This window comes from Dermochelys coriacea, chromosome 1 (assembly GCF_009764565.3).
Source record: "Dermochelys coriacea isolate rDerCor1 chromosome 1, rDerCor1.pri.v4, whole genome shotgun sequence".
In the NCBI taxonomy this organism is placed as follows: Eukaryota; Metazoa; Chordata; order Testudines; family Dermochelyidae; genus Dermochelys; species Dermochelys coriacea.
In genome coordinates, this window is record NC_050068.2 from 280,795,033 (window position 1) to 281,789,519 (window position 994,487).

Genomic DNA, 994,487 nt, shown 5'->3' on the forward strand with positions numbered 1-994,487 from the left:
GTCAGAGAGAGAGAATGCCTTGTCTTGACTATAGTCATGTTCCATTTTCAGAAGCAAATGAATTCTTAGGGAATTAATGTAAATGACAAATTTCAGTTTGTTGATTACCAGATCCGTGGACAGCAAGAGGAAGTTAGTATGGCATACACAGTAATTCATATGAGTTGTGATCAGCTAGAGAGGCTACAAAGCATCACTCAGTCTACTGTACATACAGGGCTGTTAAACAAGAAAAGATTTTAATAGGAGAAATAAAATAACAGTAACACATACTATTAAACTAATTATTTTTACATGTATTGTTGGTAGGATCTGACAACAGCTCTGTTGAATATGAACAACCTTTCTCCAATCTTTGGATTCAAATTTTATGAGGTTGTGAAGTGTTCAGTTTATGGGTCTCCTTTTCTGGCTCTAACCACACGCACAAGGCAGGAAAGGATGTTCTCATGGCGTTCCTGATCAGACTGTAGGGCCATATCCCTCCCCAAAGACCATTATCGTTACTATTTATGTCTATTGTGGTAGCACCTGAAAGACCAAGATCACACTGTGCAAACACAGACTCTCATTGTGCCAGACGCCTGACAATCTACCATTTCCCGCCCGCTTTGCAGGCGGAAGAGCCGGGGGCAGTTTTAGGGGTAACGTCTGAGCTGTGGGAATGGTTCAGCAAAGCCTCGAGTGGGTGGCAGTCGCCCGGTTGCGGAAACACAGGCAGTGTGCGGCTAGGTGAGAACTGCCCATCTCCGCGGCGGGCCGGCTTTCGGCAAGGCAGAGCTGCTCGCGGGAGCAGGCTCTCCCCACACAGGGACCCAGCGCAGCGGCCGGACCGGCGGCTTCGCACCGCTCGACGCTTACGGACTCGAGCTGCCCCCCAAGGACCCTTCCCGAGCCCCGCAGAGCATCCGGGTCCCCGAGCCCGACGCCCCGCTGGGCTCGCCGCGTCCGGGCAGGTGGCCCCCCGCGGGGCTCGCGTCGCCCGGGGGCGGGCGCTGGCAGGGCGGGTCCTCCCCCCCCCCCGCCCCCCATTGTTAAAGTCCTCTCGGCCGCTTCCGCCCGCGCTTCGGCTTGGCTCGCCGCCGCCCGGCCCGGGGCGCTCGGGAAACTTCGGAGCCGTTCCGCTTCTTCCGGGAGTGGGGCAGCGCGAGCAGCCAGCCGCGACTCACCTGGAGCCGGGGCCGCCAGCGCCGCGGCCCCTTTCCTCGCAGCGACCAGGTAGGTGAGCAGCCCCGGCCGGTAGCGGGGCGGCGGCGGCGGCGTGGGGCTGGTGCGGGGACGGGGCTGCGCGGCGGAGGCTCCCTGGGCAGGGTGGCCCCCTGCAGCGGGTAACACGGGGCCGCCGCCGGAGGGCCTGGGACTAGCCCGGTAGCTCCTCCCGCGCTCCTCTCCCGCCCCCGGGGGGGCGCTCGCTGCTCCGGCCCTGGCGCGGGCGCGGGAGGAGCCGGAACGTGGTGACTTGCTGAGGGGGGCGCGTCCCCTGGGGGGTAGGATGGGGACTGTTGGCGGGGTGGACGGGCGCCCTCTGGGGGGGGGGGGGGCTGGCTCTTTTTGGCGGGGGAGGGTTAAGTGGTGCTTTCCCGGGGGAGGGGGAGCCGAATAGGGGCTATCTTGGGGGAGGGGTTCATACGGGCCTCCTGGAGCTGGGGGGGCGGGTTAGTGAGAGGCCCCCCTGCGGGTCGGGGTGGCTGGCGGCCGGGTTAGTGAGGGGCCCCCCGGGGGGCGGGGGCGGGGTTAGTGAGGGGCCCCCCGGGGGGTCACGGTGGTCGGGGGGCGGGGTTAGTGAGGGGTCCCCTGCGGGCCGGGGTGGTTGGGGGGTGGGCTAGTGAGAGGCCCCGCTGGGGGGGAGGGGGGCGTGGGTTGAGCGGCGCTTGCCGGGGGCGGCCGGGGCTCCCTGGGGGCGGGGCTGTCTCACGCGCTCCCCCGTGCTCTCCGCAGGCCTGTGGTGCTTGGGCCAGTAGCCGCCCCTCCCCCCCCCCCCCCCCGGAGCATCGCCCAGCTGCCCCGCTGGGAACATGGCGTCCGGCGGCTACCGGAGCAGCGGGGGCAGCACCACGGACTTTCTGGAGGAGTGGAAAGCCAAGCGGGAGAAGATGCGGGCGAAGCAGGCGCCGCCTCTGCCGGGGGCAGCGGCCGGCACTGACGGTAAAGCCCCCGGGAGCGTTTCCTCGGCTGCCGAGATCAACAGCACCCTGCACCCCGCCGGCCCGGCCGCCCCACCGCACCCCCCGGAGCGGGGCGCCCCGCCCCCTAGCGGGGGCACGAACTGTGTCCCCCTCTCCGCCAGAGCCGGCTCCAAGGAGCCCCCGCCCCCAGCCGGGGGCAGAGTGGCCGAGCCTGCGGGGAAGCCCCCCGCCGCGCCCGGCTCCCCCGAGGAGGAGAAGGCGGCGGCGGTGGCGGCGGCCAAGGGGAAAAGCTCCGGTCCCAGTGCCAGGAAGGGGAAGGGGCAGATCGAGAAGAGGAAGCTGCGGGAGAAGAGGCGATCGACAGGTGTGGTGAACATCCCCGCCGCCGAGGTGAGCCCCGCGCCCCTGCCTGGGGTTGGGGGGGAGCCTGGGGTGCGTTCAGGGGGCTCGGTGAGCTCGCCGCTTGTGCGAAGGGCCGCTGCTGGGATGCTGCACCTGGGCAGCCCGCGCCCAGCTGTGAGCTCCGCTGCCTGCCGATCCCACCCCAGCCCTGGAGCTGCTCAGGCGGCGGGATTGCTTCCAGTTTCTTGTGGCGAAGGAGGCTTGCTCTCTCCTGCTCAGGATGAGGTGTGGGGAAACTGCCTCACCCGTGAGCTGTGCAGGGTGCGCGCTTAATGCGGGCTGAGCATCCCCCATCCTGTCTGCAACCCTCTGGGGACCAATAATAGGCCTGTCAGTGGCAAGCTAAAGTTTTGGTCTGGGAATCGTTTGGTGGTGTGCTGGACCGGGGTGGTAAGGTCATCCCCCTCTTTCTCCCAAGCCCCCTTAAACTGTGAGTTTAACAACAACAAGACTAGACGGAGTCCTGGGGTCTAAACGTGTTGGGCTGGGTCTGAGCTCAAAGTTCTGATGCTTGTGTAGTTGGGGGCTTGGGCTCCTAGCGAGGAAGGATTAATGAACGTTGACAGGAACAGTATCGTCAATATATCCTTGAGCACTTTTTAAAATAAGTACAAGTATGGCACTTTTTAGTGTGTCTTGGTTGAAACTAGGATGTGAAATAGTGCGTGTGCCTTAAAAGAATTGCAAAGTATTCATTAGTATGAAACACCCTTCTAATTATAGTCTGGTTATCTCACCAGGTAAGACTTGGTGTGGTGATCTTTTGTCTAAGGTTTAATCTTTAATGATTATCTTCTGTTTTTGTCGTGTATTACTCTAATCGGAAGGTAAGTTTTTAATCTTAATAAATATGTAAAATTAAAAAGTACATGGATTTGTTACTTGTTAGTTACTTTACTGATCTAAACAAGGAAGAAAAGAAATCATGGTATCAAGCTCTGGATAAATATTCAGGTGTAAATATACTTAATCTAAAACAATTTCCTGCACTGGAAAAAATGCAGCGGTTTGAAGTGCATTTTTTTTGAAGCGGGGAAGAATATTTTTATCAGCCAACACAACTGTTCTTTGTGGTTTGCTACTAGCATGAAAATCTGGCATTCATTTAAAGTACTCTTATAGGAATTCAGAAGCATGATAACCAGATCATTTGCTTTTTACAGCTAAAGGCTAGAGGAGACTGAAAACAAAGCTGAATTGCATACTTCAATTTTATATTGATGATAAAGAACAACACTATTTTAGAAAACATGTATATCACTCTTTCTCCTCATCAGTTAGGGACTGCTGCATGAAAAACTATCTTTTGTGTCTAATGCAGCTGGAGAAGATGAAATCCTATTTTCCTCATCTTAAGTCACTAATCCTTTCTTTGTGATGACATAATCACTTTCTCAGCAACCACTTGTAATACCAGAAGCATTGTCAGGTGAGGAATAAGCAGCAGGAACAAATGAAGTCTTAAATAAAAATTCTGTTTTAGGGCTCAGTTCCATAACTTTCACTCAAGTGATTAGCTTCGTTACTTGCACAGCCTTCACTTTGAAGTGAAAGGTTGCAGGACTGGATCCTAAGTACTCACTAGGAGTTTGAAAACTTCCTTCATACCTATATGCTTGAAGACTCATCCCCAAATAAGTAGTTTTAATCAGTTCCATGTGTCCAGTTATTGCTGCTCCTGCACATTAAACCGATTAGTATCTTGCCTTCTTATTGTTGCTCCCACCACTACTGCCCTTCTTTTGAACCTGGGACCTCTGCTTTTTGCTTCCACTCCCTTACTATTAGAGGAGCAGTGGCTTAGAGCCTGCTCTACCTTTTTGCGGGGGGGATGGGGGGGTCTCCTTCCCTTCAGTAACAAGTAGCCTGGATGGATCTGCTCCCTTACTTCCCTCTTATGTTACTAAAGGAATAGATTTGTTGGGGCCACTGTGCTTCTTCTCTGCTCTAGAGACTGCCAACTTCTTTTTTCTCATTTGGTCCCAAATATTTGCTTGCCTTGGGTGACCAGTTTTTTTCTCTCTCTGTCTCTTTAAGAATAACTTCACAAAATCTTTCACCATGTGTCAACATTACTTGGAATAACTTAATGAAGTTTTTGCCATGGTATATGTTTTGTCTTAAAACTTTGAATAACTTCATAGCCAGTAACAATAAACAAAAGGGTTCTTTCACACCTTTAAGTGTCTCTTTTTAAAATACGGTACACTTGGACGAGAAACTCTGATTTTCTTTTTGTCAACTTTTGTTATAACATATTTATGATGGTAGCTAAATAAAATTACTTAACCTGCAGATCTGAGGGAGTGCTTAAGGTGCTTATTGCATTTTTTTTTTCCAAGTTGGTCTGGCTTGTGGGTAGAATTCATTGGTGATGAACATTGCCTCTTAACAGGCAAAATATTTACATGAGACTGACTTTTTTGGGCTAAGGCCAACTTCTTGAAAGTCTAAGACTAACATTTTTAAATAGGAGTATATGTAACAGAATTTATAGTTCAAGGCCAGAAGGAACCCTTAGATCATTGTCTGGTCTACATATCACAAGCCATTACGTTTCATCCAGATATCCCTATGTTAAGCCTAATGATGTTAGACCCAAGCATTTCAGTTCTCAAAAGACTTAGGACATGTCTACACTGCATCTGGGAATGAGCCTTCCAGCCTGGGTCTGCAAACTTGTGCTAGCGTGTCTTGTGCCACCTTGCTAAAAATAACTGTGTAGCTGTGTGGCTTGGGCAGGGGGATCAGGCTCTGGAGCCTGGGGTCTGTGAACTTGATAATCCAAATCACAACATTAAACAACATCTGCAGAGCTATTTTTGGAGTGCTAGCATGAGTCTGTGGACCTGTCTGGGAGCCTTGCTCCCAGATGCACAGTAGGTATGCCCTAAATTGTATTCCATGGACAGAGAACAGGCCACTGCAATGGGAGGGAATTGATTAGGTCAGATGCGTAAATAATTCTAGTAGGTGATCCACTCCCCGTGCTTCAGATAGAGATCAATCTGACCGGAAGGAAAAATTTCTCCTGGACCCCAAATCTGGTGGTCAATTTGACCTTGAGCAAGACACTTCAGCCAGACATCTAAGACAGAAGATTCTCTGTACCACCTCAGAGCACTGATCCATCCCATCCTGTGTTGTGTTTCCCACTCTGGCCATTCAGTGATGCTTCAGAGGAAGGCAGAAAATCTGAAAATGTACGCTTGGCCAGTTGTGCATGGGGAGAGGAAATATTCCTTCCTGACCCCTGCATGTGACTAGCTGAAACCCTGAGATTTGATTATAGTTATTGTATTAATGAATTCTGTTTTTGTGACTTTTTTGTATCTGAACTTCAAGAAAATATTCTAGTATGAGTACTTTATAAACCAAATTAATTATGTAATTAGTATTCTGAATTTTAGCTACACATACTTTCATATGTTTCAGAGTAGCAGCCGTGTTAGTCTGTATTCGCAAAAAAGAAAAGGAGTACTTTTGTGGCACCTTAGACTAACAAATTTATTTGAGCATAAGCTTTCGTGAGCTACAGCTACATTTCGTGATGCATCTGATGAAGTGAGCTGAAGCTCCCGAAAGCTTATGCTCAAATAAATGTTAGTCTCTAAGGTACTTTCATATGTTCAGCATATTGTTTGAGATGAAATTATGCATTTTAAAGTAATGTGCACATAAGGTAAAGACATCTTTCCCCTTTACATGACTAAACAAAACAAAAAAACCCTTAAGTTTGCTGGACAGATGATGACCTCTGCACTTGGGTTGAAAATGTTAGAACGAGGAACACAGAAATAGTGGTACCTGTTGATGCCTTCCTCTTTCAGATAGCTAGACAGATTTTTCTAATGCTACACATAGTGACTTAGCTGTTCTGTATATTAACTTTAGTAGGCTAGAAGCATTTTTAGTCCCATCAGCACTTTTTTAAAATTTACCCTAGTATGTTCTAGGGATGTAAAATATTAAATGGTTAAACAGCTAACCGATAAGTATTAGTCTTACTGTTAATATATTGCAATTAACGTTTAAAACAGATTGGTAAAATTTTGTGACATTGTAATATCTAATATGCGCCTTTAAAAACTCTGCAGCAATAGTGGGGGTGGGGGCATTGGAGCTTGCAGTTCCAACTCGAGGCACCACTGGAGCAGCCTGTGCCTGGTGGAGAGGACACTGTTGGGGGCAGCCCGGCAACACCCTTCCTTCCAGCTCTGTTTCTCTTGCAGCTGGATGCAGCAGTGGGTCTGCCCTGGCACTGCTGCTTTCCTGGCAGTGATCCACCAAACTAGCAGCATTAGGCAGCACCTAGTAACCAGGAGAGTGAGGGGTAGGATCAGAGCATGGTGCCCAGCCATGCACACACACACATGATCCCCCAGCCCACTGTACTCCACTTCCAAGGAGAGACAGTAGGGTGGGTGCTCCCCCGAAACCTGGGGTAGATTGTGAAGTTAATCATTAAATGGTTAATGGATATAATTTTAATAATTTAAATGGGTACTTTTAAAAAATATTTACATCCCTAGTATGTTCGGACTCAAGTGGGTTTTACTATGTGTTCTTTTTCTCTGCAAGTCTTATGTTCTCTAAGTTCACCACTGAGATGCCCTAATGTGTTAGTATTGAGAACTTTTCAGTATGCATAGTGGCAAAAAAAATCCTTAATTACTCATAACGCTACTGTCCCTCCAACTCTGTTGCAAACCAGCAGGATGGCATTGGTGAAAATGAGAATTTCTTTTGTGTGATGGTAATAAAGGAAATAATCTGCTAACTGCAAATTTGCATTGTAACTGTTATATAGTGCATCATAATATTCTATACCTATGACAGGAATAATAATAAAAGTCTCTGCTTCAGGAACTTGCAATTTTATTTTAAATGTAATGCAACAAAAAAATCAACAAGTAGTGGAATAGGGCAGAAGGGTTACCTGTTTGTCTGTCCTACTGCCCTATCTTTATGATTTCAATAGGTTATTTTTTTTGATGGTCAAGTTTCTCATTCCTTGTAAGCAACAAGAAAATAAGTTTTAGGGCTCCATCTTAATCACTTCTATGAGTAAAGTTAAGCATGTTCTTGCGTAATTACATTGATTTCAATAGGACCACTTTTTGCATAAGTGTCTATAGGAGTGGGATTTTAAGGGGGACTTGGAAAACTACTAGTATGCCTTTTAAGATTAATGCTTCTACCATTAATAAGACCTGAGACTTTTTTAGTTCTACAGTAGAGCTCCCTCCCAGAGCGTCCTGAGACACTTGTCTGCTTGCAGGCAGTGTTAGCCATAAATCTACAAAGTATGTGTCATATAGTGTAAGCTGGTATGGTTTCTCAGCTATGCTAGCAGATGTTTTATTTTCACATAGTACTTTGTAAATCTTCACTTAAGCTGCAAAAAAACAGTAGCTATATTATGGACTACATTTCTCCACATTATAATTAATTTTAAGAAGTATAATGAATCTCAATTTTACTGTTCAGATGATAGATGCATGCATATTTCTAATATATGCTGATTTAGGGCCGCAAGCTAGACAGTTGGTTTTGATTTAATACGCTCTCTGACAGCATTTATGTTTTTGCACTAGGAAATGAAGTCATCTAAACTCAGAGGTGTTCTTTTGTTATTGACAGGGTGATGAATGATTTAAGAGGGTGCAAACAACTCTGATCTGTATATCTTGTACTTGTGACTACTATATTCTAGACATGACAATCTCCTGACCTCATTGTAAAGAATAGCAGAGAAACTATTAGTGAGTAAGAGCTAAAGGAGAGAGAACCCTGGGGCTGAATCTGTTTTGTAGGGGTATTAACAGAAGTGGTGGTCTACCTCTGTGTAATGGCTACAAGGATCCATCTTTCTGAAATCTACCTTCTCTTGGCTCACTTCCAAACACAGTATTCAATAAATAGTAATATATACCTAATAGTTTTAGAGCATACTGTATCTGTGGTGCTTAATACTTCCATAACTTACAGAAAGTGAAAGTTCTAAATGGGGCTGAGAAATAAACACTCTAAAAGTAAAATTCATGCTACCACAGCATTCCAGTATGTTCTGTTGTGTGGAACATGACAGAGAGTAACTCAGTTTTCATTAGACAAATTTAGTGAGCAAATGCCCCAAGCATAGTCAGTGTAAGCTAACGGTGGTCTTACAGTGAAGGTCCACACAGATTTCACACTTGGCACAGATGTGCCCCATGCTGAGAGCATGGATTCTTGTGGCTACAGTATCCTTTTGGACCAAGTCTGTGCCCTCCTGTCCCAGGGCATAAAGCGCAGAGCAGGCCCAACTGTCCCTCAGTTCCTTGTTACATGAGACAGAACCCATACAGTGTCCACTTTCTCTGTATTGTGTAATATTCCTTAGGCTTGTATATTATAATCAGATAGTGTAGTTTTTGTTATACCCCCTGGCAAAACATGTATATTTTTAAAAACCTTCAATCAGTGTTGGTGAGGCTAACCCCTTCTTTCCTCTCCCATCATGTCCCCCCACCCCTCAATTAAGTACAGGTACTAGTATTATGGCAGAAGTCAAGTCACCAGGATTTAAGACCTGTGTGATGCTTCAGTACCTATTAATGACAGACACTAACAATGATTGTTCTGTCTTGGAAGCCAAATCCTGCTGTGATGTTCCATCTGTTCTTTTTTCAAGCACACTCAGTGAGTGAAACACACCTGAAGCTGTTCTTCCTAGAGAAGTTGATACATGCTCCCTTGGGCACAGAGAGAGAGGCTACAACCAAACCTCAACCATTGAGGCAGTCTCTCTCTGGGACCTGATGAGCCATGATTTCATCACAAGCTCCCAGGCCACATCCAGTCTGAGACCCCGTTTGTCTGCCATTGCATCAGTGTTGATGTCTGATGGGCAGAAAACACTGTTCCAAAGATGAGCCAAGGCACAGCTTGCGGTCCCTGGCACAGGCAGACTGAGATAAAAGGGTCATCAGATGCATAATCTGTCTTGGATTCATTTGACTGAAGGCCATCAATCTGAGGAGGCCTTTTTGACTCCCGGTACCAACTTCCATGTCGGCATATGTGGTACCCTCTTAACTGGCTAACTGCACTGCCTTTAGTAGTGACCGTTTGGTATTGACCCTGGCACTGAGTGCCTTGGTATCCAGATCCTCAGCACTGAGTGCCCAGGTGACCGTAGCCCCAGTACCTTCCACTTTGATACCAGCTACCTCTATGGTACCTCCTACCTCAGCACAATCTCGGCATCTAGGTCTTTCAGCACATGTATGACTTACCTGTGTACCAGTCACCTCTGCTTGAGATATTGAGGGCAACTTCAGTTTGAGCTGTCAGTATGCCAGGTTAGAGACTCCAAACTCCTATTCCAAGACAGGGTACAACTGACAGAGTGGCCTCTTTTGGAGGAGTTTTCCTCCTTTTCCTTCTCTTCTTGCTGAGCATAGCAGAGACTCACCTTGATCACCTTTCCCTCCCTGGCTTTAGCATTGGGAGCCAGGGAAGGATGCTAGGGAGGAGTCCATGATGGGAAGTAGAAAGAGGCCAGGGGTTTGTAGGGATTATCCTACTTGGTACCCGTCTGTATCCTCCACTTCAGTATTTCTAGCTTTACCAAGAGTGATCTTCTTGCACAACCTGGGGTGGGCAGTCATATTCCAGGAATCTGGTTTAATTAACTGTCTCCAGGGCTAGGACACGCTTTCCAAAGAGACAAATTATGCTGGTTCAAACAAGCCAGTTGATACTTGAGAGGCAGAAGGGCGTGACTGAGGAGGAACATTAGCTGCCAGGGAAGAACTGCTGCAATCTGTCCATCCTCCCTAGATGAGGCAGTGAATTTGCCCATGTGTGCCTCAGTTGATTAATCCAAAGTATTTTGAACCTGATCAAGCGCATGGCAGAAACTTTGAATAGCCCCTTCAAAGTGGTTCGAGAGAAGCAACACGTGTCTCTCATGGTGAAGGACTGACTGCATGTTGCTACAGGTAGTGCTAGACATGTCTGACACTACAGCATGCATGATGGCCCCTGCAATAACCTTGAGGAGGTCAGTATGGCTTCAATCTTCAGGGATCCACAGGGTGGTCCAAGTAAGAAATGAAGACTTCCTATTCAAGGGTAACAAACTTTTAAACAATTAAATGGATGAGACCCTTAAACTCTTCAGAGTCATAGCCCTATTTGGGCCTCTACATCTCTACCTCATGGAGGAAACGGTCATGCCAACGGCCTTCCTTCAGACAGTGCTTCCCAGCTCAATATTACAATGAGTCAAGAGGACCTCAGAACTTCAGAGGAGGAGACAGACTCCATCATAAACAACTTTCTGTCTTCTGTGTTGCTCCACAGTCTGGGGCTTCCCCCAGGCAGCAAGTGTGATGAACTTGTCAAGATCCTGGTAGAACGACCTGTGGCTCTTTGTGCTTAACACTCCCACCCCTTCTTTGGCAACTGCCTATTTTTATTTTCAGAAAGGTTGGCATTACCTTGGACTGGTGGGTGCTTCAGATCATAAGCAAAGAGCATCGTATCCAGTTCCAATCCCTTCCCTGTCCCTTTTCAGGAATGCTTCTCCTAAGAGACTGTTCAAATAAGAAGTAGACTCCCTTCTACAATTGGGAGTGGCGGAGAAGGTGCCCTTGGGGCATAAGGTCAGGGGTTTTATTCCCTTTACTCTTATCCCAAAGCGGAAAGGGGGTTAGTGACCATCCTGGATCTTCAGTTTGTCAACGTCTTCATTTGCTGTTACAGGTTCCTACTTTTCAATGCATTGGATTCTCAGGACTAGAGTGCAGCCATTGATCTCCAAGATGCCTGTTCCATATATCAATCCACGCAGCTCACGGGGAGTACCTCAAATTCCTGTTAGGAACATCTCATTCAGGGTCCTGTCCTTTGGTCGTTCTGCAGCACCAAGGATGTTCCACAAGTGCTTCAGAGTTGTGGCCGCTGACATTGAGACAAGGGATCCAGGTCTATCCTTACCTCAGTGACTGGCTGATTCCAGAAAGATAATCAAAACAAATGACAACTTGATTCAAGTAATTCTGAAGTTCCTTGCCTTTGTAGGCTTCAAGTCATCAGACAAAAGTCCCCATGAACTCTGACTCCGAGCATAGAGTTCATAGGAGCGCTGATGGACTCCAGAACAGAGAGAGATTCTAAACAGTAAGTCTCTTCAACCAGCTTCAGAGACGCCCAAGAACATCAGTGAGAAGATATTTAAGACTTTCAGGACAGATGGTATCATGTACTTATCACACAGCATGCCATACTTCACCTACGCTCCATATTTGGTGGTGGTTGCAATAAGTGTATCTACCTAGCAGACACCACTTGGGTGTGATGGTCATGTTTCCCATAAGAAGTCCTTTCTGCATTAAACTGTTGAAAGGACCTTCATAATGTAGTGAGCCTTTCTCTGCACCTCTGCTTCCCAAGATTTGGGTCACAGATGCCTCTGTTCAGGGATTGGCAGGGGAGAGGAGAAGGAGGCTCATCTAGATAACCTTGAGATTCAGGTCCTAAAAAGCCTTAGCACTCAGCTATTTGCCTGACATGTAAAAAGCATTCCTGTTTCTACTTCAGGGATCCATAATACAAGTGCTGACAGCACCAAGCTATGCATAATATCAAGTGGCAAAGGGGCACAAGATTGTACTCCCTTTGTCAGGAGGAGGCAGTGCCACACCACTTTGGAATGGGTGCATTTTGAACCAGATCCTACTGGTGGCTCTGCACCTTTCTGGCCTTCAGAACATCCTGACAGATCAACTTGGTAGGCAATTCTCTGACAACCATGAATGGTCCATAAAAGAATTGGTTTCACAGATTTTGCTAATGGGGACTCCCAAGAATTAGATGTTATGGCAAAAATAAGTATCAGACATTGTTTCAGACTGTATTCAAGCCAAGGCTCCTTGCCAGATGCCTTTCTCATCCTCTGGATGCCAGGACTGATGTATGCCTTTCTACCTATTCTCATGATACCAAGAGCACTGAGGTAAGATGCAGGACTGATTATGATAGCTGCAGCATGGGCCATGCATTTCTGATACTTTTATCTAATGAACTTATTGCTGCAGCCTCCATGGCTGAAGGGCTCTGGCTGACACTCTCCCACAGATCAATGGGCCAATCTAACAGTGTGGATCCTGGCTGGCTGATGTCCACTTAAAAAAGCTGTTCAACTGAAGATTAGAACTTTTATTCTCCAGAGCAGGAAACCTTCAACCAGACTTGCTTGTATAGCTCAATGGACAAGGTTTTCTGTTTGAACAATTCATCACCAGCTGTATACCTCAACACCTGTTTTAATAATACTAAACTATTTACTATTCCTTAAAGGCTTCCAATCAGATACCCATTTTGATAAGACTGTCCTGCAGTCTTTATCTAATGCCCATCTCCAAGCAGTTAGTCACAGAATGGAATCTTCTGTGTGGACAGGCACTTGAAGATAGAGCTACCATGACTGTAGAGAAAATAATCTTTCTAATGCATTACATTGCCTAAGAAGATTGACAGATTATGGATGGGTCATTACACAAAGTAAAACTATTTTCCCATGTTTATCCCCCATCCCCCCACTGTTCCTCAGACGTTCTTGTCTACTGCTGGAAATGGCCCACCTTGATTATTACTACAAAATGTCGTCCCCGTCGTCCCCCCCCCCCCCCCGCTGGTAATAGCTCACCTTAAGTCATCACTCTGGTTACAGTGTGTACGGTAACACCCATTGTTTGTTTCATGTTCTCTGTGTATATAAATCACACTATCATTTCCACTGAATGCATCTGATGAAATGAGCTGTAGCTCACGAAAGCTTATGCTCAAATAAATTTGTTACTCTAAGGTGCCACAAGTACTCCTTTTTATTTTTTTAAGAGTTTCTCATAATCATGAGACTCCGGAAGGGAGGCTTAAAGTAACTTTTTTTTTCTTAAATTATTCAGTGTTGCCAGCTATCTTGATTTTTATCGTGTTTCACAATCTTTGGTGTTAAAGTACCTTCAGTGACATCTGCTTCTTGAGTTATCCTTCTAACTTCTATTTTCCTACCTTTCAAAAATGTATTTTTCCTCAATTGTATGAGACGTCCACAAAACAGACACAGTGCATATATAAATTGTTCAATATTCAAAGTAATCAAGTAATCAAAAAGTAGAAACTTCTTTCCTTTGAAGGAAGGTAAAAAATCTGAGGTATGACTTCCTCCTTCCTGTCTACAAATTGACGTTTGTTTAATTTGAAAAATGAGACTAGGTGAGGGGATTTGCACGGGTTGTTGGGAATATATTTAGTGCCAGTTCTCTTTTAGAGAGCTGTATGTAGTGTTATAGGGAAAACTTTCTTGCAGCAGAATTAATATCAGTAGGTAACACAAGGTTGACATGAACTTTTTATATTAGTCCCTTTGACTATAAATCCAGCTTTTAAATAATGTCTCTTGCCAAATTACAGTAATTACATTTTTGTCTAATGTTAAGGTTTTTTTTTGTTTTGTTTTTTTTAAAACTTGCTCATGCTGGGAAGATAACATAACAAAGTCCCCAAAAAGAAATTCCCTTCTTAAAACTTGGTAACTCAAAGATTGAATGTGCAACTGTGGCTTTAAGGTTTAAAGTTCAAATTTTGGTTTGACACAATTAACATAGTAAATGTTTTGGTGACATGAATGGTTGTCTAAATGTTGGTATTGTGATGGGGGAAGATACTAAAGCAGGGATGACAGAACATTTCAATTGGAGGGAAAATGAGTTCTTAAAGATCAAGAACTCTGGCTGGAAACAACATAAGTGCCTAATCCTGCGAGGAGTGCCCTCTGCTCCCAGGTTTTGTCTATATACCAAAAACTTTTAATACTAACTCATGACAAGTTGTAGCAACAGTAGAAGGTATAGTGTAGATAGTATGGTGTCCAGCATTTATTTATTTTGCCATTATGGAGTCCAGGCTACAGTACTGCTTCTACCACTGTTATTGCTGGTGGAGTTGCACTGATAATGCATTACAGCTGTAAAGTTTTGCCAGTGTAAACAGAGCAAATTTGTTCCCAGTGGGAACATAGCTACAGTTTCTACATCTCATTGCCTTGTTTGTAGCTTATTTTAAAAATAATGCAGCCCTCTCTCCTTTCTGTTTTTGTCCTAACTACCACCTTCCCCTCTCCTGTGTTTTTTGTAGATGTTCCTCTCTTTTTGGTGTTTCATATATTTTTAAAATGTAGAGCTCCTGAAACTGCAGGATTGGTGGCACTGGAAACAGTAGTCCTCTTCATGCTGATAAAATAGGATAGTGCAACCTTCTGCATGCTACACTCCTCATGCCCTATACTCCAGTTGTGGAATGATCACTTTAAGAGATGAGGTCAGTCTTTTTAATCTTTGTTCTCTGGTGGGACTTTAATCAAAGATAGATTGTGATGGTGATTGTTGTGTTGTGAATATCTGCAGTTGACCAGAGACTAGTAACTCTTATGTGCTACTGAATGCTGCTGACATGGGATGGACAGTGGTGAAAAGTAGCAGAAGTCCTTATCAATCCCCTCAGCTTCTTTTGACTTCAGCATTTTTTTTTCTTCTGAGTGCAGTCTCTAGAATAGTGGTATTCCTTGACTAGGGTTTAGTAATTAGGTTAGCTATTCTGGGCACTCTTTCACTTTATTTTTAGGGTGCTTTATCCTCTCCATTGTGTATTTCAAGTTTACTTGCAAGTATAGATTGACAAAAATTCCAGTGGGAGAAAATAGGTTCAATATAGGCAAAATGAAAACAAGTGTTTTGTATAAATTTAATGGACTACACAAAAGGATATTTCCTTCTGTCCTCTCACTTTATATTCTAATCAGGGGTTGAAAGTTTCCTTCAAATCTGTAGCTTTGGTCTTTGCCCAATAATCTTTTTCTCTTGCCTCTTTATCAGGGCTGTCCACCCTTCAATCCTGTAGCAAACCTACTTATAAGCTAAACCTTTTTACATTGCCTCTTGACTGAAGAGGAGATCGATCTACCCTTATGATCTTTATAGAAAATCTGTGCTATGGCACTTCAGATTAAACCAATAGTTGTCTGTCCTTTCAGTACTCTTATTCCACGAGAATGGAGTGCATTTCATATTGCCCCCTAACAAGTCAATGAATTTGTATAACTTGTCAACTTGTGGTGATCATTTTCAAAGCACTTGATAATTACTTGTGGTGGCTTGTAAAGTGTTTTAATCTTACCCTCATGCTGGATGAAGGAGAAATGCCTTATTTAATTACTAGGTTAATGGTCTCCTGCAGTGGAGAAGACATTACTTTTGGGTTAGTTAGCTTCTGTTGTTTCACAGGTGTAAATGCAATCCCAAATTATTAGTTACTTTCCAAGAGATTCGCAAAAAAGAAAAGGAGTACTTGTCACCTTAGAGACTAACAAATTTATTGGAGCATAAGCTTTCATGAGCTGTAAATATGCTCAAATTTTAGTCTCTAAGGTGCCACAAGTACTCCTTTTCTTTTTTGCGAAAACAGACTAACATGGCTGCTACTCTGAAATCTTTCAGAGTAGCAGCCGTGTTAGTCTGTATTCGCAAAAAGAAAAGGAGTACTTGTGGCACCTTAGGGACTAACAAATTTATTAGAGCATAAGCTTTCGTGAGCTACAGCTCACTTCATCGGATGCATCCGATGAAGTGAGCTGTAGCTCACGAAAGCTTATGCTCTAATAAATTTGTTAGTCTCTAAGGTGCCACAAGTACTCCTACTCTGAAATCTGTTTCCAAGAGATTGTATTTCAAATCTAAATAGAACCTTTCTTATTTCCCTGCTCTTTGTTCTGTAGAAACTACCTGGCGTTACAGTAGCTGCTGGAATTCAGGCAGTATTGACTTCTGTCATAAGACAAGGGTATTAACCTTCATCATCCTGACCTAGGTCATGAGATTTGAGGCCAGGAATTAAAGTCCATTGCTTTCCAACATTCCTGTGTGACACACCCTTATTACTCATGGCATAGTTTAGTATAACAGACCATAGGCCCTGTCTCTAGTTTAGGGAAACTTTTAAACTTTCCACCAGTGCTGGTAATGTAGGGAGCCCTAGTGTAGACAAGCTGCTGGCTTCTACTGGCATTTTTAACATTATCACCTATTCCTGGTTCAGAGCAAATCTAATTGACATAGTGTTAAATTCTGGCTACGTTAAAACTCTGTTTTGCTAATGCTGTGGTGGAACTGAACTGGATTTGACAATGGCAGGGAAACTTTTAGAAAATTTTGCTATTACAGAGGAAAATATTTATTTGAATGAATACTGATAAGGTGGTAATTGTAGTAATCATGTTTCTTTTATAACTAAACACTCTAGAGTTGGGTTTCTTGTTTAACTCCTCGCTATTTTGAATGGTTTTACCTTTTCTTTCTTCAGTGAGCTTGGACAAACTGCTCATTTTCACTTTTTCTTGCACAACATGCTAGGACAAGTCAAAGATACAAATTTAAACATAGTGGGAATTCAGCACCTCTCTTCTCAGTCATAACCCATGTTTTATTAAATATTCGAACACATGAACCTATTAAGTCTGAAAAGGCTATTCAAGTGGATTTTCAATGGAAATACGCTAGCTATTTTTCTTCTTCCTCCCCCCTTCAAACTCCCCCCTCCCCCCCCAAAAAAAGTACTGTATAAATGAAGGCTATTTTATAGAAAATGTATTCCGTAATGGAAAATTGCCCACATGTTTTTGGCTTTACTTTCAAGGCCATGTTGCTACCTCTCAGGATGGTAGTTGTCTGTCTTAATGCCCCAGCTAGTTCCAGAGTTGGGTGTCTTACATGAGAATCTCAGATCTTAAATATTTTTAACTAAGTTCTAGCCTTTGTGGTTGCAGAAAAAAGTCTGAGATGTGGTAACTCTCAAAGCACAAAAACTAGGAAAAAAAATTAAAGAAAAAATCCAAATTTATCATTTAAAAAAATCTCATGGATTTTCTCTTGTCTCATGATTTCTGAATGCTTGGGCTTAGCGATACTGAGAGTGCCTCTGTTTGGACTGACATCCGAAAAGACTTGCATAGCATAAATAGCAAAATACAGAATGGCTTGTTTAAAACTGTTTCCTTTTTTGTCACTTTTTTTGTATTTTTCCCCTTCTCCTCTCCTCTCCTCTCCTCTCCTCTTTGCCCTCCCCTGCCCCCCAATACCGGAGGGCGCATGGTGGTCTGGGTGCAACTCATGGATTACAACCACACATTCCATTGCAATTAAACTTTTTTTTCTTCCCCCTTCTGATTTTGGACTCCCTTTGTTGCAGCACTGTAGTGATCAGGGAGATGACTTTCAAATTAAAATTGTTTTCTATTAATATAATCTAGGGCTGTCAAGCGATTAAAAACACAAACCGTGCAATTAAACAAGAATAGAATACCATTTATTTAAATATTTTTCAATGTTTTCTACATTTTCAAATATATTGATTTCAATTACAACACAAAAAAAGGAGTACTTGTGGCACCTTAAAGATTAACAAATTTATTTGAGCATCTTTTTGCTGATACAGACTAATATAGCTACCACTCTAAAAACCAATTACAACCGAGAATACATATTCCATGTTATTGTAGTCTTGGATGATGACCTAGCATGTTGTTGTTTTCATTTTGTTTTTTTGTTTTTGTTAACATTTTCACTGCATGTTTGACAAAATGCAAAGAAGATATTAATGTGAAATTTGTAAAGATAGTTACAGCACTCGACCCAAGATTTAAGAATCTGAAGTGCCGTCCAAAATCTGAGAGGGATGAGGTGTGGAGCATGCCTTCAGAAGTCTTAAAAGAGCAACACACATTTGGTGGTTTGGGTTCTGTAGTTGCCGCATCAAAGAAAAATCAACCTTCTGCTCTGACTCAGATGGTGAAAATGAACATGCACTGTCAGCACTCCTTTGGATAGTTATCGAGCAGAACCCGTCATCTGCATGGACACGTTCTATGGAATGGTGGTTGAAGCATCAAGGGACATAGGAACCTTTACTGCATTTGGCATGTAAATATCCTGCGGCGCCGCTACAACAGTGCCATGCGAATGTCTGTTCTCACTTTCAGGTGTATTGTAATCAAGAAGTGGGCAGCATTTTCTCCCATAAATATAAGCAAACTTGTTTCTTAGCAATTGGCTGAACAAGAAGTAGGACTGATTGGATGTGTAGGCTCTAAAGTTTTACATTGTTTTGTTTTTTGAGTGCAGTTATGTAACCAAAAAACCTACGTTTTCAAGTTGCACTTTCATGATAGAGACTGCACTACAGTACTTGTATGAGGCTAATTGAAAACATGCTTTCTTTTGTTTACAAATACTTGCATTCTTATAACTTTTACAGTGAGCACTGTACACTCTGTATTCTGTGTTGTAATTGAAACTGATTATATTTGAAAATGTAGAAAAACATTTTTTTCTACATTTTTCCTACTGCCCCAGGAAGGTGGTGAACTCACACCGCCTCTGTGTTCCTCCAGCGTTTTGACTCCAGAAGGGGGCAGGGCCAACCCATCCTGGCGGTCACAGGGGAGGGGCTGCTGTTCCCCCCCTCCCCCAATCACTGCCCCAAAGGCTGTGGCTGCAAGAAAAGCCCCTGGTAGCCACATTTTGAGAGAAACTGTACTACACCAAGGGTTCAAATGAAAGCGGAGGATGACAAATGAGAAAATGGGAATAGGCATGAGGGTCATAGGCTCAAAATTAGAGATCCAGATGGGAACTCTGAGGGTAGAACCTCAGACAGTACCCGCTGCTCCTCAAATATGTCAAAGGAGCCAGCAGATGTGGTCCAGAGGAACTCTGCCCACATGTGTGAGCCAAGGGAGTAGCAGAAATAGCCCCCACAGTCACAGAGCACATCCCTGTCCAGCATCCTTCTCCTCCTGATGTCATAAATGGACACTTTGGCCAGCTCCAGAGGAGGTTGTTGAGGAGGTCTTGTGACTTCATGGGACAATGGACAGGGTGTACATAGAAGAAAAAGGTGTGTGTGTGTGTGTGTGTGTGTGTGTGTGAAAAGTGCAGCCAGAACCTCAAAAGGAGGTTCTGGAGTAGCCGGAAAAGGGGCTGCAACCTGCTGCACTGCAGATATACGTGTGCCAGGGTCTCCCTCATGCTGTGAAAAGGACAGGAGTTGGGGATGGAAGTGAACTGCTCCAGGTACACACCCCTGCTCACAGCTCCATGAAGGAGCTGCCAGCTGATATCCCTCGTGGAATACAGGCTGTTCCACCAGGGTTCCTTAGCCTCCACAGGTGATAAAAGGTCCCACCACTTGGTGTCAGAGCAGGACATGAGAGAGAAAACACAATGTGTGGAGCATGTGTGTACAGATGTGTCCTTGGCATGGTTCAGAAGTGAATCGGCTGCAAGTTGCACAGCCACCTCGGGTATGCAGAGGGGGCGGCTGGGGGAGGCTCGCAGGGTAGGGGCCTGATGAAAAGGTCCGGAGGGCCTGTGGTGAGGGGTGGTCAGGGAGCACCTTCCTGCAGGACCTGCTCAAGGAAGGTTTAGAGGCAGGTGTTAAGTTTGCAGGTGAGCCAGCACTCTGATCATGAGGCATCAGTCAGGCCCCTGCCCCACCCCTTGCCAGGAAAGGCTGATGGTAATTGCCTGGTGAACCAGTTAGTCCAACAGCTGTTGGGTATAAGGACACAGGAAAGGGAGTAACCAAGGCTAGCTGAGCCCAGTGTTTGCAGAGATTTCAAGGGAGGGAGATCTCGGTTCTTCCCAGCCCTGGTGAAAAGATAAAGATAGAGAAGCACTATGTGCAACATTGTTGCATGGGACTCTGTTGTTGGGAATGGGAGTGTAAATAAATAACATGAAGTTGCCACTCAGTGGACAGTCTGACAGGTTCCTGGGGCGTCTTAGGACGGGGATGGAGCACACACCCTGTTACACCATCTTTAAGAATGGAAACACTTAAATTCCCCACCCTCCAAAAGGAGGTGAAAAGGCACAGAAACTCTCTCAAATTTTGTAATATTTTAAATCCTAAGATATGGAAATATGACATGCAGATGAACAGAACTGGAAATCATCTACTGACACATGATGGTCCTAACAACTAGTTTGAATGATGATTCCAGATTTTCAGTGTTCCAAAGTTGTAAATATTATCCAGTAGTTTGTAAATATTTGACAAACAAAATGGTTGTTTTGCAAAATGGCTGTTCTTTCTATTTCTTGTATTACTAACTGTACCTCGGTTTTTTGAAAGTATAACCTTTCTTTCAACCACGACTTGGTAATTCTTTTATTGATAGTCACTATCTTAAACAAGTAAATTGTCCTGAATTTTTAAAATTTGATTTACAAAACAGTTCTGGGAGGTACAGATGATCCTGTAAACTGTTATATAATAGGGGGATTTCCCCTTTTTGCTAATTAGTAAGTGTATACTTTAATATCTACAGTACATATAGTATGAGCAAATTAATGGTGTAAAAGTTAAGGTACTCATAGCAACGTGTGCGTAATGCAGCATTAATGTTCTAGATCTAACTTACTAAATCTATTTTTAGCCATAATTGAGGATCATGTACAAAGCAAGTCAGAACTTGCTTAATCAATGAAGTTTTACATACTGTATTCTAAAAACACTTTCTTCACTACATTTGATTTCCATTTGGAAGGGGCAAAGGTTTTGTCAACAGGAAGTGTTGGGGGTAGGAGTAGTGTCCTACTTGTTAGGCTTAGCAATATCTCTAAAAACTTTAGTTATATAATTAAAAAATCCTTCCATAACTCAGAGTACACAGATGTGTAAAGAAGCCTTGTAATTATTAGATTTGGTAAGTATAGCTTAAGAATCGGTTGTGAAATTTGTGGCATGCAGTATCCTTGAATGTATTGACTTTAATGTTTGCACTTTTGGCTTTACTGTTTTTTTTTTTTTTTTTTTTTTTTTGCTTCTGGATGGTACTACTTTAAGTTAAAATGTTTTCTTTTAAAATGGAAAAGTGTAGGTGGATAAATTTTGTTTCCCATGACCTCATGAAGCATGGGAAATAACTTAAAACAACTAAAATCCCCAAACCATGTTTTTTTTAATGTGCTTGATCTGCAGCTATTACTATTGTATGGGATGTTTTCATTAACTCAAAATGACACTTATTGCGGTAGCTGCAAATATAGCTGTATAAAATAGCTAATATGTATTGTTCTCGACATAGTGCAGTATGTAGTGTTTACCAGCTCATTAGTCTGGCATGAACGTCAATGGGCCAAAGGGGCTATACATAGCTGCAAAGTTCAGGGTGACTCCAGGCAGGTGAGAGAGGATAACTTTTGTCCTCATCCCACCTATCACCCTGAATATTAGGAGAAAGCCTCCTGAAACACATACTGAAGGGGTTGCCCTCTGTGTACATGTTTGGGGACCTCCTATCTAAGGAGGAATGGGGGTAGGAGTTGCTGAGGTTGGCAGCATTTTGGATGGAGAAGGGCTTCTGCTGGAGGCTGGTTTGGAGGAGACTGGTGAGGCATTTGGGGCATTGGGAGGTGAGGGTGCCTGCAGCAATCTAAGTTAGGCTGGAGTGAGTGGTGGCTTGGGTAATGTGTCTGAGCAGTGGGGCTGGCGCGCGCATGCATGCCTATAGATTGGTTGGGAGAGAGTTTGGTATCATAGAATCATAGAATATCAGGGTTGGAAGGGACCCCAGAAGGTCATCTAGTCCAACCCCCTGCTCAAAGCAGGACCAAGTCCCAGTTAAATCATCCTAGCCAGGGCTTTGTCAAGCCTGACCTTAAAAACCTCTAAGGAAGGAGATTCTACCACCTCCCTAGGTAACGCATTCCAGTGTTTCACCACCCTCTTAGTGAAAAAGTTTTTCCTAATATCCAATCTAAACCTCCCCCATTGCAACTTGAGACCATTACTCCTCGTTCTGTCATCTGCTACCATTGAGAACAGTCTAGAGCCATCCTCTTTGAAACCCCCTTTCAGGTAGTTGAAAGCAGCTATCAAATCCCCCCTCATTCTTCTCTTCTGCAGACTAAACAATCCCAGCTCCCTCAGCCTCTCCTCATAAGTCATGTGCTCTAGACCCCTAATCATTTTTGTTGCCCTTCGCTGTACTCTTTCCAATTTATCCACATCCTTCTTGTAGTGTGGGGCCCAAAACTGGACACAGTACTCCAGATGAGGCCTCACCAGTGTCGAATAGAGGGGAACGATCACGTCCCTCGATCTGCTCGCTATGCCCCTACTTATACATCCCAAAATGCCATTGGCCTTCTTGGCAACAAGGGCACACTGCTGACTCATATCCAGCTTCTCGTCCACTGTCACCCCTAGGTCCTTTTCCGCAGAACTGCTGCCGAGCCATTCGGTCCCTAGTCTGTAGCGGTGCATTGGATTCTTCCATCCTAAGTGCAGGACCCTGCACTTATCCTTATTGAACCTCATTAGATTTCTTTTGGCCCAATCTTCCAATTTGTCTAGGTCCTTCTGTATCCTATCCCTCCCCTCCAGCGTATCTACCACTCCTCCCAGTTTAGTATCATCCGCAAATTTGCTGAGAGTGCAATCCACACCATCCTCCAGATCATTTATGAAGATATTGAACAAAACGGGCCCCAGGACCGACCCCTGGGGCACTCCACTTGACACCGGCTGCCAACTAGACATGGAGCCATTGATCACTACCCGTTGAGCCCGACAATCTAGCCAGCTTTCTACCCACCTTATAGTGCATTCATCCAGCCCATACTTCCTTAACTTGCTGACAAGAATGCTGTGGGAGACCGTGTCAAAAGCTTTGCTAAAGTCAAGAAACAATACATCCACTGCTTTCCCTTCATCCACAGAACCAGTAATCTCATCGTAAAAGGCGATTAGATTAGTCAGGCATGACCTTCCCTTGGTGAATCCATGCTGACTGTTCCTGATCACTTTCCTCTCCTCTAAGTGCTTCAGGATTGATTCTTTGAGGACCTGCTCCATGATTTTTCCAGGGACTGAGGTGAGGCTGACCGGCCTGTAGTTCCCAGGATCCTCCTTCTTCCCTTTTTTAAAGATGGGCACTACATTAGCCTTTTTCCAGTCATCCGGGACTTCCCCCGTTCGCCACGAGTTTTCAAAGATAATGGCCAAGGGCTCTGCAATCACAGCCGCCAATTCCCTCAGCACTCTCGGATGCAATTCGTCCGGCCCCATGGACTTGTGCACGTCCAGCTTTTCTAAATAGTCCCTAACCACCTCTATCTCTACAGAGGGCTGGCCATCTCTTCCCCATTTTGTGATGCCCAGCACAGCAGTCTGGGAGCTGACCTTGTTAGTGAAAACAGAGGCAAAAAAAGCATTGAGTACATTGGTAGGGCCAGTCCTCCTCCCCACCTTTTTATTAGTTGTTGACCTGCCATTGCTACTGCCATGGTTGTCTCAGTTGACAGCAGGGCTTTGTGAGAGGTGAGGGAGAGAGGCTGTCTGACAGCTGCAGAGCAGGCACCACCACAGCTCACAGTGATGTTGAGGAGTGCTGTAGAACAGTATTAGTAGTCGTGCATATGCATAACAGCTGAGTAAGGGCTGTGGGGAGGCATGACAGGGCTGTCAAAAGCATGAGTGTTGTGAGAGATAAATGGCAGCCCTGGCTATCTCATAGTTTGGTTGGATGTTCATATTCAGAAGTATCTGCATGCATTCTTTCCTATATGGTGCATAAAAGCAGAAAGGTGTTGAGTGCTATATAAAAGATATGTTGCATAGATATAGGTAGGTATATGTACAACAAGCTTTAGCACTTTGCTTTTTGCCTAAAGAAATTCATTACAAGTTTAAATGCTAAACAATCTGCTCAAGTTTTTTTGATATATTTTCTTTATATAGCTATTATCTTTAAAACATTTTTCAAAACAGATCACGCTTGTAGATTGTTATGTAAAGTCTTTAATTTTTGTAGTGATGTTTGGGTATTTTTAGTACAAAATATACTCAAGTGTGGGGCATGTTGAAACGCCATTGTAAATTGGGCCCACATTGTTTAAAAATATGTATCTTAACCTCCCCGAACATATAAATATATTTCCACTGGTACAAATAATAATTTACAGTAAAAACACTTCCATTTCAATCTTGACTGGGTCATTGACTTAAAAAAATTTCTTAATAGTTAACAGGAGTTTTTTTTTTGCCTTGTTATAGTACTTATTGACACCCTTTCTCCCACCAGGCAATAGTAAAGGAAAAGGAGACTATGTATATATTTAAGGTGCTGTAGCGGCACTGCTGTAGCACTTCAGTGCAGGCACTCATTACAGTCATGGGAGGGGTTCTCCCCTCACTGTGGTTAATCGACCTTCAAGAGCTCTGTAGCTAGGTCAGTGGAAGAATTTTTCTGTTGACCTTGCACTGTCTAAACTGGGGGATAGGTCACCTTAACTACATCGCTCAGGGTTTTTCACACCCCTGAGTGATGTCGGTGGTGTGGCTGGTAGTAAATCAGAAACTGGACATTGGTAGTTGTCACCTTTAGCCTCCCATTCTTCATAAATGCTGAGTTGTGTATGTGCATGTTCAATTGGATAAACTAACAGACAACTCTTAGAAATTGAACTTGCGTATTTTGATAAAAGTGCTTCTTTCCATTTTATTAGGAAGTAGCATTCCTTCTTCATAGGAACTAATTCAGGGAAGTTCTGTTGTCTGTGTTATACAGGAGGTCAGACTAGATGATCACAATGGTCCATTCTGGTCTTGTCTATTAATCTACTGATCCAGATGAATGGAACTCCTCATAAAGAGTGCAGATGTGGGATTGGGGATATTTCTGTTGAGAGCTGAAAAGTATCAAAGTAAAATATTCTTCAATGCCTTAATTTTTTTTTTTAAATTTTGAAATAGAGCAGGGTTAAGTGACTTTATTTCTATTACACCTTACACTGAGTTCTTAAGTTCTTGCAGTTGGGCCTAAAAGTGAAGTTCTTCTACCTTCAGTCCCTTCTAAAGAATACTTAGAGCAGATTAGTCTGGCTACATATTCCACAAAATGCAATTGGAATGATATATTTTTTCAACTGTTTTAGTCAACTACACGAAATATAGCTTCCAACTCTTTGCACAGAAGTCTTGTCCTTCCAGTTTTGGAGACTGGATTTGGAGTTGATTGAATGGATTTGGCTATATAAATAACTAATACTAACTAAAACTCTGTTGGATGCACATCTTATTTTTGAAATGTTCTGTTTAAACAGATTCTTCATTCTAACTTTATAGGGTTGAATATAAAAAGACTTATTGCTACAGTACTGATTACAGATCAGAGGCAGATGTCAGGGTCTGTAAACTCTTCCTTGCTACCATATACAGTATGAACAGTAATGACTCATACCTATTTGCATCTGTTCAGCAAGCTCTAAAGCTGCTAGGCACAGCAAAGGAGAATCAGTCGCAGTCAGAGCTAGGTAACAATATCTAAGAATGTTACTATCCTACTCTGGGATAACTGATCCACCAACCCTTGCCATGTTCCTACCTATTCTGTGAATACAGGGTCATAGATTTATAGATACTAAGGTCAAAAGGGACCATTCTGATCATCTAGTCCGACCTCCTGCACAGCGCAGGCCTCAGAATCTCACCCACCGACTCCTATGAAAAACCTCACCCATGTCTGAGCTATTGAAGTCCTTAAATCATGGTTCAAAGACTTCAAGGAGCAGAGAAGCCTCCCTCAAGTCAACCATGCCCCATGCTACAGAGGAAGGCGAAAAACCTCCAGGGCCTCTCCAATCTGCCCTGGAGGAAAATTCCTTCCTGACCCCAAATATGGCAATCAGCTAAACCCGAGCATATGGGCAAGATTCACCAGCCAGATACCCAGGAAAGAGTTTTCTATAGTAACTCAGATCCCATCCATCTAATATCCCATCTCAGGGGATTTGGCCTATTTACCCTGAATATTTAAAGATCAAATACTTACCAAAATCCCATTATCCCATCTCCTCCATAAATTTAGCGAGTAGAATCTTAAAACCAGATAGATCTTTTGCCCCCACTACTTCCCTTGGAAGGTTATTCCAAAACTTCACTCCTCTGATGGTTAAAAACCTTCGTCTGATTTCAAGTCTAAACTTCCTGGTGGCCAGTTTATACCCATTTGTTCTTGTGTCCACATTGGTGCTGAGCTTAAATAATTCCTCTCTGATATATTTATAGAGAGCAATCGTATCTCCCCTCAACCTTCTTTTAGTTAGGCTAAACAAGCCAAGCTCCTTAAGTCTCCTTTCATAAGACAAGTTTTCCATTCCTCGGATCATCCTAGTAGCCCTTCTCTGTACCTGCTCCAGTTTGAATTCATCCTTTTTAAAGATGGGAGACCAGAACTGCACACAGCATTCTAGGTGAGGTCTCACTAGTGCCTTGTATAACGGTACTAAAACCTCCTTATCCCTACTGGAAATGCCTCTCCTGATGCATCCCAAAACCGCATTAGCTTTTTTCACAGCCATATCACATTGGCAGCTCATAGTCATCCTATGATCAACCAATACTCCAAGGTCCTTCTCCTCTTCCGTTGCTTCTAATTGATGCGTCCCCAACTTATAACTAAAATTCTTGTTATTAATCCCTAAATGCATAACCTTACACTTCTCACTATTAAATTTCATCCTATTACTATTACTCCAGTTTACAAGGTCATCCAGATCCTCCTGTATAATATCCCGATCCTTCTCCGAATTGGCAATACCTCCCAGCTTTGTATCATCTGCAAACTTTATTAGCACACTCCCACTTTTTGTGCCAAGGTCAGTAATAAAAAGATTAAATAAGATTGGTCCCAAAACCGATCCCTGAGGAACTCCACTGGTAACCTCCCTCCAACCTGACAGTTCGCCTTTCAGTAGGACCCGTTGCAGTCTCCCCTTTAACCAATTCCTTATCCACCTTTTGATGTTCATATTGATCCCCATCTTCTCCAATTTAACTAATAATTCCCCATGTGGCACGGTATCAAATGCCTTACTGAAATCTAGGTAAATTAGATCCACTGCATTTCCTTTATCTAAAAAAATCTGTTACTTTTTCAAAAAAAAGGAGATTAGGTTGGTTTGGCACGATCTACCTTTTGTAAAACCATGTTGTATTTTGTCCCATTTACCATTGACTTCAATGTCCTTAACTAATTTCTCCTTCAAAATTTTTTCCCGGACCTTGCATACTACAGATGTCAAACTAAGAGGCCTGTAGTTACCCGGATCACTTTTTTTCCTTTCTTAAAAATAGGAATTATATTAGCAATTCTCCAATCATTCGGTACTATTCCTGAGTTTACAGATTCATTAAAAATTCTTGCTAATGGGCTTTCAATTTCATGTGCCAATTCCTTTAATATTCTTGGATGAAGATTATCTGGGCCCCCCGATTTAGTCCCATTAAGCTGTTTCAGTTTCGCTTCTACCTCTGATATGGTAATATCTACCTCTATATCCTCCTTCCCATTTGTCATGCTACCATTATCCCCAAGATCCTCTTTAGCCTTATTAAAGACTGAGGCAAAGTATTTGTTTAGATATTGGGCCATGCCTAGATTATCTTTAACCTCCACTCCATCCTCAGTGTTTAGCGGCCCCACTTCTTCCTTTTTAGTTTTCTTCTTATTTATATGACTATAGAACCTTTTACTATTGGTTTAAATTCCCTTTGCAGGGTCCAACTCTACTCGACTTTTAGCCTGTCTCACTTTATCCCTACATGTTCTGACCTCAATTAGGTAGCTTTCCTTGCTGATCCCTCCCATCTTCCACTCCCTGTATGCTTTCTGCTTCTTCTTAATCACCTCTCTAAGATGCTTGCTCATCCAGCTTGGTCTACAACTCCTTCCTATGAATTTTTTCCCCTTTCTTGGGATACAGGCTTCCGATAGCTTCTGCGGTTTTGATTTAAAGTAATCCCAGGCCTCCTGTACCTTTAGATCCATAAGTTCTTCAGTCCAATCCACTTCCCTAACTAATTTCCTTAATTTTTGAAATTCAGCCCTTTTGAAATCAAAAACCCTAGTTGCAGATTTATTTTTGTTAATCCTTCCATTTAGTTTGAACTGAATTAGCTCATGATCACTTGAGCCAAGATTGTCCCCTTCAACCATTTCTTCTATGAGGTCCTCGCTACTCACCAAAATTAAATCTAAAATGGCATCCCCTCTAGTAGGTTCAGCAACTACTTGATGAAGGAATCCATCAGCTATCGCATCTAGGAAAATCTGAGCCCTAGTATTATTACTAGCACTGGTCCTCCAGTCTATATCTGGGAAGTTAGTCTCCCATGATCATGCAGTTTCCATTAGTATTTACTTTATTAAAGACATTAAAAAGGGCTCTATCCATATCCAAATTAGATCCCGGAGGTCTATAGCAGACCCCAAGCACTATCTTAGGAGAGGCTTTACTATTTATCTTCCCCAGTGTAATTTTTGCCCAGACGGACTCTCTTATCCATTGCATCACTTCTTATTTCTTTACATTCTACCTCATCATTGATATACAATGCTACTCTACCCCCTTTACCTTTGTTTCTGTCTTTCCTAAAGAGCACATATCTTTCAATACCTGTAGTCCAGTCATGACTACTATTCCACCATGTTTCTGTTATCCCTATAATATCTGGTTTCACTTCCTGCCCCAGTAGCTCTAGTTCCTCCATTTTGTTACCTAGGCTCCTCTCATTGGTGTATAAACATCTTAATTTTTGCTGTTTGGACTCACTCACATTTTGTACCCTATTAGGCACAGTCATTCTACAGCCAGTATAACCTATTAGACTAGTATCCACACCGCCCTCGCTCCTTATATACGTTCTCCTACCCACGGCTGTATCCTTTCTTACTTCATCTTCTTCCCTCTCAATGCTAAAATCTGGCGTGAAGATTTTCTGGACATCTCCCATCCATCTCCCCCCAATTCCTAGTTTAAAGCTCTCTTTATCAGCTGTGCCAGCCTCGATTCTAGAAGTCTATTTCCTGCCCTACTCAGATGAAGTCCATCCCGAGAGAACTGACCTCTGTCCGTGAATGCCTCCCAGTGGCCATACATCCCAAAACCCTCCTTATAGCACCACTGCCTAAGCCATCTGTTGACAGTCATAATCTTGTCACACCTTTGTTGCCTTTCTCTAGGAACAGGAAGGATCCCGCTAAAGATCACCTGAGCCTCAATTTCCTTAAGCGTCTTCCCCAGCCTAGCATAGTCTCCCTTAATACTTTCCAGCGAGAATCTAGCCATATCATTTGTTCCCACATGAAGGATAATTAGGGGATTCTTTCCTGTTCCCTTTAGGATCCTTTTCAACCTCAGGTCTACATCCCGTATCTTAGCACCCGGAAGACAGCACACCCTTCTATTCTCAGGATCAGCTCTAGTTTACAGGCCTGTCTATTCTTCTCAATAAAGAGTCCCCAATCACATAGACCTGCCTTTTCCTGGTGACAGTGCTATTCTCCAGTCTCTTCCCTGTTCCCTCTGGCTGCAAGTTCTTACCATTCCTATTTTCCCGTACAATCTTCTTCAACCCATCCTGTATCCTCCTGGGGCTCATATTTGGTGTAGTCTCCCTTGACTCTTCCCCTTTTTCTATAGGACTAGCCTCTCTTCTCTTCTTCCTTACCCTTCCACCTTCAATAAGTACCTACTGAGCCCCTTCTTCATTTTCCAACTCTGCAAACCTGTTCCTAAGCTCTATTTCTCCTTCACTATCCCGTCTTTTTCTCTGCCTGGTTCTTTGAGTCACATGTTTCCACTGACCACTTTCCTCATCCAGGATCTTTTCCTCCATCAGCTCTATCAGACGGCATTTCATGCAGAAAAAACTCTGACCGGTTCCCCCCTCCAGGATCATGTACATACCACAGCTTCCACATCCAGTCATCCTCAATGTGTCTTTCACTACAGGAGTCACTCCCACAGCTGCCTCTGTATCTGTCATCTCCTTCCCACCTAAATCCTGTTAATATGGGAAACACAAGCCACACCAAAAAGACCACACCCCCCAAGCAAAAGCAAACCCCAAACAAGCACCACAATACAAACTCTCCTCCACAGAACTCCCACTCAAACTCCCCTGTTTAGAGCTCTGTTTGCTAGCTCCTGTGCCGCTGCAGCTGTCTGTGCCGCTGCCTGACTGGCTGGCTACCTTTATAGGGCTCCTAGTCAGAAGCCCCACCCCCTAAGCAGGGCTCAGCTGCTCTCTCAGCACAAAGCCCCACCCCCTAATCAGGCTCAGCTGCTCTCCCAGCTACGTTCTGCTCTCCCCCTACACACGCACTCAAATACTAAAAATACAATTCCAAGTACAACTCACCTTCTCCTCCAACGGAACTCCCACTCAAACTCCCCTGTTTAGAGCTCTGTTTGCTAGCTCTTGTGTGTCTGCAGCTGTCATGGTTTGGGAAGACATGAGCTGGAGGTATAGAGGGGAGCAGTCTTGTATCGAAGATGCTGCCTTTCCTCCTCCTCCTCCTCCTCCCCTGTCCCTTCTTGATTTTGTAAAAATCACTTTTGCATAAAGGCATTAGAAATTAAGTGGCTAAGGATAGTTTCACAAGTCCAAAGATATGCCTTGTTTATACTTTCTGCTGGTGTCTATTCAGAGTCGCTATAAATGGATCCTTAACTTTCTTAAATCAACCATGATGTGCTTTATCTCTCAAGTATTTGTTCTAGAGGTACAATCACCTTTTGAACTCAACTGAGTATTGTAGAACTTCTCCTCCGTGTAAGTAGTGTGACACAGTTCCTCTTCTACCTTGGTGGGTGTGCTTATTGGCAGATTTGCTCACCTTAAAGCTTCATAGCAGCCCTCAGTTTGGCTGTTTTCATGAACCCACAGTCCAAGTCAACTTCTCCTGTGTCTGACCGAGAGTTGGGAGGTTTGGGGGGAACCTGGGCCCACCCTCTACTCCGGTTTCCAGCCCAGGGCCCTGTGGAATGCAGCTGTTTAGAGTGCCTCCTGAAACAGCTGTGCAACAGCAACAACTCCCTGGGCTACTTTCCCATGGCCTCTTCCCAACACCTCCTTTATCCTTACCATAGGTTCTTCCTCCTCGTGTCTGATGCTTGTACTCCTCAGTCCTCCAACAGTATGCGTTCTCACTCTCAGCTCCTAGCGCCTCTTGCTCCCAGCTCCTTGCATGCGCACCACAAACTGAAGTGAGCTCCTTTTTAAACCCAGGTGCCCTGATTAGCCTGCCTTAATTGATTCTAGCAGCTTCTTGATTGGCTGCAGGTATTCTAATCAGCCTGTCTTAAATGTCTCCAGAAGGTTCCTGATTGTTCTGGAACCTTCCCTGTTACCTTACCCAGGGAAAAGGGACCTACTTAACCTGGGGCTAATATATCTGCCTTCTATTACTCTCCTGTAGCCATCTGGCCTGACCCTGTCACAGTAGTAATAAAAACTTATTACATTCAATTTTCTCTGAAGTCAACTTTGATTAACAATTTATGTATTTTGGAAAGTGTATAGTCTAGTAGCTAGAACATGGTACAGATTCAGGAGTTCTGGGTTCTGTTTCTGACTCTGTCCTTGACTTAGTATGATTCTGGACAAGCTATTTAACCTCTCGCCTCTTATCAATTTGTAATACAAAAGCAATGTCTCGCAGTTATGTTCAGAATTTTTTTCCATAAAGCACTTTGAGATTCCCCACAATAAAATATCCTATATAAACATAATGCTTTATGTTCAAGAGCAGAAGTTTTATTGCATGTTGCCATATCCTGGATGGATGGATGAAGGTGTGGCTACAGTAATTGCTGTACCTATCTTTGTAAAGAACCAAGATGTTCTCAGTATAGCACAAACATTTTAAAATACAATTACATGTAATGAATATAATAAAGGATTATATAATTCAAAAGCCAAATGATCTGGTGTTAAAAATAAATTTGGAAAAGTTGCTCCAAATATCCAACACCTACCAAAAGAGAGCCCTTCTCTGGAAAAACCTTCAAATGTTCTTTTTACCTAAGGGAGATGAACTGAAGCAGATATTTAGACCAAATGAGCTCTATACCCTAGAAACTGTTTTGTATGTAAAATATGATTCTGAGGTACCATATGGAAATCCTAAACATCGGTTGGTATCAGGTCACCAATATCAATCAGAATGAAATACTGTGAAATCTACAGGATTCGTAAGTCTTTGAGGCTATCTAGAAGTAGGGAATTTTGCAGCGACCAAAGGAAATAGCAGCTCATGAGGTAATTGCCACAGTTCAGGGCAACTGCACCTGTATTCCCCCTCTATAGTTCAGCAAGGGCACTCATACTCAGGCTTCCGGCTCCCCTGGCTGTCACTTCTCTTGGGTGGAGACTTATCTCATTCCCTCCGGACCAGGGTATTTCCAGGGTGATAAGTTTGCTGCTCTGTTGTTCCCAACAAAAATCAGGCTGCCCTCAGCAAGCTTCTCTCTCCTTCTCTTTGGAGACTAAAAACAGAGTGATTTTCCCTGCCATTATAAGGTACCATATAACAGGCTTCCATAGGAAGTGCTGTATTGTTAAGGTAAAAGCACTCGAGAGAACATTCAACTATAAAAGAACCTACACACATACTAAAGCTTTCCAGAGATCACCCCAACCCTAATATGGGCTCTAGCAGGAGCAGACCACTCAAGGAGTTTCCTTATGGTTTCAAGTTCATCACAGCTTCAGCTCAGAAAAAGCTCACAATCTTATGGGGCTTCAGTAGGACTGGACCAGTCCTTTCAATCATTCCTAAGGGTGGGGCCTTCCATTCAAGAATGAGAGGCCCTGTCCATTTACCGGATCAGAAAGAAGGCCCAGATCTAATTAAAAAAACAGGCTATTTATCCAAAAATCCTTTCTTTGTCTGTTTGTCCCTGGAGAATCCAGTTTGAACTAGTATATCTGGTGTGTGTGTGTGTGTGTGTGTGTGTGTGTGTGTTTCTCTGGAGATGTTAGTGTGGGTGAATTTGCTCCTTGCTGTTCTCCTATCTACCCTTCCCATGGAAACACATAGAAACAGACAGTTTGCTTTTTTTAATGCAATGGACTTTGAAGGTATTACGCTTCAGTAATGTTAATTTTAATTTCATAAGGTTTGTCTAATATTGTCTGTCTGTCTCACAGTAATGTACTAACAACCTGAAATATTCTTGACTGTAACTTTTTGGCTGAGTTTACGACTATCCTTAGAAATTTCAGAATTCTCTGGATTCCCCCCCCCCACCCAAAAAGAACACAAAACACCTCCCCAAAAGCCACCGGTATAAGTCACATTTCTCTTCACCATCAATTAGTACTTCACTTAAAAAAAAAAAAAATCAGTGTGGACAGCAGTTTATTTCTATTAAGTAATAGGTGTATTTTGGCTATTTTAAGGATGCACAAGTTTGTAGGTTTATTTATGCTAGTGAAATAAACCCTGTATCACTAAAATATTTAGATGCCTCCTCCTTGGTGTAAATTAGTGAAAACTACTGTGTCACTTACGTTGGTCATGGGCAAGAAAGCTTGGTCATTCTGTATTCTGAAGAAATCCTGAGAAATGTAGATACTGTTAGGATTCTGCCCTCCCTCCATCCAAAAAAATTAATATGGGCAGGGTGTATGTATGTGAGAGAGTAAAATAAACTGTACTATACATATACTTCTTGGGAAAACATTAATTAGAGGCTTATTTATAGGTAAGCTCTCAGTGGTTGTAGCATTTGCCTTCTCTAGCAATAGTTTGGGGGGGGTGGGGTGGGGTTGTGGGTTTTTTTTTTAATGCAGGTGGAAGGCTAGCTGCTTTGAACTGAGCTGCTCTTTATCGAATACCTTTTTTTAGCCTTGGTTTCCGCTTCTGGCTCAAATAACCCTACTCTTCCAAGTAACACAGTGTACTGTGATAAGTTTTTAGGTTTTACATGACATTTTTGTAGAGCATTTCTTACATGCTAAGAATAGACAATATTAGGAGAGAATTTAAACTTATTTCCACTTTTCTTATCTCTTTACCCCCTAGTCTCCTTTCTGAAGCTGCCTGCTGAAGTATGAACCAGCTCATGCTAAAGTTTTCTCACTCAGGAATCTCAAGTCAAGCAGCTAAATAATTGGGTTGACTTGGAGGTACTGAGCACTGAAAAGTCCATTGGAACTGTGGGTTCTCAGCCTCTCTCAAAATTAAACCATTTATTTAGGTGGCTAAGTATGGCTTAGCTGTCTAAATTTAGGCTACTAAATTTCAGAGTTTAGTCCTAATCCTCTCTATTAGGCATCTTGAATGGAAAGCTATTTTTCTACTTCTTGGCTTTTGTTTCTAAGATAGAGGAATGCGAAACTCTGAGACAGATATAATTACTTGGTAGATAAGGTTCCCGCCCCCCACTTTATATGGATTCCCAGTGCTAGCAAGACATGGAAGTTATAGTATTACCAAATGTGTTAGGACTTTTTAAAAAGCAGCTGGGCCATAAATTGTCTTTAAAAATTACCAGGCGAGAAAACTTACTGCATAAGTGTTTGTAAAGACTTTTTGCATTCTGATGAGACCAATATATGTATCTCTGTGTTTGTATGAAGTAAGAAGACTCAAGTGGGTGCTTCTTACAAGTAAATGCAGAAATTATCACCATGTTTAACACAGTCATTTTTAGGAAGATGCTGAGAAGAAAAGCTACAGGACACTTTCCCACATCTGAATGCATCTGATGAAGTGAGCTGTAGCTCAAGAAAGCTTATGCTCAAATAAATTTGTTAGTCTCTGAGGTGCCACAAGTACTCCTTTTCTTTTTGCGAATACAGACTAACACGGCTGCAACTCTGAAATCTTTCCCACATCTGTCATTTTTCAGCCACTGCACAGTATCAAACTAAAATAGACATCATCATATAGGCCTGTGGTGCATGTTTGTATTTTTCTTTTTTCTTTAAAAGAGTAAATTTAAACTTGGAACCTACAGATGTCAGTTCAGTTTTTTGTCAACTTTACCTTAAAGTAATTTGAGCATAGGTGCTACTGCATGTTGACTGAGCAGCTCAGTGTCAGGTATCACTTCTTCTGGAATGCTGAATCTCTTAGTTCATCACAACTTCAGCTCAGAACAAGCACACAATCTTATGGGGGCTTTGGTAGGCCCAGTCATTCAGGGTGGGGCCCTGTATCCACTTGCTGCTCAACTTGGTCTAGAGTCAAAAAGTAGGATGTTGGAGCCAGTCAGTTGTGAGTATGTGTATGCTTGTGTGTACTTTTCCCGCCCACCCCCTCCTTCGTTTCTCTTGTCTATGTAGATTTTGAGCTCTCTGGAGCGGGAATTTTGTCTCTACATTGTCACAAGTTTAATAGTTAATACTGTACAAATGATTAAGATTAAACTAAAATTAGATATCTGAACTACTGCAATATATTATTGTCCATAGTAAGTGCAATATGATAGAAAATGTCTTCACTTGACATTTTATTTTAGATGCACATTTGAAGTAATATAGGCTTATTGATTTTTTTTATGCAAGTTTAGAGTTAATGTTTACAAGAGCATGAAAACAAAAATGAAAAATGGTTGTCTAGGGAGAGCCACTAGAATGCATTCTAGTTTGAATAGTTCTGTCTCTTAAAATAAGAATTAATAGCCAAGAAGGCATCTCGGTCTCATCAATCTGTTGCCCTCTCTGCTTTACTTAGCAAGGAGTGCTTAAACTTTTGTTTTGTTAGCTCTAGTAAAATAAATCACAGTCCACTGTCACATCCTGAATATTGTACATAAAGCAGACATGCTAAGGCAGTGCCCCCAAACTTTGTCACGCTCTTACCCGCAAAGGAAAATGTCTGTGACCCCTGCCAGGGCGGGACCCAGAGGTCAAGGCCAGAGCTGGGGCTGAGGGGCACTTCCTCCCCACCCCTTGTGGGGGCAGACTGGCTCCCGCTGTGCCCCCTGAATGTTCCTCCATGCCCACCCAGGGAGGCACACCCTACAGTTTGGGCAGCACTTGGTGAAGGATTAACTAGCTTGAGTACCTTTTGATTTCTAGAAAAGAGTTAGTCCAAAATCTGATTAAAGTGGATTGGAGGAGGATACGAGGAAGTTTGATCTCTCCTTGCTTTTAACTCAGTACTTAATGACGTTCTTTCACTTCCAATGTAATATCCTTTTCTTTCCCCCCTTTGTCTATTGTTTTTCTTTATTTTGTTCTTCTCTTCCTTGCCCTCTGCTCACATTTACACATATGATTGTTAATAATAGTAGTTGCTTAATCGTAACCTCTTCTTGAAATCACTAGAAAATATATTAGGAGATGATCAAAGAAGACTCTAAGCTCTGCTGCAGGAGATATTAAAACTGTGTTAATATCAATGAAGCTTAGATGACTGGGTTCCCACCTTGTTTTAGTAAATGCTTCTAAGATGAGTGTGTGTGTGAGGCAAAGCAGACCGTTTTAAACAGTCATGTTGACGAAGCCCAGAAAAAAAGATTTGGAAAAGAAAGAATATGGGGAATGGAAGAAGTTCATGCTAAAGAGGTGCAATTTGTGCTTTTAATTATCCATAATGAAATGTACATATTTGTAAGCATGTCCTAATCTCAAATGCTAGTATCACATATAATTAAAGCGAGAAGTTAACCTATTTTTCTATGTTCAGACAAGTAAAACTATTGTATTTACATAATAGGAAGTTTAATACATTGACCCAAATTTGAGTAAACATTCAAAGACCTTTCTTTGGGTTTCTTCACGATAGCGAAGGCACTAAGTTCTACGTGGCAGTACCCTACCGTAGGTAGGCAGAACAAGAGACTGAATGCAGGGAACTAGAGAGGGAAAGTAAGGGCTTCTCACAGAAGCTCTAAATGCTCTGGTATCTACATATACCTGTGTTCTGCTGATAGTGCCTAATGAAAGAGTGCAGGATACCTGAAATCACAGCTTTGTGAAGCTTGTCCACCTGTGCCTCCTTTCTCCAAGCTAGGGGTGGCTGTGAAGTGGGCTGGACAGGAACTTCTGTAGCTTTGTAAACCTACATCCATTTGACTGTGACAAAGATTCCCTTGGACCATGCAAGAGAAATGGAAAACAGCTTCCCATGAAGCTTTCTAATAAGCCTAAGTATGTTTGAAAGGCCCTTCTTAGGCCAAAGCTGTGTGGAAAGTTTTTCCACTTGGTTAGAATTAGATATACTCTAAAATGAGGTCCTTTTTATGCATGAAGGGGCAGCGTGTCTGGTGAAAAATCTGGGACAGGTGCAAAGGGCTGCCTGGTTGTTACGCAAGACTAAGTACAGAGGACTACAGGACAGCATAGAGAGCTCTTGTTCTGGGTGAGGTGACGGTTCTATGGTACCAGGAATTTAGTTTTAGGACCAGGAACTGCAAATCTACAAAACGGAGTCTTAAAAGAGCTTTAAGAAAAGGAGTACTTGTGGCACCTTAGAGACTAACAAATTTATTAGAGCATAAGCTTTCGTGAGCTACAGCTCACTTCATCGGATGCATTTGGTGGAAAAAACAGAGGAGAGATTTATATACACACACACAGAGAACATGAAACAATGGGTTTATCATACACACTGTAAGGAGAGTGATCACTTAAGATAAGCCATCACCAGCAGCGGGGGGGGAAAGGAGGAAAACTTGCATGGTGACAAGCAAGGTAGGCTAATTCCAGCAGTTAACAAGAATATCAGAGGAACAGTGGGGGGTGGGGTGGGAGGGAGAAATACCCTGGGGAAATAGTTTTACTTTGTGTAATGACTCATCCATTCCCAGTCTCTATTCGAGCCTAAGTTAATTGTATCCAGTTTGCAAATTAATTCCAATTCAGCAGTCTCTCGTTGGAGTCTGTTTTTGAAGCTTTTTTGTTGAAGGATAGCCACCCTCAGATCTGTAATCGAGTGACCAGAGAGAGTGAAGTGTTCTCCAACTGGTTTTTGAATGTTATAATTCTTGACGTCTGATTTGTGTCCATTCATTCTTTTACGTAGAGACTGTCCAGTTTGGCCAATGTACATGGCAGAGGGGCATTGCTGGCACATGATGGCATATATCACATTGGTAGATGCGCAGGTGAATGAGCCTCTGATAGTGTGGCTGATGTGATTAGGCCCTATGATGGTATCCCCTGAATAGATATGTGGACAGAGTTGGCAACGGGCTTTGTTGCAAGGATAGGTTCCTGGGTTAGTGGTTCTGTTGTGTGGTGTGTGGTTGCTGGTGAGTATTTGCTTCAGATTGGGGGGCTGTCTGTAAGCAAGGACTGGTCTGTCTCCCAAGATCTGTGAGAGTGATGGCTCGTCCTTCAGGATAGGTTGTAGATCCTTGATGATGCGTTGGAGAGGTTTTAGTTGGGGGCTGAAGGTGATGGCTAGTGGCGTTCTGTTGTTTTCTTTGTTGGGCCTGTCCTGTAGTAGGTGACTTCTGGGTACTCTTCTGGCTCTGTCAATCTGTTTCTTCACTTCAGCAGGTGGGTATTGTAGTTGTAGGAATGCATGATAGAGATCTTGTAGGTGTTTGTCTCTGTCTGAGGGGTTGGAGCAAATGCGGTTATATCGTAGCGCTTGGCTGTAGACAATGGATCGAGTGGTATGATCTGGATGAAAGCTAGAGGCATGTAGGTAGGAATAGCGGTCAGTAGGTTTCCGATACAAGGTGGTGTTTGTGACCATCGCTTATTAGCACCGTATGTCCAGGAAGTGGATCTCTTGTGTGGACTGGTCCAGGCTGAGGTTGATGGTGGGATGGAAATTGTTGAAATCATGGTGGAATTCCTCAAGAGCTTCTTTTCCCTGGGTCCACATGATGAAGATGTCATCAATGTAGCGCAAGTAGAGTAGGGGCATTAGGGGACCAGAGCTGAGGAAGCGTTGTTCTAAGTCAGCCATAAAAATGTTGGCATAATGTGGGGCCATGCGGGTACCCATCGCAATCTCGGGGCCTCTCCTTTTGCCCCTCCACCCCCACGAACATGATACAGTTCTGTGGTGACCTAGAATCCTATTTTCGACGTCTCAGACTCAAGGAATATTTCCAACACACCTCTGACCAACATATTAACCCACAGAGACCTTCCTGCCAACACTACAAAAAGAAGGATTCTGGGTGGACTCCTCCTGAGGGTCGAAACAGCAGCCTGGATTTCTACATAGACTGCTTCCGCCGACGTGCACGAGCTGAAATTGTGGAAAAGCAGCATCGCTTACCCCATAACCTCAGCCATGCAGAACACAGTGCCATCCACAGCCTCAGAAACAACTCTGACATCATAATCAAAAAGGCTGACAAAGGAGGTGCTGTCGTCATCATGAATAGGTCGGAGTATGAACAAGAGGCTACTAGGCAGCTCTCCAACACCACTTTCTACAAGCCATTACCCTCTGATCCCACTGAGAGTTACCAAAAGAAACTACAGCATTTGCTCAAGAAACTCCCTGAAAAAGCACAAGAACAAATCCGCACAGACACACCCCTGGAGCCAGGACCTGGGGTATTCTATCTGCTACCCAAGATCCATAAACCTGGAAATCCTGGACGCCCCATCATCTCAGGCATTGGCACCCTGACAGCAGGATTGTCTGGCTATGTAGACTCCCTCCTCAGGCCCTTCGTTACCAGCACTCCCAGCTATCTTCGAGACACCACCGATTTCCTGAGGAAACTACAGTCCATTGGTGATCTTCCTAAAAACACCATCCTAGCCACTATGGATGTAGAAGCCCTCTACACCAACATTCCACACAAAGATGGACTACAAGCCGTCAGGAACAGTATCCCCGATACTGTCACGGCTAACCTGGTGGCAGAACTTTGTGACTTTGTCCTGACCCATAACTATTTCACATTTGGTGACAATGTATACCTTCAAATCAGAGCTTTGTAACTGGAGGAAGGCTAGGTTTAGAGTTCAGGAAGTACAGCGGCAGTATATAAACTAGAGGGGCAGAGACAGGCTCCCACCTTTAAGAGGATTGGTAAAAAAGGAGAGAGAGAGAGAATGAGATCCCCTGAGATGTCATCTTTCCTAATGTGCTTTAACACAGAAGCTAGCTCTTTGATCAAAAACTTCTGTAAGAAATCTGAGATAGCTGGGATTCTGGCTTTCTGGCCAGACGCTCCTGTGCTACATCAAGAAGAAAACAACTTTCTCTCCAGATTGAGTCCTACCATGTGCAGGAAGTTTACCTCTTCAATTGCCTCTGGCCACTACTTGTATTGTGACCAGAGAAATGCAAATACAATCTACCTCAAGTGTTTCTCTTGCAGTAGCCTTTCCTATGGGATCTTCAGGTGTCATTCTACAATCCCCCTGCTTTCACTGACTGAAACCTCTGTTACCTCATTGGCTGAACTTACTCCTGGAGTTATGACAGATCAAAACCGCAACAGTCAACCTATATCCCACCTCCCATTGTTAAATAAGTTATTGAAAAGGTTGTGGGGTAACTCGAGCAGTTTCTTGATGCCTCAAATTTTTTTGACCTTGGTCAATCATCTAACTAGAGACCTGGATATGGAGTAGGAACCGCAGTGGTTGTGTTACCTTATTTCAAACAGTGGATGACTATAGTCTTTGCTGTTTCTTCTAGATTTGTTCATATCTTTTAATTCTGCTGACTATGAGACTTTGTGGAGTTGGTGAAGACTAACAGGTGTATGGATCTGCTCTTGAGTAGCTCTAGCTCGTTCTTTGAGAGCATATAGAGTAACTGAGAGCAATTGTTAATATGTTCTGAGGGTTTTCTTGCAAAATACCATAGGAATATAGATTGTCACTTCTCTTGCTCAATGTGTATGAGACTGTGAGGAGAGTTAATGATGAGATAAGAGGTGGCAGTGCTTTCCCTATGCTGAAAACACTCAGCTCTGTTTGGATGAGAGCTAGTTGGCTGTGACTTAATGCAGATAAGACTGGAAACAGTGTTGGTCTGCTGGGGGAAGTAGCTGGAACAGAACTTATATTGACCCTCTTCATTGAGGAAATGCCATCACTGTTAGCAAAAGAGGTGTGTAACTTGGGGGTAGTGTTAGAACCTGGGATTCCCCTGTATACATGAGTAATGGCTGTGGCAAAAATAGCTTTTTACTATCTTCACCTGTCAAGATAAATGTATCCTTGTCTCTTTGATACTCTCCCCCTTGAAGGAAGATTGCTATAATGCACTCTCCATAGGCCTATAGAGCATAAAAAAGCTGAAGCTAGTACAAAATATTGAGGCCTATGTAAGTGCAACTGTATGTTGGGAACACATTAGAGCGGGTTTCATGATCTGTACTGGTTTCCATTAAACTGCTAAATGGCATTCCAAGTGTTGGCCTTTATAGGATAAAGTGCTGAATGGTACAGGACCATGTTATCTGAGAGGACTGTTGCTTTTGCTGGATTTAAGCTGATTCTGATGCTTGTACATTGTTTGGCTGAAGAAATGGTTTGCACAAAGGGCGTGCATGCCTTAAAGAGACTAGAGGCAATATTTTATCCATGTTACCATCCTCTCCCCCCTCTTCTTGTTAATTGGGGTATAAACTCATAGAACTGTGCTCATGTGTAGGCAAGGCAGAATTTAAAATATTTAAGTAGCCTCAGCTAATTCCAGGGGTGATTAGGAGATGAAATTGGAGTGGGGAGGAGTGGGAAAGGTGTGCTTGAGGGGCCAATGGGCTGGGAGGATTATGAACTGGGAAGGGGGTACCTGACTACATGGTATAGAGCTGTTTCCAGGCACTAGTTTACTCCAAAACTGGAACCAAAATAACTTGATAGTAATTCACACCATAAGTTTTATATAAGAGTGCTCTTATTATGAAATGTCTGTCTGCACAGACTTGCACGAAAGTTAGGACTGGTCTACACTATGGGGGGGCGGAGATAGTCAAGTTACGCAACTTCAGCTACGTGAATAACGTAACTGAAGTCAACATACTTAGATCTACTTACCGCGGTGTCTTCACTGCGGTGTATTGACAGGAGAAGTTTTTCGGTCAATTTCCCTTGCACTTCTTGTTGAGGTGGAGTACCAGAATCGATGCTGGAGCGATCGGCAGTCAATTTATCGTGCCTATATTAGACATGATAGATCGACCCCTGCTGGATCGATTGCTGCCCATCAATCTTGCTGGTAGTGTAGACAAGTGCTAACAGTGTGAATTAGTTTTATTTAGTTATTTCTTTTGTAGGTTCCATGAAGGCAGGCCCCTGGTCTTTGGAATGCAGGAGATGGGATGAAATAGGAACTAAGAGAATGGCAGATCATGGAGGGGAAGGATAATGGAGGGGAAAAAGTGCAGTGTCCAGTGTTGGTGATCTAGAGGAGGATGGAAGAAATTGACAGGGAGGGGGAGCATGCAGAGGGATAGAGAAAGGCATGAGACTTCAAATACTTCATTTTCTAGAAATAAAAATTAATTTTTGTCGATTTTAAACCCTCCCTCTCAAAAGCTGTCTTCACTGCAAAAAGTGTGTGTGTGTTTGTTTTTTTAAACATTTGAATAGCTGTCTTAATGTAAAATTCTAATGGAGGAAAGGCTCTGATAAAATTGCTAATTTTATTTGAGCATAAGCTTCAGTGCAGTGTCCAGTGTTGGTGATCTAGAGGAGGATGGAAGAAATTGACAGGGAGGGGGAGCATGCAGAGGGATAGAGAAAGGCATGAGACTTCAAATACTTCATTTTCTAGAAATAAAAATTAATTTTTGTCGATTTTAAACCCTCCCTCTCAAAAGCTGTCTTCACTGCAAAAAGTGTGTGTGTGTTTGTTTTTTTAAACATTTGAATAGCTGTCTTAATGTAAAATTCTAATGGAGGAAAGGCTCTGATAAAATTGCTAATTTTATTTGAGCATAAGCTTCAGTGCAGTGTCCAGTGTTGGTGATCTAGAGGAGGATGGAAGAAATTGACAGGGAGGGGGAGCATGCAGAGGGATAGAGAAAGGCATGAGACTTCAAATACTTCATTTTCTAGAAATAAAAATTAATTTTTGTCGATTTTAAACCCTCCCTCTCAAAAGCTGTCTTCACTGCAAAAAGTGTGTGTGTGTTTGTTTTTTTAAACATTTGAATAGCTGTCTTAATGTAAAATTCTAATGGAGGAAAGGCTCTGATAAAATTGCTAATTTTATTTGAGCATAAGCTTCAGTGAAGTGAGCTGTAGCTCATGAAAGCTTATGCTCACATAAATTTGTTAGTCTCTAAGGTGCCACAAGTCCTCCTTTTTTCTTTTTGCGGATACAGACTAACACGGCTGCTACTCTGAAACCTGTCAGATAAAATTTTAACTGGTCACAGTCAGCCCTACATCCTCACCTGGGGCTGACCTCAACCAGCTACATTGAGGTAGAATTTTCCCTGTTCCTTGTCTCTACCAGGATTTTACATCCTTGATGGAGAGATGAGGGTTTTTTTAACCCCTCCAGTGAGGACACAGATATGGCCATCTCTCTCTCCACCTCGCTCCTTCCATAAATTTGCCAAAGTGTGGAGGAGAACCGAGATTTTCTGCCCCTTATCGGATTTGACAGAGCTGAACTCCTATCCTTCAGATCTTGTACACCAATCACACTTTTGCAGCTCCTCCAGAAAATTATTTCATTGTCTAGTCTATCTGGAACCCACAAACAATATTAATGACAGGTTTCAGAGTAGCAGCTGTGTTAGTCTGTATCGGCAAAAAGAACAGGAGCACTATGTGGCACCTTAGAGACTAACAAATTTATTTGAGCATAAGTTTTCGTGGGCTACAACCCACTTCACTTCATGCTCAAATAAATTTCTTAGCCTCTAAGGTTCCACAAGAACTCCTGTTCTTTTAACGAATATTAAGTTTTTTCCAGAAAAATTCTACACCTTTTTTAAATGCTCCAGATATTTAAATACTTGGAAATAAGTGGTTGGGAGCAACATTAAATTAAAAAATACTTTCTAGTAGATCATATAACCCTATTTCCTTTTCAAGGGATTGCCAATAATTTCTTAGCAACTTGTGTTGCTTCTTGCACATATTATTGCAATTGTTAGGGGACAAATTTAAGGTTGGTTGGTGTAAATCGGTAGGGGGAAGAGCACTGGGATAGAATCATAGAATATCAGGGTTGGAAGGGACCCCAGAAGGTCATCTAGTCCAACCCCCTGCTCAAAGCAGGACCAAGTCCCAGTTAAATCATCCTAGCCAGGGCTTTGTCAAGCCTGACCTTAAAAACCTCTAAGGAAGGAGATTCTACCACCTCCCTAGGTAACGTATTCCAGTGTTTCACCACCCTCTTAGTGAAAAAGTTTTTCCTAATATCCAATCTAAACCTCCCCCATTGCAACTTGAGACCATTACTCCTCGTTCTGTCATCTGCTACCATTGAGAACAGTCTAGAGCCATCCTCTTTGAAACCCCCTTTCAGGTAGTTGAAAGCAGCTATCAAATCCCCCCTCATTCTTCTCTTCTGCAGACTAAACAATCCCAGCTCCCTCAGCCTCTCCTCGTAAGTCATGTGCTCTAGACCCCTAATCATTTTTGTTGCCCTTCGCTGTACTCTTTCCAATTTATCCACATCCTTCTTGTAGTGTGGGGCCCAAAACTGGACACAGTACTCCAGATGAGGCCTCACCAGTGTCGAATAGAGGGGAACGATCATGTCCCTCGATCTGCTCGCTATGCCCCTACTTATACATCCCAAAATGCCATTGGCCTTCTTGGCAACAAGGGCACACTGCTGACTCATATCCAGCTTCTCGTCCACTGTCACCCCTAGGTCCTTTTCCGCAGAACTGCTGCCGAGCCATTCGGTCCCTAGTCTGTAGCGGTGCATTGGATTCTTCCATCCTAAGTGCAGGACCCTGCACTTATCCTTATTGAACCTCATTAGATTTCTTTTGGCCCAATCTTCCAATTTGTCTAGGTCCTTCTGTATCCCATCTCTCCCCTCCAGCGTATCTACCACTCCTCCCAGTTTAGTATCATCCGCAAATTTGCTGAGAGTGCAATCCACACCATCCTCCAGATCATTTATGAAGATATTGAACAAAACGGGCCCCAGGACCGACCCCTGGGGCACTCCACTTGACACCGGCTGCCAACTAGACATGGAGCCATTGATCACTACCCGTTGAGCCCGACAATCTAGCCAGCTTTCTACCCACCTTATAGTGCATTCATCCAGCCCATACTTCCTTAACTTGCTGACAAGAATGCTGTGGGAGACGGTGTCAAAAGCTTTGCTAAAGTCAAGAAACAATACATCCACTGCTTTCCCTTCATCCACAGAACCAGTAATCTCATCATAAAAGGCCTGCTGGATTCCTTAACTGCTTTTTTCTAGATGTCTACAAACTTCTACACTTTTTTTTTTTTTTTTTTTTAAAAATACAAAAGGTTCAAAAGATTGCAATATTGTTGTGGGGTGGTAACTAGCTTCCAGTGAAGGTTTTCAGCTGTTTGTCAAGTAAGCTTTTGTTTGGAAATGAAGGAGCCGTAAGGGCGCAAACACTTTTTTGTGGTGTACTTCACTTTTAGCTATGTAAGCCTGATCAGAATAGTAATTGTAACTCTCTAAGCACACAGTTAAAAATCTACCAGCTAGTTTTTTCATAACTAGTTAATGGCTGTAGGTGGTAGAGATGAGCTTAAAAATAAGTGTCACTGTGAGTGGAAGTGAAAATGTATTAACAGTGAAGCCAGGTCTTCTCCTTATTAAATGTGGCCGCGCTTCTACCTTACTCTCAAGTATTTTCTGCGCATGACTATTTTACATAGACGGAGACAAAAAAATAACTCCTTTAATAACTTGTAGCTGCAGACTTATGTTAAAGAATTTCCTCAAAACTGCAAGTTCAGTCATGTCCTAATTACATGAGAAATAAAATGCCTGAGGCTAATACCAGTGAGGGCAGATGGGAACTCTCTTTATCAGAAGCACAAGGGTTTATGAGACCATTAAACAATCATGTTTTGTCTCTTGTCTTCCCAACCACCACTTTCCTTTCCTTTCTTCCTCAAAATTCTGGCAGTGCCAAGATACTAGCAGGACTGTGTGCTAGTAATTAAGGGGCGAAAAGACCAAAAGTCTAAATGTCCTAACAAGTTCATTTGAGGTAACAATGCATGATGTCTGTAGTTAAAATTCCCATTGGCAGACCAGGGATTTAATTCATAATAAATGTTTCTGAAGTGAAACAAAGAGCCACCTATCCATGAAAAAAATAATCCTGTAGGAATTTCAGCTGACAAACCATCTGAATATAATTGCAAATTTTTACTTTGTTTAAAAAAAAAAGTAAGATGGAGAATTTAGGGGGTGGGGTGGGGTTGATATTTTAAAGGATTGGAGAAGGAATTCAGTTAAAATCTTTTTAACTCTAAACTTCTATAGAGCTATATTTTTATCTCTCTTCAGATGGGCATAAAAGACTTACAGTGCAACAGCAACCCAGTTGTTTTATTAAAGGGGGGAAAAAAATGAATCGTTGACATTTAGTCCCCTTCCTACCTACAGTGTTGTGTTATCCTCTCCTGACTGTAGGGGAAGGCCCCAGCCATGTAGATTTCCTACTTATATGCACAGAGGTAAGACCAAATGAGGCAGCAATGACTGAAGAGATTGAGGGAGGAGGGGAAGACTTCTGTTGCTTCAGACCCATAATCTTAAGAAGCGCAGGGGGCTGGAGTACTTTTCCCTATTTTAAGATTCTGAAGTAACTGAGGGGAGGGGAGATGTGGAAGAGACTTCTTCCCAGAGTACATGGTAGGGTGTTCAGTTACCCTTTGATCTGCTGCTGCTGAGAGGGAAAGGAGATGGGCATGTCACTTCCATACCTCCATGGTTTTTCTCTGAACTCGGGGAGAATTTTGGAGTTGGGGGGAGGGAGTCCAAAATTAGCCAAGGTGAAACACAACCTCATCCTACTGCAGCAGTTTAAAGGGTGGCTATAAGGGGAGCACAGATGGTGTGCCTGTGATCCTGGAAGTGGTAGGAGGGAGTAAGAAGCTCAGGGCCAGCTTGAATAACCAGCTTGAGCTCCCTGTAGCACTATCTCCCTGCTGTCTTTTGAGGGGGAGGGGAAAAATTCTTTCCATGCATCACTTTTTTTGTGTGTAAATGGGTGTGGTGCACAGACATGTTCTCCTTTTGTTGGGAAGAAGGAGAAAAGGGTGGCAATATGGGCTACTAGAGTCTTGGGAGAGATGAGCACAGGTGCTTTCTCCCCACTGCCTCTGCCATCTCTGTGGACAGGTGGCCCTACTGGACTATCACAGATTTTAGAGAGGAAAAGGAGGAAAAAGAAACAGCGGCGGGGGGCGGGGGGAGAGGAGGAGAAGATAATGCTGCTTAAAACATTCCTTCCCTGTTGGTGCTTCCTGATTTGGGAATAGATTCCCTCTTTGCTCATACCCACAACTGACAGACTTGTTGAAGGGACAAGTGCTCTTCCTTTCTGGATCTGCCCTGACTGTTGGTCAGGGCAGCAGGAGTCTATTTTCTTTAGGCATCTGCTACTGTTGGTTTTTACTCCTGCATCATTGCAGAGGGTATACTTAAGAAGGGGTTCCAAAAATTTGTTACATTATGCCTTTTTTTAGAAGACTGGCTAGTTATTTAACTTGTAACTTTTTCAAAAGAAAAACCACACATCATTTGGATAGAACAATGCTTTAAGAACATAATGAAAGAATAAATAGTGAATAAATGGGCCATTTGTGTTAAGATTTGAAATTTATCCTCAAATGTTAACCTCACTTAAGGTATGGAAGTCTTTGTACTCCTAAGAATAAATTACCATCAATTTTGGAGGGTACCAGGAATTTGTGTATTACACCAAATTAACTGTTTTATGGAGTGAACAAGCTTACATGTGGAGCTTCTTTAACTTGAAATCTAAATTCAACACTAATAATCTGAGCAAATCTGGATGGATTAACATATAGTAAAACAGAAAGCACAGTGAGTGCAATTTTCTCATATTTACTCAATTCTGTACCAAATGGAATGTGTGGTAGCTAATTGCTTTGCTGTATAGCTGAGCATTACTTACTTAGCTTGATTTATTAAACCAGTCAGATACCATGTAGCTTATAATATGTATGTTAGTTAAATGTATGTAAAATATATTACTGATCTGTTCTGATGCACACAAGTCACTATTTCTAAAGCTATATGAATGATTAAGAATAAGATGGAAAAACTGTAAATAGTAATTTTATTAGTATACACTTCCATATTCTGTCACTGTGGTGTTGAAGATCTTGTCTTGATGGGCAGCAAGGGAAGGAGTGTCTTTTCAGTTTAAGCCTCTATAGAGTAATCTCAACATGACTGAAAAGCCTCATTAAGATGAAAGCTAACAATATTATCACTATCCAATCAGGCATGAGTTTCCTCTCATCTCCTACACAGGCTTTCCCCAGCCCCTCTGAGCTGTGTAGCGGTGGGATGCATCCTTCTAACTTTAAAAGAGAGCTGAATGGCAATAGAGAGAGCCCTGGGTTCTGGATCCATCTCCTGGGCTATATGTTTGACAACCTGTGTTTTAGTGCATTTACTTTTTTTTGCGTGTGTGTACTTGTAAGTGTAATGAAAAGTCAAAGGGTCTTACTATGAAAGTGGTCATTTTTGGGTCTTGCAGAGTGGAATTCTGTAATTGCCATCGAGCTGCTAAGAGCTCTGTCCTCTGCTCTCATAATCTTCATTCTAGTTGTGTACACCTCCGTTATCCTTCATCATAGCTGTTGTGGCGGATCTTGATATCTCCGTGAGAAGCACTTTCTGAAGTAGCCTGGGCCCAGGTCTGTTGAGGGCTTTGAAGAACAAGACTAGGACCCTGAGTTTGAGCCGGTATTCAGCTGGGAGCCAGTAGAATGTTCAGATCACTGGGGGTGATATGTTAACTGTAGGTTTGTATTTTTGCAGACAAGAAGCTGCGTTCTTCACCAGCTTGTGCTTTTGCAGTGACCCTGTTGACATTCCCCACTTCAGTGCATTCAGTTGTAGATAGTAAAGGTGACAAAAGCATGCATTATCATTTCAATGATCTCTCAGGGAGGTGTAGCTTCTTGGCCACTGTAGATGGAAGGAGTTATTAGAAGCTCAGACTTCTGGATCTTTAGTAGTAGTACTAGTAAAGAGTCGGTGTGTGTGGGAGGGGGACTCCTAGATTGTGTACTGTCCTAGTAATTAGAGATTTAACAGAAAGGTTAAAATGGTGTTACCTTGAAATGTTTTCCTCTTCCGTGTTGCCTAGATCAGTTTCAACCAGTATCTTTCTTTCTGTTCATGTTCTGATCTCCGCACCAGAGCAGTTGGCTGATGGTACTGTCTGTACTGTGGTAAAGGAAATACAGAGCTGGATGTTGTCTGTGTTGCTGGCCTTTGAGGTCCTGTTGTCTCATGGTCTCTTGCAGAAACTTCCCTTGCATGTTAAAGAACGGAGGACCCTGGGTGGAGCCTTCTGTAATTCCATAGATGAAACACCTTGACGCACAGGTGTAGCTGCCCATCATGACCCTTTTAACATCCTTTCTAGAAGGAGGGTTGGAGACATCTTAGTGTCGGAGGGGTGTTAACAGTGAAGAAGTTTAAGTGCTTCTGAAAGATCCAGAATGAAAATAAGTATCATCTTGGACAATGTTGTCTTCTAGTGAGATTCTCAGTGAAAATAAAATTAGGTTTCTGATTACTGTAAACACAAAAATACTGCTAGCAGCCCATAAAACGAAACCTTGTGCCATTGCAAATCTTGAAGCCCCATGTCCGCTTGCATCACTCCTCAACTCAAATGATTCCTCTAATCCAGTGGTTCCCAAACTTGTTCCACCGCTTTTGCAGGGAAAGCCCCTGGTGGGCCAGGCTGGTTTGTTTACCTGCCGCATCTGCAGGTTCGGCTGATCGCGGCTCCCAGAGGCTGCAGTTTGTTGCTCCAGGCCAATGGGAGCCGCTGGAAGCGGCAGCCAGTACGTCCCTTGGCCCGCGCCACTTCCAGCAGCTCCCATTGGCTTGGAGCAGCGAACCGTGGCCACTGGGAGCTGCGATCGGCCAAACCTGTGGACGTGGCAGGTAAACAAACCGGCCCAGCCTGCCAGGGGCTTTCTGCGCACAAGCGGCGGAACAAGTTTGGAAACCACTGCTCTAATCAATTGGTTTTTTTTTTTTTTAAAGACCTATACTTAGTCAGTTACTCAGTTCTTAACCTCACACCTAGTTATTTATCCTATGTATGCCTTCAAGGTTACATTGCAGGAAATCCCAAGACAAGCTGTAAAGAATACTTAAAGCCTTACCAGGGAAGGTGATACTCTCTTCCTTAAGTTTGTTTTGTTTTGTGTGATAGAAATCTGCCATATTAGTTACTTGGCAATGACAAATGTGCATAGCAAGTTCTGCTTAAAAGGAATGTTTGTAACCTATTGAATAGATGGAGGAAAACCTTCCTGGTCACTTTGTGAACTAGTTGAAAAGACATAAATCTGATTATAGAACTCGTAATCATTGCAAAGAGAGATTAGTTGCAGCTACACTTCTGTATAAATTAACTAGGTTTAACATAGCTTTGAAAAATTATATTTACCAAGGGTAAGACTTATGAGCAAGTGAAGTGTTTTTTTTTTTTTTTTTTTCAGAATTATCAGTTACTTTGGTAAAGAGTGGGCATAAATTTTGTACTTGGACTGATAAATTTTCATGACAATTTCTTAAATGAGACCTGTAGATCTAGCTAGTCTGTTCAAAACAAACTTAAAAGGGCTCGGGATCATAGTGGACAAACACTTGAACGTGAACTCTCAGTGCAATGCTGTCGCAAAAAGGGCTAATATAATCCTGGGATATATAAACAGAGAAGTAGTTAATATGAATAACTGTTCTGTTGCTTTTTACCTTTAGTATAGAGCAACAGAACAGTACTGGAATATTGTATCCAGATGGAAAAATAGCTTAGGGCTCAGAAAAGAGCCACAGAAATTATTTGGGGGCTTGAGAAAATGCCTTTCAGTTACTTAAAGCTCAATCAGTTTAGCTTATCAAAAAAGGATATTGAGAAGCAACTTGATTGTGGTGTTATAGGTACGTTCACGGGGAGAAGACACCAACTACTAAAGGGTTCTTTAATGTAGCAGAAAAAGGCATAGCAGGAATCAATGGCTGGAGGTTAAAGCGGGACAAATTAGGAATAAGACACAAATTTTTAACAGTGAGTGTGACTAACCATTGGAACAACCTCCCAATGGATGTGGTGGCTTGTCCATCTCTTGATATAATTAAATCAAGACTGGTGCCTTTCTGAGGGACATGCTTGTGTTGGGCTAACTCAGGGATAACTGAGAGAAATTCTGTGGCCTGTGTTAGACAGGAAGTAAGATTAAATGATCTCATGGTCCCTTCTGGCCTTAACATTTATGAACAACTTTCCATTACAGACCCTGAAGTGTGACTAGCCTATATGCAGCTTTTCCATTTTTGACTGATTCTGAAATATACTGTAAGCTAAGCAAGGTTGAGCCTGATCAATAACTGAACAGGAAAACTAAGAAAAATATGGAGTATTGCATAAAATGGTGTTGGTAAATCAGATGGTATATCTAGGTTGTGTGTTTTGTTTTGTTTTTTATTTTGTTTAAAATATATTGCACCATTGCTCTGGAATGGTGTTGGTGTTTGCTGTTGAAGATGCTGTCTTTTGGATTCATAGTGAAGATGAGGTTTGACCAGGGGTAGTCAGTTTTTTTGTCAAGGTCCAGACTCCAGAGAAGAAAATATAAAAAATAACAATAATAAAAGTAAGTAAATTTTGGGGTCTGTTCAAAAGTGTCTGGCGGTCTGGATTTGGCCCGTGGTCCACCTGTTGACTACCCTGGGTTAGACACACACCTATCAGGAATGATCGAGGTATACTTGGTCCTGCCTCAACACAGGTGACTAGGTGAACTCCTGAGTTCCTTTTCAGGACCTACACATCTCTGATGCTATGAAGTCTTGACCATTTATATTACAGATCCAGAGATGCTTCATGGTGATAGCAGTGTTGAAGCCATAGTCTTGACCAAACTCTGTCTAATAATCTTCACAGTTTCAGTAGAATATGGTAACCCTTTCTTCCTGCCCAAACTGTTGTATAGGATTACTATGCAGTAATGTTTTTGCTCACCTCTTCAATGCTGTGGAAAGTGAATAGTGTAGGTTTTATGGTTTGTAAGATACTTTGGAATCCATTGAAGGGAAAATGATTTACAAATAGAAGAACAAGTTTTTGTACAACGTAAATTAATGGGCTTAATGCCCTAGATTGCATCTTGTTAGTAAACTACCTCCAAATATTAGGATTAAGAAATTCAAATATAGCCAAGAATATAGTAATTATGTGTTTTCATAAAAATGCAAGATTTTTTTCAAAGTTTATATTAACCCATGATCTATCTTTGGGATATTTCTGTGTTCCCAACCAGAAGTTGATAAGAATCTCTAAATTAGATAAATTATAAATGGAAAAACTCATGTGGCCTGACAACCAAACATATTTATTTAACATGTAGTGGTGTCGGTTTGCTCATAATGTGTGGATAACAGGTAATTATTTCCTGGGGTATTTAACAGCCCGTTTAAAGTTTCCTAGTTCTTTCTGTATTTTATGTCTGCAGTTGTAATTATCATTGCATGTTAATTTTTTTTGTATAATTAAAGAGAAATAAATAAATTCCAAACATCATATGTACCATCTTGACACCCTTTTGCATTCTGGTTGTGCAGCATTGGTCATAAAAAGTGGAGAGTAACTGGCTTTTGTGGTAGAACCACTGAAAAGGATCTGGGGGTTATAGGGGATCACATGTTGAATGAGTTAAAAAATGTGATTAAGTTGAGAAAAAGCTAATATTCTGGGATTGTATTAACAGGAGTTTTGTATGTAAGATCTGGGTGATAAGTGTCCTGCTCTGCTTGGCACTAGGAAGGCCTCTGCTGGAATACTGTGATCTGGATGCCACACTTCAGAAAAGATATGAACAAGCTGGAGAGAGTCCAGAGGAGAGCCAGAAAAACTGAAACAGGAAAGGTTTAAAAAGCTGGAATTTTCCTTTTAAAAAAAAAAAAAATGGAGTGGGGACCTGATAAACCTTCAGATTTGTTAAGGACTGTTACAAAGAACACTGATCAATTGTTATCTACTGAAGGTAGGGTATGGAGAAGAAGTAATTGGTTTAATCTGCAGCATTTAGATTAGATTATTATGAAGAACCTTCTTACTGAAAGGATAGTTAAGTCCTGGAATAAGGTTCTGAAGGAGGTCATGGATACTTCATCATCAGAGGTTTTTAAAAACAGGTTAGACCAGCAGTTCTCAAACTGTGGGTTGGGACACCAAAGTGGGTCGGGATCCCATTTTAATGGGGTCGCCAGGGCTGCGGTTAGACTTGCTGGGGCCAGAGGCCAAACCTGAGCTCCACCAGCTGGGGCTGAAGCTGAAGCCTGAGCCCCACTACCAAGAACGAAAGCTGAAGCCCAAAGGCTTTGGCCCTGCGTGGCAAGGCTCAGGTTATAGGCCTCTCACCTGGGGCTGAAGCCCCTGGGCTTTGGTTTTGCCTCAACCCCCGCCCAGGGCTGCAGGGCTTGGGCTTTTTCCTGGGGTCATGTAGTAATTTTTGTTGTCTGAACGGTGTGGTGCAATGAAGTTTTGAGAACCCCAGGGTTAGACAAACACCTGTCAGGGATGGTCTAGGTACACTTGGTCTGTCTTCAGCACAGGGGCCGGGGCCTGGTCTTGACTTCTCAAGCTCCCTTCCAGCGCTAGATATCTATGAATTTATATTGTTTATGATCTCGTACTCAATAATCTGACTTTCTGCATTCTGCAAAATATTGATTTGATCTTGTGTTTACTGAAATGTGCAGTTTACAAAGGTCTATTTTTGACTCGGTCATTTTGTATAATTCCCCTTTTAATTTTTTTAGTAATAAAAATTATGGTGCATCTCTATATGGCTATATCTGATAGCACGGTATTAATCTTCATAACTCCCCTTTGGAAGATCAGTCATACACCCAGTTTGTAGATGGTGAAAGCCAGGCTGAGAGGTAGTTGCACCTGAGCTACACTTTTTAGGTGACAAATCTGAGGAAAGGTCCAAGATTGAAGTCTCAGTAGAGGAAGTTTTGGAGCAAATGGATGAATTAAACACCAGTAAGTTACCAGGACCAGATGGTATTCACCCAAGGGTTCTGAAGGAACTCAGAAATTAAGTTGCAGAACTAACAACTGTGGTATATGTCCCTTCACTTAAATAGCCTCTGTACCAGATGACTGGAGGATAGCTAATGTGTAACAGATTTTTTATATATATATATTATAAAGATAAAAGTTCTAGAGGGGCTCCTGGTAATTATAGGCCAGTAAGCTTATTGTCAGTATCAGGCAAAGTAGTTGAAACTATAGTAACAATAGAATTATAAGACACACAGATGAACACAGTATGTTGGGAAAGAGCCATCATGGCTTTTGTAAAGAGAAATCATGCCTCACCAATATAGTGGAATTCTTTGAGGGAGTCTACTGGCATGTGGACAAGTGTGATCCAGTGGATATAGTATACTTGGGCTTTCAGAAAGCCTTTGACAAGGTTCCCTCACCAAAGGCTCTTAAGCAAAGTAAGCAGTCATGGGATAATCCCAACTATACATACAAAATGATGGGGTCTAAATTGCTTTTACCACTCAAGAAAGACATCTTGGAGTAGTCATGGGTTATTCTCTGAAAACATCTGCTCAATGTGCAGTGGCAGTCAAAAAAGCTCACAGAATGCTAGGAACCATTAGGCAAGAGTAAGATAGTAAGACAGAAAATATGCCACTATTTAAATTCCTGGTACACCCATAACTTTAATGTTGCATGCAATCCTGGTTGTCCCTCTCAAAAAAGATGTACTAGAATTGGAAAAGTACAGGGAAGGGCAACAAAAATGATTAGGAGTTTGGAACAGCTTCCATCTGAAAAGAGATTAAATAGACTGGAACTCTTCATTTTAGAAAAGAGATGACGACTAACGGGGATATGATAGAGGTCCATGAAATCATGAGGGTGCTGAGAAAATGAATAGGGAACTGTTTACTTTTCACATAATGCAAGAACCAGGGGTCATCCAATGGAATTAATAGGTAGCAGATTTAAAACAAACCTAAGGAAGTACTTCTTCACATAATGGGTAGTGAACTTGTTGCCAGGGGATATTGTGGAGGCCAAAAGTATAACTGGGTTTTAAAAAAAAAAAAAGTAGATAAATTAATGGAGGATGGGTCCCTCAATAGCTATTAGCCAAGATGGTCAGGGCACAACCCCATGCTCTGGATGTGCCTAGACCTCTCATTTCCAGAAGCTGGGACTGGAAAACAGGGGATGGCTCACTTGATAATGGCCTTGTTCTATTTATTCCCTCAGAAGAATCTAGCACCAGCCACTATCCGAAGACGGGCTATTGGGCTAGATGGACCACTGATCTGACCTACTATGGCCATTCTTATGCTCAGATCAAGAGGAGCAGGGGGAAGGTATATAAATAAAATGGTTTCAGAGTAGCAGCTGTGTTAGTCTGTATTCACAAAAAAGAAAAGGAGTACTTGTGGCACCTTAGAGACTAACAAATTTATTTGAGCATAAGCTTTCGTGAGCAACAGCTCATGCTTATGCTCAAATAAATTTGTTGGTCTCTAAGGTGCCACAAGTATTCCTTTTCTTTTTTTATAAATAAAATGGTCAATTTCAACTTGAGTGTTTTGAACTTGAGAGAGAGATTCTGGGGAAAAAATCATAAAAGGTTTTGAAAAGATATTAATTTTTTTAACCCTTTAGATATGTTGTTAAAGCAAAAAATAAATACCCACCTCTTCCTAGCAGTTTGTTCAAAATAACCACTGTGATTGTTGCACATGCTGTTCCCAGTATGAACTTGTAATTGTCATATTAATACAGCTCTTCCTGGAGATATGTTGCATGAATTCACTTAGCAATACAAAAGTTAATTGAGAAATATGCATAGAGCTGATACCATGTAAGATTCAGCAAAAACAAATATATACATGTGTAGGCATTTTTTTCTTTATTTCCACAATGAAAAACTAATATTCTCTGGCTATAAGAAATACTTTTTTCTGACTATCATCTTTGGATCAAAGATGATGAAGTGATCATTGTTTTGAGTATCTAATATCTTTTGGCAGAAAGAGTGTGATCTTGATCCCATGTAGCTGGATTTAATAAATATTAGACGTGGAAAAGATTTTTCTAGGTCATCTTATCCACCTCTTCTACTGCAGAATTGTTTCCTATTGGATACTCTCCTATACACTGACAGGTTTCAGAGTAGCAGCTGTGTTAGTCTGTATTCGCAAAAAGAAAAGGAGTACTTGTGGCACCTTAGAGACTAACAAATTTATTTGAGCATGAAGTGAGCTGTAGCTCACGAAAGCTTATGCTCAAATGAATTTTAGTCTCTAAGGTGCCACAAGTACTCCTTTTCTTTTTTCTCCTATACACTGTCAGTTTCAGTTTTAAAGGTCCCAAATGGTGGAGCTTTGATTGATTTGCAGGTGACAGACTTATAGGGTTCACCATTAGGAAGTCTGTCCTGATTTTTCTCTTATTTCCTGCCAAATTACACTCAAGGGCTCAAAGTAAACCATGGGGACAGTGAAGGAGAGCAGCAGTCACCATGGAAAGCAGGGCAGCAGCATAAGGAGATAAGGCTGGTAACTGGGACATAGCTTTTGGAATGGTATTTTAGAGATTGCTAGAAGTATTGTATGCTACTTTTGTTCCTTCCCCTGTCCTATATAATTGGAGTTATGGTGTGGGAGCAGGTGGGAGGGGGGACGAGATACTACATTTAAATTTAAAACTCTTCATTTTTATTACCACTATTTTATGTTCTGTAAAATATATACACCTCTACCCAAATATAACGCGACCCGATATAACACGAATTCGGATCGAACGTGGTAAAGCAGCGCACCGGTGGATCAAAGCAAGTTAGATATAACACGATTTCACCTATAATGTGGTAAGATTTTTTTGGCTCCCCAGGACAGTGTTGTATCGGGGTAGAGGTGTACCATAGATTACGGGGTGGTATGTCATGAAGGTTTCGTTGATATTAATTTGAGATGACCTGTCAGCTCATGTAGGACTGGAGGAATCATTATACCAGATCATTGGTCCATCTAGTCCAGTATCCTGTGCTTCAGAATATGTTCCATATCAATGTTTCAGAAGAAAGTTCAAGAAATCATGTTATCATGGAATAATCTGCTCTTAGAGGAAGACTTCTTCCTAATATCTCATCAATTAGTTAAATTATGTACTGAAGCATAAATTTTTATATCCCTTCTAAAAACAAAACAACAAAAATATACATCAAACAAAAAAATTGTATCCTCTCTGCTGTCGCTTTAAATATTCCTTTTATCCATATAATTGTATTAACTCTTTTTTGAAGCATTGTCATGTTAGTGAAGTCTCCTTCTTGTGTTTCAGAAGAAGATAAATAGGAGCCCTCCACTCACCTTGTGTATATCATTGTTTTTTATAGCTCTGTCATGTTCTTTCTTTATGTAGTCCCAGTTTTTTTCCAATGTCTCTGCCTACAAAAGTCTTTCTGTGCCCTTAGTTTTCATTCCTTTTCTCTTTCTAAATTGTTTTTGAGATAGAGTAACCAGTGTGAATACAGAATTCCATATTGGGGTATTCCATGGATTTATGTGATATTGTAGTTTCCTAATGTTTTCAGGAATTTTGATCCCAGTTTTGTATATTGTTTTCTTCTGCTTTTTTCAGTTTATATGTTGAACAGAGATTTTCATTAAACTGTCCACAATGACACCCAGAATCTTTTCTTGAATGACTGTTAATAAAAAAACAAGCAGTATGTAGGGTAGCTCAAATTATTCCTTTCAGTGTGCACTTGGCATTTGTGAACATTGGCTTTAATCTGTAACTGTGCTGCCAGCTCACCTGGCTTTGTTAGGTCTTTTAAAATACCTTAGTCGTCCTTAGTCTAACTATTTAATGTAATTTTGCGTCATCTTCAAATTTTATCACTCTGCTGTTTATCCTCTTTTCCAGATCACAAATCAATATAGTGAGCAGCACTGATCCTAATATAGAACCTTGGGGCACCCCCCCAAGATGTTCTTTTATGTTATGTTTAATATGCAAGATGTTATCTTTGTCTTCTAAGGATTTTAAATTCATGCCAGTACTTTCTCTGTCCCATGACTACTTTTTCTCAACTATGAAACTTGTATGTTGTTTACTTCTGTCATCTAGCGTAGTAGTTGATTTTTAAGGAGATTTTTTTTATATGTTCATAAGCAGTTTAGTCAGTAATTGCTAACATCCTGTGGAACTCATGGATGTTCTAGTGACTTGTTGCTCTTCAATTTATCAGCTTAAAATTTCACTAGTTGTATGAATTTGTGATGGTCATAATACTCGTAGAAAAACCTCTGTACCAGTTGAATGAATAAATCTCACTCGCGCGCACACACACAGAGAGAGAGAGAGAGAGTCCCCTTTTGGATTTGTGAATGATTTTCTTTTTTAAAGCTTGAGTCCCAAAAACCTAATGAAACAAAAAAAACTTGTTCCTTCAGATGGTGAATGCATATTGCATGTACTAGACCGTCTATTTCTTTTCCAAGTGCAGATGAGGCAGAGCATAGGTCAACCTTTAACCAGCTCCTCAAGTTACTTTAGTAGACTAAGAAGATGTGAATGTCAGGAATTTGCAGCCTTGAATTTAGTGAGGCCAGTAGCATCAAGCTGTGTGTTGAAAATGTGAGGGGACGGAGATTACAACAGAGATCTAAATAAATTCCCCAAAAAGCAGGGGGTGTGGAATTAAGGTGGACTAGAGATTACTTTTTACTAGAATAAGCTAGAAAATGTTTTGGTTTTTGGTTTAAACAGTGTGAGCATTTGGTTTTTTTGCCTTTTGCTTTACAGTTGGTACTCAGTACTGTTGAAGGCAATGAAGTTAATACTTATCATTCTGATAAAATGTCTACGTCTATCTCAGCATTTCTTATTGGAAAACCTTTGAAGAATTTGTCCTTCGTGTATGTGATACTAGCTTCTTAAATGCAAACACTTACTTATTGTGCATTGATTTTTAGTTTTAATTTTAATAAAACATATAGATTGACCACCACAACTTTAAAAATCTTTTCTTTTAATTTCTGATAGGTTTATGAAATGACTCTAACTGCTGAATCCTAAAAGTCTCCTCCTTTTTCATTGTTGAAAACACAATTCTGTGCTCCGATACCTGAGCTTTCACTCTTTGAGGGAGCTATAAATTGCAGTTACTCTGTATCATCTCTTCTCCATTTTAGGAAATATTGGAGTTGAAGATTGCAGCAAGGTAGTCATCTTTCAGCCTAATCAGTCTGAACTTGTACTGCTTTTGTCAACAAGACAAATTCTTCGGCAACAGACAGAACGGGTCGGCATCTCTGTACAAATAGCAGTACTATTTTTACTGCTCCTCCATCAGAATGTTTTTGTGGATGTTTTTGGGAAATGCTTGACAAAAGCTTAGTGGAGGAACAACTGATCAGAATGTCCTGTTCATTCTAGCATTTGGTATGATTAAATCTATATGAAAAACAAAACTTTTATAGCAAGTTAAAGGTAAACAGAATTCAGCTTTGTCATTCATTTGTCATGTTGTGTGCTAAATCAAATAGATGTCCAAAAAATAAGGCAGAAGGAATCTGATTAGATGTTTCATTCTATTTGGATAGTGAATATTTGTTTTAAATTTTTCATAACTGCTAGTGCACCTTCGTTGCCACCTGCTAGCAGAACACCTAAATTGGCATACCGTTTTATTTTTTTAACTCTGTTTAGCAAAATACTTATTCTCTGTCCTTTCTCTTCTGCCCTCTCCCCCCCCCCCCCGAGGATTCTGGGAAAGTCAAGAGGTAGTGGGATGGTATTTGAAACTCTTTAAATGCAGTTCATTTTGAGAACCAAGCAAAATCTAAAAATAAAACTAGGGAGCAATTTAAAAAAAACTTCCTTTGCATTTAACCTAGTAACTGCTATGATTCAGGGGAGAAGCTGTATCCGCTTTCTATAGTGTGACATTATGACTTTAGGTCCTGATTTTAATGAGCTAGTTAAGCAGGTACCTCACTTTAGCTCTTGAAGTATTCCCATTGAATAAGTAAGAAACCTGCTTAAATTAGACATAGGCTTAAGTGCCTCATTGAATTGGAACCTTACTGTAGCTGCTGGTTATAGGTTCTAGTTAGGGACTAAGAAAAGGAGTACTTGTGGCACCTTAGAGACTAACAAATTTATTAGAGCATAAGCTTTCGTGAGCTACAGCTCACTTCGTCGGATGCATTTGGTGGAAAAAACAAAGGAGAGATTTATATACACACACACAGAGAACATGAAACAATGGGTTTATCATACACACTGTAAGGAGAGTGATCACTTAAGATAAGCCATCACCAACAGCAGGGGGGGGAAGGAGGAAAACCTTTCATGGTGACAAGCAGGTAGGCTAATTCCAGCAGTTAACAAGAATATCAGAGGAACAGTGGGGGGTGAGGTGGGAGGGAGAAATACCATGGGGAAATAGTTTTACTTTGTGTAATGACTCATCCATTCCCAGTCTCTATTCAAGCCTAAGTTAATTGTATCCAGTTTGCAAATTAATTCCAATTCAGCAGTCTCTCGTTGGAGTCTGTTTTTGAAGCTTTTTTGTTGAAGTATAGCCACTCTTAGGTCTGTGATCAAGTGACCAGAGAGATTGAAGTGTTCTCCAACTGGTTTTTGAATGTTATAATTCTTGACGTCTGATTTGTGTCCATTTATTCTTTTACGTAGAGACTGTCCAGTTTGGCCAATGTACATGGCAGAGGGGCATTGCTGGCACATGATGGCATATATCACATTGGTAGATGCGCAGGTGAACGAGCCTCTGATAGTGTAGCTGATGTGATTAGGCCCTATGATGGTATCCCCTGAATAGATATGTGGACAGAGTTGGCAACGGGCTTTGTTGCAAGGATAGGTTCCTGGGTTAGTGGTTCTGTTGTGTGGTGTGTGGTTGCTGGTGAGTATTTGCTTCAGATTGGGGGGCTGTCTGTAAGCAAGGACTGGTCTGTCTCCCAAGATCTGAGAGAGCGATGGCTCGTCCTTCAGGATAGGTTGTAGATCCTTGATGATGCATTGGAGAGGTTTTAGTTGGGGGCTGAATGGCTAGTGGCATTCAGTTCTTTTCTTTGTTGGGCCTGTCCTGTAGTAGGTGACTTCTGGGTACTCTTCTGGCTCTGTCAATCTTTCTTCACTTCAGCAGGTGGGTATTGTAGTTGTAGGAATGCATGATAGAGATCTTGTAGGTGTTTGTCTCTGTCTGAGGGGTTGGAGCAAATGCGGTTATATCGTAGCGCTTGGCTGTAGACAATGGATCGCTCTCTCAGATCTTGGGAGACAGACCAGTCCTTGCTTACAGACAGCCCCCCAATCTGAAGCAAATACTCACCAGCAACCACACACCACACAACAGAACCACTAACCCAGGAACCTATCCTTGCAACAAAGCCCGTTGCCAACTCTGTCCACATATCTATTCAGGGGATACCATCATAGGGCCTAATCACATCAGCTACACTATCAGAGGCTCGTTCACCTGCGCATCTACCAATGTGTTATATGCCATCATGTGCCAGCAATGCCCCTCTGCCATGTACATTGGCCAAACTGGACAGTCTCTACGTAAAAGAATGAATGGACACAAATCAGACGTCAAGAATTATAACATTCAAAAACCAGTTGGAGAACACTTCAATCTCTCTGGTCACTCGATCACAGACCTAAGAGTGGCTATACTTCAACAAAAAAGCTTCAAAAACAGACTCCAACGAGAGACTGCTGAATTGGAATTAATTTGCAAACTGGATACAATTAACTTAGGCTTGAATAGAGACTGGGAATGGATGAGTCATTACACAAAGTAAAACTATTTCCCCATGGTATTTCTCCCTCCCACCCCACCCCCCACTGTTCCTCTGATATTCTTGTTAACTGCTGGAATTAGCCTACCTGCTTGTCACCATGAAAGGTTTTCCTCCTTCCCCCCCCTGCTGTTGGTGATGGCTTATCTTAAGTGATCACTCTCCTTACAGTGTGTATGATAAACCCATTGTTTCATGTTCTCTGTGTGTGTGTATATAAATCTCTCCTCTGTTTTTTCCACCAAATGCATCCGATGAAGTGAGCTGTAGCTCACGAAAGCTTATGCTCTAATAAATTTGTTAGTCTCTAAGGTGCCACAAGTACTCCTTTTCTTTTTGCGAATACAGACTAACACGGCTGCTACTCTGAAGCCTGTAGTTAGGGACTGTGAATGTGGTAGGGCACTTTTGGACAATTTCATGGCCAGGTGAATTTAAAATTAGTCAATTTCACATTTTCAGATGTTTATATCACAGTATTGTAAACATGGAAATCAAAAGTGGTCAGGGGGTGAGGGTCGCAAGGCTATTGTAGGGGGATCATGGGATTGCCACCCTTACTTCTGCTGTCCTGCTGCCAGGATGCTGCCTTCAGAGCTGGCCAACCAGAGAGGAAGGTTGCTGGCCAGGCATCCAGCTCTAAAGCCAGCATTGCCACCAGCAGCAGCAGCACAGAAGTGAGGGTGGGTTACCGTATGTCATTTTCCCGGCAGCTTCTGCCTGGGTTCAGGGGCTAACAGCTGGAGGTGCAACCCCTCCAGGCAGGGAGGTTGGCAGCTGTGGAGCTTTCTGCAGCTGGGGGAGGTTCCTGGAGGTGAGTCTGACCCACCCCGGGAGCAGCCCCTGCAGGGGAAGAGGAAGTCTTGTCCCTCACTATTCCAGGCCAGGACTAGCAGCTGAAGCCTGCGCGGGGTAGAAGCCCCCGGCTGGCACAAGATTTCACGGGGAGATCAGATTTCACAGTCCGTAGGGTAGGGCTTGAAATACATGGTTGAGAAGGGTGTAGTAAAAAAAAATTCTTCCAGTGCCATGTGAAAGCTAATGGCAGTGGAAAAAGACCAGCAGGCTCCTAGTTTTAGATGGTTCATGCTCCAAGTGGTGCTCTGGAGTGTGTATTCATGAAAGCACATATTTACTCTGTTACCCTTGTCAGAAATCTAATTCCTCTTTACATCAGTGGGGGGAAGAAGGGTTGGCCAGTTTTCTTGTTTGTTTTTTTTGTGGGGAGGAGTATACATTAAATTAACCTATTTTTAGTGTATAGTTTTATTGAGGGATTTGGTATGTCTATGTGAAATATTGAGTCATTCCCCTAAACAAGGTCAGACTGAGTGGGAGCAGTCCAATAAACTGCCAATTTGTGAAATTTTACAAACTTGATAAGATAAGTCTTCTATAGTCAGTTTTGGATATGGTAGTTTGCTCCTGCTTTATACATAGCTGTTTTTATATAAAGCAGACCTATAACTAGATAAAGGCTTCACTTTTATGTGAAACACTGACATTTCCTCAGCTCCAATCAGGGATAAATATCAACTTTCTTCGTTAAGCCATGATTTGTTTGGCATATTTTCCTTTTAAATGAGCAGCTTTTTTGCTGCACAGTTAGGAAATGTTTCTTGCAGCATCCCTTCATGGCAAATGGTGCTTCTGATTGTTTCTTCCAGGTCTGTTGATTCCTTTGTTTTCAGAAGACATGTCTGGATTTATGCCCAAAAAATCAGGCAAAACCCTCTCTGCTTCAAAGTTCTGTGCAAGAAAGCTCCTTAGGAAATACTAAGCTAGGTTTTTGCTTACAATGTAGAAAAGTTAATAACTAAATAAACCAGAAAATAACAGAGTTCATTTTGGGCCTATCAACAAAATAAGCTTTGAATAATTAGAGCCATTTCTGCAATGTCCATATCTTGAAAAAAGCCAGCCAGAGGGAACAGGAACAATAAAACTCATTCCCAAATCTATAATGGCTCCCTTTGCAGAACTGTTATCGGATATCTAGGAAAGAGCCAACATTATATTGCACCTCAGGGAAGCTTACTTCATAGAGTTCAATTTTTTTCCCCTCAGATTTGCCCTATCCTAGATCTCCTAGGATACTTCAAAATCCCAGGAAACTTAAATGATTTATAGATTTTTAAAGTTCAGAAGTGACCATTGTGATTATTTGTCGGGCCACTTGCAGTAAGGTTGTAGACTTTCACCCAGTAATTTTTTCATCAAGTTCAGTAACTTGTGGTTGAACAAGGTCATATATTTTTAGATTGTTCGTTTTAAGATTGGGGTGTTTGAATCTGAAATTTTCTTGAGTATTCAAGTGACCAGTAGTTTGGATTGAATATATGCCAATAAATGCTCAGAATTTGGGATGGAAGGACTTCTGTTATGCCATGGAACTGTCTCCAGGAGACCTACTTTTCACCTCTGTTGATCACAGAATATATGCACAGACATATTCATCAAACTTGGACACCCAAGGTTTCCGAGGTTTCAATCCAAACTACATAGTTGGCAGTCATGCTTAGTGTATTTGACCTTAATTACCTTTTTGTCTGGAACTTTCCCAAGGGACAACAGTCATTATGATAGCACTCTTATTAATGAAAGGCATTTACCTTTATTTTGACATGGGCAACATCCTTATTCAAGTTCTCGGAAGCCATCAATACCTCCTTTGCCTTGACAGCTTTTCAGGAACGAGTCTTTGTCCTCAACTGCAGAAAGAGTATTCTTGTTGCTTGTAAAAATATTTCATTTTGGAGATAATACAGAAAGATTCTGTTTTAGATAGTCCCTATAAGAGGGCAAGTTTGAGGAGGTGGGGGTGTGTGGAAACCAGATTTAAGCTATAACACTACCATTCATAAAGAGTCAGTCTGTAAATCTCAAGAGTACTTCAGTTTGTTAATATATTCTTCAAGGAGACAAACTCCATATGAAGGACCTACAAATGTATAAAATACAAAGAATAATTATTTTATAGCCTCCTTCAAGAGGTGATGTGAATATCTAGGCGTAGATGATCTCTCTCCTCTTCCCCTCCCCCCCCCGCACCGGTTTACGTCATGTTGTAAATCGCCGACACCAAGACCTCAAGGCTGCTCATCAACACGATGACTTTCTCCCTGCTTCCGGCACCGGTCAGAAAGCTCCTGGCAGCGGTCACCGGTGGCAATGGTTAGCTGCCAGACTCAGGTGTTGACGGCCCTGCAGTGGTCATCAGAGGGTGATGTCTTCTCCAGATCGGAGGTGCAGTTCAGCCCCTCACCCAAGCAGCAACGGACTGGGCCCCAGGGGGCCAATGGCCTTATTGGAATGCCTGGGGGGTTCCTGTAATGCCACTGCCCCACTCTGGCCAACCCTCAGTCGCTGCATTGGACAGGCCAAAGTCTGCACCTGGGGCACCGCCAGCACTGGGTTGGGTGGAGTACGCTCTGGTGACAGTCACAGGTGAGGGGCCAGTGCCCACCCCAAGGGCATCTTCCTGTCAAGGGAAGATGCCAGCGGGCCTCCCTCAGTGGTCTAATCATCCTCGTCTTCCTCCCTGGCAAGGTGGTGGCGGGCCCCTCCACAGCTAGCCCACTAGATGATTTCAAGGAGCATCAGGTGCTGCTCTGTAGGGAGGCTTTGAAATTGAGCCTCAAAACGGAGGAGATGGAGGAGGAGATGGACATATTGTTCAGTGTGCTCTCAGTGGCCACCCCAGCCCAGGCCTCACTCCCGGTGCATGAAAGGGTCTTGAACATTGCCAAGTCCATCTGGCAAACCCTGTCCTCTCTTCTGCCCATGTCTAAAAGAGTCTCTCAGAGCAATCTAGGGAAAGCCCACAAAGCCATCCGGTAATCCTAAAATCTGTTAACATTATCTCTGTTACCAAGGAATTATTTATTTTATCAATAAAGCTTACATTAAATGGATTAAGAATTGACTGACAGATTTCAATGTGGAATCGTTATCCAATGGCAATGTTTCTAGTGGGGTTCCGGAGGGAGTGTTACTAGCCTGGACATTACTGAATACTTCTATTGATTTATCAGGTAGTAAATACCAAACTATTGCTGATAATGTGCAGATGACTCAGATTGGTGGTGAGATAAATAATTGGAGAGGGTGCAAAAAAGAGGTGTAAAAATTATTTCTGGGCTGGAGAAAACTTTCTTTCAATGAGAGACTTAAGGAGATCAATCTGGTTAGCTTCTCAAGAAGATTGAGAGGTGCTTACACTGTTTGCACAGAATACTTTCATGGGGAAAGAAGTACCAGGTACTAAAGGGCTCTTTAATTTGGTGGAGAAAAGTATAACAAGGCGAAATGCCTAGAAAGCATAGCCAGACAAATTCAAATTAGAAACAAGGCACAATTTTTAACAGGGTGATTAACCGTTGGAACAAACTAACAAGGGAAGTGGTAGACTCTGTCTTTTGGTATCTTCAGATCATGACTGAATGACTTTCTGAAAGATGTGCATTAGCCATGGAGAAGTTATTGGGTAACAGCTGTTTTACACAATGAAGTAAAATGTCTTTTTTTTTTTTTTTTCCTTTTTTTTTCCTTTGGGCAGGGTATTATTTTGCTCCGAAGATGTCCTTCATTGATATGAAATAATTTAATTACAAATACAAGTGTCATGTTTTGTTACCTCATCAGTTTTATTAAAAAATAGATTGTATTAATGCGCACACAAATTTTCCCATCATATTTTCTTAACTGTTACAATAAACAAAACTTATGATCATGCTAACATTTGCTAATATGAAAATTAAAGCCATTCTAAAGGAATGAGGTGAGGAGATAGTTCTAAAGCAAAGCATGTCAAGGATTTAATAAAGGCTTTGGAAGTTGCATCTTCTGTGATAAATGTTATGACTTGTAGCCACTTAATCTGTGAACCCTTTTGTGGTAGTATATTGTAAATAGGTTAGAACGTTTTTTTTTTTTTTTTTTTTTTTTTTAAACAGTGAATCGCTAGCTGTCTTTGGGTGTAAGGTATGGAGTTTGAGTCCATAATTGAACAGCAACATTTCTTGTTAAACAGTGAAAGTATCTCCCCTCCCATCCTTTCTCTTAAATTCATCCTAATTATTTGTTTGTTTATATATATATATATATATATATATATATAATCACACTGTTAAACAACTCTAGAATATCAACTGAAATTTATTATAAATATTTTCAGATGGTTTTTCTACATTTTCAAATATATTGATTTCAATTACAGAATACAAAGTGTACAGTGCTCACTTTATATTATTTTTTATTACAAATATATTTTGTTGCCAAGGTACTCCCAGCAAAGCGGATATTGGTTTCTTTGTTACTTTAATTGCCTATTCATTTCTTTAAGTAGCCTGTTGCTTCTTTTGGGGCTTTCCGGGGTGGGGATGGGCTGAGGGGGTTTTCTGCTTTAGTAAGCCTATATTGGCTTCTTTGTGTATGCAATTGCCCGTTCATTTAAATGAAGTAGCCTGTTGCTTTTCTTTAAGTAGCTTTGTCATTGAAGTATGCATCTTGTTTTTGGCTTGGTGATTGGCAGTTGGAGGTGCCTCTGAAATGGGGTTGGCTTGGTTTGGGCTTGCTGTGAAAAGTCAGTGCAGCTTTTTTTATCTTGGAGACCTGGGAGCAAGAATATTTTCAATTCACTTCCTACAAGTACAGTAGTGCTATCTCTTCATTGTGAAAGTGAAACTTGCAAATGCAGAGGTTTTGTTTTTGTGTTTTTGTTTTGTTGCAAGGTATTTATGTGCCAGATAGGCTAACCATTTGTATGCCCCTTATCTGGTGTGTTACTATCTTGCAACATCTGCTACAACAGCACCATGCCAATGCCTGTTCTTGCTTCCAGGTGACATTGTAAATAAGAAGTGGGCAGCATTATCTCCTGTAAATGTAAACAAACTGAGTGGACTTGTAGGCCCTAAAGTTTTTTACATTGTTTTGTTTTTGAGTGCAGTTATGTAACACACAAATCTGCAAAAATTGCTCTTTCATCATAAAGGGCTTGTACTACAATACTTGTATGAGGTGAACAGAAAAATACTATTTTTTACAGTGCAAATGTTTATAATAAAATAACAGTGAGCACTGTACACTTGGTATTCTGTGGTGTCACTGAAATCAGTGTATTTCAAATATAGAAAACATCCAAAATATTTAAATTAATAGTATTCTAGTATTGTTTAACAGTGCAATTAAAACTGCAATTATTTTTTCTCATGTTTAATCACAATTTTTAAAATTATTTGGCGGTCTATATATATCTATATATTTCTATATCTAAAATGAGGCTTAGATACAAGGTGGATGAGGTAATGCTTTTTTTAATTGGACTAACTTCTGAAAGACAAGCTTCCAGGCTTATACAGAGCTCTTCAGGTTCACCTAACATTTAGCTCAAATATCTGACTTTGTCTCCATATGTCTTTTTTTTTTATGTGTATGGCAAATATACCTATGCTGTATGGTATATTTTCATGTCATGGTGTACTTCCCCAAAAAAGCGAAATAAAAGCACTTCCTCTTCCTCCTTACCTTGCAATTGAAAAGCTATCTATGTAAAATACTTTAATTTTTACAAAAAAAGAAAAGGAGTACTTGTGGCATCTTAGACTAACAAATTTATTTGAGCATAAGCTTTCGTGAGCTACAGCTCACTTCATCACGAAAGCTTATGCTCAAATAAAATTGTTAGTCTTTAAGGTGCCACAAGTACTCCTTTTCTTTTTTGCGAATACAGACTAACACGGCTGCTACTCTGAAACCTTTAATTTTTACTAAACTGAAGGTTGGGTGAATGTCAGTAGGAATGAACTATTGTGCAATTATTTTTCTAGACTATAACTCGTGTAACATTTTGGCTCTGTAGAGATAGTTAGATTAACATGAACCATGTAAGGGTAACTTAATGCATGAGCTCTGCATTACCCATGACGTTACAAGTCATGCATCTGAAACCTCATCACTTTTATTCTTTAGACTTATGATTTGAACTATTAATGGGAGTTCTGGTTCTCAGGCCTCTTTTTTGCACTATTAATGGAGGTCTCTTTATTCTCAAATTCCATTAGATTTAAAATCCTACTTCCCTTTTTTTACTCAACCATTTGCCAACTGCTGTGAAATGTGTGATATTTAAAACAAAACAAACCCTACAGCGTACATCAGTCACAGAATAAAACACTCAATACTCAGTTTTCATTTACTAATCTCAAATGTTTCACAGTTATGATAGCTGGGTCTGATGTTTTCTGGGAGTTAATATCCATGTTAAGGTCCTCTTCTCACTGCTTTTGCCTTGGGCCCTCCACTCCTCCATGCTGATTACTGCCACCCAATCCCTTCTCTCTGGCAAATATTGTTTTTAAAGAGTATTTGGATAGGAAGACTTCAGTACAGTACTTGCAGATGGACTAAATAGAGACAAAAAGAAAAGGAGTACTTGTGGCACCTTAGAGACTAACAAATTTATTAGAGCATAAGCTTTCGTGAGCTACAGCTCACTTCATTGGATGCCTAATAGAGACAGTAACTGATGTTATAATGTTTAAATGAAAAATGTCTATATAATTAAAAAACCTACTTTGTTGCAGTCTGTTTTCTATTGTGAAATTGAATATTGTGAATATTACTGTTTAATTTTGTTGTTTCGTACCTCTTAGTATCGGAATAGTTCTTTCTTAGCTGCTCAAAAAAGGCTAAAGTTATTGGGAAACTGTCCGTAGCTGTCCTTATCTCTTTAGCTTTATGCCAGTTTTCATTCTTCCCATTAATATTTATATTGAGTCAGTCTTCCCCATTGACTTGGATTATGAGACAGTCAGTGGGATGAACCACACATCCAGGTGGTGCTGCAGGGCCGAACTACCAGTGGGTTCGCTCCTTAAAAAGTGGTTCCCATTGGTTAATGCTGGTGTAGCATTTGGCTGCTAAGTGCCACGGCAGCAACTAAAAAAGGCACTCCACTGTCAAAAATCCTTCGTATCCTCCCCCTCATCCCCCAACTTTGGTAGTACAATTTTATGTATTGCCTACAGACCATTCTAAATTACTTGTTTTTATGGTAGATAATTATGACCTTGTTTACCACGGATGACAAAAGGAAAAACTGAAAACTGAATATTTGAGAAGGGAGGGGATTTAGTAAGACTATTCTAAAATTCTTTGATTTTTTTTTTAATAACATATATTTTATTCTCATGACTGATTTATAGTTGCAGGGGGGAAGGAAATCCAGGTTTGGCATAAGCAAGCAGGAAAAACCTTTTTAAACAAATCCCAGCAACAACAAAACCAAAAACCTTTTAGGAATTCCACTTGAAGAATCCTGGGGTACAACCCCAATTTTTAATATAAAAATTTACAGGTAACTATTCAAATTAGTACTTTTCAAAGATTCAGTTGAAATCCAACAACCTATTCTGGAATCCGAACTTACTAAAAGTATAAAATATTTAAGCTTAAGTACACTTTAAAAATACAGCATACTAATCCTGCATTTTTATTTGTTTTAAAAAAACCTCATACACTATGCAAAGTCAGTTTTAACAGATTTGTTGTCCTCATCTGGTAATGATCAGCAGAACTGGTAGAGTATTTCAGGAGTTTAAACGTCTTTTTTTTTTAAAAAGGTTTAAATCCAAACCATTGCCCAAAGCGCAGGTTTTGCTGTTCCTCAAACAAGTTTAAATCCTCCTAAAAAGAAAAGGAGTACTTGTGGCACCTTAGAGACTAACAAGTACTCCTTTTTCTTTTTACAGATAAAGACTAACATGGGCTGCTATTCTAAATCCTTCTAGGAATGCAAGGTATCTGTGCTAGGGGCTTTCACATAATGATTGAAAAGACATTGCTTCAGAATGTGCATTCTTTGCAAATACATTTTGGTATTTAGTTTAGAGCCTAATCCTGCATGCATTTATGCACCCATAGGTTAACAATAAGGGCCAACCCCCCCACCCCCCGTGTAAACTAGCCACTTTTGTAACTATTCTGATGCAGTGGGGCACACTGTACTCTTCCTCCTGAAGTGGGGGATTATGAATTAAACAATCAGGAAAGACTTTAAAAATCAAAGGTATGGCTTGGCTATATCTTCAAAAGAAATCTTGGGTAAGATTTCTCTGAGGTCCCAATTTGGATCTCATCATTAGTAAAAATAAAAAGTAGTGATACTTAAGTCATGGAGTTAGTTTAATATTAGAATTGGGCCGTAAGTGGCTATATTAGTGGTTTTCAGCCTTTTCTCATGAAGGGGGAGACCATGAGTAATATTCAAAGTTTGCATTCATGGGAAAACTGAATATTAGGGACACAGATGCACTCAGTGAATTCAGTGCCGATTACATGTCTCTAATAAAGGGGTCCCCAAGGAGGTGTCTTAAATCAAGGCATGCTACTCCCCTCTCCCTTCCGTATCACCCAAGTTCTGCTTACATGAAGGACTAATCTGGCATATGGCGAAGTGTTTGCCATGAATGAGGACAAGTGTTCAATAAATGGTTGGTTTCAGAGTAGCAGCTGTGTTAGTCTGTATTCGCAGAAAGAAAAGGAGTACTTGTGGCATTCAGCATCCGATGAAGTGAGCTGTAGCCCATGAAAGCTTATGCTCAAATAAATTTTAGTCTCTAAGGTGCCACAAGTACTCCTTTTCTTTTTGTTCAATAAATGATTTTGTTCTGTATTTGGAAAAAGCTGTGCACTTGCATCACTAGAGAATGATGAAATACTTTCCATTTCATTAGTAACCAAGGAAGCTATTAAACATCATCTACAAGGGATAAGCATTTTTAAATCAGTTGGCCTGGATAACTTGTATGTAGGAGTCCTAAAAGAGTTGGCTGAGAAGATTGGAGTGGCTGACTTTTTAAATAGATCTTGGAATGTTGGGAAAATTTTAGAATACTGATTGAGTGTAAATGTTATGCCAAAATTCAAAAAGTCCAAATGGGCAAAAAGGATGACCTGGGTAAATATAGACAGGTTAGGCAGACATCAGTTCTGTAAAATAATGGAAAAGCCAATATGAGAGTCATTTAAAAAAGAATTAAAGGATAGTAATATAAGTGCCAATCAGCATGGTTTTATATGAAGTAGGTCTTGTCAAACAAACCTGATTTCTTTCTTTGGGGAGATTACAGATTTGGTTGATAAGGGTAACTACGTAGATGCAATATACTTAGACTTTCCTAAGGTGTTTGACAGTGCCTCACAACATTCTGATTTAAAAATTAGCACTGTACAATATCAGTGAAGCGCATGTTAAATGGATTAAAAAATGGCTGACATCTCAAAGTACTTGCCAATGGGGAATAATCATTGAATTGAGGATGTTTCTAGTGGAGGTTCTGTGAGTCCCAAAGGTATTCATCATTTATCTCGAAGTAAATAAATCTGCTGATTTAAAATCTGGAGATGACCCAAACAATTGGCATGGTAAATGATGAGGATTGCAGTCACGCAAAGTGATTTGGATCACTTGGTGAGCTGTACCCAGGCAAACACAATGGATTTTAATACAGCCAAATGCCAAGATTTATGTCTAGGAACAAGGAATTGAACATGAGCTCCCAGTGTGGTGCTGTGGGAAAAGAGCTAATGTTTATTCATCCAAGGACCACAAGGGAGTAGTGTGTAGAAGCAGGGAGGTGATTTTTACCTCTGTATATGGTATTGGTGAGACTGATACTGGAATACTATGTACAGTTCTCGTGTCCACATTTTTTAAACAAGATGCTGACAGATTGGAGAGACTGCAGAAAAAAGCCATAAAAATTATTTGAGGGTTGGAGATAATGCCTTACAGAGAGAGATTTAAAGAGCTCAATCTGTTTAGATTTTCAAGAAGAATAATGAAAGGTGAACTACCTTCAGAGGGAGAAAACTCCATGCTTTTTGTAAAGCAATCTGGAAACTTTTTTTCTATATTATAAATCTGTGCCATAGTTTTGGTGCTCAGCTGAAACAGACACTTCAAGCCAGAACAGTGTTTAAAAAGGTGAGTTGGCACCAAGCTGTAGTTGAGCCCATCAACAATATATGGGTTGGCAACCTTTTGCAGAATGAGCTTAGTTCTCTTTGTAATTATGGTTTATGGGCAAGATCTAAACACAGTACACTGCTCCTCTCAGTTCACAGTGCAGCTCCCACTGATGCCCATGGGAAGTATGCACAATGATCAAAAGTAAGTAAAATGTGTCCTTTTAATATAGTAATTTAAGTGTTACCTGAACTTATTTGTTCAATGTATTGTTGCATTCAGCATAGCTTAGCAAGGGAAAAAAATAAGCTTATTCTTCAGCACTCCTCTAAATTGCTGGGGAGCAGGAGTGGGGGAATTGCATTATTAGACCCAAAGGCCTCAACTGAAAAAGAGGGGCCCATTTGTGCTAGGCACTGTGGTGTCTGGTAAGAAACAGTTCCTGCCCCTAAAGAGCTGACAATCCAAACAGAGAAGACAGACAAAGGATAGGAGGGGAAATGGGCACAAAGAAGTGAGGTGACTTGGCCCACTGTCAGACAGCAGGTCAGTAGTAAAGCCAGGAAAAGAACCCAAGTCTCCTAGCCCTCAATCCAGTGCCCAATCCACTGAGCTATTCTGCCTCTCGTGTCCTTTGTGCAATGCCTACACTTTGTGTCTCTTCTTTCCCATTCCTCCTTTTTCTATTTCTCAGCTGTTTCTGTACTTTGTATATCCTCATTTCTTCCATCTATATTTCCTTTCAGCAACTGTCAATTCCTACCCCTCTCCTATTCAGTAAACGATAATGATCAACAAATAGTGAATGATGAGTCTTAGGGTACACTTAGGGTACCAAACCTGCTGGATTGGTGGGCAGCGATCGATCCAGCGGGGGTCAATTTATTGCATCTAGTCTAGACACGATAAATCGACACATATACTCCCTGCCCCTCCCCGAGCACTCTCCAGTCAACTCCTGTACTCCAAGAGCAAGAGGTGCAGGCGGAGTGACAGGGGAGCGGTAGCAGTCAACTCACTGCGGTGAAGACACCACGGTAAGTCAATCTAAGTACGTTGACTTCAGCTACGTTATTCACCTACCTGAAGTTGTGTAACTTAGATCGATTCTCTCCGTCCCCTCCCCCCGGTGTAGACCAGGGCTTAGTGTCATCATAAGGCCAAAATTAAATAAAACTTGCAAGTTCAATAGAATCATAGGACTGGATGGGACCTTGAGAGGTCAGCTAGTCCAGTCACAGAGTCACAGAATATCAGAGTTGGAAGGGACCTCAGGGAGGTCATCTAGTCCAACCGCCTGCTCAAAGCAGGATCAATCTCCAATTTTTGCCCCAGATCCCTAAATGGCCCCCTCAAGGATTGAACTCGCAACCTTGGGTTTAGCAGGCCAATGTTCAAACCACTGAGCTGTCCCTCCCCCCCTTAACTATCTCTCCCCCTGCACTCGTGGCAGGACTAAGTATTATCTAGACCTGGGTGGGCAAACTTTTTGGCCAAAGGGCCACATCGGGCTGAGAAACTGTATGGAGGGCCAGGTAGGGAAGGCTATGCCTCTCAAAACAGCCTGGCTCTTGCCCCCCTCAAAACCCCCAACCCATCCAACCCCCCTGCTCCCCGTCCCCTGACTGCCCCTTCTGGGACCCCACCCCTACCCAATCCCATCCCTGCTCCCATCCCGACTGCCACCCCCAAACCTCCATGCCAGCAAATGGCCCCCTATCCCCTGACTGCCCCCCAGGACCCCTGCCCCTTATCCAAACCCCCCCCCCACCATGCTGCTCAGAGCAGCATGTCTGACAGTTGTGCCACCCGGCTGGAGCCAGACATGCTGCTGCACTGCCCTGCATGAGCACGCAGCCCCGTCCCCCAGAGCACTGCCCATGTGGCTGTGGGAGAGGGGGGACAGCGGGGAAGGGGCTGGGGGCTAGCCTCCAGGGCCAGGAGCTCAGGGTCTGGGTAGGATGGTCCCACCGGCCATAGTTTGCCCACTTCTGATCTAGACCATTCCTGATAGGTGTGTGTCTAATCTGCTCTTAAAAATCGCCAATGATGGAGATTCCACAATCTCCCTAGGCAATTTTATTCCAGTGCTTAACCATCCTGACAGGAAGTTTTTCCTAATGTCCCACCTAAACTTCCCTTGCTGCAATTTAAACCCATTGCTTCTTGTCCTATCCTCGGACGTTAAGAACAACAGTTTTTTTTTTTCCCCCTGGTCCTTGTAACAACCTTTTATATACTCAAAAACTGTTGTGTTCCCTCAGTCTTCTCTTTTCCAGACTAAACAAACCCAGTTATTTCAATCTTCCCTCATAGGTCATGTTTTCTAGACCTTTAATCATTTTTGTTGCTCTTCTCTGGACTTTCTCCAATTTGTCCACATCTTTCCTGAAATGTGGTGCCCAGAACTGGATACAATACTCCAGTTGAGGCCTAATCAGTGTGGAGTAGAGTGGAAGAATTACTTCTCACGTCTTGCTTATAGCACTCCTGCTAATACATCCCAGAATGCTGTTTGCATGTTTTTTGCAACGGTGTTGCGCTGTTGACTCATTTTTAGCTTGTGATCCACTATGACCCCCAGATCCCTTTCTGCGGAACTCCTTCCTAGGCAGTCATTTCCCGTTTTGTATGTGAGCAACTGATTGTTCTTTCTTAAATGAAGTACTTTGCATTTGTCCTTATTGAATTTAATCCTATTTGCTTCAGACCATTTCTCCAGTTTGTCCAGATCGGTTTGAATTTTAATCCCGTCCTCGAGAGCACTTGCAACCCCACCAAGCTTGGTATCATCCGCAAATGTAAGTGTACTCGGTGCCATTATCTAAATCATTGATGAAGATATTGAACACAACTGGACGCAGAACTGATTCTTGCTGGACCCCACTTGTTATGGCCTTCCAGCCTGACTATGAACCACTGATAACTTACTCTCTAGGAATGGTTTTCCAACCAGTTTTGCACCCATGTTTTAGTCGTTTGGTCTAGGCTGCATTTCATACCTCATTGTATGTCCACACTGCAAATTTAGCAAGCATGAGTAACACATCTAAGTATAGACTTGGTAGCATAGTCCATTAATGGCTATTAGCCAGGATGGGTAAGGGATGGTGTCCCTAGCCTCTGTTTGTCAGAGGTGGAGATGGATGGCAGCAGAGAGATCACTTGATCGTTACCTGTTAGCTTCACTCTTTCTGGGGCACCTGGCATTGGCCACTGTTGGCAGACGGGATACTGGGCTGAATGGACCTTTGGTCTGACCCAGTATGGCCATTCTTATGTTCTTATCTAAAATACAGTGGCACAGCTGCAGCACCGTAGCTGTAGCACCGTAGCTGTGGCACTATAGTATAGGCATGTCCAAAGCCTTAAGAGCATATTTAATTATTATCTGACCAATGTGCTGGAAGTCTAGATAGAGCATAACTGTGTTAAGGAAAACAAGTGGTTTTGTAAACCTAATGCAGCAGAAAATTTACCTAAAACAGGAATAAAAGAAGCCTAAAACCCTAGAATGTTAGGTGGAATGTAACTGCTATGTTGAAGTCTCTGTGGTCATGTCTACACCATATTTTTCTTCCTAAAAATTTCCCACCATCATTACCAGGATGTCAGCTCCACTAGAATTAGCAGTCTTTGATAATGGTTGAGTGTACAAGGTGATGATAATACTTTAATTACCAAGATGTGTGTGTCTACCTTCTCTGAGTGGTGTTAGACAAAGTGATAGTAAAAAATTCAGGCAGTTGCAGAATCTCTGTCCTAAACTAATGTTCTTACTATTGCTAACACCAGTGGAGAAGAACCAGTGGAAATGGGAAACTGCTTCCATGGGAATTTTTAGGGAAAAAATCCTACTGTGTACACAGCCTGAAGGTTTGAGGTGATGACCTCATCTTGCATTCATAACATCTTTAATCCAGAAGCACAGCATTTGTCCTTTATAAGCATGTACAGTTAATGTGGGTTGACAGTCAGGTCTGTTCCGTTCAGAGGCATACACTGAAGTAGAATCAGTTCAGATACGCATCCAGACTTTGGGGTGTTTTGAGTCCTATCTTGAACTATCAGTCTATTATATTTGTAAAACTGGACTGGAAATCTGGGTGAGAAGCTGAAGAGAGCACTGTGGTGTTTCTTGGGCGGAATACGGAATTTCAGAGGTGCGTGAATTTTTATTTTCACATTTTTTTAAGAGCTATTTACTTATTTATTTATATATAAATTTAAATCTGCAAATGAAACTTGGCCACAATTTTGGATGAAGGTTCAGTTCTGATTTTATCTGAACTAGTTCTCCCATCTTTAAATTGTCTAAGGCCTTATAAGATCTGTCCTAGTTGAGCATTATAACAACAGAAATTGCTCACGTTTGTATATAATGCTTCTGGTTCCTTTTTCTCTTCCAAAGCTGTGCAAAAGCCAAACATAAAATGGGAGGAAAATGAAGCATTTCTATAGTATTGTAGAATGGCACACTTCAAAGGCAATGTATGTGTTCAAGTATCCTACTGCTTTTATGGGTTTTAGTGCAGGTGCTACAAAGGTTAATAGCTAGCCTGTCACTTTTGTTGTAGCAAAAGATTCTTTTAGCTAAATCAGTGTTAGTTTCCATTTAAGGAAGAATGTCTGCTAGAGCCAGTGGTATTTACTAACTGCGCCTGTGAAAACATTCCTTTTTACCCTCATGCTCACTCGGCCTTCTGTTTTCCAAGTGACATTATTACAGGCTTTAGCCTGTAGTCTGAGAAATTAAAAGCACATTTTAATAACATGAGTAGCAGACTCCTCATCCTCCCCACCTCCTCCAAATGGCTTTATTATAGTGCAGTTGTAGCAATAACTCTAAATGTTTTTATCTGAACCATAAACTTTCTGGCAGTAACCTTCTTGGTCTATCACTGGATGCTGAGAGAGTTTTTACCACAGAATAAAAAGTGGTGGTAATAGCAGTTTAATTTGCACCACCTGGGATTTGGAGTTTAATTCATTTTGTGGATGAACGTCTTGTATTCATTTCCCCACCCACCCACCAATCTGAGTGAATGGCTTAAACTCAGAACCCCCTTATACACAATAGAAAAGCAGATAAAGATGACGCTTATCCCTGCTTCTCTTTGCCTTAGCAGTTGAGCCCCGGCGGATAAAATACAGAATAACCCCCAATAGGATGCATGCATATAAAGACCATAATTTCAGTAGATAATACCTAGCTCTTACGTTGTGCTTTTCATAAATGGATCTCAAAGCACTTTACAAAGGAAACTAGTTTCATTATTCCCATTTTACAGATAGGGAACTATATGTAGTTGACTTTGCTTCATCATTAAATAAAATGTCTTATTACTAACGGTCACTAGGACCAAGCTGATATCTTGCTAAGTACGTGACCTGAAAATACACAAACTGTAAAGAATCTGTTGTCCTAAAACAGCAGCCTCCCACAGGAATCTGAAATCTTGACCACTGAATATTGGACAGAGGACTTCCAATATTTTACAATTAAAGCATGGAATAGCCTGATGTTAAATCCCTAAAGAACAAAAACAGCATCACTCCTTGAACAAACTGAAAAAGACCTTGTTAGGTCTTTTCTACATGGGAAAGCTTTTTTTGGTATAACTAGTTTTTCCTACAGAAACTCCCTTGTATCCACATACAAGTTCTCTTTTTCGTTTATCTATTTGTGTCTGGCTGTTTACTTATCCCCCATTTAATTCACTTTGTATGCAACACTGTTCTATGCTAGAATGAATAATATTGGTACAAGTTTTGTGTGGAGCATCCATATTTCAAATTAACTATATCACTTCAGGCAGTCCTTCCACTGCTATCCCACTCTGCAATGCTTCATATCAGGATCATCATCTCCATTTACCTGTGTGCCCTCCATTGCTCTGGGGTCATCTTGATTGGATGCCACCTCCCTGTTAAATGGTACACTCTCAGGTGCACCCCTTGGGGTAAGTTCATATACCTAGTGTGTGTTATAGGGCATGGCTGCTATGTTTCTGTATCATTCTGTCTGGGAGTCCTGACTTCCTTGCTCTCTGGAAGAGGAGCAAGTCCAGGCTATCTGGATAGGAGTCCAATGCAAAGATCTACAAACAGCTATCGGAACATATGAGGTTGAAGGGGCACTCCTGGGACAATACCTATGGCTGTGCCAAAGCTCTGATAGAATTATAAAAAACTCCCTTATGGCTCTTTCCTCTCATACTACAAGCATGCTTTAGTCTTTCCCATCTTTTTAAAAACAACAATAATAATGACTACTAACTGCTGCCCCATCTCACTTCTTTCTTTGATTTCTAAGGTCAATGAATGTGATGTTTAAAATCACTGTCTGGAGTTCCTCTCCTTCACTTCTATCCTAGACCTTTTGCAATCCAGTTTCCGCCTCTTGCTCTCCACTGAAACTGCTCTTGCCATAATCTCTAATGACTTATTCATAGCTAAAGTGCATAACGAGTACTCCATCCTCATCCTCCTTGACATGTCAACTGCCTTTGACACACAATAGTCCATATTTTTCTTCTTGAAATCTTGTCCTTTCTTGGCTTCCTTCACTCTAACTTTTTCTCCTCCTATCCATTCAGTATTCTGCTGCAAAGATTTTTCCTACCTTGTCTCTTTGACCATGTCATTCCTCTTTGCATCCTTCCACTGGCTCCTCCTTCTCTATTGCATCAAATATAAACTGCTTGTCTTCACTTTCAAGAGACTTCACAGCTTATCCCCATCCTACCCGTCATCTCTCATTTGCTGTTCAGATGTTGACTTCTGCCTCTCTTTGGCCCATGATGCTAGTCTCCATCACTCTCTTGTTAAATTTTCAAATAAGCTTGTGGTTCTTTTCTCCTCCCCCCCCCATTATACCCCATATGCTTGGGAGGAGAACCCCATGCACATCTGCAAAGCTACCTCATTGTCTTCCTTCAAAACCTTCTTCAAAACTCCCCTTTGTGAGCATCATAGGAATCAGTTGACAGCTGATTGTTGGTGTGCTGACTTGTATTCTGTTTTTATTGTACCCCATCAGTCAGTCTGGATCCATCTCTTGCCCGAGAAGTAGGGCTTGTCTACACAATGCTGCAGAGTGAACTAGAGATGTGAATTGTAGAGCACTGTAATGTGTTGCACTCTGCAGTGTGTAGATCCTACTGGTGGAAACTAAAAGGTACCTAGTTTGCATTGATGTAGTACTATTTCAAACTGGAGTATGTTAACATGCATTAGGTACCTTTTAGTTTACGCCAACAGGGTTTGCACAGAGCAGTTGGAGCATGACACAATCCAGTTTGCACTGCAGCATCATTTAGATACAAATGGTAAATTCTTTGGGCGTACAGATCATCTTTTTATTCTGCTTGTGCTAGGCACTGTACATTGGAGTGGCCTTATCCATGACTAGGGCTGTTAGTTGCTATGGTAATACAGATGTCTTTTTTTGAAAATGAATTGAGAAGATGTGAACAAAAGGAGTAACTGTCGCACTCTACATAACTCAGTGATAGGGAAACAGAATAATCACGGCATATGAAACATGAATAGGAATAGGAATCCTAAAATGCCATAGTCAGACATCCAGACAGATATCCACCACCACTTCAACATCTTGGAGAAAGCACCAAAAGAAGATAATTCCACATCTCTATGTAAGTAGTGTCCCTAACAGCTCAGAAACTTCTAATAATTCTGAAGAGACTGAGCAGACCAGAGTGCATGTGCTTTCTGGGACCGTGTGGTGTATAAGTGCAGATAGAAAACTTGGTTCCATTTACGAGAAACCTCCAGCATACATTTAGTGAGAAATCTGACTTTATAGTAGAACCTTGATGATGATGGTGGGTTTTAGGAAACACCAATTTGTACAAATGACCAGTAATATGAACCCAGTGGCCGCCTTAATGCAAGTGTTGAAGAACAAATCAACATTTCTTCATATTCCAATGCCTTCAGTGGTGCTTTGTGGTGATGAGCCTTCAGTGTTGCTTTGTGGTGATGTGAAGGATAAGAAGAAAGTCATGCAGTGCACCACACTGCAGCTTATGCACTGTACCTACTGTAATTTTGAAATGTTATGAACTCTTCAATCCCATTAGTATTGGTATCATATATAAGGTATTGGTTATTGCCTATTGAGTGTCACTGATTGTCAGTGTTCATGTCTGGCTTAAACAGTGTGGCATGACCTGACTCCAACCCTTCAAGTGTCGTAATGATTGCTGTAAACATTGAATGAGATTCAGGTGGATAGCACCAGAAAACAGAGTATTAGCTCACTAAACCATAGAAATGGAAACGTATGAAAGCCTCATACTAACTTTAACAAATATTTTCAATGCAACTTGATATCAAGGTTGTATTGCAAATTGATGAAATTATTAGTTTACAAATGTAAGAAAATATATATTTCAAAACACACAGAATTGATAAACTCATTTACTCAAACACTTCATCTATCCATCCATTCATCCATCAATCCATTCCACCCACCCCATAACTCTTTAAGATGCCAGTCTCTAGTGTAAAGGAAGGAAATAGAGTGCAATAAAAATCTACTAGTTTGCTTGTTTTAGAAGATGCCCGAAAATATTGTAGCAACTATTCTTGTCAGTGTCCGTCCCCCCACCCCCCCATGCATCTTTTTCAGAGTTCTCTTCTGGCATCCAAGGCAATGGTACATCCACTGTTTGGGCAGTGGTCCCCAACATGGTGCCCGCGGGGGCATTTATTTACATAAGGGCTGCCACTGAAATGGCGCCGATGAGCACTTCCTGTGGAGAAGCGTTGCCGCCGAGAAGCGTCGCTGCCTGCCACTCGCTTCTGAAGGCATGAATGTGCTCTTGGCCACAGAAAGGTTGGGGACCACTGTGTTGGAGCTTATCTACATTAGGATTTTTTTTTTCAAAATTCCCCACTATTGCTTCCACCCAGCAGTTGCTCCAGCAGTGATGCACACAAGGGTAGCATAAGTAAGAGCATTATTTTCACAATAGTCCTCTAACTCTCTCTGAGCAGGGTGAGACTACATGTTGGTAACATTGCACACAATCTTGAACTGTTTACATTAACTCCACGAAGCTGAACAGGAGGGAATTTTAGAAAAAATTGGTAGTATAGATACACTCGTCATAATGCTCTTCCCAAGAATACCATAAAAACATAAAACCACAGTCATTTTTGTGAATCTAATGAATGCTTTCTTCTCAGTTCTTTTAACACGAAACCTATTGTCTAGTGTAATGTTTCTTAACCTATACTGGGTTTGGGGGTCATCGAAAGTTTAAGCTGCCTATTGGAATACATTGCTGAAAAACAAAAATCAGTGAATGGTAGACCCCATACTTTCCTTCTCTTCTCTTCCTGCTGCTTCTACTGGTTTAATCCCCTTTTGCCACTCACCCACCCCTCCGCTATCCACACAAGGCTCCTCCCTAGTGGAAGCATCACTTCAAGATGACCTGGAACTGTGTAACACCAAGAATGGCAGCTTTGGGAATTGACTCCATGTCAAAATGTAATATCAGAGGTGTTCTTAACCCAGACTGACTATATCTGGGAATATTCTTATAGCCCATGAATAAAACTGCAGCCTGGTCCATCTGCCCTCTCTTGCCTGGCTGCTTCTAAGCCTTGCTGGCTGTCAGGTAGGCAGGAGATACTAATAGGGCGCTCCCTTGAATACTGTGCCCTGGGCGGCAGCCCAGCCCATCAACCCCTAAGGCCAGCCCTGTTGATGGTAAAGGAGTCCCCACCAGTGAGTCCAAGTACAACATTTTGGTAAAGAGACTAATGTTCCCAGTTGTGGGAAGGAGGACGGTGCTAGGGATATCTACCAGTGTGGTATCTAGGGGCAGTTCCAGCTTAAGTATCAGCCTTTAGCATGTACATGTCTACTAATCTGAAGCTCCAACCCCTCTATTTGCTGGAGGGAGGCAGAGCTTTGTCTCTTCTTGCTGAAGCCTCCTGGCTGATGTGAGAAAAGGGAGCCTTGGCCACTATTCTTCCAACCTTTCCCTTTTTTTTTGTGGGGGGGGGGGGCAGGGATGTTTTTCTTTGGATAACTACAGTGCCTGCAGCTACTCATTTTGTAGCTTCTCCAAGCAGCAGCATGTAACTTACATAATTATTAAATTTTATTTTTACACATGATGTTCTGAAGAGCAGCAGTGAAACTGATTGCAAAACTTGTATTACCGTGACAATAGGTGGTAGATGGAGCAGAACAATGGATTATGGAGGTATCTGAAAAGATTCATGTAAAATGTGGCTTATAACCACCAGAAGCTTGAGGTTCCCCACAGGGAGTCCTGCTCTTATTTCCACCCCAAGGGACATTTGTGGTGGTTGGTTTTTGTTTTTTGTTTTGTTTTTTTTTTTGAACCCTTGTATTTCCTTCCAAATGAGGCATCACAATCAACCCCAAAGCATCCCACTATGCAGTATGTAACCAGCTGTGGGCTACCTGCTTTTCACGACCCGGTGCTGCATTCAGATGTTCTTTGATACCAAAGATTTCTGCCTTTAATCTGTCTCTTGAAAATCCATGCTTCTGATCATGACCAATATAGATGCTGAAATGCTCTACTTGGATGTGGTTACCTTCTGCACTTCTGAAAGTTCCTTCCTTGAGTTCAGATGTTTGAAGCCCCTGCTTGGGACACTCATGTTTTATTTTATGTGGGCAGTAAAAAAACTTTTTTTTTATGTTAGACAAGTGCCTAATCCTAATCTCACTGTTTCTCTTTTCAATAAAATAATTTCTAGATTATAGATTGAAAGACTAGGTTAATAGAGTGTATAATACCTGTCCTTTTGTCCAGCATAGTCACTGCTTGCTAGTATTTAACCTATTACATGGAAAGCACTTAGAGATATGTGGAATACAAAAAGCCCTGTATAAGATCCATAAATTTGTCACACCTCTCATAGTTATTAAAACCTGTTAAGCAGGTTCCTGGGAAGAGTGTTGAACAAGCCATTAAAGAGTCTTGTAAAGCTCCTAAATAGGCCGAATTTGAACATTTGATTCTTGCTTGAACGCTGTTTGCTTATCTTATAGTCGTCATTCTTTGGCCTAAACAAATCTATAGTGCTGATGTTCTGTTAAACATCTGGAACATTCCAGACTTGAGATGGTTGTATTTGTGTTTGTAGACTAGCTAATTCTGCAAAGCTGTTAGGTTCTTTCCATACGAAGAAGTCTGTAAAAATGCAAAGAAATTGCTACAAGTTCATCTAAATCAGCGTTTCCCAAATTGTGTTCTGCAGAACACTGGGGTTCTGCATGATGTGAATAGGTGTTCCGTGAAAGAATCTAGAATTTAATTTTGACTCTTGCACTTGATTTTTATACTACTTTATACACGCTTTCCAGTTAGAAATTGTTAGTTCAAGTTATTTTAAATTTGTATTTTGCTTTGTTTTATAAAATAAAATATATTTCAGCATAAATAACACAATTTTTTATGTGAAAACCAAACGACTACAAAATAATATAATTGTTCCGTGGCCAAAAAAGTCTGGGAAACGCTGATCTAAATATTTCAGGAATTGCCAAAAAGATATGAACTAAATATGTGGTGGCTCCACCTCCTTTGAAGGTTTTTGGGGAAAGGTACTATATCCCCAAATGGTATTTGAATTTTTTTCTCTAACCAATTTCTATACAATCATATCTGTCTTGCCTCATAAACGGTAAAGTTATTTTTGTTATAACATAAAGTATTCATGACTGGGAAGCAAAAAGCAGTTTCAAAATAAGCAGTGTTGCTTGATTTCTGCAATTTCATTATTTGCTCATGTGTTCAAATGTGATGTTTAGTGTAAACTGATCTAGTTAGAGACTTTTCTTCCATTAGAAGAACATCTTTTTCAGTTACGGAAAAAACATAATCTCTAATTGTTTTTAGTCACTTCCACTAAAGTTTGTGTTCAGCTGTGATTCATTTAAAATGTTTTCTTTCTATTAAGTCAAATTCGACTGCAAACTGGCAGTGGGTTGGGAATGCAGGAATATATTCGTGGCTGTTTTCAAGTGAATTAGAATGATGAAGAAAACATCCTACTTTTATTTTTCCACAGTAGAGGTTTATAGGAAAACTGTTTATACTACAGCATCAAATATTTATTGAAATGCTAGAAAACCTAAGGAATTTTTGTGGATTGTTTGTATTAAGATCAGATGTGCAAATGTCACATTGAATATCTGCTGTACCAGAACACAAGTGATTTGAATGGAAAAATTTTTTTTAGAGAGTTGAAATCCCTTGCATCAAGCAGCAAAATTAAAAAAAGCAAGAAAAGTATGTCAGCATCACACGTCTGTAGTTGAGTACAGTACTCTGATACTGCTGACAGAGACATGAATTCTTGTATTTGTTGTGCTTAATGATGTGAAACCATTTTATGAAGCAAAGCAAACTATTTCAGAGAAGAATGGAATGCAAGGCAAAACAACACTCCGATTGACTGAAATGTCCTAATAGTCTAGATAATTGCAGCAGTAAGATAATATGGTTATTAAAACAGCCTCAGACTGTGATAAGATTTTGTATATTTCTAACTTTTAAGTAATACCTTCTTAATTAAATCTACCACTTAAAGTCAAAGTCAATAAAAGTCTCAAGTTTTATCACATATGATATTTTACTTCCAAAACTTAAAACTATGGCCACATAGAACTGAAAGCTAAGACTAGCTCTTCATAAATATTGTTGAAAATTTTAGGGTAAACATCATGTGTTTAGTATAGTTCTAAATATTAAATCTATGTTAGCATGTCGGTATGTTTTCAGCTAGTGTATTTTTTTTCTTGAGGATGGGCCAGACTGTAACAGGTTTTGAAAGTTGCTGGCAGGTTGTCCATTTCAGAGAGAGATTAACAATCCTTATCAAGGCTTTATTAGTTGTAAGGAACCAGGAGGAGCAGATGATCCATTTCGTAGGTGGATCTCAGCAAACTTCTCTTAGTGCATCTATAAGCAATCATAAGGCACCAACAGATTACAATTGCCTTAGCATGAGCTGGTCTGTGGGTTCTGCACCATGTTTCTGTTGAGTAGTGAGGCAGTTCCCTCCCCCCCCCCCCCCACATCATGCTGTTTCAGTTTCAGGCTTTACACAGCTGCTCTCCTGTCAGAGAGTGAGCCTGACACTACACAGTTCAGTTATAATCTCATTTGGAGTATTTGTGTGTAATGCAGTTCGACAATATTGATTTATTGTCACTATTGTGTGTCCTTTGAGCTCATGGGAATGGTGATGGGGGTGGAGGAGATGCACTGCTCAATGTGCTGCTAACTTAATATTTTTTTCTAAAATGTTGAGGGTGGGAATCCCATACCAATCATGATGATGATGTCCAAAACTGCTAAGGGTATTTTCAATACAATTGTTAGTAACAAGTAGATAATCCTTGCACTGAAAAGCTAATGATATTTGATGGGGAGAAAAATGTTTCATCTCACAAAGATTGCTACAAAATCTGAATTAGGTACATTTGAGATGAAGTTGAAGCAGAGGAGGAGGAGGTATTTTCTGATTAAAATAGCAACTTAATGACAATTTTTGTATTCTATGTACATTTTGTGTAAACTTAGATAACCTTTTAAAAATTTAAAGAATTTTTTAAATTATTATTGCTTTCTGTTTGTTTTTTTTATAACTTTAAGATTTATTACAATGGCTTTCCTCACTCTAATCTCAAACTATCTCAAAGTTGAAAACTTTTTTCCTTTGAGATTTTCCAGGGTTTTCTCTTTAATAATTGAATTTTTGAAATGTGGGAGCAGAATCTGCACTGAGTTTTAGTCTTCGTTTTTATTTTTCCAGTAAAGTATCATATATCCACTGTGTGACACTAATCTTTATTTCATTTGAGAAATCTTGTATCAGGTCAATAGTTATTTTTGTAGAAGTCTGGCTTTATAAGAACTGAAGATGAATTCATTACTGTTTTTGGTTTCAATTGTTTGGGTTTGTTTTGTTTTATTTAAAGTCTTGTGTTCCATCAAAATGAATTATTAGGATAATGGCTGGTCTTTAGCTTCTAGTGCTATAGTCTATATTACATGTTATAAATGCTAGTGTATTCTGTCTTTAAGAGGAGAACCTCTCATTAGTAAGGCTGTTTTTTAGTCATGGGTATTTTTAGTAAAAGTCATGGGCAGTAAACAAAAATTCATGGCTTGTGACCTGTCCATGACTTTTACTATATACTCCTAACTAAAACTTGGGTGGGGGGACTGTGGCTGCTGGAGGGGGGTGGCCTGGGACCCATGCTGGGGCAAGGGAAAGGGTTGGTGGGGCTGGCAGGCTCCCTACCTGGGACCAATAGGCATGTCCCTGAAGCTCCTAGGGGGAAGGGTGGTCATGCTGTTCCTGCCACAAGCGCCAGTTCTGGCAGCTCCCACTGGCTGGAAAGCGCAGCCAAAGAGAGCTTAGGAGCTGCAGGGACATCCTGGTGGAAGCCAGGAAGCATGCCCAAGTAAGTGCCACCCAGCACCCAAACCCTGAGCCCCCTCCCACACATCCAAACTGCTGCTGCTGGCCCAGGGGCTGCCTGGCTCGGGCAGCCCCTGAACCAGCACTGGCGGCTGCAGAAGTCATGGCGGTGACGGAAAGTCACAGAATCCGTGACCGCTGTGACACAGTAGCCTTACTCATTAGTACTAGTTAGACAAGATGGGTGAGGTAATATCTTTTATTGGACGAACTTCTGTGGGTGAAAAAGACAAGCTTTCGAGCTACTCAAACTACTGCAAACAGAATCAGACCACTAGATTTGTTTCATGTTAAGAGTGCAACTGAAATGACAAAAGTATGGAAACACAGAATTAAGGCAGAACATTCAGATTGACTTTCCAATCTTAGCAAATGCTGCCTTGACAAAAAGAAGGTCCAGTGGTATGTGTCGAAGTGTCAGTCTAGTTTTTCTATTTTAACTCTACGTTTCCTCTCATTTCCTTTGTTGGGCTTATACAGGCCTACAAATGTTGCTGAAGACAGTTTTTTGGGGGGGGGGGACTGACTTTTTCTTAACTACAGTGACTCCTCACATAAAGTTGTCCCAGTTAACGTTGTTATGTTGCTGATCAGTTAGGGAACATGCTCGTTCAAAGTTGTGCAATGGTCCCTTATAATGTTTGGCAGCTGCCTGCTTTGTCCACTGCTTGCAGGAAGGGCAGCCCGTTGCAGCTAGCTGGTGGGGGCTTGGAACCAGGGTGGACCAGTAACCCCTCTATCAGCTCCCCTAAGTTCCCTGTGCAGCAGCTGCCCAGCAGGTTATCAATTGCTGGCAGTTCAGCTGTCCCTCCCCCACTGCCATGTGCTGCTCCTGCTCTCTGCCTTGGAGCTGCTCCCGGGAGCCTCCTGCTTGCTGTCGGGGGGGAAAGGGGGAGCTAATCTCAGGGAGAGGGCGAGCTAATGTCCCCCCCTCCCCCCCGCTTACCCCTTCTCCATATAGAGCAGGAGGGAGACAAAACAGGGCTCAGGACTGAGAGACCTGGCTGCAGCTGCTGTCTCAGCTTCCTGATCTTTTTAAAGGCAATGTACTTAGAATGATGTCAGCATACTTAAAGGGGCAATGTGCATCTCTTTCTCTCTCCCTCCCCCACCCCACACAGGGTTGTCTCTGTCTGCCATGCTGTCTCCTCTCCCTCCATTGGTGCTGCCTTGTAGAGTGAGAGGCTACATTAACAACAAGGTGTTAACCCTTGAGGGCTCAGCTGAGTTCTAGTTCATCATTTAGCAGTAAAGCATTCCCTGGGAAATATCCCACCCTCTAACTTCACCATCTCAACCAAGCTTCACAATAATCATTGCTGTGTACAGTAATAAATTGTTTGTTTAAAACTTAAATAATATAGTTTTTTTTTTTTTTTGTCCGATGGAAAAAAAAAATTTCCCTGGAACCTAACCCCCTATTATATTGATTCTTATGGGGAAATTGGATTTGCTTAACATTGTTTCGCTTAAAGTCACATTTTTCAGGAACATAACCATAATGTTAAGCAAGGGGTTACTGTTTAAAAAAACAAAATCTTAGTTTCCCAAACCTGATCCCTATATTTAAACTATTATAGCTTGACCAATATAGAATCAAAATGCCATGTTAATTTAAACAAAATACATAAATCTTGAACTAATCTTTGAAAATATTAATACTAATATACAAACTTCATAGACTGCTTCAGTTTTTGTTTGCATAGATATCCAAAATGTAATGTAGCTTTTTTTTTTACAGTTGAGTGTTTTGTTTTTAGAGTCTAGATGAATATGATGACGATGAAACAGGACAGAAGGAACGAAAGAGGGAAGATGCTATCACACAGCAGAATACAATGCAGAATGAATCTGCCAGTGCAGACCCAGGTGGTTCATACCTAATACAGGTGAGAATTTAAAATTTTGTTCCGTTTAAAATGTAATTCAGTTGCTAATTCCAGACTTAAATTTGCTTAATCTTATGTTTCTGACTCCTGTTTCAACGCCAACCAAGGCAGTAAACTATTTTGTAAGTGGGAACAAGTTATCAAAACTGGTAGTCCATTGTATTACTTAAAATGTACATTGCTTTAGTCATCCTTCATTTTTATCACATTTTAAAATACTCATTAATTGTATTTATCTTGTTACATTGTTGCCTGATTTTTTTTTATAAGAAAAGATACAAGTAAGGCCCTACCAAATTCACGGTCCATTTTTGTCAATTCCACGGTCATGGGATTTTAAAAATAATAAATTTCATTATTTCAGCTATTTAAATTTGAAATTTCATGGTGTTGTAATTGTAAGGGTCCCGACCCAAAAAGGAATTGTGTGTGGGGGAGGGGTTGCAGTACTGCTACCCTTGCTTCTGCGCTGCTGCTCACGGGGTGCTGCCTTCAGAGCAGGGCTTCCAGCTAGTAGCTGGTGCTTTCTGGCTGCCCAGCTGTGAAGTCAGCGCAGAAATAAGGGTGGTAATACCATGACCCTCCTAAAATAACCTTTAAACCCCCCTCCCCCGCCCCGCAACTTCCTTTTGGGTCACAACCCCCAATCTGAGAAATGTGGTCCCCCCATCAAATCTGTATAGTATAGGGTACAAGCACACAAAAGACCAGCTCTGCACCCACCGGCAGCTTCCTGGCCCGCCCTCCTGCCCCAGCTCAGCTGCGCCTCTGCTCAGTCTCCTTCCCTGAGTGCACTGTGTCTCCGCTTTTCCTGTGGCCCCCAGCACTTGTGCTGTGAAACAACTTGGGGGAGGAAGGAGAATGCGGTGTGCTTGGGTTAGGGGGTGGGGATTTGGGGAGAGGTCCAATGGGGGTGGAGTTGGGGTGGGGACTTTAAGGAAGGGGTTGGAATGGGGGTGGAGCTGGGCGGTGGGGGGTGTGCTAGCACCCGCTGGCGCCAGGGAAAGTTGGCACCTATGGCTTGTCTAGCATCACATAGGAGTTCTCTGTGGCAGATGCAGAGATAGAATTCAGTTCTCCAGGGTATCATTCAACTGCCTTAACCATGAGCTCATCTTTTCACTTCCTTCAATCCCTTGCCTCTTTCACTGCATACTTTCCAACTTCTGCAACAAATGAGGCAAGGGTTCTACAGACGAGTCTGCTTCACTACATAATCCTTATTCATCCCCAGAGCAAGTCCATTCTGTGTACTGAATGAGGCAGGGATCCAATTTTCTTGTCCCTTTCTGTTCTCCTCCCAGGTGCTTTGTCCTAGTTTCTTGTCCAGCTGGTCACAGTTTTATGGAAAATAGGTCTTGTCGAACCACCCTGATTTCATTTTTAAGGAGGTTAGAGGTTTGGCTGATAAAGGGAACTGCATAGATGTACTCGTCCTAGACTCCCGTAGGGAGCTTAGTGTAGTAGTATGGTGCAACATGAACTATTCACTGTGAGGGTAGGCCTACATTAAGGATCAGCGTGAAACCCATTACTGTTTGTGATTTGGAATGGACACCTTTATGCAGGAAATTAGGGGGGGAGACTGTGTGAAGCATGCTTTTTTGTCAATGACATTGTCAATTATGCCACAAAGATAAATACAAACAGGAAATGGACCTAGTACTATGGATGGGCTGTATTAGATGATTTGTAAGCCATTTGCTTCTGACAAGACCGAATACATATGATGCTTCCTTGAGGAACAACGAGAAGCCAATTAAACTAGATGGTATAGATTTATTCTGTGTGACGTTGCACTCTATATGATTTTATGAAAATATGCTAGTGTGTGAATATAATGTAACTGGAATATGCTTCATGCAAAAGGTTTCTTGTAAGGGATCATTATAAATCTTATCTACTGAGTGTGGTCATACAATTTGTATAAATGTATCATTCTTGTATCTGAAACTAGAAAAATGAAATATAACTGAGGTTCTATTGTAATTATGTGAAGTGTGGGCCCTTAATACTGTCTTTGAATCTTGATGGCTCCCATTAACCAGATCAATTGGTTGCAAATGGTTCTGTTTACTTGTAAGTCTTCCTGTATACATGTGTGCTGGCAAGTGGGTAATGCAGTCTTACAGTGACGTGTGATCATGTCACCTGAACTGGAATCCATCTTTAACCTGGTGCTTTTCCATTTAGAAGGAGGGGTGGGAACCCAGAGAGGGACAAAGGATTCCTGCCTTGTGCAAAGATATATAAGGAGGTGGAACAGAACAAAGGGGGCTGCAGTCATGAGAAATCCCCTAGCTACCACCTGAGCTGGAACAAGGACTGTACTAGGGGAAAGGATTGGGCCCAGACTAGAAAGGAGTCTAGTCTGTGAAAGAAGCTTATTGGAACATCTCTGAGGATGAGATTTATCTGCATTCAGTTTCTTAAATGTATTGGGCTTAGACTTGCGTGTTTTTGTTTTATTTTGCTTGGCAATTTACTTTGTTCTGTCTGTTATTACTTGGAACCACTTCAGTTTCTACTTTTTATATTTAATAAAATCACTTTTGTTTATTAATTAATGCAAAGTAAGCGATTAATACCGGGGAAGCAAATAGCTGTGCATATCTCTTTATCAGTGTTATAGAGGGCGGACAATGAGTTTACCTTGTATAAGCTTTATACAGAGTAAAATTGATTTATTTGGGGTTTGGATCCCCTTAGGAGCTGGGTATCTGGGTGCTAGAGACAGGAGCACCTTCTAAGCCGTTTTCAGTTAAGTCTGCAGCTTTTGGGGGACGTGGTTCAGATCTGGGTCTGTTTTTTTCAGCAGGCTAGCATGTCTGGCTCAACAAGACAGGGTACTGAAGTCCCAAGCTACCAGGGAAAACTGGCTCAGAGGTAGTCTCAGCACATCAGGTGGCAATCCCAAGAGGGTTTCTGTGACCGAATCCGTCATACTATGCAACAATTTAAATTCGTTATTTCAGTGTTGAGCCTGATGGGAATATGAATGCAGATGTTAGGAGCCTCATGAAGAGTGATTGGTGTAAGTCCAGAGAGTTAATGGGAATTCTCTGTGATAAGAATATGCCAAGTAGACTACCAAGCAAAGCATTTAAGAATACTGTTAGGCCAGACATGACATACGAGTCTGAATGTTGGTCAATGAGGAGGAGAATTATTACTTCACACTGCCAAAATGAGAATGCCAGGTGCATGCTGGGTTAGACTAGAGGTGGTGGTCTACACAGTGAAATAATATGAGCCATGCAACAGGTAGCCTCCATATCGGAAAAGCGGAGGCAGTATTGGCTGAGATTGATATGTGATGACAAGATGTGGGATATGTTCATCAGGGAGTACGGGAGAATAATAATCACAGGACAATGACCACAAGGAAGTCCTAGCAAAAAGTGGTTTGAGATGCTGAAGGAAAACCTGAGGAAGGTTGCTGTCAGCTTTGAAGAAACACTTGACAAGAATGGTTGGAGGCGAAGAACAAGAGCCACTGACCCAGACTGATGGGGTAAGGTGAAGAAGCAGCACTATACTACATTCAGATTACTTTAAAAGAAAAAAGCCCCAAACAATATCTGTGAAATACATATTAAATAGATGAAGAACTAGCTAACCTGCAGACCTTGAAAAAGTAGTTGTTGATAGGGAGTCATCGAATGGGGGTATTCCCAGTGGGGTTCTTCAAGGATTAGTACTGATCCCAATACTATTCAGTATCTTCATCAATGATTTGGAAGCAAATATAAAATCACGGGTGAATAAATTTGCAGATGACACACAAATTGGCAGAGTAATTTAATAAGTCATACAAAGCAATCTGGATTGTTTGGTAATATGGACCTGCCCATTTGAACAAAATGAGTTTTTAATATTGCCAAATGCAAACTTTCATACGTCTAGGAACAAGAATTGAAAGCCCAGCCTGCAGAATGTGGGACTGTATCTTGAAAAGCAGTGATTCTGAAAAAGATTTTGGGGGTCATAGTGAACAAACAACTGAACATGAACTTCCAGTGTGACACTGTGACTGAAAGGGCTAATGTGATCCATGGATGTGTAGACAGGGGGGTAGTCGGTAGGAATAAGGAGATGATGATGACTGTATACAACATTGGTGAGGCTGATACTGGAATACTGCATTTGGGCATGGTGGTAACACTTTAAAAAAAAAAAAAGTTGAAAATTTGGAGATGGGCCAGAAAAGCACCACAAAGCTAATTGGAGAGCTGGAAAAATGTCTTACAGTGAATGACTTGGAGCTCAGTCTGTTTTAATTTATAAAAAAGAAGATTGAGAAATGAGTTGATTGTGGTGTATAAGTGCATTCAAAATACTAGAAATTTAAAGTGCTCTTTAATCTAGCGGAAAAATCATAACAGCTGAAGTCATAGCCAGACAACTTGAAGTTGGAAATAAGGCACACTTTTAACAGTGATGTTAGCTTATTAATTACTGGAACAAGCTACCAACAAAAGTGGTGGACATTCCCACATTCAACAGCTCTTGAGTATCTTAAATTCAAGACTGAATGCTTTTCTGGAAAACATGCTTTAGTCAAACACAAGTTATTGAGCTAAATACAGGGGCAATTGTGTGAAATTTAATGATCTGCGATGTACAGGAGGCTAGACTAAATGATCTTGGGTTTCCTTCTGGCCTTAAAGTTTATGAATATTTATTTGTATTGCAGAAATGGCTAGGAACCCCAGTCATGAACTGTACAAAATTTATATAAGACTTATGCTACAAAGATCTTGCAATCGAAATATAAGGTGAAACAGGTGGATACAGAGAGACGGGGGCAGCAAGATACAGTAGGATACTTGCAGCCTGACTTTCTTTTCTGGCAGTCTTGGACCGAAATGTACACCAGATTTCTAGTGCAGTACTTAAAAATCGTTTTTCCAGAAGCTGCCAAAGGTGTGCCTATGGCCATTAAAAGGAGGAAGCATTGAGCCAGTTGGAGACTAGGCATCAGACTTTACAAAAGAAATCCATTACATTCTTCAAGTGAAAACTAATGTGTTTACAAAATTAGAATATTTTGTTAGATGACAATGTTGAAAACCGAAATGCCCATCAAACATGCAATAGCAAAAGCTGCCAATCATCAAAACTGGGGAACCATAGATTGCATCTGTCTTAGATGACATTAACTTACGTTGGAATCTGCTACTGAGTCAAATTGAAACAATTCCAAGTAACACAGTCAGCTTGTGTATTCCTGACCATATCTGCAGATGTTCAGGAGGGCCAGTACTTCTCAATGCAACTGGATAAAACTACAGATGTGGAGTCTTCTGCTCAACTTCTAACATTTGTGCAATCTGAGTTGGAAGAATCCATACATAAATTTCGCTGTCCATTGACCGGATATCTTTTAATCTTTCCAACAGCTAACTTTCTTGTAGCTTGGTTAGATTTGTGTCATTGAACAGGTGTCTGCACAGATGATGCTCAGGCTATGATAGGGAAAGCAAAGGGGCCATCCATTCTATTGAACAGCTTTAGCAGTAGAGATGACAATGGAACTGCAAAAGATACTTAATGAGACTGTAAAATTTGTGAAATGTATTAAACGTAAGCCCACAAACGCATGTCTCCTCTCTATTTTGTACAAAGAAATGGGCTGTCAGCATTGGAAACTTCTTTTCCATATACGTTTATTGGCCCTTGTGTGGCAAAGTTTTGAATCTCTTATTCAAGCTCAGATTAGATGCGAGATTTTCTGTGCTGAATGTGGTCTGCCCTTGCTGAATATCTCACAGTTCAGCTTTGGCTTGCTCTGAATGCTTCTCTCCAGGGGCAAAACATGACATGCATTCTCTTCCTGGGCATTGTGAGACACAGGAGGTCATAGCTGTTGTCAGGGAGTCTCAGCCATTTTGCCCTTCGCATATTGCATTTTGCCCTTCGCACTACCCGCTGGATTGGCGGGTAGTGATGGATCCCCAAATAGACGCCTGTACTCCACCTCGGCAGGAGGAGTAAGTGGAGTCGACGGGGGAGCTGCTGCGGTGGACTCGCCACCGTGAGGACGGCCAGGTAAGTTGAACTAAGATACTTCGACTTCAGCTATGTGAATAGCGTAGCTGAAGTTGCATATCTTAGTTCGAAAACAGCCCTCCTCCCCTTCCCCCTTGCCCAGTGTAGCCCAGGCCTAAAAGGAGCTCCAATAGATTCCTGCTCTTGAGTTGTGCTTCTAGCACAAACCAGGGGGAGGGGAGGGAGTCTTCCATATCTTAAAAGCTCTAAAGTAGAGGCTCTATGAGAAGACATGGCTCACTTTCCTTTTATTGCAGTCGTGCTTATTGTCTTTTCAATAAGTGTTTGTGTGGTGTATAATATGCGGCCCTTAGGCATAACTGTAATTAGAAATGGTAAGCAACAATCTAGTGCCTCAATTATCAGTTAATTTCTTCTTCTGAACATGGAGGGGCTTCTTGGGGGTTCCTGCATGGATCTCGGATGTTGCTGCAACAATGATGGAATCTCCAAGAAAATTATCCCTTGTTCATCATACTCTTTTTCCAATGTGTCTATAGTTATTCTCTTCTGGAGGGAAGCTTATAACCTATAAAATTTTCCTGCAATTGCACACACCTTGAATGTCTCGTGCATTAATTCACTTGGTAAGCTTTAAAGGCAGAAGACCAATTGAGGCAGTTAAACGTCCTACCTTTTGGTTGATGTCAGTGCTGCTTACATCAGTATAAGTTTGATGTGCTAGGCTCCAAAGTTTCCTGCCTTCTCAGCATCCAGATGTGTGTGATACCCTGGTGCTATGGTGAAGCACTGACTCGCGCAGTGTACTGCCTTGGAATAGACTTGAAGTATATACTTAATCTCCCCAGAAGTATATAGCTCTGCACAGAAAGGAGCCCTCTGAACTCTTGAGACACTTTCCCATTTACTCACGGCATCTGGAAGCTAAAGATAAACTGCCACTGACTGCAGCCTCCATAGTGTCCATGCCAGTTGTTATCCTTGAGGCCAAGGCATGGAAGGACATACAGGATACCTTGCTATCCTGTTTCCATAGCTCTGTGTTATCTGCTTCAAAGACATGTGTACTGCATCAGAATAGCCAAAGCTTGGTTCCAATACAGAATTTCCTTGGAGATCTTAGCATCCGGAGTGAAGAATTTCAAATTTTTTTTTCTGTCAGTGTACAGTGTACTGTCGTGTATAAGATTACATTGGTGCATCTGGGTTGATGCCTGCTGTCAGAGTATCACTTCAACTTCTAGAATCAACACAACATTCCACATAGCCATTACCTGGTCATCCTGCTCACAAAAGTCATTTCATTTAATGTTGAAACCATTTGACACTCTGAAAGGAATCCTCTTAACAACTTGGAGATGTCAGGAGTAAGGCCCTACAGCTGCGCCTGCTCAGTCTCCAATAGCCTAACAAGTCAGCTAGGCTGCCTGATGGACTGCGCTGTCTGACTAGCTGAGGAAGCTAGCAGGCCAGTTAAGCCCAGCAGTAGCTTGCTGGCTGCTCAGCGCCCACAGCCGCAGATTCTCTGCTCCCTGTGCTCGCCTCACTCCAAGCCCTGCTTCTGCCTCAGAGATGCTGGAACTAGGGGTGCAGCGAGTGCTGCCGCACCCCCTGACTTGAAGCAGTAATAACGACCCAAATACATGGCTTCCGCTTTCAGCAACTCCACTATAAAAATTGTTTCAGCACCACTGTTCTGCCCTGCCTCCAGCCTTAGATCCTACTCTGCACCTAGCCTCACTCCAGCCTAGACCTTGCCCTGCATCAGACCTTATACCAGTCCTGTTCCAGTCTTGCTCCTACCTCAGAGCCAGTCTTGCTTCTGCCTTCCCTGAGTCCAGGTAATCCCAGTAATTTGCTCTGATTCTGACTCTGCCTTGTTCCTGAATACTGGCATTCTGACTCCTGTTCTGCACCTGAGGCCAAGCAGCCCGTGACCCAGTCTCCTGACAAGATGTCTCCGATTGAGTATAGGATGAAAGTGCTTGTTTGACTAATCCTGTGCCAACTGGTGACCAAACATCTAGCATTATTTCTGAAGTCCCCAACAGGGCAGTTAGAAAGCACTTAGTGCCTAAGGATTCTGCTGGATTTTGTTCCTCATGGTTTGTGAACTTCTGTATAATGTTTGTTTGTTTGTGGTGTGTTGTGACCATTTGATGGGGAAAAAACGCACCTAAGTACAAGAGAACCATTGTTTTGAGAGCCTTAATTCTGACTTTTTTCTGACTGGTTCTAAACTGGAAACTTAACTTTCCATTATTCTAGTTTGAGGTACTTCTACAAAAGAGCAGCAGTGCATTGCCATTCTAATTGTTTAAATATCTTGATGTGAATAAAGTGTGATCCAATGTGTAGAAATTATTTGAAATTAGCTATGTATCACTAATGCTACAAGGCTATAAATGTTTAATAGATGTACCATATGAGCTATATGGAAAGCAGTAAATTAATTTTTAGTGTCTAGTCACTTGTAACCGTGCCTCAGTGGGCCACAACTGAGAGTGCCAAATTCAGGACAAACTGCTGAGAAATAGGGCAGATATACCTGAAGACTGGCGGCTAATCCCCCATAGGATATACTAAACCAGCAACAAAAGTCAACTTCTTCTTTACCACACTGGCTAACAAATCATAAAAGCAGTTTCCTTAGGCATTCCAGACCTTCTATTACCACTGAAAACACTACACTTAGAGATAATTGGTTCTTTAAACCAATCTCTTCAAATAAAAGGTTCTTGTTATCCCAAAGGACCAGCCAGGTCAATATATAATTTAGATCTTACCCAAAAATCATGCTGATGCCAATCCTTTAATATCTAAAATGTAAAGGTTTATTCATAGAAAGAGAGATATGAGAGTTAAACTTGGTTAAAGGAATCAAATACATACAATAATTGCAAAGTTCTTGGTTCAGGCTTGTAGCAGTGATGGAATAAACTGCTGTCTTAAGTCAAGTCTCCGGTAGCTTCCAAATCATTGGAAGGACCTCAGTCCCTTGGTTAGAATGCTCCCACTAGTATAAGTCCATAGTCCAGAGGTTTGAGCAGGAAAGAGGAAAAATGGATGGGTTTCCAGGGCCCTTTATATCTTCTGCCATGTGGAGGGAAACCCATTGTTTCAAACAAAGCCCTCAGCATAGCTAGGGAAAAATGGGAGTTTGGAGTCACGTGGGTAAGTCACCTGTGCATGCCCGATTTTGTGTATTTTATAAATTCTGTATATTGTGAATATTAACAGGTAGACATAACGTTTGGACATAATCTTAAGACTGGTAGTATTTATAAAAAAACTCCATTTATAAAATAGGGAGGAAGTACTGGAAAGAACAGGAAATTACTTTTGGTTTTGGAAGATCTATCACTCTGCTTCCAAAAGTAGTCAGTCTGTGAATTTGTATGTTGGAACTTTTAAGTAGAATTTAGACATAGATCAGTTGTGCAAGTAATGCAAATTTTCTCTCAAAATGACGAAGAAATGATGACCTGGGTGGCTCAAGGTATTGGAGATGAGATGCACAAGGATTTTCAGTTCTGTATTCACAGTTTGAATTTAGCACGGCATGGAAGTGACTGAAAATTTTCTGATCTTTCAGTGTTCTGCATGAAATAAACTACTAGTCTGTCAACTTTCTAATGACCAGGAATTCACATCACTATATCACTACCACTTCTGCTTCCATCACCACAACTGGCATCTCCTTCCAGACTGGCAGTACCAGAATGGCAATATTTATCTGAAACACCCTATCCAGTAAAGCAGGTTCTGTCCTCATGGGGAAGGAGTTTAGGTGAAACACGGTGTGGAGGGAATGTTGGCATGCTACTGCCGAAGCTATACTTGTTCTGCATATATACCGGTAGTGGTAGTGGGATGTGGATGCATCCATTAGAAACATGACACACCACTAACTTATAGGTCTGGTATCCCCACTTATAGGAAAGTGTGAGGCAACTTTAATAAGACCCTCTTACCAGTTGCTTATAACTTTGTCAATCTTTAATGGTTTGGGCTTTAATTCTATATGCTGATGTCTGACTTAGGGTAGGTTATTTTTGGAAAATCTCTGTCAAAACAGTTCAGTCATTTTCAATAATAAGACTAGGGCCAAAAATACGTTGTTTTGCCCATGTTAAGGGCATCTCTTTTCTTTCAAAAGTTCTAGTGCACTGATGTCTTTGAGCAGGGACTTAAATTTGCCAGGGAAATAGCCTTTGTGACAGGAATGTGCCTTTTTCCATCTCTTTGAAAATCCTCCCAAACTTGATCAGTTTTTTTAAATCTTTGAAAAATGATGATTTGCACATGCTCAGTTAGATTTAATTGCTTTTTATTAGCTAAATTCCCCCAAATTCTGTCTGTACTGAGCATTGCTCAGGAAGGGACTGAGCAGGACTTTTCCTGCAATTGCTGCTGTGTCAGGGCACCTGAACTGACAGCAGGGAATCTGTTGGCCCTGTTCATTTAATGACACCTTCTGGGCAGAAGCAGAATGTAAGTAGCTGCCTGATTTGTACGCAGAAGGACAAGAGCCAGGCTGCTGGGAGAGGAGATTAGGACTGGAGGCTGGCAAAGAGTGTGGGAGGGGAAACACTGGTTTGGCTGGGCAAGGAGACTGGGAGCCAGTAAATGCAGGATGGGGGGCTGAGATCTGATAAGGAGTCGGGGTGCTGGGAGAGAGCTAGAACTTGCTGAGCAAAAGAGCCTGGGACAAGAAGCATGGGGAGAGGAGTGGGTGTCAGATTGGAGGGGGAGCCCATGGCAGGCAGAAGAGGGGCTGAGACCATGGAACATGGGTAAAGGAGGGAAAGAGGTGGATCAGATGAGAAACTAGGGTGCAAATGAGATTGCTGGGCAAGGCAATTGAGACTGGGAACCAATGAAGCAGGGGAAAGGAGGTGTGGTAGAGAGAAGATGGATCTGGTGAGGAGCTGGGATGGTGGGGAACTTGATCTCTGGCTGGCCAAGGAATATGATGGGGATGAAGGCTAACTGGAAGTAGCTTGTCAAGGAGACTGAAACTGGGTTGAGAAGCCTGAGAAGTGGACAAGGAGAATGGCTAGGTGAGACTCTGACAAGGAACCAGCACTGGGGAAGAGACTGGGTTAGGATAGAAGGGGTCAAGTTGGTGGGGAAACAGACAGAAGGGTCTGTGACCACTAGAACATATTCCCCCTAGGGCCTGGATCAGAGCCCATTCCTCTTCTGCGAGAAAATATCTGTGAAATCCACTGGCCAAGTGTCCCTCTCCTTCTAATATTGGTCCGCATAATTAATGGATGACAGCCTACTCTATCAGATACTCCATTAGTGTAAGAATCAGAGGACTGTGAACTTGGTGTCACATATACTTTTCATATTTAAATGTGATCTATAGTTTAAGAGAAATCTCATAGACCTCTATTTTGGCAGAAGAAAACTTGTATGTAATTATAGCAAGTTGTATATGTAACTACTGAGAGAGTTTAATCTCTGCTGGAAAGTTTGATGCAAACTCAGTATTTTAACATTTGTTAGAATAGATTGAACTACTGATAAGACAAATATTCATTTTCTTTTTTTTAAGTAACATATTTTCATCATCTGTGTTTAATAAAATGTACTTTTAGTACATCAGTGGTTTAAATTTAGATAGTTTTGTTCCACAAATGCATTTCAGTGCCACTAACAAAACATTAAACTTACCCATGAAATTTTTTATAATTGATTACAAGTTCTTGAATAAATATAATCATAGGAACTACATAAAAATAACACTAGACCAACTTAAACTTCCAAGAACTGGGCATGTCATAGTAGAGGCTTCTTACTTCATCTCAAAGGCTTTTGTGCCCTTTAATTCTAGGGGTCTTAGTGCAGCATGTGCTTTCATGTACCTTGAATAATTGTAAAGATAGAATGAGATGCAATAAGTCTGGATTTCTTGTCTTTAGCTTCTCTAAATTCAATTAAAATGTATCCATTAAGAAATTTTTGTTCATTTTTTGTGGTTTTCCCATTCACAGATGGATGCAGCTGAGATGAATATCTATTTACAGGGTCATGCAAGTGCTAAATGTCATACTTCCTAACTGCATTAATAGCCTGAACTATTACTTTTTCTTTCACCCTCAGGTTCATGAAGTTGTTTTCCTGTCTTGTTTTCCTCTTTAGCCCATGCTGTACCAGCTGGAACTTTTGGAGCAATAGAAAGCACCATAACTCAAGCCATTTTTTTAAATTTGGTAGATGCCCTTAATTGAAGAAGCAGATGTCTTTGCCAGTTCCTCCATGTGCATTCCTCTGCTGACCAGCATCACTTTTTGTCTCCTCTGGAATGAACATAAGACTGCTGGTTTGCAGCCAGGTCTCTTTCTCTCAAACAACTAGGGAGAACAAGAAAGAAACTTTTGTTCATTTGTTTTTGGTTTTTTTTTTTTAAAGTGCAGTGCTGAATGCTGTTGCAGCTCCTCACAATCTTCCCTTATGGTTTCATATAAACACTGAGCAGGAGTGGTGATGGGATAGAGTGCTGTGACATTACTCAGCTGAGACATCTCTGGGAAGGGAGATCTACTACCTTGCACTATAAATGGTAAAGATTTTGAAAGGAACAAGTGAAGCCCCTTTAAACTGGCAGGTCCACTCTTCCCAGGTCCTCAGATATAGTGAGTAGCATCATATGACTGATGTCAAAGGCTGCTGATACTAGTAGCATGGATGTCTGGCATCTGTCTGCTACCCCTAAATTAGAGAGCACTCTAGTTAATGCTGTTTTCATGCCAGAACCAAGTTTGAAAGTTTGGCTTACAAGGCTTCAAGAAAATCGGAGGGTGTCATTACTGGATATGGCTTTCTCAGTCACCTCCATTGTTTCTTTGTAGTACTGGCAAGGTGATTGTTTTTCAGCATTGGGTTTTTGAACAAGGTCTGAACCACAGAACATTTAAGATCTCCTGAGAGCTTGCTTTTTCTGAGAAAGGTATTCATTACATCAGTCAGTCTTCACTGGCTTTACTTATCCAAGAGAGCAGATCCATGTAACTGGTAGTCAAGCAAAGTTCATTCCACCTGGAATCTCCAAGAACTATTTTCATGCAAATTGTGACATGAGCTTGAAGGCAGGTGAACACTGCAATGATGTGGGCCATGTGAGTATCTAGATGGAAGTGGTAGACCTGAACAGGGCTTGGCATGTGGTGGACTCCTGTCAAATATTTTCACACACGTCTAATTGAGTAAAATAGATTCCTTTTCTATCTTGCAGAAAACATAGGCAAAAAAATTTTTGCTATAGAAACAGGTTTCTATACCAGATTCCCAAACCTTTTCATGGTGTGTATCATAATATTGTCCTTCCTACTTACAGTTGCATAACATCATGGTGGCAAAAACAGCAATTACTTACATGAAAAAAGTTGATATATTTTTACTGCCACATGTCTGTTCCTGGGGGGGAAAAAGCAAATTACACTTCATTTTCCTGCTGCTCTTCATTTAGTCTTTCCATCTTTTCTGTTCCTTGCTCTCTTCTATACAAGCTTCTCTGTTTCCTGATTGTCACCTCCTGCCCTATTGCTTGGCTGCCTTCTCTCCGGGATGTGATGCCTAGCTATTTGGTCCTTTTTTATCCCTGTTCCCTTGGACATGCTCCTCACCTGTCCCCTGGTAGCACCATTTTCAGGGAAGGTCTCACAGGTCGGATTAAGCTCCCACTGCCGGACAGTCATCAGGCTGCTGTGTTTTGGGTCCCACTCAGTGAACCAGTAGCTTCTCTTACACTGGGCAGGCTGCGGCACACTTCCAGGAACACTTTCTGGGAATGAGCTCCCTGTCTAGTACCCCTTCATGAAAATGGGACCACACAGACCAGGTTGCTGACTTCTCAGTAGCTTAGCACACCCTCTCCCTCAGTTCCACCTTGTGGGTACTTTGGGTTTACCGTTTAGCTCTTCAGGGGCATGTGGTGGGTGACGGAAACAGAGAAGGTAGACTTTGCAAAGCGTTCTAAGCACAAATTACTGTTCACTTGTATAAGGGAAAATATACACTCTCTTATCCCTGCCTTAGTTTCCTCATTACTCTGGATAATTCTCTGGGCTTATGTCAGAATCCTCTGTAGCGTCCAGGATTCTCCTTTGAATGCTGGTCCCTATGGGTGTTCCACTGTGCATTAGTGTCTATCACCTCCTGCTCTAAACCAAGGACATAATGGGTAGTGCAGACCAGCCATCTCTCCTTCTCAGTTCCTTCTTACCACCAGATGGTCTGAGACAGAACTTGTCTAGTGTCACTGAAGGTTCTTTACCCAGCATTCCTGTAAATATTGTATGTTTTTATCACTTTTAGAACAACTTAGTGTCATTTTTAATGTGTGTTAGCTTGTTAAGGCTGGGGGGGGAGGGGAGGGGAGGATATTCCACAGCTCTCTGTACGGCATGGTGGTATGCCCAAAATCCCAGGCTTTAAAAGCGGTCTCTCCAGTTCCCACTCCTTTACGAGCCAAACAAAACAGGCACAGGAGGACAGACTTAGAAAGCACCTTGTGGAGCGTGCAGCGAGGCTGCAGTCTGACAGAGGCCAAGCAGACCTCTCCCTGCCCCCAATATAGTGGCCAAAAGAAGGAGTGCATTGTCCAGTTGGACATTAGATGTAGGGGTAGGCAGGAGCAGACTGAGTCCTCTTCCAGTGCTCTGCACAAGAGCAGAAAGCCTTCTTGTATGCCTTCTGAGAGAATCCCATTGTAATTTGTCTTCCAAGAGGACCTCTTCCCTGATGCCTTCCAAGTTGGGAGAAGCACTTAGATCCTCAGAAAATTGCAAAGAGCCTGCAGTGGATCCACAGGCTCAGAAGAGAAAGACTATACGAACAGTATGGGTGGGGTCAGGATCGTTACCAGCACCAACTAAACATAAGCATCTCCTGCAGTTGATTGACACCAGCAAGAGATAAGCATCCAATGGCTCTTCTGTGGGTCAGCAAGGAGGTAAAGCCCCCTGCTACATCGGTCCGAAAGGTGCATACAAACATTCCACATGTAAGGACAGCTTTACAAGTCTAGAGGACTATATTATCTTTCCTGACCCAGCATCTCCTCCTGCTTTACACCTCATCTTCATGAGAGATTTTGACTTCATTGGTACCTTGATGGAGCAACCAGAGGACCCACTCTCCAATCCCTTCGACTAGCTTCAAAACGTCCTTGTTCATGGTTCCAGTGGTCTCACCATCATAAATGGATCCCATGCTCTCATCCTCAGAGTTAGATGCTGAGGAAGAACTATATCCTTCCCTTCTCAAAGATGAGAATAACCCAGATAGGATGTCTGGAACCTCTGGGCCCGCTTCTCAATTGCCTAGGCAGGTTTACCTTATCCAGGACTGGTGGTACACCATGCCTTGGGGACTTCCCTTTACCAAAGTACAAACCATCACACTGACCTTACTGACAGTCCAGGCAGCAGCAGCAGCAACATTGTGGCTGGGTGAGGCTGTGGCACAGTCTTCTCTACCTGATGTTTTAAGCAGTTTCCAGACTTACTCAAGAGTAAGTTGAAAAGAGTAATTGACGCTCTGCAAGTACCATTAGAGTAGGTACAAGAAATTCACGAACGCTGTGACATCCTGCGAAGCACAGACCCAAGAAAGGTTGTGCTCCCACTCAACAAAGCCACTGTGGAGCCGCCAAAGCTCATTTGGCACATTTTGGTCACCTGAGCCCCCTACTTTCAAAAAGACTCAAAAGTATTGTGTGCAAGGTAAGGGAGCAGAATTTCTATTAACGCACCCAGCCCCAAAATCCTTAGTCTTCAGACTGCGAGTAGAAGGAGCAGACAACACCAGGCAAGATAGAGGAAGGAAAGCTGATCATCCCTGCAATCTTCTGTGGATGCAGCCAACACAGTTTCACAAGCCAGGGCTACAGCTATAAGGATTATACACAGTGCATTGTGGCTTCACTCTTTGGGGTTCCCTTGAAGTACAATTGACAATAGTATATTTGTCCTTCAAAGGTAGGAATCTTTTCAATGACAAAACAGACAAGTCCTTGCTCTTGAACTCAAGTGCTCCCTGGGGATCTGCACTCTGGCACCAAAGTGGAAGCACCACAAAACTCTATCCTGTACAGTACCCTAATGTTTTTACCACCAAAGGGCATCTGAACCTCCCTGATAGAGACACAAGCTGCAGCATGCTAAACAGAATACTCTTCCTTCATCTTTCTGTTCTCAACAGTCAGTCAAGAAATAATTTTGATGGGAGCTTCCAGAATTGTGAACAAACCCAGAATCTACTTCCATCAGACAAGTCTCCACTGATCTCAGTTTGGAGATTGCCTAGCTTTTCAGGCCATGACAGAAGACAGATGGGTCCTCTATTTAGTACAATCAGGTTATACCATCAAGTTCTCATTCCTTTTCTAGGAGAGGATGCTTGCTCAAGAGGTAACTTCCTCTTTCAAGGAGCCATAGAGCTAGTTCTTCAACACTGAGAGAAACAGTTGTACTCAGAATGCTTCCTCATACCAAAGAAGAAAGGGGATGGATCCCCATCTTAGACCTCGGGCAACTCAATATCTTCATCTGCAAATTGAGATTCAGAATGGTTACTTTGGCATCAGCTATCCCCTAATTGATCAGAGGGATCTGGTTCACAGCTTTCAATATGAAGGATACCTACTTCCATATAGCCATTCACTTCTCTCTCAGAAGTTTACTATCAAAAATGATCACTTCCAGTACAAAGTGCTTCCTTTTAGTAACTGTTAAAGGTATTGACCAAGTTTTATCAGTTCTGGCAGCTCATTTCTGACGCCTAGGTTTATCAGTTTTCCCCCAGCTAGATCACTTACTACTGATGGGAGAATCCTACCAAGAAACATTTAACAACCACAGACTTGACCAGCCTCCTGCAGTCACTAGGATAAACACAAAGTCCACGTTGATGCCAACTCTGCCTGTGACAGGGATTGAATCCATGGTCATCCCTAAAGTGTATCTCCCACAGGATAGCTTATAGACCATAAAAGAACTTACTGCCCAACTGAGCTTGGGGTTCACCCCTGTCTCATCCACATGGATCACATGGCATCCTGCAGTTGCATAACCCTTTTATTGAGACTGACTTTGTTGCCTACTGGCCTGGCTTCACTCAGTTTAGTCAACCAGCAGAGACAGTAGGAGCAAGTTAGGCTCTCTCCCTCCCTTGCAAAGTGTGAGCCTCCCTGGTCTGTGGGAGAACAAGGACCAGATGTGTATGGGAGTCCCATTTGGTCCATCCTCACGACATAAAACATTGATTACAGAAGTCTCAATGTTTGGCTAGGGTGCCCATCTGGAAAATCATACAGCACAGGGCTCATGGTTGACATGGGAATACAGGTTTCAGAGTAGCAGCCGTGTTAGTCTGTATTCGCAAAAAGAAAAGGAGTACTTGTGGCACCTTAGAGACTAACAAACTTATTAGAGCATAAGCTTTCGTGAGCTAATGCATCCGATGAAGTGAGCTGTAGCTCACGAAAGCTTATGCTCTAATAAATTTGTTAGTCTCTAAGGTGCCACAAGTCCTTTTCTTTTATGGGAATACAGAACGCACATGAACCATCAGGAACTATGAGCAGGCCGATGCACCAGGTGATGTCAGACAACGTGTCTGAGGTATCCTGTATCAACTAACTGGAACGTGATCCACCTCTCTCCGTACAGAAGCTGTAAAACTGTGAACCTGGTGTATCTGACATTAGATAAGTCAGGTACACTGCTGACAACCAGGGTTGCACACACTTCGATGGACAGCCTCAGCAAATGCTTCTCCCAGCACTGTGAGTGGGAGCTGCGGGAGAAGCGCCTGTGGGTAGTGGCAGTGCGCAGTGCCTCCCTGACTGCCCCTCTGCCTAGGAACCAGAGGGATACATTGCTGCTTCCAGGAGCTGCCTTAGGTAAGCACTGCCCGGAGCCCGCACCCAAACTTCCTCCCGGAGTCCCCTCTGCACCCATCATTTCCGGTCCCACCCTAAAATCCACACCCCCCAGCCCAATGCCCACAGCCCCAGCCCGGAGCCCCTTCCTGTACCCCGAACCCCTCAGCCCCACCCTAGAGCCCTCACCACCTTCCACACCTCAACCCCCGCCCCAGCCCAGTGAAAATGAGCGAGTGAGCCAGGGTGGGGGAGAGCGAGCGGCAGAGCAAGGGGGAATGGAATGAGTGGGGGATGAGGCCGCAGGAAAGGGGCAGGGGAGGGGCAAGAGTGTTCGGTTTTTTTCTGCGGATTAGAAAGTTGGCAACCCTAATATCTGCCACAATGCCTCAAAGCAGTTGGCCAAATATCCAGAGCTTGGGAGTAGTGGGCATATTACTTTTGCCATTTGCAGATTTATTAAGGTGGGGTGTGTGTGTGTGTGTGTGTGTGTGTGTGTGTGTTTGTATCTTCCCCGACCCCATCCCCCCAAAATCTTATAACTCTTGTCTTAGAATGTATACTCTCCATGTGTGTTGTGTGTGTCAAGTACAGTGGAGTCTTGATCCTAATAGAGACTTCTGGGGTCTACAATATGTAAATATTAACAATTGAGTGTTAATCCTACGAATAAAATAATGTCTTTGTATGTGGTCTAATCTTTGCCAATCCTATTAGGCACGTTAGCCAAAAAAAGTATACATTACATAATGGTCTTTTAAATTGTCTTGGCTCCAGCCTTGACAGTGTGCAAATCAAAGGAAGATCAAAATGTGAAAATTTTTTGTCAAGCTATTCAATTACAATTGGTCAGCTTTTATTTTTGTTTGATTTTAGCAGAGTCCTTTTTAAATTTATTTTAGTTGATAAGAATATATGAGGTAATCATCATCTAACAGTTCCAAAAAATAACTTACTTTTTTAGAATGGTTTCTTATAAGAGGGATATTACTTGATGATGAATAAAGATTCTTGAAATTTTGAAATCTCTAGAAAATCCTTAACAGAAAAAATATTTAACAGAGTAATTTTGGAAATCTGAATATAAAATCTTATGGGGAGTTTATTACTAAGAGTGGGGTCCTCTGTCTCCAGAAGGGTTTGGAAATTTTACAGTTACATTGGCATAGATGGAGCAATGGGAATGTGATGAAACAGTATAAATACCACTACTCACAGTTTCACAGGATCATGGTGTGAACAGGAGGAGGCAGGATGGAAGCTGCAAGTATAGCTTGCAACTTGTGAAAGCTTTACTGTGTAAAAACAACTTCAGTGTTGTTTTTGTATGAAAATTCCCTCCAGAAATCTTCACATGGTTGGGATGGGCATTGGAATCAACTGTAGGTGGGATTTCTATGACACTATAACTAAGAGAACAGTTCTCTTAAAGTAGGGGAAGTAGAAGGGGTACTCCTTTGGCCTCCTCACTACTCCCAAAAAGAAAAGGAGTATTTGTGGCACCTTAGAGACTAACAAATTTGTTTGAGCATAAGCTTTCGTGAATACAGCTCACTTCATCGGATGCATTACAGCAAGTGAGCTGTAGCTCATGAAAGCTTATGCTCAAATAAATTTGTTAGTCTCTAAGGTGCCACAAATACTCCTTTTCTTTTTGCGAATACAGACTAACACGGCTGCTACTCTGAAACTTCTCACTACTCCCATAGCTATTTTGTTCTAGGGTTCTGGAGCATATACTCTCTCTGCATCATCTTTCTCTTCAATTCCCTAAGTTTAAATAAACCTTTGGTAGATATTTGTATTTTGCCATGCTTAAGTCCTGCAGATCCTTTGGACTTCATCACAAAATTTAAGTCCAGCTTACTGCAAGCTACATAGTGCCTTTGCTAGGAACAGAGGGCCACAGCCAAGACAGCATGCTTATGAGCAATCTGAGTTGCAAATGCAGTGTTCAGTCAAATACCCTCAAAAGATTCATACGTTACATCAATTTTTCACGAATAAAGAAAATCCCAGTTAGCACAATTATGACAGAGAACAGTGTTCCCAGTCTAGAGCCAGGAGAGACCCTGCATCCCTGATAAATAACTCCCAACTATATTGGAATCAAGATTTTGTTTTTATATACACTTTCCTTCTAAATTAGTCTGCTTCAAAGAGTGATAAGATTGGATGTAACCTTTCATAGTAGTTTTATTTTCTATTTGAGCACATCAGTTTTGGGATTTGAACCTCCCTAGTTCTTGCATCAGAATCTCCAGCTCAGATATGGTTTCTTCGGGATCTAATCATAGAGTTGGGATGAGTGTGTCTCATAAACTTTGTTAGAAGGAACCATAGTGATCATCAAGTTTGACCACCTGTACGTTACATGTCACAGAACCTCATCCACCCCTGAAATAGACCACTAACCACTGGCTTTGTTACTGAAGTCTTCAAATCATGGTTTAAAGACTTGAAGTTAGAGAATTCATCATTTACACTAGTTTAAACCTGCAAGTGGCCTTGCCCCATGCTGCAGAGGAAGACAAAACAAACAAAAAAACCCACCCACCCATGGTCTCAGCCAATCTGACCAAGGAAAAAATTGCTTCCTGACTCCAAATATATTGATCAGTGAGACCCTTCAAGTCTTCCTTAGCTTGGTGATCTGGGGTGTTGTGGCAATTTTCTGACAGGTTGCAGAAAACCATTCATATAATAATCAATTTTAATAGATATTTTGATATAAAATTGTACAAGACAGTGGTAGACACAGTCAAGGTACATCCCGGTTGTGGGGTATAGACCTCTTCTGCCTACACAGAGGTTTACATCTACTAGTGCCATGTCTCTACCTGCACTGTCTAGATGTAAAAAAAATACTTTGTCTTTACTGGAGGGAAAAAAAAAAAGCTTGGACTATTCCAGAGAATTTAAGCAGATATACTTGGACAATTCTTAGTCTTCAACAAAGAAAGCCTATGCCTTAAAATGGAAAACATTTTCATTGAGGTTTTTAACAAGTATGGTAGCCTTAATAAAAATTGCAGTCAATTATGTAAATATTACTGATTATTTAGTTTAGTTCGGGTTACAGTTATCCTTGCAGTTACTTGTATATTGTCCTGCAGTCTTGGGGGTTTTCAGTCTCTTACATCTTATCATTCTGAAATTCTTGAAAGGGTTGGGATCTATTTTCCCACTTTTTCATGTGTCCTCCCTCCTGCATCTTGGGACTTTAAATTTGTGTTTAAAAAGCTGTAGTTTGAGCCTGTTAGGGGATAGACACTGAGGGTATATCTCAGGGATTGTCAACCTTTGGCATGTGGCCTGCTAGGGTAAGCCCCCTGGTGGGCCGGGCAGGTTTGTTTACCTGCCACGTCCGCAGGTTCGGCCAATCACGGCTCCCACTGGCCACGGTTGGCTGTTCCAGGCCAATGGGGCGGCGGGAAGCAGTACGGGTCGAGGGATGTGCTGGCCGCTGCTTCCCGCAGCCCCCATTGGCCTGGAGGAGCGAACCGCGGCCAGTGGGAGCTGCAATCGGCCGAACCTGCGGATGTGGCAGGTATACAAACTTGCCCGGCCCACCAGAGGGCTTACCAGATTGCTGATCCCTGATGTATCTACACTGCAATTAAAAACCCATGGTTGGCCCATGCCAGGTGACTTGAGATCAGTGGCTGTTTAATTGCGGGCTAGACGTTTAGGCTCAGATTAGAGCCTTTGCTCTAAGATTCTGTGATGTCGAAGGGTCCCAGAGTTTGGGCTATGGTCTGAGCCTGAAAGTCTACACTGCAATTAACCTGCCCCTTAGCCCAAGCACAGCAAGTCTAAGTCACTGACATGGGTCAGCTGTGAGTTTTTAATTGTAATGTAGACATACCCACAGGGTACTAGTGCATGTCAATAGTATGGTTGTACGCAGGCAATACAGTCTACTTTTAATAGCAGTGGCTTGTAACAAATTTTTTAAAAATTGGAATAGTGCTTGAAGATGAACATTCTGCTGTACAAACACAGGAATCAACTAAACTAAGAAAATCATGTTTTTAAAAAGTTTTAACTAATGCATTGTAACTAACATGTTTTTGAATACTAGTACGTATGAAGTTTAACAGATCTTTTGTAAGCTAGTTGTGGCTAATACCAGACAATTCTGTTAGTTCAAACCTGTTGGCTAACATGTTGAGCACATCCAGATTTTTTGTAAACTACATGTGGCCCAAGTGAAATAACCAGTAGCCGGAAGGAAAGTTAATCTGAATTGTGTAGATGGGGAAAGAGGAAACAGTCTTAAATTTAACCGTAATATTTATGGTTGAAAGCTGTCGCAATAAAGTGCAAGAGGTGAAAGGCATGCCTTTGAAGTTACTTTTAAACATTTTTGCACCAATACTGTACTTAACTACAACTGCACTTCTTAAATACAGAATCTATCTCTGAAAATATTTTCCCACTATAAAAGAAATCAGTGTTCATATTACTAATGACTACATACATTCATCTTTTCTCTCTGCCAGCTTCTATGCCGTCCATTTATTTATTTGTTTATTGCTTGTTTGCTTGCACTCAGACTTTCTCTGACACTCAAACTATTTCCAGTCCAACTTTCTGCAGCGAGGTCTTCCTGAGACTCTTAAATGAATTATTTTGTCTTTGCAGCTCTTGAAACAGAATGCATTATTGTACCAATTCATTCAGTGTTTTAAATATTCGTATAATCAAAACAAAGTTCAAAACTTCCAGGAGGGTGCCACACTAAAAAGGCTATAAACCAGAGGTACATTGTGCTATTCTTATCTATTAAGCATGGGTACTATGTACTTTGAAGACAAGACACAGATTAAGTCACTGTTTTTCCCCAAAGATTTTGCAATCTAAAAGGAGTTTTCAGTTTTTCACGATCATTTGTATTTCTTTTCCCTTCCCTTTCTTTTCTTTTTAATTTCCTCAGGCAAGAAACAAATGTTTTGCTTAAACTAATATGTCTTGGAAAAGTTGTGAAAGACCCATTTTGTCTTAACAGATGCATAATGCAGCTTATTATAAAAGTGCATCTATTTGTATCTTCCACATGTCTCTTGGATAACTAATGCATAGTCTAATAATCTTTCAAAATAGAACGACAGCACAAAAACACAGCTTTTGGCATCACAGTTCTATTCTGCTGCTTGCACTGAGACCCAATAGAATATTTTACTTTAAACTGCGTGTTATAAAAATGCCAAAATAATGTAAGCCAAACTTTCCAAGTCTGCAAGGCAATTTTGCTGATTGGAATACTAATGTATCAATTTTTTGTATTTATCCGTTGTTTATAAACTCTATCTCTGTGTTTGATAGCTTATTTAAAAACAACCACTGCAGAGGCATCAATTACACAGCACACTGGTTGATTAATGCTCTGTTAATTGCTTTTCCAGTGTTGAAATACTTGCCATTTGTAGAAAAAATATACCTAGCTTGATGTTCTTGTGCTCCTGATTATTTCCTTTTTTCTATCTTTGCCTTCCTCCAAAACTGGTTATCTTAATACCACAGCCAAATTTTCTAACCACTGTACACAGCTCCAAATATGATGAACAGCTCTGCAGATGGACTTTAGAAAAACTGAGGAACCACTTACTGTACCTCATCTGACAGGACATCACAGAGCAGACGAAACTATGCTCTTGATCATTACATTGATTGCATCGGGGAAAAAAATGACTGTGAAATCCTTAACAAAGATCACATCTACCACAGTCTATCCACTGCTGAGAGGACAGCTATACAGTCCCTGACATCTAATCACCAGATAGTGATCAAACCTGCAGACAAAAGGGGCACCATCCTCAACTATGATGACTATGTTAAGGGGGCCAACTGACAACTCTCTGACATCACCTACTATAAAGAATTCAAAGAAGACCTCTTACGATAGTTTATCCTAAATTTCTGGTTAAAATCCTTTCTCAGACAACTCCGAGAGACTTTATAAACTCATGCCCTATAACCTACTCCAGGGCCCTTCTACATGCTTCCAAAGATGTAAAACAAGGGAACCCAGGCAGATCCATCATATCTGGCCATGGCACTCTTACCGAAATAATATCAGGAATCGTAGAAACCATCTCAAACAAAAGACCACACAAAGGACCAGCTTCCTCCAGGACACAACCAACTTGCCCCACAAACTCCATGACATTAACAACCTCCCTCAGAACACCATCTTTGCCACCAGGGTTTTCATTTCTGTATACACCAACATGCCTCACAATAACAGCATAGCTGCCTGCCTCAAATATTTATAAGACAATGGATAATCCTTAGATAGCCACCCCAAATACATCACCAAACTCATCCATTTCTTCTTCACCATAACAGTTTTAGATTTAACAACGAATACTTTGTCCAAATCATGAGAACAGCCATTGGTACTAGGATGGCTCCCCAGTACACCAACTTTGAAGAAGAATTTCTGGACAAATGCACCGGGAAACCAATGAAATACCTGCGATACATGGATGATATTTTCATTTTCTAGACAGATGACTTAAACTCCCTCATAGATTTCCATTACAACTTCAACAACCACCACCTGTCCTTTAAACTCCCTGGAACACTCCTATACTAGCATCAACTTTCTGGACACCACAATCGGTTTCAACAATGGAAGCCTATGAATAACTATATACAAGAAGCCCACAGATCAGCACACCTACCTTCATAGATCCAGTAACCACCCCAAACACACCAAAAAATCTGTCTGCAACCCGGTACTCAGATACTACAGAGTATGCTCTGAGGAGAGAGTCAGGGATATACACCTTAGCACACTCAAAACTGCGTTCACCAAACAAGGACACTCCACCAGAGAAGTAGATTGCATCATGGAATGGGCCAAATACCCAGAGACAACCTGCTTCAATGCAGAAATAAAACCCCCTCCGACTGCACACCCCTAGTTGTCACCTACCCTAGAATCATAGAAGATTAGGGTTGGAAGAGACCATAGGAGGTCATTTAGTCCAACCCATTGCTCAAAGCAGGACCAACCCCAACTAAATCATCCCAGCCAGGACTTTGACAAACTGGACCGTAAAAACCTCCAAGGACTGAGATTCCACCACCTTTCTAGGTAACCCATTCCAGTGCTTTATCACCCTCCTAGTGAAATAGTTTTTCCTAATATCCAACCTAGCTCAGCTTGAGACCATTGCTTCTTGTTTTGTCATCTGCCACCATGAAGAACAGCCTAGCTCCATCCTCTTTGGACCTCTCCTTCAAGTAGTTGAAGGCTGCTATTAAATCCCCCCTTACTCTACTCTTCTGCGAACTAAATAAGCACAGTTCCCTCCGCCTCTCCTCATAAGTCTCTCCTCATAGACTCTCTCCAATTTGTCCACAACCTTTCTGTAGTGGGGGGCCCAAAACTGGATGCAGTACTCCAGATGTGGCCTCACCAGTGGCGATAGAGGGAAATAATCATTGGCGATGCTCCTCCTAATGCAGCCCGAAATGCCGTTAGCCTTCTTAGTAACAAGGGCACACTGTTGACTCATATCCAGCTTCTCATCCACTGTAATCCCCAGGTCTTTTTTTTCTACAGAACTGTCCCCAGCCTGTAGCAGTGCATGGGATTCTTCCATCCTAAGTGTGGAACTCTGCACACGTCCTTGTTGAACCTCATCAGATTTCTTTTGGCCCAATTCTCCAATTTGTCTAGGTCACTCTGGATCCTATCCATATTCTCCAGCATATCTACCTATTGTAGAAGCGAGAGAATAACTGCTCGTATGTACTGATTCGGTTCTTTTCCTCTTTTGAGACTGTCATAGGATGCTAGTTAGTGTCAGTCATGGTGCTGGGTTTTTTAATAACATGGACTGATGTTCTGGGGAGTTAGACTGAGACCACCACATTCCTTTCACATAAGGTCCTTTCACAGCCATCTCTTCACACACTATAGATTTGGCCTATATTTTGACTAGTGGTTGAAGGCTGAAAAGTGCTGTGTCCCATATTCCATTTCCAGAGCCATCTGGTCCCCCATATATAAATATTTATATAGGCCACTCTCTAGATTAAAAATAAGAGGTGGCATTCTGTGGAATTGCTGAATATTAGATCCATGTTCACTTCTGTCACTAGGCTAATAGAAGCGAAAAATGGATATCAAGGAGAGAACAAGGAAGGACAGTAATTCTTGAACTCTGAGTGCAGACCTTGATTCCAGAGGATTCCAGAGGATTGAATGTGTACCTTTTGTTACTGTGAGGAAGTGACTAAAAAGATCACATTTTTCTTCAATAAAATAAAGCTTTATTCAATGAAATACCATTTGGTGATCAAATGTTCTTCTGGAGTATGGAGGAAAGGGGCTTAGAATGATCTCTACTCTGAGGGCACCTGACGATTCCACTGTACTTGTGGAATCTTCCAGTGATCACTATTGCTGGGTTATGGCAGCTTGGAGCTACTGAAATGGAACAAAGCTTGCTGAAATGTATAGAAGAATTGGGCTCTTCCAGTCTTCACCCTCACTTCAGCCTATTTTAAATCTCTTAACTCTTGTTGTTTCCCCTGTTATATGATGTTGTTAGTGATCAATAAACATAAAGCAAGGATCATTATAATAATTACATATAATAACTCAGTGTAATGTAACTAGGGCATGAAGAAATAAGATCTTGAGGAAAGTTCAGGGCAGATGGGGTTTGATCATATATTTAGGCACACAAGCAGTGAGCTGTAATAATGAACTTTGTACAAGTTAGCTCCTTCCTGTGGGATTTCCAGTGAATCCTGTTTTCTGTTTCTCTTGTAGATCACAAACTTTTTTGTGGCAAATAACTTCCTCTATTCTTGTTTTATTGAATTTTGTTGCTTTACAAATAATGCAAATAATTTAAAGTACGTGATGCTGTTTGGGACAAAAATGTGTTTTTTGTTTTTTGGGAGTCAGGAGCATAGGATGGCTGCATTAACTTATGAGTAGTGAAACTTTATACAACACCGTATTGTAATGTAATAAATTGGTACTGTTTCTTGCATCCTTCCGCTTTTATAAAGCTATACTCTTTGCCACTGAGAGTTCACTGTTACAGGGCCGGGGGGAGGGGAAATATAAGTGAATAAATCTTGGTAAACTTAATGTCACAATTTTAAAGTTCTATTTCCGTGGCCATCGAGCTAAAGTGACTGTTTCTTCTTTGAAAGCTGCCAAATACTAGTTTTCCAATGGTATAAAAGTTCCACTTCTAGCCATTGTGAATTGTAAAATAGCTAACACTTGATGTCAGGTTAAAATGGTTAGCTTGCATCTTTCCATAATGAGATCATCATTTTCTTTATCATCTCTGGTTAATTTACTTTTGTACTCTTATCTACACTCAAGACATTGCTCCCTTCACACCCAAGATGTGAAGGGCTTCCAGAGACCTCTTACAAGAACGGAAACTACAATATCTCTTACCTTTTGCTTCATTGATAAACTTAGACCTTTAGCAAAAAGAAAAGGAGCTTATTTGAGCATAAGCTTTCGTGAGCTACAGCTCACTTCATCGGATGCAAGCTTATGCTCAAATAAATTTGTTAGTCTCCAAGGTGCCACAAGTACTCCTTTTCTTTTTGCGAATACAGACTAACACGGCTGCTGCTCCGAAACCTGTCATTAAACCTTTAGATCACCCTTAATCAATGGGTGTCTTGTTACATTCTTTACTATAATCGGTGATGATTGTTCAGCCTCTTTAGGCACCTTTTCCCTTACTTAACTTTTCGTACTGTTTCCTCAATTTTAAACTATTTTTCTTTATTATTGCAACCAGCTTTGTCTTTGACCAAAAGAATAATTGATTCCTCTTTTTTTTTTTTTTTAGGACATCCCATTAAATATTTGTAGACTTGCCCTGTCTAACCTCAGCCATCTTTTCACTAGATTGAATGTGTCCTGCCTTTCCAGGTATATCCTCTCTAAACCTCTGATCTTGAATGGCCACTGGGTATTGATGTGATTTATATCCTTGCATATAGTATTTCTATTTCTTAATGTACATAATGTATTTTATTAAAGTACTGTAACGGGGAAAAATGTTGTCTTGATGCTCTGCTTTTCTTCCATTTTCGTCTCTACAATACCAGAATAGAAAAGCGATGATTTTTTTTAATAATAAAGAGAAATGGTGAATTCTACTTCCACTAGAGCTTCACCTACTCGCATTGGGGGGTGGGGAGGAGAGGAGGGAAAACCACACAGAGCCTGAAGAGGAACAGGTTACTGTAAAACTATCTGAATACACACACTTTGTTTTTCAGCATCTTTAAGTGGGTAATCATAGGATACTCCTACCAGTTGGCATAATAAAAAAAAAAATTGCATGATCATTTTTTGGCAAAGATCCCTCAGCAGGGTATAAAATGATATATTCATTTCTGCCGTTTCAGTGCACACCAAAAAAAAAACCCAAAAAACCAGCACAATTGGGGAAATGATTCAGGGTAGCTCAGTTTCTTTATTATTACAGAAAAAGAATGCAACACTGAATAGTTATTCAGTAAGCTATTGGTCTTGTTTTAATCCCAGAGCATATTTGAAGACACAGGGAGCACTACAGCATCACCATTCATTCCTGTCCATGACTTGTTCCTCTATTAAGCCCAGCCTGCTCGTGTTCCTGTGTACAATATCCCGCCATTTAGCCAGTGGTCAGCCTCTAGGACAAACTGATCTTGGTTGTGCTTACATTATTTTCTTTGCCACCATGTCATCTGTTTTTCTTCTGCATAATATATTTATAATTATTTGAATTATCAGAATCTCCTTTCTTCAAGATAGTACAACTATGCCTGTTAGCCAGTTGTCTAATAGCACCTCTTGCTCAGATACCTCCTGTTTTTTTTCCTTATGCTTTGATAGCACTGGTTGCGCTGGCTTTTAGCAGTTCAGCTGTTGATGTTGTTTGTTCCTGCAGCTTTCCCATTTAACGGCTTCACTGCTCTTACTTTATCTGAGGGTGGTTCAGAGCTGATATTCATTCTGCCTTGCAATCTGCCCTGTTTATCTTGCATGTCTAGAATGCTTGCTTCTGGGTGAAATGCAGGGTTCAGCACTTTGTCAAAATGTTCCTTCTGGGTTTCCAGGACTTTTTGGCATTTGTTGCCCATTCACTGGCAGCCTTCTTCACCATTTGCATCATTGGCCTGATTGGGTTTTCACACAATTTCACCTTTTTGTATATTGTTTACACCTTGTTTCCTTGATGCCTTCTCTAGTTATTGAGCATCTTCTTCCCAAACCTTTTGCTTTTTCAACCTTTGACTTCTTCACTTGGCATAATACTTTTACTGCTTTCACTTTCCCAGCATTCTTAGCTTGTTTACACCTTTCCTGTAATATTCTTGTTTCCTTGTCCAGTTTTTGTTTGCTTATGCATTCCAGTAACTTCCTCTGCTGTTTTTATTGCTTCCTTGAATGTTTTCCTTCCCATCCGTAGTGAGATTTCTTCATCATTGCAAATTAATGGCCTGAAATGCCCTGCAAGCGTTACCATGTATTCCTCCTCTTACAGAGCTATTCTTTAACTTATCAAGATCAAATTTGGTGCCAGTTGTACCATCTTTCTTTCACTTTAACTTAATCTTAATTTTTCCTGCTAGAAGTTCATCATTACTCGGTCACTGTTGGATGTTAGTCCATAGAAGTGCTATCTGTGCCTTTTAATCATGTTCATTGCCTTTTATTCGTGTTCATTGCTTGTATTAAGAAAGATAGAGGCTTTTTTAAAAGTAAAATAAATCTATGAACCAGTAATGAGTACAAAGCTGATTCTGTCAAGTTTGAAGCTCAAACATACATTTTGCAACATTTGAACTATTGTCTAGAAATATTTCTAGCTCTTATTATGTGAAGATAACCTTGCAAGCATGAACTGACTGCAAACGAGCACAGTACTGTCTTACTGAGTCTGCAGACAGAATACTCCAGTGCTGCTGATCAGCAGTTACAAAATGAAATTAAAACACTAGTCAGTTTTACTTTTGTCCTTCAGCAGTGGCACTAAAGAATCATAGCAGTATCATTCAGCTGTCCTTTGATAAACCTAGGAGCAGCAGTAGAAACGGACATTGGAGTTTTGATAAGGAAGGGTAGAATAATGGAGAGACATCTATGCTTTCGGTAGCCAGAACATTCTGGAAGGTAAAAGGATTTTCAAATTTATATGACACCTACTAACCAAGGCTGAAATGAAAAACTTCCAGTTGGGGGTCTAGAAAGAGTGTCTTTGTAGAAATCTAAGACCCTGTCCCTTAACAGCTGAGTGGTGCAGGGATCTGGATTTTGCAGCACATGGATGAGGCAGGGATCTGGATTTCTCGTCAGAATTTTGGCTCTACCTTTGCTGTGGGGCCCTTTCTTCTTCTCCCCATAACAACCCATAGTTACTACTTGCTACTACTTTTGGACTAGTGGGTGATAGAGAGGATAATGTAAAAGCTAGATGATCTTGATCTGAAATTGCAAGTATATTTTTTTAATTATTGTATTTGTAAATTGCTTGTATATGAGATGGTTGAGTGTTCATAAAAACATTAGTGTATTTAATGAAAAGCATGAAATTATATTTTCCTTCTGTTTTTTAAATTTCTTTTAGGAATCCTCTAGGACAGTTCCAAGCAGATATAAAAGGTAAGGGACTTAGTTTTTAAACATGTTATAATATTCTTTGCATATTGTGAACCTGTCTAAAGCAAAATGAAGTTGATTAAACATTTGGAATATTTGTCAACAGTAGGGCCTTTCTTCTGCTGTAAATATCATGACCTGATTTTTGGGCCAGTATTTAATCACAGGACCTGAGTAAGAGATGTAACAAGCTCTTAATAGTTTTTATTATTTTGCCATTTTTTTAAACAACTAAGCCAGCATTTTATCTGATTTTACTGGAGTTGGTGCTCTCCACAGCATTCTCCACCAAACCAGGTAAGCTGGCTTTTGGCTGAAGTAATGTAGGAGCCACCTGTTTTTCTCAATCTTGCCTGTGAACCACCACTCTGAGGTTTAACGTTTGAAGTTAGTTTTCTTGCTGTCTATGCTAATGTCAGTTTAAATTGCCAGTATTTGTTTGAGTCACTCAAACTGTTTGTGGGACAGTTTGTTCTTGGGCTGATTTGGTATTGTCCTATTCACCAAAATACCTGCCACTAGAGATAGATATGCCCAAAATCCTGTTCTCTATTCATTAATGTCTTGTTCGTAGCCTTTGAGCCAAGCAGTCTTGTGGTCCTAATCTTGGTACTTCAGAGAAGAATAGCGCTTCAGTAGTTTGTTTGGTACAGTGGGGGAAAGAGTATAGAAATCCAATAACTTGTAATTTTTGGCAACCTAAAAGTAATACAGATACAGCCATCCTTTACTACTCAGTTTCAGTCAGTTTATTAGGAAGTATTAGTGAGAATCTGTGGACATGTCTGCTAAAACAAAACATCTCAATAGATTTTTGTTTTAAACTCAACCAAAGAATGTTCCCTTTTTACTGTCCTTTATTCAAAAGCTACTTTGCCACGCCTTTGTTTTTTCCTGATTAGGTAAAGATAATCTTTTTGTTCTCTACCAAATTTATTTTCTGTTTTCATAGGCTATTGTATTACTAAGGGTTGGTTACAACTATTCTATCTCCACTAGTGTGGAGTGGCATGCTACCCCACAGAATTGTTCGTCCATTCTTTTATGTCTGTGGCTGATATTCTACATCCTCGGTAGTCTTAGGGCTAGTCTTCACTAGAAGCAGTACGACGGCACAGTTGCACTGATGACGCTGTGCTTCTGTAGTGCTTCTGGTGAAGATGCTTTATGCCAATAGAAGAGAGCTCTCCTGTCAGCATGATAAAACTACTTCCACGAGACGCTCTCCTGCTGAAATAGCGCTGTCAACACCAGCGCTTAGGTCAGTGTAACTTATGTCACTCAAGGGAGTGGCTTGTTCACATCGCTAAGCCGCATAAGTTATACCAACATGCGTGGGTGGTGTTCAAGCCCTTAGTACTATGTGGTCTGTGAATACTTCCCATTGTTACAGCCTTTCCTTGTTCCTGGCCATTCATTTTGTCAAAGAATAATAAACGGAGTTGTCATCCATAGCCTCCCTCTCTTGTCCACTTTGCATTCAAACCATCAGTTTCATCCTCCGCGCTACATGAGCCCAGCAGAGAACACTCATTGAGAGCACAGGAGAGACAGACTCCCTACTTTCAGTTCCAGTGGAACTGGTGCTCCTCAGTAGTTTAGAAGGCCAACCAGTACTACAGGTTTTATATCCTGTCAGTGATGTGGATGCAGATTCCCCTCTCCTAGTTAAACACGCATTCTGTTGATACAGAAGGCTTGTCTTGAAACCTTGTGGACAGGAAGCATCCTGATTCTTGACAACTGTCATGGCTTGACCACACAAACCGAGTCTGCCTCACTAAATGATGGGACTATGAAAGTTCAGTATGCTGATCTTAAAGTTTACAATTGCTGGACTCTGCCTCTGGATTTCCTGTAATCAAAAACCCTTCGACATTGCAAGTATCTGCCATTCTGCTATCACAGGAAGCATTTTCAATACAGCGCCAGTCTCTCCTTTTTGATTTTTGAACCTTTGTTAAGGGCCTTTACCTAGGTGATTTTGGATATGGTTGTGTGAGGGATCCACGTTGACCCTTTCCTGGGTGACTTCTGCTCATCACATCTTCAAAGGAGAAGCATTCTAGGATTTGGCTGCAAGCATGAATTTGTTACATGCAAAAGAAAATAATCGCCTCTTTTCAGTACGCAGGCTGCAACATCTGGGTACTGTCCTAGACAAAATCAAATGCAGCTACCAGTCATGTCATTGTGTTGAAAATCCTTCCTCATGAGGGCTCTGTAGAGGGCAAAGAAGTTCAATCCCTGAAGTAAGACTTAACTCAACGAATTGAAGCCCAGGATATTTTTTCAGAACCAAGAGGAATCATCATCCAGTTTCGGCAATAAGGAGTGCATTTAGAATCCCAAGTGATGAAAATTAGCTATACAGAATCAAAGAAAAGCACCACCTAGTTAGAGCACACTTCCTCTGCTTTGTTTTCCACCAAGCAGTATTTGACAAGCAGGTTATAGTCCTTGCTAACCCCAGCATCTTCCGAATGTCTTCAATTATATCCTAACCCAGAGCTGTGTGCCTTATTTTACTCATTCAAAGCTGTCAAATCCCTGGATTTTTCCAGTCCCCGAGTTGCTATGTGGGCACTCATTTTTTTGGGAGTCAAGCATGTATCCCTTTGAAGCAACTTTGATTTTTCTGAGTGGGTTATGATTATATCACCTGGCCTAAGAAACTAATGTATTTGAATATATAATTGTTGGTTTCATGGTGAAATGATACGATCAGGCTGTCTTTATTTGAATGTTTGATCATAGAGTGCATATCCACAGGAATCAACTTTTTTGTTAACAGAAATTCAGTTGAAAATATAACATCAAGGCAAGGAATTAAACACAGAAGAGTTGGAAAAAGTACAGATATGGTTCACTTTAACATGTCATTTTGAATTCCATTTACTAGCTCTGGAGCTATTTAGCTTCTCTGATCAAGTGTTTTTAAAATGTCTTAATCTTAATTTAAGAAAACACAAACTTGCAAATCAGGGTTTAAAAATAACCCCAAGGTTTTGCAATGGTTCATGGATCTGACAGATTTGGCTGAATCAATTTACAATGAGTCAGATGAGAACCTCTTTGGCAAGGCTGATTCCCCACTCTGACACTTGGAGTGCAGAAGGTGGGGGCAAGCAGGGATTCTAAAAATTAATATCGGCCACTCCAGGCTTGTATTAAGCTGTACCCTTTGGAGTTTTTCTCTCATCTTGGATGGGTAGATGCTGCCACCACCCGAGTGCAAAAAAAAATCCCTTTGAGAACCCAGGAAGGCTCACTTAGGCATTTCTTCCTGTGGGGTACCCACAAGCTCTCCACCCCCCCCTTCACCCCTGCTTCCGGGAAGAGCTGAGAAAGAAAATAAAGCAAATCAGCTGTTGCTACCAGCTAATTAAACAATATATGCACAAACCTCTTGGCAGACAAAAATCCAATCCTGTTATTAAAGAAGGTAAATTTTATTAAAAACAAAAAGAAAGAAAATAGTTTGGAATTTAGGCTTTTTGCTAGATTAAAAAAAAAAAAACCAAGATAGCTCTCTTGAGGTCTAGTTTAAAGCTTACAAGCCAAACAAAAGCACTTGGGGTTAGCATAAGGAGTCCACAAACCATAAAGGAGAGAAACCTAATTGCATCTTCCTAGACATTTCCTGATCTACTTGCATATCTGGGGTTTCAAATGAGTACTTTGTAGGTATGATCTGATGGTTTTTCAAACCTGGCCCAAAGCTTTTTACAGCATAGTTTCAGCCCTGTCTCTGCTCTCCCGGAGAACAACACAGACAGACAAAGGGGAAGTTTTTTTTTTCCCCAATTTTAAAAAGTTCTAGCCTTCCCATTGGCTCTTTTGGTCAGGTGCCCACTTCATTCCTTTTACCTATGCAAAGACTTTTTAACCCTTTACAGGTAAAGCAAGTAGAGAACTACCACCAAGAGAGATTTTATAGCTAACTGGCTGGCTGGGTGTCCATAAAAGGGAGCTTACCCCCACACCCTTTAATTTATCACGCTCTTGGTAACTCTTGTGCAGTATGTTCCCCCGATGGTTTTTATTCAGTACTGGAAATTGATACAATATGGCTTACAAATAAAATAGAAGCCCAACTTCTTGGTTTTGTTTATTTACAGTACTGAACACTGAGATGAAGCCCAGAAGGTAGAAATTGTCCCCTCTAATTCCAAGAAATTGTATGTTGTGCTCTGAAATGCATTTTTAAAACTCTCATCTTAAATAACTTGTAAGAGATCAAAAAGAAAAGGAGTACTTGTGGCACCTTAGAGACTAACAAATTTATTAGAGCATAAGCTTTCGTGAGCTACAGCTCACTTCATCGGATGCATTTGGTGGAAAAAACATAGGAGAGATTTATATACACACACACAGAGAACATGAAACAATGGGTTTATCATACACACTGTAAGGAGAGTGATCACTTAAGATAAGCCATCACCAACAGCGGGGGGGGGGGGGGGGAGGAGGAAAACCTTTCATGATGACAAGCAGGTAGGCTAATTCCAGCAGTTAACAAGAATATCAGAGGAACAGTGGGGGGTGGGGTGGGAGGGAGAAATACCATGGGGAAATAGTTTTACTTTGTGTAATGACTCATCCATTCCCAGTCTCTATTCAAGCCTAAGTTAATTGTATCCAGTTTGCAAATTAATTCCAATTCAGCAGTCTCTCGTTGGAGTCTGTTTTTGAAGCTTTTTTGTTGAAGGATAGCCACTCTTAGGTCTGTGATCGAGTGACCAGAGAGATTGAAGTGTTCTCCAACTGGTTTTTGAATGTTATAATTCTTGACGTCTGATTTGTGTCCATTCATTCTTTTACGTAGAGACTGTCCAGTTTGGCCAATGTACATGGCAGAGGGGCATTGCTGGCACATGATGGCATATATCACATTGGTAGATGCGCAGGTGAACGAGCCTCTGATAGTGTGGCTGATGTGATTAGGCCCTATGATGGTATCCCCTGAATAGATATGTGGACAGAGTTGGCAACGGGCTTTGTTGCAAGGATAGGTTCCTGGGTTAGTGGTTCTGGTGTGTGGTGTGTGGTTGCTGGTGAGTATTTGCTTCAGATTGGGGGGCTGTCTGTAAGCAAGGACTGGTCTGTCTCCCAAGATCTGAGAGAGCGATGGCTCGTCCTCCAGGATAGGTTGTAGATCCTTGATGATGCGTTGGAGAGGTTTTAGTTGGGGGCTGAAGGTGATGGCTAGTGGCGTTCTGTTGTTTTCTTTGTTGGGCCTGTCCTGTAGTAGGTGACTTCTGGGTACTCTTCTGGCTCTGTCAATCTGTTTCTTCACTTCAGCAGGTGGGTATTGTAGTTGTAGGAATGCATGATAGAGATCTTGTAGGTGTTTGTCTCTGTCTGAGGGGTTGGAGCAAATGCGGTTATATCGTAGCGCTTGGCTGTAGACAATGGATCGAGTGGTATGATCTGGATGAAAGCTAGAGGCATGTAGGTAGGAATAGCAGTCAGTAGGTTTCCGATATAGGGTGGTGTTTATGTGACCATCGCTTATTAGCACCGTAGTGTCCAGGAAGTGGATCTCTTGTGTGGACTGGTCCAGGCTGAGGTTGATGGTGGGATGGAAATTGTTGAAATCATGGTGGAATTCCTCAAGAGCTTCTTTTCCATGGGTCCACATGATGAAGATGTCATCAATGTAGCTCAAGTAGAGTAGGGGCATTAGGGGATGAGAGCTGAGGAAGCGTTGTTCTAAGTCAGCCATAAAAATGTTGGCATACTGTGGGGCCATGCGGGTACCCATCGCAGTGCCGCTGATTTGAAGGTATACATTGTCACCAAATGTGAAATAGTTATGGGTCAGGACAAAGTCACAAAGTTCTGCCACCAGGTTAGCCGTGACAGTATCGGGGATACTGTTCCTGATGGCTTGTAGTCCATCTTTGTGTGGAATGTTGGTGTAGAGGGCTTCTACATCCATAGTGGCTAGGATGGTGTTTTTAGGAAGATCACCAATGGACTGTAGTTTCCTCAGGAAATCGGTGGTGTCTCGAAGATAGCTGGGAGTGCTGGTAACGAAGGGCCTGAGGAGGGAGTCTACATAGCCAGACAATCCTGCTGTCAGGGTGCCAATGCCTGAGATGATGGGGCGTCCAGGATTTCCAGGTTTATGGATCTTGGGTAGCAGATAGAATACCCCAGGTCGGGGCTCCAGGGGTGTGTCTGTGCGGATTTGTTCTTGTGCTTTTTCAGGGAGTTTCTTGAGCAAATGCTGTAGTTTCTGCTTGTCACCATTAAAAATTTTTCCTCCTTCCCCCCCCTGCTGTTGGTGATGGCTTATCTTAAGTGATCACTCTCCTTACAGTGTGTATGATAAACCCATTGTTTCATGTTCTCTGTGTGTGTGTATATAAATCTCTCCTCTGTTTTTTCCACCAAATGCATCCGATGAAGTGAGCTGTAGCTCACGAAAGCTTATGCTCTAATAAATTTGTTAGTCTCTAAGGTGCCACAAGTACTCCTTTTCTTTTTGCGAATACAGACTAACACGGCTGCTACTCTGAAACTTGTAAGAGATCAGTAGAGCTTAACTGGAAGTACTATGGATGAAATGTAAAAACCTTTTAGAACTTCTTGTTAAATTGAGTAAAAGCTTTCACCCATACCAGTTTCAACTCCTGGGTCTCACTAAACCAAAATATATAACCACAAAAATATTTTGTAACACCAGGATTCCCTTTATTTTTGTGGGGTTTTAAATGCTGCCCTTAAGTTATTTTGAGCTTCACAATAGACTTGTAGTCTCAACTAAGGTGTCTTATGTTGGGGAGGAGGCAGCTACCATGGTGCTAGACCATGAGTTTCTTTAAGATGGGATGGCGATATCAGGGTCCTCTGCAGGGTCTGAGAGAAGAAAGTTGAGTGGGCACATACGCTCTGATCTTTTTACTCTTAATCCTCTTGTAGCCCCTATTGATGTTGTGCAGAGTTCTGCATACTAAGTTGTCCAGCGTAACAAAAGTCTGTCCAACCTGTTTATATAATGTATAAAAGTAAGCAAAAATTCAAGAAAGAGAAACTGGTACCAAGTAGATGTTTCTGGCTAAGAAAATTGATTAGGAGGCTTCAAGGCTCCTGTAACATTGTGAGTTGGCATAACATAAAGCTGAAACATTCTAGAAATACAAGGAAATGTTTATAGTTTAAATAACCAAAATGTATTTTTGACTGGGTAACTTCAATGAGATGAGGTTGGCACCATTTTTGGATGCTGCTTATTTGGGAGCAATTGAAAGAACCAGTAGGACAATGAGGTGCTTGGGGGAGCTAGATTGGAAGGAGCAGCCCTCACAACTGTCTGCTGGAATCCACTTTGTGGTGTTGGATAACACCACTGGGTCTTTTGTCTCGACTAGGACAAGTCAGAGAGAGAGAGAGAGAGAGAGAGAGAGAGAGACCACCAGACATTACCACCTTCATTGGCTTTGGCTAAATCATGAAAAACACCTAGGATGTGAGCTTAAACTCCCGCTTTTACCCTCTCCTTAGTGTTATTTTCCTTCTCTGTGTCTTCTCCTGTCTTTTTTTCCTCATCCATCTAGTAAGAGTTCAGAATAGCCAGCCAAGACATATCCACCCGCTTGCAATACTGCTGCAATCTTGTGACCTTAGAGATAAGGTGAAAGTAATGCCTTAAAAATTCTGAGGTTGATAAATTTGCCAGGTTTCATAGTAGCTAACAAGACAGCGCTGTGCCTACAATTTCTGAGCCTATTGGATGCGAGCAAAATAAAACAGAAAATGCATTTTCTATCCTTCTCCCCTCCCCCTTTGTGTAAATTTATTTTAAAGGAAATGGATTTGAATGAAAACCACCTAAACTGACTTTCCCTTCTTACCCAAAGGACAGTCATACTGTCAAGGACGGAAATTTCCCTATTAAAAAAAAATTTCTATTACGAAGGAAAAAAGGAGCAAGGGTAACTTCTTTTTCAAAATAAAAGCTGTACTTCATTTTTTAAAATTTCAAACGTTTTAATGTTCCTCTCCCACCCAATATGTTTGTTAAAAAGTTTTGATTATAGTAGTTACAATTCGGGTAGCTAGCAATAACTTTACAGAAAACGCTGTACTCTGTTTAACTATTTAATGTTGTAACAGTAACAAGGTTTTTATTAAACATCTTATCACTTGGGCCAGATTCTTTCCCTTATCAACACAACAGTGACTAGGGTGTTCAACGACATCCATTCTCATTTGCTAAACAATCATAAAGCATCGTTGTCTGACTTCCAAATGATGACCTGCTCAACTTAATGCCCAAATATGTCTTCAAATATAAGAACAGAAGCCTTGCTATAGCTATAATTAAGCTGTCGGATATTCTTCTTGAAAAATTATAATATCAATTACTACCTATAGCCAAGGCAGCAAGAGGTTTCAACTGTAGGTATTGAAACATGCACAAAAGTTAATCCAATGCTAAACAAAACAAACACAGCATTGTTCCCTAGAAGTAGTTATGTTCCCACTTGGGGGGACACCAGGGCCTTCAAACTGCTGTGGTAACCTCTTTTTCTGTGAGAAGCCGGAGTCTTCTAAGGTGCTATTTTGTATGATACCACAATCTTGTAGGCAAGTAAACAATAACTTGTATTCAGTATCAAAAGCTGCTGATTAGTACTCGGCATAGCCAGTTTGTTTGTTCATTGATAGAGCTAAATCAGCCATACGCTCTCAGTTCTATGCCCACATCTGAACTAAAACTGATAAAATTAAACAATAATGGAGTACTAGTTTAGCTGGAATGGGAACATCATCCTGTTGATTATCTTCTCAAAAAAGGAAGTTCAGGACAGGATGATCATGTGAAAGGTTATTAAAGTCCAAAGATTGTTTCTTGAGTAAACAATATTTAAACAACTGTCCTCTCTGTAAGCATATTCAGTGGCTTGCCCTCCTGAAAAAGAATCTTAATAACTCTCAAAAGATAGAAAGGGGCCGGTGTACATCTTTTAATCTGCCATGAAAGAGACAGCTTCATTTCACTGGTGGCTGGCTATAATGAATGTCCTAAACACACCCAGAACTTCAGTAATCCAAATTGAGTGAAAACCAATTAATAGATGATATATATCTCTTCCCTTCTGCTTCCGCTCTGTTCCCACAGAAGTGTTAAATCTGATTAGATTGATCTGAGTAATAAATTGACAGATCTTTGCAATGAGAGATTTTGTTGTTGTGCTGAAGCAGTCCTCCTCAGACTCCCCAAAATTCTGCTGATCTACATTTTGGAGATACAGCAGCCAACCTCATCCATCAGAACAACGTAAGTACCAAACATTCTGATTCTGTTTCTTACACTTTCAGAGTGTTCCATCATGGGACGTCTTTTGTAAATTGTCTGCATGTTTTGTTGACCTCTGAGGAAAGACGTGTTTGGAAAGGAGGGTTAGGTGCCACTATCTGTATTCCATGAACTGCAGATTATGTGCTGAGATGCTTCTGCGGTCTCATAGTTCATCAGACCAAGAGCAAATCAGGTGTTTTATCCATGATTATATCCTGCATGGTGACAGTGTTATCGGTGACCAACCCCTTTTTAAATAGCAAGGGCAGGAATTTCGAGTCTCTGGTAGATGTTGCCTTGGATTAAGCCGATAGGATTGACAGGAAATAATTTAATTTTATCTGATAAAGGGACTCTTCTACCCTCCCCACAAATTTTCTAATACCTGTCAGAATAGGTCTGTGAAATTCCTCTCCCTGTGAAAGGTTTTCTTCCCATCCCCCAATCTCAAGAGGTCCTCAGTGCTGCTCTACTTTCCTGGGCACTATGTGTGGCTATTAGTGGGGCACAGCTATCAGAGTAACTGGCCATAAGATAATTGATGGCATAATAAATTCTCTCTACCATTTTTCTGTTTCAGCTAAGTGGAAAATGTCTGATTCCTCTTTGATAGATGAGCTTTTCCATGATTCTTCTTCCAATGCCACTTCAAAATTCTCTTTATAGCATGCCAGGCCACGCTCTTGGCTCTACTTGCCTGTTCATGAAAATGTTCCTATCTGGCTTCTCTGCTACTGAGGCTAAATAAATAGACATCAGCTATGGTTAGTAGGGGCTGTTGAGAGGTGGATCTAAGTCTCCTTTCCACTTCCCCTACCCTAGTCAAATACAAGAAGACATTAATCTTTGTGGTTTCCTTTAAAGCAAGGATGTGAAGAGAACATTACCAATTAAAAATACCTTCTTTCCCTTGAAGTATTCTTTTCACTACCAATGAAAACAATCCTGTCTCTAGTTTTTCTTCCAAGTTTCACATAAGAGCGCTGCCAAAGATGACTGACTGAAACAAGTCAATACCGTTTTAGTCTTGGCAAAAACTTTACTGTTGAGTGATGAGACTAGAGATTGAGCATGTTAGTTTTATAGTGTTCCGAGTCCCTCCTGGAACTCAGAGCATAGAATAGTAGAAAGAATGTCTTTTTAAAAATAAAATATTCTAGGATTTATGGGGTTAATCAAAAATATTTCTGTTCTGTTGTGTTGCAACATGCATATCCGATCCTAGAATTTTTTTAAGCCTTCTAAATGAAGAATAAACAGTGCTAAATATGGTGATAACATTAAACGAGAAAATTCCTTACAATTGTGTCAGTGTGCCTTCACACATACTGGAGCATAACAATATTTATGTTCTAGATTTGCACATTGTCAAGGGCTTTCTAAAATTATGAAATGCATGGTTGTTAAAAGAACACTTTAAACACTCTAAATGTTTTAAAATGAAATATTATATGGTACAGTGGTGGTACTTTGTTTACACATCCTGGGTACCCTGCATCACATGCTCATTTCAGTCACATGATTTCTGATTTGGAAATCTCTTGTTGGAAGACTATTCCAACTAGGTTTTGCTGCCCTTCTCTGGCAGTTGAGATTGTGTGTGGGGTGTGACCTATATCTATAGCTATCTCATTTACTCTTCCACCCAAAAACAAAATATTTGCTTTCTTCAGTGTGGTTTTTATATATAGGGCTGTTGATTAATCGCAGTTAACTCACACGATTAACTCAAAAAAATTAACCCCGATTAATCGCACTGTTAAACAATAGAATACCAACTGAAATTTATTAAATATTTTGGATTTTTCTATAATTTTCAAATATATCTATTTCAGTTACAACATAGACTACAAAATATACAGTGCTCATTTTATATTATTTTTATTACAAATATTTGCACTGTAAAAATGATAAATAAAAGATAGTATTTTTCAGTTCACCTCATACAAGTATTGTAGTGCAATCTCTTTATCGTGAAAGTGCAACTTACAAATGTAGGTTTTTTTATTACATAACTGCACTCAAAACAATGTAAAACTTTAGAGCCTACAAGTCCACTCAGTCCTACTTCTTGTTCAGCCAATCGCTAAGAGAAATAAGTTTGTTTACATTTACAGGAGGTAATGCTGCCCACTCCTTTAATTACAATGTTACCTGAAAGTGAGAACAGGCATTCGCATGGCCCTGTTGTAGCTGGCGTCGCAAGATATTTGTGACAGATGCGCTAAAGATTCATATTCCTCTTCATGCTTCAGCCATCGTTTCAGAGAACATGCTTATGACACATTGTTAAAAAAATGTGACTGAGCTCCTTAGGGGAGAGTTGTTTGTCTCCTGCTCTGTTTTACCCACATTCTGCCATATATTTCATATTATAGCAGTCTCCAATAATGACCTAGCACATGTTGTTCATTTTAAGAACACTTTCACTGCAAATTTGACGAAATGCAAAGAAGATACCAATGTGAAATTTCTAAACATAGCTACAGCACTAGACCAAAGGCTTAAGAATCTGAAGTGCCTTCCAAAATTTGAGAGGGAGGAGGTGTGGAGCATGCTTTCGGAAGTCTTAAAAGAGCAACACTTTGATGCGGAAACTACAGAACCCAAACCACCAAAAAAGAAAATGAACCTTCTGCTGGTGGTATCTGACTCATGATGATGCAAATGAACATGTTTCGGTCTACACTGCTTTGGATGGTTATCAAGCAAAACCTGTCATCGGCATGGACGTATGTCCCCTGGAATGGTGGTTGAAGCATGAAGGGACATATGAATCCTTAGTGCATGTGGCATGTAAATATCAACTGTCCTGGTTGAGGAGACGTGGCTATGGACTACTTCAGAGTTATTTAACATTGCCCCTTATTCAAAGTTGGAGAGAGACTGTAGTGAAGCACCTTCCACCCCAGAAGTCTTTACAGTAGCCAGGGACCTAATGACACTCCCGGTTTCACCAACCCCGATGGGAAAACCACCAGCTCCAAGTGTGTTGAGCAAAGGGGAGTATGTGGCTCCAAGCTCATACCTGGCACCGGGCCCTTTGGTACCTACCAGGGGCAAACTGGCCCTCCTATCTTCAGTGAGGACTTCCCTGATCAGGCACCAATCCCTAGATCCTCAGCACCAACCAGTGGAAGCGATGGGTACCGCTCCCCCATTGTCTCCTCAGGAAAACTCTTCCTCAGGTAGAACCCTGAACACAGCCAAAAAGCCACCACCATTTCTCATCCTAAATTCTACCAGATCTCAGTGTGGGGGCCCCCACCGACACCTGGCCTGGAGGACAGTGGCTGATGCAGATCGAGTGGCTGTTTTGGAATCCTTGGCGTTTTTCCCTGGTACTGTGACCGACATCCCGCCATTCCTATTCGGTTGTGTCCAAGAGGAGGGCTCCTCCACTGCACCATCCAGCACGTGACCCAAACTCCAGTACTGACACGTGGGACTAAAGTTGGGACTGAAGAAGAGAGTGGCCTCCACCAGTACAGGCTTATTCCTCCTCCTCCTCCTCAGAAAAAGCGTTCTTGGGACTGAGTGGCTCAGTGCCACAGGATGACTTTAGAGATCACCAGCAGCTATTAAAAAGGGTGGCTTCTAACCTGCAGCTATAGGTAGAGGTTCTTAAGGAGTCCTCTCATAGCTTCATTGACATTTTGACCCCATTAAAGCTAACCCTACATCTCAACGAGGCCATTATGGATCCTGTCAGGTCCCTATGGCAAACTCCATTTTCTCTTCCTCCCACCTCAAAGAGGGCAGATAAAAATACTATGTGCCTGCCAAGGGATATAAACTTGTTCTCCCACCCTCCTCCTGGATCCCTTGTGGTCACAGCAGACAATGAGAGGGACAGGCAAGATCAGTTAGGCACCATCGCCAGGCACAAGGACTTAAAGACACGAGACCTGTTCAGTAGGAAGATTACTTCGATGGGTAAGTTACATCTTCGTATTTCCAACCAATAAACCTTACTTAGGATGTACGATTACAACATTTGGGATGCCATGGCAAAGTTTAAGGACATGGTGCCACAGGACTCCAGGAAAACTCCCAAGAGTTTTCCGGCCTGATGGAAGAAGGGGAGACCATAGCCAGAGCCTCTCTCCAAGCGGCCCTGGACGCAGCTGACACTGCAGCCAGAACAGTGGGCTTCGGCAGTGATCATGAAGTGATGCTCCTGGCTTCAATCCTGAGGTCCGGACTGCCACCTGAGGTCCAGTAATCCATCTAGGATCTTCCTTTTGAGGGTACCTCCTGCTTCTTGGAGCAGATGGACTCAAATCTCCCTGGTCTGAAGGACTCCAGGACTACCCTCAGATCCCTGGGCCTCTAGTCCTCAGCACTTTTGAGGAAGCAGTTCAAGCCTTAACTGTTGACCCGCTTCTTGGCTCCAGTACCTTGCCAGGACCTGATTAAAAAATGGAGCTGCGATTATAAGCGCAGACAACTGCCCCCCTCCATTTCAACCTCACTACCTGGGTTTTTTTATTCATAGATTCATAGATAATAAGGTCAGAAGGGACCATTCTGATCATCTAGTCCGACCTCCTGCACAGCGCAGGCCACAGAATCTCACCCACCCACTCCTACGAAAAACCTCACCCATGTCTGAGCTATTGAAGTCCTTAAATCATGGCTTAAAGACTTCAAGGAGCAGAGAAGCCTCCCTCAAGTCAACCATGCCCCATGCTACAGAGGAAGGCGAAAAACCTCCAGGGCCTCTCCAATCTGCCCTGGAGGAAAATTCCTTCCCGACCCCAAATATGGCAATCAGCTAAACCCTGAGCATATGGGCAAGATTCACCAGCCAGATACCCAGGAAAGAATTTTCTATAGTAACTCAGATCCCATCCATCTAATATCCCATCTCAGGGGATTTGGCCTATTTACCCTGAATATTTAAAGATCCATTACTTACCAAAATCCCATTATCCCATCATACCATCTCCTCCATAAACTTATCAAGTAGAATCTTAAAACCAGATAGATCTTTTGCCCCCACTATTTCCCTTGGAAGGTTATTCCTAAACTTCACTCCTCTGATGGTTAAAAACCTTCGTCTGATTTCAAGTCTAAACTTCCTGGTGGCCAGTTTATACCCATTTGTTCTTGTGTCCACATTGGTGCTGAGCTGAAATAATTCCTCTCCCTTTCCTGTATTTATCCCTCTGATAGATTTATAGAGAGCAATCATATTTCCCCTCAACCTTCTTTTAGTTAGGCTAAACAAGCCAAGCTCCTTAAGTCTCCTTTCATAAGACAAGTTTTCCATTCCTCGGATCATCCTAGTAGCCCTTCTCTGTACCTGCTCCAGTTTGAATTCATCCTTTTTAAACATGGGAGACCAGAACTGCACACAGTATTCTAGGTGAGGTCTCACCAGTGCCTTGTATAACGGTACTAAAACCTCCTTATCCCTACTGGAAATGCCTCTCCTGATGCATCCCAAAACCTCATTAGCTTTTTTCACAGCCATATCACATTGGCAGCTCATAGTCATCCTATGATCAACCAATACTCCAAGGTCCTTCTCCTCTTCCGTTACTTCTAATTGATGCGTCCCCAACTTATAGCTAAAATTCTTGTTATTAATCCCTAAATGCATAACCTTACACTTCTCACTATTAAATTTCATCCTATTACTATTACTCCAGTTTACAAGGTCATCCAGATCCTCCTGTATAATATCCCGATCCTTCTCCGAATTGGCAATACCTCCCAGTTTTGTATCATCTGCAAACTTTATTAGCACACTCCCACTTTTTGTGCCAAGGTCAGTAATAAAAAGATTAAATAAGATTGGTCCCAAAACCGATCCCTGAGGAACTCCACTGGTAACCTCCCTCCAACCTGACAGTTCGCCTTTCAGTAGGACCCGTTGCAGTCTCCCCTTTAGCCAATTCCTTATCCATCTTTTGATGTTCATATTGATCTCCATCTTCTCCAATTTAACTAATAATTCCCCATGGTATCAAATGCCTTACTGAAATCTAGGTAAATTAGATCCACTGCATTTCCTTTATCTAAAAAATCTGTTACTTTTTCAAAAAAGGAGATTAGGTTGGTTTGGCACGATCTACCTTTTGTAAAACCATGTTGTATTTTGTCCCATTTACCATTGACTTCAATGTCCTTAACTAATTTCTCCTTCAAAATTTTTTCCAGGACCTTGCATACTACAGATGTCAAACTAGCTGGCCTGTAGTTACCTGGATCACTTTTTTTTCCTTTCTTAAAAATAGGAACTATATTAGCAATTCTCCAATCATTCGGTACTACTCCTGAGTTTACAGATTCATTAAAAATTCTTGCTAATGGGCTTGCAATTTCAGGTGCCAATTCCTTTAATATTCTTGGATGAAGATTATCTGGGCCCCCCGATTTAGTCCCATTAAGCTGTTTCAGTTTCGCTTCTACCTCTGATATGGTAATATCTACCTCTATATCCTCCTTCCTATTTGTCAGGCTACCATTATCCCCAAGATCCTCTTTAGCCTTATTAAAGACTGAGGCAAAGTATTTGTTTAGATATTGGGCCATGCCTAGATTATCTTTAACCTCCACTCCATCCTCAGTGTTAAGCGGCCCCACTTCTTCCTTCTTAGTTTTCTTCTTATTTATATGACTATAGAACCTTTTACTATTGGTTTTAATTCCCTTTGCAAGGTCCAACTCTACTCGACTTTTAGCCTGTCTCACTTTATCCCTACATGTTCTGACCTCAATTGGGTAGCTTTCCTAGCTGATATCTCCCATCCTCCACTCCCTGTATGCTTTCTGCTTCTTCTTAATCACCTCTCTAAGATGCTTGCTCATCCAGCTTGGTCTACAACTCCTTCCTACGAATTTTTTCCCTTTTCTTGGGATACAGGCTTCCGATAGCTTCTGCAGTTTTGATTTAAAGTAATCCCAGGCCTCCTCTACCTTTAGATCCAGAAGTTCTTCAGTCCAATCCACTTCCCTAACTAATTTCCTTAATTTTTGAAAGTCAGCCCTTTTGAAATCAAAAACCCTAGTTGCAGATTTATTTTTGTTAATCCTTCCATTTAGTTTGAACTGAATTAGCTCATGATCACTTGAGCCAAGATTGTCCCCTACAACCATTTCTTCTATGAGGTCCTCGCTACTCACCAAAATTAAATCTAAAATGGCATCCCCTCTAGTCGGTTCAGCAACTACTTGATGAAGGAATCCATCAGCTATCGCATCTAGGAAAATCTGAGCCCTATTATTATTACTAGCACTGGTCCTCCAGTCTATATCTGGGTTGCACAGAGATACCCAGGAGGCCCCAAACAGAACTCTTGAAGGGACACCGAATGGCATTATATCAGTTCACACACCGGATCCTGCCCCCCCCTTTTGTTTTCAGACAGTCTTTCCTACTTCAGCATGGCATTGTTCCTTGGCACCCAGAGGTCCAAGGTGATGAGTACAGTGGAGGAAGGTTACACCCTTCAGTTTTCTCCCACCCACCCCCCATCCCTATCCCTCTTCAGGAACCCTTCTCTCGAGCGACTTCTAATTCAGGAGGTGCAAGCCCTCCTTTGGGTAAGAGCTGTGGAGTAGGTGCCTCAGAACTTGAGCAGGAAGAGGCTTTTCTCCCATTATTTCTTAATCCTGAAAGCAAAAGAGGGTCTCTGACCCATCCTAGCCCGGCATCACTTCAAAAGTTATCTCAAGAAACTGAGGTTCCATATAGTCTCCCTGGCCTCCATTATTCCCTCCCTGGATCCAGGGGACTGGTACTCTGCCCTTGACTTGAAAGACACCTGTTTCTACAGCTCCATTTTCTGAGATCACAGAATGTTCCTCAGATTTATCATAAACCAGACCCATTACCCAAAGCCATCCTTCCCTTTATTCTGTCAGCAGCCCCTTGGGTTTTCATGAAATGCACGGCAGTGGTAGTGGCTGTCCTTAGAAGTTGAAGCATTCAAGTCTACCTGTACCTCAATGACTGGCTTATCAAGGGCTTCTCAGAGACTGAAGTGAAAACCAGCATCAACCTGGTCGAAGCCACTTTCCATGCCCTGCACCTGTTGATAAATGAACAAAAGTCTACTCTTGTCCCTGTCCTGAGAATAGAGTTTATTGGGGCCGTGTTCAGTTCCAACTCCCGGAGGCTCGGTTCCAGACAATGTCAGGTCTGATATCCGAGGTCAAGGCCCAGCTGGTCACGACAGCACATTTTTTGCATCAAACTTTTGGGTCACATAGCCTCATGCACTTAGATGGTACAGCACGCAAGTCTATGCCTCTGACACCAGCCAAGTCTGAAGGGGCCTATGTATTCACTGAACCATCACCACTTGGGCTCATTGATTACAGTTTCCACCCCAGTCCTCTCCTCCCTTGACTGGTGGGAGGATCCCCAATCAATGGCTGTGGGCATTCTTTGTCAACCCTCCAGCTTTTAGTATCCCTAATTTCAGATGCAGGTGATCTAGGCTGGGGGGCTCAGCTAGAACTTCTCAGGTGGTCCTGGGAAGAACTCTCTCTGCACATAAACATCAGATTGCTCAGAGCGATTGGCTTAGCTTGCCAAGTGTTCCTACTTAAGATCATGAGCAAAGTTGTAAGAGTGCTCACGGACAACACAGCAGCCATGTTTTACATTAACCGGCAAAGAGGCACATGCTCTTCTACCCTGTGACAGGAGGCCGTTCGCCTGTAGGACTTGTGTGTGAAACACTCCAGCTTCTGGGAGCCTGGAATGCTCTGGCAGATCACCTCAGCAAGTCCTTCTGGTCTCACCACGAGTAGTCCCTTCTCCTAGAGGTGACCAGATCCATCTTCCAGAGGTGGAGGTCTCCCCATGTCGACATGTTCACAACCAGGCAGAACAGGAAATGTCAGCAGTTTTGCTCATTGCGTGGTCACAGCCCAGGTTCTCTGATGCCTTTCTAATTCCATGGACAGAGCTCCTGTTCTGTGATTTTTTTCCTCCTGTTCCTCTGGTACACAAGGTCCCCCTGAAAGTCAAGTGAGACAGAGCATGGGTCATTCTTACAGCCCCTGCATGGCTGCAACAGTGATTTGGCATACGGCTGGACTTCTCCGCTTGTGATACTGCTTCTGCCCCACCCAGACCTCATCTCACAGGATCATGACCATTTACTCCACCCGAACCTCCACCTGACCATGTGGAAGCCATGGTGGAAGCCATGGTTGAACCCAGCAGAACAGACCTGTTCAGAACAAGTCCACCAGGTCTTGCTAGGTAGTACGGAGTTCTCTACTAGAGCACCTTAGCCAAGTGGAAGTGTTTCTCAGGTGATCTTCCCAATGAGGTCTCTCTCCGACTCGATCATCTCTCCAGTCTATGCTGGAATACCTGCTCCACCTGAAACAGGGACTGGCTTTTTCATCAGGCAAAGTGCATCTAGTAGCAACCTCAGTCTCCCACCCTCTGGTGGATGGTAAATCGGTCTTGTCTCATGAAATGTCCATCCATCCACTTCCTCAAGAGATTAGAGAGACTTCATCCTCAAATTCACAAATGGATTCAACCATGGGACCTAAAGTGCTCATCCTGTCAAGACTTACGGGTCCTCCCTTTGAACTGCTGGCATTGTTCCCTCTGTCATATCTTTCCTGGAAGATCGCTTTCCCGGTAGTGACTACCTCAGCCAGAAGGGTCTCAGCGATTAGGACCTTATGTCTAAGCCCCAGTATATGGTGTTCCTTAAGGGCGAGGTTTAACTGCACCCAGATCCAGCATTCCTTTCAAAGGTGGTCTCGCAGTTTCATAGTAATCAGGCTATTTTCCTGCCAGTTTTCTTCCTGAAACTGCAGAGGAGCACCATCTCCACTCACTGAATGTTAGATGTGGCCTGGCCCTGTATATTGATAGGACCAAGCCATTCCGTAAAACAATGCAACAGTAGAAGATAATATTAAAAGTCTACTGGTTTCAGCTCAGAAAATTTCATCCTGGATCACATGTTGGGAGCAGGCGGGCATCCCACCTCCTGCCATTGTGACCGCCCAATCAACAAAAGCTCAGGCTTCATCAGCAATTCTGGCTCAGGTCCCGATCCAAAGCATCTACAGAGCAGCGACCTGGTTGTCAGTTCAGACCTCCTCTTTCCACGACGCCATCGCCCAGTGGGCCAGAGATGATGCCAAGTTTGGAAGAGCAGCGTTGCAATCTGCATGTCCATGAACTCCAAACCCACTGCCTCGGGTACCGTTTGTGAGTCACCTAACATGGAATGGACATAAGTAAGCACCTTGAAGAAAAAATGGTTACTAACTTTCCGTAACTGTTCTTTGAGGTGTATTGCTCAGGTCCATTCCACAACCTACCCTCCTGCCCCTCTGTTGGAGTTAGCCGCAAGTAGAAACTGAGAGGGCGTGGGGCCAACTCGGCCTCTTATACTGATATATGAGCACATGGCACCAGTGGGCACTAGAGCTGGCCCAGTGAACAGTGAAGGAAATATCTTTGGTGCATGTGACGCATGCACACCTAACATGGAATGGTTCTGAGTTGAGCTAAGATTTTGTCATGGATATTTTTAGTAAAAGTCATGGACAGGTCACGGGAAATAAAGAAAAATTCATGGAAGCCCTTGACCTCTCTGTGACTTTTACTAAAAATATCCATGACAAAATGGGGAGCTCAGCTGCGGCGTCCGCAGCTCCTACCTGCTGTGGGTTGAAGTCACTGAAAGTCACGGATTCTGTGACCTCCATGGAAAAAAATCGTAGCCTTAGATATGAGCATCACATCTCAAAGGACAACAGTTATGGAAAGGTTAGTAACTGTTTTCAGTCTTCTGTCCCAGATATTGCCACCTACTTCATTCATTTTAACTGAGATTGTTTTCAGGCAAAGAAGCTTGTGATCTTAGTTTATAAGGGAGAGTTTTCCAGAGGAAAACAGAAGATGAAAAACCTTTCTGCCAGAGCATGAATGGTACCTATTTTGAATGGCTCTGTCCATCTCTCTCTCTGTGACCTCTTCTGAGAGTAATGACTAATAAGAAATTGGATTCTATCAAGATAAATTTCCTCTAGTGACCTCAACAGATTCTTCTTTCTTTGCAACAAACAGATATAAGGAAATATCTGGTTCTGGGCCCTAGATACAGACAGCACTTTCTGAGTCATGAACCCTTGAAGGAATTAACCTGAGTTCCTAGAAACTCAGGGACTTTGGAGCTACAGCTGTGCAGTTTTATATAGATCAGTGAGGGGCAGATTGAATTGGGGGTGTTGGGAAACAGGTACTGCTGTCCTGCCTTAGACAAGAAAAGAAAATCCAGTTAGAGACAGAAAAACCCAGAAATTGCAGGTCTGACTGAGCAACTGATTTTGTTTCTCAGAGAAGACAAAATTACAGGTAAGAAAATTAAATTGTATCCATGTTGTCTTGAAGTAGTGGTCATTTACAGTATGAATAAGTCAATTTTACATGAATGTATTTCCACTAGGAGGGAAATATAAGGGACATGGGAAATATTTGCTAAAACTTATTTTTTGCACTAGGCATATTAATAAAGTTTAATCTTTACTTCACAGTGCAACTAATGCACCTGAAGATGATGTTCCAAATCGATATTCCCGAACAGACAGGACAGGATATAGCAGATACAGCAGGGATGCAAATTCTTCTGGGAATTCTGTACCAAGCAGTCCTTTGGAAAAGAGGATTGAAGAACTTGAAAGGGTAAATACAAATTTAACTTATGCCCAATGTTAGTTTCAAAATAAAATATCTTATAAATTCCATGGGGAGATGCTAGTATCATGCCAACTCAGTGTGGCACTCTGTCCCTCTCTAGTGGTGAGTAGGCCAGGTAGAGATTGATGAACCTGTTACAGTCTTGGCTAAGAGACGTGTCTTTTAGCTCAGGCAGTAGAGGTTCCTGCAATAAGCTCAAGAGGTCCCAGGTTTGATCACTGATGACAACTGGGGTGGTCAGTGTTACAAAAATATTAGGCAATGGTCCTAAATTTTTAATAAAAAGTAGTAGTAATTTCTTGTGAATACCAATATGCATACAGAATCAGATTGTCTGAGAAGAATGTGAAATTTATATCATTACAAATGCTAAATTGCCATTTGCTCAACCAGGGAATAAAACCAAGGCTAAAGGTGATTTGATCAGAGAACCAGCCATGTCCTGTTCTCTTCTCAGGCACTCAAACGTAACCTAAACCCTGATCCCTTACAGATGTTTTCTTGAGCCATTGATCTGTAATATTTCTGATGTTCTGTGCTCCCTCTGAAGTATCCTTGTAATATAACCTACCAAATACTCTTGAATCCTTGTAGATGAAAGTTGCTAAAATATATATTATTTGGGGGAGATCTTCCTTCTGAAAAGAATGGGAGTAAAACACCAGGAAGCCTTTATATATATATTTTAGGAATTACGGAATCCTTGAGTTAGCTGAAATTGCCTTGTAATCTCTCCCTTCCAAAACTGGCTTCCTCCCAAACCAGTCAAACTACCAAAAAGATGGCAAGAGAGGGGGGAGGAGTTGGAATAGCTTCTTCAGTAACTGAAGCCTTATGTATGTATGACACATGTTTCATACACCTTTGTATCCAAGCCTGTGGGTCTTCAGGCTCTTATAGGTCAAGGAGACCAAGTAGATCTTAGTCATACATCAGAGCAAAATTCTGCCTCTGAAAAGCCCACCAACGTGATTACTTTAGGAGTTGATACTTTTAATATCCAATTTGGGCCCTGTTTCAGAACTCACTAAAAGATCAGGGCTTAAATTAGAAATTAATCAGTTAAAAGGTCAGCTTTGGAGGTGATCATGTGGGTGGGGGGAAATTCTTCAGGGGCAGAATTTTGCCCTAGACCTGTGACTAACTGGTCTGCTTGGCCTCCTTGAGCTAAAAGGGCCTGAAGAGACATTGCAGGATTTGTGGGCCTCGCTATCTGAAGAAAGGAAAATTTTGCTTCTTACCTGAAATTTCCTAATTGCAATATACTAAAACTGTCCTTTTTCAAATTTAATTTTTAGGAGTGCTGGAAGAACATTAAATATGAAACTATTAATTTGTGGGGGGGTTTTTTTCAGGAACTAGCCAAGGAGAGGCAAGAAAATGTAAGATTATTGAGGATGACACAGGACAAAGAGGAACAGATTGGGAAATTGAAGGAAGAAATTGATTTATTAAACAGAGTAAGTACATGTATTACACAAGGGTGAGAAAAGCTGCCAAATTCTTCCATCTCGTCTCTTCTTTCCCACCCTCCCTAAATTTTCCAGGACAAGGGTATTAGGCATTTATTTTGTGTTTAACTTTTCAGCTAAGATTTAATAGACTTCTTTCCTGAAGTGGCCTCTGCCATTTTCAGTAATGTGCCAGGGTTGCAACTGGACCAGAGGAAACGTTTAGAAGCAATGCCCACTAGAGTGCCTGCATGTTCCCCCTTGCTGCTCTGAAGGTTCAGAGAGGCTATGAACATAGGGAGGGCTGGGCTTAACCATTTTAGTTCCTTCCAATCACAATAATGAGGCTCCTCATCTCCTCTGCTGACACTTTGACCCAGTTCTCTGGAAACCTGGTTTCCCAATACTTTTCTTAGACAAATTTATTGTAGTTTAAATAAAATTTTAGTTCTAGTGAGTATCAGTAACTTAGATAGTTCTTAGGAATATTTTTTAGGGATCTTTTGCATCCTATTTCACATTCCCATTACATGGCCATTACAGATTCATAGCTCCCATTTCAGTTCAGGTCCCAGGCCATAAATGGCCCTCAAACCTGGCATTAGATCTGGTTGAGGGAGAATTGCAACTGGAACTTGGCTCTCGCTCTTTGACCCTTGCACACAAGGGACAGAAGCATAAAACAGATACACAGGGATGGCTTCTTTTCCTGAGAGAGACATTTCATCATGGTTCCAGGGCAAAAGTTATGACTCCAGGTATGGGAGTGAAAATTTCTCCAGTTTGTTTCCAGTCCCTTTCAGACTCTCTTTTTTGAAAAACCATAAAACCAACAAATCATCCCCAATGAGGTTGCCATTACTAAGTAAGCCACTTATAACTTTTCAGGGACCTTCTCAACCTGTCACCATCTGGCAGGAAAGGACAACATGCTTGCTGGCCACATGAGCAGGAATCAGCAAGACTAGCATAAATAGTCACTGAAGGATTCAGTGAGGTGTGATGCTCAGTGATGCAGTCTCTTTTGAACCCAGGGAAGAATGTTCTCTTTCCCATCTCTTCATCAAGACAGTCTTTATCTTAGACATGACATCAGCTGTGAGTTTCTGAACTGCAAGTGCTCATTGCTGACTCCACCCTTTATGGGCTTCCATGAGGACAAACTAGTTCTTAAGGAGGCAGCTAAATTTATGCACAAGATGGTAATTGGTTTTCATCTTAACCAAACCTTGATTCTGATAGTATTTCTTCCAAAACCACACTCGTATCCTGAGGAGGTGAGGTTGCAGATGGTAGCCTTTCATATATGTAGATCAAAAGAGTATAGAAGGTTGCTGAGGTTACATTTGTGTTTTCTGGTAAAAGGCCAATACAACCTAATGCCTGACCAAGTGGATCAGGCTGTGTATTGGGGAAAGCTAATGTCCCTGTGCCAGAGGGACTGAGAGGTTGCCTAAGCTCTAGATGAATGGGCTCTATGGCTTATCTGAGACATAACATAATAGTTGAGTTCTTTAGAACTGCTTCTTAGAGCTCAATCTGCCCATTCACAGAACATGATGCAGTGGACCTGGCATTAGGTTCAGAATCCCAATTTTGGAGATCAGTACTACAATTACTCTTTAGCTAGTCAGCCTCGTCCCACTCTTGTGAAAAGAGTATGCACTGTTTCCACATTCCCATGAATGGGAGCTTAGCAGAGGCCACAGAAGTACTGAAGGTTTCTTACAAGCAGCTAGAGTTCTTCTAATAGTGCCTCTGGACATTCAAGCTATTCCTCCACCTTCCCCCTTTTCCGTAGAGTGCTGTTGCTATTTACTAGGTGGTTGATTTGTGGTGAAAAGAATTGAAGCTGTTACGATGCCCCCTTTTATAGTCTCGCTCCCCAAACACTCAGAGCTGCCAGTGGGCATGGACTCATACTCCAGCTTCTAGGTATCACTTCTAGAGGTTTCCACTGGTCCTGCTGCACCAGTCCCCCATTAGCGTGGGTATACAAAGGCTCTTCAAGGGCTCTAGTCAGTGGTAAGTAAATCTTCACTTTTGTAACTTTTTTTTTAACTAATCTAGAAAACTTCTTAAGTTGTGTCCCTTCTAAGTCAATTAGGTTAAATAACTTTTTACTTGAAATATTTTTACTAAAATCAGTCAGCAGATTACAGAGAAGGTTCTAGAACAGGAGGTCCCTTTGCATTGAGAACCCCACAAAAACCTTGTGCCATAAATGGAGTGGTCTCAATTCAATTGCTGAGCTATTTGATGAACTTCTGCTACCTTTTAAAAGAAAGGGAGAATGGGTACATAAAGTTCCCAGCTGTCTGAAAGGAAAGGCATCTGAAGACATTAAAATGTTTGTTGACTTAGTTCAACTTTGAAGTAGTTTAGAGTTGATCATCTGTGACCTCACTGAGTAATCACTGTAGTTAAATGTGTGTTTGGAGAGAATATATTAAGAGAACATTTGCACTCTGATTAAAGTATCAGTTGTTTAGTCATCGGTCATTCTGGTATGTGAAGCCTACACTTCTCTGCCATTGTTGTTGTTTTATAATTAAATTACAAACAATATTAAATTAATAATGTAATTTTAAATCTAAAGTGGTAAAAGTCACTTACATGTATGCATTATTATTATTATTTTATTTTTATTTCTTTAGATATTTAAACTACTGTCAGTTGTTGTTACTGGATTGTATTCAAGTAGCCCATACTTACAGTAATCTTTGGAATGTTATTTCTGTAGCATAAACATTCCACAAAGTCTTTTATATTTGATCTAATTTTTGAGTAACTCTGAAATATTTTTGTCTAAAGGCTTTTAAACAGTTTCAATGTAATTCAGTCATCTATCATTTAGTTATAGTACATAATTGGCTGAGTTAGCAGCAAAAAAAGCATAAAATTATGATTACAGAAAGCTGCACTTCAACCATTTTATTGAAAAGGTGCCGTTTCATTATTCCTTACAATTGTTTAACAGTACATCTGTTGCTGACATGGACTTAGCAATAGGAAAAGAAAAGCCTACAGTGGTTAGTTAAAATAAGGTGCTGTGTGTTCATGCACTGTTTTTACTTCTAAATACAAATTACCATATTTATATATCACGATTAAATGTTTGGTTCATCTGTGTCTTCAGAACAATTAAATATCTGTTCCAGAAAGCCAGCTGTATTTTGATCTCTAAAATGTTTGTATTTTTGTTGGGCACATAAGGCATTCTGTTGCTAATCTCTGTATTGCATGCTACATAGGACAAAAGAGTAACTGCAAAGGTACTGCAGTGTGGCTTTGAGCACTGATTGCCGAACCATGTTTTGGTTGGCAGGCTGGAGCTTTTTACTGGTGGCACACCTAAGCACCTACTCCCAAAGGTGCACTTCTGGGATGGACCCCACCAAAAGAAACGGGCAAATTCATATCATTTTGTAAAGTGTGTGTTTCAAAATTAAAGGAATGGGGGAACGGATAATCTTTCACCCCCTTTTTCCCCTCCCCCTTCCATCTGACATAACTATTGTGGGGATTTTACATGCTTTCATTGCAAAGGAAGCTGAACCCTCTAATCCCCATCTCTGGTTTTCCTTCTCCAAACTTCCACCATCCACCTCTTTATCTCTCACCAAAGTTACTTTTCTGCCTTTTCCCCTTCTCCTTCCACTTCTCTTCCCTTCTACAGTAACATTGAATTGAAAAGCAGTTTAGGCACTGCCAACCACAGCAGCTGTGCTGCTTTTAAGTTAAACTTCACTGTGGGAGAAGAAGTGAAGAAGCAAGGGAGGAATAAGGCAAGCTGGAGAGGGAGATTGGTGGGGGGAATGGCAGGCAGAATGTTGGAGGAAGAGGGAAGGAAGGATGGAAGCAGAGAAATGGGTGTCTGTTTTAAACTGCCCCTTTCTCTATGAACCCTGCTGTTCTCTGGTCCCCTTAAACTCATCTTCTATTGAAAAAAATAAATTGGACTGCTAATTTATGGCCTTTTCAAGCCATCTAGCTTTAATCAGAATTCTGATGAGGGCAAGATATGGCTTTTCAACTTTTTTTTTTTTTCAAAATAGCACACTTTCAGTTATTTTCTAACAGATACTTTTCATAAGCCTCTAACAAACCTATATTTAAAAAAATACGGAAAATTTAATGTGCTGTCCTATGCTAATAAACTGTGTGTGTGTGTGTGTATCAGTAAGCTACTAGTGCACTGTGGTGCACGAAAGCCCCTATGGTTTGCAAATATGAAGTAACATGGGCCCATGCCAAGTGGCTTCTTACTATTAATCTCCTGCCATACTCTGTTTTTGATTATATATTTCTTTTGAAAAGATGCTTGTCACATGGGAATGTGAAATGAATGTTTTGTCATGAGTAACATTGGAAAAATATGAATTTTTAGCAATTTTTGCTTTGCTTCATTAGCCCTTTTATATATACATGCTGTGAAACTAACTCTTCCTCTGTCTTTACCCTATAATCTCTTGGTTTTAAGTACTGATCTCTTAAATTCCAGGACTTTTAAATTGCTAGTTTAAGAATCCATTTTTGCATCCTGAAAAATATTTTTTTTTTTCTTCCAAAGGACCTAGATGATATAGAGGATGAAAATGAGCAATTAAAGCAGGAAAATAAGACCCTCTTGAAAGTTGTTGGACAGCTGACAAGGTAGAAGATTCAAACCTCAGTGAGGGGAGAGAGAGAGAGATTTAAAAACTACTGATTGATTGTTAAAGTCAATACTACAGTAATACTTCCTTTGTTGCAGTATGTTAAAATAACCAAGTCTTTATATTTATTATTAGGAAACCAGATGGATGTTCATTTTCATAATACATTTTTTCATTCAGTAAAATGGAATCAACTTTTGTGGGTATTTTTAATCTTACCTTTCACATTAAGAATAATTAACAATTATGCCATCTTTCAAAAACATTAAATTCACGATTGTTGTACTGCGATTTGTCTTCTGACTACATATAACCTGGTTATAGTAGTTTAAAAATCAGAGCACCAGGATCACTTTTGGTCTATGTTGGTTGTATATTTTTTTCTTGAATGAAAGGAAGCAATAAAAATAAGCTTTGTTTACACAGATCCAAAATATATATTTTGGGAGATATTTTCATTTTGTTTCAACCGCTGTTAAGTGTAGGTGCCTTATTGATGTGTAACAGTTTGCAGATTGATTACTTGTTCTAAAATACAAATCGTGTAGTTGTGAGTTTTTTACTATATTTGAAAGACTGACCATGTTTGAGTAGCGATTTTCTTCTGTATAGCAGTTGTCTTGGGGAAAAATGTGTTTTTTATTAAAAAAAAAAAATGCAATAAACCAACTGTAAGTTACCAACATTAAATTTTTTTGTAACATGTCTAAGTTGTGCACTATAGTATATCATGCTTGTGCTTTAGCAGTGAAATGCAAATTTACTGTCTTACAGTAAGTTTGTTTTGTGTATTGAGAATATAAACAAAGCCTGGAGCTTTCATTTTGCAAAAGTATTAAAACATAATTATATTTAAATCTACCTATTTTAAATATTTAGTGCTCACAATAAATGTGAGGTTTTAAGGGTTTTTAAAGCTGTGATAAAGCTTGTTAGTTATAATGTATGAAAGGGAAGTTTCATAAATGATTTAGGTTTTTGAAAAACATGAAGTATGCAACATACAATAAAAACATTCAATCTTGATTGCCACTAATGTGTGTGAAAATTAAAGCTTGCATATGCAGTTAATTTTAGCCACTTGGGACAATATGCTAGCATTGTTTTTTAGTGCAAGATGACACTTCCATGATATATAAACCACTGTCTTCGGTCACAAATAATTCTGGCCTAAAAATTCTTGCTAGACTGAAACTTATGCTTGGACTCATCCTGGTAGGGCATAACTCATCCCTGATTTTAACTAATATGTAAGTCGTTTGAGTTACAAAATCAGATATAAAACCTTCCTGAAGTTCCAAGCATTCTTCCTCTCATAACTTGAATGTACCGAAGTACAAAGTTTGAAACATCTACAGTTTTTGTTGCCTTAAAATATAAAGATTAATACATAATGATGGCCATCTACAAAGATTTGCCCATAGCTTCCGTTTTGAGTTAAACATTCTTTGCATTTAATGAAACTAAGGAATTCTTACATTTTTAAATCCAGAAATTATCACTGCATGTTAGATGCTTTGGTTTTGTTCTGAATATTGAACAGGTTACTTTGCTTTGTTTATTTTATATTCCAGTGAGAGAGAAGCGGTTGAGAGCTTAAGTATTACACAGTACATTTTACCTTCTAATGTGCTTGGAAGTTGTGCTCACAGTAGGAGTGAGCCTACACAGTCTGTCTTGGAGCTTAAATCCTTAATGCAGGATTTAATTGGCACAAGGGTGAAGATCACGAGTGAGCACTAATCTATATCTTGATCCAGCAATAATAAGCCCTTAATTTGATCACTTTTACAAAATTGGAAATATAAACATGTAGGGGGGGGAAAACAACTTGATACGATATAATCACACGTGTGAGTGGGTTTAATGGATCTGAAACCTAACATTGAAACTTTCTGTGAAATAGCATCTATTTCCCTCTCCCTTTAATCTGTAGGCAAAACTTAAGGACTTGTAGAGTGTGCTTCCAAATATATATTTGACGTAATACCAAGAGAATTTAGATGCTTAACGTCATACTCTGAACATAAAGATATAAACAAAGTTATGGATATTTCTAAATTATATTTCACATAAAATCACAGAAAAATGTAGGGCTAGAAGTGATCTCAGGAGGTCATGTCATCCAGTCCCCTGTGCTGTAACAAGACCAAGTATCGTTAGACCATTCCTGACAAGTGTGTGTCTCACATGTCCTTAAAACCTCCAATGACAGATTCCACAACCTCCCAGGGAAGCCTATTCCAGTGCTTAACTCTCTTTATAGTTAGAAAGTTTTTCCTTATATCTAACCTAAATTTCTCTTGCTGCATTTTAAGGCCATTACTACTTGTTCTACTTTCAGTTGGTCACAGTACAGTTGATAACCATTGTCGTTATAACATCCGTAACATATTTGAAGACTGTCATCGGATCACCCCTCAGGCTTCCTTTCTCAAAACTAAATATGCCCCTTTCCTCAAAGGTCAGGTTTTCTAAACCTTTTATCATTTTTGTTGCTGTCCTCTAGACCCTTTCCAGTTTGTCCACTTGTCCTTCTTAAAGTGTGCTGCCCAGAAGTGGACACAATAGTCCAGCAGAGGCCTCACCATGTGAGTAGAGTGGGACAATTACCTTCTGTGTCTTAAATACAACACTCTTGTTAATGCACCACAGAGTATTAGCCTTTTTCAAAACTGCATCACATTATTGACTTAGTCAATGTGTGATCCACTATAACCCCCAGATCTTTTTCAAAAGTACCTAGCCAGTTATTCCCCATTTTAGTAGTTGTTCATTTGATTTTTTTTTTTCTTCCCAAGTGTACATTTTGCACTTATCTTTATTGAAGTTTAATCTTGTTGGTTTCAGACTAAAGTTCCAATTTGTCACGGTCATTTCGAATTCTAATTCTCACCTCCAAAGTGCTTTCAATCCCTCACAAGTTGGTATCATTTGCAAAATTTTTATAAGCATACTCTCCACTTCATTTCCCAAGTCATTAATGAAAATAATGACTCGTACTGGACCCAGGACAGACCTCTACAAGACCTACTAAATATGTCCCACAGTTTGATAGCAGATAATTGATAATTACTCTTGGAGTAATTTTTCAACCAGTTGTGCACCCACCTTATAGTAATTTCATCTAGACCTCATTTCCTTAGTTTGTTTATGAGAATGTCATGTAGGACTCATTAAAAGCCTTATTAAAATCAAGATGTATCCTATCTGCAACTTGCCCCCATCCATTAGGCCAGTAATCCTGTCAAAGAAGTATATTAGGTTGGTTTGTCATGATTTCATAGAATATCAGGATTGGAAGGGACCACAAGAGGTCATCTAGTCCAACCCCCAATAGCCAGCTTTGACAAATCTAGGCTGGCTATTACTTATAACCCTATTATCCTCTGTGTGCATAGAAATTGCTTAATAATTAGTTCCGGTATCTTTCCAGGTATAGAAGTTATGCTGACTGGCCTAAAATTACCCAGTTCCTCTTTGTTCCCCTTTGGTACTATGTTTTATCTCGTACGGGAACTCACCCATAGTCTGAGATTCCTTAAAGATAATCGCTAGCGGTTCTGAGATTTCTTTGGCTAGTTCCTTGAGTAATCTAGCATGATTTCCTTCAGGCCCTTAATACATCTAACTTATCTAAATATTCTTTAACCCATTCTTTCCTTATTGTAGCTTCCATTCTTCCCCCTTTTGTTAATATTGTGTTAAGTATCTGGTCATAATCAACCTTTTAAGTGAAGACTGAAGGCGTTAAAATAGGCATTAAACACATCAGCCTTCTTGATGTTGTCTGTTGTTAGCTCTCATTCCCCACTAAGTAGAGGGACCTACACTTTGCTTCATCTTTCTCTTGTTTCTTATGTATTTATAGAAACTCTTCTTGCTGTCTTTTATGTCCCTTGCCAGGTGTAAGTCATTTTGTGCCTCAGCTTTTGATTTTTGTCCCAATATGCTTGTGCTATTCTTTTGTTACTCCTTCTTAGTAATTTGTCAATGTTTCCACTTTTTGTACGTTTCCTTTTTAATTTTCAGGTCATTAAAGAGCTCCTGATGGAGGCATATTGGTCCCTTATTCTTCTTCTGAGTTTTTCTTCGCATCAGGATAGTTTGCTGTTGTCGTTAATATTGTCTCATAGATAATCATGTATTTTCAGCCCATGAAAGAACAACAAAGCAAATGGGCCAGTATTTCTCTATATTGCATTACCTCTTCATAAATAAACTTTTTTATTAATTAAGTAAAAGATAATGGCTGAAGTTAACAAACATTTTTCATTTTGACACATTTAATTTGAGAGGGTTTTTTTAGCGGTATGGGAGAAGTATTTACAATAGCCTTCCATGGGGGCTTTTGAAATAAAGTTTTAGCATTCTTGAAAATGACAGGGCTTCAACTCAAGAACAGTGCCATCATTAAGTATGGTCCCTTAATACAAATTGTGGGAGTTCAGACAGAAAGCGGCTCATGGCATTAATGTGGCTCTGCATAAATGCACATATGTAATACCCGGCATGATCTTACACATCTGCACCGTGAAGATCCCACACCCTTCAGCCCACAGTCCTGTTAATCTTAAATATTTCTGGAGGAAAGTATTTCAATCACGGCAATAGTTTATGGTAACTTACAGTATTATCAGGCTCTTGGCAGAAGTTTGGTAGTCTTTCTATAGGAAAAATGATGCACTACTTAGACTGATATTTGTGTAGCCAATACAGTACCTTTTTATCTTAGTAGGATATCCTTAAACTCAAACATACAGCAAGCTTTTAATCTAAGTAGTTTGGGAGGATGTTACTTTAGCTACTCTAGTATAAGGACTTTTTGTTGACCCCTTACATAGAAGAAAGTAAACAAACTGTAACTACTTACTGCTGGATTGTTCGGAATTAGTGTAAATTGGGGTGAGTTAAATATCAGGGACACTGAAATTGAGCAATAGTTTAATAGGCCTTAAAGTGAAAACCTACCTCATTTGGGAAGGTTGTATGTTTCCTAAGCTGACCTGCATATTTTGTAGTAAGGTGAACTTAACGTGCAAGAGGTTTTAGGTTCACTAATGTTCTGATATAAATTGTGCAAGTAAATTTGAGACAGATTTCTGTACTTTCATCTCTTAAAAATGGGACCAAACTATATACTTCACTTTTTTTTTAATTGTAAACCCAGTCACCTTGGGAAATTTTAACAAATGTCTGTGTAGACTATTAATAAAACTAATAGGGCAGAAATCTCCTTTTGTCTTATTTTCATAATGAATGGCACACAGTATATTCCATAGTGGATGAGCTGCCAGGCATTAATTTGTGTTGTCCTGATAATGCATTATGAGGTTTTTCTTTGATTATGACTGTCAAGTTCTGTTGTGTAGCAGACAGATATGTCCGAAGACCTGAAATTTAAAGTAGCACATGGAGATACTGACCATGAATGGTATGCATTAATATTTTGGGGTGTCTTTTTCTGAAGATAAGGAATGAATGGTATATGAATATTTTAAATAATTAGAACAGCTTTTTTAAATTTTTAAAAGAATTAAGCTGTCATCCTCAAGCTTTGACTACTTGATGAACTTATTAACCAGAGAAACAGCCTATATTTGAAAATTGGTACTTTTTATATCTTAAAAGCCAAAAAGTTTTTCCTTTCTATAACCAGGTATTGGATCATACATTCAGAAACATAAATTGTATTTTTTCTTTAGAAGGATTCTGGTTTTGTTTTGTTTTTTTTGCGGGGGGAGGAAGTAATTGATACTAATTTATCTGTTTGGACTGTATAGCTTGGAAACAGGAAATAAACTGATAGCCCTAAAGTATCAAGTATAACCTAGCAATATGTTTCTCGGTTACTTGTACTGAGAACTAGCTAAAGTGAATATGACTGGCATTAACATCATTCAATAATATAAAGAGCTTCAATATAACTCAAACCAGCTGATTTTAATCTACATCAAATGGCATTTCATCTTGCTTAATATACTGGCAATATGCAGATTTTGCTGCCGTAAGAGAGGTCAGTGGGGAAGGCTGGCGATTGCATTACTTTATAAAATGCACTACTGACAGAGAGATGTAGGCTTCAACTGTTGTTTTGGAGCATGGTCTTTGCTACTTTCTTCCAGCTGGAAGCAAAGTAATTCGGTATAGCAGCCAAGTAGAGAGGTGATTATTGGGGACACAGATGAAGCAAATTTATTTTTAAATTTAGATATTACTATCTTGTATCTGCCTCTGTTTTTCTTGAGTTGAAAGACTTCTCTGGGTGAAGTTGTCAGTTGTATCGATGCATTTTCATCAGTATTGATTATCAATCTTGACAGCTGGCATCACAAGCAAGTAAGATGGCCTTTGTCATGGAGAACTGCCAGAGCAAACAGATTTTTTTTTCCCCTCCCAACTCATTCAGATGGGAAATAAGGTGTACAATTTTAACAACGAAGGTAATTAATTATTGGAACAATTTACCAAGGGTTGTGGTCAAATCTCCAGCACTGACAATTTTTAAATCAAAGAATGGATGCTTTTCTAAACGGTATGCTCCAGTTCAAACAAATTATTTCAGGGAAATTCTATGGCCTGTGCTATGCAGGAGGTCAGAGTAGATGAGCACCGTGGACCCATCTGCACTAGTATCTATGAACCCTGTGAATTCACAGTCATAATCAGCTAATGGGAAGAAAAGCATAAAAATGTGTTTTCCAGCTTAAACATTTTATTATAGCATTTCTACAAACAGTAAAAAATGAACAAATTGGTTACTGGAAGCTATCAGGTAACTTGAACCTGTAAAAGAAAACTTCCATACCACTACAGGTCTATTCCCAGCCAATAATTTTGGTGTCAATATATGTGTAGACATGACTTATACTTGTGTTATGCATTTATGTAGAACCGCTTATAATATGTATGCAGGACACAAATGATGTAACTATGCAGCTGATGTACCAAGTCATGATTTTAAAGTGTGTTAACTACTAAAATCACCTTTTCTGTATCTCAATGTATGCCTTTCTCCTCATATTGCAACAGATGTACGTTATTCTGTTAATTTAGTCTTGTTGCTTATGTTCTTGTATATCTGGTGTACTGTTCAGGGTTGTGGTTGTGTGATTTGGGAGGAAGGAGGCAAAATTGTTATACCCACTACATTTTTCATTTAAAAATGTCATAATCCAGTCTTAAAATTTCTGTACAGTCATTTTTTAAAATATAAGTTATATGTATTTAAAAAATTGAATCATCACTTAGTTATAAAGAACTAAATGTTGTTTTTATTTTTGAACATTGGCTAGTTGTGTTAACATTTGTTTTAAAAAATGGTATTGAGAAATTTACTTTTGCCGGTAAAAGATATCCCTATTAACCTACCAGTAAAGACTGTGTGCCTTTTGTCCAAATAAAAACAAAATGCTTTTTAGTCTGAGTTTGTTCTTGAATGTGTTCAAAAAGAAATAATAGTATATGACTAAAATTAATACCAAATACACTAACTGGGGCCTATCATCAAAGCTGGGAAGTTCTCACATGTAAGTTGCTGTTATAGTTTCATTATTTTTACTCTGAAATTACACTTCAGATCTATAGATTAAAAACAAAATTTAAAATCAGATCCAACTACAACCTTCTCTGTGTCTGGCTGCATCTAATCTCTACTTTAGAACTACCTTCCACCTCCAGTTGTAGCCTTCTACTTGGTGGTTCTTTTATCCTATACCCTATTTCACTTTCACAGACTGAAATCATGACTAACCTTCAGTAAGGAGATCAGGAAATGGCTTCTTCTAGAGCTGTAAGTCCAGCTAATTCGCTTGCCTGAAGGTCTTAGAGGATGTTTACAGGATGCTTCCTCCTGGAGGTGCGAGTGCACTGACTCCACAATACTCAGTTCCTCTGGAACTTTCACATGTGTGAATGCTTGCACTCTCTGTGTGTGTGTGTGTGTGTGTGTGTGTGTGTGTGTGCATACACACAGAGGCTTCAGGGGCAGTCTAGTACATACCCTTGTTCTTTGTTTAGTATCTGTGCAACAGTATGGAGCGTTAGGGAAATGGAACAGATTTAAATGAATTATTTTTGAAGTTTATATTTTAATCTTTTGATTCAAACAACCCACTTACTACAGAAATACCACAATGATGTTAATAATTAATGTGTTTAAAAACACCTGCTTTGGATAAGACACGTGTTCATATTTAATTATTGGAATTATTTTTTAAAGTTAAACTTGCACAGATGGTATCCCTCCTATATGTTAGTTCCTTTGTGAGACTGATGACACGACTTTATCCTCTCAAGGTTGTTTTGTTTTTTAACTTTGAATTTAATCTTTCCAGCGAGGTACAATTCAGAGTCTCAAATTTTAGGTGTTTGCCTTGAGTACTTCAGAGCACCTCTGGTGCTTTGGCATCTGTTTTCATGTCACTTCAATGTTTATCTCTTGTGCCCCAATTCTTATTAGGAATCCTTAAGTCAAAGTGCATAGATGCCTGATCTGCTTCTTTGCTGCCAAATTTCTTTGTTGCAGCTCAACATCTATATGATCTTGGTATTGGACACATTTCTTTGATTGGTCCAATATTTCCCTCGAAGCACAACTAGCCACTTTTCTTTTTTAGGTTTGGAATCCATGAAGAAGGAAGACCATTTAACAGCTTCAAAGCATGTATGTATGGCAAAACAACATCCATGATTGGCAACCATTTTTTGTGGTGTTGTCTGGTCAGAGTCAAACATAAAATTTAGAACTGATCAAAGGAAATACTTTCCACACAGTGAGTAATTAAACTGTGGAATTCATTGCTACAGGAAGCAGTTGAGGTCAAGAACTTAGAAAGATTCAGAAAGAGACTGGACATTTACATGGATAACAAAATTATCCAGAGTTCTAATTATTAAACTTTGGAAATGTTAAACCTCAGGCTTCAGGATTCAAGACAATCTCTAAATCAGGATGAGACCTTATGTAGGGGGCAGAATTACCCTCATCTGCCTATTTAAGTGTTTTTTACACCTTTCTGTAAAACATCTGGTACTGGCCCCTATAGGAGAGAGAATACTGGAAAGATGGTGAGCATCTTTTGAGTTCTTTTTGAGACATTGCAGGGAATCTCTTGTAAATTCAACACTCAGCTGGCCAGAATGCTTTGAAGGGTGAATCATAGAATAGAATATCAGGGTTGGAAGGGACCTCAGGAGGTCATCTAGTCCAATCCCCTGCTCATAGCAGGACCAATCCCCAACTAAATCATTGCAGACAGGGCTTTGTCAAGCCTGACCTTAAAAACCTCTAAGGAAGAAGATTTCACCACCTTTCTAGGTAACCCATTCCAGTGCCTCACCACCCTTCTAGTGAAAAAGTTTTTCCTAATATCCAACCTAAACCTCCCCCACTGCAACTTGAGACCATTACTCCTTGTTCTGTCATCTGCTACCACTGAGAACAGTCTAGATCCATCCTCTTTGGAAGCCCCTTTCAGGTAGTTGAAGGCTGCTATCAAATCCCCCTTCATTCTTCTCTTCTGCAGAGTCTCAAATGATCTCACACTTCTCAATATCAAAGGAAGCTACAGTAAAGTAAGCTACCTCCTGGTAAAGATCATTGTGCTACTGGGTGAAAGAAAAGAAAAGGTATCATTCCAAATAGTTCATGATAGTGTGAAAGACTGGAAAGCTCTGGCCCATCCTGGATGAAAGGGATTAAATTCTCTCTCTCTCTTTCTCACACACTCACTCACTTTTTTTTTTTTTTTTTAAGGTCATTACCCTGGTAGCTATCATAGCTCTTCCAGAGAAGATCAGCTTGCCATGCATTCTAGCTCTTGCAGACAATTTTGTGTACATAAGTATAATTACTAAGTACTGGAAGTATCTCGTATTTGTAGTAGGGTTAAATGATTTGCCTTTTAGATTATTGTCACCATTGCATGTTCTGAAGAAATACCTGGTGATAAAAGTGGCATGCCTGCACAATCTGGAAGTGGACTGAATCTCTTAGAAAGCCCATCTAGATGTTTGTTTTGAATCAAGTTTGTTAAATAATGCTGTTGCCAAGAGGACCATTGTTATGATCTGGTTGGCCTAAAACTAGAAGGCCATATTGAGGCTCATCTGCTGAGAGGAGGTCTGCTTTGCAGATGTTTCCTTCAGACATTTGTAAAACACCTATGTGATTCTCGACACGCTTTCGTAAAGCATTACCATTAGGATCTTCTTTATCTTTAGATGGCCAAAACTTTTTCCATAAGGTTTTCTTCTCAAACTGCATTCTCATTGCACAAACTTGTAAATCAATCATACCTTATATATTTTGATATGTATCTAATAGAAACTAAACAAACTCCTCTGTTTGCACTGTTGGTTTAGCTTTGTTACTTCTTGCAGCTTTGCACTCATGTTCTGTTGTGCATTCCTCAAACTTCTTATTCTCCAAGAGTGGGAAACTGTTGCACAGATGGTCTCTGTTATGAAGGGAAAATTACTACATACAGAGAAGCAGAATTAAACGTATCCTCTTTCAGGATTCCCACACTCGTGTCCACTTCTAAAGCGTTTGGGCGGGTTTTTTTAGATTTTTTTTTTCCCCTGCAGTTTAACGTTAATGTATTGCATGTCAAACATCTTGAATTAACTTTTCTTTATGGGACCTTCACCTCTGGATCAGTTAAGAAATTGACTGGAATGTTTGGAGGGTTTGGTGCACAACAGCCTCTAGAGAACCCAGCTCATGCTCTGCCCTCTTATCACTGCCTTTGAGGGTCAAAAACCTTGAGAAAATAAGGTCATTTTGCCAATCTCAAGCTCAGACTCATCCTGAAACATGTCTTTAGAGAATCAAAATTACAGATAATTTTTCTTTTCTCATGCCAGTTCTGTTCCTCTTTATTAAGTCACTCTCATAAATGATATGTGACCAGCTTTAATACCTGCTTCAGGAGGTCATGATGCAGTCTCACTCTTTCATTTACAGTTTAGGCTTTCTTCAGGGAAATGTTTATATTTCTTTAATATCAACTGTTTAGTGCTAAAATAGTTACATTTTTACTGTTGATGGCTTGTATCTTAATCAAGCAAATATTTGAGTCAAAAATTGCTACCTCAAACTCAGCACCTTTTATTGCCTGAAGTCTTTGAAGAGCAAACCTGTAACTGAAGTCATCTACCCCGAGAGCAAGAAACTTAGTATACTTTGTTTTTATCATGGTGCTGTAGATTTTTTTTTTTATGAAAAAGTAGAATACTATAGGTAATGAAATATAACATTTTGTTCAGGGAACTAGAATTGCTGGTAATCAGAAGATGATGAAAATGCCTCAGGCAGAAATGGCATGTCCATACGTAGGTCATTCTTAGGGTATGTCTATACCACAGTTAGATACCCATGCCTGCTGGCTCAGGCTGTGAGGCTGTTTAATTGCAGTCTAAACATTCAAGTTTAGGCTCCCACCTGGCAGGGTCCTATACCACAATTAAACAGCCCCTTAACTGGAGTCTGAATCAACTAACATGAGCCAACCATAGGTTTTTAATTGTGGTATAGACTATCCTTAGATGTTAACACTAAGTATGTTTTCTGGCAAAAGGCAAACACGATTTAAACAGTTTTTTTTTTTTTTTTTTACAATTCACTATTTGAACATTGACTTGGATATAAGAGTCTCACTTCTTGAAATAGCTAAACGAAACACGTTTGCTTCTTTGTATCACTTAAATGAGTGGGGCTAGACAAAAAAGCACCCTTTTCTTAATTATGAATGGATGGTACTTGACCAGTTTTTACCAGAGCTTTTCTTAACCCAAATTACCAGATGAAACTGAGGAGTTGTAGTGCACACGATGACCACAAACATTGTGCTAAATGTCAACCATGTGTAACAAATCAGTATTGTTGTGCCCTTTCTTTATAACTCTGAGTATTGTATAAGGAATGTAATGATACTTTGTAAGAAAACATGGGGTTTTGGGGTGTTACATAAGACTACCTGAAAAAACTCCAGTATGGTTATTGGCATCTTGACATTGACCCATTAGTATTTATCCCTGGAACTTGGATGGATTCTATAGACCAAGAGTCTGGAGTTAAATTTTTGTTTTTCTATATTAATTAATCCACGTTTTTGCCTCAAGGCTCATAATACCAATGATGCATCTTTAGAAACATTGTAATGTTTGATTGCAGCGGAGTAGGTATGGTTGCAATCAGCCACCAAATATGCTTAAAGGGTTGGGAGGAGGGGCGAATACAAACTACCGAGTCATCACAAGTTTAGACTCTTGAATAAACTTGAAACAATTCTCAAATTTCTCCATGGAAAAATTCTGTCTATCAGAGACATTCTCTCCCCACCTCCATTTATGAGCCTGCTCCTGCTTACTGTATTCTGTTTAAAAAAACTTACAAAATGATGCAACACTTCATTACTCTGGCAGCATCAAATAGAGATGCAAGATGCTGGGACTGAAAGAGACCAACTATTCTAGGGATAAATTTCAGCTTTATCCTATCCCTTAGATATAGGCTATGGTAAAGGTTAACAAACCTAGGAGGAAATACTTAATAAAAATGTGCACACAAAAGAACTAATTATGGAGGTTGGAGATCTAGGTTTTATACAACAAGGTTACTTTGGCAGAGCTTCCAGTTGTAGACAGAAAAATTGGGAGCTGAAGCCCCTGTTTTATAAGGGCCTGAAGCCACTCCTGCTGTCTAGTCAGTTCGGGATCCACTCAGAACAATAGTGGCTTCAGCCCTTACTTTCCCCTATCCTGCACTGAACTATAATTCCTAGAAACCGAGAGACAATAGCTCCTACTTCAAGGAATACTCAATTTTTTTTTAAGAAACACAATTCTAATAATCTTTCTCAGTCCTGGCTGGGTTGTAGGCAGAGGAATTGGGCCTATATGCTAAATAATACTACTCTTCCTGGATATCCAATCCCCCCACACTCCCCGCTCCACTCCCAATCAATTGTAAGGGGCTGCAAACTGTCTGGGAGTGGTAATACTGTGTTGATGTTTTTGATTGGGTAGTGAATGTCTAAAACTGGCCCTGGTTTTGAGCATTTTATTTATCCCTTGCAGTGATGTGCTGGAGGTGGTTCGTGTTAAAATTCTATCAGCAAATTGCAGAGGACTTGTGATTTCCCTCTCTCTGCATGCTGCAAAATCAAATGTGCCAAAGATGAATTATACCTGGGGCTTCTGAAGACAAATGTTTTGCCTGTGGAATGTACCATGTTGCATTATGTCAGCCGTTTAAAAACACACATCAACTCTCCCATCTTTTAAAACATAAATGTACCTATATTTTAGGAACCAAGTATTGGCTAAATATTTTCAGTGTCCTGTGACACTTCCTGGGGGTACCCAGTATAGTGAAGTACCTCGCTCCTACCTGCCCTTAGCATAAGGAAACCTTGTCTGTGCCAGCCATGAGTTAACTCCCTGATTCCACAGGCACCACAAGTATTCCCCACTCAGCCTATGCAGGCTCTTGCTGTCTACAGGTTAGTGATAGGTCCCTTTGGAGCCCCTGCTGCACTTGACACATACAGTGTTCACAGAGTCACTGCTCCCCAAGAAACAATACACCCCAGTTTATCAGCTTCACCTCTGATCACTGCTCTGCTTAGCACACAGCACTTAGATAAGTTTATAGTGAAAACAAGTAAAAGATTATTTGACAAAGGATGGGGATTCAAGTGATAGCAAGTAGAAATATTGGAAACAAATGGTTATCTATAAAATAAAAACAATACGCACCGTAGGTCTTTCTGGTTTATCACAGCCATGCTTCCCTATGATCTTCTATTCATGAGACAAGTCATGCTATCAGCTTGCCTCCTCAGTGAAAAAGATCCCAGGTATCTCTCTGTACCCCCAGTTATACTCACCAATCCATTGTGTTTACTAGCAAACAGGCTGCTTCCCCATTGTCTTTTTGTGGGTGTGCCTCTTTCTTGTCAATTATGAAATCTCTCGATTTAGCATTTGGCTTAGTTTGTAGTCTGTTGTGAAGTGGTCAATACACATATGACCAGCCAGAGATAGAAAAGAATCTCTTCCCTCTTACCTGACAGGAGCACATTTTATCACCTTCTGGTGACCTGCCTTAACTCATGTACCTTAAAAACATAATTTTCAGTACAGGTACATTATTCTTTAGACATTAGCTGTACAAACATTTCACAGTGATTATGATGAACTCTTGAGTGTGCTCTTGAGTCTTGGTAGAGACTTCACATGCCACCCTTTCGTAAACTTAATATGCATATATCTGACTGAGGGATCCCTGTAAAACTCTGTGCAACCCCTGTGCCCTCTCCCAGTTGGCATCAGGGTCATGTGCCTGGTTTTGGTTATTAGATAGTGTTTTAGTTAAATGCAGAAATGCATTAATAGACTCCTCAGCCACTCATCTCTTCAGTTCTGCAAACAAACATCCAGCTAGTACACAGGATTCATTACATGCCGAGACGGATGTTTTATGGGAAGCTTGTTAAAATATTACTAATGTATCATTTATTACTTGGAGGTAATAGAATTATATAGATTTTCATATTAAACATGTTACATTTAAATCATCCTGGCACTATATATATTTTTTTTCTTAAGTGTCAGATATTAAAGATTCCTTTTGGTTTTACAACTAACATACTTTTCTCCTCTTCCCTATTTTAAATTATTGCACTGAATTTGTTTTTGTCAAATAGCCATGTCCTCCAGGAAATACTAAATAGGATTAGCAACTGTGCTGGCTGGTGTTGTGACCTAAGATTTTTTACTACATTCGGATCATCCTTAGTATTGGCCACTCGCAAGCCATGTGTTGTAATGGTTATCTGCAGTAGTTATTGTTACAAGTAACCCCTATGACAACTAAAATTGAAAGAGATTAGAGGAAAAAAAGTTCTCTTTTTTCTATTTTACTATGTGTACAAAGGTTTTTATTGTTTCCACTCTGAAGTCAGTTGAGTTAATCAGTTTCTCCTGTTTTGTTTTGGTGCGGTTCTTTTGCACAGCAACAGGGGGAGAAAAATATTTTGTATACATGTTTCTTTTGTGACCGTAAAAATCACAAAAATGAGCAGGTCTCAAGAAAGGCACTTACCTAAAACCTCTTTGAATTCCTTTTTTTTAAATAAAGTCATTAGATTTCAAATTTAGTGTGCCTTTAAATGCTCTCTTTCTTCAAACTCCTTTTAAAGCAGCCAGCTGCTCCTCTTAGTAATCCTTTTTTATTTTAAAACCTGTCTCTGCAATTTCAGAAGGCTTTTGAACACTATCAATATTTTATCTGAGATAACTGACAACAGATCAAATTACTTTAGACGCCTTCTGCAGGAGTCCATATTCTGAAGCGGTGGTTCACAGTAGCTATAATTTACTCCACCAAAGCAGCAAAGAATTTGCAGAAAACTGTTCTCCTGAAGCCTAGCAGATTGTAATGGTCTCCTAATCCAGCAGAGTTGGTTGCCTTGTAGGATGTATAACGGATGCTGGAAATCTTTAATATTTCAAAGATGGTGGTGACTGACAGAAAGTTTCATGCCGGTTTACATAACATAAGTGGGGTGGATCCATTCCAGGTACAAGTGAACAGGAATCCCCATTAACAGCAAGGTTGTAAATTGTGGTGCAGGGTGTTTGTTTCAGCAGAGAGGCTGAAGATTCAGTCAATAAAGAGACCGAGCTACTGGATTACCCTTACATGGCAGTACTTCCAGAACACTGTTAGGGTGCACTGGTGAAGCTGATGTCCGTGCTCTGCCTACTCAATAGATTAATAAAGTACTCCTACTCTCCAGACAGTCAGTTTGGTACCTTTTCAACACCATTCCATTCTGTTTGTTAGTATTAGTTATTTTTATTTTAGTTTCATTTGGCTGCTGTTTTCTTGAGTGTTCCACATCACAGAAGTCTAGTTGGCAATTTTCTTCCATTGCAGTTTTTCTGTGAGGCTTCATTTTACAGCCATCCCTTGATTTTTGTCTTTTAGTCTTCAAGAGCTAAAATCCCCTGAGATGCAGCCAGGTATTTATATATTAGTTTATCTGCCAAAGGATATTTCAGTGGATTACCACCTTCCCTCTTTCTTTCTTGGAGCTTTGAGAGTTCTGTAATTTTTTTGTATATTTTACTGGACTTTTAGTCTAATACGGGCAGCCTAAGGCACTGACAGAAGAGCACACAATGATGAGAATATTACGAGACGCTCCTTGTGGTGCTTCTGAACACCCAACATTTTGAATCTGTGAGAAGTCCTGTGTGGTTACACACTGGAAGCACAGAGATGTCTAGAGCCCAGGCGAAAGTAATCCACTGAGGTGAAGAATAGTTACTGGTAAATAATGTTATGTTTTTCTCTTAAGCCTTACACTTGCCCTGTCTTATTAACCTGCTACGACTAGAGTGTTAAACCAACATATTACAGGGCAGAATCATTAACCAAATGCTGATCTGGGGACCCCAAAGACAGTATGAATCAGCTTCAATTCACGCAGACTGGGAACATGTCGTTTTCTCCCCACCACCCCAAATCTCTGAATTTTTGTCCCATTTTTTAATGCATGCTTACAAATTACACTATGTTCTGATACCAAGGAACAGGGAGGCCTCAGAGCAAGTTGGCTATTGGTTGTTCTGGAGTGCAGTGAGACACAGGCTATAGTTTACTAAGCATTGGCACTAAAGAGAGATTCCCCCCCCCCCCCCCCGCACTATGGCACAAAGCCATACAAAGTTCTCCAACGACATTGGAACAAATGTCCTCAATTACACAAGAATTAACATAACATACTGTTTTAAGACATAGAAAACAAATAGTACTTTGGATTTTTTTTTTAGTCTTTGCGTTTATGTGTGCAAAAAATGTCCTAATTCAGAACTGCGGTGAGGAAAGTTAATCCTATTTTCTTCCTTGAATAATCTTCCATTCCTCGGTTTGTTAAACATTCTTGGCACTTGCAAGTCAAAGAAAAGATAATACATAGTTCTGAAGAATAACCTTTTCAGTACTTATAAAATCAGATCCCTGTAAAATACGATCTTAATAGAAGTTTATAAATGAATCTTTTAAATGTCAAAACGGGAAAGTAATTTGCAGATTTGAGTGTTTTAATAAATGTTGTTAAGAATCCACACTGTAACATACTGTAATTTGCCAGTCACAGAACAAGTATACTCTTCAGACATGTTTTAGAGGACTTGTCTCTATTAGACTTGGCTATAGTTTAAATATATAGGGAAAAAAAGGCAGCTTTGGCTATAGTTTATATTACCTGGACGTCCAAGATCGCAACAGATAGGTGTGCAGATTAAACAAGTAGCTGGATTTTCTTAATAGCACAGTTCTAAAGTAACAGGTTTAGAACAGTAAGCTGCCAGACTGGTGAAAGGAAGCCTTTGGAATCAAATTAAAAATAATAGAGTCAGGGAAAATGCCTAGTGGATTTATGTAGTCTCTTATCTTTCTCGACTAGTGCTTCATATGAAAAATCCTTTATTTGTTGCTTAAAGAATTCTAGGGTGTGTCAGCAAGAGAGGAACTGGAACAAAGGTCAGACTGCACAACAGGTAGGGGACTAAGAGTGGAGTTAGAAGGTGCATGTGCGGGAAGATGCATGAGCTTGGAGCAATAGGAGGGTATGAGACTCAGACATGGGATGGGCAAAGACAGTGCTGTTGAGTGAGACGTTTGTGTTGTGGAAAGAGCTTTTGTGCTAGCCAAGCAACACTGAAGCTGCAGAAATGTGTTGTTTTCTGTTTAAAATCTAAACCCTGAGCTTTCTGACTCTGGGACTGTTTGTTTACTGCAATAGGGAGTGATGGCAGTGGGAAGTATAGAGGCAAGCGATATTCAAGGCAAGGGATAACAAAAGGGGCAGAAAGGTAACAAATCAAAGCACAGTATTGCAAATAAAATTGATCAGGGAAGGTGTTAAAATAACAAACAGATGAAAATGGAGAAAGCTAGTGAAATGCAAGGGAAGAGTGAGTGGAGCCCCGTCTGCCAGCGGACAGCCTGTCCCAGCATTCAGCAAAAATACTAGCAGTCAAATCCAGAATGGCCTCCACACTATACACTGAAAAGTAAGGGCCAAAGATTCTCCTTTTCCAGGCAGTTAAATCTTTTTAGATGCTAGAGGTTTGGTCAATTTTAGTTGATAAAAAGTCTGAATGTTACTGTAGTGGTCTTTAGTGAACATGGTAGCAGATGTACTATGTATATTTATTCTTAGGACACTTACCTTACATTTTTAAAAACGTGTCATAGTGAAGCCGTGGAAAGAGAAATGAGATGTCTCTGTGCTCCACATGGAGTGATTAAACAAGAGAACAGAAGCAGCAGCAGATTCTGGATTTAGAATCAGTCACTGAAATTAGAGAGGTTTTCTGAGTATGTGTGGGTGTGTCCTTCTAGTCTTGTGTTTGAAATTCATATGTTGGGGATGGGTGAGCAGCTATGGAATGTAGGTGGGGGCATTGCACACAGGTCTGTGACTCAGCATGCTCTGCAGACTGCAAACAGAGTTCCCCAGGGAGTTCATGAAGCAGTGAGTGAAATGTCTGGGATTTGATAATTCCCAACAAGAGAAGAAACTCCCTCTGATAACCAGGATACAGAATGGGGCATTGAGATACAGTGGTCACCAATAAATGGGCAGTATTTTCCAACACATATCACTTAGTTCATAGAATCACAGAAGTTTAGTCTGCAGAAGAGAAGAGAGAGGGGGGATTTGATATCGGCCTTCAACTACCTGAAGGGGGGTTCCAAAGTGGATGGAGCTAGGCTGTTCTCAGTGGTGGCAGATGACAGAACAAGGAGCAATGGTCGCAAGTTGCAGTGGGGGAGGTCTAGGTTGGATATTAGGAAACACTGTTTCACTAGGAGGGTGGTGAAGCACTGGAATGGGTTACCTAGGGAGGTGATGGAATCTCCATCCTTAGAGATTTTTAAGGCCAGGGCTTGACAAAGCCCTGGCTAGGACGGTTTAGTTGGTGTTGGTCCTGTCTGGATCTGTCTGGGTTAGCAGCCAAAGAAAGAATAGCATTTTGACGTAGAAGGCAATTATACGAATCTTAAGAAATTTGGGCCTCTCTGGAGATACATTTGTATAAAAAGTAGTGAGATGACTTTCAGAATGCCTGACCTCCTCTTTTTCCCTTCCCTGCTGGTCCCATTCTTTCCTCCTGTATGTCTTCTCCTATTTTATTATGGTTTCCCCTGCCTAACATGTTATGTCTATGTAGTATTGTCTGGTCTTGTAGCTTTCCATTTGTAAAGCTGAGTAATTGTATAATTCTGTTGGTGATCCTGTGAAGCATGTGGTATTTGCTGGAAGTCATTTACCTTTTTGTACTTCTCATTGTCTGCTTCTTTATTAAAATAAAAAAAATTAATCACACACAAAAATCTTGGTCTTACTCTCCAGATTATTTTAAAGGGCAAGTCACTGTATTCATGAGGGTGTTTCCTTGATAAAGGAGAGAGAGCTACTGTTGGGGTGTGTTCCGTGAGAACTCCTCAGCTCTGGATTGCACTTCCCCTTATGCACTCATGTTTACTATGTAGGAGCTTGGATTTATTACCCTTCCAGACACACTGTAAATCTCAGCTTCCCCCCAACCCCACCCCAGCATTTGGAAAGGCAATGGGAAGATGGTTGGATGGGGTTATTTATTGACATGGAGGAGTTACATTCTAGACCCACATCTGATTATGACTGGAAACACAGGAAGTTAATTGTTTTAATGTCTTATTTTTATTTAGAATTTTATGTTTTGGAAGGGGTGCCCAGAGCTTGGGATGGGCATTCTAGAATCTGTTTTGTATACACATCTAAGTAAATAAAAAGGCACTTAAAAAAACCCAGATATAACAACATTTTTTTGGACTCCACCTCCACCTTATCCTCATGTAGCCCTATTGTGGGGCCTAAATGTTACAGCAAGCCAAGTCACCCTACAGCAAGCAACAATAATAAGTATAAGGCAGGAATTTTCACAATTTTTCATAATATGAACCTCACTATATTGTGTATTGTGATCACTCCTCTTTCCATTGAGGATGGTGGAATACCCCTGTGACAACTACAGAAAATGCTTGCATAAAATGTTAACCACACTATCTATTTTTAGTCTTCCTTGCATTTCTCCACCTATTTGGTTTCTCTGAAAAAAACAAGGTTCATCATATGACCCGCCATCTCTCCATAGAACGCTGGCACATACTTCTAAGGACCACCATTGGGGAGCCACTGGTATTAAGTTGTTTATGAAACCCAAATCTCCTCCACATTCTGTAATATGATGCATTGACCTGGAAGAACAAAAGGTCAGGTTTCAGAAGGGACCTATTCTTTTGTCATACCAAGGGAATCAGGAAAACACGCTGGGTCAGAGGCTGCTTCCATTCGAACTCTGAAGCTGTAGCATAAAACACAGGCCTCTCAGCATACTTAGTAACAATCTCTTTCCTACAACTCTGCCTGTCTACTGCATGGCTTATTGCTAATGAAACAAGTTCTGTGTCATGTGATGAACTGTTTAGAGAATTGTGATAAGCCTTGGAATTTAAATTCTTAACTGCTAGATTCAGCAGAGACTCTGGTTGTATGGCTCATTACAACAATTTGTAACTGACTAATTTCCTTTGTTGCATGACAGCAGAGGTGTAAATTTCCCACTTCATTTTAAGTGGTTTCTTGCAACATGTGTTAACACCTTATGTTTAATAATCTGTTGCACCTTATATTTAGCGGGGACACACTGGTTAACTTTTCCAGACCTGAAGAAGAGCTCTGTGAAGCTCAAAAGCTCGTCTCTTTCACCAACAGACATTGGGCCAATAAAAGATATTACCTCACCCAACTTGTCTCTCTAAAAATTGTAGACTGTGTGCAATACGAGATGATATAAACTTGTGCAGATACTGTAGGATCAACATCCAAAGTCAACTTTTTTGCTTTCAATAGTCTAATTATTGGAATCATGCAGTTCAAGTGAAAATATACGTTTCAGACAAGAAATTTCAAACAAATATTTGTTAGCGTGAGCTGGTCCATTAAGCACCAATCTTTCTGTTAAGGTTTATGGGCTCTTTGAGATGAACTAGGAAGGGTCATACTACGGAGGCTCATGTGAGAGCAGGACTACTTAAGACTTCCTTCTCATCACAGTGCCTTACTCAAGACAGAGATTCAAGCTGAGCAGTATATGCTGTGAGGCACTTCTTGAAGAAGAAACAAGCTTCTGGAGGGGCTTGACCTGGGAGAGACAGGAGCAGAGAGTGCTGGAGTGGACAACAGCTAGCTGAGAAAGCTCTTCAGCAGTGAGGGGTTTGAAGCACATCTGGTGATTGGCTGGATTAGAGGAAATAGGGAAACACCCAAGAGGGGCTCAGTAAAGGACCATTTGAAGGGGGCCAACTCACTGAGACCTGAAGGAGTAAATGGCCATGGGAAGTAGTGGAAAGGACAGACTTGGGCTTGGGGCAAACTACTGCCTACAGTTTAGGCTTCCATGGCTAGGACCTTCCTATGATGTCACCTAAAATGACAGTGCAGAAGCTCCTGCCTCAAGGATAAGGCTATTAAGACCAGAGGCAAAAGACAACGGAGCTGTGTAACATGGGGATTGTGGTCAGCTCTGATATAAGGGGTGGAGGGGAGCCCTGCATTGAGGGTGAAGAAACTATTAGCTGAGATAGGGCAAAAGACATCGAGTCATCCACTGAAGAACGTGTTCCATTTGGATTTGTGTGTTTCGTTAGCATTCTTATTCTGATATGGAAAGGGAGAACCAAAGTATTAAAATCATCCTACAAATCTGGAAGCAACCAAAACAGCCAGAGAGAGACTGAGGCCTGGTGGCATCAGAGAGTAAACCACACTATCACTGTGTCATTTTGTTTAATCTGAAACAAGTTGCAGGATTACTTGGCATTACTGTTTAGGAATATTAGCTGACAGCCCACCTGCATTTTTTTCAGTGTATAAAAGCTACTATATCTTAACACAAATTAAATACAACTACTAGAGCTATAGTAAAAAGGCAGGGGAAGGCATGGATAAAAAGAGTGATGAATTTTGGCTTAGTGCTGTCTTTATGATAAAGGAATACCTTTTAAACAAGGGACTTCCCAAGTGTTTGTAATAAGGAAGAGGCTTTGTTTATATCATTTTGCTCAAATATTGACTCACTTGCCAATTGATTAAAGGGGGGAAAATTAGTTTCAGTCTCTAGTCTCTTGTACATCTCCACATAGTAATTTAATTTTATTGAAAATATTTCATGAAGCAGATTTACCCAGTCCTTGTAACTAAAACAACTAAAGATTATTTTGTGCACATAAAGAAAGTGCTTTTCTCTCTCTCTGTCATCTTTCCTGATACAAAGTTCTGCTCTCTTCTTAGCATTTGAATTCCACAAGAAACATAGTTTTGATAAAGTCAGGTCTCTGGGCCAATCTGTTTACTGTCTTCCATGTTCAACATTCTTTTCCTGACCCGCAATGTTATCCTGTCAACCCTATTATAAATTTCAGTACTGCAGGTCACTAAATTAGAAGTGCTCATGATTTTTAGTAATTCAAAGCCCATTTGGCAGGAACATATAGGGTGTGTGGTTTGGATTAGAATCAAATTGGGATTTGTTAATCTGAGTTAATTTAGCTCATTTGATGTGAAACAACAAGAAAAAAAATCTTAGTGTAATGGTAATCCACTTCTATGAGCCATGGACAAAAGTGTCCAAGTGTCTATTTATTAGAAACTAAAAGATTAATGCAGCTGCGGCATTAGAGTTACTAGACCCTAGAATGAACAACTTTTTTGCAGGTCAATTGAATAATTAGAATAACAAATGAACATATTCAGACAATGAATGTAGCTTATTTTAAGCCTGTAAAGGTTAAAAACTGCAGTAAAGTATTTATTTTTTGTAAACAAGGCTTTAATTGTCTTTTGAGTTATAGAAAGAAAATACTCTGATCTTAGTTCATGATGTCAGTTTAGTTACTGAACCAAAAATACATTTCATCCCCTCCCCCCAACTCCCTTTGTTTAAATTGGGACAGCCAAGGCCTTATCTCCAGGGGATTTGAAAAAGGACTCTGGCACTTAAACAAAATCCAGGCTGTTCTTTCTTGAAGTTCTGTGCATCTGTGGGAGTCTGAACAACGTGGAGATTGCCAAATGGAGCCTTATGGAAAGAGTCCCCAAGACAGCCAAATCACATGCCTTGAAGTCCATTGAATTTAGACTTGCCAAAGCAGTGGTGATTGTCAAGTGTCTATAGGATCCTTAGTGATTTAGAATTGGACAGCATAAAGACTTGTTTCAGAGTAGCAGCCGTGTTAGTCTGTATTCGCAAAAAGAAAAGGAGTACTTGTTTTTTCATAAAGACTTGGTAATCCATTTACTGAAAACTCTTGGGACACGTTTGTACCGAATGTTTTCAAATAGGCTGGAGATTAATTCTTAACCGGCCTATGATGGATGACCCGAGCCACCTGCAAGTGAACTCTCCAGAGTCTTGTTACTGCTTCTTTGCATTACTGCACTTTCCAGTCACTAAGGATTATGGATGGGGGTTTTCATTGGTTTAGACACCCTCTGAAAACATAAGAGCATGTCATCTCAAAAAACCTGTGAAGAGTCAAGATTTTCCTAGCGAAAGGAAAGACCAAAGAGTGATGAGACACCATATTCTTAGTTTTCACAAATATTTAGGTCTACAGTACACTGAATAGCAGCCGTGTTAGTCTGTATCTGCAAAAAGAAAAGAAGTACTTGTGGCACCTTAGAGACTAACAAATTTATTTGAGCATAAGCTTTCGTGAGCTACAGCATCTGATGAAGTGAGCTGTAGCTCACGAAAGCTTATGCTCAAATAAATTTGTTAGTCTCTAAGGTGCCACAAGTACTCCTTTTCTTTATACTGAATTCAGTTTTACTAATGACAATTGACATCTTCACTTGCATGAAGTAAAAGGAATTCTAGTGGACAGGAAAAAATATACACAATACAATATTCAAGTTTATTTTTCCCCAGGCTCCTTAAATAAAATGGTGTAAAAGGGCTTGGTTCAAAGCCTTACTTCAATGAATTTATGTATTGGTAAATGGTATTGGAAAATGCAAATATAATTTGCAGTATACAGACTGAATTTTGGCTCCAATGTGTTCTGCTATCAAAATGATTCATGATACTACATTTCAAACAAAAAAGGCATTGGTCCCTTGACCTAAGCATGTATAAGCATCACTTTTCTGATGAAGAATTGAGATCAGTAACAACATCAGGTGGAAAGGATAATATTGTATAATAATATATTGTTTCACCTTTTTGCTGGGATAACAAATAGTCGTGAACATGTGTCCTAGTTTTCTCACCCTCGGTGAGTGGGAAATAATAATTAAAGTTTTAGCATTGGCATCTGTGCCAGCCTGCAGTTTGTGAAGGGAATGTTTACTACTGCAGATTCTGTGAGGCGCCTGTAGCTGAGACAGCTTTTTGTCAGTTCTGTTGAGCTAAACAGCACGAATTCGCAGTGTGTTTCTGCCACCTTGTGCTGACTGTCACCCACTGCAAGATATAGCTTAGCCCTAGAGGAGTGTATAATTAATACTGAATGTTAGTGTACTGAAGTGCTTGACTGTAGCATCAGGTTATACGTAAGAGCCAGGCTTTTGTGAAATAGTTGCATTAAAGTTTCACCACCATTTACGGTTATTTTCCTACATGAGCACATACAAAAATCTCACCCAAACTTTTGGATAGTCTCTCCTCTTTAAGTTTCTCCAAGTTTTTAGGTCACCAGCTCATAGTTTTCTATTTTTTAAATCATGGCTCAGAAATAAGGGGAAGAACATTTTTTTTAAGAACACAAGATATAAAATCGATGTGTTTAACTCTCCTGTGATGGCTCTGGATTGCTTTCAAATTAACTCAGCAATTCACTCGGCAGCTTCAGGGTCTCTCCCTAGTGACAGATAAGCCTCACCATGACACAGGCGTTAGAGTCTCATAAAGTTCATTTCCTTAAGTAAAGGTTAAAGCAGCTTTTCCCTGCATACCACACCATTGGATCTTGCTCTTCCTGGGAACAACCTGAACCAGTCATGCATGTTTATGAAGCAGTGGGTAGATAGGTATGTTTTTAATTTTAAGAAAGCTGCCTGTTTTGTTTGTCTTTCCCTCATCTTCATTCCACTCAACATTCCATTCATTCAGAGACTCAAACTGTTTACATGGTCTGCAGCCCTAGGGCTATCCAAGCAAGGAGACATTTTGATTTTCTAAAGAGGTCTGTCTCCGGGAATTCCCACCACAGGATTAATGGGCCTGTGGGGGGAGCAGGCAGGAATTTAAAGCTCTTTAAGCCCTTGGCACTAGCTGAGCGGGTCCCATAGGCTGCTGCCACTACTCCAACAGTCAGTTCATTTGGCTGTAGGTTGTAGCTGCCCTGGGCCGCTGAGAGACACATTCTCAGTATTTTCCCCAGGAAATGAAATTAGGGAGGGGTTTGAATTTATGGGAGGGGGGAGACCATGAGGGCAAAGGTGGGCAGTATGGCACCATAGTAAACATTGAAAAATGTGTCACAACCATTTTATTAGATTTAACTCATGGTTTTAAAACCATCACACAAATTAAAGTTGGCTACTCACGCCTTCGCTGAAGTACTACCTCTCCATTCTTCTTGTTTTCTTCTTCTTTCAGACCACAACATTATAGTCAGCTGTTGTAACTAGGAGTAGCAAGAGATGAATTCCTACTTTTTTCATCCCAGGAAACATAGCACAAAGATTGGGTCGAGCCACCAGTAATGATAAAAAAAAGAAGGTGAAGTCAAATCTTCATTCATTGGTTATATGACATTCCACTCTGTGTTCAAAGTCTCTATTCTGTCCTGATCACATGGGAGGCCCATTGCTGGTAGTGCCTCGCTCCACTCAACTGTCAGTGTTTTATAAGACAAGTATCTGTAAAAGCTACATAGCGATTGAGTAGAATCCAGAAGTTGCTGTTGTAGATTTGTAAGAATAAAGTCTGTGTACTTTTTCAGCTGGCTTAACAAATATTTCTTGTCCTCTTCACTTAAGTGTAAGTGCCTTCATTAACCAACCTCTGGACTGAATTCTTTGCTTCTCTCAGTACATTTTCAATGGATATATCTCTGATAGATCCAAGTGCAGCTTCTATTGCTGGACAAAGATCTACTGCAGTTGTAGCAGATCCCTGGCTGGCATCATTTAATGACCCAAGAGGTTTCAACAGTAGACTTACAAGATAAAGAACAGTGATTGTCTTTTCTGGAGGTAGTAGCAAAAGTAGTCCACTAGCCTCACTACTTAGATCAGTTTGATCTTGGTAGATACTTTCCAAAGCCAGTAACAATGGTTGCACTAATTTTAAGACAACAGCCAAAGACCGCTCATGAGAAAGCCAGTGGGTTCATGGAATCATAGACTATCAGGGCTGGAAGGGATCTCAGGAGATCTAGTCCAATCCCCTGCTCAAAGCAGGACCAATCCCCAGCTAAATCATCCCAGCCAGAGCTTTGTCAAGCGTGACCTTAAAAAAACCTCAAAGGAAGGAGATTTCACCACCTCCCTAGGTAACCCATTCCAGTACTGCACTACCCACCTAGTGAAAAAGTTTTTCCTAATATCCAACCTAAACCTCCCCGACTGCAACTTGAGACCATTACCCCTTGTTCTATCATCTGCTACTACTGAGAACAGTCTAGATCCATCCTCTTTGGAACCCCCTTTCAGGTAGTTGAAAGCAGCTATTAAATCCCCCCTCATTCTTCTCTTCTGCAGACTAAACAATCCCAGTTCCCTCAGCCTCTCATCATAAGTCATGTATTCCAGTCCCCTAATAATTTTTGTTGCCCTCCGCTGGATGCTTTCCAATTTTTCCACATCCTTCTTGTAGTATGGGGCCCAAAACTGGACACAGTACTCCAGATGAGGCCTCACCAATGTTGAATAGAGGGGAAAGCTCATGTCCTTCGATCTGCTGGCAATGCCCCTACTTATACATCCCAAAATGCCATTGGCCTTCTTGGCAACAAGGGCACATTGTTGACTCATATCCAGCTTCTCGTCCACTATAACCCCTAGGTCCTTTTCTGCAGAACTGCTGCCTAGCCATTTGGTCCCTAGTCTGTAGCGGTACATGGGATTCTTTCGTCCTAAGTGCAGGACTCTGAACTTGTCCTTGTTGAACCTCATCAGATTTCTTTTGGCCCAATCCTCTAATTTGTCTAGGGCCCTCTGTATCCTATCCCTACCCTCCAGAGGTGTATCTACCTCTCCTCCCAGTTTAGTGTCATCTGCAAACTTGCTGAGGGTGCAGTCCACGCCATGCTCCAGATCATTAATGAAGATATTGAACAAAACCGGCCCCAGGACTGACTCCGCTTGATACTGGCTGCCAACTAGACATGGAGCCATTGATCACTACCCATTGAGCCCGATGATCTAACCAGCTTTCTAACCACCTTATAGCCATTCATCCAGCCCATACTTCTTTAACTTGCTGGCAAGAATAATGTGGGAGCCCATATCAAAAGCTTTGGTAAAGTCAAGGAATAATACATCCACTGCTTTCCCCTCATCCACAGAGCCAGTTATCTCGTCATAGAAAGCAATTCGATAAGTCAGGTATGACTTGCCCTTGGTGAATCCATGCTTACTGTCCCTGGTCACTTTCCTCTCCTCTAAGTGTTTCAGAATTGATTCCTTGAGGACCTGCTCCATGATTTTTCCAGGGACTGAGGTGAGGCTGACTGGCCGGATCCTCCTCCTTCCCTTTTTTAAAGATGGGCACTACATTAGCCTTTTTCCAGTCGTCCGGGACCTCCCCCGATCACCATGAGTTTTCAAAGATAATGGTCAATGGCTCTGCAATCACATCTGCCAACTCCTTTAGCACTCTCGGATGCAGTGTATCCGGCCCCATGGACTTGTGCTCGTCCAGCTTTTCTAAATAGTCCCGAACCACTTCTTTCTCCACAGCGGGCTGGTCACCTCCTCCTCATGCTGTGCTGTCCAATACAGCTGACCTCGTGCGTGAAGACAGAGGCAAAAAAAGCATTGAGTACATTAGCTTTTTCCATATCCTCTGTCACTAGGTTGCCTCCCTCCTTCAGTAAGGGGTCCACACTTTCCTTGACTTTCTTCTTGTTGCTAACATACCTGAAGAAACCCTTCTTGTTACTCTTAAATCTCTTGCTAGCTGCAACTCAAGTGTGATTTGGCCTTCCTGATTTCACACCTGCATGCATGAGCAATATTTTTATACTCCTCCCTGGTCATTTGTCCAATCTTCCATTTCTTGTAGGCTTCTTTTTTGTGTTTAAGATCAGCAAGGATTTCACTGTTAAGCCAAGCTGGTTTCCTGCCATGTTTACTATTCTTTTTACACATCGGGATGGTTTGTTCCTGTAACCTCAATAAGGATTCTTTAAAATACAGCCAGCTCTCCTGGACTCCTTTCCCCCTCATGGGGGTGTGGTCTAATTGGGGCATAGTCCCAGCTGTGGCTGCCTCCGCAATCAGCCCAGCCTTCCTCCACCAGCGCAGGGTAACTGTCCCACTACACTAGCCTCGGCGGTTAATGAAAACATTTTTCTCCCTCCTCTTGTAACAACTTTATGTGTACTTGAAAATTGTTATTATGTTCCCCCATAGTCTTTTCTTCAGACTAAACAAACCCAATTATTTCAATCTTTCCACATTGGTCATGTTTTCTAGATCTTTGATCATTTTTGTTGTTCTCCTCTGAAATTTCTTCAATTTGTCCACATCCTTCCTGAAAAGTGGCTCCTAGAACTACTCCTACACCATATTTCAATTGAGGCCATATCAGCAGAAGAATTACTTCTCGTGTCTTGCTTACAACACTCCTGCTAATACATTCCAGAATGATGTTAGCTTTTTTTGCGACAGTGTTACATTGTTGACTCATATTTAGCTTGTGATCCACTATGACCCCCCAGATCCCTTTACACAATACTCCATGGTGATTCCTCTCAGACTTAGATTTACTGGCATTGTCCATTTCAGTAGAGCTTTGTACCTTCTCCTCCTGTTCCTATTGGAGCTACTATTGTACAGCTGCAGAATCAATGAACACAAGGGCTCCAGGCCTATTTGTAGAGCTCTTTAGGGAGGTCCTTTGATCATATGGCCATCAGCGAGGAACCCACAGCATTAAGCTTTCTCCTCTGCTCCCTTTGGACCACTGTTGAGCTTTCAGTGCTCTCCTCAAGTGCTATGAGCTTCATGCTTTATTGCTTCAAGGCATCCCTTGATGCTGAGCGTAGGCTTCAGAGCACCAGGTCAGCAGTAGTTGAGACATCCAACTCAACTCTCAGAATGTTACACCAAATTATTTTGTTATTTTTTCCCCCTTTCTCTTTTTCCTTTTTTCTTTTGGATAGAGCAACACTCAAATGAAATGTTGAAAGTGTTCAGAGAATGCCTGCATCAGACTCCTCACAGAGAGCCATGGCTTTCTCTTCAACAAAGATAATGACTGAGCTGAGAGTGATGGCCCAGTGAGGAAACATTCCAAAGCGCTCCTGGCTGCCCCCCCAGTTCTTCTACTCAGCATGGCTTGAAGGTGGCCTAGACACTCTTGAAGGCATTGGCCCAAAGGATCCAGAGTTGAGACTGGTGTCCCTACCTGCAGCACTGTAAGTCTGAAAAGATAAGTCCTAGATCCCTGCTTCCATTATTTTGATATGACAAGCGGTATCACTTGAATTGGTATATCCAGCACTGATCAGAGCGTCAAGGCTCTAGGCATGTCCAATCTGACACAAACTCATGGTCAAGAGAAGAATACTTTCCACAGAAGCACAGAACCTGGTCTGTAGTGAGAGGGGTCCATTCAGTGACATGACCTCCAGCACAACCTGTGCTGGTTGGAAAGGTGCAGACAGTGTCTCTGTCGGTGATATTCTGACAGCATCAACACATTGTACTGTATCACCTATTTGTGATAAGATGATCATTGCCTGTGAAAAGGAAGAGGAATTTTACTTGGATGCAGAGGCTTCTAAACCCTTACCATCTAAACAGGAAAAACCTCCAGATTTTTTAAAGGTTTCTGAGCAAATGGCCAGACGATTCCTTCAAGAAATCCAGGCCCTCTTGGCAAAAAATGCCATGAAACCCACCCCAGTGTGTAAAAGAGCAAAGCAGTCTTTTGAAAATCACTATTATTATTAATTATTACACAAATTTTGAATGCATCCATCGCTATAGTATTTGGGTACCTAAATATATATTATTGCAGCTGCATCGTTGTCGCTAAAAATGGAAGATTTTTCTAAGGGGGAAAGAATTTTAGTTCCCATCACAATACTCAACAGGAGACTGCATATGCTGAAAAAACATCCTTTCCTTTTACAGAGCTGGAAACTGGGGCCTGGTAGTTTCCAGACTGCATACCTAGATATGCAGGAAATTGTTTTCCTTCAGTCTCTTGATTTCAGTATCTTGCAGATGCATTTTGTTTCAGTGATATCTATATGTAGCACGCTGAAAAGTAGCAAAGATTTATGGAAGAATGTGCAAGCCATGGAAAATGAACTGGGAGAGGAGTTGGTTTAGTCCTCATAAATTTTCCTTCAAGTCTCAGCTATATTTCTTCAGATAGAGTTGTGAATATATAATCAGATACAGAAAAGGCTTAGTGACTAATTCTTGATGGATGAGAAGTTTCATACTCTAGATTCTAAATACACATCTTCTGTACATCCTCAAGGCTTGGAAATCCTCTACATAACCATGCAAGTATCACACCTGGAGCTCTATCTGTCTTCCCTCATTTGCCACACAGTGGAGCTACAACTGCATTAAGAGAAGTGGAATGTATATCAGGGATCAACACTTAAGGAAATCATAGTCTGAATTGACCCAAAGGTGCTGCCTGTCAGTTGAAAGAGAAGGAGGGGATAATTCATCAGTCTAATTTTGTGGATCTCTAGGGGCAGAAATTGGCTTCTGATCTTAATCCAGCATGAATGAGCAATGAAGTGCATGGAGGCTTCCTTGTGCCGTGCCATGCCTTTTCTTTACTTTAGGATACAAATCTTATTTTACAGCAGTCTGGTATATTTCTCTCAAGGAAGTGAGTTATTGGTTTTTCAGACCAGATTCCATAGTGCTTTCATTTAGGCGTAGTGACTAGTGCCCAGCAGATAAGATTTTCATCTCTAAAGTGAAAGTACGTAGCAGCTCAGTCTTGCAACTATGGCCTTGTCTACACTACCAAGGTAAGTTAACCTAAATTACACTACTTGAGCTGGAGTCGATGTAGCTTAGGTCGACTTACTGGGGTGTCTTTACTGAACTGCATTGATGGGAGATGCTCTCCGGTTGAATTACCTTACTCTTCTTGGGGAGCTAGAAAACCGGAATCGACCGGCGAGTGCTCTGCTGTTGATTTAGTGGGTTTTCACTAGACCCGCTAAATCAATCCCTGCTGCATCAATTGCAGCAGTGTCAATCTCCCGGTAGTAAAGACAAGCCTTATGTCAGAAATCTAGCTATATCTGTATGCAGAGGCCGATGCTTTCTTACGCTCATATTTTCCTTCCTTTGTAAAATGTAAATGTACAGTGATATATAATACAATAATAATAACATAGCTTTGTTAAAATCCTTTGATAAATTCCTCTGATTATCATTACCTCGCAGTGTCAGAGAACCCACAGAGTCTTAAAATCTGAGCTGGGACCAATGTTCTAACTGCAACTATGCTACTGAGTTACCATGTTGCCTGGGGTAAAACATAGAACCTTTGTTCTTCAGTTTCTACATGTGTAAAATGGGTAACAATGCTACCATTCACACAGGTATTTTCAGAATGACATAGTTAAAATGTGTACAGCACATTGAAAAGTAAAGTGCTCTATAAACATTATTGTTGCTAAGAAGAACCATACAAAATGCTGATGTGCTGAAAATACCAAATGTGACAGTGTCACATGCAAAAGGAGTTGTGCCGAGGTCACAGGTGCTGCAAATGGTGAAAGACACTCAGAAAATTTCATAACTGTGCTTCATGCATTTTTTTATGTACAGAAATACAAAGGCTTTTCAGGAAAAATATGATTGAAGAGATTTGTGTACAGTATAGAAGATTGAACCATATTGTCCATATAAAATTACAATAATGTATTTGGAGGTCAAGGACTTCATTAACCTCAGACTTTGGCACAGCTGATGGGAGGCTGGGGGGAGAAAATGGCTCTAAGCCACCTTTTTCCTCTCCCAGTTCTGTGGCTGCTGGAGGTCTAACTGATATCTGGCTTATGGCTGCTCTGACTTAGGCTGGCCACCAGAGGAGCTCAGAGATTCTGGTTCTGCCCTCATCCTGCCCTTAACCAGCACCTCTTTGACAGGCCCCCACCTGGTCCTGACAAAGCTGGCTGCTTTGTGCTACTCTTGTGGGGCAGAGGATTTGGCATTAAGCATACTGCAATTACGAGATAAAGGAAAATTGGCTGACTGATTTCATAATGTAAGCAAGTAGCTAGTGTCTCTAAACTTGGCCCCAGGTGTCTGTTAACCTCCTCCTACCTAGACAGCTAAAGTTAGCCCAGTTACTTCAGACAGTCTTTGAAGAAGTGATGTGTTAGGAATCAGTTATTTTAGAACAGCCTCTTGATAATGAATAGAAACAAATGTTCAGTTGAGTTCTGGTAGGTAGCAAAGATGTGGAGGGTTTGCTATGGGCATGGATTTAAAAACTGGCTAAGCACAATGAAAGCAAGTTATGGTGAATGGCTGATCTACAACATGGAAAAAAGTTAATAAGGAGATGGATTGAGAGAGCGTATTAGGCCTACTGCTCTTTATATCTGGAGAAGGAAGTGTGCAGCAAGTTCTATGGAGTGTTGAGAGAAAGTCCACATGGTTTTCAGTTAAGCTGATTTGACTGATGGCGTACTTGACTGTTGATTGACTGATGGCATACATGACTGTTGCTGTGTCTGTCTGTAGATTATCTCTGCAGGTATTTCAAAATCTGCAAAGTTAGTTGCTAGGGTTCTGAAAATTTTTTTAATGCTGTGGCCCTGGAAGTTATGTCATCCAGCATAGTCAACAGGGAACGGGTTATTGCTATTTATATGGTAATGAGGCATGCACTTTCCGGAGACAGGGGACCCAACATTTTAAGAAATTTTTATATTCAACAACTGACGGTCAAGACCCACATTGTGTTACTGCAGGAACTTTACTGTGTAAAGGAGCCTCTTTGTCCTTGGAGAACTGTGGGAAATAGCAAGAATATAAGCTGGATGAAGGAGTTGATACTTAATCAATAACTGATGTAATACAAATTACTAAAGCGACTTTGACTCAGACACTTTAAAGAAGATATCCTGGCAGCAGAGATGGGGTGAGGTCAGGAATTCTAATATTAAAGGTTTTCAACTTGTTTACCTTTAATATATAGTTACAAATTTAGATCCCAGTTAGCTGTGCTTTGCATAATGATTAGCTATACTTGTATTCTGCCTCATGTTTAATTTCTATCCTATACCCTATAACTTTGTTCTTCATTAAGATAACTGGATTTGGATGTGGTGTAGTAGCTTAAGTTGGTGTTACTCACTCTGAGATGCCTTGGAGAGAAGGAACTGAGCTGAGATCTTAGAGCAGCAGTGGGCAAACTATGGCCTGCGGGCCGGATCTGGCCCCTTAGGGCTTTGGATCTGGCCAGTGGGATTGCCACCTCCGTGGCACCGCAGGACCCACGCCGCTCTCAGAAGCTGCCAGCACCAAGGCCCTGGGGCCCCAAGGGGGGACAGGGGGGCAGAGGGCTCTGTATGTTGCCCTTGCCTCCAGGCACCATCCCCTCCGCAGCTCCCATTGGCCGGGAATGGGGAACCGTGGCCAATGGGAGTTTCAGGGGAGGTACCTGGAGACGTGGCAAGGGCAGCGCGTGAAACCCTGTGCCCCACCCCTAGGGGCCATGCAGGGACGTGGTGCCAGCCACTTCCCAGAGTGGCGCAGCATGGGGCAGAACAGGCAGGCAGGGAGCCTGTTCTGGCCCCGGTGCATGCTGCTGCTACCCCGAAGCCGCTTTAGGTAAGTGGCGCCGGGCCGGAGCCCGAACCCCTCCCGCACTGTGCTCCCCCAACTCCCTGCCCTAAGCCCCCTGCCTGTACCCCGCACCCCTCCTCTGCCCCAAGCCCTTGCCCTGAGCCTGTTCCTGCACACCGCACCCCCTCCCACACCCTGAACTCCCTCCTGCACCCCAACCCCCTGCCCTTGCCCTGCATACAATTTTCCCACCCAGATGTGGCCTTCGGCCCAAAAAGTTTGCCCACCCCTGCCTTAGAGGCTGCACCAGGAGTTGAGGCAATTGTCTAGTGCCTAGTCAAGGGAAAAGTGGTTGCAATTCCCTCTCCAACCAGGGCTAGTAGAAAACTGGCAGAGGCCAGAATATATGGGGATGATCCATATATCAATCTTGGCTACAATTAAATTTACTTATAATGACAAATTGAAGAAGACTAAGGTTATTCAACCTGGAAAATCTAAAGTATTACAGGGAATTTGGCTGAGGAATTCAAGATAGTGTTAACCTATCAGTATATGATATGCTGATTGGTCATAAAGTGATCATCAAGAAGGAATTGCATATATTGATCAAATCACATCATATGTGCACAACACCTATGGTACTGTGGAACTGATTAGGTGCATTGTGTCCTCTGACACATTGGCTAACTGTAAAGGCTAGTACAGCAACTCCTGTGTATATTAAGTGACTGTTACTTGTTCCTTGCATGAGGGAACCAATCATGAGGTAAAGTCTGGGAAAGCATCAGGAAGGGAAGAGGTACAGAAGTAGTGGTACAGAAAGGAGAAGGATGGGAAGAATTAACAGCTGAGCTGTTTGTTGGCTAGATGAATGATGGAACACTGCAGAGGTGATCCATACTGTCATAGATTAGCAAACATGTGGGATCAAAATCTGAGGTGGGAGGCATCATATGTGCACATTATTATGATAGGAATATGGGGGAAGATGGAGCCTAATGAAAAAATGGGACCTTGGTACAGCAATGGTCCTCAATAGGAGGAGGGGAAGAAAGCTGTGAGATCAAAATATGGTCTGGGAGCAGAAAGGGAAAATACACACACTAGCAGAGTAGAGAGAAGTACAAACCACAGGAAATTATCCATTAATGCAAATGAGGGTAACCCAATTATAAAAAGTTAATCACTCTGACGGTGGTGGGAGTTAGTTTCTTCCACAAAGTATTTTGTTTTGTAAATCTTCTAACATACCTTTCATCTTGATGAAGGTTTTATACTCTAAATAAGATAATACACCAGATGGGCAATGTATTATCTACAGTGGTTTGGGTAGATATAGGACAGATTTTATGAGCACATCATGATGATTAATATCCTGGTCTGCAGGCCCGTGGAGATGCATTCATTTGAGAAACTTTATGACATGCTTAAACTTCTAAAAAAGAGAGGGGGCTGGCCTCAGGGTATTTTCAGGGAGGGCCCCCAACTTCTGGAATTTGCTCCCTATTTTGGTCCAAAATAACCAACATTTAATTACCTATTTGGAGGATATATGAGGGTGCCATCCTAGGTATGATGTGTGTTTTTTTTCTGGACATTTTTATTGTCAGCTGGTTGAGGTAAATTATTATATCCATTTGATGATTAAGGTTGCTGGGTGAAGGAGTTAATTTATTTGTATATTAGTATGTATGCTGCTGGATTGGTGGCCACTGTAAGTCTGATTATGGTCACGGTCCTCAGAGCTTTTGTATGGATGTTCTTTTTAATGCTAAATCATAAGAAATAACAAAGTGTAAGAATATCTTCATAATTTTAACATGAGATTTCAGTCAGTATGGTGACTGGAATCTCAAATTAAAAAAATGGTCTTGTATCTAGAGCACAGAGGGTTTCATGGTAGAACCCAGACTACAACCCACATCTCTGCGCTTCTTCCTTGCCTTTTTCTGGACCTCAAATTCTTCATCTATAATATGTTCCATAAGTATGGGTCATTCTCACCTGTGTCTAAAGCCTGTTCTACACTTAAAAATTAGATCAACCTAGCTGCATCTCTCAGGGGTGAGCACCATAGTTAAACCAACCCTACCTCGGTGTATACTTAGAAAAGTCAACAGATGAATTCTTCCATTGACCTAGCTACTGCCTCTTGGACAGGTGAATTAACTACAGAGATTAGGGAAAACTCCTTGTGTCAATGTAGGATGTGTCAACACTTTGATGCTATAGTTGCAGCGCTGAAGCACCAAAAGCATGGACATGGTCTAACACAATGCACAGACTATAGAGAAGCGCCATACAAAGCCACTTTCTGGAGTTTCTTTGCTATTAATTTAAATGGCAACCAAAATAAATTTGCAAGTGCTTTTGCCTGAGCTTGTCAGTGTTTTGGGTTGCTCCGTGAGTGCCCCTCTGCTGCAGAAACACTTAAATCCTTTTATAGCCTCTGGTAGAGCTATTGCTCTGGCTGCCATGGAGATTCAAGAGAAGGGCTCTCCCAAATCGGTGGCAGATCCTACAGCACACTTTTACATCAATTTACTTCTCTATAAAGCATTTTGAGGCTTAGTTCATTATTTGTTTGGGTGGAAGCAAAGCAGTTGGGGTGGAAGACAGTATGGAACCGCAAAGTATTTATATAACAAAACATATATATAACAAAACAAAACATATGCTGAATATAATGCTTATGTGAAACTGGGAATTTGAATTCCATTTGGATATAATCATGGAAATATAGGTGTGGCAGGGACCTCAATAGGTCATCTGGGTACTGGAGATTATACATCATGGACTCTATAGAGTTCCTTTCCTTCCCACTTTACCACACTCCTCCCTGCCCGCCACCCCCAGTCCAGGGACCCATCCCAACAAATGATTGTTCAATGGGAAGCAGACTCTCTGCTCCTCAAGGTTGCGATGGAGGGGTCCTGCCTAATACCAGGGAAGCGTGTTCTATTCACCATATTTCCTTGTTCCAAAAAAATCAACAACAAAAAAATAAGGCAAAGGCCCATCCTGATCTTTCAGCCTCTCAATATTTTCATCAGGAAGCTGAAATTTGGCATGGTCACACTGGCATTGATAATCTCCTCCTTCCAGGAGGGAGTGTGGTTCTAGACATGAAAGATGCGTATTTCCATGTCGACATTCACCCATCTCACAGGAGGTTTCTCCAATTCAAGGTGGGGCAGCAGCACTACCAGTTTCATTTCCTCACCTACGGTCTTGAGATAGCACCAAAAGTATTCGCAGTAGTAGCGGCCCATATGTGACATCAAGGATATATGGTGTTCCCATACCTGGACCACTGGCTTCTGGTGGGCCAATCCCAACAAGAGGTCGTCTTCTTGATAGAGTCTTAGGTATCTGTGTGAATGAAGGCATGTCTGTTTTGTCACACACACACAATAAACTTTATAGGGGCAAGGCTGGATTTGGTCTCCATGTGAGCTTTCTTCCTTTTGCGTTCTCTGCAAAGGGCACCCTACTCGTCCGCATTCTCTGCAAGTACCGCGCTATGTTGCGTCAGTGCCTCTCCCTCTTAGGACACATGGCTTCCTGCATCTGTGGGACACCCTGGCCAGATTCTACCTGCGGTACCTACAAGCCTGGCTCCATTTGACAAACAGGCCAACCAGGGAGCTCATTGACTCCAGACTCACTGTTCAAGCAGAAGTTCTGGCGCCTCTCACTTTGTAGTCTGATCCCTCCCAGGTCATGATTGGGACCCCCTTCAGCCCTCCCCTACCAAAGGCCACCATTGTGATGGACAGCTCCCTTATGGGATGAGGTGCCCACCTGGCCCACCAAACGGCACAGGGTGGTGAATGGACACCATGGGAAACCAGGCTGCACATAAATATACTAGAGCTCAGAGCTGTCCACCTAGCCTGTAAAACCTTTCTTCCCCTCATACGCTCTCTCCACCTGCAGATCCTATCAAACAATATCGGTTTGGCCAGCCGATGTGTGCAAAGGGGGCAATTGCTCAGGGCCCCTGGTGATTTAAAAGGACCCGGAAGCCCCTGGCAGTTGCTGCTGCCGCAGTAGCAGCTGGGAGCCCTGAGCCCTTTTAAATTGCTTGGGCAGGCTGCAGGGCTCCTCGGCATGCATGGGGTAGTATTGGGGGTGGTGAAGGCAGGCATGGAAGCCCTGTCATTGGCACCGAGTTTCTAATCTGCTGGGGAGTGCTCCCCACTGGCTCTGCCCTGGTCCCGACCCCCCACTCCACCCCTTCCCCCAAGGCTCCAACCCCACCTGGCTTCTTCCCATCCCTGCTATGCCCTGCCCCGTTTCTTCCCGCCCCTCCTCTTCCCCACCCAGTTCCATCCCTTCCCCCAAGCATGCTGCACCCTCGCTTCTCCCCCTTCTTTCCAAGCATCTCCAGATGCCGTGAAACAGCTGATCCATGGCAGGTGGTAGGTGCTGGGAGGGAGGGGAAGAGGCTGATCGGCGGGGCTCTCCGGTGGGCAGGAGGTGCTGGGGGGAGGAGGAGGTTCTGAAAGCAGGGGCTGCCAGTGGGTGCTCAGCATCCGCCATTTCTTTCCCATGAGTGCTCTAGCCCCAGAGTACCCACGCAATGGGAGACTATGCTGGCCGTGCTGGAAGAATGCACTTAGCAGCAGCTTGCTGGGCACCAGCAAGCACAGGTGCAGCACCACCTAAATGCCAGGTGGACTGCGTCTGCATGGGCGTGGCTTGTGTGCGCATGTACCAGCTGCCGCACATGGTCCAGCTCTGCGCCCATGCGGTGATGCCATGCCGGGCCAGCAGCACCTTGGGGCCCGGCTGCAGCCTGCCCTGCATAAATCAAACCTCAACCATCCCTTTCTAGGGGGCCCATTGACTGTTCTTCCCTGCCCCGGGGCTGGGAATTGCTGGCGGCGGGCCTGATCACTGTTATCTATATCAACCAGCACGGAGGGGAGGAGATCTCTTTACCTCTGCTCTGAAGCAGTCAGAACATGGAACTGGTGGGTAAGACACCAGAGTACCATGCAGGCCATGTATCACCCAGGCACTCAGAATTCCCTGGCAGCCACACTGAGCAGAACTCTCAGCATAGACTACAAATGGAAAATACACGATACAGTCCTGACCAATCTCTTCACATGGTAGGATACTCTCCAGTAGGACTCCTTTGTATCCTAGAGGAACCTAAATGTTCATATGTTCTGCTTGAGGGGGGCCATAAGCAGCGACTCCCATAGCGATGCTCCCCTGCTTTCTCCCCCTTCTCCTTATACCTCAAGTTCTCCAGAAAGTTTGCCAGGATGGGGCCATGGTCATCCTCCTTGCACCCTATTGCCCCCGGGAGTTCTGGTTCACAGACCTCCTGAGAATGTCCACCAATCAGGCTCTGGTTGTTCCCAGTTTTTCTCACAGAGGACCGTGGAAGGCTCAGGTGTCTCAGCCTGAGCTCCTGTCACCTCATGGCCTGGTATTTGGATGGGTATCAGACACAGAATGTGCATGTTCTGCTTCGGTCCAAGAGATCCTTAACCAGGGCAGGAAAGAGTTGACCAGAGCATGTTACAGGGCTAAGTGGCACCGCTTCTCGGTGTGGGTGCACTGCCACCACCATTCTCTCGCCACAGGGCGAGCACCCCAGTTATCCTCAGCCTAAAGACAACAGGTTTATCCCTAAGTTCCCTCCAAGTACACTTAGTGCCTTCCTTCTCCCAGGAGAGATGCTTAGTGCCTTCCTTTTCCTGGGGGAGGGCCGCTCTAGCTTCATACACCCAACGACAGTAGGCTTTCGGAAAGCATTGCTCAGAACTGTCCCACCAGTTATCACACCCATGCCCCAGTGGGCTCTTAACCTTGTCTCTCTCACAGGTCCTCCCTTCGAACCTATGGCAACTTGGATCATGAGCCACCTTTTAATGAAAGTGGCATTCTCAGTAGTTATCACTTTGGCCAGGTCTGTCAATAAGCTAGCAGCCATGCTGGCAGACTCTCCCTACATGTTTTTTTTCACATGGAGAAGATTTTCCAATGGTTACACCCCCAAATTCCTCCCCAAGGTTGTGTCTGAATTCCATCTCAACCAATCAACCACATGTCTCTCCTGAAGACAGGAAACTGCACTTCCTTAGCATTGGACACGCCTAGTATCTATCTGCAAAGAACCAAGCCCATTAGAAAATCTCCAAGATTTTTTGTTGCAAGGGCAGAAAGATCAAGGGGCCAAGCCATATCCTCACAAAGAATTTCTAGGTAGGTCTTGGGATGCATACTAGAATGCTATAAGATAGCAAACCCTCCCTCTTCTGGGGATGTTACAGCTCTCTCTATGCAGGCACAGGCCGCCTCTACGGCATCGTTATCAGACATCCCATTGCAGGACATTTGCAAAGCCACAGCTCAGTGATCTGTCCACTTGTTTACAGCACACTACACCCTGACTCAAGTGACAGCCACGGCTGTAGCAATAGGAAGGGCTGTATTACAAACTGCTCTGCCACCAGCCTCCATCTCCACACTGATCACTGCTTGTAAGGCACCCATGTGTTAAATACTCATAGGGACCATGATGGAAGAAGAGGAGCTTACTTACTGTAACTGGAATTTCTTCAAGATGTAGGGTCCCTATCTGTGGTCTACTACCCACCCTCCTTCCCTTCTGCTTCAGATTTGATTGCAGTGTGGTAAGAAGAGGAACTGGAGTGGCATTGACCCGGACTGTGCCTTATACCCTCAGTTGGAAGCACAAGGGAAGGCACTGCACATTTGCAGATCAACAGACACTGCTTGGAGAAAACTTTGGACTCAGGCACAAGGCGTGCATGAGCGCCCCATGTCTGAAATGTAGGTAGGGACCACACATCTGTAAGAACCTCCAATTACAGTAAGTAACCGCCTCTTCTTGTGTCTTGCTTAAAACAATCAATTTTGTAGTTCATTGTGAACTTTTAGATGTATCCTGCATGTGCGTGCGTGTAGTATAGCCAGGAGCTCATCAACAAGCAGAGCTTTTTGGTTTTTGTTGTAAGGACTCTGTATAAGTGGAAGAGGTTCTGTCATCATACTCATTAATGGCTTTTCATTAATGATGTGGGCAGCAGTTGTGGTTTCTACCGCTTCTTATTTGGTATCTTTTGGAGATAATATTACACACATGTATACGGACCATTGTAGAAAAAGTAATCGATATTTGTAGGTTGAAGTGCCTACATGGATATTTATTACTAAAGTAGCTGAAATTAGAGATGGGTTCATAATTCAGATCTGTTCCAACACAAATAATTTTGTGCATTGGCAAATGCAGCACCTCACTGTTCATCTCTGCTTCCAAGATAATTAATAAATATCAGTTCCATTAGTGAGCCTTTTGGAACTTCACCATTAACTTTATGACATATTGAAAACTGACCACTTATTTTTAATCTTTGATTTATCTCGCAGACATTTTTTAATCCATGACAAGAGCGCTACCTCTCACTCTTCCGTGATTAACTTCCATCCGGGACCTTGTCAGTCAAGATCAGCTATGAGGAAGGAATGAGTGAAAACTCTGAGGACCTTGACAGACGTTACCAAAGTTAAGTGTAGATTGTCAAAGCCAACTAGGCAAGTTAACCACACACTATTAATTTCAGTGAATCATCTTTGAAAATCTTAACCTTCGTGGTGTACGAGTAGGACAACAACCTTTTATATGAAAAAGAAACTCAGAAACAGCCTATGAAGGACCAGTTGGTTTTCTGAGTGTCACAGAAAATATCTCCAAGAAATTGGTTGAATAAAATTGCCATTCTCCTAAAGAAGAAAATGTGACAAGTGGGATATGAGTGAGTACACTCCATTTTGTCTTTTGCCAGAACAAGTGGTTGATAACATTTTTGACTAGGTGTGAAACAATTGACTGCAGCATTACATGCCGCATTCCAAACTGACAGCCTTTCAATCAGATTTACAGTCACAGACCACTGACCACTGCCTTGTGATAAGTTTGTCTTGTCCCATAGATCATTTATCCAAAGCCCATACTTGGAATTTTTTGATGACAAATCCCTTTTCAGGGCCCTGGAAACAACTTCTTAGGGGTGATATGAGTTATATTTTGGGAACAAGAGACAAGATGAGAAACTAGGCATCCCTGGCCAAGTACATTTGTACACATGTGATAAGCATAGAAGGGCAGAGAGGGCCCTGGAATCATAGATCAGAGGGCTGGAAGGATGAAGTGGTAAAATGTTGAGGGATTTGTGAAGGAATGTGGGATAGGTTTGGAGAGTAATGGCCACTGGGAATTATGCATTCCTTTTCTTTGGCAAAAGGCTGCGTTTATTAACAGTGCTGTTTAGTGGTATTAGTTTAGTAGCCTGTGCAGCGTTTTCATAAGTTAATGTTTTTAAATCATGATGATACATACAGTACATGTCACTACTGAGAGTTAATAAATCTTCATTGAATCAGCCTAAGAGCTCAGCTTGAGGAGTCATATGGTGGGCCCAATCCTGTGAGAGGCCGAGCCCCCATTATTTATTTATATTGTGGGTGGTGCCTAGGGACCACTGATCCAGGCCTCATTATGCTAGGCACTGTACATACAGACAATAAAAAGACAATCCCTGCCCAGGGAGCTTAAAAATCTAAGTAAAACTCTTGCCTCCCATTGGCAGGTTTGGTGCCTCAGAAGAGCCACTAAGTATCACACAGGATGTGTCCCTCGTAATTAAATGTAATTTTATATTGAATACAGGAAAATCTTAATAAACTACTTGTTTCAGAGACCATTACTGTAGTTAGCGCCAGGTACCATACATTTCAGAGTAGCAGCCGTGTTAGTCTGTATTCGCAAAAAGAAAAGGAGTACCCGTGGCACCTTAGAGACTAACAAATTTATTAGAGCATAAGCTTTCGTGAGCTACAGCTCACTTCATCGGATGCAACGATACCATACAGTGATTAATACCACTTTGCAGAATGTAACTTTTCACCCCTAAACTTTTGAGTGAAATTAGGTAACCTCAGTATTTGCAATATTCAGTGTCTACCCTATATTAAGTACAAAGGAGTACTACAGATGACAAGGTAACCATAACTATTTATCTTTGGCAAAATTGCCAAAGGCCACTACTGTATCACTCAAAGACAAAAATGATGTGTTTGTTCTTCCTGTGACCTAAGAAAGTCCTACTAACACTGGTATCCGTAGGAGGAAAAAAATAACTTTTAGCACACTAAATATTCCTAAAAATTAAAAAAAATCTACTCATGCACAGTGTGGATAATAAAATTGTGCCTAAACTGACACCAGAAATAGGAATCTGGCAGTAATTTTTTTTTAATGCATATCTTGAGAAATCAGTTTTAAGGGTAAGGCATTGGTCTGGCAATATATAAAATGAAACTGCTAATGCAAAAATAAATAAGGACACTGGCTTATACAGTAATTAGAATATATAATGTCCTGGTTCTCATTTTGCATAAGTAAGAGGCAATTAGCTTTCTTTCAGTAACTCATGATGTGAAAAGTGATTGAGAGATGTAGGTCCTTGCTAACTGAGGCTGTCACTTGGGAAGAATATTTTACTTGACAGTTGATTAGGGGTTAAATGAGCTGAATAAAATGAGTAATTTTTTCTGCTTTTCCCACTTAGTATAACAGCTATTATTTGAAGCATTTTTGTCCCCTATGTTAGTTGTAAAGACAAGATTTAACTGATTATTCATGGTAGAAAAACTGATTTTGGCTGCCATAAGGCTAGCATTTTGAAAATCAGCTAAAATGGCCGATAATAATGGAAACTGAGCAGACAACGGAAGCATGGGGGTTTGTTTGTTTTTTCCTATGCGCTAGGACAAAGTGGAAAACCTGTGTTCAAGCAAACTGCTGCTCATATGGGAATCAGAAGCTATTGAGCTGAGGCACCAGCTGCTTCTTATGAACATGCAGAAGCTTAGATTCGAAGGAGAAAAAGAAGCCAATTTCTCCTGAAGTTGGTAGTACTTGCAGCTCTGGGGAAGATATGTACCCTGCAATGTAGAAATGTTAACATCTCGGTGCTGCAGAACCTGTAGGCAGAGGTCCTTAAAGCATCTCTGACAATACATAGATGCAGATTCCATGCATCATTTACCTGAAAGCCTGACTGCTCTCAAGATCACTTTGGGGCTGGAACCTTGAGAAGACGTATGACTGCTTTGTCTTGCTTGGAGCTGGCAGCTATACAAGGTTTTAGTTGGTTGGTGGGGGAAAGTGTGACTAGTGGAGGAGAGGATATTCTGAATAGTCTGAGGGCACTGGAGTCTTAAGGCATTCTCAGAAAGGTCAGGTTTATTTGGGAGAACTTCTCAGGGTTCCAGAAGGCTGTAAAGACACCAACCCGCTAACTCTGATCATCTGTCAGAAGCTGTTGATGAGACATTCCGTAGGGGTAGATAAGAACAAAAGCAGTTCTTCTTTAGCTACATGAATGCAAGCAAAGTCTTGCTTTGCAATTGTTGTTTGTTGATACATACATTTCTTCTTAAGTCTATCATAAAATACAATGAGTTGTGTCATTTTCCATCATTTTGGGTCTGCTCCTGTGAGGTACTAAACTCCTCCATGGTGTTCAGCAGGCTTTGAGGGCTCTCAAATCTGAGCAGCAATCAAGCCTATAATGATCTTGGCACAAAGGGTAGGAGCGTACTAATGAAACTTTGCTGATGACATAAAGTTAGCAGGCATCAGCAATACAGAGGAGGATTGGACTATTATACAAGAAGATCTGGATGGTCTTGAAGACTGGAGTGATGGACAGGGGATGAAATTCAATAGTACAACGTGCAAGGTCATGCACTAAGGATCTAATAATAAGAATTTCTGCTACAATCTGGGGCCTTATTGATTGGAAATGGCTGACAAAGTGAGAGCCCTGGGTATGTGGGTTGATCACAGGATGACTGTGGACCACCAATGTGATCCCAGGATGTATCAGGCAATGCACTGACACAGATAGAGCAGTATTAATGGCTTTGTTCAAGGCACTCGAAAGATCTCATTGGGAATACTGTATACATTTCTGGTTACCCATGTTCAAGAAAGGTGAAGTTAAACTGAAACAAGTATAGAGAAAAGCTATATGATGACCAGGGGAATGGAAGGGCTATCGTACAAGAAGAGCCTAAAAGAGCCTGGCTTGTTCAGTCTAGCAAAAAAAGGAGGCTGAGAGGGGATATGAGTACTCTTTATAAATAAAGACCAGGGACGGTGAAGAGTTATTTAAGATGAAGAACAATATTGGCACAAGAACAAATGGGTATAAAGTGGCCATGAACAAACTGAGGCTGGACATTAGAAGGTTTCGAACCATCTCAGGGTGAGGTTCTGGACCAGCCTTGCAAAGGGCGTTGTGGGGGCAAACAACTTGAGAGAGAGCTGGGCAAATTTATGAATGCAACTATATGACAGGGTTATTTGTTGTGAGCGGGAGCAGCAATTAGCAGCCCTGGGGCTCACTTCTGGTTTATTTTATGTGCCTAAAAGCTCAAGCTTCAGGGTTTCAACTGGCCACCCCGAAGGGGTCAGGAAGGGATTCTCTCTCTCTCCCGCTGAATGTATTCAGTTTTTAAAAAATCTTCTTTCTCCGCAGCATCAGGGATGTCCACGGCTGGTGATGGAACACTGGGCTGGATGGACCAGGGCACTTAGATGACAGTGAGCATTCTCTGTCTGTCAGGTGCATGGCTGGTTGGTTCTTGGTGACGTGTTCAGGGTCTAACTGCTCACCATATGTGGGGGATCCGGAAGGAATTTTCCCTGTTGTCAGCTTCTTCATCTTTCACTGCAGCATGTGGGTTGGGGCCACTTGCCAGAATTACCTGTCATGTAATGTTTTTGTTCCTTTTGTTCCTTGCCTGTGGCACATAACAGTTGAGGCTCCTGTGCGCTGGTATAATTTTCAGTTGCTGGGTTCGGTGTGTTGGTGTTGGTGGCCTGTGCTTTATGGAGGTCAGATTAGATGATCTGGCCTTAAACACTGACTGTAAGGCTGTCATTTATTCTTAGAAAGGGCAGCACTAGAGCCCCATATTTAGCAAAGCTTTTAAGCATGTTCTTAAGTCTGTCCCTGTTGAACAAAGCACTTAAGTATGTGCTTAATTTCTCTTTGACATAAGTGTTCTACTGAATAGGGATGAATCAAGGCCTAGAGGAGAGAGGGAACCAGCCTAGCACATTGTACTGTGCAAATGCTATTCGGACAGTAAAGAGGAGGATGGAAAACTATCCTTATCCCTGAATGTAAATAAAATAAGGATTATGTGATGACAGTATAACTCATAAAAAAAAATAATCTGGGAGTGTAAAAACCGAAAAAAAATTACAAAAACAAATTTGAAAACAAGCTATACTTCTTGAACAAAAGCTTATGCCCAAATAAATCTGTCTTTAAGGTGCCACCGGACTCCTCATTGTTTTTGTGGATACAGACTAACACGGCTACCCCTCTGATACTATACTTCTTGGTAAACAGTGGTGCAATACAGTCACAGGTTGCTGCTAAAAGATATTTATCAACAGTTACCGCTGTGTGGGATCCAACAAAACAGTTATCTCCTTGTCTGAGAACAGGAAAGCAATGACAGTAGGTGGGATCCTACCGGGTGATAAATATTTGTAAATGATAATTAAATGCCTTTAAAAACGTACTTCATTTTTTACCTTTCTTCTTGGAAGGAGTTAATTAAATCCTGGGCTCTTTCTCTATGCTTTGTGTTGCCACTGGTCATGTTCCTCCAGATATTTCAGTCAAGTACCTCACTATTTGGAGTGGAAATTAAATAAAAAGATTTTTTCTGATGTTTGTCATTTTAACACAAAGTAAATGGATAGAAGCCGGCTGGGTGGGTTTACTTCTGGCTGTGTATAGAAGCTAATGCATCTCGTGATGGGACAGTATGAGTTCTAAATGATAATATAGACACCAGTAAATACTCAGAACTTCAAACTACTTGGGAAAACAGTACTTGAGCTGTAAAAACAATTTATTGCCCTTGGCCGGTGGAAAGTAATGGGAGCACATTTAGAGTGCCTAGGTTTTCTTCGTAGTTAGCCTTTATATTTACAGAGCAGGCAGCTGTTAAGTTTCAGATTTTGGTGACTTGTCTACTTGTATCAGAGCAAAGCCAGACTGTGACTGTGCTCATAAACGTTAGGGAGCAACATCTTTTTTATTTTAATTCAAAAGAGTTAAAACACTGAGACATCAACAGGAAATAAAACATTTTTATTGAATATGTATGTATGCTATTTTAATGACAACTCAACTGGGGGATTTACTACACAAAGTGAAACAAAATATAAACCACCTCATCAAAAATGAAGGTAAAATACAGCTAAAGTTGTCAGCTCGTGGGTCACGAGCAATATGGCAGGATAAAACACCCCAAACATTTTTACAAGATACAGAGAAAACCCACATGTAGAAACACTCAAGCAGGCAGTAAATATACACAAAGGCAACTAGGATCTTTCTACAGCATCAGGTTCTAATACTTTACACAGCTTTGTCAGAAAGGTACATGTGGCTTCTTTGAGGATGAAAATGTCATCTTGGTCATATAGCAGGTTCGGTCTCTGAGAGTCATAGTACATTACAAACCAATTCTCTGGTGACATTCAGTCTGGCAGTATAGGAAGAGAATGCATTAAGAATACCTTAACACACTGAATCGGTTCTGGCAGTTTGAACCTGCAAATTTGAACATGCAAATTTCTTGAATGAACAACTTAAAGCTGGATACCATGACGCTGAATACCTGTTCTTTGCTGCAACTCTGTCAACCTAGTTCCTTTCTCTGGTGGGATTCGGTCCTTTAAAAAATATTCCAGCTTGACACTTCCAGTATTCACATACGTTATCTCAGAATATGCCTCAGTTGTACCTTTTCCATGTTTCACGTCAAAAGAAACAACTCTAAAAATGATTGGTGTTGCTATTCCTATATTTTGGAGTGGGGAGAGACTAAAGCGGTTTGATTTATATCCATTTTGTGCTTCCCAATTTAATGAGAGTTGGGTTGGTTTTCTACACATGGGCTGAATTCTGTAGGGCTACACCTTATCCCTCAGAAGTAAAATCTGGAGGGGGTTGGGGAATTTATTTTTCAGTATGGACTCCATTGCTCACATCCCTGTTTAGTTTAATATAATTTCAGGCTGTAGCTTTATTTATTTATTTTTTTAAGTCACATCTCCAAAAGGTGTATTTGTGCCACCTGTATCTTTTGGTGTTTAGTGGTACTGAAAAGAACTAAGTCTTCAAAGCATTATAAATATATTCACAGTCCTTAAAATAAAGAGTCTCAAAGGATGAGATGTGAGATAAAATGTAATGCCCAAAATGACAGGATGAAATGCTATAATCTGAGATCATATGCTGTTTAGCCATGAGATGAAACTGTCTACAAATGGGGGGCGGGGCGGTGGAATGTGGAATATTGCACAGTGCTGGACAAAATGCTGTGTGGTCGTCCCAATCTATATAACATCCTTGTCCTACATAGCGCGTCAGTTCTAAATTGGTCCATAGTAACTAGAACTGCTTGTGCTATGCACTCCTTCTGCAGTGCAGTAGAAGGGAATGGCAGTATTATTACAAGATCACTACGGAATAAATTGATTGCTATCCACTGAGAAAACTACATTTCTAAGCACACACGGCAGTCACAGTGGTACACAGAGCAGTCTTTCAAGACTCTTATGGAATGACTAATAGCTTTATAATAGTGCCATTTACTACATAATAACATTGAAAACATTTAAAAACTCCTCCTGAAACGAGCATCTAGTATACATAAGAGGTTGCTTCAGTTTTCTTGAACTTGTTTGTTTTGTTTCACTTGTTTTTAAAGGACAAATTAAAACTTAAGTATAAATAGTATATAAAAAAGGTCACTAGCTGTTCTCTTTTGGCTTACTTTGAAGTGCATTCAGAACTATGGCTAATTTTTGTCTTCTTTTGATGGGATTACAATACTGTCTGTTCACCATGAAACTTGTATAATAAACATACATGGCTGTGCTTAAAAATATTCAGCATCCCTTCTAATCTGTTAGTATAATAAAATATTTTGTTACAAAGTCTAATGTGCAAACTCATTAGAATCCTAGAATGTGAAATCGCAACTGGAATTCACAGGATGTTAATTTTGTATAAAGATGATAATGGAGAGCTACTTTTTTTTTCATGGTTCTATGCAGCATTTCATTACTGCTGAAATTCCCCTCACCCCCCATACAATCTCCCCCATGTTGTTGTTATGTGAGATTATCTCCCATGGAACTGCTTCCTCAATTGTCAGTGTAAAGCCATGATTTCAGTTTTTTAAATATATACAGAAAAAATGATATATTGGCTACGCTTCCTTGAGGTCAGCCATGGAGCTGCTCAGATCATGCTAAGTTGCCTGTGAAAAAGAAGTCTACAAAATTGGATTCACCCCTCCAAGGTGTACTGCGTAGGCATATCTTGTTATTTTAAATGGTTCACTTGAAAGCTCAGATTTAAGTTGTCCTTTAATATGTCAGTGTAACATTACTAGTGCCTTACAAGTTGGAATTTTTGCTGGAATGCAGACGATACAATAGTTACCCTATAATATATTATCAGCTCTCCTATATCTCAGTCAATTTACATAATTTAAAATAGAACATCTTATTAAAAACATCTAGATATACACAGATTAGGAAACGTTTACAACATACAAATACACAAACTAGAAATAAATTCTCAGCATACTGGTATATACACCTGTGTGATACAATAAATAATTTCTGTCATGCTCTATCTACACATCATATTGCTTAAAAGAAGAGTAGATCTGGGGGGCAGTGGTGAAATGAAAGGCCTTTAGAGGGCTCTCTACATTAAAAGTTGTGCAAATTAAAACAGGATTTTAAGTACCACTCATCTGTGTTAGGGACGCATGGCTGGAAATGAAAGGACCCATATTACTGAGGTATTTACAGATACTGGCTAAAGAGCACTATGTGAGCAAATGCAGAAAGGCTTCTTTTTCTTCTTTGTTTTTTGTTTACTTCTTGACTGCAAGCATGGCGTCTACCTCTTCCTCAACCTGTAAGGTGTGCCACTGTGCAATGGGTCGCCTTGGGTTGGCCAGCATGTCTGACCAGTGTCGTAGCTCTGCACCAGTGCTGTTGTAGCCCACAAAGACTTTCCCGATAGCATCATTCTTGCCAATCTTGTCATAGTCCAAAACAGTCACAACAACTTGCACTTTCTAAAAGGAGATAAGAAAGAGCAATGAGCAAGACCTGCAGGTAAATAGAGGACAGAACTGGAATTCAGAGTTTGTGGGTGAGAAGGGGGAGGATGGATAGCACAATAAGTAGGAGCAGATTTCGAATGATATGAGAATTCGAAGTCTGAAATAACAGGTTACAAACTCCTATGAAAGAAATCAAGATCAAAACAGCCATATCAATTGATTGGTATGCTCATTATATGGAAGAGATCCTTTCTTATGGCTAAGGAATGCACAGTGCAGCTCAAGAGGTGGCATATACCAGATGTTCCTTGTGCTCTCCAGATCTTGGACACACAGCCAGTGTGTAGGGGGGTCTTCCACCCTGCCACACCAAGAGGGCTGCACCTTCCATCTGGGTCTAGATTAATTTATATCAACATAAGATGATGTAGCTCCTGTTTCTACATGTTTGAAGATATGGACTTTAGAAAGATTCTAAAAGAAAGCAGTAGTTGACTGAAAGGGCCCATGTGAGTAGGGATCAGATGTGTGTGAAGTAAAATACGATAGCCAGGTATATGGGCATACCTTTTGTTATTTTTTTTTGGCCCACTATGAGATATATCTTCAAAACCACATGCAAATTTTTTATTATCTTAATTAGCTCTGACAGGAAACATGACTGCAAAAGTACAACCCTCCAGAGAAGGAACCCACGCACAGAGACAAAACGCAGCTGTTTATTCTCTTCTTTTTATTCAGGCTTCTGATGTGAAATCCCAGCAAACAGAATTACATAGGAGTCAGAGTGCTATTGTTTTTTGCAGGCAGCAACAGAGCATGTGAAGTGACTACGGTACACTTTATCTACCTCTGGAATGGGCTTTTGCACCCACCTTGGAAGTCAATAATAATGCTACCTCACTCTTATATAGTGCACTTCATCAGTAAACCTTAAAGTGCATTACAAAGGATGTAAGCATCATTACCCTCATTCTACAGATGGGCCAGTCATTTCCTCCTCTCTGTGCCTCAGTTTTTCCAAAGTTGGTCAGTGGCTGAGCCGGGAATAGGAGCCAGGTCACCAAAGCAGGACAACAAACAGCATGTTCCAAGAAAGCTACTGTAGGTGCGTCCTGAGCCAAAGTCCCTCCCACAGCTTTCTTCTAATCAAATTTCTTATTCAAACGGGCTCTGAAGCAATTTTTTTTTTAAAAAGCTTAACTTGTGTTTTTTGTGAAAAGATGATTAGACTGGCATAGGCTTGTAGGGTTAATTTGAGATGTGAGTCTAAAGGTATTGACACTGGTGTAACTTATATCCTCCCCACTGTGTAAGTTATACCCAGAAACTCAGAAGATCAGATTCAGAAGTGTAATTTACAACTTCTTAGACTTGCCTATTTGTTAGTTACATTTCGTGTTCCAGGCCTCTTTTTTAGCCCTCCAGCATGTTAGTTACAGCAATGTACACTCAGGAGACCAAATTCAGAGTTGTTACATAAGGGTGTAAATTACATTTAGGTGCATGAGAGTCTAAGGCAAGTCAGGCTAATGTAATCTACATGCTGAGGAGGTTGGAAGGAGATTGGATATTATACCGTCTTATGTATTGCCTGCCATATGGCCCAGTCTAAGTGAATCTCAGGTGTCTATGTTGTGCATTAGTAAGTGCGTGTGTGCTCATTTGGTCCTTACTATATGTCTGAATAGCACAAACATAACTTATTCCCCTAGTGAAACTGGGGGTTTTCTGAGATGAAACAGCCTCAGGCTGATTTGACTTAACTGTATACACTTTCCCTTCGAGACTTTCACTTTAAAAGATGAATCTATGACAGTTTTCCTGACTCTGCTTCATGCTATTATAAATATACACAGCTCCTGGATTCATGCCAGACTGGGATTTGTTTCTCCAGGTAGGTTTTATGAATTGCGGGAAAACGTAATTTACACAGAAAAATATTTTTGGTGCCAAGGGGTCATTCACCCTTTTATTCTAAAAAGGCCGGATCCTGCAGTCCTTACTTGCAGTAGTAGTTCCACTACTATTAATGGGATTACTCCTGTGAGTAAAGGCTACAAGGGCTGAGTCATAATGACTCTTTGTAGCCCCTTCCATGAGAGAGTGCACAAATCAATGAGCCAGAGGAGGATATGACAGCTCCAGGCATGTAAGTATTTACATAATCATTTATGATAAAAGTGCACATCAAACTCAGACTCTCTTCCTCAAGACCATTCATGATAAAATGCAATATCTTTCATGTTCTATTTCTAGAAGCCAGAATGATGTCTTACAACATAATGTTGCTTGCAGTGTATTTGCTTTTATTGTCAATGATAGCCCCAAATGGACATTTATGTATTAGATGCAGGATACGATCATTGCCCTAAAGTGTATTGGCTTTAGCTTAGTGTAAGACTGTTTAAAATTCTTATTATGGTAAAAAATAAAATGTCTGATGTTACCGGGAACCATTAGCCTAATGACTTGCAGAATGTTTTTTTTTATTGTCATACCTGCCAAGGATGGACACGGTACAAACAGTGGTGTGGCCTTGAGGGGGTGGGAATGGAGGGCTCAGAGGACTGATCATGAAATGAGTTTCATCTTCTGGTCACTGGTTCAAATCTTCACGGCTTAATTAGTGACTGAAAATCATTGCCATCTGGTCGCTGATTGGTGGCCTATTTGAAATGTAGGTTTCTGTGCAAATGTCTGTGGATATTGCTATAAAAGACCACTAACAGCAATAAGCACATGTATTAGCAACCTCAGCAGAGTGACCAGAGATTGAAAGGGCATGGAGACTGAACTATTCATTCACACTCAGAGGTTAATAGCTGAACACTGGCAGAGCAGAATGGGGTAGCTGCCTATTTTGTGCTTGTCCTGTGTAGGATTTCACACTCCAATGGGGTCAACTCAGCACCTTTTAAGATAGCAGTTCACTAAAGTCTTGTTTTTAAAACTCAGTGCTCCAGGATCACCTCTCTCTTTTGCACAGTTCTGTGCGTATGCATAGCTGCAGACTGTTCACAAATATACAAATCTGAACTTATGATGTTGTTGAAAGACGTTATTCTTATCCTGTTTTACGTTTCACATTGCTGCTGCTAACGAGCTGTTTCTACTAGTTTTGACAACTCTGCTTTGCCTCTATGATCCCTCTCTTCTCTTTGCTCTCTAATGATCATGGACCTGGTATAACCATTATTCCATTACCTGACATGTTAGTGGAAGTTTACCTAAATGAATGTTATACGTGAAGAACCAAAGGTCACAGAAACATTTACAGTATTCATTTAAATAATGTTTAAATACATTTTTTTTATAAATGAGGCTAATTAAATAATGAATATGATATGGGGAAAATGGCCGAAACTCATTTAACTCCTATCTCTCGAATTTTTGTCAGTGTATTTCTTCTCTTATCACTATCTTCCTGTTTGGTTTTTCTTTTGGATATCCATTGCTTCTAATCATAAAATATCAGTTATCCATTTTTCACTGATGAATCAACACTTCATAAGTTCTGTGAATGTTATCATTTCCCTCTTAAAGAAGTCACACTCATCTAACGTAGAGCGGGGCTGGCACATAGGTGCTAATGAAGGCATGCACACTTCAGAATTAACAAGGTCCCTGTTAAATATTTATAAGAGCTGAGAAATGGAATTCAGAGGAAGGGGAAAGCAGGGTTTGACATTACCTGGATTTGCTCGAAGGGTACCTCAAAGCTGAACGATTCATTGTAGTAGGGGTTCAGAGTGTTCTTTTTAATTGTTGTCTTTTTCTTCTTCAGTCTCTTACCATTCTGCATCAGATGGATTTTCACATAGGGATCTGAATAATTACAATGAAAAAGCATAGTTAAGAAATGATAATCAAGTTAATGTGTATTGCAGAGATAGTTAACAGGTGGACGGCGGGCCAAATCCAGACCGCCAGATGCTTTTGAATGGACCCTGAAATCTTTTTATTTACTTATCTTTATTATTTATTTATTATTTTCTCTGGAGTCTGGACCTTGATTATTCCTTGACCAAGCAATTTGGACCTTGACAAAAAATAAGTGACTACCGCATATAGAGAATAATCCCTGAAATGACTATTAGGTGAAAAATTAAACATGTTCATAGCAAACAATGCTCATTTAAACAAAGTCTATATTTACATCGGATGAAATCTGATCAAGTGCTATATCTGGCATTTGAATACAAACTGTACTAAATAAGGTACATACCAGTTCTTGTTATATTCACTTATACACAAGTCCAAGAAGGAGGTAAATCCCAACCTCACTCTGCTCTGTGGTATATTACTCCTCTCTCTCATAGCAGCATAATCTCTTTAGTTCAAGGACTGTTACATGTTTGTACAGGGTCTCTAGCACAATAGGACCCCTTTCACTGAAATTGGCATCTAGCACTACTAGAACACAGCGAATAATGATCTGGGAAGACAGTCCCAGCCACTCTAACTCTGCATCGTAGTTCTATCGCAATCTCCCCGCATGTGCTGGTCTTCTTGCTCCGCCGATCTCCCATGTGCACTGGGTTTGATTGTCTGTGGAAGCAGCTAGATTACATAGTGGTAGGGGACTACTGCCCTTTTTACAGACACAGACATATATAACTAAGTGTTGTTACTCTCTGCTGAATTCTCATTGTTCATGAGTTTGTATGAGTACTGTACGAACAGATTTATCACCTAATCACAGATTCCTTGCACGAGCTCAACTCCCAGGGAAGTGACTGCTTTGAAAGGATATCTTGGTGGCTAGAACGTCAATGGGAATTGTGCCTGCTTAGGACATGTGCAACTGAGTGCTTAGTAGATCCTTTTCCTCTTTCAGAGAATGGACTTACTGGACCCAGTTCTCCTCTCATGCCAGTGTAAATCAGGAGTAACTTCACTAAGTCACATGTTTTCCACCCATCCACAATTAAAGCACGGAGTGGTAGAGAGAATCAGGCTCACTGTAATGTCTTGTACGTTACTGCAGCCATGACTTGACTAACAATCTTTGTGGCTTTAGATAGCAATTCTGCAATGTAAGCCACAAGGAAGCCTCTCCTAGGGCAAAGCAACAGGATCTGTTTCAAATGCCTGCTAGTTGGAAGTCACTCTTGGCATATCTTGCATGAAGGTTCTTATTAAATTATTTCTACCAAAGAAAGCATTGCTCCCTTCTATGAAAGCAGGAAGAGGGAGGGAAACCAGTGAACACTTGTTGTTAAATTTCCTTATCTTTACTATGAGTACACAATCTTTCAGGACTGTCCAATGGAATCAGTGCCTGAAGAATCTGGGAATAATTGCATCCTCCTACAATAAGGAAGTATTGTGTGAAAAGCTTTAAAACTCTCCTGGCTGTTTCTCAATAGAAGAGTTGTTGCCCCTGTAGCCTCAACACTGGGTTTAGCACCTGCGCTTTTAGGGATTTGATGGTGTAAAGCAGCTGGTTCTCTGCTCTCTAAAAGAAGTGGTCTAGATTGTCGGTTTTGCTAAGGCTCCATGTTGAGTGTAAAGCTAGTTTGAAATAAAAGACCATTTCAGCATCCGTACTGGTTGGAAAACAGTGGGAAAGAAGATTAGGGTGTGTGAAGAAAATCACAGAAGCAAAGGACTAGTTTCATAGAGACTTAGGAGCCTAAATGCCACTAACTGCTGGCCTATAGAGTCACTTTTTCTCACTCTCTCTCTCTCTCTGGCCCAATATGTACTTAATTATTTGCATGTAGTGGCTTGGTTTGAAAAAGAAAGATAGAGAGAGGCCTCACCCCAGAATATCCCAGTGCTCAGGGCACTCTCATGAGAGGTGGGAGAGCCAAGTCAAATTTCTTTTTCACATCATGAAGAGGAGTAATTTGAACACGGATCTCCCTCCGCCTCTAACCACTAGGATAAAGATTATAAGGGGGCAGGAGGGAGGTCCAAAGCAGCAGCTGCCACCACCACAGCAGCAGCAGTACCAATGTTGTGTCTTTCAAAAACCTTAAGTGCCTAACTCCAGGAGAGGGTTAATGGCTGTAAATCTGGGCAGAGGCAGGATCTTCCCTCCAGCCTAGATTTAGGCACCTAAATCACTCAGAGGGCTGGGCTTAGGCCACACACCTCTCCTCAGCATTCCCTAGCATTAGCAGCTTTCTGCTCAGCTTGCTGGCCTCTGTGAATCTCATTCTTATGCTCCTAACTCTCCCCAGACATGGTACAGGGAGCCTAAGTGCCTAACTTAGGGTTATGGATTCCACTAGGCAGCAAGCCACCTAAAAGGTGAAGTGGCCCATTAATACCTCTGTAGTCATAGGACAAAGGGAGGTTTAGTGAGTTATACATTGTTATGGTTTATTACAACAAACTGTAACCCACTAATGCCTTTTTTTGTCCTTGGATTACAGAGATGTTAACCAGTTCACCTTCACTGGTCTCTTAGAATACGTGCTAACTATTTATGCTAAACAATCTGTTCCACCTTGTATTTAGTTGTGACACTCTGAAGTCTGGTCTACATGACAGACATATATCGGTATAAGTACATTGCTCCAGGGTGTGAAAATCCACACTCCTGAGCGATGTAGTTATACCAACCTAACCCCCAGTGTAGACCAGGCCTATGCTGGCAGGAGAGCTTCTCCTGCCAACATAGCTACCACCTCTCAAGGAGGTGGATTAACGATGTTGATGGGAAAGCTCTCTCCAGTCGGCATAGAGCATCTTCATTAAAGAGCTACAGTGGTGCAGCTGTGCTGATGCAGTGTTTTAAGTAAAAAGAAAAGGAGTACTTGTGGCACCTTAGAGACTAATAAATTTATTAGAGCATAAGCTTTCGTGAGCTACAGCTCACTTCATCGGATGCATTTGGTGGAAAAAACAGAGGGGAGATTGATATACACACACAGAGAACATGAAACAATGGGTTTATCATACATACTGTAAGAGAGTGATCACTTAAGATAAGCCATCACCAGCAGCGGGGGGGGGGGGGGAAAGGAGGAAAACCTTTCATGGTGACAAGCAAGGTAGGCTATTTCCAGCAGTTAACAAGAATATCTGAGGAACAGTGGGGGGTGGGGTGCGGTGGGGTGGGGGGGGAAAAATAACATGGGGAAATAGTTTTACTTTGTGTAATGACTCATCCATTCCCAGTCTCTATTCAAGCCTAAGTTAATTGTATCCAGTTTGCAAATTAATTCCAATTCAGCAGTCTCTCGTTGGAGTTTGTTTTTGAAGCTTTTTTGTTGAAGGATAGCCACTCTTAGGTCTGTAATCGAGTGACCAGAGAGATTAAAGTGTTCTCCAACTGGTTTTTGAATGTTATAATTCTTGACGTCTGATTTGTGTCCATTCATTCTTTTACGTAGAGACTGTCCAGTTTGGCCAATGTACATGGCAGAGGGGCCTTGCTGGCACATGATGGCATATATCACATTGGTAGATGCGCAGGTGAATGAGCCTCTGATAGTGTGGCTGACGTGATTAGGCCCTATGATGGTGTCCCCTGAATAGATATGTGGACAGAGTTGGCAATGGGCTTTGTTGCAAGGATAGGTTCCTGGGTTGGTGGTTCTGTTGTGTGGTGTGTGGTTCCTGAACCTCAGCCTGGACCAGTCCACACAAGAGATCCACTTCCTGGACACTACGGTGCTAATAAGCGATGGTCACATAAACACCACCCTATATCGGAAAACTACTGACCGCTATTCCTACCTACATGCCTCTAGCTTTCATCCAGATTATACCACACGATCCATTGTCTACAGCCAAGCTCTACGATATAACCGCATTTGCTCCAACCCCTCAGACAGAGACAAACACCTACAAGATCTCTATCATGCATTCCTACAACTACAATACCCACCTGCTGAAGTGAAGAAACAGATTGACAGAGCCAGAAGAGTACCCAGAAGTCACCTACTACAGGATAGGCCCAACAAAGAAAATAACAGAACGCCACTAGCCATCACCTTCAGCCCCCACTAAAACCTCTGCAACGCATCATCAAGGATCTACAACCTATCCTGAAGGATGACCCATCACTCTCACAGATCTTGGGAGACAGGCCAGTCCTTGCTTACAGACAGCCCCCCAATCTGAAGCAAATACTCACCAGCAACCACACACCACACAACAGAACCACCAACCCAGGAACCTATCCTTGCAACAAAGCCCGTTGCCAACTCTGTCCACATATCTATTCAGGGGACAACATCATAGGGCCTAATCACGTCAGCCACACTATGTAAAAGAATGAAAAGTACACAAAGTAAAATTATTTCCCCATGTTATTTCTCCCCTCCACCCCACCCCACCCCACCCCACCCCCCACTGTTCCTCAGATATTCTTGTTAACTGCTGGAAATAGCCTACCTTGCTTGTCACCATGAAAGGTTTTCCTCCTCCCCCCCCCCCACTGCTGGTGATGGCTTATCTTAAGTGATCACTCTCCTTACAGTGTGTATGATAAACCCATTGTTTCATGTTCTCTGTGTGTGTATATCAATCTCCCCTCTGTTTTTTCCACCAAATGCATCCGATGAAGTGAGCTGTAGCTCACAAAAGCTTATGTTCTAATAAATTTGTTAGTCTCTAAGGTGCCACAAGTACTCCTTTTCTTTTTGCGAATACAGACTAACACGGCTGCTACTCTGAAACCAGTGTTTTAAGTGTAGACATGCCCCGAGTACCTTTCCTAGACCTGAAGTAGAGTTCTGTTTAGCTTGAAAGCTTGTCTCTCGTACCACCAGAAGTTGGCCCAATGAAAGATATAACATCACCCAACTTGTCTCTCTAATACCTTGGGACCAACACGATTACAACAACACTGCATATAACCTGAAGTAGCCATTCACCTTAGAAGGCTACAAACTGCTACAGAGAAGCATGGTGTTAGAACTTAAATTAATAATAAAATGTCAACCAGTAAGGCATACATAATAATATAAGAAAGGCTATACTGGGTCAGACCAAAGGTCCATCTAGCCCAGTATCCTGTCTTCCGACTGTGGTTGGTGCCAGGTGCCCCAGAGGGAATGAACAAAACAGGTAATCATCAAGTGATCCATGCCCTGTCACCCAATCCCAGCTTCTGGAAAACAGAGGCTAGGGACACCATCCCTGCCCATCCTGGCTAATACCCATTGAAGGTTATTACTTTGTTGTTTCCCCCGCTTATTCTAGGGAAAAAAAGAAAACAAAAAGCCTTACTTCATTACATAATTCAACAAATTTTACAACTACTAGCAAAGAAAGATTGTATCACACATTTATAATTAAAAATATTTCCTTTAGATTGTGAGATCATCCCTCTAGAGCAAAGCATGACAAAGAATATGTAAGGATTTAAAGAAAAGGATTTTTCAATTAAAAAAATAAAATAAAGATATCCATTCTAAAAAAGAATCTCTCTTCCACAAACTAAGAGAAGGTGAACTGCCTGAAGCAAACCATTGCAAGAACACAGGATAACAGAGTAAAAATAATGATGATAGACTGTTCTTTATCTGAAAAGTCACAGAAAAATACTGCAAGTGATTTTCAGTGATAAAGTTTAGTGAAAAGAAAAAGAGTACTTGTGGCAGTACTTTCTTTTTTCTTTTTGCGAATACAGACTAACACGGCTGCTACTCTGAAACCTGTCAAAGTTTAGTGAAGACATCTATACTTTCTAGTTTTACCAAAGGCTTAATTCTGCCAGCATTCCTCATGTTGAGTATACCTTATATGTGAATAGTCTAACTGAGTAAGGTGATACTCAACATGACTATGGGTGATAGACCTGAGCACAATGGACAAGAACCAAAAGTTATACAGCCTGAATGTACCCACAACTCACAAGGCAGAGTGAACTACTTTGAATCAAATTGAGATAGAGGCCCAGATTACCTCCACATTGAGGCGATCCTCTGTTGTGGATCTCCCCTGGTCCATGTGAAAGAGGAAGGACTGTATGTGTGGAACTCCACAGGTACTCCTCTGATAGGGCTCCCTGGGGGATAGGACTGGCCATGCTCCCCTGCTAACTTCATATTAAGATGACTGTGAGATTAAATACTAGTTGCTTCTACTTCAGTTGCTGTCTCATTAACATTCTATTCACACATGCAAAAAAGCTGTAAAAATCTTCACTCAAATTGTGCATCTTGGGTTTTACAAAAATATCTCAAGGGAGGCTAACAAGGCAGCTTTTAAAGCATTGGGGTGCCAACCTGACATCCTCTGCTTTGTAGCAGTTTACCTTAAAAATATCAGGATGTTATTTAAAGGAAACTAAAAGATCTGTGCTTCCTCTGAAATGGAAGTTTCATAGATTCATAGATACTAAGGTCAGAAGGGACCATTCTGATCATCTAGTCCGACCTCCTGCACAGCGCAGGCCACAGAATCTCACCCACCCACTCCTATGAAAAACCTCACCCATGTCTGAGCTATTGAAGTCCTTAAATCATGGTTCAAAGACTTCAAGGAGCAGAGAAGCCTCCCTCAAGTCAACCATGCCCCATGCTACAGAGGAAGGCGAAAAACCTCCAGGGCCTCTCCAATCTGCCCTGGAGGAAAATTCCTTCCCGACCCCAAATATGGCAATCAGCTAAACCCTGAGCATATGGGCAAGATTCACCAGCCAGATACCCAGGAAAGAATTTTCTATAGTAACTCAGATCCCATCCATCTAATATCCCATCTCAGCGGATTTGGCCTATTTACTCTGAATATTTAAAGATCAATTACTTACCAAAATCCCATTATCCCATCATACCATCTCCTCCATAAACTTATCGAGTAGAATCTTAAAACCAGATAGATCTTTTGCCCCCACTGCTTCCCTTGGAAGGTTATTCCAAAACTTCACTCCTCTGATGGTTAAAAACCTTCGTCTGATTTCAAGTCTAAACTTCCTGGTGGCCAGTTTAAACCCATTTGTTCTTGTGTCCACATTGGTGCTGAGCTGAAATAATTCCTCTCCCTCTCCTGTATTTATCCCTCTGATATATTTATAGAGAGCAATCATATCTCCCCTCAACCTTCTTTTAGTTAGGCTAAACAAGCCAAGCTCCTTAAGTCTCCTTTCATAAGACAAGTTTTCCATTCCTCGGATCATCCTAGTAGCCCTTCTCTGTACCTGCTCCAGTTTGAATTCATCCTTTTTAAACATGGGAGACCAGAAATGCACACAGTATTCTAGGTGAGGTCTCACTAGTGCCTTGTATAACGGTACTAAAACCTCCTTATCCCTACTGGAAATGCCTCTCCTGATGCATCCCAAAACCGCATTAGCTTTTTTCACAGCCATATCACATTGGCAGCTCATAGTCATCCTATGATCAACCAATACTCCAAGGTCCTTCTCCTCTTCCGTTACTTCTAATTGATGCGTCCCCAACTTATAACTAAAATTCTTGTTATTAATCCCTAAATGCATAACCTTACACTTCTCACTATTAAATTTCATCCTATTACTATTACTCCAGTTGAAGTAGTCTCAACTACATGGTAAACGCACTGTTATTGATTTTAGAGACAGTGCTGCTAAAATACCAGAATCATTCCAACTAATACCCAGATCACCACCACTTTGTGGACTGGGTGTATTTAATTTGTTAGATAAGAAAAAACAGTGATGTATGTGATGTTCAAGCAAAAATAATGTGTATCACAGAAAACAGCACATATCCGTCAATCACCTGTGTTGGCAACATCTAAAATTCAAGGTCAAAATAGAGTCTGTAGAGTGCAACAAAATGGAAATAAAAATATTCTGACAAATAAAATATGGAGCTGGAGAGCCTTTGTTTGCGGATTTTAAGATGAAAATCAAGTTGTAGGTGATTAGTCTTAAATGAAAAATCAGTATTATTTTCCTTCAGAAAGAACAGAATTTATAGAACACATGAATTTCCAAATCTCCCCACTATATTTTCCACTGAATGCATCCAATGAAGTAAGCTGTAGCTCACGAAATCTTATGCTCAAATAAATTTGTTAGTCTCTAAGGTGCCACAAGTCCTTTTCTTTTTATAAAAATAGTGCTGATCTTTGATAAACATTTGTCAGGCCTCTGTTCTGTGGTAATCTAATCAAAGTATGAAAAGCTAGCAGATAGAAAGTTGACAAATTTGGAAAATGCTGTAGGTGAAAACACTGGAAACTGATTACAAGAGTGACTACTTTCCTAAGAGTCAGATTTCAGAGTAGCAGCCGTGTTAGTCTGTATTCGCAAAAAGAAAAGGAATACTTGTGGCACCTTAGAGACTAACAAATTTATTTGAGCATAAGCTTTCGTGAGCTACAGCTCACTTCATCGGATGCATTTGGTGGAAAATACAGAGGGGAGATTGATATACACACACAGAGAACATAAAACAATGGGTTTATCATACACACTGTAAGGAGAGTGATCACTTAAGATAAGCCATCACTAGCAGCGGGGTGGGGGGGAAGGAGGAAAACCTTTCATGGTGACAAGCAAGGTAGGCTATTTCCAGCAGTTAACAAGAATATCTGAAAAAAGAAAAGGAGTACTTGTGGCACCTTAGAGACTAACAAATTTATTAGAGCATAAGCTTTCGTGAGCTACAGCTCACTTCATCGGATGCATCCGATGAAGTGAGCTGTAGCTCACGAAAGCTTATGCTCTAATAAATTTGTTAGTCTCTAAGGTGCCACAAGTACTCCTTTTCTTTTTGCGAATACAGACTAACACGGCTGCTACTCTGAAACCTAAGAATATCTGAGGAACAGTGGGGGGGGCAGGGTGGAGGGGAGAAATAACATGGGGAAATAGTTTTACTTTGTGTAATGACTCATCCATTCCTAGGAGTGTGTATGATTGTTTAAAAAATAAATAAATCTGCACAGCCCTGAGTGGAGATCAGAAAAAAAAACACCTCCCCAACCCCTCAAATTCTGTAACTCTTGAGTGAGCCAGCATGCTTATTAAAAAAAGGAAAAACCAAGCCAGACTAATCTAGTAATAAATGCAGTTGCATAATCATAAAATTTCACGTCAAAATAATACAAGTCAGATAATACTTGGCAATTAAAATTGGTAATTTGGCAGAAACTTAGGGTTAGAATTGCTTTTGTTTATGAAGTTCAGGGTGTCAGGGTGCTAATTAGCACATTCCACCTTTCAGGAGAAACACTGATCAAAACTGATGACAAAGCAGTACCACAGGATGACAAGGGTTCAGTACAGTTTCCATTTTAGGGAGCAGAATGAACTGTTGAGAACAGCCCAGAAATGCAGCCAATAAAGTCAAACTTGGAAATGCACATTTTATACATGGGTCTCAAAACATGTTTGGAATAGAGGTGATTTGAAGGGTAAAGCTATTATGAGGAAAATAGCAGAGGGCTTGAATTGCTCTCTCCTGCCTGACACTGTACAGAGAGATGCAAAAGATTTGTACCAAAGGCTGGAGCAAGAAGGGCAATGGGATCAGTACAGCACCATTCTACGCTAAGCCTGCTGCAATGCCTCCTTGCAACTACTGTGCAGACAGGGCTTTGTGGTGATGGGAGGACAGCATGGGGAAGAGCTGCTCACCTGTTTTACATAGCAAACTTATTGAATTTTTATGGCAATTCTGCTGTGGGTTAATGTTGTTAGTCTATCCTATGCTGTCTCCTGCCTTTGGAAGAGGTGGGGCAGAAGTTTGGCTGTTGGGGGTCAGAAGCAGCATAACTCCCGAGAGAGAAGCACAGCAGAACAAGCCCTCCATGTGGCTGCCTCACCGTGGCTGGATTTTCCCATGGATCTTGGGACGTCCTCTCTTCCTGGGCACACGATTCCCTCCCTTGTGAGAGGGGATGAGTCAGTATGATGCGTGTGGCTTTCAAGCCATGGATAATTTGCCTTAACTTTCCCCTTCTGTGTATTTGTGTGTGGGAGGGGATAATTAAGGCCCAAGAACTAACCTCTAATGAGTGTTGAGTGATCACATGCACGGGTTGTCTAAAACAATATGCTTTAGACTTGGAAAGGAAAGCCTTGGAAGGAAAGCCAGAGGGCGAAAGATTGAACTCTCTTGGGAAGCAGCAATATATGGCACAACGGCTAAGAATCAGTACAAATACTGCTGCATTCTAGATTTCATAAAAGTTATGATTTATATTCATTAACTCATGCTGCTGTGCCTTCTACATGTCTCCACAAATGAGCAAGATGTAGTGTTATCTTTTAAGAGCAGCTGACTTCTCAAGGAAAACACTGAAAAACCTTCTAATTAGAAACAATTCTCTTGGCATAAAATATAGTTTGTTTGTTTGTTTTTTCTTGCCAACAATATTTGCATGAAAATGGGATTGTTGAGTCCTTGGAGTTTATTTGGTGCTTAATGTTTATTCCTCAGCCATTGTCAAGAGTTCTTTGATTGTGACATCATCACAATTTCCATAACAGCATAATTCACTTGAGGGTTATCACTTGAGCCAGATCTTGAGAGGTGCCCAGTATCTTCTAGGTTCAGCTGGGAGTGGGAAAGGATGGGCTGCAAACGTGCCCATTTTAGCACCCTGATTCTGCAGTGATTTCCCATGGCCCCAGCAATACAGTGCAGCCTTTAAAGGCAGCCTAACCAGCACACTGGAGATTCTGCTACAGGGGGGATTTCCTGAAAGCTGGCCTTATGACACCCCGTGGGATAGTGGCCGTGGCCAGGGTAAAGAGTCATTGATCAGCTTAGTCTAAGGCTGCTAGAATGGCCCTTGAACATCATATGCAACTGGGTGTAAAACAGAGCAGCCTCAAGGCTGCTCTACCTTCTGTCAGAGACCAGGTCGGTGCTTGCTTACAGCCCCTCCTTTGAGGCCTAAACCAGATGCAGCATGGCCAGGCCTTGGAATTTGTTGCCCATGAGGTCTATATTTTTACGTCTCTTGACTGACTCCTACTTCTTTACATATCTTTAAAAAAGTCCCTTAAAGGAGGAGCCCACAGAGTGTTGAATTTTGAGATGAAGCAATTTATAAATGTGTTTCCAGTAAAATGAAACATCTTTCTCACAGAGTTGTGAAACTTTTTCGATAGCAAGGACTAGTTTATACTACAGGGAATTCACATTTACAGGCTACATTCACAAAAAGACTGGGATGCCTAAATGCCTCTTCAGGTGTCTACATTCCAGAATCAGGTCTATGGGGATTCACAAACCACCTGCTCAGCTACTGCTAGTCCCTCTAAAGTTGCTTAAATTTGCTTGGTACCTAATTTTCGAAGTAGAAGTTTGCCAGGCATCTATGTTTCTGCCTCTGTGCATGTATACTGCAGCCCCTTACTACGTATCTAGACACATAAGCCTCAGTGCAATGCACAAACAAGGGAAAGATAGGTGTCCCTCCTTCTAACTCATCTATGGGGTCTGATCTGGTAAGCATGCTCAGACCTCGCCTATTGAAGCAAGCCCCTAGAGGTGAGCTCGCACAAAATGGCTGATGGGGTGGAAGAGGAGGAGAGGAAAGCTGTTGAAGCTGTTCCACTGTGAACAAATAATGAAAGAGTCATTGGGTGAGAGGCAGAGCGCGAAAGCATGGGAAGGTGTGCCATCCTCACTTCTGCGCTGCCTTCAGAGCTGGGCTCCCAGCCAGCAGCTGCAGAGCTTCCTGCAGCTGGGGAAGGTTCCCAGAGGTGGGCTTGACCTGGCCCCGTGAGTGGCCCCTGCAAGAGAAGAGGAAGTTCTGTCCCTCCCCAGCCTGGCCAGGATTAGCAGCTGGAGCCTGGCACAGGGTAGGAGCACTCGGCTGGGGCGCCCCAGCTCTGCCCTTCCCCTACAATACACAGATATCACAGGGGAGATCAGATTTCATGGTCCGTGATGTGTTTTTCATGTTCATGAATTTGGTAGGGCCCTGCTCATATCAGACCACTCACCTGAGGGGTGGTAGATCCCTGTCCAAAAACCTTCTCCCTTTCGGCAGAAGGGGGACTTGAACCAGGGATTTCCTACATCTCAGGTGAGTACCACAACCACTGGGTTAAAAGTTATGAGAAAGCTGCTCCTCCTTCTCCTTTGAAAGAACAGCATAGGCACCTAACTTCAAGAGAGGGTTTGCAGCTGTGAATCCCAAGCAGAGGAAGGCGCCTCTGTGCAGCCTGGACTTGGGCCTGGATCTGAAGGGGACGGGAGAGAGAGAAAGCGCTTAGCACACATCCCTCAGCTGGGCGTCTCCTGTGGGCTAGCTTAGTTGGGGAGCTGCTAGCACACTGACTTTTTGTGAATCCCAGTCTAAGGTGTATATCTCCCCATTCATTGAATAGAGAGCCTAGAAGCCTAACTCAAGTTTTGTCAGTTTCAGTGATTTTCTAGGCACCTACAATTTATTCAGCAGCACCATCTTTAAGTTTCTTTGTGAATCCAGCCCTATAAGTACTAACAATAGCCTCTATGCAGCAAAGGAAGTTAAAATGGGGAAAATAGTCAAACATGATTCAAAAATAACAACCTTTCACTGTTGTACAATTAAATGAATTTGAACTTGGTCTTAAAACGCTGAATCCAGAGAATCAGAGAACATTGAGGCGAAGGAGGAACTGACAAAGAGCCAATGATTTATTCATTTGAGAATTCCAGGCTGGGATTGCTAACCATGTAAAGCAGACAGTAGAAACAGAATTGTTCATAGTGGCCTGAGGGCTATTTAGACAGAAGCTCAGGCTGTAATTCCATCCACAGTGGTCTCCAACCAGAATTGTACAAAAAATGTTAGAACTCCAGATGGGAAAAGATGCATTAAATGAAAAAAAAAACACCCCAAAACAACCCCCGCCCCCAAACTTAGTTAAAAACTGCACAGATTAGTGCTTATGAGCCAGAGGTAAAGTTTACTGCCAAAGAATGGGCAATTGATCTGTCTCACTTGAATACTGGCAGCCATTTCAATCTAGCTTCAGCTATGCAAAACAAATTGTTTTAGAAAGCACAGTAAATCTGGGCTGAACCCAGCAGCAAAACATGCCTTATGTTTTAATCCTGAGCCAAAACTAAATGCCCTGTTGCAATAGTAAAGCAATTGAATCAAGCACTTTGATTACAAATGAAATTCCAAACTACAAAGCAGTAAACCTGTTTCCATTGCATCAGATGGGGTACCAGCTTACTCAGTTCAAAGGGGGCAGTGCTGCTTGTTGATCAGGCTTTAATGCAGATAAAAAAATCCAACAACAAACAACAACAACAAAAATAGAAAGGAACGGTATTATACTTTGAGACTATGCAAAACCACAAGCAGTGCAGGTAATAATAATCTAGCTGCAGTAGACGTGACACTAAATGATGGTGAGCATGAACCTAGTGGGTATAACTCAAACCTACACATTATCTTTAATGGAATCTTTCTCAATACATGAATTCAAATTGTGTGGCTATAAACAGTATCACAGGGACTGATTTCTAGCTGAAAGACTCAATACAGAGGGAAGTGGCAATCTATCAAGCTGGAACAAGAGTTTCAATAGGGTGCTGCCGAGATCGGTGCTGGGCATGGTTTTAGTTAACATTTTAATGATAATGATTAATGCTATGGAAGAAGAGGCGCTAAACAGGACATTAGTTACATTCACAGATATTATTAAATTAGGTGGTAGACCTAATATGAGCAGAACAGAGAGAGAATACGAAGGAGCTTGGAAAGGTTAGAAATATCAGGAAGCCAAGGGGAAAAAAGATTCTAACCTATTTGCAGAATATTAATCCATTGCACAGTGTGTGTGTGGTGTGTGCGTGGTGCGTGCATGTGTGTGTGGGTGTGTATATGTGAGATGTGCAAAACAGAAAAGTCCTAAAATGAAATTAGTTCGTTTTGGGATGCATAAGCGGAGGTGGCAAGAACCACAGAAATGGTTTCTTGCTGAAGCATCTGGAATACTGGTACAGTGCTGAGTTCTCCAGAACCAGGGCAGCTATTTAACAAAGTAATTCAGAGAAAAGTAACAAAAATGATTAAGTGACTGTGACTGAAATGACTGACATGATGAAAGAATAGAAGAACTAAATGCGTGCAGCCTGGCCAAACACTGACTCTGATGCCATGTGAAAGTCAATAAAGGTTGAGGAGAGGAATTGTTCAAAGTGTCAAAAGGGGGCATATAACTAGGAGAATGGGGGTGAAATTAACTAAAGCAGGGGTGGCCAACCTGAGCCTGAAAAGAGCCAGAATTTACCAATGTACACTGCCAAAGAGCCACAGTAATAAGTCAGCAGCCCTTCATCAGCTCCCCGCTTCCCCCACTCCCAGCGCCTCCTGCCCACTGGCAGCCCCACAGATCAGCGCCTCCCCTTCCCTCCCTGCACCTCCTGATCAGCTGTTTCGTGGCGTGCAGGAGGCTCGGAGAGGGAGAGGGAGGAACGAGGGCATGGCAGGCTCCGGGAAGGAGGCGGAAAGGGGTGGAGTGGGGGCAGGCCTGTGGTAGAGCCAGGGGTTGAACAGTGAGCACTTTCCGGCACATTGGAAAGTTGGTGCCTGTAGCTCCAGCCCCGGAGTCGGTGCCTATACAAGGAACCGCATATTGACTTCTGAAGAGCCGCATGTGGCTCTGGAGCCACAGGCTGGCCACCCCTGAACGAAAGGAAGTTTTAGATTGAACACATATCAGGAAATAAATTATTATACTAGAATAGTCTCTCCTGGAAAGTGGTTGAGGTCCCACCACTTGAATCAATTAGAAATGGATGGGATAAAGCATTGTAAAGTATATATTGCTATAGGGAATAATCCTGTATTGGGAGGCGCATTGCCTACCTAAATGACTGGATAGATTTTTTTCTTTAACTCTAGTTAACTCCCGTCTACATTCTCAGAAACTACTAATTGAGACCAAAACAATGTCTCTCATGGTAAAAACAGCCAGGTCGCTGTGAACTAACAAGACCTGATCCAATCCTATACTGATCTGAGGGCAGGCAACACTTTCACTATCACAGGATAAGGAAAGAGAATCTGAGTAACAATGTTTATCAAAAGGAAGTATATTAACAACAGCAACAAGTCCAATTAATTTATTAGCAATTTACTGTAGCAAGAATGCACATTTCATGTGATAGTCTTCTAATGCTGGCATCATCATACTACAGCTTTGTGGCTTGACAGCACATCAACATGGTTCTGCTTTTCAGTGCAGGAAAAAAGGATGATACAATGTTTAAGAATAATCTCTCTCCCCCTCCCCTATTGAGAAAACTGGAAGCAATATATTTGGAAAGAAGACAGAAGCAGAGAAAAAGGCTTCCCCTTATGCAAACTACTGTGCTATGACTCTACTTAAAAGCTACTCTTTCCCCAAATTCAGCAAACATGGTTATGACTGGATATAACGTACTCCTCATCAAAAATAAGTGTGTTGGAGAAAAAGCAGAAAGGACAGGGAGATGATGATATAGGAAAGTAATGTACGAGTGATTAAAATGTAATTCATTTAATTTAAATTCACATCTATAAGCTACATACATTATTTTTCAGGCCTGAATAATTGGTTTCTTTATCTTTATACTTTTAATTTGTACATTTTATAGAGAGAAATGTGCAAAACTACAGATTGCACAACAACTAGAGAATTTTGTTTAAAAGCCCATTGCTGGTGCTTTATTGACAATGTTTTTCTTAGCTGAGCTGAGGAAAACATGCAGTCTTTTGACATCCAACAGCATGAAAGAGGCATGTTTTATGACTCAAATCATTAAGTCAAAAATATCAAATCAATGACATCTAATACTGTAGGAATGCTGCAGTACAGAAAGAATAAAAAATATAGTCCTGGAGTTTTCTTCTTATAGATTCTGCAACTATAAGTACCATCAAAGAATCCTGATCTCCACACTGCACAGCTGAGCGAGAAACCAGTCCTAGTTACGCTTGATCAAAGCTGATATTTTCTTTTCAAGAGCATATCATGACTTTCATACCACATTTTACTTATCAATGGTTTTATATAAAAAGGATCCTCCTAGCTCACATTTTTTTTTCTTCTCAATCTGAACTTCCCTTTTCTACCTGAGAAATTCATATATACATGTAGCTCAGTGATGTGGGTTTTTTTAAGTGTCTGCATTTTCCTAGCAACTACAGCTTTAAAAAATTCCACATCTTCAGTATATTTGAATGATTGTTGTGTTGCTTTTGCCTACCAAAACAACTAGGCCACCAACACCAGGAGAAAATATTTGTTTAAGAGATCCCTCCCTCTCAACACACACATATACACCCCTGCCCTAAACAGCCTTTTCTGAATACACCGTGAACAGTTTTGTATTGGTTTCCATAAGGCTAACAAAAGGCAGGAGCAATCTATAGAGTCTCAAAGCTTTTATCAAGAAGCCTACATTTGAAACCTAAAGCAATAAGATATGGACATCTACTTCTGCATTCTTAGGGATAGAGGACACTTTCCCCACTCTTTGCTTCCCTGTAGGGGGCTAGTGACAGATACAGCTGGTGTGCTTCTTGTTGCCTCCTTAAAGGGGGAGGCACTGGAAGCTGGCAGTGGGGCTGGCACAGGAAGGAGCACATACTGCACCTTTTCTAGGTGTGAAAAGGGCTGTTTTGGCCCATATTCCCTTGACACTCCTGGAGATATTGGCTCTGTCCAGATTAGGAAAAGTGGGCAAGTTTAGATAGGGCTTAATTACCACAAGAAACCCAACTAAACATGACCACATTTTCTAGTGCAGGGCAACACCCTTACCTCAGTTTTAGTAGATTGTGATGTTGTTTAGGCTCAATTTGCACCAGCAACTTGATCTTGCCCAGTATCTCCCTCTGGGATGCAGTGCCTTGTCACATTACCCTTTGTTGTGTTAAGTTGTTTATAGCCATAATCGGTCCCTTACTATACTAATGGAAGCGTGAAAGACAACTCACAGATGTTATTCGGAGATTAAGCTTCCAGGATTTACTGTTTTGCCCCACTTCATGATTTCTGCTTCTAAATAATATTTATGATCAGGGCTCCAATTCCTAAAAGTTTCTCAGTGGAACTTTAGATTGCAACTGTGCTAACTGGTAGCAAGGAATTAGTTGAACAAGAAACAAGTTGACGTCTTCAAATCTGGTGAAAAGCAATTTTGCTGTTTCATAATAAAACGAACTTCTTTCCGCTCTCCACTCAAATCTGAAATGTACTGAAGGCAGACTTTGAACACAAGTGCTTGGAAAGATACATCTGGGGCTTAGGTGCATCTCTTCAAGAGCTGTTTGTTATTCTTCTTGAAAAATAGCAGCTGCTAACTTACGATGTACAGTTCTCTGAACAACTGCAATGTGACTGATATTCAGACCTCAAAAGATATATATACAACTGTTGAAACTGTTTGGAAGAATGAACATGTTATTTATTGTATAACACCATATGTGTGAATGCCAATTTATAGACAGGTACAAGATGAAAACGTTTCTGTCTCAGACACAAAAGTTCTGAAAAGTATTTCAGTGCTAATATTCAAGGCAGAAAAAGCATTCAAGGCTATCAACAACAGAGGTGAGAATACTCCAACACCAAGAACAATATTTCTGTTATCAGAAAAGAAGGCCTGGCAAACTGCATCATTAGAAAAAGGGAGAAAGTGTTTCTGATAATGTGGTCAGTACCTTGTGGCCCAATGTATCTCAGGATGCTTCAAATTCTTCCAGCCATTCACTGATACAAGTAGATATTTGATTGACATGTTGCAGTTTTGCCACTTATTGATCTCACTTTGGCTTAAAAGGCAGTGAAGCATGACACAAACCATCAGAAACCTGAAGATACATGATAGTTTTCAGCTACAAATTCGGACTGCAGATATTCAATTCGGTATGAAAGTGGTTGAGCAGGCAGATCTTGTGGTTCACTGACTACTTCAATTAAATTTGAGCACTTCAGCGTATTTCTGTTTGCCATTCTATTGAGACAAGATCTGGACACAGTCTAGTCAAAGGACCATCTGCTATGTCAAAAACCAACAACCCATAAATCATGTATGAATTTCAGAAGACCTTTGAAATTTCAGAGTTAAAAAACTGAGTTTAGTTGTTTGAGATTATTACACTTATTTGGAGGGTAGGACGACTGATAAATGTTTTTATTGAAGCTCAATAAAATGATATGATAGCTGGGACAGGATGGATGGTGTTATCTATCCAAGTCAAGGCACTGCTTATTGTAAGTGATACAGGATAGAAACAATGGCAGAAAACATTATGATGGTGGAGAAATATTTAATTTGGGTCAAATTTTCTATGTAGGTGCCTGTGTTGAAATCAATAGGAGTAAAGTGCCTAGGCACATCTCAAAATCCCACTAGGCATGTATCTGTATCTTTGGGTACCTAAATAGCTTTGAAAATCAGGCCTTTTATCTCTGAATGCTGAGAATTGGGATTGTCACCTGTCAATACAGTAATAGTTTAAATTCTTAGTATTTACTGTCCATCCAGAGCTAGGGCAAGTGGCAGCAAGAATCTTAAATATGTGGATGCTGGTAAGAAAGACCAAATGATCTATTACCTAAAATTAAAACCCCCAAAACACAAAATAGTGATAAGTGTAAGATTCAGGAAAGACTACATTTGCCTTTATGACACCTTGTCTACAGAAGCTAAGTTGCTAATAGCAACAGGAAAACAACAGAGAAGCTTAAAGAGGATATAGTTTTAAGAAATATTTTTCCCAAACCAGACTACTACAAACTGTTCATTATTTTGGGTGAAATAAACTCCCCACTCCTAAGTCCCAAAGGATTAAATTTCTTCAGTGAACAGGGCCCACACAAGGTTATTGCTCAAACAGCAAAAATTTTTGGATTTGGTGAAGTGGCCAGAAAATTGTCTGGATAGCACTTAATAAACATTACAAAAGCTGATTATAAACAACTGATCTTAGCCCGATCCAGTGAATGGACAGCAGATATTTCACAGCACTGAAAAGTTTAAAATGTTTTAAAATACTTTTTAAAATGAAATCTCTAATTTTCCTCAATTCCCCTAACATTTCATTCCTTGTGCTGTAACTAATATACTGGTACTGTGACAGCAGCATGCTTTCAGGCTATACGCTAGTATAATAAAAACTTTATCTAGATAGAGTAGACTTGGTAAAGAAAACCTCAAATTATTGGAAATATGATTTCTGAAATTGTCAAGAAAGTCTGTTCAGGAAAATAACAGAAAACAATGTGTAGCATTGGTGTAAAGCGTTGATTTCAAGAGTAATGAAAGCACAAACTTTTAGAGTATGCAGAGTCCATTTTCTGTTCTTTATTAGTGCAAGTACACAGATCTTTGTCTCTGCAGGATTCTTTTCTTGCTGCATTCCACAAGCTGAGAGGAGCTCTTTGGAACTCATACAAAATCTCTTGCTACCATATTAGGAATCAAAATGTTTAGCAGAAGCTTATGGCTGAGTGGGGATAATCAACAGGGAATGTGTTCGCCTTCCAGCTAAATGAGTAAAGCAAAATGGTTGAGGAAACAAAATAAATAACAGTAATAATAAAAAATGACTAGTAGGCTTTAGAATAGTGCCCCATCACTTCTGTCACACTTTCTACTAAATCTTGGCTAGAAACCAGCAGATCTTATGGACACACAAGAAAACCTTGTTACTTCCATTTTGTTTTGCCTCTGTGTTAAATACCCTTGAGTCACATACTAATCCTTCGTTTCAAACCGTAGCTAATATTTTTAATAAATCCTTTTGGGTCAGATACACAGCCCATATTACAGTGAAAAAACTGAGCTGGTGTTAATTGACATAGCTCTATTGAAAAAAGAAAAGGAGTACTTGTGGCACCTTAGAGACTAACAAATTTATTAGAGCATAAGCTTTCGTGAGCTACAGCTCACTGAAGTGAGCTGTAGCTCACGAAAGCTTATGCTCTAATAAATTTGTTAGTCTCTAAGGTGCCACAAGTACTCCTTTTCTTTTTGCGAATACAAACTAACACGGCTGCTACTCTGAGCTCTATTGAAGTAAATGTCAGTTCACACCACTTGATAATCTGGCCATTCAATTTCTACTGAGATTTCCTGTAATCATAAGTGCAGTAATTCTTTCACTGGAGATCTGTCTTGTACTTCATAGAAAATCTCATCTAAAGTACATGCTTTTTAAATGATCCAGCCCTTTGTGTATGAAAGCATAGCTGTAGTACTTGATATCATATTTCAAGACATATCTATGGATGCTTTTTGCACCATCTCTAGGAACAGATAGCCTACAGGGCTATTTACCTCATTGAGTCATCAGCGAAAGGAAGAAGTCCCAAGTGGAAATGATTAAAATCTATAGATTTTACTTCAGTTGTACTTAAACATTAGGTACCAAGTACTGAGAAGTGCTGGGACTGAAATTCTTAATCACTACATGCAGCCAGATGAAGCCTGATGCAGGAATTTGAAGCAACAGAAGTCCTTTGGAGAATCTTCCTTTTGCTTCTCTCCAGCTCTCTGGGGGGGAGGAGGGGGGTTCCACAGGGCTCTGTCCTTGGTCCCCTTCTCTTCTACCTCTGCACCTTGTCTCTGGGTAAACTCATCCACAAACACAAATTCAGCTACCATCTCTATACTGACAACTCAGATTTACCTCTGTACTCCAGACCTTTCTCATTCTGTCCAAACTAAAATCTTGGCCTGTCTCTCTTGTATTTCCCTGTGGATGTCCAGCTGTCAGCTCAAGCTCAACATGTTAAAACAGAGCTCCTAATATTTTTCCCTGAAGATCACCCCCTACTCACCCTCCTTTCTCAGTCACTGAGGACAACATCACCATCCTGCCTGTCACTCAGACCTGAAACTTGGGTGTCATCTTCGACTCAGACCTCTCTATAGGTCGACACATCCAGGCTATGTCTACATCTTGCTGATTCTTTGTATGTAACATCGCTCAGATACATCCTTCCTTATCCATCCACACAGCTAGAACTCCTGTCTGGTCTCTTATTTCGTGTTTCGAATACTGCCACATCTTTTTCTATGGTCTTGACAAATGCAGTCTTGCCTCGCTCATATCCATTCAGAATGCTGCTGCATAGATCATTCTCCTACTGACCTATCACTTTGACCAGATCACCCCTCTTTTTGCATCCCTTCATTGGCTCCCTCTTTTCTATTGCATCAGATACTTGTCTGTTAAGCTACTTTCAAGACCCTTCACAGTCCAACTGCATCCTATCTCTCATTCATTATTGAAATGTTGTCTCCCACCTCCAATTCACTAATGATGCCATTACTCCCTTGTTAAACTTTGAAACAAGCATCTTTGTTTTTTTCCCCATACTGTCCTATGCTTGGGAGGCGCGCTCCATGAATATCCACAAAGTCATGTCCTTCATATCCCTCCTTAAAACTCAGTAGCTGTAAAGCCCACCAAAAACTTGACAAAACAGCCTGCATGTGTGCTGATAGCACAGCCTATCATGCTGACTAATATTGTAGCATTGTTTCCTCATAGTCCAGATGCGGGCAAACTACGGTCCGCAGGCCACATCCAGCCCACGGGACCGTCCTGACCAGCCCTTTAGCTCCGGGTCAGGGAGGCTAGCCCCCGGCCCTTCCCCTGCAGCTACGCCGCCATGCAGGGACTGGGAGGCTCATGCAGGGCAGTGTGGCAGCGTGTCTGGCTCTGGCTGAGTGGTGCGGCTGCCAGACATGCTGATCTGAGCAGCATGGTAAGGGGGCGGGGGCTGCGAGGTTGGATAAGGAGCAGGGGGTTCTGGGGGGCAGTCAGAGGACAGGGAGCAGCTGGATAGGGCGGAGATTCTGGGGGGGGGGGACGGTCAGGGGACAGGGAGGATTGGATAGGTGGGTGGGGTCCCGGGGGGACCTGTCAGGGAGCGGGGGTGTGGATAGGGGTTGGGGCAGTCAGGGGACAGGGAGCAGGGGGTGGGATCCTGGTTAGGGTTGGGGGTCTCAGGAGATGCTGGTCGGGGACAAGGAGCGGGGGTAGGGGTGGATGGGTCGAGAATTCTGAGGGGGGCAGTCAGGGGGCGGGAAGTGAGATGGGTTGGATGGGGGCAGGGGCCAGGCTGTTTGGGGAGGCACAGCCTTCCCTTCCCGGCCCTCCATACAGTTTTGCAATCCCGATGTAGCCCTCGGGCCAAAAAGTTTGCCTATCCCTGTCATAGTCCCACGCCTGTCTAGTCTGTGTCCGTCTGTTATCGCTCTTAAACTTATTATCTCTCTTCTTAAACTTAGATTTTAAGCTCTTTGGGGCATGAATCATCTTTTTGTTCTGTGTTTGTACAGCACCTAACACAATGGGGTCTTGATCCATGATGTGGGCTCGTAAGTGCTACCATAATACAAATAATAAAATAAATAATAATAATAATAATAATAATCAAAATACCCAAACTGGTAAAGAAACTTAAAGAAAGGATAGAAGGGAGAGATGCTCAGATGCATATAAGTTTGACAGGTTTCAGAGTAGCAGCCGTGTTAGTCTGTATTCGCAAAAAGAAAAGGATGCATCCGATGAAGTGAGCTTTAACTCACAAAAGCTTATGCTCAAATAAATTTGTTAGTCTCTAAGGTGATATAAGTTTGAGATAATTAAACTTAAACGAGAAAATCCTGCAGTCTTTATTGAGGGCAAAATCCTATTGAAGTCCCATTGGGAGTTTGGGCTGTGTGAGGATTGCAATATTGATAGCCTTAAGTAGTCAAAATTCATGAGTCAGTCCCACACCCCCCCAAATCCTGAGATTGGCTTAATCATGAGGTTTTTTGTTGTTGTTGTTGTTGTTGTTTTTTAAATTTGCCCTCTGGTTTCTGAGCCTTTTGGTTCATGTTTTCAGGTGTTTCTCATCAGCCATGAGGGCTAGAATTTACTTTTTTTTTTTTAAATAAAAGAAAGCTGAGATTCTTTCATAATTGGTTGCCTCCAGAAGCTGGAACATTAAGAAAAACAAGATAAAATCATGAGAATTTGAAACATAGGATTGCAAGTTTTAATTCATTGTCATATGGAATGTTGTTTAAAACTACACAGATTAATAAAGGCAATTAATAATATGGCTCCCATGGAAGTTGTGGGTACAGGATAGAAACTATGTAGTCCATTTAAGTCATCTGTTGTTATTTATAGTACATATTGCAAAAACATGATAGACAGACATGCGTGAAGACAATTTAAATAGGATTATGTCTTGTGTAATGCCTTCTAATTCCCTAAGACTACCTAGGCCAAGACCATGGTTTATAAGCAATGAGCTAACCATGTAAAATCCTGTGACATGGTACAAATATGGCAAGATCAACTTGAATCAGGGCCTCTATAACTGTTTTTGCATATATCTTCTTGCTGTAGTGAATAACAGATGGCACAGTGTAGAATAGCATTATACAGAAAGAAGGTTACAAGTTAAGGTCTCAATCTTTCAAAGACTTACACGGTTTCTTAAATATACACATGTGCGTAGTTCTGTGGACTCCAGTGGGACTACACACATGCTTAAAGTTAAGCATATGTAAGCAGAGTCTGTATGAGCTCTCCCTGACATCTAGTGGTGAGCTGTGGAAGAGGACTTCAGGAGCTGATCTTGTTTGCATGGACAGACCCACGCTGCCTAGGTGCTGAGAATGATGGGATTGCTTGCCCAAATGATCACTTGTGGCTGGTGTTGGATCCCCAGTCTCCTTGTTATTGGGGAAGGAGTAATGAAGGGTATTATCCTTGTTGTGTGAACTGAGGGCAACTGAACTGTACCAGGCATACCCTGATGGATGGATTCACTCTCAACTCAAAGGCACTTGCTAGGCAGGGGACACGAGTTCCAAAGCCCAATAACTTGAGAGAGGGTAGGGACAGGTATTTGTACTGGGTGTTGTGGGCCCCAGGCACCATTTGACCCTTTCTTTCTCCACGGTATAATAAAAGAGCTAATTTAGACTCAGTTGAGAGTCTTGTTACATGCTGGAAAGCTGAAATAACTGATACCTAGGTCTAAGTGTTAGACCTACTTTGGAACAGTGTCTGTATGGCAAAAGACTGCCCAGTATGCACCAGCAGTGAGGCTCCCCCACTAATATCTGAAATCACTGAGAGCTGTGTTAAGTGGGGGGCTCTGAAGACATCTTGGTGAGTGGCCAGCAGGATGGTTGGTGGAGAGGGCCAGAGCAGAGCTCTGCAGAGAGGCGCGGCAATCAGCCGTTGGGGCGATGAGTGACTGCCCAAACAGCGGAGCATGTAAGGTACCACAGGGTGGGAGGTGACCTCTGAGGATGAACCTCTAAACTCTGGGGCTGCACTGGCCAAGGACAGCAATTGTGAGTGGGGTACAGAGAAGGGACGGGCACATTAAAGGGACTTTTGGGTTGCTGGACTTAAGAACTTGAGAGGAAAAGGACACTGCCCAACTTACTTGCGATCTTTTGCTCATGTTTTATGTTTATGAACCCTAGTTGCAGTGTTTTCCCAAATTAATGCTGAGTTGCTTCCCTCCTTTTATTACAAGTTTTTGCTACACTCACACTCTGTGCTTGCAATAGGGGAAGTATTGACTCTTAGAGGCGCCCAGATGGGTGATGTGTAATTGTCCCAGGTCATGGGGTGGAGGCTCGAGCTGGTTTTGTGTTGTATTGTTGAAAAGGAACCCCTAGATACTGGACCCAGCTCTAGTTTCTGCTGGCTCCACCTGGCAGAAGGGTTTCACACATGCATAAGTCTTTGGAGGATTGGGGGTTTTACGTAGGAGAAATGGCTTGTTTAGACAAAGCATGAATGCTTAACATAACAGTAAATATGAGTGAAAGTAATGGCACAAAACATACAATAACAACATAAGCCAAAAGCCATTAAAACACAAGAAAATGCTCACTCCTGCTGCTTGGAAGGTCAGGAGTTCACACTGAGTCTAATAGACTCTATTCCAAAAATTCCAATCCTACCTCAAGCTTTGCAAATTCCTAGGATTATAATGAGTGTGTTCAGAATGCACAAACTTTCCTGATTTCATTTGAGCAGGGAGAAAGCTAGCATTTAGACTGGAAAGACTCCAGCTTCCTAACAGACATGGAGGTTGAAACTCCCTTTATTTAAAACTAGATCATTTAGCTTGTCATCTCAGGCACCTTACTCACTACCTCATAATATAATCATGCTAACCGTGAAGCAGACCCTCTCTCACCTCATGCAAATTAATATTTCTGCTGCATGTCAGTTTTCTTTATAACAACAGTCTACTGGTAGATATTTCATTCCGAAATCCACGTGGACTCAGTTTTAGACAGCTGCAATTTCCACAGATATAAAACCATCAGCATGGTAAGAGAAGGGAGAGGAGTGGGAGTGATACATTGCTAAGCAACAGCAGTACCTCTACCTTCTAAAAAGGCTACCTCCCCTGAATTTCCCCAACAGCCCTCCCCCCCTGCAGTTTTGTGAACTAGTTACATGCAGTGTTGCCAATTGAGTGATTGTTTGGAAATTTGAATTGAAATTGAAACATTAATACACACTTTAAAAGCATATACAGTGCATGATAAAATACGTGTATCTGAAAAAGTATAATAGATTTGAAAAGTATGAACATAGACTAGCTTTCTTATACAGCTGTTGTTTTTTATGACAATGTCAGTGCATTCATTTCGGTGATGTTGGCCAACCTAATAATTTCAAATTATGATTTGTAAGCAAAGTCTAAATGAGCTCTCCCTGACAGCTAGTCAGGGGGCTGAGGGGGAATGGCTTCAGGACCAGACTGTATTTACATTCACACCTAATCTACCTAGTATCCAGCAAACAGAGCTGTATTGCCCAGGTGATAGATAGATAGCTGGGGTTGGGTTACAAATCACTTGAATGGGGGGGGGGGAATGAAATGTAGTTATTCCTATTGTATGAGTAAAGGGCAGTAGCACTGTACTTAGCCTGTGCTGACTGAGGACATCAAGAGAGAGGGTGGGGGAGGTGTTTTGCTTGATGGTCTGCCTGAGTCACAAGTCTATTTGACTTGCCCCTCTCCAAAGACAGAGCTGTCTCTAAAGACAGAGCTGATTAGGCTCCATAGATAGTCTTTGTTTTGTTAAGTGATCATTACAGCTGAAATCACTGATAATCAGATCCAAGCGCTTAGACCTGCTGTGGGACAGTGCTTCTGTGGAAGAGACAGCCCAATCTGCACTAGCAGCGAGGTTCCCCCACTGAGAGCTCAGCTGAAATCACTGAGAGCTGGGTGGAACCTCAAGAGACCAACTTGCAGAGGTCACAGTGGCAGGTGACAGCAGAAGTACATTGGCAACAGAGCAATGGAGGGAACGGTAGCACAACGAACAATAGTGGCCAGAGCAAAAAGTGAGCAGCTGAAGGAACAAGGAAGGTGCCTTCTTGCCTCCCACATGGGAGGTGAACTCATGTGAAAGCACCTCTGAACTCAAGTCTCCACTGACCAAGGACAACACTGGTGAGTGTTAATGAGGCTGTTAAGAATGCTGGAGACACAACACAGTTCATGCGAAACAACATGGCTGTGGCATCATACTTTCTATTTAAGCAAGAGATACCACACACTACAAACTGGAGGTCAATGTTAAGTGCAATGTCACTTGTTCATCTTGAAGTTGAACACTGGTTCCGAACAGGACCAGCAAATGCTCACTATCTTTCTGCAAGAAACTCAACTGATTGGCTAGAAGCATGTGGTGCAATGGTGAAAGACTCAACAGTTGAAAAAGTGAAGAACTCTTTCACCACATTCAAAAAAATTGCATACATAGCTGACGAATGCATCGATGCAAATAGGCATCAAGTATTAAGTCATTGTGTATGTTATCTTGATGTCAGTGGTAGGCCAGTAGATGCATTTCTAGATGTTCAAGTTATAGAAGACACATCGGCTGCATCTGTGACAACCCACATCTTAGAAGAGTTAAATGCTTGTCAGTTGGACCCAAACAGATGGCTCCTTGTGCATTTGATGGAGCTGCAAATGTCTCTGGAAGACATGGTGGAGGTCAAGCTTTGCTCAGAGAAAAGTGTAACCCTAATCTCTCCTATACACACCGCAGAGGCCATCTACTCCAACTAGTGCTAGTACGAGCTGAAGACTCTTCAAAAGACATTAAAAAAGCCATAAATGTAATGTCTTCATTATATTCTTTTTTCAGCCAGAGTCCAAAAAGACTGAATATCTTGGAAAATATAGAAGATATACTGGGACTGAAGTTCAAATTAGTCCAATTTGGGAAAACCTGCTGGTTTTCTCATGAGAAATCCTTGGCTGTTGTCTTAAAATTACTCCAGCCATTATTACTCGCTTGGGAAAGGATCTACCAAGATGGGATGGATCTATGTAGTGAGGCTGGTGGATTACTTTTGCTACTACGTTGAGAGAAGACTACTGCTGTTCTCTCTCTTGTAAGTCTACTGTTGAAACCACTTGGGTCATTAAACAATGCCATCCAGGCATCTGCTACAACAGTAATAGATCTTTGTCCAACAATAGAAGATACATTTGGAACAATCAGAGAGCTATCCATTGAAAAAGCACTAGAAGAAGCAAAGACTTCAGTCCAGAAGTTGACTAATGAAAGCATTTATATTGAATCCTTAAGTGAACAGGACAAGAAGTGTTAACACAACTGAAAAAGTACACAGACTTGATTCTTAAAAATCTTAAAAACAACAGCGACTTCTAGATTCTACTCAACCTCTACATAGCTTTTACAGATCCCTGTCCTATAAAACACTGAGTTGAGTGGAGTGAGGCACTACCAGCAATGGGGCTGCCATGTGCTCAGGACAGAATACAGAATTTGAACACAGAGTGGAATATCATACAACGAATTAATGAAGATTTGACTTCAACTTCTTTATCATCATCACTAATGGCTGGACCGGATCTTTGTGCTATGTTTCCTGAGATGAAAGAAGTAGGAATTCATCTCTTGCTACTCCCAGTCACAACAGCTACAGCTGAGCGTTCTTTTGCCTCATTGAATAGAATTTTGTGTTCTGAAAGAAATCGCCTTCTGCCTGATCATGTGAATGAACTAATGAGCACATCAATTCAAGGAATGGAAGTACCGGACACACAAGAAGCCACCAAAGATGAATGCACTGCATTCAATAAGTTCATTAACAGAGTTGTGTAAAATTATAACAAGAAACCAAGAAGGATGTAAATGTAGTGCTTCATAGAAGGATTGAGTAGTCAACTTTAATTTGTGTGATGGTTTTAAAACATGAGTTAAATCTAATAAAATGGTCATGAAAAATTTTTCAGTTTTTACTATGGTACCATACAGCCCACCTTCACCCTCACGGTCTCACCCCTCGACCCTGGATTCCCCCCCCCCCGTAAATTCGAACACCTCCCCCTAATTTCAATTCCTGGGGACAACACTGGTAGCCTTTGCTTGGGAGCACTGGGGAGGAAACAAGGGAATTGCTGCATACATGCCTAGACTAAGCCCTGTTCCCTTGTGATTCTTTGACTTCCTTCTAGGTCTTGTCCCACTAACCTTTCTCTTGACAGGGTGGGAGCCTAAAGCAGCCCAGAGTGGGATTTGATTACAGAGGGACACAAAGGGATTCTCTATGCCAGCACCTCTCCATGGTATGGAAATAAGCAGTGGCTGAGTGGATGGAAGAAGTGGCCCTGGCAGTATTGTAACTTGTGCTTTTCTCTGGTCTTTGATATGGGAAAAGGAGCTGCTGTTTGTAGTAATAAAATTCCTTTCCTCTCAGGCATACTGGCTCTGTTCTCAAAGGTGTCTCTTCTTCTATCAATGGCTTAATGCCTGCATGCTGTCTTTTCACCTATTTGGATATACTGATGCTTTGAGCCTTCAACCTGATGGAAGTCAGTCTTATCTGGCCAGCCAAACAGCCACAAAACTTATGAACACAACTATGCTTAGTGGCCATCAAGATTGTGACAGGACAATCCCTATTCACATAAAACCTTAAAAGAAAGGAAGGAAATAAAAAAGTAACGGGAAAGATTTCTGCATTCCTTTCCACCTTTATATTATCTGAAATACTCAGCACACTCCAGCTCTCTATAAAGCTTTCATTTCCGTCTGTGCCCAAAAAGCATTATGTGCCCCTCTGCAAACTCATACTCCAATGCAAAATGGTCACAGGGACCTCATATGCAATTATATCAACAGGTCAGCACATCTATCACAAATTCCATGCTTTTGGGACTTTTAATCCGTTTTAACACTGTTGAGGTTCCTTTCTTTTAGAGGTGACAACAAAACCTGCCACTGATAAGAATAGTTTACAGAGCTACTGAGAGTTTTAAGGAGGGATAAGAATAAATAAACAAAAATGAAATAACTTATTTTAAAAAGGGGGGAATGTTCAAAATAGCTCTTTTGCTATTTTGTTTTCTAGGTTGTGTTCATAGCTGAAGTCAATAATAAGATTAGTGTACTACATGGAACTTTAAACAGCCTTCTCCATCTTACCTCAGAGATTGTGCCCTAGCCTTCTGAGGTATTTAGTGAAAGTGTGTTTGATAGACCTTTTTTTAAATTTAACATGTTTATTACAGTAGTGCCTAAAGACTGATCAAAAGTGATGCCCTGTTGTGCTAGGCACTGTACAAACAAAGAATAGTAGATGGACCCTGCTCTAAAGAGTTTATAGTCTAAATAGACATGACAGACACAAGGCTGGGGGAAGGAGTGTAACACAGAAGCAGTGAACACTGTGATGATAGCAAACCACATGTTAATTCCACAGTTGTTTTTTTGTGGGGGGAGGAAGAGCATGGGCTGGTTAGGAGAAATAGAAAGCAGCGTTGCCAACTCTCATGACATTTTTCATAAATGATGAGATTTTGGGGGATTCTGGAGCTTGTCTCATGATGCCGCAAGAGGCTCTGGTCCCCTGGAGATGTTCAGCCCTGTTCGTAGCCTGCAGGGTGTCTTCCCTCTGTCATCATTCTCACAGGATGGTGGATCTGCTCCTCCCCCTCCTCCCGCCACAGCCATTGGCCTGGCAGGGAGGAAAAGGGTATAAACAGCCCCTTGGGCTGCCCCCGCAGGCAGGAAGAGGGAGAGGGGACCCTACTGCAGCCCACCCCCCAGGCCTGGAAGAGTGGTGTGAAGAATTCCAGGAGGAGCAGAGGTGCGGCTGGGGGGCAGCGCTGAACTGATAGGTTGAATTGAGAGGGGTGGGGCCTGAACTGATGAGGGGGCTGGGTTGGGACATAACTGATGTGGGGACTGGGGGACAGGATTAATTGCTACATAGGAGATGGGCAGATTGTGGATGTGGAGCCAAAATCATCTTACCCCATACATATGGGAGAACAGGCAACACTAACTGTCTGCATCTCTCTCTCTCATACTCCTACCCACAGACACACAGGATGGGCAGGGGGCATTAAAAAAAATTAAGAGATAGACCAAAAGCTACCTACAATATATTTTAAAAATCTAATGATATTTTGGGCCAATCTCATGATTTTTCATCCCTTGAGGTTGGCAATATGGGGGTGGGGGGAAGAAGGGTTGAAAAAGACAGGGCAGGGGAGGAGAGGATAAGAGGGACAGGCACTGGGTGACTAGATGTCCTGATTATATAGGGACAGTCCTGATATTTGGGGTTTTGTCTCATATAGGCACCTATTACCTCCCATCCCCATTCTGATTTTTCACACTTGCTATCTGGTCACCCTAACAGGCGTGGAGTGAAGTTAAGGTGAAGAGGCTGCGAGAGAAGAAGCAGCAGGGTTGGAACCAGGAGCCAGCAGCCAATCAGTATAGGGCAGTGGTTCTCAACCTGCAGCCCATAGGCCGCTTGTGGCCCAATCAGCATACAGCTGCGGTCCATGTGACATCCATCCTCAGGGCCAAACAGGTAGTATATATATATTGTGTGCATGTGGCCTATATAACATATAGAGAACTGCATATTCATCCCACAGTGGTAAATAGATTGAGAACTACTGGGGCAGACAAATTCCAAACAAATCTGTAGAAAGTTCTCTGAATGTCCAAAGACCCTCGCTTTGGCTATTTCTGCCCCCACCGGCTACAGTCTGTTACTGGCTCCTCTCTATAGTTTTCTCACAAGCCTCAAAACAGGAGGTCCCAACCGGCACAGTTCTGTATATAGGTGGGTGCTGGTGGGAGGGATGACCTGAACTGGGTCTCATTTTACTCCAGTTCTCTTCTGCAAGTGAATGATGGCATTTGCACCACAACCAATCTGTCATCAGTTTGATGGACACATTTTCTGTTATGGCTAAAGTTATAAAATAGTCTATAACAAACACTACCAACATGTGACTGATGCTCTAGGAATAAGCACATGAGGATATTGTGGTCCCAACAGAGGTCCCAAACTGTTTTAGATTTGTTGCAAAAGGGGTATTAAAAACGTGAGATAATCCAGTGAAATACTATGTTTTGGTTTTTCGTGATTCAACAAGATTTTTACAAATAAAGGTTTAAAGCTCCTATTAAAACTGAACTCTGTAAACCTAACTTAACCTGTGGTGCAACATCCACTGCACCACAATAATCCTTTTATGGATTTCCCTTCACCCTATATTTACCCTCACATGATACCCTTGGGGAACCCCAAAAGGGAGCCTTAACCTAAGTCCCTGGAACTGGTAGCAAGGCATGGTGTTCTTCCTTCATCAGTATCTTAAGTATCTTGCCTCTTAAGCTTTTGAACACATCATAAACATGTCTTTACATGTGACAATATTGTTCTTTATCCAATCCCAGACTGAGAAGCAGTAGTGAATAGCTAAAAAGACGGAGAGTGATTTAAAAAAACGCCTTTATATGAGTAAATAGGTCACTTTGCCAAACTTTTATCATGGGTAAGAAACCTGTGTCATATTCCATTTTTCACTCAGTCACTAATGCAACCACGGAGCACAAATGCTGGGAGAAAACCTCTTATAGTTTCCAGTTACTGACTAGGTCAGAATATAGTATTAGACACCTAAGAAAATTTTAACCTAAATCTTCATTGTCTTGAAAAATGCCTGCTCTGGAAGGAAAGGAAGCATTCCAACATTTCAATGAAGTAAGCTGTAGCTCACGAAAGCTTATGCTCTAATAAATTTGTTAGTCTCTAAGGTGCCACAAGTACTCCTTTTCTTTTTGCGAACATTTCAATGGTTATTACTGTTGTTCTGCAATCAGATACATTTTAGGGGAAAATTGTTGGGGGCATTTAAAAGAACAACCAATTTCATATCACAGTAATAAGTATACTTATCGTACACCAAAACTTGTAAGATGCACTAAATCACTTTATAAAAATGGAAGAAAGATGCTTTTGGGAAATTTGTAGCCATTTTCAGTGCATTGCTCTCATAGTAAAGGAAACAACAATACCAAAACCAAAAACAAAGTAGTGGCAATTTTAAATATTGCTGGTTCAATGAGAGCAAAAGCTAGTGTTTTATTTTCCAGCATTTTGTCTGAGTCACAGATGACCATACAGTATTAAAGGTCTCTAGCAAAATGTCAGCTGAGTCTCTTGACCTTCCTCATGACTGAGACAGCCCTCCCTCTTGTCTGAGACAGCCACTGCATTGCAACAATCAGAAGACAAAAAGTCACACAGATGAAGACTAATGCTTAAACTTGAATTATGCCAAGCAGCGTGATGCTGACAAGCTTGTTTTACAAGTAAAGCAGTTATTTTTAAACATTCTCATTTGCCACTGGTTCCTGGGTGTCATATTGGCTTTCAGGCTGCCTTCGCACTCTTGTTTGAGTTCTGAAAAGGTGCTGTACTCATTCTTTCAATGTGGATCAAAATATACACTTTATTTTAATGCATCAAGCCCTTTAATGGCTATAGATTTAATAACTCCAGCTTTACTAACAATTGGCTGCCATAAGATCTGTATCATTACAGAAGTGAGACTATAAAATCAACTGTGTATACATTTTCCTTTGTGAATACTGCAGTGTTGCCAACTTTTGTGTAATTATATTGCAAGTATTGAAATATGCTATGCATTTCTGAAAGCCCCAACTCTTGGAGGCATGTTATCATCTGAAAATCTCAGCTTTCACTTAAAACAAAAAGTATTTTGTAGCCATCCTAAATGTAAGGAAAAGCTTGAAAATGTGAACCCTAAAGGCTCAGAACCAGGAAAGCACCCAACATTTATTATTTGTAAAAAATCTCATGGGTTTTAAACCAATCTCAAGGTTTTTGAACATGTGGCATTGGCAATACTGATACTCTTCTTATTATCAACAGAAGAACATAAATCACCATACTACCTCTCACCTTGTGGTTCTCTGTCTAAAAATAATAATATAGCCATGATATAAATCTTTAAAAAATAGCAATGAAATCCTTTCATTAACAGCCAAATCTCCCACCTTCTTTTGTTGGGGTGAGAGTGAGTAGTAGTATGATATGCTGCCCCCCCAAGTTTTCTACATGTGTCCCTGCCTGCTGCTCTCAACCTGTTATGGTGGGATTTGTTTCATACTGAGCTGAACTGGGCAAGGCATCAGCTTTGTCTTTTATAGGTGCTGCAAAAGTCTTGGAGACGGGCTCCTCTTAGAGGTTTCAAACTGTGTTGGTTGATCACTACCAGACTGCTGTGAGCTAAAACATGCACCAGGTCTCAAAGCTCTGACCTCAGTTTATGCTTCTTCCCTGCTGTTCGATTTTTCATCACAGTTCCTATAGCTCACGTTCAAAATGTGGTAGGAGGAAATAACCACCACTGTCAGTTATTGTTATGTAGGTTGCCACTCATGAGCAAAAAAGTAAACGAATTTTGGAATCTAATCAGACAAAAGTAGATTGTTGCAGTCCTTGCCACAAAATCTTCCTGTTGCTTCCACAGCAAAGCAGTTGTGCTGCATAATTCTGATACAGGTGCCAGATTGTCCTGTTTCTATGGAGGTCAGACTTAGAGCTTTGGCAACACTCTCAAGACTAGCATGAAACAAGAATTCATGTGTGTCCTCGTGCCCAGGATCATGATACTTTGGAAGAGGACTTTAATAGGTAGAGTTAGAATGCTTCTGTAGGCTAATATGCTCAATGAATAACACCAGGTTTCTTGCCCATGGTCTATTAGCATGCATTTACAAGCTCTGGATTATTTAAACCGCAGTTGTCTCACTTCTTGTTTACATGTTGTTTGCATTGTTGTTCCAGGATATTAGTGAGATATGGTGGGTGGGATAGTATCATTTATTGGACCAATTTCTGTGGGCGAAAGAGACAAGCTTTTGAGTTTACACTGAAGTAGAGCTCTGTGTAATCTCAAAAACTGGTCTTTCACTTTTAGATCTTGGTCCAATAAAAGATATATCACCCACCTTGTCTCTTCCTACTTACATGTCAACGGTAGTTAGAAGAAAATGTCTGCTGACCTTAAATAGGGTTGTCAACCCTCCAGGATTGTCCTGGAGTCTCCAGAAATTAAAGATTAACCTTTAATTAAAGATCATGTCATGTGATGAAATCTCCAGGAATTCAGCCAACCAAAGTTGACAACTCTAATCTTAAACTATACTATATAAAATAGGGGCTGCTACTCAGCTATAACAAATATACACAACACCACTTTCTTGCCTTTATTTACACGAAAGGGCATCTTACTTCCATTGTTGTTAAGTCATAATTATGTCCTGAATCTGATCACTCATTTCCAGAAGCCAGTGCACAATCTCCCTTGCAGTTTATTTTTCCTCAAATCTCAGTTTCATGTGTAGATTTTAAGGCCAGGAGGAATCACAACCTAGTCTGACTTCCTGCCACAGAATCTCATGAAGTGATTCCTGCATCAATCCCATAACTTCTGGTTGAACTAGATCGTACCTTTCAGAAAGGTATCCAATCTTGATTTAAAGACTTCAGATTAATGCAGTTGGCTCACACAATCTGCATTTAGACAATGTGAGCTAACTGCATTAATATATATTCCTGTTACATACATTATAAGCCCTCTACAGTCCCCTGATTGGCTTTGATGGGATTTAAAGAAATCCAATGAACCCAGACATCGCTAAGGAACCACAAGTACCTTTGAATTTGATGTATTTTTTTGCCTTTTTCTGAATTGATTCTTAGGGTAGAAGCTTACATAGTAGGTGCGACTAAAAACTCAGTACTTACTATTCATATTCAGAACTGGACTGCAACAGCAACACAATCACAGAGGAATAGAAAATCTTGATTTTTTTTATGGCAACCATTTTATAGAGGATTATGTTTAAAGATGCATTGTACAACAAAAGAGTCATTGTAGAAGAGTCTGTAAAGAATGCTCCTCTAAATGTCTATTTACCCAGCACATATGACTCTACTGAATTTACTCAGCCTTGGTTAATGGGCTATACCATTGCTAATTCGTGACTTGGATTACTTTTTTCAGAATAAGCATAAGGGGGAGAGTTGTCAGAGTGGGAGAAAAGCATTATAATTCTGAACCCCTTCAGGGTCTTCTATCTGTGAACTTATAGAATAGATCAAAACAAGATTTTGTGTCCTGGTAGAGTTTGTCAAAGGTAATTGTCAGGGTGCAGCAATATATTCCTATGAAGTCCTTAATGTCAATAAAACCAGTTGATTAGTTTCAAATATCATGTCTCACAAGAACAGCAGGAGATCTCTAGATATGCTTTGTACCATAGTTCCCCTGTAGAATTATTTTTACCATCTAAAGAAAAGGTGCCCTTGACACAACTCTAGCATTTATTAGATTCAGACTGGAAATTCTTGTCATTTTTCCTGGCACTATTTGTCAATGGGATATAATAGTAAGAATGTAAATTTTCTGTTAAAGAGCCTTCCATTGGACAGCTACATGTAATATAATCAGTGTAAATATATATATATATATAAATATATACACACACACATATATATACATACATACATGCACATATATATATTTATATATTTATTTACTTATTTAAATAGTTACACTATCAGTGACCTAAATTTTAGTTTGACTTTCATCTTCACACTATTTTCTCTGCAGCTATAGAAATTGGAAATAATGACTACTGCACAATGTAATGACAGATGAAAAAAGGCATATTAAAATTAATCCAAAATTGTATAAATTGATATCTCAAATTTACCCAATAACCATCATTCTAGTAACAAGAAAGTTGTACACCCACCTCAAAAGAACAGGTGGAAACATTCTTTTTACAAGAAGTATATGGGCTGATTATTTTATACTAATTTGATATCTACTGACACACAAATGATGTTCTATTATTGACTTTGTGAATCCCAGCTCCACTCATGTATTGGAGGTACAATATCAGTACAACATGTTTTAGGAGATTTCACTCTCCCTTTCAATCCACTCTGTTACACGACAGACCAATCGCTCTCTGTGTTCAGTCACAAAATGATAAATTGGGTATATTTCTGAGTCACCAGGGCCTTGCCTTCAGTGGAAATTGTAGCCACCAGCATGGCTGGATAAAGTGCAAATCCCTTATGTAGACATGGTGCATTCGTGTGATTTGTGATTTGCATCCGCTACACTTCCTTAATAAGGTCAAGCCGTGACACAAAATTAACAAATGCCTATGGCTACTGATAAGTAAAATATATTCCATATAATGTGGCTGGATCCTGTTTGTCAGTGATGTCAAACACCCAGCCCATACGGGCTGGAGCTAACCAGACTAAATTTATTTTTGTGGCCCTCACACCATGTTCAGATCTTGTCTGTGTATATTTTTAATTCACATGGTTGCAAAGATAACCTTCCAGATGTGAAATGAATGTGAACTACTGCACTGTTATCTTTCTGAGTCTGCAAACAGGCAACCTGTAACCCCAGAGGCTACCTGTACCGGAGAGGAGTGAACTCTCCCACCTAGCATTCATCTCACTGGGGTGTTCCCTTTAAAGCTTTCTGGAGAGAGATCACAGGATAGGAGATATAAGAAACAGGAATGGAGAGAGATACAGAGAAAGGCTGATGGGGAAGGAAGAGAAGGAGTAGTAACAGCAATGACCATATTTTCCTGCAGATTGAAGCTGAGTACAGGAATAAAGCACTGAAAAAGTCATATATAATATCATAACACAGAGCTTAATTACTATATAAAGGCTGTATTCTACCCTGGATCTTTGTGAAGCCCTCCCACTGACTCCCATCTGTAGGAATTGTGCTGTGGAGTGAGGGTAGGGTGCAGTGCTAAATTTATACTGTGCCTCACAGGTTATAATTAAAAATGGAATTTGCCTATCTCCGCAGAAAGTTCTGACACTCCTGTTGTAGGATATTTCAGACTGAAGTAAATAAGTCTTTTACCTGAACAAGGACTTCAAGGTTGGACTCATTGCCAGTAAAAACATAGTCACAAAAACACAGGTAACCTCAGAAATAAGGATGACCCAGGCTGTCAAAAATCAATGACATTGTCTATTGCAGTGTTTCTTAACCTTCTTTGATATCAGGGGATGGCTTGCTACCTTCCTAAATTGTGTCAGGGAGTTCTCTGGGACACAGACTGATTGTTGGGAAACACTGGTCTCAACACTGAATATTAATTGAAGTACACTGGGGCAGGTGAGCTATATGGAGGCAGAGAGAAATGGCCAATGGCAACTGAAGTCACTGGAAGTTTTGTCTGACTTATGGCTTTAGGCCAGACCATGCTTTCCCCAACCCCCTAAGAGACTCACATAAGAGCCTGGAACAGGCTTATTATACTCAGAGGAGCAGAGGGAGTGCTCTCTCTCTATCTTCCAAGTGGTGCAGAGCAGGTCGGAGATTATTCTGCTCCCCATCAAGGATTGTAACAATGGGTGAGCTCTCCCTGCTCCTCCCTGGAGCAGACGTAAACTCTTTGGGGCAGGGACCATCATTTGTTATATATTTGTATAGTGCAAAGAACAAAGGGGGGCCTGTTCCATTTCTGGGACACTTAGCTGCCATTACATAATAGAAATAATAAATAATAATAATGCCTCTCAGTGCTTTCCATGAACCAAGCCTCAGTGCACTGGTTTAATATAGTTGTAAAAGGGTTCTAGCAAAACAAAGTTAGAAAGACATTTCAAACTACAGCAAATATATGGGGCCAAGTTCTCTGTTAGTGTAAGTGTACCCTTCACTTAAATGAAATGTTGGCAATTTACACCAGCAGAGAATTTCACAAGACAACCAATTAAATCAGGTTTAACAGACAATTAACTCAGGCATGTTTCCTTCAACAAAATCTGGTTAACAGAGATCTGATAGACTCCCCTCTCACGATTATGTATATGAACGAAGTATTGGGTAGGATCCTGTACTATCAACATCTGCTTGGGTTTGACTGTTATGCAGTCAAATGGCATTATACTGTAATAATGAATTACAACAGGAGCACTGCTTTTGATACTACAGCACATCATCTTAACTAGACGAGATCAATTGCAAACTGCATTAGGAAAATGCTGGCCCATTGTTTGTTTTTTTCCTGCAAGTTTTTCCTTCTTTATTTGCTCTGCTTTCAATTGCTTATTCCAAGCAAAACCAGCGATAATGTTTTCCCCTTTGACAAGTGCCCGGGGGACATCCCAACTTATATTAATATCAGTCTGCCCATTTCTATTCAAATCAATATATTACTACTTGTATTTAGTCATGTCCACTAGAAATATCAGGATTACCAGCAGGGAATGGTAAATTTGTCAGAATTTAATAAGTGCAGTCTAAACTTACCATTTGGACACCTGGGACACCTTCCAGCATGATGCAATCCCCTTAACAGTTCAAAATTGTGGGGATATTTTCCTTAGACCTCATTGTCCATCGCATTATACCTTGCATTGTTATTTTCATGTGTGCAAAGTGAATGTAAAACCCTGCAATTCCAATCTGGTGGCATTTTATACCTACTTTGCACAGAGGTAAATGAGTAAAACCTTTTGTCCACTTAGGAAATCTGGGTTCATCTAGTCTCTAGAACAATTCCTTAATAATGATTTTTATAGCTTGCAATCTGAAGTCCAGCAGAAGGGCTGATGGGAGAGAAAAAAGGAGGTGCTGTCGTCATCATGAATAGGTCAGAGTATGAACAAGAGGCTACTAGGCAGCTCTCCAACACCACTTTCTACAAGCCATTACCCTCTGATCCCACTGAGAGTTACCAAAAGAAACTACAGCATTTGCTCAAGAAACTCCCTGAAAAAGCACAAGAACAAATCCGCACAGACACACCCCTGGAGCCAGGACCTGGGGTATTCTATCTGCTACCCAAGATCCATAAACCTGGAAATCCTGGACGCCCCATCATCTCAGGCATTGGCACCCTGACAGCAGGATTGTCTGGCTATGTAGACTCCCTCCTCAGGCCCTTCGTTACCAGCACTCCCAGCTATCTTCGAGACACCACCGATTTCCTGAGGAAACTACAGTCCATTGGTGATCTTCCTAAAAACACCATCCTAGCCACTATGGATGTAGAAGCCCTCTACACCAACATTCCACACAAAGATGGACTACAAGCCGTCAGGAACAGTATCCCCGATACTGTCACGGCTAACCTGGTGGCAGAACTTTGTGACTTTGTCCTGACCCATAACTATTTCACATTTGGTGACAATGTATACCTTCAAATCAGCGGCACTGCGATGGGTACCCGCATGGCCCCACAGTATGCCAACATTTTTATGGCTGACTTAGAACAACGCTTCCTCAGCTCTCGTTCCCTAATGCCCCTACTCTACTTGCGCTACATTGATGACATCTTCATCATCTGGACCCATGGAAAAGAAGCTCTTGAGGAATTCCACCATGATTTCAACAATTTCCATCCCACCATCAACCTCAGCCTGGACCAGTCCACACAAGAGATCCACTTCCTGGACACTACGGTGCTAATAAGCGATGGTCACATAAACACCACCCTATATCGGAAACCTACTGACCGCTATTCCTACCTACATGCCTCTAGCTTTCATCCAGATCATACCACTCGATCCATTGTCTACAGCCAAGCGCTACGATATAACCGCATTTGCTCCAACCCCTCAGACAGAGACAAACACCTACAAGATCTCTATCATGCATTCCTACAACTACAGTACCCACCTGCTGAAGTGAAGAAACAGATTGACAGAGCCAGAAGAGTACCCAGAAGTCACCTACTACAGGACAGGCCCAACAAAGAAAACAACAGAACGCCACTAGCCATCACCTTCAGTCCCCAACTAAAACCCCTCCAACGCATCATCAAGGATCTACAACCTATCCTGAAGGACGAGCCATCGCTCTCTCAGATCTTGGGAGACAGACCAGTCCTTGCTTACAGACAGCCCCCCAATCTGAAGCAAATACTCACCAGCAACCACACACCACACAACAGAACCACTAACCCAGGAACCTATCCTTGCAACAAAGCCCGTTGCCAACTCTGTCCACATATCTATTCAGGGGATACCATCATAGGGCCTAATCACATCAGCCACACTATCAGAGGCTCGTTCACCTGCGCATCTACCAATGTGATATATGCCATCATGTGCCAGCAATGCCCCTCTGCCATGTACATTGGCCAAACTGGACAGTCTCTACGTAAAAGAATGAATGGACACAAATCAGACGTCAAGAATTATAACATTCAAAAACCAGTTGGAGAACACTTCAATCTCTCTGTTCACTCGATCACAGACCTAAGAGTGGCTATACTTCAACAAAAAAGCTTCAAAAACAGACTCCAACGAGAGACTGCTGAATTGGAATTAATTTGCAAACTGGATACAATTAACTTAGGCTTGAATAGAGACTGGGAATGGATGAGTCATTACACAAAGTAAAACTATTTCCCCATGGTATTTCTCCCTCCCACCCCACCCCCCACTGTTCCTCTGATATTCTTGTTAACTGCTGGAATTAGCCTACCTGCTTGTCACCATGAAAGGTTTTCCTCCTTCCCCCCCCTGCTGTTGGTGATGGCTTATCTTAAGTGATCACTCTCCTTACAGTGTGTATGATAAACCCATTGTTTCATGTTCTCTGTGTGTGTGTATATAAATCTCTCCTCTGTTTTTTCCACCAAATGCATCCGATGAAGTGAGCTGTAGCTCACGAAAGCTTATGCTCTAATAAATTTGTTAGTCTCTAAGGTGCCACAAGTACTCCTTTTCTTTTTATCTTCTCCCTTGAATGATTTCCCTAATTCCAAATCTAAATAACAATATATAAATGTTATGAATGTATTGTCCACATTTTTATATGAATAACGTTTTGTGTGTTCCTCATATCTTTGAGTTGTTCAGTCCTGCTCCCTTTTGGCAACTGCAGTCACTGCACTTGCAGCTAAGGAGTCACTTGTCATTGAGACTATAACCTCTTCTTGGTATGCTACTGCTCAAGTGTGTTAAACCTGACAGATGCTTTGTACTCTCCCGCAGAGATTGAGAGCATCATCTTTATTCACTGTAGCATGAGGTCTTAGGCCTAGACAGCGGCCGGTACTGAATTAAAAAGATACAGTCCATGGAAATGGCATAACCTTCTCTGAATTGTTAGTTGCATGTTCTGTGTGTACAGTATGCACACAATAAGGGAGTCTTTGATTTTCTTCATTACAATAGGTTTTCTTGTTTAGTTAACAATACAAACACACGCACACAAAATACGCTGTGTAATATTATTTGCTATAAATGTCTATGTGTATTGAATAAGAAAAATATAGTCAACTCCTCCCTGTCCTGCTCTCATTCTACCTTCTCCAGCTGAGCTCACCTGCCACCTTCTGGAATCTTATTCTCAGATCCCTGTGACATGACCCCTTATCTAAGGAATTCTTCTTGTATAAAGTGCTCATGTTACTTACTATATTGTCAGAGTCCTGACTTTCTTATCATACAATAGGTTAACCAGAACTAATGCTTTCATGCCTATGAGTGGCTCCTTTCAGAACATGGCTGATGCTGCATATTGCCCAAGCAGTGGCACTACCTGGTCTGTGAAGAGAGGGCATTCGTCTCAGGGCTGTCAATCTGGTACCTGGAATTAAATTCACTGGAAATGTTAAATTAACAAAAAATGTTCTTGTGAACTTCAGTTTTTGTTTCTCTTTAATTTAGATATGTAAGGGCCTTGAAACTCAGCTTTATTGTTACTAATCAAACAGATTTAACCTTTGCCTTTGGATGAAACAAAATAGAACCATCAGTGGTTGTTGTATATCTTTCCACAATGTGTTTGGTTACAGCAACATGAATATTCTCACAGCCATATAAAACGCTCAAGCGAAGCAGAATATTGTAATTTTGGGGAACTGTTAAAATATTCATTAGTGTATGAGGGTTCTCAACACTAGAGCATATTAGCTTGCAGACTTATGTCAGAAACTTGTGTGCCCAATTATTCTGTTCATTGCTTCTGCTAGGTGCCATATGTAGACTCATGGTTGTTGTCTTGTATTTTCTCACATATTTTGCACTCTCAGGTGTTTTAGAATTTCTTTGGCTTCTCATCACAACAAGCAAAGTAGCTTGAACAAAAATTTAATCTATTTTCTATTCTCACTTCGCTTAGTGGTGTAATTATGTGTAATTCGTGCTATCTACACTCAACACTATTGGAGGATCAACTAAAGATTCTACTTTAATGATTTGAAAAGAGAATGTCTTTCTTTGCTCTAGGAAATCTTATCCATGTCTAGAAAATAATCAAAGGAGCCCACTTTAGCTCTTGGCCATCCTCACTATATATGCTTTGGAGTTAATGACCTATGGACTGTGTCTTTCTTTATTAAATTAGTTTCTTCCCTTCCCAAGGAGCTTTTCAAAATTCTAAGCACCAGGCTTCCAAATTCCTCCTTAATTCTGGTATTCTGGCATTGGAAAAAAATTTTTCTCCTTTTTCTAAATCATTGTTCTTTTGTGACACGTTTGTGTCTGAGCCACCAAAACAAGTCTACATGACTCATGTTATTCAGAAATTTGCTCAGGTGACCATTTGCTGGGTAATATGTTTTTCCGAATCATAAAATTCTGGTAAAAAGTTCTGTACTTTAACATTTCTTATTTCTGTATTAAAATACAGAAATGTGATATATTGTTATCTGTTATGTTTTTATGATAGTCAAAGGGGCACCATTATAAACAGAGCATAAGAGATAAACCCTGCCCCAAAATGCTTATAATCTAAATACAATGTAAAAACCATGAATGCTATATATAAACACTCTCTTTTTTACAGTTCCAGAGACTACAGCTGAGACAGTCCTTTAACTCTGAATTTTTAGATGAGTCCTAGGAAGTATGTAGATTTTTTTCCCCTCCAACAGTAGAAAAGTACCAATTAAAATTGAACTTTTAACAACACTTACCACATAATAGTTATATATAAAACAAGTGTTTGAGACTGCACCCTATGGCTAAATATTGACAAATGCTGACTTATTAATGTCAACCACTGTATTAAATAAAGCTCCTAAATTCTCCATGTTAAGTCATTGTGTGACCACTTGGATGGCTATTGTACTAATATGAGAGAGGAATCTGAGGCAAGAGGTCCCCTTCGTTCCAACCACCAATATGAAAAGTAACATTTTCCCTTATTGTCTAATTGGTGCAGTACCTTGCATGGTAGCATATATATGAGTGTTGAAGCAGGGTCAACTGTCAGAGCTCATTAGCAAAGGAAGGGAATCAGTGTGGTTGCAGCCAAAATGACTGAACAATTCTAGGTTGGACTGTCAGGCCACTCTCTCTCTCAACAGATGGCACATTTGGCATGATCCTGGCTGCGTTTATTTTGATTAACCTAGTGATTTTCTACATGATTTTCAAAAAGTGGTGGTGGGGTTGTTGTTTTTTTCCTCAAAATGAACTCATAACACAATAGTTATTGAGTCTCAAATGACTAAGCAAATCTGGAACCTCTTAACAGCTTCTATATAAAAATTCCATCCAGTACAGCAAGGATTCATGATGTCATGATTAGGTAACAATCTCCTGAACATCTTGTTTGCTAATTTTCTGTGGAAACATAGCTTCAATTAGTATTTCACTAAATATTTTGTCAACTGTATAAAAAGGAGGAAGAAAGAATAATCATAAATGCTAATCAGGTGGCCAGATAAGCAATGGATACACATAAAACTATAATTATCCACAAGGAATATAGCAAACAAAAGTGACATTCAAATACCACAATAATTCATTGACAAATATGATTACATTTTACATGCTTAAACCTAGATATTTAAAGAACAGTTTTCAGTGTAATAGTTAGCTTATTCCAAATTGGATACCAATATCCACAAACCAGATGTTTACAATAAATTACTCTCTGTAAATAATCATTATTGGAAAAGGGTAAACCATCAAACAATAATTCAGAGTTTTTGATATTAAACACCCTATATACAAAAAAAATTAAGAAACATATTGTCTGTGTAATTCAGGAGAAAGGCAATTAAGCCTCACATATAAAGAGCAATAAAGTTCTTTCATATATGCCAAGAAAACAGAATCAACGTACTCTTTCATAGGTAGACTATTCAAAATGTGTTATGATATAGCATGGAACCATACATTAAAACTGGCAATATAGTATGGGGGCTACAATGCTCCAGTATTTTTGTGTGAAAACTGAATCTCCACTCAAATCCACTGGACTCACAGTGTAATTTAAAATGTAATGATAAAACTCCAATTCCTCCAAAATAATTGGGTTGCATGTAAATTGGCTTCATTATTTGAGAGGTAATAAAAATATGCAGAAGGGGGAAAATGCTATACAAATTCATTACAAAAATGGGCTGCACAAATTGATGTATAGAATACCACTCAGTCATATCGAAAAGAAAGTGTTTTTAGTAGCTGGTAGTAAGAATGACGAGACATGACCAATAAAGAAAGGCAAAAAAAGTCAAATCCCTTGCTGGGGGACCAAATGCAGCACCGCACTGCTACACTTATGGATACATCTGCAATGAGCTTTTTCACTCCTTTGGGATACATCCCACAGCATTTGCAGATTACCCAGGATGCTTTACTGGATCATTTAAATACTCTTCCACTCTGAGGAGAAAATTTCTGCCAATAGCAAGTTATTGCCACCCAAACAGGCATTATGTTTCCACTATAAGCCTATAATATAGTTATGCTGTTTCCCCAAGCTATCATCCACAGTAGTTTGGTTTGCCCTGACTCCAATCCAATATGTGATCCACAGAAGGCATCAAAATGGGGCCATTTTTTATGCTGAATAGTGGTATGGTATCATACCTACTACATGGTAACAGCTTAGGCTTTTGAAATCATTTTCTTCATTCTATGGTCCCTGAACCCCACTAGAATTTGTGGGCTTTAGTTTTCTAGACATTTAGCAGCAAGGTTGATATACACCTTATTGAAATCTTAAATAATTCTGTCATGTTTAGTTCCATTCTCCATTCTTCTTTCATGTATTGCCAAAGTATAGGTTAAATGTAAATCCAGATGGAAAAATAAATACTTGGAAAATGAGAGACTTTCACTTATCATCAAAAACTCTGCAATGCATTTGTTGACAGTAGCGAAGCACACAAATATGTGTATCCTAAATGCCTGCCAGTGATGAACATAGATGTGGAACATCCGCTTAATGTTGTGGGCTGGATGTTTATTCATTCATCAGTTCCATATTGCCCTGGTTCTGAAAACACAAGTTGCTCTCCTTGTGGTCTGATGTGGGGGCAACTGGAGGGCATCTGTACAGTAGTGCTCCAGCTGGAGGATTACTCCCACTCAAGGGATTTATTTGTTCATTAATGCTAACATTTACAAGATCTTGTTGAGTAGATAAATAGGGTTACGTTCTAGATTATAGGGTTCTATTGCTAATTGTAACCCATCCCAAATTGCAGCTATTTGTTCTAGTTGCCCTTTTTATGGTACATTTTTTCTGCCATATTTTGGCCCTCTATTCTTCCAGTTTTCCTTTTCATTTACTTTTACCTTCATTGTTATTATTACTTCTGTGGCATAGAAAATTGTTCTGTTGCAAAAGTTTAAAAGTGTTAAATGATTAGTTTCTGTTTCATCCACTTCAGTGTGCAAGTTCTCTCACAAGTAAAAGGGGCCAGGTCCCTATATCAGATTGCTCCACTGGTGCAAACAGGACTTAAAAGGACAACTGGGTATTCCTAATGTAGGGGAGGCCACTGTGGCATGTCTCCATACCACCCACTGCGCCCGCTTCCACACAGCAGGAGTTCCAAAGGAGAAGCTGCAGTATGGCCAGAGTGTGGTTTGCTTCTGTGAATGTGTCCAGTCAGAGGAATGGCCCCTGAGAAACTTTTTCCAGCCATTGTATGTTAAAGCAGCCCTGTGGCATCTCTAAGATATGCTGGGGGTCAGTTTGTTCCCATGCCAGGCTCAGGGTAGTTGGAAAGGCGACTGAGACCTTGACACATCTGAAAATCAAGCCTAGGATCTTTTATGGTTGTTTTTAAATAAAAAGGCTAGGATTGGAATTAATATCTTGTCAACTATATTGAAAATACCAATACAAGTTTAATTTTAAAAAAGCAAACGATATGATCAAAAGTACCCTAAAATCTCACTGCGGCTTTAAATTATGGTCCTTTAGGATTTCAGAGGAGTTTTGAACATGTGAAAATACTGCAGTGTGGTTATTTCTCAACATCGGGGTCTCTGAGATAAATTTGTCATGTGCTAACAAGATCAACAACTAGCAGTTATGTTTTCTCTTATATTTCTGTATCTATAAGTAAATATTTTGTAACATATTTTTAAAAATTACTGCCATTCTACATTTCATTATCATGTAACCATCTTAATCTCAACAGTTCAGAATCTTCTCTGTCTATACTTTTGCAGATTTTAATATCTTTGGCTCCTCCACAATGACTTCTTTTCACATTTTTTCAGGGGGCTACAATAAATCATTTAACATTGCTTTGTGAATAATTTCAGATGTCTCTATAATCCTTACCTAATCTTTTCATTTCACCCAGGGTAAATAATTAGACTAGTTTCAAGGATTAATGACTGAGGGTTTTCAAAGCTGAGCAGGGTTTGGAGTTTGTCTGGGTTTTTAAGCCCTTCTGTGCAACAGCCATTAGCTTTAATGGGAACTGAGTAGCTAAAAGGCCACATGCTACTACAAAAATATAATCCAATGAATCTCCAGTCCATAATCTATTTATTTTTAAATAATTGTTTAAATGTATTACATTTGTACATCACCATGGCACTTGGGTGCTTCATATAGCTTACAATACAGCATTAAATTAACAATATTTGCAAAGTGCTGTCAGACCCCCTTTATCTTGTGTGCTGCTGCTATCACTAAAACTACATAAATAGGTTGCCTGGGCTGCAGTACAGACCACAGAGCCAATGCTTTGTAATGGGGATTCAGTCCTCAATTCAAGCACAGCGGCTCAGTTAGGCAGCCTTTGTACCATGCTAACACATAAGAAACAGTGCACTCCCATGTAGTACATAACTCATCACTGCATTTAAAACCTACAATTATAACCCTCCCTTCCACTAAAATCTCTCTAGACCTGTTGAACCACAAACAAGGAAGTGGTCAGTGTCAAGCAAAAATTCAATTAAAAGCCTCCGATGAAAGCCTTAATTAAAAGCTTGTCAGAACAAATGTGCCTCACACTATGTCCTGACGCCCATCAAACTCTGGTCTGACAGAATGCCACAGGAAATGAAGATGAGATGCTCCAAAACAGCCTTGCTGTTGGCCTAGAGAGCTCTGTCTCAGGAGTGACTAGTGACAGTCTATCCTGTCACTGCAGCAAGGAAGAGAAGGGGCTTTTTGAATAATGGACTTCCAGACTATTCATGACTGCAATCAGCACCTGGTATTTCACCCCTAAGTCAATAGGGAGAAAGGGCAAAACACCGAGCACCAACATGATGGGCTTCCATGTCAGAGGTGGGCAGCAGTATTTTGCACCAGTTGCAGGCTTCTGAGTGGGTGGAGTGGTAGGGGACACTGTCATATAGTATTGGCCCATATTCTCTTTGTTACTGAAGCCTAGTCAGGAAAGGAGAGGGAAGAGAAACAGGTAGGGTACAGTCAGGCAGCTACTTACTACTCCTCAGTTGTGGCCCTGGTGTAAATTAGAGCAACCTAGGAGCTACTCCATCTTACACCAGTAGGCTGTAGTCCTCAAGGGACCAAATTCCAGTTGAGAATTGGCAGGACACAGACTTGCTCCACTCCACCTTGCCTCCACAGATTTCCCCCATCCTCCGCCACCTCCAACATGCCCCATACACCATACATGGGCTGTTTATGCAGGATTTATGCCATTTGAGAGATTCCCTTTGCCAGACAAATTTTCAGTTAGTAGGGCCAGATTCCAGCCATTTTGTACCACCTGAGAAGTGCAAAGCACCTAGAACAGGGGGAGAGGATCTGTATCTCAGGCTACAAAGACGTAGATAACAATGACAAGAGGTAGTCCTGGATTCATTGAAGTCAATCGCAAAAACTCCCACTAACCTTAACGGAGTCAGAATGTCACTCATGCTCTGCATTACAAAAGAGAAGCTGCTTTATTTTTTAGCCAAACATAGAAAGGAGCACTATAGGCTACTATTGCTTCTATGGAGATCTTGGAAAAGGATAGACAACACCAGGAATCCGAAAAAGGGAGGAGAATAAATCCCAATCAATTCCTCTAAACACCTTCCCCTACCAAAAAGCATTAGTCATATCCAAGTTAAACCTCAGCAGATCACACTTCTCCAGCCCTCTATCTTGGCTACACACTGGGAAAGTAGAAAAGACACATAATCTGGATTTGAGAAGATGTGTAACTGAACATCAGCAGTGCATAAAGGCCACTGCAGCCCAAAAGTTGAAGAATCAAAAGGAAAATCACAATAAACCATAAGAAAATATTTTCCATTTCAAGTAAAGAGCAGCCTATTTACAGCCAGCCATGCCTCTAGTTTAACAGACTAACATAACTGAAATCCACTGTCATTTCCATAAAGCAGCATTTTTATAGTCCTGGGGCATATTTTGATAATTGATTGATAAAAATATTGAATAATACAGGTCCTATTAGAAAAATCTATCAGAAAAGTAATCTTCAACCCAGTTACAAAGCCCGCAGAGAAGGTATCCAGAAATCATTATAACACTATATAATTAGTTTATGATTTTATCAGCGTGTGTATCGGCAGGAGCAAAAAAGAGGCTGCTCTTCAGTGAGACAATTCTATCACAACAAGTCGTACAATGCTATTAATGTAAAAACCTCTCATTGTCTGAAAATCCTTTGCCATGGCAACTTAAAATCACCTGCTTCCAAATAATTTTAAAGCTTAACCATCCTTCCTAACCCTTGAGCTGCAGACTTGGTATTTCAACCAAGAATATTAAATCTTCCTAATAGGTATATGCATTATCTCTACAAAGACCTTCATGATGAGCTGTTCCATTTACCCTACAGGGACAAGTAATCATTTCAGGTCTCATTCATGGCAGAAATTATTGTATCAGAAATCTCATATTCAAATAATTCAAAACTCTTGCCACAGAGTGCCAGGATGGCAGCAAACAGCTCTAAACGGAATCATAATTTTGTGCTGCTTTGCACTTGGTGACAGCACTGATCCTCTTATCATCTTCAAGGATATCTGATAAGAATTATCTGATTCAGTGGAAACTTGAGACAGTTTCAGCTACAGAGGTACCAAATAGTTTAGCAAAATTCAGGTACATATTACTACTGAATGGAATGGAGATTTTCTCTTAATTCAATCAGCATGATTGAGTACATAGGAAAGTTAAATGAGAGAACAGCAAAACCGACTTTTTTGTGGGTATAAAAATGCATTCAAGTGCATTTTCAGTCATGATTTTTTCAACCTGCATTTTATTGTAATTACGAGGTTGGATTAATATCATATGATTCTTAAATTTACATGCCACCAACAATGAATTATAAATAAGCCAACAAAAACAAAAGCTCTACCCCAAACATTTTATCATACGTGCACAAAATTGTCTGCCTATCAATATGATTCCCGACTCTCATGTTAAGGTGGTAGGGAGGAGCAAGTACATTTAGCACAAATTGGTTCTTGTTTAACTTGACTATTCCAGACTGTTACTTAGAGTGCAAGCTTTTTGCGGTACGGACTGTCTTTTTGTTCTGTGTTTGTACAGTCCACAAATAATAAACAATAGTAATATGGCCACGTAAACGGAGAAAAGGTCATCCTGGATTGTAAGGCCAAAAGGAGGCAGGAAAACCCCACAGCTTAGTGCTCCTGAGTGCAGAAGGGCTCAAAGAACTTGTGTCTGTTCTATTATTAATGTTACAGTGGCACCTAGAGGTCACATTGTGCATACATACAGTAAGAGCTAGCCTCTACCTCAGGATCTTAATAGACAATACAAATGGTAGAAGGGAAAACAGAGGCACAGAGAAATGAAGCGACTTGCCCAAAGTCACACAACACGTCAGTGGCAGAGCTGAAAATAGAGCTCAGGTCTCCTGAGTCCTCACCACTGCCCTATTTATTACAATACAATGCGCTACGCTCTACCTTACATTCTCTGAATCAAATTCTATTTCCTATTACATAAACACAAGGCGTCAATACAGGCAAACAGACTTATACATCAGAGCAGAAATTGACCATTTATCTTGGATTTTCTTCCCCATCAACCATATCAACTGGATCATGTACAGCAGTGGTGCCCAGGCGATGGGAGATACTATAATTTATACAGGTTTCAGAGTAGCAGCCGTGTTAGTCTGTATTCGCAAAAAGAAAAGGAGTACTTGTGGCACCTTAGAGACTAACAAATTTATTAGAGCATAAGCTTTTGTGAGCTACAGCTCAAAAGTGAGCTGTAGCTCACAAAAGCTTATGCTCTAATAAATTTGTTAGTCTCTAAGGTGCCACAAGTACTCCTTTTCTTTTTATAATTTATACAGACCGATTGAGTGGAAGGTTAGTGGCATATTCCAGATATATATAATTCATTTATCTTTTTCTTTTAGTCATCTCTCTTTGTTTTACCTCTTGGAAAATTTCAGAGTAGTGGTCTGAAGAAATGGCCACAGCTATCATCTAAATAACATTTTATCATTTGTCACTGTGCTTAACTCTCATTGAAATCCAGTCTTGGGTTTGTGGCGTTAACGACTTAACAGAGTGTAATACAAATCCACATGCTTCTTCCAAATGCTCCTTTTTGAATTTGGATATCTCAGTTAGCTGATAGATGACTAAAATTGGATGTAGTTAAGTATTTCCCTACTGATTGCACATCTGAAAAAGCTCAGATAGGCATTAACTTAAGCCCAAAAGATTCTTTATAGAGCCACTTGTATTAGAAGGTATTATATGAATTAAAGTGTCTTTAATTAATAAACAAGGGGTATTATGTGGGGAGATTTCTGCCCAGTTGAAGGTTCTTTTACTTGTCAGAGCACTGTAAAAGGGCCTTAGTATAACTGAGAACCAGCCCTCTAATTTATTCACAGTGTATAAAGGCTTGATCTTGTACCACGGAGCCAACAAGAGTTTTGTCATTATCTTCAACTGGATCAGAAGCAGACCCTGCAGGCCAGATTTTTAAAAGTATTTAGGTGCCTAAAGAAACAGTTAGGTGCCTAGCAGATTTTAAAAAGCACCTAGGTGCTTAACTCCCATTAATTTCAATGGGAGTTAAGTGCCTACGCATGTTTGAAAATCTCACTAGGAGGATCCTATCAGTACCATTAGACACCTAAATACCTTTAAAATCTGGTCTTAATGCCAACAATTCTATTTTGTAAGTCACTGTATTATTTGACTCAGTATCCTTTCCAGTGAAATCCAGAGGTTAATTATATGTGGTCTTTCCTCTTATCTGTTAAAATTTGCTGCTGCTTAACTTAACTGAATGCCACTTTTTCGTTTGTACTATGCAAAGGAATAAACAAGAGCATGCAACTTGCCAAAATCCCAACTCAGTGAAAATGTAAGGGTTGTCCTGTATGAAATAAAATTGTTGCAAAAGATCCTTGTTATTTTAATAAAGTTCTTTACTACATTAAACTGCCTTTATTTTAATATGTCGCATGTTAAGCTTTACTCCAGTAATACCCAAAAGATACAGCAGAGCAGCATGTTTGATGTCATCCTGTAACTGAGTTGACATAAAGCTTGACAAATATGCTTTTCCAGAGAAAGAGTGCATACAAAAAATGAATAAATAAATAAATAAATGAATAAATACATGCGCAAGCTTTATGTGGATTAGTGTAGCTAATGCACAGCTTGTACTATTCTACTTTGTGTTTTATGATCTTTATCAAACCCATCGTGTGAGCATGCTTTCAGCCTTAACGATCTGTGTTGATGCATAGCTTGCACCTCTTGGTGTCCTTTAAAAAGCCAAGCTTATTGCCTTCCTGACAATTTGCATGTCGTTACTTTCAAATACTTTTCTTTGTGGTCTGATTTTAAGAAACTACAGTATATCACTGTGTGGAAGTCATGCTAACCTAATTAAGTAATCAAGTGATTTATTGTTTCTAGTATATCCTGTTGTCTTTCCTACATTCTGATTAGCTTGCTAGACAATATCTGATCATATGTTGTTGTTTTTCTGTGCCTTAAATTCCATTTTGGAATATGTGCTATTCAGTCCAATTTCATTCTCTGCAAATAAAAATTGACAGGAAAATTGCAGGAAAGAATCAAAGTGTGTTATATTTAAATGTAAAAAATATTACTGCCTGACAAGTAAAATGCAGAATATTTTAAAAGCAATGAACTGTCTAAGATACAGCATAGAGATTAATAAGGATTTCTCTCTTTCATTTTTCAACAAAAAGGGACACTCTCAAGACCTAGATTTGACCGTTCTTCAAACTGGCATATTGGGAAAGGTCCTCTGGATTTTATAAAACTGTTATAACCACCCACAACCCTCACTAAGCTAAAAACAAAAATCCACCAATTGTCACCAAGAAATTAAAAATAAATAATAGACAAAGTTCCTTCATGATTCCTGAGAGGCAGCCGTCTACCCATCAGAGAGAGCTTTAAATTGCAAACCCTTTCCCCAAACCTGTGCTGACACTGCTGACCTTTTTTTAAACAAGGATGTTTCAAAAATTGAAGGTGGAGGCAAGTTATACACTGAAATCAATGGGACAATTTGTGAGTATGTATATTATCAACCTGAGAATGTGTGGCAGACTGACCCAAGGTAAGTTAAAGGTATGTTGATTTGTGTTTCCTAAGAAATGTGTGAAGTTAGGAGGCAGGGAAATAAATGTTCACTGTAAAGAAAAGGACAAAACGGGTGGAGGGGAAAATACTATTTTCAAACTTTAGAGAGAATATAGAAATGGAGAGTGAAAATCAAAGGTAAAACATGTAAAACCAGGCGTGACAGGATCCATGTAACTAGAAGAATATATTTTATGAAAACAATATTGAAATCAATGCAGAGCAAGTTTGTACCATATGGATATTTGGGTCACTGCCAAAAAAGTTGCACCCATATGTCCCTTTGCCAGAAAGTGAACTAAAAGTTGTATGATGCATTAAAAAGTTCAGGGAAACCTCATCATAATTGTGTATGTAACAGATGTGATGCTCATGGGGAAATATTGTTATTATTCTAGCAACAAGAATATAAGGTACTGGTAGAGTGGTTGCTACCAAGTCGGTCCTGAAGATTCTAGGTGGTACAATATACAAGGATCATTTTAAAAACTGTTGACCCAAACCTACGATATAAACAGCTTGCTATGTTGTTGAGGAATTCCTTTTGTCATCTTTACAGAGATAGAAACTTAAATCACTCCTATTTTCCTTTTTGTTATAATATAGCAACATTATTATACAATTTAATGTAAAAAAGTTACAGCTCCTCTTTTCTTATTACTGATGCATGTACAGCAGCTGGATTTTGTCTTTAGATGGCAGCACTATCACCATATTCAAGCTACTGCAGTTCACCTTTGCCTTGTTACCCAACATGTGAAATAAACAACCACAAACAGCATACAAAACACACACGTATACAATATATGTCATTCTTCTATTTCTGATGCCTGATTGCTGTAACAGAAGACAAACAAAAAAAATTCCCCTGGGGCTCTTCACATTTTGAAGCAGATTTCATGGAAATTTAACTCAATTTCAGGAGTATAATTGAACTAACAATCTGTTCTCTCAGACAGGATGTCCCCTGCTTGATATTATGCAGGGCTGTACAGATGCTAAAGCAGATTTGAATGTACCTCAAAGCACTGCTGAAGAACGATTGGGTTTTTCTAAAAGCAAGATGTGTGTTGGATAGGTCAGGCAGCAGCACTTTGGGTGATTCTATTCTTCCTTTCCATCTTCTATCAGCATTCAAATATGCTAAAACTGTAAACAAGGGGAAAATATAGCAAATAGAATGTAAACAAGGAAAGCCAATGTGTCTATACTAGGAATGACTCCAAGTAAGCAAACCCTTATGCAAATAGCAATGGCTATGGTATGCTTAGGGACTCTGTGTGTTCTGTGCTGAAATCAAGAGTGAACAGAAGCTGCAGAAACTGCTTTATAAAACCTGTGCGATTTAGGTCACTCAGTCTGGCTGTTGAAACTGAATCCCCAGATTCAGGGTCCTCTCTGGATACAGTACAATCAGAAATAAAGAGGAATGTAATGGCTTCTAGGACTGGTTATGAACAGTATAGAAACAAAAAAGAAAAATTGTATTAATTTCTTTTAGCCAGGGCTTGAAACCAGACACACAATGAGTAAATTGGAACAGAGTGAAATACAAATAAGCAAAGAATTTTTGTCTCTGCAGTTTGCAGTTGAACAGAACAATGTACAATCTTATATATAATATATTTAGGACTATATTCAGCCTTGTCTTTGGTCAGCTTATTTTAGGGCATTGGGGTACTCCATCAGTGCAAAGCCCATCCTCTGTAGGATTTGGAGTTGACTGTGACAATGCCTAGATATTATGGCATAAATATATTGGACAGAGAGGGGTGTGACCAGGGTACCTTGGAGATGTGCTGATTAATTAACCAATTTTGATTTAAAAAAAAACATAAAAGAGCATTTATCCCAGGTTCTGGGGGGGAGGGGAACATACATAATTTTAATTGTCACTATGAATATCTTTGCAAAAAATGAACAAATGTGCCCCAGATGACTTAATAACAAAATAAAACCTCCTCCAGAGCAAGCATAGAAATAAAATCTACCAACCTGCATTCCACTGCTTCCCACATGCCTGGGAAAAAAGATGGGCCTTGCAGTGCACCCAGAAGGTAAGCAAAGTTGGACTCGGAGAGGAATTCCAACCAAGTCAGATATGGTCAGGGCAGGCCCACAACATTTTGGCACCTTAGGCGGGGAGCTCAAATGATGCCCCCGTGTCCCCTCGCTTGGCCCAAACATTGAAAGGTCTCAATTCTGCCTTCTTCCTGTTCTACTCCTTTCATGGTACTACTCTGCTACCTACCCCAATAAAGGAGAACAAACAACTTAACTTTCAAACGCCTGAACAGCAAATGTAACTTTTCTTGTCTGCATAGTAAACACTGGCATTTTTATCTGTTTGAATAATCAAAGAGGTGCTTTCCGTGCCTTCTTAACTGCAAAGATTTGAACTGCTTCCTGATGAAGGTCCACAGTCGGGGCCAGCTCATGCTCTATTGAGATGATTGCAAGGCCAACCAGCCTCTCCTGTGTCATTGTGGAGCGTAGATGTATTTTTATTAACTTCAGCTTGGTGAAGCTGCATTCTCCTCTGGCAGCTGTTACAGGAAGTGTTAGAAGTATGCGCAGAGCAACAAAAGCATTTGGAAAAAGGGTGGTCATCTTATTATGCACATATATTCCAGAACAGCCTTTTGGAGTTGATCCTGCTGAAATGTATCTTGAAAGGCCTTTAAGTTCATCACTTAAATCACTCGCATCAATATCACGCATGTCATCATGTGTCAACACTGTTTCTAGTGCCCTGCATTGCTGGTGTAGGTCTTCTTCAGGTAGGGTGAGGTGTTTTGGAATATCATACAACGTCCCAAATATACAGCTGTGTTCCTTGAGCTGCATGAAATGTTCTTCAACTAACTGTATTGCACAATCTAGCACCTGGTTAAAGAATTCAATTTTGAATTGTTGTTTGGGGTCTCTTAAGGGGATTATCCTGGGCCTCGTAATCAAAATGTCTTCTTCGGTGACTCTTGTATTCTTGAATGGGTGGAAAAATAGCTTCAGTGTGAAGTTCCTCAGCCAACTTCTGTGCACTCTTCAGAATGTTTGAAATCCCTTATGTGACCGGTAAGACTGTAGGTCTGACTTTGCTTTGTCCAGTTGTTCCATTGCTCCAGATATATCAAGGTCAACATCTTGGAGTCTCTTGCTTACAACATTTATTTCAAACAGTATGTCATGCCACAACTCTAAGCCACACAGAAATTTGAAGTTATGTATGTTTCTTGATTCTATTTCCCTCTGCCATTATTCTCCCACGAACAGTTCCTGTCATAGCGTTATCCTCCATAACGGCAACTATGGTATCATCTATCTTCCCAATTTGGTGTTTGATAGGTTTTATTGCCTCCACTCGACTTTCCCATGGTGTGGCATTCAATGGTTTCAGTGTCAGAGAGGATGTTCCCAGATGTTGCTTCAAAATTTGCCATCGATGAGTTGATACAGAGAAAAATACATAGATGCTTTGATAGATACATTAAAAAATTCAGCAGCCCCACTAGAAGCTGATGCTGCATCATTGACCATCAAGTTCAATGAATGAGAAATGCATGGGACAAAAAAGCTCGAGGGTTTAACTCTTGGATCCATGTCTGCATTCCTCTATTCTTTCCTCTCATGTTGGCACCATTATCGTAGCCCAGACCTCTCATGTCAGCTATCGCAATACCCATATCTTCCACATTTGTCATACCAGCTCCTGTAGTATCATAAATGTCAATAAATTCTAGAAAACGTTCTCTGACAGTCACCATTGCAGGGACATTTTCACTAGGTTCTATTATTGTTACAAAACGCACCATTAAAGTCATTTGTTCCATATGGATGATGTCAGGTGTGCAGTCCAGAATAACAGAGTAATATCTTGCTGACTTCAGATCTGCCACAATCTTCTGTTTGACTTTTGTTGCCAGTAACTGTATGATCTCATTTTGAATTGTTTTTCCAAGATAGTGGTATGTGTACATTTCTTGGACTGTGATTCTTCTTAGATGCTCCTGGAGTACAGCATCAAACTCAGCCATCACCTCCACAATTTTAAGGAAGTTTCCATTGTTTGGCATATACAGCTGATGTGAAGTGCCATGCTGTGCTAGGTTTTGGGTTGCAAGCATTCTCACAATGATAATGAGCCCTTTCAGAACATTTTGCCAGTAAAGAGACTCTGATGCAATCTCTCTTGATGCTGATCATCTATGATGGCCTTTAACCATAGTCTTATCTCAAGCTCTTTCCACCTATGGAATGCTCTCTGGTGATTTCCTGCCTTCTCATGGCATGCCAGATTTCTAGCCAGATTTTTCCAGTCCTTTGTTCCTGTAGAACCCAATGTGGCTGGAACATGAGACTGGGAGAGTTTGCAACAAAAACAGTATTCAGCATTCTGGGTTTTTGAGTACATAAGCCATGGCCTCTCCACTTTGTCACCATTGGAGATTTCACGCCAGCAATGTGTTGGATGGAAACTTCTATTTTCATTGTCTTTGGGGAACATGAAGTTTTTCACTTGCTATGGCCCACGCAGTACAAGGAAGTCCCTCAGGCTACTGCTCAAGTGGGTCCACAATCCTGGATCATCTAGACTTAAGGAACTAAACTCAGCAGCAGCTGTTTCTTGTGCCTCCACCACACTCTTCTCTGATCTACACTTTTCTTCAGGAAAGTGCACGGTTACATCCATTTGAGATGGAGATATGGATGCTGCAGTAGCTGCCAGGTCACCTGCACTCTGACTACTGGAAGATCAGGCATCTCCTCACCACGCACTGGGGCTGGAAGGGTCACCATGAACATTTGCAAAAAGAAAAGGAGTACTTGTGGCACCTTAGAGACTAACAAATTTATCTGAGCATAAGCTTTCGTGAGCTACAGCTCACTTCATCGGATGCATTTGGTGGAAAATACAGTGGGGAGATTTATATACACACACAGAGAACATGAAACAATGGGTTTTATCATACACTGTAAGGAGAGTGATCACTTAAGATGAGCCATCACCAGCAGCGGGGGGGGGGGAGGGGGAGGAAAGGAGGAAAACCTTTCATGGTGACAAGCAAGGTAGGCTATTTCCAGCAGTTAACAAGAACATCTGAGGAACAGTGGGGGGTGGGGTGGGGGGGGAGAAATAACATGGGGAAATAGTTTTACTTTGTGTAATGACTCATCCATTCCCAGTCTCTATTCAAGCCTAAGTTAATTGTATCCAGTTTGCAAATTAATTCCAATTCAGCAGTCTCTCGCTGGAGTCTGTTTTTGAAGCTTTTTTGTTGAAGGATAGCCACCCTCAGGTCTGTAATCGAGTGACCGGAGAGATTGAAGTGTTCTCCGACTGGTTTTTGAATGTTATCATTCTTGACGTCTGATTTGTGTCCGTTTATTCTTTTACATAGAGACTGTCCAGTTTGGCCAATGTACATGGCAGAGGGGCATTGCTGGCACATGATGGCATATATCACATTGGTAGATGCGCAGGTGAATGAGCCTCTGATAGTGTGGCTGATGTGATTAGGCCCTATGATGGTGTCCCCTGAATAGCTTTGTGGACAGAGTTGGCAACAGGCTTTGTTGCAAGGATAGGTTCCTGGGTTAGTGGTTCTGTTGTGTGGTGTGTAGTTGCTGGTGAGTATTTGCTTCAGGTTGGGGGGCCTGTCTGTAAGCAAGGACTGGCCTGTCTCCCAAGATCTGTGAGAGTGATGGGTCATCCTTCAGGATAGGTTGTAGATCCTTGATGATGCGTTGGAGAGGTTTTAGTTGGGGGCTGAAGGTGATGGCTAGTGGCGTTCTGTTCTTTTCTTTGTTGGGCCTGTCCTGTAGTAGGTGACTTCTGGGTACTCTTCTGGCTCTGTCAATCTGTTTCTTCACTTCAGCAGGTGGGTACTGTAGTTGTAAGAATGCATGATAGAGATCTTGTAGGTGTTTGTCTCTGTCTGAGGGGTTGGAGCAAATGCAGTTATATCATAGAGCTTGGCTGTAGACAATGGATCATGTGGTATGATCTGGATGAAAGCTAGAGGCATGTAGGTAGGAATAGCAGTCAGTAGGTTTCCGATATAGAGTGGTGTTTATGTGACCATCGTGTATTAGCACTATAGTGTCCAGGAAGTGGATCTCTTGTGTGGACTGGTCCAGGCTGAGGTTGATGGTGGGATGGAAATTGTTGAAATCATGGTGGAATTCCTCAAGGGCTTCTTTTTCATGGGTCCAGATGATGAAGATGTCATCAATGTAGCACAAGTAGAGTAGGGGCATTAGGGGATTTAAGAATGCATGATAGAGATCTTGTAGGTGTTTGTCTCTGTCTGAGGGGTTGGACCAAATGCGGTTATATCGTAGAGCTTGGCTGTAGACAATGGATCGTGTGGTATGATCTGGATGAAAGCTAGAGGCGTGTAGGCAGTTGTAAGAATGCATGATAGAGATCTTGTAGGTGTTTGTCTCTGTCTGAGGGGTTGGAGCAAATGCGGTTATATAGACACAAATGAACATTTGTGTCTTTGTATCTCAGGAGAGCTCCTTCCTGCTTAGATAGAAAAGTTTCCTTTGCTTTCTTTCTTTTTCTGAATGCTGCCCCAGAGGGGCATTTTCTTCTTTCACTCATGACTGCTGTTCTATGCCAGCTGTAGTGGCTCTCAACACTCAATTGAAGGGGACAAATAAGCAGGCTGGTAGTAGAGTCTGTGTGAGGGAAGATATCAGCATCTTAAGGGCCTAACTGGCTCCTATTACTTCAGTTGACTGCCTGTTCTCCTCAACTGGGTTCAGGGAAGCAGCAGGAAATAGGAAGCTCCCTGAGAAGCTGGTGTTAATCAGTCTAGGCTCCTGAGGGTGCTAGAGAGGTACATAAGAGGCTCCTCCTCCTCTCTCTCCCTGCAGCTCCTGCTGGTTTCTATTATTCCCTCTCATCTTTTCTCCTGCCTGCCTGATGTGTCCCTTGTACCCTCCTTCCTCCAGCACAGCACTCCACCATCTCTGTGCATCTAGAGCAGAGAGAATACATATGCACCAGCAGCAGACACAATTTTCTGCACTCTGGGTCCTAGTGGTGCCCCCCGCTCAGTCTGGCACCTGAGGCAGCTGCCTCAGTTCACCTCCTGGTAAGGCCAGCCCTGGATATGGTAGAGTCAGAGACATGAACATACTGAGTACACAGCAATCTCTGTCTCCTCACTAACCCTCCAAGCAATCTCTTATACACATTGAACAACAGGAAAGACAGAATAGACCCCCACGTTATCTTACATGCAGAGAAGCAATTGCCCACCCATTACCCTCTGGCTCCTCTCAGGGAAATAAGAATGGAGGTACCTAGGAGTGATACTGTCCCACCTAAACTGGGGTCCAAAGATAAGTCTATAGAAACATGTGGTCAGTGGGAGGTAAAGGCTGCTGTCAGAGCTAAAAGGGAGAGCATGGACACTTAGGACCTGATTCTTCTCTCACTTGTGCAGTTTACACCAGTGCAACACACCTCACCCCAAGAGTTACTCCTGATTAACAAAGGTGTAAGTGTGAGGAGAATCAAGCTCTTTAACATAATAAACGGCCAAGAGGAGATCAATAACTAATGCCACAAGAGCAGTTTCTACCCCACACCGAGGAGTGACACCTGCTTGACAGAAGTCAAAGAAATCTGCAGATTCAAGAAATTTCCAGAATGGCTCTATTACAACCTTTTCAGTGGCCAGTCCCAACACAGAAAAAGGTTGGAACCAGGCCAATTGCTTATCCTCATTGAATTTTGGTTTCTTAAGTAGCGGCCAGTGTGACACTCCATACCTCAAAGTAGCACCCTGGAAACCTCATATTTACAACTGTCTTATAATTATGATATGTTTTGTACAAAGTATACCTTGTGAGGTACCATTTTAAATGTCTCAATCTGTTGAACATTAATATCCTGTATGTGCTATCATTATATGTAAAGTTATGAAGTATTCCTATATGTGTTATTGAAATATGTTGTGAGGTTGGGAACACCAACCACCAGCCTTTCGGTTACAACAAAGGAGTAGCCATCAATAGCTTAACGGCTCAACAACACAAGGGAGTAGCCATCAACACACAATGCACTATTCCAGAGCGTCCTTAGAGAAGGCACATATGCAATGGAGACTGCTTGATGAATGGGGACTTACTGACCCCCCTCGTCACAGCAAGGATCTTTCTAGCAGCTGGAAGAAGGTACAAAAAGAGAGACAGTAACATCATCACTTGGCCTGTCTCCCCACCCCCCACCCCAGTTCAATACCTGTAAGGATGTCTGGAGGACAAAGACTTTGAACTGGGGAAGTTTGGTCCCAGGCGGGAAGGTAGTTCCAGCCTGTTTATTTAGGAACTGTAACCTGCTTGTACCATGTGTCAGGGTGAGAAAAGCAGTTTGATTCAACTCTTGTTTACACTAAAAGTTTAGGATTTAGAATGCATGTTTACTTTTTATTTTCTAAAGGTAACTATCTCTGACCTTTGTGCCTACCACTTATAATCACTTAAAATCTATATTTCTGTAGCTAATAAACTTAATTTAGTGTCTTATCCTTACCAGTGACTTTGCTTAAAGCCCTTGGGAAATCTGCTCAGATTACAAAGGGTGGTGCATGTCCACTTTTCTTTGACGAAGTGGAAAACCAGATTTACACTGGCCAGGCTTCTGACCAGTGCAAGATGGTACAGTTCTGGGGTGCAAGACTGGGGAGCTGGGGGGAATTGGCTAGAGCCTCCCTATTGATGGTTCACGGTTAGCTGGGAGATCATTCATGAAACTAGATAGGCGTGTTCCTGCCAGTGGATGTCTGTGTGAGTGCAGTGCCTGTCAGAGGCTTATAACTTGACATCAGCATCACAATGTGAGAGGCAGCCCAGGTTGGTGGGTTTGGAGGGCTCAGCAGTCCCATAATCCAGGTTGCACCCTGGGGCCCCCACCACAGCCAGATAACAACATTCTTAAGAATAGCCATCACTATATCCCCCACCTCCACACGCGCACACACACAAGGTAACATGGACAATCTCCACCAACAGCTGAGACAGTACTTCCCTACTTGCCTGCACCAGCCAGGAAGGACATTGGTCCAATTGCCATTGGACCCCTTTAACTTGGAGCAGTCTAGCACAAGGGACCATGAGTGAAAGTAGCAAGAAGAGACGACGCCCCTCAAAATAGTGCTGTGTTTCCACTGCAGTAGACAATTCTGTAAACATCCAAGTGATTTTATCTACAAAGTAACATGAAACTTTTTTCTAACAATGCACCCTGTCCCCCCAATACCCTATAACCAAGAAGATGCAACTCAGATTAACCCAGATTTAATCTAGCAATTGACCAATTGGAACAGTTTTGCTGTACAACACTTTGCAGATGCTATCGTGAAGTCAAACAAACCTTTATTCATCTTCTGCACAGCCACAGCTTCTGATCTTAAAAAATCTACATGTTGCAAGCTCATGCTTATCACTAAAAAATTGGAAAGGATCCAGAGAAAAGGCACAAAAGTGATTTGAGGGCTAGAAAAAAAATACCTTACAGTGAGAGACCTAAGAAGCCCAATCTATTTAGTTTATTAAAAAGGAGATCAAGAGATGACTTGATTATAATATATAAGTACCTTGAAGGTGAAAAAAATATCTAGTACTAAAGGATTTTTTAAAGGTATAAGAACCTCCAATGGCTGTAAGTTAAAGCCTGATCTATTTAGATTACAAACAAGTCAAACAATTTTAACAGCGAAGGAAATTAACCACTGGAATAAACTACCAAGGCAAGTGAAATATTCTCTCTCTCTTGAAGTCTTTAAGACTGGATGTCTTTCTAGAAGATAAGCTTTAGCCAAACACAAGTTTTTGGGCTCAGCACAGGAACAAGAGGAACAGAGGAAATTCTATGGCCTCTGTTTTACAGGAGTCAGACTACATGATCTAATGATCCTTTCTGGCTTTAAAATATATGAATCTATGAATTTTCAAGGGAACCTGACAATTAAATGCTCAAATCCCACTTGCAAATCTCATCCCAGGAACTAACTTTAGGTGCCCTAATTTAAAAATTTCAGCCTTAGGTTTTTTTTTCTCATATCAACTCATTATTCAAATGGTTATAAAATATTTCAGCATCCTTGCTTTGCTTGATGTGTCTTAACATGGAAAGTGCATAATTCTCCTAAGATTTTTTTCCCTTTAAAATTATTTGAAAATTTGTGTTTTTGCCAATAAAGAGCATTGTGAACGAGTATAATTTATTTTAATTTAACCTCATTTGCTGTGCCCCCGTTGCACCTGCTTATTCAAACATTACCTAATTGCTAAAGACATATCTGATACACTCAGAAGCGGTTCAGCGGTTATGAAGTATTATATACACTGAATTTTGTATGGTTTATACTAATCATAGGACACAGCCCATTAACTATTCTCATTAGAAGGCATAAAATATTTATTCTTTTAAGAGAATCATAGAAATATAGGACTTTGAGAAGTCATCTAGTTTAGCCCTCTGTTCTGAGGCAAGATTAAGTATGCCTAGACCATCCCTGACTGATGTTTGTCCAACATGTTCTTAAAAACCTCCAGTAATGGGGATTCCACAGCCTACTTTGTTAACCTATTCCAGTTCTTAACTATCCTTATTAGGGAAAAAAATTCTAACTATATCTAACCTAAATCTCCCTTGCTGCAGATTAAACCCATTACCTCTTGTCCTACTTTCAGCAGTCATGGAGAACAATTGATCACCATCCTCTTTGCAACAGCCCTTAATATATTTGAAGACTTTTTATCAGGTCTCCCTAGTCTTCTTTTCTCAAGAGTAAACACACCCAGTTTTTTTAACCTGTCCTCATAGGTCAGGTTTTCTAAACATTTTATCATTTTTGTTGCTCTCCTCTGGACTCTCACCAGTTTATCTACATCTTTCCTAAACTGTGGTACCCAGAACTTGTGCAGCAACATTGTCAGATGTACTAACAGGAAACTACCCAATGCATTGAAAAATAGTCTCAAAAGAACAGTCATTCATTAGCATTTTACCCCGTCAGTTTTGATAATTCACTCATGTGCTGGAAGCAGCAAATGCTCTCAGTGGACACCAGATCTTTGAACTTAAAACACTGACATTTTTATTTCCATTGGCCACTGAATGATGCCCCCAGTCTTCCTCATTTAGTATGATCCCAAATGAATGGACACTGTGACTTTCTTACATAATGAGATACACTCAGCTCCTTTTAATTCCCTCCCCTGTTCCCCAAATCTGTGATTTAGGTTGATAACATCTAGAATAAAAGGACTGAAGATTTCAGGGCCACAGCTGTCATAGAAGGGAAATCAACAACCATGCAGCTATTCATACACACTGCTCTCTCAGCTCCATCATCATCCTACTTTTGGAAGAGGCAAAAATGATAATTCTACGCTTTCCGTATTTGATTATCCTCTTAAGTGATTAAATTCCCATGTAAATAAGATACCGTCATGGATATTCTACGCCTTTGTACCCGTAGCCCAAAGATAGCTTGGCCTGTGTTGCCCAGGTAGGATGAAGGCCCATAATCCTGATTTCTCTGTCACTTCTGCAGGGTTATGGAAATAAACCAGGACAGGTAAAGTTGCTGGGGAGAGAATGCCATGGAGGTCCATTATGGTACAGAATCAAGCTGATGTTCACAGAAAGCAGAAGAGGAAATGGATAACTGAAAGCGGAGGAGCCTGGACTCAATGAGAAAAGAAATCATGTTGTTTTCTTAATTTTATTTACCTTGAAAAGGAAGAGCTTTGATTTGGCATAGTTTTGTACTTGGAACTTTGCTTTTATTTTTGTTTGCAAGCTAATCTCCCAGCTATCAAGGGAGAGCCTCCCCCGTGAAAAGTACACATTTTCTAACATATTTGATGAACCTTGAGTCTTCAGACCAGTAAACAAATTTCCACAAACAAACCACCTGAAAAAGTATATATAAACTGGTAATATTGCTAGAGAATAAGAAATATGTAACCTGTTTTCCTATACATTTTATTACAAGAAAAGTATACATTAGCAATAGAAGTGCCAGAACCACCATTTCCTATACATTCACAGGTATATTTTCAGCACAGTATAGGGCATTAGGCATCTCAATTCTTATCACTGTAAACTACCACCACTGACTTCAGTGGGAATATAGGATCAAGGCTCTAATTTGCAATTTTTCCCCCTTTCCTTTGAGATGCACACACATGCCAGTTTCCCACCTGGAAACAGAACAGGGAAGCCTATAAAACAGTCACACACAAAATAGTACACATTAATTACCTGTCCTGCCCACACAGGGCTTAGACCAGGGGAAAAAAAGCATGTAAAATGTAAGTAATGTGTAATCAGATTTTCAAATCAGTCTTATAATTTCATTAGAAAGTAATACAAGCTCCCTAGAACTTGAAGTGCACAGGAATGTCAATAAAATGCTTATGGTGCTTTACAAATCATGTGGCTTTACAGAGTCCCTTCCCCAAACCCAAAATCCTAACTATATTTTTTAAGCTTCTGCCAAAATTTAAGCGTCGATCTAAAAACATATTTAGTCTGGTCCCCGCCCGATTTGAGTATAATATTTTTTAAAAAATTGTTTCTTTTCAACTATAGCAAAATCAAGAAATAGGCAGCAGCTTTACAGCCAGTATCTCAACTGCGGCAGCTTTCAGCATTATTAAAAGCAAATTAAGCCTGCTGGTAAGCCTATGTGCAACTCTGTTTGACTAATTGCCCCAAGGACTCCAGCACTGCAACACTAGCTATAGTATTTCTGAATCTATTTCACAGCTGCACATATTGTTATGATGTTCTTGTAGAGTTAAGCCAAATCTTGGATATTAATCACTACATTTTAAATAAAACAATTATTAATACGTGAATAATAATTATATGTAGGTAGGCCTTCCTCTTGTTTGGGGTTGCTGTACAACAGAATAAAAACAAATACAACATAAATTAAACAAAAACCCTCTTAAAATTAAACCAAATGAGAAAATCCAGTTTTAAAAAGGCAAGATTATTACTTTTTAAAAGTGGAAAGTAAAGGAATGGAAAATTAGCACTGGAAGGATAAATTCTCCTCCTCCACACTTTTCTTGTTATTGAGGATCTGAAGTTGAGATAATGAACAGTTTGTTTACAAGGTTCATCCATCAATCTGACCAGTTGATTGTTGATGACTCCATCCTTGGTCGTGTATTACTATAGAGGTTTATACATGTAATTAGAAATCTCTTCCTTCTCAAATAATCCAGCTGCTAAAGTAGTGACTGTATGTTAATTCTGACTGAATCTACATGCCGTTTGCTTGTAGTAAAGGGCCTGTACTAAAGCTTCTGAGAGCAATGTTTACAAGCTCGGTACAATTCTAATTTAATTGTTAATCGGCATGTACAATCTAGTTCTCACCCTAGGCATTGCAAGAAAACATAGCAGAACAATTTGACTCTGCTGAAATAATGTCCCTTCTTAGTAGGAATTGCCATATTTTAGATGGTCCATCTAATTCAATATGCTGTTGCAGTCAAGTAGCCTGTAGCAGATGATTCAGTGGAAAGTGCGACCCCCCTCTTCCCTTCCTCAACTCACCTCCCAAATGAACAAACATAGGAAAATCTATTCATAATCTATTCCTAACCCAGGTTGACACATGCCCTGAAGTATGAGGGTTTACAGCTCTTAATTTTGATATAATATGGAGATTTTTAGCCCATATAAATGTCAAATCCCTCCAAGCTTTCAGTATCAGAACTGGCTTCCCCAGTTGAGGAAAATGATCAACTGATGGATGGAAAGGACAGAGTTGGATTGGAGGGACCAACTCCCTTAGGCCTTTTCTATAATCCGAAATAGCAACCGGTCAGGTAAAAGACTGCACAGAAATTACCAGCTATGCCAGAGCAGAGAAAGGCTGGGATCAGAGAGGTAAATTCCTTTCTACACAGTGATACGGAGGACAACATCAGGTGGTATTTTGATCAACACAGAAGAGTCAGTTTCAACACAAGGGTGCTATGAAGGTGATACACCTGGTTATTTTGATTTGATCCCATCCCCCATGCAGGTGGGCAATCTAACACAAACAGAATTTACCTTAAGGTCACACATGAGGCTGTTCAGAAGGGATTATGCAGGCTGGACTCATCTTTTGCCTCTGTTTCTGCCAGTCAGTGACACCTTAGATGTTATGGTGATAGGCATCACAGACAACCCTAAAATGGCTGGATAGCTTCTGTACAGAGTGTAAAAGACTCTGATGGAGTCTTTAGGATTAATATAGGTGGATATGTAGTTGTTGTGGTGTTTGTTTTTTATTATTAATTTTGCCCATTAATAAATCTCTTTTCTTTTCCAGTAAGGTTTTTCATGTTATTCTTTCAATATGGCTGGTAACAAGGTCACAGCACTATATGTATTTCTCTTCTACAATATTATATTCATGTTGGCTGGCTTTTAAGGTTTTTTATATTTTAATGAAGTTATTAAAATGAAAGTTCTGACTTGCATAATTCATGAGCATTTACTATCTCTTCAAAAATTCTGACTTTAAACTATTTTTTTCTTGTCAATGACTTTTTTTTTTTACAAGATACCCAAGAAAGGCTTTTTAAATGTGAAGGTGGTGTTGAAAATAGATTTCTAATTACAGGAAATTGTAGCTTTATTTCTGTTGTAATATAATTTGGTCCTTCGGGATAGTTTTATGATTATGATATTGCTTTGCAGACAAAAAATGCTGAAAAATAAACTGATTTATTTTCTATTTATAATCCATTAATACTGAATCATAGACTCTCAGGCTTGGAAGGGACCTCAGGAGATCATCTAGTCCAACCCCCTGCTCAAAGCAGGGCCAAACCCCAGTTTTTGCCCCAGATGCCTAAATGGGCCCCTCAAGATTGAACTCACAACCCTGGGTTTAGCACTGAGCTAGCCCTCCCCCCAGATTAGTTGAGAAACATAATGGGCTGGATTATGGGCCAGCTTCCCTTTTATGCCAAGATATGCTTAATTTTGCAGAAAGTGGCACTGGACCACCAAGGAGCCAATTACAATTCTCTTCTCTTCCCAATTCTTCTTAAATCCTGACTCTGTCATAGATTAGAGCAGCCTAGGGGCTGCCATAATTTATGCAACCTGGCAATGGTTCCCAAATTACTGTCCAATGCAGCACACTCCAGCCATGCCACTCCTCATCCTTTATGCATAGGTGTCATCGGAGCTTGCCACACAGGCTTTATGCCTGCTGGGGAAATGTGGACAGTTTCTGCAGGGAGGAGGCTGTAAATCTGGGCTTACTTTGTGGGCTGTATGGAGGGCTGAGTTGCAACCCATTTTTGAAATCTTTTTAACTTGTCCAAATAATATAGGTGCAATTTTGAACAGCTCTTAAAGGACTTAGGACCCTATCTCCCATTGACATGCAAAGGGACTTAGGTGCCTAAATTATTTAGATGCTTTTGAAAATTTTACCTATAAAACCATGTAGCAAGGTCTTACCGAATGTTGGTAAACAGAGACAATCTTTTCACACCCAACGTTTCTAGAAAACACTTTCCAGATATCAAAGAGCAGGAAAATATTTAAAATGTCATTTTAAAACATACATAGCTGTTTGCTAGAAGCCTTAATTCAGCAACAGCAATAATTTCCACTTGTTCTGTTGAGCTGATGAGCTAGAGCCAAGCAGATCCAGTTTTCAAGCTAAAGCTTGCTTTAGTTGCTGCCTGATGTTGCAATTAAGTTGAAGGCCTAGAAGTTTATTGGTCAGATGGGTGATCTGGGCTTGTCACAAGGAGTCTAATGAATTTGATGATTAGTCTGTTGTCTTTTATTGTTTATTTCCTAAGTAATTTGAGCTTGTCTTTAAATGGCCTGTAATTTATGGAGAAGTACAAAATGCTGGAGTCAAGTTAGTAGGTTTTATTTTTTTTCAACTACAGTAGGAATTAAATCAGATCAATATATATTGACTCACAAGTTTAAAATGTCAGTGGAGTCATCACAGAAATACCATGTAACGTGGTTAGAAGAAGTTATTTCAACAAAACGTACCTCTTGCTGTTTTAGGCCCCCATTCAGGAAAGCACTTAAGCCCGTCCCTATTTAGGAAAGCCCTTAAATGCATGATTAACTTTAAGTGTGTCCTTAAATCCCACTGACTACAATGGTAAATTTATATGCTGTCCTGAATAGGGGTGCCTTAGAACAACTACAATAATTTTACAAATTGCTAAATTAAGGTTTATGAAGCTATTGGGCTACATTGTGGCCAGTTCTACATGGGGGAAGATTGAGGGTATGTCTACACTGAACCTCCCAGCCCAGCTAGATAGACTCATGCTAGGGCAACTTGAGCTAGTGTGCTAAAAATAGCAATGTGGTTGTTATGACTTGGGCTGGAGTTGGGGCTCTCAAGCCTAGCCAAGCCGTAATGTCCTCACTGCTATTTTTAGCACACTAGCTCAAGACCCGCTAGAGTGAGTCTGTGTATCCGGGCTGGGTACACTCAGCTCTCACACTCACTCTCAGCTACAGAGTAGACATACCCTGAGGGTACTAGTTCCTACTCCCTTAAAATGCTGCACAGGGATCTTCCTCCATGTGAAAAAGGCACTGCACACATTTACCAACACCAGCAACAAAACCCAAAAGGTGTGGGATAAAGCATGAAGGAAACCTACTAGCCTCTCTCTGATGCAACTGCAATGTGTGTGCTGCCCAGAAGCATGCCCATGTCAGAATTCTACAGGAACTGGGGTGCTCCTCCTACTTTGAACATGCAATACAGGTAACAAACTCTTCTGTGGGGCACAGAGTTCAGGTGTAACATAATGCTGTATTCCTTCCTACTCCCTCTTTTGCATGCCCTTCTCACAACAGGAAAGGATAACAAAAAATAAAATGGTTTTTAACTTGAAAAACAGCAGATTTTTCTCTATTTTTCACAAACTTTTAAGATTTTTTTCCCATTCGACACCTACATAATTTCTATCTCCTACTAATGGCCTCCTCCAGGTGACAGTAAGTGATATGGAATGTGTGGGCAATATTCAGCTTGAGATCATGTTTGATTGTTCACATTTTCCCACCTCCACTGTGATGCACTACTTTCAGTTTTACAAAATGAAAACCAATTTTTGCTTCTGGGGGAAAGAAATCACAAAACTATACTGGGAAAGGAGTTCATTTGTTGGGATCACATCCTGCTGTCCCGACTTACACTGAATAACATCTTATTCCAAGAGTAGTTCTACTTGCAGAGTAAAGTGCTATTTAGTGTGAGGTGGGCGCAGAATCTGGGTCTTGGTTTTGAAAGTTGCTTCTGCATGATTTATGTGTGAGAGAGATTCCCTAGAAAAAACTACTTTCCCACTTTAAACCAACGTCTCACCTTCAGGCTATGTCTACACTACAAAGATAAGTCGACCTATGTTAGGCTGACTTACAGCCACTGCAATAATTACTGATGTCCACACTACCTTCCCTCTTCTGTCGGAGGTGCAGGAGTGCATCCACTGACTAAAGAAGGGTATTGTGTGGGAGACTCAGAGCGAGGGCTCTCAGCTCCACGCAGCTCCCCACTGGGAGCCCAGCTGCCCCCCAGGGCTTCTCGCCTCCATGCTCCCAGCCAGGAGCAGGGGGGAAGCTGCCTGTGGCTTCTCTCCTCTGGCAGGGAGATCTACGCCTGGAGTACAGCTGGCTGCCATGCTTCCAGTGGGGGGAGCAGGGAGCCAGAGGGCAGCAGGGCTCCCAGTAGGGAGTGGGGAGCCTGGGCGGCAGCCCAAGCTGGGACCCTGGGAGGCAGCCCGGCTTGGAGAGGAGACCAGGCAGCAGACAAGAATGACAGCTAACAGCTGTTGTAAGGAACGCAGCATCTACACAATCACTGCTTTGCCCTTACTACACCGACATGAGTCCTATGCCTCTCGTTGAGATGGTTTTATTAGGTCGGCATAACAGAGGAGTTACATGGGAGGGAGGAGCATTTTCAGGCGTACACCTCCGCTGTTTTGTCGACAAAAGCTGACTTTTGTGACAAAACCATGTAGCATAGACAAGGCCTTGGTTTTTATATTTGAGATATTGTATTAGCGGCTATTTGTGACTGTCAGGCAAACCAAACTCTTTTGGAGGGCATCTCAATTCATGTGTTGCAAAATGATGATGGTCAACAGCGTGGACGACTGTAATTTGCTGCCATCTGTGATCAATCATCTTGATTATTTTTTATTTAAATTCTATTCTATTATTTTTAAACACCTAAAAACTACCCTAGAGTAAGTTTTGTATTATGTTCTGAAAGGCTCCAAATAAACAAGCTCTGGCAGAAATTCATATTTCTACAGCTGACCTCAGATCAGTGACTTTTAGACATCCCCCCACTTACAACTGCTGGGTCCTGTTGGATTTGCTTGTTGCCAAGGAGTGGTGGTATCTTTAGGATGGCTTGGTCCTAGCAAAGGAACGCAGAATCTAATTCCCTTCTAGAAATAACCTCTTGCACTATTTGAGGCATTTCAGCACTTAGAGCAATACTAAATATGCTTATTTGAAAATCATTTTTAAGATAACATTTTCCATCTGAAGTTCACAGAATGCTTTTAATTCATTAAGGTTTGTAAATCTCACAGAACAATTTTGTGAAATCATCATCCCTTTTCTACAGACAAAAGCGCCAAGGTACCTAGTGGTTAGGGCCACATTGTGATCCCCTTACTCACATAAGTAGTCCTATACTACTTACACAGTTGAATTACTGTTTTCCAATATCAGTAAGTTTGTAGCATAACCTGGAGTAGAATACAGATGTCCCGATTCTCTGCCCTGTAACTGAGTCACAAGACTTACCCCATGATGTGAACCTGATCATAGGTTAGAATACAAAGTAGAAAAAAATGTTATTGAAAGGATCACAGTATAAGGCTCAAAGAAGATGCTCGTTAGCATCTATTTGCAATCAGTTCCATACTCAGCATTGATGAGGCTATTCCTGCAGTACCACATCTCCATTGTCCACGTTTCAAAATGGATTGTGAAAAATTAGAAACGATTCAGAAAAGAGATACAAGAATGATTTGAGGTTCTGGAAAACTGTCTTACAGTGAAAGATTTTAGAAGCTCAAACTATTGAGTTTACCAAACAGAAGGTCAAGAGATGACTTGATCACAGTATATAAGTACCTACCAAGGGGAAGAGATTTCTGATAGTAGTTGGCAGTTAAATCTAGCAGACAAATACACAAAAAAATCTAATGGCTGGAAGATGAAGCTAGACAAATTCAGAATGGCAAAAGTTTCAATAAAAGAATTAATAGGGGAATTAACCATTAGAACCACACACCAGAAAATGGGGTGAATTCTCCACCACTTGAAGCTATAAATCAAGCCTGGATATCTTTCTAAAAGATATGCTCTAGCTCAACCAGAAGTTATTGCATTTCATCTAGGAATTGCTGGGGAAAATTCTATAAAATGTGTTATGCTGGAGGTCAGACTAGATGGTCATGTGATCCTTCCTGCCCTTAAAACCTATGAATCTTCATTATGAATGTTCCCTTGTCTGCTATCTTAAAAATACAAGTTTGTCTGTCTTATCTTTATGGTCTGTTAATACATTACTGATAGAACATGATAGATAGTGATTTCCTAGGGAATCTTTAATTACTATGCTAAACCTTAAGGGTACTTGCTGCCTTTTGGTTTATTACAGAGTTCGATGTGATGAGAACCGTAGTGTTTCCATCTTCTATTTTCCTGTAAGTAGAAGTTAGGGGCTGTGACCCAGACTGGCAGTCCCTCTGTAAAGATAGGAGTAGTGGGTACCTGTGCCCCCAAAGGCACAGGAAGTAGCAGAAGGGAAGGGAGATCACCTTGTTTCCCTGAAGACAAAAAAATGGCAGATAGTGGGGTAGGGTGGTGATCCAAAATTTGGTGGTGGGGAAAAAAATGGACCTAGACAGATTTCTTCACTTTGTGACTTTCCGTCCTTATGTTTATCAAATGCAGTACGTACTTTGAGCAAGTTCCTGGGTTCTGTATGAATATTTGACACAACTCTATCTAGTCCTAACATAGATTTAGAAATAAGCAAACACACACCTATGAAATCATTTTATCCATCATCTCTGTGCCAACTGGAGATCATTCCCTATGGTATGTTCTCCAGGCCTCTCTCCACCGTAATGACATCACTAAAGATTTCTATTTCTAGACCATGACCAAGTTGCTATTAGAAACAATCCCATTCCCATTGCGTTTGTATAAACTGATGAGAAATTACAAATAGTCTCTTCTAATCATGAGGTGAATAAAAAAATATAGTTTTGTAAAATCTCTCCTTGTACAAAATATCTCTTTTAACAGCACATAATTTGATTTCTGTTAATGTGTAATTCATGCATTAGCTAGACTCTGTATTTTAGACACAGCCATGAATGGAGATCAGTGTGGAGCTCCACCACTCCCAAAGGATTTTGGGGATGGACTGTGATTTACAATCTCATTCCAAACTTCCCGTGTGCAGGCTTCATCATCTCTAAGAATGGCATATGATCCTACCTACAGTGTGCCAGCCTTACTATGAGCTGGTGCCAAAAGGAAGATGGGGCCATGCTTTCCTAACCCCTTTGGGGCATTGTGCATCCAATGGGGCATGGAGGAAGCAACTGCTGTCCTTCCACAAGTACAGGGACTGCGATTGTGACCACCCCTGCACATAGGGACAAGAGAGAGGGTGTCCCTCCTACCCTTGCGCATGAGCCCATCACAATCAAGTCCTTGCAATGTAGAAGCAATCACCCCCAGCACCTCAATCACTAGCCAGTAAGTGACCTGTTGTAAATACCTGTATTATAGTGTCTGAAACATTGCAGAGAAATGCAGCTCATTCTCAAGGTTTGGTGGGAGATTAGAAATACAATAGGAAGTATAATCAGATTTTTTCCTCTTGAATAATCCATATTTATCTCCAGGCAACAGAAAAGGAGAAAATTACAGTGAGGTTGCAGTGTCATCTGACTGTTTAATTGTTTAGATCTTGTCTAAGTCCTGAATGCAACGCATAATGCATTGTGTTGTTTTTAAGCTATGTATGGGCTCTCATACACACAGCTATCCAATGAATACCAGTGACTGCAAAATTCACTTCAGAATATAAGCAAGAGTCTTCACCCTCTCAAGGGAAGGGGAAAAGAAGTTCCTTTGCTTTACAGGTTAGCAGAGTATCTGCTACATGCAGACTTCCTTACGCTTACCTGATAAGCCACCCACGTCCATCTTCTTCAGATTCTTTGCCTCTAGAATGACGACAGTCAGCTTGCCAGCAGTAGGCACATAGCGGAGGGAAAAGCAGATATCACCCAACTTCTCTTGCTATGAAAACAAACAAGGAAATGTGCTATTTTTAATCAGTTTAAGTACATTTAAAAAACAAAACAAAACCATGGTCTTCTGAAAGCCCACAAAGTAGGTTAATTGGATTGTATTTCAAACACTTGTTTTAAAATAAAATGTGAAATATTACAGTCTGAGAAATCAGCTTCAAGCTGTTCAGTTTAAAAAGTGGGAAACCTGAACCCAGCTTCAGCAACTCTGTTTTAAGCTCATTGGGCTGTATCCTGCGAGGTGCTGAATACCCATGGATTCAATTGGCTTCAATGCAAGTTGCATGAAGTCAGCACCCCACAAGGTCAGGCCTTCAGAGCTTTCACTTGTGCTATAACACAAAGCAGCAGCATTATAATTTTTGTTCCTCATATGTTTCAGCCTCAGTTGGTTGGTTAGCACTCGTCCAAATAATCATTACATTATTGTCAGTGAAACAGTAAACTGGGGTCATTCTTATCATGCTTTGCCATGCAAACAGAAGCCATTATATGACAAGAAGTTTAGAAAACATGACCTATGAGGAAAAGGTGAGAATTTTGGCATGTTAAGTTTAGAGGACAGAAGGCTGACCGAGGTGCATGATAGCAGGCTTCAAATATGTCAGAAGCTGTTATAAAGAGACAGTCATCAATATTCTCCAGTCCCATCAACACAGGCTTCGGGTAGTTAGGATAGAGTGGGTCCAGCCCTCCAAAATCTATAAACTCAGCACATATCTGCCCCCTGCCACCACACCACATGCCCATCTTGAGGAGAAGCCTTGATGTGCACTACATGACGCAGTCACAGGCTCCTTCTAGCGCCAAAAGCCAATGGAACGCAGTGGGGAACTGAGCCCTGGAGAGCACTCTGGGACAGGATGGAACTGCTGCTGCCCAGACTGAACACAGAGCTAGCTGAGCTGGCTCTGCAAGCCCTGGGTCCAACCCTGCAGGACAGGAGGGAGCCACTGTTGTTGGGGTGAGTGTGGGGCTAGGTGGGCTTGTTCTCCAAATCCCTGGGGTGAGTGCAGGCCCACTCTCCAACCTCACCTCCTCGTTTTCCCCATGCCGGGCCAAAACAGAGCTGGGCCCAGCCCCGGGGGACAGGAGCCACTACTGCCAACATGACTTCTCCCTGATCTGTGTATGACAAATGTATCAGTCTCCATGACCCATACAGTCATTCGCCTCTCTCTGCTAAGAATGTCAGTTATTGCCCTTGAAATGTTCCTTCATTTTTCATGGTGAGCTGCAGTGCTTTGGAAAAAATACTTGTAAATATTTGCATCCGGCATGGATATTTGTTCAGCAGGGGTAGGAACTGAGACCATCAAATTGCTTCCCATAGGCCTCCATACCACAGTAATGGATGCTCTAAACATGCCATAGAAGGATTTGGCAGGCCACTGAATAGCCACCTGACTAGGCCCACTATGTCCTGGGTCACTCATGGCTCCACCCATGGAACTCTGCCCCTGCCCTCTGATCCCCCATCTTTTAGGGGTGTTGGTGGTAGGGGTCCTCTCCCAGTGAGGCATGAACTGTGGCACTGGGGCTCCTTGTCCTTTCAGGAATGGTAGCAGGGGCTTCACTTCCCTAGGGAGCAGAAAGGGTCCCCTCTCTCCTGCAGGAAGTGGCAGTAGTAGGAGACCTCAGTACGTACACTGCAGGCCAGTGAATGCAGGGCAGGCTCACTTTCCAACACCCCTGTCCTCTCTGGGTAGCTATTATGTTTTCCTCAGCCCCTCACCCCCAAACAATATTTTCACCCTCTGCCTATGCCCATCAAGGGTAGGACAAGAAGTAATCACCTTAGTTTGCAGCCAGGGAGATTTAGTTTGGTTATTAGGAAAAACCTGCTAGCTATAAGGGTAGCTAAGCACTGGAACATGTTACCTAGGGATGCTGTGGAATCCCCATCCATGGAGGTTTTTAAGAACAGGTTAGACAAACGTGTCAGGGATGGTATAGGTTTTCTTGGTCCTGTCTCAGTGCAGGGGACTGGACTAAATGACCTCTCAGGGTCCCTCCCCGCTCTACATTTCTCTGATTGCTAAAGGCTCTTGTTGCCTTCATATTGTACCAGATTGGATAGGATGGCAGCTCGGGGAAGGCTCACAGTGCTAACCCTTACACATCTTGAGTGACTGAAGGCACTTTATTTTGCCTTGAGCGTCACAACAGATCAGTGGGGAGCCTGTGACCACATCTGTTGTGTTTTGCTGTTAAATATATTCTTTACCGTGATGGCACTTCAAGGAAGGCTGAATTACTCTCAAAATTATGGAAACTTTATGTTAAAAATAAGGACAAATACTTCTGAACTTTAAGATACAAGAAAGATATAAATGAACAAAAACACTGCCCAGAAATGATCATGAGCGTGATTAGATCTGCTGTCTCCTCTCATTCACAATGGTGCCTCTGGGGAGTTATCTGTGTTGCTTTAGCAAACAGAAGAATCAGGTTACACTAAACATTTCAGTTAGGCATTTCAGACATCACTATTTCTCTTTCAAACAATGGCACTCCTTTTGGCACATAATCTAATCCCACAGTTAATTTTAGAAGCAAAGAAAAGAACTATCTTTAAAGAAAACTTTCCATCCCACCAATGCATCTTTGCAGTACAATACAAGTCTATTTATTTGACAGATCTTTTGTTTTCTCCAAATTGGCCAATTTTGAAAGTGCAGCTGGTTCCCAACTTGGAACATGGTGAGGATTTGGCAGCTGCCAGTTTTGAAGGAACTAACGGGACAAATCAGAGCCTCAGCTAAGAAAGAGGAGGAACATCACCAAATATTTTTTAAACAGATCCATAAGTGTGCCTGAAATATTACGGACATGTAAAAGAGTGTTCATGTCCTAAGGAGCCTACAATGTAAACCTGCATTCACAGACTCTTACTCTGGCACAAAGTCCCACCATAGTCAAGGACAGGGCCTAAATTAGACATAACATAGGAAGACATGACAGCAGCATGGAAAGGAAGATAATTAGGGAAAGGTAAGGGAGGCATAAAAAGTAACGATATTATTTGTGTCTATTACATGTGTTTCACGTCAGATCTATTTTTAATGATACACGGTTTATTTTAATTGCATTATTTGGGCAGGTTTAATTTTTGCTTTCCTAAGTAGTGAGTACTTCAGTACATGGAGAGGGAATGAATCCACAATGGCATTGTCATTATCTGACTTGGACAAATGTATTATTTTACCCTCTGTGTAACCCCACTATGACATCCAGAAAAGCCTACCCTATGCTGTAATCATATTTTCCCACACTGGATGGGATTTTGTTAATTTTTGTTCAGTGACAAAGTTGCTGTCTAACTCTGCAAGTTTGAGTAGCACTTTTTAATAACCACAGACTGCTAAAAGTCTGCAGGCAGAACTCCTCATAGGAAACAATGGAGAGTCCTGCATAAAAATCAGGTTATACCCCTTAGATAAATATTACATACAAATAACTGTATTAAAAGAATATTTGTAAGGTTGCAAAGTCAGGAAATGATTTCAGAGCAACTTTATTTCTGGCAACAGCAGTGAAGCATCTTACCTGCTTAGCTGCTTTTGAAAAGGCAGTTAGGTACCTATCTTCATCTTTAGGCACTCAGGGTAAAAGTTCTGACAGAGCTTAAATGGCTTAGGAGCATAAGTTCCATTTTTTCAAAAGTGACTTTGGCAGTATAATTTCTATTGACTTTCACTGGGATATAGGCTCCAAAATAACGTAAGTGCTTTTGAAAATATCTATAGTGATTAATATATATTTTATATATTTACTTTGCAGTTCTTGTTAAACTTCTCTATCAATACTTCGAATAGGACAGTACCTCCTCTACACCATCATTTCAGACTCAGCACTCGATATGAACCAGATCCTGTTGTGCGATTTGAACCCATAGCCTTTCAGCGTGGAGAGATACATGCTATCCACTCAGCACATACTAAAATGTTACACCCCAATGCTACATTAAGAACTAATGACTGGAGGGAGGCTTCTCTGCTCCTTGAAGTTTTGAACCATGATTTGAGGACTTCAATAGCTCAGACATGGGTGAGGTTTTTCATAGGAGTGGTGGGTGACATTCTGTGGCCTGCGCTGTGCAGGAGGTCGGACTAGATGATCAGAGTGGTCCCTTCTGACCTTAGTATCTATGAATCTATGAAACTAGATGGCTTGACTTCAGCAGGGCTCCATTTGGGAGCAGGGGCCTGCCCACATGGTTCTCAATGCAGAATGACATCCCTCCAGGCTCTGACCTGGCTCCGATACTCTTTATTCTATACACCACAGATATACCAGTGATGGAGTCCAGTAAATTCACATATGCAGATGACATTGCCCTAGCTTTTCAGCATACAAGCCTTCATACTATCAGCTGCATCCTAATCTGAGATATTAGCACAATGGCTGATTATTTCCAACCCTGGAAATTTAGGCCTAACCTGAAAAAAAATGGTAACTGCTTTCCATCTGAACAATAAATTGGCTAATACCAAACTTGATGTGCAATTCTGCGGTGAGGACGTCAACCATGAGGCTAATCCAAAATATCTTTGTGCTATACTGGACTGGAGTTTGATCTTGCAACAACACCTTGAGAACACCCGACCATGATAAGGAGCCTGCCTTAGCCCCACTGCACCGCTGACTGGACTTTTAACAGCCCAATAACCGCTGCTGAGAAGAGCCGTCAGAGTCCCTTTTCAACTGGGCATTCTGATTGAAAACTGGACACCTGGCAACCCTAGTCACCAGGCACAAACAATGGAGCACATCGTATCTGAGTGTCCCCTTCGTTCTTACGTCGGGGGGTCTGAAGGATGTTCACCAGCTCAGTGCTGAGACAATGTGCTGGCTGTCAAATTTAGATATAAATTTGTAGTTGGCACTACCTACCCAAGCCATACGAAAAAAGAAAAAAGAATGCAGAATCAGGGCTTGAAATAGTAAGAATATCTCTGTATTATGCAGCCAGTATTCCTTTAAATCAATTTTTAATTTTCAATTATTTTAAAATTAAGTACAGAACTCAAGAGAGAGCTCCCCTTATGACAAGGAATACCATTTTACCCCAGGTTAGGGGATTTTAATCCTTGATATTCATACAATTAAATAATGCTTTTAGTTTTTAAAAGTCACAGGCACTCATATGCCAACACATTAAATTAGGCTTTTCCAGAGTTTTTCATGGGGTGGACCACATCTTAAAAGACAGACTGTCATGTCTCAAAGACAGACTGTAATGAATTGCCTCTCTTGCTATTCACAATCATGTAAGATCTCTATGGCAACTACTACAATTGTTTATATGCAGGAGTAACTTTAGGAAAGCATTTATTTTTAACCTCTTTTCATGCAATTTAGCATCTAGGAAACAAGGAGAAGAAGCCAGTATCAAGTGAACAGCTAGTTCACAAATCACCAACAAGCATTACATGGACCATAGTTTGGAAAACTACACTAAAACATGGGCCCATCACAATGAAAAACTTGAGAAAACAGCTTAGGCACCTCTTTAAAAGCTTGTACAGTACCATGTAGTACACAATTTTTTGTTCAAATCTGTGCTAGTGCGTTTCATAAATGCTTCCTACACATCAAAGAAATTGCCTCTGGGGTAAATTATTGCATATAATTTTTATTCCTAATATGCAGGGCTGGCTCCAGGCACCAACTTTCTAAGTCCCGCAGCGGTAATTCAGTGGCAGCTCCCCCGCTTTTCCTGCCACGGCGGCTTTCGGGCGGCAGCTCTTCCGGTCTTGTGGCGACGGCAATTTGGAGGCGACTGCTTGGGGCAGCAAAATTCGTAGAGCCACCCCTGATAATATGTACCATATTGCATCCAATTTTGTATATCTAATGTGTACTGTAATTTATCTGGTAACTTTTTGAAATATTCATCAGCCAAAATACTCTGAGTGGTAGCACTGCTGTGAAGCAATAAAAAGCCATCAGTAGAGGTGTGGTTTTTGTGAGATAATTGCCAACCCCTACAGGGCTACAGGGTACAGATGAGTGCCTCTGGTGGGGTGATTATCTCATGCAAGTGCTTTATTGTCATTTTGAATTTCTTTCAGCTTTATGTATAAATAATTTATTTCAATAAATTACTTTGATCACTGAATGGAAACTTCCAGTTATAGCGTTAGAAACATCCAACTGTGAGGTTCACAGACATTAACCTATTCTCTTAGAATGTCCAACTGCCAGTCAGGAGGCTCCTTTCCATCTAAGCAGCTTGATAATTTCATTACTTTTAAAGAGGCTGCCACTGAGCAGAACAGAAATGAATTCATGACTTTAACAGATAGCACCATTTTTGCTGCTTTACAAAAGTCCAGTTTAAGACCTATTAAAATAGAAGCGTTCTTGCAGAGAAGGCTCTGAGTGGCTCATGCTTTTCTGATGATTCTCCTCTTGATTCTGCACTTTTGTCTTGGTAAAATAGTTTCCTAATAAGGTATTGAAAAAAAATGCGGTAAACACAGATTACTCTCATTCCTGGTGCTTAATCTCTAGGAATAGTGCCCCATTGAGCATATAATATTCTTCATACTTTTTATAGAATGATACAAAAAAGTTGATGTTTCTGACATATTTAAAAAAACAAACAAACCCAAAGCAATATTGGGCCTTATCATCTTGTCTGCTGTGTAGCGTGCAGTGCTGAGAGGAGTAGAAAACTATCAGAAAAAGGAGCATTTAAAGGGGCTGCAATGTGGCTTTTGAAAGTTGCAGTTGCAATTCATTGGGTTTGGTGATAGGGTTACATGTTAGATTGGAAGGAGTGGGGAGAAAAGGACTCCTTCTGTATCATTGTCCCCTGGCAACTCAGCAACATTTCCAGACAGACTTTATGCTGCTCTCGGTAGCATTCATGCCAATCAACACCTTCTAAAACTCTCTGGGAAAAGTGGGGATGGCACAGGGATGGATTAGGTGCTATAAACACATATCTCAAGTGAGGATGGAGACCCATGGAGGGGCAGTCTCTCAACTGCACCAAGTTCTGCCAGGTTGGGCCTCATGCTTCACATTGCTGGAAGGCCACCCTCACTCCCTCACTCCCTTTGCCCTCAGATCCTTGCAAATCTCTCTTCTTAAGCAGGTGGTAGCTAGGAAACGCGACTTGCTGAACCACACAGACGTTCCTTAGTATCTTGTCTTCTCTCATGGTATTTTTTGCAAAAGGGGATGATGGGCCCATGATGCCAAAGATGTGTCTGTTTCTCTCATGGACACCGAAAATGGAAAGAGGTGCACTGTCTAGAGATGCACTGGGAAGAGTTCAGAATAGAAAGTTAGTCATAGCATTGAATCTTTTTGGATTTGTCAATTTGTGGAACAATGTGAGCATTACTCAAGCAACGCTGTGTGTGTAATAAATTTTCTTTTCAAAATAAACTCAATCAGATCAACTGTGCTGGCAAAGCTGCACTGAAAGACAGAAAGTCACCTGGAGGTAATTATTATTCATAAGACAAACCAGGAAATCTTCAAAAGTGGCTTAATAACAACATAACTATATATTTGCATAGGGGCATATTCTGCCACCCTCATTCACACTGAGTAGTATCTTGCCCATGGGCTCATGAACTGCTCTTGGGGAAAGGTGCTTTTCAGTGAGACTAGTAGCACAATTTCCTGCAGCCTTTTTCAAAAAGCTGATTATGGAAATACATATTTACAGACTTTTGAAATGTAGATTATAGACCCTCTAAATATACATTTAGAGACTTTAATGACACAAACACCTGTCAGGTATGGTTTAGATCGGGGCTGGGCAAACTTTTTGGCCCGAGGGCCACATTGGGGTATGAAATTGTATGGAGGGCCGGGTAGGGAAGGCTGTGCCCCCCAAACAGCCTGGTCCCCACCCCTATCTGCCCGCTCCCACTTCCCAACCCCTAACTGCCCCCCTCAGAATCCCCATCCAACCCCTCCTGCTCCTTGTCCCCTGACCACCCCCTCCCAGGACCCCCTGCCCCAAACCGCCCTTCCAGGACCCTACCCCCTATTCAACCCCCCCCCCCCCCCCGCTCCCTGTCTCCGGAATACCCCAACCCTTATCCACATCCATGCCCCCGACAGGCCCCCTAGGACTCCCACACCTATTCAACCCCCCCCGTTCCCCGTCCTCTGACAGCCCCCCCGAACCTCTGCCCCACCCAACTGCCCCCTGCTCTGTCCCCTGACGGTCTGCTGGGTCCCCCTACCCCTTATCCAACCCACCCCCCTCCCGCCGCTGCTGCACCTCCCCCCTTACCATGCCACTCAGAGCAGCAGGAGCTTGCAGCCCCGCCGCCCGGGCAGAGCCAGCCGTGCTGCCCGCATTGCGGCGTGGCTGCGGGGGTGGGGAGACAGCAGGGGAAGGGACAGAAAGGAGGCAGATGCTAAATGAATAGAGAGAGGGGAGATGGAATCAAAGAGGCAAGGTCCAGGAGGTAGGTTTTCAAAAGTAGGAGGGCAATCTGGAACTGGAACCTGAAATGGTTGTGTGAATCAGCAGAATTTATTGAAAGTACTAGAAGATCTATCCTAGCTCTGGCTCTTCAGTGAAAAAATGGTAGTTAGTGTTAAACATGGAAGTAAGGGACCAAACTAGAAGATGCTGTTCATAGTGGTGTAAATTACAAATCTGTGTAATGGAAAGAGCAAAATCATCAATTTGGTGTAAATGACATGCTGAGCAAGTAGGTGGAGATCTAGGTGTAGAAATAGGACTGGGTAAGAAAGGAGGAGGAGCTGCTTTATCTTGTACATTCCAGTTAGTTGCTTTTCCTACTACAATTCTACTCTTCTTACTCCTTTGGCATGTAACTTTCTCACACCTACTGATCTGTTACTTACATTCCCCATAGGTTACAAAGACCAGAGGATTCCACCAGTGGTAGGATCTTTCCACAGAGAGGGAAGACAGAGTGTGGGGAGCAGAACTATAGAAATTGGGCTGTTTGTTTATTTTTAAATCCGACTGCACTAATTTATATAACCGGTTATGGCTTCATGGCTTCTCTCTCTTGTCACAAATAACAAAAGCAGTGAAAAGTATGTAGAAAAATAATGGATTCATATTTTGTTAAATGGCCTAATAATTTAATGCTCTCCAGTGTATTGGCAAATCAAAACTGAAGGCAAGTTAGGCAACAACTTGGGCCAATCATTTTGATCATAATATTTATGAGTCATCCTCTATTAGCCTCCTCCTTTTGGTACTCTTCATTACTTTTAACTGTTTATAGAAAGCACTTTTACTGATGCTTTTTTAAAAAAGCAGAAGAAATAGGAATAAACACCATCATTATGAGTTGAAAATACCACTTCATGGTCATCAGTTTAAAAGCTATTACAATCAGCTGCCTCTTGTGGAATGAGAATAAGCTGTGGCTCAAGGCACTTGAAATCACAGATTAGCAGGATTGTGCACTTCCATTTCAAAACAGGGACCACGCTACCAAACAGCTTGAGTTCCTAATTAAAAAGGGAAAAATGTAATTTCTGAATAAATTAGAAGGGTGAAAATGAACTAAAACAAATACCCCAAAAACATGATGGAATGGCATTTTGTAACTCTTTGCCTACCCCACAAATGCTTGCAGCTGGCTGTTATGCTCTAATGATTGCATCTCATTCTGTTTTGCCACTTGGCTTCTCCTCAGCTCCTGCCTGATCATATTTCTAAATGTCACTCACGTTTATGCAGGCCAATGCACAAAACAAAATTAATTTAACTAAGAATGGCACATTATTATTACTTTTGACAGCATGGAAAACTTATTAACTATAGCATGTCACAAGGCTCTTCTCTGAGTGAATAGTCTAAGTACAACATTGAGAGGAAATGTAATACGTTTGAAGGAATTTTTTTTTGATTACCAGACATTGTAAGCAGTCAAATAGGAATGCTTTCCCATAATTATGGTAAAATTATGTGTCTATTGTAGCCACTCTAAAGATAATCTTTGTCCTATTCTGAGAGGACAAGGGAGGTCTTAGTACAGTGACATTGCTTGACTTAAAGACATCTCTTATAATAAGTATGTGCACATTACTGCTTAGTTAATACTATTCCTACTATCGAAAGATTGCCTGGGATTCTGAAAGCGACTGTATCAGAGATTTTAGACTGGAGATTGACATTATACCACACATCAGAAAATGTACAAGGCCAGTAGATATCCGAGGACTGTAATTCAAATGTTTGTATTCTAAAAGCTTAAGAATACATGTGAACAAAACTTTATTTTGTACACACAAACCAGCTCCTAGTACATTATTATTTTTTGTATTCCAGTAGCACCTAGAGGTCTCAGTCAGGAATCTGTGCTCCACTGTGCTAGGTGCTGTACAAACATGTAGCATAACTAGATTTCCTGATGCAATAACCTTACAATCTTGATTAAAGACAAAAGCAAACAGATAGATTAAACAACCAGTGTTGTGGGGATAAAGGGAAGGGTGGATAGGGTCATAGTAATGCAATTATTTATAATTGTTGGTAAATTCTGCAAAATATCCCAACAGCTCCGTCTACATCCATTCCTCCTGCTGTGAAGATTCCAGAAAAAGCCTGTCAAGAGGTTTCAAAATCCTCCAGCCTCAGTATGTTGTTTAGAATGAAACACCATGGCTGTGTCTGCTTCCAGCACAGCAGGTCCTCCCTAGCTGCACACAAGAAAGCTCTGGTTCAATGTTAAATGTTTAAAAGACCAGCAACTGCAATAAAGAAGGTTTGGGAGCCTGGTAACTAAGGGGTAACTTCCAGCAGAGGGAGAACACTGGTACCCTGAGTCCCTTCAAAACTCAAGAAACAGCAGCTGGAGAGCCAGAAGATGGCCAAGAAAATTAAAGAGGATGAAAAGCAAGAAAACAGCATCAAGGAGGCCAAGAAACCTAAAATGGTGTCAATAGAAAAGAAAGAGTAGGAAAAAGAGAACACAGCAAACCATGAAACTTTCAGTACTCTTGGAGCTAAGATGGTGGCACGCAGCCTGAAAAGGACCAGCGCTGCTGGGACTGAGAAACCTGGGAAGGGGGCTTGGCACTGCAAATGAAGAAACCATTATGGATTTAGACACAGCTCTCACAGACATTAGAACATTTTTTAAACTTTATAAGTATTGCAGAAGTTGTACACATACTTCATTTAAGGTCTTATTCGTACTGTATGAAGTCCAATAAAGATATTTGAGCAACTCTCTCTCCCACATGACTCTCCAAGCATATCAAGATCATATCAATTTTCTCTCTCCAAACGTTCCATCTGAGCTGTCTGTGGGACATGGGGTCTCCAGTCATGGATCTAATGTATGGAACTCCCTCTGTGGCTGTTCTGGATGCGTGATACAATGCAGATTGCTATTAAGATGGGTAACATCTTGATCATTCTGCCAATTCTTTTTCACAACTTCTTCTTTTGATGGTCAGTTGATTTAAAAGAATGGCTGTTTTTTGTATGAATTAGCTCTAGCTTTCTTTGCCCTGGTCTACACTAGGCGCTGAGGTCGAAATTAGCAGCATTAAATCGATGTAACCCTGCACCCATCCATATGACAAAGCCCTTTTTTCGACTTAAAGGGCTCTTAAAATCGATTTCCTTACTCCACCCCCGACAAGGGGATTAGCGCTGAAATCGGTTTTGCTGGGTCAAATTTGGGGTACTGTGGACGCAATTAGATGGTATTGGCCTCTGGGAGCTATCCCAGAGTGCTCCATTGTGACCACTCTGGACAGCGCTCTCAACTCAGATTCACTACCGGTAGACAGGAAAAGGCCAGCGAACTTTTGAATTTCAATTTCCTGTTTGGCCAGTGTGGCAAGCTGCAGGTGACCATGCAGAGCTCATCAGTAGAGGTGACCATGATGGAGTCCCAGAATCACAAAAGAGCTCCAGCATGGACCGAACGGGAGGTATGGGATCTGATCGCTGTATGGGGAGAGGAATCCATGCTATCAGAACTATGTTCCAGTTTTCAAAATGCCAAAACATTTGTGAAAAATCTCCCAGGGCATGAAGGACAGAGGCCATAACAGGGACCCGAAGCAGTGCCGCGTGAAACTTAAGGAGCTGAGGCAAGCCTACCAGAAAACCAGAGAGGCCAACGGTCGCTCCGGGTCAGAGCCCCAAACATGCCGCTTCTATGATGAGCTGCATGCCATTTTAGGGGGTTCAGCCACCACTACCCCAGCCATTTTGTTTGACTCCTTCAATGGAGATGGAGGCAACACGGAAGCAGGTTTGGGGATGAGGAAGACGATGATGAGGAGGTTGTAGATAGCTCACAGCAAACAAGTGGAGAAACCGGTTTTCCCGACAGCCAGGAACTGTTTCTCACCCTGGACCTGGAGCCAGTACCCCCCGAACCCACCCAAGGCTGCCTCCCGGACCCACCAGGCGGAGAAGGGACCTCTGGTGAGTGTACCTTTTAAAATACTATACAAGGTTTAAAAGCCAGCATGTTTAATGATTAATTTGCCCTGGCATTCGTGGCTCTCCTGGATATACTCCCAAAGCCTTTGCAAAAGGTTTCTGGGGAGGCAGCCTTATCCCATCCACCATGGTAGGACACTTTACCACTCCAGACCAGTAGCATGTACTCGGGAATCATTGTAGAACAAAGCATTGCAGTGTATGTTTGCTGGCGTTCAAACAACATCCGTTCTTTATCTCTCTGTATTATCCTCAGGAGAGTGATATCATTCATGGTCACCTGGTTGAAATAGGGTGCTTTTCTTAAGGGGACATTCAGAGGTGCCCGTTCCTGCTGGGCTGTTTGCCTATGGCTGAACAGAAGTGTTCCCCGCTGTTAGCCACGTGGTGGGGGGAGGCAAAATGTGACCTTGTAACGAAAGCACATATGCTATGTATGTAATGTTAACAGCAAGATTTACTGTGAAAGAGTGTACCCATTGTTCTATAAAATGTGTCTTTTCAAATACCACTGTCCCTTTTTTTTTCTCCACCAGCTGCATGTGTTTCAAGGATCACAGGATCTTCTCCTTCCTAGAGGCTAGCGAAGCTTAGAAGGCGAAAAAAACGCACTCGCGATGAAATGTTCTCTGAGCTCATGCTGTCCTCCCACACTGACAGAGCACAGACGAATGCATGGAGGCAGACAATTTCAGAGTGCAGGAAAGCACAAAATGACCGTGAGGAGATGTGGCGGCCTGAAGAGAGTAAGTGGCGGGCTGAAGAGGGGTTGAAGCTGAAAGGTGGCGGCAGCGTGATGAGAGGAGGCAGGATTCAATGCTGAGGCTGTTGGAGGATCAAACTAATATGCTCCAGCGTATGGTTGAGCTGCAGAACAGGCAGCAGTAGCACAGACCACCGCTACAGCCCCTGTGTAATCATCCGCCCTCCTCCCCAAGTTCCATAGCCTCCTCACCCAGATGCCCAAGAATGCGGTGGAGGGGTCTCTGGCCACCCAGCCACTCCATCCCAGAGGATTGCCCAAGTAACAGAAGGCTGGCATTCAATAAGTTTTAAACTTTTAAAGTGCTGTGTGGTCTTGTCCTTCCCTCCTCCACCACCCCTCCTGGGCTACCTTGGTAATTATCCCCCTATTTGTGTGATGAATTAATAAAGAATGCATGAATCTGAAGCAACAATGACTTTATTGCCTCTGCAAGCGGTGATCGAAGGGAGGTGGGGAGGGTGGTTAGCTTACAGGGAAATAGAGTGAACCAAGGGGCGGGGGGGGGGGGGGTTCATCAAGGAGAAACAAACAGAACTTTCACACCGTAGCCTGGCCAGTCATGAAACTGGTTTTCAAAGTTTCTCTGATGCGCACCGCACCCTCTTGTGCTCTTCTAACCACCCTGGTGTCTGGCTGTGTGTAACCAGCAGCCAGGTGATTTGCCTCAACCTCCCACCCCGCCATAAACGTCTCCCCCTTACTCTCACAGATATTGTGGAGCAGTAATAACAGTGGGAATATTGGTTTCGCTGAGGTCTAACCGAGTCAGTAAACTGCGCCAGCGCACTTTTAAACGTCCAAATGCACATTCTACCACCATTCTGCACTTGCTCAGCCTGTAGTTAAACAGTTCCTGACTGCTCTCCAGGCTGCCTATGTATGGCTTCATGAGCCATGGCATTAAGGGGTAGGCTGGGTCCCCAAGGATAACTATAGGCATTTCAACAGTTATTTTCTGGTCTGAGAATAGAGTCCCTTCCTGCAGCTTTTGAAACAGATCAGAGTTCCTGAAGATGCGAGCGTCATGTACCTTTCCTGGCCATCCCATGTTGATGTTGGTGAAATGTCCCTTGTGATCCATCAGTGCTTGCAGCACTATTGAAAAGTACCCCTTGCCGTTTATATACTCGCTGGCTTGGTGCTCCAGTGCCAAGATAGGGATATGGGTTCTGTCTATGGCCCCACCACAGTTAGGGAATCCCATTGCAGCAAAGCCATCCACTATGACCTGCACATTTCCCAGGGTCACTATCCTTGATATCAGCAGATCTTTGATTGCATTGGCTACTTGCATCACAGCAGCCCCCACTGTAGATTTGCCCACTCCAAATTGATTCCCAACTGACTGGTAGCTGTCTTGCGTTGCAAGCTTCCACAGGGCTATTGCCACTCGCTTCTCAATTGTGAGGGCTGCTCTCATCTTGGTATTCTTGCACCTCAGGGCAGGGGAAAGCAAGTCACAAAGTTCCATGAAAGTGCTCTTACGCATGCGAAAGTTTCGCAGCCACTGGGAATTGTCCCAGACCTGCAACACTATGTGGTCCCACTAGTCTGTGCTTGTTTCCCGAGCCCAGAATCGGTGTTCCACTGCATGAACCTGCCCCATTAGCACTATGATGCCCACATTAGCAGGGCCCGTGCTTTGAGAGAAGTCTGTGTCCATGTCCTCATCACTCTCGTCACTGCGCTGACGTCGCCTACTTGCCCAGTTTCGCTTTGCCAGGTTCTGGTGCTGCATATACTGCTGGATAATGCGTGTGGTGTTTAATGTGCTCCTAATTGCCAAAGTGATCTGAGCGGGCTCCATGCTTGCCATAGTATGGTGTCTGCACAGAAAAAAGGCGCGGAACGATTGTCTGCTGTTGCCCTGATGGAGGGAGGGGCGACTGAGGACATGGCTTACAGGGTTGGCTTATAGGGAATTAAAATCAACAAAGGGGGTGGCTTTGCGAGAAACTGAATGGCCGCCTCAAGGATAGAACTCAAAACATCAAGGATAGAACTCAAAACTGAGTTTAGCAGGCCATTGATTTCTCAGAGGGAGGGAGGGAGGAGAAAATGAATACAAAACAAATCTGGTCTATTTGTTGTTTTGAGCCACTTTATCTATCTTTATACATCATGCTGGCAGCAGACTGTGCAGTACGACCGCTAGCCATTGTAACCTCCTGGGTGCTCGGCAGAAGACGGTGCAGTATGACTACTGGCCATCGTCTTCTGCTAGCTGCAGATTAAAAGACAGTGCACTGCCGGTAGGACTCAATCGCCATGAGACGAAACAAGGGAAATGACCTGGCTGAGTCACTCCCATGTTTGCCCAGGTGCCCGGTTAAAAGAGCACCCAGGACTACGTCGACGACGGCTACCAGTCATACTGCACTGTCTGCTGCCAAAAGGCAATAAACTGCTGCTGTGTAGCAATGCAGTACCATGTCTGCCAGCACCCAGGAGACATATGGTGATGGTTAGCTGAGCGGGCTCCATGCTTGCCGTCTGCACAGGTAACTCAAGAAAAAAAGGCGCAAAACGATTGTCTGCCCTTGCTTTTACGGAGGGAGGGAGGGAGGGAACGGTGGCCTAACGATATGTACCCAGAACCACCCGCGACAATGTTTTAGCCCCATCAGGCACTGGGATTTCTACCCAGGGCGGTGGAGACTGCGGGAACTGTGGGATAGCTACCCACAGTGCAAAGCTCCGGAAGTCGACTGTTGCCTTGGTACTGTGGACACAGTCCGCCGACTACATGCACTTAGAGCATTTGTGTGGGGACACACACACTCTACTGTATAAAAATGCTTTCTACAAAACCGACTTCTATAAATTCGACCTAATTTCGTACTGTAGACATATCCTTTAATTTTATCTGAAGTTTGGACCCTGTCCCATATACTATTTCTGGAGATGGACACTTTAGTAAACTGATGCATAAAATTAGTTCCACTTAATTTACAATTGCATTATTACTTGCTTCTTTTCCAAAAGTATTTTCCCATATATACTTCCTCTGTTTTGTTGCAGCTGTGTCCAATCTAGAAAGGGGGACAATACTTCTGTTTGTGAATAATACCAAGCTACAGTCACTCCTTTTTGATGATATATTATCAGGGGGAACCTTCCTGAGAAAAATGCATTAGGGCAGTGGAATAGAAAGGACAAGGAAAGACATAGAACCCCCTTCACATGCAACATATACAACAAGACAGGACAGAAGCCTAGCAAACATACAATAGAGAACAATCCTGCAGCGGCAAGAAATTTGACTGGATAGTCCAAAAGGTTATTTCTATCTCTGCCTTCTATGATTCATTTGCTACTTGAAAATTCAAACCTTAGCCAGGATCTGGTGACATAAAAGCACATTTATTGTATACCTGTGTGTTCCTGTAGCAATCAGAATCAAATATTAACTGACACTGTTCAGTCAATAATAGATTTAAAAAAAAAATCTGGGTAGCTATCTCAAATGTTAATGAGATGAAACATCTCCCATTGTAGAAATGGGGCAAAAGCATTAGCTTTGTTGCATATTTGGATAACTCATGCAAATGCTGAGGTTTCTTTAATAGGGTTTTGATGCACATTGTAATATACAGGTTAATATTCAAAAAAGTAATATGAAAAGTAAGAAAATGAAGGAAATTACATCTACAATTACAAAAAAGAAAACCATGATTACTAAAGGAAATTTCCTTGTGTGGGGAAATGTACAGCATTTATTTTGCTTATTATAGCACTTTTAACAATTAGGTCTACTTTCTGTACAAAAGTGCAAACGAAAATTAGAGTAATCAAAATTGATTCAAATGTCCTGCCTTTCATAGAAAACATCATCAGAAGAAATTAATGTTCAGCCTAACTGATTAATATAAAAGCCTAAATGAACCAAAAACGTGCAGTATAATGTGAAAAACTAACTAATTTCTGGCTTGGGCACTAATAGACATAGACAGTCAGGAGAAGAAAGTTCAAGATATTAGGGTACTCAGATGATAATGCATTCAATTTTCTGAACTGGCAGCAAGGCCAGGCATCAACAACAGAGATTCCTCAATGGATTTTAAAAGTTGTTATGGAAGATAAGGAGAGGCAGAACATAAAGAACTGGGTATCAGACTATGTAGAACTTTAGAAGACTACTAGAAGCACTTTAAATTGTACCCACAACTGATTTGGGAGCTAATGGAACACATGTAGCCATCCATCCAACCCACTTAGAAGGTGAGCTGCCATGTTTTGCACCCACTTTAGCTTCTATAGGTTGGAAGCCCTATAAATTGCACATTACACTAACTCTGCTTGGAAGTGCCATAGGTATAGATTTCTGTGACAAGGTCTGTGTTGAAGAAGAAAGAATGCAGTATTATGGTCAGCCACAAATTAAAAAAAGGCATTCAAGACCACAGCTGCTCTCTGGCATTATTTCTACGTTTGTAAGTGCAGGTGCGATCCTTAAAATGAATCTTCAGGCCCACCAGCGTCATCAGGTTAAATCACAGTCAGTTCTCTCTTTTCCAGATCCAAATCCTTACTCAGAACTGAGAAGCACAGAGACAGTACAATGTGGATTCAGAAGGAGATCAGAGCTTCATGTCACCTGCATATGGAAGACTGCAGCCCACAATGCCTTGCATTCTGTCTCAGCAGCCAGCAGGGGTAATGGGATGGAACCCCATGGCAATATATATTCTAAAGCCTCTTTAAAGCAGATTTCACTCTACACCTTGTCATCTCTGAAGGAAGAAGGAGAGGACCCCTTCATCCATCCTTCTATCCAATCAGAGCACTACAAACGAGTCAACAAAACATCATGGTCAGTGGTACTAAAGATTGCTAACAGAACTAAATCAATCATCATGGAGGCTTTATTGGTTTCTTCCACTGTGGCTAGATCAGAAAAGTCAGATACATTTCTGTGCCATACCCAGGCCTGCATTTTTAACATACGGACAATGAGAATGCTCTTAGCAGAGAACGATTCACAAAAGTTGGATATCCTGACCAAAGAGCCATGATGAAAGAGCAATAGCACCTCAAAGTACACAGGCTAAAAAGTGCAACTAAGCTATCACTATCCAAATCACATATGCAGAATGATGGTACAATTCAAAAATAGCCAACCAGGATGAGAAGTTAGGAGATCAGTCTAACTTTTACTACGTTCTCCAATGAGGAGGGGAGGCGGAGGTGTCAATGATTTTAGTGAGAGAGAGAGAGAGAAAGTCGAGAAGGGTGTTAGTTTGATCTTCACAGATTAGTTTAGTTCTGAGAGTGATTCCAGTGTGAGAAACCCAGATGATACAGATGGTACTATACAATTCAAATTGTTCTTTACCACCTTTATAAATGTATGTTCTAAACTAATCTACAGAACAGCATTTATATCAATCTTTTGTTTTCTTAAATATTTTCTCTGTGAACCCCGTATGTGCTACCTGTGAATATCTGAGAATGATAATTAGTATTATGAATTTATTATTCACCTTTATCTGTATGACTGAAGTTAAAGATTCGCTATAATCCGTCCTACAAAAAGAGATTGCATGTATGTAACACATACTGCAAAGTCTTAAAACCTAGAGATGTCAGTCTCTTACTAGCATAGCAGGAAGGAATGCATAAAATCCTGAAACAGAAATTAACTGGAAGGGGTTTTTCTACACATTATTATTTATATTATGTATAACTGATTAGTGCCCAGTCAGGTCTAGGGTCTCACTGTGCTAGGTGCTGTATAAACACATAATAAAAGGCTCCCCTCAAAGAATTTATATTCTAATTTAAGACATGCAGTCAATGGTCTTTCTAGGGGTACAATAACAACAAATAAATGTAACAAAGAGATGAAGGAAAGGGGAAAGAAAGTATGAGAGTTATAGCAATAAGGACACACGATTACAGAGACCAGTTATGTGCATAACTAGATGGATCCAAAACAGTTTTTAAGATATAAAATAGGTATTAGTAATCCCTACAGGCCTTCCATCTCTCACAGAAAGTAAACAGGAAGGGGCCAACGGAAACATGACAATATCATACACTAACTTCTTGTAATCTAACCTTTTAAAATGGTACAGTAATCTACAGTAAAAGCCCAATGTTGTTACAATATTGTGCTGTGTTTTAGACTATAGCTGCAATTTTTTTAAAAAAAGGCAATTTGTGCTACCAGTACCTATCATAGCTACAGTATGAAGTCCTTCAGCTGTCAGTTAAGCAAGATGTTAAACTAAACTGAAACACAAAAGGCTCTGAAAAGAGGCTAAATGGTTACTATGGTAATCAATGACATGGTCTAAATTGGTGTTTAAGAACTGCCAGAAAAAAAAGAAAATGAAGAAAATGACTAATTTCTCTTTTTCATTGACTGCTACTCCCAAACCTTTGTCTTTAACCTTTTCAAAAATGCATTTTTCTGAAGCTTCTATAAAGCTCTAGTTCTAGTTCTAGTCCACAGAGAGGATACAGCATGTATAGCAGGAACACTGCAACACCAATGTGCCTCAATTTTTTTTTTTTTTGAGTGGACCAATTTCTTCAGTATGAAAGCTGGTATTTCCTCACGTCTATTACAATGCAGATCTCCATGCTGAGAGACTGCCAAACAAGGTTGCCAATTATTGACACCTATGATGGGGTATGATACTATTTAGATACAAATATCTGGCTCATGAACTCAGTTCATCTAACAGCAATCAGATAATGATTTTTGGTCACTTACTGACGTGGGGCCAGAATCTAACCACACCCTGCATGGGTTTGGAAAGCGTGTGGGGAAATGCATGGAGCTCCCATTTCTTCTTGGACTCCTGTTAAGGGATATGAACAGAATCCTTTTGAGGAATGCAGTTTCTGCTTCTGGACAGTACATCGCAGACGTTGGTTGTCTGAATAAGGCTGGGAAAGAGGGACGCAGGCAAACCCATAGACACAAAACAAGGGACACATATCCACTGCCCCTCTGCATCAGCCACCAGATGTAACAGAGCACAGAGTGTGCTGCAATCTCCTCCAGGGTGCCAGAGCTGCTTTTACAATGTGTGCACACCAGGAGACCCCAAAAGAAATTGCAGCTGACTAGACCAGAATTCCCCCTGCAGCTCTACAGCAAGACCCCTGTAGAAAGCCCTCTCCAATGCATCTCCAGCATAGAGGGAAGAATCTTTCCCTTGAACTGGATTTCAACCAATGTAAATGATTGTCATACCAATCATCTGAACTAAGGACCTAAAGGCAATTGGTTGACAGACCACTGCCAGCCCCTGTGCAATCCATGCTCTCTGTACACCTTTTAGAAAGAATTAGCTGAGATCATTTTGACCTCTCCCATCATGTTTCTAAGAAGCTTATAGAAAAAACTGTATAACATTCCTTTCCAAATGCCATAGCATGTTAAACATTCAAGTTTAGTGAACTTGAATTATCTATTTCCTCTATTCTCTGTCCTGTACTTCAACATGAAAAAAAATGAATTTTTTATTGTTTAAAAAAAAAAAAAGCAAAGCTTCTCTCTGCTATTCGTACTTTTCTTGTTGTAACTCCATTTTGCTCCACTGACTTTCTGCACACTTGTCAGGAATGTACTCTGTCTGGTATTATTCATTGTCAGGAATGTACTCTACGGGTATTATTCTTTTTTGTATATTGATTGGTAAAAGAGGTTTTAACACTAGCTGCAAATATATAGATTCAGGGAAGAACTTTTTCAGCAGATTAGCTCGAGATGCATTTCTACATATGGAATTCAAATGGGTAATTAACTTGTTTTTGACAAATAAGCAACACATGGGTTTCTGACCTCAGAACACATTCTGTTCAGCCTGCTGCCCAGAAACAGAAAGGCCCTAAAGAGGTAGATTCTAATACCACTGCTGAATATTTGGTTTCTTTTCTACTGTCTTCTACAGCTTAATGGCTGTATCTCCATATAGTCTGAAGTGAATCAAGACACACAAATTGGCTTTTTTTCCCTTTTGATTTCAATGAGCTGATTAAATCCCTCATTTATGTCATAAAAATGCCCATGACCACCATATGCACATTTCTTTCCAGAGCGGGAGTACAGAAAGAGGATGCTACTTCAAGGAAGGTGTGTGGTAGTATTACCAACAGCATGAATGTGAGGGGCCCTGAAGGAAACATAGTTCTGCAAATACTGAAACAATAGTTCCAAGCAGCAGCGTTCACCCCCCTATTCATCTCAGTGGGGTGTTATCTCTGAAGTTATAACATTTCATGGTGCAAATTTCCTGGTAAACAGCAACTAATTTAAGTGATGGTGATTTTAACATCCAGCTAAGATGCTTTTCCCACAAACCTGAACTGCCTCGCAGGTTCCAAAAGCTCCAACTGTCCCCAATCTCTCTGGCTGAGAAATGCTATAACACAGCATGGTGCATTGATAATACAAAATTCTGCACCATCATGACAATTTTAAAAACGTAAAATAATTTTAATATGTAATTAAATACCACAGTGTAAAATACAGAAGTTCATTTTCATATTCAGTTAAATAAAAACGTCAGTTTTAAAAAAATGTGTCTGGCACGGTGGACAGCATCTCCATAGGGATAATGATACTTTCCTTTGTAAAGCACTATATACAGAGCTATGTAAGAGCCAAATATTATTATTAGAGATGGAAAAGACCTGTTATATAAAAGATGGACAAATGATCTAACAGAAAATGACTGGTGAAGTGAACTGCTCTTTGTATAAACGACCTTAACTCTCACTTACAGAGTTTCTGCACTGGGCATTCAACAGACTAGATGGCTTAATTGGCATCTTCCATCTTTAATTTCTACGAAGCTTGCTTGAGTGTTAAAATAAAAAGTCCCCCCTTGAAGCCCAACTTCTATCTCCTCATCTTCAGGTACTGATGGTCCTCAACACAGCAGAACCACTGTGTAGGGAAGGGGAAGGATGCCAATAGTCCACACAAAAATCTCTGCAGTGGGTGCTGGCAGCCCTTCTCCCCAGGGAAGAGAGTTATTAGGGTTGTGGAATTTACTCCAGGCTCTGCTCCTGCTCTGCTGTCTAGGAGGAAAATTCTTTCCTTCCCCCCACACAGATCCCAATCAGCCAGTTGAGTTCCTTGGACTGGTCACTGGGGCTGCATCTGGGTCTAAGTGCAAATATTGTCAAAATGTCCAAAGGAAAACAAATTAATCATGTGCAGTAAATGAAGGTGACATTCAAAAAGATTCACAAAGCAATAAGCATTAAGGAGGTCTCTCTGGTCCAGTGTACTGGAGTGTTAACATCCACATGATGCATATAAAGTTAGTGGAAACAACATCTGGCCTATGCCACAGAGGAACAAACTCCTTTCAACACCTTTTTTTTCTACATTCTCTGCCCAAAACTGTACATGCCAGAGTTGGTGCAGGAAAACAGTCCTTCCATCAATTCCACTCTTCCAGTCATGTGAGCCTGAAGAATATGTTATATCAGCAGCAACTATGCACAAAGATAGCAGGAGAATGGTAAAATGGATTCTGGGCATGTAGTTCATGTGTAATGGACTGCCCAATATCAGGCAATCATTGAGCAGAATGACCCTGTTCTTTAAAACTCGCATAGTGCATAACAAATCCTTATACAGATAATTTTATCTTTCAAGGGCTTTAGCAACATTAACTTATTAATCATCCTTTCCCGAAAAAGATGGTATTCAAATTTGGCTGGGTCATGAGAGTAGAAGGAAGCTTCTAATATCTCATTAAATCCTCACCCTTTGACTTCTTCTGAGATACTTTTAGGAAGAGGCCAAGAAGCACAGAAGAACTTTGTGGACAAAAAAGAGGCTAACTGCTCATCAGATGCTTTTCTCCTCTGTGATTGTGCTGTTCATTAAAATGTAGTGTTATTATGTACAACAACTGAATTCCATATAAAGGGCGATAAAACAGGATCTTCATGCTAAAGTTGATTGAGGTCACTTAGGTGACTCTTTCAAAGTGATTGCTCATGACTGCCATTAACACACTTTGGAATACATCTTACTTCAGGGTCAAAATTTAAAACATTAAGAGCATTTCAGCATCTGACTTCACATCTACTTAGTTGCCAATTTATTTATAATTCCACTTAGTGACAAGTTGTTAGGACTCAAAAAACCTAACTGATGTAGTAAGCAAATAAATTACATGATATTCCTCATATAATGGGTATTATAAATGAATGGACTATATATGGATTTTGCTTTTCAATGATGAACATTACATTCTGCAGTTATTATATGTGGAATATGCTATAAAACATCGCTGTAGTAAACTAATATAATTACATTTGTCCATACAATTTTGGCCAATTCCTTAGGGTTTTATCCTATTTTTATCATGTTTGGTTGTAATTAGTAGACCAGGTTGCTGTGCCATGCTCATGAGCTCTAACAAGACATACACCTGGGTCCACTGCTGTACATTTAGCCTAGGTAAACTCTGTTCTTGTCTTTGTAGTGGCAGTATGTAGTCTTGTATGTCTAGTCTAGTAACTGTGAAGCAAAGGATGGTGTTTGATGTGCACATTTGAAGCGAAAACCCAGATTGATTCAGAATCAGTGCTAGAACCTGAGCTGTAGAAGCTGTAAGGGTGCAGAAGACTAGAACCCAAGTCTTCAGGTGACTGACTTTTCCACCCCACCACCCAGCAGCCATCACAGAGCTGTGATCAAAGTACTATAAATTCTAGGCAACTAAGCACCACAGGAAGTGCTGCACACAGAAGACCCAACTGACAGCATGCCCCATGACCTCTGATGGGTTCAGGTGCACTATTCAAACATAGAATAAGTTTCAGAAAACTGTCTGTGCAACTTGGCAGTACTTGGCCTGCCAGTACTCTGGTTGCTACCAGAGACCCTGCTTTTGTTCCCTACTTTGGACCCTGGCTCTGTTCTCCAGCTCTGACTCTTGGCTTGATCCCTGGCTCCAGCTACAATTTCTGACTAGACCCCTGACTCTAGTGCCAACCGCTCGTTTGACTGTCAGCTCCTAGTTCTACCCACTCGGCCAGACTCCCTATGACCTGGTCATGACAGGAGCAAGTTGAAAGGTATTATTTGCATGCATGCATGCATGCAGTAGAAGTTTGCTATTAGCCTACCAAACCAGTCTCTCTTGCTCTCTTTTTCCTCAATTACAAAATATCCAGACTCCTTATATCTTCATATAAAGTAGACTACCATTATTTTAAAATGTTTCCTCATTTGTAAGGAGAAAACAGTATTTTGGGAATGTCCTAAGATCTTAAATCAATGAAAGCTGTTCAAATCCTGAGGCCCATCTGCCTTAATCTTTGGAGAGAAGAACAGGGCACCAAACATAAGTTATTCTGTCCTCAGAGCAAGCTCTGCCAGAGATTTTCCTGAGTCACGTCTTGCCATTAGGCTGTTTGGTATCATCACTGCAGAGTTAGGGAGCAGATTGTAACATTGCTGATAGCTAAATGCCAAGAAATGGAAATATAAAACAAAGAAATGTCCTGCAAAATAAATCTCTCCAAACCATTTACAGATTTATCTCTGTTGTTCTTGGAGAGATTTAGGTTCCAGAATTAGCATAAGCAATGAAGTTTTTCTGAATCAGGCTCAACATAAGACTCTTTGAATGAAATCCATTGCATAGAACCCAAATAACTGGGTTAGGTGGGCTTATCTTCCTTGAAGTTATAACCCAAGTGTTGCCTGTAACTTGAGTCCTATCCACACACACACAAACCTGTAACTAGAGCCTGGTGGTACTTTTAATTCAAATTGGCTAGCCCACTGTGAGCACAGGCTACAATCTGAATTAGCACAACTCATCAGCTGCTAGTAAAACCACTCTGAGTAATCCAAGCACTCTGTGTAGCTCAAGGATTAATTCTCACTCAAATTAGGCTAACTCAAGAGGAGTCAACTTGAGTTACCTGCAGTGAAGAGGTAGCCATAAATGTGAGTGAAGTTCTGAGTGGTTTGAGAAGTGAAATCCAAACCCTATAACATGGGTCAAGAGGTGCGGGGTAAATACCGATTATCAACATGAGGAAAGAAGTTCAGAATTGCCTTTCCCCTTGTCATTGATCTCACCCAAGGGGATGGGTGGGGAAGGATTGTTCCCCCACCACAATTCCACACACAGAGGAGATCCTCTGCAAGCTAATTTCCCCCTACCAGGTGGAACCTTGGCTAAGCCTCTCATTGACACTTAACAACACAATTCAGAAAGCACCTCTACTATATTAACTACATCCAGATATCTCCTGGCTTGTTCCTTGAATTCCTACTTACCTCTCTTCTTACTACATTTTGAAAACATTATATGATGCTATAAGGGAGGTACATTGTGACACTTTTGTTTGCAAAACACAATACAGTATCACACTAAACTGCATTGTATTGTACGTTGCATGAATTGGTTAGTAAAGAACCCGTAAGTGATTTTAGACTAGTGAATGTTTAAAAAAAAAAAACTCTTATGCAATCACTATAGCATTATTATCCTCATCTGAATAAGTCCTTTAGAATCTAAATGGAGAATAACAAAATCCATTCTGAGGAGACTGTGTGCAAGGCTCATCTTTCAGAGATCTACTAAGAACAGTGCAAAATCCAATATCCTTAAACAAAGAGCTCTTCTTTTTTGGTCTTTGGAGGTTTGTATAAGTCTGTCATGGGTGTGGGAAAGGAGAGGGGGAGCAAGGTGGAAGTAAGGTCTGAGTCTATTGCTTGAAATAGCTTACCTATCAAATGCATCACAGTTTGCACAACAACCCTCCCCTCATTCAAATCACTCTTAAAATCCTACTTTTCCCATGATGTCCACAAGAAATGAGTTTAGAATAATTAACGACGACAACAACAAAAATGCCACAACTGGCACGGGTGCCGTGATAGCTTTGTATACTGCAGTGCTGTCTATTGTCAAAAGAACTCCTCTCTAACATTAAGAAATCTAAACTTAATCTAAGCCTTCAGCTAACCTAAACAATGATAATTTTCCACATTTATTGGAAACTCACATGAATAGATGTGGCATATAATCAGAGATATAAAAAGAAATTGGAAACTTACTCCATTTACTATGGGAATGTATTTAGTGGTTGGATTCTATCTTCCACAAGACAAAATATTTGTATGCAGTAGGAAATTTTTCCATGTCAAATTGCCTAATGGTTATAAAAAGAAATCACCACATAATAATAGTTGGAAACCAAACCAAACCAGATTATACACAAATGGAAATTCTCCTCTGTACATATGATACTTGGAATATAGCCAGGAGCAATTAGGCAGCAATAGAGAAGAGAATTAACCTTAAAATGAATTAGAAATGGGAATTATTTGTTCTTTTGATGTATGTGTTTGAGATTTAGGGACCTGATTTTCAAAGGGACAGAAGCCCTGAGCTATGCACAATTGCACATCTGACCTGCATGCATAGCAGCTATTATCTTTATTTCTTATTCATATTGTGATCACATCTAGAAACACCAATAAGGATCAGTTCCACATCATGTTTGGTGCCATACAAACTTAGGTTAGCACCAAAGACCTTGCAGTCAAATTTGAAACTGCTTCAATGAGTGAATATAATGAACAAAGAGAGAAGAATAGAGGAGGATGACGGAAATGATTCATTCTTGGGGTTATTTACCCTAGCTCCAGGCATCTGGGGAAAACACTCTTGGGCGGCGGTGTTGAACCAGCTCTGTCTGCATCCTGCAGCAGTGGTTCCTGTTCTGTGTGGCTGGGTCTGGCTCCCTGCTCCAGCCCATTGCTTCTTGCCATTCCTGGGTTTAGAGGAACCTGTCACAGCATCACCAATATGCATGTCTGTGTACTGGCGGGGCCATTCCCCGGCTATGCCCTGTCCTGTCCCCTTCCGGGCTCTGGTGCTGCTGGACATGGAGCTTCACCTATTGAGCTGGGCCTGCGCCTGGGTGGGGTGGTTTAGGAAATGACATGTTGACAAATATCTTTCCACCATACCATTAAGGGTTTGATTCTGGAACAAGCTGAGCACTCTCAGCCCACTGATGGGAGTGGAGGACACTTAGCATCTTGCAGGAGTCTTCACCTTGCAGGATCAAACCACAATGGAAGAGGGTAGGGCAATGAGATAAGAGACCAAGTGAATAAATAGAGGCAATGTTGTAAGAGGCTTTACATGTGAGGGCAAAAACTTAAATGTGAACTGGTGGGAACCAATGAAGGGTTCCATTAGTTAGCACAATGCTCATGCAAATATGGTATCTATACGTGCACATGACCAGTTAGATGTCTAACTTCTATGCGTACATACAAATACCACATTTGTCAGTGCAGTGGTGGCACTGTATATACAAATAAAGTGCATTATTACATGCAGCCCTAGGTTTTTGCCCTTTTGAAAATTATGTCCACAATGTACTTTACATGAATTATAATATTTATTAACTTCCAAATTCAGGAACAATGTATGTTTTTAATTAATTAGCTTCACCTTTAATAAAAAGCCAGGCTCCAGTCAAGTCAGAAGTCTGCTCTGCAAGTATTTGACTGACAAGGGTAGCATGACCTGTAGAACATCTGTCTGTAGCAACTTTAACATCATTTTGTATTAGCAGTGTGTGAACTTTACCAAAGAACAGAGGGACTAAGTCAAATATTACTGTGGACATGGAAAGTATATATTCAACAGACTGTTATCTGTCACATTACAAGCTAAACCTAGCACTAACCTGTATTATTTTACTGGCTGTCTGCACATGAGAATAATAGTTTGTTTAAAAGGTTAAGTTTTTGTTAAAGAGGTAAAGGTTCAAATACTTTTCATGCATCGTTTGGCTTATTTTATGCTTTTTGAGGTGCAGTGGTGTGAGACACCAATTCTGTCTGATTGTAGCTTTTATTGTGACCAAATAGAAGTCATGAGATAGTGAAGTAAAAATCTGATTCCTTGGTATTCATGACACTTACTACAGATTGGAGTGATCAAATACACACTGGTTTAACATTTTCTGAGTCTCCCGTGTGCACAGACTTTAAAGAAGAGTTACCCAGGATCAGGCCCTCTTCGGGTAATATGATTCACATACTTCTTTTGATCTTTGCTTTAAGACCAAGATAGAAACATGCCACAATACACGGCTACTAATGGTTACATACTTTTTTAGTAAGAGAAACCTATGGAAGATGTGATGACCAAGACAATGCCACAGAAAAAAATCTAAATGCAGCAGTGACTTTCAAATGAATATACACCAGAAAAACAGAAACCTATTGGTAGATATAGTCATCAAAAGCTAACACAGAGAAGGCAGAGTGTGAAATACATAACTGAAGATCTGAGAAGACACTAGTGATGAAGATATAAAGAGGGAAGGAAGAAAATTTAAACCAATATATTGTTCAGAACAGGGGTCTTGAATCCAGTATTCAGCTTTTCTTCACATGGATTGGGGAAGGATTTTATCCAGAGGTTGTCCCTCTAATCATAGAAAACAAGGTTGGAATCTAAAGCAATTTATTGGCATAACTAGACAATAAGGAAATCAGACTCAGATTCATTCAGCCTTGCCAGAAAACTGAAACATGCTGTACATTCTGTCTATTATGAGTGGAAAGCTATTTATTATTCAACAATCAAAATGAAAAGTAATGTAAAATTTAAGAAAAAATATTCTCATGATAAGCAAAATGTGGATATGCTGGTCTGAACAACACTGCAGAATGAACATTTAGTCATTAAATATTTCTAAAGAGTGCTATATGTGTACATAGCACTTTAGATAGCAAATTATTATAAATGTCCTTCTCCAAAGCTGACTGTGACAAAACAGATATTTAGAGACAGCAAAGGAAGGCAAGGCAAGGGAGAGAATAATATTATGGTACAGTATAGTTCATTCTAATGCATGCTTTTTTAATACATCGTTTTTATCACTGAATACAGTTTGAATTGTTACATGATAATAACAATCTAGCATGTTAAAACCAACATCTTCCCTCACAATTTGATGCATAGAGATACAAATTGTCAAATGTATGTTTCACTATTAACCACAGGGGCAAATCACTCTCACTATTCAACTGCAAATGAGGGTGAAAATGTTGTGGGTACAACCTGCACCCACTCAAGAGAAAGGTCACCCTTTTTAAGTTTATCCCACAACATAGTGCGTAAACTGTCACAAATGATTGGAAGTAGGGGGTAACAAGGTATAATGCACCATGAAAATCTTCTGATAGCAAAACATGTTTACAAGATGGTTTAGTTCCATCAAGCTATGGAAAGGGTTATCAGGCTAACTTGAGAAATACTGATAGGTTTCTTGCTGTAAGTCAATTCCCACTTACTAGTTTGACCGTTTCCCCAGCTGATGATAAAAGTATGCAGCCAAAAAGATGACAATTGTTTTTCCTACCTCTTCCTTCTCAGCACTTTGCAAATCCCGCCACTCCTCAGTCACATGACCAAAGTCCACTGTGTTCATGGCCACCTTATATTCCCCAATGATATCATGTTTGGAGAAACGATCGAAGTCGTATACTGCCATCACTAAGGTTTTTCCACCCAGTTCAGAGTACGGCACCTATAAAGAAGAAAAAATGACAAGCTCTCTAGCTCAGACAATAAAGATGGGTTCACCGCAAATCAATTTCTTTAGTTTACCAGCTGTCATCCTGGGTAAACTGAACTAGAGGAAAATGATAAGGTATATATTTTTGTAGTCACCTGATTCACTGTTTCCCAAGACCAGGATATGGTACTCAATAGAACAATGTGGCAGCTCACTTATCACTCTCCAGTTTTTGCCTTCTGTCCTCAAATATTATGTTGTGTGTGGTGAAACTGAAACTGGAGGCCAGTTATTTGCCCCAAAGATACATGAGCTTTTAATACTGCAGTATGGTTTCTGCCAATAAATCATACTGTCAACACTCAGAAAAGGGTAGCCCAGAGATTGATGAGAAACTACAAAACTGACTTACTGTACTTGACACAAGGTAATTAGAGACTAGACAGTCTTCTTACATGGTAACTATTTATTACTTATCCAGGTATATTTTTTCAACATTATACTTTTCACACCATAGATACTAAGGTTCATTCTAAGACACAATATACGGTTAGAAATTACGGAGCCAGCAGGCCAAGTCCTGACTAATTCTCCAGCTGTTCTGATGGGTATGGGACAGATGCTCTGGGTTAGAATCTTTATTAGACACATTTTTAATATTCGGAGTAAGTGATGCTGTTCAGGTAAGCTACACTTGAGTAGCTGGTTAGAAAAGCCTAATTAAAATTGTTGGAACTTGCACTGAAGGCTTGGTCAATTTTAATAAATTCTCTATATTTTGTTAGAGTTTAAATGATTACCATATGCTTCAGTAAACTTTTCTCTAGTAATTTTCCTCTATAAAAAGGGAAGCCATAGCATGGCACAATATTTGGCCACATGAACAAGCAAATGTTCTATTGAGCTCTGGGTCTTCAAATATTATTTGAATATTATATAATAATAATTATATAATAATAAATAATATTATTAAGTAACCATTTGGCTTTCACTTGCTTTTTAAAATATTGACTGCCCCGATGGCATTTAACCTTTAGTCAAAAAGTATTATAGAACAATTACACAGAATATTTCAAGTTAAGGACCTGATCCTGCTTCTGCTAAAGTCTATGACAACGTCAATGGCAACAGGCCTGTGCATTAACATGATACAAACACAATAGCAAAATGTATTTTGAATATTGTAAATTAGTTCTGTAACGAGCGCTTTTTAAATGGCGCAGGTGGTTTAAACATACAGTAACAAAAGTTTTAAGTACATTTACGCTTGTCTTTACAGCAATATTAAAATTAAATTCCTGAACACAAACGTGTCTTAAAGAGTCCCTTTTCATAAATTTATATTCACTGTGCATTAGACTTAACGTACCCTATCAATTTGGAAAGGTATATTAGCCATTATTTAATTTTTATCTTCAGTAACTTTAGGCACTGTATTTTGTTAAAGTGTAGTTTATTCAAATACATTTTAAAAGAAGATTTGGCAACAATGCCACCTCCTCTTCCCCCCTGCTTCAGAGGCTGGGAGGGTTTGTCTGGACCAGCAGGGCAAAGAAAACCCTTGGTCCCTTTATGGATTGCTTCCTCTCCTTTCCTTCTTTCTCTGAGAGCTTTAGAAGGCAGGTTCTGCTGCCGATTGGTTAGGAGAGAAGGGAAATAATGTAAGTCTATTGGCTCTTTCACTCATAAGGGGAAGGTTTATAAGCCCTTCCCCCGCCCAGGGTGACATTCTGCACCATGAGGAAATGCTCCCCTTTCCTCCAATTGGGATCAGAATAGGACTGGACATTTGGGCCTCGATCTGGGCATTGCACTAGTCACCCTTTGTAATCTGGGAAGAAATTTTCCCCTCATTCCCATACTGGCCTGTGCAGAGCAGGGTTTTAGCCTTTCTCTTAGCAGTCCAGGGACTTGGTGGGTAGTTAGGTTGTAAAATTCAAGATGTTGCAACTTGGCAGGTGCCCAGTGCAGGTACTCATTCATTAGGGGGTCTAGTTCTCTGATAAACATGAATTGTAAGTGGATTAGAAGAAGGCATCCACAAAAGAAGGTGGAGAATGGGGTTGGGGCTTCCAATGTCTGATGCAGTATGGAGACTCCCCCGCTCCTACCTTAGCCCTTGTGCAAGCTCTTCTTGCAATGGTCCTGGGGCCTGGCAAATGGTGTGTGTGGAGAAGGGGGCTCAGCCCTCCACCAAGTGGGTACAGACTAAGAAGGTACTTGTCCCTGCACTGGACAAGTTATTGCCAGCTAGTTTCCAGATGTGTCACTAATTAATAAAGCTGAAACCTAGTTAAACCACATTCCTGGTGTCTTGACTTTCTTTCTCTTGTGTCCAAGAAAATGATGGCATCTGGCAAGCCCAACATATTGTCACCAATCTTATTTTCAGATGGTCTGTGCTGTACTGCCTGCCTTCATGTTCACTGACAGCTGGAATCCATGCAGTCCTGCTCCACGCACTACTCCTGGGGGAAATCTGCACTAAAATTTTAAAATTCTGCAACAAAAAATTAAAAATTCTTTGCCCAATATTTTAAAATTCTGCAAAATTCTGCATATTTTATTTGTCAAAATAACACAATATAATCACACCAGTTTCAATTATTTTGGTCTTTTATTTCAAAATAAATGTCAGCAAGTATGTCTGTAACAATACAGACAACAACAAAAATGTTTTTTGACAAATAGATTCATAGATACTAAGGTCAGAAGGGACCATTCTGATCATCTAGTCTGACCTCCTGCACAACGCAGGCCACAGAATCTCACCCACCCACTCCTACGAAAAGCCTCACCTATGTCTGAGCTATCGTGGTTTAAAGACTTCAAGGAGCAGAGAATCCTCCGTCAAGGGACCCGTGCCCCATGCTACAGAGGAAGGCGAAAAACCTCCAGGGCCTCTTCCAATCTGTCCTGGAGGAAAATTCCTTCCCGACCCCAAATATGGCGATCAGCTAAACCCTGAGCATATGGGCAAGATTCACCAGCCAGATACTACAGAAAATTCTTTCCTGGATAACTCAGATCCCATCCACCTAATATCCCATCTCAGGGGATTAGTCCTATTTACCCTGAATATTTAAAGATCAATTAATTACCAAAATCACATTATCCCATCATACCATCTCCTCCATAAACTTATCGAGTAGAATCTTAAAGCCAGATAGATCTTTTGCCCCCACTGCTTCCCTTGGAAGGCTATTCCAAAACTTCACTCCTCTGATGGTTAGAAACCTTCATCTATTCATTAATCCCTAAATGCATAACCTTATACTTCTCATTATTAAATTTCATCCTATTACTATTACTCCAGTTTACAAGGTCATCCAGATCCTCCTGTACAATATCCCAATCCTTCTCCGAATTGGCAATACCTCCCAGCTTTGTATCATCTGCAAACTTTTATGAGCACACTCCCACTTTTTGTGCCAAGGTCAGTAATAAAAAGATTAAATAAGATTGGTCCCAAAATTGATCCCTGAGGAACTCTACTGGTAACCTCCCTCCAGCCTGATAGTTCGCCTTTCAGTAGGACCCATTGCAGTCTCCCCTTTAACCAATTCCTTATCCACCTTTTGATGTTCATATAGATCCCCATCTTCTCCAATTTAACTAATAATTCCCCATGTGGCACGGTATCAAATGCCTTACTGAAATCTAGGTAAATTAGATCCACTGCATTTCCTTTATCTAAAAAATCTGTTACTTTTTCAAAGAAGGAGATCAGGCTGGTTTGGCACGATCTACCTTTTGTAAAACCATGTTATATTTTGTCCCATTTACTATTGCCTTCATTGTCCTTAACTAATTTCTCCTTCAAAATTTTTTCCATGACCTTGTATACTACAGATGTCAAACTAACTGGCCTGTAGTTACCCGGATCACTTTTTTTTCCTTTCTTAAAAATAGGAACTATATTAGCAATTCTCCAATCATTCGGTACTATTCCTGAGTTTACAGATTCATTAAAAATTCTTGCTAATGGGCTTGCAATTTCAGGTGCCAATTCCTTTAATATTCTTGAATGAAGATTATCTGGGCCCCCCGATTTAGTCCCATTAAGCTGTTTGAGTTTCACTTCTACCTCAGATATGGTAATATCTAGCTCCATATCCTCATTCCCATTTGTCATGCTACCATTATACCCAAGATCTTCTTTAGCCTTATTAAAGACTGAGGCAAAGTATTTGTTTAGATATTGGGCCATGCCTAGATTATCTTTAACCACCACTCCATCCTCAGTGTTTAGCGGTCCCACTTCTTCTTTCTTAGTTTTCTTCTTGTTTATATGGCTATAGAACCTTTTACTATTGGTTTTAATTCCCTTTGCAAGGTCCAACTCTACTCGACTTTTAGCCTGTCTCACTTGATCCCTACATGTTCTGACCTCAATTAGGTAGCTTTCCTTGCTGATCCCTCCCATCTTCCACTCCCTGTATGCTTTCTGCTTCTTCTTAATCATCTCTCTAAGATGCTTGCTCATCCAGCTTGGTCTACAACTCCTTCCTATGAATTTTTTCCCCTTTCTTGGGATACAGGCTTCCGATAGCTTCTGCAGCTTTGATTTAAAGTAATCCCAGGCCTCCTCTACCTTTAGATCCATAAATTTTTCCAATTCAAGTCCTATCCACTTCCCTAACTAATTTCCTTACTCGGCATATTAATACAGAGATCTGAGTAACAATTCATTTAAACTACAATACAGAACTGTATTTGCCGCACCCCTCAGAAGCAGTGCAAAGGCTTACTCCCCCCAATCAGGGGTAATGGAGGAGCTCAGGGAGAGAGAAGTAAATTGCTGGGAAGGTCCCTGGGTGTTAACTTGAAGAGTTGTTGGGTGTGGGTGGGAAAAGTATGGAACAGCTTTTTTGGGGGAGCAGGGAGGGATTGTTAGGGAGCTTGCCCCATGCAGACCCTGGCTGATCCCTAACCTCTCCCATTCAGTCAGGCACATATGCCCCTGTTCGCAAGTATTCCTGCACCCCCATGTGTCCTTTCACCCCCTGTTCACATGTATCGCTCCACCCCCACTCAGACACACACTCCCCCCTCCCCATGTGGCCCTTCATCCCCTTCCCTGTCCCTATGTGGCTCTGTACCCCCTCCCCATCCCCTTATGTATCTGTGCCCCCACCTAGCCAATCCCCTGTCCCTATAAGTCCCTGTTCCCCCTCTCCCCGTCCCCATGTGTCTCTGTGCCCCCACTCAGCCGCCCCCATCCCTATGTAGCTCTGCACCCCTCCCCCATCACCAGGTGGCCCTCCTCCTCCCTCCCCCATGTGGCCATGTGCCTCCACTCCCATTCAGCCCCTGCCCTAGTCTGTCCTCCCCCACTAGCCCTTATTAGCTTCTCCTTCCCCCCCCCCACACAGCATCCCACTCTGTCCATCTTCCTATAGCCCCTGTCTCCTGACCTAGCCTGACAGGTGCTGTGAAGAAGGCAGGCTCTCTCTCTTCTCTAGCTGACTGGGAGCTGCTGCTCCTGTATTCTAGTGCCACAATGTGCTCTGGAGGGAAAAAGGAGGAATTGCAGAAGTTATTTTCTGCTGGGAGCTGCTGCTATTCTTGAACCACACTGCCCTTGGGTGGGCAAAAGGCGGAATTGCAGCAACATTTCAGCAGAAGCTTTTTTCTGCACAAAAAAATTAAAACTATGCACAGTTCATTAATTATGTATGCATGCAGTAGTGCAGAATCCCCCCCAGGTGTAATGTACAATACAAAGGATGAAATTTGGACACCATTGAAGGCAGTGGCAAAACTTACACTAATTGAGATATTGAGGTGAACTTTTCTCTTTGCAAGACACTGAATAGCAGCCCAGAAAACACAGAGATTGAAGATTTCTCTCTTTTTTAGAAGTTATTCCACCGAACACCACCAAGAAATTGTTTCTGGGTTTCCCTCCAGAGAGAACCCTTTAAATTACAACAGCACTTTACCTCCAGATGCTAATGGAATAAATCCCATTCAGTTGGATTCCCATTTCCATGCATTCTGGGCAAGTTGTAGCTGTATAGGTTAAATTTTTTGCTTTTTAATATTTATGATAATACATGTGTTAATTTAAGAATTTAGAATGTTTTAAACAGTGGGTATTTCAAACAACAGCTGCTTTTATCCTTCAAAGCAGTGAAACCAAGATAAAATCATGTTGTGTTGAAGTACCCAAAAGCAATGTGTGTATGCAGCCATGCAGACAAACTACTGATGTTGCAGAAAGTAAAGCATCTATACAACCAGTGCCTACAGTCCTTATTTAGGCAAAACCACCATCAGTTTTGCTTGAGTAAAGACTGCAGGATCTAGCCCACTATCAGTACTGTGTTGTATTGCACCTAAACACCTCAGTCACAGCTTGTTAGCCAAAAGATTTCAGCATACACTTCCTTTTGGGTTCCAAAATGTGACTATTAAAGCCGTGACTTAAAATAAGTGGACATTATCTGCCTGTGAGTGAGTATTTTGATTTATTCACTGTGTCTTCCTGTTAGATGACAAATTTGTTTGTTGTTTCTTGCGTATGCTACCCTGGGATCTGTAATTTATAGCTCTGGTTTCTTTTAAATACTCTCATAGGAAAGCTTAGTAAAGAAATGTCCCAAAAAAGGATTATTTTTATGAACATCTTCAAGGGGAAAAACAGACTTATGTATGCAGTAGTGGCTGTGACCTCTGGGGATATCTTTCTTGTTGAGTGATTGCATAGCCTGAGTCTCTTATTGTTCCTGTTCTCAAACTGGAACTGTCATTATAAGATGGAGCATATACACGGAAGAGCCTAAAGTAATAGAAGTAAGACATGCATTAGGAAATCCCTTTGAAATATGTTCCCTGATTCTTCTTTATTACATTTAACTGGACTTTCAGCATGGCTAGAATTTTCTTAAGTCATTATTAATAGTGCTGCTGAAATTTTACAATCAAACCCTTAACTACATTTATTTAATACGTGCCCTGTAAACTGGGGTCATGATTTCACCTCTTATGTAAAGTAGCATGGTAAAGCATTACTATATCAGGATATAAGAAAACCGAGCAAGAGTGATCTCTTACTTGTTCCCTTCATCCATATGCCTTGTTCATGCTTTAATTTATTTTGGAGGGGAAAAAGGAGTAGTATACCAGAATTCATAAATCAGACTGTTGCAAAATGCTGGTTTAGTGAAATTCACATATACCTTTGTCAAAGTGTCACTCTATTTTGTAGTAGTCTCCAACTACAAGGTATGGGCCAGACCTCCAGTTAGAATAATGGGCATAGCTTCACTCACTACAATTAAGCTAAGTCTAATTACACCCTCAAAGGATCTGGCCCAATGTGACTACATTTTTCATCACAAAACTGAATCTCAAAGGTTTCTGCAAGAGAAAAATCCACTGTGCCTCAGGTCACCAACTAACTAAGACATGAGCAATACTGAGCATGAGATGAAACTTTACTCTATATAATGAACAAAAAAATAAGTTTGAAATAATTATCAAAGGAATACCTTGAACGTAAATTGCTCATTGAAGACAGGGTTAAGGGTCTTTCTGTGGACTTTTGTTTCATATTTCTTCTTCTTATCAGGCAGCAGGAAAACTTTCACATAGGGATCAGATGTTCCACCCATATCTAAAGCAGGCAACTCAGCTGCCTGAATAATCCCTACCAAAAGCTGAAAGAGAGAGAGAGAGAGAGAGAGAGAGAGAGAGAGAACAGAATACTGAAGACAAGATTTATGTAGTCAAAAATGGAGATTTTTCTGTCATTACTACTTTTTCTTTTTCGCTTGTTGTTCAGCTTTAAAAGAAAAAAGCAAACAAAAACATCTACCATCCTTTCAAGAGCCTCTCCACAAAAGGCAAATGGAGCAAAGCTATAGACTGCATAAAACCAATTATGGAAGGAGACTGTAGGCAGTGTGTTTTTAAGCAGAAAAAGAGGCTCTTTAAAGAGCAGCTGATTACAGTTAGATATGAAATTCATTTTTTAAAAGAAGACTGCAGTCAAATAGGTTTCCAATTGCTATAGTTGCTTGTGCACTCGTTTTCTGTGCAGGGCACTGTGATTAGAAAATACTTTGTTAAACAATCATGAATGTGCAATTTTGACTATGAAATTTGTATTCCAAAACCATCCCCAAACTACCTAAAAAAAGAAAGAAAGTTAAATGCAAATCTTTGGTATGGGGTAGAATTTTCATAGAAAAAGTGGATCTTGCAATTTCTCATTTATTTCTCTGTGCAAACATGGGTCTTAGGCACTAAACAGTAACATTTTTAAAGGCATATGAGTGACTGCAAGTCAATGAGTTATAGACTCTAAGTGTCTAAATCACTTCTGAAAATAGACTCAGGTGGTAAAGGCACTTTGGCTCAGATTTTTGAAGGTATTTAGGCACTTCTGTGTGCAACACTGCAACACCTAACTGATTAGGAGCTTAAGTCTCATTTTAAAAGGGATTTAAGCACTTATGTGCCTAAATCCCTTTTCAAAATGCAACAGGCTCCTGAATCAATTAGGAGTTGCTACACTGAGGACAGCAATACCTATATACACACCTTTAAAAACCCAGGCCTAGGCACTTTCGATAATGTTACCCACAATATCGTTTTTTTTCAGTCACAGAAAGATGGCTGTCCTGCTCTAGAGCTGACGATGACTATTATTTGTATTACAGTAGCCCCTAGAGAACCAGCTGAGATCAGGACCCTACTCTGTTAAACGCTGTACATACAGGTAGTAAAAGACACTCCCAGCACTGAAGCTCTTACAAGCTGAATAGACAACATATACGAAGGGTTAGAGAAAGGCAGTATTTGCAAACTCATTTTACAGGCAGGGAATTGGAACAAAGAGTCTTTATGGCCCAGATTTTTAAAGGCATTTAGCCATCTTTGTAGACTTCATTGTAATGCCTAACTGATATAGGAGCATAAAGGGGTTTAAGCAAACAGGAGCCTAAATCTCATGGACTCAGAGTGCCTAAATCATTTTTTGAAAATGAGATTTAGGCTCCTAAATTAGTTAGACATTGCAACACTGTGTGCAGCAACACCTAAATACCTTACAATTCTGGGCCTAGGTGACTTGTTCAATGTCACAAAGGAAATGGGAGGCAAAGCTGGGACACCCAGGCAGATCCTTCTAAGTCACAATCCAGTGCCTTTACCACAAGACATTCTTTGTTCTCATATATCAGTTATTTAAAAATTAGAAATAGGAGCTCAAGCAATTGGAACAACTACATTCTCACCTGGGAAAGTAACTGTATTCTCCCAGATTCTTCAAAGTGGGATTTATTTTTGCCTATTTTAAATTCACAATGTGCTTTCCCAACTTCTTAAGCTCCATGAAGTATTTTTCCGTTACCTCTACTCAGCACTTTTCCTTCTCTCTCTCATTGCTATTCTAGATGCATAATAGTTTATAAATATATGGACAGGCTCAGAATCTACCTCAAATCTTTCACATAAAAGAGTGAAAAATGAACCTATGACAGTTAACAGAGTGGAAAAGGAATTCTCTTCCATTTTAAAAGCTTGCGCTCTAAAACTCAAACATCATGCCTGAGAGAATATTTTGGTCAGCTTGTTCCCATTTTTAACCCAGCTGAATACACCAAATGGTAATTGGGGTTCCAGTTTCCAGCTCCAGGCAACTTTGTTGCACCATCACACCACTAACATCCAAAGAAGTACCAGAGCTCAGAAGGGAAATTTAATTTTAGAGTTAGGGCAGCAGAATAAAATAGGAACCCACAAAAATACAATTTTGCACTTTAATTAAACATGGCACACTATCAAAATGTGGTGTGAGGAAAAGAAATAAATGGTTTTTAATCAGATTCTGTTTTGTTTTTGGAAAATTTAGTTCTCAAACTCAATGTGGCAGTTCCTTAATAAAATTCACAAAGAAAGTTTATTTTCATCTTCTATGGGATCTCAGATCTATTTATCACAAAAGATTTTCAGCTATTCTTTTTTTTCCCTTCCTTAGATCGTCTGCCCTTTGAAGATTCTAAAGTTTCCTATGGATTTCAAGTGATGAAGACAGGCCAGGTAAAGGACTATAGGGCAGAGAATTCTTACTACAGTGTTTGCTTGGGGAGTTGAGGAAAAAGTTCCTTCATCCATAGGCTCTAGAAAGACTTCAGAATTCTTGTTGCCTCTTGCTTTGAAAAGCAGAAGCAGTGGCAGTTAGTAGTTAAAATGTTTTGGTGAATATCGTTGATAGTGCTGGGACATAGCCTTATGCAATGCCCTCCTGTAGATATAGGGAATTTCTTAATTTCTGCCTATACTCCCCCCTCCACTCCTGAAACAAATATATTTTATGCCAAGAAGAGCATTAGATAAAGAATCTGAATGAATGTTAGTGGAAACAAATTGCAAACATATGGAAGTTAGTTTAGATGAAGAAATTTAAAGGAATTTCAGTCAATATTCATTTCTTTCCCTAAATAGAGAACAATTTTTTATTCTGACTAAAAGCCTTAAAGACAACAAACCTTTGATCTGATTTCTCAAATGGAAAGTTCACCCAAAGACAACAACTTGGAAAAAAATATTCTTTGGAGTTTTCTGTCCCAAATAAATGAAATAGTCTTTTCAAAGTGAGTGCGTACTTGTGAATATGAACATGAAAATTGTGGAGACTGAAGAGTGCAGATACCAAACAAGGAAGCTTTGCACTCCATGCCTGGCAGAGCAGAGGAATGTAGGCAAGCTCAGGGAGTGGTGAAAGACATGAGAAGCAGGTCCATACAAAACAGATCCACGCCCCTGAAATTCCATGTTTATGGTGGTCTGCATTGGGTCATGGCTGCTATTCCCGTTCATAGTCTGGAGAAGCAGCCAAACCTCGATTGTATCAATTTCCAGCCTCCATATTTCAGGTGGTGGTATGAGTGGAGGTAGGAGATTTTTTTCTATCCAACTCCCTGCAGAGTTCTTAAGGGCAGAGCCCTTTTATTTGGACTTCACTGACAGACTGAGGATTGATTAGCAGGCTGTACATCTCTGCTAAACCCAACAGAACTAGATAAGAGAGCCTGGAATTCTAATTAATTAGAGAGACAGCAAGGCCCAATGTATAGACCATTTGACTGGAGGTCAGGAGATTATTCTCCACTGTACCATTGACCTGCTGTGAGACTTTGGATGAGTCACTGATGAGTCACTGAGCCTCTCTGTGCCTCCATTTCCCCCACCCCACACTTCGTTTGTCTTGTCTGTTTAGATTATAAACTCCTTAGGGCAATGACTGTCTTACAATGCATTCATAGACTGCCTAGCACAATGGGGCCCAATCTTGGTTGGAGTTTGTAGGTGATACTGTAATACAAATAGTTAACAAATGATAAATAAAATAATAAATAATAATAATTAGAAAAAACTTTGGCATAAAGTTTGATTAGAAATGCAGTGTGCCCTTAACATGTATTAAACATAAATGGAGAAGGAATTGTTTCATAAAGCTTCAGGCTTGCTTTCTAAATTTTCTTCAATGCAAGCTAGAATGCTAAGTATCTACCCTGCATATCTGTATTTTTGCAGTCTCCTTTCACCCGCACAGCAATGTATCACTGGTTGTTTGTTCCACACCTGATTGTTCTGGAAGTCATAATCCAAAGAATATTGGATTTTCCCTAGTTTTTCCTCTTCTTTGGGTTCTTCTTTATCTTCCCCATCAGTCAGCCCAGTCTCAGCATCATCATCCTTAAGAGCCTGCAAAGAAAAAACAAAACAATAATAAATAACTAGTTTCTTCACACTAACCTAAAATAGATACTCTGTCCTCAAAATCTATTGTAAAGCCATTAAAAGCAAGCATGATGTCACAAATCCATATATGCTGTTTACATATATTTATAGTATTCAAGTTGCGCAAGAAAACTTTTTTTTAAATCAGCAAGCAGCAGGGAAGCAATGGAAATAGGAAGAAAGCTTCTTGGGACATGGCCAGCAAGAACTGTTACAAAGTCTGAAAACAGAAAGTCAATGTCAACTTAATATTTTAAAAAGTCTGTTCTAATCCAATTGCCTCTTAAAGAGGCCAAATATGGACAAACATGCTATTTAGTAGGCAAAGTCACATTCATTCCTCTTAAAGAGATCTCAGCAATGTCAAATCTAGCTTTGCTTGCTGTGAATTATTTGCAACAGAGCCACGTGTTTCTGTAGGATTATGGCTGGTAAAAAGAGTATTGTGGTGAGTTCTTCCTACATTTGACAGGTTGTTATTTAGGATGAATATGGAAGCAAAAAGGTATCACCATGCTACTAGCAAATGCACGTTCATAGAAAAGGCCACCGCACTAGTCCCATTGTCCTTTTATTCATTCTTTATGCAAAGCTAGGCTGAACCAAACTGATTTACAGGTGCACTGATTATAATAAAGTTAGAGAGAAATATAATTTTGTCTATTACATAAAACAGCAATCTTAGATGCCACACAAGAGAAAAATACAATTTGAAAACATCCGTTTGTGCTGTACCAGAAAGCAGAAGTATTCTTGTTGCAAAGGAATACATACAATTATTAAAACATATTAAAAGTGCCCCATCTTGCAAACTTTTACCTGAGGGAGAACTAAATGATGGGGCTCAGGGTAATGAGCCAAATATTAAAATGAAATTATTCAAATTTCCTCCTAAGCATGAAAATAATATCAAGAGCACAAAGGCAAAGAATTAAACACTGAATACTTACCTGGAATTGATATGAGAAAATTGCATTCATCATAGATTTATACTCTTGCATGTACCTTTTAGGGAGTGCTCGAAAAGCTTCTGAAATTTCTATAACGCGCCAAAAGCCAGCGATTGTGGAGAAGACAATATACATTGATCTTACTTCCATTGAAGCGAATGGGAGTTTAGTTTTTTACTTTGATGTGAAGAAGATTGGGCCCTTATATCCCAATGTCCCTCATTATTGAAAATCCTAAATGCTTTAGGTTGGAAAGTCAAATAGTGAGGACCTGTTCCAACTATCCTTGTTTTTGTTAGTTATAATCTCTTTACTGCATATATAGGATATATGCCAGCACTTGAACTTTAGAAAGAGGGACTAGTGGGAAGAAAAAATAGGGTTGTACCTTTCAACTCCTTTAAAATATTGGATTAAAATTTCTGGAGGGTAAAATGCTAAATGTTTTGCTAAAAATCAGAGACTGTTCTTTTTACCTAGGGATAGTTGGCATGTTTGCTCTGGTAGATTATATGAATATATAGTGTTATATTTGCAAATTTTATCAGCATGGAAGTGGTGTTCAATATAAAGTACTGATTATTTTCAAAAGGGCTCATATTACTCATTTTTAATAAAATGCAGAGAGTACAGGACAATGAGAGAACCACTTACTTGTTTTTGTTTTTCCCGTCATGCCATCAGATGGTTAGAACTAATCAACATTATTTGTAAAGAAACAGATTTCAGGGGGATGTATATACTTGAGATTCAGGTACAAAGAAGGTAACAAAGGCTATACCTACAGTTGGCACTGGTTGCCAAAGAAATATTGGCTGCAAAAGCCAGACCACTCATATCACACCTGAGTTGTGACACTCATGCCTTGAACTCTGTTTCACATATTCATGCTTACTTCATGAAACCTCATGGAGAAGAGTCCAGGACCAGGAGCAGAAGCTCATGCGCTGGGTCACAACGTCACTTACATTTAGCCCAGCCGCCCCTCTGTCATGGGAGTGCAAGGGGGCTCCACCGTTATGCCATCCACAGCCCCCTCACTGGCCACTTCTGGAATGTGTTTGTGTGGGGGGGTGCTGGCCAGAGCCAGATTGTTTGGGAGCGAGAACCAATCCGCCAGCTGGCAGACAGGAAGCTGAGTGGTGTAGGGGGGGAGTCATTGATGGGAAAGTAGAGCTGAATGAGGTTAGGCAGCATTACTGAAAGACTGTCCCTCTCAGCAACCTGGCTCAATCTTTTTGTTTTTTTCTGGAGCTGTGATCTGGGGACTGTGTGACATCACACCAGTCCTCAGAAACACTCATGCATTACAACTTTGCCAACTTAAGTTCTCTGCAAAAGCATCAACCTCCCTAGTCAGTTGTAAAGAGAGTAGGAGCCGAGCAACAGTGATTCGAATAGGAACACTGAAGCAGAAACATTCATTCATCAAGAATCACTTGCAAACTAGAGGTCAGATTCAGAATTGTCAAATAGTAAAATAAACTTTTGTAATCTGATGCTAATGGTCTAGATCCTCAGCTTGTGTAAATCAGCATACTTTCACTGAAGTTAATGAAGTAACATCAATTTATGTAAGATGAGGATCTGGTCCAGATATTACAGATACTAATTCTATTAGTGAATGACGGATGTCGATTAATGATTTGAGCTTTCTTAGTCAGAATATAAATTACTGTGTATTTTAACGGGGGCGGGGGGAGGGAGGTTAAAAATGGATCAAAATCTCTTATGAAGTCAAGTCAGTAAATCTGAAAGAGAGATGGTGGAATATTTTTCTAATGCAAATATTTCATTTTGGCTGTGTTAAACTGATCTAAAATGTGAGTAACTTTTACATTTCTTAATCCCTGAACTGCTGGTATCTACTGAAGCTCCTTTGCTGTGGCTGAATGGCAATCTTTTAAGTGCTGGCAAAGATGGCACTGCAAAAACGATCTGCCAGGTACCAAAAGATAGCATTGGAGCAGGGCCAGATTAAGGCCCATGTCTTGGGCCCCAGTTTTTGGAGTCATCATGTGATTACATCAGAATCTCCATTCTCATTATAAAAAAAAAAGCAGCAAATTTTGAGGCCTCTCAGTTGTGAAGAAGAATTTTAGGGTTCAACCATGTGTAATCGTGACATGTGACAGTCTGTAGACTGCCAGGAATAATAGCTCTGAGAGGGGTGAACTGTGTGTTAACTGTGTGTTCACACCATGACCCACTGCTCTGAGGAGCCTTGTCAACATCACCCCAGCAGAGGACTCTGTGGCAGGAGAAGAATTAAACAAGTCCAACATATTCATCCAGGCTGATATACCCTAGCTGCTGGGGTGAGGAGGAGGAGACCCCTTGTTGCTGTCCTTTCCTTTCTTGAAGGCAAGGGCATCCTTGCTGCCATTTCTTGGAGGGTGGGGGGGGGGGGGAAGAGAGAAAGAGGCCAAATGCTTTTGGGGAGTGGAGAGAAGACCTCTCTGATTTTTAGTGATGTTAGCCATCTACTGATTAATTGAGACATGGTCAGTGAGAATAGGTCTCTATAATCTAGGATACTGCCTGCAGAGAACAAGAGAGTTACATGCAAGTAATTTGTTCTCTCTAGGGAAGAAAAAATATTCTACACAGATGCCAGAGCTACAGAGATCTCACAAAGAAACAAATCTTAAAACACAAAAAAATAAAATAAAAAACAGGGAACACAGGAAGTTATAATAGTGGTGGATTTCTTGCACAGTGCTAAGTGCACACAGACCCCAGTGAATTATTGGAATCCTTTCCACATGCATTGTAGAAGGCATTTGGAAGGTAACTGTTTGGTAGAAGATAAAGAAAAAGGTACCATATTACTTGTCTCTATCAAGTAGCGAGATCATTCTTTCTGACCTTGGACCAGAAATTCAGGAGACTTTGAGAATAGGATCAAGTGCGTTGATTTTACCAAGGTCAGGAGAAGAGGAGGGACAGGACGTTACCATAGCAAGCTGCATACAATAATTTTTATCTTTAAGGAAGGAATTTGCTTTTAAATCAAAAGTTGGTATTTTAATAGAATCTGGGTCAAAAGAAGTTGGCACAGAAGTTTCTCATGTGATGCATATATATGTGTGTGCATATATATGTAAACATGTAAACAAACATGATTTGTGTGTGCATATCTATGTAAACATGCAGAACAATGCAAAAAATTCCTCTGTTAGTGCAACATAAAGGTGAAAGGTTTCACATTCATGTCACAAAAAGTTAGGAAATGCAAAAGTTAAGGTTGCAGCCACAACATAACTCACCCATGATATATATCTTGTATGTTTTATGGCACTCTGATGATTATAAGGATTGTTGATAAATGTGTTATTTGATCCATATTTGAATGGCCATTGTAACTAGTTCTAGACAGTGGTGCAGAAATCAATTAACATATGCCACTCTGATTTCCCTTTCTGTGCCATGTTTTAGTTAACTCTTTTAAAGCTCTTCTACTGTTTAAGTGCCTTCCAGAAAACTACATTAGAGCAATTCAAGTCAGAAAGTGAGTGACAGTCACAACGTGCGTATTCTTTCCTCATTTCCATAGCCCAGTGTATTTGTACATGTCTATTTCCTTGTGCATCGCTATAAACAAAGATCCTTCCTCATTTTCAGTAGTCTCGTCTCTTCTCGATTCCCTCAGTGCTAGAAAAACCTTGGGAGGAGTCAGAATTCTATAGGGTTCAACGAAGAGTGTTTCTTGAATTTTTCCTCATGGAGGCCTTGCTCCCCAACAGGCCTTTTTCATGTGCAGACAGGAGCCATCCTGCAGGGACAGCTGTTCTTCTGCTGGTTCTCCTGTCCTTCCCTCCCTCACAGCATAGCCCCCATCAGGGCCAAGCTCCCATCGATTGGGTTACCCTGTAACTTCTCAGCATCAGCTACAAAGGGGACCATAAAGGACTAAAAACAGCCCCAGGCTCTGTTTACTCACTCCCAGAATTTCACATGGAAACTCTGAAGGTCTACAAGGGACTGAGCATAGTAGGTCCTCTGATCCGCCTCAACTTCCTGAATCTCTATCAACACAGAGCTGAGCCACGAGAGTCACAAAATGGGAAAATACTGCAGCAGGGGTGGTCCTCCTCCCTCTTCTACATAGAAAGGTAGAGGAATCATGTATGAGGGATCTCCATGCAAAGATCCATGAAGACGTCTCCAGCCTCTTATGCATCTGGTCTCTGTTATCTTACAGCATTGCATTTGCTAGCTCCTCACTAATTTCACTATGACCTAGCTAGGGCTCCAAATAGGCTAAACTGTTCCAGTGTCATTTGTAGAGGGATATTTTCATCAATAGTGTCCTCAGGATTGTTTCCACCCACTAAGTGGACCATGAATTCATGCTTCAAGAAACAGTTAATAGCAACCATGAAAACACCCTCGTAGTGAAAACAAAATAAAATCATGTAGAGTACAGTCTGTAAGTCTACCTGCCAAGCAACATTCATTGCAGTCTGAATTCCACCATATACTATCCCATCAGCCAACCTTTTTGTTCATAGGGTGAAAAATGGGGTTATTTTTAATGCCTGTATGCTGCCTTGGCCTCAGGACTGTTGAGTGTGCAGGCAGGAAAACAATATTCCTATTATAAAGAGAAAATTCTGTGCTTTGTCCAACAATAAAGTTTGTCACAAGGGCAATTCCCCTCCTTTTCCCAAATTTGATGGCCAAGCTCCATCTCTGTCTTTTATTTTAAGCCAAACTCAAGTGCAATCATTCAGGCTTGTTTTTTCTAACCTCCACAGGTGGATTGAAAATCCAAAAGAAAACAATGAGAAACTGCTGAAATCCCCACAATGTGAGTACATATCTTATCAGTTCCACACACATTCAAGAACAACATAGCTGTGACCCCCCCCGATCTTTTATTCCATAGGGACAGGAGGACCTTTAAAAGTTACTGGCTGATTTCCCATCATCCACCAAACAAATAGCCTGGTCTCCTCGCTATTGTAAGTACATCCGCTTATCAGAGTCCTCAGAAGGAGAGGCAAGTCTCATTCTTCCAGCATCTGCTTTCTCTCCATGAATTCATTAAAAACCCATTTTGTGTCACAGTTTCCAGTGGCTGAGCCAGGCTTTGGTTACTGTGAAATCTACTTTATCCATTACTGCTGCAAGACTGTTGTCCTGCATCAGCAGTGGGCCATACCGACGCATGTAATGAGCTGTGTCCAGCACGGGATGTTTTGACATCACTTTCTCCCTTGTTATCCAGATTTTAAATAGATAGCCAGTTACTCAAAATGTTTTGGTTTTGAGGAGTGTTGTGAGTTTAGACAAGGCTTTTGAAGCATTTCATTAGCTCTCACTGGCTCGTTTGGGTATTGTTTGTGGCCATATTGCCACCTTTGGTACAATCTGAACATGGACTGGAAGCTGGAAGACATTCTAATAGGCGTGGGAGATATGGCACTGTTATGCTTGTCCCCACAAGCAACCCCTTTATCTGCAGCCAGTATCAGTGTGCTGAAATTGAATATGATAATCTAAATTAATCATTATAACCACAATAGGTCACTATATCCAATTTGGACTGTATGCATTTTAAAGTGCGATTAACATAAGCATAGCCAGCCTTATGAAATGTGAGGCCCCAGGTTGCTATAAAGGCTAAAATCAGGCAATGAGTTGTCTTCCTCTTTGGCACAATTGCTTGAGATAGCGATTGGACTGCAGTGTGGAACTACCATAGAGAGCATTTGCTATGCTTGTGTTTAAAGCTGATCTCAATATTAATTTTTGGATTTCCTGATTTTTGAGATTTTAACTGTGTTGTATTAATAATGCATCAATGAAGGCCTTTGCATTTATATTCCAAGTGGTTCAGCTGCCCCAGTGGGGATTTTTTCTTAATATTGTCTAGAATACATAGGGCCAGAGTGAAGGGCCCTTGAATGTGGAATTCACTTCCAGCCTTGGTCTGTCAGAGCTTGACTTGAGACAAGACCCCAAAGCTGAGGCCTCTCTGAATTTCCCCTCCACTCTACACCTGTACTTTTGTACCATCTGTTCCTCTAAGGCAGATAGGATGATCCAAAGCCCATTTAAGTCAATGGTGATCTTTCCACTGACTTCCAGAGACTTTGGATCAGGCCCATAGGGAGGATTTTACTATGTATGTTTCAATTAGATGTATATAATCTGACTCATACAGACTGCCCCAGCAGCAGACACTGAACTGGTCAGGCTGGGCAGAGAGAACTATAATAATATCCAAAAGGGAATGGGGTTTCAATAAACTCTACTAAAGAGTTAGGCAATACCACCTGTTACAAGAGTTGTTTATAAAGAATAATATGTACATCTGTGTGCATAAATATAATGATAAAGATATGATAAAGATCGCCATCTAGTTGCATAAAATATGTATTTCTTCACACAATGCACAGTCAACCTGTGGAACTCTTTGCCAGAGGATGTTGTGAAGACCAAAACTATAACAGGGTTCAAAAAAGAACTAGATAAATTCATGGAGGATAGGTCAATCATTGGCTATTAGCCAGGATGGTCAGGGATGGTGTCCCTAGCCTTTGTTTGCCAGAAGCTGGAAATGAATGACAGAGGATGGATCACTTGATGATTACCTGTTCTGTTCATTCCCTCTGGGGCACCTGGCATTGGCCACTGTTGGAAAACAGGATGCAGGCTAGATGAACTTTGGTCTGACCCAGTATGGCCATTCTTATGTTCTTAATAATAATAGCATCTGTTGTATTGGTCATAATTTTGTAGGTTCAATAACATTATTATGGACTGCAAATGTCTTGCTGTCCCTAAACATGATCAGAAGTCCTATCTCAACAGCTATTTTTTTAAATTCCCCTTGTCCAAACATACCAATAGGATGTTGGCAAATGTCAAACTTCAACCTTTTTTGGTGTGGCTTTGGTTAAAAAAAAAGTGTGCACAGAAATGTTTAGAATGGGAAAAGAATGCCTTTTCCACTGTTCCATAACTCAAATATGGTCCAGAAAAAATCATTTTTGGGCAGAGACCAAACATGAAAAATTTCAGCCTAAAAAGGGAACATTTTAGAGAGTTACTGGTCAGATACTTTTGCTTGAGTTTTCTCTCTGTGGATTTGCTATAACACTCAGCACCGTAGTATCGGAGTGCTTTTCCTGTATAACAACTGAAAGCTTGACTGTACCATTTAGGGACAGCCCATACAACTAAGAGGTGATGGGGAGCTGCATCTTTCAGGAGCACTAGGAAGCATTCTGCTTCAGGGAACAGCTACCTGAACCTGTGTTCAGGAAGAACCTGGGGACTGCTACTATACCCCTCTAGGTGTGAAGCTTACTCCTCTCCCTCCTCTGCCTGGCCAGCCCTACTGGCTAGTTTGTCGTGTGGGGGAAGGAAAGAGACATGGGCTGACTTTCTCCCTTCCCTTTTGGGGCACAGAGCACCCCAAGGGAGTAATGAGCATGGGCACAAAGAGCGAAGAGGCTGCAATTCTGCCTATCCTTTGCGAGGACTATGCAATGGGAAAGGCTCCTCGCACGCTCCCCAACCACTATGGTGCACTCATTAAGGGCTGAGTAGAATCTGGTCTTGAATAAGGAGCTCAGAGGTTGGTCTACTGAGTAAATGAAAACAAGGTATTATAACTGAAAGTAGTATACAACTGCTTTACCTCAGAAAGTAAGAGATCTAAGATAATTTTATATTAGAGTATAAATTATAACTTAAAATCATTGTAACTGTAAAAGAACTTCCTAAAAAATTAAATGAATTTTACTAGTAAAAATGTAAAAGACTTTGAATAAGGGCATTCTAGAAGTCTGCATTAGTTTGAATTAGCGTGGACCAGTAAGTTAGAGAGGTCACGTGCTGATCAGAAGACATTAAAGACGGAAACAGTCTATACCACAGAATGGGAAATGGCCTACCCCATAGCAGGGAAGCAGATCATTACCAGATAAAGAAACTTTACTCAGAGGAGTCCAGTTTGGAAAAGGGATCACAGAAGAGAAGGCTAGTGTCAGCTGGAGAGCCTTTGTTCCAGAAATCCACTTGCCTGACAGTTGACTTTTTTGCTGGGCACTATTGGCCCTCGGGTGAAATCCTGGCTCTAATGAAGTCAATGGGAGTTTTGTGACTCCCCATTGGGACTGGGATTTGATGCTTGCTTTTTTTGTGGGTTAATGTACATTATTTTGCACTGTTTCCTAGATTGATGAAGGCATCTAGTATTAAAAAGCTCGTTCCTTCAGCATATTTTGTTTCCATGCGGACAAAGAGTTTTATAGCCCATAAGAATATGGAGTTAGTTTAACTAATCAGTTACATACTGAAGGGTGGTGAAGTGATGGTACCATTGTATAATTTAAAGAGTTTAATGGAGTAAATATCTCCTAGCTGTTAAACATTAATTAAACATGGTAGCGTTCTTTGACATGCTTCCAATTCCATGTACAGTGCCAGTTAGATGGTCAAAACAGCAGGGTCTCAATGCATGAATGAGATGATGGTGGTCAGAGTGGGGAGGGATGAGATTTATTAGAGGTTTATTAGGAATTGGGGAACATTTGGGAAAGGAGGAGCCTATACAGGAAGGATGGACTCCTCCTAAACCAATATGGAACCAGATTGCTGGCATATAAAATTAAAAAGGTCATACAGGAATTTTTAAACTAAGGGCTGGGGGAAAGCCAACAATTGCAGTGTAGCACATGGTTCAGACAGATACATCCCATCGGAGAGGGGATACTTTATATTATAGTAAAGAGGAGAGGATAGAAGTAGATAAAATACAGGTAAGAACCGAAGAGAACCAGTCAAATGAAAGAGAGCTCCTTTCAATTACATCACAGGAAGGCAGACAAGTAAATATTGACAAATTTTATAAGTGCTTGTATATAAACACAAGAAGGCTAAATACTAAGTTGTGTGGACTTGAGGGCCTGGTATTAAAGGAGGACACTGATATAACAGGCATCAAAGAAACTTCCTGGAATGATGATAATTAATGGAACATTGTAATAACATGCTACAAAATATATAGGAATGACAGAGTAGATGTCATTGTGGGGGTCAGCACATTATATGTGAAAGAAAACAGAGTCAAATATAGGAAAAAAATCTTAAGTGAATCAAACAGTACTATAGTATCTTTAGTAATTCCATGTTTGAATAATAAGAATATAGCAGTAGGAATATATTACTAACCACCTGACCAGAATGGGGACAGTGATTGTGAAATGCTTAGGGAGATTAGAGAGGCTACAAAGACAGAAAATTTAATAATAATGGGGGATTTCAACTATCTTGATATTGACTGGGCACATGTCACCTCAAGATGGGATACCGAGATCAAATTTCTAAATACCATTTATGACTACTCAGAGCTGCTTGTCCTGGAACCCACAAGGAGAAAGGCAATTCTTGATTTAGTCTTAAGTGGAGCACACCATCTGTTCCAAGAGGTGAATATAGCTGAACATCTTGGTAATACAGACCATTAAGTAATTACATTTAACATCCTTGTAAAGGGGAAAATGCCAAAGAAACCCACCACGGCAGCATTTAACTTCAAAAAGGGGAACTACACAAAAACAAGGAAGCTAGTCAAACAGAAATTAAAAGGAACAGTCAGAAGAGTGAAATGCCTGAAAGCTGCAAGGCAACTATTTAAAAACTCCATAATAAAGGCTCAAACTAAATGTACATCCCAAATAAAAACAAAACAAAACAGTAAGACGACCAAAAAGGTCCCACCATGGCTAAACAAAAGAATAAAAGAGGTGGTTAGAGGCAAAAGACAGCCTTTAAAAATTGGAAGTCAAATCCTACTGAGGAAAATAGAAAGGAAGATAAACTCTGGCAAGTAAACTGTAAAAATATAATTAGGCAGGCCAAGAAAGAATTTGAAGGGCAACTAGAAAAAGACACAAAAACTAAACAGCAGTTACATTTTAAGTACATCAGAAGCCTGCCAAGCAATCACTGGGGCCAATGGACAATCAAGCTGCTAAAGGAGCACTCGAGGAAGACAAGGCTATCGCAGAGAATTTGTTAAATGAATTATTTGCATCAGTCTTTACTGCAGAGGATGTGAGGAAGATTCCTACACCTGAGCCATTCATTTTAGGTGATAAAGCTGAGAAACTGTCCCAGACAGAGGTATCAGTAGATGAGGTTTTGGAACAAATTAATAAATTAAATAGTAATAAATCTCCAGGATTAGATGGTATTCACCCAAGAGTTCTGAAGGAACTCAAATATAAAATTGCAGCATTACTAATTGTGGTATGTAACTTATTGCTTAAATCAGTCTCTGTATCAAATGACTGGACGGTAGTTAATATAATGCCAACTTTTGAAAAAGGCTCCAGAGGGGATCCTGGTGATTGCCGGCCAGTAAGGCTAAATTCAGTACCAGGAAAATTGGCTGAAATTATAGCCAAGTATAGTATAGAATTATCAGGTGTATAGATGAAAAAGATATGTTGGGAAAGAGTCAATACAGCTTTTGTAAAGGAAAATCATCTCTCATCAATCTATCAGAATTCTTTGAGTGTGTCAACAGGCATGTGGACAAGGGCGATCCAGTTGATATAGTATTCTTGGACTTTCCGAAAGCCTTTGACAATGTCCCACACTAAAGATTCTTAAGTATAGTAAACAGTCATAGGATAAGAGGGAAGATCCTCTCATGAATTACTGATTAAAAGATAGGAAACAAAGGGCAGGAATAAATGATCAGTTTTCACAATGGAAAGAGGTAAATAGTGGAGTCCCTCAAGGATCTGTACTGGGACTTGTTCTGTTCAACCTATTCATAAATGATCTGGAAAAGGGGTTAAACAGTGACATGACAAAGTTAGCTGATGATACTAAATTACTCAAGATAATTAAGTCCAAAGCTGACTGCAAAGAATTACAAAGGGATTTCACAAACTGGGTGACAAAATGGAAGATGAAATTCAAGGTTGGTAAGTGCAAAGTAATGCACATTGGAAAACATAATCCTAACTATACATACAAAGTGGTGGGTTCTAAATTAGCTGTTACCATTCAAGAAAGATCTTGGAGTCACTGTGGATAGTTCTCTGAAAATATCTGCTAAATGTGCAGCAACAGTTAAAAAAGCCAACAGGAATCATTCAGAAAGGGATAGATAAGATAGAAAATATCATAATTGTGGCAAATTGCTAGCACTACTGTGATGGGTCTCACACTTTCTCTTCTTGGGGAGGGTTCAGGGCACCATTTCTCACCCCTGAACTGGGGTATTAACTGCCCCAATAGTGACCTAGAGAAGGGGAGTGAAGCGGGAGGGACCCGGGCCCACCCTCTCCTCCAGGTCCCATCCCAGGGGCCCTAGGGATAGCAGTAAGCTGCTTGAACTAGTGGTTCCTTCCCCTGGACTACTTCCCTCTCCTGCCCTTCAAATTGTGGAACTTCCTGCCCTCCCTCTGCACAAACCAGGTGTCTCTTTACCTAGGGTCTTGGTCTTCTTAGTCCATCACAGCACTTCTCCAAACTCTCCTCCGCTTCCCTCCAAACTGCTCTCTGCTCCAACACCAATCCACTCTGCTTCAACTCCTTTCCTTGTCTGAGTGAAGCAGGGGTGGGGGGGTTATTAGGTGACTGGCTTTAGGTGCTCTAATTGGCTTCAGGTGCTTTAATTAATCTATAGCAAACTTTCTTCCCTCTACAGGGAGCAAGGCTCCCTTCTAACACTCTTCTGCTGCCCTCTGGCCATGCTGTATCACACACTATATACATTTGTGATATGCCCACACCTTGAATACTGTATGCAGTTCTGGTTGCCCCATCCCTAAAGAGTATACTAGAATTGGAAAAGGTACAGATAAGAGAAAGAAAAATGATCCAGGTTATGGAATGAATTCCATACAAAAAGCCATGAAAGATGGGGATTGTTCAGCTTTGAAAAGAGATAATGAAGCGGAGAGACAACAGAGGTCAATAAAATCGTGGATGGTTTGTGGAGAAAGTGAATAGGGAAGGGTTATTTACCCCTTCAAGTAACACAAGAACTAACGATCACCTAATGAAATTAATCGGCAGCAGGTTTAACACCTACATAAGGAAGTATCTCATAAAATGCACTATCAACTGTGGAATTCATTGCCAATGGACGTTGTGAAGGCTAAAAATATAACTGGGTTAAAAAATTATATAAGTTCATTTAGGATAGGTCCATCATTCCCTCTGAAGCATCTAGCACTGTCCACTGTCGAAAGACAGGATACTGGGCAAGATGAACCATTGGCCTGACAAAGTATGGCCATTCTTATGTTCTTAAGCGATTTACCCATGGTCACACAGGGAGTCAATGGCAGGACTGGGGATGGAATCCATACAGCCTGATTTCTAATCTCCTGCTTTAGCTAATACACAAACTCCTCCCAAGATAAAAATCTCTCACAAATAGCAGTGTTTCAGCCTGATGCAATTAGAAATGTCTGAGATATTAAATCTCCTTCTCCACAAATGCTCTGTGACCCAATAAAAGGTGCAGAACATCACAGCAATTATTGTCCAAGAAACAGGGCTGAATTTTTGATAATTTTTCAGTGCCACTGTTCATCACAGAAGTGATTAAGTCTATTCCTTTCCCAAAGGCTGAGTGTAAGCAAGAAATTTGCTGTACCAATGCATTAAATTCAGACCCATTAAATCAGCAGCTATTATAGTGTCTCTAGAGCTGGATGTTTTTCTACAGCTAAAAAAAAACTGCAGGAGAAAATTATGGGAGATTGGTAGAGACTGGAAAATAGGTAGAAACTGATAAACTGCAGCACAGAAAACTGTGAAAGGGATATCTTTAAAAAACGCTGGACTCAGTCTGCATCCAGGTTCACCAGTGTACTTCTGGAATTACACCACTGAAATCAATCTGGCGTGGAGTAGACTTTGGCTGACAGCTTGAAGTGTACTCACTGTATTAAGACTATAAAATAATGAAAATAAAGCAATAGCATGAGATACTGATTATTTTAGCACCAGTAGAAAGAGACCATTGTTTTGGTGTTTTTGAATATTTTTTTGTTTTAGTCTAGATTTGATACAGTGAAAATGCATATTAAAAAGAAATAAAAGTAGTCAATTTCTTTTTTGTACATATCAATTTTAAACTTGAGCTTTCTAGTACATTTTGACTTAATATATTTTAAGTATGGAGAAAATGACAACCTCTTATCCCACAAAAAAAATCAATTTAGTTCAGCCTTTTGATGTGTCAAAGCTATGTATAAATCTTAGCTGAGGAGCCACAGCTGTTAGGAGACTAAATATATCAAAGCTTTAGATTAGGCGTGTCCAAATAGCAAAATAAACCTACCGCAAGTGACAATCCAGAACAGTCATGAGACACAACATAGATAAGGATGACATAGAAGGAAGAAATAAAAATTAAAATATCCACACACAAACATTAGTAAAAACCATGGAGAAAAGACCTTTTTCACAGATAATATATTCTTTATTCACCTCCTTTACACAAGAAAGGTCTGATCCTGCAACCTTTACTCATGCAATTGGTTCTGCTGGAGCAGATAGCTCTACTTGCATGAATAAGAATTACTCTCATGAGTAAGGGTTTCAAGATCAGGACCCTAATCTGTACTTTAACTATTCTTCCTCTTCATAGCAACATTTATTCAAAATATCATATTAAAATTATGTTAAGGAAAAAGAACATGCTGAAAAATGATGCATCTATCTGAATACTGGATATTACAGTGTCTAACAGTTACCAGTGCTAAGGCTAAAGTTCTGACACTGCAATCAGATCTACTAGCATGGACCCCAATGACCATGCAGAGCCTCATTGGCTTCAGGGCCGCTACAGCAGGATCAGGGCCTAGAGTCAGTGGAATGTTATTGGTTTTAATGACTATTTATTGGAAGAAAAAAAAAAGAAGTTACTTTGAGGGCCCAATCCTTTAGCTCTATCAAGTGGAATAATTCCCAGTGAAGTTAATGGGACTTCTGCATGCACTATGGGCTGGAACTTGCAGGCTGCTTATTGCCTACCAAGAGATATTGAGCACTTTATTGAAATCAAAGGGAGCTGAAGGCACTGTGTTGAATCCAGGAGGTGAGCAGAACTTTGCAGGTTAGGGCCTAATGACTACAGGATCAAGCCTTTGTGCTTAAGCAACATTTCAGATTTCTGGCACCATACATGGCCAATTCAACAATTCTTTCCAGGTGGATTAGAGTAGACCTTTTTCATATCTACTTGTCTGTTTGCTTTAAAATGTATCTCCTTGATATCTCGGAAGTACTCTCTTTGTAACCGAGACGCTAAAATGATTACCTTCTGAAATATATTACATTAAATTTAGCAGTACACTGTCTTTGTGTGCTAAAACCTGCAGTGTTGATTCAAGAATAAATCATTAACCGATTGTGCTTACACTGAAAAACAAATACTGCAAATATGGTCAAGGTTTTCCAGATTAGGAATTAAAGTTGATAGGAGCTGCTAGGTACTCAGGGTTTATGAAAATAAGGCCACTGATTTAGATGTCTAAATATGGACCTAAGAGCTTAACTTTAGCAACCCATTTCTGAAAATGTTGGCAAGCAAGGCCAATTGGTGGAAACTGTGATAGCGCCACTGGCCTCAATGGATATGACAATATCCACCATGTGAGGATCCAACCCTATATGTTCAGTGGTGCATAAATTTATTAACAGACCACTGCTTAAATTCTAAATCTATGGACACATTTGTTTTACAATAAATATAAAGACCATTTGAAGATGTTAAGTTCTATATGACATGAAACTCTATGCTTTTTGCAAAGTTCTGATTATCTCTGTGACAATGAATTAGTAACTGGAATTTGACCTTTCTTTTCCTCCAAAGAGGGACTGTGTCTCAAACTCATCATTAACTATTAAGCACAATTTTATATTTTAAATACATGTCAATGCTAGAGTCATTGGTCATTTATCCAGGTCATAACAAGTATAATAAACAACACTTAATAATATACTATAAGTACAAGAACAGTCTTATATGATATAGAACAAATCTCAGATATCTACTAACACAGATATCTACTACTTGTCCTACAAAGAAATGTTAGGTTTGTTTTCATTAGTATCATTTGATAGCACACAAACAAATACAATGCATTTTATCCCCAATATACTCAAACAGTATTTTCAAATTATTTTTGCTTCCATGGGTAAAAGTTTGCTAAAGTTGGCCAGGACGAACTCAGCAGTTAATTAACTGCTTTTTCAGACAATTTCTCAGAGGGAAATACCTCACAATTACTTAATATTAATAAACTAGAACAAATTCTATCGCTCAAACACAGGGAGTCCAAGAATACCTCCTCAAAGTGCCTGAATCAAGACAGTATAAGAAATTTCTTTCACATTTATCATATTAAGTAAAACAAAATTCTCATTAGACTTTTGTAAGGGAGGATCCAACTTTTCTGTTCAGTAATATTCTGAGCTTCACCTCATTGATCCCTTTAACTGTGGAATTTAACATATTTTGTGGGACTTCTGATGACAGGAAACTATATACAGTGGTCACCATTAAAATGTTGATCCATACAGTCTTAAGGTAATGAGCTTTCCCCACAATATTACTTACTAATTATAGGGAATGCCTCTAATATCTTGGTAAAGCTACTTGCTTTCAAATGGTGTGTCAACATTTCAGCGCTAGCCACTGTAAATGAAGAGTCCATTTTCAGTTATGTGCAAACTGTGCCTCTAAATTTAGTCAATGGGTCTGCAAATGTAAGGAGTAAGGAAATATTAAAGAGCTCTCTGACTTGATACTGCATGCTGTAAAGGGTCTGATCCTGCTGCTGCTGAAGTCAACTGTGGAACTTCCACTGACTCCAGTGGTGCAGGATTAGATCCCAAGTGCACAAAGAGTGCCTTTGGATTCTAATCTTCCCCATGCAAAAATCTTAATTATTTGCAGAAGTGAAGCTGAAGCACCTACTCCAGCTGAAAAGGTTTCATGCTGCAGTTCCTTAATTCTTCTGAATATACAGTTGAAAAATATACTCCTGTGTGTCCTTAGCTGCTGAAATACTTCCAAATGATCTACACAACAGTGTGATTTTGTCCGCACTCATCAACCCTAGCACTAATTGGATAACTAGTGAACATGGTTTTGTTTGTATTTTGCCACCCTGTGTATTTACCATACATCTGAACTCTTTACTATCCCATCCCACAAGAGAACCAACACTGTGGAATTTTCCTCTGGTCAAAATCAGTCTTCTTCCAGATCAATGCTAATCTATTCTGTGGCTCCAAGGGAACATTGGATTAGATGCAGGTCCTGCAACCTTCCAGTTAGTGCCCAAGTATAGAACCTCTCTCACACAAAATAGGTCGGAAGCAAGTGTTTCTCTGCTGTTCTCAAATTAATGTTGCGCAAACAGCAGCATGATGATCTGTCCCTAAGCCATTCCCTGGCTCTCAGCTAAAACTATATTCCGTCACCTTTAATCTCCTTCTCTCCCCCACATATATAACTCTGCCTTCATCCCCCTGTCCAATTTTCTTTTATTGTTTCCTTTTCTCATCCCTTTCCCCTGTTCTTTTGCATCTCTTCCACCATTCTTCTGCTGCACTTTGCTTTTGGTCTTTCTCTAGGTAAGCTTCTGTTTTTGTGCAGCAAGAGCTTTAGTAGCCCAGGTCCACACTTGCATGTCATTTAGTCTCACAAGAACTTGATTAGTACCCCAGTCATCCAAACATGGGTTCTCTCTACCTCACTATTGCACCTGGTCCTAATAAAATTCCTATATAAATATGGCTGTAAGACTCTCCCACAGCTATATTTTTGAGACCACCATTTTCTCAAAAAACCTCTCTCCTATATGGACCAATTGCAGTATTCCTCCTCTCATTATGAGAGAAGTTAACTGGCTGCCTTGAAAGCATTGACTAGTGCTGCCATCAGTAGCATACACCAGTGCATGTAGAGTTGGCATCCTTCAATGGCCACCAGGGGGTTACTAACTGAAACTCCAATGCAAACATTGGACAGCTGGTCTCCACTACACAGCACCACTATCCAACCATTGAGCAATACCATAAATAGATAAATGCTAGAAGACTTAACACTTTAAACATAAACATTGTCCAAGAACAGGAGGCTACTTTACCTGGTCTTTCATGGTCTTCCCTAAATCTTTAACATCTTTCATATTAATAGCGTTCTTCCCTCCCTTTTCCTTTCCCTTCTTCTTGTTCTTCTTTTTGAACAAACATTTCTTACAGAGACAAAAGCAGCAGGTAAGGATTAATAGGACTGCAACTATGGCTATGGCTATTAAGGCCCAAGGTGGCACTGGAAGAGAAAAAGAAACACACACAAAGTGGCACACTGTTAGTACATTTAAATGTAAAAACCAACAGATTTCATTTGTAGCCAAACTTTTAATCAACCTTTTGAGCAAGTATCTAAAAATATTGTGTTGAATTTGTATATTTCCCTCAATTGAATATTTACACAGAGAACATTAATATAACAAAGCATTATCTACATACTTGGAAATAAACAAAAAAGAATGTAACTTGCAGTTTAGATTAATCAGCAGGAATAATTTGATTTGTCTAATGTACTCACAAGGTACGCATGTAGCAAAAATTTAAAAACCACCTTTAAAATGTTAATCATGTTTAGATGAAATTGTTTACTTCTCTCTGTATAATCATTCTTGTAACCCACCTGGCATCATGGCCTGGTAAACCAACCTAGCTTGAAGTCATGTGGCTCTGACTGGGGACTTGCCTCCAACAGAGCTTAGGTAAAGAAGTGCCTCTGATCCACACAGTCAATTTTAATGAGCAGCATTTCTCCACTGTTTTATTTGACAGACTCGTGGGCTACTCATAGATGCAGGTCAAGGTTATCAGTAAACAATGACCAAGGTCAGAGGACTGTTCAATCAGGCATCTATGCTGATAACCATCAAGTCCTTCTGATAATGGCAATGTTTCAGTGTACGTCTATGTTTTCAATGAAGTCTTATAAAGAAAAAAAACATGTCTGTTTATTTTATTCATTCAGTCCAAGCTTCTGGACCCTGTTGTAATACAAACAAATAATACATAATAAAAATAATGATGATGAATTGGTCTTGCAAAAAATCAAGAGAATTATGAGAATTATCTTCACATAAGTAAACTTTAATATGACCTCTTCTGATTACCATACTTTTCATTGACATACATGACAAAAATACATAACGTGATAAACAACGGGGTTTTAAAGAGGAGAATAATTTTTGTGTCTTGAAATGTATTCTGCCTATCAGATCTGCACGGTATTCTCTCAACTCAACACATAAAAATCTCTAAAATTACACAGGGCACAACAAAAGTGGTAATCGAATTTGACATCAGAGAATCACAAAAGGAAAGCGGACAGTGAAAATACAGAAAAATTAATTGCTTAAAGCAGCCAAGTAGAGTGGAAAGCATGATTACTGGAAGTTGAACTAGAGACTGCCACTTCAAAAGGGAATTAAAGTTTTAGTGAGCAGCTTCCTTATTTGTACTATTTATTTTTCACACTGCTTTAGTGATAGATATAAAAAGACTGTAGGAGACATGTTTGAAATAGTTAAATAATAAATTCCATAACACTTTATGTGCCTCCAAATGTTCATTTTATGTAGTTGCCATAAAAGAGATGTTGCACAGGATGTAGAATAAATGTGAACTGATTATCAAAGAAATGAATGTTAACAGATACAGTGAGCAGATTAGCAGCTGTTTAAGAGAAATATTTTACGGAGGTGGCAGTAGCAATTCCATAGTTAAGACTGCATTGAGATCTGCACTTATTGCAAGACTAAAATCTCCATTTCATGCTTTAACAATTGAATTTTGTTTTCAAATTTCAGCACAATATTTTAGAGGGAAATTAACTTTTCTATGTCATTTATTTTTTTTGTAAAGTATTTACTAACTCTTCCAGAAGAAACCATTTAAAAATGCATCCTTTGGGAAAGTTTACCTTATTTTCCTTATGTTTCATTGGGTTCCTCTATTATTTACCCCCACCCCCACCCTACCAACCCAGAGTCCTCATACATTCCAAATATCACATGTAAACACAGTCTACAACAGAGGTATAGGCCACTTTTAACATCTGAAATCAAACACAAAGTGCTAGTCTCCTTACTCAGTATCATCTAATTGAGTTATGCCAAGATTAACCAAAGGAATTGCTCAGATCCAGCAGCTGTTTCTGTTTTCCAGTGCTGCCAACTTGCTCCACCAGCTGTGCTTTGCACATACTTCCAGAGATGTGGGGAGGCTGGCTGGCAACAGGAGGTATGAAGATGGACTCCAGAAGAAATAGGGGACTCTGTGGCGGGGAAGCCATGGGAGGAAAGGGAGGATATGGAGCAGCAAACAGAATATACCCCGGGTGGGGGACACAAGGGATTGAGACTTGAGGTGGGCAGGATGGGGGTTAGCCTGGATGTGCACATTGCATGGGAAGAAAGACAATATGAGAGGAGGGTGTCTGTGGCAGTCAGGTGCCTCCATGCTGAAACCATGTTGAATGAAGGGACCCTCTGGCACTGCTGCCCAGAGTAATGAGGCAGCAGCACCATCACGAGTTCTTCAAGCACTGCTGCCTTGACACACAGATCCTCAGCTCCTTTGTTAAACTGTTTACTGTTTATTTTAATCCACTTGTAATTAATTGCAGCAATAACTCTTGTTATAATTAAATCACGAACAAATGACTCCAATGCTCAAAGAGATACAGAATTTTTAATTGATCTCTTCAAAGAAGACACTTCCCAGTTCTTTTTGTTAAAGCAAATACATGTATAAAGGAAGGAAGCTTTTAAGGCTGTCCAAGCTCTGGAGACTTTCAAAAAGGCTTCAACAGCCAAATCTTCAGGAAAAGAAAGGAAAAAAACCCCAAACCAGACAGACTGTAAAGAATATTTTCTTCTATATGAGTGCACAATCTCTGTCAAGAAGATTGCTCATCACAATACTGCTACTGGCAGAGAGCACTCAGCCTTGTATTACTGGCACTGAATGTACAAATGAGGTTTAACATAAGTAAAATTTCAACTGTATAGGTTTTGAAACAGAACCAGGTGTTTGTTTTCAAAATGTTTCATAGAAATTTTATTTAAAACTTTCTGAATAGAATGAATCATGCTACATGATAAAGCCAAGATTTTCAAAGGAGACTAGTGATGTCGAGTGCTTCCATTTTTTGTGTGCCCCAACTTCTGATACCTTAAAGGGGCTTGATTTTCAGAAAGAGCTGAGCCTCTGAAAATCAGGCTCCTTTAAGATGTCTCAAGTTGGGCATACCAGAACAGAGGCACTCTAAATCACTTGTCACTTTTGCAAATGTATGCCTATAGCCGTTAATTTTCTGACATACCGAATATGAAGAATGAGGGAGATATCTGTATTAATTTTATGAAGTTTATAATCTGTGGATTTGGTAGTTATTGTGGGGTGGCTAACTTTATGGAACCCTAAAGGTTAATTCCAGCTGGCGTCTGGCAAAGACTCTAATTCAATGGACAATACATTGCTGGATGGCAATCTCAGACTACCTCTGAAGAAATGTGAGATCAGATTCAGGTGCACTGCTCAAAGCCCCAGGAGATCTAGGGGCAGGGACTCTTGAAAAAAATAATCATTGAATGGTTGAAAAGAATAAAAAGGCAGTCTGTGACTTGAGGGAGACACATTGACTGGTGGGTCAGACATCAGAAAGGCAGGAGCAGTAGGAAGTACAGCCTGTCTCACCCAGCCCCAATGGTGTATGTGTGTGTGCCTGAAACAAGCAGGAATAATATATCGTTGCAAGGAAAGGCTAAAGTTTAAGTAAGATAATATACATGTAGGCTTTTCATTGTTATCTTCCCTACCTGATATGTTCTTGTGGACAAATACCTAATACTTGTTTTGAAGAAGCTGTCCTGAATCACTGCAATTTCATACTTCTCACATGCTTTTGGAAAGAAGTCTATAACAGGGGCCAAACCCAGATGGACCCACTGAAGGTAGGCCTGACATTCCAGTGAGACAATCTAAAACTATTAAATGCCAGGGAGGACAATAGATCCCAGAGAAAGAGGCAACATGAGGGAAGAAGAAAGCTACATATCAGCATCAAAGTACTAATGTTGGTGTACACTGCATAGATAGAGTTCCTCCTACTAAGCAACTCAAAAATGCCTTAATAAATGTGAATATCTATAATAGCTTGTTTGGAAATCTTCAACACTGATTTTGACAGGTTCTAATTCAGGGCATGCACCTCTGGCTTTCAATGCTCCCCAGTTGAATGAATCTGTATTTTTATAAGAACATTTGCAATAACTGTGGCATCAGGCTTGTCATAATTCTCAGACATGTATTACCCTCCTGGTGTTGGATAATTTACAGACAACTACAAGGTGACCAGAAGTCAAATAAGTTTTATGTTTTGAACTGTATCACCCTAACACAGACATGTATGAATATGCATATAGGAACAGAGCTTGATGACTAGTTTGCTTCAACTATAATGAATTATTTTGGAATAATCAAAAGCAAAGTAGTACTTAATTTAGCACATTAGTTGCTGCTACCTCAGTAGAGCAGAAGTTTTATGCTTGGGTTCAGTTTGTGAAATGCTCATATTTTCCAGTTTACTTTTGTAAGTCCTACTGACTTATGCCCGTCTTATATTATACAGCCTAGCAACACACACTCAGGGTAGGATAGGAAAGAAAGAGATAATTGCCAATAGACACAAATTACCATATTTGCCAACATTTACAATTGATCAGAAGGGACAATTTTGTTAAGGCTTTTAGTTTGATTTAAATTGAAATTTTGGAATCTGTCTTTGGAAACCGATTTGAAAATACCCCTGGAAATTTCCTGGGTTTTAGAGGATCAAAAAAATGTTTTAACAACTAAATGATAAAAAAAAATGTAATCCTACTTTTGTATGCAGATGGAATTCTGTAGCAGAACAGCTTGACACTGGTAAAATATATTCTAATTAAATTAAATTAAATACACACCAAATCCTGGGCCCCCAAATTCCCTTACTTATATACATTAAACAGAGATCGCTCTCTCCAAACCCTAAGTTTCCTAGCCAAATCAGACAGGTTGGTATGTTCATTCAATACTAGGAGAAAAAATTCTCCTCCCTTGGAGGGAGCTTGGATGTTTGGAAGGAGAAAGGCTGGGGAAAAAAAGATGGAGAGACTGGAGTAAGGAAGTATCAGGGATTGCAGAAAACAGCAGAAAAAAAGGAAAAATTGTATAAAGGACTAGTGCTTGGAAATCACCCAAGGACACAACAAGGAAGACCCAGTTAAGTCTGGGATAAAAGTCAAGCCACAAAAAAGAGAGAAGTGGGAGAGGGAAAGAAAAAGAAAGGAACAAAGAGGAAAAGCAAAAAACAGCATATGTAATATTAACATTCCTAAATTTAGTTTATTTATGTGAGCTCAAGGGCTCTAGGTGCTGTTCAGTTATTATAAGAAGTGGGGGTGAGGGAGGAAGGCACAAAACCCACCAAAACAAAAATAACAACTACCCACCAAACACCCATACCAGTAAGCATCTCCCCTTCCTCCATCCAGTCTTTAACATCAGGGAAAAGCCTGGTGCCTTAAAGCTTAAAAACAAGGAAGAGGGAAAGAAAGAACAGTGCTTTTTGGACCAAGAGGGTGAACTGAATTCCAAAATTAAGGGCCCCTTATCAAGAAGGCCCTGTCAGTATACCACTCCTATTTAAGCTAGGGGAATAGTAGCTAAATCCCCATAGCTGATGGCAACTGCCATGGTATACTATAGGGAAACAGGTGGTTTTAGGATTGCCAATTTTGGTTGGATGTATTCCTGGAGGTTTCATCACATGACATAATTTTAAATTAAAGATTAATTTTTAATTCCTGGAGACTCCAGGACAATCCTGGAGGGTTGGCACTTGGAAAGGGTAGATGGTCTCTAAGGCAGTCAGAAACCAAACTGTTTAGGAATTTATTGATCAAAATCACCATCTCAGCTAGAAATCATGCTCTCTGAGAGACATACTACCTGGTAAGCAGGCAGCTGCAATTTCCAAATGTTTTGAAGGTGTAATCCCACGTGAAGCACAATGAAGCATTCAAACTGTAGTGGCAAAAGCATGGATAACTCTGACAACTTTCACATATGAAAAAAAGGTTGCAAGCTTCTTGCCAGGCGCTGATGTTGGAAAACAGCTGCTCTCTGTGCATCCATCCACAAGAAGTTGGGCATTGAAAACCTCCAGATTGCACATCTGAGTAACAAACCCCGGTTTTATTATTAGGAAGTACTGTGTAGATGTACTGGTACTTTTTTGTCTAGTCTTTTCTATAATATGCTCTAGACTTACTCCTGCTATTTACTTCAGATGGTGCCAAAACAGAAAAGAAAGGGCAGATTCACAGCTGCTCAACAGTTCCTTTACAGCTCAGGAGGTATTAAAACAATCTCCCAAAATCCACATCCACCAAAGTAATCTGCAACACAGGTGAAAGAGGATGAGACTGAGGCTGGCTGAAGAACATATGCTCTGGGAATCCACCCTGGAATGTAAAGGGTGGGAGAGAATACCACAGCTCACTAAGGAGGCTGTATGCAGGTTACCAGAAAACACAAATATAAATACTGGCGTGCACTAGTTAGAATACCAGAATACACTGGGAAGGCGTGAAGCACCTGTCTATCATATCAATACAGTTTAAATATTAATACTCACTACTTGCACACATATTTTTTCCCAGACACAGTTACATATGCTGCATGGCTCTGTGAGCACACTTTGCATATGGCATTCACACTTCACTCCCATTTTCACTTCCTTACTTCTATCTTAGATTCTCTATATGGCTCTGCTTAGTGCTTACTATAATGTGTGTTTATCTCCTGCCTACCACTAGAGGGAACCAGGACAAAGCATCTTAATGAAATGGAATGATGCTGACATTTCCAACCCCTCTGTCTATTGTTTGAGCATTCAAAGTGCTATTGCAGAAGGCAGTCTCCATGAATAGCTTCTGGAAATTACTGAAGCTGTAACTGAGCTAAGAGATATGTGTTATGACAGCAAAACTTCCCTCCATGCAAAATAGTGTGACATGAAAGTGTGGCTGATCAGATGGGTTTCACTTGTTGAATATGCTGCTACCTAAACTGTTTGTTAGCTCTTATCCTGCACAATCACTCACGCTTTGTATTGCTGAACATTCCAAACTTGGCAAATGAACTGACCTGCAGTCTAGCAGGCACAGAGGAGCTGCAGCCTGGTATCTGGCAGCGTTAAACAGGACTATACACCTAGCCAAGACACTTGGAATGCTGGCTGGAGCAGACCTGCCTACCTTGCCCTTCAAATGCCTGAGGCCAAATGTGCATAAAGTAGATGCTAATTTACATAAATATGCTTTACAGACTATTGGAAATGCAGTTACACAATTGGAAAATGCAATTTTTAAAATTAGCTCATCTTCAGGGCAGATGGTAGGCTTCTCTTCTCTAGAGAAACATCAGGCCAACACCCCATCTTCCTCTGTATGGCTGAGTCTTTTTTCCTTTCTCCTTGTCACCAGTTCCCCCCCTCCACATTTGTTTATCCCCCCCCAAGATCTCTCTGCCTATCCCCTCTCACCTGCTCCTTTTGACCCATCCTTTCTGAGAGACTCTACAGAATCAAGAAAGGCAGAGGGGTTTCCAAATCTCTTCTTTGCCAACAGGCCCCTAGCGCACTCCCTGCATGTATAGCAACTGGGCCAGGGAAGGAGGTGAGTCTCTGAGCCTGATGCTTCCTGCCTGTCTAGCAGTTAGTGGGGAATGCACCGTAGCTGTGGCCATAAAATCTTTAGAATAAAACAAAACAAAATGAAATGATCTGGATGACTTCCAAAAAAGCCAAAGGCAGCAGGGGCATGTTGCACAGCTGGAGAAGAGTGCAGAAAGCAGGAGCCTCCAGCCAAAAGTTGAACAGGAGGCAGCTCTGCTGCAGGGTTTCAGGAAAGGTGCATTTGCAAACATACGGTGATGCCAGGTAACTTGCCAATGGAGGACAACAAGGCAATTCAAGGAGCTAATATTCAGCACTAAAAAACCGTAGAAGCTTGAGACAGCATTTTCAATCATGTTGTGGACAATGGTATTTTGTGGTTAAAGAGCATTTCACTTTTCCTGTGACATTTACTGTATGTTACACTTCAAGCTTTGATCAATAATCTTGAGGAAGAAAAAAAAAAAGAAGAACTCAGACATCTGCCTATGATTTTAGGTTGGGATTTTCAAGGCAGCTAAGAAAGTTTAGTAATATTAACCCCCAGCATCCAAAAATCCAGAGTCAGGCCTCAATAATTCATTACATTGGCTTAAAAATTATGAGATATTTCAAAATAATATTTTTATTTGTCTTCTGAGTTTTTGATCTTGATTTGGGTCATATTTTCAATGTTTGTTTTGCAGGCTGGAAATATACTTCATTTTTTCAAATAAAAGCTGATATTCTAACTTACCACAAGAATCCAGGAGTTGGGACTTCAAGAAACCACATAACATTGTGTGAATCAGCAGTCTTAGGAGTTAGGTGCCCAACTCCCAGGGAAAGTCATTGCTTCGAATTATTGATGTTCAACATGAATTTAGAAGACCTCAAAACAAGAATGATGACTCAGTGTTAACTTCATCAAGCATAGTACAGAGGAATATTAAGTTTTGTTGCTTGTGTTATATTGTTTTAGATTAACGCGCTTTTCATCAATAGACTTTACAAAGGAGGTCAGTATCATTAGCCCCATTTCACATGTGGTGAAACTGAGGCATAGAGAGATGAAAGTGAATTGCCCAAGGTCATTCAGTAGGCCAGAGCTGGGAATACAACCCAGGTTTCCTGAGTCCCATGCCAGTGCTCTATCTCCTCAGAGCACAATGTCAGCAGCATGTTTATTAGCTTATAAAAACTGTAAGTAAATTTAGTGGTCACAAAAGGTGTCAGGGTTGCAGCTCTGAGAATGATGTCCTCTGTTTATCCACCACATTAATACAACGCAGGCAAACAGCAATGCACGTTTATTCACCATAATGAGTCAATTCTACTGTAGATGAGCTACTTCTTGGAGGGAGTTCATTCAGTCTCTATTGACAATACCATATGTGTGCCAGTTGTGATGGGAGTTTGTGAGAACAGCAAACAGCGATGACTTTAGGTCCCTTGTGTGATCTGACTTCCTGCTCCCTTTCCTACTAGTTCTCTAATGGTAAATTATCCAAAAAAATCATGGACTAGATGTTGGAGAAAAGGCACAAGGCATGAATTTATAATAAAAATAATGCTAAAATCCCCATGGTTTGTATTATTTTAATCAAAACAGTATTGAATCTCTGCAGGTAGCTGCCTGGAATCACTTACACAGATCCCTGTGGGAAACCACTAATCCTAATATCAGACAGTTCCTGCTCTTGCTCAGCCTTACATCGAGCTCAGATTTTAAACTGGCAGCCATTGAGGTTCTCAGTGTAATTGCAACTGTTTACTGCCTACCCGTATGATATAAGACCAACATGTTAAAGAGCCAAGGATTTTTATTTTTTAAATTATGAACTTCATGGAATCCAAGAGAGCTATGACAGAAATGCCCCATAGGCCTTGATCTTGTACTGGGATCCACCAGAGTGACTATGTGGCGCTATATTGACTTTGGATCGTCTCTAAGAAGACACTGATGCAGAACTGGGTCTTTCTCCATAACTTATTTGCAGCATAATGACCCAGGATTCAAGTATCTTTTGCTGTTAAAAATCAGGGAAACAACTGACTGTGAAAAACAGTTACCATTTTCAGTCCTAAAAACCTTTGTAATTTTTCAAAAGGAAACCCCTCTTCTTATCACTTCACTAGGAAAGCATTGCTTAAATGTAGTTATCAGCTGGAGTGGTTTCATTCCCAAGTAGGGACAGGAGCTCTTTTAAAGTCTTCCCTATTTGTCAGTGATTTTTTTTCTCATTAAATTCTTAAATCACATGCCTGCAGTATTGAAAATTCAACTAGCAAATCAATCAAAAAACACACCCAAAACCCAATTACTCAGAGTTTTATTCAGATTTTTTTATATACTGAATGTTAGGTCAATTGTATTAGGTATGTAGTAATTGTTGAGAAGATAGGTTGTGTCTTTCCTGTGCCAGGAAGGTATCTGCATATGAAGGTGAATATGCATATTTATTTTGCTGAACAGCAACCCCAACAAATCAATTCAACTTCCACATTTCCTCATATTTTAACTGTACACATTTAGCTTTGAATTAACAGAGATTCTTTTATATGCAATATTATCATTATTAATATTACATTATTTGAATTATGGTAGTGCCTAAAGGCCACAATCAAAGCTCACGGCCCTAGAGTACTTGGCAATGTGCACACACAAAACAAAAAGACAGTTCCTGCCCAAAGGGCTTAATTACAATCTAAAGGTATGTCTACACAGCAAAAGAAAAACCCAGTGGGGAGGGCTTGGGCTGTGGCACTAAAAATAGCCATGTAGACAGTCTGAATTGGGCTGGAGGTTGGGCTCTGAAAGCTAGGAACTGGGGTGGATTTCAGAGGCTGAACTCCAACCCGAGCCTGCCTGTCTAGACAGCTATTTTTAGTGTCAGAGCATGAGCCCAGGACTGTAAATCTGGGCTCCAAGACCCTCTGCCGTGTTGGTTTTTTTTGGCCGTTATCATACTGTAAGGCAGGGGTGGGCAAACTACGGCCTGCGAGCCATTTTAAGCCAGCCCACAAGCTGCTGCTGGGGAGCGGGGTCTGCAGCTCGGCCCCGCACTGGCACTCCATCTGGGGTGCAAGGTCGAGGGCCACCCCATGCGGCTCCTGGAAGCTGCAGCATGGCCCTGCTCTGGCTCCTACATGCTCCAATGGGAGCTGCAGAAGTGGTGCCTGCAGATGGGGCAGTGTGCAGAGCTGCCTGGCTGTGCCTCAGCGTAGGAGCCAGAGAAGGGACATGCCACTGCTTCTGGGAGGCACTTGAGGTAAGCGCTTCTCGGAGCCTGCACCCCTGAGCCTCTCCCCATGTCCCTGCCCCAGCCCTGATCCCCCTCCCACTCTCCAAACCTCTCGATCCCAGGCTGGAGCACTCTCCTGTACCTCAAACCTCTCATCCCCAACCCCACCCCAGAGCCTGCACCCCTTCCAGCACCCCTGCCCCAGCCCTGATCCTTCTCCCACCCTCCGAACCCCTCAGTCCCAGTTCAGAGCATCCTCCTACACCCCAAACTCCTCATCCTCAGCCCCACCCCAGAGCCTTCACCCCAAACCAGCGCGCTCACCCCCTCCTGTACCCTAACCCCAATTTTGTGAGCATTCATGGCCCATCATACAATTTCTATTCCCCGATGTGGCCCTCAGGCCAAAAAGTTTGCCCACTCCTGCCCTAAGGCCTCAAGTCTGTGACGTGTTGTGTGTACCAGTTCACCCTTGCTGATTACAGTGCAGGACTGGGGGAAGGGGACGTTAGCATGTGACAAGAGACAACAGGTGGATAAAACAAACAAATGAGGGTGAGGAAAAGAAAGAAGTGAAACAATTATGTTTGTCATTTTATGTAGCAGTGTCAGCTACCCAACTGCCTAGCTATTGTTGAGTACTTTGTAAGCAATACTACAAAGGTGAATTATTGGTGGGGGAGAAGGGTAATTTTAATAAATCTGTACATGGAAAATGGAAGCTATTAACCATTTACAATGCTGAGACAAGAAAGAAATCCCATTTGATTATCCATGGTTTGCATGAAACTTATGTCTCTTGCATAAGAAATTGAGGCTTTTACCTATTATTTTAACTAGTCTTTAGGGAAATAAAAGTTTTTTTCCCCAATTTTTTTTAAAACATATATTTTTATTTTTAAAGATATAATAAAACATCGAATGTGGGTTCTCCTATTGCCTAGTGTTTCCACCTCTTTTATGTTGCAAGGAACTCTCACCTCCAGTGTAACCCAGATTTCTGAGACTGGCTATGTACAAAGAAACCAATTTCGAAGATGCATTTGAGCTTAATAGCCAAGTTGCTTTTCTTTCCTTTTTAGAGGCCCATTTAACATGCTATTATGATGAAGATGATGATGATTGATTGTGGCTTCTGCTTTTCTGCACAAAAAGCATGATTTCTGATTGGCTAAGTAGTAGAGCAGTAATGGTCATTAACTTCCTTGCAGAAGCCACTGCCAAGGTGATAAATAGATTTGGTTTACATTAGCTACTAGACTAAAGCATTATTTGATCTCATTAATGGCTTCTAATCAAATCCAAAGTTACATTTACCTAAAGAGAAGGACAATTATTTTAGGAGAGTAGACTGAGACTCTTTTTGCCAGTCCCAATAAATTCAAATGGTCAAATCTTGCCCCACTGAACATCAGGTGGGAGCAGGATTTCACTCAGAATGTTTTAAAGCAAATGTTATTGCTTCATTCTTTCCTCTCTATTTTCTTTTGGTTTGCCTTTGGAGAACATTGGTTTTTACAAAGTCAGTTAAACATATTCAGGATTCAATTCAAAAACAACAAAATAACTACAATCTTTTATTCTGTACAGGGCCAAGATTGTGTACCTTGGCAAATTGCTCATCTTTCAAAAGCCATTTATGTTAGTACTGAAGCTCTGTAAGCTCAAGTAACAATAACTTGGGGATGGAGAATAAGCATTTGCTGCTGGGTCCCTAACATTCTTCATAACTATCCCAACAGTCCATATACAGAAGGCCAGATACTGATCTTGATCTCTATCTGCATCTGCAACTTCTATTGGTCTCTGTGGCAGCTGGATGGTTGGACTGAAGAAGTGCTATACATGGTATAAAATGTTTAGCCTTGAATGAATGGATATTGTGAATGCTTTTTAAAATACCTACTGGTCAGATTTAGAAGAGGGGTGGCAGTGTTGAATGCTTAAACTGCATAACTATAGAAGACCAGGGAAATTTTTACCAAATATCAGGAAAAACCTATGTGAATACAGAACGCCAGTCAAGAATGTGGGGGAATATTCTTTGATGAATTAGTCCCTTGTATTTAATTCAAGGGAGAAAATATCTGCAGTGTTGATTTTCTAGCATTTGCTAGGAATTAGGAACGCCTAATCTATTAAATCATCATACAGCATGAATTTCATATAAACACTGAAAAATCTACATGGAAAGGCTGGATTGTGTTGTGGATAATCTGTCTTCTCCATAACTGTGAAAGGACAAGACTGCAGTCTGCTTTTGGCCTTTTAATCTCGATTTTCTACCTTCTAACTGAAAATTGTTTCTCTTATCCTTCATCTATTGTTCTGGAGGGCACCCGTGTGAGACAATCATAATCTCTGCTGTGCTTTTCACTTTCCATACCTAGCAGGTGAGGATGGTGTAAGTAGCTATTCATTTTGCATTCCAGGAATAGGTTTTGCCTCATGTTGTGCTTTAGACTTGGGCTAATTATAGTATGTATAATTAATTCACATATGCTCTAGGCTGGCCCTCAACCCTGTTAGACCATTTACTGTGTGTTATAGCCACAGCACAAGGTTCACATCTGCCCAAAAGACTTTTAGGGCTAAACTGCAGCATTTAGCCGAAACTTTGAGTAGGAGTATTATGGAATTGTCCCTCCCTGGGGGGAGCTTTGGGAGGGACCGTGTCTCACTGAGTGCACATAGGCATCATCCTAAAAACAAGTGACCCTACTCTTGCCCTGAATAGCTGGCCTGCTCTCCGGACTAGTACACAGAGGAGTGGAGTCACTGGGATAAGGTGAGCACCCAGAATAAAGGGAGATTATACTTCATAAAATAATATCTTTCTAGCTCTCATGGCTGCTAAAAAAACCCTTCCAAATGGTTACCTCCTGTGTTACCTCCCTGAGTTTGTAGAGAGCTTGAAATAATGACTCAGAGCTGCAAACGCTCCTGTGGCCTGTTAAACTCCTTGGAAGTCAGCTAAAACGATGACACTTTAATGTCCACATTAACTATTGCATTGTTGATTATCTTGGGAGACAGGCCAGTCCTTGCTTACAGACAGCCCCCCAATCTGAAGCAAATACTCACCAGCAACCACACACCACACAACAGAACCACTAACCCAGGAACCTATCCTTGCAACAAAGCCCGTTGCCAATCTGTCCACATATCTATTCAGGGGATACCATCATAGGGCCGAATCACATCAGCCACACTATCAGAGGCTCGTTCACCTGCGCATCTACCAATGTGATATATGCCATCATGTGCCAGCAATGCCCCTCTGCCATGTACATTGGTCAAACTGGACAGTATCTACGTAAAAGAATGAATGGACACAAATCAGACGTCAAGAATGATAACATTCAAAAACCAGTTGGAGAACACTTCAATCTCTCTGGTCACTCGATTACAGACCTAAGAGTGGCTATCCTTCAACAAAAAAGCTTCAAAAACAGACTCCAACGAAAGACTGCTGAATTGGAATTAATTTGCAAACTGGATACAATTAACTTAGGCTTGAATAGAGACTGGGAACGGATGAGTCATTACACAAAGTAAAACTATTTCCCCATGAAGAAAAGGAGTACTTGTGGCACCTTAGAGACTAACCAATTTATTAGAGCATAAGCTTTTGTGAGCTACAGCTCACTTCATCGGATGCATTTGGTGGAAAAAACAGAGGAGAGATTTATATACATACACAGAGAACATGAAACAATGGGTTTATCATACACACTGTAAGGAGAGTGATCACTTAAGATAAGCCATCACCAGCAGCAGGGGGGGGAAGGAGGAAAACCTTTCATGGTGACAAGCAAGGTAGGCTAATTCCAGCAGTTAACAAGAATATCAGAGGAACAGTGGGGGGTGGGGTGGGAGGGAGAAATACCATGGGGAAATAGTTTTACTTTTGTAATCGAGTGACCAGAGAGATTGAAGAGAGACTGCTGAATTGGAATTAATTTGCAAACTGGATACAATTAACTTAGGCTTGAATAAAGACTGGGAATGGATGAGTCATTACACAAAGTAAAACTATTTCCCCATGCATAATGACAGGTTTCAGAGTAGCAGCCGTGTTAGTCTGTATTCGCAAAAAGAAAAGGAGTACTTGTGGCACCTTAGAGACTAACAAATTTATTAGAGCATAAGCTTTCGTGAGCTACAGCTCACTTCATCGGATGCATTTGGTGGAAAAAAAAAAGTTTATTGTTTTTTTTTTGTTTTTTTTTTTGTTTTTTTCCCACCAAATGCACAAGTACTCCTTTCCTTTTGCGAATACAGACTAACACGGCTGCTACTCTGAAACCTATTTCCCCATGGTATTTCTCCCCCCCACCGTTCCTCTGATATTCTTGTTAACTGCTGGAATTAGCCTACCTTGCTTGTCACCATGAAAGGTTTTCCTCCTTTCCCCCCACTGCTGCTGCTGATGGCTTATCTTAAGTGATCACTCTCCTTACAGTGTGTATGATAAACCCATTGTTTCATGTTCTCTGTGTGTGTGTATATAAATCTCTCCTCTGTTTTTTCCACCAAATGCATCCGATGAAGTGAGTTGTAGCTCACGAAAGCTTATGCTCAAATAAATTTGTTAGTCTCTAAGGTGCCACAAGTACTCCTTTTCTTTTTGCGAATACAGACTAACACGGCTGCTACTCTGAAACCTGTCAGATTGTTGATTATATGAGTGCTCGACTGAGGAAGGGAAAAGGAAGAGAAGTCTAATGGGGGGGAAGATTGAGTATTGCTGCAGGAAAGGAAACGCAGAGGATGCACACAGGAGACGTAAAGATCAAGAAGAAGATGAGGAAAAGGGTGTGAGCAAGGAAAAGATATGAAGGAAAGAAAAAAAAGTGGCCCAAGTTGTGGGGGAGAGGAAATAGCCTACTGATTGTGACAAAGTACTTCATAAATAATAGTAACTAAATGACAGGTTTCAGAGTAGCAGTCGTGTTAGTCTGTATCCGCAGAAAGAAAAGGAGGACTTGTGGCACCTTAGAGACTAACAAATTTATTTGAGCATAAGCTTTCATGAGAAGTGAGCTATAGCTCACGAAAGCTTATGCTCAAATAAATTTTTTAATCTCTAAGGTGCCACAAGTCCTCCTTTTCTTTTTTAGTAACTAAATAGTTAGTGACTAGATAAAGGCTGGATTTTATCCTTACTCCTTGTGCAGCTTTCCACTGATATTAGTGGGTATCTTGCCATGAATGGAAGTGCCAATTGGCCATAGAGTCTTAAAGTTATGTCCTGGTCAAGCCACCTTCGCCAAATGAATTTGACATATCTGCTACAGGGACAATAAAACCCCAACCTCTGCAATGTCCCCAACTTCCACCGTTCCAGAGAAAAGCGGTATTTAGAACTGTATATTCTGAACTCGCCTCCACACACACTCTATTAAACAATAAACGCCATGTAAAATCTTAGTCCATTAAGTGGCCATTAGGGTCTGTTCCATACCTCCAAAGAACTCAGATCTACAATCCGCGGTTTGCCAACATGCTTACTTTTCCAAGTGTCCATGTAGTAATATTAATGCTTGGCTTCTAAATATTCCTTTTCATCTTCAAAACATTTTATGAACATGAAGTCATTAATCTTCATAATACTCCTGAGAGATGAAGTATTATTCCTCTTTTACAGAGGAGAAACTGAGGCAAGGAGAATAAATTACTTGTCTAAAGCCATAGAGGACGAATGTGTCAAAAAAGAGATTTCAGCTTGACAGCTCTTAACTCCCCACTCCTATACTCAAACCACATCTTTCTTATTAGGATGGCATCTTATCAGCATTTCCACCATAGCACAGTTTTGTTTTTCAGAATTTGTGAATTACCCCCAGAAGCTGCTACATATGGACTAGTCTTCTTTTTGACTGTTTAATCAAAATAAAAATGCCAAGTAGGATCCGCTGCCTTGTGCTTTAATTTCTTTTTGTGTGTGTGGCAAAAGCCAGAAAAACCAATTTGCCTGTGGATCCACTTCATTGCTATAGATCAAGTTTTCTGTTAAGCTGAAAATCACATCTTAAGCAAAAACCACACAAGTGGGTTCTTGCTGCAGTCTTTACATAAATGCAAATATGCTGCAAGTCGTTAAGTCTTATGTTCAGTCAAAATCCTGTAGAAATAAAAACATTAAAAGGAGATGTTAAAAAAACACCCAGTGAAGAAACAGGGAAAATAATCACCACTGGAATTGGAACCCAAGAGTGAAATCCCTATTCCAGTGAAGTCTATGGCAAAACTCCCGTTGAATTTCATGGAACAAGCATTTCACCCTGGGTCTTCATTTACACAGGCAAGTGTTTTGCGATTAACTAAAGGAGCAGCTGTGCTTTCTCATGCTAACAGAAACTTTGTTATAGTTAATTGACAATTCTTTCAAACCTGTAGAATCACCAGCACTGAACAATTAATTCTTTGTCCCTCAGTAAGTTAGCTGTAGGAGAGAGATACACTGAGCAAAAGAAAATGGTGTCTATGAAGCATGAAGAAATAAAAACAAAGAAAACATAACTTTAAGGGTAAAACAGCAATCAAAGACCAAGGCTAGCAAAAATTGCCTTTGAAAATAAAAAATAAAAATTGCCTGTTCTTAAAGGTATTTGGATAAGTATTAATGAGTTTTCAGAAACATTTAACAGTGCATTTATTCTCCAGTGCAATTTCCCTCCCTCTTTCCTTGAACTTTCTACCTTTTGGGCCTGTTGTTTTTGCTCCAAGGTGCTGCTCGATAATAATGACACATCAATGTCTGTGTTTGATATATTCTTTGCACAGCACTTAATCCAGCAAATAAAAGGTTAATTGTTTTAAAACAAATGAAAATGAGCTGCTGGTTTGTTATTGGCTGAAAGTGATAGACAGATGCAACTTTGTCTTTGTAATCTAATTAAGACTAGTCTAATTAAATATGGGTGAATCTGCAAAGCAGTTTGAGAGCTGCAAAGAACACAGTTGCACTAAGAATGCCTTCTGAGCTTGTAAAGAGCTTCCTGGAAGCTTGTAGGGCTGCTATTTAGCTCCCTCACTCTTTGGAATTGCCTTTTAATACAATAACTTCTATCCAGTGTTAAAATTCTTCATTGCACAACACTGCATATAGGGGAGAAAAGCATCATTGGACACTAATAAACTGAGGTCCTGTCTTGCAAACATTTAAGCACATGTGTAACTTTACTCGTGTGAATAGTTGAGTTCAACACAACTACTCAAGCACGTAAAGCTAAGCATGGGCATAAGGGCTTGCAGGATCAGGATGTTCTCTTGTGAAATAGCTGGAATATTTTTTTTAAATATACTTTCCCAAGTAAATTATCATTTCACAGACACTCCTTTTGGCAAGGAAACTCAATGCTCATGATCAAAATCGTGACCTAACAGCTACCAATGCTGAGAATCAAAACGTGCCATGAGGGAACAAAATAACACCTAGAAATTAGTTCCCAGGCCCCTCTCCTCAGCGTATACTCCCTTAGAGCGTGAAACCACATTGACAGGGAATTTTAAAAGAACAAACCCCAGGGTCTTCACCATTCTATCTAGACAAAGTAAGATGGGAACCAAATAAGAGAATTTTGGGAAATTTGGGAAAGTCTAGATTAAAAGTAAAGTAATAATGAATTTAAACAAGAACGTGTAGCGTTAGGAGAACTAATGACGCAGGCCTCGATTCTCATCCACGATCTGTTCACTTCATTCTGCTCATGTAGTGGGAAAGGAGTATGAAGAGGGACAGATCCTGGGAAAAACAGCAGCATAAAGAAACTTCCCTGCTCGTTTAGGGCTGGCAGAACTGCTCTATGCCACTCCATCTTGGGGAAGGACAAGGTGGGGCCAGATTGTGCTCTGCTATGGCTATTCTGGGCTGTTGGAGGAACCCAGAGATGACTGTGGAAAGGCACTGTAGGGGCTGCTAAAATGGACAAGCTCCTGGCCAGGGCCAGAAACTGTGAATCACAAAGAAGGCTAAAGTCACTTTCCTCCTTGCCCATTGCCTCTGGACAGGAGCAGCTCCCATCTGGATTCACTGTAAGGATAAAACAAGGCTTCATCATTGAAATGAGAGCCATGTTGTAACAGATTTAGGAATGTTAGTTTGTTTAAGGATAGCATAATTGATTGCTGTATGCTATATTTATTCTATTGTTTATCTTTATTCTAATATTTTGTTCAGTATACAATGAAACCTATTTACACTTAACTGTGTTTCAGTAAAACAGTGATTAGAGTGAAAACCCATTACTTTTTATTTATTTATTTTATTTTAAACCATTGAAGGGCCCCTCCTGCAAACGCAGGGTGCAGTACTTTCTGCTACAAGTAGTTCCATTAACAGCAACAAGCACTATGCTCACAAATGTGGGCAGGAACTAGGTTTTGAGGTGGAATTATTAACACATGCAAGGAAGTGTTTGTACTTGATTTTTTTTTTATTTTTTTATTTTTTTTTGAAATTTGACAGTCACTTTAACCTGCCAGGGACCATCAGCTGCCATCTGCCGAAAAAGGTGTCTTTTATTAAGTCATAATTAATTTTCAAATCAAATGTCAGACTCAATTCATTGATCAAATATTAATCTTCATGGTATTTTTAAAAATTCTTATGTTAAATTCATTGCAGTGTAGAAGGCCTGCTAAGGAGCACTGCATAATTTAAGATCCACATTAAAGTGAGGTTTAAGTGCTGTATGGACTCTTGTACAGACCTCTGCACTGGGGTGAATGTTGCCGTAAGTGAATAAGTACACTCGGGATTAATGGTGTTGGGAACTACAGTATAAAGGTATAGGCCAATTGGACCCTCTTAGAAGGTATTGCATTTTTTTTCCCGTTTATAAACTGAAGAGAGGTGTGAGTGAAAATACTTTAGGGCACTTAAATAATTAGACAGATTTTTAAAAATCAAAATCCAAAGTAGAGTTTCCTTGGTGTGAAGTTCTCCAGATATCATGATTTTGTGGCAGAGTGTGTAGGAGAATTTAAAAGAAATAGTTATTGTTAAAATTCTTATTTTGATCTCACAGTATTTTGTACCGTGGATTTTAAAAGGCTATAAGCAACTGGCTGAACGTTCAGCACTTTAGACATAGTGCAATTACTTGTATTGCTCTGGCCTTCATCACTTTGTTTTTCTAGGTTAGCTTGAAATATACAGAGCAAACTGTATACAGAGCAAACTCCTTTTATAGCATATGTATGCCTTGTAGGATCAGTAACCAGTGAAGTACCAGTACCTCAGTCAAGATTGCAAGCCCAGGAGCCTTCTATAGCATATGTAAAAATGGTAGTAAATAAAAATATATTGTAAATAAGACAGTATTTAAAAAAATGTTAGTCATATATGAACTATTTTAAAATATTCCACATTGGGACTCAAAGATCAAGGGAAATCAGATTCTAAGACTCTGACCACAAAGAAATCTTTTACTGTGCCATACTATTAACAGCTGAATTTAACCATGTGGACTGCTACAGTACTGGGGAAAAATAAAGCTCATGCAGGTCCAATATTCAAATAAGGTCTCCAGCAACTGGCAGACAACCTGCTTCATTTTTGAGGAGATGGACTGGGTGATCAGAACCCTACCTGCCACAGAACCTATGAATCTTGGGATCAGGCTCACGACTGTCCAAAGGTTGCAAGTGGAGTATGAGAAGGAAGAAGACGCTGATAAACTGTTTTATCAGTCATGCTAGAAGTACAGAATGGTTGTAGAACCACAGCTACTGCTACATATAGAATGCAGTCTGGGGCATGGTCAGTGTGGATGGTGAGGGGTGGAACAGAGCCATGCCAGTTTTTATTGCTATGGTGAAACTGTCCTACAGTGAAGGTAGAAGTTTTCTCTCTATTTCCTCCAGTCTGCAATGAGCCCAGAAGATAGTCAAAGCAGGAAAACAATTCTAATATTCAACCAATCCACAATCAGTAATCACTCACATTAGTAATTTTGCATTGCCCCCTTCCATCAAAGCTCCCTAGACTGCACAACAGAATATGGAACTGCCCCATTTCCTAGAACATCATAGTGGATGCAGCTTTTGTTAACAGCATAAGCAGTACTGTGCAGAAGTTAAATGACATGCCCTTCAGTGCTGACAGCTCAGAGATCCAGCATCCTTGTAATGGATTCTATAAGCAGAACATCCAAAACATGTTAAAAGAAACTATTAAACTGTTTTGTAGGCAGTCAATTTATTTTACTTATCAGATCCTGGGGCCACTGGTGAGGAGCTTTTTGCTAGACATCCCCATGGGGGCTGGGTGCACAGATTGTAGCCAGTTCTGCCAGATAAACCCTTTGAAGGTGGCTAGTAACGATCTTATGGTCTTGGGATGCCTTCAAGTAAGCCATTTCATGTCAGACAAACCCTACTGCTTTCTGGGAGCCAGTTCTTGATGGATAGCTCTTCCTTTCAGGATTCTGTGATCTAGCCAATGAGGAAGTTTATCCTAGCTTGTATCTTTCCCTGACCTTTATCTAAGATGACATAGAACTTTCCTGACAGCCACTGATGCACCAGGTTCACAGGGGGTGCATATTTGCCTTCTGACCCTACTTCCAAATTTCCTTCTTGTCCAACCATATAGGAGCATATCAGTTCTGAGAAATCTAAGCAGAGATTTAGCTTCTCCGGGTCACCGGAGGAATGTTCAATAGAGTCACTGTGGGTAATGGGCAATCAATAGCAGAAGCATTCAAGAAGAAAAGAGTGAGTCCTCTGTTCACTAGTCCTGCTATTGTGTTACTGAATTCTATATGTTTTGCAATATATTAGACTTGAAGTTATTTTTTTAAAAATCACTATCCAGTGGTCTGGTTTGCTAGAAGGCTAGCTGGATGTTTTTCAGCCTTCCTTTGTCCTTTCTAAGGAAAAAAAATTAGCACAGTTGACTTGAAGTGCGGTGAAGAGCTTTAAAAAAATGATATCAAGGTCACAATTCTAACCTGGGATACAATGGTCAGCAGAGAAAGGGTAGCTCACATTCAGAGGTTGATAAGATTACATTCACAGAGCGAAATGCTTCACATTTGTTACTAACAGAATCCCAGGGCTGCCAGACAAACTGAGGATGCAGCCATGTCTAACAGACATCCCCTCTTCCCCAATGCGTGGTGTCCCTGCACCACCTATACGTCAAAAGTAGCCTATGAGGGTGTCAGAGGATCTTAATAATTTAAGGCAGATAAGAAAGAAAAATTAAGAGAAGACTATAGATTCCGTGAGGGTCTTTATGGATAATGAGGGTAACAGAATGTTGTTTTTTCTAGAGAAGCAGAAGGAAGAGAGACCAAGAAAGAGATTAAAGACAAGACAGAGGAAATGGAGACTCACAAGAAGAGTTGCAGTTAACAGATAGAGATATGGGCTTATAGTGTGCAAATGATGATGGCTGCATTAGTATCATTTGCTCCCAGACCACAGATATGATTTCTGATACTTTCCAGCCCCATCTCTAATGAACATGCTTCATAGCAATGATTCTTATTTCCTCTACACCTAGAATGAAGGGCCTATTCATTCCAAAACAGCAGATCTACTTCCTGTAGGTATTGTGAAGACATGAACTACCAATGTGATCCATCAGTTGAATTTACGCATATTAGCTGCACTTCAATGTATTTTTTTGGTCAGCTTGCAGGCTCTGCATAGTTTGAAATGTTTTTAAAAGTATTCATTATTGTTTAATAAAAATATTTGTGCCACTGGAATCCCTGGAAATATTTTTCAATCAAATTCCTTATTACATGCAGGAATGATTGACTAACATCAAAATGATCTATTTACAATGCAATTTAATGAAAGGTCATGTAACATCAAAATATGAACATGGAGATCTCATTGCTTCTCATTATCCACTCTTTGAAAAACAGTCTGAATGAAACAATGGCACGGAGCCACCCTTACCACGCTTGTCTGGGAAAATGTACAGAGTCAGCAATCACCACCACTTTGGCAGTGCTGAGACAGTCACGTACCTGCTGTTACTCAACACCTTCAGAACCTGGGTATAGCTTTATCATACAGGCCCATTCCAGGGCAATAAAGGATAAGCAAGCTCCCCAACTATTACAGTAAGTACAGACTGTCACTGTAGTTACTTCCCTGGGCACCCACTAGACCAGGGGTCAGCAACCTTCAGCACACGGCCCATCAGGATAATCCGCTGGCAGGCTGTGAGACATTTTGTTTATGTTGACCATCCGCAGGCGCTGCCCTTTGCAGCTCCCAGTGGCTGGGGTTTGCCATTCCTGGTCAATGGGAGCTGCGGGAAGCAGCGGCCAGCATGTCCCTGCGGCTTCTCACAGCTCCCATTGGCCGGGAACAGAGAACTGTGGCCACTGGGAGCTGTGGGGGGCCATGCCTGAGGCTGGTCAATGAAAACAAAATGTCTTGCGTCCTGCCAGCAGATTACCCTGATGGGCCGCATGCCAAAGGTTGCCGACCCCTGCACTAGGCTCTGGGCCACAGCTCTGCAACATCCAGGTGGTTTTCCCACTCTAGTCCCAGTCCTAAGAGGCTTAGCCTTCCAGCTGGGCCCCGGATAGTCTGCCCCTTCTTGGGTTGTCAATGAACAGAACAAAAGGGGTATTAAACCAAGAGGAATCATTCTAAAACTGGATTAAGGCTCTCTGAGTTCACTGGTAAACAGTAAGGAATATCCTGTCTTAAAGTGAGACAGGATCAGGTCCTCCCGTCTTTCAGTGAAGGGCCTTCCAAGGAGCTCCTGCCTTCACATAGCCCTCTCTCCAGAAGCTGAGGTATGACGGTCTGCTCCTTCCTGGCCTACCATTAACTCACCTGGGTTTCTCCCACTTAAACTCCTCTTTCCAATTCTGACATCACTCACTGGTGTAAAGGCATGGGGCCACCTGAGCCCACATTAGCTCATTAACTCATGTTGCTCAGTGTGGGGTTTGTGTACCCCAGTACCAGGCAAATCATTTATTTCCCTGCTGTATTGGGGTAACAGTATCACAGCCTGTCCTTTCCTGTACATCTTTTACAAAATATTTTGGCATTAAGAAATTTACCAGCCCATCCAAAAGTGGCCCTCTGTGATACTCCACAGCCTGTATGACCATATAGTACAACTTACAGTAATAACAAAATGTGGCCCACTATCCCCTTTTATAATCGTTTTGGCAAAGAACTGGGCAGTGAGTTCCACCAATAACACTAGCACAGTCTGGAAGTCCTAAGTATTATTCAAGGCCATCCATTACTTCAGCAACATAGTGACCTTGAGCACACAAATCAGTGGCAGTTGCTTTTGCAGCATACACCTCCAATACAATTTTTTCAACTGTATTCTTCTCCATGCCTGAGCTCAGCCAGAGAGCAGTATATGGTCTGGGGGCTAGCCTCCAGAGTATCCTGAAAACTCGTTTCTCCACAAGGATAAGAGCATCACCCTGCACTGACACTGAAAACTCTTGGACCCTGCCAGATTCCAAAGCTCACTTACAGAAAATTCTACCAACCAAGAACCCAAAGAATAGAAGAATTAGCGAGACGTTATAACCACTTCCCGATCACTGCTATAGACACTCCAGCACTATCCCACCAGCCACACAGATCACCATGCTGTGTGTGTGACCACATAAACATAATAGACAGGAAGAAAGTTAACAATGCCATTTCCTGATATCCTGGACCTCACTGAGGCAGGCTGAAGATGGCAGACTTCCCTCTGAGTTAACACTACTGCCCCGGGATGGTGTTGAAAACACTCTACTACAGGAGGTACTGTACTTTGGATAAGGCATAAAACTTATGTCCCGAGTGCCTGTGGTTGTTAAACATCCCCAAGGAACTTCTGACAACGATAGCAATGCCTGAGGGCCCCATCCAACTCTTATTATTAAAGTAAATGGAAAGATGCTCAACCATTTCAGAAGGAATTGGATTAAAATGTGTAGCAATCTGGCCAAAATTTCAACAGAAGTGATTATATTCTCCCTACCTAAATTCTCCAAGCAGTTTCACTGGAAGCTTTCAATAGTTCTCCCAAATAATTATGTCAAAGTGGAAAAACAGTGCACATTTAGAATTTAATACTAGCTAAATACTGTGTCTTTGATAAGCAAATTTGAAGAAGCGTGTTGTGCTAATGAATCATTGGGTCAATGTAATGGAAAGGACACACACTCAACAAGCAGCTGTCGAAAACAATAACGCTAAAATGAATTGGGAGGAAAAATGGGCTTGTATTTATGAATATTTTGATTGCAAATTTTTCTGGTACTGAACATTCTGACATATAGTACATAGTGGCAATACACTTTCTTGCTATTGCATCTTATTTCGTTTTAAATATCTTCTCTATTACGATAAAGTTATTGATGAAACTATTTTACATGTGGAAAAGCAATCTAAAAACAGGTGAATGAACACAATATTCCATTAAATAAATTGCTGCATGTGTCTTTTTTTTTTTTTTTCAGGTTTCCTACCCAGTCCCCTTGCCACTGTTTTAAATGAAACTAAATGAAGTTGAGGTATTAAGATTTTATGGCCCTGAACCAGCAAAGCACTTTCGTGTGTGCTGCACTGAAGTCAATGGATCACTGAACTGCTTAAAGGTCAACAAATGCTTAAGTGCTTTTCTGGACTGAGGCTTATATGATTCTAAAACCTGTAGCAGATTGTGGCACACCAGTTTGTTAATTTGGACTCATTATGTTGACATTGTTTGAAGTGGGGCAACTTATGCTGATTTTTTTTTTTAAAGAATCTGTAATCTTCTATTCCTGCCTCAGTGGGGTTAGTCATTATTCAGCTTTGGATAGAAAAATGAATCACTTTAGTTGTTCTTTTTGTTAAATAATTATTTTTTTGGTTTTCTTCTTTGGGAATCCACTTTGGTCACACAACCATGGCAGCAAGGCACCAATCCTGCAATTACCTCTGTGCCTGGGGCTTGGTTTACACTTATAAGTTAGGTTGACATAGGTATGTTGTTCAGGGGTGTGAAAAAACCACACCCCAACTGACATAGGTCAGCATAGTCACCTAACCCCCAGCATAGATGCAGCTATGTCAATGGAAGAATCCTTCTGACAACTTACAGAGTAGCAGCCGTTTTAATCTGTATTCGCAAAAAGAAAAGGAGTACTTGTGGCACCTTAGAGACTAACAAATTTATTTGAGCATTAGTTTTCGTGAGCTACAGCATCCGATGAAGTGAGCTGTAGCTCACAAAAGCTTATGCTCAAATAAACTTGTTAGTCTCTAAGGTGCCACAAGTACTCCTTTTCTTTCTTCTGACAATTTAACTAACTCTGCTTGAGGAGATGTTCCTACACCACGGAACTACTCTGTCCATCAATGTAGGTTGTGTCTGCACTATGGGATTATGGCAGCATTGCCACATAGTGTAAACCTAGCCTCAGTAAAAGCAGGCTTTGGGATGTTGCAGGCCTCTCAGGGTATGTCTACACTGCATCTGGGAGCATGCTTCCTAGTGCAGATAGACAGACATACATTAGTTCTGCTCAAGGTAGCATGCTAAAAATAGCACAATAGCCATGGGTAACATGGAGGGCAACTCAGGTTAGATGCCTGAATAACAACCTGTCCAGACCCCCTGGCCCTGAGCCATGGCCCAAGCTATCCCTGGCTATACTGCTACTTTCTTGTGCTAGCTCCCAGCAGTAGTGTAGACATACCCTAAAGCAGGGATGGCCAATCTGTGGCTCTGGAGCCGCACGCGGCTCCTTGCATAGGCACTGACTCCGGGGCTAGAGTTACAGATTCTAACTTTTCAATGTGCCAAGCCCTGCCTCCACTCCACCCCTTCTCCCAAAGCCCCTGCCCCAGATTCTGCCATGCCCTCACTCCCCCCTTCCCCACAGAGCCTCTTGTGCATGCGAAAGAGCTGATTGCAACAGGCACGAGGCAGTGGAGGGCTGCTGACATATTACTGTGGCTCTTTGACAATGTACATTGGTAAATTCTGGCTCCTTCTCAGGTTGGCCACTCCTGCCATAAAGCTTCTATTTATGCACTAATTTAATAGAAAAAGACTTTTAAGTAAAGAATTTTTCTCTCCTATTTTGTCTGTTCCTTCTTACAGTATGTGTATTTAGATGAAGAGGGTGATGTGACAAAATAGTTCCATACCACACAATCATTATTAAATATACGCATGGCTGCTTCAGAATTGCTATCAGTCAAATCACTTTTGACTTGTATTTTTTCATGACCTTTTATAAGACTAAATGTTATGCCCGAATTAAGATTACATTAGGTATTTCTATTTATCTACTAATATTTTTTTTAAAAAAACTTTATTTTTCTGTGCATTGGGACATCTAGCCAGTCCTAGGATTTAAAACCCTTCAACAAATGTTTCACAAGGCAAGACAGTTTAGAAATTGTTATTCTGGACCAGTTTCATGTGACATGATTACCATCACAGAGGTATAATCTAAAAGGATATACTAGACTTCAAATTATGAATAGTAAACCTGCCTTATCTTTCACTGTCTTTCTTTCATTGCCCCTGCTGCATGTAAATCTGCACCAGTGGAATTTTACAAACAAATAGCTAGCTCCTGGATGGAGACCTAGAATACTACATTTCAGCACAGAGCAAGTGGGTTGCTGTGAATTGAGAAACCTGGTTATAAAAGCTCTGGACTTGGAGGAAGAGCAAGAAGATTTCTAAGCAAAAACAACAAACAAGTCTCAACACTGGCATAGTGATGGCCCTGCTCAGGCCAAATCTTCTATGTGACTTTGGCTAATAAGGGAGTGTTAATAAATGCATAAATGAAATAACATGGCAAGGAAATGGAGAAGTCTTCTATGCTGAGGAGTGATTAAAAACTGCAATAATAACTCAAAAATAAATATCACCACCACCTAGGAGAGGAAAGTGTTGTTTTCACACATCCCCACTTGTTACTATTAAACACCAACAACATGTTGCCTTCCTGGACTACAGATTCATGATAGGAAAAGTAAACTTCACACCTTTAGTAAATGAAGTGTTTCACTCAGTGGGAACTGAGATAACATACTGAATGGCAAAGTCTTGCTTACAGAACACTATCCTGACAACAAGACATGAAGACCAAGAGATGGAGGATGTGTTTTGGTCAAAGGTCACAGTACATTTCTGTAAAAAGAAAAGGAGTACTTGTGGCACCTTAGAGACTAACAAATTTATTTGAGCATAAGCTTTCGTGAGCTACAGCTCACTTCATCGGATGCAAGTGAGCTGTAGCTCATGAAAGCTTATGCTCAAATAAATTTGTTAGTCTCTAAGGTGCCACAAGTACTCCTTTTCTTTTTGTGAATACAGACTAACACGGCTGCTACTCTGAAACCAGTACATTTCTGTGTCATTTGAAAAGACCCACCCTCCCCTTCTCTTTAGTTTTGGCAATCCTTTCCCAAGTCTGGGAAATGATGCCTGCTAGAATACTGAAACGTACCCCCAGATAATATAGGGGCAGTGAGCAAAATTAGGCTGCTCTTGCTGAAGCTAATAATTAAGATTAGATTCAGACTGAGAAGCCTGCATGGGATTTAGCAGATGGATTGCTCAATTGGAACTGAGTCTTCACAAACCCATCATTCAAACAGGGTGTTATTGTCTCTTTTGTATAATAAAAGTCTCACCTACCCACCCAAGGATTCTTATGAAGGTTTGAGGTCAGGTCCTCTGCTGGTGCAAACTGGCATAACTAAAATTAAGTCAATAAAGCTATTACACCAGTCGAGGATCTGGGTTGAAGTGCAATTATAAGCCTAAACAGAACAATAGAATTCAGGAAGGGATGCAGTTCTACAGAAGAACAGTGAAACTGTCAATGATAGTAGTGATCCAGAATGTGTACCAAAGTCTTTTTGTCTACAGAATCAATGAACGTTAACCTATTCCTGGTGCTATAAATGTTTTCCATGATTCCATCTGTAAATGTTTGGAAATTATAAAATTGTTTAACTTCGTATTTAGGAACCACGTAATAGAGTAAATGCTTAGATCCTTTCATTCTGACAAATCCGAGTATTAGAATGACCCCCACTGAATTAACAGGTGGGAAACTTTATTGGATCTGCAAGCTGCTAGACAGCTATAGGATAAAAGGTAAGAGAGTACAAGGATAGGCCCCTCCTCCCCTTGCCATTGGCCAGCCTAAGAGATGCGAGCTGATTGTGGGAAGAAGGAACCAATCATTTATTTAAACCCTGGCCTGTGGCTTCTTAGGCCTCTTGCCCTACTTTTAACTGAACCCACCTTCCTTCTTTATAGTTATATGGTATAGGGACTGTGTTTTTCGGGTTGCTATGGGCCTGAGTGATCACCTGCTCATGGGGCCAGGAAGGTATTTTTCTCATTGGAACCAAATTGACTGGGGCCTAGTGGTACCCTCCCCCCATACCATCATGGAGACATAGTTAGGTTTAATAGATATAGGATTTCGAATTTAACGTTAGGAATTGTATGAATGTTAGTTTGTCATAAATTGCAGCCGGTGTCCAGTACAAATAAAAGTCCAAAGAGCAAACAAATGGAAAATCAGAGACATGGAATTTTGCTGGTGGACCCCAAGTCTACAGGCCAAAAAGAGACTTGAAGTCTGCAGATCGGGGTCCCATTTGGTACTTTCTATATCCTTTGTAGGGGGAAGGTGAGAGGATTCTGCAAAACAGGCAGTGGACAGTTTACCCTGAGTTATAGGCTATGTGATAGATAGCCTGTTTGTAAACACTGCACTGGGCCCACCTGAATGCCTGGTATGGGGAGATGGGCAAAAAACTGCCACCACTCTAATGTTCAATTTTAATAAAGTTGTGGCCACACACTTGCTCGCCCTGATTAATGCACATATTTTCTTACAGATGATGTATATTAGACATAGGATTCGTTTTAGCCATGGAAGCCATTTTTTGAATAAAGAACAGGGGAAGGTGAAGAAAGCTACATACAGTGCACTTTGGACTACAATTAATGGGCTCAAATATTTGAAAGGATCCATCAGTTTTGTGCCTCAGTTTTTGGGTGCCCTACATGAGTGACTTTGGCCTGATTGTCAGAAGTGCTGAGCAAGCCTTCCAAGATATATCAATGTTTTTTTAAAAGTTAACAAAACAAAATAGTTAACAAACACAAACCTAAATTATTGTTGTAGTATGCATCAGGAAAGTCTTATTTATTTTCGGATCTTTCGCATAACCAAGCACATCCAATCAAAACATTAGTGTTTAACAAACAATAATAGCAAAGATGGATGGTCTATTCTTAATTTGTACCTCTGTGCCAACCTACTGCAGGTTTTTCATAACTTTGTGTGATAATGTCTTAGAGATGCTATGCTACCTAGGCACAAATAGATGAGTTAAAGATGCAATGCCAGGCTTAAAATTGGAATTTTCTTGATTTTGTGATACCTTGATTAGATTTTTAACTTAGTACTGAATGTCATGTTTCGTTCACATAATATATTGCTGCAAAAATAACTTAGTTTACATATATTGCTAATTGTGAGTTCATAACTGTCCTATACACCCTTTCTCCACACGAATTTTCAGTACAATAGTGCATAATGAACTATACACATAGCGTAATTTTTGTAGATAATCCTTCTACATGTAATTTTTAGAACATGCAAAATTATTATAAAATATATGTAAATAATATTTAACACATTTGTACTGTCTTTTTCTAATATAAAGAATTAAAAAAGAAATTCCCAGTGCTGAAAATAAACTTGTGAAAAACATGTTCACAGATTTCTGGTTGCAAATTGAATTCTCTACTCAGTTTAATAAGAATTGCCACAACTTGACATATCCATAATGCAATAAAATAGCTACACAGTCATTGAGATGACTATAAAGAAATAACTACAATGATGTGCTGGAGGCGACTGTGATGGAGTCTACTCACCACAGTGGCCTGATGGCCATCACGGGGATTAGCTCCACCAGCTGGAGTGCCCTCTCCAGGTGGTGCATCTTCCATCAATGTCTTCGCCTGCAGACCTGCCTCAGTCCAAGTACCATAGCATTCTCTTCATGACTTGGCCTTCCAGACATGTCACCATCTGTTTCCCCCCCCCCTTCCCGGGTGGGGAGTGTCTTAGTTCAACAGTCCAGCTACTTCCCCAGTTGTGAGTGGGGGGGGGACACTTGGGCCCGCCCACTACTCTTCTCAGACCTTCCAGCAAATCCCAGCAGTCAGCCAGGAGCTCCTTCTTGTTCCCCCAGTCCTTACCAGCAACTGCTCTGCCAAATGACAGGTGCAGCGGCACAGGAGCTAGCAAACAGAGCTCTAAACAGGGGAGTTTGAGTGGGAGTTTGTATTGTGGTGCTTGTTTGGTGTTTGTTTTTGCGGTGGGGAGTGGTCTTTTTGGTGTGGCTTGTGTTTCCCAGATTAACAGGATTTAGGTGGGAAGGCGATGACAGATACAGAGACAGCTGTGGGAGTGACTCCTGTAGTGGAAGACACATTGAGGATGACTGGATGTGGAAGCTGTGGTATGTACATGATCCTGGAGGGGGGAACCAGTAAGAGTTTTTTCTGCATGAAATGCCGTCTGATAGAGCTGATGGAGGAAAAGATCCGAGGTCTGGAGATGCAGGTGGAAAGTCTCGTTGAGTTTAGGAAGGGGTTTGAGCAGATGATGGAGCAAAGATATGAGGTATCTGAAGGGAAAAGCTCAGACTCACAGATGGAGGCAGGGCTGGAGAATTTTGAGGGGAGACTGGGTGAGGAAAGTGGTCAGTGGAAACATGTGACTAAAAGAACCAGGCAGAGGAAAAGACGGGCTAGTGAGCTTAGAGAGTTTAGGAATAGGTTTGCAGAGTTGGAAAATGAAGAAGGGGCTCAGCAGGTACTTGTTGAAGGTGGAAGGGCAAGGAAGAAGAGAAGAGAGGCTAGTCCTATAGGAAAAGCGGAAGAGTCGAGGGAGACTACACCAAATATGAGCCCTAGGAGGATATAGGATGGGTTGAAGAAGATTATAAGGGAAAATAGGAATGGAAAGAACTTGCAGCCAGAGGGAACAGGGGAGAGACTGGAGAATAGCACTGTCACCAGCAAAAGGCAGATCTATGTGATCGGGGACTCTTTATTGAGAAGAATAGACAGGCCTGTAACTAGAGCTGATCCAGAGAATAGAAGGGTGTGCTGTCTTCCGGGTGCTAAGATACAGGATGTAGACCTGAGGTTGAAAAGTATCCTAAAGGGAGCGGGAAAGAATCCCCTAATTATCCTTCATGTGGGAACAAATGATACGGCTAGATTCTCGCTGGAAAGTATCAAGGGAGACTATGCTAGGCTGGGGAAGATGCTTAAGGAAATTGAGGCTCAGGTGATCTTTAGCGGGATCCTGCCTGTTCCTAGAGAAGGGCAACAAAGGTGTGACAAGATTATGACTGTCAACAGATGGCTTAGGCAGTGGTGCTATAAGGAGGGCTTTGGGATGTATGGCCACTGGGAGGCATTCACGGACAGAGGACAGTTCTCTCAGGATGGACTTCATCTGAGTAGGGAAGGAAATAGACTTCTAGGATCGAGGCTGGCACAACTGATAAAGAGAGCTTTAAACTAGGAATTAGGGGGAGATGGATGGGAGATGTCCAGGAAATCTCCACGCCAGATTTTAGCATTGAGAGGGAAGAAGACGAAGTAACAAAGGATACAGCTGTGGGTAGGAGAATGTATATAAGGAGCGAGGGCGGTGTGGATACTAGTCTAATAGGTTATACTGGCTGTAGAATGACTGTGCCTAATAGGGTACAAAATGTGAGCGAGGCCAAACAGCAAAAATTAAGATGTTTATACACCAATGCGAGGAGCCTAGGTAATAAAATGGAGGTATTGAAGGGTATGTGCTGTTTAGGAAAGACAGAAACAAAGGTGAAGGTGGTGGAGTAGCATTGTATATCAATGATGAATGTAAAGAAATAAGAAGCGATGCAATGGATAAGACGGAGTCCATCTGGGCAAAATTTACATTGGGGAAGAAAACTAGTAGAGCCTCTCCTACGATAGTGCTTGGGGTGTGCTATAGACCTCCGGGATCTAATTTGGATATGGATAGAGCCCTTTTTAATGTCTTTAATAAAGTAAATACTAATGGAAACTGCGTGATCATGGGAGACTTTAACTTCCCAGATATAGACTGGAGGACCAGTGCTAGTAATAATAATAGGGCTCAGATTTTCCTAGATGCGATAGCTGATGGATTCCTTCATCAAGTAGTTGCTGAACTGACTAGAGGGGATGCCATTTTAGATTTAATTTTGGTGAGTAGCGAGGACCTCATAGAAGAAATGATTGTAGGGGACAATCTTGGCTCAAGTGATCATGAGCTAATTCAGTTCAAACTAAATGGAAGGATTAACAAAAATAAATCTGCAACTAGGGTTTTTGATTTCAAAAGGGCTGACTTTCAAAAACTAAGGAAATTAGTTAGGGAAGTGGATTGGTCTGAAGAACTTATGGATCTAAAGGTAGAGGAGGCCTGTGATTACTTTAAATCAAAGCTGCAGAAGCTATCGGAAGCCTGTATCCCAAGAAAGGGGAAAAAATTCATAGGAAGGAGTTTTAGACCAAGCTGGATGAGCAAGCATCTTAGAGAGGTGATTAAGAAGAAGCAGAAAGCATACAGGGAGTGGAAGATGGGAGGGATCAGCAAGGAAAGCTACCTAATTGAGGTCAGAACATGTAGGGATCAAGTGAGACAGGCTAAAAGTCGAGTAGAGTTGGACCTTGCAAAGGGAATTAAAACCAATAGTAAAAGGTTCTATAGCCATATAAATAAGAAGAAAACTAAGAAAGAAGAAGTGGGGCCGCTAAACACTGAGGATGGAGTGGAGATTAAAGATAATCTAGGCATGGCCCAATATCTAAACAAATACTTTGCCTCAGTCTTTAATAAGGCTAAAGAGGATCTTGGGGATAATGGTAGCATGACAAATGGGAATGAGGATATGGAGGTAGATATTACCATATCTGAGGTAGAAGCGAAACTGAAACAGCTTAATGGGACTAAATCAGGGGGCCCAGATAATCTTCATCCAAGAATATTAAAGGAATTGGCACCTGAAATTGCAAGCCCATTAGCAAGAATTTTTAATGAATCTGTAAACTCAGGAGTAGTACCGAATGATTGGAGAATTGCTAATATAGTTCCTATTTTTAAGAAAGGAAAAAAAGTGATCCGGGTAACTACAGGCCAGTTAGTTTGACATCTGTAGTACGCAAGGTCCTGGAAAAAATTTTGAAGGAGAAATTAGTTAAAGACATTGAAGTCAATGGTAAATGAGACAAAATACAACATGGTTTTACAAAAGGTAGATTATGCCAAACCAACCTAATCTCCTTTTTTGAAAAAGTAACAGATTTTTTTAGATAAAGGAAATGCAGTGGATCTAATTTACCTAGATTTCAGTAAGGCATTTGATACCGTGCCACATGGGGAATTATTAGTTAAATTGGAGAAGATGGGGATCAATATGAACATCAAAAGGTGGATAAGGAATTGGTTAAAGGGGAGACTGCAACGGGTCCTACTGAAAGGTGAACTGTCAGGCTGGAGGGAGGTTACCAGTGGAGTTCCTCAGGGATCAGTTTTGGGACTGATCTTATTTAATCTTTTTATTACTGACCTTGGCACAAAAAGTGGGAGTGTGCTAATAAAGTTTGCAGATGATACAAAGCTGGGAGGTATTGCCAATTCGGAGAAGGATCGGGATATTATAAGGAGGATCTGGATGACCTTGTAAACTGGAGTAATAGAAATAGGATGAAATTTAATAGTGAGAAGTGTAAGGTTATGCATTTAGGGATTAATAACAAGAATTTTAGTTATAAGTTGGGGACGCATCAATTAGAAGCAACGGAAGAGGAGAAGGACCTTGGAGTATTGGTTGATCATAGGATGACTATGAGCTGCCAGTGTGATATGGCTGTAAAAAAGCTAATGTGGTTTTGGGATGCATCAGGAGAGGCATTTCCAGTAGGGATAAGGAGGTTTTAGTACCGTTATACAAGGCACTGGTGAGACCTCACCTAGAATACTGTGTGCAGTTCTGGTCTCCCATGTTTAAAAAGGATGAATTCAAACTGGAGCAGGTACAGAGAAGGGCTACTAGGATGATCCGAGGAATGGAAAACGTGTCTTATGAAAGGAGACTCAAGGAGCTTGGCTTGTTTAGCCTAACTAAAAGAAGGTTGAGGGGAGATATGATTGCTCTCTATAAATATATCAGAGGGATAAATACAGGAAAGGGAGAGGAATTATTTCAGCTCAGCACCAATGTGGACACAAGAACAAATGGGTATAAACTGGCCACCAGGAAGTTTAGACTTGAAATGAGATGAAGGTTTTTAACCATCAGAGGAGTGAAGTTTTGGAATAGCCTTCCCAGGGAAGCAGTGGGGGCAAAAGATCTATCTGGTTTTAAGATTCTACTTGATAAGTTTATGGAGGAGATGGTATGATGGGATAATGGGATTTTGGTAAGTAATTGATCTTTAAATATTCAGGGTAAATAGGCCAAATCCCCTGAGATGGGATATTAGATGGATGGGATCTGAGTTACCCAGGAAAGAATTCTCTGTAGTATCTGGTTAGTGAATCTTGCCCATGTGCTCGGGTTTAGCTGATTGCCATATTTGGGGTCGGGAAGGAATTTTCCTCCAGGGCAGATTGGAGAGGCCCTGGAGGTTTTTCGCCTTCCTCTGTAGCATGGGGCATGGTTGACTTGAGGGAGGCTTCTGTTCCTTGAAGTCTTTAAACCATGATTTAAGGACTTCAATAGCTCAAACATGGGTGAGGTTTTTTCACAGGAGTGGGTGGGCGAGATTCTTTGGCCTGCGCTGTGCAGGAGGTCAGACTAGATGATCAGAATGGTCCCTTCTGACCTTAATATCTATGAATCTAAATTGTGATACCCTTTCTGCAGCTTGCTAGTCCTCACTCCTTGGGCTCCCCAAAGCATCTGACAGTCTCTGATTCTGCAGCTCCTTTTATGTAAGCCCACCAGCCCCTGATTGGCTGGTCCCTGCACAGCCACCCTAAGTGCTTTTAATCCCTTCCTTGCTGGTGTAGGGTGAACACCCTATCAGAGGGATCCTTGGGGCTTGTTAGGTGTCCCTTCTTAAAATCCTGTTACCAAATGTATGGTATGTGCTCAACCCCCTCTTTACCATAGATTACTTTTCTCCCTGTGGTAGAGAAAATCTGATTGCACCAAGTGTTTTCCAAAATGTTCATGAGAGGTCTCCTATGAGGTCTTGTCTTCCCCACACTTCAAACCACACAATTAAAAAAATATATTATATGAGCGGTTTAATTAGTATCCTTTTCAGGAACAATATATACGGTTTCCAGAAAATGTAATTAATAGTGGGTCACACTCTTTGGCAGGGAGATTTTGCTTTTTCCGGGGTTCTGGCTAAGAGAAAGCATTTTTTATACTTAGGATGAAAAACGGATAGGCTGCCAGATCCCTCCCTCCACTGTTGAGTGTGTGTGTTACAGCGTCTCCTCTGTGCCCAAGTACCAGTGGGGTATATTCTGGCTCTTCAGCTGAGGTTGTAGCAACTCACACTTTTGATTGAGGTCTCTGGTTCAATCCTCGGTATGTCAGCCAAGATGGTAGTCATCACGTAACTCGGGGCTTGCCCTGGATTAGAACTGCTGTAAACCTCAGCTGTCTGTGACAAGCTTTCTTTTATTAGAGGAAGGATGTAACCTGATCGTGAGTGTGTGTTACGGATCTCCCTCTGTGCCTGTTCTGCAGAGAATATGCATCTGTTATAGACCCTTTTAAGCTCTGTAGGTCCCCAGTTCAGTCCCCCCCACAGTCTTGAGAGCCAAGATGACACCTGTTAGACATGCATCTAACACATGATGTACAGAACATTTTAAAGAGGTGATATCAATCAACATTTTACTAGGTTAACATGGGTTAATCATTATTTCCTTAAGGGAAAATTTTTTGTTTGAGTACAAATGCTTCTTTTTAGTCATGCTTTGCGTAGTGAGCTTTTATTTTATATTTTCCACTCACTCAGAGCTACATAAGGAGTAATGCAATCTGGAACCAGATTTTCAGTAGTACCAACACTGAGCATTCAAAAATTAAGGGTTAGGCTCCCCAAAATTGAGGTGGCTTATAAAGTGAGATTTCTAAAAAAACCAGTAAACATGGGTTCTTTTTATTTACCTTGTGGTTTCTGAGTCTTCAGGGTGCACTTGTGCCATGTTTTCTAGCCTGTCTCCACAACTATGTGGGCTAGAAACTTTTTAAAAAAAGAATTAAAGCTGAGATTTTATGTAAATCAAAGGACTCTAGGGGATGGGCTTTTAATGAAAAGAACAAATATTGTGAGATTTGCAATAAATTTGCACTAGTTGAGAACATTGGATCTTTGCCTTGTCTCATTATTGCCCTGTCACATCTTCTTCTCATTTCTATTGTATGTCACCAATAAGGCATTATTCCTAAAAACTCATATTTGCCACCCATGTAGAACAATGAATGTCTTTGAATGACATGAGCCAAGGGAACATGTGTTGCAAGATGTGGGTGATACAGGAGGAAGTGAGCCGAGGACCTTTGTGCTTTCTCCAATACTGACACACACACTCGGGAGGGGTTCCCCATAAATATCCACAAAACTAACTTATTTACCCTCCTTCTAATTCCTCCTTAAAAACTCTCCTCTGCCATGAAGCCTATAAAATACTTGGCAAGGGTTAGAATGCCGGAGTACTGAAACAGTTGATCAATATTGTTTCATTGTTTCCTTGCACTCCCTTGTCTGCCTGTCTCCATCTGTTGCCTCTTGTCTTGTACTTAGATTGTAAGCTCTTTGAGGCATGGATGACTTTTTGTTTGGTGTTTGTACAGCATCTAGTACAATGGGGTCCTCATCCATCGCCAGGGCTATGAGGTGTTATGGTAATACAAATAATTAATAATAAGTTCACTCTGATTTTCCTATATTTGTTGTCTCTGTGTATTTGGAACTCAATAGGTCTTCTTCAGCACTGTTTGCATGATGGGGTCAGATCTATCTACCCTTAGTCATGCTGACCAGAACCTCATAAGTGTCCCATCAACTCAGTGGAGTGGCAACTATGCAGAAAGTTGAAAGCTGAACAAAGCCCTAAGTTATTTTCTAAATACAGTCAAAATGGCAGGCCCATAAAAGTTAGATTTCAGAAATACCAGGTAAGAGTGCCTGTAAAGTCCCAAAATGTGATTAGAAAGCATCATTCAAAGTAATAGCCCAGAATCCCGGTGTCAAGGAAGAGAAAAAAAAATCAAGAAATGAGTTTAATGTCACTTACAGAAGGGGTAATAAGAACACTTAATCCAACCTAAACTGGCCAATCAAGGGGGCCAGAATGGATAGAAAAAGAAAGACAGGGAGGAAGAAACATACATCACGCTGTGGGAGTTATGACAGCTGAATTCCAATACAGTTATTACTGAGGGTACAGGAAGCACTCTCATATTCATTATTATTAGGGGAACTCTGGTAGGCTTTGTTGTGCGGCTTATTCATGTATTGTTTAACTTATGTTGCTCCCAGGACAGTGTTATCTGTAGGCAATTACAGGAATCTGTTCATAAATATATTTTAAAGAGTTTTTCAAGGTCATTTAGCATTTGAGATGGGTGTTCAGTTATGTAGTGTAAAATAATAAACATTTGTTTATATTTACATGTAATTATCATCATCAAATTTTTAAAGTAAACATTTAAACGTCAAAATAAGGGGAAAAACACCCTAATAAAAAGCCCACAGGGACTGACAAGCAGCTTAAAGGGATTTTTTTTAAAGGGTAACCCCCCTTTGCCCTTTCTACTTTCCCCTCACACACTCTTGACTTTGGAGCTCCTCTTTTCTGGAGGAGGAGGAAGAGATGGGGTGGTGCAGAATTGGCTAGTTACCTGGAATAGAATTGGCTAGGAATCTCTTCACAAGTCAGACGAGACATGTGACCTTGTTTAGCAACATGCTTAACAATACCCTCGACTGAGTCAGAAGATTGAAATCCTTCTTGTGGCTGCCATCAGATGTTTGGATGGATCACTGAACTGCCCATGACACTTGTGTTTGAGGTTTTAAAGGGAGAGCCATCCTGCATCTCTTGCCAAACAAAATCCCTGCTTCTCAGGTACCTTCCCCAGATAGAGTTGAGGTCAGTTAATTTGCCCTTTCTACCTTCCCCTCCCCAGTTCTATGACTTATCTTTTTCCCTTTCACCTTCTCCCTCCCTGATCTCTCCTTCCTTCAGTTCTATAAGGCCGTTGTCGCCAGAACCACTTGCAATACATTTTTGTTTACATAGTGTTCAATACAGAATTTAGGAGGAGGGGCTGGGATTCTCTAATGTAAAGAAAATGATCACTAATATACATCAGTTACTGTAAGGACAAGAGCTTTGCTGGCCTGTAGAGAGGGACCAAGAGGGAAAACGATAAGAGAAAGGAAAGAAATGAATAAAAAGCTATCTGGAAAACTTTTCAAAAGCAATTTCCCTTTCATCAGTTTGACAATGCCATTTTCTTTCCTTTTGGTTTGTTCTTCCTTCTCTTTCGTTTAAATGTTGGGATTTTTCTATTTAAAATGAAGGAAGTAAAAAGCTGGGATGGAGTCTTTGTTGCTTATAAATAGTTTGAAATGTCTGCATACAGGAGACAATTCAAAGCAGAAGGATTACAGCGGCCAATCAGTATAGAGAGATTTACATACAGTACAGTTATTCAGAAACTGTTCTGTGATTATGCAAATTAGACATACACAACCAGAGTGCAGGGATTTGCATTACTGAGAAAAAAATCTCTACAGTTGCGCCTCAGTAACCTTATAGCATTTCTGCACTTTAATTGTATGAGTCATTGTAATAAAATGACTCCAATCATTTTATCCACAGTAGAATGAATGATGAGACATCTTCCTGAACATTCTGCATGTCCTCAGATGCTCAGACTCTTTGTACACAACATGGGGGACAGCACACTGTTCTTTTTTAGGGAAATAGATATCACTGAAAGGCCAGGGTTTGAGCCTCTAATGGTAGGAATTGTAACAAGGTTTTTAAATTTTGTATTAACTAAGCTTATAGCAGTAATAGTGTAATTGGCCCCCTCTCTTTTTCTTGGCAATAATTTTATTCCCTCACTGTGGGAAGCTCCTTGGCCTTTGGTAGGAATGGAATTTTTGTGTTCTAAAATGTCACTTAAATCCAACATACCCCACACTAGAATTTTGTAAAGAATAAGGTGGAATTTAACATTTTGGACTGGAATCTTGGCTGGTTCGTTAAGAGCCGGCTGATATTAAAATTTTAAATATTAAAACATTGTCTTTGTTCTTATTTAGGTCTGCACATGACATTAAGCATGTGACCTTAAATGTTCTACAAAATGCACCATTTTAAAAGATTTTTGATTCCCTTTTAATCCACATTAAAATAAATCGTGCAGTTTTTACTGAAAAATACTGTAAGGAAAAGTATTTTTCAGGCGTGTTTCACTGATCGGTAAAAGGAGGCTACATTTTTGTGGCTGCCATCATGCAAGCCACAAATTAATGGCCTTTTACAAAATATCCATGACTTGACATTTTAGGACTTGTGTGTGTAGGTAGAGAGATGTGACTGTAAACAATTTAGTCCACACACACTGTTTTTGTACCAGTATAACTATATTGGGTACAGGTGCAATGTTTACCTATATAGTTATGCTGGTACAGCTCCATGCCCTAGCAGCCAAAACCATGTCTCTCACTCCGTGTCTCCTGCTCACATTCAATAGCTCTCTCACAGTCACCCTACAGTGCTCTGTGCCCCTGGCTGTCTTTTGTTTGGGTGCTGTGCTGCCCTCCACCATTGGTGGCCAGCATCTAGCCCTCCTTCTGCAGTGTCTGACTGGTCTTAGATGTGCTCGGAGAAGGCGTACAGGTTTAGGTCCTGCTGGCAAGATAGGTGTTCCCCTGCCTAATTTTAAAAATCCTGCTCCAGGGCCTCTAGAGCTGCAGTTTGAGTTATCACTCTGACTAGCATTTTGGCTGGTTTGAAAATGTCATAGATTCATAGATTCATAGATACTAAGGTCAGAAGGGACCATTCTGATCATCTAGTCCGACCTCCTGCACAGCGCAGGCCACAGAATCTCACCCACCCACTCCTACGAAAAACCTCACCCATGTCTGAGCTATTGAAGTCCTTAAATCATGGTTCAAAGACTTCAAGGAGCAGAGAAGCCTCCCTCAAGTCAACCATGCCCCATGCTACAGAGGAAGGCGAAAAACCTCCAGGGCCTCTCCAATCTGCCCTGGAGGAAAATTCCTTCCCGACCCCAAATATGGCAATCAGCTAAACCCTGAGCATATGGGCAAGATTCACCAGCCAGATACCCAGGAAAGAATTTTCTATAGTAACTCAGATCCCATCCATCCAATATCCCATGTCAGGGGATTTGGCCTATTTACCCTGAATATTTAAAGATCCATTACTTACCAAAATCCCATTATCCCATCATAACATCTCCTACATAAACTTATCGAGTAGAATCTTAAAGCCAGATAGATCTTTTGCCCCCACTGCTTCCCTTGGAAGGCTATTCCAAAACTTCACTCCTCTGATGGTTAAAAACCTTCGTCTGATTTCAAGTCTAAACTTCCTGGTGGCCAGTTTATACCCATTTGTTCTTGTGTCCACATTGGTGCTGAGCTGAAATAATTCCTCTCCCTCTCCTGTATTTATCCCTCTGATATATTTATAGAGAGCAATCATATCTCCCTTCAACCTTCTTTTAGTTAGGCTAAACAAGCCAAGCTCTTTAAGTCTCCTTTCATAAGACAAGTTTTCCATTCCTCGGATCATCCTAGTAGCCCTTCTCTGTACCTGCTCCAGTTTGAATTCATCCTTTTTAAACATGGGAGACCAGAACTGCACACAGTATTCTAGGTGAGGTCTCACCAGTGCCTTGTATAACGGTACTAAAACCTCCTTATCCCTACTGGAAATGCCTCTCCTGATGCATCCCAAAACCACATTAGCTTTTTTCACAGCCATATCACATTGGCAGCTCATAGTCATCCTATGATCAACCAATACTCCAAGGTCCTTCTCCTCTTCCGTTACTTCTAATTGATGCGTCCCCAACTTATAGCTAAAATTCTTGTTATTAATCCCTAAATGCATAACCTTACACTTCTCACTATTAAATTTCATCCTATTACTATTACTCCAGTTTACAAGGTCATCCAGATCCTCCTGTATAATATCCCGATCCTTCTCCGAATTGGCAATACCTCCCAGCTTTGTATCATCTGCAAACTTTATTAGCACACTCCCACTTTTTGTGCCAAGGTCAGTAACAAAAAGATTAAATAAGATTGGTCCCAAAACCGATCCCTGAGGAACTCCACTGGTAACCTCCCTCCAACCAGACAGTTCGCCTTTCAGTAGGACCCGTTGCAGTCTCCCCTTTAACCAATTCCTTATCCACCTTTTGATGTTCATATTGATCCCCATCTTCTCCAATTTAACTAATAATTCCCCATGTGGCACGGTATCAAATGCCTTACTGAAATCTAGGTAAATTAGATCCACTGCATTTCTTTTATCTAAAAAATCTGTTACTTTTTCAAAAAAGGAGATTAGGTTGGTTTGGCACGATCTACCTTTTGTAAAACCATGTTGTATTTTGTCCCATTTACCATTGACTTCAATGTCTTTAACTAATTTCTCCTTCAAAATTTTTTCCAGGACCTTGCATACTACAGATGTCAAACTAACTGGCCTGTAGTTACCCGGATCACTTTTTTTTCCTTTCTTAAAAATAGGAACTATATTAGCAATTCTCCAATCATTCGGTACTATTCCTGAGTTTACAGATTCATTAAAAATTCTTGCTAATGGGCTTGCAATTTCAGGTGCCAATTCCTTTAATATTCTTGGATGAAGATTATCTGGGCCCCCTGATTTAGTCCCATTAAGCTGTTTCAGTTTCGCTTCTACCTCTGATATGGTAATATCTACCTCTATATCCTCCTTCCCATTTGTCATGCTACCATTATCCCCAAGATCCTCTTTAGCCTTATTAAAGACTGAGGCAAAGTATTTGTTTAGATATTGGGCCATGCCTAGATTATCTTTAACCTCCACTCCATCCTCAGTGTTAAGCGGCCCCACTTCTTCCTTTTTAGTTTTCTTCTTATTTATATGGCTATAGAACCTTTCACTATTGGATTTAATTCCCTTTGCAAGGTCCAACTCTACTCGACTTTTAGCCTGTCTCACTTGATCCCTACATGTTCTGACCTCAATTAGGTAGCTTTCCTTGCTGATCCCTCCCATCTTCCACTCCCTGTATGCTTTCTGCTTCTTCTTAATCACCTCTCTAAGATGCTTGCTCATCCAGCTTGGTCTACAACTTCTTCCTATGAATTTTTTCCCCTTTCTTGGGATACAGGCTTCCGATAGCTTCTGCAGCTTTGATTTAAAGTAATCCCAGGCCTCCTCTACCTTTAGATCCATAAGTTCTTCAGTCCAATCCACTTCCCTAACTAATTTCCTTAGTTTTTGAAAGTCAGCCCTTTTGAAATCAAAAACCCTAGTTGCAGATTTATTTTTGTTAATCCTTCCATTTAGTTTGATCTGAATTAGCTCATGATCACTTGAGCCAAGATTGTCCCCTACAACCATTTCTTCTATGAGTTCCTCGCTACTCACCACAATTAAATTTAAAATGGCATCCCCTCTAGTCGGTTCAGCAACTACTTGATGAAGGAATCCATCAGCTATCGCATCTAGGAAAATCTGAGCCCTATTATTATTACTAGCACTGGTCCTCCAGTCTATATCTGGGAAGTTAAAGTCTCCCATGATCACGCAGTTTCCATTAGTATTTACTTTATTAAAGACATTAAAAAGGGCTCTATCCATATCCAAATTAGATCCCGGAGGTCTATAGCACACCCCAAGCACTATCGTAGGAGAGGCTTTACTAGTTTTCTTCCCCAATGTAATTTTTGCCCAGACAGACTCTGTCTTATCCATTGCATCGCTTCTTATTTCTTTACATTCTACCTCATCATTGATATACAATGGTACTCCACCCCCTTTACCTTTATTTCTGTCTTTCCTAAAGAGCATATACCCTTCAATACCTGTAGTCCAGTTATGACTACTATTCCACCATGTTTCTGTTATCCCTATAATATCTGGTTTCACTTCCTGGCCCAGTAGCTCTAGTTCCTCCATTTTGTTACCTAGACTCCTCGCATTGGTGTACAAACATCTTAATTTTTGCTGTTTGGCCTCGCTCACATTTTGTACCCTATTAGGCACAGTCATTCTACATCCAGTATAACCTATTAGACTAGTATCCACACCGCCCTCACTCCTTATATACATTCTCCTACCCACGGCTGTATCCATTCTTACTTCATCTTCTTCCCTCTCAATGCTAAAATCTGGCGCGGAGATTTTCTAGACATCTCCCATCCATCTCCCCCCAATTCCTGATGGAAGCACAGGAGTTAGGCAGCACCTGAGCTGAGATTTCGAAAATACTAGTGGTGCTTACATGATGGACGTAGACATAGAATTGTTCGTTTGAGTGCCTAAATCCCTTTAAAAAGCTAGCCGTTAGCCTCTCTGTGCCTTAGCTGCCCATCTACAACATGGGGATAATAGTGCTTTTCTCCCTCATAGGAGTTTGGGAGGACAAATACATTAAAGATTGAGGCACTCAGACTATCATGATGGGGGCCCATATCAATGCGTAATATAGTTTGGTTGCATTAAGTTTCTCATGGAGCCCCTCTGCACTATGCAACCCTCTTTTGGGGAGTGGCAGCGGGGATATACTGGGAGCACTACAGAGCTCACTGATGCTGTGTTGGTGGAGAACGAGAGAGCGGTAAAGTGCCAGGAGGCAGTGTGGAGATGCAATGAAGGTCCTGACTTTTTAAATACCAGGGGTTTCTGTTCCAAAAAGAATGATCTGGTGAAACTTTGTGAAGGAACATTGTGATGCACAGATGTTTCCAGGTAGGGGAATTATCTAAAGGATAGGTAATACACATGGAAATGACCAAGCTGGTCATCTGATCCACTTCCAGCATAGCAGTATACAGGAATATAGATAGTTGGCTTAACCAAATTCTTTTGAGGCTTGGCAGGAATACTGGTATTCTGCATCCAATACAGTCCTTTTTTCCTCCATTTTTAAATTATAAATACATAACAGTATTGCTGTAAGAGTTAACGCAGGTAGCAAGAACAAGTCATGTTGAAACTGTCAAGGTACAGACTCATGTCATTTTCAGTATACTATGAAATAGTGCATGAAACATATAGGATTTAAAAAAAAAATTCCAGAAAGTAATTTCAGAGACTAATCGTAGGTTATCCTCCTTCATCCATAATGCTGTGCACCATGGGACTTTTTAGTCAAACAAAAGGCAAATTCTTGATATTAGGCTTTCCGGTTGTTTTCATTGTTATTTTAGAAAGCAAAGATGCGCTGCATTTCAAGTTCATCTCTGTCTACGGACTCCATTCCCAGACCTGCAAACTACAGAATTTCGCATAGTACAAATCATTCATGCTCTTAGTCATATTAACATCAATGCTGAAAAATAAAGGTATATCCTATATAAAATTCTAGTCTGCCTCATTTAGATAATACCCTGGACTATAAATTAAACAATAAAGATGCTCCCATGTTACCATTTTCCTAAATGCTTTTTTCTTTTTCTTGTTGCTCCTAGTAGTTTTGTTTTCCTGATGATATTATCAGACAATTCTGCCTGAATGTGGTCCATTGTGGACTGTACAGATTACTAAACTAATGACATGCAGCCTTCTTGCCATTGTAACACCTCTATTCTTACAAGTGGGAATGTGGAGTGACAGACCAAAGCTGTTTGCTATCAATTTAGCAAAAATTGCATCTGCCAGATTGCCAAGATCTATTTCAGAGACAAAAATCGATTAATATTCTGATTTGTTACCTGTCATTATTGGTCACACTATATTGTACCTTTCCACAAGTTATAAACTCTACGGAAAAAACCTATTCTGTTAAATGTAATGTTTTTCCAAATATATTTTTAAGTTGCTTGTACTGTCTACTTGCTAATTTTTTAAGAGCATGGCCATTGTTATGATAGCTGCTATTTAAAAAAAACCTTAACTCATTTTGTTTAGTAAAGTATCAAAATAATCTATTTGTGGCTCTGTGTGAAATTTTTTAAATGAAAAGGAATTTTATAATTATTATTTGCAATATCACCCAGTTCTAATAATATTCTATTAATTGTACTTTATTTTCAGTTTTCAGAAACTAAGTATGATTGTTTATCATTATTAATAATATATAATTATATGTAGTAAAGAGGCTTAGTCATATAATAATGTTTCAGAAAATAAGTAAATATATAGTTAATATTTTGGAAACTGAAAATAAAATTAACCAAGTGTCAGCATTCCTGGGACATTAACCTGATTTGGCCCACAAACGTGGTTTTAATATTTTCTAGTTAAACTGTAGAAATATTTTCTAAAAAAGATCTAAAATATTAGCAGTAGCTTTTTACCATTAGAGTGTCTATCCAACCATATTTTACTTACATGGAATTTTATTCAGTTCATTCATAAACTTCTCCTTTAACTTTGAAAATGCATCTTCTTTTCCACCTCCTGCTCCAGGACTGGCTGGTTCTGTGACATTAATTGGAAGTGAAGCTGCAATGGTGGTAGCTGGTGGTGCAGCCAGGGCCTCGTGACGACTTTCACTCACCATTTTCGTTCCCAGGGAAACAGCTACTGGAAAAGTAGAAACAAAAGAAAATATTTAAATGGTTAAAATGTTTCTCATATCAACAGGTCTCAAAGAGACAGGACATTAATTGATGCTCCAGCATACTGGGTAAATATCACATCATTAGCATATTACTTCTTGTTGGTTCATACAATATTTATTAGACTACAGGGAAAGGTCTTTTCCAGAGGTAATATCAGCTGTAGTTATTATCTTATGATTCTTCTCCAACACTGCTAAGTTTTGAACTGTTTAATCTGTTAGATACCTTGCAGTAGCTATAATCCTTTTGCTTAGATTTAGCTTTTTGCCCTTTAATTTTGAAAGTATAAGTAAATTCACTGACAGCAGTTCAAGATAAACAAACACTATATTATATTTACAGAATTGTGTGTGTTGGTAGGGGGTGAGAAGAGTCAGAGACAAGATGTTTATGTAAAATAAATCAAGAAATTATAATCATTTAAGAAAAACACCTTCAAGCTTTCTTGCAAAACCAGTAATCTACTGTTGTACCTAGTTAAGCAGAATTGTACATTATGCAGAAATTGGTTAGCATCCATTCCTGATCCTCACTTTTTGAAAGTAACTAACTTTCTAGTCATTTCCTCTGACATTTGCTACAGACAATAATCCCTTAAATTATGCACTTGTTTCACTGGTGTATTCATAGACTATGTCTATGAAGTAGTTAACTGAAGCCAAATTGAAGCAACCACAGTGTTGACACACATATGCTCCCACATTAACATACTTTCAATGTAATGTTTATTTGATGTGCATTTTGCAAAACCTTTACTTATGCTATAGGATAAAGCAGACTTGTCATGGGGCCCACATGGCACAATTTTAGTGTTACCAGAAGTTGAAGTGTTTGTCTTTGTTTTGAACAGTGTTCTGATGTACCACTATGTCCTAAATATCATTGACTTGACTAATCATCCTTCATTTTTTATTTCAGAAAACCAGAGAGAGAAGGGATTTGAGAGATAACAATCATTCATTATTGCTCTGAGTATACAATTGCTCTCACAGTCCCAAAAGGAACTTAGCCTACAGCCGTCCATAGAGAAATTTAAATAACCACCAAATGAACAAAATGAGACACATGAAAATGAAATGTGCAAAAAACTTCCACGTAGCAAATTCATGAATCAAGACCCACATATTTCTCACCTTCTCACCTTACATCACGGGCCTCTTCAAGTTACTCAGGAAATAAGGATTGGCTCTTTGTTTCTTTAACTTTACTTTTATAAGCCCTGATTCAGGAATTCACTTCAATACAAGTCTATCTTTAAGCATGAATAATCCCATTGAAATTGCTGGGACTACTTACACATTTAAAACATGGACATGCATTTAAGTACCTTCCTAAGCCACAATCTAGCATTTCCAGTCTATGAAAAGGATGGAACCAAAACATGGAATTTGTCTTGCTGTGCAGAAGTAACTTGGGCCTGGATGCAAAAAAGGAGTTAGGCATTGTGATGCTGAGCACAATTGAATTGACCCCACTTCAATTCCCGCCCTCCCCCCGCTTGAGGGGGAGAAGGGAGTTATCTGCAGATCTCCCATCTCTTGGATGAATGCTCTAACCATTGGACTATGGGATATTCTGATGTGGGGCTCCCTCAACCTCTCTTGCTGAAGCTGCTGCATTCTGGGTAAATAATTAAGAGTCATTGGAGTAGGAAGAGTAGATCTTGGGTCTCCCATATCCTGGGTCAGAGCTCCAACAGCCAGTCTATAAAGTCACTTGTGTTTATGTTTGTGCATTTGTTCTTATTCTCTCTCTCTCTCTCTCACACACACACACACCACCGCTCCCCTGAGACTGAAGATGTGTTTGTTACATGCTGTGTGCAGTAGCTGGTTTCTGTTAGTCTGGTTTTTGTTTTGTTACTGGTGGTTTCTTTGTTTTAGGGCATTGTTGCGTCTCCCCCTTTGCCATAGGAGAGGGTTCTCCATGGGGCCCACTTCAGATGGGTGTAGCGATTTGACCCGCAAGCAAGAGGTTTTGTGTGTCTCTGCTCTCTCTTGCACTGGGGAGGATATGTTGCTGAGTGTAGGTAAGGTTATTGGCTGTGCTAATATAAAATCTGCCTCTCAAATAAGCAAATCTATAGTGATTTTCCTGAGCCAGGAACAGTTTGTGAACTGTTTGATACAGGAGGGACTTTGGGTGAAGGAGTCTTTTGTTCATGTTTTCCCCTTGTTTACTCCTGCTGCTAAAGTAGTTTTTTCCAAAGTCCCACACATCCTTCACAATGAGATGCTAATGTCTGCTCTCTCCCATTATGGAAAGGCAGTTTCTGCGGTTAGGGTGTTTCTATGTGGATGCAAGAACCCAAATGTGAGACATCTCATGTCATTCTGGCTCCAGGTTTATGGGGCTCTAAATAACCCCGAATAGCCCTTGAACCCGTTTTTAAAATACCACATAGAAGGGGTGGATTATACAGTATTTGCTACCTCTGAAAACATGAAATGTTTCTTGTTTGGTGGCCCTGGTCATTTGAAGGGTTCCTGCCCACTGCTGGCTAGGAGGCCCCTAGTAAGAATGTGAGACCCGGGAACAGTGTGGAAGGGGCTGGGACATCAAGGGAGCAGCAGGAAACAACCTGCAACTGTACTGCTAGATTCTATCTATCTATCTCCCCCCTTGCCATATATGGTCTGCTGTTGAACAGGGAGCAGTTCCTCTCCTTCTCCAAGGAAACCTCTATTGTGACTCAATCACTTGTACCTGGACAGAAGCAAGTTTGGAGGCTGAGGAGCCCCTCCCTGTGGAGGAAGCAGAGACAGGTTCTAGAGATGGAGGTGAAGAACAAACCAATGAGACATTTATCCAAGATTATTTCTAAAAGGGCTAAAATGTTGGAAACCCCTGAGCTGCTGGCAGTGGCTGAGAATGGAGCTGCATGCCCTGAAAAGGAGCACAGTGTTGTGATAGGTTGTAACTCCATGCGTGGATCTCCCAGTGGGGTACCGCCTTCCGCAAGCCCCCAATTCTGCACGCTGCAGTGATGATGCTGGATCCCAGCCTGGGGCTGCGCTGCCTCCCACTCTTGGGAAAATAGATATGTCAGCATGCTCCTTCATGAATAATGAGAATGTTACAATAGTAGCTCAATGTTCTTCTGAGCTGGTGGAGTCTGAGGGAGAGGAAGAAGATGGTGAGGATCTCTCTGACTCTTTACGGGTTCCTGATGTCCCAGCCAGTCAGCTTTATAGAAAGGGTGAGTACAGCGTGAAGGAGATTAGTAACTTTTTGGATAGTGCTAAAGAGATGTGGGGAATTGAAGTTGAGGCCTATTTCCCTGATTTACAGTGCTGTGTTCATTCAGCTCTGTTGGGGGGTTTGCATCTGAGTCTGGCGGTATTGCCAGCAAAGAGTCTGTGGCTGAGAGCCTGGGGCCATCTTGCCAAGCAGCAAGAGTCTACAACTGGCAGTAGGGGAAACGGGATCCTCCTGCTCCACCAGGTTGCAAAATGGGGCCCTGTGACTAGTAGTTTGGATATGTAGCCTGCGGGGCAGATGCCACAAAGCCTACTCTTTGGGTCACTTCCTATCGTGGCCTCTGCCCCTCCAAAGTCACAGTGGAGTCAGCTTATGGACTCTCCAAGGGGGGCTTCTCCATGACCATGGTCTGGAGGCTCCTCTCTATGAGTCTTGGTCCACTGTTCCCGGTCTCCATGAGTCCTCTTGCAGCTTGGCAGCAGGGTCTGGGGTCTAGGTGGTGAGGAATTCCTGCAGTGTCTCTGAGGAGCTACAAGCCTAGGGCTGCTCCCTTGCATGGTCTGCCCTGACTGAGCTGGGATGCTCCCTTTTGAGTTCTGCCTCAATTGTGAGCATGCCCAGCAGGTGTGGCTTAGCAGGCCAACTAGGCCCAGAGCTGCTTATTAACCCCTTTTTTCTCAGGTATGGGGCTTATGAACCCCAGCACAAGCACAAAGAGGGATACCTCGGCTGATTGTAGGAAACAGTTCCATCTCAGCAAGTTGTTGAGCAAGGTGGGGAAGTGTGTGGGGATTGTTCAAAATACATAGGCCTCTCCATGGCTCATTTTGTTCAAAGTATTTCCACTTTCTATTGTTTCTCTCTGCTGCTTGGCTCTCTCCTTCTAGTCTATGGCACTGCTCAACTTTGGCACTCTATTATTAATATTAATATTAATGGATGCTGGGATGGCCATAAAAGCACACAACTCTTTGAATTTCTCGAACAAAACGAGCTGATGTCCTTTTGCAAGATATGCATTTGGACCCTGATAATCAGGGAAAGCGGTTGAAGGAACAGGAAGCTTTCTTGAGCCAATGTCACTGTTGGGGTGGCTGTTCTCTTTTCCCATGGTGCAGTGGCACAGATCATCTCTGTGAAGGAGACTGTGCAGGGTTGGCTCCTTCAGGTGAGAACACGTACTGGCACTTTTGTTTTTAATCTTTTTTTCTGTGCATGCCCCTACTCTGGAGCAACATCTTTTCTCCTTTCTGCAGACACTTGCCCATGCAATACTTGACTGTGACCCTGATATTATTGTCCTGGGAGGAAATGTCAGTTGCACTGTAGATTATGTTTTAGACAGGAACCATAAGCAGCCACACACTCCATCAGACAGAGAACTGTATTGTCTACTGCAGACCTTTGGCTTGTAGATGTTTGGAGGTTCTCTCACCCCACTCTTAGGCAGTACTCTTGGCTGAAGGCTACTCCCAATATGGTCTCAGGGGGCTAGACGGGATCACTTTTATAACATGAAGGCCAGCATAAATATGTATGTTCAGTCTTTCATGTATCCCACTCATTTGTCTGCTCATCATTTTGTCTCTGTCAGTGTGTTTCTCCTTGTTCCTGCCTGTGCTGCCCACTGGTGTGTTATTACTAAATCACTACAGGACTTGAATTTCACCCAGATGTTTGATGTGTTTTTGGAGTGTTGGAGGTAGCACAAGGCCTTGTACGAGTTCCTGAGGCCAGGGCGGGATGTCAGAAAGGTCCAGATTCAACTGTTCTGCCAGCAGTATACCCATGCTGCCATGTGGTCTTTGCATCACGCCATCAGTGCCCTGGAATGAGATATCTTGGGCTCTCATGGCAACCTTGACATGGGAAACCAGGTGCAGATTCACCAACCCTTAATTGAGGACTACCAGCTCCTGAGGTACTTGTTGGAAGAGAAGGTGCAAAGGAGCCCTGGTTCAGGCCCATTTTACTCAGCTGTATAAAATTGATGCTCCTACAATGTTCTTTTTCGGGTTGGAGAAAGAATCTATGGGCTGTCAGCAGATTTTTGCCTACAACTGGTGGGTGGTCATCTGACGGCTGACCCTGGTGAGAGCTGGAAAGCAACTGTTTCTTTTTACAGCACTCTGTACTCACCTGATACCTGTGATGTGCTGGCAATAGAGGAGCTGGACCGGGGGTTATCCCGCCTGACTGGTGAGGAACAGCAGTTCCTGGACACCCTTCTGTCACTGCAGGAGCTCTCTGTTGCAGTCCAGTAGCTCTCTATAGGCAAGGCCACAAATACTGATGGGCTGCAATCTGAATTTTACAAGCTGTCATAAATATAAAGGGAAGGGTAACAACCTTCCTGTATACAGTACTATAAAATCCCTCCTGGCCAGAGGCACAAAATCCTTTTACCTGTAAAGGGTTAAGAAGCTCAGGTAACCTGGCTGGCACCTGACCAAAAGGACCAATAAGGTGACAAGATACTTTCAAATCTTGGGTGGGGGTGGGGATTGTGGAGAAAGGTTTTGGTCTGTCTGTTCTGTGTGATTGCCAGACACAGATCAAGGAAGCAAGCAATCCAGGTCCATTAGAATTAGTAAGTACTAGCAAGGGAATGCGTTAGCTTATTTTTGTTTTGGCTTGTGATTTTCTCTGTGCTGAGAGGTAGGTGTATTCCTGGTTTTCTTTTTGTAACTTTAAAGTTTGGCCAGAAGGAAATCCTCTGTATTTTTGAATCTGATTGCCCTGTAAGATTATCTTCCATTCTAATTTTACAGAGGTGCTTCTTTTACCTCTTTTCTTTCTAATAAAGTTCTGTTTATTTTAGAATCTGATTGAGGTTTTATTAGTGTCCTAAAAAAACCCAAGGTTGGTCTGTGCTCATCTTATTTATTCTCAAGCCTCCCCAGGAAAGGGGATGTGGGGGTTTGGAGGAATATTAGGGGGGGAATAGGAACTCCAAGTGGTCCTTTCCTCAAGTTTGTCTAAATCGCTTGATGGTGGCAGCGTTACCTAATCCAAGGAACAAGGGAGAATTTGTGCCTTGGGGAGTTTTTAACCTAAGCTGGTTGAAATAAGCCTAGGGTGTCTCTCATGTGGGTCCCCATGTCTGTACTCTAGAATTCAGAATGGGGAGGGAACCCTGACACAAGCATTTCTAGCATCTCATCGGTCCTGACTTTTTTTCTAGTGGTGCTGGAGTGTATCCAGGAGAAAGAACTGCCCCTCAGTGGCTGCAGGGCAGTGATCTCAAAAAAGGGGACCTCTGTGATTCATGGAACTGGAGACCTATTTCTCTTCTCTGATTATAAGATTTTATCCAGGGCCTTAGCTAACTGACTGAAGGACTATCTGGACTCTAATACACCCCGATCAAATATATTGTATTCCTAAACACTGTGTTTTTGATAATTTGTTTTTAATGGGTGATGTATTACCATTACCAAACTTTGTAATCTGGATCTGGGGCTTATTTCAATGGACCAGGAGAAGGACTTTGACAGAATTAACCATAGCTTTTTTTTATAAATGATAGAAGCTTTTGGGATTGGACCAGAGTTCTCTTCATACATTTCTTTATTTGTACCATAATGTTTTTATTTTCCTAAAAAACTAAAGAGGGACTTAGGCTCAACTTCCCAGTTCACAGAGACATTTGTCAGTGGTGTCCTCTGGGATGCTGTATGCTTTGAGTTTGGAGCCACTCCCACATCTCCTCATAAACTCTTTGACTGGCCTTTCGCAGCAAGTTTTCCTCATGTCTGAGTGACATGCAGGCACTGTGCGCTTCTTTACAAGCGTATGAACAGGCATCATCTGCCTGCATTACTGGGCTCAGAGCAATTCAGTCTAACTGGGCTCTTGGCAGTGTAGTGGGCCCCCTTTGTTGCCCCAACAATTGCCATAGGGCACATCTAGGACTAACATGTTAAGAGTCTTTTTTTGTATCTGAGCAATATATGCTAAGGAACTAGGAGGCAGCCAAGGAGAAGGTACAAGAAATGGTGCTGGTTCCTTCCAGGGCTCTTTTCGGATACAGGTTTTTGATTGCCAACAACATTGTGGCCTCAATATTGTGGCACCCGCTAATGTGTCTGGGACCCTCCCCCCAGGCTTTTGGGACAGGATTCAGAGGCATATTAACCATTTTTTAAAGAGTTCCCCATTGGTTGTGCCCTGCTTTGCTGTTCCTGTCATTAGATGAAGGCGGCCAGAGGCTCACTGATTTAGTCAGCACGGTGGCAGCTTTTTGCCTCTAGTCTGTTTGCCATTTGCTGTACTCTGACTCCCTGCTGGTCTGGAAGTCCCTTGTGTAAGCGGGGGAATAGTCCCGCTCTTGTGGGGAACTTTTCTGGCTTCTGCACTACCCCGGTGAAGTGGGCTAGCGAAAGGATCTGAGTCCTCGCTCCCACTTCCTTTACCCAGTGGCCTCCCTGCCCTTGAGGACTCCCCTTCCACTCTCCTGTCTGGCAGAGTCCTTGTAACCCCAACAAGGCTGGGCCCAGGATTCCTGGGGGGCTCGACCCCCGACCCTGCTGCGGTCACCTAGGATAGGGGCTAGGGTGTCCCCACTCCAGGTACTCTCTCTGCACTGGGCACTTCTCTGACCCACTGACCATTACATACAAGTTAAAGCAAATGCAAGTTAGTTAATCAACAATTAATTTTAAAAGAATAAGGGAAAATGAGAAAGGTTAAAGGAAACATATCAATGGGTTAAAATACATCAATGGCCACGCTCTGTGGCAGGGAACATCATAAAACATCTGGAATGTCAGGGAAGTTCAGTCTGTTCCTTGTAAGTCCCAGGGCTTCTTCTCAGGCCCTGGCTGTGCTGCAGGGATGCTGTGGGTTGGACACTTGCTCCGGTGGTGGCCACACGTTCTTAGGCTCTAAGTGGTAGGACCCTTCTTCCCAGTATCGCCCCCGCCCTGTCGGGGTTATGATCCAAGCCTGGCCTGCAGAGCCTCTTGGCTGAGGGATCTCCCTGTGCTGGGCCTGCTGCCCACGGTCCGCCTCGGCCTCCCCAGCTGCTCACCGCTCCAGACTGCTCCAGCCCCAGCTGCACCACTCTGTCTCTGCACTGCTGCTGCAGCTCCCTGGGCTGCTTCTTTGGCCCCTCTGCCTCTGGTTGCTGCAGCTCTGCTCCCAGGGCAAGTCTGCTCTCTCTAGGCTGTGCCTCTGGCTTTGGGGTTGCAGCTCTGCTCCCAGCACAGGGAGCTCTCTCTGAGCTGCTTTTCTGGCCCCTCTGGATCTGGCACAGCTCTGCTCCTCAGCTTACCTTGGGCCCCTGCTTTCTCCTTAGCTCGGCCCCACTCTGTCTGACCCAGGCAAATCCAGCTCACACGGAGAACAGGACCTCCCTGGCCTCCTGACTCTCTGATTAGCCTGCCCGCCCTGTCATTCAGGCTGACCTGGAGCATTGGCCTCTCCCCATTATTCCTGGGGGCTGTCAGTCTCAGGGTCCTGATTCCCCATCGACCCTTCCTCCTTTTAGTACTGGGAGCTAGAAACTGAAACACCCCCACTGAATGTTAGTAAGGGGCAACAGTCCTCTTACACTTGCTTTTTCTCTCCTCCATTGTGCTGGGGGGATGGACTTTGACTCTCACCTATTTTTATTGGCACCTGGTCAGTTACAGAGTCTAGATTTGCTTCGATTCTATAATGGTCTCTAATGCCTGGTGACTTCTGTGAAATGTGCAGCCTGAGCAGGTGTTTTCCAGTTTATGGCTCTTGGAAGAGCCGCTATTTTTTAACCCACGTTTTCCTGATGAAGTGTTCTCCTCCAGGAACCTGTTGTCTGCCTTTATGTAGGCTGAGTTGGCCAAGCTCTCCGACCTGATTATTCCTAGTTGGTCAAGCTGGAAGTTGGCAACAATTCTTGCTGTTCAGACCAGAGTCCAGTCTGTGCATTTTTTGGACAAGGTACTCACTGAATTCCAGGGGTTGCTTCGGCAACAGACTGCTCAGTAGGTGCAGTAAGTTTTTTCAAAGATTGCAGAGAATGAATCCTGTATTCCTTCCCTAGCTGTCTCCCCTTCTGTAGATGAGATCCTTGTGCAACCAGGCAGATTGTTGGTACTGGATGGATTTGGTGAATGTTCCTTTTGCAACCATAACCAAGAAGCAACTCTGTAATATATGAGGCAAAGTGCAGCATTATGCCACCCTCTCTGATCTTCCTGATTCAGCCTGTAGGATGCCTCTATCTCTGGGTTGGAGTACGTAGTACAAACCTCTTCCTAAGTGCTTTAGTGACTTGTAGCAACCAATCATATTGTGCACCATATTACCCCTGAGGTGTTTGCACAGCATCCCTTTTGCTCTGTTCCAGACACCCCTGTTTGATTCCTCTTTTTGTTTTTTTTGCAGCAGTTTTCAGTGTTTTGGGATGAGTTTTCTCCAAGCCCCTGTTTGTTCTGGGAGTGAGACAGTGCTCTTATTTGGCTGGTTTCTGGGTCAGGCAAAACTAGCCCTTTTGAAATCTGACCAGAACATAGTAGCTGGGGTTATGGGGTGTGACATGCTAGAGCTGTTCCATGTGCACCAATTGTAGCCCAGCTATGGATTGTTATACTTTGCATAAACTGACATGTAATCTGGACACTTTTCAGGTAACTTGATATTAACAATATTTTGAGTGAACTTGGTGAGGATGCTTTAGTGATTCATGTTAAATGTTCACTTAAGTAAGCTATGTTTTACTTTTTTTATGAATATCTTTTGTGCATATATATTGCAATTTTATAACATTTTAAAATAGTTTTTAACGTGATTTTATGTGAATAAAATGTGTTTTTCATATCATCTCTCTCCCACTCCCTTCCCCAGTGAGCACTCACCCACTATGTGGGAGACCCAGAATCCAATCCTCCTGCTTCAATGACTGTATTTATTCACAGTAGAACAGCTTCAGCAGGAGGATTGAGGGAGCCCCGCATCAGACTATCCCAGAGCCCACTGGTTGGAGCACTCATCTGAGAGCTGGCAGCTAAATTCCCTGTAAGCTGCGCAGCCACGCAGCAGCCTATTTAGTGCGACTCAGACGCTCAAGGAACACACCTGGGTACCTGCCACAGGTGGGGGAGGAGCACTCCTCCCCCAACCCCAACCTAACCTGGCCTCCAACCTGCCGTGGCTGGGGCGACCCTCCCCCGGCCCCAACTCTGCTGCGGTGTGGCCTGGCACGGCCAGAGAGGCCCGGATCTAGCCGTGACTGGGGCAGCCCGGCCCGGACCCAGACAAGGTAGGGTGGCCCTCCCCCGGCCCAGACCTGCCGGGGCCAGAGGAGGGGTGCCTATTCTCCAGCCCCAGAGCTGCTGTGGTGCAGAGAGGCCCCTCTTCCCCCCAAGCCCAAGTGCTGCTGTGGGGAGAGAGAGCTGGGGGGAGTCCTCTCTCCCCACCATAGACCCTGAGCACCCTCCTGTACCCCAACCTGTCATCCCTGGCCCCACCCTAGAGCCCGCACCCCCAGCCGGAGCCCTCACACCCCTGGACCCCAATCCCATGCCCTGAGCCCCTCATCCCTGCCCCACCCCAGAGCCCACACACCCAGCTGGAACCCTCATACCCCTGCACCCCAACCTTCTGCCCCAGCCCTGAGACCCTCGTCTCCAGCCCCACCCCAGAGCCCACACTCCCAGATGGAGCCCTCACACCCCTACACCCCAACCCTATGCCCCAACCCTGAGCCCCCTCACACACTCTGAACCCCTCGGCCCCACCCCCACCATACGAATTTTGTTATGTGCACCAATACGGAGGTGAAAAGGAGTACTTGTGGCACCTTAGAGACTAACAAATTTATTAGAGCATAAGCTTTCGTGAGTTACAGCTCACTTCATCGGATGCAAGTGAGCTGTAACTCACGAAAGCTTATGCTCTAATAAATTTGTTAGTCTCTAAGGTGCCACAAGTACTCCTTTTCTTTTTGCAAATACAGACTAACACGGCTGCTACTCTGAATACGGAGGTGATGTGTCACACATCACAAAATTCATTCCGCACATGGGTGGGAAAAGTTAGAGGGAACACTGGTTGGCAGATACCTGTTCAAATCCTTTCTTCCTCCTGAGGCAGAGCAGGGACTTGAACAGGTGGGGGTGTCTTCCACATCTCAGGTGATTACACTGTGTACTGGGCAAAAAGTTATGAGGGAGGTCCTACTCTTCCCTCCCTCAGCTGTGTAAGTTTTCCTGAGGGGTCCTATCCAACAGGCATGCCCCAGCAAGTCCCTACCAGATCAGGTCCCGCATGGTAGTTTGGTGACCAAATGCTTGTTTCTCCCAGTTCCTGAATGGTTCTGGGGCTTAGGCAGGAGATACGCATCTGAATGCCTAGAGGGAGTCAGCAGTATACATGACCAGGGGCAGAAACATGGGCTTCTAGGGAACGTTTACTGAAAAAACAACCACCACATAGGCGCCAAATGAATTTAGGCACCTACAGGTTTTAGTGGGAGTTGTGTGCATCGCAGTGGAGCCTACAACAGGAAGTGAGGTGCCTAACTCCTTTTGTGCAAATAGGCCTCAGTGGCTATGCAACTGTATCACTGATGTAGGACTGAGTGCCCCTGTGTTCCTTGTCCTGCTCTTTGCTTTTTACCTTATTCTCTGCATTCTGCATCTGCCCTGTGAACTTTCCAGCCTAACAGAAAAGGACGATGACATTGATCCACCAGGGGTTATATGATATAGCTTTTTCTAATAGTTCATTGCTTGTGTTATTTGCAAACATGAATCTATTTACCTACTGCCTATAATGGTGTGGGGGCAGTTCAATAGTTGCTTGATCCAAAGCACACTAAATTCAATAGAAATATTTGTATTGGTTTCAGTGGACTTTGGATCAGGTCTTATGACTGTAACTCTCCGCAGTCACTGCCCACAATTATATTAGGGCAAAATGAAAATTGCAGCATTTGTGCCCAGCGCTAAAAAACATGCCAGCTATTTCAGACTAGAAGGATCTCTCTCCATATGCTCTGATGAATGCCAAATACTATGAAACAAAACATGCAGAGCTGTTAGCTGTATATTTTAGTGTTATTTTACGTTATAGCATTTTGTCAATGAATGTCAGTTAAATCAGAAGCATAGTTATGATATATTATAATTAAATTAAAATTACATTGCTTAATTGTAATATATTGCTTAATTATTTCCTGGCCTGGCAGTTGAATATTCTGGCTTGTAATGGAAGACACAATTTCCAGTGATGACTTTCAGCTAATTAAAAATTAAGGCAAATGTTGTAATTTATTTACTTATAATTTTGTAGTCACATTTTAAAAAAAATGTGCTGGAAGAGCAAATCTGAAATGTTTCTTAAAAAAAAAAAGTAAGGAAAAATAATGAAACAAGTAGATTCCTCTGATCTCTAGGAACAGTCCTCTCTAGATTCATAGTGCAGTTAGAGGTCATTGTATCTAATGAGGCATGCACAAATGCTCTGAGACTTGCCATAAAGCCTTCCACCTTTACACACCAAAGACAGTCATGTTTCTAAAACATGTGTACGGGCCTAAAAGAAAAAGAAATCGTGATCCAGAAAAGTTCCCTGCAATACATTTCAAGCTTCTGAACAGCACATATGTGCACAGAGATGGCACTCGATGGCTGCCATTATCATATTACTATTCTATTCCACGGTGATGGTATAAACACTGTAGTGGCATTATTATAGAGCATAGAGTCTGAATGATTAGTGTACTGTTCTTTTGTAAAATAAAGGTTTCTTTAATACTACAGTGTGTTTGTGAAGGTAAAGCTTTATACAATAGTAGCATATTTGCCATTTATGAAGTGACAGCCATAGACACAAACACAAAAAATAATCAAAACTAAATTTAGGTTAAGAAATAAGTAGCCATGGAATGTGGTTATGATTCCCATTGCAGCATTATTACAGTTTTATTATATGATTATACTGATCTATATGGAATACTACATATGGATTTACGTTGTAAGAAGAAGTGCAGTTTCCTTGTGTTAAATTCTAATGCATTTGCCAAACAGTGTAATATTGTCAACATTGCGTGATTTTGAAATACCCATCAGAAATTGTTATCCTTATGTATACTGATTCCTTTGTGTATCACTATTGCTATCCACACATGTTAGTGCTGAGTTCATTAGAAGTCATATTTAAAACCTAGATATAAAACAAAGAACCAAACAAGCCGACAGAGAATGTAAAAGTGATATCAGGAGCTCTTATTAAGGAAAATTGTTCTCTTCTATATAGAAATTTGCAGGAATTGGAAACTAATTCTGGGAGAGATGATCATCTGAACCACTGAGAATGCTGGAATTTATGGCCCCAATCTCCACTATGCATGAATAATCACTAGAGAATGGACATTCCATTAGTGTCAACTTGATTTCTTCCTAACTCTTCCTCTGAAGAAGGTACATACCTTTTTAGGGCAGCTCTGACACTGTTAATTCTTTAGTATCTGAACAGTCTACAACCACACAAATCTGAAAATCTTGGAGATTCATCAGAGGAAAGGGTTGTTTTTTTTTAAATGGAGGCATCTGCCTCTGCCCAGCTGTCCCTGTGCAGGATTCCTTCAGAAGTCCAGTTGCAAGGAGAACCCTTGGAACCCATCTCAAAGGGTCATAATGAGGAGGCAGTGGAAATTTTTATAGACAGAGTTGATGTAACCTATGGGGGGTGAGGGGCTTTAAACCCATGATTTAACCTTGCGTCCTCCCCATCCATAGGACTGGAGAGTTGGAGAAGAGGGAATATGCTGCAAAGGGAGCACTTCCCCCTTTCAAACACAGGCACACTGAAGCTGAAATCTGGACATCACACAGGAAAATGGAAGGAGCATGTGGCCATTTGGAAAGAGGTTGACCTCATTAGAATTCTGCTTGATCTGCTCTAAAGTGTTCTTGAAAAGAAACCTGAATTACTTCTAATAGTTAGGCGAAATCTTTGTTATCCTTTCAAGACATGCCAATTAGAGATGTGTGAAATGCTCACAGTGAAACCCCCCCAAGCAGGTGAAACTTGTCAGTTTCAGGTTTCATTGAGAGTGAAACTCACCAAAGTACATCACCTTTTGGCATTCCTTCAGGATGTGCAGGTTAGAGTCTAAATCAGTCAAGTTTCCATGGTTTTCTGCTCTATATATTATGGGCATATCAGGTCCCAGAATGGCGTACAGTATGGGTCCAGCACAGCAGCAGCAAAAGGATCTGGTGGAGCACCTCTAACTCTGTTGACAAAGAATTGGCGCCATCCCTTCAAGGTAGAGGATCTATTCAGCACCCCAAACATGTTCATCACAATAATTACATTCAGCTTTGAACATAATTACAAAACACATTCTAGGGGAAAAAACCCACTAAGATAAAACTAAATACTTGGCAAGTAAAAATTACTGTAGTTGCTCTATCATTTTCTGTTTACAGCTATATCCTATAGCACAATGAAGGTGAGAGACAACATTATTAACCTTCAGTGACAGTAGGGTCAGGATAAGTATATACTGGGAATGGAGAAAGGTTTCACATTATACTGAAAATGTACCAAATTCCATTAGTTTTTTCTTTAAATGAAGTGAATTCATCATGAACAAAATGGAAGCATTAGCACTGTGTCTAAAGATATCTGAAATAAATGATCTCTTCCCAGGTTTAAATATTCTGGCGTTAATAATACATTTCTTCCTCATTTATCTCCCCATTAATGAAATAGCCTATCTTTCTAGCTTCAGTAACTGACATTTATTTTAAAAAGACAAGCTCCAAAAAAGAGCTTTTCTAAGCATTTTGTAAAGATAGGCTTGTAACTATGTTTTCAGAAGAATGGAAGGGTCATGATAAAGATGTTATATCAAAACAGCCATTTCAACACCACCACAGAGCCTTCCAATACAAACTGAAAAAGCGTACTTGTGGCACCTTAGAGACTAACAAATTTATTTGAGCATAAGCTTTCGTGAGCTACAGCTCACTTGATCGGATGTATTCAGTGCATCCAATGAAGTGAGCTGTAGCTCACGAAAGCTTATGCTCAAATAAATTTGTTAGTCTCTAAGGTGCCACAAGTACTCCTTTTCTTTTTTTGAATACAGACTAACATGGCAGCTACTCTGAAACCTGTCAAATACAAACTGTATTTACTACGGTTTTAAAGAATGTACAGGAAATGGCCAATGTTTCTTGTGAAAAAGGCAACATGATGGAGGTGGAATTTAAATCTCCCTGGGATCTATGCTGCCCTTTATGTGGAAGGAATGTGTACGCAAACAATTACAGGTATTATCTGCCTATATAATAGATCCTGTCAAATTAACTTGAAATCTTTTTTGATGAGAATACAAGTTTGGTTGATAAAGGTAATAGTGTGGATGTAATAGACAGACTTCTGTAGGGCATTTGACTTGGTACCACATGACATTTTGAGTAAAAAACTAGAATATAAAATTAACATGGCATACATTAAAAGGATAAAAAATTGGCTAAGAGCTAGATCTCAAAACATAACTCTAAATAGGGAATTATCATCGAATGGGTCTGTTTCCACTGGGTCCTGCAGGAATCAGTTCTTGGTCCTGCACCATTTAACATCTTTATTAATGAGGTGGAAGAAAACATAAAATCATCACTGATGTTTGAAGATAACACAAAAATTGAGGGAGTAGTAAATAATGAAGAGGACATGTCACTGATTCAGAGCAATCTAGATCACTTGGTAAACTGGTTAGGCAGATAACACAAGATCAACTCCTGGTTCAAAACAATTCTGAACTTTCTTCCAAAGAACACTGTGTTTCTGGGCCAAAAGTGGATTTACAGTAATTGTATCGAGAAGCATAAATGGCATATAGAATTTCTATCTTACATTGCATGTGCTTCCATTAATTTTCATTTTGCCACATGCCTAGATAATACATCAGCCCTATGTAATGATAAATAATATCAGTCAACATTCAGTTTCTGGGAGGGATTTTCAAAAGTGCTCAGGACTAGTGTATTTTTGTTTCCACAGAAGTCATCAGTAAACCTCCCATTGATTTCAATGAGAGCAAAGTTAGGCCAACAAATACTTTTGAAGTGAGTGATTTAGAAAATTTCAACCTACCAACTTGATTGCAATAGCCATTCCACTATGCAAAGAGGGCGCCATAATAGCCACAGAGGGTATAGCAGCTATAAGGCAGACATAACAGTCTAAAAATGGCAGTTTGAGGCTGAGTAAAGACACCATCATCTGATACACAAATCCCCTGCAAACATTCCAAATACATACATGTGGCTGGAGTTGAACTCCAGCCAGCACCTGTTAAATGGGCTATGCACTGAAGCCAGGATTTGACCCTAAATACCGAAATTCTTAGTAATCTGTTTTTTCTTAATATTAAAGGAAACTGTACTGGAGACAAAGTTGTATCTCTAGATGTTGATATTGTTGCTGTGTATCAAGATCGGTAAGATTATCGAGCCTGCCAAAATATCTGAATGCCTATAATTTAACCATACTATCTTCTGCTATTATCTGCAAATGCTGCAGTAAAAGGGCTGAGGTCCTTGCTCTTAACCATAATTATGAATAGGAATGAAGGAGAGAAAAAAGCATGCAGTACTACAGCTATTTCCTCCCACATGATCATTCTGTCATCTTTCACACTTACATCTTGTTTCCCAAAGCTTTAATCTGCATTTGTACTCCCCTGATATTTACTTCCAACAGACTTCTTTTATACTGCAGCACAAAACAAAGAACTCACATAAAAATTAATGTTCAACTGCATTTAGGCATGAAATTTTAATATAGTCCAGAGAGAGTTCTTGCTGTTCCAAAATAATTTTAGAGTAATTCTACAAATAATGAAGCCCTTTATATCAATAAAATTCTTGTTGTGTGTATTGCATAAAATCAATTTCTATTCACATATTTGGCTACTGCCAAATCACTGTCTTTAAAAAAGAATAGAACTAATAACAAGCCATAGAGATTAAATATGAAATGATAAAATTCATAAGCAGTAATACAACAGAATTGGTAAAATTCATGAAAAACAGATGCTATTGCTGTAATATGCTTTCTTTAGTATTTGTAGGGCACAATTCTGAATTCACTTTTTTTCCCATTTGAATTTTCCTTCAATTGATATTTCTTACTTGTCCAAACTTCTGCATTCAGTAACCCTGGGATTAGTTAAATTAATTAGGAACATGCAGGACAATGCATGCATTGATGTATTAAATACAGGGAGCCGAGAAGCACAATTTAGTGTTACCTCACGGTGTGGTTAATCCTTAGAATTAGGTTGTAAAATAACCGGTACTTTAAAGTGTGGGCCTATTCTGACAAGTGACTGTATATAATGGAACCTTCTTTCTGAAAAGATCTGCTCCCTGTGTATATTCAGTTGTATCTCCTGATTTTAATGATTAAAGAATCTGGACTTAAGTATTGACTATTTTTTCTTCCTGTTAAATCTGCAGTGCCAAACAACTAAGAGAATGTGGGCTGGATTCTATTCCTCCTGTGTATCATCATGAACAGAATTATTTACTAAATTCCAAGGGCCAGGCAGGTACATTTGTGAAAGCCTATTGTAGGCAGTATGGTCACTGAAGGCATAATTTGAATACTGGGGTTACACATGGTTGTGTACCAAAGGACATACAATTTGGCCAGCATTACTGGTGGTATGTGGGAGAAGGAAATAACTCAGTTAGTCTTTCAGCTCTTATGATGAGTTTATACCGTTGGCATTTAGAAAAAAAACATTTTACTCAAAAATAGCTGGTATTTGGTATTAAAACTTCAATATTTGTCACCCAAGCATTCTAATGGGAAGAATACTTGCAGTTGATTGAATCATGAAGATCAGCTTCAAAGATTTCAAATGTGTGTGTAATAAAGGACTCAAATGTTGCACTCAAAAGGTGCAGGATAAATGTAATTTATAAAATGACCATGAGTTTAGCACACGAATATTAACATCATATATGTAGTGTACATTCACATACACAAGTTACATGAATAAATCTCAGACACATCCTGTATATTGATTAGTGATACATTATTATTCAGTAAGGGCGAGAATGAAGCTAGATGACCTAATGAATATTATGTCTTGATCCTTGAAGTTTGTGATGTTTTTGGTTCCATGAATGTTCTCATAAAGGAACTTATGTTTGGGGGTTATTTCTGGGGTGCTGTGGTGAAGTAAGGGGTTTGTCTATGATGCACAGTCTAAATTAATTAACAATGTTCATGTTCAGGTTTTCAAGAACATTTCATGTCATGTCAAAGCCACAATCATGAGCAGCCTTGAAAAACCACAAATGCAAGTTGACTTGGTCATGACAGCCTCTACTAATTGCTATCAAACAGTAATTATTATTTCATTAATGTCACCTCTCCAAGGATCAATGGCTTCTGGAAGCATCTGCCTCTAGGTTTGATTTTTAAGTTTAAAAGTAAGTTGCATGTTGTCTATGGTTAATCACTGTTTTTATACTTTTAAGGCAATCTTGTCAGCACATGCAAAAAAGTAGTAGAAATTGGAACTAATTATCTCATAATTGACTGATACTTTCCCCTGCTGTTGGAAGCGGAATGCTTGCCATCTAGTAGCTTTCCACACACAATGGGAGGGAAAATTATCAGTCGATCATGGGACAATTTGTTCCTAATTTGTAAGGTTTTTCTGCTGAAAATAAAAGCAAGCTAGTTTACGATTATAAGGATTACAGTCCCTATGGTGAATTGGAGAATGATCTTTATAAATAGTCCACCTAAGTGATATTTACATTTTCAATTATTTTAGCAATGAATGATGATCTCAAGGTGAATTAGGATATTAAAATTTTATCACAATCTTTTTTTTTTTGGTTATTATTTCTATGGATTCAGAGAAGAGCAAGGCACTCAGGACAAAGGCATTGTTTGAAGGATTTTACAACTGAATATATACATAGACCACATGTGAAGACAACATCTGCATGAGGATGAGGAGGTAAAACAAAGGGAGAGGAAGAAAGCACTCTGAGAATTTTGAATTTAATGACATTTAGCTCTTATACAGGGATTTCCAGGAGTTAATCTCAAACTATAGACATTTTGCCCTGTGAAACTCAGGATTGAAACCATTTGAGATAGATCTGAGCTAGGGCAGAAGTACTGTACCTATGGTACATGTGTAATCTATAAATTAATAGTTCCTAAATTGTGTTTGTGTGACACTGGAGGCCATGGGGCAGCTCTCTGGTGGTCCAGAGAGCTTGCCTGTTGCACAGTTCTAACTCTCCTCCTGGTTTCCAGTTGCTAAACCACATTTGAAGGAGCTAAAAATCTTATTTTCCTACTATTACTCTTATATGTAACATGTAGTTGCCACAAGAATGTTATATGATTACGAATGTGAGGGGAGATGTACACAAAGCAATCTTTCTGTTAATATCTGGTATGTATTATGGAAAAATTTGGGAACCCCAGAAAGCAAATCTACAGTGCTTGAAAATTGGAAGTGCATGTATTTCCTCTGTTATAAAGAGCCTGTCATCCTGGTATCCACACACTCTACAGCAATTAAAGATAGCAATGCGTGCACCCTTAATGGGAATGTTTTCACAACATTTCTTGTTCCTGGGTGTGTGTTTCCCCTCCTTTTTCATCTTCCTCTCATCTTCCACTTCGCCCTTCCAATCTCCACAACTACACATTGTGAAGATACTATCTATTGGCGAAAGGCCTTATCAAAGAGGTGAGTGTGGCCTATAGATCTGAACATGTTCACTGATGTATCCCCTAAGGAGTTTACCTAGGTTCCTAATATGTGTCTGCTTGTAACTCAGGGAGTGGGTCTGACCCTGGGAGGAAGGGAATTAAAGGTAGAATCAGACCTGACAGGGGCCCTGTTGGCATGGGAGAGGATAGAAGGGTGCCTGCTCAGAGGAAAAGTTATGTCTGAGAGAGAGGAGGAGGGCAGAGTCAAATGATTGACAAGTGAAAGTCTGGGAAGAAGAGCTAGCCTGACCAATAGGAAGTGAGATGCTCACTTTCGAGACCACTGTGAGAGGGAAAAAGCCACTTTGGAGTAGTCTGGAGCCAGCCACAGAAAGGGCAAGACTGGCTGTGGGTGAGCTGGTGAATCCCAGGTCTGCATGCAAGGTCTCCTGAGAACTGGCTTCTGGAAACCTGGAAGCAACATCCCTCAGCTTGGTACTTTTCTTCTTCAAGGTGACTCTCAGTTTATAGAGTTTTGTTGGGAAAACTGTCCACCTGGCCAGGCAGAGGAAGCCCTCCAGCTCTCTATGTAAAATCAGTCAGGTCTCCACTGGCTGCTAGTCCAGGGCCGCCTGCTTGCTGTGAGTAAATCTGAGCACTAGAGTGGAGACTAAAGTTAGGGTCTTTCGTAGAGTTTTTGTAATCTGCCTCTTGATCCCCTTGTGGCGAGGGGAAATCTGGGGACCAGAAGCAGCCTGACTTTTGCATGAAGAGGATCCCTGCCAGCAGTGGTCATCAGCCACTGTTCAGTGACTGAGGAGTCCAGATTCATCTCCGAACCTGAGGCGCATTCATGGAGTTGTGAGTATACCATCTGTTAGTTAGATAATCAGGGAAATTGCATGGGAGATCCCAATGTCCTCAAGCCAGGGGGTAAGGATTTGGGGATGTTATTAGCAGCTGCTAGGGATAGTGGAGGGATTTACCATCTTATCCCATCAAATCCCAGTCATTTGGACTGCACTGAAGCCAGTCGGCCAAGTTGCTAACTGCTGTACAGAGAATATCAAAGTCACAGGCCATCAAGGACCCCTACAAAGTACGCGTATCAATGGGACACTAAATTTTAGTCTTGCTATATCCAGTCATGTGCCTGCGGAAATTGACAGGTATTATCAGTGCAGGCAACAGTGACCCCAAGAGTATTATCTTACCCTGTTTTGTTATATTTACTTCCTGTTTAATATAATTACTCAGTTGAATATATTGTATGTTTTTGTGTTATTTCCTGGGAGTCTCCAACTATCTGGCAAATAACTGGGCATTTTCTTGTGGTTAGAATTTTCCTTTCAAGCTGCCCTGGTGACACTACCAGGAAGGAGCAAGGAGGGTAGAGACACCACTAAAGAAATTCATATGGGAAGAAAATAAACTATGTTACACCCTGCTAAGCTGGAAGTGGGATCCAGAAGAACCCAGGCCTGTCCATCAAAACCTGAAAGGCGATTGGTGTTAAAGGAGGTAACTGGGTGGATAGGGGGTGCTACATTCATCTTTGCTAACAGGTCTTCACTTTAAGAAGGAATGAACAAAGCAGAAGACCCAGAAAGATTACATGGACCTTACTCAAGCAGAGAATACACAATAAAGATACACTTGGGTTTTGCTGAATACCAACAGGGGATGTGCAAGTGAGCAAATGTTTGTGCAACAAAATATCAGAATAGCTTGAAGTCAAGAGAGAAGTATGAAAGAACTCAACAATTCTCTTTGATACCCTGCCTCTACCCTTTATTTCTAAAAACCCACCTCTGAAACATACTAATAATTTGGTCACCTCTTCACACTTAGTTTGTCCAAGCATGACCATATGCATGTCCTCTGATTGAAGTTTTTTCAGATCAGAGATTCTGTCCTGACTTTATTGTGTTTACTGTATTTAACTTCTTGGAAAGCTCAGTGTTCAGCTATGACATAACAAATTGGCAATCATGGTCACTGATCTAATCAACACAACTTTAACCATAAAAAAAATGATTACTGACCATCTCATGATATGAGAAGCAGACACCCTGAAGTCAGAGGGCATTTAAGAGTATAGAACTCAAAGACATTAAGGAACAGATCCTTCAATGGGGTATGGCTACTTTTACAGTGACAGCACAATCTGGTTGAAAAGTGGGTTAAACCAACTCAAGAAGGAGTCACCGCAACAAAACATAGATTCTCTAGTGGAGAAGAGTCAGTATGAGGAGTTCTGATGTTGTTCATCTTCACTTCTGCTGATATAGCTGAGAAAAGAAGGTGCAGTCAGAGGAAAAAGAGGGAGTGGCTGGGATGCCACAAAGATCCTTGTCTTCAGTTTCAATCTCTTGTAGCATCCTATACCATTTGTAGCTGGCATAAATTAGAGAAGCCTTCTCAGCACAGGGTGGGGTTAGTATGCACAGAATCGCAACAAGATCAGGGGACTGCAAACCTGAGCTTTGAGCCACTTTTGCACACATATTCCTAATTTGTACAGTTCAGCTACATCAAAGGTTCTGAATCTTGGACTGGAAATAAATGACACTTGTTGGAACTTGGTTGCTGCACAATGACTACAGAATTGATTGCTTAAGAAATCACAGAACTCCTCAGAAGCTATTATACCTACTGTATAAAAAGGGAGCACAGAAGGATTTAACATTAATAATGAATTGTTTGCTTTATGTTTAGTTGAACCTAACAAATAAGTTGGCATTCTTTCAAAGCTGTGGAAGAAGAAAAGGTGGCTATGAGGGACAGAGCACATGGACCCATTGTTTTGTAGTGAGGTTATCTGAGGAACTTCAGAAATCTCTTTGGAAAAGCAAAGATGTATTGTGGTGTGTGAAAGGCAGAAATCTTCTCTAGCAGGCTGTTATCCTAGTTGCCAAGGGCAGGTCCCTGATGAAAACAAAGTAGCAAAGGATGGATAGTTTCGGGATTGTACAGTACAAGTAGAAAGTTGGTTATTATAATGGAGGCTAGAGTTACACTGGAATCAAAATGGATTCAACATACAGGGAATGTTACAAAGACGATTAGAAACACAAAGATTCTATAGTCCAAGTTCTAGCTTGAAGTCTAGTGGGGCAACCCAAACAAAGCCAATGATTTAAGTCAGGCCAGAATTTAGCACTTTGTTGGGAGACGCATCAACAAAGGACATTATATCCAGAAGAGAAGGTGGTACCAGAGGAAAAAGTCACCTAACAGGTCAGAAGAAAAGGAGTACTTGTGGCACCTTAGAGACTAACAAATTTATTAGAGCATAAGCTTTCGTGAGCTACAGCTCACTTCATCGGATGCATCCGATGAAGTGAGCTGTAGCTCACGAAAGCTTATGCTCAAATAAATTTGTTAGTCTCTAAGGTGCCACAAGTACTCCTTTTCTTTTTGCTAATACAGACTAACACGGCTGCTACTCTGAAACCTAACAGGTCAGAGTCATTCTAAATAAATACAGTAAATATCAAACACTGGTTTAGTGTTCAAACTACAGTAACTGCATTATGTTCTGGGTTTTTAAGTCATGGTGCTTTATGTAATGCAACCCAGACTTCATTTTATTTACAATATTTTTGCTAAAGGAAGTCAAACAGAATAGTTTAAGACCATTTCAAAAAAATTGAAGGAAATTTGTGCTCAAATAGGGCCATATTTGACTTTGTTAGTTCTCTAACTTGCATTAAGAAGAATATTTTCTTAGCATGCTCACAATATAAAAATAATGAATAATTTTACAAAGTGGCTCAATACCAATAAACAACTCCAACTCCCCTCCCACTCCAACGCCACAAATGAAAAAGAACCTCAGATCTCTCCCCGCATACAAAAGCCCACGTAATGGGATAGTCCTTGAAGAGATCAACAAATCTCTGGTCAGTATGAGCAGCACTGGCGTTTGAAGTTTTAGAGTGAATAGACCCTCTCTGAAAGCCCTTTCCTATTTAACTCATGGAGTTAGCTGCATGTGTGTTTCAGTTATCTCAGCTGCCCCAGTGTCACACAGGGTAAAAGGCAGCATTTATGGTAGCCAGTGATATTTGTGTTTCATCCGCAAGCTCAGCCCAGGGAATGGAATTCTCATCATTTCCCCAGCCATTTAAAACAATAATTCTGTGCTCTGCTAAATACCTCCTTTTCTAAACCAATACTCTCCTCACTGAAATTGTAGTCATAACTGTAAAAGAAATCTACTGCCAAAGTACTCCACTGGGAGAGAAAGAATATAGTGGCAGCTGGCTGTCTCCAAAGAAGGAGGGGCTCCATCTCTGTAAAACACTCTCTGCTCTTGCGAAAGATATGCTAAAGATGTAGAAACTGTGCTACTACCAACCAAACTAAAGGTTGTCACTTTAGTAGAACAAGAATTCTAGATACAGTGCAATCAGAAAATTAATTAGGAAATCTCATGCCTGTGTGCAAAATAAAATTTAACAGAAGCAGTGTAGTGTAATGATGCTTCTTTAGTGAGTTTTACATTCAACAAATTCATCCTTTTGCCCTCCCACTCAAACATTCCTTTACTAACACTTGTGGATGGAGAACCATGATTAAAGCTTGGTGGTTGCTTGACTAATTATTTGTTTATCCCACATACCAATCCCATGAGTCCAAAATCAGTAGGGGACTCTTTAAGGAACACAACTCAGGGTTTGCATTCCTTTTGTTCAATTTACCAACCTTCTGTAACAATCCATGGTGGTATAACATTCCATTAGCTACATACTATGCACGTGACATTGGGACTAGTTGAAGATTGCATCCTTTTAATCCTTACAAGCTGGGTCGGATTCAACTGATGACATACCTGGTGAAGCACAGTAGCTGATTAGAAGTGTCCCAAGGCATGCAGTCCTCCAGTAAATGCTGACTTATGAGGAGTTCCTGTCTGTATATCTGTCTATATACCTACCATACAAAAAGGCTGTTTGAAAAGAACTTGAAGGTTGCAAAGTTTAGAACTAAAATGTTAGGAAGTATGACATAGAGTCTACCTGTGCAACTTGAATTTTATCCTTTTGTGCCTACATATTATGTTCACATAGTATTTTTTCTGACCTAGACCATCAACACTGTTTGAATCTAGGATCTTTAGATCAACAATAAAGAATTTCCACTTGAGTTAAAGGAGTAACTGGTAACAGAAGTAGTCTATTGTCCTCCAAGAGGAGGATACAACACACACTTTGCCAGAGGGTTACACAACTGTGGAGTGTTGGGTATGAGAATTCCTGCTTTCTATTTCTTGCTTTAGGAGGAGAGTGTTGCCTAGAGCTATGTTAATATTTCTGTGCAGTTCACAACCTGTATTTCTGACCACATCCTCATACCCCTGGCCTATGAGCAGGCAAGTGTCACTCACCCCTTTTACAAATAAAGTAACAACTAAGTAGTTGGTCACTTTAGGCACAGCTGAGAATAGAATCTTATCTGACATACAGAGCCAAGCCTCCTCTTCTTTGCCATATTGCCTTTCATAAAGGGTATGTCATGGCCCTACACCATCACCTCCAGCCCAATGCCCTTTTCCCCCCATGTGGGTATCATGCAGGTCTGTTTCTTTCTACATAAATTCACACTCCTTGACTTCCCTTCAAAGATCCTGTTTCTGCTTCAATCTCAGTTATTATCTCCAGCTGTTCTCACCTCACCCCTGCACTTGCTCCAGGTTTTTTACCCTACCTTTTTTACTCCATTTCTCTCCTCCAAGTCTCACCTTTGTGCCTTTTCCATATTACTCTCCTATCCCTTGAACAACACCCCTCTTCCTGTGCATCAGCGCCTTCACACCATTTCTTCAGTTCCCTCCTCAAAGCCCACTCCTCTCCTGCTCTTTCCTGCTTTACTCTTTCACTTCTTTGCTCTCTACTCCTCCCACTTGCCTTATCTCATTCTCTATGGGGAGATTTTCAAAGTCATGAAGGGAACTTAGGTGTCTATTTGTGCCTTTAAAAATCTCCCCCTACATCTCTAACTCTCCTATACTAGAATAAGACTAATTTTTATTTCTTGTACCCTTTGTCTCCCTCTCCCTCCCTTCCTGTTCCCTTCCTTTGTCTATTATCTTTTCTTTTCTTTGCTTGTCTAATTTAGATTTTGCAAGCTCTTTGGGGCAGGGACTGTCCTTTTACATTCCCCGGAAAGTACCATGTAAAATTGATAATGGGGCTGTTTAATGTTTAATAAGTTACTTATAGAATTCCTGACAGTTGCCTACAAAAAATAATACAGGGATCCATGCAGTGGGTTAAAGCCGCAGCATCATTAGTTCAACTACTAGAAAGATCACAGGTTTGATATTTGTGCGGATTTGATATTCTCCTTCTAGGAGAGGGTACAGGTGTGGAGAATCCATCCAATTTGTATAGCTGGAAATACCATATAAATAATAAGCAGGGTTGCTCATGTTTGTGATGTTGTAAATCACAACTGCGTGGGGGTGAAAGAAATTAAAATCTAAAATGAAGGGACTGTCCCATTATGTATAAGACTGCTGAAAGGTTTCTTTGTTCTAGAAAAGTCATTATAATAATATAGGGGAAAAAAAGCCAAAGCTCTTCACCCAACCCTGGGTGTCCTGCTGAGTCCTGCACCCTAATGATGCTGTGTAGAATTTAAACAGCTATATTTCTAAGATCATCTCTTTCACTAGTAATGGAAAGTAGCACTACATAAACACAGGGCAACTTATAACTTGGGGCTCTTTCATCTGAAATAATTTGTGTCAAGAAAAGCCCGTAATCAACACACACATACATATATAGATATAGATGTGATTCTTCTTTGATGCTCTCCTAGGACAAAAACACCAAAACCAGATATCTAACAGCTTGAGAAATTGTGCCCCCTCCCCCACACCGCGCACACTAATAAAAAGTAAGCAGTAAGCATTCTACTGACCATGCTCACATCAGATGTGTCCATGTGGAGGGGAAATGGAATGTGACAGTCACACCCCCACCCCCAGCCTATCAAATCTCATTTCTCCAATACTCTCTCCCTTCCCCCATATGTTCTGTCTGTGATCGAGTGACCAGAGAGATTGAAGTGTTCTCCAACTGGTTTTTGAATGTTATAATTCTTGACGTCTGATTTGTGTCCATTCATTCTTTTACGTAGAGACTGTCCAGTTTGGCCAATGTACATGGCAGAGGGGCATTGCTGGCACATGATGGCATATATCACATTGGTAGATGCGCAGGTGGTGCGTTCTCTACAAAAGAAAAAGGACACTAAGCTATCTAAACTACTATATGCCACAAGGGGCCACAACAATGGTTCCCGTAACCCACCCAGCAATATTGTTAATCTATCCAACTATACTCTTAGCCCAGCGGAAGAATCTGTCCTATCTCGGGGCCTCTCCTTTTGCCCCTCCACCCCCACGAACATGATACAGTTCTGTGGTGACCTAGAATCCTATTTTCGACGTCTCAGACTCAAGGAATATTTCCAACACACCTCTGACCAACATATTAACCCACAGAGACCTTCCTGCCAACACTACAAAAAGAAGGATTCTGGGTGGATTCCTCCTGAAGGTCGAAACAGCAGCCTGGATTTCTACATAAACTGCTTCCGCCGACGTGCACGAGCTGAAATTGTGGAAAAGCAGCATCGCTTACCCCATAACCTCAGCCATGCAGAACACAGTGCCATCCACAGCCTCAGAAACAACTCTGACATCATAATCAAAAAGGCTGACAAAGGAGGTGCTGTCGTCATCATGAATAGGTCGGAGTATGAACAAGAGGCTACTAGGCAGCTCTCCAACACCACTTTCTACAAGCCATTACCCTCTGATCCCACTGAGAGTTACCAAAAGAAACTACAGCATTTGCTCAAGAAACTCCCTGAAAAAGCACAAGAACAAATCCGCACAGACACACCCCTGGAGCCACGACCTGGGGTATTCTATCTGCTACCCAAGATCCATAAACCTGGAAATCCTGGACGCCCCATCATCTCAGGCATTGGCACCCTGACAGCAGGATTGTCTGGCTATGTAGACTCCCTGCTCAGGCCCTTCGTTACCAGCACTCCCAGCTATCTTCGAGACACCACCGATTTCCTGAGGAAACTACAGTCCATTGGTGATCTTCCTAAAAACACCATCCTAGCCACTATGGATGTAGAAGCCCTCTACACCAACATTCCACACAAAGATGGACTACAAGCCGTCAGGAACAGTATCCCTGATACTGTCACGGCTAACCTGGTGGCAGAACTTTGTGACTTTGTCCTGACCCATAACTATTTCACATTTGGTGACAATGTATACCTTCAAATCAGCGGCACTGCGATGGGTACCCGCATGGCCCCACAGTATGCCAACATTTTTATGGCTGACTTAGAACAACGCTTCCTCAGCTCTCGTCCCCTAATGCCCCTACTCTACTTGCGCTACATTGATGACATCTTCATCATCTGGACCCATGGAAAAGAAGCTCTTGAGGAATTCCACCATGATTTCAACAATTTCCATCCCACCATCAACCTCAGCCTGGACCAGTCCACACAAGAGATCCACTTCCTGGACACTACGGTGCTAATAAGCGATGGTCACATAAACACCACCCTATATCGGAAACCTACTGACCGCTATTCCTACCTACATGCCTCTAGCTTTCATCCAGATCATACCACTCGATCCATTGTCTACAGCCAAGCGCTACGATATAACCGCATTTGCTCCAACCCTTCAGACAGAGACAAACACCTACAAGATCTCTATCATGCATTCCTACAACTACAGTACCCACCTGCTGAAGTGAAGAAACAGATTGACAGAGCCAGAAGAGTACCCAGAAGTCACCTACTACAGGACAGGCCCAACAAAGAAAACAACTGAACGCCACTAGCCATCACCTTCAGCCCCCAACTAAAACCCCTCCAACGCATCATCAAGGATCTACAACCTATCCTGAAGGACGAGCCATCGCTCTCTCAGATCTTGGGAGACAGACCAGTCCTTGCTTACAGACAGCCCCCCAATCTGAAGCAAATACTCACCAGCAACCACACACCACACAACAGAACCACTAACCCAGGAACCTATCCTTGCAACAAAGCCCGTTGCCAACTCTGTCCACATATCTATTCAGGGGATACCATCATAGGGCCTAATCACATCAGCCACACTATCAGAGGCTCGTTCACCTGCGCATCTACCAATGTGATATATGCCATCATGTGCCAGCAATGCCCCTCTGCCATGTACATTGGCCAAACTGGACAGTCTCTACGTAAAAGAATGAATGGACACAAATCAGACGTCAAGAATTATAACATTCAAAAACCAGTTGGAGAACACTTCAATCTCTCTGGTCACTCGATCACAGACCTAAGAGTGGCTATACTTCAACAAAAAAGCTTCAAAAACAGACTCCAAGGAGAGACTGCTGAATTGGAATTAATTTGCAAACTGGATACAATTAACTTAGGCTTGAATAGAGACTGGGAATGGATGAGTCATTACACAAAGTAAAACTATTTCCCCATGGTATTTCTCCCTCCCACCCCACCCCCCACTGTTCCTCTGATATTCTTGTTAACTGCTGGAATTAGCCTACCTGCTTGTCACCATGAAAGGTTTTCCTCCTTCCCCCCCCTGCTGTTGGTGATGGCTTATCTTAAGTGATCACTCTCCTTACAGTGTGTATGATAAACCCATTGTTTCATGTTCTCTGTGTGTGTGTATATAAATCTCTCCTCTGTTTTTTCCACCAAATGCATCCGATGAAGTGAGCTGTAGCTCACGAAAGCTTATGCTCTAATAAATTTGTTAGTCTCTAAGGTGCCACAAGTACTCCTTTTCTTTTTGCGAATACAGACTAACACGGCTGCTACTCTGAAACCTGTCTCTTCTATGTAGTTCTCAAGCTAAGCCCAAGAAAGAATCCTTGCTGTGTAGTTTACAAGCTGTGTAGCAGAATAAAGACTTCAAATCAGAATCCGTTTTCACTGTGAAATCTGTCTGAGAAAATCTTCCATGTTTAAAACTTTATATGTAATGCACTAGATCTTCAGTAAGCATGCCCATTTGGGCATAGCTGTGCTCATTCACACCAGCTGAGGATCTGGCCCATTAAGTATAGTATTTACTTAGCATTGCACTTAGCATAATAATTAATCCCAAAGGCAGCAATAATTCGTCCCAAAGTTACTATTGCACATATTCAGAATTGAGGTTTTAAATAGTTGCAGCTTATTTTCTTCAACTAACAAAAGAGCTTAGTTCTCAATGGGGACTAGACAACCTGAACATTTCAGATGTGCAAAGTTCTGCTTTTTTTGTTGTTGTGTGAGCAAAATATGTCTGCATGGACTCAAAACAGAAAATGTGCATTTTTCATTCTTGATTAATTCAGACCTCGGAAGAGATTTTATTCAACAATTAGCCCTCCCCCCCCATCCCCGTTACTAATGTGCCTCATGGAAAATTTCAGAGAGGAAAATTTTTGCTAGGCTAGGCAAGAACACATGAAAACGGAATTTTAATTGAAAGTCCTGATGTTAACGTTGATCATAGAAGGCACTGCGAGGCACCCACTAAAATGACTTCAGAATTTTTCAAGATATAGTATTGCACTGTGAAAGGGCAACAGTGAAAGTGGTTATTCCTGGTACATTCAACAGCCTAACTGAAACCATGTTCAAATGTTTAGACTTCTTAAATGTTTGTAACTATTTTATAATAATTAAATGTAGTAGTGTTGGATAATTATCACCTAAATTACCATATTTACAGAGCTTACTCATGATTCATATCTTTTGTGAATTATGCAGCAAAATCACAGTTGGAATCTGGCCAAATGCAGCTGCTCCACATGTATACATATGGAGGAATATAGGAATTTACTATACCTGATCAAACCTATAGTCCATCTAGTCCAGAATCCTGTCTCAGACAGTGACAAATGCTTCAGAGGAAGGTGCAAGGGTCCCCAGAAGGGGTTGTTATGTAATAGACGCTTCCCTTATGGGCAGGTTATCTAAACCTCTGTCAGATGGAGGTTACCTTATGCCCAAAAGAATAAGCTTGTATACTTATAATAAAGTATAAATAAATAAATTTGTTTCTAATAAATTTGTTAGTCTCTAAGGTGCCACAAGTACTCCTTTTCTTTTTATAGAAGAGACACTTTCTTTGGCACAATATATAATCACTGGAAGAGCAAACTGATGAAACAATTTCAAATGGCGAAGCTTGTGTATTCCAAAAGCTCGAGGCCATGAACATAGTTCAAAGATCTTAGTAGCTTCACGAACATAAGATGGTTTGATTTTTCCTGTTTTTTCTTGCAAAGAAACAGGGAAATTAAAATATAATGTTACCAAAGCTTTGTTACAAATTTAAATGTTCAATAGACAGGCAATGCTAATGTTGAATGTGAAACTAACTTTCCTGATTATTCATGTGAATTATGACTAGTCTTTAATTCTATAATCGCATAATTTTCCTCAAATGATATTGCAGAAAATTATGTTCTACATCAGATTCACATGATTCCAGTCTTGTATGTTTACAATAATTTCTTCATTACAATGGACTTCACTACTGCATCTGTTAAATCTTTTTGAAAGGTGGCATGAGATACCAAAGTTTTTTGTGCAGAATAGAGAGCATGGTTTAGCAAGGTTCTGATATGCTGTATTTAAAATATTGTACAACCTTTTGTTGTAAAGAATTTATATTTGTGCACAGCTGGTTTGAATGTTAACAAGGTATTTCTAACTTTACAAGTAAAATAAAACTGTTTGTTGCCCATCATCTGATTTTAAAAATGTATAGTTCCAGCAAAGTATTGAATTGCACTAAATAATAATAGTATATTTATAATAAGTGTATTAATGAAGCAGTATGGATGGTAATGTAGTTATTGGGAGTCAATTCTGTAATTTAATTGAAAAGCTCTATATATGCCAAGAGAATGCCTTTCACTAATTATTCTGGAATTATAGATCATTATACTATGATGTCTAAGTTGGATACTATATACTTTTACTTTAATGAATATAATAAGCATACATTCCTCAGAGTAATACACAGTATTACAAGCTGCCAGACATCTATCCATATATTTTAGAAATAGCATGTGATTACGTGAACATAAACCTCAGGAATTAGGGAGTCAAGTTCTCCTTTCAACCTCAACTTTCACATTTCAGGTAGGATTCACAAGGAGGATTTTTAAATGCCCAACTGCCACCTTAGGCACCACTGGCATTCACAAAATCCCTGCTCAAATGCCTCCTAACTCCATGAGTGCTTAATGTCTCTAGGCGCCTTAAGTTTCAGTGGCTGGGCATGCGCTTAGTCACTTTAGTCCTGGCATCACCCCGTGGCTCAGCTCCTAATACCTTAGCCCCAGAGGGATTCACAAACTAGTCATTCCCCTGCCTGCCAACCCAATCCAGTAGATATGCTCAGAGTATGTCTAAACCCACAGAAAGTGGTGGTTCTCACTTATAAAACTTTCAGTCCGGTGGCTAGGGAACTCATTCAGGATGTGGTAGACTGGGTTTAAATTCCCACTCTGTCTGATGTGAAAAAGGATTTGAAGTTGGGTCTCCCACCTCCCAGGCAAGTAACCTATTCACTGGGCTATGGGGTATTCTGGGACACAACTCTCTCAGTCTCTCCTGTTGGTGCTGTTCCACTATGTATAACCAATTAAATATGACTGGAGCAGGGTGAGTAGAAACTGGATCTCCTGTCTTCCAGGTGAGCACACCTTAACCACAGGCTAGAGAGTCATTCTCATGCTCTCCCTGGCCTACCCTTCTTACCTTTTGAGCTTTTGGATGATCACTCAGGAGTCATAAAACATTTCTTTTCTCCTTCCAGAGATAAACCATCACATTTTTTAAATTGTCTACACTCCTGTAGTCTCACATCATTTAAATCCTAAAATATCTGATCAGAAAGCTTGATTTCTAATTCATCTTTGAAGTTTGGATGCATTTTTCATAAGTTCTAAAAATAAAGAGTTCTGTCTTCTCCAGTGGCGTGTCATGTATATGTATGAAAGGCACCATGACAAAGTTTCAAGGTATTTTGAGAAGTGTGAATGCAAGGGAAAACACATTCAAAAACTATGATGCAGCATTTTGGCATTTTGAAAATCTATAGTCTCTGAATATATCAGCACAATCAAATAAAATTAGGTGGTGCAAATAAAAATATAGTACAATGACAGGCCAAATAGTGCATGAAGTGACATGCAGCTTGTGGTAGAGTTGCATGTGATTAATGATGCAATGTTTTATACAATAAAAGTGCGATTTAAAAGTAAATATGCATGTTTTGAATCTGATATCTCATTGAAATGTGTGGACAAAACCAGACATCACAAGTGATCCCAATGATACAAATGCCCAGGAAAGAGAGATGATACAGCTGGTCTGATAGTTTTACAGTATCAGAGCCTGGTGACAGAGATGATGCTTGGGGAAAGGTGGGGGCAGGTCAGGTCACATGGTCCTCCAGATTTCTGCCTTCCATTTAGCAACAGCTAAATGTTCTGAAGGGACCGATCCACAGTGCTGCTGCACACTGTGCCCCACAGAGCCGCCTCTCGCCAGGATGTTCAGCAGCGGGGAACATTTAGCAATAGCTTCTAAGGTGAGTTATGGGGTGGAGGTGGCACTCCCTCCCTGAACCCCACTATGTGGGGCCAGCCCAAGCTGTCTGGTGTCACTGGCCCAAGCCACCGGGTATCACCGCTCACCCCCACCCCGAATGTTCCTCTTCACCCCCTAGGGTGGCATGTTCCTCTAGATCCAGTGCCGATGTGTGGGACAGTCAAATGCCCCTCCAGAATCTTTGAATTGTGCACCCCCCACTATCTATAGTTATGCATCGTCTCTGCCTGCCGATATATGTGAAAACTGGGTTTAAGAGCTTTACTTTTCTTGTTGCCCAGGTCAATGGAGTTCTGATTCCTTTATATCGCAGGAGTCATGTGCTAAGGATCAGAAAATGTGCTTTGCTTCCTGCAGGCCGTCAAGTCTCATCATCTGTAAACTGACCCCAACCGATCGGAGGGAGTGCCCTTCTAATACCCAATAGACAAACTGCAAAAGATGTGAAAGTGATTTGTGAGGAAGAGGAGGAACAGGGCTCAACTTATTTTTTTCATAAAGGCTTTTATAATGCTCCCTGACAGATGTGGAGCAGGAATACATGAATGTGTAATAGAACTCTGCAACAAATTTTTGGGAATGTGTTCACTGCTAAAACTCACAAAAATGACAAACTCTCCTTAAATACACCATGAACTTAATCCCAGGTGCGTGCCAGCTGCTGCCTCTCTTTGGAAGCAGCATTTCCAATACAGTCTCTTTTGATCATGCAGGGGAACAGCCACTGTCATTGCCAAGAGATTGATGGACAAGCATAACATCTCGAGAGAGAGGAGAGGTACTGAGAACATCTTGGCTGGCACTGAACTTACAATGACACCAATAGGACAGTAATTACTGCAGAATATAGGTGCTCCATGTGCACCTTTTATGATCAGCACTGTCTTCTCTCTGCTATGAACATTGCATTTTCTTTTAGGCCTTGCTTCTTGGACACATTCCCAATATGCGTTATTGACACTAAAGGAGCCTGGCTTTGTGATACAAGTCAGATGACAATCATAAAGGCACTGAAGAGTCCTCATACTGGATAGAGTGTGGATTTTAAAAAAAAAACATAATAAAAAGAAGACTGACTAGGTCATTTTTTAAAAATCCATTGCAGCAGGGAACTGCATAGCGGATTGCTTAGGAAATGTAAATACTACATAATCTTTTCATATATTATTTACGTATTTTGTCAGATGTCGACTTTTTAAACAGGAATCACTATATATTCCCTAATCCTCTGGTTCTTTAACCCATCATAACCTATAGAGGAATGGTTTGGCAATTTTTTTTGGTGGAAGACGCTGCTACTGCTGCATGGAAAGCCAAGTGCTGCATGGAAAGCCAAGTGCTAGCCAAGGGGGGGAGCTCCAGTGTGACTGGCTTAGATGTAGGAGGCATGCCGTGATGGGGTGGCCCCAGCAGCAGAAGCGTTGAGCGTAGAAAGATTGTGTGGGAGTGTGTTGTTCTTTTCGTCCCCTCCACAGGCTCCAGCTGGGTCATAAAGAGTGCGGAATTTTGTTGATCCTGCCTTCCATCCTTTGCTGGTGTAGTGCGTTATCTTTGAGATCCACTTCTGGCTTCTGTTTCATATTGACTGAGCAGCCCTATTCTAAATCCAGCCCTCTCTAGGAAAACAAATGGGATCAATTCATACAGTACAAAGGTTATTTCAAAGCCCTCATACTTTATGAAGGAATTTATAACATGTTTTTATATAATACAACTTATTTTAGTAAGGCTACTTGCATAATCCTCCCCTTTCACAGCTAGCCATAGTCATTAAACGTCTTTTTTTCTGACGCTAGTATGTCAGTGCATAAAATATGAGTTAATAAAATTCCCATGCCTGTACCTCTGGATATGTTCTAATGTACTTGTTTAAAAATTACCAGATGCAACCAAGGGTAGAGTCATGAGTTCCCCATATGCTGCATAAATTGCTGCCATGGGATACTCAATGATCACTGCTACATGATTTCTCTGTCAATACAAGAAAGTGCTCAATAGAAATAGCCTGAATAGAGAAACAAAATGATAAGACTTCATAACACTACCCTTAACTATGATATATGATTTGGGACAAACAAAAACCTAATAATAACCAGATAAAGCACTGCATGGCATTGCAGCTTCACACAAATGCAATAGAAAGACCATCTCTCTGTCTCCAAAAACTACAGTGTTCTGGTAAAACTCTGTTTCTCTGACAGGCTCTGACATAATTACAATGTCAGTCTCTAGTGGAAAAGTCCTATTAAATTGAACAGGAAAGAATCCAATAGTAATTACTACAGAAATTACACTGAAAATGTATGGAATTATTACGTCTCTCAGGATTTTCAACCCCCCAAAATAATTTAATATAGAATTATACCCATATATCTAAGTTTTACAGATTGGTTTAAAAATTGTATACAAAGTTCATCATTCCCTATTCATTTCCATAGGGCTTTTCCTACTATTAAAAGGATAGTCCTACTCAATTTTAGAAAAGTCTTACTTTTTCTGTAGGCCATGAACTCCAAAAAGAGGTTCTCAAACCAAATCCTTGTCTTGGTTCAAAAGTAACAAATGCTGACTTGTTGAAGCTGAGTGAAAACCAGTAAGAGCCTGGTGTGAGTTGCTGTCACACTAACCACCTCTGAAATGGCATAATCCAATTACATTTTGCAAAACAAAACTGAGACATCCGCACACAGCAACAGGAGGTAGGATTTAAAGCTATAAAAAGCAAAATAGAAATGATTACTTTGACTGTATTATTCAGTATGTCTACTATCAACAGATATTGTCCATACCAGAACATTTCAAAAGGCCTTGGAGATCTAAATCCTTGAAGCTGATGAATCCCTTCATACGGATAGAAAAATTTTAAGCACAACTTATGCATCCTTTTAATTTGTCCTCATCTTTAGTGATTATCTAGAAAATGTATTGAATAAAAATTACCAAAAAGATTTTAAAATCATTGTGTAATGAAGAAATTGGTCTAATTCTAAAAAAGGCTATTAGTAATGCCAGGATACTTTAAATATCTCAATGCGCTTGAGAGCTAATGACATAAAAGTGAAGGAGGAATTGTTTAAAGTGGTAAACAAGGGGTAATAGCTTGAAACTAAGAGAACATTTAAATTGGATATGAGGAAAGAAACCACATATAAGGTCAATTAGACAAGGAATATTTTTCATGGAACATAGAATAATTCTGATTATATAGCACTACCATTTAGCATTATTAGATACAATGAATGCTGTACAGCTTTAATTTACTAAATTAGATGTGATGATGGTCTAACGAACTAAAACAATATGAAGCAGCAGTCTGAACAGATGACAGTGTTAATTATATTCATCATATTTATTGTGGTAGTGGCTAGGTAATGACCAAGACCAGGCCCCACCATGATAGGCATTGTACAAACATAGAGTGGTAGATAATCCCTGACATGAACAACTTAGATTCTAAACTTTCCTGTATGTTGGTCTCAGCACCTTAGGACTGTACCTCTGTATTAAATAGAATAGTGGGTACAACATGCTCCTTTTAATGCAATTAGCTATAGCTCTGGGTTTCCTGGTAAATCACCAACACTGGTGTTAATGAAGCAAAGTTTGGGCACCACTGAAATTACATCTATAAAAACGTCAACTTTCTATGGGCTAAATGCTCTGGACCAAATCAGGAGCCCTTAATGTAGCATAAATAGTGCAGTTCCACTATGGAAGAAAGGACAAGGTGTTCAGGGGCTGTAAAACGCCCCAATAGTTAGCTTGGAAGGATTTGGGTATATGCAGGGAGAGGTGAAGGGTAGTGTAGGGTTCTGTGGATCCTCGACTAGGTGAATTAACTGGCTTAAGGTCTCAACATTGAATAGTAGGTTGATGAGGGCCAGCATGAATGCTCCATCCCATGCCTAAGCTGCAGTAGCATGGCAGCCCATGAGGTTCTCGTGCACCCATACTTTACAGAAGAAGCAGGATTTTGCCATGTGCAAAAACACAGAGAAGTGGCACCAATTATATCACTTCAAAACAGATTGAAACACCTCATCCTCTTTAATGAGAATTTGATTTATAATTTAATTGTCTAAGAAAGAGCTGAGCACATTGGTTTGCTTTTACTGTAGAGGTGATTACTCATTATTAGAGCATGTTCTCCATTATTAACCTGGAGGCTGTTTGTATTATATCTGTAATCTAAGGTGCTGAGTGAATGATTTTTTATCAGAAAATATGGTTATTACAAAGATGCACTCACTGTGTATATTACAGTAAGCTATCAAAATAAAATGTGGAATCTGTTCACTTAAATATAGCAAAATTAGTTTAAAGTTGTCACTATTTTATTTGCCTCTAAGAAAACAGAAGAGACATATTTCATATTGATTAATGGAAGTCTTCAGTGTACAGTGAGTTATGAGAAGCCAAGTACCCCAACTCACCTGAGAAAAGAAATGATCAGATTACAGCACAGCAGGGAGTAATTTATTACATTGATAAAATGAAAAGGGAAAATTGTGATTGTTTTACCTGTTAGTAAAATGTATAAAATACTTTCACATTAAGAAAATAAAAAAACTTCAAGGGCTGATTCTCAAAGGTATGGCACAGTCACAAATCCTATTAAAGTCAATGGGAGAGGAAGGTACTCAGCACCTTTGAAAGTCCAGTCATCAGTCATTAAAAGCAATATACCACACAAAGGCTTTTCTAAGGGCAGCTCTACACTAAAAATGCTGCATTGGTGCAGCTGCACTGATGTGTAGCTGTTAAGTGATGACGCTCCTACGCTGATGGGAGTCAGGTCTCCTGTCAGTGTAGCTAATCCACCTCCTGAGAGGTGGTAGCTACATTGATGGGAGAAACTCTCTTGTTGACATGGTGTTGTCTACATGGGGCATTAAGGTCAGTATAACTCCGTTGCTCAGGTTCTGTGGATTTTTCAATCCCTGAGCGATGTAGTTATACCCACATAGACTAGGTCTACACTCCAGACCTAAGTGGTGTGTTAGCCATCACCCTCTTGCTGCTGCAGACCCAATTCAATGCAGCTCTTTTAATAAGTAATAATTTGAGAAGCTAAGCCAGGTGCTGGTCAAACTGATTTTATATGTAAACCAAAAAATGACAGAGGTCCTTAGCGGGCTGGTTTTGGCAGTGCTGCCCTGTGGGCTCCCTTCAAAGCTGTGTCCTATCCTAGCAATAGCATTAGTCAATAGATGTCATACTCCACCTCCAGGTCATTTCTGTTACATGCCAACAACAGCCCACTTGACATGTTTTAATTGTTCATTTGGACAACATTATTTGACAGCAAGGAAAGGCTCCAACCGTGAATGGAAACCTCAAAATTAAGGGCCTGTTCCTGCAAGGGCCTGTTTATTTTCTTAATGTGAAAGTATTTTATACGTTTTACTAACAGGTAAAACAATCACAATTTTCCCTTTCCATTTTATCAATGTAATAAATTACTCCCTGCTGTGCTGTAATAGTATAGAGAATTGTGCTCACACAGGGCTCTAGACTTTCACAAGTTTCCAAAGAGTTGCAGGGAAAAGCAGGGTTTACCTCCATGGTGCCCTCCGTTATGGCACAACTTACCTTGCCATAGGGTCTCTGCTAGTTGGTTGCCGCCTCTCTATGGTGACCAGACAGCAAATGTGAAAAATCAGGACAGGGTTGAGGGGTAATAGGTGCCTATATAATTTAAAAAAACCAAATATCGGGACTGTCCCTATAAAATCAGGACATCTGGTCACCCTACACTTTTCTCTGGGTGAACAAGGAAATCAAGAGGGGGTTATATATCCTGTCTTCAGCAGGACCCTGCCCTTCACTTCTGGGCCTGTCTTCCTGTCCCTGGGGAGGCCCACCTAGCTGCCAGGCACACTCAGGTTTGGCTGCAATGAGACTTCCTCAGAGAGGGTGAGGCAGACGTCTGCTCTCCTCTCTAGACAGCCCCAACTGACCTAAACCCTCTTTTTAATTCTCCCTCCACTCCTGACACTGACTGAAGCTGTAGTGAGGCAGGGCTGATTCGGTCCACAGGCCCTCACTGACTCCCTGCTGCCCAATATGGGGTTTGTAGATCCCATCACATAGGGGTCTGCACAAATTCAGTTATTTACAGGATCAGAGCAGAAAATGGCAACACCGCAAGATACTAAGGGAACCAATAGAAGTTGTTTACATCCATAACTGGGTAGGCGGACCTAATGCATACATCCCACCTGCTCCCGTCCTCCTCTGGCGATGAACAGGGATGCTCTGCCAGAGTATATTTTTAATGTTACATGAAAATTGGTACAATGTGATTTAATTTAGTGTGTTTCACATTTAATTGCCTTTTGAAAGGATACCGCCAGGTTAAATTTGCCCTAAAATTTAGGTTTGTAAAAATTAAAACTTTAGGTTTCACAATCATAGACAAACTAAAATTACTCCATGGGTTTAATTTTTAAAAATCCGAATGGAAACCATTTTTATTTGAATGTAAACATGCTTCTGAAGTGCCTGCAACCCAAATGTGACAACACTGTGCAAAAGAATGAGAACCTTTTTGTGAAACTGACTATAAACCTGTCCATGTTATTGACCAGACTGAGAGAAATGCTGAAAGTTAGCAAACAGCATGGAGAAAAAAACATCAGATGATAAAAACCCTCTCAGTTTTAATGACTGTAGGTTTTGAGGGTTGTGTTTCGTTTTTTTATTATACAAAGAAGGAAATTTGTTTTTAAGAAAATGATTTTTGCCTTGACAGCATTCCTATAGAAGACAATGTGAAAACAAACCTGGCCATGGTCCTTTTCTTGGCTCCTCCATGTTGCTGACTGATTAAGGTACAAATCATCCTTGATTTTGCTCACTATTTTAATGTCCTACATTTCAAGGCAATATCTTGCCATAGGTATTTCTCTTATATGGTCACCATCAACCTTTCTACTTAGCACTTCCCAAATCTATTTTCATTGTAAATCTATCTGAGATATGCAAACTTGCCAGGCTAGGTAGATTGAATTCTTGGAATAATGTGCACTTAAACCCACTTTCAAAAACCATGTTTTATATTTACTGGATTGATATTTTTTGTTGCAAAATATTGCCAAGTACTCTAACTCTCACAGAGCCATGTAAAGCTATATAGTGTTTAATGCCAAACAGATTCAAACCAATGTTTTTAAAAATGGTATTGTGTATAAATACAACCTCCCCAGAGATAAACAAATTAGCCCATGCTACCCTTTGTGAAGTTCTGAAAGTTATGGACTATATTCCAACACAGCTCCCATCCATGTGCATGCAATACTACATGTGCAAATACTGCCACCTGAACTTTCCACACTGCCACCTCTACCCCTACATGGTTATGGAACACCTGTGCATATTGCTGTTTGCAAGTGCACAGAGGGAGGCTGGTTAAAGACCATGTCGAAAATTTGCCACTACATACCCACTTATATTCCCATAAACTCCATTCAAACGTTGGCACAGTAACTTGAATATTAAACAGAACTTTTCCTTTAATCAGTGACTTGTGTAAAATATATGAACTCTAAGAAGCAGATGTAAGTAATGGTTAAAATTCTGGCTCCTTTAAAAATCAATTAAATTTAAAAATCAGACAGAGACAAACACCTACAAGATCTCTATCATGCATTCCTACAACTACAGTACCCACCTGCTGAAGTGAAGAAACAGATTGACAGAGCCAGAAGAGTACCCAGAAGTCACCTACTACAGGACAGGCCCAACAAAGAAAACAACAGAACGCCACTAGCCATCACCTTCAGCCCCCAACTAAAACCCCTCCAACGCATCATCAAGGATCTACAACCTATCCTGAAGGACGAGCCATCGCTCTCTCAGATCTTGGGAGACAGACCAGTCCTTGCTTACAGACAGCCCCCCAATCTGAAGCAAATACTCACCAGCAACCACACACCACACAACAGAACCACTAACCCAGGAACCTATCCTTGCAACAAAGCCCGTTGCCAACTCTGTCCACATATCTATTCAGGGGATACCATCATAGGGCCTAATCACATCAGCCACACTATCAGAGGCTCGTTCACCTGCGCATCTACCAATGTGATATATGCCATCATGTGCCAGCAATGCCCCTCTGCCATGTACATTGGCCAAACTGGACAGTCTCTACGTAAAAGAATGAATGGACACAAATCAGACGTCAAGAATTATAACATTCAAAAACCAGTTGGAGAACACTTCAATCTCTCTGGTCACTCGATCACAGACCTAAGAGTGGCTATACTTCAACAAAAAAGCTTCAAAAACAGACTCCAAGGAGAGACTGCTGAATTGGAATTAATTTGCAAACTGGATACAATTAACTTAGGCTTGAATAGAGACTGGGAATGGATGAGTCATTACACAAAGTAAAACTATTTCCCCATGAAGAAAAGGAGTACTTGTGGCACCTTAGAGACTAACAAATTTATTAGAGCATAAGCTTTCGTGAGCTACAGCTCACTTCATCGGATGCATTATTTCCCCATGGTATTTCTCCCTCCCACCCCACCCCCCACTGTTCCTCTGATATTCTTGTTAACTGCTGGAATTAGCCTACCTGCTTGTCACCATGAAAGGTTTTCCTCCTTCCCCCCCCTGCTGTTGGTGATGGCTTATCTTAAGTGATCACTCTCCTTACAGTGTGTATGATAAACCCATTGTTTCATGTTCTCTGTGTGTGTGTATATAAATCTCTCCTCTGTTTTTTCCACCAAATGCATCCGATGAAGTGAGCTGTAGCTCACGAAAGCTTATGCTCTAATAAATTTGTTAGTCTCTAAGGTGCCACAAGTACTCCTTTTCTTTTTGCGAATACAGACTAACACGGCTGCTACTCTGAAACCTTAAAAATCAATGAGAGGTTTGCCATTGATTTCAGTGGCCCCAGGATTTTATCCCATTACAATGAAATATATAATTTTGGTTTACTACACCTTAGTAATTTCATTTTATGCAGGGTCTTTGTTCCCATATAATACATACAACACACTAATTAGTAAAGGAAAGTGCTGCATGAAACGAGTAGAGGAAGATTTTTGGTCTGATATGGCCCTCCACATTACACCAGCACTGCAAAAGGACTGTAATAATGGGACAGCTGAGGACTCCCTCAGCATGGGGCTATCCCTGGGTGGTGTAAAAGTATTATCTCTGTACTTTACAAATGGGGAACTGAGGCACATAAAAATTAAGAGACTTGCCAAAGGTCACACAGGAGGTTTGTGACAGAACTCAAAATGGAACTCAGATCTCCCAGATCCCATTCCAGTGCCTTTATCACAAGAGCATCATGCATGCTGTGACATCGATGGCCCTCAATATATAAACATAAACATTCAACAATAGAATGGAAGTGAGACACAACCAAAACCTTAAAATGCTGTGTGGTTAATTTCTTTAACAAGCACATATCCAGCAGCCTCTGTTTTAAGATAGGTTTCAGAGTAGCAGCCGTGTTAGTCTGTATTCGCAAAAAGAAAAGGAGTACTTGTGGCACCTTAGAGACTAACAAATTTATTAGAGCATAAGCTTTCGTGAGCTACAGCTCACTTCATCGGCATCCGATGAAGTGAGCTGTAGCTCACGAAAGCTTATGCTCTAATAAATTTGTTAGTCTCTAAGGTGCCACAAGTACTCCTTTTCTTTTTGTTTTAAGATAGAGCATCTCTGATGTCTTAATTTACAACAAATAGAGAAACAAAGTGGGGTGAGGTAATATCTTTTTATCTGTTGGTGAGAGAGACAAGCTTTCAAGCTTACACAGAATTCTTCTTCAGGTCTGGAAAACTATGGCCAGGCCTACATTAGCACTTATGTTGGCAAAACTTTTGTCACTAAATTTTGCTGGCATAAGAGCTTGTGTGCACAGTGCTATGTTGGTGGGAGACGCTCTCCCGCTGACATAGCTACTACCGCTCGTTGAGATGGTTTTATTATGTGGACAGGAGAGCTCTCTCCTGTTGGCATAACGCAGCTATGTGAGCTGTGCGACTGTAAGCTTGTAAGCGTAGACGTGGCTAATTCAAAGTGTCACTGCTGAAGTCGATTTAATTTTGTGGCATAGGTATGCCCAAGATTTTGACCTTACCCAGAGTTCTTTAGGTCTGGGAAACCTGGCCCTTTAGCATTCTTCCAGTCATAGTGAGAAAAAGGAGGAGGGGGAAGTAATTGGGGTGGATTTGTTAGTAGGTTATAGATTGTTATAATAAACCATAAATCCAGTGTCTCTACTCAGTCTGTGATTTTTAGTATCTAGCAAAGTTATGAATTTAAGCTCCCAGGCTCGTCCTTTGAAAGTCTTGTGCAGGTTTTCTTTGAGGATGAGGCCTGATAGGGCAGATATAGAGCAATTGGTTTGTGAAAAGTGTTCAAACATGGTGACATGGTGTTTTTGTCTTTTATCATTTTCCTGTGTGAGTTCATTCGAGAGCTTAAGTGCTTGTCTGGTTTCACCCACAATGTTGCTATTGGGGCATTTATTGCACTGGGTGAGGTACGCCACTTGTTGATAGGCATGTGTAGGACCAATGTTTCTTGAAAGGTGTGTTGTGGGGGGTGTTGATCATTGTAGCAAGGGAGATATGTCTGCAGGGTCTGGTGCAGCTTTGAATTGGAAGGATGTTAATGGGCCATTTCACCTTGAATGGTGACTTGAAATATGTGTTAACTACTTATGCTAAACCGTCTGTTCAAATCTTGTATTTAGCCATGACACTCTGAGTTAGTTTCCCAGACCTGAAAAAGAGCTGTATGTAAACTCAAAATCTTGGCCATGTCTACACTACAAAAGCTGAATAAGTTGATTTAGAGCCACCACAGTAATTATACCAGTGTTTCACATCCACACTATGCTCCTTCTGTTGGTAGTGTGCGCCCTCACCAGGAGCACTTCCATCGACTGAAACGGGGCATTGTGGGGCAATGGAGTCCTGCTGCCCTGGGGATGACAGCCCAAGCAGTCAGCCCAGCACAGAGCTCACATCCAGAGCTTGGGCTGTCAGCAAGCATGCGGCTCATAGCTGGAGTCCTCCCCACCAGAGGTCAGGGGAAGCTCCACCTGTGAGCCCAATGCTGGGCTGACAGCTCAGGCTGTCAGACCCCGGTGGCAGGGCTCTAGCTGTCCCCCACATGGGGCTGACAGCCAACAGGAAATGTAAGTAACGCAGTGTCGACACCAACTCTGAGTCACCCTAATGACCTAAGCACTATGCCTCTCACAGAGGTGGTGTTATTAAGTTGATGTAGTGGGCAACTTACAATGGTTGGAGCTATATTTTAGTGTAGATGCTTACAGAGTTAGGTCGATGTAAGCTTCCTTATCTGGACCTAACTTTGTAGCCTAGACCAGGCCCTTGTCTCTCTCACCAACAAAAGCTGGTCTAATAAAAGATATTACCTCAACCATCTGTGTATTCAGATTCTCTCATATCCTGGGACCCAGATGGCTACACCAGCATTTCATGCAAAAAATAAACACTGGAGGTAACACCACATCTTCACAGCAGAGAGGTAAATTTGAGTTTAAAATTAGTGAGATATCATCCTTTTGTACATGATATAGGCAGCCTCCAGAATGTGGGGCAAAGAGCAAAATGAGGCAGAAAACTCCACAAATCTACAGGAGCAGGAGAAACCACCATGACATGATCCCTTCTTGACTCTGGATACTGTGGAAGTCCCCTCCATCAAAGACCCATGAGGTTGTTTCTGTAGGTGTAAAAGAGGTATCTGGAAAGGGGAGCTCCCCATGTGCACAGCATGCTCCCCTTCCCCGAGCACTGAATTATGAGTGGAAAGTCATGCAGGAGTTACTGCTGAAGTAAACCAGAGGGGGGAAAAAAGAGCAGGATTCTTAAACATTTCAATGCCCCATCTTCTCACAAAAATGATACGACCAGAGTACAAGAAGGGTAAAATATGACAGGAGGATTTTTTTCTTAATGGATTTTGGCCTGTCAACTTTGACAGTGTTTCCTTCATTAACAACTATAACAATAAAATAATTTTATTTACATAGAATGGCCTAGGCAAAGCATTTGAGCGGTTATACAACAGAATAAAAACAAATGCAATATAATAAAAGCCTAATAAAACAACACAACCTGAAAATCCAAAGACAAAACAAGAGAGAGTATCCAGTCTTAAAGGAAAGAAAGACATTAAGAGAGCCATTCTAAAAACACTTTTGGAGATTTAAAGAAGTATTTGAGATTTGGTGGTGGTTGTTTTTTAAGTAAAGAGGGATGAAATTTCAGGCAGAGGGAATTCAACAAAGCCTTACCACAACATAAGAGATCTGATCTCTTGCTGACTTCAGATAGAATGATGGAAACCCCAAACAGCTGATGATCTGTGTCATTTTCCAGCCTTACCAAACACCACAATACATTTCAAAAGTATGAGTTTTCATTCCCATCTATATGTATATGATTTATACAGTGGTTACCATTAAAAAGCCAACATTTAGCCACAGATAACTGCCATTCTAAGTCTAGAAAAATAGGGAGGTTACAGATACCAATGTGTATTCAGATAAACAGAGATAGGGATACTCTTACTTCCCCTAAACCCTGGACTAAATCATGGTAGAGAAATGTTAGTAAAATGTCCATAAACGCAGGCCAATAAAAGACTTAAGATTAATAAAACAAATATTGACCAATTATAAAGTCTTTTCACAACAGAAAACAAAACAACTCTTCCAATAGCAAATGCCTGCCAATAAAAATCTCTTCAGCCATTGTAAGATAAATAATTGGCCCCAAATTGCAATAGCCAATTACAGATCACTTAAGCATCTGTTTGAATACATGTAGATTGTAACATATTGTAGTCATACACTGTACATTTTGTACACTGTATATAGAAGCAGTAGCCTGTGGTTATAGTTAATATCAGCTATTATTAATAATAATTGCAGTGGTAGCCAAAATGAGCTAGGTGATTTCCAAACACAGAGAAAGACATAATCACTGTCTGCAGAGCTCATTTGTTTTTTTTTCCCACTCGCAGCAAGAAAGGAAACAAAGTTGCTACCAGCTTCTCTCCCCACAACCCCTTTTAAATTCCTCAATTCTGTAGCCCTTATGCAGACAAAATTCTTGATGAATTAAAGTTAGCAGGGGTCCAGAGGTAAAATTCAAACCCTCAGTTTGGGGCCAGGACGTGGAGCTTGAATATCATTCTGCAACAAGCAACTCCGAAAACATGGGATCAGTGTGTGAGGGCCACTTATCTGTGTAAACCTCTGCCCTCCCACATCACCTTCCCAACAGAAACCTGTTTGGGACCAACGTGGAGGGTAAATGAAGAGAGTCTGGCACAGCCCTTCCATGCCTGGATAAATTTCAACCTATGTCGGCAGAGTTTGCCCTGATGGCAGAAGACTTGGCTTGTCCTGTACATATTAACACAATAAATATTGACTCGTGTTTGGCATTTCCGAACTGCACAATGTCATTTACATGGAATTTTTAGTCTTGGAACAACCTTTCACTACTATAACTGTCATTGGCAAGTAACACTGGGAAAAAACAGTTCAATGTAAATGTCTCGATATGTAATCACTGTAACAGCTCTTGCTGCAAGCCCTCGCCCCAAACATTACAGAGCCTAAAATTACCCTAAAACCTAGCTACTTAAAGAAGAGGAGATTTTTTCAGCAGGTAATAATAATAGTTCACTTTGATTATTTAGCTGAATGCTGTGCTGACCAGCATACCCTACTGCAGAAACACCGAAATAGTACTTCTAGGCAGACAGCACTTGGACTCAGCAGGCCAACCAGGTCTGAAGCAGAAGCCCGAAGCTGAAGCCCGAGCACCACCAGCCGGTTCTGAAGCTGAAGCTCAGGACTGGCTGCCCGGGGCTGAAGCACGAGTCCCACCATCTGGGTCTGAAGCCTGAGCCGGCTGGTGTCACCATTTGCCCTCCTGAATGTTCCTCTATGCCTTCCTAGGAGGATGTGCCCCATAGTTTGAAAACCTCTGCTTTAGTGTGATTTATTTCCACTTTTAGAAATTAAATTACTGTAATACTCATTCTCCATTTACCCACAGTGACTCTGTAGATATGATGTAACTTAACTTCACGGGGCTCGCTGTGGTATGGGGCCCCAGACAATTGCCTTGCTTGCTACCCTCTAACGCTGGCCCTGCCTACTCAAATTTGACTTCAGTGAGACCACTCATTTGCTGATGGTCCTTGATGAATTAGGGCCTAAGACTGTAAGTCTATTATTGCTGCCTGCGAAAAGGCTAGATCACTAAAATAGAACTTTAAAAAAAAAAGGTAAAGGAATTATTGAGAGGCACATAAATGTCATTTGAGAGGCAACATAAATGTCATAACCCCCAAACTGACGCATAGTTAAGCAATTTCCAATAGATTGTCAGAGAGGTGACTGCATCTCATTCACTACAGTAAATATTAAGGAACACAGGAAACTTAGCGTGTGTATGCAAACACAAGATGAAATTCTTATTTTCCACTAGAGAGCAAATAAAAATATAGGAAACATATATTCCACATAAGAAAGGCCATTTTAACCCATAACAATGTGTCTTTCTCAGGCATACTTTTAATACACAAATTTTAAAAACATTTTTTGAATCTAGGACAACTCTAAATTATTAACAGCTTTTTACAAACTACAGGCATTAAGTCAGCCTTATAAATTTGACAAAAAAATAATTATGGTTGATTAAAAAAAAAGTTATCAGCTCCGATTGACAGCTTGTATGTCAATGCCCATTGGGCAAATACTATATCTTAAATTAAATTGTATTTTAATACTTTTTAATTTGCTTAAAATAAGAGAATTCTAAAACAATCATGCAATTATATCAGAAAATAGAAAATAGCTAATATTTCAAACTTAGTGCTTTAGGGTTCTTAATAGCTCTTTATTAATATAATATTAATTAATTTTATTAATTTTATTATTAAATTAATATTTAATATAATCTGTATTTGGCAGGCACAAACTTAGAGGTTATCATAAAATGTGAAAAGCTTTTTACCATATAAATAATAATTATCGGACATATTCATTTTAATCAAACGATTTTATAAGGTTTCACAAAAAAAGTGAGCAATACCTGTTCTTTGGTGTCTTATCAAGGTAGTTTGCACTTAAACAGGCTTTATTACCATTGTTATTTATTGTGTGTGGTTTCAAAGAAGGGAAATGTAATATAGATTTAGATGCCTAACTTTGAGCACCTACATTTGAAAAGTTTGGCTGGAGGTTCTCTCTGATCTGTGGACTTTGTAGATTTCATGGCTCTTTTAGGAAAAGCAGGCATCAGAACTGGCTTTCTTAACCAAACTTACCCTTCCATTATTGCTGTGCAATATGTTGCACCCTCCTCCCCAGAGTAATGTACTCTTGTAATGCACTCTTTTGTGTGTGTGTGTGTGTGTGTGGGCAGGGAGGGTTGGGTGGTTGTAGGTATGGGTGTGTACAAACATACACAAGCCTGCATTCCCTATACAGGCAAAAATCCTCAGTGGGAGCCCTTCACCACTCATATCCTTTGGTGTCTTATCAAGATAGTTTGCACTTAAACAGGCTTTATTACAATTGTTATTTATTGTGTGTGGTTTCAAAGAAGGGAATTAAGAGTTTATGTGAAATGTTGTCAACATAATGCAAAAAGTTTGCTGTGGCTTAATTTTCAGTACATTTGAACCTTAGATATTAATATAAATTTAGAGGTGTAGAGACATTTCTCTAGTCTAAGTGAGTAAACTATGTTGTTCAGGTAATAGTTTATGGCAGTGGTTCCCAAACTTGTTCCGCCGCTTGTGCAGGGAAAGACCCTGGTGAGCCGGGCTGGTTAGTTTACCTGCCATGTCCGCAGGTTCGGCCGATCGCGGCTCCCAGTGGTTGCGGTTCGCTGCTCCAGGCGAATGGGAGCTGCTGGAAGTGGTGGCCAGTACGTCCCTCAGCCCGCGCTGCTTCCAGCAGCTCCCATTGGCCTGGAGCAGCGAACCTTGGCCACTGGGACCCACGATTGGCAGAACCTGCGGACGCGGCAGGTAAACAAACCAGCCCAGCCCACCAGGGGCTTTCCCTGCACAAGCGGTGGAACAAGTTTGGGAACCACTGGTTTATGGGTAATTTGATTGTAAAGTTTAATAGATATACATATTGTCAAACTACAAAATGGATAAACAATACTGATCATTTGCTCCTCTGCCATTAGCATTGACCCACGCTCAGGTTTGTTGTCTAATACAAGAAACCTGCATGGACTTAAATGCCAGACTCTATTCAGAGGCCATGTTGAAGAAGTGGGAAAATGGAGTTTCCCTAATTAAAATGATGCAATTAGAGTAGCTGATCAAGAAAAGGGTTGGTGTGAGGTAGGGAGAAGACAGAAAAGTAAGGAAGTTTAAATGTCTACCTCTGAGGGCAGCTTTTATCAAGTTCCTTTTTAAAAATTGTTTTGTAAATCACTATTAGCACTAGTACATCCCGATCATCAACCTCTCTTTCATAATATTATAATTTATATGCAACAAATAATGTGCCTGATTTAATATGCTTATCAGTTCTTGCACTAATTAATGCATACTGTTTTCGATCAGCAGTTGAGCTTAATCACAGTCATTTAAAAAAAGATATGAACTGCGTGTCAAAGTAATCACTAAGACATAATTTTAAGTTAACTTTTTTTATGCATTCCAACATCCAGATCTCAGCAACAGTCCTTAAGACACAATTGAGTAGTTTCAATCTAGTGATTTAAATCTTGCTGAATTGGGCAGGGAAACTGAAGTTTAATTACTAGAGATATTGGACATCTTAGGAATCAACTGTAATAGAATATAGCAAATACAAGCTTCTTTGGAATCATTTTCCACAGAGGTAAATACAACAGACAGACGTTTATGGAGGATGTCTGCTTAAGCTGTGATAAAAAGGTTCTGAAATGCCAGGGATATAAATAGACACCTTTGTCTGCCAACAGGTGGTCAGAGAGAAGAGTAGATTTAAGGAGTTGGAAGAGCCCCCCATTTTGTGCAAGACCTTTGTGTTATTTTATCCATGACTGTAATGAGGAACTTCATGGGTCAAACACAGCAGCTGTAACCACCGAGCCACAAGCAAGCTTCCGCTTGGCCATGACAGTAGAAGCTTTGTTAAAATGCATCTTGGGGAATAGATTTTGGAATATTGATTAGACATGGAATTCCACAAGCAGCAGCATTTCTTTTCACTGTGGGTCCTAGTGACCTATTTAATTAATTAATCATTAATTATTAATAAGATAAATCTTCCTCATCCTCCTTCCTTGAGCTGATATACAGGAACTTGTATTGAAATACTTCTCTGGGAGGTTTACGTTGCTTTTCCAACCAATCTGGTCATCTCTGTTCCAGGTGTAAGGGAAGCTGTCACAGCACCTCAAAAAGCTAAATTGTCACAGTGCAGCTAAACCACATGACACCAAAGTAATATAAAAGTCACCCAGTAATCAGCAATCTGTAACTTCTACAGAGAGTAATCAGCACTAGGTAAGGGGATTCCTTTTCATGAAAGAAATAATAGTTTGAAAGAGATGAGTTTTTCTAAGTAATTTTAACAACTTTGCCTGTATTCTACCTTGTCCTCCTAGGAGCCAACAAATCCCTGGTGTCCTAGTGGCAAGTTTCTGAAGGTTACAGACAGCACTGGTGCCTGCAGGAAGGTGTAGTGCACTGCCTTACAGCTCTGTTCCAGGAAAACAGCAGGCTGGAAAAGATGCTGCAACAGGGAGTTGAAACTGATAGGAAAACACAGGAGGGAAAGGGAAGAGGTAGCACTCAGAGGCATGAACCCTTTCCTTAGAGAACTTTTTTAAAAAGAAAAAACAAACAGGCCTGTGATTTTCAAGGGGTTTCATTTCTATTTAGTGCAGAAGGTGAGGCAAGGAAAGGGCCAGTATTCCAATCTGACAGTGACATTTCAGACACATTATTAGAAATAAGAAAAGGAGTACTTGTGGCACCTTAGAGACTAACAAATTTAAAACCTATTGTTAGAAATGTTTTACTCTAAGAAGAACTAGCAAATTTCACTTTGGATTAAAATTATATTTGCACAGCTCTAGTGGTGACTATGGGAAAAGAGACAAGGAAATACAAGAGAAACAGGAGAAAGCTAGTTTAATGTTTTCTTTGTTATTATGTTGATAAATCCAGCATTTGTTGAAAAAGTTCTGGATCCATGACTTAGTTTGAAAGAGATTGGCAGCGGTAAGATTGTCTCTACATTGTTGGCCTTGAGAGCATTCACTGTAATCAATGCAATGTGAAAAGGAATCAGGTTACTATTTACAAATTTCATTTATATGAAAATGACCACTGGAAAGACTAATGAAAAAGTCAGTATGTTAAAACCTGAAAAACATCTTTTTATAAACTATTGTTTCAATATCCTTACAGATATTACTGAACAACAACAACTTTCAATACTATTGGCTTGAAGTTTGTATATAAAATGGGAATCCTTACTATAAAACAATACTTTACAGTTTCAGTCTCAGTTTGGATGGAGAAAATGATTGAAAGACAGAAGAACTTCACATACATACACATTAAAAATCTTGTTAAAAAGAAATAAGGGTGATTGTGTGTTTCTATGGATTCCAGAAAATGCCGAAAACCAACAATTACATTTTCTGCACAAGCCTCTAATATTTAAAGTAATCCCAATTAAAAAAAATACTAGAAACAAACAGTTATGGGACTCAGCCTGTTTTCCATTGCCATAAAATTCTATTCTAAGTGTAGAGAGTTCCCACTTGAAGCAAGATTGCCTTTGTTACCTGCTTGTTATATTTAAATCCTTTTTCACTTCACCTACTGTATGCTGTGATCTGAGATGCAGATGAATATCTATTACGGCCTAATGTGCTTGAGTTTTAGTTAAGCACTGGAATAAATTGCCTAGGGAGGCTGTGGAATCTCCAGCATTGGAGATTTTTAAGAGCAGGATAGACAAACACCTGTCGTGGACAGTCTAGATAATACTTAGTCCTGCCATGAGTGCAGGGGACTGACTAGACTTCTCAAGTCCCTTCCAGTCCTACGATTCTAAGGGGGGTGTGTGTGTTATACCTGACCCCCTCCCTTATACTGCTGCCAAACTTCTGTACAGCAGGAGCTCTCTGGATCTACACAAAAGGGGTATTGATAAGGTGTTGAGGGGGTCAATAAGCATATGCACTAAGGGGATCCAGTGAATACAGAGTATTTAGATTTTCAGAAAGCCTTTGACAAAGTCCCTCACCAAAGGCTCTTACACAAAGTAAGCTGCCATGGGATAAGAGAGAAGGTCCTCTCATGGATTGGTAACTGGTTAAAAGATAGAAAACAAAGGGTAGGTATAAATGGTCAGTTTTCAGAATGGAGAGAGGTAAATAGTGGTGTCCCCCAGGGGTCTGTTCTGGGACCAGTCCTATTCAACATATTCATTAATGATCTGGAAAAAGGGGTAAATAGTGAGGTGGCAAAATTTGCAGATGATACAAAATTACTAAAGATAGTTAAGACCCAGGAAGACTGCAAAGAGCTACAAAAGGATCTTTCAAAGCTGGGTGACTGGGCAACAGAACGTCAGATGAAATTCAGTGTTGATAAATGTAAAGTAACATACCTTGGAAAACATAATCCCAACTATACATATAAAATGTTGGGGTCTAAATTAGCTGTTACCACTCAAGAAAGAGAACAGAATGCTGTGAATAATTAAGAAAGGGATAGATAATAGGACAGAAAATATCATGTTGCCTCTATATAAATCCATGGAACTCCCACATCTTGAATACTGTGTGCACATGTGGTCACCCCATCTCAAAAGAGATATATTGGAATTGGAAAAGGTTCAGAAAAGGGCAACAAAAATTATTAGGGGTACGGAACGGTTTCTGTATGAGGAGAGATTAATAAGACTGGGACTTTTCAGTTTGGAAAAGAAGATATGATTGAGGTCTATAAAATCATGACTGGTGTAGAGAAAGTAGATAAGGAAGTGTTGTTTACTACTTCTCATAACACAAGAACCAGGGGTCACCAAATGAAATTAATAGGCAGCAATTTTAAAACAAATAAAAGGAAGTATTTCTTCACACAATGCACAGTCAACCTGTGGAACTCCTTGCCAGAGGATGTTGTGAAGGCCAAGACCATAACAGGGTTAAAAAAAAACTAGATAAGTTCATGGAGGATAGTTCCATCAATAGCTATTAGCCAGAATGTGAAGGAATCTGTTTGCCAGAAGCTGGGAATGAGGGATGGGATGGATCACTTCATGATTACCTGTTCTGTTCATTCCCTCTGGGGCACCTGGCACTGGCTACTGTTGGAAGACAGGATACTGGGCTAGCTGGACCTTTCGTCTGATCCAGTAGGGACATTCTTATGTTCTTACGTATTTTCCATGAATACCCCTACGCTCTGGAATGTATTTCCCTGCCTTGGTTTGCCAGAGGTCTGCTTTACCAACTGTTTGGACACATTATAAAACTCATCTTTATTTTGGAGCATTTGGGAATGAGACAGTGTGAAGTTTTCAGGATTTTTTGCAGAGGATTTCTATAGTTCCTATGTTTATTGGTGCATTTTATAAATCAAAATAAATAAATATGCATTGTAGCATTCTGCAACAATACCACATGGACCAATATGGGAAGTATTACAGAAGACAGCCAAGTCCCAATTACTTATCCTCCCACGAGGAAACAAACAGGCCAGCAATGCTCCTAAACATGGAAAGAGCTCTCAATGATGAAATTTAAATGATTTTGAAGATTAGCATTTGAGGTTGGATGAAGTTATATTTAGTTTCTTGGCTAAGTAACATTGGCATGTATATCATACATTATCACACAACTAGATGATGGAATAGTCTTAAAATGAAGAAAAAAGCATGGGGATGCCAAAAAAGTAAAGAAAGGCGGGGAAGACTGAATTAAACTACCAGCTCAGGGCTTCATGATACATTGTGCATACAGTATAATTTCTTGCAAAGCAGACCCACTGGCAAACCTTGTGCTAAATTGATAAAGATCATTTAAGTTTCTTTACAGTTCAGTGGCTCGGTATAAAAAAAATACTATAACTTAAGTTTTAAATCAAAGCTTTGCTTTTAGCTTTTCCTGTGAGAACTTGGGAATTTATAATATTATTTTAGCCCAGAATTCATTCTGCACCACTTCAGTGTGTTTTGAAGAAATGTATTAAAATAGACCCTGTGGATGGATGAGGTAATATCTTTTATTGGACCAACTTCTGTTGGTGAGAAAGAGAAGCTTGTGAGTTTACAGAACTCGAAGAAGAGCTTTGTGCAAGCTCCAAAGCTTGTCTCTCTCACTAGCAGAAGTTGGTTCAATAAAAGATATTTCTTCACCCACCTTGTGTCTCTAATATCCTGGGAGCAATACGGCGACATCAACACAGCATACAACTCTGTGGATGGTTATTCCTAACACTGCCTCTTACAGGGCCCCCAGCTCCAGGTGTCCCAACAGCAGCAGCCACCAGCCACCAACAGCAGCAGGAAGTAGAGGAGGGAAGCCTCAAACCCAAAAGGCCCCGAGCATCAGCTGAACTTTCAGGAATTAACTCTGTCTTGACTGTGGTATCTCTTGTTTCTAACATCCTGCCACCTTCAGGATTTATAAGCTGAACCAACACTTGTTGAAATAAACAGGAAGATTCCCATTGATTTCAATGGGCATTGGATGAGGTCTTTAGCTACTGCCTCTGCTCATCAGCTTCACACTCACATGCCCACCATGCATCTCATCATTCTGATCTACCTTCTGCCTCCACCTATGCACCCCTCTTGTCTTCATTCTCTCTCATCCTTACCTCTCACTGTGTCCATCTTTTCTTCCCTCTCCTTTTATTCCTGCAAAAGATCTCCTCAACCTCCCCTCTCAAATGCTCAATTCCCTCATATCAACCCCAGTCTCTTCAGGCTAGTCCCATTACTGATGTTGTTAGCTATTGCTGTATATAAAATGAGAAGAAAATGTAAGCATTCAAATGTGGAATCTTTAAGAAGCACAATAATATGCTCTCATCACACAGTTCTTGTTCTCCTCTTCCTTTGCCCCAGGCACCACTATGTGTTGTCTCCCTTGTTGTGCTTTGTCTAATTTTAGATTATAAACACTTCAGGGCATAGACTGCATCTTTTATTTGCTTGTAAAGTGAATAGCAACCTTTGGAAAATATATAGATTATTAATAATAATAACAATATCAGCAACATCAGTGTAAGTCACAGATCTATCTCCACCATCTATGCAATAAAACAATAACAAAACCCAGACAGACAGACATTCTGTTGTATGTCACTTACAGTCCAAAAAACATTTTTAATGAATTTATATTGTTTCCCCTTCTAGCTTTGGTTGAAATATCTGGCCTCTATTTCAAATTAATAATGCGACAAAAAGCCATAGATCCCAAATTTCACAGATCTAAAGCAAACTGGCACCTTTTTTTATAGCAACATCTTCGTAGAATAGAAAGGTTCTCTAATTCAAAAGGTCAAATAGAAATGTTAATGAAAACAGAACCCAGTCAAGTCAAATAAAATAAGAAAATAAACAGAGATTTTGCTTCAGGCAGCCCGAATCTGATTTAAGCAGCAGTCTCAGAAGAATCCAGCTGTTGTTTACTGAAACGTAAAATAATGTGCTTATTCCTTTTATATGACAGCATCCCTGCTCCTTGAAATCAGGATGTAACATTTTCCCTTTCATGGACAACAATTTGCAATCATTATATGTACAGTAACTAATCTGACCAATTACCTGAAAGCTAATTACTCTGATTTTACAAAATGGGTCAGCTAGCTCAGTGTATGTTGAACCCATTAATTACTGGTACTTAATAAAGAACACCAAAGAGTACATCCACGCATTAATGTGTTACAGCAGAATTACAGATATTTTAATACTGGATTGAACAAGCCTCTGATCATCATTGTTTTATAGCCTCAGAGCTTAATCTAATTGTACCTAATACAGAGCTGGACTGTGCAGGCCTTGGCAATTACAGTATTTTATTCATGTTAACAATTTACTTTCTTACTCCAAACATGTTCTACATTTAGTTATTTTATTGTATATTTCAAAGGACGTCATCATTCATTTGAGATAGCAGGATAAACCAGAAGATTCAAAACTTTACTTGATTAAGAAGAATAAAGATGGAAAATTTGTTTTGGCTAGAGAAAAACAATCAACCCAACTCAAATCAGCTTTCAGACAGTAAACTTACAAATACTACCTGCAGTTCTAACACCTCAAGAACAGTAATATCCAGTGTTTTTCATTCAGTAGCTCTTGATTATTAACAGAACATTGGTGAGTAGGTCAATGGTACTATACAAAAATATGGTCTCCTTTCCATATCAAAATCTGAAAACAATTTAAATATGTAATGCAATTTTATACTGTTTATAAAAGATAAAAAAACAGTCAGAGAGATATGCCACCACAATTTGTACTTAAACATTTATTTCTGTCTCATGGTCTCCAGGCTTTCACAAGTGCTTTAAGAGGAGATTGGAAAGAATTTGCTGCCCACTCATGCTGATGCCTCATAAAAGGTTCTTCAAAAATGGATCAAAGGCTGTAATTTCCATGCCATTTCTGTCCAATTTCCTTTTCTCTTAATGTTTTCATTTTTTGAAACGGCTATGATTGCAGTCCAATTTTGCCCACACAGCACTGTATGCCTAAATGAACCATTTATCACAAACTTTGTGTCTTTTTGATGCTTGTGGTTTTATTTGCTTGGCAATTTTTAAAATCCTCCCTCCCCTCTCCCCCAACCCATGCTGCATTGCAATTATCTTCAGTAATTATACCTGCAGAAGTTTACATTAATCTGTTCTCCAGATGCAACATTAAAATTTGTAGAGTCCAATTACACCTTAACATGGGTGTTCATTTTTCCTCCTCCTCCATCACCAACACAAAAAGGTTTTCATACATGGTCTCCTAAAGAGAGATCTTTACTCATTTTGGCTTTAGCATAGCAGCATAAAAACCACAAGAGTCAAATTCTTATTGCTCATATTCATTTCTCCTATGTAGTTCTGCCTCCTTTACATATTAACCAGTTCTAATTATTTTTCCTTCATCTCTGTGTCATATGTATAAGTGACTTCCAGATGGGAAAACTTCGCACAGATGTTACTGACTCCTATTACCACACCAGGTAAAACACTGCCTGCAGACAGAATGTCACGTTGTGAGGCATGGCTGCTGTGTCACTTATGGTGAACACAAAAACAAGCTCAGCCATGAGTAGGGGTTCATCGTTGATTGCCTAAATACATTTAAATTGTCTGGTCACTGCTTGGCAGACACATTAAATCCAAGCTCTCCAAATGTAATTTAACCCTGCACAAGCCAACAAATTATTCTTCATCCTTACAAAAGGGATTAAAAAAATCTTCTGGCTTTCAAAATTAATAATTCATTGTAATGAAATTTCAGAATCTAATTATCCAGCCTGTTATTAAGTGCCCAGTGCACCAACATAGTGGTGCATTTTTCTATTTGCTACTCGGTCTTCTGTCCATTTCTACACTTCACCATTAACAAGTGGGGTGTTTTGTTTTTTTACAGTAGTTTATGGCATACTTCATGGGTTGAATATTGAAAGAGAGCTACATTTTATTCTCAACATTTTCATCAATTAAATATGTAAATGAATTCATAAACCAATACAGATTGGTTTTTATTTAAACCATTTATTTAAACCAATATTATTTAAAATTTATTTAGGATGTTGACCAGTTTAGTGACAGATAAATTCCTTCAGATGATATACCATAACTGATATTCCAGATATGCTGTAGATTGAGAATATATGTAATGACACATCCGTAAAACGTAGGCAGCTTTTTTGTGCTCATTGCATTGCTTGGGCTATGGCAAACAAGTGCTCTCATTCTCTTCTCTGAAGTCACTAATTCGTCATAATAGGTCTACTGTGTATGGGATTTTTGTGAAGGCTGCACAAACTCATGCCTGGAACCTCTTTATTTGAAGGCAAGGGGCCAAAGTCTGTTGTCTTTTACATCAAGGTAAATCCACCAAAGTCAATATATCCCCTGAAGGTACTGGAATAACTGAGAGCAGAGTTTATCTGAGAAGCACCATCCATTCTATGTAATTTAGAACCACATTGGTAAGAAAATTCTAATAAATGAACAAGCTAAGCACAGAGTTCTTGGGAATGAAGTAGAAAGAATAATGTTGGAAAACAATAAAATCTAGATAGATCTGCTTTATTATACACTTTTCCCCATAAAAAGGGAAGATTTGCTTATTATCCTTTGTGATGCATTGTCACTAAATCTGTACCACTTAAGAATTCTGGCTGACATTGTGAAGTTGTATTATGAAAAACTGCTGTGTCATGAATACCAATATGTATGTGGATCTACCACAGCTGACAAGTCCTATACCATTCCCCCCCCCCCGCAAAACAATGGGGTGGGACTCAATGACTCTATTCAGGTGCAAACACTTGAACAATGGGTGAACTGCATCCTTAGAAAACCAGTTTTAGCTTAACTCCTCCAAAGGGAGGGACAAAGACAAGCACAGTGGAAAGTCACCCAAAAGACAGAAAGAAGAAATCTAGGTGGGTTGCATAGTGAAACCCAGGGGAACAAGATGGGGTGGCAAACAGAAGGAGGAAGCATGGGGCAAGAGACAGTAAGGTCACAGAAGCTGGGTACCCTCACCAATATGGGAGAAAGACCAATTAGCATGCAACAGCCTGCATGAGCAAGGAACACCTTGCTTACATGCCTTCCTGGACACAGATATTTCCTCAAGGACACACAAGGAAAGGGATGTGAGAAAATGAGGAATATTGCCATCTGAGATGTTTGTTTTGCAGGATACATACTTACCTGTGCTTTATATGATTCATTTTAAAGGTGTTGGACTATGCTAAGTGTCTTGCATAATGACAGGTTTCAGAGTAGCAGTCGTGTTAGTCTGTATTCGCAAAAAGAAAAGGAGTACTTGTGGCACCTTAGAGACTAACAAATTTATTAGAGCATAAGCTTTCGTGAGCTACAGCTCACTTCATCGGATGCATTCGATGTAGCTCACGAAAGCTTATGCTCTAATAAATTTGTTAGTCTCTAAGGTGCCACAAGTACTCCTTTTCTTTATGCTAAGTGTGTGTGTGTGTGTGTGAGTGTGTTAACTGCTCCACAACTGCTGTGGACTCCTGAGAGAATTAAACTGTAAATCAGACGCTTCAGACCTTTTGGGTGGAGTTCTGGGAGCAGGGTGTGTTAAGTGTCAGGGAGCCTGAAAGGTCAGCACTGTGCGCAAAGGAGCTAGGCAGCTGGATGGCAGGTTCCAACACTGATAGAAAATCTGTGCCCTGTGTGTCCTAATGACTCTGATATTTGGTACTGGGACAATGGCTGGACTTCAGGTTTTAAACACCATGGGGATCCTGAGCAACTGCAGCTTGGATTCTCCTCACAGCAGTCCTAGTGGGTGACCAGGACGTGACACTCACTAGGATCAGTGCTTCCGGTTTTTTGAGCAACCTAGTGATGGAAATTAGTAGAAATGTGTTTGAAACACTTTGATTTTGGGGTTGGGGGGTGGGGGAGGCAATTATGAATTGGTGGGGAATAGGAAATTCAGCAACAGGCTTTTGCCAGATATTAAGCAAATGAAAAATGGCACACATGATGGGGTCAATAAAAATAAAGACTGCAAATGACTGAAACATTGTTTAATTAACAAAGAACTAAACAATATCAGTGCTTCTGAAACTAGTTTAACTAAGATGGACATAGAGATTTAAAAGGAAATGAAACACTGATTGATTGTTTCCTTTACTTAATTTAGCCAAATAAGATTATGGTGGAGTCAATACTAAATAATGCATTCTACAGAATGAGGTTTTAAATTTTTTCATCTAAAATCATCAGGCCAAATTCTGCTCTCAGCTGGATGAATATAAACCTGGAGTAACTCCACTGACTTCAACAGAGCTACTGTATATTTCGACTGACGTAAATGAGAATAGAATTTAGCCCAACTAATTTAATGTTATCTGACGGAGTCTACTGCATATCAATGACATTTTGTAAAATTTATATCCTTTGAATGGAACTTTAAAAATGACCATGCAAAGTTTTATAACAAGGATTAGTATAGGGTCAGGTGCTGCTCCCATTTTCATCAAAGAAAAATTTAGGAGTTAACACCAGTTGATTCAATAGGCAACTCCAGATTTATTTCAGTGTAACCGAGGCAGAATCTGTCCCACAAGGAGGGTCATAATCTCTTTTAGTGAAAATGTGCTTCTTGCCCCAGAGACTTTGTGTTTCATCATCTCTTTGGGGCTTTAGTCTTCAAACAACCCCTTAACTTTTGGCCTCATTGCTTCTAGTTTGCCCCTTTTATCTAGAACAGGTAAACCAAGAGATGTTTACTTCTCCTGATTTAGGGTTTCCAAAACAAAATCTAAGTTAAAGATGTCATAACTGTAGCTGCAGCACTACTACAATATGCAGCAATGACAACAACTTCTTTTTGTTATAAAAAGTTTTGCTCTTTGACTGTGTTGATCCCTCCATGGCTTTCAGTAGCAATTTTCACCCATGATGGCAGAGAGTTTGTTTTCTTCATGAAGAAAAATAAAGGTAAGAAAGTTAAACATGTTTGTTTTTATAGTAAAGTAAAAAGAGAAACAAAATGAGATGAAGCTTGCAGGCAAAGAATGATGTTTTATTTACAATTAGACTTGTCTACATTAAGAAATTAATTCAGATGAAATTTGGATGTGAATTTCAAGCAGGATAGCTATTCCAAATTAACTCCATATGTGGATGCTCTTATTCCAAATTAGTTTACTATGAATTAGCTTAATTCACTTCCAAAATTGATTAAATTAATTTGGAATAAAACCATGCTTATTCGGGAATAGGAGTGTCTACACGGGGAGTTAATCAGGAATAGCTGTTCCTGAATAACTCCCCATGTAGACGAGGCCTTACTTAATGCCAAGAGAATGTTCTTTAACAGGAAGGGAACATCTATTAAGCTTTACCTATGACAACATAACACACAAACACACACAGAGAGCACAATACATAACAAAGAATTTATGGGAATTATGGGAAAGCGTATGCATACATGTATGTAACACTCACTAATGGTGATGTTCCTATGATTACTGAAAGATCTCCTGCTAAAGATGTAATTTATATTTAGCATCATCATTAGATATTGTACATACCTGCACACACAAATGTATGTCTACGATCCTGCATAGTATAGGACTTTTTTAATATTAAAAAACCCATACCATTACAATAAAAATATCCAAGGTCTGCACTTTGCTATATATCCTTACTTCTCACATGTATTGGTAGCATTTGGATTTACCTTGCACACAAAAAGGTAAATGTGGACATAGGCCAGCGCGCATCACAATTTACAGCTTGTTGTCTGATATTGCCTAATTCAAAAAGTAATATTTTTCCAGTTTTCTGTGGCTGACATGATTATCATAAATAAATTCATTAATGTACTGTACACTATAGGCAGGCACAGACATTTTCAGCTTTAAATGATGAGGGAAGTACAGAATAATTCCTTCAAGCAATAGGTCCACACACATTTAATTCTCACAATACAAATTTTGATTAAAAGTCTGAAAATAAAAAAAAAAGACTTAAATCTTACATTTCTGTACATAAAATAAATGAGTGTTAATAGGAGACAGTTACACAGTATGTGGCTAGTGTTATTTTTTCCTCCTGATTTACTAAGGTTGCTGCATTTGATTGATTGCAATTTTCTCCATTTCTTAGCATTATGCCAAATGGAAACATTTTGTTCCATCCATCTTAGCAAGTGTCACAATGTACCTTGGCATGTGACATTAATAAAAAGTCATGCTGGCTGTCTCTCTTGGCTGGTCACATCAAGGTTGATCTCTGGTAGCTTTTTATGATCAGTGAGATTTGTCAATCATGCCGCTATTTAAATCTTAAATACATTTCAGAAAATCCACCCATTATAAAAGTCTTCCTTAAAAATTTACAGAGGGGATTTTTCATGTGGTAGCAATGGAGAGGCCTTAGCTCTGCTTATCATTTTCTCAGCAATATCTTCAGAGCATTAGAAGTGAGGATTGGATTCTTACCTGGTACCCAATATAGTCCCTTTCTGGAGCTCTACACAAGTGTGCTGTAAAGTGACCTAGCACTGATTCCCCAGCTGCAACACTCGTCCAGCACTGGCTGTTCGTTAATCACTGAATAGTGATCCTGACATTTCTGAAGAGCTTTCCTGAGATATAAAAGTAGACACAGCCACACAGGATTAATATATGGTGCCAGAAATAAAATTTCCACTCTTTCCTTCAGCAATGCAGCTCACGTCTTGCAAAAGACAGCTGCTCAAGCACATTCAAGGGCATTCCCTGTGAAACAATGTGCTAATTCCATATATCAAGCTGCTGGGTCCTGGTGCACATCAGAGTACACTGAAGAAAGATACCCGAGCCAATGACAAACTATTTAACGTAATGAATAATGCTTCACAATGTAATGTTTTATTACTGTCTCATAATGTCATATACACACATGATCAATAAATTATTAAAAGTCATGATAGAAAATGCAATGAATTCTACAGTCTAGTTCTAATTTAAACACAATGTTTTTTGTGGAACAGTCTAAACTGATTAAAGAGGTAAAATACATTTGATTACTGATACTCAGACAATGATCTAAAACTATAAACTTTTACTGTATACTTTGAATGTTTTCATAGCCTTTCAACAGGGGAAATATCAATATGTCATGTCTCTTAGCTGCTACACCGAGCTATGTCCCAGTCTTTATGTTTCATTTCTAAGCATATGTATGCTTTTTTTATTAACACTTTGAGTTATATAACACTGCTTCAGCTGTATCAATGTACATAAAGAAAATGAACAAACACCAGCCAAACAATCCAAAATATAAGAATTCCCATAGTAACAAAAGTCATGGATATGGATATTACAACTATCTTCCTTGGAGAGTTAGGCACTTATGCAGAGAAAAAGCCTATGGAGCATGAACACTATTTGGAATGGCTAAAAACAATTTATTTCATGGGGAAGAGGGGCGAGGAAGTGAGGAGAAAGGAGAATGATATAGAAAGGTGTATGAATCTGTGCAAATCCAGCCTGTGCTTCAGTGAGACCCCATAGGCTGTTAGCACGCGAGACACTGATTGCATGATCAAGGCAAAAAAGTGTAGTGCGTAAGTGTTGATCTCCCAGCTGACAGTGAAGCAATGAATTATCTCAAGTGAATGATCATTCACAATAATTATTTTTGTCAAGTAACAATTACTGCAACATATTCTTAAGGATTTTCTTGGTTTCCAAATATCCTATTATAAATGTGATGTACAACAATAATTAAGTTTGAGAGTAGAATGTATTTAATATTTTTGAAGTGTTCTGTGATACCCATTGTAACTTCTAGTGCTTTTATAGATGAAAGTTTGTGCACACAAACATCAGTTAGAAATTAATTAAATTAATTTACATGTGCAATCAGCATACATTTTCACACTGAATGATGAGAGAACATTGTTTTACAAGGTCATCCTACACTGGGGGTCAACTTTGTGACACGACTGTGATTTTATAGATTTTGAGGGTTTCTTGTGATGAAATACAGCCAGCTCAGGTATGTTGCCAGAACTCCTTGCAATTTCCATCTTTGACTTCTGGAGACAGCTGCCTCCAGCACCTGAGCACCAGACACTTCTGTGTGTTCTTAGGGGGCTGGTCCAAGAGCATGTCCAGTGCAGCAGAGCTGGCCCCCACTCCACGCTCAGCAGTAGCGCCCTCTCCTCCTCCACCACAGTACAGTGAGGGGGAGTTAATGGTCAGAGGAGCCCCCTGGAAGCCCTTCTTGGGCTGGCTGATGATGGGACAGCTGTGGGAGATTGCCAGTGGGGATGATTTGGGAAGCCCAGGGCTTGTGCGCACATTCTGTAGGCATTTAAAATTGAATTTGCAATCTGTAATTGTCTCACACACACACCAGCAGAGATTGGGGAGTTCAAAAACCAGACCAAATATATTTTGTTGTTGTTAAATTTCATTATTTTTAGCCCATTCTCATGAATTCTAATTATTCTGACTCATGATTTGCTAACTCTTACGGTTGGCAATACTGTCCTGCATATGCCATGGAGCTGGAGGGGTGGACGGTCATCTGAACAATGGCCCAACACCTTTTTGGCTCACTTAGCCCATCTTGGGGCAGGAGACTCAGTGGTGGGAGTTGGGAATCACGGGAGGAGGGCCCTGCCTGCATGATGTGGAAAGTCAACGGGCCAGAGTGGAGAAGCAGACCAGCTCTGGGACAGGAGCCACTGTGGGGTGAATACGGGATAGGATTGTTGTCCAATCCCCCTATCCCCAAACCAGGACTTTTCACCCACAGGGGCAGGATGCTACCCCCACCTCTGTATCACAACCTCTGGGGGCAGGACACATCTCTCCGCCTAGCATAGTCCCCTACTTTAAATGGTGCCCTGGAGCCCCATCTCTCCTATGTCTTAAGTCAGAGATACTTTGCTTGTAGCTCATGTGCCTCATCCGTAGCAGCTGTTTGTACATGGTTCTTACTGACTCCACCATTAGTGGTCCCTAATGAAAACAGATCAGAGGTTTGGGCACCATTCCAAACCGCAAATCTGATATAAGGAGCTGCTGGGGTCTCTTTCTCTTCCTCTCTGGCAGCCAGAAGGGAGGATGGAGAAAGAGGTAGAGGATATATTGTGTTGAATGGAGCCATTCATTCCTAGCATTGTAGTGACATACTTGTGTTGTAGTGAGTTAATATGTGACGACACTGCATTGTGACATACTGCATATTGATGAAGTGTTACAAAGCAAACATGGCAACACAGCGATCAGGGCAGCAGGCTGCAGTCGTATTATGGCTGTTTGTATTTCTGTTCATAGGGGAAGGAAACAGCTTATTCATTCCCACAGCTGTGTTTTATCACCACTCCCTTCACACCATTTTTGCACTTCTAATTAACACAAATAGGTCCCAATCCTACTCTGGCAAGATTCCCACAGACGTAAATCAGAGTTTTCCATGATTAAGGAACATAGGATTGGGCCTGTTGTATTTTTAAGCTTTGTCTGCAACTTTGTATTCCCTTCTCTGTGATCATTAAGTTAAATTCTCTACTCTATCTTCTGAAACGTTGAGTTGTGAACATTTCAATATTTATGTAGGTGAGCAATCATCTAGTAAGATAAATAATTTTAAATTAAATTAATACAATGTAGTGCAATAATTAATAAGTAGTGCCCACATGCCCTAACCAAGTGTAGGGTTCCCTCAAGTTAGGAGTACACTGTACACTGAACAGCTTACAGACAAGACACACAATGGGTGGGAGAAAGGAAATGTTATTGTCCTCCTTTTACACGTGGGGGAGAGAGGCACTGAGGGATTAAAGGATTTATCCAAGGTCATCCAGGAAGCCTGTGGGAAAGCCAGGAATTGAACCCACATCTCTGGAGTTCTACTTCCTCCATCACCTGGCCTCTCTCTGGAAGAGCTGGTTGAAAAAAATGATTTTTCCCAACAAAAATGCTATTTTGTCAAAAGTAAGGTGTTTAATGGAAATATAAAAAGAAAAGAAGTACTTGTGGCACCTTAGAAACTAACAAATTTATTAGAGCATAAGCTTTCGTGAGCTACAGCTCACTTCATCGGATGCATTTGGTGGAAAAAACAGAGGGGACATTTATATACACACACAGAGAACATGAAACAATGGGTTTATCATACACACTGTAAGGAGAGTGATCACTTAAGATAAGCCATCACCAGCAGCGGGTGGGGGAAAGGAGGAAAACCTTTCATGGTGACAAGCAAGGTAGGCTAATTCCAGCAGTTAACAAGAATTTCTGAGGAACAGTGGGGGGTGGGGTGGGGGGGAGAAATAACATGGGGAAATAGTTTTACTTTGTGTAATGACTCATCCATTCCCAGTCTCTATTCAAGCCTAAGTTAATTGTATCCAGTTTGCAAATTAATTCCAATTCAGCAGTCTCTCGTGGGAGTCTGTTTTTGAAGCTTTTTTGTTGAAGGATAGCCACTCTTAGGACTGTAATCGAGTGACCAGAGAGATTGAAGTGTTCTCCAACTGGTTTTTGAATGTTATCATTCTTGACGTCTGATTTGTGTCCATTCATTCTTTTACGTAGAGACTGTCCAGTTTGGCCAATGTACATGGCAGAGGGGCATTGCTGGCACATGATGGCATATATCACATTAGTAAATGCGCAGGTGAACGAGCCTCTGATAGTGTGGCTGATGTGATTAGGCCCTATGATGGTATCCCCTGAATAGATATGTGGACAGAGTTGGCAACGGGCTTTGTTGCAAGGATAGGTTCCTGGGTTAGTGGTTCTGTTGTGTGATGTGTGGTTGCTGGTGAGTATTTGCTTCAGACTGGGGGGCTGTCTCTAAGCAAGGACTGGCCTGTCTCCCAAGATCTGTGAGAGTGATGGGTCGTCCTTCAGGATAGGTTGTAGATCCTTGATGATGCGTTGGAGAGGTTTTAGTTGGGGGCTGAAGGTGATGGCTAGTGGCGTTCTGTTATTTTCTTTGTTGGGCCTGTCCTGTAGTAGGTGACTTCTGGGTACTCTTCTGGCTCTGTCAATCTGTTTCTTCACTTCAGCAGGTGGGTATTCATAGATTCATAGATACTAAGGTCAGAAGGGACCACTCTGATCATCTAGTCCGACCTCCTGCACAGCGCAGGCCACAGAATCTCACCCACCCACTCCTATGAAAAACCTCACCCATGTCTGAGCTATTGAAGTCCTCAAATCATGGTTCAAAACTTCAAGGAGCAGAGAAGCCTCCCTCCAGTCAACCATGCCCCATGCTACAGAGGAAGGCAAAAAAAACCCTCCAGGGCCTCTCCAATCTGCCCTGGAGGAAAACTCCCTCCCGACCCCAAACATGGCAATCAGCCAAACCCTGAGCACATGGGCAAGATTCACCAGCCAGATACCCAGGAAAGAGTTTTCTATAGTAAATCAGATCCCATCCATCTAATATCCCATCTCAGGGGATTTGGCCTATTTACCCTGAATATTTAAAGATCAATTACTTACCAAAATCCCATTATCCCATCATACCATCTCCTCCATAAACTTATCGAGTAGAATCTTAAAACCAGATAGATCTTTTGCCCCCACTGCTTCCCTTGGAAGGTTATTCCAAAACTTCACTCCTCTGATGGTTAAAAACCTTCGTCTGATTTCAAGTCTAAACTTCCTGGTGGCCAGTTTATACCCATTTGTTCTTGTGTCCACATTGGTGCTGAGCTTAAATAATTCCTCTCCCTCTCTTATATTTATCCCTCTGATATATTTATAGAGAGCAATCATATCTCCCCTCAACCTTCTTTTAGTTAGGCTAAACAAGCCCAGCTCCTTAAGTCTCCTTTCATAAGACAAGTTTTCCATTCCTCGGATCATCCTAGTAGCCCTTCTCTGTACCTGCTCCAGTTTGAATTCATCCTTTTTAAACATGGGAGACCAGAACTGCACACAGTATTCTAGGTGAGGTCTCACCAGTGCCTTGTATAACGGTACTAAAACCTCCTTATCCCTACTGGAAATGACTCTCCTGATGCATCCCAAAACCGCATTAGCTTTTTTCACAGCCATATCACATTGGCAGCTCATAGTCATCCTATGATCAACCAATTCTCCAAGGTCCTTCTCCTCTTCCGTTACTTCTAATTGATGCGTCCGCAACTTATAACTAAAATTCTTGTTATTAATCCCTAAATGCATAACCTTACACTTCTCACTATTAAATTTCATCCTATTACTATTACTCCAGTTTACAAGGTCATCCAGATCCTCCTGTATAATATCCCGATCCTTCTCCGAATTGGCAATACCTCCCAGCTTTGTATCATCTGCAAACTTTATTAGCACACTCCCACTTTTTGTGCCAAGGTCAGTAACAAAAAGATTAAATAAGATTGGTCCCAAAACCGATCCCTGAGGAACTCCACTGGTAACCTCCCTCCAACCTGACAGTTCGCCTTTCAGTAGGACCCGTTGCAGTCTCCCCTTTAACCAATTCCTTATCCACCTTTTGATGTTCATATTGATCCCCATCTTCTCCAATTTAACTAATAATTCCCCATGTGGCACGGTATCAAATGCCTTACTGAAATCTAGGTAAATTAGATCCACTGCATTTCCTTTATCTAAAAAATCTGTTACTTTTTCAAAAAAGGAGATTAGATTGGTTTGGCACGATCTACCTTTTGTAAAACCATGTTGTATTTTGTCCCATTTACCATTGATTTCAATGTCCTTAACTAATTTCTCCTTCAAAATTTTTTCCAGGACCTTGCATACTACAGATGTCAAACTAACTGACCTGTAGTTACCCGGATCACTTTTTTTTCCTTTCTTAAAAATAGGAACTATATTAGCAATTCTCCAATCATTCGGTACTATTCCTGAGTTTACAGATTCATTAAAAATTCTTGCTAATGGGCTTGCAATTTCAGGTGCCAATTCCTTTAATATTCTTGGATGAAGATTATCTGGGCCCCCCGATTTAGTCCCATTAAGCTGTTTCAGTTTCGCTTCTACCTCTGATATGGTAATATCTACCTCTATATCCTCCTTCCCATTTGTCATGCTACCATTATCCCAAAGATCCTCTTTAGCCTTATTAAAGACTGTGGCAAAGTATTTGTTTAGATATTGGGCCATGCCTAGATTATCTTTAACCTCCGCTCCATCCTCAGTGTTAAGCGGCCCCACTTCTTCCTTCTTAGTTTTCTTCTTATTTATATGGCTATAGAACCTTTTACTATTGGTTTTAATTCCCTTTGCAAGGTCCAACTCTACTCGACTTTTAGCCTGTCTCACTTTATCCCTACATGTTCTGACCTCAATTAGGTAGCTTTCCTTGCTGATCCCTCCCATCTTCCACTCCTTGTATGCTTTCTGCTTCTTCTTAATCACCTCTCTAAGATGCTTGCTCATCCAGCTTGGTCTACAACTCCTTCCTATGAATTTTTTCCCCTTTCTTGGGATACAGGCTTCCGATAGCTTCTGCAGTTTTGATTTAAAGTAATCCCAGGCCTCCTCTACCTTTAGATCCAGAAGTTCTTCAGTCCAATCCACTTCCCTAACTAATTTCCTTAATTTTTGAAAGTCAGCCCTTTTGAAATCAAAAACCCTAGTTGCAGATTTATTTTTGTTAATCCTTCCATTTAGTTTGAACTGAATTAGCTCATGATCACTTGAGCCAAGATTGTCCCCTACAACCATTTCTTCTATGAGGTCCTCGCTACTCACCAAAATTAAATCTAAAATGGCATCCCCTCTAGTCGGTTCAGCAACTACTTGATGAAGGAATCTATCAGCTATCGCATCTAGGAAAATCTGAGCCCTATTATTATTACTAGCACTGGTCCTCCAGTCTATATCTGGGAAGTTAGTCTCCCATGATCACGCAGTTTCCATTAGTATTTACTTGATTAAAGACATTAAAAAGGGCTCTATCCATATCCAAATTAGATCCCGGAGGTCTATAGCACACCCCAAGCACTATCGTAGGAGAGGCTTTACTAGTTATCTTCCCCAATGTAATTTTTGCCCAGACGGACTCTGTCTTACCCATTGCATCGCTTCTTATTTCTTTACATTCTAACTCATCATTGATATACAATGCTACTCCACCCCCTTTACCTTTGTTTCTGTCTTTCCTAAACAGCACATACCCTTCAATACCTGTAGTCCAGTCATGACTACTATTCCACCATGTTTCTGTTATCCCTATAATATCTGGTTTCACTTCCTGCACCAGTAGCTCTAGTTCCTCCATTTTGTTACCTAGACTCCTCGCATTGGTGTACAAACATCTTAATTTTTGCTGTTTGGCCTCGCTCACATTTTGTACCCTATTAGGCACAGTCATTCTACAGCCAGTATAACCTATTAGACTAGTATCCACACCGCCCTCGCTCCTTATATACATTCTCCTACCCATGGCTGTATCCTTTCTTACTTCATCTTCTTCCCTCTCAATGCTAAAATCTGGCGTGGAGATTTTCTGGACATCTCCCATCCATCTCCCCCCAATTCCTAGTTTAAAGCTCTCTTTATCAGTTGTGCCAGCCTCGATCCTAGAAGTCTATTTCCTTCCCTACTCAGATGAAGTCCATCCCGAGAGAACTGACCTCTGTCCGTGAATGCCTCCCAGTGGCCATACATCCCAAAGCCCTCCTTATAGCACCACTGCCTAAGCCATCTGTTGACAGTCATAATCTTGTCAGACCTTTGTTGCCCTTCTCTAGGAACAGGAAGGATCCCGCTAAAGATCACCTGAGCCTCAATTTCCTTAAGTGTCTTCCCCAGCCTAGCATAGTCTCCCTTGATACTTTCCAGCGAGAATCTGGCTGTATCATTTGTTCCCACATGAAGGATAATTAGGGGATTCTTTCCTGCTCCCTTGAGGATCCTTTTCAACCTCAGGTCTACATCCCGTATCTTAGCACCCGGAAGACAGCACACCCTTCTATTCTCAGGATCAGCTCTAGTTACAGGCCTGTCTATTCTTCTCAAGAAAGAGTCCCCGATCACATAGACCTGCCTTTTCCTGGTGACAGTGCTATTCTCCAGTCTCTCCCCTGTTCCCTCTGGCTGCAAGTTCTTTCCATTCCTATTTTCCCTTACAATCCTCTTCAACCCATCCTGTATCCTCCTGGGGCTCATATTTGGTGTAGTCTCCCTTGACTCTTTCCCTTTTCCTATAGGACTAGCCTCTCTTCTCTTCTTCCTTACCCTTCCACCTTCAACAAGTACCTGCTGAGCCCCTTCTTCATTTTCCAACTCTGCAAACCTGTTCCTAAGCTCTATTTCTCCTTCACTAGCCCGTCTTTTTCTCTGCCTGGTTCTTTGAGTCACATGTTTCCACTGACCACTTTCCTCACCTCTCTCTTCAAAATTCCCCAGCCCTGCTTCCATCCTTGAGTCTGAGCTTTTCCCTTCAGATACCTCATATCTTTGCTCCATCATCTGCTCAAACCCCTTCCTAAACTCAACCAGACTTTCCACCTGCATCTCCAAACCTCGGATCTTTTCCTCCATCAGCTCTATCAGACGGCATTTCATGCAGAAAAAACTCTGACCAGTTCCCCCCTCCAGGATCATGTACATACCACAGCTTCCACATCCAATCATCCTCAATGTGTCTTTCACTACAGGAGTCACTCCCACAGCTGCCTCTGTATCTGTCATCTCCTTCCCACCTAAATCCTGTTAATCTGGGAAACACAAGCCACACCAAAAAGACCACACACCCTCCAGCAAAAGCAAACCCCAAACAAGCACCACAATGCAAACTCCCACTCAAACTCCCCTGTTTAGAGCTCTGTTTGCTAGCTCCTGTGCTGCTGCAGCTGTCTGTGCCGCTGCCTGACTGGATGGCTACCTTTATAGGGCCCCTAGTCAGAAGCCCCACCCCCTAATCAGGCTCAGCTGCTCTCCCAGCACAAAACCCCTACACACACACAAATACAAATACTAAAAATACAAAACCAAGTACAACTACCTTCTCCTCCAACAGAACTCCCACTCAAACTCCCCTGTTTAGAGCTCTGTTTGCTAGCTCCTGTGCCGCTGCAGCTGTCTATGATAGAGATCTTGTAGGTGTTTGTCTCTGTCTGAGGGGTTGGAGCAAATGCGGTTATATCGTAGAGCTTGGCTGTAGACAATGTATCGAGTGGTATGATCTGGATGAAAGCTAGAGGCATGTAGGTAGGAATAGCGGTCAGTAGGTTTCCGATATAGGGTGGTGTTTATGTGACCATTGCTTATTAGCACCGTAGTATCCAGGAAGTGGATCTCTTGTGTGGACTGGTCCAGAATGAGGTTGATGGTGGGATGGAAATTGTTGAAATCATGGTGGAATTCCTCAAGGGCTTCTTTTCCATGGGTCCAGATGATGAAGATGTCATCAATGTAGCGCAAGTAGAGTAGGAACATTAGGGGACGAGAGCTGAGCAAGCGTTGTTCTAAGTCAGCCATAAAAATGTTGGCATACTGTGGGGCCATGCGGGTACCCATCGCAGTGCCACTGATTTGAAGGTATACATTGTCCCCAAATGTGAAATAGTTATGGGTGAGGACAAAGTCACCAAGTTCAGCCACCAGGTTAGCCGTGACAGTATCGGGGATAGTGTTCCTGATGGCTTGAAGTCCATCTTTGTGTGGAATGTTGGTGTAGAGGGCTTCTACATCCATAGTGGCTAGGATGGTGTTTTTAGGAAGATCACCAATGGACTGTAGTTTCCTCAGGAAATCGGTGGTGTCTCGAAGATAGCTGGGAGTGCTGGTAACGAAGGGCCTGAGGAGGGAGTCTACATAGCCAGACAATCCTGCTGTCAGGGTGCAAATGCCTGAGATGATGGGGCGTCCAGGATTTCCAGGTTTATGGATCTTGGGTACCAGATAGAATACCCCAGGTCAGGGTTCTAGGGGTGTGTCTGTGTGGATTTGTTCTTGTGCTTTTTCAGGGAGTTTCTTAAGCAAATGCTGTAGTTTCTTTTGGTAACTCTTTGTGGGATCAGAGGGTAATGGCTTGTAGAAAGTGAACTCTGACATCATAATCAAAAAGGCCGACAAAGGAGGTGCTGTCGTCATCATGAATAGGTCGGAGTATGAACAAGAGGCTACTAGGCAGCTCTCCAACACCACTTTCTACAAGCCATTACCATCAACCTCATCCTGGACCAGTCCACACAAGAGATCCACTTCCTGGACACTACGGTGCTAATAAGCGATGGTCTCATAAACACCACCCTATATCGGAAACCTACTGACTGCTATTCCTACCTACATGCCTCTAGCTTTCATCCAGATCATAGCACTCGATCCATTGTCTACAGCCACGCTCTACGATATAACCGCATTTGCTCCAACCCCTCAGACAGAGACAATCACCTACAAGATCTCTATCATGCATTCCTACAACTACAATACCCACCTGCTGAAGTGAAGAAACAGATTGACAGAGCCAGAAGAGTACCCAGAAGTCACCTACTACAGGACAGGCCCAACAAAGAAAATAACAGAACGCCACTAGCCATCACCTTCAGCCCCCAACTAAAACCTCTCCAACGCATCATCAAGGATCTACAACCTATCCTGAAGGACGACCCATCACTCTCACAGATCTTGGGAGACAGGCCAGTCCTTACTTACAGACAGCCCCCGAATCTGAAGCAAATACTCACCAGCAACCACACACCACACAACAGAACCACTAACCCAGGAACCTATCCTTGCAACAAAGCCCGTTGCCAATCTGTCCACATATCTATTCAGGGGATACCATCATAGGGCCTAATCACATCAGCCACACTATCAGAGGCTCGTTCACCTGCGCATCTACCAATGTGATATATGCCATCATGTGCCAGCAATGCCCCTCTGCCATGTACATTGGCCAAACTGGACAGTCTCTACGTAAAAGAATGAATGGACACAAATCAGACGTCAAGAATGATAACATTCAAAAACCAGTTGGAGAACACTTCAATCTCTCTGGTCACTCGATTACAGTCCTAAGAGTGGCTATCCTTCAACAAAAAAGCTTCGAAAACAGACTCCAACGAGAGACTGCTGAATTGGAATTAATTTGCAAACTGGATACAATTAACTTAGGCTTGAATAGAGACTGGGAATGGATGAGTCATTACACAAAGTAAAACTATTTCCCCATGTTATTTCTCCCCCCCACCCCACCCCCCACTGTTCCTCTGAAATTCTTGTTAACTGCTGGAATTAGCCTACCTTGCTTGTCACCATGAAAGGTTTTCCTCCTTTCCCCCACCCGCTGCTGGTGATGGCTTATCTTAAGTGATCACTCTCCTTACAGTGTGTATGATAAACCCATTGTTTCATGTTCTCTGTGTGTGTATATAAATGTCCCCTCTGTTTTTTCCACCAAATGCATCCGATGAAGTGAGCTGTAGCTCACGAAAGCTTATGCTCTAATAAATTTGTTAGTTTCTAAGATGCCACAAGTACTCCTTTTCTTTTTGCGAATACAGACTAACACGGCTGCTACTCTGAAACCTGTCATAATTGAAATATGTTGGTTTCAACACAAATTTCATTCAGAGAGAGTGACAGACTATCCCAACCCAGAATAGTCAGTAGTCCAGTGGTTAGGTCACTCACAGGGGATGTAGGAGACCCATGTTCAGGAAAAAAAAGTGATCCGGGTAACTACAAACCAGTTAGTTTGACATCTGTAGTAAACAAGGTCCTGGAAAAAATTTTGAAGGAGAAATTAATTAAGGACATTGAAGTCAATGGTAAACGGGACAAAATACAACATGGTTTTACTTAAGGTAGATTGTGCCAAACCAACCTAATCTCCTTTTTTGAAAAAGTAACAGATTTTTTAGATAAAGGAAACGCAGTGGATCTAATTTACCTAGATTTCAGTAAGGCATTTGATACCATGCCACATGGGGAATTATTAGTTAAATTGGAGAAGATGGGGATCAATATGAACATCAAAAGGTGGATAAGGAATTGGTTAAAGGGGAGACTGCAACGGGTCCTACTGAAAGGCAAACTGTCAGGTTGGAGGGAGGTTACCAGTGGAGTTCCTCAGGGATTGGTTTTGGGACCAATCTTATTTAATCTTTTTATTACTGACCTTGGCACAAAAAGTGGGAGTGTGCTCATAAAAGTTTGCAGATGATACAAAGCTGGGAGGTATTGCCAATTCGGAGAAGGATCGGGATATTATACAGGAGGATCTGGATTACCTTGTAAACTGGAGTAATAGTAATAGGATGAAATTTAATAGTGAGAAGTGTAAGGTTATGCATTTAGGGATTAATAACAAGAATTTTAGTTTTAAGTTGGGGACGCATCAATTAGAAGTAACGGAAGAGGAGAAGGACCTTGGAGAATTGGTTGATCATAGGATGACTATGAGCTGCCAATGTGATATGGCTGTGAAAAAAGCTAATGCCGTTTTGGGATGCATCAGAAGAGGCATTTGCAGTAGGGATAAGGAGGTTTTAGTACCATTATACAAGGCACTGGTGAGACCTCACCTAGAATACTGTGTGCAGTTCTGGTCTCCCATGTTTAAAAAGGATGAATTCAAACAGGAGCAGGTACAGAGAAGGGCTACTAGGATGATCCGAGGAATGGAAAACTTGTCTTATGAAAGGAGACTTAAGGAGCTTGGCTTGTTTAGCCTAACTAAAAGAAGGTTGAGGGGAGATACGATTGCTCTCTATAAATATATCAGAGGGATAAATACAGGAGAGGGAGAGGAATTATTTCAGCTCAGCACCAATGTGGACACAAGAACAAATGGGTATAAACTGGCCACGAGGAAGTTTAGACTTGAAATCAGACAAAGGTTTTTAACCATCAGAGGAGTGAAGTTTTGGAATAGCCTTCCAAGGGAAGCAGTGGGGGCAAAAGATCTATCTGGTTTTAAGATTCTACTCGATAAGTTTATGGAGGAGATGGTATGATGGGATAATGGAATTTTGGTAAGTAATTGATCTTTAAATATTCAGGATAAATAGGACTAATCCCCTGAGATGGGATATTAGATGGATGGGATCTGAGTTACTGAGGAAAGAATTTTCTGTAGTATCTGGCTGGTGAATCTTGCCCATATGCTCAGGGTTTAGCTGATTGCCATATTTGGGCTCAGGAAGGAATTTTCCCCCAGGGCAGATTGGAAAGGCCCTGGAGGTTTTTCGCCTTCCTCTGTAGCATGGGGCATGGTTGACTTGAGGGAGGCTTCTCTGCTCCTTGAAGTCTTTAAACCATGATTTAAGGACTTCAATAGCTCAGACATAGGTGAGGTTTTTCATAGGAGTGGGTGGGTGAGATTCTGTGGCCTGCGCTGTGCAGGAGGTCGGACTAGATGATCAGAATGGTCCCTTCTGACCTTAGTATCTATGAATCTACTGGTTGTATCTGATTAGAATCAGGGACTTCAACTTGGGCCCTTCACATCCCAGAGGAGTACCCTGATCACCAGGCTACTGGCTATTTTGAGATGGGTGTCTTTCTTTCTCTGACTTTTTCACAAAATGTCGTGAAAGGGTTTATTTTTCCCCCTGTTGGAATGGCAAAACATTTTGAAACCTCCATATTTTTCAGGAAACAGATTTTTTTCTCGCCAGCTCTGCCATCCATACCAGATGCTGGTGCTGATTCTGCCCCCAAGTTACAGTGAAATAGGAAACTCTGGAGAAGAGATCTTTCCTTAGTGCAGACTCATCACCACCTGACTCTTGGAACATTGTATGCTTTCCTTTCTGCTATGCTTTGGGCTGCACTCCTATTACAACAGCCTAGCATCACTGCATTGTCTAGGTATAATTGGCAAAGATTTTATTTTGCTATATCAAAATCTATCAACAGAAGCTTGAAACTAATTTTTCTCACAATTTCTTTTTCTGTCTTTTATATTTCTATGATGTTTTATCTCCTTAGTCCTGGGTCACAGGCTACAAGTTTGGAAAAGGCTCACATGAGACTCGGGAGATAATGAAAAAAGTCAAATAATAAAAGAACATTTAAGGCCACTACTATGGGTTCTACCTCCATAGGTTCTGTAATATATCAAACCAGGCATCAGTTATAAAAAGTTCCTGTACTACAGCTGCGACTAGCCAGGGTAAAGTCCAGCAAAGGTACAACACATGGAATCAGTGCCAAATCTAGGCTTAAAAAAACAGGGATACTAGTGAACACTTTCAAGATACCACTTTCACTACATCCTTTTCCTTCACAGAAGCTCATTAATACCATGGTGACTTAGACCTTAGTCCATCCTGTGCTTTATTGCACATTGGGCTATCCACATTTGCCATCCTTGCCTGTCAACTGCCCTTTTCTCTAAATCTTCCCATTTCATGTTGAGGTGCTTGATGTTCTTCAGAACTGATAGTTTCCATGTTATTTGCGGCTTTTCATCTTGTGTTTTCTGGCTTCCATTCAAGGGCGGTATTTGATAAGCATTCTTTTTCCATTCTCAGCACATGTCCCAGCCACTGATGTCTTCCTTTGTTGATAATTTGTGAGAAGGTACCTTGTCCAGTAATTTTTCTGACTTCTTCATTTATCTTCCTATCTCTATGTTATTCCCAATATTCCCATTGTGCAGCATTAGGCAATATGATTAGGGAAAAAAATTTATTTCCCAACTGTTGAGAATCTGGCAGCTACTTAGGGGTGGAATGGAAAAGGGAAGTTTGAGCAATGGAACTGTTTCAGCATGGAGTCTGTTGTGCTGTAGATTAAGGGCCAGTGTTTTTGTTCTTCTCCCCATCAATCTGTGCAGATATGCACAACTGTGCATATGCCTCTTATGCAGAACCCTATATGGTATACTTTAAATAGGGGGATTAGACAGAATTGAGAAGGGAGGATTTGGTAATGGTAAAGTCCACAGCATGACACTTATTTTTTCCTCATTGTTTTCCTTTTGTCTTCACTTCCTCTCTAGTTTGTTTTTCTTACAATCCTACCTTCCCTTTTTCACTTATCCTTTTACTTTAATTATCCTATCCCTAGGGCCACAAATTTTATTTTAAATTTACAGAGTTTGTAGGAACATAAGTTGCTGCTGCATGGTATCATTCATGATCATAAGTGTTTCCATAGTAGGACAAGAAAGCAACCAAGAACATGGTCCTTTGAGACACATGAGCAGCACAGAAGACTGGAAAGCAATTAGATTTGACTAAAATGAGAATTTTCCTGGCATGAGAGGAGCTCTCAGTAAGCATGAAACAAGCATAGCTGTCTGCTGCACCATGCCCCTGTACTTGTTTCCAGCATAGGAACTGGAGCACACTTCATTTCAGCTATATTGAGTTGGTGCATGTTTCCTTAGGTACCATAGCCAGCTGGCATAAATTAGAGCAGCCCCCATGCTGTTCAAACCTACACCAGAGTTCACTGTAGCCTGGATCTGCCCTGACAATCAGGGAGCTGTGACTAAAACAATGACTTCAATCTTACAATCCACCACAGAATCTGAGCATTAGTGAAGTGATTTTTTTAAAGAAAAAAATTACTACATAAAATACATAAAAGAGTAAAATAAAATTAACAATAATAATCAAGCTTGCTCACCAGGTGGGTTTTCTCAGGCTGTAATTAGAAAGCCTACAATCTTATGCAAAATGTTAACGTACCTTTTTAATTACCACAGCACATTATTCTAATGTTGTAAGTCATTAAGCTACCCTCTCTTACTTAACAGTCAATGCAGGAAGTGAAAATAAATAAATAAATAAAATATTACAAACAAATCTGAAGCATTCCAGAATATTTTCTCATTAGCACATTTATCTTCCACGGTGTTTGCAGGTTCATCCTCAGCATTAAAATTGAAGAATTCCTACTAAGCTCTAAAGCAAGAGAGGCCAAATTAAACTTCTTAAAACTCTGATATCTAGGAAAACACTGTGAATGCATTTATAAAATACCTGCTTCAAGTAAAAACTTAGCAGTCAGAAGGCATTAAATAAAAATGTATTTTGTTACATGGCAAATTTCACAAAATGAGCTTAATCTCTATGGAAGGTGGTTTCTGTTATAAATGGATGAGCAGCAAGATGACAACATAATAAATCCATTAAAATATTTTTTTTGCACTTTTTACAAATGAAAAACAAGAAACTTGCACCAATACTAAAAAATTATAGTCTCTATTTATAAACTCCCAAGCCACATGGTGGGCAGCTTTCTCAACCATTCACTTCAGAGATACATACTTTTCTGTTAAAGTAACACAGAATGATATCTTGTGGCAGCAGCAATTTAACTTTCCTTTGCAAAGAAAAACCTTTATCAATACATGAAAAATAGGCTAATAGAGATTTATGAAGTCATTGTGAAAAATATACTACCTTAAGCAAAAACCCCACATGCTCATTCTGACAATGGTATGATGACATTTTATCTGCCCATCAAAAACACCTCCTCCAGGCAGATAAGTGAGTAGAATTTTGGAAGGTTGGTCTAGTATGAAATCACTTCTGTAAGAAGCTGATTTAATGTGATAATTACACTTTTAACTATAGCTTTACGATGCATGAAGCATGAACCAATGACAACTCATAATTGATGTAGTGAAAGTGATGTACACAACTGTAATTGAAAATGATGTATTCTAATGCAACACTCTGATTATCACATAGCCTTCAGTGTGGGCTAACATCAAATGGTCTTGTAACATGACTAGGTAATTCTGATAACAGTAAATGAAATGAATTGATATCATGGCTACATTTTAGAGAGGTGTGTACCAAACTCCCCAGGAATTATAAGATTTAGACAGCTGAAAAGTAGTAGTAGCTATACTATCAAAACCCATTTTAGATGTTCTTTTCCCATTGCTATTCTACTCATTTCTTTGTTTACCGGTTCAAAGGTTCAGGAAATACAATTCTGTATTATTTGGAATCTGTATTTATTAACAATTGCATTAATGACTGCATTCATGTGTAATGCAGTAATTAGTGCATTAATACTCTTTACTTTGTATTGGAATCAATTAAGTATATTGAGAGCATATCTAGCAAGGTGCTGAATGTCCCAACACCTGGTTTCAGCAAAGTATTAAGTTCAATTGGACTTAACCACATGCTTAATTGCTTTGTTGAATGAGGATCTCAATTTCTACTGACAATAATGAAAGTTAACAGTACTCAGCATTTTCCAAAACTGGGATCAAAGGAGATCAAGTTCAACAAAATATGAACCAGTGAACAGAGTATGGCCAAAGAGAAATCAGGTTTAAAGATACTGCTATGAGAAAAGGGGTGCTCTGCTCTCAGCTCTCTGAATTTTATTGCATTTGCTACAGGCTGTTCTGTATTCTGAAATGAGGAACAGGAGAACAATTTGAAAAACATTCCGATACAGTATCAGGATTTGTGCTTCCAATTAAAGATACAGGATGTGTTAAACTGATACACTATTGACATTGGGGAGAGTATATCTCTTGAAAGCCACCTCAATAGTTACCTATTTAAAAAAAAATTAAAGGCTTGATATATATATTAAGCAGCAACAATAACTGAGCCTTCCACCCATGTTTGGGCTTGCATATCGTGGGCACCCTTGGAAACACAGTTTCAATACCTGCACTAATGGCATTTAGGATAGCAGATTTTGCAGCATGACAATAACTGCAGAATAGCAAATGTTACATTTGTAAATGATGCCCACTGTAAGAAAAAGCCTGGCTGCCACTGTTTCCTCTAAGCTGTGTGCATGTACACAGATCCTAACCTGCACACGTGGCGAAACACCGCATGCACAAAAATTTGCACAGAAGCACAACAATTTGCACAGAAGAAATTTTTTGCACACACGGCCTGTCAAAAATCTGAGGGAACATTGCAGCAGCACAGGTTCTGTATAGAGTACAAAATTACCAAAGGCTAGATTTTGAACTCCTTATTCAGAGTAACAGGGTCTTCTCCTCTCAACAAGGCAAAAGAGAACATGGCAGGAGAGAACGGGCCATAGACATGAAGGGAGAGGTCTACATGTGCACAGCATTCTCCTCCGTAGCTCCCCAACAGGGAAGAAGTCCCCCTAGGACGGGGTGGGCAAACTTTTTGGCCTGAGGGCCACATCAGGGTTACAAAACTATACGGAGGGCCGGGTAGGGAAGGCTGTGACTCCCCAAACAGCCTGGCTCCCTCCCCCTACCTGCCCCCGACTACCCCCCTCAGAATCCCTGACCCATCCAACCCCCCGTTCCTTGTCCCCTGACCACCACCTCCTGCCCCTAACTCCCCCCCAGGATCCCACCCCCTATCCTACCCCCCTTATCCCTGTCCCCCGACTGAACCAACCCCTATCCACACCCCCGACCCCTGACAGGCCTCCTGGGACTCCCAAGCCTAACAAACCTCCCCTATTCTTCATCCCCTGACTGCCCCCCCAAAACCTCCATCCCATCCAACTGCCCCTGCTCCCTGTCCCCTGACTGCCCCCCAGAACCCCCAACCCCCACTGCTCCCTGACTGCCCTCCCCAGAACCCCTGACTCATCCAACCACCCCCTGCTCCCTGTCCCCTGACTGCTCCCCCTGGACCCCCCACTCCCTGCCCCCTTACCATGCTGGAGCCAGCCAAGTCGCTGCACTGCCTGACAAGAGCAGTGGGACAGAGAGCTGGCAGTATGATGTGCTTAGCCTGCGGGGGAGGGGGAACAGCAGGGGAGGGCCGGGGACTAACCTCCCTGGCCAGGAGCTCAGGGCCGGGCAGGACGGTCCCACTAGCCAGATGTGGCCCGCGGGCCATAGTTTGCCCACCTCTGCTTTAGGAGTTCTGTGGATGGGCCTGGGAAAATACAAGGGTTCAGAGGAAGGATGGTCTAATGGATAAGGCACAGTGGTAGGAAGGATAGACTAAGACAAAGCACAAGACTGAGACTCAAGAAATCTGGATTCAATTCCCAGCTCAGCCACAAACTTCCTGTGCAAGTCACTTACTGTATCCTGTGCCTCGGCTCTGCAGATGGGGATAGCACTGCCTACCTCGCAGGGGTGTTGTGAAGATAAAAATCAATTAATTATTGTGAGATCCACATCAGCATCTAGATAGAAAGCTAATAGCAGCACTGGTATTAAAGGACTCATCCTGTCAAAAGAGTGAGAGAGCACTCAATTGGGAGGACCCCTGGTGAAAAAACTCTGGATCCAACAAGCTCTCCCCAGCGGTCCTCTAGTTTTACCAGTGGTGCACCCAATGCTTCCATCTCTAGAAAATTATAAACTTATCCCAAAAGGAGGTGTCATATAACTCCTTTGAGCCCAAGCTTTATCCACTTGCTTGCTTATCCAAGTTTCAGAGTAGCAGCCGTGTTAGTCTGTATTCGCAAAAAGAAAAGGAGTACTTGTGGCACCTTAGAGACTAACAAATTTATTAGAGCATAAGCTTTCGTGAGCTACAGCTCACTTCATCGGATGCATTTGGTGGAAAAAACAGAGGAGAGATTTATATACACACACACAGAGAACATGAAACAATGGGTTTATCATACACACTGTAAGGAGAGTGATCACTTAAGATAAGCCATCACCAGCAGCGGGGGGGGGGGGACCAGTCCTTGCTTACAGACAGCCCCCCAATCTGAAGCAAATACTCACCAGCAACCACACACCACACAACAGAACCACTAACCCAGGAACCTATCCTTGCAACAAAGCCCGTTGCCAATCTGTCCACATATCTATTCAGGGGATACCATCATAGGGCCTAATCACATCAGCCACACTATCAGAGGCTCGTTCACCTGCGCATCTACCAATGTGATATATGCCATCATGTGCCAGCAATGCCCCTCTGCCATGTACATTGGCCAAACTGGACAGTCTCTACGTAAAAGAATGAATGGACACAAATCAGACGTCAAGAATTATAACATTCAAAAACCAGTTGGAGAACACTTCAATCTCTCTGGTCACTCGATCACAGACCTAAGAGTGGCTATACTTCAACAAAAAAGCTTCAAAAACAGACTCCAAGGAGAGACTGCTGAATTGGAATTAATTTGCAAACTGGATACAATTAACTTAGGCTTGAATAGAGACTGGGAATGGATGAGTCATTACACAAAGTAAAACTATTTCCCCATGGTATTTCTCCCTCCCACCCCACCCCCCACTGTTCCTCTGATATTCTTGTTAACTGCTGGAATTAGCCTACCTTGCTTGTCACCATGAAAGGTTTTCCTCCTTCCCCCCCACCCCCCCACCCCCGCTGCTGGTGATGGCTTATCTTAAGTGATCGCTCTCCTTACAGTGTGTATGATAAACCCATTGTTTCATGTTCTCTGTGTGTGTGTATATAAATCTCTCCTCTGTTTTTTCCACCAAATGCATCCGATGAAGTGAGCTGTAGCTCACGAAAGCTTATGCTCTAATAAATTTGTTAGTCTCTAAGGTGCCACAAGTACTCCTTTTCTTTTTGCTTATCCAAGAAAGTCAAAGGGAGTTTTGCACAAAAAAAATACTATTGGAGAATTTAAGCCGAACATAACTAATTTTCATCTATTCCCTAAAGTGACTCAGTGTGTCACTGGATTCCATTGCAGGTTAAAAATAGTTTACCACACCAGACCTTTTATAACTGGGAATCAATAGGCAGAAGGGCTTCCAAAAGGCAAGGAAGAGATGGTTTTACAGCAAGCGGTGGTAGTTTAAAGTAATAAGATAAGCCACCTGGAGATGCTTCAGGACCAAAGGAACACATGGTGAGTCAATTGAAAATGATTCCTCCTGGACTGTTGAGAGGGTCAGGAATACAAGGACACCTTAAATGGGAATCCCCACCATGTAAGCTCTGTCCTGCCTGGGAGTGAGTGTATATCAGCTGACCTGAACTCTGCCCAATATAGGGTTATCCTCTTCTTGCTCCTAAGCCTGCCTTACCCCTCTCCTCTCTCCTTTGCAGATCCCAACTCCATGGACAACCTTCTGTAGGATTTTAGGAAGGGGAGATAGTGCCCTGAAGTTAACTGGTTCTTACCCATCTATGTAGAAGTGCGAGATATATGGCTGGGGAGACGATTACTTGAGAACACAATCTGGCCCAAGATCCTGTGATGTGTCAAAAGTATAACACTCTTGTATTATTTTATAAAGTAAGATCAATACAAAATGCAAAGGAGTTTCCCAACAAATAGTTAAAACAATCAAACAATTCTCACTCAGAAGCAAGCTGGCAGGATCCCAGGAGATGAACAGATAGACAAGCCCTCGGAGTGCTTTCTACAAGGTTCTGAACTCCATCAGCTCCCATTAACACCAGTGGGTGTTGTGAATGCTCAGCAACTTGCTGGATGGGAGCCATATTTGGCAGTCATGAGATGCGATAGGCTATTGTCTCACACAGAGGGCCCATTTGAAATAATATGAGGATTATTCACAGCAGTTAATTTCAAGCAGTTTTCCTTCATATTCCATGGTAATCAAGATAGACAGGCCACACATAGAAATTACACCATAATGTAAATAAAGATTACTGGATCATTTTCTGATCTTCTGTCCAAGTCCACTCCTTTATCTTCTTAAAGAGAAATTAACTCATATCTTGAATCCTTAGAAATCGCGACAATACTAAAGCATTATTTTATATGCCATTTATTATTGATGTGACAATCTATTTTAGCAATACATTATTCCACATTGCAAAGTTATTAATGTAACCAATGACAATGGAAATATGCAGATTTAGGGATGTCTTATGTTGATTGTTGGTCTTCCAAAATCTAAGCTTTTCTTTTATAGTGATGAGGCTGCTAGCCCTTCTGCTTGTGAAGATAACCTTTGCAAAGTAAAACAATTGTCTGTCATCTTGCCTAGCCTGCAACCTAGCAGGTTGACACAATAGCACCAAGGGAAAAAAGTATGAACTTCCTCATTCATCTGATTGTGGTGTTAATGCTGAAGTTTCAATTGTTAAATTTTTAACCTCAAAATGTAAATGTCAATGATGTCAACCACTTCACAGTTAATGATGGAGCAGACACATTGATTGAATGCACTTTTCTAAGGGCACATGAAAAGTACCTGGCACAAACTGACATTCCATTTATTTGAAGGGATATTCTACAGAAAAACTGTTGTCTGCACACAGGCACTTTCAAAGCAGCCATAGCTAGGACACTTAAACAACAAAGTGGGACAGCTGGGTTGACTTTTAATTTAAATTCAGAGACAATGTGAAAAAAAATCACCAAAAAATCCCCTCTAAAAGTGATCACATCTTGCCATTTTTAATCTTTTATCTAAGTCTAATGGATGCAGTATGCTACTAACATGGAAAAATGTGCAAACTAGATGACCTCTCTGACAACTTTCAGAGTAGCAGCCGTTAGTCTGTATCCGCAAAAAAAAAAAAAAAAGGAGGACTTATGGCACCTTAGAGACTAACCAATTTATTTGAGCATAAGCTTTCATGAGCTGAAATGAGCTGTAGCTCACGAAAGCTTATGCTCAAATAAATTTATTAGTCTCTAAGGTGCAACAAGTACTCCTTTTCTTTCTCTGACGGCTGAAATTTGCTTGTTTTTAATGCAGAAAAAGGAGAGGTCTAGAAAGACTGTTCATCTCCTCTACAAAATTTTGAAAGATATCTCCATAAAATGATGTCCTTTTTCAATCATCATTTGAAGCTAGTTTAACCAAAAGAGATCACCTCTCACTAATGAAACAATCATGCAAAAGAACAACTTTAGAGTTTACACCTTCTACCAAAGTATCTTAAAACACTTCAAAGCGCAGTTAGATTTAACCAGTGAATTTTATACACACATTATCAAACTTGAAAATATGTATGCAGTGTTGGTCCCAGGATATTGGAGAGACAAGGTGGGTGAGATAATATCTTTTATTGGAACAAATTCTGTAGCTGAGAGAAACAAACTTTTAAGCTACACAGAGCTCTGAAGAAGCTCAAAAACTTGTCTCTCACCAACAGAAGTTGGTGCATTACAAAAATATAACCTCACCCACCTTTAAAATATGTCTCTTTCCCCCCTACTTTTATGAAGCTGAAATTATTAACAGAATGGAAAGAGGAGGGTTATTCAAGGAGAGACAAGAACAGTAGTGGGGCAGAGTTGTGTAGTGTCACAGTGGCTTTCACAAAACTCTTGAACTTGATGTGGTGGAGAAGAGAGATTCACAAAAAATATGTGGTCAGAATGAGAACAGAAGATAAGATCTTTTCTGGTGGTTTTGTATGGACTGTTGGAGGAGGGCACAGCAATGCATGTGTTGGGCATATCAGTGAGGAGGAAGCTGCACTGACAAAGATGGGAGAGATAATGAGAATCTGGATGAGAGATTTAGGTCTTCAGAGAGAGAGAGTTGAATGTTAGAACTGTTGTTTAGAATTATTTGAATAACTTCTTTTTTGTGTTCCTATTGAATAAGAAAAATTAACTATTTAATTACTAATCATTGCCCATATGTAGATTTGGTGTAACTGGCCATTGTGGTTTGTTTTAGACTTTGAGAAATGAACATGCAGTATGAAATTCATGAAGATTCAGACTCCCAAGCCTGCACTCAGCATATATTATTTAGTCTGCTGAAACCGTTTTCATCCTGGCCCACAGGTAGACTGTCAAGTCAGGTATCAGAGTAGCAGCCGTGTCAGTCTGTACCCGTAAAAAGAAAAGGAGGACTTGTGGCACCTTAGAGACTAACAAATTTTTTAGAGCATAAGCTTTCTTGAGCTACAGCTCACTTCATCGGATGCATTCAGTGGAAAAAGTCAGGTACTTGCTCACCTGAACTAAGTAGCATTCGTTCTTTGATATGTTTATTTTGTGCATAGATTTATTTTTAAAACACCATTTTTATATTACTTATGTTACTGAGATGCATTAGTGCTAGCTACTGGAAGCACTGAGCAAGTACATACATAGAAAAAGGCTACCCAGGAGGCACAAGAAACTGGTGAACAGGGAATGTTATTCACATTGGTTAGAAAGACAATGCAATCCATAGGAGAATTTTATTTATGTGTTAAAACATCTATATATTCCATGAAATCTCTACACATATTCCCCTAACACCCACTATCAGTTAAATCTTGATCCCACTGAAGTCAATCACAAAATTCCCATTGATTTCAATCGGACCATGATTTCACCCATTGAATTTAAATGTTGAGCTGTTTCAAAATAACATTGTTATAAAAATTAAATAAGTTCCCTTTATGTTTTATATTCTATATGGTATTTCTTGGATTATCCCAACTGAAATAAACCACCAAGTTTGTTCTAAGAGAGGTAATCGTGATTCCCCCCCCCCCAACAAATGTTTACATATGGTTCATGTAGAGACAACTTGTTGCTAGAAGAGTTGCTGTAGATAAGGAAAGCAATAATTAGTGCAAGAATCTTCACTGGGGGTGCATATTGAAAAGAGATTTCAAACCTTATTAATTTTTGGAATAGAGAATAATGGAGGAAAATATAAAACAATAAAAATACTATGGAAAGAAAACATTTAAGAATTAGATGATTAAGCTTTTACCTTTTCTTTGTAACTTCTACTCTTACTTGTAGTGTAATGATTTAAATTGCAATCAACTAAAATATTTAATTAGCTTTTGCACACATAAAAGATTCATTAGTAGATTCTTTTACATTTCCTTTGTCAACTCTCTTTATAAAGTTTTGGGAAATGTATGCTATAATTTTCCCTACTTCACAGAGCGTGTGTCTATTTTTTAAATAATAACTCACAAGTTGTGTATATATATAAATACAGATTAACTCAGGTGCAGTGAATGTCTGAGTTCTTTGAACTAGCCTAGAAATGAAAGATACTATAATTGCTATACATTTTTGCACCATAAAAATTATGCAGTACTTTTGTTTAAATAGCTGGTATATTTGCACCTCTTGCATTCTTTTCTCCTTGGGGTGCAGAGGTCTCTGGACCAGTGCTACTCAAAGTGGTGGTCCACGGACCGGTGCTGGTCCGCAAGCCATCAGTTGCCGGTTTGCATGCACATTGGAAAAAAAAATTGCCAGTCCCCAACATCCAATAGCTTGAGAAGCACTGCTCTGGACTACCCCCCCTCCCCCCAAATGGAAACAATAGTAGCCACAGTGCTTAATTTGTAATGAAAGAGGTGCCAGGGCTTAGCCCCAGCAAGCTCTGGCACAAATTAAGCACAGGCTGATCAGCCAGAGAGTAGTAGCTGATGGCCAGGAGCCCAGAGAGCCGGGGCTAAGAACTGCCAAGCCTAGAGGCACTGAGGCTCATGCCAGCAAGGCCCGGCAGAAATTAAGCATTGACTACCCAGCAATATAAAAATAAAATATTAAGAATACGATCATCTCTGGCCCCATTATAAGTCATAAGCAGTGTTCCCTCTAATTTTTTCCATGTGTGTGGAATGAATTTTGTTATGTGCAGCATATCAAGGTAATATGTGGACATGGGCCACCAGTAGAAACCAAAAACCTAGATATAATATATATTTTTAAAAAATTACCATAGGGATAATTACTCCAGCCAGGACAGGTTAGGCATTTTAGATCTCACTACCCAGCGATTAAATTTAAGCATAAGAGAGAAATAAAAGTTATGAAATGCACAGATCAGTCAAAAAAAACCAACCAAAATAATACCCTTTGAAAGTAGTATCAAGAAATACCACCACCACCACCACAAGTATGTGTTGGGAGGTGAATGTGAAAGACAGAGTGTGTGTGTATGTGTAAGCCAGAGACACACAGGCATGGTCTACACTGGGAGGGGAGGGAAATCGATGTAAGTTATGCAACTTCAGCTATGTGAATAACATAGCTGAAGTTGACATACTTAGATCTACTCACCGTGGTTGATGGGAGAGCGCTTGGTGGTCAATTTATCATGTCTAGATTACACGCGATAAATCGAGACCTGCTGGATCGATCGCTACCCGTCGACAATGTAGACAAGCCCACAGTGTGTGTGTGTGCATGTGTGTCAGAGATGTGCATTGCCCCTTTAAGTACACTGCCCCACTTTAAGTACGTTGCCCTTTTAAGTAGATCAGCATGTCCAGATAGCAGCAGCTGCCAGCAAGCTCCCTCTGTCCTGAGCCCTGTCATGTCCCCGACCCCTTTCTGTGGAGATGAGGTACAAGTGCGGGGGACACCCTGACATCAATGCCCCCTTCTCTCCCCCTCTGCATAGCAAGCAGGAGGCTCCTGAGAGCAGCTCCAAGGCAGAGGGCAGGAGCAGCACGGCAAAGGACACCTGAAGTGCGCGGCACTTGATAGCCTACTAGGCGGCCACCCAGCTGCGCAGCTTAGAGGGAACTTAGGTCATAAGGGCCTGCAAAGTGATCCCACCCTGAACAGTATGGAATGGTTATGGACATAGCTTCTGTGTCATATGGCCCTAAATCCCACAAGTGAGCTCAGCTCCAAGATAGAGAATGTGTTATTTACTCTTCTAATTAAATCATGTCCAACAAATGTAGCTCTCTTTCCCATAAAGTGAAATTTATAGCTTAGTCCCTACTTTTCCACTTGCTCATCAGATATTGCAAGGTGCAGAGCATGTCAGGACTTCAAAGAGAGTTGCAAGTCATCAGCACTACTCAGAAGAATCTGAGCCCTGTGTGACAGTGGAAAAATCACTTGGGCCAAGATTTTCAAAAATGGGTTGCCTGCAATTTTCGTTCTAATTGCATATTTAGGCATCTAAGTAAGTAGCCTAAGTGCTGAGCATGTGTAACACACACACCTTGTGTCTGGGTTGTTCTATTCCATCTAGTGACACCGAGACCACGTAGAGAGAGTTAAATGAGTCTGCTCTACAGCCTTAGCTAAGAGCCAGTTGGCTTTTAGCTCATGCAGTAGAGGCTTATGCACTAAGCTCTAGAGATCCCCAGTTTGATCCCACCTGCCGAGAACCAGGGTCTGTCAGCATTACACATGCACAACTCTCAGTGAAGTCAATGTGAACTTCTGGGGGCTCAGTACTTTGGAAAATCAGGCAACTTATTTAAATGCCTAAATAAGGATGTAGGAGCCTAATTTTAAGCCACCCATTTTTAAAAACCTTTGCCTTAATTTCTCTGTACCACCTTTTCCCCATCTGTCAAATGGAGATAATAATGGTCTCCCACATTTACAAAGCATTTTGAGATGCCTGGATGAAAGGTGCTATGCAAGTATCATCATGATACCATTGTTAGGAATAAAAGGAGTACTTGTGGCACCTTAGAGACTAAGATTTATTTGAGCATAAGCTTTCGTGAGCTACAGCTCACTTCATCGAATGCACAGTAGCTCACAAAAGCTTATGCTCAAATAAATTTGTTAGTCGCTAAGGTGCCACAAGTACTCCTTTTCTTTTTGCGAATACAGACTAACACGGCTGCTACTCTGAAACCTATCATTGTTAGGAATAGGACTGCTTGCTGTACTTACTTTCAGTACACACACACGGGGGTCAAAACTTTGTCTGAATATCACTGGGTTTGCATTCTGTTTAGGGAAACATAGGGAAATCATAGAATATCAGGGTTGGAAGAGACCTCAGGAGGTCATCTAGTCCACCCCCCTGCTCAAAGCAGGACTGATCTCCAATTTTTGCCCCAGATCCCTAAATGGCCCCCTCAAGGATTGAACTCACAACCCTGGGTTTAGCAGGCCAACGCTCAAACCACTGAGCTTCTCCCCCCCCCCAATGAAGGAACAGAGAAAAATCCAGTATGTGTATGTGTTGGGGGGGGGGCAGGTGAGGAGAAGAGTAGAAAATGGAACAAAGCTTGAAGAGGGACAAATAAATATAAAGAGTCCGTAAAACAAGTAGCTGAGAAGGCAAGAGAAAAATTCAATTAAAAATGTTGTTCATTTACTTTATTAGGGCACTGGATTAATGTCAGCCTAGCTTTGAGGGATTTTCTTCTCCCTAATACTGTACCTAACACAGTACACAGACTGAGCAAAGATATCTGAAGAGTTTTTGTAAAACCAAACCTCTCTTGGCAAAAATCCACAGCTATAAAGTAAAGGAAGAAATGGTTCACAAACCAACCAGATTTGTGAACACTGTGAGCCCCCAAAATAATTTGAAAGGTAAATTAAAAATCTGTCAAACTCCACAAAGTTCTTTTCCTCAAAATGTGATGTTGATCTTTAATAGACAGTACTATGTATGCATATAGAAATATAAAACCACCACATTATACTCACAGCTTTGCAGTAAGAAGCAGAATTAGTCACAGTTAATTACAAGATTAAAGTGGTACCACCTACACCATTTGGATCCAGTTCCTCAGCTAGTGTAAATATGTAAAGTCAAGGTTTTCAAAAGCAGGTAGTTATTTCAGGTGATTCAATTTGGGGGTGTCCAAATCAAGACATCTCCAGGGGTCTGATTTTTAGGAAGTGCTGAGCACTCTTTGCATGGAGCAGAAGATGAGAACTCCAAAACTGAAGTGCCCCAAATCACTAGTTGTTTTTTAAAAAATCTTGGCTTAGCCCCCTATGGTTTCTCAAAGTATCACCACCACTGAGTTTAACAAGTAAGAAGCAGCAAGTTAAACTTTGTTAGAAAAGGGAGTCCGATGTGTGTTGGTGACACATCATGCCATTTTCCCACTGCTCAGGTGTATTCTCATTTCCCTTTTCAGAAACACCATACCATTCATATTACAAACATGTCTAACCTTTTCACTGAACTTAACTCTATGTTAGACATGGCACTAAACTGTTTCCAAGTCACTGGGTATGTTTATGCTGCAATTAAACACCCGCAACTGGTCTGTGTCAGCTGACTCAGTCTAAGGGGCTTTTTACATTGTGATGTAGGCTTTCAGGCTTGGGCTGGAGCCTGGGCTCTGGGACCCCGTGAGGTGGGAGAGTCCCAGAGCCCAAGCTCCAGCCTGAGTCCAAACGTCTACATCACAATTAAACAGACCCATAGCCCGAGCCTTGCAAGCCCAAGTTAGCTGACAAGGGCCATCCATGGGTGCAGTGTAGACATACTTAGTAATGAATTGGGAGAAAATGATCTTGAATACTTATGAATCAAGGCCATAACAGATAAACAGGTTTCAGAGTAGCAGCTGTGTTAGTCTGTAGTCACAAAAAAGAAAAGGAGTACTTGTGGCACCTTAGAGACGAACAAATTTATTTGAGCATAAGCTTTCGTGAGCTACAGCTCACTTCATCCGTGTCTCTAAGGTGCCACAAGTACTCCTTTTCCTTATAACAGATAAAACACAAGATGAGGTATTAGTTGGTGTCTGGTATAGACCACCAAATCACACTGGGGAACAAGATAACCAGCTCCACATACCTGTCTAGATTGTGTAGGGGGCAAAAAGCTGTGTGATCATGGGGGACTTCAATTTGAGTGACATATGCTGGAGGTCTCATGCTGTCAGTAGTAAAACAACATTGAAATTTCTAAATATTATAGATGACAATTTCCTACCTCAAGTGTTGAATCCAACAAAGGAGAATTTTATATTAGACCTCATCTTGATAGATAGAGGAACTGACCACAACTAATGGTAATTTAGGTACAACTGATCATAACCTGATCACATATACAATGTACAAACAGAATGAAGTCCAAACCAGTGATATATAAGAGGTGCTTTAAAAGGGCTAATTTCACAAAGCTGAAGACACATTATGAGCCAAATTAATTGAGATGAAGAATTTAAATCAGAAAAAAAATGTGAATGATCATTGGGAATAATTTAAGAACACCTTACTAGATGCCCCAAAAAACACAATCCCACAATTGAGGAAGAAAGTTGTATTGGCTAAAAATCAAGCTGATTTAGAAGGGAAGTGAAGACAGCTATAAAAATAATATATAACAAATGAAAGAAAGGGGAAGTTGATCGTAATATGTATAAATCAGAACTCTAGAAAACTGATAAGGAAAGCCAAGGAACACAAGGTGAAATCTATGGCCAGCAGTGTTAAGGACAACAAAGAGTTTTTAAAGTATATTAGGAACAAAAAGAATCCTAACAATGATATTGGTCCATTAGTAGATGGAAATGATAGCATTATCAATAATAATGCAGAAGAAGTAGTAGAGTTCAATGAATATTTCTGTTCTGCATCCGAGAAAGAAATATGATATAATCATATCATACAGTAATACTCTTCCGATTGCACTAATATCTCAGGAGGATGTAAAACAGCAGCTACTAAGGTTAGACAATTTTAAACCAGACAGTCTGGATAACTTGCATCCAAGAGTTGTAAAAGAACTGGCTGAGGAACTCGATGGACATTAATGTTGATTTTCAACATGGAGCACTAGGGAAGTTCCAGAAGACTGGAAGAAAGTTAATGTTTCATTTCAATATTTAAAAAGCATTAACAGTATGACCTGGGTAATTACAGGCCTATCAGTCTGACATTGATCCTGGGAAGGGTCAGGCAGATATGGGACTTGATTAATAGAGAATTAAAGGAGGGTAATGTAATTAGCACAAAACAACATGGATATATGGAAAATAGATCCTGTCAATCTAACCTGATGAGGTTACAAAATTGGTTAATAAATGTAATAGTGTTGTGATAAGTTACTTAGACTTCTGTAAGGCATTTGATTTGGCACAGCATGACATTTATATTAAAAACTAGAAAGATATAAAATGAACATGACACTCATTAAATGGATTAAAATCTGGATAACTAGTAGGTCTCATAATGCAACTGTAAACAAATAATTGAACGGGTGTGTTTCTCATGGGGTCCCAAAGGGATTGGTTCTTGACCCTATGCTATTTAATACTTTTTATCAATGACCTGAAAGAAAACATAAAATCATCACTGGTAAAGTTTGCAGATGACACAAAAGTTGGGGGAGTTGTAAATAACTAAGAGTACAGGTCACTAATTCAGATCAATCTGGATCATTTGGTAAGCTGAGCACAAGTAAATGGTATGTATTTTTATATGGCTAAATGTAAATGTGTTCATCTAGGAACAAAGAATGTAGGCCACACTAGCATGATGGGGGACTCTATCCTGGGAAGCAGTGACTCTGAGAAGATTTGGGGGTCATGGTGGATAATCAGCTGAACATTAGCTCCCAGTGTGATGCCATGGCCAAAAGGGCTAATACAATCTATGGATGCATAAGCACAGGAATTTTGAGTAGGAATACAGAGGTTATTTCACCTCTGTATTTAGTATTGGTGTGATTACTGCTGGAATACTGTGTCCAATTCTGGTGTCTACATTTCAAGAAGCATATTGATAAACTGGAGAGGGTTGACAGAAGAGCCACAAGAATTATTAAAGGATTACAAAACATGCCTGTGATAGGGCACTTGCCTCCTGGGTGCGTCCTAGCAACTAAGTGTGCAATCTTTTTTCCATATTCCTATGGAAAACTATGTGTGCGTTACTAAAATATGATGTGAGACTGGAAACATCCAAACCAGCCTTTCAGGTACAACAGTGGTGTAGCCAGACAGCATTAATTCCTGTCAACACCACCCGTCAAGGGAAGAATCCACTAACACAGGAACTCTGTATAAGGAAGCCTCCTCTGAAGGAGCACGGACATAATGGAGACTGACCAATGGAGGCGGACCCCCACATCACATGCATAGACTTTCCAGCAAGCTGGAAGAAACTATAAAAGATGGGGAAGGACATCATGACATGTCTTCACTTCCCCACAACTCAACACCTGAAAGAACCTCTGGAAGACAAAGGACTTTGAATGGTGGAGGAGAACCCAGAGGAAGCCTGTGCCTCAAGAATCTGTAAGCCTGCTTGTATCATCAATCAGGTTGTTGATTCAAATCCTAGGTAACCTGCTTTGGTCTGTTTGTTATAACTTACGCTCACTTCAAATCTATCTTTCCATAGTTAATAAACCTGTATTAGGTTTTATGTTAACGAGTTTTTTTGAGTGAAGTGTTAGGGAATCTTAGCTCTGCTAACAAAGGTTAGTCCGTATCTTCCCCACACTAAGCGGGAAGCGGAGTAATTAATGAGCTTGAACCACACAGATACCTATGCAGTGCAAGATGGTATAATTTTGGGTTTATACTCCAGTAGGGGTGCAAGGCTGGGAAACTGGCTGGTGCCTCCATTGCTGGTCCATGAATAGCTTAGGCAAAGCACTTGGGTGACTCATGTGGGGGTGTGGCATCATCTGCTGTCTTGTTGAATGATAGGGCCTGGCTGTGTGTCATCAGAAAAAGCAGAGTGAGAGGCCAACAGTTTAATAGTTAGGGGGCACAGCAGTTCCAACAGCTTCTAGGCTTCAGGCTGGGGGTATATCCCATCACAACCCCATCACAATACCCTATAGCCATAGACTCAAAGAGCTCAATTTATTTAGCTCAACTAAGAGAAGGCCAACGGGTGACTTGATTACAGTCTATAAGTATGCACATGGGGAACAAATATTTAATAATGGGCTCTTCAATCTACCAATACTATATAAAGCCTGGAAATTGAAGCAAATGAATTCAGACTGGAAATATGGTATAAATTTTTAAGAGTGATGGTAATTAACTACTGCAACAACATCCCATGGATGCAGCAAATTTTCCATCACTGACAATTTTAAAATTAAGATTGGATGTTTTTTCTAAAAGTTACACTCTAGGAATTATTTTGGGGAAGTTCTCTGGCCTATATTATACAGGAGATCAAACTAGATTATCACAACAGTTCCGTCTGGCCTTGGAATCTATTTATCTATAACAGAGTAAAGCAAATTGGGAATATGTCTCTAATATTTTTTTCCCTTGCATTATGTCAGACATATTTTGATGCTGTGCATAGGATAATAGGAACAGTCACCAAATCATTAACACATCAAGAGACAAATATGGCTTTATAAGAATTAATTTCAAAGTTTCCCCTGTGTGACCTATCAACTCTACTTTTTCCATTTTTTCCAATTTAAACAACAGCAACTATCTGTTTCATAGATGTTGCTAACTGGAGTTCTGCACCTTCATGTGTCAAAAGCCAGAGCATTTCTGCTGCTGACAGCTAACTGATCACATCCATGCTTGGATGCAAGTTTGCTCCTGAAGCATGATTGGGTGGAACTACAGTCAAACTTCATAAGATGCAACCAGTTCCACAGTAGTTTCTCTGGAACTAGTTGCTGCCAATTAAGGTTGAAAACAACCAGCTGAGGGACATGTGGAACAGCTGTTGGCAAAAGTTTACCATAAAAGAATGTTGAATATGTTGTTACAAAATGGAGAAGGGGAAGGGATAGAAGTCTTCATAACATACTGTGTTTGAAATCTATATTCAAGCAGTGACTCTATGTTTAAGCAAGATATAAGCATAAAAATAAATGGCAATAACATGGCAATTACAAGCCAGTAAGCTTAACTTCAGCACCATACAAATTGGTTGAAACCATAGGAAAAAACTGAATTATCAGAGACACACAGATGAATACGATACGTTGGGGAGAGACAACATGTCTCACTGATCTAATATAATTCTTTGAGAGGGTCAACAAGCATGTAGACAAAGGTGATCCAATTGATATGATGTACTTGGACTTTCAGAAAGCTTTTGACAAGGTCTTGCACCAAAGAGTCTTAAGCAAAGTAAGCAGTCATCGGATAAGAGGGAAGGTCCTCTCACGGATCAGTAACTGGTGAGAAGAGAGGAAACAAAGGGTAGGAATAAATGGGTTTTTATCACAATGAAGAGAGGTAAATAGCAGGGTCCGCCAAAGATTTGTACTGGGACTCGTGCTGTTTAACATATTCATAAACGATCTGGGAAAAAGGGGTGCACAGTGAAGTGGCAAAATTTGCAAATGATACAAATTTATCAAGATAGTTTAGTCCAAAGCTGACTGTGAAGAATCACAAAGGGATCTCACAAAACTGGGTGACTGGGCTACAAAATGGCAAATGAAATTCAATGTTGATAAATGCAAATGGACATTGGAAAAAATAATCCCAGCTATATAAAGTAAACGATGGGGTGTAAATTAGCTGTTACCACTCAAGAAATAGATCTTGGGGTCAACGTGGATAGTTCTCCAAAAACATCTGCTCAATGTGCGGTGGCAGTCAAAAAGTGAACAGAATGTTAAGAACCATGAGGAAAGGGACAGATAAACACACCTAGTAAAGGCCACTACACAAATCCATGGTACATCCACATCCGGATTATGGCATACAGTTCTGGTCCCCCTTCTCAAAAATATATATTAGAATTGAAAAAATACAGAGAAGGGCAACCAAAATGATTAGGGGCATGGAAGCACTTACATAAGAGGAGGGGGAAAAAAGACTGGAATTGTTTTCTTAGAACAAGAGACAAAACAAGAGACAACTAGAGGGGGATATGACAAAAGTCTATAAAAGTGAAGAGAAAATAAGTGTTATTTACCTTTCACATAACACAAGAACTACCCAATAAATTAATAGTCAACAAGTTTAAAACAAACATAAGGGAGTACTTCACAGAACACAGTAAACCTGTGGAACTCATTGGCAGCAGATGTTGTGAAGGCCAAAAGTATAACTGGATTAAAAAAAGAATTAGATAAATTCATGGAGGATAAGTCCACTAATGCCTACTAGTCAACATGGTTAGGGACATAACCCCATTCTCTGGGTGTTCCTAACCCTCTGACTGCCAGAAGCTGGAACTGGATGACAGAGGATGGATCACTCGATAAATTCATTCCCAGTATTCATTCCGACGTAAGTATCTGGCACTGGCTACGGAAACAAGAAAGGATACTGGGCTAGATAGATCATTGGTCTGACTGAGTCTGGCCATTCTTATGTTCTTATTATACCAATATTTTCATTTAATGCCAGACACTCTGGTTCATCCCTGTTAGAATTTAGAGTTCTAGCATTTGTATATAAGCACTTGTACATTTTGTCAATATTCAGTTGCTTGCCTTCATGTGTTATATTTAAATGGGACTCGTTTACATATGACTGTTCCTCACTAGCTCCTACCAGGGCATTACAACTTCTTTCCTATCCTCTTTACTAGAATACAGAGTTCCTCCTTTAATAAATGTGTAACCCATGCACCTCCTAGGTGTAGTGCTCTGTCCCATCTAGTGGCACTGAGACCACTTAGAGGTTAATGAATCTGCTCTACAGCCTTAGCTAACAGCTATATGGCTTTTAGCTCATGCAGTAGAGGGTCATGCATTTAGCTCCAGAAATCCCAGGTTTGATCCTACCTGCTGATGACCAGGGTCTGTCGGTGTTACAAATGCATCCTTAGGGGATGTCTCCACTCAAACCATGTGCTCCTCTGCACCCCAGCCTTTAGTTTAAAAAACATTATATGCCAGCAATCGGGTTTTTTGGTTTAGGTGGAACCAATCCTTCCTATATAGGCTCCTATTTTCCAAAAAGGTTCCTCAGTTTCTAATAAACCTAAATCCCTCCTTCTTACACCATTGTCTCTTCCACGCATAGCGACCTTGCAGTTCTGCCTGTCTTCCTGGCCCTGTGCATGGCACAGGAAGCATTTCATAGAATGCTACCCCATGGAGGTCCTGGACTTTAATCTTTTATTTAGAAGCCCAAATTTGGCCTTCAGAACCTCTCGCCCACCTTTCCCTATGTCACTGGTACCTACATTGCTACCACAACCACTAGCTCCTCCCCAGCACTGCACATAAGTCTGTCTAGATGTCTCAAGAGGTCTACCACCTTCACATCCTGCTGGCAATACACCATGCAGTTCTCCCGGTCATCACAAACTCAAATATTTCTAAGAATCAAATCCCCCATTAATATTATCAGGTTCTTCCTAGTAACTGGGGTTCCCTAATCTAGAGGGATAGCCTCAGAGCAAGAGGGTACCATGACATCATCTGAAAGGAGGGTCCGAACTATGGGATTGTTTATTGCCACTCCAGCCTGATGGCCTCCTACCCTAAGATACTTTAATCTTCCTTAACAGTACGCAGCCTATAAGATTGTGGGTGGGAAAGCTTTACTGTGTCTCTGAAAGTTTCCTCAATGTACTGTTTTGTCTCCCTTTGCTTCTCCACTTCAGCCATTCTGGCCTCAAAACTCTTTACGGTGTTTCTGAGGGCCAAGAGCTGCTTGCATTACATGCACACATATGCCTCCTACCCATGAGACAGGTAATCATGTATTCTGCATTCAGAGCAATAACCTGGATAGCCTTCAATTGTCTGCAGGACTTTTGGCTGCATCATTCTTACGCTTGCAAGGGGCATTTTTGGGCATGGTTTTGGCCCAAGTTTAGAGTATGTTTGTTAAGTCATGCCTCTCACACTCCTTTTCTAAACTCCCTCTAAAAATTCCCATTTGTTGCTCTTGCCACTTAGGAGCTACCTTTTTAAACCCCTGTTCTCCCTGAGTTAGTGCCTCCGCCTTCAAGGAATGCTTAAAGGGTGAGGGATCAAAAGATTGGAGACTAGAGCCTTGTTAGTAACCTTTCAGCCTAGCCTAAAAGGCCAACTTGGCTCAGCACATAGCCCCAATAACAGACCACACTGTATTCTTTAATCAGACAGAAACACAGAAAACAAGCAAGCACACAAAAAACAAAACAAACTAGCAGACAAACTCACCTCAAGAGACATATAGTCTTTCATCCTTCATTTGGAGAACTTCCTTGCAAAACTCCTGTTTGCTACTCCTGTTAGCTAGCTGCATTTTCATTAAGGAGACTGAATATTGAAGAGCTGAAGGTGTCACCTAAGCCAACCCCAAAGCCATGGAGCCAGGTAAAAGGTGACAGCAACCAACTGTGAATCTAAACAAGCCTGAAGCAGGTGTGTCTTCCTAAAATTTAATGGAAATAGGAAGGAGAAGAGTATAAAAATTCTGAAGTGAGCCTCCCTCCCCACACAGATCCTTTGCTACCCTGGAAATGCTTCACAACTCATCCTGTCCATCTCTAGAAGCAAACTATTACAAACAGCTAAGAAGAACAGAGAAGACTCAAGAAGAAACCAGTCCAAGGAAATCCTCCCAAAAACGTCAACATGGACTGGTGAAAGAAAGTTAACTAAGACATTGCCAAGGGATTAGATTTAAAAACTCTTGAAATGATTTTATTGGAATGTTCAAATGCTATTGTAATTTAAAATATTAACAGTATCTCCTGTTAATCACCAAATTGTGAGACCACGTATTCCTGAGAAGATACCATTGGTAAACAAGTAAATGGTGGGATTTAATTTGCGTTGAGATTCCTAATACTTGTAATACGCCTGTTTTAAGACAGCTCCTTAAATGACTTCTTCCAAGTAACTGATTTAAATATTTTCTTCAATTTCATGGGATTAAGATTTCTTATTTTGCCCAATTATTAATAACCAGCATGATCCACCTTTTCTTCAACAAAATTATTTTGACCATTTATAAACCTTGGCCTCGATTTACTGAGAGAAAAGTGCCCCTCCAAAAATGGGTCCACTCTCAAAGTGTAATCTCTGCTAAAGTTCTCCACAGAGAGGCATACAGAAAAGTCAGTAATGGAAGTAACCAATTTATCATTTATGTTCTGTCATTTGTGCTGTTTTGTTTAAAATTCACAGATTCCAAGTCCAGAAAGAATCATTGTGATCATCTAATCTGACCTCCTGTATAACACAGGCTATAGAATTTCCAATAATAATTCCTAATGTTTTCTTCTGCTTTCCTTAATAAGAAAATAGCCATGGATAATAATCGTAATTATTTTGCTTGGACTCAATCCTGGTATCCCCTAAGGTATGTAAGAGAACCTCTGTGACTAAAATAGTGGAAGTCACACACCTGAGTCGGAGCAAGAGAAATATTAGAACAAGAGGGTCTAACATTTCTTATTTATCTGCAGTAAATATTTTTAGTAATTTTTAAAATAAAATTACTTGGCCTCCAACAACTTAAAATTATTCCTTCCTACCCCATAAACTTCAATTGAGGTCGCTTTGTAAATCCGACTTCCCCTCCATCAGGCTGGACTGTGCCAGTGGAGCCACTCTGTGGCCATTCAGGCCCCCAATCCACAGGTGAGAATGGCAGGTGTATCTACTTAGCTGTATATCCCACAACCCTGCTGGTATTCTTCTCGCAATTTCCTCCCTCCCCCAGCAAAAATCCCTGTGGCCTGGGGCACACACAGCTTACTCCACAGCACACAAAGGTCATGGATTCTCTGCAGGGTCTCTCCAGAATTCTGGCCCCCTTCTGAATATTGCATTGTTTTCATGGTTATCTATGCATCAGATTTATCATGGTTTTTGTGTACTAGGGCTAGGACCAGTATTCAGATTTCACAGCTTTAAAATGTAGAGTACTTGCAATTAAAATAGCATCATTTTTGAGCAATAGCACAAGGTCATGTGTGAAGTTTCATCTTCTGTTTGGGAATGAATGCAGAAGTACAATCATTTTTATAGAAAGAGAGAGAAATATTTCAATTCTGTAACAACTTGTTTCTTTTAAATATAGATTTTATATCTTGGAATATTTATTTTCTTCCTGACTCTTTCTCCTCATATTAGTCTCTCAGGTGAAAGGCCTGTGTTTTTCCACTTTCACTTGTACAGTTTTGATGTTCCTGAAAATGAAAGATTAGTAGAAGATCTCAGTGGGCTTCAGTCTGACAATCTTAGGGTCCCTTGTCTTCATGTAGCCAACCAAGAACACACTGCTCTATGGGATTATTACAGTAGATGGAGCCAATGATACGTTTCTAGCAAAACAGAGAAAGGACAATTGGGGTAGAGAGGCCTTTGGCTATGTAGCTTCTCACCACTGAAGATCAAGCTGAGTCCATGTTTCATCTCCAATAAAGTTGGCTAACAAAACAAGAAATGAAGAGGAAAAAGATTCTCTTCCCCTACCTATCCACCCCCAGCACAGGACATAAGAAGATCTCCCATGGGAGAGGGCAGATAAATAATTCATTTTGCATCGAGGTGAGGATTTTAAAATTGCACTATTGTATTTAACACTGCAGAGTGTGCACTGCAAATGCCTTAGATCTGATAAGATTAGATAGATTAACAAGAGTACTTTAGCACAGGTTAATACTTGAGTTCATAGGTGCTGGAACTAGGGATGCGGGAGGTGCTGCTGCACCCCCTGGCTTGAAGTGGATTTGATTATATACAAGGTTTACAGTTAGGGTTAAATGGTTCTCACTATACAAATTGTTCCAGCACCACTGCTTGAATTAATCTTCAGACAGCTTTATCAGTAGTCCTCACTTGCAATAATCAAATGCCCCCTAACAGATAGTCTGGCTGTATTGCAGTGGGGGAAAACGTTCACAGGAATTAGCTTTTAAGCATGAAGCATATGCTACTTGTGACCTATTGTTATTGAATCTTCTTTTCACACAATAAAAATGCGAAGAAAGTGTACAGTCTTTTAATAAAGTCCATGGAGCAGAAAGATCCAACCCTTTACAAAATATTTGTCCTTGAAGAGATCATTAAACCTGGATTTTTAAATACTTTCTAAAATGAAAGGACGTTGTATTATGCACACCATTCTCTGAAGCAGGGCAAGTTAGTACAGATTTTGCTTAAATGTCACACTTGTTTTTTGACCCACTGCACAATGAAAGACCAGCGCTACATTTCTTTCCTCTAGATTGTTTTCACTGAAAGATATCTAAGAAGGCTTGATAATTTTATTCACACTTATACCCCACTGAAGTTCATTTCTTTCTATCTATAATTCTGTTGGTGATTTCGAATGAGTCTAAAGAAACTTTTATGTGTCTAATTTATATGCCCTTCCTGTGCCTGCATCCTGCCAGTTTAGATATGTCACCTGTAATAACTATGAAAAATTGCTGTGTGTCTCATGCTCTATTTTTTTCCATCTGCTACAGAAGCTCGCTCCAACTACCAAAGGGAGTTCAGTTGCAAGCAGTAACAAATCTAATTTAACCCCACTGAGTCACAATTCTCTGGTCCTAATAGCCATTTTGTACAACCTGAAAAACTCATCAAATGGGGAGATTCAAGTCTAGTCCTTCTCATTTGTGGGAATGACCTAGAAGAATGCACTTCTTAAAGATACATAGATAATGCAAAGACATCTTCAAGTACAATCTTAAGTATTGTAAAGTACTGACACTAACAGTCTCTTCATACTGGCCTCATGTAGCTTCCTCTGTTTTTTTAACAATACAGAGCAACCTAGGGAAAGAAATAATTTGCTATATTTGTAGAACTAAATCATGAGGATTTGAGAGGTTTAAAACAAGGAGAAATCAGGTAGCTTTTGTTGTAAAGCTGAACAGTACTTCAGTTATCTGCAACGACAAAGTTACATATTTATTTACTCATTCTTCATTTTGGTGAGGTATGATTCTAGCTAGACATTTACATGGCATAAGAAAATCCAACTTTTCACCATTTGAATTGTAAATCAATTAAAGTGGTAATAAGGCTACAAAAGTCAGACTCCTTCCAATTAAAAAAAAAAAGTCTCTCGCTATCATGATCATTAGGGCCAATCTTGGTAGATGTTATCGATTTCAGCTTAAAAGGCCAACAGGTACTTCATCCATTATTTCAAGATAGACTTCTGAAGTCCCATGTCCTGAAGCCTTAAAATTCACAAAAAATCTTCTCAGGGATCTGGGAGCTGAGGGGGAAGGGAGGAGACCTCCAGCAGAAGCCCACTACTTCCCAGAAGCAAAAGGAGAGGGGAGCATCATCTGCCTCCCCAAGGGAAGAAAGAGGAGACCTCTTTAGTATGACCCCAAAGAAGTGAAGGGGAGATGCTGGAGAAGAGAACAGGCTTGCTTGCCATCTTTTCCCAGAATACACTGGAAGGAAATCTCTCACGCATTTCTTGAGTGCAGGCATCTTTGGGGTGGAAGGGAGCAGCATTTTAAAAGCACACTGCACTACGCCACAGTTCCTGACAGAGTATGGTACCAAAGGAGACACAATTTGAGGTAAGCAGAAAATAATTGCTCAGTTGGAATGCAGTTAAAAATTTTGATTGAAGAGTGGTTAAAATATCAGTGACATTTTCTAAGTAAACTAGCAAGTAAACTGCATGCCATTCTTTATACTTAATATGTTTAGGATTTTCAAAGATGCCTAAAGGGTCTTCGGAATTCAACAGGAGTCAAGCACCTGACTCTTAGACCTCTTTGAAAATTTCAGACTAAATTCTACTTTTCAGAGCTTCTACTCCTATGGGGATGAGTAAACCAGGTCAGACCTAATATGAGCCAAACAAAACCTTTAATGAAAACTCCATCTAAATGCAACTTAAGAAGTTTGAAAAGGTTTTAAACACTTTCGAGCCTATAAGTTTTCACTTTTAATTTTCTCTGAAATTCCAGTTCTGGATAAGGTCAAAAGCAGCAATACCACGAGAAAGGCTGCCCACACTTTGCTTCAGGATTTCCAGTCAGGCCAGAAGGAAAGCCTGTAGGTATGAAATTAAACTTTCTATTTTGGGGTGCATATTGAAACAGAACTGAACAGATCCTCCAAACCTTTAAAGGTTTGTACATCACTAATATGCTTGAACTACTGTTACGTAGCGGTGAGGTAGAAGAATGACTTACTAGTAGCAATGGTAGCTTATGAATTGGTACCAATCAGCACTATTTTGTCTTGTATATGAATATTTGCATTCCAGTACACAGACATCTCTCCCAGCTCAATCAGGATGCAGGCAAATTGGTGACACAGTGAATGGTTTGGACACTGACTCTCCTCCCTATACAGAATGTACTTTGCAAGTGAGAGTGATGGAGAGTAGTCTCCAAATTCATCCTCTGTGCGTCTATGCCATTACTGAGAATGCATTTGGAAATATATCCAGTTTTATCTAAGCCAGTTTGCTATTCCACACAGAGGACCTCAAATAGGATGAACACACATATCTGGGGGGGTCATGTTCTGTCCTCAGTAAGCCCTGCTACATGTCAAAATATACAATTAACAACTGAAAGAAAAGGAGTATTTGTGGCATGTAGAGACTAGCAAATTTATTTGATCATAAGCTTTCGTGAGCTACAGCTCACTTCATCGGATGCATCCCACTGAATGCGTCCGATGAAGTGAGCTGTAGCTCACAAAAGCTTATGCTCAAATAAATTTGTTAGTCTCTAAGGTGCCACAGGTACTACTTTTCTTTTTGTGAATACAGGCTAACACGGCTGCTACTCTGAACCCTTAATTTACAACAGGAGACTCTTACATTCTGGGAAGCTCTTGATGAGTTTATCTGCCTACGAGTACCCGGAATGTCCTTCTGACGTCTATATATGTTGATATAGCTTGAATTGAAACAGGAACTATAGCACTATTGCCAACCCTAGGCATTCAAGAATTATGAGTCAGACTCCAGAATTATGAGATTGGCTTAAACATCATGAGCTTTTAAAAAATAAATAAAATAAAATAAAATTTGAGGAATTTTTTTATTTGCCTTCTAATTTTGAGTCTGTGTACTTGAATCACATTTTCAGTGTTTTCTCTCCAACCATGAGGTCTAGAAACTTTTTTTTTTTAAATTCAACCAAAAAACTTTCCTGTAACCACTTGACTTCATAAGCTGCGAATTAAGTGGTTTATTTTTTAGTAACAGTCACAGCTTTGTTTTGTTTTGTTTTCATTTTAGTCTTAATTTTCACTGGGGTTTTAGAAAGTATGCATGCTTTGAGAAAGAAAAAAAAAACATCTGAAGTCTGCCTAATTAGCTTTTAAAAGGACTATGACCAAAGACAATTGGCAAAACTCAACCTTTTGGTATCTCTATTGAATTTTATTTCTTAACATCCATGGATTTACAGCAGAGATGAGATTGACCTACAATATTTTGCCTGTTGTCAAGCCATTGTTTCTATTTGTACATGGCTCAGACAAGATTAAAATTTATTTGTATGTGTACACACAATCTTGAAATAGATTATAACTAATAAAACAAATGAGATTGTAACTTTAGCTTAATGGTATGTACTCTCATGGGAATAATTTACATACACAAATATTAGAAAATGTATTGAAAAAATATTTAAGATTCCTCACAAAGGGACTTGTCTTTTCAAAAGATTCACTGATAAACCCAATCAGTGAGATTCTGTGCCCTGCTTCTTTGAGGCCCCTGTACCTATGCAAAGCTCATTTTAGCACCAAAGCCTAGTAATGCTTTGAAAAACAGTGGACTGGCTGGAGATCCCCTTTCAAATAATTATATTTCATTATATGTAGGGGTTCACAGATAATCCAGTCGCCCTTCCTCCTGAAGTTCTGTGTACCTCCTTAAAAACATCCAACGCACACAGTGGTCACCAGAGTTCTTTCAGTATGCCAGTATCCCAAATGCGCTTCCAGCTCTGCGTTATGTCAAAGAACTATAGAATGCTTTATACCAAACTAAGTAACACCTAATTATGATACAAATTTTATGCTAAAAATACTTACACAAAAACAATCTGCCTTCTCCCTTCCTCCCTCACTCTCAACTCCCTCCTCCTCAAACTCCAACTCCCCTCTGTTCCTATTTCTTCCTCCACACTCTCTCCAACTAAACCCCTTATTTTTACTCAGTCTTCTGTCATTCACAACTCCCCTACCTTAGTTTTCAGGCAAACCAAATGTATCTTAGTCACAAAAAGAATTTTACTTACAACCCTAAACTTTTTATCAATTCAGATGAACAAATCCATAACTTAAATATTTTCACAAAAATACACACACAAAGGGCTACAAATACGACTGAACTGAGCATGAGTCCACAGAGTGAGCATAAATATTTTCCCTCATTAATGTTCTGAAGTTATATGCATTATAAAGTCAATTTATACCAGGACATTCAGCTACAGTACCATTGTCTGTCTTTGCTGATAGCACAGACAATGCATTTACTTGTAGTCTTCTGTTTTATTTATTTCTCACCAAGAAAATTAAAAAAGAAAAAAGAAAAAAAAAAGAGATGAAATGACGAACGTTAAGCCGTGACATAGTGCTCATCTATAAAAAGTTCTGTCGCACATCTTTATCTCCAGGCTATCATAATCTGGTAAGAAGATCAAGGAAGACTCCAGTCAATTTTCCAGCCTATCAGTTCAGGTAAATAATTGCTAAAAACAATAGTATCCTGTTGTTTTTTTCTACTCATGCCCTTATAAAAATAAAAGCCCGATTTCATTAAGTGCTAATGGTGCATGTCAAGAGTTGCCAACATCACTTCTTGCAGATGAAGTGCTACAAAAGAAACAATAGTTTTAAACAACTATTTGTATTCTAAAAGTGCAGTGGGCATAAAGGTACACCAGCTACAAAGAAACCACTCCCTTTTCTCATTACTTATCTGGGGCTAGATCATGACATTCTGATCTATACTGGGACTGTGTATGCACCTGAACTTGGCAGCACAGCTATGCTGCTGGACATATTGAGGGAGTAGAGCCAAGGCTCCATCCATTCCCTGCTGCCTCCTGCTCACCTGCACGCAGAGGGGATGTAGCTGCTCTGTAGAGCCTTTGCCAACACAGAGGTATAAAAGGAGCGCCTTAAACTCCCTTACAGCCTGTACTAGTCAGGCTATGATTCAGCCAATGTAGTATAGTTTTGCGGAAAAGATGTATATTCTGCTCTTACAGTAGGTTCATTATCTAAAAATAAATACCACAAAAAAGAGTTCATCGCAGAAATGTGCATGATGTCATCACACTTCCCCAAATCATCCATTTACAGTAAACTTCAATGAAGAATAAAAGGATTATCCATTGGATGTTCTTTTTGTTTTATTTAAGACACATCCATATTATTTAAAAAGTTAAGTGAATGTAGTATTCCTAAAAATTGCTTGTTGACAGCCTTGGCACTTGGAGTCTCATTCATCCACAGAACAGGCACAGCACAGGCTGAAATACAAGTGCCCACCATCCCCCTTGGGTACTGGTCTTCAACAATGACTTATAAAAAATTACAGGACTTTTGTTTCCAGTTTTATTCAATACTTGTCCTCTCTGCTTTGCTTTTGATGTGGATGGTGTTTGCTTTATAAGTTACCATCTTGGCAAACCTAACACAGAAAGGTGGATTTTTCATTCTGTCTTGAATGCACTAAGAGCCAGGTCTGTTTTCAGATCTTTAGGAAGGAAATTCCATGTCGGGACCATCTAACAGGAAAGTTTTGTCCCTACTCCGACTAATTTCACTCTAGTTGTTGACAACTCCAGTATCCTTAAGTAACGAAGCTGTCTTTAATGTCAAATTTCAGAGTAGCAGCCGTGTTAGTCTGTATTCGCAAAAAGAAAAGGAGTACTTGTGGCATCTTAGAGACTAACAAATTTATTAGAGCATAAGCTTTCGAAGTGAGCTGTAGCTCACGAAAGCTTATGCTCTAACAAATTTGTTAGTCTCTAAGGTGCCACAAGTACTCCTTTTCTTTTTAATGTCAAAGTGACAGGTGATCTTTGAGGTTTCTTTAGCCAGGGCAAAATGCTCCTAGCCTGCACAGTATAATTTTAACAGTATACTAAACATATAAAGTGCTCCTTGCTTAGATGCTGTTTAGATCAGCAAAGCTGCAGTTTTGCTGATATAACTTAATCCAGTCCTGGAGCAAAACAAGTTATACCAACAGTAGCACAATTTTGATGTTACAGCAGTCTACACTAGGGGCCTTTGCCCACACAGTTATGTTGGTCAGGGATCACAACTTGTCATGCCCATGACTGACACAGCTATGCTGACAAAAGTCAGTAATGTAAACGCTGCCTTGAACTGCATCACTCGAGGGTTTTGAAGATTAGGAGCAAAATTGTGAATTGGATCCAATATTCAGTGGGGAGCAAATGGAGTGTCTGGTGGCAAGGATTGATATATTCTTAGTGCTTTGGGTTGATGAGCAGGTGTGCTGCTGCTTTCTGAACCAGCAGGAGTTGTTTCAGGGACCTGGTTTTAATTACCTGGTATATACTGCAATAGCCATACCTGGAAGTGCAAAATAAGTGGATCACCATGGCCTGGTTCTCATCTTTGAGGAGAGGCTGCAGACTTCTGAGCACCCAGAGCTGGGAAATTATTTTTAGCAGCTGTGGCCTAAGGTGAATCCAGTTCCTCAAAAAGAAAAGGAGTACTTGTGGCACCTTAGAGACTAACAAATTTATTAGAGCATAAGCTTTCGTGAGCTACAGCTCACTTCATCGGATGCATTTCCTCAAAATATTTGTCTTTCTCCACCATCATTTTCGCTTCAGAAAGTTTCTTTTGATCCAGGCACTGAGACAACTGGCAGATGGTGCTGTATGCACCAAATGCAAAGGTGCTGTAGAGCTGAATATAATCTGCACAGTGCTGGCAAATGAGTTCATGTTATTTCACGATCTCTTCCAGGGGTTTTACATGGAGGCTGACTAACAGAGCACAGCCATACAGAAAAGTACCTGGTCCCAAGCATATTGACCTGATCAAAAGCTTCATTATAGGAAGTCACATTTGTAACAAGAAAAGAAGTACTTGTGGCACCTTAGAGACTAACAAATTTATTTGAGCATAAGCTTTTGTGAGCTACAGTTCACTTCATCGGATGCTGTAGCTCATGAAAGCTTATGCTCAAATAAATTTGTCAGTCTCTAAGGTACCACAAGTACTCCTTTTCTTTTTGCGAATACAGACTAACACGGCTGCTACTCTGACACTTGTAACAGTGCCCCCAAAACAGATATTCTCTGGGGGAATGAAATCAGAACCTCCAAATTTAAATACATGAACTTCTACTGCTTAAGCCATGTACATTAGCTAAAATGCAGTAGCAGACTCGTACATTTCTACACATAATCTAGCTGCTAGAGGGGGAGAAAGAGCCACACAACCTTAGTATGGGTTACAACAGCTTGGGATGGCTGGAAAGGACTGTGGAGGAAAAGCCACTTCACATTGTCTGCCACAGATCTGTGGGGATTGGCCTTTTGCATACTATGATCCTCAGATTTCATCCGCTGCCGAGCTCACTGGTGAAATGTAACTTCACACCAACCATAGCGCAGAGCTATGCCACATTTTAGTTTCACACCACAACCTACATGGAGTAGATGAGCACCCAAGGGTCTGTCTAGATGATTAACAATTATTTACTTTGTCTGTGTAGAGTGAGCTGCAGCATTTGTCCATCAAAATGCCCATTAATTGGTTTTTACCCAAACTCTAGTTTGTATTATTATAGATTACAGAAACTGTTATTTGTGACGCACTCTCTTCTCCATAATAAGGGTAAGTTGTACAAATCTCCCTATAAGTAAACTATTAAATGCACTGAACAGGAGTACAGGCATCATTTTGTGGCCCTAGAATAACTAAAGATGTTGTTAATGGATGATTAGATAATTCTCTCAGACACAGAGTAACACAACTGACTAACTATGGTTAAAGGAATATCACTGTAGTATTGGCTAAATCAAACATTTTAGCTGTCTGAAGCATACATTCTAGGACAATTTTTGAAACCTATTTAAGTTCACCTAATTCTTATGACTCCCAAGCAAAACTATGTTAAGTATTTGGGCTTCCAATTTCCCTATGTTGTAATGATACTACAGTATTAAGAATTGTAGAGAAGGCCATATATTTGAAATGGCTGTGGATTCACTAGTGCCTCATTTTTACAAACAATGTATTTGTTTTCCAGTTGACATTCTATGTCCTTGGCTTCACCAGAAATATTCCACACTCCTTTATTCACCTTCGTCTGTTTTTCTAACTTAGAATTTATAACATATCATGGCATCCAATATCATTTACCATGTCATGGAGCACATAAAAGAATCTGAAGTGGGCAGATGAAGCCAAAGCAGTTTTGCATGCTTTGATTTAGAATTAGTACGGACTGTTCCATATGGCTGTCCCAAAGAGTCCTTTGCCATTTACTATCTAATGTTAGCTTTCCAACCATATGGACAGTTCCCATTGTGCAGGATTTTAGGGCATAAGCAAAGGAATATTTATGTTAAATTTGATTGGAATACCTGTGAAATACATAAATGATGCCTAAATGAGTTAATTCAGAAAATGTGTTCTAAGAAATTTAATGCATTAATAATTATTTATGAGTTACAAAATGCTGTGATTCATTGTTCAGATGGGTTTGAAGATTATATATTTTAAAATGACTTATTAATTGATTGAGGATTTTATGAGTCAATTCGCCCTGAGTCTCTTTACAATTCCTCCTACTATCCATACAGTAAAACCTCAACAGTCTGTGGGGCTAATTTTTTTCTGCTGCTGATTTAAAAAAAAAAAACTTTTATAATTAAAGTCAAATATTTAAGCAAGTTATATGTATGGTACACAGCATTTCCAAAGCAACAGAAGAAGCGAGTTCAACTCTCATAGTATTTAATTGCTGCTATCATGGACCTTTCCTCATTCTGTGTCTGCTTAAGTCCTTCCTGAGTTCAGCACAGATGAAATAGAATACAACTTTGTGAGCAGAAAGAAAAAGGAAGGAATACAATCCTCTTTCAAGGTTGCAAAGCAGTTTTGCAAGCCACTACTTGAGTCCTGGTGTCCACTGTGTGTGTTGGATGTTTTTATGGAGGTACATAGAAGTTCAGGAGCAATTGTGACTGGATTATCTGTGAACCCCAATATATAATGAAATATAATTATTTGAAAGGGGATCTCCAGCCAGTCCACTGTTTTTCAAAGCATTACCCGGCTTTGGTGCTAAAATGAGCTTTGCATAGGTACAGGGGCCTCAAAGAAGCAGAGCACAGAATCTCACTGATTGGGTTTATCAGTGAATCTTTTGAAAAGACAAATCCCTTTGTGAGGAATCTTAAATATTTTTTCAATACATTTTCTAATATTTGTGTATGTAAATTATTCCCATGAGAGTACATACCATTAAGCTAAAGTTACAATCTCATTTGTCTTAATAGTTATATTTTATTTCAAGATTGTGTGTACACAGATAAATAAGTATAATCTTGTCTGAGAAATGTACAAATAGAAACAATGGCTTGACAACAGGCAAAATATTGTAGGTCAATCTCATCTCTGCTGTAAATCCATGGATGTTAAGCATTAAAGTTCAATAGAGATACCAAAGGGTTGAGTTTTGCCAATTGTCTTTGGTCAGAGTCCTTTTAAAAGCTAATTAGGCAGACTTCAGATGTGTTTTTTCCTTTCTCAAGGCATGCATACTTTCTAAAACCCTATTGAAAATTAAGACTAAAATGAAAACAAAACAAAACAAAACAAAGCTGTGACTGTTACTAAAAAATAAACCACTTAATTTTTTCTCTCTGGTCAGAAGAAGTTTTTGAAAAATATTTGAAAAATACAATTCATACTTCCAAAATGCATTTAAGTAGATGATTACATTCTTGTGCACTTAGAAAGGGCACTTTCATCAAAACAGCAGCCTTCTAGGCCTAGCAGTCTTAAATTTTTAATTTTTATTCCTATGTGAGGAGTAACCATTAACAATGTATCCGTTTACTCCAAATTACCTTGCTTTAAAGTTCTACTTTCAATGAATAAATAATGACCATCAGAGAGGAACATTTATTGGACTTGATCTTCTTTTTCACAACCAGGCTTCAGTGTTTGGTTTAATAAATCTTTTTGAATGCTAGGTGGATTGTTATATTTGAATAGAATAACTTAAAATGTTTGATTAGCTGTTTCCAAGGTCAGACAAAATGATGTGCAAATAATTTTCATTGTAATACGGATGTGAATGATTTCACTTCCTGTCTAGCAGGGACACTAAGGATACCACATCCTCCAGGACTGAATCCTACCTACTCTTTTGGTTCAGTCTTCATTGGTGTGTTGTCACTAGCCAAGATGTTGAGTATAAACAGGGCTACTGAGTTTTGAGCATATTAAAACAGGTTGTGCTCACACTGTAGAAAATTGCTTTTGGGTTGTGTATCCTGCAGTTATGTCTGTATTTTTCCTACTTTAACTATGGTAAAGCTCCAAAGGACAAAAATCAATGCACATATAGTGGACCAATTCAAGTTGTTCTTCAAACAACCTTTTTAGTGTGCTGTTCACAAGCTTTGAAATAATATGTGGTGAGACAACAATTCTAGGATCATGAAAGTTATGTTCTTCTTAAATCAGATCTGTCTCAGAAGATGCATATTAATTCACAAAACAATTCTGTATATCAACAGATCATGAAAGGGGTCTCCATTGGCAAGTAGCTGCTCTTGTATATGATCTTGTATATGCAATAGCCAAGATTTTTAAAAATGATTTTTTTGAGAGCCTAATTTGAGATACCTTGCACTTTGATTTTCAGAGAGTACATTCTCAGGACTGATTGAAAATCAGCCCCCTTTGAAGCATCTCAGGTTGGACATCTAAAATTACCAGTTTCTTTTGTATGCAGTGTTGTTGTTGCTGTGTTGGTCCTAGGATATTAGAGAGACAAGATAGGTGAGGAGATATCTTTTATTGGAAAAACTTCTGTTGGTGAGAGAGACAAGCTCACCCACCTTATCTCTCTAGTTTCTTTTGAAATTTTTGGCCAATATGTTCAAGCTTCAAGCAGCCAGAAGACAAGGAAGAGGAATATTTCATCTACCTGTGCCCAGTCACAAAATTAAGAGTTCATATTCAGGGGGTAGAAGTTTAAAATCAGATGAAGTCCTGAATCTTCTGTTCACCAAAAATAGTATGATTTGCATATTGATAATATAAGCAACATTCTCTGGGATAGATGGTTTTTTGCATAATCATTTATAGGAATTGTGCCTTATAGAAATAGCCTATTCAGTCTGGTTTCTGAAGGCTTAAAATTCCACTTGCCCTACAAGAAAATGATGTCTTTTTAACAGGCATTCAGTATTATTCAGTTGAATTCATCCAGCCAGGTTACATTAATACAATGGAAAAAAAGGCATCCCGCCTTCCAAAAAAAAAAAGAAAAAAAGAAAAATAAGTAAAGTCTGCTATGACATTTTGCTATGTTGACAGGTTTGCAGAAAATTGTAAACATAAACCCACCCTTATTCTACACACAGTATGAGAAATCTGTTCTTTCAATTAGCAAAACGTATCTAGAAGCCACAATTCTCAGTTCAAATGAATTAAAAACTGCTATCCTGGAAATAAACTTGCCCTAGAAATACTGTCGCATGAAGATATGAACGTACTGCACAAGAGTTTAAATAAATGTTAAACATAAAATCTACAGAAAATGAAAGAAATGGCACCAAGATATGGTTTGTATGTGCTTCTTTTGAACCATTCTATTACTTGACATTGCCATAGCTGAAAAAGATTAGAGGAGAAATATGTCTCTACATTATACAGTTTATTCTGTGCATTTGACAGCTAAAGCTGAGAGAACAATTTTTTGGTTTAGTGGCTGAAACAAAAAAAATCTGAAAAAATGTGTTTCAAAGTGACCAAAAACAGCAATTTTTCATTTTTTCTTGCTGAAACAGGTTTTCTTCATTTAATTTGCAGCTTTTTAAAATCCTTTTTGTGTCTTATATAAACCTAGCTGAACTTCTTACTGAAATGTTATTTTGAAATGAAAATTTGAAATGTTTCATTTTGAAAATGTCAAAAATTCTTTTTGAACTGCGCCTGGCACAATTGGGTCCTTATCATGACTGGTGCATTCTTAGGTGCTATGAAGATTGTAATAATTTGTCTGAAAAATTTCACTTAGCTCTACTCACAGCACACTGTGTCTAGTCAATTTCACAGTGTCTGTTATGGAGGCAGTTTCCTCATTTGTTTGTATAGGTCTTTCACACACCAAGGGGAGGAGAAAAATATTGAAAAAATAGAAAAATGTTACTGTAAAAATCACATAAATTGGTAGAGAGCCTTGACTTTATCTGAGACTATTTAAATGCATTTTTTAGATAATAAGATGCTAAGTTGATGGTGTCCCTTTACATTCTGATCACCAACATAAAGTAATACAGTTAAGTACCATCGGGTTGAGTAAGAGGTACGAGACTTACTAAACTTGAGATAGCTTTACATTATGCCCCAAAACATCTGATTCTTACCATCTAAAGTTTATTCTCTAGCTCATGAAATAATCCACCATTTTTTTTCTTTCCAATTTGATGCTAGAAGAATTTTTAAAAAATAGATTATTATCTGAGTCAAAAGTTAATATTTGATTTGTCTTGTCAAGATAAGGACAGAATGCACAGGCTTTAATTGCACTGTGCTTCAAATCTTTCAAAAGATTTTAATAGGATCACTTGAATATGATCAGAAAAACTGCCATTTCATAAGAAAGAATCTAAGATCTAAAAAATACGTCTGCAACTAGCAGCAGGAAGGAAGTATGGTGAATAAAATCTTACTGAAAAGACAAGCCTAGAGCAAAGCAGCAGTGGGGTTTTGGCCATTTGTCCTTCACACTAGGGCATTATCTCACACAAGGCTAGACAAGGAGATCATTTTCACCCCAAAGTTGTTACACAGTCATTACTGGGATAGTCCCTGCAGGTAGCGATCAATGAAATACAAATGTTTCAGTACCGATTGGCACGTTTTTTTCCTCAGCCTCAAGTGAGTTGGGATACAGAAAATAAAACAGCATGGAGAAAAAAGAATAAGATTCACCTTTATTATTCAGTCGGTACTAGCCAGAATTCAACTAAAAAATAAATACATGTTCAGTTCTTTAGACCTACACAAGGTATATTCACTCACAGCCTGTATCCAATATTAATTCCAGTTATTAACTATGTTTATTGGTCTTGGAAATCATTCTGTGCAAAAAGAGAAGCACATTTGTTAGTGTGTTAGGTTTATACATGTTGGGCATCAATCGTAATTAGGACCTGAAATACTATTTTCCTCACTTCCAAAGTGATATTAATAAGGGAGTGCTGTAAACAAACATCGTGTTTTTTGCAGCTGAATCACAGGTTTTTAAAGGAATCTTTATTAATAAAGCACAGGCTTATTTTAAAATAATGCTATTGGAGAATTACTTTGACATTTCCCCCTCTTCTTTCAGAGTAGAACATATTACTTAATGCACTTGATTTGTATTTGCACTGAAACCAGAAACAAATAATAATGCTTATGTTCTCCCATAATTCTAAGACCAATTCATTGCTTTATATAAACAAATATTCACAGCTTTGAAAAGCATCATCCAAAAGAATCACCTAGAAAACTGCGGTAGTATCCTTTAATAGCAGCTAAATTACTGTTTTTAGTTTTAAATTTTTTAAATGTTTTAAATTACTGCCCTTTATTACTTATTAAAGAAATCTCTTTTTTGACTGCTTATAGCATCACTGCTGTATGCATTCATGCTTGTTCATTTAAGCTATTTTAGGAATGATGCTATGGTTCAAAATGATTTATCAGTCAGAGCACAATATTAACCTGAAAAAATGGTACTTTACAAATTTACGCAAAGCAGGCTGAGGCATTATAACAAGGCCCCCTATACATATGGTATGATACATATACCTCTATATAGGGTTTCCAAGTATAATGCATCAGCCTACTTTGCATGAATTTGTAAAATACCATTTTTTCTTCATGTTAATCTTGTTCTGTTTATAACTGATTTAACTTAGAGACTACTGTACACAACAAGCTATGGCCTTGGGAAAGAACCATGTCAAATGTCATTTGATGCTGCTCAGCCAGGCACATATAAAGGCACATTGCACCAATAATAGTTGACAACACTGGCTGTGCTTTTTCTGCTTCGGTGGCCAGCTTGTCCAAATTCCAGGCAAAGCAACACACAAATAGTTTATAAAGAGCTATCATGTCAGCATCAGCGTTTCAAAGCAGCAATTGTAGTAGTTTCCTAATGAACACACAGTATTTCATATTCCAAGTTCTGAGCTGATGAAGTACCAAGAAAAGGCGGGACAGAAATCCAATAGCTTGAAGTCACCAAAAAGAGCTCTTGACAACAAAATTACCTACAGTTAGTTAGACATTCAACTGTGATTGACAATTAGCAACTATTTCTTTTCCACAGTGCCCCAAGGTCACTTCTGATTGTTTCCTTAGCAGCTATTAGTAGAGTTTCCACATCTGTATGGAAGCTTGACTAAAAATATCTGATACTTGAAATTCCAGGATAGATTTTCTTTGGCTGTAGCTGCTGCATCTAAATAGGAAGCACTTGAGCTTCCACACAGCAGATGCTACTCCAGCCCTTGGACTAGAGCAGCAGTAATGGCCAGATGTTAGGTCAGCAGTTCATGCACCACTGCCTCCTACTCCACCTTGTCATATTTCTTCCCTCTGGATGTTCATGGCCAGTTGAGGCCATAGAGTAATGGTGGGCAACCTGCAGCCCACAGGTAATCTGATTGCAGGCTGGGAGACAGTTTTTCTTACGTTGACCGTCTGCAGGCACAGGCCCCCCCTACCCCCCGCAGCTCCCAGTGCCCGCAGTTCGTCATTCCTGGCCAATGGGAGCTGTGGGAAGTGGTAGCCAGCATATCCCTGTGGCCTGCTGCTTCCCACAGCTCCCATTGGCTGGGAACAGTGAACTGCGGCCCCTGGGAGCTGCGGTGGGCCATTCCTGCAGATGGTCAATGTCAACAAGATGTCTCGCAGCCCGCAATCAGATTACCCTTATGGGCCGCAGGTTGCCCACCACTGCCACAGAGCACCCAAGACACAGAGGTGTTTTCCTTGCGACTTCTCCTGAACCTGCCTCCTTCTTCCTGTTCAGCAGTCAGTGCGGGGAACTCCTGAGAGTAACAGCTCAGTAGCAGGAGTAAGAGGATCACAATCTGGTCCAGTGGTAGGGGCTGTTCACTAGTAAGGGCTAGTATCTAATTATTTAGTGTTGATGATATTCACCCAGTAATTGGGATCTGACTATTCTGAAAATATTCACACCCCCAATGTGAATGACATCCAAACCCACTCATCCTTCTGTCCCATTCTTCATGGTTCTCTCTCTCCGATAAGACTCTCCATTATTGGTACCTGGTGTTATACTCGGGGGAGGGAGGTCAGGTGAGAGGTGGGAAGTTTACTTGCAGTTAACTCCCTTCTGGGGCTGTCCTTAGGATTTATGACAGGTTTCAGAGTAGCAGCTGTGTTAGTCTGTATTCGCAAAAAGAAAAGGAGTACTTGTGACACCTTAGAGACTAACAAATTTATTTGAGCATAAGCTTTCGTGAGCTACAGCTCACTTCATCCAATGAAGTGCTCTTTTTCTTCTTAGGATTTATGGGGCCCTATGCAGTATTATTAAACTGGTGCCCATGTGCCTGACTGGCTTGTAGCAACACAAACATAAGCTTACAATGGGGATATTGAGGGACAAGGAGGGGAAGGCAGGGGCTTCACTGAAGGCGGTTCCCAGACGGCGCTGCTAACCCCAGTGTGTTGAGTGGGCACTCCCACCCATGGACCCCCAGAAGACCCTCCCCCACCCATTACTGACACACACTGAGCTTCGTATGCAGCAGACACCCCAGCAGCCCAGGATCACAGCCTGGGGGAACGAGGGACGAGGCAGCAAAGGATAACGAGTCACCCGGCCCGCTTTACAGCAGTGGAGAATTACAGTTCTCCGCAGAGACCCCCGTACCCTCTCCCTCACGCAGCATGTGCCGCACTGGCACATTCGGCTCTGTGAATACAGCCCCTACCTAAGGAGACTGCAGCGCGTGCTGGGTGTGCGGGAGCTGACCCGCTCGTACTTGCTGTCCTGGTGGTGCCCCAAAATTTCGGGTGCCCTACACAGCCGCGTATGCTGCGTATGCCTAAGGACAGCCCTGCTCCCTTCCAACGCTTTCAGTGACCAGCCATTGCCTTGAACTCCTATCTCCTAGTTTCTGTTTTCCCCCCGATGAGCCAGCAAGGTAGGTCTGCTTCGAAACACAAACTTTTTTTTTTTTAATTACTGGAAAACAGTGGGTCAGGAAACCATTCTGCTGCTTCTATGCTGCCCTTTAAATCTGGGGCTCCGAGATGCCCTAGAGTGCACTGAGTAAGGAAAACCTCTGCTCTCGTGACAGATATTAGTGAAGCGTGCTGAGTCAAAGTACTACCCAGCTGGATATCATCAGCATTCATGCTGTTTGTCAAATTTCATATTCGATTTGCCCATTTCCGACTGCTCATCTTCTCTCATTCACACACAGCAAGCACCAACTTTTCCATCCTCTTTTGGAAACTGTCCATTTATCCATGTCATTATTCAAACCAAAGAACAAGACACCAGTGGAACTAATATGAAGTTTTGCTTTGTCTCCCTTGCTGTTATACTGTGCTTAGCCTCTTCAAACCTGTGGCCTAATAGCTAATAATTAGAACTATTTGCATTTAACTAGTGAGTTGTTTCCTTTCAAATTGCTCCCAGCAATTTAATATTAATTACTATATTTACTTATTAACAAAATGGCATCAGATGTTTATTATTATAAAATCATTAGAATGCAACAGTCAAGAGCACATCATTTTCATGCAAGTGAGGGTTTCATCTCAATAAGGGTGCATCCTGCACATGAAGCAGGGTTACGGAAATTTATGCCTTACTTTTCTGGGCTCTTACCAGCTGTAACTATCAGTGGCTGTCTGCATGTACCAGTCTTGGCTTTCTCCTGACTTAACTGGCCTGCTGCAGAGATATGAAGCTCGCAAAAGCTGGTGGAAGAGCCTTTTGACAAATTCATCTAGCCATTTAAAGCGTAAGTCACAACTAGATACTGAATTTTTTAGCCCAAGGCAAGAGTATTTCTATTCTCCCAATCCAAAGGAGGTGCAGAAGAAGGATGGGGTTAGGAAGGACCATAGTTGGTATCTAGAAATCAAAATTCTTTAAGATTTAGACAAAAAGATACCTGACCTCCTGTCTAAGTGATTTTGCTCTCTCACTACTTTCTTCCTTCTATCACTTTTTAAAATTATCTTGCCTTTAACTTAAAATCCTAACCTGATGGACAGCACAGCCTCATTCTGTCTGTTAGCTAAAGACAGTCTATACTTGCAGACAGACATGGTGTGGACATTGTCAAACAGCTCTCCCTCCCCACAACGTCATTGCCATATATAGAAATTGGTATGTAAGGTTCAAGTTAGAAGCCCAAACTAAAATGAAGACACTAGTCAGCTAAACTATTTAGCTTTTTAGATATTTTCTGTGATGTTCATTTGATTTAACAGTTAACAGGCCAATATTCAAAGATATCCTAAAGTTTCAATACCAAATTGCTATACTTAACTGACTTGTGGGTTTAAATTTCTAAGATGATTCTTTTAGGAAGGCAGGCAGCTCAAAACACTTTTTTAAAAAAACAGGAATTATAGTACAATAGAAAGTTGGAATGGCTAAGACAAAGATCAAATGGTCCTTTGGCATTTCTGTTTCAAGTAGGATATTTAGCCTGTTTCTAACTTTTATCCTTCTGCAGTCCTAATCATTGCCCCACATTTTCCACAAGGTTTTTGCACAGTTTTATGGACTTTACTAATTTGCTAAATTCAAAAAAGGATTTTTGCTGAATTAATACTAGCCTCATATGGAAGTTAGATTTACCTATTTACTGGCTCTCCCGCAGTACTATCCAAGCCTTTACTAGTTTCACTTCCAGGGTATTTTTTTCCAGTGAAAATTATGGTTTCATTTTTAGAGTTGCAAATGAAAACTGTTTGGTACTGTTTGATAGAATCATGGCTAGAGTGGGGCGAGAAACAGTCTTCCCATCCCATGGAAACTTTTGAAATGTTTCCCATTCCACATTGTGACAAACCCAAGACCTTTTGGCATTTCTCATGAAAAACAAGAGAAAACTCACACACACTCCACCCCAGAATAGCTAGGTCAGGGCATTGACCTAAGATATGGAAGATGAAGATATGGAAGATTCGGATGGGAACTCTCCCATCCGAATCAGGCAGAACAGAGACTTGAACCTGTATCTCTCACATGGTGTGTGAGCACCTGAACCTCTGGGCTATTAGTTATTCTAGGGTGGGTGTTTCTCTGAATGCCATCCTGGACCTGAGAATCCTTTCCCAATGAAAGGTCACTGAAACCAATATGACAGGTTTCAGAGTAGCAGCCGTGTTAGTCTGTATTCGCAAAAAGAAAAGGAGTACTTGTGGCACCTTAGAGACTAACAAATTTATTAGAGCATAAGCTTTCGTGAGCTACAGCTCACTTCATTGGATGCATCCGATGAAGTGAGCTGTAGCTCACAAAAGCTTATGCTCTAATAAATTTGTTAGTCTCTAAGGTGCCACAAGTACTCCTTTTCTTTTTGAAACCAATATGTTCCCCTCAAAAAGTTTCAGTTCTGAGGAATCTACATTTTCCAAAGAAAAAACGTTTTGTTGAAATATTCCCAACCAGCTCTACTCATGATTTCCAATTTCCATGAGAGACACAGCATAACAAGAACACTTTGAGACCAGAAGTACTACTCATTATACAATTTATGTAATAAGATGTTCCCTGTGTAAGGGAACTCATGGAAGTGAACATGACCTTCCTGTGTTAACATGAAAGATGTTCTACTATCACTTACATGATATTAATAGTGCTGTCACCTCCGCATGGACATGTATGTTATAAATGAATAAAGGCTGAAATCACCCTCAATGTAGGGGGCCTGGACAAGGCCTGGGAACCCTTATGTATATTCACTTCCGCAGAAGGGTGAATTTCATGCTAACAGGTCTAGAAAATGAAGTGAAAACATGATTTTTGTTCTCTATTTAAGACAGACAGACCAAAATAGTAGCCCCTTGTAACAATCTGAACTTTAGCCAAATCGGGAACCTACCTATTTAGTAGTATTATCTTTATTTTCTATGTTGTTCACTTAAAAAAAAAGAAGTACCATGCTGCTTGGCAAGAGTGTCAATCTCTGTACAAGAGAGTCAGGACTAGATTAGCAGGATTTTTTCAGGTCAGGACTGAGTTACATTGGCAGAGTTCCATGGGAAAATCTTACACAGCACCTGCCTGCATTATGCCTGGCTAAATGACACTCAGCCAAAGAAAAAGAAAAAAAAGGGAATTTAAAGATTTTTTTAAATGCATCCAGTATAAAAATAGTGGCATTTGACTAGAATAATATCTACTGGTATGTTAATTACATGTTTTGCATTCATTTGCAAGTCTATATTTGACCTTGATATTTTACAAAGTTTTGACATTCAAAACTGCAAAATCACTTACTGAAAACATGTAGCAACCAGATTCCTGAAGAAAGGAAGATACTCCCATAGTTAAGGGTTTTAATGAAAATAAGCTTACAGCCTTGAATGGAAATAATTTGTCAAGAAATAAAAGTCTAAAGCACTTTGTTCATCCTTTCATGGGACTCATTTAAATCACAGCAATGTACTGTTAGATCCTATAATTGAATTTTTTCTTGCTTTGTTCCCCAGCCTAATGAGTTAGATTTATGCATCCATTCACTTAATAAAAAGTCATTTGGAACTCTAGCTTAAAGATTTTCCCACCAAAGTTACTGATGTTGACATTACATATAAATTATATGAAGATATTAGAGAGGAGTAAAAAAAGAAATTCTTTAAAATGTTATAGACAGGATAAGTAGCACCATCTATACTTAATTTGCTCGACACTTCACATTATGAAACCCCGTTTTCCATTGCTTATAACTTTGATAAACTTAAAAATTTCATTTTGAGATTTCCCACACCGGGATTATGCCTCATATTGCATGTTTCAAGAATATTTCAGTAAAAACAGTTCAGCCATTTCTCAGAAAGAGGTTAGAGGAAAATATGTTGTTTTAATCTATGTTAAAAAAATTTCTTACAGACTTCTCACTGAGCGTTTCTAGCACCCCCATGGTCTAGAACACAGACACTTGAAATTTGCCAAGAGATTTGGTCTGGTGTCAGAAATGTGTTGATTCCTGTGAAAAATCATTTACATATAGCTAAGTGATGAGCCTTTGAAAAAGCCTCAGTTCATAAATGCTCAGTAGAGATTGGCTAGTGTTTGGCAGCTAAATTTTCCAAAGATTCCATCTTCACTAAGGATGTTCCTTCCCAAGACTGTAGGGCTCCTGGACCCAGGAATTGAGAACAGGGAGCTTGTCTCCCCTAAGGTCTCAATAACCTTCCCATAGGCTTCCAGGCAGTATGGAGGAGGAAGCTGACTGACTGAAATTCAGTGGGGTGAGGAGCTAATCCTGGCAGACATGGAATAGATTGAGATAAGGTGCCAGCATGGGGTTTAGGGGAAGACTAAGGGTGTGTGTGTGTGCTGGGGGGGGGAGAGTACATGTACTTACATACATACTAGGACAGTATGGGCAAGAAGACTGGGATGGAGGCGGAGGAAGGTAGGTGTGGAGAAGATCACTCAGTAGAAACAGGAGTGTGAGGAGACTGGATCTCACAGGGCAAGGAAACTGAGTCGTGAGGGAGACATGGACTTTGACAAAGAACTCAGAGTGGAAGTCCAGGACTGACTGGGCAAAGAGACTGGCACTTGGTGGGGGAGACAGGGATGAGGAGCTGGGAGAAAACAGAACTATCATAGGGAAGGTTGGAGGAGATACAGAAAGAAGGGATCAGGTTTGGAGAGGAGTAACAGGGGCAGGAGGGCTCTGCACACTAGAACAGTGGTTTTCAAACTTCTTTTCTGGTGACCCAGTTGAAGAAAATTGTGGATGCCTGGGATCCACAGAGCTGGGGATGAGGGATTTGCAGTGTGGGGGTGAGGGCTGCAGGCTGGGGCCAGGAATGAGGGGTTCAGAGTTTGAGAGGGGGCTCTGGACTGGGTGTTGGAGTGCAGGAAGGGGTCAAGGCTTGGGGTGCAGGCTCTGGGGTAGGGCCAGGGATGAGGGGTTTGGGGTGCAGGAGTGGGCTCCAGGTTTGGACGGGGCTCAGGGCTGGGGACTGGGGTTACCTCGGGCGGCTCCCCATCAGTGGTGCAGCAGGGATGCTAAGGCAGGCTTCTTACCTGTCCTGGCACTGCGGACTGCACTGCGTCCTGGAAGCAGCCAGCACTGCAACCCGGAAGCAGCCAGCAGCAGGTCTGGATCATAGGCAGAGGCACGTAAGTGGCTCCATATGGCTCTCACCTGCAGGCACCAACTGCCCCCCAGCTCCCATTGGCCAGGAAGCAACCAATGGGACTGTGGAGCCAGTGCTCAGGGTGGGGGCAGCACATGAAGCCCCATGGCCCCCGTGCATAGAAACTGGACCTGCTGCTGGCCGCTTCCAGGGTGCAACACAGTGTCAGAACAGGTAGGGACTAGCCTGTCTTAGCTAGGCAGCAGTGCCGATGGGACTTTTAACGGCCCGGTTGGTAGTGCTGACCAGAGCCACCATGACCCAGTGCCTTACATTCTGCGACCCAGTACTTGGTAGCAACCCACAGTTTGAAAACCACTGCACTAGAAGACACTCCTCTACTATCTGGAATTGAACCCAAAGTTCCCCATCATTCCTCTGTCGTCAGCAAATATCGGAGAGACCCATTCGTAAGTTGAGTCTCTCATCCTCTTTTAGTTATTGTTTCTGAAGCACTCAGATACCATATATAGATGAGCACCATAGAAGAGCCCATGAGGAAATACATAATTCTGTCTTCAGAGCAGGACTGTAAGAGTGCACAGTAAATAAGACAGGGGCACACATCAAACAATGAGGAGAAAAAAAAACATTGAATCTCTCCTCATTAAGTTAGCACCATCTATTTTGTGCATTGATTAAGGCAGGGGAAAATATAGGAAATGATCATGTAATTAAAGACTGTATGAAAATACATATATACAACGAGGCTGAACTCAGGTTACACTGGCAACCTTAATTTTGACATTTCTTAACTTCTGAGTGCCTGGATTTAAAAGAACATTATTAAGGTTGCAAAGTCTTTTTATTTACACAACTCTCTCTCTCTCTCTCACACACACACACACACACATCCAATGAAGTGAGCTGTAGCTCACGAAAGCTTATGCTCTAATAAATTTGTTAGTCTCTAAGGTGCCACAAGTACTCCTTTTCTTTTTGCGAATACAGACTAACACGGCTGCTACTCTGAAACATAATATATATGTTATATATGAAAAGAAGACAAATGGGAGACTAAGAGAATTAGCCAACTGATTTTGCCAGCAGAGGGCAGCAGAGTTGTGGTGTTTTTTGTTTGCTTTACTTGCAGGTACTCTACCATAAAGAGCCTGCCATGGGAGGAAAATGACATGTTGTCAACACCACTGCCTGCTTTTCCTCTTCCTGCACCTGTTGGGGCCCGTCAGACAAGCATTCTGATCCTTGAGACTTCCTCCCGGCCCTGATCTTGACTTGCTGGGAATGCAGCCTGCTTCCTTCCTTCCATTGAAAACTACCCAGTGTGAGAAGAGTCTGTTGGTGGAGTCCCTCAAGAAGCACATAAGAGAGCCACAGGAGGAGGCAGTTCATCTGCATAGCATCCGGGAACATGAAAACTTCATTGACAGGATGCACATGGAGACATCTGGGATGAAGGATGCTGATGACTACAGAGAATTACAGCAATACCAGAGGAAGAAGGAAAACTGGCTACAGTACAAGAAGGAACTTATTAGGAGACAATCCACCTCAGGCAGTATACAGTGCTCCACCCACCCAGGTGCCCCATCCATCGATGTGAAAAACTGGTATGCTGTAATGGCAACAGAAGGGGAGGAGCAGACCCCAATGGCTGAGGAAGAGTGATTCATCCCCAAGTGTGGGAGGCTTACAGCTACCACATACAGGTAGGAGAGATGTAGAGCATTGGCGGCTGGCAACTCCCTTCTGAGGGGAATGGAGACATCTCTCTGCCTACCTGATATGATGACAAGGTGGGTAAGGTAATATTGGACCAACTTCTGTTGATGAGAGACAGAGCTTTTGAGCCACACGGTGCTCTACCTTAGAAACGTGCTAACTACTTATGCTAAACAATCTATACCACCTTGCATTCAGCTGTGACGCTTGGGGTACCTTTTGCATTCTTGAAGAGGCGCTCTGTATGGCTCAAAAACCTGTCTCTCTCACCAGCAGACGCCAGTCCAATAAAAGATATTACCTCACCTACCTTGTTTCTCTAATACCCTTAGACTGACATGGCTACAACTACATTGCATACCTGATACGATGTTCTGGGAAGCATGCTGTCTGCCCGGAACCCACATCTGAGACACTAGAGAAAGGCTGCCATTCCTCTGGTCACTATCCCACATTGCTCATCCATGTGGGCACTAAGGATACTATCAGGTCTGACACTGAGCAGATCAGCAGTTACTACAGGGCTCTGGGAGCAAGGCTGAAAAGGTCAGGAGCCCAGGTTGTGTTTTCATCCATCCTCACGACTAAAGGTGTTGGCCCATGCAGGGACACACCCATCTTGAAGATGAATGCATGGCTGCACAGATGATGTTACCAGGAGGGCTTCACCTTCCACAACCTTTGGATGCTGTTCTGGGAAGAAGGCAAGAGATGGGGTCCACCTGACCAAGAAGGGACCTATCATTTTTACACATCAACTAGGCAGCCTACTGAGGAGGGATTTAAACTACCTTCAAAGGGGGCAGGTGACAAAAGCATACATGTATAAAAAAAGGCAATCTTAACAAAGGGGTAAATGTTGCAGGGGGACATGGAAAATGAACTAAATTATCACAAATTGGCATCACTGAGGCTTGGTGGGATAAGTGTTATGACTGGAATATTGGTATAGAGGGTTACAGCTTGTCCAGGAAGGACAGCTTGGGTAAAAAAGGATGAGTGTTGCATTATACTTCAAGAATATATACACTTTTTCTGAGGTCCAGAAGGAGGTGGGAGGCAGACCAATTGAGAATATCTGTGTAAAGATAAAAGGGGTAAAAATAGGGTTGACATCATGGTAGGGGTCTACTATAGACCACCAAATCAGAAAGAGAATGTGGATGAGGTATTTCTAGAACAAATAAATATCTAGAACACAAGAACTGGTAGTAATGGGGAACAAACTACCCACACATCTGTTGGAAAAGTATTAAAGCAAAACATAACATTTTCAATGATGTCTTATAATGTACTGGGGACAACTTTCAGAAAGTGGAGGAAGCAACTAAAGGACAGCCATTTTACACTTGATTCTGACCAACAGGAATGCATTGCTAGCAACTATGAAAGTGGAAGGCAATTTGGGTGATAGTGATCATGAAATGATAGATTTCATGATTCTAAGGACAGGAAAGAGTGAGAGCACCAGAATAAGGACAATGGACTTCAGAAACCAGACTTTAACAAATTCAGATAACTGAAATAGGCAAAAAGGGTCCCTTGCGAATAACATCTAAGGGAAAAAGGAATTCAGGAGAGCTGGCAGTTTCTCAAGGAAACAATATTAAAGGCACAACTGCAAACTAACCCAATGCAAAGAAAAGATAGGAAGACCCGTAAGAGGCTAATAATGTTATAAGGAATAGCCAGCTGGATTTGTCAAGAACAAATCATGCCATATAACTTAATCTTCTTCTTTGACAATGTTGCTAGCATACTGCATGGGGGAAAAGAGGTAGATGTGAAATATCTTGATTTTAGTAATGCTTTTGACAAAGTCCCACTTGACATTCTCAATAAGCAAACTATGGAAATATGGTTTAGATCAGCATTTCTCAAATGTGGCCACCAGGGGCTCTTCTTGCAGCCACACCCTTCTCGGCAGTGATTGGGGGGGCAAAGCAGTGGCCCCTCGCCTGGGGCTACTAGCAGGAGTTGCGCCCTGGCCCTCTCTGGAGCCATGAACGCCAGAAGAACAGGCAGCTGCTGTGAGTTCCCCATCTTCCCAGGGGCAGAGAGTCTCAGGCTTCTGCCTTCCCTGGGGTGGCGGGCGGCAGGCTCTGGCTGTGTGGCTCCATCCCCCGGCTGCAGAGCTTCAAGCTCCAGCTGCGGGCTCACCAAGCCCCCATTGTTCCTGGACCCCACCACTTCCCTCTACCCTCCATTGCCTGACCTGCAGTGCCTCCCTACCAACCTCTCTATCCAGGACTTAATTTGCCACCCGCCTGGGGCTGAGTAAGTCTTCTGTGAAAAGTGATATTTGTATGTTTGTTAATATCAATTTTTACTGCCTCCCAGCTAGATAGTCTGCTGTTAAAAGTGATATTAACAAACATGCAAATATCAGTTTACACAGCATTAGACTTACTACTAGCAAATCTAAAGAAAAGGAATAGAAAAAGTAAAAGAAACAACAAAAAAAGACAAGACCATGCAAAGCACCTTATTTTATTTCTATTCTGTTTATGTCCAGTAAAGAATAGAGATAATTGTACATTATTTTTACTCAGCAAAAACCCTACCTTAAATAAATTACAATAATTTGGACATGTATATATGCATATTTATTTTGCCTAAAGTTAAGTATTTTAGGAAAATTGTCAGAGCGACCACCAGCAGGAAATGGTGGCCGCACTCTAAGGCCACCAGAAATGTCTTGCAAGAACCCCTGCTCTAAATTACGTTACTATAAGATGTGTGCACAACTGGTTGAAAGACCATACTTAAAGAGTAGTTATCAATAGTTCACTGTCAAACTGAGAGGGTGTATATAGTGGGATCCTGTAGGGTCAGTCCTGGGTTTGTAAGAGTAGTTAAGCACTGTAATTGGCTTCCACAGGAGGTTGTGGAATCCTTATCATTGGAGGTTTTTAAAACAGGTTGAACACACACCTGTCAGGGATGGCCTAGGTATACTTGTTCATTCTGCAGTGCGGGGGATGGACTTAATGGCTCCTTGAGATCCCTTCCAGCCCTACATTTCTCTGATTCTATGATTACATATATATTATATGTGACCTAATATTTCACTGTGATGTGACTTCATTTATTTTTTCATAAAACTAATTGTTTCTTGACCAATCCTTTCTATTCCAGGCTTTGGATTTATGGCCATTAAAAGCATTATATATCAAAGAAGTGCCATTTTCCGTTCTTCAGTAGTCTAGACATTACATGTTTGCCACTAATTACTTTGACATTTTTAGTGTCAAACCTTTGGAAAACATCAAGGTAGAATTCTCATGGACATGAAACCGCACATATATAGAAGCACAGAGACACACACAACAAGATGGGGCCCTCCTTCCTTAATTTTTATCCACCTCCCTTCAGCCACAATTTTACATGAATAAATCTCAGCTGGAATAACAAGACATATGGTTAATTTGCACTAAAACAAACTCCAGCTCTACTCTTTTTTGAAGAATGAGTTTTTTTTGACAGGACTGAAGGTATCAGTATTTTCAAAGCTGTGCATTTTTAACTACTTCTGTATGAGTTCTCCTTAGCTATTTATCATGGAAACTTGTTAGATACACAGGGAATGAATTAAAACACTTAATATAATTTCAACAGTACACAGCACTGCATTTGGTGAAACAGTCTGTTAAGATACGCAAGCTAAACTACATTCCGGGCTTTCAGCTTCTAACACCATTGCAAACAGCAATATCAATCTTTAAAAATATCCCTACAGGAAGAGTATGATGAAAAAATGTGTTTCTGACCTATTCTGCTGACCTTTTTCAATGCTTTTCCTATTCACTGACTTTCTAGTCTAATTGTTGTTATTCATTTGTAAAGAATATTACAAAGTCATACTTCAATAAGGTATGAAAACACAGAATTCACTTGCATTATTTGTGGACAATATTGAAAAGCATATTCAGAAGGCTGCGTCATTTGTTTGCCACAACTGGAACATTCACCACATGAGACTATTTTAGTTAATCAGATGTAGGACAGGTTTCAGAGTAGCAGCACTTCACCGATGAAGTGAGCTGTAGCTCACGAAAGCTTATGCTCAAATAAATTTGTTAGTCTCTAAGGTGCCACAAGTACTCCTTTTCTTTTTTCGGATGTATGAATAATGGAGTAGGTGTTTTCAAGCCAAACTTTAAAACACTCATGCTACTACCTGCTAGGGCATGCTTTATGTGCGATTTGTCCAGAAATAACCTGAATCCAAATTTGGTACTCAAACCAGCCCAAAATGACAATGTTGTATGTCTCTTTCTCAAGGACAAGCTGTTGACCTGATCTGACCTGACTGTAGAAATCCTGGATTTGCTGATTGATATGTCACATTTGGGACAGAAAAAGAGAACTGCTCTCCTGCCTCAGTTTTCTTGTAAATACCAGTGAACACAGTTGTGCCCCATATAAAAACTTAGAGTAGAGGAAATACATAGTTAGCCATGTCCATTCTTTCTAAATTACAATACAGGGAATATAACTTACTGAGCAGGGCCAGAAGAAGAATTTTTAGCAAAGCAATTGGCTAGCTGAACAAGTCATACAATTCTGTCATTCAATGGCATATACAAGGAAACTGAGGTGGAAGGTACATTCTCATTTCAACCTCAGGTTTGACATATGTCACTCAATCTATGTACTCAGGATTTTAAAAGTACAAGTCAGCTGCTTATTTGTGGGGCAACATGTAATTACAATTATTTGTCCAAACTGGTTTTTCACTGTTCTAGCCTTCCAGACAACAGGATTTTCCCAGCCAGCTACATGCAGGGCCGTCAGCTCACTCACATATGGTGCAATACACAAGCAAATACACTCTGTCACCGCTCATCATCTGCAGGTGTAGGGGTGCAGGACCTGTGCTCCAGCTCTCATCAATAAGGTCTTGGTTAGAGAAAGAAATGGTGGGGAGAAATTGGGACAGAGATAGGAAAGAGAAAATACTGAGGGTAAAAGTTGAGAGACAAAGGCAAATATCAAAAAAGAAGAGTGTCTGAAAATTAACGGAAACATTTGAAAAATTACTCAGACGGAAAATATGGACACTGGAAAGGACTGAGAAGGTGCACCAAGATATAGGAAAACAAATTGGAGAACAGGAAGAGAAAAAGGGATTTTAATTTTATAGGAAGTTTTCTTTATACAACATTTTGAATTTATGACTTACTTGTAATTTGGCTGGTTCTAGTAACAACAACATGAGAAGGCCAGTGGCCTTAGACAGGAAGGGGATGAAACTCTCCCCAGCCTTGACCTTATATGGTCACTGTGGTCATTCTTATTTTCCTATTGAAAAGTTGATGTGACCATCAGATTTGCAATCCCCTTTCAACTTCGTTAACAGAACAGGACTGGAACCACTGCTGACGTGCAAATATATCTTGCATACTCCAATCCTGGGCTGTGACAGAGGAGCACTCTATGCAGCTCAGGAAAAAGGGTTTGGTGGAAAGGTGGCTTTAAGTAGAGCTCGTTGAAAATTTTTCATCAAAACAGTTTTCAGATGGAAAATGCTGTTTCATCTAAACTAAAAGTATTTTTTTTTTCAAAAATCATAGCAATTCAATAATATTTCCTTCAAAAATAAATAGTTGGATAGCAAAAATGTGTTGGGAAATTTTGTTTTGGGAACATTTAGAAATTTGTTTTGAAATGTTTTTCATTTGTATATGTTATTATTTTTACATTTTATGACATACTATGACATATTATAATATGGCATATTAAAGCAATTAAAATAAAATAGAATATTTCTTTATTATTGTTATAAACGTTAAGGGCAGCTTCTACTTTGTATTGTTTGAAACTTCCTATTTTTTTTTTTTTTTTTTAAGAACAAAGTCTCATGCTTTGTGTTGTAATGGAACAGTGTGACACTTTTTACAAGAAAATCAGATAAGCACTAAGTGTACTATTAGAGCAGCAGCTGCTTTCAATATTCTTGTATTACCCTGAAATAATTTTTCTAGATATTGAAAACTGTTGTTGCTCTAATAGTACACTGAGTACTTACTTGAAAATAAATTAAGAGTATTTTGACTATTATGTCATGTCAGCAATTTACAGTAGTAGGCATACAGTAGTATGTCATATTATGTGCTTCACCAATAAGATGTCATGAAATAGCATAATAAATATAAATAAAGAAACAATAAAATACATTTTGAATTGAAATTTCAAAATTTTTGGAAATACATTTTTCCAAGTTGATTTTTTTCAGAAATTTTATTTTGCAGGAAATTCCAAAAATATTTGGTTTTGTTCTGATTTAGAATGAAAACAAAATTTTTAAATGTCAAAATTCCCTACATAATGGAAATTCAGACTTTGACCAGCTCTAGTTTTAGGCCACCTTTTGTGCTCACCAGTCTAGGATGATTTGCAGCAGTGTAATGTTGAGTAACCTTCCACTAGACTAGAGGACTGGCACAAACCTCTCCTAACACAGCCCAGGACCTAGGCCAATATAGCTTGAAACTATGTTTTCCACATGTTTAATACATTCTTAGAACTTAAACCAAAAATTAGATTCAATAATTAGCAAAAGCCAAAAACAACAATAGTCTCTCAGGAGCAATCTGATCCTAATTACATATTAATTAATGCTAAAGTTAGGTGATCAGGCTCTATTTTATCACAACAGTTTCCATGACATGAGTGAGTTCAGTAAAACGATGCATCTAGTCAAAAATGCTTTAAAAAAGTTAAAAGTAAGCAAAGTAAAATTCTTAGATGTGGCATAGATGCTATATAAAAACACAATAATAGCTCCTTAGAAGGCATTCACACCTCTGAACAAGGAGAGCGACAGTAAGGAAAGAAGTAAACCAATATAACTAAATAAAAAGGTTTCAGAGGTTATTTGAGCCTCACAAAAATCTTTCAAAATTAGAAAAATCTAACCCTATGGTAGCCAATAATCAAAACCATGATTAAAATAGGCAATATGTAAAAGGCAAAGTAGAAGGGCTAAGATGGATTTCTAAGAGCAAATCTGATCACTTAATTGTTATGTAGATAAATTATAATAAATTGCTGCACATTTATCTACCAAGCAATAACAATTTCAAAGCCTTTAATGGTCTTTATAGATGCATATTTATTTGGAACTAAGTATATGAGTTGACAGTAACCAAAAACAGTTTACAGTGTAACTTTCCATGATAAACACAAAAATTTGGGGTTTTTCCCCCCAGTTTTGACATCCAATATTAATTCAGGTAGCATAGAATGAATTTAATACTTATTAGGGAATGGAAAGCAACAGTGCAGGCAAAAATCGTGCGTCTTTGTTCACATCTGCTAGTTACTTGCACTGAAATGTGGATAATTATGCACATTTCAGAAAACAACTCTATTATACAGTTACCTTGGATATAGGACTGCATCAACTACATTAAAGGCCATTATCAACTTCCCTTTTATGACCTGGAGTATTACTAGACCATGAACAGTCCCTGAGATAAATAGTCTTTTTCAGATATAGCCATAAAAAACAACAACATCATGTTTGCTGGTATTGTTTTGGGAAGGACATTGTTTACATGCTGCACGAGTCAGAATGTCAACCTACAGTTTTCCATATATTTCAGTAGCCAAAATGATAGCCGAGAGCTATTTTTTAAGAGTCTCCAAAACCAGATGTCTTGTTTATTAGTCAATAGTCCTATGTTGCAGATTTGCATTCAGTCAACATTTTTGTTTTATTTGCAACATGGCTTGCAGAGTCTTTGATTATTTCATAAAGAAAACTATGGAATTTAACCAGTTTATTCTTTTCCCAGAAAGATGCGCTACATATGTACATCCCTCACCTAAAGATATGGAGAGAGAGAGAGAGATCTAATATCCAAATGTTCACATACCAGCTGTAAATTATAGCATGGGGCATCTGAACAAGCTCATTATGGGAATTCCCTTTGGTAGACTATTGTACATCAGATGTATGTTTAATTCACAATTTACCTGACTGTCTTGACAGCTCCATTGGCACAAGCAGGTGATATTTTTATACTTAAATTTCAAAGGCATCACAGAGTGGGTTGGATGTGACAGGCTCAGTCTCTGGGGAAATGCCCCATATTGTGCTATCCTCAAGCAAGGCTCAACTGCTAACTTAAGCAGCAATGACACGACCTAAGGGTGGAATGAATGACTTCCATGATAACGAGTGTTACTTACTGTAGGGACTATTGAAAATGTTGTGTTTCCATTAACAGGCATAAAGAGAAGATTTTAAAGGGTGGTGTTTTATAGTAAAGCGCACGCGCACGCGCGCACACACACACACACGCACCCACACTCTTGGACTAAAGTAATTTGTCTGAGTTCCTGCTATGGAGGAGACAGCCTCTTGGCAAATGTCTGTCTTATGATGATAGCTGAGTAATGAGCGATGAAGGGAAAGCCAACATTTTAATACTTACGGCCTTCTTTTACACACAAAGGGCCAGCTTTTCACATGAAAGGTTCTAAGAGCTTATTGCTCCTGGGAATCAACTACATTTTTGCTAAGAATCAGGATTGTGTGTACAAATGAAAATTAATGAAAAAAAAAGACAACTTTCCTGCATGTTCCTATAAATTTCACCCAACAGAAAAAGAATCACTGTATTAGCAGCACCAGAAAATGACAAGGCATCCAAATTATGGAAGAGCTACTGCCAAAAACCTTAAAAATGCTCAAAGACTGTGCTTACTGGGGGCAAGATATTTGTGTAAAATAAATAAATAAGTCCAATTCACATATGCACAAATAAATACATCCACACTCTTGTGTAAAGAAGCCACTTCAGTAAGCATACATTGAATTAACCAAAAATTAAGTCCTGCGTATGTTGTATAATCCATTTTCTAATGTCCTAACTGAATTAGGAATACATGTATTAATTCTATCCTTTGTATGCAGAAATAATAATGCACAAAAGTGTTTTGCAAGCAAAGCTAAAAGTGCACAGAAGCCATATTTGGAATATTTAGCCTTATAGACATTATAATTATATATATAGCATTATAGTCAGACGTTTCCTCCTAAATGTTTTCACATAAATTCATAATATACACATGGCTCTCAGAACAGGCTCAATGTCAAATATCCTCCCCACCCTTCTTAAACTATTAAATAAAACAAAAGTTTTCTGTAATTACTTTGGGTAAAACAGCTTTAATAAGTATAACAAATCTCAAAGTTACTATTAATAGCAAACCACCCTTGAAATCAGCACACTGTACATTTTCCACCAAGCAGTCTAGCAGGGATTTTTCTGGTAAGAACAGTACCTTCCTTCTTTAAGCGCTCTGTTCTTTATTGCTGTGGTTCTTGTTTTATAGTTTAGCTAACATCTTCTCCACTACAACTCTTCTATTAGGATGTTTCAGAGTTCTAATCATGGCCCACTTCTTACACTACAGCACTGTACCTGGATAACTCAATAGAGAAATTCATGCCATCCCATCCATGTATTTGACCATCACTTTTGTGCTGACATTTCACACCTATTTCCTGCACTTTGGCCTCTTACAGGGCTCTGACATCTCATTCTGGATGGCTCAAACTCATCTCAAGCTCAACATGGCTAAGACAAGCCCATGATCTTTCCTCCCACATCCAATGGGCTACCTCAATTATCTCTTACTGTGGATAACGCTACTTCCACAACACACAGGCCCCATACCACTGGGGTCATCTTTAACTCTTCCGTTGCCTTCTCTTTTCATGATGACAAGATGGGCAAATCCTATTGCTTTTTGATTTATAACATTTAAAAGCCCACCCTTTATTTTCTGTCTGTAAAGCCAAAACCAGTCATTCACACCCTCTCTCTCTCTTTTTTTAATACCAATTTCCTCTCCAACACATTCAATTTCCTGTTGTTAAATTGAAATCAGCTCTTTTGCTCATTGCTTCTATCATGTCTTTCTCACAGCGTCACTTCACTGGCGTAGGCACTTGTCACGCACCTTCAGGAATCTCACGGGGTCCAAAGGAACCATCATGATCATCTAATCTGATCTCCAGGCCACAGAACCTCACCCACCCTCTCCTGTAATAAACCCCTAAACTCCGGCTGAGTTACTGAAGTCCTCAAATCATGATTTAAAGACTTCAGGTTACAGAGAATCCACCATTTACACTAGTTTAAACCTGCAAGTGACCTGTGCCCCATGCTGCTAGGGTTGCCAGTTTTGATTGGATGCATTTCTGGAGGTTTCATCATGACATACATCATGACATGACAAAGATTAATCTTCAATTCCTGAAGACTCCAGGACAATCCTGGAGAGTTGGCAATCCTACATGCTGCAAAGGAAGGTGGAAAATCCCTTCAGGATCTGTGCCATTTTGATCCGGGGGAAAACTCCTTCTCACCCCCAAATATTATGTTTTTCCTCCTCTAAAACATCTTCCTCCCTCCATAGGCTAGATTGAGTATATCTAGAGGATGGTGTAAAATAAGTAGAATGATTCCTGATTCCTCATGGAAAACTTTAGAGCATATTCTATTTAGAAACTATTCTGTCATTTCCTATTTCCTGTATTTCTTTTCTCTGGCCTTTTATTACTTATGACACTTAAAATTACAACAGAAACCCTGCTTCTTTAGGGTTCATCTGCTCCTTTTGTTAATACCTTGTAGAAGAACAGTTCTTACAGAACAGTTGATTAAATTTAAAAACTCTTACAAGTAAAAATTATCCAAGTCTTTCTTGCAAATAATTCTTTAAAACCTCATTTGAGATGATTCTCACCAAGCAGTTAGCACAATCTGACCAAACCAACAGGTTTTGTCTGGGTTAGCTCAATAAAGCAGGAATCCACTATAAATCTAGGGGGGTGGGGCAAGGAACTGCCTCTTTACCCCAGGATCAACCTGAAGAGAAGACCCTGCTTTCATGGTCCACTCCTGTTACAAGTGGAATGACTTGTGGAATGGGAAGCAGATGCAGCCCTTATATGATGCTTCCCCTTCATTCCCCAGGCCAACAAATTGATGGATCAACTTCTGTGGCATTTGGATTGCCTGCCTGGGAAGGGGACAGGCTGCAGTGGGATAGGTGGGCTTTTGTGCATTTTCACTTATGGTTCTCAAGCTCCATAGTAACTTTAGCATAGTTGCTCTCAGTGCTACAGAAATCCCTTTAGTGTGGTCTCCACCTCAGAAAGAAGAAAAAAAACAGAGAAAATTCAGGAAGAGAGATTTGCAGAAAATGTTACGACAGATTGCAGTATCTGCTTGTAGACCTGAGATTTTTTGATGCAGCTATGATTCACCAATGTCATATAAAGAAGAGGAGTACTTGTGGCAGCTTAGAGACTAACAAATTTATTTGAGCATAAGCTTTCGTGAGCTTCACTTCATCAGATGCATTCAGTGGAAACGTCTGAGGAACAGTGGGAGGTGCGGGGTGGGGGATAAACATGGGGAAATAGTTTTACTTTGTGTAATGACCCATCCACTCCCAGTCTCTATTCAAGCCTAAATTAATTGCATCCAGTTTGCAAATTAATTCCAGTTCAGCAGTCTCTCATTGGAGTCTGTTTTTGAAGTTTTTTTGTTGAAGTATTGCCACTTTTAGGTCTGTAATCGAGTGACCAGAGAGATTGAAGTGTTCTCCAACTGGTTTTTGAATGTTATAATTCTTGACGTCTGATTTGTGTCCATTTATTCTTTTACATAGAGACTGTCCAGTTTGACCATTGTACATGGCAGAGGGGCATTGCTGGCACATATCACATTGGTAGATGTGCAGGTGAACGAGCCTCTGATTTTGTGGCTGATGTGATTAGGCCCTATGATGATGTCCCCTGAATAGATATGTGGACACAGTTGGCAACGGGCTTTGTTGCAAGGATAGGTTCCTAGGTTAGTGGTTCTGTTGTGTGGTTGCTGGTGAGTATTTGCTTCAGGTTGAGGGGCTGTCTGTAAGCAAGGACTGGCCTGTCTCCCAAGATCTGTGAGAGTGATGGGTTGTCCTTCAGGACAGGTTGTAGATCCTTAATGATATGTTGGAGAGGTTTTAGTTAGGGGCTGAAGGTGATGGCTAGTAGCGTTCTATTATTTTCTTTGTTGGGCCTGTCCTGTAGTAGGTGACTTCTGGGTACTCTTCTGGCTCTGTCAATCTGTTTCTTCACTTCAGCAGGTGGGTACTGTAGTTGTAAGAATGCTTGATAGAGATCTTGTAGGTGTTTGTTTCTGTCTGAGGTGTTGGAGCAAATGCGGTTGTATCACAAAGCTTGGCTGTAGACAATGGATCGTGTGGTGTGTCTGGATGAAAGCTGGAGGCATGTAGGTAGGAATAGCGGTCAGTGCCCCTCTGCCATGTACATTGGTCAAACTGGACACGTAAAAGAATAAATGGACACAAATCAGACGTCAAGAATTATAACATTGAAAAACCAGTTGGAGAACCCTTCAGTCTCTCTGGTCACTCGATTACAGACCTAAGAGTGGCAATTCTTCAACAAAAAAACTTCAAAAACAGACTCCAATGAGAGACTGCTGAACTGGAATTAATTTGCAAACTGGATACAATTAACTTAGGCTTGAATAGAGACTGGGAGTGGATGGGTCATTACACAAAGTAAAACTATTTCCCCATGTTATTTCCCCCGTCCCCCCCATTCCTCAGACATTCTTGTCAACTGCTGGAAATGGCCCACCTTGATTATCACTACAAAAAGCTCCCCCCCACACTGCTCTCCTGCTGGTAATAGCTCACCTTAAGTGATCACTCTCTTTACAGTGTGTATGGTAACACCCATTGTTTCATGTTCTCTGTGTATATAAATCTCCCCACTGTATTTTCCACTGAATGCATCTGATGAAGTGAGCTGTAGCTCACAAAAGCTTATGCTCAAATAAATTTGTTAGTCTCTAAGGTACCACAAGTACTCCTTTTCTTTTTGCGAATACAGACTAACAAGGCTGCTACTCTGAAACAATGTCATATAGTTCTTACATGAATATTAACTGCTTTCTTTGTAGCTCACAACTCCTGGAAGACTATAACTCAATCTGTCATTCCCATTCTCCTTCAGACAAACATACTAACTCACCACATTGGTTTAACAAGTCAATAAAGACACATTATTAACAGCTATACATTTGTTGAATGCTGTATACTTTAGTAGGTTTTTTTAAAAATCTGTTGGTGTTGCATGAATAAAAAGGATGTTGTGATCTATGTACCACTAATGTCTTCTTGCCTAACCATCCATATTTATTTCTTGTGTTGTGTCAGTCTTTAGTTGATTTATTGCTTGCTACAGATTAGCTTTGTTACCTCCAGGATACTCATGTTAATGAGAAGTTGCACCTTGGAGGGTTATCCCTGATTTAACATATTGCAACAAATGAAAGGACACTTAGAATTAAGGAGAGGGAGCTTTCTTTTGAACCCAAACAAGTACATCATAAAAAAATTGTGGAGTTCCATAATCTCTCTATCACACCATTTGTAGTTTTATGTACTGTAATTTAGTGATCCTTTCGTGGGGATAGCAGGGTTTTTTTTAAATAATATTTGTGTTTTAGAATAGTTTGTGTTTTAAAATTCAGTTTTATTGTAATAATGAGCCACTTTCCAGTGCTTCTGCTTAACTTGTTTCAATTGAGCATTGAAACTTCAGCTGAGAAAAGCTATTTGACAACCAAGGACAAAATGTACCAGCAAACATAATAAAAACCCCTTAACAATCTCCCCCTCCCCCATAAACATAGAGTTTCATGGAGCTCTCATTAAAATACCTAATCACAGAAGCAAACAGAAATTCTTCAAACAGATCAGAGACAATGTGTGTTATAGTCAGATAATTTAGGTACAGTTCCATTTGCTAATGTTAACAATTAAACTACCAACAAGAAGCTGGGGAAGGACAGGAAGGAGAGTGTTCTTTTAGCATTTACTGCATAATTTAAACAATGCTCCATTTGGGCCAATAGAAGCCTACTTGCACACTGTGCAGAGAATAGAGATGGGGAGAAAGTGGTGGGAGTGAAGCAGCAGGAGGCAGTTTGCTAGTCGAGTTAACTAAGTCCTCCAGTGTCTCTCTAAGCCAGTGGTTCTCAAACTTATTTGATCATGCCCCCCATTTTGTGTGTCTGTAGTTCTTTGTCTCCCCCCGACCACACAAGTACCTATACTGATAAAAAACAACAAAACAAAACATGCAGCTCTTACTAAATATTAAAAAACAGTAAGGCACTGATTCAAACAGAGCCAATGATCCATTGCAATAAGAGCAAAAGCAAAACTGCTACGGTAATCGATGCTACAATTAAAAGTGCACATCGTGTCATAGCAAACGGATGAATATACAGATGGTAACGACTTTGAATAATACTATGCAAGCTTAACAGAAATCCGTCAAAATGCACGGCACCATCTAGAACCAGGATGGGTAAACTTTTTGGCCTCAGGGCCACATCTGGGTATGAAAATTGTATGAATGCCCGGTGGAGGAGGGGGACTCTATGGGGTGTAACGTGGGGGGGCAGGGGGCGCTCTATAAGGGATGTTACTGAGGTGGGGGGGAGGGGACTCGGGGTGTGGTGCAGGGGGGTGGGTGGTTCTACAGGAGCGGTACCAGAAACTCCTAGGAGCCCTGCTGGCAGTGACACCAAGGCAGCCATACCAGGCACTGCCACAGGTGGAGGCACCGTGTGTGTGTGGGGGGGGGCGCTGTCGTGAAGTGGGGCCTGCGCAGTGTGGTTCTGCATGCCGGAAGATGATGCTCATCAAGGAAATTGTGAGTCAGGAGCTGGGGAGCACTGGGCAGGCGGAACGGGGCAAGCGCCTGACCCTGCTCCCCGGCAGGAGCTCTAGGGCCAGATAAAAACATCTGATGGGCCGGAAGCGGCCCGTGGGCCATAGTTTGCCCACCCTGATCTAGAGTCAAATGCACAGTGCCATCTGAATCAGCTTTGCTAGTTAACATTGTTGTGGGTAAAATGTGAGCAGTACTTTTTTTCCCCCTAAAGCTTCTCTTGCCCTCCCCCCAGAATACATTCCATGCTCCCCAGTTTGAGAACCTCTGCTCTAAGATAAGGTCAGGGAGTGAAGAAAACAGTTGAGAAAGAAAGCTTGCTCCAAAGTCCCTACCCCACCACCGTGCCATCCCTTGTAGCATGCTGCAAGAACTGTCAGCAGCCAGATGAGGATATGTGGATGTGAAGACAACTGTCTTCATTCTTCTCAGTTACTTCACTTAGAACTAAAAGGGCAATTGTGCTGTTCACCACCAGCTGGAAGCCACCTCCACCCCATTCACAGTTCCATGGCCAGCCACAAAGCAGAGCAATCCTCATTTCTCCTTACTCATGTCTTGTTAAAACCACTTATGTGGAGGAACAGTGGGTAGGGAAGAAACTAGTGAGTGGGTGTGACAGGGTGCTGAGGAGAAAGACTGCAGAACCACCCCCTAGCCACTCCAGCCCCATTTAGGTGAATAAAGTGGAGCTGGCTGGAAAGAACCTGCCCTAATTGGGGAATGAGAGCCAGCTGCCAGCCCAATTAGCCCAGGGCTATATAAGAGGCTGGGAAGTAGGAAGCCAGGGTGGTGGGAGGGAGGAGAGTGAGCGAGCAAGTGTAGGCAAGGAGAAAGCCCTTCCCTTCTGGGTTCAGACACGAGGAACCCAGAACTGTGTACACTGTATGGTGCAAAGGTGGTAAGAGCACAAACTTGTAAATAAAAGCACCAGTGGTTTCAGAATCTGAGGGTCTCTGAGTGATATTATCTGAGCCTAGCAGAGGCAGGAGGTCCAGTTGCGCTCTGTTACAGTGGGACATTAGGAACACAGGTGATGGGTGACAATGGAGGGTAAGTTAGACCAAGGAGGACAATTTATGTCACAGTTGATCAGGGACCTTTTCTGGGGAGAGAAACAGAGGGGATACAGAGGGGAAGGGGTTGGCCTGGATTTGGGACAGGGGAAGAGAGACAAAGATCTGGAAAAACAGGTAAAAATGAGAGAGAGAGAGAGAGAGAGAGAGGAAGGAATCATAGAACTGGAAGGGACCTCGAAGAGGCCATCTAGTCCAGTCCCCTGCACTTGTGACAGGTCTAATTATCTAGACCATTCCTGATAGGTGTTTGTCTAATCTGCTCTTAAAAATCTCCAATGATGGAGATTTCACAACCTCCTTAGGCAATTTATTCAGTGCTTAACCACCCTGACAGTTAAGAAGTTTTTCCTAATATCCAACCTAAACTTCCCTTGCTGAAATTTAAGCCCATTGCTTCTTGTTCTATCCTCAGAGATTAAGAAAAACAATTTTTCTTCCTCCTCCTCCTCCTCCTCCTAACAACCATTTACATACTTGAAAATTATCATGTCCCCTCTGAGTCTTCTCTTTTCCAGATTTAACAAACCCAATTTTTTCAATCTTCCTTCATAGGTCATGTTTTCTAGACCTTTAATCATTTTTGTTGCTCTTCTTTGGATTCTCTCCAATTTGTCTTTCTGAAATGCGGCACCCAGAACTGGACACAATACTCCAGTTGAGGCCTAATCAAAGTGTAGTAGAGTGGAAGAATTACTTCTTGTGCGTTGCTTACAACCTTCCTGCTAATACATCCCAGAATAATGTTTGCTTTTTTTGAAACAGTGTTACACTGTTGATTATATTTAGCTTGTGGTCCACTATAACCCCCAGATCCCTTTCCGCAGTACTCTTTCCTATGTAGTCATTTCTCATTTGTGCAACTGATTGTTCCTTCCTACACAACTGATTGTTCCTTCCTACTTTTCATTTGTCCTTATTATTTTTCATACTGTTTACTTCAGAACATTTCTCCGGTTTGTCCAGATCATTTTGAATTTTAATCCTATCCTCCAAAGCATTTGCAACACCTCCCAGCTTGGTATCATCTGCAAACTTTATAAGTGTACTCTATGCCATTATCGAAATCATCGATGAAGATATTGAACAGAACTGGACCCAGAACTGATCCCTGCGGAACCCCATTCGTTATGCCCTTCCAGCATGATGGTGAACCACTGATAACTACTCTCTGGGAACGGTTTTCCAACAACTTTTGCACCCACCTTATAGTAGCTCCATCTAGGTAGCATTTCCCTAGTTTGTTTATGAGAAAGTCATGCGAGACAGTATCAAAAGCTTTACTAAAGTCAAGATATACCATGGTTACCGCTTCCCCACTATCCACCTTGTTACCCTGTCAAAGAAAGCTATTAGGTTGGTTTGACATGATTTGTTTTTGACAAATCCGTGATGATGGTTATTTATCACCTTATTATCTTCTAGATGTTCGCAAATTGATCGCTTAATTACTGCTCCATTATCTTTCCTTGTACAGAAGTTAAGCTGACTGAGCTGTAATTTCCTTGGTTGTCCTTATTTCCCTTTTTATAGATGGGCACTATATTTGTCCTTTTCCAGTCTTCTGGAATCTCTCCCATCTGCCATGACTTCTCAAAGATAAATTGTTAATGGCTGAGATACCTCCTCAGTCAGCTCCTTCAGCATCCTTCTAGGATGCATTTCATCAGGCCCTGGTAACTTGAAGACATCTAATTTGTCCAAGTACTTTTTACTTGTTCTTTCCCTATTTTAGCCTCTTGTATTCCTTCCCCATGTTCACTGGCATTCACTATGTCAGACGTCCCATCACCACCAACCTTCTTGGTGAAAACTGAAACAAAAGTTATTAAGCATCTCTGCCATTTCCACATTTTCTGTTATTATTTTTGTCCCCTCATTGAGTAACGGGCCTATCCTGTCCTTGGTCTTCCTCTTGCTTCTAATGTATTTGTAAAATGTTTTATTGTTACCCTTTATGTCTCTGGCTAGTTTGATCTTGTTTTGTGTGTTGGCCTTTCTAATTTTGTCCCTACATTCTTGTGTTATTTGTTTATATTCATCCTTTGTAATTTGACCCACTTTTTGTAGGACTCTTTTTTTGGTTTTTAGATCATTGAAGAGCTCCTGGTTAAGCCAGGGTGGTCTCTTGCCATACTTCCTATCTTTCCTACACAGTGGGATAGTTTCTTCTTGTGCCTTGTAGCGAAGCGATGCTCACCACCACGGCGCCTCCTGCTGGTCATCTCAGGAATTAGCTCTTTCCAGCCTAGAGTGCCCTCTGCAGGCCAGTGTCTCACCTGCCTCTGGTCCCCGTGTCCCTCCTGGACCCCAATGCCCTTTTACCTTGGGGTGCTGCCCCCTGGCAGTGCCCTGACACTCTGGGTCTCTCCTCCCAGGGGAACCCTCAACCCTCTATCCCCACCTTGCCACAATGGCTACTACCAGTCATCATCTTGCCCCTGCTCACTGGGGCAGACTGCAGGCTGTAATGGCCACTCATCATTGGCAAGGGGTTAGGACCAGATGCCTCTGCCTATTCCTGGGCTGCCCCTCTGAAGCCCCTGTACCTCCATAGGCCTTGCTCAAGGCCTGCAGCCTGGGGAGTTGCCAGGCTGGAGCTCCCCAGCACCGCTCTGTCTCAGGTACCCTGTTCACAGACAGCTAGCCCTTCTCCCTCCAGAGCTGGAGAGAGACTCGTCCCAGCTTCTGGCCCACAGCTCTCTTGTAAGGGCCAGCTGGGCCCCGATTGAGCTGGCCACAGCTGTGGCTGCTTCCCCAATCAGCCTTTCCCAGACACAGCCCTCTCCATGGCTGCTTTTAACCCCTTCAGGTTTGGAGCGGGGTGATCACCCCACTACATGCCCTTAATAATGTCTCTTTGAAAAACTGCCAACTGACTTCTATTGTTTTTCCCTTTAGACTTACTTCCCATGGGATCTTACCTAACAACTCACTGAATTTGCTACAGTCTACTTTGTGAAAATCCGCTGTCTTTATTTTGCTGTTTTCCCTCCTACTATTCCTTAGAATAATGAACTCTACCATTTCATGATCACTTTCACCCAAGCTGCCTTAAACATTCAAATTCTCAACCAGTTCCTCCCTACCAACCTCCTCCTGTAGCTCTCCCACTTGCTCCCTGAGAGATTCCACCAGCAGGCATCCTTCACACTGGATGGTGCCCCCAGCCTGGCTTTCTGAGAGTGGGAATTGCAGGCCACAATCGCTGCAAATCCACACCAGGAGAGGCATCCCTGATTAGGCTGTCTGTCTGGATTCAGGTGCAGGAGATAGGAGCAGTGTTGGCATTCGTGCCTTCCTAACCATAGCGACTATATTAGAACTCAACTCCCTCTCAAACTCCCCTGTTCACTAGCTCCCCGTGGTCGCTTAGCCTCTGGCTTTTAAGGCCTTCTCTCCTAGGTCAGCCCTACCCCCTTGTTAATCACACAGGGGGAGGATGATCACACGGCTGACTGAGGCTGATCAAAGATGATCAAGGAGGAGCCAGGGAACAAAGGCTCAAACAGTCCCCAGACACACAATCCCAACTGACACAGTAACTGAAATAACTGAAAATAACTGAAATAACCTGAAAGAGAAAGAAAAACACAAACAGCCAAACAAACTCACTCACCCCATTGTTCGTACTCACACCTTATTCGTTCAGCAGGGGGGAATCTCCTTCTCCCCTTTTCTCCCTGGCGTGGGGGAAGATGAGTAAAACTCAAAGGAGAGATGAGGGCAAGAAAAAATGGGTGAGGGGAAGGACTAACTGGTAGGCAGAAAAAAAAAACAGAGGGCAGCAGATCGAGATGGTAATATATCAGAATATTCCCCTTCTCTTCCCTTTTCCCAACCCCCCCAACTCAAATGTTGACATTACCACAAAAACAAGGATACTGATGACTAAAAGCCCACTATGGAACTGAATTCTGAGCATTCATTGTTCTTACACCAACTATTTTCAAACCACAAGAAGTCAAGGAAAACTAACAGGAATTTAAAGGTTTCTCTGGTTAACAACAGCTTAAATAAAAATGGTATCAACATAATTATATGCACAGAAAATTCATTAACATAATATTCCATCATAACAGCTTCTTCTATGTAGTTATGGTCTTTCAAGCAAATAGATCTTTATGGAGCTTTCAAAGTCTGAATTAATAAAAATAAACAACATATAGCATTTATGTAGCTTTTATATATGCAAAGTGCTTTGTAAACATGAACTAATTAAAGGCTCAGGCCCATTTCCATTTAAGTCAATGACAAAAGTCCTATTGACTTCAGGGCAGGATTATCCTCACAAAACCCCTGAGAAGCATGCAATTACAATCATCCCTATTTCAAAGGTCAGGACAGTGGCTCAGAGACTGTTTAAGTGGGTTGCCCATTGGCACATAGAAAGTTATTGGAAGATCTGGCATTAACAGTCAGGATCTCCTGACTCTGCATCCTACGTTTGTTCCTCTAAACCACTCCACAATATTACTGATAGCACGAAAAAAGTCTCGTGTGCACACCTCTGCTACCCCTTAAAATTTATATAAAAGAAATCCATAGGGTCCAAAATACGCGGTGCGGAGGAAGAGAACATGGGAACAATAGAGATCATATTAAAAATCATTCTTAAGAAAAAAATGTCTTTCTGTGATTTTCAAAGAGGAAAGAGCTGGAGACAAACAAGTGGAGAAAGGAACATCCCAAAGTTTGATTCCCTTTACTCAACTGAAAATGAATAAGTAAAAAAGTCATGGTAAGATCCATGGGAAGCAGGTAGTATATGAGTGCACCACTCATATGGCAGGTCTCAAATGGTAATTATGGGCTATAAAAACAAGGAAAGTGCCAACTTACTGCAACTCTGTCACTTGGCACAGTGGGGTGAAGTATAGGGAAATTCTCACTTTGTAACCCCACAAAAAGAGTTGAGTGCAAGAAAAATGTAAGGTAAAAAGAATGATGGTTAATTGTAGGCCTGTCAGTCTGACACATATGGCAGGCATAATAATGGAGTTGCTGATAAGGGACTTGATTAATAAAGAATTAAAGGAGGATAAAATAGTTAATGCCAATCAACATGGGTTTATGGAAAATAGATCCTATCAAATTAATGTTATTTTTTTTTTGATGAGATTATTACCTTTATCAGCCAAATTTGTCGTGTTGATGCAATGTACTTAGAGTGCTGTCAGACCCTGACTTGGTACTGCACAATGTCTTGATTAAAAAACTACAATGATATAAAATAAACATGGCACACATCATATTATTAAAAGCTGGCTACCGAATGGGTCTCAAAATATTATTGTAAACAGGAAATCATCATTGAACGGGTCTGTTTCTAGTGGGGGTTCCACACGGATCTGTTCTTAGCCTTACATTTTTCAACTTTTTAAATCACTGACTTGGAAGAAATTTCCCTTAAAATATTAAAGTGACAAAGATACTGCAACTGAAATGTAACTACTGCAGATTTACGCTGTGCTTACAGTTTAGAACAAAACAGATACTCCTTGTATAAATATAAGGGCATTAATACACTTTTTGAAAGGTCTAAATACATAATTATATAGTATAGGAAGCAATTCACATGTTAAAAGCTCCCTAAATACATATTTGCCCAACAGACCATAACTCCTCAGAAGGAATCTTTGTGGTCTATGGGATAAATTCATAATTGCATAGCTAATAGTTTTTGTTAGTCTCTAAGGTGCCACAAGTACTCCTTTTCTTTTAGTTTTAAACTGTACTTTAATATACCTTTTGGGGTTCCTAAATTACTGCTAAAAACCTGTAAACACCCTATTTGTGTTATGGGTCTGATTCAAATTGAAGAGTCACATTCAGTGTCATGTGCTACCGAGAGCACAATTCCATTAAAAAAAAATTAATAGTTAAGGCTCTACATCCCAAGTGACGTTATCCTTTTTCTTACCATCTTGATTTAAAAGTATATGTTCTCAGCAGGAGTCCATCATGAACGTGCAGGCACGTGAATAAGTGCCCAGGGGTCAAGACCACCTGACCGCTCCTAGATTGCTAAATGGCAGGGGATGGTCTCCGCTACATGGGAGAAGGATTGTGGGCAGGTCATGGTATGGAAAAGATTAATAGTATTAACAGAGACCTGTGACACTGAGGGATCTTACCTAGTGTTGTCAAATCTCACTGTGAATGGTAACACAGGTCTCATAATATTTGTTTTTAACTCCTAAAGCCCCAGGTTCTGGATTCATGCAATTCAGACAAAAAAAGTAATAAGTTTCTAGCCTTCCTGGTTGTGAAGGAAGTTTGAAAATGTGACCAAAGTGCCGTGTCAGGACTCAGAAACCAAAAGGCAAGTAAAAAAACAACCCCACATCTACTGTAGTTTGAAAAACTTTCATGATTTTAAAGCCAATCTCATGATTTTCAACAGCCTGACTTATGATGTTTGGGTCCTTGGGGTTGGCAGTACTGCTTATACGTCATTTGTATAGCAATGCCTAGGCATAAACAATGGTATTGAAGATGTAGCTTTAGACTTGGCTTACAGCTACCTGGTGTCTTGCCTTTAAATATATAAAGACCATGTTATGTACCTATAATTAAGAATACTTCTACCTTCAGCTCAAATCAGTGCTGTATTGCACTTGGAGTTGTGGGAGCCGCTTGTTAACACTCCAACAAAATTGAAGTGAGAGGTGATTTTCTTGCCTGTGAAAGAGTTTACTCTCATTCTGGATGCTACTAACTCATCTGTCCCCTTATTCAGAAGAAACAGAAAAATATGTCTCCAATGCAAAATTATTTTTATTCAAAATGCCCCCAGCAGCACCAACTAATAGATATTTTTAAAATAATTCCTAGGGGAAGAAATTCTAAGACCCTTACAAGGTCTTGATCCCCTCACCCCAGTTCAGATATCAAAATGAACACAATGCTATATCACCAGAAGTGCAAAATATTTTTAAGAAATCGAGTATAAATTTCTCTAGGAATGTGCATTTAATATATTTCGCCAAGCAGTTGTATCCTTCATTGGTTATGGTTCTGAAAAAGTATTTGTATACTAAGAAAATGAATGACTAGATTTCCCAACCCTCTCTCCCGCCTCTCTATAGGAAGCTCAAGGTTAAAATATTGGCAGCATATCACTGACTCAAAACAGATGAAGGTCAATTTTGATGTTAATATGTTCCAGACATACCTTTTTCCACTCTGGATGAACCCATTTAAACAGTTTGATCTTCAGCCAATTGAACAAAATGTCTCTAACCTTAGGCACAAAAAAATGTGTACAGGCTGAGAACTGGATTCAAAATCTCTCTCAGTGTGATATTTACGGTGGTTACAAATCCCTAAAATGAAAGTCTACATTGGAAATCTTTGAAAGAAAAAGCAGGAAGACAAGAAAAAGTAGCATTGAAGAATAAGTCTTTACACAGAGCTTACCCAAAACTACCAAATTATTTTTAGACGATAATGAAGACTCAATATCATGAGCTAGCATTATCTGTACACTGGAGAAACCATCTCAGCCAGGCAAGATTAAATTACACATGCAGTTATTTGTAACGTACCATTGAGAAATCAAACCTCGTGTGCCATAACTATCAAACATCTGGATCGATAGAAAAGAGAATTCTGATAGTCTCATAAGACAAAGTCAGGAAGGTATGTCAAGAGGTATGACAGGATTGTGACATTTGCTATCTCTAGCATTTTAATGAAATATGGGCTGGAGATTACTGACTGGTAATTAAATAAATATATATCTGAAACCAAAGTGATTTTTCCCTGAATGAGGGAGGATGTGAAGGGACAGTCCTTGATCCAAAGAAAGAAAAACAACTGCTGATCACACTGTCTTTGACATGTGTACACCAGGTTGTTGATTGCATCTTGGAGAAGTGCATGTCTTATTTACTTGTTGTTTTAAAGGCAGGAATATGGCACAGTTGGAACTATGCTGAGATATTAAAAAAAACTAATAATCTGCGACTTGAACAGCTTTTCTGAACAGAGATTTTTTTCCACAAAATGTTAAGTACAATCCACAACCAAAGAAAATCCTTCAGGTATACTAGAGTTTCCACCTTACAGAAGAAGTGGAACTGCTAAACACTGAGGATGGGGTGGAGATTAAATATAATCTAGGTCTGGTTCATCTAAACAAATACTTTTCCTCAGTTTTTAATCAAGGTAACAAGGACCTTAGCGATAGTGGCAGAGGGGCTAATGGAAATGAGGACATGGGAATAGAAATTACCACATCGGAGGTAGAAGTCAAACTCAAACAGCTTAATGGGACCAAATTGGGGCCCAGATAATCTCTATCCAAGAATATTACAGGAACTGGCACATGAAATTGCAAGTCCAAGAGCAAGGACTTATAATGAATTTGTAAACTCGGGAGTTCTACCCTATGACTGGAAAATTGCCTATTTTTAAGAAAGGGGGAAAAAAGTGATCCAGGACACTACAGCCTTGTTAGCAGGGCTTTGGAGTGGAGCCTGGAGCTGGAGCGCTGAGCAGCTCCCGAGCAGTGGAGCTGCAGGTTTTTGCCTAGAGCTGGAGCAGAGCTGGAGCACAGCTCGAAAGCCCTGCTTGTTCGTTTGACCTCAAGGTCTTGGAACACATTTTAAAAGAGAAAGTAGTTAAGGACATAGGTAAATGGGATCAAATACAACATGATTTTACAAAAGGTAGATTGTGCCAGACCAATCTGATCTCTTTCTTTGAGAAGATGATTGAATTTTTATACAAAGGAAATGTAGTAGATCTAACCTACCTGGATTTCAGTAAGGCATTTGATACATTTCTATGTGGGAAATTATTAGGGAATTGGAGAAGATGGGGATCAATACAAGAATTGAAAGGGGAGTCTACACAACAGGCCATAGTGAAAGGTGAACTGTCAGGCTAGTGGGAGGTTACTAGTGGAGTTCTTCAGGGATCGGTCTTGGGTCCAATCTTATTTAACATTTTCATTAATGACCTTGGCACAAAAAGTGAGCGCATATTAATAAAATTTGCAGATGACACAAAGTTGGGAGGTATCACCAATAAGGAGGAGGATCAGAATATCAGGATGATCATGAAAACGGGAGTAAAAAATGGGATGAAATTTAATAGTGTAAAGTGCAGGATCATGCACAAAAATATTTGCTATAAGATGGGGATTCATCAGTTGCAAGCAACAGAGGAGGAGGAAGATCTGGGTGTTTTGGTTGAACACAGGATGACTATGAGCTGCCAGTGTGATGTGGCCATGAAAAAGGCTAATGCAATCTTAGGATGCATCAGGTATTTCCAGCGGAGACAGGGAAGTGTTAATACCATTATACAAAGCACTGGTGAGACTTCATTTGGAATACTGTGTACAATTCAGTCTCCCATGTTTAAGAAAGATGAATTCAAATCAGAACTGGTGCAGAAAAGGGTTACTAGAATGATCAGAGAAATGGAGAACCTATCTCGCAAGAGGAGTCTTGGCTTGTTTAGCCTAATCAAAGACAAGCTGAGAGGAGATATGTTTGCTCTCTGTATATTCACCAGGAGGGTTAAACACCAGGAAGAGAGAGGAATTATTTAGTTAAGTACCAATGTTGGCCTAAGAACAAATGGATATAAACTGGCCATCAACAAGTTTAGGTTTGAAATTAGAAGATTTCTAACCATCAGAGGAGTGTGAAGTTCTGGGATAGCCTCCCAAGGGGATTAGTGGAGGCAAAAAAATCTAATTGGTTTCAAGACTGAGCTTGATTAATTTGGAGGGGATGGTATGATGAGATTATCTACAATGTCCTGTGGCTCATATGCAACTGCTAGCAGCAAATATTACTCCTGAGGGAAGTAATATTTGTCCCTCCCCCATTTCCCTGGGCCACAGACTCAGCAGTGAGGCTTCAGCCGGCCCTGATACAGTGCAAGGGCCGGGCCTGCCCTAGAAACACTTTGGCACCTGCTCCTCTGCAACAGACACACCAGGTGTGGGCAGGCAGGCTGAGCTCAGCAGGATCCAAGCGAACAGAGGCTTAGAGTAGGGGGATTGAGATGTGGGGTAAGAGGGTTCTGTGTGGGGGCAATCTGGGTGTGGGCAGCTCAGTGAGGAATTTGGATGCACAGGGGCTCATTGGGTGGTTCTGACTGTGGGGGAGGGAGGGTGACAAGGTGAGGGCGGTTGGGGCTCAGCAGGGGGGTCTGGGTGTGGGCACTCACTGTTGGACAGAAAACAGGATGGCTCCCAGCACACAGAAGGGGAGCACAAGAACCCAGGAGGCAGTATCCAGCTGCAGAGTCAGCAAGCGGCAACCTCCTTCAGCCGGGTAGCTCTGCACTAACAGAAAAGGCAGGGGGGTGGGGGCAGTGACACATGACCCCATGTGCCCCCCTCACCCCCAATGCCTCACCTCTGTTTTCTGGACATGTGCAGTGGCATGAAAATATTTTACTCCTGGGGGAATTCTAAGGGCCAGAGATGGGGAGGGCTCTGAGTTACTACAGAGAATTCTTTTCCAGGTGTCTGGCTGGTGGATCTAACTGATTGCCATATTTGGGGTCAGGAAGAACTCTTCCCCATGTCAGATTGGCAAAGAACCTGGGTTTTTTTCTGTTTTGTTTTTTGGGAGGTGGGGGGGGGCTTCCTTTGTAGTGTGGGGCACAGCTCATTTGCTGGTTTAAACTAGAGTACATGGTGGATTCTTTGTAACTTGATGTCTTTAAATCATGATTTGAGGGCTGCAGTAATTCAACCAGAGGTTAAATTTATTTGGACACAAGATTTCGTGGGTTAAAACTCACTTCATCTGCTGAAGTGGGTTTTAGCCCATGAAATCTTATGCCCAAATAAATTTGTTAGCCTCTAAGGTGCCACAAGGACTCCTCATTGTTTTTGCTGATACAGACAAACATGGCTACCACTCTGAAATCTGTCAACCAGAGGTTATGGCTCTGTTGCAGGAGTGGGTAGGTGAGGTTCTGGAGCCTGCAACGTGCCAAAGTTCAGACCAGGTGATCACGATTGTCCTTTCCGGCCTTAAAGTCTACACAAAACAAGGAAAGCAAAGAAATTCAAAGTGCAAGCTTCTTGATTCATGGATCACAGACCCAATCACCTGCAGTGGCTTCCTTGGAAATGTTATGGTCAGTCATGTCACTCCTGCTGCCAAATGTACATATACACTAAAGCTTCATGCAAAAAAATCCTGATTTTTTAAATGGAAAAATGTTCCAGGAGTGTGTGTAGTAACCTAATTTAAAGTTACAATAGTGTGTTTGTTATTTCAAAATGTCAAAAATTAGTCAAACCAACATACTTAACACGTGCTTACTTTCCCATTTTAAAGTGAAAAAATTCTGTGAATTACAAAGAAGCATATTAAGCCAGTAAATTTACAGTTATAGGGTATAAAGTCTTTAAATTACTATTTGAAGACTTCAGTAATTCAGCCAGAGGTTAGGGGTCTATTATAATGTGCAGGGGGTCAGACCAGATAAGCATGATTGTTACTTCTGACCTTAAAGTCTATGACTATATGAGTCTAAAGAAGGTGAAATTCTACTGGTGTACCTCGGGTAATTCAACTGAAGTTGACAGATCCACATCAATGCTGAATTTGGCCCATAACTTTTAAGAAGCTGCTCCTTTTTTTTTATTTGCAGGGCAGAGGGCAATACACACATAGTTTCAGGGCTGCATCCTTATATGTCAGAATTAATTTGCACAATGGAATTGAAAACCCCGGGAAAATTGGATTTATAATAGAAAATTTGACAACCAATAATTTAAGATTTACAGACCAGGGACAATAGACAAAATATCATCAGCCCATCATTTGTTTTAATGGGTAAATTCTTAGGAAAAAAAAAGTGACTTCTAGTGCACTTGGCAAGCACTGCATTTAAAAATGTGTCTAGAAAAGTATGTGTTTGCCAACTGAGGAAAAAGCTGAGAAACAGAAGATAAATTAAATAGCAGAGAATAATCAATCAAGGTGCTAAAATGATAGACGACAACTAAACTGAAGCCCCAGGGAAGTATGTAGACAGCCATTTTGCAAAATTAGGTTGCATAACTAGTATATCTCAAAGCACTACAGAATCTAAATCTATGTCTGAAGCTTCTCAGCTGAAAATATAATGTTGTAGCCCTAATATCAGATACAGACAAGTGATGGGGAAAGGAAAATAGTTTTTGTGCATAAGAATTCATGAGCGGGCCAGTCACAAAGAATGTACTGCTTACACCAGTTCTTAGATGACAACAAAGAGAGAGGCAAAAGCAAATAAATCATACTATTCTGTGCAAATGCTATATCCTGCAGTAACAAAAAATCTGAAATTATGTAATTATGTAAAATCAATTTATGTGAGAATACTATGGAGTAAGTCAGGTAGTGTGAGCATTAGAATGAATTATTTTATCCATAGCTGTGGTGTATGCACACAAGTCTTGATAGGCATCAGAAAACTAGGAGCATGGGGAATGAGTATGACTGCATGCTGCTTCTAGATTTTAAAGCATGTATATTATTTTAATGAAACATAACATTATCCTGATTGCCCTGAAAGATTCAAAAAGCACTGACTTATTTCTTTTCAAATCTTTCTAAATTCATCTTATACAAAATTGACGGTTCCAAAATCAAAATACCTGCTTCTCACAGGATCTGTTCATTTCGATATTACAATACATGAATGTTCTATACTATGGTAGCTTCAGAACAGAAGTTAGAGTAAACAGCACACTATAATTTTGGGTATTCGTGAGCTAATAAGTAAAACATGAATTCAATTCCTCTAGAAGTAATGGAGTGAAACTGCCCATGCAATTATTTTCTATAGAATAAATCCACTCTGATCTCATTGTAGTAGACTATAGTTCTACCAGGCTCCTCATGCACTGATGGTTGATTTGAGCAGTCTCCTAATTTATATTACATTACATGAATTTGTCTTTACTATGCATAAATAATGGAAAAAACTTGTCATTAACCAGACAGCCATTAAAAACCATCAAAGCTGTCAATTACATGAAAAATCAAAATGTGTGTAGTGACAGATGAAATTTGATTGCAGTTAAATGCGGAAGGGTGATGAACACTGCTTGTGGTACACATATTGCAAGATTCTTTTCTTCCTCCACAGCCGCACGATTCTGAACTTTTAAAATATCAAAGCCAATTGACAAGAGCTGCTGCATTTTAAATGAAGATGGTAAAAGTTAAAATAAATAAATAAAAAAAATCACAGAATAGTTTGCATTCCCCCTTCCCCCACTTACTTTGGTGTCTAAGGTTTTTAACAAAAGCTAAGATGGCTGCCCCTTCCGTGATCTTTTTCTGTCTTTGCATGAAATCTCATTAAAATAAACAGAAATGAGCAGAGATCTAAGAAGAGCATTAGAGCCTGAGTCAGCTCCCATTAAAAGTCAATGGGAAGATGGGAGGTAAGCCAGCCCCTTCATTATCACTCGTTCTATAGCAAGCAGACAAAGATGTAATAATGATATAGGATGGCTATTTTTTAAACATAATGGGACAATTAACTTAAATGCGACTTAAGCACATGCTTAATTTAAGTACTTGCTTAAGTGCTGTCTTGAATAGGAATGTTTTTATTAATCAGAGCTTTATAGCTTTGGAAGACACTGTTGACGTTATTGCAAATTTACTCAACAAACCTACATTGTAACCTCGCTTGAGTCACTCCTAGAGTGTAAGCAGCAGTGTATTTTTAACAACAACAAAAGAAACCCATCAGAGACATGTAGACTAGACATATGCCTGCCTAAACAGAGTAACTATATATGCATAACCTGTGATTTTCCTTGCTCATCCACCTTGATGGTATGTATTATATCTTCAATGGTTTGTCATCAGGTCCCTAATATTGCAATCGTACGTACACAAATAGAACGGGCACTGGTGTGCAGCTGCATTGGAGTCAACAGAGCTCCATGCAAACACAGGGATATACTTATGCAGATCTATTTGTACGTTTTGAGCCTGATCCAAGCCCACTGAAGACAATGGGAGTTAGGAAAGTATCCCTATTCAGGACAGTACTTCAGCAAGTCCTTAACTTTGGGATAAAAACGAGGAGTCCAGTGGCACCTTAAAGTCTAACGGCCACCAGACTCCTCCTTGTTTTTGTGGATACAAACTAACATGGTACCCCTCTGAACTTTGGGATGTAATTATGTGCCTAAAATTAAGCACATCCTTAAGTGTTTTCCTGAACTGGGGCCTTAGGTTGTATATCTGAAGAAGTCTGTCTTGGCATTTTCTGGGCATCTGTAAGTGCACTGTAAAACAACACATCAACATAATTCAAAATGTTAAATTTTATAGCGAAACAAATTGAGCATTTAATGCAATATTCATTATATTCCTCCTATTTTTGAGATAAGGTCTGTATTTTTACACTAACTCTATACATTTCAAGATTTTCATTATGAGAATCAGTTGAGAAATAAAAATACTTTAAAATGGTAATATATAAATTATCATCCCAGGTCAAATGAATGACAGTATTCTAGTGTATAAGGAATGTACAATTCATGTGAAAAACATTAAGCTGAATGGTACAAAGCCAATGTGAGTTGAATTTACTGTATATGGTTGGATGTATAGCCGGATCAAGTTAGTAATGTGACTTATTGCAGATGATGGGTGTAAGATAAAAATACATTTCTATGTTTATTTTAATTTCTAGTGTATACTCCAAAGAGGGTATTAAATAAATTACATATTTCAAATGTTAAATGATCACTGTATTTTCCATTTCTGTAATTATATATTCATGGATAGGGCATCTGTATTCTATAACCATAATACCATGACTGATAAATTAAGTAATGGATACTCTGAAAAGGTTCCATCATCCTATTCTGCCAGTGGGAGGGAAGGAATCTGTATGTGATGGAGCACCAGTGAAAGTTGATTAATTTATTCTCCATGTACACAAATAAATCCAAACTCTTTTGAAACAGCTGTTTTATTTAAAAAGTTCTGGCCAGTTAGCAGAGGAAGACAAGTGAGGACGACTTGTGAGAGTATGTGAATGTGTAGGGAGGATAGAGAAATTCACCTTCTATAGACAGAAATTCACCTTCTATAGACAGCGGTTCATGAAATTTCTTGTAATGCATAAACCATTAATGCAATACAAAATACTGGGGAGTTGCTAAAATACATGTACATCTCCATCAATGATCTGCTGCTAGAACCTAAACCTTTGAGGCAAAATTATAATTGATTTATTTGCATCTTTTTCCAATGTCAATAAGCTATCCTTTTGCAGGTCTAACTTCAAATACAAATTGCAGCAACTCATCCATATTTCATGTTTTGCAATCCCCCTCAACTTCCTTAGATATATGTGTGAGAACCTATTCACTGCATTGTCATCAGGTTGCCTTGACACACATGACCTCTATCCCATACTACACTTGGAAATTAAACATTTTACCTAGTTTAGGACACTAGTTTAGCTTGTAATTTCAAGTTTATCCATAGTAGCTGATCTGTATACTGTAATATTTTAACCTGAAAGATACTAAAAGCCAACTCTGTGAAGAGGAGGAAAGGGTGATTTTTGGGTGGGAGTGTGTGGTGAGAAACTAAGTGAGGTTAGGGGTTGTTGTGTGGCTATATGGTGGGGAGGAGGAGTGGATGGGGTTACGATCAGTAGGAAATGGGGAAAAACAATTGCAGGAAAGGTTAAAGTTTGGGGTGAATAGACAAAAGTTGCAAGGAATGAACCAAACGTAAAAAATTAAACATATTTAGTATAGTTAAAAATGGAAAATAAGAGCTCAGGGTTGGTTGCAATCACAATACTGGTTGATGGATAAAATGTTAAAAAATGTTGCATTCTTTTTAGATAAGCTCCCTAGGGCATAGGACATGCATTCACGCTATGCTGGTAAAGTGCTTACTTTCGGGTGCTGTATGAACAGCAGCAAAGATAGAGCTTAAGATTTTCAAAGAAGTGTACCACTTGACTCAGCATTAACAGAATGTCACACAATTCCTTTCATGATGCCAGTGATTAACCTAATCTTAAAACCATCCACTGAACCTGGGTACATACAGAGATCAAGGGCTGTATTCTGGCTTTTAAATATTACATATATAAATTCTCCCACAGCCTCCCATGGATCTTCTATGCAGCCAAAGTATATTGGCCACACAGTGTGGTTGAAGAGTCTTCACAATATGTGACTCTAGTCTAGTCTATATACAATTATACAACAAACTAGCTATTTGAATAGAGATTTCAAATATGGCCATGCAAAGTCCCTCATTTCCTCTGTACAGTATACAAAGCACAGTAAAGAATAGTTTATGTCTTATGTACAATAAATATCGCCCACAATATTCTGCCACAAAGAGGCAACCTCTACTAGTGCATAATGCACAGCAGCTGTTTGGATTGAACTGTAAATAGAAATGATTTAAACACATTTATTTATGCTGATTATCAGAGTTGTCGCTTCTGATACCCAAAGATACAGGACTGTTATACCTTTTGCTACTTTCTGCAAAGACTACTATTGATGATTGGAAAATAAAAACACTGTCTGCATTTTTTTCAGGCCACAATTTAAACTTCATCACCAACCTGAAAAAATCTTTTAAAAGAAGATACCAATAATATTATTCACAACACAGACATCATGGTTCATTGTCTGCACACAATTTTAATTTCCTGATGCATTATGAAGCAGTAGAAATCAAAGACTAATCTTTACAGAACAGCTGTATGTTTTAAGCTTGTAGGTGATTATGTCAGCATTTTGTGATTCTGAACTAATGATTAAATAGATAACATGAGCACACAGAATTCTCTCCTCACCCTGTCCACATTGAAAGAATTGTATATCTCAAACCCAAGAGCCAGCTATTATTTTATCACTAAACTACATAGAATCCCAGATTTGACCAATTTTCAGTTTATTCTTTATTACTTTGTTAACTTCCAGTATTACAACAATGTACTTTCGTTACAAAACAAAACAAAAAAAATAAAAGCAACAATATTTTCACTTTGTACTGACCCAAAGATACATTGCATGGATTATCATGATCTTATCTAAGAGGATTATAGGGTAAATTAATAAAAATCCACTCCAGTGAAATGAAATTGAGTTTTCAGAGAAGGCAGAAACTGCTTACTACACTAAATTTCTTACACAGGTAGAAGAAAGACAAATGTGGAAAGTTACCTACAGTAGGGTTAAAAAAAACAATGTTCATCTGTTGTAGTGTGTAATCAAACTACTTACTGTTCAGAATACAGATTCTGCGATCAACTCTTTTCTTTGTTCAGGAGTCCAGGTTTCTGTAAGAAAAACATTAATTTGATTTCTCATATGCATAAAACAAATCAGGTCACTTACTTCATGCCACAGGTTTGCCTTTTTTTAAGTTAACTTGTGTATACTCTAAGGGTAGGTCTACTTCACAAATGCAGGTGTCATTGCAACCCAGGTAGGCATATCCATACTAGTTTAAATTTAGCTAGAGTGGGTACTAATTTCGCTAGCTTTAACAATAGCAGTGAAGACGAAGCAATACAGATCCTGGTGTAGATCATCACCCCAAGAACATACACAGAATCCTGAGTGGGCTTGTAGTGAGGTGACTAGCCTGCATCACCACGTCTTTACTATTCCTGTTACCCAGACCAGCTCAATCAAAGCTACTGTGGGTATTCCTACCCATGCTACAATCACAGCTTCATTTACAGTGTAGACATATCTTAAGATTTACAGCCCAGGTTTACCATGGGAGGGGGCACAGTGGGAGGAAAATCTTCAAGGTTCCCTTTCCAAAGATTCCTTTGAACCCAGTGGTTTCAACTCATGTATCCTGCAGTAGAAGCAGAGAGTTTTCTCTCTCCCTCCCCCCCGGAACCCATGGATCGTCCAATACCTTCTGAAATCCTGGCCTCTGAGGCACTCCTGAGGCTCTCCTCAACTCTTATGCTGACAGGCCTTCATCTAGGGGCAATGCCTCCTGGAATCCTCCACTTAAATTTCACATTCTGGTTGTATTAACTCTTACACGGGGTCCCCATGAAAGTGAAGAGGCAGGGAAGTAATAATGTATGTCCCCAGTTACTGCCACAGCCTTCCCTCCCCTGCCAGAGAAAGAGTGGGGAAAATGCTGCAGGGGTGCCTCATGCTTCAATCCATATTGTCATGCAGTCAGTTATATGATAAGCAGTGATCACAACATACCAGCTACCTCACCATAGTCAAGTGTTTTATAGGCATCACAGCAGAGATGAGTTTTAGGGCTGGATTTGGAGGAGCGTAACATACTGACTTCACAGTTTGTTACAAGGAGCAATTCCCATGAATAAAGGCAGCATGGTGAAAACAGGAAGGTGTCTGAGGGAAAATTGGACTGCTGGGCAAAGACAGGCATCATTGGCAGAACTCGATGGTTGCTAGGATATAAGAGGTGAAATGGAGGGCAGGGTCAATCTTTGAAGGAACTTAAAAGTGAAGATAAGCAATTTGTTTGATGCAGTGGAGACCAGAAAACCAGTGGAGGGTTACAAAGAGAAGTAAATGCAGTTGTACTTTTACCTTAACCTTTCTACAGAAGAATGGCATTGGCAGTACCTAGGGCTGGGCTCTTCGAAAACCTTTAAACCATATCATATCAATCCTTATCATATTTTAAAAAAAAGATAATTTGTGATTCTCTCCACCATCCCATTCCAAATTAGTTAGCCCTGCAACTATGTTTTATGACACAATTAGCAAAGGACTCAGCATGTAAATAATTCTAAATCTGCTTCCCCCCCTTTTTTTTTTATTAAAGCATTAATTTTAGTTCCTGGGCTGTTCTTCCAGTCACTGTGGTGCCCCAAAAACCATCCTTTCACATGTCACAGCTAGAGACACCTGTTGGACAATGGCGCTGGATGTGTTGCATATTCTATTACTTTGAAAAAACATTATTTTGCAGCCTTTGGGATAGAACATTACTTTTTAAAACTTTTTCAAAACTACATGTTCTAGCTCCTCCATCTAGCAGAGTCGCTGGTATGACAAAATGATGAAGAGTTCTGGAGCAACGAAGTAATAGAAAATTGACTGGCAGGATTGCAGGAGACCATTATTTCAAAAAAAAAAAAAAAAAAAAGGGTTAGGTTTCGAATAATCTGTAGTAGAACTAATTTCCTCCCCAGATTTTTCAATTCAGCTGTGTGTAATCTCATGCATGCATACAGAACAATGACTTTGGTCATTCTTAGATACCGTATAAATTCTGTTGATTCTACCATTGTTGGGCCTAATCCAAATTGCTGGATGTCAGCTTCTTATTTCTACAGTGGGCTGATCCAAACCTCTAGATCAAACTGTGGTTCAAACCCTCTGAAAACTTGGGAATTTGAAATTCAGACCCCAATCTGAACCTTCCCAAATTGTAGCATATTCACATTTGGCTCATTACAAAGATATGCTTCAGTTAGAAATTTGGATCCAAACCTGCTCCTGGGGTTCAGATCCATCTGTATATTTAGTATTAAAACAGATACAACTACCGAGACTCAGACAAATTAACACACTGTCACACCTGCGCTGTTGTATACCATCTCAGTCTTACTTTGTTTATATAAACTGTCTGTGTCAAGCTGTGTCATATTATCACTATGTGTCTCAGATGAAAACTATTTCTTTTCACCATAAAGGCAGAGAATGCCAGAGAAAGTTATAAAAATATAGCTCCCTACTTGAGTATTAATCAAAAAGACCTGAATAAATATATAGTCTCTGCTCCAGAGAAGACAAAACAAGTGAAACAAAATTATGCAACATCATGTCAGATGGTTTATTAAGTGAAAAATAAAGAGAGCCTGTTTACCTTCCTTGGTGTTAACAGAGGGAGTTTCCCTCAAGGTAATAATGGTACATAGAGTAGGCTACAGTTGGTGACATATTAGCAGCCTTGAATAAATAATCTTAAAAAAATCATAGCACCAATGACCAGACAGCTTTGGCTAGACTAAATACTGAAATTCTTCTCAAAGCTACTATCAGAGTTCAGAAGTACAATAGATACACAAAAGAAATAAAAAATACGTACTGAAAAGGGAAGATCAAAAATGTCCCTACAATGGGAATTCATCTGTGCTTCTATTGCTTACTATTAAACAGAATATTTTTGATGAGATGTGCTGGAAGATTAATTTACTTAGCTTTAGTTATGGACTCCTGTGGGTCTTCAGTGCGAAAGATCCCCTGTAGTGACAACTACATTTCCATAGCTACAGATGTAGCATCTGTCACATTACTAGTCTCTTGCACGATTTGGTTTCATTTCAATGGTATTTGAAAGGAAACAATTTTCTAATGAAAGCCATTAGAAATACCAACAGAATAAAATACATTTAGATATGCTCGGCTGCATTTTACAATATCTGTTTGAAGCATAATCTATATTTTACATATGGTGTCTACAAAAGATATTTCAGGGCACTAAATAGTCATGTAAATAACCTGCAATGTCTATTTCATTTACTCATGATTACTCACCCAATAAAACAAAGCCATTGTGGGTCTCATTCTAACTCCTCAACCCCCAGTTACACAGAATAGTACCCTACGAGAACAGTTCCATTAAGTAAGGGGATCAAAATAAACCTTTTTAGGGACCCCTAAAATAAACCTAGTCCAATATGCCAAGTATGTTGATATAGGGTGAAATCTTAATACATTGGCAAGGGGAGTTCAATGGAGCCAGAACGTCACCTATAATTTTTAAAATAAATATGGTTTTGTTTTATTTTAAATAACTTAAATAGAATAGAAGTAGATTGGAACTTGTTACTGGAGACATGGAATCCCTCTACTTTATACAAACATTAGCAAACTTGTCCCCCTCTATTTTATGCTTCATTCTTCTCTAAGAGACCTGTTTTCAAAAGAGTAGCTGTATAGTAATTAACCATTTTTCAAGACTTGTTGGACCATTTGTGACAGTTTTACTTTATTACTGTTTTGCATGTACAACACCCCCAAGGTAAATGGGGAGGTCTATTTTATATGGAGATAATTCCTATCACCTTAAATTTGTGGATCAATATGTCCAAGTTCTGCTTAGTTTATTGTGTATTTACAAAGCTATTCTTTGGAACACTGGGAATATTTTCCAAACCGGACTTTTATTTTGGAGTAATAAAGTAATGACAGCATATGACAGCTACAATTTTAGATTTGAACCACATGAAACTTTTCTTATAAAAAACAGAAGCCACAGGACATTGTGCATTACCCATTGGAACAATTTACCAAATATCATGGTGAATTCTCCAATACTGAGAATTTTTAAATCAAGAGTGGATGTTTTTCTAAAAGATCTACTCTAGGAATTATTTTAGAGAAGTTCTATGGGCCATGTTATACAGAAGGTCACAATGGTCCCTTCTGGCCTTGGAATACATGAATCTATAAATTTGCTATGTTTCTGGTTTTGCAGTAAATTTGAAACTCAGCTCAGGTTCACTGAGATGCCTTTGAATTTTTCATTGACCCTGGGCAGATTTATGGTTTTATGTAGATACCAGTGATGTCAAATTAGTTTCATTTTGAATTTTGCGATTGTAAAACCATGCAAATTGAAACCAAAGTGTGAAATAAAACTGATGGGCTTTATGAAGCTGGATTTAAAACCTCAGCTGCAAATAGTAAATTGAGTTTAATGTTTGCAAAGCAGATGGGAATTTAAAATCTTGTTCTCAGCCTTAGAACCCTGGCTACCATCACTCAGAGATAAAACCAAATTATTTGAAGATTGGAGTTATACTGTACGCTGATTTACGTGGAAGTTGTTAAAACATAAAAATGGTACCTAAGAAAGCCAAGCTAATATTCTGATATGTGATATTATGTAGAAAGCTGGTTTATATCTTAAATCAAAATACATAACCTACATAAATTCCAGATCTACAACAAATTAGATTTATTTTGAATAGAGGGAGTTGTATAAATTTGTTAAGTGCCTCACATATTCATATGAAAGTTGCAATGTAGTGCAATTTTAAACTCTTTCCCAATATTCATATTAAAATATTTAATACGCTTAATTTGCTCAATATGTCTGTAACATTAACTGTAAGTAACACAGATTTTGTTGAAGCCTCAAATAATTCACAGCACAGACCTAAGGATTAGTTTAACATGGGATTTAAAGCACACACTGGAATCCATATACAACCACCACTTAAAACCATCCATTCAGGCCCAGATGGATTGCTATAGCAACAGAATCCCAAATACCAGGTTTGTAAGTAACAAAAATGTAAATTATTGATGAACTCAGAGTTGACTCTCTCTTGGACACCCTTCTATTCAGACACCAAACCTTATGGTTAGAGTGCAGAGAAAAGGTTGATATGCAATTTCTTCAGCACAGTGAGCACTAATCCCAAGGGATTTCATTAAATCTTTGGGTTTAAATTTTTATTCTTGGAACAGCAGTCAGCAGAGATTACATTAAAACAGGCACTATTCAGGTCATTACTGTCTGAACTGAAGCCTTTAATGTAATAGAATGGAAACCTGCTTTTAAATACACCCAGGAAAAAACAAAAAGACTAAATATCATTTATTCAAGTTCATAAATTTTAAATGACAGCATTCACCACCATATAGACAAATGGTAGACAGTATACAGTAAAAAATAATATCCATGCTGCTTTACAAATATGTCAGTACTGAATGGTTGTGAGTGATGACTCAAACAGTTTGCTGAGAGAATAATGAAGGGAAGAAACGTTCAATAGTCATCGCTATGTTGTATACCAAAAATGTGTAGCAGAAAGCGCTCTGCTGAGCAGACACACCACAAACACACGTGTATTGTACAAAATACAGAGAGAGAGGAAAAGCCCTACCATCCCTTTCCAAACCGTCTCCACTACCTCTCCCCAAGAGGGAGGTACTGGAGGAATGCCATCCTCCTCCAAATACACCAGTGAGTGCCTCCTCACACAAGAAGACATCCAGAGACAAAAAGATTGTTGAGAGGAAGAGTCTGTTGTGGGATCTCCACAGTTTTGGATAAATATACAAACGTTCAAGCCCCCAAACTTTTTCAGCCCCAAACAAGGGTTACTACCTGCCAATTGCTAGAAAAATAATTTAATCTGCTGGATGTTTTTTTTTTACATGGGTCTAAAGATTTGCATTATTATTAATTATTCTTATTATCATCACCACAATACACTAGAATAGCCAATGTTAAAAGTTTGTGTCCAGCTAAAGATGCTACAGTGTACCCCCTTCTGCAGTTTAAGCAATAACAGACCAAAACTGCTGAAAATACAGCAGCTGTCTGCCCACCAACACACAAGTGCACCGAGCGTGTATGTGAGAGAGGGTTTGAGTCACACGAAAGTGAGGAGACGTGCAATGTTATCTCTCTAGATACTATAAGTAGCTGTTGGAGGGGGTTATGGAGTTGACTTGTGGAGGGCTTGCCTTGGGGTTGGGGTTGCATTTCAGAGGTGGTAACCCTGCTCTGAACTAGGATATTCATATTTAAATTGGCTTGTAGTTCACCAAAATCCACTTGCAGCCTCCAAAACATCCCCCCAGAACCCTGCCCATTAGGAGAATTGACTCTGGAAACATTTTTACGTTAGCAACAACACAATAGGCCTGAATCTTTTGGCCTCTTTTCACTCACATTCTAATCTAGCTAGCCCAACATCTCAATGACCAAATTTTCAAAGGTGGTGAGCACCATTGCTTCCATACAACTTCACTGGCACCTCAGGGGAAAAAAAGGTCAGTCCACAACTGTTTAAAGGTCAAAGATTGTAGTTTATAATCTTCTTCTGACACAGCTGACTCCTCCTGCCAGCTTTTCCTTTTCCATCCAATTTCACCTCTTTACTCCCCCATCCTCTCTCCTTTGACATGCTGTTTCTCTGCTGTGCGTAGCTGGCAGGCATCTATAGCGCCTCAATAATCTGGGTAGCACAGCAGTAGCTGCTACCACTCCCAATTTCCTGCCTGCCTCTCTGGCTCCATCCTCACCAGTCCAACTTCTTTACTACATGTACTTCCAGAACACACTCTTCTGCACACCTGTGTGACCTCATTCCTTAAGGTGTTGCCCCAGTTACCACTGTGTTATACGTTTTAAAATGAATTCTAGACTGAAGGGCTTAGCTTCATTTTCCTTCATTGTCTTAAAAGTGTGGGTGCCCCCTAAAATGGTGGCCTGAGCCCAGGCCTTAGAGGCAATTTGGTTAATAGGGCCCAGCCTCGGAAGCACAATTTCAGGGATCTAAATATCTTGGTCAATATCGCTCTGCAGCAGGTGGACACATTGAAATGGGGCAGTACAGTTGGGACAGAAGTTTGGAAGGATTCAAGGCCCCCATAGCACTTGTGATGGATTTATATACAGTAGCTCTCTACAACTTCTGCTTCATCCTCAGTTTGATCCCAACTGAAAAGAGCACATCATTTGACAACATACTACTCTGATAACTGAACCATGATAACGCTTGACTCTGTAACAGAGCTCCATGATCAATAAACCATCACAGGAATCAGTGGGCATTACAGTGCTCTCTTTTCATGAGAAAAAAAACCCTGTTAATTACTTCACTGTGACACCTTTATTTACCCACAAAATAATTCTCACTTTAAGCACTTAAAGTGAAACAATACACACTGTTTAGCCAATGACAGCACACTCACAGATCAGTATTTGAATCAGCTATTTAGAATCACATTCATATGAGCAGACATATTTATATCTAGGGGTCCTGAAAAGATATGAGTTCTGAACCTTTACTATCGTTTTTCCCTTGTATTCAATGCTACATACAGCTTCATGGAGATATCCCAGGCAGCAGAACTGATGTGGTTCTATTGTATGAAGGAGGGGCAGGGGGGTGGATATGCAAGAAGCATGCACCTTATGTGGCATGGGACCCATCTCCAAGGAGCTCTCTATGTCAGTGAATAGGTGGTAGATGGAGCAGAACAATGGCTTATGGAGGGATTCTTCAGTATCTGGACTATAACTTCCATGTAGCAACTCTCCAGGTGCTCCTAGGTGTGGGGAGAGAATTCTTTTTCCCTCACAGGTCCCCGGCTCCCACTTCCATGTATCCAGTGCAAAGCCTGCTACTCTAGCTTGGCCCTGGGTCCAAAGGCACTTAGAAGATAAAGACATAAGCATCCCTCAGGCTCTACATGAAGCACAAAACATACAGGTCCAGATATGCACGCACAGATAAAACAATTAGAACATGCATATTAATGCCAATTAAGTCCTTAGTACCTTATGCATCAGAAGTTAACTTCAATTTGCTTGGAAAAGATTCCCATAACATCAGTAGAAACTACCATTGATGACAGTAGTTTATCAAATCTGAATCAAAATATTTTCTGACATTCCTAGACAAAAAGTCAAAAATCTGCCACTATCGAATCATTTCTCCACGGAGAATCACAGAAACAAATCAACTTCTTTCCCCCATATTACTTCTAAACAAACTAGGAGTAAAATCTGACAGATTTTCTCTGATTATATTAGATCTAAAAGAAAATAGTTTTTAGCATGAAGTGGATTTCAGAAATCATATTTGGGTTGTTCACTACAACTCTAAATCAAAGCTTTTATTCAGTAGCAAATGAAGGTTATTAATCAGTCTTCCGACTCCTTCCCAGCCAGATAACATAGATCTTGACATTTACAGATGGTGTATGTTATGCAACTAACACTAGTTTATCGAGTGGCAATCACTTATAAGAACTTCAGTATCTTTGATACTCACTTGGCTGTCTTTCAGTGTTAAGAGGTTCAATATCTAATTGCTTTTATCACAGGACAAAAGAGCCAACAAAATGCTATGCAGTCCACTGTGTGACATGATTACATGTTACAAAATGCTGCTGATATTATTATTCAGAAAGTCTGATGTATAAAATGTCTTGATAGTGCTTTACAATGAAGCATTAATGAAGGCCAGCAATTCTCTCATAAAATTCTCCAAGGGTTGGAAAAGACCTCAGGAGGTCATCAAGTCCAAGTCTCTGCTCAAAGCAGGGCCAACATCAACTAAATCATCCCAGCCAGGGCTTTGTCAAGCCGGGCTTTAAAAACCTCTAAGGATGATCCACCACCTCCCTAGGTAACCAATTCCAGTGCTTCACCACCCTCCTAGTAAAATAGTGTTTCCTAATATGCAACCTAGACCTCCCCCACTGCAACTTGAGACCATTTCTCCTTGTTTGTCATCTGCCACCATTGAGAAGAGCCTAGCTTCATCCTCTTTGGAACCACCCTTCAGCTAGTTGAAGGCTGCTATTAAATCACCCCTTACTCTTCTCTTCTGCTGACTAAACAAGCCAAATTCCCTCAGCCTCTCCTCATAAGTCATGTGCCCCAGCCCCCTGATCATTTTCATTGCCCTCCGCTGGACTCTCTCCAATTTGTCCACATCCTTTCTGTAGTGGAGGGCCCAAAATTGGATGCAGTACTCCAGATTTGGCCTCACCAGTGCTGAATAGAGGGGAATAATCACTTCCCTCAATCTGCTGGCAATGCTCCTACTAATGCAGCCCCATATGCCGTTAGCCTTCTTGGCAACAAGGGCACACTGTTGACTCTATCCAGCTTCTCATCCACTGTAATTCCCAGGTCTTTTTCTGCAGAACTGCTGCTTAGCCAGTCAGTCCCCAGCCTGTAGCAGACCATGGGATTCTTCCGTCCTAAGTGCAGGACTCTGCACTTGCTCTGTTGGCCCAATCCTCCAATTTGTCTAGGTCACTCTGGACCCAATCCCTATGCTCGAGTGTATCTACCTCTCCCGCCCTGCTTAGTGTCATCTGCGAACTTACTGAGGATGCAATCCATCCCATCATCTAGATCATTAATAAAGATATTGAACAAAACCGGCCCCAGGACCAAGCCCTGGGGCACTCCGCTTGATACCATCTGCCAACTAGACATTGAGCCATTGATCATTACCTGTTCAGCCCAACAATCTACCCAGCTTTCTGTCCACCTTATAGTCCATTCATCCAATCCATACTTTTTTTAACTTGCTAAGTAGCACCTTAGCAGATCAAACAATGTAATCCTATGGGTGAATTGTTTTCATAGTGATAATACACAAAGGGTGACTAAAGACAGCAGCAACTTCAATCCTTACTGGCAGTTTAGATACATCAGTTCAAAGAAAACTATTAAGAGTGAGCCAAACAGCTACACAGCCACAGTGCATGAGAACAAATGCACTAAAACTAGTGTGAATGGTTGAAGAATGACTGGGGTTTAAGTGGCACCTTAGATGTTCTCTCATAGACAGCTTCTTCTAATTTTTACTATTGTTTTAATACGGATGATGGAACTCCTCTTAAAGTTATTATAAAATAGGTATTTGGCTTAATGGAAAGTACACTAAAAGTTATTGTAAAACAAAAACTTGAAAATAAAAGTAAACTAACCATAATCAGGGTCTGAATGAGCTCTCCCCTGACATCTGGTAATGAACTGGGGGGGAAAGACCTCAAGAGCAGACAGTATTTGCATGGAGACACCTACTCTGCTTAAGGGAGCAGCAGACAGACTTGTGTTGTTAAAGCGATTAATTTTGGCTGTTTTGGGTTAAAATTCAGGGGTAATAAAATGTTATCCTGAGTAAAGGGCAGCAGGATGGCACCTCACTGATCACTCTAACTGAGGGGGTCATCCTAACTTTAACCTCACTTGCTAGGCAGAGGGTAGTGATGCCAAAACAAAGTGCAATTTGGGGATGGGGACAGGTGTTCCTACCTGGTGATGTGGCCCTGTTGAAGACTCCCAGAAGCCATTTGACCCTCCCCCTCCAGTGTTTAAAGACTGAGCTGACTAGATGCATTTGAGCAACTTAGTTCTTTCTCCGTGATCACTAGTGCCAAGGTTGATGATTTAAGGGGGCTGAACCTTAGACCTGCTAGAGAGACAGTGTTATGGTGAAAAGACAACATAGAGGCAGCAGAAAGGTTCCTTACTACCCAGTGAAATATTAGACAGCACACTTCTTAGGGATTTCAGCTAACTGGTAGTACCTCAGAACACAGCATTGCAGTGAGAGGTGGCAGCAACAGTGGCAGCTACGACCAGCAGCAATGACAGCAGCAGTGATAGCAACAAATAGCGGCCAAAGACGGACACGGGTGAACATATGCCTGGACTCTGGAGACATAGCTGACCTCAGACAACAAATTATGAGTGGGTGCATAGGGAAAAGGAGAGTGGCATGTGCAAGAGACATTCATCGCTTGGACTCTCCCACTGCAAGGTAAGAAACAGAGAAAAAGGACACCGCCCAAGATATTGTAAGGTGGGTGTTTTACTTATTGGTTGGGTACTTTCAAGTTAGTGTTGCAGTATTTTCCCAAATTAATGCTGTGCTTTCTTCTTCTTTTGTTATACACAGACTCAATGCTCGTGTGTGGGGAAGTACTGCTTCTTAGAAGCACCCAGGGGTGATGTTTAGTTTTCTCAGATTTTTGGGTGGGGGCTTGAGCCTGGTCTGGTGTATATAGTTACGAAGAACCCTGAGATACTGAATCCAGCCCTTGTTGCCAACCCCTGGCCAAAGGGTTACATAACAATTATGAACCTATTCATGTAGTAGTGACCCTTCACCTGTGTTATTTTTAAAACATACCTCAGGTGAAGCCAATCCTAAACAAAGTTTTCACTCCTCCCCAGTCTCTTATCTACTATTCCAAGAGGTAAGGACTGCTCATGGTATGGACTGGCAAGTAGCAGAACTAATACTATATAAAGATGGATCACTTTCTGACTCCTTTCAGGCACGATCTGTCACATTCTTTGCCACATGATTTGCTCTACCACACTCCTGCCCCCTTTTAACCTTTGTAGAAGAAGCTGAAAACTGTGCAGCACAAAACTACCTTGACCTCCTTGCATGACACCTGAGCACTGTCAAAGAGGATTTTATTGGCCACTCTTAAACGATGGTAAGCGAGCGAAGCTCCACTGGCTTCAGTAAAGCTATGCTCTTTACACCAGAAAAGGGTTTGGCCTTTTGTCTCTTCCTGTGGTCTCTAGTCATAGTCACCCAGGGGCCATTTATTTAAGACACTGTGAAAGTCTGCTACCAAATTCATAAACACTAATAGTTTTAAATAGGAGCATATTGAAATTGTTGATAAAAACGTTACTTGTAGGTTTTAAAGTGGCCAGTCATTTGTTTTCAAGCTAAAATAGACAGGAGTTTATCAATCAAATTTACTCACAACTTGATTACTAACCCTTTAACCAAAAAAGGGTCTGTTTACTCTTTACAATTTTCCCCCCCAAAAGAACAAGAATTCACATTATGCCATCTTCATTCTTCTGCATTGGAATAAGACAGCAGAATATTAATCCTCTGCATAATTAATGGAAAAAACTATGCCGTTGTAAAAAAAATTGCATTTTGATTGGCTGATGATTCTACAACACTCAGAAGCTGTAAAACAAGAAAAGAAGAAAAAAGAAACAAGAAAAAAAACTGACAAACAGTAAAGAAGACAGGACTTTAAAGAAGTGCTACTGAGGCTTGACTAGTCTAGTTTTTTGTAAAAAACTGTTAAATTTGTTTTGCAAATCTACTACTGCCACTATAACCAATCTTCCTCACCTGGCTGGCATTATGCAAACTTTCATCACCCATCATCAAGGTAACAGGCAAGACTGTGCCCTGGGGAAATCAGCATATAGTACCACTAGGGAAGTTGATACTAAGGAGCACAGAGCTCCTTGTAATTTTAATTGGTGTTCCATTATTTCTACTTGAGCACCAGTGACTGGATTTCTCTGCTCCTGCAAAGCTTTTGCCTAGACACACAAGAGAAGTGCGTGAATGGCAGCTCCAGGAGGGCAAAAGGGAAGAGAGGGGGAAGAGCCAAAGTTCGTAATTGTGTGAAAAATCCATGTAAGTTGAGAGCTATGCGTAATTAATATAAATGCAAGCTAATGATGAACTTTTTGTTCAGAGAACAAGTTGCTGAAGAAGATATAATCTGAATAAGCGAGAGGAGATCTTGCATGCCCATGGCCTCCGAAAGTTATTGGAAGATATGGTGTGTAGCCATAGGGGCTATAGCAGCCTCAGAAACTGCAGCTGCACAGTGTTAGCACAGCTGTTCCACAGTTTGGAGTGTATATGTCTCTTTCCTATGGAGCAAGCCTGTATAAAATCTGACTGGAATTCAGGTTGTGCCCTGGAAAGGCGGATTTGGGCCTAAATGAGTAAAGTTATCAGATCATATAGCTATGGTACTTGATTGTCCTATTGCTGGCGGAAAGTAATTCCTTTTGATAAGGCATTTAGATATTGCAATGCACTACTTTGTCCTTCATAACATTACATATACTTTACAAATAAACACAATTTCTGTAATGCAGATTTCGGGGTGCTAAAGATAAAAATTCCAAACACCATGGACTTCTTTTGTCATGAAACTAGACGCAAACACTAGAGAGACTGGAGAGTTCAGTCCTAACTTCTTTTATACAGTTATTACTCTTGACGCTGCTGATAGAGTGCTAGAGAAGCAATCCTTGCAGATTAAATGCTAGCAATTTGTGACAGGATACAACACATAAGACAAGCCTTGATTTTGCAAATTCACATGAAAGAACAATTCAGGAACCATCAAGAACATCTTCAGAAAGCCTGACAGTCCAATCAGAAAGCAACACATCTTGCATTGCAATGCATCTAGGTGCAGACGTCTGGAAACAGCAAAAAAGGCAGTTGATGTTATTGCTTCTTACATAGTTGAATGAAGAAGAGACACTGATATTGCATTTGGCTGTAACATTATCAGTCTCAGCAAGATATTGCCAGAGGACATCTGATAGGGATAGCTGATTTATTCAGCTAAAATAAAAGGTGCTGTATTCAATGTATCAAGGTATCTGTATCAAGGAAAATTCAAACCAACTCTATTTGAAACTCTAAAAGATATATGACAAATATTTTAATTGGGCCAGTTTAACTAACGATGCTAATGACAGGTTTCAGAGTAGCAGAGTAGCATGTTAGTCTGTACCCACAAAAAGAAAAGGAGTACTTGTGGCACCTTAGAGACTAACAAATTTATTTGAGCATAAGCTTTCGTGAGCTACAGCTCGCTTCATCGGATGCATTCAGTGGAAAATACAGTGGGGAGATTTATATGCACAGAGAACATGAACCAATGGGTGTTACCATACACATTGTAAAGAGAGTGATCACTTAAGGTGAACTATTACCAGCAGGACAGCGGGGGGGGGGCACCTTTTGTAGTGATAATCAAGGTTGGCCATTTCCAGCAGTTAACAAGAACATCTGAGGAACAGTGGAGGGTGGGGAGGGGGGAAATAAACAAGGGGAAATAGTTTCACTTTGTGTAATGACCCATCCACTCCCAGTCTTTATTCAAGCCTAAATTAATTGTATCCAGATTGCAAATTAATTCCAATTCAGCAGTCGCTCGTTGGAGTCTGGTTTTGAAGTTTTTTTGTTGAAGAATTGCCACTTTTAGGTCTGTAATCGAGTGACCAAAGAGATTGAAGTGTTCTCTGACTGGTTTTTGAATGTTATAATTCTTGATGTCTGATTTGTGTCCATTTATTCTTTTACATAGAGACTGCTAAGTAATCCATGTAGAAATATTTGTAAATCTTTGTAGAACAACATTTGACCTAAACGTCCATTTAATTTAATCTTTCTAGTTGTTGTGGGAAAACATGTTAATTTTATTATTAGGTTCTTTACAGCATAGCTACCTTATTCAGACCTGATTTTAGTCACTTTATAACTACCGATTTGCACTCAAGTGGCACATTAGAACATTTTGAAGGAGAAAAGTAATTTGTACTGTTTGCACTGATGTATGGAGTAATTTTCTGAGATTCTTTCATTGTAATTTGCAAACACATTAGCAACACTTATAAAACAAAAGCAATCTGTACTACCCATAGCACAAAATAGCAAGAAACGAAGTTAGAAAATGTAACAGAAGTCTGTATAGTCTAAACTAGAGGCAGGTATGCACTCTAGCTCAATGCACAATCACCCTCCAAAATGGGTGGTGTTCATTTCTCCCACTGACAAAGTGAGGTTTGACCATTGTGTACACAGTACTGTAATACGTTCTTAGGAGGGCTCTTTTTAAAACCTCGTTCAGGAAAGAAATGCTACTATTTCTAGAACAGCTTGAGTGTACAAACTCAAGGGAGCAACCCCTGCAATAATTTCACATAAATAACTTCTACTAGCCTCCTTATCCAGTTCTTCAATGGCATCCCCACTATTAGAGTCAGTCCAACAAGTGACGATTTTTTTCCTTCTCTCTCCATCTCAGCTTCCAAACTACTACTGCTGCCCTCATACCAACTCCAAAAACATCCGTTGCTGGATGTCCCAGGACAGCACTTACCAACAGCCACTGAACAGTTCTTTCAACTGGAGCTGGGGGGTGCTGAGGAAAATAAAGCTATGAATGATAGATGGACACAAGTGAACGTGGTGTGGATGTGTGAGTGAGTGAAGAATATGTGGGTACCTGTGTGGGGGAGTTTGCATACAGGACTTCACTAAGCAGAGCTGTCATTTCAGTACCTTTAAGGCCACTTAAAATTGATTTTTTGGGGAGAAAAAATCCTACCATGCACTGTGGAATGTTTGTCTCTAAAATTACATTTCAGCAAAGGGGAAAGATCTGATGAAGATAATCCGGAGAAGGGAAGCTTTTAATATAAATTTTTGTAAAAAGGAAATTTGAAGTTCAGGTCAACAAATTAGTAGATGCACTTGCTGAAGTTGGTTGGCATTGTTGTATAGACACTTGCTATTATAACGCTACAGCAGCATAGTTCCAGTGCTGCCACTGTAGCGCTTGTAGTGTAGATATACCCCAAGACTGGGACTTAATAGAATGCTAGACTTGCCTTTAATTGTAGAGTCACATCTGCATAATGATAGAGTAATAAGGGATTCTTTGCACCTCAATGGCTCCTCTGAGTCCAAGCTGGGAAAACACTTTACAAATTAAACCTGACAACATCCCTGAGACTAGAATGAGTATTTTATAAAGGTAAACTGAAGCAGAGAGAGGATAAGTGACTAGCCCAAAATCACACAGAAGTCTCTGATAGGACTATAGACTTGGGCTCTAATTCCAATCATTTAACCAGTGCACTGTCCTAAGGTGGGGGTTTACAATGTAACAGCTAAAATTAAAAAAGAAAAGAAAAGAAAAGAAAAGAAAAGAAAACCTGCTAATGTAACTCAGGCTTCACACACAGAGGCATCAGTGCATGTTACAAGGAGGTGATATTTCTTTATAAGGGTCTCATGAGATGACATTTAGAATACTGCATTCAGTTCTGGGCTCATCAATATCACGAAAAGACCATCACCTTTCTCTGTATTTCCTCCAATTTGTCAAAAGAGATTAGAAACCTGGACAGATTGATTTATGAGGAAATATATATAAATGTGGTGGGTAAAAACTCAGAGCAGACACTAGAACAGTAAGAATTTGAAGGATGAAAACACCCAAGATTGAAGAGGAACTATTTAAAGTTGTCATAAATATAAAGGGAAGGGTAACCCCCTTTCTGTATACAGTGCTATAAAATCCCTCCTGGCCAGAGACAAAACCCTTTCACCTGTGAAGGGTTAAGAAGCTAAGGTAATCTCGCTGGCACCTGACCCAAAAGACGAATGAGGGGACAAGATATTTTCAAATCTGGATGGGGGGAACAAAGGGTTTGGGCTGTCTGTGTGATTCTTTTGCCGGGAACAGATCAGGAACGTAAGCCTTACAACTCCTGTAAAGTTAGTAAGTAATCTAGCTAGAAAATGAGTTAGATTTTCTTTTGTTTAATGGCTTGTAAAATAAGCTCTGCTGGAGGGAATGTATATTCCTGTTTTTGTGTCTTTTTGTAACTTAAGGTTTTGCCTAGAAGGATTCTCTATGTTTTGAATCTGATTACCCTGTAAGGTATTTACCATCCTGATTTTACAGAGGTGATTCTTTTACCTTTTCTTTAATTAAAATTCTTCTTTTAAGAACCTGATTGATTTTTCATTGTTCTTAAGATCCAAGAGTTTGGGTCTGTGTTCACCTTTACCAACTGGTGAGGATTTTTATCAAGCCTTCCCCAGGAAAGGGGGTGTAGGGCTTGGGGGGATATTTTGGGGGAAGACGTCTCCAAGTGGTCTCTTTCCCTGTTCTTTGTTTAGAATGCTTGGTGGTGAGAGCATTCTGTTCAAGGACAAGGCAAAGTTTGTACCTTGGGGAAGTTTTTAACCTAAGTTTTAAACTGGTAAGAATAAACTAGGGGATCTTTCATGCAGGTCCCCACATCTGTACCCTAGAGTTCAGAGTGGGGAAGGAACCTTGACAAAAAAGTGTTACCAGCAGGTGTAAGTAGGCATAAGAGAATGAAATCAGGAAAAAGAAAGTATAGGCTCACTATCAGAAAAAGGTTCCTTAAGACATAGTAGGCTGGGGGATAGTCTTCCAAGAAAAGTGGTGGAAGCCCTATTGCTTGGGACACTTAAAACTAAATGAAGAAAAGCATTAGAAAATGCATTATAGGAACCATTCTTATACTGGCAGGAAGAGGAGCTAGTTGACAAATACATTTTTCACTGTTTCAAAAAATTTTCAGTGAGTACAGAGTTATTATGGAGGCAGCATGGTCTGCAGGAATGAGCACAGAGTTGGAAGTCAAGAACGCCTGAGCTCTAATCCTGGACTGGCCACTGACTCACTGTGACCTTAGTTAAGTTAAAACTCACAAGGGAGTTGGGAGGATTAATTAGTTAATGTCTGTACAGTGGTTTGAACACACAAGATCAAGTTTTTAAATATAGCCTTTTAAGCCTGAATAGGTGCCTGCATGAATTAGACTGTAGGCCTGGGGACTTAGTTGGTACCAAACAATTGCTGACTTCAACAGGGGCAGTATTAGAGTGACGTTGAGCACTTCAGAATTCCACCTCTGAATTCTGTCATTTGTTTGTAACTTTGTGATTCTCGGGCACTTGATTTCCGGAACAAAATTAGAGGCCAGTGAACAATATTCCCCTTGACTTTCCTCCTCTATTCCTTCAGTTTGTTATATCAATTTGTGTCATGTGTTAATTCAGATTGTGAACACTTATATGTTTGTACAGGGTTTTCCACAAATATTCCCATCTCTACCACAGTCATGAAGCCTTTGAAAAAAAGAAGTAGCGCCAGTGGGGCTACTGACATGTTTAGGGCCAAAGAAGGGCATGCCGTGGAGCCGCTGCTCTACAGTTAAAATGAGATCCTATTCTGCCACAATGTGCTATTGGATAGGGGAGTGTAGCATGATCTTCTTCTATGATATGGTCCTAGAAAAATCAGAGAAGGAGGATAGCAGGGGGCAGGGCAAAGCATGATTCTGGATCTGGTCCTTGAGACCTCTTACTAAAAAATAATCAAATTAATTCTAGTTCTACAAATATACAGAGTCACACTAGAGCATGTTTCTGAGATACATTGCATGTGTGCTGATACATATGCATTCCCCACTAGAGAAAATACTACAACAAGAACAGTGTAATTCCCCAATTAGTATTTTTGACAGTAATTGGGTCCAAGTTCCTCAAACTTCCTTCATGACTTTTTTTTTTGATTGATTGGATTTATATTTTCCAAATTACAGGGCCATTATATTGCCCTATTTTCTAGAGTTGCATCCTGCCTCTGTACAAAATGAAAGACTGCTGCTAGAGTTTACATATAAATGTGTATCTTGATTTTACAACAAGCTTTTTGCTTGTTCACTAAATTCCAAGTGAGATCAGCTCTGGCAGGCAAACAAAAGTGTCAAACAGGGGAGTTTTGGAGGCGCATGTGATGGAATACACCCCTGTATTCACACCCTAAACATTATTGTAATAATCTTTGTACAAGGTATGTCTTACGATGTATCATTTGAAAACTCATAATGTGCTGATCAGTAATATCATGATAAAATGTGTGCAGCAGCTTTATGCATAAAGTTATCGATTTCCCCTGAATGATGTTAAAACACATGTTCAGAATCATGGAGCACCAAACTGGCCAAACAGGTCTGTCTTGAATAAAGGACTATATGCTTGTCTTAATTTGCATTTAAGCAGTAAACAGTCATCAAGCAGGAAGGGAAAACAAAGGATGCTCAAATAGGTGGAAGGGAACATCCTTCTACATAGATTCTTTATCTGCTGGTTCTCAGATGGAAATGTTTTTCAAGAAGGGGACAAACTGTAAAGAGGAAGAGCAAATAGCCCAAGGCACCCCCATAGCCCTGCCCATCACATTGTCCACACCTGAAAAGGCAGAACGAAACAGCTGTTGGACTGCGAGAAGGGTGGTCCTGATCTGAAGAGTTTGATCAGTAATCTTGCTGGAAGCATGTAGTAAGAAGTTTTGCTTGAATCTAATCTAGTTTGTTAAGTTAGGCACTAGTAAGCATTTAATCTTTATTTTTCTTGTAACCATTTCTAATGAGGCATAAAAATCACTTTGTACTCACTTAAAATCTCTCTTTGCAATTAATAAATTTGTTTTATCTAACCCACTGTGTTTAAGCGGTAGTATCTGGGTAGCTATTTAACTAACACGTTAGTATATATTATTCTCTTAAAGGAATAGCAGACTTAATATATATGGACTGTCTAGGAGAGGGCTGGGCAGTACAGAACATACCTTTCTGGGAGGAGTCCAGGACTGGGAGTGTGTTGGGGTCACCCTGCAGTATAGCCAACACTGGTGAGAGCCAGGGTGTGACTGGCAGGCTGCAGTTACACAAATATATATATTTGCAGTTACCTGAATGCTGATGGCTGGTTGTGAGCAGACCAGATTGGAGGCTACAACCGCAAGGCATTGCAAGGCACCCCAGGTTACAGGGCAGGAGTGACACAGCCCCCCACTGGTCTGGATTATACCCAAGTATGTCAGAGTGTATGAGGCTTTCTTTCTAGGTACAGCTCAAAACTTAAAAATGTAATGGCCAGTAATGAATCAATGCTTATGACCTACAATGGATGTGCTGTGTTTTTTATTTCTGGTATATGAAATGCAACTTGGTGGCCATGCAGGAAGAAAAAATTAACAGTTTGTAAGTACAGACACTATGGAGCATTAGAGAGGCTGAGAGGAGTTCTTTTGTAAAAGATTCAGGAAACATCACCACTCCAAATTCAAGGAAGAAAGGAGCTGGACATCAAGGAACTAGCGAGAGAATTAATCAAAGAGGGTGGTTGGCAGAGCACCAGAGGAAACTGGACTAGGTGGCATTCTACATAGGTGGAGGATGGGCAACCTGCCCCGAGCAAAAAAGATGTCCAGGAGGAATTCCGATAGAAGTTTTCAAATTATCATCAGGTTCTCAGCGTGGAAACTACAGAAGTTACCTCTGAAGAGTCAGTTGCTCAAATGGAATGTTGAGCAAGTCGTTATACAGGACATAACTGCAAATGGCAGCTCAGCCCAACCTACAAGACAATCAAGTGTTCCCAGAAAGATCTCCAACCATCTAAAGACGACAAAATCCTTGTTGAGGTGTTCTATACTAACAATCTCTGCAAGGGACAAATAGACAACAGGATGCTGTGCTGTCTTCCTGGAGCCAAAACAAGAGATGGAGACTCTAAGATTGGCTAGACATCTGAAGTTGGCATGCAAGGAACCACTGGTGATGATGCATGTGGGCGCTAGCTACACTGCTTCACATAATACCTAACAGATGACTTCAGGGAACTCTGAAGGGTGCTGAAAGAAAAGAACATCCAAATGATTTTCTTGGTGATCCTCCCTGTCCCACAAGTGAAGGAAGACAGAAGTCAGAAGATTCTAGAAGCAAACCACTGGCTAGATAAGTGGTGTAAAATAGAGTTTTGGTTCTGTGGAACACTGGTTCACCCTCTATGGGGTAAGAGGGCTATACAGGTTTGATGGCCTCCATTTCAGTAGGAAAGGGAGCAAATCTGCTAGGGGACTGGCTAGCTAGAGCAGTCAGGAGGCTATTAAACTAACAGCAAAAGGGTAGGGTGAAGAGGGGAAACAAATGAACACTCAATTAACACAAAATTAAGATGTTAAGAACAAAATTAATCAAGACACCAAGGACCATGGAGAAGAAACTTTTTAATGGCCTGTACACCAATGCGAGGAGCATGCGTAACAAACAAGAGGAATTGGAACTGCTCTACTATGAGTGTAAATTTGACCTAGTTGGTATTACTGAAACCTGGTGGAAGATGTGCATGATTGGAATGTTAAAGTCAATTTTACAAATCTATTTATGTAGGATCAAGCTGGCAAAAGGAGGGGGAAGCATCAAATATCTGTTTCAGGGTCACTGACAACTCAGAAGCAAGTGATCTTGAACGTTTATGGATCAACACTCTAACTGATAAAACACACAAGATGGAATACTAGTAGTTGTCTGCTACAGACCACTAAATCACACTAAAGAATAGACTAACCATCTATCACAGCCATTCTCAACCAGGGGGGAGGGGCACAGCCCCCCTTTCAGAGGGGCCGTGGGACCCCTAGCCCCAGCGTCCCCCACTGCGGGGCTGAAACCCCGAGCACTGGTTGCCTTCCCCACTGCAGTGCCAGAGGGGGGGCAGTCCCAGGAGAAGCATCACACACACCCTTCCTCTTCTCTCTGTCCCTGAGGCCCCATCCCCTGGCCAGGTCGGAGGTGGGAAGCTAGAGTGGGCAGTGGGGCAGCTACTGCTCTGGCTGGTGTCATGGAACAGGCAGCCACTGCATTCCCCCCGTCTGCTGCTGGTGCCTAGGGTTCCAGCTGCTCCTCAGTTCACACAGCTGGTAAGAGCTGCCCAGACAGAGGGACCCCCTCTCTGGCCAGCAGAGCTCTTAGGGAGCAGTGACCTCAGGGGAGTCCTCCTGGCACACAGCCGCTAGGTACCCCTTCCCTGCACCCTGAGCTACCCTTCTGCCTGCACACAGCCCCTAGATACCCCCTGCCTGCACTCTGAGCTACCCCTGCCCCTGCACATCCCCTAGCTACCCCCTCCCTGAACCCTGAGCAACACCCCTGGCTGCACAAAGTCCCTAACTACCCCCTCTCTGTTCCCTGAGCAATTTTCTAACTTTTTGAGCTGAATCCCTACCACTCACAACCCAGACAGGCTGGGTGGTCTGCTGAGGTGAGTCAAGGGGTCAAGGTGGTGCTGCCTTTCTGGACCCTGCTGTGGAGAGCTGGTCCAAGCCCTGCTGGCCTCTTCCCCCCAAAATAGAATTCAATCTATGCCTATGCCAGAGAGCCCACCCCTAGCCCAGAACCCCGAGTCCCCCCCTCGACCCCTGCTGGGCCCTGGAGTTTTTATAGCATGTTGACAGGGGCCTCAGAGAGAAAAGATTGAGAACCCCTGATCTATTATATATGGGGGGAAATTGCACTATCATGGGAGGGATTTCAATATGCTGGAGGTCTCATTCTGCCAGTACTAAAATGCCCTTTGTATTTCTAAAAATTATAGATGACAATTTCCTAACTAAAGTTGTTGCCTTCAACATGGGGGAATTCTATATTAGACCCCATCTAAACAGGTAAAGAAGAATCGATCCCAGAATTAAGTATTAGTGGTTGCTTAGGTGCAAGTGATCATGACTCAATTATATTTGTTATGTGCAAACAGACATTATCTCAGATTATCAGGCATGTTTTTCACTCAGAAAAATACGCACAAAGCTCTGCATGCCTTTATCTGAGTTTGAAATTGATCCTATTCCATGTGATTCAAAGAAAAACACACATTTGACTTCAACGAGAGCAGATTCATGTCCTTAAAGAGGTACAGAACCCAGTTGTTGACCTTTCCTATTATGTTCCTTCTGTGTCGTACACTTCTGTGTCGAGTACAAGTTCAGTATTTTGTCATGATCCAGTTTGTTTCTTGGTGTCTCATGTTAAATAGATTTTCATACAAGTCATCTCAAAGGATTACAAAGATAGTACAGGCTGTCTTGCTCGCATCTAAAGAGTATGTGAACTCTTTGTAGGCTCTCTCTAATTCTGAGCTCTGCTGTTAAGGTTGTAACCAGGCTTCCATTCTCAGGAATATCCCTACTAACTCCAAAAATAAAAATGACCATATTCTCAACATTTTAAGGTTGAGCTCTTAGTAGCAACAGATATTTTCCAAGATGTTTCTGAGAAACTGAGTAATAGCTTTTGAAATTAAAAGCTTTAAAAATGGCTTCTTTTGTAAAGTTTTGCAAATTTTTCTGTATGTCTCCCTCTCGCAGCCCAACTACATTAAAAATAGACCACAAAATTTTAAATAAGCAGCTTTCTTTTCTTTAACAATAAAATAGCCATGGTCAATACTGATCATTATTTTGCTTGGTCCTGATCATGGTGCCCCTAATGTATGTAAAAGAACCTGTATGACTCAATAGTTGGATCCACACCCGAGTTGGCAGTCAGAGAACCACTTAGTAAGAGCTGACCTACCATTTCTTGTTTTTTCTCAACTAAAAATTTGTAGTAATTTTTAAAACAAAATTACTTGGTGTCCAAAAATTTAAAACTACCCCTTTCAAGTCCACATTATTTTGAATCATGGTTGCCAACACCTCAGTCTCCTTGATTTGAGGTTCACATCCACAATTGGTCAATTCAGTCTGTAGTCTAGGAGTCCTCATTAACACTGAGCTCTCACGTCACAGTGACCATGAGTAATGCTTTCTACTATCTCCTCTTGGCTAGGAAACTCCATTCCCTCCTGGAAGATGAAGATCTGGCCTCAGTTATTCATGTTTTCATCACCTTTTGGCTGAACTACAGCAATGTAACATACCTGTGCACGAAACCTTCAGCACTAAACTCCAACTAGTACAAAATGCTGCGGCACATCTCCTCAGTAACACAGGCTACCGTGAGTGCATTACCTGTCCTGTGCTCTCTACACTGGCTTCCCATGGAATTTTGCATCTGTTTCAAGGTCTTGATTCTTATCTTCAAAGCAATCTGGGGCCCAGGCCATGGAGACTGTTTAAAGCTCCAAGACAAAGACTGTGGTTGACAACTTTCCTCCTCTGGCACAATGGAATTCTCAACAATAAGAGTAAAAATTGTCTGTGTGAGAAACAGAACCTTCTCTGGCAATGGTCCTACAATGTGGAATGAACTACCCCAGGAATTAAGAACCACCACAAACCTCACCACTTTCCATTCCAAGTGAAAGGCACATTTCTTTGACCCCACCTTCTCTAACACACACAGAGCAATAGGCATGTTTAACAATAATAAAAACTATACTCTCCCAAAACAAAACACTCCACACACTTCTCCCTCTGGGGACAGGATGAGAGAACAAATGTGATAAATGTGTACACTACTGAAAGGCACTCAGGTACTATGGTCATGAGCATGGCTTAAAAAGCCATATAGAATAGCGATAGAAAAAGAGTTGCTACATGAAAACATACTTAAACTGGCTTTTGAAAGGAAGCTTTTTGTTTTAGGATTTCTATTTTGATTCCCACTAGAATCAAATGGCTCAAGATAAGTTTGATAGATATGATGACATTGCTCAGATATTGGAAGGACATCTGCAATAACTAAATTGGCTCCGAGTTTCAGAGGTCAGTTCTTACGAGATTTAGGTTTAGAGTTCAGGATAAAGTTGATGAATGTAATGAAATATGGGATTTATAAATGATGTAGAACTAAATTCAAACATAGTGAACATGTTTAGTACTTCCCTTTCCTTCCAACCTCTAGCCTCCTTGTTCCATACCATATTTCTGTTTAGTCTGAATGCCTCTGAAGAAACCTGGGGACCAAGCGGATTTCTTCCACTCCAAGTCTGCTCTCTTCTCCTTCAGCTCTGCTACTCTCCTTGTTGAACAACATTTCTTCTCCACTCTAGATGAATGCTACACCTTCTACTTATTTAGTCTTTGACTCCCTTCTAAAACTCCTCTGCATGAGATCTATAGAATTCTTCAAACAGCTCAACATGAACCACCCTGACCTCTTTCTTCCCCCCATCTCTTGCTCCCCTGCTCCCCACTTTTCTGCTTTTAATATCCTTTCCCCCCTCCTCTTCTTTCATAAACTCCAATTCCTCCTAATCTTCAATTCCCCCTCGACTCCATACCTCCTTGCTTCTAACTACAACTACTTCTTCAAGCTACAAGCCTTCTATCCTCAGCCTCCCACCCCCAATCCCCCACGCCCGGCTTGACTTAATCCTTTTCTGAGTGTTTTCCCTTGATCCTACTCTCCCCCTTTTCCTCCCTGCTCTTTGACCTCTCTTCTGGCTCATTCTTCTCAAAAATATATAAATACTGTGTTGTAGTCCCAAGGTTTTGTACAATAATAATTATATTTTTCCTATTACTAGACTGTTCAAGTTAGTTGAGTTACTGTAATGTAAGATATCGATACCCAACCATCCTAATACATTACATGATAGAGCGCTGTAAAAGCAGTCAGTTTAACAAATGGTATGTACACATTTATTATTTGTACCTCTTTGTTTTCCCTATACTTGTACTACATTCTACATACAATGATTAAGATTTTCCAAAGAGACGAGTGATTTTGGATGCCCAACCTGAGATGCCTTAGAAAGACCTGATTTTAAAGTATGCTACACCCATTGTGGAAAAACTAAGCCCTTTTAAGGGATCTCAATTTGGAGACCCAAGAACAGGCATCAAAATCACTTACCTCTTCTGAAAATCTTGGCTTGTACATGTAAAAGTGTGCATATAGATGCATGATTTAAAAAAAAAAAAGACAGCCAAAGTGATTAAGGTTAAAAAGCATGCCACCAGTATAGATATGCTATCATAGAAGAATTTCCTCTAGCAGAGATAGAGCTTCCAGAATGTTGTTGTTCGCTCTAGTTCTCAGTGAAAGGATCTAACCAACCTGTGAGATGGAATAGGTGGAGTAAACCAGCAGATTTTGTACAAACACTACATAAGAATGACACATACTGTAAAGTGCAGGAGTTGGGTGTGCAGCTGATGTTCTCATCCATCCTCCTAAATGGGGGGCGAGGGCCCAGGCAAGGACATGCAGATCCTGCAGATGAGTGCAAGGCTGCACAAATGGTGTCACAAGAGGGGTTGCTGTTCTGTGAAGAAAGTCTGTTTAAGTAAGTGAAGGAAAGTATAAAGAAAAGTGACCTTATCAGAGGTCTGGAAATTGGTGGGGAAAAGGTAAGTTACAATAGGGTCACAGGAACAACAAGAGAATTACAGTGGGGGAAATCTACTCAATATCTTAGATGTCTATACACATATGCAAGGAATATGTAGAACAAACAGGAAGTGCTGGAAGTCTGAGTACATAGACTAAATTATGATTTAATTGGCACCACAGAGATTTGGTGGGATAAATCAAATGACTGGGATATTGATATAGAGGGGTATAGGAAGGACAAGCAGGGAAAAGAGGGAGTAGGTATTGCACAATACATCAATGATATAGGCAATTGTTCTGAGGTCCAAAAGGAGATGAAAAGCAGGCCAGTTGAAAGTCTCTGGGTGAAGAAAAAAGGGGCAAGAGACGGAGGTGAGGTCATGGTAGGGTGTCTACTACAGAGCACAAAGCCCAAAGGAGGAGGCATTTCTTGAACAAATATCCAACTCACAAAACCTGGGTAAAGTCTACTAGATATCTATTGGAAAATAATTTGGCAAATCGAAAAATTTTCAATAAGTTTTTGGAATGTATTGGGGACAACTCTTTGTTTCAGAAGATGAAGGAAGTATCCATTGGGGAACCCATGTGAGACTTGATTCTGACTCACAGGGAGGAACTGGCTCCAAATCTGAAGATAGAAGGCAATCTGGGTGAAAGAGATCAAGAAACGATAGATTTCACAGTTATAAGGAAAGGAAGAAGAAAAGGAGTACTTGTGGCACCTTAGAAACTAACAAATTTATTTGACCATAAGCTTTTGTGAGCTACAGCTAACTTCATCGGATGCATCGTGCTCACGAAAGCTTATGCTCTAATAAATTTGTTAGTCTCTAAGGTGCCACAAGTACTCCTTTTCTTTTTGCGAATACAGACTAATACGGCTGCTACTCTGAAAAAGAAAAGGAAGGAATGAGAATAAGGACAATGGATATTTTTTAAAACAGAATTTAATGAATTCAGATAACTTGTAGGTAGGGTCACCTGAGAAGAAAATTAAGGATTTAAGGAGTTCAGGAGAGCTGGCAGTTTCTCAAAGAGACAATATTAAAGGCACAATAGCAAACTATTCCAATGCAAAGGAAAGATCGGAAGAATAGTAAGTGGTCAATATGACTGCATCTGGAGCTCTTTAATGACCTGAAAATCAAAAAGCAATCCTGAACCCTGCCCTCCCCCGCCCCCGAAACATGCACAAATTGCTAAGAATGAGTACAAAAGAACAGCTCAAGCCTGTAAAGATAAAATCAGAAAGTAACTTATTTTGTGCCTTAGCCTATGTTCTAGCAAGGGACATAAAAGGCAATAAGAGGTTCTTGAAATAAATTAGGAGCAAGAGAAAGATGAAGGAAAGCGTAGGTCCACTACTTACCGGAGAAAGAATGCTGATGACAAATGACATCAAGAAGGCAGAGGTGTTTGATGCCTATTTTGATTCAGTCTTGATTACAAAGCTCAATGGTGACCAAATACTCAATACAATATTAACAACAAGGAGGAAGGAACACAAACTAGATTAGGGAACAGGTTAAAGAATATTTAGATAAGTTAGAGGTATTCAAGTCAGCAGGGCCTGATAATATTTACCCTAGGTAAGGAAAGAGATGAAGCAATCTCAGAACTATTTGGGATTATTTTCAAGAACTCAGAGGACAGGTGAGGTCCCAGAGGAATGGAAAAGGATAAACATAGTACGTACCTTTAAAAAGGGAAACAAAGAGGACCCAAGGAATTATAAACCAGTCAGCCTAATTTTGATATCTTGAAAGATACTGGATACTGATAGCTCTTAAAGAATAACAGAGAGATAAGTAATAACCAATATGGATTTGTCAAGAATACATCATGCCAGATCAACCTAATTTCCTTTTTTGAAATGGTTATTGGTCTACTGGATGGGGGGAAACTGTAGAAAAGATATATCTTGATTTTAGTAAGGCTTCTTGACACAGTGCCACATGATAGTCTCATAAGCAAACCTGGGACATGTGGTCTTGATTAAGTTACTATGAGGTGGGTGCACAATTGGTTGAAAAACGATACTCAAAGAGGTCACTACTGGGTGTGATACTATTCAATATCTTCATTAAATGACTTGGATAATGGAATGGGAGAGATTGAAAGTATTTTGGAGGACAATATTAAAATTCAAAGTGATCTGGATAAATTGGAAAATTGCTCTGAAATCAGCAAAATAAAATTAAATACAGAAAAGTGCAAAGGACTAAGGAAGAACTTTAGGAAGGAAAATTAAATACACAACTACAAAATGGGGAATAAGCGGTTAAGCAATAGTACTGCAGAAAAGTATCAGGATCACAAATTGAATGCGAGTCAATAGTGTGATTCTGTTGCAAAAGAGGCTAATATCATTTGGTGGTATATTAACAGAAGTGTCATATCAAAGACAAGGGAGGTAACTGTCCGGCTCCACTCAGCACTGGTGAGGTCTCAGCTGGAGTTCTGGGTTCAAGTCTGGACACCACACTTTAGGAAAGATGTGGATAAATTGGAGAGTGTCAAGAGGAAAGCAACAAAAATGATAACACATTTAGAAAACCTGACCTATGAGGAAAGCGAAACTATTGGATATGTTTAATTCTTGAGAAAAGAAGACTGAGAGAGGACCTGATAACCATCTTCAATTATGTTGTTTAACTACTTTTCTTTAAAAGAAAGGAGTACTTGTGGCACCTTAGAGACTAACAAATTTATTTGAGCATAAGCTTTCGTGAGCTACAGCTCACTTCATCGGATGCATTTGGTGGAAAATACAGAGGTGAGATTGATATACACACACAGAGAACATGAAACAATGGGTTTTATCATACACACTGTAAGGAGAGTGATCACTTAAGATGAGCCATCACCAGCAGCAGGGGGGGAAAGGAGGAAAACCTTTCCTGGTGACAAGCAAGGTAGGCCATTTCCAGCAGTTAACAAGAACATCTGAGGAACAGTGGGGGGTGCGGGGGAGAAATAACATGGGGAAATAGTTTTACTTTGTGTAATGACTCATCCATTCCCAGTCTCTATTCAAGCCTAAGTTAATTGTATCCAGTTTGCAAGTTAATTCCAATTCAGCAGTCTCTCCTTGGAGTCTGTTTTTGAAGCTTTTTTGTTGAAGAATACCCACCCTCAGGTCTGTAATCGAGTGACCGGAGAGACTGAAGTGTTCTCCGACTGGTTTTTGAATGTTATAATTCTTGGCGTCTGATTGTGTCCATTTATTCTTTACGTAGAGACTGTCCAGTTTGACCAATGTACATGGCAGAGGGGCATTGCTGGCACATGATGGCATATATATCACATTGGTAGATGTGCAGGTGAATGAGCCTCTGATAGTGTGGCTGATGTGATTAGGCCCTATGATGGTGTCCCCTGAATAGATATGTGGACAGAGTTGGCAATGGGCTTTGTTGCAAGGATAGGTTCCTGGGTTAGTGGTTCTGTTGTGTGGTGTGTGGTTGCTGGTGAGTATTGCTTCAGGTTGGGGGGCTGTCTGTAAGCAAGGACTGGTCTGTCTCCCAAGATCTGAGAGAGCGATGGCTCGTCCTTCAGATAGGTTGTAGATCCTTGATGATGCGTTGGAGAGGTTTTAGTTGGGGGCTGAAGGTGATGGCTAGTGGCGTTCTGTTATTTTCTTATTGGGCCTGGCCTGTAGTATGTGACTTCTGGGTACTCTTCTGGCTCTGTCAATCTGTTCTTTTTCTTTACATATGGCCATAACATTTGGTGGACAGCAAAATGAAAAATCCCAATATATTGTGTATCTGTGATTGGGTCTTCCATAAAAGAGGAAACCAACCCAAACTAACTTTGTACATTAATCAACCTTATGCTGAGTATTTACTTGGTGTAAAAATCAAGGTGCTTCACATTACAAGTTATTCATATCACTTCATCTTAAGTCAGCTTTTAGTATTACTAATATTTCCCCCTCAATTTTAAAGGGGTTTTGCTTGTGTTTACTGCCTTGTCTCCAACAAATACCTTGTGATTCAGTTTTATCATTCTTTAAAATCTTTTAATAAAAAGGGACATTGATCAAAAATATATTCCCAAAAGAGTAATTTTAAAAAATATTTTAGTGTACTTCCAGATATTGGTTTGTTAATTTCCTTTTCAAAACTCATAAAAGTACTGCAGATTTTGCTACACTGATAATAGCTACAACAAGTAAGTGTTAACTTAAACAAAGAGCAAAGATCCTGTAATAAATAAAAACATTAACTCTGATTTTGGAAATACCAGGCTTTGAGCTATATAGAAAAATAAACCCAATTCATTAGCTAGGCATTTTAAACACCTGATTCTGTCTTTCCACATCTGCTCTACACAGATTTCCACTTCTGTGCACTTGTCCAGCATTATGCCTAGAATTTTATCATGAATTAAGTACACCAACACATTTCTTGATACAGTTGCAAGTAAAGAAGGCTTAAGTGTACTGACCACTATTTCCAAAACTTTCCCTCAAAAGACCTCAATCCTGTATTGAATGCTTATGGGTAGACTTAGCTTTATATGTGTGAACAGTCCCATTGAAGAAATAGGCATCAAGTGAGGCACATGGATCAGCATTAGAGCAGAGGTAGGCAAAACTATGGCATGCGTGCCAAAGGCGGCACGTGAGCTGATTTTCAGTGGCACTCACACTGCCTGGGTCCTGGCCACCGGCCTAGGGGGCTGTGCATTTTAATTAATTTTAAATGAAGCTTTTAAACATTTTTAAAACCTTATTTACTTTACATATAACAATAGTTTAGTTATATATTATAGACCTTCTAAAAAACATTAAAATATATTACTGGCACGCGAAACCTTAAATTAGAGTGAATAATGAAGACTCGGCACACCACTTCTGAAAGGTTGCTGACCCCTGGTTTAGAGCATCAGGGCCGAAGAGAAGAGTAAATTGGGGTTTCACAGGTGCAACTAAAGAAAAAAATATGTCAAATATGTGCACAGAAACTAAGTCACACACTTCATGCCCAGCTAGTATTTTGCTGTTGCTTTTATTTTGTTGCCTACTGCTTTTGTCATTAGGATGGTTTGATTAATAATACTAACACCTGAAGTACTTGTTCATTGGTTTTCTCCAGTTGACTTCCACAGAGCCTTTGCCTGAGTGAGGACCTGATCCAATAGAAGAGTTGACTGCCTCCTGGGAAGAGCTCAGCACTTGGCTGAACCCCTTTCAAGAAGCTTTCTTCACCTTATAGGACTGAGCAGCAAGTAGTAAGGACTTCAGGATTTGACCCATTAAATATCCCATATTTTTACTGCTTGCAAATGCTTTGCATTTCTATTCTATTGGCATGGAAAGCATACCTCTTTACATGTCCCTCAGTGAGGGACATCACTCATTTTTAATGCCAAAATTACCTCCAGCCACACAAGGTTTGGTGTTGCCTCCTTTTTGAGATTGATATTTATGTCACAAAGAAAGAATGGTGAAACTGAGGTTATAGAAAGAATTTACCCTAAAAGAATGAATCAGAGTATTTTAGAGTGAATTTGTTTGTCACCCTCATGTATAGTTTCAGTCACACTCTGCATCCCACATTAGCATGGGAAGATGCTAGGGATTATGTTAATTGGAACTAGCCAGGAAAGTTCAACAAATCTGTCAGGGCTTCTTGTTTGACAATGTAATACGAACCACTAGCACGAAACAAATGAGTCACATCCAAACCTTGTTCCTGGTTAAATTGATTAGATAGATGGAAATTACTTGTTTGAAAATAAATCGGTGTTCATAGATATATAAATTAAAAAGCTGTTAATTTACTTTGATGAAGAGGTCCTTGGTAACGGGCCCTCATTTACATTCTGGGGGCACAAAATTATTAATACCAAGGTCAATGAAGAAGAGGGTAGGCCTTCCAAATAATTTATTTTAGTTTGAAATGTCAGATCCTATATGAGCTAAGAATATAGTATTCATTCTCTTGCCACAAAGTGACACTAGTTTGTTTCTCAAATGAGGTTTTGCATCTGCTCAGTGTGAGAGTGTCATTACATAGTGCAGTGTATCATTCAAAAGCAATGTGTAACATTATGGATAGAAAAGATTAATCTATTTTGCTTGATAGGGAATACCTACTAGTAAGATGAATGAGGAAAAGGAAAATATTTTAATACAAATAAAGAGACAACTAGTCCTTCCCATGATTTTTCCACAATTATTCTGCATCTGCTACATTGGCAGGGAAAAAAATAGGTTGAAGTATGCTATTTGAGTCAGACTTAATTGACAATGCTTCAGCATTATTCACAACTATCCATCCAGGCCATTTAGTACAAATAGAGTGTCTATCAGACAGCAGTAATATGCTTTCATTTTTAATGTTTATGTTAACGAGCTATGCTGTTGCAAGCTCCAATAACTCCCATACCAATCTTACTAATGAACTGTTGAACTCAGGTCAGCTGTTCTCAATTGGTGTCAGTCATACAAACAAACATAAAAGATACGTATATTAAGAAACTCACTGGAAAGAAGACTTAATTAGTTAAATTACTTAAGTTACTCTGTTAATATGGTTTTAAAATATATGTTATCACACCCAAGCAGACACATATTAAATATAGAAGTCTATTAAAAATGTTATTTAGGTTACAAGTCAAGCACTTGAGAGTTAGGAAAGGCATGTCCCAAGGTAGGGCTTCACCCCAGCTCCCAAAGACACACTGCCCTACATCCACAGTCTCAGGCTGTATTAGTGTCCAAAACTAAGCAAAAAACAAAAACAAACAAACAATTCATCTCTCTTTTACCTCTCAGGATCTCATTACTTTCTCTCCCAGAGGACTCTCGGCAGTCCTACTTCTTAGCTCTGACTCACAGGTCCCCTTATGCTAGCCTTGTAGTTCATACCTGCACCAGGGCACCACCATAGAGCGTCATCCCCTCTTTGGCCTTACCATGTGTTTTTTCAATCTGTAGTTGCTCCAGCTTTCCCTTCAGCTGGTTGATTTCAAAGAATAACTCATTTCCCTTGGACACCTCTTGCAAACCTTGGATATATTCAAATCCCGCTCATCCTCCAGAGCTCAGCCTGTAACTTCATCTCTTGTATTTCTTTCGATACTCCTTCCCTTTAGGGCTTTCTGCCAGACCTGTTCCGAAGCACTAGCTCCACCCATTGCTTTTCCTCCACAAAAACAGGGCTTGCCTCCCCTCTCAGCGGTGTGTGCTACTGCATTGAGTGTTGCAGCATCCATTTTGTCTTGCAACCTCCATACCTCTGCCCCTCTCACAGACACTGTTCTTCTGAGCCCGCTGGGTCCCCGCTGCACAAGTGATCAGCCCAAAGCCTGTCTGGATCCCCGCTATTCAGTGTTCATCTCCACCATGAAGCTTCCGCTCCCCTGGACCCCTCTGCCTTTACCTGTGCTCTCCAGCGCAGTCCCAGGAGCCCTCACCATGCCCTGGCTTCAGTGCAGGACTCTCCTGTTCACAGCCTCAGTCCTTACAGCTGGAGTGCAACCCCCACTTTCTCCAGTGGGAACCTCTACACCTCTCTACTACCTGCTGTTCCTCTTCAGGGCTGGAGAGCTGGCAAGCTCCTCCTGCCTTCAGCCCTGGCTCTCTGGCTTGAAGACACAAGCCAGCAAACCCCTCTTACTGCTCTCCTGCCTTCAGCCTCTCCCTGCTGCCCTCTGGGATTCCTCCAGTCCCTGTTCTCTGACAGCTGTCACCTGCCCTTTCGAATGGAACCAGTCTGCTCTGACTCACTAGGACTCACACTGTTTTCTTCTATGCTCTGAATAGCTGAGCCAGTCTTAAACGCACAGTTCACATAGGGACAAATGCTTCTTAATGTTCCTTCTTGCCCTGAGGCAAAACATTTCCTCCTTGGGCCTCATGTTGCCTGATCTTCAAATGCCTCTTTACTGTTTTATACCTGTGCCCACCGATCTTTTCCCTCTGCAGGATCTCCAGGAGATACTGATGATGCTGTTCCTTGATATGGATAGTCACTTCTTTAGATCAAGCTACACCTCCTCCTGCTGCTTTAGTCATCTGACTACCTACGGAAAGTGGAGCAGGAACTCCTGCAGTTGGTGCCATTCTTTCCATGGCACCAACTTGGGAGGATGGAATCTACCTTTAGCAAGCAGGATTACACTTACTTTCAGCTCCATCAATTCCTGTCACCAAAATTGGGTGGGAGAATATCAGTCAAACCTAAGTTTCAATTTCCCCTCAGTTCCAGGAACCAATTGCCTGCCCACATTCTCCACCATGTATATCTAGACAGGGCTCCTCCCCAGCTCTCCAAAGACTGCCACAACCCACCGTTTTTCGAGGCAGATTTACTACCTTCAAACTTAAACAGAACAAACAAAAACAAACAGTTTTCAGTTCACCTCAGGGAATTTTCCCTTCTACAGCACAGACTCTGACTCCATCCCACCCAGTGAACTCTGGCAGTCCTGCTCCCTCTCTTCTGCCTTCTTGCCTGAGCATCACCCCCAAAGACTTTTTCCGTGGATTCCCCTTTTCAGAACAGGTCCTCTCAGGTTTTTCACAGCCTACCCTCTCAGGGGGACTCTGGCCATCCTGCAGCTTCCTAGCTCTGACTCACTGACAGCCCTTTTCCCTAGGCCCAGGTGCCCTCTTTTAAAGCCTAATCCTGTCCAGCTGATTGTGGCACAGGTACCCTGGCCCCGCTCCTTCTTTGACAGGCCAGTTTAAGGTTGCCTGTGCGACCTTAATTCTGCCCACTTGTGCCTCCATCCTGTACACTGAATGAGGCCAAGAGCTCTAGGAGAACAAAAATATCTGGCTATATGAGCAATGTATTTAAGATTGTACCATAATGCATATTCATCAGGGGAGAGAATTCAGGTTTCGGGGGCAACCTAAATCTGACAAATTCCTAAATTTTTGAGTGCTTGACTTTTGCAACCTAAGATAATGTTCTCTTAACATATTTTTAAATGTCATTTCCTAAATTCTTTTTTAAAAGGTAAAAAAAAACAAATTACATACAACTGTACATGAGAGGATGTAAACCCTGAACCTTTCACACTGTGGTTACAGAGTTCCACCACCTGAACTATGGGACAAACTGCTTTAGAGCTAGCCAGAGGTAAAGGTTATCATACCAGATGGGAAAGGTGGGAAGATAGGTTGTGGCTGCCCAGTTGTTTGGTCCAGCCAATGAAGGGGAAGGAGGAGGCCTGGGCACTGTTCTCTCTTCTCCTACCCCATGATACTCTTACTGAGATCATGTGCTGGGTTCAGGGGCAGATGGCTGGGCAGAGTCCAGCTGGCTCCTCTCTCACCCCCAGCTATAGCTGCCTCAGCAACTTTCAGGCATCCCAGTATAGCGTGTGCCTTACACTCCCAGACGAGGTTGAACTATTTCACATTAGATTCATTTAACTGACAATGTGTCAAGGATCAAACCACAAACACTACAGCACACAAAAGCCCATGGCTTGAATGGTTACCAGGACCTCACACTCTGGAGTCTAAACCTTTAAAAAAAACAACAGGGCAGTGGAAAATACGGCCAAGTGCTGCTGCTTTTGGTGGCAATTTGAGCCTGGCGCCAGAATGTTCAAGGATACTGGCAGGCTGCCAACATTTCCTGCGCAAAGCACCAACAGAAGGAAATGATAATTTTCATAATGATATAATTCAGCCAAACTTGAATGGTATTTCAGAAGGACAAAGCAAAGGCCCTTCTCTAAGACTTTAAGATTAATCTGGGGAGTAAAGGGGTAAAAGCCAAATTACAGGGAAACAAATGAAGAGGTCAAGAAAGTAAAAGGAAAACTACTCAATGAGTTGGAAGCAGATGGAAACAAGGGAGTAAGTTAAAGGAGGGTTTTTTCCCCCATTTACGAAAACAAAGGCGTGTTGCAAAGAGGATGGAAAGAAACCCAAATGGGTAGAGACGGAGATTAGAAAGTGAATAAATTACACATTTATGAGAAAGTAAAGGGCTATTTAATTGATTGTTCCCCAGTGGAATTAGTAAAATTTGCCTTCTTGAAAATTAAGGAATATTTGGCAGTTATTGATTGTACTGCCATAGACTGGCAAAGGTGCCAAGATTTTACCTGGGCTACTGATATTTAAAATCCTAAGCATGTGCAGAAATATAAAAAGCTGACACTGTCAAGCACTTACAACAGTTGCAATCAAAGAAAATGGACTAGTATTAAAGTAAAAGACAAAATTTTATACTTTTCTGCAGGAAACAGTATTTCCAGTTCAAAAGTCAGTCGTACTAATAAAGCATAATTCATCTTCACACGTATCATGAATTTTATAAATATATTTTTTACTTTAAATGTATGAATCCACAGTCCCAGGTTTCCCACCACTGCTGCTGTTACTTAATATTTAAATTGATTCTGATCCTGAAAAACACCTGTCTCTATTTATTTTTAAAGTTACTCATATGTCAGGCTTAAAATTAAAATGAATGGCTATTTTGTTATCGCACTGCAATTATAACCAGCATAAATTGAATCTCGCGCTGAAGACACAACAGCTGTATTTTTAAATATGAACAATGTTATTTAAAGGCGACATAATACTTATGGACATATTTCATAACTCTTATGAAAAAAAACTGAGCTTTAATTCCAGTTACAGGAGGATGGAATCATAGAATCATAGAATATCAGGGTTGGAAGGGATCTCAGGAGGTCATCTAGTCAACCCCTGCTCAATCATTAAGGATATACAATGTGTATGTCTATTATTGCATATTTTAATCTAGAACTTGTTACAGTGATTACTCCTGTGCTTGATATTACTACAGACCAAATTATCCATCTGCAACAACAGCCACAGTATTTGATGGAATAACTAACCAGATAAAGGGAGATCTTCTGACTTAATTTATCTCAATTGTTCGCTGAGTATTGATAAGTATCTCACAAGAAGCCAGCATAAAAAGGTCAAAAATGCTGCTGTCATACTGGACTGGAGAAATGGAATAACAAATGGCTCGCTTCAAATAAACCACCAAGCAGACATCAGCTGATAATGACTTTCAGCCACTACAGGCTTGGGCAGAATTTGAACTGTTAACATAGATGCCATTTTTGTTTAACGGTCATATTAATGATTTAGAAATGGATTTGAAATGAATAATGATAACATTTTCAGATGAGACAAGTCTTGGAGGTGGTTAGCAGGGGAGACCAGACTAAGGATTTAGTAGGACAGGATAGGGTCCGAACATAAAATTATAACATTTAAATTTAATAATTGTTTAGGCACCTGGGGAAGGCAAATCAAAAAGCAATACAAGTCTATATCCTATGTTTCAGGTACACTGTTGAAAACAGTATGTGATAATTTGAAGACAGAATACCAGAGTGTGACAACTGTTAAAGGAAAAGGCTAGTAAGGTCTTAGGATGCACAAGGAAAGGGATTAGTTATGAATCAAAGAAATAATGGTTACATTAAACCAAATCCTCATGTGCAGGCTACATCCAGCCTCGCCAATTTTTAATCTTTGAAATAACCTGTACATCTGATTTTAAGAGTTTAAATCTCTACGGTTCTGTGAGCTTAAGATTTTGTTACATAAAGCAGAATAATTGGCAATCATTTACTTTTCAATGGCAGAAATGATGTTCCTGTCAATCTTAGGTAGGCAACTTGAAGAGATGATTAAACTTTACACAATTTTATTTACTCAGAAATGGTAATAGAGGATGACTATATATGAACTGGAATAATATAAGGAAGGTATAATGGTGCATATTAATGGAAAATCAGTGATGATCCAAGAGGAAGGAAGGTTAAGTCGGCTCTGTAACACTCAATTTCACATGGGTCGGTGTCTGCAACAAAAGCGGATATATTTTTGATTTGATATCACAAGGCAAACCTATCTTTTGACAAACTGAGTTTGCAGGAACCATCTACTACATGTGGGCTAGATTTCGCATGGCTCAAAACACTGCTTTCTCTGAAGAGACACCATTCCTGGAGGTGCAGTATCTCTGACAGGTAAAGGTACAGACCAGGAAACCTTAAAATCTTCTTCGTTACTCATACTTGTCACGCTAATTTTAAGGTCTTCCTGTAGGGAACCATTCCGGAGAGAGTAAAACGCGTTTATATTCGTTTCTGTTTGCTGTATTCTCTTGCTTGGTTAGTTCCCAATAAATACTACTTTTTTGTTTACTCTAAACTGAATTGGGTGTTGAAGTGAATTAGTCACAGGCTTCCACTGAGGCAAAGAAAAGGTGACTGAGTATAGAATCCAGTACGGAAAGGCTGAAGTCTTCCCACAGAGCAGGGCTAGTTGCACCGGAAGGCTAAATAACCCAAGATGCAAGGTCAAACATTACCTTGTGTTACCACACTTGGAATGTCATGTCCAGTCCTGGACTCCAAGTTCAAGGACATTTATATTCTGAAAGGATGCAAAGGAGAGCTGGAGGGCTTATCTGTGGATTAAAAAGTTATTTTATGATGAAAGGCTTCAAGAGCTCTGAATATGTCCAGCATTTAAAGGAAGAGTAAAAGGGGGCTTGATCATAGCATGTATTGGTGATCTTGAAAAAGAACTGCTCAGATTATAAAAAATAGCTAAATTGGAAGCTGAAAAAGAGTAACATGACATATCTGAGAGAAGGGAGAATGTATTCTATGCTGTCACAAAAGGTGACTGGAGAAGGAACAAGTAGGAAAAAGAATGATAATAGAATTGACATGTTCTACATTTTCAACAACATTACTGGGTCTGCCTGCTGCTAAGCAGGCTGTTCCTTCCCAGTGGGTGCTGGATGGGCTAGGTGGATCAATACTTATCTACACCCTTAACATACAATGTGCCGTTTTAACTAAAATCAATGGGACTATTTGACTGAACAGGATTTAGTATGACTTGATAACACACAAAATAAATGTGGTATTTCAAAATGGTTAATATTTTAATTGCTGAACATTTAAAAGACTAAGCTATTGCTGGGAATCTATGGTTAGAAGTGTTATTCCTACGATACGTGCTATCAATTTATATTTGGGATTGTAATGAAAATATACTATAGACCAAACCTTAGGTGTCTTACTCATATGAACTGTGAGTTCAATTTGACTTCAGTTTGTCCTCCCACACTTCAACACGGCTATTCTTCTCACCAAATGGCTCTATTGCTCATGCCTCATTGAGTCCGATGACGATAACTGCAATGCCTATTTGCCATCTTTGGCTGCCCATGAGTTATTTCAGACTTCTCTAAAGAGAAGACTGACAAAATCTGGCATGAGGTTATTTCTCCCTCCTCCAGTGTTTTCTCTCTTTCTTTTAGCGGCTGTCTGAAGTGTTTCACATTCTGCCTCCAACCTTTTTATGACCTTACCTTGACCCTGTTCCCTTTGATTGTTGCATTCTTTTGCTGCTACCCCTCCCTCTTCCTTCAACAATCTCACCATCTCTTCTGATTCCTTCCCCTCAAAGTACAACATGCTACTATAGTCTCCATTCTAAAACAAACAAACAAAAAAGACTGTACCTCTGTCTCTTTATCTATCATCTTATTCATCCCCTTCACCTTAGATCTCCTTATAACCACTTTGTTTCCCGTGACTCTGTCTTAGATGCTCTCCAGTCTGGGCACTCCACTGAAACGGTTTCCCCAAGGCTTCCAGTGATCTCTTCCCAACCAACTAACTCTTAGGGCCTCTATTCCTCATACTCCTTGACTGCTCTGCAGCCTTTGATATTATTGTCTACTCCCTGTTCCTTGATATCCTTTAGATTTTGTGGTCTGGTTTTCACCTTTCCATCTACTCCTCCAATATCTCCTTTTGTGGTTCCTCCTTCCTCTTCCGCACAGCATTCAGTCCTTGGTCACCTTCTCTTTAACTTTATCCCTGGGGGACCTCATGTGGATTCAACTATCATATCTATACCTATGACTCACATCTATTTCTCCCCAACTGTTCAGTCTCCTATTTTAACTGTCTTTCCACTGTATCATCCTGGGTGACCTGCTACCAGCTCAAAACTTAATGTAGCCAAACTTGAAGTTCTTATTTTCTTCCCAAATGCTTCCCTCTTTCTTCATTGCTGTGGACAAAGCCCTTATCTTCCCCGTTACTCAGGCTCAAAAAACCCCCACCTCTAACCCTTCTTTCTCAACAGCTAAAACATTTGTGAGGGTTTGGTCATTTCCTGCCTTCATATTTAACCTCCATCTCTCTGGCTTCCCTGTTACCACATTGCTTTACTGAAGTCCATCTACAATACAGCAGCTAAAGTTATCTTGCTCATCCAAGCAGATCACATAATTATCTTCTTGAAATTCCATCATATCAAGTATAAATTATTCCTCCTCACCTTCATGTCCCTGCTCCAAGCTACTCCTCAGAGCTTGTTTGTTTCTCACCCTATCGGTGATACTAGCCTCACCACTCTGTTCTTCTCCTTTTCTAACTCCTGGCTTTGTGACCTCTTCCAAGCTGCCCCCAAGGCAATCACAGTGTCACAGATGCCTCTACTCTTCTCTCCAATTCAAACCTCTTCTAAAGACTAATGCGCGAAGTCACAAACACTAATCCACATTGGTTAAATAGTCTCTTCACCTCAATATTGTATTAGAGGGGAAGGAAACACATTTGCTAATTTACCAAAAAGCCATAGGCTTTCTAGTGCATCTTGTTTTACATACATCTGTCTTTGTCTGAAAGACTTCGAGCCAGAGATGTTTTTGTGTCTTGTACAGAGCTGTACATCCTGGGTGTTTACCTAAATATATATTAGGTGAGTAGGATTTTATCTTACATAGATGAATGTTCAGATTGGGGAGTGTTCAGATTGCGTATAGGGACCTGACAAGCTTTCTATTAGACTACTACCTTGCATTTCACAACATCCACAACAAAAGCGGTCAGACACTAACACAGAGGTGTTGGTGCCTTCAAGCATCAACTTAAAAATTAACTGTCACCACCAAACTGAAAGGAGAAAAAAAACACACAAACATGAATCTTGACGTAGAAAAAGCAGAACATGCCAAATCAGTTCAGGAGCAGCAAATAAGATTTTTATAGGTGAAATGAAGATCTAAAAATGTAAATAAAAGGAGAAAAATAAATGGGATTAGAAATGGGTTTCTGTAGGAAGCACAGCTCTTAAGAACTCTTATCTGCTAGAGGAGAGAAATGAAAAAAAAAAAAAATCAACAACCCACCCTAGAACATCAAAAAGTGAAAGTGAAAGTGATGTAAAATGTCCTAATGTAAACCTTACTGTTGATATTTTTGCATCAGTTAACTCTTGCAGCACTCCATCTACAAGAAACCTTGTCATGCATTTTAATAGTCTGCTATTCCATTCTATCTACAAATAGATGCATCATAAACATTAAAATGGACAGTTTCCCAGCACTATGTTAAAAAATGTCCCAACTGTAATAGAATTTCTTTAAAAAGTCATAATTCTGTAAAAGCGCAAGGCAATATTGATTCCTGTCTGCTGCCACACCCACCCATGCAGCACTGAAAGTATTACTGCTCATTCTGCTCAATCAGTGCACCATTAACTCAAACCCTATAGCACACAAAAGTGGATGTTAAAAGAAATTAGGTTTTTATTTTATAGAGGTCTTAATGAACTACTACTCTTTTCTACCCTTAAATATACTGCTTTCTAATGAGCTAAAAGTAAAGTGAATGACTCCTTTACGGCTAGACCGTCAGGATCATGCCATTTCAGATAAATCACCACGGCAAATGTAAAAAGTAACTTTAACATTTACAAGATCTGAACGCTAGACGTAATAGCCAATGTTTAGCACCAACTTCTCCCTGCAGATTTGTTTCAGAGAAGCCAAACCAAGAAAAAATTAGGCCCTTACATTTCCAATGCAAAGTATTTTATGCCTATTCTTATCTTTCAGGGCCTTCTAAAAGTAATTTTTATCCTAACATAGGACTTCCTGAAAAGGAGACTCTAGGTGATGTTGAAATTTTGTAGGTGCACTCATTCTCAACATAGGTCCCTATTTAACAAAGCTCCTAAGCATGTACTTAAGCCCCATTAACCTTTGTCAATGAGACAGCAGTTATTTAAATGTTAATGTTAATCCAGTCGGAAGTATACATGGCCAAATTCTAGCTCTGATTGTAGGTGCTTTATTCCAGTCCAGCACAGAGGAATCTCTGGGTGGTAAAGGGAGTGTGTCAGAGGATGTGCCTGGAGCAGTGCTGTGCTCCAATGATCTTCAGCCTCTGGGATGGCCCCTTGGAGACCGCTGCAGACAGACACAAGTTAGAGCAAAAGTCAGGCTACTCTAATATTCACTGGGTGCTAAACTAGGGACAGGAACTGAGAATAGAGGTCTGTAAAGTAAAGCCATCTGTGACCTGAGAACATGGGCGGCACTGACTAGAGCTAGGCCAGACGCAAGGTACAAGGCCACAAGGTTTATGGGTCCAATCTTCCCGCACCTCAAAGAAAGATAGAACAAAACAAAACAACCCTTAAAGCAAAGAAAAGAACCCACTCCAAATTCGAGTTCTTTAGGTGAAAAAAGACCAATGCCAAGATTTTTAAAAGACTAGTGATGCGGGAGTGCCTCTATTTTTGGGTATCCAATTTGAGACAACTGAAAGGGCCCTGATTTTGAGGCCCCATGTAGGTATCTCCAGTTGGGCACCCAAAAATGAGCCACTCCGAAAGAGTTGACACTTCTGAAAATCTTGGCCCAAGCTTTGATTCACAAAGTCTCCTGGACTTCAGCCTCTCACACACTGTACTGTTTTTACTAGAAGGCAGAAACAAGAACATAGAGCCTGATAATGTAAGGTGCTGAGAACCCTCAACTAGGTGAATTTCACCAATAATTAAGATATGCTGAAATAGAATTTGGCCAATAATTAAGATTTACTGGTCCATAGCCTTGTAAAAGCAGGGTTTCAGGGCATATCCTACATAACAGTGGTATAAAGATTCAATCTCTTTCTCTATGAAAGAGAAAACCTCTTTTCTAGGGAAACAAAATAAATAAATGAAAGTATCGTTTTATTGTACAATCCATACTATAATAATACCAAACTTCTATATAGCATTTTTCATCAGTAGATCTCAAAGTGCTTGATAAAGGAGGTCAGAATTGTTATCCCCATTTTACTGATGGGGGAAACTGTGGCAGAGAAAGCCAAAGTGACTTGCCTAAGGTCACCCAACAGCCGGGCCAGGAATAGAACTCCAGGTCTCCTGAGTTGCCATGTAGTGCACTAGTTGCTAGGGGATTAGGCCTCAGAAGATAAGAAAGCTGTACATAATGTTATAAACTGAAATGAACCTTTCTGTAATTAGTAGAAATGAAGCTATGCCCTCCCAGCAATATTTTTTTTAAATTAGACATTCTCCCATCACACCAGTGTGAATCAGGAGTAACTTTATCAAAGTCAAAAGATGTTACATTCGGGAGGGGGATCAGGCCTAGTATGTTTTGCTAAGAAATTATTCCCTTGTTACTACAGAATCTCACTACAGTTTAGGCACATGCCTCTCGTACATTTTCTCTCTTGCATTAAAATCCATTTTAGTTCATTGTCTGCGGCCAGAAATCAAACTAACCAAGGTCAGAGCCAGTCATATTCTGGATCAGAGGTTACTAACTTGATGTAACATATATATGTAGCTAACTTATACTGAGATAGCTAACTTGGTGCAAAACCCTAATAAGGACAAGGCATAGGCAGTTTTTACCTCAGGGTAGCTAATAGAGGTCAACTACCCATCTGCGGTTGATCTCAGGAAGCTACATTAAGGTAAACACTACAGTTCCTTGTCTCCATTAGGATTATACATCAAGGCAGTGCTCTTCAGTTAGCTATCTTAGTATAAAACACACACCTTTTCTTCCGTGAAGACACAGCCTTCTCTAGCATGTACTTCCCAGGGTATGTCTACACTACGAAATTAGGTCGAATTTATAGAAGTCGAATTTTTAGAGAGCGATTTATACAGTCGATGTGTGTGTCCCTACTTAAAAGCATTAAGACCATTAAGTCGGCGGAGTTCATCCACAGTACCGAGGCTAGCGTCGACTTCCAGAGCGTTGCACTGTGGGTAGCTATTCCACAGTTCCCGCAGGATCCGCTGCCCATTGGAATTCTGGGTTAAGAACCTAATGCCTGATGGGGCAAAAAACATTGTCACGGGTGGTTCTGGGTATATGTTGTCAGGCGCCCATTCCTTCCCTCTCTCCCTCCATGAAAGCAACGGCAGACAATTGTTTCGCGCCTTTTTTCATGGGTTACCCATGCAGATGCCATACCACAGCAAGCATGGAGCCCGCTCATCTCACTGTCACCATACATCGCCTGGGTGCTGGCAGACGTGGGACTGCATTGCTACACAGCAGCAGCTCATTGCCTTGTGGCAGCAGATAGTGCAGTACGACTAGTAGCCATCCTCGTCGTCTCCTGGGTGCTCTTGGTCGGCCTCGGCCAGGTTGGTCAGGCAGACATGGGGATCCTGGAAGACCTCAGTAAAGTCTGTAAGGGGCGCCTGCACATAAATGGGAGTGACTCAGGTCATTCTCTTCTTTAAGTTTTGTCTAATGGAGATTCAGTCCTGCCTCGAATATTGGCAGAGGGAGAGCTCAGTGGTTTGAGCATTAGCTTCCTAAACCCAGGGTTGTGAGTTCAATCCTTGACGGGGCCATTCTGCCTCAGGCTGCTCTCCCAACCAGCAGCACCATGTGCTGCCAGCCTACCCCTTGCGCCTCCCACTGTGAAAGCAACGGCCAACAATCATTTCATGCCTTTTTCTGTGCTGGTCAGCATCTTCATCCACCCACCACTTCTGCTACCACTCTGCTTTCCTGCTCATGACATACCATGGCAAGCATGGAGCCCACTCAGATCACCACGGCAGTTGTGACCACTCTATCATATATGCAGAACCAGTACCTGGAAAAGCAGGCAAGTAGGCGACAGCAGCGCAGTGAGGAGTGTGATGAGGACATAGACACAGACTTGTCTCAAAGTACAGGCCCCGGCAATTTGGCCATCCTGGTGGCAATGGGGCAGGCTCATGCCGTGGGAAACAAGCACAGACTGGTGGGACCGCATAGTGTTGCGGGTCTGGGACGATTCCCAGTGGCTGCAAAACTCTCCTATGCATAAGGACACTTTCATGGAACTTTGTGACTTGCTTTCCCCTGTCCTGAAGCGCAAGAATACCAAGATGAGAGCAGCCCTCACAATTCACAAGCGATAGCCCTGGAAGTTTGCAACGCCAGACAGCTACCGGTCAGTTGGGAATCAATTTGGAGTGGGCAAATCTACTGTGGGGGTTACTTTGATGCAAGTAGCCAATGCAATCACTGAGCTGCTGCTATCAAGGGTAGTGACTCTGGGAAATGTGTAGGTCATGGTGGATGGTTTTGCTGCAATGGGATTCCCTAACTGTGTTGGGGCGATAGACGGAACGCATATCCCTATCTTGGGACCGGACCACCAACACGGCCAGTACATGAACCGAAAGGGGTACTTTTCAATGGTGCTGCAAGCACTGGTGGATCACAAGGGATGTTTCACCAACATCAAAGTGGGATGGCCGGGAAAGGTACATGATGCTCGCATCTTTAGGAACTCTGGTCTGTGGGAATGGCTGCAGCAAGGGACTTACTTTCCAGACCAGAAAATAACCATTGAGGATGTTGAAATGCCTATAGTTATCCTTGGTGACCCAGACTACCCCTTAATGCCATGGCTCATGGAGCCATACACAGGCACCCTGGACAGTAGTCAGAAGCTGTTCAACTATAGGATGAGCAAGTGCAGAATGGTGGTAGAATGTGCAAGTGCAGAATGTGTAAATGTGGATGTTTAAAAGCACGCTGGCGCAGTTTACTGACTCAGTTACAACAATATTCCCATTGTGATTACTGCTTGCTGTGGGCTCCACAATCTCTGTGAGAGTAAGACGTTTATGGCGGTGTGGGAAGTTGAGGCAAATCGCCTGGCTGCTGATTACAAGCAGCAAGACACCAGGGCAGTTAGAAGAGCACAGCAAGGTGTGCTGCACATCAGAGAAGCTTTGAAAACCAGTTTCATGACTGGCCAGGCTACGGTGTGAAAGTTCTGTTTCTTGATGAAAACCCACCCCCTTGGTTCACTCTGCTTCCCTGTAAGCCAACCGTCCTCCCCTTCCCCCTTTGATCACCGCTTGCAGAGGCAATAAAGTCATTGTTGTTTCAAATTCATGCATTCTTTATTAATTCATCACACAAATGGGGAGATAACTGTCAAGGTAGCCCAGGAGGGATGTGGGAGGAGGGAAGCACTGGATGGGCTGGGGGAGGACAGGAGGATGGAAGGACAAGGCCACACTGCACTTCAAAACTTATTGAATGCCAGCTTTCTGTTGCTTGGGCAGCCCTCTGGAGTGGAGTGCTGGGGTGTCCAGAGGCCCCCGCACCGCGTTCTTGGATGTCTGGTTGAGGAGGAACTTGGGGAGGAGGACAGATGGTTAAACAGCGATCTGTGCTCCTGCTGCCTTTCCTGCACCTCAACCATACGCTGGAGCATATCAGTTTGATCCTCCAATAGCCGAAGCATTGCTTCCTGCCTCCTCTCATCACGCTGATGCCACCTCTCCTCTAGCTCATCCCTCCTGTCCTCGCGTTCATTTTGTGCTTTCCTGGACTCTGACATTATCTCTCAATGCATTGTGCTGGGCTCTTTCAGCATTGGAGGCCTGCATGAGCTCAGAGAACATTTCATCGCGAGTGTATTTTTTTCAGCTTCTAATCTTTGATTTAGATGCAGCATGTTGAATCTTGAAGCTAGAAATATATTGTTATTTCTTCTCCCAAAAATCACAGATAAGACATAATAAATTATTAATGAATGTAAATTATAAAGAATGAGTAGAAAGCGTGTACCATGACAACTTTTAATTTACTATTGCCTCCAGCCCAGTGGGAGATTGCACTGACATACTTTATTCCTCTATTAAACTTACCTTTTCCATACAATTTCTCCTAAAGTTTGCATCTAGTGTTGAAAATCTTTATTGTAAAGTGATTTTAATTAGGCATTTTTGTAGCATTACAGATCGAGTTTATACTAGACTTTGTTCAATAATGATTTAGAAACTGTTTGATGTGCCCTGTTGTCCTTGATTTTAAATATTTAAATTCTTTCATCATGCAAATAATTAAAGTAGAGGATGCATGTAAAGTAGAATTATAAAACCTTGAAATTAAAGCAAACCTCTCAGTTAATCTAATCATTTGCTTAATCCATGCAAATTAAACATTCCCAGGCTTTCTGAATTGGAAGAAGCACCTGCCAAAAGATTAAAATTTACTACAATAAAGAAAAAGTGAAAGCTGAAAGAAACATCTAACAGAAGAACTGAGAATCACAACAAAGAACCAAATAAAATCTTTTGTTTCCTTAATCATAGAATCATAGGACTGGAAGGGACCTAGAGAGATCATCTAGTCCAGTCCCCTGCACTCATGGCAGGACTTAGCATTATCTAGACCAGTGGTTCTCAAAGCCGGTCCACCGCTTGTTCAGAAAAGCCCCTGGCGGGCCGGACCGGTTTGTTTACCTGCTGAGTCCACAGGTTCGGCCGATCGCAGCTCCCACTGGCCGCAGTTCGCCGCTCCAGGCCAATGATGGCTGTGGGAAGCGGCGCGGGCCAAGAGACATGCTGGCCGCCCTTCCCGCAGCCCCCATTGGCCTGGAGCGGCGAACCGCGGCCAGTGGGAGCTGCGATCGGCCGAACCTGCAGATGCGGCAGGTAAACAAACCGGTCCGGCCCGCCAGGGGCTTTCCCTGAACAAGCAGTGGACCGGCTTTGAGAACCACTGACCTAGACCATCCCAGACAGAGGTTTCTCTAATCTACTCTTAAAAATTTCCAATGATGGAGATTCCACAACCTCCCTAGGCAATTTATTCCATGGCTTAACCATCATGACAGTTAGAAAGTTTTTCCTAATGTCCAATCTAAATCTCCCTTGCTTCAATTTAAGTCCATTGCTTCTTGTCCTATCTTTAGAGGTTAAGGAGAACAATTTTTCTCCCTCCTCCTTGTAACAACCTTTTATGTACCTGAAAACTGTTACCATGTCCCCTCTCAGTCTTCTCTTCTCCAGACAAACCCAATTTTTTCAATCTTCCCTCACAGGTGGTGTTTTCTAGAACTTTAATAATTTTTGTTTTTTCTCCAATTTGTCCACATCTTTCCTGAAATGTGGCGCCCAGAACTGGACGCTATACTCCAGTTGAGGCCTAACGAGTGCAGAGTAGAGCAGAACAATTACTTGTTGTGTTGGGTTAAAACTCTCCTGCTAATACATCCCAGAATGATGTTTCCTTTTTTATGCAATAGCATTACACCATTGACTCGTATTTATCTTGTGATCCATTATGACCCCCAGATCCCTTTCCACAGTACTCCTTCCTAGCCAGTCATTTCCCATTTTGTATGTGTGCAACTGATAGTTCCTTCCTAAGTGGAGTACTTTGCATTTGTCCTTACTGAATTTCATCCTATTTACTTCAGACCATTTCCTCAGTTTGTCCAGATCATTTTGAATTTTAATTCTATCCTCCAAAGCACTTGCAACCCTCCTTGCTTGGTATCTTCTGCAAACTTTATAAGTGTACTCTCTATGCCATTATCTAAATAACTGATGAAGATATTGAACAGAACAGGCCTGAGACCTGATCCCTGTGGGACCCCACTTGATATGGTCTTCCCAGTTTGACTGTGAACAACTGATAACTACTCTCTGGAAATGATTTCCCAATCAATTATGCACCCACCTTAGAGTAGGTTGTATTTCCTAGTTCAAGGTCATGCAAGACAGTGTCAAAACCTTACTAAAGTCAAGGTATACCAGATCTATTGCTGCTCCCCTATCCACAAGGATTGTTACCTGTCAAAGAAATCTATTAGGTTGGTTTGACATGATTTGTTCTGAACAAATCCAGGCTGTTACTTATCACCTTATCTTGTAGGTGTTTGCAAATTGATTGCTTAATTATTTGCCCCATTATCTTTCCAAATACTGAAGTTAAGATGACTGGTCTGTAATTCTCCAGGTTGTCCTTATTTCCCTTTTTTATAGATGGACACTATATTTGCCTTTTCCAGTCCCATGGAAACTCTCCTGTCTTCGCAAAAAGAAAAAAGGAGTACTTGTGGCACCTTAGAGACTAACAAATTTATTTGAGCATAAACTTCCGTGAGCTACAGCTCACTTCATCGAATGCATCCGATGAAGTGAGCTGTAGCTCACAAAAGCTTATGCTCAAATAAATTTGTTAGTCTCTAAGGTGCCATAAGTACTCCTTTTCTTTTTGCGAATACAGACTAACATGGCTGCTACTCTGAAATCTGTCTCCTGTCTTCCATGACTTTTCGAAGATAAATTGCTAATGGCTCAGATATCTCCTCAGTCAGCTCCTTGAGTATTCTAGGATGTATTTCATCAGGCCCTGGTAACTTGAAGACATCCAAGTAATTTTTAACTTGTTCTTTACCTCATTTTCACTGGCATTCGCTATGTTAGATGTCCAATCACTATTAATCTTTTAAATGAAAACAAACAAAGAAGTCATTTAGCCAGTGATGAGCTGCCAAAATCGTAAGAATGGGTTGCCTCCTCACCTCATGAGGGGGTCGTTGCCCAACCCTGCCCCCGGGACTCCTGCCCCATCCAACCCCCCCATGTTCCTTGACACCTCCCATCCCAGCCCCATCCATCCCCTCCCCTACCCCCTGACTACCCCCAGAACCGGGCAGAAGGGTCTCGTGGGCCACAATAGTGGGTGCCCACCCACCCCTAAGAGCCAGAGGCACCTGCCAGGGGGCGAGGTGGGGAGTCCCGGAGATGCTTACCTGGGGCAGCTACTAGGAAGCATCAGGCAGGTCCCTCTGGCTCCTAGGGGCAGGGGAGCATAGCTGGGGGGGAGCAGCTGCTCCCCCACTGATCACATAAAAAGTGGTGCCTTAGGCGCCGACTCCCTGGGTGCTCCGGGGCAGAGCACCCACTGGCAGCTCCCTGCCCTGTGCCTGGCCCCAGCTCACTTCCGCTCTTCCTCCTCCCCTGAATGCACCGCCCCGCTCTGCTTCTCCGCCCCCTGACTTCCCGCGAATCAGCTGTTCTGCAGGAAGCCAGGAAGGCTGAGAAGCAGGAGGGCGGCTTCCCGCCAAGGGTGGCGGAGGTGAGCTGGGGCAGAGAGCAGTTCCCCTGCACCCCTGGGTTACCTGCTGCGGCATGGGCGGCCCTCCTCGGGCCCTCCCCACCCCAGCTCACCTCCGCCTCCCTGGGCCTGAGCAGGAAGCTGCGGCCTGCTTCTCAGCCTGCCCCAGCTTCCCACACAAACAGCTGATTTGCGGGAAGGCTGGGATGGGGGGTGGAGAATCAGAGCGGGGCAGCACATTCAGGGGAAGAGGCGGAGGCGGAGTAGTGAGCTGGGGCCGGGGCCGGAGCCGGGGATGGGGCGGGGAGGGGAGCTGCCGGTGGGTGCTCTGCACCCACCAAATTTTCCCCAGGGCTGGAGCACGCATGAAGTTGGGGCCTAAGGAGCCAGTTTTGGCTGGTTAAATTTAGAAGCCCTTTTAGAACCAGTTGTCCCTCACGGAACAACCAGTTCTAAAAGGGCTTGTAAATTTAACAACTGGTTCTAGCGAACCGGTGGGAACCAGCTCCAGCTCACCACTGCATTTAGCACTTCTGCCATTTCCACATTTTCTGTTATTGTTTTTCTCCCCTCCTTGAGGAATAGGCCTACTCTGTCCTTGGTCTTCCTCTTGCTTCTAATGTATTTGTTGAATGTTGTCTTGTTACCTTTTATGTCTCTAGCTAGTTTAATCTCATTTTGTGCCTTGACCTTTCTAATTTTGTCCCTACATGCTTGTGTTATTTGTTTATATTCATCCTTTGTAATTTGACCTAATTTCCACGTTTTTGTAGGACACTTTTTTGAATTTCAGAACATTAAACACCTTTTTTACTCCTTTTGATTAATATTTCAAAAAATATTCTCCACTGAAGACAATGGCACACACTTCACACAGTCACTGAATTATTTTTCTCCGTGGTTCTTTGTCATTCCCCTGATAGGAAGCGGGTTGTACAGAAAGCTGTGATTGGATGTACAGGCACTGCTCAGTCTGTGGTGAGCAAGGGTTTAATCTTGGCTAAGCTTTCTGCTCCACTTCAGATAGCCCATTCCTTCAACCCCTACTCCAGCTGAATAGTACTGACTCATGCAAGCAAAGCTATTAAAACAGAATCCACCTATAACCCTCATTGTGCAAACCGACAGAGGGCACAGGGGTAAATCAGTGTTAAGGAATCCCCTGGGTCTGGTGTCCTATATCCGAAGCTCTGCAAAGTGAAATGTCACTTCAAGGTCTCTAACGAAAGCCTGCAATCACACTGGGGCCATCATAAGAAGGTGCAAGATGTTTTGTGTGAAATAAATGTGTAAGAAGATATGTTGGAACTTATGTTCTTAGGCCCTGGTATTTAAAGGACACGGGCAGTCCATTGAGACAAACTTACTCCAGATGGGAGGTGGGTGACCATGATCTCCTTACTTAACTATGGTGTGTGTGTAGCGTTAATAACAGACAGTCACAGTACCAGTACAAGTCAAATTACTAATGAAGAGGCTGGTTGTGGGGGTGGAGGGGGGGGGGGAACAGGAACTCCAAAGAAAATAACAGTGTGTGGTGACCCTGTCTTCCAGGCAAAGATCAAAGGTCTGGTCTATCATGGATGTTGATGAACCCCCCCACCCCAGGTATCATTTGCTGAGAAGACAAGGTTGCCAGCAGGCTTTATCTTATGGAGAAAAAAAAAATCTCAGCCAGCCTAGGCGAAAATAGTGGGAAAAGGATTTGGGGTAAACTATGCTGTAGTAGACAGGGGCATATCTTGTAAATTAAGCTTCAGCTCTAGAAAGCATGTTATGATTTTGTTTTATATGCAACCATTTCACAAATCAGATGTCAAGAATTATAACATTCAAAAACCAGTCGGAGAACACTTCAGTCTCTCCGGTCACTCGATTACAGACCTGAGGGTGGCTATCCTTCAACAAAAAAGCTTCAAAAACAGACTCCAACGAGAGACTGTTGACTTGGAATTAATTTACAAACTGGATACAATTAACTTAGGCTTGAATAGAGACTGGGAATGGATGAGTCATTACACAAAGTAAAACTATTTCCCCATGTTATTTCTCCCCCCACCCCACCCCCCACTGTTCTTCAGATGTTCTTGTTAACTGCTGGAAATAGCCTACCTTGCTTGTCACCATGAAAGGCTTTCCTCCTTTCCCCCTCTCCCCCTGCCCGCTGCTGGTGATGGCTCATCTTAAGTGATCACTCTCCTACAGTGTGTATAATAAACCATACCGTTCATGTGCTCTCTCGCTGTGTGGGGTGTGTGTGTGGGTGTGTGTGTTGTGTGTAGATAAATTCTCCCCCACTGTGTAATTTCCGACCAAATGCATCCGATGAAGCTAGCTGTAGCTTCACAAAAGCGTAATGCTCAAATAAATTGTTAGTCTCTAAGGTGCCACAATACTCCTTTTTCCTGTTTTGCAAATACAGACTAACACAGCTGCTACTCTGAAACCGGTCATTTATATTTCCATATTCTTATGTGCTATCTATCATTGAATCTATGGTCTTGATAAGAAAGTTATTCGTGTTATACACTTAAATAGATTTGTAGTACTATGTGTTAGAGTGGAATGGTGATCCTGGGTTGAAAACCTAGTAAGCCAGTAATGGTACTATTCCTTTGGAGTAGAGAATCTGAGTGTGCTCAGTGGAAACAAGGGGTGGATACTACCAGACATTCGTTTGAAATGTGCCATGAGAATTTAACTACCACCTACGAAACCTGAGAAAAGGGGTTTTGGTTTAATATTTCATAACTTTATATCCCTAGCTCATCCAGGATAATGCAGAACCTATCCAGACACAATGGGACTGATTCTTCATCGCCGTGTACCTTGACCAAGTGAAAGTGACTATGCCAAGCAGGTATAAAATACTAGCAAATCCAAATGGGAATGTTTCACTCTGGTTTTGCCCCAGTGTGACCATGCAAGGTTTTAGGCAGTGGAGAGTCACGCACAGTATGGCAAAGTGAACACACAGTATTAGTGAAAGGTGAAGCTCAAACACGTCAGTGGTTCTGTTTGGATGAACACTGAAAGTTGAGATGCTGAACAAAACTATAGAATATTAACCTTTAAGTATAGATAACTGGAAATTTCCTAAGAACAGATTTTCTAAGAATATTTTGAAACTTCAAACTTTCATTCTTAGCCAAAGCTAATAATCAAATGAGATAGCTAAACTTAAAAGTATTGGCAAAAAAAACCCAAAACACAAAAATGCTTTTAATCCCCCACTAAATCTCAAAAAAAGTATTTAGTGCAAGATTTGGTCAAGGATTCAGGATGTGAGTTATTTTATCCAAACCTGTTCACTCATCACATCATATTACTCTTTGTATTTCATCATGTGTAAGCTGACTACTCCTATCAAAAGATCAACATTTTTATAGATGTAATATTCCACATCCGAGTGATTTTTACACAAGTAATAGGCAGTACAGAGGAGAGCTGCTGCAGTATTGAATTCAGTGAGCACAAACAAATTAGTGCTAAATAAATACGTCTTTGAGGTGGGAACTGTCTTTTCCATTATGTGTGTGTACAGTGCCTAGCATAATCAGGCCTGAACCCCTATAGACGCCTCTAGCACAAAACAAATAAAGAAATACAAGAACCCCTTCAAAATGTGTCTTTAAATTTCTCAGCTTCTATGAAAATATATGTGATTCATATACCTGACACAAAATTTCTTATTACAGTTTGTAGCATGGTGCTGGTGCAAAAGCACCTAATTAGCCCCTGCTCAGCCAGCTCCAATCAAGAGAAATAGATCGGGGCTGGTGGAACAGGCCTGATACCTGGCCTGGGGATTGGCAAGCCAGCAGCTACAAGGGCTGGGAGCCAGTATAAAGGGAGCAGCCAGAGGGAAAGGTGAGGCTCCTGGCTGCGGGCTGACTGCTAGCCAAAGAGGGAACTAACCCTCTAAGCCTTGTAATAGCTCAACACTGTGGTGGTGGGAGAAGTGTGTGTGTAATAAGCCACGGGTGCTGCATAACAGGAAGCCTCTCTGAGCTTTATTGGGGCAGTCAGCAGGCCCCAGGAAGAGGCGCAGGGGGAGGATGCTGTTACATAGTTATAAATCTTGCATTGTAAATTGTGTATCTGTTTGGGGGAAGACGAGTTACCTCCCACCTATTGTCATGGAAACTCAGATCTCGGCCCATCACCTGCTTGGTATAGAATCACAGTGTTACAAGGGACCTCAAGGGTCATCTAGTCTAACCCCAGGCCAAGATGCAGGATTTTTTGGGTCTAAAGCATCCAAGACAGATGGTTATCCAGCTTCCTTTTGAAAACCTCAGGTAAAAGGTATGATTGCTTATTTAACACATTGGATGACAGCAACATTTTCCTTCAAAATCCACTCTTGCTAAAATTAATGAACACTATGCTGTAATTTTAACTACATTCAGATTTATTTCTACTTGTTGCTGATGAGTGAGTTCATTAGCTGCTGACAAGAACTAGTTGTTTAAGGGTTTTTAAGACTAGGACCTTATGGGGTAGATTCTGCCATTTTCTCACGTTGAATAGCATCTTAATCCATGATTATTCCCACTAAAACCAGTGGGCTACTTGTGAAGTAAGGCGCTACTCAACATAGTCAAGGGTGGTAGAACCTTGCCCTAAATAGTCTGTATTGTACTTAAAAACATAACAGCAGCCATACTGGGTCAGACCAAAGAGCCATCTAGCACAGTATCCTGTCTTCCAACAGTAGCCAATGCCAGGTGCTTCAAAGGGAATGAACAGAACAGGTAATGGAGTGATCCATCCCGTCGCCCATTCCCCGCTTCTGGCAAACAGAGGCTAGGGACACCATCCCTGCCCATCCTGGCTAATAGCCCTTTATGGACCTATCCTACCTAAGTTTATCTAAGTTCTTTTTTGAACCCTGTTATATTCTTCACAACCTTCTCTGGCAAGGAGTTACAACGTACAGTCAACCTATGAGTGAAGAAATACTTCCTTTTGTTTGTTTTAAACCTGCTGCCTATTAATTTCATTGGGTGACCCCTAGTTCTTGTGTTATGAGAAGGAGTGAACAACACTTCCTTATTTACTTTCTCCACACCAGTCATGATTTTATAGAACTCTATTATATCCCCTCTTAGTCGTCTCTTTTCCAAGATGAAAGGTCCCAGTCTTACTAATCTCTCCTCATATGGAAGCTGTTCCATACCCATAATTTTTTTTTTTTGCCCTTTTCTATACCTTTTCCAATATTTTTTTTTTTGAGGTAGGATGCCGAGATCTGCATGCAGTATTCAAGATGTGGGCATACCATAGATTTATATAGAGGCAATATGATATTTTCTGTGTCTTCATCTATCATTTTCCTAACGATTCCCCACATTGTTAAGTTTTTTGACTGCCACTGCATATTGAGTGGATGTTTTCAAAAGAACTATCCACAATGACTTCAAGATCTCTTTCCATCATTTTATACGTCCAGTTGGGATTATGTTTCTAAGTGCTTTACTTTGCATTTATCAACATTGAATTTCATCTGCCCTTTTGTTGCCTAGTCACCCAGTTTTGTAAGGTCCCTTTGTAATTCTTCGCAATCTGCTTTGGACTTAACTATTTTGAGTAGTTTTGCTACCTCGCTGTTTACCCCTTTTTCCAGATCATTTATGAATATGTTGAACAGTACTGGTCCCAGTACCGACTCCTGGTTTTGTAGTTATACAGTATAAAGCTATACATTAGTTATAAAAAGGACATGTACTACAAGGCATGGTCCTTTCTCAAGACCTAGCACAACACTAGAGCTTGGTAAAAAGTAAAAATGAGGTTGGTAACTACTACATATCTGTCCATAATTCAAACCCTTTGGATAGTTTAATGTGGCTGAGTTTCTGCCCAAGAGTGGGTTGTATTGAAATAGCAGTTTTCCTAGTATGAACTGAGCTCAAAATTGGCAGAACGGTGTGAGGAAATTCATATAGCAGTTAGCTACATGATTTCTGGCCTTAGCCTGTGCCAGTAGTCTCTCACTTTTATGAGATTAGACATTGTATGACAAAAAGTATACTCCAATATGCTATATCTTACTTTGTCCAGTTTATTGGTTTTACAAGAAAATCCACGTAAAAAGTGAAAAGAAAAGCTATGATTTGTAAAATAAGAGACTGCAGCAAACATTTTACTTCCTATGTATTTAAACACCACAAGGTAGCAGTTATTCAGTACATCAGTCTTTTCTTTCTCAGCTGATAGGTTGTTATATTGTTTGGTTCTTGGGTTAGTTTTGCATAAAATAGTTAAAGGACTGAAATGACACTACAGTATACAGGGATGAAGAATGCAATATTAGACTGCTTATTATGTTACTTTTGATTAATACAATCAGAGTCTGAAAGTGCAGCTGACACGATGTTTGACCTTTAGTATTGCTATCCATTACTCGGCTCATAGAAGTCCAAGATTCTTTTGTTTTTCTGCAGTGCAAGTTTGTGTTATGGTAGACAGTTACAGACTGCTGTTTTAAAGCCATATAAATCATGCAAAGAATGGAGGGAGACTTTGGCTGTGGTTTTGTTGATGGGATTTATTACGTTTTTGTTATATTTATGTTGCTGCCAGGGTACTATTATCTGTCGGTACTTGCCACGATCTGTATTTTTAAGAGTGTGTGAAGGGTGGTCAGAGCTAGGCATGGGTACTCTTATGGAGCATACATTTCAATAACTATATAAAGTGTGTGTCTCTCTCTCTCTCTCACACACACACACAGCTCTGAACCTCAAGATTTCACAGTTCCTACAGAGGATGTTCTGCAAGACACTGAACGCTGAGGTTCTTTAAAATAAAAATAACTGTCCCCTCCACCCCAAAAATACAGAAACTACTTTCCCACAGGATAAATGTAATTGTAAAGCTCTAGTGCTATGCTTGTGTGTTCTCTATCTCTCTCCACATACAGAGAGACCCACACACATCTACGTCATAGACACAGTTTATGATGGAGTATTATGATTCACAGAATGGACTAACTGGTTGGGGAAGTGAAATTTAGCACAAAGCTTGTCAACAGCTTCATCGTCACTTTTAATTATCTGAAATCAGTAAAGAACACAACTCTTTAAACAGAGCAACAGTAGCAGCAGGATAATATATGGAAACCTTTGGCAGCTCCAGGGAACAAGCTGTCTGCTGCCTTTTATTGATGAATGACAGGCTGAGCCAGAATGAGCAGGCCTTATTTGCATGTCTGTTACTCTCCCTCCCAGTGGGAGCATTTTGGTTAAAATTCTTAAAAGTGGGGTCCTGATCCATGACTGGGATTCCTAGGTGCTACAATAATACAAATAAATAATAATATTCTTATTACGTGACAAAAGGACAATACAACTGTACTTGATATGACCTGAGTGAAGATATGCCCTAACCAAAACTGCTGAGTAATGGAAATTAGAAAGACAGACTCCTACCTTGTAGGGAGGAGTGAATCCCTAGTAGCAAGGGCTCTACTCAGTTGTCCTATATACTGTACTACTGCACTCCCTCCACATGCAATGACAGAGCTGAATGACCATTGGTAAGGCGCTGGATCCAGCACCTACCAGCAACCCTAAGAGCTGTGATCACTACAGCTGAGTTAGGAGCTTGAAGACCTAGACCTGGAATTGTGACAAGAGGTGACAGATGGTGTGGAGACAGTGGTGCAGTGACAGTGAGAGAGGTGGTTAGGAGCGACAGCAGATAAGACAGTTGTGCAGCTAGAGGCAGCAGCACAGCACAGTGATGGCATCATGGCTACCGGCAGAGACAGTGTCTCTTCATGGAAGCCAGGCAGACCTTCTTCCCCCCCTACAGGGGCTTGAGATGGACCTGTCTGAGTGCACTCCTGGCCTCTGGGACTTCACTAACCACTGACAACAAACCAGGACTGTTTGTTGATCCAAGGTTGAAACCAGCAGGCCAAGAGACTGAGGCAAAGAACTATTGCCCAAGGTGAGCATTTTACTTACAATTTGTACAAACATACTTTAAATTTAGTGTTGTTTTGTTTCCCCAAATTAATGCTGTTGTTGTTTCCCCCTTAATGAAAGTTCTTTGTGTTATGTACAGATTGTGTTTGCAAGAGAGGAAGCGGTGCTTGTTAAGGCTGGCCAGGGAAGGCATTTAGTTTCTCCCAGGTTTCTGGGTTGGGATTTGCACAAGTTGCATTTGTAAATTTCAAGAGGAACCTCTAGATTTTTGAACACAGCCCTTTTTGCTGCAGACAGTCCATGGCAGAAGGGTTACATAATTTTAATCTATGTCTAATCCCAAGGCTAGCACTGATATTGCAGTGATGCTATGTGATATTAGGTGTTCAAGGAAAGATGTGTTCAATCTAGCAGTCACCTCTTAACTGGCGGTTAGGGGTTGCTGGCCCTAGCCATGTAATCCATTAACACTAGCACTGTCCTGACTGAACAGACACTTGTTAAAATGAAGTCAGTGCAACAGCAGAAGTACAGTTAGTATCTAGGAAGAAATTCAAGGTGATGGGCAAGAACAAAGGAAAGCATGGGTATGAAAAAGCGTGGAGTTAAAATGATAATTATAGGGAGAGAGACATGCAGGAAAACACTGAAGAAAAAACAGCCTCCCCTATGTCAACCCCATTTGACTTTTCCTTTAAATTTATGTAACCCCCGAGGAGATTACATAGATTTCTGGGACTGTCTGCTGGCAGCTCAGGGAGAGGCGCACTGTCCCTGGTAGGGAAGGGAAGCCAAGGCAGACTCTGAGTCCACCCAACAACCACTGGGGAGAGAGAGGCCCTCCCAAGGAGAAGCCATTTTGTAGTCAGTCTGGAGCCAGTGAGGGAAAGGGCAGAACTGGCTGTGGCGGGAGCTGGTGAATCCCAAACCTGCATGCAGGTTTCCCCCTGAGAACAGGCTCTCTAGGGACCAGACAACAGATCCCTCAGCTGGGTTTTTCCTTCCCCACTGATGAATCCCAATTTGTAGCGTTTGCTGGAAAACTTCCCCAGCCAAGCCGAGTTCGCCATCCAGCTCCCTAGGTGAGACCAGTCACCACATGGTCAGCTCTGCTCTGTCTGCTAGGCCAGGGAAGCTGCCTGCTGAGTGCGTGAGTGGAGGCTGGGCTAGGAGGCTACAGTTTGAATGTTACTGTAGTTGTATAACCTACACCTTGAGCCCTGCACCCCATTGTGGTGAGGGGAAATCCTGGGACTGACGCAACCTGACTCCTGCCTGAGAAGGATCCCTGCCAGCAGAGAGCAGCCCCTCTGCAGTGACTGAGGAGTCCAGAGTCATCTTTGAAGCTGAGGATTGTTCATGGAGTTTGTGAGTGCACCATCTTTTAGTTAGTTAGTCAGGGAATTTGTTGTAGGACCCCCTGCTCCCTGAACTGTGTCCTCAAGCCAGGGAATAAGGGTTTGAGGATTTATAACTTGCTGCATATTACACCTGTGGAGGGATTTACCACCTTCTCCCACTTGTGAGTCCTTTGGGCTGTACTGAACCCAGTCAGCCACACTGCTAAACCACTGCAGAGAAGAATTTTGTGGTTAGAGGTCATCAAGGGCCACACCAACGTACGCGTACCAACGGGACACTAATTTTACATTTGCTACATCAAGTCACGAGTATTTGCAGTGTGGGCACTGGTGACCCTAAAAATAGTGTTTTACCCAGTTTTGTTGTATTTGTCTCCTGTTTAATATAATCATTGTGTTGAATATATTTTTCTGTGTTTGTGTTATTTCTTGGACGTCTCCAACAAGCTGGCAAGTAAATGGGGATTACTCTGTAGTTAGAATTTTCCGCTCAAGCTGCCCTAGTGACCCTTAAAGGAATGAGCAAGGGGGGCAGAGGCACTACCAAATAATTTAAAAAGAAAAAAGAAAAAAAAAAAAAGATACATCCCGCTGTGTGTGTGGCAGGATTCAAAAGAATCCAGACCTGTCCATCAAAACCTGTAAGCAGATTGGCATTAAAGGAGGTAACAGGTGGAGAGGGGGCGCTACACTTAGTTCTATCGGCAAAACAGCAGTTTTCTTGGTGAAGCAGTCAAGCTCTTCAGCTACATAAATACCAAGTGACAGAAGAAAAAAGGAAGTTAATTCTCCTGTCAATATATATTGAAAAGTCCCATTAGCATCAATGGGAATTGAACAGATGAGTGCAAGGGGAGAGGAGACCCAAATGAGTTAGGGCCCTTTTTTTCCTAAGCATGAGTGACATGACCACTAATGTCAATGGAAGTATGTGAGCATCACCTTTCTGAACCCACTTTATAATTAAGTCTGCACATCAGGTAGAAAAAAAAATCCTCACCCCCTTCATGGAGTCTGGCTTTGTAATAAAAAAAACTGAATTAAAAATAAAGTTCAACTCAAGCCTTCTTCCCAGGCTTGACTGCTCCAAGAGACTGCTATCCCAAGACTTCTTAGTTCCTCCACCCTAGATCCTCCACTTCTCTTATATCTAGGTAGGGAAATAAGTCACCTGCCATAAAAATTCAGAGCCAGTTTAACTCTTCCTCCCATAACATCAACATCTTTTTTGAAGAGTTTCAGAGTAGCAGCCGTGTTAGTCTGTATCCACAAAAAGAGAAGGAGTACTTGTGGCACCTTAGAGACTAACAAATTTATTTGTGCATAAGGTTTCATGAGCTACAGCTTTCTTTGTTCGGAGAGTGGAGTAGTTTAGGCCAACACTGTCCGCCCATTACAAGTCTTTACTTTATGATGTTCTGCATAAGACAGAAATCAAAGCTAAAAATATCCATATATCCCCAGCAGAATTTCACAGATAAACTTGAGGCACTTTGCCAAGAGGCAGCTGCTAAACATGAGTTTAGCAAGAGTTGAAGCTTTTTCTTGGGCATTTGCTGCAGAGGTTCAGAAGGGGCAAAAATTGCAACAACAAGAATTCCTCCTGGTCATGCAGGCTGTGAAAGCCCTTTCTCCCCTGGTAATGGTAGTAGTATGTTCAGCATGCTGCAAAAGCAATGGCAGGAAAGTAAAGTGGTAACATTACAAGTCAAGCACTTTGAATTGATCTTAGTGACATAATGTTGTGCATTACTGCATCTTTGCACTCATGTTAACTTTTCATCAGGGCATGGCTGGCCAAGTCACTAACTGAACAAAATGCTCCTGCAAGAGATCATATTATGGGTGGTGGGAGCACATAACAGATATTAGTGGTGGACAAACCTCAAAGGTTTAGATAAGCACCTGAAGTTATAGATGTTTATTCAAAATGTCTCTCAACTGTAACCATAAGCTTGCAGCATCACCCTCCCCAGTAAAGAATACCCTCTCATCTAACCAGCCTTCATCTAGCAGATCACCTTTAGCTGAGAGGAATGGCTCAACTGGTCCATGTTATCTTGCCAGGAAGCAGGTTTCCTCTTTAGAGGACAGGCAGGTAGATAGCTTTCCCCATCCCCACCTGATGCAGTAGGTAGGCACCATGTGGAACTCAGTTCTATTGAACTTATTTCAAAATGGAAAGGTACTCTGAAACTTCCTGGAAAGCTATGATGGATAGTAAAATTCCAGAACACATTAGATAGCTCCCTTCCTTCCTGCTAACCTTGGGAAAGGGATTCACACTTGTTCTGGGGATTTTACAAACTCAGAGGAACACAATGGGGCAAAAGTTATACAGAAGACTGGTGATACGGTACATTTGCATTTAAAAATACTGTATGTATGTAAGCCCAGAAGGATTGGTGGGTCTTGCTGATACCAGTCCCACGGAGAAGGAAGTAGGCCTCTTCAGGGACAGGAGAAAGCCCTTTCCTACCCCCAAAAGATCCACTGCAACAGGTAAGTAAATGAGGTTCCAAACTTCTTCAAACCTTCAAAGTGTTTGCTTCACATTTTGGTTTAGGGATGGGTAAAGGTTTGGACCAGTGCTTATTTTATTCAAGCCAGTCTGTCCAACACTCTTATACATCTCCATTCAGTGCTCCCCCTCGCCCCCATTTGTTTTTGATCCTAGTAAGTTTCGGTTCTGGAAGACCCTCCAGTACTCAACTGGTAAGTGAACTGAAATAGGCAGGCTGAAGAAGAGGATTGAAGTGCTGATGAAAACAAACAAAAATAAAAACAAAAACCCCTGGTTGCCTTGTATACTGGCTGCCTTGTGTTATTTATAATTAAAGAGAAAGAAACCTTTGTAATTGGAGTAGCTGAATCACAGGAACTGAGCAGAGGAAAATGTCTGGGAATTTAAAATAATCTAGCCAGCCTCCTTATGCTGTTAAAGATAGAACATGTCTGAGTGGCCATATGAGTGAGCCTGCATTCTAAACCTAAAGCTGCATATACATCTCTCACTATAATTGTGATATTTTCCATGCAGGAATTCATGCCAGACTTCAAAGCTAGGTAGTGTCCTGTGCTGCTTATAAATGGACAAAGTACACATTTTAAAATATGGAGCGTAGAAAGACCAGAATGTATCTTGCTTACAGCAGCAAACATGGGAAATGTATTAACACAGAAGAAGCCATTTTGTTGCTGGTGAAAAAGGGAAGCAGAATGAACAGCAGTGCAGAAATATACTGGAAAAAATGTGTGCAAGTTACAGTTAGTGTGCTGTACATAACTATTCACTTGTAAAGTATTTTCGAGCTCACCAAAGTATCAAACATCCCCCACATCCATAAATATGTACAATTTTGCTGCACTTGAATGAAATTTCACATGCTATGCTTCATTTATTATAAGTTTGTGCAAAAGACAATTTGTCCATTATTTAGGTGTCTGTTATATTCTCCAGTACACGTTTATCTTAACTGATGTAGATGAGAGTTCTACCATCAAATACAAATCGTAACTACACCTGTCTTTTAGCAAATACTGTAAGATGACCTGCCAAAACCAATCACATATACTAAGGATGCCAATCTACTGTCTTTCATCTGTTCTCCTGCCCCTGAAAGGTAGACCTCGTTCTCTACCTGTGTGATAACCTCAATGTACAAAGTACAATTTTACTTTATACTGTACTAAGGTTTACAAAATACCTTTTTATTTACCTTTTAAAATGGGAATCCCATTTTATTGCAGCCATCTTTTTCTAAGAAAGAAAGAACTGGAATGATGTTAAGTGATGGAAGCTCTCTGTCCTGTCTCCACCTGCTTCTTTCTTTTTATTTTAATTTTTTAGTGCTGTTCCAGTAGATTTTAAAGCTTACTTACAAGAGCCAATATATCAGATGTACCTAACTGTCCTACCTCCTGGCGAGGCTCACATAATAAAGATTTCTTCCCACCCTCTTGCATAATGACAGGTTTCAGAGTAGCAGCCGTGTTAGTCTGTATTCGCAAAAAGAAAGGAGTACTTGTGGCACCTTAAAGACTAACAAATTTATTAGAGCATAAGCTTTCGTGAGCTACAGCTCACTTCATCGGATTAATGCATCCGATGAAGTGAGCTGTAGCTCACGAAAGCTTATGCTCTAATAAATTTTAGTCTCTAAGGTGCCACAAGTACTCCTTTTCTTCTTCCCACCCTCTGTCACTACACACAGATTCCCCCCCCCCCCCACCACACTGGTCAGTGCATGTTACATGACCCCTGCCACTATATACACAATCCAGAGAGAATATCTGAATGTTACTGCTAATAATTTTGCAGTTTGGCTCTTAAAATCAAATTATATAGACTCGTGTTTAACTCAGGAAGTTCCTGTTCAATCCCTGACATTGACAAGATGAAGGCAGGCATGGAAATAGAAGCCACATCTGTACAAATAACTCATTGTTTGGTTAGCAGGCAGTTCCAAAAAAGTGAAAAATAATGTCGGCTCCCCCCAACCCAAAATTTTTCAGAATTGTCAGCCAATTGAAAAAGTTGGAAATGTTTCATTTTGGGTGTATCAAAGTGCAATATTCCCCAGAGTACAATCTGGACTGCTCAGCAGCTGTGTCCCCTCAATTCTCCAAGCTGGGGTGCGTTTTCCTCTGCTTTGCTGTGAGAACAACCACTGCTGGCCAGTTCACGCAACATCATTCCCCACTGAATTACATGAATACTCTGGCTAGTCATTCATTAATTATATATAGGACGACACCAGCAACTTCCCAGTCCCAGACAGTCCCCCAGAAATGTTTATCTTGTACTGTCCAGCACCATCCTGGATAATACAAGCTCAGAGAAAGTCTGACATTTCATCAATGGGAAATGATATGCACAGTCCTGTTATCTTAAGTGAAGGTTCCCAACACCTCAATCCAAACACACACTGGTTTAGATAAAATCAATAAATCTAGTTTATTAAACACAGAGACAGATTTTAAGTGACTACAAGTAATAAGGCATAAAAGTCAGAATCGGTCACAAAGAAAATAAAAGATAAGAGGCAAACTAATACCTAATTTATCAAGCTAAGTGTAGTTAAAAGCAAAAAGGTGTTTCCTCACTATAAGCTTACAGCAGTCTGACTGGATTGCTTCAGCCAGGATTTCCCTCCAGTTCAGTGATGCTTCCTTTGTCTTTCAGATGTTGATGTTATAAGTAGAGATGGGGAAAGAGGTGATTTGGGTACTCTATTTCTCATTCTTATACTCTTCTTCCCAATTTGAGGATTACCTCCAGCTGGGGCTCAGGCAACACTCTGTTTACATGGAAAAACCCCAGTTGTGTCTTTGCCAATATGTAAAGTTCTTGCTTACACCCTTCTTTTTGCCATTTGATTATGCTGATACCTGGCCAGGGCATCAGTGTGTCTTTTTGACTCTGAAGAATTGGTTTGGGTCTGCTTTTCTACCTTTGGAACATATTATAGCAATGTTATATAGTAGAATCTTATAAACTTTACATACAATGGCACCACACATTTTACCAGAACAATAATGTTCAGCAGATTATGAGTTTTCAAATGACACCTCAGAAGGCATACTTCTACAAAATTTTTCATAGTTTTGTAAAAAAGGTGAAAATAAGAATGTAGTCTGTCACACAAAGTATTTCGGTTTGGGCATTACAAAAGCAAAAGAAATAAAAGGGCTGCATTCAAAAAAACCAACAGAGAGGCACTGATAGCCTGCATGTATCCAATAGTTCATTGGTTAGGGCACAGTATATTAAGAACATTTTGCTTCTGCCAAAATAGTTTCCTAAGTGACAGCTATAAAAATAGAATTAATATTCTTTAAGACTAAGCCTTTGTGTAAATTGCAACTTTGAAAATACCAGCATTTCATATTTCTATAGACTGTTTGATTTGCACCCCCAAAATGCCAACTAAACACTACCATACTGTATTTATTATTGTAACAGGGTTGCACTCACCTCTCAAGAGCGCCCCCTGGCCGAGCGCATTGTGGTGTTTAGATGTTGCTTGTAATTATTAGAATTGGGAGCACTGGCTGTAGGGAGTCTGAAAGGACAGAAAACAGGAAGGAGGGGAGAGGAGTTGAGTGGCTGGGAGAAAGCTACAGAGGGTGCAGCAGCAAATTCGTAAAGAGGTTTCCACTTTGAAAATAAAGTCCTGTTGAAGCTTGTTAGTACCTTGTTGGTTGATACAAACATTTTGGCAACGAAGATGGATCTTTTGCCTCTGAACCCATCTGCACCCTTTTTGCAAAGCCCAGGTGAGCCTCCAATTGCTTTTACTACCCGGATCCATATGTTTGAGATTTATCGGCTTGCAATCAGTGCTACAGAGATTTCTGAAGAAATAAAGCATGCTCTGCTAATCCACTGCCTTGGAGCAGAAGGCAGCATATATTTTACACTTTTCCCCTTGCAGATGATAAATATGAGACTGCACTCACTGCATTAAAGAATTTTTTTGTGCCAAAAGTGAATGCAGTAGCTAATCGCTCCAGATTTCGCCAGCGTGAGCAGAAACCAGGGGAAACTATAATTCAGTATATTGCTTCCCTGAGGAGTCTGATTGTAATCTGTGACTTTGGGAATATGGCAGATGAGGTGATTAGAGACCAGCTCATTGAGAAAACAACCATGCTTCATGTAAGAGAACGCTTACTTCTAGAACCACAACTTACACTAGAAAAAGCAATAACCATTCCTACTCAGATTGAGTCAGCTACAGCTGAAGCCAAAATAATAAGCATGGATACAGGAGGCACAGTCCAAGCTGTGACTTCTTTGCAGAAAAAGTTCACTACCACTGCAGACACACAATTGCAAGAGGAAAACTAATGAAAAACCACCAAATCAGCAAATTCAAAATACAGTAAAAGCATGTTTTCACTGTGGATCCCCACAACACCTTGCAAGCTACACAGGATGTCCGGCAAAAGTAGCTCCGTGCAATCATTGCAAAAAGATTGGACATTTTGCTAAAGCGTGTCACAGTGTCAATCAACAGGTGCATGCAGTTACAATACCAGATGTTACTGTGCTGAGCGTGGACAAAATCACTACTGCACATATTCCAGAACAGATAAAGTACACTGTAAGCATTTCCACCATACCCTCAGGCAAACCACACTCTATTCAGCTAATGTTGGACACTGGCTCAGCAGCATCTGATCCATCTATCCGCATTACTTTAAAGATGTGCCTCTGACTGACCCCAAACTTCACCTGGTGTGCTATTTGAAAAAAAAAAAAACCATATTCCAGTACATGGCTGCCTGCCAGTAATAGTTACTTTTGGTGATTGCTGTGTAACTGCAGAGTTCTACATTGTCCACAAAGGCACTCCTATCCTTGGCAGAGATTTATTGGCTGCTTTAAATCTCAGGGTAGTTAATGGATGAATTGATCTTCCTCAGCAAAGCACTCTTGCGGTATACACACACCAGTTTCAGCTGGGACACAACACCAGGTTGAGGAGAAACTTGGCTGTGCTTATGGGTTTCTTCATAAAGTTAAAATGCGGAATAATGTGATGCCTGTATGACAGAAGTTACACCGCTTACCATTTTCAGTCAGGGAAGCTGTTTCAGGGGAACATAGAAAACTTGTTCAAAAGGACATTATTGAAGAGATCGACTCCTCGGAATGGGTTTCACTTATAGTAGTGACACAGAAGAAGGATGGAGGCATTCGCCTTTGTGTGGACTTAAGGGAGCCAAATAAAGTATTGTGATTGACAGCCATCCTCTTCTTCACATAGAAGTAGTATTTGCAGAACTCTGTGGAGCAAAGATGTTTTTAACTCTTGATTTGCAGAGTGCATACCACCAGGTTATGTTGCATGAAGATAGCAGAGACCTCCCAGCATTTATTACACAAGGGACTATTTCGCTTGGTAAAAAGGTTTCCACTTTGAAAATAAAGTCCTGTTGAAGCTTGTTATGACCTTGCTTGGTTGATAGAACATGCATGTGCCTGCACACTCTCTCTATGGCAAGTCTTCAGAGATTCAGCCCTCTGGCTGAGTCACATACACTGTCCGTCTGTGATAAAAGCAACGCAAACCCCTTTTGAGGTACAAATCCAACAGGGGCCTCTCTCAGTGCCCTCTGTAATGCGTCTCTCAGTTCATCCCTGCTCTGGAATAGAGCAGTGTTCCAGGGCTCCTTCCCTGGATGCAGTGTCTTCGCCCTCTCAGGGCCTTTCTGGCCCCAGCTCTTCAGTTGGGCCACTACAGTTCAGTCCCCTTTCTGGGGTACCTCAAAGTCCAGGCCACTTTCCCAGTGACTGCGGGGGGAGGGGAAATCTGGGCCTGCCCTCTATTCCTGGTCCCAGCCCAGGGACCCTATAGATAGCAGCCGTTCACAATGTCCCTTTAAATAAACTGTGTTGCTGCTATAATTCCCTGTGCCACTTCCCTGTGGCTCCCACACACTCTTCACCCTTACCTCAGGACCTTGTCCTCGTGGAGTCCCAGCAGCCAGCCTGGAGCACCATCCACTCTTGTCCAGTTCTAGCAAGGAACTGAACTTGCTCTGGCCCTGCAGCTCTTCTTATACTAGCCTGCTGGGCCCTGGTTGGCTGCTTCCCACACAGCCACTCTAGGCAGCTTGGAGGATCTCTCTACTGCCCTTCTCTGGAGTAGGGTGTGGCAGGGACACAAGAATATTTTATAGGCACAAGTTGTGTTTTATATTGTATTTCAATATACAGGTCTTCAATGTTTCCACTCATTTAAAAGGGAGCACAATATAACACTTGACCTGTGCCTACCTTATCCATGCTTCCTGAATTTTATGACTTCCTTTACAGATGAATTCAAATTCATCCATATTTTCAATTCTGCTTCCATTTTACTAACTGCTCATTACTTAGAGAATCTATTTTATTTTGCAAAAAGAAAAGGAGTACTTGTGGCACCTTAGAGACTAACAAATTTATTAGAGCATAAGCTTTCGTGAGCTACAGCTCACTTCATCGAATGCATCCGATGAAGTGAGCTGTAGCTCACGAAAGCTTATGCTCTAATAAATTTGTTAGTCTCTAAGGTGCCACAAGTACTCCTTTTCTTTTTGCGAATACAGACTAACATGGCTGCTACTCTGAAACCTATTTTATTTTGCAAACACAAGAATCAGGGTCCCTCTCTTTACAATTTTCTTTACCTTGACTGTCCACTCTTACTGGTTCATGTTACATTGAAAAACTAACAATGGCTTCTTTTCTCATCTCTGCTGTGTTTGGGGAAAAAACCCAAACATCAAGTACACCACAGAGTCAAAAAACTGTAGCTAGCAAGCGAGATAAACATGATAATTAACATGTCAGAAAGCTATCAGGAAAATGTAACAAAGAATCCCATAAGACCAATCACTCCTTGTTTGGATGATGATTTGTTTTGCTTTGTGGGCACATTTGCCATGCCAAACCTGTTCCTTGCAATCTCTGTTTCCTTGAGATATCTGAAAAACTAAGCTTCAACACGCATACTGTATTTTTCCAAATATTAGTGTGATAAAAAGCCTTGATGGCTGCCTCGCTAGAGCATGTAGCTATTACTTTGTATTTTCCTTCTTTATTCCATTTTCAGAATCAAAAGCAGATAAGCACTAATAGAAGCCACTGTTATCAATATTAAGGAGGCGTGCACATACACAAGATATTTGAACAAATTGAAATTCTGCCTGTCAGTAGCAGTCAGGTTACTGTTGAAAAGTGCTAGATAATTAAATCCAAGAAAGAACTGCAAACTTTGGACCTCTCATAATGATGTGATGTGGTGTCAGGCACAGATAAGCAGTTGTACTTCAAAAATACAAAGATTTCACATCATATTGTCTCTTTAAAAAAAAAGATAGGAGAAAATAAACCAATTGTCTGGACAAACTGTTCAAAACAGTTGGTCATGTACAAGTCAATGAATTGTTTTGCTTGGTTCATCTTCTTTCTCACAATGTCAGGAACAAACAGTAGTAGTAATGCTGATAATACTCTAACCTATACATTTCCATAATATATAGGCATATACAACAAATACCAGTCATTGTATACCCTGGTTGCCATTAGAAAGTTGACCATTAATGTGGTGTTTGCGGAATCATTAACATAGAATTTGAATGATGACAGTTAAGAGGTGGTTATAAACACACAAGCATACTATGTACATTGTGCATTATTTATCTGTATTAGGCCAGCAGGGCTGAATGGATAACAGGAAGTATGGTCAGTAGGATGCACCATGGCAGAATTTAGCCTGCTTACTTTTCTTTACCAGCACAAAATTCAAGCCATACTGGATACAAATAATTGAACAACAAAAATCAGTAGCTCTCCACTTCTACCATAAACACAGTTTTGCTGAAAATAAAATTATTTCCATAAAATAAACTTTGGGGCAGATTCTGAGTTCACAGGAAACATAAAGACAGAAGAACTTCCTTGAAATCAATGTTCTTACTGTAGTAAAAAAATACATCCGAAGCAGGCCCAGGATTTATGAAACAGTAACACTATATGTATTTAGAACTAGGATTGCCAATATTGGATAGGTATATTTCTGGGGGTTTCATCACATGACCATAATCTTTAATTAAAGATAAATCTTTAATTCCTGGAGAGCACAGGACAATCCTGGAGAGTTGGCAACGCTATTTAGGGCCCAATCCTGCAGTCTCACATAGGCAAAACTCTGCTTTACTGGGAGTTTTAAATGTGAAACATTTGACTATAGGATTAAGCCCTAAGTAGAATCTCTTCATCATTTGGATAGGCTAATAATAGAAACTCAGCTCAGTTTTGTTCTTCATTATAACTTCAAATATGAAAATGTGCATTTCATGTTTAAGATGATACACAGTGTTTGCTGTACAGAGATCATACACAAATGTCAGGAGTCATTCACTATTACACTTAGTCCCTTCTGCGCAGAAAGGACTAAGCATTGGCAAAGGCTTTTTCCCCCTCTCAGGCCCATGACTCCAATACCATTTATAAAAAGTAAGATTTGTGCTATGGCCTAAGACTAACAAGGGTCTGAACTAAACTTCTGATCCTCTTTATAGACGCCATTCTGATTTGTTCAAATATAAATGTCTAGATATCAAGATAAAAGAAGAGCCAGTCCCCCTGTGTCCATAGAATATGAGTTTTTCTAGGACTGTAAGGAGGAAAAGGCCACCAATGTTGTACCTTTAAAGGGGAAGAGTATAGTTGGGGCACAGACAAATCTATCTCAGAGTCCTGGGAAAGAGATTACCTTCTTCCTAGTCCAGGAAGTCAAATTCTGAATTACTATACACCTGGAAGAAAAATAAAATGGCCCCAAAAATGTATATCAAGCCAAATTTTTCTCACACACTCAGGTAACTCCACTGACTTAAAAAGGAGTTACTCCTAACTTAATTTGCTGTAATTGAGATCAGTATTTGCCTTTTTGTATAAGCCAGTCAGTCTACATGGTCTCCTAGTTTACACAAAACTATTTATTTTTTGCATTCTTTGTTTTTGCTAATCAGCTAAGGTTTCTTCACCACAACAGAGAAACATCAAGATAAGAAAAAAAAAATTGCATGAGCTCATCATTAGTGGGAAACAAGAAGCAATGAAGATAACAGGCCTTACTCATAGTGATTTCTTTACTAAATTCTTAGAGGGGGAAGTTACACAGTGGCCTCAGAGCTTTGCAATGAAGTATACAGTGCGTCATAGTGAATCAAATTTGCCCTCCAGATGTCTGTTGAGTTGCACCAGGGATAAATTTGGCCTATCTTCCAGCCAATGTACAAAACAAAAACAATTGCATGTCTGGGAAAATAATCAAAATATTGATTCACAGTATCTTAAGTACCTTCCATGAATAGAGAGTAAAGAGATGGGAAATGTAATTATTCAGATGTACCCACAATGGATTGCCATAGTTGGATGTCAAGTTGTTGTTTTTGATCCAGCTTCTAGTGAAGAGGGTCTACATCATACTATGATGCTAGAGAGATAGGAATTGCAATAGTGGATCTGACTCAAGGTATCTGACAGGACCAAATACTTCAGAGAAAGGTGCATGAAACCCTGCAGCAATTAGATGTAGTATAATCTGCCCTCCATGGGAGGCTCCTCTTAACATCTAGTAATTGGAGATTGGTTCATGCCCTAAACATGAATAGTTTTCTCTCTCTTCTAAAACTTTCTCTTGGTATTTACTAACATAACTTTAGATATTCTTATTATCTATATAAATGTCCAATGGCTTTTGGAACTTTGCTATGTTCTTGGCCTCAATGGCATCATGCAACAATGAGTTGGACCTATCATCCTGCCAATTAGGGATCACAATATGGTGACTGGGGCTGGTCAAACAATTTCCCTCAAAACTTATTTTCTATAGAAAATTGGGTTTTCAACCCAATGAAAATGTTTGCGGCAAACCTTGTCTTTCCTCAAAAGCAGTTCAGTTCCTCCTTGATGAAAATTGAAATCTTTTCGGTTTTCAAGTTTTTGAAAAAATGGGAAGTTTTCTGTAGAAACAAAGCCCATTTCCTGACCAGCTTCCCTGTTGACTTCCACTGGGAAGGTTCTTGGGAGACCGAGGACAGTAGGGAGTTCACAGTAAGGCCCCTGCTCCAATTAATTAGCTGGGGTGATTCTTCAAGATTTTGAACTGGTTGTGCACAATTGTTTCTGTTTAAGACTAACAGAAACAGTAGGCTTGAGGCCCATGGTGGTTGTTTTTTTGGGGGGGGGGCTTTACACACTTTGTTAAGAGCCTATCATAAATACAGCATCCCACGAAGAGGAAAAAAACTTTTTGGACCACCATTTCTATTCTCTCTCTGACAAGGGAGAGTAAAATCTGTGCTTAGCTATGCTACCTGCTTTAAATTCTAGTTTTTCCTCCAAAATCCCCTTGGTACTTCTGGTTCACTGTTGATATTTGAAAGAAAAAAAAAAACCTAGAAGTCTCATTGCAACTGATGGTATTGGTGATGTCATGGAATGAGGAATTTGGTGTTACTTCCAAGTTAACTAGGAAATACCAAGAGGTTTTCACAGAGGGATTTTTATTTATCACTGGGTCATCAGAGAAGGATGTAAGAAAAGAAAGGAATACTGGTTATGAGAGCAGGAGGGAGATGGGAAAGAGGAATCATGGACAGACGTTCATATTTTCATATGTGTTATTAAACTTTATGACCTTTGTTCTTTGAGACAAGTCTGCAAATTCTAACAGCTTTGAAGCACACTTGCAATGAACAAGTTTCAAGTGAGAGTTCATCAGTTGGACTATCCCTTACTTCAGAAAATAGTTGGTGTTTATATAGGTTTCAGAGACCTTAGTCTCTAAGGTGCCACAAGTACTCCTTTTCTTTTTGGTGTTTATATAGAAACACCTTATAACTACGCCATACTTTTGGTGTCCAAAGAATTTGGTAAGTCTACTGGCAAGGAAAAAGGGCTCTGAAAAAATACTTGGGATTAGTTAGGAAGACCTGTCATTTTTCTCAACCCACTTAAAGAACGCTCAGGAAGCAACACTTTGGCATTGCTAACTGCATAAAAGCATGCAGATATTTATATATGTTTATAAGATTAATAAATGCATTATAGTGAAGATAAAATGTCTGTGAGCTAAATCTTCCATTTGTTCCATTGGTCAACTCCATGGACTATAATGGAATTTTGCCTGGAATTCCTGTATTCCATTAGAGGCACCAGAGTTTTGCCTGCAAGAGAACTGAATAAAGAGGCAATATTCTCAAGACTGTTTAGCTTTGGGTTCCCTGATTTTAGCGCCAAAAGTACCAAATTCACAAAAGCACAATTTACAGAAGCCTGGGGGCAGCTCTAAGTTGTAGCAATTGCTACTGGTCCCAAAGGGGTCATTCCAATAACTGGGGAATCATTGGGGCATAATGGCCCACTGGCTATCCCGCCTTCTCCTGGGTATTGCACCTATGACAGTGTCAGAGCCGGTGGGCTGGAATAGACCTGCTTTGAAAGCTGTATGCCATTTGAGGATTCCTCTTAAAGTACGAGAATCCCCAGGGGCTCTAATAAGGTGGTTTTACATCGCTGGCGAGTCATTTTGCATTTCTGGAGAGGCCAAGGTAGTTGTAATAGGGAAGAGTTTGGTCCAAAGGTTGATTTTATCCAAAGTCACTTAATACAAAATGTTAAAATCTGTAATTTGAAAGATACACTCTGATCATGCAATAGGATCCCAGTGAAGTCCAATGGACTTTGTACCAGCATAATTGTCCATCAGCATGGATCCCATTGTGTAACTGAGATCTTAGTAGATAATTCCCTTTAATCAAAATTTTACTGATAACTTATAGCACATTGTATGATTATCAATATTGGAAGATGCTATTAAAAAAGCAATGCCGGAATGCTCAGCTAAGTAAGAATGGTGATTGCTGCCAGACATTTAGAGTTCATTGCTAAAGTACTTGAAGTGGATTTGTGCAGCCCATTCAGTCCCAACATTCCCTTTATAGATTTTTCTGAAATATGCCTAGACATAGTTTTGTTCCGTTTGTGCTTTCTACTTTATATTTACTTCACAGGAAACTTTATTCTATTCCATGTTCTTAGTTATGTATCTTATTGTTGATCACTGGTATATATGGGTAAGCTGTTTAGTAGCAATCCAGGTTCAAACACAGTCAGATGTCAATGCAAGTCCTGGAAACCACAGTTCAAATAGGAACTTCAGCTCTCAGATCCCAAAACATTTGCCAGTCCTCATTTCAATTAGAATGAGTTATCTACGAGAACAGATTTAAGCACTGGTGACTTATTTAACTCCCAGACACATTCATGAGAAGTAGTTCATATTCCCAGAAGAAGCTACACATGACTGAGACACACATGATTGAGAACAGAGATGGAAATTAATATTTATCATCCTAATGAACTCCTACTACAATCAAGATTCATTTTCAACAGTATCTGTGGGAGAAAGTGTTAGGGAAATAAGAAAATAATTCTTTTTCCAATCTCCATCTCTCCTCCCCTTTCTTACAAATTGCAAAAGGTTGTATTGAATTTTTTGTACCGAAAATAAAACAGGCTTTAGGAAAAACAAGAGCCAGAGCTAAGGTCACAGATGGACTGAAAGACTTTAGCTTCACTGGGACCCCCCTCTACAAATAGAAAAACAATACTAAGTTTTTGTAAGTGTATTATTTTCATAGGGGACAGAGCAGGACATATTGCTTTTCATTCATGTTTAGACTTTCACTTGTTTTGTGAACTTTTATTGGCATTTTCTCAGCTTTGTAGGGTTTTGTCTGTCATTTGACCTGTGAATTATCTCAAAAATTCTAGAAACTCTCCCTCCAAAACACACACACACACACACACACACCCACCCCAGAAGCAGCAGGAAGCTCTATCTGAATGAAGTCCTTGCAATTTAAGCAAGAAAAAGTGGTATGAATAATGTGTGACATGTATCAAAAGTCTTGCAAATAACTTCAAACAATCAAAATACCTTTCAACAGTTAGAAGGAATGGTACATACTATGGTATTTTAATCAGAAGTTGTATCAAGCTTGTAACAATATAGGGAATCTAACATTTCTCTTGTGCTATGACTTCCTAGGGGAGAATGTCACCAGAGTGTCTCTGGATCTCTGGGCTATAGTAGGCTGAGGTATCTGTGTATAGTCTACTAAGAATAAACTACAGTTGGACACATAAAGCCAATTATTTCAGTTCATATTATTTCAAACATTTACTAATTCAAGAGGCATTGAAACAAAGCTAAAATTAGTAGTGAATGGCACTACTGACAACACCTGTTTTCTGATAAAGAAGTTGGAAGTAATTAATGCAGTTTTAATAGTAAGTTAACTTCTGATTAAATTTAAATTACCACCCCAGGAAAGAAGTACATAGAGAAATTTTAACTTCAAAACATCCCTAATCAAAGGCATTCAACATGTGAATTGTAGGATACAAAAGAGCGTGAACTGGTATTTATTTACCATTATCTAAGTACATAAGTTTTCATTAAAAATATATATATATATATATATATATATATATATATATATATATATATATATATATATATATTATATATATTTTAATACTAGTAACCACTTGAATCTTTATTTCCTCTATGGTAATTCAATTCATTAAACATAATTTTGAGTGTCTGGACATCATTAACTTTTATGAATATAATCAATATTAATAATATAAAGTGTCAGGTTTGTGGAATTAATTTATGGTTTCTAAAATCTGAATATTCAGAAAACATGGGACTAAATAAAAAGATCATTACTCATAATTCAATTACAACTAACTTCAAAACACTCTTACATTCAGTACAAGAACTCAAAATGACAGACTGAGGGAGCAATTTGATTGGCTAATGAAGATTCTGAGTTGTGTAATAATTGAATTGGATGGAATCATTAGCTAAAACAATAAAGCAGACATTTTATAAACACAACTACACTGTTCATAACAATGTCATGTATCTAGTTTCCATGGATTGAGACATACATATGTGAAAACAATGATACATGCTGCTGTACCCATCAATACTGTATATTAAAACAGAGGTTAAACCAAAGATAGAAAACCTTGCCTAGAAGGGATATGAACAGAGGTACACAAAAGCTCAAAGGCAGATACCATAGCATTTTTTTTAGATGCAAGACTGCTCAAGATCATCTATGGATAATGAACCATGACAACTTTGAATTTGATGAAGCATAAGTTGACAGTGAAAGAAGGCAAAGGAATGCAAGAAATATTTGAACAGTCAGCAAATGCATACAGATTGTTTTTTGCTTATCCTTGCAATCTGAAATAGCAACACAGAAGCCATAAAAATACGCCTCCACTAATTTGACATATCCTTGAAGTCCGAAAAAGCCATTTTTAGAAAAAAATTAATTTTCTCTACCGAAAAGTATCTTGCACTAAAACGTTTCACAAGCTATACAACATCCACAAGGATACCAAAAAATGTTTTGGTGTGTTTAAAATACCTTATATGATCGGCATCAATGCAGTTTTCTATTCACAAGGAAATCTTGAGTGATATATGTACCAGTCAGGTTCTAGATTCTTCACTGCTCAAGCTCCCTTTTCTTTTTCACTTTAAAAAGAGAAAGTGAAAGAGATTCCATTTAAACACTGTCTAACATGTCTCTACTTGCATTTGCTGTTATCTCTATTATCTGCTATTATCCACAACCAACTGCTGTTTAGAACACACATTAATTATTCTTGGTTTGTTCTATCCCCTTCAATTCTTGATTGTGAGAGGTTGAGAGGCAACAAAGGAGAATCAATTATAAGATCTACAAAAATGAACCTTGGAAGAAGAAATTTCTTCCTTCTTTATGTTGTCACTCTTTATCATTGACACATGGGGTTTTATTTATTTACTTTATTAATGTGACCATATTTTTTTGTTTTCTGCACTTTTTAAAACTGAGGCAAACGTTGTGAATTTGCCATTCTAGTGCTGTCACCCCAATGAGACACTGGTATGCCAGCTGATAAACACGTGAGAGAATGATTCCAAAGTTTTAACTTCTTGATCATTCATTCATCTTGCTGCCTGTTTGAGATTAAAGGCCATAATACATAACCAAAATTATGTGAATGTTTATCACTCTCACCACAACACTTTGCTGGTATGGACTTTAGAAAAGTCAATGGAAACTTGTGGCAACTGAAGACAAGAAACCCTGGTGTCCTTACTTTAGTCAGTATTGAGTAAACTCTTTACTGTAAAATGTGACGATAGAAGAATTCACTCTGCAGAAATCACACTCTGTTTTGGGCCACAGCCCACAGGTCTTACTCAGTTAATATACCTAATGAATTCAATTGATTACCATGGGAGTTTTGGCTGGGTAAAGATTATGGGGACTGATTTATAGTCTACTGAAATAAATCAAGAGACTCCAATTGATTTTAATAGGCTTTGGATCAGTCTTTATAGAATTTGGCCCTCTAAGCAGGTGGCTTTTCCAATCTGCTCTATAAACACTGTTCACACAATATGGAAAGTCTTCCTTTGGTCAGCTTTATCAACAAAGAAAATAACCACAACAACATAATGTTATGCTGGAAGGTGTTAATGACTGAGAGCAAGCAGGTCTTTTGAGCTGTAGGCAATTATAGATCTCATTAAAGCTCATGGGGTGAGCCACCCTTCATTCATCCAAATGGAAGGAGCAGTTAAGCTCATGTATGGAATAAGATACATGAAAAACCAGAAGCCCCCACCCCGGCACTGTGCCACAGGGGAAGACTGGAGCAAGAACTCAGGGAGAATTAGAGGGTTTTCCCTGGGACTGTGAACACAAGGCCTGGGAGGTTGTTTGGTTGCAGCTGTGTTTTTCTGCGTGGGGGTGTGGTGACAAAGGCAGAAAAGAAGGCATGAGTGAGGGTGGAAAGGCTGGCTTGGAAGTTATGAGCAAGAAAACTCCCTGCTGTTGCTTATTCCAGTTGGGGTCAGGAAAACAGGACTTTACTCATCATCAGTTTCTCCTCCTAATGAAACAACCAAGCAAGGCCCTGAATATTGGCTAACCCATTTGGACAAAGGTGCAGCAGTAACAAAGATAAGTTTAATTTTTTTCCACAGGCTTGGCTACTCCTAAATTTCCACCCACACCTTACAACCTACCTCAGGTGGGGTAAATGAGTCACCTCCCCTAGTGATTTAGTAGAAACAATTTCCCCCCAGATCAATACCTTCTGAAGATGATGGGGTGTTTCAGGCAAAATTTCTGTTACAGGTCCCTTGATACAAGTCCACATTAGGGTGTTGCAGCCAAAGAGCTAAATAGCCTTTCGGCATATTATTAACATTAGAGTTGTGACTATAGGCCCCTGTGCTAGTGCTGTACAAATGCATAATGAGAGATAGTCACTGACCTGAAAATGTTACAAATCTAAATAGACAAGGCAGTCAAAGGACAAGAGAAATTATGTGTCCTATTCATTTTTCAGATGGAGAACTGAAGCACAGAAAAGTAAGTGACTTTTTCACATTATTGTGAAGTTCAGGCTTTTTCCATATTCACAAGGTCTTGGAAACAATTATAGCAGATGACATTACATGCACTTTCTTAAAAATCACTCAAAGCACAGTATTAAATTTAAAATTGCAGAAAAAACAGGAGATTGTACTTAGAGATATTGCTAAATACTTTCTAAATATTTTCAATAGCGTTAGACTATTTTCTTCAGCTTCTCGATTAGACACTTGAAAATATCCTCTTTTCTTCTGTGTCAGCAGGAATTTAAAAGGAACAGTTTAGTATTTTTTTTAAAAAAGGGATAAAATATATGCAAACATGGCTAATGAGACAAAATGCAGCCGGAAAACCAAGCAGATGTTTTTGGTATCCTACTAAATTATGAAACACAGCAGCAATAGAAGACTTTAAATGCTTTGTTCTCACTCTCAGTACTCAGTTATTTGCATGATGCATATAGAACACCTGAATATAGTCCCTAAATTTCTATCCAATACTGCATCTATCAGCCCTTTGATAGGCTATGTAGCAAACTGGAAGTTGTTGCCAGATACCAATGGTTCTTTATGGAAAAAGTTCTGACATAAACATTTGTATAAATTCAAATCACATTCAGAAATCTTTTCCATTTGCATTTTGTATCCAAATTTTCAGATTCATTAATACCTGTTCAAGCTAGTGGCTTAGGCAGCCCATTTAAAAAAAATTGAACTAGCCTTTCTTCATTGAGGTCCTGGTCCTCAGACAGCTTCCCATCACAATTAGTGTCTTTTTTCCAAGGGCAGGGGGAGAAAGAGAGAAATCATCATGAATGGGCAGGAAAAGGCTCTCTTATCTAGAAAGCTCTGATCAACTAGTACAGGATGGTACTAGCAGCACTGGAAGATGTAGGAAAAAATCAAACATTACGTCTCAACTTTGTCTAGAAAAAAAATCAGTCCAAAAAAACCCAAAAAACAACAACATTGACTGGCAATTTTCCATAGTTTGAAAAAAAATGTTTGTTACCAGTTGATTACAGCAGACTTCATTATCCAGACCCAAGAAGTGCAGTTCAGTGCTTACTCCCTTTTAGAAGGACACAGAGATTAGTGCATTCCCTTGTTTTGCTTGCATATGAAGACTGCAGTGTTTATTTAAAATCTGAAGATGTTTGAGAATTTTTTTAAAGACCATTATGGTTTCAGTTGCATTGTAAAGACTAGAATAAATAGGTGTGTGTTAGCCTGAGTAACTTCCCAACATCTTTCAGAGTAGCAGCCGTGTTAGTCTGTATTCACAAAAAGAAAAGGAGTACTTGTGGCACCTTAGAGACTAACAAATTTATTAGAGCATAAGCTTTCGTGAGCTACAGCTCACTTCATCGGATCATCCCAACATCTCTAACACAGTCAATGTAGCTTGAGAGAGATATTTTACAAAAGTTGAAATTATTCTGAAGAGGAAAATATTCTCTGTAGACTTCCAAAAAAGAAGTCTGGTGAACCACACGATGAACTCATGCTAACATGATGTAACGCTAGCCAAACTAACATGTCTGAATGCTTACAAAAATATGTCTATGCTACTGTAGTGTCCAGAGGAAAATTTAATGCAAGAGAGTATTTGGTATCTGCCAACTGGTGCCGAGATACTTAATGAGACATTCTTAGTTTGTTCAGCAACTGAACTGCTGAAAAACAAGAATTCTATTTAGCCAAAAAAAATTCCACAAAAAGTTTCAGTTTTGATGAATCTACATTTTCCAACAAAAAATGTTTCATTGGGGGAAAAAAAAATCCAGACTGGTTTCATTCAATAGTGGTTGAACGTGTGTAATCTATACATTTCCCCAGTAGACACAAAAAAACTGAACTCCTATGGGCCAAAGCTGGGGTGCTGGAACAATTTTTATAGTGGGAGTGCTAAGAGCCATTGAACCAAATTGTAAACCCTGTACATAATGGAAACCAATTCAAGCCAGGGGGTGCATACGCAACGCCTATGCCCACAAAGGCAGCAACTCCATCAAATGAGCCAGCAAAGTTTGCCTATTTCTAGATGCCATAAGGGCATGGTGCCTTACAAACAATACAGAGCCCATAAACTGCAATCTTCTTGGGGCAGGTAAGACCAAAAAAAAAATTAACAAAGGATGGGGATAAATACTGGGATGATAAGAGACTTGGAAGACAAGGGCTACAGTAATGATTATGCAGCTACTGAAGTTAGTAAATGAATGTATCTTGAGGGTTACAAAGCTTTGAGGGTTTTATGTGGCTTTTTATTTCTAAAACATACACACAAGGGAAAAATTGGGTCTCACCAAAGACTCTTTTGAATAGACTTGAAGGAGGAAAGAATGGAAGCTTGACTGGTATGGTCAGGAAGGGGGATCCAGGCACAGGGAGTCTGTAGAATAGATTGCATAGCTAAGCATGGAAGGAGACAAGGGAGGTGTTTAGTTGAACAACTTGAGCAGAACAAAGGAGATAAAATAGGAAGGGAAGAGAGACTAGTACCAACAGATAGTAATGAGAAATTTTGTAGGTGCTTGAAAGCAAGTACAAAGGGCATGAAGTTGATCAGGAATGCTAGGAGAAGACAGCAAAGGTATATAATAGAGGGGTTAGCCTGGTTTAGAGCAGAAAGCAAGATAAACCAGTTTTGCAGCTGCATTTTGGATTGGTTGGTTCATTGGAATGAAGTAAGCATCAGGGAAATTGGAGCAGAGGAAGTTACTGTAGCTAAGGTGAAAAAAAGGATCAAAGCCTAGACAAATGGCTTGGACTCAGGATGAAAGGACAGATTTCTGGTGAAGCTGTTGTGGGAAAAACAAAAACAAAAAAGGATTTAAATGACAGTTTTAATGTTGAAGGAGAAGGGAGAGCGATCAAAAATGGAAATGAGGTTGTGAACCGAAATGACAGAGAGCATCCTGGAACTGCAAGTGGTGATGGAGAATGTAGGGAGATTGACATTCCAGGTTTGCAATGAAGACACACCTGCTGCTTACACCTTTCGTCTCCACTCCAAAATACTCTGAGAGTAATTTTCTCTCTGCATCACGTTCTATTGTGGGTGTGTTCAGCTAACACAATCTAGCCCAGTGCAAGGAGCTTATGATTTGACCCAATATTTATACCTCCTTTAAACTTTTCAATTCTTTTCTCAAATCAGATTTTAATCCTATACAATGTGTTGCATTGTTCCTTTTTGAGTTCAAGATGTTAGAGCCATAAAAATACTGAATAATTACAGGAAGCATCATTAATCTACAAGTAAAATTCAAATACTCTTATAATTCTAAAAGATACTAAGTCATTTCAACTTTTATCTGATTGCCTACTGTACTTCTATCTCCTGCATGATAATAGCATTTATTTTAGTCTGAGGCAGGTTAAAACTTATCTCTGTTCAGCAATGGGAACAAGAATCTCTCAGAAGTCTAGCATCTGTTCCTATACAGTAAGATCGTTCAGTCAGCCTTGACCTAAATGCACTACGTAACACATGCAGCTATTTCAATGATCACATTATGTTGTGTTATGATTCAGTTACACTACAATTTTTAAGCTACTCCACACTAAATTGGGGAAAATATAAAAAGTTTATTACATGATTCTCCTGTCTAAATGAAAATCACAAAACATATAAATAATAAGGGCTTGGATACTATATAACAGATCCTCCGTGCCCTTCTATTTGATGCTTTGGACAACTGCCCAAGTTTCAGCAAAATCCGGCTTATGTCATCGTATGCTTTTTCCAGAGCTTTCGTACACAGCTTGAACAATAATAGCTAGCATATTAACGAACATTTAGATGCTACAAAACTTGATATACACTCTATAGCCAAAAGCTGTCTCCACATTTTTTTTTGCAATTAACTCTACTAACAATGTTAATGGGATGTTGTGTAGCAGTAATAGAGACCATGTTCACAGTGGACCCCACAAATAATGCAATGGGGAAACATTTATCAGTATTGTCATTTCTGCCCTAGAACTGCACAGTTGAAAATTATATTCTCTCAATGTAAAAACTATCGATGGAAGATTTCTGGTATAGTCTTTGTATTCCATAGACTAAGTGTTTTGAAATAATTTGTATTGAAACAAAGGGCCAATCCTGTATTTTTATAAAATTTGAAGGCTTAGTAGAGTACTGTACATATGAAAGATCCTATCTAGAGTAGCAAGGCTTGAGCGTAGACTATATTTTATATCTAAACAAAGGTAGATATGTAAATTGATGCCTGATTAATCAAGGGATTGGGCAAGGCTGTGAAAGCATGGGGAGAAGAATGCATTTTGCACCAATCATGAACTGAAAATAAGGGAGAAACATACACACTCATTTGTGCCAAATTACTTTTATGGCTTTAAGTTGGGGATGCTTCGGAGAATTCCTTTCCATTACTTGTCAAAAATTATTGCAGGATACCAGAGTGCCAATACCAGGAGTACTGAGTCCCCTTGCCAAAACAGAAGATCAGAATGAACTGCACAAGCACATATAACCCTATTCGGGAGATGAAATAACTCTGGACCAGCCAAGTAAAACCATTTTGGGATTACATTCTGCAGTTTATTTTCACTAACCCAACCTCTTTTCCTGCAACTAAGGATGTAGCAGATAAGGGATGAGAGACAATAAATAATCTTTTTTACATACAGATGTTGCATCTGCTTATATAGAGACAACTTTAGTACAGATCCTGCCAGCTTCGTGGCGTGACTAACTCTTAGTAAAGCCAATGCTGCACATGAATGGCTGCCATGCAATAGGGCTGATCCTGTTCTGCTTGGCAGCCTCTAAGAGTATGTGTTGTTCATATAAATTGTATTAGATATAGTTTATAAGAACGTCTATAAGAATCATGACCTGAAAGTTGTCTTGCCAACATCTGTGTGTTACCACCTTTCAACATTACCCAGCTGATCCTCACATGTTGTTCTAGGCCATTTGTCTTTTCTGTGACTGATGTTCCCTGCTCAGTAGAAAACTTGTACAATACCTTGTGTGTTAAGAGAATGGAAGAGAATCAGCCATTCTTGTTTCCAAGAAAATATTTGCCTGTTTCTTAACTTCCAGTATATCTACCAGGACAACATGTAAATGAGTCTTTGTGCAAAATTCTTAACTCACTTGCATGCTATTAATTTAACTGATTACTTTTCAGGATGTATACATAACAGCGTGGCCCTCTTTCTCTATTTCCTTCTCAAGAGTCATAGGACAAAGTGTATATAGTTTTTTTAGAAAAAAGTGTCAGTGTTGTGCAAGTGAGATTATAAAATTGTATCAGCATGAGTCCCCCAATTATATAGCTTTTCAATATTGTCACATAGATTATAACACTTCTAGAAAATCTGCTAGTGCCCCTTCTGCATTCGCCATCAAATTCTGAAGAGACCTGTTGGCCATAACAGACACGCACAAACTATTTGTCAGCAATTAAGCAGAATCAGATGGAATCCCTGAATTGGGATCTCTCCTACCCGTTAGAATATTTTTAGTTTTAAACTATAATTCAAGTTATTAACTTTGATTTTCTTCTATAGCTAGCTTAGAATATACAGAGAGCTTCTTGCTTAGATGTCTCATAAGCTTTATCCCCATGCACAAATGCTGGAATACACAGTAATAAATAAATCCGTAGGTCACTACACAATAAGCACATGAATTTTAAACCATTTCTTTATAATGCAGGAGGTCCTGTCCATAAGTCTACATTTTGACCTCCCTCGCAAACCCAATTCCATACCGATCAACTCATTTACTTGCTGCTAAAGCACAATACCTCAAGCTTAAACTATGAGCATGACCTTCAATTTATGAAAGACTTCAAAAAACCATCATCGATCTGCTGGTATAAGACCCCTGTGCTGATGGGGGGGGGCGAGGGCTTGCTTTTTTTTAAATGCTACAAGGGAAAAAAACCTGCACACATAAAACTAACAAGCTGTCAGAGAAAGGGCAATTTTTTTGAGGTTCTCTCTTCCTGATTCGTGCAAGTGCTCATTTAGAAAATATTAAAGTCAACTGATGTGATCAGCTGACAGCCTATAACCCCAACATAAGAGTTCAGTGCTCTTTACTGATGTCCAACTAATACAGAATATCACTCTGTATCTAAAGACCTTTGTGTGACTTTAAGCTGATAAAACAATACTTTTTCCAGAGCTTTGACTATTGATCTTGCAAGTTACCAAGGTATCACATTGAGCACTATAAACGGTACCCTCTGTTGGACAGAATTTAAGACAACAACTCATTAACTAGTAAGGATGGAGAGGATGTATCTCTCTCCCCTCCTACCCCGTCAGCCATGGTGAATTGAAATAAACATTATTTACACACACCCCTTTCATTTTTAAATGGTTGTTTCTTAGTAACAGCATTTAGAGGAGAGGTTGCTGTTTGCTCCAACAAATGCCTATGATAATTTAAAAAAACAAAACAAAACACCTCTAGTCATGACAACTCAAAATCATACAATAAAAAAAAGAAATCCCAAAGGCTATGAACTTATCACGTGCATCCAGGCAGAGCTTTCTCACAGCTAAGGATCAGATAAAGATTTTAATTAGCTCCCTTGAAAATTAGTGTTAGCATTAAAAGGAAAAAAAAAAGTTCACTACCACTTCGTTTTCACATAGTGTAGTCATTTATTGTTGTGTTATAGCTTAGTTGCAACCAGTAGACTATTTACTATAATATGAGTAATTTCCTTTTAAGCTAGATTCATGAGATTTTGTTGCCTAAAAGACAACAATTCAGCTAGGGAAATATAGTTTTTACGTTTTCCTTTGTTTTCTTATTATTTTGGGTGGTTGGGGGGAACAAGGTGATGGAAAAGACCTGCCTGTGTAGGGGAACATCAAAGATCACTTCCCCAAGAGCAAAATTAACTCCCAAAAGATATGGTGGAAGACAACGCTTAAGATATTTGAAACGAATTTGTGCAAATACAACAAAATACACTGTAGGGTACAATCCTGCCTTGGCAGAGGGAAGACTACACAACCTACTGAGTCTTTTCTATCAATACCTTCTATTAATATATATTAGATATACAGTATACCCATACAACATCCATTTTATCATACCAGAACATCCAATATAATGATGGAAATACCATTTTCAGTTACCTTTTTTTTTTTTTTTTTTTTTTTTTTTTTTTTTTACACACCCTGGAAGCCATGGCTCTCTTATACCATGAAAGAATTCTTGTACAGCACTTGATGGGGAAGGAAAATAGCACATGTCGCCTCTGAGTGGGTGACGATGGCATGCAATTTTATACATCTAATTATACACTTCATCTTAACTCGACATTTTGAAAGATGAAATGATCTAATTGCAGATTAATGCTTTTATTTTTCCAAGGCGTCAAAATGAAATGTGCAGAAAATAACCAGATACAAATGCTCGATAGTTCGTGAGTAGCACGAATAAGTTCTTACTTATTACATATCCCTAGCTGACTAGCAAAGCAGCAGCCTATAGCACTACCTGGATACATTAGCTCCTCACACATACATCACTCACAAAAAAATCCTGCTTCACAGTAAAAAAGGAGAGGTTACTTACCTTACAGTAACTTGAGTTTTTAAATTTTTTTTTTGTCCTTATGGATGCTCCATCACAGGATGAGCATGCACCAGTGCGTTCTCAACCAGAGAATGAAAAGCAGTGCTGCGGGCACACACCTGTGCAGAGCAGTACCTCATGACTCCAAAGTAGGGCATAAAAGTAGGCGTGCACCCACCATCACTCAGTTCCTTCTCAAAAGTGAAGCAGAGCCTCCACACCTAAGGGGAAGGAAGGCAGGAGGTGGAGAACCTGTAGCGACCTCAAGTCACTTCTTCTTCTTCTTCTTCTTCAAGTAAATGTCCCTATGGGTGCTCCACCATAGGAGATTTTCAAGCAGTAACTCAATGAGGAGTGGGTGCTAAGGAGGGAAGTCCAAGATGGTTCAGAGGACTGTTGCCAAAGTTATCCCTGGTAGTAGGTAAGAATGGAAGACCAAATTGCAGTCCTATAAACTTCTCTTATGGGAATGTACTTGAGTCGAGCCATATATGTGGACTGAGCTCTAGAGGAATGTGCTGTCACTTTATGAGGGGCTTCCATCCCAGTGGATTCATAGCAGATTAAGATGCAACCCAAAACCCACTTTGACAGTCTTTGAATGGAAATAGGTTGACACTTCATCCTCTCTGCAAATAGCTTAGGAAGGCTGTTATAGTGGCCAAATGTACCCTCACTCAGCTCACTGATAGACCTTGTATTTTTAAATCCAAGAGGTTGTCCAGGATTTTGGAGAGTGGAACATCTGAGGTTTGGGAAGAGTGACAGGAACATCAGGAGTGGAAGTGTTTCCACTTTTGAAGGTAAGATTTGCGTGGTCTAGGTTTTCGGCTAGATAGGAGAACTGACTGGACCTCATCAAAAGAGATGAGTTCCATGTCTGAGAATCATCTAAGAACCATGTTCTCAGGTTCAAGGAGAAGTGGTTGGGATGGAACTGGGCCCCCCGAGTTCTATGACAAGAGATTCTTCCTGAGAGATATTCAAAGAGGCATTGCACAGAGAGGTGAAGGAAGTTCATGTATAACATTTGTCTTGGCTAGGATGGTGTTATGAGGATAACCTTTGCTCTTTCCTAGTATGGTTTGAGTAAGTTCTTGAGGATTAGAGGTAGAGGTCTGTAAACATACAGTAGGGTAAGGGGCCACAGTGTCATGAGGACATATCCCTATGAGTTGCAGCTGTATCCTCCCTGGGAACAGAAAAGATGGCATTTTGCATTGTTCAGGGTGACGAAGGAGGTCTGCTCCTGAGGAGCCTCACGTCTGGCAGATGCTGTGGAAGACAGAATCACTGAGATCCCATTTGTGGTCCTGAAGAAAGCATCTGCTCAGGGAGTCTGCCATTGTATTCTGGAGGCCTGAAAGATATATTGTTGAGATTTCTATCTGATGGAAAATGCACCAGTTACACAATTCATGCACAAGGACTCAGATCCTGCTCTTCCCTGTTAGTTGATACAATGCATTGCTGCTCTGTTGTCAAGCGTTACCCTGAGGGTGTGAAGGAAGTGTTGGCAAGCACAACAAACTGTGTTCAGCTCCAGTATGTTCATCTGCAGCATTACCTCTTGTATGGACCACTTGCCCTGGGCTATGGCCCCTTAGAGGTGAGCCTCTCACATCCCAGAAGAGAAGCATCTGTTGTGAGGATCTTTGAGGGCAGGGGATGTGAAAATGGGGTTCCCATGCAGACCTTCATTGGGTCTTTCCACCACCCGAGAGAGTACAGATCTTTCTGAGGTTCTGTGTTGCATTTGGAGAGACCGTCTGTTTGGGGTGTATATCAATCTTAGCCACATTGGAGGAACTTGAGGTGCAGTCTTGCATGAAAGGTGATGAACATGGAGGCTGACACATGCCTATGAGTTTTAGGCAGGTGCTTGCCATTGTTTGCGGGCTATGTTGTATTGTCGAGACTAGACTGGACAAAGTGGCGAATCTTTCTGTGGGTAGATTAGACTCTGTAATTGCCAGAGCCAGAGTGGCTAAAATGAAATCTTATCTTTGGATTGGGGTCAATGTAGACTTCTTTTGATTGATGCAAAAGCCCAGAGACTGAAATAGGGCTAGAGTCCTAGAGGTTGCTCATTGAGTGGATCTGTAGAGCTGACTGACCCTTGGGGAGCAAATCATCCAGGTAAGGGAATATTGCTATGCTCCTCTGACGTAGATGGGCCACCACTGTTGTGAGTGCCAGATGATGTTTGGATTTTAATAAAAAATAATTTAATTTAAAAATAATTTGCTGGTTTTCGACCACCTTACTGAGTGGTCAATTTAAAAAAAAAAAAAACTACTGATAAAAATTCTTAATTAAAAGTTTACTTTTTTTTTTCCCCCCAGCCAGCTCTAGTCACTACCCCTGACCCTTGGGGGATCCATTTTTGGCTCTCCAACTCTTATCTTTACACACAATCCCTAACTTTGCCACTCTATCCAAGCTTAAACTACTGTCACTGACTCCCATACGACCTTTCCCTCTCCACCTAGTCTCTCATCTCTAGCCTCAACCACTACTTCAATGTCAAACTAAAAAATACTCATCTCTCTCAAGTCCTGTACCCATCACTACCAATGGCAATTTCACCTTCTCCCATCTTTCAGCCTCACAATTATATTACTATTTTTGACGCCTCACAGAGAAACTAGCAGAAAATCCTGCTTCCCCACCCTTTCTACAGCTGCTCCAACTCTATCTTTTCATCTCTATTCCAGCTGCCAAAAGTCTTGTGCAGCTCTTGATCACTACTACTACAAATTTCCCTCTGACTGCCCTGACATTCCCCAGACTCCATGCAACCCAACCAAAAAGCAGCTATGAAAGCTCCTTATTTTGCTTTACTCTGACCATCGGGGAATTACCCTGGAGAAGCAGGTAAAATGTGATTAACAGTGTGGAATTTAAATGCATTGTTGATATGGGGATCACAAGGACCTAAACAGCAGCTCATATTGGCAAAGGCACAATTTTCAACACTGCAGCATGTATAAGAGAAAGGGAAAACATGAAGAAAAGAATAAATATTAAATTTCTGATTTGCCTAAATTTCTAATATTTCTTTGAGCCCATTAAAGAATAATCTAAGAATATTCCAATGTTACCAAGAAATTGGTGGCAAAGCTTGATTTTCTACAAATATTGCAGAGTATTCATAGACAGAAGGATGAGTCACTGCAATGCTGACAGTCTATACTGAAGCTGAAACAAATTGGAGCTGTAATTTTACAGTACAATAGCATTCATGGCAGTGGCACATGCAGTCCAGGCTTTTTAAATATTCTGTGAATAATAGCTTAGAAAGACAACTGACAATGAACAAGGGACTGGATGATGAATCATCAGGTAGTTTAAGTAAAATTTTGCCTGATTAAATGCTTTGTTTTTAAGCCACCTGCACTGTGCTGTGTGATGTACCAGGACAGATCAAATTGTTCTCAGTCTTTCTAAAAACCAGACAAGCTTACAAATGATAAGTTTTATTATATTATGAAATTGATGCCAAACCAAAGTGCTGTGTATTGTGTGATTCCAATTATCTATCTTCTGGCCAGGGATTTAATATCAGCTATTGTTAAACATGCAACTAATCCAGATTTATCAAGCTTCTAATGCCTTTGTGTCACATGGATGTAATTTTATTTTTTCTCTTCCTGTCTTCAGAATACATTTTTCTGCATCTTTGGTAACCAGAGACATTGGGCCCAATTCTGAACTCACTCTGGTTTTAACCAGTGTAACTCAATTGGCTTCTATAGGAGTTACCCCTAATTTACATCAATGTGTGATCAGTATGAGGTCCTGTCTAGACTAGGGGCCAGATTTATAAAGGTAGTTAGACTCCTACTGTGATTAACAAATGCTCCTAAGTGAGTTAAGCCCCTTCGATAGTCAATGGGAGTTAGGAACCTAAAGGGATTTATAGACTCTTCTAAGCAGGTTAGATGTCTATCTCCCATTTACTTTCAATTCAGGGAGTTTAACTCATCTATGCAGCTGGTGGAATTTACAAATGCACCTATCTGCATCTTTAGGCATCTAAAAACCTTTAAATCTGGGCCTAGGTCAACTAGCAGAGACTCTTCTCCCATGATTTAGTTACCAGAGCATAATGTTCAAAGGAGCACAACAAACCTTAAACTGGAGGATACTGGACTTGCAGGCAGTGGCTCTACCAGGTGTACTAAAGGGAATAAAACTCTAATGTGGCTGTGTGAAGGAGATAACCAACCCCAGTCTCCATCTCTAATTTCTGTGATTGCATGATTCTCCACCATCCAGCCCAATCAGAAGGTTACGTTTTTCTCATTTTGATGTTTCTTTTACATGCCATATTTAATATCTTCACACAAAACCAACCTTTTAAATAAAGATTTCCAGTTTTGAGAGAGTATTTTAGCAGTCATTATTACTCAATTTAATTACTAATGCTAATCTGATCATACATCTTGCTAATAACCTGGTTAGCAGATACAATCAATAAGTCAGATGTCTAAATACTATTTATGCATACAATTAATTGTGCTTGCCATTTAACACAACAGTTTATTATGTACACAACAACGTACCTGCAAATATGAAAGGCCTTTACATTTACAAAGTTGGTTATCTTCACCCATTTCTTGTGTGTGTGAAAGACAATATAGAACAAATTTAAGTGTATGGTACTCATTCGGAGAGCACTCAGTTGTTCAACAAGCCGTAGCAGCTGCTGGCTTCCTTGTAGCCAAGTTCCACAATGCTCCTTTTAGGAAATGACTTACGGTGGTGTTTAGAAAAGAAAACTTGCTAATAAAATGGTTTTCTGCAGATGGGCAATTCAGAGTTTTTCCAATCACAGATGTACATCCAAAACATCTATTTGGTCCTGTTGGAAAACTACACCAAAATGAATATACTAATGCATTTTACTGAACAAGGCTTTATGTATAGCAAGATGGAACCATGGTAACTCCAAAGAGCATCTGATTCCTTGTTTAATCTATTCAAAATAGGAAAAGTTGTTTGATCATTCTTTAAGGTGTCATAGTGTTTGTATGTCCAAGCGATATAATGAATGTTTTTTTCCCTTAGAATTCTTATTTATTCCTATTGCTGCAGCACCCAGATATCCCAATCAAGACTAGTAATGCACTGTGCTGGTTGTGAAAATACAAGATTATATTTATCTAATTACAATATTGTTGTTAAGATGAAAGCACGAGATAGCAAGTAAATTTCATAAACTGTCATGGGTAACAAGAACTATAATTTGTACTGAAAATTAGACTCCTATCTATGATAGCTCATACTGACCAGTGACAGATCAGGCACAAGATCTTACAGAAACTGAAATTTGTTTCCCTTAAGATTATTAATTATTATTATTATTATTCATCAATATGCTTATTACGATAGAGCCTCAGGGCCAAACACAGGTGCTAGACGCTATACAAACCTGTAGTTAATATATTACAACTGATACTTTATTAAGAAAGAAATGTTTTAAAAAGTCAAAATCTAATTGATATCTGGCCAAAAGTTATTTACAGCAATGCACTGATTTATTTAATTGAAGGTTTGGGGAATTAAAAAAAAAAAAGACATTTCCAATGTTACTAAAAACAGCAAAACTTGTTAAGGTCCTTTAAGAAACTACTTATTTCTTGAGTGGCACTACTCATCCTTACTTAATTTTTTTAACATTTTAACTAATAGGGTTGTCAGCCAGAAATAGTCATATGAAGGCTACAATTACAATTTTGGCAGTTTAACAGAATAATTTAAATATTTTAATTAACGTTTAAGTTCATATTTTGTACTCTAAAACACCAGTACTGAACCAAAGCAAGTTTTTTTTAATTAAATACCTTTTAGATATTAAGAATAGTTACAAGGAACATTAACTATGTCAACACTAAAAATCAAGATTGTATTCAGAGCTATAGATCAAATGATGTATCTGAACTCCCTCTCTCAAAACAGATTTTAAATACATACATTCTAGCATTACAAATGTAAGAACATTCTAGAAGAAATATATTTTTTTTGTTTTATTCCTGTTTCAGATAGTCTCTTGTGGAGAGTTCAGATGTCAAGTATGAAGATCATATAAATGCTTTATGCTTTGTAAAATCACAAATGATTAATTACAGCCTACATTAGTATTCAAGAAGAAACTCAGAAGTAAGACCCTATAAGGCCTCTGGACAGCAATTCATTTCAGGTGACATACTGGAATGATTTTATAGAATGTGATTAAATAAAGAGATCAGCTCCCACAACTACCATCATTCGAGCACAGAAAAATAGAGCAGTAACATTTTAACCCATTCGCAGTGCTCTATTACGCTAGCGCATATTGTTAGCTCCATGAAATCTGGAAAGATCAATCCCTTCTTTCATGTAGATTTGCATATGAGATATATGGGAAATGTACATCACCCATATAGGTATCAATCAACAAGGTCACTCAGGGTTTCCACCTGAAGTGGATAAAGGAGACAAGCCAGAGTGGGATTAGAGCTGGGGAGTGGCTACTTCATAGTGCATGCTACCTTGAAAAGAAAGCTGAAAGTCTGTATTAAATTGTAGTGGACTGTATATTGGTTGGACAGCCATCACACCTACAGAAGGGACATCAACAGAAGCATCTGGCCACATGTAAAATTGGCCCCTTTCCAATAAACACAGCCATGACTAGAGACTACCGTGAGCATTCACTTTCAGTGCCCAACTCAGTATTATACAAGATAATGGTCCGTAATTACAAATGTTGTAGCTACGTTGGCCCCAGGATGTTAGAGAGACAAGGTGGCTGAGGTAATAGCTTGTATTGAACCAACTTCTGTTGATAGGAGAGACAAGCTTTCAAGCCACACAGAGCTGGTCTTCAAGTCTGGAAAAGGTAATCCAAGTGTCACAGCTAAATACAAGGTGGAACATATGGTATAGCATAAGTGATTAACACATATTCTAAGGGACTGTTGTTCTGGCAGGGTCTGGTGCCACTTCGACTTGGTGTGTCCTGGTGTATGGGAGCTTGCTTCTGATGGTGAACTTGGAGAGGTTAGGGGGTTATTTGAAGGCCAGAAGAGAGGGTTCATGAAAGATTTTTTCCCAGGATAAGATCCCCTGGATCAGACCATGCTGGGCTTCTGCCCTGTTCCTACTGCTTCCATCTCCTCCTTCTCCACCCTTTCCCCTTCCCACTCTCTCTTTTTAACAGCACTGCATCAGACTCTTCTGTCATCTACCGTGCACCTACTCCTCCCCATCAGCCTTCATCTCCTCTCTCTCTCTCTCTCTTTCTCATCCTGTCCTCACAATCGTCCATGCTGAAGACTCATCCAACTCCTTAGCTGCACATTTTTCATTTGACCTGCAGCCCTAGTTAAACTCTCCCATTCATCAAAAGCACCACTCACTTGACTTGGTCTTCATCAAGTACTGCTCTCTCTTCAATCTTTATTGTTGAGTTCTCTCTCTCTCCCATCTCTCACTCCCATCATCATTTGGTCTCTTTCAGCTTTACCTATGCTGAAAGGCCCTCCCGCTCCCATGCCTTGTTACTTGGCTGTTCTGTGACTTCCAGTCCATCCAGTGTTGGTGGCTTCTCATCTGTTCTCAGCCTTCTCCTCCCTGCCCTGTGTTCCCTCTTTCCCATTGATATGGTTGTCCATTCTCTCCCACCCTTAACTCTTTTACCCCCATCCTATATCAAGGTCCACCCTGTCAACCACCACCCAGGCTCATTCTTTACACCCATTTCCCCCACTCCTGCTCTCACACTGGAAAGCCCTTGACCAAGCCAACTTCCTCTATTACAAATTCATTCTCTCCTCTTTAAGTTCTGCCACGTTTCTTACTAAAGAACTCTTTCTCCACCTTAACTGAATTCTATGCCCACAATCCTGTTCACCATCTTTGACTCACTCCTCAAATCTTCCTCTCCTCCTGCTTCTACTTCTTCCTCTCCACAGAGAATCACCTATTTCTTCCCATCTCTTCCCCCCACATTATCATGCATTAATCTCTTCCATATATATTAACAAAACCAAACACAAACACACACATACCCCCCACCACCCTTGATCCCACTTGCCTCTCCAGCTACTGCCCATCTCCCATCCATCTCTAAACCCACTGAGCACAGTCTACAGTCCCCTTCTTAGTGCATCAGATATAAGCTGTTTGTATTTATTTTCAAGGCCCTTCATGGCCTATCCCCTCCCTCCCATTTCTCATTTGTTATCTTTAGGCTGACTCTTGCCTCAGATCAGACCATGATGGTAGCTCCATCACTCACTTGATAAATGTTCAGACAAGCACCTTTGTGCTTTCTTCCATACTGCCCCTCATGCTTTGGAAGAGCTCCCCATAAACATTTACAAAAAACTCACTCATTATCCCCCAAATACCTCCTCAAAATTACGCCTACAAAAAAAATTGACTACAGTTAGACTGCTGGCATGAGTGCACTGCCTATCCTGCTGACCAATATTGTCTCATTGTTCCCTTGTACTCCCCCATTTGCCTCTATCCATCTGTTGTCTCTTTTCTTATGATTAGGCTATAAAGTCTCTGGAATAGGGACTATCTTTTGTTCAGTATTGGTACAGTGCATAGCAGAATGGAGTTCTGCTCCATAACTAGGGCTCCTGGGTGCTATGATAATGCAAATAAAATGTTTCATAAAGCAAATCATTGTGTTGTACTTTGACAACACAGAATGTAATTCAAGAAAAATATTATTGATGATCTTCTTAATGAAATGGTTAAAATTACCTGAAGAGAATTTATTGTCTTGCCTGCAGTTTGTTCATAACTATTCCTTATACTGTATTAATCATTTAAATATTATGCTATGGAGGTAAGGTGTAAAATATTAGTCCTCTAAATCACTTACAATTCCTTTAGTATAAACTCTGTGATGCTGACATTTTTAAGTGGCAATACCGCTGAAAAAACTGGTCTATAGAGTGTTTTCATCCTTTTCACCTAAATCAGCTATCACCATGATTTATTAGAGAACACATTTGCATGCAAGACTTGAATTACCATAAGCCTTTCAATTAGGAACATGAATAGAGTTCAACACCTTTTGTTGTTATCCTTGTGAAACTCCTCCTGTTGCACGAGGTATTTTTTCCACACCAGTGGAAGGCCTTCACCCAAAGAAGATAATGCTACGAAAGGTTTCTCATGTCTCTGTGTAAGTCATTTTTGCCATATGGCAAGTACAAGTAAACATCACTTGCTATTTTTCATTGAGAATTAAACTGAAGTTTGACAGGCATGGAGTCATGGCTCCTTACTGTGGGATAGAGGCCACTAAAATTTGGAAAACAAAAATCAGATGTGTACTTCATGACTGCTAATATAGGGCCTGAATCTGTAGTCTTTATATGATGTGGTACTAACCAAATTAATGGCACTACTCACATGAGTAAACCGTACTCAGTATAAAGGCTCCAGAACTGGGATTTTAATTCAGATGAAAGTGTGTGTGTGTGTGGGGGGGGGGAAATCACTACACAAATTGAATTACATAATAATTATGTAGCCTGTAAAATGTGTCCATTTTGGGATTAGAACCAAGCTTCTCAAACTGTAGCACTGCCACTTGGCTAGGCAGTTGGTGTGCCATGACTGAAGCTGGGCAAAGAACTGGTGGTGGGGTTTGGTGATAGTTCAAAAAGAAAAAGTCATTTTAGACTAAATGGAATTTGAATTTTTTTGCTGAACTGAAAAAGTCCATTTTGGACTGAGCTGAAGGTTACATTCAATCCAAAACAGGTTGTTTCTGAGCATTTTAAGGGGATAGATTCACAAAATGGCTGGAGGAGGTGGCGGCAGTGCCCCCTTATAACCTTTAGCCCAGTAGTTAGGACACTCACCTGGGATGGGGGAGACCCAGGTTTGAATAACTGCTCTGGAACAGGAATTTGAAATCAGGTTCCTTTCCTCCCAGGAGAGTGTCCTAACCCCAGGCTATTCAGGGGTAGCTCACTCACTCTCTCTCCTGTTGAAATTTTTCCACTGTGTATAAATAATTAAAATGTTAATTAGAGTGGAAAGACTAGAACCTGGATCTTCTACATCCCAGGTGAGAGCACTAATCACTGGGTTAAAGGTTAGATGGGTTGTGGGGAGGGAAGGGAGGCAGCACTACCACCTCCACTTCCTCCTCTTTTGCAAGTGGCTCCTCAGTCACCTTTTTGTAGGGGTGGGGGAGGCTGAAGCTATTTGGCAAATTTGTGTCAAATTCATGAATAGTTTTGGTTCAACCAAAACTGCATTTTTGGGAGAATTAGCTATTTGCCTGAAAAGTTTCACCCACTTCGACCTCCATTTATTATTATTCACCAGCTGCGACCTCCATTTATTACAGTTAACTTGGTCTCCTCCTAGCTCTATTGCATCCACCTATTGACTAGTCTTATATTTAGATTGTAAGCTCTTTGAGGGATTCTCTTTCGTGTGTGTGTGTGTGTGTGTGTGTGTGTGTGTGTGTGTGTGTGTGTGTGTGTGTGTGTGTGTGTGTGTGTGTGTACACACAGCATTTGATACTATATTCCCCAACTGGGACCTTTTGGTACAACAACTTGAGCTACATCAATTACATTATTTCACTAATTACAAGGGATGGGTTTGAGTCTCAAAGTTACGACCTCAGTATATGGTGGTATTCCAAAGTATAAGATGTTCAGAATCATGAAATTGATGAGGCCATTACAGAGATACATACAAGAAATGTCTCATTTTTAACTAAAAAAAAAAAAAAATCTGACAAACTTCACTATCTTGGATTAAGATAAGCATCTAGCTATATACCTCGTATTAGTATGCCCATCAAATATAGAGGCACAGCTCCCTAGCCACAGCTTTGGAAAGTACAATGCTATTCAAGATGAAGTGCAAAGATGGAGTGCTGAGCCTGATGTTTGGCAGACCAATCCCCAAGTGCAATTTTGAGCAGTCTAAACTTTACTGTAAGTTATGCCAGCTGCCAAACAGAGTCAGGAGTCAGCAGTGTGTAGTGAAAATTTGGTCATGTAAAAATAAAGACACATACCCCTCCCAGAAGACATTATTCAAATGGTACTGCGGGGCGGGGGGGGGGGTAACCAATCAATCTTCAATACTCTTGTTTTTCTTCTCCTGGCTATGCAGCAGCTGCTATTAACCAACATTACTCTCCAGAGTTAGGCACAATGTTGTTAGCATCGTCAGTACAGTTGTCTCACATGCCAAGGAACAAACAAAATGAAGCCATGCTGATTTCTATACAAGTTAAAACAATGGGGTAGGAGGAAATCCAAATGATAAATAAATAAATGACTAAGAAGTCGTCTTAACAGAAACCCCTGTAAACTTCCTGGGATGTGAAACTTCAGAAGACACTGCTCTGCATTAATACATTAAATATACATAAGAGATCTAACAGTGAATTATTTACATGAGTACTGATAATAGATAATGCAAAGGAGATTTTCTCAATATTGAATTCTATCAGCAATTAAACTAGTTTTTTCCTGAGACATGCAGCTAAATTACACAGTGCCCCAGCATTTGGCAGGTAAGAGACAATGTAATTCACTTCTAATGCACCACATTACAGTGTGCTTGCATTATTCATCAGCATGCAAAATATTTTGTCTGCTCTTTCCAAAGGCCAAAAAATTACATTTCACTAACAGCCATATTACGGGTGAATGAGGTCAAGAAAGTTGGAATAAGGTTCTAAAATGTCTCTCCATAGCTAAGCAAAAAAGCCATACTAAACTCAGATTAAATCTCAGAAATTCTAAGTGGCATTTCCTTTTAACTTCTACCACTTCACCCCAACATTGCTAGACCCACTTCTCATTTTCTTCCCACAGCCATACATTTGTAACATTTCTCTATTAACCTTATTACTGCAGACTTCTGTGAGCATCCACTCCATTATCTAGCCTTGACATCTTAGTGTCCTCTTTGATAATTCTCTCACCTTTTCTCCTCAAAGCTAGTAAATCCTGTCACTACTATGTTTATAAGATACAAATTTCAGCCTGTCTATCTCGCTATACCATGTATATCATCAGTATGGTAGTTAGCTCTCATCTTTCTTATGTCATATTCCAGATTCATAGATACTAAGGTCAGAAGGGACCATTCTGATCATCTAGTCCGACCTCCTGCACAGCGCAGGCTACAGAATCTCACCCACCCTCTCCTACGAAAAACCTCACCTATGTCTGAGCTATTGAAGTCCTCAAATCATGGTTTAAAGACTTCAAGGAACAGAGGAGCCTCCCTCAAGTCACCCATGCCCCATGCTACAGAGGAAGGCGAAAAACCTCCAGGGCCTCTCCAATCTGCCCTGGAGGAAAATTCCTTCCCGACCCCAAATATGGCGATCAGCTAAACCCTGAGCATATGGGCAAGATTCACCAGCCAGATACCCAGGAAAGAATTTTCTATAGTAACTCAGATCCCATCCATCTAATATCCCATCTCAGGGGATTAGTCCTATTTACCCTGAATATTTAAAGATCAATTACTTACCAAAAATCACATTATCCCATCATACCATCTCCTCCATAAACTTATCGAGTAGAATCTTAAAACCAGATAGAACTTTTGCCCCCACTGCTTCCCTTGGAAGGCTATTCCAAAACTTTACTCCTCTGATGGTTAGAAACCTTTGTCTGATTTCAAGTCTAAACTTCCTCGTGGCCAGTTTATACCCATTTGTTCTTGTGTCCACATTGGTGCTGAGCTGAAAAAATTCCTCTCCCTCTCCTGTATTTATCCCTCTGATATATTTATAGAGAGCAATCATATCTCCCCTCAACCTTCTTTTAGTTAGGCTAAACAAGCCAAGCTCCTTAAGTCTCATAGAATATCAGGGTTGGAAGGAACCTAAGGAGGTCATCTAGTCCAACCCCCTGCTCAAAGCAGGACCAATTCCCAATTTTTGCCCCAGATCCCTAAATGGGCCCCTCAAGGATTGAACTCCCAACCCTGGGGTTGGCAGGCTAATGCTCAAACCACTGAGCTATCCCTCCCGCCCCTCTCCTTTCATAACACAAGTTTTCCATTCCTCGGATCATCCTAGTAGCCCTTCTCTGTACCTGCTCCAGTTTGAATTCATCCTTTTTAAACATGGGAGACCAGAACTGCACACAGTATTCTAGGTGAGGTCTCACCAGTGCCTTGTATAATGGTACTAAAACCTCCTTATCCCTACTGGAAATGCCTCTCCTGATGCATCCCAAAACTGCATTAGCTTTTTTCACAGCCATATCACATTGGCAGCTCATAGTCATCCTATGATCAACCAATACTCTAAGGTCCTTCTCCTCTTCCGTTACTTCTAATTGATGCGTCCCCAGCTTATAACTAAAATTCTTGTTATTAATCCCTAAATGCATAACCTTACACTTCTCACTATTAAATTTCATCCTATTACTATTACTCCAGTTTACAAGGTCATCCAGATCCTCCTGTATAATATCCCGATCCTTCTCTGAATTAGCAATACCTCCCAGCTTTGTATCATCTGCAAACTTTATTAGCACACTCCCACTTTTTGTGCCAAGGTCAGTAATAAAAAGATTAAATAAGATTGGTCCCAAAACTGATTCCTCTGGAACTCCACTGGTAACCTCCCTCCAGCCTGACAGTTCGCCTTTCAGTAGGACCCATTGCACTCTCCCCTTTAACCAATTCCTTATCCACCTTTTGATGTTCATATTGATCCCTATCTTTTCCAATTTAACCAATAATTCCCCATGTGGCACGGTATCAAACGCCTTACTGAAATCTAGGTAAATGAGATCCACTGCATTTCCTTTATCTAAAAAATATTACTTTTTCAAAGAAGGAGTTGAGGTTGGTTTGGCATGATCTACCTTTTGTAAAACCATGTTATATTTTGTCCCATTTACCATTGACATCAATGTCCTTAACTAATTTCTCCTTCAAAATTTTTTCCAGGACCTTGCATACTACAGATGTCAAACTAACTGGCCTGTAGTTACCTGGATCACTTTTTATCCCTTTCTTAAAAATAGGAACTATATTAGCAATTCTCCAATCATTCGGTACTACTCCTGAGTTTACAGATTCATTAAAAATTCTTGCTAATGGGCTTGCAATTTCAGGTGCCAATTCCTTTAATATTCTTGGATGAAGATTATCTGGGCCCCCCGATTTAGTCCTATTAAGCTGTTTCAGTTTCGCTTCTACCTCTGATATGGTAATATCTACCTCCATATCCTCATTCCCATTTTTCATGCTACCACTAACCCTAAGATCCTCTTTAGCCTTATTAAAGACTGAGGCAAAGTATTTGTTTAGATATTGGGCCATGCCTAGATTATCTTTAACCTCCACTCCATCCTCAGTGTTAAGCGGCCCCACTTCTTCCTTTTTAGTTTTCTTCTTATTTATATGGCTATAGAACCTTTTACTATTGGTTTTAATTCCCTTTGCAAGGTCCAACTCTCCTCGACTTTTAGCCTGTCTCACTTTATCCCTACATGTTCTGACCTCAATTAGGTAGCTTTCCTTGCTGATCCCTCCCATCTTCTACTCCCTGTATGCTTTCTGCTTCTTCTTAATCACCTCTCTAAGATGCTTGCTCATCCAGCTTGGTCTACAACTCCTTCCTATGAATTTTTTCCCCTTTCTTGGGATACAGGCTTCCGATAGCTTCTGCAGTTTTGATTTAAAGTAATCCCAGGCCTCCTCTACCTTTAGATTCATAAGTTCTTCAGTCCAATCCACTTCCCTAACTAATTTCCTTAATTTTTGAAAGTCAGCCCTTTTGAAATAAACTCTAGTTGCAGATTTATTTTTTGTTAATCCTTCCATTCAGTTTGAACTGAATTAGCTCATGATCACTTGAGCCAAGATTGTTCCCTACAACCATTTCTTCTATGAGGTCCTCGCTACTCACCAAAATTAAATCTAAAATGGCATCCCCTCTAGTCGGTTCAGCAACTACTTGATGAAGGAATCCATCAGCTATCGCATCTAGGAAAATCTGAGCCCTATTATTATTACTAGCACTAGTCCTCCAGTCTATATCTGGGAAGTTAAAGTCTCCCATGATCACGCAGTTTCCATTAGTATTTACTTTATTAAAAACATTAAAAAGGGCTCTATCCATATCCAAATTAGATCCCAGAGATCTATAGCACACCCCAAGCACTATCGTAGGAGAGGCTTTACTAGTTATCTTCCCCAATGTAATTTTTGCCCAGACGGACTCTGTCTTATCCATTGCATCGCTTCTTATTTCTTTACATTCTATCTCATCATTGATATACAATGCTACTCCACCCCCTTTACCTTTGTTTCTGTCTTTCCTAAACAGCACATACCCTTCAATACCTGTAGTCCAGTCATGACTACTATTCCACCATGTTTCTGTTATCCCTATAATATCTGGTTTCACTTCCTGCCCCAGTAGCTCTAGTTCCTCCATTTTGTTACGTAGGCTCCTCGCATTGGTGTACAAACATCTTAATTTTTGCTGTTTGGCCTCGCTCACATTTTGTACCCTATTAGGCACAGTCATTCTACAGCCAGTATAACCTATTAGACTAGTATCCACACCGCCCTCGCTCCTTATATACATTCTCCTACCCACGGCTGTATCCTTTCTTACTTCATCTTCTTCCCTCTCAATGCTAAAATCTGGCGTGGAGATTTCCTGGACATCTCCCATCCATCTCCCCCTAATTCCTAGTTTAAAGCTCTCTTTATCAGTTGTGCCAGCCTTGATCCTAGAAGTCTATTTCCTTCCATACTCAGATGAAGTCCATCCCGAGAGAACTGTCCTCTGTCCGTGAATGCCTCCCAGTGGCCATACATCCCAAAGCCCTCCTTATAGCACCACTGCCTAAGCCATCTGTTGACAGTCATAATATTGTCACACCTTTGTTGCCCTTCTCTAGGAACAGGCAGGATCCCGCTAAAGATCACCTGAGCCTCAATTTCCTTAAGCGTCTTCCCCAGCCTAGCATAGTCTCCCTTAATACTTTCCAGCGAGAATCTAGCCATATCATTTGTTCCCACATGAAGGATAATTAGGGGATTCTTTCCCGCTCCCTTTAGGATCCTTTTCAACCTCAGGTCTACATCCCGTATCTTAGCACCCGGAAGACAGCACACCCTTCTATTCTCTGGATCAGCTCTAGTTACAGGCCTGTCTATTCTTCTCAATAAAGAGTCCCCGATCACATAGACCTGCCTTTTCCTGGTGACAATGCTATTCTCCAGTCTCTCCCCTGTTCCCTCTGGCTGCAAGTTCTTTCCATTCCTATTTTCCCTTATAATCCTCTTCAACCCATCCAGTACCCTCCTGGGGCTCATATTTGGTGTAGTCTCTCTTGACTCTTCCGCTTTTCCTATAGGACTAGCCTCTCTTCTCTTCTTCTTCCTTACCCTTCCACCTTCAACAAGTACCTGCTGAGCCCCTTCTTCATTTTCCAACTCTGCAAACCTGTTCCTAAGCTCTATTTCTCCTTCACTAGCCCATCTTTTCCTCTGCCTGGTCCTTTTAGTCACATGCTTCACATGCTTCCACTGACCACTTTCCTCAACAGTCTCCCCTCAAAATTCCCCAGCCCTGCTTCCATCTGTGAGTCTGAGATTTTCCCTTCAGATCTTGAACCCAGGCTTGGGAGTCCTCAGACAGCTGCTGCAGCCTGGCCTCCACCTAATGTCTACTAAACCCTGGTGGATAGAGAAGCTAGTAGGACTAGAGCATCAGCCAGGCTCCACCCACAGAAGTCTTGACTGGAGGATTGCCCGGCTCCACTAATTGGGCCAACCATAGTATTTAAGCCAAAAGGAAGCACAGGAAGCTGTCTGACCAGTGAGGTGATTTCCTGTTGTGGCTGCATTGGACCAGGCTTGTGCCTGTCTCCTGTACCCAACCCTATTCCTGTTCCACTCCTGCCTCTGCTCCTGCTTAGTGCTTTGATCCTTGCGTCTCCTTCAATTCCTGCCTTACACCTTGCCTCCAATCACCAGTCTGGCTCTGACCCCGGCTTCTGACTTCTGACCCCGTTTCTGGCTTGACTCTTGGCTCTGGCATTTGGTATCTGACCTCAGCTCTAACCCTCAGCTTTGATTAATGGTTCCCACTCTGGCTTGGCCCCTGGCTCTGGTAATTGGCAGTTGACTCTGGTGCTGACCCTTAGCTTCATTCACCAACCTGGCCACCTGCTCTGCCTTCTACATCAGATTCCTGTCATAACTACAAGGCAAGACTGCCTACATAAATCTCTACTGCAATCCCTGCCTCTCTGATTTTGTCCTCTCCTATCTCTTTGCTTCAGTCTATACAAAGTTCAACGGTGAAGATCATATTCTTGTCCTGACACTCAGACCATATCATCTCTCTTTTAAAATACCTTCACCAGTTTCCCCTTTCTTCTATAAAAAGCATGAGCTTCACCTTCAGAACAAATTCATAATTCTAATCCTGCTGTCTGTGCTTTGCTCAATCCTCCTTCCTGGATATTCCAAATACTGTTTTTCGGTACACAAGTAGCAGCCTACTGGCTATTTACACAGCTTATAACATGTTAGCTTAAGAATTCTGCTACAATGCTCATACGTTCAACAAAAGAGTATAAACGTACATTTAGAGATATGGGAGTGCCATAAAAAAAATCAGAGCATTGCAATAGAACTTAATTTTTAAAAAGATGTTAAACTCACAATAGGTAAGAATGACATTACAAAATAGGACTTCCTGGCCTTTAGGCCAGATCCTCACCAATGGCCAAGGAACACATAGGATTGGTCAGCAATAGAGCTGGGTGAAATTGGCTGTTGAAACTTATTTTTTAGGGTGGGGGGGTGGGGGAAATGCAGATTTGGCAACATGGAAATATTTGAGTGTTCATGTTGATTTCACTGAATTGTTCTGGTACAAAAATCCTAACAAAATTCTGAAAAAAAGGTCAAAAAGTTTTGATTCAAAATGAGGGTTTCAAGATTTCCTTTAATTTTTTTTAAATTAAAAAATGCTTGAAGTCAAACTGACATTTTGTTTCAGCTCCAGCAAAACATTGTTTGATCTGAACTGATATTTTTTAAAAAAATTTCCAGCAAACCAAAAATTCATTTTATTTGCCTAGCTCTACTCAGGAGATGATTTGTGCAAAAATAGCATTCCCACATCCCTAACCCACCCCATTCCTGCTTTAAATTCCAAGAAGTAACGCTGTAACCTTAATTCTCAGGGCATAAGGAAGCCTGTAAAACTGCAATAGGGATGAGGCATAGAAGGCACCATGTTAGTGAGGTGATCCTACCTTGGCTGGGTATCCTAATTTTAGGATTGCTTTATATGTCAGTGGTCCTATACTGCAAAGGACCTGAGACTGTATATATTGATCTGAAATTGGCATATGGCAGAAGAAAGAAACTTTCAACTTCTATACATTATAAGAAATCCCCGTCATCACCTAGAAGACGACGAAATATATGTTTAGTTACAGGCTTTTCTATGGCTCATCAGCATAGTATATGAGACCCTCATCTGTATATTAATGCAGTACTTGAAACAGAAAATGGATCTCCCAAGTCCCACTTCTGTGCCTTATCCAATAGACCACCCTTCCTCTCTCAATATACATACACTTTTGTTTAATATATTGTAACAACATACTTGGAGGCCAACAGTTGATACAACACTGGCATGCTATTTTTTTAAACTTATATGAATATATTACAAAACGTGCTTAGTTGAACGAATCTGCTGAGCTTTTTCAATTAACCACAGCTTCACATGATAGATATGCATGTGCATTCAGTTCTGACCTCTTTAGAAATAAATGTCTTTGGATTACTATTTTATAAAGGAACAAGCTAATTTAACTAGACACATGACTTTAGGGATTTTGAATTATTCTAGACAGTTACAAAGGGATATTAAGAGAGCATTGCCCTTGTCATCTGTTGAAATAAGAATGACTAAGGATCAGAGTAAGGATAAGGGGGATGAAGAGGTTAGTTGCCTCTGCAGTACAATTACTCCTTTCCCTAGGGCTAAGCACAGGATTCTCTCTGGTGCTGAGTGAACAGGCAGGGTCTGGTCAGGCTGGGAAAAGCCCACCTTTGGGGATGGTTGGGATCTAACTTCCAAGATATGGTTATTATGGAGTAATGTAGAGCTGGTGACTGAGTTAAATCCTAGCTGGCAACATCCAGAGAAGTATCCTGTGGTCTGCCATTGTGGGGTGGTTTTGTACTTTATTCGTAGGCTTAGAAGGATTAGATTTTAGATCAGTGAATGTCAATTCCATCATACAAACACACACACTGACAAAATATTTCCATCAATAATAATCAAAGTTACAGATAGACAAAGTAAGAAAAATGCTGCTTGAGAACTTAGAGTTTTATTTAAGGCTATTTACTCTATTTTTACATGTGATGTTGAGGTGTTTTAACAGCTATAAAGCTTGAACTTTTTGAATCTCAAAATAATTATTGTCTGATCCTCCCCCCATAATTTTCTACAACTGTGAAAAATTTAAATAGATAAAAATTTTTAAAAATGATCAGAATTAAGCATTGATATTGTCTCTCAAAGTTATAAAACAGAAAAATTGAATTCTGCAAAGCCTGTTTATTCTGGAGGATTTTCAGTGTCCCATTGGTGGTGATCAGTTCATGACACTGAGCCTTCCTAACACCTGACTCACCGCACCAGACACTGTTTCAAAAATTAGTTTGTGAAGTTCCATACTATTAGAATGACTTTAAAGAGAAATGCAATCATTCAATTCCCACTTTCAGACCATAGATTTAATTGCCTATTAAAAATAACAGCCCCTTTAATAACAACCCCCCATAATAAAAATCATCTATATCAGAACAAACAGTTACAAAAAGGCAGATGGTAGGAAAAACAAATGAACCATTCCATAAGGAATAGACACAACAACCCTTCATTTCTACCCCAGCTTACTGCATATGAGGAAAGGTGATACAAGTAATAAAAAGAGAGATTTCTTATACACTCCAATAGAAGAGAAAGAAAAGAAATACATCCCTGATTGAATTTTGCTGACAATTTTATGACCAGCCACTCATATGTATGGCCCTTCCTCTTCTGTCTCACTACAACATATGGCTACTCAACATTACTTCTCTAGATTATTAATCAGATAGCTCTTTTCAGGTAAATCTTCACTCCTGTGAAGTTACTCTGGATTTACTTGGAATTGGCTCAGTGCCCCTACCACCTTCAATTTAATGTTTCCTGAATGATTTTTGTTCATCTTCTTTTATCCCCAAAAGCTCACAGAAATCTTTCAATTTACCTTGCTTACAGATTACGTAGGTGCATACACCCTGGAATGCTTCTGTCAGGGTTAAATTGTGTGCCTTGGAGTCTGTGTAGAAACACACTGCCCAGGAAAGGGCTCCAGGAGGCACTATAACTCAGGAAAACACAATGCTAACTGGGCTGCAGTTGCTATGCCACCTTCAAAGTAAATGCTGCAGGCACTTCCCACTACATATGACGGCTTTACCTACTTACCCCAAGGCATGGTCTCTTCCAGGTGCATCCATGCCCCCTTTACACAAGCTAGTGTCAGAGGTGCTGCCAAGTTCTTGCACTGCCAGAGAGCAAGAACTACTATCATGCCCAGCTCCTCTCCCCACCCTCTTTTTCCTTTCTGCACCTGCCTAGGCAAAATCTGGCTTTTAATGTCTGTAAACTCATTTGAGAGCGCAGTTTAAAATGCTATATATGTACAAAGTATTTTTTTATATTATAGAGCCTTCTAGAATCTCTCTACTGTTAATTCAGTTTTATTCTGTTTGCTGCAAAAGTTACATAAAAACTTTACCTTCAATGTAATTCATAACCTATCACTATTTACCTCAAACACTTGGTTAGCAAGCCAAGTCAATTACTTTGATCCCAGATCTCTAGAAATATAGGACAATAAAAAGCCTTGTCTGCTTTGATAACCGAACCCCAAATATACATTTAAATGAGATTAGATAGTCTTTGAAAAATAACTCTCGTTACTTTAAAACTATTAAAATGTTCAGTTTGGAAGTTTATTTTATGTAGCCCTTGAATATTAGCTTTGATCAGTTCTCTGCTGTTCCATTTTAAAAAGCATACTATTTGAACTGCAGAATGTATACTTGCTTAATGCTGGAATTTCATCAAGATCTCAGTTAAAATAAACAAAATAAAAAGGAGTTGGACAAATATGACCTTTTAAACAATATATTGCTCAATGATTTCTCCTACAATCCTTAGATCAACAGCACTTGGCAACACTTCTGATGAAATGCATTTTTACTTTTGGTGCTACTTAACTGCTTTTTTATTTATGGCAATTTCTGATCTGTTAATTGGTTTTGTCCTCATTAGGGTCTGCAAAAAACAGCCTATAGTGAGCGACACAAAGACAGCAGCTGTTTGCTTAATGTTGTCATACACAGCTTCACTGCCTGGACAGACTAGATCTATGTCTCTGGTTCAATCTGTCATTTTATTTTGATTTTTTCTGGGGGCTGGGGCAGATTGTGGGAAACTAGCTTGTTTCTTAAATGCATGTATTTGAACAGGTGCAGGAATTACCTCAGGTGATATGTCAGCAGAAAGCTAAAATGCAATGGAGCCCCTACAATACTAATGAAACACTCCAGAAGCAAGTCTGGTACACTGCCACTAATTCAAACTTTATGGTAGGTTTTCTTATCAGTAAAGCCACATTTCCCAATTTCTCTTTTCACTACTTGCTTTATCCATATTAAGCCCAGAGGAACAAGCAAGCTTTCAGACATGCTTTACTGAGTACTGGCATGATTAGTGCTTACTCCCTGATGGCTGTTTTAAGTGAGGTGTTCTGTCAACGTAAGCAGTCTGTCCTGTTTTCATAGTGTGCCCTGGCTTTTGAAGAGGAATTTTCTGTAAGATGGGGGTGAAGATGAATATAAATATAAATCCATCTTCTGCCCTTGTTGTAGCACATTCACTGGTTTCATGTGGAATTTCAAAGAGTCCCTCCTTTGGCTGTTGACAGTTAAATGAAGTCTCCAGCCATCTGAGAAGAATGACTGGTGGGAAATATAGAAGAGTTTCAATAATTACCATCATTTCTGATGTCAGAGGTAGCTGGAAAACATTTTGTTGTCATAAACTGATCCAGGCTTTGCATTTTGGGGTGTGCCTGCAAAACCTCTTTTTACATCCACTCCACTCCAAATGTAACAGAAAACAATATGTGCAGGCAAGGCCAGGATTAGGCATTTAGGAGTCTGGAGTCAGTGAGATCCTCAATTAACAACAAATGTAATTAATTCAATGTATATACAGAGGGAGGAAGCATGGAGCCCAGATGATGCACTTGGTGCCATGCATGGTTGCCAACAATTAAAAGTGTTTCAAGGAAAAATTCTCTCTAAGTAGCTCAGGTGCTTGTAGTTTATTAAGCCTCAGTCACTGAGGGCCTATGTATGCATACAGGTGAGCTTTTTTTTATACAATCATCATAACATCACTGTGACAGAGGTACACGTTCCCATTTTGCGGGCAGGGAGACTAAGGTAGGAAAGTTAAGCAACATGATTAAAGACCCCAGACTGTATATCAGAGCTAGATTAGAAGACAGGAATCTTCTATCTGCTGTCAATTCCATGCTTTGTCCAGTAAACGAGGTTGTACCTCCTGCTGTTTTCTCCGTCCTCCTTTGTGGCCAGATTACAGTCTTTAGGTCGCTACCTGGGGAATAAATATTAAATAATGGGATCTTCAATCTAACAGAAAAAGGTATAACATGATCCAATGGCTGGGACAAATTCAGATTGGAAAGAAGGTGTATATTTTTAATAGTGAGTAATTAACCATTGGAACAGTTTACCACGAGTTGTGGAGTCTCTATCACTGACAGTTTTTAAATCAAGATCAGCTTTTTTCAAAGATATGAGATAGGAATTATTTGGGGGAAATTCTATGGCCTCTGTTATACAGGAAGTGAGATTAGATGATCACAATGGTCCCTTCCGGCCTTGGAATCTATGAAAGACACCTACCTTCTTGTTTTGTGCTGAGTAGCATTTTTTCTCAATTTCTAATCAGCCAGTTGTTTAAGGGAGTTGTGAAAGTGCACAAAGAAAGCAGCTGTACCCCTGATGCTGCAATAATATATGCAGCCTGCTCTTCCAGGCATTAACCAAGAGCGCTGAACAATACAGCCAGCACTCCTAATGCTCCTCCACTCCCTAGTCTAAAGGAATCACTTCTAAGGCTATGCCAATGCTGCAGTTAAAAGCCCACAGCTGGCCCATGCCAGCTGACTCAGCTCACCGGGCTCAGATTAAGGGGCTGTTTAACTTCAGTGTACACGTTCAGGCTAAGCCTGGAGCCCAAGCTCTGGAATCCTACACTGCAATTAAAGAACCCCTTAGCCCGAACCCCTTAGCCTAAGTCAGCTGGCATGGGCCAGCCATGGGTGATAATTGAAGTGTAGACATACCCTTCACCTAACATGGTGGGGGAACACAAGTCCCAACATCATTTTTAAAATATGTATTTAATTAGAGGGGTTTTAAATCAAATTAAGGCAAAAATTGATACTTTACTTTTGCATGGTGGGGAAAAAATGAAAAATTGTTCCTAAAATATTACTTTAATCATAGAAAGAGTCAAGTGCACAGAGCACATCACAGTACATCTTGAAAACAATCTGTTACTATGCATCTGAGGTTACAGGTTGGGCAAAAGTGTACCAATAAATTTGATACTGCACTATAAAGCACATCTAGTAGAAGATCATTTAAATGAAAATTAGTATCTAGAGGTAAAATAATCAACAGAACAAAAATGCCGTTTTCTAAAACACAAAAGTCACATATCCATGAAATTTAAAGCAAACAGATTTAATTAAAACCAACGTGAAATATCTGTCAGATTCACAGGAGCAGGAAAATTCCAGGCTGATATTCTCTTTAATTTTTCCCAACATGTCTTTGTATATTAGTTTTAGACCATTCCATGAAGTCGCATCCATTCACTACAGGGGTTCTGAAATGGAACAGTGTCCACCCTGGGATTGTCTTAAATCTGTTTTTCTTACAATACTAAATTTTGTAAGGATGAGGCAGCAAAAATCAGATTTAAAGAAGAGGATGTTCAACACACAGTGCTTTTTAATATATCCCAAAGGGGCAGGGAGGGAATTGACACAATTTTCCCTTTCTGTGTCATACCAGTCTAGACTAAGACACGTCTCCAAAACTATCCAATAAACAATCAAAGTAAATTATTATTGTCTATTACGTAATTCTAGTAGCACTCACAATATATTGGGTGCTTGCTAAATAAAGATAGTAGCATAATCCCTTCCCTGAGGAGATCACAGTCCAAGGCTCCAATCCCACAATTTACTCTTTTTTTGTGTGGAGCTTCACTGACTTCAGGGAAGATACAGGGGATCTGCCTACATGGAGTAACTTGCAGAATCTGGGTCCAAAACATCAGATGCCTTGTGATTATGTATCTATTCTTCAGTGTATTAAAAAAGGATCCATTGCAAAATGTCTCCAAGTACCTGTACAACAATTTCATATAAACCAACAAATCCCAAATGTGATTTTTTTTAAACAAACTGTGACAATCAGGTTGCAGACACCCCCCAGAGAAGAATAGGGGGTATGAGCCCCAAAGAATAAGCAATTGAATCAAACAGTTGTATACAATGTTATTGTGTATCAAAATATTGCAAGGTCTTTTATGGAAGCTTGTAATGTTCTGAACTTGGTCCCTATGAGCTCTGTATACAGGTTATATGTATTATATATGTAGCAAATTCTAATTGTAACTGTGATGCAATTTATCACCTGACAACAGAGCAGTAAAGCAGGCAGGGGCTGCCTCCACAACCAGAGGAGACTAGTTTCAAGCACCTGGCATTGTACAACTCAGGAAAAAGACAAATGGTGGGCCGATAGGGTTAATGGGAAAACACTGAGAAATCCCAGCTACAGGCTCCCTACCTAAGTGACCATGAATCACCATGCCAGGAAAAAAAGAAAAAAAAAAGGAAAAAAGGCTTTTTAAAAAGGGAACTTGGAACTGATCCAGAACCGAGGAAAAGTCTCAAAGGCAGTGGAGTTGTGGGGGCTGTCTGGGAACACTAAATCACCCCTTAGGGCTGGGACATGCTGGAAAACTGTTCAAAGGCAATAGGCAACTTGTATAAGAAAAGGGAATTTATCTAATATAGACATGTGAAGCCTGAAGTTGTGTCTTGATGTTTATTTGTGTGTGACTTGTATGGGTTTGCTTTTCCTTATTATTTCATCTTTGAATCGATCATTTTTCTATTAAATAAACTTTTTTGTTTAATTTTACCCCAAGCAGGTCTCTGGTGTGCAAACTGTGTGGCATGTGGATGCCAAAGTGAACTGATAAGTGGGGGAGGTTTTCACATCTTCAGGTATGATGAACCAGTGGGGAAAAGTCCAAGTGGCTCATAGTTAAGAATTCAGGATAGATGGATTTGGGGAGATTCAGGACCAGCAGGGCTATTAGTGTCATCCTGCAAGGAGGAACTAGGCTGGTGAGAGCCATAGTGAGAACTTCATTCTTGTGCACTGGCTGTTGGTGCCAGGGCTCTGAGTCATAGTAGCATAGTATTAAAGTACCCAAGGATACAAGGTAGATGCTGACAGAAACTCTTACTGGTCCAGATGATCCCCAAAACATCAGAGAAACCACCATAAACAAAACAAAAAACACCTACGCACCAGAAAGAGATCATCAGTACAGACAGCCACTCTCTTGTTAAGGGAAAAATTTCCCCTCAGTGGTGTAAGAGTGAACACGTGACAGAGTAGCTGAAAGTACATATTTTGTTAAAGAGGAACTAATTTCTGTGCAACCATTTTGTTTTTCTGCTTCAACAATTCCACACAGTTTTCAGATAAATGCTAGAATTTTACATTAGTTTTGATCAGTAAAAAAAAGAACATTGCTATGCAGTACTTTTTTTTTTTTTAAACTGATGCATCCTGTATAACAGGAAGTACTCCTCGATATTGCCACTCTGAAAATCAACCAAGATATTATCTAATTATGACTGTTACAGTATACATCGTTATGCAAAACAATGATAGTAGAAACAAGAATAGATGATAAAACTGTCTAGTTAGTATCATTAAAGTCTATTTTATTTCCCATAGTATTTTTACCAGAAGTTTGTAGGTTATCACTACTGAAAATTATTAAAGTGACAATTTCTAGAAATAAACCTGTTATTTTTTTCCAGGTTTAGTTTTTCTGACTGCATTGGACACCTCAAATATGCATACATGATGAGATTCTAAATTAACAAGGAGAAGACTGTAAATACGAAGTCCATGTACTTATTCAATAAGTACATTTGAAATGTCTAATTAAAGCACAATACAAGTCCATTGTGAGATTTGAAGCTGGATGCATTTTGACTTTTATTTAATGGAGTAATCCTGTCTCCTGATCTGTGTAATTAAGGATAATGACAAATGTAGTGAATTATAAATTGAGCTAACCAGTGACACTATGAAAACGTAGACTTGACATTGTTAAACGGAGTACTTTGTACCCAACAAATCCATCCAATAAACGGGTGTAATTATGTACCTACAGATATTACAAATTACAACAATTATGTAAATTGCTAGTATGTATAGTTACATGTAACAAACCTGTACTTAAATATCTATTTATAGAGTAATTACTTGGTGAGAACATTGTAATTGGAAACACTTAAGAAGTGGTCAGATGTCACTGATGTTAATCTCATCTTGTATTCTTATCTAATGTTGTTGAGCAAGGTATGGGGTCCAATTCTCCACTCAGGTATACCAGTTCAACACTAACTTTCCCTACCTGATATAATGGAGAGGAGAATATGGCCTGTAATGTAGGTGTTATATCACCTTTAGCCAAGAGAAATGGGGTTCAGAGCATATGAGAAAATTCAGAGAGGTTCAAACATTTTGGGTGAGTGTACAAATAAAGTGGAGGCACGGGTGACACAATGTAATCTTAGAGTAATTTCCAAGAGGGGGTTTCGTATATGTCATCACCTCTAGGATAAGGTCAAAGCCAGGGTGAAAAAGCCTAGATATATTCATAAATTGTGGCCAGTTCCAGTTCGTTGTCTTGAGGTTAGTGAGCTTCTGTAACATCAGCTCCTGGCACGGTCTGTGGTGTAGCTGTAGTGTGGGCTTGCTGCATCCGATGAAGTGTTAAGCTCAAATAAATTTGTTAGTCTCTAAGGTGCCACAAGTACTCCTTTTCTTTTTGTGGGCTTGCTGTCATTTTTGCTTCGTTATCCATTTCAGTCTCTTTTCCATTTTTCCTTTGTATATCTTTCTTGCAGAGGGTTTTAAAAAATACCCCACCGTTCATAATTTCCAACATCATGTTTAAGCAGACACCTTCCCCAAACTGCTATTAGAACCACTGTTCACACTCATTCCCTTGACTTGATTAACAATGACAACAATAAGATAATAAACATTAGCTCAATCTTTCTGTCCAGATCTCAGTGATCGACATCTTAGAGCCTGTTTCCTTTCAGAGGGACACTCACATGTCCTTTATATACCAGTAGGTTAATAACTCACCTGAATGTGAATCAGTAGAGCCCTATTCAATCTTCTCTAAGCAGGAGCAACAAAAGCTAAAAACAGGAGAGGCAAGTGTTTGAGGCAAACACAGCTAGCTTATTACAGTACCCATGCAAAGTGGGTCAAGTAATTATGATCCTTGTGGAGTTGCAGCAGAATCATTCTATCTTCACATCTCCTATTCCATCCAAGTGAAATCATCACAAAAATTAAATGAAATATTTAAAGTGCTTTAAACATGTAGGCACTTTCGTGATTATTTAATGTTGGAAGTGCCTGGGTTAGGAGACATGACTTTGAATCTGATGGAATTCATACAGTAGGTCACCCACAAGAATGTACAAAACATATACATCATTAACCATTGACTATTTTTGGTTACTCTGACCTAATCCGAAATATGAACAGAGAGGGAGAGGGCATTAGACTATTCATGAATTAGAGTATTTCAACAAGAAAGACAATAATAATTGTACAGTTGAATTACAGTGACTACAATAGTTTCAGTCCAAAATTTGTTTTTGTAAAGAGGATTTTACAAATTGAATAGAATGCAAAAAATAATTATTAAATTAAAAAAAAAATCTAAACCACAACTTACTGTCAACCAACATTATTCAAATTTGAAGGTACCATGGACAACTTTAAAATCTGGCAGAAAAGCTGAGGACCTCAACCATTTTATACAATACTATGAATACATACACACTTTTATACTGTTCTATGTAAGAACAAAAGTCAGCCTGACAAATTTTGTTATAGTGTTGCAAATTAGCCGCCTGTAACCTAGGAGAAACCATTGGGCAGCGTGGTTTGGTTTTCCATTAACTTCACTAATTATATTCCAACTCCAAGTTATGACTTAATATTTTGTTGTTGAAATTTTTTAGTTGCCTTTTCTCTCCTCCAATCCATTCTGTACAAGAGGATGGTCGGGGTATCCTCACCACCTCCAGACACATCTCTCATCTCTCTCCCTCACCGTGAACTGGAGATCAGTGGATTGGTGCTGGACTAGCTCTCCATAGACTTATGAGGAGTTAAAGCTCATCTGCCTACGGTAGTGAGAGTCAGTCAAGTACTCATCTTCATTCTCTTTCCTCTACTTTCAACTCCATCCTTAGCTTCCATAGTCATGCCATTTATCCCAGTCTTATCCTTGGCTATTGACAGCATACCCTTTCCCTTCTCTTCTTTTATCCATCATCTCATCTATGCTGACCAATCCCTAGTTGCATCTGAAAACCTTCTCCATCATCTCTCCCTTCAGAAAGTTACCCTGTCTCGTTAATCTCTCAAGAACATTATCACACTATGTTATGTCCTATCCCTTTAACCAACTCGCTGCTATAAAAATCTGCACTATTATATGCATAACAAGTGCCCTTTGGTATATAGGTCTTCAAGTGTACAGGTTAGCATTTAAAAATGCAGTAGGGATAGGGTTGCCAGGCATTTGGTTTTCAACTGGAATGCCCAGTCAAAAAGGGACCCTTTTAACTGCTAACTGTTAAAAGTCCGGTTGGCAGTACAGCAGGAGCCCAGGGCTAAGGCACGCTCCCTGCCTGCCCTAACTCCGTATGGCTCCTGGAATCGGCCACAAGGTCCCTGAAGCCCCTAGACACATGGGCGACCAGGGAGGCCCCAAGGGCTGGCGACACAGCTCCCATTGGCCGGGAACCGTGACCAGTGGGAGCTGCGAGAGCAGTGTCTGCAGGCACGAGGGCAGCGTGCGAAGCCTCCCTGGTCGCCCATGCATTTAGGGGCTGTAGGGACCCGGCAGCCACTTCCTGGGATCTGTGGTAAACTCCACCAGGACCCCGCATCCTGAACCCTCTCCTACACCCCAACCCCAGCCCCCTCCAGCACCCAAACTCCCTCCTGGAGCCCACACCCCCACCCACACTCCAGCCCTCTGCCCCAGTCCTCTCCTGCATCGCAAACTCCTCATCCTCGGCCCCACCCCAGAGCCCACACCCCCAGCCGAAGCTCTCACATCTCCCCTCCCACACACACACCCCAATCCCCTGCCTCTTGGCCACCTTCTCTTTCCAGAGTTTCTTTGGCCCCATCTCTGCACTCACTCTGTTACTGCTGTTGTCATAATTAGAGGTGGTTGAACTGTTCATAACTAATTTATCTGATGAATTTAACCCCCTTGTCTATTGGGATCTATCTAACAACCAATCATGTTCTTTATTTGCCAGAGATTGTCAATTTATGTATATGAACAAATGACAGCCTATAGACAATATGCAAATTCTATATATATTTATTATGATCATTTGGTTTGTGTGATTGGCCACCTAAATTACATGGTAATGTTCCTGTTTCTTTATTGGCTAACAAAGCTTTATATACTGGAGTCATGACTCAGGGACACAAGGAGCAGTGCCTGGAGAATTGTTAGGCCATTTCAAATCTTTTCTTGTCTTCTTTTTGCTCTTATAGCCATTTTATTTGGCTGCTTATCTGAACTTCAGATTTTAAAAATAGCTGGGTATCTTCCTGAGAGATGAAGAAAAATAAATGCAAAGACCCTCTAGAAGACTTTACATTCAACTTTCCCATGTCACACTGACACCAGGCAATTTTCATGGCTGTTGCTTTGCTCCCAAGTATATTTATCTATTGAGGCTTTTTATAAAGTTTCCCTTTTGTTGTGGTATCTGAATGGTCGCCTTTACTGCCTGACATAAGCTATTGGTTCCTTAGATTTTCTTAATGACGTCAGAGGGACTATGCGATTGTCTTTCTCCCACACATCCTATGACATTCCACCAGTCCCCATTCACACATCAATATAATTAATTCACTTCTTGATACACTCAGTTCACACTTGCCTCCTAGCCTTTTCGCTATCAAGTGAGATAAATTCCACGTTTTTCTTTTACTCCAAAAGTGCATTAATCTGGTAGCAGAACTGTCCCTGGGTCAAGAGTAGAGGTAGTTCCACAGAGCAGGGACCAAGGGAATTAACAGAAAATACAGTACAACATTCTCGGGTGTTCCTGCTCCAACATATAATATTAAAGTTAATTTGGGTCAATTCATATTTAAGCAAGCAACTGCTGTCACAATTGTAATTAAAGTATTAAATATGTACTTGTTGATCCATCAATAGATTAAAAACAAACAGCAAGAGGAGTTTCTAATGAAGACAAAGGAACACTGACTTTATTCGGGTGCAGTGAATGACAGAAAATACTGGTGTATTAGGAAGAGCAAAGCTAAAAGACAACACATTTAATCAAACCTTGACGTGTCAAACACAAACCAGAGGTGGGAGAGAATTGGGGTGTAAAAGACCTTGCATTCGTAATGCAGCTGATCTTATTAACCTTCTGATTAATGAAGACCCATGAGGAACAAACTTAGAAATATGTCTAAGTTCCCCTGTTTCACCATTAATTTTGGTTAGATAATTTTTCAACAACAAAAACATATTTGAATTTGGTTTTACAGTTAAGAGCAAATCTTCCTTTTGCTAGAAATAGTTTTTTGCAGCTATCATGTTGGTGCAGGTCAGAATGCTTAAGGAGGCCTGAAGGAATGTGTTCCGGAGCACACTTTTCTTCTGCTCCCCAAAGGAGCAGAATGTGGTTTCATCCAACTTTCCCATGCTGCATATTGCAGCATGCATATAGTGGAGTTAATGGCCTCTCCCATTGGTCCTGTGGAGCCTTAGTGTGCATGTTAGCCAAGCATAGAGCTAGAGCTCCAGAAAAAGTCTAACCTGCTCTACTATTAAATAGATGCCCATTGGGATGAAGACGACAAGCATCTCATTGGACCTTCTATCTGTTTCCTGCCCACCTTCACTCCCACCACCCACTCCAGAAAGTGCCCCACAAAAACAAGGACAAAATTTTGCCCCAGAGATGCCAGATTCTTACTGGAAAAAGTTATCCAGTTACTAAATTTATTTTTCCTAAGAACCTGGCAGGTTCTCAAATTAATCATTTCAACTAAACACAGTTAACCACCAATTGTTTGCATCACAGTCTTTGTATTCATGAAGAATCTAGAGAACTAAATCCCCGACAGAGGGTGCCTCAGAGGTTTCCCTGTCTGAAATGTCTAAATCCCAGGATATTAGAATCATTTTGAATCATTACACACTTGCTGTTGCTGAAAAACTACTCACAGGCTGGATAAGTTAAAGCTGCTTTTTCTGCAGTTCTCAGTCAGGTGAATTTGTTTCTTCAGTTGCTCCATAATGGTGATGTGATAAGTGATCTTTACTTAGCCCTGTGAAAAACAGTAGGAATCAGCTAGTCCAGCTTTCTGGATCCTGGTGGCACCTTTTATACTGACTACAGGACTGGAATAATCGGGAGCTAATGTGTCACCTAACAAACTACAGAGCTTTTTGGAGTAGATGTTTTTAGCAGCACTAAACAAACACTATGGAGGAAGGCCATAGTGTTTATTAGCAAGTCAGTGGCTCCACAGAGGAGTTTTCCCCGGAGATGAAAGAAAGAAAAACAAGGGGGGGGGAGGGGAGAGAGAGAGAGAGAGAGAGAGATTTGGCAGTAGCACATGTCAAAGCAGGGAGCTTTAATATGTTTCTGTTATAAAGAAGCTGGCATCAGCCTTGCATACGGGTGCATCAAGCATGCATTTCTAAGGATATTGTCCTAGGAAGGACGATGTGCAGGGGAGACTGGCATAGGGACTAGCAACTATTGAAGAAGGCACAAATACAAGTTGCATTGGAGGTGCTTCACAAATACACTGAAGTAAAACCTTAAAAGATGTGAAAAGGCAGAGTTTCAAAAGAATGACATTCCTTAGGAGAAATGAACTACTAAAGACGCAATTAGAATTTGAACAAATACAATCAAACATATAGTAAGGAAAGTAATCAAAAGGTATTTTGATTGCTTCATAATGGGCAGGACTCATCAAGCTCACTAGTAATCAAAATGCAATTCTGCTCATTTTAAATGTAACTGTAAAGAAAAGTAAGGAAGCTAAAGAAAACTGACTATGTTGCTGAATGAAAACTGCAATTTTGGTAAAATCCACCCAGGTGTACAGGGCTCACATAGGCCTTCTATGCAGTAGAGGTGTGAAAGGAGAAGCAGGTCCCCACACCTCCGAGATACCACAGAGGTTATTCCAGTCTGTTCCAAAGAGGCCAGTATTACAGGGCAGAGTGGGGGTAGTTCATGCTTATATAGTTCTAATCTCCCAAATAGTCCCAAGCATCCATAGGCTGCAATAGTGATCATAGAAAGACTATGCTGCAGTCACTAGGCCTGCCAACAGGTTGGTACATATATTTCAATAATCCATCCCCTACCCATTAAAGGTCTGATTCAGCTCCCACTGAGGTCAATATGAATTTTGCCATGGACTTAAATGGAGGCAAATTTGGACACTTGAACCCCCAGCATAAATCTTGGTGACATGTGACTTGTGCAGAGAGGGGATTAATTTAACCCTACATGAGTAAGATACTAAAAAATAAACACTTGCTTGTTAATGGTGGGGGCGTAGAGAAGAAAAATGAAATAGAAGATACAGAAGAAAGCAGTGACCGGCCATTTTCATGGTCATTTATAAGTGTACTGGATCTGACTTACCACTGCCTTTCTCCATTTTCACTGATTTCTATGGCATTTCATTGGTGTAATACTGGAGTAACAGTGGCAAATTAAGCCTGAATATTTTTTAGAAATGACTACACTATAAATTCTATATAAGATGCAGGAATGTAAGCTTTGGCTCATATGCTCTAATATCTAACACCTAGCTCTTATATAGTGCTTTTCATCAGGCAGTCAGTATCACTATCTCCTTTTTATAGAGGCGGAAAACCACAGCACAGAGAGGTGAAGTGACCTGTCCAAGGTCACTGAGTAAGGCAGTGGCAGAGCTGGGAACAGAACCCACAGCTCTGGAGTCTCAATCCTGTGCTCTGTCCACTAGATGACATAACTGGAAGTGCACAACATTGTCAGTTTTTGTTTCTTAATTTGAATTCTAATCCAATGCCAAGCTTATATGAAACATGCATGTTAGATCATCTTCTAGCACCCAAGAAGTGCAAAATAGCAGTGGAAATGAGCTAGTTGGCATATTGCTGCTATTATAACCTGGGTTTTAGAAAGTGAATGTATATTCTTATTTGAAAAATAATGTATAGAAGCATCTGTGGAAAGAGGAATTCTTGAGCATTTAGTTACTGTTCATTGAATAGACAGAGAAGTTGGACAGCCAACTAGTGTACATAATTTCCCAGATTTCACTATTCTATTACTGGCCACCTGAGGTCCCGAGGGCGAGGGGGCACAGAGTTCAACTTCTTTAGCAAAATAAAACCATTATTTCAAAAAAAGTTTGGAAACCCAAACAGTACTGAGCCAGATTCTGATATTAGCTACACTCATATAGCCTGAAATAATGCTACTGTTCATAATTTGAGTTTGTTGCTCACGAACAGTAGAATTACTGTTCTATTGACCCTTGGTATGTTGCTTTGTCTCATCTGATTAGTCTTATTGTAACAAAGAAAAAGGAAAATAAACCATGGGTGGGGAAAGTATCCACTGCAACAAATATGGTTCTGATTACTTAAAAAAAAAAAGAGAGAGAGTTATGTATTCAGCATATAGCCATGCATGTTCTGTGAAATTCAAACAAACATCTTTTAAAATTGCTAGGGCAAGAGATGGAAGTAAACTTAAAGTTAGTAAAATAAATACATTTAGTTATTTACAACAAAATTCTTACTCTACAAATGGTTTAAGTGCAACATTAATATTAGCTTTTTAAAAGCTTCCTTGATTTACCACATACTGCATATCCCTCAGCCCACAGGGACAGCTACAAGATTTAAGAGCACTTCAGCTATGGGCAAAACTCCACTTTTTATTCAAAAGGATAAGTCAAGAGATATTTGTTTCTCCCACTCTAGATTTTTAAATAGTAAATTCTGGAGCTGCTTAGCAAATTATACTACACTTGGAATAAGAGGGAAAATAATAAAATGTGTTTTGTTTCTTCCTGCTCTTTGCCTTTATCTTTGCCTAGCCTCCCCAAAGTGAAATCCTGACCCATCCCACCACTGTGGAAAGGTCAAAAGACAAGAAACTCATCATGGTCCTGCAAGAAACAGGATGATCTGGAGAGAGGAGGCAGGTGGAAGAGCAGAAATGTAGCAGAATTCCATAAAGATACACAGGAGAATTTGTAGGTCGATTAAGCTTGCAGCAGGGATATGGTCAGCCACTCTGAACTGGGAGGTCTTTCTACCTGCAAGATCAGCTGTGAAGGTGTTTTGCATCCTTCCTCCACCTATACAAACTCCATTTACTCAGAATTTGCACTGGAGCTAAGAATTTCACCATAGGGAAATAAAATAGTGAAGTGGATGATCCTCTGCATTAAACATGAAATGTAACAACATTAGTGGTAAATATCTTGCTAGCTGGAAAAAAAATCCCTGGTCTTTCTTCACATTTAAAAAAAAATAAAGCTTGCTTTTTTTAAAAGCCATAGAGCTCCACAGCAGCTACCATCAGTGACAACTGTTTTTAACCAGTAGCTTTAATTTAAGGGAAATGAAGCTTCAGGATTGTAGTAATTTCATCACTCAGTCTTCCATTTTTTTCCGGTGTTCTATGATGTCAAACTCCCCAACTCATCAACTTTTATATTTAATATTTCCTTCTTATTGAGTTGTCTATCACTTAGTTTTGTATTTGATGCACCATCGCCACCTGAATGCACCTTCTTTTCATTTAAAATAAATCACATTGACAAAGAATTACCACATACTGAGTATATCTGAGTTTACCATAGTTCTCACTTATACTTACTATAGGAGGTATCTGTGTTGACAGTGTGGATACTACAACAGTAGTAGCGACTACTGTAATGGTACCTTTTGTAAACGATTGCAAAGTGCATCTTAGTAAAGCATACAAGTAGCAAATGAGAATTTTTCCAAGTGTTCTGAAATAGGAGTTCTGGGAGAGTTCTGAAATATTTTCTTTTATGAGAATATTCTCATTAAGAATTTAGTCATTAAACTGTAGGTCCATTTAGATTTTAAAAATCTTAAGTCTGTTTTGTAAATTCCTCAGACTTCTCACTATGACATACTGTTTGTTATATTGTGTTCCATTTGAATTCAAGCTAGACTCAACTGCATCCTACATAATAACTATCCCAGAATAAAAAGGACTTTTTTAAAAAAATTCAAACATGAAATATAGAAACGATAGAAGCAGGCAACATGTCTCTAGTGTAGCATTTTGGCTCGATTAGTCAAAGTGGTGTATTCCTTAAGTATACGTTAGAGGATAGATGTGCACATAAAAATACCATATGTCAGTTTCAAAGCTATAATTCACATAGTTATTTAAACTTATGCAAATGAGGACATTAAAGTTGAGATACATACCAATAAAAAGAAATAAGTTAAAACTGCCACATCATCTTCAACTCCCTGCAAGTGACTAGGTATAGCGGAACATATGGTTTGTAAGCTCTCCCACTGTTCTTAGAACTCCTGATAGAGTACCATATGTGCTATAATACAGGGCAAGTTAACAACACATGGTAGCCTTACCTCCCCACTTAACTCTAAAAAACCTCACGCTAATTGTAAGGATTAGATACAAAGCATTAGCCTTTTCTCCATATAATTCATCCTGTTCTTATTTTCAATATACAATGGAGTCAAAAATGGTTTTAGTTTTCAATCCATTGTATTACAAAATCTAAATAGTTCATAAATAAGGCCCTACAAAATTCACAGTCCATTTTGGTCAATTTCATGGTCATAGGATTTAAAAAAATCATAAATTTCATGATTTCAGCTATTTAAATCTGAAATTTCATGGTGTTGTAATTGTAGGGGTCCTGACCCAAAAAGGAGTAGGGGGGGAGGAGGTCACAAGGTTATTGTGTGTGTGTGGGGGGGGTTGCAGTACTGCTACTCATACTTCCGCACTGCTGCTGGCAGCTGGAGCGTGGCAGCTGCTGGCCAGGAGCCCAGCTCTGAAGGCAGAGCCACAGCCAGCAGCAGTACAGAAGAATGGCATGGTAAGGTATTGCCACTCTTACTTCTGCGTTGCTACTGGCAGGGTGCCACCTTCAGAGCTGGGTGCCTGGCTAGCAGCCACCGCTCTTCGTCTATCCAGCTCTGCAGGCAGTGCAGAAGTAAATGTAGCAATACCATGACTCCCCTAAAATAACCTTGCAACCACCAGTGCAACTCCCTTTTGGGTCAGGACCCCCAATTTGAAAAACACTGGTCTCCCCCCACCCCAAAATCTTTATAGTATAGGGTAAAAGCACTCAAAAGACCAGATTTCAGGTTGGGGGAGACCAGATTTCATGGTCTGGGAAGTGTTTTTCATGAATTTGATAGGGCCCTAGTTATAATAGGGAAGTGTTGCTTAGTCCTGGGGATAAAAGACTTGGAATCAACATTCCTAGGATTTTCTACTCTGAATTCTGCCACAGACTCACTGCATGGCTTGGCATAAGTCACAGAGGTGTCTCAGCTACAAGTGTGTATGCCTTTACTTACTTCAACGTGACCCCTCGCAAACACAGCACTTAGCACAGACAGTTAGTTCTCCTCAAAGGATTGGCATCTTAATCAATTTGCCATAGTTTCACCATATGTCAAATAAGGTAAATAATGTTTAATCAACTCAAAGGAGTGTTCTGAAGTTTAATAATGGTTGTAAAGTACTTTGAGATCCTCAGATAAAAGTTGACTGTGGAGTCCAAACAACTAGAGCTGGGGAAAAACATCCTGTCCATCCTGGCTAATATCCATTGACGGACCTATCCTCCATGAACTTATCTAGTTCATTTTGAATCCTGTTATAGTCTTGGCCTTCACAACATCCTCTGGCAAGGAGATCCACAGGTTGACTTTGTGTTGTGTGAAAAAATACTTCCTTTTGTTTCTTTTAAACCTTCTGCCTATTAATTTAATTTGGTGACCCCTAGTTCTTGTGTTATGGGAAGGAGTAAATAACACTTCCTTATTTACTTTCTCCGCACCGGTCATGATTTTACAGATCTCTATCATATCCCCCCTTAGTCATCTCTTTTCCAAGCTGAAAAATCCCAGTCTTATTAATCTCTCCTCATATGACAACCATTCCATACCCCTAATAATTTTTGTGGCACCTTAGCATGCACCCGATAAAGTGAGCTGTAGCTCACGAAAGCTTATGCTCAAATAAATTTGTTAGTCTCTAAGGTGCCACAAGTACTCCTTTTCTTTTTGCGAATGCAGACTAACACAGCTGCTACTCTGAAACCTTATAATTTATGTTGCCCTTTTCTGAACCTTTTCAAATTCAAATATATCTTTTTTGAGATGGGACGACCACATCTGCATGCAGTATTCAAGATGTGAGCATACCATGGATTTATATAGAGGGAATATGATATTTTCTGTCTTATTATGTATCCCTTTCCTCATGATTCCCAATATTCTGTTCGCTTTTTTGACTGCTGCTGCACATTGAGTGGATGTTTTCAGAGAACTACCCACAATGACTCCAAGATCTCTCTTTTGAGTGGTAACAGCTAATTTAGACCCCATCATTTTATATGTATAGTTGGGATAATTTTTTGCAATGTGCATTACTTTGCATTTATCAATATTGAATTTCATCTGCCATTTTGTTGCCCAGTCACCCAGTATTGAGAGATCCTTTTGTAGCTTTTCACAGTATGCCTGAGACTTAGCTACCTTGAGCAATTTTGTTATCATCTGCAAATTTTGCCACCTCACTGTTTACCCCTTTTTCTAGATCACTTATGAATATGTTGAATAGGACTGGTCCCAGTCCTGACCCCTAGGGGATACCACTGTTTACCTCTATCCATTCTGAAAACTGACCATTTATTCCTGCCCTTTGTTTCTTATCTTTTAACCAGTTACCAATCCATGAGAGGACCTTCCCTCTTATCCCATGACAGCTTACTTTGCTTAAGAGCCTTTGGTGAGGGACCTCGTCAAAGGCTTTCTGAAAATCTAAGAACACTGTATCCACTGGATCCCCTTTCGCCTCATGCTTGTTGACACTCTCAAAGAATTCTAGTAGATTGGTGAGGCGTGATTTCCCTTTACTAAAAACATGTTGATTTTTCCCCAACAAATTATGTTCACCTATGTGTCTGACAATTATGTTCTTGAGTGGCAGGATCACCTCTGGAGCCCTTTTTAGAAATTGGCATCACATTAGCTATCCTCCAGTCATTTGGTACAGAAACTGATTTAAATGATAGGTAACTAACTGCAGTTAGTAGTTCTGCAATTTCACATTTGAGTTCCTTCAGAACTCTTGGGTTAATACTATCTGGTCCTGGTGACTTATTACCGTTTAGTTTATCAATTTGTTCCAAAATCTCCTTTAACACCTCAGTCTGGGACAGTTCCTCAGATTTGTCACCTAAAAAGAATGGCTCAGGTTTGGGTTAGCTCTTAGCCTATCCCTGAATAAAATTGTTCACTTGTCAGTTACTGAAGTTGTCTACTAGGTGCTCTGAATAGCTAGTTTTCAAAACCTCATTTGATCAGATGTTTACAAGAATTGTTAGTCCATATACCAATTGTACTACATCTCTGAACTAATTGCCTGCCAAATGCTGTTTGTTAAAGTTGAACAGCGTTTGCTATTTTGTCTATAGCTTGAGAAAAAATCTGAAACTAGATCTAAATTATTTTGTATCTGTAGAACTTTAAGAAAGCTAAAAAAAATGAGAACATTTGTAAAACTGAAAATAAACTGGAATATCTGAGATAGAAATGGCAGTTTATAAATGAAAAGTTGATGTAACCTTTACTTATTTAGCTCTAGCTGTGTTATTATACAAGACATTTGAGGACCAGCATCGTATATTATATTGTACAAATATTCACAGGTACATATAAATGACAACTGCACACATTGTAACGAACCTTCTGTTCACTTTGCATGCTCTAACATTTTTGGCACTTTTGCCTTTCTAAAAGTAACCTTTCTATGCATCATGTTAAGGTCCATTAAGAAGCTCAGTTATGCTAAACAAATCCAAGACTACCATTATTTTAAGCTGATGGGGCCTTAGGGATGCTAGAGTTTCAGTTGTCATTTTTTTGTGGAACTGTCTAGGAAGATAACTGGGATCTTGCATACAGTCAGCTTTTTCACTCTACTTCCTCATTAGATGTTGTTCTTAACAGACTTCTTGGTATAAAAAATGAAATTACACTAATATCCTGAATATGTAACTACTGTAGGGATTCTTCTTCAAGGTTGCACTACTGCTGATCTCCAAAACAGGCAGGGTTCAATGCACATAATATAGAGGTGATGCAGATTAATCTTGTACACCTCAGAAGATTTTACATGATTGCACTGAACATCTCAAGATAGGCTCCAGATGCCACAGTGAGCCATTATCCCAATTCAAATAATGGTTCACAGATGCAGTAACTCATCAGAATTCAGAAAACATCTCTCACTAAATCTTGCAAAAGGAATGAAATTAATTCTTGTACCACTATTCCTTGTTCCAGTAGCAGCCTGTCCAAGCTGAATATTTCCAGTATATATGGAATCTTGATTACATTTGATGGTGGCCCAAAATGGCCCAATTAGTAATTGGAGAGTATTTCAATGTTTTAATGCATAGTAAGTTTAGAATATTGTACATCATGTCCAGACTATAAATCTCTTTCTCTAAGGATATAGAATAAATTCACTATATTCCACTACTTAAATCTACTAAATACTAAGAAAAACTAGACTGCTATTAAAAGCTGTGAGAAAACTTTGGTACCCAAATTTTGCTGCACATATTAACAGTCAGCATAAAGAGAACGATAACTGTAGATACATTTTCTGTGTAATATCTGATGCTATTTAAAGAACATTTAGTGAATTCTTTAAACTCCACACGACATTATTGTAAAGAGTAAGAAAGACTGGACTACTGGAATCTTTGGGTAGAGTTGGCAACAAGGTTGTTTTTAAATAGATGCAACAATTTTTAGCAAAAGAACAACATTTTCTCTCCCTGCCAACTAGTCACCCAGTTCTCCCTTCTTGTTACCTAGAAGTGGCAGCTGGTCCCCAAAATAAGAGCTGTGGCTGCAGGAGCCACCTCCTACAGGTTGCCTTTCAAAATGAAGATCTGGGTCACTGGTGAGGGTTGTCACAAGGAAGGGTTCTGGTAGGAAATGGAATAGGCTGGTGGGAAAGTGGAACCACAGAGAGCCCCTGAAAAACTGGCACACATTACATCAAAGGGCAGGTAGGAACAACAGTGTTTATCCTTCTGTTACCTTTTTACCATTCTGTCCCTCCCCTCTTGTCAAAATTAGTCACTCGGAAGAAAGAATCATAATTTGTTGGGAAGTGAAAGTTTTCCCTTCTCCCTCAGCTGTGTGACTTCTTAGCTGAGCAAGACTTAAATGTCAATACAAGTGTGTTCTCCTGTAAGAAAAAAAGCATTATTATTAGAAATTACATCTGCTATTACATCTCATAATCAGATTAAATATCTGATCAAGATATAGATTGTACAACTGCTCCTTGAGGCTCCAGCTCTGACAATATGCATCATTAATCAATTTCACCTGCTATATTGATAATTAGCCATGGTTACAAGGTCTGAATTTCTGATCTGGATCTGAACTTCTCCAAAATTCAGAACTCCAAAATCCAAATCTGGGGTTTTGGTTTGGGCTCATTTCCGTTATTAAATTTTGCACAATTTGACTATGTCCATTAAAGGCCTAATCCAACTCCCACTGAAATCAACAGGAGTTGTCACTGTTATGGGACTGCTTGCTGCACTGTCCCCTTTCTGACTCTCTGAGTGCAGACCCTAAGTTGTAGGTCTCATGCCTGTCTTGAGCTGGAATTTTGCATTTCTCCACTGTTAGGTGGGATCTGGGCACAACCACTATGCCAACCAATTATTACCCTGCATGTCTGACTGGACACTTGCATCTGTAACCAGTGATGCAGCCAACAGTCTTCTTAAAAATAAAAGTGTATTTTATTTATCAGTAAGAACAAAGCTTTAGAGAACAAAGAATTTTAAAACAACAAACAGTCTAGATGCATGTCTATTTTACCTAGAGTCCTACCATTCTATGATGGCCACCTAAGTTCACCTGTGTTCTCTAGATACCCTCAGTGGGTTCCTGTGTCTGAATCTGGTTTCAGTTTGCCCCCCCCCCCACACACACACACTTTTTGATCTCCCTCCCCTGACAGAGCCCTTTTTAAACACTCAGAGTTGTTTGTTCTGCTGTGTTTTTCAGGTCTTGTCATTTCCTGGATAAACCAGGTTCATAGGCTGTCTGGAAACCAGAGACAAACTCACCAAGGCTAACAGAACTTGCACTGTCCCTTAACAACTCTTACGTGTTTGCTCATAGATAGCTATCTTGAACTATTCTTTTCCTTCCTGCCTGTATTTCAGACAGAGAGACAAAGTGGGTGAGAGAATATCTTATACATGTTGGTCCAGTAATCCAGATGGACGCCTATTGAGTTAAAGCAATATATACATACAGTTAACATCATCCCAATAGTTACACCAGGAGTTCTCAAACTGGTTGAGACCCCTCAGGGGGTCGTGAGATAATCACATAGGGGATCATGAGCTGTCAGCCTCCATCCCAAATGCTGCTTTGCTTCCAGCAGTTATAATGGTGTTAAATATATTAAAAAGTGTTTTTAATTTATAAAGGGGGGGGTCGCACTCAGAGGTTTGCTATGTGAAGGGGTCACCAGTACAAAAGTTTGAGAATGACTGAGTTAAATCAACATAACGTATGAATAAATTATTACGGAGCAGCTCCATATTAACAGGAGTCTTTCCATTTATTTCAGCAGACTTTGTAACAGACTCTAAACATTGTATGTTGAAACTAATTTACTAATATTTGATCAATAATCAGGTTTACCATTCTCTATCCATGTTGTTTATTAAATTGCTTGTAAGGTCACATAAAAACAATTTTCTACAGCTCCCAAAATAATCATAGATGGCATTTGCTTTCTTTTTCTTTTTAAACTATATTAAGTATTGACTTAATGGAATTATGCCAAGTTATACCAGCTGAAGATCTGTCTCTATTCAATACTGTTCAGACTTTCACTATTAGAACAATGTGTTTATTAACTAGCAGCTACTTTTTTTGACGTCAGTATTAAAATAATAATAAAAACCTTCTTTATAAATCGATTAGCAGAGCTGGCAGTGTTATCTATAGATAAAATTACTGAATACTTTCCATTATAAAACCACTGTTTTCAGTTGCTTATAATCATGCCAAACTTTAATCATTTGGGCTGAAACTTTCTATGCCTGGTCTCTGCATCAGCCTGAAGTTTGTTTAGAGAGTTGCAGCAAACGTATCTTAGCCATTTCCAAGAACAAGTATGGGGAAAAAAAAAAACAGGTAGTTTTGCAAGTGTTAATCCCAGGCCCCCTCATTGCTTCTATTGTCTGGAATAGGAAGATTAAAATTTGACACAGGCACGGTTCAGGATCCAGAAAGATGCCTTGTGCTGTTCTCATGACAATATACCTAGATTTGGGCACCATATAAGCTGCTGAAAGTTGCCACTTGACACGCTCAGACCTTTTTGGAGACTTGCTAAAGTCTACGAACAGCCTTTCTTCATTAAGGATGTGCTCATACCCTACCGAGCTTACATCTACACAGAATGGAGCAGCAGCATACATTTGGTCTATGGGAAGCAGAGCTGGGATAGGAGCCAGGAAGAAAGCAGGGGTTCTACACCCATCTCTTCCATTTACTTGTATTAATCATTCTGTGCACTTTCTAGCTGTTATTATTGAGCAAAGCCCAAGCAACCTTAATTCAACTTCCTTGTGTGTATGCATTATGATAGCGTTTAATTACATAATCACATATGTTCTGCAGGACCCCCGTTTTATAGGATTGACAGTAAAGAAAGCTGAGGATTGCAATAAGAGCAAGGGTGTCTTGAAGTTAATGCACAGAATGGGGATGCAGGAGTGCTGGGTGCTGTTCCTGGCTCTATCATAGATTTCCCACGGGATGTTGGGAAAGGCTACAATAACATGTACACACAAGGTGGACAAATTTAAAATTGTGAGGGCAGCCTTGCATCTCGCATTTCCTCTTGAATGCTTACTTAGTATCTTTGACTTTTTTTTCCAGGAATATTATACAATGCACATGTAACTGGATAGAAAAACAACACGATATAAATGTTAGTTTACAGATTTTGGGCTGCCTTTATTTTGTAAAATGATACCCTAGACTACCCTCTCTAATGAAGACTATAAAAATAAAATTGTTTTTGACTGACGCATTCTGAGAATAATATAGGGCCAGATTCTGCTGGACTTGCACATACAGAGTAGTCTATTACTCTGTGACTAGTCCCAATAAAATAAACGGGACTCCTTGGAGAGCAAAGCACTGCTTAATTTGAGTAAGGGTAGCTGCACTTGGTCACAATTAGTATTTGCACAACCTGCATTTTGGAAGAGATATTTTTAAAAAAAACTGTTCGATGAATGCCATTAAGTACTTTATGCATACAACAAACTCATACATAATCACTGTGGGGAACTTCCCTTTCACGTAAAAAAATACGGTATTGTACAAAGTATCATAAAATGAGGCACATAATCACATATTATGTCCTGCAAGACCCCTGTTTTATAGGATTGACAGTAAAGAAAGCTGAGGATTTCAATAAGAGCAAGGGTGTCGTGAAGTTAATGCACAGAATGGGGATGCAGGAGTGCTGGGTGTCTCTCTTTCTCATATTATATATAAAAACTTATTTCAGTACACATTAAAGATCAGATGATGTCTTGTCAGCAATATATATAACTGTCACTGAAAAGTTCACCATTTGATATTGCTGCCATTGCTGACAAGACATATCTGATCTATAATATGTACTGAATTAAGATTTTATATTGTGCAATTAAAACAATCATTCAAGTTCAGGCTCCATATGAAAACAGTAGTCTCGCTTTGGCCCCATCCTACAAATGGACCTGGGTGAATGGACCTTTATGCCCACCATGTAGTCCTGTTAAGTCAGTGAAGCTCTGTGCAGGAACAAAGGACTGCTCTCCCCATTGGTGTGAAGTGTATTTTTGTTGTTAAATCTATTTACATTATTTTACTAAATACTCTTTCTATACAGTACGTGTGACATGCTTTATTCAACTGACTTTTTTTTTCCAGACTGAATTAGTTTGGGTTTGCTCCAGTTCCCAGTAAAGCCAATGGAAAGACTCCCACTGATTTCAGTGTGATTTGGATCACAGTCCATATGCTTTAAAAATAACTTGCTTATTATCATTTGTATGTATACCTTTACTTCACTTACTTTAAGTCTGGAATTACAAATGTTCCAATGAAATAAGCTCTTCATGAGCAAGTAGCAATTATGCTGCCCAAATTTTGTATATTTTACCTTGTCTCTTCAGAAGTAAATTGGGGATAGGAAGTGTGATAAATGAAGGGGTTGGGGAAGCTACCTCTTATGGACACCCAGCCAGCCAGTTAGCTATAAAATTCCTGTTAGTAGCTGTTCTCTATTTGCTTTACTTGTAAAAGGGTTAAAAAGTCTGACTATATGCACAGGTAAAAGGAAGTAAGTGGGCACCTGGCCAAAAGAGCCAATGGGAAGGCTAGAACTTTTTAAAATTGAAACAAGACTCTCCTTTTTTCTGTCTGTGGTTATTCTTCCGGGGAGGAGACACAGAGCAGCAATGCTGTAAGAAGCTTTGAGCCAGGTATGAAAAATCATCCCTAGAAACTACTCACTTGAAACCCCAGATACGTAAGTAGATCAAGAAATGTCTAGAAAGACGCAATTAGGTTTATATCTCTTATTTCTTTATGGCTTGTGGACTCCTCTGTGTTAACCCCAGGCCCTTTTGTTTTGCTTGTAACCTTTCAGCTGGACCTCAAGGAAGTTATTGTGATGCTTAATCCTTATAAGTTGTCCTTTTAAAAACTAGCAATAGTCTGAGTCTTTAGATGTATTTTCTTTCTTTTTGTTTTTAATAAAATTTACCCTTTTTAAGAACAAGATCGGATTTTTGTGTCCTAAGAGGTTTGTGCACATGTTGTTTAATTAGCTAGTGGGAACAGCTGATTTTTTTTGTTTTCTTTCTCAGTTCTTCCCGGGGAGGAGGGGGATGAAGGGGTTTGAGGGTACCCCACAGGAAGGAATTCCCAAGTGCTCCTTCCTGGGTTCTCAAAAGGGGGAGGGGGTGTTGCACTTGGGTGGTGGCAGCATCTACCCATCCAAGGTCAAAGAAAAGCTGTAACCTTGGGAGTTTAATACCGGCCTGGAGTGGCCAGTATTAATTTTTAAAATCCTTGTGGGCCCCAAACCTTCTGCACTCAAAGTGCCAGAGTGGGGAATCAGCCTTGACAGGAGGGAAGAACAATTTGGCAACGTGTCTCTCTTTCTTAAATTATAGATAGATTAGACAGATAGATCAATCCCACAGCTATGTTATACTGAACAGTAGCAAAATAACAAGCTTATGAAGAACATTAATTCTTTTCCTTTGATATAAGGGGAAGTCTGGCCTCCTTCACTTAATCTTAGATGTACAAAATACGCTGGACTAGAATCCAACTGACTTTACCCAAAAGGAATATATTAGAGTAACTGTAGAGTCAGGTTAGTTGCTTCACATTTTATTCAAGCTTTACCATCCAAGAAAATGTCACTTTTAAGAAATGGATTCATTTACTAGACCAAGGATGCCTACTTAATAAAAAAAACTAATAAACTTACCCTTTGTGGAACTTACAAGCTGTTAAATTTTAAAAAGGCAGATTTTTGTTATTACTCAAACATAATAAAAAAGAACCTCTTTGCATCACTGTTTGCAAAGAAGAGTAAATAAGATGTGGTAGTCCTCTCTCTCTCTCTCTCTCTCTCTCTCATGAGAACAGTCCTCAGTAGAATACCAGCAAAACAAAAACAAAAAAAGGAACACAGGAAGTTTCAAGTCGAAAGCAAATCTGGTTAGCTGCTGTAACTCACAATAATTATACTTACTAAACGTTTTACACTATTTGTCTTATTGCTGTCCTTAGTTATTTATCCCAGGTACTACCTATTTACATTGTAAAGAATTATCCTGAAATTATTTTTGGTTTGATATGCAGACTTTTGTTTAGAATTCTGCACAGTATTCCAAATGTGGTTTCACTTATCTCTTTTGTGCAGTGCAAGAATTATATCCTCAGATGCTTGAAACCTTTACGCATTCCCAAACTGTAGGGAAAGGAAGGAAGCTTATACTCTAATAAATTTATTAGTCGCTAAGGTGCCACAAGTACTCCTGTTCTTTTTTCAGGAGGTTACAATATGCCAAGGATTTCAGAGAATTTTATCCACTGAAGTCACAGACCCATCTATTGGAGCTATGCAAGTGTTTGAGCTCTGGGGACATAATCTCTCTTCTTGGTTTTATTTTTTATCCAAACCTGAACATAACTAATACCTCAATTATACTGTTATTTCTGAAACTTCCATTCCAATATCTTTCTAAACAATCTGTATCCTTATTACTCATGGATTTTCATTTCCCCTTCATCCTTCAGGTAAGCCTAGAATGGGAAAGTTTTCCTCAGTGTGCACACAGTTATATACACATAAGCACGTAGACAGATTAGATTATAGGCAGAGTCTTATATTTCTTTGCCAGCTATTTGAATAGTGCAGGCATCTTCAACTCACGAGTGACTGCACTCAGGTGGTTTAACTTCCATTTCCTTTTTTTAAATCTCTTTCCCTTCTCTAGGTCTGCCCAGTTTGTTGAAAAATTATATTGCTCCTCGAGTTATTCATTCTGATATCTGCTATAATGACTAGAACTGGGTGAACATTTTTGACTGAAACATTTTTCAGCCACAAATGCAGATTTGGGTCAACCAAAACATTTTGAAAATTTCTGTCAAATTTGCTAAATTGTTTTGCTTAAAAAACAAAAACAAATTAAATTTAAACAAAATGTAAAATGCTTTGTTTTGACATTTTCTAAATGAAACATTTCCATTTCGATCCAAAGTGACTTGGTTTGACATTTTCTTCAATTTTCATTTACAAAACATAAAAAAAAAGCATGAAATCAAAATGAAACATTTTGTTTAACCCCAAAACATTTTTTTTCTGAACCTCTGATGAACTGACAAACTAGTTATCCTTGAAGCTCTAAAAAAAACCCTCCTCAGATACCCGCACACTTAAACACCTCTGCATATTGTGGCTCTGTCTATTATCTTAGTAACCATATCAGTGCCCTTACTCCTCGGTTGTAAGGTCACTTACAGAAAAACAAGAACAAAAACAAAAACACAACAACAAAACAGGACACCAAAAGCACCTCTCTTCAGAACCAACTTTTAGAATAAACTCTGGGGGAAAGCAAAGAAAGACTTTGAGAAAAACTCAAGCCAACCAGTTTTTTTTCCAGGGACATGGTTCAAGGGATTCCCAAGCTGTTAAAAGCTGCTGCTATCTATGCATTTCAGTTGGGAAAGGCATGAGTGAGCCAAGTGCTAGCCAGTTGCGAAGGAACCAGGGAGGTGAGAGTTCATTGTGTCACAGGGTTCCAGAGATGAGTATGACACGTGACCAAGAGTTCTGAGGTGACTTGAAATGAGACCGATTACAAAATGGAAGTAGACTTGTGGGAGAAATCTAGTCATGATGCAGATGCAATGGTTTTGAGGAGAGACAGATAAAATTTCCTAGAATCCTGGAAGCCATGGCACAGAAGCTTAAGAAGGATTGTGACCACTTGGAGAAATATGACAGAAAAGGGGATCAGAAAGAAGATTGTCACCTTCTGACCTTTTAGTTTATGCATGTAACATTCAAATTTTAGACTCTACTTGCCAGCTGAGCCTTAATCACCATCTGAATAAATCCATCAGAAGACTTCACAAAACAAAATGACCTGTAAATCAAAACCTGGCACTGCTTTGTGATGATCTCAAATTCAAGCCTTTGCACAAGATTGCAGCAGAGGGGAGTGAAAGAAATAAAAGTCCTTAGTGATCATATTTTTGGAAAATGTCTTGTCTCACTAACAAAAGAAAAATAATCACTGCTATATTCATAGTAAATTATTTTGGAAGGACACTGACAGAGGATTTAATTGGTTAGAAATAAAGACATTTAAATGTGAAATAATTTGAAATAGTTATTAATGTTAATAGTTAAAAATTGCATATTTTTTTTCTGAAATTCTCTGAGGTTGTTAAATAAAATCCAGTGACAAGCAGGCAATTTACTGAGTGTATAATGTTAAGATTCCAAGAACAGTTTTGAAATAACTCTTGCCTACTAAATGTATTCATACTCTGAAAAACAAAAAGGATGAACACTTTCTATATAGTTAATGGAATAAGGCACTTATAAACCATGATTTGTAAAATAAGTGTATGTATTATATAGAGAACTGAGGGACTAGTAAGAAATGACTGTTTCCGATAACATGCATCATGAACTGTTACATTTGTATGTGATCCAATCCTTTGCTTAAATCGTAAGAGAGGATAATCTGCAGTTTAAAATTTAAAAAGGATGGGGGAGGGTGCTAGCTAATGACACTTCAAATTTCTAAATCCTATAGTAACTACCCTAGCAACTGTAGTAAGCTTAATAATTACCCTGGAAAATTACCTGACACTTCAGCAATGACTAATTTTGCGACCTCTGAGTAAATGATCCTGTTCTTTCTTGCTACCCCTGCACATATAGCTAGTCAAATGTCAGGTAAAATTACTAAAATCTCATCCTTCAGTTAAATTCATAAGAGCTGATTCTCCATTGCCTTACACCATTTACACCTGTGCAAATGAGTGCAAAAGTGGGTGTAAAAACCTACCAGTGGAGAATTCTCCACTTCCAGGGGTAGCATTTTACACTTGCTTTTGCAATCTATTTGCACATGTGTAAATGGCGTAAGGCAGCAGAGAATCAGGTCAAAGATTCCTCAGACATGTTCTGCGGGATTTACAGTTTCCAACATTGCTGATGAAGTGGTTCCAGCGCGAACCCAGGGATAGTAAAAGAGTTTGGGCTGTTTCAGAAATTTTCTCAACTATGCAACATCCAGACCAGTGTTAAGCTTATTGGTTGTTAAAAACTTTGGCCAGCTTAGGACAAAAATGGAAAAACAAACCAAGCTCGATCCCTCTTTTCTACTAATCATTAAATACCTACTCAGAGATACCGTCACTCAAGGGAACTTCCCCAGTCAGATCCATCTCTCATGTCCTTCTCCATCCCTACTTTGACTAGACAGCTGCTCACATTCAACCCAGCTATAATGGGTCAAATCAATTTCATCTATTGACAGCCAGAGCTGTGACATCCTAGATGACTATAGTGTCCTGATGTTAACACAGTCTCAGTTTATGGGTTCATGGTTGTGCTATGCATTGAATACACTTCAATACTTCCTCCCATTTCCTGTGATGTATTGATTTACTTCTCAGATTGTGGACAGAGATGTGTTTCAGAGCATCCCAAAGTTCCATCCCACTCCTTTACCTTCTTCCATCTCCCCTTTAAAATGTATTATTTACTAACCTTCCAGACTCTCTAGTGTTCTATACTGTGGCAAATTGTCCCTCAAAAGCTCAGCAAACAGGAAACTCACTTAACATATTCAGCCCCTACATGTCTTCCTGCTTGAGGGATTAGAGACCTAAAACATAGATGGTACTGTAGAATTTTTTCAGACACCCAGCACAGTCATGCTTCCCTTCAAAGTATAATTGTAGAAGCACAGTATCGATTTTCAATTCCTGGAATTCTAAACTACACTCAAAAAATAGATAAACACTACCAACCCCATATCCTGTTTTTCCTTTTTATCAGAACAGAAAATTCTACTGAAATAAATATATGCACAGCATATGCATTTTTCCTGAAGTCAAACTAAATGCATGGCACTGAAAAAAAAATCTTTACAAGCAGCATGTTGTGCATTTATTGTATGGCACGCTTATATTAATGTGCCCTGAACCAATAGATTGCAGGAGAAGAGTAAACATATCTTCCTTTCATAGAACAGCACCTATTCCATTATATGCTTAAATATCTAGATGACTGTTGACTTTGCAGAATCACATGATCTAATCATAATGACCATTGCCTACTACCTTTTGCTATCTAATTATAGACCAAATAGGCTAGTAACACGACATTTTTGTTGAAAGTGATTGTGTTATATTCTACCTTCAGCTAATTTGATTGCTTCCATGATTAAACTATTGCTTCAACCAAAAAGAGTAAACACAAACTGAAACGCTGTAGTCCAACAGTGACCAGTAATATCTTAAAAATTTATAACTGAGAAGCATTTTGTATGAAATAATTGTGTTGCAGCAAACAAACTAAAAGACTGGGGAAAAGAACCCTTGAGTTCTCAGACTAGCTCTAACCATGTCTCCCTTAGTGTCATTAGGCAAGTTACTTAACCTTTCTGGATGAAATATCCCATCTGTAAAAACAAGGATTATATTTGCTTTACCTTTTTCACAGGGGTTGTGAGGACTAATTACGGTAAATTTTGTAATGTGCTTTGAACATGAAAAGCAGTATATAAAGTTCTAAGCATAACTATGTTTATATAAGGCGACCCAAGGGGAAAGCAGGATCTAGTTACACTTTAAGTGCATCACTTTCAGAAAAAAAAAAGAAGGTCACTCTTCTTCTAAATGTCCTCTTCACATCATTGTGCACTGCCAAAACTATGGAGCAGAAGTTATTTTCCTAATATAAGGTATTGAATCAAAATGTATTTAATAAGAAAATGTTCGATGGGTCTAATTTCTCTGGAACTCCAGTTATTTTCATGTAATTGGATCATTCATTTACATTTAGGCCTAGACTGCTCTTGGCCTAACTCATCTCTCATTAAAGTTAATGGTCGATAAACACTTTGGAAAATCCCACCCTTAATCTCCTAAAACACAATATTATAAGTATCTAGCATAAAGGTATTCGGACGATGATATACCTTTGTTAAGAGACAAGAGAATTGCCATTTCTATAAGTGCTCCCAGTCAGTTTTTGTGATGGAATTCTGGAAGTTACCATTGGTTCGATCCTGGTCCACACTGAAGTCAATGGACATTGTGCCATTGACCTCAATGGGAGTAGAGCCAGGCCTTTTTTCATGATATTGTACAAATATTGGGAACACGTGTATGTGAACACAGGGCAGACGGCAGGAAGAGAGATGCTTTCTGTCCGAGAGCCATAGATGTGTAGCCAAGTCTCCAGAATGGTCGATCATTTCAAAAGGAGTTTGTGAGTGAAGAATTACTGCTTAGGGGCTCAAGGCTTGTCTATAGTCAAGGATCTGGAAGCTGGTTAAACACACTGTATCACAATTGCACCACAGTACCAGCATATTGCTGTTTTTGAAAAATACATCAAACATAGCAATGACTCAAGCAGTGTTTCAGGGGAAAAGGTCACTTTCTCATGTTGCACAAAACAGCTAGCCTCATTCATTTACAGTCCCATAGGTTGCAGCAAAGGAAACCCCAGAGTTTGAATAGAATAAGCGCTGAAAGGTAGGGAAAACTCATTCATGGAGCATACACTTCATGACATTTAATGTCATCATATAGCTCCACTGCATTTGAGGGATATTTTATTTAGTAATAGCTCTATGAACATTATGTATGTCCACCATATGTAAATCCAGGGACCAGCACAACCTTCATAGTACAAATCAACAGTACCAAAGAAATAAGATTTAACGTATTGTGGCAAATTGCCGGCACTACTTTGATGGGTCTTGTGCTTTCTCTTCTTGGGGAGTGTTCAGGGCACTGTCTCTCGCCCCTGAACTGGGGTATTAACTGCCCCACTAGTGTCCTAGAGGAGGGGAGTGGAGAGGGTGCGACCTGGGCCTGCCCTCTACTCTGGGTCCCAGCCCAGGGGTCCTAGGGATAGCGGTAAACCGCTTGAACTAGTGGTTCCTTCCCCAGGCTACTTCCCTCTCCTACCCTTCAGCTTGTGGAGCTTCCTGCCCTCCCTCTGCACAAACCAGGTGTCCCTTTACCTAGGGTCTTGGTCGTCTTGGTCGTCACCGCAGCACTTCTCCAAACTCTCCTCTGCTTCCCTCCAAACTGCTCTCTATTCCAACACCAATCGACTCTGCTTCAACTCCTTCCCTTGTCTGATTGAAGCAGGGGGGGTTTATCAGGTGACTGGCTTCAGGTGCTCTAATTGGCTTCAGGTGCTTTAATTAAATCTATAGCAAACTTTCTTCCCTCTACAGGGAATAAGGCTCCCTTCTAACATTCTCCTGGCCTCTGGCCATGCTGTATCACGGTATGCTTTATGTCACTCTATACTATACCCCAAAAAAAAACGTTGTAATGGATTTTTCTAGGATTTATTAACTAGATGTTATTACAGAGTCATCCACTGTCAGAAAAATGATATTAATTGGAGTCCAATTATTTCTATTCTCAGAGATTTCCTAAGAGAGGAGGTGAACTTATTTTCAGGTCATGTACTGTAAAGCTAAATTTTTAAATCAGACAAATTTAAAACAGACAAGTAACCAATCTACTATATTTTATTTACATCCATCTTATAGGAATGGAGGGGATTTTAGAACATAAGAATGGCCATACTGGGTCAGACCAAAGGCCCACCAGCCCAGTGTCCTGTCTGCCGACAGTGGCCAATTCCAGGTGCCCCAGAGGGAGTGAACCTAACAGGTAATGATCAAGTGATCTCTCTGCTGCCATCCATCTCCACTCTCTGACAAACAGAGGCTAGGGACACCATTCCTAACCCATCCTGGCTAATAGCTATTAATGGACTTAACCTCCATGAATTTATCTAGTTCTCTTTTAAACCCTGTTATAGTCCTAGCCTTCACAACCTCCTCAGGCAAGGAGTTCCACAGGTTGACTGTGTGCTGTGTGAAGAAGAACTTCCTTTTATTTGTTTTAAACCTGCTGCCCATTAATTTCATTTGGTGGCCCCTATGAGCCTTCAGGAACCATGTCACTAGCATTCACCTAAGGTGGCAAAATACCCTTATGTTTCTTTTTAAGGGCAAAAAATACCAAGTGCCAGCAATTAAAGTCTTGTGTGGGAACTTGGAAAACAAAGAAGAAGAGAATCACTCTGAGGAAGTTGAAGTAAGGCAGACTGGCTAAGTGAGCCATCCACAACCGCTCAGACAGAAAAGCTGATCTCATCAGGAAGGAATAACTGGAACAACAAGATTATGGCAAAATGAGAAAACTACAATGGCTCTCCATAATTCAAAACATCACTCCACCAACACATCCAGGAAGCAAGACCCTGATGACATGACACCACACAGGCCCTGCAGTCAGGCTTCATGGGGCGGGGAGTGTAGAGATGAAGCATCCAGATTGAAAGGCCTTCTCACCACCTGTGAGATTGCTCCAGATAAATTGCCACAAAAGAGGCCAGCAGGATTGGAAAAAGCTCACAGGGACTTAAAGTTGGGCATCCAAAATGGAGGCACCAAAAATCTGACTCCTTTTTGAAAATTTTAGCCAAGATTATAAAGTGACAGCACCACAATTCCATTCTATTCTGTACAAGTTTTTGTACTGCGCTAATCACTGTAGTATCGGAGGCAAAGAGTCCTGTGGCACCTTATAGACTAACAGACGTATTGGAGCATAAGCTTTCATGCGTCGGTATTCACCCACGAAAGCTTATGCTCCAATACGTCTGTTAGTCTATAAGGTGCCACAGGACTCTTTTCCACATGCTTCTCCTTCTGTGGAGCTGCTGAGAGAACAAACAACATGTGATAGATGAGTAATCACATTGCTTCCTGCACTACTGGAAGACACTCAGATACTACAAGTATCAGAGGGGTAGCCATGTTAGTCTGGATCTGTAAAAGTGGCAAAGACTCCTGCGGCACCTTATAGACTAACAGACGTATTGGAGCATAAACTTTTGTGGGTGAATACACCTTAGGGACCACAGTCTTCATCGCGGAGCTTTGAATGGTCTTTTAGGTAACCTGGGTCCAGGCCACAAAGTGCTTTGAAAACAAAGACCAAGATCTTGAACTTGATTCAAAATTCTATCGGAAGCCAGTGTAGAGAGCAGAGGACAGGAGTGATATGCTCGCAATACTATGTGCTGCTGAGGAGACATGCTGCAGTATTTTGTACTAGTTGGAGTTTCCCATGTGCTGAAGTTTTTATGCCCAGGTAAATCACGTTGCGGTAGTCCGGCTGAGAGGTGATGAAGACATGAGTAAATGAGGCCAAGTCTTCATCTGCCAGGATGGGATGAGTCTCCTAGCCAACTGGAGATGGTAGAAAGCATTACTCATGGCTGCTGCAATGTGAGAGCTCAGTGTCAGAGAAGAATCCAAGAGTACTCCAAGACTAAGTATTGAATTGGCCAATTACAGATGTGAACCTTTAAATGAAAGGAGACTGCACCATGGCTGCAAACTCCTCAAAATATTTTCCTCTGTCCACCAGTATCACCTCTGGTTTGCTCAGGTGCAGCTTCAGTCAGCTGTTCTTCATCCAGGAACGAATCTCTTCCAAGCACTGGACTATCTTGGCAGTAATGGTGTGGTTCTATGCAGTGAACTATAGGTAGAGCTGTATTATCATCTGCATATGTCCATCACTTGAGTTCAAGTCTGACTATTCCATCTAGTGATTGCACATAGATGTTGAAAAGTGACAGAGAACTGATCCTTGTGGAACCCCACAAATGAGAAGTCTAAGGGTGGAAGTGCAATTTTCCATTACTACTTTTTGGTTGCATCCAGCCCAGGAAGGACTAAAACCAGTTTAGCACATTGCCCTGGACTCCTGCCCCTTCTCTCAGGCAAGATAGCAGTATCTCATGGTCAACAGCATTGAATGCTGCAGAGAGGTCCAGAAGTTTCAGTTCTATGTCTTGGCTTGAATCTACATTATGTTGGGTCTAGAATGTTGGCTTCACTTAGATGAGCTTGTAGTCAGTCTTTGGCTAGCTTCTCTACTCAGGAATGGAAAGTTTGACACTGGTGACAGTTGACCAGAACTGAAGTATACAGGGCGGATTTCTTCAGAATTGAATTGAATTGTGTGTTTGAAGGAGGAAGGGAAGATTCCTTCTCTGAATGGAATGAGGCATTGGCTATTTTGGTTAGGAGAGGCACCAGCTATTCAGGACTCTTTCACAAGCTAGAAAGGGCATGACCATGAGATCACAGGAGACCTGTGATATCCAGACCTCTAGACAATTTTGTATCCCCAACCTGGGTGTGATGCCTCACATCTGTAAGTCACTTGGCATCTTTGATCTATTAGTCTAGGCAGTCCTGATATGTATTTTTGCAAGGAAAAACAATGTCTACACATGGTGTATGGAGCTCAATTTACTTTTATTTTACAATATATCAGCATTTTCTCCCGCTTCTCTCTAATGATTAAAAACTACTAATCAAGCTGATGGAATCAGAGCTGTTGATTAGTGCACTACATAATTAGAAACAATTCAGTAGCTGGAATGGGTTAAGAAAAGTTGTGTAAAAAGCACTCCTTGATTAGTACCACCACCGGTTTAATATTTTTTGTTCATAAAAGAGAAGAAAACATGTATGTACATATACACATTTTAAAATTTCCCTGAGCTTCGCTTTACTTGCTCTGGTACCCTATTACAAACCAAATTAGCATTCTGAACCATAGTGGAAAATAGCAACCAGAATTATCTCTGGTTTAATGTTTTCTCTGGTTGGATAATTCTGTTATGATTTTCAGAGGGTATACTTCATCTTTAGAACAGATAGCTATTACTTGGGGGTTATTGATGTTGAAATTGGAACAAGTGGAACTAATCTAGTATCCTGTGTTGCTTAATCTTTCCTACTGTAAATTTTAATTATTCTGCTATTTTTTTTCTGCTTTCAGAAAGAAAATCAGCTTTGGGCAGGAAGATTAGAAAAGATGTTTATATCCCTTAATACATTTTGGACTTGACAGGGGGTGCACATTTCAAAAGTGGGTTGTTGTTGTTTTTTCCTGAATGAGCTTTGTAATGCATTCATTAATTTTCCAAGTTGATAGCTAATCATTTAAGACATTAACATCATGCTGGACTCTGCAATTCTGAAGTTTCTCACTGTTTATTTTACACATTGACTGCCATTTCCAAACCCTTTCCCAGAAGTGAAACCAGAATTAATTTATACCATCAAAAGTCATCCTGTTCTGTATCATTGTCCTTTCCTTTTTTATTGGTATAACATTTCAAAAATAAAATTAATTACAATGATCAAGGGAGATCAGTCCTAATGCATGTAACCCATCCTCTATACACAAAAGATAAAGAAAATATGTAGGTAGAGAAACTGACAGATAAAGTCACTCCCCGTGTTTTATCCTTCCTCCTATAAAAAAAAAAAAAAAAAAAAGACAAAAATATACTTTTGCTAGTTTACTACTGGCCCTCAGTGGGAGCTGGAGCAAGCCCATAATGAGGTAAATAGACAATATATTTTGTTTTGATTAAATACCCCAATCATGTTTTCTAATTGTTTATTTAATGCATATGCAATGCAACTGAACAATTATTATTCATGTTTAAGTGACTTTAGAAACTGGGCAAATGGATTTTAGATATACTTTCATAAAATTGGTCATTAAAGTTGTTGCTTTTGACAGTGTGAGGGGAAAAAAAGCAATGAATTTATTATTTCCCCTTTTGCACAGATAAAACCAATCACCAATACAAATGTATTTATCAGTTAAACTGACACTTGCATTTTGGAAGCCTCTAAAGTATCAATTCCTTCCAGCAAGTCCTTGCAAACTAAATTCTTCATGATGCATAGATCCTAGAGCAATGTTTTGTACTTGTGCAGCCCAATTACAGCTCGATTGCCTTATAACCAGTAACTTCCTCTCACAAGGTGATCTCTGACTGCTATTTAGCCACGTCACTGTATCTCTCCTTTCACATGTGAAATATGAAAGTTCATACAAACACACTTTAAGGTTATGCTGAGTCTCACATGGCCTTAGGTTGAGGTTAAACTGTGTCTAAATTGTTACTCAATACTAGATTTCTTGAGAAATAATGGAACCAGATTCTGGACAGATTTAAATGGCTAAGATTAAGGGTAGGGGCACTGTGGTAGCTGGTCCTGGTAGCAAGGATCAGATTACATTTAGTGACAATATAATTGGGGGGGGGGAGGAAAAGGGGTTGGGTCTCTCGACCTTGTAGTGATTAGAAGTTGCAAGTAACTCTCTCTCCTGCTAATTAGGCATCAACTCACCACTTTTGCTAAAAGGGGGTTGGAACTACAAGGGGGACTTAGGTACCCAGCTACCACTTTAGGCACCTAATTCAAATATTGAAGTGCCACAGGCATTCACAAAACCCGTGCTCAGCTGCTGCTTAACCCTATAGGCACTTAAAGTCCCTAGACCGGGGGTTCTCAAACTTTATTGCACTGCAACCCCCTTCTGATAACAAATTTTACTACATGACCCCAGGAGGGGCGACCAAAGCCTGAGCCCACTCGAGCTCCACTCCCCTGGGTGGGCAGGGGGAGCAAAGCTGAAGCCTAAGGGCTTCAATCCCAGGCAGGGGGCCTGTAATCTGAGCCCTCAGGCTATGGCTCCAGCCTCCAGCAAGTCTAAGCCAGCCCTGGCAACCCCATTAAAATTAAACTTTCCCCCATTAAAGTTCCACAGTCACCTAAATTTCAGTGGCAGGGCATGTGCATAGCCGCCCAAGTCCTGACACTGCCCAACTCAGCACCTAACTCATACCTAAGCCCCAATGGGATGCACAAACTAGACTTCCTATGCCTATCTTGCATTGGAGCCCAGCCCAGCAGCCTGCCTAAACCCACACAAAGGATAGAGGAAGAGGTGATGGTGCCTCTCCTTATAACCTTTAGCCCAGTAGTTAGATCAAATTCCCAATTTGACTGATGTGGAGCATCAGTTGCAATGCAACTGAACAATTATTATTCATGTTTAAGTGACTTTAGAAACTGGGCAAATGGATTTTAGATATACTTTCATAAAATTGGTCATTAAAGTTGTTGCTTTTGACAGTGTGAGGGGAAAAAAAGCAATGAATTTATTATTTCCCCTTTTCCACAGATAAAACCAAGTGCAAGTGCAATTTGTGTTCTCCTTTGGATTTACAATTACTTTTTCATCCCTTATATGTGTAATCTCAAAAAGAAAAGGAGTACTTGTGGCACCTTAGAGACTAACAAATTTATTAGAGCATAAGCTTTCGTGAGCTACAGCTCACTTCATCGGATGCATTTGGTGGAAAAAACAGAGGAGAGATTTATATACACACACACAGAGAACATGAAACAATGGGTTTATCATACACACTGTAAGGAGAGTGATCACTTAAGATAAGCCATCACCAACAGCAGGGGGGGGAAGGAGGAAAACCTTTCATGGTGACAAGCAGGTAGGCTAATTCCAGCAGTTAACAAGAATATCAGAGGAACAGTGGGGGGTGGGGTGGGAGGGAGAAATACCATGGGGAAATAGTTTTACTTTGTGTAATGACTCATCCATTCCCAGTCTCTATTCAAGCCTAAGTTAATTGTATCCAGTTTGCAAATTAATTCCAATTCAGCAGTCTCTCGTTGGAGTCTGTTTTTGAAGCTTTTTTGTTGAAGTATAGCCACTCTTAGGTCTGTGATCAAGTGACCAGAGAGATTGAAGTGTTCTCCAACTGGTTTTTGAATGTTATAATTCTTGACGTCTGATTTGTGTCCATTCATTCTTTTACGTAGAGACTGTCCAGTTTGGCCAATGTACATGGCAGAGGGGCATTGCTGGCACATGATGGCATATATCACATTGGTAGATGCACAGGTGAACGAGCCTCTGATGGTGTGGCTGATGTGATTAGGCCCTATGATGGTATCCCCTGAATAGATATGTGGACAGAGTTGGCAACGGGCTTTGTTGCAAGGATAGGTTCCTGGGTTAGTGGTTCTGTTGTGTGGTGTGTGGTTGCTGGTGAGTATTTGCTTCAGATTGGGGGGCTGTCTGTAAGCAAGGACTGGCCTGTCTCCCAAGATCTGAGAGAGCGATGGCTCGTCCTTCAGGATAGGTTGTAGATCCTTGATGATGCGTTGGAGGGGTTTTAGTTGGGGGCTGAAGGTGATGGCTAGTGGCGTTCTGTTGTTTTCTTTGTTGGGCCTGTCCTGTAGTAGGTGACTTCTGGGTACTCTTCTGGCTCTGTCAATCTGTTTCTTCACTTCAGCAGGTGGGTATTGTAGTTGTAGGAATGCATGATAGAGATCTTGTAGGTGTTTGTCTCTGTCTGAGGGGTTGGAGCAAATGCGGTTATATCGTAGCGCTTGGCTGTAGACAATGGATCGAGTGGTATGATCTGGATGAAAGCTAGAGGCATGTAGGTAGGAATAGCGGTCAGTAGGTTTCCGATATAGGGTGGTGTTTATGTGACCATCGCTTATTAGCACCGTAGTGTCCAGGAAGTGGATCTCTTGTGTGGACTGGTCCAGGCTGAGGTTGATGGTGGGATGGAACGCCACTAGCCATCACCTTCAGCCCCCAACTAAAACCCCTCCAACGCATCATCAAGGATCTACAACCTATCCTGAAGGATGAGCCATCGCTCTCTCAGATCTTGGGAGACAGGCCAGTCCTTGCTTACAGACAGCCCCCCAATCTGAAGCAAATACTCACCAGCAACCACACACCACACAACAGAATCACTAACCCAGGAACCTATCCTTGCAACAAAGCCCGTTGCCAACTCTGTCCACATATCTATTCAGGGGATACCATCATAGGGCCTAATCACATCAGCCACACTATCAGAGGCTCGTTCACCTGCGCATCTACCAATGTGATATATGCCATCATGTGCCAGCAATGCCCCTCTGCCATGTACATTGGCCAAACTGGACAGTCTCTACGTAAAAGAATGAATGGACACAAATCAGACGTCAAGAATTATAACATTCAAAAACCAGTTGGAGAACACTTCAATCTCTCTGGTCACTCGATCACAGACCTGAGGGTGGCTATCCTTCAACAAAAAAGCTTCAAAAACAGACTCCAACGAGAGACTGCTGAATTGGAATTAATTTGCAAACTGGATACAATTAACTTAGGCTTGAATAGAGACTGGGAATGGATGAGTCATTACACAAAGTAAAACTATTTCCCCATGGTATTTCTCCCTCCCACCCCACCCCCCACTGTTCCTCTGATATTCTTGTTAACTGCTGGAATTAGCCTACCTGCTTGTCACCATGAAAGGTTTTCCTCCTTCCCCCCCCCCCCCCCCGCTGTTGGTGATGGCTTATCTTAAGTGATCACTCTCCTTAGTGTGTATGATAAACCCATTGTTTCATGTTCTCTGTGTGTGTGTGTATATAAATCTCTCCTCTGTTTTTTCCACCAAATGCATCCGATGAAGTGAGCTGTAGCTCACGAAAGCTTATGCTCTAATAAATTTGTTAGTCTCTAAGGTGCCACAAGTACTCCTTTTCTTTTTGCGAATACAGACTAACACGGCTGCTACTCTGAAACATGTGTAATCTCAGTCCATCTTCCTGAAATTTCAGTTCTGCTTATCAAAACATATGACAATATCCCAAATCTTAAAATAGATCACTGCAGCAACTACTATATCATCCCCACCTCTTCTGTAAGAGCTGCTCTACTAACAGAGCAAGATAAACAGTGAGCACCTTTCATTAAGAACCAGCCTCAGTGCAAGCACTCAGTCAAATGGGCCTAATAACTAAAAGGCACCAGAATATCAGCAAAACAAAGAAAGGAATACAGACAAAGCAAAAGCTCAAACTGCAGTCTCAAATGTCTGATGCCCTATCTTATGTCATACAATTCCCTCTTAGCTTTGGCAAAGCTGAAAATGTTAGTTTTCTTTCTTAGTTATGAATGTTAGTCTCAACTGGGGGGTGGCAAGAAGGGGAACAAAACCATACAGTGCACGATTTTGAAGGAAATCTGCATCACTGCAAATTACCTCAATAACGGACAATACACGTAACTGCCACCGCTAATGAGGACTCCTAAAACAGCCACAAACTCAGAGGGATAGCACAGGGCGTATCCCCACTTCATCGGTTTCCATTTCTTCTTAGCAGAAATGAATGCCTTCATCTTTAGTAAAGCAGGGAAGTAAATAAGAGTCTGCTGCATCCAGACAATCTCTCCCTAAAGCAGGTTCATCAGTTGATCACTAGGATTGATTCTCAAAAAGAAAAGGAGTACTTGTGGCACCTTAGAGACTAACAAATTTATTAGAGCATAAGCTTTCGTGAGCTACAGCTCACTTCATCGGATGCATTTCTAGATTGATTGATTCTAGAACTTTTTTGATGAGAAAATTGATTGTATTAGAGTCAGTCTTTGTGATACCAGGAGGCAGTGTCAGTGTGAGCTGGCACATATGCAGATGCTCCTCAAGCTGCGGCTGATACTGTGGGTGAAGAGTCTTAGGTTGTGTCTACACTACAAGTGCTACAGTGGCACATCTCCAGCACAGCAGCTATGCTGCTGTAGTGTAGACGCCTGCTACATCAACTAGAGAGGGTTTCCCATCAATGGAGTAAATCCACCCTCTTGAGAGATGGTAGCTAGGTCTTTCTTTCATTACTCTAGCAGTGCCTATAACCAGGGTTTAGGGGAGCTTAGCTAAGTCTCTCAGGGTTGTGAATTTTACACACCTGTAAGTGACATAGCTTACACTGTTCATCAGCAGGGATGGCACTTTTAGATTCACCATACAATCCTCTGTCACTCGAGCTAATGGAATAACTGATACCAATAGTACATTGTCATACTCCATGTGAACCAGCACATATTCTCTTCAGATCTGGCAGGTTTTGTCACTAGAGGGGGATGAGACACCTTGCCATTTGGGTTTCACAGATATGTACTAATAGCAAAGGAATGGTGTACACTCAGCAATCTTGGCTCTGGAGGGGCTGTGTGGTCTAAGTGGGCACAGCCTCTTCTGCCCATTCCTCCTAAGCTTGACCCCTTCTACCCTGTTCCCTCCAAACTGTCCCTGTTCTGTCTCTTTTACACCCCCAGCTCCTTTTCCCAATCCCATTCTCCAATCCTCAGGCTTCTCCTCCTAGTCCCAGTCTTCTTCCCCAGAAAATGCTAGTCTCACTCCTCCAGACTCCCCATCCCAGTCTCCTTGACAGCCATTCCAGCACCCCATCCTTCTTCTGGGTCCTTACCTCCAGTCTCTTTGTCCAGTCCACCCTTCCCCAACCCGATTCCTCAACCATTCTGTTTCTCTCCCCCAGTTCTGACCTCCAGTCCTCTACCACCTTTATTCCCTGTCCCCACTGGCTCACAGTTCCATTCTCCTTCTGAGGGGTCCTTGTTCAATGACAATGTCCACTCCCCTTCAGATCCTTGTGCCAGTGTCTAGGCCTTTATCCCTGGTCTGGATCTTGTTCTCACATTATGGTCAAAGCAGGCAGCTTCCTCCTGCATGAAGCCTGGACCCAACATGTGGTCACTGAGAGCACAGGAGAGGCAGTCTCCCTACTCTCAATTCTGGTGCCCAGACCTAGTGTGGGGTTCCAAGCCCAGAGCTGAAATTGCAGAGGTGTGGTAGAGAATGGTCTATTGTCCCATCTCTCTAGTTAAATATTTTTGGGTTTCCTATAAACCATATCTGAGCATGAAATATGCAGCTCTGTCAACTCATGTGTGTTGCACAGGAGTAAAGGGGAATTGCCAGAGTAAGTTATGGAATGAAAAATTGGGTTCATAGTTACTTTCGGTTATACATTACCCAAAGATGTCTGCCGTGGTCAAAAGTAGGAATTATGCATTTAGAATATTGCAATAGAAAGAAATACAATACAAAAAAATAAAAGGAGTACTTGTGGCACCTTAGAGACTAACAAATTTATTAGAGCATAAGCTTTCGTGAGCTACAGCTCACTTCATCGGATGCATTTGGTGGAAAAAACAGAGGAGAGATTTATATACACACACACAGAGAACATGAAACAATGGGTTTATCATACACACTGTAAGGAGAGTGATCACTTAAGATAAGCCATCACCAACAGCGGGGGGGGGGGGGGGGGGGGGGGGAGGAGGAAAACCTTTCATGGTGACAAGCAGGTAGGCTAATTCCAGCAGTTAACAAGAATATCAGAGGAACAGTGGGGGGTGGGGTGGGAGGGAGAAATACCATGGGGAAATAGTTTTACTTTGTGTAATGACTCATCCATTCCCAGTCTCTATTCAAGCCTAAGTTAATTGTATCCAGTTTGCAAATTAATTCCAATTCAGCAGTCTCTCCTTGGAGTCTGTTTTTGAAGCTTTTTTGTTGAAGTATAGCCACTCTTAGGTCTGTGATCGAGTGACCAGAGAGATTGAAGTGTTCTCCAACTGGTTTTTGAATGTTATAATTCTTGACGTCTGATTTGTGTCCATTCATTCTTTTACGTAGAGACTGTCCAGTTTGGCCAATGTACATGGCAGAGGGGCATTGCTGGCACATGATGGCATATATCACATTGGTAGATGCGCAGGTGAACGAGCCTCTGATAGTGTGGCTGATGTGATTAGGCCCTATGATGGTATCCCCTGAATAGATATGTGGACAGAGTTGGCAACGGGCTTTGTTGCAAGGATAGGTTCCTGGGTTAGTGGTTCTGTTGTGTGGTATGTGGTTGCTGGTGAGTATTTGCTTCAGATTGGGGGGCTGTCTGTAAGCAAGGACTGGTCTGTCTCCCAAGATCTGAGAGAGCGATGGCTCGTCCTTCAGGATAGGTTGTAGATCCTTGATGATGCGTTGGAGAGGTTTTAGTTGGGGGCTGAAGGTGATGGCTAGTGGCGTTCTGTTGTTTTCTTTGTTGGGCCACTGTTCCTCTGATATTCTTGTTAACTGCTGGAATTAGCCTACTTGCTTGTCACCATGAAAGGTTTTCCTCCTTCCCCCCCCTGCTGTTGGTGATGGCTTATCTTAAGTGATCACTCTCCTTACAGTGTGTATGATAAACCCATTGTTTCATGTTCTCTGTGTGTGTGTGTGTGTATATAAATCTCTCCTCTGTTTTTTCCACCAAATGCATCCGATGAAGTGAGCTGTAGCTCACGAAAGCTTATGCTCTAATAAATTTGTTAGTCTCTAAGGAGCCACAAGTACTCCTTTTCTTTTTGCGAATACAGACTAACACGGCTGCTACTCTGAATACAAAAAAATGTCAGTGTCCTTGATAGATGCAATTATATATGGAAAGGTAGTGAATGTTTCTCATTATGAATTCATGATAATCTGCCAATGTTCAATTAACAGTTGAACCCTCAGTGGAAGACTTACTGCAAATTACAGAATTTTGCAAATTAATGCATAAAAGTTGGATTTTCAGAAAACTCTACATTTAGGAGTACCATTGAAAGTCATCTAGGCACTTTTGAAAATGTGACCCTAAATGAACAAACAAAAAGGCATTGCTAAATGTACTCATTTATTTTGTCACTTGTAGTTTAATTTTAAAATTATTCATGATTATGCTTCCTTGTATAATAGTAAATGCACTGTACTAGCTTTTATCATAGAGCTATTAGCATTCACTATTAAATCTTTCCTGAGAGATGATAAGAGACCACCAATATTTGTCGAGATAAACTTTGTGGGTTAGGAAAGTGCAGATTAGGGAGGTTGGCTGCACTGCACCTGAAGCAGGGGGGACATTGTCCAGGATTGCCGGAGGAAGGTAGCAGTGCTTTATGGCAGGAGGACAGGGGGAAGGAGGTCAGAAACTGCTGCAAAAAGGTGGGTGGTGGTCAGTTTGGCGATGCTGACTCATCCACTGGGAACATAAGGGTGGAAGGCTTTAAAAAGGTGCAAGCCCTGACATTAGAAGTCCTTTTGCCACACAGCAGGCAAGGCAGCACCCATCTTCTCTCCCCTCGATGTGATAAATATCGGGTTGAGTTAGGACCTGCTGTGGACATTGAGCTAGTTGCTCCTTTGTAGGGGGTTGGGAAGGAATTTTTCCCTCACTACCATATCAGCTTAGGTGGAGTGGTGGTTTTTTTGTTTTTTTTCACCTTCCCAGCAGGTATCAGAGAGGACCTATTATGGTGAGAGGGAAAGGGAGTTAAGCTATGATGTCACACCCATTATGTAAGTGTGGGATGGATGTCTAGTGCAGGTAGTCCATAGGGAAGGCACCTAGTGACCAGATAAATGGCTTAAAGGACTTAAAAAGAGGTGCTTCTTAAAAGGAACAAAATGGGGGGGGGGGCAGGTTCAGGGCTCCTATGATTGGTATGACAGGGAGCCAACCCCCCTTCCTTATAGCAGTCCTTAACTCTCAGGGAGAGGGGGCAGTGTGTTGGGGGAGGGGGTTGGATGGTAAGGTCTCAGCCACGGGTGAGAAAATGATGTGGGGGTTAATGGAAGCCCCGGGTAGTTATTTGAATGAACATGGAGTTTCCTGCACTGTATACTTTCATTTGCCAGACATCCAATAATAAAGTTGCGGCCTGATTAAATCTTTTGCAAGTGTCTCCTGACCTTCTTTTGGTATAGCTGGACAATCTACTGTATCATGTTGGTGGGACAAATTCTGCCATTTGACACACATGCATAAATTCTCCTACAGCGGATGGGACCTGTGCAAGTGTTTTTAAAGAATAGTACTTTGGGTGTGGTGTGGTGCTGTGTTTTAACAGTCAGATCCAGGGACCTCAGATTATTATAATTTTGTAGAATCACTGAGGTTCATGTAAGAAGAAAGCACTCAGTGTTCAGCCCACTGGAAACCTGAGGGAGATTTCAAAGACAAACATTTGTTATAATTTTATACCAGTTGAAATATATTTAAACATTTGCACCCCAAGTCAGAATCAGGCTTTGAGATACTTCCAATAATAATCAATCGCCACAAAGTCACAATTATTCTGCTAACATCATTATCTTGCTTGGAATATTTGGTCTAATATATGATCATTTAAAATAACTAGATACTCTATCCTAAGAAATCAGACTTATTTAAAAGAAACAACAACTGCATCTCCTTTCTATTTTTTTTTAATCTAAAAAATTAGACAAATTATTCTTATTAACATATTAATTTTTTATTTTAGTAAAATTCTTTCAAATAGATTCCATGTTGGTCAGTTTTTAATAGATTGGCATACTAAATGCATCTCTCTAGTGCTGTTCTCTTGTGTTCATTGCTCAGCCCTGGTAGTTCTGATGTTTCTTGATGAAAGAGTTAACCCAGCCACTGTAATTTGCACTTTCTTTAGCCAAAGATAAAGATAAAGCAGGATTTAAAGACTGTTTTCAACTATCCTCATAATACAATAAAAGGCCACTTGCTTGTTCAACTAATTCTGACTTTAAGGCAATTGGCTTATTTTAAAGGCTCAGATCGTCAATCTGCTTTCATTTATAGAACAAAGAAAATAATCCAGATTTTGGAATAAATCCCAGGAAAGAGTCTATAAATTTTCAATCTGATGGTGCTCTTCAATTATGAATAGTAGTCAAGGTAACCTAAAACACCTATAGTTTTTTTTTTCATTTACTTTTATACAAGAGGCACTAAAAAACAAACAAGCAAAACAAAGAAACCAAAAAAATAAGCAGCCAACAGTTATCCGTATACCATTTCAGACATTTTCTATCTCAATATTATTCAGAAACAGAATAATGCAACAATATACTGTAATTTATTTTATCTTGCCAGCAGAAGTGAATAATAACCTTGAATAATAAGTTGCAGATAATAACTTTAACAGATTCTACCATCAAAGTTTCTTTCATATATATAAAACTATTCTTCTATTTAGTTGCATTTAACTGTCATCTAAGAAGCAGATCTGCTTTTATAAACTGAACAACCTCTTTTTATCATTATTATTAAACATCACACTCTGAAAATTAGTTTCATAGGAAAATCAACGTGAATTCGTGTGACTAAGCAATGAACAAAGACCTATTATTGAATGAATTAACTTCATTTTTTGGGCTTGTTACACCCTACAGTTTTTAATATAAGCACATATAAATTGGGAAAATATCAGTTGCTTAATGGAATATTATTGTTGAAGTCATGCAACAGGTGATGAGAGAGATAGTGCAATGAACAAAACCCCACTGTGGCCTGGCCTACACTACAAGCTTAGGTTGACATAAGCTGCATTAAGTTGATCTAACAATACATATGTCTACACTACTGAGTCCCTTCCACCAACCTAGGTGGCCTGTAAAGTTGACTTCTCTACTCCACCCCTGCGAGAGGCGCAGTGCTTGATTTGACATCCACAGTTCAAGATAGGGATAGGGTAGACACTACATTGTGTAATGTGAATGAATTAGCCTCCAGGAGGTGTCCCTCAGTGCTCCGCTGTGACCACTCTGGAAAGCGCTTTCAACTCCACTCCACATCAGCCAGTTACACAGGAAAGAGCCACTCCCCTGTTAAAGCCCCAGGAATTTTTGAATTTTCATTTCCCGTTTGATCAGTGTGGAGAGCTCGCCAGCATAGCAATCACTGAAACTCAAGGCCACAGACGCGCTCCAGCATAGAGTACACAGGAAGTGGTGGATCTTATTGCAGTGTGGGGAGAAGTGTCTGTGCAGGCAGAGCTCCAATACCGCAGAAGAAACGCTGACATCTATGCAAGATAGTATAACACAGTCAGACCCCGGTAGTCAGCAGGCAGGATCAAACCTGGGGCCTCTGGAGCTTAAAGCATGAGCCTCTACAACATGACCTAAAAGGCAACTGGCTGTTAATTAAGACTGTAGAGCAAACTCATTAATCTCTTTCTAAGTGGTCTTGGAGCCACTAGTTGGGATGGAATAGCACACCCAGAAGGTGTGTAGGTTACAATAGCACAGGGCATGAGGGAGAAGGGCTACACCAGGGACATGCAGCAGTGCTGCATGAAAAAAAAAAAAAAAAAAAAAAAAGAAGAGCTTCAGCAAGCATACCAGAAAACAAGGGAGGGGAACAGTAGTTCTGGTTCTGCTCCACAGACATGCTGCTTTTATGAGGACCTGCATGCAATTCTCAGTGGCGCCCCCATCACAACCCCAAAATGCTCCATAGATACCTCCCAGGAGCCCTGGGCAACCTTGAGCAACAATGAGGAAGACATTGTTGACTAGGAAGAAGAGATTCTGAGTAGCAGCCATGTTAGTCTGTATTCGCAAAAAGAAAAGGAGTACTTGTGGCACCTTAGAGACTAACAAATTTATTTGAACATAAGCTTTCGTGAGCTACAGCTCACTTCATCGGATGCATTTGGTGGAAAATACAGAGGGGAGATAGATATACACACACAGAGAACATGAAACAATGGGTTTTATCATACACACTGTAAAGAGAGTGATCACTTAAGATGAGCCATCACCAGCAGCGGGGGGGGGGGAGGGGGGGAGGAAAACCTGTCATGGTGACAAGCAAGGTAGGCTATTTCCAGCAGTTAACAAGAACATCTGAGGAACAGTGGGGGGTGGGGTGGGGGGGGGAGAAATAACACGGAGAAATACAAATCTACATACCACACAGACTATGCTGACAGCTTGTGCCACACACTCTCAAAGAAACTGCGGAACCACCTGATCAACATCCTCTACAGCAAACAGGGAAAGATTAAGAATGAGCTCTCAAAACTGGATACTCTCAAAGAACCAACCTTCCACACAAACTTCCTCGTGGCTAGACTTTACAAAAACTAAACACACACTTTGCTTCTCTACAAAAGAAAAAAGGACACTAAGCAATCTAAACTACTACATGCCACAAGGGGCCACAACAGTGGTTCCCGTAACCCACCCAGCAATATTGTTAATCTATCCAACTATACTCTTAAACCAGCAGAAGAATCTGTCCTATCTCGGGGCCTCTCCTTTTGCCCCTCCACCCCCATGAACATGATACAGTTCTGTGGTGACCTAGAATCCTATTTTCAACATCTCCAACTGAAGGAATATTTCCAACACACCTCTGACCAACATATTAACCCACAGAGACCTTCCTACCAACAATACAAAAAGAAGGATTCTGGGTGGACTCCTCCTGAAGGTCGAAACAACAGACTGGACTTCTACATAGAGTGCTTCCGCCAACGTGCACGAGCTGAAATTGTGGAAAAGCAGCATCACTTGCCCCATAACCTCAGCCGTGCAGAACACAATGCCATCCACAGCCTCAGAAACAACTCTGACATCATAATCAAAAAGGCTGACAAAGGAGGTGGTGTTGTCATCATGAATAGGTCGGAATATGAACAAGAGGCTACTAGGCAGCTCTCCAACACCACTTTCTACAAGCCATTACCCTCTGATCCCACTGAGAGTTTCCAAAAGAAACTACAGCATTTGCTCAAGAAACTCCCTGAAAAAGCACAAGAACAAATCCGCACAGACACACCCCTAGAACCCTGACCTGGGGTATTCTATCTGCTACCCAAGATCCATAAACCTGGAAATCCTGGACGCCCCATCATCTCAGGCATTGGCACCCTGACACCCCATCAGCAGGATTGTCTGGCTATGTAGACTCGCTCCTCAGGCCCTACGTTACCAGCACTCCCAGCTATCTTCGAGACACCACTGACTTCCTGAGGAAACTACAGTCCATTGGTGATCTTCCTAAAAACACCATCCTAGCCACTATGGATGTAGAAGCCCTCTACACCAACATTCCACACAAAGATGGACTACAAGCCATAAGGAATGCTATCCCCGATAATGTCACGGCTAACCTGGTGGCTGAACTTTGTGACTTTGTCCTCACCCATAACTATTTCACATTTGGGGACAATGTATACCTTCAAATCAGCGGCACTGTGATGGGTACCCGCATGGCCCCACAGTATGCCAACATTTTTATGGCTGACTTACAACAACGCTTCCTCAGCTCTCGTCCCCTAATGCTCCTACTCTCCTTGGACTACATTGATGATATCTTCATCATCTGGACCCATGGAAAAGAAGCCCTTGAGGAATTCCACCATGATTTCAACAATTTCCATCCCACCATCAACCTCAGCCTGGACCAGTCCACACAAGAGATCCACTTCCTGGACACTACGGTGCTAATAAGCGATGGTCACATAAACACCACCCTATATCGGAAAACTACTGACCGCTATTCCTACCTACATGCCTCTAGCTTTCATCCAGATTATACCACACGATCCATTGTCTACAGCCAAGATCTACGATATAACCGCGTTTGCTCCAACCCCTCAGACAGAGACAAACACCTACAAGATCTCTATCATGCATTCCTACAACTACAATACCCACCTGCTGAAGTGAAGAAACAGATTGACAGAGCCAGAAGAGTACCCAGAAGTCACCTACTACAGGACAGGCCCAACAAAGAAAACAACAGAACACCACTAGCCATCACCTTCAGCCCCCAACTAAAACCTCTCCAATGCATCATCAAGGATCTACAACCCATCCTGAAGGACGACCCATCACTCTCACAGATCTTGGGAGACAGGCCAGTCCTTGCTTACAGACAGCCCCCCAATCTGAAGCAAATACTCTCCAGCAACCACACACCACACAACAGAACCACTAACCCAGGAACCTATCCTTGCAACAAAGCCCGTTGCCAACTCTGCCCACATATCTATTCAGGGGACACCATCATAGGGCCCAATCACATCAGCCACACTATCAGAGGCTCGTTCACCTGCGCATCTACCAATGTGATATTTGCCATCATGTGCCAGCAATGCCCCTCTGCCATGTACATTGGTCAAACTGGACAGTCTCTACGTAAAAGAATAAATGGACACAAATCAGACGTCAAGAATTATAACATTCAAAAACCAGTTGGAGAACACTTCAATCTCTCTGGTCACTTGATCACAGACCTAAGAGTGGCTATACTTCAACAAAAAAGCTTCAAAAACAGACTCCAACGAGAGACTGCGGAATTGGAATTAATTTGCAAACTGGATACAATTAACTTAGGCTTGAATAGACACTGGGAATGGATGAGTCATTACACAAAGTAAAACTATTTCCCCATGTTATTTCTCTCCCCCACCCCACCCCCCTTTGTTCCTCAGATGTTCTTGTTAACTGCTGGAAATAGCCTACCTTGCTTGTCACCATGAAAGGTTTTCCTCCCTCCCCCCCTGCTGCTGGTGATGGCTCATCTTAAGTGATCACTCTCCTTACAGTGTGTATGATAAAACCCATTGTTTCATGTTCTCTGTGTGTGTATATCAATCTCCCCTCTGTATTTTCCACCAAATGAATCTGATGAAGTGAGCTGTAGCTCACGAAAGCTTATGTTCAAATAAATTTGTTAGTCTCTAAGGTGCCACAAGTACTCCTTTTCTTTTTAGGAAGAGGAGAAGGAGAATGCGAGGCAGGCAAGCTGAGGATCCATTCTCCTCAACAGCCAAGAACAGTTTTTAACCCCGGAGCCCATCCCTTCCCAGGACCAGTTGGCGACGGAGTGTGATGCTGGGGAATGTGCCTCTGGTGACTACACATTTCCAGTCAAACTGTAGGGGTTACACGCTATTATTTTTTACGTTTAATCTGAACAAAAAAGTAGGTGTAGTGGGAATCTGTGGCCACTCCAGCTACACAGAGCGTGCGCTATGAAAAAGACCGTTTATGTGCATGGGAATGGCCCGGGAATCCTCCAGGGAGATGTCTAGGAAACTTTCATGGAGGTACTCTTCAATGCTTTGCAGAAGGTTTCTGGGAAGGGCTGCCTTATTTTGTCCACCATGGTATGACACTTTCCCATGCCACTCCAGCATTAACTCTGCTGGCATCATTGCAGAACACAGCACTGCAGCATAAGGACCAGGTCTGTACCCAGACGCTTTCAACATCTGCTCCCTTACTGCCTCTGTTACCCCCAGCAGAGTGATATTGCATAGGGTTACCTAGGGGAAACGGGGGAAGTTTTCAGTGCTAGCCCTTAAATTGCAAACAATTCAACAAGGAATCTGCCCCCCCAGTTTGGTGAAATATGGGTCATACAACCATGCTTTCCTAAATGTGCCATGGTTGTGGTTAGAAGGGATCACCGTGTATTGCAATCTGTACTTGAAAAGGGCAGGGGAGGATTCCTTTTGTCTCCCTTTCCACACACACACACACACACACACACACACACACACCCAAAACACGGTGCTGCTTCTGTAAAAAAACAAAAACAAAAAAAAAAAAAACTATTTGGGGGGCTTTACACTGGTGCCTGTCCTCAAGCAACAGGCAGGTTGGTAGGGGAAAGGGGGCTTTTCTGCAGTTCCAACCTGCGATTCCAAGGGTGTCTTCACAAAAGCTGCAGCACAAGACCCCTCGCCCCATGCCTTGTGGCCTTACTCACCATGGCTGGAGCAGTAGACAGACTCTTGCAGTAGCCAGTGGTTGTGATTACGGTGTGGTATGCAGTGACCAGGGTAGCAATTTTAAAAAGAGCGCTGAAAAAAGTAAGTTTTTTTAAAAAAATGGGTGAGATGAAATGAACTGGATTTCAGGAGGGAGAAAGTTCCACAACATCAAACCTGCCACAGCAAGAGTCTTGTTTGTCCACTAATTTCAAGTGTGATGACATAACCTCTGATCACCAAGTAGCATGTGAGCACAAATACTTATCAGGTACAGGGACAAGGTCTCAAATATAAAAAGGGCCATTCTCATTCAGAGCTTTATTTAATCTGCCATATCCTTACAGGTATGTCACGCTCTACGTGAGCCAGCTACAAGAGGAGTGGAACACATGTTTTGCTAGTAGATTTCACTGATATTGGCTGACAACAGAGGAACATTGAGAATCTGAAATCTTGGCTTCTATTCCAGGTTCTGGAAGGAAGCGTGGCTTGTGGTCACAGACCTTTCTGCCCTGTACTCTCCAAGCCTGATCTCTTCTGTACTTGTCTTCTCTTCATACTTTCAGTCCCTTGTCCCTCAGCTCCTTGCCTCAGTCTTTCCCCTTCCTCATTCCTTGTTCTAGTCTCCTCTCCAAGCCAGTCCCAGAATCCCCCTGCACAGCTCTTCCTCTGATCTTAACCCTCACCCCAGTGCACTATCATTACTGCCACCATGTCTCCTTTGGCACCCCATGCAGTCGCCTAGCCCAGCCAGGCCTAGCTCCTGGTTCCAGTCTCCCCTGCCCTGTCTCAATTTATTCTCTCTGCCCTCATCCTCAGCCCAGCTCTTGTCCCCCTCTGCATTTGAGTCAGGCTGCTTCCTCCTCCACATTGCCTGTGCACCGAAAAGGGGAGCTTTGGGTGTACAAGAAAGACAATTTCCTGTGCCCCATGCCACAGCAGGAGAAATTCCATGGAAAGTCCTCAACTCCTGGGATGGCTAGCACATGAGCAGTCTGGTGGGCACCTAGGAGCTGCAAAGAGATAAGCATGCTCAGGGCATACAGAATTTTATGCGCCAAACTAACAAGACGACTCAACATGCGTGTACAGAGATTTTTCACAGGCTGTTAACTCTACCAAAGTTGGTGGATTTTCACAGGGTTGGCAAAAGGCATATCCCTGACACCAGGACAACCTCCATACCAAATTTCAAGTCCCTGCTCCAAATCATGGAAGTGCTCAAGCTTCTTAAGTAAATGGGTTTCTTTAATATGGGCATAACAATGTATTTTCCCCTAGTCTCATTCTTGGAAACAGCTTAACTATTTTAACTGAAACTTTTTTTTTATTTTTTTATTTATTTATTTATTGAAAAAAAGAGCCTCAAGTAGATACTCTACTTGAATTATTTCAGTTTGGCAAAGTTATAAGCAACTGAAGACAGGTTTTATAATGGGAAGTGTCAGGAAACCTTAGCTACAGGTGATACCAGCTCCACCTATAATACACACCTACATAAACATATTCACTGCATGATCCTGCCTCCATTGAAGTCAATGGGGGTTTTGCCATTGACTCAGTAACATGAATGTACAGTATTCAATCTTACTGTACATGTTTATTAGAAATAAATGAATGTATTGCTATCATTATACCTCTTTATTCATTTATAGATAAGAAATTCTCACTGTGGTCCAAGTGTAATCTTTTAATCAAATGTTCTAAAGTAAATGACAAGAACAATCAGAGGGACAAATTCTGTTCTCAGTTGCACCTGTGCAATTCCACTACCAGGAAATTGACCGGAAACAAAATTTGACACACATTAATTTTAACAAATATATGCCATCAATAATCAATTAAACTTGAATCAATTTTATCTCCAGTTCTAAGCAAAATAAATTGCCACTGACATCATGGCAAATTCAAAATGTTGCTTCTAGGCAGATATCAGTGTTGATATGCAATCATGTAAGTATGAAGTATTTATTGAACATTAAAATCACAACCAGACTGACATACTACTGTAGCAGTAAACAGTATGAATCCAACTAAGTGAACTCCATTGAACAGCAATGGTCAGTCAACCATATTTTTTAAGTCCTTTGAGGTATATCCTAACTTTGGATGAGAGCAGCAGCTGGCAAGTTTAAAAAAAAAAAATCTATTTTTATTTTCTAGCATTCAGATTTTAGGACCAGCAGAACATAATTAAGTATTTCATTCAAATAATCATCTCTTTTGATATATGTTCACAAAAAGCAGTGTAACTCCTGCAACATTTGGTGTTTTCTAAAGCCTCAAGCTCCTGGAGTCATGCCATAATGTGAGAATATCAGCTTTCATTTAACAAAAAGATTTCAAATCCTCATGGTTGCGCATGCACACGGCTCAAAAATCAGAAGATAAATAAAAAGAAACTATAATTATTTTTTAAAATATCAAGATTTTTAAGCCAATCTCGTATTTTTTTTTTGGATGGGAAGTTAACTTGTGATTTTTGAACTCTTGGATATGGTAATACTTAAAAATGAGAGCTATTAGGTGGCAAGCACTTTTGAAAATCTGCCTCATGATCTCTTCAGCTGCAATCAACATATGCTCTTGTATTCAAATAACTTCTAGAAACAGTGAAGCACAGATCTTTAACCATAAAAAATAAAAAGAAGAAAAAAGTGTCACAAGCAATAATGTTTTAACATTCAAACTGTTACAGCCACTTTATCATATTCACAGTGTAAGTCTCCTAGAAACCCAAAGAGAATTTAGCCCAAAGAGAATTTAAAATCTTGAGCCCATCCATCATTTCAAGGGAAAAAAAGACAGCTAAAAATCCCTTCCTGGACAGAATCTTCAGAACTCTGAATTAAACACAGAATTCTGAATCTGAACACTTGGTTGAGGATTAAAATTTCCTGCCAGTACTCAGTGATCACAGTAAAACCCAGCATGATAATGTCTATTAGAATCATCATAACTGGGCTCAAGTATCCATGAGGAAAAGAAAAAAAAAGTTCTGGCTGTTCCTTCATTATTTTTACCCATATTTTCTCTATACCAGCATAGTTGGAGCTACTAAAATTCTTAAGAATCCCAGTTTACACCATTCTGATGATTGGGAACCTTGGAGAATCCCATACCTGCTGGTGCAAGGCACTGCTGGCAGTCATATCTGGAAGCAGATCCCCACAAAGTTGCAGAACTTCTGGAAACACCTTGTTCAAAAAGTTTCCTCTTCTAGTCTCATTCTCCTGAGCCATCTAACACCACAGTCTCCATCAGTTACCACCAGGACTACGCCCTCTAGTTCAGATACCTATACAGAAGACCCCTCTTTCATTTACTGTCCAGGCTACTGGTTCTTTTAAATAGCTTTATCTACTAATAAAGATACGATATTTCCTTTTTCTTTCCATTTGTTCACTCCTACTTTTATTGCTTTGTTTTTCCAATTTCTTTTTCATGTTACAATCTTAGTTTTTTGGGGGGGTTTTCTTATTGTGTGATTTGGCTAATATTTCCTCATTACCGTAACAGAACTCTACTAGAAATGCTACAATACTAGTTAGCAAACTGTCCTTTACTTGTTTGACACTTTCTACAATCATACAGGATCACTTTCAGTTGCGTATTCTTCCAGTTCTTTTTAGTCATTTCTTCACTATCTGCAGCCTAATTTACCTGTTGCACATTTTCAAGCCCCAGAGCCAAATATAGGTGTAAATTTCCCCCCTCAATATTATATGAAGTGATATTATACTAACAAAGATATACAAGCTTCTAACTTGTATAAAATGTAACACTATTTTTCATTCCCTGTGATGGTTTTTTGTCTCAGAATAAATTGATAAAGAAAGGTTTCAGACAACACATTCATAATATTAGATTGCTAGAAACTAAACTTAAAAAGGTTGAATTTATAACAAAAAAGAAACTTAAAACAGTAACATGCTAGTAACACACTGGAATCTATGTTGGCTTTATACAATGAAATTGGTGAACTTTGGTTTTAATGTGGTAGGTTGAACTGAACAGTTTCCTCGTTTTTAATCACATCACGCAAGTAAGCCTCAGCACATTATAAAAGGGTTTATTCTCAGCGTGTGTTCTGGAGGGATTCACTAAATCTGTAAGGTTCAAGTAAATCATAAAAGACAAGACAGTAAAGCTAGCTAGCTAACATTTCAAATTATGAACAATATGACAAGAAACAACGTATGTCAGAAGAGCTACTGGCTGCTCAGTCATGAAGCTGATATAAGGAAATATATGGTTAAAAAATTAATGTCTTTTGTATACTGCTCCGTGGTCCACAACAGAACAAAACTTTCAGTCCTTAATGAGACAAAAATGAATTTGGTTCTTAACTACGAAGGTAGAGCATCACCTTCAGGCATCGTATAAGTCAAGCATGAGATGACTTCCATCTTGGTTCATTTTTTTTTTTCCAAAGATACAAAGAGAAGAGAAAATATGCTTCAACTTCTAAAAGTGGTCCCTTAAATATAATTCAATTTACTGCACCTTTCTAGAGAAATTGCTGGCAAACATTCTTGCCTGTTTATTGAGAGACTGCTAGGCCTTTGGGATATTAAAAACATTCTGAGAATTACTCTTCTCTTGTGGTGCAAAAACAAACAAAAAAAAATTCTTGCCTATTTACTTTTCCCTGCTGAATGCCACTGGTCTTCTAACGAACTAAGGGCTTGTCTTCACAGAGCTGGGAAAGTGCACTAGAGGTTTGTGATTTGAAAAGCATTCTAACATGTGCTTTAACTGCCCCACGCTGATCCTGCTGGCGCACGCATACTAGGTACTTTTTATAATTAATTTAGTCCTGTTTCAAACATTCCTATCTTCATGCAAACTAGATTCCTTTTAGAGCTCACCAGAAGGGTCTACACAGGGCAACTAAAGTGCAGCATGTTAGTGTGCTTTACTTAAGACTTCTCTACATAAGAGTGATGTGATAAGTAACTTTCAGTAAATAAGTGCAACGGTTAATAACAAAACCTGCCATTGACTGTTTTATAATTGCTTGTTTAAAACAAATTTTTTTTTTACCCTAGCATCATTGTCCATTAGGGATTATTTAGGAAAACAAATTCTTGATTTTGTGATGTTTGCTTAGAACATTAAAAATTTAATAAGTGATTGTGTAACAAAGACACTTTCAATATGTTCTATTCTTAACTGGAATTACCATTTAAATGTTAATAGCATGCATTGTGAGATTTGTTTTATATTAGGGATTTAATCATGTATTGTTTGTGGAAATCACAGCAGTATTGTCAATCTCGAGATTTTACTGAAGGTCTTACAATATTTGCAATATCTTAAAGTCTCAGCTTTTAGAGTCACATGATTATCCCAGAATCTCTCTTTTTTTTTTTTTTTTTTTTAAATAATGCAAAAAAGCTCTACCTCTCACGGTTATTGAGAATAGCTTGAAAATGTGACTCCCTCTGCCAGGCTAAAAAACAAGCAAAAATAGAAGTCAAATAAAAGAATTTAAAAAAAAACACAACAACCCCACACACCTCATGTCTACTCCAGAACTCATTATAGTCATTGAGGATATATCTACATTATACTTCTTTTACACTGAGTTAACAGATTACCAATTAACTTAAGGTAGTTAACGCATTTGTAAAGACCAGTGTGGACAATCTCCAAATGCTTCTTCCAGGGAAAAAAATGTTTGTGCTTTACCTAGGGTTTGTTCCAGAATACAAATATTGGGGGTAACCACACTAGCCCTTATAAGTGTACAGTTACAGGTTTAGCTTCATCTGTGTCCCCTTTGAGTGCACCCTTATACCAGGTGCTAGGCCTTATAGCTTGTGGCAAATTGCCAGTACGATTATGATGGGTCCCGCGCTTCCTCTTCTTGGGGGGCAGGGGGTCTGGGTGCAGTTTCCTGCCTCTAAACTAGGGTATTCTCTGGGTTACTAGTGGGACAGTAAAGGGTAGTAGAGAGGGAGGGACCCGGGCCCACCCTCTACTCCAGGTCCCAGCCCAGGGGCCCTCGGGATAGTGGTAAGCCACTTGAACTAGTGCTTCCTTCCCCTGGGCTACTTCTCTCTCCCGCTCTTCAGCTTGTGGGGATTCCTGCCCTCTCTCTCTCTCTGCACAAGCCGGGTGTCTCTTTATCTAGAATCTTGGTCTTCTAGCCAGCCACGGCATTTCTCCAAACTCTCCTCTACTTCAACTCCTCCAAACCGCACTCTGCTCCAACTCCTTCCCCTGGCTGATTGAAGCAGGGAGTTTTTAATCAGGTGATAGCTTCAGGTGCTCTAATTGGCTTCAGGTGCTTTTAATTAATCTATAGAAATCTTTCTTCTCTCTACAGGGAATAAGGCTTTTCCACAAGCTGGGACTTACATATCTCTCCTATATCACTCTCCTGCTGCCTTCTGGCCATGCCGTAACACAAGCTTTACCTGTCCTGGGCTGGAATTCTGCAATTCTCCCATTCTTAGACTGGCCCCTAGGCTGCAGTACTCCAAATCCACTGTGCTTAGCCTGTAAACCCAACTGAGTTCAGGTACTCATGATTCTCCCCTTCGGGAGTCTGGGACTAGTGCTGTGTAGCGACCCAACAGCCTTCTTACAAAAAGTAGGAAATAAGCAAAACAGTCGAACATTTATTTATTTTAACAGTAGGAAATAAGCATTGGACGGGGGTGGGGGAGACTTTATGTAAAGTAGACATGCCTGTAGACTGTTTTAGAGAGTCTTACCATCCTTTGATGGTGACCTAGGCAGGTCTAACTTCGGCAGACACCCCCAGTGTGCCAGTGTCTCAGTCTGGTTTCTCTGAACAGCTGCTACCTCTCTTGATAGAGGGTACCATTTAAACTTGCCAGAATTCTTTTGATCTTCTGTGTTTGCAGGCCTTTTCCTGTCCTTGCATTGTTCCTTAGCCACTTCTCAGCAAACACGTGATACTTGTTATCTTGAACTACAGTAGAACCTCAGAGTTATGAAAACCAGAGTTACAAACTGATTGGTCAACCACACATCTGATTTGGAACAACAAATATGCAATCAGGCAGCAGCACAGACAAAAAAAAAAAAGAAAATACACTAAAGTACGGTGTTAAATGTAAACTACTAAAAAAATAAAGTGAAAGTTTAAAAAAAAGATTTGACAAGGTAAGGAAACTGTTTCTGTGCTTGCTTTATTTAAATTAAGATGGTTAAAAGCAGCATTTTTCTGCTGTATAGTAAATTTTCAAAGCTTGTATTAAGTCAATGTTCAGTTGTAAACTTTTGAAAGAACAACCATAACGTTTTGCTCAGAGTTATGAACCTTCCATTCCTGGGGTGTCCTTAACTCTCAGGTTCTACTATACTTGTCTTTCCTGCCTGCTTTTCTAAACATCCCTTTATTCAGTTTATCCAATATATTCATATAGCAAACATCCTCATAAATCAAGTCAACATCCAGTATTAATAAATTATTATAGAGCAGCTCCAGATGCATCTCATCAACGACCTTGAGTTAATTAGCAGTCAACGTGAATTTAACAAAAAGGCTAGTGTAGACTAACTTCAATGGACTTAGGATCATTTTTAAATGTATTCTAGCTAAGGCTCCAATTCAGTAATACATGGAACCTCTGCTTACTATTAAACATGTGAATCGTCCCATATGACCTCAGATTAGTTTTCTATTTAGGGATTTTGTCAAATACCACAGTGGGCCTACTCATATAAGCTTAAAGTTTCACTTAAGAGCTTTGCTGGATTTGCTGATCCAAATCTACATACATACAGTGGATAGTTCCAATAAAAAGGGATCTTGTTTCATGAAATGGTCAGTGATTTTATCTCATGAAGGTGTGAAAAGAGTTGTAGTTTATTTCATCTAGTACATATTATGTCGATGTAAAACAAATATTACATCTTCTCATAAGTGATGGATTTTGGGGAGGGGGTTTTCACCCTTGCATATTCTAGGGAAAAATATGGCTTTATAATAAATCTTCCATAAAACATGGTTCAGCTAGGAGCTAGTTATCTATATTATATTCTTACTTCCGATTGGCTGGGGAGAATGAAAAAGTAAACTCAGCAGTTGTTGAGAGCACAAGATAGCCAACACATGGAGCAAAAGAGAAATACTTCAGGGACTGCTAACAGGAAGAGATTTATTTGATGCCTATTCAAAATCATTGGGAATTTTGCCTAGATAAGGCCTGGAGAATTTGGGTTGGATGTTTTATCTAAAAACTCATCTTTTTTGTATTTAGCAAACATGTATTGTTAATTGGCTTTGTTAATATTTAGATATTCTTATGCATGTTGGCTGCCTCAAAACAAAACAAAAAAATTAAGAACTCTAGCAAATCTAGAGCTGGCCTCAGATTATATTAAGCTTGAAATAAGTATGCTAGAATTGTAAATTCTTTGTGGCAAAAATTCTTGTTTTGAGTTTGTAGAGCTCTTATAGCACAATGGAACCCTGGTCCAGGACTGGGCTCCTAGACACTACCACAGTAATACAAAAAAAAAAAAAAATCTAATCTGTAGCAATTCTGGACAGAGTTCACCAATGAGACAAGGAAGAGAGGTACAAGTGATAGTAACAGTTTTACTTGGTAATGTAAGCTTCATATTAAAGAAAAAAAAAATACACACACCTTAGTATCCTCAGTCAAATATCTTACTTACTTAAGGCAAGTCTAAAATTCTATACATTTCTATATATAATAGAAAGGTGATGAAATCAGCCTTTCAGATAGCTTTGCACAACTACATTTTACACCATCTTTTCCAGATTTTGGGTTGAGATATTTGCACACATCTTAAATTTCTCTGTTTTCCAATTAAGTGATCATGTAAACATTTGACTGAGTACTGAAAGGCACTCTACAGAGGCCTATTAAAGAACATTTCATGTCATATTCAGTTTGTGTTTTAGGAGATGCAGATATTCATTCAAGTTTTGTAAAACCAAAGCATCAGGCATGCAAATCAATGGTAGAACATCAAGTGAAATATGTATCAGATACAAATAAGAATAACGACTATTCACCAGCTCACTGTTAGGTAAGAATATTAGATTTTAAAGTATGAATGCATTACTTGAAAGTGTTTTTCCACCTTACCAGTACAGATTGTTTGAGTGATCTGTAGCTAATAAATACATATTAGCTGGTCAATACCCAGGGAAATCAATTACATTTATTTCACAGAAAAGTAGAATTTGTGCATCTTTCTAAGCTCCTCTTTATTAGTCAATAATATCCGGCTTCACATTTTCTGCTTGAAGGTGGGGTGAGACAAACATTGATAGCTCCTTGATCACCACTTGAACATCAGCATCCTAATACTATGGCAACCGATGCCTGAAATTGATTAACCAGAATTTCTCCAACTCCTATTCGATATCAGATTTCAGTACTTTTCAAGGCAAAACAGCAAGTTCCATGAAGCAGAGAAAAATGTGCCTAAATTGTGCCTCTTAGGTAGAACCGTTACCCATTTAACGCCTGAATCAGTGCCTACAAAGTCAATGGGAATCTTTCCATGTACATCAATGGGTCAGGCCCTTAATTAGCTAGAATAACTAACTTTCTCCTGACTTATATCAGGACTGTCATAATGCTTTTATCCAATTGTGCTTCTGCCACACGTGAATGAAAATTGCCTCCGGGTGGAGCTTGTGTAGGGTCTGACTTCCACAGGGTGTGTGCTCAGCACATGTGGACAATAAGTCTCTTTTAAAAGGTATTTTAAATTGGATACTAAAAAAATCACTAGTCATTTACTAAGAAGAAATTGAGGAGATTAATTCATCTAAGCCTTTTTTACAGGGCAGTAGCTCCTATCCTTACCTGGAATGTGCAGTGAGATCAAATCACTTATTACATTAAAATTGATTAGTTCTTATCTCACTCAACTTTTCTGAAACTATAGCAGTATAAGAAACAAACTGTTCACCACAGATGCTTTTTGGATTATTTTACATAATTCCTTCTCTGGCAGAAAGAAAACCCCCAAAAAGCAAATATTCCTATACTGACCACATCTTGAGTTTGGGAGTATGACCCAAGGATATCTATTGCAAAAGCTATGAAGCACAACCTAAATAAAAAGGTATGATACATCATTACTTCCTATGATGTACGGAAACTGGAATATAATTTGTCTCCACTTGTTGACAGGAAAATAAACCCCTCTCTCTCCCACTTGTGGAGGGAAACATTGTAGCACAACATCTATTATGGTGTAGTTTTAAATGTGGGATGGGGAATCCAGGGATATATATTTAGTTTTTACAAAAAGCAGAATAGAGAAATTGATTCTGACTACCATCACCACCACCACAAAAAAAAAAAAGTGGATATGTACAGAAGGCTCACTGATGTCACCAATTGACTTGAAGGACAGCTTTTCTTTTTGTTTTACTGTTCATTGTAGTAAGAAGCAGCAATCATTTAATTCTCTTTCGTTTCTTTCAAACAACCATTAAAGGAACAGGAAATACAATTCAGAAGGGCTCTGTTCTTTGGACTCTTAATACTGAATACCGGTAAAATGACCTTCATCATTCTGGGAAATATTGAGATCACATGAGTAATGACAATATTTTGCACATGGGACTTTTGTTCTTTTGCAGCTATCTGCCATGATAGCTGTCTGAACTTATATATTTACAGCTATTATTTTTAGCACTGCTGTAATATGGCAGAGCAAATGTATCTTTGATTCAGAAATGTATGTTTCTAAACACAGACAAACTTCCAGGCAAATAAATTCCAAGACCAAAGAGCCTCAGTCACAGTCTTACGTGCAATAACAAACATAAATCTGTTGGGTTTTTTTCCAGTTTTAAGAACAAACATTTCTGAAACGTTTTCTGATAAGAAAACAATGATCGAGTGTCCAATAGGGATTAAGCCAATAGGGGTTTATGCAAATTTAATAGACATTTGTAACCAACAGAATGTCATAGAGAATGATGTTCTCTCCATAGGCTCTTTGAAATGTCTCATAGAATTCTACACAAGGATATAATTTTCTGTTCATCTCTATAATACTCTTTCATAAACAAAGATATTGATAATGTGTTACTTGACATGATCCTTAGCACAGAAAAACTGTGTTGTGTCTCTGACTAAAATGACTAGCAATGGATGAAGGTTTCCATTGCTTAAGGAACTGAGACCACATACTGTAATCAGTTGATGGCAATATCTTTAGGGTCCAATTCTGCAAGATGTTTTGTGTGGGCGAATCGTTTTGCTTGCACACTAGCCCACTGACTTTAATGGGGATCTGTGTAGGTGTAAGGGTCCATATGCACAGAGAACCTTTCAGGATCAGGGTCTTAAAAAGTAGTTTCCATGCTTGCCTACACTCTGCAGTCACACTTTCAACTTACAACCTCCCAGTTGGAATATAGTAGCCGCACTGAAAAATTCACCCTCTTTAACTGTCAAATAGCAACGTGAGTGACCCACTGAATCACAATAATGAACACACAGGGTCAACAGTGTGATACATAATCATCTTGTTTACTGTATTATTGACAGTTATTTTTTGATTATGAACATGGCACCTTTTGAGCCTTCCAGTATGGTAAATGTGTTTTGTCTGTTTGGCTTGCAATCAAATTTTATTACTGCACATGTATTCATTTCAAGGGGGAGTGCAGGGAGGAAATCCAATAGGATGAAGGGGAGAGAGTGCAGAAAACTAAGAAAAAATGACGTTCAATCTGATTAGACATAATCTAGCCAGAGGCGTAAACAATGAGGGACTAAAACTGAAGCTTCCCAAAAATGTAAGATTTGTTTAAGCCCTTTGCAAGGATTGACCAGCATTTCTGTGGCCAAGCATGTTGAGTTTCTGTTTTCAGATCACAACTCCTCACCCCTGTGGGTTTTTGATAGAAGTCCCTTGCCAAATTTACAACCATTTAAACATTCTTTCTGGCATTTCCTCCAATATGATGCTATGTTTTTGAACGTTTCAGAAGCAACACAATGAACAGAAGTTGGCCGCTAACAAACCGAGGCCTGGAACAAACTCAGAATGCTAGGTCACAGTTCTGTGGCGGCATGAACATGTTTGGAAACGATAATTAATTCGCCCTCTGCAGACAGGTGGTCGATGTCTCTGGATTTTTGCATTTCTTATCAGCTGAATCCTGTAACAGGATTATCATCATCAACTATGAAAAGAACTACTCCAAAGCCTTTTTAGCTGGAAATAAAAGCATTATAAATTAGAATGTTGTTTGCTAAGAGATGGTCTCTTGAACCACTCTGAAAAGACTAGCACGTCCAGCACCTAGGGCTCCCTTTGATGGCAGAGGCCTGCAGCTGAACAGATTGAGCTATGTGTATCCCAGTCCTTGCACACATAGGCGCCATCTGGAAAGAAGCAGCTCAATCATGAAAGCTGCAAGATAAAGAGGAAAAGCATAAATTTGAGTTCCCTGTTTTTAAAAAAAAAAAAAAAAAAAAAAAAAAAAGAGATACTTGCTTATCTCATTATTCCTGTTTTAAGGCCCAGTGAAGATGCAGTATTTTATTTATCTTCCCATTATAAAGGTTCTTTTACCTTTAACAGCATCACTTTTTGAAAACAGAACAAGTAATTATGTGAAGTCAGTTCTTAAGCCAATGCTGATTCTGCAATAGGAGGCATCATGGAAGAAGCAGACACATGGTCCAGCAAAATTCACAGATGATTTTTATAAGCCAATTTACAGAGATTGATAAGCACCACTGAATGTTAATGCATAGCTTGTGTCAAATTTCAAGCCAGATCACTCTCCCCCCAAAATGAAACCCAAGGGAGAAATCGCTCGGGAGGAAATGTCACTATGGATCTACTCATGGAGACTGTCCACATTGTTCCATACGGTCAGAATTTTGCTTCCTTGAAGGAAGAAGAAGAGAGGGAAAAAAAAAAGGCTGCAGGCCCCACCAAGAAGCCATACAAATACTATGGGATCTATCTGAGGCCAGGGTCACCTTCACAGAAGCTCTGGGCCTCTGTACCTGCTCTGTCCCCCAACCCCCAATAATCTGCAGCATGGTTCTACTGAAGTCATGCTATCAAGAACTCCCTCTGACAAACAGCAGACCCTTGAAGATAGCTATAGATAACCACCGAAAACTAACAGATCCTGGTTGTATTATTTTTTGTAGGTATTCTCCATAGGGAGAGAGAAGGACAATTGTTTACTGGAAGACACATATTTCTCTCCCAACGTTGACTGCTGATGAAGGTGCACTGTCTTCCACAGGCTCTAGAGAAGGTAGGAGGGCAATGTTACAGAGGCATCACAGGAGGTGGTCAATGCATGGAAGATGTTCGAGCCCACAGTTATCATAGATGATGGTCTGGGATTTCATTATCAAATTAAATACTCAGACCAAGAAAAAAAAAAAAAAAGACACAGCATAAGCTAAAATTGTCAAGATTGTGTTTCATTGTATTTTAACAGCTGATAAAACAAATAACGATTTCTCTTTTTTAAAAGGTCCTTTTAATCCCCTTCTCAACATTTCAACTTGTGTTTGGGCACAGGATTTTTAAAAATATTTTTTCCTCTATTGGCGGCAACGACTTTTGCATTATTTATACTACGGTCAAAGTATAATTGGCCTCTTTCATATGAATGCATATCAAAATACAGAGGGGAAAATAGGAGAGGGAGAGAAACCAGATACATGAGAATTTCCATACTTGTAGAGAAATCAGTTATAGACCCACTATTTTGCATTTAAATATAGTTAAAATTAACCTTTATAAGCCAGAAATCAACTACCAAAACATCACATTTAGTTGTTAGTTTGAAGGAGCATGGAAATGAGTGATAAATTTTAGTGCCAAAAGATATCAGCAAGGACGACCATTTTGCTGTGATCTGATTTTTCACATGCTGTATTGAATTTCTCTTCCTAGACTGTTCTAACTTAACACTCCTCTTTAGAGCTGATGTAAAAATATACTTTCTGCAATATGCAATACTGTGAAACAGCCAGTCTCAGATTTTTTCTTAAAAAAAAAAAAAAAAAAAACCTTCATGAGCTAAAATATACATCATATCTTATTTTCCATGTTGCCAGCTTCTCTTTTACCTTTATATAGCAGAGTTCTTTTCCCCTGCATATTTTCCAGCACTACACTGAAAACGTGTTTTCACACCCCGAGGCTTTAACATCACATACTGTTCCCATTTAAAGAACTGTGATGCCATGACTTTGAGAGGGGTCACAAGCTACCCAGAACTTCTGAACAAGTTTCTACAGACAAATAATAAAAAAAAAATTTAAGGTATTTTGTATAATATAGCTCAAAAGCCATAACTGCTTAGTAAACTTAGACCAACATTGTAGACTGCAGAGAGAAGAAGCCATGGTTCCACTCTTATCATTCTTGCCCACTGTGATATTTCTGGCACTACCGTTGGTGCGCAACTCCTTGGTTCCTTCAACATGATGGGCCTGATCCAAAGCTTAATGAAGACCATGGCAATTTTCCCCATGGACTTCAGTGTGCATTGGAGAATGCCTCAGGAATCACAGGTTTCAGAGGGGTAGCCGTGTTAGTCTGTATCAGCAAAAAGAATCAGAGTTATTGATAGCCCTTGTCCAAGAGCAATAAGATGGGAAAAGAGTTCTTTTCACCCTTTCCCTATTGAACACTTGTAGACAGGTAGACAAAAATCTAGCCTTTTATCTTTAACCATTGCCCCATCACATTCAGGACATAAAGAAAACATTCTTTTTTTCCCCCAAAAGTACTGTGCTAGGTCTTCATTTAAAGTTTTACTGGCTCTTAACTTTACAGCTTTCTAAGTAGCCAATAGTAAAGTTTTAACTACCATTCAAAATCCTGCTCAAGCATAGAAAGTTTATTCTTTCTTGACAGCTCTGCAGGGATTTAGCAAACACACACATCAGTTCCTTTATAATAAGGCAAAACTGCGGACAAACTCTAAGCTTTGAATAATGTGGTTTATTTTTAACTAGCTACTTCCTTATACTGTCAAGATATTGCAATGACTTCCTCTGCCAGTGGTGGGGGTACATATAACCTTTAAGGAAATACAATCATCATCTAAACTCCAGCAAAGTAAATAAATGTATGATTGCTTTTATTTTAACCATTTCTTAGCTCGACACCTCCATTATTAAAACGCACACACACAAAAAACAACACCCACTTAATTATATTGTGCATAATGAGTTTGAAAGAAAAATCATTTAGTTTACAATGCTACTGAGCCTTTCATGTGCTAGCTGTATAGCCATGGGCCTTCTTCTACTTCCCTCAGTGATGTGGCTAAGACCATGACCTGGGACTCAGGAGATCTGGGTTTAACTCTGCCACACTTCCAGAATGACCTTGGATAAATCACTTCAATGCTCTGTGCCTGTTTCCCTCCCCCGCATCCATAAAAGGGGATTTATAAGGCCCTACTTCAACAGGGCATTTATTAATGTGATGTGAAGCTGCCAGATATTGCTTTTATGGGGACCACCTTATAGGCGGCTACCAACAGGGTTGTGGGCAGCACGTACAGTAAGAGGACAAAAAGTGCACCAGCCCTGATGACAACTAGAGACTACTCTAATTTATGCCAGAGCACAGCCTCTAATGGATCCTCCACTAGTAGAAGATATAGCAGGACTCTTCTGTGCCTGTCTTGGACATGTCCCCTCCCTTTCCAACACCAGAGATGGTGGGAGCTGCTGAAGCAGGAGCCACCCTCATCAGCTTGCCATTTACAGCCCATTTAAATTCCTTGCTGGCTGTTTACAGACAAAATCCAGCCCCTTTGTGTTCTCTATAGTGCAAAGGAGCCAGATCTCAGTTGAGAATCTGGCGCTATGTGTATACTAGTTATCTTAAAATAAGCAACCAAGCAACTGGGATTACACTGGAAACTGGCAAAGCAACATACTGGGAAAATGGTATAATGGGAAACTTGTGCTGCTTAGAAACTAGAAAATGGATTTATTGGTTATACTAGGAAGCTGGTATACTGGGTACCCAAACAGAACTAGTTTCTAATTGTAGTTAATAAATCCAGTATCTCAATTTCCTACTGTATCTGTTCCCCATTATCACTTGTATTATTACCAATTCCTGTATATCTAGCTGTTCACTAGTTTTAAAGCACAATCAGGATCCATAATATAACAATGGAGATGGTCGATATGATTATGGCAATCTGCTGTTTAAAGTGTTCATTTATCTTCAGGTACCTTTACAGCACGTGGATACATTAATATTTGTATTGCGACAACAGGTAGAGTCCCCAGTCAGGGATCAGGCTTCCATTGTGCCAGGAATTATATGAACACAACTAAAACGATGGTCCCTGTTCTGAAAGGTTTACAATCGGCATAAATGCTGCTTCTTCCGGATATGGAATATTTTTACTTTCTGAAACTGCTGCCACTGATTGCAACCCACCATTATAAACTCACAGTTTTAATATGAGACTAGGACAATTTAAGTACCATCCTCTCCTACTTCTCCTTTTTATCCATTTGCCCACTATATTTTATAATGTTTATCAAACAACTGGGAGTGCATTTTCAAGCCGATCTTCTCAATCATTTGTTGAGCTCTTGAAAGCAGGACAAGAGTGGGATATAAAGAAAAGTAATATCCAGTTAAGGCTTTTAGACCCGTGTTTCTAAATTATGATTGACACTGGATGATTTGTTTTGTGCAACTTTCTTCATCATGCACGTGGCTTATTCACTGCTGCTTTGAAATCTAAATTAAAATTTACAAGCTGGAATTAAATTTCTCCTATGAAAGGAAATTACATTTTATAGAACTATGCTTTAAAAAAAAAAATAGATGTGATTTAAATGTACAAAAGCAAGGACGTTCAGAGCTGAGTTGCCACAAAGCACCAAGTCCTGCACAAACGCAAGGCAATATGGGACAGCAACCCGTTTTGCAACAAGAAACCTTCCATTTCAGGCTGCCTGTATATGCTACAGGGCACTTGCTACTTTACCTGGTCCTCTGAGCAACTCACTTGCTGGCAGCTTGCACTTATTGTGGATGGCTATGTACATATTTCCCAGGATTCTGGCTGACCTTGTGGTGCATTTGCATATTTCATGTTGTTAGCCCTGTTGAAGCAACATTCTCACTCTGGCAGGTAGTGTTAGGACATGCATCATTTACCCCAACACCATAGGCACCGATTTTTGCAGCTACTCTTGAATACTGTACACGTTTCCCCCACTCCTTATACACCCACATAGGCAGGAACTGAACATAGCCCATTATCTTGAACTTCACCAAGCCCCATTATAATTTCAGATGGTAAAGTGGGCAGTCTGATCATATGTGCAATAGCTTCATGAAGACACAAAAGCGCAATCGGACTGAAGATAGAACAACAGTTTTAAATTAAAATGCCCTTGCCTAAACAGCTTAAATCTGACCCTTAAGGATATTTCAATGGAAACATTTGAGTTGTGTTAGAATTTTAAAATTATTGACATCATAGCTGTCCCAGAAATTGTACTGAGAATTTGAACAGCATAATTACCACTAAGCCTGCTTAAAGCAACTTCATTTATGCAGCCCTAGTAGTATCATGGGTGTAACTACGGAAGGACTGGACAAAAGCCAACATTTTGCATGCCTACTTGTTTCTAGATACATGTATTGCCCCATCATCGTAGTATCTGAGCACAATAATTTATCCTCAGAACCACCTGTGCGGTAGAAAATGTTTGGCCTAGTGGAGGGAACAAATGTGCACAACCTTTTACACTATCACACAAAAAGTTCTACCTTCAACAAGGCTCACTACTTTCTACATACTCATGTTGAACCCTTCCTTCTACTCTAGTGCATCAGCAACTTTACACTCCCTAACTTTACACTCTTTCATCTGCTTGAGAACCTACAAGGCTAACACACTGCAAATTGTACACAAGGAGTTCCTCAGAGGAGATGGCTTTAGTTCATCTCAGGAAGGTATCCACTGTAGTGATACCTAGTGCAGTGTGGAAGGGAGAGCACATAATATGCAAGTAAGTTGAGTCAATTTACAGCAAAGAATTTGCCCTGGTAGCTCTGAAATGAGCCCTTAAGACTGCTGAACTGTTTTATGTCTTTTTAAAAGCCAAAAAATTATTTGAATAAAAAAAGCCATTGCTTAGAGCCAAATTTCAACCTAATAAAAATGCAAATTGATTAGCTAATCAAAACTCATGTTGATATTTTAAAAAAGGGAATTCCAATAGAGCCTTAACTAGAGGGGCACTGTCGTGTTTCATTATGCTAGCACCGATTTATCTTTCATCTTGCCAAGATGTGATACATGCATTTTAGAATCCAATTGATGGATAAAGAGGACCACAAGTTAGTCAGAAAGGCAGAAATAAATTTTGGCTTTAGGGATATATGTTTGAATCCTTCAAGAACAGTCAGAGTAGACAGTCTCAATTATTCCTCCAGGAATCTGATTCATCACCTTTAGTAAACACTTGGCTGTTTATTGCTTTGGAAGCCAGCTGACATTTGAGTAAACAGTGATCAATTTAAGATTCCAACTTCTTGTAGCTGCCTGATTGGGAGCTAGAAATATTTATTGCCACTATTTTCTTAGACACTGTTGATTTTCATAGTGGGTTTTATGCCTTATTTACCTATAAAAATACAGGATTTTTGTCCACATTTATAAAGAGTAAATTAGTTTTCATCTGTAACCAGCTAACAGTTATCTTAATTAATGTACAAGTGGTAAATTCAACCTTTGAAGATCATGTATTAAAATAAAATGCAAGTCATTGTCAATGTCAGTAAAAGTGAATATAATATATTGTTTTTGAAAATAACAAATGCAACAGTGAATAGAGTTAGATTAGATGCCTGCAAGCTTATTTTGTCCCAGCTGATTTTTCTTGGAGTGCTTCTGTTTTAGCACTTATCCCAACATGTTTAAATGGTACTAAATTTTAATACACATTAATATATAAAACTTCATTCCAATCCCATTTTGCAACTATTTATAAAAATAAAAGCAATACACATCAGATTGCTCATAGCTTTAAGCAATTCTAGTATATCATGAAGATGTACTTGACCTCTGCCAAGGTCACTTGAACATGTTCCCCTTGTCTGTCTGCTTTAACCATCAGTACTCAGAAAGATCAAAGTGAGAAACAAATTCATGATGTGTCCTGATTATTATTAAACAGGAAACAGCTATGGTAAAGTGCAGTGTAGGAGAATAAAAAGGTGATCAATTTGTAGATTTATACCAAAAGCAATAGCTTTGTTCCTGTGCTTACCAAATGTAGGTTTAGTTAAAAAACTTGGACCCTTCAAATAGAAATATTTTTTTTTTTAATTTCAGGCACAAGAAATCTACAAGATTGATTTTGTTTCACCCACCCCAATAAGCATCTTTTCAATTAGGCCTGAGCCACCTAATTTCCCATCTTCTACAACTCAGTGACACACCCAGAGGAGAAGAGCCCCTTCCAACCATCCTTTCTTGCCAATTCACCAAGACAGTTCACTGAAAATGAAAAGCACTCACTTATAAACAGTTGCAAAAATCTATGGCGTGGTGTATGTAAATATTATTTCCAAACACAGAGGGTCTGGAAGGTGATGCATACAAGATAAAAAGTTACCCTGGAGCAAGGTAATGCCTGCAAAATGAAATTCCTTTTGGTTCAGATTTCCGGGACAATGCCATCCACATAACACAAGCTCGCCATTGGGTTTGTTTAGAAGAGGACCCTTGACGTAGCAACTATTTTGGGATGGGTCTGTATACTAAAGAAGGGTATCCAAACTGGCCTTTCAAAGCCTGGCATGAGGAGTGTTGTTGGATGTAAGCATATTACAGACCTACAAGATCCATCCACTGTGTAGAGGCTTCTGTTTTTATAGCCACCCCAGAAGGCTTGATTTTAGCCATATAACCTGCTTGTCATGATCTTTGCTTTAAAAAAAAAAACAAAACAAAAAAAAAACCACCTGGGGAGGTGAGCTAAGTGTGTCACAAAGTGCATCACAGGTTGGGACTGGACCTATCACCCCTTAAAGGGTCAGCCACCAAGTGACAGGGATGAGGTTCTTTGCTGCAGATTTATGGCTTGGATCCAGGTTGGATAGTGGTAGATTTTGTCTCCCTAGCTCCCCCACATTACACTGGGGAATTGGATTTCACCCTCACTGCAATTAAATCATTTCTTCAGACAAAAAGTATCAAACAATAGGTAAACAGCATTATAACAAACTCTGTTAAATCAGCAGTGAGCAGACAAAAATGCATCATCAGTTCTACTACGTAGGCATACCACAATAAAATTGTACTTATCTATATATCTTGAAGAGTCATTGGAAATTTACCCTTAAGATAGTTAAGTAATCACAATTATTTTTAAATCACAGTTAACTAAGAGATTTTATATTAAATGTTACAATTAACAACTGCTGAACATTAATACACTTATATTAGGTAATAGCTAATTGGCTGAAAGAAAAAAAGTGATATCTTGACTTAGCAAATGTTTGAGAATCTTAAAGAGGGAGGCCCCACTCCCTCTAGAAAGAAAAGGAGATATTAAATACAATCAGTTTTGGGGGAGTTCCCAAAGACAAATAAAAACAAACTAAGAAAATACTAAACTCTTAGGTAAGGATTTTTAATAAACCAAACAACTGAAAATCCATTAAACTGACAATAGCCTACTCATTAAATCCCTTGAATAAATAAGAGCTTAATATAAAAAACATTTTGATTGCAACAGCTGATAAAAGTATTAGAAAACAGTTTTATCACAGCCGATCTCATACTTTCAATCAAAAGTCTTGCATACAAAAATATGTTCTTCTTTAGCACAAAAATGTCTAATTGTAGATTTCCATTTTGTTTGACTGGGCAAGTTTTTCGCTCATTGTTTATATAAACAACCTCTCTTCAAATACACATAAATCCTGAGTAAAGAGAAAGAGTTAGACAGAAAGCATATTAGCTTTGTCTCTAGCTGTTCTTAGTCTTTCATCCAAAGAACCACTGAAAGCTATACAGATGTCTTCTTTTTAAATGTTGAACTCCCCACTATTCTGTTATTTTTTGTAAAAGATACAATATTATGTCCAGCATTTTGTAATCCTCTCTCTTTGATTGGAGTGTATCACGAATGAGTAAAGCCAACTGTAGCGAAGAGGACTTTCATACATAAAGATTCTGAAAATATTTGTTAACATAATGATTTGTTTATTCAGTTTGACAAATGCTTTTATTTTAACCTGAAGTATCTTTTGTAAATGTCACTGGTAAATACAAATTCATAGTTGGCTAGCAAGCTTCCCTTATGTGTATTTCTAATTAAGCTCTTCCAAGATACAGAGTAATGTTTAAAACAAACACATCCTGTAGAGGATCAAAGTAACCCAAAGTGGTCAGATATTTTTCTTTGTAAAATTGAATATGGAGATACGCTGCATAAGCAGATTTGAGAAGAACATGGAATCTATAAATAACGATGCTTCCATGTTTTTATTTGAGAACATTGGGAAATCTTTGCTTGCCCTTTACAATATTATTGTGAACTTTGGTGTCTCTCACTCCGCAGGTAATGTCATAAGGATGCACTATCTTCTTTACTTTGATCTCATTTACCGTTCTATATACCAGGATCTCCTAAACTGTAACTTCCTATATACTGTTGTATAAACAAGACACAGTATGACAAATAAGAGCTTCTGTTTCACCTGAGGCATCATCAATTAACTTTGATTTCCAGAAGGGTGAATGGCTCGAAAAACTTGTGTTAAGACCCTCACTATAACATATATAATATACCAATTGTGAACCTGTCAAAAGATCATGAAAAAACCCTGAGTTTATGTTTATGGTTTCTTTATGGTAATTGGACAAATACAGATTTTTTTTTTCCAGGTCTCTGACAAATATTACCTTTTCTTCTCTTACATCCTTAAAACTATCAAGCCAATCTAAGACAGTAAGTGTTTTCCAGATATTTGGTTTACATTAAGAATAAGGCACAATACATTTTTGTATTATAAACCAAATATTATTCTGTAGCCATGATTTATTGGAAGGATGAATTGTTAGTCTGATCTCATATGGAGTTTCCTATATTTCATTTACACAATGTTATACATTGTAAAAAACTATTTTTATACATATACGTAGAAAAGCAAACAAGTACTCTTGATCTATGGGCTAATGCTTAAAATTTCAGTATAAATACTTGAAAATAGATTTAGCATCTTTTGCATCAAACATTAATATGGCTCACTTAGGCGCTCTTAATGTGAAGGAAAATTGGGTTTGTATGAAATGGCTACACTAGGACATTTCATGCTTTTGCAAGTGCAGCAGTGCAATAATTTCCTACAGTATGTCATTATCCTCTGCCCTGTGGTTCATTTTAAAATTCTCTCTTTTCACTCACACTGTCTGCACTATGTTTTTAAGTTATATTGTTTTCAAGCTACATACTTTTCAATTTATGAACAGCATGTATTCAAATTTTGAGCAACTACATCACAAGTCAAGTAACATACCATATTGAGGCATATTCCCTTTGGACACTACTAATAGAACTACAACTGCAAAAACTTGGAGAGAAAAAATGTCTCGCAGACATAAAGCCAGGTTAAGTTTTTTTTTCCAGCAAAGACAAGAAAATACTATTCTGACCATATCAGGAAGGAATATAAGGAATTTTCCTATACTTTTCCCATCAGTCCATTTTATCATGACTAATGCTTATTAATTTCTACATACATACACCATACTAAAGGCAAATTAATTTATTGCCCATTTGTCATTGTAGACAAATTATCATTTCTTAACAGAGCAGGAAGGTTATAAGTATTGTGTTTTTAAATATTGGTATGAGATCACCCCTAAAATAATTACATTTATGTAATTCTGGATGCCACTCCATAAAGGAGAAAGTCTCTTCTCAGGTCTACAACTGCTGGTAGCATCTGGATTTGAAGAAAAAATAACTCTTACAGATGAAAAAGTGCTTTTTAAAATGCATAAGAAAGATGAACATGAAACATGGATGGCAAAATAGGATATCTGTTCAGAGGATCAATATGTAGTTGACAGAATGAGAGTCTGGTTGCAGGCGACAACACACGAGTGTCTAAAATTACTGTACTGACCTTTGTATAGAAAATACAGCATTTGAAAGATAGGGAAATACTATTTAAATACTGCATTTTACATTAACTGTACAAGGTCATAGTCATCTAAGCACAGAGATCCCTCTTCTTCACTCACAAATAGATATTAAGAAAAATAAGACTTAACTTCCCCCCTGACAATCAAAAGGAAAAGATTTATTTGGATACTAACATCTGTCTGCAGATTGTGGCCAAGTGCTTTTCTGTGCTCATTTAGGACTCCACTTGGAAAGCTTTCCAGTTACATTTACCTAGAGATTTCTCTCTACCACTTTCCATCTGACAGAAATCACTCAGCTGGGTCTGATGAATAATAGTAAAAGGCAGCTTGTATCAGTGACGATTGAATTACACATTGTTAAAACTGCCATAAAAGGTTCATTCCAATGAGTACATTTAATTTACTTACTCTGCTCAGGGCTAGAAGCTTGTAGTTGTTTGAGGTCTTCATTTTAACAGACTTAAAACAAAAAAGAACCACCATTTTCGGTGAAAAATTATTAAGGATTTGTGCCACTTTTTGACTATACTCCCTAAACTTTTTGTAACGCGATAGGTGCCCAAGCCAACACACGTTTAACTTTTAAACACAGTTTTGAACCCATATTTGCACCCTCTGTTCCCACAATATACAGACTGTAACGTATTAGAAAACAAGGCAAAAGAGGAGTATAAAGAGGAGGAAAGAGAAGGTAGAAAGATGTAATTATAAGAAAAGTCTAAAGAAAATTAATTTGTCAGCTTTTTCTAAGAAAGGGAAGCAGGTGTCAAGGCATTTAATTAAGGGTGTTTTTTTTTAACTTCAGTACAAAGAGGATTAATTTAGTCCTCTACCATCAGAAAAGCAGATCCTCCAGGGAATAGTGCTTTGAGAACAACACCAGTGTTTCAAACAACAAGTCTTCCTCAGAACACTATCTGTTCAAAGATTGCAAGCAAATCTTGGAAACGAATCCTTCTGTATTTTGTTACCTGAGATTGCAAGGTTTTTTATATTGAAACTCTTTTTCAGTGTCAAACAATCACGCAAGAGGGGGTCAGAGAAGAAATGAGAAGAAGTCAGGTGACTGACGCTTAAAACCAACGATTTAATGTATCTCTTTCCAGCTGAACAAGTCAAGTGAAAGACAGATCCACTTGGAAGACGAGTAAAGTCAAGCTGCTTTCCCTCTCCCACAGCAGGAGCTCGAGGATTTGATTACTCGCTTGTAAGCAGTTTGATTGCTTTAGGTTCCGTTTTTTTACCTTCAGTTTCCTTTAGCCTGCAGAATCCCACCCCTCCCATCTCTCCCCATTTCGTCCCATGCCACCTTCCAGTTGCCTGGAAAGCAGCCTTCTCCGAGAAGGGAGAACACTGGGTGGGTGGGGGATCGCCAATCCAGAATTCAACCCAGCCTTCAAATCAGGAGACACCGGCCAAACTGGTTTCCAGCATCTGTTAACAGGAACATGTGCGCGCTCATCACCGCCCACACAATAGACCACCTGGGTCTCCCTCTCTCTTTCTCTGTGCATCTCTTAATCCTCCCCCCGCTAACCACAGCATCCAAGTCACTGCAAGGCAGCAAACATTGCAGACAGATCCACCAGCAGCAGAAGCACTAACACCACTGCCTTACCTGGTAACCAGGGCAGGAGGAGTCCGTTTGTCCTTCCGTGCTCTCGCCTCCTTGTCTAGTAGGAGCCACACACGCGCTCTCTGCCTCTCCTGGGAGGCGACGGCAATACAAAAAGGTGGGTGCGGGGGGGGGGGCGGTGTGGCAGACTTCCCACATCCACCGGCGGGTATGTAGAGCCCCCTGCTCTCAGCGGGGCGCGCTTTGCGTTGGGTGTTAAGTTTCAGCGGCTGCTGGCTGGGCGGAGGAGGAGGAGGAGGAGAAGGAGAGACACCGGGGGCTGTGCAGCTTGCCGAGCATCAGCACACTGCAGCTTCTCCAGGAATCCCTCCCGTGAGAGGCAGCCCATCATCCCCCAGCCCCGGCCGCCTGATTGGCCGAGAGGCGGGGGGGGGGGGGCGGTTCTGCCTGCGCTAGCCAATCGGGCTGCACTGATAAGCGGTGGACCCGCTCAGCCGGCGTCGCCCATGGCCGGGATCGGTGAGTCTCTGTCCCCCGCAGCGGGCGAGGGAGCCCCCCTGCGAATGACAATCAAGGACATCAAATCCGTCCTCTGGCCCGGCGGAGCGGTGCCCCCCGAGCCGTGCTGCAAGCTGCGCGCTGGAAATAGAGACGGCCGGGTGACCTGATTCGCCCCCCCCCCTCCCCGGGACTTCAGGCAATTTATAGTGTGGCATTGACCGACCACAAAGAGAGGCACCGTAAGGGAGAAGCAGGAGATGGGGCACAGAGGTGAGCAGGAACCACAGGCACTAATCCAAGTGAAAGAGCAAAGATTCTTCATCGGACACCGAGCCCAGGCGGCGGCTTTCCAGCAGCAAACTGAGCGGGTGAACTTGTTCATTTCTCTGGCCCCTTTTTAATACTTTTTTTTTTTTTTAAACTGCCTTCTGGATGGGCGCTTTCCAACCCTACAGCGGTGAGGAGTTCGTGTGCAGTAACATCTAATCAATGGTTGCAAATAAAATTCGCCGTAATGGAGGGTTTCTTTTGCTTTTCACAGAGCACGTTTTATTGGCGTTTTCAGGTAAGGAAACATAACAGTCAACTTAATTCCCCAGCTCCGTCCACTCTGAACTGGAGCTTTGATTAACATTGGTCTGCAAAATGTAACTGTACCACAAATTCAATTAACAGAAGCACATTTCTTCAACTTTTAATTAGACCTGTCCTCTGTCTAATGTTTAATAGAACACAAAGTGCTACTCAGAGGTTCCAAAGGGAAATGGAGGCAGTTCTAGATGTAAATTTAGCTGTTAAAAATATAAATAATGGACATAAAAAGAATAAGGTTCTTTCTTGCCTAAATTACATTATGACTGCATGTAAATCACAGGGTGACAAAGTTTCTCAGAATTGCTAAATGGAAAATGTTAAATTCTATAAATAATAATGTCACCTTAATCTTTCCCTTTCATTGGTCAAAGGTACCACTCCAGGTGCAAAGGTGAATCCTAATCTACACTTTATACACCACAGTTTGGCCAGTACAGACTAACAGGATTATAACTATATAATTATATAAAAGCCGTAATAAATGGCAATATATTCCATAACTATGTGCCTGTTTTTATTTAGTATGCTTAGTGAAAGATGCATTAACGTATAAGGTGTAGATGATGGTATCTAGCTTTGGGGGAAGGAGGGGTCACACGTTAGCAGTAGTGGACGAGGGCATGACAACTCTGGAAGTCATTCTGCCCCAGCTGCTTTTAGAAGTACAGTGAGTCTTACTACACCTTCAGGGAAAAAAAGCATAGTCTGCTTTTCCATACCCAACACTTCCCTAGTTGTGCTTTCCAGGGGAAAGCTATGACACTGCCCCTGTTCAGTTCAAATACACACCCTTTGGTCCTATCAGTCCTAGACAACTCCCCTTTGTACTCCCCAGTTCTAGCAGCCAAAGTGTGACTGCTTCTTGTACAGGTGTGTTAGGCCATGATGGTGGGAAGGGGGGTGGGAGGGTAAAGGAAGGGGCTGTTTGCACCCATCTAATCCCACCATGGAGGAACCGCTATAATTTAGCCCAAGCGGTCTAGCTATGCTCTTGGGGAAATGTGGTAATTGACAGATTTCAGACCCAAAGTCACACACCAACTTCCAGTGTGTCCATAAAAACTGCTGTTCTGTCCCCAGATCCAAAGACTCCAGGAGCTGCTTTCTATATGTCATTTATTTGGTGAGCTAAAAGAAAGCTCTCAGTGCCAATAATTTTACAGACACAATATTGCATCCCTGGCACACCCATAAATGCACAATGAAGTCAATGGGAGTTTTGTGTGCACAAGGAATGCAGCATCAGGTCCTACATGGCTGAGCAGTGTTTTGTTTATATAATTTAAGCCCAATGCGCCCCTCCCATAATGCAGGAAGAAAGGAACAGAAGTTAGCACATCTGGAGAAGGCAGCACGAGAGCTGTATAGCTCCCCTTCCCTATCTTAGAGGCCCTCCACAGGAAGTCTGCCTGGTTTAAGGCAATGACATATTTGGTAGGGGCTGGGTGTGTATATGTGATGGTGAGGGAAATTTGCATCATGCTCCCCTTCTAGCCCAGTCGAAAGAGCCTATGACTTTTTTACATTATACAAACAAAACATTTAGCCTATGGGGTGATGCCTTCCTTACTCCCTTACTGCAAACTTCACTCCCCTACTGAATATCTACCCACCACCTCACAGGGGAAGGAGGGTGTGTGTCTAGCCATAAACAGTGCAACCAGTTGCAACAAAGTTCCTAAGGAATTCTTACAGCCATGAGAAAAGACAAGTCTTGCAACAATCCTGGAGTGTAAAAATCATGGACAGGATGTGGGCAATAAACAGTAAATCACGGGAACCCAGTCCTTGTAGTGTGGGGCTGACAGACCTAGCCCTTGCCACTCAGGGCTGACAGCCAGATCCCCTGCCATCCAGGGCTCAAGTTGCAGTGGTCACATAAAATCACAGAGTCCATGATCAACTCGTAGCCTTACGCAGGATCCATGGAGGAATGTCCAATCTGACCAGAAAGGCTAGTTAGTCCTTCCCACTGCATTCATGATCTGCATTGTGGTTACCTCCTGAATAAATGCACCCAGGAAGGGCCAACAAGACTTCTAAAACATTAGATTAACTTTTCATTTTTTAAAAGGACATTAAGCGGGGCCCAACCATGCAGTTATTACATGGGAGATCCCGCCTCAATAGGCTGCAGGACCAGACCCATATTTAACCTTGTATCTCTTGGTCATAGTCTGATGATCACTCAGCAATGAGAACTGTCACAATACAGAGGCTTTGGAATGAAAGGAGCTACAATGGGCATCAGAGAAGAAGCTGAAAATCATGGTCTGTCTCAAAAATTAAATAAAAATAGGAGACAATCGCAGTGTTTTTTCTTTCTCATTTTTATGCTTCTGTTCTCTGTAAGTTATGACTGGGAAGAAGAGGGGGGAAAGGAAAGTAAATATGGATCATAGAGGTCCACCTTAAAATGGTGGTGGAGAGACAGAAAAAGAAAGACCAACCAGTTCCACAAAATGGGAAAGAGCCTAAGAGTGCTGGGAGCAAATGAAACCAAAAACACATGCTCAGGCCATAAATAAATGAATAAAGCTCTTACAAGTTTTACAGCATATAAAGAGATGATACAGGAATGACATGTCATTGAGCTGAGAGCAGATTCAAGAATAACAGAATTTGTAATATATCAGCCCACAGCACTCTCAAACCAGCCATTGGGGCCCTGCCTCTGGGCCTATATTACCACAGGATTCCCTTTCTAAGTCAGCCCCTCTGTGACTCAGGTCCAGTCTACACTACAGAGTTAGGTCGACACAAGGCAGCTTATGTCAACCTAACTGTGTAAGCATTTACATTACAATGTTCCTCCCACTGATTTAACTTGCCCGCTACATTGACCTAAAAACTCCACTTCCGCAAGAGAAGTAGCACTTAGTTCAATGTAGTTAGGTCGATGCAGTGTCAGCATAGACACTGAGTTACTTATGTCAACTCTAGTGGCAACCAGGAGGTGTCCCACAATGCCCCACCATGACTGCTCTGACCACGGTTTTGAACTCCACTACCTGGAGGCCAGGTACACAGGAACACATCCCTCCCCTTTTAAAGCCCTGCCAATTTTAAATTCCATTTCTTGTTTGCTCGGCATGGAGAGTTCACAGAGCAACCACCCAGCTGACCATGCTGGCTCCATGCAGCAAACGTGCTCCTCCCTGGAGTCCACAGGAGGTGTGGATCTCCTGGCTTTGTGGGGAGAGGAGGCTGTGCAGTCACAGCTCCAATACAGCCATCAAAATGTCAACATCTGTGGCCAGATTACTTGGGACATGGGGGAGAAGGGCTACAACAAGGACATACAGCAGTGCCGTGTGAAAATCAAGGAGCTGCAGCAGGCATACCAGAAGGCAAGGGAGGCAAACTGTTGCTCTGGTGTGGAGCCACAGACATGCCACTGCTATAAGGAGCAGCATGCCATGCTCTGCGGTGACCCTAGCCCCAAGGGCCCCAGGGATACTTCAGGGGAGCTGGAGTCATAGGCCATCAGAATGAACCCTGAGGACTAGGTGTTGGACAAGGCAGAGGAGAAGGAGCTGGATGGGGGACAGTTGACCGGGAATCCTGTGGAATGGCAAGCCAGGACCTCTTTTTGACTCCTGAGCGAGCTACCCCCCAGCAGTCCAGCACTGGCAAGCCTGATGTGGGGGAGGGAACTTCTGATAAGTATGCAGTTTGCTTCAAAATTGTAGGGACTCATCTGTTCGGTTACTTTTTTTTTTTTTAAGTCAGGCTAGAAGAGGTAGTGAACTAACCAATAGAGGTATATTTTCTACCTGCTTATCATTCCCCCATATGGCGAGGCAGAGGGGGCCCTGCAGAACAGTTTGTTTACGTGCACTGAGACGTACAGTGAATCCTTTATAGAGATCTAGAGAAAACTTTCCTGAAAGTAGCCTGTAATCCTCTGCTGAAGGTTTCTGTGGAGGGCTGCCTTATTTCTTCCAGCACAGTAGGATACTTTCCCATGCCAGTCAGCAATTACTTCAGCGGGCACTATTGCAGCACACAGGCTAGCAGCCTGTGGACCTGGTCGGCAGCGGGACCCGTGCAGGAGCTGTTCTGTTTCAGCCTCCATTAGCCTCAGGAGTGAGATATCAGCTAAAATCACTACCACTGTAAAAAAACAGTGCCAGCATTCAGTTCAAGTGCCATGTCCACATATACTGATGCCCATGAGCTACCCCCCATATTGTCCCAACTCACCCCCTTCCATCCCTGGGCTGTACTCACCATGGCTGGGACTGCCTCTCTGCTTTATGAATCCCAAGGAGAAGAATGTTGTGCTTCTAATTTGTCAAGGAGAGTGAATGCACTCACAATAGTACCTCTGTCTATTGTTTCTTTAGCAGCTGGAAAATGCAGCCTTGAGGGTCTCTCCATCCACACCAGCAGAACGGCTTGGCCAGATAAGGAGGAAAAAGAAGAGGACAAGGGAAGACATATTTCAGAAGGTCCTGCAAGTTTCTTGTGCTTCAGATTCCGAGCACAGGATTTGGAGGATCATGCTCAAGGACAGACTGCAGAGGGATAGAGAGAACAGGAGAAACTGGCAGCAAGAGATGCTGGCACTCCTCAGGTTGCAAAGAGACATGATGTGGTCTCTGATTGAACTTCAGGCTGAACAGAACTGTGCTCGCCTCCCTCTGTAGCCCATAAAGAACTGCATTCTGGGACCTCCCTACACTTCCTCCCACAGCCCAACCCCACATTCCACGTATCTTCCGGGGTAGCAGCACTACTCTTAACACTCCACCCTGCAGGAGAGTACACACAATCACAACCGCACATACACTGACCTGTGAGAGAGACAGTTGGTGTATGTGTTTGTGAAATGGAAATGACTGTTCTTTCCCTTTCAAAGGTACTTTCCCTTATATGTATTTATGTACTGTATTTATAAAGTTTTGTTCAGTTTTCAGTATATATGTTTGCATGGCTTTAGATTAAAAGTCTGTTTATGGAAACTTTATTAGTCTACAACATATGGTTGCTGGGACCGACATCATTCACAGATAATAGCAATAGGTGCATTTGCAATGTTCTATTGCCACACACAGAGCACTCCTTACAAGGGTCATACCATGGTGGAAAAAAATAATAATAATAATGCCAGGCACAGCACACTACAGCAACACACATTACTGTGTGCATTGTTAAAGTAGTCCTTCAAAGCCTCCCTGAGCTGTATAGCTCCCCGTTGAGCATTTTTTATAGTCCTGGTATCTGACTGCTCAAAATCAGCAGACAACCACTCTACCTCTGTGCCCTTCCTCTGCAGCAACTTCTTCTTTGCTTCACAGATATTATGAAGCACACAGCAGGCAGCAATGATCATGAGGATATTTTATTCACTTAGGTCTACTCTCCTGAGTAGAGAGTGCCAGCAGCTCTTCAAACAGCCAAAGGCACATTCAACAGTGATTCTGCACGTGCTGAGCCTGTTATTGAAGCACTCCTTGCTCTGTCGAGGTGGCTGGTGTATGGCTTCATGAGCCAAGGGAGTAAGGAGTAGTCTGGGTCTCCCAGGATCACTACTGACATTTCAACATCCTCAAGGGTAATCCTCTGGTCTGGAATAAAAGTCCCTTCTTGCAGCTTTCTATACACTCCTGTGTTCTTAAAAATGCATGTGTCATGCACCTTCCTTGACCAGCTCACACTGATGTAGGTGAAACAACCCCAGTGATTGATCAACACTTCCAATACCATTGAAAAGTAGCCCTGTCTGTTGATGTTCTCTGTGGCAAGGTGGTCTAATGCTAAAATAGGGATATGCATGCCATCTATTGTCCCACCACAGTTTGGGAACCACTTTGCTGCAAACTATCTGCTATGTCCCTCACATTGCCCATAGTCACAGTCCTTTGAAGCAAGATGCAATTAATGGCCTTGCACACTTGTATCACAGCAACCTCCACAGTGGATTTCCCAACTTCAAATTGATTCTTGACTGATCAGTAGCAATCTGGCATTGCTACCTTCCACACAGCGATGGTCACTCACTTTTCCACCATGAGTTCAGCTCTCATTTTGGTGTTGCTGTGCTGGAGGACTAGAGCAAGCTCCACACACAGTTCCATGAATGTGGTCTTGTGAATCTGAAAGTTCTGTAGCCACTACTCATCATCCCATACCTACATAATGATGCGACCCCACCAGTCAGTGCTTGTTTCTCAGGCTCAGAAATGGCAGTCCACTGTGTTCAGCTGCTCCGTGAATGCCAACAACAGCCCTGAATTGTTCCTTTCCTTTCCAAACAGCAAGGCAGCCTGCAGTCATATTCCGTCTCACAGCTCTGGAAATACTGCATGATCAGGCACGTTTGTGATGCTCATCACAGTACTGCAGGTTGTGTTCATAATGATCAGCACAGTACTGCAGAGCAATGGAGGATCCATGCTTCTTGCAGAGATGGTGACGGTGGAGTTTTGCGGGTATTTTGAAAAGAGGTATAAAGCGTAATAGGATGTCCATGGAATGATGGGATGGAGAAAACTGCATCATTATACACTAAACACATGTTCCCAGTCACCCCTGTGTGACTCATTTGCCTCCATGAGGCATTGCAAACCCTTCCCAAAATACCCTGTGCTAGAAGGTGGAGAGCTGCATAGTGGGATAGCTACCCATGGTGCACTGCTCTCTGCATCTATAGAAGCGCTGCTAGTGAGGGCATGCTCTGCTGACACAAGGAGCATAGTGTGGATGTGAAAAAGTGATTTAATTGCTGCAGTGGCTGAACGTAACTTATGTGGACTTAATTTTGTAGTGTAGACATGGCATCAATAATGCCACAGCCAGAGTTAGATGCACAAGATGGTGGATCTGCAACTGAAGTGCCCTGAATGCCTCTGAAAGTGAATGATATTGATGGCATTGTTAACTTATTACGTAGATTATTTAGAATATTAAATTAATAAGGATTCATTTGTGACTCAAACAATGTCATCCAACAGATCTGTGTTGCTTAGTGTTACAAGTATGCATTTCTGTTAGTAAGTTACATACTTAGTTTCTTGCACTAATATTAGTTTATTTCTTTGATTTATTTTGCTTATTGTGACTCTCAGAAATGTTAGTTTGTAGGAAGTCCACATAGCTAGTGATGAAGGAGATGGCAGATGGATTAGACGTTCAGAAAAGTTCTGATGGCCTGAGTACAAACCCTTTTTAACTCTTCCATTTTTTGTGTTTTGAAAACACTTCATCTTATAGCCTCCTTTCTTCTCTTAAGTTAAATGCACATCCCAGACTGAATTTATAAGGGATCCAAGGACAGATTCTCACTGAAAACACTAAGACATGTAATCACATCCTTAGCTAGTGGAAATTGGTGTCGCTCCACTGACTATAGTGGAGTTATATCGATTTATGCCAGCTGAGCATCTGGCCATGGTGCAATTAGGAAGTGTATTCTTAGAGATAGAAAGTGGAGTCTGTACCAGGAGGCTGATGTGAAACAGATGGAAACAACTGATGATGGTAAGCCACAGAACCATCCTCTGAAAGACAAAAGAATACATTAGAAGCTACCCAGCTATACACAGCTAATGAAATCAAGTATATTCTAGTAGTTCCCCCGTCCAGAGACCTTCAGTTGAATTTAGGTACAAGGGCACGTGGGAGAGGAGAAGAAGAGAGAGAGAGATCCTTACAATTAGTTCAAGAGTGTAGTAAATCAAATTAAATCTGCCCAAGGAACCAGAGTGCATGGAAAAGCTCCAGTGAGGGGAATTTAGGTATAGTTGCACCAGCAAGCATTTGCTTTATACAGAAGTCAGCTGCATACCCAGGGGACACATTGCAGTCTAAGTCTGACGTCAATTTTTAAAAAGGGCTCCAAAGGTGATTCCAGCAATTACAGGAAGGTAAGCCGGACTTCAATATCGGGCAAACTGCTTGAAACTATAGTAAAGAACAAAAATTTCAGACACATAGATGACCATAATTTGTTGGGGAAGAATCAACATGGTTTTTGCTAAGGGAAATCATGACTCACCAATCTATTAGAATTCTTTGAGGATGTCAACAAGCATGTGGACAAGGGGGAACCAGTGGATATCATGTACTTAGATTTTCAGAAAGCCTTTGACAAGGTCCCTCAACAAAGGCTCTTAAGCAAAGTAAGCTGTCATGGGATAAGAGGGAAATTCTTCTCATGGATTGGTAACTGGTTAAAAGATAGAACTAAATGGTCAGTTTTCAGAATGGAGAGAGGTAAATTGCAGTGTCCCTCAGGGGTCTGTTCTGGGACCACTCAGATTCAACATATTCATAAATTATCTAGAAAAAGGGGTAAACAGTGAGGTGGCAAAATTTCCAGATGATACAAAACTACTCAAGATAGTTAAGTCCCAGGCAGACTGTGAAGAGCTACAAAAGGATCTCTCAAAACTGGGTGACTGGGCAACAAAATGGCAGACAAAATTCAATGTTGATAAATGAAAAATAATGCACATTGGAAAACATAATCCCAACCATAAGTATAAAATAATGGGGTCTAAATTAGCTGTTACCACTCAAGAAAGAGATCTTGGAGTCATTGTGGGTAGTTCTCTGAAAACATCCACTCAATGTGCAGTGGCAGTCAGAAAAGCGAACAGAGTGTTGGGAATCATGAAGAAAGGGATAGATAATAAGACAGAAAATATCATATTGCCTCTATATGCCCACATCTTGAATACTGCATGCAGGTGTCGTCGCCCCATCTCAAAAGAGATATATTGGAATTGGAAAAGGTTCAGAAAAGGGCAACAAAAATTATTAGGTGTATGGAACAGCTCCCATATGAGGAGAGATTAGTTAGATTGGGACTTTTCAGCTTGGAAAAGAGACGACTAAGGGGGGATATGCTAGAGGTCTATAAAATTATGACTGGTGTGGAGAAAGTAAATAGGAAGAGTTATTTAGTTATGGTGCCCTTTGTTCAGGAATCCTGCATTGGGCTAACAGCTAAGTTTTTCTGAGCCTTCCTTCTCTGAAAATCAGGTTGTTATAAAGAAAAGGAGTACTTGTGGCACCTTAGAGACTAACAAATTTATTTGAGCATAAGCTTTCGTGAGCTACAGCTCACTTCATCGGATGAAGTGAGAGCTCACGAAAGCTTAAGCTCAAATAAATTTGTTAGTCTCTAAGGTGCCACAAGTACTCCTTTTCTTTTTGCGAATACAGACTAACACGGCTGCTAATCTGAAATCTGTTGTTATAAAGGTAGCCAAGGGTACTGACATGATTCAAACCAATGCAGGATGGTATTTTCATTGCATTTAGGACAAAATCACCACTGAACTCCTGTTTTCCTCTCACTCCTTTAGTCAGATAGTTTGTTATATAAAATGATGAAGTGCTGAACCACAGATTCCAGTTTTCCCAGATGTTGTTGCTCCCCCTCATAAATTATTGATGTGGATGTTATGGCTTCCCCCTGGTTTATTACTTTCTGATCACTGCTATACATTACACTGATGATAATATATGCTGTATTGCCAATGGAGTGTTATCACACATGGTTTGATTTATTTAATGGCTGACCTTCAAAAATCCTACAACTCTCTCATCTGGGAATACCGATGAGGGCTCTGCTGAATCAATCTAATTCCTAAGTAGAAGTCCAAGACTTACACAAGGCCATCCAAACGATCAAGCCCCCTCTCTCCAGAGAAGGTGGACCAATGTTCAACAAACAAAATTCTCCACCGTACACCACTTAGCTAGCCAGTGGTTTACATCCAGACACTTCTGCTTTCTGTTCTCTATGCCCTGTGGCACAGGAAGGATCTCAGAGAAGATTGCATGGACATTTTTGTTCATCCTCAGCACACTTCCGATTTCCCTGAAGTCCGCTATTATCTGTGCGATATCCTGTGACAGTGTCGTAAGTGCCAATATAAACCATCACCAACAGATCTTTGCCAAAAAGCCTATCCAGTCTTAGAGTGATGTCTTGTGTCTTATATCTGTTGTCTGCCTGTCATTCTTCTGAGTATAGAACCTCCAGCAAAGACTGTTGTCTTCCTTGGCTGATCGGAGAACACTTTGTGGGCAAACTTGATTCTTGTACAGGTTGGGCTGATCTACTATCCACAGGTGTGTTCCATACATCTCTCCATTCTCTAGGACCAGCTGGATCTTGAGAGGTATCATCCACAGTTTCCGTGCTGAGGACTTGGTATTGACAGAAAACTTCTAGCTGTGTGGAATTCTTCCTGGTTCTCTTCTCTCTGGTGGACATAGCCTGTCCATGCTCATCTGTCTCCAGCCATGCAGAATGCTGCTGTGACCTCTTGCCTGGCCTCCTCTCTGACTTCTTCTCTCTATAACTGCCTGTTTTGTGCCCCTTCTCCTACATCAACTCTTCACCCCCAGCCACAAATCAATTAATTTTGGCCCCTCAACACATCCCATGGTCTCCACTCAAAGATGCACCCCACTTATCCCCCAACATACCTATGTTCTTCCTGCACCCCTCCCACATTGTGTGGAGGTGGGGAATTCAGGGGAGGTCCCGTTCTCCCCCTTCTAGGCCTGGTCTGGCAGCATTGAAGAGAAGTGAGGCGAGGAAGGAGCAGAAATGAGCCAACCCATTTTTTCCCACAAGGGGTGTGGGTGTGAAGAGCCACTCTGAGCCACTCTAGGCTTTTTCCGCTTCTTCCTCCCACACTGTGAACATGGTATCAGTTGGCTCCTCTCCTCTCCCTCCCCCCCCCCGCATCCAGAAACTTCTCTGTATCATGAGGCATAGGGGAAATTGCTCAGCCTACCTCCTGCAGCAGCTGTGGTGGGTTGTTCTTTGGTAGGAGGTGGGAAAGCAGCCAATAAGAGGGGTTCTCCCCCTGTGCAGTCCAAAATGTTGTGAAGGCTGGAGCTTCTCCCATTATCTCCGGACTGGCTTGAGTAGGGGCAAAAATTGCTTTATTTGCAAGAGGTAAAGCTTTCTCTGGAGCCATGAAAAGCCACAGTATTGGACTCCATTTTAGGTTATCTGAGGGAGTTAGTAAGTGTTGCTATTTGTATCTTACATAGCAGCATCTGGTGTTATGAAGGTAGTACTGGAAGGAAGGCAGCATTGCTGCTTCCCACTGAAAGTGGACAAACACTAAGGTCTTATCTTCTCTGCATTATTAGCTCTTGTTCATGCACTCAAGTAGCCTCCCTTGAGAAAGAATGATCACACTGCAACACACTGGAACTACACAGAGTGATTTGATAAGCAGCTGATGAGTTGTCATAAAATTCAAGCTGTTGAACCCCCACTTCATTGCTAGCTAAAGCATGAGCAACAGAGGTGGGCAGTTTTCAACAGAAAAAAAAATTCAGTGAAAAATGCAGATTCGATGACACTGAAACATTTCAAAAATCTGTATTGATTTTGCCAAGCTGTTTAGGTCAAAACAACCTAAAAAAAAATCTGGAAAAAAATGAAATGTTCTATTCTGGAATTTTCAAAATGCAGTTTTGATTTTTTGATTCAAAATTAATATGTTCTGAACTTTTATTTAATTTTAGGGTTGTCGATTAATTGCAGTTAACTCACAATTAACTCAAAAAAATTAATTGCAATTAGTTGCACTGTTAAACAATAGAATACCAACTGAAATTTATCAAATATTTTGGATGTTTTTCTACATTTTCAAATATAGCTATTTCAATTACAACACAGAATACAAGTGTGCACTGCTCACTTTATATTATTTTGGATTATAAATATTTGCACTGTAAAAATCATAAACAAAAGAAATAGTATTTTTCAATTCACCTCATACAAGTACTGTAGTGCAATCTTTTTATCATGAAAGTGCAACTTACAAATGTAGTTTTTCTGTTACATAACTGCACTCAAAAACAAAAACAATGTAAAACTTTAGAGCCTACAAGTCCACTCAGTCCTACTTCTTGTTCAGCCAATCGCTAAGAGAAATACATTTGTTTACATTTACGGGAGATAATGCTGCCCACTTCTTAATTACATCACCTGAAAATGAGAACAGACATTCACATGGCACTGTTGTAGCTGGTGTCACAGGATATTTCTGTGCCAGATGTGCTAAAGATTCATATGCCCCTTCATGCTTTGGCCATCATTCCAGAGGACATGCTTCCATGCTGATGACGCTTGTTAAAAAATAATGTATTACTTAAATTTCTGACTGAACTCCTTGGGGGAGAATTGTATGTCTCCTGCTCTGTTTTACTCACAGTCTGCCATATATTTCATGTTATAGCAGTCTCGGATGATGATCCAGCACATTTTGTTCATTTTACAAAACACTTTCACTGCAAATTTGACAAAATGCAAAGAAGATACCAATGTGAAATTTCTAAAGATTGCTACAGCACTCAATCCAAGATTTGAGAATCTGAAGTGCCTTCCAAAATCTGAGGGGGATGAGGTGTGGAGCATGCTTTCAGAAGTCTTAAAAGAGCAACACTCTGTTGCGGAAACGACAGAACCCAAACCACGGAAAAAGAAAATCAATCTTTTGCTGATAGCATGAGACTCAGATGATGAAAATGAACATTTGTTGGTCTACACTGCTTTGGATGGTTATCAAGCAGAACCCATCATCAGCATGGACGCATGTCCCCTGGCATGGTGGTTGAAGCATTAAGGTACATAAGAATCTTTAGTGCATCTGGCATGTAAATATCTTGTGACACTAGCTACAACAGTGTCATGCAAATGCCTGTTCTCACTTTCAGGTGCCCATGTAAACAAGAAGCAGGAAGCATTATCTTCTGCAAACGTAAACAAACTTGTTTGTCTAAGCAATTGGTTGAACAAGAAGTAGGACTGAGTGGACTTGTAGGCTCTAAAGTTGTATGTTGTTTTATTTTTGAATGCAAGGTTTTTTTGTACATAATTCTACATTTGTAAGTTCAACTTTCTTGATAAAGAGATTGCACTACCGTAGTTGTATTAAGTGAATTGAAAAATACTAATTCTTTTGTTTTTTATGGTGCAAATATTTGTAATCAAAAATAAAGTGAGCATTGTACACTTTGTGTTCTGTGTTGTAATTGAAATCAATATATTTGAAAATGTAGAAAACGTCCAAAAATATTTAAGTAAATGGTATTCTATTATTGTTTAACCGCATGATCACGTGATTAATCACAATTAATTTTTTTAATCACACGATTAATCATGATTAATTTTTGTAATCGCTTGACAGCCCTATTTAATTTCATTAAAGTAATTTAAAAGGCGTGACATCAAATGAAACATTCTGTTTTCGGTCAAGTGAAACACTGTTTGACCTAAAACTACTACTTACTACTTTTTTCTGGAAATGCCAGCAAACCAAAAATTTGTTATTTGAACAACTCTGGTAAGCAGCACTTGAGCTTTTATCCTCCATCCCTCCACCCCACTTTGGCAGGCCAGCTACCTCAAGATTAAAGCACCACTTAACTCAAGCTAATGATTTGTGTGTATGGACACGAATCAGGTTGGGGCAAAACTAGTTATAGCTCAAGTTAACAATGCAGTGAAGAGAAGCCCTAAGTTATTAGGGCTTTGATTCTGGTTTGTTTATTTTAGGTGTTGTGGGGGTGATCAGAATTAATAAGTAATGTTTTAATATAGAAAGAGAAAAAAAACAAGCACATATTGTGACATTGCATCCCATAAGACTTTATGGAAATATGCTTATAGACTCATAGACTTTAAGGTCAGAAGGGACCATATGATCATTATGATCATCCTATTCAATGCAGGCCACAGAATCTCACCCACCCACTCCTGCAATAAACCTCTCACCTATGTCTGAGCTACTGAAGTCCTCAAATCATGGTTTAAAGACTTCAAGGTGCAGAGAGTCCTGCAGCAAGTGACCCATGCCCCATGCTGCAGAGGAAGGCGAAAACCCCCCAGGGCTTCTTCCAATCTGCCCTGGAGGAAAATTCCTTCCAGACCCCAAATATGGCAATCAGCGGAACCCTGAGCATGTTGGCAAGACTCACCAGCCAGATACCCAGGAAAGAATTTTCTGTAGTCACTCAGATCCTATCCCATCATAGGCCATTGGGCCTATTTACCATGAATAGTCAAAGATCAATTAATTGCCAAAATCATGTTATCCCATCATACCACCTCCTCCATAAACTTTTTGAGCTTAATCTTGAAGCCAGATAGGTCTTTTGTCCCCACTGGAAGGCTGTTCCAGAACTTATGTATATATGATATAACTGGAATATGTTTTATGTTACATATGCCATGTAACATATCTATGTAAAGGTTATGATCTACTGAATATATTCATCCTATTTGTATTCATATGTCATTGTTGTATTCAAAGTTATGAAGATTGGCTATATACTTGTTCAATTTTAAATAGCTTTCCATAAGGCATTTGGTCAACTTCTTTAGAAAGGAATTTGCAAGTTAAGTGCCCAATCAAGATGCACTTAACGGACAATTGATCTTGGAAGGCTCCAATCCACATAAGAAGTCTACATGAGGACATTCAAGGTAGCATGTGAACCAAGGCTGCTACTTGTAAGTTCTGAGTCATGCATGGACATGTGACTTGCCCATGTGACTCCAAAACTCCATAGATTCATAGATACTAAGGTCAGAAGGGACCATTCTGATCATCTAGTCCGACCTCCTGCACAGCGCAGGCCACAGAATCTCACCCATCTCATCCATCTTATAGCTGAAATTCTACACAGGGGGAGGGAGGGATCTCCACCCACAAGAGAAAGACCATTAAAACCCCTGGGAGACACCTCCATTTTGTCTTCAGCTGGCTCAAGAGATAGCCTGAAAGAAACTGGAACAAAGGATAGTAACTACAGTGAGTGGTTGCTGAACCCAGACTAGAAAAAGACTAGTCTGTAAAAGGAAGCTTACTGGAATTCCTCTGAGGGTGAGGTTTTATCTGTATTCAGTTTTCTTACTTATTAGACATAGAACAAAGTGAATTACCATGCAAAATAAAATAGAACACACAAGTCTGTCTGTTACTACTTGGAACCATTTAAGTCCTACTTTCTGTATTTAATAAAATCACTTTTTACTTATTAATTAACCCAGAGTATGTATTAATATAGGGGGCGGGGGGAAAACAGCTGTGCATATCTCTCTATCAGTTTTATAGAGGGCGAACAATTCATGAGTTTACCCTGTATAAGCTTTATACAGGATGAAAACAGATTTATTTGGGGTTTGGACCCCACTGGGAGTTAACATCTAAGTGTTAAAGACAGGAATACTTCTTTAGCTGCTTTCAGTTAAGCCTACAGCTGTTAGGGGACATGGTTCATGGTTCAGCTGTTAGGGGACATGGGTCTGGGTTTGTAGCAGGCTAGCGGATCTGGCTCAAACCAGGCAGGGCAGTGAAGTCCCAAACTGGGAGGGCAGGGAAAGCAAGGGCAGAAATAATCTTGGCACATCAGTTGGCAGCTCCAAGGGGGTTTCTGTAATCCAACCCATCACACATATCCAAATAAATTAATTAAATAAAGCTGCATAGAGAGGCAGAGAAGGCTGATTGGCTAAACCCCAAAATGGGTAGAGACAAGGGATTATGAAACTGGTCTCCAGTATCAGAAGCTCACTCTAGCCTAGCTGTTCAGTCACTCTAGACGGTTACTATGAGTTTGATCCTGGTAAAAAACTAAGCTCGGATGATGATTTAGTGCTGATTAGTTTAAGGATTTTTGCCAGATACCACCTGGTCCCGCATTTTACAAAGGGGTGACTATTTCATACAATATTGATACTGGAATTCTAAATTAAAGTGTTCTTTTTCAGGAGATCTGAAATTAAATTATTTTGTAGTTGTAATGAATTCCTTTCTGTCATAACAACGGCCATACTGGGTCAGACCAATGGCCCATATAGCCCAATATCCTGTCTTCCAACAGTGGCCAATGCCAGGTGCCCCAGAGGGAATGAATAGAACAGGTAGTCATCAAGCGATACCCTGTCACCCATTCCCAGCTTCTGGCAAACAGATGCTAGGGACACTATCCCTGCTCATCCTGGCTAATAGCCATCAATCGACCTATCCTCCATGAATTTATCTAGTTCTTTTTTGAACCCTGTTGTAGTCTTGGCCTTCACAACATCCTCTCGCAAAGCAATCCACAAGTTGACTATGTGTTGTGTGAAGAAGTACTTCCTTTTGTTTGTTTTAAACCTGTTCCCTATTAATTTCATTTGGTGACCCTGAGTTCTTGTGTTATGAGAAGGAGTAAATAATCTTCCTATTTACTTTCTCCACACTAGTCATGATTTTATAGACCTCTATCATATCCTTCCCCCCTTAATCATCTCTTTTCCAAGCTGAAGAGTCCCAATATAACTAATCTCTCCTCATATGAGAGCTGTTCCATGCCCCTAATAATTTTTGTTGCCCTTTTCTGAACCTTTTCCAATTTCAATATATCTTTTTTGAGATGGGGCGACCACACCTGCATGCAGTATTCAAGATGTAGGCATACCATGGATTTATATAGTGGCAATATGATATTTTCTGTCTTATTATCTATTCCTTTCTTCATGATTCTCAACACTCTCTTCGCTTTTTTGACTGCCGCTGCACATTGAATGGATGTTTTCAGAGAACTATCCACAATGACTCCAAGATCTCTTTCTTGAGTGGTAACAGCTAATTTAGACCCCATCATTTTATACGTATAGTTGGGATTATGTTTTCCAATGTGCATTATTTTGCATTTATCAACATTGAATTTCATCTGCCATTTTGTTACCCAGAAACCCAGTTTTAAGAGATCCTTTTGTAGCTCTTTACAGTCTGCCTGGGACTTAACCATCTTAAGCAGTTTTGTATCTTCTGGAAATTTTGTCATCTAACTGTTTACCCCTTTTTCTAGATCATTTATGAATATGTTGAATTGGAGTGGTCCCAGTACAGACCTCTGGGGGACACCACAATTTACCTCTCTCCATTCTGAAAACTGATCATGTATTCTGACCCTTTGGTTCCTATCTTTTAACCACTTCCAGTCCATGCAAGGACCTTCCCTCTTAATCCATGACAGCTTACTTTGCTTAAGAGCCTTTGGTGATGGACCTTGTCAAAGGCTTTCTGAAAATTTGTAGTACACTATATCCTCTGGTTCCCCTTTGTCCACATGCTTGTTGATCCCCTCAAAGAATTCTAGTAGATTGGTAAGGCATGATTTCCTTTTACAAAAACCATGTTGACTCTTTCACAACAAATTATGTTCATCTATGTGTTTGATAATTCTCTTCTTTACTACAGTTTCAACCAATTTGCCCAGAACTGAGGTCAGTCTTATTGGCCTGTAATTGCTGGGACCACATCTGGAGCCCTTTTTAAAAAAATTCATCAGATTAGCTATCCTCCAGCCATTTAATACAGAAGATGATTTAAATGATAGGTTAAAACCACAGTTAGTAGTTCTGCAATTTCACATTTGAATTCCTTGAGAACTCTTGGGTGAATACCATCTGGTCCTGGTGACGTATTGCTGTTTAATTTATCAATTTGTTCCAAAACCTCCTCCAATGATACCTCAATCTGGGACAGTTCCTCAGATTTGTCACCTAAAAAGAATGGCTCAGGTTTGGGAATCTCCCTCACATCCTCAGCCATGAAGACTGATGCAAAGAATTAATTTAGTTTCTCCATAATGGCCTTATCATTCTTGAGTGTTCTTTTAGCATCTCGATTGTCCAGTGGCTCCACTGGTTGTTTAGCAGGCTTCCTGCTTCTGATGTACTGAATTTTTTTTCTATTACTTTTTGAGCTTTTGGCTTCCCTGTAAATCTCTGACCTACACCACAGTTGTAATGTGACACTAGTTCATATTTCCTCATAAATATGGTCATATATGCAGAATAACCTCAATGATTTAAGGAGCAATAAGTCATAACTCTAAAATTTAAAAGACCTATTCTAGTCTAAACATTATTAGTAAGCAGCTTTTAACTTTGGCTAAATAACTACTTTCTGCTTGCAAATTATTGTGCTTCATCTCAGACCAAACTTGAATGTTTTTTGTGGGAAATTGGTCAAGCCATTTTTGTATTACAGCGTTCCAAAAAATTATGTTTGACTTTTGCAGAAAGACTACTTTATTTGTCCACTTATACTACAACTCAAATAGAGTTTTTCCAAGTTTTGACTTTCCCTACTGTTAGCTCTCCACAAGAAGTACAGCTTTGCCTAGTCTGGGTAAAGAAGTATATAAAAAGATTATTTACAGCTTAATTGGCAATGGACTCATGTCTGTCACTGTGACACACTGTAGTCTCCAGGATGAGCTGAAACAGATGACAGGAGGCACAATGGCAGCAGATTCACAAAAGTCTGACCACACTGTTGCCGGGGAGAAGCTCTGAAAAAAATTCTCTGGTCCTTTTGTGTCCACCAGGAGAGGAAGATTAAACAGTTAATGTTTGTTCAGAGCGTTGAATGTACCACAATGTAGATCTGCCACTGGTATCACCTCATACCCATTCACATTCTCCAAATACAGGATGAAAACTTCAGCGTCTTTGCCCATCTTTCTCTGTACGACTTCCCATTATAGTTTGGAGACCTTTACCCCTGTCCAACCTACAGATGCATTCTAGGAAGAGAAGATGGGACTTATATAATCATAATGACATATACTGATATGCACCCTCTGCAAGGAACAGTATTAAAGCTGATATAGTAATGAAGTCAGAGGGCATTTCTAAAGGCATGGCGAGTGTGTAGTGGGTTTGAAGCATATTTTGGAATAAAAAAGCATGCCCCTGTTTATTGGCAGCATTCTCCGGGTTGTCCAGATGTAAGAGGTTCTTCCTCAATTTGGTATTTCCTTGATTTAAAGGTTTGGTTGAATGGGATATACATGCAGTTAAGGCTCCTTCAGGGTAATAAAGATTGTCTCACTATAAATAAATTTTTATATCCTGTTTCAATATCACTAACATTTCCTTTTTATATTACTTTTCCCCTTGAGATTCATTGTACATCTATTCCTTCAGTTTTATTTTAAAAAAATCAGAATCTTCCACAACAGAAAATATAACAAAATGAAAGTTTGTTTTGACAGTTTTCTAGATGTTTTACAGTCCTCTTTTTCCTTTTATCTTAAAGCTGTTAGAGTGCATGATCTGGGACACCTTTTACTACACCTCTATCTTCAGATAAAACCACTTCAGTCATGGTTTAGGGTGTGGCAGTTGATGGAAACCACTGTGATAAAGATATACAGTTCCCTTGATGTGGCTATGTTCATGGTAATGTAATCTCTTCTGCTCTTATTGGAACAATCAGCAGTATTTGATACACTGGATCTTCTGAAACTATTATCTTGATCATCATCACCCCTATCCAGGGGTGACATTTTTGAGATGACCTTCTGACCAGTCATTTTGGGTGATTTGTGCTTCTGATGTATCTTTGCCATAATATTTACAGTTGCTTGTTCCACAGAAGAACTATATTACACCTACTTCTCTCTACCTTCTGCTACTCAGTGCATTGTCATCCCTTATGGCCCTGAACAGAAACACTGTATCTTAACTGCCACCCAAGCTATTGGGAAGTTCACATCTGGATCCAGAGCCACACTTGGGCCAGGATCCTGTAATTTGTTGTGCAAGGGTAGAATTCTGCACCCACACAGAGTCCCAATGACTGCAATGGGGCTACATGCAGGTGTAAATTACAGGATCTGGGACCTTTGTGACTCAGGCTCCTCTATAAAATGGAGCTCACAGAAAAATTCTGGTCAGCCCTGAAATTTGGAGACACTCACATTCAATTCCCATTCCAGATGCTGATGACTCAGCCCATTTTTACTTTTAGGTGGAGTTATCTTTATATTCCTTTTTCAATATTTTCCGGGGTTCCACATCTATGTATTTATTGTAGTCTGGGAGATGTTCCCAACTAGCGGAGTACTGTTATTTTATTTTTAAGAACATAGATGAAGCCAAAATTTGGCCTCATCATTTTACTTACAGGTCTCTATGTGAAAATTCTTCCCACATTTCTCCAGTCCCAATGGCTCAAGGACTAGATATAATTTTTTAGCATTATTTAAATAGTACCTAACATACTTGAAATACGTCATTCTCCCTTACATCGAGAGGATTAAACAATACAATTTCCTTTATTCAAGTTGTCAAAAATCCAGGCCTATGTGCTAACTGACACAATTTTGGGACATGCCTTCATTCTTTTACTTATGGACTATTTTAATGGTCTATTTGCTGTTTTATTAGCCTTTACCCTCTTCATATTAAAACGAATTCTCACATATAATCCTGTTACTTATATGCCTCAATTGACTTCCTGCTTATATATAGTTAATGGTGTTGACCCTGACATTAAAAGCCTTTCACTCTGAAATGCCATTCTACCTGCATAATTTGATTTCTGCATCTATGCCCACTCAGAAACTGTGCTCAATTTAAGTCTCTTTCTAGAAATTCCATTCCTACCATCCCTATGTTTTTAGTCTACAGTCATCTTGAGAGATTTATATTGACTTATTCTTCAAATTTTAATCAAAGCTTAAAATGTTTGGGTTTTTTTGGATATATCATGACACTTTCATGTATGCTTTATTAAATCAATTTCATTGTTTTTCCTTCAGGTCCCAGATAAAAAGAAGAAACAGAGAGTTGCATAAAAATGAACTAAAAGTTACTAGCTTTTGCAAACTATTTGGTATGTTTTCACATTTCAGACAAAGATTCAAGTTAGTTCTTTTTTTGTCAGGACTAGCTCAGCCAGCCTTATTTAAAATTAAGGAAAAGTGCTAAATTGTGTTTCAGATGCAAAGAAACTATTGTAAAAACAGTCAACAACATAAAGTGGGAGTCAGAACAACAAATAAAAATATTATGGGGGACTAGTTTTCAGTTGTATTGAGTAGCAGCAAGTCCAAGGGAAATCAGTGGAGTTGCAGGTGCTCGATAGCAGATCCATTTGAGAAAAATAGCCCTGCAGTACTCAGATTTCTTAGCTGAAAGCACTCAAAATGGATCTTTCCCAATGGAGACAACAGTGCATAATGATTATTAGATACGTTCAAAGTGTTTCCACATTGATTTGCATGAAAACTATCTCAGTATCTGTCAGCAGTTCCTAGTATGGGCTAAAACTGTAAGACATCCCTCTCTCATCGTGTGATCCCTCATTAAACATCTTCTTCTGCTTTTAAAAACCTAATTACATTATAGTAGAACATTTCCAGTTTTAAAATTTAAGAATTAGCTTCCATATATTTTTGATCTTTGTTGTCTGTCTCCCGCTTTCTGACTGTGTCATGATTTCAGCCTTCTCTTCCTCATTCTCTCTTCCTTTTTTTAAAGAAATCCTTGGTTTCTCTGTTTGAAAGCTGAAAGGTCTGCTTATCACTTAAAAGCAGTGAAATAAGTCTTCAGCCAGGAAGAAAAACTGCTGTATCAGTAAGCCATGTGGCTGGCGTTACTCACAGAATTCAAATGCTTCCTCTTTCATGAACAACATTTGAAAGTCATTTTATGCATGGTTTCAGAGTAGCAGCCGTATTAGTCTGTATTTGCAAAAAGAAAAGGAGTACTTATGATGCTCAAATAAATTTGTTAGTCTCTAAGATGCCACAAGTACTCCTTTTCATTTTATGCATGATTATTCAAAAAAGATTGATTGTCAAATAAACATCCTATCAGATTCCTGCAAGGAGCTGTTTTGAAAACAAGCAACGTGGTATGATGCAATATGAAAGGAATCATATGATCTGATCAAAGTGATAATCCAGACGAGGACTAATTTGTATACCTGATTTCAGTCATCTGTTCTTTGCTGCTTCCAGTGCACATTCTTGTAATTCCCAGTTTAGCAAACAAGGTAGCAACCATTCTGAAAATATGAAATGAAAATCAAAGTTCGGAAGTCACGGTATTGCCAACTCACAATATTTGGTATTTTTCTTAAAATTCCATTTCTAGAATTTTAGGATTATATGAGATCTCAGCTTTATTTATTTAAAGTAAGTTTTTAGTCCTGAGGGTTGTAGGCAACAGCTTGAAAACATTAAACCTAAAGCCTCAAAAACTCAAATAAAAGATCCCAACATTTATTTTTTAAAATTTCATATTTCAGTCGGTCTTACGATTTTTAAGGCCTAGCTCATGATTTTTGAATGCTTGCAGTTGTCAGTACCGAAGGTACCAAAGTAAAGTGCTGCAACCCAGATCGCTTAGCATTTACTAACAATGCATCAGATACAGAAAAACTTCCAACTCCTGCATTCTTATCTAAGCTTTAGCACAGCAGTCTCAAACTCAATTTACCTTAGGGCCAGTGCCAGTCCTCAAATCCTCCCAGTGGGCCAATAATGTCACTCATGCCACCCAGAACCTGCCCCCGCAAACTCTGCCCCCCCAAACTGCCTAAGGCTCTGGGAGGGAGTCTGGGATAGGGCTGTAGGGTACAGGCTCTGGGCAGGAGTTTGGGTGCAGAAGGGGTGAGAGGTTGGGCTCTGGGAGGGAGTTTGGGTGGGGGCGGGAGTCTGGAGTGCAGGCTCTAGGATGGAGTTTGGGTGCTGGGTGCAGGCTCTGGGCTGGGGAAGGGGGTGGCAGTGCAGGAGGAGGGGCTGGGGTGCAGGCTCTGGGAGGGAGTTTGGGGGCAGGAGGGGGTTGTGGGAAGGGGGGGCAGCCTCTGGGAGGGAGTTTGGGGTGTGATGGTGTGTGTGGGAAGGGGGAGGTTGTGCAGGCTGGGAGGGAGTTTGGGGCCTGGGGAGGGGGTGCAGGCTCTGGGAGGGAGTTTGGGGCTAGAGGGAATATGTGAGGAGGGGGTGCAGGCTCTTGGAGGGGCTTGGGAGTGCAGCACTTATCTGGGGCTCCAAGGTGGGGAGGGCCAGAGGGCCTCCATGCGCTGCTGCCCCCAGGCACTGCCCCTGAAGTTTCCCATTGGCTGCAGGGGCACTCAGGGTGGGGGCAGTGCAATGAGGCACATAGAGCGGGACTAGCAGCAAAGTGGAGCGAGCATGTAGGAAGCTGCTCAGCTCCGTTGTGCTGCCGGTCATGGATGGGGCCCCAGGCCATTTTAAATCGTCCAGGTGGAGCACCCAGGGGCAGCAGGCAGGGCCAAGGGAGAGACCCAGCCCCAAAATTGCTAGAGCCCTGTGGGACATTGGGGAGTTTAACAGGATGCTGACCAGGAGGTTCTGAGCCAGGCCCCAATTAGCCCAGCTCCAATTAAGAAATATTAATTGTGGCTGGCTGAGTATCCCACGCCTAATTGCTAGAAGAGAAGCACCTGCGGGCCTTATTAGCCAGGGGACTATATAAGGCTGGCAGGAAGAAAGTGAAGAGAAAGGAAAAGCCAAAGGTCGTGCATCCCTGCTGGCTGGAGAAGCTAGCTGTCCCCTAGGTTGTTGGTTTGGAGCACACTGTAAATAGAAGGTGGTGGGAGCTGACACTGAAAATAAAAAGCTCTGATGATTACACTCAGAAGGGGTCTCTGGCTGATTTGTTGTGAGGGCAAGCGAAGGCCTCATTACACATGGGGGCTTATCTGGATCCAAGAGCCAGCAAACATGGTTGGCAGCCCGGATATGGAGAAGACCCTGCAATGGCTGGTCAAACAGCAGGAGCAGATGCAGCAGGCCCTGCAAAGTTTTCAGCAGTCCCACCAGGCTGAGAGACAGGCTTTGCTGACCTGGCAAGCAGAGCAACAGCAGAGTCTGAGAGAATTCATACAGGAGCAGACCAGCGTGCAACAGCAGCTCCTGAAATAAGTGGTGAGTCCTGCGGGAGGGGATGGCACCTGCTGCCAGGCTGGGGACTCTGTAAAACGAGCCCAGCAGATTATCCAGATGCCTTTCTTGGGATCTTTGAGCAGGTAGCCACAGGTGCCGGGTGGGAGAGGGCAACCTGGGCCCTCCAACTGGCTCCATACCTGACGGGAGAGACTCAAGTGGCCTATGTGGCCTTGAGCAACAAGCAAGCCCAGAACTATGAGGCGGTGAGGGCGGCCATTCTAGACCAGGTGGGCCTGTCAACAGAGCAGTACTGCCAATATTTCCAGGAGGCGCGATGGACGGTGGCTGAACAGCCCCCGGCGTATGCCCAGAGACTAATGGACTGGACCACATGCTGGCTGAGGCCGGAGATGCACATGGTGGGAAAAATGATGGACATGTTGGTCCTAGAACAATTGCTGCAGAGCCTCCCCAAGAACATACACATCTGGGTGAGGCGTCACCAGCCTGTCACTGTCGAGGCAGCTGACAGGTTGACCAAGGAATATATCGAGGCAGAGGGTCCCTGGAGGGAGGACTAACCACAGAAAGACAAGGAATCGGGGAAGAGACTGGAATCTTTTTCCAGAAAAGGCCTGGAGAGAAAGGGGGAGCCCCAAGGAGCACCCAAGAGGCCCACCAAGCTTGTTTGCTGGCAGTGTGGGAGACCTGGACACAAAACGTGACTGCCCTGATATGGAGTGAGGGTGGGATGAGTTTTGTGGCTGGACTCAAGTTGAGGGGCAGAAAGGGGGGGCAGAAACTGTCCATCCCAGTGAGCATTGGAAGGAACCCCCAAACAGGCCTGATAGATACTGCATCAGCCTGTTCGCTTGTACAAAGGGGGCTGGTGAAGTCACACTGGCTGATCGTGGGGGCAAGGATGGCCCTTGAGTGTATCCATGGGGACAAGAGGTCCTGCCCGGTGACCCAGATGCCCCTTGAAGTGAGGGGCTGCTTTAAATGGAAGTGGGTTGGGATGCTAGAGGGGATATCCTACCCGGTAGTGTTAGGTAGGGACTGAGGCCCACTATCTAGAAGAACGCGGAGGGGAGCCCCAAAGGAGGGGGCAGATATTCCTAAACCAAGGATCCCAAGTGGGGAAGACAAGCAAAGTCCCTGAAATAGCAAAGAAGAGACTCCTAGACAACAGAGCCCAGAGCAAGCAGACCCACGGAAAGGGTGAATGGGGGAGCCGGCCAGCCTGAGCCCTTTGCAAGGGGAAAGGAGGCAATTGGAGCACCCCACAATACCGATCCCCGGGGAGGGGACCCAGAACCTGCTGGGTGGCATGGGGGAAAAATGAGGCACAGAGGGTCCTGCAGGACAGCGGGATGGATCCTGAGCCCCTACCAAAAGTAAAGGGGGAACAGGGGACGAGATGCCTGCTGAGGTGCGACAGGTATGATGACCTGCGGGCAGAGGCGGAACTATGGGGGCAGCCACTCCCTGAGCAATGTATATTTTGCAGGAGGGGGATGAAGAAAACCCCAGGAGGGGATGCTGGGGATCGCCTGGCCAAGAGCGGTGAACTTCCCCGGAGGAGTCCTCCATGCAGAGAGTGAAGGGGCCAAGGTCAGCTGGACCTTGCAGTTCTTAAGGGGGGAGGCGTGTTACTGGGTACTGGCCAGGAGGTCCTGAGCCAGATCCCAATTAGCCCAGTTCTAATTAAGTAGTATTAAGTGGGGCTGGCTGAGTATGTTTTGTTAGAATTGTTAGAAGAGAAGCACCTGCGGCCTTATTATTTAAAAGGCTGGCAGGAAGGAAGTGAAGGGAGGGGAAGAGAAAGGAAAGGGAGGAGCCAAAGGCTGTGCATCCCTGCTGGCTGGAGAAACTAGCTGTCGCCGAGGTTGCTGGTTTGGAGCACACTGAAAATAGAATGGGAGCTGACACTGAAAATAAAAAGCACTGGTGTTTGCTTTCAGAAGGGGTCTCTGACTGATTTGTTGTGAGGGCTTTGTGACCCCTGCTTTAGCAGAAATGAAAGGCCAGAGGAACAGGAAGTCAGTAGACCTCAAGGAGAAGCTACAGACACCGAATCCCTGTCTATAAAAGGTTCTTTTTGAGGTTGAACCAGTGCTAATACTTTGGGAACCCTGGTATAAAGGCTTCATCAACTGCTGGAGTCTTTACTACAATGTTAATTAAACCTGCTTCTCAGATACAGATCTTGCAGAAGTAATAGCTATGCTCTCCCAAATTCAGAAACAGGAAGCCACTAACTGTTCCTAAACTATCATCTCATCCAGGTAAAGCTACAGATAGCATGTCATCCAAAGGAACAGTTTCTCCTCAGTTTGAGGCACTGAAAATTCTCCTCTTCTTCAATTTGGGACAATCAATGACCTTCACAAAGAAGAGCTCTCTCCATTTAAGAGCTCAAAGATCTACCAAAATTAGAAGCTTGCCTTTCACTTGAGATATCCAAGGCACCCAAACATTCAGACAATATTCACCAGTAAATCAAATCTACTCCTCAATAAACAGCAATTTTTCTCCACCGACTAGTTTCAAACACTGAAACTCCACCTACAAGAAGAAAAGGAGTACTTGTGGCACCTTAGAGACTAACAAATTTATTAGAGCATAAGCTTTCGTGAGCTACAGCTCACTTCATCGGATGCATTTGAGACTGGGAATGGATGAGTCATTACACAAAGTAAAACTATTTCCCCATGGTATTTCTCCCCCCTACCCCACCCCCCACTGTTCCTCTGATATTCTTGTTAACTGCTGGAATTAGCCTACCTTGCTTGTCACCATGAAAGGTTTTCCTCCCCCCCCCCCCGCTGCTGGTGATGGCTTATCTTAAGTGATCACTCTCCTTACAGTGTGTATGATAAACCCATTGTTTCATGTTCTCTGTGTGTGTGTCTATAAATCTCTCCTCTGTTTTTTCCACCAAATGCATCCGATGAAGTGAGCTGTAGCTCACGAAAGCTTATGCTCTAATAAATTTGTTAATCTCTAAGGTACTCCTTTTCTTTTTGCGAATACAGACTAACATGGCTGCTACTCTGAATCCACCTACAAGGAGTCACAAGGAGTTTAGACGTTCAGTCTAATCATAAGGTCTTCCAACAAAGAATAATCCCTCCTACCCAGTTTGAGACAGGGAAACCCACAAAATGCAAATGCTTAGACACACTGCCCAAAGATACATTTTCAATTATTCAGAATCTCTATATTCTCCTTACTACATACTCAAAATTAATAGCTCCTCTCTCCTTTTAAAATACTAAAGCCTCATCATCTAAAGAACCCAAATTTCAGACAGCCAAGTCCCATAGAATGAGAAATTTCATCCCAATTTGACATAAGAGCACCTCAAATCATCTTCCCCAATTAAACATACCAAGCTCCTGTCCCCTGCAAAAGCAAAAGCAGTTCCCAAGCAGTTCCCTTCCCCTTTGAAACACAAAGGTCTCTTGTCTCCTGTGAAGAGCAGCTATGGCCTGTCATGGACGGGCTACAGAACTTCCTTCTGGAGAGAGATACACCAGATGTGTTCACTATAAGATCCTTTAATGTATTGCCAGGTATGGCTGAGGTTAGCTTGTTAAGGGATATTGCACACTGAACCACATACTGGTGGAACAGTATAATACAGTTTAGCATTCCATTACATCTGCCCCTTCAAGTTTTACATTCTAACCATTTACAAAATTTACACTATCATGCTATTCTAAAAATTCAGTATGGACCAGTCTAAGTTTCTCTGAATCTTTTTGTAACTGCATGACCCAAACAGGTAATAACTTGATCATCTGGCTGTCCATTAGTTACAATGACTGGCTGCAGTTGTTTGGAATTTTTTGAGTATTCTTGTTCCACCATCTGTAGAGTTTATTGTGTTGATTGTTCTTTCTGAGAAACAAACTGTAGATGTCAACAGTTTCTGTTGAATTCTTCATTGTCAGTCTTGATCTCATATGATCTGGGCACTAATTCTTTTTATTTATGGGCAGTGGGAGTTCAAGATCTGGCAGTTCTCAAACTGAGTGATGTTGGTTTTAAAGGGTTTGTAAGCTCTTTTTGCCTGTTTATGTGCATTAGCTACTCTCTTCATGTCTGGCCACTTTGGAAATAGGTTATTTTCCAAATTTGGAACAGTAGTTCTGAATTGTCTTCCCGTCAGGACTCATGCTGGACTATATCCAGGAGCTATTGGAATTGATCTGTAACTCAGAAGAGCAAGGAATGAATCTTCCTAATGTAGGATGTTCTTAGTTGTCTGTACTGTTCTCTCAGCCTCTCCAATCACTTGTGGATAATGTGGGCTGCTAGTGCTGCTGCTAATGATCAAAATTATATTTCATTCAGAATTATTTAAATTATTCTGCAATGAATTGTGGTTCATTGTCCTTCATATTTGTTCTGGAATACCAAAGTGAGCAAAATGCACTTCAGTTTGTTGACAACACTATGACATATTGTGTCTTTCAAGTACATTATTTCTATATACCTGGAAAAACAGTCCACTACAGCCAAGTAATGATGTTCTCTGAATTTGCATAAATCTTCAGCTAGCCTCTTCCAAGGTCTGTCTTGAAGTGTGTGTCAGCATTGTTTCTTGAAGTAATTTGTTCTGAATCTCCTTTCAAAAGTTCAGTATCACCAAATATTCCATTGAGTTCTTCCAGCTTTCTCACTAGGCCCATCATGATTGTCACGCTTCAGCTGAGAAGGTTGTTGATCTTTGATTCTTTGATCACATGCACTCTGAATGTAAAACTTTTGTCTTTGTAAGTTGTTTTTATGATGAACTGACCCAGGGAGTTCAGAATACCTCCAGGGCTGGTCAAGGCTGTGTCTGGTAATTTCAGCTCTGGGAGGGCTTGAAGGTGATTATAAATCCTTTTGAGATTATGGTTACATCTGCTCCTTAGTCAATTTTAAAGTCAATAGTCTTTCCACAAATACTCAGTTTCACTCTGCAGGTAGACTCTCTTATCACACATGATAGATCCCAGAAGCAATGGCTTGGTATGGAAGCTACCTGCAAAATGTCCATATTTTGTGCATTTATTATATCTTGCTCTTTGTCTGAACATACATCATCTCTTGTGCAATGTATTTTTCCACATCTTGTGACTTAGGCTGAAAGGTTTTGGCATTTGACTGGTATTTGGCCCGCTTAGCCTGGAAGTTCTCTCTTCTTGCCTCATGGATTTACCCCTTCTGTTTACACCTTCCAAGTTAGTTTCTCGTTTTTCAGTTTTTTTCCAAGTTGCTCCTGCCTGGTGTTCTGCTGTTTGACTAGTTCAGATTGTTTGCTATCTGTATAGCTGTGTGTAGGGTTAGGTCTGTCTTCATTGGTAGCTGCTTTGAAAAGGTTTTTGACTGTTAACCCAATAACCAGCTTGCCTCTGATTTTTTCATGTTTTGTAGTCCCCAAAAAATCAGTTTTAAGCTCAGACATGCAGAGCTTTTATAAAACATGCAATATTTTCCCCTAGCCCTGAATTCTCTAGAGAAAACATGCTCTTTCACAAGCCACATTTCCATGACGTATAAGTATACATCAGACATAGCCATAATCTTTTCATAGTCATCTTTGGGACTATCCCCAGTAAAGTAAAAGGATTTAAAGATATACTATGCCTGCTCCCCCAAAGCACAAATTAAAGAGCATATCTGAATGTCTCATTTTCCATGCGGAGTTTTATAGCAACGTGAAATTTTGCACAACACTGCTTCCAGTCTGTCCATTCTGAAGGTCTGATCAAGGTTGAAGTTGTCTGACGCATGAAAAGTGGCACGTTGATTAAATCCTGCAACCTCTCTTGCCTTTGTTTCTTCTGTTTGCAACCTTTGTTGCTGTTCTCCTCTGGCAATATTTTACTTCTGACATCATGTCATGTACACCTTGTACACTGTAGGTTGCAGGACTGCTATTAGTAGGACAGGTATATACCAGGTATGGACTGGCTACAGAACTTCCTTCTTGAGCAAAACCAGATGTGTTTGCCATAAGTACCTTTAATGTTCTGACAGGTATGGCTGAGATTAACTTAAGTTAAGGTATGTTGATCTGTAATGGTGTCACTCACCACACTGGTGCCTCCTGCTGGGCGTTTTGGGAATTAACTCAATCCCAGCAGATGCACTCTTTGGTGGTCGTGGCTCTCCCATCCTCGCCTCTGCCTGCAGACCTGTTACAGCTCCTTTCTCTCAGCATCTGCTTCATGGCACAGCCCTCCAGCTGTGTCACCATCCAGCTTCCACCCTTTCTGGGGGACTCCTCCAACAAGAGTCCAGCCACTCCTAGCAGCGGCTTGGCAGTCCACAGCTGGGCCACTCCTTCAGCAGCTAGTGGGAGGGGTGAAGGTCCACTCACTACTACAGGCCCCGGCCTAAGGACCCTGCAAACAGCAACTTTTTGCTGCCTCTTTCTTCCCGCTCACTGTCTCTATTCCCTGGGCCACTTCCTCGCAGCCTCAGTTCCTTCTGCTCCTGCTTCTGGCTCCAGCTCCTTTGCCCTCTTCCCAGGGTGTCGAGCCTGTAAGTCCTGGCAGCCCGTCAGGAGCTCTCCCTAACTTCCCACTAGCACCTGTTCTTCCCCGGGTGCTGGTCTCTCTGTAGCCCTCTAGGAAGCCAGTCTTCTCCCTAGGGCTCCCTGTAGCAGATTAACCCACACGGGTCTGCAGCTTTCTTTTATATGGGGTGGCTGGGCCCTGATGGGCTGGTCCAGCCACCAACCTAATTGTCTGCAGCCGCCGCCCTAATTGGCTGTTTCCTCTGCAGCCACTCCTTTGGATGCCTGCTGCTCAGCCTCCCTAGGCTCGTTTTAACTCCCTCAGGGCCACTGCGGGGCAGGTGTCCCATCACATGAGCCCAGCACCACCTAGTGGTGAACAGTGTAATACACTTTAGCATTCTATTACACTTCACACTAAAATGTCTTTATGGGCTTCCAACATTTGCCACTCAACCACTCACCCATTGTACCTACTGCTCACCTAATACAGAACTAGGGACTTTTGTCCTTGTTTTTCTTTACTGTAGAATAGACCATTCACCCACAACGGTGAGAATAAGCTTCTTTTTAGACTGAATAGTTTACATTAAAAATAATTGACCATAAAAAATGTTGCCTCTATTCTTGTTTATAGCATTGAAAATACAATAAAGGTAGGATAATACCATTGATGCTATTTCACTTCTATTGTAAATACCTAACTGACTTCTTGAAAAGACAGAAGAAAACAAAGTAGAAAGAAGTGCTCAGTGTCACAGTTTACAAATAACTGAGAGTAAAACAACTTTGTCTATTGCACAGCAGATTTAATAACCACTAAATAAAGTCTCGTATCAAAGAAAATCATACTGTCACTTGTTTATTTTATAAGATCAGATCTGAAAGATATATTAGCTGCAAGATATTTTCTTAACACCTCTCCTCAATACAAGGAAGATTTATTACTCTTTTCCGTGAATGAGATGACCTACATCAACACAGTGAAAAAACAGAGTTAATGCTCTATGACTTAATGACTTTATTATGCTCTCCAATAAGGTTCATCTTTGCTGTAAATTTTAACATTACCCCTCATTGTAAAGATGCTTTTTCAGTTTCAGGACCTTTTCTTGTTTCCCTACATTTTTTCTATACCTTATAAGCATAGATGCACTCTTACCTTTTAGTTGAGCCCCGCATGGATACAAAATTTATATCTGCGGATGCGGATATCCAAGGAGCTTCAGGGCTCTACCAGGAACCGCAGTGGCGAAAGCAGTGGCATATCAGGCTGCCACTCGCAGAAGCCAATGCCCAGCCTGGGCAGCTCTTCTGGCATGGATGTACTGCCCAGCCCTGCCCACTGGGACGGACACCAAGTTCACCAGCTGTCCCTGATCAGGCTAGTGTGTGCAAGTGGCTCGCATGCTGCCAGACAGGAGTCCCCTCTATTCGTCTCCTGTCTGGCAGTGTGTGAGACTCTTGCACATACTAGTGCAACCAGGGACAGCCATCAGTGTGCCTGGTGCCCACCACAGTGGGCAGGGCTTGAGACCGTACACAGAGGCATCACGTGGGGGATGGAATATGGGGTCTCTTGCCCCCCAGATTGCTTGTTCACATGGTGCGGCTGGGCCCCCTCCCTGCAGAGCAGCTGAGCCAGGAAACTGCGCTGGGCAGGTGGAGGCAGAAGAAGGAGTGGAAGAACAGCTGGGAGCTGCTTGTAGGTGCCGCTGCTTTAACTCTGCTGGGAGAGGCAGAGGAACAGCTGGGAGCTGCACAGAGGGGATGCTGCTTTTCCAGGGTTGGGGGGAAGAGGGAGAGCTAGTGGGATGGGGAAGGGCATGACTTCAGCTGTTCTGGGGTTGTGCCTCCCACTGTCATCAGGAAAGGGTACTCTATGGTGGTACAGCCACGTTGGAGGAGCTGCCCAGGCTGAGCGCTGGCTCCTGCGAGAGGCAGCCCAACATGCTGTTGATTTCACTGCTGCGGCTCCTGGTAGAGCCCTGCAGATCCATGGATATTTGCCTTATATCCATTGATATCCACATCTGCAGATATAAATTTTGTATCTACACAGGGCTCTATCTTTTAGATTCTTGTTCTTTTCAGGAGCTTTCTTCTTTGTAAGCCCTCAGTACTTCCCAACCTCCAAGCTTTTTGTCACTGCCTTCCACTAGGCTGCTCCTAAGTACTCAGCAGCACTAACTCCAGTGTTCCTAAGGTTGGCCTTGTTTTCCTCCCAACTGCACCTCTTCCCCCTCCCCCTCCCTAGTGCTGCTCTATTCACCCACTCCTGTTAGATTGCCTAAATAAGTAAAGTGAATAACCCCTTAATCCAAGCCCAGCCTGTCTTAAAGAGACAACCTGAGAAATGGAAAAGTTAAAATTCCAGATGTGTGATAACATGCTGAGACCCGCATTTGCCTCCTGTTCGTCCTGAATTTAAACACTTCAGCTTTGTCCATGAAGGGTCAAAATCCATGTCCTGTGTATGTAAAATTCCAACACAGGCTATGTCAGCTCTTTTTACAGGCCTAAAGTCCAGAGCTTGACCAGAGGCTCAGAGGCCTAGGAAACAGTGAACAATATTAGCTAAGAGAAGCAGAACAAACAAGAGACAACCTTGCTTTTTACTAAGATAAGCATGGTCAGCAAAACACCAGATGGAGAGCAGTAACTGGCACTCTTGTCTGAAGCTGCAAACAGACCAAAGTATCCATGTCCACTCCTCTGCAAGAAAACATAGTCATGCTCTCCCCACATACCAGCCTTGGGTTCATGGAAAGGTCCAAGCATGCCAGTATGAGATATGACATCCTCCTCCCTCCCAGAGGCCAGTGTCTGCAAAAGAAGGCAGCTTGAAAGACAATCTCTATTGCCATGTACTTTTAATGTCTTTTTTGCTTTAACCCCCAGGTAAGTACCTGCTGGACAATCAGAGGAGCTACTTCATTGCTATGGACCCCAAATCAGAATTCAACATATATATTTTATACTAATACATATACAATATATATTTTATACATTGCTTAAAGGAAAACACCTGTGTACTAATTGTGTGTCTTATGTTAACCTGAAACCATGGGCAGAGACATTATGTAATCTTTGACTATTGGCTACTGTGCTTATCTTGTCTTACTGCTAGACCTATCCAGGGACTCGGGACAACCCACCCCATCACTTCCCTCCGCCCATGAAAATTCCATATAATCCATTGTAATCAATTATTTGGCAGTGTCTCTGAGCCTAATAAGCAAAGTGACACTCCGCCAGCGATGTGCGTAATAAACCCACATGCTTGATTCTACACGGTGTCCATTTTGTTCCTTCAGTCCACCCTAATTAAAGAAGGAGCATGTGCAAACTCAAGTGAGCCTGCTCAGTATCCAGATTGTACCTATTCATAGATTCCAAGGCCAGAACGGCCCACTGTGATCCTCCAGTCTGATGTCCCATATAACCAGGCCACAGAACTTTCCAAAAATAATTCCTAGAGCAGATCTATTTTTTTTTTAAAAAAAAAAAAGCCAATCTTGATTCAAAAATTGTCATTGATAGAGAATCAACCACAACTCTTGGTAAAAAGAAAAGGAGTACTTGTGGCACCTTAGAGACTAACTAATTTATTTGAGCATAAGCTTTCGTGAGCTACAGCTCACTTCATCAGATGCATTCAGTGGAAAATACAGTAGGGAGATTTATATATATAGAGTACATGAAACAATGGGTGTTACCATACACATTGTAACCAGAGTGATCACTTAACACCCATTGTTTCATGTTCTCTATGTATATAAATCTCCCCACTGTATTTTCCACTGAATGCATCTGATGAAGTGAGCTGTAGCTCATGAAAGCTTATGCTCAAATAAATTTGTTAGTCCCTAAGGTGCCACAAATACTCCTTTTCTTTTTGCGAATACAGACTAACATGGCTGCTACTCTGAACTCTTGGTAAATTATTCCAATGGTTAATTACTCTCATTGTCAAAAATGTATGACTTTCTTCCAGTCGGAATTTGTCTAGCTTTAACTTTGAGCCATTGGATTGTGTTATACCTTTGTGTGCTAGACTGAAGAGCCCATTATTAAATATTTGTTTCACTTGTAGACATTTAAAGACTGCAATCAAGTCAACCCTTAACCTTCTCTATGTTAAGGTAGGTAAACTAGGTCTGTCATTATATGGCATGTTTTCTAATCCTTTAATCATTCTTGTAGCTCCTCTCAACCCTCTCCAATTTATCATCATCCTTCTTGAATTGTGGGCACCAGAACTGGACTCGGTATTCCAGCAGCAGTCACACCAGTGCCAAATACCGGGGTAAATAACCACTCTACTCCCACTCGAGCTTTCATGTTTATGTAACCAGGATCACATTAGCTCTTTTGGCCACAGCATCATCCCTGTAGGAGCCACGACACCCAAATCTTTTTCAGAGTCACTGCTTCCCAAGATGGAGACCCCCATCCTATTAGCATGCTCTAATTCTTTGTGAATGTACATATCTAGGAACATTTAGCCATATTAAAACACATATTGTTTGCTTGTGCCCAGCTTAGCAAGTGATCCAGATTGTTCTGTATCAGTGAGCTGCCCTCTTCTTTATTTACCACTCCCATTTATCAATTGTTGTGTCATCTGCAAATTTTATCAGTGATGATTTTATGTTTTCTTCCAGGTCATTGATAAAAATATTATATAGCATATAACCAAGAACCGATCCCTTCAGGACCTCACTAGAAACACAACTGCTTGATGACAATTCCCTGTTTGCAATTACATTTTGAGACCTATCAATTAGCCAGTTTTTAATCCATGTAATGTGTGCCATGTTAATTTTATATTCTAGTTGTGTGGTACCAAGTCAATCACCAGATAGAAGTCTAAGTATATGGCATCAAAACTATTACTTTATCAAGCAAACTTGTAATCTCGTCAGCACAAATATCAAGTCACTTTGATACAATCTATTTTCCATAAACCCATGTTGATGGATATTAATGACATTACCCTCCTTTAATTCTTTATTAATTGAGTCCTGTATCAGTCTCTTTGTTATCTTGCCCAGGATCAATGTCAGGCTGACAGGTCTGTAATTATTCAGGTCATCCCATTTACCCATTTTAAAAATTGGCAGAGCTGGCACAACTATCTCCCACACATTTGCTATAAAGCCCTATTTCTATTGTTCTTTCCGAAAGGCTGTTAATGCTGATTTCTGAGGAATTTACAGTGTGTTCTAGCGTACTCAGCACTGCAGGTGTTCACCTTTTCTTATAACAAAGTTTGCTTTCATGTTTGTTTGCATCCTGTTGCATTGTGGGAACTTTTGAGATCCAGGATTATAATAAACCATCTTCTCTTCTTGAAAGAGCCTCCAGGAATGTTCTTTGACAACTACTTCTCTGCACAATATTAGAGAATGCAGACAGAGTGAAGTTCAACATTATGAGAAAAATATCCCTCCAGTCCACTTTTCAAACAGCTTATTTTAGGCATGTGTCTTAATATTTATATATGAAAAGGCTGGACTTTTTAAAATACAGAAACTTCTCTTCTTGCTGCAAACAATATGTGCTTCCCCTACCATTTCCACCAAATATTTGTGATTATGCTGCTTGTTTTGTGATTGTGTGTAGCTTCTAAAGCACACACGGTTCAAACTACAAATGCTATTTGGTTTACTTGGAAACAGGACAAGTCTGGAAGGTCAGGAACCTACCACGATGTTCACAAACTGCAAATTAGATGTGGGCAGGTAACAGAGTGATGTGTGAGAAATGCTGATTTCAGTTCACACAAGTTTTGGCAATACATTCTATGAGACGTAAAGGGGTGGACTCACTGCTGGAGCCTCCTTGTGGCCAGGTGTGACATAGTAACTCTTCTCCTGCTAACAGCCACTCCACCTCTGCAGCAGCCTGCCTCTTCCTGTGACGTGGCACTCCGGGCAGGTCACTTTAAAGTGTCTCCCCTTTAAGGGTAGCCCAGGAACAAAAATGCAAGGAAAATTAACACAAATAAATGGAGTTAATAAGGAACAGAGGGAAATAACTCTTTCTCAGGGTGTATCAGGATCTGGCCCTCCCTTCCCTCAGGAAAGGGCCTGCAGGCAGTGATCACCTGGGAGTCTCTTGCATTCAGTCAGCCCTTTCCTCAGGAGCTGAACGTCTGTTCTCTGGCCTGATCTGCCCACAAGTGAGCGCTGTTCTGCTCCCCTTTTAAACTCCTCCTCCAACCATGGCAGTTGTTTCCAGAGCACCTAAAACTAGGAGAGTTCTTCAAAGTTATGCCCAAATGTAATTATTCAACATGTCAGTCCACTGGTTATCCTTGTGACAGGGTGTATAAACCCCACACTTGGACTGAAGGGGTTAAACAGCAACTCTGCACCCAGATGACCTCACTCAGCCACACCTGCAGAGTATGCTCCAGATGGAGGTAGAGCTTAAAAGGGAACCAGACAGCTCAGAAGGGGGTTGACAAGGCAGAGAGAAGGACCTACCTTGCTCTGCAATATCCTAAGAAGGGTGGCTGCAGAAGCCCCTTTGGAAAAAAAGGAGCCTACCTCTGGGCCCCAGATAGATAGAAGATGCAGTTGGTACCTTTTGCTATAGACTGCAAAGCTTGGACCAGACAGTGGCAAGTAGGAAGTGGCCCAGGGAGGACAGCCTTAAGGCACCCTTGGGTGCCTGGCCTTTGGTAACCCTCACAGGATCCTGGGCTGGAGTCTGGTGGAGTAGAATGACCCCGTCTCCCCTCCACATTAAAAAGCAACTGACCCCCCCTCCAACCACTAGGCAACACATCCAACAAGGACCGACCATCACAATCCTGATCCACTTAGCTTATGAAAATGTGGGGTTCAACATCCAAAAATGTTGTCTGGACCATTAAGTTCCTAAATATGACAATATGACCGCCATTTGGCACCAATATAACAGCATAAAGAAGAAAAAGAATCAACATAAAAGCAGAACTAAAAACGTGTCTCAGTTGCTGCTGAGAGAATATGGCCTGCAGCTCTTAATTTATGAGAATGAGCACAGAGGCTGCAATGGATGCATATGTATTTTCAGCAATTTGGCTGGCATGTAGAAAATCAATTAGGAGAATTGAAATCATAGTGTGTTCACAGAATTCACTGCACAGACTCCAATACTGATTCAGGGAGTCTACTAAATAAGTATTCTTTATTCTCAGTTCAGTTTTTGCCAAGAAACTAATGTAAAGAGTTGTTCTGCAGCTAGATCAGCAGCATTCCTTCTGGCCAGTTTTGGAGTACTTCTTTGTCTGATGCAACATACCTTAATTATTATTAAGTATGCTGTGGTAGCAGGCAAAGGTCCCAGTTGGGATTGAGGCCCCACATTGTGCTGGGTGCTGTAAAACGCGGAAGACAGACAATCCTCTGCCTTGAAGGATTTACAATTTAAAAGATGAATAGAAGGGGATGAGGATAAGCAAATAAATCTAGTGAAGAAATGGTATCTCTGTCTTAGTTATGTGTATTTTTTAAAAAAACTGGAGGAAGGGTCTGACTTAATGTCAGAGACAAATAGAAATTCATAGATTCATAGATAGATACTAAGGTCAGAAGGGACCATTCTGATCATCTAGTCCGACCTCCTCCACAGCGCAGACCACAGAATCTCACCCACCCACTTCTGTGAAAAACCTCACCCATGTCTGAGCTATTGAAGTCCTTAAATCATGGTTCAAAGACTTCAAGGAGCAGAGAAGCCTCCCTCAAGTCAACCATGCCTCATGCTACAGAGGAAGGCGAAATGACACTGCATAAAGAGAAAAGCATCCCATCCCAGAGAAACTGACTCCTTAGTATTGAAGAGAAAACTTCTTTAGGGATGACTTCAGTAGATAATCCAAAGCATCATACACATCAGATGTAGAAACTCTCTTCAGTAGCCACATGATACCCCCTCCCCCCTAATGTTTAGAAATAACCAAAAGTTTCTAAATCTGTTTAGTTTCTCTCTACCACCAATATTTTAAGAAGATCATTAAGTCACAGAATTGAAGTATCATATTACCTTTTAAATCAGCAGCCATTTAATTAGGTAAACATTTGGGGTTCTTTCTCTTCATAAACAGTTCATGTTCATGTCTTATTTCTTGCCAAATGTCACAAACTAAATTAATGTATATCTAGTTATTCCTCAGAGACTCAACAGCAATGACTGCAAAGACTATTACAACAGGAATTCAAAATACTCATTGAGTCTGATTTTAATTTTACAATATTCTGGTTAATAATGTCTATTAAAATATCCATTAAAAGACCATCATGCTAATTTAACAGGGAAAACCTAATAGAATGCCAGTGGAATGCATCCATTAATTTAATGTTAGCGACATCTAACTGATGTTATTACAAAGAGTAATGTGGCATTAATTAAAAGCTAGCTAGGATTTCATTGATGAGAAAAAATATCCTTATGTACGAAACGTTGAAATATTAGATGGCAGCACATAAAACACTTTTTGACTCTGTTTCAAGGGTCTCCACATTTTACTCCAATTTTTCTTTTACTGTAAAATCTTGAATTGTACCATATCTTCATAGGAAACTCAGATAAAATGGATATAAAAGTCAGATTATCACAGGACTGGAATGTTTCCTAGCTCCCTTTATTTTAAATTGATGAATATACAACTTGCAAGAAATTACACAGATCTGTATGTGTGGGTCCCCTTTGTTGCTGATTTATGGATAAAATGATCTAAATCAACTGTCTTATGAAACTTTTATTTTTCCAATTTACAGTAATTCATAATAACCCAAGCTATCAAACAGTAAGAAAGCATTGTTTTCTGTGCTGTTCATTGTTTGACTGATATGAGAGAGACACATAAATATAGGTCTTGTCACACATCATAGCAATTGAGTTGAAATGATGGCAAGCACCAGTTAAGACAATACCTATGGTTCATTAAAAGCAATGTAACACCACTCAGTTTACAAAAAATATTCAGGCCAATTTTATCAAAACTATTTTCCTCTATAAGTAGTACAAGCCAAAATATTTCCTTACCAGTTTAGATGCCAGGGTCTGATTACCTGATAAGTAGGTGTGATCTCTTCTTTAACTTAAAAAAATAATCGACATTCACTCTCACCATGGAACGGGGAAAAGAGAAAAAATTCATGTGAATGCAATTATCACGAAGGTAACATTCTGAGTCATTTCTCTGATAGGAAACAAGATTTACATCACTTTGTAGGTTTCTATTTTCTGACATTTGTCCTATTGTATTATGATCAAAGAACTAAAGTGGTGGATGAAAAATAGCTCAAGAAGGATCAAATTAAATGATTATGTAAACGTCCCAGGAAAGACAACTTCCATTATACATCCTAGCTGCTAGAAATCTTTTAGAAATTGCATATTTCTAAATATAATAGGTTCTCATCTAGAGATCCCGTGGCGATTTTATCTTGTTTTATTAAATACACAGCTCAGTAGATCTGTAGTTGCTTCTCTGTTAACTGAATTGACTGCTGAACTAGTAGCTCCAGCTTGTAACATGTCCAATGCCAGGCAACAAAACAGACACAGATTATTTACTAACAAGTTGATTCTCAGGCTCATGCTACACTGAAATAACATATAAGTGATGATGACACATGACAAAGCCTGAAAATAAGAAACATAATTGAGCTGAAACTAACATCCAGCATCCTATTTTTCCGATGAGGTTAAAGGGCAAGATATGTACAACAAATACTATTTGATACACCTTATGGTCTGCATGTGGAATACGCTGCAGCAAGAGCTCAATAAACACTGAATGGGTCTGAAAACAGGCAGGGTAATTTTATAACTATGTACCTATGTAAGTTAAGAGCAATCAAATCTTAGTCTTATGCCTAAACTGATTACCTTCAAGGTTCAGAAAGAAATCCCAGCATTGCCCAAGGGGCAGGGTCACAGTATGCTGGTTGTTTTTTGTTTTGTTTTCCCAGAGAGAGAGAGGGGCTTTTGCCTTCCAGTGAGTCATCAGATGCTGACTACTAAAGAAAGGGTGGGAAACGCAAATTAGATGGACCAAGTTTGGTTCCTTATCCAAGCAATTAGCTGAGTCTATTCCTTTGTAATAATATATTTTAACAAAAAAGACACAGGGGCACGTAGGAGTCACTACATAAAATAGCCCCAATAGCAAAGAGCAGACACAGATATTTTACTCTCTTCTACTATAGCTCATCCTTTTCAGTACTGATAGGCAGCATTAAAGGTGGAGATGGTGAGCATCGAAAGTAATATTGACACTCAAATTAACAAACCTTTTTCTCAAACTCAATCTGAAGATTATTTGATGTTTGACAAATTTTCTTTAACTTTCTATTTTTCATTTCCCTATAGCTCACTTTATTCTACAGAATCACAGCCCCTGTAATCACCTAACATGTACAATCACACTGTGTGTGTGTGTGTGTGTGTGTGTATTTGTAACATTGGCACCAAGCTTTCTAAAGAACCCACTTTCTAAAGAACCATTTGAGCTATTAATTTGTGTTTTCCCTATCCTTGTTTTCATTTTATTTTTTTTTAATTTCTCCTGATGCACCACAGGCCAAATGCTAAATGACTACACCTTTACAACTATCCTAAACAGCAATTATATGAAATTGAAGACATTTAGACCCTGTTTCTAGATATACTGAGATAAAAATATTGAGATGGCTTAAAGAAGGGCAGACCTTCGTTTCACTGACCCCCTCCTCTTTTTCCCTCCTCTCCTTGTTCGTATATGTCTTCCCCTATTTTATCACCCTAACATGTTATGTCTATGTAGGGCTGGCTGTTTTTTTATTGGCTGGGCTTGCAGCTTTGACAAGTTGTAAAACTGCATAATTATATTAGCAATCCCGTGAAGCATGCGGTATTTGGAAACATAAAAGCTGTAAATCATTTGCCTTTTTGTACTTTTCAGTGTCTGCTTTTTTTGAAAATCAATTAGAAATTAATTACAAAAAAAACAACTGCGCAAAGTGAGTGCACAGTTAATGTAAAGTGCTACCATGCTGGTCTTGTAGTGTTTTTACTGCCACTTTGCATAGGTGTATCTACTTGTGTACCAAATTGCTCCCACACCCTCAAGATTCAAGTGTATACCTGTTGTGTAATGCTCCATGTTGGATGGCAGGAGACCTGACGCCATTTCCAAGCATGGATTTCCTACGTACACCAGAATGTTGCTAATCCAACTCATCTTTAACCTTTCATTTTAATTTGCATTTCACAAGCCACATGCTAATATGGCATGGATATTGCCAGTTTGGATGCATTAAATAGTTTACATGTTCTTTGAGCAGTCTGCCCACAGTCTCCAGATGCTCAAGAATCTGAAATATACTTCTTGTAAGTCTCACTGGATTCAAGTACAGGCTTCATAGTGCCCATACCATATGCACTGAGACGCAAATCCCGTATGAAATCCGATTTGACAGCAACAATTGGTTTAGATATTGTAACAAGGCAATAAGGATATTGACACAGCATCTGCCAAAGGGTATTTAATCTCTAAAATGGTGGGAAATTTTCCATCAGAATAGAGGTAAATATACAAAATTTCCTTTTCTCCCAAATTATAAAACTTTTGATATTAAAACATTTTATTAAAGAATGATAAATTATTATCATTATTATATTATACATTTCCAAGGTAGCAGGCAGTTCAAATGAAAAGCAGCTATTTTATCTACACAACTGAGATAACATTTTTAATGGTTTCAAGCTATATTCACTGCAACCCAGAGTTTAAACCAACCATGTAGGGCTCAATGGTGAGCCCAGTAGCATACCATCTGAGGGGAGAAAAGGGAAGAAAGGATCTTCATTACTTGTTTGTGTAGGCTACCTGCAAGCCAATTAGGGGATGAAAACTCAGCCTGTACTGGGCTGATGCTTCCCATCTCATACAGGTGGATGTGGAGTGGGCAAAGCATTGGTTCTACCCACCATGCACCAAACAGTGCAACTGAGCCAGCAAAGGGCTAATGCAAATCACTGCTCCCCAACTTGGAGCAATGGGAAAGCAGCAACCTGATTGTGGCTGAGGACTGGTTCTGACTGCTGAAGTAACTAGAGTTGTAAGTCGAGCATTGCCCCTAATTCAAGTCTCATCCACACACAAAACCCCTTAACTTGAGGGTGCTGGTGCTTTTAACTCAAGTTGTATGGCCCACCAGGAAGTATAAGCTACATATCAAGTTAGCACTCACTTGAGAGGGGATCACTCAAATTAACACTGCAGTGAAGAAATAGACTAATAGTATGTCTTCACTGCAGCATTAAGTCAGGTGATCAGCACTGAGGAGTGAGTGGCCAAACTGTAATCCATATTCACATGTGTCCACTCAACTGTGTCCATACTAGTGCCATAACTCATGTGTATGAGGTGTTAGGACTTCCTTCACATCTCTTGGTTCTTATCACCTCAGTAAACTATGCAACACCTGAGTAAGAGCTTTTGTTAACTCTGCAGTGAAGAGAAGCCCCAAAAGTTACTACTGTCCTACTCCTGGGGCACTGCAGCTATATGCTGGCCCACTCTCAGGAGAGATTCTAGGGTGACAGAGAAGTCCGTAGAATGTAGCCTCTTCTCTCCAGGTTTTTATTTCTGCCTCTTGCACAGATTCTCTTATTTACAGCATTTTTTTTGGTAAGCAGCTGCCTGTTCCCCTTGCTCTTCCTGATTATTCAGTCATACACAACAGTAAGTGCAGAATAAATTATTGCCTTATGAACGCAGTGTCCCAGAAAGTAGAGCTGCTACTTGCATAGAACATTTATTCATCGAGGGCCTGCAAGGCCACAGTGTGAGCACTAATCTGACTGTGTCAGCATATAAGTGACGGCAGGCATTCCATGGAGCCTTACAGCAGCCTTCCTAAGGAGCACCACGTTTACAGCAAGCAACAGCCAGGCAGCAGAGCTTAGTGCAAGTGGCCTCGGGTCATTTGAACAGCCTATGGGGCTTTTAAATGGTACACATTACTTATTCAGTTTGGTAGTCGCTGGATAACAAGGCTGAGGCTGGAGATTGCAAAATATGAATTTCCAGTTTTGCATGTATGATAAGGAACAAGTTACAGCTTTACATATAACTACTAGCAGACTCTTCATCCTCATTTTCAATGCTCTGAAAGGGATCATCACCATTGCATACATTATCTCTATTCCTATTACATTTATTCTTAGTGCACAATATTCAGCCAGATTTTCCTCCCCCTTGAAACCCTACATCTCTTCTCTGCCACTCACAGTTCTGCTCCTTTATTCATCTCATCTCACCTCCTAACAGACTTCCTCCACCAGTTCATCAAGCAACTTCATGCCTACAACTTATGTGATGAACCTGTTAAGCGGGAGACTACAATTCCTATTAACCCCCACCCCACTGCACATCCCCTTCCTCATGGCCAGGTAGAAGGAAAGACTCTGACCTAGGAAATGACCACACATTTCTGGAGATGCAGCAGCTGCTGAGAGGCCAGGAGCAACAGAGAAGTCACATTCAGAGAGAGAACCCCCCCCCCCCCGAACCAGGCACACAACAGAGTATGCAGAAGCTGGGGAACAATGTGCCCCCAGACACTACTGTGCTGAGACTGGAGAAGAAGCCAGTGCAGAGGAGCCCCAGTGATTTACATCACCAAGTAAACCTGGCCTGGAGACCTGCAACCTCCTAGTTGGTTTGAATAGAAGTCTGCCCTGGGGAAGGCAACCCAAAGAGCCCTAACCCTTGATGGGTCTCCCCCCTCTCTCCACCAGGGGACCAAATAAAAACCAGTGTTGTCTCACTGAGTTGTAACTGCTTAAGCCACTGGGCGTATGGTATCTGCAACCTTTCCCAACATTTCCTTTCATTTTAGGCATGTGTCTGAGTGGTTATTGGGAGCCACTATGCTTACAAGGGCTAGCCACTAAAGTGCCTGCAATGCTTGCCTCTGAGTCACAGTACACCTGGCACACTGCTAACACCCCTAGAGGTCTGGTGTACCTCAGCACAGAGTAGCTACAATAATTACTCTCACTTCTGTGGCTAGCTGTCCACCTGTTACCCTCCACTACAGTTCTCACATTCATAAAGCTTTCAATTGAGCTCACCCTATAACAGATGGTTAAAAATAGATCTTTTAAAAATCCCACACTAACAAGACCTGTGCTAAAAATACTGAGTCCCTTTGCTTTTTGTGTCACAGTGCTTTCCTGCCTTCTTGATCTGCATTTTGTCTAATTTAGTCCCTGACCCCGCTGACTGATCAAAACAGACTGACCCTTATGTCAATATGGAGTCCCACTGAAGTCAGTGAGGCTCTAAAAAGGTCCATGTGTCTGTCCATAAGGGTCTGATTGCAGGCTCATTTCCCTGTGTTGTAAGCACTCCCAGACAGGAATATTTCCTTCACCCTTGTCTCTAGAATACCTTCCCCAGTAATGGAATATTATAAATATTTACGCATTGATTCTTATTTTCAGCACAGCACAATAAATGGACTTAGCGGACCACAAGGAGCAACCGGGTTGAGCCAAATTTTAATGCTTTCATAATATAAGAATTTGTGAGTAGAAGTATAAAAAGTTGGGCTGTCAATTAATTGCAGTTAACTCATGCAATTAAGTAAAAAAATTAATTGCAATTGATCACAGTTTTAATCACCGTTAAACAATAGACTACCAATTGAAATTTATTAAATATTTATGGATTTTTTCTACATTTTCAAATATATTAATTTCAATTACAACACAAAATATACAGTGTACAATGCTCACTTTATATTATTATTGATTATAAATATTTGCACTGTAAAAATTATAAATAAAAGAAATAGTATTTTTTCAATTCACCTCAAACAAATGCTGTAGTGCAATCTCTTTATCACAAAAGTGTAACTTACAAATGTGGGGTTTTTTTGTTATGTAACTGCACTCAAAAACAAAACCAGGTAAAACTTTAGAGCCTACAAGTCCACTGAGTCCTACTTCTTGTAAAAAAACTTGTTTGTCTTTGCAATTGGCTGAACATTTACGGGTGATAATGCTGCCCACTTCTTATTTACAATGTCATTTGAAAGTGAGAACAGGCATTCATATGGCACTTTTGTAGCTGGAATTGCAAGATATTTGCATGCCCATTATGCTAAACATTTGTATGCCCCTTCATGCTTTGGCCACCATTCCAAAGGACATGCTTCCATGCTGATGACGCTCACTAAAAAAGAATGTGTTAATTCAATTTGTGACTGAACTCCTTGGGGGATAATTGTATGTCTCCTACTCAGTTTTACCCGCATTCTGCCATATATTTCATGTTATAGCAGCCTCGGATGATGACCAACATGTTTTTCGTTTTAAGAACATTTTCACAGTAGATTTGACAAAACGCAAAAAGATACCAATGTGAGATTTCTAAAAATAGCTACAGCACTCGACCCAAGATTTATTAATTTGAAATGTCTTCCAAAATCTGAGAGGAATGAGGCATGGAGCATGCTTCAGAAGTCTTAAAAGAGCAACACTCAAATGCAGAAACTACAGAACCCAAACCATCAAAAAAGAAAATCAACCTTCTGCTAGTGGCATCTGACTAAGATGATGAACATGCATCGGTCTGCACTGCTTTGGATCATTATCAAGCAGAACCTGTCATCAGCATGGAAGTATGTCCTCTGTAATGGTGGTTGAAGCATGAAGGCACATATGAACCTTTAGCACATCTGGCACATAAATACCTTGCGACACTGGGTACAAGAGTGCCATCCGAATGCCTCTTCTCACTTTCAGGGGATACTGTAAACAAGAAGTAGGCAGCATTTTCTCCTGCAAATGTAAAGAAACTTGTTCAGCCAATTGCTCAGACAAACAAGAAGTAGGACTGAGTGGACTTGCAGACTCTAAAATTTTACATTGTTTTATTTTTGAATGCAGTTTTTTGTACATAATTCTACATTTGTAAGTTCAACTTCCATGATAAAGAGATTGTACTACAGTACTTTTATTAGGTCAATTGAAAGATACTATTTCTTTTGTTTTTTTACCATGCAAGTATTTATATTCTGTGTTGTAATTGAAATCAATATATTTGAAAAAGTGGAAAACCTCCAAAGATATTTAAAGGGTATTCTATTATTGTTTAACAGTGTGATTGTCATTAATTTTTTAATCGCTTGACAACCCTAAAAAAAATTACTAAATGCTTAGCAAGGCAATTCTCTCCTCCCCCTCAACATGTCCCCCTAGGTGTTTTTTAAAGAGAAACTTTCTCCCACAGCTACCACCACTTAAAAATAAACATGCAAACAAGCAGTTGAGGCAAGTGTAACTCACTCACCTTGGAACCTGGTGTAGGACCTTGAAACTCAACCCAAGCCTGATAGGATCCAGTGACTTCAAGTGTCAGATTCAGGTTGGGTCTGATCTGAAAACAGGTAATCTCTGATCACCCATGGGAGATAACTTCACGTCCCAATCCTGCTGGCTGCTGCCACCTCTCTGTGCTGTGTATGGTGTGCCGAGGAGTCTCAGCACCTCTAACTCTGCAGCAAGACAGCAGCAGGGCATGCATTCACTGCATTGACCCCATGGGCAGGAGATGACCAGAGATGGATCACAAGCATGGAGCGCACTGAGTGGGAAATCCCTACCAGGCCAAGCCCCAAGGATAAGGCAGCAGTGGCAGCACTGTCACAGGTTCAGGGGGAACTGTCAGGGTCGGGTTGGTTCTGAAAACAACTTGACAGCCTAGGGTCAGGTTTGGATTGGCTGTGCTCAGCTCAGGTTCAGATCCACATCGGGCTTTAAAATTAGGCCCAAGCAGGCCTCTAACCTAGTGCTCAGTGCCACAGTTTTCCCTCTTCCGGCTCCAGAGGCTTCAGTCTCCTGTTCTCAGATGGCTAAGTTCCAGTGCTTCTAAATGAGTTAGTCCTCAAGCCAAATCATAAAAATGCTAACAAAATAAAAGTATTTTTCCATGCTTCACCCCAAGCTCAGGGATCCCGCTATCCTTTTGGCCCTTCTCCAGGCTTTCCAACCCACCAGGACTCCCCAAGTCTTTGATCTGTTACCTAGGGCTTCCAAGTTACCATTGTATCAGGGATTCCTTCCTGTTTAGGCCTTGGGTCTCTCTCAGTTCCACAGAGTCCTCTGAGCAAGGCAGCTCTCTGCCTAGACAGACCTTTCCCAGGGCTTCCCTAACCTTCATTCTTCCCCTCTCTGCCCTTTTTGGCTGTTTGTGAAGCCAAGAGTCTCCAAGCCCTTCCTGCCTCTACCACAGAAGAACATAACTGCTCCCTACTGGTGTCTCTTCTGACTGAACATAGACAGAGCTAGCCCTTTTATCAGCTAATTCTGTTCAATCATGTGACTCCCCTCCCTTGAGTGTTTCTGCAATTATTGTTAGAAACTGCAGCCCTCCCAAGGCATAATACTTAATAGCAATGCAATCCAGGGATAGAGGTCTCTGTACCCGTGGATCAGTTTGTGGGGGATTGCAGAATTTCTGATTTTACCCAAGAGGAAATGATCATGGGAGTGTGTGATGGGGTGTACTGGCCCCACACTGGAGCGAAAGGGGCTAAAGCAGCACTCCTAGCAGCAGAAGCCACGTGCTGGGCATTCTCCAACTGCTGCTGCAGTATAAAAGGGAGCAGCCTAGGTCAGTCTGGGCTGGCTGTTGTGGAGGAAGAATGGACCTGGTTGACACCAGCTGAGTAGCAGCCAGGATCCCAGACTGCAAATGCTGATGCCCAGATGCTGATGCCCAGGCAGGGCCCAGGTACTTGTGGACACTCCAGGGAGATTGCAGTTGCCACCTAAGGAGCCCAGAGACTCTGAAGACATCCCAACTTCAACTGCAGGACTCATGGTAAGAAGTAGCCCAGGGAGAGACTAGCCAGTGTCCTGGAAGCAGTCGGTGTGTTGTGAGTGGATTCCCTGCTGACTTAGTGGTGAATCCATTTGCCACTACCAGGGCCCTGGTCTGAGACCCGGTGTAGCAGGGATGGCCTGGGTCTTCCTACCCAGCTGCCCGCTTTGCGGGGTGGCCCACCAAACCACCCCCCACTGACTCCGGCCATTGGGCTGTGCTTCCCTGCAGCCAAGGTGAGCCCAGTTGACTTTATTTGTGGTCTACCCCTTTCTTGCCTTGCCTCCAGGGAGACGGAGTGTACTGGCCCCATGACAGGGAGACAGATGCCTGAAAGTGAAAATCTGCCTCATACAATCAAACTGGGGCAAGAAACTGGATGGTAGAAAAGCCAGTAGCCTTCTCGTCCTCCATAGTTTCTTATGGATGGTCAGGCAAACCAAACCTTCCCATTAATTAAAAACTCTGAGGTAGCAACACAGTATTGTTGGTGGCACTGGGCATAATGCTAGGTAACTCAGGAGGATGGAAGACCACGAGTGTCGATGAAGCCCTCCTGCTCTAGACCTAGGCAAGCCAAAGCTCCTCCATAGTAAATCTTCTGCAACCCTGAGGTTATGCAATGGCAAACAAACTAACATAATTGCACAAAAAAAGTGCTAGCCTAAACTGGTATCAGCCGGCTGTAAGAGCATGTATGTGTCTGTAACCAGATACGGAAGGAGATGTTTAGCAATAGCCTTCGTGAGATAGTAACTCGGGTATGACCAAATAAGGTAAGGCTTGAACAATGCTGATGGAAAAGAGAAAAAAAAATGTAATTGGCTGCTTTAGATGATTGGCTGTGCTATTGTACGGGGCAACAGGTGACTGGGTGCATATGCTTGTGTAGCTGAGTGAAAAATAGGTATAAATTGTATGATGTAATCTGCATTTGGTGCGCAGGATTTGAGACAGTTCAGTCTCCCTGTGCCATATCTGAAGTTTCAAATAAACTCTCTGCTTCTCCAGCCCGTTGTGGTAATTGGCGCGATGCACACTGGGCAACGAACCCCACTGTTGCTTGCCTCGGGCACTCTATGCAGGCAACAGTTTTTGGCGCCCAATGTGGGGCTCGAGGTTGCTATTTAGCCTTGCCTGGACCCCTCCTGGCGGTCGACGGATTGCGGCGACAACCAACGCCCAGCATGCACCAGTGAGTTCATCGGGAGGCCTCGGAGGAGACGCGATTTGATCAACCCCAGAGGGCACAACGGTGCAACGAGCTCATATAGTGGAGAAGCGACTGTGGGCGACAGTGTGGAACCGGTCCCTTGGATAAGGTAGGAACAGTCCAGTGGTCTGGACTTTCCCTGTTAAGACCTGGGGACACCCATTGTCATCCGGAAACATGGGACAGGGACAGAGTACCACAGGCAGGGCACAGTGCACGCCCCTAGAATGCATTCTAGCAAACTGGAAAGTGTTTGGGTCAGATCCAATGACTAAAAGCAAATTAAGAAGGTTCTGTACAGTAGACTGGCCTCAATATCAGCTAGAGGACCAGGAAAGGTGGCCACCGGGAGGGTCAATTAATTATAACACGATCCTCCAATTACTCCTGTTCTGTCAGCGAACGGGTAAATGGAATGAACATCTGTATGCGCAATCGTTTATGACTTTACGAAATAGAACAGATATTTCACAAAGGTGTAATTTGACTCCAACAGGATCGGTAGTAAGCAATGTTAGTGCCCAGACCTCCCTTACAGTTGTAATGGCAGATTCGGTGTCCCCTTTGGCCCGAACGCCCCCACCATATAAAGACAGGGTGCCTCGGGTTCCAGAGATTGCCCCCTCGGCGGGATTCTATCCTTTGATTACCAAGACCGTTGTGGCCTGCCCAGGAACGGAAGGGCACCAGGCCACTACTATGCAAGTTTACACCCATGTGCCTTTTAATCCAGTAGATTTAGCAGCCTTTAAGGCACAGGCTGCGGAATTCTCAACAAACCAAAGCCGGTTTATTTCAGTCTTCGAGGGGTGTCTAGCTAGCTACAAGCCAGATTGGGATGACTGTAATATCCTCCTGAGGACTTTGTTGTCTGAGGTGGAGCGGAATCAGGTTATGTCTAAGGCAAAGGAGGAGGCACAGCGGAGACATGAAAGGGATCCAATTAACATCCCTGACGCCGCAGAGATGGTCCCCCTGGCAGATCCCAGGTGGAACCCGAATGACCACTTGGACTACACCCGTCTCACCTCCTATAAGGAATTACTTTTGTATGGACTTCGACACTCAGCTGTCCGACACAACAATTGGGCAAAACCGTATGAAATAATACAAGAACCAAAGGAAAGTCCAGTTGCCTTTTTACAGCACATTTGGGATGCCATTTGGCAAAATACTAACGCAAACCCCGATGACCAGGCAACCAAGGCAATTATAAAGGATATTTTTACCAGCTGGGCAGCCCCCGACATTAAGAGAAAGTTGCAGAAAAAGGAAGACTTAATGGGCATGACCATGGCATAAATTTTAGAGACTGCAAACCGAGCTTATAGTCTGAGAGAGGCAGAAAAGGAGAAAAAGCAAGTTAGAATGATGGTGGCGGCGGTACAGACCGGCACAAAGGGAAGGCCACAAGATGGTGGAAGTGGCCGGGGAGGAAGGGGCCGTGGATGTGGACATCCGGGCCTGCAGGAGAGACGACTGGGTCGCAACCAGTGTGCCTTATGCCGGCAGGAAGGACACTGGAAAAATGAATGCCTAGTGAAGGAATGTGCCCCTATGATGGCGGCAGAGGAACAGGAATACGGGTGTCAGGGGAGACGGACCACCCTGCCCCCGGAACCCCAAGTAAAGATGCAGGTGGGAAGTTCAGAAATAGATTTTTTAGTGGACTCTGGAGCAGCGTGAACTGCCATAAACCGACCCCTTCAGTTGCCAGTGGCAGATTCCCTTACCGTGGTGGGTGCCACAGGCCTCTGAGGCACCAAGTGCCCAGTGTATGCCCCAGCGGAATGTGCTTTGGGAAACAGGACTATATCCCACAAACTGGTTTACCTCCCCGAGCGCCCAACGCCTCTGCTGGGACGGGATCTGCTTTGTCACCTACGTGCCACCCTGCATTTTACTCAAGACGAAATAACCCTTACCTTACCCCCCGAGAATACATGGATCACGGCCTTTGCAGTTGAGCCCTCAGTTATGCAAGCCCCAGAATGGAGCCAATAAGAGGACCAGGTGTATCCCTTAGTGTGGGCATCAGGGGTCCCAGGAAAGGCCACCCATCAAACCCCCGTTAATGTTCAGCTCATGCCAGGGAAAGGCACGGTGCAAGTCAAACAGTATCCAATCAAGAGGGAAGCCAGAGAAGGTCTGCAGGAGACTATAGATCAGCTCCTAACATACGGAATCCTTCGAGAATGCCAGTCAGCCTGGAACACTCCCATTCTGCCCGTACGAAAGCCTAATGGCACGTATCGACTGGTGCAGGACTTAAGGGTGGTTAATGAACGGGTTGAGACTCTGCACCCTCTTGTCCCGAACCCGTATACACTATTGCCTTCTATAGGGGGACAGTATACCCATTTTTCGGTTCTCGATCTGAAAGACGCTTTCTTTACCATTCCAGTTGACACCCTATCTCAGGAAATCTCCTTCGAGTGGGAGGACCAAAGGAGGGTTAAAAAGCAACTTTGCTTGACAGTGTTGGCCCAGGGATTTAATATTTCCCCCACCCTCTTTGGCCAGGCTCTGGCCAGGGACCTGGAGGAGTGGGACAATAAGGAGGAGGCCCTCCTTCTGCAATATGTAGATGACTTGTTAATTGCCACTGTGGGCCTAACCCCTTGCCTTAAAGCCACTGTGATCCTTCTAAACTTTGTTGGACTCCGAGGATATCGGGTAGCACGGAGTAAGGCTCAAATCGCCCTCCTAGAAGTACAGTACCTAGGGTTCCACATACGGCAAGGGGAACGCCAGCTTTCAAACGAAAGAAAGGAAGCTATATGCCAAGTTCCTACCCCAAGTAATCGGGCTCAGGGCATTTCTGGGTATGGCGGGCTTTTGCAGGATATGGATCCCAGAGTTTGGACTATGGGCTAAACCATTGTACGACTGCGTTAAGGGAACGGATCATGACCCCTTTCACTGGTCCCCAGAAGCCGACAAGACATTTACAATTTTAAAAAGGAAGCTGATGAAAGCTCCAGCCCTGGGTCTGCCGGATCTCTCTAAGCCATTTCAATTGTATGTACATGAACGGAAGGGGGTAGCCCTGGGAGTGCTAACCCAATTGTTGGGGACCTGGAAACATCCCGTGGCTTATTTTTCCAAACAACTTGATCAAGTTGCAAAGGGGTGGCCGGCATGTTTACGGGCAGTCGCGGCCACTGCCCTAGTACTTGAGGAAGCCGAGAAGCTAGCACTGGGGGGGGGTCGTGCAAGTGTATACTCCCCATATGGTCCGGGCCCTGCTGGAAGCTAAGGGTGGTCTCTGACTCACCCAGGCTCGGATAGCTCGGTATCAGGCTAAGCTTTTAGAGAACCCCGAATTCACCCTGCAGCCTTGCCCCTCCCTTAACCCAGCCACCCTTTTGCCAGAAATAGAGGAACAGGAACGCGACTGTTTGGATATCATAGATGCCCAATACTCCAGCCGCCCGGACTTAAAGGATCGACCACTCCCAAATGTGGATTATGAGTGGTACACTGATGGTAGCAATACTGTGATAGATGGGCAAAGGAGGGCGGGTTATGCTGTCGTGACCCTCCATAATACTGTGGAAGCCGAGGGTTTGCCTGCCAGGACCTCTGCCCAGCTTGCCAAACTAGTAGCCCTGACCCGTGCACTCGAACTGTCAAAAGGAAAACGGGTCAACATTTTTACCGATTCAAAATATGCTTTTGGAGTGCTACATGCTCATGCTGGCCTATGGAAGCAAAGGGGAATGCTGACAGTCCAAGGCTCCCCAGTCAAGCATGAACCCCAAATTCTCCGGCTCCTAGAAGCTGTACAACTCCCCTCAGAAGTGGCGGTGGTGCACTGTAAAGCCCATCAAAGGGAAGATCAAGACGTGGCCAGGGGCAGCGCCTGGGCGGACAGAGAAGCCAAGCATGTCGTCACCCTGAAACCACCAAAAACTGAGAACGCCCATATGCATGCCCTTATCCCATCAGTAGGGGAACTTCTGACCTCTCAGTACTCTGGAGAAGACAGAAAACTGGCCAATAAACTCGGTCTCCAGGAAAAGGAGGGATGGCTCCATTCCCCGGAAGGGAAGATCCTCCTACTGAAGGGCTTGATCCAGCCAGTACTGCAGAAACTGCACCAGGCCACTCACGCCAGCAGAGAAGCTCTTATCCAGCTAACGGGTAAATACTTTTTGACTTCTGGACTCTGACCCCTGGCTATCCAGGTACAAGCTGACTGTTTAGTTTGCCAAAAGAATAACTCTCGACCGGGACATCCAGTACCACCAGCTACCCTGGAACCCACTCCGGGCCCCGGACTGGTTTGGCAAATAGATTTTACTGAGCTTCCCTGGACGCAAGGGTTCAAATATCTCCTCGTCTTGGTGGATCGATTCAGCAGATGGCCTGAAGCCTTCCCATGCCGTAATTGCACTGCCAAAACAGTGGTCCTCAAGTTTGTTAAGGAGATCATTCCTTGCTTCGGGCTTCCCCAGTGGATGGAATCTGACAACAGGACGCACTTCACGTCAAAAATCATTCAGAACATATCTAATGCCCTACAGATCCCCTGGAAGCTCCATACCCCCTGGAGACCGCAAGCCAGTGGCGTAGTGGAGCATACGAATCAGACCCTCAAGCGACTCCTCTCGAAAGTTTGCCAGGAAGCCTCTCTATGATGGCCTGATGGTTTGCCCGTCGTCCTGCTCCATGTCCGCGCTCTCCCAAAGGGCAGATTAGGGCTTAGTCCCTTCGAGATTATGTTTGGAAGGGCATGGCCTATGAACGGGACACCGGTTCTGGCAGGGGAGTGGGAAATGGGGTGCGGCTTCTTGTCTCAGTACATGTGCTCTCTGTTTGCTGTTCTCTCTTCTCTCCACAGGTTTACCAAAGACTTACAGCCTCTCCCATTGGATGCTCCTGTCCACTCCTTGCAGCCAGGCGACTCCATGCTTGTTCGTACCTGGAAAGTCGAGCCTCTTCAAGAGAAATGGAAGGAACCCCACACTGTCCTGCTGGTTTCCCACATGGCGGCAAAGGTTGAGGGACACAAAAATTGGATCCACCACTCTCGCCTGAAGGCTGTGCCCACTCCTCCATCAACGGGACGGTGGACCGTTCAGCCCATCAACACTTCGCCCACTGCCGATCTTGGACTCAAGTTATTGTTTAAGAGGCACTAAGGGGGCTGAAGGGGTCTACTTGTAGCATAGCCGCCCCGTCCAAGATACACAGCATGGGTCCTGGATCGGAGTCTGCTACGCTAGTACTTTTTGCTATGGGAACCATTCTCTCACTATTTCCCCTTTTCGCTCTCCGTGCATGCGGGATGGGAAAAGGCCCCTACAGACCTGGTTACAAACACCTATGAGGCCCTGAAGGTTGCTTTCGCTCGTGAATTTAATCTTTCCAACTGCTGGATATGTTCCCAGGTCCTCTACCATGCGGCCAGATTCCCCTGGAAGGCCGTCCCCCAAAACTGGTCTGATTTCTGCTCTGACCTCTTCGCCTGAATAAGTTCCCCAGGTTATTCGGGGTTTCTACAAAATCTTAGCCGTACCGACCCTACCCTTGTTGAAAATTGTACTAATTCTAGACCTAGGCAAGCCAAAGCTCCTCCATAGTAAACCTTCTGCAACCCTGAGGTTATGCAATGGCAAACAAACTAACATAATTACACAAAAAAAGTGCTAGCCTAAACTGGTATCAGCCGGCTGTAAGAGCATGTATGTGTCTGTAACCAGATACAGAAGGGGATGTTTAGCAATAGCCTCCGTGAGATAGTAACTTCGGTATGACCAAATAAGGTAAGGCTTGAACAATGCTAATGGAAAAGAGGAAAAAAAATGTAATTGGCTGCTTTAGATGATTGGCTGCGCTATTGTAGGGGCAACAGGTGACAGCTTGTGTAGCTGAGTGAAAAATAGGTATAAATTGTATGATGTAATCTGCATTTGGTGCGCAGGATTTGAGACAGTTCAGTCTCCCTGTGCCATATCTGAAGCTTCAAATAAATTCTCTGTTTCTCCACCTCGTTGTGGTAATTGGCGCGACGCACACTGGGCAACGAACCCCACTGTTGCTTGCCTCGGGCACTCTGTGCTGGCAACAGTATCAAGGATCCCACTAGTTGCTAGGACCAATAGGAAAATTGCACAATGTCTTTCTTTCCCTTTTTCTTTGGGATAAAAGCTTCTCTGATTTTGGCTGCTCTCTGCACCAGTAGAAACAAAGAATCCAAAATGGAGAAGAGGTTGTTTATAGAAGGTCCTCCTCCTACAGAGGAGGTTACAATAATCAAGAGGGCAGATATAAGCAGAGAGAGAGAGAGACTGTGAACACATGCTTTGCTCTGACAGCAAGCAGTCTGGTTTCACTCTAGAGAAGGTAGAAGTTGAAGAAAGCCCAGCTATTTTCTACAGACAGTTCTCAGCTTTCTTTTTCATTTTATACAAAGTCCCTGTGTACATAGCCTTGTTTATTACCCAGTTTATTTTTTATTTGCCTACAACACTCTGTCATCACCTTTGTAATCAAATTTGTATAAGCACCATGCCCCAGATCCCGCAGTTCATCTTTATTCAGCAAAGTACTTAGGCCCAGATCCTCAAAAGTATTGAGTTGCCTTATTCCCATCGATTTCAGTGAGAGTTAGGTGTCTAAATACCTTTGAGGGTATGGGCCTAAAGCACAAGCTGAATTTCCACCAACTTCAATAGCCAGAGTACACCCAGAATGATCTGGAAAACAATCATATTTCTTCTGAGTTCTGTGATTAAAGTGGTAGTTGTGCTTTTATTATTCTAAAGCTAGCAATGATAATAAAGAAAGTGTGTTTGTTTGGCAGAGAGAATGTATTTTTGCCTTGGTAAAACATCAGGAGGTTTCTTTTTGTGCTCTGTTAAAGCAATGGAACTGCATTTATACTGTGAATTAAAAAAGCAGATGAAATGAGACAGAAAACTGATGCAAGTCAAGAGCAAGGCAGTCAGGTACTTTAAAAGGATTACATTTTTTTTTCTTCATTTTAAAAAAAGCTGTGCACATCGCCAGTGTAAAAACAGGAACAGAACACCAATAGAATTCAATGTGTGTCATTTGTTCCAGTGGCAAGCTGTATTCCATCCTCCCACCTTTCCCCTCAGTGCCTTCCTTTTCCTCCTACCCTTATTGGGTAGGATACTAAGTGTGGCAGCAATGATAGTAAGGTGGATAACCTTCAAGTCCCCAAGGAGTCAGTACCACTCTTCTGGAAATTTGCTTTAGCTGCCTGGTTCTTTCTGCGCAATGAGCTTATATACAATGCAAATCTTATTCCTTCATTTGCCTATTTTAAGCTTCAGTTGATTATAAATGTTTAATAGACTACTAAGATCACTCTGTGGAAACATTAGTGGAATAGTCTTTAGCTCAGGAGCATGTCTCTTTTTATGTTTGTTCTACAAAGAAGAGTGTAAATGTTTAAGAGTTTACACACACACACACACACACACACACACACACACACACACACACAACATAAGGATAATGGTGGAGGACATCTTCCTCCTCTGGAGTTGAGGCCAGGAATCTTAAGAGGACAATTAAAAATAATTCTCTCACATGGGAATAATTCCCATTAGAAGTATATGTGACAGCTTTATTCTAATGTCTCAATTCCTACCCTTTCGTTCCAACTTTACTCAACACACCACCAGATTTCAGTGGGAGAATGGATGGTGGTAGCAATGAATGAAGGATAATAAGCAACGTAAACACAATTGGCCACATTAATGTCTATAAGCAATTTTGTACAGGGGCTTGTCTTTTTGTTTCAGATTTTTACAACACCGAGCACAATGGGCAGTAGATCCATGAATGGAGTTCCTACATGGTACTGCAATACAAATAATAAATATTTTCAGCATATAGTTTAGATGTCATATTTATTGAGCAATGCTACAATGATTTTAAGTGGATTCAGAATGAGCATAGTACTAAAGGAGCTTCATAACTGCTTTGAAGTAAATTGGGTGACATTCATCATTGACGCAAAGTATTTACTGATTCCTGGGTGGGATTTTTTTTCTTTTTTGCTTTTTTTCCTTCAGACATCCTGAACTGAGAGATTCATGAACTGCTTATTGAATTTCAACAGGCCGTTCATGAATTGCTTAGTTGCTGGCTTGATTAAATAATAATGAGACTATTTCCATAGAAATTGACGCATTATTCTGCTAACTTTCAATATTTTTCAGATGACGGTTATAGAGAAAGCCACCTATATTTTGGGGCAAGGGGCTGGGTATTGGGGGGTAAAACCCTCCAGTATTAAAACCCATTGAAAAAGGTATCTACATTATTTTGTTATGAAAAATCTCCCCTTATTTTAAGGAGCCTTCCTAGTTGTCTAGAATGAGCATTGTTTATTTGATTGAGTGATGATTGTTAGACTGAATATTGTTGTTACAACCTAATGTCCTAAATTATATTGTGAGTGATTTATGGAAGTATTCTAAAATGTGATTGTATCACTGCTGTCTCCCCATTGCATCTTAATGAATATGCATATGGTCATAAATGAAAAAAGGGGCTATCCAGGTAAGCATAAAGCAAACAAACAACCAGGAACCAAAACCTGAGCAACTCCTGCAAGGTGCTGAACATCCTGGTTGAAGCAGCACTTGGTCTCCCAAATAAATTCTAGGGTTTTTTTTCTCTCTATGTGCATGATTTCATAACTTTTTTTCTAAACTAAAGTAAGATTTATACCATAAAATGTGAACACTCTATGGGCATTTCACTTTAAGAAACCTTCCAAACCACTAACAACTCACCAGTTTAAGTCATTTAGTGCATCTTTGATATAAGCAGAGCTAAGCGAAAAATCTAAAATTTCAATGTTTGTTTTCATCTTGTATCAGGAGAAAGCTGAAATATCAGCATTTTTCATTGAAGGAAATGTTCTGAAATAATTTGAATTGGAAAGGGAAAACAGATTATTTTTGACATGCTTTATTAAAACAGAACATTTTGATATTCCTGAGTAAAAATGCTTCATTTTGATTTGTTGAACAGACTCAAAACATTTCATTTCAAGTCAGTTCAGCAATGAACTGAATCTACCAACAATGGTGCATTGCCTCATGCGACTGATATTTTCAGAGGTTAGCAGTGTTGCAGGTGGCAGTGTCTTGAGATGGAGGGAATGGAAATTAAATTAAAACAAAATATTCTTTTGAACAGTGTGGGCAGAGGAGTGGTTGCTCCATAAATAGACAGGCACTGCTTTGTGAGGCGGGCTCTGACAGCATAAGGTTTTTTGACAATTGTGGTCTGATCTTATTTATTCAGACATCCCCCAACATAACAAAATATAAGCTTTTAAAAATATATTAGTGATGGGTACATGTCAAAGTGTCTAGATGCTAATAGTCAGCTTATCATTTGGTGATTACTATAGCGAGCTCTGAAACACATTTTATTTAGGCTATCAAGGATATTTCAAAATGTGGAGTAGGCCTGACTTTAACAAAGCAGCTCCCTACAAAGCTACTTCATTCTTCCAGCAGGAATACTAAAGTGGGATTCATGTCATTGCAGCTTTGAGGATTATCACCCACATACTATAATCAACCTGACACAGTTCATAACGTTTGCCAGCTGACAATTGCCAATAAACCAATAAAATAGCAAATCAACATAGATTTTTATGGGGACAACTTATGGTTCTATGAGGAACATATTTGTTTATGGTACTCATTTACTATGATGATTGGATCCACAAGCTACCTAGATAGACGTAGGGAGTGGATTTGTGTCCAAACAGCACTGTTTTTGTACTGTATTCTAAAATGTACGGTGTTTTTCTATGACAATGCTGTTTTTGAATAAATGTTAGTTGAATTCAGCTTGCTGTCTAATCTGTGTTAGCAAACCATACATTTAGCCTCAGCCTGAAAGGAAAAATCTTTCTTCACTAGTTTGGAACATTAAGCTTACGGTTGATTGTTTTGGTATTTAATAATGTCCAGTTTTGTTTCTGTTTCTTTTCAGTGTTCAAAATCTACACAAATGGATGCTCTGCACAGTTGTTTGAAAATCTGACATTTATGACCTAGTGTGCTTTGTTAAAAGAAATAATCACTTACTATAGTTCTTTAAAAACCAACCCACTTTAGTTAGGTCTGGTCTACACTACAGAGTTAGGTCGAACTTAGCCGTGTTAGGTCGATTTTAAAATGAATGTGTCCACACAACCAACCCCGTTCCGTCAACTTAAAGGGCTCTTAAATCACCTTCTGTACTCCTCCCCGGCGAGGGGAGTAGCATTAAAATCGACCTTGCTGGGTCGAATTTGGGGTAGCAAATTTCCTGATGCCCAATGCATCTGCATACTTTACATATGGGTAAGGACAGCCCCGTGTGTAAACATGCTTTGTTATGGCAGAGATCCCCCAAGTAAGATAACCCATCTCAAAGCAAGAATATGCCCTTCTAAATGTCCCCTTTCATGCTACTCTCTTCCATCTGAAAGCTACTTTTCTACCTTCTTGCTTGGAGGAAGGTACAGTAATTGTCTACATCTTTGGGCAGCATACAAGGGTAATTCGTGGCAATTAATCCCCATAGGCCACCATAACATCCCCTCTTTCAGGTTACAGTAGATGCTTTTTTGCAGCAAACGCTGCTCATGAGCAACATTTCCCCAGGGAACACTTTCCCTACTGAGAATTGGGGCCACTCCCCATAATAGCAACATAGCAACATGGGGAGCAACATAGCAAAAGGGCACCAAGATGTTGCTACTAATGAGCGTCTATTGTGCCACAGAGGCAGGACATACCACAAAGACATCATCAATTACAGAGTATAGCTGAATTGGAATTAATTTGCAAACTGGATACAATTAATTTAGGCTTGAATAGAGACTGGGAATGGATGAGTCATTATACAAAGTAAAACTATTTCCCCATGTTATTTCTCCCCCCCCAATTCCACCCCCCACTGTTCCTCAGATGTTCTTGTTAACTGCTGGAAATAGCCTACCTTGCTTGTCACCATGAAAGGTTTTCCTCCCTCCCCCCTGCTGCTGGTGATGGCTCATCTTAAGTGATCACTCTCCTTACAGTGTGTATGATAAAACCCATTGTTTCATGTTCTCTGTGTGTGTATATAAATCTCCCCTCTGTGTTTTGCACCAAATGCATCCGATGAAGTGAGCTGTAGCTCACGAAAGCTTATGCTCAAATAAATTTGTTAGTCTCTAAGGTGCCACAAGTACTCCTTTTCTTTTAGAGTATAGCAGTTGACCAAGGCTGATAATCAAAGCTAAGAGGATTTCTCTTGCGGTGTAACTGTGCTGGTAAAGATGAAGAATAAGAGACTATACAGCAAAGAGAAAGAAAACAGGGAAATAATAAAACAATGGAGGAATCAACAGAGAAATTTAGGGGAAAAAACAGGAGAAACTGGTGAAGAGGAAATAGAAAAGGGAAAATGAAAGACAAGGGAAACAGTGGTAAAATCAATGAAGGGTCAGACTTAAGGTGTAAAGGAGAAACCATAGAGAGAAGAGATGAGCAAAGAGGTTACATAAAATGGGAGAAGTAGAGATACAAGATAGAGAACAAGGGAAACGAGAAAGCTTGAGGCACCAGAAAAAGTAAAAAAAACAAAAAACCCTGCCAGATCCCATCCTCATTGCAGAAATGGAATAGGGGAAGCAGAGTAAAACTTCACTGAAGTCACCTGCTGAACTGTCAGCCTGTTACCTTCCAACATCCCCTCCAGTGGCCCTGCAGAAGCAAATTGCGAGAGGAATACAGGAGAGTAGCAATAGGTATAAGTAGCCTTTTGACAACCAGCAGCAGTTGTGCTCATTTGCCAGAGGCATTCCAGGCAGCAGAAGGAGAATGGAATAGAAATCATGGGGAGTGAAGAGAGGAGCTATGTAAATGACCAATATTTTGGTTTGGTGGTTGAACAAAAAAATAATAATTGGGGGATAAACAAAATGTTTTGAGGGTATTTTGTATTTTTAAAATCTTTTTTAAAAAAACTCTTAATAAAAATCAAAGTAAAATTCAAAAAAACCTTTTTGTTTTGACTCAAAGTTGAAAAAATGTTTTAAAGTGAAAAAAATTTGGCAAATTTTACATGGATTTGTGAAATATTTTGGTTGATCAAATCTGCATTTTTGAGGCAAAAAATGTTTTGTCTTAAGAATTTTGTCCAGCTTTTAGCAAAACACCAAATATTTGAAGGGGCAGAATCGCTGCTTTGGTTTTAGGTTTCAGAGTGATAGCCATGTTAGTCTGTATCAGCAAAAAGAACGAGGAGTACTTGTGGCAGTACTTAGAGACTAACACATTTATTTGGGCATAAGCTTCCGTGGGCCATAACCCACTTCATCAGATGGATGCAGTGGAAAATACACTAGGAAGATTTATATATATATCTCCTCACACACGTAGAGAACATGAAAAAATGGGGGTTGCCATACCTACTCTAATGAATCTAATCAATTAAGGTGGGCTATTATCAGCAGGAGAAAAAAAAACTTTTGTAGTGATAATCAGGATGGCCCTTATATTTTGACCCTGACCATTTATGTGTCCATTTATTCTTTTGTGTAGAGATTGTCCAGTTTGGCCAATGTACATGGCAGAGGGGCATTGCTGGCACATATCACATTGGTAGATGTGCAGGTGAACGAGCCCCCTGATGGTATGGCTGATGTGATTAGGTCCTATGATGGTGTCCCTTGAATAGATATGTGGACAGAGTTGGCAACGGGCTTTGTTGCAAGGATAGGTTCCTGGGTTAGTATTTTTGGTGTGTGGTTGCTGGTGAGTATTTGCTTCAGGTTGGGGCTGTCTAGAAGCGAGGATTGGCCTGTCTCTCCTGTGAGAGTGAGGGATCATCCTTCAGGATAGGTTGTAGATCCTTGTTTTGTTTGTTTGAGGGGGGCACAGCATAGGGTGGCCAGAAAAGATAAGGGTGCTAGAAGGGGTCAGGGAAAGGAGGCACATCATAGCTGTTTATGAATTGGTGGTTAATGGCTCCATCTGAAAATTGTTACAGTCCTGGTGGAGTCTCTTTTCTAGCAATACTTTGTGTCACTAGGGAAGCTCTATGGTTATCCACAGAGCCTTAGGCCTGCAATTGCTCATCTGTTTTCAAACACAGTTTTTTGGCTACTTACCATCTTTTTTTTCCCCATTGTCTTCCTGCTCGAACTCCGTGGCTGACCAACACCCACTGGCCATGCAGCTATCTGGCTTAACAGACTGCATTCTTCACTTCTAGCAGCTCAGCATTTAAAATGACCTCTTTTGAAATCGTAATAGTGTGACCTGCTCTACTGGGCTATCTTCCCAGGCTAATATAATTACAAGACAAAAGACTATATATTCATGTCAGTGCTGTCAGTTGGAAACAAAACACCAATTGCCCAAGTGGATATAGTTTGCATTCATGTAAAAATTAAACACTGGCTGCCTTTTCAGCTGGAATTTTATTCTTGATCTTTGAATCTTAAATGAATAGTAAGAGAAAACAACAAAGAATTAGAAACTAAACATAGTCCCTGTAAGTGTGCTTGGGAAATCTTTACTTTATGCACAAAAAACTTTCAATCTGTGCCTTTCTAAACAATTATAATGTTTAGTCATCCAACAGAAATGTACAAGTGACAAAGGGAATGACAAAATTAATGGAGAAAGTTATTAAAATGATTCTATTGCCTAAGTTAGCGACAACATATAATTTTTTTCTTTGTAGCCCTCACTATAATTTGCTTAATTTATTTTGCAAGTTGTATTTTTTCATGCTTTTTGTAGCAGGTTCAGAAGAATGAGCTAACCATCAAGTGTTAAAAGTCTTATAATGATGACTAAAGCGTATCTTCAACATCAGAGAGAATCTGAAAGGCTAAACATCCATTACGATCTCCTTTTTTTTTTGTGCTAGCGACCAGCTAAGTGATCCTGCTCAGATCAGACGTAGTAAGTAAAATACCTTTCTACATTTGCCTGCCTCTTATACACAACCTCCCACAACATAGTACCATGAGTACAATGCATGTTCAATATAAATTATATGTGGAGGTGAAAAGAAGGACACATTCAAGCATCACAAAATATCAAACATACCCATAGGCATTTTAAAGGGGAAGGTGAGCTTCTAAGAAGAGTATGGCATCAACAGTGATGCTGCAACATGATGGAATCATTGTAATATCCCTTCAGATTAGTCATCAACATCCTTACAGGTCTTCAGATAAAGGAGAGTATCCTTCATTCAGAGAATCATATACATTGGAGGTGAAAAAGACCTATTATATCAGCGTTTCTCAAATTGGGGTCCGCAGACCCCTGGGGGCCTGCGAGAGTCCTCCAGGGGGTCCGTGAGCCTCACTGATCAACTCAACTCTTCCCCCTCCCTCCCACCACCTCCTGCATGCCAGGGAACAGCTGTTCAACCAGGCTTTAGCCATGTGAATGCTAAATGGCCATTAAAATTTTCCATTTAGTCTCTTTTCTAACACTAAAGTGACAATATGACTGCCATGGCCATTCTTAAAAGTAAAAACTTACTAATATATTGGTTTGGTCCGAAGGCCCTAGGACTGCCAGAGGTCCTGGAACCTTGGAAACGCTTTAGAAACTCCCCAGGTCCATGTCCACTCTGTCTGCCTTACTAATGAAGAGGAATTCCATTGATCGGGAGTTGTTTGTGAAAGCATGGGAAGGGGAGTTATGACAGCCGTGAACAGATAATGGTAGACTATATTATGGAATGTTAAAAATGCTTCAGTGGACCACAGGCTTTGTTACTACATCAAGAGATTCTATTCAAAATTGGATGCCACAGAGTTGTACAAAATGGCAGCCTTGTCCCTGACCATTTTGTTGAGCCGTCATAAAGGGAAAGGAACCCTGATGCATATGCTACAGGACTGTTCCAGAGTCAAGCAGCTGTGGAAAGAGGTGGACACAAGAGTGAAAATAGTGCTTGGATTCAGCAACCAAACCTCAGATGAAAATTATATCTTAGGTTACGCACCTACTGCGCTAGGTTTAATTTTACCACAAGGCGACAGTGATTGCTAAGCAAATGATTTTACAAAGATGGAGGAGTAGGCTTATGCTCAGAATAGAGGAGAGGTATTTGGGCCTGTCTGAGTTAGCAGCAAAAGAAACAATAGTTTTATCAACGTAAAGAGCAATTATATGAATTTGAAGAAATGTGGACCCTGTTTCTTGAATAGTATTTGGATAAAGAATGCTGAGTAGCTCAGATGCCAGACTTTCATTCCACCTGACCTCTCCACCTTTTCCCTCCCTCTCCTACCACTCCCTATTTCACCTTTTTGCCTATTTATGCATTTTTTAAATATATTGTTACTGCTGCCTTAACATGTTATGTCTGTGTAATATTGTCTGATTTTGTACTGTCTGGTCTTGCAGCTTGGGCAAGTTGTAAAGTTGCATAATTTTATGGGATATCCCGTGAAATGTATGGCACCTTTTTGTATTTTCTGTTGTTTAATTTATTTATTTTCATAAAGAAACAAAATGATTAATATTCTGGTTCGGGCAAGTCAGAAACAAAAATCATGTGTCAGCTTCACTCTAGTAGCCCTATTTTTCTACATGCCTCACATATACACCTCCATTATTACATGGCAAAATACAGGCCAATGGGCTGGATTTACTCAAGAAAAACCCAAAGCTAACACTGTGGTAGGAAGGTTGCAATTCAGGACAGAGGATCATTGGCAGAATGTCCTAGGACAGCTTGCATATGAACACCTGCTTGCATTAGGCTTTGCTTAAGGCCCTAGTATTAGTCATTTACTTTCAGGGACACTAAATTCACTCATGATTTATTAAAAAAATTCCATTTAAATGTATTGTGAATCTCTGTCATTAAACAAGTGAGACAGCTTAGAGCTGCATGAAATTGATACCAAAGAGCAGTGAGATGCCTTGGCAGGCATTAGCCCTTTGGGAATTATGGAAACCATTCTTAAAAAAAAAAAAATTTAAAAAAATGTTGAGGCAGTGTCTCCTCAGTGCTGTGCTTCTGAGAGTCTGGTGCTGCAGCCAGTACTAGAAGGCCCAAAGGAGCTCTCAGCAGAGCTGATCTGATGCAGTGGGAGCGAATACTATCTTGTTAAAAGACTGTAGCAGTAGCCACCCCTGTTCTGCCTCAGGTACAAAGTCTTCAGAAACTCCTGTAGATTAAAATCATCAATACAATTCTAAAGAGCAGGTATTTAGCTCCAATCCTGTGACTGGCTCCAATCAGGACAGATAGATTCTTTTACCTGTGCGGAGTCCCTGGCTCTGCACAGGTGCAAAGGTCCACTTGCATGGAACCACAGCAGGTTCATGCCATGCTTATTTTGTGTATTTATCATTTTGTTTTGTACAATAGGGGGGCTTGTCCCTTTGAAACTGTCACCAGCCCAAATGCTTTACCCCGCTTTTCACAAATATGAATTCCTTAAAAAAATTTAAAAATCAATCATTCCTTTGTGGTTTTGGCTGTCATTCTGTCCTACACCTGCTGCACACAAGTGCCAGTGTAGTACTATATTAGGGATTTACGTGGCTGTAACAGAGTATGCGAGGTGCAGTATGTGGGAGAAGCAGGACATGCAGACATGAGGCTCCTTAGTAGGAGATCCCACCAAGCCTTACACTGGCATGAGATGTTTATGGCTAACTCCCAGATGAAACTCCAGACAGGTCTTTCTGGAAATACACAGCAGTAACTGTAATGGGAGAAGCACTAGGTCTCCTATTCGCACCTGTGATGATTGGATTCTGCTAAGCTATACTGGCACTGCACCTGGACTCAGACTCTTTGGCATGGACTACACTTAAAACTTAAGATGGCATACCTATGGCACTCATGGGTGTGAACAATCAGTAGCTATTCTGCTATAGCACCCATAGCATAAGCAAGACCTTTGATGCAAATCTTTAGCCCCAAAGAAAACAAAGAGGACAACTTGTGAGCATGCACTGAATTCAGCGCTGCTCTATACCTTCGGTGGAGGGAGGAGCAATCTCAGTGTCCGGAAGTCACCAGCCCACCACTCTTCATTGGATTCATGGTGCTACTGTAGCAAAAAGAACTAGATGCTGCCAGCCCCTCTTTGCCTCCCCACCTCCCCCTTCTCTCCCTTGTGCAGCTGAAGAAAAGGCAGCAAAAGGAAGAAGAGCATTGGCCCCAATTTTTTTTTGTTATGTTTAAAGTAATAATTGGTGGGACTTTGGCAAACCTCCTGTTGATTTCAATGGGAGCAGGAGCAGGCCCTCAATGAAGCATCCCAGGTATATATTGCTGTTTTATTTCTGCTACAATAGCAGCAATGTCAAAACCACACTTCCCTTTATTGTTACATGGTCAGTACATTCATTTATCTGGACCAGTCTTAGCAATGCTAATCTAGTGGATAACAAATAACTAGTAAGAGGACTTTCTTTTGGTTATTCCTTTCATCTTAACAGTGTTTCATTACAGATCTCAGTACTTCATTAGTACATATAGACCACTACAAAGGTTGTTGTCATCCGTTTTGCTTTTCATTAAAGTAAATTAATGATGGCTCTTAAAATTTATAAAGGATATTCACTTCCAGCCGTCTAAGCCTATTAAGTTATCTTAATGGAAGGAAACAATAAGACCACATCAGCCAGGTTGACATTTATTTCAAACTCCTACTCTAAAATCTGCAGTTAACAAGGTCAAAAAGCTTTTGGCGAATTATGGGTCCAGAATTCTTAAAATGATTTGCAGCAAGGATTTATTATAAAGCCAAAATTGTATTGTCAGGAAGTTGCAGATATGTGGCGAATAGGAGCATAATACAGTCCATCTATTTTACATGCTGTCAAGTACCAAAAAGAAGAAATGATTCAAAATGGTGTAAATGGGCAGTTTTGAAATTGTAGGAATTATTTCATCTCATGTCATCCTTTGGGAGCGAATAGCTTTGCAGATGGCCATGATATGAAAAAATTACTTTTTTTCCTTAAGTGGAAGTCTCTCTCTCTCTCCATTTAATTAAATGTTGTGATCAATAAATTGATAGAAGAATGCACTTGGTGAAAATGGAATAATGGATGAGACCATACTGCTGAGATCTGTGCACAAAGGATCCCCTTTCTGGGACTTCCTCCATTCTATTCAGAAGAGGCAAGGTCTACCACCTTAGGGTCACCATCTCCCCGCACTTAGGCCTTGAGAGTTCTCTGCAGGATAAGGACATTTGCCCAGTTGGGAAATCTTGTCAACACATCTCAAGGAACTTACACTGACAGGGAGTCAAGACAGTGCCTGAGGGCAGCACGGAACAACAGGTCTTCAGCATAGTGGCCCTGTACCTCCAGCAGATCCCCTGTGATATGTGAGGTTGGACCCACTGTAGGGTTGGGTAGGAAGCAAAGCCTGCACTCCCATTGGAAGGGAACACTGAGGAAAGTGCAAAATGAACCTGACCTCTCTTCCAGGTTTTCCACAGAAGGGCATGATCCAGCCCAGTGTGAACACAATTTTATTTAATAGAGGCACTTAAAAGGCAACACTCAACATGTTCATTCCTCATCTATATTTCTACCTAGTTCCAAATAATCTAGTCTCTTACCTAAAATACTGTATAACAAGTGGGAAAAATACAAAACTTCTAAGCATTATTTGCCATCTTCTCAGGTGCTGCCCTATATAGTAATCCCTGTGCTCTGTCCCCACTGAAAGGGAGATGGGGAGGGGTGGAGAGGAAATGGGGTCATACGCTGGCATAAGGTGACATCCCCCCTGCAGTCAAAGACTCATTCTGTGGGGTCAATAAGTATCATTCTCCTATTGTACAGATGGTGAAACTGAGGCAGAGTAGACCAGATCTTGCAGTGGTACACAAGATGCCTTTAACTAGTTAAGCAAGAGTAAATTAGGCAGCAGTGGGGTGTGAATGGACAAGATGTAAGATGTTATCTTGCATCCTGATGTAGAACAGTGCCTAAATTATCATAGTCAACAGAGGGGAGTGTAACACAGAAAAGAGGTGCTGTAGCAACACTGGGTGTATTGAGGATAAAAGAAAGATAAGATCATCCTGCAGGGTATAAGTGAGCAAAAGGGGCTTGGTTCTATTCTTAGTTACACTAGTTACCTCTGGAATAACTCCCCTGAGCTCAGCGGAATTACTTTGGATGTCAGCCTGTATGACTGAGATCTGAATCTGGCTAAGGGTGTTGAAGCTGCAAGGTGTAAATTAAAATAGATCTTTACCCTACTCATCCTAAGATTCACTTGCCATCACAGCTTCAATCAGAAAGGACAGTCAAAGCTATCACTTAGTGCTCAACTGTGGCTGATTTCAAAATTCACCATTTGGCACAGGACATCCAAGTCCACGCAATGGATGTGCCAACTACACAGCAAGTCAACAGCAAAGAAGCAGCTTAGTGTAGTGCTCAACATTTCACACCAGGTCACAAGGACAGAAAGAGGAGACCATTAGCATGAAGAAACTTACTGTGCAGCAGACAGCAACAGCTAAAGTATAACGACAAACCCAGAGTCACTGAGGAGATTATAACTGGTCCCTGTGGAGACTGAATCCTTACATGCGAAGCAGCCATAGTATTGCCCAGATAAAGTACAATTTTGGAGCCTCCACGTACATGAGTTAAATGAATGAAATGCTCAGACTGATGTATGCTGAAGAATGTGAATCACCACTATTGGATATGAGATTAAACTGCACAGTTACAGCGCTAACAAACCAACAGTTATCAACCCTGGGTCTCTGTCTACCAAACAATACCTAACCATTTTATTTTAATCCCCAAAAGCTCCTTCCTCTACACATTGCTTGCCCTTTATTTTTGCCACTCCAGTAGCTGTAAAGAAAACTAAAGTACTGTACAAAGGGAGTCAGTATTATCTCAATTTTACTGGTGGAGAAACTGAGGCACCGAGAGAGGAAGTGACTTGCCCAAGGTCATTCAGGAGTCCAGCAGCTGAGCTGGGACTAAAACATAGGTTTCCTCAGTCCCAGTCCAGTGCTCTATCTACTAACCCATGCTGCTCTGCTGAAATGCCCAAAACAGATTCATTTTACATCCCCCCATCACATCACTCATAAAATATCTTCTTAAGAGAAAATGTATTCTCTGAAAACAGAAAGATATTGCAGAAACATCCTGAAATATTGTTAGGCTAACACCCTATTGTTTTATTTAACTTTCGGTAGCCTGGCACCAGTCCTAGAAGACTCCCTCCATGACAAAGGTATTTTGTGTAGCTCACTTGTTGGTTTGTGATATGCAGGGAATCAAGGCAGTCAATCCAGATTAGTAATGGATTCACAGTGCTTAATTTGTAAAGAAAGAGGTGCCGGGGTTCAAGCAAGTTTTTTACACTCATAACTGATGTAGCAAGCCCAGACGTGCTGGGGCTATAAACTGCCAAGCCTAGAGGTGGCTAGGGCTCAGCTCTGACTAGCCCTGGCACAAATTAAGCCAGTGGTGGGCAATCTGCGGCCCATTAGGGCAAGCTGCTGGTGGGATGCCAGACCATTTGTTTACATTTGCAAGGCCGCCTTCAGTTCCCAGTGGCTGTAGTTCGCTGTTCCTGGCCACTGGGAGCTGTGGAAAGCGGTGCTGGGAATGGCAAACCGCAGCCACTGGGAGCTGTGAGCAGCCATGCAAATGTAAACAAAAACAGTCTGGTGGCCTGCCAGTGGCTTGCCCTGATGGGCTGCGTGCAGCCTGTGGGCCACAGGTTAGCCCATCACTGAATTAAGCAGTGGATAAACCTCAAAACATTCAGAGGACATTAGCTTGGAAGAGCACCTATGAATCCGAATGCTAACCCAGCCCCCTAACCAAACTTCTGAGCCTACTGAGGTCCCTCCCACTAGATTTACATTAGCCTCCTTCCTTCAGCAAGGCCCAGTCCAATCCTTGGTCTCCATTTGAATAGCTTCTCCCACCTCACAACCTGTGATATCTGGTAAAGACCCATAAAGACTGGCAGCAATTTGGACAAGACTTTGCTGATGTCATATCTAACAGCACTCTTGGGCTGCACCTCATATCTTCGTATCTAACAGCACTCTTGGGCTGCACTATTACTCCTGTTACCTGAACTTCCAAATTTTATTCTGTGAGTTTCCTCATCACTGGTGCACAGAACCAGATGCTCCAAAGATGACAAATGTGAAAGGAATGACATGTTTAGTCCAGGCAAGAGGCCACCAGACTTGCTGTATGCTCATTGACTCTTAAAAGAGAAGGGGCAGCTGTGAGAGTGGGAAAGGAGGTTGCAGATTGGTTTTTAGGATAAGGGAGGACAGGTTGGAAGTTCTGAGATGCTGTAAAATCTTGAAACCCTGCATACATTTTTTTGTATCTCCAGTGAACAGACAGACATCCAATAAGTGTAAGAAAATCCTAAATGAGCTACTTAAGACTCCACACCAATTTGCTCTGTGACTTGGCAAGGCTTTTGAGGTTCTTGTCTTTATCATACAGGAGCTGGTTCCTTGCACCTTAAAATACATTACAAGGGCCTGTAAAAAGAATAACTCTCAAGGTTAAAAGTCATGTAACTCATAAGTGTTCATCCTATTTTCAAAACTGTGAAGGAACTGATACAGTGGCTCAGTTATATTGAAGAATGGATTAAATGCAAGTGAAATAGGTCTGAGGGAAATATACAGTGATTTCTACACAAGGGCGGGAAGAAGTCTCCAGGAGAAGCCATTATTCCCATATGTTGTCCAGAGGGTTTAGCACCATTTACCATAAGGAATCTCTTCAATGGTAGTTTCACCTAGCGTTTTCCTGAAGATGGTCAATTCAGTAATGAGATCCATCTGTTCCCCCTAGTAATGATATCTTTGCCAGGTAGAAGCTAGAAAGCTTTGCAGGAAAGTAGTCTTTTTAAAATTTCATGGAGAGGGTTTACATCCCTAAATCCTTCATATACCATTTTAATGTAAGCTAACACGGTTTTTACAGCCCATTAAAGATCTAAGCACCCCTTGTCTATGTCTATGCATGTAGTCCATGCCTTTGCAGTATTTATCTGTTAGAAATGGCTTCTCTGTCTGACTTTACTAAAGTGGTCCTCTGAAGTCACAGCCCTTTATGCTATTTCGCTAAAAGAAAATACATCCCCTTCCCCCATCACTTTGCCTTTAAAAAAAAGAACTGAGGCAGGCTTCAATTTAATGTTTTGCCTGTCTTTTGGTAGATAACTGAACCTCTGCATTGTCAGATAACTAAGGGTTTAGCTTCAAGCAACATACTATTAAGGAAATTTAACAGGGTGCAGTTATTACCAATCATATCTGCCTGAGTTCCAGCCCATTGCACATATTGTATTTGATCAGATGGTTACTTTTTTCCAAATCAGGATATTTTCCAATTTGGGAATTGTTGAGTCTTTGCTCTCTACACACCTATAAGAATAAGGAGACACAGCTGAGTTCCAAATAACCAAGTTTACTAACTGTATACAAAGCCTGTCTCCCTATATACAGTGCCCCTCTGGTGGGATTCTGGTGGCAACTGCAATAGAAGGCAGGGACATCCATTTAAAGGCACCCCAAACTATTTAAAGGAATGTTGTTCAATTCTTATGCACTACAGAAACAAACTCAGTCCCTGGAGTGACTGTTTGCAAATCCAGTTGTCTAACGCATTGAGGCCAAAGACTGTTAATACCAAAGCATGGATATTTCCTAAAAGAATGATTATAAAAATACTTAAGAGAAAACGTAACCTTTACCTCTCAAAAGCATCAGCAGGTGATGCATTTATTTCAATCAGCAATGATAAGTAAAGCTAAAGAGCAAAGAGACTAAAGGTTCTGTAACCACATGACTTCAGATGATATTTAGGAAAGGTAAGAAGTTCAGGATTCACCAATTTCAAAGGTCAAGCAGGAATAAACAAAATAGGACAGGCCATGAAATGGCTTTTAATAAAAAAAATTGTATTTCAATAGTGCGTGCTGACTGAGTTTTCTATAAGCATGAATAAAACATTACAACACTCATATGAGATAGGTATTGTGGTCTCTATTTTACAGATAGGGAAACTGAGGAATACAAAGGGTAATGTCTACATTTTCCAGAAGTAGCCACTGATTATTGGTGCTTCACTTTGTGGTTGCCCAACCCGAGAGAGCTTTTGCCTGATTTTGGCTACCAGCGTAACCAAAATTCCAATGTAGATCCTCCCCAGAGGTGTGTCTCAAGCTGCCTTCCTGGTGCTTGCTACTTGGCATGGCTTTTCCCCTTTATGGGTTGGGTCCTCAGTTTTTTTTTTCAGACACCTGGTGCCTCCTCACTATGCATGGGACACAAGGGGTGCTGTCCCTTGGAAAATGAATAATGCTACCACAGCTGGCAAGGTGTATAAAACCTACTACACAAGAAACCAAGTACATCAACACAAACCCCAGCAAGGAGTCGACACATCCCAAACAACAATATAACAAAGGAGGACTTTGTCAGGAACAGGAAAAAAGGATTTGGGGAAGAAGAGGGTTAACTACTAAGTACTAAACATTAATAAATCAACAAATTCCCCTTCTCGCAACATGCAATTTATCCCAAGTTCCTGGCTAACTCCCTGGCACCTTCTCAGGTGGATGGCACATTGAGGACATGTCTGGAGAAGAGTGCTGAGAACACTGGCTAGCTAAAACAAAAGTTGTCTTCACCCATCCGTGGGGCATGGTCTTCTCCTGGCTCTCTACTTTGGAGTCCCGTTGGGGTCTCAGCAGAGTCTCGGCAGCCAGTACTGGGTCCCATCTCTGACACTCTGGATGCTGGTCTCTGCAGGGATGGAACTGCTCAGTTGGTGCAAACCCCAGCTTGCCCACATCCATGCCCCGGGTCAGCAACAAGGCAGCTATGTTTAAAATATGACATTTATATGTGCACCCCCGCTGTACTGTTACAGTTTAAAAATGGGTTTACTGTATGCTCTTGGCAATCGCCACAACAAAGCTTTTTGTTTCAGTGCTTGTTGAGCCAGGGAGCTTGATGACGCATTGACCCAGCACAAACCAAAAGCCTCAGTGCTTGAGACAACTGATTGAACAGATCAAATAAACTTTCAAAACATAACTCCAGAATCTAAGTTTATTTTAAAACTACCTTGAATATATAAACATTTAATAAGATCCCTTTGATTTTCTAGCACTTAGTAAAAACTTTAGCTTTTTTAATGTACCATTATTTACATGCATCACAATTAAAACGGGGGCAAAATAGGTTTATATTCATGTGATGGGGTCCACTCACTGTTAGTGGTGCCTCCTCCTAGCCATCCTGGGGATTAGCTCTTCCAGGCATTGAACTCTCCTCTGGTGGTGTCTTCACCCATCCTATCTTCATCTGTGGCCTCTCTCGTTCCAGGAACTGCAGCCTCCTCTTTGTGATTCGGTTCTCTGGCTGAGTCACCATACGTATTCCCCTTCTGGGGTGGGAATGTAACAAAGTCTTTCGCAGACAAACCATTCCAGGCAGTCTGCTGTCCTCTGTCTGGACCGTACCACATCTCCCACTTGAGCCCATCCTCTACTCCGAGTTCCAGCTCAGGAGCCCTCTGACCAGCAGCAATGGCCTGCACTGTCCAATCTTGCTGCTTTCCTCATCTCTAGGTTCACCACCCTCCCAACTCCCTCCTCTCAGGGAAACTGTGGACTAACCTCTAGCCCCTAATACACCTTCCTTTTCCTAGGGAGTGATTACAGCCTACTTCCCTGCTCTTGGGCTTTGTATAGCTGAGCCTGCTCCCAAACAATTCCCTGCACCCTGGGTCCTCCTCCAGGTGCAGCCTGTGGAGTTAATTGGCCCACCTGGTCATCTTAACCCCTTCCAGTCTTGTGTGGGGGTAGACACCCCATCACAATTCAACAACATTGCTAATTGCTGTACCAAACAGACATCTCAAGGATGGGGAATGAAGAGACAATGGAGTGGATAGTGCTGGTGTAAAATGCACACTGCAGTTTCAGTTCCATGGATAGTTCTTGGACAACAGAAATGTGAGTTTCAGCATCCTGATTCTTCGGTAGATTTTACAACAGAAATGCTTCAGTGAGAAAGGATGGTGTAGTGGTTGGGGTGCTAACCTGAGATAGGGTTGCCAGTCGTCTGGTTTTCTACTGGAATACCAAGTTGAAAAGGGATCCTGGCGGCTCTGGTCAGCACCGCTGACCGGGCTGCTAAAAGTCTGGTTGGCGGTGCAATAGGGGCTAAGGCAGGCTCCTGCCTGCCCTGGCTCCATGCAGCTCCTGGAAGTGGCTGACATTTCCAGCTCCTAGGTGCAGGGGTGGCTGGGGGGCTCGCGTACTGCCCCCGCCCTGAGCACCAGCTCTGCAGCTCCCATTGGCCAGGAACCATGGCCAATGGGAGCCACAGGGGCAGCGCCTGCAGTTGAGAGCAGTGCGTGGAGCCTCCTTGCTGCCCCTGTGCCTAGGAGCTGGACATGTTGACTGCTTCTGAGAGCCGCCTGAGGTGAGAGCTGCCTGAGGTAAGCGCTGCCTGGAATCCACACTCTGAATCCTCTCCCGCACTCCAACCCTCTGCCCCAGCCCTGAGCCCCCTCCCACACCCCAACTCCCTCCCAGAGTCTGCACCACCAAACCCCCTCCTACACTCTTAACCCCTTAGACTCAGTCAAGAGCCCACTCCTGCATCCTAAACCCCTCATTCCTGGATCCACACCAGAGCCCACACTCCCAGATGGAGCCCTCCTCTCCCCTCAGCCCAACCCCCTGCCCCAGCCCGGAGTCCCCTCCCACACTCTGAACCCCATATTTCTGGCCCCACCCCAGAGCCTGCACCTTCAGTTAGAGCCCTCACCCCCTTGGCCCCATCCCCCAGCCTGAAGCCCCCTCCTGCATCCCAAACCCCACATCCCCGGCCCCACCCCTGCAGCTGGAGCCTGTACCTCAACCCAGCCCAGTGAAAATGAGGGAGGGTGGGAGGAGGGGAAGAGTGAGCAACAGAGGGAGGGGGGATGGAGTGAGTGCGGGCAGGGCCTCTATGAAGGGGCAAAGCAGAGGTTGGGACAAAGGTGTTTGGTTTTCTGCAATCAGAAAGCTGGCAACCCTAGCCTGGGACTCAAAAGATCTCAGTTTATTCCCAGCTCTGGCAAAGATTTCCTGTTCAAACTTGAGCAAGTCACTTAGGCCCAGACCCTAAAAAAGGTATTTAGGCACTTAACTCCCACTGAAATTAATGGAAGTCAGGCTTCTAACTGCCTTTGAGTATCTGGACCTTAATCTCTCTGCGTCTCAGTTCCCTATCTGTAAAACAATGCTTTCCCACATCACAGAGGCGTTGTGAGGATAAATACACTGAAGATTGTGAGGTGCTCAGATACTACAGTAGCGAGGGCTATATGAGTACCGAAGAATGATGAATAGATCGATGTACAGATGGAGCAACTTTGGGTAAAGATATCAGCTTCTCAGTCACATGTTTATTTCCTTCTTTCCCTTCTATAGCTGTAGCTCTCCAGAGCACTGGAATCCTTGACCTGCTCATCCTGTCACTGCTTCTTAGGGCACTTGAAGAGCAGCACATTGGTAAAAGAGATCTGTGTTGGCTTTATGTGAAAACAGGCACAAGTAGCTCTAAGGCAAATGCAGAAGAATTCTGCAGAGGAAAAGAATGCATCTCTTGAGAGATGCTCATGCACATGTCAAAACCACTAAAGTTCTCCACATCTGCACTAGTTCAATAATCAAGTCTCAGCCTACAAGTGATTTTTCCCTACTCCTGACAAGGCCTAGCTGGAAAAGAGGAAGCACCACTTTATCAGCCAATATAACCTGTCATAATCCTGTTCATGCTTCCCCTGCTGAACAGTCATGAAGCTGCAGTGTTTGGGTCCCTCACACTAGAGCCATGCACCTTTAAGCTTCCCTAGCTCTGGGTACGCTCCAGAACTCTCTCTGGCTCCAGTCTCTCTGGCATACTTCCTGGGTGGAAGCTCTGTCTGATACCTCTTCTGGAAGTATTATCCCACTGCCCAGCTGCCCCACCCCTCTAAGACAACCCAGTTGCCTAAGAACATCCTTTTCCAGAGCTCCCTCCTTGTGGGCATGACAGTTTACCGCTTCAGGAACACATGATAACAGTTTGGCACAAGGGATTTCTAAGACCATCACTCTTTACTTTGGATGGCACAAGATAAACCCAGATACAGGTAAAACAAGAAACACCTTTACACTATTCCCTGCCTCAGTCTTTTCACCACCCTTGTGCATTCTGTGGGATTTGCATGAGTGTCTTTTCAGTCAGTCAAAAATGTTCCTCCTTGCTCTGGAACCCTGCCCTTTTGTTCCTCTCTCCCAAATTTCTCAGCTTCTGTGGTCTTAAAAAGGCCTGAACTAACACTTGGTTTCTTTGTTCCTTCTGGGGATTTTCTACCTCTCCATACCCTAGCTCTCATCAGACAAGCTAGAAAAAGCGGATTTCACCAAGGATGCAGCCATCCTCTTGCTCTGTTCAGGTAAGACCTATTCGGGTACTGATAGTCTTTAATGGCTCAGCTGTTCAGAGAGAGACTCAGATGCTCCTCCCTGTCTCCTTTGCACAAGGAGTCTGAGGCAAGAATACAGTAAAGATAATCATAAATGCTTAAACATAGAGAGTTCACAATCGCAAAAGAATTAATAAATGTAGATAGATTCTCTAAATAGTCCCATCTTCTCAGCTGCTTTGCTACTTTTTCCTACCTGTATACACAAGCCCTCGGTGAATTTCAAATATTATGCCCATGGAAATGTGGTCAGTGAGTGAGTGAGTGCCTCCATATCAGACAAAAATTCAGTTTCCACGATCTGCCGGTCAGACAATAAATATACAAAAGTGAAAGTACAGAATACATAATATGAAAAGGGACATGTCTCATTAGACAGTTGTCAATTAAACCAGATTTACAGAGGCACCAAGCCAGAGAATAAGGGCAATGCAGATTTTTGCTAAATCAGACCCTTTTTAATGATCACTCCTCAGCTCACAGGCAGAACAACAATAATTGCATCTACTTTGTACAAGAGAAAAATCCAATAATGGTAAACTTTATACCCACTTTATTCAGGTGTAGCTGCTTATAGTGGAGAATTAAGCCCAGGTGTGCAAATGAATTATCTATATATATAAAATGGGACAAATCCTACAGAATTTGTCTTAATAATTCCACACCTAGTTTAATATAACACAGAACTTAAGGACTTAGTAGTCCTTAAGTTTGTTTAATAACTGACAAAGCGATCTAGGTCAGTTACCTATTGGTTTACTTGCTTAATCCAATGTTCTATATTGCACAATTCTTGATACCAGAAGACATTTTCTCAGTTCTCTGACTTCTAGAAAAATTTGCAGAAGTCCTATTACTTGAAGAACCAAAGGCCAAATCATCCTTTCCAACTCTATGCCAGGGTTAAGGGAGAATACCACCGCTGTGACATTGTTCCCCAACACTGAAGTCCTCTATTCGTTCTCTGTAGGACTTGGGCCATGTGGGTAAGAAAGAGGTGGAGCCAGGTAGATGTATTGTTCTTTGCAGCATTGTCTCCAATTCAGCGGTCAAATTTCCTCCTTACATTAATGTGGATGTGGCGTTCCCAGTCCATGCTCTAGGTCTTTTTTGGAGCTGGACTTCCAAGGTAGGAAAACTTAAGGTATAATATTTGTATTAGAAATATTATGTATTAGAAGGCAACATAAAGCCTTCTCTTTGATCCTCTAAAATCCAGAGGTTATGTGGGTTAAACTACTACCAATTACACTGGGATGGGAGGCATAGGGGCCCAAATCTTCACCTTCTGCATAAAATCATAGGAAGTAAACCCTATGAGTACGACGTTCTCTAAGTGGGAATAACTCTTACTTTTTCAGTAACCTGGAAAAGACAGATTTTTCACTAATGCCAAAATTATTTCTCAGAGATAAAAACAAGTACATAAATAAGGTTATGGGTGATGTGAGAACAATCTGGGACCTATGGTGCGTTCTTCTCAAAGGCACTTCTACTTATTTTCCCTTATTGGATTCAAAGTGTGCAAGTAGCTGTCCATCTTAAAGTTTCTTGTTTTTATACTTGTACTAAGAAATACTAAGAGATAGTGAAAATGAGAGAAGATAAGATAGGCTCACCATTAGGAGAAGTGCAGAGCCTTATCAGAAGTGCTTAGGTCTATATTACTTTTCTTAGATTCATAGATACAAAGGTCAGAAGGGACCATTCTGATCATCTAGTCCGACCTCCTGCACAACGCAGGCCACAGAATCTTACCCACCCACTCCTATGAAAAACCTCACCTATGTCTGAGCAATTGAAGTCCTCAAATCGTGGTTTAAAGACTTCAAGGAGCAGAGAATCCTGCCTCAAGTGACCCGTGCCCCATGCTACAGAGGAAGGCGAAAATCCTCCAGGGCCTCTCCAATCTGCCCTGGAGGAAAATTCCTTCCCAACCCCAAATATGGCGATCAGCTAAACCCTGAGCATATGGGCAAGACTCACCAGCCAGATACTACAGAAAATTCTTTCCTGGGTAACTCAGATCCCATCCATCTAATATCCCATCTCAGGGGATTAGGCCTATTTACCCTGAATATTTAAAGATCAATTAATTACCAAAATCACATTATCCCATCATACCATCTCCTCCATAAACATCAACGTCAAGTGGAGTGCCCCAGGGGTCGGTCCTGGGGCCCGTTTTGTTCAATATCTTCATAAATGATCTGGAGGATGGTGTGGATTGTACTCTCAGCAAATTTGCGGATGATACTAAACTGGGAGGAGTGGTAGATACGCTGGAGGGGAGGGATAGGATACAGAAGGACCTAGACAAATTGGAGGATTGGGCCAAAAGAAATCTAATGAGGTTCAATAAGGATAAATGCAGGGTCCTGCACTTAGGATGGAAGAATCCAATGCACCGCTACAGACTAGGGACCGAATGGCTCGGCAGCAGTTCTGCGGAAAAGGACCTAGGGGTGACAGTGGACGAGAAGCTGGATATGAGTCAGCAGTGTGCCCTTGTTGCCAAGAAGGCCAATGGCATTTTGGGTTGTATAAGTAGGGGCATAGCGAGCAGATCGAGGGACGTGATCGTTCCCCTCTATTCGACACTGGTGAGGCCTCATCTGGAGTACTGTGTCCAGTTTTGGGCCCCACACTACAGGAAGGATGTGGATAAATTGGAAAGAGTACAACGAAGGGCAACAAAAATGATTAGGGGTCTAGAGCACATGACTTATGAGGAGAGGCTGAGGGAGCTGGGATTGTTTAGTCTGCAGAAGAGAAGAATGAGGGGGGATTTGATAGCTGCTTTCAACTACCTGAAAGGGGGTTTCAAAGAGGATGGCTCTAGACTGTTCTCAATGGTAGCAGATGACAGAACGAGGAGTAATGGTCTCAAGTTGCAATGGGGGAAGTTTAGATTGGATATCAGGAAAAACTTTTTCACTAAGAGGGTGGTGAAACACTGGAATGCGTTACCTAGGGAGGTGGTAGAATCTCCTTCCTTAGAGGTTTTTAAGGTCAGGCTTGACAAAGCCCTGGCTGGGATGATTTAACTGGGACTTGGTCCTGCTTTGAGCAGGGGGTTGGACTAGATGACCTTCTGGGGTCCCTTCCAACCCTGATATTCTATGATTCTATGATTCTATGATCAAGTAGAATCTTAAAGCCAGATAGATCTTTTGCCCCCACTGCTTCCCTTGGAAGGCTATTCCAAAACTTCACTCCTCTGATGGTTAGAAACCTTCGTCTAATTTCAAGTCTAAACTTCCTGGTGGCCAGTTTATACTCATTTGTTCTTGTGTCCACATTGGTGCTGAGCTGAAATAATTCCTCTCCCTCTCCTGTATTTATCCCTCTGATATATTTATAGAGAGCAATCATATCTCCCCTCAACCTGTTAGTTAGGCTAAACAAGCCAAGCTCCCCAAGTCTCCTTTCATAAGACAAGTTTTCCATTCCTTGGATCATCCTAGTAGCCCTTCTCTGTACCTGCTCCAGTTTGAATTCATCCTTTTTAAACATGGGAGACCAGAACTGCACATGGTATTCCAGGTGAGGTCTCACCAATGCCTTGTATAATGGTACTAAAACCTCCTTATCCCTATTGGAAATACCTCTCCTGATGCATCCCAAAACCGCATTAGCTTTTTTCACAGCCATATCAAATTGGCAGCTCATAGTCATCCTATGATCAACCAATACTCCAAGGTCCTTCTCCTTTTCCGTTACTTCTAACTGATGCGTCCCCAACTTATAACTAAAATTCTTGTTATTAATCCCTAAATGTATAATCTTACACTTCTCACTATTAAATTTCATCCTATTAGTATTACTCCAGTTTACAAGGTCATCCAGATCCTCCTGTATAATATCCCGATCCTTCTCTGAATTGGCAATACCTCCCAGCTTTGTATCATCTGCAAACTTTATGAGCACACTCCCACTTTTTGTGCCAAGATCAGTAATAAAAAGATTAAATAAGAATGGTCCCAAAACTGATACCTGAGGAACTCCACTGGTAACCTCCCTCCAGCCTGACAGTTCGCCTTTCAGTAGGACCCGTTGCAGTCTCCCCTTTAACCAATTCCTTATCCACCTTTTGATGTTCATATTGATTCCCATCTTTTCCAATTTAACCAATAATTCCCCATGTGGCACAGTATCAAACGCCTTACTGAAATCTAGGTAAATTAGATCCACTGCATTTCCTTTATCTAAAAAATGTTACTTTTTCAAAGAAGGAGTTCAGGTTGGTTTGGCATGATCTACCTTTTGTAAAACCATGTTGTATTTTGTCCCATTTACCATTGACTTCAATGTCCTTAACTAATTTCTCCTTCAAAATTTTTTCCAGGACCTTGCATACTACAGATGTCAAACTAACTGGCTTGTAGTTACCCGGATCACTTTTTTTCCTTTCTTAAAAATAGGAACTATATTAGCAATTCTCCAATCATTCGGTACTACTCCTGAGTTTACAGATTCATTAAAAATTCTTGCTAATGGGTTTGCAATTTCAGGTGCCAATTCCTTTAATATTCTTGGATGAAGGTTATCTGGGCCCCCAGATTTAGTCCCATTAAGCTGTTTCAGTTTCGCTTCTACCTCAGATATGGTAATATCTACCTCCATATCCTCATTCCCATTTGTCATGCTACCATTATCTCCAAGATCCTCTTTAGCCTTATTAAAGACTGAGGCAAAGTATTTGTTTAGATATTGGGCCATGCCTAAATTATCTTTAACCTCCACTCCATCCTCAGTGTTTAGCGGCCCCACTTCTTCTTTCTTAGTTTTCTTCTTATTTATATGGCTATAGAACCTTTTACTATTGGTTTTAATTCCCTTTGCAACGTCCAACTCTACTTGACTTTCAGCCTGTCTCACTTTATCCCTACATGTTCTGACCTGAATAAGGTAGCTTTCCTTGCTGATCCCTCCCATCTTCCACTCCCTATATGCTTTCTGCTTCTTCTTAATCACCTCTCTAAGATGCTTGCTCATCCAGCTTGGTCTAGAACTCCTGCCTATGAATTTTTTCCCCTTTCTTGGGATACAGGCTTCCGATAGCTTCTGCAGCTTTGATTTAAAGTAATCGCAGGCCTCCTCTACCTTTAGATCCATAAATTCTTCAGTCCAATCCACTTCCCTAACTAACTTCTTCTGCCATAGGTGCCCACTTGAGACTGGCATCGCTTATGCAGCAAATAAAGGCTTTATACTTTCACTGCAGAAATCAGGGCTGTATGACCATCTGTCATTAAAGTAGGACAATGTGTCAGTTTACATTTAATAACATTAAAGTGTCCCTACACCAGATATAGAAGTGCTGTTTACCGTGGGCTCTTAATAAATTGATTCTGATAACCTGACCTCAGAGTCACTGTTAGCACAGATGAAATCATGGAGTACATATTTGAAGTAACCTTTGACACAGTAACTAAATTAAATCTGATTTTCTAATGGGCTTGATACTACATTTCTTACTTAGGCAAAACTCCTGCTTCAAGTCAAAAGGGTGCTATATGTGAGCAATCAAGGAAATCAAATCATTTATAGGTGTTGGCACACAGGGTCACAGTGGAAAAGAACTATATGGAGCCAAGATTATCGATACAAATAATTTATTCTACACCACATATTTTTCTTGCTTCCTAAGTTGTGCCATTGTTAGGCAACTGAGGATGGATTAATAATAGAATGCAAATGTATATCCATATACTTACATTAGCCTTCATTTGGATGAGCATGGAAAGAACTGGTACAAACGGTCCGTGTGTGGCTGATCAGAGCTCAGTACATCTTTACTGTGAAGGAGGACAAGAGCATCAGAGTGTTTTCATTATGCACAACTTTTAGTGACAAATAATTATCAGATCATCAAAAATGCAGTTTTCTTCCCTGTGGACATTTTCTAATCCTCTGTTTAAGTATTAGAGCAATTTGCTCATACAACTTCACATACTCTAGGGGCAATTTTTGTTATGGGTCATGTACTAATATTGCACAAACTGGACATCCCTAAGGCAAAGAAATCATCACCAACAAGTAATCAACATTTTCAGTCGGCCCTTTTTTGTTCGGTAATTACTATTTCAGGTAGTACTATCAGAGAACATTAGATTTTAGGACCTGAGTAACTAACCTAATGACTTGTCTGTCATTTGGCATCTACTGCTATTCAACTCCCACTATACTTTGTGCATGCTTCAGTCATTATTTTAATTCAGAATTAGAACTACATTTGTAACCGTAGAGGGAAAAGACAGCTTTGAGAGTGGCTGATAATTCACACTGTCTCCATAGCCTGCTGGTTCTTAAAACAACCAACCAAACCAAACCAAAAACAAAAAAACCCAAAACCCTCTAGCCCCTTGATAATTAGCACCCTTTGTCAAAGCTTCAGTTACAGTTTGATGAAAAAATATTCCTAAATGTCAAGAACTATACAGTCTGATAAATATGGGTGACATTTAAAAAAACAAAGTCAGTAGTTTCTACAAAAGCAGAAGAGGCAAAAGGAAACAATGTGAATTTATAGGGGATTTTTTTTTTACTTCATATTCCTCCTTACATATATCAACTGGTTTGCACTCTTGGTTCTTTCTGTTTTTTTTTCAAGATGACTATGACCCCTTTGTCTCGTATCAAATGCCTCATCTACATTCAGCAATATGTTTACCAGAACTCTTCAGTAAAAAACCATGCATTTGAATGGGCCACATCTTTCCACTTATAACCATTCAGTACAATTGATTCAGAATCCTCAGATTCAGAGAACTCGCCAAATATTTTTGTTCTTCAAGGTCATTTTAATTTAGTAAAAACACCATTCTGGGAAATGAAATACCACATATTCAAACTGTTTTAAGATGTGATTTAAATCAATCATTGCCCTCAGTGATCGTTCCTTAAACAATTCTGTCACTCACAAACCGATTTGAAGGAGTCATTGAGATTCTAAATGATAGCAAACAGCAGCTGCAGATCTTTCACGGAACAACTTTTAAAATTCCCTTCTTGTGTAAACTGGAAGATGAGTAATTTTAGCCGATCTAAGCACCTATCTACCTGCTGTATATTAACTGTGCTGTGTGTGGCAGTTACTCTTGCTAGAGGTCATTATTGTAACAGTAGTAATTAACACTATAGTTGTTTATTAAATTAGAATATTTTATTCTGCTAATTGGAACCTCATGTGCAATTAAAAAGGAATATACTGAGCAGCTTTTAAATTATAGGATAAGACACTAGTGGCATCATAGTGATAGTATTCTCCATTATGGAGGTCATAAGTTCAATTCCCCCACCAGGTTTTAGGTTCCTACCGGTAATACAAACATTAGGATATGTACAACAGTGTATACACTAGAAAAACTAGTACCCATATTATACTACCAGCAATGATAGTAAGCGGTAGCACAGCCAGGACTCAGGTGTTATCACCACTACGTAACTACGTATTCAGGCCATTATATAACTCTTGGTGTAGCCTGCATGAAATGGTTATATTACTATTCCCTTAAGTATAGATTAAACATTTTCGCTACATCTGTTGAAGGACTAGCCGAAACACACACAGGCTGCTGCAGCTGCCCAGAAGCCACATGATGTCCTGCATATTTTACTTCAAGTTGTAACCTGGCTTGTAAAAACCCATTCTGCACTTTGTAGGTTGCTATTTTGGTTGTGGGTGGTTTTGTTTGGTTTTGGTTTGGTTGGGTGTTTTTGCTGTTGATTTCTCAGATGAGCTTCTTCCCTTCTTGGGACTGTTTGATATGTACTGCACAGCACAGTGGTACCTGTAACTAGAACAATGCTTATATGGAGAGAAACTTCTTCTCTTCTCCCATCCCCCTGGGAATGCACAGCAAAAATTGCCTTTTATGTTAGAATCCACATGGCAAAACACCAGCCAGTGGGTTATTAAACAAACCAACCTAAATGAAACCAAAACAGAAAATAATAATAAAAAAAACCTATTGCTTAAATATTTAAATTTCTTTCCAATAAAATAAGTACAACACAGTGCTATATGTTTAAAAAAACAACAAAACATTTTTTTGCAGAAGCAACCAAATGGATATTCCAGTACTATCAGGAGTAAGGCCCTCAGCTGGGTCTGCTCAGTACTTCTGATGCCCTAATGAACCAGATAGGCTGCCTGATGGGCCACCCTGCCTGATTGGCTGAGGAAACCAGCAGGCTGGCTCTTAAACTTCGCAGCAGCAGTAGCTCACTGGCTGCTCAATACACATGCTGGTGGATGCTCTCTGTGCTTGACTCTCCAAACTCCACTCCTGCTTTGCTCCTCCACTGCTCTAGCCCAGATCCTGCCATGAACTCAGCTCTGTTCCCATCCAGTTCCAGCCTTGCTTCTGCCTCAGAGCCAGCCCTACTCCTGACTTCCCCGACTCCTAGTAATCTGGTTCCAACTTCGGTTCTGTCTCTGCTTCTGCCTCAAACTCTTGGCTCTGACATTTAGATTCTGACCACTAGGCTGACTGCCTACGACCCAGTCTGCTGACATGTACTTCCTCTTGTTAAAAACAAACAAAAAACAACAACAAAAAACCCCAACTATTTGAGACTATTTTGATAACATTGTCATATATTAAAGGTAAATGTAAGTATGTTTTTGTCTGCAATACAAGCACTTCTATGTGAACTTTGAATCCCAGTCCCCAAGCATTGACTTCTTCCTAGATTAGCTGAGTGCATTGAGTCTATTTAACCATTCCCTTTTATTGAAGGACAGATGAATATCAGCCCCTGAAGAATAGTGAATTAGCTACTCCCTTGTAGCAAAGCATTTTCTATTTTCAGTCGACAATAGATTTACTATTAGCACAGCGTTTCATAATGCAGAGGGAGAGTAAAGTGGCAGGCCTACAGAAGAAAATGGAAATCTTTTTAAATAAGAATTTAATGTGCAGGGCTCTTGCTTTCATTTTAGTAACCCTCAATAAAGTGATCTCTCTAGAATAGTCTAGTATACTAAAGGCATTTGGTCGGATACATAGTAGGTCTAGAAATATTCCTATGAACATTAAATAACACACATTATATGTAGAGTATTGACAATTTTTACCATCAATTAAAAAACTTGCCAAATTCTTGGAACTAGAAAGGTCAAAAAACCCAAACGGCTTACTTAGTGTCAAAAAACTAAGTGTCTTTTGTTTATTTTTATCCCTCAATTTTGCTATACTCAGATTTCCTATCTCGGAGTCAGAAACTGATACATCAGACTAAGAAATAAAGCAAAATTGCTAATAAATCATAATCACAGTTTTGTATTAGCTTATTTAAAAAATCTGAGAAACATTTAAGGGAAATTTAAAAATACAAGAGCCTATTATGATGTTTGTTCAGTTTTAATTTGCATAGTGATTGGTATTATTCCTTTTAAACTTGAATGGATATTTTAATTCAGGTCTGGGATATTGTAATTCTAGTTTAAGAGCCAGGTACAATACTTTTACTCACACACATTAGTATCTGAAACCATAAATAGTCCCATTCAAATCAAGCAGATTTTGGGAAGACCATCCAGTACCAAATAAATTTTTAAACATGCTTTCTTCAATTTAAAAGAAACAGGGGGGAAAATAGCAGTTACAGATGCCACTGCTGCAAAGCCTGATAACCACAGTACTGATAACCACAGAGGCAGAGGACAGATGCTGTAATGATTGTAGCAGCAGCTGATGCTGAACATGAGAATCTTCTTTTTCCTCCCACTAAGCATCAGGGCCTTTGAAACCTAATCCTATTTTATTTTAATGTGGGGAGGGATGGAGGAGTCACCCATCATCAGAGAGGTAAAGCTACAGCAGCAGTAAGGGGTTTGGAGAAGCAGAATGTGAAAAACAACTGTGAATTTCTCAGTCCCAGATTACCATAGGAGTGAATTCTCCTGGACTCTCTCAACATAACATCCAAGGCAATGGGGGGCATTGCACTTAGTTTGGGGTAATTTTTTTGTCCCCACAGTTAGCAAGATACAATTTTCATAAAAGGTATTGCAAATACACTTATATAAGGGACCAATCTTTGTACAATTTAATGTATGCAGGAGGACAGAGACACTGGCTGGCTCAGGGGATCACCAATGTGTTTAGTGCTGATTTAGTTCAATGATGTGAGGCCATCACCGGCTGGTCAGAGGAGCCAGTCCCCATCCTGAGAAGGCTATTTAGTGGCTTACATTAACTAAATTGCTGATTTTAGTCTATCTTCCATTGCACAGGCATCAACAGTACAGTTTTCTCCTTCCTTGGCAGTCTCAGCAGTGAAGGAAAGGACTGAAGAGCCACTAATGTAGAAATGTGCGTTTAACCCTAGGCATGGTCACTCAAGAGCAGCTATAAGGCACACTGGCAGCCTGGTGCTGGGAAGACACACAGTGCTATTCAGTGAGAGCAAAAATATCACTTCCGTACAGAGGACCAACACAAAGCCTATACACGAGTTACAATGAAGCCCTTGCTTGAGAACTCAAATGGGATTTGAGTAGTGCACAGGTCTTTTTCTGGCCCTTTGCACAGAGATGAACTGCCATCTGGATGAACAGAGCATTTCAGTCACTCGCACACAGTAACAGTATACTGAAGATATAGGTCATGCCATGTGTCTAAAAATAGAGACAAATCCGAATTTTTCTGCACTGCCACTTGGAGCATTATCTTACCATGTATCTGTGCCTTCCTTCCTCTGCAGCATTCAGTAGTTCATATCTGTACTTCCTTAACCATGATTTTAATCATTAATTTTACTCTCAAAGTGCCACCTCGTTGAAGTCAAGTGGGAAACTGCAAACATCTTTTTTTTTCTGAAAAGAAAAATATTTGAATTAACATGCATCAATAATATATAAAGTGATGGGTGGTAACCACAGCAAAGATGGGGACAAATACGACTGATGTTTGGTTCAGAGACGGGTCTGAGCACAAGCTCCAGATGTGAACTCTCCCCGTCTTTGGGAAACTTTGAAGTGCATCTCATCTGCATGGAGAACCCTTCTAACAGACAAAACCCAACAACTGCAACCAAACTAGAAAGTCTTGACCCAAACTCTGCTACTCTAGAGTTACAATTTACTGAAAAAGTTTTTAATAAATTAGGGATTTTCATAATATGTTATTGTAATGACATTTTTCTGTCCCCTACCCCCAATATTTGCTTTAAATGGCTACAGTAAGTCCCAGCAGAGTGATAGAAAGGGTGCTGCCCTAAAGTAGTGAGATATATTGTCCCATTTCTTCTCTTGTTTGAGGGCAGCCACAGGACCCAGAAGCTAAGTGGTGACAGAACATTCCTAGTGACATCTGGCATGTTGGCAGGCTCCCTTGGCAGTTAAGCTAGTAGCTCTGCAATCGCCTTTAGGTTTGTCACATGGTTAGTTTGTTGATGGGCTGCCTTGTAAAAAAGAATCATTACAAAATATCTGATGTACATGGAATTTTTGGAGTCGTGTCATACTCCTTTGCCCAATTTTACTAATGCTTCTAACTAACGCGAGAGTACATATTAGAAGATTGTGTGTGTACAATATGTCCCAGATCTGGGGTGAAGCATGGGCAATTTTTTATAAGCACATTTTGCTTGAATGCACCATTTGCCTCACATATAAATTTTGTGTAGAGGCCAATATACCAGGCTGACAGAGTGTTACTGTGTATCCAGTTATAGTATACACAGTACAATCAAATTTCTAAACCTTTATGTTGATCCCAGATTACTAGATTGTACAGTTAATCTTGGGAAAATGGTTCACAGGATCTGCCTAGCTAACATACCCACCTATTTATTGCCAAAGGTGTTGACTTAGAGTTATGTTGAAAGCAGTGTTATTGTAGCTGTGTTGGTCCCAAAATATTACCTTACCCGCTGTAAGGGACCAGACAAGCTAGGACCAGCTGCTGGCCTGCTCCCAAACTAATTTTGCTGCTGCGCAACCAGTGAGCCCAATTGTACTGCTTTGGAACTGACAGAGTGGCCACAGCCCGACTGGCTGCTATGATTTAGCAGCCCTGCTTATAAGTCTGGCCCCGACAGCAGACGAGGAGCTGCTCAACGTGTACCATGCCCACAGCTGCACTTGCCGTTGTTCCAGTCTCTGCTCCAGCCTGCTTTCAGCCTCTGCTCCCCTTCAGCTTCAGGCCTCTGGCTTTAATCCCTGGTTTATAACTCTGGTTGACCCTCCAGCTCTGGCATTTGGCTTCTGCCTTTCCAGTACTGATTCCTGGCTCTGCCTCCCAACTCCAGTTTACCCTCCAGCTCCGGCATTTGGCTTCTGTCCCTCAGCTCATTTCCTGGATTCTGCCCACTCAGGACCCAGTTCTAACCTGTAGCTGAACTCCCACTTCCACCATTAGGCCTGACAGCCCATGGCTCAGTGGGCTACACCCATCTTGTCTCAGTTATACTGAACGGCAGCTGTCATGGTTATAGGGTGAGTTTTTTTTCTTTAGTCCATCTCCAGTGCTTCCCTTTCAGGACAGGTTTCACTACCTTCACCCCTCTCTGGGTGACACCATGCAGTCTTACCACTCCTAGACTGGCTCTCTGATCTGCAGCCCCCCTCTTTATACCAACAGTGTTAACATGGTAGGCCCAACTGTGCTTGGCATCTGTATGCCCTTTTCCTCCAGGAGCTTGTGATAGCAGCTCATTCAAGTGACTAAAAAAAAAAAGGTGTATTAAAAACAAAGCATTATTTGTTTATTCATCCAAAAGTAGAGCAAAGGCTAAAAACAATGAGGGTCTACATGTATGCTTCCATCACCTAATCTTTCCTGCCAAGCTTTGCTTAAATCCATTCAGCCCAGTTACCTCCATCTGTGGGTTGGAAGAGACACAAGCAAGCTGTCAGTTTCTCTGTATCTCTCTGTTAGTGACTCATCACTAGCCACTCACTTATTTAGACGTAGAGTCACCTGAGCCTAGTGGCACGTGAGCCTAGTGGCCATTTTCCCCACAGCTGTCTGTTCAGAGCAAGATGGCTGACTATCAGAAGTTGTCTCCACAATGGCAATGATGATCATCCTGCAAAAGGTCATTTTTTGTCCTCCATGTGTTCTCTTCACTCTAAGTGAAATCCAATCCAAGACATATTTTGTGCCTTTACCACAAGGTAGCTTGATGACATAACTGATCCGCAGTCTCCATCACAGTGTAATTACTGAGTCCACTATCTGCTGACTTGTGTGGTGCAACACTTCCACACAGGTTACACAGTCCCTCTAAAAAATTTTTCTTAAACAAAGCTGATTAAATGCATTGAACTTCCTGCTGTGTACTTCCACCTTCTGCCATATTTCCTAAACATACAGTCATGAAGGACAACAACACTGTATAAATCTAATTTTAGTATGTAGATGTATCGTCTTAGTTTTCCAGATATTTGACAAGTGGAAAAATGATCCATTGGCTTTGCCAATTCTTGCCTTCACTTCTTAAGTGAACTGGCCACTAACAGATACTGGACTTCCAAAATAAACAAAGTCATCAACTCTTTTGTATTCTGCTCCATCAGTCCCACAACTGACAGCATTCTATCTTATCACCATGATCTTGATCATTTATCTACTGATACAACATACCACTTTAGCACTTTCTACTTTTATGCTCATAAAGGGTCTTCATTCCATCAAAGTTAGTATCCAGTTGTCAGGGACTACAGATCTTGAATGCTAGTCCACAGGGATCTTAGGAAGTAGGCAGTCCTGACCTTCCAGCCAGTGACCTGCTAACAGATGCCAGAATAGCAGCTGATCTCTGACAGAGGACTCCAGTTCTGGGATCTAATTGGTGGAATTCTAGGGGTTCCTGGTTGGTCCCCAGCTTCTATTTAACCTAAGCACAGGAACAGGAAGTTGTCCATGCAACTGGGTTCTCCCTGCTTAGAACTGCTTCCTCATGTAATACCTGCTTCTACTGATCTCCTCGTAACCTGACCCTGCCTGCCTCCTGACACGTGACTCTTGGTTTTGTCCTCTGGTTTGCCTTGGATTCCACCTGGTATCTGACCCGGCCTGATTCCAGACCCCTACTCACACCACTAGATCCGATCGCCCATGGCCCAGTCATGACGCCAGCATGACTACGTCATCTGCAAAATTTATGGCCTGCAACTTATGTCTTGCTGAAACAATACCAGTGTCCTTGGCAGCAGCCATCACTCCTCTCATCACAAAGCCTATGACAATGCAGAAGAGAAGTGGGGAGGGTACTCAACCTTGCCTTACACTAGTAACTATCTTAAAGCATTCAATGTGTTCATTTTTTGTCCTGATGCAACATGCGGATTCATCATGCAAAGCTTTGATCAAATTAAACTACCCTTGTTGGAATTTCAAAGTGTCTCAGGAACTTCCAGGGGGGGTTCTCTGTGGATACTATTAAATGATTTTGTAAAAATCAGTCTTCTGCTGGTATTCTAAGCCTCTCTCAATAAGTCTTCACAAAGTGAAAATCTGATCTGAATGCTACCCACCAGACCAAAATCCAGGCTGTTCTTCCCTGAGTACTTTGTCAACAGCAGTTTTCATTTTGTTCAAAATGATAATACAAAACACTCCAGTTACCACAAATAAACTGGTCCCACTTTTAAGGCATTTTACAGATAACACCTTTTCTCCAATCTCTAGACAGACCTTTTCCCAAACTATTGTATACAACATGCACATGTAATTCAACATCCCTTCCTCTCCAGCTTTTAACATTTCAGCATCTATCTTATAGCCTGGTGCTTTACCACTCTTCAGTTGTTTTATGGCCTTAGTTACTTCTGCAAAGGCAATTACTCCTAGTGAGACAGCTAAGTCCACTATTTTTTCACATCTCTCAATGTATTAGTGGGTCTGTCTCGTTAGGCACAACCTGGAAATATTCCTATCAATGGGGTCTCTGTCCTTCCTCGGTAGTTTAATATCGAAACATCCTAAGCCTTCATAATGCCACATTTTAAGAATTGTGATATCAGTTGTTTGGATACTAGAGAAAGCTTTTTAGAATTCTCTATATTGTTTGCCTCCTTGGCTTCTATTGCTTTGATTTCCATCCATTCTCTGTCTCTATCTTTTAACTTCCTTCTCCACATGTTCTTGATGCAGAATAGCTCTTTTACTGCTGTTCCCTCCTTGCTGAATTCTCTTCCTTAATTCTTTCCTTCCTTCCTACATACCCTCTGCCCAACTAATAGCTGCCCCATCCCTTTATTCCCCAAGGAGTCTTATCTTTGTCATTATTTCATTTCCTTTGCTTCCCCCTTCCTCTGCCCCAAGCAGTCTCCTTTGATTTAACTCCATGCGGTCAAGCAGGATAATATAAAAAGCTTCATCTATGGCATGATATCCTGAAACCCCTGAAGAACATGATTTAAAATAGGAACAGTCATATGATGTATCCTGTAGGCAGATGCTACTTTAATACTATTTTTTAAAGATTACATTTATTGTATTGCAAAGATGTTCATTTTTCTTCCCTAGAAAACCATATAATTTACATTTTGTGGCTATACAAACACTGTATACTTTTTTTTTTTATAAATAGGCATGGAATTTTGTAATCTTCTGTCCAACATGATTAGCTTAATCCCCCAGCCCAACATAACAACTGAGCAAATTGCAAAAACAAACATTCAATGCAAAACAAACATACTAGATATAATACCTTGTTTGCTAAGGTAAGAATATTGACCTGCTTACAAATTGCTTCTAAGCAACAACATCTTCATCAATAACTATGATACTCAACAGGATGCCAATATTTAGCTCTACAAGTGTTTTCATTTTTGACTTTTGACTTTTCACAAACCAATTGAACATACTGGGTCAAAGTCATCTCTGGTTGCAGGTAACCAAATGTAAGCACAGATGGAGATGCAGAAATTAAGCTAGTACAAATTTAAAGGGATGCAACTAAGAGTAACGGACTGAATTTAAAAAGGAAAAATTAGGCTGATTATTAGGACAAGTTTTCTTATGCTGAGATCTATTAGGCTGTGCAATAGCCTTTCAAGGGAATGGTGCTACAAACATTTAAAATAATACGAGAGAAAGAACTAGTAAATACCCCCAAAAGAAAAATCTTGCATTAAGAGGAGAAGAGGATGGTCTAGATGACTTTAGGTTTCTTCAATTTCTAATGTCTGTGTCTATGATTGTATATCTGAGAGCTATACAACCATATAAACAGGCTACCATTTAATTCAAGGCATATGCTTTCAATGACATTTGATCCACAGATTTATCTTGTGGGACAGTGCTTTAAAGAATAAACCATGCAAGATATCCACAATATATTTCTAAACTTGGATTAAATCCAGTTTTCAATCAAATCTCTTACCAATAATAGTTCAGACGTGCTATAAAGGCGACAGGGGCCCAGCTTTGGGGGCAAGACTTTGCAAGTAATTGAAATTTGTTGACAATAAGCACTTTACAAATTCCCATAGATATAATCTTCAGGGTTTTTTTTTTCTTTTGTTGATTGTAGTACAACCTTTCTTATATTATTAATAGAGTTAAACACTTGATTTGAGACACAAAACACTATCCTGATAACAGGAACAGAAAATCATTGTGTGTCTATAAAGGGGGATGTAGCATACAAGGTTTTCCTAATTTATATTCAGCTGGTTCTAGTCACATTTATTAATAAAAGTAGTAATTTTAATTAAAATGCAATTCATACTGGCAATTTGTAACAGATACGCAGAAGCAACATAAATCAATCAATCATTTGTAATGGTTCTTGTTCTCAGTTAATTGTTATGTAGCTCCCAATCATAAACATAAGCAAAAAAATCACAAAAATATGGTTGCTCCCGTATATCATGCAGTCAAAATCTAGTGGGAATGCTGAGAATAATCACTCCTACAAGCATTTATTCACATTAGCAAGAGGAGTGGTATGTGACTAATTCCATTTAAACCAATGTTAATATCTCCTGTGTTTCCAGGACAGATGAAGCATTGATACGGAGAGCAATTCTACACTAGAAATGCTACATTGGCGCACTAACTGTAGCGTGCCTCATGAAGACACTCTATGCCAATGGAGAGCGCTCTCCAGTTGACAAATTTACTCCACCTCCACAAGAGGCGGAACCTATGTCAGGGGGAGAGCGTCTCCTGCCAACATAGCGCCAGTATAGACAGCACTTAGGTCACTGTAACTTGTCTCTCTCGGGGGGTCTTTTTCACAGCCCTGAGCAACCCAAGTTATAGCGATTTAAGCAGTACTGTAGACCTGCTTGAGATTTTGACAGTAGCTCATATAAAGAGAAGTAGGATTTGAAACTTTAACATCACATTTTTCTGTTTATTTTTATTTCTCCTTTGATTGCAGTCTCACTGATTCATGCTGAAGGGGTGGGATAGCCAGGCAATCAAAATGGAGAGCCTTGAAAAGTCAAAATTAGTTTAGCACATTACAGTAATTTCCAAGATTACATTAAACCTTCAATTCCCGATGCCCAGTTTGGTGAACATGATTATGAAAAGGAAATGAAATATGCACAACAAGACTCCAATCTCTTGATCAGGATTGTAGGGCACAGAAGATTGGGAAATGATCCTACAATTACAGTGTAAAAAACTTCAAACAAAGTATTATATTAATAGAACATTCAATTTGAAAAGTTAAGCACTCAAGAAATAAAGTTCCAGCTGCCTGTGCTACCTTAAATCCTTTTGCATACACCTCTAATTACAGGATCTCACACTATTTTCCACAGGAGCCCCCACCTCATTCAGAGCCTGATCTAAAGACCATTGAAATCCTTGGGAGTGTCTTTCCAAAGGACTTCAATGTGATTTAGATAAAAATCTACCAATGACAGTGAATGAGGAAAGAGACTGACATTTTCACTTTGAAATAGTACTTAAAACAGATGCAAAGAGCAAGACAGCACAGAGTACAATTGCCGTGAACGAAAACTAAAATATAATTTCTGGTTATCAAAAGAAGCATTTTTTTAAAGAAATCAAATTAATTATTTTTATCCTTACTGCTCAATGAACCAAACTCCGTGTGGATACCTGAATTCTTGACTCTACACCATCCAACCTGCACTCTTTAAAAGGTCAAATTCTGAGTTACCTCAGTATAAATATGAACTCCCTTGTCTTCAGTAGAATTATTCCACATTTATCCTGACGTTAATGCTACAGAATTAGGCCCACAATGTGGCAGGGATCGACTTTACTTCAGCCATTAACATTAGCTTATAAAATGAAGATGAAATACACTTCTATGCAGAGGTCAATACAAGGTCCAAAAGCAACATAAGCCATCAAAATAGGGCTTAGTAGTACAGAAGCCTTATGCTGGCCTCACTAAATATACCTGAAAACTATGGAGGTTTTTTTCTTTTTGACTTCTTATTTTTCCCTTCTCCTAATTATTTTGCTTTTATTTTCTCTTCCTCTGACACTCTCATCCAAAACCTTTTCCAAGTTGAAATAAACTGTTGGAAATGAGCCCTCCACCCACACACAAAGACAAGAATGGGAAGAGAGGAGCTGTTACTGTTTGCATCCCTCCTCATTATCAATCCAGGAAATTACAGGAGTTGTTATTCAGTCTTGGAGACTTTGGTAGGTTTTCTGATCATGTGGATTAGAGTCCAACTCATTGACTTTTATTCTTTGACCCATGAACATTTGTGGGTAGAGAGTGGTGGGGAAAAGGAGGAGAGAGAGCCTTTTTGTTGTTTTCCTCATCCCCTTTTTTCCCACCATTTGTTATATCTTGCTCTTCGAGACAGGGATTGCTGTTCTACTTTGTGTTAAATGATGTATAAACACAACAGATCCTCAGTCCTGACCCTTTAGGGGCTAATGTAACACAAATAAATAGGTGGAGCTTCCAGTTGAGCATGAGACATGAAAGTCCAGATTTGATGATGTGTTGGACTAACCACAGAGTTACAGACTGCTATTACAAAGCTTTCAAGAGATATTACTCACCACACAGTACCAAAAGCACGTTAATGACTTGATTAACTGAGACAATTTTTCATGGCCACACTCTGAGGATACTGTACAGTTATTTGTTTGAGACCCCCCCAAAGTATTTTTCTTAGGGAGTGAGGATATACAAGCACTTTACAATGTACAAGCACTCCATTATAATGTAGCCAGCAGTAATGGAAGATTTAAAGCTAGTGAGATTTTATGTTGGGGGAACAAGTTTTGTTTTTTGCTTGCAGCACATATACTCCAGTGTATGTCATAACTGGGACTTTGCAAAAAGTGGGAATGCACACTAGTCTATTATGCTTTGGGGCACAGATGGAAGGATGTTGAAGTGGAATTCCCTCAGTAACACTACTACAAAATTGTAACACATTTTAGTTTTAATGATATATCATATTATTTCAGTTGCCTCTTCACCTTATCTTCCTGGTGGAGCAATTGCCTTTGGAAGTCATATAATGAAAAGCAAGCTGCCTTTCTGTTTAAAGAGAAAGCATTTGAAACTGGGTTATACAGACCAGAAATGTGGGTATGCAGCAGGAAAGGAGATCTGAGGGACAGTGAAATTCAAATAACTGTTCATTAGACAAAGAATGAAACCATTTCTAAAATATATACAGTAAACTACTCGTAATGAATCATGTTTGTAAATTTAACTTTATCTGAGAGATTTTACAGCGATGTTTTGTATGTAAGCCTTTTCAAGAGGCTAGTAGGTGACAGAATAGGAAATAATATCATTATTTACTTAAAAATTTATGTTACATAGTAAGATCCACGGAGATGTAATAATGATACTTCCCCCTCCTTACAGGTTGGGGTCAAAACCAGACCTGTCATTCACTGGCAAGAGGAGAATGCCCTCCCTCCTGAAGTTTCCTCCCTCTACAGCTGGAATAATTCAAACCTGCCTTCTTATATTACAGATTGTGGGAAAACAACAATTTCTCCTAATGCAGAGAATGGTATATTCTACCTACTGACAACAAACCCAAATCTGTGGATGTAAGTTTCCATCTCTATTCTGCATAATTAAGTCTAAGATTTTGTCACAGATATTTTTTGTAAAAGTCATGGACCCGTCATGGGCAATAATGAAAAATCTATGGAAGCCTGTGACCTACCCCTGACTTTTACGAAAAATATCCATGACAAAATGGGGAGCCTTGGCAGCTTCTGGTGGTCTGGGAGCCCTGGGGGGTCCCCCCGCCACCCGCAATGGCCTGGAGCTGCGGCGGGCTCCCACTGCCTGGAGGGTCGGGGGTACCCCACAGCTCCCTGCCTCCTCAGGCAGCTGGGGACCCTGCAGCTCCCAGGCAGTACTGGCTGCAGTCATGGAGGTATTTGGAAGTCACGGATTCTGTGACCTCCATGACTAAATTGCAGCCTTATGCATAATCCATTTCTCTCTAGAGTAGACTGGATCTGTGAACCCTATTACTCAAAAGAAAGGAAATTTTCAAGCAAGCACAATGACATTTTCAGAGACAGATACCTCCAGGGTGGTAAAGAGGATCATCCCTTAAAGATGGTAATCTAAAACAAGATAGATTATATAATCTCTTTCCTCCATTTTCTCCTGGTCACTAAAGCATGGTGAAGACTTCTGCCAACAGGAAGGAAATGGCATCAGCTAAAACAGGATAGCCAATATACAACATGTGGTGAACTAATGGTCTCAATACAGGTGACATGATTACTTTGCCCTGATATTATCAATGCACCGAAAGACTGGACTGATACTTAACTGAAGGAGGAATATTTCTTGCATTTACTTAAGCACTGAGTACTGACATAGTTGTGAGGAGTTACTATCTGAATGAAAAGTACAATACTGGGTCTCAGAGAAAAGTTCCCAGCTTCATATAAAGACATTCATTTGATTGGAGGTAGTAGATTAGAAAGTACAGTGACACATCCAGCAGGCGTTCAGCTTAGACAGTGTTGTCAGAAGCACAATGGGGTTCCAAAGTCCTGCTCTATGATCTCACCGGATTGCAATAAGATTGGTGCCCTACGGGAGCATTTAATATAGGGATTTGTACAAAGCTTGACTCTCTTGAACATGCTGAGAATATTATACTAGAGACTTGACCTTTTTGCTTGGACAGTTTTATAAACCCACACTAAAGCCTTCCTGGCATATGGCCACTCAAGACTATGTTTCACTGGTTTAGCATAGTAGTTATACTGCAAACTTTGAACCAGCCAGTAGAATAAGTTCTATTTGTTCACTTCTCTTTTAGGGTCCATGAGAGCAATAAAATCACTTCATCCAAATATTCTTTTTAAACATGTCTGTTTAAATGCCTGACGTTAATGCCACAGAATTAGGGTGGCATTAACCTTAGCGAGGCCTGGCAGCTACTGCCTTTTCAGCCAGAATGGTGAAAACACTATCCCTACCACTGTCTTGTTTGTATGCTCTTGCGGAGCAGTGGAAAAGGTAAGAAGACATAATAGGGACCTTGCCCAGCTTTGCAAGAGGTCATATAGCATCTCCACAACCTGAGTCCTGAAAGAGAGAGACTGCAGGACACTTTATTTACCGTTTTCAGATGCAAAGAGGTCAGTTTCCAGCCAGCCACACTGACTTGCGATGACAGAGATATATAGAACCACTCTTCTAATCAGACTTCTGCTATGTAAGCCTTGGAGTTCATCTTCCCCTGGGTGAGCAGTGCATGTTGAGATAGGAAGCTTTACTCCATCCAGGGCAGGAGACTCACTCTTTGGGATAGGGCTGATGGTGTTTTCTTCCCAGTTATTGTTGAAAACCGTCTCTGACACATTGACTATTACAACCAGAACAGGTCTGTTATCCATGGAAGCAGCCATGCTTGAGACTTCAGTGAATCATTGTGTTCCAGTTGGTAGATGCTGGGCTCTCTTTTTCTGGTGCCCATTCTCTGAGCGGTTGACCTGTGGCCCAGGGCTTGATATTATAGAAGTTATGAGGCAATCTTAACTCATATGTTATGTGCAAAAGTGCTTTTATAAGTGATGCTAATATAGCAGCAACACAAGAAGGGACCTATATAAGATACAAAATATTATTATTGGCAATAGGCTGAGGCCTAAATATGGCCCAGCCTACCTTAGCATGAGCACTTGACCAAAGGTCACAGGCTTTAGCAATATACAACTTTTGACAAACAATTAAACCTCAAAGCAGCAAAAACAAGTTTAAAATAGTAGCTTTTGGGGGATTTATAGTAAATGTATCCATGACGCCAACTGCACTGACATGTCAAAAGTATTGGGAAAGGAGTTGATGCAAATAAAGTAGGCTGGCCTTGGAAGTTTGATTTTGGTTAGCTGCAATACCAAAGAAAGCTTCCTGGAATACCACACGTGGGCAGGGGGCTGAAACCTCATCAAATACGGTTCAGGATCTATGTGGGTAGAACGGGAAAAAGGTCTACTAAAGGTGTTTGCCTGTCCCTAGTTGGACACATCGGGATTGATGGGTTGGTGTAAACTGGGTCATTGCCTCCACTTATAGAATCATAGAATCATAGAATCATAGAATATCAGGGTTGGAAGGGACCCCAGAAGGTCATCTAGTCCAACCCCCTGCTCAAAGCAGGACCAAGTCCCAGTTAAATCATCCTAGCCAGGGCTTTGTCAAGCCTGACCTTAAAAACCTCTAAGGAAGGAGATTCTACCACCTCCCTAGGTAACGCATTCCAGTGTTTCACCACCCTCTTAGTGAAAAAGTTTTTCCTAATATCCAATCTAAACCTCCCCCATTGCAACTTGAGACCATTACTCCTCGTTCTGTCATCTGCTACCATTGAGAACAGTCTAGAGCCATCCTCTTTGAAACCCCCTTTCAGGTAGTTGAAAGCAGCTATCAAATCCCCCCTCATTCTTCTCTTCTGCAGACTAAACAATCCCAGCTCCCTCAGCCTCTCCTCGTAAGTCATGTGCTCTAGACCCTAATCATTTTTGTTGCCCTTCGCTGTACTCTTTCCAATTTATCCACATCCTTCTTGTAGTGTGGGGCCCAAAACTGGACACAGTACTCCAGATGAGGCCTCACCAGTGTCGAATAGAGGGGAACGATCACGTCCCTCGATCTGCTCGCTATGCCCCTACTTATACATCCCAAAATGCCATTGGCCTTCTTGGCAACAAGGGCACACTGCTGACTCATATCCAGCTTCTCGTCCACTGTCACCCCTAGGTCCTTTTCCGCAGAACTGCTGCCGAGCCATTCGGTCCCTAGTCTGTAGCGGTGCATTGGATTCTTCCATCCTAAGTGCAGGACCCTGCACTTATCCTTATTGAACCTCATTAGATTTCTTTTGGCCCAATCTTCCAATTTGTCTAGGTCCTTCTGTATCCTATCCCTCCCCTCCAGCGTATCTACCACTCCTCCCAGTTTAGTATCATCCGCAAATTTGCTGAGAGTGCAATCCACACCATCCTCCAGATCATTTATGAAGATATTGAACAAAACGGGCCCCAGGACCGACCCCTGGGGCACTCCACTTGACACCGGCTGCCAACTAGACATGGAGCCATTGATCACTACCCGTTGAGCCCGACAATCTAGCCAGCTTTCTACCCACCTTATAGTGCATTCATCCAGCCCATACTTCCTTAACTTGCTGACAAGAATGCTGTGGGAGACCGTGTCAAAAGCTTTGCTAAAGTCAAGAAACAATACATCCACTGCTTTCCCTTCATCCACAGAACCAGTAATCTCATCATAAAAGGCGATTAGATTAGTCAGGCATGACCTTCCCTTGGTGAATCCATGCTGACTGTTCCTGATCACTTTCCTCTCCTCTAAGTGCTTCAGGATTGATTCTTTGAGGACCTGCTCCATGATTTTTCCAGGGACTGAGGTGAGGCTGACCGGCCTGTAGTTCCTAGGATCCTCCTTCTTCCCTTTTTTAAAGATGGGCACTACATTAGCCTTTTTCCAGTTATCCGGGACTTCCCCCGTTCGCCACGAGTTTTCAAAGATAATGGCCAAGGGCTCTGCAATCACAGCCGCCAATTCCCTCAGTACTCTCGGATGCAATTCGTCCGGCCCCATGGACTTGTGCACGTCCAGCTTTTCTAAATAGTCCCTAACCACCTCTATCTCTACAGAGGGCTGGCCATCTCTTCCCCATTTTGTGATGCCCAGCACAGCAGTCTGGGAGCTGACCTTGTTAGTGAAAACAGAGGCAAAAAAAGCATTGAGTACATTAGCTTTTTCCACATCCTCTGTCACTAGCTTGCCTCCCTCATTCAGTAAGGGGCCCACACTTTCCTTGGCTTTCTTCTTGTTGCCAACATACCTGAAGAAACCCTTCTTGTTACTCTTGACATCTCTTGCTAGCTGCAGCTCCAGGTGCGATTTGGCCCTCCTGATATCTTTCCTACATGCCCGAGCAATATTTTTATACTCTTCCCTGGTCATATGTCCAACCTTCCACTTCTTGTAAGCTTCTTTTTTATGTTTAAGATCCGCTAAGATTTCACCATTAAGCCAAGCTGGTCGCCTGCCATATTTACTATTCTTTCGACTCATCGGGATGGTTTGTCCCTGTAACCTCAACAGGGATTCCTTGAAATACAGCCAGCTCTCCTGGACTCCCTTCCCTTTCATGTTAGTCCCCCAGGGGATCCTGGCCATCTGTTCCCTGAGGGAGTCAAAGTCTGCTTTCCTGAAGTCCAGGGTCCGTAACCTGCTGCTTACCTTTCTTCCCTGCGTCAGGATCCTGAACTCAACCAACTCATGGTCACTGCCTCCCAGATTCCCATCCACTTTTGCTTCCCCCACTAATTCTACCCGGTTTGTGAGCAGCAGGTCAAGAAAAGCGCTCCCCCTAGTTGGCTCCCCTAGCACTTGCACCAGGAAATTGTCCCCTACGCTTTCCAAAAACTTCCTGGATTGTCTATGCACCGCTGTATTGCTCTCCCAGCAGATATCAGGAAAATTAAAGTCACCCATGAGAATCAGGGCATGCGATCTAGTAGCTTCCGTGAGTTGCCGGAAGAAAGCCTCATCCACCTCATCCCCCTGGTCCGGTGGTCTATAGCAGACTCCCACCATGACATCACTCTTGTTGCACACACTTCTAAACTTAATCCAGAGACACTCAGGTTTTTCCACAGTTTCGTACCGGAGCTCTGAGCAGTCATACTGCTCCCTTACATACAGTGCTACTCCCCCACCTTTTCTGCCCTGCCTGTCCTTCCTGAACAGTTTATAACCATCCATGACTGTACTCCAGTCATGTGAGTTATCCCACCAAGTCTCTGTTATTCCAATCACGTCATAATTCCTTGACATCACCAGGACCTCCAGTTCTCCCTGCTTGTTTCCAAGGCTTTGTGCATTTGTATATAAGCACTTGAGATAACCTGTTGATCGCCCCTCATTCCCAGTATGAGGCAGGAGCCCTCCCCTCACAGACATTCCTGCCTGTGCTTCCTCCCGGTATCCCGCTTTCCCACTTACCTCAGGGCTTTGGTCTCCTTCCCCCGGTGAACCTAGTTTAAAGCCCTCCTTTATGATGTACTCCATTAACTATCTTCTACTATGTATTTTCCGTGGCTTCCAGGAGTTTGAAAGTGGCCTTTCTATTGTATGTATCTGTATTTTTCTCAGTCGCACTAATTATTTGGATGGTAAATAAAACTATACTTATGTGACACACCAATCTCATCTATTGAATAATGTATGTAGCTCGCCAGTTATTAATGGCTCGTGCATGTGCACCCAAACTTATCCCAGGCTGAAGAACTGAATTGGAAGGATCCCTTAAAAATATCTGGTTCTCTGAATTCACCATTTGAGGGAGCAGAGAATATACAATTGGAGCTAGATCTCTGCCAACAGTTGAGCTGCAGAGGGAATACCCAGAATTAGTGAATAAGTATCATATGAACCCTGCCTCACTGACGCATGCTTCTGTATGAGGAACCACTCAGAACTGGATTCTTGTTTCTGTGATACCACTTGTTTGCTGTTATGGCCATTTGAATCTTCTGTTGCCAGCCTTCTGAGATGAGACCTTCTACCTGATAGAATTCATTCTTAGTTCAGGCCTATGATTGACATCATGTCCCTGCTCCAACAACATGGGGCCCTTTTGGATCTCTCAAGGGAGGTACTAGGGCCTGGGGCTCAAGGATGGGTTCCCCAGAAGCTAAACTCCTCTCTGTAGTATGGGGTCCACTTGGGCCGGAGAGGTCAGTGTTTCCCCGAAGGTCTTGACCTGGGATTGCAGTAGGGATACCCAGTGGGAGTGCTGGGGGCTGTTATAGAAGCAGGTGGAGGGAACTAAGACTGAAGGCCCCTTACCACATTCCCTGGTGCTGATGGCGCCTGTTCTGTGTCTGGTACCCTCCATCAGTGATTTGAGGGGAAGCAGAGAGGGAGAAGACTGAGCTCTGCAATCTTCTGTGCAGTGCATTGCCCTTCTAGCTTTGCTCCCCTCATGGAAATGCAGGGGTGACCTTGTCCAAGAGCCAGTTCTTTTCCCATCCTGCCTGCCTGCTTTCCTGCGAAGGGGCAGGGAGCCAAGGTAACTCTGCTGGGCCTGTATGGGAAACTGCTCGGTACTCAGAGCGCTCACTAAACGCCCCAATGAGTCACTCAAGAAGGAAGGGAGCAGAAGACACAGACCCTTCCCTTCTGCCTCTAGCTTTCCCCGCCCTACCTTTGTTCATTAAGCTTGCAAACACCTCAGAAGGAGAAGTGGTGCTGAGGGGACAACAACCCCAAAAATCAAATGCAACCTGGGACACCACTGGGAATTGATAGACTTATTACTGAACCAACTTCTCAGTGACTGTCAGGTGTGGTTCTGCCCCCGCAACTGCAAGCGGACTGAAGAGCCCATTGTAATAGACATGTGGACCTTGGCATGAAGGAGAAATTATTTGCATCAGTTAAGAGACTTGGATATGAGAATGACCTGGTATTTGCTAGCCAAGTGACAATCACTGGCCTGCTAATGTATTATTTTCTCCTACCTCACATAAGATAATGATTTCGATATTTAAAGACGGAGAAACAGAGCATCAGCTAATAGATTTCTGATAAGAGGGTCACTTTTCACAAATTTATTCTAGGCCATATTCTTGCCTGGGTGTTATGTGGGTGTGCAGCGTGGAGAAGAGGGAGACAATCAGAATAGACTTCTTTCTACTATGGGGGACGCAGACACATGCCTCACTGTATATAAGGCAGGACCAGAAGAGTACCCAGAAGTCACCTACTACAGGACAGGCCCAACAAAGAAAACAACAGAACGCCATTAGCCATCACCTTCAGCCCCCAACTAAAACCTCTCCAACGCATCATCAAGGATCTACAACCTATCCTGAAGGACGAGCCATCACTCTCACAGATCTTGGGAGACAGACCAGTCCTTGCTTACAGACAGCCCCCCAATCTGAAGCAAATACTCACCAGCAACCACACACCACACAACAGAACCACTAACCCAGGAACCTATCCTTGCAACAAAGCCCGTTGCCAACTCTGTCCACATATCTATTCAGGGGATACCATCACAGGGCCTAATCACATCAGCCACACTATCAGAGGCTCGTTCACCTGCGCATCTACCAATGTGATATATGCCATCATGTGCCAGCAATGCCCCTCTGCCATGTACATTGGCCAAACTGGACAGTCTCTACGTAAAAGAATGAATGGACACAAATCAGACGTCAAGAATGATAACATTCAAAAACCAGTTGGAGAACACTTCAATCTCTCTGGTCACTCGATCACAGACCTAAGAGTGGCTATACTTCAACAAAAAAGCTTCAAAAACAGACTCCAACGAGAGACTGCTGAATTGGAATTAATTTGCAAACTGGATACAATTAACTTAGGCTTGAATAGAGACTGGGAATGGATGAGTCATTACACAAAGTAAAACTATTTCCCCATGGTATTTCTCCCTCCCACCCCACCCCCCACTGTTCCTCTGATATTCTTGTTAACTGCTGGAATTAGCCTACCTTGCTTGTCACCATGAAAGGTTTTCCTCCTTTCCCCCCCCTGCTGCTGGTGATGGCTTATCTTAAGTGATCACTCTCCTTACAGTGTGTATGATAAACCCATTGTTTCATGTTCTCTGTGTGTGTATATATAAATCTCTCCTCTGTTTTTTCCACCAAATGCATCCGATGAAGTGAGCTGTAGCTCACGAAAGCTTATGCTCTAATAAATTTGTTAGTCTCTAAGGTGCCACAAGTACTCCTTTTCTTTTTGCGTAAGGCAGGAGAGGGGACCATAAGGAATGCACAGTGCCCTAAAGGAGAAAGCAAGTTCATTTTTCCCTCTCCCCCTCTGTACCACTTCACACAGCACAATGGAGGGAATGAACTGAACCCCATAAAGAGGTGGCACAATGTTTATCTACTAGCAGAAGGATTGCTAGATCTGCAGTGTCCCATGAAATACCATCTCAAAGGAAACACACTGGAAAAATTCCTGTTCTAATGCACATGCATGTTAAACTGTCAGGCCTAATAGTCTTGGAGCAAAGTGAGAACCGGAAACTTTTTGGAGCTTTCCCATAATCCACCTAACTGTAATATACTCCTCTTTGTTGCTTAATGTGCCTTACTTCTCATTCCATTTGTTATCTTAGAATCAGTCTTCTTTCCTCATTTATTATGTCCATTTTAGAAGTGTGCAATGGGGAGGACGAGTGGCGGGGGGGAGGGGGGGAAGCAAACATGTATGAGTAACAAGCTCCTTCTCACCTACCAAAACCATGAAAAATGGCTTAACTGAGCAAACCTCAAGTCCTTTCTAGATTCACAGCACACGTGCAGCGTTAATGTAAGCTGTTTTAAAGCCCGACACTGTTGAGATAAATGTGCACCAGGTATAATACAAAGGCATTACATTTATAATCGGAGCTGCTACCCTCACCTATTAAATATAAATCACATTTCAGCTCAGAGACCCCTTCTTCATGTTCATGTTCCATTTGTTTTGCATTTCTTCATGAGCTGAAACTTTTTAAAAATATTTGAGCTTCTGGTAAGACCCTCACAACAACTTTATAACTAGAGCTGACCACAGAATTGATTTTTCAGTCTGTTGGCAATTTCAAAAACTGGGGGGAAATTTTTCCAAGTAAATCAAAACACTGTCTCCAGTTCAAACATTTATAAATATTTTTTTGAAATTTTGTAAGATAAAAGTCAAGGAAGTTTCAAAACAGAAAGTTGTTCCAAACTGAAAAATTGAAATGTTTCAAAAATGTTGAAACAAAACATTTAGAATTTGGTGGATTTTTTTTTATTCAAAACAAACAATTTGACAAAATGGATATAATTAGTGAAATATTTTAGTGTTGCCAAATCTGCATTTTTCACTGAAAAAAAGAAGTCCTGGTTAAAAAATTTCACGCAGCTCTAATTATAGTGCATTGGGACCCGTAGTGAAATGTAGTCTTTTGCTTCTAGATCTTCAGTTCAAATCCAGCCCAGGTCAGTAGTCACCCAAAATTGTTTACTATCTTATGGCTATTTCGTGGCTTCATTACTAGTAGATGAGCATATCCATTTAAAAAAACCAACAACAACAAAAGTGCCCCTCCCCGCACCTCTCCACAGCTGACATTATATCGGCTTCTTTTTGTTGGCCTTCTGAGCAGAGAGGTGAAGGAACTGAGTATAGAAACTGAACAAACTCATCTCTTGTAGCGGTCCCTCCAGTTCAGGATAGAGACACTTCAACTGGTGAGGGAAGCTTGAACTTTGTACCTATTTTGTGAATAAACAGAAGGCTTCAGTCTCCTGGGCAGTCAGCCTGGCATCTTTCGCAAGACTGAGTCCAAATATGAACACATACTACAGTCAAATGGAAAAGATTAAAATGTAAATATTAAAGGCCTAATGCAAAACCCTGTGAAGGCAGGGAACAGGTGCCCACTGATTTCAAGTGCTTCAAATCAGGCTCTCAAAACATAGTTAATACTGCATTTTTTGCATGCATAGAATGATATACTATATTTTAAAAAAATAGAAATATGACTCCAGGGTTTAACCTATTATGTGCTCTACTAAATTGCTGAGAAAATAATCCCTGTAAAAGTGACTTCTCATGTCGGAACCAGGTATTTATACAGAAAGGAGATTAACCAGATACTACTGGAGTTATCGACTAAAGCTTGTCTGTGCTACATCTGACCTCTTCCTCTGAACAAGTTTACAAGCAGCCTCTTCCTGGATTTACTGCAGCTACTGATAAATCATAGCAGTAATATATCTTACAAGTTTCTTACGAGTGATTATTGAGAAAACACACAAAAAACAAATATCATTAGACATTCCATGATTCTGCCCTAAAATATTTTTAAAATATAGTATTCTAACATAATATAAAAGCATATAATACATATGCTTGTAAGAAAACTATGATTTTCTGTATTGGTTGTCCGCTTCAGAAGCCATGACTCCAACAAGTTCAACCACTAGCACCAGCGTTCACTGTGACCTATGTCACGCCATGGGTATCAGACAGCCGGAAGACAAGTAGCTAGTCACAGACAGCTGGTGTAGGCTAATGCATCCAATCTATACTCCTGACTATCAAAACGTAGAGTAGCAGCTGCACGGAAGCATAAATTGTACAGCTAATTTTGTTTTGTATATCAAATACATGCATAATATTATCACAGATCCTGTTAATTAATCCTGATGAAATCATAATGAAAAGAACATTGACAGTAATAGATGTGGAGGAGATGAATTTTCAGGCCTTTCTAACATTCTCACAGTTGCACTTGCCACATTTTCAAAACTAGCTTTGCTAAAGGTGAACTTCAGCAAAAGGACGGCTTGAGAGTTCCATTTTCTACAAGAGAGTTCCTTAATAATGGAGAACAGGGAATAACCTCTAGCATTATTGTGGTTTTGTATAGCTGTTGTGCAATGCACTGTACAAAACACATCTGAAGACATGGTCTCTGTCCCAAGGAGCTATGCAATAGTTTATTTATCATGGACTGTTCTTTGATTGGTAAGAAGCTCCACAGATGCTAGTGGTAACCATACTTTAAATATCTTATGATCTTTCATTGTCCATTTTTCCACAGAAAAATATAGCCCCTTATAACATATAGGCTACAGGCACTGGCTGTACTTGCCATAGACTGTTTATTTGCCATAGACAGTACAAACTGCGCCTCCTTGACTAATGAGGGCTGTGCCCCTTAAGGATTCACCACAGATGAGAGCATACAGGTTTCTGCAACCCTCCCACGGGGTTTTGCTGAGGGCAACTTTGAACAGCGAGCAGTTGGAGCTTCATAAAAGTTCTACCAGCAAAGGCTCTCTGGGGCATGTGCTGAATTAATAAATCCCACAGCCTCCCTTACCCTGTCCTCTTCCAAACTGCACTCCCTTATTTTTGAGGATGCAAGTGCAGGCCCCTAGTGGCTGGGTCCCCACAATTCCCTTCTGAAACATTTTCTGATTCCAGGAGCCCTGTACCTTGGGTTATATGTCAGCAGACGACAGCACAATCCAGGAGGGAATCTAACTCATGATCTATAGTATCCATCCATGAACAAGCTATTAAGAAACTACACTCTTGTGTAGAATGTCTTACACGTACATACCCAGAACATGTACTGTTTTAGCAATCTCTTCCATCAGGGTTGCACAATATTTCTAAAGTTATTCTTTCAGCCTTTGTCTCTCCAACATGAATAAATATTTCTACCTAAAAAGCAATTGACAACAGTAATTAGTTTATCCCAACCTTTTCATATCTGCAATCCTGATGTTCTAACACCTCCATTGGGATGGATAAACTGACTTGATCACCAAATCTGCAGCAAGAGATTTAAAGGATGACAGTTTCAGTTTACTGAGACACTTCACTTCTTATTCCAGGCAAGTCTGTAGTCTGATGAAAAAAGGCAAGCAGAGCAGAAATATGAGAAATAAAATTTCTGTCTTTGACTATCCTAAAAGATAGTTCCCAGTGGTCATCTTAAGAGACTATAAGGTCCCTATACTGCACTTTGCTGAAGTGTACATAAACAAGGGACCTGTCTCACAGTTTATCTTTCATTTTCTTGTTTATACAATGAAGGCTCTACAATGAGTATGGAGCCCAAAGTCTGTTTATAGCCATGTCACAGGCATTAAAGGCAGCTGCATTTTAAAGCACTTCACCAGTGACTCTATCCTGACATATGAGAAAATGATTCGGTACTCATGCTTTCTTAGTTCAGCATCTCTCCTCAGCATGGAGATGGCCAATCGTGTACCTTACTTGTGATTGTTTTTATGATTATTCACTGGGGACTGACCTACAGTTAAGAGCTTCAGTTAAAAGAGTAATAATTATCAGTGGCTCACTGTCAAATTAGTAATACATATCTAGCAGGAACCCATATGGGTCTGTACAGTGCTATTCAATATTTTCATTAATGATTTGGCTAATGGAGTGGAGAGTATGCTTATAAAATTTGCAGATGTTCAAGATGGGAGGGATTGCAAGTACATTGGAAGACAAGATTAGAAAAGATGTGGACAAACTGCAGAGAGACCAGAGAAGAAGAAGGGCACAAATCATAAAAAAGTTTAGAATAACCTTTCCTCTTAGACCAGGTTAAAAAAAACTGGGCATGTTTAGTTCTGAGAAAAGACACCAGGGGAGGGAGGGAGGAAGCCAGATAACAGTCTTCAAATATGTTGAGGATTATAAAGAGAACGCGGTCGATTATTCTCCATGTCCATTGAAGGTAGGAAAAGAAGTAATAGGTTTAATCTGCAGCAAGGTAGATTTAGTGGGATATTGGGACAAAAATTTCTAACTACAAGGATGGTTAAGTACTGAAATACATTACCAAAGGAAGTTATGGAATCCCCATCACTGGCGGCGTTTAAGAACAGATTAGACAAACACCTGTCAGGGATGGTCTAGGTATACTTGGTCCTGCCTGAACATGGTCTGGGGATGGACTATATGACCTCTTGAAACCTACATTTCTGTGATTCTATGGAGTTGTGATATTGGCCATCTGCATTTGGGTGGATGGACACCAAAAGATAGTTCTGGATCATGAATGAGCATCAGTTGCTTGGATTATCTTTATGTGTACTTTCAATTCAGAGTTGAATAGAGGAGGGGGAAAAGCCACAGAGACATAAAATTTGGAAGGTGATCTTTCACACAGGGGGAACTAAGCAGCCACATAAATTACATGGGGAAAAGGTGTTGGTACTTGTCAGTAAATATTGACCCTTTTAGTCCTCTTCTTTGAAGATTTACTTTGTTTACATATTAACTATTCACCAAAAATCTGTATGGTATTAGCAAAGAGTGTTTTTGGATAGTAAGACAGAGTGTTGGTCCATAATCTGTGAATAACCTATATCCAGGAATTTCTTAGGATTGAATATTGGACTATAATCCATTTTGGCTGGCACCTTCAAGTCTATAGGAAAACAGATGTCCAGAAAAGAGACCTTCCCCCTCGAACTACCAAAAGTGTCTACAGTGACATAAGCAGGACTGTTTTATTGATCAGGAACAATTGTCATTGCAGATGCAGGCTGCAATGAAGAAATGGAGATCCATTAAAAGATGTTTTGGGGAACTGTCAGTTGACCCATCTTGTAGGGATAGTGACAAGATTAGAATTCTCTTTTTGCTTATCAATCTTGTAAGATAAAGATCCCATAGTGGAAATTCTATAAGTAGTGAGGTAAACAAAAATATTAAAACATATCATATGGCAAAATTGATTACGGGAAAGTATTTTTCCATCCACAAAAGGGGTTTCTTTGTCTCATACTCTAAAAAAAAGACCGGCGTATTGGGAATTAGAAGGAGAATACAAAACTGTCAGCATCTTACCTGACACAGAGGTAAGCTCTTACACCAAAGGTGATGATGTATCTATTCTTTCTGTATTCCTTATAGTGCTGTACTAATCTGATTAAATAATTCCATTTGAGCCTGTTCTTTGGCTATCTCAAATTGTTATTACATTCAAACACGCAACAAAGGATTTAATTGGCTTTGCCTAATTTACATTCAGACAGAACAACATAGCATTTTCCTTGCTTGCCCTTTAAATGGGTAGACTCCCAAAGCAGCTTTGCAGAACCAGAAGATTCAGGTGCTTTTATTAACAAGTATCTGCTCAATTTATAACAGACTTCTACATATCCAAATTTCCAAGCTATGCAGAAAGTCTGGAGCAGACAATCAGCAATTCCACCAGGTAATGAATCAAACTAGAGTATTTTTGTGTTCTAATGCACATCAACATATTTATTTGAAGAAAATCCCCCTGTCTTAAGAAGGGAACAATGGTTGAGGGTATAAGAAAGTCCATTATATACCCCCTGACTCTTTTAAAAATGTCTGCAGCTTATATAAAGATGTTGATCTTTTTCTTTTCCCCAAAAATGGTAGTTAGGGTCATCAGTAAACAAAGGTGAATCACAAGCAATTTTGGAGAGTTTTGATCCATTTTTTCCTGTAGCCATTTTCTCAACAACAAAAAAACAAGGCTGACAATGCTGGACAGTCTCTATATCAACCCTAATTTATCATAATTAGAATTAGACCATTTTAATAGTCTCTCAAGTACCAATGACCCCAGTAATATTAGAGTCAACATTTCAAACCCAGGATGTTAGTGAGGTACCAAAAATTAGGCAAAATATGTTTGCACATCTTTATATAGCCCTGTTCCTTCTATTTGATTTCAAAAGGGGCAAGTTTGAGCCATAGGACTGGAACTTCCCAGTGTACTCATTCTGCCTGTTTCACCTTATAAAGAAAAGGACAGCTGCTGTTTTACAAGTTACAAAAACAAAATGACCCCCCAAAAATCTGTTCTATATGTTGTTCCACAATTATTCTCCGTCACTGATTTTTGTATGAAGCTTCCTCACTTTACAAGATATTTCCAACTGCCAGAACTTCAAACTGAATCCGATATCAAAAACAGAAGTTCTCTTCCTGCCTTTCTTTCTCCAGCATGGAGACTTTGGAATCTGAATTTCGTTGGGAGTTTTGTACATGGCACACAAGAAAAACAGAATGCATCTTACCTGCACGTGTCGGAATGTGAAGGTAGGAGAGGAACAGGAATTTTAAAGGACTCAATCAATCTGACCTTTATTTTTGTGTATGAAAATCACTTGGGCATGCAGATTTTTTCCATGTTATCACTTGTACTTACAAATAAGATATGATTTTTGCATGCATACATTATGAACACTTTGGAAATGATCGACAACTCATTGAAGTCGACGGAAAGACTCCCATTCACTTCAATGGGTTTTGGATCAGGACTTACGTTTGCATACAATTGGAATTTTGTGCATGTAGATACCCTCATTTGAGCCACAAATAATTTGTGCACAACCTTTTGAAAATTTGGCTTGGTATCTATGGTATCTATTAAGGAAAAAGGAGGCCTCAGTCCAACATAAGACCTTGTGTAATAGGAAATTTCCCTCCTCCCCTCACACACATACACAGACTGAAAATCTGAATGTCTCTCTTGCAAGTTACAATACTTTCCAGCTCATTACCTCACTTTCTGCCCATTATATCAATATAAAATACTGTAACACACAGTAACTTAACACATCATGAAATATAACAATGGATTATAAATAATAAATTCTCATGAGCATTATTTTAGTGAGACGACTATTTTTGTTGTGAATGTTTTGCTTTCCAGTGCTTAGCTGGCTGAAGCTTATTCCTTCAGAGAAAGAAATTTAAAATGCCTCTGTCAGCTGAAAACTGTGAAGGTCAAAAGACACATTTACATTCAAGTTTCAGAGTAGTAGCTGTGTTAGTCTGTATTCGCAAAAGGAAAAGGAGGACTTGTGGCACCTTAGAGATGAACAAATTTATTTGAGCATAAGCTTTTGTGAGCTACAGCTCACTTCATTGGATGCATTCAGTTTACATTAACAATTTACATTCAAGTTAGCATGAGAGGAATACTGTATTGAAAAATAAAATTAGAAAGCGTGTAGAAGCAGTGTCAATAACCAGGAACTTTCTGCACAATCAATGAAGGGACAAAATACTAGTTACCCTAAATTAGTCTTTTAAACTGAAAAAAAAATAAAAAAGGAAGAGAGGGAACTTGAATTGGGGGGCATGGGTCAGATGTTCAACTTAGTTCAGTTTCCCAGCAGCCAGCCTACCTTCCCAGTTACTAAGAACACCAGAAGTCATCCAGCCAATCATGTTGATTCCACTCAGTAAAATCCTCACTCCACTGGACTATATAACTGAAACCATGCAACCAATCCCATCCAAATCCATACCAATCTTACTGAACTGGATTGCCAAGCAAATCCCCATCCAAATAAAATAAATGCACCGTGAAAAGTTGCCACAAAGTTTCAATGGGAAATGTTCCGGGTTCATTCTGGACAAAATTTCACTTCCTCAGAAGACTCTGAAATATTGTGACAGGTTTCAGAGTAGCAGCCATGTTCGTCTGTATTCGCAAAAAGAAAAGGAGTACTTGTGGCACCTTAGAGACTAACAAATTTATTTGAGCATAAGCTTTCGTGAGCTACAGCTCACTTCATCGGATGGCTTATGCTCAAATAAATTTGTTAGTCTCTAAGGTGCCACAAGTACTCCTTTTCTTTTTGTGGATACAGATTAACACGGCTGCTACTCTGAAACCTGTACATTTGTATTAATTCTCTAGCCTAAGGACTGAAAATACCATTACTAGCATTAAAGAATTCTCAAGAATAGTGTATCACCTAGCTGCATGTACTGCAGCATGATGATCTAAATGTATTTGTTCTATGCACCTTAGTTTGACATGGCAATAAGTTGATGCTGTGACTGAAGATACTTGAATTAATAATTGAATGTTTGGATAATGATTCACAGCTGGGGTTGCACTGTGTACTTTAGTTTACCATGGTAACCATGAATTGGATGTGTAACAGTTTATGTTTTGCTGTAAGTGAAACTGATTGGGTTAATTATTAAGAGTTTAAATTCATGGCTTAAAGTTGATATTTCACTATCTTTCATGTCTTTAGACATGCACTATTGTCGGCCATTGTTTTTGTGACCAGCTGAGGGAGAGACAGGACACATCCATGGAAAGTTTTTCTTTTTAAAATCTCTGTATTCCTTTTGTCTGAGTGATTTTTGTGGGGATTGTCCATCTCAACGTGCTTAGCTCTTTTCTATATAATTCTTGCACAAACAGAATATGTTTGGATGGTTTCCACAGTAATGGCTGTGATAGAACTTTCAAAAAGTGTTCCTATTTACACCTAGGACCCATAGAATTCTGTGGAGCCTTACAGGTCTGATTCTGCATCAGGCATTTGTTCCAGACACAAAAACTGTATGAGATGTGGTTTAATTAGGCAGCAATTTTATTAACTTAACTCATCTGGAAACTATGCAGCAATAACTTGCACAGTGCAGATCATCATTCCTTCTTTCATTTGTTTCTACATAGTAAAGAAAGCAAAAGTGGATGGGAACCTGGGAGGCAGTGACCATGAGATGGTTGAGTTCAGTATCCTGACACAAGGAAGAAAGGAGAGCAGCAGAATATGGACCCTGGACTTCAGAAAAGCAGACTTTGACTCCCTCAGGAAACTGATGGGCAGGATCCCCTGGGAGAATAACATGAAGGGGAGAGGAGTTCAGGAGAGCTGGCTGTATTTTAAAGAATCCTTATTGAGGTTACAGGGACAAACCATCCCGATGTGTAGAAAGAATAGTAAATATAGCAAGCGACCAGCTTGGCTTAACAGTGATATCCTTGCTGATCTTAAACACAAAAAAGAAGCAACAAGAAGAAAGTCAAGGAAAGTGTGGACCCTTTACTAAATGAGGGAGGCAACCTAGTGACAGAGGATGCAGAAAAAGCTAATGTACTCAATGCTTTTTTTGCCTCTGTCTTCATGAACAAGGTCAGCTCCCAGACTACTGCACTGGGTAGCACAGCATGGAGAGGAGGTGACCAGCCCTCTGTGGAGAAAGAAGTGGTTCAGAACTATTTAGAAAAGCTGGATGAGCACAAGTCCATGGGGCCAGATGTGCTGCATCCGAGAGTGCTAAAGGAATTGGCGGATGTGATTGCAGAGCCATTGGCCATTATCTTTGAAAACTCATGGCTATGAGGGGAGGTCCTGGATGACTGGAAAAAGGCTAATGTAGTGCCCATCTTTAAAAAAGCGAAGGAGGAGGATCCAGGGAACTATAGGCCTGTCAGCCTCACCTCAGTCCCTGGAAGAATCATGGAGCAGGTCCTCAAGGAATCAATTCTGAAGCACTTAGAGGAGAGGAAAGTAATCAGGAACAGTCAGCATGGATTCACCAAGGGCAAGTCATGCCTGACTCATCTAATTGCCTTCTATGATGAGGTAACTAGCTCTGTGGATGAGGGAAAAGCAGTGGACGTGTTATTCCTTGACTTTAGCAAAGCTTTTGACACGGTCTCCCACAGTATTCTTGCCAGCAAGTTAAAGAAGTATGGGCTGGATGAATGGACTATAAGGTGGATAGAAAGCTGGCAGATTGTCGGGCTCAATGGGTAGTGATCAATGGCTCCATGTCTAGTTGGCACCCGGTATAAAGCGGAGTGCCTCAAGGGTTGGTCCTGGGGCTGGTTTTCTTCAATATCTTCATTAATGATCTGGAGGATGGCATGGATTGTACCTTCAGCAAGTTTGCAGATGACACTAAACTGGGAAGAGAGGTAGATACGCCGGAGGGTAGGGATAGGATACAGAGGACCCTAGACAAATTAGAGGATTGGGCCAAAATAAATCTAATGAGGTTCAACAAGGACAAGTGCAGAGTCCTACACTTAGGACGGAAGAATCCCATGCACCGCTACAGACTAGGGACCGAACAGCTAGGCAGCAGTTCTGCAGAAAAGGACCTGGGGTTACAGTGGACGAGAAGCTGGATATGAGTCAACAGTGTGCCCTTGTTGCCAAGAAGGCCAGTAGCATGTTGGGCTGTATAAGTAGGGGCATTGCCAGCAGATCGAGGGACGTGATTGTTCCCCTCTATTCCACATTGGTGAGGCCTCATCTGGAGTACTGTGTCCAGTTTTGGGCCCCACACTACAAGAAGGATGTGGAAAAATTGGAAAGCATCCAGCAGAGGGCAACAAATATGATTAGGGGACTGGAACACATGACTTATGAGGAGAGGCTGAGGAAACTGGGATTGTTTAGTCTGTGGAAGAGACAAATGAGGGGGGATTTGATAGCTGCTTTCAACTACCTGAAAGGGGGTTCCAAAGAGGATCTAGATCTAGATCTAGACTGTTCTCAGTGGTAGCAGATGACAGAATGAGGAGTAATGGTCTCAAGTTGCAATGGGGGAGGTTTAGGTTGGATATTAGGAAAATCTTTTTCACTAGCAGGGTGGTGAAGCACTGGAATGTGTTACCTAGAGAGGTGGTGGAATCTGTTTCCTTTGAAGGTTTTAAGGTCAGGCTTGACAAAGCCCTGGCTGGGATGATTTAGTTGGGGGTTGGTCCTGCTTTGAGCGGGGGGTTGGATTAGATGGCCTCCCGAGTTCCCTTCCAACCCTGATATTCTATGATTCTATGAAAGGGCTGCCATCAGACCCCCATCCCTCCAGAGCTGGTCCCCAGCTTATTGCTGGAACCCCACCATCCGTCCTTCATATGAAAGGTAAAGGGGTTGTCTCCTTGCTGTACCAGAAACTGGGCACCTCACCCACCAACTTCTTTGGCGCATACTTTCTCCTGAATCCACCTCCAGTTCCTCTTTAATCAGGGAATTAGCACCCCAATGGAATGAGTACCTGTACTGGACATCTGCCACAAAAAGGTACTAGCAATTAGCTTGTCTGCCTCTCCCCCCCCCCCATGCAACAGATTTCCAGATAGGGAGGGAATTGTTAACTAACATCAGCCAAAATATATCCACTCACCACTCTGAGAGATGTACCCCAACATCCCTCAGGTACCAGATATGATAGTTTGGTGGGTCGTTACTAATCCTTCCCATTCTCAATTACACACACTACCTCTGGCCTTGTCAACCGATGGAAACCTAGCAGCTCCCCGCCAACCTCTCCACTGTAGCATTTCAGTCCAGTTTACACTCGCCCTTGGGAAAAGGTCTGGGAAAAATCGCAGTACAACCCATGTACAAAATCCCAAGTTGTTTTCACACAGATCTACTATGGTCATTTCAGGGTGCTTCCCAGGTGCCAATGAGTGTAGAAAGGCACAGAAAATGCCCCTCTGCCATCCCAACTCAGATTCATCTTGCCAGAGAGGCCCAATGTTACATCAGTCATACTGCATATAGGAATTGCAATATTTTCTATTCCTGTTTTCAAAGGCGCATGAACCTTGCAGTGTTGTCTTTAATCTTTACCATACAATATACAGAATATATATTTTGACTGAGTTAATTTTGAATTTTCTCAAAGAATGCATGTTCTCAAACTTAACATTGTATTGAAGTAAATTCTCAATTACTAGCATTAGAGATTAGAAGACTGTTATTTCAAAATCTGGAAGACACCATATTTATTTTCAGGTCAGCACTGGTGGGCAAGTCTGAACCTCCACACTGTTGGCTTTGAATCAACTGCACTTCAATAGTACACCCTCCTGGAACATTTCTTCCATTGTTCCTCAGTGTCTTGTTAATTATTCTGTGGCTTCAAGTATTGAGCCAATACAATGGTTCTTCCACTGACCATACTCCCTCTTATTTTGATCACAAAAAGAAAAGCCTTACTTTTTTTGTAAAGACTTTTGATGTTGTTATGTCAGTAACACTATGTAGTTTCATTCTGGCTTCTGAGCTAATGGAATAGCAGTCTAACAATTTTATGCTGCATTTTGGACAGAACATTTATAGCAGGAATCTCAAACTCAAATCACCATGAGGGCCACATGAGGACTAGTACATTGGCCAGAGGGCTGCATCATTGGAACCTTTTTCATACAACGATACAAAAGTATAGTAAAAAATTTTAAAAAATGAAGAATAATAGAGTATGCTATTAAAAGTCAATGTATTAACTTTTTTAAAACTGTAATGTGAAGAGGGGGTTTATAAATATATAAATATAAAATATAATTTTTATATATAAACACCTCTAACAATTCCTTATGTTGTCAGTAACACTGATGTCTATCAACATAGCTGTAGTGGCAGGAACTTTTTAAAGTAACTATTCATACAAAATACGTTGCCACTTTTAATAAACATTCTTCCCAACTACTCACAGCAAAGAATCATACATGCAACTTCATACCTCCGACTGCTCGTCTAGTCCATGAGGCCCCGCCCCTGCCCCACCTCTTCCCCATCCCCAAATCCCTTCCCCCAAATCTCCCGCCTCTTCTCCACCTCCTCCCCCCTCCTACCTGGAAAGTCCTAAGTGCCCACAAACAGCTGTTTGGCAGCGGGAAGCACTGGGAGGTAGGCGGAGGAGCAAGGCAGTGGTGCACTCAGGATGGGAGAGGAGGGGACGGGGTGGGTGAGGGTGAGGGGAGCTTCGCTGCTGGTGGCGTCAGTGCCTATGGTGAGCTTCAGGAAGAAACTCCTTGGGCAGCATGCAGCCCACGGGCCATGTGTTTGAGACCCCTAATTTATAGTTTTATGAAAGAATCTCATCACAATTAAAATATTCGTGCTTCAGTTTTTATTAATGCAGCATGTCATCAGACTGGCTCCAATGTCTACAATTTATAGTAATGGGTGAATCTCTAATGGGTCAGAGATTCGTTCTGGATTGGCTAGACAAGCAGATGTGAAATCCTAGCCCCATGAGAGTTTTGCCATTGATTTAGTAGAGCCAGAATTTCACTCCATAAATTAGGATGCTTATCCAAACCACTTGAATCTGCAAAACTAGGAACACCACAGAACAACTGCTTTCATAGTATTCTAGACTAAATTATTACTTATTATTTGATTACCATAGCACCTAGGAGTCCTAGTCATGGACCATGACCCCATTGTGCAAGGCACTGTAAAAACAGAACAAAAGGACAGTCTCTATCCCAAAGAGCTTACAATCTAAGTTTAAGACAAGCAGCAACAAATGGATACAGATAGGCAGGCATGGGAGTACAAGTAAACAATGAGACTAGATTGGTCAGCATGATCAGCAGAGGTCTCAGCACACCAGCAACCTAACCATTGTCAAGTTTTATGTGCATGTCAAAACAAATGAGAGAATTTAAAGAGGGATTTGAAGAGGAATAGTCAGGTAGCTTTGTAGATGTGCATGGGGCACATCTCCCAAGTACAATGGGCTGCAAGGAAGAAAACACAGAGATGCTTGTTTTAAAATGTAACAAGTTTATCATGGGCCTAAACTAGCAAATGCAAAGACAGATTATTAAAGAGAGAGAGCTGGGAAATGGGATATTCTCTGCAATTTTTGAACCAAAGAAAAGGTCTGATTCAAATTTTGGGTGCAAGTTCATCTTATCTTGCATTTTTGCCAAACTATTTTACCCATTTAAGGTAATTGGCAAGGTTGGGTTACTAATCAGAGGAGAAATTTGACAATCATACCTCAGTTAGACTGTGTACAATAAGATGTTTCAATAAAGTTTGTTTTTAAACAGGGCTGGCTGGAATATCAATTCTATTTTGCAAAAAAAATGAGGTCTCAAAATTTGTTCTCATCACCATATGAAATGAAAATGATACCTTTTGAATTTTTTCATGAAAATATGCATCACACCGACCTTAGAATGGCCAGAGGTTAGGCACTCACCTTGGGATGTAGGAGACTAGAGACTTGAACCTGGATCTTCCAAAGCCCAAGCTGAACACCCTAACCACCACCCGTAATTCTGGGGTGGGTGTAGCTCTCTCATCCTGGACCTAAGAAACCTTATCGATAAAAGGTTTATTGAAATATGTGTTCCACACTTTTTGGTTTTGATAGAAAAAAAGTTTAGTCAAACATCTTTTGCCCAACTCTTCTAATTTTAAACTAGATTTTTGTTAATCTATTATGGATGGAAGGCTGTGGAATACAGTACCACATGCGAAAGAAATCCAGGCTCAGTAACAGAGGAGTTACAAGCTAGCTGTAGTCCGTTGATGGAGCTCTAGGCATAACTAAGGGCAGGGCTACCCTTGCAAGTTAGAGTGCATTAAAGCAGCCCAGTGTGCTCTAACTCACAACGCGTCCACACTGGCAAGGCATGTAGAGCACTCTGACTCTGCGGCTAGAGCACTCCTGGTACTCTACCTTGGCAAAAGGAATAACGTTTGATGTGCCCCTGCTCGAGTGCTGCAGTGCCAGTGTGGATGCCCTAGTCTGTTAATGCGCTCTGATCGGCCTCCAGAAGTGTCCCACAATGCTTGTTCTAGCCACTCTGGTCATCACTTTGAACTCGACTGCACTGCCTTCAGGTGACCAACCGTCAGACCTGCCTTTTAAATTCTCTGGGAATTTTGAAAATCCCCTTTCTGTTTGCTCAGCCAGGCATGGAGTGCTCTCAGTGAATCTTTCCAGGTGACCATGCCTCCACGCACCAGACAATGGCGAGGTGTTGGACCTCATTAGTGTTTGTGGGGACGAAGCTGTCCAGTCCCAGCTGTGCTCCAGCCATAGGAATTATGATACCTTCGTGCAGGTATCAAGGGACATGATGGAAAGGGGCCATGCCACAGATGCACTGTAGTGCAGGGTTAAAGTGAAGGAGCTGCAGAATGCCTACTGCAAAGCCTGAGAGGCAAACCGCCACTCCAGTGCTGCCCCCGTGACCTGCTGTTTCTATAAAGAGCTGGATGCAATACTTGGGGGCGACCCCACCTCCATTCCGAGTACCACCATGGACACTTCAGAGCACAGTCCAACAAGGCAGGAGGAAGAGGAGCAAAGTGGGATGCTGAGGAGGAGGGAGACATCCCAGCATCCCTAGCTGAATGCAGCCAGGAGCTGTTCTCAAGCCAGGAGGAAGGTAGCCAGTCGCGGAGGCCAGTGTTTGTGGAAGGACAAACACCAGAGGAAACTCCCGGTAAGTGGCTTTTATTTTGGGAAGGAAGTTATTCAGTGCGGGCTCTTGGGGTGAGGAGGGTTAGGGCGGCATGCATGCCTAGATGCAGAGTAGGGCGTTGATGTGCTCTCTCACATTGTCGTAATCGGCCTCAGTGATCTCTTCAGAGGTCTCACCTAGAACTTGGGCAATGGTTTGCATAGGTTTCTTGGGTGAGCAACTGTGGTCCTTGTCCCAGTCAGGCTAACATGTCCGCGCCACTATGCCATGAGGGCGGGGGGACCATTGCTGCACACAGGCAAGCTGCTTATGGGCCAGGGTGGAAGCCACATTGTAGTAGAAGACCCTCCCTTGCTTCCCAGGTCACCCTCAGAAGCGAGATATCTTCCAGGACGAATCCTGTGGAAAATGTGTGGACAGTGTTCAGTATAGGGGCCCCCTGCAGCTGTTGGCTCTCCCCAAAGCACAGAAACCAAGAGCACAGTACAGCCATGAAAGAATCAATCCTCTTTGACTCTTTGCTTACTCACCATTTTGGGGCTCTTGGGGGTTATGTGCGCTCACTTTGGGACAGGCAAATTATGCTATTGTGTAGAGTGTGCTTGCTCTCCTTAAGTACGGGGGAATCATTGCTCTGTCTGGTGTGAACAGTGCTGCCTCTGTTAAGCGTTGCATTTTGCCTTTACAGATGCAACCTTGAGATCTCAGCCGTCCATGTTATCACCGGCCAAGAGGCTGCAAAGAATCAGGAAGAGGCCACGTAGAAGCAAAGAGGACATGCGCATTGAAGTCATGCAGCACTCCCTTAATGAAAATCAAAAAGTGCACAAGTGGCAGGAAAGTGAAAGGAGGGTCTGGGATGACGAGCAGTGGGACCAAGCTCTGCAAAAAGGCAAAGATCAGATAAATATTGTAGGAATAATTAGAGGATTATTAAATAATATAGAATCTAGATTGTGCTCATGTTAACCTGTATTATCTGAATTCACATTTGAAAAAAAACTACAAACAACTTGTTTTTACAAAACCTAAATGCTTTACTATTAATGGCATCTCAGTTTATGTCTTTCACTTCTCTTGGTTACGATCTAATTTAGCTTCCTACTATATTGCCCTTGCCCAAGTCACTCATGATCCCAACTTTGACATTAGAGGCAGTTGAAACTCAAAATTTCTATTACACAGGAAATTCTGCTGTTTTAAAGAAAAATGGCAGATGAAGAATCAAAATTTCCCCTGAAATGAAATCTCTGAGGAAAAACTAAGCAAAAAGCAACCAACAACATAGTTTGGGGTCTATTGAAACATTTCATGTTAATAAATTGGATTCAATTTTATTAAAATGAAATGGTGTACATTTTGAAATGTTTATATTTTTAATTTTATGTTAATATGAAAATACATTTTAAAAAAAAACCACTTATCAAAACACTGCATTTCCTCCCAGCCCCCTAAATGAGATTAGAGATCTCATTTGGGAGATGGTGGTTTAGGGGCTTCTGCCCTGGGGAGAGTGGGTCTCGTGGCTTCAGCCCCATGGGGCATGCCTGTCAGGGCTTGGGGCTTCATCAAGAGCAGAGCTGAAGCCCCAAGCCTTGGCAGGTGCCTCTTGAGGGCAGAAGCTCCTAGTCCTGGCAAGTGTGCCTCAGCTCTCGAACTTCTGAAGATTGTTGTATGTGGCTCGGAGGGTCAGTAAATTTGGCCACCCTGCTATAGATTATGGCAAATTTCTGGGAGGTGGAAGATCCAAGTTCATGTTCATTTTCCAAATCGGGCAGAGGAAGGAATTGAATCCAAGTGTTCCACATCCTGGGAGAGTGCCCTAGCCACTGGACTAAATGTTATAAACAAGGCACCACCTCTACCTCCTGCTGTTTTGTGTGGCAGTCGACATGCTATGAGTATGCCTATAGGATAGGGTCCCTAAGGCAAGATAGGTGGGGGAACACCTAGTTTGTAAATCCTACTGGAATTTAGGCACCCGAGGAACTTTAGATACCTATAGGATTAAGCAGCAGATGAGCAGGGGTTTTTGTGAAAAAGTCAGTGATGTATAAGTGTTGGACTTGGCACCTAAGGAGGCAACTACACACCTTTGTGAGACTTTATAAAATCCCACCCATAGCTCTTTACCAGCAACCATGTCTGTCATGTCTGCATAGCGCCTAGTACGCTTTTGAACACATAGGTCCTGATCCAAAACTCACTGAAATCAATTGAGTCTTTCCATTGACTTTAATGTGTTTTGGATCAGGATTTCCATGAAGAAATAATCAACAGCAGCATCACAATAGCACCTAGGGCCCCCAGTAAGGATCAGGACTCCATTGTGCTAAGAGCTATACAGGTAAATCCACATGAAGTCCGTAAACTAGATAGTTTACAACCTAAGGCCCCAATCCAGCAGTGAAGCCAGATGTAATTTATTGCAGGATCAGAACCTAAATTAAGACCACACGCAAAAGCAAGCTGCTGAGAAAGGAAGATGAAGAGAACAGGAATGAAATCCATTGTTATTGGCCAGTTATAAGGCACAGTAGATAAGGCACAGCTAGATGGCTGAGGGTTTTTTTTAAGTTACATAAAAATGAGAAACATCAGAGGTTCCTGCTGGCTAGCTATCTAGCCATCATCACAGCAGCAATAATAGCCACCACCAGCAGCATCCTCTGACTCTTTGTGTGTTTGTTTTTAAAAAGAATGAGAAAGGAGCCTAGACATAGTCCACTAGTAACTAGCTTAATATCTTAAAAAGACAATTCTTTAATTAGGACTCTGTTTTTACATCCCCAATAGAGACGCTAAAGATCACTGGCTACTTCTTGAAATATCTTCAGCTGCACCAGGCATAGCAAAGATGAATCGACAGAACAATTCCCAATGGGAGAGTTACCTTATCCTTGACATCTTCACCACCACCAACTGCAAGAAAAAAAACTAACACTCTTGGACACAGCGAACTTAACTTATGAGCATATACTTTCCCCACAAAAATAGCCTTTAAGCTTAAACCTAAACTCTACACATGTAAAATGGCCTGGATGCATCTACAAGATTCTTTGTCCAGTCTTCTCTCTTCACCATTTCTAAATATAGTAAACAAGCATATACTAGGTAGGTCACATTTTAGATGACCATCCTTTTCAGGTGCTGAAAGAGGATTGCCTGGAACTTCATGTGGAAAATTGACATTAAATAGGCCACCGGAACTGGAGGAGAATACAAGAGCTCTTTTTTTTTTTTCATTTTAGCGAACTCTCAAGATTGCTCGATCAGCCAAAAACTGATTTTATAGTTAAGATAAACCTCTTTCCTAGCAGTTCATATAGTATAGCCTATGGACTAAATTCTGTCCTAAATTACACACTGTCAACTCCCTGAAGTCAGTGGGGTTTCCACAAGGGTGAGTCAGCAGAAGTTAGGCCAATGCATCTATTCAGACTGCAAGTTCATTGAGAAAGGCCCAGGCCTTACTTTACAACTTGAGCATTAACGGTAGAGCACCAAACAAATAACAAAACCAGGTATTTGAAATCATAGGCGACTCTAATAAAGGGAGGGAGAGAGAAGTGACCAGACAGCCAACACATTCTGCCAAACAAACATCAAGGGATGACATTATGATCCAATGGAGAATTTTAGTGAAGTATTTAATATGGCATGTCATGAAATTAATTAAAAACTAAATTTAATTGGCATGATATGAAAACCGTTACATGGATTTGGAAGGACTAAAACAAAAGACTAACAATCAACCTATTGAACTGGGCAGAGAGGTTATTATAGGATTGATACTAGTCCTCATTTGAGTTAAGATCTGCATTAATTAGCTGGAAAGGGTGGTAAACAGTAGTTTAATAGTGTTTGTAGATTACGCTTAACGGGAAACAGAAGACTGGATTACTGCATCAATGAAGACTGACAATGTAAATAGGCATATATGAGCTAGAAAAATGATATTTAGTTTAGGAAAAGGCAAGCTAAATACAAAAAATACCAAAACAAGCATGTCCAAGGATAGGAGAAATGTGAAACCAGTAATATAAAAAGACGACTTAGCAGTGGTAATAGACAGCAAATTGGCAGTGATTTTGCATTGTGGTATAGCAGGCAGCGCAAAGGCTATAGGCATTTTAAACTGCACTTAGAAGTATTGCATAAGAATACAGAGGCTACTTCCTCTATGTAGGACTCTGATTCAACTGCACCTACAGTAGCATTCAGCTCTGGACACCTCATTACAGAGATACAGTGACAAATTGGAATGAGTTCAGAGAAGTATAAGAGAAATGATTAAGTGCATGTGAGATGGAATTATGGAATGAGATAAGAATTTATTAGATGAGCTAATAAATGCCAGCTTGGCTAAGCAATGACTAAAAGGAGATACAAGTCTACAAATATTTGAAGAATATATACTAACAAGGGAGAAGTTTTTTTTTAATTGGTACAATGGAGCATAAATAGGAAAAATGGGCTCAAATTAATAAATAAAATTTAGCATTAATATCAGGAAACAATTCTTGGCTGTGAGGAATAATCTTTCAAGTAAAATGGAGGAAGAATGGAACATTTAAAACTGGATCAGGAGAAATACTATTAATGGAATTTAACGAATAATCCTACATTGTTAGAGTGACGTACCAAACTAATTTCTAGGATATCATTCCATAGTTAATAAAATAAAATACTGCTCCTGCCTCAGCCACAGCAAACTATTTTATTGTGGTGGAATCAGAAATATCAAATAAACTGTTACTGTGAAGAGATGGCACAATCTCATTTTATGTACAGGAGAAATGGATGTTGGAATACAAAAAGCAAAAATCATGCTGTCGGCAGACAAGAGATAATAAAGCACATGTCACTATAACTCCAACATTTTACTGCTTTGATGTCCCACACAGCAAACTAGTGATTTCTTTCAGGAAGCTAAAACAGAAACAAGAAAAAAAAAATCACAGTTAACAAGGAGTAGGGGCCTTATCCTATCCTCACTGAGGAATACTTCTGATTCCACTGAAATAAATTGGATTGAGCTGTTTATTAGAAGAAAAAAAACATAGCTGTTAAAATACACATTGCAAAAACAATATTGCCTAAAATGTTTATATTGCTGCTTTGAATTACATTCTTCTAGGAATGTTGTAATTTCAAGAGCTTTTCATTCTGACAAAGTGTTTTGTGGGAGTGTCTTTAACTAAAAGAGCAACAAAGATCATTTAAGAGTTTTCTGTCAGCTGTTGCACTTTAAAGAGGTTTTTAAAAGTTTTATAGTAGTAGCCCTTGCTAAGTATTTTGTTTGGTTGCTTGGTTGTTTTGTTTTTGTTTTCATAGTCCTGTGTTACTTCCTGTTATCACACTGGAAGAAAGTAAAACATTAAATCACCATATTCATGAATCCAACTGAGGATTCTAAAAAAGCTAAATCCTGCTCATCTTAATCAGGCAAGCAGGGTCAGCTCTACCAATTTTGCCACCCCAAGCAGTCACTGCTGAATTGCTGCCGACACAATGGCAGTGGAATTGCCGAATTGCCGCCGAATTGCAGCCACGGGACACGGACTGCCACCCCATTCTAAATGCCGCCCCAAGCACCTGCTTGCAAAGCTGGTGCCTTGAGCTGGCCCTGCAGGCAAGGAATAGTCAAAGGAATCAGTCACATCAGAAGAATAACCAGGATTTGTTCAGTAGTGGCAAGGATTTTTTTTGGGGGGGGGTAAGGGTTGAATTTTGAGGGTTCTGCCAGATACAATCAATGCCAGTTAAAGAGATCCCAGGCTATTTTGTTTGTTAAGCCTATATCAGCAAAAATACATTCACACTATTATATTTAAGAATTCAAATACTCAGCGGTTACCCACAGCAAAAACATTTATTTTAATTATGCTGGAATATTATTTCATTCTTATTGCAGGGAAACCCTGTCGTCATTCTCCAGGACTTTTTAGCACTGTAAAATTAAACAGTATGTGCTGAATGCACAAAAGAAGCTACAGCTGGGCATCACAGTGCCTAACTCATAGGCACCTAGAAAAATCACCGCTATTCACAAAGCCTGACTAAGGCACACTTTACAAGGAATGGGGAGAGAAAGGCACTTAAGAATGGGATTCGCAAAAAGCTAGCACAGGAGATGGGAAGCCACCTAAACTAGCCAACGCAAGATGGGTGTGTGCTAAGACCTGCCCCCATACCAAAATAGGCCCCTAGGAGTAGTTTACATAGCAAGTAAACACCCATGACTGACCCATGTCAACTGACTCTTTCTCACAGGGCTCATGCTATGGGGCTGATTAACTGTGGTGTAGATGTTCAGGCTTGGGCTGAAGCCTGTGCTCTGGGATCCAGTGAGCACAAGCATTATATCGCAATTAAACAGCCCTTTTGCCCAAAGTCAGCTGACACAGGCCAGTTGTGGGTATTTTATTCCAGTGTAGATATACCCTAAATCCAGGCTGCAGGGAAGCACCTATATGTGCTTGCCCTTCTCAGCTGGAGTTCTCCTGTAGTTAGGCACCTATGCTTGTTAAGGAGGAGGAGCAGTCCACCTTACAACTTTTACCCCAGTGGTTAAAGCATTCACCTGGGATGTGGGAGACCCAGATTGAATTCCTTTCTTCTGCTTGAGGGGGAGGATGGATTTGAACAGAGGTCTCTCACCTGGAAGGACAGTGCTCTAACCACTGAAATATCAGATATTCTGATGTAGAGCTCCCTCAGTCTCTCCTGATGAAGCTGCTCCACTGTGGCTAAATAGAGTCATTGGCACATGAGGCCTAGACTGGAGCTTCCCAGGTTTGCTCCCTGAACACTGAACAACTGAATCATTCTTACACTCTACCTCTTGCCAGTTGATGACCTAAGTATTTATCCACAGTGGATAAGTCATTCCAGGGGATTTCATGCAGCACACAGGTCTGCCTGCACAGATAGGTGTCTTAGTGTCCAACTATTAGAGTCTACCTTTGAGACTAAACCCTAATCCTATGAAAGCTGTTGTCAACACCAACGAACAGAAATCCATTTTGGCTGCCAAATTGCAAGAGCATCAGGTTGTTTTTCCCCCTTGGTTGTCAGACTGATGGTAAGACTGTCACTTTGATGCACATATATATATATATATAAATTTGTTTAAGACAAATTACCAAAGATTTTTGTTTTCTGCAACAAGATTACAAGGGGGCACAAGAGGCAAGTGTGTACAAGAGTTGGACTCCTACATGTTATTTTACAGGAGAAAACAAAATCAGTAACATTTTTCCTCTGAGAAGTCAGAAGATAAAAATATTGCCAACCTATGACAAGTCTTGAAAAGACAAGAAACACAGCTGTGCTTAGAACTGTGCACCTGTAGGATAAAAATCCCACCAGCTAACAAAATGGTAAAAGATACATTTAAACAGGAATGTTGGCAAGTGTTTTAATTTCTGTAGAAAAATAAAAAACATTAAAACGTGCTGAGCAGTGTGTATCAGCTTATAAAACAGAGTCATCAGCTTGAAAGCAATTTAGAGCCTTGCCCCTCAACAGAGTTATTTACAAGAAAACCACAATGCCTCAAATAAAAAGTATAAAACTGGGAAAACAGGCCTCTCAAATCAGGATGGTCATGGTGGGAGGCCCAAGCAAGTTTATATCTATTTGTTTTAGGCCCACTTTCAGTAACCCATCTGCCACTCTCACATTGCTGTCCCATTGAGAGCAAGTGCCATGAATCAGTAGCATGGTTTCTTGTAGTGTATTTGTACATGTACATGTGGTTTCATTAGTGATCATCATGTAGTTCCAATTCTGTTTTAGCCTTTAAATATAATAGGTTTGCTCACCTGTTAGTTGGCAGGGCTGTGAGGGGATTACAAAGAGAGGATTTTCATGAGAGACACATGCTCTGCTTTCCTCACCTGAAATTGTATTTGGCCTTTTTTTCTTTAATCTACTAATACATTCTGTTCTATATGGATGATTTGACACCACACAACATTTTGATTAAAGAACTATCAGGATATAAAATTAACATGGCACACATTAAATGGATTAAAAACTGGCTAACTGAAAGGTCTCAAACTAATTGTAAATGGGTGTTTTTTTAGTGGGGTCTCCCAGTAACTGGTTCTTAGCCATATGCCATTTAACATTTTTATTAGAGACCTGGAAGAAAACAAAACCATCACTAAAAGTTTGCAAAGGACATAAAAATGAGTGGCCAGTGAGGAAGAGAATTACTTCACATTGCCAAAATGAGAATGCTCAGATTGATGCTGGGTAAGATAAGAGATGATAGACTATGCACTGAAACTGTATGAGCCATAAAAAGGTAGCCCAAATCACAGAAAAGCTTAGGGAGCAGTTAGTGAGATGGCAATATGTGGGGCATGCTGGCCAGAGAATATCAGAGCAAGTAATTATATGACAAAGACCACACAGAAAACCTAGAAAAATGGTGGTTCGAGATGCTAGAGGAGATAGGAAGAGGGGTACTGTCAGCCTGAAAGGTGCACTCAAGACAAAAAACCCTGACCCCAATTGATGGGATATGGCAAAGGAGAAGAGAAGAAAAATGTAGGTTGCTAAACAGAATTTCATGCACTTTACACCTGTGCTTTTCTCTAATATGGCCAGTTAATTTGCAGGTGTATATTAAAGGTGGTATTTTTAAATTAAAATTAAAGCCCTAAATACCTTGGCTCATGGCTAACCTTGTGTTTTAACTCAGTAATTGTAATAACTGGATGGGCCTGCTCTAAAGATATGTAGATTTTAAGATCAGAAGGGACCATCATCATCTGACGTCCTGCTTAACACAAGCCATAGATTGTCACATGCTAATTTCTGCATCAAGTCTAACATCTGCTTAAACTAGAGGATGTTCTTAATGAACAATCTGGAATTCTTTTCCATCCTCAGTTCAGAGTACAGACATTGTGACATTCAGGAGATGCTGAGGGACCTGTCTGTCTGTTTCCCCAGACTTTTCCTGGGGCGGTAGTAGACTGATTGGAGGGAAGATAAAGGGTAGGGATGTGATGGGGTTAAGAGATGCCAAATGAGGTTAGAGAGATACTGCTGGATGAATTTCTTTTTCCTTTAAGATATTTGCCTGGTTAGAGGCCCTAGTATTTTATAGAAGTTGATTTATAGAAAGAGTTGCATCACATATCCAGATACCACAATGTGCACAATATGAAAATTTAAATAAATGGATTTATACAGTTTCCCCTTCAATGAGAGGTAGCCTTTGGGGCCTTGCAGGTCAGTTTCCCATTTGCAGCAGAAATCACTTATGTGGAAGTCAGTAAATAAAGATTCTCTTAGCATAATTAGTTTAAGTGTGCACAAATCCTGTTCTGTTGTACAGGTGTGGTAACAGACTGCATATAGGCAACCCCATATTGCAAAAAAACCCTTCAGGTTTACAGCTCTGTCCTCCTCCCAGAAGCAGCTGTCTTGCTCCTCTCCAGAGCCTCAAGTAAGTCTCAAAAAATATCCAACTGGTTACACACACTCTGTACACCTTTTCCTCCCTCAGCTCCAGCACTTTTCATCAGGAAAATCCCTAGAGCAAGGCTGATCACTGATCCTGGTCTACACTACAAACTTATGTAAGTATAACTATGTTGCTCAGGGGTCTGGTGTTTCCAAAGCCCAAGTGCTGTAGTTATACCAACCTAATCCCCAGTGTCAACAGTGCTATGTTGATGGGACAGCTTCTCCCGTTGATTTAGCTATCTCCTCTCAGGGAGGTGCAGTACCTATGCCAACGGGAAAAGCTCTCTGGTTGGTGTGGGTAGCATCTTCACTAAGCGCTACTGTGGCACAGCTGGATAGTAAGTGTAGACAAGCCCTGAGAGTAAATGTCCTGGAAAGATAAGCCTGGCTGTTGACCCTTCTTTTGTGCAGCTGCTTTGCAATGGAAAGAAACCTGAGAAAGATCTAGTAGTCCCAGACAAAGAAGAATGTTTTAACCTACAAGATACCCTTAACTCTCTGGGTGAGATTTTTCTGTAGATGCTTAAACATCAATGACCCCTAATGTGCAAGACATTAGAATCTTTTGGCATAATATATATTTCACTGCCATCTTTGCAAACTAAGATCTCACAGATCTTTTCTTTGGATGTACAAGAGATTTTATGTATGCAGCGTAGATGTAGCCATGTCTCCCTAATATCCTGGGACCGACAATGTGAGTGAAGTAATATCTTTTTTTGGATCAACTTCTCGTCTCTCTCACCAACAGAAGTAGGTCCTATAAGAGATATTACCTTACTCACCTTGCCTTTCAAGAGATTTTGTGGCAGTCAGGTAACTCCCATTTGTGTTAATGGGCACTGCAATATATTCAAGCCATTTGTGTGCTTTTTAATGTACACCAGAGGAATTTAAAGCTGTTACCTTCCTGCACTGGAGTTTGCCCGAGCAGCAGCACTAGATCTTTATGACGGAAAACCTCCCCCACAACTTACTTTCAGCTGTGTCCTCTGCATAATTGAATGCCATCTGTCATGGAGGCGGCAGTGGTGAGTCTGAATAGCAGCCCAGACTCATTTTTGAAATATTGGCTGTGACTACATGGCAGAATAACAAAGCTTCATGGGGAGGCAAGAACTTCCTATTGTAACATTCTGACAAATGAAAGACCCATTTCATCACACATACCTGTGCTCTTCAAGATTGTAAAACAACAGGCAACACAGTCAGTAAGAAAAGTTATTGTTTAAGCTTAAATCACCCTTCTCTGTATCTGTTGGGCAAAATTTCGAATCCACTCATGCCGCCTCATCCTAAAGAAACAAAATATTCAGCACACATTCTGCAGTCTCTATTCTTCTCTCCTTGATGTGTTCCACTCCCATTAAATATGCCAATAGTTTAAAAAAATGTCAGCATAGTGATGGTTTGTGAAAGAGTAACAAGAAGTTCAATTGCTTCTATGGGTAGTTGGAATACAAAAAGAGCTAATCATGTATTAAAAGGATCTAGAGCAAGATTTTTATGAGGGCAAAGTAAGATATCGTTACTTAAAGCAACGCCAAAGTAATAAAACTATGAATTTATGATGAATTTCTGCTTTCAAGCCATATGCTTTAGAAAGTTGAACTCAACTTGCTTGTGCTGTGGGATATATGCTCCAGATTTCACTATACAGTACAGAAGATGACAGCTGTTTGATCCAGGAGTGGATCTTCAAATTTAGGAGGAGGGAAGAGAACTGTGTGAAAGGAAGAGACATTTGGAGGTATTTGGCAGGATCACAGTGTAGACGTGCGCTGAATTCAAAATCCAGTGAAATAAATGGGAGTCTTCCCATTGACATTAAAGGGCTTTAGATCAGGCCCTTAATAAGGGCAATGCAGACCAAGTGGAGATTGATGGGTAAAGAAAAGTGGGTCCAAGCCTTACTGAAGAATTACAAGGGAAGAAATCAGCCTCTGGAGATGCATCAAGATTGAGGGAACAGCTAGAGCCTACTGGAAGGTCAAGAGAAGCAACAACTTAAAGCCACTACTAACCAGAAACTCATTTGAAATGCCTGGAAGAACCCAAAAAAAATCTTATAGGAACCTACCAAACATTGTAGGGTTGTTTTTTTTTAAAACAAAAGACCTAGATGTTTCTTCATAAAAATCATAACATTATTTTTTTTTAGAAAGCAGGACAAGATCTAAAATGACATGAGGCTGAGCAATATAAAGTAAAACACATTACATGATACCTGTTCCGAAATAAGAGAATTACTGTCTGGAGGACTAGCCACAAAGCAACTTCTATTTACAGATGAACACAGAGGCTATAATCACCACATTTTTTATTAATGCCTGCACAGCACCTCAAACAATGGGATCCAGACCTGGATAAAGCCCCCAGGAAGTTGTAATTGTGTGTTTATAATATTAAAAGTAAAAATTTAAATCAAGAAATTTCATATACTTTTCTTTTTTGATGAGTTAGAAATAAATGGCAGCAAAAAAATACATAAATGATCTCTGAACATGTTAACATGTTTTAAAGCAGCAGCAAAGATGCTGCTCCTAACCCTAATGCCAGTTAAAATTAATTAGTATCAGACAAATGAGTATGCAGATCAATTGAGAGAAATTATGTATTACATTTAATCTTTAGCTGTTTGCAGTTTGTAGCTATGTTGATCCCGGGATATGAAAGACACAAGGTGGGTGAGGTAATATTTATTTTTGGAGCAACTTCTGTTGGTAGAAGGGACAAGCTTCCAAGCTTCACAGAGCTCTTCTTCAGGTTTGGGCAATGTAACCAGAGAGTCTCTAAGCTAAATACAAGATGGGCCAGATTAATCATAAGGGGATCACACAAGCTGTAGGAGACCACTTAAAACTAAGTGGGCAATTAAGGGTTAGTGGGAAGAAACCTCCACAGATCCAGCAGCCACCCCAAAACAAAAACAAGGAATCCATCTATGTTATAGCCAGGCACTCAGATACCACAGAATTTGCTCTGAAGAGGAAGTCCAGGTTACACGCTTAAAACCACCTTCACTAAACAAGACACTCCACCAGAGAAGTGGATCACATCATGGAATGGGTTATCCAAATACCCGAGAAGATTTTGCTTGCAAACATTAGACTGACCAGATAGCAAGGGTCAAAAATTGGGACAGGAGGTGGGGGGTAATAGGTGCCTATGTGTGAAAAAGACCCAAAAATTGGGACTGACCCTATAATATCAGGACCCTAGCAAACATAGACTCTCATCCTGGAAGCAAGTTATACACATATTTAACCTCAAGCATGCGAGTTGTCCCATTGAAGTGAAAGTTAAACACATGCATACGCATTTGCAGAATTGAGACCTTATTTCCCCAGTCATTTAAATTGACCTCAGAGCAGATACATATTGAAAAGTGCTTTAGAGAGCCACTTCAGAATGTGGAGGCAAGAGGAAAATTAAGCATTTTCAGATTTCATTTACAAATAAATGATAAAGCTCTACAGGTTGCAAAATAGAAAGTACCCAAATAAGTATTATTATTAATAAAAGATTTTCCTATATTCTGAATCAATTTACATCAGATCCGATCTGCAATTTGCCAATGACTCCCACATAGAACAATCTAATTCTGGATCTCATATGGCAGATCTTCCATATACTCGTTATCTACAATATGTATCTGTACATAAACAGGATATTAAATATTTTTGCATAGCAGTGACTTGTGATCATTTTAATTTTAGTGTAATACTTTGAAGCTCTAGAGAAATTTTCTGTTTTATAAAATATTTTTAACAATGAAGGTACCTAGATATATTCTGTCTACAGCAATTCTTTACCAATATGTATACACAAGGTAATGCTTACGGTCACATTACTGAACCAAGAAGTTACATCCATTGCTGTTTATCTGTTGTCATTGGGACTACATGTACAAATGTCAAACCAGAAATATGATATTTACTTTTCATCTATTCCAGCAATGTATATACTTACGATAAAGCCTTGCTATATTCACTGAATCTTATGTCTCTATTGCTTTCTAAAGCAGCTTCCAGTTGTCTCAAAAACACAAGTCAGATTATTTATATGACACTTAAATCTCATCCACCCACAAATCACCCTTTTCTTGAATCCTTAGACAAGTGTGATTTTTTTTCTTACTGCTCTTTTTTCAGAAGTGGGCAATATTCATTTTATGGTATTGTCATTTACACTCAGACTTGCTGAAGCATAGCTTGTACTTGCTGAAACATACAAGCCTTTAGAGTTCATCTGGCAGCTTATGGAGAATTTTGAGAAACCATCTTATTTAGAAACAGTTCTGCTTAACATACCACACTTTCTATTCCTCTCCCCTTTTTCATCACCACCCGAGTTATTTTCGTGAAATATAAGGCTTTATTTCTGATATCTGTTTAAGACATCTTTGGCTGCTGTGAAAATAGTTAAGAGGTCACAACCAGAATTATAACTTCATGAAGGAAATAAGCAGATGAAGCTTTTCATAAATTTCCTTTGTAACTGAGAGAAAAGAATTGCTGAAAATGCACATTGTTCAGCCAGACTTGCTCCTGAATAGAATGTTTTTCTATCCGCCATCTTGCACAAAACACTGTGAGGAGGGTGGCATTTTCCTCTTCCTATCTCTGAGGACTGTGAAGAAAAATGAAAGGTTATATTTAGAAAAGGAAACTTTTGCTGAACGATGGCCAATATTTTGACACCTGAGTGCTTACAGTTAGGCTCCCAGTTCCATTTCTGGGTACACAAAACAAGAGTGGCTCAATTTCCAGATATGCTGAGCACCCACAGCTCCCCTCAGTTTCAATGAGAAGTGTTAGTACTCAGCACCACGGAGAAATTCAGATCACATTTTATTAGCTGCCACAGTATTGATTTTGACTTGTTTTCATGTTGATATACATAACTTGTTTAAACATATAGGCTGGGATGTTCAAAGGGGCCTAAGAGGATTGAATCGTTTGGAAATCTCAGCCTTACATATTTTCTTATACCTCCTATAGATACAGGGCTAGAACAACAAGGTGGAACGGCGAAATGTGCTGCACCAATGAGAATCACTTCCTCCCACACTACCCTTACACACTAGGAAATATTCATTCTGAGGTAGGGCAAAAGTATTAACTGCCAGTCTTCCTCTAGTCTCCCAGTGGTGGCTCAACATGTGCTCTTTGGGCAGGATCCACTGCAAAGGTGTTTAAATCAGCTCAAACCCTGTCCTGGTCATACCCACTTCCCAGTCAATGTCACCACTTTTAGGTCTGTTCATGTGCAAGTGAGGTAGCTACTGTAGTAGGAAGAGAGCCTGAGACATAAGCCCTTGTATCAGAGGCCTGGGCAAAAGTAGTGGTCAAAGCTTTGCTGATATAAAGCAAAGTTAAGTTGTGAGGAAAATCTGGCATCAGGGCTGATATTGCAGAAACACACATTCCTAAGAAGTGCTAAGCACAAAATACTCTTGCAGACACATTCCAGAAGGATAGTTGCCAGAAAACCCAATACCAAATTGGTACAAACACATTCCCCAAAAGATAACAGGAATATGCTGACCCATCTTAAAGACAAGGTCAGGATGACAGCATGATGGAGAAAGATGTTTTGATCAAACAAACAGGGTACAAGGTAATGGGTGTTGGTTTGTTACATCAGAGGGTGTCACCTAGCCACATTGGGGCAATATGTAACTTGTTATTATTGGTGTATAAAGAGGTATCTCAAAAGGAAGGGTCTTTGGCTGGCCTAGGGGATAGTGGAAAGTCCCACCACTAACTGAGTAAGTCCATTGCAATGGCCATACATGTGTTAGTGTACCTGTAACCATTGATCCAGGACATTAGGACCATGCTTTGTTGACAATGAACCTGACCAAGTGTCTTTGCTATGTACCGAGTCTGCAGTTATTTGCATAGGCACAGACTCCAGGGGTGCTCCAGGCCTGGAGCACCCATGCAGAAAAGTTAGCAGGTGCTCAGCACCCACTGGCAGCCAAGCTCTGACCCGCTCCCCAGCACCTCTCCGCCGCCAGCAGCCACTGTTTTGTGGCATGCAGGTGAGCTCCAGGAGGGAAGGGGATAAGTGAGGATGGGGCGTACTCGAGGGAGAGGTGGGGCAGGGGCAGAAAGAAACGGGATGGAAGCGGGGAATTGGGGGAAGGGGAGGAGTGGAGGGTCGAGCCCCCCCAGGTAGGAGGGGAAGTTGGCGTCTATGGTTATTTGACAGTCTGATCAAGGTCTGCTGTGCCAACTGTCCGCTCTATGTGCTGTCCAGCTCTGCGCAAACACACACATGCAGCCGAACATCTGACAACAGCTACAACTTCTCATACCTATACTTTCCTCCCCTTGTGGTCTTTCCATTACCATGCTCTCTAACCAGGGTCTATGGGAGCAGAAGTTAATGAAGACCCTGGCATGGATCTAGCCCCTAACTTTTTTTCTTTTTTGGTCAGTATATAGGGTTTTTGGGTTTTTTTGGTCAGCATCTCTGTTCTCACCATTGAAGCAATATACCCAATTTCCCATGCATCATACTAAAAATATACAATCATGTTTCAGTAAACACATACCATCTTCCTTTAACTGAAAGGCAATGCTTGTGAACACGCTTGACAAGTGTCACAGGCACCACTGTTTATTTTACAGCATGAAATTTACTGTATCCCTCCTGCCATATTAAAATATAATCTAACAATGTTTTTCCAGCCCTCAAACTAACATTTCATTATTTTTCATAGACAGCTGAGGATATATTAAATGCTAACTTTGTGCACAGGGAATGACATTTCCCACTTTTCAATAATGATTTTTTTAAAATTTGTTTCTTTCCTCTAGCAGAGCATGTAACGTCATGGGGAACTGCACTGCTAAAGCATTTTTAATTGTGAAGCATTATGTTCCTATTCATGTCTTGTGATCCTCTTGATTGCCCTACAGTACATGAAATCTATTTTTAATTTTGGGGGATGAACAAACATTTATAGACACACATTCATAACTAAAACATTTCCATTGAGTTACAGTGGGTATGTCAATAAGCACAGGCCATATTTTGAAATACACTGATAGCAAAGTTATGTAGGATATTAGCTCTTTGGGTATTCTCATAATTCATTGTATTCTGCCTCTGCAGTGCCTCACAGACAATCTATATGTTTGAAAGAGTTAAAATAGAACATTAAAGTTCCAGAGCCAGCGTGGGGAAATGCCAGATTTAAGATTCTCCATGAAACCTTAATAGAGTCAGAGATTAAGGCCAGAGGGGACCAGCAATTATCTAGTCTGAGCTCCTGTGTATTACAAGCCACCAACTCTGCACAGCACCCACAGACTAAACCAAACAACCAAAATTAGACCAAAGTATCACAGTCCTGAGTATACCAACCCCTAATGTACAATAGGCAAAGATTAAGAGGGCTCGAGATGGACCTGAGGACCCTGCAATAGCAGAGAACTGAGTAAGTAAGATATATCCAGATGATCCTGGGGAATGACCCTACCTCATGTCTTGGAGGAAGTTGAAAAATCTTCAAGGTCACAGCCAACCTGACCTGGAGAAAAATTCCTTCTTCAACCCACATATGGTGATCAGTTAGACCCTGAGCATGTGAGCAAGAGCTGTATGGGGAGATGTCAGCAAACCGGTAAAGAGCCTGAAACAATTTTTCTTTAAGGGACATGTCATTCTATTACTAATGTATAAATAAGGGGGAAAGTCTGAGGTAGTTGGACTCTTCCGGACTCTCCCTCTGGATACATCTTGCATTCCTCACCGGCAGATAGAAGATTTGGCCACCGGAAGCCTGCCGCTGTGCCACTCAAGAGCCACACTCAGCTTTGGTAATTTTCAAGGGCTGGGGGTGTTTTGCTAAACTGTTGTGGACATGTGTAAGTGCTTGAGACTAAGTAAAGTTTAGCTTTAAATGAAAGCACTTGTGTTGCCCTGTTTGTTCCAGCCATCTATCGATCGGACGGCCGTGGGTCCCCTGATTTATTTCCTGACACCACCTCGAACAGAGTAAAAGTTACCAAGAGCTTTGAGTTGAAAGAACCCTGGGTAACAGAGCCATCCAGCCAAGCATCCAAAAGAGAGAATGTTCAGTGCTACCTCAGAGCCCTGGCCCACACAAACCAGTGTCCCATTTCCAGAAGGGTAGTTACCAGAAAACCCAATACCAAGTTGGTACAAACACATTCCCCAAAAGATAACAGGAATATGCTGACCCATCTTAAAGACAAGGTCAGGATGAAGAGGAAGAAGATAAAAAAATAAAAAAAAGCCACCCCATGATTTTGTTGGAGGAAAAATAAGTCCCTTCCTGACCCCCGAAGATGACTGGCTGAAGCCCTGAGGCAAGAAGCATGAGCTTTAGGAACGCAAGACACAAATGATAAGGGACCCCCAGGGCATGACAAAATACCCAGTCATACAATCCCACTCAAATTTGTCCACCTCTTTCTTAGAACTACATTGTTTAAGTCCACAACTCCTACTGTGAGGCTGTTCCAGAACCTCACTTCTGCAATGGTTAGAAGTCTGCTACTTTTCAGACTGAATTTGATCATGGCCAGGTTAGCTCAACCCCCTTGTTCATATATTTTATGATAGAGTCTTTAATTATGTGATTGGTACAGGGTCTCAGCCTCATTCTATGTGCCATCTCTCTACAGGCCACCAGCAAATGCTGCTTAGACCACACTTTAGGAACCCCTCCTACAGGGTATAATAAGTGGGGTTGACAGCACTGCCTGTTATGAAGGTTGCCCAACACTTCCCATTATAACCCCCCATTTTCAGTTACCTATAACTTTGCCCATTCAGACTGAAATTTTACATGGCAGGTGTCTGCCTCAGGCTGATTTTGGGGGAGGAGGGAGCAGAGGGAGGAGAGTTGATAAAGTTTCAGCCACAATGGTTAGGCATTTGAGAATGAGGCTAGGGAAAAATACATGGTTTTCAATGTTAAAATGACCTGGCCTTTGAAAATCTCTAGTGCCTCCATACTTTGGTACAGGGACTTATAGACAGGAAGTGACCTGTGTGTCAGGGATGTGCCTTTTTTGTCCATATGAAAATCTGTCCAGATTTGGCCAAGTTAAAAGCATTTGAAAAGTAAAATAAAATAAATGTCACAGTTCTCACATGGTCAGGAGAGATTTGCTAGAGCTTATCAGCACAAATCTCCAAAATTTCCACCCTCATTGAGCATGCTTGAGCCTCTCAAAGCAACTAGTACTGTCTTGACTGCACGTGTGTAACACATGTGCCTGATAGGGAAGATATCTTGAACAGAGCTAGAAAGAAGGGGGAGAGAGGAGTTGGATCTGGTTCATTGCTGCTAGGCTGATGCACAATTAGCATTCCACACCCAGAAATTTTTGGAATAGCGTGTGGTATCTTGGGACAGGTTGCCCATAACTGGACTCTGACGCCACTGAGGACAAGCAGTCAGGGCAGCTGGCTTACATAAGGGCATGTGACCTGCATGGCTAAGTTGGGAGAAGTTCAGCCACCAGGAGCAGAAAAGAGGCTGCTTTCCCCTAACTCAGAAGCATTTTGCAGCAGATTAGTGCTATTGTTAACTTTCCAACCCAGGGAAGCCCTGGCAGTGTTCGTTAAAGGAATAAGAAAGTGGGAGGGAAAACTAACTTCTTTCATTTCAGTTGTATACCTTGAATGTTATTTGATTTTAGCTAAATGGGTTTAGTTAAATTGTCTTAACCAGTAGGCTTCACCAACTCTCTTCTCAGTTAAATGTGATGTTGGGGGGAAAGTTTTCGATATTTTTCTTGTATAAGGTTTTTTATTTATATACTTAATACTGATTGGTTGGTTAGCTGGGGAGCTGACACGCTAATAGAGCTATTCCACAGTCCAGAAGAGGTGGAGAAACAGTCTGCCTGGATTCCAGATGGAAATTGCTGTAAGCTAGAGGAGGGAAGATAGCGCTGCAGTGCTTTTGACTCAGCTGATGGTTAAGAGTTGATGAACAAAAACTCTAGCTGAGATTCAGGTGAAATCAAGCTAAGCTTTTGGAACTCTGAGTTACTTCCCACTGTGCATTTGTGGGGACTAACCTCTTTAGATTCACTGGGTTTTTTGTTTATATTTATGTATAATTGAAGATACTTCATGTGGATTATGAAATAGCTTAATTCTACTATCTAGTAAGGCTATTATGTTTCTTTATCATTATACGATTTTATAAAGTTAGTACTTGATTTCATTCTTTCTGGACTTGATTGTGGGGAGGTTGACCCTGTGCAATCCTTGCTGAAAATCCTCAGTGACTGAATTCTGGGTCTCCATGTGCTTTTCTATAGGAGTTGTGTTTAAACACTAAGACAGGAGCAGTGAAGTAAACTCTAGCCCATCGTCCATTCAAAGGTTACACATGCACCATCCCCACAGCGCAGTGAGCATGCTCCAGATTTCACAGCTTGTGTGTGACTGGGCCATGCACCAGCCATCCTACAGATCAACTGAGCATGCTCCCTCCAGCCCAGAGCTACAGTGCGATGACAGATTTTTTTGTCGTAACTGCTTTCAGCTGGACACTGGAACTGAGTAGGGATCCTATAGGTGCTGACTCCATAGGAGCTCCAGGGCTGCTCAGCATCCACTGGCAGCCAGCTCCCGCTCCCAGTGCCTCCCATCCACCACGATCAGCTGTTCTGCAGCATGCAGGAGGCAGTGGGGGAGGAGCAAGGATGGGGGCTTGGGCAAAGGGATGGAGTGGGGGCAGAGCAGGGGTTGAGCCCTTGTGGAAAGAGGAAGCTGGCACCTGTGAGGGAGCCTGTCTCTTGTGCAGGCTCAATGACACCCTCACCCCACCTTGCAGGCACTCGGGCAATGAGGAACAAGCATCCAATTCAAATGCAGAGGAGAGGAGAGCCAGACTAGGGCATTGCAGGAGAGTAGCTTGGGACAAGAAACCTTGGGATGGAGATTAGGATCCAGAGAAGGAAAAAAGGAGCTGGTGGGGGAGGAGGTATGGGGTGGGAGAAAAGAGGAGACAGATCTGATGAGGACCAGGAGTGAGCAAGGGAGAATTTGAACTGCCTGGGCAAAGAGACTGGGATAAGGAGCTGAGGACACAATTTGGATGAGATGTCTGGGGAGGAAACTGGGAGCCCTGGGGATGGGGAACATGGGTGGGCAAGACATCAGGGAGGGAGGGAGGGAACTGGGATTGGCTGGTCAAGGAGACTGGGAATGGCAGGGGCTGGAGACTGGGACTAGGATAGAGAAGGAAGTTGGATGGATGAGACTATGACTTACTGTGTAAGGAGACTGGAACTAACTAGGTGAGGAGCATGGGACTAGGACAAGCAGTCAGTGATGGAGTAGAGACAGGACTGGGACAGGGTGGAAGGGAAGGGGTAGAAAGGATCAAGCTTGGGGCGGGGGCAAAGTGGCAAGAAGAGTCTGTGCCCACTAGAGCACACTTGAGAGGGTAGACTAAAACCCAGGGTTCCAAACTCTCACCATTCCTTTGCTGTCTGCAAATAGCTGCAAAACTCAAATGGCAATGTGTGCGTCAAGTCCACATGTACTTTTAGTGCACACAGCAATAGCCAGATGTCATCCTCGATCAGTTACTCATTAGCTCACATGGCAGAAGTCTGTGTGGTGGACTTACAGGTTTCAACCCTGGCGATGAACAATATTGATATCAATATGACGTCACATTATTGAAAAACCAGAAAAATCAATTTGCTTTTTCAAAATCCTGGGAAATCTCCCACACACAGACTCCCTCCCTCCCACCCACCCACCCCATTAAAAGATGAAGGTGGTAATGTCACTTACTCAAAAAAGTTAGGAAATACCAGAATTAAGATTCCTTAGGCACCTTAATTCGTCTCCTTGAACATGTGCATTATGATAGTATGTGTTCATATAATTAAAGACTATTTTTTTCCACAGGACAGAATTGCTCTGGGAATGAAGCAGAGCGAATCAAAGAGCCCCTGCCTCATTTGTTGCAGAAGTTGGAAGGAGTGTGGTGAATAAGGCAGGGATTGCAGGAAGAGAAAGGAAGTTGAATGCTGCCCTGGAGAGCTGGATTTTATCTCTGCCTCTGCTACAGAGTTCTAATGTGATGCTGGGCAAGTCACTTAAACCAAACTTTTCACATATGGTTACTAACTGTGTTCTTCAGTTGCTTGGTGTCCAACCTGAGGTCCTGAACTCTGAGATACAGAAGTGCTGAGCACTCACAGCTGCAACTGAAATCAATGGGATCTGTGCTTTGAACTATAAGTGCCATATAATGCTAAGTACCCTGAAAAAAAATCAAGTCCAGTGTATCTCAGATTGGACCCCCCAATATAGTGGCTACTTTTAACCTTAATCTCCCTATGCCTCAGTTTGTCATATATAAAATGGGGCTAAGCAGCCATCCCCTTCACAGGGGATTTGTGCACAGGCAATCTTAATTCTGGAATTGCCTAACTTTTGAGTGTTTGAATTTACAACCTTAGTTTTCTTTAAAGTAGTTTGTGTGTAATTAAGCAAAAGTGCTGCCTTTGCATATCTCTGTCATGTTCAATTTAAAATTCAAGTCATTCTTGAACAGAGTTCCCAAATATCAATGGCAATGAGTTCACAACCAAGCAACCGTGAACTGCCACCTATATTTAAAGATTGTGTTTTTGCATTCTTTGTACAGTGCTTAGAACATTGAGGTCCTGATCTGTGATTGAAGCCTCGAAGAACTACTCCAGTATAGATAGTAAGTAATAATTTCATCTCATAATTAAATCTAAATATTTCACCCAAAGACATGACTTTTTTTTTAAATTATCAATGTTTAACCAACTAATTCAAAGCTCATTTTGGTAACAAATCAAGTATGAAACAAAGTTAATTACACCATGGATCAGAAATTCATTGACTTTGTAATTAAAAGTTTGTCACAAAGCCACAGAATAGTCCTTGTGGGTCTTTTCCAGAGAGTCCTAAAAATAAGGAGCCTCAGAAAACAATTCTCTCCATAAATAGATAAATAAATAAATAAATAAATAAATAAAGAGAGAGAGAGAGAGAGAGGTTGTGTTGTACTTTCTATAAAGAAACAAATCCAAATAGAAAAAGACAAGCCAAAACATCTGCAGCTCCCTCAAAGAATACCATAAGAATATTCAGCCTGATATTAAAACATGAAAGTACCAGCTATTTTAATATTTAAGGTAACATAGTAAAGAATTGTTAGAATCTGATGTTATGATGAATTATAAAATAAATCCAAAATGTGCCTTTAGTTAGAGAGAAATCAAAGCATAAATTTTCTAATGTCAATGTGAAAGTTTTTAAAATGCGAGGGTTGCATTTGAACATATAGGTTAATATGTAATCTGCTCATTTGCAAATATACAGATTTTTATAGGGGAACACAAATCTTCATATTTCTTTACTGTCCCATTTTCTACCCTTTTTAGGACACATGCTCAACCTTTCCCTTTCTATCAGTCCCTGGAAAAAAATATAAGCAGCTTAAGGATCTGTGAATACACAAACAAGCTGGTCCATCAGTGAACACCACAGAGCTTCACATGAACACACAGAAATCTCTACCTGGTGTGCTAATAAAGCAACCTTGACTAACTTAGCCAATAGAGGGAATGAATACACTGAGCAGACATTTCCTGTAGAAATCAGTGGCAGACATGCATACAAATGAATACATTTAGTTGGAAAATGCCAGGTTCAAACATGTTAAAATGGCCTTCTTCCTCTGTTGTTTTCATGGTGAAGTCAACACAAAAGTAAGAAGGATGCCTAACCTAAATAATCCAAGTTACAAGGACTGTCATATTCCTCTTCCACTCTCCTTTTTATTATAAGATCTTTATGGGCTATGTCATCTCATGCCTATTAAGCACTATGCATACTTCTGGCACTGTATAAACATCAAGTACTGATTGCACCATAGCTCATAATGTTTCAGAGTCATAATATACACCGTGAATCAGAAAAGATTTATTATTGTGCTGTCTTGTACTTAAGCTGGAAATTTAACACAGAGGTTTTGTTCTTGGTTTAATAAAATCTACTCATTGTAAGGCACCTGTAACAATTAAGGAGCTATGTAAATAGTGCCAAAAGGCAGTAGGAACTTAAAAAATGTTAAGTATTTACACTTCCTTGCAAACCAGCAAGATAGATAAGTATCTTATAAACCTCACAGTCATGTTGTTGCCGGCTGGTCTCCTATTCAATAAACAATAGTTGTAAAAATGGGGAAAAGAGTTACTACGAATTCTGATTTCTCTTTGCAGATTATGAATGGATCAAAAACTTGTGCAAGGACTGAAATGCTACTGGTCATAAAAGCAAATTATGGTCATAGAACAGCTATCCCCACCTACAGCGTGACAAAACACAAGACTTTTGCTGCAAAGCTTTTGTTGGTGAGGACAGTGGCAACACAAAAGCTTTTAAAGACATTTCATTGTCCAATAGCCTTGTAATACTCTGCATTGAATTAGAATATCAGAAAACACATTAAGGAGGATTGTATACTATCCAGAAAAAGCAAACTGGTCTTTCCCTGCTTCTGATGAGTCATGCAAATTATGTGATTAAGCAGATAAGTGTAGCAATGGTCAATGCATTATGGATGGTTGCCTTGAGATGACAACTACACTACAGAACGTGTGTGTCCCACTGTTCAGATTTAAAAAAAAAATAGTAAATCCCCCATACTTCTAACCTCATCCTTAAATAGTTATTACTCACATTGTACTAGGCACTTTTCAGAAGGTATAGAGACAAGGCTCACTGATGCGGACAATTTTACAGACTTAGGGTATGTCTACACGGCAATTAAAACACCCATGGCTGGCCCGGGTCAGCTGACTCAGGCTTTCAGGCCACAAAAATCACAGTGTTGATGTTTGGGCTCCAGTCCAAGCCAGAACATCGATAGCACAATTTTTTAGCCCCTCTCGCCTGAGTCAGCCAGCCAGGGGTGTTTTAATTGCCACGTAGACATGCTCTCAATCAGACAAACTTAGGAAGGGGCAGGCAGAAGGAAGAGGTTAAAACATAGGGAGAGAAGGTTTCAGGCAAAAATAAATAATGAGATCAGTATTATGTTGTAAATAGAGCCTATGAACTCCACAGAAGTCAGTGAAGCTATGCTAATTTACACCCTCTGAGGATTTGGCTCTCTAAGCTCTGGGCTGGTTTTCGGTTTTGCATCTGACTTGTGAATTTCTGAAATGCGTTAAATTTTACATTAGCAGTTTCAAGAACGCTTTGTGGCAATGTCTGCTCACCGATCAGGATTAGCCGCTCCCTAGCAGTGTGTGAATAATTCAAATTGCATGCATTGCTTTTGTAATTATTTTAAGTGACTTCTAATCAGGATTTAAGGACCATGCCTCTACTCTCATTTCTAATTACAAACTGACGCTTGAAGGACTTCAGCTTGACTCAAGTGCCCCTGATATATGCTGCTCACGCCTAATGCATGCTGGCCTTCTGACTATTTCAAGGTGGCATGAAAAAAGAAAAAAAAACAACCTCTTCGGTTAAGGAGAAATCATTTTCTGCTATATACTGCTGTAATGCTGATCTGATCCTCTTAACATCAAAAGTAATGTGATGATTTGGGGCTCTAACTCCCTCACAAAACTATTTTAGCTAGGTCTGCAAATATATAGGTGAGGTGTAGGTATTAGAGGCAGTGTATTATTGATCAGGAAACATCTCTATAGTCGGATTTCTAAAATGGGTCAGATGGAAGAGTAAGGTTGCAACTAAAGCTCTCTCGGACTGCATGCGTTACGGATCTTTGGATACAGTCTGATTTTAAAGTAGCATAACATTTGGGAAGAAGATAATAGAAGAATAGTTGACAGAGGTTAGGTGTGGATAGAAAATAGCTGCTTTCATAATGTTTGACATTTCCCTGTATCCTAGGGTTAGTCTATCTGTTGAGTTTTAGCCCGCAGACATGTGCAGTCCGTGGGCAGGCAGCAAACTAGCATAGACTTGCCTGAGGAGCACGCTGTAGAACTGCCGTTGCTTCAGGGCTCCCACATCCCTCACTCAACATGTTGTGGCTCAGTCCTCTTTCTATTTCTTCCCCCTTACCAAAGGCACCCTTCCTCAAGTAGCTACCCAAGACCAACATCCAGGCAAGCAGACATTCAGTGACTGTCAAAAAAGCAACCATTTTAGCCAAGATACCATAGCTATTGGGTTTATTTGCAAAATGAAGCCTTTTCTGTATGCAAACAATACCTCTCAACACACACACACTTCTCAACAAAGCGGCAGCGCTATGTTCACAATTCATCCACCAACTCTCTTTACCTCTGTCTTCACTAGGGGAAAGAGTGATTTAACTTAAGTTAAATAACATGAGGTAATATGCTACTGAAGACAAGGCAGTTTGTAGTTAGAACATGAGCTAGGAGATCAAGGTAAACCCTACCAAGTTAGATAGTCAAAGTAAAACGCTTCCCCATAGTCTAACTTGACCTGCAAAATAACAGGTTTCAGAGTAGCAGCCATGTCTGTCTGTATTCGCAAAAAAGAAAAAGTAGTACTTGTGGCACCTTAGAGATTAACACATTTATTTGAGCATAAGCTTTCGTGAGCTACAGCTCACTTCATCCGATGAAGTGAGCTGTAGCTCATGAAAGCTTATGCTCAAATAAATTTGTTAGTCTCTAAGATGCCACAAGTACTCCTTTTTCTTTTTTGACCTGCAAACACTCAGATGAAAGCTGCAGACTGCCTTTTTCTTTTCTTTAGGATTTAACCTCGTGTTATTTAACTCCAATTAATCACACACACTTCTCCTCTAGTGAAGACACATCCTCGCTGGTTGTCGGAATGCAATTACTGGGGGAAATGGGGACCGGGGGGAGGACACACGACTAAGTGTGTCCCAAGAATTTAGCCTAAACAGCTCTCAGATACGGAATTCAGATTTGGATACCAGGAATGAGGGAGAGGACAGAAGGGAGAGGACAGGAATATTGTGCTGGGATCATGAGGGGTGGCTAGACAATAACTATCTCAGATATCTGAATTCCAAATTACTTTCAGCAAAACAAATATTTTCTGTACTATAAAACAAGGCTGCTTATCTGGCCTCCTTATCCAAAATAGTAACAGTTTCTGGAAACGTGAATACTGGATCTAGCTGCTAAACACAATTTTGACATCCACCCCCTCACCCACTGCCCAATTAAAAGCATTGTCAAAGTGCACAACAGCCCCACGTGTTTCTCATATATATAGTAAACCAGGAATATTTCACCATATATCTGAAGACTACAGTAGCTAAGATCTACACAATTTCAGTTTAGTTCTTACTAAGCATAATTGTGGGTGGGAAATCAGTCACTGAAGTGAAGTCAAAAGGGCCCCATTTTTATTGGTACATCATTTTGGGAAATAGAACATGCTTTAAATATGCTTTTAAAGTCATACCTTTCCAGTGCTTATTAGTAACGGATGACTAATTGAGGGACCATTGTAATCCTAAATTCAGGGGGTAAACACTATTAATTAATTGTATTGACTCAATTCATTATGAAAATTGTAATAAACAAACTGAATTGGAAGCCCTATATTAAGAACACAAAGCTGTTTCAAGGCTTGTCTACAGTTTGGGGGGTGATTAATATGTCTAGTCAATTGAGAAGCAATTATTCCTGGTACGTACAACGGAAACACAAACGGCAAAATTCATTCCAGGTGACACTTCACTGAGCTTAGTGGAGTTCAGGAAAGAATTTAAGTTTGTGTAGAAACACCTAAATTTTTCAGTGAATAAATATCAAAAAGTTACTTCCAGCTTATTTTCTCTTGGTTAGTTTAAAAAGTAATACTTCGAAACACTGGGACAACTCTTCCTATCCACACAAACAACACTGCACTCCTCATACAGTTGCTAATTTTAACATTAATATTAATAATCTACTTTCTGCTAACACTGAAGTACCAAATCTGACTTCCGTGACTAATTTATCCCTAAGCAATTCAGCAGATTGTTTTATAGTCATAGGGTAAAACACCAAGTCCTTCAGTATAGAATCATAGAATCATAGAATATCAGGGTTGGAAGGGACCCCAGAAGGTCATCTAGTCCAACCCCCTGCTCAAAGCAGGACCAAGTCCCAGTTAAATCATCCTAGCCAGGGCTTTGTCAAGCCTGACCTTAAAAACCTCTAAGGAAGGAGATTCTACCACCTCCCTAGGTAACGCATTCCAGTGTTTCACCACCCTCTTAGTGAAAAAGTTTTTCCTAATATCCAATCTAAACCTCCCCCATTGCAACTTGAGACCATTACTCCTCGTTCTGTCATCTGCTACCATTGAGAACAGTCTAGAGCCATCCTCTTTGAAACCCCCTTTCAGGTAGTTGAAAGCAGCTATCAAATCCCCCCTCATTCTTCTCTTCTGCAGACTAAACAATCCCAGATCCCTCAGCCTCTCCTCATAAGTCATGTGCTCTAGACCCCTAATCATTTTTGTTGCCCTTCGCTGTACTCTTTCCAATTTATCCACATCCTTCTTGTAGTGTGGGGCCCAAAACTGGACACAGTACTCCAGATGAGGCCTCACCAGTGTCGATCTGCTCGCTATGCCCCTACTTATACATCCCAAAATGCCATTGGCCTTCTTGGCAACAAGGGCACACTGCTGACTCATATCCAGCTTCTCGTCCACTGTCACCCCTAGGTCCTTTTCCGCAGAACTGCTGCCGAGCCATTCGGTCCCTAGTCTGTAGCGGTGCATTGGATTCTTCCATCCTAAGTGCAGGACCCTGCACTTATCCTTATTGAACCTCATTAGATTTCTTTTGGCCCAATCTTCCAATTTGTCTAGGTCCTTCTGTATCCTATCCCTCCCCTCCAGCGTATCTACCACTCCTCCCAGTTTAGTATCATCCGCAAATTTGCTGAGAGTGCAATCCACACCATCCTCCAGATCATTTATGAAGATATTGAACAAAACGGGCCCCAGGACCGACCCCTGGGGCACTCCACTTGACACCGGCTGCCAACTAGACATGGAGCCATTGATCACTACCCGTTGAGCCCGACAATCTAGCCAGCTTTCTACCCACCTTTCTACCCATACTTCTACCCAGTATGTTAACCACTGGGACCATCATGAAATACTACATGTGAACTGTAGAAAATTAGACAGTTGAAGCATCACCCTTTCTCCAGAGGAAGAGATATTATGGGCTAGATTTACTAAGGGACTTGGACACTGGGGACACTCAGCATCAGAACACAATTTATAGGGGCTCACAAAAAAAATCACAGGGGTTCACAAAGCCTGGGTTCAGCACCTAGTTCTCTATACAGTGAATGAGGAGAGAGGGGCACTTAGGAATGGGATTCACCAAAGGGTGCATGCTGAGCACAGAGACACCTAAAACTAGTCCATGACAGATGTTAAGGAGAGCAGGGTGTGTGCCAAGCCCGATCCTGCTCTGGAGATGGCACCTAAGTCTAGGAGGCATCTACCTCTGCTTGGGATTCAGTCGTGGACCCTTTCCTGGAGTCAGGTGGCCAAGACATTTCTTGCCAGAAATGCTGTTGCTGCTGTGGTGATGGTGGCAGCCACAGAATGACCTCTATCATAACTTTCAGCCCAGTGGTTAGGGTACTTACCCATACCATGGGGGACTGAGGTTCAATTCCCCCCCCCTTGCCCTGGGGGAGGAGAGGGATTTAAACAGTGATCTGCCACATCCCAGGCAAGTGCCCTAGCCAGCAGGCTAAGAAGCCATTCTTTCTCTCTGTTCCAATGATTGAATTCATACGCAATGGAACAGCTTCAATAGGGGAGACTGAGGAAGCCTCAGAGCAGAGTATCGCATAGCACAGTGGCTAGGGCACTCACCTCAGAGGTGGCAGATCCCTGTTCAAATCCCTTTTAACCCCTCTGGAAGATAAGAACCTCAGCCAACATGCTAAGAGTTATGAAGAAGATTCCCCTACATTCCCCAGCAGTTTTGCATGAGTGCACCCACTAGATCAGGTCCCACAAGCAAGTTAGGTGAAGAAGAGCCTATCTTCCACCAGTCCTGTGGGTCAGACTTCTGATTGCCAAGAGGGAAGCAGCAGTGCACATGGTCAAAGGCACAAACATAAGCACCTAGGGAACTTTTATTGCAAAAAATTAGGTGCCTACAAGATTAGAGAGCAGCTGAGTGGGGGTTTTGTGAATACCAGTAGCACCTACACCTGGGACTTGGGTGCCTAACTACTACTTTAGGTGCCCCCGTCACTTAGTGAATCTAGCCCCAGGAGCCAGAACGTTGGGTTCTGTTTTTAGCTCCTGCAGGACTTGAATAAAGCACAACCACTCTGTGCCTCATTTTACCCATCGCTAAAATATATATAGAACCACCAACTTCATACTGGTGTTATGAAGTTTGATTAGGACCTTAGCTTGCATTTCTTGTAAACAGTTTTCAGTGAGAAAGTGTAAAATATTTAAATAAGGATTCAAGAAGCAAGTTTTAGTCTTCTCTTGGTATCCTCATTGCCCTCCTATAACTGAAAGCTCTTGATTTGTTCCAGTGTTTATAACGGCTACTTGGATTTTCCAATTAGTCTGCCTAGCTATCCTATGGATAACAAGGAGACACAGAAAGAAATCCAGATACTAGATTCAATGGAAATCTAAGGCTTGTATCTCAAGGATATAAAGTGAACAACAGTGACTTGTTACTGTTAAAACTCTTATTACACCCTGCAGTACCTAGGGCAGAAAGTTCTTCTGAAGTGTCACAGAACAAGAAAAAACAAAACTTTCCTCTGCCTCTGATCTGGGATTTCAGAGATTTCAGGAAGGAACACCCCCCTCCCCCCCCGCCTTCTGTTTTGTTTTGTTTTAAATTAAAGCAAATTCAGGGAAATGCAAAAAAACAAAAGCCTATAAAGCCCACAAGACTCTCTCTAAATCCCCTAGGAGCGCCAAGGCCTAATGTGAAAGACCCACACTAAATTAAGATTACAGACACCACAGCTAAATCAGGGGTAGTCAATTATTTTTTGTCAAGGTCCAAATTTCTTGGTCAATGCATAGTCAAGATCCAGACTCCAGGGGAAAAATAATAAATAAAAAACCCAACAATAATTATAAGTAAATAGTAAGATTTCAGGTTCCGTTCAAAAGCATCTGACAGTCCAGATTTTCCACCTACTGACTATCCCTGACCTAAATTAACTTCAGGATAGGCTAGAATCTCACACTAGCAAGGGAGGGCCTCCCCTCCACACTGGGCCAGAATGAGGGTTGTGGTGCTGGAGCTGATGGTGCTGTTGGGGGTGGTCAGTACCCTGTAACCAGAGCGAGGAGGAAAAGGTAGCAGCAGTGGTAGAGGAGAAGGATGCTGGCCTATGATTTTGGGAACTGAAAGCAAGAGAAACTTAAAACAGAACTATCCATTCCTACGTTTTGCATGTCACAGTGATTACGTCTAAAGTTAACATTTCTATACACCTATCAATTTGACATAACTGATGGGAACAGTATAACTTATACTGATACAGTTTTGAGATAGGTTCTGAACATCTCCTCTGAGGGTAGGTATGCAAAGGCAGCCAGAGAACAAGGTATGGAGAGACTGCTGCTTCAGCAGCACCATTGCCCTGTCTTTGTGAGTCTTATAGACGTCGTTTCACTCTCTCGCATAGAAATTGCTGTCATATGGATAATTTCACACAGACAACCCAGAGAAGAGAATCCTGCAGCCTCTAAGGAGAGGTGATGACAGGTAAAATTTCTTAACCTTATCCATGCTGAAAAATGTTGCCATTTGAACTATGCAGCCATAGAAAAAAAGCAAAATCCCACTGTGTATATGAGTGGCTGCTTTTGAAATGTTCAGGGTGCAACAACAGCTACAGAAGTCAGGCCCAGATTAATCAACGTGCCGTTGCACAGGCCTCCTCTCCCAGCTGAGGTTTAGCCTGACTGCCCCTCTGTCATGACAGGGGGTGGCCTGGACAAATGTGCGTGAGTGGTGATGTAATGTGGCTCACAGGCTGATACACCGGGAGCAGGGGGCAGCCCTGCGGGACAGAAGTCATTGCTACGGGGTGAATGCAGGACAAGCTTGCTCTCCAATCCCCCAGTGGCCCCACCTCTGGGGCTCCCCTCCACACTGGGCTGGGATAAGGGCTGTGGTGCTGGGTCAGATGGTGCTGTTGCAGGTGATCAGTGCCCCCTTAGCAGAGTGAGGAGGAGGTGGTGGCAGTGGAAGAGGAGAAGGACGCTGGCCTATGATTCTCCCCCCCCCATGAATTTACACTAGAGTTTAGTAATTTGAATTGGGGGCTACATCCACATCAGTGGAGATAGTTACACATTCTGATATGAGTGTTTTCCCCAGTACAGTTTATTCCAGTTCAGGGAAGCAAAATGAGTTATACTGCTACAGAACTCCTTGTCCTGGCATAAGTGCATCTGCACTAGGACTGTCACCAGCACAAATAGGTCTGTTAAAAAAAAGGAGAGCGAGAGAGAGACAGAGACAGGCAGACATCACTTACAGACATAGTTATGGCAGTAAAACATTTTAAGTGTAGGCCAAGTCTGCAACCTACACTTTCCTCTCAGTCTCAAGCAAGGGGTACGAACAGAGTTGTCACGCCTACTGAGGCCAAGGCTACACTACAGACCTATATATCAGGGGTGTGAAAAATCTCCTAACCCTGCCACGTAGACTGCACTATGTCGACATGAGAGCTTCTCCTGTCAACAGAGCTACCACCTCTCGGGGAGGTGGATTAACTATGCTGATGGAAGACCCTCTGCAGTCGGCGTAATAGCATCTTCACATATAGCGGCGCAGCTGCACCAGTGCAGCAGAGCCGCTGTAGTGCTGTACATGAAGAAAAGCTCTGAGTTGTCTTCATGTACAGCACTTGTACACATGTACATCAAGCCTTGGTAGAGTCTGAAGTACAAAGCAAGAAATGAGAGTTGGTGTTGTTTTGGTCACAATGCTCATCTTTTAGAAAGTCAATTTGTTCATTACAGTAGGTCCCAAATTTGGGGAAAATCACAGGGTTCCTTTGCCAAAACCTGGGAGGAACCTCCCCGCACTATTAACAAAACATATTTGGCAAAATGTTGCTCTTAGTTAAATGCGTGCAGACATTCATTTACATGGAGTAGGGACATTTAACTTCTAAAAATATTGTAGCATTCTACTGTTGATGTTGCCTGAAAGTACTAGAAACTGCTCTCTTTTTATAAAAGTGTAATACTTACTGAGCTTGTTCCTGCTCTGAATTAAATTAATAGCAAAAACCTCAATTTATTTTATTAGCAGCAACTTTAAGGCCAAGAGTCAATTCTGTTCTCTCATATTTAGTGTCGTATTTGTAGCATTCATTTTCTCTCTGTGCATTAGCTTTTTTAGCTGCTCTTACTCAGGGGGGAAAAAAAATCCCTTTAGCAACAAGATCAACCTCAGTGAGGTCATGTCATACACTAACTTCCTGAAGCTGAGATACAGAAAGATGAATTTAAGCCACAGGATGTTGTTCTATTCTGTTTCTTCTATCTACCCAAGACAGATCCCAGCTCAGAAGGGTATTTTAATTCAATTTGATTCTATACAAGGAACTTCATATTCCCCTCCAAGCTGCATCGCTTTATGAAAGACATCTGTACCTTAAAGATAACTTTACACTAAGCACAAATTAAGCTATTAGGAAAACTTTATATTTTTTCTAAATGTATTTCCAGGGCCTAAGCTACCAGGGTTGTAGTCAGGAATTATGGGACTCAGAACAAGAGGTAAAATCATTCCAGTTTTTCCATGAATTTGACCAGACACCCCCATATTCTAGTCCCCTTAAACCACACCCCAAACCTAGCTGAGTTGTTATTATTAAAAGCTTATCAAATAGCTCTATACAGAATGTATGTGTTATCTTCCCCAGGTTATGCCAGAATCCAGGGGTTCCCTTACAATACATGACACTCCAGCCCTTTAAGAAAATGGTTTTCAACATTAATCTCTAAAACACTTTTCAGGTCTCGCTCTATTCTCCTTCCTCACCTAAATCACTCACTCATGCTCACACACCACTGTTTCCCTAGACTCCAACAACAGTCATTTCTTCATTTCACACACCCTGACTCTGTTCCCCTCTCTCAGTGTACATCTACAATCACACCTTAATTTGTGGCGTATGATAGGTAGGCCTGCCCACACTAGCTTTACTGTAGTTAGTGCAGGTCACAATATTAGGGCAGATGAGGAAGAAAAGATTTCAGCATGGGTCAGCAACCCAAGTGTATCCCCAGGGTCCCTGGTGGGTATGTACTGGGGCAGCTAGCCCATGCTGAAGTCCATGCCTACCTGGGCTATAATCACACCTTAATTCGTGGTGCAGATGTACCCTCAGGCCTGGACTACACTTGAAATGTATCCCTGTTACAATGATCAGTGTAACTAATGCGACCACTTGTGCTTTGCCCATTACCCTACAATTTGCTGTTGTGCTGATATAACTACACTGGTGTCTATACTGGGGTTAGCCCTGATTACAACCAAGACCTCATCCTGCTCAATCTCTGTCACACTTACCTCCTCCCTCCTGACTCTAGGGTTAGAATAGGAGCCTGAAGCAGTTGCAATCTCCTCCCCTTGTTCCCTCTGCGGAGGGCCAACTTCCTCCCTTCCCCGCTTTGCCACCATGGAAGAAGAAAGATGCACATTCATACCTAGGAGTCTCTTCAGCACTCCCTGTTTCCATTCACAGGCTTGCTATCAGCAGTATAATCAACTTATTTACACTAATTTCCACCCCTAGGCCTCCTGCTAAGACCAAGACAGGCCAACAATCCCAGCTGATCTCCCTGCCACCCACCCACCCACCCTGCAGTAACCCTGTTACAGGGAAGAGCATGGTCTGAACATTAGTTTTTATACTAAAGTGTTATTAAAATAGCCCCCTCAAAGTGGTCAAATCCTGCTCATTTTATTCATATAATGAGTCACAATGAAGTCAATGGAATGATTCACATTCATTCAGAATGAATAAGACAAGCGAGATTTGGCATGTGCCATGTAAGTGAGGTATGGGCTAGTTGCAGAAGGAATATTTGTTAAATGCAGAACTATGATGTGACAGGAAATGGCTCAAGTCTGTTTTTCTGAGCAAACCCTACGAGAGTGTCAAGAATCAAATCTGCTGAACAGTTTTATTTTCTCCACAGTGATCAAATCCCAATGGAGTGATGATCAGTTACTGAGAGATCATGAAATTCTTCTCCTTCAACTGGTTTCTGTTCTTTGTAGCAGTCACACTTTCTTTTGAGTCTGCATCAATAGTCATCTTTATTTATTAATACAGGCTCTGTTAAGTGATTTGATTTAACCAATTGCTTTGGTTAGTTTTGACACCGATTGACTCAAGTCCCAGCTCCCATTAATCTTTTCTGTCCACCATGATGAAGCTCTCTTAAATCTCTCCAACTCACACAAGTGGCAGATCGTTTTTCAACTTCATCTCATGCTATTCATTGAGGAAGAAGTCTCTTGCTTGCTCAACCAAGGACAATGCCCTTTAAACTAGTGCACAGCATTTAAGAACTGAATGATAGCCTGCTGGCTTTGATAGAACATTTTCCCTCCAACAAAGCTCTATAAATCAAGGTTGGAATTTAGCAATAAGTCGCAAACTAGAGCAAATTTTGGGAATGACCTCAGTACAATTCTTCCCTCCCCCATAGATACTGCCATGTTACTAAGAAGACAGAAGATAATGTTTCCCACTACGTAGCACCTTTCATTAAAAAAATCTCAAAGCGGTACACAAAGATGAACAAATACCATCCCCATTTTTCAGTTGGATAGACAGAAGCAAGAGAGAATTTAAGTGACCTCTCAAAGCCATTTAGAAACTCAGTAACAAAGCCAGCAAATTGGTTCTGGCTTCTGGTCCAATATTCACACCATTAGACAAAACTGCCTTGAGGGTTGCTGAGCTGGCTGGTTTGCTCTCTAGGCACTCTGTGGTGGCCAGGGTGCAGCATATGATTGACATCCAGTTCAGGGAAGGTTATTTGCTCTCCCTGTTTTCTAGCTTCTGCAAGCAATAGGAAGCCATGACAGGAGGTTATATGCATTCATACAATGGAGGCAGGGAGGTCTCAAGGGAAGGGAACAGGTAGCAGACGAGGAAGCGTCTCCTAGAACAACAGAGAAGGAAACTCCATGCCTCTAAATGATTGAATCATTTGTGAAGGAAGAAGCAACCTTCTAGTACAGTGAAAGGTGCTTTCACACAGTTTTAGTTTCATCCCATTGAAACACCACCTGCAGGAGATCAGTTTTACACAGCCATCATTAACAGTACACATTAAAGCTTAGGTTGCCTATATGAAACCATTACAGTAATAATCCAGCATCAAAGTTGTAGACGTAACCTCTACTGAGGTGATGACTCCTCTATTCAATAGTGGAGCTAAGGGGCTAAAGGACATGATAAGGCAGCACATGCTAGGCCCACCAAATTAACATAAACTGTAAAATTTAAGGGTTTTTTTTAAAAAGTTCTAGCCCTTTTAGCTGTGAAGCCAGACCCTGCACTAGTTCAGACTCAAGAAGACAATCTTCCAAATGTGTAGAGAGACTGAAACAATGGACCTGTCTTACGCACTATGTAACCATGTCAGAGCAACTTGTTATACAAAAATACCTTTTCTCTGACACAATTAAGGAAAACAACAACAAATGAATTCCATTCTCCAGAGTAGATGGGATTTGAACATTTAATCTAGAACACGTTTAATTAAGGTGGTAGTGAAAGACAGTAGACTATAATGTATTATTTGGAAATAGTATGTTGGCACATCTTACATAATTTTGATTTTGTTCTGACTTTACCTTTGAGAAGACATTAGGTAGGACATTAGCGAACAGTTAAATGTTTCAACAAGGCGATGAGCATCTGAACGCAGGGGGTTACAGCAGGAACTGTTGTACAAACTTCACTATAGTAGTCACTACCTGTATCACTATAATTCAGGAACACATGATTTTTGGAGCAGGTAAATAGAAGAAATCATGTCAAATGTCACAGTGCTAGTTACAACTGTATTTGCTGAAGTTGTTTCCCCTTCTTACCTACCCTGTTTAGACAGCAACACTTCTTTCTTCAGCCTACTCTAGAGACATCACCAATACTGAGATGTATAGCTCTTTGTTCACATACCAGCATCACTGCCACTCAGTCTGAAAGCTGGGTTTCCATGCCCTGAGTTTTCAAAAAGACAAGCAGCTGTTGGAGGGAGATTATAAATTTAGAGCAGTGTTTTAGGAAAGTGAAAGACAGCAGTTCGGAAAGGTGCTCCCAATTTCCTAGTAACTAATCAAGGAGGAAGGGCCCAATTGTGGCAATCTTAGGGCTTTCTAGCTAAAGCTCTTTTCAGGCAATCTTGCAGGAGTGACTCCTACACAAAGGAAAAGAAAATAAATGCAAATGAGAGGGTAAGAAATTAGTTTGAGTTCTGATTTATGCATATATGCTGGATGCTTTGAGGAAAAATGCACTTGGTTTTCATAGTTAAATATTTTGCCTTAGCCATTTTCAGTGTCAAATAGAGTTTACAAGATAATCCTCCAGCTTTCTTCTAAATGTTATCCTGTTTAAACTTATCAAGTGCTTCCCAAGCTTCCACTGATACCACCAATTTATTAAAGGCTGGGTGGCTTTTCTTCTCTTTGTTGGTCAGATAATATCTCCATAATCTCGCATGCCATCGGAGTAACACATATTCCATATGGCAGCAGAACTGAACAGCTACATGCTTCATGTACCTTTTGACCATATAACCACAGTAACTTTGCATGTGAGGCCAGGAGAAAGAGAAGGAGAGGTATCAGAATTATTTCACCCTGTTTAGGTTCAATCTTTCCCTGAGGTAGAGTCACAAGATAATAATGAGAACAGGTAATTTCCTTTCCCAGAAGCATATAAAGTAGAGAGAGACAAAAGCCTACTAAGCCATAGTCCATTGGCTTACCTATGCAGTGTTGTTCCCTACAGTATACTGTTAATTTCTTTGTACTGTACATTCTAGTTTTAAAATGACAAGCAATGAAGCAACCATAATTTCCCTTGGGAGTATATTCTATGGTCTAACAGAACTTGCTATTAGTAAATAAAAAGAAAAGAAATGCTGAAGCTTGCTAACATGTCAGAGATTTTAAAAGGCCAAATATAAAAATTACACACAACTGTTAAAAGAACAGTGTTAGGTTGCAAAGTCAAACACTCAAAAGTTAGGAAATGCCAGAATTAAGATTGCCTGCATAAACCTTAATTCAGCCCCCTTGTGAATATGCACACTGATACAGTCTCTAATTCCATGATCACTATCATTTCCACAAAACCTCTGCCTTCTTCAGTGCACAGGTTTTCTATTTCATTCCCAATCTTCTTACTCAGGCCAGTTCCAGTGCCTCTCCGCTGGGCTCCTCATCTGATCTATCTTTCTCCTTCCACCCTGGCTTCTAGTTGCCCAGTCCCACTTATCCCAACCCTAGTCTCCCTCCCTGGGCTTCTCATTCAAACTCAGTGTCACCTAATCCAGGTTCTCCCACTGCACCCTGACTCTTCCTCAAATTCAGTCTCGCCTTCCACTCACTTCCTTCCTCCCCATCCCACTAGTTCCCACACAAGTCTCCTTAACCAGTCAGTCCGACTCCCACCCCCAGCACCTCATCCAATCTCAGTCTCCCCACCTCACAAACACTTGCTCCCCATCTATCCTCCACTCCTAGATTCCTTGCCCAGCCTATCCCAGGCCCCCCACCACCAACTCACAGTCCCCATTTCTTCTCTCTTCCCCCACCAACCTCCAGTCATAGTCTTCTCTCCACCCCACAGGTCTGTCTTTTGTCTCCTATCATTCAAATCAGGCAGTTTATTCCTGCATGATGCCTGGGCCCAGCAAGCATTTGGGGCACATTTGGGGAGCATTTGGGGCACAGTAAAGACAGTCTCTCCGCTTTCAGTTTATCTACCTGGACTCTGCATGGCAGTCCAGTGCTGCAATTGCAGGGAAAGGGCTGCTCAGCCATTGGCTAGAACATGTCCAGGACAATCTTCAGAGAACCTAGCTACTAAAAATCTAAGAAATCTGAGGAGGTGCAAAGCGTAATTTTTCAAACGCTTATAATTTGGCCAAATTTGGGCAGATTTTTATGTAAACAGTAAAGACACATCCCTGACACAAAGGTCACTCCCTGCCAAATTTCAAGTCCCTGCTTCAAAGCATGAGGGTGCTGCAGCTTTTCAAAGAATAGATCACTAGAATTTGTTAACTTAGTCAAAACATCTTTCCTTAGCCTTGTTCTGTAAAACAGCTGAGCTGTTTTAGCTGAAGTTTATTTTATTTATTAACTTAACTATATATATTGCCAATTTAAATTACTTGCCAAGTGTCTGCCTAAGGCAAGTCTACACTTGGCAAGGAAAATTTCAACCCCACAACAGTCACAGTTATAAACAACTATAAACAGAATTGTAGCAGCACCACCTACACTGTCTGGGTGAAGGCTAGCTACTACCTCAGTTTCTCCTTCCTCAGCTACGATCTCTCAATTTGCTAACCTGGTTTGTTCGCTCTAGTAACCTAGCCCTCTGGTTAAGTCATCAACGAAAGGCTAACTAAGCAAAAAACAAAATCAGGCAGATCATAACCCCTTTTTTCTGAGAGGGTATCTGTTCTTCCCAGCCCCTCCTGGGTTCTTTTGAATCTCTCCCTTCTCTCTATCAAGCAGCAACTCCTAGAACTTTCTACTTGCAATCTCTCTCTCTCCTCCATACTTTCCATAGGCTTCTGTTAGGTCATGTGACCAAATCAGGCCTGTGAAGTGTAGTTGTCTGGGTGAGGGCTCTGGCTGGGGGTGCAGGCTCTGGGGGGGGGCCAGAAATGAAGAGTTCACGGTGCAGGAGGGGGTTCCAGCTGGGGCAGCAGGATGGGGAGGGGCACGGGCTTCATTGGGGGGGGTGCTCTGGGTATGAGGGTTGACTTTCCAACCTGAAATTGTCACCCACACACATTGGCAGTGGAGTTGAGGGAAATTAGAGAATCAGAAGAAAGAGTAAAAAAAAAGAAGTCAAATAATCATGCTTTTGGGCCAATCTAATGATTTTTGATTTCTTGAGGCTGAATCCATTTCCCCTAAAAGGGCCAATCAGTCTGTAATAGTCCTCTAGCCAAGAGCCTTTTCCACTTTCTCCACCACTGTAGGCTACTGGCTGTTTCCACAGCCCTGAAGGACTATCTGCCTTGCCCAACTCTCTCAGGACACAGTTTTGTTTTTCTAACATAAAATTAAGGCAATATCTCACAATAAAAAGCAGTTCTGTCTACCATGGCTACAGCTCCCCTTGCCTCTGAGTGCTGAAAGGAGGATACACACCACACCTCCTACTGTAGGAACCTTTCTCCCCCCAAAAGGTCCTTCTCAATTGAGTTTTTTATAGGGATCACCTGACCACTTCCCCGCTGGATCTGTTAATCAATCAGAGGTGCTAGCCCAAAACTCCCTGGTCCTTAAAAAGAACAGGAGTACTTGTGGCATCTTAGAGACTAACACATTTATTAGAGCATAAGCTTTAGTGGGCTACAGCCCACTTCATCGGATGCATAGATTGGAACATATAGTAAGTGTATATATATATATACACATACATACACACACACACACACACACACAGAGATAAGTTGGAAGTTACCATACAAAAACTGTGAGAGGCTAATTAGTTAAAATGAGCTATTATCAGCAGGAGAAAAAAAACTTTTGTAGTGATAATCAGGATGGCCCATTTAGACAGTTGACAAGAAGGTGTGAAGATACTTAACATGAGGAAATAGATTCAATATGTGTAATGACCCAGCCACTCCCAGTCTCTATTCAAACCCAAGTTAATGGTATCTAGTTTGCATATTAATTCAAGCTCAGCAGTTTCTCCTTGGAGTCTGTTTCTGAAGCTTTTCTGTTGCAAAATTGCCACCCTTAAATCTTTTACTGAGTGGCCAAAGAGGCTGAAGTGTTCTCCTACCGATTTTTGAATGTTATGATTCCTGATGTCAGATGTGTGTCCATTTATTCTTTTGCATAGAGACTGTCCGGTTTGGCCAATGTACATGGCAGAGGGGCATTGCTGGCACATGATGGCATATATCACATTGGTAGATGTGCAGGTGAATGAGCCCCATGATGGTGTGGCTAATGTGATTAGGTCCTATGATGGTGTCGCTTGAATAAATATGTGGACAGAGTTGGCATCGGGCTTTGTTGCAAGGATAGGTTCCTGGGTTAGTGCTTTTATTGTGTCGTGTGTGGTTGCTGGTGAGTATTTGCTTCAGGTTGGGAGGCTGTCTGTAAGCGAGGACTGGTCTGTCTCCCAAGATCTGTGAGAGTGAGGGATCATTTTTCAGGATAGGTTGTAAATCTCTGATGATGCACTGAGAGGTTTTAGTTGGGGGCTGAAGGTGATAGCTAGTGGCGTTAAAAGGAGCAGATCATGCTGTTACATACCTCCCCCTTAGCTTTTTGTACAGCCCATGGGGAAATTTTACAGTCTATATCCTCAGCAGTCATGAGTGCCTCATTTCTCGCTCTGACCCTTGACAGTCTATGTTCTAGTCTGCACTCCCTCCAGCTCCCCTTCCAGCTGACTGATCTCAGAAAGAAACTGATCTCTCTCCTGGAGTACTCACTATCTGGAAATGGAGTTCATCCCTTTCATCCTCCACCATTTCTACCTGGTACTCCAAGCCTCACTTGTCTGCAGTGAGCTCATCCTTTTCTTTAGGGCCTGCTGCCCGACTTCTTTCAAAGAGACAAGGTGGGTGAGTTAATATCTTTTATTGGACCAACTTCTAATAGTGGAAGAGACAAGCCTTTGAGCTTCACAGAGCTCTTCTTCAGCTCCGGAGAAGATAACCAGAGTATAATAGCTAAATACAAGGTGGGACAGATTGTTAAGCATAAGGGGTTTGCACATGTTGTAGTAGACCACTTAAAATGAAGTGGGCAATTAATATATCCAGTTATTGGACAAAGGACGGTTAGTAGGCATCAAGTATCTCTGTTAAGTCCATGGTTTTTGATGTCCAGCAAAGTAATGAATTTATGTTCCCAGTCTTGACTTTTGAAGGTATCGTACAGGTTTCCTTTGCAGATGAGGACTGAGGTCAGATATGGAGTGATCACTTTGTGAAAAGTGTTTGCCCAGGGATGATAGAAAAATTATAAAAGACCAAAAAAAACAAACAAACAAACAAACAAAAAAACCCTGTGTGAGTTCATTTGAGAGAATAGTGATTATCTGGTTTCATCCACATAGCAGTTGTTGGGGCATTTGATGCACTGAATGAGGCAGACCATATGCTGTGATAGCCATGTGTAGGACCCAGGGATCTTGAAAGGTATGTACTGGGAGGGCATTGATCATTGTAGCAGTGGAGATATGTCTGCAGGTTTTGCATCTGTTGTTCTGGCAGGCTCTGGTGCTGCTTTGAGTTGGTGTGTGCTGTTCTGTGGAGAGCTTGCAGCTGATGAGGAGCTTGGAGAGGTTGGGGTGGAGGGTTGTTTGAAGGCCAGAATATTTCTTCCAAGGCAGCAAGTACCACTTGGTGCCTCTCAGCCTTGTTCATGCACATAGTCAGCTTGGCAGCTGTACAAAGTACTGCTAATCTGCACAGTCCAGTTTTTCTGTAGCCACCTTGTTTGTGCCTTTCTCACAGACACTGACCCTCCTCTGCTGCTGGACAGCCTCTGCCCAAGCCTGCAGTTGCTCTGTTTTCTTAATGAGCTCTCTCCACTTCTTAACCTCCACTTTCATCCTATCTTTCATCCCCTCCACTTGGAGTCTGAGCCTCTCCAACTCCTCTTTCTGATTGGAATCCCTATCCCCACCCTTAGTTAGGAAAGATATCAGTGTCTCCAGCCCTTGTACTTCTCCCAGCAGGTTACACTTCCCTGAAAAGAGAGATTCTGATGCTGTGAATGGTTGCTCAGCCTTTGTCTCTGCGTTGGGGTCTCCTGCAAAATCTCCCCCTTGGCCTCTGTCTGGGGAATATTTATACTGGGTCCACAGGTCTCTTCCGCTCTAATAGACACCATGCCCCTCCCACCCATGCAGAGATGACCCATAACTCTTGATGGTGGTGGAGGGGAGAACCACAAAATTTAAAGGTTGGGGAGGGGCATGTGACCACCCCACGTGTAGCCTCTGGCCCCTTTTCCACTCCCACTGTGTCTCCCACACTCGCTCCAAGCTGGCAGCACCTTGCCCCACTTCCCTCACAGCTCCCTCACCACTTACTTCTCCCATCGCCTCTCTGCTGTGGGCGTGGCGCAGGCCAGAGTGGGCTCCAGATCCCTACTGCTGAGAAGGTAGCTGTGGAGACGAGGAAGGGATGGGACTCAGAGGGCTCCCCTGCACCTGCTCTGGCAGAACTGAGCTGCCAGCCCCATCTCTCATCCCTTCTCCTAGCTGGGCTCAGCAGGAATGCTAGGTGCTGGTGCAGGTCCCCAGGCATGTCCCCCTCAGCCATGCTCAGTCTGACTCCCACCCTGGCAGAAATCTGGAGCGGGGAGGCACATGACCCTCTGTCCCCTCCCGAAAGTGTTGCCTCTGCCCCCATGTTCTTCATTATTCAAGGGGCAGACCTGACGGTTGTGTCCCACCTTTCCACACCTAAAACATTCATACCTTTCCAGGTCAGTTCCTCACAGCATCTCCAGTATTGGCCTGACCACACAGTCATCATGTTGCCACCTGGGGCATTCAAACATTTGCCTCCAGGTTTCCCTACCTTTGAAAGAGGAGCCGAGGTGTTCCCTCTGTTGCTGACTGTCATGGGCCTGAAGACACACCTCCCATTTCTGTCGGGATGCTCTCAGTATCTCCTGCTGCCTCTGCTGATCCTGAAGATGTTGCAAGAGGACAGCCTGAGTCTGCTGTTGCCGCAGCAGGTATTTCAGTGTCTTTTCCAGTATCTCTCCTTGATGATATATATACCCCTTCTGTCTTTGCTCCTCCGTCATCCTTCTTTGATGGGAGGTAGGTCTCACAAAATCCTATTGACTACACTAGTTGTAACAGCACCACATACACAGTCTGGCTTCAGGCTAGGCGCTGCCTCAGTTTTTGTAGTGACTAGGCCCTCTGGTTAAGTCGTAAAAGAAATGTCCAAAGTAAGCATGAAACAAGACTTCCAGCCCCAAGCCCAAGCTGATCACTGCCCCCTTCTTTCTGAGAACCTGTATTTTCTTTCCAGCCTCTCCTGGGAACCTTTCAATCTCTCCCTGCTTTCAGCTTGGAGTCAAATCTAGTCTCCCCTCCAAGATCTCCCCAGGCTTCTCTGAACTACCTCCCCCACCCCACCTACCCAAGCCTAACTTAGCCACATGACATGTCTCATGTGACATTGCTCATTTTCTCCACCTGGGGAGCTGAGTGAGCTAAGTATGTCACAAGTGGTATTGGACCCATTTCCCCTTAAAGGGCCACTCAACTTGTGACAGGAGTCTTATAATGGGAAGTGTTGGGCAACATTAATAATAGGCTGTTCTTCCAGCCCCATATATTAGATAATAGATTATGGATTTGGAAAGATTTAAACATATTAAGGTTTATATTGATTTTTAGCTATATATAGTATTAATATGTTCTAGGACTAAGGAATTAACTGATATTTATACTGTGCCTAACAAGCTTTAAACACACCACTCTCTCCCTGGCTGGGAAGAAAACACAGATCCTCGGGAAGAATGGATGGTGACCAATTTGAGTCTGGGGCTGGAAGACTTTTGTTTTGGGTTTATTTTGGAGTTTTCTTTGATGATATAACTGGGGGGAGTCTAGTCTTTACAAAAACTGAGCAAGACCAGTCCTACTTATGTGCTGGTAATAAAATTATACAGGACCACAAACAGTCCTCTCAGTATCCAGGCAGAAACCACTCTTCCCACAGCTACACACAATTAAAAAAAAAAAAAGGCTTATGTCATATCCTCCACAATGGATTGTCAGCAATGTTTGAACTGAACCAAAGTTCAGTTCTGCACCAAAACACAGATCTCCACCACTTGAGGTAAGGAGTGGTGGGCTGTTATTCTGTTTGTGGGACGGCATGACACACACTTTACAAGAATGTTGCACATGATTCTTACAGTGTAAGTCCAAAGCATGGACATTGGAAACAGGCAAAACAAGAGACCATCCTCCTTGTGGTTGTACCCTGTTCAACTGAATTCAGGGCCTAAGTGACTTTATGCAACGTAATGCACCCCCTGCTGTCATCCTTATTAAATAGACATCATGCTGATTATCAAAGTGAATATTTTTTCCAAGTGATATTGTGTATATTCATTTGTGTATAAATACTTCTGTATTTATATATATAGGTATATTGTATCTCTCTGTATGAAATATCCCAGATCGTGTTTTTAAATTGTACTTTAAATCGTTTTCACTGAAAGAGTTTTAGTAGTTGAATAAGATGGAAAAATGGGGCTATATAATGTACTCTGAGAGGAAAGCAATCAGGGATTCCAAGTGAAATTTGAATAGTTGAAGAACTGCATTGCTAATTACAGATTATGAAATTTTATGATCAGTTGATTAACCATTTAATTTGTCTTTTGAAAGCCATGTGGAAGATAGTAATTGCTTGATTTCCATACAGAACATTTATCGGTTCAGGGGTGCCTATAACATTAGATTTAAATAGGTAGTTTGGTATTTCAGTAAGGTGACAGGTACTTGTTAAATATCAATAATGCTAGCCTCAGGGAGAAACATTGAGAGCAATTTGTCTGATTCATTTCTTTTTCAAATGACCACAGCCAAACTCTGAATGTCCAACTTTACAAATGTCATTGTAAAAACCTACAATCCTCTCACTGGAAAACTGTTTGGTTTAGCAAAGAGCTCTGCTTATTTATCATCCATTTTCTGTATTTCTTTTCCCCTCAAATTTTATTACTGTGGACATTTGCTTGAAAACAGGAATTTCACTATTTAGGAGTTCATCACTTCTCCTACAGCATCTACATTGACCTCAGACTCTTCAGTTAACTAATTGTGATGTTTCAGATAGAAGAGTATGGCTTCAGGGCAGGCTAGCTCACTCTTGGGTCACACTCCTGCTTGTGACTCCATGTGGGTGGAACTCTGCTCTGCACAGTTCCTAACATCCTGCATGAAGTCACTTGCAGGATCAGAGCTTTAAGGAATAAAGATAATCATTTTTAGGCAAATGTCCTTAATACTGAGAATCAATGGTAAAACAAATATTTATTTTCTATATTTTAAGCAGAAAGTCTTTTTCTGCAGAGCTTTCCAGTCAGGACTAATATGTTTTTAAAGGTAATAACCTAAAGGCTACACTACACATCATGTGCCCATGAAACCCAAGTGAGTATCCCCTTCACAGAAAATAGCATATACTGAATTCTGGTATTCAAATAGTGAAATTTGGTGAGAAACTAAAGACATTTTCCCTGATATATTTATCTCTGTTCTGCTAATTAATGCATTGTTGATTAGGACAGTGTGTTTGAGACAAGTATACTTTAGGTTGTGACAACTTTTCCTTTATAAATTCCTATTTATGAATCAGGGAACATAACCACACTATTTTTCACACATGGATTGTCACACCACTTTTTAAATGATGTTGGGGACAGGGTGGGGGGGAAGATAAATATTTTTTTATCCACAGGAAAGCCATTTGAACCTCCCTATAACTCCCTATAACCTCCCAGACTTACCCTTCTCTTTTCTCTGGTTTTGAAAAGGATTGAATACAAAAATTCTACGTCAGTTGCAGAAAAAAGGAAACATTTATCTGGCATGTTGGTATTTTTTGCCTTCTTGATAAGTTTGAATGTTCAAAGTACTACCTATGGAGACTGAGTAATGGGCAGAGTGCAGGTGATGCGGTTTTAAAATGCATGCAATGAAGTTCATCCCATGGCTCTGTAATATATCTACAGGGCCACAATTTATCACATGGCTCAGCTCACCAAAGTAATGTGTGTTTACACACACCATGTTCCAGTATATACACAGGTGGAGAAAATTTTCCAAGCATTATGGCACAAGTAGCTAATTCTCTTGATTTTCTGGGTTTCCAGCTTCTTCTGGTTTTGCTTGCTATGGTGACTTGTTCCTACAGTTACTTGTTCCTAAAGTTCAATAGGACACAAAGCATGCAAGGTTTTGTATATATTGCAACCAATGGCAGCTACAGGAGCTCAGCACTTCTGAAAATCAGGCTACTTATTTAGGTGCCTAAGTATGGATTGATATGCCTAACTTTAGACACCCACGTTTGAAAATGTTGACTGTTTTCCTTAATGGGACAAGGCATAAACAAGACTGGGAGAATATTACATCTATGCTAGACCTTAAGTGCCATAGGATATGCTCTGCTTTGTTATAGAAAGGTGTTGAAAAGAGCCAAGATCTGGAACAGTTACTACAGAATTAAACTGTATATATTAATTCATGTAATGCCAACAATTATTAAAATATTTATTGTTATTGGCTATATATGTGGTTAGAACAGCAATTGGTGAACTAAATAAAAAACATGGGAACAGGTGTGTGGTATAAAATGAAGAATTCTGCACGATTACAGATATAGGAGAATCTGTAATAAGAGACCAAAGCATATGAAAATGTGCAGTGACCTTTTTTTCAAGTCCTTTCCAGTCTGAGATAAATCCAATACATCACCTATTACTGATGGCTCCTGTATCCTCAAAATATCTTCTGAAATGCTTATATTTTGGGACACAGAAGTGCACATTTTTGCAAGATGCACAGTTAACACTGACCTGAGCAGTATTAATTCAGTACTACTTTATTGTTCCTTTTGATTTGTCCATGTAGCATATATAGTACCTTGGCTTTCCCTTTACTCTTCTTGCAATTGTCAAGCCCACACCTGGTTTCTTGGAGTTTGCAGATCTCTGGTGGGCACCATGCTTTTTTTGTCATTGGGTTGTGCAGTACAAAGCAGTAGGTTTTAGCTTGTGCATAATGTTTACAGGCAATTTTTGTAGTAAATTGCTACATTTTCTCTTTTGAACATTTAAGCAAGGAACCAACTATGCTAGCTATGAAGCACTATCATCTATCAAACACTGACAGACAATAGGAATTAATCTGGAGGAGGCAAGCATAACAGTGTCTCAATCTTTCTAGCACATTTATCTCAGATAAATACATATATATTCAGTTTTCTGTATAAGGACAAATCCTGCTTTGCATAGGCATGCAATGTACAAACAGCAGCAGAACTACCAAGATTGCGTTGAATAAAGAGACGCTGGCCAGGATGTACCATGCACCCTACTTTATGGGTTTGGAATGATGGCGGCCCTCTGTATCCTGTGTTCTCAGGGTAAAAAGGAAGTGAGATCTGAGAAGGGTGAGCGAGATCAGTGGATTTCAAACTACAATGAATCTTGGAGAACATTACACATAATCTCAGACCAAAGTGCCATGTCTTCTTGCAATAAGACAGCATGGAAAGGATTCAGATCTGGAATATAAACAACTGGTCATGCCACTCCCTTTAGCTCCTGCAGTCTGGAGGCTGTAGTTGTGGAGCGACAGCACAGTGCCAGGCACCTTCAGAAAACAGTTGTGCTGTCATTTAATTCAACTTTAAAGTAAACCTACATACACATTTTTCAGGAATATTTGTGCCATGAAAGAGGTTAGCAGTACTGTCAGCAAAATAAAAACCACTGCTATGTGGATGTGCTAGAACTGTGGGTGATCTAGGTATTATCACAGACAGGAGAATCCTGGATGATATAGTGATTCCTACATCATGCTCCTCCTCCTCTGCACCAACCTAAAGGGAATAGATGGGGCGTCAATGTTCACCTCATCCCCAGCAGTCCCCTGGTGGCCCTTTGAAACAACCAGCTGGCATAAGAGAGAGCTGCCCTGAAGCTTTTTTATTATGGCTCATGGGTCTCGGTCAGCATCTGCTGACCAGGTTTGAGTCCAGTGAATCTGGACCACTGAATCTAATTACTAGCTATTATTTGTAGTACACAGGAGAGAGACCAAAAAGAAAAGGAGTACTTGTGGCACCTTAGAGACTAACAAATTTATTAGAGCATAAGCTTTCGTGAGCTACAGCTCACTTCATGAGCAGAGCGGAAAAGAGTTTAGCCATATGATTGAGCAGTATCAAACGGTCTTCGCTTCATTTTTTGCAGTGAAAAATTAAACTTTTGTTCTAATTCAGTTAAAGGTGAAATTTCACTATTTTTAATACATCTTTTATGGCAATTAAAAAATCCAAAAATCTATGCTAAAACCAATTTTAAAAATAACAGCACAGACATAACTTTGCCCTAAGGAATTTTTTGAACCATTTTTGCAATGAAAATAGAGTTTTAAAAATTATTAGTATTTACATCCTCCAAGCACATTACCAACTCCATTGACTTACTGCGGGGATGAATTCAGATCAATCTTCACAATACCCGAGTGCATGAAACTGTTTCCCACATGGGGAGACTGAAGTGCTTAGATTAAATTATTTGCTTGAGGCAACAGGATGTGCCAGGGTCAATGGAGCTATTAGAACTCTGGACTCCATGATTTCCAATTCTGGACTCTGACCACTAGGCCACAGCTGTGAAAGATACATTTTATTTCACAGGAACATGAAACATTTTGAAGTACATAAGAACTGGGTCAGACCAAAGGTCCATCTAGCCCAATATCCTGTCTTCCAACAGTGGCCAATACCAGATGCCCCAGAGAGAATGAACAGAACAGGTAATCATCAAGTGATGCATTCCCTACCACTCATTCCCAGCTTCTGGCAAATAGAGGCTAGGAACACCATCTCTGCCCATCCTGGCTAAGAGCCGTTGATGGACCTATCCTCCAGGAATTTATCTAGTTTTTTTTTAAACCCTGTTATAGTCTTGGCCTTCACAACATCCTCAGGCAAACAGTTCCACAGGTTGACTATGCAAATGTGTAAATGCAAGTTTTAGAGGCAGATCCAGGACCAGATTCTCAGTTTATCAGTCAGATAAGCACCACTACAGTCAATAAAGCCCTGCTGATTTGCAGTAAATGAGAATCTGACACAGACTACATTGGTGTAGAGAAATTTGCACCAGCGGAGAACCTGGTCTAAAACATGACTATCCACAGACAGAGAAAGTAGTTGTTTGTTTGCTGATCCCAACCCAGCTCAGTAAGATTGTGTTATTTCATTTTTACGCCCAGAGTACCCACACTGCTGTTCATTTTAGAATTTATCATGGGGCTTTTGAACTTCTACTCCACCTCATAATGTCTGGCACCATCAGTACCTCTCCCAGCATGAATTAGTACAGTGGCTGAAGCTAACTCAGACCTGGTGAAACTGATCAATGGTGCATCCCTTTAGTTAGCTGATGTTCCTGATATAAATGACTTAAAAGATGATTTGTGTGCTTTGTCCATTGCAGCTGCATTCGCTGCAGGCTCACAAGAGAAGGCGGGTAGTTCAGGAGATAACACTGATGGATTACTGGAACAAGAATCTTGTTCAGAACACAGAAGCTTTAGCTGCTGACACTGTTTACTCTGTTTCGTATGAAATGGGGGTGGCAAAGTTTAGCATTCACTACATCACCTATTCCTACTAGAGATGGGCAAATTGTGTAAAAAATTCAGGTGATACTTGAAATTAGGGATTATAATTCAGATCCACCAAACCAAGTATTGCAGTATTTATCTTACCCACTCCCGCAAGTAAGGTAATTCCTGTTTTCCTCACAAGTCCCCAGGAAATTTAACTCTGACTCCTTTTGGGTGCCCCCTCTGCTCCAGCCCTGGAGGAGCTTGCTCTTCCCTTCCCCCTGCCTGCCCTGGCAGGAGCTCACTCTTCCCACCACTGTGGCTCTTGGGCTGGAGGAGTTCTGTGCCACGGACGATTACTGTGGGACCTGCACCCCTGCTTGTCCCCCCTTGTGCATGCCCCTGCAAGTCTCTGAGCCTCTGTTTACCTTTGCCAGGATCCATAGAGCCTTCCATCTCTTTTTAACAGAACCCTCTGACTTTCTTTCCAGTGTCCCCTCTGTCCATATCCCCTTCCTCTGAAGTTCTGTTAGTCTCCCAGTAATATGGTCTGCATTTTTTCAGCCTCTTTCCATTTCCTTCCTCTCTTCCTTCACTCTGTCCTCTCCCCTGTATCTGCCCCTCTTTTTCCTCCCACAGTTTCCTCCTCTCCATGGTGTCCTAATTCCACCTCTCTTTCTCTCCCTTTTTTCCAGGTCAGTCCAATCTCTCTTCCTAATTCCCAACCATTCTGTCCCCCCTACTTAAACTGTCCATGGCCAAGGCAGGTGAGATAAAAGGTGAGGAGCCAGCATGTTACTGAAACACTACTCTGCACCCCTCCACCTTGCCCCAGTTCTATGCCACTATCTGCTGTAATTGCTTTCTTAATTTCCCTAAATCACACATACAGCCCCTGATTTACAATACAATAGGGAACGCCCACACAGAGACACCAGTGAGCTCAGTAATGGCATCAATTAGAAAGTTCTTTATTTCTAATGAAACTTTACTTTGTTTGGGGAAATGGTACCTCATAAAGAAGTAGCTGTTCGGAGTTATGGTTTCATGGATTTTTATATTTTATAGTGAAATTCTCCAGCACCGCCTATGGCGCAGATAGGAGATATTCTGAGAGTACCGAACAGGATCCGGTATTAAGAAATTAGTCGGTCATATGAAGCAATGCAATATGATTCCCTAAAATCTGTGATAACTAGCTGACACCAGATTTGTACCCAGAAAGGAGAATAGACAACATATAATGGTAGCTAGAGAGCTGGCAGCTTCATGAGCAGCATGGACAGCCAAACATTCTACCACTTCCCCTAGCATAGGTTACCACATGTACCTCAAATGAAGTCAAAATCAATTCATAAAGATATGTTGAAGAAACCTTGTCAATATAGACATCAAATAACCTGTGTCAACTTGCCAGGACACAGTCTGATTTCCACTCCAACCCCAAAGGGAGCAACTACTATTATTGTTATGCTTGTATTTTCTGTTTCTCTCTGGGGACCATCCACAAATTCAACCTTATAAGGGCCCTGAACTCCTGCTGATCAAAATATTGTCTTTGTACATGAGATTTGATAGCAGGGGAAGTAAAGAGGAGATCATAGTTCTGTGAATACACTAACTTTTAAAATGATCATAGAAACAGCACAGACCTTATTCTCAGACAGTAGTTCAGGGTCAAGAGATCAATATTAGAATAATTCATTCTGCCTCAATCACTTCACATTATTTAAAAGAGTTCTTAGAGGAACAATGAAATTAACAAGCTTTTCAGAAGTTGGTTTTTTTTATGATCATTTTCCTAATTTGCCTGGCTTCCAAGCAACCCCATGCAGTGTCATGTAACCAGATGATACAGCACCTAATACACACCGTAGACAGCACACATTACTCCACTTGACTGGTAATGTAGAAATAAAGTCAATTTTCTTTTCTGCATTTAAAAAAAGTAATGAAATGTATTTATTCTCTGGACTTGGTGATGTACTGGAGGCAGTAAGTTCCAATTTAATTTACTTGATAATAAACTTTAGCAAGGACACAGTATGTAATACTCAGAAAGGAAATTAGCAGTCACTTATTATACAAGATGGTACTCACTAGATGCATGGGTGTCTTCTGTATTCTTCTCATTCCTTGGCTTCTTCACCTCCATTCTCAGTCCTTTATACTGAGAGACAAGCTTGAATGCTTATCCACAAACACACCTTTCTATTTCTCATTTTCCAAGTAAATCAACAACGTATAATGGGTGACAGAACCAATGCATTTTTACAATATACGTGCCCTCCATTAACACCATCCCAGTGACATCCATAATGGCATTGAGTTCTTTTGGTATCTCTCTTAGATGCTCCAGAATCATGAATGCAGGAAGTGCAGAGTTACACAGCACTCCTTCACTAATGTTGCGTGACCTTTCAGTAACACCCTCCAAAATCTCCGGTAGCATTTCATATTCGTATCTTCTGGTGAGATACCAAGGTGGAAGAAGGAAGTTCTTCAGGCTACTCTTTGGGAAAAACTAATTCTGCAGTGGACTTCAAAGGTTGATCTGTGAGTGTTAACAGGCCTTAAACCTAATCCTTGTGAAGCTCAGAGAAGTACTGCTTGTAGCATGCTTTCCATGGGTTTTCCCATACTACCACTGAAGCCAAGGGATCAGGAATGAGAAGCAGTTCAGTGTCTCTATTACCTTAGGCCTCTAGTGGGCTGGAAGATTTTCACAATGTTATAGCTGCAAGTATGGACCACCCCTGTTGAGACTCTGCCAAATAAAAGTAGCAGCAACCAGAAAAATCTGTTTATCAAAAATCTTCTAAAAAGGTCTCTTATGGTTTCATACACTTGTGGTCTGCAACTGTCCTTGATATTTTGGGTTCAGTGCCATGATCAAAATGTTATGTTCTTCATCACCATAGCCAACTGGCAAAAGTCCTCCACACACACATTTCCCAATTGGGGGAGGTCCTGGATGACTGGAAAGGGTAATGTAGTGCTCATCTTTTAAAAACGGAAGGAGGAAGATCCGGGGAACTACAGGCCAGTCAGCCTCACCTCAGTTCCTGGAAAAATCATGGAGCAGGTCCTCAAGGAATCAATTTTGAAGCACTTTGAGGAGAGGAAAGTGATCAGGAACAGTCAGCATGGATTCACCAAGGGCAAGTCATGCCTGACGCATCTAATTGCCTTCTATGATGAGATAACTGGCTCTGTGGATGAGGGAAAAGCAGTGGACATGTTATTCCTTGACTTTAGCAAAGCTTTTGGCATGGTCTCCCACGGTATTCTTGCCAGCAAGTTAAAGTATGGGCTGGATGAATGGATTATAAGGGGGGATAGAAAATTGTCTAGATCATTGGGCTCAACGGGTAGTGATCAATGGCTCCACGTCTAGTTGGCAGCCAGTATCAAGCGGAGTGCGCCAAGGGTTGGTCCTGGGGCCGGTTTTGTTCAATATCTTCATTAATGATCTGGAGGTCCCTTCCAACCCTGATATTCTATTATTCTTACTGGCTCCCAGTCCCAATCTGTCCCCCCCATCCAAGTCCCAGCCTCCCATCCGACCATTCCCAGCCTTCTCTCTTGCTCCTAGCTGTGACTTAGTCTTCTTGCCCAGCAAGTCCAAGTTTCTTTCCCTGTCCTACTCCCAAACTTATCAGATGCTTGTCCATATGTACTTCTTTCACTACACCCTGGTTCAGCTTTTAAATCAGATGGCTTCTGGTTCCATGCTGCCTGGGTGCCTGCAGAGGGAGGTCAGTGAGAACATAGAGGTGACAGGCTCCCTGCTCTCAGTGCCTGCCCACTCCAGCCTGGAACAGCCATTACAGAGAAAGTCCTTCTGAGCCCTGGTGGCCCTGACCTGGAGTGTGCTTCATCACTCTGTGGGGATAGCATACGCACAGACTATCACATGTAGGAGCTGTGAGGAGATGGAGCCTGCTCACTTGCTCTGTGGGGATGGCACATGTGAGTTCCTGTTACATGTAGGAGCTCAGTCGCTCTGTAGAGGGTATACACATGAGCAGTCTGGTCAGGACTAGTAGCTGTGAAAGACTTGAGCAAGCTTAGTGGGGACAGAATCTTCAGAGATTTTAGCTGTTAAAGGCAAAGAAGTCACCTCTGATTATGTGCAAATGACAATTTTTCAACGGCTTTATAATTTGGCCAAATTTTGACAGATTTTCACAGGGATGGCAAAAGTCACCCCCTGCCAAATTCCAAGTCCCTGCTCCAAAATATGAGGATACTAGAGCTTTTCAAATAAAAGGTTTCCAGAATTTTTTAACATGGGCAAAAAAATGTGTTTTTTTTCCTACCTCTGTTCTTGTAAATGGCTGACCCATTTGGCTGATATGTTCAGAAAAGAAATCAGCCTGAGGCAGACACCCGGCATGGAAAATTCATTTTGACTGGTTAAAGTTTGGCAAAGTTAACACAACAGTTAAAACAGCATTTTATAATGGGAAGTGTGTGACAACCTTAATAATAGGTGGGGTTGATAGCACCACCCATAATAAACAAATAGGTTACTTAGATAGCTGATTGGTCAATACAGTAATGTTATTTCTATGACTACCACTTCTATGGCTGTCAAGGGAAAACTGTAGTATCATTTGTGAGTTACCAATAACTGGAATTAAATATTCCATAATCCCCTCACCAACTGAAACATGATAAGCAGAAATACATTTGGGATCCTAAAGGCTCTCAGTTAATCGATCATAGAATTATAGAATATTAGGGTTGGAAGGGACCTCAGGAGGTCATCTAGTCCAACCCCCTGTTCAAAGCAGGACCAACACAAATTAAATTATCCCAGCCAGGGCTTTGTCAAGCCGGGCCTTAAAAAACCTCTAAAGATGGAGATTCCACCACCTCCCTAGGTAACCTATTCCAGTGCTTCACCACCCTCCTAGTGAAATAGTGTTTCCTTATATCCAACCTAGACCTTCCCCACTGCAACTTGAGACCATTGTTTCTTGTTCTGTCATCTGCCACCACTGAGAACAACCTAGCTCCATCCTCTTTGGAACCCCGCTTCAGGTAGTTGAAGGTTAGGGTTAACATCATGCTAAATCGTTCCCAATTTTTATGCATCCTGCAAACCATACTCTTAATGAACTCATCTGAAATTTAACATTAGAATCCCTTAAAGCATTCATCTTAGATGAATACTACATTTCTGTATTTCCCAAAGTAAAAGGCTTGATTCTCAAATCCCACCCCCTCCAGCTAATCCCGCTGTAGAAATTAAGTCTTCGCTCTCTCTTTTCCTGAACAAAGCTGTTGCTATATTATTTATAGAGGAAGGCTCTAACAGAACTGTGGCTAATAGGTAACAGGTTCCAAACACTTTGTGATGGTATGACATTCTTGTGGGATAAAATTTCAGCTTTTTCATGTTTTGGGAAGTGCCAAGGTTTTATTTTGCCACAGAAATTACAAGTATCATGTTTACTTAATATAAGTGAATCATTCAGTGTCCAGATACTCTGAATATCTGTTTCCTATGGACTATTATATCTCCCTAGAAATAATGCCAACTTCTCGCTCTAGCTTTTTGTCTAAAAAAATAGTAATCTTGGTCAGAAGGGCTGAAATCTTAATTTGGAGCTCTGCAGAGAACACAGTGAATGACATAATGATTTGTATTGGTTTCTCTAAGCCTCCGTTCATCCTGTTTACATCATGCTGGCTGGTGGGTAACACAGAAAGCTTGTATTAAGCTATGGCCTAGCTATCACAGAAGTTGATTCCTTGTCATTTCCATTAATAACCAGATTTTTTGCTGCTCTGTACTGGTTGCTATCTTGTATCTGCAAGCTCCTAAGTAAATCTGGCAAATTCCCTGACATTCAGTTAAGGTGTTTAATTCTTCATTACAATATAAAAATCCTTACTGGGTAAAGCATTTTCTGATCATTCAAAATCAAGCAAGTCAAGCAGTGTGTTATTTCACAATGCATCTTTCACTACTTAAAAATTCAAAAGGGCAAAGTGTGACACCATTAAAAAAACAACAGTAGATGGGGGAGAGCCCTGCTGTCAAGCAACAAGCTGCCCTGCATGGAATCTAATTTCAAATCCTAAGCACTCCAACTAGCAGAGGCTAGGAATGTTGTGGTGGTAGTAAACTCAATGCTTGTGGAAATGGAGGGAGGACTTTTTGTTGCTTTCTATTGATCCCATCTGGTTTCTACAAGAGAAGAAATGACAGAGTCCAATGATATCTTTGTCCAACTTCCTCTATTAGAGGAGAGGTTACACCACTGTGGTGCCTATGAGGAAAGAGATAGAAAGTGCATACAATGGGGAAATATTCAGGATCCCAAAGAATTTGGAGGGCTTCCTGAAGGGGGGAAAATTGTAAGAATATTCTCAGAAAATTTCTATTCCTCCAAACTCATGGGCATACAAACACAACAGTGTCGTAATTATGTCTTTCGATAATGGAAAGTTACATCAGTCAGAGCTTAAATAATGGACTTAATGACTGCAATAAAGTAGTGAATAACATCTGAAATGATTCACAGCAATTTCCATAATTTTACTCTTTATCCAAATTATGTAAACATACAGTAGTAGCCAAAAAACATTACACAGAAAAATCCTCAAATTAAGTTCAAGTGTCAACAATTTTCCAAATGCATTAGAGACAGTGACAGTTTTGGGACTCTATCTATGTACTCTTATGAATCCCATTTGATTTTATGAGCTCAGTTTATGGTTGTAACCTTCAGAGTAGATTAAAACTTCCATCTTATGGCAGAAGACAGACCATGTCTGTGCATCTGAAACAGAGCTATCAAGGGCTATCAACAATTGAACAGTCTTAACTCAGTGATACTGTGGCTGGCTGAGAGACAGACTTAATGATCTTCTGTCAGCAACCCTACTCCTGTGCAGGGAAAATGGAAAATCCCAGCATGAGAAGAGAAGCAAGAATCGGTATGAGACCCTGCTTTTAAAAGGGACAGGTTCTCTAGCAAGAAAAGAGGCAGACCACCACCAGAATCAGAAGACACAGTAAGACGAGTAGGAGCCAGAAGGACCTTACCTCCTTGAAAGGCACTGACTAAACCCCAAAGGACTCCAAGGGATTGTTAGGCTTCTGAGGGAAGGAACTGTGTTCAGCTGTTGTTGTTTTTCCATTGGTCTGTAAATCTCTTGTGTTATCTATGAGATAGTGCATGGGTTTAAGAAGGTCCTTTAAGGTGCTTACAAATTGATTGTTTAATAATTGTTCCAGTATTTTTCTGGGTATTAAAGTTAGGCTGACTTGTCTATAATTCCCCGGGCCCCCATTGTTCCCCTTTTTGAAGAGAAGTACTATCTTTGCCTTTCTCCACTCCTCTAGGACCTCGCCCAATGTCTATGAGTTCCCACAGATAATTGCTAATGGTTCTGAGATTGCTTCAGCTAGTTCTTTAAGTACCCTAGCATGAGTTTCATTGGGCCCTGTGGACTGGAATAGATCCAACTTACCTAAGTAGTCTTTAACCTGTTTTTTTCCCTATTTTCGCTCGTGTTCCTTTCCTGTGTTGTTAATATTAATTGTTTTGTCACTATTAACCTTTTTAGTGAAGAACTAACTCAAAATAAGCATTAGACACCTCTCCTTTTGTGATGTCTTCGATTATTAGTTCTTCTTTCCCACTAAGTAGAGGGCTTACATTTTTCTCTCTCTTTCTCTCATTTCTAAATTATTTAAAGAACCTCATATTGCCTTTTATTTCCCTTCCTAGGGACATAAATTGAAAAACTGAAGCAGCAAAAATGTAATCATACGGAACCATCCTAACTCCCTTTCGACTATGGGTTATCAAGACTGATCTTAGGTCCACAGCACTGCCCTCTACTATTTGACCTAACACAGTAACTGGTAGCAGTAAAAGGCTATAATCTTCTATATGGACCTGACACTGAAGGGGATGGTAAAACACAATTTGCTAGTGGGTTTCACAGGTATTTGCTAGACAGCAAAGGTGTCAAGACAGAGGACTACTGGGTTCAATTCCCAATTCTGTAGGAGAGTATGCTCTAGTGGTTACAGGCCCTTCTGCCTTCTGGCCCTCCCTGCCTCTATCTGTCCCCTATGCTCCTATCCCCCATCCCCTGTCCCTGCCCCGCCCCTTTCCCATCCCTGCTCCTTCTATCTTCCTTACCAGCATCTGCCTGTATCCCTACCCTCCATAGCATTTGTTGCCCTTCTCCCTCTCTCTGTTCCTGTCCCTATACCCCCTTATATCTCAACCTCCCTCGGCTACTGGCCTCCTCCCCAACTTTTGTTAGATTCCCCCATCTTCTGTCTCTATACCCCCTCCTAGCTCCTGTTCCTAACCCCCTTGTCTCCACTCCATCTTTCCTCTCCAAAAATCGGGAAAGAACAAGTTAAAAATACTGGACAAATTAGATGTCTTCAAGTCACCAGGGCCTGATGAAATGCATCCAAGAATATTCAAGAAGCTGACTGAGAAGATATCTGAGCCATTAGCAATTATCTTTGAAAAGTCATGGAAGATGGGAAAAGGGAAAATATAGTGCCAATTTATAAAAAGCAAAATAAGGACAACCCGGAGAATTACAGACCAGTCAGCTTAACTTCTGTTCACGGAAAGATAATGGAGCAAATAATTAAGCAATCAATTTGCAAACATCTAGAAGATAATAAGGTGATAAGTCAGTCATCATGAACTTGTCAAAAACAAATCATGTCAGACCAACCTAAGAGTAACAAAGGTAACAAGCCTTGTGGATAGGAGGGAAGTGGTAGATGTGGTATATCTTGACTTTAGTAAAGCTTTTGATATGGTCTCACATGACCTTCTCAAACAAACTAGGGAAAGGCAATCTAGATGGAGCTACTATATGGTCGATGCATAACTGGTTGGAAAATCGTTCCCAGAGAGTAGTTATCAGTGGTTCACAGTCATGCTGGAATGGCATAACGAGTGGGATCCTGCAGGGATCGGTTCTGTTCAATATCTTCATCAATGATTTAGACAATGGCATAGAGAGTACACTTAAAAGGTTGGGGACAATACCAAGATGGGAGGGGTTGCAAGTGCTTTGGAGAATAAGATTAAAATTCAAAATGATCTGGACAAACTGGAGAAATGGTCTGAAGCAAATAGGATGAAATTCAATAAGGACAAATGCAAAGTACTCCGTTTAGGAAGGAACAATCAGTGCACACATACAAATGGGAAATGACTGCCTAGGAAGGAGGGCTGTGGAAAGGGATCTGGGGGTCATAGTGGAACACAAGGTAAATATGAATAATACTGTTCCAGAAAAAGTGAACATCCTTTTGGGTTATATTAGCAGGAGTGTTGTAAGCGAGAAGTAATTCTTCCACTCTACTCCACGCTGATTAGGCCTCAACTGAAGTATTGTGTCCAGTCCTAGGCACCACATTTCAGGATGTGGACCTTCCTGAAGTTGGAGAGAGTCCAGAGAAGAGTGACAAAGTGATTAAAGGTCTAAAAAATATGACATATGAGGGAAGATTGGAAAAAAAATACGTTTGTTTAGTCTGGAAAGAGAAGACTGAGAGGAGACATGATAACAGTTTTCAAGTATGTTAAAGGTTGTTACAAGGAGGAGGAAAAAAATGTTTTTCTTTAACTCTGAGGATAGGACAAGAAGTGATGAGCTTAAATTGCAGCAAGGGGATTTAGGTTGGACATTAGGAAAAACTTCCTAACTGCCAGGGTAGTTAAGCACTGGAATAAATTGCCTAGGAAGGTTGTGGAATCTCCATCATTGGAGATTTTTAAGAACACGTTAGACAAACACCTGTCAGAAATGGTCTAGATAATACTTAGTCTGTCACGAGTGCAGGAGACTGGACTAGATGACATCTCAAGGTCCCTTCCAGTTCTATGATTCCTCTGAGTTCCTCACCCCCCTGTTTCCCCATGTTGCCTGGGCACTAGCACAGGAGAGAGAGACTCTGCTCTCAGTTCCTTTGCCTGGTGCCATAGTGGTGCATACCTGACCAGAGGAGCAATTGCAAGGAAAGTCCTGCTCAGCCCCTATGGTCCTGGGCTGAAGCATGCTTAGTCACTCTGTCCGGACAGTGCCTGCATAGTCCAGTTGGCACATAGGAACATCAGAGAATTTAGCTGCCAAACTTAACTAGTTGCTACTGAGCGTGTGTAAACTGAGATTTTTTGGCCAAATGCGGGTGTGGTTTTTTTTTCCCCCATGGTAACAGCAAAAAGCATATCCTGATACCAGCACAGTCTCTGAGCCAAAGCATGAGGCACTAGAGCTTCTCAAATAAACGGGATGTAAGAATTTGGTTAACATGCAAAACACCACATTTTTCTCTGAGCTTGGTCCTCACAACAGCTGAAACTTTCCAAAACCAATTCCATCTGCGGCACATGCAGCATGGAAATTTCAGACTGAATGGTTTGCAAATGTTAGAAGCAACAGAAGACAGGGTCTTTCAGTAAAAACTATCAGATAACCTTAACTATTGGCATCACTACCTGTACCATCTATAATAAGAGTAAGGTGACAGAAATACTCAGATATGAACAAATAAAAGAAACGCGTCTGAAAATGTCCTCAGTTGTTGTTGTTGTTGTTGTTGGCTGTACTTTCCACCACTGAGCCACCTTGTGCTGTCAGCCTGAGACATCTTTCAAGTTAAGCAATATTAGGCTGAGTCAGCACTACATAGCGCTGGTGATTCAGGACTGAATCAATGCCACAACAGGATTTTATCAGAGGGCACTGTGATGCTGGAGGTTTAATGTTTTGATGGGATCTAAAATTGAGATCCTCAAACACTTTTATAAATAAGGTTGTTAGCCCAGGTGTCCAGAACAAAGTCCATCGCCAGTTACTGCATTCTGAAAACCCAAATCCCTCTACAATTTCAATGGTATCAAACAATTTTCATGCCCTAAACTGCTGTGTATTGTTGATGAAATCTTGTCAATAGCAACTGTGATCACTGAAGTGGTTACATTCACTGGTGCATAGAGCGCTCCCCACATATCACTCCACAACATTTTTGGGGTGTTATGAAAAATAATTAATATTGTATAGGATTTTCTTTCTTAAGATAAAAAGTGCTATATAAATGCTAAGCATTATTGTTATTTATTGTCAGTAAGCTGTCATCCTCAGGTCAAGATGCACAATTCCCTTTGCAGTAGAACATGAAGCAACAGGGACTATATCAACACCAACTCAATGATACAGTTTACAGTCACCCACAGAAGATTATTTCAACACAACATAGAAACACTACTGCTGAAATATTTTCATTAATAATCTGGCATGTAAATTTATAATACTTGATTAGTTAGAATTAAGTAAGTATTACAAATAAAATAATTAATTTCCTATTTGAGTGTTGTTAAACAATAACTAAAAATCATTCTGAAAATGGAGCTGTAAAATGCCACTTTTTAAACAGAACCTAACCAGATGTTTAAAGAAACCTGCTGTCCCAGAATGGGAATGAGTCAGGCAATGTGAAGTGTGATTATGCCTAAGTTACACTTTGTCAGGTGAATATGTTTAATTTCCTGTGGGCTTTTTAATTCTGCCAGATAAGAAGAAGAAAATGTGAGTCATAAGATTCTTTTTTTCTTCTCTAAAATTGTTAGTATCCTACTCTGGAGCTCATTAAGCCATTTTTTCTCTCTCGTCCTAAATAGCAACAGAATAGGAGCCTGTAACAAGGCACTTGATACATGCATGTAGTGCACCTGTTATGTACCCTGGTCACTCTAAATTAGATACTGTATTCACAGAGCATGTGACTACAAGAAAGCATGTGACACAAAGAATGCCAGATATAAGGATTCCTGCCTGGTTTTTGTGTGTGTGTGGGGGGGGGGGGGAGTGGACACAAAGATTCAAAATCAGGAAGTTTTAGTGTAGGTTCTTCCACGGTAGCCAGAAATGGCAACCTACAGGGAAAAAAGGATGGATGAGCCCTCTCCCTTCTCTGCTCTGTGGAAAAAAGGTCTCTGTTAATAAGTGTTCTGTGTTACTTCGAGCCTTTTGCATCTTTTTTATTAGTAAAATCCAATATGAGGAAAATAATATGGAACAGATATTGAGCATTTGGGTTTTATTTAGATTTCCCTGGCTGGTGAATCTGCCCTCCAGCTACAGCCCATGTTCTGCAAAGACATAAGCATGTGCTTAACTGCCTACACTGTGAGCAGTCCTGGGTTGTTTGCTGTAGTGGGACTGACCTCTCAATTATTCAGACCTGAGGAATGGCTGGAATTTAAGTTTCCTATCTGAGTGCCAAAGATTGTACCTTTAGGCCCAGCCCTGAGGAAAGGGTGGGTATGACAGCTCTCCAGTACTGATACATCTGAGAAGAAAACTGAATCATTACCTAGCAGTTTAGGATTGGCTCATCTCATCTCCCCAGATAGGCACTTTTTACCTCGAGCATGCCCACAACACATAAACATGAACAAATTCATGCCACAGTACCCAGCAGCCTTGCTGGTCCTTTAAATCACTCTTCTAAACATTCCTTGGGCACCCATCTCCCATTTATGTTCTTGATTAGGAGCCTATCTGTACATGAGGGTGCACAACTCTCTTGTAAATTGCCAACCTAAGCTGCTATTTTTCCAAGCGGAAAAAAATTTGTATTTACTTTTTTCTAAGCAAGGTGGGTTTCATAAAAGTAAAATGGAGGCTCTATTTAGAGTATCCATAAAAGCACATAATAAAAAAGCACATAATAAAAGAAAATCAATATGAGCCTTTGACAGCTGAAATAAGATGCCTCATAATGTGTGCCAGTCTCAGAGCATCGTGCACTTCACTGTGTATGACTTTGTACTTCTCTATTTAAATCACCTGCAGTGATAAAAATAGTTTTGACCTTTTTTGCCAACATTGCATCTGCCTTCAGACTCTCTGTTTAAAATGGCTAAGAAGTCAAAATCAGTGGTTGTATCATACTTAATTAGCTGATGTTAAATTAATTTGGGCTGTATCCTGAAAAAAACCCCCAAAAAATCCCCCAAATATATCACTTTTCACTGAGGGTTGTGTGTGGTGCTGCTATTAGTATAAACAGTATCTTTGCAAGGAAGAATACTTGGCAAGATTTGGAAGTTGTTTAGAAGGAACAAAAGCTGTTTGAGATCTACTGTATTTAGTAATGTTCTCCTGTCCAAATCTCTCCAAATGGGTTTTTTAATTTGAGCAGACACATGCCAGCTGTGTCATCATGATGCTTAATGCACTACTAGAAGGCATTCTGATACTATGGTGATAAGCAAAGTTTAGGAGCCTATATAGAAGAGAACATGGTTCTGCTGGGTGAGCTGCTGGAAGGATTAATATTGGCCAAAATTGGGGGGGTGAGTTTTTACAGACAATAAAGGAGCAATCATTTCATGTATTAAGAATTTGAGAGTTGTGTAAATGCAACTGTTTGCAATATCTACTGGTGAAGAAAAATACCATGGAACATTCAAACAGGAGATGGGTAGGAATGTTCCATTAGTGCTCAGTGCATGCGTGTTGTTTATGCAACCCTGATCCAACAAGAGATCACATCTCTCACCTTGTTCAGTCTGCTTTGCATGGCTGAAGCAGTGCAAAGCGGTAGGAAGTTACCTTTCAAGGAGCATCTGAAGATTCCCCTGACATAGGAGAAGCCTAAATGGTGCAAAGCTGGGTAAAGTGAGGGGCGAGGCATGTAAGGGGAAGCCCGGCCAATTCTTATCTGGTGGAGTAGCCTCTGCTTAAAGCAGCCCAAACAGCCCCAATGATCCCTGGCTCAGAGGAGTAGAAAGGTGACTTAGAATATGTTGAGTAGAGCTGAGAATGTGGTCATTTTGTGTATGGAAAAGTAACACCTACTAACTGTGTTATTTACTTTTGGTTTTCCCTCCCACTGAGTCAAAAAGAACACTAACACAGGGCTTGGATCAGGAGGAAGCAATGCTTCTTACTACATGCTACCCGAAAAAAAATCCCACATGCAACTGGATCCCAGTATAAAAAGCATACTTAAAATGCTATATAAAGTAATACAGTATGTTGATGAGTTTATTTTAAGCTTGTGATAAGCATATTGGTATAGACACTGAAATACTACTCCCATCCGTTAATGGGCTTGCAGATCTCTAGCCTCCAGTTTCTGAATGTTGCTAAGGAACAGATGCACTTCCTGGGTGAGTTATATCTCTGCTAATGCTTACAAAGAAAAGTGTTTCATTTTTTTTGCATATTTGCCTTCACGCACTGAAGGTCATTTTAATGTTAGAACAATCACCACTGATCCATAGGGTGAGCTAAAAATGGTTTGGATCACCATTCTGAATATGTTCCAGAGGACATTATTCAGGTGCTACATGCCCTCTGGGACATTCAGTCTCCTCAGATAGAACATTTTCCCCATTATGTTAAATAAATGCATACACTTCTAATAAAAGTAGTATAATTTTGACAAAAATGGATTAAGCCACTCAGAAATAACATTTAAAAAACTTTTTCATAGAGCAACATTCCGTGCTGGATACTGCCAGTTCTAAACTTTGTTTCCTGGACATTACTGTCCATTATATGCCCTCGCCTTTTCCTTGAGATACATATTAATCTTGCTGCAATCCATCATCTAACCAGGAAGCTTGCAACTCTGTCTCAGGTAATGAATTAATGAGACTAATCAGTGTCTTGTGGGGAGGGCAAGTTATTTCTGCTCCTGTTAACACCATAACAGTGTTGCTCTAGGGTTGTGGACTGCATTCTCATCAACAAGATGAATGAAGCACAAGAGGGGGGCACAGCAGAAGAAAAAGTTCTGGCAACTGGTCAGTTCCCAGTTGTTGAACCCTGTGTGTACAGAGGGAATGGTATAACACTCAGATTTTTTCATTGATACATCATCAATTATCTTTACATAATGACAGGTTTCAGAGTAGCAGCCGTGTTAGGTCTGTATTCGCAAAAAGAAAAGGAGTACTTGTGGCACCTTAGAGACTAACAAATTTATTAGAGCATAAGCTTTGTGAGCTGTAGCTCACGAAAGCTTATGCTCTAATAAATTTGTTAGTCTCTAAGGTGCCACAAGTACTCCTTTTCTTTTTATCTTTACATAGTAGGAGTTATCCAGCATAGATGCCCTTTATCCAGATTAAACTACAACTATAATGCTCTGACTGATAGAACAAGAATGCAAATCTCATATAGGTAGTCCTTATGTAAAACTGCGATGACCAAAATAATTGGAAAAACAAAAATCATATGGTATGCCTTTTATCAGGAACTTATTATTACTTATTATTCTTATTATTACTGAGCATATTAAAAGGATTAGAATTAAGGTGTGCTGTGCCCATGTGGAACACCTGTGATAAACACTCCTAAAAATAATTCAGCAGCACAGTCTTACCAGGGCATACATTCCTCAATTAAAGCTGGCAAACTGAAGGTAATCAAAGTGGTGATCATTTTTTCCTCACAGCTCACATTGTTTAAATATTGAGATTTGCTGGAATTCTTATCATTCAGGTGCAAAATCCTAAGGTTTTGGTGATTTATTTTCTGCCAAGTTATTCCACTATTACCTGTGAAATGTCTGATGAATAGCTAAATGGAGAGAAAATGCAAAGCAATTCACTGGAGGAAAGAGAGCCAGTTTCCAGCATTCCTTTGTGATAAGTAATCTTTCCTAAACTCATTCTCTATAAAATGTAGCTTGTGATCTATCCTGAAGTTTCTTGAGGTTCTGAGATTGACTGGACTCTTCACAGTAGAGTAGTCTAAGCTCTGCTCTAAAATTAGTCAGCAGCACTAACAAGCCTTCATCTGTTCCCTCGCTGCATGCTTGAAAGAGCCATAGATAATGAGGGAGTACATTTTTTTGCCAAAGGCTGACCTTCTGGAATAAAATAATCCAACAGAAGTTTGGGTTTGGTACACAAACATGGCCTATACTAGTATAATGAAAAGTCACAAATTAAGCAGTTCAGATGGGTACTTCAGGGATATAAATATAGCAACAAATAAATCAAGTACAGCTCATCCATACTGGGTTTGTAACTGAGAATTGTGACTTGTGCTTCTTAACTACTGTACTGGTACATTTCACTTTAGGTCAGTGCTGATTTCTCGGGTAATAGATTTATCCACAATCTCAACTTCTGTGCATGGTATGCACTTGATATATCGGGATTTGCATGGAACCCCACCCAGAACCTTGTATCTGACAATTAGTGGGACCACAAGTCCAAATCCAAATCCCCAAACTTTCTGGTGACACCATATAACAGACCCTTTATCTTTCTGACCCTCTGAAGAGTCCCTTCCCCCAGGGCACTTTTCAACAGGAAATTCCCTCCAGAACATTCTGCAGTCACCAGTGGAGTCAGACAGTAGCAGGAGGAAATCAGGAAGATGTTTGTTACATTCTGCCAGCTCACTCCTCCACACAGTGCTTTGCCTTAGTAAATACTAATAATCTCTTGGCAGCACATGTAGGCTTCTTGGACAATACGGATATACTGTAGGCAATCTATACTTAGAGATTTTCACTGAACACAGGGAGCTATTGTTATCTCACAGCACATTGCTTTAACTACAGAATACATTTTCAGCCTCTAGGCATGGATTGTGTGGCAAAACACTGCATTTCTGAAGGTCCACTAACTTTTTCTACTCTTGCCAATTTACCTGCCCATCAAATCTTAATATGTACAAATGGGGCCATTAATTCAAATTTTATTGCCCTTGCAACTAGTGAAAAAATGCACTGAGCAAAAATTACAGTGCCATTTTACCCTATGGTTGCCAGGAGAATAGTTAGGGTGACCAGATGTCCTGATTTTATAGGAACAGTCCCAAAATTTGGGACTTTGTCTTTCTATAGTTGCCTATTACCTCCCCACTCCCTATTCCAATTTTTCATTCTTGCTATCAGGTCACCTAACAGTAGTCCACCCTATCATCTACGTTGCTCTCTACCAATACCTCTTGGTTCTACTTTTAAATGAGCAAGGAAGGACAGAAACTCTCTCTTTCCTCTTGGTCCAATTCAATGCATTGTAAGGAAGCTTTTTTTCCCTTAAAATGAAGTTGTCATATTCCTTTTGGGTCTGATCCAAAGCCCACTAAAGTCTATGGAAATCTTCATTTGACGGCAGTAGCCTTTGCCTCAGATCCCTAGTGAGTACTAACAAAAAGGATCCAGCCATTAGAAATGGAAAGGTATCCTAGGAGTTGCATTTCTCCTTTATCACATAAGTTAACTGATATTTAACTGAATAGATAGTGGGGTAAGAGACAACTCTATGATATTGATGGGTTTACTCTGTAAGAATACTAAACAACAAAACTGAAATCTTTTATATCAGGGGAGTAGCCATGTTAGCCTGTATCCACAAAACAATGAGGAGTCCAGTGGCACCTTAAAGGCTAACACATTTATTTGGGCATAAGCTTCATGGGTAAAAAAACCCACTTCTTCAAATGCATGGAGTGAAAATTACAGATGTAGCGTGTGTGGCATTTACAGGCATAAATGTGATATATGTCATTATGTGCCAGCAATGCCCTTCTGCCATGTACATTAGCCAAACTGGACAGTCTCTACATAAAAGAATAAATGGACCCAAATCAGACATCAGGAATGGTGACATACAAAAGCCAGTAGGAGAACACTTCAATCTCAAGTAGCCATACGTCAAAAAAAAACAAACTTCAAAAACAGACTTCAAAGAGAAACAGCGGAGCTACAATTCATTTGCAAATTTAACACCATTAATTTGGGCTTGAATAGGGACTGGGAGTCACTGGCTCATAACAAAAGCCATTTTCCCTCTCTTGGTATTGACACTTTATCAATTATTGGGAATGGACCACATCCACAGCTGACTGAGTTGGCCCTATCAACACTGGTTCTCCACTTATAGGGTAACTCCCTTCTCTTCTTTTATCAGTATATTTATACCTGCATCTGTAATTTTCACTCCATGCATCTGAAGAAATGGGGCTTTTTACCCATGAAAGCTTATGCCCAAATAAATCTGTTAGTCTTTAAGGTGCCACGGAACTCCTTGTTGAAAAGTTTTATGAATTTCACTAATGCTAAGTTCCAAATATCACCCCCAAATGTGAAATTTGGATACATGTCAAGAAATATTTGAAGACTTACTGGAAAATATATTAATTTTTTTCAGGTTAGGAATACTAACATAGGTAAATCAATGATAGGATCTGACTCCCGGTGTTCAGCAGGGAAAGAGTCAAGTAAGCTAAACCACCTTTGGGAGAATCAAGTCATAACATCTAAGGAAGCAGAACTGGACTGTACAATCTTTAATCTTATAGTTAGGACCCTGCGTGTTGAGCAAAACACAAAAAGATCCTCCAGCAGAGACAAAAAGTAAGAGAATTACCAACTCTTGCTCCCTTGGACTGATGACAGTCTCTCAGCAATTTCCACTCCATGGAGCTCCAGCACTGACTTCAGGTGCTTCCCTGGGTAGAAAACCTCGAGACAGCGCGAGAGTGCAGCAATCCCACTGCCTGCCTAGGGTAAAACACCCTAGGCACTGCAGGCCAGGCTTGAAAATTTATATCTCACTGTAGAATCTTTGGTGAATCTGAACCATAAACTGCTTTTCTTTCCAATTTGGTAAAGAAAATACATCTGTATTTAACAGCTGATATTATCACCATCCAAAACTTGTTGCTTCTCTGAAGGAGTCATCCTCTTTCCATGAGAGGGATTTGCTGTACGCCACAGAACCAAAATTAATCGTGTACTTTTCTGAATCACGCTGGGATAAAGAATCACGTTGTATGCCATGCAACAAATTCTTCAGTGAAATAAATTCCTTCAGACAACTGATTATCCAGCATCACAGAGAAGTGATAGTGGGATCAGTTAACCAGAACCATCAATCTGGAGTATTGCAAAGATCCTGGTGAGGATCTGGCTGATTGCATGAGAAATTAATCTAAAAGTTTTCTCTTTTGCTGTTTGGTAGAAGTTTATGAGGCTATTCTGAGGAGTAGATACCATGTACTTCTTACATTGGTTGGTGCAGAATGCCAAATCATCTTGCACATCTTCCAGGGAGCAGAAGGGAGAGGCTAGGAGAATTGTATGGTGTAAAACACCAGAGCAACTGACAATAAAATGTTTCTGGTTAGTAACAGAGTCTGATCCAGCTCCCAATTAAGTCATTGAAAGTTTTTTCCACTGACTTAATAGGAACTGGTTCAGGTCATTAATCTTTAACCAAAAATAGAGGAAAAGGATCGTCTTGTGGTTAAGGCACTGGACTGGGACTTAGATATGGGTTCAGTTCCTGGCTCGACACAGACTGCGTGTTTGTCGAGTTAGCTGGTGCCTAATGCCAAACCCATTCACGCCTACAGCGGAAATATCCCAGGACTGTATAGACCACTTTCCAGTCTGGGACTCTAAAGCAGAATTTAGCTGAATGTGAGGGTATGATTACTGAAGCACTGCACAAAAGTATATATGCTCCTTAGGTGAAGCGAAGTGAACTGGTTTTAGACTTCCCTTCCTTTCTCTTCCCCCCCCCCCTCAGCCCAGTTCACCCTCTTTCAGCATTTCTATCATACCCTAGGGTCAGAACCCACTTACCCAGTACAGTTCCCTCTAGAGTCATCCTCTGCATTTTAATCTAGCTTCTAAATTTAAATGGGTCAACTTTGAGGTTTCAGACACTGCTCATTGTAAGGATGGCAGAATCTGTCCCTCGGTGATCATACACAGGTGTGTTGGCAACATTTACCTCAGCAGTGGTTAAGATGTCTTACTGAACAGAGAATGGTGGGCTTCATCACTAGACTGACAGTGATGACCTTTTTAAAAAAATCAGGTTCTTTATGGATGCTTCTCACTAACTCAAGGGTCAGAGTAAGAAAAAGCTAATTAAAACTGGCAATATCTGGATGAGACTGAATCCAAGTACATGTGAGATAATGTTGGTTGGTAATGATTGCCGTGGACTACATTTTGCTACTCTTAAGCATGTTGATGTCTCACTCAGGCCAAACCATTGAAATCAATGGGACAACTCACAAATAAGATACTAAACATGACTAAGGATTGCAGAATCTGAGTCAGACGGAAAGCTTTATGAAGCCTTTTGCCATTGGTGGAATACCTCTAGACATACCCAGTACCCAAAATGGTTCACAACAAGGGATTTGCTCTTTCAACCATTTGACTTTACAGGCTTGGGTGTAAATTAAATTAAAGTGAATTTTTATCATCCAGCTGCATAATAAACAATGACTGAAGTAGATTGAAACATAAGTGGGAACTCTCACCACACTAATCCAGGAGGACACCACTGTGGGAAGTACAGTACATCCGATGAAGTGAGCTGTAGCTCACGAAAGCTTATGCTCTAATAAATTTGTTAGTCTCTAAGGTGCCACAAGTACTCCTTTTCTTTTTGTGGGAAGTACAGTTACACAGGACTCGGAGAAGAGGTACAAAGAGAGGTCTCCTTCACCTTTAAACTGACGAGGAGGAGCCATGGTCTTGCCTCTCTCCCAAAGTAGGTAGATCTATTATTGATCCTTCTGGGTGGCATTCTATTAGCAAAATGATTTTTAAACACTGTTCCTTATAAATGTAGCATATAGGACTACTAAAGAATAAAGTAAAGCCACTGCCAGTCTGAGGCGGATGGTTTTGTCACATCTTGAATCTTTTAATGATCTTTATTTGAAAGGTACTAATTTGCAGTATACAATGTATCCATTTTCTGCAGGCTAAGATACCATATGTTCTGTTATATCAAATATATATTGTACCTTTTTATATTCCAATTAATATATTTGAAACAAAGCAGGCATCATTTCTGAGTATTATGTTGAATTCCTCTATTCGGTTCATTTAAAGGAAAGCCTCAAAACCACTTCAAAATTTACAATGGAATATTTTCTAAGTGAGTTACATACTTGATTATTTCTACTTTGGAGGGGGGCTTTGTATGTCCTATTGGAAATAAATCATCTTGTATGGAGTAACTTTGAATATTTCATTTTTTCAATTATGTCTTTTAGCTATGGGTAAATTCATAGCAGTTACTTGAAAACACATTGGCAACCAACTCTTATTCCAAAGAACTGCATGTTTTCATGATAGATGTGCAAGAATCTATAATGCACAAGCAACAAAAATATTGCTTTTATTTATTTTATTTATATTGGCATTAGAAAAGGTTCCGAAAAGGGCAACTAAATGATTTAGGGTTTGGAACAGGTCCCATATGAGAAGAGATTAAGAGGCTAGGATTTTTCAGCTTGGAAAAGAGGAGACTAAGGGAGGATATGATACAGGTATATAAAATCATGAGTGGTGTGGAGAAAGTGAATAAGGAAAAGTTATTTACTTGTTCCATAATATGAGAACTAGGAGCCACCAAATGAAATTAATGGGTAGAAGGTTTAAAACAAATAAAGAAAGTTCTTCTTCACTCAGCACACAGTCAACCTGTGGAACTCCTTGCCTGAGGAGGTGTGAAGGCTATGACTATAAGAGGGTTTAAAGAGAACTGGATAAATTCATGGAGGTTAAAGTCCATGAATGGCTATTAGCCAGGATGGGTATGGGATGGTGTCCCTAGCCTCTGTTTGTCAGAGGGTGAGATGGATGGCAGCAGAGAGATCACTTGATCATTACCTGTTAGGTTCACTCCCTCTGGGGCACCTGGCATTAGCCACTGTTACTTTGGTCTGACCCAGTATGGTCATTCTTATGTTCTTATGTGTTGCTTTTCTTTAGAACTGAGCAATCTGATTATTTTAAAAAATAAATCATTACTGTTTTTCAGCCTGCCACATTCTGCAGGCAACAAGAATATCAGAATTGCAAGTTGCTATAATCACCAGAAATGGAAAACTGGAGTTGATAAGCTTGGTTCCCACATAATCATTTCAAGTGAGTTGGTGACAGATGAAATCAGATTCCTGTGATGAACAGATGTGTCTTTAAATGGCAGAATCCCCCCTCCAGATTCCCACTGCAGGTAGATTTAAGTGAAAAATAAAAGTAATATAAAGATCTAATTAATTCAGCTCTTGAACACTAACCATATTAAATCATTTCTTTTCCATCTTTGGTAATATATTTAGAGGAGAAAGGGCTTTGGGTTGAGAAAACAGTGTGTTACACCCAGGCATCATTTTTGAAGGACAGCTTGCTTCCCCTCTGTCTGAAATATAGCTGGCTTTGCTTTTTATTAACAACTATGCTTATTTGTTGAGCTATTGCACAAGAGTGACGAGGAGGTCTTGGACTTGTCAATCGACTGGAGGGCTGAGTACTCCTATTCAAGAAGCTAAAAGAAATTATTGCTTGTATTTTTCCCCCCATGCTTCTCTACAGCTAGGAGAGCTGAGAAGAGAAATTCCATGCTGCAGCAGAGCGGAGACTGTATGATTTATGTATGATTATCTCTTCATTTTAGGAAGCATGGATTAGCCTCTGGCCTAGATAAATATGGAGGAGCCACTCCAGAGAGGATGGTCATGGGAATAAGGGTTTTGTAACTATGGGCAATGACAGGGATGCTGAGGTGGGGTGAATTAAAGAGAGAGGAGGGACTAGAGAAATTTTTCCTTCTTTGAGAAGGATTTCTCAGGGTAGGAATGGCAAAGAGTCCTGTGGTACCCTATAGACTAACAGACATATTGGAGCATAAGCTTTTGTGGATGAATACCCACTTCATCAGGTAGGAAATGTAGGGAGAAAGTCTCCTCACAACCTGAACAGGAGCAGAGGACAGGATATGTGATTTAAGCAGTAAGAGTATCTGGGCCAAAACAAATCTGTATCTCCCTTATCCTATTATCCCAACCTTATGGGTTAGATTTACCATTAATCTCGGTAAGAGCAGCACAGAGTTGCACTGTCCCCAGAAAAAATAAGGGACAAACTGATATTCAGGACAGTCACAATTCAGTTCTGGTCTCCCTCCCTCCTTGCTCCAGCAGGAAGTAATCTGAACTAGACCTGTATCAGCAGCAGCTCATTCCCCCCTCTCTGATGTCCTTGGTCACATTGGCTGGCTGGCTGGCAGGCACAGGGGAGAAGGGATAGAGTCAAGGGCTCCACTCACTTACCACCCCTGACCTTTCATTCTGTGCCCAGCTACACGGAAAGCAGAGTAGCAGCCCCACAAGACTGCTCTCCTCATAGCTCCATAGCCCTCAAAGCAGGTAGCCCAGGCAGGGGAATAAGGGCCATTTTATAGCCTCATTACTCTACGTGGAGCACAGAGTGTGGCACAATCTTGCCCTTTGTGATTTAGCCCAGTATGATTTTCTCCCTCATCAGAAAGAGGCACAACTGAAGGGGAGCTCTGAAAACAAGCCAAAAAACAGAAAATGAAGTGACCTGAAAAGAAAAAACACAAACAGAGGCCGCACTGAGAGCAAGAGCTTAGGAAACCCATTTCTACTGCTACTTGGGCAGGCCATCCCTCCCCAATCTAAACAGAACAGAAGAGAGCGTTCTAAACCTTTTAAGGGGCTTATCACACCCTACCAAAGTTCACCCAACCATAACAGCTGTTCACCCCAGACTGTTCTCTGCAATCCTCTGCAAGGGATATGTTGAGTGCTCCTCGTTCCATCTAAGAACTGGAGCTAGGTGGCTGAGCTCTCACTGTGGTCCACATGTTCTCCAAAACTTCTATTAGGCAAGGGCCCCTCCTTATTTAAGTCATTTCTTTTGTCTGGTAAAGAGATATTGTGTATGTGATTTGGCTTTGAAGTGATGGGAAGTTTTAATATTTGGTTGTTATGATTTCCAGGTGGTTTCCATTCACCTATTATTTGTATCTGTTATTTGTACTCGTTGTGTATAGGATATAATTGTCCCTCTAAGTGTGTAGTGTAAGCAATCGTCCACTAAAGGCCCAGCATTACTCCCTCTCAAAATTATGAGGCTGGTTTGCACCCTAATAAAACAATACTAATTAATAATAATAAATACTTAATTTGTATGTAGCATCTTCATCCATAAATCTGAAATCTCATTTAGGAAACTAATAAATGGAGGCACAGAGAGGCAAAGTGACTTGCTCAAGGTCACCAGCAGGCTAGTGGCAGAACTGGAAAAGAACTAAGGTCTTCCCAGTCCCAATGACAGCTGTACCCACTGAGCAACACTGCCTCTCTTAAGGTCCCATCCTATCCAAAGAAATTAATGAGAGTTTTGCCACTGACTTAAATAGAAGTAGGATTGGGCCCTCAGTGAAGGACTTCTTGCCCAAGATGAACACTTCTTTTCCTCTTCGGCCTTTTTCATCTGGAGGACCGTTTCAACCCTAACCAAATAAATGTTTAAAATAAAGTTCAAGGTAAATTCTAACATCTGATCACATTCAAAGGATCTGTTTATTATAATTGGCTATGATCCTGCACATGCCTCTGGTAAGAGATGGCTTCTGTGTTAGACTGGAATGAGCTATTTGTTCCTCATTACAAAAATCTTGTTACCTGAGAATTGTAGCTTATTTTCTCTGAAATGAAGAAGAAACACGGCACATATACCAGCGAGACTGCATGCACTCCTTTTCAAGAGCTACTGAGCATTATAATTTAGGAATGCAGCACTGCCATCTGGGGGATGAAAAACCAATAAGTACAATCCGAGCCCAGCTACAGGAGGAAAAAAAAAAAAAAACCATGAGGGGGCCAGGGGAAAGAAAATTATCAGCCTGCAGAAGCTGGTAATGATGATATGCTTTTCTTAAGTGTACATGAATCAACAATACCCTCTTGGATTATTGCTTTCAAATAGGGTAGCATTATTTTTTCACTTAGATACAGAGGTTCTACCCATTCAAAAGCATAAGTGGGGTCTTGCCTTTTAATGTTTATATCATTTAGCAACTGGCTATATGGTGCAAACACTCCCTGTAATGAATTCTCTTAATTCCTTGAATTACAGTATTATTCCCTCTTTGCTCAGTTATACCAGTAAACAAGGCAGAGGTGATTCACTGAACCCAGTTAATAAACTGCTCTAGAGTCCAGTCTACAGTCTTTGAATTCATAACAAATATAATGCCAAATTACCCATATCCCTATCTCTTGACATCCTGCTGAGCTCACTGTCACATCCTTTACATACTGCATTATTTCACAAACACGTGGCTTGGTCCTGGGAAACCTGCTGTCATCCCCCCCCATAGGTCTGAGAGGCAGCCCATCTGGCTCTCTAATAAGAAAATGACTGCACATACTAATTATTTTCTGAATTGGCCTGTACTGGGGTGAAGACTAGGGATCCAGTGGTCCCTAAAAAGAGACTTGTGCAATTTCTCAACCAGCTGTACACAGAAAAATTCTGCATTCACAACTTGTTTTAGCCATTCAAATGCACACACACCCAATGTGCAGTAGCAATTTTATCTGAGTTGAGGCAATGTATTCAAAGCCCCACAAGGCTGTTGTGCCAAAACATTGGTAGTAGAGCCCCCTTTCTTGAATGAATTTAAAAAAAACAAACAAAAAAACAGACAACAACAACAACAACGAACCATTATTGTGTGTCTGCCCAGTACCTAGCACAATGGGACCCCTATTAGGTTAATGGCCATAAGTGCTACGGCAATGTAGAACATAACTGTTAGATATTAACTGTAAGCATAACAAAGTAAGAGATTTTTATCTGAATTCTCATATGACTGTTGCCCTGACTGGATTTTAACCAGCATGGTTGTGACTGATCTTCTACTCACCTTTTAATTGTGGATTAGATACAAAGTCTGTCTTCTACATTAAGCCACCACAATTTTACACCATCTATTTTTTTTAAAGCGTCTGTCCATCCTACCTTGGCTGCTGATTCCACTAGTATCACAATAGTACATTGTCTAGAGGTACCTAGAGCATCCCAAAAAGTAGTATCTCAAGGGAATAAGAGGTCAGTACTGCTTTTGCAGGTGTTGATTTAGTGCTCTTGAAGCTATAAGTGGCTCATGATAAAGTAGGATGAACTACTGGAAGGTATAAAATTATAACACTACTTTATAAAAAACAAACAAACAACCATAGGTGGATATATGTACTATAATGCATGACTGAGGGTCAAATCCAGACTCAGATCCCAAGTAGTTCCTAGTCATTCTAATCTCTAATGTATGTATGTCCCCATCAGAGTTCAAAAGAACAAGCAATCACTTAGCCCATCAAAGTGTTCCTTAAGTGTTTGGAGGGTACCTCTGGCTAGTAGAGGAAGCTATTTGCCAGTTACCCTAGGGCATCAAAACTAGCACACTGTTTGTCACAAGCAAACATATTTGCTGCTCTAGAAGGCCCAGGTTTGGAGCAGCAGGTCAGGATTTAGCTGCCTTAGATATGTGTAAAAACTACTGTATTCCTGGGGGCTGCCTACTCTATGTCTGCCTTTATATGCTTTTATGAGTACCCAAATTCAGCACATTGTAAAACATTTAAAAAAAATAGCTCTGAACAGCAGGAATCCTAGTTTTCTGTGATAAAAACCCAAAATTCTCTGATTAAAAAACCCCATAAAAATCTGTGTTCCATGATAAAATTGAAACACTGAACTCTAGTTTCCCTAGTCACAATATATATAGGTATCAGTAGAACACAAGTTTATTGATATATAGTAGAATCCCATTTATCTGAGCCTCCACCATCCGGCTCTCCATATTACCCGAACCACCGCCACTCAGGGCTGAAAGCAGCAGGGCTCAGGTGGTCAGGCCAGGCAGCTAGGCTCGGGTTGCCAAGGACATGTGGGGCTGACCAGCTAAACCCTTTGGCACAGGACTGATGGCCCAAGCACCCCCCCCCCCCACACACACACACACACCCTTCTGAACCATAGGGATAGGAAGCTTTTGCCAGTCTACTGGTTATCCCAATTTGATTATCCGATCTGGTCCCGGTCCAAATTAGATCAGTAATGGGGTTCCAAGATCAATTTAAAGCGCATTCAAAAATCATCATAATAGGGGGGAAGTTGTGCACACTGAATAAGTGACACTGGTAGTTTCAGTAAAATTTAGTTAATATTTAAGATGGGCTCTAGAGGTGATCCTAGCAATTACGGACCAGTAAGTCTAACATCAGTACGGGCAAATTAGTTGAAACCAATAGTAAAGAACAAAATTGTCAGACACATAGAACAACATAAATTGTTGCGCAAAAAGTCAACATGGTTTCTGTAAAGGGAGATCATGTCTTACTAATCTATTAGTGTTCTTTGAGAGGGTCAAACAAACATGTGGAAAAGGGGGACCAGTGGACATAGTGTACTTAATCTTCCAGAAAGCCTTTGAAAAGGTCCCTCACCAAAGGCTCTTACATAAATTAAGTTGTCATGGGATAAGAGGGAAGATCCTTTCATGTACTGAGAACTGGTTAAGGGACAGGAGTAAAGGATAGGAATAAATGCTAAGTTTTCAGAATGGAGAGGGGTAACTAGTGGTGTTCCCCAAGGGTCAGTCCTAGGACCAATCCTATTCAACTTATTCATAAATGATCTGGAGAAAGGGGTAAACAGGGAGGTGGCAAAGTTTGCAGATGATACTAAACTGCTCACGATAGTCAAGACCAAAGCAGACTTCAAAAAGATCTCACAAAACTAAGTGATTGGGACAACAAATGGCAAATGAATTTAATGTGGATAAATGTATGTAATGCACACTGGAAAAATAACCCCAAAAACTATACATACAATATGATGGGGGCTAAATTAGCTACAACTACTCAGGAGAAAGATCTTGGAGTCATCGTGGATAGTTCTCTGAAGACATCCACGCAGTGTGCAGCAGCAGTCAAAAAAGCAAACAGGATGTTAGGAATCATTAAAAAGGGATAGAGAATAAGACGGAGAATATCTTATTGCCCTTATATAAATCCCTGGTACGCCTACATCTTGAATATTGCATACAGATATGGTTCTCTCATCTAAAAAAAAAAGATATACTGGCATTAGAAAAGATTCAGAAAAGAACATACTAAATGTTTTGGGGTTTGGAAAGGGTCCCATATGAGGGAGATTAAAGAAGCTAGGACTTTTCAGCTTGGAAAAGAGGAGACTAAGGGGGATACAGGTATATAAAATCATGAGTGGTGTGGAGAAAGTGAATAAGGAAAAGTATTTACTTCTTCCCATAATACAAGAACTAGGGGCTACCAAATGAATTAATGGGTAGCAGTTTAAAACAAATAAAAAGAAGTTCTTCTTCACTCAGTGCACATTAAACCTTGGAACTCCTTGCCTGAGGAGGTTGTGAAGGCTAGGATTATAAGAGGGTTTAAAAGAAAACTGGAATAATTCATGGAGGTTAAGTTCATTAAGGCTATTAGCCAGAATGGGTAAGGAATAGGGTCCCTAGCCTCTGTTTGTCAGAGAGTGGAGCTGATGGCAGCAGAGAGATCACTTGATCCTTACCTATTAGGTTCATTCCCTCTGGGGCACCTGGCATTGGCCACTGTTGGTAGACAGTATACTGCGCTGGATGGACCTTGGTCTGACCCAGTATGGCCATTCTTGTGTTAATAGTTAATATGTTTTTTTATTTTTTTCACAAATGTAAAAAGACTAAAGATTGTTGTAAAGCAAATTCCATGTTTTTCCATGGAATCAGATATCGGGATCTGTGGAGGGACCACTTTATCCCACACTTTGTCCCGAAATGCACTGCATCAAGTTCTTAAGTGTGCCTACAACCGATTAATGTAGAAATGAAAAATACCTTCTTCAACTTAACGCAGGCATCAACCTATCTAGTCATCAATTAAATGCAACAATCTAATGTTTTCTGCTGTGTGGGAATAAGGGAGCCAAAGGACCAGAAATACTGGCCAAACAATCATAAATCATGGAAGGAGGGGAAATGAGGCTAGTTTGTATGTCCCCCTTTTCTGATGAGGTGGCATACTCCCCTCTACAAAATATGCATTTGAAGCACTAGGGGAAATGGAGCTGTGACTAGCCAAAGACAGATGAAGCCATTCAACAGCTGTAAGCATCAGTAGTGAAAGATTGTTGGTTAACAGAGACATTAATTTTTCCTCATTGCAGCATTATTTTTCATTCCACAATTTCCAGCCCTCTCCAAAGGGGTAAGAGTATTCAAGCAACCAATGGGAGCACACCTCATTGGACTGTTAATTGCAGAGGGGAAGGCACTTTCTCCCAGTGACCTGGTTTGTATGGGATTCTTTCTGGATCCTCAAGCACTAAGATACTGGCAGCCCACACTGCCTGCTCCTCCTCCAAGCTACTACTCTTTCACACAAAGGGAGAATCGTTTGGGTTACATTCTAAATCTCTCTTAGGGGACTATCAATTTAGTTCCTAAAGGCCAAAAAAAATTCCAGCAACTGTCCTCTTCTCTGGCCCACATTTTAGGGATTTGTTGGTTTGTGGGAAGTCAATGCTAGGGAAAATGCTTAATCGAAAATGTGAGCCTGACTTTTTGATGTGAATAGCTTTTCATAGAGTTTAATGCCTAGAGGGACTTAAAATATGTGGTTTAACTTCCTGCACATCACAGGCCATACATTTCACCCAAATGTAGGTCTGAGCTTGGTCTGATCTCCTCTGCCAAAGTGGTCCATGATCTGGGAGTCCGACTGCCACAAATACTCCACCCAGCACTTCAGAGCTTTACTCGGAGAGTCTTTGCAGCTCCATTGCTACTGTGGGGCACAGGCATCTCCAGTGGCTCACAGATGATGAGCTGGCTTAATGAGATAGACAACACTAATTCCATTTAGTGTCTTGTAGACTCTGAGATTCCAAGGCCAGAAAGGACCATTGTGATCATCTCTTCTGACCTCCAGTATGACAAAGGCCATAAAACTTCCTCCAATAGTTCCCTTTGAACTAGAGCATATCTTATAGAAAAATATTCAGTTTTGATTTAAAAATCGCAAGTATTGGAGAATGTGCCATAAACCTTGTTAAGTTGTTTCAATGCTTAATTGCCCTCACTGTCAAAAATTTATACCTTATTTCCAGTTTGAATTTGTCTAGCTTCCACTTCCAACCAGAGGATCATGTTATATCTTTCACTGCTAGATTAAAGAGCCCATTATTAAATATTTGTTCCCCTTGTAGGTACTTATAGACTAATCAAGTCACCCCTTTTCTTTGTTAAGCTAAATAGATTGAGCTCCTTGAAAATCAGTATAAGGCATTTTTTTCCAATAATGTTTTATTTGTTTTCGTGACTCTTCTCTCAACCCTCTTCAATTTATCCTTCTTGAATTGTGGGTACCAGAACTGGACAGAGTATTCCAGCAACGGTTGCGGCAGTGTCAAATATAGAGGTAAAATAACCCAATTCTTCTACTTGAGATTCTTCTGTTTATGCATCCCAGGATGGCATTAACTCTTTTGGCCACAGCATCACACTAGGAGCTATGTTCATTTGTTTATCTATCACAATCCCAAAACCCTTTTTAGAGTCAAACATTGTTTGCGTGCACCCAGTTTACCAAGCAATCCAGATTGCTCTGAATCAGTGCCCGGTCATCTTTATTATTTACCATTCCCCCAATTTTTGGGTCATCTGTAAACTTTATCAGTGATGATTTCATGTTTTCTTCCAGGTCGTTAATAAAAATGCTAAATAGCATAGGGCCTAGAACCGATCCCTGTGACACTACACTAGAAATACACCTGCTTGATGACAATTTCCTGTTTACAGTTACAGATTGAGACCTGTGCATTAGCCAGTTTTTAATCCATTTAATATGTGCTATGTTAATTTTATAGCATTAATATCAAATTTCTATGCAGTTCCAAGTCTAAGTATATTATGTCACTATTATCTTTATCAATCAAACTTGTAATCTCCTATAAAATCAAGTTATTTACAGTCTATTTTCCATAAACCCATGTTAATTTGCATTAATTATATTACCCTCCTTTAATTCTCTATAATCTGAGAGATTAGGGCCAGGATTTTGAATTTGGTCTGGAAATGGGAAGTTAGCGGAAGTTGCAGCGCACAAATGTGGTGCCCTCATCTCAGCCTCTGTATTGCATACCAGTTGCAGCCTCCATGTGATGGGTCTCCTGGAGATGAAACTTACAGAGTTTAACAATTAAACATTATCCCCTATCTGTGTGACCAAATGATATGGCTCCTTGGGATTTTTTGCAAAATAAAATGAGTTTGTCTCTGGGCTCACAGCCTGCATTTCAAGTCTCCCTCAAACACGATATAAAATGGCTAGAATGTTAGAAACAGCCTTATAATACACACAAATGCAACCTGAACTATAACAATGGATAGTTATACATAGAGAAAACAATACATACAGTGGAATAAACCCTCCACCTTTGCCTCACCTTGAAAGGAGACAAACATTTTTTTCCACAGCAGTCTAGCCTGAGGCCATTCTTCTAGTCAGACTACTGAAGAAGAGCCTCAAGCAGTGATCACATGTCCCAGGCTGCCCTGTCTAATATGTATCTCTCTCTTTTCTTTTGTAAAGGAAGGAGCTTTAATTGAAAAATGTCTGACAAGGATCAGGAACTCACTCCATGGTGGGGGCCGGGAGGAAGGAACCAGCCCAGCTTTCTTAAAGCTCCTTTCACTCGGGCTGGAAACTATGCTATTCACTCCCTTTTCCCAATGGCTAATTTTATGAGGCTGATCCAATAGTTTCAGTAGAAATAAATCCAAACAAGATGCCTTTCAAAGCTCTTTGTTCAAGGTGAGATGAGGCAGGGCAAAGACACCGAATGGAGGGACACCAATCCTCTTTAGGCTAACAGTCAGGTCAATTCCCACCATCCACTCTGAATAGAAAGAGGCTAAAGATTGCTAAGCTCCACTTACTGTTTGTAAAACCACCCTGGCTCATGCTGTCCTAGTTATTTTTAGTTACATCATGGCATTTTGCCAAAAAAAATATCCAACAACTAAAAGCTGCAAATTGTAGGCTAAGGATTAAGCATCAAACTCAAGTTTAGAAAAGTAGTGAAAGCCAGGAGAAAAATATACATATTGGTCCTGTTACCAATATTTGTGCTCTTTTTTTACCAACGCTGAAAATGTCACTTTGGAACATGAAGCTACAGCTGTAAGCTCACGAAAGCTTATGCTCAAATAAATTTGTTAGTCTCTAAGGTGCCACAAGTCCTCCTTTTCTTTTTGCAAATACAGACTAACACGGCTGCTACTCTGAAACCTGTCCTTTAGAAGTCAGCAGAAGAGGATGGGAACATCATAGCAGAAACACAGTTACTCAAAAGAAATTCATTGCCACTCTAGGCTAAATTTGATGGCAGATTCCCCAGCAGGCGTAAATCAGTAAAGTTCCATTCTAATTTTAAATTTTCCATTAAAATCATGTTTTTTTTTCAAAGTCAGATGTTTTTTCCCCATCCTGTCTGCAAGTGGTTTAAGCCTATAGTGATAAAAAAGGAATATTTTCCCAAATCACAGTTCTGAGTGATGTAAAGCCATAAATGACAAACAGGTTATGACTGCTGTTATAGCATCCATTACTCAATCAAAATGAACATGATGCTAACCAGATTACAGTGAAAGGCAAACGAATTTGGAATGCATCAAACAGGACAGCAACAGAAGCAAATGAGAAACACTAGAATCTGATAAGTAGAATAGAAATCTTTTAGATTGAAGCATGATTTGTGTGAGGTTTAGTCTAAATTTTGGATATTTGGTTTTATAGCCTGCGACTCATAAAGGCCACAGTTCAGAAATATATTTAAAGCACATGTTTAACTCCATCCCTATTCAACAAAGCATTTAAGCATACGCTTAAGATCTAATGAAATAAATGGGACCAAAGTACATTCTTAAACAGTTTGAGGCCTGATCCAAAACCCGTTTACATCAGTTGGAGTCTTTCCATGGACTTTGGATCAGCCCCTTGCTGAATAGGGATGTGTTGCTAAATTGGGCCTAATTGAGGAAAGTCCAATGTAGTTAAACTAAATAAAGTGGTGATTTGAAACTGATTCCAATTAACCAAGTGTGACTTAAAATGAATCTGGGACATTACTAGCACTGTACTTTGGTAATAAGGCACTGTAGACCAGGGGTCGGCAACCTTCAGAAGTGGTGTGCCAAGTCTTCATTTATTCACTCTAATTAAGTTTGTGTGCCAGTAATACATTAACGTTTTTAGAGGGTCTCTTTCGATAAGTCTTTATATATACTACTAAACTATTGTTGTATGCAGAGTAAATAAGGTTAAAATGTTTAAGAAGCTTCATTTAAAAAAATTAAAATGCAGAGCCCCCCCGGACTGGTGGCCAGGACCTGGGCAGTGTGAGTGCCACTGAAAATCAGCTCACATGCCGCCTATAGCAGGCATGCCATAGATTGCCTACCCTTGCTGTAGGCTTTACTTTTCCTGAAGCTTTGCAGTTCAATTTGCCAAATACGACGTTTATTTAATTTTATTCCTGCGGAGACAAAAAGTTGTTCAGACCTATCTCATCAGATTAGCACTCTGTTCCATGAATATAAAGGGTTCTAATTCTATTTAATCAATTGTGCCTTTTCTATTTGTTGTATTGATTAATGTTAGATTACAATCCCTCGATAAAGTGATATTTAGACGCATCAATCTATTGGTAAGCTCCTTTTTGGTGCAGCAGCCAAATTTGGAATGCAAATCATTCACAGTTATTATCTAATACAGGAAAGTCACTCTGGGCCCAATCCTGATCCCAGCGAAGTTACTGTTGGTTTTGTCATTGTCATCAGTGGAAAAAGGAGCAGTCCCTATTAGCCTGATCCAAAGATCATTGAAGTCAATAGCTATTACTCTCTAAAAGGAAATTAAGTACAATGCAAATGTCCAGGCGATGAGCGCCTTTCTTGTTTTGCTCTTCATTTTCCCATCACAAAGGGAATGTGATCTAATGAGTTTCTATGAAAGGCAATAATGTTATTATTTAACTATTGATAGTATTCACTGAACAGTGACAGTGAAGTTGCCAAGAAAGATAGGGCACGGGGGGGGGGTACTGTCCATTGGAAAAGACATGGAACTGGGCCCAAGGAGACCTAAGGTTTACACCCATCTGGGCTACTGAATTACTGTGTAAAATTTAGCTTCCCTGAGCCTCAGTTTCCCTAGCTATAAAATAAATAGGAATACCTATAGTTTCCCACTTTTCATCTATAGATTACAAAGTGTTTTAGAAAAGCACTAGGCGCCATAGAGAACACTATGGCAACAAGAAGAATCCTCCACCCGGCTTCATTGTGCCGAACAGATAAGCTCCCTGGCAAAGCCCCAAAGTCAGACAATGAAACAGGTAAAGGCCTTTTAGATGGACTGTTTACTAGGACCATTAGACACAGTTTAGTTACAGTCTCCTTATGCATGTACAGAGTACCATGTTCAATCGTATTATTAGGTGGCTCCCTTCCCTCATCCCCTCAACTAGGCGCCTACACAAGCATCTATTCAGCCTTCTCTAGGTTCCCTTATGGTTGCACATCACTTTTTCCTCACTTGCAGAGCTACTGGTGGAATCAGGGTTCCCTCTGAGAGTCACTACATAACATCTTGTGATCAATACATGGGCCAGAAAAGCCATCCAGCTGTCAGTGGCAAATATGGGATTATTGCCAACATCCCATCAGACAGAAGAACTTCCTGGTCTTCTACTGAGTCTATTCTGTTCTCAAATCTAAAGAAAAAGATGTATTTCTTCATTATTATACACTTGATCATTGACTGCAGGTGTTAAACAGCATCATGATTATAAAGCTCAAAAATGGGTGCTTAATTTCCATATCTCCTTCTCTGCTTTAGGTGACTGGGAGGGCAAGGATTGGACCACAGGTCCTCTAATGATGGACAGAGATTTAGACCCAGATCCTCAAAGGTACAGAGCATCTATACCCCAGCCTAAATCCCAGTTTTAGACTCCACTGTGATCCACAAATCTTCCACACTGCTGTTGCCTATAATTTCACAGATGAAAACCCATACCCAGGCCTGTGAGATTAAGAGCCTAAGACTTTACATCCTTCTAAAGGCTTGTCTAAGGGCTGCAGTGTTTAGTGAAGATGCCAATCTGAGAGCTTCTCCCATCAGTGTAGTTAATCCACCTCCCCAAGAGGCAGTAGCTATGTCAATGAGAGAATTTCTGTGTTGTCTACATGGGGGGTTAGATCAGTGTAACCACCTCATTCAGGGATGGATTTTTCACACCCCAACCGATGTTATACCAATATAGGTCTGTAGTGTAGACCTGGCCTAAGAGAGATATGGACTTAAAGATGCACCTTGGATATTAGACCCAAGGAACACTGAAGGGTAAAGATAGACTTGTATACTCATAATCGAGAGAATATCACCCCTCTACCTACCAAGAGGGTGAAAGAGCAGAATAGGGCCCCGAAGTTGCTTTAAAATACAAGCATCTCTCTACACTGCAGTTTGGAAGTTTAATTGAATGCTGATTTACTAGATTTAATGTTCTCAGAATGTAAGTGCCAGCTTTTAGTTATAGAGTTAGGAAACAAATGCCAATTTAAGATTTTTAATAGTAGGAAGAATCACATTTCCACATTTGCCATCTTTAATTTTAAAATGGATTTTTTTCTGTTTACAAAGTTTAATAATTTAGCACCTCTCTCATCCATCAAACATTCACTGTGGGTGCTGCTCTAGTGGTGAGGTGAATGATTTCATAAAGAAAACTGATGAGTTAATATGACACAGCAATTCCAGGAATCTACACATTGTTTTCTTCACAGTGATTGTTCCTAGTATGTAGTAAATTACATCATATTCAATGGATAATATTAGTGCTTAAAAATTAATATTTCACGCTTCCTAGTTCAAACACCTGGCAAATGTGAAACATCAGATTTGTGCAAGCTGCTTTTGATCAACTGATTCACATGAGAGAGCTAGGCGCAGAATCTACCCATGTATCATGGCAACAAAATGATCAGTCTACAGTGTTTTAGTTTTATAGCACTTTATTTTTATGTCTGAAAGCAATAATTTGGACATTGAGGCACTTAGCTTCAAACTAATACAATTAGAAGGTTGGTTTGAAACAACACAGTGATTTCTTGGTCTGTTAATGGCCTAATAAACATGGAGTTGGAGTTTATCAGTACAACAGTGACATCTACATATTAATCAACAAAACTCCATATTCACAGGCAAACAGAGAAACTTTGATTAGGAAAACAGTAGTAGGTGTTCAAATGCAGAAACTCATGAAGCCTTCCTTCCCCTCTTAAAATAGTTGTGTAAGAATAGTGATCCATACACTTTTTTCATATAAGGACCATGACCCCAGGCAAATCATCAGATGAACTATCTAACAGTCTTTCCAAGAATATAAAGGCCAGTTTTTAATGGATTTAGGCATCTAATGATTCAGAAAGGTACTTTATAGTGTTGTACAGAATCTCAGGACGGTAAACTGCCCAAGGAGCTTATTATTTAATGCTTTTATACTATAACCATGCATAACATCACTCAAGTGAATAGCCAAATTGAAAACCAGGGGGCTCCCTTGAATGGTGGAGTTATGCTTGTGCTTTAGTGTTAGCAAGAGTGAAGAGTCCAAAGAACAGGCCTGAAGAAGAAAGGAAACATTGGGAGACCCAAAGGAGAGCGGGTAACTTAGACTGCTGCATTTTAAAAGCCATATTGGTTGAGATCCTCATCCCTGCTTCCAGGCCATGTATGCTGCATAAAGGCACAGAGCAGCAAAAAGGATCCCCAAAAGCCTCCCTCCACAAGGGAGATTCCCCCAGTGCAGAACTGTGGAAGACAGCTGTAAGTCTGCTTCTTGAGAACCCCCTCACAAGCAAGTTCTGTGCTACGTCTCTTTGAGGCACAGCACAAAAATCTCACCCTTTATTTAAATGTCATTCTTCTCTCATATGATGTGGTGGTGACAGTGTCGGCGATAAAATGAACTTGTTTGTTTGGAAACACCTGATTGGTTTGCTTCCATATATTTGGATTTTTACTGCCAAATTCTCTTCCTTAGTTTAAGTTTTTACATGAAGAGTACTGACTATTCTCATTGTCTGGTGCCCTCCCCTTCTATATCCTGGTTACTTTGGAATTGGTTTTATCCACCTGTGTGTTGCCAATTCTGCAATAGTAATATCATCCATAAATTTAAACACATCCACTCAATAGAGAAACAACATTAACTAGCTTCAATTCCTGTACAATAAACAGGCAGAAGAATCCAAGGGATTCTGATAGGAATGAAAGACCCACTATTTGACAGCTGAAATATGATAGGATTTCAGGATCAACTCTCTTTCAATTATGTATATTTCATCAATGTGATAGAAATAGCTCCAGTCAAGATTAGGGTGCACAGGCTACAGTTCTAGAGCCAACTGCTTTAGAGATACCCATACACTCCCTCCATTTGGGATGCTCAGAATGATTTAGAAGCAATAGTTTTCCAGGACTGTGACAGGGTTCACTCACCACTTGTTGGCACCTCCTGCTGGCTGTCCTGGGGATAGCTCTGTTCACCTCTTCTGGTGATGTCCTGCCACTGTCACTACTGCTCCAGGACTCCATGTCACTCCAAGAACCACATTGTCCTCTTCAGGACACAGCCCTCTAGCTATGCCACACTCTGTGTTCCCTCCTTCAGGGGACAGTATCACAGTCCACTGTCCAGACACTTCCCTCAGGGCTATTGCAGCCAGTGTGTCTGGCCACTTCCTCGGTGACAAGGCACAGGGCAGGGAGGATCGGGGCCTGCCCACTACTCTGGGTCTCAGCCCACAGACCTATAGATGGCTGCAACTTGCTACATCACCTTTGACTACTCAGTAGATTTCCTTGGGCCACTTCCCCGTGGCCCCAGCACTCTCTTTGCTCTGGCCTGTAGCCTGCTAGGAGCTGCCCTTTCACTCCCATGGATCCCTGCCTTCAGCACTGCTCTGTCCAGAGTGCTTACTGCCTCAGCCTGCAAGGCAACCAGTCCACCTCCCTCCTCAAGCCCCAGGGAATGACTGAAGCTTTCTACTCTGCAGCCCTTCTTATATGGCCATCCCAGCCTTGATTGGCTTCCCCTTGCAGCCCCTCTCTAATTGGCTGCCTTCTTGCAGCATCCCCAGGGCTCTATTAACCTCTTAAGGGCTGGTGTGGGACAGATGCCCCATCACACAGACTATCCATAATATCGTTGTCCTGTGCTAATCAAGAAACTCCTTTTCCCAAAATGTCTAATCTTGTCTATAACCAATCCACCCTTTCCAGGGCACCCCTATATGGCCTGAGGGGTCTGCAGTATCCCACCATGAATCTCCTCCTCTTGTAGTCAGCCAGCCCTCAGCTCAGCTCAGCCAGAGTCTCTTTTCGTGTCTTGCCACTAGGGCCCCCTCTGGGAGCCTGGCAATCTCAACATTCCCAGCAGAAATTCGTTCAGTCTCAGGGTCCCTTTTGAGTTTAATTGCCTCTAGTCCCTGGTGCATTCCCCAGGTCTCACCACCACCACCACCATTGGCTAGGAGCAGCCTTCCACAACCCCTCACCCATATCAGGCTTGCAGTATAGGTCTTCCCCCAAACAAGTGGAGGAGGAAACTGCACTGCCTCAGTGTCGGACTGCTCTTTAGCCTTTCTATCAATTGGTTGAGGGCATGTCGTATCTCACCCCTCCTCAGGGCCCTCCAGCTAATCTCACAACAGATCAATCTTGTAGGCTCTTTCATCCAGGTTATATTTATTTTCCAAGAAACAACAAATCCAATATGAAAACATTAGGCAATTACCCTGCAGCTGTAGTCTGTGACCTCCAAGGCTAATGTCTCTTGCGTCCCTGCAGTTCATTCCTTTTTACTGTAGTTCCTGTAACTTTCTCAAGCTACAATTTTTCTGGCTTCCTACTATTCTTTGCAGGACATACAACAGTCGTTGTTCAGGTGTAGCTCCTTGGTAACTAGGTTGGCAGGTCCAGGCCTCAGGCCGTTAAAGGGGCATGCCATGCTGCTGTTACATTCCAGATTCCTTTTGTGCAATTAAGATACCATTAATATTACTTTATTCTGAATTAGAGAATAGCATGAGTCAAGCTAAGTCAGAACTACAAACTGTGTGGAAATCTTTTACTATTTAGAAAAAAAGAACGAGGGAGTACTTGTGGCACCTTAGAGACTAAGAAATTTATTTGGGCTAAGCTTTCGTGGGCTTAAAATCCACTTCATCAGATGCATGGAGAGGAAAATACAGTAGATAGATAGATAGATAGATAGAATTGAAAAGATGGTTGCCTTACCAACCCTAACAATACAATCAATTAAAGTGGGCTATTATCAGCAGGAGGAAAAATCACTTTTGTGTGGTAATCAGGATAGCCCATTTCAAACAGTTGACAAGAAGTGTGAGTAACAGTAGCGGGGGAAAATTAGCATGGAGAAATAGTTTTTAGTTTGTGTAATGACCCATCCACTCCCAGTCTTTATTCAGGCCCTAATTTGATGGTATCCAGTTTGCAAATTAATTCCAGTTTGCAGTATTCTCATTGGAGTCTGTTTTGAAGTTTTTTTTATTGAAGAATTGCCACTTTTAGGTCTGTAATTGAGTGTCCAGGAGGTTGAGTGTTCTCCAACCGGTTTTTTGAATGACAATGAGAAGAGAAAGAGGATAACAATTATCAGTTCTTATCAATGATTTCTTCTGCTACAGAACTTTTCACTAAAAAAATAATTCATCCAAAAAAAGAACAAGAAAAAAGCAAAAAAAGCAAAAAGCTTTGCCATTCTCACTTGCCTAATAAACTAGTGATGGGGTAAGATACAAAATTGAGATTTGGATTAGAACGTCCCTGAAGAAAGAGTATGAAAAGTTTTGTTAGCCTCTCTCTAAATAAAATGTATTCATATAATAATGGTGCTTTAAACATAACCTCCCCTCTGGGAAGGCATCACAACTGCCAGAGACTACAAAATTGTTTCTCAACAGTTCAAGTACTAAGAACATATATAATAATGAGAGCTTCCTGGGAAACTGTCTAAAAAACTGATACTATCCATCTTTCCTGTGCAAACTCCAAGGCGCTTCTGTTCTTATTAAAGTAATAGTTAGATATTATTTATCCATCATCATTTTCATACACATTCTCCACTTTTGTTCTCTCATTGCCTTTGAATTCCCAGATCTTATAATGCAGCCATTGTAGTATAAAAGCACCAGCTCTGAAACCATAAAGCACTTTACAAACAAAACAGGGTTCATAACATGGTGGAAATCTTAAATAAAGCAAAATAAAACAGCCCCAACACAAACAAAACTCAGTGAACTCGACTTAAACATCAGCAAAGGTTAAAAGGTGTACATCTTTGTTAGAATTTCTAGTAAGATTTACAAAAAGTAAAAGTGAGGCATCTTTGATGTTGAGTCCCTTCTGAAATCCTTTGTGTGTCTTTTTATAATGTCAGTACTTCAGAGCAGTATTGCCTCTTTCTAGATGTTTCGAAGTGCCCTTGCACTTTCTGGGGCATCATCACAATATAAATAATCAATACTAAATGAGTATCTGTACATATCTGTATGCAATGTTACATATGATGGCCTGTTAAGAATAAATGCCTATGTTCTGAACTCTTTCTTTGGTTCATTTAAAAGAGAATCCTGACAGCTTTTACAAAGTCCTGAATTTTGGGGAAGTCCCTTAACCTCTCTACTTTACTATGGCTATCTATTAAATAGGGATACCTGCTTCCCTCCCTTTCAGTGTCACACATAGGATGATTGAATAATATGTAATACAATGATCTACAGAGTAAGAGTCTGTTCCGACTCCCACTGAAGTCAATGGAAAGACTCTCTTGACTTCAACACATGAGGATCAGGCCTAATGCACTATACTCTAAATCCATTTCCTTGGGATTTTAATTACTTTTTAATAAATAATCCTTGTATTGACTTTTCAGGTCATATACTAACAGTGAATCTACAGATTCTTGTAGTCTATCTACACAGTACAAGAACCCTGATATATTGCTCTTTTCTGCTGTTTTAGGCTAACCCCTGCATGCTGCTAAGCACTGATGAAGAATGGAAGAACCTGAGCCCTCAGTACTTGCCTCAGAGGCGTTCTGCATAGTGAAGACAGTATCCACAGTCTGAGCAATGTGAGCAAACTCCATATCAGCATTACTGATTTATTGAGCAAGAGGAACAGAAGAACAGAAGAACGCCATACGGGGTCAGACCAAAGGTCCATCTAATCCAGTATTCTGTCTTCCGCAGTGGCCAATGCCAGGTGCCTCAGAGGGAATGAACAGAACAGGGAAGCATCAAGTGATCCATCCCCTGTCGCCCATTCCCAGTTTCTGGCAGAGAACTACAGACACCATTCCTGCCCATCCTGTCAAATAGCCATTGATCGACCTATCCTCCATCAAGTATCTAGTTCTTTTTTGAACCTTGTATAGTCTTGGCCTTCTTAACATCCTCTGGGAGGATTTCCACAGGTTAACTGTGCATTGTGTGAAAAAATACTTCCTTATGTTTGTTTTAAAACTACTGCCTATCATTTCATTTGGGTGACCCAGTTCTTGTGTTATGAGAGGGAGTAATAACCTTCCTATTTTTTTTCTCCACACCAGTCCTGATTTTATAGACCTCTATCATATCCCCTCTTAGTCAGTTCTTTTCCAATCTGAAAAGTCTAAGTCTTATTAATCTCTTCTCATATGGCAGCCTTCCATACCTGTAATCATTTTTGTTTCCTTTTTTCTGAACCTTTTCCAATTCCATATATCTTTTTTGAGATGGGGTAACCACATCTGCACACAGTATTCAAGTTGTGGGCATACCATTGAGTTATATAGAGGCAATATGATATTTTCTGTCTTATTATCTATCCCTTTCTTATGGATTCCTAACATTCTGTTCACTTTTTGGCTGCCACTGCACATTGAGTGGATGTTTCAGTAAACATACCCACAAGGACTCCAAGAGCCTCTCTTTTGAGTGGTAGCAGCTAATTTAGACCCCATCATTTTATATCTATGGTTGGGATTATGTTTTCCAATGCACATTACTTTGTATTTATCAACACGAATTTCATCTGCCATTTTGTTGCCCATAAACCCAGTTTTGTGAGATACTTTTGTAGCTCTTCGCAGTCTGCTTGGTGATTTAACTATCTTGAGTAGTTTTGTATCATCTGCAAATTTTGCCACCTCACTGTTAACCCCTTTTCCTAGATCATTTATGAATACGTTGACCAGTACTGGTCCCAGTCCTGACCCCGGGGACACCACGATGCACCTCTCTCCATTCTGAAACTGACCATTTATTCCTCATGAGGATGAGGATGAGGGAGCGGACACAGGGCATGGCCAAGAACAGTCTTAGGTGAGAGAATCAATTATTGATCCAGTGAACAGATTGATGTGTAGAGTAGCCCTCTTAAGCAGTATCTGTTATACTCCAGCTGCCAGTCAGGAATTAGAAGCTTATCCAAATGTGTTTGAGATATGCTTTTGGAAGAACGGGAGAACTGAACAATCCAAAGAAGCAAAATGTAATATACTGACTTCCACTTCAAGGCTCCTTTACACTGGCCAGAGTGGGGTAGCATGACCACAGTGAAAATGAAACTCCAGCCCCTTCTAAGTGGAAGATGCTCAGTTCTGCTCAGGATCAGGCCCTTAAGGAGCAGAATGGGCAGATGCAGAAGGAAGTCCATCCAGTCCTGTCTGAAATTCCAGTTGTGTTATATCGAGGATGGTGACATAAGCAGTGATGAATAAATGGTAACGTGGCCCTGAAGGAGGTGAAGAGTCCCAGTCTACAAGAGAATGGTCTAGGAAATGCAGTCTCCCCTGCATCTCGACGAATGCATCAACAGTGCTGTTTACTAACATCCTCAGTGTAAAACAATGTTTTGAAACAGCAAAATATTGCAGACAGAGCCCTAGATAATCTGGGAATCATTTTCACATTGCCAGAATCTGTGTTGCGAAGCAGGGGAGCAAAGCTAACATTTGGCATGCTTAGCTACTTTTTGAAAGCTGACATGCTGACTGTACACCCTGGTGCTGTTAGGCTATTATTTTCCACCCTGCTAGTCTAGAATTATATTTCTGCAGGAAGACTGGCTTTTGTCATCTGGCAAAGGCTTTGTATTGTGTGTTTTACTAAAAATAATGCAGTAAAATGCTGAAATGTTGACAGCTGAGTGGATCCAAACTCAGCATCTTGTCATGATAATTCCAGTTTCATCTTTTTGCCACAGTAGTGTACTTTCTGTCTTCAATTTTGCCATGTTTGCTTGCCTTTCACTTTTTTATTTCTTGTCTTTGATTCCCTGCACCTCTGAAGATTTCACAGGTTGAACAATCCAGGGGACATGCTGAGTCCCCTCCCACATTTACATGTTTGTAAATACCTGGATTTTTCTCTGTCAAAAATGTTGTATTGTATGACACGCTGCTAGCATTTCCATGTCCTGATTTATGTTACAAATGAGATGATAATGATAACATTTATTTAAATTAAACCATTTATATGCACATAGGGTACTTTGAAAACCACTCTGTTTGTAAAATTGCACTACCATTTTAGGACATGAATATTAATTGTTGTAATCAAATTATGATAATCGGAGAGCTATAAAATGTACGCAATAACACAATGCATTCCTCACTCATCAGGGCATGATCCATAGTCCACTGAAGTCAATGGAAGGAGTACCAAGACTTCAGGGGTTTTGTATCAGGTTCTGTCTACACACAGCAGGCTTGTCACACCTCATGCCTTCGCATACCTCCAAAGTGAATGTGTAGGCTGACAAATGCACACACCAGAGTGTGTTAATAAATAGGCAAGAGTCCTGTGGCACCTTATAGACTAAACAGAAATCACGAAAGTTTATGCTCCAATACGTCTGTTAGTCTATAAGGTGCCACAGGACTCTTTGCCGTTTTCACAGATCCAAACTAACATGGCTACCCCCTCTGATACTTGTTAATAAATAGTTTGATTTTTTTTAAAAATCTGAATTTTTAGACAAACAGTTTTAGGAGCATGTGAATCCAGATTTGAAAAATATCTCGATTCTAACAGGCCATAGCTCTTTGAAGATGAAGTGCCTGAAGTGGAACAAGCAGACAGCTCACAGCTGGGTTCAAACAGCCCTGGAAATCCTGGGGAGCAGCATTTTTAGCTTTGACATTTTAAACAGATGAATTCTCTCCCATCCGCACATCCCCACTTTCTTTGTGATACTCACTACTCAGATGCTGCGGTCACACCACATCGATTTCAAGGGTTCTGTCCTTGTGCAGAACTGAGAAGCCAGAGAAATGGGGCTTTGAAGAAACAGAACAGACAGGCAGCTCAGGGCTTGGTTCACATAGCCTTGAAATCTTGCTGCAGTAACAGAGGACAAGCAAAGGGGTAAAAATAAACATGCAGTCATTCTCAAACTGGGGGTCGTGACCAATGTTCCCTCTAATTTTGACAGGCCGTGTGCGCAAAAAAAATTCTTCTGTGCAAACTTTGACAGGCCATGTGGGCAAAAATTTCTTCTGTGCTAATTGTTGTGCTTCTATGCAAATTTCTGTGCGTGCGGTGTTTTGCCGTGTGTGCGGGATTTAGGATCTGTGTGCACGCGGCACACGAGCACAGCTTACAGGGAACAGTGGTCGTGACCCCCCTCAGAGGGGTCATAAGGTGGTTACATGGGGTTGTGAATTGTGAGCTCCACTTAAATTATCTATTAAATTATCCAATTAAATTAATTAACCCCCATTTTTAATTTTTAAGGGGGGATTCACATTCAAGGCTTGCTGTGTGAAAGGGGTCACCAATACAAAAAGTTTGAAACCACTGAAATGCAGGTTGAAGGCAGCACCTATGTTTCAAGCATCCATCAAGATCATTATAAAGTTCCCTGCCCTGCCCTAAAAGAAAGAGAGGGGCTAGATTCTTGGTTAAGAACATAAGAATGGCCATACTGGGTCAGACAAAGGTTCATCCAGCCCAGTATCCTGTCTACCAACAGTGGCCAATTCCAGGTGCCCCAGAGGGAGGAACCTAACAGGTAATGATCAAGTGATCTCTCTCCTGACATCCATCTCCACTCTCTGTGCACTGAGTGAAGAAGAACTTCCTTTTATTTGTTTTAAACCTGCTACCCATTAATTTCATTTGGTGGCCTCTAGTACCTATATATGGGAACATGTAAATAATTTTTTCTTTTCACTTTCTCCACACCACTCATGATTTTATATACCTGTATCATATCCCCCTTAGGCTCCACTTTTCTAAGCTGAAAAGTCCTAGCCTCTTTAATCTCTCCTCATATGGGAACCCTTTCCAAACCCCAATCATTTTAGTTGTCCTTTTCTGAACCTTTTCTAATGCCGGTATATCTTTTTTTGAGATGAGGGAACCATATCTGTATGCAGTATTCAAGAGTCGGCCGTACCAGGGATTTATATAAGGCAATAAAATATTCTCCGTCTTATTCTCCATCCCTTTTTTAATGATTCCTAACATCCCGTTCGCTTTTTTGACTGCCGCTGCACCCTGCGTGGGCGTCTTCAGAGAACTACCACGATGACTCCAAGATCTTTCTCCTGATTAGTTGTAGCTAAATTAGCCCCCATCATATTGTATACGGACAGGTTTCAGAGTAGCAGCCGTGTTAGTCTGTTCCAGGAAAAAGAACAGGAGTATTTGTGGCACCTTAGAGACTACAAATTTGCATTTCCGATGAAGTTAGCTGTAACTCATGAAAGCTTATGCTCTAATAAATTTGGTAGTCTCTAAGGTGCCACAAGTACTCCTTATCATATTGTATGTATAGTTAGGGTTATGTTTTCCAATGCGCATTACTTTATACTATCCACATTAAATTTCATATTTGCCATTTTGTTGCCCAATCACTTAGTTTTGTGAGATCTTTTTGAAGTTCTTCACAGTCTGCTTTGGTCTTGCCTGTCTTGAGCAGTTTAGTATCATCTGCAAACTTTGCCGCCTCACTGTTTACCCCTTTCTCCGATCATTTATGAATAAGTTGAATAGGACTGGTCCTAGGACTGACCCTTGGAGAACACCACTAGTTACCCTCTCCATTCTGAAAATTTAGCATTTATTCCTACCCTTTATTCCCTGTCTTTTAACTAGTTCTCAGTACATGAAAGGATCTTCCCTCTTATTCCATGACAACTTAATTTATGTAAGAGCCTTTGGTGAGGACTTGTCAAAGGCTTTCTGGAAAAACTAAGTACACTATGTCCCCTGGATCCCCGTTTTTTCCACAGTTTGTGGACCCCCTCAAAGAACTCTAATAGATTAGTAAGACATGATCTCCCTTTACAGAAACATGTTGACTTTTATGCAACAATTTATGTGTTCTATGTGTCTGACCAATTAGTTCTTTACTATTGTTTCAACTAATTTGTCCAGTACTGATGTTAGACTTACCAGCCTGTAATTGCCAGGATCACCTCTAGAGCCCTTCTTAAATATTGGTGTTACATTAGCTATCTTCCAGTCATCGAGTACAGAAGCTGATTTAAAGGACAGGTTACAAACCATAGTTAATAGTTCCGCAATTTCGCATTAGAGTTCTTTCAGAACTCTTGGTGAATGCCATCTGGTCCCGGTGACTCGTTACTGTAAATTTCTCAATTAATTAATTGCTTACTTTAGTGGCATAAATAGGACTTACATCTGCCTTATGGGAGCAGCTGAGGATTCCCTCAGGAAATCCTTGTGAGGCAGAGATTGGCTACCTACCCCCTCCCACACACACACCCCACACCCCCTCTCTTGCACAGAGAGTTCCAGGGTAGTGAAGGGGCATTTTGGTGGCAGGAAGGATGTGATGCACTCCAGAAATCAGGGCTGACTTAGTGGCTCCTTGGGAGCTGCTGTATGGTCCCGCAAGTTAGAGAGTCCTGTAGATCTCTAACTTGTGCCAAGGGTGGTTTTGTCCCTGGCAAGCCCTCAGGATCAGGGCCACCGATAGGTTGTGTACAGCTGCCTCTGCCTGCCCGGATGCACCAAAAATTGCTGTGTTGAATCTAGGTTTTGGTTCTAAATATGATGCAGAACAGTGAATTTCAAACAAACTGAGCCCTTTTTGCAACATGTCAGTGTTCTTCAATGCACAGATGTCATTATGGCTTACAGAGTGATGTCTTGCCTGTTCCCCTCCATCCCATCATGCTTTAATCATTTTGGAATATTGCAGGAATTATTTTAGTGATACTTATGTATTTTTAATTGAAAACTGTACAGAGTTCTCAGTAACCCAGTTGGCAAAGAGACTGGACCATTCTATGTGAATCCTTGTTGGGAGATCGGTATTGTGCGTCAGAAATAATGTATCTGTTTGTCATGGCTCCCACACCATCCTATCACCATGGTATCTGAACACCTCAGAAGGATAGGCAAGGTTCAAAGACTTGGTTTGGAAAACCATCCCGAAGGTCAGGTGCTTAATTCAATTAAACAATTAATTGCAAAGCTGTGAATAAGTTATCAAGATGGAGAAATGCAGCCATTTCCCCTACATGGCAGCATGGGAAGATTGCTCCCTCATGCTGTGCAATTAGTAGAGCAGTCATGTGTCATAGATTGAGATGGATTTATTATATGTCTTCCTTCACTCAGTATACAGCTAAGATCAGACATTTTCTTATTTTAAAATCCTTGTCCCCGCTGAAGACAATGAGAATTTTGCCATTAACTTCAGTAGAGGCAGAGATTTCACCCATATGTTACTTATACTATAGTTTGCATATTGTGAACTTTTGGGGCTGTTTGGTCAGAGTTACTAATATCGGGCTGATTCATATACCATTATAAGGGTACTTTGGGAAATCCCAATTTCCATCATCAAGGGGTTAACTTTTGGCAGAGAAAAATATCAAAATCTTTCTTTTCTCTCCTTTTATGTGAATCCATCTGCCTGGCTTCAGAAAATAATACGTTATTAGCACATGCTACATATCAGGATATCAAGGACATTTCAGTAGGCGACAACCATGACGATGGATTATTGTTTCTGTTATTGTTTACAGAGATTCTTCACTATGTAAAGATACTGCTGAACCAGACAGATAGTCAGTGATAGCTATGGCTTTGGTTTCTTGGATTACAAAACCTCGTTTATAACTCTTACACTTCCAGCACAAACAGTACACGGAGAAGTTCAAAATCAATCAATCAAGCCTTAAGAAAGATAAAAGCAGTATTTCATTTAAAAATAACCTCCCATAATCTGATAGTTCCAAAACAGCTGAACAAACTCCCCAGTCATGTACCGAAAGATGTGCGTAGGTTAGAAAATACATAAAACCAGACTAAAAGAACATTATAAAAGAAAGGTAGACAATCCTTTTAAGAAAAAGAAATGACATTTCACATAATAATGAAAAGGCTAAAAAAATAGCCACAATTTGGTACTGGCTTTAGGTGCTGTAAGTTGCAATCTAAGCACTATCCGCATCTTAGGATCATCTTTTTAAATTATGAATATGCAAACCCTACACACTTTAAACCTAAGATTTCCTGTTGCCATGACAACATGAACAGTTGTTGTCTGTCATTATGGATCATGTGCTTTGGAATTGGATTATATCAGCGTAGTACTTTGGTTACCCTCAGAGCACCCTACTGTTTTCAAATGTATTTTGTGCATTTTTATGTGACAAGCTTTATTAGTTCTTTTGGAAAAGATTATTACTAAGGCAAAGCATCAGAAGTAAATTAGAAGAGGAAACACCTGCCGTCCAAACAAGATTCAGCAGTGTGGTTGGTGCATATCCAGAGAGGATGTTTAATAGGAATGTGTATCATATTCTTTAAAATCTGGTAATAACACTGTACATGAGATTAGTGTCTGCTAATCTGGAACAGGTTACTTGTGTAGTATCAGCCATACTATATGCTTTCAGAATATATTAGCCTCCTCATCCCTGAATGCTACAGCACTACCCACAAAATGTGTCTCCATGTTATGACTCTTAGGAGTTGAAGAGTTAAAGTAGCAATTATGGGCAGGGTATGAGGTTATACTGTACCAGGAGTATCCACATGCTGTGAAAGCTATACATTATTTAGTTTATTTATTACATTCAGGTGAAGCTGGAATGTTGCATTGCATGAATAGGTTGCATTGCAACCTATTGTTGCATTGGATAGCTTGCTGCTACTCAGAATCTTCCTTTATACCATAAAAATAGCAAATAATCAAGGAGTCAAATGAACAGATACATCTGAATGACTCAGAGTTTTAGGTTATAGAGAGGTTGGATTCTTGCTCATGTGCTCAGGGTTAACCGTTGCCAGATATGAGGTGGCAGATAAATCCGCCCCTCTATGGTATATTCCCAGAGATCTTGTTTATTTCAGCTTTTTCTGGAATATTAAATTATGGAAACAAGTCCTTCATTAGCATCAGGTGGGCATAGTAATAATTGGGGGACTTAGGCCCTTCTGTCTCCCGAACCTTCCATTGTTTATGTAGATATAACAGTAAATTGACAAATAGCTTATCATTTGTCCATAGAGGGGGAAGCTATTTTAAAGGCTCAGGACTCTTCTTCAGATTTGGGTTTTTCTGAATTGATGATGGCAAGTTCCTCTGTTCCAGTCAAAATTCTGTCTATATTGAACAGACTACTGAAGGGAGGTAACACCTGTATTAGCATAATTGCAGATCTTCCATTTTTCTCTCCCTGATTTTTTTTTAAATAGTATTGTACTACAGAGACTGATAAATATTAAATTGAGTGTGGCAAACTCAGAAATTACTGTCTGAAACCCTGTAGTACTTACTCTAAATCCAGAGTTGCCTGCAGGGTAAAATCAAACAAGCGAATATCTGGGCGCCCCACATTAAAAGCCATTTAGTGCTTTTCTAATGATAGAATATACTGTATGTAAAACCAGCATGGAGCCTGTGTGGTATGATGCAGCATCTGAGAAGCATCACAAGGCAAGAAGCAGATTACAGCAAATAAACTAAAATCTGGCCCTGGAGAGATGCAACATCTGGCAAACACCTATGATTAAATTCCTAGTGGATTTAAGGGGGTATATAATTAATCTGATTTAACAATTAATACATTCCCAAAACACACAATGGATGGCTTAAAATGTCATTAAATATATGTGCTATGCAATTTTTGGTCCTGCATTCTAATTTCCATCTATGAGAATGAATCTACATGAGCCTACACAATCTTACAGGACTCATCCATTTTTGAAACAGAGGACAGTGTTACAAGGCTATTCTGATTATAATTTTAGGTAAGACTAACAAGGTTTTACCCAATCTGAGGCTGAATCCTTCTGTTTCACCTTTTAGGGCTTCCTAATACATTTACTCCCCATTGCTTGCAAGTCAATAAACACCCCTACTTGGAATCTGGCTTATTAAGCTATCATAATTCAAAAACAAGGCCCTGCTCCACCACTTCTATAGCTTCTACAGCTCAGCACTGAGCTCAACAGTTTTCTTTCCAAAACCCAGGTCTTGCTGCCTAGTGTTTCCTCAAGACTCTTGCCTCTCAATGCTATTCCTCCCCTTAACGCTTCTGCTCCTGCCTCCACAGCAGGTCTCTCCAGCTGGTGTGGAGTACCTCTTTTCTGTACCTCTCTGACCCCAGATCATCAGATACCCTTGCATCAGAGCTTCATGCCCTAACTCTCTCAGCTCCCCGGAGTCCTGAAAAGCCCTTGGTCTTGTTTTCTCTGAGGAAGCTTGCTCTTTCTTATAGGAAGCCCCCTCCCTTGTTCTACCTGGTCACCTGACCCAAACCCCAACCAATCACCTACGACTGGATGACAAGGCAGATGTGGGGAAGAGCCCAAATCTCCGAAAGGGCCAGCCTACCACCTGGCAGACTTATCCAGTAAACACTGAACATTTCTCTGCCTATATTTAGCACACTAGTTATTTTATTTTAACAAGAGGAACTGAATTATTTCCCACTCAGTATGATAATTTATTTCCTGATTTTAACCCAATTATAATCTTGTGGCCCAATCTTGGATGCCATAGCTTGGGAAACATTTTGCCATAATAAGCCTCTGTGTTGTTCTGCTCTAAGCAAATACGTTTCTTGGGTTTCCCAGAAATCTAAATTGGGTTTCCAAGAACATGACAGGACTTGCTGACAAAGAAAAGCTCTTCAAAGAGCAGCGCTCAGAGCCATGCACACATCACAGCATCTAACACCTCTGAATGGAATTATAGCATGGATGGTTCCTAATCTTATTTATTCTTTCAGAGGAGCACCAGTACTTTTACTCCGGTAATATAATGATTTTGTGCAATTGCCATTGCCATTCATGTTTTAGTGTGAAGAATACATTCCAAATAATAAAAGTTGAACCATAGTGGCTGCTTATATTTTGTTGCATAGAACATAATTAGCTTTTTTGCTATGTGTGTGTGGTGTGTAGCATTCCACTGCAGGATCACCATGCTATCTCATGTTATATTTAAGACATGTGGTGGTCTGCCAGACATCATCTGTAAGAATTTCAATGGGACACTGATTCAGCAAGGCAGCCGGGCACAGGCCCAACTTTTAACACACAGGAGGTGCCACTGACATCAGTGGGACTATTCAGAGTGCTTAAATGTAGGCACATGCTTCAGTTCCTGGCTCATTCGAGGCCTGAATCAACAAAATGGGTAAGCAGCAGTTCGGCAGAAAAAGGACCTAGGGGTTACAGTGGACGAGAAGATGGATATGAGTCAAAGTGTGCCCTTGTTGCCAAGAAGGCCAATGGCATTTGGGATGCATAAGTAGGGTCATTGCCAGCAGATCGAGGGGACGTGATCGTCCCTCTATTCCACATTGGTGAGGCTCATCTGAGTACTGTTCAGTTTTGGGGCCCCACACTACAAGAAGGATGTGGAAAAATTGGAAAATGTCCAGCGGAGGGAAACAAAAATGATTAGGGGACTGGAACACATAGACTTACTGAGGAGAGACTGAGGGAACTGTGGATGGTTTAGTCTGAAGAAGAGAAGAATGAGGAGGATTTGATAACTGGCTTCAACTACCTAGAAAGGGGGTTCCAAAGAGATGGATCTAGACTGTTCTCAGTGGTAGCAGATGACAGAACAAGGAGTAATGGTCTCAAGTTGCAGTGGGGAGGTTTACGTTGGATATTAGGAAAACGTTTTCACTCGGAGGGTGGGTGAAACACTGGAATGCGTTACCTAGGGAGGTGAGGGAATCTCCTTCCTTAGAAGTTTTAAGGTCAGGCTTGACAAGCCCTGGCATGGGATGATTTAATTGGGGATTGGTCCTGCTTTGAGCAGGGGGTTGGATTAGATGACCTCCTGAGTTCCCTTCCAACCCTGATATTCCATGCTTCTATGAGAAAGAAAGTGAGTTGAGTTGGGACCATTTTTTTGAGGTATTTACACTCAGTTGGTGGTGGAAGGGGCCATTGCAGTGTTTAGACCTAAATATCTGTGTGGTGCACTATCTGGAGTAAGCCACTCAACAATACATGTAAAGTGCACGGAGCACTTCTGTTGGACACATGACAATTGGGATGCTTTTACATAATAGTCTTGGAGAACTAGTGGTATTTAGCCGTATGGAAATAGAGTACATAGCACCTTTGCAAACACAAGCCTAATCTCAGCTGTGCCAGAGCCCCGCTTAAGTGCCACCTGAGAAGAGGCAAAGATGTATCTCAAAGCCAGAGAGTTCCCACGCTGCAATGGTGGGTTGGTCTCTGAAGATGGAGTACACTCAGGGATGTTTTAACCACTGCTGGTTTGTACGTAGCCTGAAGGGACTATTATGATGGGTGTGGGATTGACAAAGATTAGTACATGCTGCCCATGGGCCTTTTCCCGCCCCTGTGTCCGGGGCAAGAAGAGGATAGCATAGAGGAGTTAGAGGGATTCCTCACACTAGGGCAGTTGTAGTAGAGCATTATATCTGGGATTAGTTGCTTTGCCAATGCAAACCAGCCTTATAAGAGGCCAGGTTTGGCCTGTAGGTTTATGGAATTATGGCAAGGCTGAATCCTCATAGGTCAGAGAGGAAGCCTGTCACATTAATAGCATGAGGTCAGATTAAATGAGCTCCACTAGTTAAAACAGGAGATCCAATACCTCTCCTGATGAGAGGTCAAATTAAATGAAATTGCCCCGCTAAGTATGGGTAGCATACATTGGGTAACACACCACAAGAACATTTTTCAGAGCTGGAAGGTGATCATGCAATTATGCTCTTTCCACCTAAACAGTCTATATATTCAACCATTCAAACAGTCTATATATTCAACCATTCCCAAATCCCACTTTACTTATCACTATGTTCATAACAGACACCAACTCACTCTGCTAAGTGCATTTGGTTCCTACAGGCACAAACCATGTCAATAGAACTAGTCTGTGAGCAGACAATATGCAAAACACACTGTATGTGGAACAGTCTGATCTTTCAGAAAGATTTTTTTAAAAGAATGTTTTCCAGTCCCAGAACCCAATTGTTGCCATTCTACACTTAAAGAAATAGGTCAGCAAGAGCTGCATTGCCTGGGGTCCTTATTATCTTTCAGCTGCAGTGAAACAGAAGCTGTCTTCAAAAAGCAGAAAAAGAAGACAGAAAAGTCTGTTAACAGCTCTACATTTAAAAACTAATAACATTGGGGCTAATTATAAATGGAAAGCTGACTCACGGGGTTCTCACCAAATGTCAAGCCAAGCATCCCCTATGTTTGGGGGCTTTTGGATTCTATGTCACTGTTCAAGCCATTATAGAAAGCGGCAGAGACATTTGGATTCAAAATCTGAATGTCCCCAAGACTCAGCGGGGTTCATACAGAGTGTTTCCATTTCAGGCCTTTGTAAGAATAAAATTAAATGCAAAACCTACAGTTCCACAATGTTGCCATTTACATTTTTAAGGGCACAAAAGTTTGGGACAGTTCTAATGTCCCCAGCAATTCTAGTCCCCCTCCAGCCCCCGAATGTGTGTATTATTTTTGTATATTTTCGAATGTGTTAATTTTCAGAAATCAACCCCTCACTCATGACACTTGGGAATTATCAGTGGTGAAAGAGCAAATTCAGGATGAATGGGTGGGGCAGTCTAGAGAAGAAGTGGGTTAGGAAATGCGGCATAACCCTCTGGCTTATGCTAGGCCAGCTCCTCTTCACCCACTCCATTCTCACTGCTCGCCTGCTGCCCTTCTAGGAAAAGCTCAGGTGGGGGTGACTCTAGAAGGGCAGCAAGCTGAGCAGTGAGAAGGAAGTGGGTGAAGAGGAGCTGGCCTAGCATGAGGTCAAGAGGCAAACTTGGACCAATAAGCAACAGCCAGCCAGGTACACCAGGGGTTCACTGCAAGATGCTGAGGTCCAGCACCTAACAGGTATCTAGGCATTGCTCCCTCAGTGTGCACACCCAACCCATAGGCAGGTGAAATCCCCAGCCCGCAGTCAGGCATCCAGGCTCCCCATGCAATGTGAGGGGAGAGCTGGGCACCTAACAGATCCTTAGAAAACAGCAAGCTGAGCAAGGAGCTACCTAAGCTCTCCAGAAATGAACTGTGGAGAGAAGAGAGGTGCTTAGGCAGCCTAATTGTCTGAGCTGGTGTGCCCTCCACTCACAATCCTCAGTTGCAAAACCTTTTCTGAAGTTAGGATGTGTCTACACGGCAAGCTGCTGTGTGGCAAGTTAGGACAGTGCGCCAGTTTGCCATGCAGTAACTCACTGTGTGCACACTGCTACAGCACAGAGGAAGTCCTAGAGTGTGGCTTAACAGTACAGTGACTGGCCCCATTAGCTACTGAGCTGCCCAGCAGGACTTGCCACTGCGCTGCAGTTGTGTCCACACCGTGAGTTACTGTGCCGCAAGCTGATGTGCTGAAGATTCACACCCTGCACAGTAACTCAGTGTGTAGACAAGCTGTGGGATACCTAAACTAGGCCAGCTGCTTAGGTAGCCCATGCCTTTTCAGCCAAAACAGTCCTCTCTTTCTGGGGGTCCTGCTTGCCCTTGATACCTCTCTCACACTCATCCTACACCAGCCCTGTGCCCCCTGCTGTCTTTTATCAGGTGCTTCATACCACCACACCCACCAGTGGCCTTCATCTGGCCCTCCTGCTGCGGCTGATAGATATGAGGTGTTTGGCGTGCCCAGAGCATGCCTGCAGGATCAGCCCCTGCTTCCCAATTTGAGAATCTGGCTTTGGGCCACTGGGGCTTTGAGCTATCGCTCTGAGCAGCTCATTGGCTGTGGGGTGGCAGCAAGACTTTGCCAATGCTGACCTGCAGGGACTTGGGCACCTACAAGGTTACGTGGCAGCAAAACAGCACTTTCTGAAAATCTCAGTGGTGCTTAAATGGTAGCCTCTATACCTTTGAGGGGCTGGACCTGGGAATCTGTACCTTTGTGTGCCTAGCATAGGGAACAGTTGTGGCCAGTGGAACATGCCTGCACAAGGGAGTAACTGCTCATAAAGCTGCAATGGGCTTTGGATCAGGACTCTAGACACATATATGTCCCTCCTTACTATAGACGATTGCATAAAGTGCAAGGAAGTAAAGTTAAGGTGGGGAACGCGACTTTACTATTCAAATGTCCTGACTTTCAGGGTATGGGATGAATTTAGCATACTTTAGTTTAGACCCTGGAGTTAGTCATCCTTCACCTGCTCTGGCATTGATGGAATGAATGCTTGGCACTGAGATTAGTAGGTGACAGTCTGGCTCTTCCATTTACTTCAGTGGCAGGGCTAGTGCCAGACTGTGGTTTTGATCAAGCCAGATATTTGTGCATCTGGCTGTTTAAATTTACAGACTTCTGCCTACTTCCCAGAAGAACATTGCAGACTAACCACAGACTGTCATCTTTGCAGAGATTAGAAAACAGCAGAAAGACAAAGAATTCCATCCTTGGTGATTCTCTTTCCTTGGAGGTAAATTCCATCTGTCCATAAAGAAAACCCCTTGCTATGATTCTGAGGGTTTTAGAATTATGCTAGATATGAGAGGATCTGAGCTATTTTATTTCTAAACCTGAATATCTAAGATGATTAAAGAGGAATGCAAGCCTGTTCAAATATGGCAGGAATACACTTTCCTAAGGAAATGGCTCTATTGTGCCCCCTCCCCAAAAAATCACTGTACCAACAACAAGCAGGACACATTGTACATTTTTAAGTGGTACTCCAATCAAATTCAGTTCCTAATATCGGCAAGCATTTCTTCTGCCAGATAGAATCCACAGTGACCAAGGCTGAATGCAGCACTCCCCGACATCCATTTTTGGATCAGATATTGTAACAGTGATTTCTGGAGAAGATGGCATTTGTGTCACTTATATCTGTCACACTTAGCAGAATAATGCTTCCCATTGATTTGTAGCAGCAAAGCCACTTGCTTTTTCTAGACATGACATTTACTATTATCTCTTTGTAAAGCATGGCAATCGGAGGATAGTGGAAAGAAGACTCAGGTATTGATTAAAAAAATGAGTCATTAAAATGCTGCTGACATTTCCAGTGTTGTGGTATTCTTTTCCTTAGCATTAAACAATATAGTTTAATATAGTCAACAATATAGTCATTTAGAAATCTTAAGGTCACTATACCATACATGTTCTATGTTTACAGTACATGCCATTTACAAATTCTTTGGGGTTGGAAAATCAGGAGTGTACATAAGGAAACAGTTTGGCACCACAACTCCTGGAAGCACTGCTTCCTCTGCTCTTCAGCTGAGCACCCTGAAGGTAGGAGGAAGATGAAGATTTAGCAGCTGCATAAGGAATTGGAGGGGACGGAGATGGTGGGTGTGGAGAAAAAATACATGCTTCAGCCACAGCAGCTGGCATGGAACAAGCTACCCTTTCCCTCCTTTCCCCAGGGTCTCCCTGTGATCCTACCAGACTAGAGATTTTGCCCCTTTCTGAGCTGGTGTGTATGGGTGAGGGAGGGGAATGATCCAAGAGATGCCCCCCATAACCAACTTCTAGCTTGCAACCAACCAGATGAGCCATGCTCTTTTAGAATGTCCTCTACCTGGCATGAAAATCTTCCAAACCCAACATGTGTCAGTTCATTAAACACAAACAGAGACATCAGACAGAGTCTGCAAGGCCATTAATCTTGTTACGTCCAAACCACACCCATTATGCAAACTAGAGTATATGCAAATTGGTATTTGTCCCCTTTACTCTGCAAAGGGATTAATAAGAATTGCATTGACTTTGGAGAGTCTGTGAGTGGCCGTGCTCACGCTATCAAAAATGTCTGACAACCTACTTAACCATCTAAGCTGACTCACAGTGGGTCTATATTACTTACTGCAGTGCCTATTATAGCCGTCTCTCTCTTCCATCAGAGTGAGGAACAGCAGCTAGCCACACAATAACACCTTCATCATGCTGGCTGCTGTTTTTCAAAACCCATCTCAAAGGTTCAAAGGCCACTCCAGGACCCATCCCCAACTAGTTTTCACCCTGTTGACTTTGCACCAATACCTGCTTCAAAACAAGACAATAATACTGTAAAATATAAAACTGGTTTAAGAACAAAAACACGCATCAACCGTTAGTAGTAAAATGTCATTAGAAACACAGTGTGTAGCAGGTACACAGTAAAACTCATCAAGAATGATTAATGGACTCCCTGAAGAAGAGGCACACTAGCAGCAGCACAAAAAGTAGAATGCATATCCTGCCAGTACATCATTGTATAAAAAGCCATCATTCCTCTAAGAAGGTGAAAGTAAGAGAAGATAGAAAAATGTAGCCCTACCATAGTAATCCAAGAGCAAGTTTTTCTACAATGGGGACCTAGGAGAAACTGATCTGGGATTTTCTTTACCTAGAAATGGGAGTCAGCTACAATTTAAATAACTTTTATTTTGTTGTCTGTGCCAAACAACAGTGAGAATGTGACACTGGCAAGACACGTCAGGATTTTTAGGCCTCACTTGCTTATTTTCCCCCAATGTCCTGTTAACAAGTCTCCATTTCACAAGAAGCACCTTAGAGTACCTTGACCCCATCAGTGTCAGTCAAAGGAGCCAGCATTTGAAGGTTTTCTAATGCAACCTTAACACAGTGCTGGAATGGGCCCAAGGTAGTTGCCAAGGGCACACAGTGTCAAGCTCTAAACTTTGATTAACAGCTTCAGTATTAGATAACTTCCAAACAGAATGAGATTATTAAAAACATGTTCACCTCCTTAAATGAGATTAAAGTTATCCATGATCAAAAGTGCCTGCAGCTTTTCAGTATACAGCATTGACTGTGCACATTATATACAATTAATGGGTTTTTTTTAAATGGAAGGGAGAAGGTTTGTTTTTAGAGAAAGTTTTCAGCATCCATAGAGTGATACATCCCAAGGAATTCTAATAAAAGCCAATATATCAAGACTTACCATCTGTAACATAACCACTAGATGTCAACAGCCATATAGACCATTTAGACTTAAAAACGTCTGCCAGGATTATTATAGTTCTGTTTCTGAAGTAGGCCAAACATCTCAACTAGGTCATCATCCTAGAGAGTGCGTGAAGCCTTATATATCACAAGGGAAGCTAATTTAGAGCCCTCAAGTAATTTTTTTCACAAAAGAGCACTGAAGCCAAGGCAAAGCTTGTAACTTTATTTCAAAGTAACTTATTCCCCTTGAAATTTTCTCAGCTGGAAAATCAATAACCAGACATTTAATTTTCTGTCGAAGAATTTTGACTACTTTGTGAGTCCAGGAGATAATTTTCCTGTAAATGCTGTCACAGGTTTCTATAGTGGACAGTTTTTTTAAAAAGATTGTGTGACTGAACCAATTGTTCTCAAGACTGAGATATGTATGTTCCTCCAATCATGTTTGAATCTGTCCCAGAGGAATTCTCCACCTCATTGAGACATGCTGGATATTCTGTAAAGATATTTGGAGAACGGTCTTAAAGGCCAAAGTCAACTTACTAAAATCACTCTCTTCTTCCTCTATATTTTACTATTGAAACTCTTGGGCGCTGGGAAAAATGTTCTCGGGAGAGGTGCCCCAACTGTGGAGCAAATTACTTCAAGAGATCAGAATGAGGCCTACTTGTCCATTTTCAGAACAAGATGCCAGACCCTTTCTTCAAAAGCATTCCCTAAATAACAAAGCCTGAAGAGCCAACCATCTTGTTATGGATCTGCTAAGCAGGAGATTGCAACACCCCTCAGCCCTTCTCCCACTGCACTTCCCTTTGTCCTTGGCCACGGGGAAAGGTCCTGAACCAGGAGGTAGCCTTTTGGGGTCTTTTGGGAATTGGGAGGCAGCTGTTGTATGGCAAGCCAGAATTTTCAGAGAAGCTGGATGCAGAGCAGAATCCCTGAACTGAACTCAGAGCTGTGTGTGGAATAAACTGTGACTGCCAGATTGTGGTGTTTAGATGTTGCTTGTAATTATTAGAATTGGCAGCACTTGCTGTTGGGAGTCTGAAAGGACAGGAAACAGGAAGGAGGGGGAAAAGTTGAGAGGCTGGGAGAGAGCTACAGAGGGTGCAGCAGCAGCTTGGTAAAGAGGTTTCCACTTTGAAAATAAAGTCCTGTTGAAGTTTCTTAGTACCTTGCCTGGTTGATACAACATAGATGTTACAGTTAGGGGCAGATCTGCATGGGGCTTCTGGAGAGAGCCGAAGCAGTAGGGCAGGGAGCCAGTACAGTGCCCAATGAAACACACTAACTGAGAGTGGCCTGGAAACCTGCAAACTCCTATTTACTTGAATAGACATCGGATTGGAGAAGATGTCCTAGGCACTAGTCCTGAAGAGCCCTGACTTTTGATTAGAATGCCCCAGAGACCCAAATAGAAACTGTGGTTGCTCACTTTAAACTGTAACTTTTTAAGCCTCTCTATCTAGGGTATGTGCAACCTTTCCCTTTCCTGCCAGCTCTAGTTAAACACCCTTTCCCTTAGCCATGTCCCTGAGTGGTAACTGGGACTTACCATGATTAGCACCTATAAGGCCTAACTACTGAAGCACCTACAATGCTTGCTTCCAAGGCATGGTACACCTGATTGGCACCTTAGTGGTTTGGTGTACTCCAGCACTGAGCGCCCCGATAATTACAATCATTTTCTTGGATAAGTGATGATGAGAGGGTGGAAGCAGGAGGAGTAAGAGAGAAAAATCTCATCAGGACTGGGTTTGCGCTGATTGAGCTAATTGGGGTTTATCTGATTATAAATAAGGGTGAACTCTCAATAACTTAATAGATGCAAACCTCTGCATTTCCTTGTGTACATTTAGCTATGGCTACATTGCACAACTCTTGCGGCAACTCCTTCCTGTTTCCTGTCCTTTCAGACTCCCAACAGCAAGTGCTCCCAATTCTAATAATTACAAGCAACATCTAAACACTCATTATAGTGAAAAGCAGGTTGCGTCCACCCTGTGTTGTATGGCTACACGTGGCAGTGAAAGAATCTAGCAGGTGGGAGATATACGAAAAGGCATGGCAGCTGGGAGCCTCCCCCTGCACTGGACGCTTTCCCTGCTGCAGGGAAAGGCTCTTGCAGTAGGGAGGTACTAGAGCCTTTTCACACTGCAGGGAAAGATTTCTGCTGCGGGGAGCTGCTAGAGCCTTTGGGCATTGAGCCTTTGAGTTCCAGGAGCTCCCTGTTACAAGAGTCTTCTCTGCAGTGGGAAAGACTCCAGCAGTGGGAAGGCAGCAGAAATCTACACTGCTAAAAACAGGAGGCACAACTTGGCAAGCAGAGAGCTATATAAAGTACATACTAGGGTACATACTCAGGGTTCAGAAGTTTCTTTACTTGCCTAAGTAATGCCTCATCATCTACACTGCTATGTTATACCCATGCTATGGGGGCTAGCCATGTATGTACTCTACACGCCACCGAAAGGAGTCTGCAAAGTAGACGTGCCATTATGAGTCACCATTAGTGCAGCACACCAATTGTGGTGGTTGTGTCAGGGATATTCTTGAGTATACCTGAAGACTAAGTAATAACAGCTGAAGCAAGGCATGATGCAGAGTAGACTCTATGGACAATTTCAGTGCAACTCTTAATTGTCTCTCTGCACTTAGATGCTAAAGGGATGGATGCATTTAAGAGTGTGACAGACAGAAAGGCAGGAAAAAACCTAGAGAGTACAGTTTGAGAAGATATCAGCGGCACATCTTGTGTTTGAGAAACATGTATTGCATAGAGGCATCAAGGAAGCAACATATGCCTGTTGGAATCCAAGTTAAGGCATAGACTGGCGGGGGAGGGGGGCGGGAGGGAAGTCTTCTGCTGAACATTTTTGCTCCCAAGATGTATTTATAATATTAATTTATTTCTGTACAGCTGCCCAGCATTGATTTTGTCTGACAATAATCTGCATCTACAAATGAGTAAAATAACCTGGTTTTGTGGTTGATTCCCAAATATAGCCTTAATCCCACTGGAGATTTTAGATTGCTTGCACGAATGGGAGTAACATATAGGCCGAGATGCCAGCTAGGAAATGGATGTCTAGATCTCCTAGATGGCTTTGAAAATCTCAGCCTATATGTTATACCTCCTGTTCAAAGGAGGAATGAAGCTGGATGTTATTTTCAAAAGCAGACCTGATGCCATATGTGATGTCCAGGGTGGGGGAATCTGGTCCTAAGTGAGTAGTGTCAGATGGGCCAAAAAGCTTATCTGTTCTTACTTGGAATGCTTCTGAAATGAGGCTGAATGCAAAGGCATCAATACCTGCACTCCATAAATAAAACAAGACACCCTTGATTTGAATGGATATATTTAGTCAATGTGAAGGACTACAAGATCAGGCTATTAGTATTTAGATGTTAGAATTTGTGGGGGTTGTTTGCTTTTTAAGATCAGATATAATTTTATACTACTAGACAGTATAATTTCCCCCTAAGTCATTCTCTGTGCAGGAGTCTGGTGAGATTTCTATAGATTTATAAGAAACCTCAGAGAAATGAAGAGGTATTGAATGGAATTCAAGTGAATGGAGTAAGATAGCTTGGTCTGTGGAAAACAGTAAAACTCATGTTTTTGCAGTGCTTACCCATGTAATTGTAAAATGATTTTAAATTTGCAGCAATAAACACATTTGTGCATTGTCTGGACAGCAAGCTGTATATAGGTTTGAGACTCTGAAGTGCACATCTTGCAGCAGTATAGTTATATTTCAGTCAATCATTCATTTCTAGTCAAACCCAAGTATTGTCTTTTTTTTCGACAAGAATATTCCTGGAGTTGTTAGTGTCCTCCTAGGCACATTTGTACCTTCAGTAATGATTTCGATAAGAAAGTATTCATAGCTGGAGCATACAAGCTTAATGAAAGAGAACACAGATAACAGGAGGACCCCTCTATCTGAAGTGCATTTGCAGTGGAAGGAACAGATAATGAACACAGTGGGTGCCAGGAGTAAAACTGAGAGGAGGATTTGGTCAAACGTTCTTAAACATTAAGCTGGGTTAATTATCATGCTAAGTTTGGCTGTTCTGCAGTGTCCCCTGGTAATTATTTAAAGGAATGAAACAATATCACAAACTTTGATTTCCTAATTATCTCTTAGTTCTTACACCTTTAAAAAACTTAGATAAATATGTTATTTGCACTGAATAATTACATCAGGCATAGAGTGCTTGAAAGGTAAAAATCAGCAACTCTAACTAAGAACTCATAACTAGGATGGAAGGCTCTCTGCCCAGGAACTCTTTCGAAACATCTCTGTTACAGGCTGACTACTAACTAGCAGATCTACCCTTGCTTTCTACATTTCTGAGTGGGTTCACTGTGTAGAATTAGATGATTAATGAATTGAGAAAGAACAACTTGTCTACAGGACACTGAATAGTACTTTCTAATGTGGTTGATTACAGAGGAGACATACAGAGTTTCCTTGCCGACAGAGGCTGATTTTTTTTTACATCATTTTGTTTCATCCTGCCCAGTTCCCCAATTAGCCAAAAGATTAAAGTACAATAACTGTATCTAGGCACACAGGAACATGCAAAGAAAGAAAACAGCTATGACACAGATGAGTAATATAAACACAGGTAAAATGTTATGCTCTGAAATTTCAATTCTGCATAGTCTATTCTAAACAACAGAAGTAGGCAGCTGGCAAACTATGCTACGGATTAATTTAATACACCTATGAATTATTCACACAGATAAGAGGCTTTTTTTACAAAACCTATTTTTTACCTAGTCTTCTTCTTGCCCTCCTTGGGTTTTTTGTTTCTCTCATCTACCTGTTGCCTCTAATCCTTAACATTTGAAGACCTTTGCAGCAGGGACATTCTTTTACTGTATGCCTGTACAATTTCTAGCACAGTGGACTCTTACTCTATCTCCTACAGGCCTGACCAGGTTAATATAGTCTATTATTAGTTTAATAGTGAATAATAAAGCTATAGTTTTCTTAAGACATGCCCCTTGTTTTGACATTTCTTGTCACATCTTTACTAAAAGGAAACATTAAGGAACTTGATACAGAAAGAGACAAGAAAAAAAAAAGAATCAACAAAGTAGACGCAGAAGAGCCTGCAAAGATTAAAAAGAAAGATAGAGACTGTTCCTGCTAGAATAAGTGACTTATGGCTCCTTAAAGCCAGACTTTAATTCAGCAGAACAGTGAAATCTGATTCAATGAGATTTCATCCGCTGTTAGTGAAAATTGGTGAAGCTCAAGTGAAATCAATAGAGCCATACTAATGTACTCTTGGGAAGGATCTGGCCTTGTAATGATTATTATCTCTTAGGAGGCATCATCAGTTAAAATGTAACACATCCTATGATGCATTTATTCTCTCAAAGAATTTACACTGCACCATCAGGGTGGTATCTGAACACTGTACAAAGTGAACATAATAAAATGAGGATCCCTTTCTCTCTCACTCTTCTTCCCCTGGTTTGTGAGGAGATATCTGTGAATATGTATGTTTCATTTTGTTCTAAATATATGATTCCAATCAGATAGCAGGAAGATTAGAGTAAATTATCAGTCTGAATATCATTAATCACCCAGTTTAATACAAGTATTTGCTTTAATAAGCAGCAGCACTACCCCACCAAAAAGGTTTCTTGGATGTCCAGATTGTACAGAACCTGATAACCATATGTAATAGGTACACTGACTGGTTACCAGTGGCTTCAAACAATTATGCAGATGAAGGGTAAACAAAACATTTTACTACTGCAAGCTCTTCTGGAGAAACAAAAACAAACAAAAGTGCCCTGCCAGTCCAGTGAGACTCCAGATTCAGAAATGTAGCTACAGCTGTTTAGTGCCCCGCTGGTAAATAATGTGGGCCAACCCTTGGTTCAGGGATGTTCTCTGAGGAGTCCTTGGCTGCAGGGAATTTCAAACAGTCCTTGGCTTCTGCTACAAAAGAAGCAGGGTTTGTAAAAGGGAAAAGACAGAGAAGTAGTCAAAAGTGCCCAGCCTTTACTCAAGAGCAGGCCTGTCAAAGGCAGCTGGGCATGAGCCAGTGCTCTGGCTAGGCTGCAGTGCTGATGCTCCCATATATCGCTCAGTGAAAAGCTTTGTTGTTTCTACATGCTCTGGAAGTATTAAACATGAAGAAATGGAGGGAGAACTGAAGTTGGGTGACAAGATGCTGCACTCCAAATATTTGCTTGAGGGTCCAGCTCCAAATGGCCTACCTCCCTCCCCTTGGACATATGGGCAGAGGAGATACGAACTTCTTGTGCCCCCTCAACCTCAGGTGAACAATATATTGGTTCTGCAGAGAGGGAACCAACCAAGAAAAGCCCACTGCCATCATCTCCAAGCTGGGAAAGAGAGATGAAAGAATGTTGAAGGGCAGGAGACAACTTGAAATATGGGAAAAGAGGGAGGTAGGGAGAGAAGAAAAGAAGGAATGGCAGACAGGGAAAGATAGGAAGGGAAGGAAATGCAGAGTGGAGGATTAGAACCACCAAAGCAATGGAGACACAGGAAGCTTATTTTTATATGAGATATTAGCATGTTGAAATATCAAAGAATACACATTAATTGTGGGTAGAGGCAGCATCTAAATTGGTAGAGTGTATTTCCCAGTAAGGTTTATCCTCTCTCTAGATATTAAAGTCTTCCTGCCACAGAGGCCTTATCCCTGCCTAATTGTCAGCTGACCAGGAGGAGGGCAGTCATGCCTAGTGGATGCAGTGGGCATCGATTCCAAAGTGCTAGGGTCAGAGCCAGGGTCAGAAGCCAGAGCCAAGGGCCAAACTGGAGGGCAAGAACTGGTTACCAGAGCCAAGGGTCAAGCCAGAGTCAGTAGTCAGAAGCTGGAGCCAGGGTCAAACTGGAAGGTGGGAACTGGAGCAAGCAGGGTAGCTGGCTGTCACGCTGTCCAGAATGGGTTCGTGATCATGAATGCCAGCCTCAAGGCAGACTGTCAAAAAGAAGAGCAAACATCCAAACTGGTGGTATGTTCTATAATTAGATTTCATCAACCCAGTAACAAGTGTGAACTCCTGAAGCACTATAATAGTCTGACCATAGAGTCACAGACAGTCCCCTTACTCTTTCCAGTCTATCTTGCCATCCAGGCAATCTGGACTGTGCGGTAAATGGTCACTTACACCAAAGGTAACAAAAGATTTAGGTTACTTCCAGTACCAAGAGACCAGTCATTTACCCCAGGTCAATTTGTACCTCAGATCTCACACCAAAGACAATGCTTGTAACCAATCCTATAGTAAACTAATTAAAGGGTTTATAAACTAGGGGAAAATGAGAGAGTTATTCACAGGTTAAAGCAGGCATCATATGCATACAAATGAATTACAGTTTATAGTTCCAAAAAGTGACAGAGTTGTAGTACTCTGTCAACACTGAATGGTTTTTAGGGCTAACCTAGCTTGGTGCTGGGGATCTCTGCTTTTTTCCCCCCTATCTCCAGCCATATGAGAGCCCAAAGAGCAAAGAGATAAAGAATTTTTAAGTCATCTATTTTTATTTCCATCTTCCAGAATTTAAGCTGATGGGATGAGCTTTCTCTCACATAGCACCATCCTGGATGTAAGAGGACCATCAACCCAGTCTTTGTATCATACAATGACCCTCTTAGTCTTGATAATCCTTCTTGATGGGCAAAGGAACCACTCCTCCTGGCTGGGTTCACAAGTTCAGAGTAGGCATTTTTACAATCATAAAGCAAAACTTACATATTGCCTTATAGCATGGCATACAGACATTACACACAAAATGAATGCATGCAGTAACTTACAAGCATTTGATAGAGTCTAAACACATCCTTACAAGTCTAATGCCTATCTTGAACAATACTAACAATCAGGTGAGCTGGTCTGGTTTCCAGCTATGAATTTATCAGTGCTCAGTTGATACCCACAGCCATGGTAAGAACTAGCACCTACTCTGCCAGCATCACACAGGCAAAGAAGGGTTTGAGGCTAGGGCAGGCAAAGGGGCTGGCATGAGCACTGAGAAGCCAGCAAGGTGTTGCTGCCAATGGCTTATGAGCCAACCTGCTGGCCTCTTCAGCCAAACAGGAGGTATGGCTAATCAGGCAGCCTGCCACAGCTCAGCTGTACTGATAAGGGCTGCCTGGAGATTAGCTCTGCTGCAGGCCCTGATTCTTGATGCTCAACAAAGTTGGCTTGGTTATGGCACCAGATTGGACCAGATGGTTTCTATTTACAGACCAACTTCCTGAGCGAGGAAATTCAGACCCCTTTCCTTCTGAGGTCCTTAACCCTCCTCTCTACAAAGCCTCCTTGCAGGACCACTGGAGTTGGTGTCCCACCTGGGTTCCATTTTGTAAGGCCCAGGGTTTCCTAGATTCAGACACCACCATCACTAACAGAAGTCATATATTAACAAGTATTAAATCAGTGCATTACCCTCTGGACTATAACTCCTATTGATTCCAATGAACATTTTCCCTGAATAAGGTCTGACTCAGGACTTCAGGATTTGGCCTCAAGAGTATGAAAGGCCTGCATTCTTGTGTATGGGAGATGAGCTGAACCCAGAATCCTGGTACAAATGCCCACTGCACGGCTGGCACCATGTGCTCCTGGCAGGATACTGACCTGTTTCACAGATTTCCTATGTAGCGTGCAAATAATGAGACATTCTTCACATACATCCTGTGATCTTTTAAATTGTTCTGCTGTGCAAAACAGGTACAGTTTGCTTTTAATCCAGCCTGTGTGCAAAAAAACAGATTTATTGTGGTATTTGGGAAAATTGCTTAAAGTTTACAGATAGGAGGAACTGGGGTGACCCTCCCTGCAAAAATATGTCACACAGTCAATAGGAGTTATGAGCTGTAACTCATTTTGTTGTTTAATTTCACCTCACAAACTCAGTAAATACACCATGCAACATGTCCTCCTCCACATTATACTCATGATATAAAACCAACCATGTATGTCTATAAAGGGTAGGTAAAATTTACACATCCATGCTGATCAAGCAACATACAAGCTATTAAAATAGTGAAAGGAGAAATACATGTTAATGCCCTTAGTGATGTATTCCCTTAGTCTTAGAAAAACACCTTCATCGCCTGCCCCTTCCATTTTTAAACATAGAAACATCAGAATAATAAACATGACAAGTTATATTTAATGCTCCTCTGAACCCTTCTCTGTCAGAAGAAAATATAGTAGTTGTGAAAGCTACAAAACAGCCCTTTAACTGGAAAAAAAAGACTTTAAAATCCAATAGCATTGCACACCAATAAAAACAGAGTATAAAAGTTTCCTATTTTGTCTATTTCCCTTTTAAAAAGGTCATGCTCCTGACACTAATAAGCACTGGACTATCTCTAAAAGTGTTGTAAAATCATTCAGCTGGAATATAGCAATTACCTAACAATGTGACATCACTGTGAGGGGAAAAAAACACCCTTCTTGAAAGCATGTTATTTCCTGTGGGATTTGGAAATTTCTAGCTTAATTCATTTTTCTAACTGATTGTTTTCTCCATGCACCTTAAATCCTCCCTTTCTGCAACCCCCTTAAATCCAGCTGTGACGGGGCAAGGCCAGATGGCTATAGAAGAGTAGTCTTATTGGGATCCGGGCAGTGGGCGGGCGAAGCCCGTCCACCGCTAAAGGATCCCCCCCAGCCTAAAAGGGGGATCCACAGGACCTAGATACCAAAAAATTCTGGGGGACAGAACTAATGAAATAACAGGGAGGAGTGTGGTCAAAGGGTCAAACAAAGGGAACCGGATGGGGACAGCGAGCAGAGAACCTCGGATAGCGCCCACTGCTCCTCAAAGGCCTCAAGGGAGTCAGAGGATGCCGCCCAGAGGATACATGAACGGACCAAGGATCGGAAATAGGCCCCACAGTCACAGGAGACTCCTTCGGTCAACCTCCTCACTCTGGTTTTATAGATGGCCATTTTAGCTAGGGCCAGGATGAGGTTGACCAGGAGATCCCGTGACTTTGTGGGGCCATGGATAGGGAGTGCATAGATAAGAAGGTGAGAGGAAAAGTGCAACCAAAAGCATAATAAGATATTGGTGAGGAGCCAGAATAGGGGCTGCAGTTTGGCACACTCCAAATATATATGTGCCAGGTTATCCCTCATGCTGCAAAAGGGGCAGGTATCTGGGATTGCGGTGAACTGTGCCAAGTACACGCCCATGCTCACGGCTCTATGAAGGAGCTGCCAACTGACATCCCCGGCGGGTCTTGGGACTAAGGTGGAATATAGGCTGGCCCACTAGGGCTTCTCACCCTCCAAAGGTGGCTGGAGGTCCTGCCATTTTGTATTGGGGCGGGACACGAGGGTGAGGGCATGAAGGATATGGAGCACGAGCGTGTATAGATGTTTTCTTGGCGCGGTTTGAAAGCAGACCGGCTACATCTCGTGTAGCCGGCTTACAGTGAAGGGGTGAGGGGATTGGTTGGGTCCACGGGGCAGAGGTCCAATTAAAAGGTCCGGCGGGCCTAGGGTAGGGGGTGGTTGGGGCGTGCCCTCGTGCAGGACCCGGTCAAGATAAACCCGAGCAGCGGGCGGCAAAGCGGCCTTCACGTCCTGAAGTATGCGCCGGGGATTACAAGGTCTGGAGAGCCCCATGCGCTGAGCGAGCGTCAGGGGATCCAGCCAGTCTCCCCAGTCATAATCCAGGAGGTCTCCGACTCTTGTGACTTCTGCCAGGACCAACCTCTGGTGCACCGAGCGGGACTCCACCACCTGCACACGAAGCTGGGGGTTGTGTAGCAGGGGCTCCGCGAGGAGATCTGCCCCCTCGGTGGCCGTCACGGATCTGGTCATTGAAAAGAGTTTCCAGGTCCGGAGGAGGTCCTGGTAGAAGACCGGCAGCTCAGAGAGGTCTTGTGGAAGACCTCTCGGATGGAGATAAAGGAGCTGCTGGTCGTATTGGAGCCCTTGGAAGCGGCGCAGGAAGGCGTGCGCCAGTATGCTCCACGCCAGACTACCTGCACCATAAAGGAGCCTCTGCAGGGTCTGGAGGCAGAAGACATGGATCTGAGTAAGCGGACATTTCAGGCCCTGCCCTCCCTCCTCCAGGGTTAGATGGAGAACCCCTGCAGGGACCCAGTGCAGTCCTGACCAAAAGAACTCCAGAATCGATGTCCGGAGGTTGGCCAGGAAACCCGGGGCCAAGACCAGGGTGTTGAGCCGGAACCAGAGCATGGACAGGACTAGTTGATGAAGCACCAGCACTCTCCCTCGAAGGGAGAGGCACCAGAGTAGTCCTGTCCATTTCTGGAGCTGCTCTGTCACCCCACCCTCTAAATTCTGCCAGTTCTCCGGCGGAGAGGGATGCGTGGCAGAAAGATAAATGCCGAGATAGAGCAGCAGACCCGTGCTCCACCAGATGGCGGGTGGAAGGGAGCTCGCCTGCCGCCAGTCCCCTACCACTAAGCCAGAGCTCTTGACCCAGTTGACCCGTGCAGAGGAGGCTGCCGAATAGATAGCCTGGCAAGCCTCCACCCGCGCCAAGTCGCCCAGGTCCTGGACCACGAGGAGCACATCATCAGCATATGCCGACAGAACCAGCCACAGCTCTGGTTCCTGCAGCACTAACCCTGTCAACCTCCTTCGGAGGAGACAGAGGAAGGGCTCGATCGCCAGAGCGTACAGCTGGCCTGAGAGGGGGCACCCCTGCTGTACTCCTCGCCCGAAGCTGACCTGTTCAGTCAGGGTCCAGTTGAGCCTGACCAAACACTCTGCGGAGGCATACAGCACCGAAGAAAACCCACAAACTGGGGTCCGAAGCCAAACGCTTGCAGAGTGCTGAGGAGATACCCGTGATCCACCCCTGTCGAATGCCTTCTCCTGATCTAAGGACAGGAGGGCGATCAACAGACCATCCCTACACCCAAGTTCCAAAAGGTCCCGGACCAGATATAGGTTGTCAAAGATGCTGCGGCCCAAAAACGGTGTAGGTCTGGTCTGGGTGGACCACATCCGCCAGCACGGACCCTAGCTGCAGCAAGATTGCTTTTGCCACGACTTTGTAGTCCATGCTGAGGAGCGAGACGGGACGCCAATTTCGTAAATCGCGGAGGTCCCCCTTCTTCAGCAATAAGGCGAGCATGGCTCACCTGCACGAAAGAGGGATGACCCCGCTCTGCAAAGACTTGGCCCAGACAGTGACTAGGTCTGGGCCGAGGACATCTCAGAACACGCGGTAGAACTCCACGGTCAGCCTGTCCATGCCCGGAGACTTATTGGTGGGCATGCGACGGAGGGCTTCCGAGAACTCGGCCAGAGCGAGAGGCAGCTCTAGCTGGTCTTGGTCACCCACGCTGACGTAGGGAGCTCCTCCCAGAGCACTCTGCAAGAGTTAGGATTGGTCGGATCCAGGGAGAAATGATCTCGCTCTCGCCCTCCCGCACATCTCCACCGGATCCATGGGGGGGCCATCTTCTGCCAGAAGGCAGATGACATGTTTCTTGGCCCACTCTTTTTCTCCAGGGCGTAGAAGAAGCGGGAGCCGTGATCCATCTCCCGAAGGAGACGGATGCGGGATTGAACAAAGGCACCCCGGGCCCGATGGTCCTCGAGGGTCCGGAGCTCCTCCCGCTTCTCCTGGCACGCTCCGCAGAGGGGTGGATCCTCAGGGCTGGTGGCTACACGCCTCTCCAGCTCTAAGACCTCCCGTTCCAACTGCTCTATTGCCGCATCCCTCCATCGGCTGGTGCCCCGGGTGTAGTCACGGCAGAAGAGCTGGGCGCGCACCTTCCCTAGGTCCCACCACCGCCGCGGCGAGGGAAAGGCACGCCACTGCCCTCGCCAGGCCAACCAGAACTCCCGGAAGGACGCCACGAAGCCCGCATCCTCCAGCAAGCTGTGGTTGAAATGCCAATAGGCTGGCCCCGGCCTCTCCTTGCAGAGGGAGGCTGTCACAGTAGCTAAATGATGGTCAGAAAATGGGGCCGGCCGGATGCTGGAGGAGTGGGCTCATGAAAGATGGAAGCGTGATAAATAAATGCGGTCCAACCAGGAGTACCGTGACCGATGGGCCTCCACCTGGACAAAGGTGAACGTGGAAGTGTCATTCGCGTGGTGGTCGCGCCAGACGTCCACCAGGGAGTGGTGTTCGTCTATCTCCTGGAGGACAGCGGCGGGGGCCAGGCTCTGCTCGGTCCCTGAGCAGTCCCAGTCCTCGAGGATGATGTTAAAGTCTCCTCCCAGGACCTGGCACTCATGAGGATCCAAGGTGCCGAGGAAGGCAGACGCCTGCTGATAAAATTGCAGCCGCTCCAGGCTCACTGCCGGGGCATAGATGTTAACGAGGTTGACTACGAGTCCCTCCATGCAGACCCGGAGGTGCAGCAGGCGGACTGGCACAGCCTCGGCAACCCCCAGCACCTCGGACCGTAGGTCGGGGGAGAACAGGGTCGCCACTCCAGCTGTACAAACTATGAGATGGCTAAAGTAGTCCCTGTCCCCCCAATCCAGCCACCAGCTTTCTTCGGCAGTCAGAACTGTATGAGTCTCCTGCAGGAAAACTACAGAGTACCCCCCCTCCCGAAGGAAGGAGAGCACCTGGGACCTGCGGAGACCCATCCTACAGCCGTAGGTGTTCAATGTTGTGATGAAGAGGTGCCATGAGGAGGGCTGGGGGGGATCCTCGCTGGCAGAGACGCTCATGGCTCCCGATGGGCTGCGCAGCACTCCGTGACCTACCCCGCAGGTGAGTAAAGAGTCACTGAAGAAGTGGACCCGCTGGTAGGCCGCGGCGCCCTGCCTCCCGGTCCTTTTACCCTCTCCCATGAGGGCCCTTGCGGCCTGGAGGATTTGATGAAAATCCCCCCATCGCTGGAGAGCAAGCTGTACTTTGTTGCAGGAGCCACGAACATCTTCTAAAAACTCCCACACCTCCTCTCACAGCGCATGGGGGGCTGTGGTTACAGTCTCCTGGTTAGTCCCCGACGGGAAGATAGCAGCCCCTGGTGGGTCGGGATGGGTAAACACAAAGGCCGCTCCCTGGGGGTCATCGATTGGAAAAGGGAAAGAGACAGCCCCAGGGGCGGCAATAACATCTCGGGAGGTGGACGGGATAGGGACGGGGCGGGGCAGGCTTAGAGGCAAGATTCTGAGTGGGGAGAGGGCTCTCAGTGATGCCGGGCGCAGGCTTTATGGTGGATTTGGCAGCCACGGCATCACGAGGTGGACTCTCTTCTGTAGAGCCCTCTCTCCTGGGAAGGAGGTAGAATGCTCATCACCAACGAGGGGTGCCCCTGGTGGCTCAGGTCCCTGCTGCGTGGCACTGGCCGTCGCCTCAACAGGCTCTCAGCGGGGTGCCATCTGCAGCCGGGTTGATGGAGGATTCCAGGGGCTCCTCGGAGGTGGGAGTGGAAGCAACGGTTAGGGAGCATGGGGAGACGGGGGCTGGAGTGAAGTCGCCCAGATCGAGGCCCACTGGCATAGGATCATCCTCTCCCTGAGTGACCGGGGTCAGATCCAGGGCCTCGATCTCCTCATATAGGGACAGAAAATCATTTTCCGCCACCCCAGGATTCTCCCTTCTGGCACCTGACGCGATGGTTGCCTTGGGGCACACTGAGGTTTCAGATGGCGCCTCGGGGGCCTTGGAGGGGAAGGACTCCCGTGGAGGGGAGATACTGCCTTCCAGTGCTGCCACATCTTCTCCAGCCGGCACAGGTGAATGGAACACACCCGTGGGTAGAACGGAAGGCTCGGCATCGGTGCCCCCCTTCCTGGTCTTCCGGGGGGCCTCCGCATCAGATGGAAGGAGCGGAGCTCGAGCCTTCCGCTTGCCCCGATTCCCCTGGACTAGGGCACAGCCCTCCATGGCATCATCCGGGGGCTGGTTAGCAGGGGTCGTGTCAGGGGGCAGAGGCGATGGCTCAGGGACTCGAGGGGATAACGGTGGGAAGGGAGGGAAGATTCCCCTTGGGGCGGGCCCTCTCCCATGCCCAGCGGTGTCCCTGCCGCACCCTCCTCCACAGGCCCTGCCAGATTGCAAGCAGCGGGGGTGGGGCTCTCCCTCTCGTCTGGGCATAGTTGGGGAGGTGCCCCTTGGGCTCGAGCGGGAGCAATGGTGGACTGGGAAGGAGGAGGGGTGGTTTCGGGCGCTGGGCAGCCAGGGGCACCGGCAATGATGGGGCCGGTGCCCTGCTGGGGCTCGGGACTCCCAGATGCCCCTCCTTGCCGGGCCAAGGGCAGTCCCTCCGGACGTGCCCCATCGCCCGGCAGAGGTAGCACCATGGAGTAATGCACCCGGTAATGGGCCCCCGGTAGGGGACTAGGAAGGACCCCTCCAGCACCTCTCCGTCACGTGCCACCGGCGGCAGTTGAAGCTGCACTTGCCGGTGGAATGAGAGGACGTGATGCAGGGCGGGGTCTTTGCAGCCCAACGGGAGAGGGCTAATGACAGAGATGGGCTTCCCCAGGGTAGAGAGGGCGGGTAACAGGGCGGCATTGGGAAGAAAGGGAGGGACGGAGGTCAGGACCAGGCGGACGCCCAGGTCCTCTAGTGGCTCCAAGGCCCCTACTGCCAGGCCCTTCTCCACCACCTCCTGGGCGGCGGCCTCCAATGCTAAGAAGAAGACAACCTTGCCATACATTTTGGAGGCTGCCACAATGGCCATGGGCCCCACCACCCTCGCCAATGCCCGCACATAGGTCTCCACGTCTTCCTGGTCATGGTGGGAAAGGGGCCCCGGCCGCTATAGATGGTAGCGGAGGTGGTGGGTGGGAGAGATGATGTAGCGGCAGACGGGGGTGCTGCCGCCACCTGGGCGAATGCCCTGGGGGCCGGGGGAGGGACATCCACAGAACTGGTGGAGGAAATAGCTGTGAGGGATGCCCCAGCTGGTGGTGGGGCCGGGGCACTGGGGGCAGCCCCTGCCATGGAGGGCCTGGTCTTTTTAGCGGGGCCCTTCCCCTTCTTCTTACCCTGGCCCTTCCCACTGGCTGGAGGGGGCTCCCCCAGAATCTGAGTGGGGGAAGGACGTGGCAGCAGTGGAGGTCACCGGTGCCCGTCACTGCTGGTGCCCCAGCGGAGGCTGTGGCAGATGGTTCAGCAGCGGAGGTAGAGGCTTGGGGGGGTGACAGAGGGGCAGGCAGGGGAGGGGTAGCTGGGGCTGCTGGGGGGGCCCATTCATCTCATCCCCCAGCATTGTGAGCAGGGAGGGAAGGGGAGATACCAGAAGAAGGAGGGGAAAGGGGAAGCAGGTCCGCCACTCCTCCCTGCTAGTCTGCAGGCAGGAGAGGAGGGCGCCAAAAGAGGGCTTGATGGGGGTCAATCAGTGGTTAGGGGTCAGTCACCAACACAGGATGGAATTCCGGCTCCTCTAGCTGCACTAGAGGAGGGGGGGATGCAACAACATTGGGGGTGCAGTGAAGAGGGTTGAAACTAAAATGGGGTATTGCACAAGTGCATGGGAGGGGGCATGGGCACATGGAGCAAGGGGCTAAACAGGCTGGAGGTCGGGCAGGGCAACCAAGGGGCTAGCCTTAGAGGCTGGGGCAGGGCAAACAAACAGAGGCTGCAGGAGGAAATGGGTGGGGCAGGCAAACAAACGGAAAGTAGTAAGCAGGGGCTGGGGCATAAGGGGGACAAAAGATGCAAAGCGCAAATGGGACAGGTTGCAAGGGCAAAGCTGGGGGGTAGGCAGTCTGGGGGGGCACATGCACCCACGTGCACTTGCACCAGTCTTTTTAGGCTGGCTGCTGCTTCTGGCCCAATGGGTGGAAATAGGACATGGCAAGCCAAGCAAGCAGCTGAGTCCAGAGGGAGGAGCTGAGGCAGATGGTATACAGCCAGTGGGGGTGGTGGAGGGGGCAGCGGTGATGGTAGTAGTGGTGGGGGGTTGGGGGGGACACAGATGGATAAGGGGGCAGCTTCATGCCACACCCCCTGTGTCCCTACAAACACAGTCAAGACCCCCACCACAAGAGCACAGTTTGAAAGTTACTCAGTCTTAGGGCCCCCTCCACGGTGGTCTTCAAAGTCTCTAGGTGGTTCCCCACTGGTAGATGGTCCTATCCTTCTCCTCGGGGCTTCAGCAGCTCCAGGCAGCAAGGTCCGCAGCAGCAGCAGCTCCAGGAACTCCAGGTGGTGCTCCAGGCAGGCAGAAAGGACCCCTCTCAGGGGTGGTGGTGGTGGTGGTGTCCACAACAGCAGTGGCTGGGGTCCCTCACTCCTCCTCTCTGGGGAGTGGGCTAGCAGCCCCCCCCCCCCCGGGGCTGCAGCTGGAGCAGTAGCAGCACCCGAGAGTGGGGGGTTCAGCAACCAGGTAGCAGAGAACGGGATGGGTGGGTGTCTGGCCCAGCCAGGGTAGCAGCTGGAGTAGGAGGGAGAGCTCAGGGCCCAGCAGCAGCAGCGGCAGCTTCCCACCTCCCTCCAAGCTAGAAGGTTATGGGAGAGTAGTGGGAGAGAGAGAGATTCGCTCCAGGCTAAACAAATCCCTGGTACCAGGTTAAGTGAAATGGCAGCTGCTCCAGGTCAGTTAAGACACCTAGGGCCAATTAAGAACTTTCCAGAAGGCAGGGAGAAGGCTATGTTGATTGGGACACCTGAAGCCAATCAGGGGCTGGCTGAAACTAGTTAAAAGCCTCCCAGTTAGTCAGGTGGGTGTGCATGTCAGGAGCTGTGGGAAGAAGTTGCGCGGTTGGAGAGGCTGAGTAGTACACACCATATCAGGCACAAGGAAGGAGGCCCTGAGGTAAGGGTGAAGTGAAGTTTGAGGAAGTGAGGGCTGCTGTGGGGGAAGTAGCCCACGGAATTGTACATGTCATGTTTCTAAAAGGTCAGCTACTATAGATGATACTATTAGGGTCCCTGGGCTGGAGCCAGGAGTAGAGGGTGGGCCTGGGCTCCCCCCCCTTGCACCTTTGCCCCCTGTTTAATCACTGAGACTGTGAGACAACAGAGACTGTGCAAGGAAGGATAACTTCTCAACTCCCTCGCTGGCTTATGATGAAAATGGCTCAGTAGACTGTGACCCTTGTCTCTAGAGAAAGAAGGGTTATGTGGAGGGTTACAGTGAGCCTCTGAGGCTAGTGAAATCTGCCAGGAAATGTGGGACCCACGGAGGCAAGGACAGAGCTTTGTCACAACTGGTGTCAGGAGTGGGATGTCGTTCACAGTGTGGTGGAAGAAAGAGGTTTAAAAAAAAAGTGCACTGGGGTTTTGGATTTTGCTTGTTTGCTTTATACCACAATGGAAGAGGTGGTAAGATCTCTGGTACAAGCCATGGCAGCCCAGCAGGAGGCCACCCGGGTTCAGGCAATGGCACAACAGAAGTCTATGCTGCTACAGCAGGAAACCAATCAATTATTGATGAGCCAGGCAACCCAAGATCGTGCCCTCTTGAGAGAGGTGGTGGACCAGCTGAAGATCCTCACCACCCAGGCCCGGGGGTCCGATGGGATGCAAACCCTGAGGGCCACTGGTTGTCTGCCAAAGATGATGTCAGGAGATGACATAGAGGCATATCTCCTCTCATTCAAAAGGACTGCTCAGCGTGAGGCGTGGCCCCAGGAGCAGTGGGCCAGCATTCTCGCCCCTTTTTGGTGTGAAGGCCTACTTTGACTTGCCTGCCATGGATGCCACTGACTATACCCGTCTGAAGGCAGAGATCCTAGCACGATCAGGGGTAACGGCAGCGGTAAGGCCCAGAGGTTCTATGAGTGGAAATACCAGGAGAACAAACCCCCCAAGGTCCCAACTATTCGACCTCATACACCTCGCACGGAAGTGGTTACAGCCTAAGGTGTGCAGGCCTGAGGAGATTTTGGAGACCCTGGTCATAGACCATTACATGCGGGGACTGCCGCCAGATCTCCACAAATGGATAGGCCAGAACGATCTGTCCACGTACGATGAGATGATCACACTGGTAGAAAGATGGATGACAGCCAGAGAACTCACCCGACTGCCCAAGGAAGGCCCCTTTCGAAGCAAGCACCTGACTCCAACCCTGGAAGGTTTGGCAGCCAAACCCCCGGGGAGCTCTAGGTGGAAGAAGGGGGGGGGCCGAAAACCAGCGGGGACCCCAGAAGGAAGGGATTGGCCTGAGTGGGGGGAACCCCGGGATTAAACCCTCTGACCCCCAGGATAGGGGAGTGATTAAAAGTAATTATAGATGTTATGCATGTGGGGAGTGGGGACACATAGCAGCACAGTGTCCCAGCACTGAGAAGCCTATGCAATGTAACTTGGGGGATTGGGAGGTCCCATGCTCCCTTATCCATCTCGCGGGGGTCGCATTAGCCCCTCATAATTACACCAGGCCAGTGAGGATAAATGGAGCAGAGACTACAGCGCTTGTGGACTCTGGGAGTGCTATCACCCTCATATCGGGTAAGCTGGTAAAAAGTAGTCAGCTGCTACAAGCCAAATGCGTAGCAGTGATGTGCATGCATGGGGCCATGAGCCATTACCCCACCATCCCAATGGAGATAGAGGTTCAGAGAAACCCCACTGAGGTGACTCTACTGAGGGCGTAGTTCCTAAACTCCCACATCCTGTAGTAATTGGGAGGGACTATCCAGAGTTTGATAATTTATTCCCCCCGGAGAGGCTGGAGGGAGGTGGGGACCCTGAGGACAGCGACTCGTCACCAGGGGAATGTCAACCCCCAATGTTTGCTGAGATTTCTCAGGATCAGTTCTCAGCCCCCCAAAAGACCTGGAAGACAAAAAAAGAGAGGAAGGCCGTGAAGGCCTTGGGAACCCGGATCCTGACCCAGGGCCAGAAGACCTCCCTAGTAGGCAGATAGATGCGAGCAGCCAACAGAGAAACTTCCACCACAGAAGGTGAGCCAGAAGCTGCTCCCAGCCATGATGGCAGCAAGCCATTGGAAGAAGCAGAAGCCGGCCCCTGGGAGTTTGGGTAGGTTAGTCCAGGGAGAGAGACTTTTGGGTGGGACCAGGTGGAGGACCCCAGATATGATAACGCCAGGAAAGAGGTGGCCGAGATCGATGGGATACCAGTGGATGGGAAGGTCCGGGGTCCCGGACCTTACTTTATAGTGAAGAAAGATCTCCTGTACCGCGTGGTGCAAATGCAGGAGCAAGAGATACAACAACTTCTGGTGCCACAAAAACATCAAAGCCATATTGAGTCTCACCCACAGTCACCTGTTTGGAGGACACCTAGGGGAAGAGAAAACCCAGGCACGGATCCTGTGGAGGTTCTTCTGGCCAGGAGTACATGAAGATGTCCGGCGATACTGCATTTCTTGTCCAGAGTGTCAGTTATACAGCCCTTGCCCACACTTGTGGGCTCCTTTGATACCTGTTCCAATAATAGAGGTTCCTTTCGAATGGATAGCCATGATCTGGTAGGGCCCCTAGAGAAGATAGCTCGGGGCCACCAACATGTGCTTGTTGTACTGGACTATGCAACCCGGTACCTGGAAGCTGTTCCCCTGCGCAACACAGCTTCCAAGACAATAGCTAAGGAGCTAGTACAGATCTTTGCCCGGGTTGGGCTACCCAAGGAGATATTGACTGATCAAGGGACACCTTTCATGTCCAAGTTGATGAAAGATCTCTGTTCATTGCTCCATGTACAAGCCCTACGGACCTCTGAATACCACCCACAAACAGATGGCCTTATGGAAAGGTTCGATAGGACCCTCAAGGCCATGATCAGAAAAGTGGTGAGCTGGGATGGGAAAGATTGGGATACCCTATTGCCTTACCTCATGTTCGCCATCCAGGAGGTTCCGCAAGCCTCCACAGGTTTCTCTCCATTCGAACTACTATATGGCGTCACCCTCGGGGCATATTGGATATAGCCAGAGAAGCCTGGGAAGAGGAGCCAAATCCCGGAAGGAACATAGTTGAGCATGTACTGCAGATGAGAGATTGAATAGCCCGAGTTACGCCCATTGTACGGGAACACTTGGAGAGAGTACAGGAGACCCAACAAACCCATTATAAGCAAAGCTTTGACGGTTCCAACCAGGGGATCAGGTGATGGTACTGGTGCCCAGAGCAAAAAGTCAACTGTTGGCCCAGTGGCAGGGACCCTACGAAATAATCGAAGCCATGGGAGAGGTGAACTATAATGTGCAGCAGCCAGGCCGCCAGAAATCGGAGCAAATTTACCACATCAATCTTCTAAAACCTTGGTACGATCGAGAGGCATGCTTAGTCATGCAGGAGACCCTTCCCCAGGAGGATAACTTTCATGAGCAAGTGAGGATATCATCCGACTTGATGATGATCCAAAAGATTAATCGCAACAGAGATGTGTTGTCTAGAAAACCAGGGTGGACAACTGAGACCTATCACCATATCCACATGTTCCCCGGAGCCAAGATAATATTGAGACCCAACTGAATCCCAGCAGCCAAAAGAGAGGGAATCAAGGCCGAAGTAAAGAAAATGTTAGAATTAGGGGTTATTGAAGAATCTTGCAGTCAGTGTTCCAGTCCAATTGTTCTAGTGCCTAAACCTGATGGTACCATGAGATTCTGTAATGACTTTCGCCGACTGAATGAAATATCCCAGTTTGATGCATACCCCATACCACTCATCGACGAACTGGTTGACCGAATGGGTAATGCCCGATTCTTAACTACACTGGATCTGACAAAAGGGTACTGGCAGATTCCTCTGACCAAAGAAGCTAAAGAAAAGACAGCATTCTCCACCCTGGATGGCCTATTCCAGTACACTGTCCTCCCTTTTGGGCTACATGGGTCCCCACCCACATTCCAGTGCCTCATGGATAAGCTGCTGCACCCCCATACTAGTTATGCAGCTACATACCTCGATGATGTCATCATCCTTACGCCAGACTGGGGAACCCACTTGGAGAAAGTTGAGGCAGTACTGCGCACCTTAAGCCAGGCTGGCCTCACTGCTAATCCCGCTAAATGCGCCATAGGGCTAGCAGAGGCTAGGTACCTGGGATATGTTGTGGGAAGGGGCATAGAGAAGCCCCAAACGAATAAACTAGAGGCAATTCAAAACTGGTCCCGGTCGACCCGAAAGAAGCAGGTCCGTGCGTTCCTAGGCATGGTAGGCTACTACCGACGGTTTATTCCCCACTTTGTCACTAGGGCAAGTCCCCTAATAGACCTGGTGAAGGCCAGAGGTCCAGACATGGTAAAGTGGACCGACGCAGCAGAAGGGGCATTTACAGACCTTCGGATGGCCCTTTGTAATGACCCCGTACTCATAACCCCAGACTTTAACAGGGAATTTATTTTACAAACAGATGCTTCCAAGGTGGGGTTTGGAGCAGTTCTGTCGCAAATGGTGCGAGAAGAGGAACACCCGATCCTCTACCTAAGCAGAAAGCTTCTCCCAAGAGAACAGAAATATGCAGTAGTTGAGAGAGAATGCCTTGCTGTCAAATGGGCTATGGAGACACTGCGTTATTACCTCTTAGGCCGGCGATTTACTCTTGTGACGGACCATGCACCCTTCCAGTGGATGCAGTGGAATGAGGAAAATAATGCAAGGGTCACCAGGTGGTTCTTATCCCTCCAACCATTCCAGTTCCGCATACGGCACAGGGCTGGATGCCACCATGGCAACGTTGATGGTCTGTCACGAGCATACTGCCTGGCGTCCCAAGTTGCCCAACTCTATGGTGTTGAGCGGGGGGTGGGGGGGATATGTGACAGGGCAAGGCCGGATGCCTATAGAAAAGTAGTGGGAGATAGATATATTAGCTCCAGGCTAAACAAATCCCTGGTACCAGGTTAAGTGAAATGGCAGCTGCTCCAGGTCAGTTAAGACACCTAGGGCCAATTAAGAACTTTCCAGAAGGCAGGGAGAAGGCTATGTTGATTGGGACACCTGAAGCCAATCAGGGGCTGGCTGAAACTAGTTAAAAGCCTCCCAGTTAGTCAGGTGGGTGTGCATGTCAGGAGCTGTGGGAAGAAGTTGCGCGGTTGGAGAGGCTGAGTAGTACACACCATATCAGGCACAAGGAAGAAGGCCCTGAGGTAAGGGTGAAGTGGAGCTTGAGGAAGTGAAGGCTGCTGTGGGGGAAGTAGCCCACGGAATTGTACGTCATTTTTCTAAAAGGTCAGCTACCATAGATGATACTATTAGGGTCCCTGGGCTGGAGCCAGGAGTAGAGGGTGGGCCCGGGCTCCCCCCCACCTTTGCCCCCTGTTTAATCACTGAGACTGGGAGACAACAGAGACTGTGCAAGGAAGGATAACTTCTCAACTCCCTCGCTGGCTTATGATGAAAATGGCTCAGTAGACTGTGACCCTTGTCTCTAGAGAAAGAAGGGTTATGTGGAGGGTTACAGTGAGCCTCTGAGGCTAGTGAAATCTGCCAGAAATGTGGGACCCACGGAGGCAAGGACAGAGCTTTGTCACACAGCACATACATTTATATTTACTGCAGAGGGATGACAGTCACAACCTTACAATGCTGACAATGGCAATTATAGTATTAGCCACATAGCATAAGATCTCATTTAGCTCATGATGCACACCAGTGCCTGGAACTGAAACTTCAAGCTGATTATAATGACTGCTGCATGACTTCGAACTGTGATATCCTTAGACTGCACAAGCCAATTAGGGGTTGCATGTGGTCAATATTGGAGTGGATCTGTAAAGACAACAAAGATGCTGCCGGGTTTGCATTCTTCCTTGAGCTAGGGACCACTGTAGGAGCACGGAGGAAAGGGATGGGTATCAAGAAACTCCCCTATTCTAAGAAAAAGAGCATGTTTACAGTGGGGAATGAGTGGTTCCAAGGTTATCTTCGATCCCCCACCATAACTCCTCTTCTACGCTCCATTTACAGCTGGTAGGAAATTTCTATTAAAAATGCAGTTTTGTTGTAATTGAAACATTTTGCCAAACATGTAATTTGACAAAAGTTAGTTGTAAAAAGTATCAGAATACTCTATTCCAAGAACGTCAAAACAGGAGGTTTTTCTTTTACTTTTTTTTTTTTTTTTTGGAAAAGAACACTTCAATTTCTGTATGGAAATGTTTTTATTTCAAATTTTGTTAAAATTTGTTATAATAATATGAAAAAGTTGAAATCAGAACAAAACTTTTTGATTTTATCAAAATTAAATATTTTGATCAATGCAAAACTATTTTTTTTTCAGTTTTGTTTCACAGGAAATTTCTACTTTTTTTGTTTTTCATTCTGTTTAGGAACATAAAAAAATTCAACATTGTGGAATTTCCCATGAAACTGAAAATCTGGTTCCTGCACAGCTGTACGCCTATTATTCCTTGGAATAGTCTGAAACCCACCTCATAGGGTTGGACGCACATGCTGAAATATTGATTTCCCTTCTTCATCCCTGCTATCAGCATTAGCATGACTTGAAGAAGAGCTCTGTGTAGCTCAAACGCTTGTTTCTTTCACCAACAGAAGTTAGTCCAATACAAGATATAGCCTCACCCATCTTGTCTCTTCAGCATTAGCCAATCATTTGCCATCACCAAGACGTTATTTACTGTGCATGTATGTACTTGCTTCTAGCTGTGGACGTTGTAGTCAGATCTCTGTAATGGCCTGTGCACATGGGATTTTAGGATTGCTCCTTTGCTATGTTAAATACATTCAGCAAAGTGCTATTACTAAATAATGGTCATTGGAATATATATTGACTAAATAAAGTAGTGATTGGAATAAAAAATGTGCTGGAAATAAAGAGGCCTGAAACTTCCAAAAAGAAAACCTCAGAGCAGGGATGGGCAAACTATGGCCCGCTGGCCAGATCTGGCCTGTCAGGACTTTGGATCCGGCCCGGGGGATTGCCCCCGGTGGTGCCATAGACCACATACCACTCTCAGAAGCCGCCGGCACCATGTCCCTGCGACCAGGGAGGGGGAAAGGGGAAGGAGGGAAGAGGGCTCCGTGTGTTGCCCTTGCCTCCAGGCACCGCCCCCCGCCGCTCCCATTGGCTAGGAATGGGGAACCGTGGCCAATGGGAGCTTCAGGGGAGGTATCTGGAGGTGTGGCAAGGGCAGTGTGTGGAGCCCTGTACCTCCCCACTCCCCCAGGGGCCGCGCAGGGACATGGTTCCAGCCGTTTCCCAGAGCGGCATGGCATGGGGCCAGGACAGGCCTGCCCTGACCCTGGTGCACGCCGCTGCCACCCCAGAGCCGCTTTAGGTAAGCGGCACCGAGCCAGAGACTGAACCGTTCCTGCCCCCCAGCTCCCTGCCCTAAGCCCCCTGCCTGCACCTCGCACCCCTCTTGCCCCCCAACTCCCTGCCCTGAGCCCCCTGCTGCACCCCAATCCCTGCCTTGAGCCCCCTGCCGCACCCCACACCCCTCCTGAACCCCAACCCCCTGCCCTGGGCCCCCTCATACACCCTGCACCCCTCCTCTGCCCCAATCCCTTGCCCTGAGCCCATTCCTGCACACCACACCCCCTCCCACACCCTGAACTCCCTCTCGCACCCCAACCCCCTGCCCTGGCCCTGCATACAATTTCCCCACCCAGATGTGGCCCTCGGCCCAAAAAGTTTGCCCGCCCTGCCTTAGAGCTCCACTGAACAGAAGAACCCACACTGCCTGGGATTACTGTGGTAAACAGACATCACACTCCAGCAGTGAAGTATGGTTGTAAGGTCACCACAACACTGCATGCTGGGCCATTTAGGCAGCACAGGACATGTGTGACAGTCAGTCGTAGCATTAGCCTACGTGACTTGTGACTGCTTTGAGTTTTTGAGTAAATGTGCAGTACTTTCTGGTTGTGCCTTGGCAACAGAGCAGATCTTCCCCCATTATTTTTGCTTTCAGCCCCAGCCAGAAATGCAGTGGTATGTGAATATTATACATCACCACATACCTCACAAAAAGTCCAGGTTTGGTTTGAGTTAGGATTAAGGTTTAGTTTTGTTTTAGCCAAACTGGTTTGTGCATCATAACCCATACTATGTGTATTGACAAGAAAGAAAAGAAAATCCTCACAGATCATCTTTAGAGCCAATGAAGAGTGAAAGCTCTCACTTTGCTGTTTAAAAAAAAAGTATCAGCCTTAACTGCAGTTTGTGCATCAGACTGAAAGATAGGGGAGTGCAAACTTTGCCTATGTGAGGGTTAGAGTGACAACTTGCCAAGAGTCTGAATGCCTTAGCTCATCTGCATGAAATGGATCTTTTGCAGCAACTATTGTCTTTAATATGGAGATATACAATGCTGAGTCGACGGGTCCATCACACAATGCTCCTTCATTTCCCTGCCATTGCAGGGGCCTTGAGTACTGATGCACCTTAGTCCCTCCTATTCTCTGCCTGTGGCAAATAATAGTCTAATCTTCTGTGGGCCTCATTTATTTTGGTCTCATTACCCTTGTTGGGTTTAGTGTGTGGGTGCTGGGTGTTACTGGTGGCCTCTGATATACAGGAGGTCAAATGATGTAGTAATCCCTTCTGGCCTTAATCTTTATGACTTTATGGAAACAGCCTAGCTCTGCGTATCAGTATTGAGCATTTCATGCTGGGACTTGTAGTCTCCAAGGACCATCACTTCAAATTAAAATGAGAGCAGCTGGACCACAAGCTACATTTCAGAACAATATAGATAGGGTGACCAGAGGTCTCAATTTTATAGGGACAGTCCCGATATTCTGGGCTTTGTATAGGTGCCTATTACTGCCCCACCCCCTGTCCCGATTTGTCACACTTGCTGTCTAGTCATCTTAAATATAGGCCACATCTGGCCCGCAAGCTGTGTTCTGGCCTCTTCTGCTTTAGGTATAATTGTAGTTCGTTATCACTTGGCTGGAAATGTCTTTGAATCTGCTGTTGCTCAGTGCATTGCCACAGTGGCTCAGTGGTTCGTAATATAATTTTTTCTAATGGAAGCCAAGTTTGGTGGGGAAAAAATGGTACACCTTAACTCCAATTAAAACAAATTGCTTGTTGAGAAACCTTTTCTTTATACAGCAAGCTTCTCTCTGTGCTGTGTCAAGGGCTATCAGCAAAGAGAACTGCTTAATTTTAAACTCATTAAAGAGATATCCAAAGGTTATGTGCATGTTTTTAATACTAGAAGCTGAAATCACTTGAAGTAATTCATCATCTGGGACTGAGGTCAACTCCCCTCCAGGTTCACCTTGTGATACAAAGTTTCACCAAATAAAACCTTACTGCGCAATTTTGCCATCATCATTCTGTGACATTTGGTGTTGCTTAGTGAATGTCACAGAAATTTGGAGGAAACAAATGCAGGTCCAATCCCTGCAGTCCACACAGCAGGGCAAAACTCTCACTGGCATCATTTGGGCCTTTCACCAGAATAAACTGTGCAGGATTGGACCTGGAGAAAACAAGTTACACCAGAGCTAGTCATGCATGTCTGGGCAATACATTTTTGACAAAACAAATCATTTTCATGAGGTCCTGGGAATGTACAAAGATGATTTTTTTATTAAAAAGATACAAACTTTGTCATTTCATCTAACTTCACACATCTAGCTGCACAGGGCATAAAGCCCCAGCCATTTCATTGAAATCATGTGTGTTCTGGTCCCGTTTTAAATGATGGTTTCAGTTTTTGGTAATCTAGATTGAGCAGATGGGCGGGCAGACGGTGGGTATAAAATAGCGCTTCAGGAGAGAGCAAGGCAAGCAGCTTGCTCTCATTCATCTCTGCTTGTTTGTTAGGGGAGAGATTCTGTTTGAGGGGTGGCCTATGCACAGGTGGTGCTGATCCTGCTCACAGTACATTTGGTTGCAAGCTCTCACTGACTTCAATGGGAAGAGGAACAAGCCCAGTGAAAGAGATGATCTAAATGCTGTATGATGGAGAAAGTTCATTATGTATAAATGTTTTGTGTTCTATACATCCTGTCATTTCATCGACCAACAAGAAAGAATGGGTTTTCTATAATGCCTTCAGATTGGCAGTGATATAAATATTTCCAGGCACATGAGAGGACATGGCTTAGAAGAAATGGATTTGATCCTTTCAGAGAGGAAATGAATTGACACCAGACACAGGATTAACCCCTTTCTGCCAGGGCTCCGATTTAGTGCCAGAGAAGAACCGCTCTTTGACAAAAGGACTTGCAGTGCTTCTGAGTTGTGCTATCATTAGCTCTTGAGTCTTCAGGGCACAATGTCTCCCTGGCTGGTTCTCAGCTCCTCCTCATCGCTCCACTTTTCTTCCCCATTTAGTCCCTCCTGTCTCAGGCCCCTCCTCCTTCACCAGTGACTCATGCACACAGCCCATGGCGTCTTCTCTCCACTTGCGGGCATATAGCTTCCACTATCACTGGCCCCCTGGTACTGCTCCTACTTCGGTCCCCCACTCCCACCTCCCGCTCAGGCCTCCCTGCTCACTTGACTCCTGCTTGCATCTTCTGCTTCCTTTTCAGTTGCTCCATCTGTCTCTCCTCCCTGCCCTCTCTTACCACATTGTTCTTGTCACCATTCAGGGCAACTGCACTGGTATTTCCCCTCAATGATTATACTACATCAGCAAAGGCACCCACTCTCAGTTTCCAGCTTCTCAGCTGCTGCCTTTCTGGGTGGAGACCCGCATCTCTCTCCCTTCTGACCCAGGTATTCCCTGGCTGCACAGGCCCCTGTGTTCACTGTGTGTGGTCCAACACAGACAGATTGCCCAAGGACACCTTCTTTCTTTCTCTTCAGAGACTGAAAACGGAGCGATTGTCAACAGTTATAAGTTACAATGGAGCGCTTCCGAAGTAAATCTACTTTATTCTTAAAGTAAAAAAGCATTACAGAGAACATAGTATTAAAAACAATGGAAGAACCCACATGTATGCTAATCACTTGCATTAATTGCAAACCTGGCAGGCTCAGTCCTTCCAACCATACCCTAAGGATTGGGCCCTCCAGGGACCAAGGGTCCTGTCCATTTGCTGGATCAAGAAAAAGACCCTGAGCCAGTTTAAAACAAGACAATTTATCCAAAAACCCTTTCTTTATCTGCTGGTTTTCATTTCAAACCATATTTATAAAAAATGGAAAAATGCTATGAAAATTTTCAGACAAAATGCTCAATTTCATTTGAAATTTTTCATGTCACATCATTCCTATTTTTCAAACCATCCCTAGACATGCCTCCTCCCACCCCCCATATAGTTCTGAGCACTTGCACAAAAGAGCCATAGTCCTTTTTTTAGAAAGCAGCTACGCTTTTTACCATCAGCTCAAAATAAGATGCTAGCCATCATTTCCAGCTCAGTCACTGATATCTTAAGCTACCTCGGAGCCTGGTTTAGGAGCTCAGCATACTGATCACATTACGAAAATAACCATGTTTAAATGTGTTTGTGGCACAGTCATCTTATGATTTTTTTTCTATCTACACAGGCCAACAAAAGAAGTATGTGCAGTAACACAAACTTATTTCATACCTATATTTAAACATGGCTATTTTTGTAACATGCAGGTTGATAAGAGCTGGTATAAATTTCATCTCTTAACCTCTCAAAATCTGCTCATCTTTGATGCCAAAAATCTAATGCCTTCTCCTCGCCTCCATCCCCAAACATAGACAACAAACTCTTCATTAGTTTCTACTCTGTATCATTTCTCTCTAAATGGCTTATGTGACCTTTAGGATTTTGTTGTTGTTGTTAAAAGAAAAAATTAACCTGCTGACAGCTTACATTGAAATTGACTCGTGATACATTATTTCCCCCCAAAGGGCTGGTTATAAGAGAAATGCCAATCAACCCTAGAAGCTTTCATGTATTAGAAACATCTTGAACACACAGGCTTATACATTAAAATGTCCTTAGGATGCTATGTACACTCTACTGACTTTAATAATGTTACGGTCCTATTCAATCCTTACCATAAAGCTTACTCAGCTTTGTAAACTGCTTTGAGACCTGCATAAAAAGTGCTATACAAGTGCTAAATAATAATATATTATGTCATTGACAGCTCCTGAAAGTACTTTCTGTGTTTGCTGAACACGAATAGTTACTTATTAAACATCACTATAGTAACTTGACTGTTTCTAATTTTCATTCAAAATGCCAGCAGGGCTCTTGTTCACTTTCAAGATGTGCTGCATGTGTTGGGTAGAAAGCTTTTCTCCCACAGCTTGGGCCATGGGAAATTTGATCAAAATGCTGGCTATGCAAAAGTCAACATTTTAGAACAATAAAGGAACTAGCATTTTGGTGAACAGCTGGAGGTTATGGTGAGGCCAACTGCAGAATCCTCCTTGCCATATTGTGCCACTGATATTTAATCAGCGCTCTCCTTTACATCAGGGAGTTCTGCTGAAATCAATAGTACGATATGGCCCTTGATGCATATTTTACTATCAGCCATTGCTGAAGCAATGTTCTTGTTCTGGTCCCATCACCTCAGCCGTTCATTTATGTTTCACGTCAGTTAGAAATAGCCACTTCAGAAGCCCCACAAAATTATGGCTTATGTAATTACAACTACCTATAATACTAGTACTCGTACCATTCTGATATACAGCAGTGGCTGACAAACAATTGAACCACGCACATGTTCTCCTACTATGAAAACTTTCTTTCAGAGTACCCTGTAACATATGCTACCATTTATCTGTATTTTTCCTGGTAAAAGTAACCTCTTGCTCTGTAACTACACACAGGAATTTATAACATTTTATGGCTACCACCTCCACTGCTGCATAGTGAGAGGCCTGTTATCCAGCTGGATTAATAGCATAGCCTGAGGTTTTTAGTTGACTTCAGAGGATATATCTGAATTAGCAGTATAAGATATGGTGAAATCGGTGCCTGAATGTTCAATTAAACTAAAATTCCTGGATGTAAGATCTCTCTCAGAAAAACCCTGTGGGTCAAATCCTGCCATCTTGCCTATTCCTGTCAGTGAGAGGTTTGACTGAGTAAATATTGCAGGATTTGGGAAGACACGTCATCCTATGCATAACTCTATCCTTATATTCAAGATGTAAGGATGTGTCTAAAGTTAAGTTCACTACACCATCATAGGACCTAATCACATTAGCCACACCATCAGGGGTTCGTTCACCTGCACATCTACCAATGTGATATATGCCATCACGTGCCAGCAATGCTCCTCTGCCATGTACATTGGCCAAACCGGACAGTCTCTACGCAAAAGAATAAATGGACACAAATCTGACATCAGGAATCATAACATTCAAAAACCAGTAGGAGAACACTTCAGCCTCTTTGCCCACCCAGTAAAAGATTTAAGGGTGGCAATTTTGCAACAGAAAAGCTTCAAAAACAGACTCCAAGGAGAAACTGCTGAGCTTGAATTAATATGCAAACTAGATACCATTAACTTGGGTTTGAATAGAGACTGGGAGTGGCTGGGTCATTACACATATTGAATCTATTTCCCCATGTCAAGTATCCTCACACCTTCTTGTCAACTGTCTAAATGGGCGATCTTGATTATCACTACAAAAGTTTTTTCTCCTGCTGATAATAGCTCATCTTAATTAATTAGCCTCTTACAGTTTGTAGGACAACTTCCACCTTCTCTGTATGTATGTATATATCTTCTTACTATATGTTCTATTCTATGCATTCAATGCAGTGGGCTGTAGCCCATGAAAGCATATGCTCTAGTAAATCTGTTAGTCTCTAAGGTGCCACAAGTACTCCTGTTCTTTTTTCATTTTCCTTGGGACTTAATCATGTATTTAAATGCTGTCTCAATTTTCCTGAATGGGGACCTTAATCCAGTGAATTCATGAAGACACTAATTTTAATTTTCTTAATTACTATGTCTGTAGGGCAACTCAGTACTTATTTAAGAGGTTACAAATAATGTTGAGTCCATTAGTCGTGGGGGAGTGAAATGTTAATAGCTTTGCTTAGTTTATGAAACTTTTAATTTTGGCCTTTTCCTTTATGGTGAATGAAATTATTTACCTGAAAAAAGCAATTAAAATTAATAAAAGAAGAATGATTTAAATGCAAATTCGATCAGCATGCACAATAAAATCAATTCATGTTACAAAACAATTTGTAAAACAAGCAACTTACTTCAAGATGATTTATGTACCTGTAAAGGATTTGCAAGCATTTATTTTGCAAACTTGATAGACAGAATCAGGAGTTTAGATGAAGGAATGACTTAGTCCATCAGCCTCAGATTGTGGAATATTAATTGTTGCAATATCATTTTTAATAGTTATTCTAAAATTGTATTTGTTTAGATTTATGATATGAAATATAGAGGAAGTGTTAGTCTAAAGTTTGAACTTGGTGTTACATCAAGGATATTCTTCTTTTAAAATGTTCTTAAAGAAGTATTGAGAAGTATTGGTTTACTCACAGATACATAGAGAGAGAACTATATATTTAAAATGTGTAACAATAAGCTTTGCTCATAGAAATAGAAATAAAGAAAAGTAAAACATTTGTAATGATGAAGGATTGCATAGCACTCTCCAGATAACATGCCAGCACTCTCTGCAATATGAGTTAGGCATTTGGCATGTGGCATTTTCCCCAGGACTCAGAACAACTTAATTAAGAATCAAAAAAGTGGATGGCTCTATTAATCTGCAGAAAATATGCACAACTCTTTCTTTAAAATTCCAGGTGTAATATTCTAGCAGACTAAATGGAAAAAGTAATTGGAGACTGAGTTCTTTGTTTTCAGTGGTGCCTGATTCTTAAAGTGGTCTAAAAATATCTCTGGAATAACCTAGACTGGAATTTAATTTGTTTATTACAAAATTTTAATGATCAGATAACTCGTTCAAAATAATCTATAATGCTTCCCTCTCCAGCAGCTGCCTTGTCTGATTCAGAGATCTCTAGCTCTTTTGTCTGGCTCTGCCAGCCATCCCACTTTGACTCTTCCCTGATGGTTCCAAGTAACTTCACTTCTTTGAGAAATCTCAATTTAGGTCCCAGTCCAGCAAAGCACTTAAGCATTTCCTTAATTTTAAGCACATGCTTAAGTTCTGTTAAAGTCAATGGGCCTTGAACATGTGTTTAAAATTTGCCTCATGGTTAAGTGTTTTGTTGAATAGGGATGGGTTACTGAATCGAGGCCTTAACCATGTCGTTATAAAGTGCTTGTGACATTGTTGGCACTGTAATAACAACAGCAGAAATGTATGTCCAGTAACTTAACCTCACATAATTTCTAGATTTGTCCTCCACAATTTTTGTTGCAAATCTTAGTCATTTTTAAACTTGGTACATGGAGGGCCCTTTAAGTGGGCTTCCTACAGGGCAGAAAACATAGGATTTCTTGTAGATATTGGTTGAATTGAAATGTAAATGCTGAGACACAGTTAACTTGGGCTAAGTGGGCCTTTTCTTTACTTGTGATTTTCTTGTACAGCTAGTAGTTGTTCTGGTGTCTATTTCTTTGTTCTCTTAGAGTCCATCTATGTAGGATGGCACAATAAAGTCATTCTTATTGGTTATATGTCACCATACCAATCCATTTTAGTTCTTGGCATTTACCACTCACTTTATTTTTCTGATTTTTCATTTCACTGTCTGTACTTTTCTTTTTCTAAATTATAAAGTCTGATTTAATAAAGAAGTATTTATAAAACAATGTAAATGTCTACCTGTACAGACAAAAGGCAGTCAAAGTATTATTTCATTTATAAAACTTGAGTGCGTAAAGCCCAGCTTTTAGCAACAATGTGATCACTCATTGCTATTTATCAGTGTTTATTTAAGATTGTAGTTGAATTAAGAACAAGGAAAATGCAATTTAGTGCAGAAAGGTGGTCACATAGTCTAGGCCTTAGTTAATTTATCTTTTATGACAGAGTCCATTTTCTGCAGCTGGTATTATTCCATAGAAAAACATTTGTCTCCTGAAAGTGCATCTGCAGCTGTAGCATGGACTAACTCAGTGGTAGCATTTAATTTGTGTGCCATTATTCAGTTATCAAGAAAAAAGTGCATGCTGAGAAACACTATGATTATTTAATAATAGCATAAACAGTAGTTTTGATAGGCAGAACCAATTACATTAGTACTTAGCTGGGAATACTATACCATTAGCTCGGAAACTGTTGTCTAAAAATCTCTGTCACTGGACTACAGGGATTCATCAGTCAGCTCTCCAGATAAATGCTAATAAGAAGATAAATTGATGCACTATACACACACAGTTTGGTAATTAAATATGGTAGTATGTTCCCTTAGCTCATGTATGTGGGATAACTTGCAACAGTTATATTTCCTTTTTACAATATATTGTTGTTTATAGGCTTGAAGTGTAATTAAGCATTTTCATTTTGTTTTGGCTGCAAATTAATTTAAAATTTCTAGATTGGATGAGGGATTAGGTTCTCACTTGTATGCAGGCCCTTTTATGCCACTCTGGCAGCCTAAAAAATCTTTAAAGTGCATGTAAATGTAATTTATGCTCAATTTAAGGACTCTTTACGCTATCAGAGTACAGTAAGGAGACCACAGTGTAAAGATGAATTTGGCTTTAGGAGATTAATTACCACCATCTTTAGATTGCCAACCAATTTTTTATTTAAAAAAACCTTCTGTGTTCTTGTATGTGAGCTCCTATTTCAACTAGATAAATATTAATAGACACGAATGATATATAAACTCATAGACTTTAAGGCTACAAAAGACCATCATGATCATCTAGTCTGACCTCCTGCACATTGCAGACTAGAGAACCTCACCCACCCACTCCCTGTAGTAGGCTGTTAACTTCTGGATGAGCTACTGATGTCCTCAAAGCTTGATTTAAAGACTTCAGGTTACAGAGAACACACCATTTATTTTAGGTCAAACCAGCAAGTATTTTGTGCCCCGCAATGCAGAGGAAAGGAAACCTCTCCTCTCCCTCAGGGTCTCTGCCAATCTGACCTAGGGGAAAATTCTTCCTGACCCCAAACATGGCGATAAATTAGACCCACCATCCAGACAACTGGGAAAGAATTCTCCATAGTAACTCAGAGCCCTCCCCCTCTAGTCTCATCATATTGGACATATTTACTAATAGCAGTTGCGGATGGGCAACATACCATTGTAGGCAATCTCATCATAGCATCCCGTCCATAAACATATCAAGCTCAGTCTTGAAAAAATTAGGTACTTTTGCCCCCTCTACTCCCCTAGGAAGACTGTTCCAGAAGTTCACTCCTCTAATGGTTAGGAACCTTCTTCTAAATGTGAGGCATAAACTTGTTGATGGCCACTTTATATCTATCTGTTCTTGTACCAGCTTTGGCTCCCTAACTCAAATAACGCCTCTCTTTCCCTGCTGTTTATCCCTCTGATGTATCTATAAAACACAATCATATCTCCCCTCATCCTTGTTTTGTTAGGCTAAATAAGACAAGTTTCTTAAATCTCCTCTTGTAAGGTAGGGTTTCCAGTCTTCTGATCATCCTAGTAGCCCATCTCTGCACCTATTCTAGTTCAAATTCATGTTTCTTAAACATGGCAGACCAAAATTTCACAGAATATTCCAGATGAGGCCTCCCCAGTGCCTTGTGTAATGGTAATAACATTTCCATATCTCTACAGGAAGTACCTTACCTGATGCATTTTAGGATTGCATTAGGCTTTTTAATGGATCAATGTTCACATCACACTCCCTGTCAGTACCTGGCCCATCCCAGGGAAGCTAATGATATAACCAGCGGATCAAATTCAGTGCTGAATCTTGGTCACGTGCCGAAGAAGATGGCTGCATCATACTGAAAGTTCACAGACATCCTGTGATTGATTAATGCACCCAGGTATTCTCCTCCTCTGTTGCTTCCAACTGATGCATCCCCAGTTTACAGCAAAAATTCTTGTTAGTCCCTAAGTGCATGACCTTGCACTTTGCACTATTAAATTTCATCCCATTTCTATTACTCCAGTTCTCAAGGTCATTCAGATCTTCTTGTAGGATATTCTGGTCCTCCTCCATATTGGCAATACCTCCCAACTTTGTGACATCTGCAAATTTTATTAACACATTCACTTTTTGTGCTAGAGTCATTAATGAAAATGGTAAATGTTTGGTCCTAAAACCAATCCTTGAGGAACTCCACTAATAATCTCCCTGCACCTGAATATTTCACATTTCAGCACGACCCATTAGTCTCCCCTTTAACCAATTCATTGCCCAACTTTTGATTCTCATATTAATCCCTATTTTCTCCAGTTTAACTAATAATTTTCCATGTGTAACTGTATCAAATGCTTTATATTTGTTACTTGTTCAATCTGATTGCATCTGAGCACCAGACCTTGCTGCATTATATCAAAGATAACTCAGTTTTGGAGACAGTGGGGAAGTTAAAGTTTGTGAGAGTTCACCTTGGAAAAAAGACATCCCTATTAAGGAGAATCATCATTTTCCTATGTGGCACCCTAGTTCTCAGAATTTCGCATTTCTTCTTAGAAACGTGCAAGGTTAAATTACATCAAACTGTTGTTGTCTTACATGTAAAAACTGGTTTGACTTTTCTAATTAGCATCTACCTTGAATTTTATGACAACATTTATTATATACCCATGTTGTTATATATATTTAGACATCTATAATGCGTTTGAGTTAGTCCCACATGACATTCTGATAGTCAGTTCAATATTAAATGGATTAAAAACTGGTTAACTGATAGATCTCAAAAAGTAATTGTAAATGGGGAATCATCTGGCATGTTCCAGGTGGGGTCCAGCAGGAATCTGTTCTTTGCCAAATGCTATTCAATATCTTTATCAAAGTGCTGGAGGAAAATACAGAATTATTGCTGGTACAATTTGCAGGTAACAGAAAAAATTGCTGGAGTGGTAAATAATAATGGTGTAAGTTATATAGAATTATCTGGATCATTTGGTAAGGCAGGCGTTTTTAATGACGTGTTTTAATACAAATGCAAGGTCATACATTTAGGACCAAAGAATGTAGATTACATTTACAGATTGGGACACAGTATCCTGGAATGCAGTGATACTGAAAAGGATTTAGGGGAATAATGCGATTTAGGCAATGCTGTGCATAAGGGAACAAACATGATCCTTGAATGCATAAGGAGAGGAATACAAGTAGTAATAAGGAGATGGTATTACCTTTTTAGATGGCATTACTGAGACTGATACTTTGTCGAATGCTGATGTCTACACTTCAAGCAGGACGTTGACCAATTGGAAAGTCTTCAAACAATTGCTACAAGAATGATTTGAGGTCTGGAAAATAATACCTTATAGCAGGGGTGGGCAAACTACTGCCCGCAGGCTAGATCCAGCCCCTCAGGGCTTTGGATCCGGTCCATGGGATTGACACTCCATGGCGCTGCGGGCCCTGAGCTGCTCCCAGAAGCGGCCGGCACCTAGTCCCTGTGGCCCCTGGGTGGGGGGAGGGGGAGAGGGCTTCACGTGCTGCCTTTGCCTGTGGGTACCTCCCCTGAAGCTCCCAGAGGCCGCAGGGACATGGTGCTGGCCACTTCCTGGAGAGGCGCGGGGCCAGGGCAGGCAGGCAGGTAGCCTGCCCTGGCCCCAGTGCATGCTGCTGCCATCCTGGAGCCACTCCAGGTAAGCGGCGCTGAGCTGGAGCCCAAACCCCTCCTCCCAGCCCTGACCCCCCTGCCTGTACCCAACCCCCTGCCGCACCCCACACCCCTCCTGCACCCAAACCCCCTGCTGCACCCCAACTCCCTGCCCTGAGCTCCCTGCCTGCATCCCAACCCCCTGCCCTGAGCCCCCTCCTGCACTCCACACCCCTCCCTGCACCACTGCCAAGCACGCTCCCACTCTCCAACCCCTTCCCTGAGCTCCCTCATACACCCCGCACCCCTTCCTCTGCCCCAACCCCTTGCCCTGAGCCCCTTCCTGCACACCGCACCCCACACCCCAACCCCCCTGCCCCAGGCCTACATTCATGGCCCTGCAAGCAATTTCTCCACCCAGATGTGGCCCTCAGGCCAAAAAGTTTGCCCGCCCCTGCTTTATAGTGACACACAAAAGAAGCTTAATCTATTTAATTTATCCAAGAGGAAGTTAAGAGGTGACAATCATGATAAATGTGGAAAAAAATTGTGATAGTAGGTTGTTGTTTAATGTAACAGAAAAAGGCATAATGAGGTCCAATGGTTAGAAGCTGAAGCTACACAATTCAGACTAGCAACAAAGCACACATTTTTTAATAGTAATTAACCATTGGAACAACGTATCTGGGGCTGTGGTGGATTCTCCATCACTTGAAGTTTTATATCAAACTGGATGTCTTTCTAAAAGATAAGTTATAGCTCAAATAGAAGTTATGGCCCTGATGCAGAAATTATTAGGTGAGGTTCTGTAGCCTGGGTTATAACGAAGACCAGGTTAGATAATCACAATGGTCCCTTTTGGCCTTAAAATCTATGATTCTATGAGAATTAAAATATAATGGACTTTCACTGACCATCACTGACTTCAATGAAACTACAGTGATTTATACTTGCT

At 41.2% G+C, this 994,487-nt stretch overlaps 3 protein-coding genes and 1 long non-coding RNA gene across 12 annotated transcripts; 2 read left to right on the forward strand and 2 right to left on the reverse strand.

Annotated features, from left to right (window-relative positions):
* The first annotated feature begins 1,104 nt into the window (after window positions 1-1,104).
* Window positions 1,105-164,748, forward strand: PAWR (pro-apoptotic WT1 regulator). Of its 3 annotated transcripts, XM_043492915.1 has the most exons (9): window positions 1,105-1,219; window positions 1,941-2,516; window positions 89,704-89,832; window positions 101,850-101,888; window positions 120,361-120,395; window positions 141,238-141,385; window positions 142,756-142,860; window positions 157,267-157,311; window positions 159,275-164,748. In XM_043492915.1, the coding sequence occupies exons 2-9, from the start codon at window positions 2,016-2,018 to the stop codon at window positions 159,275-159,277; spliced, it is 1,005 nt and encodes a 334-aa protein (XP_043348850.1). In that variant the 5' UTR covers window positions 1,105-1,219; window positions 1,941-2,015; the 3' UTR covers window positions 159,278-164,748. The 3 variants fall into 3 exon arrangements, with proteins under 3 accessions (XP_043348850.1, XP_043348842.1, XP_038271645.1); XM_043492907.1 differs by lacking the exons at window positions 157,267-157,311; window positions 159,275-164,748 and adding an exon at window positions 147,425-149,327; XM_038415717.2 differs by lacking the exons at window positions 101,850-101,888; window positions 157,267-157,311; window positions 159,275-164,748 and adding an exon at window positions 147,425-149,327.
* Window positions 164,749-194,804: 30,056 nt separating this feature from the next.
* On the reverse strand, window positions 194,805-726,036 carry SYT1 (synaptotagmin 1). 7 transcript variants are annotated; one of them, XM_038386678.1, is made up of 12 exons: window positions 725,703-726,036; window positions 618,228-618,337; window positions 541,757-541,812; window positions 388,033-388,197; window positions 382,460-382,651; window positions 335,927-336,111; window positions 317,668-317,790; window positions 313,569-313,736; window positions 305,917-306,084; window positions 276,200-276,317; window positions 201,522-201,655; window positions 194,805-197,839 (listed from the first exon to the last, which is right to left on the reverse strand). In XM_038386678.1, the coding sequence occupies exons 5-12, from the start codon at window positions 382,629-382,631 to the stop codon at window positions 197,633-197,635; spliced, it is 1,275 nt and encodes a 424-aa protein (XP_038242606.1). In that variant the 5' UTR covers window positions 382,632-382,651; window positions 388,033-388,197; window positions 541,757-541,812; window positions 618,228-618,337; window positions 725,703-726,036; the 3' UTR covers window positions 194,805-197,632. The 7 variants fall into 7 exon arrangements, with proteins under 7 accessions (XP_038242606.1, XP_038242609.1, XP_038242603.1 ...); XM_038386681.2 differs by lacking the exon at window positions 388,033-388,197 and having other exon boundaries at window positions 317,668-317,781; window positions 382,460-382,654; XM_038386675.1 differs by lacking the exon at window positions 388,033-388,197 and having other exon boundaries at window positions 382,460-382,654.
* An 18,414-nt stretch (window positions 726,037-744,450) lies between these two features.
* Window positions 744,451-748,602, reverse strand: LOC122455935. The gene is made up of 2 exons (XR_006274470.1): window positions 748,517-748,602; window positions 744,451-745,325 (listed from the first exon to the last, which is right to left on the reverse strand). It is a non-coding gene; the product is annotated as an uncharacterized LOC122455935 (long non-coding RNA).
* Window positions 748,603-779,326: 30,724 nt separating this feature from the next.
* Window positions 779,327-781,201, forward strand: LOC122458602 (the record flags this gene model as incomplete). The annotated part of the gene is made up of 2 exons (XM_043507393.1): window positions 779,327-780,027; window positions 780,901-781,201. Coding segments are annotated over 2 exons (1,002 nt in total), but the record flags the coding sequence as incomplete, so codon positions are not given.
* Between the last annotated feature and the right edge of the window lie 213,286 nt (window positions 781,202-994,487).

What these genes read in the sequence shown, in the direction of transcription:
- PAWR (XM_043492907.1), top strand. Translation starts at nt 2,016, where the DNA reads ATGGCGTCCGGCGGCTACCGGAGCAGCGGGGGCAGCACCACGGACTTT. An exon ending in GTTCCAAGCAGATATAAAAG is followed by an intron (nt 120,396 to 141,237) that starts GTAAGGGACTTA and finishes TTTACTTCACAG; the next exon opens with TGCAACTAATGCACCTGAAG. An exon ending in GGATTGAAGAACTTGAAAGG is followed by an intron (nt 141,386 to 142,755) that starts GTAAATACAAAT and finishes GGTTTTTTTCAG; the next exon opens with GAACTAGCCAAGGAGAGGCA.
- SYT1 (XM_038386677.1), bottom strand. Translation starts at nt 382,631, where the DNA reads ATGGTGAGTGAAAGTCGTCACGAGGCCCTGGCTGCACCACCAGCTACC. An exon ending in ATGAGCAATTTACGTTCAAG is followed by an intron (nt 306,085 to 313,568) that starts GTATTCCTTTGA and finishes TCTTCTTTATAG; the next exon opens with GTGCCGTACTCTGAACTGGG. An exon ending in TACCCTTCGAGCAAATCCAG is followed by an intron (nt 197,840 to 201,521) that starts GTAATGTCAAAC and finishes ATCTCCTTTTAG; the next exon opens with AAAGTGCAAGTTGTTGTGAC.